The following is a 1,153,433-nucleotide window of genomic DNA, read 5'->3' on the forward strand; positions in this document are numbered from 1 at the left end:
TATGCATCTTTATTTTTACTTAAAGAATAAATTTTCAGCTGAATATTTGATACTGCAGGATGCAGAGCATTTTCAACATTTTTCAGGGTTGATTGATATTTTGATTTTGTGATTGGTGGTTGGTACTGAGAACCAGAAGCACATAGCACAAAATGACAGAACTATCTTTAAGGTCACTTCAGAAATCACTGAAAATTCTGTCCTAATTCCAAGTCAAATTTCACTGAATGATGTGTGTGTGTGTGTGTGTGTGTGTGTGTGTGTGTGTGTGTGTGTGTGTGTGTTGATGTTGGTGTCTTCCACAATTACTCTCCACTTTACTATTAATTGATAATTAATCAATTAAGTAATTAATTTTATGTGTATGGGTGCTTTGCTTACATAAATGTTTGTGTACCACATACATCCTAGTGCCCACAGAAGCCAGAAGAGGGCATCAGATTGTCTGGAACTCTGATCTTCCATGTGGGTGCTGGGAACAAAACCTGGGTCTTCAGGAAGAGCAGTGGATGCTCTTAAGCATTGAGTCATTTCTCCAGTTTTATTTTTTGGAACAAGAGCTCCTACTGAACTTAGAGCTTACCAATTGGCCAGGTTGCCTAGCCAGTGAGTTCTTGGGATCTGCTTATTTCTATCCCCCAGTCCTGAGCTTATAGGCACATGGCCAGTCCTGAGCTTATAGGCACATGGCCAGGCCTGACTATATACATGCATGATGAGGAATTGAACTCAGGTCCTCATGTTTCCAGAGCAACTGCTCTTACCCACCGAATACTCATCCCTCAAAGAGAAATCTTTTATAGAAAAATGTTGCTTAGGAGCTGGAGAGATGGCTCAGAGGTTAAGGGCACTGACTGTTCCTCCAGAGGTCCTGAGTTCAATTCCCAGCAACCACATGGTGGCTCTCAACCATCTATAATATGATCTGATACCTTCTTCTGGCCTACAGGTATATGTGCAGGCAGAGCACTGTATACATAATAATAAATAAATCTTTTTTTTAAAACCCTGTTGCTTAAAAAGATTTTGTTTATGTGTATGAGTGTTTTGCCTGCATGGCTGTATATGTACCATGGGCATGCCTGATGCCTTCAGAGGCCAAAAAAGGGTTTTGGGTCCTAAGGAACTGGAGTTTCACATGGTTTTAAACCAACATGTTGAGTTCTGGGAGCCAAACCCAGGTCATCTGCACAAGCAACAGTGCTCTTAATGGCTGAGACATCTCTCCAGCTCTCAAACAGCAATTTATTTGTTTCTCTCACTGTGTATTCCAGGCTGATCTGGGACTCAGTAGGCAGGCCAAGTGGCTTTGAACATTGCTTTTGCCTCCTCAGTATTGGGATTAAAGGTGTGTGCCTAATCTTAACATTCTAACGCAATACAAACTAAAGATATACTAAATTGATACTTTCATGCTGCAAAACAATGGTAGGAAGATATCAGAAGTCTTTGTTTTCCATAATTAATCATTATATTTCCAACCAAACACATTATAGTAATAACACTGCAAGTCATAACACACACTATTCTCAGGTCTGAGTTTTTGCATGCTGTGATGGCAAGCACAAGGTACAAACTATAGAAATTCACTCTCCAGTCTCGAGGAGCACTGATTACTAAGTCATTACAGATCTTTATGGTGACTCTCTCTGGTAAAGCCCCTGCCTTCTCTTTAGTGTCATCGCCTCTGCCCCCAGCTCTGCCAGCCATATGATCTTCCTCACCTAGCCTTTATATCTGAGCCTCCCTCCAAACCCACCACCATCTTGGTTGCCCACTCACTCCTCTGGCCTCAGGCCCCAGATCAAACATCGTTACTTGAGAAAGCTTCCCTGACTTTGGTGTGGCCACTTTAAGTCCAAAACTGGACTTTGAGACCTTGCAGAAGATATCTGGGCATCCCATGATCCTTTTATTAAAGACATCCTTGGAACTGCCTGGGGCCGTCATCACCTACCAGACCTTTGCAGCTGCACATGAAACATGCTCATATTTGGTCCATGGTTTATGGCTGAGATGTTTGGTGAGCCATCTTTTCTGTCACCTAGGTTGTCGGTCCTCCAGCTCACAGGGAGGTGAAGGCTTCTGGAGAAACTGAGGACAAACTGAGCTCAGTTTTGAGTAACAATGTGACAGTTCCTCCCAGCACTGTACGTACATTTAGTATCACTTTTGTCCTCTGTGCTGTCACACTTAGTTTGTAGTAATCACATCTGTCACCTGAAGCTTTACTTTCTGTGCAGTCTGCTTACTAAGGGGTTTTCCTTGGAGTATCTCCCTTTACCACACAATGAGGTGCACACTATGGTCAGCCCCTCATCATAAGTGAAGACACTGAGGCCCAGAATCATCTGGCTGGGAACTGGTGGCCTGGTACTTCCTGTAGCTGAACTTTCTCTTCTCTACCCATAGACCTCCACTAAGCAACTGCCCACTGACATTGAGACAAAGTCCAGAACCCTTAAGGTGGTCCTGTGGCCCCTGTGTATGATCGAGTGTCTCGCGGGTACCCTTGCGAATCAGCTGCCTGAGGGCTTTGCATTCTGGGAAACCATGGGCCATTGTTTCCGTTCATCTCACACATACGATATCCATTCCGGCTTATACAACTGACGAACTCTGAGGCAGTCTTTTTTTTTTTTTTTTTTTTTTTTTCCTCCCTTTGGATGGTACTGGGTACTAAACTAGAATCTCACATATGCTAGGCGACTGGTCTACAATGACCTATACCCTCAGCCCCCCTTTTTTTTTATCTTTTAAAATTATGTGTATATTTGTGTGTGTCTGTATGTAGGTTTATATATGTATGCAGATGCCTACAGAGGCCAGGTGAATTGGATTCCCCAAAAGTGAAGTTACAGAAGGTCGTGAGCCCCCTGACATGGGTGCTGGGAACTGAACTCAGGTCCTTTGGAAGAGTAGACTGTGCTCTTAACCTAAGCTACCTCTCCAATCATCTCAGTGCGCCCCCCCCCCACCTTTTTTTTTTTTTTAACTTTTTGAGACAGGGTTTCACTATGTTTCCCAGGCTACCCTTGAGCTTTTGATATTCCTGCCTCAGCTTCCCAAGTAGCTGAGATCACAACTCTGGGAGGGAGCCCATAAGGGTCCCATTTTTTAGCATCTATAGAAGCTGGTTAAATCACTTTTAATTGGATGACCCAGGTGCATATGTATGTGTATGTGCCCTTTCATGTTGCAGTGTGATACAAATCTACACTGAAACTCCATGAATCTTCAGGCGGCCGGACGGTACTTGGTATGGGAGCAAAAAGGACCACTGGATTCAACTCCCAGCTCCCCAGCTCCTCCTCACACCAAATCTGGTGGCTCAGGGCCAGAGTTTCCAGCCCTGTGCTGGTGAGGGATTCTTTCCAGTATTTAGACTCAATGGGGGTGTTGCTCCTGGACTGCCTTTGAGGAGAGGGCAGAGGTGTCCATATTGACACAGGTGGGGCAGACACAGACTTCAAAGGCTTCCTTTTTAAGCACTGGATGACAGGTAGCTAGGAGGCCAAGGGGCCAGAGGCAAGGTGGGGTACAGCAGACAGTGGACAGCCATGCCTGGGCTGGGAGATGTCGTCCTCCCCAGTTGAGGCAGAGCATATACAACTCTTCTTTTCCTCTGGGGACCAGGTGAGCACTCTACAAGGGCAAGGTGCAGAAGAGTCATGCCCGGTTCCTCAGCACCCAGTGCGGGACTAGACGGACTAGGTCTGGATCTTCCTGTTCCCCAAAATGTCTTTCTCACAGTGTGAAATCAGTCCTCCCATTCCCTCATGCTGGCTCACTGTCTTCAAAAGACAAGTTGAAAGCTAAAGAACAAAAGACAACAAAACCCAACCACCTCCAACACGCATGTCCTTTGATGTGACATTTTTTCCTTTTAGGGATGTGCTCTGTAGTCAGGAACACAAGCGTGCGTAGAGCCATCCAGCGGTTGCTTCCTTTGGTTGCTTGTGGAAAATGATCTGCTGAAGTCCAGTGGGTTCAAGGCACTGAACGAGGCTCTGAGATAGTCCCCCGAATACACAGACCTGACCCCTCAAGTCCCTCTAGAAACTGCAGTCAGTAGGGGAAAGGGTCATGAAAAACCATGTGTGGGACTCCTTAGTTGAAATTACGTTAAATATTTTAAGTGAAGCATTTGGAGTGAAGGGGGCAAAGGTGAAATGTCTTTCTAATGGGGGGGGGGGCTGGATAGATGGCACAGTGCCTAAGAGCACTTGTTCTTGTGGAGGACTCTGATTGGTTCCCAGCACCCACATGCCAGCTAGCTCCAGTTCCAGAGGATCAGACCCCTCTTCTAGCCTCAACAGAGGTGCTGCAGGCATGTGGTGCACAAACACATGTGCCTGCAAAACACCCATCGACATAAAAAAAAAAATAATCTTGGGAAAAAGATCTTTCTAATAGTATTTGTTGCCAGGGAAAACTAGGCAGTATCCCAAATATTCACCAAAGAGGAATGGTGAGAAGCACGTCTATCCGTACAATAGGTTAGTATGTGCTACTGAAAATAACGAAGCCAGGCTGAGCATGCAGCGCAGGACTAGAGGATTTGCCTAGCACAGAAGCTCTGACCCCCAGTACCTCAAAAAGCAAAAGCTGCCAACCATTGTGACGCAGTCTTTTAATCCCAGCACTTGGGAGGCAGAGGCAAGTGGGTCTCTGTGAGTTCGAGGCCAGCCTGTTCTACAAAATGAGTCCAGGACAGCCAAGGCTACACAGAGAACACTGTCTTGAAATATATATATATAACAAAACAAACAAAAAGGGAAAGCTCAACAACAGACGCCTCAGGGGCTTTTGGAGATGGCTCAGTGGGTAAAGTGCCAGCTTCGGGATCCTGAGGACCCGAGTTTGGCTTCCCAGCACCCACATAAAAAGCGAGGTGTTGTGAAGTGACCCTGCACTCTTAGCGCTGGAAAGTCAGAGACAGGGGAATCCCCAGGACTTGCTGGCAGCCAGCCTAGCCAAAATGGTGAGTTCTGGGTTCAGTGAGGATCCCTGTCTCAAAAAATAAAGTGGAGGGTGAATGAGAACACCACAGGTCAACCCCTGGCCTCTGCATATATGCCTATACATACATGCACACACACCCATACCTCTGCACACATGCCTATACATACATGCACTCACATGCATGCCTCTGCACACATGCCTGTACATACATGCACACACACCCATGCCTCTGCATACATGCCTATACATACATGCATGAACACCCACCCCACTATATACGCATGTGTGTATGGGCACATAAATTTTTTAGAAGTCCTTAAAATAAAAGAGGCAGGTTATATAAGCATAATATGAAAGACGTCCTCAATATAGCATTAGATTTTTTAAAAAGAAAGGTGTGTTCTGTGCTTGAATACTAATAAGCATTATGATTTTTGTGTGCATTATTAATATTTTCATAGCAAAAGACTGGGAGAATATGTCCCATATTGTGAGCAGCTGTTATTTTGGGGGAGGGCAATACCTGTGACTTTTATTTTTTAAACATTCCAGTAGTGTTAGAATGGTTAAAAATAGACATGTATTACCTCGGTAAAGAGAAAGAAATAAAGGTAATAGGGAAATAGGCTGATTTCTTTCTTCTGGTGTTGGTAGAGAGGAAATCAAGTAAGCTTTCCCACCACCGAGTCAAGGCCTTAGCCCCAAAGATTGTTACCGTTGCTCTCAATTGTATGTGTATGCACCTAATGTGTCTTCTGGGAGTTTATGACATGGTGTGCATGTGGAGGTCGGTGGACACGTTAGCGGACTTGGTTCTCTCCATCCACCTTTACTTGCCCTCTGAGGCTCAAATTCTGGTTGTCAGGTTTGCTTGGCAAGAACTTTTTACCTGTCTGGCTGGCTCCAGAAGATCCTGTTTTGAAATGGCTATCTGTAATAAAGGCTAGTCGTAGCAAAGGGCCTGTCTCCATCCCTTCCTCTCTCCCTTATTTCCACCTCTCTCTCCTTCCTTCCCTTTCATATAGCTCAGGATAGCTTTGAACTTACTATGTAGCCAAGGACAGCCTTGAGCTTACTATGTAGCCAAGGATAGCTTTGAACTTACTATGTAGCCAAGGATAGCTTTGAACTTACTATGTAGCCAAGGATAGCCTTGAACTTACTATGTAGCCAAGGAGAGCTTTGAACTTACTATGTAGCCAAGGATAGCCTTGAACTTACTATGTAGCCAAGGAGAGCTTTGAACTTACTATGTAGCCAAAGAGGATCTTGCACTTCTGATTCTTTTGCTGGGGTTACATGTCTGAAGCACCACACCCACTTGAGGTCCTCCTCCTCCTCCTCCTCCTCTTTTTTCTTGGTTTTTCAATTCAGGGTTTCTCTGTCTAGTGCTGGCTCTCCTGGAACTCACTCTGTAGATCAGGCTAGCCTCAAATTCAAACATCTGCCTCCCAAGTGCTGGAACTAAAGGTGTGCGTCACAACACTCAAGTTTTCCTTCTTAAAGACAATCTCCACCAGGACTAGAATTTCACAAGAGAGAAAAAACCAAAACCAAACAAACAAACCACAACACGGTAAGTAGGAGTAGAGAGCCTTGTAAATGGCAGCAAGGTACATTGTGAAGTTTAGTGTCCCACCCTTCCCTTCTGCTTGTGACTCGGGTTAGGTTAGAGGCTTCAGTCTCTTTGTCTTCAGGAAGGACACAGTGCTTTTTCCTCATAGTGCTGTTTGCTACTTTAGAATTCTTTTGGAAAGCAACTATTCGGTGGTTCTAAACAGAGGGAATGCTTTTGCCAGACCTGGAAGCATCATATGGGATTGTTGGAAGAGGAGAAATAATTTTGCTCTTGGCTCTTCTCTCAGAGACATGAAGTTTGCTTATATCATCTACCTAGGAAAATCCAGTAATGTGTCTGCTTGCCGATAAGCAGCAGTGATTTCTTCAAGCTTCCCTCGGCAGCACCCCCCTCCGCCCCCACGCCTCCCTCAACTCCCCACAGGCATCCCCCTCCCCTTTCCCCAGCACAAAGACAGTATCAGGGGTTGTTGACTGAGTAAATGAATGGCCCACTCCCACCCAGAGTTTCTCTCAGCATCTTCAGGTGTGAAGCTCTGCTGAATAATTCACTGAATACAATCCACATCTCACTCCTCAAATAGACTTGGTAGGATTGATTGTGAAATGCCAGCAGGCACACTTCACATCTAACGCCTGAGCTAAGGGAAAAGTCAGCGAGGTTGGCTCAAGCTACGTACCAGTTTACAATAGTTGAGATGCTGTTCCTGACTGCAGTTTGAAGGACAAGGCAGAAAGTGAAAGCTGACACAGGTCCCGGCCTTAAGGTGCAGAAAGAGAAGCACCGTAGGCCTTGACCCTCGGACTCTTTCCAAGGCACTGAGTCTTGGCTCAAGGCATGCTGGATCCTCAGGACCAAGATAGTGAGAAAGTAAGGGTCTCCCCAAGGCAGGTTTCTGGGGCCCAAAGTATGATAAATATCAGCTTGAGTCCAGCAGGGGTGGGGAGGTATGGTAGTTACGGTAGGTGTTGGGGTGGGGTGGGTGAGGCTGTGGCATGAATTGAAGTCTGGCCAAGCATGAAGGCAGGAAGTAAAGTGATCAGTTTATCCACAGCAGGAGTCCAACCAGCCTCTACAGCTTGAGGTCTGGTCTATCACAAATGGGCCAGCAACAGCTGCTAGTGGTATTATCTAAATGTGTTCTGTGGAAGCTGGGGACGGCTTGGACCTATGCTGGTTCTCGGGATACTATCCAGGGGTCCTGGCTTCAGTGGTGAGTTTCACAACTGGGATTCTCCAGAGAAATTCAAGTAACAAGGTGCTGCGGGAGGCTTGTTGCTTACACACAACGTGTACCTGTGAGCTTGCTGTGTGCCTACCAGCAGGCTCACAGCACAGTGGGGAGACTCAGCCCACCACCACATAAGGGGAGGGGATGCCTACCCAGGGCCACTAGAGAATACAAAGCTGACAGTCCCCACAAATGCCTGACTTTCCTCCAAACCCTCACGTTCTCTTGGGGGAAGCCTCCTGGGTCCCCAGGACAAATAGCAGAACTTTGTGTTACATGTGAGGAAAGCAGCCCAGAGGTGCAGTAGCATGCCACACTTAGGTGTCCAGAAGACAATGCTGCAGGAGGGAGGGCCTGCAACCTGCTGTGACTGAGAAGCAGGTGTGAGACCTTCCTAACCAGGAACAGCATCTCAAAAGCTGAGCAGAAGGGCCACTGGGGGCTGCCACACTCCCTAAGACACAAGGGTGCCAGAGGAGGGATATGGCTCTACTTCTGCACCCCAACTGCCAGAGGGGTGGATTGTGTCCCTCCTCCTTACCCCCGTTATACTAGGACTACGTCCAGGGGCCGGAGCTCTGAAGGTCTACATGGAGAAAGGAGTGTATGGCTCAAGTAACTGGCTGGCTCTCAGGGTCCTCAGAGAGAGGCAGGTACCCCTTATGGATCCTCTGCCATCCCCCCTTCCTGCTCCTATTTTTAGTTTAAAGCTGTAGGGGTCATTTGAAAACACAGCTGGATGCTCGAACACTGTGGTGAGGGTCCTCGTTTCTGCAGAACATGGCCTTGGTGATTAGCTTCACTTTTGACTTCCTGATGTGACCTTGCTCTTGCCTTCCTCTCTAGCCTCTTTCTCTATCCCTACTCCAAACACCACACACACACACACACACACACACACACACACACACATCACACACAACACACACATACATATCATACACATCACGCACACCACACACACATATCACACACACATATACGCACATACCACACACACACACTACATACACACATCACACACACATATCACACACACACACTACACACATATCACACACATCACACACACTCACACACACAGTCACAGCATATTGAACACAACTTCCCAGATATGACAGGCTCTCGTACGCTTCTAGGTCTTTCCACTTGTCGCTTCTTTTGTACATAGTGTCTTGTCTTCGTTCTTGCTTATCTAGACCCTACTGACTGCTCTGCTGAGTCTCACACCTCAGTTCTGGAAATATCTCCTGGTCCAGGCTTGCCTGAGCCCAACTGGAATTACATGCCTACATGTGCTCTGCCCCACTCCCATCACTGCACATGACAGACTGGATCGGCAGTGCCTTGCTGTGTGTCTCCCTTATTAGGGAGCCTCCTGTCTCAGGCTGGACCTTGCCTGCCTCACCCCTGCCTCTATGAACTCAGGCAGGTCTTGCACAGGGCAAGTCAGGGCTGGCCAGTGGCGGCTGAGTGACCGGGTGCAAGATGAGAAGGAACCACAAGTGTTCTCCCCACTCTCCTCTGCCTCTCTTTTTCAGGCTGCACAGCTGGCAGCAGGGGGTTAAGCATGGAGATACTCTAAATGTCTCAGGAGCATGAGGACCAGGTGAAAACAAATGATTACCAGCCCGTCTCACCACATCCGCCAGGTTCCTGTCTGTTCTTGGCCCCACAGATGGTCTCCATGCCCGTCTGGGAGAAAGGCTCAGCCTTGGAGGATTCTTAGGAGCTGAGAGCTCAGAGGGTATGCATGATCTCTCTCTCTCTCTCTCTCTCTCTCTCTCTCTCTCTCTCTCTCTCTCTCTCTCTCTCTCTCTCTCTCTCTCTCTCTGTGTGTGTGTGTGTGTGTGTGTGGTAGAGAGGGAAAGAGATGCGTACACACTCCTATCACTGCACATGACAGGCTGGATTGGAGGTGCCTTGCTGTGTGTCTCTGCTATTAGCCTAGCATCCTCCTATTTCAGGCTGGCCTTTTCTGCCTCCCTGAGCTCAGCCAGTGTGTGAGAAAAAGGGAAGCGAGGCAGGGAAAGGGAGCATGTTCACTCTAGGAAGCCTCAATGCTCTTATTCTCTGTGATCTGTGCACTTTGCCTGCTACAGTGCAAAGAGAAGTTTAGGTTAAAGCCAGATCTCGTGATACAGGCCTCATCGAGAAACAGAGGCAGGAGAATGGAAAATTCAAGGCTTGCTTTGAGCTACAGAGTGAGTTCAAGGCCAATCTGGGCAACTTAGAAGCACGCTATAACAAAATAAGGGCTGGAAGATGGCCTGGGGTGGGGGCGAAGGGCTTGATTTGCTAGCATGAAGACCTGAGCTCAGATACCTAGCACCCATGTAGCAGGCCTGGTGGCACGTGCTTGTAACGTCAGTGCTAGGAAACTCATTTTGGTAGCTAGCCGGTTCAGCTAATTTTCAAGCTTCAGGTTGAATGAGGGACCTTGTCGCAAAAAGTGAGGTGGAGAGCAAGTGAAGAAGACAACCAACCCCGATACCGTGGCCTCCACACCTGCATACACAAGGGAACGGTCTTCTGACACATTCATATGTTCACGTGCATATCAAATACTGCTAGTAGTAACAATTAGAAATAAAATTATTATAGCTGGGGAATGCAGCTCAGCAACAAAACAGTTGCCCGGTGTGAACAAGGTGCCATGTTCAACTCCCAGCACTGAAAACCTTTTGGTTTTCTTCAGTTGAAAGTGAAAGAAAGCACAAATTTAAAAACGAGGGCTTGAGCCTGGGCAGTGGTGGTGCACACCTTTAATCCTAGCATTCCGGGGGCAGAGGCATGCAATCTCTGTAAATTCAAGGCCAGCCTGGTCTACAGAATGAGTTCCAGGACAGCCAAGGATACACAGAGAAACCTTGTCTTGAAAAGACAAACAACCAAACAAACAAAACAAAACAAAACAAATCAACCAAGGACTTGTGTATCCCAAAAGACATACAAAACACAGAAAATAACAAATTTTCTGGCGAGACTGTAGAGAAACTGGTGTGTGTGTTGGGGATGTGTTTTGAGCCTGGAATCAGTCTGGGTTACATAATGAAACCTTGTCTCAAAAAAAAAAAAAAAAAAAAAAAAAAAAAAAAAAAAATGGTAGTTGGCCTTTCCTATCTTTTATAAACGTAATGTTTTGAATTTTAAGTTACATTCTGTCTGAAGTTCCTGTCATAAACAGTGCACATAAGAACTCAATTTGGGGTGTTGATTCTTTCTGGTTGGGTAGGAGAAAAAGAAGGAGAGGCTGGCCGTGTTTCAGTTTGACTCTCCAACCTGGGTGTGGATTAGCTGTGGGGACAGGCAAGGCAGAGCATTCCAGTTGGCTCAAGCTGGACTGAGCAGAGTTACATTAGAGAGATGCAAGTTCTCAGTAGAGCAGCCGGAAGGTACACTACAGCACCTACAACTGAGAGTCCGGCAAACACCAGATCCCCTGCGATACTTACTGAACATCTGAGTCCTGTCTGTCTTACAGGCAGTGTGGAGCCCTGCAGGAGGGACTAGGTCAGGTGACCATTCTCGGGAGGCACAGGTGGGTGAGATGCCGCTCTTCCAAGAGTGTTGCTGAAATCGGAGCAGTTCTGCCTGCAGCCTTCCCCAATCCACCCAGACCACACATGGAAATGAGATTGCTTTGGCACGGTTTGCCTGGCACCACTCAACTTCTAGAGAAACGTATCTGTAAGAATCGATCATGTCGTGGCAGGAAACCAACGAGGAAGCAGGCAAGTGTGGCTTTGAGGAGTCGGTAAACAAGCTTCTGTGGGCAACCTCCAACCACGATTTCCATGGCTGCCCCACGGCTTGTGGGACATGGCGCCGGAGCTGGTCCAGCAGGCAGGCCTGGCCGAGGAAGGGCTCGTGGCTCAGCTGCTCTTGGTCCCTGCTCCATGAAGGCTGCCACACGCTCTCGGCATCCATGTGCAGCCCGAACACACTGTTCACTTCTCAAGTTGGTTTCAGACTTTGCTCTTTTTATTCCTGTTTTTCATTTAGAAATTTTTTGGCTGGTTCAAGTTCGAAAGGCAATTTCCACACTGAGCTTGAAGGCAGCAAACACAGCCTGTAAAAGAGCAGCGGGTGTATGCTTGCTGGCGTTGGTTGGAGAGGCGCATCCATGCATTTAGTCTATTAGCTGGGCCCTTGCTTTTGGTCTGGATTTAATTCATGACCTTGGCCCTGCCTCCAAATGATTGACTCCGTGTACCTAATTGTGTGGCCTTTCAATCCCTCTTCTGTGCCTTTATCCACATTTATGTAAATACAGCACGTAGCATCGCTTTCAGTAATTTACAAAATTTGTGAACACAATCACATGTTCTTTATATATTTTTTTTTTACATAAGTAAAAACAAGCCATTCCCTTCGACTGGTATGGTGTTTTTATGTGCTTCCTATGTTTTTTGATGCCTTCCCTGTGGATTCTCTGGTTTGCTCCAAGCTCTTTGTCGTTGTAACAATGATGCAATGAGCATCTTTGTACTTGCTGGGCACAAGCTGCACAGTCCAACGAATCTGGGATGGAGTTGGGCTTCCACTGTGGGTTCACTGTATGGCCTTAGTCCTCTGATCCACCACCCATTAGGAGGAGGAGGGAGGAAGGAGGAAAGAGGAGAGGAAGAAGAGGAGACGGGGAGCAAGTAGTGCATGGCACAAGCCTGTAATACCAGCTCTCAAGAGAGGGCAGCGGGAAGATGAGGTTGAGGTCATTTCTGGCTACATGGTAAGTTTGAGGCTAGCCTGAGCTTCATGAACCCCCGTCTCACACAAGGTGTAGGGTAGAAAAAATTGCAGTGTTGTTTTTGTTTGTTTGTTTTGGTTTTGGTTGGTTGTTTTTTCAAGACAGGGTTTCTCTGTGTAGCCTTGACTGTCCTGGACTCGCTTTGTAGACTAGGCTGGCCTTGAACACACAGTGATCCACCTGCCTCTGCCTCCCGAGTGCTGGTATTAAAAGCGTGCACCACCATGCCCAGCTTTAAAAATGCATGTCTTTCATCACTACCAAACAGAATGACTTGAAAGCAGGCTCCTATCTGCCCTCATCTCCGCTTTATCTTCAACGTGGCATAAAATAGGTATTCAATAAGTATACCTGGACCAAAATGACTACCATAAAGGTCACCCAAAATATTGTTTAGAAAAGAGCCTTGGCAGGTGGATCAATGTGAGTTTGAGGCCATCCTGGTCAGCAAAGTGAGTCCAGGCCAGCCAAGGCAACACAGAGAGACCCTGTCTCGGAAAGAAGAAAAGAAAAAAAGAAAAAAGAAAGCCTTGGAAATGCTCAGCGTGCCTGTGGAAATATAAGCCGTTTTTCTTTGCTGTTATTTATTTTTATTTTTTACTTTTCTTTCTTTTTATTTTTTTATTAATTCATTCATATTACATCTAAATAGTTGTCCCATCTCTTATATCCTCCCATTCCTCCCTCCCTCTCTCTTTCCCCCTACTCCCCTCCCCTGTGACTGTGACTGAGGGGGACCTCCTCCCCCTGTATATGCTCATAGGGTATCAAGTCTCTTCTTGGTAGCTTGCTATCCTTCCTCTGAGTGCCACCAGGCCTCCCCATCAAGAGGATGTGGTCAAATATGGGGCACCAGAGTTCGTGTGAAAGTCAGACCGCACTCTCCACTCAGCTGTGGAGAATGTCCTGTCCATTGGCTAGATCTGGGTAGGGGTTCGATGTTTTCTGCATGTATAGTCCTTGGCTGGTCCCATAGTTTGCTTTGCTGTTATTTAAATAAAGTTAATAATGTAAAGTCAACACCAGGGCTTGCATTTTGTCTGTATCTGTCTCCAGGTCTCCTCCTCCTTCCAGGGCCTGCTTTGGCATCAGGAAACACTTTCTGAAGATTAATCGAGAAGGCCTGGTCTGGGGTTGGGAAATATGAGACCTGCCTGCCAGGCTGAGGTGGGGCAGCTTAATTGTCCCTTTTGAGTCAGGTGTCCAAGGGTCATTCACCATTCAAAAGCCTCCCCTGGGCTACCTTGGCCTATAAAACCTAGGTAATGCTGTGCACCCAGCTCACTTAGGTGTTGTGAAGATTAATTATGGCTTGTAAAGGGCTTTGAAGATGAAAAGTCCTTGTTATGAAAATAAATGGCTTCAGACACAAGCTTTCTTCAAGCCTTTAGTGCCTTGGTGCCTTCTATCCAAGGACCCTGGCTGAGTTCAGAGGTGAGGGTGGCCTCACTCCCACCCTCATGAGAAGCAAAGCTTGCCTTCAGACTTCTTCCAATGACGCAGGGCCCTGTGACTCGTTGCAGCTAGTTTAAAATTTTAAACTCCTGATGGATTTCCTAACTAGATGAGCTAAGCTGGTTCAAAATACATTAAACAGACTCAGCAATGGTGTGGTGAAATGTATTTCCGGTACTGAGCTTTTTGCTGTCAAATTTAATTATTCAAATTGGTATTAAAAATCGGGCTACTCCCTTTCCTGTGTCTTCCCAGATTTAGAGGCCTTTAAAGTGGAGGCCTATGAACCAAACGGGCATTGTTGGAAACTGGACATGAGTTTGGGCAATAGCTCAGCCCTACACCATCTTTCGACCTCAAATTTCCTATCTGCCAACTGAGGATAATCGTAAATCACTAGGGTGCCCTCCCCACCTGGCAAGTAAGGAAGCTGAGCCGAGAGGGGTGATGTGGTCATACTTACTCAGAGGGAAGGTGAGGTCCCTGGATTTAAATGTGGATCTGGGGGCTGGTGAGATGGCTCAGTGGGTAGATTCACTTGTAGGACAAGCCTGGTGACTTGAGGTCAGTCTCCAGAAGCCATGTAAGGACGAAGGACAGAATCAACACTACAATACTGTCCTCTGACTTCTACATGAATGCTGCGGCAAAAGTTCCCCTGTCCCAATAAATAATTAAAAAACAAAACAAAACAAAAAGCAAAAAACAAAAACCTTAGAACCTGGATCTGCTTGGCTCTATCCTAGCAATCCCCATACGGTCTCACCTCTGAATAGAAGCTGGGTTGTGAGCATTTTATTTATTTATTTTGTTATTGTTGTTTTCTTCTTTTTAAACGTGTGCATGTGCGTGTGCATGTGTGTGTGTGTATACATGTGTGTGTGTGTGTGTGTGTGTGTGTGTGCAAACACATGGAAGCCTGCAGTTGACATTTGGGTGTCTTCCTTGATCATTCTCCACTTTATGTACTGAGACAGAGTCTCTCAACCAAACCTAGCGTTTGCCAAGTCAGCCAGTATAAGCCGGCTATATCTTTTCTCAGTGTCCGGATTATGGGCTGTCTTCACCTGCTTGGCTTTTCCATGGGTGACAGGGATCTGAAGGTCTTGTGTGACAAGTACTTTATCCAGTTCCCCAGTCTGAAGATTATTTTAGTTAGTTTGTTTGCTTTGTTTTAGGTTTTTGCTTTGTTTTATTTTTAAGACAGGGTCTATTTTCACCCAGGCTGGCCTTGAATTTAACATCTAGCCAAAGATGACCTTGAAGTCCCACTTTTACAGTGCTGAGATTACAGGTGAGTGACACCATGCTATTTATAGAATATTGGGGATAGAACCCAGGCCCTTTGTATGGTAGACAGGTACTCTAATAGCCGAGCTACCATCTCCAACACCTGTTTCTATTTTATTTTGTTTTTTTATAAATGGGGTCTTTCTATATAACCCTGGCTGTCCTGGAACTCACTACGTAGACAAGACTGGCCTTGAACTCATGGAGATCTGCTTGTCTTTCCCTCTCAAGTGCTAGAATTAAAGATGTGTGCTATCGCATCTGGACCCTATTTTTATTTTTATATTTTGGTGCTGGGACTCAAGGACTTGCACATAATAACCACATGATGCAGTACTGAGCAACAGCCCCAGCCTGGGAACTCATTTTCTATAATCAGAATCTAAGCAAATTCTAACTTGAGTACACAGAAAAAGGCATAGCCCTGTGGGTTGTTTGTTCCTGTGTTCTGCATCGTATAGCCATTGCACATGCCAGCTTCTCACTGCATGCTGATGTTAATGCTTGCTTGTCCATGTGAGGACTTACTAGATAGAAGCAAGTCTTCTTATACTACATGATGGGACCAAAATATCTTGGTGGCTACAAGATCTCCAGACCCTTGGGGACCTTCTGCATTTAAAGGGGTTGAGCTAAGTTCAGCAGCCTCACCTTTCACTCCTATCAAGGTCAGCCTGGCTGGATCCCTCTTTTTGCCACATCTTCCTATGTTTCTTTTGACAAACCATTAATAGAGCTCCTCTTATGCCTGGAATTCGGGTTAATCGCAATGGCCCCATCTGACATGTACCACCCATCAGGCACTGCACTTTCCAGGCGTCACCTCATCAAAACCTCGCAGTGGTACTTTGAGGTCAATATTGACACCATCACCATTTTGATTTGCTTTTTTTTTGTTAATATTTTTTTCTACTTATATTTTTTTTATTAATTTAGTCACCATCACCATTTTACAATGGAAAGAAAAAGATCTTCAGAGTGAAAACAAGTGCCAAAATACAAAATGGAGCCCACATTCTCTGAGTGCTACCACAGGTCCTTTCCCATATTGTATATGCTGCTTTCTTGACAGCGTATGCAACAACATATTCATTCCTATTATCTCGAGCCCCCAGCCGCATATACAGTAACACTCAATAAAAGTTTGCCATTGAATACATAATTAAAACACTTAAAAATTGCTAATATGTGTCCAGAACGCTACAGTGTTGGCAAAAGGTTTTTCACTTTATGCCTGACTTTTGGGCTAGACACTGGGAGGTTGGTTTAACCATCCCACTTCAAGTGAAATTTGTAACAATAAACAGCATTATTGGAGGCCACAGGAAAAAAAATAAGATGTAGAAATCAGATAAGACTCTAAAGCAAACTCACAGAGAAGACACAACACTCAACAGAGCTGCAGGGCAGAGAAGTGTCTGTCTGGTTGGGAAAAAAAAATCAGATCTTACAAAACGCTGGAGCTTAAGCCAAGATCATATGCACAGCACATGTTTTCTGAAAACATTCACATCACTTACACGGTTGGTGTGAGGCTTCAGATAGTAAGATTATGAGAAAGCAAAGCAAGATGTGAGAGGCAGAGATGGACAGAGAACAAAGTAAGCTCACTCTTGTCACCACTTCCCCCGAGCACAACTCCCTTTCCAGAAACCTCCCCAAAGCCCAACCCTGGCAGCTTGACTCCCTCTTAGATGGTGCAGCTTGCAGCTGGGAGCTATGCTGCACGTAAGCAGACTGGATTCGGATTTGGACTCAGTTGCTTCCAGTGTGTGACTTTGGATATGTGTACTTGGTCTCATTGCCTGTACTTATGAAATGGAATTAAGCCACAGGCTCGTTAGGATGACAGAGCTATTATTTTTAAAGCTTCCTTTTAGAATTGTAGGAGTTAAAATCTTAAATTGTTATTAGGTTCATCTTCTGCACTGGTCAGAGTAAGCAAGGTTTGGCTACAATATAAGCAACCTATAACTTCAGTAGTTAACACAAAGAGTTTGCTTCTCACTCCTATCTATGGTGTGTTTACTGTGTCACAAAGGGATTCTGACCAAGGGAGCAGCACCATCTTGTTTGTAGTCATTGTGTCTAATAGGCAAGAGGAGTCTGCATGGTCCTCCAGTGACAATAGGGACTTTTTCCTGGATGTGACCCATGCTTCTTACATTTTTTTGAGAATTTCATACATGTATATAATATACTTTGATCATATCCACCCACAACCCCATCCCTCACCAATTTCTTCCAGAGACTTAACCTTCCCAGCACCCCCTTTCAACTTTATACTTTTTTTTTCTCTTTATAACCCACTGAGGCTGTCTAGTGGTGCTTGTACCCATTACATATCTATGACAAAGACATGTCACACAATCTTTCCAAGTACTTAGAGGCTAAAAGGTGCAGCCCTACTGTGTTTCTAGAATAGCCAGAAATGTTTGTTAAATGAGATCAGTCCTTCGTTGCACATGCCAGTCACTGAGGGTAGATATATCCCTTAATGCCCTCAGAAATCTCTAAAGCTAAGATTAGGATTGCATGGCATATGTATGTTTATGAGTGTGCATGTTCATGTGTACACACATTAACATGCTGTGTGTGTACATGCGTGTGGCTAGATGTCAACCTCAGATATAATTCTTTAGGTGCTACACACCTTGTGTTTGAGACAGGGTTTCTTACTTGGCGATTAGGCTGGCCTGGTCTCCCCAGCACTGGGATTACAAATGTACACTGCCTAGATCAGCTTTTTAAACATGGTTTCTGAGGATCAAATATTGCTCCTCATATGTGCATAGAAAGCGCTTTCCCCACCCAGCCTATGAAGCAGGGACTTGTGTCTTAAGTTTATAGTCAAACCATCTGATACTGAGAGATGTAACGTGACTTGTCTGAGTGATGAAAGAATGGTAGGGTCAGAGTTGTTATCTCTGAGCTGTGTTCCTGCAGCTGGGCAGTTGTCAGAGACGGTGAAAAACCCCATTGCTGGAAGAACTGGCATTAGTTGAGCCCCCTCATATGCACCACGCCTTTGCCATCTCAGTTGTGCATGAGGGCTCCTTTCCAAACCAGTAATAAAAAGACCCCGTATGGGTTCAAAAACTTCCCAGCGTCCACAGCAGAGGTAGCACTTGAGCCCAAGAGTTTCTGGGCCTAAATTCTCTACTTAATATCCTTCTTTTCTTTCTTTCTTATTATTTATCATCCCTTGTTATATTGATAATGATGGCCCTGGATAGTGGGAGGCAGAGAGTGTGTGAGTGTGGGTATTAGAGTTAGCTTGCAGCTCGGCTTGAATTTGGACCCTGTTGTCTATTGCGTCTTACCTTCTAAGCCTGCCACCTAGGGCTGACAACTGAGCTATCTCTTAGGGTTGTTGTACAAAGTAACTAAGGTCATCATTATGATGGAAGTAATAACATATTTAAAAGAAATAAACTAGGTCTAGATACTGAGCTCAGAGATTTATATGCACAACTGATCCCTCCTGCCCCTCTTAATTATTTACGTTGGATATTTAGGTTCCAAGTAAGACAAAGAGATACCATCCAGACTCCTCCCAGCTTCCCCTAAGGTTAGCACCTGGCATTATAACCAAAGCACGTTTACCAAAAGAAATTAAGATTGGGGTGATACTTATATTTAAATCACACTTTTTTTAAAAAATTTCATCTGTTTCCCCACTAACATCCTCTTGTGCCTTTTGTCCCATGGTTCAGTCTGGGTTGCAACACTGCATCTGGGTATCACACCTCCTTGGCCCTGGCTGATTTTCTCTGTTCCCTTTTTAGTGGTGGTGAACCCAGAGCTACTTCCCCGTTACCATGCCAAGCACACCCTGATGCTGAGCCACACCCTGCCTGCTGATCTGCTGAGATATGTCTGACTTGAAGCCCAAGACTTTACCATTTGTAAAGAAATGATTGGCAAGAAATCTACCATTCCAAGGAAGAGCAGCTCAGAGAGCAAGAGGCTCACGGTGGGGAGACACCGACACACAGAGAACTGACTTTGCAGCTTTAGAATACTGACCTCAGTATTCTCCCACCGCAGCCAAGCCCAGGTAACCTGCTCTGAGAGGAGAGCACACCTGGGGAAGCATGTTGGAAGTAGCAAGCTAAGCTTGGGATTAGACACTGACAGAAGGGTGTCTCTGAGAGTCAGGCCATCGTAGCTGTTCCTTGGCAGCAAAGCCAGATCCAGCATCCTGAGCCAGGTTGGGGGTCAGTGACACAGGGCATCGAGACAGGACCAGAATCCACTTAACAGGGGCTTCCAGCAGCTCCCTCTGTCCTGAGCACACAGCAGAGCCATTGCAACTAAACCACCCATTGAAGTGTTGACCTTAATAATACTAAGCATGCCTTATTCAGCATGCCTATCTGAGAGAGAGAGAGAGAGAGAGGGAAACAAGAAGGGGATAGGCAGGGTGGTACACACCTATAATCATAACGTTTGAGATGCTTAAGGTTGGAGGACTGTCTCAAATTCAAGATCAGCAAGGGCTGCATAGCAAGACCTTATCAACAACAACAACAAAAGGTTCTTTAGGCACTTTTCCTGTAGCTTCCACCACTTATCAAAGAAGCCTCTCTTTATAGCAAATGTAGAAAATGACAGCTGAACACAGTGGATCAGGGGGAGCCCAGCCCTAACGGTTACATCTACACCACAGCTCCCGCATCTGTGGCTCAGGAAACGTTGAGGAAGAGGGGGCGGAAAGGTGGTACGATCCAGAATACCAGGAAGTCAGGTGTGGAACAGTCTTTATTAGAAAAGGCTCCATAAAATAGATTGAACATGCTTTCCACGCTGCCCAGGCATGGATCCATACAGCGTTGTTGTTGATTCCCATCCTAACTTAAAGGAAAGCTTACACAATGTCTGGAGCCCTTGATGTCCTGCAGATGAAGGAGGAGGATGTCCTCAAATTCCTTACCTCAGGAACCCACTTAGATGCCACCAACCTTGACTTTCAGATGGAGCAATACATCTACGCAAGGAAGAGTAATGGTATTTACATCATAAATCTGAGGAGGACCTGGGAGAAGCTGCTGCTTGCAGCTCAGGCTATTGTTGCCATTGAGAACCCTGCTGACGTCAGCGTCATCTCCAGGAACACTGGCCAGCGAGCTGTGCTGAAGTTTGCTGCTGCCACTCACTGGAGCCACTCCCATTGCTGGCCCCTTTATACCTGGGATCTTCACCAACCAGATCTAAGAAGCCTTCAGGGAGCCACGGCTTCTAGTGGTGACTAACCCCAGGGCTGACCACCAGCCCCTCACAGAGGCCTCTTACGACAACCTGCCCACCATCGCTCTGTGCAACAGGCATTCTCCTCTGCCCTATGTGGACATTGCCATCCCAGGCAACAACAAGGGAGCTCACTCAGTGGGTCTGATGTGGTGGATGCTGGCCTTGGAAGTACTCTGAGTGTGTGGCACTGTCTCCCATGAGCATCCATGAAAGGTTATGACTAATCTTTACTTTTACAGAGACACAGAGGAGATTGAGAAGGAAGAGAAGGCTGCTGCTGAGAAGGCTGTGACCAAGGAGGAATTCCAGGGCGAATGGACTGCACCAGCTCCTGAGTTCACCGCTGCTCAGCCAGAGGTGGCAGACTGCTCTGAGGGTGTTTAGGTACCCTCGGTGCCCATCTAGCAGCTCCCTACTGAGGACTAAAGCACCCAGCTAGCCACTGAGGACTGGTCAGCAGCTCCCACAGTGCAGGCCACTGAGTGGGTTAGAGCCACCATTGAGTGGTCCTGAGCTGCTCTGCAGACACTTAAACAAAGGGAAAATGGAAGGAAAATAAAGTCTTTAAAAGCAGCAGCAGCAGCAGCAGAAGAGGAAGAAGAAGAAGAAGAAGAAGAAGAAGAAGAAGAAGAAGAAGAAGAAGAAGAAGAAGGAGAAGGAGGAGGAGGAGGAGGAGAAGGAGGAGGAGGAGGAGGAGGAGAAGAAGAAGAAGAAGATAGAACACTGGCGATAGATATCAGTGGACATGCTAATGTGGAAAGGGGAAAAATCGGTGGGGTCCCACTCCTAGACAAAGAGCCACCGGCAAGTAATGACTGCGGGGAGAAGGGGAATTAGTGTATTCCAGAGATGAACCTCCTTAAAGGTTGTTTAATGCAAATTGGCTAGGCCCCAAACCATATACATACCATTGATGAAAGCAGACACCCAAAGGCCACCAAGATGAGCTAGTATGTGGTAGAGTGATGGAAGGGAAAAGAGAAACAGAATGGTGCGTGCACAATGAAGAGAGGTGGAACTGGAGACTCAAACTAGGAACAGCCTGATGTGATCCTAGCTGGTGCTGCCTCAGAGGGCCATGTCTGGTCCCCAGCCTTGAAGTCTCGAGACTCTGCATCAGTATGTTACCACTAAAGGCCATGCAGCCATCCCTGGTCTGGGCTGTCACGTGGAGCCATGTTGGTCTGAGGGCTGTGCAGAGCTGGCCCCATCCCTCACTGAGGTGGTGCAGGAGAGCTGGCTCTGGTGGTGTGAGTGTGGAAAAGTTGGTCCCAGTGGCATGAGTGGAGAGAGCTGTGTAGCTGGTGGCAAGGAGGGGTCATCTTGGGCATGCTCCAGCAGGTTGTATTTTTATATTTGTGAACACACACATACAAAGGCATATGTGTGTGCGTAACAAAAATAATCAAAGAAAAAGAGGCTATCAACTTGAGAACAGAGGAAGGAGCTGTGGAAGAAGTGTATGTGAGAGGGGCTGAGGGAGAAAAGGGAGGGGCAAAGTGATGCAGTTTTATTTCAATTAAACTCCATTTAAATTTCAAATTAGTTAAAAGCAAAACATAAGCAACAAGCAGGGCTAGAGAAATAGCTCCATTGGTAAAATATTTGCCTGGTAAGCATAAAGATCTGATTTCCACCCCAGAACCCACGCTTTAAAAAACAAACAAATAAGCCAGGCTCATGCCTGTAGTCCCAGCACTCAGGAGGCAGAGGCAGGCATATCTCTGTGAGTTCAAGGCCAGCCTGGTCTACAAAGTGAGTCTAGGACAGCTAAGGCTACAGAGAGAAACCCTGTCTTGAAAAACCAGCAACCAACCAAACAAACAAAAGTCAGTGGGGTATGGAGCCCTGTGAGTGGTTTTGTGAGTGTCACAACCACTATTAAACCTGATGTTCACACCTGGAAGTTTATCCCAGGGACCATGTAGGGTGGAACAAGAGAACTGACTCCCACAATTGTCTTCTGTTGTGGTCCACATGTGCCTCATGCCCAGTAAACCAAATTAAAAACATTAAAACAAAAATTCTGGATGTGGTGGCATCCATTTGTAATCTCAGCTCTGAGGAAACAGACACAAATGGAATCCTGTGTTTGCTGGCCAGCCAACCTAACCTTCCTGGTGAAGTCTAGCCCAGTGAGAGACTCTGCCTGAAAAACAAGGTGGGGCCCGTGAGATGGCTCAGTAAGTTAAAAAAAAAAAAGTGCCTGCTAAGAAGCCTAATGAACTGAGCTCAATGCTCATTCAGAAAGGTCCTCTGTCCTCAACACAGACACACAGACAAAGACACAGACACTGTGGCATATGTGTGGGGACACACACATGCATGAATACACACACACACAAAGTAAAAATGTAAAACGAAGTGCTTGGCTCCTGAGGAACAACTTTGGAGGTTTTCACACCGTCATGCTTCCAAAGTCCACCCCCTGACACATGCCCAAAGAAGAACTAGAGCTCATCTTGACTTTATTCACCGGTAAAGAAATAATGTGGGGGGGGGCGAAGAGAAAGAATCTGGATGAATCAGCCGGCCAGGTGCATGTACAATTGAGCGGTTGTCCCTGATGCTGCCTGAGGCTGCATACAGGGCAGGAGCTAGTGACCATCTGTCAAGAATATGAACAAGAGAAGTCACTCACTTAAGGAATTTGCATGCAGTCCACTAAGAAGAAAATCACCCCATTTAGATCTGCCCAGCAGGTAGGACTCTGGGCTACTTGTTGACCCGAGAGATGTACCACCACGCTCTTCTCCATAGAGTGGTTTCTGGTGCGCAGGTTGCAACCCACCAGCCCAGAAGGCATCTCCACGGCACAGTGGCTGGTGGCCCAGACCCTCGGGTGGGGCACTTAGGTTTGAGCAGCAATCCTGCCACTTGGTGATGATCTGGCCCTGGACAGCTCACCAAGCTCATCCATAAACTGGGAATAAAGAGGATGGATGGTGACATTGTCTGTGTCAAAGAATTAGAAGAAGATGCGAGAAGTCAAGTTTCAGGGAGTTAGAATAAGTGAGTCAAATACATAGACAAGAAACAGACACACGGAGAAGAAGAGAGACAGAGACACATAGAAACAGAGAGAGAAAGAATGAACATGTGACACGTTCATTTGGAATTTAGCTCAATTTTATTTATTTATTTATTTATTTATTTCCTTTTGGTTTTTCGAGACCAGGTAGCCTTGGCTGTCCTGGACTCACTTTGTAGACCAGGGTGGCCTTGAACTCTCAGCGATCCAGCTTCCTCTGCCTCCTGAGTGCTGGGATTAAAGGCGTGCGCTACCACGCCCAGCTCTTAATTCAATTTTATAGCTGAGTATAACTCATTCCAAGCATCTCACAGGGTTAGCTAATATAAGAAAATTTCTCTGCCTCCTCTCTCTTTCGGCACCAATTCTGACTTAAGTATCTCTAAAATAACACACACACATACACAGACACATGCGCACATATCACAAGACACACACACACACACACACACACACACATTCACATTCACACACAGAGCAAACAATTGCCTCAAGAGGGAAAAGCTGAAGAGACTTCATTATCAGAGGAGAGGTTGGGCTAACTCCAAAAGAGCAACAGCGTCTTCTCTCTTCAGACCTCTATTGTTGAGCTGCCTCTGGCGGGAAGGCTTCTCCTCCCTTGCCCAGTGCCTACCAGGTCTATGTTCACATAGACTGCTTACTGCACAAAGCTTAGCCTGGCGCTGCCCTGGCCTTTCTATGCACCTTACCTCAAATCATCCTTTCTATTAGTATAGGGACCACCTACCACAGCAGCATCCCCTGGCACCTTCTTAGAGACCTGTGTCCTCACCCCAGAGATGCAGAAACAAATTGTGCAGGCTGGCAGCCTGAATGTCACCAAGATGTCCATGTGATTCTAGTGGTACCTCTAGTTCACCAGCTACTGCCGTGAGTGGAAACTGCTTTTCTTTGGGGGAAATTGAGGCCCAGAGAAAGGAAGTGACTCCTTCAAGATCCTAAGATTCTGTGTCATCAGGGTACTGCAACTGGTCAAGCATGCATTCTTCTCACTAGACAAAGAGTCCTCAGCAGGGTTCAAGACTGATTTATTTTTATTTTACTGTCTATTTTTTAAGTTAATTACTTTTAAATTTTTGCATGTAGGTGTGGGTTTAAGTGTGTGTATCTATCTATCTATCTATCTATCTATCTATCTATCTATCTATCATCTATCCATCTATCTTTGTATGTGTATGGGCATGGCATATGTGCCGCAGTACACCTATGGAGGCCAGAGGGAAATTTGCATGAGCTGGTTCTCTACTTCCACCCTGTGAGTCCTGGGTGCTTGGCAGCAAACACCTTTACCGCCTGAGCCATATTGCTGGTCCCTGTCCACCTTATCCTTTGAGACAGTGAGTTTGTCATTGGCCCAGAGCCCTCTAAGCAGACTGGCTGGCCATCGGTCTCTGCCTCTCCAGCACTGGTGTCACAATGCCTGGCTTTTAAGATGTGAAGTCTGAGGTCTGAATGTGGATCCTTGTTTGAGCTACTTCCCCATCCCTCCGTTCTTTCTCCTAGGTCAAGCCTCATGTGCAAAAGGCTCTGTGACCTCTGCGGACTGTGCGAAATAAAAATCACAAACATTAATCAAGATTTGCCCTAGTTGGTTTATCGGTCCAGATAAGAAAAATGTCCCAAGTGGATATTGGAACTGGGAGCCAGGAAATGGTTAACAATTTGAAAAATTAAAAGAAAATGTTGTCTACTGGTTGTGAGACATTCCAATAATGAGGAGTCAACACAATTAGACAAGGCACTAACTTCTTGTGCAGACTGCCAGCTGTCACTCTTCTTGACTAGCTCAGATCAAAGGGACGCATTTTATCTCCTTAGTTATTAGACACGACAGGGCCATTAAGTGGAGATATTGTCATAAGAAATATGTTGCTTGCTTTGAAAATAAACATCTCACCTTTGCTTCCTTTCCTCTGTGAAAAGCTGAAAGAAATCAAACTATTTAACTTGGGACTTTCCAACATGCTGGTGCCCTAACATCTTTTTCAGGATTTCAACTACTGCCCATACTCCAGTCCCAAGATGACCATGTAAATTGAACTCTGGGACCATGGTGTGAAAGGTGTTAGTCTTGATCCAGCCTTGCCTTTCCTACTTACAACCAAATGTGATGCTATTCTGAACCCTTTTTCATAGGGAGACAGATGTGTCTCTGTGTCTCTGCTGTGGAACCCTGTCAACTAGGTATAACATGGCCGTGTACACACACACACACACACACACACACACACACTTTAAGATAAGACAATTTAATAAATTCTTTCTCTCTCTCTCTCTTCCCCCCTTCCCCCCCTCTCTCCCCCCCTCCTCCCTCTGTCTCTCACTGTGTGTGTGTGTGTGTGTGTGTGTGCGCGCGCGCGCGCACCGTTAGGGAAGTCAGAAGACAACTCATGGCGGTTAATTCTCTCCTTCTACTGTAGGGGTCTCAGGGACCAAACTCGGGTCTTCAGGCTTGCATAGCAAGCATGTCTGCTCACAGGCTCCATACAGTGGGTTTCCGGTCCCATTTTTTCAATGGTAGACTCTGTTCAGAGAACACATTCCAGGCAGCCTTAGAACTCTCCCTCTTCTAGTCTCTTCTTCATTCCATCTGCTTCCATTCCAGCCACACTGGCTAGGGCACACCAAGCCCATGACTACTCCTGCAACTTCATGCCTGCTCTTCTCACTGCCTGGAATGTTCTCCCCTCAGATGCTTTATCGTTCCTTCCTTTTACTTGCTAAATACAACCTCCTCAGAATGCCCTCCCATGAACATGTGACCTAAGTTCGTCCTTTCCTGCCTATCTCGTCTTTACTCTTGACTAATATTTACTCACCAGTAGCTTGTCCAAGGCTAAAAAGGCAGAGATTTTATGTCACCCTTAAGCCTGCATTAACCCACAGAAAGTTAAGATTCCAATTAAGATGAAATTTACCTGACCCAAGACAAACCATTTTAAAGTATACATTTAGTGAAACTTATTACATTGGCCCTGTGGTATGACCATCACTTCTTAGCTCCCAAGCATTACGGCCTCCCTAAGCGAGACCTTGTGCTCATGAAACAATTGTCTTTTATTTTTGCTTCCGCCCCATTCTCTTCTGCCCTAACCCGTAGTAAGCACTATGTATTAATATCCTTTCTCTCTTTATGCCTCCCCGACTCTCTCTGGATTTCCCCACCTTGGACATTTTTTCTTTCTTTCTTTTTTTCAAGACAAGGTTTCTCTGTATATCTTTGGCTGTCTTGGAACTCACTTTGTAGACCAGGCTAACCTCGAACTCACAGAGATCTGCCTGGGTCTTGGACATTTCATACAAATGGAATCACATAATCAGTACATGACCATTGGGTCTGGCTTATTTCACTAAGCATAATACATACAAGGGTCTTCTACAACATAGCATGTATTTGTACTAAGTTCTTTTTTATAGCAGGTTAATGTTCCATATATATATGTCCATCAATGATGGGCATATTTCCATCTTTTGGATACCTATGGATGATGCTGATAAGAACATTTGTGTATAAGTGATTGTTTGGATTCCTATTTTCAATTATTTGGGGGATATATACATATGTACAAAATTAATAGGTCATATAATAATTCTATGCTCACACACAAGCTATTAAGTAAGTATTTATATAGTGAACAAGAGAAAGCAAGAGTAACATGCAAGTAGAGGCTAGGAAGGTATCTCAGTGATATGCTACATGCTTAGCATGAACAAGGCCCTGGGTATGATCCCCAGCACTCAACCGAGAAACACAAATGTAAAATGTAGTTCTCTTTAGTTCTCAGACCTCTTTTATATGGCCACATCAATCAACTTCCTGAGAAAGAACAGGGTCTGACTATCTCTGGACATCCTGAGGTCTCATCTATTTCAGGATAATGTCATGTCTTGAAATCGAACACAGGTGTTCAATAAAATTGAGACATATCACTAAGCTACAATCACTGTCTTTCTGCATTTATTTACATTTTGAGACAGGGTCTCATGTATCCCAGGCTGGCCTTGAATTCTTTGTATAGCCAAGGATGACCCTGAATTTATGATTCTCCTTTGTTGACCTCCTGAGTGCTAGGATTATTACAGGTATACATCCACCATCCCTGGTTTATACAGTGCTGGAGAGACAACCCAGGGCTCTGTGTATGCTAGGCGATGACTCTATCAACTGAGCCACATCCCAGTACCCCTTTGTGCATCTGTTTTGTCCCCATCATGGATTGTTAATGTCAAGCAGATTCTCTGAGAGAAAATGACTGCACCGAAGATGAGGAGCTTGTGAAGTGTGGTCCAACATTCACACCGTATTGCTATCTGAAAAGGCTACAGAATGCTCAGCAACAGTCTTGAGAATGTCTGGGTTTGGATTATATTGTGCTAAGTAGCAGCCATTGCCTCCTGTTTGTTGAGTGTTTCTTGAATTGTCTCAAGCTAGGTAGTTAGGTGTGTTCTTGTTTTGTTTTCATTTTTCAGTGTTGGGTCTTGTGATCTTTAATTGTTAGCCTGACAAAACCTAGAGTCAGCTGAGAGGAAACCATGATCAGGAATTGTCTAAATCGGATTAGCCTGTGCATATATCTGTGGGGACTGTAAAGATGGTTCACTGATGGGCAGTGCCATCTTTAGCCAGATGGTCCTGGCCTGTATAAGAAGGCAAGCAAAGTATAAGCCTTCTAGTAAGCCAGGAAGCATTGTTCCCCCATAACTTCCCCCATAGTTCCCCCATAGCTTCAAGTTCTTGCCTTGACTTTCTTCAGTGATGAATTATGACCTGAAAGTGTAAGCCAGGTAGGTCCTCTCCTCTCCTCTGGTTGCTTTGGCCCAGAGTGTTATGATAACAACACAAAGGAGTAAAATAGGCTTCAAACCTAAGGCCTTGAACACATTTAATATGCTCTCTGGCTACACCCATGGTCTTAGGACTGTTATTTTTCCTGCTTTGTTTTCCCCATCTATGGACTTATTTCTCACTTGTAGGTTTCAGTCCAGCATGCTTGGGGGTGAGAGTCTCTTTTCTTTTGAACACTGGGTCCTGCTGGAAATAGACCCCAGACAACTGGCACCTCTGTATTTACAGGTAATGTAGCCTCCTGGAAATGAGGCTAATTTAGTTCTTCCGAAGCAAATGCCCATTGGGAAAATAAGTCCTATGTCTGTGCAGCGTCAGGCTTGCCTTCCTAGGGAGACATGTCAGGATGTGTCATCCTTGGCAGTAAATGAAGGCAGGGTGGTTTATTACTGCTATTAGTGATCATTTGTATGGGACTGGAGGTACGCACAGCACCCCACAATGGCTAAAGGAAGCTGGAGCAGAAGGCAACGTCAGCCCTGCAGGGTCATCATACCTTGGTTTATGGATGGGAATGATTGCTCACAGGAACCGGATGGATTCTTACAAGCTGAGGAGGTCTCACTGGCTAGAGAGAATGAGTCTCTAAGTGCCTCTATGTGTCCACCATCAACCTGGATCGGATCCCCTTCATTCTGTAAAGTATGAGGGACTTTACCTTTACCTCCAACTCTAGGGATCACAGTCTACACTGGATGTGTCCTTCCATGTGTCCTGAGTTTCCCAAGCTGTGTGTGAGAGGGATCAGGTAGCCTTGAGCATAGTGTAGGGGACACATGAACAGGTGGGAGATAGGAAGAAGGAGCCAAGGGTCCTGTTCCTTCTGCTCTAGAATCTTGTCTGGCTTGGGAGTTGGGGCTGAGCATATGGGACCCAGCAGGATTGGCTTCAAGATCTCTGACCCACAAGGCTGGGTGAATCTCTCTTCTCTTTCTAAGTCCCAGTTTTTTTCTATAGATCGGGCTTTAAAAAATCACTCATTTCCAGGGGGACATGGGAAGATGAAAGAAAATCTTGTTTGTACCATACCTGGAGCATTAAAGGTGTTGACAGTTGCTGAGTCATTACCAGAGAGAGGTGAGGAGGGACAAGGGGTGTGGACGTTATGTTGGGTGCTGTCAGTCATAGTCATTCCAAATTGTAGTGCCTCAGGATTGGGGTGATGCTCAGTAGTTAAAGTGCTGGCACAAGTGAGTGGACTAGAATTCACACCTCCAGAATCCATGTGAATGTCAGATAGCAGTGCTGGCCCACCTGTAACTGCAGCACTTGGAGGGTGGAGCCCAGGGATTCCCTGAGCAAGCTGGCTCCCAGAAGAGCTGCATTGAAGAGCTGTAGGAGCCAGGCTCATTAGCACATGTCTCTAATCCCAGCACTCAGAAGGCAGAGGCAGGTGGATCTCTGTGAGTTCAAGGCCAGCCTGGTCTTCAAAGTGAGTCCAGGACAGTCAAGGTTACACAGAAAAACCCTGTCTTGAAGAACGAAAACAAAAACAAACAAATAAAAAAAGAAAAAAAGAAAAGAAAAGAAAAGAGCTGTGGGTTCAGTTGAGATCTTAATGTAATGAAAAGGATGGCAAGAAATTGAGGAAGACTCCCACCCAACTCTAGTCCCAGGTCTCTACAAAAAGCATGCACACGTACGTGCATACTAACACACATGCATGTGATCACACACACGGGAGCACACAAGCCACACACATGCACAGGAGAATAAATAATTTTGATCCCTTAGTTTCTGTCTGTAAAAGGGAGATGACCAAGTGCCTTCCTTGTGAGGCGAGAGGACTTAATGAGTTAATCCAAGCTCAAGGTTAGGAGACATCTCAGAACACTGACCAAGCTTCTTGCATGTCTCTGTTAACATCAGTGCATCCTTCCTTCTGCCTTTGGGTTGATCAGAAAGTCTCGCGGGGCGCTTAGCCCTTGTTAGGGGAGTGGGTGTACTGGCTGGCTTTGTGTGTCAACTTGACACAAGCTAGAGTCCTCAGAGAGGAAGGAGCCTCAGTTGAGGAAATGCCTCCATGAGATCCAGCTGTAAGGCATTTTTTCAATTAGTGATCAATGGGGGAGTGCTTAGCCCATTGTGGGTGGTGCCATCCCTGGACTGACGGTCCCAGGTTCCAGACGAAAGCAGGCTGAGCAAGTAAGGCATGGGAAGCAAGCCAGTAAGTAGCACCCTCCAAGGCCTCTGCATCAGCTCCTGCCTCCAAATTTCAGCCCTGCTTGAGTTTCTGTCCTGACTTCCTCCAAAATGGACTATGATCTGGAAGTGTAAGTCAAATAAACCCTTTCCTCCCCAACTTCCTTTTTGTCATGATGTTTTTGTTGCAGCAATAGAAACCCTAACTAAGACAGTGGGGGAAGTGAATGTCTGATTCCCCAGCAAGACGGGCAAGGTTATTTTGGCCCTTGGATTCCCCAGGACTTTCTGTCTTGCCTGAGCTTTGGCACAGGAGTTTTGGTCTGATGACCATTGTCATTCAATGTTGAAAGAAGAGCTGCTAAGGCTGGGCTGGGCTTGAATAGCTGGTGAGACCTACTCTCATGGACGAGTGGAATCCTGGATTTTGTTCTCCTTGAAACAGAAGAATGCTATGAGTACTCTTTGTTGGGCTATTGTTAACACAGGCACTGAGCATGGGCCTTCACTTAGGCCTGGGTAAGATCTTCATCCTCATTTTGTTGTTTCTTTTCTTTTCTTAAAAAAAAAAAAAATATATATATATATATATGTGTGTGTGTGTGTGTGTGTGTGTGTGTGTGTATGTGTGTGTGTGTGTGTGTGTGTTCATGTGCATATGTGAGAGGAGGGAGGGATGGAGAGAGAGAGAGAGAGAGCATGAGTATTTAACTGCCAGGCACCACAGTTGTGTCTTTTTTCAAAAAAACAGAGCAGATGCTCTGTACTTCTGGGCTTCCATGAAAGCTGGCCTTGGGCAGAAGAGGAACACAAAGATTTCCTCTGGTGTCTTAATGACATCCTGAAGTGACACATTCATACATGGTGTCCTGCCCCTCACTCTTTAACTACATGACGTTATCACCTTAAACCTTACTAAGAAATAGATACCCAAACTCAAAATAACACACCAACATGTCCATGTTTTGCTTTTGTTTTAATCTTTGTTTGTTTGCTCACGTGGGCGTGTGTGTGTGTGTGTGTGTGTGTGTGTGTGTGTGTGTGTGTGTGTTTGAATGTAGGCATGTACAGCATGCCTTGGCATGCATATGGAGATAGAATAGAAGACTGTGTTGTCTCCTGTTTTGACACTGCATATGTCAGGGCAACTGGCCTGAAAGCTTCCGGAGAATCTCCTGTTGCTGCTTCCCATCCTACTGTAGGAGCACTGGGGTTACACACACAGCACTATTGGACCTGGCTTTGAGTGGGTTCTGAGGATCTGAACTCAGAAAGCACTTTTACCCTCTAAGCCATATCCCTGACACCTCCCCTATTTCTTTGGGTCTCAATTTCCAAAGGAAGCTAAAGGGTCCTATGTCATGCAAACAGTTTTTTGTTTGTTTGTTTGTTTTTCACGATGGGGTCTCTGTATTCTGTAGCCCTGGCTGTCCTGGAACTTGTTATGCAGGCCAGGCTGGCCTTGGACTCACAGAGATCCAGCTGTCTCTGCTGGGTATCTGCCTCTATTGCTCTTGGCCTTATTCCTTTAAGACGAGGTCTTTCACTGACCCTGAGCTATCCATCTCATCTAGGCTGGCTGGGGCATAAGCTCTCAAGGATCTGCCAGTCTCTGCCTCCTAACACTGCGATCACATGCACATACAAACCATGTCCAGATTTTTACATAGGTACTAAAGATTTGAACTCAGATCCTCAGGCCCTCCTGCTAGCATAGCAAGTCCTTTTACTCACCAGGCAACCTCCTCAGTCCCTGTCCTATTCATTAATAGTACCTTCCCCTAAACTGTAAATTTCATGAGAGTAAGGGCTGCGTCTTTTTTACTTTGAGATCCCTCAGCTCCAATTGTTATGCTATCAGAAAACCGTCAAGAGAAATGGGCAGTTAGCCCTTTGTTGCATGTAGGGTTGGTGAAGATCTTTTCCCACTCTGTGGGCTGTTGTTTTATTCTGTTGAAAGTGTCCTTTGCCTAACAGAAGCTTTTGAGTTTCATGACATGCCATGTCTTAATTGTTGATCTTAGGGCCTGAGCTGTTGGAGTTCTGTTCAGGATGTTGTCTCCTGTGCCAATGAGTTCAAGGCTCTTCGATACTTTTTCTTCTAACAGATTTAGTGTGTCCGGTTTTATGTTGATGCCTTTAATCCACTTGGACTGTAGTTTTGTTCAGGGTGATAAATAAGGGTTAATTTGCATTTTTCTACAAGTAGACATCCAGTTAGACCAGCATCATTTGTTGAAGATGCTAGCTTTTTTCCATTGTATCATTTTGGCTTCTTTGTCAAAAATCAAGTGTCCATAGGTGTGTGGGTTTCTTTCTGGGTCTTCAATTCGTTCTCTTGATCCACCTGTCTGTTTCTATGCCAGTACCATGCAGTTTTATTACTGTTTCTCTATAGTACAGCTTGACGTTAGGGATGGAGATTGCTCCAGAAGATCTTTTATTGTATAGGATTGTCTTAGCTATGATGGTGGTGGTGGTGGGTATTGTTTTCCCAAATGAAGTTGAGAATTGTTCTTTCAAGGTCTGAAATGGAATACTACTCAGTTATTAAAAACAAGGAAATCTTGAAATTTGCAGGCAAATGGATGGAGCTAGAAATGATCATCCTGAGTGAGTTAACCCAGAACCAGAAAGACACTTGTGGCATATACTCACTTATAAGTGGATATTAGCTCAACATAGATGTCCTCTAAGAATCTCCACTCAGTGGGGGACCAGGACAGATGCTGGGACTTGCAGCTGGACTCCAGGTGAGAGTGGTGTGGAAGAATGGGGAGATAGAAGGACCCAGAGGGTTTAGGAGCCCCACAAGGAGACCATCCAGCTGGCAGATCTGGACCCAGGGTGGGGGGGGGGGGCTGCACAAACTGTTGCACTAACCAAGGACAATTCATGCAGTAAAACTAGACTCCCTATTCAGATCTAGTCAATGGACAGCTCATTGTCCACAGTTGTGGGAAGAGCAGGGACTGCCTCTGACATGAAATGTCCTGATTTGATCACTTCCAGTTGATAGAAGGCCTGGGGGCACAGAGAGGAAGGGGAAGCAGGCTATCCAGATGAGACCTGATAGGCTGTGGTCATATGGTGGGGGAGGAGGTCCCCCTCTGTCAGAGATCTAGGGGAGGGGAATGGTGTGAAAGATGAGGGAGCATGGGAATGGGAAAATACAAGTGAGGGGATAATAATCGAGATGTAATCTGAATAAATTATAATATATAATGAGACATGGGCAGAAGGGAAGCATTCTGAGGGCAGTGATAAAAAACAAAGTAAATTCAATTTAGCTTAAGTGTAATGTAAAAACCTTGCCTTTCTTCCTGAGCAGCTGAGATATGCAGCAGAGATTTGGTTTCAGGGCCAACTTAATAAGAAAGACAAAGGGGCAGGAGAGATGGCTCAGCAGTTAAGAATTTGCTACTCTTCCAGAGGACCTGAGTTCAGTTCCCAGAACCCATGCTGAGTGGCTCACAACAGGCGTGTAATTCAGCTTTAGGGAATCTGATACCTTCTTTTAGCATCTGTGGGTACCCACCTACACATGAACATACCTCTACATGTGCACCCACACACATACACATACCTAAAACAAATCTCTTTTTAAAAAGTCAATTATTTTTCTCATCTATTTTTTTATTTCTATGGATGCTGAATTCCTGGGGCTTTGCTGGACCCAGGAAAGAGGTCCTCAGGGACTATCACTCGGGCCCTAGCTATGCCCATTCTGTACGTCTGTCTGGTGTTCTATGTTGTCTGTTATGTCTGATTCTCTGTGCTTTCACACTTGAAAAATCTCTATGTCCTTTTTTTTTTTTTTTAAACAAAAACAAATTTTAATTTTCAACATTTCTCTGTGTGTCTGTGTGTGAGATGAAGCACATGTGTAGACTCAGAAGAGAAGCCTGAATGTCTGTCCTTCTCATCCAAGTCTACCTTGTTTGAGACAGGGTCTCTAGCTTGCCACTGCATACCCAGCTGGCTTGAGAGCTCCCAGGGATTCTCCTATCTCAGCTTCCCAGCTTGTAGGAGCCCTGGCATTATAACTGAGACCAACCAGGCCTGGCTCTATGTGGATTCTGGACAATGAACTCAGGCCTGCATGCCTACATGACCAGCACTACCCACTGAATTATCCCCCCCACCCCAGCCCCTGTGTAGCTTTGTTTTCTAGAAAGCGTAGCCTCTCCCAGGAGGGAGAGCCCTGTCTCTACTCTGGCTGGAGCCCTTGGCTTGGTACTTGCCAGGCAGCTGCCTTGTGCTCAGCTGCCCCCCCACCCAGACCCCAGGAGGGCTTGACTTCTCTTCCTGAGAGGCTCTGCTAGCTAGGCATGTGCAAGTGGGATCCTGTGGCAGTTCCCACCAAACTCCCAAGCTGACTGCAGACATTTGTGCTGTCAACAGAATTGCAGAAAATGCAATTCGTGTTGTTAATGAGCAGCTTGTTTGGGTAAACAAACCAGGTGAGGTGAAAAAAGTGATGCTCTCCAGCAGGAAACACAGGCGAACATTAACCAGATGGAGAGCCACACATTTCTGCACGCGTCCCATTCTACAGGCTCCGGGTGGTGGAAGGGACATTTCTGTACTGTGTGTGAGCTGGGACTGTGCACACCTCCTGTCTGATCTGGTGCTGCTTTTCTGGGAAGTAAGGAGAGCCCACCTTTTGCTCAGGATCACCCTGAGTCTGGCTCTGTGCCTCACGCCCTGCCCAGCCCACTTCATTTATCATCAGTCTTCCCAGCACTGTGCGTGCATCATAGCTGTGGAAACTGAGGCTTGAAGGTGAGAAAGAGGCTTGCTCAAAATCAGCATGGTGGATTTGAATCCACATCAGCCTGATCTCTTAAGACCAAGATTGCACCGATATTTTAGTCTTTGGCCCTCGCATCTGCCTTCAAGCCTCCCTTGGTGCACTGGAGGTCCCAGAGGCTGCTGCTCACAACTCCTCTTCCAGATGATGATTTTGAGGAATGTTTGGGCTTCCTCCACAGAAGGAGTCCTTGCCTAATTGGTCAGGATGATGGAGCTTTCTAGAAATTGTATGAGACAACTCTAAGTCATGTGTGTCTGTATCTGTGAGTGCCCATGTGTGTATGTCTATGTATGCATGTTCTCATGAGCACACATGCATTCTTATCTTTGGGAAATCAGTCACTTAGAGGTATTTGCAGGCATCTCATAGTAAGCTGACTATGCAATATACAGAGTTAGCTGCTATCATCCAGGATAATAGTACACATATACAAACAGAGATAAGGCGGCATTGCACAACCATGACCCACTTGGGTAAGTGCCATGGCCAAGATTGTTACCATGCTGACAGGGTCAGGAAAAGAGAGGGCTTAGCTGTAAGCTCTCTCTGTCCACATTGTTCAAGGGAAAAAAAAAGGGAAAAATGCATCACATTCATATGTTATAATGCCATGGTTATTCTCTTAGCAATCAAGGATGAAGAGTCCACAGAATTGTTATCAGTCACATAATCAGAAGTCGGGGTGGGTGGCATGGTTTGGTCTACACAGAGCACATGCGTTTTGCCCCTCTCTAGTGTCCGTGTGAGTTTTTCCCTAGAAGCAGAACTCAAGTTCTATGATGCTGGGGGGCAGCAGGAGATGCTTGCTGTGAATGCAGTCACCATCGTGGTGAGCCCTTTCCAGGGATTCTGTCTTCTTTACTACAGGAAAACTCAGGCTTGGAGATGCATCACAGAACCTAACCTCGATATATACTGGGGTTTGAACTGCAATCTTTCTGGTCCAGAGCTCTGAGTATTCAACCACTAGGTTATCCTACCTTTCCCGCTTGTGAGCAATATTACTGTGTGTGTGTGTGTGTGTGTGATGGGATTTTGCTAGGTAGCCTGGGATGACCTTGAACTCCATGATCCTTCTACCTCAGTCTCCCAAGTGCTGGGATTACAGGTGTGCACCACTGTGCCCTGGTTATCTCCCAGCTTTCCAGGGGCCACATATGCCCTGTGAGGCCTCAGGGATGATCTCATTTGTCTTCAGAGAAACCCTACAGGGTAAATGCTTCTTGTTAACAGCTGAAAAGTCTGATGCTTGGGAAACGGGAAGAGACTTGCCCCAAGTCCCCCAGCTCCAATGTGGCAGGTGTGGGTGAAGGAAGGGAGCTTGTTTTCCATTCTGCTACACTGCCACCCAGCTAGTGACATGAGCCCAGCGGCAGAGGGGCATCCACAGGCAGCACCTTTGCTGAATTCAGACAATCTTCACTGAGCAGCTTGGCTCCTTTCAAGTAGGTGGAAGCCTTTCCTTTGAATGAACCAATTATGTTAAAAAAGCAAAAAATAATGTATGCGTATTAGCTAATGAGGATGTTGTTCAGGATATTTTTAGCTGAAGAGGGAGGGAGGGTGGAAGAGTGGGAATAAGGAGAAAGGGAGGGAGAAAGGGAGAGAGACAGAGAGACTGAGAGACAGGGAAAGAATGACAAAGAGACAGAGAGAAAGGGACAGAGACAAAGAGACAGAGAGAGAACATGGAGAATTTGAACTTGAAATCTGGTTTTAAATTACTTTGGGAGAAGCAGCTTGGGAGTAAGGCAATCAGCACAAGGCCCAGTCCTTACCACTTTTGGCTGCATGTGAAAGGTAGAGGCCAGATTACATCTCTCCTTGCAAGTGTGTGACCATGTATGTATGGTACCAACTTTTCATGGGCATTGTAAAAATTAAAAGTAGGTCTCCTGCAGGCATCTAGAGGTCATTTGTAAAAATAGGCTCATTAGACCCAGAAGCCCTGAAAAAATCATGCAAATCAATAAGTCTAAATCCTCACACCCATTTCAAGGGCACTAAGAAACAGCCTGGAGTATGCAAACATAAAACATATTTTGTTTCTGAATGCTGTCACTTTTAAGAAAGAGCTTCTAGCCAGGCCATGGTGGCACATGACTTTAATTCCAGCACTTGGGAGGCAGAAGCAGACAGATCTCTATGAGTTCGGGGCCAGCCTGGTCTATACAGCAAGTTCCAAGACAGCTAGGGCTACACAGAGAAATCGTGACTCAAAGAAGAAGAAGGAGAAGAAGAAGAAGAAGAAGAAGGAGAAGAAGAAGAAGAAGAAGAAGAAGAAGAAGAAGAAGAAGAAGAAGAAGAGAAGAGAAGCTTGTAGGTGCTAAGAAGATGTTTCTGTCAGTAAAATGCTTACTGTGTAAGCCTGAAGACCTGAGTTTTATTCCCTGCACTTGTATAAAAAAAGTTGTATATGACAGTGTATGCCTATAATACCAGCATTGGGAGAGTAGAGCCGAGAGAATCCTTCAGGCTTGTGGGCCAGCCAGTCTAGCTGAGTTGGTGGGCTCTATGTTCATGAGACGCCCTGTCTCAAAAAATAATATGGAGAACAGTTGAGGAAGACACCTGACATTCATTTCTGGCCTCCACAAGCTCACACAAGAGCACAACACACATACAAGCACACATACACATACCACACAATGAAGCAATGTGTGTCAATTTGGTTCTGTAATGGTAGAGGCAGTAGAAATACCTGGGGCCAATAATGTACTGATGACTCAAAAAGACCACTGAATCTTTGCTGCATTTGCAAAGTGGTGTTGACTTTAAAAGTTTAAAATCAGATCCTCTAGTCATTGAACTACCCAGGTGAACAGAAAACCAAAGATGCACCATTTACAAAGATGGAAGACGATCAATAACAAGATGGAAGAGTCTTGCCTAAATCCCTGGGTTCATCAGGTAGGCATGGAAACAGCTTTCCTTAAGTCAGGGGGTTTGAGAACACCTGACAAGTATAATCAATAACCAAAGTAGGTTGAGGAGTGTCACATCTGGCTAGGAAGGCTATATATATCCAACCCTAGGGCTGCAGGGAACATAGTGTGGAAGAAAGAACGGCAGAGCAGGAAATAGTAGAGCCCAGGGGCACGGCAGGGAACAAGCCCAAGGACTCAGTGGTCCTCTTACAGGGTCTTCAGTATGAGCCGTCAGGGAGAAGCCAGCAGGTGAGGGGCCACACTAGGCCAGATCCTGTACTATGTCTAATCCATACAAAGCTTTATAATATCCACTCCCCAAGTACAAGGCCTCACGCACACAGGAAACCCATAGGGAATGGTTGCTGACTGACAGGGCCGGAAGAAGAGGTCTCTGATGGGAACATGAAAGTTCCTCAGCATAGGGCCTGGCGCATAGGAGGGATCTGGTAAATGGGTGGATTTTTTTTTTTTTTTTTTTTGACCAGTTCTCACTAGCTTTGGTTAGATTTACCTTTTTTTCATTGTTTGATTGTTAAAAAGAGAATATATAGCCACTACCCCTGAGGCATCACAAGGCTAATCTATGTACTCCACACGTAGTAATATATTGTCTTTTCTTTTTTTTTTTTGAAAGAAAAAGAACTATTTATTGAACATAATAATACAGACAGAAATAGTAGTTACACCCACAAAACTGGTTTTTGTTTGCCTTAAGAACAAGGAAATACGAGTGAGAATCATTCATTCCTCCAGGTAAAAGCATTTCCCACCAAGCCTGACAAGAGGGTAGAAAAGGAGAACGGAGGCGAGCAAGTGCGACCGCGGCACACACACACACACACACACACACACACACACACACACACACTCACACACATATACACACACTCACTCACACACACGCACACTCACATACACACACTCATACACACACTCACACACACACTCACGCACACACACATACTCACACGCACAGACCACACTCATACACACAGTCACACACACGCACACAACACGCACACACTCAACACACACACACACACACACACACACACACTCACACACATACTCACACTCACACACTCACACACATATACACACACTCACTCACACACACTCACACTCACATACACACACTCATACACACACTCACACACACACTCACTCACACACACATACTCACACTCACATACACACACTCATACACACAGTCACACACACACTCACACACATACTCACACTCACACACTCATACACACACTCACACACACTCACTCACACATACATACTCACACACACACACTCACACACACATACTCACACTCACACACATACACATACTCATACACACACACACACACACACACACACACACACACACACACACATACCATGGTCCTACATATTCCTACCATGCACACACACTAAATGCATGTAGTCAGTTTTTGGGGGGTGTTTTTTATTTTTTAATTTAAAAATATTTTTATTATTATATATATGTTTATATTATGACACACATATAAAATAAACTACACACAGCAAGAAGAACCACAAAAAATCAGGAATTACATTAAATATATTTAATTTTCATAGTGACCCACTGAAGAAGGCACTGTTGCCCCCACTTTTCAAACGAGGGAATTGAGTTAGAGAATGTTTCACAGCTTTTTCCCAAGATTCTACACAGAGCCAGGAAGTCTGGCTCCAAACCCCATCATCTTAGTTTCTCTAATAGAATCAGCTTAAATCCGTGGATAGGCAGTTAAAAACACTGCCAGGAAATTACATGTGTTATTTATTCTCTATATATGTATATCTATATATACATACATATGTCAATATATATACACACACACTTACACACAGACACACACGACTGAACTCAGAGTTTCACATGTGCTAAGCATAGATTTTTCTAATGAGCTGTATGTTCACTAATCAATGATCCTATGGCTAGGTCAAGTTTGCTCTATGCGGGGCTTTTTTTTTTTTCTTTTTCTTTTTTATTTTAATGTATGTGCGTTGGTGTGAGGGTGTCAGATCTTGGAGTTACAGACAGTTGTGAGCTGCCATGTGGGTGCTGGGAATTGAACTCGGGTCCTTTGGAAGAGCAGGCAGTGCACTTAACCACTGAGCCATCTCTCCAGCCCCTGTTTTTGATTTTTTGTCTAACTGTGTAGCTCTGGCCTAAAACTCACTGTAGATCAGGCTGGCCTTCAGCTCAGATTTGCCTGCCTCTGTTTCTGGAGTGTTGAGGTTAAAGGTATGAGCCACCACAGCATTTTTTTTTTTTTTTTGAGTCTTTCTATGTAAGTGGCCAGAAGTCCTAACCAGGGTGCCACATGCTCTCCAGCTCTGATTAATTATGGTCAACTATACTACCTTGCAAGTGCTCCATGGCTTACATCTCTCCAACTGCTCAATAATAAAGGAGAGCTGTAGCCTTGCTTTAAAGGTGAAGATGGTGCTACAGTGTGTTTGACTGACTGCTCTGAGGTCAAAGCCAGCTGGGTGTGATGGTGCACACCTTTAATACCTTCACCAAAAGGTGGAGGCAGGCAGATCTTTGTGAGTTTGAGGTCAGCCTGGTCAATATAGTGAGTTCCAGGATAGTCAGAGATAGATAGTGAGACCATGTCTAGATCTAAATATGTAGATAAATAAATAAATGGCAAAGATCCTCACCCTGGGCTGGCAATGCGAGTCAGTGGATACAGGTGCTTACAGCCAAGCTTGAGGACCTGAGTTGAATTCCTGCCACCCACATGCTCGAAGGAGAGAACCGACTTTTACAAGTGTTTTCTGATCTCCACAAATGTGCTATGGCATGCATGCATCTCCCCTCTACTTACCCCTTACCCTACAAATAAGTGAAAAGAAGAAAGAAGAGTCACCACCTTTTACTCGATACAAAACATTTGCTTATGATGACAAAAGACCTAAAGGTAAGATCTAAAACAACACAATTCTCAGAAGAAAACAGGGGAGAAACTCCATGACACTAGATTTGGCAGTGATTTATTAAATATGACTACAAAGGCACAGATAAGAGAAGAAAAAATAAATTGGACTACATCAAAATTTTAAAACGAAAACTGCTTTTTTTAAAAAAAAAATAAAGGACTCTGTTAAAAGTGAACCAATAGAATGAGAGAAATGCTTGCAAGCCATATATGTCGTAAGAGGTTCATATTCAGAATGTAGGACATACATAAAGAAAAAAAGTAGCTTGGCTCGTAGAGTGCCTGTCATTTTAGGCACAGTAGCATGCTGGAGGTCCTAGGTTTGACCCAGCACCACATTGACCAGAGGTGGTTCTATATGCCTGTGATCCTAGCACATGGGAGGTGGAGAGTAGCAAATCATGAGCCAGGTAGACCTCTGTGAGTTTGAGGCCAGCCTGGGTGACATGAGACTATGTCTCAGAAAAAGAAAAGAGCAAAAACAATCCCAGAGCAGCCTTATTTACAAATGAGCAAAAGACTTGAATAGTCATTTATTTCTCCAGAGAAGACATATATGTGTGTGTGTGTGTGTGTGTGTGTACATACATACACATACATACATATATACATACATATATATATATTTACAAAAGGCCAATGAATACATAAAGGATGCTCAGCATTACTAGTTTACTAGTAGTTAGAGGAGTGTAAATCAAAACCACAATGGGGTACCCAATTCACGCCATCTGGGAAACTCAGACATACAAAACAGAAATGACAAGGCCTGGAGAGGATGTGAAGACTTTGGTGCACTGAGGGTTAAGCATCCTGTTAAGTGGTTCAACTGTTTTGGGAAACAGTGTGGTAGTTCCTCAAAAGGTTAAAAATAGAATTATGACCAAGACATTTCACTTCTCGGGCATATAACCAAAACAACTGAAGGCGAGGTCCACTGACGACTCGTGAATACATACAATGTGATATATACACACACAGTGAAATTCCACTCAGCTTTAAGAAAGGACATGCTGACATGTGCTTCAGGATAAATGAACCTTGGAGACACTGTGCTAAGTGAACTACACAAGTCACTTACTTGATCCTACAGGAGAAAAGACTGGTTCATAAAGGTACGGAGTATGAAAATTCAGGAAATAAAACAAATTAGTGGAAGTAGAATTATTGCTTTTTTTAGTGGATACAGAGTTTCAGTTTGGGGAGGTGAAAGAAATCGTGGAGATGGAGGATACTGATGTTTGCACCAAATACTACTCAATGGCACACTTAAAAGTGATTAAGTCAGTCAGTTTTATGGTATCTATGTTTTATCACAATTAAGCATTAAAAATAAGAAATAAACTTGTGTGTGTGTGTGTGTGTGTGTGTGTGTCAAATGAGGCATGTGTAGACGCCAGAGGACAACTTGCAGGAATCAGTCCTCTCTTTCAACCATGCTGCTTCTTCTCCTTCTTCTTCTTCTTCTTCTTCTTCTTCTTCTTCTTCTTCTTCTTCTTCTTCTTCTTCTTTTTCGGTTTTTTCAAAACAGGGTTTCTCTGTGTAGCCTTGGATGTCCTGGACTTGCTTTGTAGACCGGGCTGGCTTCGAACTCATAGAGATCCACCTGCCTCTGCCTCCCAAGCGCTGGGATTAAATGTGTGCACCACCACGCCGGCTCTCAACCATGCTTCTTTTAACACGTGGGGACCCTGGGGATTGAACTCAGGTTGTCAGGCTTGACAGTGGGTACATTTACCTACTGAACAATTCTGCCAGCCCCTCCAATGCAGTGATCCAGTATACTAAATCCAAATTTAATTGCTTTGATACAGGTTCTCATGTATCATAAGAGAATAGGTATGTGCTATCACACCCAACCCATTTTTTTTTTTTTTTTGCTTGTTTGTTTTTTGTCTTTCTCTGTATAGCCTTGGCTGTCCTAGATTCACTTTGTAGACCAGGCTGGCCTTGAACTCACAGAGATCTGCCTGCCTCTGCTCCGAAGTGCTGGGTTTACAGGAGCATACCACCTCACCCAGCTTACCACACCCAATTTTATGTGATTCTGGGCATCAAACTTAGGGCCTCTTGTGTACTAGGAAAATACTCTGTCAACTGAACTATTTCCCACAGCCTTGATTGTTTTGATTGTGTGTGTGTGTTATGTGTGTGTGTGTGCATATGTATGCAGGTATGCCACAGTGTGTTTGTGAAAGTCAGAGGACAACTTTGGGAATTGGGGTTCTCTCATCCTACCATGAGTTCTGGGGATGAAACTTAGGTCAGGCTTCTGTGGTAAACACTAAGCCCAATCTTTTGTTTTTTTATTTTTATTTTTATTTTTTTTTTATTTTATGGTTTTTTGAGACAGGGTTTCTCTGTGTAGCCTTGACTGTCCCGGACTCACTTTGTAGACCAGGCTGGCCTCGAACTCACAGTGATCTGGCAGCCTCTGCCTCCCGAGTGCTGAGATTAAAGGCGTGCGCCACCACGCCCGGTTTACTAAACCCAATCTTAAGAAAGCAGTTTCCAAATCTTGTTCTATGATTTGTTGTTTTAGGATAAGTGCCTCGAAATTAGAGATTTGAGGTCATTTATTTACACATTCAATAAATATTTATTAGTCACTGCATGCATTCTGAGATCGGTGCTAAATGTTGAGATCTGGATATTGACAAATCTAATGTGGTTCTTGTCTTTATCAATTGGAAGATTTAGTAGACCAACATTCCTTTTGGCTGAATATTAAATATACAGCAAGAAGCTCATATCTTTTACTATTTCATTTTTACAAGGTGGGAGCCATACCCCCTTGATAGAGAAGCAATTGAAGATTAGAGAATTTAAGCAACTTCCTCCAAGTTTACTCACCTCACAGCCTGTGTATGTTTGACTCTCAAGCCTGTTCCCTGACCTTATCTGCACTCTCCTTCTAGGAGAGTCACAGTGTATTTGCCTAAACACGAAAGGCAGAGCTATTCTAAAATTAAGAAACCAATTTAACTCGTCATGATTCTGCATACCACAAGCTCCTTTTGGGGGAAGGGGAGCAGCACCCCTATTAATGAGCCGTGGATTCTTTCTGCAGAATATAACCACAACACCCAAGAGAATTGAAAACATATGTCCACACAAAACTGTGTACACAAATGTTCACAGCAGCATTAATTACCCATAATATCCAAAAAGGAGAAAACCACCCAAATGTCCATCTACAATATGTGGAACAACAAAATGTGGCACACCTAGCCAAGGGACATTATTTGGCAACAAAGAAGAAATTATTCACCCATGTGATGACACAGATGGACCTTGAAAACCTTGAAAAGATGCAAGGCATAAAGGCTGCACATCATGTGACTCTACCTCTCCAATAGAACTGGAACAGACCAGTCCATAGAGACAGGGCGTAGACTCCTGGGTGCCAGACTGGGAGGGGAGTGACTACTAGTGGGGGTGGGTTTCTTTGGGTGGGTGGGCAAAGTGTTCCAGAAGTAGTGATGATGAGATTAAATTAAAAACCACTGATATGCACATTTTCAAGTGATGATTTTTTTAAAATTTTGTTTTTTGTTTTTTTGAGACAAAGTCTCAATCTGTAGTCCAGGCTGGCTTCAGACTTGTGGCAATTCTCTGGCTTCCGTTTAAATGCTGGAATTACAGGTGTTAGCCACCTTGCCCAGTTTAAAGTGATGTGTTGGATGATGCATTAAATAAATCAGATTTAAAAAAAAAATTAATGTACCCAGAAACAACAGACCATGGAGTCCTAACTCATAGACCATGTATTCTGCCATTTAATGCTGTATAGTTAGGGTACGTGGTAGCTCCCTGAAGACCCTCTGTTAACTAACACAGCTACCCAAGTCCAAAGTAGAAAAACTAACGGACAACGGTGGTTTGAGGTAAGCTTGGAAACTTTGGTGTATCAGAGCGTGCGTTAGTGCAGGAGGAATCACACCCTGCTGTGGGCTTTGCATCTGTTCCATTCACTTAGTGAGCCTATTTTAACAACAATCTGGAAGGCAAAGTTTCCAATCACCCCCCTCACTGGAAGATTTTAATTCTAACAATCTATTATGCCATGTACTTGGCAGGGAGCTCTCCTTTTATTTGAATGACATCAGATAAACGAACCATCGAAAACAATGAGCCACTGAATTATAGAATTTTAGAAATGGACATTACTTTGGGAAGAGATCCTTGCCTGATTCTTTTGCTTTGAGTGTGAGGAAACAGACCCGGAGAAATGCAGTGTCTTGTCTAAGGCCACAAGAGCAAACACGGCCAACATGGGCAGTCTTGCAATATCTGCCCTCCCCTTGTTTCTTGAAAATGCTACTCCTGCCTTCAGCTGTGCACATGACTGTCTGGAATAGAGATCAGATTTTCCAGTAAGATGAGGCTTCACGACTAAGTTCTGGGCTAAGTGGTGTAAGCACTTGTGAATGGTGTGGAGATGTTTACAGGTCAGGGTTTGGGGTGGATATGTTCTTCTTTCTGGGCTGTAGATTGATAGCACAAGTTCAAGTAGGCAGCCTGGATGACAAAGTGGAAGATGTATTTGTATATAAGACGTAGAACAGCGAATGTTCTGATGATATGGGATTGAAATTGACAGAATATAAACAGTAAAGGAGGGGTAGGCATTTTGGGGCTCCCAAAACCAAGTAGAGGACTATTATGTTTCTCTCTAGGTGAGCATGTGTGCATATTTGTGTGTATGCAGGGGCACATGCGTGCGTGCGTGTGTGTATGTGTGTGTGTGTGTGTGTGTGTGTTGTGTGCGTGTGTCAGAGGGTAACCTCAGATGTCATTCCCCAGGTACCATCCACCTTTTACTTGAGACCAGCTCTCTCATGGCCTAGACTTACCGCCTATCTCTGCCTTCCCAGCACTGAGATTACAGGCACATCACTATACCTGACTTTTTTTTTTTTTCCCTCTCTCTTTTAAACATGGCTTCTGGGGATCAAACCCAGGCCCTCATACTTGCAAAGTAAGTGCTTTGATAGCTGAACCACCCTCCCAATCCTTATTACACTTATTATTTAAGAACAAATGTCAGGTGAGGGGTATAACTTGGGAATAGAGTGCTCACAAGCACAAGGCCCCGAGTTCATTTCCCAGCAACGCAAACAATCAACCAAACGAAGCCAAGCATTAACCTGTGCTCAGAGCTTTTTACATACTAGTTGTCAATGACTTTTGAGTCTTTACTACTTTCGTCACTATATACATTATTGTCACTAATTTAATTCTCATGTTCACTATCAGATACTATCATCACTCTCATTCTACAGAGAACTGAAATATTGAGCGATTAGAGAAAACTTGTCCACGTTCATATATGTGGTAGGAAGGAGCCCAGGCAGCCTGGTTCCATGTCCTGCACTCTTGGCTCCTGTATCACACTCTGTCTTATGACCTGAGCTCCTCCGCATCCTCTCTACCCATTTTACAGAGAAGGAAGTGGAAACAGATGATTTCCCAATTATTTGCTTAAACCCACAGTACTGCAGACAGCCATTACAGGCCAGACTCCTAACCTCTACTCTGTTCTTTTTCCCAGACCACCCTGTTGTCTAGAGGCCACCTGGGCAGACACATAAGCCCCACCTTTTGCCTCCCCTTCCAATGTACAACACACACACACACACACACACACCACACAACCACCCAGTAGGCATTCAGACATTTTTGTGGCCAGGATGGCTACAACCTTCTTTGAAAAGCAGCCAGCTTTTGCCCTCCACCAAATAACTTTGTTTTATTTATAGTCTCCTGCACAGAGCTTTTGAACTGACTGCTCATTCCAAAGAAGATCTTGATAACAACTGCTCCTTGGAGAGGTTTCATAGAAAACAAGGTGAGTAAACACACAGAACCCCTGCCTGTCTAGCAGAACATTGCTCCTGGGGGTGTTTATAAGTCTGTGTTGGTGTCTAGGTGCAAAGACTTTGAATTCAAAATGGCAGTTTGGACATTTCTTTCTTTTCTTTTTTTTTTAAATTCAAAAAGGTTCACCCTTTGCCTTCAACAACCTCAAGGCATTGACAAAAGGAAGATCTTATTTTTATCCAGGAGGTAACTCCCAAAGGAAGAGTTTTTCTGTTGTTCATTGCACTTTCTTTGCTCCCTGCCTGCCTGGGGAGCCTAGGATGTTACCGTGGTGACTATGACATGAGTGCAGAGTGGGGAGACACTTTCTGGACTTATAAGGGCTAAAATGGTAGAAGGGATGAACGGTACTTTAGAAGAGAAAATTAGCCAGGTGGTGGTGGTGCACACCTTTAATGCCAGCACTTGGGAGACAGAGGCAGGTGGATCGCTGTGAGTTCGAGGCCAGCCTCGTCTACAAAGTGAGTCTAGGACAGCCAAGGCTACACAGAGAAACCCTGTCTCAACAAAAACAACGACAACAAAAAAACCCAAAAATCCAAAAAAACAAAAACAAAACAAAGCAAAAAAAAAAAAAAAAAAAAAAAAAAAAAAAAAAAAAGAAGGAGGAGGAGGAGGAGGGAAAATTGAAGGAGACAAGGAAGAAAAAGAAAAGGTCCTGTACCAAAAGGGACCCGTGGGCTTGTGGTGCCTTCTGACTTATGTCCAAAAGTGCCACCCTCAAGTACAATTAGGTTGTCATGTGTTTGGAATTATTCAGCACTGATGTTGACCTTGGCTTCACTAGTTGTTAGTTGTATCAGCCGGGGAATATGCCTCAGTTTCCTCTTTGCAAAGTGGGAGGACAAATTCCTAGGAACATTTTGAGGATTGGCATGCACCAGGCCTGGGGAATACTGTGACCTGTTCATAGAGGGCAGGCACTCATGCTCTCTCTAAATGAATCTGTCATCATGGCTTCCTTTGTGGTCCCTGTAGGCCTAGAGGACATGAAACTGGAGTACATAAAAGTGAGGCTCTCTGGGGCCTGGCAGGGGCAGGTAGCAGGTTGATGGTCCTGGCTCTCAAATATTTTCGTTTTTGTTAACTTCTGCCAGGGACTGTTGAGATCAAATGAGGTTTCAGTACTGGAGCCCTGATAATGACCACTAAAGAAAGCAGAGGCCCTTGTTGAACCATCCTACAGGTTTTGTATAAGTTGCCCTTCTTGTGATGAAATACCTTACAAAAGCATTTTAAAGCCACATGGGGGTGGGGTGAGGTACATGCTTTGAAGGCCAGCAACACTCAGGAAGCAGAGGCAGGCATAGCTCTGCCAGCCATCCAGGGCTATATAGTGAGACCCTGTCTCAAAAAAAAAAACAAAAAAACAAAAAACAAAAAAACCCAAGGAATTTAGGGTTTAATTTGGCTCAGAGTTTGAGGTCACAACAGTCAGAAGAGAAAGAGAGGAGAGGGAGAGAGAGAGAGAGAGAGAGAGAGAGAGAGAGAGAGAGAGAGAGAGAGAGAGAGAGACACAGACAGACAGACAGACAGACAGACAGAGACAGACAGAGAGACAGAGAGAGACAGAGACAGAGAGAGCTTCCCTGTTTCCCTGTTCTTTAAGCCAGCCCATGGAATAGGGCCACCCTCCTGAACTAAACTAATTTAGAAACTCCCTCATAGTTTCTCACCTAGGTGATTGTTGTAGAACCTGGTGTCTCAGCAAAATAGCTTCAACTCAACTGTGCCTGTTTGCAGAAGAACATCAAGAGCAGGCCTGTTGGTTGTTAACAGTCCCTCAGAGGAGACTCCACCCGACCCTCCCAGCCGTTTGTATGCAATCTTACTCTAATTGCACATTCCTCTGGGGCTGGGGAGGAGCTAGAGTACAGAGATTGTAGATTATAGAAGGTTAACTAAAGGAAACTGTGTAAGTCTACGGGAAAGCTATCATTCATGGTAGGGTAGACACTTTTTAAATTTTTTTCCAGATAAGGGTTTCTCTGTGTAGCCCTGTCTGTCTTGGAACTAGCTCTGTAGACCAAGCTGACCTCGAACTCAGAGATCTGTCTGCCTCTGCCTTCCAAGTGCTGGAATTAAAGGTGTGTGGGCGTAGTGGGGGGCATAGGGTGAATGGTTTCCAGTGTAGCTGCTTTGAAATCACCCTCACTTCTATAAGCAACCCTCACTCATGCTCCATGAGTAAGTCCAATAAAAGCATTGGTTCCCCAGGTTCAACTTGGGTGGACTTACATATTTGGTTTGTTATTGGGGCCTTCTAAGGAGAGGGTAGATGCTGTTTCTATTTCCCTAGGAAGCAATTCTCAAAACATGATTCTAGGCAATGTTAATCATCCCAGGTCCCGTAACCTTTCCAGGTGGCCTTTCCTGTGGGTCTTTACACAGTCTTAGCGGAAAGGTTAAGAGGAAACCAGGGCATGAAGTGGATAGTGTTGACAGAAGATTTGTATGGAATTGGAGGGAAGGTACAGGTCTGAGGGGGCAACACTGTTTCTATGGCAAAGCTGGTAGGTGAGAATGGAGAGAACGCATGATAGAAACAGGCCAGCGCTGCCTAGAATGTCCTTGAAGAAGGCCAGGAGCACCAGAAGAAAGTTTGGGCTGTATGTTATCGATTACCCTTGTCTGCAAGTTATAGGTGAGGACATGACTTTAAAACGGAGAGGAGACACTTGACTAATTCATCCTCAGTCATAGAGGCGTGCACCTCTATGGTACCCTGCTTCTCGTGTTGCGCCGACTGTTTTGTTTTCTTCCAAGCTCCTACTTAGGGATGTATATAAAAACTCTTTAAAGGTTCATGAACGTCATTCTTTAAATTTGGGAGACAAGAACCCTGAAGCTTGACTCAGTGAAAGTGGAGTCAATGAGGACTCCTGAATTAAAGCATATGTGAGGGGACCACAAATGCCTCCCACCGATTCGGACACTCCAAATTTTAGTCTGTCAAGAGGACTCCAAAGGGATGTGGACTAAGGTTTCTTCAGTGGCCTCTGGGGTCACGACGGAAGTTTCTTCAGGGCGTTTTGGGTGGGTTCTGATGGAGAGCAGTGGGACAGAGGTTCCTAGTTCTCGTCTCAGAAAAGCCTCAGGCCTTTCTAGTTGACTAGTGTCCGGATGTGTATTTCCACCTCGACCCCCCACCCCACCCCCGCGGCGTCACGCGAGCGGACTACACTTCCCAGCAGGCTCCGCGGCCGGCGGCGCGGGCGGGTGGGGGCGGCTGTGTGAGAGACGGAGGGGGCGGCGCGCGCCGGGTACGCGCGCCGGCGACCATGGCGTTCGCCTGGCTAGAGCGAGTACTTTAACCCCGGGAGGCGACAGCAGCGAGGGAGCGAGCCTCGAGCGGGCGGGCCCCAGCCTGAGGGAAGGGAGGAAGGGGCGGGGAGAGCGCCGGAGGGAGGCCGGTCGGCCACGGGCGGGCGGGCAGCGCAGCGCCGAGCGGGGCCCGCGGGTCCATGAGGAGGCCCCGGGACCATGGGCTCCAGAATCAAGTGAGTGCGGCCGGGCGGAGCCGGGCCGGGCGCGGGGGAGGCGAGGCCGGGCTAGAGCTGCAGGCCGCGGGCTGCGCTTGGGGGACTTGTTGCCGGGACGGGAGGGGCTTCCCGCGTGGAGGCGTCAAGCGGGGAGGGGGAGACGGTTGCCATGGCGATGCGGGGAGGCCCGGGGTCGGGGTACGCGCGGGGTGGAGGGGCGCGGGTGATTAGATGTCCCCTCCTCACCTGAGGGCGGGAACTGCTGACGTGACGAGGTGGCTCTCTCGGCGGGATGTACAGAGCCCTAGAAAACTGTCATAGCTGCTGAGAGTGGGGAGGTCTCCGAAAGCACGTCCTCCTGTGGGTGTGTTTGGGGTGACCCCGAGAGTTGGTAGGTCCTGAGAGGTTGCAGCCTGTCTGCTTGAGGCCTGTAGCCATTACAGAAGTGGTGTGAGGTTCTTCGAGGGAGGGGGCTCCTGGTGGATTTAAGGGCTAAATGACCTGCAGGGAAAGGCCCTTTGCTTTTTCTTCCTCTTATCAAAGTCTCTACACAAGCAAGGGCCAAAGGCTATGAAGGAAGATACCTTTTGGGTTGTAACTGAGCACCTGCTTTTGAAAAGAGTTTGTAATCTAATCTGGCAAATTCCCCCACTTCTTCATTCACTTGGAGTCTCTGGCTTCGTTTTCTGCTGCAAGTGCTGGTACCTGTAACTTCAGAACCGGTTGAAACACTGCAAGTTGACTTTGGAAAGTGCAACTTTTATGTGGCCCAGTTTGGGTGTGTTGCTTTAGACTCTATCTCCCCTCCCAGCCAAGACCTCTTTTGGCCACTCCTTTCCTCAGCGCTAGAACTCAGATGCTTTATCTCTCTCCAATCATTAGCAAATGTTCACTTTTTCTTTATGACTAATAGAATTGCTTAAGGACATTTAAGAACAAATTTGACAGCATAGGCTTTTCTGAAAAACACCGCAAACCCTCTTATAGGAAAGTCCATGGAATGTGTTTATTTCAGCATTTTGAGAATTGTACTAGGGAAGTTTGAAAGAGGAAGGGCCTCAAGGGCAAACATCTAATAATTATTCAAACACTGCATTTCATGTCCAGGTGATGCACATGCAGTGTCACCCTTGCCCAGCTGTTCAGTCTCTTCAGCAGTTAGGGTTCTCATTTACAAAAAAGGTGTCTTGTATGTTTTGCAGAAACCCTGTGACACCCACTGAATGAAATTAGCAAGGTTTGCTTATGAAAATGAATGTGGAGGCATAAGGTGACCTTTACTTTTTATAGAGGGGGTTTAGAACGTAACCCAAACAAGAGTCTGAGACTTTGGGGAGGAAAAATGATTTAGTTTGTCAACTGTTGGGATTAAAAAGGCACTCCAAGCTAAGTAAGAGTTGTAAACGTGGATTTCAGTAGCACACAGAAACATTTTCTGTAAGTCACCTCAGAGTAACAGAGGAAGCACCAGAATGCTTACCTTTCTTGTTCCAGAGACGTTCAGAGACTTGCTGGACTGGAGGCATCGTGTATTTGAATGAACATTAAAATAGAACAAGCAGACGTTCAGGTGACTAGCTGTCATCTGCTTTTGCTCTTGATAGTAGCAGGTCCACAGATACGTTTCTTCAATATGTTTGGTGGAATGCATCACTGTAATATCTGTGCACTTGAGCAAGGGGAGTTACCAAGGCATGAAATTGTATTAAGTGTGAAATTAGTATGAAGAATGGCCTTATTGATCTTCAAACTAGACTGCTCAGTGGCTAAAAGAAAAAGACCTGGGAAGTATGTTAGCCTGTGGTGAGATTGAAAGAGAATATGAAAATAGAGGTAATGAAAATTAGTTGTGATTTACGGCGAGTGTTAATTGTACACTTTCTGTTCATAGCTGGGTGTATGGATGGACAGGAGGCAAGGGAATAATCAGACTCCAAGTTGGAGAAAATGGCTTTGGTTGCTACTGGCCATTCTGTCAGGCAGGACAGTTGGTCACCCAGCTGAAGTAGAAGCTAAGTATGCAGGCCCTATTTAGTAGGTAGGTATGTAGGTGGGTGGGACTTCCTAGGCCCTTCTAAGCAATCTGTTTTCTTTTGCTTATCTCTGATGCCTTGTGTCATTATAAGGACCTGGTGGATCAGATCTGGGTTCAAATTCCAGCTCTTTCTCATGCTATGAAACAGTATGTATGTGAATCTGGATTTTGCTAGGGGAGGAGGGGCCTGCAGGATTGTTATGAGCAGTAAACACATGGTCAGGCCCCTATTAGGAACTTAGTGTTTGCTTTACACCATCGTGTCAAATGATTAAGAACATCTGATGAATTTTATGCCAGGAATGTCAGAGAAAGGCATGTTTAAGGTAACAGAGAATAAAGTTTTAATGACCAAGGGTTAAGACTGACTTAACACACTGTCACAATATTAAAAAATAAAAGTTGATTAAAAAACAATGCTGTGTGTAATTGTGAAGCCGATGTCTGCAGTATGATTAGTGGTAAAGCATGTGGGTTACTAGATCCAGGAGATGATTGACTGCTTATTCAGGCTTGGCAAGCTAAGGCTCCTGGAGCAGTCTCTGTGTTGGGCACCATGGTAATGTTTAATGTGAATCATTTCATAAAACCCCCACAACTGTCCACTGGTGCTATTTTTTAACCACTGTTTTCACATGAGACAGTGGGAGTCCAGAGGCCTGAGATCAGATGCTAGTTCTTTACCAGTTGTTTGCACCCCCATGCTAGGTCAGGTGCCTCTCTGTTTCTGTAACACTTGTTCATTAGGGTGGCAGTGCCAAGTCTTGTTCCTCAGTTGACTTATATTAAGTGGAACACAAACTTCTTGAGAGCAAGGGCTATAGATTTGTTTTTCAGTTCCCTGTATCAAACCTGAATTGGCACATGATTGTCTAGCAAGAATTTGTGGGCTGTGTTTTAATAGGCTCTGAATTAAGATGCTAAGACATTAAGTTCTCACATTGAAATATATATATATAGAATTAAACAAGAACAATTTGCTATTAGAACTCTCAAAATTTTTTGTATTTATTAAGTATAAGGCAAATTATCTTGGTCTGGGTAGAATATTACTTTTACTAACAAGAGTTTGTTGGTCTGTTTATTCTCCCGTGCTTCTCTCATCTAAAGTCCCAATAGGATGTCCTCCCCTCTGTCCCAGTTTTGTTGGTCTGTTTAAATAATGGCACATTGTCTTACATCAAACAAAACATCTAAGTGACAAAGAAAAGAGGTCACAATATTCAGGTAGTTCACTGGAAACCTTAAACCTTCAGCCCAAGCAGATATTTTCTAGAGTCATAAAAACAGTGGTAAGTGACATTCTTGGACAGGTATGTTTAAATCTTATTTAGTGTTTGAGTGATCCCTGTGGACTGGAATGTGGTTAATATGAGACAATTTAACAGATAATGCAGATGCACAGCAGGAAACTGTGAGGCAGTTTAATATTGCTTGTGGTGACATCCTAGAAATTGCTTCCAGGGATCAAGTCCAGGAACTGGGTTGTTAAGTAATGGAAGGAAGTATTTTAAGTGAGTTTGAAGAGGCCTGACATTAATGGACTCTGAGAAAAGTATACTTTAAGATTTGAAGGCATAGGAACAGGATAGGCCAACAGCTTTGGCCTTGTGGTAGTCTGCATTAGCCCATATGCTATTCTGCTGTCCCCACCGGGCTGACCTCGAGGTTGATATTGGAGGAATCCATTAATTCATTTGCCCTCTTACTACAGAACTAAGAAGTGTCAAGCACACATTAAGCATTTAACAAACATTAGCTGTTATCAACTGTAGTAGTGCTGTGCCTGACAGTGTGTCCAAGTACTAGAGGTACAAAAAAATGAAGATTTTCTTTTGTGCTGAGGCTCCAGAAAGTACTAGATACAAGTACAAAATAAAAGCACCCAGCCCCCCACTCTTCTCCCTCAGACTCTAGGCATAATTCAATATAATTGCTATGGTGGTAGGGCGGCCAGTAATGACTAGGTGGTGGAGTGAAGGTGAGTCTTGCTACCCTGGGGGTGGGAGGGAGTGTTAAGAAGGCTTCAGGGAGAGAATGTTCTAGTTGCAAGATGAATATGGACCATAAAGGGGTTAAGGGTGGTGATGGTGGCTATGGCAATGACTGTGATTTCAACCAAGTGGTATGTATGAGGTCAGGCCTATTAGGGAAATGAAAATATTCAGTGTGAGGAACTGTGTTAGACATCTGGCATTGCAGTGGGGATGATAGATGTTTTTTGTTTTTGTTTTTGTTTTTGAGACAAAGTTTCTCTTTGTAGTCCTGGCTGCCCTGAAACTCTTTCCATAGACCAGGCTGTCCTGGGACTCATGGAGATCCACCTGCCTCTGCCTCTGGAGTGCTGGGATTAAAGGCGTGGGCCACCATACCTGGCTGATAGATGATTCTTATTTTTGTGGTACTAACAGACTAGTGGACCTGATAGATAAACTGAGTAAATTCACATAAGGTAATGTGAATGTGTTGTAAGGCAAGCAAGATGCTGAGAGGATGATAGCAAGTGGCCGTCCTATTTTGGATAGAGTGGTGTAGAGATGATGTTTGTACTCAGAATTAAAAGACTTAAAAGACTTAAAAGAGGTAATAGTCATGTCAACTTTGGGCAAGACTTTTATTTCAAGCAGAGGGCAAAGCAAGAGAACCCTGGGGAAGATTTTAGGAGCTGATAATGTAAACAGGGATTTAGGTGAGGTCAGAGTAAGAGCATGCTTAAAATAGGCCTTGCAGGTTTTGGGATTCTCAAAACTGCTTTGTTAAAATGAAATTCACATACAATAAAAGTTATGTATTTATTTTTGAGACAGGATTTCTGTATACTCTTGGCTGGCCTGGAACTCTATGTAGATCAGACTGGCCTTGAACTCACAGAGGTCTGTGTGCATCTGCATCTTAAGTGCTGAGATTAAAAGTGTGCAGCACCACATCTGGTCTTATAATTTTTTTGTTTTTTGTTTTTCAAGACAGAGTTTCTCTGTTTAACAGAGCCCTGGATGTCCTGGAACTTCCTCTGTAGAACAGGTTGGCCTCAGACTCACAGAGATGCTCCTGCCTCTGCCTCTGGAGTGCTGGAATTAAAGGTGTGCACCACTACACATGACTAATAAAATCTTTTAAAGTATGTCTACAGAGTCATGAGTGAATGCCATGGTATAATTATGGAGCATTTTATTGCCCTAGAAAGAAACTGTTAGCTGCCACTCCCTATTCTCCCAAGCCTAGGTAATCACCAATTTAACTTCAGTTACTATAGATTTACCTATTCTGGGCATTTCATATTATAACCTTCTGTGTATCTAGCTACTTTTCCTTTGCATAATGGTTTCAAGTATTATGTTGTAGTACGTCTGAGTCTTGTATTTTGTTTTGTTTTAGTTTTTTGAGACAGGTTTCTTTATATGTAGCCCTGGCTGTCCTGGAACCACTCTGTAGACCAGGCTAGCCTTAATTCACATAGATCTGCCTGCCTCTGCCTCCTGAGTACTGGGATTAAAGGTGTGTGCCACCACTGCCAGGCTGAGTCTTGCATTTTCATTGTAGGTAATATTTTGTTTGTTTTGTTTTTTTGAAACAGGGTTTCCCTGTGTAGCCCTGGCTGTATTGCAATTCCCTCTGTAGACCAGGCTGGCTTCAAACTCACATAAATCCACCTGCCTCTGCCTCCGGAGTGCTGGGATTAAAGGTGTGTGCCACTACCACCCAGCTTTATTTCTTTACTTTTGTTTTATTTTTTTAGATTTCAAGACAGGGTTTCTCTGTGTAGCCTTAGCTGTAACTCTGTAGACCAGGCTGGCCTATGGGTAATATCCCACTGTGTATATGTACCACATTTTACTCCTTCATTCATCAGTTGTCAGATGTTTGGGTCGTTCCTACTTTTTCACTCTTTAAAATATTAATATGAACATTTAGTGTAAGCATGTGCTTCATCTCTCTTGAGTATATATATGTACCCGAGTGGAATTGCTAGGTCTTATATGATAAGATAACTCTTAAAACAATTTTCCAAAACAGTTTTGCCATTTGATGTAAATTGGTATCTCCATGTGGCTCTGATTTAGTCCAAATGAAATCTATAGAAAACATAGGATCAAAGTACAAAAGATGGCTTCTCATAAGAGGTTGAGGCTTGAGCTGAAAGGGAGGAGGAACATGAAAAAGGAGGGAGTTCTCAAAGGATGAGTAATGGAAGTCCTATGGTTTGAAAGTGGCTATGAGTCTATCTCATTGTTGTCAAGCATAGAGGAGCACCCTTGCTTTTAAAAATTGTATTTTTGAAAGATTTCATACGTGTATATGATTATTTTAATCATACTTATCACATTAGTTTTTCTTCTCCTGCTTAGGTCCAACCCCACCTATTTTCATGTTTCTCTCTGTGTATGCGAGTCCCACTGAGTTCAATTAGGGTTGCTTGCATGAGCATGGGTGGGCCGTTTTGTTTCTTAACATAGCCCTGCTCCAGTCCGTTTTTGGTCTGCTCTTTAAGGGATCCCATTACCAAGAGACTTGATGCTTCTTGTGACTTCTTAGGCAACACAAACAGTTCGTATCTCTGCTTTGTGATGCCACTAGGATCTGAGATGTGACTTTTCTTTGTGCCTTCTCCCTCTAATGCCTCTTGCCTTTCCAATACAGTGTTTCCACCCCAGCCCCAGTAGACTGTAAGAAAGACCTAGAATGGTAGAAGAAAAATCTCAGATTGGGCTTTCTGTTACTAGAGCCCCCAGTCAGCCTGTTGAGTTTTTATGACTTTTCTGAACAGTGTGTTTGTGCTACTCTGTGCTTCCAGTCTGAGCCATTGCAGTCAACTTAGGAAGGCTGAAACAGGGAAGGTAATTGTTTTTATTCAGGCTGTTAAATCTCTATGAGTCCCTGGCTGGAATGTTGGTTGCAGTTTCAAAGGTTAACCTTTTTTTTTTTTTTTCATGGCCCTTGGAGAACTGATCCCTGGTTTTGCAACATTCTTTTTCCTTAGAGGATTTTGTTGGGACATGGAAAGATAAATAAGGAAGACACAAACACAACAAAGTTGATCTCCTTTACTCTTACTGAATTCATAACCATTCATTTCAAGTACAGTCATAAGTACATAAGGACATTTTGGATACAGACTGGATCTTATATATGATTGATGGTCCCATAAAAGTCTATAGTAGCTTTATCTGTGATGCTCAAATAAAAAATAGCCTAACAACACATTTCTCAGAATATATCTCCATTATGTATTTAAGGGTTTCTCTATGTAGTCATGGCTGTCCCTGGAACTCATTTTGTAGACCTTGAACTCAAGAGATTCATCTGCCTCTGCCTCCCGAGTACTGGGATTAAAAGTGTGTGCCACCACCACCCAAAACCAGAATTCTTTTAAAAAGCATGTTTCAAATAAAAGCAAGAAAGAATTATGTTCAGAATGTATTTGTTCCTGTTGAAAAGACAGTGCCATTCCAAGAATTTGTCTGTTGGTTATACATCATTAGAATGTACTGTTAAATACACATCAGCAGCTGTCATGAGCAATGGCATTCCAGACAGAGAAGACTACAAAAGTCAGAGGGAGATAAAAAGTATAGTAGAAATACAGGAAGGACATGATTATATATATAAACACACATGGACACAGATTACAGGATGTGGACTTGAAAAGAAAAAAAAAAAAAGCCTGTACCATTGAGGAATTCAGTGAGAGTTGTAATGGGATCTCACTGGGGCTTTTAGGTAGACTACTAGTAGCAGCAGGTTAGAGAGCAGTGACCAAGCAGTGGCATCCCTAGGTTGTGCAAGTTGATTATTGGAACATGAGGAAACTGTATTAGACCTTAAGATTTATTCTAGTGACAACTTTCAGGACTTCTGTATTTTCTAATGTATTAGTGTAGCAATGAACCATTGGAATTTATAGGTGAATATCTGTAAAGTTTGTTTCTTAGTTTTTTTTCTGACAGCATTGTGTGTAGGAAAAGGAAGGCTGATGGATTGTGGAACTATGAAGTAGTTTGTTTCAGGAGATGAAGGCCTGATCTGAGGTTTTGGCAATGGAAAGAAAAGAAATGAGTTTCAGAGAGATTTTAGGTAGATGTAATGGGGTTGTGGACTCCAGAGATGAGTAAAGATGATCTAGCAACCTTAGCAAAGTTATGTTTTAAATGGGGTGTTCATAAGGTGAGGACTGGTGCAGGATGTGTTTGCATTTCTGAAGACAAGTGAAAGATTACAATTGGGAGAAGATATTTTGGCCTACAGTGAGAAAGGAAGAATCTTTTTTCTTTCTCTCTATAGCCCTGGCTGTACTGGAACTCATTCTGTAAACCAGGCTGGCCTCAAATTCAGAGATCTACCTGCCTCTGCCTCCCTGTTGCTGGGGTTAAAGGTGTGCACCACCATTGTCTGGGAAAGGAAGAAATCTTTAAGAGCTCCACAGTGAATACATGAGCTCTGGCAGACAAGTAAGACTTAAAGTGAGCTGGTTCCAGCTGCAAGAAGGAAATCTGCCCATGGCAGATTTAGAAAGAGAAAGCACCTTTTGAACTGTTAGCCACAGGAAAGGCTTTAGGGACGTTGCATTGATATTGCTTAGGTCTTGTGAATAAACGGAAGGAAGGAAACTAATCTAGAAAAGATGCTATTTGAGTCCAAGATGAGCCTTGAACTCCAGGGTGTGAGAGAAGCTGGAATGGGGTATGATATAGTGCTGAAGCAGCAACCCTTCCCCCAAAAGTCTATTATGACATAACTGGCTTAAAACTTATACACTGTCTGTGCTGAATTCTGAGTCTCCCACCCTAGTGTGTGTGTATGTGTCTGTAATTTGTAAAAGAAAGTACATATATCACATTGTGAGGGATCAAAAGAAGTCTCTGGTCTAGCTCCCAGCAGAGATGTGACTCTCTAGAAAGCTATAAGAAGTATTGCTTGTTGAGGCTAAAACATGCTGACATTGAAAACCTGAAGTTTAAAAAGGTTTAGAGAAAGCAGATATGTTTCTTTTTACAACTATGTATCTTTTTGTTTTTTTTATTAAAACATATTTTCTTCCTTTAGTGAGACACTTAAGATGTATGCTATGTTTACTGGATTTATTTGAAGGCTTAAGATCCTGATATCTAGCCGGGCGTGGTGGCGCACGCCTTTAATCCCAGCACTTGGGAGGCAGAGGCAGGCGGATCGCTGTGAGTTTGAGGCCAGCCTGGTCTACAAAGTGAGTCCAGGACAGCCAAGGCTACACAGAGAAACCCTGTCTCGAAAAACCAAAAAACAAACAAACAAAAAAGATCCTGATATCTGAAAATCATTCTTTCTCTTGCTGGCTGGAGAGATAAGCATGTAAATATTCAGAATTGCAGCACTTAAGAACATTTTATGTTCTCATAAATATTGGACATTTTTATTCCTTTTTCTAAAAGACATCAATAATTTATACTTTATTTTAGCTGGTATCACTGTTCAGTCATTTTCCATAGTGCTTAGAGTTTCATTTTAAAATTGAATTTATATTAGGAAACAAACACCTATAAAAGTAGAGCGCATAATGAGCCCCCAGATCACTCTCATCACTCAAATTCAAGCCATTAATTTCTGGCTTTGGTTTCATTAGTAGGTAATAGTTTGTAATTCCCTTCCCACCTTCTGCTGTCCTGGATTATTCTGAATCAAATTCCAAATGACACATTTCATTCTTAAATATTTCCCTGCCCCTGAAAGATCTTTTTAAACAATAATGTCATACCTAAAAATTTTATAAGAGTTCTTTATTATCATTAAATATCTATTCAGCATTTCATGATTTTTTGCTTATAAAATGTTTAAGTTTAATTTATTGTTTGGGTACACTATGGATGATGTGAGGTGTGTGTGTGTGTGTGTGTGTAGGTCAGAAGACAGCTTTGTGGAGTTGGTTCTCTCCTTGCATCTGTGGGTTCAGGAGATGGGATTCAGTGCTCAGGCTTGTTCGGGTAGCAAGTACCTTTATTTACTGTCCATCTTGCCCTCCCTCCATTTCAAATACAGATTTGCTTGAATAAACTGATGTCATACACTGTGTCTGGTTGGTATGTCATAAATCTTTTTTTCTTTTTGCAATTTCTTTTTCTTCTTGGTTTTTTGAGACAGGGTCTGTCTACATGGCCCTAGATGACTTGGAGCTCATTCTGTAGACCAGGCTAGCTGGGAGCTTACAGAGATATGCCTGCCTCTGCTTCTCAAGTGCTGGGATTAAAGCATCATCATTCCTGTCTCTACAATTTATTTCTTACAGAAAAATGGACTATTGTTTCTATGTAATTTCCACAGAATCATCATGGTTTATTAAATATTTCCTTTATCTTTTATATTTCCTATAGTAATTCTTATGGTAATTAGAATGAGTGATTTGATGAGATCCAAGTCCATTTTCTTGGCAAAAATACTTAAGTGGTAACAGCTGCTCTACTAGGTGGCACATGTTAGGTATCTGGTTCTTTCTCCTTGTTTTACCGGCTTGGGTGGTCACATGCCATGCTCTGTTTCTGTCATGTCTTTTGTTAGTTGAAATGCTTCTATAAAGAAAACCTTTTCCATATCAACCTCTGAATACCCCCATCCTAGAAAGACAGGATGGATGCTTGTTTTCCTTTATGAGTTTTCATACAGCTTCCTTGAATTTTCTGAAGGCAATTAATATACTTTTTAAAATTGGAGGGAGTGTCACTTTAAATGCATTTAAATAATCTTATTTGCCTTGCCCCCCCCCCCCCCATCCTCTCAGCTATCACAGTTATTATCCTTCCTGATACTGACTCTGTCCCTTTTGAGGGGGGTGTTCATTGGGAGTTTCTTTAAGTAATTGTTTGAAGTCCTTTTGACAAGGTCTTAGGAGTTTCTAAGAGTTGGCTTATTTGTTTTTGCTTTTGTCATAAGATGTTCTAGTATCATCTTAAGTGTTTCTTGCTTCAGACCTGTATTCTACCATATCTCTTGGGAATCCTGCCTGCTTAAGGTGGGAAATGATCTTGGTCTGGGTTTTAAGAATTTTGTTTTTCAATGTGGGAAGGTTTGCTATTGTGTCAATTGTTATTTCTAGGCTTTTCTGGATGTCAAAAAAGAGTAAGGAAGGGAGGGAGGAGGGAGAGAAGAGGGGGATAGAATACGAATGAATGAATGAACGAAGGAGAAAGTATTTCTGGGCAGTGGTGCACACCTTTCAAAAGCCCAGTTATTGAGAGGTTGAGGCAAAAGGATTCTGAGTTCTTGGCTAATCTGAGCTACACAGTGAGGCGTGCCTTCACATAGAAATAGAAACGTGAATTGTTTACTATGTTCATACCATTCTTTCCCAATTCCCAGTACAACAGTTTTATTTACCTTCATCACCCTTATGTCCCAGTCACCCACACTGTGCTCAAAGACTTAATTTCTAACAGCTCTTTGCTTTTTTTCTGTAATTCCCAGTCTACTCAGTAACAGCACCAGTATTGCTTCCAGCAGTGGGACTGCTAAGCATATTTATTATTATTTTAATACTGTTTATTATTGTTGTACATATGATATGTGCATGGCCTTGTACACCAGTGTGCACACGGAAGTCAGAGGACAACTTTGTGGAGGCCGAGCTTATTGTCTACCTTTATGTGGGCTCCAGGGATTGAACTCAGGTTGTCAGGTTTACAAAACATATACCTGTATGTGCTGGGCCATCTCCCTTGGAACTGGGAGTAAACTGACCAATATGGGTGTTGGGAACTCACCTTGGGTCCTATGAGGCCTTTTTTTTGTTTGCTTTTGTTTTTGTTTTGTTTTTTGTTTTGTTTTTTTGAGACAGGGTTTCTCTGTGTAGCCTTGGCTATCCTGGCCTCGAACTCACAGTGATCTGCCTGCCTCTGCCTCCCGAGTGCTGGAATTAAAGGCATGCGCTCTCCCCCCCACCCCACCCCTGCTCCTATGAGGCCTTTTAAGTGCTTATAATCACTGAGCTATTTCTCAAGACTATTAATAGATTTATTCCTGTTTTTCTCCCCCCCCCCCCCATGGGTGGAGAGAGGGAGAGAGAGAAAGTGAAAGAAAGTGAGGGCACTCATGCTATGGTACATATATGCAGGTCAGAGAAAACCTCTTTGGAATTAGTTCTCTCCTTCCACCTTGTTTTTGAGCAGGGTCTATTTAGTTCTTTCTGCCAACTGCACTGCATAGGTGAGCTTTCAGCCATGCTGTTGCTGCCTCCTGTTTGATTCTGAATACTGGGGCTGGGATTACAAATGCGACTACTGTGTTTCGTTTTTTACATAATAGCTTGCTAAGCAAGTACTTTTACCCACTGAGTCATCTTGAGGCCCATTATATTACTATTTAATTTGATAGGTTTTGCTTGTTTGTTTTCATCTATGGGTATATCATAAAGAATGTATAGTCAAATTACTGTTTTAAAATCAGTAGAAATAATTTCTTTGTGGTTGTGTCACCAACTTTAAACTACTTGGCTTCAAAAAATCTTTTGGAGAGTTGCTTTTTTAATTTTTTTAAGCTTGGGGCAATTTTATTAGGCTTTAAAAGAACAACCCTAGGGCAGGTAAGCTGTAAATCTCAGCAGCTGCCCAAGGAAGGAGATGGAGAAAAGGAAGAAAGAAAACCATGCCCTTTCTAAGCAGCTGCATGGTGGAAGTGCAGGGAAGTAGCTTCAGAAAAGAGTAAGAGGCTGTGGCCAGTATTGGAAAGAAAAAGAGAGAAAGAAGAAAAATGGAAAGTTAAGCTTCTCTGAGATAGAAAAGTGGGCAGAACCAACAGAGCTACACACTGCAGCTCTATAAGGAACTGCTAGAATTGTTTTTAAAGACAACTGAATTTATTTTATCATCACATATATTATAGCTTCAAATATAAATCTACAGAACAGGTATATTCATGAAAGTTCTGTATTCCTGCTCTGTCCCCCTCACTTCTCTTCTCCATAGGTAACCAGCTTGATTTTAGACTTTTATTTGTCATTTCACTAAAAGTGAACAAGAAAGTCAAATATGTAGCATATTTATGCATCTTTATGCTAGGCCTTCCAATGAAATTCTTGGCCCACTTTTCTCCTTTTGATTTTTTCTCATTCTATAAAGAGATGGCTCTTAACAGTATGTAGAAACCACCCTTCCTTCTCTGTAGACAGCATAATATTCCACTGAACAGATGGACCATGGTTTATTCAGCCTGTCTCATAAGGTGAGTATTTAAGTTACAAATGTTGCAGAATTAAATGCCCATGTGTAATATGCACACACATATAAAATAGTATATACATATTGTATATACACCATATATAATGTGTATATATATGTACATATATGTATTTCTAGGATGGAATAGTGGGTCAGACGGTATGTTTAGGACTGGGGGTGTTGTAGCTCATTGGTGAAATTCTGCTAACATGCCTAAAACATTTGGTTTGATCCCCAGAGCTAGAAAAAAAAAACAGTCTATTTGTAATTTTGCTAGATATTCTTTTCCACATGGTTTGTGTCAGCTTACACTGCCACAGGAGAGTGCTGTTAACCTTATAGCTTTGTCACCAGACTGTCAGACTTTAAAAAAGCATTTTGACTGGGCTGGGGATATAACTCGGTAGAGTGTTTGCTTAGCATGCAGGAAGCCCTGGGTTTGATCCAGCATGGCATAAAACAGGTGCTGTGATGTATATCTGTAATCCTAGTACTCAATAGATTAAGTCAGGAAGATCAGAAGTTCAAGGTCATCTTCTGCTACATAGTGAGTTGGAGGCTGGCTAGGACAGCATGAGACTCTGTCTCAAAATTTCTTAAATAAAAATTAAGTATGTGGTAATAAATCAAATCTTTTATAAGCTCATAAAGAACAATCCTTCTACCCTGCTCTTTTCCAGTCCTATTTAGAGTCAAACTCTGTTAACTGGTCCTATTTTTAGATCTGTTGACTCACCCATAACCCTAGATAAATCTGTCTGTTAATTGATCTTAGGCAGTAACTACTGATTGCCTAAAGTGAAAATTGAGTGCCTTTATAGTCCTTGTGTGTGTGTGTGTGTTTTGTTTTCTTTCCTTCCTTCCTAACTTTCTTTCTTCTTTTTTTAATCTTAGGGATTGAACTAAGAGCCTTCAAGAACCATATCATCCCCAGCCTTTGTCCACTGTTTTCTATATTATGTTAATTATGAAATTGGTTAATTATACTTAAAACTTATTTATTGTTTCACTAGCTTTTAGGAGTGTCTTTTGATTCAGTACTTTATAAGGCCCAGAAAATTATTATTTAGGCTTGCTGGTCTACTTTCTGTAAGCTAGACTTTTACTTCATGTGATAACTTGATTTTTTAAAAATGTATTTATTTGTTTTGGTGTTTTGAGACAGGGTTTCACTTATGTAGGCCAGGCTGGTCTTCCATTTCTGATCTTACTGCCTTTTTGCCTCATGAGGGCTGAAATTATAGGCACATGCCATGATCCTTTAAATTTTTTTTTTTTTTTTTTTTTTGGTTTTTCAAGACAGGGTTTTTCTGTGTAGCCTTGGCTGTCCTTGAACTTAGAGATTCACCTGCTTTTGCCTCCTGAGTGTTGGGATTAAAGGCCACCATCACAAGGTGATCCTTTAAATTTTGATGTATGACCAGAGGCAAATTTTCAATGCTTCATCCTTGTCTTAACTCTATAAGTTGTGACTATTTAATTATGAGAATTTAATTCTACTAGGGCTTATAGGGCATAAGAATAATATTTTTCATATTTGGAGAAGAATGTTAATACTAGGGTCTAGAGAACTTTTCTTACAGTTCATCCAGAATTTAATATTATGTAATTCTATCTTTATTATTAGCTTCATATCCACTTTAAACAGTTTTGCATTTATATGTGCACAATAGTAAAGTTTGACATCAACTTGGGGGATATTGTTTCTTAGAATAGTGTTCTTTCCTGTTCCTTCTTCCTGGATTTCCCATATTTTCTTCTCCTCTTCTTCCTTTTTCTCCTTTTTCCTCCTCCTCCTCCTTTCTCCTCCTCCCCCTCTTCTTTCATTATTTGCTTTTTATCATATCCTTTCCCCCTCAAACTTGAAATGGTGCTTGTGTGAGTCTGGGCATAGTGGAGCATGCCTTGATCTTAGCACTCTGAAGGCAGAGGTGGGTGGATCTCTGTGAGTTTGAGGTAAGCTTGGTCTACATGGTGAATTTGAGTTCCAGGACAGCCACAGGTACATAATAGAATGACCCTGTCTGAAGAAAGAAAGAAAGAAAGAAAGAAAAGAAAAAGAAAGAAAGAGAAAGAAACAGGAAAGGGAAGGGAAAGAGAAAGGAAAGAGAGAGAGAGAAATGGTGCTGTGGTTTTTGGAAGTTCTTCCCCTTGCCTTAGTGTAGGATCCTCTTCCCTGCTTTTCTGTTTTAGTCTGTGTAGTCAGCTGTATTGTAACCCTGGCAGGACCCTGTCACTATTTTACTGAGTTGATTCCATTATCTCCTAGTCCCTGGGCTATCATTTTTGTTTTAATTTGTCTGTTGGAACACAAGTTTAAGTTGTAGGAGACACTGCAAAAAGCAGACTTGTAGAAGTGCTTAAAAAGTAAACTGAGTTCTTGAGCACAGGTAACAAATGCCTTCTTTCTCAACCTTGATTAGTAATTTATATGGGCATGGATGTTTAGGATGACAGAATTTCCCCTCAACTTTACCTTAGGGATGTAGAGTACTTGCAAGGTATCCAGCATTGCACACACACAAAATTGAGAATGGCAGGAGATATGGGCCATAGGGGAGGAATAGTATAACAGAACTGAGATTTCTTGGAGTAAATGGCAAGGCTGATTAGGGTTATGTTAAGTGTCATGTTACTACTATCCATGGGGAACTTTTAGAGTTAAAAGTTGGACCTGAATGAAGCTCATGAGCAGGATGGGAAACTGTGCTGGTTAGTTTTATATGGATTTGACATAAACTAGAGTCATCTGAAAGGAGGGAGCCTTTTCTAAGATGGCTGTAGGCAGGCCTGTAAGGCATTTTCTTAATTAATGATTGGTGGGGAGAGCCCAACCCATGTGAGTGGTGCCATGCCTGGACTGGGGTTTCTGGGTTCTATAAGCAAATAGGCTGAGCAAGCCATGTGGAGCAAGCCAGTAAGCAGCACTCCTCCATGGCCTCTGACCTCTTGCTCTGGGTTCCTGTCCTGTTTTAGTTCTTACCTTTGATGATGAACTGTGGTATATAAGTATAAGCCAAATAAACCCTTTCCTCCCCAAGTTGCTTTTGGTCATGGTGTTTGATCACAGCAATAGAAACCCCAACTAAGACAGGAACTGAAGAAAGCAGTTTGGGAATCAGCTTTCAGGCTGTGGGTGGGGAACCAAAGGGACATCAGGACTCTGGTTTGCAGATAGGGCAAGTTTCTTGGTGTGTTGGGGACAGTGAACATCCTAATAGTACTGAGATTAAAGAATTCTGCCCCCACACTTAGTTGATGTGGTTTTGTATGTGTGCACAAGTGCATGAGTGCTCACTTGCCATGGTATATGTGTAGTGGTCAGAGAATGGTTTTCTGGAGTCAGTTCTCTTCTTTAACCATGTGGGTTCTGGAGATCAAATTTAAGTCACCAGGCTTGGCCATAAAATGACATTACCTTAAAAAGAAAAAAAAAAAAAAAGAAAGAAAAAAAAAAAAAAAAAAAGGCATTGCCTATTAAGCCATCTCACTGGCTTTGGGCTTTATTTATTTGAGACAGGGTCTCATTACATAGCTGAGATTGTAGAGTAGGCTGGCCTCAGACTCACAGAGATCTACTTACCTCTGCCTCCCAAGTGCTGAGATTAATGGCATAAACCTTCTTGTCTAACCCTGGGTTTTGTTTTTAAGAACATTAAATTAGGAATCTGTACACAATTTTAATGCCCACTATTTGTGTTTGTGATAGTTCTGTATGACTAATAATCCTCAAATCATTTGGCTTTAGCAATTCCCCTTGGGCTCATTTATTTATGAATGTTTGTATGTATGTATACATGTATGCGTGTATGTATTGGTTTGCATTATGCTGTATCTGTGCAGTAAATACTGGGGATGAACAGAGAATGGTGATCTAGAATGTGCTAGTCTAACTGGGAAGAGCAGTCCAGGTTATTTTTGATTGCTGGGTCTGGAATATAAAACCAGCCACTTGTTCACTCATTGCTGCAGGTTGCTTCTGTCTACCTATCTGCTGATTGGCACTACTACAGGATGGGTAGTTAGGGCTTGGAATTAAGGAGGAAGAAACTTAGATGGTGTCCTGGTAACCTACTCCTTAGTATTTTCTCAAGCAAATTGGACTGACCTTCCACCTTGGTCTGACTTCCTCATAGGAAAAGTTTCACATTGCACAGGAAAGAACAATTTAGCAGAATATAAGTTGCAAATTATTAGTTCAGTGGTGCTTAAGCATGCTCAGGTGGTAGAATACCTTGGCGTCGTGGTATTATGTGGAATGCTATGAAATATTTATATTTTAAACTTCAAGCTACATTTTCTCTCTAAATCAGATGCTATTTTATATTGTATTCCAGAATAGAGAGTAACAGGTGAGCACGGGTTAAGAGCAACTTATAATAAGAAAAATTTAAATTATATTACCTTATTTTAAAATGCAAGTTTGGAAAAGGCTATTTTGGATCTTAATCTACCTCTAAAACCTTCAGTATTTCTGGAAAGTTTATTGGAGAATCATTAAATAAATTGACTTCAGGGGAGATAAGAAGCTGGAGTAAATGAAGACAGGCCACACCTTCCCATTGGGGAGTTGTTGAATGTTGTTCTGAGCACAGCTACCATTATTACCATTTTCATCAGAAGAAGGTGTGACTACTCAAGAGCGCCTCCTGAGCTTGGGCCTATTGACCTTGTCTCATAGGAGACGGGTAGGGGAGGGTCATGAGACCCTTACCTGAGATGTCTCTCCCATCTTTATACAGTCCTACCCTATCTGCATGTGGTCTTGTGAGATGCCAGCCTATACAGAGGGTGGAAGTTTAACTAAAGTAAAGACTCCATGCATTTAAGGAGAAGTCATCATTCATGCTGGGTTGAGACTCTTACTGGTACTGCTGTTTTCAAGTCACCCACGCTCAGTGAGAAAGCCCAGTAAATTTATTGGTTCCCCAGGTTGGGGACTTGAACACGATCTATCATTGGTACCGTATCTCAGAGGTGGGGGTGAGGGGTGGGACCAGCATTTGTTTATCTCTTTCTGGGAAAAGTTCACCTAACAAGAGTGTTAGGGAACCATTCATAGAAACTGGTAAGTGAGAAGAAGAACTGGCTTTGAGATCTAGAGGAATGGATTTGGTTGAATGTAAACTAATGACATTCTAGGGAAACATATACAACATATAGGTAGAAAATATCTTAGAGCCTGCCACATAGTAAGGCTGTTAATAAATATTGACTGCCACTGTTCCCAGGCAGAGAAGGTATATATTTAGAAATTATTGGCATGGGTAAAAGTTGTGGTGCGGCTGTGAGAATTATTTCAAGGTTTGAATCCAGGTAAGAGAATTAAGCAGTACAGTGTGTGTTCAATAGAAGGAGGAATCTAACAAAGATAACTTCATTTCAAGGTGGGTTGTTGATATACTTTGAGGAGATAGTTTTGATGATAGGTACTTATTTATTTACTAAACCAATGCAGGAAGCATCGTCTTTGCTATCCCTTCCCTGTAATTTTTTCATCCCTCTATCCTATTCTAAACTACTGCTAAATTTATCTTTTTTTAAAGATTTATTTTCATTTTTACGTGTGTGTGTGTGTGTGTGTGTGTGTGTGTGTGTGTGTCCCCACTGAGGCCAGCAGAGGCCATCGGATCCGCTGGAGATGGAGGTGCATGAGCTTCCCAATATTGGTGCTAGGAACTGAACTCCAGTCTTCCTCTTCCTGCAAAATCAGCAGGTGTTCTTAACCACTGGGCCATCTCTTCAGCCTCAAATTTCAGTAAACACAACAAGTAAACTATAAAAGAATAATTTGGGCTTATAAAAAGTAAATTCAAGAATTTAATTTAATTTGATGACCCATTAAGAAAGTGAAAAGAACCTATAGGTTTCTAAAATTCTCACATATTTTACCAGCTCTTCCTATTTCTACTGTTACTTTTATATAAAACATATATTGTATAGGCTGTGACTTACTAAGACAAACAACCCAGGATCTGAATAGATATATAATCAAGGAAGAAAAGCATATGATGGCAAGTAGCACATGAAAAGCTGCTCAGTATCATTATTCGTTAGGAAAATGCTAATTCAAAGTAGAATGAAAAAGCCTGTATACTCCTGATATGAGGACCAAAATGAAAAAAGGACAGTCTTGTTAGTGAACATGTACAGGACACTGAGCCCTCATATGCTATAACTAGGTTCAGAGGTGAGATCTGGAGTTGAACTCCCATCTGTACTCTTCCTCAGCTCTCAGTTTTGGTCATGGTAGACAGTGTTGGGGTTTTTGTTGTTGTTGTTGTTGTTGTTTTGTTTTTCAAAACAGAGTCTCTCTGTGTTAGCCTTAGCTATCCTGGACTCACTTTGTAGACCAGGGTGGCCTTGAACTCACAGCGATCCACCTGCCTCTGCCGCCCGAGTGCTGGGATTAAAGGCGTGTGCCACCACACTCGCCAGTGTTGGCTTTTTTTAGTCCTGTTTTGCTGGTCACTTGTGTGTCTTTAAAAAAAATTATTTATTATTATGTATACAGTGCTCTATCTGCATGTACACCTGCAGATCAGAAGAGGGCATCAGATCCCATTATAGATGGATGTGAGCCACCATGTGGTTGCTGGGAATTGAACTCAGAACCCTTGGAAGAGCAGTCAGTGCTCTTAACCTCTGAGCCATCTCTCCAGCACCTCGCTTCATGTCTGCATCTGTAATCTGAGTCTAACATGAGAACAGAAGAAAAGGTCCATGTCTTTTTGGAGAGAAGGGTCCTTTGAATACCTGTTTCTCTCCCCTCCTTGCATTGGAGTTGGCTGGCCTCACGTTAGTTTTGGGACTGATTTGAGTCCATCTGGTGGGATAATGGAGAAAACGTGGCCAACTTACCACAGCTTTGGTGGTACTTTGAATTGAAGCCTTCTACCCCAGTCAGCCTGCTACTGTTTACTTTGTACATTCCTCAGATAGCTGCTCTATGAATTCTACCCTGGTTTCACAGATGCATTTTATACCTGTGGGGACAGGGTGGAGTGTGCCTATGATGTTTACCTGGAACACGAGCATATACATTTCTTTTGTTTTTTTTTTTCTCTCTCTCTTAAATTTTTAAATCTTGCACTGTAGTTATTGAATGCTCCAGGGTGTGAGTATGTTGTTGTTGGAAAATGCTCATCTACTTTCTAACCAAGAACTGTAGGAACGTGGGGACCGCAAAGGTAGAAAGGACATTAAAAGCAGTTGTTGGTTGTGCATCATGCCTTTCTCCCCTCCAGAATAGTAATAAATCTTATGTTACATGTACCTTTTATGCTCTTTTTCCCCCTTCCTTTAGATAGGCTTTCACTAAGTTGTCCAAACTGGCCTCTAGTTCTCAAATCTTCCTGTCTCAGCTTCTCTCAGTACTAGGCTTATAGGTGTGCACTGCCATACTCTGCCCTTTTGTGACTTTTATTTTTAGCTTTTCTCATTCTGAACCTGACTTTTTTTACTCGTTTATTTATTTATCTATCTATTTATTTTTTGAGACAGGGTTTCACTGTGTAGTCCTGGCTATCCTGGAATTCACTCTGTAGACCAGGCTGGTTTAAAAATCACAGAGATTCACCTGCCTCTGCCTCCCTGAGTGCTGGGATTAAAGGTGTGTGCCTCTATCACCTGGCTCTGATTTTTATATAATTTCTTCAGATTCACTAATTCTCTCGTTGGCTGCATCTTTTCTGTAGCCATTCGTTGAATTATTCTTTTAGTTTAGTTTTCATTTTTAATTTGAGTCATCTTATTTTGAGGAATATTTTGTTTTGGCTTTTTCAGTGTTTTATTTCTTTAAACTAATTAAACATCCTGTTTCCATATTCAATAATTCCAGTACCTGAAGTCTTAGAAGGTTTGAATCTGTCATCTTTTCTTTTTGAGCCTCTTATTAATGGTATTGTTTCTTTATTATCATCATTATCATTCATATATGTAGTATATATATGTATGTGTATATACTAAATATGTGAGCCATGGCATGTGTTTGGAGGTCAAAGGAGAACCTGCAGGAGTTGGTTCTCTGGGATCAATCCAGGTTATAAGGCTTGGTAGCAAGCATCCTTCCCTGCTGAGCCATCTTGCCACCTCCTATGATCTTGTTACTTGAAAAGGTTTTCTGACTTTTGCTCATAGTCTCACATTTCTTAGAACTTTCCATAGAAAGTTTTTTGAGCATGAGTTGCAGTGAATTCTTTGATGGGTTTTACACTTTCTTCTGTAATGTCCTGTGGCCATTTTTAGTTGGGTGCCACTTCAAATTTATTTTTTGGTTGGGGGATTTTGGATTGTTTTTGACCATTTAGTAGCAATCTTGTGAGCTATCGGGCATTTTCCTTGAGTGTCACATTTTTAGACTAGTGATTTTTATTTCAGTTCTTGAGATAACATGCACATAGTTTCTTTCATTTTTCATATAATCATTTTTATAGTCCCTGTTTAAATGGCAGGAAAGAATTCTTAGTTGCACTTTCCACCAGGATTAGTTACTTTTGCGCTGTTGTGCTGTGACGTAGTACCCGACAGAGTGACTTAGGGAGGAAAGATTGATTTTGGCTTGTTGTTTCAGAGGCCCTCAGTTTGGTGTTATGAGGAATGCATGATAGAGCAGTCCAAGTCATGGCAGCTGAGCATATGAAGGAGGCTATTCACCTCATGGAGGACCAAGAAGCAAGGGGTAGGGTGGTTGGGGGGCAGTGTTCTGCTGCCTTTCTTCTTTTCACCTCATCTGGGTCCTTAGCCCAATGGGTAGTACTGTTCACATACAGGGCAAATCTTTCTCCTCAATTAAACCTCTCAGTTCTTAGGTCAGCAGTTCTCAACCTTTCACAGGGGTCACCAAAGACCATCTGAAAACACAGATATTTACATTATTATTTATAGCAGTAGCAAAATTACAGTTATTAAGTAGCAACATAACTGTATTAAAGGGCCGCAGCATTGGGAAGGTTGAGAAACACTGTCTTGGGTGATTCTAAATCCAGTCAAACTGAGTGAAAATTAACCATTACCACCTTAGGCTGAACCTTAGTTTTCTGATATTCCTGGAGCCACATCAGAGCTGGAGAATGAAGATTACATTGGATTGAATAATAACCTCTGATAGGTGGTTTTTTTTTTTTTTTTCAACTTGACACAAGCTAGAATCATCTGGGAAGAAGAAACCTCAACTGAGAAAATGCCTTGATCAACGTGGCCTATTGCCAAGTTTGTAGGGCATTTTCTTGATGATAGATGTTGGTGAGCCCAGCCTAGTAGGGGAACTGTCACCCCTGTGGTTCTGGGTTGTAAAGGCAAACTGACTGAGTTGTGGAGGGCAAGCCAGCAAGCTATTTCTCTGTGGTCTCTGCTTTAGTTTTTACTTCTAGATTCCTGCCTTGAGTTCTTGCTTTGACTTCCTTCAAGCTGTAAGAAGAAACAAACCCTTTTCTCTCCAAGCTGCTTTTGGTCTTGGTGTTTATCACAGCAATAGAAACATAATTAAAGCAATGCCTTTTGGGACTAGACTAGTTTATATGTTTTGGTTATTCTACTGCATTCTTCTCTTCATTCTTTTGAATCTTCCTCATTTCTTTCAAGATCCTCAATATACCCGAGGAGATGGGGAAAATCCATTATTTATGGTTATTTCCTATGTGGTCAGAGGGCACTTAATGCTGGCAGATTGCCACAGTAGAATTTGCAGCTGGAGGTTTTCCAATTTGCAATCAGGTTGATTTAGGTCTTGTTCATTAGCTTCTTCATGACACCCACATCTTTATTGGTACCCACATCTTCATGGACACCCACATCGCTATGGGTACCAACATCTTCATGGGCACCTACAGCTATGGGCAGCCACATCTTCGTGGGAATTCACACTATGGACACCCACAGCCCTTCTGCATTTTCATGGGCATCTACAGCCTTGGAAATCCACAGCTATGGGCACCCACATCTTTATGGACTTCCATAGTTCTGCTCAAGCTCTTTTTCCTGCTTGTAATCTACTCTACCAAACCATATTTTGAAATGTTTACTTCATGTCCCACCTCTTCAGGATGCTTCTGTTTAGTGTTTGGAAAGTTTGTATCCGTAAAAACTTGAAAATAGAGCCATGCAAAAACAATTATCTCATGTCACCAAAATTTTTGGAAAGAGATTAGATAACCTGGACCATTGGCTTCAATTGGACTGATATCTTCACTTTGCATTTGGTTTTACCAATTACTTGGCACCTAGTTGTGTATTTCTTTATGACAGCACTTCCAGTTGCCTGTTTACTTTCATATTTTATTATGTTTTGTCTCTTTGACTGGGTTTTAAGCTCCTTAAGAGCCATTATCTGTATGTATTTAGATTACTCATAAATATGTGTTGAATGAGTTAAATTTAGATGCTTCAGATGATAGTTGAAACCTAGAAATATTTATAGAGTGCATGGTTGAGTGTATCACAGCTCTGAATAATGTTTATTTCGCCAGGAAAAAGAAGTTTTAATATGAATCATGGTTGCTTACTCATCGCTCTCCTCAGGGAATTTCATTCAGTTAACAAACTTATCGAGTGCTTGTTAAAAGCCATTCTTTTTGCTAGGGGTTTGGGAATACAGGGATAGAGTGAAGCAAGGTTGCCAGTCTAGTGGGTAATATTACATATGTTCATATAAGTAGGTAGCATTGCATACCACCTGGGAAGCCATAGCATAAAGCTTTGAAATGAGCCTTGTAAGGATGTGGAGAGAGCAATTGGGTTTTGTAAGGGAGTCAAGAGAGGCCTCCAGAGAGGAGGAGGCATTTGTTATTCGCTTACCCACTCCTTCAACAAATCTCTTCTAAGTATCTTCAACTTGCCAAACAGTGGTCTAGATGCATCCTGAGTAAGGTGCTGTTAAGAAATAGAAGATATTTGAGGCAGGAAAACTGACCAAAAACATGCGTTTTGAAGGAAGTTTTGTGTTTGAGTTTGTACTACCTCTCCAGAGGCAAGCTGCTTTTGACTTTTAATTTCTACAGGACAGTGTACCTGCAAGTATGCATACAAGTGTGTGTGGGTGTGCTTGTAGTGTGTGGAGATTGATGTTGCTAATTCTACCCTGCCTCCCCTGAGACAGGGTTTCTCTGTGTACAGAGCCCTGGCTGTCCTGGACTCACTTTGTAGACGAGGCTGGCCTTGAATTCACAGAGATTGCCTGCCTCTGCCTCCTGCATGTTGGGATCAAAGGTGTGTACCACCACACTCAGCTGCTAATTCTTTTCTATTGCTCTTTGCCTTATTTTTTGAGGTAGGGTTTCTCATTGAACCTGGACATTGTTTCAGGTAGGCTAGCTGGCTAGCAATTCCCCCAGGACCCATGTGTCTGCTTGTCTTCCCCCAGTATTGGGGAGGGGCTACAAATGTATGCTGCTCTGCCTGGTTTTTGTGTGTCTGCTGGGAAACTGAACTTAGGTTCTCATGCTTACTCAGCAAACACTTTATCCATTAGAACAAATCTCCAACACTAGAACAAAGATTGTCATAAAATCCTACAGACACTCTCTAACTCACCATATTGTTATGTAGGCAAATTGAGGATGAATATATAAACTTAAGGTAATAACATTTATTTGAGCTGGAGAGATAGCTCAGTGGTTAGCACTTGCCGCTCTTGCAGGGGACCAGGTTCTCAGCACCTACATGGCAACTCATAACCATCTGTAAGTCCAGTTCCAGGCAATCTGATGTCCTCATGTACCCTCTGTGGCCAGGCAATGCACTTAAGTTGCATATCTGTACAGACAAGAAAATACTCATACACATAAAATCAAAATATCTTAAAAATACCATGAAGCCTTCAAGTGAAAGAGTACAGTAGCTAGTAACAATGAGCAGGCCCTTCTCAAATAGCTTACTAGGTGATAGTGCAGGTAGAAGGCATGTGAGTGGGTTAGACCTGATGGAACCGCAGTGGGGTGGTGGGCAGATGATGTTGAGGGAGTCTCTCTAAGGATGAACTGCAGTTGTGAATGCCATGCTTTGGTTATTATCTTTTCTTTCTTTCTTTCTTTCTTTCTTTTTTTTTTTTAATTTTTGAATGCATTGAGAATTTCTGCGTTTGCCTTTGGATTTTAAATTCTGCAGTGACATCCTAGCTGTAGCATGTCAGTTAGGAGCCTGGAATTTGGAGCTCAGTCACCTGGATTCTAGTCCCAGTGGATTTAGTCCTCACTTCTAAGAACCTGACTTCAGGCAGCTACCCTAACTGACACATATTGTAGTTTTCTGCTGGTATAATTGGTAATAAACCCACCTATCTTGTATGTTTGTTTTGCTTCTGTTCATTATGCTCTTTGAACCTTTTGGATTTGAACCTATGGAATATTTATATAATATACATTAAAATATATTAAGTATTAAATATATAAATAATATATATAGCCATGACCAAGGTGCTTATAAAAGAAAGCATTTAACTGGGGCCTGGACTATAGCTTGAGAGGTGTGATCCACTGTCATTATGGCAGGGAGCACTGGGGAAAGGCAGGTGTGTATGGTGCTAGAGAAGTACCTGAGAGTTACAACCTGATCTGGAAGCCAAGAGAGAGAAAACTGGGCCTGGCATAGCCGCCCCCCCCCCCTTTCAAATTTAAAATAGATTTTTCTCATACATCCTGATTATGATTTCCTTTCTCTCTACTCCTCCCAGTTTGTCCGTCCCTTCGCGCTGCCCCCACCCCCCAAATCTGGATCTCTTTCTGCTTTTTATTAGACAAGAACAGGGTTCTAAGAGATAATAATAAAATATAGTAAAATAAGATAAGAAAAGCCATCACATCAAAGTTGAACAAGACAAACCAACAGAAGGAAAAGAGCACAAGAAAAGGTAAAAGAAAGAGAGACCCACTTTTTCTGCACACTCAGGAATCATATATATTATGGCCTAAACTGGAGGCCATAATACATATGCAGCTCTATAGACTCGTGCAGGCCCATGCATGTTGTTTCAGTTTCTGTGAGTTCATGTGAAAGTTGCTCAGGCTGATTTAAAGGGCCTTATTTTCTTGGTGTCCCGAAATGGGCTTTTGAAACCTCAAAGGTCACCCTTAGTGACACTTCCTTCCAAAAAGGCCACACCTCCTAATCCTTCTAATTCTATCAGAGCTCTTTCTACTCCTTGGTGACTTAGCATTTAAATAGACGAGCCTATGGGGACTGTTCTTATTCAGACCATGACAGTGTGTGAAGCCTTGGCTTCAATCAGCGCCATATAATCTGGACATGTCTGTAATCCTAGCACTTGAGAGGTAGAGGAAAAAGATCCGAAGTTCAAGGTCTTAGTTGGCTGTATAGTGGGTTTGAGGTGAGCCTGGACCACATGAGACCCTGTCTCAAAAAAAGAAACAAACAAAAAATAAGCAACAAAAACCCCACATCACCATCACCACAACAACAAAAACCATTCAGACATGGAAAATAATAAAAGTAGTTTTGTTTGGTGTGACCAGTTAGGAACTTGGAAAGTTAGCAATTAAATTGACATAAATCATGAATCTTCATATTAATGCTTCAAATGTTACTTACTATTTTGTGAGATAAAAGACATTGAATGATAGAATGCTCTGTTTAGAGTTGAGGGCATTGGATCCTGTAGAGCACAGTCCTTAAGATCATGCTTTAGACAGTTAACACTGATTCACATTTAAACTTGTCAGCCCGCCCAGAACCAAGGCAAGCATTTTCCATCATTCCAGCCTGTACCTCTTGCTGATTTACAGGGCAAACTCTTGGCTTTTACTGCAACTCTGCTCTGAAGGACTTCTTGGCAAGTTTGTCTTTTGTTTCCCAGTTGAGCTTGAAGGTCTCTGGACTTGGAGTAAGGTTGCCTTTCTTGTACCAATAGGTTTGAATAGCTGTGGCTGAATACTGTACAGGAGTAAAGCTAGAGCAGGAAATGACATGAAAAGTAAAACTATTCCAAGTTAATAAGTACTTTGTGATTTACTTAGATGAGTAAGTAGACCTACCATAGCAGAAGATTTCATTGAAAATTAAGATTCTCTTTCTCATTTTGTTAGTGTTTTTTTGGAGGCAGCAGCCACTTGAGTGGATGGGCCATTGATACTGCAATATTCAGGAGTTGAGGTTGTACAGTTACTTGACATGCCCACAGGGAACAGAGAATCAGTTTGGCTTTCTCATCTCCCTTCATTTTCATATTCTTTCTCTACTTGCATGTGGCCTTCCATTGCTCCCTGTCAGTTTTAAGTACTGTTATTTAATTAAGTGGGTCTCAAACTTGGCTGGTTATGCACAAGAATCACTTGCAGGTCCTTAACAGTTTTCTAGGCTCCACTTCAGAGCCTAGACTCTGCATCGGAGTCATTGGAACCCAGGAAACTTCAGTTTCAAAGTGTCTCAGGCGGTCCATGAAAGCTGCTCACCTAGCTGAGCTCTAGAATCAATCCCGAGGCCACAGTGGGCTGGGGGGTGGAGGGGGGGGAATGACTTAATGTTTGTCAGATGTCCAGTTGCCTTTTATTTTTAAACAGGAAAGGAGGTTCCTACATTTTCGTTTTTAAGAAATGGATGCATTTATAGCCATTTTCAAACTGTGTTCACACAGAACAATGAGGTTCTATGGGCTGATTTTTTTATTATTAATTTATTCAGGTTACAACTCAATTGTTATCCCATCACTTGTATCCTCCCATTTCTCCGTCCCTCCTACTTTCACCCTATTCCCCTCCCCTAGGACCAAGGGGGACCTCCTCCCCCACTCTATGGTCATAGGCTATCAAGTCTCATCTTGGTAGCCTGCTTATTCTTTTCTTTGAGTGCCCTCAGGCCTCCCCACCCAGAGGAGGTGGTCAAATATGGGGCACCAGAGTTCATCGGAGTGAGTCCCCACTCTCCACATAACTGTGGAGAATGTCCTGACCATTGGCTAGATCAGAGTAGGGGTTCGATGCTTACTACTTGTATTGTCCTTGGTTAGTGCAATAGTTTGAGCAGATCCCCCTAAGCCCCGATCCACCCATCACGATGTTCTTGTTTGTGAGCTGATGTTAAAATCAAATATTGCTGTAGAATTTACCCCAAGTTCCAGGGTGGAGAAGAAAGCAGATAGACAAAATGTCCCAATTTTAAACCAGTTTTCCCCTCTTATTGAACAGAGATTCTTGATTTTGATGTAATCAAGTCTGTTAGTTGAGTGCTGTGTGTGTGTCTCCAATGTTCTTTGGACCACCCAATTTGATGGTGTAGGCTTTTGGATACCTTTGGGGAAGGAGTGCTAGGAGGAAGTCTCAAAAGATTAGACAGAAATGGGAGAACAAAGACAGGCAAAGGGGGATGAACAACCTCAACTTTAATATCAAAGTCTCTTCCAGACCGTGTTGTCTGAAGAGACAAGCTTATCTCTCTCCCTCCTTTCACCTTATCCCTACTCCCTCTCCTTTCTTCCCAAGCTTTTCAGTGTAATGAAAGAGGGATTTCCCTTGTGCTGTTCCCTATCATGGAACAGATTTAGTCTTTTACCTTTAAATATAATGTTAACTGCAGTTTTATTTATTTATTTATTTAATATCAATTTTATGTGTATGAATGGTTTGCTTGCATGTATGACTGTATACCATGTACACTCCTAATGTCCATGGAAGCCAGATGAGGATGTTGGATCCTCTGGACCTGGAGCTACAGATGGCTCTGAGTTGCCATGTAGGTGCTAGGAACACTGGAAGAGAAGCCAGTGTTCTTATCTACTGAACTCACTCTGTAGCTCCAAAAGCAGGTTTTTGATAGGTGTCCTTTGTCAAGATGAGGAATGTTCCTTTTAGGTTTTTGAAGTTTAAAAAATATGGTGTTGAATTTTTTCAAATGCTTCTTCTTCAATCAACTGATAAGATTTTCTTCTAATTCAGCCTGTTAGTATTGAATTATGCTCATCAATGCTAGGTGATACTGATTTTTAAATACTGAGCCAGCCTTTCATTCCTGGAATAAAGCACACTTGATCAGGATGGATATTATAGAATTCTATTACTAATTACTAATGTAATTTTTATTAATATATTTTATTACATATTTATTTTGTGTGTGTGAGTGGGAGGGTGGAGAGAGAGAGATGTGCAGACTTGGTATCAAGTACCTTTACCTGCTGAGCCATTTCATTGACCTCTATTTGCTAATGCTTTGTTAAGGCTTTTGTGTCACCCTATATGAGAGATATTGGTCTGTATAGTGCATATCTTTATTTATTTTGTACTATGTCTGCTTTTGGGATGAAGGTAAAACTGGTCTAGTAAATATAGTGAGAATTATTCCTTTACGTTTTTGGGAAGATCTTATATTGCATTGGCATTAAGTCTTCACTTGTTTAGTAGAATTCTCTGATGAGCCCACTTGTATCTACTGAGGGGTTTAATGGGTCTTCTTTGGTCTGGGTAATTATAATTTTTCATGTTTATTCCTTGGTATGGTTTCTATATTTATATCTAACATTTAAAATTATTATTATTATTAATTATTATTATAGGTTCTTACTAGGTAGCCCAAACTGGCTTCAAACTCATGGTGATCCTCCAGCCTCAATATCCCTCCCTAGTGCTCGGATTATAGGCACATGCCACTTATACCTGATGTCTGGTAGCTGTTTTGTATTAATATTAATGTGTCATCTCTATTTCTAGTAATGAGTATTTTGTGTCTGATATGTCTTGTTTTCTTCAGGGTTTTTGTGCTCAAGGATGAGCTTTTGGACTGTGCATGTATACTTTATCAAATTTAGACTGTTTTTTTTTTGCCTTCAGATACATGTTTTCACTTCACTCTCCTTGTTTAGAGAGTACACTTTGTTAGGTGGTATAGTGTAAGGTTTTTGCTTACCCTTAAACTTCCTCCCTCTATCCCACTTCATTTTCAATAGGTTCTTTTGTTACATCTTTTATGTTTCTGAGACAGGGTCTTCCTTTGTGGCTTAGCTCACTACATATATAGCCCAGCCTCAATTCCTGGCCATCTCCTCCCTCAGCCTCTTGAGTATGGGGATTGCAAGCATGTACTGTCATACTCTGCTGCTTGTTGTATTTTAAGTTCATTAGTCTTTTCTTCTGCATAGTTCAATCTGCTGAATGGTAGGCCTTACTTGTGTGAATCAAGTAACTACCACTGAGCCAATTCTCCAGACCATCTCTTTACTGTCTTTACATTTTACTTAGATACAGAGTCTCACCAGATTATTGAGAGTAATCTTGAATTCTTGCCTAGGTAGGCCTTGAACTTGCAAAGTTTCATTCTTCTGAATAACTAGAATTATAGGATAGACCCATTAGCCATGGTTTATTTTTTTTTAATCTCTAAATAATTAGTTTAAACTCTTTCTGAATCTTCTACATCTTCAGGTTTTGAATAGGTAGAATGAAGTTGTCAATAGCTATTTGAAAGTTATTTCTGCTAATTCTAATTGGTATATTTATTATGATATCATTGATTATTAAATGCCCTAAAAGTTTTGACTGAACGTCAGACACTGTATATTTTATTTTGTTGAGGGCTGGGTCTTGTTATATTCTTTAAAAATATTTATTTTGAGCCGGATGTGGTGGGGCGTACCTTTAAACTCAGCACTCAGGAGGCAGAGGCAGATGGATCACTGTGAGTTCGAGGCCAGCCTGGTCTACAAAGTGAGTCTAGGACAGCCAAGGCTACACAGAGAGACCTTGTCTCGAAAAAAAATAAATTTATTTTTATTACTGTTAATTGTATGTGCATCGGGTACAAGTACCTAAGGGGGACATAGGTGTCAGATCCCTCTGGAGCTGGAGTTGAGGGTGATTGTTAGCTGCCTGATGAGGGTGCTGGGAAGTGGAATCAGGTTCTCTCTAAGAGCAGCACATGTCTTTAACATCTGAGCCATCTCTCTAGCTCCTATGTCTTCCTGACCAGGGTCCTCAGTTCTCTGAGAGATCTGATTGCTCAGTTCTGAAGGCCTTTACAGTTGCTTTCAAGTAATGACATGGTTTTTGAAGGGACTATATTTCTTGAAGATAAAAAACAAAATCAGTGGAAGTAGGGATTGCGTAGGTATATGCAACTGCCTAAACTCATAGAACTGTGCATTTTTAATATGTGTATTCTAGTGTATGCAGACTAGAATAAATACAATTGTGTAGATACAATTGTATATTGTAGGCATCAAGTTAATTTAAAAAAATAAAAGGGGTTGGAGTCTGGTACTTACACTGTTTGCAAGCCGGGGGGCAGCTTTTTAAACTTCGTTGTATTTGAATGACCTCAACTATAACGTGAGAATGATTATGATGGAGTCTTTAATGGACTTATCAGGAAGAATAAATAAGATAATATAGAAGTGCTTACAACAATACCTGACAAGTAGTTGTGTTTAATCCTTAGCAAGGCTCAGAAACGTTTTGTTCTTGTGAAGAGTATCCACCATTACTGATGGGACTAATGATGAGAACCCTCCCCTCATAGGCTTGACTTGAGGCTGAAGACAGACTATAGAAGCCATCAGTGAAACAAAGTTCTTGTTGCACATTTCTGTAAATAGCTTTGTGATCCCCTGAAAATAGTACGACATATATTTTACTATAGGAGCATTTTTTGGGGAAGGTAGTGAAGCTTTTGGTGAGGGCCTCTGTTTCTCCTTGCTGCCCATCCAGTTCCCTCCAGTATCTCTTCTCTAAACAGCCCCAAGCTGTTGGGGATAGGCAGCATGGTGTGGCAGAAAGGCATAGGATTTAGTTTGAAAATCAGCCTTTAGGTGGAGTTCTGCATACATTTTAGCCTCAGTTTCTGTTACTGTACAACAGAGAAAATGATAGGCCACGGTACTTGGCAGGCATTGACAATCAGTTTCAGAAGCCCATGGCTCCCAAGTTTGTATTGTACAGTGTTTTACAGATACATTGTTCTTGACACTGGGCTGGAAGCTGAGTATCCAGAGACCATTGATTTGCTCAGCATTTTTCCATTGTAAAGGAGTGACTTTCTTTTAGTTTTGGTAAAATGTGATATTTTTCTTTAGTGCCACAGTCTGTCCCTTGTTCTTAAAAGTCAGTATGCTCATTTCCTAGACTAATGATTCTGTTTAGTAATAGTATTTGAAAGCATAAGTGAGAGTCTTTGAAATATACAATAATGTGTAGATTTACTTACAAGACCTATCATTGGTAGGGTGAAGAGATTTATTTTTATTTTTTATTAGAGAGAGAGAGTGGGGAGTAGGGAAGGGAAAGAACACTTGTTGAAGTCATAGGACGTCTCTAGGGAGTGGCTTCTTTCGTGCCATTTTGTTTTGAGGCATGGTTTGTCTTATTTCTGTGTATATGACTATCTGGAACATGAACTTCTAGGCAAATCTATTGTTGCCTCTCATGTCAAAATAGGAGTTAGGCTTACAGATGCATACAACTGCATTTGGCTTTTTAAAATATAGATTCTGGGGAACTGAATTTTTTAAAATGTAGGTTCAGTTGTCAGGCCTACACTTAAATGCCTTTACTCACTGAATCACTTTGCTGGTCCAACAGATTTATTTTTTTTTATAAATTAGTAATAGGTTTTATGCCAATGTAGTATACAAAGCATTTAATCTTTCTCCCTCCCTCCCTTCCTCCCTTCCTTCCTTCCTTCTTCCCTTCCTTTTTTTCTCCTTTCTTTTCTTGAGACAGTGTTTGTACATAGCTCTGGCTATCTTGGAACTCACTGTTGTAGACTAGGTTGGCAGAGATCCATCTGTCTCTGCCTCCCAAGTGCTGGGATTAAAGGCATGTGCTACCATACCTGTCTACTTTCTTATTTTTCTTGGTAGCTATCCTTGAAAGACTTTTTCTGATGAGCAGGGCAAATGTTACCTCTGGACAGAGAGGAAGCTGAATGGTAAAATGGTAAAATGGCTTGTTCTAATTGCATTGTTAATGAGGAATCTCCCTGGAATTTTGAACCCATGCTTTGTGATACCTAGTAATCAAACCATACATTAGTACTATGAGAAAGTCCTTTGAGCATATCAGGGAAGTTAGTATTAATGAAGGATTTTGTTAATTTTTAATAATTTATTTATTTATTTATTTTCAAATTTATTTATTTATTTATTTTCAAATTTATTTATTTGTCTTTTATGTGCATTGGTGTTTTGTCTGCATGTATGTTGGTGTGTCAGATCTCCTGGAACTGGAGTTACAGACAGTTGTGAGCTGCCATTTGGATGCTGGAAATTGAACCCAGGTCCTCTGGAAGAGCAGCCAGTACTATTAACCACTGAGCCATCTCTCTAGCCCCCTGTTAAATTTTTTTTTAAAGGACTAAGATATAGAGAAAAGTTGTTAATATAGTATACAGAAGTTTTTTATTTGTTTGTTTTTGTTTTAACAGAGAAAAACACCAATTTAGAGTGACATATGAAAATGATACCCCACCAGTCTGACCACTTCAGGGTGCTTTTCCTTTAAGCAAGATCATTGTTCTATATAACAACAGTGCAACATCAAAAGCATTACTACTCCTTATCCTTAGGCCCTACTCAAACTTCAGTAATTGTCCCAATAACACCCCTGATGGTCAGACTTACACGTTGCCTTTAGTTGTCAGATCTCCTTTCTTTCCTTCACTTGGGAGGAGACCTTGGTTCTTCCTTTGTATTTCAGAACCTTAACACTTTGAAGATTACAGGCCAGATTTTTTTTTTTTTTAAAGGACCTTCTGCTTGAATCATTTGTTTCAGGCTAGCGGTCTCTTCCAGGACCACCCCAAAAGCTTGGCTGTGCCCCTTTTGTTGCATCCTAGCACTTGATTGTATTCAGAAGCCACTGTTTTGGTACACAGTGTGCTCATTCTATTGGGTTATTGATCCTCCCAGGCTGTCTCAGTAGAAAGAGCCAAGAAATACATGTACATTAAAAGTCTTTTACAGTTCATTTCCTTTAACAGTCTCTCTCTCTCTCTCTCTCTCTCTCTCTCTCTCTCTCTCTCTCTCTCCACACACATGCATACATATATATGTTTGTGTGTGTGTAAAATCTTGACCTCACACTCATATTTCTAAGTGCAAGGCCAATTCCATGTGAGCTATGCTAGTTTGCTGTTACCTTTAGCAATGAGAAATAAGGTATCCACATGCCAGCATTTGTGCCATCCTTTGCAATCTGTGTGGATGCTTTCCCATTTCACCTTGCTTTTTCAGGATCATTCTTGGTGTTCCTCTATTCTCCTTTCCTACCACTGGCCTAGTTTGACCCTGACTGCCAATTATGATGGCCAAATCCTCATGCCCACATCTGGTAAGTGCATGCCCAAGAGCTTTCATATCCAATCAGGGTTTTCCATATGCTTGGAATGCTCTCCATTGTCTTTGCCTCTGACACCTTATGTTGGGTTGTCCTTGTTTGGTGATTCTTTATTCTTTCCCTGCTTCGACTCCCCAGGCCTGGCTGCCCCAGCTCCCCAAGCCAAGCTGTTTCTCAGTAGATAACCTTCCTTATCATATGCTTGGATTACACATCTCATGCCAAGCCACCCCTCAGCATGTGCTACCCGCTCCTGTCCTGACATCCCTTGTTGGGTCACTCTTTCCTCACTTGCTCAGGTACTCCCCACACTGGGTCACCAGCATGAGCATTCATTTTGTTTTGTGTAGCTCATAGTTTTAGGATTAAATTGTTAAAAAGAGGACACATTAGGGAAGGAGAAATTAAAAAAAAAATGTGCATGTGATGTGCACGCAGATGTGGTCAGAGGACCACTATGGAATGTATTCTCTCCTTCTATCTTTACCAGTGTTCTGTGGATTGACTGCATGTCACCAGGCTTGTACAGCAAGTACTTTTTATCTGCTGAGCCATCTCACTTGCTCTTGTTTCTACATTTTTAAAGGGCAATTGTATTTATTGATAATAAATACTGTCTTTGCATATGCTGATTCTACTGTTGACATGCCTAGATTTTCCATGGAAGGGTGGCCTGTGAGAGACTTTATGAACACAGTCTGGAGCTCTGCACATTGCTGAGTGATGCCCAGCCTATGTTTCTGTGTGGAATGCAGCTGGATTCCTCTAGTGTCCCTGGTAGCACAGAGTGGTGTAAGACTCTTTCCCTAGTGATAGATGGAAGTCGAAGCTTTGTAACTCCTTTCATAGCAGTATCTGCATATCTTTATTAATATGATCCTGAGAATATTATTAGAAAAGAAACGTGAAGTGTAAAGTCTTGAAGTGGCTTGTTTGTATAATTGCACAACTAAGTTAATCACTTTTAACAAGTCTCAACAATGACTGCATTCTCCTAGAAAGGTGTTAACTTGTTATGGGGTAGAAAGCACCCTTTGATACAACATTTTCACTCTGGAAAAACGGCTTTAATTTCAGAGTCCACTGAAACAAATGGAGACTTGTTGGGAATATTAACACTACCTTTTTCTTGTTTGTTTAGCTTAACAGTATCAATGTTTATTAGGTGATGTTTGCTAGCAAGCTCTGAGGTGTATACTGATTCTGTTGACCATGTTACCGATGTTCAGACAGTGCCAGTTGGTATTAGTTTCATACATTAGCCCTTCACGTCTCAGTTTGTAAGAAGCTCTGTGTCAAAGCTGGGTTGGAGTTGTTAAGGCAGTGACGTGAGGGTTCTGAACATGGTGTTTCAGGGTGGTATACACTTAAAAAGACAAGGGCCCGACACTGTGGCATGGTTACCCTTTGTAGCCCAGACTTATTTTGTAAGGAGTTAGTGTTACATTTTTCTCTTAATCTCCTAATATGTTCTAATTGAAGAAAAGCAGATCTTAATTGAAAGCTGATGATCTCAGCACAGTAATCAATAGCATGATGGTTTGGGTGGCGGGTAGTGGGGAAAACCCAATAAGCTATCCTGCTGCCTTGAATATTGTCAAAGCTTTTGTCTGTCTTCTGACTTCAAGCTGATTGTATTTAATCATTCTGAGACTATGGCCCTTAGCTCTGAGCAAGGCTCTTCCTGTGAGTCACTGAGAATTGTGTTCACTGGAGAGGTAGAGAATAGAAATATTCTCTTGACTTATTCTCTGCCCTCTTTCTTCCTGAACCAAGAACTGAGCAGACTTCTTTCAAACACATTTTATCTGTTTGTGTCTGTTACTTTCCTGTGTGTAAGAGCTGGCGCTGTTGTCAGCAGGTGTGACTTATTGATACCTTTGACTCCATAGGAAAACATCTTTAGAGAGTAATAGGTGAAAGCAAGTTCTGTAAATTACCTCTTGCCAGAGAAAGAGAGGCTGGAAACTGCTTGTCAGGTTGGAAGAAAACTCATTCAGGAAATACTTATTGTGCCAGGTGTCAGACCAGGGTTATGAGAAGACACAGTTGGTGTCCTCAAGGAGCTGCCAGTCTGTTGGAAAGGACAGATGCTTAATTGAGACACCACAGTGTTTCTCAGCCTTGGATGCACTTTGGAATAAACTGAAGAATTAAAAAGAATGTAGAATCTTAGGGATTTTAGTGGTCTAAGGCAGTGGTTCTTAACCTGTAGGTTGCGATCCCCTTGAGGTGGGGATGATGTGAAAGGGTCCTCTTTAACAAGGGTCTCATATGAGATATTTACATTATAATACATAACAGTAGCAAAATTACAGTTATGAAGTAGCAATGAAAATAATTTTATGGTGTGTGTGGGGGTCACCACAAATGAGAAACTGTATTAAAGGATCACAGCATTCTAAGGTTGAGAATCATGGGCCTAAAAGTATAGCATGGGCATCAGGATTCTCAAAAGTCTCCAAGTAACCAGAACTGTACCCAGGTTGAACTCAGTAAGAGCCTGGATAATGGGAAGCACAGTACAGAGGAAGGGCACTTAAACTTGACAGAAAACTTCAAGGCATAAGAAGGAATGTCCTAGTTAGGGTTTCTATTGCTGTGATGAAACACCATGACCAAAGCAACTTGGAAGGAAAGAGTTCCACATCACAATTTATCACGGAAAGAAGTCAGGACAGGAACTCAAAGCAGGGCAGGCACCTGGAGTCAGGAGCTGATACAGAGGCCATGGAGGTGGTGCTGTTTACTGGCTTGCCTCCCATGGCTTACTCAGCCTGTTTTCTTACAGAACCAGCAGTTCAGGATGGCCCATCCACCATAGGCTGGGCCCTGGCCTACCAATCACCAAATAAGAAAATAACCTACGGGCTTGCCTACAGCCTGCTCTTCTGGAGATGTTTTCTCAGTTGAGGCACCCTCCACTCCAGTGGCTCTAACTTGTGTCAAGATGACATAAAACTAGCCAGCCCAGGGAGGCTTGAACTTAGGCTTGGTATATGAAACTTCTTAAAGGCTGAAAGATAGGTCCTTGTTGAAGGGAAGATCAGCAGAGTAACCTAGGACAGGACAGTGCCTGGTGCCTTCTATGTCAGTTCCTTCCTCTTCTGCTGCTTCTTTGCCCTGTCTTTAGCCTGTGTGCCATTTGTGGACCTCAGTGGTTCTCAGCTCCAATCCAGGGCTAATGTAACCCATAGGGATTGTTGAAAATTATGTGAGATCCTGCAAAAACACTGTTTAGGATCATAGAGTCCAAGAAACAATTAGTAAAGGATGGTAGTTGTACAGTAATGATACTATTAGTAGAATTGGAACATGGTTTGACTAGAGACTTATCCTGGTTCTTTATGGCTACAACTTACGGTGCAAGACCATAGGATATACTAGTGCGTGCAAGGAATATGCTTGGCAGGTAGGCAGAGTTCCAGATGAGGCCGTGTATAAGAGTAAAAGGCAATTAATAATGGGGCATTATGGCAGAACCAGGACATTTCCATGGTAATATGCTAAGATGTATCACAAAGGGCTCTGGGAAAACTTGGGTCCATATTGGAAAATTGGCTCTGAACATGGTATTCTCAGCATCATTACGTGTTCTAAATTAGCAGTGAGTGTTAATAGGACAGAAATAGGATTTTCAGCTTCTTTAGCCAAGTAGTTAAAAATACTGAGTGTCTTGAAGAGTGTTAGAGGAATAAGCGGTCTCAAGGTGCTCTCAGAGATCCTGTGCAAGTTGCTATGGCCTTTATTGTTTACCGGCTTAATGAGAAAATTAAGAAAGGATTGCTTGGCTATTTGCATTTAGAGGAGGCACTTTCTAATTTACTTTTTGATTTGCAGAGAAATAAAAAAATGCCTCCATCTGCATTGGCTTCACTGGCCCTTAAAATAACTTAAGTATATTTGTTATGTTATATAAGTTGTCACAACATTAGTCACCACTTCTTCCATAAGGCAACATGTAAACCATCATGGGTAAGCATGACTAGAGCTTATAATTATAGACCAGTTTGTTCTTAACATTTTAGTCAGCTTCTGCGTTTTGTTTTTTGTTTTTTGTTTTTTTTTTTTTGAGAAAGAGAGAGATTAAGAGAGACTGGAGAGAGAGAGAGAGAGAGAGAGAGAGAGAGAGAGAGAGAGAGAGAGAGAGAGAGAGAGAGAGATATTAAGAGATATTAAGAGAGAGATTAAGAGAAACTGACTGACTCTGATTTATAATCTTTGGCTTTGTGCAGTAGAACTCTGCCAGCTGCCTGAGTTAAGAATCTTAGTCTTATTACTTAACCCTCATTAGAGTGAGGTAGAGAGTGAGAGACAAAGAGAAGCAGAAATACTTGTTTCTACAGATGGCCTTTTTCTTTGAAACATATCTTTCATTACAAAAATACCATTGAAAGGTACTGAGATGTACTCTTTGTTTTATATATATTTTAGTTGTGTATACTAAATCATTTGGGAGAATTCCATTTAATCAGTGGTCCCAAAATATGGTCACAGTTCAGGTAGAAACCACTAGAAGCTGGCTACTTGTTCTACTTGTTAAGAAGACTCTGGGGTTCTACCTCAGAGATTCTTGGGGGAAAGAAATCTGTCTTTTAATTAGTCCTCTAGTTATTTGTTATCCACACTACAGGTGGAACATGTGGAACTGGAAGATCATATTTGTCATTTATTGTACTCTTTTAGACTCCAGGAAGACTAGTCCCCATTTCCTTTGTTCCTTACCAATATTAACTTGCTTAGGTATGGGGGAAACACAACCTGACATGAGAGACAAAATCCTTGCTCTTCAACAGCTTATTTGCAGAAGAGGAAAGCTAATCATAACCAGTGTTGGGACTGGTATAATGTGGAGAATTAAATTAGGAGAGTATGATGGAGTTAGTCTTGCTGAGACCAAGTATGAGCAAGGTTTTGGGTGACAGAAAGAACCACGTGAGCTTATGTGTCTGAGTGGTCAGTGTGCATAGATCTAGTGAGCCGAGGGGGGGGGGAGGGGAGCGATGGAGGTGTGTGGGGGGGGGAAGAACCTGAAGTGAAATTGGATAGGTAGACAGAGACCAGATCTTACAGGCTTCTGGCCCCACTCCCCCCCTTTTTTCTCTTTTTAACTTCATTTTTTAAAATTCTGGCAAGAAACATAAAACAAAATCTTACATTTTAACCGTTTTAAAGTGCTCAGTTCAGGGCTCAGTTCAGAAACATCTGTATTATTCTGCACCCACCTGACACTAGAACTTGAAGTTTGACTTTGAGTATGTGGGATGCTTTGGGGAAGGTTTACATGAAGGGCTGACACAGTCTGTATTTTAGAATGAATGAACTCCTGCATGCAAAATTGAGGTATAATCACATGGAGAAAATAGTGGGAGCAGGAAGACTGTCAGGAGAATAATATATTAACTGTACCATGAAGCACACTATTTGGGATTTTTATTTATTTAATTTTTGGGGTGTGTGTGTGCTGGAGCAGAACCCTGGGGCATGGTACCATTGAGTTAAATGTTAAGTTCCCACAACTCTGAATGTATTCTGATAGCAGAATCAACAGAGCTTGCTGACTGATTGGTAGTGACATATAAAGAGGTCAGAGACAGTAAGTTTTGTTGGTTTGAGTAACTTGTAGAGTTCGAGTAGCAGTTTGGGAAATAAAAAACATATGTTAAATTAAAATGTGTTTGAGATGTCTAAGCATAGGGTTGAGTAGGCTTAAGAAATCTGGAATCAGGGAAGAAATCAGGTTGAAGATAGGATTTAGGGGCTTGTGAGCATTTGCTCAGTAATTAAAGCCATGAGACTGAATGAGATCATCTAGGTAATGACTGTAGACAGCAGAGTCTTGACCAGGTTCAGGAGTAGGAGTTTTTAATGTGCGAGTGTAGCAAAGAAGCAGCAGTAAGAAGAGCAGAGACCCATCAGAGCAATCTCCTGGAAGGGTCAGGGAGAATGTGTTTGGAGGAGCAGGGCATTTGATCAACTGTGGCAAAAGCTGCTGTGAGGGTAAGGCAAGCACTGAGAACTACTTTTGATGCATAGAAGCCATGTGGAGGTCTCTGGTGACAGTGGCAATTTGTTGCGAAGATATGGCGGTTTTATGATGCCTGCTTGAAGTATGTTGCAGGAAGAAAGAAGGACCAGAAGTAACGAGAGTAGCCAGTTAGGGCATCCTTTCCTTAGAGTGGGCCTGTACAAAGGTGCTGCAATTCAGGAAGGCTGGGTCTGTAACTGTTTCAGAATTTGAATGTAACACTTTCACATGCTCATGCTCATCATTTTAATTTTAAGAACATGTAAAAAGTTGAAGGAGTGGAAAGTGAGTAAAAAGATGTGTGGGAACTCTGAAGAGCACAGGGACAGAGGGCAGTTTAGAACACATTTTACTTTATTTTTTGAGACAGAGTCTCTTTATGTAGCCCTGGCTGTCCTGGAACTCACTATGTGGACCAAGCTGGCCTCGAACTCACAAAGATATGCCTGTATACCACTACTTCCACCTATGTGTAAAACATATTTTGAAATCTGTTTTAATCCAGAGAAACAACATTCTGAGATGAAATCTAGCCATTTGTAAAAGGTGTTTTAGGTTTTTGAAGAAAATCTTATTAACGCTTTTCACATTATACCATATATTATTTGTGAAAGAGAAATGGTTATTTTATCAAATGTCAGAAACCTCAGGGTTTCTGATAGGAAGGGATGTTTCCATGTGGTATTTCACACACAGTTTAGTGCCAACTTTGAAGTTCATGTTCTACCCTCTTGGTAGGAAAAAGAATGCAAGGTTTTTAAGCCCATAAGACTTAAATTTACTTTTTTTTTTTTAAATTAAGATGCTCTGGTTTAGTGTCTTATTTTTCAGTATCTATATTTAACAAAGTATATTTAAATACCTTGAATTTTATAGTCAACTCTCTCTACTCAAGACACTTATTTAAAGCTAAAGCCCGAGTTTTTCTACAGTGAAAAACCGATGTTTCACAAAGTATAAAACATTTTTCTTTCTACTGCTATGGAAATAAAGCAAGCATTATCTTATTTTCCTGACTCTCAAGATGCACACCTTTAATCCTAGCACTTGGGAGGCAGAGGCAGGTGCATTTCTGTGAGTTTGAGGTCAGCCTGGTCTACAGAAGGAGTCCAGGACAGCCAAGGCTACATACATAGAAACCCTGTCTCAAAAAAACCACCGAAAACCCACCAAAACTACTATTTATAAGATAGATGGTTATTTTATGTGGCACTAAGAAAAAATGGTTGAAGATGTGAAAGTATGGGGGACCAAAGATCATCATTTAGTCAATAAAACATGGAATTGGAGGACTAGATGACATGAATTCTGTGGTTTTCAGTCAGCAAAAGGAGGTAGACAAGTTCTTTAGACTGTCTTTCCTTGGGCCTCTCACTTTCCCAGTGAGAGTAACACCCCTACACATTACAATGCCACAGTAAGGATCACATGAGATAAATGTAGGCTTTCCTGGGAACATTCAAAATATTTCTTTGGTTTAAATTTATGGCCTTAGATATTATTAAATAACTAAGAAAGGTCCTTATCTGAGCTTTGTTGTCAAGTTTAAAATATAATTTACTTAAGTATTTGGAAATACAATATTATCATCTGCTAAAATATTTATTTACTTATTTATTGACACAGGGTCTCTCTATGTAGCCCTGGCTGGCCTGGAACTTGCTGTATAGATCAGGCTGGCCTCAAACTCACAGAGATATACCTGCCTCTTCCTCCCAAGTGCTGGGATTAAGGCATGCATCATTGTGCCTGGTTTGCTAAATCATTTTTTTTTTAAATCCAGTCTGGAAGTAGTTACCTTTTCATTATAGCAAAAAAGATAATATACCTACATGTTTTTACAACTCAGAAGTTACAACTATAAACATTCTGTTAGTGCTGTGATCTTTTATGACTTTATTATGAATGCTCATGACATTAAGAAAGTAAAGGAAGAAGGTAAAGGAATATAACAGTAAGCATTCATACATATGGTATTGCCAATGCAGGCAAATGCTGTCTTAAATTTAACTTCTCATGTTCATAATCTTATAGTGAGGTGATGGCACCTCTAGTTTGATATTAAAAAGCTGTAAGTAACAAGTCATTTTTTGTCATATGTGTGTTTTATCTAGTAATGTAGGAAAGGGTGCTACCGTATACTGTGGGTGCTTTGAGCTCAATTTCTTCAAAAATCCTACCTACAGCTTTGGAGATGGAGCTATGGAAGTCAGACATGACACATGCCAAGTCATAGTTGTGGTTAACTTACTATGTCCAGACATTGTGTCCAGATCACTAATGTGTATTTTCTTAAAGTTGCACAATTCTTGGGGATTGCTGTTTTTATCTTGTGTGTTGTAAAGGTTGTGGGCCAGAGTTAAGTAGCCTGCCCAAGCTTTCATAGCTCTTCAGTTGATATCTACATTACACTGCATCCCATGTGTTTTGTTTAATTCTGCCTCAATCCTTGTTAGTAATCATGATTTGTTTCCTTTGTAGGCAAAACCCAGAGACTACATTTGAAGTGTATGTGGAAGTGGCCTATCCTAGGACAGGTGGCACTCTTTCAGGTACTGGCTTTATCTAATTGCAATAATGATGTTTCTTCATTGTATGGAATAGCTGTAGGAGAAAATAGATGAATAATGTGATGTCTTTAAGTTCTTAGAAGTGCCTTTCCTTGTTTTTCATACTCACATCATCCTAAGAAGACTGGAGAATAAAAGCATAGTGAATATTTTCATGGAGATCCACTGCCTTAGCAGGCTTGACGTATGGCTTTGTTTATTCTTATCATTGGGTGTTGGTTTGCATCTATCATGGAAGCCTAGAAACCAACTTATTAGGCCTTGCTAATGAGCAAGGCTTGGAATTAGACTACAGGACTCCCATTAATAGGAAGGAAATTCTTTGCCTCTAAATTGCTTGAAAAAGACTGAATTTATCAATACTGTTGGTAAAAGAAGGTTGGAGACTAGTTAGAGGAAACACTTCACACCCTAGCGTTTAGTTTGCTTTCATAAGTGCCCTGAACAGTGGGGTCTCAGGTGAGGTTTGGGTGCCCTGTACAGCTGTATATGCCACTTGTTTTGTTTTTGCTTTTTTAGGACAGGGTTTCTCTCTGTAGCTCTAGCTATTCAGGAATTTGGTCTGTAGACATGGCTGGCCTCGAACTCACAGATCTGTCTGCCTCTGTCTCCCGAGGGATTAAAGGTGTGTGCCACCACTGCCCAGCTTGTATCACTTATTGACCTAAAGTTCTTTTTGCTTAATGAGAAAAATAACCTTGTGCTTTTTTCCTTCATGTTTTTTGCCAAATGTTAGGGGCTCTTGGTCTTCACACCCAACATTTGTGCATATTATTTGGTGTTTAGGGAAAGTAAATTTACTTGAATTAGAAATTTGAAGTAGTATCTTATGCTCATAATTAGCTTTATGCCTTTGGTAGTGTTTTTTTGTTGCCTTACTTTCATTAGATTATTATAATTATATGCATAATGACTTTTGATCAAGTGCCCTTTATTTTGTTATACATGTGCCGTCAACTGAGCATCTATATTGTCAACACAATGTAATCCTTAAAGACAGTTGAATGGCATCCCCATAATACCTATGAGAAATTAGAATCTCAAGTGTAAAGTAGCTTACTAAGGCCATGTAGCTACTGTGTGGGAGGGATAGTGAGGATTCTTGTTTCAATTCCACTCCACACTAGTAAGCTGCCTTTTTGAGGGCAGCATTTGTGTTGCATATATCTCTCCATGTTACCTGCAGGGCTTTGTACAGCATCACAGTGTTTGTTAAAGTAAAGAAATTTCTCTCTCCCACCCCATCCCTTGCCCCCATGTGAAACTGATTACCAGTTTATGGTTGTTTTAGGAGTAGAAAATTAAGGTCCACGTTAAGCTATGTCTCATATTGTGCAGGGAGAGTACTGGACTTAGGAGCAAGTAATCAGATGTACATGCAGCCACTGCTCCGTGGGTGGACCTCATTCACTACCCAGTTGGTGACAGCTGGGATCTTATATGATGAACATTTTGTTATTTCTGCAGTTACTTAATTTCCCTTCTTTAGTGTTTTGGAATTCTCCCTAAAGTTAAAACGTATTTTTTGAAAGATGAACAAAAAGTGAAAGCTACAAAGTGAGATGGAAGAATAAGCAGGGACGCCTTTATCCTGCCTGCTATTATAGCTGTCTGGGGTACAGAGCCTAGCAAAGTGACAAAGGAGACCTGAAGACCACATGCCAAACTGTTATTCAAAGGTTATATAGCTGAGTATGGTGGAGCATGCTTGTAATCCTGGCACGTGGGAGGTGAACCCATTATTTTGAAAATATTTTGAAGTTACAAGAACAGTTTGCTGCATGTGCCCCCTTTTAGAGTCCATTATTACCATTGTGTTACATTGACTTTGTCACTACGTATACAATCTTTTCTGCAGATGTGGCTCTTTACCCTTAAATATTTCAAGGGTAGACATTGTAAAAACAAGGACATTTTCTTTTATCATCCTAGTCCAGTTGTTGAAATAAGAAAATTTAACATTGATGTGACATCAGTTGTCATATTTAAACTGAGTCAATTGTCTCGAGAATGTTCTTTACAACATTTCCCCTTCTGGTTCAGAATCTAATACAAGTTCATGGAACCCAATAGTTTTTGTCTGTTTAGTTTTGTCTGGATAGTTTTATAGCTATATTCTTCTCTTCTGATGACATGTGTCAAAATGTAGGTCTTTTGTTTCATCCCTGTATTTGCATTCGTTTGCCTGTGTCTTCATGATTACACCTAGGTTGTGTGTTTGTGATTTCTGCCCTCAGTGTGTCTTACAGCAAGCATGTGATAGCTAGCCCATTATTTGTATAAAAATGCATAAAACTTTTAAGTGTGGGTTAACAAGTAATGTAACACAAATGACTACATGACTGTTATTCAGGTGTGAGCCGGGTGTGGTGGTGCACGCCTTTAATTCCAGCACTTGGGAGGCAGAGGCAGGCAGATTGCTGTGAGTTTGAAGCCAGCCTGGTCTACAAAATGAATATAGACAGCCAGGGCTACACAGAGGAACAAAACAAAACAAAACAAAACAAAACAAAACAAAACAAAACAATGTTGTGTGGCTTTTGTGCCAAAACTAGTCTTGGCCACAAAGATATCTGCCCCATCTTATGCTATACCTTAAGAGTTCCACATTGGCCCTCCTTTCACACTGCCACTTTACGTGGGGAACAAAGCTGCTGGGCCTATAAAGCATCACACTTGACCCTTGAACCCTTTCATTTTATATTTGAGAGAATCCAAAATCTTAGGATTCCTTAACCAGATGGCCTAGAGCTTGTTTCCAGAGCCTGTATGGGTCTGTTCTGTAGGCCCTGTCCTCCTGAGGGCGAACTGTCTGCCAGTGTATTCACCCCAAGACTTTAGGGTGCTCCTACATGGGGAGTAGGATATGGGACAGTTAATAGGTATAGATGAACTTGGGACTAGGTCCCTTGCATTGTGGGGTGTGGAAGGGGTAATGAGTAGCCAGCCAGTAGCTAGCAGTCCCCTTTACCGTTACTTTTCTGCATCAAACTCTAAGCAGTTAAAAAATGGACACCATGTCTGACTTTCCAGTTAGTTCTAAAGGTCTATTTATCATGGGAGGAGGGAAAAGATATTTAATAGTAGTAAGCTTTTGGTTGTTGTTGTTGTTGTTGTTTTTTTTTTTTTTTTTTTTTTTTTTTGGTTTTTATGTATTCTAGACTGGCTGTAGTTTAGGATGACCTTGAACTGATGATTCTTTTTGCATCTACCTTCCAAGTGTTAGGGTTGCACTACCACACCCAGCTGTCTGACTTAAGGACTTAAATGTCTAGATGTATGGTCTGTAGATCTCCTTTGTACATTTGCTAGGTCTGTAAATGTTAGAGATGGTCTTAGCCATACCCCAGGACCCCCTCCCTTCCTTTCTTTAGAGGTAACTATCATTCTTTTATGAGAGTCATTCCTTTGTTTGTGTTCATAGTTTTGTTACATGTTTATGACTTCCTGAAAAAATAATTTAATTGTACCTGCTTCTTAATTTTATAGAAATAGATATTCTTTATGTAGTTTTTGCTCAGTTGTGTTCATAAGGGCACTTTATGTTACATGTCACTGCAGCCATTTATTTTCATCACTCTGACACTCATACAATTGTACTCCAGCATTGTTGCTGCTCCTGTTATTGCTGGGGATGAAATGTAGGGCCTTGAACCTGCAAGGCAAGCATCCTACCACTGTGCTCTTATTCCCAGCCCTGCCTGTTCTGGTCCTGATAGTAAAGTTGTAGTGTTGAAGTCACGAGCCTGTTTTGAGTATTGAGAGTAGCGTTGTGTTTTTTCTTATGCATGTATCCTGGTGGGTATAGACATATGTTGCCATTGATTCCTGTGTCATACTAAACTTTTCTTCATTCTCACCTGCTGTATTTGGTGGTCCCCACTGCTCTACAACTTTATCAGTACCTGGTATAGTTAGATTTCGTTTTCATTAATCTGATAGTTGTTTTTATTTGCATTTTCCTGGTGATAGATTGAACACCTTATTGGTGTGGTGTCTTGAATACTTCAGGTGTATGTGTGTGTGTGTGTGTGCACGCGTGTGAATGGGTGGCTATGTGTACCCATACATTACCTACCTATATGAGGAAGTCACAGGAGGACATTGGATATCCTGCTGGGTCTTATACTGACCCTGGAGTATGCCATTTTGGCTAGGCTGGTTAGCCAGCATCTTGCTCATTTTTAAATAACCTTTCATTGTTCGCTCATAAAGTATGCCTAATGGATACTATTTTTTGATTTGTCTTTCACTCTGTGGAAACTTTGATCAAATGTCTTGGTCTAAATATAGTATAAAATCAATATTTTTTTGCCTTACCCATACAGATATTTCTTTTAAGATATTTGTGGGGCTAGAGAGATGGCTAAGAGCATTGTTTGCTTTTCCACAGGTCCTGTGTTCAATTCCCAGCAACCACATGATGGCTCACAACCATAAATAAATAAATCTTTAAGAAAAAAAAAAAGATTTGTGATTTTTGCCTTTTACATTCAAGTATTTATCAAAGACTTAGTTTTTAACAAGTTAATACCTCGAAATTTTAAATTCTAAATTGATTTCCCATCCATGATTTATACAAGTTAGGAAGACAAACAAAGCTGAATTTCTAGCTATACTTTACAGCTACTTAAAACAGTTCATAAAGTATTGAGGTATTTCACATGATCAGCTAATGTTACAAAGATGAGAAAAGAGAGCAATATCCTTATCTTTAAAGACAGATCTTTTTTCTATCAATTAATCTAAATGTGTATGTATCAGGGAAGACTTTTCACTGTCAGTTACATGTGCTGTGCTCTGAGAAGAGGCATGTGATTTGTCAGTACTGTATAGAAACTAACTACACAGGAACCTTAACACTGCAGGGATGCCTTCCTCAGGCTGTACAGAACTTGAGTTGGAAATGGACATGTGCTCTGTGGTAATTTGTCAGATTTCCTTTTGCTGTTCCTAGTGAGTGAACTGTAGCTGAATATTGACTTGAGATAACTTTGCTTCCTTCTACACCCTTCTTATTGGGTAGTACTTGGTATATTTTCCTTTTTTTCTGTTATTATTTTAGACATTAATTTGACTGTTTTAAATGATTGCTAAGAATGTACCTTTGTTCCTCAGATCTGCATCTCTGGGTTTCCGGGCAAACTTAGATATAAACCTTACATTGCACAGTGCTAGTGTCTGGGCCTAATCTTGTCTTTGAAGTTTCTTTGCACCTCCCTGGAGGGATTAAACCCCTGCTGTGAGAAGGTGGGCTAAAAAGCACTGAGACCACTTTATGGGTCTTTAATTGAAAGGTTTAGTGTACATTTTGTTCTATAAATGTCTGTGAGAGTTCCATTCTTAGATTTTTTTTTTCTTCCATCATGATAGATTCTTGCTGTAAATAAAAAATGTATATAGTGAACTTTTTCTCAAGACATATATTTACTGGCAGATTATCCCATGTGGGTGTTTTGGCTATTCATCTTTAAATTTTTAGCAACCTTGTTTAGAGGATTGAGCATGTGTAAGAGTTTTCAAATTTTGAACGGTTATAAAGAGGATAGAATGGCCATTCAATAATATTTGTCATTAATATTTTGGTATACTTTTTTCTTGTTTCCTTCAATTAAGGCTTTTTTTTTCTGTTTTTTTTTTTTTTTTTTTTTTTTTTTTTTTTTTTTTTTTTTTTTTTTTGAGACGGGGTTACTCTATGTAGCCTTGGCTGTCCTAGACTTGCTTTGTAGACCAGGCTGGCCTGGAATTTATAGCAATCTGCCTGCCTCTGCCTCCTGAGCGCTGGGATTAAAGGTATGCGCCATCACTCCTGACTAAGGCTTTCCTAAAAATTATTAATATAGTTTTGTGAAGTCACTTTAGTTGTTATAAGTTATTGCACCTAGTGTTGATTACAATTGAATCTTTAGATGCCTCAAGGGTTCTTTTGTAAATGATAGCATTTTTGTGTATATCTTTCAGTCAGAAGCTTGTCATTTATGCACCAGATTTTGATTTCTTTCTTTCTTTCTTTTTTTTTCCTTTTTCTTTTCCTTTTTTGGTTTTTTTGAGACAGGGTTTCCCTGTGTAGCCTTGGCTGTCCTGGAGTCACTACGTAAACCAGGCTGGCCTCGAACTCACAGTGATCTGCCTGCCTCTGCCTCCCAAATGCTGGGATTAAAGGTATGTGCCACCACACCTGGGTGTAGATTTTGATTTCTTAAACAGAAACGGAAATCCAGTCTTGATAGTGATAATTTCATGCTCTTGAAATTATTGGAATGCATTATGCAATGAGGAGTTCAAAGTCATTCCTTGGCTATGTAGTGACACCAGCCTGGGTTCCATGAGATCTTGTCTCAAAACAACAAGAACACAAACAAACACAAAACACAAAACAAAACAAACAAAAACTCTAAACAAACAAACAAATGAAACAAACAATAAAAAACCCACAGAAAATTGGCTAGTTTTGAGTAGATTTTTGGTATATTTTGTTACTATATTTTTAATGCTTTCTAATTGGCCAGTTTGCTGGAGAACTCACCCTTCCATAAGGCTCCCCAGATAGGCATGCTTCACTACAGAAGCACCCCCACTGAATTCAGGAGAGTGTCAGCCATGATCAGAAGGCACCCTGCGTGGAGAAACTCAGGAATGCATTTCTAACACAAGTGTCTCCTTACAGTTGGCCTTTCTGAGCCTGCTGCAGGCACTCTGCCTGGGGAGATGCTTAACGTTGGGAGAGTGGCAGCATCAGGTTTTTTAGGGCTGCCTAGCAGATCAGCTTCCTTCTGTGTGCACCCCTCCTGCAGCATTTGTAATGCGTTAGCCCAGTGGCCAGTATTTTAAAAAGATAAGGGTGGCAAAGTTGAGAAACTCTTGGGATTTTTGTGAAAGCAGTTTTAGTCACAATGTTTTGGAAGCTGACTTGTTCAGTTACCCAGGTGTTAGGCAGCAACCTAAGAAAACATTCTTTGCTAAAGTTGCTCTTAAATAGCTGTCCACATTTTTGTCTGAGCAACATTGTGAAGAACACTGGGACTTTGCTATCTTACCATTTTGAGAGCCAGGTCTTTGATTTGGAGCTTCAGCTTTCATTGCACATGAATGTGGTCGAGGAGCTTCGTCTGAATCTGTGCTGACAACAGATGCTTCATATTATTAAGAATTTAAAAAGGAAAGTTGAGAGGCTAGAGCAATGGATCAGTCGTGTCTTAGGGTCTCTGTTGCTGGGATAAAACACCATGACTAAAGCAAAGAGAACAAAAGAGTTTATTTCAGCTTAAAGTTCCACATCACAGTCCATCACTGAGAGAAGTCAGAACAGGAACTCAAACAGGGCAGAACCTGGAGGCAGGAGCTGATGTAGGAGCCCATGGTGAGTGTTGCTTGCTCAGCCTGCCTCCTTGTAGAACCCAGAGTTACCTGACCAGGGCTGGCACCACCTACAATGAGCTGGGCCCTCCTAATTCAGTCACTAAGAAAATACACTATAGACTTGCCGAGAGGCCAGTCTTAGGGAGGCATTCTTTTCAATTGAGGTTTCTTGTAGCCAGCACAAGGGTTTCAGATCATTTGTGCTCTTCTGGAAGACTCAGCTTTGGTGCCTAGCACCCATACCAGGTTGGTCACAACCATCTGTAGCTCCACCTTCAGGGGATCTGGCCCGTACACCTCTATATAATTAAAATTAATGAAGATTAAAAGAAAAAGAAAAACCCACAAGGGTCTGGAGGTAGTGGTACATGCCTTTAATCCCAGTGCTCAGGAGGTAAGAGGCAGGTGGATCTTTGAATTTAAGGCCAGCCTGGTCTACAGTTCGAATTCTAGGACAGCCAGGGCTACACAGAGAAACCGTGTCTCAAACACACACACACACACACACACACACACACACACACACACACACACACACACTCCAAAAACAAACAAACAAACAAACAAAAAACCCCAACAACAACAAAAAACACAGGGGAAAAAGTTGATTTAAACTGTACAATCTGGTGTATGTGGACATATCTGGTGTATGTATTTTTGTTGTTGTTGTTGTTGTGCTTTTGTTTTATCTTTTCTTTCTTTCTTTTTTTCCCCCTGAGATGGGGTTTTGCTATGTAGCTTTACCCTGGAACTCACTATGAGTATTATGCTAGGCTTTAATTTGTGTTGATCTCATAGTGCTGAGATTATAAGCATGAACCCATAATCCCTAGCATGTGGGAGCTCTTTTCAGAACCAAGTTTTATTTCAGATTAAAATATTCTTGAGGGAGATCATCTAAATTTACCACCATATTCTTGCATTGATAAGAAAGTAAATCCAGCAAACTTAAAGAATGGTAATGTCTTTCATGTCCTTATTATGTCCCAATATTTTCCTTAATATAGTTTGCTAGCTAGCTCTCTCTCTATCCTTTCCCCTTCCCTTCCCCCTCCCCTTTCTCCCTCCCTCCCTTCCCGCACCCCCCCCTCTCTCTCTGTGTGCGTGTGCGTGTGTGTGTGTGTGTGTGTGTGTGTGTGTGTGTGTGTGTATGTGTGTGTAGGCCAGAGGTCAGTGTCATTGTTGATTATTCTCTAACTTGTTTTTTAAGAATGGGTCTCCCACTTGAACCTGGAGCTTAGCAAATTGACTAGACTGGTGGACTAATGGGCTCTGTCTTCACAGTGTTGGGGTTATAGATACACACTTCTGCACTCAGCTTCTTTTTTTTTTTTTTTTTAAGATTTATTTATTTATTATTATGTATACAGTGCTCTGCCTGCATGTACACCTGCAGGCCAGAAGAGGGCGTCAGATCTCATTATAGATGGTTAAGAGCCACCATGTGGTTGCTGGGAATTGAACTCAGGACCTCTGGAAGAGTAGTCAGTGCTCTTAACCTCTGAGCCATCTCCCCAGCCCTGCACTCAGCTTTTATGTGAATGTGGAGATCCAAACTCAGTTCTTTATGCATGTGTGGTAGGCACTTCCAACTGAGACATCTCTCTAGCCTCTAATTTTTTTTTTTTTAATCTTAAGAAACTCTTGCTGCCATGTGGTGGTGCACGCCTTTAATTTCAGCACTTGGGAGGCAGAGGCAGGTGGATTTCTGAGTTTGAGTCCAGCCTGGTCTACAAAATGAGTTCAGGACAGCCAGGACTATTACACAGAGAAACCCTGTCTCCAAAAACAAACAGAACAAAACAACAACAAAAAGGAAAACAAACAAACAAAAAACCAAAAAAAAAAAGGAAATTCTCTAAACTAGCCCTGGGTTTAATTAAGGAAATTGAGATGAATTTGTGAATTTGCACAGTCTGGGCAACCTCCCAGTTGTAGACTGTGTGTTTAACTTCATCTGTATGGCAGCTTCCTTACAGTTACTGCCTAACTGCACATGTACATGCAGTGGTTAGGGAAATCAGCAGAGAGAACGCTTTATTTATAATAGACAAAGAAATCTTACTATTTTTGACAAGTGTGCACCAGTTAGCCCTCTCCCACTTTGTAGTCCCAGTGCTGGGGAGGTGGAGGCAGGTGAAACCCTGGGGCCTGCTCACCAGCCAGCCTGATCTAATCTATCCTAGTGAGAGACCCTGTCTCCAAAAGAAAAAAGAAAATCCAAAGTCAACTTATGGACTACAGGCCTTGCACATCCCTCAGCAACAAAACAAACAAAGTTTTAAACCTCTTGTTTGAGGTACAGATCTAGAATTTCCCTCATTGAACTATTTTGTTGTTTGTTTGTTTTGTTTTGAGATAAGATTTCACCTTGCAAGTGGTGAGATTGCAGGTGTTCATGTGTTGCCACAGCTACTTATTACTGTAGTTTTAAGACTGGTTTTATAAAGTCAGGGGAAGCTTTGAGCATTGCAGTGTGCCTTGCCCCTTTTCTGTTTTAAGATGGCTACAATAATGCTTATTTCTTTAAGCTATAGTTGAGCCTAGCAGCTTTTAGTAATAAATTGGTTGCCTAGCACGCAGTGAAGTAATAAGCATTATTTCAATTATAGAGGTACAAAACAGGATTTCACAAAGGTAGAAGTTCCTTGTATTGCAGGCCTTAGCATGTTGTCAGGGTAGAGTATAGAGCATAGAGTAAGAGAAGCTTGGCACTAGGAACTGACTTGTCCAAATGATGGAGCTGGAGCTCGAGTTCTAGTTCAAATATATTCCTTATATTTGTAAATGCTGTGATCGAAATAATGTATCATATATGCATGCATGTATGTATGTATATCTGTATATGCTTCAGAGAATAAATGAGAACACGTCTACCTGTCACTCAGCTTAAGAAACAGAACATTTGGTGCCTCCCTCAATTTGCTTTTCTTTACCAAGATCACAATTTGAATTTTACATTAATTGTATATCTGTGCTTGGAATTGATGCTTTTTATTATATTGCTGCTACTTTAAATTGGTCATCTTGAGGGAGTTTGAACTGCTGTTCTCAGGAAGAAACAGAATATGAGCCATATATTTTCTTTTCTTAATTAATGCTTACTTTTTGGGAAGCAGATTTCAGACTTTTTTTTTTGTTACTAAAGTATGCATTTTAGGAGCCATCTAGTTATAAATTATGTCTAAGAACATCTCATAATATTTACTTTATTTACAACAGTGGCCTTTCTTGCTGTCTTTGCGATTCACACTATCAGCTTTTTGGACTTTCAGGTGGACCAGATCTGTTAAATGTTAAAATCCATGTAAGCAAGAGATTGTTGAAAACTTTTTAAAATAGATTTCTATGTGTGTGCTTTTGAGGTAGTGTGTGTGTGTGTGTGTGTGTGTGTGTGTGTGTGTGTGTGTGTGTGTGTTTTGTTTGGTTTAAGAACAAATTTCCAAGCCTATATTCTCTTAACTATATGAAGGAAGTACAAATGGTACTTGCTTCATGCAGCTGAGAAGCGTTGATGGGAGTGCAAATTGCATAGGACATAGAGAGTTCTTTATAAATGTGAACTGTTATTTTAAATCATTTGTGTTTAAGGCAGGAGTTCATATCTCAGTAGAACTCCTCTATTCAACTTTTATCAGTGAGACCTTGCTGGGGGGTAAGTAGCAAGCAAATAAAAGTAGCTTAAGTGGATTTCTAAGTCCTTGTATTTAAACTCAAGCATTTTTATTCATAGAAATGCCTTTAGCTTATGCCCTAAATTCTCTGGCCCAGCCCAAGGATTTGTTTGTATTAGGTTTCTTGTTACAGTTTTGATCATGCTGATAACTTTATGGTTTTGTTTCATTCAGAATTCTTTTTATAAAGTGGCAGAACTCAGATTAAGTCTGTCTTGAGTATAAAAAGGAGTTTATTAGTGCTCCATATGACAAATCTAGTGGTAAAAATGCCTTCAGATTTCTCCAGATCTAGGCCTTCTACTTGTGTTTTCAGATATGTGCCCCCTTCTTTCTCATGCTTGGTCATCTTTCTTGAGTCCCTGTGCAATAATAAAGTTAACTATGAAGAAATCTCAACTTATATACCACTATAATCACCCACATAGTAAAAGAACATTCTGTGGTGTTTTGAGATCATTTTAGATGTAACATGTTTCTGAGTTGTTTAGCTACCCAATTGTTAGGCAGCAACCTTAAGAAAAAAAAAAAGTCATTGTTTTAATTTACTTTTTAAAAACCATCCAAGCTGGGCACACTTTACATGCCTGTAATCTCAGCACTGGAGGAAACAGAGACAGGCAGATCCCAGCCTAGTCTAAAAAGTAAGTCTAAGCTGGGCATTGTAGCGCACGCCTTTAATCCCAGTTCTCTGGAGGCAGAGGCAGGTGGATCACTGTGAGTTCAAGGACAGCTTGATCTACAAAGCGAGTCCAGAACAGCCAAAGCTACACAGAAAAACACTGTCTCAAAAAAACCAAACTAAAACAAACCAAAACAAAACCCAACAACAACAACAAAAACCATACAAAGTAAGTCTAGGACAGCCAGGGCTACACAGAGAAACCCTGTCTTGAAAAAACAAACAAACACACCAAACCCACCAGCAACAATACCCATACCATACCTTTAATCCCAGCACTTGTGAGGCAGAGACAGGTGAATCTCTATGAGTTCGAGGCTAGCCTGGTCTACAAAGTGAGTTCCAGGATAGGCAGGGCTATTACACAGAGAAACTCTGTCTCAAAAAACAAAACAAATTTAAAAACTACCTATGTTTCTCTATAGGCAACATTGCAAAGAAAACTGAGACTTTGCCTACTTAATATATTGAGAACAACGTTTGTGATTTGTAGCAGGTCCCATCTGGATCATGTACCCACCTTTGAACTACGTTTAGTTGTTTTTTTGACAAGTAACCTTGACTGTCTTGGAATTTGCTATGTAGATCAGGCTGGCCTCAAAGTCATAGAGATCTGCCTGCCTCTTCCACCTAAAGGTGTGTGTCACCATACTTGGATAAGAAGGTGATTAGTGTGAGTGTGTGCATGCACATGCCTATATGCACACATGGGCTTGATGGCCATTCAGTGCCATTTGGATACCATAGAAGAAAGTGTGGTGAGGGAGGATGGGTGTTAGACAACTAAAAGATTTCTGTTGCAGCCATGAAGAAAATGTGCATTCAAAATACACTTTTCAAAAAGCAGCAAAGTGTTTGTTTACTTTAGTTTGGAAAGATTTCCAACCCAAATAATTAAGGTCAGGTTTTAGAATTTAGAAATGTGGATCTCATGTTGTCTCATGATTCCAGCTATGGGAAACTGCAGCAGGAGTGACACTAGTTTGAGAGCTGCATGGTGAGATCCTGTCTAAAAAGAAACAAGGTTGCTCTTCCCCTTTCTTGAGAGTTACAAGGTAAGGCTGGTTTCCTAGACGTCTATATGACTAAAATCAGCTGTCATTGAATTCTTCATCTCCTGTCCTGTACACATTCCCTTTAGATTCTGCCTGTGCTGTACTGTATAGTAGCAGCTATGCTAGCTCTGTGGAACAGACCCAGACCTTATGTTTTAGAGGCATAGAAGGCTTTGTAAAAACAGAAACCTTTAGGAAGGGATGATATTCTCGCCTTTGAACTTCTGGTACTATTTCACAATGTATTTTGCATTTATGTTAAAGACAGTCTGCTCAAGGCTTTGATTAGAAGCAGCAAGCTTTACTGAAGAGATCACCAGGAGTCTCCTTTGCCCAGCAGGAGGCTTTAATAAGTTGCTCCCTAGATCTAGGTCTTTTTTTCCCCCCTTTTAATCTGTTCTTAATTAGTAGAAATTTTTGCTATCATGAGCCTCATTTGAAGAGAGAATAGATGCAAATCAAATACTGTCTTTATTTAAAAGTGGTGTTAAAAAACTTTGGGGATACACTACTAAAAACAATGTTATGGGAACTCTGTAGGTTTTGAAATCACAAGTCTTGAGTTCAGATTTCTTTGCCCTTCACCAATTGTTTGACACTGAGAAAGTTGTTTAAACGGAATACTAGATTGTCATCATTTAAATGGAACTTACATCTCTCTGCTTGACATGCTTTTCTTTTTTTAGCTTTTTATTGATTCTTTGTTAATTTTACATCATGTATTCCAATCCCTTTCATATCCCATTCTCTCCATATCTGCCCTCTGCCCTTGAAAACTCCCTCCCAGAACAAAACAAAACAACAAAAAACCCCATCTTGCCATGGAAGCTATGGTGTGTAGTACACCCTTTTGCCCAAGCAGCGTTACTTTGTGAATGTTCATTGCAATGAGTCATAGGTCTGGTTCAAGGCCTCTGGCTACCGCTACACCATCAATATTGTATCCTCATTAGGACTCTTTTCAAATATCCTCTTGTGTCCCTGTGTCATGGAAATCCTGTAGCTTTTGTTCTGCAGGACCAGTCTCTTCACAGATGGGGTAGATGTTGCAGTGGACCAACTCAAAGCCCCGATAAGGGTCTGGATGCTACCTGAGTTGGTCAGCCTGCTAGTGGTCCCACACTCATGCTATCAGGGCCAGGTCTCCAGCACTGTCTAGGCGAGGGATGCTGCCAACCCACCTGACTGTCACAGTCGGTTAGAGTAGCTCTCCCATGCTGCACAGGTGAGGGACTGGGCCAGCTCAGCTTAGCCCTCAGACATCAACAAGGCCCCAGGTGGTAGCACAGACAGCAACACAAACCCCTGCTGTGGTAGGGCTATGGATCAGACATGACCCTTAGTGGCAACATGGGCCTGAATATCACCATGGCCTCAGGTGGCAACACAGGCTACTCACATCAAAGCTATTATGCCTCACCAGCCCTGTGTCTCCAGTTCTGCCTCTCTTCATAGTTCACAAACTGCTCCACTTCTCTTTCTCTCCCACATCTCTGCCACATAGTTGTTCATTGTAGTGGTGCCTAACTGGCAGGCCTCTGGCTGTTTTCTGCTTGCCTTTCTCCTGTTGGTGGCAGGTGGGCCTCCTTTTTTTTTTTTTTTTAAATTAGAGATAATTTGTACTAAAATGTCTAACATGGAAACTAGTATAAACTAGATATTCTTGTAGTGACTTAATTTGCCATATCTAATTAAAAAAACAAGTAAAAACTAAACAAAAAACCTCCACAAATCAAAAATAACCAACTAACCTTCAGCAGTTGTGATGAAGAGATTAAACCTTCCTTTTGATAAATTTTTTGAAAGAGTTCAAATATTAGAATAGTAATTATTGTGGGAAAGGTTGACAAATTTTCTTTTTCAGAAAACAGAGGACTAATTCTGAGTTCTATTTATAATATTTATAATTATCAACCTGTGTAATTTTCTTTCCATTTATGAGTTATGTTTAAACTTTAACAAGAACTGTGTGGTCAAGCCTTTATCACCAGTGTTCTTATTCACACTCTGTACCTATGAGAAGACCCAGAAGCCAAGAAAATAAACTAGTATCAGAGACTTATTAAAATAGTCCATTTCTGGCTGGGTGCTGTGATGCATGCCTGTAATCCCAGCACTCGGGAATGCAGAGGCAGGTGAATCTCTGTGAGTTCCAAGCCAGCCTGGTCTATAAAGTGAGTCCAAGCCAGCCAAGGTTACACAGAGAAACCCTGTCTTGAAAAACAAAAAAACCCAACAACAACAACAAAACAAACAAACAAACAACAACAACAACAACAAAAAAAAAAAAAAAAGAAAAAGAAAAAAGAAAGAAAGAAAGAAAGAAAAAGGAAAAACTAAAATAGAGTCCATTTCTGGAATGTGGTTTTTATTTGGTGTATGTTTAGCCCAGTTTTATTCCCCAGAAGTAATGATCACTGATACTCAGAATGATGGAATTAGCTTCTTGAATATCAAAGGAAATTTCCATTAGTTTATTTGGGTATACTTAAGAAGGAAAAAGTGACATGAATATTTGGAAAGATTTTCTATATGGCTGAAATGAAGAAATAGTTTTTCTCATAGTCCCCAATGAAGTTGAAAATCAGCAAAGTAGGCCTCTCTTCCTACTTAAATATTTTGGTTAATAGAAGACCCCTTCCTGCAAAGCCCCAGGTTGGTGAAACCTGATTGAGAATGTGGTTTCTAGAGGAGATTGGCTGGGTTTAATCTAGTATGTTCTATTTGATTTTGAATAAATGACTTAAGCTCAATCTAGTTCAGTAGTTCTCAGCCTATAGACTATAGCCTCTTGGGGATGTTGAATGACCCTTTCACGGTCCTGAATCAGATGTCCTGAATATCAGAAATTTGCATTACAATTCATAACACTAGCAAAATTACAGTTAATGAAGAAGCAACAAAATTAATTTTATGTCTGTGTGGCGGGGGGCGGGGGGTCAACACACAGCATAAGGAACTGCATTTAGGGTTGCAGCACTGGGAAGGTTAAGAACCTCGCACTGCTTTAGTTCCATAGACTAAAATAGACATGATGACAGTATCTCACAGTGTTTTTTCTGAGGATTAATTATGAGAAAATCCCCGCAAAACATATGGCAGAACACTTCTCATTATGGCGGAGTATGTTGGATTTGGCTAGGGGTCTGAGCTAAGAAAACATCACCTGGTCCTGTGGTGGCCTCCGCTTCCCCACCCTTGTAGGCTGGGCTTTGGGATGGCTAAGGAGTTCCAGGGCTAAGGTTTTGGGGAGGTTTTAGCAGGCTTCTTTCTTGCCTTTAAAGGCCCCAACATGATCATTTTAGGCTTGTAAAAGGATCTTTATTCCTGGGGTAGACTCTGGAACAAGTTGTCCCAGTTTTTCCTTCTTGAATGGAGAGGGGGGTGATTATTTGGGCCTCTCTGAATTTGCTGCAGAATTAGTACTCAGCTAAATGATGCTGTCTAGATGGTCTTGATCAGGTTCGTTTTCGCTGCCAGTTAAAAAAATTAAAAGACAAAAACCTCAAGTGCAACAGGTAGCAGCAGAGAAATCTCAAGCACCAGGAGACAGGAGTTGAAGAATTTCTTGACTGTAAGCAAACACACACATACAGCAGCCACACAGAGAAAAAGACATGGCAGAGCAAAAACACTGGAAGCTGAAGGAGCCATTCTCTTCTGAGGCGTCCTCCTCTCCTAGTGTAGGGTTGGTCAGTTTCAAGACAGATAGGGTGCTGATTGGCCAGCCGCTGTTTTATGGCAGGTCCTGAACCGACCTTGAACTTGTACATTAGCAGGGGCCTGCAGGTGGGAGATAAAGGCCAACAAGGCTTTTGTTTTAAGTTGTAGGGTTTTTGTCTCAAGTCAGGAGGGTGGCTATGAAACTGGCTCTTTTGGAAATTCACCACCTTTATTACCTAGCTGAGTCTCTCTTATAAATGTAAGTCTTATAACACTAACCACTGCTACACATTCCCTTGTTTTGGAAGACTTTTCAAAATCGATCACAGAACCTGGGGAGATAGCTCTAGGACCAGGTTTAATGCCTAGAACTCACATAAGAGCGTCTGATCATGGCTATAAATACTTGTAATCCCAGTCTTGTGAGGTGGAGACAAATACATCTCTGGTACTCACTGGCGGCCAGCCTAGCCATATCAACGAATTCTAGCCCAATGAGAGATCCTGTTTCTAATACAAGATGAATGGTGCCTGACAAAGAACATCTGCACGTGCATATAAATGCCTGTCTACATATAGGCACTCATGTGAATATGTGCTCATACACATACACACTACAATTTATCCATTTGGCAACATTTATTGTAATTAATAACATTGTAGGTACTGTTCTAGATGAGTTCTGGCAGGATGTGCTGGCATCCTGTGAAGAGGGAATCCTAATTGAGAAAATGTCTACATAGGATTGGCCTGTAGGCAAGTCTGTGAGGCATTTTCTTGATTGATGGTTGATGTGGACAGCTCACTATGGGCGGTTCCATCCCTAGGCAGGTGGTTCTAGACTCTTGAAGAAATCAAGCATAACAAGCCCTGACGAGCAAACCAGTAAGGAGCATTTCTCCATGGTCTCTGCTTTAGTACCTGCCTCTCAGTTCCTGTTTCTAGTTTCTGCCTCGACTGCCTTCAGTGATGGACTGTGATGTGAAAGTGCAAGTGAAATAAACCTCTTTCTTCCCAGGTTGCTTATGGTAATAGTGTCTTATCACAGCAATAGAGACCTGAACTAAGACTAAAGGGGAAAACATTTGCAGAACTGTGAAGCAATATGTATTTGTTTTTATTAATTACATATGCCGTTCAATCAGGTTTTGATGGAAGGAGTGACTCTTTGCGTTCTGGCACAGTCTGAGAATGTCAGTTCTTTAGTGCAGATTGTTTTGTTTGTGTTACCAGTATATACACAGCATCTAGAGCAGTGCTCTGCACGTAGGAGAGACTCAGGACATATCATTCTGACTGAAGGAGAGCTCTGGAGAGTTCTGTGAGCCGTTGAAATTTTCCTGTTGATAAATATTTCATTTCCAGTAGGCTGAATGGCTACTCTATTTATTGTATTCTCTTTTTTAATGACAAGGGCTAGGAAGGGAGGGTGTCCATGTGAAACAGGAGTTCTGTGAGTTTTTTTCTAGCAGTTTTTCTAGAAGACATTATTCTGCCTTTTCTATGAGCAGATGTGCTCAGGAAAAAAAATTTAAAGGCAGGCATGCTTACATTTGTCCTACCAGGAGAGGAATGCCTTTTCCTTCTGTTTAATACACGTCCATCAGACTTTCCAGAGGACAATGAGGCATTTACCCAGCCCTCCACTGTTTCTGCTACCTCTGGGAAACAGCCTGGTGGTCTGGCATCATGGGAATTTGTGTCACTAAAAGCTGTTTCCCTGTCTTATCCTGTAGCAAAGTAGTGACTTGTATCTGAATTAAAGCTCTACAGCTAGTGAGTTTCTTTTTGCAAAGATAAATTTGGTAGTGTTATCTTGTAGGGCTGCCTGAAGATGCAGTGGGGCACTAAGTAAGTGATCCACAGTGCCTAGTTAGTTTCCTTTCCTCCCTTGTCAGGTGAGATCATTGTTCTTCATCTTCAGTCTCTTGACACGAAAATAAAACTGTATCATTTTTCACAGCTTGAAGGATTATGCAGGTTTGAAACTCTTTGTTTCAAGGGTTTTTGTTCTCATATATTTCCAATGGCATGGAAAAACTGTTTTTTAAAAAAAACCCCTCCATATACTCAATTAAAAAGTTTTCCATAGTTTGAACTCAAAGTTAGTGGGGGTTGGGGGGTGGGAGAGAGAGAGAGAGAGAGAGAGAGAGATGGAGGTGGAGAGAGAGAGAGAGAGAGAGAGAGAGAGAGAGAGAGAGAGATAGAGAGAGAGAGAGAGTGTTTAGTCTGTGTTTGTAACTTTAGTTTGGTATACAAAGGTATCAAAAGTTACTTCTCCTCAGGAAGTGCCTCTTTCAACAGTTTGTGAAGGCAGTGTAAATTCTCACTGGGTTCAAGGAATATTGTAATACAATTTAGTACAACCAAGGGTTTTTGGTTTTTTTTTTTTTTTCTTTTTTTTTAAGTTGTTAGAAACTAAAGTGTGATTGCAGTGGCAAAGTTGTCAGCACACTGGAGCTTAACAAGTGTCTGAAGGATTAGTAGAGGAAATGTAGTTTACTCTGCAGCTTTTATGACAAAGAATTTAAAAGGTTTTTCTCTAAGCCCCACCATGTGTTTCTTCCTTTTCTCCAAAATATACCTCTAGGTTGAAAAGCAAGATGAATCTCTCAGGGAGAAACTATTAACTCTGAGGGAGTTTATCATTGTTAGAGAGGCAGCCGAGCATTTCCATTTGAATCGCCTCTCAGTGTAGCTTGTGCCCTAATCTTGTCCTAGAAGTTGGTAAGGAGTTTAAGTACTTCCTACTTTGTGTTTGCGTTCTTGTAGTGCCACCTTAATTTTCTTGGGACCATAAATTTTCTAATTCGGAAGTAAATAAACTTCTGGGACCCTGCACCCTGGCTATATATGGAAATACTTAATTGCCTGCTGTCTTCTCAGTAGGGGCACTGGCCAAAATTGTATGTTTTAGCATAAGTGTACTTGCTACTCCATTAAAAATGCTACAAAAAGACAAAATATTGCAGAAAGTTTGAAAAAGTGGTAGAGTATAATCATCTACATCAAGTCCCATTTCTAAGCTTGACTATCCCTGTGTTAAGTAGCTGCTGGTGGTGCTGTTCAAATGAAGAAGAGTTAGACCTAATGTTTATCATGAGACCATCTTATCACTATTTGCAGAAGAGCTTTAGTCTCAGCAAGTGGTTCCCTGTTATTCCTTATCAAGTTCTGTGATAAGAGACAGATTTTATTGACATTTTTTGGGCCAAATTTTGTCGTTGCTGTTAGGGAGGGAAGTGGGCAGGTGAAGAGAAAGTTAGCTGAGTAGAAAGAAGGCTGAAGGAGACATACAAAGGTAAGCCATATTACACATGACTGTGTTTTCTTCAGTCCAAATCCATAGCAAACCTTTATGTGAGCCCTTTAAAAAAACCATTGATTTATTTGCATGTACATTTGTGTGTGCTGGCATGCATGCCGTCATGTGAGTGTGGAGGTCAGAGGACATCTCCCTTCCACCATGTGGTTCTGGGGATCAGGTGTGGAATCTGTCAGGTTTAGTGACAAATGTTTTTATCCACTGAGCCATTTTGTCCGCCAAGTGAGACAAAGCAAAGCAAAAAAGTATTATAAAAGTAAATTAAAGTAGCAATATTTGGGAGCTGGAGCCATGGATCAACCCTGGCTGCTCTTGCAGAGGACCTGGGTTCGATTCCCAGCAACCACATGGCGGCTCATATCTATCTATAACTCCAGACAGTTGTAGTCCTGGAGGGTTCTGACACCCTCTTTGGTCTTCTCGGGCCATCAGGCATGCAAGGGGTACACAGACATACATGCAGGCAAAACACCCACGTACATAAAATAAAACTAAAGTAAATCAAAACTTAACAAAGTAGTAATACTTTAAAAACAGTTATATCATAATAATTATTAGGCTATACTTAATGCTTGCTTCTCTTTATTTTATCTGAGGAATATTTCTACTGATGGAGGATTTAGATCATGTTAGTCTAAAGAGAATAGAAGGCACTTACCTAAAGACCTGATGATGGGAGAAAAGTCTTTGTACCTGCTGTCATGTTTTGCTAGACTGCTACAGCTCAGACCCAGGACTGGACCTGGGAAGCAGCTGTGAGGGCCTCACCTTATAGATATAAATTGTTCCTGGTGACAGTTTGCTTTTGTGGTGAGGGACTGACATTCAACCTATGCGAAGACACATGGTATGAATGCTACTTGACATCACACTTGCTGGAGCTATAGTTTCATTAAATCCAATATTTCTATGTATGTCATAGTCTTTCTGCCTCAGCTTCCCTAGTGTTAGAACTACAGTGTGTCCAGGATCTCAAAGTTCTTTTAAAAAAATTAAAAATTAAGTATTTATAAGTTAGAACTGGGGAGAGTAGCCTGTGTTTCTTAGAGATTGAGACAAAAATTTTGCTTTGTTGAAAAGGGTCTGTGTAGCGCAGTACTTGGTTGAAAACGCTTTGCCTGGCATTTGCACTGGACATATTTGGAGAAGAAAGCCTCCCTACATTGTGCATGTAAAAAAGTGTTTGTAAGTGTGCTTAGAAAATGGCAGCATTTATTGGTCTTGGCTGTCAATGTCTGCTGCTCCTGACTGTGTTTAGCCAGAAAGGGAAACTCAGAGTAGAAAAAGTCTCACTCCCAAGATTTTACAAGAAAACCCTTCTTTGTTGAGTTTTATATATATATATTTTAAAGGAGCTTGACATCTTCATCAAGTTCACAGTGGGCTTGCTTTGTTTGCTTTCTCTTGAATGCTTGATAAGATTTTTCTTCTATTGTTTTGTGCAGCAAGAACAGATCTTTCCCTGGCTGGGGTGGGTTTTTTGTAAATCCACAATATGGTCATTGTCTGGTGGTGAATAATTGTGGCTGCTTTTTGTACAACCAGAACTAAGGCTTTGGCTGTGAACAGATTCCTTCTTAGCGTGAAAAGGGACTAATCCATGTAAATACAGCACCAAAATAAAGCTTTACAGAAAAAGGGGAAGGCCGCTAAGCAGGAGGGCACAGGTCAGCAATTTAACCTTTAACCTAACAAATAAGAAGCATGAAAGTTCCAGAATTGGTTTACAAAAGAAAGCTCCTGTGATCTGTCAGTTTTTCTTCTCAGGAGGGGGCTGGGGGAGAGATCTGACTGACAGCTAGTGCCTTTTAACTGCAGCCTGAAATTAACTGCCAAATAGAAACTAGAATATTTGAGGGAGAAGTTTTCTTAAAGAAATGAAGGTGGCAGAATAGACTATATAGGCCTCAGTCAGGGACTTGTGTGGGATTTTAGTCTGAAAGTAGGGTGAAAAGCTTAGAACTGGACTGCCATTAGGGTCTTCCTCCAAAGGTTGTCAGTCTGTGGTCTGACTCTTATATCAAATTAGACATGAACATTTCAGTTTTGGGCCAGATAAAACTCTTTCTCCTTTTCAGTAGGATTACTGATACCCTTTGTAGACTCTTCATGCTTCCATAAATTAATTGAGCTTTTACCAAAGACTAAGAGCTTCTTGTAACTGTAATGAATATGTTTTCCACAGAAGGGCCATCTTGAGATTTCAGTACTTACAGCTGTCACAGCCTGGTACATTTTGAGACTCAATGTAGTGTGTCGCTGTGAGGCAGAGGATGCAGGCATGTGCTCAGACACTGCTCTTTAACTCTATGGGCAGATACAGTTGAGGCTGAGCTGCAGAAAGTGGAGTATAAATGTTTATCAGACTGCGAAGTGAGGAGACCAGAAGCCATAGCAAAGAAGGGATTACTCCATCTCTGCAGGCTAGGAAATAAGGTTTGTGTTAAGTGGCAAGTTTTACTTTTATCCTCTTTTACCCACTTATAAACTTTGCAAACAGTTTGTATTTATTTATTCATAACAGGTAATCTTGTTAATGAGTGTTAGTTTTTGCTTAGAGCATAAACCATCTGAAGTCTGAGGTTCTATCGCACTGTAGAGAATTTTGTAACTGGTAAAAACTTTAATTACTTAGAATTACTCAGATTAAGAGAAACAATGAACTAATGACTTTAAAGTAGGCTCCCCATAGATAAATAAGAATAGTAATTATACTGTGTTATTTATTCCCTTGTAGAACCAAAGGTCAGGGGATGAGACTGAATTCTTCAGTTGTCCTTCCTAATACTGTGACTCAGTTCCTCGTGTTGTGGTCACCCCAACCGTAAATTTGTATTGCTACTTCATAATTATAATTTTGCTATTGTTATGAATTGTAATATAAATATCTGATATGCAGGGTATCTGATATGCAGTCCCCATGAAAAGGTTGTTTAAATCCTAAGGGGGTCATGACCCACAGGTTGAGAACCACTGCCATAGAGCATTGTTATTGGTTAGTATTTGTTTCTTCCAAGGTGCTTATAAGATTGCCTCAGTTTCGACAGATATCAGAGAGAGACTGCATAAAGCTGCCCAGTAGAAAAAGTATGAGTGAAGTGGCTTCTCTCACCTCACTCCTGTGTACACCTTCTCTTTACTTACTAGGTCCCATAGCCTACAATCTGGCCTTTTTGCATCTTCTGATCTATGCATAATGGTATCATGTGTTCAGTCTTTGAAACACATAGCTGAAAACATGTCTTCCCTCCTTTCTGTGGTCCTGTCACTCAGGCTAATGCTCAGCTTGTCAAAAAGTCTTCCACGATCCATTCCCTAATATGTCTGTGATGTCAGCCATTACAGTTTCACCAAATAATGTGTTTCCAACCAAATTTTGTGTATGTATTCTACTTACACATTGCATTTGGAAGATGTAAGAGAGGCTAATATCTTTGAGATGGGGAGTGTAGTGTTGATGCTTTTAAAATTGTGACTGTTTGTATGTATTTCATACTGTGCTCTATTATTTAATCTTCACAGCAACACTGTAAGATGTTGGGTAGTGTTTTCTGAGAAGTACTCAATAAATATCTGAGTTAGTGGATATCTTAGGGTTCCGATTGCTGTGAGGAAACACCATAACCAAGGCAGCTCTTATAAAGGAAAATATTCAATTGGGGCTGGCTTATAGTTTCAGAGGTTTAGTCAGTTATTGTCATGGCAAGAAGCATAGCAGCATGCAGGCAAACATGGTGCTGGAGAAGGAGCTGAGAATCCTACATCTTGATTTGCAGGCAGCAGAAGGGGACGGTGTCCACACTGGGCATAGCTTGAGCATATGAGACCTCAAAGCCTGCCTACACAGTGATACACTTCCACCAACAAGGCTGTACCTTCTAATAGTGCCACTCCCTATGGGCCAATCATTTAAACACATGAGTCTCTGAAGGTGATACCTATACAGACCTCCACAGTGGATGAATAAATGAATAAGTGGACTGTGGAATAAGAAAACTGGGGTTCTATTCAATTCTTGTGCATATTAGGTGTGAAATTTTGCTTAGTAATATATCTTCTTGTAACCTATTTGCTAACCTGTGAATTTAGGCCTGTTCCCTGCTTACTTATTAGAATGGTATGAAGACTGAGTGAAATAATACATAGTAGATAAAACTGTTTTCAAACTACTATAAACTCCATGCAAATACTACTATTGTTTAGAGTATTTATTTAATCCATGTTCTATAAGTGAAGAAAAAAAACCACTCATAAACACCAGTACATTTTTATAATTGGGAGAACACCAGAACTGTTTCATTTATGTAATATTGATATATACACTTTCTGTGATAGAAGACAGAAAATTCTATGCCCTTGTTTTATTTCATAAAGAAATTGCCAGGTTTATATTGTTAGTTATTGGTAGCAAAGGAAAATACCATGAAGTAGATGTTTAGATGTAATGTCTAGACTCTGTTCAGTGCACATTGTCCCTTCAGGGCCACATGTTCTGTGGGAGCCATAGAAGGTTGCTTGGTATGCTGTTGTTACTGTGCACTGTTTTATATATTGCTGCCTGCTAGCTGCTTCTTCTCACGTCCTCCCTTTGTCCCTCCTCTTCTGTTTTATTTGTGGGTCCTTTTCTGCTATCTTTGTACCTAAACACACTTTTGTAAGCCATTAGATTGTTTATGGTGAGAGCTTGATTACCTGTGGGTTTCTTTCACCTACAGGCCTGACAGTTGCTAGACTCCCAGACCTTGGCCCTGTCAGCAACTGTTTCTGCATGCCCCACTGGTATCTCAGATAGAATGTAAAAACACACACACACACACACACACACACACACACACACACACACACACACACACACAATGTTTCTCATTAAGTTTTATTTATTGGGCTTTAGATTCAATGTTTTCCTTTCAATTCAGGTCACTTGTTGAGTTGTTCAAGTTATTGTTTGAATAAATTGCAGTACTCAGTTTGTTCCGGTTTTGGTCAGCAGGAGCCAGTGTTTAGAATGTGGTTCTTAACTTTCCTAACCCTTTAATTTCAATTCCTCCTGTTGTGGTGGTCCCCAGCCATAAAATCATTTTTGTTGCTACTTCATAACTGTAATTTTGATATTGTTATGATTCAAAATGTAAATATCCGATATATAGGCTATCTGATATGCAACCCCTGTGAAAGGGTTGTTTGACCATCAAAGGAGCCATGACCCATAGGTTGAGAACTGCTGGTTTAGGGAATTGTGCTCTTTTTATCTGTCCTTGTTATTCTTTGAATGTACTTTTTTGCTTTTTGGCACAATTGCTATTTGATTACCTTTTCCTTAACCCCCAAACCTGTCATTTCTTCAAGAAGCTTTAATTCCTTTTAGTGGAAAATGAAGCTTAAGGCCCCAAATCTGGACACAAGGGTCCTGTTTGCTGCTGGGATGTGGCCCTTCCTAGGCCATCTTAGTTGGAGAGAGATAAGGAGTAGATGATGTGCATTTGGACATCTACATTTTCCAGCTTGATCCTGCCTCTCTTACTTGAGATATGACATTCAGGTGTTCTCTGTATGAAACTCCCTGTTCAGATTCTGTGACACTACCCACTGGGGTAGCTTTAATGTGCATGCTTTACTCAGATTACTTTGAAACCCCATGTCTGCTAGCTGTTCTTGGAGATGTCACTTCTTGCTTGGGCTTTGATTCTCTATCCTGGCTCACTCTCCTGGGTAGACACTTGGTCATTCTCAAGCTCTGGAACACCCAATATTAGATTGCTGCCTGAGCACAGGAAGCCTCCTTATACTCCTTGGATGCTTCTCCATGTTGGGACTTCTTCTTACGTAAACACTGTCTATACTCCACTCTAAATGATTATTAGGAAGAGGAGGAGAAATTAATTTCCTCGACTTTTTTCTTTTAATGCACAACTTCATTGTTTTTACTTTAGTTTTGGCCTTCCCTATTCTTCCTTTAACAACTGCCACTTAATTAGCTTCCTTTGTCTAGATGCCTCTTCTACCATGCTTTCAGAGTGTTTTTGAAATAGATGTAATTATTCTATCCCTCTGCTTAACCCCGATAATTCGCATAATACTTCTTAGTGTGGAGCTCAAGGCCCATTGTGACCTAGCTTACCTCTCATCTCTCCTATCCTGTTGTTGGCCTTGTGCTCCAGTTCAGTCACTTCAGGCTCTTTGTCCCCTTATTTTTCTTTTTCCTGCTATCTTCTGCTTTACTTTCATTATCCACTGAAACTCAGATAAAATGCCACCTCTTCTTGACCTCTTATGTTTTTCTGTCTAACCTTGTCTTCTGGTATTGCCATTTTGAAACACTTTGTTAGATACCCTTTGTCTTAGAATCTTGTTTGAATTCTTCCATACAGGCTAGCTTTTCCAATATGTAGCTGGCTAAATAAAGGGACATTTTGGCTGGCAAGATGGCTCTGTGAGTAAAGGTCTTGCTCCTAAGTCTGATGATCTGAGTTTGACCTCTGAGACCCATATGGTAGAAGGAGAAGAAAAGAGTAGCAGTTCCTGAAAGTTGTCCTATGACCTCTACACCTGTGCCATGCATGTCCCCAATCTCAAGTTAATAAACCTAATTTAAAAAGAGATATCTAAAGATATTTCTATTTTAGAGAATTCTCATTCAATGGAGTTCGGTGTGTCTCCATTAGTAATGTGATATTAGTACCAATTTGTAAGACCATTGAAAGTCTCATTTACAGAGAACTGCAGGTTATAACTGACATTTTAAAGGGAGTTTTACCTGTCACTCCATGGTTGCAAGAGCTTTTTGAGTGTCTCTAGGTACTTATCCTTGTTTTTCATAGCAAGGTAAAAAAGAGATTGAGATTATATTAAGCATTCATTCATGTATTACTCAGGGTTCTCTAGAGGAACAGGAATGATAGAATGAATATCTTTTAATAGAGGATTTATTAGATTCGTTTTCATGGTATGGTCTGGATAGTCCAGCAATGGTTGCATTCAGGCAGGAGAGGCGTAGAGTCCAGCAGTAGCTCAATCTGAGGCTCAATGTTGCAGCAACCCCACTTTGGTACTGTTGAGCCTGGAGGATTTTTGGAGATCGTTGTTGGTGGAAGAAGCTGGGTCCTGATGTCAGTGGAGCTGTCAGCAGAAGTTGCAGAGGCAACAGCAGTGTAGATGAACTTACAAACAAGATGTGAAAACAAGCAGGCAAAAAGCAATAGCTTTTCTCTCAGACCTTGTATCTGGCCTGATACTGGAAGATGACACTTATATTTAAGATAAGTCTTCCCACTTCAATTAACCTAATTAAGAAAATAGCTCACAGATGTGTCCAGAGATTTGTCTCTTATTTGATTCCAGATCTAGTCAAATTGACAACCAAGATTAACTATGACAGTTTATTACCTTCTATTTCCCATCTGCTATGTTTATTACCACTGGGCAGTGGCAATTCCCAGGCCCATCCAACTACCTACATTGAAGACACCAAGAGACCAAATAGGGGAGAGAAAGTGATCAGACAGTTAATCAGTTGCTTCCATTGATTAAATCAGTGGCTTGCTTGTTTGTTGTTTTGATTCTGAACATCTTGAATTTTATTTTTTTATTTTATTTAGGCCGCTTATCTAATCATATACGGTAGCTCTTTGCAGAGGCTGTAGAGGAGTATCATCAATCAGTTCAGGGTGGAAGAGTTGGGTGAGAGCTGAGGTCAAAGTTCACTACTTGTCGTCTGTTAAGAGCAACAGGAAATGTTGATTCCTCAGCTGAGAATGATCAGGCGTAAGTCCAGACAGCATAACAACTCAAAAATTGATTTGTAGGCTGTTTTGCTGAATTAGTTATTATTTCAGAGTGTTTTTTTTATTTTAAAGATTTATTTATTTATTTATTTATTATACAATATTTTGCCTGCATGTATACCTACAGACCAGAAGAGGGCATCTGACCACATTACAGATGGTTGTCACTCACTATGTGGTTGCTGGGAGTTGAACTCATGACCTCTAGAAGAGCAGTCAGTGCTCTTAACTGCTGAGCCATTTCTCCAGCCCTTCAGAGTGTTTGTTTCTCCTAGGGTTTCTCTTCCTAGACAACATGAGCCACTTTCTAAAAGTGATCATGTGCATTTACATGTTTTCTATGAAAATATCTAGGAAGCAGCTCATTTAGGTACACTATACTAATTATTGAAAGATATGCTTTTTAATCTAAGCAATGTTTTAGCCCAGTGAAAACTTTTTTTTTTTAAAGCTGACATTTTTTAGAGGTGTTGCCTGCATTGCTACCTTGTCTGATCTGAAATGGGCACAATTTGAATATGAATGGTCAACCCAAAGACTCAGGTATTGAATGAAACCTCGGTGTCCAACTGGGAGATATAGTCATTGGGTAGTGATTGGATCATGAAGATTCTGAGCTCAACACTGGAACCATACATTCAGTGGTTTAATATTATTGAGAAGTAGTAGAAACTTGAGAGTAGGCTGATTTGGAGTAAGTAGGTCACTGGGGCATTCCCTGAAAAGACATACCTTGTCCCCAGCCTCCTTTTGTCTTCCTGTAACTGTCCTCTGCCACAGAGTTCTTACTGCCATGATGTTCTGCCCACCATAGGCCCATGGCCAAGGAGTCACCCACAAAACCATAAACTGGAACCGTTGAAATGAAACATGAACCAAAATCTACATTTTAAGTTGTGAATTGTTTACATTAAGAATTTTGTCATAGTGACAGAAGGCTATCACAGAAAATTGGTCCTGAAGAAGTGATATTGTTATGACTACCTGACCCTATGGTTCAGAGTCTTTGTAAGGTATGTGGTCAGAATTCTGAAAAGTTGGGAGAGTCAGCCTAGAGAAGGCCTAGAATGTTGTAAGTGGAGTTTAACAGACAAAATTTGTGGGAGTTCTGAAGACCAGAAAGGTAGGCCATAGGAATTAGGAGTAAAGGTTGTGCTCAAGAAGCTTTGGGTGGCCACCAGGGCTCTTGGTAACTGGGCAATAGGCCCCTGTTTACATTCTGACAAAGTAATTGTCTACAATTTATTCATTCCCAAAGTCTTTGTGAGAGGTTAAGTTTATGGTGATAACTGTAAAGCTTTAGTTTATCTGCAGAAAGAAGTTTCAAGACAGTCTTCTGTGCAGGCTGTTTCATATATATTACTGGCTACTTTTAGCCAATATATACTGAGACTGAGGAACATAAAGATTTGAAAACCTTGAAGTCTAGCTAGAAAAGCAGCACATTTGAAGTTGTAGACAAGGAGAGCGTGGTTGCTAGAGGCATTAAAGCCACTTATGAAGGCTGTTGCAGTACACTGATGTAAGAGGAAAAATGCCTTGAAGCAGTTTCAGCATTCGGGAAGTCTCTGGCTATGGGGTCTTCAAGAATATACAGCTGTAAATGCCTTTTTAAAGACTTTTCCAGAGCTGGGAGGTGGTGGCACACACCTTTAATCCCAGCACTTTAGAAGCAGAGGCAGTCGGGTCTCTGTGAGTTCGAGGACAGCCAGGGAGGGATACACACAGAGAACTCCTAAACCTTGTCATGAAAAGCCAAAGAAAGCAAATACAGAAGGAAAGAAAGAAAGAATAAGACAGACAGACAGACAGACATTTTCCTTAAAGAGAGAACAGTGCTAGGAAGCTCCTGCCTTTTCTGAGCTGCCTAGGAAGTTGTTTTCCAAGGACTCATTTCACCATGCTTAAGCACTGAGATACTCAGAGGTTGCTGTAGCCATGGACTGAGGATAGCCACCATGCCAGCTGATGACTTGGTGTTACTTGTGTGATGCTAGGGTTGCAGCCATGTATAATGCTAGAGATCAAGGTTGTGAAAGCTTAGGAGGTAGGTAGTAGATAGCAGTCAGAATTCCTGTGGGCAGTCCCTGAGACAGCAATGCATGAATCCAAAAATTCAGTGAAGGTCTCCAAGAAATCAGAGATGGGATAGGTAGACGTTGAGGAAAGCTTTGAATAGTGAGAGGAGCCATCCCAAGAAAGAGATTTATGTGGGTTGCAGGCATTGTACCTATAGACGAGGGTTGCCCAACCCATATGCATTTGAGTACCTCAAATGGTACCTACCGTGGAGCATAGGATTTAATGTTTGTCCTACTTTTCATACTCTTGCATTGGTCTTATTCCCCCTTTCTTCCCTTTTAGATTGTGATTGTTTATTCTACTCTGTAGCATTGTATTTGGGATTTATAAGTTGTTTATTGATTTTTCTAGTGGCTTATAGCTAAGAATTTAATCCTCACAAGAGAATTTGGCCTTGAACTGTTAAGTAGTAGTTAACTTAAATTTTGGGGGAAACCTAGAAACAAACTAAAGACAATTTACATTATGAGATTACTAAAACCTTTGGAGTTAGGAAAGATGGTTAGAGTTTAGATGTTGGAAGGCCTCCTCTATAACATGTGTTGTGGTGTGCTTCCCAGCTGATGAATCCAATCATGAGGACTCTGGTACAATCCTTTGAGGGACAGTTCACTTGACTTCATTTTTTGTAAATGTTGGAAATGATAGGAGGTGGGGTGGGATTACTTAGAGAAAGTATATCACTGGGGGTGTGTCCAGGAAAGATTTGTGCTGTTTTTCTACTTTCTAACCTACCGTCTCTGCTTCCTGGCTGCGACAAAGTGAGCAGCTCTTCTTCCACAGAGCTTCTGCTTCTGTGATGTTCTACTGTGTTCAGACACATAGCAACAAAGCCATCCAGCGCTGAAGTTACACAAAATCATCAAAGTAAACCTTCCAGATTTTATATTGTAAGTTATTTATGCCAGGGAATATGTCACAGCAGTGAAAGACTGGTTAACCCAAGCATTAAAGATTTATACTATTAAAATGAAACCTCTTCAGATTTCATAGATTTGTTTCCTAAAATCCAAGTATTGGCTAAAGTGAGTTAGATGATGTTCATGAGTTGGGTGTTTTCCATTTAAGGTTGTTTGGCTTTGTTTTGTTTTGTTTCTGTTTTCCTACAAAAGTATTGTTTAAAATGAAATAGTTTCTCCTTCCTTTCTGCTCTTTCACATAATATTTACGGAATTAAATCATGACCGTGTGTGGTTATTGTTTTTTATAATTCATTTATTTTTATGTTATGTACATTGGTGTTTTTACTGCATGTATGTCTGTGTCAGAGTGTCAGATCCTCTGGAACAGGAGTAACAGACAGTTGTGAGCTGCCATGTGGTTGCTGGGAATTGAACCTGGGTCCTCTGGAAGAGCAGCCAGTGCTTTTAACTGCTAAGCCATCTTGCCAGTCCTGTATTGTTTATTTTTAATAAAAAAAAAAAATTGGTCTTTGAGATTTTTTTAAAGCCAGTTTACTCTGCTCATTGAATACTTTTGGGTTGTGTCTTAGGTACTGTTCGATTGCTGTGAAGAGAAATTATGATCAAGGCAACTCTCACCAAAGAAAGCATTTAATTGGGGCTTGTTTACATTTCAGAGGCTTAGTCCAATATGGTCATTTAGGGGAGCATGGTGGTACATAGATAGACATGGTGTTGGAGAAGTATTAGAAAGTTCTACTTCCTAATCTTCAGGCAGCAGGAAGAGAGACTGGGTCTGGTGTGGACTTTTTTTTTTTTGTTGTTGTTACAGGATTTTTAAAAATAACTATTTATTTATTTATTTTATTTTTTTTTCTGGTGTGGACTTTTGAAAGTTCAGAGCCCACCCCCAATGACACACTTGCTTCAACAAGGCCACACACCCCTTAATCCTTCTCAAATAGTGTCACTCCCTGGTGACTAAGCATTCAAATATATATGAGCCCATCGGGACCATTTTTATTCAAAGCACCACAGGTTGTACTATGCTTGTTTTGTTTTTGTTTTTTTAAAGATCTATTTATCTGCTTGTTTTTCAAGACAGGATTAGCTTCTTTGTATAGCCTTCAATGCCCTGGATTCTTTGTAGACCAGACTAGCCTCAAACTTGAGATCTGCTTTTTTCTGTTTCTTGAGTGCTGGCACTAAAGTATGCACTACCACTGCTCAGCTAGTTAACTTTTTCTTAATAGTGTCAGCTGAAACACAAAAGTTTTTAATTCCAGTGAAGTGTATTTTATTCAAGATTTCTTTTGCCCTTTGTGATTTGTGTCTAAGAAACCAATATCCATTTTGGATTAAGTTTGGAAGTCTTAATCCTGTGCTTTTCCCAAAGACTCTTAGAATTGTGGTGCTTATATTTGGGGCATTTTGAGTTGATTTTCATGTATGCTGTTAAGGAACTAATGTGCTAAGTACTGTGCCTATACTCATAGGGCTTGGGGGCTGAGGGAGAATCTCTACAAGTGAGGACAGCCTGGGCTACATAAGGAGTTCCATACTAGCCTGGGCTACAGTGCGAGACTTTCTGCTTCAGATCCTTCCCCTCTACCCTTAAGAAGGAGTTTAATACCATTCTTTTGCATGTGGATATACAGTTGTCATAGTACCATCTGTTGGAAAGGCTGTTTTTTCTCCTTTGAGCTATTTTGGCTCTTTTGTTAAAAACAAAAACAATAACAAAACCAACCAATTGACAATTATAATCATCAATTTTCTGGGCTCAATTCTTTTCATGTCTTTTTACTGGCACTACATTGTCTTGATTACTGTAGTAAATTAGGAAATAGATTTATGTGAATCCTTGTTATATTGTTTTCAAAATTGTTGGGCCATTTTCATATAAATTTTGGTATCAGTTTATGAGTTTCTACAAAAGGTCAGCTGGATTTCCATAGGGATAAGAGAATGTGTGGATCTGTTTCAAAAGCATTGCATCTTAGCCAGGTCCATTCTTTGAGCCGGTGACCATAGGATGTTTTTCAACTGGATAGGTAGCCTTTGTGGTTTTTTTTTTTTTTTTTTCCTATTGTGTTTCTTTTTAGAGTAGAGGCTTTGAAATGGCATTTATTACATTTATGCTATCCCTTTTGATGTTATTTTAGTTGGAATTTAAACTTAAATTAAATTTGCATGTTTCCTTTTTGTCTTATTTGCTGGTGTATAGACATGTGCTTGATTGTATATTTACTATATATCCTGCAACCTTGCAGAATTAGTTTATTAGTTCTAACTGGCCTTTGTTTATGGGGAAACTTTCTGTAGTTATCATTCACCAGTTTGTTGAAGCTCCTTTTATTCGTAGTTTACTTGCTGATTTGTAGCATGAAGTGATGTAAACTTTATGAAATGCCCCTTCTGTGCCTATTGAGAGAATCCTGTGATTTTGTTCATCCTCTTGATGTGTTTTATTAATTTATTTTTGTATTTTAACCCAACCTTGATTTCTTAACATGAAGGTTGCTTGTTGTAGTATATTATCCTTCTTATGAATTGTTAGATTTTGTTTTCTAGTATATTGTTGAGGGTTAATTGCAGTTCTTGTTAATTTTACCAGGGGAGAATAAGACCACTACCACAATTTGAACTAAATATGAAGGAATCTTGATTTTACTGGGGTGGACTCAAGAGTTGGCCAGTGACTGCCTCATAAGTTGGGTTAAAAAGAGCAGTCCCATATCTATATCTTGGTCCCTTTTAAAGGAATAATATCATGAGTAGTTGCAACGCAGGTTTACAGAAGAAAGACAATGGAGCAGTAATGAATTATAGAAAAAAAATCTCAAAAAAAGAAAGAAAAAAGAAAAAAAGAAACCCACCATGTGGCCCCCATATGATTAGGGAGAATAAGGGAGGGTAGGTATTCTAAAAAACAAGTCAAGGTCATAGGTTGGTGAAGGCCAAGCTCTAGGAAACAGAATTAAAAACAATAACTCAACTCTTACAGCAAATGAAAACTTTTAAACAGTACGGCATAATGGCTCCTCCCTTTAAAATGGAGTTAGGCAGGTTTCTCATTTGTAGCTGGCTATTGTTGTACTAGCTTCACTGAGGAATTGGGAAGTTGTTCTTTTATAACTTGAGTTTTGAAAGAGATTACGATGAATTCTTCAAATGTGTGATGAAGTTCTCGAGGGACTGTTTTGCTATGCATTGTGGAAAGTTTTCAAGTTAGTAGTACAATTTTTTTGTTCAATATTAGCTCAGATTTCTGTTTCTTCTTGAGTCAATTTTGGTAGTTTGTTCATCTTATTTAGCTAATTTGTTGAAATAGTTTATTAATTTGTAATCTTTAATTATATTAATTTGATTTTCATGATTTCTTTGACATTTCTGTCACAGTTTGCACTCACAACCACTGTTAACTCACTGCCATTTCAAGATGCTGTTCCTGTGTTTAAAGTGTCTTTTCTTACTCTATTTCGGGAACTGCTGTTTGTTGTTAAGATAATTTTTCTTATATAGCCTTGCTTGATTGTCCAAGCAGACTGTCTTTCCTTTGATTTTCAATTCACTCCTACATCTCTGACATTTCATTTGTTTTTTAAAAGGGTTGCTTGGGATTTTGTTTGTGTCCTTGTTCCTATTGAGCATGGACCACAACTTAAATTATTTTTAAGGAATTGCATGCTGAATAAGTAGGGTACACACCTTTCCTCTGAGTTTTCTAGACCATTTGATGCCTCAGAGGCATTTGAAATCAAAATGTCTACGTCCATTAATCCGAGATCTGGCCCCCTTCCAGTATGCATCACATTAAAAGACAAAAAACCCCACTATTCTGTTAACTGAAATTTACTGCCTTTATCCTGGTGATCTGCTTTCCTGTTCTCCCTTCACAGTCAGCATTACAGAAAAATTTTACTGATTTATCCTAATGTCTTTTAAATTAGACATTCCTTCCCATATTAAGTATCAGCCTACTGACACTCTTGCTACTTTTTTTTTTTTTTTTTTTAAATCAGTTCTCTCATTTTCTTAGATCTCATCTTGGATATTACATCTCGAAGGAAACTTTCCTAGCTCCCCAAAGTAAAATTGTTGTCTTACTGTTTGCTCTTAGACGGCTGACTTTGGCTTGTAATGACGTAATTTGTGTAGTCATCAGTTAGGTGAGCTTTTCTACTGGATCTCAAGTGCCATGAAGATCGGGTCCTCTCACTATGTTGTAAGTAGTGCTGTAGCTAGACTTGGTGCATGTTTAGGACATAACTGAACCAGGGAAATGAGGTGATTTATGTGGAAATGCTTTTAGAATGAAAATTGCCAGGGAAACATTTGTTATTCCAATCTCTTAACATTTAAACTGATTAGTTTATTGAATTGACAAGTTTATTGGTTTGTTTGCATGGAAAGAAATGCCAGTTATTTAAGGACTAGTCCCCTTATCTTGTATTTGACATTGCTTACTAGAATTGTGGAGCTGATGTAATAGTAACTATTGTAAGTGAGGTCTCTGGAAAGTACCAGAATACCTTCTTGGTAATTATCACATTTGGGTTAAGATTTTACTTAGCACAAACTGGGTTGCAGAAATCCTTGTGTATTTTCAAGTAAAGGTGATGACTTTCTTCAAGATAGAACAGAGATGAAATAGCTCCTACATTTATTATTCTGAATGGAGCCTTGGGAGGAAATTCCAAGCAGCAGAATGTCACTTAACATTCTGCATGCTATTTTGCTCTTTAGTAGTATAATTGTAAAATGAGGTAATAAAACTGGAGAGGATATAATATTTATACCTGTGCAGGCAGTTCACATGATAAAATGTCACTTGGGACTGTTTACTCCATACTGGCTATTTGGATAAGCCCCACCTGCCTGGTGACAGGAGGTGCCGAGTGTTGAATAAATCTTGGAAGGGAGGTTAGGGTTAATATAGTAAATTCTGCAGTGGGAAAGAGAATGCATCATATGTGGTAATAATAATGGCTACTCTTTAAGTACAGCTTTTGCACCAGCACTTTGCTAGGACTCTGGGGACTAGAGGGACAGTAAATGAGAGAATATTGTAGACCTTCTATGCATCAGTGATCACGCTGAGCATTTCATTTATAACAGCTCTACCAGGTAGGCATTATATCTGTGTGTGTGTGTGTGTGTGTGTGTTGTGTGTGTGTGTGCTGTGTCTGCACACAAAACACACACACAACACACACACACACACACACACACACATCTTATTGTTTTTTCTGTGAAAATATTCTGACAACCTCATCGGAGTTCTGTTATAATTATCATGTTAAACTTTGGTGCTTTTTTTTTTTTTAGACAAAAAAAATTTTTAATGAGAAGAGACAAAGAGACATCAAAGAGCTTTTCCCTCTGATTGCTGTGTTAGAACTTTTGCCTGAAAATAGGTTACATTCCTTCTGTTTTCAGCTGAATCCTCATTAACTTTACATTTTAATGATGTCCAGGGCAAATTACACCATTTATGGTCAGTACCTTAAAGGGATGCTCAAAGGAGATTTAATTTTTTTTTTAAAAGAATGGTGGATGTATTTATTTCAGGAATATAAATTGATCCTAGGTTCTTACAAATATAAACAGGATAAAAAAAAAGAAGTTATTTTCCATTTCCAAATGACATAATTCTGAAGGAATTATTTTAATTTTTAAAGTAGAATAACCTTTGAAAAACTTATTTATAATATTTGGGAGTATGCAGCTAGCACCATAGTCCTACATTTATTTTTTTAAATAGTTTAGTTTCTCGCTTACTTAGATTTAAATTGAATTTTACTGCTTAGCTTCAGAAATAATTCATAGACAGTAGATGCTCAATAGAAATAAATGAAGATACCTTCTTCCAGTTATGGAAAAAGCAAGGGTGACTGAAATGCTAATATGTTGATAGACACTTGTATTTGCACAAGAACAAGGGAATATGCTGTAAGGTGGATTGGGCATCTACAGTATTTGATTTAGAAGAGCGATATGAACTGTAGAGCTGTATTTTCATCATACACTTTGAATGCTCAATTACTAGACGAGGAATCAGAATAAAATATCACATTGTGTCAGATAATCCTTAGCAATTAGTTGATAAGCAGAGTAAGGGAAATTTGACCTCTTGAGTGAGGAAACTAATTATGGGACTGTCCACATAACATTCGATGCTTTATAAGGTGAACTGTAGTCCAGTTTTTCTTTGGCTTTTAATGTACCAAGTTGAATCCCTTCTGTGTGCTGGACAGTGGTCTGATATCTTGGTGAAGCTGCCTTAAACTCAAGGAGTGCAGTTTCAATAAAAATAGTGTAAAGGTGGGCATGGTGACGCATGCCTGTAATCCCAGCACTCAGGAGGCAGAGGCAGGTGGATCGCTGTGAGTTCGAGGCCAGCCTGGTCTACAAAGTGAGTCCAGGACAGCCAAGGCTACACGGAGAAACCTTGTCTCGAAAAAACAAACAAACAAACAAACAAACAAACAAAACCAAAAAAATAGTTTAAGAAGGTCAGGGTTGGAGGTGGAAGGGTCATTTGTACAGTAGAGGACAGGGAGCAGAATGCAGTGGGCTTCATGAAGACAGACTGCACCTGGAACATTACCAGCCAGAGGGACCCCTTGATTTCTTTTTTCCTTTACTGGCTCTATTTGCTGAGTACTTATCTGTGTTTGTTCAAATCAGTGTCTATGTGATCTTTCAAGAGTGACTTCCTAACACTAACAGACACTTACTGTGTCTATTTCTAGTGCTCTTTGTATTCACTCAGGTGCTATGGACACAAGAATAAACATAAGAAAAGGACAATTTTTACCTAATGTGTTAAGGACTATTCATATGAAAATCTCTATGAATAGCCTTTAATATTTGCAAAATGGGGAACTAGTGGGAGGCTTAAGGGCATAGCATTTTGTTTTGGAATGGATTTTCTTTCTAGATAGCATACTTAATAGTTGGCAAAACATTTTATGTGGCTTTAGGACCTGTAATCTTTGGGTTTGATCCATTATGCTTGGTGACTCTTAATATGACTGTTGTCAGTATCTCTATCTTTAATGGCCTGTAAAGAACTGGTGGAGCCTACAGTTGCTTTGCCAGAATGTGTCATATTGTTTTTCTTATCTCTGTGATTTTATTTCCTGTGGTTTCTGTTATCAACAGCTACCTGCAGCCTCAAATACTAGTGTTTCAAGAAAAAGAGACCACATTTGTATAACTTTGTATAGTATGTGAGTATACCTGTTCTACTGTTATAGTAGTTATTAATCTCTTACTGTGTCTAATTTGTAAGTTAAACAGGATATTTATGTATTCACTTGCCCAAATGTTCTTCCTGGCCATTGTGTTTAAGCAGGTTTTCAGCTTTCTTAAGTTTTGCCTTCTATTAGGTGGTCTTTATTAAAAGAGGTTCTGACTGTGAGGATTGGAATAGAAGAGATAACAATAGAGTCAGTTTGCAGTTTAATTTAGTTAGAGTGATAATTTTAAAGTTAGTGTGTTTTTTCAATTGTCAGAAAAACTACTTATATATAATGGTTTTATTTACATATTTTAAAAAGATTTTATTTGTTTTCCTTTTATGAGTATTTGATTGCATATATTTGAACCATGTGTGTGTATCTGGTGCCTGGTTCCTGTAGAGGCTGGAAGAGGTGATTGTTCCATAACTCCTTGGAACTGGAGTTAATGGATGATCATGAGCTGCCATTGGGTGCTGAGAACCAGACCTGGCTCCTCTGCAAGGGCAACAAATGCTCTTATGCTTAGCCAGATCTCCTGCCTTATAATAAGACGATTTTGAAGTTGCTTCACCTTTAAGTTGACCTTTTTTGTTTTTCTGGAAAGATGTCTATTTTTTTGTGGTAACAAAGAGTATTAGTTGGAGTGTGTTTTTGTTGAGCAATGAGATCCTGTTGTCTGTGAATGTAGGTGACTGTTACATCCCCTAGTTCATAGACTATGAAAATTGGTCTAACCAAGCAAGTGTACAGTCTACGTGCCTTTCTTGTGTTCAGTTTTCTCATCAATAATATGGAGCTACCTTTACCTGCCTGCTTTATTATTTTGATAGTTTAATTGTATAAGAAATTTAATGTTATAAAGTGTTCAAAATGCCTTATTAAATATGTAGTAAAGGAACTGTGGAACCTTACAGAAATATTATTATAGCCTGCTTTATGTAGTAAACATTTTGAAATATCATTAGTGTAAACTAGCCACTAGTTAAATGAAAGGAAGCTTCTTTTGGAAAATTGTGGTCAATTTTGTAACACAAATTAGCTATTTCTATTCTATTTGTAAGATAGTATTAACATTTACTTTAAAAGGCTATATCTGCTTAAAAACTTTATTATATGCAATGATATTTTATTGTTTTCAGTGGTATTTTATTGTTTCCTTAATCTTGAACAGTGTATGATATTAAACCATTTAAAAACCCTGTCATATAAAATATTAAACACTTAGACTTAAATTATAATGTATTTTACCTCTGACTTCTTGGCTATTTTTCTTGTGGTATTTTAATAAATGTTATCTTTCTCCTCCTTTCTCAGAAGCCACTAGGCCTTTTATTTTTAAGAATACTCTTCTTTTTCATAATTTAAAAAAAATTACTTACATGATTTTTTTTTTTTTTCGGTATAGGATGCCAAATCCAGTAAATGGAACACTTACACTTAGGAATTTTAAATGAACCTCACTATTCTGTAAACCCACTTATATTTTAGACTTGTTAATTTGTCTTAGGTGTGTTGTGGAACTGCACAATTGAGGCACAAGTGCTGTGAACATAGGATTTTGGACAAAAAGGGACATACACTCTTATGTAATTGTCATTAAATTTCTGATTCAGGAAAAAAAAAAACCTGTTGTCTTTGAAACTTAATATACTGTGTCCAAATCTAATCAGAAATAATAGTAACTACTAGACAGCTACTGTGTATTAGGCAGCCTGCTGACCACTTCACACAACATTTTTAACCCTCAGTATTCTGTGAAGTCCATTCTGTTTAACTGATGAAGGTTCAGAAGAGTGCTCTTACCACACTGTCAAGGTTTGGCAACGGAAGCTCTTCCCATTTTATTTGTTTGTTGTTTTTAAAGAAGGATGTCTCATTTGTCTGGAACTCTCTAGCCCAGTGGTTCTCAACCTTCCTAATGCTATGACTCTTAATACAGTTCCTCATTTTATGGTAACTCCCAACCATAAAATTATTTTTGTTGCTACTTCATAACTGTAATTTTGTGAATTATAATTTGAATATCTGATAAGCAGAATATCTGATATGCTACCTCTCTCAAAGGATTATTTGACCTCCAAAGGGTTCATGACCCATAGGTTGAGAACCTCTGCTCTAGCCCCAGGTCATTTCAGACTTGTAATTGATACCCGTCCTCAGCCTCCTGAGTGCTGAGATTACATGCATGTGTCAAGACTCTTGATGTGTTGCCATGTTTATACTCTACACTCATAGAAGCTCCGAGACATCTAAAGGCAGAATATATTTTGATGGGAAATTAATGATTTGATTTTACTGCCCCACCTCTCACCTACTTCCCACCCCCTGCCACTGGAATGAATGAGGTGCCATGGAGTGAGGTGTCATGGAGGATCATTTTGGGAGGGCTTTTTTTTTCTATAGAAAGATTATTAGATCCCACCTCCCATCTTTTGTTTAAATTAAGATGAAAATTCAAAGTTATCCAAGAAAAAGAATGAGAGCAGTAAAGAGTTTGTGGATAGGGTCAAAATTAACTTGACTTTTGGAAGGATTCTCTGATTTTCTTTTGAAATTTAGCTTTTTAATTGATGGTAGGTAGGTAGACAGACAGATAGACAGACAGACAGAAATGCCATGTGGTATTTCAGTAAGTGTGTGTATTGTGAATGATTAGATCAGGGAAACTGACATTCATCACTTCAAATAACATTCAAATAGCTATTCTTCTTGGGCAGAGCTTATGTAGTGTTTGTAGAACTTGTATGTGTTTTAAAATATGTTGTTATCTGTAGTCATTCTGTGAGGTAGATCCTTTCCCACTGAAACATTCTCCCTTTTCTTGGTCCTTCCCTCCCTGATTTCTGGGCACTATCATTCTACTCTTTACTCTGTGACTTTTGAATTTTTTAGGTGCAACGCAGGTGAGATCCTATTTGTCCCCCAATGCTTAGCTTATTTTACATAGTATAGTGACCTCAAGGTTCACTCATTGTCTTCAGGTTTATATTGCTGTGAAGAGACAGCAAGACCACCTGTTTTACAATTCCAGAGATGTCCTCCGTTATCATCATGGCTGGATGCATGGGGGCATGCAGACAGTCATAGTGCTGGAGAAGGAGCTGAGAGTTCTACATCCAGACTGGCAGGCAGCAGGGGGAGAAGGGGAGAGGTGGGGAGGCACACAGACAGACAGACAGACAGACAGACACTGAAACTCTACCCCTTGCTTGAGCTCCTGAAAACTCAAAGCCCCCCCCCCCCCCCCCCCCCCCGTGAGATGCCTCTTTAACAGTGCCACACCTACTCCAACAAAGGCACACCTCCTACAATGCCACTCCCAATGAGTCTATGGGGTCCTTTGCATTCAAACCACCCTCCCATCCTTTAAAAAAAAGACATAGTACTATTTCATTGTATATATGATATCAATTGTATATGTATATATAATTGGAGTACCCTCTTGATGTTCTTAGTCTCATTAATAAAATAATTTAAGAGTGGATGCAAACAGAAGCTCAAGGAACACATTTATTAGAGTTTGAAAGAAAAACATGCCGGGCAGGCTAGCTGTGATCCTCTGCAGTTGCCTAGAGGAGGAAAATGAATGAGAGATGAGAGGGAGGAAGCTGGGTCCTTTAAGCCAGTATGGAGTTCAGATACATGGAACACATGGCAGGGAGGGGAGCTTTTTGGCCAGCATCCAAAAGAAAGACAGCAAAGGAAAAGTGCCTTTCTGTCTCTGCGTTCAAAAGGTGGGCAGCCCCTCATTGTGACTGCTAAGGACTGTGCTGCTGGGAATTGGGAAGAAAAAGAACAGTGCCTCATTAAAGAAAAAGAAAAATTTTCCTCTCTCTTTTTTGTGTTGCTTAAGGTGAGTCCACCTTCCTGGGATGATCCTTTGCCCAGGTGATTTGATTGGGTCCAACTGCAATGTCATGTCTCTACCCAGGTCAGAGATTCTATTCTCTTGAGCAGAAGTTTTCCCTTAATCTCTAGCATATAAAGGCTGTATTTTAAGATCTATTTATCCCTCAGTGGGCACATCAGTTGTTTCACCATCTTGGCTATTGGGAATAGCCGCAGTGAACATGGGAGTACAGGCCACCCTCCTCTCCACTCCTCTCCACCCTCTCTCTCTTTGACTTGCTAGTCTCAGACTTGTGAAGATCCTCTTGCCTCAGCCTCTCGAACACTGAGATTGTTAAGTGTGCACTACCATGTCTGACTGCAAACATCTTTTGAAGATTCCTTTGGCTATATACCCCAAAGTGGGATTACCAGATCATATAATAGGTACTTTATTTTTCTGAGGAATATTTGTGTTGTTTTCTAAAATGGCTGTCCTTATTTGCAGTTCACCAACAGCTTGCCAGGGTTCTCCTTTCTCCTTTTATCTTTGAGTTTATGCTTTACTTTGTTTGTACTGGGGGGCTGGTGAGGGTGCTTGGCCTTATAAAGCTACCATCAAGGTGGAGCAGATCCCCTCTTCTCCCACCACTGTGCTTCTGGAATCAGAGCTTTCTTTTATCATTTTGTTGCCACATGTATATGTGGAAAATCAGTTGCATTGTAAAAATTCTTACTTCCTGGAAACCAGAAATCCATTCAGCAAGTGTCCCTACCCGGATGCTTCCTCTTCGTTATTTCTAAATGACAGCGCTGTTCCTGGAGCATTCCAGGCATTCATCTAGCTAGGATTCCTTTTTCACATTTTCTGTTTGTTGCATTTTCTCCTGTCTTATTTTATTTCTTTGTCCTGATTAGTTCACAGAGTATAATAGCAGGGACATTTGCGCTTTTTTTTCTCTTGTAAAGCAGTTATTCTAGAGGGAGAGTGAGCCAGTGATAAGAGCTGTTTATATCCTAAGCAGTTGATTTGTAATTAATGTTGCCTGGGCTCTCGCATGTTGGCAGAATTGGTAACAGCTTGCAGTATTTGTATTTTTTTCCCAATTCTTTTTTTTTTTTTTTGGTATTTTGACAATGCCATTCATATCTCATGAAAAAGTACCTCATACTTAAAGGTTAAGTGTACTAAAACGTGGATGGACAAGGGAGGAAGGAGACCCAGTGCTGCCTAGAGACCTTGATCTTTTGCCAAAGTATTTAAACAATTTAGTGTTTTGGTTTTCTAGCTCCAAGCTGCTTCTCAAATCCCTGGCTAATTAATCCAGTTAATGCTTTGTAGACTTGCTATATGCAGTGCTTTGGCTTGCTGCTCTGTCACTGAGTAGTCTGTTTTGTTTGACTGAGTAAGCCCAAGCAAGCAAGGCTAAACTCCTTTGGGTGCAGTACTGCCCAGGGGGCCTGTGGGTGCATGCAATTTTGGGTCTTTAAAGCCTTCCTATACGTGGCTATATGTACATATATGCCTGTTCCTCGCAATTTTATAGTCTTTAGGTTCAGAATTTAAAGATTAAAGAAATGATGTGAAATAAATAATACCCAATAGAAAATGGGTATTTTTCATGGAACCAAAAGATCCAGTCCATAGACTGAATGGCCCATCTCCTACTTACTGTGTGAGTTATGCAAATTCCTCTAACCCTTGACTTGTCTAAGACTTAACTTTCATATCCAAGAAGTGGGGAAAGTAGCTCCTCTATATAATGGTTGTGTGGATAAACAGAAAATTTAAACACGTAAGTGCTCAGTGCAGGCTGAAACTTACTTAGCAAATGACAAATGCATTGTAACTCTGTGGAGATCTGCATGTGTTAAATACAATGGTTTCTTTTGATGTTTTCTAAATTTTGGAGTAGGTAATGCTTTTATTTTGTTTTTCCCCCTTTGCAAAGGAAGTTTAAATATCTCAATTTGTATCAAAGGTATAAAAATCAAGTACTTAACCAGGTGTGGTGGTGCATACCTTTAATCCCAACACCCAGGAAGGCAGAGGTAGGTGGGTCTCTCTGAGTTTGAAGCCAGCCTGGTCTACAAAGTGAGTCCAGGAGAGCCAGGGCTACACAGAAAAACCCTGTCTCAAAAAAAATAAAATGAAATGAAAAGAAAAGAAAGAAAGAAAGAAAGAAAGAAGGGAAAAAAATCAAGTACTTCAAGTATTTATTCTGATAAAACACAAATAGATGTATATGGCTTGAGTGTTGGTTTTAGAACCATAGATGTGAGTTTTTAATACAAATGATCTTTTTTAAGCCCGAAGGATAAGTTGTGTGTTTTTGTACGAGCATATGTATGCCAGCAACACAGGTTGTGAGAGTCCATTCTCTCTTTCTCCCATGTGCCTCCCAGGAGCTAATTGAAGTTCCCAGTCTTGGAGGCAGGTGTCTTTACCTTTTGAGCCAACTTTGGGCCCTATTTTTTTTTTTTTTAAATTTGTTTTGTTTTTCCCTCTAGTTAAATAACCAGGAGACAATCTCAGGATATTCACTGCAAGTGAAATTGATTATATTCTCTGCTAACTCCTTTCTGAAAGCCATCTATATTGTCATAGTTAGTGGAGCATGATTTAGAGAGTACCGAAGCAGCCTGAGGATTCTTTTCAGAGACTTCTACTCTGGTGAAGCCCAGGATTCTTGAGTTTGCCACAGAAAGGAATTTCAGGAGGAGTCAGTATGAAACAGAGTTGGAGTTTATTAAGATGAGATTTTAGGGACTGTTGAGCAAACTAAGTAGGTAAAATGCTTGTTTATGTAAGTCCAATGAACTGAGTCCAAGTCCAGAACCCACAATAGAAGGAGATGACTCCTGAAGTATGTCTTGGACTATCACATGTGTGCTGTGGCACAGAAGTGCCTAGGTGCACGCATGCTCATACACACACACACACACACACACACACACACACACACACACGCACAACTTTAGCAAAAATGAAATTTGTAATGTGTAGTTAAACACAAAAGTTAATAGAAAGAGAAGTTTTCATAGAAAATAGGACACACCCAAGCATGGTGTGGACTTCCCAAGGGCAAATCATCTTGTCTTAGCCTTAGCCATATGAAGTTATACCTCAAAAGGTTACTGAGGAATCCCCTTGCCAGTGGTTTCTCCTTTTCAGTAAATTGGGCTATAAAATGCTTCTACAGGTGCTTTGTATAGGCTTTCAATCTGATAAGAGAAAACAAGGATCACAAAAGCTGCACAAGAGGGTTAAGACATGTCTTCCTAAATGGTGTTTCTTGTGCAAATGTGCAGCTGGGAATGGTGAAAAGCCATGTATGCCTAGGCGATCACAATGGTCCATTGCTATTTTAATACTTATTTGAAACTTCTCACTAGTGTGGGCATTCTTAAAGGAAATGTTGTTAATTGTGCTTGAATTCTTGAATCAGCTGGTGAGAAGCTTCAACTAGACTTGGGTGAGAGGCTTCTTTCCATCCTATTTTCCTGGCTTTCTGTCCTGCTTCATTATGAGTTTGCTCATTTATTTATGTATTTATTTTAGGACAGAGCCTGGCACTCATAGAGACCTTCCTGCCTCTGACTCCCAAGTGCTGAGATTAAAGATGTGCGCCACCATGCTCAGCTCATTTTATTACATTGTTTTGTTTTGTTTTTCAAGGCAGGGTTTCTCTGTGTAGCCTTGACTGTCTTGCTCTCACTTTGTAGACTAGGCTGGTCTTGAACTCACAGAGACCAGCCTGCCTCTGCCTCCCTGGTTCTGGGATTACAGGTGTTCACCAGTGCCCAGCTTCATTATGATTTTTAAATTCAGAATATACCTTGGTAATTAGGAATTACAAGGTTCACTTTTTAATAGTTAATGGAAATTTTACTACCAGCTCTACTCCAAAGGAACTAGTGTATTAAAACATGTAACAGTCCTCTTATTTTTACTTATTATTATTATTATTATTATTTTATTTTTGGAGACAGGGCCTTAGTGCGTAGCCCTGGCTTTTCTGGAACTCAGTTTGTAGACCTGGCTGCCCTTGAACTCACAGAGACATGGCTCTGCTTCCCTTTTGCTGGGATTAAAGTTGTATACTACCATGCCTAGCCTTTTTTTTTTTTTTTTAATACAGCTAATCACATTTTGTTTATGACATTTAAGAACATATAAATATTCCTATAAAATAAAACACAGGAACAGAGAGGCAGATAACGATATCACTTAACCTAATGATAACAGTAACTTAAAACATTAGTGGATTCCCTTCCAGGCCAAGGAATAGAACACTGCTAAGCATCTTACAGAACTTACTGCTGTATCTTCCCTTTAAATAGCCCTTGAATTCTCCCTAAAAACAACCAGTCTTGGAAACATGTTTCCAAAAGGTTTATAGTCTAAAGGACCAAAGCCTACATCATCATCAAATTCCTCAGATTATTCTTTTGTCTCCACTTTCTTCCCTGTAGCTGCTGCCATAGCATGGAGGGAATAGGACATTTCCTAGGGCAAATCCATCAGCTCCTACATTGCAGATGAGGCTCCCAGTGTTGACTTTGCAAACAAACTAGGCCCAAAAGGTTCAGCTGCTTTAATAAGGGAAATGATCTTAACCTCTGTGATGGTCACCACCTCATCATGCATGATGAGGGTGGGATACATGTCAGGGGAGCTAGGAGATGGAGACATGCCTGCCTGTAGCACTAGGTGCTAGACAAAGTGAGGGCCTAACTCAGACATGTTCTTTGGCTTTATTAGAAGAAGAGTTCACCTTGGGGAGAGCTGAGGACAGAGTATTTTATGTTGATTTCAAAGCATCTAGTATTTTTGCCTGTTTCTGAACATACATGAATGGAATTATATGGCTTTGTAAATTAAGTCATGAGTGTTTTAAATTTTTTGGTTTCTATTCAGCATTGTTTTTATGAGATCATCTGTGTGTGTTCCTGTGGCTTATTCACTTTCACTGTGTGCCATCATGTGACTGTACCACAGTTGATCTAAAGAGAGTTTTTTAATGAATATTCCTGGGGAGTATGTCTTTGAGCTATGTATGTTCGTAAAAGTGAAATTATTGAGCTGTGGTGTACGTGTATATTTAACTTGAGCATAGATTGCCAAGCTGTTTTCCACTATGGTTGGACCAGTTTGCATTCCCATCTGCTGTGTGTGACTGCCTCTTGCTCCATGTCCTCACTAGTGCTCTATTAAGAGTCTTCTTAGGACTGGGTGCACCTACGCAGGTGGTAAAGCAGGCGTGAGGCCTTCGGTTTGATTTTTCAGAAGGATGAAACAAATAAAAGTCCTTTCATTTTTCTGTCTTCTTGGTGATTGTACATGCTTTTCTTTTCTTTTAAATTGCATTTTTGTGGTCACTAATGAAGTTGACATCTTTAAATGTGCTTGATTAAATATGCCACCATGCCATATATCTCAAAACCTAAATTTCTTTTGTCTCTCTGAAATTCTTTTTTTTTTTTTAAATAATTTATTTATTTTTATTTTATATTCATTGGTGTTTTGCCTGCTTGTCTGTCTGTGTGAAGGTGTCAGATCTTGGAGTTATCAACAGTTGTGAGCTGCCTTGTGAGTGCTAGGAATTGAACCTGGGTCCTCTGGAAGAGCAGTCAGTGCTCTTAAACGCTGAGCCATCTCTCCAGCCCCTCTCTGAAATTCTTAATTTATTGACCAGCAATAATATCTTTCCTCTCTGGCAACTGACATTTCACCATATGTAAGTTCACATTTTTTTTTTTTTTTAAATCAGAGTTTGAACCTAAGGCCTTACACATTGAAAGCCAGTGCTCCACTCCAGCCTAAGTTCAACTTTAAAATATCTATAAGTGAGTCTATGCAGAATTTCAGTTTCTATGTGTGGCTTACTTCCTCTATCATAGTGTTCATCCATATTCTGTCAGAATTTCCTGTTTCTCCAACTTAGAAACTTTATTTCCTTTCCTTTCTTCCTCTCTTCTGGGTATGTGCATGTTCATGACAAGACCAAAGGGCAGGCTTGAGTGCCATTTCTTAGGAACTGCCCACCTGTGGGTCTCTCACTGGGACCTGGGGCCACTGTAGTGCCACTGCATTTCTTTTTGTTGGCTACTATTCTACGTGGTCCATCCCAGGCTTGACCCACACCTTTAAACATAACTAGTGTCTTAGTTATGTAGTAGACACTTTCTCATATTTATCGTTTTCTCATTTACATGCCCCCTTATACCGTATAATGCAGTTGTTCTCATTTGGGTGTTAGAGTATCTTTAAAATAATTTTTTTTTTAAGTTGTAAGTTTACCCCATCTCCTTTTTCTTGTTAAAAATGAGTCAGATGTGTGTGGGGGTCTCTGTAGAGAGGTAAATACAGAAGAAAGTGGGAAGAGGGAAAGGGATAGTGATATCTAAGTGGTCTGATAGGGCAAATGGGAAAAAAAAGGGCTCTAAGGGAAAGGGAGGGAGATAAATACAAAAGAAGAAAGGAAGAGGGTGAAATAACAGTAAGGATGTCCGAAAAGTCACAAGGAATCATACTATTAGCTACTTATCTTTTTTTCCTAAGTGTCCATAAAATCTGTGTCCAATTTGAGAAATTGTCTTTTGAGTTGTTTGCCAGAATTGTTCAAGAGACTCCCAAAATATACAGCTTATTGCTGTTGCCTTTGATTGCCCTCAGAGATGGAGTGTAAGCCCCCTCTTTTTTTTTTCTGAAGACACCATGCACTTCAGAATAGGGTCAGAGACCATGGAGCTGGAACTGACCTGAATGCTTTTTTTTTTTAGGACTTGATTTCACAATATTGGAAGGCACCATGCAAACTTCCTAAGGAAGGAACCATATAATAGCTGTAATGTCTATTAACCACATCAATGACCAGCATGGCATGATAACCGTAAGGGTGCAGTAGTGGCATGTATACCTTGGTGGTAACCAACAGCTCTCTAATTAGACTTAAAACACATTAAACCACATGCCTGGTACTGGAAACAATTAATTACTCAGTGCTAATAAAGTCATGGTTATTGGAAGAGATTATACAACCACTAAGTAACCCAGCACAATCTCTGACAATAGTCTATAACCATTTGTTCTTATACTTACAGATAAACCCTTTACAACAGCTGAAGACCACTACTGAAAACCACAACCAATCAAAATGCAGAGTTGTGGAGCCCAGTCCCAATTCACATATCTGTAAAACACATCCACACCTAAGGCTCAGGGAACATTGTTCTAGATGAGGAAGAAAGTTTTTTTGTTTTTTTGTTTTTAAAGATTTATTTATTTATTATGTATACAGTATTCTGTCTGCATGCCAGAAGAGGGCACCAGATTCTCATTGTAGATAGTTATGCACCACCATGTGGTTGCTGGGAATTGAACTCAGGACCTTTGGAAGAGCAGGCAATGCTCTTAACCTCTGAGCCATCTCTCCAGCCCAGGAAGAAAGATTGTAATGACCAAAGAATCAGGGAATTTTCTGTGAGGCTGTCTTCTCCTAATAATCTCAGAAGCTTCAGCCATAAAAACCTCACCAATATGACAGCCCAAATGTGAGCTGAACAAAGATGACACAAGTAGAGATGCCAAAGTAAACAGGGAAAAAGCCCACAAGTCTTCAACCCACTCAAAGAACTATATATAGACAACTGAGAAAAGCTGGGGGAGAAAGGTACTCTTGCCCACGAAGTCATGCATCTCTGCCATGATGGGCTGTACTTCTAGAAACCATCAGCTAAAAATAAACACTTTCTTCCTGAAGCTGTTTTGTCATTCTGTCTCATGAATGAGAAAAGTGACCCAATACACTCAACAAGGCTCATTACTACTTGACCTATCAGGGTTGCCTCCCTTCCCCCCCCCTCCCACCCCTTCCAGGTATATACAGGGTGCCTTTTAACAAGTGACTTACACGATCTGCTGTCAGACAAAATAGGTTGATTTCTTTTGTGGCAGCTCTAAGGCAGAAAAATGAGGAACAGCCTAGTGTGTTTGCTTTGGGGAACTCACTACTCATTACTCCCTTTTTGAGTCAGGGGCGGGGCTGACTGTCCTGGAATTCACTCTGTTGACTAGGTATGGAGATCTGCTTTCCTCTGCCTCCTGAGTGCTAGGATTAAAGACTTCTACTAGAAGAAGCTAAGAAAGAGAAATTTAGTTTCTGTGCCTTGTCCTGGGTCATAAAGAAGAAAGGAGAGCAAGAGAGAAAGGAAGATGGATGTAGGTGGAAGAGGAACATGTTTTTTAGGTGTATCTTTTTTTTTTTTTCTGAGCCCAAATATCCCCCCCCTCTCACACACACACATACACACACCCTTCCCTCCTTCTCCTGTATTAAGGAAAGCTATTTTAGGCTTGTATCTGATGCCCTAATTTGAACTCCTTCTAGGTCTGTTTTTAATGTCTGTGAGACCCTTTAGTTCTTAGTCATTTTGTTTTGTCCTTATTTGGTAGGTTATCTTTTATTTCATGCCAATTATTGTATAATCAAAAGTATAAATATATTTTAAGGCCTAGAATGGTAATATCCCTCTCTAGAGAGAATTTATTTTAGTTTTTAGGCTGTTTATTATACAAGTAATCTCCCTTTCCTTCTCCACCTCCTCCCAGTTTTGCTCTATCTCCTGTCTCCCCCTCCCCTTCTCTCTCCCCCTTCTATTCTCCCTCCCTCTATTACTCCCTTTCCCTTCCTTCCCACTCCCTCTCTCCCTCTCTTCTCAGGGATGTGTAAAAAGGCTGTCTCTGAAGTTTGTGTGTTTCCATCTCATCTCTCTCATGGGGTGTAATTATTTGTGGTTCCAATCCAAAACTTTGAGTGATTACTGAGACCTCCTCTATTTTGGATCCTAGAAATAGTATAGCTTTGCCCTTTTCACCTTGTGATTTGAAACCTGACCATCATTTAGCCTGTTAGCTGTTTCTTCTGTATCTCCTTGCATCCTTGGGAAAAAACATGGCATCGAATCCTAGGATCAAAATTATTTTTTGGTATATTCTTTTCTGCCTTTCACACTTTAAAACATTCTTTGTTATTCTTGCAGAGTTTTTCTTTCTTTATTCATCTGTTCTTTTTTTAGAAATGTAAATAGTCATATAAATCCTGGTTCATCTTCCCTGGGAATGGAAATCTAGCTAGATTTAACACTCATTCTGCGAGAAAGATACTGTTATCCCAATTCCTTGTGAGGAAACTAATGCCTAGAAGGTTAATGGAACTGCCCAAAGGTTACAAGAAAATCTGTTTTCTTAGGCACAAAGTGACTCTGTTCCAGGTCTTCTCTCTCAGAGTTTGGGCTTTGAGATAACAAGTATCTTTTCATTATATGGCAAATACACAGTGAATATAAACCTGATAGAGGCCAAAGAGGGCATCATGTGGGCGTATCTGTGTAATATAGACTTTTGAAAACCTATGGTTTATATTTATGAGTAATTGTGTGTGAATTTTCTTATAATAATTTGCTGAGTCATGTTGAGCTATTTTTTTAATTGAAATATTTCTCTTTCTCTCCAACTTTTTGTTTTGAGATAGTGTCTTATTTTGTATAGCTACCTGTGTTGGTATAACCCATATGGCTTTGAAGTCAAGCCAATTCTCCTGCCTTAGTCTCCTGTGTGCTATGCCCAAGTATTTTTTCTAGTATTTGCCATTCATTATAAGACTTTGAGTGCTCGCTTCGGCAGCACATATACTAAAATTGGAACGATACAGAGAAGATTAGCATGGCCCCTGCGCAAGGATGACACGCAAATTCGTGAAGCGTTCCATATTTTTAAAAAGAAGACATCAGACTCCAGGGCCCAGAAACTATTCTCAACAAAATCATAGAAGAAAATTTCCCCAATCTAAAGAAAGAGATGCCTATAAACATACAAGAGGCCTACAGAACACCAAATAGAATTGACCAGAAAAGAAAAACTGCCCGCCACATAATAATCAAAACACAAAACATGCAGAACAAAAAAAAAATATTAAAAGCTGCAAGGGAAAAGGGCCAAATAACATTTAATGGTAAACCTATCAGAATTACACCTGACTTCTCAGCAGAGACCATAAAAGCCAGAAGGGCCTGGACAGAGATCCTGCAAACCCTAAGAGAACACAGATGCCAGGCCAGACTATTTTACCCAGCAAAATTATCAATAACCATTGATGGAGAAAACAAAATATTCCATGACAAAAACAAATTCAAACAGTACCTATCCACAAACCCAGCTTTACAGAAGATACTAGAAGGAAAACTCCATCCCAAAGGGTCAAGCTACAACCAAAACTACCCAGGAAATAGATAACTATCCCATGGCAAAAACACAACTACACAAACGCTCGACTGGAAACAACATCAAAATTAAGACTCTTAACAGTCACTGGTCATTAATATCTCTCAACATCAATGGTCTCAATTCTCCAATAAAAAGGCACAGACTAACTGAATGGGTACATAAACAAGATCCAACATTCTTCTGCATCCAAGAAACACATCTCACCCATAATGAAAGGCATTACCTCAGGGTAAAAGGTTGGAAAAAAATATTCCAAATGGTCACAAGAAGCAAGCAGGTGTAGCCATTTTAGTATCGAACAAAATAGACTTTCAACCAAAATTAATCAAAAGGGATGAGGAAGGACACTTCATACTCATCAAAGGTAAAGTCAACCAAGATGACATCACAATTCTGAACATCTATGCTCCCAATACAAGGGCACCCACATATGTAAAAGATCTCCTAAAAAAGCTTAAACCACACATCGATCCCCACACAATAATAGTGGGAGACTTCAACACCCCACTCTCACTGAAGGATAAGTCATTGAAACAGAAACTAAGCCGAGAAATAACATCATTAACCAATGCCATGGGTCAATGGATCTAACAGATATCTATAGAACCTTTCACCCAAACAAGAAAGAATACACCTTCTTCTCTGCACCCCATGGAACCTTCTCCAAAATTGATCACATCGTAGGTCACAAAGCAAGCCTCAACAGATACAAGAGGATTGAAATAATACCTTGTATCCTATCAGATCACCATGCTCTTAGGCTGCAATTCAACAACAACAGAAATAACAAAAAGCCTACACGTTTGTGGAAACTAAACAACTCTCTGCTAAATGACACCTGGGTCAGGGAAGAAATAAAGAAAGAAATCAAGGAGTTTCTGAAATTCAATGAAAATGAAGAAAGAACATACCCAAATTTGTGGGATACATTGAAAGCAGTGCTAAGAGGAAAATTCATAGCACTAAGTGCCTTTAAAAAGAAATTGGAAACATCGCACATAAGCATCTTAACAACACAACTGGAAGCCCTAGAAAAAAAAGAAGCAGAAACACCCAAGAGGAGTAGACGTCTGGAAATAATCAAACTCAGGGCTGAAATTAACAAATTAGAAACTAAGAAAACAGTCCAAAGAATCAACAAAACCAAAAGCTGGTTCTTTGAGAAAATCAACAAGATAGACAGACCATTAGCCAAACTAACTAAAAGGCAGAGAGACAGTATTGAAATCAACAAAATCAGAAATGAAAAGGGAGACATAACAACAGACACTGAAGAAATTCAAAGAATCATAAGATCCTACTTTGAAGGCATATACGCCACAAAATTTGAAAATCTAAGGGAAATGGACGATTTTCTTGATCAAGTTCACTTGCCAAAGTTGAATGAAGAACAGATAAACAAGTTAAATAGTCCCATTTCCCCTACAGAAATAGAAGCAATCATCGATGGTCTCCCAACCAAAAAAAGCCCAGGGCCAGATGGTTTCAGTGCAGAATTCTACCAGACCTTTAAGGGCGAGCTAATACCGATACTCTTCAAGCTACTCCAAAAGATAGAAATGGATGGAAAATTACCAAATTCATTCTATGAGGCCATAGTCTCATTGATACCTAAACCTCACAAAGACTCAACAAAGAAAGAGAATTTCAGACCAATTTCTCTTATGAACATAGATGCAAAAATACTAAATAAAATACTTGCAAAACGAATACAGGAGCACATCAAAGATATCATTCATCATGACCAAGTAGGCTTCATTCCAGGCATGCAGGGATGGTTTAATATACGGAAATCCATCAATGTAATCCACCATATAAACAAACTAAAAATAAAAAACCACATGATCATCTCCTTGGATGCAGTGAAAGCATTTGATAAAATTCAACACCCATTCATGTTTAAAGTTTTAGAGAGATCGGGGATACAAGGCACTTTCCTCAACATAATAAAGGCTATATACAGCAAGCCAATAGCCAAAATCAAAGTAAATGGTGAGATACTCAAGGAAATTCCTCTAAAATCGGGAACAAGGCAAGGCTGCCCACTCTCTCCATATCTCTTCAATATAGTACTCGAAGTTCTAGCCAGAGCAATAAGACAACAAAAGGAGATCAAGGGTATCCAAATGGGAAAGGAGGAAGTCAAATTATCCCTCTTTGCAGATGATATGATAGTGTACATAAGTGACCCTCAAAACTCCACCAGAGAACTCCTAAAGCTGATAAACACCTTCAGCAAATTGGCTGGATACAAAATTAACTCAAAAAAGTCTGTAGCCTTCCTATATACAAATGACAAGCTTGCAGAGGAAGAAATTAGGAAAACCACACCCTTCACATTAGCCGCAAGCAATATAAAATATCTAGGAGTTAACCTAACTAAGCAAGTGAAGGACTTGTATGAAAAAAATTTCAAAACTCTGAAGAAAGAGATTGAAGATGACCTGAGAAGATGGCGTGATCTTCCTTGCTCATGGATCGGGAGAATTAACATAGTAAAAATGGCCATCCTACCAAAAGCAATCTACAGATTCAATGCAATCCCTATCAAAAAAACTACACAATTTTTTAAAGACATTGAAAGTTCAATTCTGAACTTCATATGGAAAAACAAAAAACCCAGAATAGCTAAAACAATCTTGTACAATAAAAGGTGCTCCGGAGGAATCTCCATACCTGATCTCAAACTGTACTATAAAGCAATAGTACTTAAAACGGCATGGTACTGGCACAGCAACAGGCTGGTTGATCAGTGGAATCGAATCGAAGACCCAGATATGAATCCACACACATATGGTCACTTGATTTTTGACAAAGAAGCCAAATCCATTCAATGGAAAAAGGATAGCATCTTCAACAAATGGTGCTGGTCTAACTGGAGGTCTATGTGTAAAAAAATAAAACTGGACCCATATTTGTCACCTTGCACAAAACTCAAATCCAAGTGGATTAAAGACCTCAACATAAAACCAGAGACACTAAGCCACTTAGAAGAAAAAGTGGGAAAGAGCCTGGAACATATTGGCACAGGAGACAACTTCCTGAACAGAACACCAACGGCCCAGGCCTTAATGTCAACCATTAATAAATGGGACCTCATGAGGCTGAGAAGCTTCTGTAAGGCAGGAGACACTGTCAAGAGAACAAAGCGACAGCCTACAGACTGGGAAAAAATCTTCACCAACCCTACATCTGACAAAGGTCTAATATCCAAAATATATAAAGAACTCAAGAAATTAAACACCACCAAACCGAATAACCCAATTGAGAAATGGGGCTTGGAACTAAACAGAGAATTCTCAACAGAGGAGTATCAAATGGCTGAGAAACACTTAAAGAAATGCTCAACCTCCTTAGTCATCAGGGAAATGCAAATCAAAACAACTCTGAGATTCCATCTTACACCCATCAGAATGGCTAAGATCAAAAATTCAAGCGACACCACATGCTGGCGAGGATGTGGGGAGAGAGGAACACTCCTTCATTGCTGGTGGGAATGCAAACTAGTACAGCCACTTTGGAAATCTATCTGGTGGTATCTCAGAAAAATGGGAATAGGGCTTCCTCAAGACCCAGCTATTCCACTCCTTGGAATATACCCAGAAGATGCTCCAGCACACAACAAGAAAATTTGCTCAACCATGTTCATAGCAGCCTTATTCATAATAGCCAGAACATGGAAACAGCCTAAGTGTCCCTCAGTAGAAGAGTGGATAAAGAAACTGTGGTACATATACACTATGGAATACTACTCAGCTATTAAAAACAAGGAATTCCCGAAATTTGTGGATAAATGGATTGAGCTAGAAATGATCATAATGAGTGAGTTAACCCAGAAGCAGAAAGAATCAAATGGTATATACTCACTTATACCTGCATACTAGCCCAAGGGGCATGTCCCACAAAAGCCTTCACTTACCAGGAAACTGGGACAGAGGGGAAGGCATCCTATTGGGACTCTAAATGAGAGACGCATGGGAGAACAGCAAAATAAAAGGATCCAGAGGGTCCTAGAAATCTACAAGTAGAACAATATGATAGGCAGATTTGGGCCCAGGGGTCCCGCTCAAACTAAGGCACCAGCCAAGGACAATACAGGAGGTAAACTTTAAACCCCTTCCCAGATCTAGCCAATGGTCAGAATATTCTCCACAGTTGAGTGGAGAGTGTGATACGACTGTCTCACGTACTCTGGTGCCTCACATTTGACCATGTCCCCTGGAGGGGGAGACCTGGTGGCACTCAGAGGAAGGGCAGCAAGTAGCCAAGAAGAGACTTGATACCCTATGAGAATATATAGGGGGACGTAATCCCCCTCAGGAACAGTCATGGGGAGGGGAATAATGGGAAAATGGGGGGGGGGAGGAATGGGAGGATACAAGGGATGGGATAAACATTGAGATGTAACAAGAATAAATTAATAAAAAAAAATATCAGCAAAAAAAAAAAAAAAAAAGACTTTGAATTTCCTTTTCCAATGTCCAATTAAAAATGTAATTGTGTGTTTGTGTATGTGTGGGAATGGGCATGTATGTAGAGATTAAAAGGTTTCTTCACTTCTGCAATGTTGATATGTGGATCCTGGAGATTCAGGTTTCCAGCTTGGTAGCAAGCACCTTTATTGCTGAGCCATCTTCCTCGACCAAGAATTTAGAGATCTATCTATCTATCTATCTATCTATCTATCTATCTATCTATCTATCTATCTATCCATCTATATTTTTTTAATCCATGCTGTGTAATTGGTCATGTTGGTAGAATTATGAAGTTGCCCTCCAGCTTTTAGTCATGCAATCATTTCTGTAGTTACTCTTTCTATAGTTACTCTTGCAGACTGTTTTTGCACTGCTTTGGAGTATCAACAGTTTGAGAGAGGAGTTTTTAAATTTGCATGATGCTAAGGATCAAGCCCAAGGCCTGTACATGTAAGCTTGTACAAGGCAAGCTGCTTGCTACTACTAAGCTATAGCCCCAGCCTTTGAACTCAATCAATCAATCAATCAATCAGATCAAATTCCTTCCTTTGCTCTTTCCTACCTCCCTCCCTCCCCCTTTATTAGTAATGGTGCTGGGGTTTGACCCCAGGAGCTCCTGGGTGGTTAAGCAAGTACTCTGTCTTTATACTGCCTCCTAGCCAGAGCAAAGGCAGTATAGTTGGTGTTTGAGCCTCATAGCCGATGCTTGTGTTAAAATTGCAGTATTCTGGGGATGTGACAGATGGGATGGAGTGGAGAAGAGGAATAACCTGATGGGAGTCCAGGGGACATGGTACTTTGAACCATATATATGGGACAAAAGGTAAAAAGTGTAAATGCACAGGAGAGCATTGAGAAGCTTCAGGTAGCATGGGACTATGGGGGTGAAGAATGGTTTGAAAGTAGGGGGAAGGTAGGGTAGAGGAAGGGACTAAGGGAAAAGAGGGAGCACCACACAGTAGCCAAGAGGCAGGGGGGAAGAACATGTAGAGAGGTTTAGGAAAAAAACCTTTCTGAGCCAGACATGTGAAAATATGATTTTAGAATCTATAGATTATCCTTGAGTCTTCAGTGTTAGGTAACTTTCTCTATATTATGCTGCCTTAAAAACTAAACAAAAGGGGAAAAAGCTAGCCTGAGTGTCTACTGTAGAAATCTCAGTAGTCAAGAAAAACAAGTTTGTTCCTTCCTCCTAGTATATTTTGGTTTTTCTGTGTTCAGGGTCAGCCTCAGCCCTCATTCAAGGACCTGTGCTCAAGCAGTCCTTATTTGGGAGTTGCCTTTCTCATTGTAGGAGAAAGAGAGATCTTGTAGACTTATGTTTGGTTTGTAAAGCTTTGCATGAGAGTTGGTGTGGACCGTTTGCATTCATGTTTCTTTAGCCACTGTCCTAGAGGACACTGATATTAATTTACTCCAGAAAGGACAGAAAAGTTCAGGAAGGCAGAAAATTTCAATCACTCACATTTTTTCTTTTTAATCAAGACATTACATGTAGTAAATATACAGTGATTGAGAATTAGATAATATTTATCATGTTTCTCCTACAGTTAGTTGGAAATTGGGATGCATCTTACAGTAGATAAGTCTTAAGATTGTTGTGAGCCAGGCAGTTCAATGTTGTGAGATCATTGCCTCAGCGTGGGCTAACTTGGCTATCTGTTCTGGGTATGATTGGACAGCTGCGGCCACTGACATTTTAGGGTCATTGATAAGTGAATGTGAGTCTGGGACATCAACTGAAGACTTCTGTTGGTACTCTCTAGCAGACTTAGCCATTGTTGCAAAAGGGCACCTGCAGCTTGGAACAAAGTCTTGGAGGCAATAGTGGAGTTTGTTTGTTTGTTTGTTTGTTTTTAAATCCTTTCTGTTGTTGCTTTTAAAAAAGGAAAAAAAAAAAAAGCATCACTAGTGCTGTCAGTGGCAGAGAGTGGAACTGTGTGGAAAGCCTGGAGATCTGAAATGTGAAGAAATTTTAGGAATGCTCTTATTTTTATGTTTATATTAGAGTGTATATAAAACCTTTTCTAAATTTTATCAGTAAGTATTAGTTAATTTTACTCAGTAAGAAATCACTGTGCCTAAATTTAACTGCTCCCCTTGTCTGGGGTACAGTATAGACTAACTAAACATTTTATTCTCTCTCTCTCCCCCTCCTCTTTCTGTCTCTCTGTCTGTCTGTCTCTTTGTCTCTCTTTCGGTGTGTGTGTGGCGCATCCACCTGCCTCTTGCTCCTCCTCAGTGTTGGGATTATAAGCACATGCAGGTTCTGCTTTGCTCTTGGGTTCTTGGGTCTAACTCAGGTCCTCATATGTGTGCCACAAATACTTTACCACTGAGCCACCCTCAGCCTGAAACATTTTTCTGTTACTGGTATTTTACAGTCTATAAAATATGGCTTCTTGTACATTTAAAAATGATGAGGCAGAGTGTGATTGTATAAACCTATTTTTGTTGTTTTGTTTTGTTTTGTTTTGTTTTTCAAGACAAGGTTTCTCTGTGTAGCCTTGGCTGACCTGGACTAACTTTGTAGACCAGGCTGGCCTTGAACTCACGGTGATCCGCCTGCCTCTGCCTCCCGAGTGCTGGGATTAAAGGTGTGCGCCATCATGCCAGGCTTGTATGAACCTTTAAGCATTCAAGAGGCAGAGGTAGGCAGATCTCTTGAGTTTGAGACCAGCCTGGTCTATTTAAAGGTACACAATGAGATCCTGTCTCAAAACAAATAAGTGCAAATTAAAAATTAAAGTATTTATTTGGCAAGTAGAACTCAGATTTCCTTGTTATGCTTTCTTATCATACATACCTGGGGTTGCCTTCCTACTGCCTTTATTCTTTCTGGCTTTAGGAAAAATTTATAAAAGATAAGCTAGTAATACTTTTGCTCTTGACTGAAATTTCTTTCCAAAGGGTAAGCTTTTGGATCTTTGTGTGCTGATATCTGTTTTTACTTATTTATTTGGTGTGTGTTTGTACCTGTCTCATGATGTACATGGAGACAACTAGTGGACAACTCTCACTAGTTGGGGCTCTTCTGCCACCTGGTGGGATCTGGGGATTGAGCTCAGCTAGTCAGGCCTATGGGCAAGCTCCTCTGTCTGCTTAGCTGTCTTGCCTGCCCTTTGTGTTCTTTCTAATCAGTTAACCACATGGAGAAACCCCTTCTTGAGAGGTACTCATGCCTGAAAATATCAACTGGGACCGAAACTCATGGAAGAACATTTTGACATTTGCCTTCACTTTCGATCTTGTCAACTCTGAAACCACTAATGTTTTGAGGGTTTTGTTTTTGTTTTTGTTTCTGTTTGTTTTTTTGTTTTTAACTTTACAGACACTGTAAAAGAAATACATATTTCATCGGTGATTTTCAAATGTGAAGACTGACTTGAGAGTTATGAAATACATGATTTCTTCACAATGTGTTCATTGAACAACTCCTGAGGCTTTGTGCTAGAGCCTTTTTCAAAGATTTATGGAGCACCACTCTGCCTTCAGAAGCACTTCTGTTTGCTGGTTGCCAGCATCTGAGAGTTCTGTTACGATGCTTTCAAAGTTGAGGGCATAAGTTCTGAACATGAGAAGAATTCTGGTACTTCTTCTAGAATTTAATATCTTTCTTCTGTGGACTCTATTTTTTACTGCTGAGTTAGTTGTTCTGAGTGCTTAGCACAGTACTTGATATGTAGTAAAGCTCTTTGTCAACCTCTGTAATTCATCTCACCCTTCCAGGCCTCAGTCTCTTTAGTAGAATTATTGTATGTGTGTGTTAGTAAATGTGACCCTTTGCTGTATGGGATTCCCCTTTACCACCATGGCAATCCCTGTGCTGACCTGGGTGTGGTGAAGGGATTTTGATTTTGGTGTCACATAGCCATGGTAGAGTTGCAGTTCAGTCTTTGCCATTTATTAGATGTATGGCACCAGTGACTTCTTGATATCCTTGCTGTATCTCCTCATAAACACCTCAAACTCAACTAAATTTCACTCTTTCCATAGTCTGTTTGTGTTAGTTAGCATAACCAGATATCTGACCTTTTTCTCACAATATTGGAGATTGCAATCTGTAATTGGGTAGCCTGTGGCAAGGTGGCATATGATGGGAGTGCATGGTGGAACAATCTGCAGAAGAGAAAAAGAAGAAGGATTCAGGCCCCAATGAAGAATGCCCTCTATGTCCTGAGTACTCCACCAAGCTCCACATCTTAAAAGTTTTATCACCTGATAGTACTGCCATCCTGGGGACCAAGACTTATACCATGGGCCTTTGGGAGATGTTTAAGATCCCAGCTATAGCCCAAACTTAAGTTTCTGTACAAAACTGGGAGATATACATTACCATCATCTCTCTCCACTACTCCTGGTAATACATCCTCATCTCCACATCTGACTCAGGTTTGGACTTTCCAGGTCCATTGCCATTAGTTGTGCTGTTTCTCACTCACACTGCTTGAGGGGTCTTACTAACTATGTTCCTGCTTGCTCAGTTTGAGTTCGTTTTCTACAGATCCTCTACAGTGCCTTCCACTCCTGTGTAAAACATCTCAGCGGCTCCCATTTACAACTGAATGAAGGCCAGAGTTTTTATTTAGCCCATGAAGAAAATGGGTTGGCACCAGCAGCCTTCTTCAGCCTTATTTCCTACTACTAGCTTTCCTGTGTGTAGTGGGAGGCATATTGATCTCTAAAAAAAAATTTCATCTGACAAAAGTTTCCTGCTACAAGGCTGGCACTTTCTTAGTCGTTGCTGTTCCCTCTGCATAGATCACTTTTCGTCTGCTTTTGCTTATTTCATTTCTTTGTATCCTTGAGGTCTGTGAACATGTGAGAACCCCTTCAGAAAGATTTCTGCCTTCAGAGAGACCACAACCTTTCTGAAGGCATGCCTTGCCATGCCATGCCTTTCCTTTCCTTTAAAAAAAAACTTTTTTTAAAAAAAATTTACTTCCCAGTTAATGTCTTCATTTTGTGGACTCTGTTTATAGCTGAGGTTTTCTGACCTTAACACAGAACTTGGTACTCAGTAAGTACTTAGTAAATATTTACTGAAAGGATGAACAGGTGGATGAATATTACTTGCTGTGTGAGAATGAAGTTGGAGCATAGGTGGCAGGAGTTTACTGATTTCTTGGTTTTTGTCCCCTGTTCACCCTGTACATATGAAACGTGATTGTGGCCTACTAGTTGGCAATTTACTATGTCTGACTAAATTTTAACGTACTTCTTAATGTGGGTAATGGCATAAAAATCAACTTGAAAGCCACTCTCATGGCTTACATATAGCATGGGATAGTGCAACCTTTGGGCAACACTGTTTATGTTAGGGCAGTGAACTGAGCTAGAGATTGCTTCTAAAGAAATGTAATTTTGCTCTTGCTCTAGTATACTCCTTAGTCATAAATGCCACATAAAAATCTTTTGCGATAACTGCTTCACCCTCTTTTACAGAAACAGTCTGTTTGTAACTCAAAGTAATTTTTCCTTTTGTGTAATGTGTGCCATAGTGCTTTCCTTTCTATCACCTTGAAAACATATCTGCATTATTGTTGAATTTAGTGTGGGGAATCTGTCTTATATAAACTATATGATGATGTTTAACATTATATTGTGTCTATCATAATAAAACTCTCTAATAGTTTAAATTACTGCTCATAATAAATTTTATCACTTTTCATAAGTTTCTATGGCTTTTAGTATTACTAGTTTGATACAATCAAATGCTATACAGATACACAAATACTCAGATTATACATAAGATTCTCAAAGGCTAGACCCAGACACAAGGGAACCAAAGGATAAAGACAATAATATTTACCCTTGTGTTAGCTCTATTAACTAACACTATTTTTTGCGAATGGTTCATATCAGTTTGATAAACATTTATGTGACTGAGTAAGATTTTCTTCTTTAAAGCCAGTGGTCAGCTCAAAACCTTTGATGCTGTTGACTTTCTCAGTATTAATCATTGTTTTATAAGACAGTCTCTAAGGATGCATAAATTATGATAATGGAAGCCAGGAAAGGGCTAGAGCTGGTGGTGGTTGCTGCTGCGTTATTGTGTCCACTGGGATGACACTTTGTGTGCTTGCCCTCTGTGTATTGTTGGGTGAGGAGCTGAGTTCTGTCCCTCACAGAGCTGGAGACAACAGTGAATTATAAAAGGCACCAGAGAGCAGTCCTGCTAAGTAGTTTGTCTGGCACTCTTAGACTTGATAGGGGAATCTCATGAAAGCTTAAGTAGTCCTTTCCTTATAGCTATTCTGTTCTTAGGCATTAATGGCAAATGCTCAAATAATAAGATTCTTCTCTGTAATCTACCATAAAGAAAGGGATGGCCAAGTAACAGAGTCTAGTTTTCATGTCTTATTGAGCTATATCAGACACTGCAGAATGATCAGTAATAGATGCTAGATTCTTAGAATAAGAACAAATTGATGCTTTTTTCTTATCTATTACATATTTTTATAAGTATGGTATTTGTATTAGAAAATTTAGAGTGAAATTTAATTTGCAAAAAAGGAATATGATAGAATAATTTCTCAACACTGCGATACTTCCAGTAGTCTCACTTTATCTATATTTTAGTCTGTTTATATGTAAGGAAATACTTTTCCTGAAGAATTTTAAACGAAGCATATTTTTAGGTAAGCTATATATTACCAGGTTAATTGAAAAAGAAGTATAGAAAATTGCCTAGAATAATATTCATAGAAGAATTTGATAAGTTGTTGAAATACTATTCCTGAAGAGTTGGCTGCTCTGATGGCTTTGTTTGTCACTATGCACATCTTTGAAGACAGTGCCTGTGCTATCCTCAGTCATTGCTGTCCTCATCATTGTCATCTTCTATTTCTTCTTACTCCTTCGCTTCCTCTTCCTCCTCTTCTTTTTTTTGGTTTTTCAAGAAAGGGTTTCTTTATGTTGCTCTGGGTGTCCTGGAACTCATTCTATAGACCAGGGTGGTCTTGAATGCAAAGATCTGCCTGCCTCTGCCTCCCCCAAGTGCTAGGATCACAGGCATACTCCATCATACCTGGCTATCTTGAGTATTCTGAAATGCCCTTTCTTGTGTTTCTTCATTTTACTAGGCTGTTGTAACCCAATATGAAAATGGTGGGACAAAATATAAGACAAAAGACTAATTTTTTGTATTACCATGGACATGACATAAACTATGAAAACACGATTGTTGCCCCAACTATTTTAATTTCACAAGAGAAGGTGTGTGTGTGTGTGTGTGTGTGTTTTTAAGACAGAGTTTCTCAGGTCACCAAGAAGAGACTCGATACCCTATGAGCATATACAGGGGGAGGAGGTCCCCCTCAGTCATAGACAGAGGGGAGGGGAGTAGGGGGGAAAGCGGGAGGGAGAGAGGAATGGGAGGATACAAGGGATGGGCTAACAATTGAGATGTAATATGAATAAATTAATAAAAAAAAGAGAGATAAAAAAAAAAGACAGGGTTTCTCTGTGTAGCTTCAGCTGTCCTGGAACTCACTATGTAGACCAGACTGACCTTGAACTCTTAGAGATCCACCTGCCTCTTCCTCCTGAGTGCTGGCATTAAAAGTGTGCACCACCACTGCACTGCAATGTATATGCTTTGAGTATAAAATACCATTGCATTACTCAATTGATTTATAAATTAAAAACTTTAGTTCCTACAAAAGATTATCACTGTAAAGTATGGAAAACAACAACAACAACAACAAAATCTTCACATAATTGTTTACTATTTTTCCTGTTTGTGGGTTTTTTTTTTTTTTTTCTTCTTCTTCTTCCCTAGATAGTTCTGTTTCATGCAGTGTTGGATAGGGTCATTTATTCATCAAAAGCTGGTGTGTTCAATATGGTTTCACTTGGGTGTCTCTTAACTTCACCTAGGTAGCATCTTGTTGGGTCTTTAATGGACTATATGCTCTTTCTTCATTTAGAAGTCTGTGGCAGCAAGAGTAAAGGACAGAAGCAGAAACTGTCAGTTGCTAATGGCTTAGGACCTGAAGGGACCCAGTATGATGTCTTCTGCATCCTAATGTTCAAAGTCAGTCAGGAGGTCAGTCTGATGGGAGAAGGGGCATGTGATAAGACTAGCTGGTGACATCTTTGAAGATTCTCCACTGGGGTAGTATCTGATACCCTGGAGCCCCTGTGTGCCTCGGTTCTTCTTGTTTCTCACTTTTATACTCAACTGTTAAATGTGTTATTTTATTATTGGGGAGAAGGGGTGTATGGCCCAGTGCATATGTAGCGAACAGAGGACAACTTCCATACTTTCCCTAAGGTAAGTTCTGGAAGTCAAACTCGCGCTGTCAGATTTGCACTGAGAGTAAGGCAAATACTTTCACCCAATGAGTCATCTTGCTGGTTCACCGACCCAATTAGAAAAATCACTTTTTTGCTTTTCATGATCAATTTCATTCCATGTGCTTGACAGGAATTTTTTGTTTAAAATCTTTTAAATTTCAATTTAAAGTAAGTGTGTGTTACTTGTTAAACTTACACACACACAAAAAAATGAAAATAGTTTCTAATGCTAGCCCTAGCTTTTGATGATAATGACTATGTAATCACAAGTGTACTTAGCCTGATTGCATATCAAGCACTTCTTGTTGTCTGAATCACGTTGTCTTTTGAGGTTAAGTAGCCAGGCCACTGTGTCACTGAATCCATAGTATTCATTTCCTGAATTTTGGATTACAACTAGCAAGAAGTTGAATTTGTGAAAGACTCACCCAAACATTTGTTTTATTTTCTGTTCTGATGGTCAGAGTTAAGATAGTGAAGGTTCTGTGTGTGTTAGTGTAAATGCATGTGTGGATGTGTTCATATAGTGAGTAATTTTTTTAAAAAGAGGTGGAGGATTATATACTAGTAGTTTTAATAATTTTTGGAATGAAAAAGTAGTTTCATAGATGACTGTTAAATATCATTTTGTAATGTTCTAAAACTTTAATGTGCATGACAAATGGTGAATGTGTTAACGTATACCTTGTTAGACCCTAGAACCAGAGTTTAAGTAGCTCTGCTGTGAGCTTAATTATTTACATTTTTTATAGGCATTTTTGGGCAATGCCAAATCTACTGGCTTAGGGACCACAGTTTGGGGACATCTGTTCTGTGATATGATTTTTAATGGCTATACTATAGTTTCTTATGTAGATGCAGCATTATTTTGTCAATTTATTCTAAGACAGTTAGGTTGTGCAAATATTGGTAAACAGTATTATAATGGCCATTATTATGCACATTTATTAGCATTTCTTTATAGCATATTTCTAGAAATTGAATTACTTGGTCAAAGGGTCAGCACATTCCTAGGACCTTTAGTGTGTAAGCTGAATTATGTTCTAGAAGGCTGTACTCATTATATTTCTCCTAAAATAAAAGGAGAAACAAATCAACATTCTAAAGTTTTTCAAAAATTTAAAGAGGGGACTTTGAAAATAGTTTAACATTAAAATAAATTCATTGACTTGCTAAAATTATTAGATTGAGAGGAAGTAGTCATTTAGATATAAAATTATAATATATTAAAAATGTGGGGTTGATGAGGTGGTTTAGCTAGTAAAAGGTGCCTAGGGACCTGAGTTTGATTCCCAGGTCCTACATGATGGAAGGAGAGAACCAAGTTGTTTAAGTTGTCCTTTGACCTCTACGCGTAAACTGTAGCATGTTTATGCACGTGCATGTGCATGCATGCACTCACGCACACATGCACATGTACACATGTACACACACACACACACACACACACACACACACTGTAACAACCTGGCTAGTTTGTATTTCAGTTCTGCTGTGGATGTGGATAATTAGCACTAAGTTACAGCTCTTCAGGTAGGAGGATCTTCTTCCTCAAACCTCCCATTATGTGCATGGCCAGGCTAGGCCAGGTTGTTAAGTATTTGTTATCTTGGTGCTGAAATCCCCTTGCAATCTTATATTTCCTGTTGTTTTTGGCATAGAGTTTAATAATCTTTCATAGCAAAGCAATTATAGGGAAGGTGATAGCAATTCCCAATTACAAGGGACAAAGACCAGGGCATAAATTTTGTTTGTGAAACTTGGTTCGTGGTGTTGGAGAACATCTTATATTTAAGGTGTCAATGCTGTTATCCCTAGGAGTATAAAGAGAGGCTGGAGAATCCTGGATACAGCTCTATTCTCTTACTGGAGTCCATGTAGCTAAGAATGGCCATCTCCTTTCAACTTTGAGAGAGGATCCCAGGAGAGATCAGTTAGTTGTCTCTTGGTTGTCTCATGCTAAGGGCCAGGAACAAGGCTTAGCTTAGTGCTAGTGTGCTTGTCTAGCATGAATTAGGTCCTGAGTTTGAGCAACAAAAAGACAAAAAGCTTCAGAGCTATGATTTTGCCCTGAGAAGGTGTATTGGTGGAACTGGTGGTACTTACAATGTGAGTTTAGAGTACTTCTTTTTCTGTGTTGATATAGCCACTCTGTTCCCTTCACCTTTCTGCTGGGTTTTGTGAGGATTTCATGAATTCTAAAGCACACTTTAAAAAATACAAAAGTGCTTTTGCAAACTCAAAATTATGTGATATTTGGCTGCATCCAAGAGTGTTGAAATGAGCCAAGAGTGGTGGTGCACGCCTTTATTCCCTGCACTGGGAGGAAGAAGCAGGCAGATCTCTGTGAGTTCAGGGCCAGCCTGGGCTACATAGTAAGTTCTAGCACTGCCAGGGCTATATATACAGAGAGACCCTAAGGGTAGTGTTGGAGGCCAGATAATTTTTTCTGCTTCAGATTGTTCAAACATTCTTAGTTTTAGAGGGACAGCATACAAATTTGTAAAATATTTCCATGGCATTTAACTTCTTTGGATAGTCCATAAAGTCTATATTGGGTGGGGTGAAGGGAACTTGGTGAAGATGAAGCTTGGACTTCGGAGTCATACAACCTTGGAATCTAGTCTTAGCTGTGTCCCTTAACAGCTGTAACTAAGAAGAAAACAGTGAGCCCCTAAGCCAGATCTCTCCAGCTTGAAGTATATAATGCTGGTTGCCAGTGTAGGGGAGACTATGAAGATGGAAATGGACATTACTATACCCTTTGGGGCCCAGTGCCACAGAGGTCCTGGGCAACTTGCTTTTCTTTTCTCTTTTCTTTGAACAGATGGTCCTAACATTCCTGTTCTTAAGTTATAGCAGCTTTGATTTTAGTATATGTACAGATTGCTATGTTGCCCTGAAAAGCTAAACCTCCAGTTTAAGGGTTTTATATAACAAGGGAGAGTAAGGTCTGTTAGTTAGTGTGACTTAATAAGTTAAAACTGCCCCGTCCCTCTTTTTTTTGGAGGCAGGGGAGAGGGTGATATATCAGAAGTTACTCCTGGTCTGCAGAACAAAACCTGTTTGCCATCGTTGACTTTTTGATAATCTCCTACAGTTATTTGTAGTCATGTGAATTTATCGAGGCAGGTCAGATGTGCTTGAAGGGGTGGTTTTGAACTTTACACATTTGCTGATTATTTAGTTAGGAATTGTGCTCATGCTGGTCAATGGTTCCTGTTGGTTTAAAGACAAAAGGCACATCTGTAGTCAAGGCTTAGATAGTATAAAATCAGTTGTTTTGAAGTTGCAGGAGAGCAATAGTATCTTGAAGGAATAATTTTAAACAATATAGCTGCTTGTTCTTTTGTTATTAAAGTACTGTTTACTTGTACCTTCACTTTGATTATTATTTAATTTCCTGCTTAGCCATAATCTTTTTTTTTTTTTTTTGAGGTTTGAGTTGGCTTTTATAGGTTAAATTGATTTTAGTTTTAATTTTAAGTGAAGGCATTAGAGATTCCTTTAAGGAATTTTAATGTGTTTGCTTTTAGTAAAGCTACATTATTGTTAGATTCACAAAACTATCATTCAGTGAATACTATGTAATTGATCACTTTTTAAAGTGTATTATTGCTATTGATGTTATGCCAGGTATTTGCATCTTTATCTTTCCTTTAATTTTTTTTTTTTTTTTAAAGGTAGCATCACTTGGGCACAGAAAAGTAGTGTGCTTTGTTCTAATAATAAAGACATGATTGTCTGAGAGTTGATTGTTTGAATTGTGTGAATCGGGGAGTGGTGTTTTCTTAGCATGACACTTTGGGAACGCTGCTTGGTTAGGATACTTTTGTTCCAAGATCTCTTTGAGTCAGTTCCTATTAAGAGTGAAATGTGACAAGCAGCATAACAATGAAAATATTTGAACAATACAATACTTGTGTTATTATTGTATGGCTTTGAGGGAAACCTCATACTGTGTCTAATTGAATTTATTATGCTTAATGAAGTTTTGAAACCAAAGAATGCCTTTTTTGTTTATTTGACCATTAAGTTTACATTCTTTAGTGTAGGTAAAATACACTATAAAGTATACAAAATGCTGAAAATTTGCATCCTGGGAGATAATTATACAGTGGTTGCCCTATACCATTTTCAGAGAATACTGTTAAAAATGATACTCTCTATGAGTTAGGTCCAGTAAATAACTGGAGAAGGAAGTGGTAAAAATAGTAAATTAACATTAGCTTTCATTAATAGTTCCTGTGATTTTTTATAATAGAACTGATCGCAGTAAATTTATTTGGTAAATTATCAATGTCCCTGTTATGAACCTCCTTAAGAATGCCTGCTAGGGTTGTGTTCAGAAGCGTGTCATTAATTTAAAATGCTATGCTGTTTCTTTTTTAAGAGAACAAAGAATTGGAATTTAGCTGCTTGATACTACTAGTTATGTAAATTATCATGGTAAATGTAATACTATGTAAAAAGGATCCATAGAGTAGTTACATGGCATTTTTTTTTATCATGAATCGTGAAATAAATTGTGTTGGCTTGTACAGGTATACTTCTCTGATCAGTAAGGACTGCAGTGGCACCTGTGAGACAGCCCTTTCCCTTACCACTGCAGCTATTAGGAGAAGTACACACCAGGTAGTCCTTTCTAACCTAAGCTTTGGAAAGATGTGGGAAGCTGGTGGGTGGGGTGGTGAATTTTGAGGACTAGGTAAAAGTTTTGTCTTCTGTCCTTGTGAAACATGGTATTTGATAGGTACAAAAGAAAGCTGGTGATGCCTAGCTCCCTGGAATTTGTCTAGTTTCTTTTACTTGATAGGTGAACTGGTATCTGGTTGATTTTACTATACTTTTTTGTTCGATAAAGGTGAATCATCTCTTTTCACACTCCCTGGTCCCCACATGTGATAAAAATTACCCCAGTATATTCTTTTCTGTCACTAGCTTTACCTCTCTTATTTAACTGGTATTAAGACATATACCCCCCCTTTTTTCCAACAAGATAAAATTCTTTTTTATCAGTCATTTTAAAGCCTCTACGTGGGAAGTGGTAGAGGAGAATATCTATAGGAGTATAATTTATTGTCTGCTCCTCCACTCAGAAGTAGCCCTATGTCTGTCCAGTCGACACTTAGAACTTTATCTTCATGAGCAGCTAGATCATGCAGAGGAGCCATACAACTTCTTGTATCCCACATCTTGACAATGTTATCTAAGGAACCTGAGATCAGCTGTGAAGTGGATAGAGACCACTTCACTGATGTCATCCAGCCTGTATGTGAGGTGAGGAACAGAGACACCAAAGAGCCATCTTTAGTTTGGGGATCCCACAGTCTAATGTGCCTAACTGTGCTTCCAGATGCCAGATGTTTGTAAAGGGGGGAATAGGAAATGCAATTAAATACTTTATTTCCTGTCAGAGTTGGCTTAAGCCCACCAGACTCAACATCCCACACTCTAAATTGTGTGATCCTAAGATGCACTGCAGATCTCTTCCGCATCTGACCTAAGTATTGAGGAAATTGCTTCTGTATGGCCAGACAGTGTCACCAGAGGTGTTCTTGTTAGTTCCAATTGCTCTGTTTTTTTTCATTCTTTCTTGGTCAATTTGTGGATATTTCCAGTTCATGTTCTTCATCTGTAGGCACTGTAGACCAGATCTTTAGCATCTTATCCCAGGAGCTACTGCAAAATTTAGTTCCTGAGCTATCAACTGCTATAGAATCCACACCCCCCGCCCCCAGCATGCTTTCTGTAGTAGTGTTGGGCTTTTCACTTTGATCCTTTCTGCATTCCATTCCCATAAGAGAATAGTCTGATCCATTAAGGCACTCAGTAATAAACAGGACAAAACGTCTTTTTTCACCCAAGCCACATCTTTCACAACATCTGTATGTCCCACAGTCGTCATTATTGACTTTTCTTCTAATGACCAGATCCGAGAAGTCTTATCATAAGAACCAGACAGGATCCATTTCCTATGCCCCTTTTACTGAGCTGGTGCAGTTATCATGGAGCATGCATTGCTCTGGCTGGGGTGTATTTTTCTATGTATTCTAGTTCCATAACCTCTTTTGATGAAATGTTCTCCAGTTCCATGTGTTTGACCAAGGACATTCGAAGAAACTGGCCCTTGATAAGGAAATCAAACTTGTCATGTTTGTGGAGCTCATTTTTGGTCTTCAGCAATTTATTGATGATGTTACTAAGGTCAGCAACTGCAGAGGTGAGAAAGGAACATCATCTACTGCATATTTCTTGTTCACAGTGTAGAAATGTGCCTGGAGTTGTGCCATGGTGGAAAGTACACATGAGATTTCTCCACAAAAACATATCAAGGAGCCCTAAAGTAGACAAGTATGCCACCTAACCCTCTCCCCTTTGAACTTACATAGTTAACTAAGTTGTAGTGAAATTCACAGTTACTCATACATGTAAAATGAGATTGTCAGTGCAGCTGCGAGTTTGCTCCAGCCACAGTCAGCCACAAAGGTACAGGCGAGAAGCTGCATTTAACAAAGTTTAGGATTTGGCCAAGCCAGGAAAACAAGATGAGAAGCGTAGAGAGTAGAGGATGTATATCAAAGAGATAATTGTAATAAGGGAACGTAAGCTGGCGCAGGGAGATAGTGTGGACCAAAGCAGATGAAAGCAGTGGAAAGAGTGAGAGTGTACACTCGTGTGGGGTTGATGAGGGGCATTGAACCAGAGAGAGAAGATAGTGGGCCATGGCTAGGGACTGGGACATTTGCAACAGGCTGCTTGAGGGGTTTTAACACAGCAGTGCTTAAGCTTAAAGTATGAATGTGGCCGTGTCTGTTAGTTTCCTTCTAGTAGCTGTGAGAAAACAAAAGCACAAAGGTTTTATTTTGACTCATGGGTACAGAAAATTTTATGGAGGTGGGGACATATAGTAGAGGCTGTTCACCTCATGATGGACAAGAGGCCCTGAGAAAAGAGAGGCAGAAACCAGGAACAGTTTAAACTTCAAAGGCACACCTACGTTGACCTGGTTTCTGTAGATAGGCCCACCTTGTGAAGCATCAGTAGCCATGAACCAAATGAAGCATTTGACCCATGAGCCTACGTGGGCACCAGAGTGGTTAGATGAGGTTGGATAGAGAACAGGATTGTTGGGAGAAGAAGCCAAGGAATGAAAAGTCCTGGGATTTGGAAGAACTGTTGTGGATAGTAAACCAATGGCTGTGGTGGGAATGGTGTCAGAGTTAAGTTTCCACAGGTTCTGGGAAGTAAGAGTGAATTAGTATATGACAACAAAATAGCAATGTGGGGTATAGTCTGGTGAGCCTAGGGCAAAGGCTTAAATTTTGGAGATTAAGAAAGAATAGCTGGAAGTGGCAACAAGAGGACATATACTTTACTGCCAGGATAGGAGGGGTAGAGAAGAAAATTCCAAAGAAGTTTCTCCCGAAGTAGCCAGGATTGGACAGCATTGAGAATGGGAAGGGCCTCTCTGAAAAGGAGGCTAGAGAGTTGAGGATGCTGGGCTTTGAAAAGGGTAGAAAAAATGTATGTGAGCATGCTGCATGCTTATATAAACTATGTTCGTGAAATATGCTGCTTGACCACATATTTTTATGCTTGTCCTTTGGCAGCCTTATTTAACATCCAGTGCACTTTTGATTGTGGATACAGTTCTTTGTGTTTAAAAATTTTAAAGGTGTCAGTGTAGCTAAATGATGACTCATATAAGCACACATCTTTACCCTGTCATAGTACATAGTTTCAAAGGCTCTGATTTGGAGGGTAAGGAAGAAAAACATGCCAATGTATTCTAGGAAAGAAAATTGATTTAGCGGTTAGACATGGGGGTTGAGAGATGAGAAACAGAAGCTGGGTCGGTTGCTCATAATGGCTTGGCTTGAAATTCTAGATTATTAGTGATAGTTTTTAAAAGTTTACCTTACTTTATGTGTACCAGTGTTTTGTCTGCATGTATGTGTGTGCATTACATGCATGCTTGATTTACAGAAGCCAGAGGAGAGTGTCAGATCCCCTGGAGTTACAGATGGTTATGGGTTCCCATGTGGGTGCTGGGAATCAAACTCAGGTCCTCTGGAAGACCAGCCAGTGCTTGTAACTGCTTAGCCCATCTCTTAGCTCCTGATAGCAGCAGTTTTATAGTAGCATGGTCTTGAAGCATGTGAAAAGGATATCATAGGTCTTCAAAATTGTATTGTTATTTTGTTTGTTTATTTTGAGACAGGGTCTTACTATGTAGCTCTAGTGGCCTGGAATTTGCTATTATACCAGGCTGATCTACATGCCTCTGTCTACTGAGTGCTGAGATTAAAGGCCTGAGCCACTATGGCTGGTTAAAAATTTTAAGATAGAATTTTATTATTCTATCTTAATAATTCTAGTGGACATATACCCATAGCATTGAAAGTAGGCATTGGACAGATGATTGTGCATCTATATTTATAGCTTTGTTATGTACAATGGGCAAAAGGAAAATAACCCAAGCATCTGTTGATGGGGTAGGAGGCAGACAATGTATGTGCCTATAGATGCAGAGTAATGTTCATTTTGAAAAGGAAAGCAGTCACTAATTATGTTATAAACAGACCTTGAAGTTATTAGATCACATTAAACAAACCAGTTACAGACAGACAAATACTCCATGATTTCTCTTACATGAGTTCCCTAGAGTAGTCTCATTAATTAACAGAGGCACAAAGCTAAATGGGAAGAAGGAATAAAGAAGTAGTGGTGCCACACGCCTTTAATCCCAGCCTTTGGAAGGCAGAGGCAGGAAGATTTCTGTGAGTTCCGGCCAATCTGGTCTACAAATCAAGTTCCAAGACAGCAAGAGCTACATAGAGAAACCTTGTTTTGAAAACAACAGATTTAGGTACCACTTCTCCTGATAGTACATCTAGGGGCAGGCAACAGTTTTCCTGAGGACAGATAATTCTTCCATGAAGAAATTTGTTCCACTTTGGCTTTTTGAGGTGATGTCATTGACAAGCTTTGCTGGCCTGGAGCTCTCAGTCCTCCTTCCCTAGTCTCCTGTGTGCTGGGATTGCAGGTGTGTCACTGTGCCCAAGAAAATCTTGGTGGCAGCTCTGATCTCAGGATAACACCTTTTATTTACCTTGTGTGCATTAGTTTGCTCCAGTTTCTCAGTTTCTTAGTGTTATTTAGAGGGTCCTTGGAAATATTTTCTTGAACAGAAAACCATTTTTTACCTTATGGCCTCATTTTTATTTAAAAAAAATTTAAGCAAAAAGTTTTTTCATTGATGATATAAGAATAACCTCTAACTTTTAAAATTCTTCTCAGTTTTGAAAATAAACTCATTTCTTAAATATTGTATTTGTTAGAACTGGATGCTAATTATTTTGGAATCATTTTCTTTATATTCTGAACTTGGCAAAGGAGTCGAAGTAGAGGAATTGGAAAGCTCTCATTCATAATCTGTTAAGGCCTGTTTCATGACAACATGTTGTAGTTATTTGTCCAGATGTAGTCTTATTGTTGAGTCACAATAATGATGAGAAGACAGATCAACAGGAGGATGTAAATAAATAAAGCCAAAGAAGAAAGCCAGTGTCTGATGGGCCCCAGCCGAATCCTGCCTCTTGTTGCTTAACTGTGGATTTGCTCCCAATGAACTTTTTTTTAAAACCAGGCAGGGTCATTTTGATTAAACAAAGTTAAACTGCCTCCAGCCTAGGCACCCAGTCATTGGTAGCTAGTGGGGTTATAATTGTTCTGCAAATGTTTTGAGTCAGATTCTATTTCTAAAACTGAGTTTAGAAACTCAAAAAGCAAAGAAATGAACAGAAAGAACCTTCAGTTTACAAAGATTCACCTCAGGGTTTCTGAAAATCAGGAGAGTCCCTAGTGCATCATGTTTACAGATCATTAGCAAACAGATGCCTGGAGGCAAATAAATGGTAGCTTGAAGATCTGTAACCACTGAACATAGAGAAACCAGTTTCTAAGAGACTTATAACAGTCTAGGTAAGTAATAGAAAGCAATGGGAACATTTTAATTGGGTTTATAAAAGTTTACTTCAGAAACACCCATATTTCCAATTTGAGGTATGCCTATATGTCCATAGTCATTTAAAATGCTTGCTTATTTCTCCTTTGGGATTAACAATATCCTAGCAATTAATATTTATTCTGTTTTTGTTGTTGTTTTGTTTTGTTTTGTTTTGTTTTTACTACATACCAAAGTTATATTAGGAAGCCCATGGCAGTCAAATGTGTTTCTTCAATTGGATGTTTTGAAATAGGCCTTTTTATCCACTTGAAGAGACAGGGTATTTAATTAGCTTATTCTTTTCTATTCTATTTGTTGGTTATTTGTAACAGGAAAGATTTATGTGGGAAACAAGCTAAGTAAACATGGGACCTGACTCCATGAAATATTCTGGAAATATTCTGGCTCTGTTCTGTGTTCTTTTCAGAATGAGGGTGTGGCATCATGGGCTTGACTGTTGGTCTAGACCTAGACTTTATTACTTCTCTACCTTTCTTCCAGGAAGCCTTTGCTCTTCTCTTTTGGACAAGGCTCTATGCCCCTAGGCTAATCCCTGCTTTAGCCCTTGCTCAGCTCCAAGGTAGCTGCTTGTTAAGTGCTATGTTCTCCAGTTACGCTCTGTTAAATTTTAACTCCTGGGGGCCTTGTTCATCACCTGGCTGGACATGTAGTACTTGTACCACAAATGCATAGTGACTTTTAAATGTTGGAGAAGTTAGTAAAACCCTAGGCAAACCTATTGCTTTCATTATAATAAAACTGACAAGGTAGTCCCCAAGGATAACTTTGTTGAGGGTGAAAAAAAGAGAAAATTTCAATAATATTCCTGTCACAGTGCTGCTGACACATAGCCAGTACTCTATCAGTAGTTTTGAGTAAATAAGTAGGTTGTCTCTTTTTCCCCCCATACAATCACAGATGTTATATCATCTATAAAGACAATATGTAGTAATGCCACCTTTTGAATATAAAAGACACAGCTGTACTTTTAGTCTAAAATAGTTACTCACATGACATAAAAATGTGACACTGGTTATTTGTTCAAAAACACAGGATAGGGCTGATGCTGTAGCTCAGTGGTAGAGCACTTGCTCTGCATGCTTGAGGCCCCAGGTTCTATTCCCAATACTGCAGAAAACAATATCAAGCTAGAATAAAATAAATTGTAGCTCACAGAAAACCTTCATGAAACTGAAATTATAACTATTTAAAAAGGTAACATTCATCTATATGTGCTGGTGATCAATTTGATAGATTTTAGAAATTATAGAAATAAAAAGAAACTATAACTATTTAAGTTTAAATGCCTGGGTTGGAAACTGGAATATAATATGGGAAATGGTACTTTAAGTGAGAACATCCCTTTGGGGATATGTGGTGTAAATTTGGTTAAGGATGAGACATATTTCTTTTGTAAGGGAAGTTAGTTATGAGATTTAAGTTATCATTAAGTGGTAGCATTTTCTGGTTAAAATATTTTAGCATTTTCCAGAAGGCAAGATGAATTCTCTGGATTTTGTTCAATGATGTCAAAGGACTCATTATTTGAAGAGCAGCTGATGCATTTAGAAGTTGTTGATTCATTTAATTGGTAACTGTACTACATTCATAACTCCAACAGCTGAAAACAATAGGTCAGTGTCTGCTGTTCATGCATTAATAGCCACGTTGGGGCAGGGCATGTCGGAAGAGCAAAACATGTTAGTCTGAGGAGGAATCCGGCACGTGAATGCTCCTATTGCTTACTATACCAAGGTGGGTTTTCTGCCCTTCATTGAGAAACACTATTTGTCTTTATTATAGATGTCAGTGGCCAACTATGCTGTGTCTATGTTATCAGGCCGGCTGCAATGAAATAGTATGTAATTGAGTTGAAATTTCAGTGTTGGGAAGAAATGCTAAAACTGAGTCATGCTCTAAAATCAGCTCAATGTTTTTATGTCTTTAGTTTTCATGTTTTAGAGCAGTAGATTTTTCATGCAGTAGATTTTTTTTAAGTGATAACTTCCATTGAAACACAGAAGCCAAATAAAGGTCCATTTAAAGAAATTAGAATTATTCTTTTTCTAATTAGTGGGTTATTTATACTCTTCTGAGATTTTAGGATCATTTCCATTTTAGTATTAGTAATTATTAACTAAAAACATAAAAATAAGAAAACTCTTCCTGTTTCATTGTCAAGAAAAGGGAAACTGATTTTTAAACTGTGTAAAATATTTAAAACATTCCTTTTAAATTGTGACTTTTTAAAAAATAGGTAAAATTTAACTGTGATAGAAATGCGTGCATTGCCAGAATAATTATGTTCACTTAAAATGCTAAACTAATAATTTGAGTATTGTATGGTTATAAAGTAAGCATAGTGAGTTTTTGTAGCTTTAATAGATTTAATGAGAATATCCATCTTTGAAGCTTTTTATTTGGCTCAGTTTAGTTTGTAATCACACTCAGAAAACTTTAGCTTTGTATTGTACAAAGAATTTTTGAAAATAAAGTTTACTTCTAAACATATTTAGAGAAAGATTATGGCACTCCTGAGAATGTGTTACAACTTCTTGGAGTGTTTTCCTAGCCTACACTTTGGTGTATATAATTGGAAAATACCATTAGTGAATGAATGGTAGAGTGTATGATTATCCTGTTTGTAGCATATTCCCATCTTCTCATCTGGAAAATTAAATCTGATTACAGCTTGGATTAACATTTATGATTGTAGGAGAGGATGATAGTATCTTAAACTCCATGAAATCAAGCAATGAGATTATATGACTGATAGTTGGTGTTTAAAGCCTTGTCTTTTAAAGGGTGGGGCTTGATTATTATAAGAATCAAAGGTGTTCAGTGTTTTGTCTTTTATAGCTTAAAACATACTAGAGACAAAGATTGGGTAAGTTTAGTAGGCATTTAATCTAAGTTTTTCTGCCTTGATCTCTAGTATGTTAAAAGTGAAAGCAGTGTAGGCTCCCGAGTGAACTGCCATGTGGGTAGCTTCTTTCAGAGTCCTCCTGAGAGCCCCAGTTATGGAAGTTGGTAACAGTTAGTATATAGCTTGTTATACATTTCATACAAAGTGAAGTCAGCATATTTTTCAATGATCTATTAGAAAATATGCCATGCCTTTCTCTTCAGATACAGTGAGTCATGGGTGAGGAGAGAGAACCAGAAATAATATGGAATGATTTGTGTGTAAGGGTATGTGTTTACATACGAGTTACCAATGTGCGAATGAGACCTCATACAAAACCATGCCACTTTTATGATTTATTTTGTATTTTTGTTGTAAAAACTCTGTCTACCAGGTTTTCTAGGAACTTTAAGCCTAAGGCAAATGCAAGGGTTTTGGAGCTGTATAAAATAATTTATAGCACCTTTCCAGTGAGTCTTGGCCAAATTCTTATTCTATTAATTAAACATCCTGTGGCAATCTGGTATATCTTATTAAATATTTAAAAGTATGTATAGTTGGAGACTAGAAAACATGGGTTGTTGAGACCTAAGAAAGCCAGTCTTTTCTTTCTGAAGGTCTCCATTTTCAGCACAGCCATGTTTTCTGCTGGAATGGAATTGTACTGCTGAGAGCCCTGCACTGTGACAGTTTTGTATGGTGGCCGTTAGGAGAAAAGATGTTATTGTGAGGACAGACTTGTAGTAGCCATGCTTCTGGGAGAAGGCAGTGTTCTTCACACTGAAATGACCTGGAGCTTTGTCAGGAGCCTATTTTAGGCCTTTTGGTTAAAAGATGTGTGGACCCTTGTAAGATGCTCCACATTGTTGATGAGTTATTTTAAATACGTAATTAATTTAAAAAATTCATTGAACAGTGTTACTTTGCTGAGTATGATGATGCACACCTTTAATTCCAGCACTCAGGAGGCAGAAGCAAGCGGATCTTCGTGAGTTCGAGGCGAGTCTGGTCTAATTTGTGAGTTCTAAGACATCCAGTAACCCTGTCTCAAAACAACAACAAAGGAAGAGTTTACCTAGGATATGATATAATTGGATTTTAAGTTTGAATCAGAAGAAAGTCGTCAAGTCAGGAGGTTAAGGAAAAGTGTATGTTGTTATATGTTCTTATTTCTCAGTTCTCAGGGGAAAAGGCTGACATATACTTAACACTATTCTTACGGTCACCCGCATCAGCACATTCTTAGCTTGCCCTCTTCCATGGTGGCACTTTAGTCTGCAGATGTTCACATTAAAAGTTAGCTGGCTGGTGACACTGAATTTGGTGGTGTGCTTCTGAGTGAGAAGGTGTTTTGGAGCATGAGAAGTTACAGTACTAGACGGTGGATAAAAAGTGGATATGTAAATATCAGACTGCTGTTTTCCAGTGTACATTATTTTCCATATAAATATATAGAACATTTCATAAAATGTTCCCAGACCATTTAAAACTCAAAGAAATGCAGCTGACGCAATGAAATCTATTGAGTACTTGTAAAAACATACAGACATGCAAGTGGATTGCTGCCAGACAGAAAATTTAAAGGCGGTTTGCTTAACTGCAGGGTGCTATGTTTTGTATGTGCCATGCTGAAAGTGTTAGTAAGGCGGGGTGTTGTGTTGCTTGAGAAAAGCAGATTGTCTTTGGACCTTTGTCACTCACATGTTTCTAATGTCAGTATTTTGGTGACATTATGGCATCCTGATCAACTCAATGTGAAAAAACATTGCAGCCTCTTGTGCAAAATGCATGCTTTAAGACAAATTGTTTGCAGTCTCTGTCTTAAGTTTTACAAAATGTCTTTCATAGTTTTATTAACTATCAGACTTAATCTTTGAGCTAATTGAATGGAACTTTATAGATCGGACTTTGGGCTTAAAAGGCATTGGCTTAAAAAAAAAAAAAAAGAATTGTTTTAGAAAATGTTAAAAACCCATGAAGTTTGCTTTTTGTAAATCTCTGGGGCCTTAAAGAAAACTAAACAAAGGTCTCATGCTTGAATTGTGGTAAACAATAGTGAGTGTGTTGTCCTGGAACATTGTTCTATTAAAATCTGGGACTCTGACTTTAGGAACAGCCTTGGGCATCTATGCTGCCAACTGTTGAAACAGTACTGCTGTAATGTGCTTGGTATGGCCTTCTTCTTGGCTGCCATAGTCATCTTTACTTTCAGTCTGTTAAACTGGGTTGATCCTCTTTCATCTATTTTTCTTAATTCTATTAGATTATATATGAAAAATCACTTAAAATATTTAAAGTAATGGATATCTCATTAAGATTGTTTTTTACTACTAGAGGTTTTAAAAAGAGATTTAAGAACTTTGTCTCACATTTAAACAAGAAAGTTTGAAGAATATACTACGAAGTTTGAGTGCTAGTGTTTATCCTTTCAAAATTTGGTGGTAGAAAAATAAAACCTGTAGATTTTATTTCGGCTGTTATTTTGTGATCTCCAAGAAGCATAAACTAGTGCAAGAAAGAAGGCATGCTAGTAAGGATCTAATATGAAGTCATCTGTATGATTTTTTTGTTGTTGAGGAATTATGTTAATCACACGACATTTGGGAGAAAAGGAGCAAGTTGTGGGTGACTGGCTTTCCCACCATCTGGGCCATTGTGCTTCTCAGTGATGTAGAGCTGCTGCTTTTGGGTTTGTTTCTAGACTAAAATGTTAGGTAGCTTTGCTTGTTTCAGGGATGATAGACACTGTGATGATGGTACTCTTCCTTCTTCCTCTTCTACTTCCTCCTCCTCCTTTTTTTTTTTTTTTTTTTAAATCTCTGCCACCCACCAGGTTTGTTGGGCTGTCATATCTTGCTGCTCACTTTTCTTTGTTAGGTTGCAGACAGTTTGAACATGTATGGATCTGAAATGCTCCAACATCAGATGTTGACAATTTGGGTTAAGAATGTTCAACCCATGAAGTCTATACAAATATTCCAAAAATATGAAAACCTCACACATCTTTAACACTCTGGTCCCAAGCATTTGGATAAGAAATATTAAACCTAGACTTCACCTGTCAGCTTAGCTAGTACCCTGTGGCCTTCTGTCTCAGTTCAAGCAGGCAGGTCAAAGATAGGCAACACCTTTTCTCTCTGGTTTGAGAGGTGAGCCTCCAGTGGCGCTTCAGGGAGCATTACTCTAGAACCTCCCCCAGGGCACAACCTAGACACACCATTAGTCTCAGTAGTTGAAGACTTCCACTTGTCTTCACCTCCCCGTTTTTTATATTTTCTTTTATTTTTGAGATTATAACTTAATTACTTGTTCCCTGTCCCCTCCCACCCTTTCTTTCTTTCAAATTCATGGCCTCTTTTTTTTTTCATTAATGGTTGTTATATCCATATGTGTACATGTATATACATATATAGTCCTAATTATAACCTGCTTAGTAATGTTACTTATGGGCTAACCTGCTCATAATGATACTTATATGTACGTTTTCAGGACTCACTATTTAGCGTTGGATAACCAGTTGGTGTGCTCTTCCTGATACAAGACTATTTCTCCCACTCCCAGCATTCTTTAGTTGTGTGTAATTGTTTGTGTAGGGTTGAGGTATTGTGGTCTTTCTCTCATGCACTTTGACATGTCTATTGTTGTTGTGTGTGTTCAGTTCATGTTTAGGCAATTATGTTGGTGAGACTTAGTGAGTGTAGTTTCTGAGGTTACTAGGAGACACAGCCTCACAGCAAATTCCCTGATTCTCTGGTTCTTAGAGTCTTCCTGCCTGCTTTTCTGCGTTGTCTCCTGAACCTTAGGGTGTGGGAGTTGTCTCCATTGGGCTTAGGATCCAAACTCTACAATTTGATTGGTTGTTGTTTTCCATAATAGTAGTCATTTGTTGCAAAGCTATATGGGGAAACAATACTTTGTGAATATCTCTGTTCTTTGGGCTAATCTTGGACTAAAAAAAAAAATATCCAATAGCTTTCATGCTTTTAAAAAAGATATTTCAAAAATTGAAAGGTAGTAAGTTTAGCTCACCCACCTGTTTTTGGTCTTTTCCTAACTGAAGAATTAGTTGTGATTTGGAAGATTTGAACCTTTGCAAGGATTCATGTTCACAGGGAGGTAAACTTTTAAAGACAGAAATAAAAAGCAAGCAATGTATACTGTGAGATTACTGTAGATGGGAGATCACTAAACATTGCCTTTTGAATTGATACATGAGTTCCCAAGTAGTTGGCTTGCTAATAGTTATTACTTGGTAAATGTCTGTATTGACTTAACAGACTTAGCATTGTCTTATAGTTATGACTGAAGAATAAAGTGACCCTTTTAGTAACTCCATACTACAGAGGTGGTCAGAAGAGGTATTTTCAACTTCGTATTTTTATAGTTTGTACATAAGCCTAATTATGATTTTATACTGACAGACCAAAATTACTGGTTTTGTTTTAAAGGAAACTTCCTCTAGTTGTGGCTTTGTTTTCAGAAGCACTTAGGGAAGGACATAGTTTATTTTTCAAAGTGCTGACATTTACATTTATTCCTTGAAAGAATTCTTCCCTTGCTATTCTTTTCTTTCTTGTCTGCCTGGCACTTAAGGTTTATCAGGCCAACATCTGTAACGATGAAAAGGAAGCTGCTGATTAGAGAAGAAAAGTCAAGCAGGTTTAAGACTCATTTTCTTTGGAAAAAAAAATATTGAGGGCAATTTGCAGCTGGCAAGATGTTCACATTAGGTAATAGTCTAAAGTTAACAGTAGCATCAGGCCTTTAAAATTTTCTTTTTTGTATTTCTGGAGGAGGGCAATGGGAGTGCCTTACTGAGGCTTTCCTTGTGCTCATCAACATAGCAGCCTCAGCTGCCCCCCTTGGATCCCCTGCCAGGGCTGCTATCATCTTCTGATCAAATATTAATGTGTGATCCTCTGCTTGCTCACTAATCCAAAGCCAATTAATATTATCTGTCAATTATTTACAGATCCTGAGGTGCAGAGGCAATTCCCGGAGGACTACAGTGACCAGGTTTGGAATGCGTAATTAATTTTTTACATGACAAAATTTATTTCAGAGTTGTTCAACATATTATTACTGTTCTTTTTAACTGAAAGAGATAAATGAAGTTTTAGAAAGGAATAGAAGCGGTAATTAGGAACCAAAGACAAAAAGTAAAACACAGTGAAGTAGGATTGAACATATTAATGCTAGATTTGGGGTGTTTCCTCCAGAGGGTTAGGCTCAGCAACTGAGCAAGAGACACTACCTTAGGTGTGTTGTTGTGTGTAGGTCAGTAGGAAATTCTTTCAGAGCTGCCTGTGGACTGAAGTTTTTGTTTTGTTTTGTTTTTAAATATAATATTTAAGTAGTCAAACAGTCTGACCAAAAAGGGAGGGAGATTAATAACGGATTGCAGTGGAGATGATGTCTGTTGTCATCCTGGAATAAGAAGGTGCTTGGCAGGAGAAAGTGGCTCTGACAGTGGGAGAGACTGCTGACGTTGCCAGGTGATTCCATCACCTCTCAAAGTTCCAGCACTCTGCAAACAATGGCTGCACTTGCATAGTAGTGCTGCAGGTCTCATGTCACTCTGCTTCTTATAGCTGGTTCCAGGTTATACATTGGTGCTCCATTTTCTACCCCAAGGCTTTATTTGGCTCATTGAATTTTTAGTTCAAATTTGCAAGTTGACATACTTTTCTAAATATTAGAAAAGCATCATTAACAACAATGCTATCCCAATTTATTTTTGACAACTTTATCAGAACTTTCACACAAGGAATATTGTGTACAAAGCGTGTTCTTGATGCATTCATTCAAGATTTTCTGTTATAAGTCCTTGAGTGAAGGTAAGTGTAATGGAAAAGAAACATGCAGGGCAGTGGTAGCATCTTTGTATTGTGGCCTGTCATAAAGAGAACGAATTGTCTGATACTCTTTTTGAAAACAAGGGTGACAGTGTGACCAGGAATATAAACTAACCAATCCAATGGCATGTTTTGTAGTAAAAGTTTAGGATATAAGAATCCAGGAGAGGTGGTCTGGTTTGCTTTGTGTCTGACCTCAAGATTAAAATAAGATTTAAAAAAAATTAAAATCTCTCATTACCTCTTTTTTATCTTCTTTAATCATGTATTAAGTTTCTACGAGATTAAGCCCTTTCAATTAACTGATATAATCCAAAGATTACAGGACTTTAAGTAATATGTATAGCATGAAACCCTATTGCTCATAATTCACTGATCATCTTTAATATCTATAGGATGAAAAACTATTGCTCATAACTCACTGATAGTCATAGCTCTTAAGGAAATGATTGTTTTTAAATCTTTTAAGTAAGTAAGTAATCTTTGTGATCTCAGCATTACCCAGGAAGAGACTGTTCTGTAGGAGAAAACTTAAAACAGCATGATTACCATCTGGATCTAGTCCCTTAAACAGAGTTCCTTACTATTTCTGAAAGAAGTTGAGTGAAATGATTTTTTTTTTTTAAAGTGTATAACATTAGGAATTACATAGGTAGTAAGTTTGTAACAAAACTCTAGAAAGTTGAGGTAAAGCAAAAATAAAATTTAAGAAGCATAAAGAAAACAAATCATTCTGGTATTTTAATACTCGGAAGAAATTACTGGAACAATCTGAAATTTTAACATCTGTATCCATTTCTCTTGAGTACATGTATGTATTTATGTGTTTGAGGAGTGTATGTGTATATATAATATACTTGCATATGAGTATCCACAGATGAATCTAGACTGTTTTCTGCATTGTCATTTCATGTGGGTCCAGTGGACTAATGTGATGTTAACTGTGTAGAGAATTTAGTCTTTTATCTTTGTCAGTAGATGGCCTTACACACATTTCCTGTATCAAAGATGGAATGATTGCAATTAGAGTAGGCATTTATGAAGTAATAGCTGTAGTTACTTTTAAAGGTGCACACAGGGTAGAGGTATCAGATTTCCTTGTTTGAATGAGTGACACTGTGTTGAAATTTGCAAATCAGACTTACGGGCTCCAGGCAAACCTACAAGAATCTGCATGGCATAGTCTTATTTAGCATCGGTGGCACATGTAAGCAGAGACAGGCAGATCTCTGCCTGAGAGTTTGAGAGTCTACAGAGTGAGTTCCAAGATAGCCATGGCTACAGAGAAACCCTGTCTCAAAAAAAAAAAAAAAAAAAAAGCATCTTCTCAAATGGTAAGATATATAATCAACTCAGGAAATGAGACATGAAGAATCTCCTTGATTTTTGAAGATAATGTTTTCTACTTCCCAAAAATGTACTTGAGGAATCATGTCTACTGTGGAAGATAATGAATAATGCGTATTTTATTTGCCTTTTTAAAATACTTATTTTCTAATGTCATAGGCCTTTTCCATATTATCATTTGTTCGAATAAAACAAGTTCTCTGTCTCTCTGTATACCATTTGAACTATCTGTCTCTGCCATATATCATTATAAAAGATTCTTAGAAATATTTCTATTATGTGTAAACTTTAAGTACAGCATTTCAGATAGTAAAACATTTATGATGTGGTCCTTAAGAAATATTTATCAGTCACCATCCAGTATGGCACCTATTACTGTGTGGGTGTAAACACTACTATTCTCTCCTGCCCATACCCTCTCACTCCAGTTTTCACTCCTCACTCACCTAAACTACCATAGCTTGTTTTTACATATAGTGTATTTCCCATGTTCCCGCACACTTGATCAGAGACGCTGGCTGATGCTAGATGTTTTATTCCGTGTGTTCTTTGTACCTTACAGTAAAAGAATCTGTCACAAATTATTGTGCCTCACTGCTTTAGAAACTGAGAAAAAAGGGAGGTTAGATTGACATCTGTGACTGAATAATGATGACCAGCCTTTTGGCTCTCCTTGAGCCACAAAGCTAGCACTGCCTTTAGAGTGGAAAAAGAAGTGAGAAGAAAGGGGACGGATAAAAGAGAGCTACAAATCTGTGGTCTCAGGGATGTGTTACTGTGGGCCAGTTGTCTGCATGGCATGATAATCCATTTTGATCTTCTCTGTCTTAATTGTCTGCTAAAGACAAATGGGCAGTAAAAGTTCATCAGTTTCATCTTTTTGCTTCTCATTTAGAAGCAGAATAAATGATCCATCACTACAGAGGAAGCCTTTCTTTCTGTCACGGAAGTAATGCAGACCCAACACGTTTTATTAAAATGTTTTCCCCTCATTATTTCAGTCCTCTCAGCTCTGATAGATCTTACTGTTTCATAAAAAATGTAATCTGAAATGTAAATAAGGGTCTTGATACAGAGAGAAGAAGTAATGAGCAGCCTGAGCCACATTTTAGGGCTCTTGATTGTAATTACTGACAAAGTGATTTCTCTGTGCCCCATTTTTTTCTTTCCTTAAGTTGTCTGTGACACAGTCAGACCACAATGACATCTATGGTTTAAAAGCCATTAAATCACTGTAGCACTCGATATTTCAGGAAAAATCTAGTAAGCTTGCTATTTTTATCCTGAAAATGAAGGCTTTGTTAATTCCTAGAAGATGTACAGTGCCTATATTTTTTAAAAGAGCAAAACAAACAACAAAAGCAGGACAAACAAGGGCTTTTCAGAGTTCATGTTCCTGACTCATCTGCTGCTGTTTAAAGCTTAACTAGTTTAAATACTAAACATCAACAGTGGTAGGGTTCTGACTTGAAAAGGATCTCGTACTTTTGAAAAAAAAAAAAATATTTTAACAGCTTATGTATGAAATGAAAAAAAAAAGAAAAGAAAAGAAAAGAAACCTCTCTCTCTCATAAGTATATAATAAAATAGGTGAGGTTTTTTGGGGTTTTATTTTTTTGGTTTTGCTTTGTTTTGTTTTGGTTTTTTGTTTTTTGTTTTGTTTGTTTTTGAGTTAAGATCATGAAATTGAGGCTAGATTTTACTCTGGGTTATGGGAAAAAGTCTATTCTTTCCAACCTCCAACAGTAAGCAGTAGAAAATTCCTGTTATTAGGAAAGAGGAACAAGAGTAATTAATGGAGTCTTCTCAGTTCTCAAAGATAACATGTCAGTTAGACACTGGAAATAAGAAAAACCAGGAATGTTTTTGAATCATGAGTAAAAACCATACTTCTGTAGTCAGCTAGGTGCCTTTTTATTTATGTCATTTTGTTTATTACTCTGTTCATTCATAATTAAGGTAATAACTGGTAAAACTTTATTGTGTTAATGCCATTTAATGAATACTAGTTGAATTAAGGGAAAAATAGTTAAATGTACATGTTTGTAAATGGTTGCTTCTCTCATCAAAAGGCCATTATTGACTTCAAAGCAACACATTTTCAGATTAAAAATTGGTACTAATTATGATGTGTGGTATAAGGTAGTATGAAATAAAGGTGCAGTAACTTATCAGATACTTCCGTAAATAGCATTATGCTGTATCAAGTAAAACAGGTATTACATGTGATTTTAAAGCATACTGGTCATAATGTGATTATTTATTATCATAAAACATGTGCAATTATTAATTTCTTCTCACAATTTTGCACTTTTTATAGCCCATTGTTTCATAATAATATTTAGAGTTGAGGATACCAGAAGTTTTCTACACCAGGTGCTCATGTATATTTACTAAAATAGTGTCATAGTTCCCTGGAGAGAGGGGGGTCTGTGCATACCTACCCACCCCCATATACACAGATTGCTATTAGAGTCACAGGTAATTTTTCTTTCCACTGGCACCAAAACACGGGTTATAATAATTCCAGCAATTTTATGCATTTATAGAAAACTATAAAAATTTTATGGAAATCTTTATATAGAAACTGTGTTTTCTTCTACAACTATATGTAAGCAATGTAGTAACATGGTGCATTGGGAAAAATAAAAAAGTGCCCTTTTTTGTGGCTTCACATGACCTATGTGATTTTATAATTTCACTACAGACAAGCAAATTTTAAAAATAGACATGGATACTAAAAAACAAACAATATATTGTATAATTTGGGCTTATTGTGATGGAAATTGTCACCTTTAAGTAGCATGCAACTGCTTAAATATGGATTTTCGTGTCTGTATTGCAGATACACTCTAAAGAAAACATTTCCTAAGCTTCTAATTATCCATAGATAACCTTGATGAGTTGGTTTGAAGATTCTGGTTAGAGGGATTGTAGAGATAGTGTTTAAATGAGCATTGCTACTTGCTTGTTGATGATTGCTTCATTTTTGATGAGGTCCAACATAAGAAAAGTTTCATGTTACTTTGTTTCAAATTTTAGAGACTAAACATTCTGTTGCAGAATTTAGTGTATATTGGTTGATGGGAAAATCTGTTTAATAAGAAAATTGTATATGTAATCCATACTTCCTAAATATTTTACTAAAAACGTAGCCTGATTGTTTTACTTTATGTAACATAATGTGTAATTCTTATACAAAATGCAAACAAAGGACACTATTTGATCTCTGCCTGTTCTTATCAGGCAGGCAAGCACAGGGAAGAGGGCACCTTGTCTGTTACAGTCGTAAGTAGAGTTCAAGTCGGAACTGAGAGCTGGGCTTTGTGACTCACGCACAGAAGAAGGACTTGGACTTGGGTGTACCCCGTTCACTGCAAACATCAGAGCTTTCTTGCTTTTGCAGTTCTCCAGCCTGCGTGTTGTTAAGCTAATGCAGTCGATTCAGACTTGGTCCATTTTGAATTGTGAGTCTCATGTGATCTTGGAAACTCCATTTAAAAAAATCAACACACATTAATATTACTTTTAATTATGATATTTTAAAGCAAAATTAATTCTTGTTGGTTCTCCTGCCTCCTAAGCCCTCTTGTCCTCCTTTTGCCCCTCTACCTCCTTTCCTCCATGGCTTCCTTTTCATTTTTGAAAAGTTTTTGCTTGTCTGTCTTTGACACAGGATATCATTGATTGTGAGCTCAAGGAATCCACCTGTCTGCCTTTCGCATAGCTGCAAATGGCAGGTCTTTATGGCAGGAACTAGATGCCATAGAATAGAATCTGTGGACTCATTTGCATTTCATTCATAGAATTTGCTTATGGGATGGTGAACTAAATTACACTTTAAAACAATTCAGCATCCCAGTCTTAACATTACTGTAGTAATAAGGAACTATTTTTCCTTCCACCCTCTTTGCTGTTTTTGGTGGTAAAACCAGTCTGGATTTTATTTATGCCGATAGAGTTTGGTAATTTTGTAGAGCATAGGCCAGACACTATGTCAGGAAGGGAGGAAGAAAAGAGCAATAAACTCAGCTCTGGTCAGTAGTATGCTGTAGAAGTAACTTATGGCCAGAGTGTGTGGTGCTTAATGGAATGGTGAGCTAGCCACAACTCCTGATGTTCGGAATGTTGAGTGATGGTGCCACGTGAAATCACATCCTGTCATAGATGATAGTAGAGGCATCAAGAGTGGTACAGAGGGGGCTAGAGAGATGGCTAAGAGATTAAGAGCACTGACTGCTCATGCAGAGGTCCTGAGTTCATTTCTCAGCAACCAGTTGGTCGCTCACAACCATCTAAAATATAATCTGATGCTCTCTTCTGGCCAGCAGGTGTATATGCAGACAGACTACTATATTGACAATAAATAAATAAGTAAATCTTAAAAAATAGAGTGATACAGAGAAACTCAAGTGGAAAATCTTAGAGATTTTCTAAAGAAAAATCATTTTTAGACACATCTTACATAGTGCTTTCTAAGGTGGCTGTTGATTTATGGGGCTTTTAACTAAACGCCCCGGCACGTTTCATACACTTATATCTACATCTGTATCGTCTGTCTCTCTGTATATATGTCATTTATATTGACGGGGGGGCAGCTAACTGACTGACTGACTTGGCATTCTGGCATTGTAGGTGGAATTGTAATTTTTGTTTGCACAAATAGAAACTTTCAATCCCATCAGCCTGGAAGGGATTGTAAGCCCAATAGCTGCAAAAGTGCCTTGGTACATAGTTTTTGGAGCAGAGTATCAGTTCCCATGACTGCATTGAGTGAGACTGCTTTAGTACATTGTATTACAGCTCTCTAAATGACTCATTGGGTTGAAGATGGATGTATGAATCCAGATCAAGCATGTACTGCTCTATATATGATTTGTTTATTTACTGAGACAAGGTTTTACCCTATAACCCAGGTTCTCTTGGAAGTTGTGGTCCCCTGCCTCATGCTGGGAATATAGCCATGCCACCATGTAATCTTTACTTAATATTGTTATTAGAAGTGTTTTTTATTTTTCTTTCCCCCAACCCCATTAAAATGTAAGTGTTGGGGATGGGTAGATGGCTTGATGGTTAAAAGCACTGGCTGTTCTTCCAGTATACCCAGCTCTCTATAACTATAGTTCTAGAGGAGTCAATGTCCTCTTCTGGCCTCTGTAGATACCAGTCATCCACATGGTGCACAGACACATTTGCAGGCAAAACATCCATACATATAATAAAACTGAAATAAGCCTTTAAAAATTTAAGTGTCTGAGGGTACTAGTAGATGGTTGACCTTATTTTTAGCAAATTACTCAATAAGATTATCAGTGAACTAGGTCTAATTTTTGATGAATTTTAAATTAAAAATTGAATATACACATTGGTTTTGTGTATGTGTGCCTGTGTGGGAAGGCTAGAAGACAACTGATGAGAGTCAGTTCTGTCCTTTTACCATGTGAGTTCTGTGGATGGAGCATAGGTTGGCAGGCTTGACAGCAAGTGTCTTTACTGGATATAACAATTCACTGACCCTACTTTCGTGAGTTGTAGCCTATCTCCTTTTAGTTGTACGAGATTGGTTCCTGTTGTTGTGTAGGCCCCTGCAAGTCTTGTTCATTTCATCTCTAATCCTCTCTGGTCTTTCCAAGTTTTCTATTGCTTTTGCATTTATATGCTCAGCTTCTCTCCCCCGCCCCCCCCCCCCCCCCCCCGTGTATTCCTTGTAATGGCCAGCAACCCAGTGACCCCAAGGTCACTAGAGTCTATAACGGTGGTTCTCAGCTTCTGGGTTGAGAACTCCTTGTGGGGTTGAATGACCCTGTCACGGAGGTTGCCTAAACCATGGAAAACACAGATATTAACATTTACATTCATAACAGTAGCAAAGTTTGCAGTTATAAAGTAGCCATGGAAAGAATTTTATGGTTGGGGCTCACCACAACATGAGGAATAGTATTAAATGGTTGCAGCATTAGGAAGGTTGAGAAACACTGGCCTATAAGATAGCTAGAGATAGTGTTTTTAAAACCTGTCAGATCATACACTCTCTTTAGGTAAATTCTTCATTTTATTTCTTCCTACTATTTGTTTGTTTTGAGTTACCATCTCACTGTGTAGCCCAGGCTGGCCTTGAACTTGTGATTTTCAACCTCTCCGTTCTGGTATTACAAGCTTGTGTTTCATGCCCAAATTCTATAGTTAGACCTTTTGGTGGTGGGGTTGCTGATACCTTCATGAGGTATCCAATTTCTAAACTTGAAGACAGGTCACATTTTTGTTGTTACTGTTTTTTTTTGGGGGGGGGGCGGGTTTCTCTGTGTAGCTGTCCTGGGCTCACTTTGTAGACCAGGCTGGCCTCAAAATCAATCCTCCTGCCTCTGCCTCCCAAGTGTTGGGATTAAAGGTGTATGCCATCACACCCAGCTGACTGTCACCATTTGACCTTGATTCAACTTCAGTGCTTATCTTCTGTTACTATCTCTAATAATACAGGTGTATACTTGCATGATTTTCCAGCATGCTCTGCTCTGTTCCTATCATTTCTGTCCATTCTGCTTTTATGTTTGGAATATAGTTTTCTCACTCCCATACTAGAACACTTCTGCTCAGTTTTTGTCACCTTGCCTGTGAAATTGCCCTGACTGAACTATTAAGTCAGGCCTCAGCTTGGAGAACACTTAGAATATTTACTTCTTACATTCTATTGTCTACGTGTTTTGTCTCTTTTGTTAGTCTAAATTTCTAGGCATAGAAATGGCTATGGCCAGGGTTAGACTGATGAGACCTGGTGACTATGTGGGTGTAGGAGCATGACCGTGGTGATTAAAAGCATGCACTTTGGGTGCGAGCTGCTTGGGTTTAAATCTTAGCTCTACCATTTACATTTTGAGATTTCACTTACTCTCTTGTAAACTAGAGATGGTCACAGTAAAGACCTTAGAGGATCTGGGTCAGGATTAAGTGAATCAAAGTGCATGAAGTGGAAACAAAACCAGAAAACAACCTAGCATGTAATTGTAACCAGTAACTGCAAATTCTATGTTGTTATTAGAAGTAGATTTAAGGTAGCAAGCTAAAGTTGTTTGGCGCTTTATTAGTTGTTGAGGCTGAATGATAGATAACCTTTGCCTCTAGATTTCCTGATTCATCTTTGGAAGAATCTGGAACATTCCTCTTTGATAAACCTATACTGTTTAGAATGAAGTTTGAAGTCATAAAGGCGATCACAAGTGATTTGTCAAGGAAAGAAAGAGTGGGAAACCATTCTTGCATATTTATGTTCTGAGATGTACGAAAAAATGTAAAAGCTTTAAAAATGATGATGAAGGGGTTTCAAGTAGTTTAAATTTTTTATTACAGTCATAAAATCTATATGTCAAGACTCTGGTGATGAAAACCTCAGAAATTTCTTAATAGGTCCCACCATCCTTGTAAATGAGCCTTTTTGGTTGTATATGGGCTTTGTATTACTAGGGTACCTTTCATTTCGAAATGGTTGTATGTAGTATGGTAAAGATTCCTCTGACCATTATAATTTCTAACTAACTTTAGTCAGTTTCAGATTTCAAATGTGACATAATAATAAGCCCAGACTGTGGACATGGGGCAGGAGTTGGTGATTGGATATGAAAGGAATCCATAAAATTATTGACATTGTTTCTTTTTTGTATTATTGGTGTCGGAGACCATATATAGGGTTGCCTTTAAAGAAAATTATATTATCAGGGATTATTTATTACTTATCAACCTTGAAAAACATAAGATGTAATGTTTCACATTGCTTTTACCCCTAAAATCTTCTTACACAGCCCGCTTACCTGATAAATACTGAGTTTATATAAAAAGGTTGTGGTTGGTGGTGCTTGCCTCCTAACACCTGGGAGGCAGAGGCCGATGGATCTCTGTGAGTTTGAGGCCAGCCTGGTCTACAAGGTGAATCCAGGACAGGCAAGGCTACACACAGAGAAACCCTGTCTCAAAAACATAAAAACAAACAAACAAACAAACAAACTCAAAAAGGTTGTAGTTTACATAGTTCTTTCATTTAAAAAATTTTATGTGCATGGATGCTTTATCTGCATGTATATCTGTGTACCATGTGCCTGGTGTCCACAGAGGCCATAAACAAGTGTTGGGTTTCCTGAATCTGGAGTTAAAAAAAGTTGTGGATTCTGGGAATTGGACAGGGATCCTCCGGCAGAGCAGCCAATACTCTTAACTGCTGAAATATTTCTCTAGCCCCTGCCTTGTCCATATTTCTATCAGAAAGCCCAAGACAGGTAACACTTGCCTGTGTATTATCTTCCTCCAGGCAGGAAGCTGGGGTGCTTGCCTGCTTTATGTTCCTAGCTCTTGTACTTGGTGCATGGATGTTAAGATGCAGAGTTTTTATATATAATACTAAACAACTAAATAGTGGTCACACTCTGATCTGTGAGTTCAGAAGTTAAACAAGATAGGACAAATGAAGAAGCATAATTATGAAACCTCCATTTGTAACACAAAGGAAATAAAGCATAGAGAAGGTTTGATGCTTTATATGGAGTTGATGATATCTGAAGTTTTATTAAGCCCTAGAATGCAAATAAATATTTAGATGATGAGCCTGGAGTCAGGTGATTGAAAGCTAAGAGTCCCAATACTCTTCTTCAGTTTCGCATCACAAGTAGGCTAGGTGAAATAGGCACTCTCACTTTGTCCTCCAGACAAGCTATTCTCTCTCTCTCTCTCCTCTCTCTCCCTCTCTCCTCTCCTCTCTCCTCTCTCTCTCCTCTCTCCTCTTCTCTCTCTCTCTCTCTCTCTCTCTCTCTCTCTCTCTCTCAATATACAACAGTATCTAACCTAGGACTTATGAACATGACAGAGAATACACTGATTACACAGAAACACAGGTATGAGGGGGAGTAGGTTGCTCCTCCCTAAGACCCTTTAGCACAGATCTTTGATTACACAGTTGCACCTGGAGAGAAAGGTAGGTGATAGGCTTTAGCTCGACCTAGCATAGCAGGTCGATTCAATTCAAATAAGGTACGAGATGCACAATCTCTTCTGTTCCTCCATGTTCAAGGTCAAATTTATCTACAGGAGGATAATATCTGCAAGATATTAGTAATAGACTCATTGAACATAGGTAGAACTTTTAGTATTAGTTTCTTTTTAATTGCCACTTAAACCCTCTCAAGAAAACAGACGATCACTGGCATGTGAAAAAAAAAAGAAAACCAAAGTCCGGGTGTGCTGGTTTCATAATCAGATGAAATTTATATCAATCTAGTCTTTGAAATTATATATCCATATTCTTAGACATGAATGATAAACAATAAAAATTACTAATACATTAATACTAGCCTGAATAGTCTTCTCCATTTCTTTCATTTTCGATGGCATGAATAAATCTTAACTTTTAAAGCTTGATTTTCTTGTAAATTCAAGTGTTTGGCTTGCCAACTATTTTCATTGATTCTTATAGGAATTTAGGAGTTTGGAAGAACTTGTGGAGAATAGTTTCAGCCTGGAGGGGCTGTCAGTGGATTTGAGTCGGAAAGTCTTGTACAGGTGGGATGCAAAAGGCTCCACACCCTCCAATGAGTCCCAGTGCATGAGCATGAGGTCCACACTCCCTCCAGGACAGAGGATCCCTCATGCCATGAGCACTGCAACCCATCCATTTTTACCCACCACCCCCTCTTTTGCCTCCAAGCTTGCTTTAACCTCCTGTCCGGGGGTGTCTTGCTCAGTGGCTTTTGCTCCTGCTGCTGCTTTTGCCTCCCTCTTTCCACCCCTTTCCCAGCCTTGCCTGGGATTTCTGCTCACTCCTTAAGCCTTCCTCACACTTTCTGAGAAGCTGTTTGTAACCTATATGACTAAATTCAGGCCTCTGCTAGTTTGTCTAGAGCTTTCTGTTCCTTTCTCTCACAGCTCCTGTGCATTTTGAACGACCCATTCTTGCATTTATTTCAGTAGCCTCTGTCTCTCCAGCTAGATTTCATTCCATGTGGACAAGGGCCTCACTTTGCCCGGTGTCTGTCTCTTCCCTGGTTACTAGTACATGGTTTGCTACTAAATTGCCTATTCAGTAGCTTGCTTAAATGACACACTTAGGGAAACACTGCCATTTCTTTCTAAGATGGTCTAAAGTAGACTGATCTTAGGAGCTGCTTTCACCCCTGCTGTGTTTACAAATGCTTAGAAAAGTTTCAGAGACCCAAAGGTGTTCCCTCACAAATTATCTTGAAATGCAATAGCCACAGTGAATGCTTAAATCTGTGGGATTCTGAGAGCCTTTTTCATTTTGATGGAGTGGGAGTCTGATGGGGTCAGAGCTGTATAGGAATATAAATGGTTGAGCCTGGATCTTTGACATGTTGAACTAGAATACCTGTGAAATGCAAGGCAGAATGGTGATTAGACTTTGTGATAGGGACCTAGAACTGGGGAGGCTGTAGAGGAGGCTTCAGAGAGAGAAGGAAGGGAAAGTCTCAGGAAATTGATTTAATGGAAAGGGCTTGGATTAGGAGTCAGAAGACAAATATGGCCTGGAAGAGGGCTTTCCACTTTCCTCATTTAACAGAATGTTGGACAAGTAACAGTATGGTAGTGAGTGGTAAGAGAAGCAGCAAGAACACCTTCCCCTCTTCTAATGCTGCTTTAAGAAATAATGACAAACAAAATGAATCTCAAGTGGAAAGATGGTAACAAAGTCAGAGATCATGGAATCTTTTGTTTGCTTAGAAAAGTCATAGACCTCACCTGGGGATTGTGAATGAAAGGAAGAAATGCTTCTGTGATTAAGTTGAGGCTACAAAACAGTTGTGAATTCTCAGTATTGGAAAAGAATCTTACATTTTTTGTTGTATATTTTACAAAGTTTTCATTTAAAAAGACATGTAGTACACATTTGGTCATTCAGCAACAGTCACATGTGAATGTTGGTTCACCACAGAACCAGTAAGCAATGCCCTTTTACCTCCTGGGAAAGTAGTTCTCAACCTTTCTAGTGCTGTGACCCTTTAAAACAGTTCCTCATGTTGTGGTGACCCCCCCACAATAAGATTATTTCATTGCTACTTCATAACTTTAATTTTGCTACTGTTATTAATTGTAATGTGAATATCTGATATGCGGGATATCTACGTGACCCCTTTGAAAAGGTCATCTGATCCCTAAAGGGGTCAGAACCCACAAGTTGAGAACTGCTGTCCTAGGGGTTTCTAGAGTTTGGGATGCTACTGAGTCTGTGCAATATTAGTTATTTCTTTCCTTGTCCTTCTTGTGCTCCTCACCCTCTTCCTCCTCCTCACCCTTTACCGTCTCCTCATTCTTTACCTCCTCCTCCTTTTCTTCATCTTTCAAGTTATGTGGCTAGCATCTTACTCAGCTTTGCTCACTGTGCTCAACTGGTCAGATTCTGACTACAGAACTGGGACTAGTATTTCTGGTAGCACCTCCCGCCCCCCGCCCTCTGTTGTTTTGAGATAGTATCTCACTGTGTAGCTCAGATTTTTCCCAAGTTAATGATCTTTCTGACTCGGCCTCCTGAGTGTTAGGAGTACAAGTGTGTGCTGCCATGCCTGGCTGTGGGATGTGTTGTTGTTACTGCTTTTTGTGTGTGTGTCTTTCACATTATGATTATTGTTACCTTTTCACCCCTTTAAGGGGCTTTAAAAGTAGACTATGTGAAAGAAATGTAACTGACTCCCAAGGCCTAAAATATTTAATTTAGGCTCTTTAGAGAAAAAGGAGTGTGTTCTTAAACATCTCTTTAGGTGCTAAGTTGTCCAAGAAATGAAGTCCATGACAATTCAGAGTAGCTTTAATACTTTAGGGCTTCTCTTTGAAAAGTGACTTCAGCTGCTGACTCCTGAGAATATATATGGTGAAGTGAAACATTTGATTGAACGCTGTCTTGTTTGACTTGACAGTACATAAGAGGAGGAAAGGATTTACAAACAGTGTGGGATCACAGAAGAGTCCTAAAAAATGCTGAAGCCTATGCTGGTCCAATTTCTGCCCTTGGCTTATCTCAGGCAGCCACAGGTAATTGTTAGTTCCTGTATGTTGAAGCCAGAGCAAAAGCAAACATGTATGTGAGGTTGATTTATTTTTTTCTTATATTTTGCTAGTCTTCTGAAGAGATTTTCTTTTAAGAAAAGATTAAACTATTAAATGTTAGATTTAAGGAAGCCTCTTACACCATTTTCTGATTTTGCTAGTATTTCATATCACCTGCCTCTCTAACGGGATGCCATCAGTCTGTTCTGACTGTAAGTTTCCTTGGTCCTGACTCCTCCTCCTGTCCTCCTTTCACTCTAAGTTGTGAGAAATATTAGTTGTGAAATAGAGATGATTGTGCAGTGGAACCCTGTCTAATCAATTCCTAAATAATATACTCTTTCCAAAGCAGGTCTGATATTTACAGTTTGATTCCCATTTTCTGCTTGCAGTGTTTGTTGATGGTATCTAACATTTCCTGGCATCAGATAAACAAAGGCTGCTGTTTCCTTTTCAACCTTTTCAGCTATTATCCTCATGCAAGAGCTAACAAGTGGAGCTTAGGTGAATTACTAAACCATGATCCTGTCCATCAAAAGAAGCTAGGAGCCTTGAGTAACATGCCTCGTTAACTGATAGGTTCAGTTCCATACTGGTAGTGCTAGAATAATTTGTATAAACCAAGCAGTACAGATTCCTTATTTTAGCACTAAGACTTACAAAGGCTTCTTTTAGCAGCCTTTAATTTTGTACTTATGTATGTGACATAGCCTGTGGCTGTGATAGCTACTGTGAATCTGCAGTTGTTTGGGGATGAAAGGAGGAGGCAGCTGGAAACTCGGGTAGCTACATCTAGCTGTCTACCTAGAGAAGGCCTTGATTTCAAGTTTATCTAAACAAGCTCGACTAATCCCAACTATCTAGGGGGATCCACTGTCAAAACAAGCAGCGTGGCCCTGAGGCAAACACAGCCATACAGAAATGAAGGCTGGGGCTTCCAATACTCTGATGACTGCATACTGGAGGCTTTTTTCCCCCTGAAAGAGGGTAAGAGAGGTAGAATTTGCATAATGCCTTTTCATTGGAAACTTTTGGAAAGCTGACAGACCCCCAGCTTATAGATCTGTAGCCACAATACAGAGTCTATAGGAGAATCCTTGAATGACCTAACCATATTGAAAGGAAATATAAAAGCGTCCAAGTATAGCCAAGTGAGAGAGGAAAAGAGGCCGATGCATTGTCTAACATCTGCTGCACTTCTCGTTAGTTTTGTTCTTTGCTATTCTATGTGGACTTTGGAGAAGCCTAAGACAGCCTAACATGAATCCTATAATCTTCCTTCTGAATATTTATGTAGCGTGCCAGCTTCTAAGCTGTCCTTTGCGTTTTCCTACTTCCCCCTCATTTTCATGCTCTCAAATGAGGCCAACATTTCAAAAGCTAAATAAATGTTTGTGAATGTTTATAAAAGATTTGCATAAATTTGTCCTTGTCTGACAAAGATCACTTTTTTCTTATGCCAGTTCTGAAAAAAAAAAAATTTTTTTTTTAAAGGTTTTGGTTCTTGTCTTGACAACAAAGTCCCGCATCCCAGAACAATGATTGCTGATTAAGTGGGTATGCAGTTGTGGCTGAATAGGCTTTCAAGATACTGGGTAAAAAGACCCATCATCTGAAGGCTGAATTATAGAATTTAGAAAATGTTATCAGAGGCACATATTTAAATCAATTTTTATGGTACCGTGTCATTAGATAAGACAAAGACTTCTTACAAGTTAAAAGTATAACCACCCACGGTTTAAGAAATTGTCCTGTATAAATTTTAATAAATAGAATGTTTCATTAGCTCAGAATATCACCTCTCTCCTATGTTTGAACATGTTTAAAAATAATCTTTAGGCCTTTAGGTATTTTTTGGAGCCTGTAAGTCTCCCAGCAGTATATGTGCATATGGTTACTGGGGTGCTGATCAGAGGGTGTTTAGTAGGCAGTCTTTTATATATCTGAATGCTCAATCATACCTTGAGAAAAATACAAATTCTATGAAATATGTGTCAGCGCTTAATTATAGGACATCCACACACACAACACCCAGACACTTGTGCCACCAGTGTGTTTTCTGAACTCATTTATCTTTTAAAATTAGAATGGATTTTGAGGGGTGGCAGGGGAAGTTGTGGGGAGAGGCGCTAATTTAGTTCCAAGATATTGGAAGATTGGCAGCAGAGAGAGGTAACAGCCAGCTCTGTTCATCTTTTGGTTGTATTGGTTTAGAGGTTTAAGTTGTCATTAAGGCACAAACTAGAGCCACTTCTCTGACACAGTTTTTATCACATCTGCTAGGCTTGTGTCCCAAGAGGAGACGTGGGGAGCAGTGAATTCAGCATGGGCCCATTATCGACTGCTTTTTCGTGTGTTGTAAAAGGAGTGAGACCTCAGGGAGGCTTGGAGCCTCCTCCCGTGTAATGTCCAAGTCAGATTTGAAGGACTGGTGGCAGGAAAGCTTTGGCCTTGGGGTGTGAATTCTAAGAAATAGAGGCACAATTAAGTTTAAAAAATTCAAGGACTTTGAGCTTGATAATGAAAGATTTTTTTCCTAGACTAATGTGAGCAGAAAAGATGCCCATCTGTGCACATTTTTGTGTGCATTTAAAATATTTAAAAGCTGACAGCTTTTAATACGCTTACAAAATAGTATTTTCTTAATCAGTGCTCTTTTTTCCTTCCTTCCTTCCTTCCTTTCTTTCTTTCTTTCTTTCTTTCTTTCTTTCTTTCTTTCTATCTTTCTTTCTATCTTTCTATCTTTCCAGCTTTCTTTCTAGTAGTAGTTTCCCGAGGGCAAATGAGTTCTTGAGGAAAATTGTGTTCCCAGTTTTACTGCAGGGACCCGTTCCTTTGGTATATGCTGACTTGAGGCCTTTTCCCTTTCCTTTTAGAATTGTTGGTAACACACATGCTCAGATAACAGGAATATAAATGATTAAGGAAATGATCAAACTAAAAACCATTTAAAGGGGTGATATGAAGTCTAAGGAACTGTACTACTGATGTCACCAAATGTTAATAGTGTGAAATTAATTTGTTCACTTTGGAACTATTTGAACCCCAGCCTTAAGAATTGTATTGGCATTTAAACGTGGCCTCTCTGTTTTTTAACTCTATACTGTGCAGTTTAAAGTTTATCAAATGAAAGTTTGGACTAAAGGATTTTTTTTTTATTGTGACTATGGAACAATTTGTAGGCAATTATTTTGATGAAAAGAAAGAACATAAAAAGGATAAATCAAATTTGTTTAAAAAAAAAAAAAAAAGAAAAGAAAAGACCCTGTATTTTCACTTTGGACTTGAGAAGGCATAGATATTGCCGTATAAAAGTAGGTCTTTGGCTGTTGGAACTTTCCTTTATTTTACCTGAAAGTCTTTGATAATGTAAACAAAATGTTAATATATGTTGGGAATGTTGGGAAGGTCATTGTGTGGTAGAGTGCTTACTTGGAATGCCCAAGGCCCTGAGTTTGGTCACAGCGTGACTTATAAAAAAAGATTATGTGAATGAAATTGATAATATGCTTATAGAGTATGGTAAATTTACCTATTGTGATGTTATCTTTGAATTGCCACACTAATTCTAAATGTTAGGTATAATTCAGAGTACTATAGTTATATGCATAACTAAAAATTAAAATTTATAAAAAGTAATCTTGGAGTAAATATTGAATATTCCTAAAAGAGAAAATTAGCAGTATATTTGAACAGTATTGTTCAAAAATTGACCTGGTTTTTATGTTTAGTGTTGAAAGGCCATTCTGTAAAGCCCCTTTTTCAAAGCCTCCTTTTCTCACTGGGAGAGAAAATAAATAGATCTTAACCATGATATGGATCTTGAATTTAATTTGATGCTTATAATGGAAAAATAAAATTTTATTTACTCATTCCTCATTTAGGAAACTTCCCATTAACATCCTTGAACTTGATGCTTATTAAGTTTCCAGGAACTTCTGCATTTCCATTCTTAACTATAAACATTAGAAACCTTTGTTAACTTTCCCTTGGAGTCACTGGCTTTAACTTGAAATGGCTTAAAGTGCAAATTTTGTTAGCTTTTTGAATGTGTGGATTGTGTGTGTTCTGTAACTTTCAGTTTGAGTTTTAAGATCATCAGTCAAAAGATTTTCTTTCCCATCAGTGGCACTGCTTTCACGTGCAGGAGTCAGAGGGTCAGCTTTCCCTCATGCTAGTAAGCAAAACAAAACAAAACCAATTTAAACACAGTATGTTAGGAATTTGAGCTTCTCTTTTTCTCACATACCTATGATTTTGAAATGAACAGATTATGTATACAAAACCCAGGAAATGTTCTCCCACTGGCTGTCCTGTTTACCTTTGTCCCCCACTCCAAGCCCCTTCTTCCCCTGACTGCCCTCCTCTTCAAACTTCCCTCTCCCCAGGTAAATTATCAACTGCTCTTTCAGCTTTTAGACTGCACTAAAAGGCTAAGTATAGTTTTACATATTTTAAAATACACTCATTTATTCACAGTATATCTTAGACATTTTCTTGCATACCTTTTTCCTCCAACCTTTAATTATGGAGCATGTGCACCATCTCTCAGTATTCTGTACTTTCAGGAGACACTGTAATGTAAGATCAGCTGGCACTTTATCCTTCAGAAGCACTTATTTGTGGGGTATGTATGCCCAACTGCTGTTTTCATCTGTCAAATAAAAGTTACTTTTGTTTATAGGTTTCTTTGAAGAAATGAAATGAAGTATTTTACTTAGGAAAGGATGTCTGTTACAGGATTGCCTACACACCTTCTAAAGCCCAGATTTAGAGTGACTTGGTCAAACCTTCTTATGATTAACAGTTCCAGATAAATTCACTGAATTTAGTCTTCAAAGCTTTACTGATTCTATAATGTATATTATAAATATAAAACTTTACTTAGTTTTTAAGAGACTGTCTCTGTGTTGGAACATATCCCTCTTTCTTCACAGTATGGAAAATTCCCTTGATGGGCTTTCTGACCAGAGGTGAGACTTCTCATTAGGGAAGATGAACCCAGGGTAGACCAAGATTAGCCCGGAGTTCGTTTCTGACTTCGGTTGTTTCATCCTGCTGGGCCTGTGTTGGCTCGGTCTCCTGGTGGTCAGAGTTTTGTGGATGTTGCTTTTCTGCTCCCGTACAGCTGGCTGTTTAATATATGCATAACTGAAAGGGTTGTGTGACTCCCCCCACCCCCGTCCTCTTTCTTCCCACATGAAATCCCATATATTTTGTTATAAAGAAAAGCATTTTGGAAATTGCCTGTTTTGTAAATTGTCTGGTGACACAAAGGGGTTGAATGCTGTATTCTTGTCTCATTTATTTTGAAAACTTTGCTACCAAACTCACCTTAATCAATGAGCTCAGTGTTGTCTCCAATAAGTTATGTGTTGGATATATTGATTGGGAGGGATTTTAGAAAACCCATCTGGGGTTTATAATGTCAGCAGTGTTTTGATTATGAAAAGAGTTGGAACCTAGGGACATGGAACCAGGTGGCGAATGTCCTAAAGCCAGTGGTGACATGGTGGACTGGTTCCCTCTTGGGATCTAGTTCATGCCCTGAACTTTAACTGTGGTGACTGGCTACTATAAATTCTCTTTCTTTCTTTCTTTCTTTCTCTTTCTTTCTTTCTTTCTTTCTTTCTTTCTTTCTTTCTTTCTTTCTTTCTTTCTTTCTCATTAAAATGTTAAAAGGAATCAAACTGTACATAAAAAGATTTGTGAAAATATAAACTTGGAATTGATCTGGAGAACTGGCACACAGTCCTCCCCACCCCCACCTTTGCAATGAGGTCGTTTACATTTCATCAGCTGCCCTGCATTTCCGAGATTCTCTTTATGTTACCGGAGTGGAGGCTGAGCTGAGGCTGACTGGCTGAGAGAGCTTGTGTGGGAGAGAAAACAGTGAAATTGACATCTACAAACCAAGTTCCCTAGCCAGACATAGTTCTCGAGAGAAAGGGGGGTTGGTAACTGGTCAACGATTATTTCCCCAGAAAAATTAGTGTTGAAAGATTCTGCTATACTCTGCAATAACTAGAAGACTCAAAAAATATTCAAATCAGGGTTTTACTCCCCCTCCCTTGGAGAGTGATCTTTCCATATTTGAATAATTGTGTTTTTCTTTGGACAAAGAGGATAAGGTAACTGAATATTTATATATGATGAAAGCATCAGTAGACAGAAAATTGGTTTATTTTGGCAGTTTCTAATTTACAAAGAACATTGCTTGTTTCTTTTTTCTTGTCTTCCCTTCCCTAAACTCAGAAGTAGATATTTTAGTTCTGATTGAAATCATGTGATTATGCCTATTACCAGATAGATGCTCATTTCCCCCCCTCTGACAGCACACCACCATCTTGTTTGACTTAAATTGAAATATCAAGCTCTTGTGGCATCACAAACATGAAGAAACATACGGTAATATGCAAACACACGCCTGCATTTTCATACATCCCCTATTCCCTCATCTCCCCTACCCTACTACTTTGTTGTGTAGAAAGAAAGTTCTTGGGAGGTGGGTTATACTCAGGCTATATTTTTCGTTTCTGTATTCTAATATTATTTGGCAGACAAGTTCATGGTTGACTATTACTCTTGATATAAGAAAGTGGCAAGTAGTTTCTATATTGTAGTGAGTAATAAGTTGGGCATATTCGATTCTTTTGACTCCGCTGTAGAGCACAATGCTTTCTTGTAGCCATGGGAGTCCTTTCTTTCAAAAATCTTTTGAGGCCTTTTCCCAGCACAACTCCAGCATAGAGTAGAGAAGTGCTTTCTGTACCTGAAACTTTTGAGGAGTAAAAGATAGCTGTCTTTGTAGCTGCTGATGTTGGCAATGAGTGAGCACATGGTACTGACTTTCAGAAAAAAATGTGTATTAAGTTGAGAGATGCTTTCTGGTGTTATCATGGTATCATGGGAGTTTTGTATGTGGATAATATATTTTATAATTATATTAAAATGAGTTTTTTATACAGTCTCTTTTCCAGCATTTGCCTGATAATATGTGCTTGGAAACTAATCCTTATATGATGCTCTATTTGAGCTACATACTACTGGTTTAAAATCACAGTAGGTACATTGCTGAATGCCACATAGAATATCCAACTGATAGGCAAATGCCTCTCAAAACATGCTGGTATTCTTCTCTGCTTCTTTAGTCCTTACTGTTTTATAGCATGCCATAACAGTACTGTGATATACGTAGACCCAATCCAAGATGATATTAAAACTAGGATATGCTCAATTGAATTGTCTTGGCAGAACACACTCTGGCAGAGCAAGTCATGTGCTTTCTGCTTCACTGAGTGGGTTATTAGATTGATGTGGTTTATTTCTTGAATGATAGAACTGGTTTTAAAAATAAATGAAGCGAGAAGCATCAATTCAGTTAGCATTGATAATTCATTATTATTGGTTAGAAAAGCGCTACATTTGTAAACTGATCTTTAATTTATCACTTGGATTAGTATTTGCAACAGGCAGATTTGTTTTCATTTAAACCAGTTCCCCAATGTGTCCTTCATTTTGGCTTCAGGTTGGGATTTAAAATAGTTAAAAAGAGAATCAAATTCATGAAAGGAATATTTTTAAAGAATGTATAACGCTGGTCAATGACTTTATGATAAACATCAACTGTGGGCTGTCCAAGCCTATGGTAAAATTAGTCAAGCTATAGAAAATTCTATGAAGGAAGTAATAGTTAATTACTTGTATATATGGTTAGCTGTGTGCATATATGTATATGTAACATGTGTCTATTAGGAAGAGTTCCCCACCCCATGTTGTGTTGCATGTTCCAATGCTCTTGTCTTAATGTAAGAACATTGTCTTTTATTAATAAATTGTTGAGATGCTGTTGCTTTCTGTGCCCCTTTCCTGAAAAACTTGCTTGCCTTGATGTGCCTCAGCATTTATAAGAACATTTATTCATACTGATAGTTTGCTTTGGATTTTCATAATTTACAAGCAGGTAAGTATGTCTAATTATAGTAATGATGTTTAACTAAAAACATTGGTCACAGTTTGATTTCAAAATTACTGCATGCCAAAAATGGCAACTTTTTGATAAAGCAACTAAATGGTGTTTTAAACTCTAAAAATGAACTTAGGAATGTTCAGGAACAGTTATCTTCAAGTTGGCTTTATCTTCTGCTGTAATTCGGCCTATTGATGCTGGGAAGTGTTGTCTAATCCTGGCCCCTCTGTTCCTAGGTAACAGGCAAAAACAGTGCCAGCAACAGCAGCCCTGCCAGGCCAAACCCATGTGGCTCAGTGTTATTCACTCTGATCCATATGGTCAGGCTGGAGATGGTCCCTGGAGGGGTGTTAACACTCAGCAACCCAAGCACCTCCCTCCCTTCGGAGCTTTCCTGCATGGCTCCTGCTGCTTGCCCATGTGTGGTTCTTGATTAATTTTTCATTTTTAATGAAGTTTGATCATGTTTATTATTTCTCATGATTGACTGCCTCGCACTTCTCCTGTGTAATTGATAAAGCACATATTTCTTCATCTGTCTCCTCTTTCTTTAGGGTAAAGTTGCTAGATGGTGTTCTGTGATTAATGTTAGATTTATTGGTCCCATTAGATGTATAAATTATCTCTCTTTCTCTCCACAGGAAGTTCTACAGACTTTGACCAAGTTTTGTTTTCCCTTCTATGTGGACAGGTAGTGTCAGATTTTCAAACTTTATTAGTATTAAAAAAAAAAAAAAAGAATAGTATTAAACTTGCTAAAGAAAATAAAAGCCATACCATTCTTAACATTCTGTCTGTTTAACCATGATTTAAAGCACTTCTGCTCCAAGGAGAATTGCAGTATTTTCCTTTCCTGGGAATTTTATTGACACTATCAAAAAGTTTAAAGCTTAGAGCTGTGTGTTACATGGTTTGTGAGATGTATTTTATGTAGCATTCAATTTTTGATTTTGGTTATCAGACTTAAACCATGATTAAGAATGGTTGGTATTTAATTCAGTACTGTTGAATTTGTATTTAAATATTAATATGTTTTGCTTATACAAATAATATATGACCACCTGGCCTTATGGTTTGTTTTTCCTTGCTTTCAACTCCAAATTTAAATAGATAAGGACCTATCTTGTTTAGAAGCAGTTTACTACTTAAAAGAAATGTTGCTAGATAGTGTTTTACTTTGGGTTTAAGTGACTAAAGGTGTAGTGTCTTTGGGGAATGAGCATTTTCTATAGGCATGAATACAAAACACACACAAGCGTCTAAACAATCCTTAGTATTCATATCATGAGAAGTGATTTATGGGAAAGGTACAAATATAAGAACTCCAGGATAACTGAAGCTGTGAGGCTTATTTTGTTTTGTTTGTTAAATAATCCACTGCATGATGGGAGCAACTTTTCAAAAATGCAACTTTTTTAAATTGTAACTTATTACTGTTAGTAAAATGTCAAGGTGGTGATCTTCATTTTATGTTTTTAAGATCCATTTGCTATGGTCTCAATGCCAGTGAAGCATGGATCATGTGATCATTTGTTTACTTTCTTGTTGTCTCTTTTGTTTTCTTGGGAAACTGAATTGAGACTGTATATGTATTCTGTTTTTGTTTTTGTTTTAAATTCCACTTTTAGTGTTAGAGAGCTTGTGGAAAATAAGCAAATTATGACTAATGAATTTCATAACATTCCAAGAAAGCTGTGTAAAGTGTAAAACTTCTTCGGGAAGGTTCTATTGAGTATTTTTAGCATCCACAAATAGGCATGACGAAAAGGATTTGGGTGGTTTAGCATGTATATGGATAGTGTGCTACTGATTTTTTTCCTATATATTGTAATACCAGTATCCTGGTTTATTTGTCAAAAGCCAAAGAGTGTTACGGGATGAGACTTGGTAGCCAAGGAGTTTGAGTCCTAGAAGCAACTCTGAAATGCTGTCAGCCACTTAGCATCAGTGCTCTCCCTGGTTCTCACGTGTTGGTTTTAAGTCAGTCAGCTATTGTAGTGGTTTCATGCTTAGCACTTTTATGACCGGGTAGTAGGATGTTTTATTAGTAGGTTGGTACTCAGAACAGACTAGCCTTGATTTTAAGAGGGTCTATCTTTGTAATGAGAGTCCCTTCTCTCCTCCTTGTCCTATTGCCTCTAAAACATAGCAAGACGTGTAGGGTATTGTTGAGAGATGTTCAATACAAATTTTATATTTATATGAATCAGCAGTGTATGGCATTTCTAGCCACCTAAGGAACTATATTATGAAGAGACATAGTTATATAAATTAGTAAGGCTAAATACAGCTAGATATTTAACAAAATATATAAGAAGACATTTTGATAGCACTTCTTCCTAGAATGGTGATCTGTTTTGGTTAAGTGTTCTTTACGTGACCTTTTCTTTTCTTTTCTTTGTTTTTTCAAGACAAGGTTTCTCTGTGTAGCCTTGGCTATCCTGGACTCACTTTGTAGACCAGGCTGGCCTTGAACTCACAGTGATCCACCAGCCTCTGCCCCCTGAGTGCTGGGATTAAAGGTGTGCTCCACCACACCCAGCTCTAATTGACCTTTTCAACTAATATTAGAAGACACACCCCACCATAATGCAGTATGCACGCACATGTGCACACACAAGTACACACTTCTCATTTACACTGCACCCACCACCCTGCTTTCCTGTCCATTTGCATGAATCTGTCCTGAAATAAAAGAAAAGTAGAACTTCAGGGATAACTCTGAAACACCCTCTCTGTCTCTGTCTCCGTCTCCGTCTCTGTCTACCTCCACTCTCCCCCCACCCCCACCCTCACCGCTGTTACCTGTAACATTGGATGCTTTTTTTTTTTTTTTTTTTTTTTTTTTTTTGCTACTGGGAAATATTTTTCTTGTAAAACACATTTGTGCAAATCACTCATACCAGTGGTGTTCTTTATTTTTTCTTTTGCAACATTATTTAGGGATATATTTTGATATTCAGTGTATAATAGGTTGTCTTCACATAATAAATATCCCTTAAAGTAATTTCTACTGATGCCCCAAACAAGAAAAACAAAGAAGATCCCACTTTATTTGGAAGACCATACTTTCTTTTGTACCTCTTTAGGCAGACATACGTCAGTATAGAAGAGATTGTCATAATTAGACTCATTTATGAGAAATACAGAGGTTTTAATGTCACAAGCATTTTTTAATTAGTTGTAGCACTTTCAAATAGATGAGCCCAGATTTTAAGGCCCACAAGTTTGTCCAGGTCTATGCAACTGTTGACTTAGTGAGTAGACTAGCAGGGAGATGAGATGAACAGTGCCTCAGGTGATGGCACTTTCTGATCTCAGGTTTTCTTCCTTAAGGAATAGTCATGCAACTTCCTGACATTCTAGTCTGTACCAAGAGTAGGACTTCTACAGTCGTCATCAAATCACCCATCAGCACTGATGTTTTGCCATCTCTTGTACTGTTTTAAGGTTGTTCTTTCTGAAACTAGGACTTATCAAAAATAATAATCCTGGTAGCTCTGTAAAGTGAGCCCTTCTCATGTATTATCTCGTTTTATCATCCAGCTGTAAGAGAGAAGAGCAAGTACGTGCTCATCATTTCAGACTGTCTGAGTGTGGAGGAATTATGACTTGCTCAAGGTCCGTTAGGCTTATAACCTGTCCTAGGTCTTGTCTCCCACTATATCACCTTGTAGAGAAAGACTAGTCACCAAAAATAGCCCAGGGAGGGGAGGAATGGAAAGAAAAGTAGCTTTGAGTGCCTATTGACTCTAGTCAAAGTGCTACGCTGGTGGTTGCTTCCTCCCTTACTCTTCCAGCAGTGGCCAGGTGATAGATATGAAAGCAAAGGCTTATTCAGGGTAGGTGCTGTTATGTTGAGTTATATCCAGAATGTAGAAATGGTCTCAGATTTGAAGCTCTGTCCTCTGGGTATTTGCCAGTTTAGCTCAAGACATTCTGTAAAGGCATTTTAAACAGTGTCTGAAAGGATGGGGAGACAACAGAAGACTAATATGTTCAGAGAGAACTTGTTATGATGGGTGAGACTTGTGTTGAGTCTATCAGGCCAGCAAGAAGTAGGTAAGTAGAAAAGTGAGCTTGACACCCCATATGCACCATAGAGCAAAGCAGAGGGGAACCACTGAGTGAGCCTGGAGATGTTCAGCCAGAGCAGATGGAACCTGCTGGGGAGGCTGCCGTGTACTGTAAGAGATTGGGCTCTGGCCACAGGAGGCTCTGAAAATGTGCCTACGGGGTCTGAGAGTGCAGCATCTGCCCCAGACATCCCATTTTACAGAAGTCATCATAATCACAGTCACAGTGCTGGGGGAAGGAACACATTCCTGCCCAGAATTCTTTCTACCCACTACTGTCATGAAGCCCTTGGTGGCAGAAGGAGTAAAACACTTTGTTCCTGCCTTGTCTCAAGAAATGTTCACTGCCAGTGATGAAAGCACTTTCTCAGAGTACATGAGAGACATGCCTCATTCTAGACTCAGCAATGACAGGTATATAAAATGAAGTGACACCATTTCATGGTTTTGGAAGCAGCCACAAATGCTAAGGGGACTCAGATGTTACTTGGCACTTTAGCTTGTATGTGTTATCTGCTGAGCACTGTACAGTGTTCCTTTCTTATGCTGGCACATAAGCTATTTGCAGTGTTACCATGCTTGGTATTCTGCATATGGGCAGCAGAGGCCCAGGTAGGTTTAATAATGAGCTCAAGGTGTGGAGTAAGGTACCTTTAGTGTGTGGAGCGGACTGTTTTTCAAGCTCCTTATTTTGCTGCAACCTCTAATTCTACATTGTTTCTTTTTTGCTTTACCGTACTGCTGCCACTAGCTAACACAGCATAAAGTAATTATTTTGAGTAAAGATTATTTTGAATATATAGTTGCTTTAGAAAAATACAAAATTTAGATAACTGAAGAAAATGGTTCCCACAAAGATAGAGAGTTTCCTTGGTTAGTGCACCATTGTAGATTGTTCCATACTTTTGTTTCTGTACCACATATTCATTGTGATGGGTTCTGCTGTGGCTTGTGGTCATTTCCACAGCATTAGTGAGTAGCATGGCAATTGGCCCTAGTGGCAGAGTATGGAGTGGCCTGTAAAGAAATAAGTACCCTTTGGGTGTGTCCTTGACTTGCTGTGTTCTGGAGGGAGGCTCATGACTTCTGTCCTGTAAACTGGGAAGTTCTCTATGGTTCCTCTAGTTTTGACACGTTTAAATTCTGTGGTTATAGATAATTTATTTTGTCAGGCATACATAGACAAGGTCAGGACAGTTCTTCTTAGAAATGTCTGGTGGTTTTCTTGAGCAGATAAAGGCTACACTCTTTTTAACAGTCTGAAATCACTTACTGCTCTGTCCGGAACTCTTGGGAGACTGTCATTCTCAACACTTAGTTCTCTGTGGAGAGATGATAAGAAGCTTGAGGCTCAGGCAAATGCCAAGCTGTACATATGTAGGAAAGCTTTGTGGTTCACAGAATGTCAGTATGGGAAGTAGAATTTAATAAAGCTTGGCTCCTGCCTAGCAGTCCACAAACTCTCAAGGACAGGATAACTTGGCAGTAGACAGTTCTAAAGGTGATTATTAGTAGACCTCAGTAATTCGGGCCGTGAATTTTATGTACCACATAAAATGTACAACATATGTACATGTTTTATGTACAACATCATGGTCACTTTTGTTGTGTACTTACTATGTGCTAGTTACTTTATATTTTTTATTTGTAATCTTTAAAACCACTTTGCAGTTTGATGATTGATTTTACAGAAGAGATTAGAAAGGTACAGTAACTTACCTATTCTCACACAGCTTGTGAGTAGACCTAGGATTCTTATACAAAGCCCAACTCTCAGTTTTGTCTTTCCTCTCCTGTGTCATTCTCAGTAGTTTAAAACCAACTTTTGGTATTTCTTCATCCCAAAGCAATACCAGCCTCTTACTTTACTCACCCAGTTACTGTCTAGTTCTTTAGTGCTTAAAAGAGTTACCTATAGCTGCCAACTTGTTCCCCTTCAGCCTCTCTTGCTTTTCTCTTTCAGCTACAACTGTTCTTATCAAGGCCACCCAAAGCCTCCCTATCATTCACAGTGATAGGCATTGTCCCTTCTCACCTTGATGCATCAGGACAGGTGACCTTCCCTCCTGCTTGTTCTGCCTGGTGATTGTCTTTTTTCCTTTGATGGTCCCTTTTTCATCTGCTGTCGCAACTGGCATTTCTGTGGATGAGTCTTAGATACTCTTTTGCCTCTCTCAGTTCTTTTCTTAAGGTGACTTCATCATTTCTGTAGTGTTCAGAACCACTTGTGTTCAGATAACTTCTGAATGTATCGCTCCAACTGAAACATTTCCGTGGCTTTCCTAACTAGTATGTTCAACTCTGTACTTGACTTTCTTTTTGATGTTTGAGATGAATGCTTTCCTTTTGATTAGAACTATTCAGGAGCCTTTCATTACTCCAAACACCCCGCTACCCAACCCACACCTACCCAAATGAGCTAATATCTTAATATGACTTGTGTATCACTTTATGTGGTAATTCATTGTGATGCTGCTGTTTGTCCCTGTGCTTTAGGGTGCCCTTGTTATCTTTTTCATTCCTGCATGTGCCCGGCTCCTTTCAGTCCCTAGGACCTTTGCATAGCTTTTCCTTTGCTGGAAATACTCAGTTCTTATGCTGTTCCATCTCATCCTTTGTTTGAGTCAATGTTGTCATCTCCAAGAAGCTACTGGTCAATTAGGTAGTCAGCTATGTGAGTTGCAAGGTCTCTGTTTTTGTTGTTCCGTATGTGTTTCCAGTGTGTATTCTATCACCAGTGTAGATGTACTCCAGTATGCAAAATGGCTAAGCTTAAAGTGAGTCTGACTTGAAAAGTCTCATTTCTCACTGAAGGACTGGATTCAAACAGCAGATACTCTGTGCTGTTCTTGCACTGAATCTATAAGCAACTTCAAACAAAATATTAAACACCCTTTTAAACAAAACAGGGTAGGAAGGATCTTGAACAGCTCATGAGCGTTTAGAGAGTAGCATGAAGCTTACAGTCTGAGCTTAGTTCTTGCTCTGTTCCCTTGTTTTGTACATTCTTCTAAGTGTGGGAAAAGTACTGAGGGTGACCCTGCGCCTGGTCAGCTGGCCTTATTTCTGAAGGTGCTCAAATGTGCTTTCTGGAGCTTAATGAGAAGCACAGTCCATTTGCCAAGACAACTCTGCATTCTTGTCATAATTCGGTTCCTTAACCTGAGGTGAGACTTGTAGGGAAGGGCTGGCCTTGAATTAGAGCAGCACGGCAGGATGGGAAGGACATTGAACCACAAGTTGGCTTGGATTTTCACCCTAGTCCTAATTACTTTGAAAACCAAAACAAAACCCCACACCTCAGTTGCCCACCCTTAAAACAAGAAAATTGAATCACATGGTTCCTATGGCTCTTTTTGCTTTAATCATTGTGAAATCACTGATTCTTGTAGAAATTATAAATGCTGATACTAAAAGGAAACGAACTGCAGCCTTTGAGGAAGTGGACCCCCTAGTCATTTTATTTTTATTTTATTTTTTAATGAAAAAATAGAGAATACTTTCATAGACTACCTCAGCTAGTAGAGCAAGTGATACATTCCTTAGAAATTCAGAGCCCTTCCAGTGAACCTCTGTTTGACTGCCCCTGACAGACTTAGTTTTTTGGATGTTGTCCAAGGGGAGGGGGAAAAATGAATCGACTGCTTTTGTGTTTTGATGACCTGTACCTCATCCCTTGTAGGAATTAAAAAAAAGTGACTCAATTGAGAATAGTAACTGTGTCCTTCTAAACTGCAACATACCAGAAATAATTCATTTTAATGAAAACTTGAATCACTTGGTCCCCTAGAGGACTGCTCAGTTGTTAGAAAGCTGAATTGGGCAAGGAGACTCTGTAGATCATGATCTTCCTGTGAATTTGATTTTCAATCAGTTAGTGGCAATACCTTTTATTAATTATTCCTACTAAGGACTGGCCTTTTAAAACACACATTCCACTGATTCCCAAAGCATACTTTCGGTTGAATGGTAGTGTCTCATACTTATTCCATGGGAAGAAGTTGAGATACTGAAATCTGGTTTTAAGAAACTTGCTAAGTTAAGACCCAGGTAGTGGCAAATGAGCTGGGCTTTGCAGCAAGTCAATTAGCAATGAGTCTTTCTTTGAGTTTATAGTGCAGTTATGCATACTTTTTTAAAAATACATTTTTTAATGCCAGTATGAAGAGTAGGAAATTAATGGCAGTCAATTTGTAGGTCAAGTCATTTTCATACCGGGTCCTTTTCCTAGAGATCTGTTTTTGTTTTGTTCTTCATCCACTTCTATCAATAGCCTTCTTTCTAGGAGTTTTCATTTTACACATTTTAGGTATAAAATCAAACCCCAAAAGCAAAATAATGAATCATATTTGGTAGGCTCACACAGTAGCATTTCACAAAAATGTGACCTTATTTGTATCTTGGACTTATCCAAACCTGTTGCATTAAGTATTTTAATAAAAACAGGCTTCCCCCTCCCCCTGAGGCCCACTTTCCTCCCGGATCACTTTAATTATGTGAGCTAGAATCCTGTTTCTCACACATCTTCACTTCTCAACCTTGTTAAAATTAATCATATAATCCCCCTTTAAAACATAGTATTAAATCACCATAGTAACACAGTATCCAAGCTTTATAGATAAAACATAACAGCCATAAGAAGGTAGCATTTGGTGTCCCCTTGACAGCTCTATAACTTTTATGGAAATGTGTTCCTTCCCCTAGCTGTAAGGTAGGGGATAGCATTACTTACACCTGCTTTATTACCACATGGCTTTGAAACTGCCACCTTGTTTTTGTTCACCTCCCTAGTTAAGGAAGGAGAGTGGAATACTTTCTTGTCTTTCAGAGCCATTTTCCTGTGCTTGAAGTACTCTCCAAGGGATAGAATTGTTTCCTTAAATATAAGTAGGCAGGGCCCTCGACCTTTGTGCTGGGATACTCTGAAAATCTCTTTAATATTACGTTTCTTTTGTGGCTTGTATAAGGGAGTCTTAGAAAGAAAGTCTATTCTATATTTGAAATTTTAATTCCGTAGCCTACCCAAAGACAATATAGTTCTGCCTTTGGCAAAGGCTTGTTAAGAAATTATTTTTCAGCCAGGTGGTGGTGGTGCATGCCTTTAATCCCAGCACTTGGGAAGCAGAGGCAGGTGGATTGCTGTGAGTTTGAGACCAGCCTGGTCTACAGAGTGAGTCCAGGACAGTCAAGGATACACAGAGAGACCCTGTCTCGAAAAACAAAAAAACAAAACAAAACAAAACAAGAAAAAAAAAAAAAAAAAAAAAAAAGAAAGAAAGAAAGAAAGAAAGAAATGATTTTTCATTTCTACTGACAATTTGAACATTTTAACGAAGTCAGGGTCTTATCAACCTGAGTATACTTTGTGTAGTATATGATACATACAAGTTGCTGAATTCCTTGGCTTAATTCACTGTAAAATTCTAAAATATTAGTGGAAACTTAAGTACTAGAATTTGGAATGAAAATTAAGAGAGAGATGCAAGATAACCAGTAAACTGATTTTAAAAATGTATATTTGTGAAGCATTTTGACACTTAAAAGAGTTTTAGATTTTTCTGGTTGTTAATACTCTTTTAAATTATTTATTAGCTATTTTCTGCTCTATATTGCTTTAACGTATAGTTGGCTCATTTTGTACTGATAGAAGAAATTTTGGCTTCTTAATGGCTTGAAACATTGCTTTACTTTTTTAGCCCCTTGAGCAAGCTTAGCATTTTAGTACTCCTGCAGTCTAAGATAATAAATATGTTTCTCAAAATTCAGAAACTACCAATGATTCAGGAATACAGGAGAACAAGCTATAGCCCTGCCCCTTTTTCTTTCTGGTGTTTATGATGGCTCTTCCTAGCACTCAGTGAACTGGGTCAGTTCCCTAAGTAGTCTTGAGTGTCCTTTTCTGTAAAATGGGGACATGGTTGAAATTCCAAGATTATCATGAGAATAAATGATATGATACATTAGGTATTTAACACACCACCTCTGGTGGCAGTGAGCTGGTGCTTGTGGCCATTGGAGTCACAGCAAGGGTTATAAAACAGCTTTTGGCCACTCACCATGTACCGTAGGCAGTGCATGTCCCAGTTTTCTTCCACTTTAAATGAAGTGGATAGAGTACTTCTTCAGCATTGGCGGCTGATTCACCTAGCTACCAGGGCCGGAGCTCAATCAGGGGCATTGATGAGTGTTGATAATTTTGACTTCTGGTGATCATTAGAGCAGGCTCCTTTCCCCCTTATTTTCTTCCCTTTCCTTCTTTCTTCTCTCCTTTTCCTCCTTTTACCCACTTCTGTTTTTGCTTCTTCCCTCCTTCCCTCCCTTTCATTTCCCTCCTCTTTCTTGTCTGCTGTCTTGAAGTGTGTAAATTTATAGCTCATTTATAAAGTTCCACAAAAGAAATGTAATAAGTTCAATGACTTGTGGTGATTAGATACTTTATCCGGAAACTTAGCGCACACTCATTTCTCCTTTGTTCTGTCTTCTCTTCAGCCTCGCAGTTAGCCAAGTTGGCCAGAACTTCACGTTTGTGCTCACTGACATTGACAGCAAACAGAGATTCGGGTTCTGCCGCTTATCTTCAGGAGCCAAGAGCTGCTTCTGTATCTTAAGGTAAGGGAGAAGGGCTTCAGCCATTGGCTGGTTCTTCGAAACAGTTGTCTGCTTTTGCATAGTCCTTCTGTAATTAAGTTTTCCAGCTGTTGTTTTGGTGTCCTATCTGTTCCCCACAAGTCACTGTACTCGGGGAGAAGGACTTTGTGGTGTTGCTCTTGCACTCAAAGGTCCTCCAGATAATTGTATTTATTTATTTGCATCACATCCCTTGGGTGGGAAGGGCCCATTGCTCCTAAGTGGTATGCGGAAACCAGAGAGTCAGCAGGGCTCCAATCCCTCCTGCTGTTATCTGGAACTGTCAGAAGTTAGTCTGTTAGGCTTCCCTGTGGACATTTTGTGTATGTAAGATTATTAATAAAGTATGTGTCTAGCTCAGGACAGCCTGCAGACACTGATTGTGTGCTCCTTGGAGTAGCACCCTTGGCCTCTGAATAACTTTACAACCTGGCTACTACCTCTGTAGAAGTTCCAGAAAAGTGCAGAAGTGTGGGAAGACATCTTCAGGCCTTCTGAAATCCCCTTGCACACCAGAGCCACACTTGCTTAATGCTCTGTTTCCTCCTGCCAGAGGGGTAAGGCATTCTGGGGTGGGAGGATGTGTGGAAATCCGATTTTGGAGTTGCTGGTTCTGTGGGCTCCTGCTGGGCGCCTCCTGAGGGGGAGGTAAAGGCATCCTACGCACTCTCTCCTCTCCATCTGCCTCCCTTAACTAGGTGTTGCAGGGCCTGCCTCCTGTCTCTCTCTGCTGTGGAGCAGCCAGTGCAGGCAGCAGGGAGGTGCCCATGACAAAGCCTGGGCCCCATGCTTGGGCCCAGCCAGGGGTGAAAGGCCAGACCCTCTGTGGATTCCAGAAGGGGCAATTCTCTGCTGTGCACTTTGTTCATCTTCTCACTGAGTAAAGGGCCTTCCCAACATAATTCACTCTCCGAAGCCACACAGCACACAGGACAAAAGGGCCCAACTAATGAGTTTCCTTTGCTCCTATCAACCTGGACCACAGCTCTGCATTTCTCTACACAGATCTCAACATTTTCCTTCCTAGTTAGTGAGCACCAACGTTAGGATTTCTGATTTGGGCAAAGAGGCCTCCTGTACAGAGTCCTTGGGAGGGGTGGGACTGGTTGCTTTGGAGCAAGAACTGTATATCTGTCCTTGAGTAGCCAGTGCTGCACACCTACCTACCCAGGAGCTAGACTTGGATGGTAATGTTTATTTACTTCTGACTAGGCGTAACTCTTTTTATATATTTATTTTTATATTTTTATTTAGAGGACATTTTTCTCTTCCATTTCTGGCTGTTATATATGTCAGCCTTGGCCAAGATACTGTATATTTACATTGTGCATTTGGAGGACTGAGACCTTAGTCCTGGTTCTTGAGTTTGGTAGAAAGGATTCTTCTGGCATGGTCATGGTGGTGCACATCTTGATCCCCCACAGAGGCAGATGGAGCTGTGAATTTGAAGCCAGCCTGGTTTCCATAGTGAGCTCCAGGCCAGCCTAGCCTATGTAGGGAGACCTTGTATCGAAACAAAGCAAATGGAAAGATTTATTCCTTAGATTTGGGGGAATCAGTTCCTTCTCTCTCTCTCTCTCTCTCTCTCTCTCTCTCTCTCTCTCTCTCTGTGTGTGTGTGTGTGTGTGTGTTTGTGGTTGGTTGAAACATTTGTCAAAAGATAGCCTACTGAAAAGAAGTTGGAGATGCCTGATGTCCCTTGCCTTAGTGTTGATGAAGATATTTTAAGACTCAGGAAAATTGCAGTGGTAGAATGGGCACACTGTGTCAAATTTAATCCTCCATAATGGGAAGGCCCAGAAGACATACCCTTGACTAATCCTATGAGACACAAAATGGTGAGATGGGTTCCAGCACATTGAAGAATTTTGTTGTCATGCTTTTCCTTGTGCCAGACCTTAGGGTTGGAGATGTTATTGCTCTATTAGATAAATGTAATGGGTTTAATTGGTACCCAAAGTAGCAGGGGCAGGTGGCAGCACTGAATTGCCAAAGGCAAGGTGATCGTAGTTATTGCAATGGGCAGCATAGACAAAACAGTGTCCATAATAGCCTGAAACTCTGTAGTGGTCAGCACAGGCAAAATTAATTTTTTGGTGGCATGACTTGTGTGGACATTCAGCACTGGCTAATCAATCATGGCATTTCAAGGCATAAACTAGATAAGAAGCCTATCATGTTTTTGTTTGATCTATGTAAGTAGAAAAATTCACATACATATGAAAGAAAGGCTCCATTAGGTCATGATAAAAGGGAATTTCTAGACTTGAGCCAGTTTGCAGACCCAAAACTTCTGAGGGAGGACCTTGATAAAATATCCAAAAGTTTTACTGTTAGCCTTTCTACAGTCCTTACCCAGGGGGACCTAGGCCTTTATAAGGGTTACTGTACACTAGAGGAAAGGAAACAGTCAGACAGAAGAGACCTTTGGGATTTGGGAGCAAGGCTTAATCATCATCTGTAGACAACTGTTCTCTCTTTGAGACACAGCTCTTGGCTTGCTATTGGGTCTTAGTGGAAACTGGATGTTTGACTATGGGCCACCAAGTTACCATGTGACCTGAGCTGCCTACCATGGCTGAGTGTTACCTGATCCACCAAGTCATAAAGTAGGACCTCCATAGCAGTAATCCATCATCAAATGGATGTGATTGGCCAGGTTACATGAAGAAGTTGCCCAAATGCATATGGTTTCTACTCCCATTACAATGATGTCTGCTTCTAAGCAAGTACCTGTAGCCTCATGGAATGTGCCCTATGATCAGTTGACTGAGGAAGAGAAGACTAGGGCCTGGTTTACTACTGATGGTTAACCTTATGTAGGTACCACCCAGAAGTGGACAGCTGCATCATTATAATACCTTGTGGGACAAACTCAAAAGATACTGGCAAAGAGAACTTTTCACAGTGGCAGAACTTCTGGCAGTACACATGGTCATATATTTTGTTTGGAAGGAGAAGTGGTCGGATGTTCACTATTGTTGTGAAAGATTGTTCACTGATTCATGGGCTATAGCTAATAGGTTGGCTGGATGGTCAGGGACTTAGAAAAAGCATGGCTGGAAAATTGGTGAGGAAGACATCTGGGGAAGAGGTATGTGTATTGATTTCTCCAAATGTGCAAAGGATGTGAAGATACTTGTGTCCCATGTAAAATGTTCATCAAAAGCATCAACTGAATTCAGAAATCAAGTAAGTAGGATGACCCAATCTAATGATAGCCTCTTTCCCTAGCCATTCCAGTCATTGCTCAGTAGGCTCATGAAGAAAATGGCCATGGTGGCAGAGATGGGGGTTATGTATGGGCTTGACAACATGGACTGCCACTCACCAAGGCTGACCTGGATACAGCTGCTGCCGAGTGCCAGATCTGCCAACCACAGAGACCAACACTGAACATCAGATACGACACTGTTCCCTGGGGTGACCAGCCAGCAACCTGATGGCAGGTTGACTACATTGGACCACTTCCTCCCTGGAAAGGACAACAAATTGGAGTAGATACTTGTTCTTCTTATGGATTTTCCTTTCCTGCATGTAATGGTTCTGCCAAAACCACCATGCATGGACTTACAGATGCCTAATCCACTGTCATGGTATTCCACACAGAATTGCTTCTGACCAAGGAACTTACTTCACAGTCAGAAAAATGCAACAGTGGGCCCACAATAATGGACACCACTGGTCTTACCATGTTTCCTATCATCCTGAAGTAGCTGGCCTGAAAAAAGATGGAATTGCCTTTTAAAGACATAGTTACAGCACCAATTAGGTGGCAGCAGCCTGAAGGACTTGGGCAGCGATTTTCAGAAGTCTTTGAATTAGCATTCTATCATATGATATTGTTTCTCTTGTAGCCATAATCCATGAGTCCAGGTATCAGAGGATTCCACTTACTCTCATCTCTAGTACCCACTAGGAAATGTTTGCTTCCTATTGCTGTGACCTTAAGTTCTGCTGACCTAGAAGTTTTGGTTCTGGAGGAAGGCGTGCTCCTAAGAGACACAACAAACATTCTACTGAACTGAAAGCTCAGACTTCCCCCTTGGTGTCTTTGGGCTTCTGATGCCCTGAAGCCAAGAGGTTAAAAAAGGAATAACAGTGTTAGGAGGGGTGATTGGTCCAGATTACTATGGGGAAATTGGGTTGCTTCTCCACAGTGGAAGTAGGGAAGATTGTGTCTGGAGTGCAGGAGATTCTTTAGGGCTTCTCTTGGTGCTACCATGTTGTGTGATTAAAGTCAAAGGAAAACTAAAAACCTAATCCAGGCAGAATGGTAATGGGTGCATACTTTTCAGGAATGCCGTTTTGGGTCACTCCTCCAGGAAGACAGCCAGACCTGCTAAAGTGCTTGCTGAGGGTGGAGGAAATACAGAATGAATAGTAAAGGAAGGTACTTATAAGTACTAGCTAATGCCACTTGGTATTTGCAGAAAGAAGATTACAATTGACCCGAGTGTTTCTGTTGTATTTTGTTAAGACATTTTTTGTACAGATATTTGTATTTTCTTTCCATTTCCTTATTAGATAATGTAACATCAATTAAGAGAATATCAGAATTTATCATATTTAAGTTGGAGATACTAAAAGAATGTCCCTCCCTACATCTGACAAAGGTCTAATATCCAAAATATATAAAGAACTCAAGAAATTAAACACCACCAAACTGAATAACCCAATAGAGAAATGGGGCTTGGAACTAAACAGAGAATTCTCAACAGAGGAATATCAAATGGCTGAGAAACACTTAAAGAAATGCTCAACCTCCTTAGTCATCAGGGAAATGCAAATCAAAACAACTCTGCGATTCCAACTTACACCCATCAGAATGGCTAAGATCAAAAACTCAAGCGACACCACATGCTGGCGAGGATGTGGGGAGAGAGGAACACTCCTTCATTGCTGGTGGGAATGCAAACTAGTACAGCCACTTTGGAAATCTATCTGGTGCTATCTCAGAAAAATGGGAATAGGGCTTCCTCAAGACCCAGCTATTCCACTCCTTGGAATATACCCAGAAGATGCTCCAGCACACAACAAGAAAATTTGCTCAACCATGTTCATAGCAGCCTTATTCATAATAGCCAGAACATGGAAACAGCCTAAGTGTCCCTCAATAGAAGAGTGGATAAAGAAACTGTGGTACATATACACTATGGAATACTACTCAGCTATTAAAAACAAGGAATTCCCGAAATTTGTGGATAAATGGATTGAGCTAGAAATGATCATAATGAGTGAGTTAACCCAGAAGCAGAAAGAATCAAATGGTATATACTCACTTATATCTGCATACTAGCCCAAGGGGCATGTCCCACGAAAGCCTTCACTTACCAGGAAACTGGGACAGAGGAAAAGGCATCCTATTGGGACTCTAAATGAGAGACGCATGGGAGAATAGCAAAATAAAAGGATACAGAGGGTCCTAGAAATCTACAAGTAGAACAATATGATAGGCAGATTTGGGCCCAGGGGTTCCGCTCAAACTAAGGCACCAGCCAAGGACAATACAGGAGGTAAACTTTAAACCCCTTCCCAGATCTAGCCAATGGTCAGAATATTCTCCACAGTTGAGTGGAGAGTGTGATATGACTTTCTCACGTACTCTGGTGCCTCACATTTGACCATGTCCCCTGGAGGGGGAGACCTGGTGGCACTCAGAGGAAGGACAGCAGGTAGCCAAGAAGAGACTTGATACCCTATGAGCATATACAGGGGGAGGTAATCCCCCCCAGGAACAGTCATAGGGGAGGGGAATAATGGGAAAATGGGGAGGGGGAGGAATGGGAGGATACAAGGGATGGGATAAACATTGAGATGTAACAAGAATAAATTAATAAAAAAAAAAAGAATGTCCCTCAAGGGACATTGTTTATAATACATTGTGGTTGTAGGAAGGGATAGTTCTATCATGTTAGGCATAATTATGACCTTGTTAAATATATAATGAGTTTGTGATTTTATGTGGGATAGTTATATCATGTTAGGAGTAATTATGACCTGTTATTGGTTTTGGTTGGAAATTAAACATGACATAAGGAGATATGATTATGTGTCAAGTTGACAAGAGGCAGATTTTTGATGGCTATTCTTGGTTGTCAACTTGACTATATCAGGAATTAACTAAAACCCAAATGGCTGGGTATATATACCTGTGAGGGATTTTTTTTCTTAAATTATTTGAAGTGGGGCCCCACTTCTAATCCAGATCTTTTCGGGTAGGAAAATCCACCTTTAATGTGAGCCACACCATGTATTGGCAGCCTATATACAGGGCAAACAAGAAAGAAGCTCTCTTTCTTTGCCTGCTTGCTCTTCAATAGCAAAGTCTATTCCTTCAGTGGCATTACAGCCACCTTCTTCAGGTATATACTGAAGATTAGCTGAGACATCTAGCCTCATGGACTGAACAACTACTGAATTCTTGGACTCTCTTTTGGTAGACAATTATTGTTGGATTAGCTGGACCAGGGCCTGTAAGCCATTCTAATAAATCCCCTTTCTCTATATATTCATTCTGTAAATTCTCTTCCTCTATAGAACCCTGACTAATACATTAAACTAGCAGTTTTCATGCTGCTTTTGTTTAGAATGAAACTGGCAGCAATTGTTTTGTTTTCTAGTTTGTAGCCACCGAGAAAGATTTCATGGTATAACGCATTCATTTGCCAGCCTTTAACTGAATGCCTACTATTACCTGTTTCTGCTTTGAAAGGCTTCCAGACTAGCTAGAGAGATGATGACCTTAAGTAGTGTGTAATATATAATGCATGGAGTGTTCCCAAGGCCTGATGTCTTGTTTCTATTGACCTGCTAGTGCCAAAAGATCACAACAGTGGTTAAAAATGGTATTTTAAAATAGTTCTATTGTACTTATTTATTTTATGTGTGCACATATGTATATAAATGTGAATGCAGAGGTCAGAGGGCATCTTGTAGTTTTCTTATTCTACTGTGTGGGTTCTAAGAATCAAGCCCAGGTCATCAGGCTTGGCAGCAAGTGCCTTAACTTGTGGAGTTATCTTACCAGCCAGTGAAAGTCCTGGGGGAGGGGAAGTGTGGGGACGGCAAAGATGGCTTAATATTTTAAGAGTGTGTACTGCTCTTACATAGAACCCCGATTGCCTTTCTAGCAGCCATGTTGGGGTCACAAGCATCTGTAGCTCTAGCTTCAGGAAGATCTGATGTCTATTGCCTCGGAGGGCACCTGCACTCATATGCATGTACCCATAAAGAGATACATACACATAATTTAAAATAAAATTTAAAAATGAATCACTAAAAACGTGGGTGTGTTACTTATATAGTGTATGTATTTGTTTGCATGTGTACATGCAGATGGTTTGAACATGTATATACAAATGTATGTGGAAGCCAGAGGTCAATTTGAGTCTCTTCCTGGATCACTTTGTTTTGTTTGTTTTATGATAGAGCCTCTCATTGAACCTGTAGCTTATTGATTTGCTGGGCTGGCTGGACAAGATTTCTGTCCCCTAAATGCTGAAATTACAGGTTTCTGCCATGCTGGGAATCCAAATGCAGGTACTTGTGTTCATGCAGCTGGCAGTTGGTCAACTTTGCCATCTTCTCGGCCCCTAAGAATACAGAGTCTTATATGAATTTTGGAATGTATTTTGAAGGTATTCAATGAAAGTGGAAAAGAGACCATGCATAGTCTATACAAAAAGAATACATGTGTAGTACTTCCTTTATGTTGGTTTGAGAACATTGCTAAATTGAGGGTAGTGTATAAAATGGAGGGTCTGTCGTTCATACCATGTCCAGTGGGGACTGGAGAGGGTTGCCTAGAGACAGCAGTTTGGGGCTAGCTCAGATATTATTAGCCTTATCCTTCTTTGGGTAAGCTTGATATCCAGCCACTAGTTGTAGTGTGCCCAGTGCTATGACTCAAAATATGTACAAAAGCCAACTTTACTTTTAACTTCCAGTCTTCCCTGAGGGGTGCCACTCCCAGTAATGATGTCTGTGTGAGCATAGCCTCTACTGTTCGCAAATTTCACTTCTTTAGTATCACTTCCTTTTTGGCTATTCTCCCAGTCCTACATATTATACTTCTGTTTTCTATGAGCCATCATACCTCCTTGCCTTCACACATCTCCTCATCCTGTCAGAGTAGTCTTTCCTAGGCAAATGCCATTGTTCCTTCCTTTGAACACACCTTTCATTCTTTACACATTTCTTTGTCTATTTATAATCCTTGATCTCCCTTTAATTTTTTCCAGCTGTATAGTCGGCTCTTCATAGGTAAAGGCTGTGTCTTAATCAACTGTATTTCCAACCTATAGAGTAGTATTAGACTGAGATAACTGTGTATCTGTCATTCAGGAAAAAGAGAGGTACATCTAGAAAGAAAGGAGAGGGTAGTCAAGACTTGAAATAAAAAAATGGTCTAAGTATTTAAAAGAATAAAAGCTAAATATTTACTGGTACAAATGCGGTTCCTATTACTGAAGTCATTTCATACTGATTACAACTTTAAGGAGGCTAAGTGCTGCTTTGAGTCGGCCAGAGATTTAGTTTCGAGGGATTGGTATTGTGGTCATAAAGAACCAATTTATCTCTATCACAAAATTTAACTTCAATTTCACAGTCAAAGTTTCTTAGATCACCTTTAAAAAATATTCTTTATAGATTTGCTTTTAGTTTTTGTTCCTCTTATTAGAATGTATCCAGGAAGGCTGATGATTTTTGTTGTTTGAGATAGAATCTTATTATATAGCCTGTGTTTATTTAAAAAACAAAAACAAAAACAAAACCCACACTTTGAAATTTTAAGTTGACTTTGAAAGATGAGTAATTATACTGGAGTATGAACAAGCGTCATTAATACCCATGTCATTGTACCATCAAATGTATTATATCCTGCCATGATTGACTAGTTCTTAGCACAAAAGAATTTTCCTTCTCTTGAGATAATTACTTAACAAGTTGCTGGATTATAATTAATACTAAATTTCTGGGTTTTCGTTTGTTTTGTTTTGTTTTGTTTTTCTCCAAGACAAATTCTCTGTGTATTCCTAGAACACTCTATAGACCAGGCTGGCCTTGAACTCAGAGATTTGATTGCCTCTGCCTTCCCAGTCCTTGGATTAAAGGTGTGCACCACCACTGCCTGACTGTTAATACTAAATTTCAAACTCCAGCTCCGAGAACATTTACAAGTAAGTCTGTTGTTCTTCATTTTGAGGTCACAAAAGTTATTGGAACATCTTTAGATTGTGCCATTTGGATATGCTGTGTTCTACACATTGATCTCAGAAATCTTTTGAAGTTGTTAAACAGAATAACCTGGAACTGCAATTAGTCATGGCTCCCAATTTCCCAAAGTGCCGCATCCCTTATTAAGGCTAGAACCATAATGAAATGTGCTATTTCAAACCAAGTTCTGCTTTGGGATCTACAGAAAGAATACAAGAATTCTAAGTCATGCAGTTGGTTAGAGCTGAAGAGAGAGATGTCATACAATCATTGTATTTCTTTAGTCTTCATAAAAGGACCTTACAGATAGTTGTGCATACATGTGCAGATACCTACAGAGGCCATAATACAATGTCAGATCTACTGGTGTTGGAGTTGCAAGTGGTTTTGAGCCAGCAAGTGGGTGCTGAAAACTGAACTCCTATTCCTCTGCACGAACGGCAAGTGCTCTTAATCAGAGCCACTTCTTCTGCCCCAGAAATAACCCTTTAAGCATGGTATCATCTCAGAAAGCTTTAGTTTAACTCTCTAGATCTTTATTCAGTGATGTATCTGTGGGTGCACTCTTATCTGGCAAGAGCCATCCATAGCACTTGGTCTTTGTTCTTTCTTTATGTCAAACTCCTTTAGTAGACACAGAGGTCTGTCTGCAAGTTCCCATTTGAAACTCTTACCTAGCATTTTGATAAGCTGAACTTCATAATACAAAGTGAAAGCAATAAGTACTAGTTCTTGGCACAAAAGAATTTTACTACTCTTGAGATAATTATTTAACAAGTTGCTGGATGATAGTTAATACTAAATTTCTGGGGTTTTTTGTTTGTTTTGTTTTTGTTTTTTTCTCAAGACAATTTCTCTGTCCAAGAGTGTGCCTCTAAATACACTATACTGGCTGTGAAATTTGTTTCCCAGTTCACTTCTGCTGTTCTTTCTAACTAAAGGAAGGCATTATGTATAAACTGTAGTGGTGTCTGCGTGCATGTGCACACTCATACGTGTATGTATGTATGTATGTCTCTGTGTATTTATGTAAAGTGCTTTTGGATCACAAATTAGACAGTGCTCATTTCTTAGTATTGCTGATTGGTTAAACACAGTGAATAGACACTTGCCTGGCAGTAGATGGGGAGAAAAACTCCTTACCCATGAGAAGTGGCATGAAAGGCCCTGAAAAAATGAGTGTATCTAGATAAAAGAACAAAGCTCATCCATTTATAATTGGAATGTCTGACTGTGGAAATGCTGATGGGATATGATTAAGATTTGAGGACTGTTCCATATCCCAGATTTTAAACTTAGTTCTATGGCATACCATCAGATTGAGGGTTGAGGTGGCTATTACAGCTGTTGCTGTTTGTCCAAGGTGATCTGAATATGATGTTGCATATCACTCCAGGAAAACCATGTTGATTTCCACTGGACTTCTCACCATTGTTCCAAGTCCCCATTGTCCTTTCTGTGCATGTTGGCTTGTGGGCTTACAACCTGAATAATGCTTGGTAGAATCTTGTTCCTTTAGAAACCTTTCTAACTGAATGGTAGGAATAGTCATGGCCTCCATTCTCTTTGGTATTGGGCCCATTTTTTTTTTTTTTTTTAAACCATAAGCCCAGGAAAGCTCAGTTTACATAGAGAAAACCTCTAGAAGAAGTTTGGCTTCCATCTTCTAGCTGTTTCAGGGTTCTTTAAACAGTTCAGGAGAAAGGTGAAAGGGTCCATTTCCTCATGTGGGTGCAGTGGTAGACATTCTTTTGGGTTGTCTGAGAGATGCTTCATTTAAAATAAGTGTTTGTGGCTATGAACATGGTTGAGCATATGTCCCTGTTGTGTGGTAGGGCATTTTCTGGGTATATTCCAAGGAGTGGGATGGCTGGGTCTTGAGGAAGCCCTATTCCCATTTTTCTGAGAAAGCGCCAGATAACTCTCCAAAGTGGTTGTACTAGTTTGCATTCCCACCAGCAATGAAGGAGTGTTCCTCTCTCTCCACATCCTCGCCAACATGTGGTGTCATTTGAGTTTTTGATCTTAGCCATTCTGATGGGTGTAAGATGGAATCTCAGTGTCGTTTTGATTTGCATTTCTCTGATGACTAACGAGGATGAGCATTTCTTTAAGTGTTTCTCGGCCATTTGATATTCCTCTGTTGAGAATTCTCTGTTAAGTTCCAAGCCCCATTTCGCAATTGGGTTGTTTGGTTTTGTGGTGTTTAATTTCTTGAGTTCTTTATATATTTTGGATATTAAACCTTTGTCAGATGAAGGGTTGGTGAAGATCTTTTCCCATTCTGTAGGCTGTCGCTTTGTTCTCTTGACAGTGTCTCCTGCCTTACAGAAGCTTCTTAGCCTCATGAGGTCCCATTTATTAATTGTTGACATTAAGGCCTGGGCTGTTGGTGTACTGTTCAGGAAGTTGTTTCCTGTGCCTATGTGTCCCAGGCTCTTCCCCACTTTTTCCTCTAACTGAATTAATGTCTCTGGTTTTAAGTTGAGGTCTTTAATCCACTTGGACTTGAGTTTTGTGCATGGTGACAAGTAAGGGTCTAATTGCATTTTTCTACATGTAGACATCCAGTTAGACCAGCACCATTTGTTGAAGATGCTATCCTTTTTCCATTGAATAGATTTGGCTTCTTTGTCAAAAATCAAGTGAGCAAATGTGTGTGGATTCATCTCTGGGTCTTCAATTCGATTCCATTGATCCACCAGTCTATTGCTTTGCCAGTACCATGCTGTTTTAATTACTGTTGCTCTGTAGTACAGCTTGAGATCAGGTATGGAGATTCCTCCGGAGGATCTTTTGTTGTATAGGATTGTTTTTGCTATTCTGGGTTTTTTATTTCTCCATATGAATTTGAGAATTGATCTTTCAATATCTTCAAAATATTTTGTAGGTATTTTGATAGGAATTGCGTTGAATCTGTAAATTGCTTTTGGTAGGATGGCCATTTTTACTATGTTGATTCTCCCGATCCACGAACAAGGTAAATCCCTCCATCTTCTCATGTCATCTTCAATCTCTTTCTTCAGAGGTTTGAAGTTTTTTTTCGAATAAGTCCTTCCAGAACATGGAAACAGCCTAAGTATCCCTCAGTAGAAGAATGGACTAAGAAACTGTGGTATATTTACACGATGGAATACTACTCAGCTATTAAAAACGAGGAATTCCCGAAATTTGTGGACAAATGGATTGATCTAGAAATTATCATAATGAGTGAGTTCACCCAGAAGCAAAAAGAGACAAACAGTATACACTCACTTATAGCAAAACACTAGTCCAAGGGATACGTACCATGAAAATCTTTACTTACCAAGAAAGTGGGTCAGAGGAGAGGATATCCGATTGAGACTTTAGGCAAGAGTAGCATGGAAGAAAGGGGAAATAGTAGGACTCACAGGGTCCTGGAAACCTACAAGAAGAACTTTATGACAGGCAGATCTGGATCCTGGGGTCCTCCTCAAACTAAGGCACCAGCCAAGGAGAATATAGGCAGTAAGCTTTGAACCCCTACCAAGACCTAGCCGACGAACAGGATATTCTCCACCATGAGTGGAGAGTGAGATCTGACTCTCACACGAACTCTGGTGCCCCTTTTCTGACCATGTCCCCTGGATGGGGAGACCTGGCAGCACTCAGAGGAAGGATAGCAAGTTACCAAGAAGAGACTTGATATTCTAAGAGCATATATAGGGGGAGGAGGTCTCCCTCAGTCACAGACATAGTGGAGGGGAGAAGGAGAGAAATGGGAGGGAGGGAAGAATGGGAGGAAACAGGGGAAGGGCTAACAATCGAGATGTAATATGAATAAATTAATAAAATTAAAGAAAATAAAATAAGTGTTTGTGGTTGGGGAAGTGAGTTGTGGAGGAAAGCTCTGAGGACAGCTTCCAGATTTTTACCTTAAAAGCAGGTGCTACTGAAATATCTAGAAGCAGATGGAATCTCTTGTTTTAAGCTATTTATGGTTGTCTTGCCTGAGGGTTCCCTACTATTGTTTTAGGGCGGTTTGGGCGTCAAAGCTGGGAGAGAGCAGCTTTTCTGCCTAGTGCCTTAAAGGATATCTTAGAAACCTAGATGTTTCAATCTGTACAACAGAGGGCTTTTCTTCTGCCTTTTAGTGTTTCTGTTTCTCTCTCCAGGTGTGTGATTTCTTTTGTCATTTTTCCCCTTAAAAGTAAGATGCACACCATGCTGTTGTTCTTTTCTGGATGATCACATAGGAGAAGAGAGGCCCTGTTGGCATGCATGGCAAGTTTCTAATTTCACTGGCTGTGAGGCCTGGGACATATATTATCAGTGTGCAGTCCCTAGGATTGCCTGCAGTTGTTCTGGTTTGTAATCCAGGGCTCTTTCTCAGCCCTCAGGATTTTGAAATAATGCATGGTGATGAGTTCTCATCAGATCATCAGTTTGTTGGACGTTATGAGTTCCTTATTTTAATTAATAAGACAGTGAGGTGGTTGAGGATAGTATACATTTTCCCCCATATTGGTGCCTTATCACTTAGAATATAATCCTCTAGGGAGTCACAGCTCATTGGCAATAACAAACTATACAGTTTAAAGAAAGCCACCTTTGAAGAGAAGAAAAGAAAGTAAATAAAAAGCAGCCTTCTCTCCCCATGGTCTGCTCTTGAAGCTGAAGTCTGTACAGTGGGAATGACGGATGTGCCTTCTGCTGTGGCAGCAGCAGTAGCTGGCTTTGGCAGCCAGCCTTAGGCCATCTCTTCCTCCTGCCCCAGCCATCCCTCAGGTGACCAGAGCCCAGAGTGGTGCAGGGATTGGAATTTCCAGTCTTTTGCTAGCAAAAGTGTTCATTTCTGAGATGGAACAAGCTACAGAGAAATGAGAAACGGCTGCTTCTTTGCTCTTATTGTGCTTCCTTGGTACTGCCAAAGCTTGCAGGGCAGTGAAGTGCTGCTGAACTCCATAAGGACAACTTTATTTTCTCTGGGCCTTTGCTTTTGGTTGGGCAGGTGGTAGAAATGGCTTAACTTATGCTATATACCTAAAATTACCCTTTGTGACCAACCTGCACTCTTGAGGGCAAAGCAGATTTGCAAATACAGAGCAGGTCTGGATTTAGATTTACGCTTCAGTGATTAGTATGAGAAGCAATAGGAAGTCTAATGTCTCACCCTGGAGGATGGAAATGGCAGACCACTTCAGATGTACATAGCACCATCTGAAGTTTGAAGATCTATAATTCTAACATTCACCTATGAGCCACTTATTTTTAAAAGGCTGTTTTTAAAAATTAATAGCCACATTTATTTATTTATTTATTTTCTTATTTGTGTATACATGTATGTGTGCATGCATTTGTGTGTTCATGAGATATGCACATGTTACAGTACAACTTGATGGAGTCCGTTCTTTCCTTCCACCATGTGGGTTACCAGGAAGGAACTCAGGTGGTCAGCTTGGCAGCAGGTGCCCTTATCTACTTAGCCATCTCAATGATCCTAATATGTTATTTTTGAAAGTATGAAGGTTATACTTGTTCAGTCAAGGAATTAGAAACCCTCAGAAAAGTAAGTCATCCCACTACTCAGATAGTGACTTGGATGTTTAATTCTTTGACTTGTGCATATGCAATAGGTATAGTTTTTTTATCGCACCCCTTCAGTCACTAAATTATATGAATAATTACATCTCATTGTATGTATTTCTTGGGAATGTCTTAGACTACATAATTTAATCTTGCCCTATTGTTTTATAAGGGAAGAAGTTCCTAGTGATATGAAAATACACTAGCTAGAAAATATGATTAGTTAATCTTGACAAAGAGGAGACGTTTATAGCTTTTGGGAACAGTGCATGTAAAACTACAGAAAGTTTTAGATGAATCAAATGGGAAATAGCCAGTTTATCTTACTTTCCTGGATTTTGCTCAGTCTGCTTGTGTCATTAAAGGACTCTAAGAGTGAGTAGTGCTGTATAGGGCAGAGAGCAATGTAGCCTAAGACCAGTGTACTTGTACTCTGGTGCATATTATACTAGGAAAAGCAACATTTTAAGACCTTATGTCAAGACTCAAGGAATTTTAAAATATTGTAGAAAAATGAAATCCTATATTAAAGTTCTCAGTGGAAATTAAATAGAGTTTTTAAATTTTCTTTTTATAGGACTTGAAACTATCAACAATCTCAGGCAACATGAAGGGTGCTGTCCTTTAATTTAGTTCCTAAATGTTGGATCACCACATAGTGATGTCTAACCCCTTATCTATAATACCAAGCAATATTTATTACAAAATTAATCCAGGGAGTCATCATTTATAGTTTTTAATCCACTCTGTTTCAGATGCCTTTGACGTAAAGTGGATGGAACCTTGCATGTGGGGTCATTTGTCCTATTGTTCATTTATTCAGTCTGGTATTTGAACTAGTTCTTTATGTGTATTGATGAGCCCAAAATGCAGCAAAAATGGTTGCCTCTAAGATTCTTGATATTAAAAAACAAAACAAAACTTAAATTGTAGAAAGAGAACTTGGGTAGAACTCAGCTTCCTGTAGTTTGTTTGTTGAGATCTGAAGTGCCTAGTTTTCTTCTATTGCTATTATTTTAAATTTTATTCTTCCAGAAAGGCTAGAGATCTTTACAGGTTTCAAACAAATAAACACTACCTCATCTGCCAGTGAAAACAAGTCCAGTCTGAAAACTATAGAATAGATTTACTGCAGTAGTGTCCTGTACTGAGCTGGGACTGTCTATGGTGACTTTTGTGTATTTGGTGATTGTGAACACCAGTGTTGAAAGGGAGATTTCAGTTTGTACTTTGCTTTTTTTGTAACTATCTGAAAATGCACAAAAAGCTGATTCTCATCTTTGAGTGAAGGTGCCCACTTTGAAGTTACCATTAGACATAATACTTGCTTTGTTGTTTCTTCTTTATGTATTCCTTAATATTCCAAAATATTATATATTCCACTTTTTTTTAAAGAGATTTTTACTCTTAGGCACTCTGTTGGATTTGTCCTTTCCTCAGATCTAGTACTTATGTTGTGATGTAAAGAATATCCACACATCAGTACTTAAAAATCTTCCAATAAGATTTCTAGATAGAGATAGAGCTCACTGGTAAAGTGCTTCTGTAGCACGCACAAGATGCAGAGCTCAGTTCACAGTGGTAAAGAAGAAAGGAAGATTTATAGTAACGATCCTTCTGCTTATCTGTCATTTATTCTTCATTTCTGTTCTTTCTATGGCAAATGGAAGGTGATACTGATTGATAATTGTGAAGTATAACCTGTAGATTGCATTCAGTGGATATTAAGTGGGCTAATACATGCACATGCACATGCACACAAATGCACTGACACCTGCATATACACATCCACCTTCAAATCTTCACACACGTACACATACATACTGCACAATGTCTGGGCATACTGGCACATGGCTTTAATTCAAGCACTAAGGAGGCAGTGCAGGCAGATCTCTGAGTTTGAAGTCAGTCCATTCTACACAGTGAATTGTAGGCCAATCAGGGCTGCACAGTGATAACCTGTCTCAGAAAGCCACCCTCCCATAAAAACCCAATCAAAACACACACAAAAGCCCCAAAATAACTAATTAATGACCGCAAATGTCTATATAATCGCCATTAAGTAGTTGCTAGCACTGCAAAATTAAATATATTTAGATAGAAATTCCTAAATAATCTAGAATAGCTTTGGTTTTTTACTATATTAGTTTTATTACATGATTTGGAATTATTTTTAATTACTAGTTTTAAAATTATGTATTTTTGTATGTGTGTGTGTTTGTGCATGCATACAGATGTGTGCAGGTCAGAGGACAACTCTGGGCACTTTATTCTTGCCTCTATTTATTTCTGTATCTGTGAACTTCAAGCTAGCTGGCAAGTGAACTTCTGGATGCTTCTCTGGTCTCTGGCTCTGATCTTGATGTTGGAGGCCTAGGATTACAGATGTGAACCACTGCCATCCCACTTATTATGAGAGTTCTGGCTATTGAACTCAGGTCATCAGGCTTGCACAGAAAGTGCTTTTACCTCATGCACTGTCTTCCGCACCCTTCCTTAACTTTTGAGATTTGTCTTTGTGCTGTAGTTAGTTTTCTTTCCTATATAGTTTGACCCACTGTCAGAGCCAGGCATCCAAGGCTGTCTTCTTAACTGGGGAGTGTGCTTTGAGTTCTCTGCTAACTCTAACAGAGCCTCCATTTCCTCATATCTGTGTGCTTTATAATTAGAGATTTTGTGTGTGTATGTGTGTGTGTGTGTGTGTGTGTGTGTGTGTGTGAGAGAGAGAGAGAGAGAGAGAGAGAGAGAGAGAGAGAGAGAGAGAGAGAGAGAGAGAGAGAGAGAGACAGAGAGAGAGAGAGAGAGAGAGAGAGAGAAGGATCTTGGTAATATAATCATTGGTTCCTTATGATACCACTTAATGTAATAGCGATTAACAGGATAGAGCAGTTGTATTATTGTCATATCATAGATATGTATGGGCTTATATGCCATCAAGTATATATGAGCCTGATCACAGCAACCTGAAGAGGACACTTGGTAGCACCTAACTTTGTTGGTCAGTATTAAAATGGCCCAATGTTCCTGTATAAACAGAAATATACAGTTAAAACCTTTAAAGTTCTTTTCACTTTTGGACATATGTTCTAGGAAAACTCAGAATATATTTACAAGAAAAGCTTGGATGGTGTTCAGACTGTATGTCATGGTTTTTATGTCATTTATATTTTACATAGTTTATCAACATGTTTGTGACGATACTTAGCATAGTGTATAGAATGAAAACTATAATTTAAAAGCATAACATTGTAGAATTAGGAAGATAGTTAGATGTCAGTTGTTGTGGATGATTCTTTGATGACATGGAAAATATCTAGGACGTAATTGCTGTACAAGAGACAGATTTTTATATGTGGTTTTATTTCTATTTAAGAAAAATGTCTTGGATCATTGAACATTAAAATATTAACCATGAGTGGGCTGGGAGTGATGGCTCAGTGTTTATGAGTACTTGCTGCTCTTGTAGAGAACCTGGGTTTGGTTCTTAGCATAAACATGGAAGCTTACAACCATTTGTAACTCAAGTTCCAGGGGATCTCACACCTTCTTCTGGCCTCTGCAGGTACTACATGTACATGGAGCACTTACATATATGCAGGCAGAATATTCACACACATAAAATAAAAATAATTAATTAAAGTATTACAGTGGGCATAGGTAGGTAATTTCTCAAGCATTCGATTTTTCCCCCCTTTGGATGTCTTTAAGAAAGTAGCTTTTAAGCTGGATGCTTAAGTTGTGGTGCACACCTTTAATCCTAGCACTCAAGGAGGCAGAGGCTTGTGGATTGCTGTGAGTTCAAGGTCAGCCTGGTCAAGGCCAACCAAGACTACACAGGAAAACCTTGTCTCGGGAAAAAAAAAAAGAGATGGGGGGGGGGCAGGGGAGAACGAAAGAAGGTGGAAGGAGGGAGGGAGGAAGAAAGAAAGAAAGAAAGAGGAAAGAGAGGAAGCTCTTATGGAAGTTTACATCTTCCATCTTGATCTAAACACTCGTTTTACCATAGTTTACAAATTTTAAATTTATTAATCCCAGCACTCAGGAGGCAAAGGTAGGAGGATCTTTCTGAGTTCAAGGCCAGCCTGGTTTACAGAGCACATTCCAGGACAGCCAAGGTTACACAGAGAAACCCTGTCTCAAAATACCTAAAAAATGAAGGAAAGAAGAAAAGGAAAGGAAGGAAGGAAGGTAGGTTTTATTTTCAATGCATGTCACCATTCTAAGTACAGAATGTCAGGGGAGGGAAGCAGCACAATAAGGTGCTGTTTCCCCTTAAGTATGTACAGGGACTTGAGCCTGGGGATTAGACCCGGCTTTTACATTTTCCACCTTGCTAGCTCTAAGACCAGGAGTAAGTCCTGTCACTTCCTGAGCCTCAGTTTTGTATTTCCCACAATGGCATGGAGAATGGTAGTTTTTATTTATTGGCTCATGTCATATACAGTGCATGTTACATTTTTGGTACTCAATCTGATGTGGTCTTGCAAGATTTAAAGCTGCTGCCATTATAAAATGTGCTGTTAATGAAAAGCATCTTTTTGCTTGGGGTGGTGTGGGTGTTGCCCTCAACTTGTAGTAAAGTCTCATATTGATCTCAAGAAGCATTTTATTTCAGAAATGTTCAAAGTTCATCTGACTTTGTGAAATCATTGTAATAGTCACAGGCGGGGGTTCACATCTGCCCTATACACCACCATCATCTGCTACCAACCTAACTGACCTTTTAATTTTCTTAGAAGTTTATGTCTTGTTTGTGTAAAATGACGAGGAGCCTGTTCCCAATACGTGCCTCAAACCTGTTTTTTTATGGCCTCAGGATCTCTGTCAATAACTTGCTTTATGTTTTCACAAACTGAGCCCCTGGGGAGCTGTCGGCACTGTTCAGTGTGATCCAGCTGAATTCTTTCCCTTCCCCACTCAAACCCTTTGATTTGCCAGGTTTTTGTTCATCCAGCCTAAGGATGGTCTGAGATTACAAGTATGGCCTCTCTTGTGGTGAGAAGTGAGAATTGTTTTTAATTGAGCAGAAACATGTGGAAGGATCAGGAATATCTCAAGGGATTACAGAAAAATTCCAAATTTGTACTACTTACAGCTTGTGTTTAGAACAGGGTCTGCTGGGAATAAATGTTAGTTAGTGTGGCCTGTGACCTTAAAAACTGTTGACATGGACTTCAGCCAGAAACTAGCCACAGACCTCCTTTGTTAAACTCATTCACAGCCCCTTGAAAACTCTAGTCAGTGGAAGTTGCCAGCTCCAATCTAAGCACAGCTTTTTCTTTTTTTCTTTTTTTTTTTTTTTTCCCATGCTTTGGAAACAGAGGATGCCCCTTAACCAGCAAGCCTTCTTTAATAGGACTACATGGCCTAAACGCAATTGGAATTGACAACTTCCTGGCTTGGGTTTGCCAACTGGCAGTGCTGGGAGGCTAAGGGGACAACAGCATTGGGGCGCTGTGCACTTGTGTTTATGTGTGTGCAGAGGAGACTGAACTCCAGGGCAGGGTGATACCCCTTCACTCCAAAAGCAATACTTTGGCCCTAATTGAACGTGTCTTCCAAGTGTTCTGGCTGGGATAGACACATCAGAGTTATCTTGAGATATTTTCTTATTGAAGACAAGAAAGAAGGGGGGGGGAGGGGGAAGCAGGCTCTTTTCTTTTCTTATGAGATGATCTCATCTTGTCATTCTCCCTCAGAAATGCTTGAGCAAACCCTCTGGTGTTGGGTTGTTCCAGTATGCAGTGAGAACTGAAAGGAGACAATCATTTGGGGGTCAGTCCCCCATCCCACTCACTGTGCAGCTCTGTGACAAAGTTGAATGTCTGTCAAGCTAAAAGGGCAATTAGATATTTCTCTATATTCTCCCCTTACTTAGGAAACTGAGGAGCTAAGTAGGTTAAGCAATTTCTCTTGCTCCTGTCAAAGGGACAAGAATATGTCTTACATGCATATGAGACAAGAAACAAATACCTCTGGCTCTTCTCTGTGATTCACAAAACTGTATTATTTGAAATCCATTGCGTGAAACTTTGAGATGGGTAAATTGGGCTGAAAGAAGAAGCATGTCTTCAGCTGGTAGTTGACTTTAATACTGTTAGATGCTGATGGTGGACCAGGAGGCTGTCTTAGCTATCTGTTGGCATCTTGAGATATCTGGGTGTAAAGATGGCTAACATCTTCTCTCCTTATCAGTGTGTAAAAGTTTGGTTTTGGGGGTAGAATATTTATTTACAATTACGATGTTGAAATTGTTATTATTTTTAACAAAGTCTCCAGCAGACTTTATCACTTCAAAAAGCTGCTGAGGTTTGGCATGATTTCAGCCAGGCATGTGTAATGGGAAAACAGGAATGTCACATCAGCCTAGGAATATGGAAACTTTGTAGGGGGAAAAAAAAATGATAGAATTTTCTAGGAGAATTTACTTGCAGTGGAAAGAACCTGGAAGAGTACATGCCCCCAAATTAGATACTTCTTTAGTACCTATTGAGGAAATTTTGCTGATATAACTTACTTTCAGATACAGTATTTACCTCCCCTTACACTTATCCACAGATAGATGCTGCACACACACATGTATGTGTACAGTTTCCCTTACTCTGTACTATCAAGCAGTTAATGTTTTCCATAGACAGTAGATGACATGTGTTTAATTACCTGACATTCTAAAGAGAGTTTCTAGTTTTAGCCAAAACTAGATTCACATTCTGACTTATGTGTCAAATTATACTGTAACTCATAAATATAAGTGCTATGTGTCTGTTAAAGCTAAGTTCTGATTTATTAGCCATGTAGCACATCTTACCCCTTGCCTTGTCTCATCCTTGTTTCCCACATCTGTCAACTACTAACCTGCACCCCCTGTATACTCAGGTAATTAATTTTATTCCTTCTCAAGTCTCTGATGGGGTTGAACACCAGATAGTTTAGTTTTACAATTAAGCTTAGTTGTTTAGTGGTTAAGATGTTTTTAGGTCTTGATAGATGTTTTAAATTGATAATGATAGATATTGATTTACATTCAGATTTTTAGATGCACAAGATAGGAAAGATGTTTTCTTCAAGGCTGCCAAATACAAATAGCCAAACACTAAGAATGTAATATTTAGCCAGACATGGTGGCACATGCCTTTAATCCCAACACTTGGGAGGCAGAGGCAGATGGATCGCTGTGAGTTCGAAGCCAGCCTGGTCTACAAAGTGAGTACAGAACAGCCAAGGCTACACAGAGAAACCCTGCCTCGAAAAACAAAAAACAAAAAACAAACCAAAACGAAACAACAACAACAACAAAAAAAGAAGATGAAAGAAAGAATGAATGTAACATTCATGTAATTCCTTATTGTTTCATGGTTCTTCTTGCTGTAGGTAGTTTATTATGTATATGTGTGTGTGTGTGTGTGTAATAATATAAATGTATATGTAAAAAGCCAAAACAAAACAAAACCTAAAAAAAAATAATGAGAACTATTTTGTAAAGTCATTCATATATATGCAATCATGTTATATAAAAACCTAATTTAGGGTTTAGCAATATTTTTTTCTGCAGAGAACTTAATATTTTCTTCATGTGCTTTTCTCCTGTTCTTCCATCAAAGGGAATCATAAGAAAAGGTTTGATGTAATTTGCTTCCTCTACAACTCTTCCTGGTCATTCAAGTAAAGGAGTTATTTTTCTAGGCTAGATGAGGGGTACGGGAAGCGACATGGTGAGGTTGTTGAATCCTTGTTTTGTGCTGAGAGTAAATTAAATTGTCAGTAAAAATCATTGTATGGGTAGGTAGTTAAGAAAGCTTGATTTTTCTTCTTTCTTTTCTCTTCTGACAATGAAATGAGTACAGCCTCAGAGCAATAGCAGGCAGACATTATTGTAGACATCTCAGAACTCGTGTTGAGGTCCCCTTTTACCCAGATTTCACTGTAAGTGCTCATGTTCTTACACACATAGTCTTGTTTTCATGAGAAAACATTTATTGTAAAATTCTCACACTGGGGAGCTGCTGATTGATCCTGTTGGGTTTTATGGCCTCTGCATTTGGTATGTGTGTTCCATTCTTGGTGTTTTGTGTGAATTGCAAATTTTCTGAAGCCTTTCTTCTGTCTGCTACATAATGGAGGAGTAAGAATACGTTCTGGCTTAGGTGAAAGAGGGTGAAGAACTCTGGTGTGTGCAAGAAGGAAGATTACTTGTCAGATTTTATATTACTGAAGCATTCTCCACTAAGATTTTCAGGGTGAGGGCATGCCATCTTTTTCTCAAGATTTCCCTCCTGGTGCTACTTTATTTTCTAAACTTTTATTAATAGCTCTCTGCAGCTGAAGCAAATATTTGAGATTGTGCCTCTGCTCCAGCTGGGAGTGTCTTTCATACATCCAAGACAGATGCAAGCCTTTCATTAAAAGATAGTGGAAAGTTCGTCATCTCAGAAGAGTGGAACCAAAATCCTGAAGGAACTTTGAGCTACAAGTCCTATCAAAGCTAGCTTGAGATTTTTCCATGGGTGACCACACTTCTTTCTCAGTTTGTCACTCCCAGTTACTTTCAAATCTGCTTTTTCCCTTAGTTTTATTTATATATAGAAATTTTCTTTATTCGAAGTTAAATGTAAAAGTTAAGAAAGATAAATGCTTTAACATTTATTTGTAAAAACCCAGAATTCTGACCTTTGGATGAAAGTCAGGCCCTTATTTGTTACTTGCTCCTCTCACCCTCTCCCATATTGCTTGCTTGCTCAGTACTGACAAGGTAATTATTTGAAACTGAAGTTAGCTCTGAAAATGCCACAGAGCTTTTTTTTTTTTTTTTTTTTTTTTTTTTTTTTAACTGCTGAGGAAAAGCAGTGCTGACATCAGAGGACAGTTGGATTATGCCCTTCAGACTTTGTTCTTTTTTTAAAAAAAAAAAGTCTGGATCCTGGTGAAGACTGCATATTATGTCCTAGCTAAAAGCTCAGCCGGCAGTTTAGAACATGTGTGTATAAAAAGGCACACGTGCACATGCTATAGAAAGGGTTGTAGGCTCCATCCTCTCTGTAAGACTCCAGAATGTCCAGAAGAAGTCTTGCAGTAGTATTTACTTTGGTCAGTTTCAAGCTCTGTGTCAGTATTTTCTAGCCAAAGGTGAAAGTTGTCCCCAGATAAATATTGGGATGGTCTGCCAACCAAATCCCAGGCAACCCAGTGAATTACTCTCCTCGATAGTAGAAAGGTTCTGTTCAAATTGCTCTGAATGGCATTTGACTATAAAACAACGGCCTTAACAAAAGTTGCTGCTGTTCTTCAAATGGCTTCTTACCAGTGGCCAGTTCTTTTGGCACTTAAAAGATATAAGGCTTATTCCACTAGTACACTCAGGGAAAGCTTTTGGAGCATTGCACAGCCACTGAATGGTGAAAGGGGCAAGAAGAAAGTGCGTAAATGTGTTGAAAGTGCTTGGTATCGAAAATAAAACAACAACAACAAAAATCACTGCATGCATGTGCATGCGCGCGCACACACACACACACACACACACACACACACACACACACACACACACACACACACACATATATCCAGAAGCTGTTGATTCAGCAGTTTTCCTTTCTTTATGGATTTAGGGACAGATTTAAATTGTTTTTTGTTTGTTTGTTTTTATTCTCTTGTGCTGTGTTGAACAGAAAGGCAGTGTTTGATGTAATCTGGCCCAGATATCAGCAATGTACAGACTTGTGATGATTATTTATCTTCAGGTTTTTACTTTATAAAAGGAGAATCCAAAAACAGTTGTTTAGGGTTTTGTTGTATTTAAAGTCTGTTTTTGCTGTGTTAAATCTGTACAAAACAAATGTACATTAATTTAAATATGTCTTAAATTTAACTTCATTTTGGCTATTAATCTTACAATCCTCTTAACAAATACTGGTTATAAGTCCCTTGGTAGCTGTTACTATACTCAGGGTTTTGCATTCTGGATATTGGCTCTCTTGTTTCAATTTCTTATTCTTCTGGAAAGCTTTCTCAGCTAAGAGTGTTGAACTCATAGGCTCTTTTAAATGGTATTTGACAGGAATTTTTTTTTATATATAAATTTCTCAGAAGGTTATTTGTGGTTGTTGGTACCGATGGTTGAGAATACAAGTGACCAAACTTGAATAGCATTCCCCACATGGTGTTCTCTTCACTCACTTCTGAGGTGTAGGAATTGTGTGCTGTGAGACTATATTCAAGAGTATTGTTTTCAACATGTTTCATAAAGTGAGAGTTGCTTGTGATTTATGCTCATCTACCTCCTTTGAAGTGCTGCTGATGGCTGCAAAATCCTCTGGGAAGAATGGATTCTGAAATGTTCTTCTGTGGGTAGAGCATGTGAGCAAGGCCTTCTGAAGTTATATAATACCTTTTAAAGATCAAGGGTGCATATGAAAATGTTTGATTCTGTTATGTCCATGTTCTCCAACCCCCAATATCAACTCAGATTTTTAAAAATTTTTTTTAAATTAATTTATTCTTGTTACATCTCAATGTTTATCCCATCCCTTGTATCCTCCCACTCTTCCCTCCCCCCGCTCCATTTTCCCATTATTCCCCTCCCCTATGACTGTTCCTGAGGGGGATTACCTCCCCCTGTATATGCTCATAGGGTATCAAGTCTCTTCTTGGCAACCTGCTGTCCTTCCTCTGAGTACCACCAGGTCTTCCCCTCCGGGGGACATGGTGAAATGTGAGGCACCAAAGTACGTAAGAAAGTCATATCCCACTCTCCACTCAACTGTGGAGAATGTTCTGACCGTTGGCTAGATCTGGTTAGAGGCTTAAAGTTTACCACCTGTATTGTCCTTGGCTGGTGCCTTAGTTTGAGCGGGACCCCTGGGCCCAAATCTGCCTATCATAATATTCTACTTGTAGGTTTCTAGGACCCTCTGGATCCTTCTACTTTGCTATTCTCCCATGCTTCTCCCATTTAGAATCCCAATAGGATGTCCTCCCCTCTGTCCCAGTTTCCTGGTAAGTGAAGGCTTTCGTGGGACATGCCCCTTGGGCTAGTATGCAGATACAAGTGAGTATATACCATTTAACTCTTTCTGCTTCTGGGTTAACTCACTCATTATGATCATTTCTAGCTCAATCCATTTATCCACAAATTTCGGGAATTCCTTGTTTTTAATAAGTGAGTAGTATTCCATAGTGTAAATGTACCACAGTTTCTTTATCCATTCTTCAACTGATGGATACTTAGGCTGTTTCCATGTTCTGGCTATTATGAATAAGGCTGCTATGAACATGGTTGAGCAAATTTTCTTGTTGTGTGCTGGAGCATCTTCTGGGTATATTCCAAGGAGTGGAATAGCTGGGTCTTGAGGAAGCCCTATTCCCATTTTTCTGAGATAGCACCAGATAGATTTCCAAAGTGGCTGTACTAGTTTGCATTCCCACCAGCAATGAAGGAGTGTTCCTCTCTCCCCACATCCCAGATTTTTTTTTTTTTAAGTAAAAATAATTTGAATTAACAAGGCATGGTGGCACATGCCTTTAATTCCAGCACTCAGGGAGGCAGAGGCAGGTGGATCTCTGTGAGTACAAGGCCAGCCTGGTTTACAAAAGTGAGTCCAGGACAGCCAAGGCTACACAGAGAAACCCTGTCTCTAAAAAAAGACGACGACGACGATGATGATGATGATGATGATGATGATGACGACGATGATGAAGAATAACAACAACAGCAATAATAATTTGAACTACGCAGTTACATAGCTAGTTACCCTATAAGAATCAAGTTCAAATATATATTTAAAGTGTTTTCCATATTAGATGTTAAAAACAATTTTAACCTAGGATAAAACTAATTGTAACTCAGGCAGGGTTAATTACTCTACTAGCTAACCAAGTAAACTTAATAAAAATTTTTTGTTTAAAAGTATTGAGTAAATTTGAGTTAACATCCTATAACTGACTTGACGATTGCTGATTTTCTGACACTGATGATCAGTTAAGGCAGGGGCCATTGGCATCAAAGTGCTATGCAGGAAGGATTGGGAGTTTGAAGACTTGGTCTATGCCCTATGTGTTCTGCTAATCAACCACATGATGCTAAGCATAGTGCCTGACTTGATCAGCCACAAGTGCACACATGAGGGAATTGGACTGGCTAGTTACCCATGATACTAAGACTCAGATCTCCTGAGACTTGTGAAAAATTCAAGCCAAAGCCATCTTATGAAGGTCCAGTGAACTTATTACGGCTTTATTGCCATAAGTCATGCTTTTTGAATGCTTTCTTCCTTATTCCCAAGTGTACGTTTGTAATGAGTGATTAGGGCCCTACGGTAAGTTTTGTGCTTGTTTTCCTGATTCACAACTATACTATCAATTTAAATTGCATTTGATTATTGGCATCTTTGTGACTTTTAGGTGGGATATTAAATATAAATCCTCATTTGTTTTTCAATATAGATAAGTGTACTGCCTCAATACTATTATCCTCTCTTTCTTCATGGCTCTCCCTTAGGCCTCAGGATTTTTCCTTGCAACATTATAGAATATTCTAGCCTGAACTCTTGAGGAGCAGAGCCACTAGGTTAGCAGAGGAGAGACTTCATTGTTGTCCCCTACTTGGCCTGGTAAGCTGTGTGACTTTAGGTGTACACTGAGTGTCACTCCCTCTGTGACTTCTGACTCTTCAACACTCCTGGCTTAGTTCTCAACCACTTCAAAAGGCTTTTTAGATTATTGGTGTCTTCTGTGTCATTAAATGAACTGCTGTTGGTGGAGAAATTTCTATCTAAATAGCTAGTTTCCGTGATACTGGGTTTTCAAAAGTATGGGTCTTCTGGTGATTTGGAATGCTTGGTTGATAATAAAAACTGTGAATATAAAATGTGGTCCCTTGAAGAATTATTTAAAATATATATTTAAAATGGCCATAGTAAAAAAGGAGACACATTAATTTTTATCAGCTAGTTAATAATGGAAAGGTCACCAAGCCTTTAAGTGAATGACCTTTGTTCCTTGTGAAGGGTCAAGTCCCGTCTCTTCTTTTCCTAGCTACTACTGCATGAGCACATTTTCACTTTCCTCGACTTCAGTTTCTAATCTGTATAAAATAAGGACAGTAATGTGTCCCACAAGGAATTATTCTAAGGGACAATATGGTGTTTCCTTGCAGTAATCTATCCCAACACAGGTTTTGAAATCTAGTAAGACTAATAAAATAAAAGTAATGCTTTCCTCAAGCTTTGTCCTCTTTTGGAGTATGTAAGTATCAGCAGAACTTTGCATGGTGGAAGCCATTGGTGTTTAGAGTAGTGCTCTGCATTTGTGCACATCCCTCCCTTGCAATAGCTCCTCCAAGGACACATAGCTTCATTTTATAGGAAGGAAAGGACGTCATGAAGGCAAACACCTTCAATTCTAGTACTTAGGAATCAGGCAGAATAGTCACAACTTCTAGATCACCATTAGCTATATAGGGAGAAACTGTCATAAAACCAGGCAAAACAGTTAAGAGAAGGATACATCACAGAATAGGCATTGACTATTTGTCAGTAGTTGAAGCTAGCTCTGACCCTGGAATCCATAGTTTTTCACTTGTATATACTTCTTCATCTGGGTGCTGGCAGGTGTTGAGTGTGAAACTGTAGATTCCAAGGAGTTAGTGACATATGGAACATCTACCTGACACAGGATCTGAAGACAAGCACACTAGTGTCAGTCAGCTATAATGTTGATAAGAAAATCTAGATGACTGTATTTATGATCAGTGCTTGTGGATTGACTGATTTAATGAGGCAGGGTCTTGTCATATAGCCTAAAGTGGCCTCACACTTGTAATCCTCCTGCCTCAGCATTCTAACAGGTCCACATTGCCATGCCTATTTTACTCTTCCTTCCTTCCTTCCTTCCTTCCTTCCTTTTTACAGTGCTTTTGACTGAGTCCAGGTCTTCATGAATGCTAGGCTAGTATTTGATTGTTGCATCCCAACCCTCCCCCAACTGTGTATTTTATACAGGGGATTCCCTTTGATTATGTGCTTCTGTTGATTTCAGAATATCATATTATAGCCTTTAAATGATTCTGCATTTTGATTGAATGCAACATCCTATATTTCTGTTACTTAAAAATCTTGCTAAAATAAGCATAAAATTAATGACAGTTCATATTTATTGAAGCTTAATATTTGTTCAGTCCTTCCCACACATTCTGTAATTCGATCTGCATACTGACTATATGAATGGCTCTGCTATGCCCATTGTACAAAGAAATCAAGGCTCAAAGAGTTAAGAGACTGTGAAACTTGCCTATAGTGATGATTCTTTTCCTTCCAGAGCCCAGTTTTAACTTACATACTGTAAAACTTACTCTTTCTAATGTCCACTTACAGTTTTGACAAATTCATAGAGTCTGGTATCTGTTTCCAAACAATAATGCCTCTCCTATGCTCATATGATGCTCCTTGTAGTCAGACCCTTCTACCCTTCTACCCCTCTACCCTTGAGGACAATAGATTGCCAAAGATCTGATAGTTTTGTCTTTTCTGAAGTGTCTTTACAATAGAATCATTGCCCTTCATTTGTGGAATCCGCTTGTTGCACATAGCAGAGTACATGTAGGCTTGTCCATGTTGTTGTATGTGCAGGTGATTAACTTTTGTGTTGAGTAGAGATTTGGATGTAGCAGTGTAACCCACAATGTGCCTGTTGGCCACTGATGGATATCAGAGTTGCTTGTGGTTTCTGTGATTGTGAATAAAGCCATTTTAAATATTTGGGAGCAGATTTTCATGTGAACAATGTTTTTGTTTTGTTTTAGTAAATGCCTACGGGTATGATGTGGGGCTGTGTGCTAAGGATTTGTTCAGGGGTGTGAGAAGCTGCCATGGTTTCCAGTGGCTGTGTTCTTTTCGACTTAGATTTGCATCAGCAATTGAGTTCTAGCTGTCCTGAATCTTCACCAGAATTTGATATCGTCTCTGTCTGATTATGTCACCTATTCTCCACATCTCAGCAAGTACTGAGATGATAGTCTCTGAGGCCCTGTGATTTGGAACTTATCTATCTGTGTTTAATTGCCCTCTGTATATCTTTGGCGAAGTGGTTGGTCAGAGTTTTTTTGTTTGTTTGTTTTTCTTTTCTTTTCTTTTCTTTTTTTTTTTTTTTTTTTTTTTTTTTTTTTAATTAATTTATTCTTGTTACATCTAAATGTTTCCTTTTCTTTTCTTTTCTTGGTTCTTTGTTGTTGTTTTGTTTTTCTCATTTAAAACTTGCTTTATCTCTTTACTGCTGAAATTTAAGACTTCTTTATTTATGATAGAAATATTTTGTCAGAGGTATGATTTAAAAATCATTTATTCTGGGTTTTCCATCATCTTCATTCATTGAAAACAGTAGATTTTCACAGAGCAAAAGATCTTATTTTTGATGGATTTGACATCTAAATCTTGTAAAAATATTTATTTCATGATTTTTATGTGTATGTTTGTATGTGGAAGAAATTGATACCAGAAAGTAGTCTGTTGTTGTGAGGACCCTGGCCATGTTGTTTGTTGGAGGATGTGAAGCACTTGGGAACTTAGGGCAAGAAAAGCAGTTGAGCGGTGTTAGCAGAGCTTAGAGATCCATCTTAGCAGGAGCCTGGAAGACAGTAGCACGAAAGCAATGAATGCAGAAACCAGACTCAGGAGGCTTTAGTGGGGACAGTATCAGTGACTGGGCTGGAAGCCATTCTGTAATGTTTTAGAAGAGAACCTGGCCGCCTTTGGTCCTTGTCATAAGACCTTATTTGGGGCTAAGTTTAAAATGGGCTGATTATTCTGCTGGAGAAGATTTCAAAACAACATAATGTTGAATCTATAGCATGATTGTTACTATTGATAACACCCATACAGGTCCACAATGAAAAAGAACAAGTGGGCAGAAAGAACTATACAGTTTATAGGGGGGAGAAAAGATCTGTAGGAAGCTTAATGGTTTTTTGTTTTGTTTTTAGATTTATTTATTCATTATGTATACAATGTTCTGTCTGCCTGTGTGTGCCGGCCCGCCAGAAGAGGGCACCAGATCTCATTATAGATGGTTATGAGCCACCATGTGGTTGCTGGGAATTAAACTCAGGACTTACAGAAGAACAGCCAGTGCTATTAACCTCTGAGCCATCTCTCCAGCCCAGGAAGCTTAGTATTATAGTGCAGAATGTGCTGGAAGAGAGGCTGTAGTTGTTGGGGAGATTAGTCCCATTAAGGCAATGCCTACTCTGTGTGCCCAGCTAGGCCTCTGACTTGTGAAAGAGCCTACAGAGTTTTTTGCTACTAGAAATCAATTGAATTTAAAAATAAAAATGCTGCTAATAAAAAAAGGAGCCAGGATCCATCCCAAGGTCAGCCAAACTTTGCAGCATCATCCACATGGTGCTGGCTTTAGATGCAACAGTATAGGGGTCATGGATTCTTCCTTCATAGTTTTAGAAAATCATTGAGGTCAGGTAGAGTATGGCAGGGGAGTCCATACAGGAAGACCCTGAGAGGTTAACAGCCCTGGAGAGGCCATGGTATAATGCTGTGAAAGGAAAGCCTGGGTTGCAATAGAGTCCCTAAAATATTGGGGATGCCAGAGCTGTGTGTGATACTGTGGAGAGAGCTGCACATAGGGAGTGGAATCCGCCTAAGAGAGAGATGTATGTTGTAGGCAGCAAAGGTGGAAAAATGAAACCATCTAAACCCTTTGACGCTGGGCATGGTCTTCTAAGATTTGAAATTTATCCTGCAGGGTTTTGGTTTTGGTGTAGTTCAGTATTTATTTACTGATCATCCTCTCTTTTGGAATGGTAATATATGTTCTGTGCCATTATATGTTGAGTTGAAAGCGTATTTGCTTTTAGACTTGATAGGGTCTATAATTAAGAAATTGCTTTGGGGCCCAGAAGAGAATTTGGACTTTTAAACAGTGTTGAGACTGTTGAAGATTATGGAGACTTTAAATGTTGAACTAAATGCATTTTGCATTATGATACGGCCATAAGCCAATGTGACCAGAGTGGAAAATAATTATTTGAATGAGAAAATGTTCTCCCTAGGTTCAGGCATTTGAACACTTAGTGTTATTTGGTGCAACTTTTTGGAGAGGTTATGGGGAGATGCTACCTTACTAGGAGAATGAAGTTATTAGGAGGGGCTTTGGGAGTTTAGAAGCCTCATACCACCTCCACTTTGCTCTCTCTACTTTATGCTTGTTGTAGAAGATCTGAGCTCTCAGCTTCCTATTCCTGCCCTATGCCTGCCACTTGCTGTCATGTGTCTCCACCACTATGAATTCTTAACACTTTGGAGCCATAAGCCAAAATAAACTGTTCTAAAGCCCGTAATATTTTATCACAACAACAGAAAAGTAACTAAAATGGACATGTTCATGCTATGGTTTGTTTATAGATGTCATAGGATAACTTTCAGGGGTTTGTTTTTGCCTTCCTCAGTGTATTCTACAAATCAAATTCAAGTCATCAGACTTGGTGGCAAGCACCATTACTGCCTGAGCCATATCAGTGACTCTCTATCTTATTTTTTATGCATTGTTTTTAGTGTCATATTTGTTATCTCTTTGCATAAGCATAGATCACAAAGATCTCTTTATTTTACTTCTTAAAAGTTTTTTTTTTTTCATTTTATGATTTGTCTGTAGTCCTTAGCTTCTTTCTAATGTGGTTTTGATTGATTATTTTTTGAGACAAGGTCTCTCTATTATTTAGCTCTGCCTGTCTGGAGCTCACTATGTAGATCAGGCTGGTCTCAAACTCACAAAAAAATCTACCTTCCTCTGCACTAAATTAAAGTTGTGCACCAGCATATGTACCACCATAAATGGCTTTAAGTTGTTTGTTTGTTTTTTAAATTATTTATTAATTATGTATACAGTGTTCTTTCCATCTGCATATAGACCTGCAGGCCAGAAGGTCTATATGCACCATGTCTCATTATAGATGGTTGTAAGCCACCATGTGGTTGCTGGGAACTGAACTCATGACCTTAGGAAGAGCAGACAGTGCTCTTAACCTCTGAGCCACCTCTCTAGCCCTGTTTGTTTGTTTTTTAAAGGTTTAAAAAATATAAGCTGAGTTAGTCTTCTCCCCCACATACATAGATGGATGGACACGGACACACACACACACACACACACACACACACACACACACACACACACACACACACACACACACACACACACACACACACACACGTCATGCCCAGAAACAATTCTTGAGAAGATTCTTCTCTGTTAAATAACCTTTGCACTTTTGGAGAAACAGACTCTGTGGCAGTCTGTTCCAAGACCTTCATATTCCACTGTCCTCTGTGTCTATCAGACTGATTACCACGGCCTGTTACAAGTCTTTAAATAAGATAGCATCATCTTTCCAGCAGTTTTTCATTTTTCAAAACTGTCAACTACTTTAGTTATTTTGCTTTTATAAATATTTTCTCTTCTAACTTTTTACTCTTAAAATCTTTCCTGGTGGTATCTAGATGGATATTGGAATAAATATGTAAATCAACTCAATAAAATTAAAGTTTTGCCAGTTTTTTTTCAGTTTTCCTCATCTATGAGCACAGTATATTTAGCTATCCATGTGTTTTTTTTATTTCTTTCTTTGGTGTTTTGTATGTTTTGGTGTACACCTACCTTATTAGATTTAGAGCAAGGTTTCTTTCCTAGTTATTTGCATTTTCTTTGGGTGCCAAAATAAATCATATAATTGAAAACCTAAATGCTTGACTTTTCATTGTTTTTGTTCTACCTTTGCAATTTTTTCCCCTGATGGTGTTTTCCTCTTATCATTTGGTAGGTCTCTGGCAAGAAAGAGACTGTTTCTTGATGTTTGTTCTTCTTTGAGTCATCATCTGTTTGTGATCTCACAGCCCTTGCACCATTTTGTAATTATGATGTCAAAAGCAAACAACTTCAAAGGATACAGCTGGGCAGATCTGAAGTGTTCTTCTTTGGGCAGGAGGCTGGGCCTAAAAGTGCCCATGCTTCCTTCTTTTCCCTGGTGTTGGGGGTATCAAAACTGCTTTTGTTTTCCTTTGCATATGGGAATGTTACTTGATTTCTCTTATAAAAATCTAACTTGAACTATGAATTAAAATTAACTTTAATTTGATAGAAATGAAGTTGCATCATAAACATGCAGGGAAAGTCATTGTTTTCTGGTTTATTCTTAGTCAAATAACCAAAAATTTTTGGGAAAAATAAGAGCAGCTGCTACCCTCATTAGCTTCCCTCCAGTGGTTTTGTACCAGCCCATCTGTATTTTATTGCTGTGCACCTCACTCACTTGGAGCACTGCATGCCTAATACTTTTAGCATTCACCATCCTACTCAGTTCTTGTGACAACTGGGTAAGTGATAGATGACAATGCGGAGTTCAGTAATCTGAAGGGCTTCTGTAGCAGTTGTGTTGGGTGAGACTTGAACACAGATCCTCTCTGATGATCTCTGGACCTTTCTACTTTGCTCTCTAAGACTCTTTCCAACTTTATTAGCTCATGGAACATTTTGGGGGGTGATAACATACATTTTCAGATCTGTGAAAATTTCTTGGAACTGCCTCCCCAAAATTATTTTGAGTGTTATTATAAAGTTTTACAGACACTAAGTGTTTCCAAAGGACTCTTGCTATGGTCTCTGAATAATCTATATTGAAGGGCCTGGAGAGATGGCCTATTGGTTAAAAACACTTGTTTCTCTTGCAGAGGACCTGGGTTCAGTACCCAGCATTCACATGGTGACTCACAAATACCAATAGCTTCAGTTCCATGAGATCTGATGGTTTCTTCTGTTTCTACAGATAGTTAATACTATTTGCACAGAATGCGTGTAAACATGCGTGCTTGCATGTGCACACATACACGAGAGACACACACACACACCAAATACTGCATTCACAGAGTGCACACACACATACATGTGCAGGCAAAACATTCATACATAAAATAAGTAAATCTTAAACTTTCTTTACTTGCTGTATTTTCTTAATACAGCAAGAAATACCTGATTTAAAAAAATTTTTTTTTCTTCTATGTCAGTTGGGCACAAATTTACTACTGCCTGTCCTGAGTGCTTGTACCTTTGTAACTGCCCAAATCAGAGGCTCTTCCTTCTGCTCTCTTCATTCTTTCATGTTCTGGGCTGGCTGCTTGAGGGTTAGGCTGGGAATAAAGCACCATCCCTATCCTAAAGGACTTCGTGGTCTAATGCATTTTGCAGATGATCATACTCAGAATAGCTAAAGTATGTTCATATGATAGCCAGGCAATATAGAATCTATATGCTTCTATTGATTTAGATTTTAGGTAAGTTACTACTGAACTGTCCTGCTTGGTGCATAAAGGGATTCCTGATGATAGCAGCTATCCTATAAAATTTCAAAATGAGAGCTTTTCATAGTAAAAAAATGGTTTTTTTCCTGCAAATTAAATCATACAAAAATCCTGCAAAGAATACCTGTTATAGACGAAGCCACTGGTAAAGTGGCTTATTATTGCACAAATTATTGCACTTTTTATTGTACAAATATGTATGGGTGGGCACACACTTGAGCCAGGCCTCATATACAGAGACAGACCCACTAAGGAGCATCATAGCACAGCACAAACTTTGATGTTGAAGTCTGAATTCACTCATAAGAAATTAGATTTTGGGCTGGAGAGTCATTAAAGGCCAAGCTCACAATCAAAAAGTATAAGAAATTAGATTTTACTGAAAATGTATTTAAATAGGAAATAGCAACTACATTGGGTTGTACAGTATTTCCTACTTGCTAAATGTCATGTTTCAATTTCCTTTGTCATTTATCATTTACCTGCAAGAATCCAGTTTTTAGGTGACTACATAATTTCTCAAGAAGAAATCAGCCTGAAGATGTATGTGGCATTATTTGCTGCTGGATTAAGTTATTCCGCCTTTGAAGTTGGTCACAGCCTAAAAGCACAAGTTGTTTACAAAGGAACCCATCGATTCTCCTTCTTTCTCTGGAAGCATCCGAGCAGTGAGACCCGCACAGTCTGTTTGGCACAGTGGTGGCTCTCAGCTGGCCCGGGCCCTCCTGCTGCTGAGCAGAGGATGCACCAGAGCTGGTTTGTGGCATGGTACAGCCCACCTGCAGTTCTGCTTGTGCTTAACTGGGGCCTTGCGACCGCGCACTACTACAGCCTGCTGTTTCAGATGCAATATCTTTCCTTTAATATTTTCCATCTGGCCAACAATGACCTATAAAGACAGACACAAACCAGGGTTTGAGTTATGAGGGGGGCGATGCTGAACCACTTCCAAAGCACACTGTAGAGCCTGTGGTCCTTTGCATGCTGGAGAGAATCAGACGTCCCCCCCCCCCCCCAGGTCGGTTTGCAAAGCATTGTCACATCAGAGACCTGGGCTTTTTAGCTTTCAAGCATTTTAAAAGGCTTTGTAAATTCTGTCTCTGAATATCACTGAATGTTAGCATTTAACTCACAATTACACTACTGATAGTGACGATTTTTGAACAAGAATATAATGAGGGTCACGAGTGTTTCCTATTTAACTTCTAAATTTTCAGTTCTAGCTGAAGCTTTGACAATTAGGCTTGTGGCATAATTGGTGTATTGTACTGAGTGGCACTGTAGTGGCAGATATGTTTGATGGTAAAGTCAGAGTAGGTTGAAATTGTGACTTTAAAAATCAGAAAGAGTTGCTGTTGTTTTTCTCTTTGCTAAGAATTTCTGGAAGATGCATTTGTTCCTACCTTTTTTCAGCCATCTTAAAATGGTAGTCTATAAAACTAATTTTATGCTTCTAAGTCCTTAAAAGCATATTGAAAATACTAGTCAAGATCTGACTTTCAAGTTTGGGTTTTGACAGTTTTGTATGTGCTTTCAAAAGCCCTTGGGGATCATTTGTGTTTATCTGCTGCATGGTTGTTTTGTGGAGAATCACTGCTCTCTTTAGGCTTTTCATACTAGACTGTCCTATAGACCAAGGCGTGAGTTGCTCCTCTCTCTGCAGAGGATTGCCTGCTCTCCAGATTTTGCAGCACAGTACTCAAGTAAAGGCTATGTAGCCTCACTGGGCATGCTGATACTCAGACCTCAAGTCCATGCTGCCACCTCCTGTCTACAGCCTCGCTTTTGTTTGAGCAAACCTAGCCTCTCTTCTGAAGGAAGCACAGTAGATGTTTTTGGTTTTGTTTTTTTCTGTTTTACAGTTTTGTGCTTCACTGTCTGCTTCCCTTTCCCCCTGTTCTCTTCCCTATCTGCTCTCTTCCTCCTGCCCGGTGTTTGACTCTGTACCGGACTAGAAGCCAGATTTGGCCTGGAGCCAACAGCATTGCGCGTGCACACACAGTTTGCTTTTCAGTGCCATTAAAGAATGAAATTCCTACTGAAGGCTCATTAGGAAATTTAGGTGTGCTAGTGTAGAGGTTGATTAGATATTCCACAGGTGTGCACTCACAGGTCCTCCCTCTTTTGGTGCTTCTTGATGAATGAGGCTTATTTTATAATGCATCAGAGGGTTAGGATGAGAAATGCAGGTTAATTAGAAGAACCCAATTGACTCTAAAAAAAGTGGGAGTGGGCACCACATGCTAAGAATACAAAGACTAGACTAGCCAGTGCATTCAAGAATAATGAACTAAGGAAAACTTGGAATTTTCTTAGAACCCTGACCAGAAGCAAAGATCATACTAGAGTAGGTTTGTTGTCAGATATAGTCCGTTTGCCAGGAATGGAAAATCAAGGGGTCACCAAGCATTGTCTGCATTCTACCTTGAGCCTGGCAATGCAGTTAGCAGTAGACATATGGAGATAAGATGTGGGTTATTGCAGCTATGTTCAAACCAGTGATCTTAACATGTTAAAACTTGGAAGCTTGTAGCCCTGCAGGAGGCAATCTGTCTCACTTGGTAACAGTAGGAAGTGAGACCTCAAGGGCCACTAAGAGGTTTCCCCCAACTTGGCTGGCAAATTGGAACTGGGATGGTGATAAGGAAATCACTTTAGGTGGGTTGGATGTCACAAGCAGAGGCCCATAGCCAAGAGAGCCCAGTGTTTCTGTAGTATCAAGCCATTCAGTGTACCTGAAGAGTGTGTTTGAGCTGTGAGGAATAACAGGAAGTGAGGTTGGCAGCCCCAGGAACAAGACCCTCACATGCTATAGGCATGGACTTGCAGCTTGATACAGAAGTCAGTGAGGAGCTATCTGGAAAATCACCAGTTAGAGCCTCATAGTTAGATTTATGTGTAAGAAAACCACTTTGGAGACAGTGTTGAGGACTCAGTTACAGGTGGCTAAGAAGGTGTGGGATCAAGATAGAGAGAAGGGAGCATGTTAGTATTTTGAGTGAGAGAGCAGGCCAGTAAGTTTGCCATTTAAAGTGGAATCCGGGCGTTTAGAAGGTTTTTGTACTTAAATCCCTAACTTTGCCTTTTAAATGCTCATGAAGTATTTGATGGGCAATGAGTGCTATTTCTTTTAGACATAAGTAGCTGCTGCTTCTTGTGAGTTTTGCCTAAAGTGGCACCGGGTTTCTGGTGTTCCCTGAGTATGAGCTCTCAAACAACAGACTGGGGCGGCCTATTTGAATCCTGGGTGGCAGCAGGAGGCTGATCCTGGATTTCAAACATCTCCATAGATAAGCGAGAGTCATCTGTAAATAATCACGGCTCAACATAGGAGAAAACGTTGACAGTGATGAAGTTGACTTCCCAAGGTTCTTCTGAAAAGTATTTGAATGTATTATAAATAGCCTTATAGTCAGAAAAGTGAGTGTTCGTCTGTATGAGTTGCTGGGCCTTGTGAAAAGAATGAGTTTCCGTTAATGAAAGGATCAGAGAGCGATTCTTCTGATCCTTTGCTAGACAGAGCCCAGGCCTCTACTTTGATTATATTTGAAGTTTCAGGCCATTAATGAGAACACTTTGGCGGGTCTCAGACCACTCTTTCTTACTCTTCTCTTTACCTTTGTTCACTTGGGGCTCCCCTCTGCCCCCTCAGCAGGCACAGCCCCTCCTCCATTGAAGAGTAAGACCCCTTTTCCCTTGGATTTCAGGCTGAGACAGCTGCCTCTTCTGTCTCTTTGCCCCTGTCTCCCTCTTGTTTTCTTCAAGACTTAGCTGGTGGTTGGGGTGAAGAAAACTATTTGTCCTCTATTGTAAGTCTAATAACACCTTCCTGTTGGAATACATGATGATATGGAGCTGTGTTTGAATGGAGTAGATGTACTTTAAAAAGAAACTTTGTGGTTTTAATTGATAGTCATGGCATAGTACAGAGTAATTGTCCATTTTCAGCATGGAAATGAAATTAGGGCAAGCCTTTAATTATGAGCTGTAGCTGTTACTGAAGCCATGTGGCAGAATAAATAGGGAGCAAGCTTCATAGATAGGATTCAAAGGCTGGCTCCCTCACTTAATATTTGAACTGAGGTTCATTTCTTCCTTCCTTCCTTGCTCCCTTCCTTCCTTTCTTTCTTTCGCGAATTTAAGATAATAGTTATTTAGGGAAGGGCTCTCTGCTCTGATACCTGCATATAGTCTGACAGCAGGAATCTTCCTCATCAGCATCCACCAGTAACAGCATGGCCCTGACAGGACTGGGGAGAAGGCTTAGAGTCCAAAACAGACTTTGCACCTGGGCTAGGAAAGTTCAAGATGATGTGATGCACCAATGGGGAGCTCAGTGAAGTACACAGCCTAGCAATTGGCCCTCAGGTCCTTATCACTGTCACCTGGGCTTGCAGTTGAAAAGAACTTTCTTTCTTTTTTTGTTTTTTTCTCACCCTGCCCCCAAAGCTTTTAGTTTCATGGGCAATCTGGTTTGGTCCCAAATTTTGACTACTGCCAGTGTTACCGCAGCAGAAGGGTACACAGAAAGTAGCCACTGTCATGGTCTGGTGGGTCTGGCTCATCAGAGGAACAAAATGCAAGCATACCTTCTCCTGTATGACTCTGCAGGAGGCTAGTTTCTGCCATGAGTATGGAAAGGATGTCAAGACTTCAGCCAGTACTGCAACTATCATCACATTTTTTTGTTGCTGCTCAGTGGAGCTAAGAAAGCTTAAGAACATTACCATCTGGGCAGAACCAACCAATGGTGAACTGTGAACTGCTTACCAACTTAACAGAAACTCTTGCTACCTCATTCATTAATTAGGCCTTTATGGCACACCTTCTCTGTGTTGCTTGGCAACCATAATAGCAGTCATTAAATTCTGTCATTTTATATTAACCCTTTGGCCCTGGGTGGATTGGGAACCCCCACCTTAACACTAATGCATTTTACATTAGTACATCTACCTGGGAAATCTCATTCCCTTGACACCTCAGCTGCAAAGAGCAAATAGCCAGAGTCAAAAACCAGAAGAATTTCCTTTTTTCCTTCACTTTAGTGTGTGTGATTTTTAAGGCATTTATGAAATGTATCTTTCAGGATGGAGACCATTCCCTGATCTGCTGACAGACAGACATAATGTATACCCAGCAACATGAAAAGACAGCTAGAATCCCAGAGAAACAGGAGCTGGCTGTGACTTCTGTGAGCTCTGGAGGAAAAAAGGGCTGCTGTGAAAACCAGATGGGAGAGTTGCTAAGAGTTGTGTTTCTAAAACTGCCTCTGTAGCTGCTCTGCAAAAAATTGGACCATGTATGCTGTAGGAACAGAAGGAGTTTCAACAACATACTTCCAACATTTAAGTGATGGGGTGACATGATAGGGAGGACAGAACCATGTATTCCAGCAAAAGCTAGAGGAGAACTGGAGTTCCCCAGGCAGTCTCTGAGAAGTTGTAAAGGGCTCCTGCAGTGGTCCCTTCACAAATGAACTTACTTAAAACTACATAAGTATAAACAAGGAAAAAAAAATCACAAGTTAAAATGGGGCTGAGACATGTAATAGTGCCATGTCCTCTTTTTATGGGCTGGGCTAAGATTTTGAATGCATGGCGTGTAAGTAATGTAATTCAGCCTCACAGAAATATTTATATTAAAATTAGAAGTTAGATTTTGCCAGACAAATGTAGGATTGAATTTCCATCCCACCCAGAAGCTGTGATTTTGGGCAGTAGCTTTCTTTTTGAAAGCCTTGGGTTTATTATTCTCTTTCATAGCAGTTTTACAGATGAAATGAGTCCCTGTTTAATGTATGCATCCCCCAGTCAGTGCCTGGCCAGTGGTATAGACTTTGTTCACTCAACCGACATGTGCCAGGTACACTACAGTAGCCATCAAGAAAGAAGCCCTCTACTCTCATGATTTTACAGTCAGGTCTAATAGCTGATCCCCCTTTGTACTTCCATTTGCCAGGAAGGCCCAGAGAATCTTTTTACTTGGATATGGTTGTTTATACCATGGTCGCAGTACAGGAAGCTGAGGCAGGAGGACTGCAAGTTCAAGACTGCATGGGCTTCACATTGTGATCCTTTCAAAACAAAACAAATAAGGGAGGCATTTCTTTTCCAGAGGTATCTGACAAGATCTGAGAGCACGCAGTCTCTCAGCTACCGGTCTAGTGCCTCTCCATGAAACATATGGTATTGTGCAGCACTGTGGAGTTTCCTGAGTGATACTGTGACCAGTCAGAATAATGTGGAAAGTAATTGCACCTGACAAAGGCAAGCATAGTCATGCTCACTCACTAAGGCAAAGTTATTTTGCACCAGACTTGCAAACCAGATTATACCTTTATACTGACAGCTTGTGTGAGTATTGTAAACTGGCTGGCCTTGTGGTTTATTGAGCTTAAGTAAACATTTATCTCTCACTCTTTGTCCCACCAAGCATGTATGCATCTAGGATCTTAAGTGGCTTCTGTTTGTTAACAGAACTTCCCTGGGAGAACTCAAAAAGGCAATTAGTCTTGTTCCTTGGAGCAGTGCCTCCACTGTATTAGATTTCACTGTATGCAAGCTTAAATGATAACCCAGGAGCAAGCCATACCATGATCCGATTTGGTATTTAGTTTGATTTTATTAGTAGTTGCCTTTAATGGATGTCTTGTCATGTAGGTTTCCTGATTATTAGTAATTTAAATTGACTGAGAATGAAAGGAAACCACAGGCATGAAACTGATGGACTGTGGCTGCAGCAGGCTCCAGCTTTCCAGGCAGCGGTGATGCTGGCAGGCTCCCTCACTCCCCCTCCCCTTTAAGGCTTTGAACACCCTTTCTGCTAATGCTGAAGATGAGAGCTTAATATTGTTGCTATCTGGGAACCTTTAAAAGCAAATGGGCATCGTGAGTGTCCTTCCTCTTTGAAGGTAAGTGTTGACCATGCGCCCACTCTCTACTTGATCAGCTCTAATTTGACCCAGGAGTAGAGATCTGTGAAGATGCTAACTGAAAAACAATGATTGCAGGAGAAGTAATTTTCCTTGTCCATATGTTGTGCTCTCCAGGACTGCTTGTCCAGTCTTGAGAAAAGGGCAGCCGAAAATGCATTTTTTTCCCCCGAGGGCTCTGGGGGAATAGCCAGAATCACATATCAGGCAGGGACCCAGCATAGCCTAGAGCAACACAAGGCCCCCAGCTCTCAGACCCAGGTAGAGTACCCTGCCTTAGCATTGCTGGTCTGTGTAAGTGCTGAGATACTGGGAACCTTCACTGAAATTTAATTCTTGTTGTTGTTGTTGTTGTTGTTGTTGTTGTCTTTTTGTTTTGTTTTGTTTTGAGAAGCTTCTCTGTGTGGTCACTCTGTAGACCAGGCTGGCCTCGAACCTCTAGAGATCCACCTGCCCCTGCTTCCCAATTGCTGAAATTAAAGGAAGGCAAGTGCCACCATTGCCCGACCTAGCTTTAATTTAAAATGAACAAACTTGAAAGAAAGTAATTTTAGGTCTTTTATTAAATGTCTACTAATAAATTATCAAGCATGCTCCATTCAGGCATTGATGTGGGTGAACGAATGAAGGAATGGAGGAATGAAGGAAGAACGAATAATTGAAGGAAGGAACTGTGCTTTCTGTCTTTCTGACTGAGGCAGTTTTTATGTGAAAGCTTTGAACTTCCAACCAGTGTGATATACTGCCAGCTCAGGATGCTGAAGCCATAGACCCATATCTTGCAGAAACTTTTGTTTTCTTATTTCTCTTGCTGATCCAGAAAATGTAAGTTTTGAGCAAAACTTTTTTTTAAATAGTTTTTTGACACAGGATTTCTCTGTATGTAGCCCTGGCTGTCCCAGAACGCTCTTTGTAGACCAGGCTGGTTTTGAACTCACAGAGATTCACCTGCCTCTGCCTCCCATGTGCCAACATGACTGAGGTAAAACTTATTTTTTAATCTAATGAAAAAATAATTTTGAAAAGTCAGTGAAATCTTAGTTGGAAAAATGTTTACTTCTGGCAACCAAACTGTGGGCTTTTTTTGTGGGGGAGCTATGATGTCTACATGGAATGTTCTGTCCTCCCACCAACCCCTCTGGGATAAGCTACAGTCACCCCCAGAGTGGCAAAGTGTGTGAAACTGCCACTTTTCCCATGCCAGAGTGCTTTGGCTCTCTTGTAGTAGGGCCAACTCTGAGAGTATTAGTTCCCCACCCCGTAGGCCGGTGGTAGACAGAGGAGCCTGGAGGGAGCCACCTTCTCAGAATCCCCTACGGCTCAAGCTGCTGTTTGTGATCAAGGCCAGCTGCAGTGCAGGGGGCATCTGCCCCAGCCTACCAGAATGACTTGGGAGTATCTTGCAGAATGTTGAGGTACGGCTTGCCACCAGCTGGCTAAATGTCCTTCATACTAAAATGCCCTTATGTTGCCTTTCCTTAAATTGATCACTTTCGGGGCACGTGCCAGGAAAGGTCCTGAAATTTATTTTTAAGCCTTAACTATATCTTTGGATAGCTGTGTTGTAAGCCAGTTGTGTGGATTTACCTCCTATGTACAAATAAAAAGGTTCAGTGGCAAAGGCTGGCAGGTGTAGCCACAGCTCCTGAGCTCTGCTTTCCATGAACAGTGTGGCCCTGCATGAACTCTTTACCTATTTAAATACAACTGTCCCATCAATAATAACATTATCCATAGTCACTCTCTCTCATGTTAGAATTAAATACAACATGTAATGACTAGTGGGGTAGTGTGCTTATGTGGTCTAGTTAAAAAAAAAAAAAAACTTACTTTCTCTCTTCATTCTAAAATGTCTTTAAGTGCAGTTTAAAATGCCCTACTGAGGAGTTTATATTGGAGGCTGATGAAAAGCCTGTAGTCTGCACTCTTCTCTCAGAGTCACCATGGAGAAATGGAAATGCTGTTCTGACTGACCTGAGCCAGTGGTCCTGGGGTCTAATCTCTGATTCCCAGATGATAGTAGATGTCTCTTAAGTGATTCCAGGTGTTCTGAACAGAGTACAACCTCTTATCTGACACAGCCACAGCGACTCCTTAGAGTTCTTTCATATTCCCTCTTTATAACATTTGAAGGATCGGGATTCCTTGACAGCTGCCGGAATGCTAACTCCCCACTTAAAGGGACTCTGCTTCGAGTCCTTAGGTGATCTGTGCACTTTCATGCTGTACTGTTTGATTCAGGCCCACATGTCAAATAGTTTTAATATGTTCTCTTTTTTCATTAAACAGATTTTGTCATGTCCAAGAGACTTCCTGCTGGTAGCAGCTCTAACATTTTTTTTACTGACCTGGCATTGCCTGCCCCTTGTTAACTCTCTGCATATGTCCCTTCAGAATATCCCCATTGGCATCTTAGCCGTGGAGATTTGTCTGACACCTTCAGAAGGCAGTACTTCTTCCCTTCCATAATTTCTGGGACGGTGTGCCCATTTTTCCTTTGAGGGGATTTCTCATTGGTCAGAGCTGAGCTTCACTGTTGTAACAGGAGCTGAGGTATTTAGCTAGAATTTTCTGCCAAGTTAAATCTTAGAAAATTTGAAGGTAGAGTAGTATAGTTACAAAGTAGAATTGATGAATAATCTCAACTCTGTATTTCAATATTTTTTGGACTTTGGGCTAATAAATTAGTCATCTAACTTTTCTTACAGTAGGCTACATTTAATTTTGTTTTGTTTCTGTTACCTGAAGTCAGGGGAGGTACAGATTTGTTTACACACATTTCTGGTGTCTGGTACATGTAGGTGTCATGGCAGTAGTACTGGTTACTATTTATTGTTTTCTTACCTTGTGTCAGCCTCCATTCTTGGTTTTAAAACTTTAAAAATATTTATCTATGTGTATACAAAAGGAGGGGACATGAGTGTGTGACACTGCACATGTGAAAAGAAGAGAACAACTTGAAGGAGTTGGTTCTTACCTTCCATGGTGTGGAATCCATCTGTGGCTTAGCAGTAAGCTCCTTTACTTGCTGATCATCTTGCCATCCTTCAGGAACCACTCTAAATGCTCCAAATATGCTTAACTTTTTAAACCTCACCACAACTCGAACAATTATCTCTAGCTTATAAATGAGTGAACAGAAGCACAGAGGGATTAGTTTACAAAAGAATGGAGCTAGAATAAGGATGTTGATGGCCAGGCCCAGTGCTCAGGTCTGGTGGTATTTGCCACTTAATGATTGAATCATTGGAAAGTTGAGTAGATGGGGGAAGATTTAAAATAGTCATGGAGCGTAACTAGTGAAAAAGAGGGGCTAGTTGGCATTGAAACCTTAGCTGATATGGTAGACTATAATTGTGGAATTCTTAGAGATGTATCCAGGTGGAATTTACCAAGCAATGTGCAGCAGCCTAAAGACAGGCACAGGGAAGTTGAATAGTTAGCGCTTTCTACAGTCAGCCATACTCATGCATAAATGGTGAAAGGAAGAGACGCGGGCCTTTAGAGTCTTGATGTGAGCCATAGAACCAAGCTGGATAAGGAAGGAGTGAAGTGAGGGCTAAGGACAAATGGAGTAGGAGTTGTAAGAGGAGCCATACATTTGCTTCAGAGTTGGAGAGTCTTAAGCAGTGGTTTCAGAGGCAAAGCAGACTTGGTAATGAGGGTCAACTGAAGACTAAAGGATGTGGTGGAAGAGATGCAGTAAACAGGGAGATTATTCACATACATGAAAGGTTAATTGTTGCCCCCATGCAGTGTGCATGTGGTATTTCTGCTTTGCAGCAGGTAGTGTTTCCTAGAAGTGGTAGAATAGGAAGGCATTGCTGAATTATATGTGAAAATGTATATATTTTTTATTTTAATGGACAGGATTTTATATATTTGTGATGTAATGTGATATTTTGATAGAGTATAAAATTATTGTTATAACGTTGTCAAATCAAGTAATTTGACTTGTGAATATTAATGAATATTTGTTGATTCTTTTTGTGTAGACATTCTCAAATTCATACACAGAGATGGTTGCTTCTAAGATACTTTAGTTTGATTTTTATGTGGTACAGCTTGCCCCTACCACTACATACAAATGACTAGAACTTGTTAAAAACTCAAACCAAGTTAGTATGATGCTGAAGTTTTTTCAATGAGCCTTCATTAGCTGACTCAACAGCACAGCTGCGCTTGGGTTATCTTTTCTCGCCTGAAAAGTGACTAGAAAGGATTCCCTAGAGATAGTTTTGTTGAACTTAGCCTTCAGATTTTGGCATTCAGACTCTCACAGTGATTTCCCAATTGATTGTTTCCTGAAACTGAACAAAAGCCCTCAAAATTCTTATTACATAGTGCCTTGCTAGAAATTTGACTGATGGCATAGAAGGACAAAATGGGACAAACAAACAAAAAAGCTCTTGCACCATAATGCCCTGTTACTATCTTTTCTTACTTTTACATATTGAGGTATGTGCTTTTTAAATTCAGGGCTGGCGATAAGGCTCAGTGGTTAAGAGCACCTGCTGCTCTTGCTGGGGACCTGCATTTGGTTCCCAGCACCTACACAGTGGCTCACAATTGTCAATGACTCCAGTTCCAGTAAATTCAACATCTTCTTCTTGCCTCCGTGGATACTAAGCATGCATGTGGTACATAGACATACATGCTGGCAAAACACATCAGTAAAATAAGTAAAGAAAAACAACAAATGACAGAACCTGCATATCACTGACATAGCTGAGTAAAGATGTTGGGAGTGCCTTGGCAGGCCATGGCATACTGAGATTTGATATCAGTGTGGTGAGAAAAGAGAATTAACGTAGAGTGCAGAAAGATTACATTCTAATACTACATCCACCAAACAGTTGGTGAAAGATGAAAGTTACTAAACTGTACTAAATGTCAGATTCTTTACCAGTAGTGGCAATTCTTAATTTATTGAATTGTGACTAGTGGAGGCAGATGTCTGGCACACAGTAATTGCTGAAAAAATTGTAAATTTTGCCTTTTTAATACCCACGCACCCCTGTTGTTCCAGCACATTTTTGGATCATTTGCTCTGAGGGATGTCTTGCTTCTTCACATTTCTTAGAAATTCTAAGTGTCAGTTTACCATACACTTTTCAATTTTCATTAGCATTTAGGAGACAGCACTTCAGGTCACAGAGTTATATTTGCCAGAACTAACCTTGTAGAGGTTGAGGCTTATGACTAGGTTGTTGTTGAAGAACAAGCTATGCATAAGATTTAGAAGTTTTTGATTGTAGACAAAGGTGGCTATTTGCAAAAACTTAACAGTGACACAGGGAAGTGAACATGGGAATGTGTGAAGAATAAGAATTCGCTCTGGAGCCGGGCGTGGTGGCGCACGCCTTTAGTCCCAGCACTCGGGAGGCAGTGGCAGGTGGATCGCTGTGAGTTCAAAGCCAGCCTGGTCTACAAAGCAAATCCAGGACTGCCAAGGCTACACAGAGAGACCCTGCCTCAAAAAAAAAAAAAAAAAAAAAAAAGAAGAAGAAGAAGAAAGAAAGAAAAGAAAGGAAAAATCCCCTCTGCCTTTGACTCTCTGAGGTCAAGTTCAAAATGTACCAAAGCAGAACCAATGCTAGCCATGCACAGAGACTCAAGGAAATTGAGGATAGGAATTTGTGGTAAAGACTGGATCCCAGATGAGACTTAGTCCTTGATCACATACCTTCTCCTTGGGCACTGGGACACTGGTGCTTAAAGACAGGGTAGGAGGAAAGTTGGAAAGAGAAGTCTTTCAAGCTGAGGTGGCTTCATGTAGAGGAGCCACTGAGCTGGCAGGAGACCTGTGTGCTCAGTTAAACTTTCTCCCTGGAAGGGTTGCAGAAGGGCTGACATTGCTACCCTTAGACATTGAACAGTTTGACCACTTCAGTCTTGCTGAGCTGTGGAGTGGCAGCGCTTTCTATATTGACCAGCTGACTCAAGGTCAATTCCATGGGATAGTAGGCAGCCTACTGACAACCAAAAGTAGCTGAGACTGGGCTAGTTATCTTGGCACTACAAGTTAATTTCAAGTTATATGTTTATTCCCGGGACATTTATTTTCTATGAAATACCTGAAAGCAAATGCCAGAGCCAGGGGCATCATGAAAAAACAAAAACAAAACAAAACAGGTGGTCAATTATTAAGAATCCAGTTATCCAGTTAAAATCCAGAATCCAGTTAAAAGCACAGTTCAAGCCTTGGGCTCTGAGAGTTCTAAAAGAGAAGACAAGTGAAGGCTCCAGGCACTTTACTTTCCTCTGGTTCAAATTTTGTGGTCTTAATTATATAATCAGTATATGTTCATTACTTACCCAATTCCTTTTGCCTAGTTGAAAAGGTGCTGTAAAGAAATAGTAGAAGAAAGTCCTGTATAACCATACCATCTGTAAGCAGCTATAGGGACAGACTTTGCTTTTTCATATGCTCACATTTTGCACATGGTTGCTTAAAAATTTTTTTCTAAGTCATGAATGTGTTTAGGCTTTGAAATAAGTACACAGCATACCAAAATATGAGGGAAATTACCCACATTTTTCCTACATGAGAAATCAGATTCCAAAAAGTACTATGTAAACACATCAATAGTCTCTTTGTAAATAACTAAAATAGTACACATATTTAATTGAACAAATATCAGTACAATGCATCTTCTTTGACCACTCCTTATTTCCAGTACTCCATCCATAAGAGAACTGCATAATATGAGTGTGAGACATGTGTGTGTGCATATGTATGTTCACGTTTGCACATATATGCACATAAATGTGGAGCCCAAAGGTTGACATCATATATTTTTTCTTTGATTGTTCTGTCCCTTCTTTTTGAGATAGGGTCTTTCAGGGAACCCAGAGCCAATCAATTCAATAGGTTCCTTAGGCCACCAGGCTCCAGGGATCTACTTGTCTCCATGTACATAACTTCTCCAGTTTGGGAGTTTTAGATTCATATTGTGCCTGGTTATTATGTAAGTTCTAGGAATCCATTCAGGTCTTCTTGCTATGAGGCAGACACTTAGCTATTGAGCCATCTCTCCAACCCCAGAAAAGAACTTTCCTATGTAAATAATCATTACATGTATTGTTTGATGCATATGGGAGTCTATCTCATTTGTAAAGAAAGTTATAAAATGAATACCCAAAATCTGTTTCTTTCTCAGTCTTTCCCATCCATTTAATGGCAACACCGTCTTTCCTTTTAACCATTACAAAAACCTTAATAATGCCCTTAACTTCTCTCCTTTGCTCACATACTCTGTTTCCCACTCACCAGCAAATTCAGCTTCTCCATATATTCAAATGTATCTAGGATTTGATGACTTATTTCTACCTCAGCATTACCCTCCTGATCCAAAACACCACCATTTCCTAATGGTGAGTTAGTGTTGTTAGTATTCCTACTCTAGTCTTAACCTCTGTCCTGGTTGGCTTTAATTGTCAGCTTGACACGTTATCTAGGGAGAGAATCTCAACCGAAGAATTCCCTAGATCAGGTTGGCCTGGGGGATTATTGATATAAGAGGGTCCAGCCCACCTTGGGTGACAACATTCCTTTGGCAAGTGGTTTCAAACTATATAAGAAAGCTAGCTGAACATAAGTCTGCCTGCTAACTATCAAGAAGCATCTTCCATGATTCCTGCCCATGCTTCTTTGACTGTGAAGTAAGTTCCTTAGTCAGACTTAATGCTATGTGGAATAGCAGGCAGGCCTGCCTTTGAATTCCCTCAGTGATGGACTGTGACATAGAATTTAGGCCACATAAACTCTTGACTCCTTTTAGTTGCTTTTGTTTTTATCATAGCAATGAAGAAGAAATGAGCACAACTTCTTAGATATATTTTCTTTCATTGTTGTTTTTTATCAGTAGCACAGAAAAGAATTTGAAAGACCTTTCTCCATTCTCCCAAGCAGGTTGCATAAGCCATTGCTTCTCTACCTCTATAGGAGAATGGTTAATTCGTTACATATGAAGGAATACTTAAGGCATCAAAACTTAGCTCTTCTCTGTTTTTATCTAACTCTATTCTTAAAAGTTATTTATTACTTTTCATTTGATCTTTGAAAATTTCATGCATATATACAATGCATTCTCATTAATCACTTCCCAACTTCTCTTATCTTCCACCCTTGTCAGTCCTCTTGCCCCACCCCCAAGAAGTCTCTTGCCCATGTTCACATCTTTCTGTTTTGTTTTATGAAACACTGAGTTTAACTACGACTATTTGTGTGACCCTTATTTTGAACTATACATTGGGGCCTGGTGAGTCACCGATCAGTACACAAGTGAAGAGAATGACTCTCTCTTCCACTGAACACATCAGTAGCCAGTCATTCAGCAAGTTGAATGACTAGCCCCTCCTCTATCCGTGTCTGACTGTTCAAGCCGGGTCTTGTGCAGGTCCAGTGTAACTACAGCTGCTGTGACTTCATAACTGCAGTGGTGTTGTTGTATCTTGAAGGTAGCACATAGCAGTCTTTCCCCCTGTCTTCCTACTTTCACTCTCTCCGTCCTTTTCTGCAGTGCTCCCTGAGCAGAGAAGCTATCATTTTGTCTCAGGTCACACACTACTACTGGGGATTGACCTTTAACTGTGATTCTCCTGCCTTTACCTCCCTAGTGCTGGAATTAACAGGTATGTATGCTGGGCATTGAGCCCAGGGCTTTGTGCATGCTCAGCAAACATGCAATTAAATGGAGTTACATGCCAGCCTCTTTATGTACCTGCATGTAACATAGCATCTAGTTATTTAAAAGTATCAGCTCCTTGACCGCAAATCCTTTCTTAGCTTCGCTATGGAGAAATTGCTTCATTACAAGGACCTTCGTGATCTGATCCTGTTTACCTCTCCTTATTTCATGTCCATGTCTTCATTTTGCTCACTGTCAACTGGGCATACTGGTCTCTGTGTTCCATCTGCCTTGATGCTTTTCTGGGTGATCAACTATATGACCCTCACTTCCACCCTGGCTATGCTCAAATGTTACCTGCTTAGGAAAGCCTTCCAGACCCCTCTACTTAGAATCATCCCTGATCTCCCTTGTCTTTTGTTTTGTTTGTTTGTTTCTGTGCCATTTTCTCTTGTGTTGTTATTACACTTTCTGTCATCCTTTCATTTACTCCCATTTACTTAGGAAATTTGAAATCTCTATTACCATTTTCCAGTTTGTGATGTCCCCTTCAGCAATTAGCACTTGTGTTTCTACCTCCAGGATTTTACTTTACTTGCTATACTGCATGCCTGTATACCCATCCATGCATCTTTATTATGCATTTCAAAACATGCTGCTAGCCAGGTGTGTTACACGCCTTTAATCCCAGGACTTGTGAGGCAGAGGCAGGTGGATCACTGTGAGTTCAAGGGCAGCCTGGTCTACAAAGCGAGTCTAGGACAGCCAAGGTGACACAGAGAAACCCTGTCTTGGGGGTGGGGGGAGGGGGGAAACAACGTGTTGCAGACATCAGCATGTGGTTTGAATATTTGTCTCTCCAAAAGCTCATGTATTTGGTCCATAGTTGGTAGCACTATTTGGGAATATTATGAAACCTTTAGGATATATGTAGGCTTGCTGAAGGAAGTACATTATTGGGGATGGGCTTTATGAATTTTTACCTTGGTCTGCTTCCTGTGTGTGATTGAGAGGTGATCTCAGTTTCTTGCTCCAGCTGCATGCCTTCCACTCCATTATGGACATCTGTCTAGTCCTCTGGAACTGTAAGCCAAAATAGTCTTCCTTAAGTTGCTTTTGGTCGTGGATTTTATCACAGTAACAGTAACTAACACAAGCAGTATATTTCCTTTTTGCTGTCATTTATATACTAACACTTAGTATTTTTATTAACTCCCACTGAAACACATGAAAAAATTAAAACTTGGGTTTTATGCACATAGGCAAGCAATTTCCTGATTTCTGAGCTACTTCTAGCCCAACAATTGAAATTCTTCTTTCTTTTTATTTATTTATTGTAATTTATTCATATTACATCCTGATTGTTATGCCCTCACTTGTATCTTCCTGTTCCCACCCTCCCTCCCCTCCCTCTTCTGCCTTATTGCCCTCCTCTAGACCTCTGACAGGGGTGGGGTGGGGTGGGGGCTGGGAGGTGAGGGGGCTCCTCCCCCACCTTATGGCCACAGCATATCAGGTCACATCCCCTTCCTCTCTGTGCCTATATGGTATCCCCACTAAGGGGAGGTAATCAAATCGGGAGCCCCAGAATTCATGTCTGAGGCAGTCCCCTCTCCCCCAACAACCGTGGAGAATGAGCTGTCCATTGCTATATCTGAACAGGTGGTCTAGGTTCTCAGTATGCATTGACCTTGGTTGGTGCAACAGTTTGTGCAGCCCCCCCCTCCTGATCTGCCAGTCTTGATGGTCTTCTTGTGGGGTTCCTCAACCCTCTGGGTCCTTCCATCCTCCCGTTCTTCCATACCACTCTCCTTGCTCTGCCCAAAGTCCAGCAGCAAGTGCCAGCATCTGTCCTGATCTCCTGTTGGGTGGAGTCTCTCAGAGGATATCTATGTTGGGTTAGTGCTTTTTCTTAATCAGTCTTTCCCCTACTGCCTAGAGAATAGTTAGGTACAGTAAAGTACAAAAAAATTGTTTTCCCTAACTGAGTCCAGGACAGCCAAGGTACTGTTACACAGAGAAAGTCCCATATGGCAGGGGTAGGGGGCAGTTGGGGAGGCTTGTGCCAAAACACCCAGCCCTTACCACACTTTTTAACAGTTCCCTTCGATGGCTTCCTGTTTAGGATGTTACCTGTTTGGAGCAGGGCAGGGTGAGAGGGAAGCAGAGATTGTCCCAGAAGCTTTCCATGTCCCTCTTTCTCAACTGTGAATCTGTAGTCATTGATACCACTGCAAAAGTAGCTTCCTTGCTTTTTTTAGTAAGTGGGGGCAAGGATCATGGCCTTCCACATGACTTATGGTTACAGTACCGCCCATGAGCATGGCCTCTGGTTGCAGTAGGGTCATGGTCCCAGATGAGGCCTTTGACGGCATCCCAGATCATAGACATAAACATGGCCTCAGGTGACAGTGCAGGCCACTCAAATCAATATAACCCCCAGCAGCAGGCACCAAAGCTTGAGGACATCACCCAGGCTTAAGTCAGTGGTACAGACAATGTACATCCACGTGGATCTTGGGCTTCATCACATTCTGGGACAGCAGCAACACCAACATGGTCTCCTATGGCCTCGTGGACCACAGTGGTCCTTCCAGGAGGTCCAGTTCTCTGTTGTTACCCAGAGTCAGGGCAATCCTGCAGCCAGGCAGCATGTTTGGGAGCTGAATCCACATAAGCTCCAGGTGCTGCATACCCTCCCACTAACCCCACTGCATAGCCACATCTTCCACTATAGACTTCAGCCCTCTCTCACACCGGTCAATGCAATGTGTCTGCAGTTCTTCCTTTCTCCACAGTGCACACACACAGCTCTGCTCTTTCCCAGCTCTTCATCACACATTCGTTCATCGTAGTGTCACTTGCCCTGCATGTGGAGTGGGTGGGCAGCCAGGGGCAGGAGTCCATAAAGTCAGCCTGGCTGGCTTTTGACCCTGAGAGGGGTGGGGTAGTTGGCCTGGCTGGCTCCAGTACAAAATCTTAATTCTGTCATTTCTGTGCCTTGCCAAACACAGATGCCTTTGTGATCCAAATAATTATCTAAACATAGAGTTTTACCCTCTCCCCTTCCCAGATATTTTTTTCTCAGTCCTCACTGTCCCTGCTTATAAGTGAACTCATAGGTATTCTTGTGCAAGGCTTCTTTTCAGCAGCATTTGTTTTGAGATGTACCCTTGCTATTGGGTTAACAGTTCCTTCTTTTTTATTGCTGAACTTTAGTTCATTGCGTGGTTGCATCGCTGTTTATTGCCCTTGTGCACCTTCCAGTTATTGGTGGTTAAGGAGCAAAGCTTCTGTGAACTTTCTGATGCAAGTCTGTCTGTGGCTGTGCATTTTTATTCTTAGGTAAACCAAAGTAAATTGCTGCATCACAGGATGTTTCTTTTTTGTTATTTTAAAATTAGTTTATATCATTCAAATTATTAACAGCACTCCAGTATTTCCATGCCATGTATATAAGGTACATTGATGGTGCATTTAATTTTATAGGAAATTTCCAGATGTTTTCTGAAGTGTACTATTTAACATTCCTGTCATCAGTGTTTGGGAGTTCCAGTTACTCTATATGCCTACCTTTTGTGTTGTCAACTTTTTATCTTAGCCATTCATTGTGTCTCATTGTGGTTTTAATTTACATTTCTCTGGTGACTAATAAGCATTTTAAGAATGTGTTTATTGGCACATGAAAGATCTGGTCCAATCTTTGGCTATTTTTAGTGTTTGAGTTCTAGGTCCTTATAGTTTGGAAATATTTTCTTCCAGAATAGGAATTGCTTATTTATTTCCTTTTTCATTTTGGATTTTAAGATTTATTGTTATTGTTTTTATTTGTTTTAGATGAATGATTGTATGCCTGAAGACTCTGGAGGCTAGAAGAGGACATTGGTTCCTCTGAAACTAGAGTTTTAGGCAGTTGTGAGTTGCCATGTGAGTGTTAGGAACTAAAAACCTAGGTCCTCTGTAATAGCAGCAAATACTCACAACCACCCTCCAGCCCCATTCATTTTCTTAATAGTGGCTTTTGATGAGCAGAAGTTTTTAAGTTGATGAAGTTAATCAATATTAACCTGTTATGATTGATTTTTTTGCTATAAGAAAACTTTTTCCATGTCTTGAAATAGTTTCTTATTCTATGTTCAACAAACTTTAGGATTTTAATATTTCCATATAGGTCAAAGAACAATGTAAAATTGACATTTGCATGTGATATGGGATAATATATTCACTCTTTCTGTGTAATTACTTAGTCATTTTAATACTCCTGTAAACAGTCTTCTCATTGACTTGCTTTGGCTCCTTAGCATTAAGTGTGTACTATGGTTATATCCTATATTACACATGTATTTTTCAGTATATCCTGTGCTTTACATGTATTTGTTAGCCCTTATACCTTGGTGTCTTAGTTATTGTGGCTTTAGAGTGAGAAGTGATTAGTGGTCATATGTATCCTCCAACTATGGTTTTTTTCCCCAAGATTTTTAAAGACATATATTTTATAGTTTTCTTATTTTGGGAGGGTATTTTACAGTTAGTTTAATCAATTTCTGTAAAAATATCCAATACTACACTTCATTTTTTAAAAAAGGCAGTTACAAGTCATAAAATTTTCTATACGAAACCCAAAAGATGTACAATTTATAGAGAATATATAACAATACTGAGGCTTTTAACCCATAAGCATGGTGCTTTCCTCATTTATGGTGCCTTTAATTTCTCTCCTCCTCAGCCTTTCTTCACCTAGTGGTTGCATGTCTTCTGTTACACTTATTTGTGGGTATTTTATTTTACTTTTAAAACTATATAAAGCCGGGCGTGGTGGTGCACGCCTTTAATCCCAGCACTTGGGAGGCAGAGGCGGGCAGATCGCTGTGAGTTCGAGGCCAGCCTGGTCTACAAAGTGAGTCCAGGACAGCCAAGGCTAACACAGAGAGACCCTGTCTCGAAAAACCAAAAAAATAAATAAAAAATAAAATAATTAAAACTATATAAATAGAACCTTTCCTTTATATTGTTATGTTTACAATTATTTGCTCTTGTATGTACAGTTAAGGTTTGGGTATTGAGCCTGTATCCTTGACCTTGCTAGTGTCAGTTATAGTTCTACTTCCTAGATTCTCTAGGAAGTGTAAATAATAATGCCTCCTGTGTGTGGTGATTTTTTCCTTTTGAATTTTATGCCTCTCATTTATCTTTCTTTCCTGTTGCTCTGGATAGGCCCTCAAGTGATGAATGCTGAACAGAAGTGTGGAGAGACAATATTTTTTGTCCCCAGTTATAGAGGGAACAGCATAATATAAGTGTAATAATATAAACTATAGATTGTTTTTCAGAGATGCCCTTTAGATAGAAGCAGTGCTATCCTAGTTCACCGAGAAGGTTTTAGAATTCTAAGGAAGTTCTAGATGTTGGTACATCTGTTGCTGTGAACATAGCTTTCTCCTTTATTCTTATTGGTCACAGCCTGTTTAATAATGTCTTTTCATTTTTTACATATTACTGGACTTGGTGTGCTTGAGAATTTTGTCTCCATTCATGAGAGAGGTGAGGTGTTACATATCTTTTGTAATATCTTTGTCCACTATTGTGACAAAGGTTTTTAATTTGTCTTTCATATTTAAAATTTTTATCCACCTAAAATTTTGTTATGGATAGTACACAGTTGGGATCCATTTATTTATCTTGCTCCAATTTAGGTATCAAATTCAGCTTAACACATCCTTAGTATCATTTTTTTTTCTCTTGACTTTGCTGTTTTGTTTTTGTGCCAACCCTGTCATACATCAAATTTTTCTGTGTTCCTGGGTCTTATATCTGTTTTGTATTAATGTGTTTATATCTATATCAATACCATGTTCTGTTAATTAACTATAATCCTTGTAGCTTTCTACAAAGTTTTTTCAGTCTTTCATTTTGTTTTGGTTGGTTGGTTGGTTTTTCAAGACAAGGTTTCTCTGTGTAGCCACACAGCTCACTTTGTAGACTAGTCTGGCCTGCAACTCAGAGATCTGCCTGCCTCTGCCTCCCAAGTGCTGGAATCAAAGGCATGTGCCACCACGCCCAGCTTCAGATAGTATTTTAATTTTCTTGGCTTTCTTTCTGCCTTCCTATGCAAATTTAACTCCTGTTGACTTTCATAAAATACAGGTTGACATGTTGATTGGACTTCACTAAGGTGAATCAAAAGTTCTATGTTGAACACGGTGTCAATTTATTTAAGTTTTATTTTGATGACATTTAAAATAGTCTCCATGATGGTCCACATCTTTGACTCATTTTTCCCCTAAGAACCATTTCTTATAGATTCTGTAAGTGTTTCCTTAATTACATGTTCTAATTGTGAAAAAATGCAATTGATTTTTAAAATACTAATCTTTGCCAAGGTCCCTAATAAATTTTAGTAATTTTTACATCTTTTGGGTTTCATATAGAAAAATTTATGACTTGTAACTGGCTTTTAAAAATTTTTTATTACTTTATTCAGATTACAACTCAGTTGTTACCCCATCACTTGTATCCTCCCATTCCTCTCTCCCTCCCACTTTCACCCTGTTCCCCTCCCCTAGGTCTAAGACTGAGGGGGACCTCCTCCCCCACTATATGGTTATGGGCTATCAAATCTCATCTTGGTAGCCTGCTTATTCTTTCTTTGAGTGCCATCAGGCCTCCCCACCAAAGAGAGGTGGTCAAATATGAAGCACCAGAGTTCATGTCAAAGTCAGTCCCCACTCTCCACATAACTGTGGAGAATGTCCTATCCATTGACTAGATCAGAGTAGGGGTTCAATGTTTACTACTTGTATTGTCCTTGGTTAGTGCAATAGTTTGAGCAGACACCCTGGGCCCTGATCTACCCATCAAGATGCTCTTCTTGTAGGTTTTTATGACCCTCTGGGTCCTTCTATTTCCCATCTCCTATATTTCTCGTACCTAGAGTCTCAGTAGGATGTCCTCACATCTATCCCAATCTCCTGGTAAGTGAAGACTTTCGTGGGACATGCCTTTTGGGCTAGTGCCCAATTATAAGTGAGTATATACCGTGTGAGTCTTTGTGCTTCTGAGTTAACTCACTCAGTGTGATCATTTCTAGTTCCATCCATTTGTCCACAAATTTCAGGATTTCCTTGTTTTTAATAGCTAAGTAGTATTCCATAGTGTAAATGTACCACAGTTTCTTTATCCATTCTTCAACTGAGGGACATTTACGCTGTTTCCAGGTTCTGGCTATTATGAATAAAGCTGCTATGAACATGATGGAGCATATGTCCTTGTTGTGTGGTAGAGCATTTTCTGGGTATATTCCAAGGAGTGGAATAGCTGAGTCTTGAGGAAGCCCTGATCTTAAAGACTGGGAAAAGATCTTCACCAACCCTACATCTGACAAAGGTCTAGTATCCAAAATATATAAAGAATTCAAGAAATTAAACACCACCAAACCAAATAACCCAATTGAGAAATGGGGCTCAGAACTGAACAGAGACTGCTCAACAGAGGAATATCGAATGGCTGAGAAACACTTAAAGAAATGCTCAACGTCTTTAGTCATCAGAGAAATGCAAATCAAAACGACTCTGAGATTCCATCTTACACTCATCAGAATGGCTAAGATCAAGAACTCATGTGATACCACATGCTGGCGAGGATGTGGAGAGAGAGGAACACTTCCTTCATTGCTGGTGGGAATGCAAACTAGTACAGCCACTTTGGAAATCTATCTGGCGCTTTCTTGTAACTGGCTTTTACTTGTTGTCTCTCCTTTACACTTTCACTTCCTTGTATGAGCTATTTCTGCTTTGGTGTTACCTCTGTGATGTTGAGAAGAAGTAAAAGTAGTGAATTTCCTTGAGACCTGAAAAAGAGCTCAGTGAAAAAGAGAAGCCTGCCAATCTGACCTCCATTTTCAGGACCACATGGTAGAATGAAACAAACAACTCCTGTAGGTTGTCTCCGACCATACAGGAGTGTGCATATGAGCACACCTTCATACACGCACAGACTCACACACACAAATAAATGTTATATTTACATACATCTGTATATCATTTTATTTTTTAAGATAGGGTCTCTCTATGTAGTCCCGTAGACCAGACTGGCCTGCAGCTCACAGAGATCCACCTGCCTCTGCCTAAGTGGTGAGATTAAAAGGATGCACCACCATGCCTGGCTAAATAAATGTAATATTTAAAATGTTTTAAAAGAAACTGTTGAACTTCCTTATGTTGCTCTTAATTTTAAAGCAAGTACTTTAATCTGTCTCTGCTAAAACAGGTCAGAGGTGTTCTTCACTAGTCAAGGGAGTCTTTTCTGTGTTTGATTTGTTTGTTTACTTGCTACAGATGTCTAATTGCTGCCCTTAAACTGTCTCACTTATTCTCTGTTGCTGTTTTTAATTTGAGTTTTTATTCTTTCCTTGGTGCTTTGTTTCTGATGTGAAAATTTTTTCCTTTTTACTCTTGCTTGAGATTTCTGGTCCAGCTTTACTAAAATCTCTTGAGCTGTAAATTCTTGGTAGTCTGACTTGTTTCCCTTCTGCTTTTATGTTCATCTGGAAGTCTGATTAGGATACGTTAGACCTTTCTACTCTTTTTCATATTGCTTGTTGTTTTGAGGAGTGGGACGTCCTTTTTTCCTATTTGATTATTTGCCTCTGCAGTAAAGTTTTTCAAGCTTACGGGACTCGAGTGATGGCTCACTGGTTAAGGGTGCTTGTTGATCTAACATGAGGCTCAGACTGCCGATCCCAGTGCCCATATCTATAGACTCACAAGCACCTATAACTCCCACTCCAAGAAATCTGATGCCTTATTCTGGCCTCAGAGGACACCCATGTGCACATGCTCATGTACACAGATACTTACATGGCTCATACACATGTACATAATATAAAATATAAAAAATTGTATGTGAACATAGTCTAGAATTTAATTATAGTATTGAAAGACTTTTCAAACGTATCTTTGAATATATGTGTATACGTATATATCTACATATATAAACATACACATATACAAACATTCAACCATGAGAAAGAAAGAAATCTTATAACATGGATGGCACTGTAAGATAATCAGGTTAAGTGAAATTACTCAGGCACAGGTAGACAAATACCACATGCTGTCATCATGGAAGGAAAAAGAAACAATATCCTAGAGGGAGCCTGTGGTATAGTGGTAGCTAGTGCCTGGAAGGGGAGGCTAGAGAGGGCTGAGGATGCTGACATATAGATGAGTAGGGGGTTTGCTCTAGTATTCTGTAGCACAGCTGGGTAATTCAGTCTGTAGCAATTGATGACATATTTTAAAGTAACTGGAAAAGAGGAGTTTGAAGGGTTTAAAACATAAAATGATGCATGTTGGGCTGGCAAGATGGCTCAGTGGGTAAAAGTAGTTGCCCCAACCCAAAGCTTGAGTTCACTCTTCAGGTCCCACATGGTTAGAAGTAGAAAACTAACTTCCACAAACTGTCCTTAGATCCCATACATGGGTCATGGTACATTTAGGTGTGCAAGGATGCATGCATGTGTACACACAGAGAAATAAGTCAAGATAATAATATTTTGAATAAAGAAGAAATGATAAATGTTCAAGAATGTAGGAATGCTAATTACCGATAAACCAAATAACCAATTACCAATTAAATCATTTCGTATTATATATACATTGGTTATCAACAATATTCTTTCTATAAAGTGTTGATGAGTTGTATTCAAAGAAGAGCAAAATAAATGAAGAGACACAGCATACTTTTGGAACCAAGGCTCACTGTTGTCAGATACACAGTAGTCTGTATTACCTGTCAGTATGGCTAGGTTATAATGTTAAAAGAATTTGTAAAAAGAACAAGCCAAACACTCAGGAGGCTAAAGCCAAAGAGTTGGAGAGAGGTGAAGGCCAACCTGAGTTATATAGTATAAATAATCTATAGAACACTCGTTACCTAATTTAAAATCTTACTATACAGCCATAAACAAAATATTGTGGCATCAGCACAAAGATGGATTTACCTAGCAGTGGAACAGAATAGAGAAGCTTAACCACAAAAATTTGTTTTAAAGATACCTAAAGTAAGAAGGCTCAGTGGGTGAAGGCTCTTGCCTGAGAAAGCCTGGCAACCTGAGTTCAATTCCTGGAGTCTACATAAAACTGAAAGGAGAGGACCAGCTCCACTAAGTTGTCTACTGACCTCTGCTTGCTGTTTTTCAATTCCTGGTCTCTTTTTCTATTAATTGTTGTTTCATGCATATATGTATATATGTATATATTCCTAAATACAGCCTGCTCAGTCTATATAATGTTACTTGTATGTATGTTTTCATGGCTGGCCATTTGTCATTGTATAACGATTGGTGTGTTCTTCCCCGGTAAAGACTATTTCTTCCACTTTCAGCATTCCTTAGTTGCTTATAGTTCTTTGTATATAGTTGAGACCTGGTGGTCTTTCCCCCATCCACTTAGGCATGTCTATTGTTGTTGTCTGAATTCAGCTCATATTTAAGCAGTCATGTGGGTGAGACTTTATGGGTGTAGCTTCTGAGGTTGCTAGGAGACATAGTCTCTGAAAACTCCCTGATTCCTTGCCCCCTCTTCTGCAGTGTTCCCTGAGCCTTGGGTATGGGAATTATTTTGTCGATTGTGTCCACTGGGCATAGACTCTTTTTTGTTTTGTTTTGTTTGTTTTTTGAGACAAGGTCTCTCTGTGTAGCCTTGGCTGTCCTGGACTCGCTTTGTAGACCAGGCTGGCCTCGAACTCACAGAGATCCGCCTGCTTCTGCCTCCCGAGTGCTGGGATTAAAGGCGTGCGCCACCATGCCCGGCATAGTATGCATAAACTCTTAAAAAACATTAATACTTTCTTTTAATTTATTTTAGGTTTTTGAATGTTTTTGGGTTTTTTTGTTTTGTTTTGGTTTGGTTTTTTGTTTGTTTTTTTTAAAGAAAGTAAAAATATAACAGAAATTTATGTTTAAGTCATTGGTTTTATTTTTGCAGGTTGGGAGGGTCATTTCAGAAGGAAGCAAGAGTGGATTTCTTTCCTATTATGATTTACTACTATTCTTTTCTCTCTCCCATCTACTCAGTAAACATCATCCTTGGACCAATGGGGGGGGCATTAATACAACAGTTGACATCCACAGCAAATATATAAAACTGACTTTGAATAAATGTAACTTTTGATACTATAAGAAGAAAATCATTAGCTTCATGTATTTATTTACTTGTCTTTTGAGAAGCCAAGACAGGCCTTGAACCCAGTACTCTTGTCTTACCTTTCTGAGTGCTGGAATCACAGGCATGCTTATATACTAAATAGAACTAATTACTTTGAATCCTGCCTTCCAAAAGTAGAAATCCTGGTGTGTTTCCTTTTAATCATTTGGTAGTAGTAATATATAGTATACATATATAGATATTTTTAAAGCTGTATTACTTTTATTTGCTTACTTTTCTATATATCCTGATTTCCTCTCTTGGACAGGTCCTCATTTTACCTAAGGATTGTCTGCTGTTGGAGTCATTAATAACAGTGGCTCAGTTGCTGTCTGTTACTTTCAGCCTAAAAGCTGTGCCGAACTCATGACAAGAACTGTACCATTACCACAACTCTTGAGTAGATAACTCCATCTTATAGAAAAGAAAACAAGGATTAAAAAACTTGCCAAGTTTGAATCTGTGGTGCTTGGTTTTAAAATTGTCTTTCATTCAAGTTTTTGTGAAACATATACTGTCATTAAAAAAAACAAACAAACAAAGTTTTGCTATCAGAAGCAGCTCTGAGAAGGACATTTTGGTTTAGAAGTTACTGTCTGCATTTCAGGTGTCTGAGCATCCTTCTCAATGCCAGTCCTTCATACATTTAATCCTTCCTCATCAAGTGAATGTTTCAAAGTGAGTGTGGTTGTCCAACATGCACACAGAGCAAAACTATGCTCAGAAAGCCAAGTTGACTATGGAGTCCATGAAGGACAGAGCCAGATACACAGGAGTGTAGATGCCTTTCTGCAGGAATCCAGACCTGCAATTGAGCAGCTTTGTGATGTGGTGCCTACTCAGTGGTTGGACTCATAGTATAGAGCAAAGGAAAATTTGTTTTGTCCTTGGTCCCCAAGATAGTGAGTCATGACTTTAAGATTGTATTTAGGTAACCTTTCCTGCCTTCTTTATTAAAGAATTCCAGGTGAAGGCTCCCTTGCCAAGGTGGAGGTCCTGACAAGGTCATATGGCCAAGGAGCATAATCACTCCTGTGATCTGTAAATTACTATGAAGGTGTGCTTGACTCAGGATCCGCCCCCCTCATTTTAAATACTTATTTATTTTATGTACATGAGTGCTTTATATGCATGTACACCTGCATCCCAGAAAAGGCATCATCAGATCTCATTATAGATGGTTGTGAGCCACCATGTGGCTACTAGGAATTGAACTTTAGAAGAGCAGTCAGTGCTCTTAACCTCTAAGCCATCTCTGCAGGCCCCATGGGATTACATACATCTCTAACATTTCACCTCATCTAACACAAACTCCCTGTGGCTTCTTACTGCTGAGCATTTGAAACAACACTGATTCCTCTGGTTCTGTAGGGGAAGGGCAACTACCCCTACAAGTGGCCCAAGATTCTAAGAAGCTGCTCATTTCCGCCTCTTCTGTCTGACATGGTAATGACAGAAATCATTAGTCTCAGTCCTTGACTGTTTTTGCTTTTCCTATGCATTCTTTTACTCTGGTTGGGAATAGAATGTTTAAGAAGTCCTCAGAGTAAGTGAGAAGCAGTGTTTCTGTGGGTCACGCCCTCTCCTTTTCCTTTTCAAGTTTAAGGCTTAGGCACTGTTGGTGTTGCCATGCCTCTCGTTCCCTAGCTTCTTTTTGTGCTGAGGGTCCAGGAATCTTGGAAACCCATAGCAGAGGGAAGGGCTAGAGGGTGGAAGGGGAAAAGGAGAAGCTGACTGAAAGAACTTGAAGAGAGCCTAGTAGGGTATGTAATATTGGAACACATACCTTTAAATGAACTTTTCATGTCTTTGTCAGGCACTCTTATTTTTACAGAACCTCTTTTAGACATGGTATGGAAAAAGAGGACTATGGAACCAGGAGTGTGAAATAACTGCATGTATGTATAAGTTTTTGAACCCTGGACTTTAAGACTTAGGGCCTGAAACCTTACCAATTGAGCTGTCCAGACACACACACACACACACACACACACACACACACTTTCTCTCTCTCTCTCATTATTTTTCTAATGTGTAATTTTTTTAACGGAAAACTGGACATCTGGGGAACAACATGGACTTTGTAGGCAGATGTTCATTGGCCTAGAATTTGGACGTCTCTCTTTATGCAAAAGGAAGGAACCTTTTCTTGTCTGTATAGTTCTAATTTCCTTCATACAAAAGAGGCCTGAGCTGACAAAAATATGCTAGTGTTCAGGAAGAGATGGCCTTTACATGGCACTTTATGACGTCTTCTTCGGGGGATTCACAGATGGTGCTGGTGGAGAGAAGCTTCTCTCTCTTCATGTTTTTTCTTCTTTGTTTTCCAGTGCCCAGCCTGCCTAACCTTGAACGACTGACACAGGGAAGATAGCCATAGTAATTTAGAGAGGAACATGCTCAATCTTTGCCTCTTCTCTGCTTAATGAGTCCCTGTAAAAAATATATCAAAAGAAATCCTCATCTCAGAGTCCTCACATTTCAAAGTGGGATGTATGTATTATAAGAACTGCTGACTCATTAGGAATGCTTCCTAATTCCACTGCAACAGCTGCTTCTGGTTAGAATAAACTCCTGCTCTTTTGTGCCCCGTCCCTCTGAGGAGACCTTAAATTTTGGCTGAAGACCTTCCTCTTGTTTCATTCAGCCTTCTCTCTCCCACTCTGTTTCTGCCCTTTGATTATAGTGCTTATCCTTCTGAGTATTCATGCGATCTGAGCAGCCTACTGTACCCATGCCTCACCTTTGAAAGTGGCTTTTTAAAGATTACAAGCACTAATACAACTCTTGTGGTAATGCTTTTTGTTTGCATTCACAGTGACAGTGGAGTATATTGTATAGCAGTAAAGAAAGAAGTTGTGATACGTTGTAGTCATGAATTCTAAGTGCAATAATTTAAAGTACAAGGAACAGTTCAGAAACTGCCATTGTCCATTAAATGTAACCACCGTATTAGCGTATCATAGCATGCTGTTCTAATCACTTTCCTCCAAATACCAGCTTTTGAAAGAAACATACTGTATATTTTTTTTTATACAAAATCTGCAATCGTGTAATTGAACGGCTCAGCAGAATAGGTAAATGAATGTAGCATTGTGCATTCAAAATGTCTCTTTGGTCTGTAATGAGCTGATTGAGGTTCACAGTTGTAAGACTTGCCATTTATTTTCTGATTTTATATTCTGGACCCAGACAAAAGTGCCTTTAAAAAACAGAAAAAAGTAGAAGAAAATCGTTCATAACAATCAGGCAGCTTTCTGTGGAGACCACTATTGGATTTGGGGTTCTGGTGGTCTTTATGTAGCTGTCCATCCATAAGGTAGATGATATTATATATGATGGGGCTGGAAATGTAGCTGAATAGCAGAGTGCCTAGCATTTGAAAAGTACAGGGATCAGTCTCCAATACTGCCCACCCACCCCTAATAAAAAATAAATAAAAATGAAATAAAGTTTTCCTATGTGACTATTTCACATTTTAGAATTTCTGCATTTTTATTTTTATGTATATATGTGTTTTGTTTGTTTGTTTGTTTGAGACAGAGTTTCTCTGTGTCGCTTTGGCTGTCCTTTGTAGACCAGGCTGGCCTCAGACTCACAGCAATCCACCTGCCTCTGCCTCCCAAGTGCTGGGATTAAAGGCGTTCGCCACTATACCCGATCGATCTATCTATCTATCTATCTATCTATCTATCTATCTATCTATCTATATGTTTTGTTTGCATGCATATTTGTGTAGCATATATTTGTATCAGATACTCAGATTTGGAGTTATGGATGGTTGTAAGTCACTATGGTGTGCTGGGAACTGAACTTGGGTATCTGGAAGCATAGCCAGTGCTCTTAGCCATTGAACCATCTCTCTAGCCCCTCATTTTTGTAATTATCAACAATTTCTATTAGTAAGGTTGAGAGCTTCTCATGTACATGGAATCAATCACAATTGTAAGCAAGTTCTTTGGGTACCTATGCTACTTCCTTCATAGACACTTGATGACTTGTAGATCTGATTTCCCACTATACACTGAGCTCCTTGAGACTGGAGATTGTGTCTGATTCACCCATTTGCTTCAGGATCTCAGAGGGCCTCACCACCAATACATGTTTGATGACCAAATGAGCCATAAAAATCTAAGTCCTACATATGTCATAGAAGTTCTAAAACTATGCAGAAGACTGATGAACAGACATCATTTCAAATCCTGATTAGTACAGATAATGCAGATTCAATATAGATGTAATTTTGAGCTTCAGGACAGTTTTAGACAGTGAAGACCCCTGTCGTTTCTTTTCCCCAGGCAAGAGAACTTTTCTTCCTTTCCTTCCTTCCTTCCTTCCTTTCTTTCTTTTTTTCGTTTCTGTCTTTCTTTCTTTCTTTCTTATTCTTTCTTTCTTTCTTAACCTTGCTTGTGGAAGCAGAATGTGGAACAAGAAGGAAAAAGAGTAGTGTTGTCCCTCCCCCCCCATCTTTGAAAGACTGTTCTCAAGTTGCCATAACCAGATGTCGGGTGTCCTGCCAGGGAGTTGTTACTTCATTTTATCTTCCCCTATAATATGCCCCAAGTATTTACTTGCTAAAATTTTACAATCAATTCCTTTTATTATTCTCTTCTAAACTAGAGCCAGGGTATTTTATTGACCTTTTTTTCAGTTTTCAGGATGACTGGATTATATTAGCTAAGATTTTCCTCTCAGGAAAGCAAGTCAGACGCTGGGTCTTATAGAGCTGAGTTGACAGAGAGAGAGGTAGCCACTTTCTCATGGCTTTAAGGACTCATACCCAGGATGTTCCTTCTCTTTCCTTGTCTCTTTGGTCCCATCTCAGTTGCTGAGTACCCAAGAAGCCCATTAGTTCAGTCTTCAGAGCCCAGTGCTGCATGCCCTCTGGCTTTCACCATTGCCTTTGCTCCAGCCCTTGTTTATGAGAGGTCTTTTTCTGTTTGTGCTGATCTTTGTACCCATTGCTTCCAGCGTTCCCACCTCACTGTGTCCCAGCTCATTCAGAATCTAGCTGAAGCTCAGCCTTTTTGAGATGGAGAGCTGCTTCCACAGCTACCACCACTTTCTCAGTGTTGTGTAACCTGCTCTCTGGCCATGCCTTAAACTTTTCGTCTGCTTTGCAACTCATATCATTACTGTGTACACTCCAGATGATGTGTTTACACTGTTTTTGATGGAGGAGACATTCTTTTATATGTATTGTCTTAAATACTTGCAAACTTAGACACAAAAATTGGAAGTTCAACACAAAGGGCAGTTGTTTTTCTCGTTTGAGACATATTGCTAAAATAATAATTCATAAAGGCAAACATTTTCCTATTCACATTTTTAAGAAATCCAGCTCAGAATGAACATTGCATGTATTAGCAGTGTCTGTACTTCAGTCTGGCCCAGTTCCTCAGTGTCTCCTCCACCTTTACTGTTTTTGTTGTTGTTCCTCCCTCACATGTGTTACGATTTATTGTGTGCAAAGGACCCTGCAAGGCACTTGAACCTGTGATGAAGAATGAAACAATTCAGCTCTTAAAGTATGCCACTGTTTTTAATACTTTCTCTTTTCTGCCCCAGTGTTATATGATATATATGTATATATGTAATTATAGATATGATTATATATTCATACATGTGTATTATATATTCAATTATGTGTATATTTCTATACACATGATTATATGTGTAGACATATGTAGGACCATGTATATTTATGTATATGTTTGTTTCTGGTGATTCTTCTACCTTTATGAACAAGACAATGAGGCTCCTGTATCGTAGAATGGCCTCCTGTGTGATTTATCTGATGTTTCCTTGAGATGAGCTCTGCTTCCATGCCAGGTGTATGATAAAGTTGTTCTGCTTTCTGTGGCATTCTGTCTGGTGACACAGTTTTATTCTTTCCTGTTATTTGTGGAGGTTGTAACCTCAGGGTCTTCCTTCCTGTTTCCCTGTGACTTAAAACTTGATTGTGGGGCGGTTGGAGAGATGGCTCAGCTGATAAGAGCACTGTCTGCTCTTCCAAAGGTCCTGAGTTCAGTAACCAGCAACCACATGGTGGCTCACAACCATCTATACTGGAATCTGATGCTCTCTTCTGGCATACAGGCCTATATGCAAATGAGGCACTCATACATAAAATAAATAAAATCTTTTAAAAAATCTTGATTGTGAAGACTTACCTTGAGACTGTGTAAGAAATCTCATCACTCAGCAAACATGTTGTTTGTCGTTTTATCTGCATGGACTCTGTTAGCTTTGATGTTCAGATTCTCTTCACCAACTTTTGTGTCCTGCTGATACGTCCTGACCATGGATTTAACACTGCCTTGTTTAATATGATATAAAGCATTTCTTAGCTCTTATCTTGGAAGCAGATATTCCTTTAGAGAACCCTCATTCTTAGTAGAGAATGCTAGTTAGAAGCCAGCAGCCAGCCACTGATAGTGCCCATTACAATTGAGACATTTCTTCTCACAGGCTTTTCCTATCACTCAATCTGTCTTAACAGATAATGCAGATTCAATATAGATGTAATTTTGAGCTTCAGGACAGTTTTAGACAGTGAAGACCCTTCAGTTCTTTTCCCCAGGCAAGAGAACTTTTCTTCCTTCCTTCCTTCCTTCCTTCCTTTCTTTCTTTCTTTCTTTCTTTCTTTCTTTCTTTCTTTCTTTCTTTCACCTTGCTTGGTGGGAAGCAGAATGGAAACAAGAAGGAAAAAGAGTAGTGTTGGAGAGCTGCCACTCACTTGGGACTGCTAACTATTTGTGGGCTAGTTTGTATGTCCCTCGGATTCCATGGCTGTGTCGCTCCAGGGAAGTTCCTTATATGCTCTGTGCTCATGTTCCTTCTACAAAGTGAGAACCAACAGTTTAGAGTAGCTGAGTACGCTCACACATCTGTAACCTGACTAAGTCAGGTGATAAAAACTTGGGTTCTGACTTTTCTGATCAAGAAGCAAAACCAAAACAGACTACCCAAACTATAGCCAGACCTCTGGGATAAAAGAAACCATGACACAGAATTCTTATGCCGAGTGTGGACAGAGATGGCTTATTTCACAGTGTGTTAGTGATAATATAGATGATGATGTGGATGACCTACTGTTCTAATGCATTAGTGGACTGAAGGCATTCTTCTAATATCCCCTCATGTGAAATGAATAGCCACCTGCACCACGAATGTGAGGTATGGCATTATCCACCCTACCTTTAAAACTTGTCCCTTGTTTGTAACAGTAAATAACAAACTATAAACAAAGAAAAAAGTTAAATTAAAAACTATGCCTTAAACATCATACTAGAAGCCAGATTAAAAGTTTATGTACTATATTTCCCACTTCCCTGACATTCTTAAAATGGTAAAATTAAAGGGCCAGGCAACAGTCAATTGGGTGCAGGAACCAAGAGTAGGGTGAGGGTTGACTAACATGGCCTAGTCAAACCTCCTGGAAGTAGGCTGTAGAAGTGTCAGTCCTTGTTGTCTTGTGACTGCTATACCCATAAGTGCTTTTGTCAGATGGCTGAATTTTCCTTTATGTTAAAAAGAAGTGGGTTTTTAAAAGGTAGCAATGGTGGGGAAAACAGGTGGAGAACAGATGATCTGACTATAGTGTGGGTAGGGCACAAGAGAACATTCTGGGGTCCTGGAAGTGTATATGTTGCTTGAGGGTGGTTCTTATCCAGCCATATGCAGCTAACTCATTTAAGGATACATAGACAGAGTGAGTGTGCTTCATCATATGTCTGTCAAAGGTAGTTTTTAAACAACCAAAAGAATGATGATGACTTTAGAAGTTGAGCCCTTGTTTCAATCTCTCACTGTCCCATAAGTAGTGTGAAGATGACCTTGAGCAAGTCGTCCCTAACCTGGAGCCTCAGCTGCTGTGAAAACAGCCACCTCATATGCAAGTGAGAGAGAAAAACCATGCCTGATGGGGTTGAGATAGCCAGGCACCTTTCCTCCCTTATCTCGAAAGGCCCATCTGGTAAAGCTGGTCTTTCAATTAACTGGAGCTTTTTTACTTTAGAGCCACAAAAAAAGTTAAGCCGCAACATTTGTGAAAGGTAAAGGTTCTAAATGCTAGCTCTTAAATCTTGTTTTACTATTGCTGTCTTTCATACCATCCAGCAGAGCATACCTCAGGGTTGAGTCTTAGCTAATTAGTTAGCAATACAGTATATGATGTTTCTGCAGTTAGGAAAGCGTAAGGAAGCATTCGTAGTTTTAGCTTGCAGTCATTCACTCCTTAATTCTGGTAATGTATGTATGCTCACATCCTAAATTTTTTCTCTGCTTTTATTCTGTCTTTGAAATAAAAATCTTTATCCTGTGGTAAATGAATAAATATTAATTTAGAAATCCCCATTGGCTCAGCCCACTGTTCTGTTAAATCATAAAGAATATCTATATACTTGCAGCACTGAGCATTTTACATGCATTTAAAAGCCATTGCAAACGTGACTGGTACCATTCTTTCTCCTAAGAGAGCAGTTAGGCATCTTGAACCTAATAATCAAAACAGAAGCTACCTATTTTTCAGTGCTTGATATATTCCTTGAACTATGACAGGCCCTTTTGTGGTATTTTGCTTAACTTGTTCCAAACCTCCACCCTGTTAGGCAAACAGGAAATGCCTTCCTTTTGTCTTGAGAGGCTGCTCTGGGGAAACAGCACCTATTGTTCTGCTTGACTCCACACCCCGTGTGGTCCAGTACAGCTTCTGCTGCTTCCGAGGGGACAGGCAACTTTTCTGACTAGCGGGTTCCAGTCAGCCTCCTGCCTGATGGGTACTCAGTTTTCAGGTCTTACCTTCTAGAGTCACATCCATTTAAAACTGTACTTGGTGGATGAAAAGAACCAGAGCCCCTCCTATCCCAAGCACCCAGGACTTCCACTGCTGTGCCTGTCCTCTTAAGCCTTCCAGTCTGTCTGTTCCAGACATCTACTTGGTGCTTTATCTGATCTCTCTTCTGCTCTCAGTTTAGAGTCCAGCCTGGAGGCGCCTTATAAGTGGACTGCCCTAACCTTTTTATCCAATATTCCTTCCTCCATCCCCATCCTCAACTCTCCAAAACTACCATCCAAAGCAACTTCTTCCCCCATCCAACTTCATGAATGTCCCAAGTAAGCCATTTATAGCTATTGAGTCTTTGCCATATTTTGTTCCCTCTAGATGGAAATGACGTCTCATTCATCCAGATTTTCTTCCTGATATGGCTGGACCCCCCAGTTTATTAGAGATACCTTTCCTTGGGGTCCACGTATTCTTGGTAGCAGCTGGGTCACAGTGTAATATTGCATTTCTGTTCGTAATTCCCATGTCTGTTTTCCCAGGAGACTGAAAGTTCCTGGAGGCCAGGCAGTTCTGTATTTCTTTCCTTATTTTTCCCAGCTGTCCAGCTCTGGGCTGACATCCATGGGTGCTCTTATTAAACACTGGTACAAATGGTCCAGCCTTGCAAATTTGGCCTCCAAATATAACAGGGAAAAGTAGATTCCTACCCCTTTTCTTTTTTCTTTTTTTTTTTTTCCCTCAAGAAGAGTCAGGGTTTACTGCAGACAACTCTATGAACCCTAAGGAAAGTCACCAAAAAGCTTAGATAACCACTTCTTCTCTAGAGCCACAATTGATAGGAGCTGTGCAAGGAAAGAGCAGTAGGCTTGGGCATGAGCAGTTATCACAGTATCAGTTGTCATTTCATCTGGGAGCTTGTCTGGGAACTGGGTCATCAAAGAAGTCAAGATACATAATGAAGCAGGAATACTGTCTTCCACTCTGCCCCCTATAACCTGCCTCCCCAAGTCCAACAAGAGCACCAGAAGTTGGAAGCCTGGAGGAGTTTGTTTCAAAGAGGCTTAAAAAAAAAAAAAAAATATATATATATATATATATATATATATATGAATAAAAATTGTTTATTGGCATTAGGTATTGAACCCAGAGTATCTACCAATGATCTCCACTACCAGCCAGAAAGTGATACGTGTTTGTTATGGGACACTGGGAGGCTATGGAAAACAAAAACAAAAAGAAAAACAAAAAACATTGCCAGTCATGTTGGCCCATGCCTATAATCCTAGCACTTGGGAAGCCAGAGGCAGGCAGATCTGTCTGAGTGCAAGGCCGGTCTAGTCTACAAAGCAAGTCCAGGACAGCCAAGGCTACACAGAAAAACCCAAAGGGGGAAAAAAAATTTGTACATAATATAGAGCCTGCTTTTATATCCAAATATATTATAAATATTTTTGTATGGCAAATACACACAAGACATAGAAATCTTAGACTTCATTGTAACCATTCTTACTGTACACTTAGGATGCTTCCAATTGTGATTAGCATGGTACAGAAAAGACTTTCCTTTTTAACTTCTAAAAACACCATGTGCTAAAGACATAAACATAGAAGATGTAGGAAAAAATGTGGAAGAAAGAAAAGTTCATAATCTTGAAATAAACACTATTGAGATTTTATTTCATCTTTTCTGAGAGTGTGCATGCCTGTATATGGTAAAGTGAGCATGCCCTACTTTTCTTTTTTCTTCTATTTTATTTCATAGGTATTGCCTCACAACTGAAAAACAAGCCAAAACATAATTTTCTGTTGCCTGAATTGAATGCAATTTATTTAATTATTCTCTTAGTACATGTTCACTGTGTAAATGTTTTGCAATTACAAGAAATAGCTACTATTTATATAATATACTACCAAAATTAAATCACAACATTTAATGTAGATAAAAATAAGGCTAAAACATAACTCATTTTCTGGTCTTTGTGTGAGCTTTAGTAGTTGCTCATTAAAAGGCATACTCTTTCTTACTGTAGGACTTTAAGAAATTATATTAGAGGAACTGGTTTCTGCCAAGAATTTTGCTGACTAAGTATCTTTTTCCAAAGTTGGTTTTTAGTGTTTTTTTTTTTTTAACTTATAATTATAGTCCTATTTTGAGGGGGGTTTATAATGCCAATTGTACATTTTTGTAATATTATAAACATCTCCTGGCTTCTAATAAACAACAATCCCTAAGCACAAGTGGTAGAGTTTCTGGCCCAGTTGTAGCAGAGTGTGATTAATGGCGATCAGGTGTTGCACTTCTGATCATCATGTCCTGCATTCCCAGCTCCTCTGCTCGTTCATGTCTGGATTCATGTCTTCTGCTGAGGGGAACAACAGAAAAAAACTGAGAGTCACCCTGTTGGCTATAGTTGGTTATGGTACAGGATGTGTGGCTCTTTCCCTTTGTCTGCTTACATTCCCCCAAGTCTTGCATTTTTTGCCTCTCTCAGGACAGTCCTAACTTTACCATAGTTTCATGTGCAGAATCTTAGCCTTAGTGATCATTCAGCTCTCTGCCCAGGTACTTGCATTATGTTAGGAAATGAAGGAAAGATGCTGCCAAACAGTGATTGTTCCATTTTGGCAGCAGCCTGGAAACGCTAATGGAGTAAGTATACAGTGTGAAAGCTGTCCAGAGGACACTCGACTGAATTGTTCCCTTGGAGAATGAGTACCTGCTGGAATGCAACTCATGCAGACCTGGGTTTTACTCTGATCTTTGAAGATATGTGATTTCAACAAGTTACCTAGCTTCTCTATGCTCCACTTTCCTAAACCTCTACTTCAGATCACTCAGAGTCAATAAGCAAATTCTAGGTGATCTCCTGGCATGTGGTAAATCCCTGAATAAACAGAGTCCTTAGAATATTTTGATCTCTTTGGTATACCATGAGCAGCACAGCAGCAAAGGTGCTTGGAGCTAGGTGGATCTTGTAGTCTTAGTTTGGCAGATTATTTTCTCCTCTTTAGAGTTATTGTGGAGAGCTCTACTTTCCTCTGCCCAGTGCAGGACTGCTACAGAATTGGGCAGAAGCAGAGGCTTTCTTCTGAGTAGCACAGTCTAGTAGGTGGGATGGATTGCTGTGGCTGAGGGAAGCAAGAGGAAGGTTACCTGGCTGGCAAAGATTCTTCTTTTACCTTTCCTCACAACCTTCAGCTTTACTTACATAAATACTTAGAACTGTCTTAGTGAGAAAGCCATGCAGTCACCAGAAGTAACTGAGAGCAGACTAGCTTCCTGTCTGTCTTTGTTGCCAACTCTCCTTGTTTGAGTCTGCCTTGCACCCAAAGGAGCCTTTGAACATGAGCTGTCTGGAGCAATCTCTGGCCTTATAACTTATTTTAATGTTCCTTGCACAAGGTCACTCTTGGATGTGGTGCTCTGGGCAGTCTCACCCCAGAGTGCTTCCCTTCCTTTATTTAACCTCTGACCTGTGAAAACAAGAGTTAATCAAGAGTTCTAAGGTAGCTAAGAGGAAGGGGAAGTGTTTGGTTACAAATTAAATATGAACAAGTCATAAGTCATAAATCCCCAGTAGTGCTACCAGTTGTGTGTCTCAAGTTGCATATGGCCCAGAGTGTTTGAATTATAAATTCAAGTTCAGAGCCCTCTGATTGCTTGGGGGTAAGTGCTAGGTTCATTTTCTTTTGGCCCCAAACTCTTTGCCTTCTAAAGCATTAGTTTTATTGGACCAGCTACCTTCATAGCCTATTTTCTCACCTCATGCCTGCCTCTCTTTCCTCCCTTTACCTGCCTGCCTGCTTATGTTGATTGGTGTGCTGTTCTGTGAGTTCAGACAGAACTGTTTCCCTGAAAGAGGTTAAGCATATGGAAAAAGTCGCCAAGGAACGGCACTGATGCATTGAGCGTAAATGGCTTTAAGAGACAGCCAGACACTTTTATAGAGAGATTTGCGGTGGAATGAGAGAGCATTCAAGCAGAGATGTGGTACAAATGAACAGAATGAGTGCTTTTCATGGAAACCGGGTGCCTTGTTTAGGGCTTCCTTAATAGTCACCACAAGAGTGCACATAGAGCTTCACGCTTTAAATTTAAAAACGCTACTAAAAAGCCTAAAAACCTGTGGCATAAGATATGGTCTTTCTAGTAAGTTCTTTAAAATGAGCATTTAGACCACAACATGAGACACTGGAAACTTGATATATCCCCCTCCCCTGGTTCAATTGAAGCATCTTAAATTGACCTGTTTATATTTGTGTTCCCAATATCACAATAACATGCACTCTAATTCCTAAAGCAAAGAAGAGTGGACACATGACTGGTGTCCCTGGAGCTGGCAGAGTAAGAAAGCACACTGGATTATTGGGAGGAAGCCAAAGTTAAGATTATTCAAGGTATTTTATAGTTTTGGAGGCAATCTTTTACTGTATCAGGGTGTTGCAGTGAGAACCACAAGAATTCCACATCTCAGCTCAGGGTCACTACTCTTACAGAGCAAGCAGGACTGAGAATGCAGACTGGACTAGTTTTGTGCTTAAGTAGTCACACCATCATAGGGATGTCATTCCTCTTCTGAGACTCAGTTTTATCATCTGTAAAAGAGGACAGTCCTCATATAGCTGCTACAAGTACTGTATCAAAGCACCTAACACTTTATACGTGCCCCCCCATCCCTCGTAGCTTTCACTTTTTCTAAAATGATGTCAAGTAGCATCTCCATGGGATAATTACTTTTGTTGTTTACTATTAAAAGTAAGACAGGGCTTCTTATAGAACCGTTTCTTGCCTTTGTCTTTTTTCTGTGTGTGTTGGGGGGGGTTGTTTTGTTTTGTTTTGTTTTAATAGTAGAGACAGCATATGTCTCTCTTAGGCTATGAAACCTTCGGTAAGGTGGGCCTGCCTTAGAACCTCACTGGACCATTATATTATATTATAGTTGTAATTCCAGCCATAAAGTCAGATGATCTGAATGGGGAAACTTGCAGGTGTCTGAGTACAGGAGTAGGCTGCCCCATAAACTCCAGGGAACATGATGAAAGGCCTGTGTGCTCACCCTCTCTGGGCTCAGTGGAAAATACTGAGAATTACAGCTCCCTGTCAGTGCAGGTGATACTATTCAAAGGTCTCCCAGTAGCAGCTTTTCGCCAGTGATAACAGCAGAGTGCCCCATGCTTTCCTCCAGAGCAGTCTCCTTCAATCATAGTCATACTACCACAGAAAAGAAGACAGCAGACACTCCCTCTAAAAGCAGCAATTACTGGGCACCCATCAAGAGAGAAAGTGAGTTAACCCAGAAGCAGAAAGACTCAAATGGTATATACTCACTTACATCTGCATACTAGCCCAAGGGACATGTCCCACGAAAGCCTTCACTTACCAGGAAACTGGGACAGAGGGGAGGACATCCTATTGGGACTCTAGATGAGAGAAGCATGGGAGAATAGCAAAGTAGAAGGATCCAGAGGGTCCTAGAAACCTACAAGTAGAACATTATGATAGGCAGATTTGGGCCCAGGGGTCCCGCTCAAACTAAGGCACCAACCAAGGACAATACAGGTGGTAAACTTTAAACCCCTACCCAGATCTAGCCAGTGGGCAGAACATTCTCCACAGTTGAGTGGAGAGTGGGGTATGACTTTCACACGTACTCTGGTGCCTCATATTTGACCATGTCCCCTGGAGGGGGAGACCTGGTGGCACTCAGAGGAAAGATAGCAGGTTACCAAGAAGAGACTCGATACCCTATGAGCATATACAGGGGGAAGAAATCCTCCTCAGGAACAGTCATAGGTGAGGGGAATAAGGGGAAAATGGGAGGGAGGGAAGAATGGGAGGATACAAGGGATGGGATAACCATTGAGATGTAACAAGAATAAATTAATAAAAAAAAAAAAAAAAAAAGAAGCCTTGTTTCCAAAATCAAATTCAAGTGTATGTTCCAAGTGTATATAAGCTCGGATGTTTCACAGGAGGTGTGTGTGTGTGTGTGTGTGTGTGTGTGTGTGTGTGTGTGTGTCTGTCTGTCTGTCTGTCTGCTCACCTCATAATACAAATTAATACTTGTAGTCATTTGGTACATACAATACGTTTTCCTGTGTACATGTAATAGCTCTAACAATGGGATGTTAATTATGGGCATAAATCAGAGATTCTTGAGCTTAACTGGATACTATAATAAATTTACAATTCAAGATTAGCAGCTGTGAGCAAAGCATAAGGATCAGGTTGGGCAGGACTGGCTTTGATCTCCCAAAGGGGGTGTGTTTCTCTTACTTTGACTTTTGGTCTCATTAGCAGTAAGAGAGCAGCAATAGCAGGGTGAAGAAAGTTAGTGCTGCTCCAGGCACAGCTGGGATGTGTTTTGATACTCTACTCAGCCATGTAGTAGCTTCCAAACAGCCATTCAAGGGTAGGTGTTACATCCCCATTTCACAGATGGGGAAGGAGGAGCATGCTTGGGCTACAACTGATAAGTTTCCTTCTGTGCAGTTGGTGGTGCCACTTCTTTGAGAAGGCTTTTGAGATCTTTGCTCTGTCCTCTTGTGACCCTCTATCACTGTACTGTCTCAGTGCTACTGCATTCTCTGTTGGTACAAGTTGTTCATCTTGTGAGCTCTTCAGATTTAGGGACAGAGGAGTACTAGGCATATACTGGAAAGTAATGTGTTGCTGGCCTGGGACTTTACTGCCATTTCAAACTCCACAGAGCTCTTCTCTGAAGGAAGCTAAAGTGTTTAGCTCAGGAAGGAGCTGTGTGCTTATCTCCTGGAAAGGAGTGTGCACAGCACAGCTCTAAGGCTTGAGGTGGAGAACTTAGGCCAGCACCCACAATTGGTTTGTGTTGTGCCTAAAAGAGAGAGTTCCTTTATGCTGGGGTAATGGGGAAGGGGGTGTATCTTATGGAAGGCTCCACATGGGGGCCTAAGTGTTTCCTTCTCCACCCACCAGCAGTCAGGAAGAAAGGAAAAGGATGAAAGGTATAGAAGTAGATGAGTGGAGTCATGGCAGTGCTTTCCTCTTCAGTACATTTGGAGAAAATACAGATACACTGTCTGCTACAGGATGCTTTTAAGGCTCATCTGCACTTGGAAAATTAGGTTTTCAGTGAAGACAATGAGAAGAGGAGTAATTGATAGACTGACTTATGTTGGAAGCTAGGGAAGGGCTAAGAAATCTTCTGTGGCTATTCCTTTGATCCACTATAAGCATTTGCTCCAATGTTCAGATTATTTGTCACATTCCAACAGGATGTTGGCATCTTTGGTTTTTAATCCTGGGTTATTTTCCTAACCAAAATGTTGCCTGCTAAGTTGGGTTTCCCATCTAACAAGAAGAGGCTGACTGTTATCCTATGGTGCCAGTGGTCCTGGCCTTTGTAGTACCTATAGCAATGATTACTGTCTGTCACAGGAAGTTGTGGCCAAGCACACACACAGAGTTGGACAGTCAGTATTCAGGAACTTAATACTAATAGCAAAGTGAAATACAAGCATGTGGAGTCAACTCTGGGGAGCTTCATGTGGGGGAAGCCCAAGGCATCTTCATGTTCTGGGATTAAAGTGTGTCCATTTAAACAGACGCCACCAGTGCATAGTAAAAATGGGAGAACGTTCAGGATCTTATCTAGGAAGAGTAAATCTAAGTGTTTGGAAACAAGTTTACTCAACAGAATCTTGTTTTTAATTTTAACAATGTATTAACTCTTAGACAGAATAATTCATGAGCCGGATGAGTTTCTAAGGGAAGGAAGGAGTTGTGGTTTTTTTTGCCTTGATAGCACTTCATGTCTGACTTGTATAGCATAACCAGAAAAGAATCTTTTCTTTTTCCTTAAAGTATTAGAGAACTTTAGTTTCCCAAAGGCTTCTCTTGTCCTTTGATATTGAAATCATTTCCTTTTGATGTATCTGTTGTGTCACCATGCTTGTTTTTATCATGTTTCTCATACTTGTTTGTTATCTGGGCTGGTGCTGCCAGGTCTTCATTTGTCAGTGCTGAGCAGGTGTCCAGCTCCCTAAATTGTCTCTGTGAAATCTGCCTCCTGACTGTGGGTTATGATTTACTTCATGGACTGCTGATATGTGATTTGGACACTGGCAAACTCTAGCAGGGGATCAAGGGTAGATGCTACAGAATGACAACTTCTGTTTGAGGCAGCTACACCTTGTTGGTGAATATTTTCCTCCTGCTGAGGTTCTGCTTTCTGACTTGTTCTGCTTGACATATATTAGGTCTTCTGTTGTATGTATAAGGAACCCATGACTCTGATACCAGGGCTCCAAAGAAAAGTTCCCACAGCCACGGTCAGCAAGAACAGTAAGCTGGGAGGCCCAGAAGAGGGCTTTAAGCAGTGGACTGGGCACCTCTCAGTGTGTGTTAGGTCTGTAAGTTAGGTACTGGCTATTAAACTATAGCTGAATGTTGAGATCATATATACACACGTACATACAGTTGTCAACAATAAAGACATTTGAATATCCAGAAAGGAAAAAGTAACTCAAGACCAAATATGAAATGAATCTTGGTGTTTCTTGTCATGCTTGTCTGTACTGCATTGCTCATCCATAATACCATGGTCAACAATGCTTTAGGAAACACCTCAGCTCAGATTCAGATCTATTATTTTGTCAACTGCAGGGTGTTCATCTCTTCACAAGCTTTTCTTCTCTTATCAAAACAGTGGCTTGGTTATAGAAAGCAAGTACTTTTAATATTTTCCTACCATCAGTAAGTATCAAAGTAGCATACCATCAGACTGTATAGCATTAGAATATTTGATTTTACAAAATTGTTTGAGCTGCTACCATTTTGCACTGAATATTTGTGTGAAGCAGCATTCTCCATATTGACAATTAAAAAGTGAAAATATTGATCACAACATAGCAAGACCCTATCTCAAACAAACAAAAATAATGATAAACTCAAAATCATTAATGATGTTCTATCTGTGGTATTAAATATTTAGTCAGGACTTAACTTTTTATGTGAAAGTAAGCAAGCAAGCCATCTGATTATTATGCAAATTTGTTTTTTATATTCAGTAAACAGTAAAATTACATGTTTGCTGAAGAATAGTTTAAGATGAACTTCATTATGATTTATTCTTATTAAATATTTGGTTTGTATACCTATTTTACATACTGTTATGCCTGGGCCACATAAAAAATCTCTCAGGCAAATACTAGTGTGAGAGAGAGAGAGAGAGAGAGATCTGAATGTGCATATTTGTATTTATAGTTCCGTGTCTTAGCTGTCTGTATGATATGATTTCATAGCTATATCCAGCCAGGATTCATTCCTGTTTCTTCCCTAACCATATTTCTAATTCATGTGTCTGATATTAAGACTTAGGTTTTCTATTGCATGTTTAGTTTCTTGATCATTTCCCTTTATGTCACCATGTTCCTGCTACACCTTCCTTCCCACATGGCTACATTCCTTCGCTGTTTTAGGATCCACATTTTAGATGAAACTACCACCTCCTCCTACCATAGACATCTTTCTCATTTCATTTGCTTGCATATTTTCTGGCTGCCTGCATTGATTCCCTCCTCTTATCATTCTCACACAGGGCTGCCTACCAGATGATCTCTTTCTCTCCTTGACTTTCCACGTCATTTCTGTTGCTATCATCCCTTCTCTCCCTCTTGAGTGCCAGAGTTCTGCTTCAGCTTCCATTCTCTATCTCAGGTGGTTAGCTGAATACAGACCTGAAATCCTATCTCACATGTGTACGCGCTCGCGCTCTCTCTCTCTCTCTCTCTCTCTCTCTCTCTCTCTCTCTCTCTCTCTCTCTCTCTCTCTCTCTCTCTCTCCCTCCCCCCCCCCCCACACACACCCTGGGTAAGATGGCTATTCTAACCACCCATCTGGTAAAGGGAGATCACAAGTCAGAAAGTCTAGCCTCAGTTGCACTCAGTTCCTGAGTCCAGTTCTGGAGTGAGCAGCTCATCAAGCTGAGACATTGAGAAGTGGAAATTTTTCATCCAGCCTGTATTGACACTCAGGCTAGCTGCTTTATGTCCATACACACTATGGCTATTATTAAAGTATCTGGAATGTAGGATTACACTGCCTCCATGGACCCATGATGTTCATCAGGCTGTGTGGAGAGGTCTTTGCGACATGACCCCAACTCTTCTAACCTTTTTAAGATTTCCACAGAACAGCACTTCCCCATTGACAGATCGACATATGAGGGCAAAGCTCCCTGAACTGTGATCCTTCTGCTCATGGATCCTACCTTTCCCTCTCCACTGCTGAGGTCATGATAATGCTCCATTAGGGTTCTGTATTACCCCAAATCCTGAAATAGTGCTTGAGAAGGATAGCTGGCTTCTCCCACCTAGACACCCTCTCTTATGTTTATTTCTTTTCTGGACAAGGACTGTGGCCTTCTTGTTACTTGTCTTTAGTCCTACCACTTGGGCTGAGCCCACAATACAGCGCTCTCCTGCAGGGAGATGCAATCATACCTAAGAGTTTTGGGCCCTGGAAGCCACCAGGGAGGAGTTATCTGATAGAGTGCTTGTTTCCTGTGGGGACCAGGAAGTACCATTTACTCACTGCTGACAGACACACACGGGATGGAGAGAGGGCTCTGTGTCCTCACCTGCAGCTTCCTGGTAGTGAGGCCGGGTGCCAGCACTAATGAAGCAGGATGGGAAGTGCCAGCAGACAGAGCTCAGCTGTGAACCATGGCCTCCTAGCTGGGGAAGCTGGGACACTTTGAAGAAGACAGCTGCAGTTTGATTTCAAAACCCTAGCACTGCCATCACTAGATATTCATCTGTCAGCACACAGGAAACAACATGTGGGGAACAGTTGTGCCTGGCTTCCTGGGTAGCTAGCTACCAAGAGTCCATGGAAAAGGATTCTGCCTACCATAACCAAAGAAATTGGTTAGGTGAGGCAGAGGCTGGTAAAGTGAAGTTGGCTAGCTCTGTGGGCCAGGAGGTCCTCACCAGGTGAGGTTATTGAGGCTGCAGGACGCATGCCAGGCTCTGTCTGTGAGTTGATTAGTCGTCCCAAACTACTTTAGTATGCACTTTTTAAATTCCACAGTCTGGGAGAAGCAGGCTGCCCTGCTGTACTGCCTCCTGTACACATTCATAAAAAGAGCAGAACTTTGCTTTCCTCTGATTGTGGCCTATTTCTTCCCAGCTTGCTTTTTCCTCTTTCCTGACTTAAGTAGTTAGTTTTACCTAGTGCTATTCCTTTCAAGAAAAGAAATACTTGTAACCATTGCCTGGGTTTGTTTACCGAGTCCTTTAATCTGTGTGGTTTTCTTGGGAGGGGATTCCTTGTTCTTCTCTAATGGCTTTTAGCTCATGGAGAGTTATTTAGCAGAAGAGGAAGAGAGCATGTTATCTCGTGCCTAATCCCTTTTGAATGTTTACATTGCTCCCCAAGAGCTAGTGCTGTGGAGAGTGGCAGCAGCCATTTGCTCTGGAGGAGTCCATATGTGGCTGCCAGAGATGATGGAAACATATTAACGTAAGTGATAATACTGTCATAGAAGTGAAAAGTTAAGTTGCTTATCAGTATATTTTGATAAGCTACTTAAATTTTACAGTAGCATGTTCTGGCTTCGGACAGACGTCACAGATAGGAGCTTGTGCACTTTATCTGTCCTCTCTATTACCTCTCACTTCATTTATTACCCTCAGTGATCCAGCAGTAATCTGTACAGGGTGCTGATCCCCTCTCCCAGGCAGGATGCCACATCTGGGCCCTGCCTTGGGTCCAGGCCTATCTATTATTAACAAACACGATTTGCACATGTGAGCAGACCAAAGCAACAAGCTTCTCTCATGCCTATTCTCAGTAATTTTGGGACCGTTGCTAATGTGGGGGCAGGGTATGCTTCTTGTGGGTGAGGATACTTCTACTAACTCTTCAATGGCTCTGACAGCCTTTGCTGTCTGCTAGTCTTCATGAGAGAGAGGGGGGGGGGAGAGAGAGAGAGAGAGAGAGAGAGAGAGAGAGAGAGAGAGAGAGAGAGAGAGAGAGAGAGAGAGAGAGAGAGAGAGATTGATTCCCAATAAAGTGTGAACTCAGAACGTAGGGCCAAAACTTATTCTTGGTCTTGGTGCTGAGGACATAGTGATGGAAGGTGTGCTCCCTCCTCTCTGCATAGTCTAGTGATAACACAGCCATGCTGTTGAGTGTTATGCTGTGGGGGGAGACATTGTAATAGTAGTGTATGCATGACTACAGAGGAACAAATTAGAGCACAGATGTAGGGGCAAGAGGGCCTCAGGCTATTAGAACAATGAGCAGACATCAACTAAACTAGTCCATGAAGGCCTGAGGGAGCAAAGGGCCAAAGTATACTGGCTTGGGCAGACTCAGTGATGCCTGGTATACCCAGTGTAAAGCTGCATGTCTCTAGAGAAGAGCCAGAGAGTGGGTCAAGATCTTAAGAAGAGAAAGTAGTAGAAGCATGGATTGCTGTGTCCCATAGCAGTGGATGCCACTGTAGTAACTGCACATGTTCTGCAGATTTAGATTGTTTCTGGGGGAGGAAGAAGTCAGTTCGTTTTAGTTATTTCTTAGTAGCAAGCTGATAGTAGGGAAGAACAAGAGAGGATGCTGGCAATCGTATCCTTCAATGGGAGGGTCAGGCTTCCCAAAATCCCTCATCCTTCCCCACTTTGGGCACTTGGTGTTGGGAGGTGAGATGGCAGAGACAGGGCATGGTTGACAAAGCTAACAAGACTATAGAAGGCTCTAGTAGGTCATCTTTTGGGTCTATGGGAGGAGAGGGCTCCCAGGAAGGACCAGAGATCCTGACCTGGCTTCAGTCAGGATCTTTTTCTTCCTTTCCCTTCCTTGCCTTTGCTCTTTACTTAGTTACCCAGGTGGCCTCCTGACACCAGGCCTTCTTTAGGATGCTCCTCAGGCTATTGGATGATCTGTGTCTGGGCCCTACACGTGCCCTCTCTGATCCATGCCTAGGTCTTTGCTGCTGGTGCATAGGGTCCCCAGGTTCACTACACACACTTAGCCATCCCCTAGCCCCCAGATTACCTTTCTTCATTTTGTATTTTTGGTCATCAAAGGAGTTGAGTGCCAGGGAGGACTAGGGGAAGAAACCCCAAGGCTGCATCGCATTGACTGCCTGTGCAGCTTCGCACTCTCTGGCCAGGCCCATCCAGGACTGTATTTTTGATAGCTCAATCTGACAACCACACAGAGGGTCAACTTCAAGAGTGAACTCTGCAGGCAGACCATCCTGTGAGTTGAAGAGAGCAATGGTCAGGACTTGCTAGATGGCAGAGGAAACAGAGCTATCCATTCCTGCTACAGCAGTATAGCACAGGTGCAATAGAGGCAGAAAGTCTGATATGCTAACATGATTGTTGTTGTGGTTGTACAGGGCATGTAAGACACTTTGCAGAGGCCAACAGTAGGCATGTTGTGTATTGCTTTGTGTCTAATCATAAGAAATAGAATAGATACGGTGATGGTGGGAGAGGCCTGGCCACTAGAATGTGGTGCCTGATTGCAGGCTCTAGTTTGAATTTTTTCTCTATGAACTTGGTCTAGTTTTGAGACAAAGGAATAATTCAAAATGGACAATTAGTGTTCTGCCTCACACAGGCATGTTTTTTAAAGCCCAGAAATAATTAACATTTAACCAGTTTGGGTTTTATCAGCCATGGCTAGAATCTTCAGGATATAGAGAAAACCTGAAATGTTTTGGTTTGGGTTAAGTCCTCATTCGAGTTTTTGACCTGCATACTAATATTTATTGTTTTTCTTTGTCTTCCTCAGCTACCTCCCCTGGTTCGAGGTATTTTATAAGCTCCTTAACATCTTGGCAGATTATACGACAAAACAACAGGTATTTGCCTTTTTAAAAAATAATTCTTTTTAACAGGTAAACTTTAATTTTTAAGATTATGAAAGTGACATGTGTCTTATATTTATTTCACTAAAACATTTATGAAAAAAGTAATGCTTGCCCATCATAGAAAGGCTGAGAAATTCAGAAAATAGTGGAAGGAAAAAGAAAATCACTTCTTACCTAGTATGCCTTTCCTCATCTTTAAAATAAGCATTGATAAATTTTTTAGATGTTTCTTCCTTGTTTTTTTTTTTCCTTCCAAGGTAAGGAAATAATAACTAGACTGCTCCTGTTCACAGTGTTAATATCACATTTTCCCAACAACCCTAAAAATTCACAATATATTCATTGTATAATGACATATAATTTCTCAAAGGCAGACACTAAATTGTTCATGCCATGTTACAAATCACTTAACTGGCAGGTGACTTACCAGCTGCCTCAATCTCCATTTTGATAAAGCTCTGTGGTATTTTTATACTAATTTTTGTAAGGGTCAGGAGTTTCTTTAACAGTTCTGTTTTACCTTAATCACTTTGGAAGAAATGGCATGCTAACCTAAGCTCTCAACTGTGAGTGACACAGGTTGTTTGTATCACTCTTCAAGCACATGTATTTGGGAGGTATTGTCACAGAATAATTTTTCCCACACTATTGGTAATACTGTTTAAGTATTTTTTTTAATGGCTAACATTATATCCTATACCTTTGCTCTCTGAAACAGTTTCTTCTTATGGGGCTTTTTAATTATTTGAGATTTTTGTTTTCATTATTATAAGAAGTACAAAGGCTGGGGAGGTGACTCGGCGGAAAGGTATTTGTTGTGCAAGCCTGAGAACCTGAGTTTAATGAAACCCTAACAGAAATGTGAGGGTCAGGCACAGCTACACAGCTGTGCACACCTATAACCCCAGCACTATGGGAGGTGGAGGCAGGAGGATTACTAGGGCATGGTGACTCCCAGCCTAGGTCCAGAATCAGTGGCAGACCTTGTTTCACTGGGAAAAGATAATGTTAGAGCAGGACACTCAATATCTCCTCTGACCCCTGTGAGTATAGTATGTATACATATGTGTGCACACACATGTGCACAGGTAACCCCTCATATACAAACACACAGAGGGGGGCATATGGAAAGAGGGAGACCAGCCACTCAAATCTTTGAATATAAAACATTTTCTTCAGTTTTTATTACTTCTCTGAGAATCTCAGAGAGGCAGTTGTAAGCTTGGAGTGGACATAAGCATTTATAATACATTTGCCAAACTACTTTCCAAAAGAATTGCACTATTTTCTTGAAGTACACTTTTTGCAACACAGTGAGTCCCACACTGTCACTGATCGCATTTGTTGAACTTGTCTAGTTAAAGATTTCACCATTATGAATGAGTTGAATATTTACCTGTATATCTAACTTCTTGTGTTTTTCTTATTGGAAAGGACAATATTTTAAGATAAAGTAATGTATAGCATAATTATTAAATGCCATAAGTATTTTTCTGTTTGATTTTTTCCATAGAATTCTGAAAATATTCTATTAAAAATTATAGTTCCATATTATTGCCCTTAAAGGGCCCCAAATCTGTATTTCTTTTATTCATATGATTCCTATAATATAGGCTCACAAAAGAGCCGCAGTGGAGGCAATTTTGTTCTTCAGTGCTTGCTTTCTCATTTTACTCCAAGTGCTTTTTAATCCATAACAGAATCCTGATTTGTGGGGTTCCCTGAAGCTTGCTTTGGGAAATGCCATTTGGCAGGAGCAGGGGTGGGATATTGGAAAGTGAGTGTACAATGGATAAATCTTTTCTTTGAGTGAATTGTACTCGCTAGCAAATGTGTTCCTGAGGTCACAACAGATGGCAGGAATGGTTCAGAGAAATGGCATCTCTCTTGCTTACCACACTCAGTATGAAAAGAAGCATCAGGTCAAGAATTCTATCATAGGAGAACTGGCATCTTTGATGAATGAGGTAGCAGGCTGTCTTGGGATCTATTCATTGATTTCTGGTGCACATTTAGCTTTGGTCAGACATTCAGGTTTCCACTCAATTTGAAAGTTGTCTTTAATAAATAAAAGCATGTAACACATCTCTGAACTAGAGATTGATTCATGTTTTTGTACCTCACATTTATACCAACACTGCAACTTACTACTGTTTTAAAAATGTGTCTAAAGATGTGCATAACTATAATGCTAGCATTTGAGAGGCAGCTAGGAGGATCAGAAATTCAAAACCATCCTTAACTACAAATGGGGATTCAGGCAGTTAGCAGCTTACTTGCCAATTAGGTGAGTTTGAAGCTAGTCCAGGCTACATGAACCCTTGTATAAATAAATAAATAAATAAATAAATAAATAAATAAATAAATAAATAAATAGGAAGAAAGGAAACCTTGGGAAAGGAAGGGTACAATAAACTATGTATAACCCTCTGGGGTCAGCGCTTTTGTCTTCTGGACCTGTTGAGGCTCCTGTCTTTTGCTGTATGGGAAACTGAGATCAGTCACATGGCTTATTGAGTCTATTTCTCCTCACCCATGATGCCTGGCCAAAGGAATTATGATGATACAGAGTAGGGACTCTGTCTACAGCTGGCTTGTTCAAAAGGTGTTGGTTACCAGATTAGAACAGGCTGAAAGGAGGGGAGATTTCAGTTGATTATGTATCTGGTCAACAAGCATGAGTATGTTAGCTCACATCTCCAGCGCCCATATAGAAGATAGGCAAGCAGCTTTTGCATCAAATCCTAGCACTCAGGGAGAGGGACAGGCAGATCCCTGGAGCTCATTAGACATAAGTCCTGGCTGAATAAAGGAGCTCTGAATACACTGAGAGACCTCGTCTTACAAAGTGGACAGCAATCTAGAAAGATATCTGACATTGGCCAGTAGATTTCACATACATAGGCACACCCAAGAACACACACACACACACACACACACACACACACACACACATCATATAACCATGGAAACCAAGACCCAAATGAAACTAGTATATTTTTCCCTAAAAACTGTCTTCTTGTATCCAGAAGTAATGTGATTGTTGGATGAGGTATGCTTCTATTTGAGGAAGTGTATGTGTGACCCTGAAAGTCACCAGATGTGGTGGCATAAGGTGGGGCTATGGCCACAATGTTGTCAGACCCTGAATACAGCAGAAAGGGAATCCGCATGGAAGGAATGACAAGGAACCTGAACCTGCTTGGGGTGTTGGAGCCAAAGGAGATGGGAGTGTGTACGTGGTAGAGGGGGAGTAGGTGTGACATGTGATATGTTAACTCAGCTGGGATCTGCGGAGATCTGAACAGGAAGGAAACAACAGTGGTGGCTCAGTGCTTGGTGCCAGAGCATGAGATAGGAAGACACGCAGTTGAGGGTTGGGCAGTAGAGACCTCGCTGCAAGATAGAGAGAGGCTTTTATTTATGTGTAGTATAGTCACACTATGCAGAGAAAGAACAGGAATGACTCCTGTGTTGGCCTGGAATTGGAAACATTATTGTGCAGCTAAGACTTTAAATGTGTGAAAACAAAAGTAAGTTGAGATATAAAGGCCTGTGGTGGCCTGTGTGTGTGGTACTTGATGGCTCTGATCACTGAAAAAGGCCTGTGGTGGCTTGTGTGGTGTTACTTGATGTCTCTGACCACTAAAAAAGGCCTGTGGTGGCTTGTGTAGTGTTCCTTGATGCCTCTGACCACTGAAGAAGGCCTGTGGTGGCCTGTGTGATGTTACTTGATGGCTCTGGCCACTGAAGGCCTGTGGCAGTGTGTAAGTGGCACTTGATGGCTCTGGCCACTGAAGAAGGCCTGTGGTGGTATTTGAGTGGTACTTGATGGCTCTGGCCACTGAAGGCCTGTGGTGGCCTGTGTGTATGGTACTTGATGGCTCTGACCACTGAAGGACTGGTGTCAGCAATCTCAAGAAGCAGCAAGTATTACACACAGTTCTCAGAACTAGCTTGTCAATTCTCCCCCAGGAACAGAGTCCTGGCTGTGTGAAGAAAGGATTACTTCCCCAACTCGGGTAGGGAATGTATATGACGATGCTAAAATATCTTTCATGCCCTTAATTAAGAAAGTATTCAAAACATGATGGGGACATGTCCTCAAGATACAAAAGCAAAGTAAAGGGCCAAGAGATTATCTTAGTCTGGAGGGTCAAGGCAAACACTGACAGCAAATGAAAGCTATGCACTTCTAGCAAGATAAATAAACAGCTAGATTCAAAGCTTGAGGGACGAATACTTACATAAAATGTCATGCTACAAAATGCTTTTTAAATGCCAGAGGGAGAGGTTTCCCAGTAGAGATTTGAGGTGAAATAGTCAAGTGACAAGAAAGCATCATCAATGATGGACAAGCTGGGATTCATGAGGAGCCATCTGACAGCTGAGACTCCTTTTGCAAAATGGTCAAGTCCTACAGATCTAGGAAAGATGAGAGCTTTTCCAACAGAACTCAAGAGTTAGCCCAGCTAAAGGCCACTCATGCTTCTAGACTGGTTTGATTGTCATGAGGACATGCACAACACAGCTGGCACAGCTGGACAGGATTAGATGGCATACTGGGCTGAGGCATACTTCCTGGTTGTGGTGATTAAACATGGCTATTCAGAGGAACCATGAGTGTGAGTGTGTGTCTCGTGTGTGTGTGTTTGTGTGTGTGTGTGTGTGTGTATCTCCGTGTGTGTGTGTGTGTGTGTGTGTGTGTGTGTGTGTGTGTGTGTGTAGATGATAAGGTATAATGTAAACAACTCATTCTCAAATAGTTGAGGAAATGAAAGGGCATTTGTTTATTTCTAAAATTATCCTCTAGGCATGAAACTGCTTGAGAGCAAAACTAACCCTGTGCATACATGTTCAAGCACCTGTGTCCTCTGAGAAACTTGATTGTCAGAGCCCAGATTGAAGCAAGCTTGTAAGTCAGGTTCCTCCCTTTCATCTCAGGCTCCCTGCCAGAGGCAGACAGGGCTATGGACTTAGACTCTGCAATCATGCCTCCTTCCCTGGGCTGTGGAGCCCACTGTCCAATGTGAGACCAGTGCTTCACAGTTCAGTCCTTCACTCTTCACAATTCCTAAGTGGGTGGCTAGAAGGATCCAGTAGTTAGGACATGGCAGCCCTTGTAAACTTAGCCTTTTATTAGCGCACAGAATTCTACAGGGAAGAAGTGGCTTTTGGATCATTTTGTGAGCGCTGTTGTTTTGAGCATCTTAAAGGCGAATCTGTTTTGAGTCGAATAATTTGTGCTGCTTTGTATGTTGTTCAGCTGCTCAGTTTCCCTAATTAAAATGCACGGCTGCTGTTCTGTATCACGTGCTGGTGAACTTGCTTCATTTCTAACTTTCCATAATTGGAGGCTGCTACATGTACCCAGTGAACACTCAATAAAATTAATTGAGGGTAATGATGATGAAGACAAGATCCACAGTGTCATTGTTATTTCTCCCCACCACCCCCGCCCTTGAAGCTCAGATTGTTTGCATTTAGAAGTTGTTGCTATGGAGTTTAAAGGATAGATTTGCTGAGAGCTTATGGTATATGATCCATAAAAGGTGGTCATGGTAGGTGTCTGACTGAATAGAAAATGTCAAACTTGCTGTGGGAGGATGAGTTTAGCTCTTGTGTTTGAGCCATAAGCACTGTCTTTTATCCAACCCTACTTGAATATCAAACCTATTTCTGTCTTGGGGCCACTGTCTCCCACCAATCTCTCTGTGGGTCTAGACCTCACCACAGGTCCCAGCTTTTGTTACTTGCACCTTTCTTTCTTTCAGGAAAGTCAGTGGAATGAACTTCTTGAAACTCTACACAGACTTCCTATCCCTGACCCTGGAGAGTCTGTTCACCTCAGCGTGGTAAGTGGGGCAAGATGGTGGCCACCCCAAACAAGCATGTCTGTATGGATCTTCAGAAGAGGCCATAGCCACACTCTTACTTAGCCTGGGCCCCTGGTTTGAGGCAGGCTGGAGTGTGGGATTCTCCCTCTTGCTGAGAGTCACTGAAGAATAGATGCTTCTCAAATGACTGCTCATATTCTAAGTCACAGATTCAAAGAATAGGATGGGTGGACCTGTCAGCCTTTCTATCCCATCTTTAGCTACCTGTAGCACAGTTAAATTCTACTCTAGGTCCTCAGTCTTCAACACTACCTCTCTCCTGTTAACTCATGCACCCTTCAGAACCATCCTTATTCTGTTTCTGAGAAATTCTTCCCTGACCTCACAGGCTTTCTCTTTGGCCCCAGTCCCCTTGCATGCTCCTGTAGACTTAGTTCCATCCCATGGGAGTAAGCTGGTTCCTAGTCTCCATCACTTGAAGGCAGAGCAAAAGTACTGAGCATAATTCCTAGCCGACAGCACTCATTTTTTAAGTGTTTTGAGGTACATCTTGCACATCTTGTGTGGTGGGCTATGGTAGAAATTCCTCTGAACCACCTGATGGGAAATCTCTGTTCCAGTTGTCTATTTTGCTAATGATTGAAGTGACCTTTAACTATGTGGGCTCAGCTTCCTTATTTGTCACATAAGAAATCAGAAGAGGTGTGTAGGATCTTTTCTATAATTCAGTTACTAAATTCTTTATCTCTTAGATGGAAGCTGTCATGTCTTTGTTTTGTTTTGTTTTGTTTTTTGTTTTTCGAGACAAGGTCTCTCTGTGTTAGCCTTGGCTGTCCTAGAGTCACTTTTTAGACCAGGCTGGCCTCGAACTCACAGCGATCCACCTGCCTCTGCCTCCCAAGTGCTGTGATTAAAGGCGTGGTCCAGCGGAAGCTGTCATGTCTTAATCAGAGTTCTGTGGTAGACACCCTTTGGTCAGGCACCCATTGTCATGCAGACCTGTCACCCTATCTCACAAGTCTAGAAGGTTAGAGAGTTTTCTCTCCCAGCTTCTCAAGAAGCAGAAACAGTGCTGGTTTCAGGGATCAGGAAGGTATCTGACTTCATAAGGGAAACTAATGTGTCTTACCAGAATGGTATAAAAAGCCACAATATTGCCAATAACAATAACAATAACAAATCTATTTTAAGTTCCTAATTTATACTAATATTATCTCTGGTGTTTAAAATTGTTCCCAATGTGGACTTTAACATTCTCATGTCACCAAGGAAAGGTTTAGAGAAGAAAGGGTATGCAAGTAAAGTCATGCAATTTAGCAATGATGTGCTAGCTTTGACAGAGCTAATAGGAAGAAGGGACGAGGAGGTAAGGAGGGAGATGGGAAGCAAGAAAGAGGAAAGGAATTTACCAATGGGGGATTTGCTCATAGGGAAGTAGAGACTGGTAGAAAAGATGAGCATGTGAGCTTTAGACCCAGACATCACTGAAGCAGAGCAACCCTGTCTTTGTCTCAGTCTTTTTTCCTAAACAGCTTGATCTCACTGCTTCAGCCTGTAATGACATCCGACAGGTAGCTGTGGAGCAGCCAGGCTAGGTCACCAGCTGCCTGGGAGGAAAGGCCACTCCTTCCCCAAATGTCTGCACAGGCTGCATGCTGTCAGGCCTCAAGGACAAGCCAGCTTTGGGGCAGAAGGAACTGTTGGGTGTGCAGCTGTTTCATTCCAGTGGATTCTAGGAATGTTTCTGACCTCCCCTGGTCCCCAGCATTTCATGGGCAATGGAGCAAGACAGAATCTCAAAGGACAGCCTGGGGACTAGTTGGTTTGGAGTTACGCTGGCTCACTCTTTACAATCCATTGCATCTGTAAAGGCAGATTTCCCCCCTCTTCACTAGACATTCTTCTTCCCAAAATGAATTTCTATGTTGAAGAGCTACTGTCTCATTTGGAATAGAAATATATTGAGGGAATGCCAAAGCCTGGGCTTTGTATCTTTAACCACTTTCTACAAGAGAATGTTCCTGTGTAGCTGATGGAGGTGATTGACAAAAATAGAAATGAAAACTAACAACTTAAGCAGTAATAATTGTATAACAAAATTCAACTGTTAAGCTGGGTGTGGTGGTGCATGTCTGTCATCCAAACATTCTGGAAGCAGAAATAAGGGAGGATCAGTGCAAGGCCAACGTCTGTAGAGCAAGTTCTGGGATGGCTGGAGCTACATAGTGAAACCTGTTTCAAAATGAAATAGTGAGTAAATAAGGTGCCATTTTTGTGGCCTTACGTATGAATTGCTTCCTCACGTTTCTATGCATAAATGCTCAGGTGTAGAGTCTGATGCAGGGGAAAGGGGCTGGGTGTGGTTAGTTGCATGGCTCTGGTTTTAACCTAGTTTTTCCCCATGATCTTAGAATATTTGCCTTTCTGGACATTAATCTGTCTATTTGTAATATGCAGATAATATCTATTTTCAAATTTTATCATGGCAATTAGAAGTGAAGTTTAAAATTTTCTGTAAGCAGGTGTTCAATAAATATCCTTTGAGTGTCAGACTAGCGGCTCATTGTTGCCATCATTGGTACAACTTGTCTCCAGGAGGTTTTATTTTAGAAAGCTTGTACAATTGACTTTTCTAGAAACCTACTTATTCTCCCATTACCCAGGAGTAAGGAGTTCAAGACAAGGTCCAGATTTGAGCTCATGCCATGGCTAAGCTGACCCTTTTCTGCACATGACCTTTCCTGGCCTTTCACAATCCATCTTTAATTGGCCAGCACAAGGCTCCTTCCAGTGCCACTTACCATTATCTTCTGAGCCTTTGAATGAAGTGAGGAGGTGGCATTAGTTCAGGCAATTTTCATTTAACTTGGAGATACAGGCTTGTTACAAACATGGAGATGCCTCATTGCAAGTCTTTGAAGTCAAGTCTTCAACCTCACCCAGGCTCCATGACAGTCACACTGCAAGTCAGGAGCTTATTCTCCATTAGCAATCTGTGGCCCTTTCAAATGAAGTGAGAGACCTTTGCCTGGTACCGTCTTGAGCTTCATATGAGCAGATTATTTTACTACAGTGTAGATTGATATGACCTCAGATGCTAAAATGGAATGGCAGGATGGGTTGGGACATCCTATCACTTAGTGTGTGCTCCTACTGTTATTTGGATTCTAAGAATCCACTGCCCTATTAAACAATACATTACAGAACTGGCCACTTTTTTATGTTTAGAAACCCACAAATATCACATGGGAGTTTAGACTTAAGCTTTGAATTTTTCATTCATGTTCCCCAGAGACATTAATTCTCGTGCTGATGTGTTACTGCTCCTAGCATGGTCTAACATTAGCCTAAGCAGCTCTAATGTGGATAATTTCCTACAACAGAAACATGGCTTAATCATATGAGTAAGGAAAGATGCTTCAGAACATTTACCTAAATTTGGAATAAAGCTTAGATCATCTTGAAAAAATCTGCAGATTATATTTTTTCTTTTCCAGCATTCTTACTTCACTGTGCCTGATACCAGAGAGCTTCCTAGCATACCTGAGAATGTGAGTACTTGGAAAAGGAGCATTACATTTATTTGTTTACTGCTTGTGTTTTTAAAACAAAAGGGTATGATTTCATGTGTAATTGCTAAAACAAATGTAAAAAGAGCAATGGGTTATAATAGCAAAAGCAAACTGAAAATATCTATAAAGTACATACAAGGAGAGGTGTTCTTCATATTTCTCAAAAGTAATCACTTATTAGTCATTGATATTAATTCTGATCTTTTTAGGAAATTCTTACATAGCTTAAAATCACTTATTAGAAGAGCATTTTAGCATTTTCACTGATAAGATTCTTCATTGTCCACTGCAAAAATCTTCATTTGAAGTCACAATGGAAACTTAAATTCTTTCTATTATAGTAAGATGAAATGTTCTTAGCAAAGAAATTCCTAGCTAACAGTTTATTAGGGCAAGTGCACATAAGTAGAACCACACTCTTTTGTCCATTTCTCAGAAAGCATGTAGTAAATGAAGTAGGAGAACGCCCATCTTCACAAGGGCTGGGACGCAGCGAGCTAAAGTGGCAGATCCGTAGGGTCATGTTGGCTCTCTGAACAAGCTTAATGCCCTGTCTACCTTAGGACACATCTGTACGGTATTTTACCGTGATTATAAACCATGCAGTGCAGAATGAAGCCTAAAGCAGCCACCAGAGAGGTGCTTGGTAAAATACAAGCAGCATGAAGTAAGCTCTTGCTCACTCCATAGGATGCAATAGAGTAGTGTTGAGTGCATTTACATTCTATTGGTCTTCAGAATTTTTTCATCTTTCAAAACTGTAGCTCTGAACCTAGCAAGTAACAACCCTCAGTGCATGAAACCATCATTCTACTCTCTGACTGTGATTGTTGCCTACTTTCAAGCACCAAATGTCAGTGGAATTATATACTGTTTGTCCTTTTGTGTCTGGCTTTTTTCATTTAACATAATGCCTTTAAATTTTTACTATATTGTAGCAGGTGCCAAAATTCCTTTCCATTTAAAAAGAAGTGGCCAAAAGCACCCCAAAAAGGAAATTTCATAGCCTTAAATGCTTTTCAAAAAACAATGAAGTTGAGTTGGAATTCAAGAAGTCAAAGGGCTGGACACATAGCTCAGTGCACAGCACTTGCTTGATGTGTGCAAGGACCTAGGTTTTTCTATAAAGCACTGTAGAAAATCAGCTCAAGAGATTAGAAAAAGACTAACAACAGCAACAACAAAGAAAACTAGAAAAATTTTAATTTATTGTTATAGTAGAATTACAAATCAAGACTTTAAGAACATGAAAAGAGAGAGGTAGAGGCAGGCTGATCTCTGTGAGTTCGAGGCCAGCCTGGTCTATAAAGAGTATCCAGGACAGCCAAGGCTACATAGAGAAACCCTGTCTCAGGGGGGAAAAAAAGAACTTGAAAAGATGAATTGGGAGAGGCTAGGCAGAGGAAAGATAAGGAGGAAAATGAGGTAATTATATTTTAATCAAATGGACAAAAATAAACGTGTAAAAAGCTAAATAAATACTTCCAATAAATTTGGAAAGTGTGAAGTAAGAAAAATATATAGAAAAATGTGGCTGAAGTTAAGATCAATGTAATATGGGTAGAGAGTAACTTGGGAGGATTATCACATTGCAATCTCTACTCCTGCCTCTGTAAATATATCAGGGTTTCATTTGCTTTATTGGCATGTTCAAAGTTCTGGTTTATAGAAAAGGTGTGTGTGTGTGTGTGTGTGTGAGAGAGAGAGAGAGAGAGAGAGAGAGAGAGAGAGAGAGAGAGATCTCAGAGGAAATGCTTCTCAAGCTTTGTCTTCCTTTCCTTGTAGCGTCAGACAGTGCTGCCTAGAGCATTGAGGGTGTTCATGGAGCCCTAGGGAGATAGATGTGCTGGGTGTCTGTTCCTGTGGTTTTAGCTCTGGTTAATTTATCACTGCTGAAATTAAGAGTTGGATAATACTTAGGACAAAAAGATTTCTTGTGGGTTTTTTTTTAAAGTAAGTTTAGGAGCTATAGTTTAACAACATGCAATGGCAATCATGCTAAATGCACACCTCCATAGTTGCTTTTTCACCTAATGGTATATTAAGAACAGTTTCCCATCTCATTCAAAATCTATCAGAAAAGTTCATATTAAAAATGAATGCAAGTCCCAATTATCACCATTCCTCCCCAACCCTGAAGCTATGGGGACAGTTTGATGACTGTTCCCAGAACATTCTCTATAACTTTAGAATGACTATGACTGATAACCTATGTGTATAGCATATTTTTAATATAAAGGTCATACTGTTCACTATTGTACTTGTAGTTTAAATTATCCCAAAAGTTGTTCACATCTGTGTGTGTCTGTGGTCGCAGCACCCAAACACAGCGCTTCACATTTGCTAGGCAAGCATTGTACAACTGAGCCACACTACCAACCTTAATATTTTTGTTCAATAGTACAAATAGTTTAGAAATCATATGGCATCGCATAGTAATTGAAAAGGCCTGTATCTCCAAGTACTCCATACTTACTCTACAAAAGCAGCTACTTCCACATTTTTAGCAGTTGTGTTTTCCATCATTATTTTAAAGATTTGTTTTTATGAGTAGGTTTGTGTTACTATGTGAGTATATCTCACATAATTGTGACTGCCCAAGGAGCCCAAAAGAGGGCATAAGATGCCCTGTAAGTGAAGTTTCAGACAATCGTGAGCTACCATATGGGTGCTGGGAACCAAAACTTGAGTCCTTCGGAAGGGCAGCCAATGTTCTTAACCACTCAGGTATCTCTCTAGGTCCTACCATACTTTTAATATGTCCCTGTTGCTACATCTCAAGATTTTCTTTAATTTCATATATCACCTAATTGAATTTCTTATGTGAGATAAGAATTTCAATGCCCCTTCCCAGAAACCCACATAGACAAAAAACTGTCTCTTATCCATCTATTTCTCCTCTCTCGTTCTTCCTCTAGCCTTATGGGGGGACGGGACAGTTATATTAAATCAGCAGTCAATATTTGCATTCGAATGAACTGCTGAAGCAATTAGATTGTGGTTCCTTTCTTGTACAGCTTGTTGTAGATGAGATCTTGGGTTTAACACTTTTCTCTTTCTTGGTTTTAGTCCGTCATTCTCAGGAAGCATTCTCCAGCAGTATCTGAGAGAGTATGTTGCTGAAGGGAACAATTTTGAGCTTGCATGATTGTACAGTGCGAATGTGGAATTCTAGTTTGCAAATAACTCTCCTTTCAGAATGTGAATGCATGCTTACTGGTTTCTTTTTACTCGTGTAGCTTAGGCGGTTTGACCAGTTTGATCCCTATTGTTATTTTTTATGATCTATTGACTTCTAATATCCTGAAATTGAACAATAACATACCTTAGTGGATTCATTTTCACCCATTGGCCTAGGCATTGATCATCTTATCCATTTTGGAAACTCACATCCTTATAGCTTACAAGTATTTGGTTTATCTTTTTTTTTTTCCCTATATTGATCCTCTAATGTTCATTTTCTCTCCTATTTTCAACATTTCTCTTTTAGGCTGACCTCTACTTTATTCAACAATTTTTGTATCCTTTCAAATGTTCTACTTTGGCCATCTTATTGTTTTTTTGTTTTCTTACCTTGTCTATGAGACTATAATTCCCAAATTAAAAAAAAAAAAATTCAAATTCGTTCTTCTCTCTGCTGTGATGTTAGGCTTGTCAGTGGACACCAGCAACCCTCCCAGCTCATAAGCCTGCCTGCTCTCACAGCTCACAACTCTCGCAGCTCAGCTTCCTGTAGCTAGGGCTGCACAGCTGCATCACCACACCAGCTCCTTCCAGTCCTAGGTCTTGTCTGTCCTGTGACTCTCTTGTAGAGCTCTGCCTGAGATATGCCTTGTCACTTTTCTGTGCTCACCAGCAGAGCTTGATCCCAGGAGGAACACTTGGGACTGCTGTGACTGAGTGCAGAGGTGGAGATGCCCATATCATCAGAACCTTTTCCTTGTGACTAGTCAGTTTCCTTCTGCCTGGAAAGTGAGTGTTTTATTACAGTGGTAAGAAAGCTGAGAGCATTATGAGATGACAACATATGATATGGTTATCTTAGGTTAGTCCCCTTTTCTAACTAATGCTTTTTGACCATCCTCAGTTTTACCTGGTATCCCCAGGACCCTTTGGTTCAGAGCACCTAATCAAAAAAACATTTACTCCATCTGGACAGGTACAGGAAGCTAGCTGAGTTGGGGACTGGAGAGAAGAAATTTGGGGATGAATCACTTTCGTTTTCATTTGTGCCCTTTTCTAACCTCTAGAGGTTGAGCAACTCCACTTCCTGAGCTTTCCTGGGCTCTGTGTATAAGCTGGGCTGGGTGCTTTTTGCCATGTCCACTCATCCACCTCAGCCTTCGTGCCCAGCTTTCTCCTTATCCTCCATCAACTCTCATGCTACCTTGCACCAGGTAGTTTTTTGTTGCCTGTGTCTGTCTTGTATATTGCTAGGTTTGTTTGTTTGCTTGCTTTTTCTATTCTTTGGGATTCATAAGTTTAAAATGCTTTTACTTGACTTTTCCTGGGAGGGTGGTGTCAGAGGAAAAAAGAAACTTGGGAATTTCTCTTTGAGGAAGCACCTGGGTGGGTTGTCATGTTTCTTCTGTGCTAAATAATAACATGATAAAAGTAGTTACTTAGGTCTGACTCATCTTCTTATTTTAAGGGCCAAGATGTCCTTAAAAACTTGGTTTTTTAAAGTAATTATGTTGTTTATAATTCTCTAATTCTTAGCCCCATAACTTCTGAGGTTAGAGACATTTGTTTGAATGGTCTTTTCTGTAACACACCTCTAGCTCTTTGCTGCACTGTGTTAATGTCACCTCCTCTGCCCCTACCATTTTTGAAATTTAGATTTTCTTTGCTGGTTTTGCCACTAATGAACCAATTCCCTGTGTATGATCCATTGTCCCCCTAAATCCCCTTTGCAAACCAGTAGAAGGCTTGTCTGTCTTTAAGCAGAACAGTAGTACCAATCTGCCAGTCTCCTAATGCATACCATTCCATTTTAATCCCTGCCAGCTACGCTGTGAGAGGTAGCCATGAGCCCCACTTCACATGCACAGAGCCCAGAGCTCATAGGCTGTGCTTGCTAGCCTTGGTCTGCAGGTCAGCGGGGTGTAGCAACCTCTGTTCCAAAGGTTTGCCCCCCTAGGGTTGACTTGTGATATTCATGAGGAAAAAAAAGAAATGATATTTTATATCTGAAATACACAGCAAAGCAAGGAAGCTTTTCCTCTAAGGAGACTCTGAACTTTTGTGAGACCAATTTGTGTGGGTTTGACACAAAGTCACTATAGAGATCTAGCCATGTTGAAATTTGCATTTTAATCTCTTGGTGATTTTTCGCGGATTAATTTTAAATGACTAAATGGCTGCATTGCAAATTGAAACAAGCAATAACCACAGGTTTGTTAATGTGATACAGTATGCTGTCACAGACAGAACATGGGTTTCAGAGGTAGCCAGACACGGGGCTCCACCAGCCTGGGCTTTTTGGCTTCTTGTCTTCTTGGAACCTCAGCATTCTTATCTAATAAAGGGAAGCATGCAGAGCAGAAGTCTTAAATGTTAATCCCAAGGACAGTGCTGAGTGCCACCATCACTTTCTTTTTCTCCTTGTCCTAGTTTCCTGGAGACTCTAGTTTCATCTCCTTGAGGTCTCAGTCTGACTGTGAGCTGAGGAACACAAGGCTTGTCTTTCCTGAATGTTAGCTGACATTCTTGGTTTACAAATTAATGCCATCCCTCTCATGGGATATGTCTTTCATAGAGCCACAAAAGGCTCTTGGTAGCACCTGTCATCACTAGTGTGGTGAATAGAGTGTGGGTGCCCAGTGCTTGCCATAGAAGAGGGCTCTGCAGGCAGAACCTTCACAAAAGGATCTTTTAGTCTCTGCTAAAGGACCATCTAAATTTAAGAAAGTAAGCTACTGAAGGGCACGTAGCCTTTGGGACATGGAACCTAAAAATGTTGTTTTTCTGACATCAGAGAAGGGTTAATGTAAGCAGAGAAGGAAGAGCGAGTACTTGTTTAATGCCCACTGTGGCTCAGGCCAGGCACTGCTTGTTACTTCCTAAGCTCTTACCTTAGCCAATGATGTGGTTGTTAGCCCCTTTGAAAAAGAAGGGAAACCCAGAGTTTTAAGTTCATTCACTTATCCAATCTCTGAGTGCAAAAATCAGAATTCATACCTGGATGAGTCTAATCCCAGTGTGGAGATGCTTCTAGGTCCAGGTTCCAGTCCCACCTGTACTTCCCTAAGAAATCATTAGTGTAAGCAATATGATTACCTGCATGGAGAGCTGGTTAATGCCACTTGTCCTTTAAGAATGGAGGATTAGTACCTGGAGCTTGTAGATGCTAGACTATATGTTATTATTGGCCAACTGACTGGCTGGTTGGATGAGTGAATGAACTAATAAAGCACCTGACCCTGAGAGAGGGAAAAGAACAGCTCCTTACAGCTGGCTTTTGGGCCAATTTGTCTACAAGTTGTTAATGAAAAGCAAACGTGGAAAATTAATTCTTTCCACTTTCAGCCTCTTGTTGAAGTTAATTCTCATTATTTCTCCTATTTCTTTGTAAAAATAATTTTTTGCTTTTTCCTGAAAAATGATTACTATGTAATTGCTCATCAGGGTTTTCTGTGTCTATCAAGATAACACATGTAGGAGTAAATTTTATGCAGTCAGTAATTAAATGAGCATAAATCTTTATAAATTTTAAACAGGTGACCTGCATTTAAGAAAAAGTCACAGATCATGGGCAGATGTGTAGTAATAATTACATTGTAAGCTGGCTGCATAAAAGATACTTTGTTTTATACCCAGGTTTTGAAGTTTACTTTTGATTAATGGGTAATCATATAGGCCTTAATTTGAAATATTAAACAAACCTGTCTTAATTATCTGGTCAGTGTCATACCAAGTAGTTAATGATGCGAGGAAAGTGTTTAGCTGGATAGTTATGTGCGACATTGCCCAGACTCTACTTTGTCAAAAGATGCACCATGGTATAGAAAAGATTTATGAAGTCATCATGACTTTCACAAATAAACAAAGTTGAGATGGCAGAAGAGGACCTATTATCGAGTACTGAGATTGCTCCTCCGAGTTGTCAGATAATTGTTTACTCTAATGGTCTTCCCCTTTACACAGAGGGATAAAGCTGACCTTGGGTAACTCTGCTTTCTTTCCTATAATATGCTTCTCTCATTTGACTGCTCAAATGAGTTTGTGCATTTTTTCCCCTTGGGCAGATTATTTTAGAACCCCAAATTTGAAATTCTCTTTAAAGAATCTGATGCCACTAAGGTAACTTAAATTATTTTTTAAAATATCACTTAAGGGCTTAAACTGTTTTTATATTATAAAAGTTAGGCCTAATGGCACAGCCTGCCTGGCCTCTCTGCTGCTCAGAGCACTCAGTCAAGAGGACGCTGAAGCTCAAGCTCTGGGCACAAGTCTGGGCCATTTAGCAAGACCCTGCCACTCTTTAAAGAAAAGTCATGTTGTAAACTATCTGAGCAAGAGTTGTATTAGGACCAGAGACCTGTTTATAAAACCAAGCCTCTGGCCTAGAAAGCTGCCTTGAGAGTGGGCACAGTGAGTCTTTATTCCTGTGTCGTGGTGGAGACTCTCAGAGACTAATCAAATGACAGGCTGGGGCAGACTAGCATCTGCTTTGAAGGCTCCAAGGAGTACCCAGCTCAGAGTCAGTTCTTTGGCTTGAGGATTATCTCATTTCCCTATGGTATTAAATCTAAGATGCTTTCTCTCTAAGCCACATGATATCTCCCCCTGGGCCCAACCCACTCCAACCCCACCCCCACCTCCACCTGTTTCATAACCTCAGGCATGGATCACAGTGAGTGTGAAGTCCCCAGCCACCTCTGCTGGTGCCAGAGCTAACAGAGAGCAAGGAAGGAACAGCAATGGGAAGGTGCTCCCCAGGAGCATGGGGCTTGCCGGGTGTGGCTCCCCTTCTTGTCTGGATTGAGACCTTCACTAACTTCTTTTTGTACAAATGAGGAATAGAGGCTAAGGGTTCAAGGACTTACTGCGCATACCTCCTCTGAAATTCAGCTTCCACATGACACTGTCTGGATTCTCCACCCCCCTGCCCCCACCCCCCTTGGATCTGAGTTCTGGCCAGACTGGGAATTCGGGCACCTTCATATCCCAGCTGTCTAGCCCTACAGGGAATGAGTAAGGTGGACAGTATATAATGAAGTTCAAACAAGGAAAGACATCTCCTTAAGCTTAGAAACACTGACACTAAATAAATTAAGACCAGAGCCCAGAGCCCAGGAAAGAGTTCTCCAAGCAAGATTCTCCTTTCCTGGCAGGTAAATTACCTGGTAGTAACTGTCAGAGGATGAAGGTGCAGGTACTCGAGCTTAGCTGTGATGGGGTTGCAATGGTTCAAAGTACCAAGCTGAGGAACAGGAAGCAGAAATGTCATGTTTGACAGGAATGGTGGTTGTTTAGAAGGAGGGTTGACACACTGAAATGTTTGGACAAATAGAAGGTGTAGTGCACAGAACCATGGAATTGTGGAGGCCATAGGGCCAAAGAGCCTTTCTTCCTCCCCTTCCCAAGCCTAGTTCTCTGTCAAGTCTCGTGCTTAAGAGTTTCTCACATGTATACCTAAAGCTTTCTTGTAAATTGTTTACACATTTGGATTCTTTCCCCCTCTGGAATGTGGTGGTGACCAGTTAAGGAGTTAGTAGGTCCTCCCATTTGCCTTCTTTCTGTCTGCCTTAGGCTCTGGGAAGGTTTTTGCTTTGGGTTTTGGTTTTTGGGTTTTGTTTTGTTTGGTTGTTGTTTTGTTTTGTTTTTGTTTTGTTTTTTCAAGACAGGGTTTCTCTGGGTAGCCTTGGCTATCCAAGACTCGCTTTGTAGTCCAGGCTAGCCTCAAACTTACAGAGATTGCCTGCCTCTGCCTCCCAAAGGGCTGGGATTACAGGCACATGCACCGTGCCTGGCTTCGGGGAGATCTTTTTTAAAATCTTTGTTTTATGTGTGGAGCTGCTTTGCCTGCGTATATGTCTGTGCACCATGTGTGTACATGGTGTCAACAGAGGCCAGAAGTGGGTGTCAGATCCCCTGCAACTGGAGTCACAGGGAATTGTGGGTGCTGGGAATTGAACCCAGGTCCTGTGAAAGAGTAGCTAGTGCTCTTAACTGCTGAGCTATCTCTTCAGCTTTAAAGAGATCTTTTTGAAACACAAATGTGATCCTGTCTTTTTTTTCTGTGGCCCCTTCACCAGCACTGAGTAATTGGTCACCTCATCTGGTTCACAGTCCATTTTTCTGTCAAGTGCCTTTTTCTTCCTGCTAGACCACTCTCCTATGCCCCAGCTCACACCACAGCCAAGGGGCAGGTAGTCTTCAGACACATGTTTCCTCTACACATAGATTTATTATTTCAATAAACTGCTAGATATTGGGATTTGTAATTTGCGCAAAGGTCCTCAGCCTAGGAGGAAAACGTACTTTAGACCTAAGTTACTGTAACATACAGACAAATTGCCATGGAAACACAAAGGAGCATTTGGCAAAGGAGTCCAGGAACCCTTCCAGGAGGAGGTGACACAAGGGCTGATCTTGTCAAATAAATGGAAATGTTTAGAGCAGAGAATTAGAGTATTCTGGAAGGAAGTAAAGGCCTGGTGGGTGGGAAATGGCAGGGCAAGTTTGAGACATTGAGGTTTACCGTGGTGCTCAAGCTATTGGGCACTTAACAGCAAGAGGGGGATCCCTGTCTCCAAGGGGCTTTCTCTGAGCCAAAGCTTGGCGAGAACTAAGAGTGAGCCAGGGTCCCCTCTGCCCTGCAAGTGCTCCCCGTCTAAGAAGTTCCTGGGTAGGGGCTGTTGGCACTCCCTCCCACTCTGACGGGTGGCATCCCAGAAGGAAAGAGGCAGGGGAGGAAGCAGATAAGAGAGACAGCTTCTGTTTAGACACAAATATCTTGGTGATCAGCACAGATGGGATGAGAAATACCAAAAAAAGTACATGACAGTTTAGAAAGAATTTGGCTAAATGTTACATATTTTTAACATACCTGTGTAGAGTTTTGGACCAAGCACCTGAGTCCCTCCAATCTTGACTGGGAATGGGGTCCTGCCTCAGTCGAGTGATGTTTATATTTCAGAAGCATGCCCTTCCCTGTCCACAAAAGTAGCCTTGTGATTTTTTTTCCTCCCACCAAAATAAGGCACAGGATTTGTCTCTGACGCTGTGTCTCCCTATTTGGACGGCAAGCTGTGTAACATATTTCTCCTCAGCGTGAAGCTTCTTGGCAGACTCTTGAGGCCACGTTTTGGTGGCTTCAGAGTTATCTTTGGATCTGTCAAAAGTGCTAATGGGCTTTCTGGCCTTCTTTAAGCTCCTCATTTCTATTTTCTTGTTACTTCTATCCTCTTCTAAAAGAAAAATCCATATAATTCATCAGCATTTAAGCTCTCTCCGAAATGCTCAGCTGAGGGCCTTGTATTTTTGTTTGTGAAAACTGCTCTGCCGTGTCACTGTCTCGGGAACAAACCCCACCCTGACATCATTAACTCAGCGCTCCTCAGTCCACTGGGCAGAGAAATGCTTCCTGCCCGGCTTCATCCGCCTTCAGTGCTCATTTTATTTTATTTTATTTTATTTTATTTTATTTTATTTTTTCGTGGAGTTTGTTAGGAGGCAAGCTGGTATGATGGTTAACAGATAAGCTTTAGATGGAAAAGACCTGCTCTTGGCTCTGTCATTTCTAACTGGGTGATCTTTAAAAGTAACTAAGGCTTTCTAAGCTTTAGTTTCTCCATGGAGACACAGTAATGCCTACCTAAAGGTTGTTAGGAGGAATAAAAAGAAACATAGATAAAGCACACATGGCCTGGCATGTAAGGATTTCTCTATAAATAGGGCAACAATTTCCAGGAGGGGAAGAGTCCCCTTTCTTTGCACATATATTTCCTCTTGTTTTCCCTATTCACTCAATATTTTTTGAATATGATATTTTAATGTATACCTTACAGTGTTATATATTTAAACCCTAGACTGAGTTTTCTATTGTTTACTTATCATGTGACCCTTGTCACATTACATCACTTTTCTGTGTCTCTGCTTTACAACTTTTCATACAGAAAGTGACATCTAGTACAAGGAATGGTTTAAGGTTAAGCAAGGTGACCTGTGTAAAGCCTCATCATGGTAGATAGTAAATGAACAATCTCTGGCAGGGACAGTGTAAGGGTGTAGTCACTGTACAGAGCTATCTATCAATCCTCTTGCTCTTTATCTGTGCAGTTTGGTGTTTAGCCTATTTCTCTGGTCATACAGTAATAAATCACGAGATAAGTGCCCATTCTTATCCTCAACCATAATATTGAAAAGCACTTTATGCTATTTTGCATATAAAATCTACTGCTTTACTTAAACTGTGGGTTGTAGATCTTTAATCATGATAAACTGCCATTCATGGTAACAGCATTCCTTCTCTCCTTTCATTTCTTAAGAATTATATTGTGCAGCATTGAAACCCTGCAACATTGAGAGATTAGCATAGCCACGTGTATTATTAATGTCTGATAGATTCAGAAAGGACTGTAGAAATGAAATGTTCTCCATTTCCCTGTTTAAATCCGAAGAGTTCTAGTCCATAATGCTAATTAAAGGAATAAAACCCAGGTTACAGGGGGAAAACAAAGCTGGTTAAAACTCTATTGTCACAACTGTTTGTCTTCATCTTCCCCCCTCCCTTTTTGAGTGAAATGCTTGGGAGTTGTAAGTTTTGAAATGGCTTTAATTCTAGCAGAGCCTATTTGGAGAGTGTATTCTATGGATACCAACAGTAAGAACAGAACGGGCAATACCTGCCTTTGTGCTAGGATCTATTGGGTAGAAATGGGCCCTGTTCTTGAAGCATGACACTTTCTTTTGCTAGGTTGCATGGCACAGGAAATTGGAAAAGTTCTACAACCTAGGGTCCAAAGATCAGGGCAGAGTCCTGTCTTCACTGCTTATTAGACCATATGATCTTAGAGAATCTACCTTAGCCTTGGTCTCCTCATTTTTGAGATTGCAGAGTTTCTGTGCTTCTCATCCTTTGGAGCAACATGAAAAACAAACACAGTGCTATGTACGACCTCGAGTTGTAACCCATAATCACCACACAAAGATGCAGTTGCTCAGGCTGCTCATCTCCAAGGCCTCTCTGAACTTTGCATTTCATGATTTCATACATGAGTAGAGCTGGGCTCCCAGGTAGACAGAGGACGACAGAGGAAGAGCACATGCCTCCTGATTACTGCTCGTTCTCCCGCTTTTATGAGATACTCTTCGTAATAAGAACAAACAAAATGAGCCACAAGCCTTGCTTTCTTCTTTCTCCTAGAGAAATCTGACAGAATACTTTGTGGCTGTGGACGTGAGCAACATGCTGCATCTGTACGCCAGCATGCTGCACGAGCGCCGGGTCCTCATCGTCGGCAGCAAGCTCAGCACTGTGAGTAGGCCGTCCCGAGACGGCTTTGCAGCCTTCTAATTTTAATTGAAAGATGTATCGGCAAGATTAAAGAAAACTTTAGGAAAACGAATCAGCCACATTCCCCTCATATGGTAATACATCATCGTCATTAATTATTCATGTCCCTTTACAGTGTCAAAGCCCATTTCATTTATTCTTACGGTCTCATGATCAATTATAAATAGTTTTCTGCCTATCTCCACAGAACCTTATTTTTTGTCATTTCTTTAAAATGTTGGTAGTGTATTCCATTGTAGCAATGTGGTCATGATTTACTTCTCTTGGTAGTTTTCTTCTCTTAGTAGTCATTTAGCTTGTTCATAGAGAAGTCCTGTAGTGGGTGATACTGCAGCAAACATCTTTGAGATAGCTCCCTTTAATTGAAACAGTCCACATATATATGGGGACTTTGTAAATAATAAATATGCTAAGGAGTGGGACCTCTAGTCAAAGGCTATGATAAGCACAGGAATTTGGGGCGCCAGATTGTTTCCCCAGAAGGCTGGGCCTGTGCAATGAATGTTGTCATCTGTATACAAGTGAACCACTTTCACTACAGCCTTTGCTAAAATTGTCTGTCTTTGTATGTATTGTCTGTGTGCCTGTGCTACAATTTAATCTTGCAATAAAAATAGGTTTAAAATGATATTAAGGTTTAACTTTGATATCTTTGGTTAGAGGTAACTATTTTTTGTGAGTTTATTTCCTATATGTATTTTGTTAATATCTTTTCCCATTTACCTTAGATAGCTTGTTGTTTTGTAGGTTTTTTTAAACTAAGTGGTGTGTGTATGTGTGTGTGTGTGTGTGTGTGTGTGTGTGTTTTCATGTTTGGAAGTGAATGTGTGTATGTGGGTACCAATGCATTTGTGTGCATATAGAGGCCCAAGGTTGATGCCAGGTGGCCTCCTCTACTTTATATATTGAGACCAGGCATTGGATGTTTAGCCAGGTATTCCCTGTCTTATCTTCCTGCCTACTGAGATGACTGGTGAGCCACCACCCCACCCAGATTTTTTTATGTAAGATCAGGAGATCTGAACACTAGTCCTCACACGTACATGGCAGTGCTTTACCAACTAAGCCATCTCTCAAACCCTGTTTTTGTCTGTTTGAGAGAGAGTTTTTGCTTTATAAAACAGACTGGCCTTGAACTCACTATGAAGCCCAAGCTGGCCTCAAACTCATGCTGGCAGACCTCCTACTTCAGCCTGGGTTTCAACTGTGAGCCACCAAGCGCAGACAGTTTTTTTCCTAAGTTAGAGTGAGTTCTTCATGTATTGTATTAATAACTTTCGCTGTATGTTTAACATAGTTTTTTCTTATTTATATTTTAATTTCTTCATCTGATAACAATAGTTAATATATATTTATATTTTTGAGACAGGGTTTCTCTGTGTAACCCTGGCTGTCCTGGACTTGCTTTGTAGACCAGGCTGGCCTCAGACTCACAGAGATCTGCCTGCCTCTGCCTCCCAAGTGCTGGGATTATAGGCATGTACCACCACACCAGCTGGTTAATAATCTTATTATGAAAGTTCTCAAGCAAACACTCCAGAAAGTTGAAATCACTTTATAGTAATATTGATAATGATTTTTATCTAGTCACTGGTAGTAATTTACTGAAATTGCTTGGTAGGTGTATTTTTTTTATCAGCTTTATTTGGGTTCTTAGATCTACCATCCTTCTCCATCCTAGTTCCCTCCAACACCCTAACACCAGATAGGAGAGACATAGGTTAGTGGGCATTGAGATCTTTTTAGGCCACTTTCTGCTGATTAGGGCCATTGACTTCCTTGGGGCAAGTTTAATCTTCGTCTTGTCAGGTTACCTCCAATTTCTTTTTATGGTGTCTTTTCTCATGGCCACTTGATGAACCATCAACAACAGAAGCATGAGTAGGAACTAGCAAGAGGACAGCCACATCCCTATAAATAATAAAGGAGGCACTGAACTGTCTGTCAAAACCAGGCAGGCATTTCAGCATTAGCTGTCCACCTGTGGAAGGAAAAGAACACAGTATCTGTTTTACTCAATGCGAGATAAAATTTTTAATGAATTAAAGTTTAAATGTGAATGAAGTCAGCATTCTGTGAAACCCCTCCATCAATGAGGTGCATTTGGTCCACTTTCAGTCCTCACCTGGATTGGGGTCCAGCAGTGTCTTCTCAGAACATCAAGCACTGAATACTGTGTTGGAGGCCATGTGGCCATCATTGCAACTTTCTCATTTATGGTAGATAAACCAATGGCAAAGATTGACTTCCAACAATGCTTTGGGTACAAGAGTGACAGCAGGCCACACTGGGCCTTGTCACTATTAGATTCCTAATCCCTGAGTTAAGTGACAGGTTTTGGTGTCTTAGGTATTTTTGTTGTTGTTGCTTAAAATTTATTTGTATGATGTACTTTTTTCTTTCTTTCTTTGTTTTGAAACCGTGTTTCTCTGTGTAGCCCTGGCTGTCCTGGAACTCACTCCGTAGACCAGGCTGGCCTCAAACTCAGAGATCCACCTGCCTCTACTGGGATTAAAGGTGTGCACCATTACCTCCTGGCGATGTACTTATTTTGATATATGTATCTGTTTCAAAAAGTTTTGTCAGAAAAGGAAGATGCCAAGTCCAAGGGATAGAGACAAAATTACCTGTACCTGAAACAAGAAAAAAAGAAACAATGATTTTACAACTCTAGAAATGAAAAGATAATGATGCTATATCTCAAACTTCTAACCCAGAATTCTATACCTATCTAATAGAAGCCAGAAGAGTGTGCAGCTGCCTCATTACACCTGTCAACACCTGAGGTCTGCTGTCTATACTGTGCCCACTCTTGTAGGTGAACTGTTCATCCTCTCTATAACCAGTCACTCTGCATATCCAGATGACTTTGTCCCACAGTGTGTTTTAGGGGTCAGCATAAAAAAAAAAAAAAAAAACAGACAAAAATTGCTGATTTCCTGAAGCTTGGGTTTGAATAAAGGAGACTCTAGTCAGCCTAGGAGCTACCAAGAAGTGCCCAGGAGGGGAGAGTAGAAGAGTGTGGAGAGCAGTGAGGAAGGGATCATGACCTGACATGCGAAGTGCCTTGTTGAAAAGGTGCTTCTTAGTGCCTCCTTCTGCCTCCAGGCCACCTCGGAAAGTGCTCCAGCGGAAAATCAGGAGCTTAGTTCTGCCCAGTATTTGTTTCTCCTCTTTTGCTGGAGCTTTCCAAAGCACACACCAACATGATACAGTGACTCCCAAACCTTAACCACAAAGCATGGGCCAGAGAGTGGCTCCAAAGGTAAAGGCTAAGAACCTGAGTTCAGTTTCCGAGACCCACGTAGTGGCAGTGGAAGGAAAAAAAACCTACAACTGCAGGTTGTGCTCTGACCTCCACGTGTACATATGCATGCCTGCACACACATAAATAAGTGTTAACTTTTAAAAAGACAACTCTCTGTGTGCCACATCCATTCCATCCCATTTCTATTCTTCCCTTTACCCCTTTTATCTTCTTCCCTTTAGAACAAAATTCCTCAAAAGTCATCTGTTTCCTGTCTAGTCCTTCTGCTCTTGTTCATTCCTCACCATTTTACTGACACAGCTCTTGACTGAGCCACTATTGACCTCTTGTTAGTAAAATAAAAATGAGCTAAAACTTGTAAAATCTTAGAACATGGTCTGCTATGTAGCATGTGTACATGTTTATAATACATAAATAAATGCTTTGAGGAGAGCTCAGATTTTGGTGTTTCAAATCAATACCAAGAAACAATTACTTAGACAAGAAGATTAATTCTGTGCTGTGTGATTGAATAAAGAGGAAGGAGAATCATGAAGCAGGCTCTTGCTGAGTTTCAAATGCGCATTCTTTTTACATTTTTGAGGGGAGAGTTGTAGTTTTTGTCTGTTTACAGATAGCCGACTGCAGCTGCGGTCTGAGCTCTGATTGGTGATGAAACTACCCTCTTTCTGTGATATGGAGTTCTGCTCCCAACCAGAAGGCACTCGGTAGAAGGAGCTGAGTAGACAGGAATTGGGTTCAAGCCTTTGGTTCTCTCCAGATTCAAGATTTGTTCCCATTGCTGCCTCTAACTTCATCCAGCATAGCTTTTACTCATCTCATAGATGAGGCAGATGTGAAGGCTCTTTCAGCCTGAGGTGTTCTGAGGACTCTCATGGAAGAGTCTGATGTGGCTATAGTACCTTCAAAAACCATATGTTCTCTAGTTTGCCTGATAAGATATAGCTTACAGCTCCTCAGAGCTATTGAGGATCTGAAAGATAAAGGCTACAGTATACTCCAGAGGACAGTGTCTGTAAAACAGACTGTGTCTGGAGACAAACCAACACTGCTTAGCTCAGAGTCAGATAACACGTATCCCAGGGTGTCCCGGTCAATAACGTTGTGATATTCTGTATAAGACAAATGTAGGTTTTTTGTTCTCTTTGCTCAGTTAATGTTTATTGATTGTTTTCCTTTATAAATGATAAATAGGGAAGGCTTAGCTAAATCTTGTTCTCTGATTTCTTGGAACACAAAGATCCCATTTTTCTCCTATATTTTTACATCCAAGTTTAACTCATTGCTTGGAAATACTGTGGATAGCTAGTATATCAAAGATAGAAACATTTTAGAAATGTTACCTTGTAATACCAGTATCACTCCAAGTATTAAGAATTATTTCTATTTTACAGAGAAACCTGTTCATTTGGAAAGGTTAAAAAAAAAAAAAACAAAAAACAAAAAACAAACTTGTTTGAAGTCAATGTATTAGTCAGAGAGAAAGGAAGAGACAGAGTGTGAGAAAATAGATCATGATGCTCTGTGTTGAAGGAATCTTCTAGAAAGCTATGCACATAAGGGAACCTCAGCCCCTTCAGAATTCTTACCTTTGCCACCAGTTATATTCATTGGGACCCTTTGGTACAGGAGCCTCCACTAGAGCCAGAGAAAAGTTGTTAGGTGCATCCATCCCACCAAGAAAATTAGGAAACTCTCATAAAAAGCCAAAATGACAAGAGTTGGTGGATGGGGTGACTGGTTGAGCTGGTGGTGCTGATCTGAATGAAGAATCAGGCCAGACTACATAGTAATGAGAAGTTTTATGTAGCTCCAGGACTACCAGAGAAGGTTCCAGATGGCATCTGCAGACTGAATGTCTAGACCACTTTCATGTAGACCCACACTCAGTACTAAGTAAGACAGGCCTTTAGTTTTCCACCACCTCCTTAAGAGTCTTTTCTGAACCATACACTATTGTCTGTTAGGTGCTGTGTAACATACATTCTTGTTAATGCTTATATATCCACAGGCATATTTGCGTGCGTGAGTGTGTGTGTGTGTGTGTGTGTGTGTGTGTGTGTGTGTGTGTGTGTATGTATAATATATGATTATCATATTCTCTTTAGCTTTTGTGGCAACCTCAGGAGCTACTTGGTTTTATTCTCCTTTTGCATATAAAAATATTAGCAACGAAAAATGCACTGTCAGAAGATGAGCTGAAGAGGTGGAATTAAAACTCGTTTCTTTTGGTTCTAGTCCCGTTTAGCTACCCCATACTGCCTCCCAGGTAACTCTACACTTGTCATGAGTTCCTCATGACCCCTGTATACTCAGAAACATTGTTGGCATGATTCCATTGACCTTAGGTCTAAGTGCCTGGTGCTGTCTTCATGTGCATACAGCAAAGCTTTTCACCGATTTCATGATTTCTGGGCACCAGGGATGCATACCTCCCTCTCTTGGCCAAGGTCCCTCCCTTCCTGTATCACTGTCCGTACACTGTTAGACTCCACATCTGCCCGCTCTACCTAGTTACCTTGATCAAAGCTCTGATACGACCCTGACCAGTGCAGTGGCTTTAGGGGTCATGGGCTGCACTTCCTCCCATCTTCCTGTCTAACTGCCCCCTTTCTAAAATTGGAGGTGCTAGAAAAATTTCCAAACCTAAGACTTCTGGTTAATTGATAAATAGGCATATTCCTTTACTAAGGATTTTATTTAGTCTAGCCAGAGGATGGGTTTAAACAAATACTTAAGAAGGACGCATGATTGGTGGCAAAGCCATTATGTAATTGAGCTTCAACACAACAATTATTTATATGGATCACGTAACTATGAGAAGAATTAATATTTTTCTGATGGTACCTCATTTCAAAAAAGAAAAAAAAAAAAAAAACTAAGCTGGCCATGGTGGCGCACACCTTTAATCCCAGCACTCGGGAGGCAGAGGCAGTTGGATCACTGTGAGTTCAAGGCCAGCCTGGTCTATAAAGAGAGTCCATCACAGCCAAGGCTACACAGAGAGACCCTGTCTTGAAAAACCAAAAAAAAAAAAAGAAAGAAAGAAAGAAAGAAAGAAAGAAAGAAAGAAAGAAAAAGAAAAAGAAAAATGAAAGAAAAGAAAAAAACTAACATAAAGCAATTTCTCAATTTCTTCCTAGCTAGACAAACATACATTTTTCCCAGAGACTTAGGCAGAGCCTGTGTATTGGTGCCCTGAACAAGTAGTAGGTGATAATTGTGTCTTCTTGCCAGCACCCCCAGCCTGGCCTTTGTAGATGTTTCAGTGTTGAAGAGAAGTCCTGGATCCTTTCCCAAGCTTGCCTGTCCCATCACACTCACTCACGCAGACAGCAATCCATTGTCTGAGCACACCATCTGCTCTGGTGACCTGAGAAAGGACAGTTTGTAGCTGAGGCAGATTTTCAGATTTGTGTTAATTTTCACTTCTTTTTGGAGGAACTCCACCTAAGCATGGCCGTGTCAGCCCAGGCAGTGGCCACGCATCTTACCAGCATGTGCAGAGCTTCCTTGCTTCTTCTGCACTAGAACAAACTAATCCTGTTTGTTTATCTGTAGCCCTTAAAGCAAAGAAGAGAGTGGCAGTTTAAGGAGGTTTTGAAACTCTGGACTGGAGCCAGGGCCTCTTTGCCTGCACACTCCACTCTGCATGTTCCAGCCGTAGGAACAAACTGCATTATTTTGTTTCAAACTGTGCTCAAGGGAAGCCAAGACCTTGTAACTGGAAACTTCCCAAACAGTGAAGTCTCAGACTAAATTTAGTGTTCTATTTAAAAAATAAAATAAATCGAACATTTTGTTTGTTCATCTTTTATATGTTGAGAGAGGAGGTGGGGTTGAGATTAACCTAGTCACACTGACAACCTAAGAAGTAAGAAGCAAGCTAATCCTTTTGGTGAACGGGAGGGAAATCCTTAAGAAAATGTAATGAAGTGGCATGAAATACAGACTTAGCAGCCAAACTTGCAAGTGGTGTAGCCTCTCTAATCTCCATTACATAAAATTTTATTGTGGCTCAGAGAATATGAAAAACTGTTAAAAACAAATGAAAGAACCCTCCACTGATAGGAAGTAGGAAACAAGATTGCTATGTTTTATTTATGTGTGTTTTCTTCAACATAAATATAATTAACTGCTTTTTTAACTGTATTCATTTAATTATGTGTAAGTTGGTTTTCTCCTGGACACCTTGAGCTGTAACTGTAGCAGAGAGAGCCCTGTGATGTTGAGGGGACTGCAATATAATGCCGTGTGTTAGTAATAGAATCTGTGATCCTCTGCTACAGCCTCAGCCCTCCCCAGTAGCCACACTGATTTCTATCCTCCACCACAGCTTCTTCTTCTTCTTCTGTAGTTTGAACATACACTGAACACCTGCTTTGAACTAGACAGCATTCAGAATGTTAGCAATTCCCAAATGCTGTTAGAAACACCCAGAAAGCATGCAAAAATGCAGGTCCACAGACAGCATCTCCAAGCACTTTGGTCCAAAAAGTCTAGTTCAGAACCCAGGATTTTTCTTTTTTTCAGGAGTTCCTATTGATTGATATGGAGCCAGATTTGGGACCATGGAACACACTGTTCTTTCCTGGAAGAAATAATATTAATTTGTTGATGGTGTTGGTTGTATAGCACAGGCTCATCTTCACTTAGAACTATATATAGAGACTATATATGTTTGTTTAGAAGACAGTCATGAAAAATTTCTTTGAGAAAGTCTTGGTGGTGGCCTTGGCCAGTCTAGAGAAGGGCATCACTAAGCATAATCTATCCAACTTCTCAAAACACTGTGAAGGCCAGGGCAACCCACCATGTGACTCAGGGCTCATGGGTGATAATAGATCCAGAGGTGTGATTTTTTTTTTTTTTAAGGCATTTCATTAAAACATGCCTAGAATTTTATTATTTGAACAATAGGGGCAATTTGTAGAATAAGTTTATATATTCTTGTAGGGGTATGTTGTATGTACATATATGTATGTGTATGTACAGGTATCCTCACCTGTAAGCTGTATGTGGAGACTAGAGGCTGACATTGGGATGTCTTTCCTCAATAACTTCTCTACATTGTTACTGCTGTTGTTGTTATTATTTACTTAAAAGCAGTTTATCACTCAGCCTGAAGCTAGTTGTTTGCACTCGGTTGGCTGGCCAATGAGCCCCCAAGATCCTCCTGTTTCTAGTCCTCAGCTCTGGGTTACAAGCATGGACTGCCACACCCAGATTTTTTATGTGTTCTAGGGATCTAAATTCAAACACTTAAGCTTATGAAACAGTCTGTTTACCCACTGAAATGTCTCCCAGCTGTGGATATTCTTTAGGTTTTAGTAGTAAGAGATTATTTCTTATGACTCATAAATCATGCCTCTACCATAGAAACACAAATGGGCAATATTAAAATCACTTTCCTCTTAGTATGTTTGAAAATCTCTAAATGGAGCCCACTTGGCAGACGTTATGGCAGCATTCATTAAGGAAGCAACAATGAAGCACTATGTACTATGTTAGTGGGACAAGAATATTTATTATTTCCTCTGATGGTTTTGAAGATGGCGATTATGTTCACTTTGGTGTGCTCTGAGATTAGGCCGTACACTCATGGATTTGTACAAACATAAGAGAAATTCACAGATTTGCTTCTCTGCCAGCTTGATGGGTGTATTCAATCTCCCGGCTAGATGCCTCAGACAGTCCTGATGGTAGAATCTTCCTCAGAAAAAGGACAGCAGAGTTGGGGGAGAGAATCAGACTTCAGATTAGGGTCATTATGTTCTGATTCTGCCTGTCTCTGCTATGTACTCAATCCCCGTGAGCCATTTTCTAGCCACATGGCTGTCAGCAAATTGACCTCTGATATCTCTATGCTTTTTTCTCTAAAAGTAGTAAAGGGTTCATGATCATAGATGAGTTAAACTGTAACCCAACACTGGCTATGCACAGCTCATTCCAGGAATGCCACTTGACACTGAATGTCATCTTTGTAGGCAGTGACACCCAACCTGACTTTCAGAAGCAAAGAAGATGGTAGAGATCCTGGAGTTTTACAGACTGTGTGTATGACTGATGGTGGTGACAGTGAATTCCTCAAGCCACAAGAATAGTCATAGCAGCATGTAGGTTTTGTGTCTCCACTCATGTCTCACTCGTCACTTAGTCACTGGCTGAGGAGTCATTCAACAGAGCTTGAGTGGCCCAAGGAGCTGCAGTGTTCACATGGCGCAGTGTTCACCTGGCCTCCCAAATGAAGCAACATAAGCATCCTTTCCATCTTCATTCACTGAGCCCTGAAAGCGATGATGCGCCAGTCTCTGCTGCCCAATGCTCGCCCCAGGCAGAATCAGGGATTCCTTCTGTATGTGCTGACATACTTGAACCTCTATTATAGCACCTCTTTCATAATGCTTTTCTGTTGAAGTTGATTGTTTGCATTTTGATCTTTCTCTGTCTATTTTAACTTGCTCGAGGGCATGGTGTATACTCATAGTGGATGCTCAGTAATTGTCCGATTAATACAGATCAGAGCACAGAGGCAGCTTCATGAGAGCAGAGAGCACAGACTCAGGAGCCTGGCTTCCCAGAGTTCATATCCTAGCCCAGTCCTGAGCTCTGTGACTATAGGCAAATTTCCTTACCTACAGAATGGAGACATTAATACAAGTACCTTATAGGGCTGTTATGGAGGTGAATGTGAAGCACAGCCCCATATAAAGATGGTCATGATAGTGGCTGGTTTTGGCTTTATTCTTTGAGTTTGCTCTCACTTATTAAGATTGGATTTGGGATTTGCTCCATAAGGGAATCTTTTCATCTATTCATGCAAGGTTAGGACCTCATCACCCAGGTCCTCCTTTCTTTCCCCACTAATAGTGTTCATGAGTCCCAATTTAATTATGTTAGGTTTCTGCTGGTGTTTGTTTGTTTGCCTGTTTGTTTCTTTTTCAAGACAATGTCTCTCTGCATACCTCTAGCTGTCCTGGCACTCACTGTGTAAACCAGGTTTGCCTCAGAGAGAGAGAGAGAGAGAATGAGATAGAGAGAGAGCCCTGCCTCTGCTTCCTAAGTCCTGAGACTAAAGGTGTGTACCACCACACTTGGCTTGCTAGTTTCCTTGTGGGGGGAATATCATCCTTCATTAAAACAATGGTATAAACATAAACCATAATATTGAGAGATTCAAAAGTAAATATAAATCTAGTTAGACTTAATGAGATGGCCGACTGATTTCTTTCTGAGTGCCAGCTTTGATCCACTGATGACAAATGCACATCAGGAGGGATCCTGAGGCCATCCATCTCCTTGCTCAGCAATGGCTGTCATGGGCACAGAATAGAGGTGCAGCCACACGCGTGCTGTCTGTCTTTACATGGCTTTTTACTAATCATGCACCCTTGCCTTTTTCTTTTTCACCTTAAAGATGAAAAGCAGCACTTTCCTCTCTTGTGGTGGCTTCTTCCTGACATAGCTTACCTCACTGTGGTTTCTGCCTCAGCTTAGGTAGCTAACACTTTTCTCTAGCAGTTTTATTTGCTTTGATGTTTTGAAGTGTCAAATCTTGGCAGGAAAGCTTTTTACTCTGATTAATAACTTGCTCTAATTACTCTAGCTAGGAGGTAGCTTTAAAAAGAAGCCGGAAAGAGAAAGAATTAAGTGAGGTGCCTGAGGAAGCTGCTTCTCAACTGGTTCGTGGTGTTCTTAGAGGCCTGACTCTACTTGACCACATTGTATTTTGTTTGGGTTTGGTTTTCCTTCCCCTAAAGATAATGGAGGAGAGCTAAGCTGAGTTCCACCAGCTACAGGAGAAACTACTTGAAGAAAGATTTCTCCCCCTTCCTCCACTAAAGAGGAGCACTGCATGTCGTCTTCGAAGCAGGACAGTCTTTGCTCTTCTCTGAACTAGCAGAAGGCTGATTGACTTTAAAAGCTCTACCCCTACTAATATAGTCAGTACAATTGAAACATAGTCAACCCACCTATAATTGAAGGGTTTTTCTTTACCGTGAGGTTCACTCACAGAGTACCTGGAAACTTCTTGCTGATTCTACAGTGGATTGACCACTTGAAAACAGTGTGTAATTAAAAGCAGAAATCACAGCGCTGTTTGAGTCACAGCGTCACTCATTTCCTGACAGCCGTGAAGACTGTAAGGAAAGAGCCTAGTTCTCAAGCTGAGCATGCTAATAAGTCCCCAAGACACAACACTCCCTAAACCAGTGGACATAGGATGAATCTTGTTGAAATGCATGGACTTTAAGGCTACAAATCTGCAGTTCTTTCTCTATTCTTTTTCATCAGTTTGTTTTTGTTTAAGCACAGAGGGGACTCCAGATGCCTGTAACCCTGTGAAGCAGGTGTCAGTCTGATTGTTTAACATTCTCAGCTCAGGATGTGAAGAATGACTGCAACCATCCGATCCCCCTGTGCCAGCCTTTAGATCCTGGAGTCTTAGTACTTTCTCAAAAATGTGCAGTTTCCGGTGGTGATCTGTTGAGTGACTGCAGTTTGCCGGAATGTTGAGTGACCTTGCCTACCATTCTTGACGTTAAGCTGGGGCAGTCTCATGTTCCTCAAACACTTGACCCAGCACCTGCCCGATGTCAGGCAACGCAGGAAATAAGGAAACACTTTGAATATAGTCCCTGTGCTTGTGGAGCTGCAGCTGGAGCTATGCTCATGGTCTCCTCCCGTCATCATCCTCTGAGCTCTTCCGCATGCTGAGGGGAGAAGGGGCAGGCAGAGGGAAAGCTGGCACTTATTAGTTCAAGAGTTTGGGGGGAAGGGGTCCTTGTGGCAGCAAAGGTAAGAAACAGACTTTGGAAATAGACCCAGGCTGATTTCTTCTGGGCCAGTACAGCTACAGGTCAAGAGAGATAGTGGAGGGGCATCCTTCATGTCAAAGGATGGACATTCCTCTAGAGTCAAAGCTGCAAGGGCACAGGGATCTTGCAGGCCAACTTCTAACTTTGCAGGTAGAGGAAATTAAGACCCAGGAATGGTAGTATTTTGCTCTAATCAAAAAGACTTTTTAAGTATGTGAGAAGGAACATGGCAGAGAGCTAGACTTTGTGATTGGTATGTCAAGGCCAGCATGTAAACCTTCCTACGACTAGTAGTCATTACTTCCTTGCATAGAATTCCCTGAGGATTAAAGTCACCATGACACCTTAGTTAATTGACTAATCCCCAGGAAGTGATCAGATGTGTGGTTTTTAAAATAAATATTTTTCTAGTCCAATACTCCCATGCCTTGGGCATGTAGTAAAGTTTGTCTGTTCTTTTTTTCATTAAAAAGAAAAAAGAAGAATGATTGCTTCCTGTTATTGGTACTCTGTTCTAGATATTTGCGCACTTAACAGCAAGGCAAATGAGTATTTACATAATTGGGCAGTGCTGACAGGGGCAATATTCATGTATTTTGGAATCCTTTGTACAGTGATGGCACCAGCCAGGCACCAAAAAAAAAAAAAAAAAGCTTTCTAGTGTAATTTATGTGTTGTAAAAATAGGGGTCATTATCATCTGACAAGACCTGTGTGAGAGTCCCAGTTCTGTTGTTTTGTCACCATGTGGCCTTAAGCGAGTTATTTCACCTGTGAGACTTTGTCTGTGAAGTGTGGTAGAGAGTGTATCTGGGTACCCATGTGAGCATACCTCTAAAACAAGGCTTCCCATGGGCTTCCACTCTAATATAGTGCTTGCTGCATGTATTGCAGGGATTTTTCTTTTAGAATGGGTCTTTTTCTTTGTTTGGTTTGGTTTTGTTTGTTTGTTTGTTTTGTTTTGTTTTTTGGAGACAGAGTTTCTCTGTGTTGCCTTGGCTGTCCCAGACTCACTTTATAGACCAGCTGTCCTCAAACTTAGAGATCTGCCTGCCTCTGCCTCCCTGAGTGCTGGGATGACAGATGTGCATCTAATTTTTTATCCTATATTTTGGATTCAAATGAAACATTGCAATCTTATGATTTGACCATTAGTCTATTTACTATATCTGAGAAATACCTTAAACTGAAAACAAAAAAGCATAGGAATGGCATCTTGTGGTTTGATTTCTTTCACCTATATCATAGGCCATTCCCCATTCATGTCCTACCCATATTGTTGTTTCTCCTTTTCCAAGCCTCACAGAAAATTAGTGGAGCCATATATAAAGCTCTACAATATAGCTGACTTTGTGCAACTTTAATTGAGGACAGAATTTGCTAAAGTGCCACCACCACCCATCAATGGTTTACTTTATAGCCTGTGTCCTGGCTAAACTGGCTGTTGGCTGTATAATTTGTCTAGTTTTGTCTGGAGCCTTAGACTATTCAGCTGCTTCAGGGCAAAATCTTTTGGGGTGTCATTAAATGGGATTGATAATTGGCTCCTGATGAATATTCATTATGAGTAATGACTTTGGGCAAATTTTACACACATTCTCCCACCAAGTGAGATATTTGATAGAACCATTCCTCAACTTGCACCTCAAATATTCACATACCCCTTTGTTGACTATACTTCTTATTGTATATTTTCATTGCATTAATATTTTATCCTCTATAGGGAATGAGTGTAGTCCTTCAGACTCCTATATGTGACTGCTGATACTATGCAGAACTCTGTCTATAAATTCTGGGTCAGTGTATATATACAGAGACCTTATTGTGGTTAGCTTAGCCACTGTTATTAACAATGAACAAAATAGGTGTCGCTTCATATTTTGGAAAAGAGCTGAACACTCCCCTGCTTGGTTTGTTTGTTTTCTTAATCAGATGGATGAATGTGTTTTACCAAATTGTAGAGACTTAGAAAGTCTCTAATGATGGGGCAAAGCTTGTAGGTTTGTCTGTGTGTCTGTGTGTTCTTAGTGAAGGATAACTAGTTTTAAAATTTTATCATTTAATCTGGTAGATCTATTTTGAGATTAAGAAGTCATGGTAAAAATGTTGTCTAGAGGTAAGATTTGGCCCAAAACAGCAATAAGAAACAGGGAATCAAGTCCCACCTCAAACAAAACCATCCTAGTGGATAACTTTTGATAATTACAAACAATATATATGTCTTTGATGACAGAAGGATATTTATGTGGTAAAAGATAGGTAGGTAGGGAGAGAGAGAGAGAGAGAGAGAGAGAGAGAGAGAGAGAGAGAGAGAGAGAGAGAGAGAGAGCGCACTACAGCATAAGCATAGGATTGGATGGATGAATTAATGGATCATTCAGTTTTTCCAAAAGTGGTATATTTGTATGTCTAAGTTTGTCCTTGTTTTGGAATGTGAATTTGTGGAACTAATGAAATTGTTGGATAGTACTTAATATATAAGCCAAGCTACTGGCTATCTTTTGTTTGTTTGTTTGTTTGTTTGTTTGTTTTTTAATTTATTCAGATTACAACTCAATTGTTATCCCATCACTTGTACCCTGCCATTCCTCCCTCTCTCCCACTTTCACCCTATTCCCCTCCCATAGGTCTATGACCAAGGGGGACCCTCCTTCCCCACTGTATGGTCATAGGCTATCAAGTCTCATCTTGGTAGCCTGCTTATTCTTTCTCTGAGTGCCACCAGGCCTCCCCACCAAGGGGAAGTGGTCAAATATGGGGCACCAGAGTTCATGTCAGAGTCAGTCCTTGCTCTTCACATAACTGTGGAGAATGTCCTGTCCATTGGCTAGATCAGAGTAGGGGTTCGATGTTTACTACTTGTATTGTCCTTGGTTGGTGCAGTAGTTTGAGCAGACCCCCATGGGCCCAGATGCAAGGCACATACCTAAACATAATAAAGTCTATATATAGCAAGCCAATAGCCAGCTACTGGGTATCTTTATGTTATAAATTTAGTGTAAGTAAGAATCTGTTTGGTGGTTTGTTTGTTTGTTTGGGTTTTTTTGTTTGTTTAATTTATTCAGGGTGTACACTGCATTGGCAAGCACTTACATGCATGCAGTTGAGACATCTGGAGATGAAAAAAGATAGTCTTTGTGTATTTCACAGCCAGGGGACAAACCTCAGTCTGTTACAGTTCAGTTAGTAACAGAGAGTCAAGGTAAGTCTTCAGAGCGGAGAAGAGAGCTTGTTCAGAGTCTAAGGGAAGAACTTGCTAGTAGAAAAACGTTGAGCAGGTTTGAGAGATGAGTAAAATAGTGAGAGAAGAAAAGAGGCCCATCATTCCTTTACTTCTACAAATGGTATGTCGTAGGGTCAAGCTCATGAGGCAGTTGAGGTTGGTTGGAGATGGTGCTTAAAAGATAGACCAGGTTGGCACAGGCATTCCATTCCAGCTGTGCCCTAGAGGTTTGCAAACAGGAAGTGATGTTGCTGGGCCTGCACATGAGCAAGAATGCCCCTGGCAGCTAGTTAAGGATGAGCAAAAGAGCCGGTTCTCAAGGCCATTGTAACCTCCAGTCTGACTTGTGGGTAACATCAGAGTAAAGGGGATTTGTTCTTCACTCCATACCACCAACTATGTTTATTCTTCCAAACCCTAAAGAAACTAGCCATGGCAGTATGTATCTATGTGGCAGCTCCCTCCATCAAAGAAGCTACAGAATAGACTGGGATGGATGATTGGACCTCAGTGCCTGCAAACAGCTCTCCACACTGTCTGGATCTATCCCCTGACACACATGTACCTGATTTAAAGAACAAGGTCTGGAGAGAAGAATGGCTGAGGGGCAGAGCACCCTAGATTCAATACACAGCTTTCACAGCTGTACTGTGAAGCATCAGTAGCATGTTCAGTTTAAAGCTGGTTGTGTTATACTAACCTCTGGGATTCTTCTAACTGGATCTGGGCACATCACTCTGTTACCACATCAATGTCCTTCTGCCAGCAAAGGCCAGTAACCAGTTTAAAAAAAAAAAAAAAGGCAAAGGCCTCATGGTGACAGGTTTTTCTAGAAAACAAAACAACAACAAAAACATAAGGAAAAAGACAGAAATATAAATTGTTGGCTGTTGTCACTTAGTAGCTGGGTCCCCAGGGTTGCATGCTGTCCATTTTGCCATATTGAATTTTACAGAGATTGTATTGCTTTTCATTACCTTTACCTATCAGTTTTAATTGTATCAGATACTGCTTGTTGGACATCTCTAGCTCTTAAGACTAAAGAGAAGGAATACAAAACAGGTTGTTGAAATAAATGGGGAAGGATAAGCCTACAAACCATGCTCGATCAGTTGATCAACTCTGTGGAAGAAGTAAATTCTCACCTCAGGTTTAGCCTACATTAATTGCAGATGGATTCAGGAGTTAAATGCTTATAGACATGTCAGAGGTCTTTCCTTGGACAAGAAGTGGGGCTCATCACTAAGGAAAACCTTGTCCACACAGTCATTTAAGCCTCTTCTCTCAGAGACTTGAGGAAAAAGACTAACTTGTCAAAAACATTACATCAGATGATGTCCTTTACAAGTCCTCAGTCCTTGCTTATAAATCAATTTAAAAGATACTAGCACTCCTTTTAAAAGTCAGCAAAGAGAGGAACAGACCCTTTATGCAAGAAATAGAGTCAGCTCTAGCCAGTGGACAGCTCATTCTCCACTGTTGTGAGTAGAGTGGGGACTGCCTCAGACATGAACTCTGGGATCCCCAATTTGATCACTTCCCCTTAGTTGGGAAGCACACAGAGGAAGGGAGAGCAGGCTGTCAAGATAGGATGTAGTCATATGGTTTGGGGAGGGGGAGTTCCCGTCTGTCCGAGGTCATGGGGAAGGGAAAAGGGCAGGAGAGGGAGGGAGAGTGGGAATGGAAAGATACATGCAAGGGGATAACAATTAGGATGTAATCTGAATAAATTATAATCAATTAAAATTTAAAAAAGAAATAGAGTCAGGAAACGTGACAAAAAAAAATTCACCATCCATGCTAATCAGAAGGTCAAAAATAAAAATAAGATGGAAGTAAGTTTAAACTTGACTGCATTTGCTTAGTTCTGGTGACGCCAACAAGAGGGGCTACCCTCCATCAGTTATATTCACATGCGTACTACTTAGCTTCCTCTGCCTCTTGAGTGCTATAACATATCTGTAAGCCTTAGTTAGCTCTGGAATCTACACCTAGAAACCATATATCCAAATACAATTGTGTAACTTCATGATAGAAAGCAGCAAAAATGGATATGAAGACTACATTGAGGCTAATGAAACAGAGTGTTCCCTAAGACTGTTTAGGATGTAGGAACATGGTATCAGATAATGTCAATATAAAAGGGAAAAACATATTTACAGTTTTAATATCATTAGAAAAGAAGCAGCGAGTGCTTACATGTACAGTGCCCTAAAATGTTCAATAATCTTCAGAAAATGCCATTTCTTTTATCATATTCTTCATTTTCCCAATTTTCTACTCTAAATGTACATGAGCTTTAAAGCCTTTTATTCATTGATTTTTTTTTTTTTAATTTTTTTAAAATGTAGTCCTGGGGGTTGGACCTGAGCCTCAGACATACTAAGCAAGTGCCCTGAGCCTTGCATTAGCTTTGTAACCACGGGACAGGACATGAAATGTGTATTTTGAAGAGAAAGTCTATTGTGTGCACTGGAGTGGGCATGTTTGACTGGGAGAAGTTTCCACTGTGACTTTGGTCCTTAACTTTGCCAGCACCCTCAACTTTGCCTTGAGATCTGACTCTCTGCTCCTCTCTGTTGCAGCTGACTGCCTGTATCCACGGCTCTGCTGCCATGCTCTACCCCATGTACTGGCAGCACGTGTACATCCCTGTGCTGCCCCCGCACCTGCTGGACTACTGCTGGTAAGGCTGATGAGCACCTGCCCTTCCACCTCCTCTTGAACTTGTAGCTGCTGTGGGTGATACTAAATAAAAAAATAGTCTTAGGGTACAGGGTTTGGAGTGCCTAACAACAAAGTGCTTTGTGTCATGGCATTCTGAAGGCATAAGAGAATAGCAAATACTTTACCATTTCTCACCGTAGAGAAGCCAAAGCACCAAGAAATTGTTGGTGTGTTCCTACTAAGACATAGAAAATGGTGATAGGAACCACTGAGATCCCAAGGTCCTCAGGTTTCAGCCATGCCCTGGCATGTCCTACCAACCAAACTTGCTTTTAACTGTGGTCTGGGCCTTCTGATTTTTCTCCTTTTTTTCTTCTCCCTGGCCTCCTCCCCTTCCCCCCTTTTGTGCATCTGTTTGTTTGTTTTATTTTACCTGTTTGTTGTTGTTGTTGAGACAGGATTTTACTGCTTATCCTAAATCAAACTCAAACTTACAGCAATCTTCTTCTCTCAGCCTCCTGAGTGTTGGGATTACCAGTGTGTCACCACACCCAGTCACATGGCTCTGTGTAGCTTTTAGAGGAATTCACTGTTGAGCTTGTATTAGTGGAGAAAAGGAGCGAAGCCATGGTATGGGGCATATCATTGGCCTGAGGCTCTCTTCCTTCATCTGCAAGATGAAGTTCTTCAAACATAATTATGTTTTTAAGATAAAGCATACCATATAGGGATGGGTGGCTCATGAGAAACATAATACCTGCTGAAGCACCCTATGGCCTTTGGAGGTGTGATGGAAATAATATCTCTTTGGCTGACTTGGATCTGTTTTCCTTATGAATACTTTTTATCTGGTGTAATATATTAAGAGGCATTGTCTGGGAACAGCGCATGTCAGTAGATGCTGATAAGGGAATGTAGTGTATATGTCAAAAAGACCCTTGGTATCTGCCAGAAATTGGAGCATCATGAGGAAGGCTCCACTTGGAGGGCCCCAGCCCTTACTTGTTCTCAGATACTTCATGAGACTGGCCATTTACTCAGAATGATGGAGGCCGATCAACCCTAATGTTTGCCTTTTTTTCAGCCCATCTGAAGAGGCACATCTAGGTAGCCATCTTGTGTCCTAGAAGCCTGGAAGTATCCTGATAACCCTGATTTGGATGTTTTAGGTTCAGCCTCTTTGCAAGAAGCCACAGGTACAGCAGAGACATAGCTCAGGGTCAGCAAATACATGCCAGTGAGTACAGTGCCAACTGAGCTGGCCCATTTCTTCATATTTCCACCTTTATGATCCTTGTTTTTCTTAGTCTTACTTTCTCCCAGTTTCCTGTTAGATGTAAGAATTATAAAAGACTACATTATTCCTCCCCACCCCCAGCCCCCACCCTGCCTGTCCTGGAACTCCCTCTATAAACCAGGCTGGCCTAGAATTCAGAGATTTGCCTGCCTCTGCCTCTGCCTCTCAAGTACTGGGGTTTAAGGCATTCACCACCAACAGCCCTGCACTTTTTTGGAAATTTTTATTTATTTTTTATGTGTATGAGTGTTTGGCTAAATCCCCTGGGACTAGAATTACAGATGGTTGTGAACCACCATGTGAATGCTGAGGAACTGAGCCCAGGTCCTCTGCAGGAGCAGCAGTGCTCTTAACTGCTGGGTCAGTCATTAGGAACTGAGCCCACATTGTATTTGTCACGGCTTTTTTTTACTTTGCCATGTTTTGGAAATTGTTTTTTCTTCAAGAGGCCTCCAAGATGCTCCTGCTCTGGACTACATTTGTGATCCCTTGTGGAATAGGTAGGAAAGATTGTATGTTCTCAAACAGGAGGATCAAGATACAAAGCCCTTGAAACAGATTTACCTTAGATTTACCTTATTTGGGATCCCTGCTTTCCCAAGGAATTTTTTCAGACCCCAGCACTCCCTCAGCACCCCACCTTTATGCAAGTTACTTCTGTGTCTCCTATCCCCTAGGAAACCATGGAGTGCTCTGTTCCCTCCATCAGCTACTACTCCTTCTGAAGGAGAGGGTCACTAAGCTCCTGTCCCTACAGCTGTGTCATGGTGCCAGATCCTCATGTCCTTTGGTTTATAACACAGCATCTAGGAACCTCTCTCACTGCCCTGTAGCTGCTGTCTACTTACCTACAAGTCTGTGTCACCCATTTGTTTTGACATCCTCAGCTCCTTTCTAACCCTGTCCCTGGCATTTTCTGTGGTTTTTGAAGCCACACTGTAGCTCCTCCCACTCACTCTGTGCTCACATTGGTAGTGTTTGTTATCTGTACAGAGGTGACCTCCCTCCCTCAGTGAACTCACGAAATAGCACAAACAGGCTGAGCTAAGAGGACAACACCACGTCCTTACCTCAAGGCCATCACTGCCTGGCTGCACAGCTTAAAGAATGTGAATTTGTTTCTAGGGATCTCTGCCCTTACCTGAAGAGGGCCTTCTCAAATTCTTTCCAAATACTTGTATAGAAGTACATTTTAACATGAAACATATTGTCAGCACCAGGGTGACTTTTGACAGCATGCAACCATTTGAAAGCCTCTCCATTGCTTCCTGTTTCTTATACCCTCTGTCTTGACCAGAGCTTCCTCCTGACCTCCATGTAGCTCCCTCTCTGTCCTTCCTGTTCACTGGCCCTACTGGATTTGTTTGCCTTCTGGCTTACACTGGGCCTTCATGGAGTTCTTAGTATGGAGAATATTTGTGCTATATTTCAGACACTGTACAACATCTAGTCAAAGCCAAGATGTCAGTCAGTCTCTATCAAGAAGTACAAAGATGATGAAATGTTAAACACTGGCATAATGGCCAGGTATGGTGGTGCACACCTTTACTCCCAGAACTTGGGAGGCAGAAGCAGGCAGATCTCTGTGAGTTCGAGGCCAGTCTGGTCTACATAGTGAGTCTAGGACAGCCAGGGCTCACCCAGAGAAACCCTGTCTTAGAAAAAAACAGAACAAAACAAAAAGACAGGCATGATAAGAGAGTACCCCAGAACCTTCCTATCTGCTCCTCCTTTGACAGATAATGCTGGGGAACTCTAAAGGCCACTGCAGGCAGGACCTACTAGAACATGGCACCATCCATCCTCAGCCCTCCCTAACCCCTCTGCTCTCAGCCCTGACTCTTCATTATACCCAGCATGGTCAGGCCAAAAGCTAGGCTTCTTATTCAGGTGAGGTCTGAAGGGCCAGATGACCTGCCTGAATGCCAAAGCCTGTGACCCTTGAGCCATCCTTCCCCTTTCTCTTTCCTGTCCCTGAAAGAGGAAGGAACAGTCCCTCCAAAGCCAGCCTCTCCACAGGGCTGAGGATCTGCTTCCTGAACTTGTCTAGGATACATCAAGTTTTTCTTTTTCCCTTTTCTGCTCTCTCCCTCCTCTACCAACAGAGGTGTGCAAGCCCTGGGTCCTTAAGCAGACCTTTGGCTTGCTTGTGTTTCCTCTCTCCCACTCCCTCTTCCTCCTCTCTCCCTCTCTCCCTCTCCCTTTCTCTCTTTTGAGCTTCTAAACCAATTGGCTCTTAGTTTTCCATTGACAGCTACACCAGTGGAAAGAACATGTTGTCATCCGCTAGTGCTTGTTGTCAGTGTTTAAATGAAATTGTAGGACTGAACAGAAGATCAAAGAGAAGAGGACAGAGGAGCTAGAAGGAAAAAAAAAAGCATGAGTCACACCTAAGAAAAGGAAGGGGAGGGAGAGAGAAAAGGGAAAGTTTCGAAAGGTAGGAGACAGCCTCACAGAGTGACCCCCAGCATGGTTACATGGAAAACTCCTCCTCCATGTATATCAGCCTCACAGACACATTACTCACCACACCCATGTAGACCGACTGACAGACACACACACACACACACCCTTCAGTGTAACTCCAAGTGTTTTCCAAGGCACCGTGGCATCCCATAACGAGATGCCTGCAGTACTTAGTGCTATGTTTGGACAGGAGTACATGGACTTTGGAGTTCAGGGATGGCAGGCCCCAGAGAATTGACCAGAGCCCCTTTGCCAAAAAGTTCAACCTCAATATTTCTTTAGTTGGAAAGTTTCCTTGCTAAATTATTAGCTGTTTTAGAACTATCATCTTAAGCTTTGTGTGGTACCACACACTTCATGTAATGCTAGTCCTCAGAAGTCTGAGACAGGAGGGAGGTTTGCTTCAAATCCAAGGCTAGCCTGGCCTACATATTAAGTACGAAAGCTCCCAAAGGTTGTATAGCAAGACTCTCAAACACACACACACGTGTGTGTGCGCACACACAGAAACACAACACTACCCAGCAGCTTATAATTCAAAATCGTAGAGAGGGAAATGTCTTTTGGTGGCACTAGTGATAACAATCTCCTAGCCCCAGTCACTGGACTGTCTCTTTTACCTCTGTGAGCTCATTCCATCCTCCCATCAGCCCTCCAAAGCAGGTATTACTAGCTCCATTCCACAGGTCAGTAAACCAAGGCCCTTGAAGGGCTTAGTAACTTGTCCCAGCATATATGCTCTATTCTGTGTGATTCCAGTCTCTCAATCACAAGCAAGAACTATACATGTACATAAACACATCCTAAAAGTCTAAAAAAGAATATTTGTGTATGTGGACATGAACAGGAACAGAGATCTGGAAATACATCAAAATATTTAACAATGACTTGTGATGGTGAAGAGACTATTTCAGCATGCTTTTTAGTATATTTTCTATTATTTCTATAATGAAATAGAACTCTTATCATTGAATGCTTTCTTTTTGAAAAATACAGTTATTTAAAACAGCTAGTTGTTTGTTTTAGCCACTGCCCGTCCTATCTTGCTTGCTGTCTGCCTTTTCAGTGAATGCTGTCCCAGATCCTCTTTCCAATGCCATTTCTCACTTCAGCATTCAAGAGCTGTGTCATAGTCGGCTGAGCCACAGACGTGATAGCAGTTTGAAATAGAAGGCTTACTGGGGAAGGGTGCTGAGTCTTTGTAGTCCCAAGCTCTCATGGTTCAACTCCAAATTTTTGGTGCTTAAATAGCTTTGTGATGAGTCCTCCTCATGTTTCTAGAATATCTTTCTATATACAGTATTCTAGATATCTAGGTATCTTTCTCCTAGTCTTTTGTTTTCACAAAGAACTTTGTGATATCTGACCAAAGGATGATTTCGGGCCAATGGGAGTTGTCGTCTGCTTGTAACTGTAAAATGTAAGTGTGATGAAAGAAAAGACCACAAAAGAATAAGGTAGACCCTCTGGTCAAGGCTTAACTTGATCACTTTAGTCTGATGTAACTGCTCTGGACAGAAAGTAAAAGTGTCATGAAAATTGAGTCAGTGTTAATTACCTTATTCTATTGAGATCCTTGACTTGAAAGTCACCAGGTTGAGTTGAATCCTTGGTGGCTGGAGCCAGCAGGGATAACTAACATTTTAAGCAAAGGACTGGGAGCCCACAACATGTAAATGTGAGGGAAGTTTGTTCTTCTGTGGATGATTTAAATGTTAAGTACATCCCCTTGCAGGGGATACACAAGTGGAATCTGAAAACTATTATCTCCTGTAGAAATGAACTCTCAATTTGCTCACTGCACAGGAAGGGCGGATTCTAGTCATTTTCACTGCCAGCAGGTGCCCTTTCTATGCATAATAGACTTCACAAGTGTAATTAACACATGAGGACCACTGCTGCCAGTTTTTCTTCAGGTGCATGCTGCTAGGAGTTTTCAGGACAACAGTGCTGGCTACACGAGCCTCTCACATGGTGCTTGAAGATGAGGTATTCATTGACCTCTGAACAAAGACATGTTAAATGGGGCTGAACCTGTCCCCTGCTGTGATCATCACAGGTCATGCTCCTTGGACTCCTGAGACCCCAGAAGGTGTATGCAGCCGTTGGTTGAGCAAAAGCTAGAAGAGCAAAGCTGTAGTTTTCATGCAGTTAATAAATGAAAGGATGATGCTGAGCACCCTGCAATTATGTGGAAGACTCTAATTGCACATTCACAAATACAACAACCAATTATCTGAGTTAACTTTAATTAGAGCTATAATCACAAATTTTAATTATCTGAATAAATCAGTTTAGTACAAATGGCTTCCCTTAAATATTTCCCAAATTAATTTATTTTCATGTCCCTTCCCCATTTTGACAGAGGATAGTGGAGTAGAGAGTGTTTAGGACTTGAGCTCACACCGATCTGGATTCAAATCTCTTAGTTAACCTCTGATGTACACTATCTTTTTCTGGGAGATGGGTACAATTTACCTGTTTTGTAGAGTAGCTGTGTGAGTCACAGGTAGTACAGAACAGCTACTTAGTTAGGATGCTAGCTTTTCTTACCATCACTACAAACACAGGACATGAGTTTTAGTTTCCAGAAGGTCTAGTTGACATCAAGTGTTTCTCTTGCTTCAGCTGCCTCATGAGCTTAAGAGTCAAACTTTATAACTCATTTTCTCTTTTACCCATGAGATTGTTTTTATTTTGACTTTTGTATTTAACTTGAGTTATTGTATGGTTGTTTTCATTTGCAGCTGTGGCATAAGAATGAAAAGAAAAGAAACAAAAGCAGATGGCAGAGAAAGCGGAAGGAGTAAGACATTTCCAGCCCTTATGAATATTTAAAAGCATGTGCTGCTGGTTCCTTTAGATCTGTGCCATTCCCTTGACTCTGAAAGTGAGAATGAGAATGTTGCCTACCTTAGCTGATGGCCTCTCTGATTTTGGCCCATCCTGGAAAGCCTTCCATCTGGGGACAGAGGGGTTAACTTGCTGATGAGAGTCAGTACTGCCTTTCATAATAGTACTTACCATCTATGGAGAAGGTGTATGGTGGGCCCTTTTAAACACCATTGCAAGTTTTCAAAATTGAGTTCGAAGTTATCAGCCCCCTTGTATATGGGAGGAAACTGAAGCTCAGTGAGGTTCAGACTGAACATTTGTCACTTACGTTAGAAACAGTGGATCTTCACTTGAAATCCAAGGCCTTCTGATACCAAAACTTTTCTTACTATTATCCGAGGGTCAGAGAATAAGTTGCGCTATCACTGCAGTTTGTGAGAAAGTTCATCTGGTCTTGTTGACATCTTTTGTTGTGTTGTCTATTTAATTATATGTTCACTCAGTAATGTTTGTAGACTACTTAGTAAGTACCAAGCACCATGCTGATTGGGTCCCAATAGCAGCTATGTGGGATTGCCCCTGGCCTTAACTTTCCCTCCTTTCCTCCTTCAGAAATAGCCCAAAATAAGTGCCTCAAACTAGCCCTAAGCTGAATGTGTGTTTGCCACAGTCTAGGTACTTGTTTACATACGTTGGTGATAAAATATTTTCAAAGCAGAGGAAGACAAGTTCATCTTTCCACCCAAAATGACAGCTAGGTCAAAGGTCAAGTTGTTAATGCTTTCCAAGCTTATGATTGAACCTACTATGTCAATTGAGCACGTGTGGGTCAGACAGTTTACTGGTATTGTAGAAGTCATTCTCTGCCTTGGGGCAGAGGTGCATAGATTCTCTGAGAGATACCAAGTGGTGCTAGGCTGCTACTTGGGCTGCATTCCGGGTTGTGAATCAGCCCCACCTGTGACTCCTATCCCACCCAGGAAATGTAGCAAAACACACAAAAAAAACTGTTGAGTACATCTGACTGAAGGATTCACACATGCCATGACTGGATCTCTTCTAGTCATTATTATTGATGCCATGGAATTTCACAGAGAATAAGTCCGTGCTAAACTAAGGGAAAAGTTCATAGTCCTGTTACCAGAGACAAAAATGGAATGAAAGAATGGTCTGGTAGTAGGGCCATGACCTGGCTTTGACCCTAGCTTCCCTGTTTTCTACCTCTGAGAAGACCCGGCCCCTTAAACTTTCTCTTTCGCTCAGGGGGTATAGTCAGTACTACTAACACAGTGGTCTCCTCCCTAAACATTTGAATCTGCCAAGACTATTCTGATGTTCTGTACTGTTGAAGTGTGTGTGTGTGTGTGTGTGTGTGTGTGTGTGTGTGTGTGTGTGTGTGTGTGTGTCTATTGTGTCCCAGGGAGGAGGGAGAGACCTCTCTAACAAAATACAGTTGAAATTCATAGCACTTACCTAGGATGGAAGTAGAATAAATAGACAGTTATAGCTAAAATTGTCTTCTGTATACTCAGTTCTTGGCTGTATAAATGTATTAAAGAATTTTAGCATGTACACAAAAGCTATGTGTTTCCTTGTTGCATTAAGGTACTCACTGTGTACTTGGCACCAGGCATAGGAACGTAAGAGCACATAGATAGTTTGAGATCTAAGAAAACACTACTTCACAAAGAAATTGTGCATCCCAGCAAAAGATGGGGAATAGAGATTAGTAGTTGGTTTTGTTAAGGTAAGAAGTACCAAGGGACTTAGAGGACCAGTCCAGTGCTCAGAGAAGGCGTCATATTCATATGTGAAGAGTCCACAGAGAAGGGAAAAGATGAGAATGTCAGATTCAGACAGACGAAGGATGTTGGGTCTGTAGTGGCCTCCTAGTCACATTGTGTGTGTGTGTGTGTGTGTGTGTGTGTGTGTGTGTGTGTGTGTGTGTGTGTGTTAAGTGAACAAAGGGAAATTATTGATTTCTAAGTAAATTCTCAACAAAGATTTGACTGAACTTCATCCTGATATTTGAACAGAAAATCTGAGTTGGAAAGAAGTCAAAGTTGTAAATCAAAGTCCTGGGTCTAAATTTTGGTGATAACTGAATATGTGCTTGCTTGAGCATGTAGCTTTTCTGAGCTCCATTTTCTTCACCCCCAAAATTATTGCCTGGAACATAGTTAAATATATCTTCCTGCTTGTTGTTAATACCTTCTCTCCTCCCCCAGCCCCTGCTGAAAGGATTTCTCTGTGTAGCCTTGGCTATCATGGACTCACTTTGTAGACAAGGCTGGCCTCAAACTCACAGAGATCAACTTGCCTCTGCCTCCTGAGTGCTGGGATTACAGACATGCTGTTAATACATTCTTTATTGCTATTAGAAAGGCGGTATATTCTTTACATAATTTTTTAACCTTTGGAAATGATATAGAGCAAAAATTAGTGCTGAACAAAGATGTGCAGTCTGCAGCATACCTTTAGTATGGCTCGTATAGAACTGCCTGCAGACACAGGTACCTGGGATGCAGCAAGTCTGTTGTCATCAGCCCCAGTAGCGTTACTTCCTTATATTGCTAGAGTCTCAGGGTCTCTTTCTTAGTCCTTTCCTCTTGCTATACCAAATCAGCCAACACTGGATAATTTATAAAGAGAAGAGGGTTTCAGTTTTAATTTGTTTTGTTTTGTCTCTCAGTTCTAGAAAGTTAGTTTCCACTGAGTTAGCATCTATTTGACTTCTGTTAAGGGTCTGTGGTACAAAATGAGAAAGCAAAGGGGCAAGGACATGTGTCCAGCAACATAGTGAAAGGCGCAAGAGGGGGAACCACACCTTTTTACACCCTGCTCTCAAGGTCACCAGTCTAGTTTCATGAGACCTGGCATTAATTTATTCACTAGAGCTTTTCTCCCATCACCAGCTGGCCCCACCCCCAAACACTGAGGATTTAAGCCTCAATATGAACTTGTGTGGAAATTCCTCTTTAAGCCATAGCAGAGTTAAAGAACACAGGAATGCACCTGCCCTGCCATTCCTATTATTGTACCGTAGAGCTTGTTGGTTTACTCACCTACATTTTGAAGCATTCCCCTAACCACCCCAGTGATCTTCTGCTCCCTTATTGAACCTCTAGATACACACTACCAGTCCCATTTTCTAACCCACCTGATGCCCCTGTGTCATGGAACAGCTAGCTCTGACTTCTACTTACCTGCTCATGCTTGGCCTGGTTTTCCAATTTTCACAACATGTTCTCATGTGCTATTTCCTTCTTCTCCCTGGAACTGATGAAGCAATGTTGCAGTCTCTACAGCAAATCGTTTCATCTATCACTGGAATAAGGGGAAGGCAGGAGTCATAGGCCACAGAACAAGGGAACAAGAGATGCTTCTGCAGTGTGTCCATGCATTTTGTAACTGAGCTTTAGGGATACACACCTCTGTTCCCACAGTGATTAACACCAGGGACAATAGGAGAAGTACTAGATTCTGTATGATCTCAGTGATTGTAAATGTCTCCCATAAACATTTGATCTGAGAAGCTAGGCTAAACAAGTCTTTGGCTGCTATGCATCCTGGCATGCAGGATGTCTTAAAGCTAGAAAGAAAGAAAGAAAAAAAACAGAAAATCTAATACTTACCAGTTGCATTTATGTTCTTTAGCCCTCATTTATTTCATTATAAGCCCCTGTCTCTTGTTTAATTTGTGCCTTGTTCATTCCTGCATCTGTACCAGGGCCTCATGGCTTCAAAGAGCCCTGTCTCTCGACCTTCTGCTGCTGCTGTGGTCTTAGCCATGAAGTCTTCCTGATACTTTCTGTGACCACCTCCTTCCAGGAAACTGATGAGACACAAAAGGGCAGGGTTTTTCAGGTTTTGATGTTGACCTCTGAAGTTTTCATCTGGGGTTTATCTTTGTAATGAGCCCACTGACATGGCACTCTGAAAAAACATTTCCACACCCCATGCAAGCCACCCCAGGTTGCTGAAGAGGAACATTGGCCTCCCTTCCTCCATTTTTATTGATCTGCTAGTGAAATGCATATGCCTTGCCACCATCTCCAGTGTCAAGCTTGGCTTGCACTGAGCCTGCCTCCACTGTCAGGTTTCAGGGCCCCCCACCTCCACCTGAACATGGAAAATAGGCCCCCTTTGCCTCCTTTTCCATTTTGGAATTGTTGATGAGCTCCTCTTGGGGGCACCCTCCTCTGCTGTTGATCACAAATCAGGGAAGACTGGATTGGGGACCAGAAAGGAATACTAATACCTTTCACCCTCAGAAATCTTTATTAAGCCATGGACTTTGCACCAGTTCTACATTTCAAGCTATGCCTCTCTCCAGCTGTGACTTTTGCCAAGCTACTTAACCTCCGTGGTCAACAGTTTCCTGTCATTTATGGAGACCAGCCTTTCATAGTTGCTACAAAGATGAAATGCAGTTTTCTTTGGTTCTCTTGTCAAATGCCAAACTATACCTTGTCTTCTTGCAAGAAGTGTATATACAGACAGCAATGTGTTTGTTTAATATGCCGCTAGCTCTAGGATACGAATAGACTAGAGCCAGATGGATCTCTGTTCCTGCCCCTTTCCCAAGCCCAGTGTCATGCACAACACATGCTAATGTTCACTTAGTGAGACTATTGGGTATATGAAAATTACCACACAGTAAAGGCGCAAAAGGAGTGGTTTTCCTTTTCCCTTCTCCAGGGATGTTTTTAAGAATTGAGCTCCTGAGTGACTAGTGGTTCTATTCTGTTGTAGAACCCAAAATATATCAAAACCCATAGGTCTTGAAGTCCCTTGTGTACTGTGGTATATATGTGTCTGTAGCCCTCCACAAACTGTAAGCCATCTCTAGATTACTTATGTTAACTAATGTAACCATACAAATACTTGCTACTTTGTATTGTTGAGAAATGGTGGTAAGGAAAAATACATAGTATAGAGGCAGACCTAACTACACATCACAAGAACAAGCCAAACAGTGCCAAGACCACAGAGACAGATCAGGGCTGTGAAGTGGGAGGGAGGCCATGGCAAGCTGTGCTACACACTTTTTTTTTTTTTTTTTTTTTTTTAAGACAGGGTTTTTCTGTATAGCCCTGACTGTCCTGGACTTATTTTGTAGACCAAGCTGTCCTTGAACTCACAGCGATCCGCCTGCCTCTGCCTCCCAAGTGCTGGGATTAAAGGCGTGTGCAGCCATGCCTGGCCAGGCCGCACTTTTTCCCACTTTGATTCATCAGTGCTCAACTTATAGAAAATTTTAAGGTTTTCTTTTTAGAACTTTCTAGAATTTAAGTTTTAGAACATTTTTGATCAACAGTTGGTTAAATTTTTGGATGTAGGACCTGTGGAAATGAAGACTGATTATAGTTTATTTTTCATTGTGGATTGTATACATCACCTTCTGATTCTGTTTACGTCTTTGAATCGGCAGCCAGAGGACTCAGAGGTCAATTTGTGGCCATCAGCAAGTATCACAGCGTGAAATCTAGTTACTAACATCACTATGGCTTCTATTGTTCCCTTGGCTGTTTATTTTCTTAGAGACTGTATTGAATATATTCATATAAATTGTGTTAGATAACTGTTTAGAACAAAAGAGAGTATCAGGGTTCAAGTGATAGTTTACCAGGTAAAGTACTTGCCATGCAAGCATGAAGACTAGAGTTCAGATCCCCAAGGCCCACATAAAAACCCAACAAGCATGGAAGACCACCTGTAATTCCAGCCCCAAGAAGGCAAAAACTGGGGAATCTCTGATCAGGCTGGCTGGTCAAACTAGACAAATTGGTAAGCTCTGGATTCCATTGAGAGAGATCCTGCCTAATGAATAAGGTAAAAAACAATTGAAGATATGCAACAGCATTCCAAGGCACACACATATACATATGTGCATCCACAGATACACACACACAGTTACATATGAAGGTATATGAGAGTAACAGTCAACTCTAGTTAGTAAGATAGCCTTTTATAGTTGCTAGATGTAGCATTAGGGTTGAGTCATTCTTATGTAGTATAAAGGACCATGAAAAATTAAGGTTGGGGTTGTATCACTGTTAATAGAATGACGAGAGTGAATTTCTGAGAATACTTTTTAAATCAATAAAACAGCAGTATCAGCTGGAAGGTTTGAGGATTTTCCACACAGCTCTTGGTGTCCAGTGAGTGTTCAGTGCAGAGCTTTGCCACTGTCTTTGTTCTCCCTATTCTCCACATGGCACCACCGTACACTCAAAGAAACAGAAACCTATTTTCCTGTTGCTGACATCAAGAGGAACATACAGACTTGCACATTATCTATCCCCAGTGGGGAGCCAGGTCCAAGCCTGTTTCAGGAAAGGTGTGAGAGCACTAGGGTGGTCTGAGAAGTGGCAGTCTGGGCTCTGTGGGGCTTTAGGCAAGAGAAGGACAACACATGCCTGAGAGCTCAGAGGCCATTTGGGACTAGAGGGATTCCATAATGGAAGGGCCTTGGAGAAAGGTACATAGACACATGAGGAGTGGGGGGACATGACAATACTTCAGGCTAATGTCAGAGCATACAGGAGGAGGTCATTTTCCCTCTGCCTGCTTCTCACACTTAGTAAAGCCAGTGTTTGTCTCCTGGGGCATGATGAGCCTGTGTTACCTCAGTCTAGGTCATGAGATTTCCAGTCTCAGTTCTGCAGCTGTCTACCAACATGAATCCAGCTTCCTGAGATGAGCCTACTTCCTGAGCCCTAGCTTTCGTGATCCTTTACTTTCATGAGGTCTATAGAAGACGTTGCCACACCTCGGCCTCACACTGATTCATGGCATATATTCAACTGATATGGCTGACCTTGTTGGCTCTCTGTGCTACCCTGGTCACCACAGTGCCTTGAAGAGCCATCGCTCTGTCACTTTCAGAAGACCAAAGCTGTAGTAAAGTAATTTGTGTTCTTTAGCAAGAATGTAGTCTTTATTCTGGTCAGTTCTCTGTCCTTTTGTCCTTTAGCCTCTCTAACAAAGCTAGGCCTCTTTATTTAGAGCAGAATTTAAAACTGTAAGACAAGCTGTGTTTATATTTATGTTTTTTTTCAAAACAAGAAAGAATGAAAAAGCTCAAGAAAATGAGGCCTCTTTCAGGTCTTTCCTTGCCTTAAAAAAAACAAAAACCAAGGGCAGCGTCATGGGCTCTCCTTTCCCTGAGAAGGGCATTGAGTATGAAGGTGGCTTATCTCTGAGAGCAAAGAAATGTACCATATGAAAAAGGTGATGCTGAAGAGATGGTTCAGTGGTTAACAGCACTGGCTGTTCTTCCAGAGGTCCTGAGTTCAATTCCCAGCAACCACGTGGTGGCTCACAACCATCCGTAATGAGATCTGGTGCCCTCTTCTGGTGTGCATGAAAACAATGTACTCATACACATTAAATAAATAAATAAGAAAAGAAAAGAAAAGAAAAAGGTCATGCTAACTGCTTGGTTTTATGGGGGTTGGACAAGGACAGTGGGCTTCCCAAATCCATGGGTTGCCCCAGGCTCCTGCTTTCTAGGCAGACTTGTACACCTAGGATGGGCTTTCCCCCACAGCCACCCCTTCCCCATTGTCTGGGGAGCTATACGTTATATGTTGAGCAGCCAGTGTTCCTTTATATCACTTGCCTCATTTCAGATTAGTAGCAGCTCACCTCAGGGGAACATGATTAAGAGGGCTCTGGTTATCTGGGGAAAGGAATTAAACAAATTGTAAAAGTGCAATAATATTGAATGGGATAGCAGGACCATTAGTAAGTCTTTAGTCTACATGCATGCTTGTTCTAGGAGGAAGGATATACCTAGGTGAATTGTGCTGTCTGTCCCAGGCCAGAGTCGGTGGGGTGGGGTGGAAAAGCCTCTCAGGTATCCACATCTTCCCTTTAGGCCTCAGTATGGAGAAGGTACCATGTGACATCATGAGCACATCCTGGCTTGAGCTTCCTAGCTGTATGTCCTTGGCAAGTTACTTCACCTTTCAGAGCATGTTTCCTCACCAAGAATGAGGATAATAGCACTATTTTGCAGAGTTGCCTTGAGAATTGTGTATGCAATGCCTGAAAGTGGCTGAGTTATAGTCACTCAATAATATCAGTTCCTTTCCCACTTAGGATTCAAAATAAAGATACCTGTCAGGTAAAGGTCATTCTATTGTCATTTCCTTGACACCAGCAACGAAGGAAAGAAAGAAGAAAGAGTAGAGTAGGCTGCGCTCTCCCAGAACATAACTGAGGAAGTCAGGTAGTGCAGTAATTCCCAGAGAACAAAGGGACAGTGTAGATGTACCCTATTCTGCTATTCACAATGGACAATAGCATCTCAACAATCATTGTCAGCCACACAGCAGTTGTGACACAGTTGCCATGGCCTGCCTAAGCACGAACTTGGTCGTAACTGCTAATATTGTCATTGCTTTAATTTAATTATAGGTGTTGTTGGTTTTATGTGTGTGGTCTCGGAATCTAAAGGCCTATGAATGTTACATTTTACCTGGATACAGTTGCTGTTAGTGATGCAGGGGTATTGTATTCATGCTTCTATTGTATCCATGTTGCTCCTACAAGGGCAGCACACAAGCCAGGAAAATCCTCCTGGTGGGTGGACTTTGTTTTGTTTTGTTACTCAGTCACCCTGGAGAAACATGGACATTGATGGCTCAGATAAAGAAAATTGTTCCAATAACTAGGCCTCTTAATGTGACATTTGTAGGAGTAGGTCACCAAATTTGTTTTGCTATATTTTTCTCTCAATGTATGACTAGGAGTGAGAAAGGAGCATTTAAATGTGCCATTCTAAGTGTCAGAAAACAACAAATCACTGAGTTCACCATTATACTAAAGAGGAAGGGCCTCTAGGAAAAGGTGACACACAACTCTAATGAACAGTGTGGAATGCACAGGTACCAAGAGAGTGTGTACTCACAGTGTGTACTCATAGGAGGTAGGAGTTAGCATTCTCCCGATGCTCATGGAATATCCTCTCACTGGTAGCCTGCCAGGTACCCACCAAGATGAACAAGAAACCATTGAGCTGGCCAACACAGTTTATGTCTGTGATCCCAGTACTCAGGAGACTGAGTCAGAAGGATTCCCATGAGTCTGAGGCCAGCTTGAGCTATACAGTAAGACTGTTACAAACAGCAAAAAGGAAGGAAAGAGAGAGAGAGAGAAAAACTGTTGTGGGGCGGGGGGAGAAGAAGAGGAGGAAAAGGAAGAGGAAGAGGAGTAGACGAGAGGAGAGGGGAGGCAGTCCAGGGGTACCAGCCACCATGGGGCTGGAGAGAATCCCTTTGGACTTCAGAGTTACTTACTGAGTGTCCACTAGTGATGTCATGATTGACTCTAGTCCTTGCAGTAATCCTGAAAAATCTCCATTAGATAGGTACTGCCCTTTTGGAAACACCTTGCTAGAACACAGCAAAAGATAAATACAAATTAGTACAACCCTTTGATTAATAATCGCTGTCTGGAAATTCATGTACTACATATGAAGTTGTTTGTTTTCATTACAGTGTTTCTTATATTAATGAAAAACTAGGAGCAACGTATTTGTCTAATTCCAGGAATAGGATTCAATAAAATATGGTCCATCCTGCTAAGTAGAATAGTATGCAGCCTTTTAAATAACCATCACAATGGCTGCAGAGCGATATGGAAGATGTCAGTGTAGAAAATGAGAAAACAGTAAAATACATGAAGTTAATTTCAATCATTTGTTTAGGTTAATTTTAGAAAAGGATGAGCCAAAAATAGAAGTAGTTATATTAGATGGTCTAATCGTGGTTAGGTGGGTTCCCCCCCCCCAAATTGCCTCATATAAAGGCAAAGAAAAAGGCCTCCAAGAAAATGTGTAAGTAGCTGTAATGATTGAGGTAGGTAGGGAATAGAAATTATGTTCAGAACATACCTAGAATTACCCACTTATGCACTTGCCATGTTGGGATGTTAAGGAGGCGGCTTCCTTTTTCTTTCCTCTCCCACCCCCACCTAGAATTTGTAATTACATATTTGCAAAGCAAAAAAATACGTAGATTCTGGGAAGCATTTGAGGTGTTGGAAGCAAATGATAACAATAGACGAAGGTATTTGTCCAGATTTGCTTTCCTACAAGCACAAAGCTGCTTGGATTCAGAATGCTCGTGTTTTAAATGTTGTCTAAATACAGACCGGGCAGACCTAACAATGCTTGGCTGCAAAGCTGCTTTTCTGGAAGACGCTCTAATCACTCATCCCAACTGTGTCCGAAGAGTGAGACCTCCTCTGTCCTTCCTGGCATCTCTAAATCACTTTCATAAGGCTCCCCCCTCTCTGTCAGGCTGTCATGTAGACTAACGTAGCATGGCGCTAAAACCTACACATTCCAGTTCCTAGAGAATGTTTCCTCTTCAGAGGACAGCCTGTAGTTCAATTACACCTAGGGCTTTGGCTGTCGGGATATTGTCACCTTTTTCTCACAGTTGTGTGATTCTTTCTGTTTGTTAACTCACTTGTTGGGATTTGGTTCTGAAATTCTATTTGAAACACATGGTCACTGGTCAGTTATGTGAGAGCTAGGAAGTCGGTAAGATTTAGTTCAATATCATGAGCTTGTGCCTCTCTCCCTGCATCAGGCCATGCTCTGGATACATTAATGAGTGGCCTTTTTTTTTTTTTTTTTTCTAGAATTTTGTGCTCTTCCTGCTTCCTTTCATTACATTAGGCAAGGCTCCACTAGATGAGACATTTGCAGTCTTAAGACTTCCTGCCGGGGTTCAGACTTTGTATTTTTGACATTGAAGCTGTCGTGTTCCTGAAGCTATTTAATTAGAAACACATTCATTTCAGTGTACACTGGAGAAAGCTCAGGCAGCAAAGCCAGGCACACTGGGAAGTTAGAGCATCTGTGTGGCTGGCAGCTAAGCTAATGGTTTACAGTTTCGGGGCAAAAATATCACAGGGCATTTCTTTGCCTCTTGAAGCAAAGGGAAGCTGCAAGTATCCCGCAGGTACCTTGAAGGGGAAAAAAAGGATGGAAGAAGATGCTAGAAGAAAAGACAGCTCTGTTTCTTTCTACCATAGTTTGTTTGTACAGTTCTTTCTTTGGCTATTATCAAATACAAAGTCTTCTAAAAGAATAGTTCTCAGACTGTGTGGCTAATATTCAAGTCTGTCTTCCAGGATCCGGAGATATATGATTGCTGAGATCTGTAGTAATGAGGACATTTTGTACTCTGAAGGATGGTTTTTACTTGAAGAATTTTATTTGTTGAGTTGTAATGAGGGAATTGCAACCTTTCTTCTTTTTTAAATGTTTGAAAAGTTTTTAAGCTTACATCTAATGTCTAAGAACCTTAGTTGTCTCCCTAGCAATCTCCAGATAATGCATAAGCTCCTGGTTTGTAGTCCTTTCCTCCCTCATTGTTTCCCAGGTCCACATCTAGAGGGGCATCGTTGTCCCTCCTCTGTGGCCCCACAGCTGCCCCTGGGGGAAAGTGCCTAGACAGCCCAGTCAAGCCAATGGTCCTGCCTCAAATTTCATTGAAAGCTACCCCCTGCTGATGTTGTAGGATACTGGACATACCTGGAAAGACAGCCAGGAAGGTTGCCAATCATATCTGCCCTTTTTTTTTCTACTCCCAAGGAAGACAAGGTGTGTTCCTCAACCTGGGGACTAAGTCACAGCCAGCCTGGACTTGGTCCTTGCTTGGCTTTGTGGCATTAGATAAGCAGTTTGGCCTCTTGTAGTCTTACTTTCTCCTTTGTAAAATGGAGGTTATTATGTGGGCTGGAAAAGGTGACTTCCTATAACCACTATCACATTTATCACCGGAGAGAAACAACATAAATGAGTATATAAGTGCAGTGGAAACTCCCTGGAATCTATGAGAATGACCCTAGTGAGGTCTTCTAGTGATGGGGACCTCTATAACCAGGCAAGGCTCCCAACAGTAGGACTGGGACATCAACCCAGCCACAAAACCTTTGGCCAACCTACCCTAAGACTGACACTACCTAGATGGCCAGGAACCAGAGGCAGGACGTCCCAGAGATCCAGGATAGAATAAACATGACTGGAGGAGCGGGGGAAGCCAATGATATTTTACTCAGTGCCTAGCCCAGTTGTCATTAGATGGATGTCATCCAGCAACCCCTGGAAGCAGATGTAGAGACCCACAGCCAAATACTAGGTGGAGCCAGGAGAACACTGCAGAAGATAAGAAGGAAGGAAGGTCAAAGATACCATGAGAGAATACACATCACTGGATCAACTAAGCAGGGCTCATAGGGGCTCACAGAAACTGAAGGGACAAACACAGACCCTGTATGGATCTGAGCTGGGTCCTCTGCATATACCGTATGGTTGTAGAGCTTGCTGATTTTGTGTGGATCCCAACAATGGGAGTTAGGGGTATATTTCTGATGCTTTTCCTGCTCTTGGGACTCTGTTCCTCCCATTCTGTTGCCTCATCCAAGGTTTGTACCCAGTCTTACTGCAATTGTATTTTTTTAGGCATGTTCAGTGGATATCTCTAGAAAGCCTGATCGCTTTCTTTTCTTTCTTTCTTTTTTTCTTTTTTCCTTCCTTCCTTCCTTTTCTCTTTTGAAGGGAAACAATTGATTTGGGGGAGAGGGGACATTGGGGGACAGGGGCTAGGAGGAGTAGAGGGAAGGGAAACTGTGGCCAGGATGTAATATAAGAAAAAAGAATAAAAGTTTTTTAAAACGAAAATGAAACCTCTAAAAACTAATAAGTAAATAAATAAATGAGTGTATACACACACACACACACACACACACACACACACACACACACACACACACACCTACGCCTGCAGAATGCCAGATTTTTAGAACCTCTGGATTTGCTTCTGCTCTACAAAGGAAACAGACAGTGGAGGCTCTGTTGTCCCATCACCCAGCTGCATGTGTGCTGTGGCATGAGAAAGCTTGCTGGACACTCTCCAAACATTAGGCTGTATGTTTTCCTTGTGCTCTCTATGTAACTTTCACTTTTTCTCCATTATAATTATTGAGACCATAGTTCCCGTTAGTATCAGGACCTCTGTACTATGTGTATTTATCTCCATCTATTAACAGTAGTTGGGATTGAGCCAAGAATCCCATTGCCAAGATAAGGTGACTGAGGCCAGGAAGTTGCCTAGCTGCTGTTTGGGGTTGGTAGTTGACACCAAGGATGATGTTCTTCCTGCGAGCCATGCCATTCCAAGTGCTGCCTGCATTTTTAAATTCTTTGACGTTTCTAGGCTTGGAAACAAAATGTCACATTAAGATTTTTGTTGTGAAAGGAAATGTAACTGTGCATACGTTTATTAAAACAGCTTTTCTCTAAATAGTGAACCATCTGTAATTTTCTGTCGGAAGCAACAGACATTAAAGCAGCTGTGTGTCTCTGTTTCTCTTCACAGTGCTCCCATGCCCTACCTCATAGGAATCCATTTAAGTTTAATGGAGGTAAGTGGGCTTCTTTCCTCCCTGATCCCTGATGTGGGTTTTGGGTTTGCTTTTTGTAGCAGAAAAAAGGGATCTCAGGATATGCAGCTCTACACACAGGAGTAGCTGAAGCAACTGCTCATGTGTACCCCACACCCATCAGCCTAGACCCTTTTAACTATCTCCTGCATTCTGAGCTTCTCTGCTTTGGTTGGAGATGGTCGATTTCTCCAGGGTGAATGCGGGAAGGTAGGAAGGCAGGAGGAAAGGTACCATTTGGGCTTGGATCAGGGAAGGGAAAGGGTTTGTTTGTTTCTCATAATGACATTTATTCTGAGTCACTATAACAGTGTTACATTTTTGTGGTAGGAAATGTGATATAAATGGTCTATAGAAGTTATGAAGATGAAAATTAAAATTATCCACATTGCCATTATTCCAGAATGAGCTACTGTTAGCATTTTACTATTCTTCCATCTAGTCTTATCCTGTAGATATGTACTACAGGATAATGTTGTTTTTACCTATCAGCGTTATGATATGAGAATCCCTGTCTTTTTTCATCTACCCTCAGTAATAGCAGTTTTCCATTTGTTCCCTGTCATTCCTACAACTTAACCACTTTTCTACCATTGAACACTTAGGTTGCTGGATGATTTTTTTTTCACTATTATAAATAGTACTTCAGCAAACATCTTTATGCATAAGGCTTTATCTGCATTTTTTTATTTTGCATTTATCCCTAGTGCAGAATCCCTAAAGCAGAAATGCTTGGTCAAAGCTATGAGTCTGCTGCCAGATTGCTTTCTGTGTGGCTGTACCAATCAGACAGCAGTACTTTCTGTGCATTTGTTCATGCCCCTTATTTGTAGACTTGACCTCCGGGCTTTTCTTCCTCAGGAAAGGACAGACATTTGCGCTGCCCAGAGCAGGGTGGGGCTGGTCAGCTTGTTCGTGTGACACAATGTGGGCTCTGGGAGGAAGCCCCCAGCCATGCCTGCCGTGGTGCTTAGCGCATCTTAAAAGGAGGTGCTACTTCTCTTCTGTTCCTTTCATTCCACGTCGACGAGGACCACCTGCTTCGCAGCTAACTGTTGCACACTCTGCTATTGTGCTTACGAAAATGAAACGAGTTGGTTATCGAAAAACCTGTTTGTTTGACATTGAGAATCTTGATCAAAATAGACCACAGAAATCTGCTCAAATTTCTAATTTGACAGGACGGCCATGTGGCTCCTACATTCTGTTAACAGTCCCTCCCTGTCATCACCCAGCCCTAAGCACATACAGTACAGTTTATGGACTCTCTTGGATGATGTATTTAGAGCAGACTGAAGAGATTGCTTGTGTGTTTTACCTTTGTTAAGTGTGGGGGTCTATTCAAAGCTCTCATATAAAAAGTTAAAAGTAAATCCTTTTTAATGGGCCTTTCCTACTAACTGCTTTAGAGTTTAAAGCATTAGAGACTATTGGGTCTATTAGTGTCTGCAGTTCCCTCCTGCCTTCCAGTATGCTCTGTCAGAGGCTTTCCCATACCCTTCTTGTGCCCCAGTACCTTCAGCATTCTCCAGAGTACCTGGTCTTGGCTTGCTTTTCTTCTCCATGTGCCCTCCAGCCATCTTGTTTGAGGCTCTATGATGCTAACACAGCTCTGCTCTGTGTCTGGATTGCAGGTCCCCACCAACTTCAAGAACCCACTGAACTTCACCTCCCAGAACTTGAAGTGTCTCAGTCTTTTCCCAATAGTTTATTATTTGCAGGCACACATTCTGAGCACTTTGACATTCTCCAAAGTATCTGGGCTTGCTTTTCTCTCCATATTCCCTTCTGGTATTCCCGGGTCCTTGAAAGGTATTGCCTGCAGATGCCCCAAAGCTGGGGCACAAGCATTCTCAATAAATACTCACAAGTCTATATAAAGCATTTCCAATCTTGTTCCTTTCCCACTGCCTTCCTTGGCTCATTTCCTTAGCTTTCTGGGATTCTTACAAGGCCCTATTCACTAACTTGGTAGCAAAATGTGGGCCTTGTATGTTCCAAGAATTGTGCTTAGTCCTGGAGGTACAAAAATGAGAATAAGATTTAGTTCTTAATCTCTTTATGGTGTGATCACTGCGTACAACATGCCTTCCATTGTTTTTCTGCATTGGCCCCAAGTTCCCCACGGCTTCTCCACTGCTGTTGAGCTTTCTGCCCCATCACTGTAGGAGCACAGGAGCCAGTTCTTGAACTAAATAGATCCTGTACATCCCCACAGAAGCCCTGGCAATTCCAGAAAGTGCTCTATCATGTTCAGTTTTCACTTATGGAGTCTCTTACTCTAAACAATAGCTGTTTGTTTCCAAGTCCCACAGTGTGTCCTGGGGGGAATGAATCCCATGGGAGTGAAGACAGCATCATCTTCTGTGGTGGCCTTAGCTTCTTGAACAGGATGCCAAGGGGGTGGTATTGTCTGAGGCACAGCTTTTTGATAAGGGTAAAGTGAGTGCTTAAGGAGCTGTAACAGCAGATTTTAAAGCCTTCCAATAGGCATCACTGTTTGCAGGTCACCCAGCATCACCATTGCTCATAGAGAGCCAGGCCACTGGCACCTCTAACCCTAGCACTATTGGGCACAGAGACCTGAAGATCATGGGGCTTGCTGGTCTCCAGCCTATCTTTGTGTTATGTGAGTGACCCTGTCTCAGAGGAATGAGGTGGAGAGTGATAGAGCAGGCACCTGGCATCTTCTTCAGGCTTCCATACATGGGCATAGGCCCTCATATCTGTATGCACATGCATGCACACACTCAAAAGAGGGGTTTAAATTTTTTTAACCTTATTTGACTTTAAGTCAAACCCTTTGTACAGTAAAACATACAATTCAAAGTATGCTAAAATTTGAAGCACTTAGGTGAACCGGCATGAGTCTGTTCTGTCCAGCCTTTAAAGGCTTTAGGTGAGAAGGTTCGAGAAGTAGTGGCCTTGCTGTGACGAACTCTTCTGTGCTCAGTACCAAAAGAAAAACAAAAATGAAAGTTGTTCCAGCCTCTGGGTAGTTTTGAAGACAAAAAAAAAATGTTTCCTGTGGGTGTTGCCTCTACCCCTGCCCTACCCCCACCAAATGCTGAAATTCTTTCACTGGGTCTCCTGAACTTCAGCTCAGATGCAGGGCCCTATTGTGCTTGCTTGCTGGACTTACATGGCTCTGACATGGCCTTCAGTACTGCAAGTGTGTCCTGAGATTTTCCTGTAGGTCCCCAACGCCTAGGGAGGAGTGTGGAGCCGAGGCTGCGAAGCTCTGTAAGGAAGGGGCTGGGGAGGCCCAGCTCCTCACTACACTAGTTTTCTTACTGGCAACTCAGCAAAAGTCTTATTTTTGACTGGCTTGTTATTTTTTCTTGAAAGCTATAGGCACCTTATTATGCCTTTGCATATGTGCCAGGATTTTTTAAACTTCAAATGAATGTGGCAGATGTTCATAAAAGTTTAGAAAAAGCTACCATAGGAAGACTTTTTAACCATTTTTATGACACTCAAATTTGTGCACAAAAAGAAACATAAATTATAACCTAGTATTCTCATTGGAAGGAAGGTTATTTTGAGGAAAGACCTACTTCTAGTCTTCAAGTTTGAGCAAGATGCTATTGCTGTTTGCTAAATGGTAACCTTGTCACTGTAAGAGTCCACTTTTCTTCCAAAGTGACAAGTTTATAGCTGTTCTTCTTTCCTCTCCCTCCTTCTGCCTCTTGATATTCTTTCTCTCATTTAAGCAATTGGAGGCTAGTGGCAAATGAGCAGAATAGCCGAGGGTATTGGCATAGGCCTAACTGCTTCTTGGAGAGAATGATCATGTTAGTTGGCAGCTAGGAAATCCCAAAACATGGCCAGATTACACAGTGACTATTTCCTTTCATTCAACTGATCTCAATTTAGTTCAAGACACATTTATTCAGTCCCTGTTCTGTGCCATATCTGGTAGCAGGTGCCAGGTCATGTCTTGTAGATGCTGCTTCTCCTATTTGTAAGTGAAGAGCTTCCTCACACACTTCAAAACGGTGCTCTGTGCGAACCTTAGAGTAACACGGGAGGAAGTGCAGCTAGAAGTTTTTATGTCATGCCTGTTGGTATGGTCAGGAAGGTGGTGGGAAAGGTGATATCAGTGACATGTTTCTGAAGAAAGGCTCAGACTAGCTTGTAATTGAAACCATGCTGTATGCAGAGGCAGGATGTTTGGAATGTGGGTCCTGGAGTCTGGCTTTCATACTTTCTGCTCAGGTGATCTTGGGCAAGGATATCAACTCATGAGCCTCTTGTTTTCTCACCTACAAACCCCTCTATGGAATCATTGGAAAGTTCTGGTGAGATAGTATGGTTCCCAGCACATAAAAAGCTTAATGGCTGTTTCTCTTTATTCAATGTCCATAAAGTCATTTATATTTCTAAGATGGTGGCTTTGAAATCCTAGTATATGAACTCTTACGTTCCCCCAAGAAACAATCTTAGCAAAATTGGCTTGCACCTATCCAGTGTCCCCTGGTTTGCACTGTCCCAGGGTTGGGAATAACACATTATAAGAGTCAATCAGTGTCCTTCCAGACCCTTGCCTGACCACATCCTTGCAATTTGGTTTGTTTTTGTTGTTTCCTTGAAAAGTTGTGGCACTAGATTATGGCCATGCAAGTAATAGATTTCTTGAGCTCCCAGTGAAAGTGGCAGTTGTGATACTCTGTCTCTCTGGATCTTGCTTTCTTCATCTAGGAGAGAGCAGAGTCCTGTAGATGGTCAGCATGTCTCATCGTCTGGCCCTTTCCACAGTAAGGCCCTGTGAGGCTTTCATGTCCCAGGTCTGTATCTCATAGTGACTGTGCCTAGCCTCTACCTTCTTGGAGATTTTTCTGGAGCAGATGCAGACAAGTAGAAGCTAATGGCTGAATTTTGGCTGACATCAACTGTGGTAGGAGGCACCAGCCCTGGAGGACTGAAGGCCCACACTTATGAAGAGATTTGGAAGCTGAAACCCAACCCCTAGACCAGGGCCAGGAAAGCCAGGAGCATAGGGAACAAACTGCATCTGCAGAGCCTGGAAGTGAGACCAAGGCTTCACAGTCATGAGGAGTTCCATGCCAGCAGGAGCATGAAGGGGGAAGCCAGCTATCCAGGGCCTTGTAAGCTGCATTAAAGAGCCTGAACTTTATAGGGCAACAGAGAGCCATTGAAGGGTGTAAATAGGGGAGGGACATGGTCAGGCCTTCTTGTAGGCCATTAGAACCAGTCCTTCCATATAAAATGCTTGGAAACTGCTTCACGCTGTTAATAAAGTAAATTGATATTTGTAAAGATCAAGGTAATTCTTAAGGAAATTACACACCAAAACCCTGTGTATAAAATTCAGATGTGTTAGCATTCCCAACACATGCCTCTGAATGGTTTCCTTTGCTACCAGGCCACAGCTGAGGTGTTTGGAGAACTTAAACACTACTGTTACTCAATGTTGTCCTCTCCTCTCTGAGCTGCTAGTTTTTGGTGTTTTGCCTTTTATTTTGCTGTTTTGAAGCAATCCTCCTGCCTCAGCCTCTTACATTCTAGAATCAAAGGCATGGGTCACTATACCTCACTTCCTCTCTGTGTTCAAATGTTTTTATGTTTCAGATATCCATTCTCCACCCTGGTTTGATGTTATAAATTTGATGATGTCCTGAGTGACAGTTCCAGGCCCTGGGAATAGGGACCATGAGATCCAGGACCAAGCTGCATTCACCTAGCCAGCTTTCCTTTTTAGTGGCAAGAGACATATGATGGCTACTCAGAGGAATCTTCTCTCTTTCTGTTGGTATTTCTCTAGGAAGACTTGCCCAATGGCGCCTAGGAACCTGTTTCTGCAAATTCACCAAGGCATCATTCTGAGGACAGAGTCAAACTGTCAGACCCAAGCTCGTCTTCATCTCTGGGATGCAGAGGCCACACTCTCTGTGTCTGCAGTGGAGGTCTTGGTTCACTCTTGGGCTTTAATACAAAATTATAGGATTCTCTTATAGATAGGGAAATAATAGATAAGTTGAGTTATTTTGGATGAGTGCTGTTTAGGTTGGCAGGTTTTTTTAGCTAGTCTTTCCTTTTCATGTTTCTCATGCAATAGCAAGTCTTTAATCCTTTGTTCATGTTTTGTTTTTGTTTTTGTTTTAAACTATTCAATACTGAGTAAAGCTGAGTGTCTCTTGTTAACCATTGAAGCATTCTGCTGCTTCCTAGGATTCTACATGTAGAAAGAGGTACCGTGTTGTTTATAAAACTCTGAGCCATAATCCTGTTCAAGTACAAATGCTGGCTCATGTGTGTCCTCATAATCATAGAAAAGTTTCATTGGGAATTGATTGTTGGAGCAAAAAATAAAAATCCAAGTTTGCATCAATCTCATTTGATGGATGCAGTCACATGTTCATGGTAAGAACCTGAGCAGGAGAGGGTGGGTAGGTAGAGACTAGAATGTTCCAAGTCTTTGAGTTACCACACACTGGGGTGTGAGTAATCACACATTGGGGACTCTATCTCCTTTCTCTTGTGCACATGGCTCAACCTTTCTGTAAAATACACATAGCCACATTGAGATGTAACAAGAATAAATTAATAAAAAAAAATACACATAGCCACCTTGCAGAAGGAGGAGCCAAGGCTATAAGTAAAATGATTCTCTACAAAAATGAGTCTGCCCACCCACAGCTGTTCCTCTGGGCCATGTTGCCCCAGGCTTTGTGGGATAGGCCTGGCTCTGCCTCACACTTAGGTCAGCCTTTTCCATCTTACTGTGGGTGTCCTGGGAGAGGAAATGATAGGACTCGTCATGGGAGTATAGCAACCCCTGCAGACAGGCTCTAGTTCCAGAATGATGGCACCCACATCCTTGTCTCTCCAGGCCTCCTTGTCTCTCCAGGCCTCCTTGTCTCATTTATATAAATGCAGTGGCATCTCAGAGACTTGTGAGAATTAAGTAGTTCAATGAGTGTGACAAGCTTGTTCTAAGCATTCTATCAGGTGTTCCTAGTTGCATAGTATAAATGTAAGGGGCAAAGATTAGATAATTGAAGCCCTAGAGATTGGTTGATTTTGTAAAGAAAGAAATAATTGGGCAGTGGTTTATTTAGCATTGCTCGACTTTCCTTAACATGTCATCAGCACCACCATCACATAAGGAATTCAGAACACAAGGACGCAGGTTTTGTTCATCTAGGGCCTTCAGTGAGTTGGTTTCCCCTGGAAGCTTTCTCCTCCTCACAGTGGCATCTGCCTTTAATATACCACTTACCTATGTTGAGACCAGTTCATAGAAAACAGCTTAAAGCCTCCATGGTACTTTATGTAATCAAAGGGAGCAAGTACTTCTGACAAAGGTAAGACTCTCCCAAAGTCCCGCCATTCTCAATCTAATTCACAGTGGTTGAGTGTCAGTCACAGTAGAGAAACTGAGTAGTTGTGTGGCACTGTGGATAAAGCTTTTGTTTTCCAGGTTTTCCTTTCATCTCTTAGCCTGCTATTATAGATAAGGCCCATTCAGCAATGTTAAAACTGACTTCAGAAGAAACTCTGAATTAATAAACCTTTTCCAAAGGACGCTTAAATGAATTGAATTCTCGTCAAATGAAGGTAAAGGGCGGGCTGCAGAAGTCCTAGAGAAGAATGTAAAGAGCCTGACATGCCTGCGTTTCTTCTAGGACAAGATCCCTTCTAACCAAGTTCTTGTTTAAAATAGGAATAAGATTAGCAGAGGAAAGGTATAAGTCATTTCATAGTCTGTCCCCTATGTGCAAAATGCTTTTAATCATGACCTCTTTGGAGATATCTCTTGGAAACAAATAATAGGTGAAGTTTGGATCTACTAATGTGCAAAATGCTTCAGCTTCCTGGTAACTGCTTTAAAAGGGCCTCTGGCTATGTTAAGATGATCCTTTAAGGCTCACATTGATCTCTTGTATGAGTAGGTTCCTCACTTAACAAAAATTTTTAATGAGGAACAAGCAAAAAAAATGTGTGCACACCCATACTCATGTTGATTTCCACATCTATCACAAATGGAAGTGACTACCAGTATTTCATGGCTGTGGAACAGAAATACTTTCTTTAAAGAATTAAGGAACTCATCTGCCCAAGACAGTCTCTGCCCTCTTTTTCATCCTCTTTGTTTTACAGTGATTAACTCTCCTAAATTGATATTCACTTAGAGTCACTTTTAACTGAGGCCAGCCCCATGGGCCTGGGGACTTCTTTTCATAAACTCCTTGGGAGTGACTGGGTGTAGCCTGATGGGAGTGTTTCTATGGCAGTGATGATTGAAGAGAGACTCCCTTGGCCTAGGCAAATCCCACTTGGGATCTGGGCACATGTGGTTCTGTTTAACATCATGCTCAGCAGCTCATGGTACGAATTTGTGACCATCAGGCATTTACTGTTGATATGTGAGGTCACCACAGTAGGGGTGTTTGTCAACCAAATTAAACTTCCTCTTAATGACCTAAAATAATTGATTCGGAAGGCATTTAAATGGTCCAGGGCAATGTGTAAGCAAGCTGAAATCTGGCGTTTTCTGCACAAATTACTGTGTGCTGTTTGGTTTGTGTTTTGCTTTTGTTGAGAATAGCGTGGATGGACTGTGGCTTTTGGAGCATTAGTTGAATCAGATTTGAATCCAGCTCCAACATTTGTCTCTGTAACTGGGGCCAGTCACTGTGGTAGCCTTGTGTACATTCAGGTCTCCGTCAGCTAAATGCAGGTACATACCCAAAGGCTGACCATTAAATGTCAGGCACATGAGCAAGCTCTCATTCAGTGACAAATATTATTTTTTAATAGTTTATACAAAGTGGCCCAGCCATGATGAATAACCACATCTCACCTACCTCTTGCTAACCATTTTCTCTATGAACCACTGTTTCTACTAAACAAACAAACAAGATACATGAAACTGGAGAAGTAACCCTCTTTTTTCCTATCATTTGGCTCTCCGTTGAGCTCAAGATTAAAGTTGAACACGGAGATTTAGACTGTGAAAGGATATTTTGGCTATCCATTTACTAAGCGTAGGCCTTGGCAGGGGGAGCTTGGGAACATCACCCTGTGTTAGCGTGAAAACTAGGCAATGAGCTGGGCGGTGGTGGTGCACACCTTTGCAGAGGCAGGTGGATTGCTGTGAGTTCGAGGCCAGCCAAGGCTACACAGAGAGACCCTGTCTTGAAAAAGAAAAAAGAAAAGGAAAGAAAGTAAGCTAGGCATTAGCCTGAGGCCTTAAATATGGTTGGTAGTGCATTAAGACTTGTTGGAAGCCACCAACACCCCAAGAGTGTTTTCTACCAAAATGCTTTGGTCCATAAACCAGTACAGGCTGAGGCCTGTGGACACTTCTTCAGCCCATGCCAAACCCCAGTGCCCAGCAGTCAGTGCTGGGAAGAGTCCTCTTCAGTATGTGCCTGCAAATGTTTTGTACTGACCAAATGGGTTAAATTATAAATCTTTATAAGTACATGTTTGTACTACTCATCCCTAGCCTGAGGAGAGGAGAGGAGAGGAGAGGAGAGGAGAGGAGAGGAGAGGAGAGAGAGAGAGAGAGAGAGAGAGAGAGAGAGAGAGAGAGAGAGAGAGAGAGAGAGAGAGAGAGAGAGAGAGAGAGAGAGAGAGAGAGAGAGAGAGAAACGCTAAGATTTTTGGAAGTCATCCCAATTTTTAAAAATAAGAGAATTTGGACATTTTGGCATATGGGGTTTTTTAAATGAAATTTCATGGAACTGAAAACAGTCAATTTTAGGTTTCCAAAAATTGTTTTGATTTTCGTTGGTATAAATTTGCTGCACATGGTTTTGGGGGAAGTTCTAAAAGATACATTTAGGACTTAAAGATTAGGGTTTTTTTTTTTTCCTTTCTTTCTTTCTTTCTTTCTTTCTTTCTTTTTTTTGATTGGGTTTTAAAAGGTAGATTGTTGTGGGTTTGGTCCCCACCCCCAACTCAAAATTACAAAGTTCAGGAGGGCACAGTTTCACTTTTAGGGATGATTTCTGGAAGTAAGTCATTTCCTATTGCTGAGCAGTGACCATGGGACATCATTTCAGCACAACTGGACCCTGCCTACCCACTCCTCTTCTCCCACCTCGCAGCGAGTGTTCCATTAGCAGCAGCTGCTGTCGATCAGCACGTGAGTCACCTGTGTAGGGTCAGGCTTATTGCACGTCAAGGATCAACAGTGTCGGAAGAGAGGGAGATGCCCAGGAGGGGCTTCAGGCCACCTGCCGTGAGAGGATCAAAGGGTTGAAAGGTCAGAGGGCACGGCTCCCTTAACCATATCTGTCTGTGCAATAGCTGTTTCAGATTGTAAATCTTGGCAATTTCATTAAGTCCTCCTGGCTGCTACTGGGGCATTGAAATAATAAAATTTTATATCTGCTGCCTTTCCTGCCTCTAGCAGCCAGGTTGATATATTCTGTACAAGGTGGGTGTCTTATGAAAACCTTCCCTAGAATGATCAGAGCAGCACTAATGAATCCTCATATTGGGAAGTTAGAGTTCCCAGCATCTCATCCTTTGGAAAAAAATTTTAATAGGGAAAACAGTCCCCACAGAAGCCATGCAGCATCCTTTTGGATTTATAGAGTACCTCTTCTCCAGAAAGCAGATCCCCAAACCTTCTCTCTTGCCACATGCTTCCTCAAGCACTCGGGAGGTAAGGTGGGCCCAGCCAGCCCAGCTCCTACCTACACAGCCTTGTCATGGTGCTGTGTCTTCTCTGGGCAACCCTAGACATCTAGCCAAGTCCTCCGTCCCACCCATCAGAGCTTGGCTGCATTCTTTTAGCCATGTCTCCCAAATATGATTTCCAGCTATTCTTCCTACATCTTCAAAGTCCTGTGGGCCTACAGTTCAGATGCTCCTACACAAGACAGATCACAACACTGGCCATCCTTAACCGCCCACACATATATTTAAGGCCACCTATAGTTTGTTTGCAAAGTGAAAAGATTGTCACAATGAAGGTGCTGTTCCTGAAATTTCAAGTGCTCCTTTTCATGGGAGATCAGTTTCCTCTGATTAAGTCCGTAATTCTCACTAAGCCATGTTTATGGGGGCAATAAACAATGTTTCAACGTGCTTGTTAAGTTGGGTCTCCAACCTCTCCACTCTTTAAAAATTGACATTTCAAATAAAAGGCAGGTGGAGATGGTAGTTGGGGTTGGCTGGGCTTAGTGATGAATGAATGATGGCCAGTGGCAGTTGTGTAGGAGGAACGAGGCCTTGTTTTATGGTAGGGAGGCCCCAAACCATTTTGGGATTAGGGAGTCCATATCCTCTTAAACTCCTGGTGAAGCTCCTGAGTCCCCCGCCTTGTTGTTTCACATGGGATGGGTACTGTTGTGAAGCAGCAGATACATTACGAACTCACTGTTTAACTTTCCTGACAAATCTGTTCTGGTATTGATAGGCCTATTTTCTAGGTGATAAAGTTTAGAGAAGTTATATAGCTTGTCCAAAGTCACACAGTGAAAGACAAGGATTGAGCCAAGTTACTATACTGTGTGAAATGTTTTAACATGCAAAAGCAAAGATATTATACTGATTTTCTTTAAGGTCCACTTAACTATTTGCAAACTATCTGTGGTGGCCACAAGAGAAATATGTGACCCAGCTACTGTCCTCAATATGCGCTCAACACCAGACTCTGTGTGGGACAGTCCCAAGCTCAATTACTCTTCTTTTAGAGCTTCAGTTTGTTGTCTATGAAATAAATCCCCAATTTCTACTCCACAGGGATGCTGGACTTGAAGATTGTGGCTTCAGGAGAAATGGCAAAACTCAGTTTAGACAGGAAAGCCTACCAACATTGAGCTGGCTGGGAGCCCTGGAGGGAACCTGTGCACTTGGCAGTGACTCCCTGAGTCTTACTAGCTATGATTCCCAGCCCACAGAGAGGGGAACCAGTGTTCTGTGCCTTGCCTAGAGCTACCTAGCTTGCAGGTGAAAAGCTGGGACATCAACCTTGGGGCTTTCTGACCTCCCAGACAGCTAGCTCCAGGTACTTGTGGATATTCCACTGGGGCAAGGTCTCCTCTGTGTCAGGGTTTCCCTAGGACCCATCCCATGGAGGCTGGCAGCCCCTAGAGTTCAGAGTTCATAGTATAAATTGTCCCTGTGTCCCTATAGCCCAACAGTTCTTGTAAATGACTAAGGAATGTGAGTGGCCACTCAGAAGAGGCACCACTGGAGAGCAGGCTCTCTAGCTGTGTTAATGAGCGTCAGTGCTTACGACCTTGTGAGGTGGATTTGGCCTGACCTGGGAGTGTTTGCCCCACTTCTCTCCCCTGCCAAGCTTCTGTTTCTATTTAAAGCACTCTGGGAAATTCCAGTGGGTTCTTAAGGCTCTCTGAGCTGTGGGCTTAGATTTTAATTTTGTGGGGCAGGAAGGAGCCCATCAGTGACTCCTGGCTCCAAAGCCACTGCGTTTATCAACTGCTTGGCAGTTTAGTGACCTCTGGGGCGGAGAAAGGAAAGGAAGGTGTCACTTTTCCTCTGTCTTTACCCAAGATTTCAGAAGAGTAAAGAGCTTAGGATCCCTTTTGCCCCTCCTCTTCCCATCTATATTTGCATCTTTCCTCTTTGCTTTCCTCCTAGGAGGCCTCCGCCTTCCCAAGCTGTTCTTTGTTATGCGCTCATATGTATGCGCATGCATTTGGCTCCATTTTATATGTGCTGGGTAGTACAAAGAACACTGCAACCCATGTGCGTGTTTGTTCTCTGACACATCAGTTTCTAACAACACCGACATTATTTCATCTCTTTAACCTTGGTTTCCTCATCCATCAAATGGGTATGATATTCCAGGAAAAAATAAACCCTCTTAAGGTCTATCATGGTTGTCAGAAGAAACAGTTGTGTCAAATTAAGTAGGGGGATGCAGGGATATTGCGGTTCAACTCTGTTTAAAGCTAAGCCCTGTGCTTCTGAGCCATGGATCTTTAATCTCTGACCCTCTTTGTCATATAAAGATATCTGAGATTACGATGACATACACAAAAGGTTGGGCCACACAAGGATACAACTAATGGCTGTCATTGTACTGTTGTGGACATTGTGGGTACAAAGTGCATAAGAGCTCTGGCACTTGCCAGCCCGTAAAGATTTGCTGTGACTGTCAAGTTTTGCAACCCCAGGCATACAGTTAGATAACAAACTATTGAGATGTCATTTGGAGGTTACTTTTAACTATATCCTCTACCTTCAAAAAAATTTTTTAAATAAATAAATAAAAGGCAACCTACTGCTAAAAGTCTTACTTGAGAAGGCATCTTAGCTGAGTCAGGAGACAAGTCAGTTACCCTTCCCCAGAGGGATGAACTGAGTGAGCCTAGGCTTTATTTGAACCAGAGCATAGTGGTCATGGTTATGAGGGTATTGAATCCTATCAGAACAGTGTGTTGCTGGGCAGTGGTGGCGCACACCTCTAATTGCAGTACTCTAGAGGCAGAGGCAGGTAGATCTCTGAGTTTGAGGCCAGCCTGGTCTACAGAGTGAATTCCAGGACAGCCAGTGCTATCCAGAGAAACCCTGTCTTAAAAACAAAACAAACAAATAAAACCCCAGTATGTCAGGGACCTGAAAGATGGTTTGGTGGGTAAAAGTGCTTGCTGTGCAAGCCTGAGGTCCTGAGTTCAATCCCTGGAGCCCACATAGCAGAAGAAAAGAACTGACTCGCCTAGGCTAGCCTCCATATATTGCTCCATGCCACACATATAACAACAAGTAATAGTGAAAAAGATGAAAACAAAAAATCAAGTTTCATCCTGCACACCTTCCTCACCTCCAGTTATCCCATGTTGGGCTCTTTGGTGTTGCCACAGCGGGGCTATGCTGAGTAGATGGTGCAAATACAGGTACAAAATACGTATTTGTTTGTTCTTCTAAAAATGCTCTTACAGTCGTATATAGATTGTGTCTATGGACCTATATTATGGATTTAAAACATGGGACTCAACTGGTTTTAAAAAGCTTCTCCTGGGCCCTTAATATCCAGGCCTGCCTCTCTTGTTCTTGCTGTTCCTACTCCATCCTACTGCTTTCTCCTGCCAGGCTATCTTGGGAACATGAAAGTGTCTCAGTGGGACCCCAGTCAATCTTTGCTTTACACCTCTAAAGGGAGACAGGACAGCCTAAAGAAGTTGTATCCTATAGGTGTTTCCTGACATTGGTATGTACTATCAATAAAATTATTAATAGAATTAGCAAGGACAAATTAATACCTATATACCAGATACTACCCTAAATATCATAATACATATTTACTCATTTAGTTCCCAAAACAAGCTGGTGAGACCATGTTACCACTTTTTGCTAATATATTAGAGTTAAAGGGGAAAGTGTACTTGTCCTAAGTATGTGGTGAGCTGAGTCTGTGATGGACACACACTGTGTTCCCACCACCCAGATGCAGAGAGAGCATTACAACCTCATCAACCCTCTCTGTACCAGCTCTACCCAATTTTCCTCCAGCCTACTGGTAACCACTGTCCTGGATATGACTGTCTCTTCTGCTGCTTCACTGAGCAGCCAGTTCAACAGATAAAGGGTCTAAGTGACTTGCCCAAAGCATGGAGACTGAGTTACAACTCAGATATAGTGTGGCCCCAGAGCATGAGCCAGAGCCAGGAAAACAACAGCAAACTAGTTGTGGGGGGGGGGGGGATCTTAATTATAATAGCATAAAGTCATGACAGTAAAGTCTTACTAGTTTAACTTTTTCTCCTCAGAGCTATAACCCCTTTATTGACATACCTGTCTAATCACAAAGGGAAAACCTTTCTCTAAAGTAGCCCACGTACTGGCGCTTAGTACAGACAGATACTGTGCTGAATTCCTCACACATGCTGCGCACACATGTTGTGTGGCTACACAACAACAGCTAGGTAGCTTTATCCCCACTTTGTAGATGAGAAAATTACAGCTCAGGAGAACTTGCTGGAAGTCACAGTCCTGAGGCAAGGCTTGGATCAACTGGTCTGATTCCAAGACCTGCCGTCTTTCTTCCTGAGTTAATGCCTGCTGTCCCTGTCCACTGTGAATTCATCCTGTGCTAATTAATCATGGTAATTTTACATGGTTGTTATCATCACCATCATCATTGTTATTCCCATCGTACTTCCTGGAGCAGACTCCAGTTTGCTTACAATGGCTTTGCATGGTCCATGTGGGTTTGCATTGACATCTGCTACAAGGCTGGACTCCCAGTAGAATGGAGCCAATCACAGCTGGTCTGCTCTTTCCCCAGCTAAGGAATTTGTACCTTTGCCCAACTCTGTGCTGGACACTGGAGAACAATGAAGTATGGCCCTGCCCCAGAGGTGGGCGTAGTATAAGGATAACAGAAAAGACTCAACACAATAACCCCCAACACACACACACCTCCATCCTGGTATAGGAACACTGCCCTCCATTACAGTCTGTCAGAGGGGACTGAGGTGAGTAGAGCTGGGCCCTGCTCCTCAACTTGCAGTCAGTTGGCTTCCGTGCCGGCACCACTTGCTCCCAGTATTTACATCCCTCCATTCTGTTTAGAGCCATCATTTCCTTAATTTTATATGGCCTTGCTGTGAATCCTGCCTTTTCACTAACTGCCCAATCCCTTTCCTGGACATTAGGTATGTAGACATACCCTAAGAGGGCACAAGATAAGCTCTTACATTGACATAAAGGATCCAAAGTCTTCAGGGTGGCCCTGGGAAGTTCCCTCTTGTCCTTTCTATGTCTGCTGTGAGTTTATTCTGTTTTCTAGACATCATTCTGATAGGTTGTCAACTACACTGAAGTTGTACAGCAAACCATCCATTTAAAGTATATAGTTCAATGATTTTTGACAGTTTTGAAGCTACCACTGTAATGAAGATTTGGCACATTCAATCACCCCTAAAAGGACATTAGTTTTTAACTTAAACGCTTACCTTGCACTTCCTGTGTGCCAGGCACTACTTAAATATGTTTAAAATGTTAGCCCGTTTAGTCCTCATAGCAAGCTGATAGGATAGTATCTTTATATGAACCCAGAAGAAAGAAAACAGGTATGGGAAGATTGACTTGCCCAGGTTGGTATAGCTGTTGTGGTTAAGTAGAACTCAGACTAGATGTGAGATCTGTGCTGCTCACCTATGGGTTCTGTTCCTTCTCTCTCCCATCCCCCACCTTCATTTATTTATTCATTTACTCATTTAAGAATTGTCTGCTGTGGGCCAAGTATTGGGGTAGGAACTTAAGTAGGAAACTCAGAGACAAGCAAAGGATCAGTGAGTTAGTACTGCATAAGTAAACCTAGATCAACATGTTATTCTGATTGTCCTAATAACTGCACCATGCAGGCTGTCAGGGTGCCTGACCCCAGAGCCACCAAGTTCTGGAAATCATGCAGAAACCTCTACAACACATGAGTATACCACTGAGTGTCTTAGTCAGGGTTTCTGTTGCTGCAACAAATCACCATGACCAAAAGGCAAGTTGGGGAGGGAAATGTTTATTCAGCTTACACTTCCAGATCATAGTATATTATTGGAGGAAGTCAGGACAGGAACTCAAGCAGAGCAAGAACCTGGAGGCAGGAGCTGATGCAGAGGCCACGAAGGAGTGCTGCTTACTGGCTTGCTCCCCATGGCTCACCCAGGCTGCTTTCTTATAGCACCCAAGACCATCAGCCCATAATGAACTGGGCCCTCCTCCAACAATTACTAGATAAGACAGACTTGCCTGCAGCCCGATCTTATGAATAGCATTTCTTTTCTTTGTTGTTTGTTTTTGGTTTTTGAGACAGGGTTTCTTTGTGTAGCCTTGGCTGTCCTGGAATTAGCTCCGTAGACCAAGCAGGCATCAAACTCACAGAGACTGCCCTGTCTCTGCCTCCTGAGTGTTAATTTTAAAGGTGTGTGCCACTACCACCACCTCCACTGCCATCACCAACCAAACATACTTGAAGGCATTTCTTAGTTAAGGTTCCCTCCTCTCCAGTAACTTTAGCGTGGGTCAAGTTGACATAAAACTTGCCAGCACAGTGAAGATAGGGCTAGGATTGTCCTCTTTTTTCAGCTGGGATCCTGGAGGATTTGTGATGTCCAGTGCAGTGCTTAAGGCTACCTACATGGTATGGATGAGCTACAGATGACTCTTAGAAAACTGGCATTTCTAAGGTTTATTCCCTTTCCTAAAGGAATCATTTCCCTCCCCAACTTGTTTTTTGATTGCAGTGATTTGTAGCAGCAACAGAAACCTTAAGACACTCAGTGGTATTTAGAGATGCTAATGTGTGGTAAAGAGTTTCTGATCTGTCCATTTCTGATCATCCCATGTGCTGGAAATTGCCCCTTGCCTGGCTCAAAGACAGGGATCAAGCTAAGACTTTGACAAAAATACACAGGAAAAACATTTTAATGTTTTAATGAATAATATTGATGGGATACTGTTGTTTCTGTGTTTAGAAGTGTCATTTGGAAAGCTGGCACATATATCAGTGTTGTCTTGGGGGATTTTTTGTTGTTGGTGGTGGTGGTGATGGTGATGGTGGTTTTTTCCCCCTTCTTCTTCTTTCCATTCTGAGGAGAAGCCTATGGAGTCTGGTGGGGGGAAGGGTTTGCAGCTGGCAGGAGCCTTGGCATATGCTGTAACTAAAAAGAGAGGGAATGTGTTGGTGGGACAAGCTACCGGAGAGCTGTCTCGGTGTGCTGCGGTACTCGTAAGTCTTCTAATTGGGGAGGATTTTTGGAGGACTATTTTGACATCTGCTCGTGTCTTTGCTGATTTTTCTTCACTTAGAGTAGGAAACACAAGCTGTGGATAAAATGGCTTTAAAATAATTGGAAGAAAAGATATCTCTCCAAGTTGAATTCACCAGGGACACTTCTTAAGGAGTGGGAACTAAAATCCACTTCTAGGAATCTGTCCTGAAGCACAGAGCTCCCAGCCTTCAGACTTCATGGCCATGTCATATATATTAATGTCTTAAATGCTGCAGGTAATGTTCAGCCAAGTGGCCTTGGTTAAGTTTGCCTCCGTGTAGCAGAACACTCTGGAACAATTAGTAACTGTCACTTAGCTTTTAATGAAGTAGAGTATTGCTTATGCTGTAATCAATGAAAAAAAGGGGGAGGGGAGCGATAGGGAAGAGAATACGCAAAAGGAAATAATTTAGAAGGATGGCTCCAAGTGGTAACCTTCTTCCTGCATAGTAAGCATATGTAATTTTTATGTTGCAAAAGGCAAGTGTGGTTTTGCACAGGAGAAAGCAGGCCCTGAGAGAGTCAGCTGTGCCTGCCCCCCCCCCCCATGCACAGGTGTTCACTGGGATTCTATCCATGGGTCTGGGAGTCTCCTCAGAGAAGTGTTAGAGTCAGACTCTTCCTCAGCCAGGTCTGCTGCCCTCACTAGCTGTGTGGCACTCGGCACTTTGCTTAGTCTCTGAGCCTCCATCTTTGCCTTGAAGATGTCTCCTGCATAATGTTGAAGAGAAGTGAGCTAGCACTCAGGAGCCATCCTTCTCTCCCAGCACTCCCACTCACACAGCCTTTCAGGAGAGAGCACCCTCCAGCCAAGCTGCCTGTGATTCTTTCCTTGGGAACTCTGAGCTTCAGGAAGCCCCTTGAGCCCATGCCAGCCCCTTTAGAAGAGGCCTTGCCACCAGCAGGGCAGCATTGTCCCATGAGAGGAAACTGCCGACCCAGCTCCTGCCTGGAGCCCAGTGCTGGGGACAATTCAGTTACTAAGGGGACCCTGGCCTGCTAAGTCAAGAAAGGAGGCCAGGGTTTTTCCTCTTCTTCAGCCTGCTGCCATTGTTGAAAAAGTAAACACTCCACTCAGCTTAACCAGCGAGTCCTCCAGCCAGGAGTGGAAGGAAATCAAAAGCCTGTTCCAGCCCAGCCTCAGAGAGGCCACAAGGGTTGGTCTCTGCTGCTGGGGAAGCTCTGGGAACACAGAAACAAGGCACAATTCTGCTCAAAACTCAACACCCACTCACAATGCCTTTCAGCCCCAGGACAGCTCTCCAGTGGCCATCACCTCCTGCCCCTCTGTTTGCAGCTATTGGGCGGCTAAGATGAGGCAAGGCGAGAGATTTAGGGTACCATGGTCCTCAGCTCAGTACCCACAGCCTGGTATCCCTCGTCGCTCTTATTCTGCCTCTGATGACAATTGTCAGCCTTTGAAGTGAGAGCCAAGCTGTTTCCATCAACAAGCCATTGCTACCGCAGCTCTTCTGACAATACATAATAAAAAGTGATGATAATAATAGCTGCCATATATTAAGACCTACTGAGTGCCTAGCCCAGGACATATATGACCTCTGATCTTCATGACAGCCTAGAATAGTGGTTTTCAACCTGTGGGTCATGACCTCTTTGACAAACGTATCTTCAAAAATATTTACATTATGATCCATAACAGTAATAAAATTATATTTATGGAGTAGCAATGAAAATAATCATGTGGGTGGGGCACACTGGTACAAGCCTTTAATCCCAGCTCTCGGGGAGGCAGGGGCAGGTGGATCTCTGTGAGTTTGAGGCCAGTATGGTTTACAAAGAGTATAGGACAACAAAGGCTACACAGAGAAACCCTGTTTGGAAAAACTAAAACAAAACAAAAGGCAAAACCTACTGAAAATAATCATATGGTTGTGGATCAGCCCAACCTGAAGGGCTATATTAGAGGCTCACAGCATTAGGAAGGTTAAGAACTACTGGCCTAAAAAAATAAAGAAATAAAAAATTTAAAAATTAAAAAAAAAGAACCACTGCCTAGAGGGATGGTAGGAAGTGAGGGGCACAGCTAGTCCAGTTTTCCAGGTGAAGCCATTCAGTTAGATGTGCCACCAGAGCAAGCCTCATCACTGCATGGAGCCTCCATCTCTTATCTCTGAAATGGGTGGTAACATCACACCTTCTGGTTTCTGATAGAAAAGAAAACACTGGTAGAGTAGACAGTTGTGAGCTCTGAAATGTGTATGCCCTTAGTAGGAGGCATGATTGTGGTTGACCTTCATGTAACTTCCTTGTACACCCAAGTATTTAACCTACTGAGGTGTGCAGCAAGACTGCTAAGTTCTGAAGTCCCCTGTGAGTCTCAATATGCTCTGCAAATAGGGCTTGTGTTCATTAAGACACACACAGTTCTAGGGAGCCACTCAGCAGCTATGTTATTATCAACATTCTCATTTTCACGCAGCCTACAAATAAAGCTGCATTTAATAGAATGGTGGGTTTCAGAAGGGAGAGGAAATGCATTAGTCAAGAGTCTTGTTGGATCTCTCTAGTTCTCCATCAATGGAAAATATTTAGTAGATGCTTACAAGATGATCCATAGGTTTGGGGACTGCTCCCTGGCTCCTGGAAGAGTCTATAGCAAGAGTTAGTGACTCTGGCCATTACACGGAAAGATTCTAGGACTCTATTTCTTGACTTTTTCTTTTTTTAATCAGTGTAAGAGTCTCTGACCAGCATATGACATCCTCCAGCTAGGAAGATCCTTGAAATGTTTATTTAGGTTCCATGATGTGTCCTAGAAGTGAGGGTCAGAATGTCAGACAATGTCTGCAACATCATCTGTCTGTCTGTCTGTCTGTCTCTCTCTCTCTCTTTCCCTTTCTGTGTCTGTCTGTCTGTCTATCTCTCTCTCTCTCTCTCTCTCTCTCTCTCTCTCTCTCTCTCTCTCTCTCTCTCTCTCTCACACACACACACACACACACACACACACACACACACACACACACACACACACACACAGGCCCCAGGGCATGTTACCTAGCCTCTGTGAGGTTTGGGGGTAGGGAGCAGGAGTGATCATGTAAGTTGGAGAATTTTTGTGACTGTTAAATGAGCAACAAAGGTGAGCCATATATCCCTGGCGCTGTGGCAAAGTAAGCCTTTATTCAGTGGTGATACTGTTCTTCCTTATAGAAGGCCAAGAGGAAGTAACCTGTGTTCTGGTAGCAGTTCCCGTAATTCTGGATTTTCTTTACTTGCAGAAGGTCAGAAACATGGCCCTAGATGATGTTGTAATCTTAAACGTGGACACCAACACCCTGGAAACCCCTTTTGATGACCTCCAGAGCCTCCCAAATGATGTGGTGGGTATTCCTGTGTGCTTGTGCTGATTCTTGGCCTGGGAGAGGTGGGGAGTCTGTGGTACAGGGCCTAGTATACATCAGGACAATAGTAGTATACACTATTCAATAACTCTATCAAAAAATTTTCCTTACAATGTAGGACTTCCTGAAGATGGCAAATTGCAAGGTGCCTTTTTGGTGAAATGAACTGGCTGTGAGGATGTAAAGTAACTTGAGTAAATTATTTTCCCTCTCTCAGCCTCAGTTTCCTACTTTGAAAGAGAAATACCGGAAAGGTGCTTAGGGTTATTATGGCAGATGTGGTAATATTGATCTGATGCCTGACAACAAGGAAAACAAAGGTGAAACACCAGCAGTCTCAAGAAGACTAGCATACATGCAACTGGGGTCCCAGAAAGTGAGGAAAGTGGGAGAAGACAGAAATAAAATTTAAAGAGTTTATAGTCAGCTTTCAAAAGTTTTGATGAGAGTCAAAAACTAAGATCTCTGAGAAGCTCAGTGAGTGTGGTGGGTTTGTATGAAATGTCCCTCATAAGTCTCAGCATTTGAACACATGGTCTCCAGTGGGCTGTGTGAGGGGATTAGATGTGGCCTTACTGGAGGAAGTATGTCATTTAGGGCAGATTTCAAAAACTTACACCATTTCATGTTAGCTTTCTCTGCCTCCTGCTTGTGGATCAAGATGTAAACTCTCAGCTGCTTGTCCAGCCACCTGCCACCATGTGCTCACTCCTCTATGGTAGATTCTTAACTCTCCAGAGCCATAAGACCAGTTAAACTCTGTCATTTGTAGGTTGCCTTGGTCCTGGTGTTTGATGACAGCAGTAGAAGTGTAGCTAAGACAGAGAGCCTGGTACAGGCACACCAGACTTTACAAAACCCGCACAGTGGAGCATTATTTTGATTTCTCGGAGCCAGTGATAAAGGAACAGGTCTAAAGTTAGCTAGAGGAAAGGGGGAAAGTTTCTAAAAGAAAGCAATACTTCCAGCAGAGAACTATATCGGAAACTCTGTAAGCCATGAACATAGTGGGGCAATATTTTTCTGAAGCACAAGTTTTCTTTTCTTTGTTTTGTTTTTCAAGTCAAGGTTTCTTTGTGTAGACCTAGGTGTCCTGGAACTTGCTCTGTACACCAGGCTGGCCTCAAATTCTGAGATCCTCCTGCCTCTGCCTCTTGGGTGCATGGATTAAAGGCATGCACCACCACACCCAGTGAAAGACAAGTTCTCAATCTAAGTACTCTCTATCCACTAAAAATGTGCTTTCAAAGATGAAAGAAAATTTCTTTAAACATTTTTTCAGATAACAACAACAAAACCCAGATAAATGCTTGTAATCGGATCTGAGCTTTAAGAAATGTCAAAGGAAGTTCTTGGAGATTAGGGTAACTAACGTAAGGAAGCATATATGACAAAGGATTGAAGACACCCAGAAACTTTAAATGCATAGGTCAGTGTAAGAAGTGTATGTTCTCATTTTTAATTTTTATAAAAAAAATAACCAGGCACTCAAGTAAAAAATAATAGCAATATAGTGTATGTTATTGCATAAACAGAGGTAAAGTACATGACAGCAGGGTCACAAAATAGAGCCTGGAAGTATCCTTTATTGGTTTTTATGTTCTATAGAAACTGTTGTGACGTTGTTGGAAGGTGGACGGTAGCAAGTCAGAGATGTATATTGCTGACTCAGAGACCACCAGAAGAGAAAAAGAGAGTTTCATACAGCCAGCCAATGATGAATGTTCTGAGTATTTTCCAGGAAGAATAAAAATAGCACACATAGTTTGGTGGTGGTGGTGGTGGTGGTAGTAGTGCATGCCCTTAATCCCAGCACAGGTGAATCTCTGTGAGTTTGAGGCTGGCCTGGTCTACAGAGTTCCAGGACTGCCAAGGCTTTGTAGAGAATCTGAGAAGAACCAGTTTTCAGCACATGACACCCCAAGGCCAAGTTTTCAGCACAAAGAAAATTCATTTGCCCCAGAGGGACAAAGACAGACAGGAGATAGAGGAAGAGGGAGAAGGGGATGGGAACCAAGGAGAGAAAAAAGGAGTATTTGCCCAGGAGTGGGACAAAGGAAAGCTTCTGGATAGAGAAGAGACAGACATTGTCCATAGGCAAATGGCAGTTTATAAAGGTAAAATGAGAAACCCTGTGCTAGGGTGAGGTGTTTAATTTTGATTGGACATATTAATCAGGGCAGCCAATGGGAGATTTTTGATTGCTGGGATAGCTGGACCTTGGTAGTCAGCCTCAGGAGGAAGTGGCCAAATAAGGGCATAGACCTTGGGGACTAGCTTTAGGAATGTAATGGTGTTTAGCAAGACAGAGAGACTGGAGAAGAAGGGAAAGGCTTTCCAGAGCCACGTTTGCCATGCTTAGGATGGCTAGAATCCCTTCAGAAACCTTGTCTCAAATAAAATAAAATAAACGAAAAGGCACACACAAACAGAAATATTAAAAGAGTGATGAGTTTGTCCTGCTATTGACAGTAGCATTAAACATGCCTTTTAGGGGTTATTTTTCTTGTCCCTGTGACAAAATTATTGACAAAATCATCTTAATGGAGTTAAATTTTATTCTGGTTCATGGTATTCAGAGGGTTATAGTTCATCAGGACTGGAAAACATGCCTGGGTTGGAGTCAGATGTGTAGGCAAGTCCTCTAAACATGAGCCTATGAATGACACTCCAGACTAGAACCACACCACACATCTAAATACTCCATTTAAACAGTTAATTACTTCTGATTGTATACTAGCTATAAAAAATTCACTGTGTGTAATGTGTATTGGTTTGTACATGTACATGAAGGCTAAAGATCAATGTTCAGTCTTTTTCCTCAATAGCTTTCTACCTTTTTCTTTTTTAAGGGTTTTTTGTTTTGTTTTGTTTTTTATTTTTGTTTTTCTGTTGTTGCTGCTGTTGTTGTTTTGTTCTGTTTTTTTAATGTATGTGGGTGTTTTGCCTGTATATATGTCTATATTACCATGTGCTGCAGTTCCCAAAGAGGCCAGAAGATGGCATTGCATCACTTGGACTGGAGTTTGGGTTTGGGGGTAGGGCAGGGGGGACGTTGTTACTGTTTCGAGACAGGGGTTCTTTTTGTAGCCTTGGCTGTCCTGGACTCACTTTGTAGACCAGGCTGGCCTTGAACTCAAAGATCCACCTGCCTCTGCCTCCCTGAGTGCTGAGATTATAAGTGTGCACCACCACACCCAGCTCTGGAACTGGAGTTGTAAGTTTCTGTGTGGGTGTTAGGAATCAAACCTAGATCCTCTGGAAGAATAGCCAATTGCTAAGCCATCTCTCCAGCCCCCCCCCCCTTTTTTTTTTTTTGAGACAGGGCTGCTACTGAACCTGAAGCTCACTGATTCATTCAGCTTACTGTCTGGCCTGTGAGCTCCGGAGATTCACCTGCCTCTGCGCTCTCAGTCCTGGAGTTACAGATGTCTGTTGCCACATCCAACTTTTACTTAGGTTCTGGGAATCCAAACTTAAGTCATCGTGCTTGCTTATTGAGCCATCTCCTCAACTCCATGAATTCCTCGTTATAGATTAAGATTAAAAAATGAAAAAATGAGGGCTACAGAGATGGCTTAGCAATTAAGAGACCATGCTACTCAATCGTGAAGACCAGAGTTAGGATCATAGAACTGCCACCCACATCAGGAAGCTCACGAACACCTGTAACTCCAGCTCCAAGAGATCAGTGCCCTCTTCTGACCTCTGTGGGTACCCATACCCATACATACACACACACACACACACACACACACACACACACACACACACCACATAAATAAAAAATTTTAAGTTAAAGAATAGAAGCATTATATCATGTAGTCACTAATTAAAAGAGAGGCCAGGGTTCCATACAGAGGAAAAGCAAAGTGCTCTTCTTTCCAGGAGGGCATTCAAACTAACATGTAGGCTAGAGCAATTTGCTTCAAATAAGTAAATAGTTTGCTCAGAGGGTAATAAGATGAATGGACATGAAGCAAAGGAGGGGGGGCGGGCTATTGAGGGAAGAAGGAGCCCAGCAAGAAGGGCCATGTAGATAGGGAGGGCCAGGCTGGAGAGATGGCTCAGCGGTAAAAGCTAGGCTCACAACTAGAAGTACAGATGGCGAGGGCCATGAGTAGAAATGATAAGAACTGTACACGAAAATGCCATTGTGAAACCCATTGTGCTACATACTAACATAAAGATTAACTTAAAATAGGGTTTGCAAGCTGGGCATGGTGGTGCAGGCCTGTAATCCCAGCACTCTGGGAGTCAGAGATAGGCAGATTTCTGTGAGTTCAAGGCCAGACTGGTCTACAGCCAAGACTACACAGAGAAACCCTGTCTCAGGAAAATAAAGAGGGCTGGGGTGAGGGTTGCAAAGAAAACCGTAGTAAGTTTTATGGATAAACATCCAGGATTTGGGTTTAGTTTAACATGACAATGGTGTTATGTGGCTGTCATGTGACCCAATGTAATGTGATAGAAAGATTCTTTATGCCCATGTTCTTTCCAAGATGTATTCTAATTATGAAAAACTTATACATACTCAAATTTTAGAACATTCTACAACATAGCTGATCAGTGTATGTCAGTGTCATTAAAAAAAAAAAAAAAAGACTGAGAAGCAGTCATGCAGCAGAGGAGACAGAAGCATGACAACAAAGGGCAGTGAGGGATCCTGAGGTAGAAAGGAACAGTATCAGCCAGGGATGCACAGAGGAAACTCCTGTCTGGAAAGACCAAAAATGAAAGAAAAAAGGTAGGTAGGTAGGTAGATACAGTAATAGGAGAAGCGGAGGAATTACAGTGGCTGAGAGCAATGCACCAATACTGGACTCCTAGTTTGGGGGAACTTTCAGTGACAATATAAGAAACATCATGGGGGAGAGCTGAGTAAAACAGAGGTGGGCGTTCTTTGTGCTAGCTTCATAGCTTTCTGTAATATGCAAAATTCCAAAATAAATGCTTATTTTTCAAAAAGAAAAATAAGATAAGGTTATTAAGACTATGTTTATTTACTTAATTATCCTAAACAGCCTGTGATAGCACTTTCAAAGTATTAGAAGTAAACCTTGTATTATCCTTGAGTTTTATGGGTACAATACCTCATATTAAAGTAGAAATATATATAACATGTGCAAAAATAATCATAAATTTGAATTTTATACCAATGTATCAAAATTAAATTTATTTTGCATCAATATACAAAATTGTATACTAATGAATTAAAAATAATCTTATTTGTAAGTAACAATTAAGGCCTTAAGTTGAGAAGTAGATTCAATAATCTACTTTTTGTCCTATCATCTCTATATATTTCTATATTCCCCCTTATTTCTTTCCAACTCTTATCTCCATTCCTAAGAAAGAAAGATAAAGGAAAAGAGAGACATCCATGAGCTGTCTAAAAAAGACCAATAATAACTTATAACCAACTCCCAAAGAAAGTAAACATCTATAGCCCAAGAACACAACCAAAACCCTACCCAACCCCCCTTAAGGGAAATGGGGCATCATTCTCTTAAGGTTTCTTCCAACTGATTTGGGGCAAATAATACCTTTGTAGGGGCCCAAATAAAATTGAGGAAAATGGTTAAACAAGCTAGGAGTAGCATTTGTGGTCCAGTCAGCTTTTCCTCATGTTGAGAAATACCAGGCTTAATAGAAGTCCCATGTGAGAGAGCCTGAAATGTTAGTTGATCAAATCATAGTCAATTATTAGTCTATTTTTATCACAAGAATATACATACTAGATTTAACAGATAGATATGGTTCTATAGATAGAGAAGGTAAAATAGTTAGATAAGGTCTTCAAAAACTTCAGAGACCTACAGAATATGTCATTTAGAGATGATTTTATTATCCTAAAGATTCACTGACAATGAAACAGGGTAGTCCCTGGCAACATGCAGCCTATCTCAAAGAAGAAGATGAGCATCAAAGAACATCCTTATGAAGATGGCTTCAAATGTGGCAAACCATCCACTGGGCAAAATGACCTTGTTTCTGCCACAGACAGAATTATGTCTAAAAATGGGCAAGCTTGGATGCAGTCAGAGTCAATGGCCAAACTCTGCCAAGACAGGGTAACCAAGTCCTCAATAGTTTCTGCCTCATAAATATGTCTGTCATATATATTGGGCCCGAAAGCTGAAGATGATGCTCCAACATTACAGAGAGTTTTGGGCAACTGTTTGTTGTTGTTGTTGTTGTTGTTGTTGTTGTTGTTTTTCACTTTGTAAGCTGCTAACCTGCACTTCCTGTTTAGTCAGGTAATTAATTTTTATTTTTTCTCAAGTCTCTGATGGGGTTGAAAACCAGATAGTTTAGTTTTATAATTAAGCTTAGTTGTTTAGAGATTAAGATGTTTTTAGGTCTAGATAGATGTCTTAAACTGATAGATACTGATTTACATTAAGAATTTTAGAGTCACCAAGATATGAAAAATATTTTCTTCAAGGTTGCCAAATACAAATAGCCAAAACACTATGAATATAATGTTCCTGATTGTTTCATGGTTCTTCTTGCTGCATGTAGTTTACTGTATAATATAAATATATATAAAAAAGAAAAGAAAAAAGTAATGAAAAAAGAAAGAAAAAAGGCTATCTTTTTATGCCTGTAATTTTTGCAATTTAGAGGAAATGTACAAATTCATTCAAATACATAAATTTACAAGTGACTCAATAAGAAAAAATATAAATGTCATTATTCTATTTAAAAGTATTGCATTCATGATTAAAACTTGTGACAACAAATATAATTGTATATAGTTTTTTAAGAACGTTCAGGTAAAAAGAACAACCTCCAATTTTATTTCATGAAGACAGCATTATCCTGAGATGAGAAAAAAAGTATAAAATGGGGCCACAGACTGACATGCCATATAAATAAAGATGTGAAAATATTAACAAATTGCATACAATAAAATAAAAAGATGATAAAACACAGTGAGCAAGTTAATACAGATTGGAAATCAGTTTCAGTGATCTGCCCAATCAAAAGACTAGAAAACTAGATCAATAGAGCTGCAAAAAGCATATGTATTTTTAGGAAAACTTCATATAAATGCTCTTAGCATGTAGGAATTCTCACGGTAAGAGAACCATCTAGAAAGGACTTACTACTCACATACCTGGTGGGGAAACTAGAGTGTAGAACCCAGAAGGGATGTCTCTTTTTCCCATTCAGCACTGAACTGGAGTCTCAGACTGGCTAACTAAAACAAGAAAAAAGTAAGGGAATAAAATCTCTGAAGATTAGAAAAGTAAATAGGAGCTGGGGGAATTCTTTAGCAAGGTGCCAGATGCTTAAGCATGAGGACCAGAGCTTGGTTCCCAACGCCCATGTTTTTAAAAAGCTCAGGTACCACAGAGTTTACCTTCAACCCCAGGCTGAGGGGAGGGCTGGGGACAAGCAGATTCAGGAGTTTATTAGCTGGCCAGCCTAGATGAATAACCCCAGATGCAATGAGAGACCCTGGCTTAAATAAGATCCAGACTGAGGAAGACATTGGGTATCAACCATTGGCCTACACATATACCCAAAGAAGTAAGTAAAGTTGTCATTACTCAGACAACGTGATCCTGTATATGGAAAATCTTAAGGCATCTCAAAAATGGGTTTAGCAAGGATACAGGAAAATGTCACTGTACAGAATTCAAATATATTCCTGTATACTTGAAATGAGCAATTGAAAATGAGATTTTTAAAGTGCCATTTAAAATAGCATACAAAACACAAAATGCATTTAACAAAAAAAGTGTAAGATTTGTATGCTGTAAGCTATAAAACATTTGAGAAAAAAATTTTGAAAGACCTAAATAAACGGAGAGATATTCCATGTTTTGGATTGGAAGACCCAGCGTTTTTTACTCAATATTTTTAAGATGTTAATTTGCTTAAATTGATCTATAGATTCAATATAATCCCAGCCGAAATTCCAGATGGCTTTTTTGGGGGAAACTTGACAAGCTAGTTCTAAAATGTATATATGTGAATATGTTAAAGAACTAGGATAGTCAAGACAATGTTCAAAAAGAAAGCTAAAGCCATAATGTTTTTATTACCTGCCTGTGAGACTTACAGCAAAGTGACAGTAACCAAGATGGTGTAGACGTGCATCCAGCTCATAGACTCAAAGGAAAATTCAAAGTAAATCTTCATGTAAGTACAAGCTTGGTCTTGCTTGGGTTTTCTGTCCCCAAAATAAATGTGCTAAAACAACTAGATATCATGGAGAAAAAGAACCTTGACTTTTACTTCATGCAAATATTAGCTCAAAACAGATTAAGTGTCAAAACATATAAGCTGAAACTACAAAACAAGCAGAAGAAAAAAAGAGAGAATCTTCATGAATGTGTGGTAGGCAAAGGTTTCTTAGCTAGCTCACAAAAAGTATGCATCATAAAAGAAAAGGTTGTGGAGTAGATCTCAGGATGATCCATGCTTACTTCCAACAAATACTAGCACTTAACAAAATAGAGACAAACTACAGATATAGAAAATAATCTCAGTAATTCTGTCTTTAAAGAAAAAGGCTTCAGGGCAGGAAAGTTTGCTAATAGATCAAAGCAATTGCTGCTAAGCCTAAAACCTGGGTTGGTTCAGAAACCCACATGGTGGAAAGAGAAAGCTGGTTCCCACAAGTTGTTCTCTATCCTCTATATGCACTATGACATGTGTAGCCCCTCTGCTACAACATACATACAAAACAAATGTAATTTAAAATTTTAAAGAAAGAAAAGGACACTGTCCAAAATATGTAGCGAAACACTAAGGCTCAGTATTATGAGAGCCCAATAGTGTACAAGAGATGTTCACTTAGCCAACAAGTACATGAAAAGATAGGTTGCATCATTAGGTGAAGGGTACAAATTAATACTACACTTATGGGCTACTATGTACCCATTGGTATGGTAAAATAAAATCTTATGGGGCTGGAGAGATGGTTCAGTGGTTAAGAGCACTGACTGCTCTTCCAGTGGTCCTGAGTTCAATTCCCAGAAACTACATGGAGGCTCACAACCATCTATAATGTGATCTGATGCATTTTTCTGGCCTGTAGGTGTGCATGCAGGCAGAACAGTGTATACGTAATAATAAATAAATATTTTTAAAAACTTAAAAGCCCTACATCTTATGCATATGTTTACTATATGGGCAAACACACAACTAGATATCTGTTGAAGAAAATGAAAGCTTATCTACCTACAGGTGAGTGAATATTTCAGCTGCTTTATTCATAATTACCCTATGTTTAATAAAAGATCTACATGTCCTTCAGACAAGCATATAACTAAGTAGTTATAAAATGGAATACCTCCAGCAATAAAAAGAAACTGATTACCCAACAAAATTGATATCACCTGTATTTTACAATTAGTGAGAGGATCTACTAGTTAAGATGTTCTGATATAGCCACAGCTGAAGGTGAACATCAGATGAGTAGATTTCCAGGACTTGTTGCCCTAAAGAAATATGAAGGGAATGAAGTTCTGTATCTTGGTTGTCATGGTGGACATGTATCTGCCTCTTCAAGAACTGTGTAGAACTAGGAGCTGGGGAGCTAGCTCAGTTGGTAAAGTGATTGCCACTCAAGCATAAGAACCTGTAATCCCAGCAAAGGAGAGGTGAAAAAGGAGAGTCTATGAGCCTTACTACCCAGTCAGCATAGCCTGATCAGCAAGCCCCAGGTCCCAGAGAAATCCGGTCTCAGAAAACAAGGTAGTCCAGGTGTGGTGGTACAGGCAGCTCTCTGTGGATTCCAGGCCAGCCAGAAGTACTCAATAAGACTATGTCTCATTAAAACACACATACACAAACACACACACACACACACACACCAACAGCAACAACAACAATAACAACAACAGAAAGGTAGACTTCTGAGGAACACCACCCTAGGCTGACTGCTATCTTATGCTCAAATGTGCATGTATATGCACTGACAAGTATACACACACACACATACACACACACACTGTAGACCTACTCACTAGGAGTGCTGAGTTGTAACATATATATCACACCCTGGTAAGACTGACTTTAAAATGTTTTAAGAACTGACACCACACCAGGTATGGTGATGCACACCTTTAATCTCAGCACTCAGAAGGCAGAGGCAGGTGGATCTCTATGAGTTTCAGGACAGCCTGGTCTACAGAGCGAGTTCCGGGATAGCCAAGGCTACACAGAGAATCCTTGTCTCGAAAAACCAAAAAAAAACCTGACACCACAATCATTTTTTAAAATTAGTACATAGGTTTGTTGTTTGGTTTGTTTGTTTGTTTGCTTATTGTATGGGTATTTTATCTCTGCATGAATGTCTATGCACCACATGCATGCAGTGTCTTTAAAGGCCAGTTCACACACAGATGTGAGGCACCATGTGGATGCCAAGAACCAAAGACAGGTCCTCTCCAAGAGTAGCCAGTGCTCTTAACCACTGAGCCATCTCTCCAGGCCTGGCACCAGAAGTATTATCTGAGATGTGGAACAACTTGCCTGGAGCTGCCATCACAGCTAATGGGGGTAGGTAATGGCATAGCCACTTAGGAAAAAAACAGCTGATAGTTTTCTGGGGAGTTCCCACAGGTCTACCACAACACCAGGCAGCTCCACTTCTAGGTGTTCATCTAAGAGAAGGAAAAGCAAGCATCCAACAGAAGTTTCAATAAATGTGTTTGGTGGTAGTACTCATGGAACACAGTAACTGGCAACAGCCTTAATGTGGTTTTACCTTGATAAACTGTTGTAGCATTTATTACTAAAAAAACTAACAAACCCAGGATTCACAAAACAATGTGAGACTCTTAAATGTCTTAGAGTGAGTGAAAAGAAGCCAAGAAGATAGATATGATTTCATTCATGAACATTGTAGAGAAAGCAAGCCTAGAGCAGGTAGCCAGGGGAGAAACACTTCAGAGGCCAGCTGGTGGGGTGAAGAAGCAGCCTGTGCCCTGACCTTGGTGAGGCGCATAGACTACCAAAAGTCAACAGTCTGTCCTTCCAAAATACATACATTCTCTTAAGTTTTGACTTAATAAAGTTAAAGAGAAGAGGTCTTAGAAATTAATTTAGAACGAGTATTGAGCTGTGGCACCAGCTAGTTTCTTGTGATTTATGAAATTGGGCAAAGGGTAACTTTGGAGTAGGATGGCTCAAGATTTCCATAGCTGCCCAGATCATCTACTTGTGAACAGATAACCTTATCTCTGTTAGCTTTTCTATCCTTATGTAAAAAGGGAGAGGGAGGCTGGCACTGTTAATGCCTCCTACTTTGCTACTTTCTGTGAAACTTGTAGTATACCATTTCACTGACAGTGTTGCACTGTTCCCTGGCTATGAACTTGAGAGGAAAAATACAGAAGTGTATTCCATCCTTATTGATCTAACAGGCTTCATGTTCATCTCAAGCCCTGGCTAGAGTCTCTTAACGCCATGTTCCTCCAGAAGCAAAGATTCCCCCAGTGCCTGGAGATGTGCTGAGAGCTCCTGTGTTCTGTGGTTATTGTATTACAGGAATGACTCCTCCTCCAGGTCTGATCCCTTAGCTGTGTTTGCATGTGTTAGTACTGTCTAATGGACCATTTACTAATTTGGCAGTCATTTACTAGGTCCAGGTTTTATGATTAAAATACTACTCTTCTCCATGAGGTCATGAGGTCATAGGCTGGTTGGTAGATGAGCTAGTGGATAGCTGGATGACTTGTTTTGTCCCTACTTCTCTGGTTGTAGCCCATCCTCATGCTGTCAACGATAGCATACTCCAGCACAGAGGTACCACTCCCTGATTCACAGTCCTATGATAGTGTTTCGTTTTTCTATGTGTGGAGTAGAAGTGCCGCATATAGCTCTTTAGAGTACCTTCATTTTATACTAGCAGCTTTTCCTCTGTCCATGGGAGTCCCAGGCATTTCTAGCCAAGGCATATCCAGGGGGTAGATCTGCAGGCATTTTTCATTCTTTATTTGTTCAACCAAAGGTTTTGGGGTGTGTTGGGGATACAGGTACCTAAAAACAAAATAAGTAGTCACTATCCTGCCAGCAGAAGGCAAGGTTAACTGAGTGCTGGTGCTATGAGCATGGTGAGCTGCAGAAGAGCATCATAGCACAGTGCAGCCTGAAGAAACGTGAGGACAAAAGGGAGGCACAGAAGTAGAGGAAAGACAAGTAGGTGTGGTCCTGAGCACAAATCTGACTTCAAGTGGAGGCAGTGGGAAGTGAACTGAAAAGCCAGTGACATGTCAAGTACCATGCTATGATGTATCCCAGACTAAGAGGAGCTAGCTTTTCACTGTGTCTTCGCTTCCCAAAATCTGGCCGAAGCTTCCCTCTTCCCACACCTATCAATACATGACTTGAGTTTGGGGTCAGTTTGTATGAACTGTGTCACCTCTGTCCAGTGTGCAGTCCTTTGTCCTTCCTTGCTTTTAAAGAACTTGGTTCTGCACTGGGCTGCCCACCACCAGTGTCCACTCCATTTGTGCCTTCCATGCAGGAAGCAAAGGAGCGTCATGATCCAGTGCGCCTTGGCCAGAATGTGTGTGTATGATTTGTCAACAATTGGGGACTTTATGGGGCTTCATTAAAGATGCCGGGGCAGGAGCACTGTGGGACATCAGAAGAGCCTTCAGCAGTAAACCACAACTCTGAGCTTTGGAACGCAGTAAATGTTTAAGAGACTTCCTTCCTTTCATTACTGAATTTTACTTCACTTTTATACCAGTAAAGAGTTGTGTTTTATTGGTTGAAATTTCTTGATTCCGTTTTCCCCAGGTCTGTTTAAAGCTACATTTTATCTTTGAGGATGTTTGGCTCGCCATGGAGGAAGTGCTGCCAGCGAATTCAATTAACTGGCAGAGCTCGCAGATATTGTACATGGATTTCTTTTTTTTTTTTTTTTTTTTTTTTTTTTTTTTTTTTCCTTCTTCTTCTTTTTTCACAACTGCTACATAAACACAGCTGGGTTTAATATTTGTTGTAACAAAGATTTAACTTGAATCATTTTACTCTGGGTAATTAATGTTTGGAATGCTGGTTCCTCTGCTTGGTTTGTAATCCTCTGCATTTCCCTACTCACGCTATCTAGATAATGAAGTGTGCTCCTCCAGGTCTTTTCCCTGCCTTAAAACTGCTTAATATTTGGCCGTTCCCACTAGAGAGCAGATGCTTTTCTTTGCAAGAATTGAATTTCTGTCAGCTCTTTTATGCATCATGTGTTTGGAACTGTAAGTGGATCAAGTTGTTCATCACAGCAGGGACACTGTGAAACACATCTATTATACACACTTCCCACCCCCCACCCTGCTTCCTGTTTTTCTCCCTCCCGTGAGGAGGTAGAGATGCCTGGATTCTCTTGGGAGATATCTCTGCATAGATATACCCATGTGATCTGCCATGGATCCAGCCTGGCAGCCTCCCTAAGCATGGAAATCTATATCCCTTCAGCCCAGTCTTCTTGCTGAGACAAACTCCCCTTTTATCTTGGTAAACACCAACCACTTCATTAACTCCCAAATACACACCGAGTTTGGGCCACTAAATAAATCCACTGAACTCAGCATAATGAGTGACATTTCAGTAATTGATGCCCTAGAAAATGTTTATTGTGAGTCCATTACTTTTTAATGCTATGTAGTTGGGCTGGTATAGAAGAAAGCTACTGTCTACTAGGCACCTACTATGTGCCAGGCACTGAGCAAGGAACTTTGAAAGTCTTGACATTTTATCTGTATAACAATTCTATTGAAAAAATTTAAAAATGAAGGTACTGTATCACTTTGTTGTTAAGAGATTAAGTACCTACCTACAAGCATCTGGGCTCCCAGCCAGGAAAGAATGTGAACTCAGGTTAAATCAGTAGACTCACACGGATTTACTAAACACACATTCATTGGTTGACCATTCGAGGCACTGAGTTTTGGTTGGTTTGTTCTGAGGCATAGACTTGCTGTAGTGCAACCTGGTTTTAAACTTGCTGTGTTACCCAAGTTGCTTGCTAACTCCTGAATTAAAATGATTCTTCTGCCTCAGCCTCCCACATTTTGGAACTAAGATATGCAGCCACACCTGATTTGAAGGCATTGATTGATTCAATGGTTGGAGGTTGTTTTTGTTTTATTTTGCATGCTGACATTGTTCATTTCCACTGTCCATTCTACATCGTCTCAAGGGCCAGTGACATTTCTGAACATCTTTATGTTCATCTAAATCAGAACTCCTGGTAGCAATTGAAATAAATTTTGCTTTTGTCTCAGAGCTCAGTACAAGTGCACCCCAGTTTCTCAAAGCAAACCACCATGTTCCCATGGTGCTACTTTGTACATTTGAATCCTAGAATCCACTCTGACCTGATGGCAGAAATCCCCAGATGTGTGTGGTTTGGTTTGTCAACTTGACACAGCATTGAAAAGCACACCTTAGGGATGTTCCTGCAATGATACTTGCATGCTTGGGTCTCAGATCACAAGGGCAGGAGTGAATTGAGGCGTGTTTTTAGTAGGTATCACTTATTTGTGGCACATTCATTGGTCTGCAGGAGAAATGCTTATGTATAGAACTCCTTACAGTGAACTGCTAAGACAGATTTTGCTTTTGAAGAAAGTCGTCAGTCTTTTGACAAACACTTTTAGTCGTGATTAACTTGAGTCTTCCTCTTAGTTCTTTTAACTAGAGCATGGCTTTAGTGTCCTGGATCATGAGAAATCTGAGTGTCCCTTACTTTTATTTCCTAGTCTGTTTGTTGTTTAATGGTGATGGTAGTTTTAAAACGTGGTAGAGGTTATGGGTTTTTGGTTTTTTTAAGTGTCTAGCTTGCCTTTTGAAAGCACCTCTGCTTTTTCAAAGGTAACTTACATTTTTATTTTGTGTTCTGTTTGTAAGAGAATGCTTCTTGGTTTATTCATGTTGACAACTGAAAAGCCTTAGACCTAATTAAAAGAATTTTCATGAGCACCTTTACTGAACCATTTCATTACGCAGCATTGCACAGATTGCATTGTGAAGCATGGTGATGGTTTAAATCTGACCTTTAATCTTGGACTGCCAGGAGTTTTAGTGGGAGCCCTGCTTTGAAAATACTCCTCCAAAAGCATACATGCATATGCTTGCACATATTTGGTTAGAAATAATCTTTTTATTGAATGGCCACCTACTAATATAAATATACGTCACTTTGAGCTTGGATCCCCTAATCTATAGCTAGAAAGTATTTTCTAGCTCTGTGTGTGTGTGTGTGTGTGTGTGTGTGTGTGTGTGTGTGTGTGTGTGTGTTTAGTGTTAAAACTGAATTGTTTTACAGGGAAAAAAAGGCAATTTTACTTACTCTGAACCAAAAAGAAAAAAGGAAGAAAGAGAATTAGAGCGGTCAGATATTTACGGGAGGGTAGGATACTGTGAGCATCTCAGCTACTGTATGTGACTCTCTCCAAAGCACAGATCCTCAAATTCAGTGTGTGGCAAGGGGCTGGAGTGCATGAGTGTAAATGGACCCTTTCTGAATCTTCTTTAGTAGCTAATAAAAGTAAGACTTTTTTGGTTTTGGTTTTAAATGATACTTTTTATAACAAAATAGCATTGTAAGGTTTTGAGAGTTTTTCATAGGATGCTTGGCAGAACCATTGTGGCATAGTGTAGAGTAAGCATTCACATAATGAAAATTGATCCTTTTGTCTGACAAAAGGCTGGTTAGAATTAGGACATTGCCTCTAACTTTCTGACTTACATGTAGCCAATGAGTTGTCAGGAGAGCTGGGGGGTGGGGGGGGGCCAGAGATCGGGATCCCCAGGGTCATCACCTGCACCAGCATTGAGCTCTGCATAACTAGCATAGTCCTACACTCCCCCACAGAGAACCAAGATCTTTGTGGGGAAAATGGGATGCAGAAGAAGCAATTAAACCCAACTGAGGTCAAGGTCTACTCATGTTCTCAATAAAGAAATAGAAAAGCAGAGAATGAGAGGAAGCAGTAATGGAGATATATTAGGTTGGGAGAAAGTAAGCCAAGTGCAATTTGCTGCCCTAAGAAACCCTGGCATCACATGGCTAGTACAGGCTGTGTGATACAGCAGGCCCAGGCTTGACTTTGGTTTCTGCCCACCACTGGATTGTCTATGAGATGGAGTCTGAGTCTCAGTTTCTTCATCTGTGTGGTGGGGATAACCTCACCCAGTTTTTCTGAAGTCTTCATCCAATGCTGGGCATGGAAACACTTGCTATGTAATTTACTAACTAGTAGGGTGTTCCTGTTTCTTTCTCTTGATGAATCCATAGTTCTTTCAAAAGTTATCACTGAAAAGAGAGTGCTCTGAGATCACCCTCACATACTAAGAATTTCTGCTTCAAATTTGAGACAAGAACTAACAAAGGCATAAGGAGATTAACTGGGGGCTGAGGAGATAGACGGTTCAGTAGGTACAGTGTTTGCCCTGCAAATATGAGGACCTCAGTTAGGATCCCCAGAAACCACATAAAGGAAACAATGGCATGCCAGGAATTAGAGAAGTGGGGAGGCAGAGGCAGGAGGATCCTTGAGGCTTAGCCATCCAGTCTAACCAGAAATAAGATGGCCAGGTTGGAGAGATAGTTCAGCATATTAAAGGGTTTGCTTCACAATATAAGGACTAGAGTTTGTATCCCCAGGACCCACATAAAATCCAGGAGAGCTTGGTGGCCCATGTGTAATCCTGGGTACAGGTAATGGAGATGGGATCCCTGAAGCAAGCGAGCTAGAAGAAAGACTAACCAAATGCATGAGTGCTAGATTCAGCAGGAGACTTTGCTTCAAGGAATAAGATAGAAAATGATCAATGAAGACACCTTCACATATATGTACCCCAAAAAAGGGTACAGAATAATCAAGAAAGGCACCTATTCATTGATCTCTGACCTCAGTCAGTAAGTGCACTCACCAATAAATAAATAGACTAACTAGGCCATTTTTTACTGCTAGTGGAAAGAAGACAAAGTGAGCTAGTGTTTTTTTCCGTCTCTGCAGAGGCGAAAACAAGTCACTCTGACCTCTGGACCCAGCCACGCCCGAGGGATTTTGGAACAAAATTTTAATGTCTAGTTTATTCAAGAAAGGAAGACAATCAATTTGTTTAGGAGGGATGTGACTGACTATCCTTATCTAATTTGTCAAACTAGCAAACACTGTACATGCACCCAGCAGTTAGTACAGTTCCTCCTGCATAGGATGGCTTAAGCCAGACTTGAGAAGAACTTTGTTTCTAGTCACGTGCTGTGCCCAACCTTGGTTCCACCTTCCTAAACTGGCCCGTGTATTAGAAAACGCAAGCCTGGATTGGCTGGTGCCTGAATCGTCATTGTTCATTGTTGGGTGGTAGTGAAGAGAAGGTACAGTGAAATACATAACAAGAGAGCCGTGGTCTAGTCTGAGGTCTCAGGCTGAGGGTGTAGCATTGGAACAGGGCCCTGGGTCATCCAGTATGGTATCTGCTATTTGCATGTGGCCATTTCAATTCAAATTAAATGAAGTAAAATACAGCCACCAGTTTCTCATAGCAGCCACATTTCAAATGCTCTGAGTGGTCTGTTTTCAAATAGCTTTGGGCAGATCATTCCCATGATTGTATAAAACTCAGTTGAAAAAAAATTCCAAATTGTAGGTTAAGAGAGTAATGATAGGTGAGAACACTCCAAATAGGAAATAGCCTATGCAAAGGTCCTGGGGTGGGAGAGAAGCCAGTGGGACTAGAGCTTATGCCTGCTGGTGGGGGAACCTCACCCCCTAACCTGAATGACCCAGGCCCAGGCCTCACTAGGACTGTGTCCTCAGATTAATATCAAAATGGCTGAAATACCTTAAGTTGTCAGCCCTGGTGGCAAAAGATGGTTAAGAAAATTTTGGAGGGCCTTAGCGGCAGAAGAAAGATGGCCAAAGGAACGTCGTCCTTTGGAAAGCAGTGCAATAAGGCCTACCACCTTCAGAAGTTGACCTGTGGCAAATGTGGCTGCCCTGCCAAGCACAAGAGAAAGTATAACTGGAGCACCAAGGCTAAGAGACAAAGCACAAGCAGGACTGGGTGGATGAGCCACCTAAAAATTGTCTACTGAAGATTCGGACAGATTCCATGAAGGAGCAACACCTAAACCCAGGAGGGCAGCTATTGTAGCATCCAGTTCATTTTGAGGATTTCAATCAGTCATAAAATAAATGCTCTTCTTTAAAAAAAAAAGGAGGGGGGATACCTTGGATATGACATTAATAGTATACCATCATAGCTCTCCCACCCCTAAGCCATAAGTAGGAACCAAGTAAGGAGATACATGTGTTGTTGAGTGCTACTAGGTGTTGGAAGGGCTATCCTCCTTTGTGAAATAAAGATATGTAATCTGCTGTTATATAAAGAGCCAAAGGAAATTGGGTGTGATGGCACATGCTTTTAATTGGTTCGGGTGTGGGGGCAGAGTTGGGGGGGAGCAGCGGCAGATCTCTGTGAGTTTGAGGCCTGCCTGGTCTATATAGTTAGTTCCAGGACAGTCAGGACTATATAGAAAGACACTTTAAAAAAAAAAAAAAAGCTAGTGATGAGATGATAGATGGTTATATATAAGGTATGGAACCCCCTTTTTAACCAATGGTGAGCACATTTTTACTTGTTGCTGAGAACTGGATTAGAAGACCCAGGAACTCTGCCTCATTCTTTCTTGTGTAGCTCCATCCCAGCATGTCTTCAGTACTAGTTATCAACAAAGAAGAGGCTGTGAACCCCAAGAATGATTTACAGGGTTTGATACGGGTCCTCACAGAAGTGTGAAGGCACCATTTAAAAAAATATATTATTGCAGATTTTGCTTCACTAAAGAATATTATAATGGTATTTAAGGCCTAAAAAATCAAGCAGAAGGCCAAGCTAGAAATGGGGCTTTACTAAAAGCTGTGGACAGCTTTAGAGTGTGGACCTTATCTTATTAGCAATAGGAAGCCCTGAAAATTACAGAGGGAAAGTGTCAAGACTCACCCTTTTCTTATCTGAAGATTATGCAGTTCAAGCATGGATTAGACCTGGGGGAAAATAAACAGGAAGAAACACCAGCAAAGAAGTTGTAGTAATCCTGGGGAAAGATAACATCTGGATGAATGACAACAAAAATCCAGGCAGACTACTGCATCCATTACCAGTTCATAGTCATTACACCCAAATCCTTACAATGTATGTGTACTGCCTGGTTAGAGTCATCAGAGAGGAAGAAGCCTCAGTTGAGGAAATGCCTCCCATCCAGTTGGGGGAGGGCACAGCCCATAAGAAAGCAGGCTGAGCACACCATGGAAAGCAAGCCATAAGCAGCACCCCTCCATGGCCTCTGCATCAGCTCCTGCCTCCAGGTTCCATCCCTACTTGATTTCCTTGTCCTGATTTCCTCCAATGATGGAACTATGATCCAGAAGTGTAAGTCAAATAGTCCCTTTCCTCCCAAACTTACTTCTTGGTCATGGTGTTTTGTCCCAACAATATAAACCCTAACTAAGACAGTGTGTGAATGGCCAATATAAAGGGACTGAAGTTCAATAGGTGAAGAAAGTAGGAAGCCAGGTCATCAACGCAGACCTTAGCTAAGCACATTGCACCCCTGTGCTACAACGTGAGGACTCAGTGGGGGTGAAGGAACAAATGAAGCCAAGAGACCCAAGACAGAAAGACACAGAGAGACAAACCTGAGGGCCCAGCACAGAGGCAGTGTAGAGGTAGGCCGAGGGAGGACAATGCCACCTGTGTCATTCTACCTTGTAGGCTCAATTTTTTTTATCAATTATATTTTATTATGAACTTACTAAACGAGCCTACCTCCCTAACAACCCAACTAACCCAAACTATCAGAAAAGGATATTAAAAAACACTACAATGAAATTTTAAGAATATCAGTCCCTGGCATAGTCAGCAGGGTTTCAGCAGACCAGCAATTCCCACCAAAGTTGCTACTGGAACCTGGAGCAGCAGCTGGAATCTCAAACCTCAGCTGGCGTCCAAAGCCTTGAGACTTTCCCTGGAGCAGTTCTCTTTAGGAGCCTCTTGAAGTGCAGGCATGAACCACCAAAAACCAGTCCCAAGCAAAAGCCTCTCTCCTGTTTTGGGTATATATATTCCTCTCTGTTACCAGGTTTTTCTCCCTTACCAATGGCATCTTTTTTCCCCCAACTGCTTCAACCTCTAAATTTTCTAGTTGTACTGCCAACTCTGCAGTCCTTTCCAGAACGATAGAATTTACTGACCCTTCTAGTTTTTGCATCTTACCAGTTTCTCTTCCAATCTTTTAAAAAAATGTAATACAGTAAAAGGACCAAGAACAAACAAAAAAATTCCCTCTGGATATAAAGCAGGAAAACACTTTGCAACAGCAGCTAGGATTTTGCTAACACCCTGAGAGAGCATTGCTATATCTTGGAAACCTGTATCTTCCCCTGCAAAGTTAGAAGTTAAGTTGTCCATGATGCTTAAAGCACATTGGGTGCCACCTGTATCAGTGTCCTCTTTACAATACTTGGCATGATCCAATCAGTTCTTTTTATAAACTGTATATGTTTGCTTTTCAGATATTTGTTATTAATGTCTCCCAAATAGTTACTACAAGCTCTTTGCCAATCTTCATTAATTACCCATAATGACATAATCTCAGAATTAGTAAGAGGCACTACAATTTCTACCAGGTCTGTCCCTGACAGTTGATGCAATCTTACTCTTCCCTTTGTAATCAATTCAGAAATTTTTTCTATGTATGTCTTCAATTTTTTACTTTGTTTATTTGCTAAGAATATCCATTCCATGATCTTGTCCACAAAACCCTGCTGACTACACCAGGGACTAACATCCTTAAGGTTTCATTGTAGTATTTTTTAATATCCTTTTCTGATAGTTTGGGTTAGTCGGCTTGTTAGGGAGGTAGGCTCGTTTAATAAGTTCATAATAAAATATAATTAATAAGAAAATTGAGCCTACACTACATACTGTGACTGACTGCTGTCTCTGTGTTCCTTTCCACTCATTCAGTATTCAGATGCTTGTTTGCCTTGCTGCTGAGCTAAACTCATTCAATAAATGGTTATCAGTCCCATGCCATCCCCTACTCCCCACCTTTAACCCAGGTAAATCCAACTGAGATCAGCTCCTAACCTTGAAGAATGTTAGCTCAACATTCTTTCAAGCAAAGCTGCCCTTCCCAAGCTTACTCACTTGTTCTGTCATTCTGCAGGACTCAGGAGCTAGCAAGAGAGATGGTAGACTGCAGCTCTGGCAGAACCATCTACATGGTCCATAGGCCTAGCTTAGTGGGCAAAAGAGGCTTCACAGATGAGGGGACATCTGGATTCCCTCTTTCTCTTACCCCAAGGCAGTGGCTAATTTGATTATTAAAGAATACCAAACTCTATTTTTATTATGAAAATAATGTGTTTTTAAAGGGTAATCAAAACAATCAATTTTATAAAACAGAGTGAAAGCACCCTTACATAGTTAACAGTTGGTGCATGACACTTCTGGGTTTTACTGCATACTTATATATTTACATGAGTTATTAAATGAGTCATGATATACACACTGCTCTGCAACTTGAGCCCCCATCCTTCCATTTGACAGTGTTTGGGGAACCTGTGGTTCGAAATTCTGCCACTCCCAACTATACAGTGCTTTATGATGGTGATACAGATGTGGACAGTCTTTCACAGTAGAATGGATGTTCACAACAAAACAAGCACATACAAGAAACAAGTCTATATGCATGTACTGTGATATAATGTCAAGCAGCCTGCCCAGCCTGGCTTAAGCAGCCCAGCTATTCTGAAGGTGGTGATGGAGAGGGTCCAGATGCCAAAGGATTTGGCCCAGGATTAAAGTGGTTGTGTTAAAGGGGTTATTTACAAGATTACTAGGATAGTGGTGGGTAGATGGCATCAAGAAGGTAAAAGCAGATAGCCTACCCAGATAATGAATTGAGCTGCGCCTCACAGGGCAAGGTCATGTGCACTGAAAGGTGAGGGCAGGTTGTGGGTGGTGCTGATGAGATGTCAGAGTAACTGAGCAGGGATGGAGAGGTACACAGTCTGGCCTGTGGCCCAAGAGCTTGATGGTGCTGCAGCACCCAAGGTGGATCGAAGAGGACGAGGGCTGCTATAGAGAGCAACTATTAAGTGTAGTCTTGTGCCCTTTTCCCTTTGTTTTCTGTCTTCCTCCTGTGACAACTGATGAAAGGAGGAAGCCGTCCTCACTGACACCTCTACCACCCCAAATTACCCCTGACAAACCCCTATGTAGTGATACGACCAGCATCCCAGGAACACTCAGGGCAAGTTCAGCTTTAGATGTATGATGGCAGGTGATTTAAGCCTTCCATTTTCTTCCCTTGCTTTTATTTAAGAGACAGAATGCAATTCTGAGCCGTTAGATAACATAGACTTGCTGTTTCAAAGTTTGAAGTGCTGGCAGGTCAAGACAAAAGCTTCTCCATGGTGCGGGATGAGTGAGGTCTTCAGAAGTCTTGGCCTAGGTGCTCACGGGGTGTCAGGAGCCCGGAACCACTTGGCTAGCTTCAGACCAGCGAGTGCAGACAGGAAGGAGCTCTCTTCTGTTTGCTCAGTTACCATCAGCGACTCCTTCTTTGTGTAAGATGGTAATGAGGCCATTAGGAGAGGCTCACCTGAAGTGCAGCTTGTGAATCCAAGGTAATTAAACACCTCCTGAATGAAAGGGAAAGGCCAGGGAAGGTTAAGTGAGGAATAATCCTCAGCACAGGTGGCCCAAGGCCTTTGAGGAGCCAGAAGAGCGACAGTGGCAGGCACCATTTCAAAGGATGGAAATGTCACCCTAGTCCTCATGAGGGACAGGGCTTTTATTTGGGGGGTTGTGAGTAGGTAATTTTTTTTTTTTAACATTTTAGTAAAACGTGTTTTTTCACACTTCTATTTTCAAGTTGAAAACCATGGCAGAACTTACCTAGGGACCAAGGGGCCTACATCACTCCTCAGGGCCCCTCAGTACTGTGGCCTTTGAGTCTGTGGTCCCAGAAAGGAAGCACAACAGAGGATTGCATGCTTGTGCACACCACACACACATACCCAGGATATGGTCTGATACCATGTGATCTATGATATGATAGATGCCCAACTACTTTCAGACAAAGACTATATTCTGTCCCCTGCTCACTTTATAGAAGTAGAGTGGCTGGCCCCTGGATGCTTGTTCCTGTCCCTTCTGACCTTGATGCAAATGACCCACCCCTCTAGCAACCTCACAGGACTGTTCCCTATACTCCTTTCAGCTGATCTTCACTACACAAACAACTCTTGCTGTGTAGTTTCTTGCCTCCAAACCTCTGCTATCTCCCTACCATGAATCCTTATAATATTCATCAGTATTCATCACTCCCAAAGAAGAAAGGATTGAAGACTTCATATGTGTAACAATACAGAAAACTAAGCATTATGATCCGTGAAAGAATCTGGTCTGGTCATGTGAGACTACCTACTAGTCCTGTGGTTCCATGTACATGACTTATGCAGAATGGGTGCAGCATGTAGATGTTGTGTGGGATTAAGGTGGGAACATGAGGTTTCTTCTGGAGGTAGTGAAATGTTCTAGAAGTAGATGAATTGGGTTGTTCTACATCCTTACATTTATACCACCAAACTGTACTCTCTAAATGTATGTATTAAGAGACATGTGAAATACACCACAAGTCCTAATGCTGGGACACCTTCTTTTCCCCCATCAAACTGACCCCCTCCTGGAATTGTCTAAGGCTTTCTGGATGCCAGGCTCAGCTATCTGTCCCTCTATGACCTGTTCTCACACTGTCTTCTTTTTTGTCTCATCAGATCTCCTCCCTGAAGAACAGGCTGAAGAAGGTTTCCACAACCACAGGCGATGGGGTAGCTAGAGCCTTCCTCAAGGCCCAAGCTGCTTTCTTTGGCAGCTACCGGAATGCACTGAAGATTGAGCCAGTAAGTAGCCTCTTAGTGTGTGACAGCATCTGTGTTTGGTTAGGGATCAGGTATGAGAAATCCTTGGTTCACCTAGAGGAAGGCGTGTGGGGGTGAGTGGGTGGGTATGCATGCACACACACATGAGTGCATGCTCGTGCATGAGTGTATGCATGCACGCTCATAGTTTTACCCTAAGCCTCATTGGCCCTTGTCTTTCCTCATCCTAGGGATTCACTTTTGGTGACTTCCTATGTATAATCATGGTTTAAATGGCCCCAATAAATAAACAATGAGGACTGAGAACCAGTATGAGCTGTGTGCCTAGCCTTTCCACCTTCCAAAGCCTGGTTGACCATTTATTTTCCTTGCCTGTCCCAGAAAGGTGATAGGATTGAATGGATACAAAGAGGTCAGGCCTTCCCTAAAACCAAAGAAGGTTTCACCACTTCTTCCTGTTTCCACTTGAAGCTTCCCATAGATGTCCCCGTACCCAGCCTACCTTTGCCTCCTGGTTGAACATAATGCATATGTAACCTAGGCAGAATGTGTATGAGAGACCAACTGTGGCCATACTGATCTAAGTCAACACAATCTGTTTCTAGTTTCATCCTTCCGGGGTCCTCTAATAACTATCAGCTTAAAACAAATTCCTTTGTCCCTCTTGTCTGGAAGGGAGCTGGCTCCAACTCTGACACGATCTTGGGCCCAGACAGGCCAATCATTTGTAAGAGTTGACATAATTCAAGGAAAATACTGTCCTCACCCCTCTCTAAAAGGGGAATGGGAGGCTGGCCCAATCCTTCCCCGGGCTTTCTGAGACCCAGAAAGCTGGACACATCTCACCCTGGTACTTGTCTCATGGCTGTCATAGCATGTCTAAAATCCAGGATTTATTGGCTGAAGGTATACATTACTGGGTCTGAGCTGGACCCCTGGACCCCAAAAGAGGAGTTGCTGATTGCAACTGACTCTGACAGGCTCTAGATTAAAGAGCAGAAACCCAGGGGTTTAAACCTGGTTCTGTACTTAGCTGTATAAAACTTGAACAAGTCACCCTGTGGTTAAACTTTACTTTCTTTACCTGCGAAAATAGATGCTTCCTTGCCTCGTCCTTCTGGTTGCTGTCAGCATCAAACATCCATGAAGTATGTCTTAGAAAACAAACAAACATGCAGTATGTCTTAGAAAAGATGAGACTGGATGAGTAAGGCTTGAAAGAACAGAACAGGAGCACCTCCCCTGCCACAAGTATGGACTGTTGAGCACACCAAGGCTTGTGGTCTGGAGTTGGAGATAGAGCTGAGCTAGAGTCCGTGAGGTTTGGATGCTGGTCTAGGAGTGTGTGCTTTGCTCTGTATGAATATAAGGTTCTACATGGAGATGTGATACAGCTGATGGCAGGGTTGAGAATGAAGACAGTGGAAAAAAGGATTGACCTAATAATAGGTAAAATACCGTGGACAAGAGCTGGGTGTGGTGGCACACACCTGTAATCCCAGCACTCAGGAGGCAGAGGCAGGCAGATCTCTGTAAATTCGAGGCTAGTCTGGTCTACAAAGTGAGTCCAGACAGCCAAGGCTACACAAGAAAATCCCATCTTGAAAGACAAAAAAAAAAAAAAAAAAGGAAAAAATATAGTAGACAAAGGGCATATAATATAAAAGTGGTTCCCAAGATTGGGAGACTGAGAAGATAGTGGTGCCTCTGGTAAGAAAGGGGAAAGCCTAATGCCATGGTATTCATACTTGTGGGATTTGTAGTGGAAATGAGTTGGCAAAGACTACATGTTCTCATGCCTTATGTATCTCTGTAACCTCATGTGGTACATACTATATCTCCATTAAAGAATTATCTGAAACTAATGACAGGTTTGGCAATAGTTGCAGCACGTTTCCTTGAATCTAACTTGTCATTTGGCCATAAGAGACACCTTTGTTGTAGATAAACCTTTATTGTAGCTATTAAGCAAAAGAGAGCACATCAGTTATAAGACACACCATATTTCAATGAGAAGAAGTTTTCATCTTAGAATTGATGAGCTATGGCAGAACTGTTACACTGTCACTCTCATTCATCTGTGCAAAGGTGGCTTTTGTCTATAAAAGAGAAGGAAACCAGAAGGCTTGAAGTTTCCCAATTAAGCATTGCACCAGTAGTGGTCACTGTGTTACCTAAGTGGTTTAAACTATAAATTTAATTCTAGCAGCTTCTCCTCATCTGAAAAAAATGGAGTAGCACAATTCCTCATGCAAGATTTTTTTTTTAAATGGTGTCAAAGCACACATAAGCTTGAAAGGGGCCAAAAGGCTGGGAGAATGGCTTGTTAGTGATGATCTGGGGTGTGGAGCAGACAGTGCTGTGGGATGGGAGTGCGTCCCCAGGATACTATGCCTTTTAGTAGTTTATCTGCTTATAAAATCATACCAATTAGGCCTGAGAAGATGGCTCAGCAGCTAAGAATGCGTACTGTCCCTGCAGAAGACCTGAGTTTAGTTTCCAGAACCCACATTCTCCACACAACCACCTGTAACTCTAGCACCAGAAGAGCTGATACCTTCTTTTAGCCTCCATGAGCAACAGTATTCAAGCACATAGACACACCCACACATACTCATAATGATAGACAGACAGACAGACAGACAGACATTGTACCAATTAAATTGGGGATGTAGCTCAGTGGTAGAGCCTGCATAGTATAACAAGGCCCTGAGTTCCATGGCACTGAGAGAATAAAATGAAACAAATAGCACCTGCTCTTGGCTAAAATATTTAAAGAAACAGAAATAGAAATAAGAAGCACCGTGGTCCCATCATCTAGAGTTGAAGTGGTATGTCAGCAGGCTTCTGTCCTATTTCTTGTCTTTGATTTGCTGTAGGTTCATTTTCTTTGGGGTCTTGGGTTTTATTTCTGGCTTATTTTCTTCTTTTAGGCAGATGAGCTATCCTTGACAAAACAATCTAGCATCCCACTTTTTAGTCTGTTTTGGCCTTTTAGTAAGCACTTTTCACATCATATAAAATCTCTTATCAAATGTCATTAATTACAGCCTGGCTATGGATCACAGTTACCTGTGAATATGCAAACCCACTGACAGCTCCTTATCTAGTTCCTGTGATCTGAAAGCAGGGCCAGTGCCTATTCATTATCTTGAAGCCGGCCTTATTGGCTGTTGTTGGCATTCCCCAACTTTAAGCCATGCTTATGAGAATATGTTTTTCTAAATCCTCATGTGTAGTTTTCTTTCTATTAGAATATTTTTAAACCCTTTTTAATTTATTCTTTGTGAATTTCACATCATACACTCCAATCTCACGCATCCCCATTTCCCCATATCTGCCCTCTGCCCTTGCAACACCTCCATTCCTGAAAACAAAAAACAAAAAATACGTCTTGCCATTGAAACTGCAGTGTGCCACACAGTACACCTTTTGTTCACACTTCTTTGTTTGCAAATGTTCATTGTAATGAGACATTGGTCTGGTTCGAGGCCTCTAGTTTCAGCTGCACTTTCAATATTGGATCTTCACTGGGACTTCTATTGGATATCCTGTTGTTGCCCTGTGTCATGGAGATCCTGCAGCTTTGGATCTGCAGGATTGGCTTCTTCATGAGCTCCAGCAGTTCATACATGGGGTAAATGTTAGGGTGGGCTGACTCAGAGTCCTGGATCTGAGCCTGAGTGGTAGCTCAGTGGGTCTGCCTGCCAACTCTCCTGCTCCCACACCACCAGGGCCAACTCTCCTGCTTTGCCCAGGTGACGGTTGGGGACAGCTCTCCGTCGCTGACTAGGTAAGGGGCAAGGACAACTCTACCTACACAGCCCTCAACATTAACATGGCCTCAGATGACAGCCCAGACCAGGGTCATCTGCATGGCCTTTGGTGGTAATGTGGGATACAGATATGCTGCAGGACCATGGTGGACCCAGACAATGGCCCTCAGCAGCATCACAGGCCAGGACCTCATTATGGCCTCAGGTGGTAGGCAGCGCAGGCTGCTCACATCAGGCTGTTCCTCACCACCCTTGTGTCTCCAGTTCCGCCTCTCTTCATAGTGCTCAAGCCATTCTGCTTCTCTTTCTTTCTCATCTCTCCATCACACATTCTCATCATAATGGCTCCCACACATACCATGGGAGTGACATCTTCTTTTGAAAGGTAAGATGATTAAATATTTTTTCAACCCTAAGATTCCAAAGGAAAAAAATCCCTAGTCAAAGTTGAACACAGCACAGAAAGACTGTAATTCAACATAGAGTCATCCAGTCTCATGGCTGAACAGCCACCACAACCAACTAGAGAGATTAGCAGATCAGCCAGCGATGAGACATAAACGCAGCAGAATATGATGAGACAGTTGTGAGTCTCCCCTCCACAGGTCCTGCTCTTCTTCCTGGGCTAGGATGTAGCTCTGGGAGTCTCGGTGACTCACAGAGTGGTTGGTGTCTCAAATGAAGAAGGCACAGGCCCACTGGCATTTGCGTTTGTTACTTGCTCTATTGATGGACAGTGCAATTCACCATTTCCAAAGGAGTAAGAACAGCTGCCGCTTTCGAGTCTCTAGTTCTGCATGTCTTCATTGCACACAAACTTCTTGGCTTCTCCTCTCCCATCACTTCACCAGCTACTTGCTCACTTCCACAGTACCCAGCCCAAGTTTGGCCACAGTGTCCTGAATGATTTTTCCTAAGCACTTTCTCTAACATGGACTCACTGGGTCAAAAGGTCCAAGACCATTTCAAGCTTTGGTGCTGAGGAACGAGGAAATGGGGCTGAGGGAAGAGCAGGAGGCTGAGAGCAGAGGAAGCCTGCAGAGAGGAGGGCCCTGAGCAGCCTAGGAGTCACTGCCCACCCCTCTGCCACACTTGCCATTACTACTTGTGATGTCTTGCTGTCCAAATGGGTATGGTGGCTTCCCATCCAGGCTAGTGCTGTGTTGTAGTAGGAACCTGGTGACCGCAGAGTAACCACTTGCGTTGCTCTGAAAGCATGAGCTACTGCTTTCTCCTCCACTCCTAAGCAACTGTGACCAAGGGCCCCTTTACACCTCTGAGCCTCACATTCTTTCCATGTAGAGCCTGCCCCTTACAGGACTGTAGTGAAGCTTGGACAAGCACAACCTAGGGCCTACCTACCAGCCGTGGAACAGCCAATAGTATTTGTGGTGCAGCTCCTGCAAGGCCAATTGATCCCCACCTGCCTGTGTACAGGGACCAGTTCTGGCCTGAAAGGTTCCTGCCTGTGACTTACAGCTCACTTGAGCCATTGTGTTTGTTTGTTTGTTTGTTTTGTGTTTTGTTTTGTTTTTTCCCCTACTGGAAACATTGAGAGTGCCTTTGAGCTTTGTTTTATCTACATCTGAAAGAAAGAGAAGGGTCCTCTTGCTAAGGCTGCTCCATACTGGACCTAGCCTAGGCTAGGTGGGTCTTTTCAGGGCCAGATAGATGAGTTGTTTCAAAGGGACTTCTCCTAGTCAGAAACTGAGACGGTAAGAGAATAACTGTGCCTGTCCCTCCTCAGTGGCTTCCCACAAATCAGGGCAGAGTTCACCTTCAAATGGCTTCCCAGCCATGAGCTTCCTATTTACCTGACCTTTGCTGTGTCCATCTATAGGTGGAGCAGAGGCTCTACTTTGACAATGACTTCCCAGAATGTAGGAGAGCCGGGAGGAGACTCCAAGACAAGGTTTCTCCTACTGCACTCCCCTGCCAATCTTTTCTCTAGTTCTCACATGTCTAATCCTAATAATTATTTTTGGTTCCTGTGCCAAGCACAGGCAATAGCACAGAGTGTAGGTGTTAGCCAGTATATTTTGGACCAATGGACCAAGGAATCGGTGTAAGAAATGAAGGGATAGGGAAATATGGGAGGCAGGGGATGGCCCCAGGTTTGTGTTCCTTGTGCATTCATTGCTCCCTACCCTGTCTGGCTATGAAGGTAGCTTCTCCCTAGAAGAGGGGAGGTGTCTGCAAATCACAGGGCATGTGACCCACTTTTCAGTTACCTGGAAAACATCAGTGGCAAAGCCCAGGGTACTTAACAGTGTTGGCCAAGCCAACTTCTCCTTCCCACTTAAATGACAGCACTACAAGCAGCCAAGAAGCCCCATTTGGAGAACCTCTTTATCCATGTCAAGCACAGCACAGGCTCCAGCTCATTTATTTAGGCCTTTCTTGCTCTCTGACACGCCTCCTGGTAGTTGCCAGGCAACTCTGGGAGCAGCAGTGTGTGTTGGGGATTAACTAGTTAGGGCTGGGGTCCTTTTTGGCAAAAAGAGGATAAAAGACAAATGATTTTAATTGCTAGGCCAAGGGTCCATTCTCTGCTTGGTGGAATAGTGCAACTTTCACAGGGTGTGGATAGCAGTGTGATGCTCGAGCTTGCCTTGAACAGGTCCCCTCTCTCCCTCCTAGGGAGAAGGCATGCTTTTTAAAAAGAATACTCTACCTTGCTCCTTTGTTTAAAATGATATCGTCAGGAAATCTGAGCAAGACTGATTCATCCCTTTTGAAACGCACTGGCCAGTTTTGAAGAACTCTTGGAGACAGAGGCTAGGCTTTCCTTTGTTCCTTCTATGCAGTCTCTTAACTTCTCTCTGTGGAGTCACCTTGAGGCAGTGCATGTGAGGATACGCCTCCTGGATCTGGCTGCTATGGGTCCTAGAAATGTCTACTCAAAGAGTAGAACTGGCCATGTCGTTGGCACCTGAAGAAGTGGCCTGTTCTGCGTGGTGGGATATTACAGGTACTCTATTTCATTAGCTAGTGCTGGCATGCTTTCCCTGGCATGACAGTTGCCCAAATCCTGCTTGCAGTGCTGGGGTAAGTGCTATAAACAAGTTGTGTGAACACATAGCACCCATCTCGGTTCAGCACGTCCTAGATTCAGAGAAGGGACACTCCTGTTGTTCACCTTTCAGCCCTTGGTTTTGTGCATGGTTCTGCTGAGTCATATTTATCCACCTAAAACCCCTCAAAGGCACAGAAGTTAAGATAAAGGCAGATTGATAGCTTGGCTTTCAAGCATGAATGCACCAGGCTGTGTTGCAGCAGGTCAGAGCTGTACCACACGCATCAGAATTCTGCTTGAGTGGAAGTGTTGATCTCCTGGATTTGAAGAAAGAAACCTGTGTTTATGTTTACTTTTGGAGTGATGGAAAATAGAAAATTATTCTTAAAAAGAAAAATTAAGACGTTACCTCAAGTCCACCAAACGTGTGTGTGTGTGTGTGTGTGTGTGTGTGTGTGTGTGTGTGTGTACATGCATTTTTATGAATGCATTGCATAACTTGTTTCCCATAGTGCAAAGGGTACCCAGAGCTTGATGGGTTAAAGATTAAAGTCTGTTTGTCCCAAATTGAATCTGGCATCATATATATTTTACGCTGCATGTCGCTGAGTAAGCCACAGCCATTAGTACCCTGGCCACACTCCCCTCCTGGGCTGTTAGGTTGTTCTCACCTTTTAGTACTTTATGTAATATTCTACCAACATCTCTGTGAATAAAGCTTTAAGATGTTCTTTCTCCTAAGCCTTCTGGGTAGAAGAAATTTAGGTGTGTGCAGGAGCCGGAATGTGGGAGCCTACTTGTTCCAATGTGGGGGAAAAGCCAGTTTTCCGCTGACTCATGTGAGAGGGCCCGTGGTGGCCTACGATTTCTAGAGCACTAATAGGGCAGTGGCTAATTGCCCATGTTCCTATCTTGAGCCAAAAAGGACTTGAGCAGCCTTAAGACACTACGCTCAGCACAGATGAGAAACAAGGAAACCAAGAAACTGGAATATGACCATGCACCAGCCCTGACGTCTGTCTTTAGATCTTTTTTTTTTTTTTTTTCCTTCAATTGTGGAAAATGCAAGATTTGTTTTTCTGATCATTGCCGGTTGCACCTCTTAGGTGTTGCTGCCTTCACCAGGCTACACAGCCATCACCACTGTATGTCTTTATAATCTCCCATCGTTCTCAACTGGTCCTGAGTGTTCGTTACTCAGTAACGTCCTGACTTTATTTCTGCAGCACTTGGTAACCTCTAATCCACCATCTATGAATTGCCCATTGATGTTTTTTAGAAGTAGAATAATATGTTTGTCCTTTCATGCCTGGCTTATTTCATGTGACTTAAATTCAAAGTTCATCTAAGTTGCAATAGATATCAAAATGTCATCCCTTTTCAAAGCTGAGTAATAATCTGTACATGGACAGACCACAGTGTGTTTTCCTTTCCTCTGTTCCCTTTCACAAACATTTCCTACAAACCTAGGCTTCATAAAGGTAGGTTGTCTCATCTCTTGGCTCTTGTGACCACTTCTACAGCGTGTGTATAAGCACTGCACCTCAGGTCAGGGTTGCTGTCCTATGTGGTAATGTAGTGTTTATTTCATTTGCTTTGTGGAGCTAAGATGGACTTCATACTGAATGGCAAATGCTCTTCCACTGAACCACACCCCAGTCCCTGTGGAACCACCAAATTGTTCTCTTCACTAAGATGCTTTTATTACACACAAAACAATAACTTTATGAAGCCCAAATTTTTAGGAAAAGTCTGTGAAAAGTTAACTTGTTTTCCCACTTGTGGACAAGCAGTCTGGAGTTTACAGCAGAGCCAGCAGCCTGAGCTCAGCAGGTACACTGAGAACAGGGTCCAAGGTGGACTGCAGAAGGCTCACTCTCTCCTTCCCCTCCCCCTCTATATTAACTACTAGTTATCTGAATTCAAGATCATGTCCTGAGAATGGAGCTGGGAATGATGCTTCCAGCACTGGCCTCTCAGAGGCACCACAGCAGCTCTGCAACTCTGGGGAGCTGAGCAGGTCACAGCACGAGGGGAAAGCACAGCTGTGGATACCTGGCTTTAACTATCTCATGTACTAGTGTGTGCATTTGAACATCCTTCCACCTCTGGAGTCTCACAGTTCTTATCTGTAAAGGGAAATAGCACCTACTTTGTATGGTCATTGAGAAAAATAATGTCATGCATATAAAACGTCACACTGATAAAGATATTGGCTAAAAGTTGGCCTTTCCTGGATGACAGGTAAAGTGGAAAGAGGAGAGGATGAGGCTGCTGCATTCTAGGACAGTGGCATCCATGTATGTGCAGCAAGACACCTGTAACCATTCAGAGCAAGAGCTAGCAGAGGAAATACATCTTTTATCTCAAATGCTACGTGCTATGACTGAATGAAATCCCACATTTAATGATTTTTCTTTAATAAGCATTTGCTGTTTGTTCATCTGTATGGTTGCTCCCAGAACTTCCAGACAGGTGTGGTTCAACATGAAGACATTATTGTTAGAGTCAGTTTTTAAAACGCATTAGAGAAAATATAATCGAAACATTTTTTCTATTTTGCAAGAGAGAGATTTTGCCGTTGAGAAAAGTGACTATGGTTCAGTGCTGGCACCAAATCAGTCATAGCACAGGCACTGGTACAGCCCAGGAGGCTCTGTAACTCAGACTCACCCAATGCATGCTCGATGAACTGAGAACCATTGCTCTAGAAGTACACTGCCCAATTGAAAAAGTACACCACCTCCCTCAGTGTGAGAAGATGCAAAAAAGTGAAAAATAGCCAGTATTATAGATTATCTCAGTAGTTCATTTGAAAACCCTGTCTCCTGACTCGTGTTGCTCCTTTAGAATGAGTTCAATGGGCCTTGTGTCCCTCACATAGCATCAGTACATGTTCAGCCAGTGATTGTTAGTGACCACATGGATGGCTGATGCTTTCTATGCTTGGAGTGGTGGTCATGTTTCGGTGTAGCCACTTAGTTAAGAAAAAGAAAATGTAACCAGGTAGTGGTGGTGCACTCCTTTAATCCCAGCACTTAGGAGGCGGAAGCAGGCAGATCTCTGAGTTTGAGGCCAGCCTGGTCTACAGATCAAATTCCAGGACAGCCAACGCAACACAGAGAAACCCTCTCTCAAAAAACAAACAACAAAAAGAAAATGAAAAAAAGAAAAACTGTCACCTACAGCATACACACACAAGCTGACACACACAGCAGACATGTCAACATTAAACAAAGACCTAACCAGGCACCTGTATGGGAGCTGACCAGAGCCATTTACAATCTGGAAAAGATCCTGTGTGAAGTCACCGTGCACAGTCTGTATTCTCTTATAGGTCGTATGCGCATGAAGAGAGCTTGTCACCGCATTGGCTCTGACAGCAGTAATGCTGTACCTTAGCTGGAGCAAAAGCAAGCATAAGTGGTTACACTTACCATGCTTAAATCAGTTTTATTATTATAACCGTCTTCCTTTTCAACGAGACCCTAAGAAATGAGTCTTTTTGATTCATTTCCAATAGTAACACTTGATAGTCTGGAGCCCCCTATAATTCTGCATGCATAGCTAAGCTGTGAGCTTCTCAAGTGCAGGACGGAATCAGCGTTCTTTCCTACACCCAGCATACAGCAGAAGCCCATCTCGTCCATGGAGCCATGGTGTTTGTGGTACTTAGGATGAGTAGAGGATAAAATGGTGGATTGTCTTCCCCTCCCTGCTGTCGGGCTTCCAGGGGGCAGGTTGAGCAGTAGACGATGACACTACGGTCTGTCACCACCTCCCAAGAGGAGATAGAGACCTGGTCGGGAAGGCGTGCAGTATCACATTTGCACATGTGTCCCTGGCACGGAGCCTGCTTGGTACCTAGGACATTATCAGCAGCTGTCCTCTGAATGAATGAAATGGTCATAGCTCTTATAATGTCACTTGTTGTTTGGGACTTGAGAAGAAGTCTTGTTAAATAGACTATTAAGTCTTGAGGAAAACAAAGGACTAGAGCATTTATTCTGTTGGGCTTTTTACATAGTATAGTGCCTTTGTTGCTTTTCAGTCCCTGTGTAGGGAGAGCGGGATAGCCCCATTTTATCGACAAGAACCCGAGGCTGGGAAGGGTGGTGTCACTTTTTCAGAATGGCAGAACCAGGATCCAACCCCTCCATCTGCCTAACTCTAGGGGCCACACTCTTTACCCTGCACAAGCTCCACAGTGGGGATGACCATATGGTCTGTGTTACATACAGTTTGGGGGGCTTTCAGAAGGAAACTGAACTGGTTTTCCTCTTAGGAATCAGTTCCTCTAATCTGTGCAAATGTTTCTTGACAAATACAGGTTAAAATAACACCACTTATAAACTATTTTGCAAAGGGGAAATGTCAAAATTTTATATATCTTTTAAAAACATTCCCTTAATAAATAATTTTAATTGCCTAATATTTTGTTGTTTAAATATTTGATATTTATAGTGATAATTGGATGAATAAGTAAAACATGAGTTTGAATGCAGCCCTCCTCCTCTTTTCCTGGGCTGACACCTAGTGGTGGTGAGCTTTCTCATGGCAGCATTAGCCCACGTTTCTTCATGGCTGTGTTCAGCGGATTTTAGGATTTTTTAAATCAATTATTCTTATGGTAATAAAAGTAACTACATTCATAAAATGTAGATTTAGTAAAGATCCCTGCAACAATTGTTTTTATTTTAATTTGTTAACTTTAGTTCAATTATCATCAAACCTTGATAGTAGAAAATGCTACACTCATTTGAAAATCTGGAAATGTGTGATCTTCCAACGGCCCTGACCGGCTGCCTATCCTGTTCTACACACTAGCACACTGTGACAAATCAGACTCATAGTCACTATTCTTAAGGACACTGAAGGGGAGGAGGAGGCAGAAAATGAACAGAGAACTGCCGTCAGAGGAGAGAACTTCAGGAATAGAGTGTTCTGGGAGGTGGCAGGGATCTTCATGGTGTCTGGGGACAGGGGCAGAAGTTTCCCAGGGATGCTGGCACCTGGATGGGATCCCTGGGCTCAGGAAGGAAGCAGCACATGGAGAGGCTAGGGGCCGCGGAGGAGCGTGGCGTAGACAGGAAGGAATGCGGCTAGGGATGAAGATGGGTGGCCAGCTCCCAGCCTCTGAGAGGGCCATGAAAGGGTTTAGTCCCATGGTCTAGCACTCCCAGCACAGTGTTCCTTGAAGAGTTGGAGGTTGGTATGCTTTCAATCCCACAGACTTGGACACGTTCATGTCACCTGCTTCAATTGTTTTGTGTATGTATAGAGCCTCTTACTGAAGCCCAGCTGCTTAGAAAAGAACAATAAAAGGTTAATTCTGCTTAGCCCAGTGCTTTTCAGAAGCCTGTCCCTCACCAGACCTCGATTTATATCCTGCCTGGCTCTTACGCCTCACAGCGGTTTGGGAAAAACCACTGTGGCTGATGTGGACTGTGGAATTAGGATACCAGCTGTGTTCTTCTTACCCTAGTCCTGACTGTGAAGCACAGAAAAAGACAAGCTAATTCTTTTCCAAAGCATTTGTTGTCTGATCAGACAGAGAGTTTGAGCCAACAGGTGGCATTGAGACCCAGTTCCCAGCCATCGCTGGGCTTTCTCTCTTTTTTTAATTTTTATTTATTTGTTTGTTTGTTTGTTTGTTTGTTTTAATTTATCACTGGGCTTTCATAGCTTACAGTCATAGGCTACCATTTGTTCTATAGGTCCAGCAACTTTTTCAGCATATCAGGTTCTATCCTGGACAACAGAAGGGGTAATAATCCAAAGAAATGGCTGTACACATTACAGAGGAGCTGAGACCTAGAGACCAGCAATGGCTATGGTGATATTCCCAAGGCTAAGGACCAGTTGACTGGATTGAAGCATGCAATTGGGATGGAGCTTCTAAAAGCAGGGTCAGGATGTAGCACCTGCAGAAGCAAAGAGAGACCCGCCACAGTGATATGAGTGCCAGAGGGGCCTGTACCATAGCTGCTTGAATCACCCAAGGACAAGCTATTACTAGGCAGCCTACCTATACTGGTAGCAAAATTAGAGTGACAGCATGCAAGCTTCCTTAGCCATTAGAACATGGTGGATAACATAATGAAGCGCCTTGGGTTTTTAGTGGACTTGATACAAACCTAGACTCTACCTCTTCTAGCTGTGTGGCTCCAGACAAGTTACCATACCTTCCTGAATCCTGTTTCCTCAATTTTAAATCAAGGAAGAAAAAAAAATACCTTCATGGGGCCTAAGTGATCTGTGTCTGGCTTGTTCCTACCTCTTATGAAACAAGAGGAAGATATCTAAAACTTCCTGGGGCTTACTTACCCAGCAACAGACAGGAATGTCAGAAATCTGTGCATGTTGATTGACTACACCCCAAACTTCAGTGAATTTGCTGTCATGTATTGCCTAGCAGTGATCAGCAGGTAGATGTTCAGTTTGCTATTGTAATGTGGTCTCCTCCTAGAGGCTGTCAGGTGGGGAATTCTTGTAAAACATACTCTGGGTAACCCCAGTGTCAGAGAAGTACTCTAGATGTATTGTTGAATCCGTTTGGAACAAGTTTTTAAAAATGAGATTCTGGGAGAGCTCGCATTAAAAAGCTGTGAAGCCTTGAGCACCTTCTCCCTGAACCACAGGATTTTCATTTGCTAAGTGGGGCTAAGAATGCCATGCTCATGAAATTGCTTTGAGACTCAAATGCAATGGCAGAAGTAAAGTCCTTGTCCATGTTCTTCCCTGCCTGCCACAAGAAGCCTTTTATCCAGCGATGCCCAATTCACCAGCAGTCACATTCCATGGAGGCGTGGCAGACGTTTGGAAAGCCTTTAGCTGGAGATTATTTAACGTTTGGTTTGCTGGTCCCTGCTAGTGATGTGACCTGGCAGGTCTCCACTCAGCCCTGTTCCTATCAGTCACAGCTCACTGGTATTATTCATACGCCACTTGCCTTAGACTTTCTTCACCCATTTTCCTACTGCACTGCATTTTCACTCTCATCTTTACAGCATTAACAATGGCATGTAGGGTTTGAGGTTGTCCTGAACAAGTCAGCTGCCAGCTTAAAAGGTCATTATCATCTGGTCTCTGAAGGGAGCTTTTATACTAAAGTGGCTGGTGTGACCCTTCATGGACAAGTGTCAAACAAAATAGCATGAGAGGGAAGCACCTGATGTTTATGGGTTTCTACTGTTTTTCCTTCATTTATATTTTCTTGAGTAAATGTGCACAGTGTTATTTCTGATGTGCTAGATATGAAACTTGAAGCATGGACAGTTGAAATCACTTAAACAACTGGGAGCAAATATTTTCCAAGGCATTCCTCTACACACACCTTCTTCTTGATGCTTGGATATACAACAATGAGCGAAATAAAGTCCCTAAGCTAGGGACTAGCATCTATAGTTGAAGCTGCTCCAGAGGCTGAGATGGCTAGATCCATGAGCCCAGGAATTCAAGGCCAGCCTAAGTAACATAACAAGGCGCCCACATACACGCAAAATGAATTAAATTATATCCAGGCCTTAAAGACACAGGTAGGAGAGAGGAAAGTGAGCACGATGTGTGTTAAATGGCAAGATATGTACCAAAAAAGCAAATGGAGAAAGGACTGGCCAAAATGCCCAGGTGAGGTAGCTGTTGGGAGAGAGACTAGAGATAGTCTGATCAAGTCTACACTGTTCAGGCTGCTTCTCATCTTGGTGATGATTTCTAGAGCCTGGCATTTGTTTGATCCTGTAGAGTGGGCCTTCAATCCACTCAGGAAGTGACTGATTGCCTCTATAATGTCTGTGTCACTGTTGCACTCATGGGCATATCGTGGCCATGCCAGACATTATTTAGTTTACAGTTGGGTAAGATGTTGATGACATTTCCCCCCAACATTCTGCATAAGCTACCTTCTGACATTGTGAAAGCAGCATGGAAGAAGCTTCCTGTTCAGTAGCAACTTGATTTCTCTGTGTCCTGTTGCCAAAGTGATATACACAATTAAAAGAAAGAAACAAAGAAAGAAACAAAGAAACAAAGAAAGAAAAGAAAAGTTGTCCTAGTTTGCTTTCTATTGCTGTACTAAATACCATGACCAAAAGCACCTTAGTGAGGAAAGGGTTTATTTGTCCCTGTCAAAGTTGATAATTGAGGGAAGTCAGGGAAGAGACTCAAGCAGGAACAGGAGCCATGGAGGAGTGCTGCTTACTGGCTTGCTCGCCATGCCTTGCCCAGGGTGGCCCCACCCACAATGGACTGGAACCTCCCACATCAATCAGCAATCAAAAAAAAAAAAATTTAACAATGCCCCACAGACATACTGATAGGGCCAGTATGATGGAGACAGCTCCTCCATTGGGATTTCCTCTTTCCAGACACGTCTGGATTTGTGTCAGGTTGACAAAAATCAATCAGCACAGAAGTTATATGCTGATAAGAACTTTTCTGTTTCCTTTCTACATAGAAGTCATTTTTCTGTCTATAAACTCTGTGGCTTATACTTATAGGATTGTCTAAGTGTGTCTAAGTCTGGCAAATCTGCCTCTCTTTCATCAGGCGTGTGTTCTTTCTTGCTAGATGCCCATGGATTTATTTGTTGTTTCTCTCCATTCTCTTCAACCTGCCCCCGTCTAGCAGATTGACTAGACAGTCTGGTTCTGGTTCTATAGTTTCATGTATGCTACATAATCCCCAGAATACTTGAAATAAGTTTTAATTATATGGGAAACATACATTATTGTACATATTTTCTTTGTTTCAAGAAATTTTTCTGGGCTGGAAAGATGTCGCAGTAGTAAAGAGCATTGGCTGCCCTTCTAGAGAGTCTAGGTTCATTTCCCAGCGTAAAGAGCACTGGCTGCCCTTCTAGAGAGTCTAGGTTCATTTCCCAGCGCCACATGGCAGCTCACAACTGTCTATAACTGTCCCATAGGATCCAATGCCCTCTTTCGTTAGCAGAACACATGCAGACAAAAAAATCATATGCATAGAATAAATATTTTTTAAAGAATTTTTTCACCAGACATGTTGACATATACCTTTAATCCCAGCACTTAGGGAGGGAAAGGCAGGTGGATCTCTGTGAGGTTGAGGCCAGCCTAGTCTACAGAGTGAGTTCCAGGGCAGCCAGGGTGGATGTACAAAGAAACCCTGTTTGAGAAGGAAAAAAGAATGTTTTCTCAAATCATAGGTTTTAACATTGTTTTGTTTTTGTTGTCCCACAGAGCCTAACTAACTGTGTTTTTAGTCTCCTTGCCTATCTGCAGTATTTCTTAGTTTCTTTAAAATTCTTCTTTTTCCTTTTAGTATTTTATATTATTATTTAAATTAATAATTTCCTTAAGGCATTCCTTAATGAGTGGATTTTTCTTCATTTTTAAAATCTTTTAGGAGTTTTTTCTTCCTAGATTTCTAAGTTTTTATGATTAAGATATATGTGGTTCTTTCATGCTTTGATGTCTTTAGCTAGTTTTAACATGGTATATAGGTTTTTTTAATATTTTATTTTGTGTGTATGTATGTTTTGCCTGCACAAGTATGTACCATGCACATGCAGTGCCCATGGAGGCCAAAAGAGGCCACTGGATCTCTAGGAACTGAAGTCACAGACAATTGTGGGCTACCATGTCGGTGCTGGGAACTGAGCCCAGATCCTCTAGAAGAGCATCCAGTGCTTTTAACCACTGAGCCATCTTTCCAACCCCATATTTTTAATATTTTTAAATTATGTGTTTGTGTGCAGTTATGGTCATGTGAGCTTAGAGACCAGAGGGATCAGATCTCTAGACCTGGAATTACAGGTGGTCATGAGCACCAGGTTGGCCTCGCACAGCGATCCACCTGCCCCTGCCTCCCGAGTGCTGGGATTAAAGGCGTGCACCACCACCACCCAGCTGTAGTCATTTCTTTTAGGTAAGCTTTCATTGTCCTTAGGGATATTATTCTGGTCCCTTCATTTTTTTTCTCATGATAATTTTGTGTGGGTATGACCTTGGTGCTTCCTTATTACTTGTCTTACATAAAATTGGGTTTCCTGATACTAGAATGAAATGGAGTTCAAGAAAGCTCTCCCTTCTAAATGTCAGAGCTGGCAGTCTTGTTAGTGCCTTAAAGACCGGCAGCAGCCCTTTGCTGTTTTCTAGGTTGTCTCCCTGAGTTGATCTAGACCTGCTTCTCCCTTCTTTCTGGTCTGCGTGCTGCTTGGTAGACTCCCTCTGGAGGGAGCCCTGAGAAACCAGAGGTCTCATGGGGCTACCAAGACAAGACCACTCCAGTCCTTTAACCTTCTTGCCACTGCATTTTTTTTTTTTAATTATGAGATTTGAATAGACATTTCACAAGGGAAGCAGCATGGATGATTCATAAACCGAGGAAGCTATGTCCAGCTTTTTAGTGATCAAGGCAGGGTTACATTTTGTGTACATTAGATTTGCAAAGATTATGAAGTCAGTGCTTCGCATTGATGAGTATGGAGCTAGAAGAGGCTCTTCTAGTAGAACTGTAAGTTAGACCATGATTTTGGACAGTAGTATGGCTCAGTTGGTCTAAGAGACATGAAAATGTTCTTATTCTTCAAAAGAGAAGAATAATCCAAATATGCATTATAAGGTAGTATTTTTGTGTTGTGGTAGATGGCTGGGATAATTAGTGTGTTCCAGTTCTAACATGCACGCATGGCTCGTAGGCACGGACTATGATGGTGACTTTCAGGCTCAGCAGTTAGCAGAGTGCAAATGATCTTAGGCCACATACACCTGTGATAAAACTTGTGCGAAGGAACCTTAGGGAGTAAGGAACTAAAGCATTTAAAGAGTTGGTAGGATGGGACTGGAATGACAGTTCACTTGTTGCTCTTATCAAGGGCCTGAGGTGGGCTCCCAGCACCCATGTCAGGCAGCTCACAACCACCTATAACTTCAACTAGGAGAGCTGATGCCTTCTTCTGGCCTCCACAGGCATATATGCCCACACACAGAGTACACATACAAGATGCATATGCAGATACATGAAAAAATAGAATCTTAGAAACAATGAGTTGGTGGGATATGGGAGGAGTAGAAATAAGAGTTGGTGGAGAAGCATCAAGACACTGTAAGGAGATGAGAAGTGTGTTTCTTTAGGTACAAAGCTTACAGGTATCCATCTTGTTATGCTACATAACTTAGTTACATAATCCTCTCTCACCAGGAAGTATAAATTGCATGATAAATTAGGTCAAACTGAATTAAACTACAAAATAGATGAGGCATTTATTTTCGTAATGTGTCTTTTATAATATTATGCTTAAAACCTAGATCAACTTCCACTACTCTCCAATTTCAGCTACTTTGGACTTCACAAGGACCCCAAAATGTTGACCTTAATTTGTTGAGTTTTAGGATTCCCTAGGTAGCTATGGACATGGTAGGGTAACTCAGCTTGATTATAAGTTAATATTCTTTACTGTTCTGAGTCGTTACTCCCAGCCCTTGCCCCTTACTTGATGGGTCTTTCAAAGAAGAAAGAATTGCAGTCCTCTTTAGGACCAGCAGATTGCCTCCTGAAGCTTTGAACAGTTGTAGGGTGTTGTGATAGTCCCTCTGTAGCGCAGTACCAAGCACTCTATTCCGGTACCTCCATAATTGGCTGGACTTCTCCTCACTCCTTGAGACACCCCACAAGTCAGGCACAGGCAAGTCATCACAAGTCTGCACCACCGCCTCTCTAGGCGGCCCATCTTGCTGAACTCACAGACAGTGCAGCTGACAGCAAGTCATCCCTGGAGCCGGAGAAAGCCAGGCCTAGTGCCATTTCACCTCTTTCTGCTATGCTTTAAACCTCAGAATACCAAAAGGTCCTGGAATGTTCCATAAGCTCTATAGCCCTGGTATGGTATATATTTATTCTCTTTCTCTCCCTTTGTTTATTGGAGGGTGTTGGTTGTTTACTTTTGTTTGTTCTTATGAAACAGCATCTTGAACTGTTTGTAGCTCAGTCTGGCCTAGAGCTCACTTAGTAACCAATCTGGCCTTGAACTCTTGGCAATCCCCCTGCTCCAGCTTCTTGAGTACTAGGATTACAGCATGAGCCACCACACCCATTTCACCATTTTTGTATTAACCAAAGTAAAGTTCAGATGGGGGGGGGGATGACTAGAAAGCATTTTAAAAATATTTTCTGAAATTTATCTTGCACCCCTTCTGTGTATTGGACACAGAGCTAGGCTCTTGACAGCCAACAGCAATGTACGGAAGAATTACAATTTGGACCTGGGACTTGGTTCCACAGAAAATGCTGTCCTGGTCAGGGTGTAGTTGAACATGCATGAGGCCTGGCAGCTGTCACCCTGAGGAGGGTTGTTACTTTTTCTTTTTGCAGGTGAAACAATTCCACATTGCCACAGAGACTAAGAAAGCCAAAATGTGATGGTTCATTCACACATTAGCTTGTAAATCTTGAGTCTCCACCACGAGGCATCATATATGCTTGTGCACATGATCGCTGTTTCTGAGTGTAGAAAGCCGGCACTCTGCATTATTTATCCACGTCTAAGATGCAGCATCTTTGATGCATGCTGTGCCCTAGGTTGCAGTCTTCCTAGCTCCTTTTTCTGTTGATTAATATACATTGAAGTTCTTAGAAGATATGGCCAGACCTCTAAAGATGACTGGGGAGTATGTAGGTTCTATGATGTGGAGGGATATGTTAGACCAATTTCTTTCTATGGTGGATGAGTTTTCTTATACCTTGTAGTTTCTAATTCTCATAAAAGTAAGAACTTTTTCAGGGCAGTTAGGTAACTTCCATTTTCTAGATTCCCCAATGTAGATTTCACTTGATTTTTCAAAGGGTACAATGATAAAAGACAGAGGACCTACCTCCACCTTTGAACCACATTCAAGAGGGTTTCAGTCATTAATGATGCTTTGGGAACAGTGACAGTTTGAGGGACAAGCAGAAGGTTTGACCTAAGTGAGGAATATTCTACCAGATAGCCAGCCTGTACTCTTCAAAAGGTTAATGTCTCACAACAAAGGAAGGCTCAAGATCTATTCCAGATTAAAGCACACGGGAGCGGCAGGATGACTGAATAGAATGTGGAGCCAGGATTTTCTTTGGTATAAGAAGACATTTGGGGACAGTTGGTGAATTCTGAATCAAATCAGATCTGAGATAAAAATTTTCATCTTATGATGATTTCCTGCTTTTGATCTTTGCACTCCAGTTACGTAAGAGAACATTCTTGACTTTAGAATATGCATCAACTTACGGTAACATAAGATTGTTTCATTAAAATCAATGTAAGAGAATAGTTAGTATATAACATGAATTTCATTTGACTTGCCTTATTAGAATATACGGAATTTCATTAATGAAAACATACACATGGCCCTGGAATACCTGCCAGTTAACACCATCCCCCAAGCCTTGGGAGATATACCCATTGTTGTCCACCTCCTGGTCTTCAGAGTTTGTTTGCCTACCTTTGTTTACTTGAAGGCTGTGCCACAGCATGTGTGTAGAAGACTAAGGCCAACTTGTGCTTCCACCCTGTGGGATCTAGGCTTGAGCTCTGTTGGCCAGGCTTGCCGACAAGCACCTTAATCACAGAGCCATCTCACTGACCCAGCATTAGTTTTATTTTCCCCTTTCATCAGTACATGACAATTTCAGAAGCTATACCGTTTCTGCCTCCCAGCTCCATAGGTAAACCAGATCTTCAGGGTAAAGTGTCCTGTTCATGTAATGTTTATATTTCTTACCCACTTGTGTGACAAACAATATACTGCTGTTTTTATAGTATTGTATCCTATTTCTGATGGGGCAGTGATGAAGGTCTCTGTTGTGTTGCAGAGCATGTCAATCTCGGTGAAAGGTGAAGGATAATTTTTCCTTCTATTGTTACAACTTTCCTGTAAATACATAATTATATCAAAGAAGTTTTCTTTAAAATCAAAATTCAAATGTGGAAGGAAAGAGAAACAATTCAAATGAGAAAATGACCAAAGCACAGCACAAGAAATGATCTTGAACATAACTTCTATAGAATATATAAGAACATAACTTTAGCTTAGTGTAAACTGTAAATATTACAGTACACTACATCTATAAAATGGAGGAATGACACATTTTGGCCCAATACAAAAACTTTTTATAAAGTGTATTTTTCTTTTAGAATGGACTGTCACAGAATACAAAAAAGGAAAAAAGAAAAAGTTACATGTATGAAAATCATATAAATTAACTATTCTAAAATTTAATGTCTTGTTGAATAATGCAAAGACTTTAACATACTATACTCATTGGATATCCCTATATATGAATCTTACTGTTTCCACAAAATACTGACCATAGTTCATCGGTTATTTTATAATTGATCAACCTCTGTACTCATTATTATTTCCCTGTGGGCTGTTTTCTTTTCTTGTTAAATTACTTCTTACTATTTCTTTCTGGAAGATCTGCAAATTCTTTTGGTCTTCCTGTGTCTCAAATTCTTGTGCTTAGAGGATAGTTTATCTCAGTATGAAATTATATACTACCAACTGGTTTTCTTTTGCACCTTACAGGCTTATTTTCTTTCATGTTTTTATTGATGAAAAGTTTGTTATCAATCCATTTGTCATTTTATAAAAACTAACCTTTTCTCTAAGATTTTCTTTCTTACTTGATTTCTGCAGTTTTACTATAAGATATAAAAGCATTTTTACTTGATATTTAATGCATTTTCAGTCCTGGTGCTTATGACTTTCAAATTCTGGACTATTATCTGGCATTATTTTTCTCAAATACTAACTGTATCTCTACCCCTACTGCATTTTGTTGTTTTGTTTTGTTTTGCTTTGCTTTGATGTGTGTGTGTGTGTGTGTGTGTGTGTGTGTGTGTGTGTGTGTGTGTGTGATGGTGGTGGGGCGGGTGGGTCTTCTGATCCTAAAAACTCCTACATAGACATGTAAGCAATTTTCAATTTGTCATTCATGTTTCCAACTGCTATCTTTTTAAAAAATTTACATGGTGGGTGCATGTGCATGCCTGTGCCATGGCAGATGTGTGGCAGTACTAGTTAAAAGTAAATAAGAAGAAGAATCTGATTTTGAGTTTGTGCCTGCTTACCTGTCTGTAGTAAATTAATGAGTCTAACCCAAAAACTAACACCCTAGAACAATGAAGTTGCTTCAGACAACAGCACTCTCCTGTTGTGCAAGTGGATGTAACTAGGAGGATGAATGTGGCCTCAGCCCTACACTTAAAGATGCCATGTGCTAGGAGACTGAGAAATGTCAGGAGCTGTATTTGGCCATTTTCATTCTGTTGTTTCTAAGAAAGATGACTTCAGTTTCTTTTTCTTTTTCATAGTATACAAAATTTCCATCTTTCCCATTCTTTGGCTAAGTGGGCTATTTACCAAAATTTGTTTGTATGCCCCTTGTCTCTTTCCAGTAGAAGAATTTTGGTTTAGTTGTATTGGGCAGATGTTGTTAAACTTAGAATTTTCAGCAAGAGAGAAGTGATAAAATGTTTGCAGTGGTATTCTATAAATATAAAAAGTCCAGTGTTATTATTCAATATCAGTAAGCACCCATAGAGTGCCATTTCTCAATTAGCACCATAGTGGGCAGAAGAAGAGTCCACTTTGCCGTGCAAAATGTCGCTCATAGTTTTGGTTTTTATCCTAAATAACATATATGGAATTTGTCTCTAGGAGTTCAGTAATATTTATAGAGAGGCCATACTCCCTTGCTTGCCTATTAGAGCCAAAGATAAGGGTGACATACACATTGCTGTGTCATTATTGATTTGAAAATACTAATCATATGTTATTTGACAGTACATGCGTGGTCTCAAAAGGAAAGCAAACATGCATACAGTTGCAGTGTGGTGTTAGAGAGACCACACTGGAAGTGTTGCCTAAGAGACTGGTGCTGAAGAGGATAGGATTCATTTTGTGTGGCCAAGTCAAGGGCAGGTTCTCAGAGGAGGAACTGGTCGGTTGAAATGAATCTCAAAAAGGAGTCTTCTGAGCAGTGAAAGGTCCCTTTTTTAAGCCCGAAGTATTGTACTGGGCTATGAATATTATGTTTCTCAAAGAGAACAGTGAGAATCCCTCCAATGCCTTACAGAGCGCTTAGAGACACATTAGGAGTTAAATCAGAGGATATTCTCATCTCAAGAATGTCATAGGAGCTATCTGGAATGAGGTAAGTCCAAGGCAGAGGCCAGCAAGAAGAAAACTATTCACCAGCCCTGGAAAGAATCAGTGACATGATGGAAGTGAAGGAAAAGTCTAGACTGAAGGCAGGCTGGAAAGAGAGGCCCTGCCCAAATGGTGTGTGCCTATAACCCTGCAAACACTGGCAAAGGAGGACCTTGAGTCCAGGTCAACCTGGACTACATAGAAAGACCCTGTTTCAATAGCAACAAAGAGACAGAATCCATCAAGGAAGAAAATTTGAGAGTGGAGTGACAGGGACAGAGTCAAGGAGTAGTTGATGGTGACCTCTAAGTTCTAGGAGTTCTAGTTGCTTGGGAGCCCATAAGAAAACTTTGTTGTTGTTCCAGCCATAAATGTATGGCAGCTATTTCTTTTTTATCTATTTCTGTCAAGCATCCTGAGGAAAATAAACAATATTGGTTTCCCTGAAGAACAGTGAACTAAAGAGGCTGCCCAAGGAAAGAATAGTACCGTCATCTTGGCACCTTGTTAGGAACATAATGAGAATAACACGGGAAACTTAGTTCCCTCATTTAGTGTCTTTGGTGGAATCCTCTCCTTTGTGGGAATGGCTTTGATACTGAGTTCGTGCCCACCACCTTCTGCTCCCTTTCATCATTGCAGGTGGAGTGCAGTCGTGTGTCCTGTCCGCCAGCACTGAACTCATGCCCCTCAGAATTTTCTTTCTGAATAATTAGATATTTTCACTTAATTTTCATTTAATTTTTGAAGTATTTTCCATACCTATTGTGTACCAGGCAGAGTGGCAGGTGCTTTCCACAGGTGCTTCTCCTTCAGTAGCTATAGCAACCTGAAAGATGGGTGGTAGCCTTGGAGACACAGAAGGTCCGAGCAGGCCAGCTACAGAGTCAAGGGTTGCTAATAGTGAAGCAAGTAAGGAAAGCAAAGCCAGGCAACCCCAGTGACTGGTGGGGCCTCCCATCCACGCAGGTGAAGGAGAAGGACACCTGAAGGGAAGGACATTGACTTCATTCTGTTGAGTGAGACTTGTCAGTTAGTAATCAAGAGCTTTCACTTTGAAAACTTTGAGCATGTGTCTGTAGAGAGTTCGATTTAAGAGGTGTCTAATATATGGATGCTAATCAACCAGACAGAGTGCATAAAGCAAGAAGAAAAAGGACACAGCAAACTGCAAGGAGGAATTAGCAAGAAAGCTAAGAAGCTACATCCAGAAGAGTGAGAAGAAAGCCAGGAGAACACATCAGCCCCTGGCTGAGACCGGGGCTGGAAAGATGGCTTGGTCAGTAAATCACTACCTTATAAGCCATGAGAACTGGAGTTCAGATTCCCCAAATCTCAAATAAAAAGCTGGGTATAGGGGCTGGAGAGATAGCCCAGCAGTTAAGAGCACTGGCTGCTCTTCCAAAGGATTCAATTCCCAGGACCACGTGGCAGCTCACAACTATAACTCCAGTTCCAGGGAATCTGAATCCCTCACACAGACATACATATAGACAGAACACCAATGTACATAAAATTGATAATAAATTACTTTTTAAATTACTTAAAGAGGGGGGCTAGAGAGATGGCTCAGCAGTTAAGAGCACTGACTGCTTTTCTTCTTTTTCTTCTCCTCCTCCTCCTCCTCCTCCTCTTCCTCCTCCTCCTCCTCCTCCTTCTTCTTCTTCTTCTTTTGGTTTTTCAAGACAGGGTTTCTTTATGTTATCTTAGCCTTCCTGGACTTGCTTTGTAGACCAGGCTGGCCTTGAACTCACAGCGATCTGCCTGCCTCTGCCTCCCAAATGCTGGGATTAAAGGCGTGTGCCACCACGCCCAGCCTGACTGCTCTTCTAAAGGACCTGAGTTTAATTCCCAGCACCCACATGGCAGCTAACAACTGTCTGTAACTCCAAGATCTGACACTCCCAAACAGACATACATGCAGGCAAAACACCAGTGCACATAAAATAAAAATGAATTTTAAAAATTACTAAAAGGAAAATAAAGCTGAGAATAGTGATACACAAAAAATTCCAATAATGATGAGGTGGAAGACAGGGGGTTGGGGAGCGGCGTGGGGAAGGGAGAGAGATGTGGATCCTTGGAAGCTTGTGAGCCAGTTAGCTCAGACTCCACAGTAAGGTTCCAAGTCAGTGAAAGACTATGTCCCAGGCAAAAAAGTAAAAGGCATCTGAGGACCAACAACTAAGAGTGTCCTCTAACCTCAAATGAGTACCATCCAGATGTACATCTGTGTGCGTGCATGCATGCAGATAGACACACACACACACACACACACACACACACACACACACACACACACACACACGGTTAAAGATTGAAAGGGTGTCATTGGCAAAGGAGGGCAACAGGAATGGCCATCTAGGTAAAGACAGGGGCACAGGAGTGAATTTCAATCTGATAGCTTCCATTTTCTCTGTCATGCCTAAGTAGGAAGGGGTATGCACACATGTGTTGGGTAATGGTTGGGGCAGAGGGTGGCAAGGGTCAAAGAACGGTAGTAACACTAGCAGGGTGAGCCTGGAAGACTTACAGTTGTTTAGCCTAATGCTTAGATTCTCCTTGTTAATTGGAAGGGTGTGGTGTCCAGCCTGCCTTGTTTTGGCCTGTGTCTGACACATGGTCTTGAATACTTTTGCCCTGTGGCTACTGTGGTTATTGTTCATTGAATTGGTAAGAATTGGACATCAACTAAAGAGGGGTCCTGCTGAGGATGCCTTAGCTACTGATATTTATCTGCCACCTATTCACATAAATTGGTGATTGCAGCTCTGATAGTGTGTTCTCTTATGGAATTTTTATGGTGGCATGGCTTCCACAGAGGCCCTCTGGAGGTCACTGGGACACCTGCCTTGTTGCAGATGAATTACCTCTAGCAGTGAGCACTACACAGCAACCCAGAGCTCCTTCTAAAGGTTGTCCCACCACCTAGGTACCCTTGCCAATACTCTAAGATACACACATGAGTAGATGAAAGGCTTGCCTAGCTTCAGATCCTGGCTCTGCTGCTCAGGAAAGTGTGACCTAGAAACACACACCCTTTCTGAGCATCAGATTTATTATCTATGAGACAAGGAAGTAACATTTCCTCTCTATAAACCAATGCCTATGACAGGCCAAATAATATGACCTGTATGGTACTGTTGGTTGTCTATCCTTTCCCAGGCCCAATTACAGGAGAGTTCTCTGTGGTAAACCTTAGTCTGAAATCACTGGCTTTCTCTTACAAGGTCGCTAAGTTGGAGGCACACATTTGGTTGTGTTCCTCAGTTTCCACAGCAGGTGCCCACAATCATCACAGCCACTCTTGCCTGCCCTCCATCAGTCTGCGATGTTTCTTGTAGAAGCAGGTCAGAAGGTCCATCCATTCTTTGCACTTAGTGTTTGGTCTGTCAAGTAGTGTGTTGTTAATATGTGATTGGTGGCCTCCAAGCATTTGAAGACAAGGCACATCTATCCTAGATTTTTCACTGTTTATTGCCTTACACCTTAGCCCCTTTGCTTGTTTATATTTCTGTGGGCCTGCAATGGCATTTGACCTTCAACCTTTATCTCTAGATGCATACTGGCTTTATCACCACAGCAAGCCAGGCCATCAAGCCCACAGTGTACAAAACTGAAAGCAGATTTGGATTCCCTTGTTTTTCAAGCATATTTTTGAGGAATTTGTCCATTTATCCAATACTATTTGTTGAATGCCTACTCTGTGCTGCTACCTCAGAAGCCTCATGGCAAGACTGGCATGAGCAGCCTTCTTCAGAGCAGTGTTCTTGGGGGCAGTCAGTAAGAGACCAGTCACGCAGTGCCAATTGTGGCTGCATGCTTCCATCCTCATGCTGCCACCAGATCTTTCGTTCTTTTTTCCCCTCACTGCATCTTCTAGTCACCACCTTTATCTTGCTGCTTCCTCAAACATGAAGAGCTGCTAGACTTTCCTCATTCATGGATTCTCATGACTCAACTCAGAAGAACTCTAGCTTGAGAGATCAGTCACTGTTCACACTGATGTCCGATCTGTCCCGCACACCTGAATGGCCCCAGAGCCTATCTCACACATTGAATTGCTTCCAGGTAAATACAGTCCAGCCAGTCCCTGGAGATCAAGTTTCCTGGTCAAGGGGAATTGGGGAACAGAGCCCTTTGCTCAGAGCTCTTCAGCATGAGCCACTGAAGTTTTCACTGGCCTTGTCATGGCTAATTTTATGATTACAAAGGAGCTTCAACTGTCCTGTTCCAGAAGCAAGCTATGTACCTAAACTGCAACCCATCTGCTGAAAACTACAGCATGGTAAACACTACAAGTTTTTGAACTAGCGTGACTTGGGCTCAGGTATCAGTCAATCTCTGTCACTTATTGGCTGTAGGACCCTAAGGAAAATAAGTTATTCAAGCTTTGATTCCACATCTTAGTCTACCCATGAATCCATGAGTAAGTGCTGCCTTCCATGGTCTTGAGAGGTGCCCTTGACAGCAAGAATGTAAAATGTTCCACAAAGCACAGGGGTTTCATGCTGGGGTTTAATCTCAGCATTTGCCTCCTAGTGCTGTCACTTGCATGGCTATAGAGCTAACAGATTTAGTCACCAGCTGATGGGAGGCAGTACTCTCTAAATGGTGAGGCCTTCCTCCTCACCCCTTCCACCTTCATATGGACATCCTCCTACCTTAGTGTTCTCTTCCACTAGATGGTGAACTTTTCGAGAGAAAGAACTTCCTCATCTTCTGTTTCCCTAGCACATAGTTGGCCTCATAGGATGCTCTTTCAAGGCTGAGCTCCAAAACTGCCCCTCTCAAGCAGCTTTGTGTGGCTCTATCTCTCTAGCCTTTAGGGATAGTGTCCAGGACTTTGAGTGTCCCCAGTGCAGATACAGGGTACACTCAGTACATGCCAGCTGAAGGAATCATTAAATGATATTTTCACCAGCCCTGGGCTCAGGACATAGTAGAAACTCATTAAAAGGTAGTCAGGCTGCTGTTATCATCATTAATACCAAAAAATAAAATAAAATAAAAGCAAAAAGGCAAAAATGAAGATGGGCATTGGTCACTCACTTTGGTGTGAAGTGTGGACATTGATTGGAAGGCCATTTCAGAGAAGCAGAATGGCCCTTTATTCGTTTTGGGGAAGGGAGGAGGGTTAACGAGAGAGTCTTTTTCAAGTGTTTGCTCCATCTTGCTGCCACTTTACTATGTGTGGCTGCTGTTGCCATGGCAATTCTTTAAGCAATTGAATAGAGCAGCACTGAGTTGTTGCAAACTGGCTCTAATTGCTCCCATGCACCAGGCCTGCCCACATGACACACTCCACACAGTGCTCCCTCTTTCTCATGCGTATTTTCATAAATCTCCAGGCATTGTGCAGCTCCCTTACCCTTGCGACTTTGCCATCCTTGGGCAGAGGGCACAAGAAGCAAGTCTGGGTGGGAGAGAGGGCACCACCAATTTTCCCTGTGTGAGAAGCCATGCAGACTCCCAGGTTTAAGGGGGTAGCAGGATGTGGGCTCAGCAGGACCTTGAAACCAAATAAAACACTCATGGGATAGGTTTATTATATGTATTTGCCATTGTTGGATAATTTAGTCATCTTTTTAAATCCAGCTGTACCATTGCTGTGACCTCCTGCCATGAGGGCCCTGTGCATTGTGCAGTAAGAACTTCTGGCTTTAGTTTCAGCAGGACCGGGAAGAACCAGGTCTGGGGAGGGGACACTGGTGATTTTGGTGCCTTCCTGCATGTCAGGCACTGAATTGGGTGTTTCCCATGTGTCACTTAGTCCACCAGTACACTGTTCATGGGGTGAAAATAAGGGAGCCAGTAGTTAGGAACCATTACCAGTGAGGAAACGGAAACACAGTTAGTGTGAACCTTTGTAGCCTGTACATGTACGGCTCAGTTGAGTCACTAGCCTGACTGATTCTAAGCCTGTGCCCTTTCTCTTGACATGCTGTCTCCCAGGAAAGAGGCCAGCTTTGAGTGGTACAGAGGAACATTTCTTGTTTCTGTTTATTTCTTTTGTTTTTGTTTGACTTGAGGTCTCTCTTTTGTAGTCCAGGCTGATCTCAAACTCTGATTCCCCTGCCTCAATTCCCCAAGTAAGTACCACTATATCCAGCCAAAGAGCCTCTTGGGGGGAAATTTAAGCACTAAAGTGCCATGTGGCCCTCTCTTGATCTTTTTTTAAACTAAGTTTTTATTCCAGCCCACAATGATTATAGTATAGTTATCAGAGCCAGGGTTGAGAGCCAAGTTAGACTCTAAAGCCCTCTTACCACAAGGCTGTCTTCCATGGGTTTACTTGAAAGTGAGTATTCCATATGCATTTGAAAACTTGCCTGTCAATATTCCAGGAAGCCCGGTAGCCAGTGTAAGCATTTTCTTCCTATTCCTGGGATATTTATAAAATCAATTTGAACCTCCAATGCACTTTGCCCACAGCCCAGAGTGGCATGGAGGCAGCAGAGCCTCTATCTTTGTTGGCCATCCCAGGGGGAAGAAAGGCTGGACCTGCACTAGGGTGAGAGAATCACATTTGATTTTTTTTTTTTCTTTCTCTTATTTTCTGCTTTTTATTTTAATGCATTTTAAATAATAAAAGGTGGAAGGTGGACAAATTGTGGCCTGTTCTCATCAAAATGAGAACAGTAGCAGCAAGGTCATTATTTTAATTCTTAATAGTCTACATTAACCACTCTGAGTCATTGATTCAGACTGGTTTTATTGAATGGCAGAGGACAGAGTAATATATGGAGGTTTCTGCTGCAGAGCTGTGAGCAGTCTTGACACAGCCAGTGGGGTCATCAGATCAGTTCTTGACTAATTGCCAACACCTTGCTGGTGACATCAAGAGCCCCATTCTTTCCTCTGGTCTTCTAGCCCACCCTGTCAGCCGTACTACCAGAACTCAAGGAAGCTTGTCACAGGCTTCAGAGCCTCACCGTTTCCAGTGGCAACATGACCTTGTTGTCTTCCTAGCAGCTCTCCTGGTGGTGTCTCCTGTGTCACTGACTGCTTATGAGTCACATGACTGTGCCATAAGCAGTCACTGGCAGTGGTCTCAGACCACTGGAACTGCCCTGGGAAATGAGACTGGAGCATTTATTCTTGAAGAGAGGATTGGCGTGTATAAACAAACAAGGATCCTATTAGAGACAGGCTTGAGTATTAGGTAAAGTGCTCTCAGGTCCCCCAGGGTCATTCACTCCAGGGAAGTGAAGGCGACAGATAGGTGTGTTCTGTTCTTGAAAGCAAGTCAGTAGGCTTCTTTGGAGAGAAGGTCCACAGGGCACTGCCATCACCACTCCTCTGTATCCTCTGGGGGTCCCAGGCACTCCTTGTTCCTGTGAAGAATCATCATGGCCACTTTGCTCAGAAGGGGCCTGCACCAGGGTGTGACCAGAGCTGGATCCAGAGAGGAGCTGGATTCTGGATGTGTGGATGAGTAGGCAGGGTTAACTTGGTTAGCATTGTGCTGGGATTGTTTGTCTAGCTGCAGCTTTTGTTTTTGAGGGTGATATTTTGAGAACTGCTTTCTCCGTAGGAATATCTTGGTTATGTACAGCAGAGCCATCTCTGTGTCTACATTTTCTTGTTTAACACATGGCTGTCTTTATAATGAGTGCCTTCTTTGTGTGGGGTTATCAGAGTAACTCTGAATCTATTTTACAACTAAATTAATGATATCTAGGAAACATTTATTTGGCTCTTTTTCTATTTATAATATTGTTACCAACTAATTGCCTCTGAATGTTCCTACTTACAGGGTCCTTTGTGCTAGTTAAAACCCATCCCACGTAGGTGAATCCCTAATGCCACTCAGGACTACCCAGTCACTTGTGAAGTTTCTCTTCTTGTCATGATGACAGGAGCAATCAGAAAAATGTATACCAGGGCCAAAGGCCAAGTTGAGACAGCATCTAAAAATAACAATGTGTATTGTTGGTTTTATTCTCATGATAAAAGTAATATATTTTCATTGTAAAACATTTGTGAAAGACAGAAAAGCATAAGGAAGGGAAAAGATCACTCAATGGCCAACAGCACCCCAGGCAATCTGCATTAGGTTTAGCACACTCCTCTCCAAATCATTTTATGATTTCTTGTGTAATTGAACTTACAATGATCAATACAATATTTTTTCTTCTTTCATGGAATCTTTGTCATGTATATTTTTCTTAGGCCCAAGACATTATCCATAATCAGTCACCAATGGTGACTTTTGTGATTCCTTTGGTTACCTATTCCCCTCTGGATATAAACTTAAATTCTCATTGTTGCCATTTCCTTACTCACAGGTGCATATGCAAAACAAAATAATTTTGTTTTAACTCTCCTTTTATAATTTTATTTTTATTTGACTTTTCCTCATACTGTTAGGCGAGTGTCTGCTTTTTCTGTGTCCACAGATTCACTATCCTCTTGATTTCTTTGTTTTGTTTCCTACTGTTTTAAATGGTTTGTTTAAATGTCCATTAGTGTTTTGCTACATGTATGTCTGTGTGAGGGTATCGGATCTCCTAGAACTAGAATTACAGACAGTTGTAAGCTGCCATGTGGGTGCTGGGAATTGAACCTGGGTCATCTGGAAGAGCAGTCAGTGCTCTTAACTGCTTAGCTATCTCTCCAGCCCCTTAAATTTGTGTGTACCCAAGTTTTCCATATACTTCCCACATTAACCTTTTTCTTATAAGTCTATATAGCAAATCAACTTTTTCTGGATTCAGACATTTTTCTTCAAATACAAAAGTTTCAGATGTTAAGGCAGTTCCAGATATTTTATTTTATTCATAAATTATAGTGAATAGGCATCTCTTAAAAATAAATTTTTAACGTTTTTCTTTTTCTTTATCTATTTATTTAAAAATCCAAAGGTACAGGAGAGTTGAAAATAATAGACATTGAATACTTACTTATTCATCATTTGTGATATTTTGTTTTGTCTTCCTAAATGTGTAGATTCTATACCTTTTGTTTTCTTTGAGTTTTTTAACCAGTTAACTGCATCTTGCAAGAGTCATGACACTTCACTACTAGACATTCCAGTCTCCTAAGAATCAGGGCACACTCTTTCTCTGCTACAATCATAAGGCTATTTTCACTTTCAAAATATTTAGTTGATAGAGTATTGTCCGATGTAAGTAAATAATGCACAAGCAACATCCGGTTCTCTTAAGAGGACTCCAAAGTATCTTTCATAACAAACCTCTTCTTTAAAAAATATACACACACAGACACGCATGCGCACGCCTGGGCTCAAGTTGGGCATGGTGGTACACATCATTAATCCCAGCACTTGGAAGGCTGAGGCAGGTAGATTTTTGTGAGCTTGAGACCATCATAATAAGTTCTAAACTGCCAGACATACATAGTAAAACCCTGTCTCAAAAGATAGATAGGCCGGGCACAGTGGCACATGCCTATAATCCCAGCACTCAGGGAGGCAGAGACAGGTGGATCTCTGTGAGTTTGAGGCCATCCTGGTCTATATAGTGAGTTCAGGCCAGCCAAGGCTACACAGAGAAACCCTGTTTCAAAAAATCAGAAAAACAAAAAAAACAAAGGTAGATAGGTAGGTAGGTAGACCGACGGACGGACGGACGGATGGATGGACGGACGGACGGACAGACAGACTTAGAAAGAATTACACATTACATTTTCTTATGGTATCTTCTTAGCTTCCCTTAGACTACAGCTAGCCCTTTTCTCTCCTGCTTTATTTTATCATAGTCTTTCTTGGCATTGGCATTTTTGAGAAGTCCAACCCAGCTGTTATCTAGTGTCCTACAAGATAGTTGATCTAACTGCTGATCATAACTGTCCCAGTAGCCCAGATGCCTCCAGCCCAAGTGCTGGAGGCAGCTCTTTCTTCAAGGAGTGAGGGTTCCTTTTCCTGAGAAGTGCTATTCACAAGCCAGGTCTATGAGCCATGTGTGCTATGCTTACTGCTCATTGAGATTGCTGACACCAGGCCTTCAGTGGTCAGAGTCTTTAAGTACCACACATACAGCCAACCACAGGCCCCCAACATAAGCTGTCATGATCTTCCACATAGAGAGAGGCGAGGGGAGCACAAGACCTGAGCGTCCATAGCTTTACTTTCCCAGTAACTATAGGACTAGAGATAGGAATTCTGTTTTTAAAAGTTTCTTCTGGAACTAACCTGGTAACCAACACCTCTGGAGGCAGATGTTAGACAGGGATGCACTGAAGATGGTAGGTTTTGTGTTCTCACTTAAGATGTATGTCAGGCAGGCACTATGTAAGCAGTAAATCAAGGCTTTGCCACTATGCTCTGCCTCCCAGTCATGGTGACTCCAGATGCACTGACTTGGGCATCCTGTGTATGAGGCAGCCAGCCAGCTTCTTCTGCCTGGACCCAAGGGAGTGCTCTTTATGTTGACACTGGTACCAGCTAGGACCAGTACCAACCCAAAGCACTCTTTCCAAAGAACTGGAAACAAGTTGCCTCACCCTTTGGGGTTCTGTTTCTCCAAGAGTAAAAGAGACAAGATAGATAAAATTCAGAGGCTCTCCACTTCTGCTGCCTTCGGCCCATGAGCCCTCACTGGCCTCCTTAGCAACCAAAGAAAGGAGGAGAAATCTTGCCTGAGAAAAGTCCAGCATAACATCAGTCTGTTGAGAATCCTCTAGTTGCCTTCAGTCTCTCTTATCTCCCTTGCTCATTGGTGCCCACCTTTAGCAATGTGTTTTCTACCTGAATTTCCTATTAACACACAGACAGTGTACAGGGAACATAGGAGTGGACCTTGACCATGGTGGGTTGGTGGTGGGTTTGAGCTTCCAAGTTGAATCCTTGACACCACAGCTCAAGCCCCTGTCCCTGTGGAGAGGGGAGAGATGGCTGCACTGGGAGTGAGGTAGCAGAAGAGCTCACCTTGCCACTCAGACACTGAGACAAGTGGGTATCAGGTGGCCTTTCAGTATTTCTGCAGCTCACTGTAACACAAAGAAATTAGTTAGGAAACTCATGTTTCGTCCTAGAGACCAGGGGTGTTTCAAAAGACAGCAGCATGCCTTCTCTGTTGTTTCAGAAGTCCTAGCTCTGACCCTTGCCAACAAGCATGTGCCCTGCTTTCAAGGCCACCCCACACAGTGCTGTTAGGGATCTCTGCTAATCAGTGGGTTCCTGCTCTATTGAGGGAGGTCTGTGATGCTCCCACACTGCTGACTGCCGGACTAGCCAGTTGCCATGCAGCAAGGAAGGAGTGAAAAGAGACAAGGAACTTGAGTCCCCACGATGCCGAGAAGGACACTCACCTTTCCTCATTTGAATCCTAGTCCCAGGATGCTGTTCTTGCCGGAGATCGGTGTCTGTGGCAGCCTCTGAGCTTTTAAGTGAAGTGAGCCAAGTGCCAGCCCATTCACTCGCACCCCATCCCCGTGGCTAGGGGCCACGCTTCCCCTCGAAGCCAGCACAAGGCAAGGTCCTCATGGGGCCTGGCCCTCTGTGTTCATGGAGGAAAAATGAAAGTTGCTTTATTCCCTGGCCTCTTCATGTCTCCCATTATGAGGAGAGGGCTCCACAGTGAGGTGCCGGGCTGTGATATTTCTGCTTCAGCGTGAGAGATTCATATGTTTGACTAATCAATTCTCTGGCACTGACTTCCTGGCCTGCATTTTGTTCTCTTGCTTTTGATCGTCTGTTTGCCTTTTTGCCATTCTGCTGCTTCTTGTTTGGAGCTTTTATTTTCCAGGAACACTTTGACCTACTGGATCCGCTATATTCTTCTCCCTCTCTCCCTTTGTCGCTTTTCTCTCTGATTCTGGTTTCCTGCATGATTGACCGCACACTGCTTCCACATACAAGCAAAGTAGAGACCTCAAGTCACCAGGCCTTGATAACTCCTGGGCTTTGTTTGGGGAGCCAGGAGACAGTGTACCCCAGTCCTCAGTCCTCAGCCCCCACCCCCCACCAGGCTAGGCTATAGTCCTCTGCTCTACCACCACCACCCCCCATCCAGCCTCACTGTACTATGAAACGACGTGGGCTTGGTGCCCCAGTGGTCACAAAGCAGGATGTACCAGTCACAGCAAACTGTAAGTGGGCATGCACAAATATTAACAAATATCAGTGTGTTTTTCAATAGAAGAAACCAAAAGTTGGGCACTTGAGGTGACTCTTCAGTGATCAGGCTCATGAGCATTCAGGCCAGGACTAGAACCAGGCATGCCCTGAGGGTGACTGTTGTTCTGCTTCGAGAGTTGTCCATTGACTGCTGGCGCCGTCCCTCTTCAGTCAGCAGTGCAGAGCACTTCGTCTTTGTTAGGCTAGGATGGAGGTAACTCAGCCTTGGCATAGTGAGATAGTTTCCCAAGGCCCCATACGGGCCACTTCCAAGGTCAGAGGAGGAGGGACCCCAATGTCACTACCTTAGCTACCTGAGCTCTTAACATAATGATTGGGACATAGTGGAGGGGTCCATGCTGAGAAGGCCTCTGGGAAGGCTTTGTGATGGAATGGAAGATGTAGGGGTTGAATGGAGCTGGCATGATGAGTGGGCTTCCAGGGTCAGGGGAAAGAGGGCAGTGGGCTTTGCACAGCCTGCCTTCTAGCCTGTTCTGAGGTAATCATGTCCTAAACAGCATTTCCATTTGCGGTTGTCAAATGCACAGGATGTTCTTGAGTCTCCTTTTTGGCACCTGCCTGAAGCTCTCCATCATCTTGTAAGACCCTAGTGCCAGGGACCTTAGTCCTCTGAAGCAACATGTCCCACCTCTAAAATTGTCTGTGGTGAGGAATCTCATCCTACTTAGTGGAAATCTCTTCATCTACTCCCTACCCTCTCACTCTGACTTTGGTAGCAGTGAATCTATGCTGCTTCTATTTGTGCAAGGTGACATCGTCTGGTGGGAAGACTCTGGGTATAGAGTTGAGAAGGCTGGGGTTTCCAATCTCTGGCTCGGTTTTGCTGTGTGCTGTCACACCCTTAGCTTTCCTGCTCTGAACCTTCACTGTCTCACCTTTGAACAGCAATGATAGTCCTTACTATACCCATCCTATGTGGTTCTCCCTCACAAAAATGGCATTCTCCCTAATTACAGGCACAGTGCTACAAAATGGCTTCCCCCTCCCCCCACTCCATCTCTTCTCTGTTTGGTGGAATTCAGTTCTCTATCCACTTGACCTCATACTCTGGCTGTCCCATATTTCCTTTGTTGGCTTAGCTTTTGTCTGTACAATGTTTACACAGTTGTGATAAGAAAGATCTGCCCCGCTGGCCTGGGTACCAGTTAGCCCTAATGTTGGCCACACAGAATTGATGTGTGTTGCATCTGGACTCTGAAGTGATTGCAAAGAATGAGTGAAACAAAGGGAAAATATAAAGTGAGTGTCTTCCAGAACCAGGGCAACATGGCAGGGAGGTAAGGTTCCTGGGCCAGTGCAGGTTTCTAGGGCCGTCAGAGAAGTATGGAAATAATTCTGGACTCTAAAACTGAGTCTTTGAAAGAGAAACTCTGCTGGCCCAGGAGAGGAGTGGAGTGAGAGATGCCCTGAGATGCAGGTGTCATCCATGGGAGCTGGCATTCTGTAGCTGGGACAGCCACAACTGCGTTTGCAAGGCTGGAGGGGCCCTGTAGCTTGATGAGAATCTCTGTAGATGTTTGTAGCTGTCACCCACGAGCAGTAAAGGAGCATCCCCTGTGTGCCACCAGAGAGAGCTAGGAAGCTGGGTTATGAGGGAAAACAGCACAGAAGTGACACAGCAGAAGATACTGCTCCATGACCAAACCCTCCTCCCAACTACCCTTTCCAAGCTTCCTGTTCCCACCTTCCATGTGTGGAATGTAGTGTAGACAATAGATCTGTGTGACCCTGAAGCTCATATGCTACCTTGACAGAGTTGGTGTCCCACCTGTGTCCTGTCACCCCCACCCAGGGGTTTCCTGTAGGTGGCCCTCCTCGATATAGTCAGGTCCTTTCTGGTTTGCCTTTCTGCGTGGCAATAGGGGCCCATTCGTGTACGATCAGGGGTGGTTGGACATCCTAAGTGTTCAGATCTCTGGTTATACTACATGTGTCTCAACAAGGATCCTCCAGGGAGCTGCTTCTGGTCAGAACCCATGTCCCTACCACTAAAGCACAAACAGCTTCAATCTCTGCTCCTTCTTTGTTTTGGGGACAGTGATAATATGCTGTGACATGGTTGTGCATTTTCTAAGTTTATATTTTATCCTGTGTTTGAATAAGCAGTGTGTACAGATGTGAGCTGTTTGAAGGACGTGGCTGGTGGTGCTCTACTCTGGATTGGCTTCTATGTGATTTTTTTTTCAAGTTTGAAAATGTGTCAGAAATAACATGATGATAATTGGAAGATAAGTATATCAATCTTTTTCCTCTGTTCTTTTCTATGTTTTTAGATACAATTAACACTTCACACTTCACCTAGTCCCTTCTATGTTGCCTTTGATGCTTCTTTGATAATTATTTAGATGTTCATGCCATCTTTGCTTTGAATGAGAATCAGTAACTTTTAAAACAAGAGTTTGGTTTTTTCCTCCCTCAATGGAGTTTCACACTTACAAATTACATACATGTAGATGTCTACTTGTCTTTTTGCCTTTAATTCGTCAAAAGATCACGACAATATTACATGAAAACTGTAAAGAAAAGAAATTGCCATCCAATCAAAGAACATGCTGTGAACTTGTGGAACAGCTTATTCAGGTAGTTTCCAGAACAGAGAATTCCTCAGGAGACAGGGAAATGGAGAGAAAGAAGCTCCTGGTGTCAGCTTGGAATTTATAATGCATTTCATTTGCAATAGTAGTATTTTCTCTAAGTGTACGTGAACACTGATTTGAAAAACCTGCTAGCATTTGAGTCTCTCTAGTCAGGTGTACAAAGTACAATCCCACCATCATCACTGAAAGTGAGAGTTTTTAAAAAAAATGTGCTTCTTCCCACAACTGCTGCCACCCTCTCCATTTACCTTTTGGAACCTTGTGTCTTGTGACATGTGCTTTGGGGGCACAGCTCTGGTCTCATCTAGTGTAGCCATCTCCCCTTGCCTTTGGAATTCTGAAGCTGTCACATAATGTTATCATTAACCCATTGCCAGTGTGTTTGAAAAAGACTCTAGATGGATTTTGAGAGATAAAAAGGTGTTTTCAGAGTGGATATGTTTTACGGGGAACTGAATAAACAAAGTCTAAAGAGGGAGATGGAAATTCCACCACCACCACCACCACCAATTACTTTAAAACAAAAAGTAACTTTTCTATATTAATATTTTCTGCTTAAATTCATTAAGGAGGAGAAGTGAAAATCTAACATAATCAAGTCAAATGGCTGTCAGCCTAGAACTTTGCATAAACACACAGAGAGCCAGTTAATATACGGGGTTGTGGTGGTTGTTTCTGCAGTGGTAGTGAAGATGCAGCCTTAGACATCAGAGGTCCTTGCTGCACAGATCATGGGTCATCTTTCTGGAGGCGGTAAGAGCTGTTTGGAATTTCTTCTTGGAAAGAAGTTCAAAGCCTCGTGACCAAAAAAGCACTGGTCACTTGTTCTCCTAAGCCTGGTTATCATACAAAAACAACCTTTGTAATTCCTGCTGGAGATGAGGCTCAAGGACAGAGTGCTAACCTAGCATGCAGCCAGTGTGTGTGCGTGCCTGCGTGTGATGTACCCTTTTTAAAAAGCACATAGAAGCGCAAGTTTTGAACTGTCTCCAGATTCTGAAGTTTGAGCTTATATTTATTCTGGTTGCCCTGAAAGAACATCTTTTAGTGGGAAAGACTTGAAAGTCTGGGTTCAGATCCCACTCGTGAGTTTCTGGCTCTGACTCTGGATTAGTAACTTACCCTCCTGAGACAATTTCTTCATTTGTGAAAGGAACTTAATTACCCCAATTTCAGTAAATTGTTATGAGTATAAATGAGGGAATATGAATGAATAATCATACCAACAACAACTCAAAAATTCTGCTTACTCTATACCAGGAACTGCCCCAGCACCTTATATCACTGAACCCTGTAGCAGCCTCATTGGGTGAATAAATGCTATTGTTGTGCTCTTGTGTGGATGAAGTTAGGATCCAAAGCACGGAAAGGCCTAGTGACTGGCCTCGCTTCACATAATTTGCAAGTGATAGGGCAGTAATTCTAACACATGGGACTTTCTTTGCTCCTCGCAGAAGCCCGAGTAGTGCTTGTTGTTCCTGCAGGTTTTCAGCTCAGGTGTGTTGGGGCCATCCTTTCTCACTCTGAGCACCAGCCAGTGGACAGCATTCCCACCTGCTTTCCTGGATTGTGAGGCCTTTGTCTATGGAGATCTCACTGCCAGAGAGAAGTAACAGTATCTGTGACCCAAAGCCGTCAGGAACATCATGTCACTGCAAGGCCTTCAAATATAACATTTTGAAATTCAGAGCTAGTGTGGGCTACATTTACAGCATTTAACATGTGAGAAAGTGGGCTTTTAAGTGGAACGGTTGTGCGATGGGATATTTCACGTTCCGGTTCAGCCATGAAGCTCAGGGCTGATAAACAAAGCATCCGAAGCCAAATGGCTCCTCATCTGACCCCAATTAAAATACAGACTTCATTCCATTCCATCCTGACAGGGAGGAACATATTGTTGCCTTTAAGGGAGTTTGGTTTAGTTAATGAAAGAATTTTGTTTGATTCCCCAACCCCCACCACACACCCAAATACAATATCTAATTAAATAAGATTCAATTTGTTTAGGACTTGTGTAGGGATGTGTTAACACTTTTTAAGCTGCACTGCCTCTGTGTCTCAAGATGTCCAAGATGCTTGTGACTCCCCCCACATTCAAAAGTCCATTGTTTAAAGACAGAGTCAACCCATGTCACATAAGGCAAGCATTATCATCTCTAAGATAGAGCTGTGTACAGCTCAGTCCCAACAACCTGTGTAAGTCATGTGAGTTCTGTGTAAACACCACATATTTTCATAAAGGCCGTTTCCTAGAAGCATTTGTACTCATCCATATTGTAATTTACCAATCACTGTAGAGCTGTCCATATAGAATGTATCACGCAGAGAGTTGTAGCTGCTAAAATATGTTAGGTAACATAAGTTGGGTATTGATGCCAATTATCACGGAGTTTCTTCAGTTATCTTGAAGAAATATGTAGCTGTCTGAAGACTTCATCATTTCATGTGAAGAGTAAACTGCTTTTGCCAGGCTGTTTTTACAAGGCAGGCTGGGAGTGGGGGGTCTTGTATAGTATTGTTGCTGCTTTCTTGTAGCCTCTTCAGTACCCATGCAATGGCTCATCATGGCAAGTGGGACTACAGGGAGTAAGCAGAACCTTTGGGAGCATGATGGAGAAGCTTGCTCCAGCTCAGCAAGACAAGAGAGACATTTGGATTGTGATGGGTCAAGTGCAAGCCCCTGAGGAATTGCCTGGGTGGTCCACTGGGTTGCAGGGATGAAACACTGGTCTGGACGTAGAAGGGCTGGCCCCAGGTGAGCCTCTCTTCTCATCATCTTGAACATGCCAGAGTAGGGTCAGCAGCCTCTCAGGGTCTGCCGCTCTTGGATTCTGTATTCAGTAGAGCAGAAAGTACATGATGTTCTTAAATCCACAAAGAATTTACGGTCAGCTGCTTAGGATTTACGTTCTGAGAAGCAAAAGGTCTTTAAGTCTGTAAAGCCTGAGACATTTTAAACATATCTTTTGAAAAAAAATCTTTTGTTCCTTTCTAGTTGCTCCTTCTGAGCATTTATTTTGCATCCTTGAGTGCCCATTCTCTGCAGGCCTTGCAGGAGGTGAAAAGAGACAAGTTACTCATAGTCTGCCTTCCAGAAGCTTCCTCTCAGTGGGTTTGTAAAACAAGTAAAGATGCCAGTCTAAAACGGATCTGTACAGTGCTCTGAGGAGGTGGGGGTAGATGGAGCAAGGGGCATAACAGGATATTTTGTTGGGCTTCGAAGTGTGAGTACAGTTTTGCCAAGTGGTGAAAGGGAGCTTGTGTCTATCAGAGATAGACAAGAATTAAGAATGTAGCAGGGTAAGTCAAAACAATGAGTCTTGCACTATTGCCACCGAAATAGGCTGCAAGAGATATGAGAAATGCAAATGGAAGGATGAGCCTGGGAAAGAAAGTCTGTGAACATTACTAGAACCAAGATATTCCATCCCACTGGCACTAATGGGTATCTTTGAATAAAAAGGGTCAAGGGACCCTGGGAGGTCATTTGACTGAGTTCTCTTGAAAATATATAAAATATAGTATAGGCCCTGCATGTACAGCGATTAAAGTACAGGCAGGCACTGCATAACAGCATATCAGTCAGTCACAGACTGCATATATGCTGATGGCTCCTAAAAATCATAATAGAGTTTTTAAAAAGTCCTACTCCTCATGCTGTTATGACCATTGTAATGTCATCATGCAACACATTGTTATCATGTTGTGATGCTAGTGTGAACAGATCTCCACTGCCAGTCATACAAAAAACACCATTTCCAGTCAAGCACTGCCCACCATACTCAATAACAAGTGGCTGTGGTATTGGTGAGCATTTTCATCATTATTTTAGAGTATGTTTCTTTTACTATTGAAAAAGTTCACTATAAACCATTCTGCTGTTGTTACTGGCAGCAGCCTCTCCTCCATCTCTCTTTTACCTCATTCTTTTTGTTTGTTGCTTTGGTTTTGGTTTTGGTTTTTCAAAACAGGGTTTCCCTGTATAGCCTTGGATGTTCTAGACTTGCTTTGTAGACCAGGCTGGCCTCGAACTCACAGCAATCTGCCTGCCTCTGCCTCCCAAGTGCTGTGATTAAAGGCTTATGCCACTACGCCTGGCCTTACCTCGTTCTTTTAAAGAGTATTATTAGTGTATGTGTGCACATGATAAGAGGAGCATGTGGCACAATTTGTGTGTGTGTGTGTGTGTGGGCATAAGAAAACAACTTTATTGCTCTCTCTTTCCACCTTTAAGTGGGTTCCAGAGAGTGAACCCAGGCTACCAAGCTTGTACAGCCAGTGCCTTTACCCACTGAGCCATTTCACCATCTCCTACTTCGTCCTTTATTGTGGTTTTTCTTGTGCTTCATTTAGATTAGTGTTATTCCATACCATCACACACACACTACATAGTGTAAGTATGTAGGCTGTGACCTTTGCACTAGTCACTTTTTATTGCTGTTATTAAAACACCACAAACAAGTTACGAAAGAAAGAGTTCATTTTGGCTTATGTTCCCAGAGGGAGAGCTCATAATGATGGACAAGGTATGGCAGTAGGTAGCTGTAGCAGGAAACTGAGAAATCATTTTTTCCATCCCAAACACAAAGCAGAAAGAGCAAACTGGAAGTGGGACAAAGATGTAACTACCAAAGCCTGCCCCCAGTGATGTACTTCCTTCAGCAAGGTTCCCACTCTTAAAGGCTCCACAGCATCCCCAAACAGTACCACTAACCTGGAGTCAAATACAGCTATGAAAGACAGTTTTTATTTAAACCACCACAATATGGGTTATAAAGTCCATGATGTTCTACATAATAGAAACACATACATTGTGGTTTTCAGTGCGTATCTCATCATGATGTGAGGTGTGATTGTTGAATTTGTGTCTCAAACTTAGTGGCCATGAACTCTTCTGACACAAAAGACCTGTAAAGGTGGGGAGAGAATCCTATAAGGATTTTAGAACTCCCTTCCTGGTCTGTGGGAAGCATTAGAGCTAGGTGTGGCCAATATCTAATTACACTTGGAGTTGTCCAAAGTCTACTCCATGGTAAGCTGCTCTGAAGAGAATCTGTACCTTCTCAGTGCTGTTGTTAAGAGGGCTTTCCACTGGTCCCACAAGATTGAGAAAGGCTAGGTGTTGGTATTGAAAGTCACCTGCCCCCAGCCTTTCCAGAAGTCACAGATCCATCAGTGACTTCTTAGCATTGACAGAGCACCTCACAGAAGTATCATGGAGGAAGGAGAGTTTATTTTTGGCTCATAATTTAAAAGGATACAGTCCATCGTTACAAGGAAAGCATGGTGGTAATAGCATCTCATGTCCATGACAGCAGAAACATGAGGCAGCTAGTCACATCGTATTAGAGGAGAGTGAGGACGTGACTGGGACTACGCTATGAACCATAAGCACTACCCTATAGTCCTACTTTGCCAGCTAAGTCATGTGCAAAGAGATCCACAAACTCTCTAAAAATAGCCATCCGCTGGGGACCAGGTATTCAAACAAGAGCTTATAGGGAACATCTCACATTGAAACCATAACAGATTGCATAAAGAATGAGCTGCCTGTTAGGAGGTGGGAGGCAGACGATGAAAACAGATACTAAAGAGTCTTGTAAGCAGCCAGGTGGTGACACACACTTTTAATCCCAGCACTTGGCAGGCAGAGCTCAGAGTTCAAGGTCAGCCTGATCTACAGAGTGAGTTCCGGGACTACATAGAGAGACCCTGTCTGGAAAAAAAACAAAACAAAAGAGGAATCCCCTAAGCATTCTAGGAGATCTTCATGGATTTTCTGGCCCCTTGAAGCCATTTGTTAAATGTCTCCTGTGGACCAAGGGCTGTACTGGGTTCTTTAATATATATTCCTGACCTAAAGAGGCAATGCTATTGTCTTACTTTGATGAGTAAAGACAGAGTCAAAGAGAAGATGGTTGACTATCCCATGGTCATAGGGCTGATAAACAGACATTACACCCATGGTCTCAACCCCCATTTTGAAAACCTGAGGAACTGAGAATTGACTCTCCACAGCAGCCCTAGGTGATGAATGAGCAAGCAGAAGCTCACTGTTCCCCTAAAGAACCCAAGGAAATTTGTCCCTGGTGCTCAGATTCTTTTTCTGTTTTCATGTAGAATGTTAGAAGCTTAAAATAGATCAAATAACCTAATTGCAGTGCTTAAAATTATAAAAAAACATTTAGAAGAAAACACAGAGCAAGAGCTTCATGGTGCTATACTTGTCAAGGACTTCTTGAACGTACCTAGAAAACAACAGCAAAAAACATACAAATTTGACTTCATGTCTTACATGCATTAAAAGACAATCCACCCCAGCCTCAGTGATCATTAAGTAAATACATTGCTTTGGCCACAGTACTCATTCAGATGGTTATACCTAAAACCACAGAGTACAAGTGTTATTGGGGATGTAGAGGAGTTGGGTTTATTTTTATTTGAAAATATGGTGCAGGTGTTCTTGGAAATCAGAGACATCTGTCTAGAGTTACAGGCAGTTTGTAAGTCACCTGACATTGGATGCTGGAAACTGAGCTCAGGTCCTAAGAACAGTATACACTCTTACCAACTGAGTCATCTCTCCATCCCCCAGAACTGGAATTTTTATTCAGTATTGGTAGGATGTAAGATGGTACAGTTGTTACTTAAAAACAAAAACAGTTTGATAGTTCCTCAAAAACAGTATAGAATCACATTATTGTCCAGCAGTTCTGCTCTGGCCACCCTCCCAGGCCAGCTGAAAGTAAAGTCTTGAAAAGGTGCTGCACTTTCATAGCAGCGTCACTCATAGCACTGAACCTTGAATGTAACTCAGGTGTCCCAGAGCTACTGAGTGACAACAAAATGTAGTATTGTGCAGTGTGCAACATTATACAGCTTGAGGAAGGAGCTTATGACAGTGTGGATGAACTCCCCACAGTCAGGGAATCTGAATATTCTACCAAGGAAATCAATTCAAGAGATAAACTGTCCTAGACAGGGCCTTGGGTTCTGCAGGACATATTGTATATATGTCTTCCCAAGCAAGTAAGAATTGACAACAGGGCTAAAGAGATGGCTCAGAGGTTAAGAGCACTGTCTGTTCTCCCAAAGGTCCTGAGTTCAATTCCCAGCAACCACATGGTGGCTCACAACCATCTAAAATGAGATCTGGTGATCTATTCTGGCATGCAGGTAAACACAAGAGCAGAATACTGTACAAATGACAAATAAATCTTAAAAAAAAAAAAAAAAAAGAATTGACAACAGGTGGCCCATTCCTTTATCTCAGCACTTGGGAGGCAGAGGCAGGTGGATCTCTGTGAGTTCAAGGCCAGCCTGGCCTACAGAACAAGTTCCAGCACAGCCAAGGCTACACAGAGAAGCCCTGTCTCGAAAACAAAAAACAAAACAAACAAAAAAGCCAAAGGTATTTAATGCTGCTTAGTAGTGCCTCCCTGAAGAGTGACTGGTAAGGCCTAAAGGAGGAATTAGCACATCCCTATCTGTGGCTGCCACTGTTGTCAGCCCTGAAAAGGAGCAAGTGGTAGTTGAGCACATGGGCTTTGGAGCAAACAGCAAACAGCAGGGTCTGAATAGCAGTCCTGAGTGTCTGTGGTAAGTCTTCCATTTCTTTGTGTTATGTCTCCTCAGCTATAAAGCCCAGCAGGTGAGAATAATAATATGTCTCTTGGGGTTACTGTGAGTGTTAATTGAGTTAATATCTAGAAAGTGACAAACATACTGCCTGGTACTCATGAAGATCTGGGAAGAAGGGAGCAGTCATGGCCCCAGAGCAGACGTCAGGTTTAAGCATCTGAGCTCATCCTCTTCATAGTGTGTGGCTTTGCCTGGCAATTCAGATGAACAGGCAAGGATGAGAGGTGTTAAGTAATTTGCCAAAATCTGTGCATCTAGCAAGTGCTCAAACAAGGAGCTGAATCCTGACCTGGTAGTCCCCAGAGCCCTGGCCCCTCCTATGACACCATCCTGCTCACACCGTTCTGCTTCTTGGCACCTTCTGCTCCAGGCCCTCAGATACTGTGAGTCATACCTTCCATTGATGAGAGTTAAAACTCTCTAAAGAAAAAATTGGTTTCCCTGTAGTAGGCACATACGGTATGGACAAACAGGATGAGCTTCAGGATCCAGGAGATCTGGATTCAAACCTCAGCTCCATTCCTGAGCAGTTGGTAACTTAAACAAGCACTAATCATAATCAGCACATGATGGCTTTACTGCTCCACGCTCCTCAATAAAGCAAAGATCAAAATTGCTACCACACAAAGATGGTTACAGAGGTAAAGATGAGGAAGCGTGTAAAGCTAGCATATTGCAAGGGCCATAGTAGGGAGTCATGTTTCCCTTCATCCTTGCCCACCAGCTCCTCTTTATAGTCAGAATTCCCCAGTAGTTACTCACACAAGGCCATCTCTTGGTCAGTAACATGGAAATTCTATCAAGAGCATCCAGCAGGAGTTCTACACCTGAACCTTGAGTGTCCTCTTCAGGCTCCTTGTGTGGTAACCACACCCTTTATCTCTCCTGGCATGGGGTCTAGGTAGCAACTGCCGACCTTGTTTTTTATTTTACTTATTGTGTGTGTATGATGTGAGTGCAGGGGATTCAGACAACAACTCTTGAAAGACGGTTCTTGCCTTCTACCTTGGCTTTGAGGGGCTGAGCTCAGACATTGGGATTTCTAAGCAAGCAGTTCCCCTGTTGAGTCCAAAGACAACTGTTGGAGCTCTTTACACGGGCCTCTGTTGTTTTGAAGTGAGACTATGGAAATATAACTAAAATGGGCAATGCTTCCTTAGCTATCCACTGAAGATAGACTCCACACATTAACCTCTCAGGAACTGCTCATGGGAACTGCTATCTGACAATTCACAGCAAAGGACTTAAGTATCTTGAAAGTGCTATCAAGCTGTTTAGGAGAAATAAGTTATACAAATTAAATGTTAGTAGGTTAAATCATGCTCATGTCAATTGCTAGTTTATCACAAGAATATACATCTTAGGTATAGCAGTTAGATATGACTCTATAGAAAGACAAGGTCTTCAAAAACCCCAGAGACATGCAGAATATGGCATTTAAAATTGTTTTTATTACTTTAAAGATCATTAACAATGAGACAGGTTAACTCCTGGAAGCACCCAGCCTACCCCAAAGAAGATGATGAGCATCAAAGAACCTCCTTAGGGAGTTGGCTTCAAATGTGGCAGACAAGCCACTGGACAAAAGGTCCTCATTTCTACCACAGACAGAATTCTGCCTAAAAACAGGGCAAGCTTGGATGCAGGCAGAGTCAATGGCCAAACTCTGCCAAGACAGGGTAAGCAAGTCCTCAGTAGTTCCTGCCTCACAAATATGCCTGTCAGATATATTGGGCCTGAAGTCTGAAGAAGATACTCCAATATTATAGAGAGTTTTGGGTGACTATTCAGGTAGAAAACTGTCCCTGTCATCTTTTCATTTGGAAAGCTACTGACCTCCACTCCCGGCATACTCAGATAATCAAGTTTACTCCTTCTCAAGTCTCTGAGGGAGTTGAAGACCAGGTAGCTTAGTTTTACAATGAAGCTTAATTGTTTAGGAGGTAAGATGTTTTTAGGTCTAGATAGGTGTTCTAAGTTGATAATGACAATATGTGATGGAGATTGATTTACATTCAGAAATTTAGATGCACCAAAATAGGAAAGATGTCTTCTTCAAGGCTGTCAAATACAAATAGCCAAAACACTAAGAACATAACATTTATATCATTCCTGATTGTGTCACAGATCTTTTTGCCATAGGTAATCTATTGTATATATGTGTAATAATATGAATGTATATGTACAAAAAGGACTTAAGTATCCCCCTTGTTGGGTTCAGGAAGCCTTCTAGAGTCACTACCAAGTGCCAGATACTATAGTAGGTGAGTCTGAGCTCCACACATCAGCATGGAAAGTCAGACAGCTCCCACGCTGTCACAAAGGAATGTGCAGAGCCTACAGAAGACTTGGCAAATCCAGTTCTTTAGACAGGGCATTATACTTCATGATGAATGTTGATTACTCAGCTCTGAGGAGAGACCCATTCACAAAGGTAAACAGTAGTGCTGGCTACATGGCGCCTAGGTGACTAGGAGGTAGCACAGAGACATACTGGGCTCTAATCATGTGAAATCCAGCCGTGTCCTGTTCAGGTCCTCAACCCCAGGCAACCCAAGCAGTGTGGTCTCAGCAAGTGTGAGCTACAGATACATAGGGCTCTGGGCAGGAGTTGGGCTCCAGCAGCTGCTTGCTTCAGCACATGGGTGACACATCCAAACGGCAGTGCCAGATTAAATTGGATTTCTTGCACCACTAACTTGAGCACTCTTCCAAGTGGGTCTGAGTGGTAGGGCACTTGTGCAGCTCCACAGATCTGAAGTGGGGCTGGTTCTCATCTTTGCCTTCCCCAGTCCTGCAGAAGGCAGCTTTGGCAATTAACAAAGTGTGCTCTGTAAGGTTAGATGAGAACTCAGCATGGGACTCTTGCTCAGGATATCTCTGGTATTTTAAATACCGATGAGAGTCTAAAATCAAGGCCTGTTTGTGTTAAAGATAAAAGAATCCACACCCAGCATGTCCTGTTCAGAAATCACTTGACATGGCTGAGTTATTTGAGTGCTGACTAGTACCTAATTTTAGCTAATTGTTGTTGTTGTTGTTGTTAAAATACCAGGAAAAGCAATGTGACTTTTCAAACTTTAAATCTCCTTTTTTGGAAGTGATGACAATGCTCCCCTAAGTTTTCTTCCTACCTTTCCACCTTTGAACAATTGATTTTGATTAGAAACATTACACCCAGCATTTACTTTGACATCCCTGAGCACAAACAGTCATTTTAATGGTTTTTTTTTTTTTTTTAAACAAAATCATGACAGGGACATCAATCCTTCGCCTAGTGTATGAAGGCCTGGTATATTAATTGGCTGTCAGATTCTGAAGAAGTAATGGATTAATGTGCTTGATCGTAACGCTCTGCTCAGAGACTGAAGTTTGATCCTGATGTCCCCAGTCTCTCTGCTTAATGCAATTACAGATATGCATTCAGGACATCTGAGTGGATTGCATTTCATTAATATGATTGGAGCGGACAACATTAGGCTGCTGTCGGGTCCTCTCTGACAGCTAATTACTAGAATGAAGCGTGTATACCGCTAAGGAACAACGGTGCCCTTATTGGAGCCATTAAGACAATAGAAAAATAGCGCTTTAAGATCCTCAGATAGTTACCTTCCATGCTTGTCATGGGTCATGAAGATAGCTCAGTATGAGAAGTTGGAAGAATGAGATGGGCCAGAGTCTTTAACAGCAGGGCGCCTGGCTATCTTTAAAGATGCCAGAGTCCTTCCATTGTCCAGCTATTCATCTGTGGGCTTTTGTGGTTTCAGACCATATTGACCTGGTAGTTTTCCTATTCCCTTTTGCTTCTGCTTTTCCCGTGATAAAAGAAGTGATGACTTGGAGAACCCATGGATTGTTGTTTTATTTTATTTTTTTGGACAGGGGCTCATATAGCCAGCCTGATTTAAACTATGAGTATGGGCTTGAACCTCCCATCTTCCTGCTTCCACCTCCACACATACACAATGTTTATGTGGTGCTGGGGATCATTCAGGCATGCTGGACAAGCACTGTACCTGCTGAGCTCCATCTCTTGTCCATATTACTACATTTGAGGAGAAAAGGGCACCTTTGGTCATCTGGTGCTGAGACGCCACATGGACCATTTGAATGTCTGAGCGTGGAGGGAAGAGTGCCTTAGGGAAACTAACTCTACTGGACTATTTCTAGTTCCCCCAACCCCTGACCTTACTAAGACCAGGTATTCTTTTAACACCCAGTGTATGAACAGTACTGTTTGCTCCTGAAGATTATTAAAAAATAAAAAATAAAAAAATAAAGTCCCTAGATTCTCAAGCCTTGTTAGAGAAACAGAAAATAAATAAATAAATAATTGATTTTTAGAAAGAAACTGAGATAATAATAGGATTAATAGAGGGACAAGAGAAATACAAAGCAGGGAAGGGTGAGGGCTTATCAGAGGAGATGAATGGGGTGCTGTGGGATGAATAGGAGTTTGCTGAATACCTACAAAGATAGAGAGAGCAGGGCTCCTACAGAGGGCAGTGGTATAGAGCTAGAAATGGACTGCCAGGCTGTGTCCTCAATTGGGTGCCTCTAGCTTAATGAGCTGGCTGAGGACATACTCTGTTCCACTGAACCGTGTTTGGCCGTAACTCCCCAGGGGCTTTGGAATTCCCTCCTATCAGGAGTCCTAGATTCCAGCCTTAGACCTGCCTTCTTGAAAACATGTCAGTCCCGCAGGGTCATGTGGCCTCAATTTTCTCATCTGTACAACTGAAAGAAACACTGTTCCTCCCCCTCCCCTGCACACCCTGCCAAGTTGATAGATAGGCCCAGTTTGCTCTAAGGCAGCAGTTCTCAGCCTGTGGGTTACATATAAGATACCATGCATATCAGATATTCCTAACAGTAGCAAAATTACAGTTATGAAATACCAATGAAATAATTTTATGGTTGGGGGTCACCACAATATGAGAAACTGTATTAAAGAGTCACAGCATTGGAAAGTTGAGGACCACTGGTAAGGACTGCTGTTATATGCACAGGACCCTCAGCTGTACTAAGGGGCTAAACCAATAGTTAAACTCCGACCAGATCAACTCCAGGGCCTACTGCATCTCACTGTTCCAGTTCCTTTGTATGACTGGTGTAAAAAGTTGGTTGCCCTAAGAAAGCAAAGAACTGGGGGCTGGAGAGTGAAGAAGGAAAGCTTCTAGACTCTTGTTTGCAACCTTTTCCAGCAATACAAGATCACATAGATTCTTAGCACTGAATCAAGCAACTGTCATTGAAGAGTCCCTCAGAGGCCCTGGCCCATGAGAAGCAGTGTGTCCCACCATATTTTAGGGACACTAAGCCTCTCTGCTTGCCTACCCACATACTTGTTTTCCAGGACTGAGTGCCTGGGAGGAAGTCCCCCAGAAACCCAGCAATATGTTCTAGAATCCAGAGACAGATCATCTACCTTCCCCACAAGAAGTCTGCTCTTGTCTCACACTGCTGTCAGGAGGAAGGGCTGGGAGCCACTAAGACAGTGAGACAATCATGCCCACTGGTGCCATCCCCACTTTCCTCTCTGTCTCCTCCACATGCCTCCTTAGCCTCCAGGGATTCTCAAGCCATTCTTAGGGGACCACTGGCTAAAGTGTCCAATTCTGACTCCCAAATTTCTTCAAGATGCACATCTGCTTGAGAAGTGCCAGTCCTGAGCCAAGCAGTGTAAGGCCTGGGCTGCTTGGAATGGGCATTTTATGAGCATTTTTAGGACAAAAGAGTCAGATACCTATGAGAATTAGCAAGTGGGGAATGCATGGTGCCACTCTCCAGGTATCTTGTTGGCATTTTGACAGGTCCTCTCACCACCATTAGCCCCTCAGAGGCCTGAGTGTTTACTGAAAGGAGAGACTACTAAGCAAAATAGTGGAGGATAGATGCCAGGTTTCTACCCTCTCTCCCGTTGCCCACAGTTGGGACATGGGGATGATGAGAACTGCCCTACCTTCCCCCCCAGATCCTGTCAAACAGCATGAACTTCCCCACATCCTGCCCAGGCTCTGTGCTTACCTGAAGTCTTCAAATGAACACTGGCAAGTCTGTGGCTGCATCCGCCATTTCTGAAGCAGTAGCCACAGGTGTCACCATTATTCCCCACGAGTCTCATAGTGTAAGCACAGTGTCCTGCTTTCTTCTCTGAATTCCATTTACTAATCTCTCCATGGGTACCACAGCTCTCCCCAACCTGTTCCCTCCCGCCACCCGGCTAACACAGTTCTAATGGCTCCTCTCCTAATGATCCTCAAACAAAGAGCCCATGCCGGAGGGTAATGCATCAATCCTGCTCTTGCTCCCTGGTCATTCTGGCTAACAGGCTTAGCTGTGCTTCACAGTCATTATCACATGTCGCACAGCCTTTGGGATGCAGAGATGATTTGCCAGCTCCACAATGCTTCATTTTACTAAAATAAAGGCAGAACAAAAAAATTACATATTTTTAAAATGCACAATTTCTCCTGACAGGTCTTACACTAAAAGTCACCTGTGTCTCTAATGCCTAAGGGACAGGGTCTCAGTTCTCCACCTGGCACCATCCAACACCCAAATCCCCTTCCCTTCCTTTCCTTCACGTTCTCTTCCCATCACCCCAAGTCCTCTGGCACAGGAGCACTCTGAACTGGTCAACATGTTCTCTTTTTGTCTAGAATACCCTTTTAAATTAGCTTACTAGAGTGCCAAAATCAACCCTCCTATTCTCTGTTCTGAGCAACCCAAGTGGGGTTGTCCCCTCTCCTTTGTAAGCCTTTCTACCCAGTGAGGCTTTGTTGCCCTAACTGTCTGGCAGGCTCTCCCATGAAGCCTACAGCCCCGCTGTGACAGCATGACCAAGTTTTGGGTGTTCCCACCAAACTTGGATGCTATGAAGGGAAAAAGGAAGCTGTTTGAAGGGCCTTCCCAGGTGGGAGTACCACCATCTCTTGCTTCAATGTAGACCCTTGAATATGTCCTGTTTTATGTGACCCTTTTTTTCAGGTAGTAAAATCCAGCCCCTGGGGTCAGTAGCCTACACAACTGGCTCAATAGTGACCTCACCCAAACCCTGAGTTATATGGGAGCAGGTTGGAGGGGGGATAGGAGACCTGTTGATGTTAAGCCAGCTATGGCACATACAGGGAAAGATGAGACAGTCACAGAGAGTTTAGAGAAGTCTGGGCTTCCCTGATGCTTTATTGGGCCAAGCCCTGTGGCTGAAGATTCACATGGCAGTTTTAAGTATCCTTTCTTCATGGGACACAAGAGAAGACCATACACAGGACTTCAAATGGACAGGGGCCAGAGGACCTTTCCAACTCAGGACTGAGGCAGCAAGTTAACACCATTTATTTAGCACATTCACTTGCAGACTCCTCAAAGGCATGAGCTACAAAGTGCAGTGTCTGTGTGGCATCTGACAGTGGGACTCCACAGGTACTTCCAGTCCAAGAATACCTGGGAGGTGGCTTCAGATGGATGTGTTCTGGTTTCCTGGCTAGACTCAACATTTTTACTTAGCCAGGCATTGTGGTGCACCCCTTTAATCCCAGCACTCAGGGAGGCAGAAGTAGTCAGATCTCTGTGAGTTCAAGGCCAACCTGGTTAACAAAGCAAGTCCAGGACAGCCAAGTCTACACAAAGAAGCCTTGTCTCAACAAGCAAACATTTTTACTTAATGATTACACTTAGTATCTGAAAGCCTTGAGTCCCTTCTATTAATCTTAAGTTAACAGGGACATCAGAAGACTTCCGTTTCCTATCAGCATATTTATCCTCTGGCTTCTGCTTGTACACTATCTCTGGACTCAGGAAGAGTCACTCCAAAATAGCTCAGCTTTCATCTTGTAGTCCCTGTGTAATGTTCTACAGCCCCATGCACCAGTGCCATCTGCTTTGGTTATCCCAGCAGTGTCAGGGAAGTGCAGTCCTCACCATCAGGACTCATTAGGTTCTAGTTGATCCCTGCCCCTCCTTCAGAGTTCCAGAAGTGGTCTCCAGAGCAAGCTCGTTAGATTTAGTCCAAATTCTGTTTTAGCCGTCTAGGCCCCAGACAGTAGCTCTGTTGGTTTGTAGCCATAGAGCTCTTAAAATGTGACTAGTCCAGGTAGAGATGGCCTCTAAGTTGAAATGCACACCATTTTTCTGCACACCATTTTTCTAAGGGTTAATATGTGTATATATGTTTGCCTGCCTGTGTGTGTGCTCTGTGAGTAGAGCCAAAAGAGGGTCTCAGATTCCCTGGAACTAGCATTATATAGACAATCATGAATTGCCATGTACACAGACATACATGCAGATGATATACACATATACAAAATAAATAAATAAATAAAATCTCAAAATAAGCTCAAGTCCTTTGAAGACAAATGTAAGGTGCTACCTCAAAAAGGGAAAAGTTGGAGAGAATAGAAAAACACAAAATTTGGTGTTACTACTGTTCTTCACTGCTTTTAGATTACAAATGAACTAATTTTTATTAAAGTGTTAGTGACTGATAATAATAAACCTTCTCCTTTGTGTTAACAAGAACAAGACATAGCTGGACCCTTCAGTACCACATAGAAAAGAACTATGTTTGGATCTCGTACACTAGGGTAGAGTCAATAGGGAGAAACTACAGAGCCTAAGAAGCTTAGGATCTTGTCCGGTGCCTGTGCAGTCCTTTCTCTGGCTGTTTCTGAGATTGGTGAACCTACCCATATCATCTGGTGATAGCTAGCATTCACAGCAGGGCATATGTCCTGTATGTGCCCCTGCTATGCTAAGGGTCCTCATACTGTGCCTCTTTCTGCTCTCTACCTCCTTTAATCCTGGTAAGTTTGAGTGACAGATTCTAACATCAGATCGAGTATGTGACCTTCATCTGTGGTCTCAACACAGTCCCTTCCTTCCAGCCCTGGGTTTCTCCTGCAGGGGGCTGTGTGAGTGTGCACATGTAAGCATGTGTGAGACAGGGAACAGAAAGACATTCTCTCTGCAGGCACAGGGCAGAGGGGAAATCTCTTTTCACTTGTCTACCTTTGAAGCCATCACCATAGGAGCTGTTTGGAGCATGGGGGTTAGAGGGGCACCTCTGCAGGCCTCCTGCCTAGCCGAATTGTAAGCATTAGCCACTTCTCCCAGTGGTTCTGCAGGTCTTCTCTTTCTTTGGGGATGATAGATGAAGGCAGGTGCCACATGAAGGGGTCTGTTTTCAAGCGTGAAGGAGGCTCACTTCAGCACTAGCTTGTGGAGCGTCTCCCCCGTCCCCGAAGGACATTTTACTGTATAGTAATAGGGCCTGTTAAATGTGTCTCTAAGAGAACCACAGCCTCTTCTCCAAGGGGTTTCAGATTTGTGTCCAGAAGGTCTCATCCAATGCCATTTGGGGACCTCTCAGGAACAAACCTTATGGATTTACCACAGAAAGGCTAGGGGTGTCCCCTTGATCACGAATGGATAGAGAGCTTTGTAAGTATCTTGTCACCTAGGGGAGGGTGTTTTTGTGAGTTGGACTGAAGAGTTTGGGCCCATTTTCTAAATTGTCTCCTGCAAACCAGACTGTGTCTCAGAGGACACAGTATCTGTTGCATTTAGAATTAGCTAGAGATAATAAATTCTGGATTTTACATATTTATTACCATTGTCCAGGCTCCCTCTGGTCTTGTAACCACTGCTTCCTCCCAACCTGCCCCTCTCGGGGGAGAGCATGAGCTCAGAGGTGCCAGCAGTTGCAGAGGCTGTGGGAGGGGAAGCGCAGTCAGGCTCGCTGTAGAAGCAGTTTGAATCCTGAGTATGCATCCACAGCTCTGCCTGGAACCAATCGCTGCGCCAGCAGGTGGGATCTGGGGTGAATGAGAAATTCAGTATTCTCCCTCTAGACCAGCACCCTTAGTCCGTACAAGATAGCATGAACCCCATGTATACACTGTTTTCTTCCTATACATATATACCAGTGACAAAGCTTAGTCTGTAAATTAGACACAGACGAAATGAATAAAAACTAGTAATAATGTAGAACAGATATAACTAACACTATACTAAAAGCTGTGTGATGGTCATGTTTCTCCAAAAGACCTAGCAATTGTCCTTCTTGCGATGTGAGGTGACATGCCTGCCTAGTGATGAAATGATGTATGTTAGGTATCTAACCACAGGCTCTGCCACACCATGACACAAGTTCAAGAAACAGCTACTTGGGGGCTGGAGAGATGGCTCAGAGGTTAAGGGCACTGACTGTTCCTCCAGAGGTCCTGAGTTCAATACCCAGCGACCACATGGTGGCTCACAACCATCTATAGTGCAATCTGATGCCCTCTTCTGGCCTGCAGGTGTATATGCCGCCAGAGCACTGTATACATAATAAATAAATAAACCCTAAAAAAAAAAAAGAAAGAAAGAAAGAAAGAAACAGCTACTCAATGATTAATGGGCAGGAAGCCTATACAGTATGGATACATTGGACAAAGATGATCACATGATTTTCTTGTGCAACTCAGAACAACACACCATCTAAAACTTATGAATTGTTTTTATCTGGAATCTTTTATGTAGTGATTTCAGACCATAGTTTTCCACAGAAAACTGAAGCTGTGGAACATGAAACCATGGAGGATTAGCATTAGCACCTGCCTTGAGATCCGGTCTTCTGGTAGCATTTCACCCTCTAGCCAGCAAGATGATATGGTAAGATTCTGAAAGACCTGTCTCATGAAGACACTTGAGCTCAGCCTTGGAGGATAGAGAGGCATTTGTCAACCATATGACTGAAAACAGCTTCTTTGATCCTCTCTGAGCCTCAGGGTTTTTTCATCCAGTGCATGGTAATAATGTATGTGTAAAACATAAGGCCAATGGTATCAGTAATCAAGCCCTCTTTGGTGGTATTGGTGCTATATAATCTGAAATGCAGCTCTTTTGATCCCCTACTTCTTTTCTTGAATTATTTTAAGTTCAAACTATTGATTTAGCAAGATGTGTATGTGATTATATTTTGGTGGTCCTGTTCAGACCCAGGGAAAAAATGGTTAGGAAAACCCCAAGAGATCTTTGAAAAACAGGCTACAAAGTGTCCAAAGATCATTTCCATCCAGGAAAGCCAGCTGTGTTCATTTAGAGGTCAGAGAGCAGCCTTGTTTTGCCTGTTGGTCGGTGAGAAGACAGCCATGAGCCTTGGGTGCTTCAACTTAAGGTAGGGTAGTAGCAGCCAGAATACTGGATAGAAATAAGCAAGGCTACAGTTTGGCTGGAGGGGCCTCAGCTGAGCCCTGGCACCCTCCCTTTCTTGGTTATCGGTGGTAGCAACCCCAGTGAAACCGAGAGAAAGGGTTGGAAGGGGTCCTCGTCCTTTCCCTGCAAAGTGCAAGCTATCTCCTGCTCCCAACATGGCTGATCTGAGAGCCCCATTGGTGCTGTCCGGCCCCTTTTTGCTTGGCCATTGTTTGGCTTTGTTTTTCTTATCTGTTTGTTTTGTTTTTAAACACTATCTTTCTCTGCAATCAGGGTAGAAGGGTCTTTGTGGTCCTTTAGCTTGAAGTGAGTCTCTCTCACTACTGTGTTATGCACCAGTTTGCACAAGAGATTCTGGACCTGAGTCATAAAACATGTGTCACACTGGGCTGATTATTGTGATAAAAGGACCAAACTCCACCCCTTTGTGCTTAGGTGGAGTCTGGTAGCACCCACCCCAATGGGAAAAGTGAGTTTCATTGCTGTATTAGTTACTGTCCTCTTTTCTGTGCCCACGTACTTGAAGCAACTGACGAGAGGATTTACTTTGGCTACAGTTTGAGGGGATACTGTCCATCATGGTGAGGAAGTCATGGCTGCAAGAGAATGAGGAGTCTGGTCACACTCCATAATCAGAAAGCAAAGAGCAGACAGGAAGTGGAACAAAGCTATCAACCTCAGGGCACCACCCCCAGAACCCACTTCCTCCAGCAAGGCTCCACCTTTTAAAACAGGCACACCAGCTGGAAACCAAGTGTTCAGACACATGAGCCAAAGAGGACATTTAACACTGAAATCACAGTTAGAATCCACAGTGGATTAAAAGGGATACAAGTTGTAAGCAGTGGTTGTCAGCAGTACCCAGAGGGTTCAGGGGCCAGAGAGGACAGATACTAATGGAATAGTGGAGTGAGGAGTAGCTCACTGCAGTGCTGTCAAGAGGACAACTCGCACAAGCTGGTGCTCAGGGCTGGCTGGCTATACGCATGCAGGTTCATTGGCGCCAACTTGCTGAGAGGTTCCTATGGGACTGTAGCTGCAGGTTCAGGTGAAAAGGTGCTTTGAGTATTCTCCAGGGCAGGGCACCAGCCAGCTGCTTCCTTCCTTGCCTCTCAGGCAGGGGAAGTTGCAGCACCTGAAGCCAGGGTGGTATGCTGTGTAAACTGTTTGGATGCCCCTGTGGTGCCAGGCCTTGGAGAGTCTAGTATCTGTCTCACAGGCCACACTCAAGGACACCACCCTTTAGCTCACTCGAGTCCTGTGTAGGGGACTTTGGAATTGGTTGCCCATGTCCCTGGTGCTCAGCCTCTCCTACACAGGTCGAACTCACAGTAACTGATAGCAAGCCCCTTCTTTAGGTAGTTCTCTCTTAAACACTCCATCACCTTCTATTCCTCTGACAAGTAAGAACTTTAGAGGTTCAAGGGTGACTTGGCCAAAGCCAAACAGGAAAAAGTGGTGGTACCCAAATCTGCCCATTCCTACCCACTGATTAGTCCCTCATGTATCCAGCACAGCTAATGAACTGGTGATACTGGGGTGTGCATCACTGACATGGTGGTGAGAGGAGTCAACATGTTGTTCCCAGACCAAGGAGGAAAATCATAAATAAAATCAGCCCCTTGGACTGGCTTAATAGTGGTAGTGGCTAGAAAACCTAAAGTCTAGACATTAGAGCTTATTTTCCATATGTGGAAGCTAAAAAGAACCTTTGATCAGCTGGGTTTTGTTTGTTTTTGTTTTTTTATGTTCATGGAGCCTTGCTATAAACAAGCACATGCTCCTCACAGGTGAGAGGCACGAAGAAGAGTCCTCTGGATGAACCTAGATGAACTGGCCTAGCTGATCCCATGCGTGCGTGTATATGCGTGCGTACGTGTGGGGGTGGGGGGTAGGGGAGAAGGAGAGTGTAGAGGAGCGCCAGGGTCTCCCAGTGGAACATGGCAGGGGCTGGGTGAGGCCTTCAGCCCTCCAAAGCATGTGCTTGGGTTCTCAGGTGCGGGAGCCCCTACACATCCTGAGCCTGGTCTGCCTCTGCTCCACAGAGGAGATTACAGAGCTTAATGATTCGCTCCTCTGAGCTGCAGCTGATGCCAGCCTCTACCCCCTTTCCACCTAATTAGTCTCATTAATGAGCTCCTCTGCTCTCCACAGAGAGAGTTTCCTCTTTGGAATAAGAGGCAAAAATACCTTGCCCAGGTAGATTGCTGAAGCCTTTAATTATTGCCCACACCTGCTAAGCCTTGTGACTCACACCCAGTGATAGTGCTGAGCAGAAATGGAGCTTGCTTACAATCCCGAGCTCAGCTTAACTCTTTCAGCACCAGAATAGCTTGATTCTGAGGGGCATGATTTCCACCTACAGTTGACACTTGCTCATCTCAAGGCAGCAGAGCCTTATCCTCACAGTGAGGAGCCTGAGAAGCAAACGAATAGTTCCTACCCAAGGGAACTCCCACTCCCAGGCAAGAAACTGCAGATCATTATAGCAACCACCTTTACTTCACCCTGACTTGTATCTTGCTAGGCTTCAAAATGCAACTTTTCTATGGGAATGACCAACTCTATGTTTCAAAATGGGTGGAAGAGCACGAGGGTGGGAACATCACCTGCCCCAGTTACTGAGGCTGAGGAGGAGGTAAAGAAAGTAAGTCAGGTCTGGAGCCTCTACCACCTCTTCCTCTGGGCTCCAGTCACACCATAACATACAGAGAACCTATAACACGGCTAGTGCAAGACACTGTGACATCAAGAGGGGGCAGGATTCACAGGCAAATGAACCCTGACACCCAAGTAGACCCAGTATGAGCAGAGCTTCGGTGATGAGATAGAGCCTGCCTTGTCAGGCACATACCATCAACACTAGTACAGCAGGAGTGTGCACTATAAGGGGACAGATGGAAAGCAGATGGAATGGGCAAAGTCTGAACAGGAAGATCCTCACACGAAGAGTCAAGACTTTGTGCTTCTGTCCACTCCACACTGCAGCACCCACTGTGGAGAAGGGTTGGTGACTAGAGGGCAGCACCATGAAGGTAGGGAGAATATCAGACAACTTGAGGGAAGAATCCTGGATGGTGTCCAGCCACATGTTCTAAAGTCTACAGAACATTCATGCAAGGGCACAGTCCTTCATCCCCACAGAGAGGTTCATGGGTGCATCATCAGTTGCCAGGGGCTGGAATTGCAGTCCAGATCCATCCCTCTCTTTCCTTCACCCTGTAGCCTGCTAGATATAGCAGCTCATTAAGTGGCTTAGACACAAAGACTAGAGTTTCCTAGCATGGGAAACTCTTGGATGTGAAACTTTTAGGGTAGAAACACAGACTTCCAAGAAATCAGAGATGCCAACTCAAACAGAACCAAGTCACTCAGACCAGATTTAGTCATATTGTAAAATGAATAAAAGTAACATTTAATAGCACTTATTGGCCGTGGCAACAAGCACTCGGAGACACTAGCCACTTTGATAGTTAGTCCTAAGAGACAAAGCATGATTTTTTTTTCTATTAAGAAAAAATGCCTCAAAGAAAGACATTAAGAATACCTACAGACCCTGAGGTCTCTGTGGCATGTCTATGTCTGGAATCAGACACTTCATATAAAGTGACCAACAGCCGTGTGAGGCAGGTTGGCATTATACAAGGCAAACTGAGGCTTGGAGAACTCTTCCACAGTCATGCGGATGGTAAGTGACAGAGCCAGGAGCCTCAGCCTAGCGCATACCAGAACCCATATTTCCCCATTATATACCTCATAAGAACATCAATCCCAGCAGATGGGTCATAGGGCAGGCTCTGGCAGAGCTAGGTGTGTAACCATTAGGCCAGCCAGGATCTGAGGCCCCTGGCTCATCTGGGACTCTATGCTTTCCAGGCAGAGACAGTCTGTAAGGTCCAGGCTGTTCTGCGGGAACATGTGTTCTTGTGGGACAGCCTGGAGTTTCCAGGCAGGGGACAGAGCAGATCAGAGAACAACTTGACATGACCCTCTTGCCCTTATGGAGCACCTCTGAGTGCCAAGCCCTACTTTTGGGGATTCCTCCATGCCCCAAATATAATCCTGGCCTAGACCTCTGCTGGACTCAGGAAGGAGGCAGCATCAGTGAATCCCATACTCCTACTCACCTCTCCAGAGCTCTTTCCAAGCAAGTCAGTATGCTAGATCCAGGCTGTAGTAACTGTCAGCTTGTACATCCTCAAATCACTCTTGATCCCATTGCTTTCCCACCCTACCTTCCACCCCCTTCCTAGATTCCCTAGGCAGCCTGCTGAACAGGAACCCTGCCTTCTTAGCAGAGCAGAGGCCAGGGCATCCTTCAGAACAGTAGCCATCTACACCCCCACCTCCTCCCTGACCACCCAAGTTTTAGAGCCCCTGGTGCCTTTGAATAATGGTAGCTCCGTGTTGCCCTGTGACCTATGTCTATACCCTGCTCTATGTGTCATGGCTTTGGCCACCTCCTGCCTTTATATCTCTCCATCCCACTCAGCTTACTCGCCACTTTTGGACATACGTCATTTTCCACAGGAGTTTTTTACAGCCCCCAGACCTACCCTAGGAACCCTGCTACATGCAAGCCCTCCCAGAAAGTCACAGGTGACGAGTGCATGCCTGCCTGTGAGATAGGTGGGCCCCCTTTAGACCATGCTAGTTCAGATAGGCTCTGTGCGTTTACCTACTAAAGTAGTGGGGAAAGTCTGTGAAATCTCTCCTGCCTTGTAGATAGATGTACAGTCGGCTTCCCAAAGGCTGGGCTATGGTGTATGAGTGCATGCTTGCCAGGCCAAAGGGATAAGAGATGAGGAGCCCAGACTAGTCACTGTCTACATGGTTGTGCTTAAAAAATAACAATAAAGATAATGAGCTAAGCATTGTGGCACACACCCATAATCCCAGCACTTGGAAGGCTGAGGCAGGAGAATTGCCAAGAGTTCAAGGCCAGACTGGAGCTACATAGTGAGGTACAGGCCAGCCTGATCTACAAGTGAGACCCTGTCTCAGAAAAACAAAACAAAAATGTTTATACTGAGTTCCATGTGTCCTAAAAGCTGATGATCTATTCCTAAGCCACCACAAAAAAGCAGAGTCCGCTCTGCATAAAGGCTCTACCTTCAAGGGGCCTTATGATCATTTCGCCTCCAACAGGAGTGATGGAGTCGTGGAGTGGTCAAATGGAAGGAACCTGGCCCGCTCTTCCCTGCTCGGGTTTCCTAGTCTCACAGAACTACAGTTGAATCCCTTTAGGAAAGAAGTGATGACAGCTGCTGGGCAGAGGGTGGAGAGGGCCATAACACCCAGCTTCCCTGCCCAGGGAGGGGAAGAAGAAAGTGTCTGTGTGCTTCCTGTGTGGCCTCAGCTTTCCCCACCACTTCATTCTCTGGGCCCTATTTCTTGTTCCCAGTCTTGTTATGCCTGCTCATCATTCTGGTAGGTTTCTGGGTGGTAGGTAGTTGTCACCCCACCCCCTCCACCTCCACCACTAATAGCTGCTGTTTAGCACACCCGCACATATTTTAGCCTCATAATTTTTCCTCCTGAATCAGCCTTTGTAGATTCTAATCACCTCACTTTCTCTTCTTCCCTGAATTCCCTCCAATTTGGAGATTCAAAAGAGGCGCTTCCCTGCATGAACATGCTGTGATTCAATTTGAAAATAAATTCCTCCTGGCAGCAGCCATCTTTCTGGAGAGTGACATTTAAGACTGACAGTGGACAAGATTGTAAACAGGTTTCCAATAAGAAAAAAAAAATCCGTGTTAAGTGCATTCTGTGAAATTTTTTTTAAATGATGTGTGCATGTGTGTGTGCTCATGTCTATAATTGCAGCCTTGCTGGGGCACCGTCTGCTATAGGAAGAATTCAGGGACCATGTGGGTCTCTTATAAACTCTGTTAGTGTTCTTTCACTGTACCGAAAGCCACTTCATTTTATGAGGCTCACTCCCATAAAAAAGAATGGACAGTTCATTCAACACACCCTGCGTTCAGTCTTACTTCACACACCCAGACGTGTACCAAGTAAGGGAGCACTGGACCCAGTAAGACAGTTCACCCCTGTGGCTGAAGAGCTCATGTCCTTGAGTGAAAACAGGAATAGATAGTACCTGATATGTGGTGTCATATAGGTAAGCTTGGGGCTCTTGGGGGTTCAGAGGCCCTAGCAGTGTGCAGGTGTGGGAAAAAGGGCAGTTTTGTGGAGGCCATGATGCTCAACTTTACCTGTAGGATAAGGAGTGGTTAGCCTCATACAGAAAAGATTAGCATTCCAGACAAAAGGAATGGCATAAGCCAAAAGGACTAAGGCATAGCGTTGGGTACAACTTACAGAAAGCTGAGGACAGCTGGCAGGAGTGGAGACTTCTGCTTTGCAGAAGTTGTGGCTGGAGAGATGTTGCAGGCTGGCATACCCTAAAAACAGCCTTAGAGCTTGTCACAAAGGCAGGATAGGACTTAGGCTGAAGTGATAGTCAAAGTCCCTCTTGGGTAGCAAAGCAGCAGGAGCAGGTGAAGCAAGCTTAGAAGCAGCACCCCAGAGAGGAGGCAGCTGTGCTAGTAGGGGCAGAAGAGGAAGAAGCTGGGAGGCAACGGATACAGCCAGGCAGAATCAGAAGAGCCTCGGGGTAAGAGTCTTGGTGCAAGATAGAGCATCTGCAGGAGTAGTTGTTATCTTGTATCTCTTCTTAAGCAAACGAGTTCAGTGTTCACAAGCCCCACATACTAGCTCCTTCTTGGAGGCTAAGAGACTCTATCCTGTAACCAGGTAATATCACCAGTAAAACTAATGTAGCCGTCATCTGCCTTACCCAGTCTTCACTTCTAAATAAAGCTCTTTCCAGGCTTTCTTGGGATGGTCTTTGACAATTCCTTGCCGACCTACCAGTTAGCATGGGCAGCTTCTAAAGGGGGTTCGTAAAACCATCCAGACCAAACACTGGCATCCACACACTTCTTTGAACACCTCTCTTTCCTTCCTTCCAAACTAACCAAGGCCAGAAAAGGGGGAAGGCACAGTACTCAGCCTTAACTCCCACCCACTGAGCTCCCAGCTTTCTGGCCAAGTGGCATGTAAGCTTCAGGAATTCCAGTGTCCTTCCAGAGCTGTGTGCAATCAATGAAGCAACCACCTTCAAAGGCTAAAGTGTCATCTGAAGAGCAGAACTCACCACCACTGCTTTTTGTAATGTTCTGGGTTGTAGCTGACAGTGGGCAGGAGAAGAGTGACTGGGATGTGATTGGAAAGTGATCTCCGGTGTCAGTCTGCCCAGCTGCTCCTCTCATCAAGAACAAAGGAGGGCTGCTGATGTAGGTGACCTTTTGAAGGGTGGCAGGTGACAGAGGAAAGATTCAGACTTGCGTGATTGAGAACCCACCCCTACCTGCTTGTTACAGGAACTTGGGCAAAGTCACTAGACCTTCCAGAGCCAACTTACTAACCCTATAGCTAACTCATTTTCAATAGTGCCCTATCACTGCATTAACAATAAACACACTAGATTAGCAGAGTGCCGTGCTTGGCCTCCCCTCCACTTGTGGAATACCCACCCTGCTATAATGCTTCCCCTCTGGAGTTCTGGCACTTACACTCACCCTGTAAGGTTTTTTACCCATACACACACACACAAATAATTCTTTTCTGTAATACACAAGCAAGACAGTTACAGTGAAAACCTACATGCCTGCCATGTAGATTACCCATTCACATTTCTGTACACATGCTTTCTCACAAGCTCTGTTGGAAATGTGGCTTGGTGGTAGAGCCTTCACCTATATGGAAGGAGTCCTGGGTTTAGCTCTCAGCACTGAAGAAAAGCAGGCTTATATTATGTATGTATGAATGCACTGTATCTTTATGCATTTCAGAGTAAAAAGACATTGGGATCCTAGCCCCCAAAATATTCAGCACATCTGCTGGTAACTAGAATAAACACTGTTGGAGCATGAGGAGTAGGCTCTCAGTAAACCTATCACTGTTATCATCGTCATCATTGTTATTGGGAATAGATGGTGGTGGTAGTGATTCGGTACTTCCAAAGGTGAGGCATTACTAGTCATATGGTGAAGAGGGGCTGCTCTTTCCTAGCATCCAAACTGATCTTTATTCCATGGGCTAGCCTCGGGAAGGAGATGGCCAGAAGTCCAGCCACCATATGTCCCCAGGCAGAGACTTCACCCCATTCCCTAAATGCTTATCTCCCTGACCATCACTAAAGCCCTTTTAAAAGCTCAGTGTTGTGACCCTAACAGTTTTTGCAGTACGTGGTCCATTTGGTTCTCTGGGTTTGGTCCATCCCAGGTCCCAAGGGGTCAAGTACAGTGCCCCCCCTCTCAGAACTATCACTGAAGGGACTTGGTGCATGATAACAAGACCCAGGAGTTCAAAGGCAAGGCTGGGGAAGGCAGAACCTGAGGCTACCCAGCACAGGCGTTGGTCTTGGGTAGGACTGAATCTTTCTACATCTTGTAGACTTGGAGCCCAGACTAGAAAAGACTCTGACCTTACTTTTATGCAGAGTCATGTTGAACAGGAATCAACAAATATGCCTATATGCCCCACATCTCTGTGGCTCAGCTTCCCAACTGTAAAATGAGAGAGAGATGATGTCTACCTCACAGGGCTGCTGTGAGGATTAAATCATTGAGTACAGACAAAGGAAATGCCTAGAAAGGCTTTAGCACAGGAAACACAGAGTACCCATTACCCTTGTCAACACATACCACCACTGCTACTGCCCTGCTTACTACCCAGGATTGCAGTGCCTCAAAATCATATGAGCAGCTATGTGCAAGGAGGCCAAACCATGGCCCAAGAATGAATGAACGAAACTTCCCTGGGTAAGTGTGCATGGGCCACCAGATGCTAAAACCTTCTCAAAGTGATCAGCAATGTTAGCTTCCCACCCAGTGGGAGAGAGGAATGTGGGACAAGAAACATAGCCATGAGGGCAGAGTCCTAGAATATCACTGCAGATCAGCAGCCCCTATGAGTCGGCTCTTAGGGCCACACCTGCCCCAGATCGGCTTGCCATCATGCTGGGCCTTAAACCAAATCTCGATTTTCCCAACACTGTGACAGTGTTCATGGAAAATTTGGTTCAGTAGAACTGAACCAGCTATTTGGTCCAGGGGAGATCATCTGTCACAAAAGGAAATTCCCGCCCACTGCTTATCAAGACACCACCAATTATTTTAATCAGGAACCTGCACATAGTCAGAGCCTACAAGCCCTTGAACTTCCCAGAGAAATGGTATAAAAAGCCATTTACCTAAACGATTGTTTCACCTACATGTTTAGACACAGAAGCATGCATGCCACTCTGGCACTGTCTGGGTAACTCATAATTAATATTTACTTAAAACAATCATTAGTCTCTGCTGGGTGACATTAAACCCATGTTCGCAATATTTTTAGCCAGGCCTTCCCCACACCTGCGGTTGGCAGGCAAGTGCGTGGCAGCAGGAGCCCCACGGTGCTTCATAAACAAGCCAGTACACCTGGACCAGCCATGCTGCACACCACTCAGACTGCCGGCTGGGACTGCTGACAGCCCGCCCCACACTAGTGGCATCCTTCCTTCCCTATACTTCTAGACATCAAAAACAAAATATACTTCCCTTTAGTCAGTGTGGCATCAGTGCCCAACCACACCTACAGAAAGGGCATGGCTTTTCCTGAACCATGTAGGATTTCTCCAGTAATGAAAAGGAGGGCTATAAGGCCAGCTGTGACTAAATGCTAAACACCCTCCATGTTCATTGTTTCCTTTTAAACTGTACTACAACAACAACATGACGAGGCAGCCCCTCTCACTTTCTCAGAAGAGGAAACTGAGCCCCATCCAGCTGAACCTATGCTTGCCACTGTCCTACCCAGCCTCAGTTGTATTTGATCCCGCCAAATCAGTAGGAAAGATGAAAATGAAGCTAATGTACTGAGTGCCTCCCACTGGCTGGGCAGCTTACAGCAGGACTATGCTCGCAGGAGGTAAGAGTGAGTACTCTCTCTATACAGATGGGTAAACTGAGGATCTAGAGTATTAAACTGCCTAGCACATAAACAACCAGAAATAAAATTAAAGCCCCAGCCTAATTCTCCAACAGGAAACATTTTTCCACCTTACAAAAGACCTTGAGAGACATGCACACAGCCACTAGTGTCTACTTTTGTACAGACCTGAGCTCCTGCTATTTCCCTTCTCAGCTGATGTGAGGGATCTGCTTGAGATGTTTTAGGTTTGGGCTGTTGTGATGGCTCAGCAGATAAAACACTTGCTACAAAGCCTGATGGCCTGGGTTTGAGACCCAAGACTTAAGCGATAGTAGAGAACCAGTTCCCATAAGTGGCTTCTGATCTCCACATGTGCACAAGCACATAATCAATATTTGAAAGAAAAATACTAAATATGGTAACGCACCATTAATCCCAGCATTCAGGAGGCAGAGGAAAGCAGATCTCTGAGTTCTAGGACAGCTAGAACTACACAGAGAAATCCTGTCTCGGGGGGAAAAAGAGACAAGAAGAGTTCTATGAGTTCATGACTAGCCTAATCTGCATAGGTCAGCCAGGAATATGTAGTGAGATACTTTCTCAAATGCATATATATGAAAAGTTTGATGTTATATTCCAACAACAGTTTTTTAAGTTTTAAAATTTTTTATCCAAGTCAAAATTATCATTTGTTCAGGAATTTATAATTTTCATGATTCTTCCATTATCATTGCATTGATTCCATTAAAATAAATCTATGAAGGTGGATGTTGCAAAGCCCACTTCACAGAGCATTAAACTGAATTTAGAGCGGCCAGTAGCCTGCCCAAGGCCAGTGTAGGTAGAATAGGAGCTCAGTCACCAGAGCTCATATCCACATACCTTGCAAAAGATTGCCTACTCTGTTAGGTAAGACCACATAAGACGGATTTTATGTACTTTGAATTGAGAGGTTGGGGCAGTCTTGCAGCAGGGAGTCTAGCTTCAAGGGCCCCTTTGATAAGGTGGTAGCATCTCCTCACCTGTGCCATAGGACGAGGCTGGAAATTGAAGTGGTGGGAAGTGGGTACACAAGTAGTGGTGCCCATGCCAATCTGTGAGAGAACAGGTGGATAGAGGCAGTTAAGAGTAACTTTACACTGGGACTGGAGAGATGGCTCAGCAGTTAAAAGCACTGACTGTTCTTCCAGAGGACCCTGGATCAATTTCCAGCATCCATATGGCAGCTTGCTACTGTCTATAACTCTAGTTCCAGAGGATCTGACATCCTCTTCTGAACTTCATGTATACAGACATCCATGCAAGAAAAAACACCCATAGATAGACATACATACATACATACAAACAATAGAAAAAATAAATTTTTAAAAAGTGACTTTACATGATGAAAATGATCAGCGAGGGCATGCAGGTTCTGGAAGCGAGCAGAGCTGGCATTTTTTGGCCCAGCAAATAGCTGCCCATCTGCTCTCTGTCAGAATATGTTAGGAGTGCATCTGGATTGCTGCCCCAGAGCCTCCGCTCCAGGCGGGTCATGTGGTCGTCTCCAAGACAACTCCAGGAGCGCTGGAAACTGCTGTACTTGGAGCCAGATGCTTCTCTGCACATGTGGTCTAATTAGCCAGGGTTCCCTGCCTCCTCCGCTTCCCACCCCTCCCAGCACATACTACCTTCTCTTTTCCCTGCCTCTCTCTCCCCTAGCCTTCCTCACATCCTCTGGCTGGCTGTGCACTCTGTTTGCCTCTTCTTCAAGCATGCCTGTTGTCCTGGTACTGTGCAGGGAGCAAGCAATGCTTCAAACACCTCTGCCCTTGAGGAAGACAACTCTGGATTGGGAACTGACAGGTGACTAGGCAAGGCCATGACTAGCCACAAATGCCCCTCGCAATGGAGAGCGTGGGTGCTCAGGACCCACAGGAAGTTCAGCCATGGCAAGTGTCCTCAGTCAGCTAGATCTTTCGTTAGGCCTTACAAGGCATGAAAATTCCCCAGCAGAAGACGTGGCACATGAAAGAGCAGGAGTCACTGGTACCCTCTGGATAACTATGGTTTGTTCTGGTTACTAGACCACAAGGTATTTGGAGAATGAGGAGCTGTGGCCGTCTATTAGGCTTCTCTCTACCTCTGAACTATACTTGGTTCTACAAGCACTAGGACCAGTGGGTTGAGGGGTGACAAGGTGGCTGTTGGGAGGTGAGCCTCTGAGTAAACAAAGCCCCTTCAGGAAGCTCCTGAAAATTCTCCTTATGACTCATTCATTGCTGCCTGGGAAGTGCTTGCAAAAGAATAGTCAGAATGTGCTGAGAAGTGAAATTTGTGTCTTCTGAGACACCAGCGTCCACCACTTCTTGAATCACTAGCTCTCAAGAAAATGTGCCCAATGAGGAAGGAGCAAAGTAGCGTCTCCCTCACTCACCCATGCATGATATGCTTGCATACCCCAGGATGCCAGCTCCTCTCTGCTTCCCGCCCAACCCACTCTCTGCTCACAGCCTCTCATCTTGCTCCACTTAGCCCACCCCTGCCTCTCATTGGTGCTTTGCTTTGTTTGTTTGTTTGTTTGTTTGTTTGTTTCCTCCTTGTATAGCGTTTCCCTACTCTTTCCAGACAGGAGCACCTTGATCATAGATATTTTTTGAAGGGAGGGTGTAGAATTTGCCTCCTTAGACATGATGCCAGCTTCAAAAGACATCTAAAAGAGCCACGATGGACATTGATTACCGACCCTTTCGTGTTCCAGCAGGGAGTAGCATGTCACTTAAGACCTCAGATATGAATTAAAGCATCTTTCCCTTATACACCTGAGGAAACAGGCTTAGAGAGGCTCTCTCACTTCTCTCTTCTTGGAGTTCTGGGCTGCACTGAGCCCTTCTGAGGCTGAGACTCCAGGTCATCCAGACTCAGCACAGAGCCACTAGCCTCTTTGGACTAGGTAGTGACCATAGTACACAGAGAAGGACACCTTCACTTGAAAGATTAGTGGCAGTCATTTGAATTCTCCAGAAACCTGGAAGAAAGCCCCTGTCTGGGCAAATGAGCCTGTTCTGAGGGTTTTGCCCTGCCATGAGAAATCTGGGCCTGTGGCTCCTCCTAGTCTGTAGACTTGGGCCAGACACATCTCTCTCTCTGAAGGAGAGGGATAATAAGCCCATCTCCATAGGACTGTCACAAGAAACCAGTCTTCAACCAAGAGTCATCATGGGGCCCCAAGCAGGGCCACACTCTAGGCAGCTTTTGTGACAGTCCCCTTTCCCCTGGCTCTTGTTTAGTCTTGCTTCCAGAACCCATCATATGCTAGGTATAGATTGTACCTAACACATGCATGGAGTCAAGGCTGCTTGCAGTACAGTCAATGTATGCAACAGGCAGAAAGCCACCAGAACTTAGGAGTTGTACCCTCAGCTAAGCACTTGGCATGAATCACTTGTGATCCTCACACAGCTGGGAAGCAGGGTCTCCCACCTCACCATGAAAAAGCATCTCAGAAGACTTGGGGCCTGCCCTGAGTTCCAGACCCCATGGGTGGTGGGCCTGCATTCTGCCTCATTTCTTCCATTCCTGCATCTGCATGGAGTGCTGATGTGGTGGTCTGTTTCTCTATGGAGCCACTACCTCCTCTATGTGTAGAAACAGTGCATGTCAGTGTTTGAAATTTCCTTGAAGATTTTCTAGTCACCCAACTTTACAGAGGAAGATCCTGAGGCCTAGGCAAGGAAAGGGAGCAAGGCCAGTCAGGTGTAGATCCCATGCTCTTCACACTTTGCAGTGCTACTGTTTCCTCACAACTAGAAGCTTTCTGCTCCCAGGGCTCTAGCCCGTGCCAAGTACTGGCCATGCAGCACTAGACAGAGGGCATCCAAGAAAGGGGTGATAATGAATGGAGGAGCCAGAGGCTAACAGGCAAGCCCTATAATTCAGTATGTGGACACTGCTGTAACAGCCCCTCCAAGGGCCTTGTCACCAAGGGACTAGTGTCTGCTCTTTGTATGACTCAGGAGGTGGAGCTGCTTCTGTTTTATTCACCATGTCCCTTTGTCTTTGCATAATTGAGCTGCAGATTTGCATAGGCACAGCCAGCACTGGCTACTCTATTGATCATCTCTCCCAGCGACCCATGAGGCACTCAAACCTAATCCCCTCTCTGGTAGGCTTTCTCAAACCACGTTTTTCTCACTGCCAGGACAGACGTTCATCTCTGTCCTGTGGAAGGGAACATTAAGATGAAAAGATCACTGTGTTACTCCAGATCTAGCTGCCAGTGGCCCTGAGTTGACTGATACTGGTTGATCGGGAGATCTCTGTGTGTCCCATTTGATTTCTGCCCTCAGAGAGAGCTATCATTGTGCTGCAGCAATGAGCTACCACTGCTACTCCACATAGAGACACACACACACACACACACACTCAGAGCACCAGGTAGGGATTGGATTTGCATTGTAGCAGTCAGAAGCCAGAAGCTACATCAGGCAGAGTGAAACCACAGCCGTTTCAGCATTACTTGGCTTGGCTCTAGAGCAGCTCCAGCTGGCAGCTAGGTGACAAATATACTCCTGTGACCTATGTCTCTTAATACAAGAGACATAATATCATGCTATATGTGCCCAGAACCAGATAGACTTTGCCTCCAAACACTGGCCAGGCCCCTGCTCAACTCAGTGGTCTCAGGCAGGTAACCTCCCTGGCAGAACCTCAATTTCCTTGTCTGTGAAATGGAGGTGATCATAAGACCTGCCTCACAGGTTGCCACAGAGAATAAGCGGGATAATGCATGTAAAACCAGCCAACACTCTGAGTGCTCAGCAAGTGGTAGTTGGTTTTAATCACTGCACCTGCTTTCCTCCAAGAGCTGATTCCCATCTGCATGTCTTAGGGGAGGAAAATCTTGAGCTAGTATGCACGAAGACCAACTTCATTGTGTCTCCTCAGCTTCCACAGGCCTCTCTGCTCATCTGCGTTCCTGTGCTAATCAGAATTTCCTGACTTCTCCCTGTTTGTCTCTGTTAATGCTGAAGGAAGGGGCTCCTGGCACAGATGAGCTGCGGCGTGGGCTGACGCGCCTGTGATTCGAATGTCTTTACTATAATCTAGCGAGTGTGTGCAGGGAGCCTCTGTCAATACTGGAGCTGTGGCCGGAATGGGCAAATACCAGCAGCCCGGCCATCTCTGGCCCACAAATCATCTGAGGAGCTCTGGGTGGGCGCCCACATTTGCCCTAACTTAAAATCATCCAAATGGCAAGGCGGCTTCACAAGGAGACATTGATTCTTTGTTTAGGGCTTGTTACAGGGAATCAGCCCCCGGCATGCCTCACCTACTCCACATTTGCTACAGAAAGCTCTTTTGGTCCTGTCATTCCAAGGGTGTCTTGGCTCAGCCCTGTCAGGGTCATCTGATTGGTTGTGCAGTGATTCTCCTCCCTATGCCCCCCTCATGATCCCAGTGTGTACTGTGCTTGCATTTGGAATTGGAAGTCATTAGACTGGAAAACTCTGAGATTTGGGGCTAAAGGCTTCTCCATGTGGGTGTCCCTTCCTCATGAGATAGGAATGATAAGTGAAGGCCTTGGCAAGGGTGGACATGCTGGCTGGCACACAGTGAATCCTGAGCTGACAGGCTCCCTTCTCTCCGTGCTCATGCTGGCGGTGCTATGGCAAGGGAGCCCAGCCATCTCTCCCACCTTTTTGTTGTTGTTGTTGTTGTTGTTTTGTCCCTATAATCCAGTAAATAAGGATTAGGGCACTCTATGCTCCATACCACAAGGGAAGCCACATTGATCCCTTGGCAGCTGCCTAGCTGACCTGTGAGGAGTGACCATCAGACCAGCACAGCCTGTCTTTCCACCCTAGGAGTGGAGGGAATTTGGAAATACGTCAATGAAATACAACCAAGATGAGGACTGCTAGTGATGAGTGGGGCCAGACTTTCCAGCATTCTTAGGATTGCTCTAAGCTGCTGACTCACCTCTGCCAATGGTTCTCAGCTTCAACACTGGAGTTAGTTTGTAAAGTTGTGGGATTGGAGCACCCCACATGATTGTCAAGGTTGAGGCTGATTGACCTGCAACATTCCATTCATTCCAGCCTGGTCCCCAGCAACCCCAAGAGGCATGTAGTTATGCCTGTGCTGAAGAGGATGGCTAGTTATAGGACATGGGGCAGCAAGAACACAGCCGGGCCAGGAAGCTGCTGTGTATCCCGCTCTCCCATCCACCTCTCCAAAGCAAAAAAGCTGAGCCTGTCATCTAAGAGCTTGCAGGAGTCTGAGAAAATATGTCTGCCCATGGGTAGTGTTTGTAGAGACACTGGAAAAACTGGAACCCTCTTCACCTGAGCCACCTAGCAAGGTTTTCTGAGGAAAGTGACAAGATGGAAACCCAGAACTTCTGCAAGAGGATATATGAGTGTGGGGGAGGTAGATTGGATGCCACTTTACAAGGGAAGGGCAGCTATGGAAGGCCCAAGAACCCTAAATGTTATGCTCAAGATTCCAGAAACCCCAAAACCTAGCTAAGATCCTGAGTCAGATCTTAGGCAGATAGTCAGCTGCAGAACCACCTACTGAGCTCTTACTAATCTAGGAGAGATGGGGTGAGGCGGGGGATGGTCTCCTCTTGGCAGCCTGTACTTTATGCAGTCACACAAGGCCTGTCCTCACTTTGATAATCTGCCATCATATTATAATTCTTAAAACTTTCCCTGTGAACTTGTGCATTATGTTAAGTCCTGTGGGACAGTGGGGATGAACACCAGCAAAAGAGCTAAGCCTGGCCATGGCAGTCCCATAACATCACAATGCCCACATAGCACACATGAAAAGTGAGATTAGAAAAACTCAAAGCATGCACTAGTTCAACGTGGTAAGATCTGCAGTGGAGCAAGTGGAACCATCAGCCCGTGGCCACACTCTGGTTAGCACCAGAACTTGCCTCAAGCACAGGAGGAGAATTGGTTTCTCAGTGCTGTGGGCGATGTAGGAGCTAACGCAGGAGCCATCATGCGCTGTGTTCTCATTTCTTGTCCTAGCCAACTACTTACTCTGAAAATGGCATAAAAAGAAAAAAGGAGATAGAGCAGTCATGCCCCTCCTTCCCTTCTGATCACTGAGACAGAAAAGTATGGACTATGCCTGTATCGGGAAGTAAAATTAAAACAGTTGAGTTAATCTAGTGCAGCATTTCCATTGACTGATGAGAACACAGGAGCTAGTTTGCCCAGTGGTTATGAGTACATAATGCCTTCCAGAGGACCAGAGTTCAGTTCCCAGCACCCAGTCTTGTGCACATGCATATAACTAAAAATAAAATCTTTAAAAGAAAGAAAAAAAACACAGGTGCATATACCAGCTATGAAATATGATGCCCATCCAAGTTAGTATTTTTTAAACCAGTATCATATGACATAAAATTGAACAGCAAAAGTCATGCTAATAATTAAACATTTTTCTTCTTTACTTGGAATGTCAGTAAATAATACACAAAAAAACAACATAACAGATTTTGAAAGAAAGAGCAGAAGGAAGGGAGGGAGGAGGAAGAGAGGTAGAAAGGTTAGATTTTAGCAGCGTTTTTTTTTTCAAGAGTGTTCATTTTGCATTGGGGCCTGCTTGTCACACTACCAGCCATGGCAAGACCAGTCTCTGCCCTTAAGGAAGACTATTATTTGTGAGAAATTTAATGTGGGATCATCCATCTGTGATCATCTACTGTGAACCTCACACTGACACTGTGAGGTCTCATTGCAGTTATTACCAATGATGAAAGACAGGATGAGTTGCCAGACAGTACAGGGCTGACAGCTGAGTCAGGGTTCAAGGACAAGCCTTTTGACTCCAGGACAGGTTCACTCTTCACCATGTTGAGTTGCCTTATAGAGACTAAATCCACAGTTTCAAGGTTTTTGTAAAGGTGCCCTTAGCGAAATCAATCCCAGTCCTCTGGCTGCCAGGCGCACTGCCACACTGTGCTTGTCTGTTTCCTAAACTTGACTTATGCACACTATTGCACACACCCACTCCTCCTGCAAACAGGATTCCTTTGAAGTAGTTGGCTTTCTATTATGGAAAATTTCAAGCCAATACAAAATAAACAATCACCTACTCTACCATGTTCTGTTGTTTTTTATTGTAATTTAAATTTTTTATTGTAAAATTGCCCATCTTAACCATTTTATACATGCAGTGCTTTGCCCTTCAGTACATTTACTCTGGCATGCAACCAAATCTATCTCCCAAACTTTGTCATCTTCTAAATCTGAAACCCTCCACCATTAAACAGTTCCTCAACTGCCAGAAGCCACCATTCTAGTCCTCTCTATATATGAATTTGATCACTTAGAATTACTAATCTTAAAACGAACGTGGTGGCGCACACCTTTAATCCCAGCACTCGGGAGGCAGAGGCAGGCGGATTACTGTGAGTTCAAGTGCAGCCTGGTCTACAAAGTGAGTCCAGGACAGTCAAGGCTACACAGAGAAACCCTGTCTTGAAAAACAAAACAAAACAAACAAAAACATTACCAATCTTTTGACTATTTTATTTGAGTTAACATAGTATTGTCGAGGTAAAACCATGCTAAACATATCAGATTCCTTTTTATGGCATATGTAACGTATAGAAATACCACATTTTGACTTAACGGGTAAAGCACCTCCTGCTCAAGCATGAAGACCTGAGTTTGGGTTCCTAGCACTCACATAAAAGAAAGGCCTGGCCATATCCCTGTAATCCCAGGGCTGGAAGGCAGACACAGCAGGATCTGAGAGCCTGTCAGCCAGCCAGTCTAGCTGAAGCAGCAAGCTACAGGTTTGATGACAGACAGTGTCTTAGAAAGTAAGGTGGAGAAGAGCCAGAAAGATGGCTAAACAGGTAAAGGCACTTGCAACCAAGGCTGTTACCTGGTTTCAGTCCCCATGACCCACACAGTGAAAGGAAAGAACTCCCAAAGGTTGTCCACTGACCTATGAACAACACTATTGCACATACTCACTCCTGTACACATAAGCTATTTTAAGAATAAGGTGGAAAGTCATTGCGGGGGATGCCTAATGTCAACCTTCTATACACACAGAGAATCACAGGCCCACACACATAAACACACACACACACAAATAATGTTGCCATGGACAGAATAGTCTCCCATTCCTATATGAGCTATACTTTCAATATACTTCCCACCTTGTACCTAGTATTTTTAGGACCTGTATTTTTTTAATTATTATTCTTACACAGAACCTGGCTTCTAAGAGCTATTTTGTAGAATGTTTGATTAAATGTAGGAGTCTTCCAAAAATGACTTGTTTTAAATTTGAAACAGTTTGTAAAGAGGATAGTCGTCTTTTTGTCTTATAATCATATAGTAAAAGTAGAGTTTTTATAACAATTAAATTTTTTAAGGAACAGAGGAGTCAACAGGACAAAGAAAGTTGTTTGAAGAACCTGGTGGGGGTTGTATTTTCACACCAGCACTGAAGATGCTGTGTGGATGAAGCCATTATTTCTGGAAGATTCAAACCTTTGGAGTCACGGGCTTCACCTGCTAACAAAGATTCAACTCATTAGTGATGGAGTTTTCGATTGATTCCATATGTCAAGAAGATAATCCAAGAGGGAAAACTTGTCTTTTTGTAACAGAGTCCTTGATGGGGTTGAGCAGCTGTGTTTTACTGTCCTTGGGGTCAGAGATGGAAAACTCTCCACTAATGCCATCTAAGCGCAAATGCTCACGGCCTGACTCCCTGGAATTAACATTGCCATCAGCAGGTTGCCCCAGCGCCTACAGTGTCACCTAAGAAGACAAAAGGTTTAATCAATCAAATAAGAGAACTAAACCAGCAATGCTTGCAGTTTTTGTAAAGGAGAAAATTAACAAGACACTGTTCTGCAGTCTATTGAAGAGTGGAGTGTGGGTCGCCATGACAGCAATAGGACATGGGTGTGCGAAGCAGAGGGTCTGAGCTCTGTGTGTTAACCCTGGTCCTATGGCAGGAGTCTTTGCCGAGTCCTGCTTATCCCCAGAAGGGCTGGTGTTCTGCATCCTAAATGTTTGATGAAGAGACCTTTGTGCTGTACATTCTTAGACACATTAATGGTACATCTATAGGCACCCATTGTATCTTGGAAGAAGAGTCACTCCAGAAAATGAGCCCTCCCTACTTGACTCTGGGTGACTGTCCATTTCCCTTTGGCAGTATTTGCTTCCATGCCTGAGACCACTGATATTTTTAAGATGATCTCAGAGAAAACCCTGTTGGGGGTTTCCCATCCATACCTATGTCCTTTTCTCAATCTTTATGGCATAGATATATGATCCAGGGGGATGCCACCTCCAATGAGTGGATAAGATACCCAAAATAGCCAGGCATGGTGGAGGCAGAGGTAGGTGGATCTCTGTGAGTTCGAGGCCAGCCTGGTTGACAAAGCAAGTTCAGGACAGCCAATGCTACACAGAGAAACTCTTTCTGGGGGTAGGGTGGAAGACACCCAAATATCATGTCTCCTGCAAAGTGAGAGTCTCCTGCAGCTAAACCCTACCTCAGGCTAGCCTCATACACAAATCCAGTTGCAAGCGTTCTTGAATTCATCACTTTAAGCAAACTCCTGGTGATGCTGTGCCAAGGCTCCAGGTACAAGTGAACAGCTAATCTGAGCAGCTCTAACACCCTCCACCCTGAACACAGCACCCTCCCACCCTGCATAGTGCCCTCAGAGTTCATCATCAGGCCAAGCAGGGTCTGTGTCACACTGAGGCTACAAGTCCTGTGGCAGAATCCAGGGTTGAACTAATTCTGTGGTTTAACTCACATCCCTCCACTTCTAACTAGGACACAGGCTCTTCACTGTCCCCAGGGACTGTGGAGATATGTTCAGCAGAGACTTGCCCTCCCAGGCTCCTTGTCAGAGAGGACACTGGGAAAGACTGTTCTAGCACTAAGGGTAACGATGCCTGGTAGCACCAAGCAAGGATGAGGTACTGCCACACCCAAGCCTGAGCCCATGCCAAAAGAAAAGAACTGTGGAAGGGAGGGTGGGAGGAAGGAAGGATAAATATGATGGACATGTGGCATGTGATCAGAAAATACCTTTGGAACAACAGATGTGGAAGAATAGACACAGAGACTCAGAGGGTCTGTCTGAAGGACTGCTGGTCTGGCCACAGTTTCCCCATCTTCTCCCACACAAGACCCTTGTGTGTGTCACACACATTGTGAGGTGTGCAAAATTATGCAAACAAGTGTGTCTGCTCACAGAGAACACAGTAGAAGGGACAAAAATCCAGTCATCACATGAAGGCAGTACCTGGGGAGCCAGGATTTTTGAGTAGGATGGTGTCATGATTGAACTTTGGCCAGAATTGATATGGACCAGAATGAGTGAAATAGGACAGAGCATGAGGATGAGCCCCCAGCATAGCAGTCTGTGCCTGTGCCAAGGTCATGGCTGTCGAACAGTGAGTGAATGTGTGAAATATCTCCCAGACTGGATGGGAAAGTCACTGGAAGTCTGACGGGTCAACTGTGCATGAGTGAGTCTCTGACAACCAAGAAAAAGAAGGAGGCACTGATTTGAATGGAGATAACATCCCATAACTGAGAGTGCAGGCAGTAAGTTTTAGGTGCCTGATGTAAATCAAGACACATTTTAGAGGCCTAGCAAGGTTTTGGACTGGTGTCAAAGTCATCAGTATGTGTAAAATCACCCAGAGAGAATATTGCCCTTTGTGGGCCCAACAGTGAGGAGAAAGACATGCAGAGGTTGGGACCTACCACCCTTGCCAATGTGCTGTGAGCAGCTGCAGCTCCTTCCCCGGGAGCTAGGGGCTGACTTCTCTCAGGTGCAGCTCAGTCTGCAGTGTTCCCCTTGCCTCAGCAGCCAGAATACTTCTATAACTGAAGCTGAGAAACTGAGAAGCAGCTCATCCAAGAACTGTTTCTAAATCATCTCACCATGTCTGTGTTTCTCAGCAATCAGTTTTCTTATTTGTTGTCATAGATGCTTGCATAAACTGCCTCAGGTCCTTTGTGAATCTAGGGCGGGCTGAACTATATACAAACACATTTCCCCCATTCTCATATTTCTGGGCCATCCTTGCAACCTGAGCAAGGCTGCCCAGTTGCTGACTTAATATTGACTAAATTGAAGCAGAAGTTCTTGGAACTTATAGGAGCCAGACAGCAAATTTAACACGTAACTCATTAAAACAGGATAAAAGCAGAGCTTCAATCATCTTTGTGTTTGCCACCAAGTCCGTGAAAGGAGGGGGTGCCCTTAACACTGCTCGAGATGTAAAAGTCAGATCTTTCAGAAGCAGGAATGCAAACCAAAATTAAAAGCATGTCTGCATACACAAGTACTGCAAAGGAGTTCAAAGAACGAGCAAGGCGTTGACAACATAGGCCGCGGTTATTTGGTTGTTTGTTTTAAAACTGGGGGCATCATATTCTTGACTCAAAACATACTTTGTGGACAAAAACTTATTCATCAAACAGCTTAAACACAAATTTGTGCAGGTAGTAAATTATACTTTTGATTAGCCAGTATTTCGTAAAATATAACTTGATAGAGGTGAGGCCAGTGTGGTAGGCATGGTGGAACATGCCTGTAACCCTAACACTTGGAAGATTGGGGCTGGAGGCTCACAAGCTCAGTGCCTGCCTGAACTGCACAGCAAGACCCTGTCTCAAAAACAAACAAAATAATCATTTCGTAAATGAGTTTAAAACGATTTTCCATAGTTGGTACCTGAGAAAAGGCCACCAACAAAGAAAGCACAGTGCCACCTTCTGCCCCAGCTCTGAAAGATTCAGCTCTGCCTTAGCAGGGCCCCTTCAGCATGAGGTGCTGACTGACATCAGGGCACCACCCTTAACTATGGAAGGGAAAGTTTGGAAATCATCACACTGCCAGGCACAGCACTAACTTACCATAGGTTGCAATTGTCGTTAATAGGGAAGGGGTGAGTGGGGCTGCACAGCTGAGCTTGGCTGCCCACCCTGCCACTAGCCTCTCTTTCTGACCTGGCATATGATTCTCACTTCCTAAAATAGCTTCCTCGCCATAAACTAGAATGATGATCACAGATTCTGTAGTAAGGAGTAAAGGAGTAGCAGATGTGGGGTCCCTGCCTCTGACCATCACGTTTCTCCACTTCCCAGGAAGAACCCATCACCTTCAGTGAGGAAGCCTTCGTGTCCCACTACCGCTCTGGAGCCATGAGGCAGTTCCTACAGAATGCCACACAGTTGCAGCTCTTCAAACAGGTGCCCAGCCTCCCTCAGGCCTGTGCCAGGTCCCTAGTGTTCTACCTTAGGCACTAAGAGTGAGGGGAGGGAGGGGACAGGCCTGCAGAGGACCGGGGCGCAGGGGAGAATTTTTGTAAAAAGGGCATCAGGTGCCAGACAGGTCCTTGGCTTGCCATTTTTTGAGTTAGAAACACACAACCAGCATTTTCAAGAGACTTTTGGTTTCCAAAGAGCCTTTCCCATCTTGAAAAGCTGGGCTGGTTTTGGCATATACCACAGTGCCTAGTTGGATTGCTCCCTTGTCTATAGACAAACTGTGGTGCATTTGCTTTTTCTCTTTCCAGTTTATTGATGGCCGACTAGACCTTCTCAATTCCGGCGAAGGTTTCAGTGATGTCTTTGAGGAGGAGATCAACATGGGCGAATATGCTGGTAAGAAGCTGCCTGCGGCCCTCCTGATACAGAGGACTTTTTTTTTTTTTTTTTTTTTTTTTCCTTCTACAGGAGATGGAGGGAGGAGACTGACTTGGAAGAGTTGGCAAATTCCTCGTTTTCTGACAGGATGCACAAAGCTTGCCCATGTGAAGCCTCTGATCCCAGAGCAGTTGCTTCCCTTGGGTAGAAAAGTCTGGCAAAGTGTCATGATCAGCATGATGCAAGGGTCACTTACCAGATTCTGAAGTAGGAGAGCTGAGCTCAAATGGGACCCCTGCCTCATTGCTAGCTGTGAAACCTGGACCAAGGCATTTCCCTTTCCAGCCAATGCTCTCCTGCTTACGCACTGGCAGTGCCACAGATGACCTCCCAGGGCTTCTGTAGTGAGGAAGTAAGTCACCCCAAAACAGTCCCTGCCATAGGGTCAGTGCTTAGCACATGTTTCTGTACAGTGTGAACATTATCAAGCCAGCTGCAGTGATGTGCAGTCCTAGCCATCAGGAGTCTGAGACAGGGGATCACTTGAGCCTAGGAGTTGGGAGCAGCCTGGGCAGTACAGTGAGAACCTTTCTCAAACAAACAAGTAAATGAATAAAATGTGAACCTCATGGCTGGGTGGCCAGCCTCAGAAGGATCATCCTCTCATTTTTCAAGGGAAGCCTCTAGAGCACTGGGAGGTGTCAGTAATGAGCATCTCCTGAGTCCCAGTCTGGCCATCGGTTCGGTCTTTGATGGCAGAGATAGCAATGCGTGTAGTTTCAGTCTTCAGAGTGGAATAATGTACCCTCCTACTACTGAGCCTGTCTACTCTGGCTGTGCTGATGACCTTGAAACATACCCAGACTCACAGAGGCAGCTTCACATCCACCTGTTTTACAGGTCCAAGCAGTCCATACCACAATTTTAAAGCCAGTGCAGAGTCTCTGGACAGTCACGGCAGACTGTTGACAAGCATCCCCCGAACACTGCACCCGGAACTGAGTAAGCAGTGTGAGCACCAGCTTTGGTCCTCAGGGAGAGAGATGCATGACTAAGACACACACAAGTTACGCCAGTGAAGGATGAGAAAGGCTGAAGTGTGTGTTGTTGGCATGGTGCTCTGTTAACTCTCACTGCACCATTCAAGAGCTTAATGAAGAAGCAGGTTCTGACCATGGGAGAGGAGTTCTGGGACATGCACTCTGTATATTGCTAAATAAAGTCTCCTGGTGAGACCTACTTGACCCTCAGGCTACAACGAACAGGGCTCACTCACAATTCCTGTCACCAGGCAAATGTATCAAAGGTAGCTTGTGTGTCCACAGGGTTTCTATACTGAGTCATTCCGCTCTGGCACGTCACAGAATATAGATGTGACCTAAGCTAGAGGGCTGTTCTCAGGGAAGAAGAAGGCTGGAGCAGGTAGAGCGCTTCCCTAGCATACATAATGTCCTAGGCTCAAGCCCCAGTGCCACATAAACATGCATTGTACCAGGAGGATCAGAATTTCAAGGTCATCTTGGATAACATAGAAAGCTGGAGGCCAACACGAACTACATGACACTCTTACACACACACACCAAAAAAAATCAATGGAAAGAAGAGAAAGAAGCTTCCAGAGAATATGACATTTTAGCTGCCTGTTCAGTTCACTCTGATGCAGATGGCAGGGTATGGTGGCCAGAAGAAGGAAGCACATTTTTATGTCTTAAGGATGGACAGACAGATTGCTCAAGAGCCCAAGCTAGTCAAGTTGTGGGGCTGTGCAACTGGTAGCACAGGAAGGAGAGCTTTGCACAGTGGGCCATGATACAAAAACTCCCTGAGAATGAAAACCTGTGGCCTGACTCACTGCCACATGTTTCAGAGAGTGGGACACAGAGGTCTCCTAGCCTTTCTCTAGATTGTGAGCTTACCAGTCCGCATGAAGACAAGTTAAAGACATCTTTAAATGACAGCATCTCTCACTTCTCTTCCCCTAGGCAGTGATAAACTGTACCATCAGTGGCTGTCCACAGTCCGGGTAAGTGTGCCCCACTTAGAGCCACCTGGTTTCCTTTGTGGCCTCCTGGCAGCCTCTAGACTCTGTGGCCACCTACAAAGCTGCCTCAAGGCATGGGACATGCCTTTCTCTCAACTGAAGATGCTTGTGTCTTAATGCCAGGCCACCTAGAAGGAGACAGTCTCCCTTAATTTAGTGGGGGGGTGGGGGGTGGAATGAGGCAGGCAAGGCTTGCTCCTCTTGAGGCCAGCCAAGGCCTGTAGAGTGAAGTAAGTATTGTTCTAGAACATTTCCTTTCATGGCCAGTTGTCATTTTCACAGGAAAGCCAAAGATGTGTCTTTCTTGCTATGCTGCAGTGTCTTTCACAGCAAGGCTCCTGGGAAAATGGAAAACACATATCTGGGAGACTTTTCTTCACTCTCTTACTGCTACTGTGAAAAATGTCTTGTTGAATTGGGAGCCAGATGCTCAGGGCTCCCGTGGCTTCTAAGGAGCTCAAATTTTGCCTGACTTTTCCATGATTTTCTAATGAGTGTGTATTCAAGGCCTACTGTGTGCCACAGACAGCTGGCCTCTGAGAATCCAGAGGGGGGCAGATCCTGCCCTGGGCGAGTTCCCCATCTCATTAGGGAGGTAGGCACGTAAACAGGCAACTCCAGCATAATGTGATAAGTGTTCTCTCCTGCTCCAGGCCAACCGCAGCTGCTGCCAAGGCAGGTCCCCTGGAAGTGGCTGCAGTTGGCCAGAGTAAGCAGCTCCCCCATGAAAGACTGCCTTTGTTCTTGGATGGCCAAACACAGCACTTGGCACATCAGAGGCAAGCAATAAGGACCTGTTGACTGATTGATAAAGGGAGTTTCAGTACTCCAAAGGACCCTTTAAACAGTGTTCTGAGTAATTTTGGAAGGCAGCATGGAATAGATGAGTGGGTGAAATTTTCCTATTGTCCTACAACATAGGATGCTTTCTAGGTCAAACTGTGATGTTTGTCACTAAAACTCAAAGTCTTGAAGGCAAACAGTTACCAAAAATCTGCTAAAAATTAAAGTCAATGCCTACTGTCGTCTCTTATATGACACATTTGATTAAAAGTCCTCCAGAAACGTGATCCCCTGGGTCCAAGCCACCCCATCTGGCTTCCCAGCCTCATTTCCACCGTAGGTCAAGAACCCCTGTCCCTCTCAGAGCATACCCATAGCTCCCAACTTCTGTCCTTTGTTTCCTACTCCAAGAACATTCCTATCCTACTGTGTGCTCCACATCAGCCTGTACTCATCCTCCATGGTCTAGGTCAAATGCTTTCTGTCCTGAGGCCCTCCCCAGTCTTCTGCTCTCCAAACTCCTTGTATGTAAGCAGTGTGACTCTTAACATCCATATTGGCTCATTTACCCTGCTCTGCCCCTCCCCCATACACACAAAGCCTGGTGGTCTTCAATGAGACACCCCTTGGCTCAGGGCCCTTACAGCCTTACAACAAGCTACCAGGGTAGAAATGGCCTGTGTACTTGAGCTCACTTAGCTGCCTCCTAAGCAGTGGAAAGCCTTCCTCCATATCTTCCTCCCATGCTCCCCACAGAAAATGATGAACCATATTGCCAGAAGGTCTTGGTTGACCAGGACCTTGTTTTCTTCCCTGACATGGAGTTAACTAAGTAGTTCACAGTTACAAAATATAACAGAACACTATCTATGGTAACTAGAAATTCTCTAAAGAGTTTCTGGTGACCATAAGGAAACCCTTGCCTCAGAAAGCATAGACAGGAGCAGGTACTGACAGGAGCCTACTGTCTTCCTTTGACTAGTTATCACATGTCTCTTCCTCGGTTCCCACACATGTGCACGCACACACAGAGTGAGTCTGCTATAGCCCTAACTGACCCCAGTAGCCACCTGGGCCTGCTTCTCTTCTCATGTCACATGCTCTGGAAATGTTGTCTGGCTTGATTAAAGAGAAGCACTCTTTGTTGGTGCTGGCCCACTCTCCCTTCAGCCCACATTGCTGATTGACATTTTTATTACAGAAAGGAAGTGGAGCGATTCTGAATACTGTAAAAACAAAAGCTAACCCAGCCATGAAGACTGTCTACAAGTTTGTAAGTACTGGTCGCAGTCTGGAAACCATGGATGGGTTCCTTCACGATACCTGACTTTTATGTTTGATTGGTTTTGAGTTTGCGGGGGTTGGTTTGGGGGGTTCTTTTATTTTGTTTTTTGAGACAGTCTCTCACTATGTAGCTCTGGCTGTCCTGAAACTCACTCTGTAGACCAGGCTGGTCTCAAACTTAAAGAAATCCCCCTGTATTTGCCTCCCAAGTGCTGGAATTAAAAATGTGTGCCACTATGCCCAATACAACCTGACTCTCTAGTGTGTCAATGCCTTGATTGCAGAAGTGACCAAAGGGTGGCCATGCTGTTTCTTAGCAGTCTCAGTGTTCTGAGAATTGCTTGGCATTGCTGTTTTATGACCTCCCCATGGCAGGTAACATGTATGGTTATATATGTTGAGTGTAAAGTCCAGGGGATTGGGAGGGCCTCTGTTTTACAAGCATGACTGTGTGCACAGTGGGGAGACCTCCCTCAGTTCTGTCCCGAATTCTTCATCCTCTCTCTTACCACTGCCCTGTAGGAAGTGTTTTGTGAGACTCCTGCCCACCACAGAGTGAAAACAGGACATCTGTCAGTTCCTGGTACTCTGTCTCTCACAAGCCTCAAGTATTTGTTCTTGTGCTTTTTTCTACTTGCTCATTTGACTCTGAACCACATACATGGAGTGGTTTTGTTTTATTTTCGTTTTTAGTTGTGCTAGTACTTTCTGCCTTAAGCTCTAGTTCCTATACTGAATGGGTGGCTACCAACAGAGATGCACAGGTCAAAACTGACAGAAAATAGAAGCCAAGGTGTCTTCTAAAATGAAATTTAGGAAGTGGCACTATAAAAACCTGGCAATTGCTGTTTTGTTTTAACCCTCAACCTGGAAAGGAGATTGACCCTGAGGCCCTGCCTTGGTAATGTATAGTGGGGTTCTGAGTCTTGTGGCCGGTAAAGCTGCTGTTCTTTTACTGGTAGCTGTCACCAAGCTGCTGAGAGAAATAATTATAGAGAACAGAAGAAAAGCTTGGGAAGGGAAAGAGGAAAAAGAAGTCTTTGCCATCAAAATGCAGAAAATGAAATCCCTGCAAGAGCCTTTAAGGGATTTTTTTTAACCTTTTACCTTTGTATTTGTTTTCACAGCCATTATATTTTCAACTTGATGATCCCATTTTCCTTCATTTTTCTAGTAATCAGAGAAGGTGATTCATTGTGGACTGAAATCAAGCATAAACCCTGCTGGAAACAGAAAGGGAATCTTAACTTAAATTAATTTTTCATGCAGGCAAAAGATCATGCAAAAATGGGAATAAAGGAGGTGAAAAACCGCTTGAAGCAAAAGGTACTTGAAGTTCTTATTCAAAATGTATAAGCACCGTGTATGAAATGCGTGGCCACAAAAAAAGTGGGATGTGATCAATAGAGGGCTGTTTGATACAGTGTTGTTAGCACACTTCAAAATGCATTACCAGCTGTCCGGGAGTTTCACACTGTTATAAATATTCACAGACAAAAAATTGTCTTCAAATAACATTAAGACTCCTTGTGGGCTTAAACCCACAAAGGCAAGTGAGTTCAGAGTTACCACTGTCTCCCACACTGCCCCCACCAGGCCTGGGGTTTGCAAGTGCCCAGCAAAATTGGCTCATTCATTCATATTCCCTACCACCACACTATCGCTCCATTCCTACAGCCGCCCTCTGCCCAAGGTCATAACTTAAACCCAAAAGCATGGCCAAAGAAATGACCACCGTTTCTAGCACACACATGGTCCCCACATAAACACACACAAAGACACTGCACAGAGCAAGAGTAGCCTAGCCTATATCTAAGGTACATGCAGGCAAACAGAGGCTCTAATTGTCTCTGTGGTCCATCAGAAAAATTATATGTAGTCACTGTGGCCGAGATTTCCCCAACCTGAGTCCCTGAGGGGTATAGCAAGGTGACCAGAGCTTGAGGGGGGGGGGAAGAGACAACACTATTGCAACATGACCTTTGATATTGTGGTTGCCACTCTTTGTTAAAGATGGACCAGACTAGAACTGTCACCCCAAATCCATAGAACAAAGTGTGAGTGAAAAGACTGGTTCACAGGTGAAGTAATTTGCCCAAGGCCACAGTTTGTGAGCCTGGCAAAAACAGGATTAGATTTCAGCTCTGTTGACCTCCACTGTCAGAATGCTTCCACTCTGTACTACCCACGCTTTCACCAGACGTGTGTTTTCTTTTGTAAAACATGTCTAGGATCATTTTCCCCACACCCCTAAATGTACCACTATCTTAGCAGTTTGTTTTTGTTTTTGTTTTTAATTGAAAGCAGTTTCAACTTTATGAAGTCAGAAAAATCCTCATTAACTTGAAATGGGTCGAAGGAATTGATTCCTTTCTTTTAATTGGAAAATAATTTGCTCTGACTAAGCATTTAAATTCCTAGCTTCGGCTGACAGTAAATGCTTAACAGCTGAGGTTCTCATCCTGCGATACAAACCCTGTAACACAAATCCACGCAGCCCCCGTGCCAGTCTGTTCACCCTGGCAGATATTGGCAGGTGGGACTCTTTACATGGGTGTTATTTGAGTCACTCATCATACCTTTTCATCTCCTGTGTCAGTCACGTGGAAATGAACTGGAGGGGCTTCCCCCAGTGTCTAAATGGTAGACTGTGGTTGGTTAGTGTATCGCTGAAATAAGCAAAGGCAGGGTCCCTCCTCATGCGCCAGACAAACGGCCTCGTGGGTCTCCTTGCTTCTGCTGACTATGAAGCCAGAGCCTGCCCTCCAGAGAGTTCCTTCCCACCACACAGTCTTTCCACAGCAGCTAGTGAAGTTCAGTTTTTTTCATGTGTTTACCCAAAGGCTCATTTACACAATCTAGGTCGTGTTCCTTGACACACTGCACCTTTCCACTCCTTCATAGAATCTAAAGCTGATTTTCTTTCCCTCCCCTTCTCTCTCCTCAACCCACACCAGTCTTTTCAAGAATAGCTTCAGGAGATAATGTTCTATACAGAGTGTCAGTGCATCTCAGGTGACACAAATGGTGAAGGCATTTTATAGAAATGTGACTTGTCACCATTGGACTGTTGACAGATCTATTAGTGCACCCTTTTCAATTTTCACTTTTTCCCCCTTGGCTCTTACAGATTTCCACAGACTTGATATTTTGCAGTTGTTCTTAGAAGAGCTGTTTTGTAATTGAAACCCCAGGATTGTTCAGTGCATACAGGCCCCTGGTCTCTGGTGCTCTCTAGCTTTCTTTCTTGAGCTAATTTAGGATTTGGCTTCGCGTGACCTATCTCACTATAGTGGAAAATATTTCTTTGGCCTTTTTTCTCTCCCTTCCAAGACCTGCCCTCTTCATGCAACATAGAACCTGTCTCTGTGGCTCCCCGAATACACCTAACACAGACATTGCAAGTTTTGTTTCTGCTATGAAATTGAAGCAGTTGCCAGACCCAGTTTTCTAATGCACTGAGTGGCCACCTGGCCTCCCCTAACTCTACATAGCAATGGTGACCTCACACACATAACCAAGAACCCAATCTTACCCTCTTTGTTCTTGCCTTGGATTTGAACTGCAAATAGAGAACGTGGGGTTGACCTGTAGAGAGGTCACCATGGTGTGTATAGGGTCCATCTCTAATATGGCTGAGCAAGGCCCCTTTTCTATCCCTTGTTCATCTGTGCTATAGATTTTTCAAAGCCTCTGAAATAGCTTTCAGGGTATCTGTGACCATTGGCAAGTGATTGTTCATAGATCCTATAGTGTGGCTTTATTCCATGTCTGCTCTGCTTCAGGCCTGGAACAAAAAAAGAAACATGGAAAACCTATTTCTCTGGATAAATGGAACAAAGTGGCCAAGTTCTGCTATAGCTTGGCCTTCTTTGAGGTTTGACTGCACAGTTAGAAAGAAGGAGAAATGACAGGGATTCCAGCCATGGCTTCCTAAGGAAGACAGTGGCACTTCCTGGGAGCATGCCCTCACCAGGCCTGACCTACAGAAGAACATCAACAAATCGCATTCTGCTCCCCTGGTTCAGGCTGTCCAGAAAATGCCACTTTAAATCCAGCGGGTGCAACAGGCTTCCTCTTCACCCATAGGGAGCGCTAATAATTTGCCACCCAACGGAACTCTGTCTTCCTCCTGTGTGACCCTTCAGGAAGGAGTTGGCCCACCCATCCCTGCAGCCCCTTGTTTTGCTTTTTTTAATGACATTTAGAAGGTCAAGTATTTTTTTTTTCCATTTGCCAACAAATTCCATGTTTATTGGGAAATTTCGCAAATCCAAGATCCATGTGCCCTTAAGGAATCCCTGATTTTTTTTTTCTTTAGTATCAAAATGCTTTAACCAAATAGGCCCATTTTGTAGCCATTTGGAAAGTTTCTAAATCACTGCTCTTTAACCATCAAGTTGAGCTTGATTAGTGTCTGTGATTGAAAGGAGCAAATTCACAGTTGGCTTGACTTTCTAACTAAATGCTTACAATTGCAATGAAGGGCATGAGCAAGCATGGGGGGGGGGGGGACAGGTAGACTCTTACCAAACAGACATTTCACACTGTATCACACAACTGTCAGCTCTCTGTCTTTAAACACATTAAAATATGCTGCAGCCTCAATCAGCAAAACTCCAATTTTGGCTACTAGTTTGATATTAATATTCATATTTTAATTTATGTTTGCTGTTGTGGGAAGCAGGCTGGGAAAAGACAGGTACAACACAAATCTCAAAGTGAAAATAGGTTCTCTCACAGAAAATGAGAAGGTGCTGGCCTTGGCCATACACACCTCCAGTGTCCTTTCATGGGGATGTGGCATTTGGACTTCTGGGGCCAACCAGGAGATTGAGTCTGGTTGTGTAGGACAGTAACTGTTACAATAGTAACGGCCTGGGGGCATTACCAGCCCTCTTTGTTTTCCTCATCTGTAAACTAGGAAGGTGTTTTAAGCAGTAGTACTTAGTAGCAAGTCCATAAATGAGAGTACATCCTCTCCATTTCTTTGGCCTCATACCTAAAACAGACAGTCTACCCAAATGCTATGGGACCCCCTTCCTTTAAGTTGCTCACATACCCGCAAGAGGGATATTTCCAGAAAGTGGCTCTAACACAGCTATATTTCTTTGGCTAAAGCCACCCTGTCCTTGCCAACCTCAGCTAGCCCAGCAGAGAGAGGGATGCTCTAGCCATTCTGTGAGTGCTGGACCCAACTCCAGTTGTGAATGCCTGGCCTGGCCCTGCTTCTCTGCCTCAGGAAGCCTGACCCCAGCTCCTCCAAAGGCCAAATAGCCCACTTTGTTCCCCAGGTTCACCAGCCCTGACTTTATGGCCCTGCCTACTCACAGACACTCATCCAAGGAGGAAGATCATATTGTGTGCCCATCTTCTCCACAAAGGTAGAGGTTAGCTGTCAAGATATTTTTTATTCCAGGAAGTGCTCTGAGAAGGTATCAGGAAGAGAATTCTGCTCTGCCGAGGGTTGGGGCTTGGTGGTACTCTTTTTGCTCTTAGCCTTGTGGTTCCTAGGAAAAATTTGCTACCCTGTGGTGGCCTCTTGAGTTGTAGTTCTGTCTTCCGCCTCCATGACCCTTCAGAAAGGAGCTGCACCACCTGTCCCTGCCACCCCTTGTCCTGCTTTTTTTAAATGATGTTTAGAGGGTCAAGGGTTTGTTTGTTTGCCAACAAATTTTGTGTTTATTGGAAAAATTAGCAAATCAAAGAAGAAAAATAATGTCCCTTTTCATCTGCATTTTTACATGGTATACCCTGAACATGTCCCAGCCTTCTAAAAATCATATACTCTGGGGAGGCAACAGGAATAGAATTCTCCTCTGGTCCCTCTGACCTGCATAGGGTTGGGACTAGGTGATAGACTTCTTGCTCATAGCCTTGTGGCTCCTAGGAAGAATTTGCATGTGTTTTTTCCATGTGTCTTTGTGTTGGATAGCTCATATATTTTATTGTATTGCCATATAAACACACATACTACACACATGAATGCACATATACACACACTTTAATCAGTTTTATTGTTGGACATCTGAGTTACTTCTAAGTGTCTTCATTTGAAAACATTTCTAGAAAGGGATTAGTGGACCACAGGGCATCCGCATCTTGCAGTATTTTGTGTAAACTTCCAATTTACCTTCCTATCAAGAGGGTATCAGGATACCCATGTCCAGTCCCTTAGCTAATGGGTCAGTTCTTGGGCCACAGTGTCTTTAATCAAGGAATACAGAGTCACTCTTGTGGCTCCTACTCATGCAGTGTATCTGCTAGTAGATAGAAATGAAGATGTTCACTGTTTTCATTGTTCTCTTGACCTGAGCTCCTCCCCCTCTGCTCCCTGTGGCATCCTACAAGGAAGCAGATGTCCTTCCCCAGATGGAGAAAATAGTGAAGACACTAAACATTCAATGGGGGAGCTGTGAGAAAGTATAGAAACATTCGTATCTTTAGATGTTCTAACTAAATGATACCCTGCTTTTAGGCACCCAGGCACATTTTCCTTTCAAATGTTTAGTTCAGCTTAACAGATATATGTGAGAGCTCTGCTAGACTCAAGAAAACCCAGGTCCCAAGGAACTTACGTTCTGGGACGCTTCACAGTAGATAGCATAGGGCATGGTAGCCTGTGACCAGTTTAGCAAGAAGGACTTCCAAGGAGGAAGAGGAAGTCATTTCTGATACCTTCACTTGGGCTTTTGTTAGAAGGTGATAAGATCTAAATGTCATGCGTCCTTATTTTAGGTTATGCCACTTTGTAGCTCCATGGTCTTGAACAGGTTATCCTTTCTGAATCCTGTTGCCTCATCTATAAAGAAAGAATTATCCTATATATTTCATGATCATTGTGAGAAGTAAGTATGAGAATGGAAATCAAGAGTCTGAAAAAGTAGCCACTGAGTTAGGTGTCCCCACACAGGGAGCATCGTGTCTTTTACAGGTGGTAGATCCAGCCGGGCATGGTGGCGCACGCCTTTAATCCCAGCACTCGGGAGGCAGAGGCTGGTGGATCTCTGTGAGTTCCAGGCCAGCCTGGGCTACAAAGCAAGTCCAGGACAGTCAAGGCTACACAGAGAAGCCCTGTGTCGGAAAGCAAACAAACAAAAAATACAGGTGGCAGATCCATTATCCAGTTTGCATAAGACTGGACTATCTCAAAGCCTCGTCATAGCTCATCTCATTTAAGCTGTTCTCCATGGGCCTTTGCCAAACAACTGGGAATCTCCCTGTTGTAAAAACAAAGAAACTGTTGTAGAAAGTGAATGAATCTGAAAGGTCAGGCAGCTAGTTAATGCAACAGATAAAGCTAGAAGACAACAGTGTTTACTTAAAGCTTAAGCTAAGACACTTTCCCCCAAAACTACCATGTGTTCTTTTAAAAATAATTATTTTATAGTTTTCTAGTTAATATATTTTCCTACCATGTTACTTTATAGCTCTATTTTTTTTTTCAGGCACACACACACACACACACACACACAGCCACACACGATGTGTGTGGAGGGGATTATCTTCCTGGACCAAAACTGAGTTTGTTACTGTTTGGCCTCATTCACCCTGTGTTAATCCTCTAGATGCACATGCACACGCCCCGAAATGCCCCTTTTGCCCTTTTGTTGCTCTCTGACACAGAAGGAACCCCTCCCCTACTTTGTTCCATTTGACCCAGGCACCTTAGAGCAGCCTCTTTCCAAACAATCCATTTCTAATTGGCTGTCAACAGCCCCTTTCATCACTGAGCTTTAGCTTAGCTGAGACTGGCCAATCCAGTGTGGGCCACATGACCCAAGACCTGTCTGTAAGGTCAAAAGGCCATCACCTTCCTATATCATTGACCAAGCAGAGACTCTTCTGGGCTGGCTTGCACAGCAGCTGGTCCCTTAGGAAAGGAAGCCAGGAGGTAGGCAAATGTATAACACTGTACACACATGCACACATACACACACATATAGGTGTACAGACACCTATAGAAAAGCTATGTATTTTGGGCTGGAGAGGTGGCTCAGAGGTTAAGAGCACTGGTTGCTCTTCGAGAGGTTCTGAGTTCAACTCCCAGCAACCACATGGTGGCTCACAACCATCTGTAATGAGATCTGGTTCTGCAGGCATACACACAGGGAGAACACTGAATATATAATAAATAAGTCTTTAAAAAAGTAAAAGCTGTGTGTTTCATTTCAGTAGATTATTCACTAGCTAATGATGCTCTATGTTATGTTACCTATTTCCTTTTGTCTCTAGCTCCAAAGTCCCCACTTACAGATAGAGAAACTGAGGCTCGGGGATCTTACCTTTGTCTCCTCCTTAATACATCCCATATTTTCCAGTGTATAAGATGACCCACAACTTTAACTTTAACTTTAACTTTTCCAGTTAAAATCTAGAGTTTGCAGACTGAGTTGCTGCACAGGATGTACATTAGAAGAGGGATAGTCTTACACAGCAAGTATATTCCAAATTCTGTATTTTAGCTGGAAAAGTTAAAGTTGGGGGTCGTCTTACATGCCGGAAAATACAGTAATTAGTTCCTAAGTTACCACTTTTCCTCTGCGTCATGATTCTCTCAGTTCAGTTGAAGAAGAGTGGCCAATGATCAGAAGTCTCTTACATGCAGAATTTAAGGAATATTCTATTGTCAGAAATGTACAATTGTGAAAAATGATAACCTAAATGTTATATTTTGTACCTTTATTCTCTGACTTGTTCTAAGCAACTTACTTGACCTCAACAAAACACATAATGCTTATTGCAGAAGGGGAGCACATCCATGTTTTGCCCAGCCCACACCAATGCTCAGCTGGCAGCCACAGCCAAAGAAGCCATGGCCTGCCCTTTGCACATGGGGAGTTTTCTTAACTTAACTCACCAAACACACAAATAAAATGTAAATGTTTAGGCTTAAGAATATTCTCTTGGTCTTGTAGATACTCTGCAGGTCAGGGAGTCCTTTAGGCTCTTCCACAAATACAAGGAGAAGAGGAGAAGGCCAGGAATGTGATCAGTAAGCAGACAGAGAAAAAAGGCCACACTTGCAAATAATCAAAGTAATGCAAATTAAAACAACAATGAGGTCTAATTTTTCACCTATTAAATTAGCAATACATTTTTTAAATGATAAGGCTAACAAGTACCGTGAAACTGATAGCACACCCATTGCGGGTAGTTGGTGTAAATTAGAAAGCAATTTAGTAGAATGAATAAAAAGCCTTAAAAAATATGTATGTTTGACCTCATGCTTTCATTCCTAGGGATTTCCACAAAAGCAAAATATAAAAGGAAAGAAAAATGTGACATTTTTTGCTAGCATTTAGAAAGGAAAAAATAAAAAACAAGCACCCAATAGTGATGGGATGAGTTATTAAATCAATAGATGTCTGCTCAATGAAAATATTATGCATCCATTAAAATTATTATTTTAATGACTATGTAGCACCATGGTGATGCTTATATTGAAGAAAAACAGGATATAAAATTATGCATGAGCTGTGATTACAAGTAATTTTTAAATGTCTGCATATAGACAAAGTGAACATGTGAAAATGAAAATAGGCATAGAAGAATGTAGAATTAAATAGGGTTTTTCACCACTGTAAATTATTAATGTTTACAGTTTCATGTAGATAGTTAGGCTTCTTTGGTGCTTCAGTATCAGAAGGTGTCTTAATGTTAGCGTCTGTTTCCTCCACCTCTCCCAGGGATCAGGCTTAGAATAGCCTAGAGGGAATTCTTAACAGGCCTCTTGGCTTGTGGGGATGAGATGAGAGGGTAAAGGGCCAAGACCCCAGTGTCAACCGCAGACCTTCCTTCCCCTACAGGACATCACCGAGAATGGCTGTGCCTCCTCTGCAGAAGAGCCACTGCCAAAGACCATGCCATCCCCACTAGTGGAGGCCAAGGACCCCAAACTTGGAGAAGACCGGAGACCAATCACAGTCCACTTCGGGCAGGTATGTGCCCTGCCCTTCCACAGGGCTGTTGGAGCCTTTTGGTTTTGTTTATATCAGAAGCTGGAGTGTGAGCAGCCCATGAGTTTACACCCAGCAAAGCACCTACATGCTCTTCAAGCTGTCGAGCATTTGACATAAACATATTTTAAAGGTGAATTTTCAAAAACTGGATGGGGACAACATGACTTTTGTCATCACTAGCTCCACCGTTAAATGGAGTCCTTAAAGTGTCCACTCTCTCCTCTGACTTCTAGGCTCTACATTTAAGGTGTCGTTAGCTAAGCATCTCATTAGAACACTTTGGCATCCCAGGCCCTTCTTTGCACCTTCAAATAAAAGGCGACATGTAAAGGCTTTTTTTTTTAAAGTCAATTAGGAGTTCTTTATTAATGTACTTCCTGAAAATCAATATTGGGAGTTTTTGCTTCTCGAGTAAAAACCCATGCTGTGATTCTAGAGATCCAACTCATTTCCAAACTGCTTGCAAGGATCTGAGTGCTTTAAAAAAATTATCTATTCATTTTATTTTATTTCTTTTCTTTTAAGTAATACATTGTACTCTTCACAGAAATTGAAATTTTCATCCATTTCCTACTATGGCTATATTTTTTTTTCAATCAAAAAGATTAAGTACCCTTCCTTCTCTCTCTCTCTTCAGTCAGCTGCCTCAGTCTTCAAACATAAATGTATTGTGTGCAGTGTGTGTGGTTTAATCAGGCGCTTTTGGTATGATTTTGATTCTGAAACACAGCTCCTTTAGTTATAGTTGTAACAAGAGTTTGCAAGGTTTCTTCTTGTTGTTGCTTGTTTGTTTTTCTAGTGTTGGGGCTCTAGCCAAGGACCTGGTGCTTGCTCAGCAAGCTCTGTTGTACTACTGAGCTTATTCTTTAGCCATTCAGTAGATGAAGTATGATCAAGCTAGTCTGTATGACTTTTATTTACTATAAGTATGTTTGCTATTTCACCTCAGGAAGGACCTAGAATCCTGCATTTAAAACAGTTCTTATTTTGAGAGACATTCATTGAACTACTTAAAAATAGAGGGAGCCAGGCCCTTGAGGTGGCTCAGCAGTTAAGATGCCTGCAGCCAAGCCTGAACACCTGAGTTCAGTCCCAGCCACTGCATGGCAGAAGGAGAAAGCCAACTCTTTCGATGTGCCCTCTGGCTTCCACATTTGGGCCTTAACATGCACACGGCCCACATACATAAGGAAACACAATACAAGAAAAATAAAAGTGTAAAAGGGAAAAAAAGATCTAGCAAAACAGCCGCTGTGGGTTATTGTAAAGCATGAGCTGGCTGCAGCATGAAAATCACTCTTTCCGGGTGCTATGCCCACACCTCATCAGTTGGGGAAATCTGCCCCTTTTCCAATTCTACACTTACATGTAGGGACTTCTGAGAGACTGGCACATTCTATAAAGCAGGAGCACTGACTAACCAGCCGTTCTGTTCAAAGCACACAGATGTCGGCACCCTGAAGACCTGCCTCCTGCCAGGCCCAGGCCCTGTTGAAGCAATCCTCACCCCAGTTCCTGGCCATGTTTGCTGAAAGCAGCCCTGGTCGTCACCAGTGTGGCATTCCAGAGTCAGCTTTCCTTTGTCCTCATTCCTGCACATGTGAACCTGCCCATGAAAGGAGCCCTCACTGGTGTTGGGAGCCCATTACAGAGAAAGAGGAGGCGGGGGAGAGAGATTTCATGGTGTTAAACATTCCATTTTCAAAACACACAAAAAAGGAGGCCCTATTTGAAATAGAGAGACCTTCTTTCCATTTCAGCAAGAAATAGAGAGATGCTTTAATGTCATTCCCAGCTAAATGCAGAATAAGAGTGTGCGTGCTCACACGGGCGGGGGATAAACAATTAAAAAGCCACCCCAAACTCTGTTGAAATAAGAGCTGTCTGTGCCTTCACAGGTCTGCAAACTGGAGAGGATGAAAGTGGCTTTTTTTCCCCGTTTGTCACTTCCCTCACGTGGCTGCCAGCATTATGCAAGTGTACAGGAAGGCAGGAATTTTTTTTTAATGCATGCATGCGGATTAAGGTCAAGCCCCTAGTATCAGCCATGCAGCGGGCTCTCCCTTCCAGCTGCAGCCACAGAGCCTACCCACAGCCGAGAGATGCCTTAATTGAGACGTGCTGTCAAAGTGACAAACACATTTGCATACAGTCTACACTCTATTTATTTTCTCTGGAAAGGTCTACAGTCTGCTGTTGGTTGAACATTCTTAATCAGTTTGCTGTAAGTGAACTGCCAGCTAGCTCACTTGTGCCGGCCCCTTCTTATTAGGTGACAGATTAGCTAGAGTGGGGGTGGGGGGCAGAGAAACTACAGCTACCCCTTCCTTTTTATTTTTTAAATTCTTTCCAGCTTTGCCCCTTGGTGGGTTGTCCTTCAGTCCTTCCCTGTGGCCTTCTCTGATGGGCCATTGGTCGCAGGAGTACAGTTCTTTTGGCCAGCCTGACTTGTAATGGTTCTTTCTAAATGTTTGCTAAGTTCTTTTGTTTTTTTGTTTTTTTTTTTTGTTGTTTTTTTTTTTTTTGTTTTGTTTTTTTTTTTTTTTTTTGGCTTGGCATGCTTCTCTAATCAGTTTGAACCTGGTATGCATCCAAAACAGTAGCCTCATCTCATGATGTCTCTAAAGCCACAGACTTAGCATACTAGTCCAGTTTTTTCCATCTGTAATAAAGTTTAAATGTCCACCTATGATTCACCAGAGCTACTCATATAGCCCCAGTATGTAAATTCTCTTCTTGGGGTGGAGGAGCAGACCTCACAACATCTCATACGAAGGAAGGGACCATTGGCCTTGTTTTATGGTTCGAGAGCTGAAATACCTGAAAGGACCTGCCCAGACCCACATCACCACAGCCTGACACCCACACTCCAGGCAGCCTGACTAAACCCCAGTCAGATCATACCTACTAACCCCCTAAACATTCTCACCCTGGGCTTACATTCCCATGGATTGCTTCAAGTCCACTTACCTACCTGGAGCAGGCTCAGTAATACTTGTGTGTAATCCTGGGCCGTGGGAAGCTAAGGGAGGAACAACACAAGTTTGAAACCAGCCTGGGATGCATATGATATTCTGTCTCAAAGGTAAATAAACAAAAGGTTCACTTATCTGTCCTGTGAAACCCAGGACTGTTGTTATAGCTATGTTAATCCTTCTACATTACTGCACTAGTGCAAGTTCCTAGGTAGGCCAGCCCCAATGGACACAATCCTACAAGGTGAGCAGCAAAAGGCCCTTTGCACAGTCCTCAGCAGTGGTGGGTGTAGCTGACAAAAGGGAAATTCAGTGTCAAGAGTGGCCACTGTCAGGGAGAAAAGATGGTTTCTCATAAGCTGCCCACTGTTCTCTTCCAGGCTGGAACTATGTCTCTATTTGCATACATACTTTTTCATCCACTCACCATGTATAAGATAAGTAAGCAGCCAGGCATGGTGGTGCATGCCTTTAATCCTAGCACTCAGGGAGGCAGAGGCAGGTAGATCGTTGTGAGTTCAAGGCCAGCCTTGTCTACAAAGTGAGTCCAGGACAACCAAGGCTACATAGAGAAAACATGTCTCAAACAGCAAAACAAAAATGATAAGCATCCAGTCTTACCTTTGTAAGGCATAATAATGGAGACAGGCCTGTAAATGGAGAGAGGGAAGTGAGGGGTGGGGGCGTCAGAGGACAACTTGCAGAAATCAGTCTCTCCTTCCACCATGTGAGTCTTGGATATCAAACAAGTTGTCAGGATGGGCAGCAAGCACCTTTACTCACTGTTCCATCTTTCCAACTTCTAAAATGCAAACCTTTTAAATGAAAACCAAAGCTAGGAAAGATGTTGGACCCCTGTAATCCTAGCACTTGAGGGGAGATGCAAGGAAGAAGATCAGGAGTTCAAGTCTAGCCTGGGCTACATGAAATGCTGACTTGAAAGAAATAAAGAGTAAAAACGAGAATATTACCTAAGTCCTAAGGCCAAATGGTTGCTAAAACATAGCTTCAGAGTTTAAAGGACTGAGTTACTCCTCACGGAATCAGTAGACAGTGGCAGAGCTGCCCAAAAGCACTAGCAAGGAAAATCTATAGGTCCTCAAGGGAGGAGAGGGCATATCCAGTCCCTTCTCAGACTCCCAGAGAAGAGGTACAGAAACCAGTTTGGCTGTGCTGGAATGAGCTAACAGCAACACCTCTGCTTCTCTTAGCCATATCCAACTTTCCCTCCCTGCTAGAGAACTGGACAAATGCTGGAGTCCAGGGACGCGTGCTGCCAGCCCTGGGTGCATGCTGCCAAGGCTCATTGAGAAAGAAGTAGGAGGACCAGTTCTCAGGCCTTCCAGACTTGCTTCAGGTTTCCCACAATTCGTTGATCTATAAAATGAGTAATTGCTTATTTTCCAAAGTACAGATTCCAAAAAATACATCTTCTTAAAATTTATTTATTTTTATGTTATGTCCATTGATGTTTTGCCTACATATATGTCAGTGTGAGGGTGTCAGATCTTGGAGTGACAGACAGTTGTGAGCTGCCATGTGGGTGCTGAGAATTGAACCCTGATCCTTTGGAAGAGCAGTCAGTGCTCTTAACTGCTGAGACATCTCTCCAGTCCCTCAAAATACATCTTGATATGTGCCTCTCTACTGCTTCCATTTGAATTGAGAATTATGAACTTTTTCGATGTAAAGTTTAAAAGCTGTTTAGAGGCTAGAGTGATGGCTGCTCTTCCAAAAGACCTGAGTTCAATTCCCAGCACTCACACGGAGGCTTATAACCATCTGTACCTCTAGTTCTAGAGGATCTAACATCCATTTCTGGCCTCCATAGGCTCCAGGCATACACATGGTACATAGACATACATACAAGCAAAATGCCCATACATTTAAATTTTTGCTTTGTTTTGGTTTTAAGGCAAAATCTCTATAGGTAATCCTAGCTATCCTGGAACTTGCTTGCCACATAGACCAGGCTGGCCTTGGATTCACTAAGATCCTCCTGCCTCTGCCTAGGATTAAACACATGGACCACCATGCCTGGCTCTTTTTAAAAAAAAAAAAATGTTTTTAAGCTGTTTAAACCAGAATCCCAATGAAGTACCATCTCTTTTACTGCCATGCTGAGCTGCAAATGCTACCCAGCCAACAAATGCCCTCTACACCCTTGGCTCTGAGTGTCCTGAGAAGTCCCTTCTGCCCATTCAGCTTGAAAGTCACACTTAATTCCCCGAAGTTCAGCAATTCATCATGCACACCTGCAGAGGTGTCCTAAGTTCTCCTCATATCTCAAACATACACTCCCTGCCATGCTCCTTCCACAGCCTCATCTCCTACCTCAGAACCTGACACCCTGAACACTGCTCAGTCCCCTCCTCTTCATCACCTCTCTCACAGCCTTTGGAACAGGACACATGACCACTCAGTGTACTGTGCCTCCTGATCAACACTCTTACTGTAGAACCCATATGGCCTTGTAGGCAGCCACTTCACTGCCATGCTCCTAGTACTCCCTAACAATCCCATCTACCCCCTTGACACAGGAAGTCCTTCACGTCTGTATGTTCAAACCCAGAGCAGGTCCTTTGTAAACCTCCTGGCTCCTGTAGGAAGAGGTGGTTGCTCTTCTCTGTATCTACCCCAGGACTCTGCACACACAGCCTTATGACTGTTTCTTTAGTGCTTATCTTCCCCCATGAGAACATGAACCTCTAGGAAGTCTACAGTCTTCAACAGGACCTGGCATGGAGAAGTCTGTAAACACACAGAAGTTTTATTATTACTATAGATGTTTAAATTGGATCATAATTAATTGACTATTGTTTGACTTCTCCCTATGTATCCCACAAGGTATTTGGTTTCATTTCAGTTGCGATACTTACAGTTCTGTTCATTTGGGGGGAAAATATTCCATTGGCACTCAAAAACTATTTGCACACTCCCTTTCCATAAATAAGGATCCGTTTCCAAGTCGAGGCAGTGGTAAGAACTGGGAGCCTGTCACATTGTACTGTTTATGTCTTTATGATGTCCTAAGGCCAATCATAAATGTCCCATGGTAGAACTGGGGGACCAGTCAGAGGACTGAGACACCCTTCCTCTGAACCCCAAGGTCACATGGACATATTTTAAGAGAGGGAGAGGAGAACTGTTAGAAAAAGAGGCCCTCATCTCTGAGTTATATGGAATAAAATTGCAAATATCAGGCCTGCAAAACCAGCACTTGGAAGGCTGAGACAAAGATTGCCACAAGCCTGAAGCCAGTCTTGGCCACATAGGAAGACTCTGTCTTGAAAACTACATCTTTGAGGGTTGGAGGGTAGCTCAGTTGCTAAAGTGTTTGCCATGCAAACATGATGACGTGAATTTGATCCCCAGTACCCTTGTACAAAGTTGTGAGGCATGACAGGGGTGGATGGGTCGGTCTATTGAGGTGGATCCTATGGACTTGCTGGCCAGGCTCACTGAGAAACCCTGTCTCAAGGTAGAGAATAGTTGAGGAAGATACCAGACATTGACCTCTGGCCTCCACTTATGCATAGGCAAGTAGGTGTACATGCCCACACACACATGCACATGCACTACACATACTCCCTCAGTCAGTCATCGTAATAAAGAGAGCTCAGATGGTGGAAACTCAGAAGGCCTCCTTAAGAAGCACTCCTCTCATTTTCGGGGGCTAGCAGTACTAGAGGGTTGAGCAGCATGAGTAGGGCAGTCATCAGAACTCTGCCTCAGAACAGCGCCTGTCAGACCACACCAGTTCCACTCACTCAGTTGAAGGGTGGTTGCAGAAAGTTGAGGTGACAGTGCATCTCCCCTGACACCACCCTCCTCTTGGGACCTAAAGGCCAGAGCATCAGGTTGAACCATCTTACTGGCTGGTTTTAAGAGCAGCTGAGGGAGAAGAATAGCACTGAGCTTCTGTGCTGTGCTGAGACCTGAGGTCTCTGCTCTAGTGTCAGCTGCCACTGCCATTGCAATGGACTAAGCCATGTGATCCACCAGGCCATCGTGTTGGGAAGGGGTCTCAAGGCTTATCTCCCTTAGTGAGAACAGGAGAGGCATGGAGATAATGAGGACTTGTGCAGGGATGTGCAGCTCAGAGGCAGAAGTCAGAGTTCATTTCAGGCCATGTTATGGCCTAAAGCTTAGATCTCCTCCAGCTCTGCTGAGAACATAGCAATTTCTTGATAGTGCACACCATTAATCCAGTGCAGAAGCTGGGCCAGTGGCCCTGGATTGCGGATGTTGGACCACAGTAAGGCTTTGTTTCTGGTTACTTTCCAGACCTCAGGCCCTCCTTAACATTTCTGTGCCTCACTTGGTGCTAAAGCAACGGCACTGGTATCCTGCACCTGGTGGAGACACCATAACCCAAATCCACCAATAATTACAGAAGCATGCTGGGTGCTTTCCTGGTGGTTGTGAAGGAGATAAGTACAGAGCCACGTGGGTATGTGTAAGAGTTGATGATATTGGCCAGGCCAGGTACCAGGTCAACTCTGAAGACCAAGGAAGGACATATATTAGGAATTTATGTTGATTGGGGTATGTGGACAAGCAAGAGATATAAAATCCAAAAAATAAATTGTTGGCTCATATCAGCTATGATTGTGGTTCAACTCTGGTATCAAGTCAAGTTAGCCAGGCCTTCCCCCACTTTTTCAAGGACCACTCTCAACAGACTGTCCTATGTGGTGGCCATATGACCTACCACTGCAGAACACACCCTTCTAGCTATAACTTCCACATAAGTTGTGACCATGACTAACTGCACCAACTTGGATTCTGAGCCTTTCTCTCCTAGCCAGTCACCATGGCTGAGGGTCTCCTGCCTGTTGTGGATAAATCCCATGAGTGCACACACCTCAGAGATAAAGAACCAGTACAGGAGCTAAAAGGTTGTTCTCAAAAGCAGGAGGACTAGATCAAACTAATAATGTGCAGAAGGCCCAACAGAAAATCGTCCTCACCTTTTATCCTGTTCCAGAGAAAAGTTCATACCCAGAGCTGAGGTGAACCTGTGATCAGAGGAGCATGCAGAGTCAAAGGCAGACATCAAGTAAAACTGCAGATTTAAGGAGGCAGGGTCAGGTGGTGATGGTGGTATATGCCTTACATACCAGCACTCAGAAGGCAGAGGCAGGTGGGTCTCTGAATTTGAGTCCATCCTACAGAGCTAGTTCCAGGATAGCCAGGACCACATAGACAAACCCTGTCTCAAAACAAAAACAAAAATAGCAAAAAAACAAAACAAAATGAAGCCAACCAAAAGAAGGGGGTGGGGGAGAGATAGAAGGAAGAGGACAGGCATGCAGATATGTCAGTGCCAGCCAGGGAGATTAGAACTGGGTCTCCCAGATGAAAGACTTAAGCCTGCCTTCTTCGGATGGAGAGTGGCAGGGTCAGCAGCAGTCATAGCTAGGAGTGGGGAAAAGCCATGAACCAGGTCATGGGTGCTGTGCCAATCTGTGAAATCAACCACTGCAATCAGTGTGCCCCTTACTTCACAGAACCCCCAATCCTGTGGCTGCTAAGAGGTGTTCCCGAGGCCTTGTCTGCCCTTTGCAGTTAAACCCCAACTGTTTTAGTTTAGGCCTTGTTCCCTATCCAATCCATAGGAGGGGCCCATTACTTTCTCAGAGTCAACTTGATCATGTCAGAACAACCTGGGTGCAGTGTTCAGTAACCCTCTCACTCTGGACCAGATCCTTTAACCTAAGACCAATGGGAGCAGCTTCTTCCAGCTGTGTCTTGGATACCTGGGGAAGGCTCCAAGCTGGAGAACCTACACATGGCTGCTGTTTAAGCCATTCTAGAATGGGTAATTGACATCATGTGGAGGCCTAGACTCCCCACCCCTGTCCTAGGTAGCCCACACTTGTTTTGTCCAGTGCCTACACTGGAGAGCGCTTACCTTTTAAACTGTTGCATTAGCCCAAGGTCTAGCCTCCAGAAAGGTCCAACTAAACTACCAAGTAATAGAATCTGGGCATCCTAACTGGTTGAAACTCTTGTTCTAAGCAGGAAGAAGGCCTGAGTGGGCCCTGTGTCTGCGAACTGTGTTTTGTCCTCCCTGCCCATAGATGGCATCCTTCCAAGGTGCTGACATGACCTGGTGCAGAGCCCTAGGGCTGATGTGCCTGCAGTTTCTAGCACCACTTTTGTTCTGACACCTCCTAATGACACTCTCTTTTCTTCTAATTTTATGTGTGTGTATGTGTGTCTAAGTGTACATGCACACCATGTACATGCAGGAGTTTGTAGAAGTCAGAAGAGAGTGTTAAAGCCCCTGAAACTTAAGTTGCAGACAGCTGTGAGCTGCCTTCTGGGTGCTAAGAACCAAACCTGGGTCCCCAGAAAGAACAGTAAGCACTCTTAGCCACTAACTCTCTCCAGTCCCTCCAAATGTCTATTTCTACCTTCTTTCTGTTTCAGAAGTTTCAGCTACTATAATGGCTTACTCTGTCCTTGGACTTCTAACACTGCCCCTCCCTAGCTCAAGCAAGGGGTCAGTGCAGCAGTCCTCTACACCCCAGGGGCATTAGAAAACCCTGCAAGGAGTGACATGAGCCCTCCAGAATGTGCTTCCCATCCCCGCTCTGGGTTCCCTGTATGAGCAGACTAGCACACCAGCCTTCACTCCTGCCAGTTCCTGCTTACTCAGTAAGACTCTGTAGGGCTCCCCTACCTTGGCCTAAGTTCTTCCTCCTCTCTAACCCTGGGCACCTTGTATCTATTTATTTACCAGCTCTTTATGAACACCTGCTCCAGGCCAAAACTCCAGGCTAGGTGTAGGAAGAGCCCCAATATGAATCAACTCCTGCCATCTCCACCACCAGGGAACCTTTCCTCTTCTGCTGTATCCCCAGAATCCCATAGCCCTACCCAAGCTCCCCTACTCCACTAAGTCCTCCCCGGCTTCTCCCAAGTCACTCTGGTACAGCTCTGTCCATGCCAGCTACTTCCTGCTGATAATTTAATAAGGTATAGTGTTGGCTTCATGGCTATATCTGGCGCAGACAAGCCCCCCTTGAAAATGTGGGAAGTGACCTGGAGCTGAGTGAGGAAAAGGAGCTGCAGGCCTGCCCGCCTTGTGCCTTGAGTGAGCCATATCCATTCAATGAAGCAGAAGCCAAGAGTGAGAGGAGTTTGTTCCCTGGTGCCCAGTGCCCATATGCTCCAAAATCCCCTTGTGTATAGCAGTGCCCCTAAGCCCAGCCCCACTTAGCAGCATGACAGTAGGGTGCCTTTGCCAAGACACCGACCAGGACCTAAAAACAGCATTCCTTTAAGGCCTGTGTCAGAGCCACTCCAAGTCCAGCTCCTGCCATGAAGATATTGAAACTAGAAGGACAAGAGCAGGGAGTCTGATTCGGTGAGACCAGAGGAGGCATCAGATTAGAATCCTTGGGACAGAGGTGGGAAGAGGGGTCACCTTGGTATCCTTGGCTAGGCCAGAGGTTCTGTTCAGTGGCACTGTATGTGTCCAGGAGCTACCCATGGCACATTCCCCCATCCAGCCCTCATTTGGACACTGCCTATGGACCAGGGAAATTATTAACCTGTCCGTGCTCTTGAGAAGGGAGTCACAGGACCAACCAAGAGATGTAGTATCAGAAGGGGTCAGGTGCACTGAAGAGGCTCTTGGACAGTGTGGACCTGCTGTGCTGGAGCAGGCACCCTCCAAGCCTCATGACACTTAACCTTCTCAACAGCCTTACACACTGCACGCAAGTCTTTTTCTAGAGAGGTCAAGCACCTGACCAAGGTTGTAGAGTAAGTGGCAAGACAAGCATTCAAACTAGGCATAGCCATCTGAGCCAGAGTCTGGGTTCTCCTCACCTGTCACCAAGCCCTCTCCATCACCTTTACCTACTTCCCCAGGCATTTGGTTGACTAGAAAAGGTCAAGGTCACTTTGCTGCATTTCTCCCTTTCCTGCCTAAGACCTATGCCATCAGCCTGTATGTGGAGCTTTACTTTGTCCCAGCACCAGTAGCTTTAACACAGGTATTTTCTAAATGCCCACCAGGTGCCTGGCAATGTGCTCAGAAAAGACTCAGGTGCTTTCGTGCCCTCTTCTCCACCTGGCAGAGCTGGGCGGTACCAGGAGTTCCCTGCATCCAAGGCTGCGTGCCAGCCTCCTGCACACATCACTCCCACCTTAGGAGCAGACAGTCTGAGACCTTAGTCTTTCTGCCAACACAACACTAATTCTTTCTAGACCTCATAAACTCACTCTTTAACTCATCAGACATACTTGAGGTGTGGCAGGGGCTGAGGCCTCTGGGTCACAGAGAATGAGATGTTTCCTCCCTCCATGGTTCAATGGCTGGGAGAGTCTGTCCACAAACACCACAAAGAGAAAATGATAATGGACGCAAGTGTACTGGCCATAGTGGGCACAAGTGCAGGAGTGGAGAACAGAGCAGGCATCTTAGAAGAGGGAACATCCTGGGGACTGGGAGAGATGGCTCGGAGGTTAAGAGCACTGGCTGCTCTTCCAGAGGTCCTGAGTTCAATTCCCAGCAACCACATGATGCCTCACAACCGTCTATAATGTGATCTGATGCCCTTTTCTGGCCTGCAGGTGTACATGCAGGCAGAGTACTGTATGCATAATAATAAATAAATAAATCTTTAAAAAGAAAAAGGAGGTGAGAACAGAGCCAAGGTGGAGATTAGCATTCCAGACAAGGGAATGAGACTTCAGGGAAATAGGGCCAGCATGGGCACCACAGGCCAAGCAGATAAGAGCTGGGAAGTGGCCAAGCCTTAGGGGAGCTTAAATTATACCCCATTGTTGACTTAGAGCCCAGAACAGGTTGTATTCAAGAGACTGACATCTGGAACCTGAACAGCTGGGACAGAAGTAGGTAAGCTAGAACAACCACTAATGACATCACTAATATTTCAAGTGAGAACTTGGGGAGCTCAACCAAGGATGCTGATTACATGAGTGAAGGTGAGGAGATGTTTAGGAGACTCAGGCCAGAGCACAGCAGGAAGTAAGTGCCCTCCACAGGAGCTGTTGGAGATTGAAGTGGAGTGACATAAAGCTAGACACTGGCTGCACTTCTGCTCTACACACTCAGCTGAGATTTGCAGCACAGCCTGTGAGAGGGAGTGTCCATTGGGCTGTGCAGTCGGTGAGTAGACCTCCTCTACAGTCCAAAGCTAAGACCAGCTGAGAGCTACCATGCCTATGTCCCTGAAATGGGTGCGACTCTACTGTCCCTGCAGCCCTATTTGTTCTCCGAGTCGTGTGCCTTTTCGTCCAACTCCCCATGGCTTCCTCCTTCCATCCCAGGCTATGGGCTATTGTGGTCTCCCTGCCCAGATGGTGAGCTCTTCACCATCCCAAGATGCCTTTAAAAACTTATACCTGTGCCATGCTGGGTAGAGAACATGGGTTGTTTCAAGCCAGCCACTGGCCATTCTTGCAAACCCATTGGAACCCATTGGCAGCTTGTTAGGCCTTTTACGCCAAGGATCCCACAAATAAATACCACTGTATCTTGGTGCATCAGGGCTGGAGTATGGAAATAGAGGCACTGTATAAATAATGTATATTTACAAAATAAATGCAGCAATATTAATGTTCAGCCATAACCAAGTCACCTAGTTTAACAGTGTAGGGGCTGCAAGGAGCTGCCATCCATCAGTGTGCATCAGCATCAGAAGTGGCCACTGAAATGGAGGGAGGGTCCTGTGACCTTGAGGCCTTTAGTTTGAGGCAACTGGTGAGATCACAGGTGGGTACCCTAACACACAGCCTTTCTGCCAAGGTGTGACACCTACTGTGGCCGTGTGTTCCTGCAGATGTCTTGAGGTCTGCTGCTGAGCAGAAGGCTGATTAGCACCGAGTTGCAGGATGTAATAGGTTGCACCTCCAGGAAGATGGCTGGCTGGGCCAAAAGGATTTTCTAATTATGCATATTCACTCTGGCTTGCAAAGGGAGCCAGTGAGTAGACTTCCAAGTGACTCTTCCAAAAGCCCTGTAACTTTCAGCCCCTCACCATGAAAGCTCGGCTAGGTTTTCACAGGGTCTGTGTCCATCTCTGACAACCCCTCTCTGAGCTCTGACTCCCACTGGGCATCTGGTTCCAACATCTGGAACTCGGGAGAAGTAGCTGACAGAATGGCTAGAGTGGGAACCCCTCCCCTTGGTTGTAATGGCACAATGCTGGATTTCAGTATTTTAAATGAAAAATATATGCAGTTAGCTGTGCGCTGACAGTGTCCTTGAGGATTTGACAGTGAGATTTTCCAGCAGTTGGTCTTCGTTAGGATCCTGGCGGTGTTTAATAAGGCAGTGGAACTGCTGGCACCTTGGGCTCCTGTTTGTTCTCCGAGGGCTCGGGGCTGCTGCGGTAAGCACAGCGACCAGAGCTGATCATTACAAGGGCGTACGCCACCATGAATAAAAATGTCACACGTTTTCCCATCTCACAGCGGTACAAAATGTCAGTCCTGTCAAACACACATTGCAGGGAGCTGTGTGCAGTCCGTACAAATTGGAAAGCTGCATATTCCCCCAGCCTTCTGATATTCTTCATTTGAAGCTGAAGAAAAACAGTTGTTAACCTATTAGCTGGGATTTTAAGCTCTGCTGAGGCTCTGGATGGTAGACTCTGACACAGATAGGAATGTGTGCCAGGGTCCAGGAATTTTAAACCAAGTTCTCCATCCATTTGTTCCTAGAAATGGAGGAGAGAAAAAAATCCACTCCCTGTCTATCGAACCCAACTGTCTTTCTTTAACAGACACACTGGGGAAATTTTGGGATATTTCACGTCTAAGCTTCCTAATACTTCAATGCCTGTATCCCACATAAAAGAAAGAAAGAAAGAAAGAAAGAAAGAAAGAAAGAAAGAAAGAAAGAAAGAAAGAAAAAAGAAGAAAAAGAAGAAGAAAGAAGAAAGAAAAAGAAAAAGAAAAAAGAAAAGAAAGAAAGAAAGAAAGAAAGAAAGAAAGAAAGAAAGAAAGAAAGAAAGGAAAGAAAAGAAAAGGGGTCTTGCAAACAGCCATAGGGCTCAGCTTGGCAGATCAGGGTAGCTCCAGGTTGAGAGTTGTTCTTGGCTGGGTGGTGATGGCACATACCTTTAATCCCAATACTCAGGAGGCAGAGACAGGTGGATCTCCAAGGCCAGCCTGGTCTATACAGTGAATTCCAGAACAGCCAGGGCTACACAGAGATACCCTGTTTGGGGTGTAGTAGGTTCCTGATCAGAAGCAAGCCAGGAATGTTACTAGTGCTAAGGACAAAGTAACCTGAGTGATGGGGACAACTGGTTAGTATAGGTGCTTAGTAAAGGCCTGAAAGGACCTGCTGCTAGCTACTCACTCATGAGTGAACATTTATTATGTCCTTTACCATATGCTGGACCTGTACCAGGACCCAGAAGTCTCAATGTAAGCCTCCCTCACCAAAGACTGCCCCTCTTAGGGAAGAGAGGAGGCAAGGTATGCCACTCTTTGGAATGGGAAGAGTGGAGAGCACCTCAGGGAAGAGAAAGCACCCTGGAGGGGCAGCAAAAGTCGTCAGATGAGTATGTAAGGCTGCTACAGGACCAGTGTGTGTTGAAAAGGACAGGGGCACATGAGCGCTAGAGTAGGTACTCTAAGTGATGGCAATAGAAGGCCAACTGTGATGGGCTAAGAGGTAAGGCCCTGTGGGCAAGGCCTGTGTCTTGATAGCTTGCTGAGCATGGAGATGTGACCCGTTCCCCAGTTCTCATGAGTTGGGAAGTGAGAGGTTATGAAATGTTCCTATCTATACCAGTGCAAAATTAAGTGGAAGCTTTTCTTTTTGTTTCCTACTGCTGTACTGTTTGGAGTAGACGCCATTGCAGAGATGATAAATGAGCCTTGCTTTTGCTGAGCTGGTCCTGGCCCTTAATGTACCGAGCAAACTCTCACCACCCAGGGCACAGCCCTAGAGAAATGCAGGCGGCTCTTCAGGCAGATCTTCCCATGGGGTTGAGCAGACCTCACAGTACAGAGAACTCCAGGATGTCAGAGAACAGCATCATTGCGGGGGAGGGGGGCAGTGCCCTGGGCTCATGGAGTATATGTCACCATCTGCCTTCCACTGCTTTGTGTATGTGTGGTGTTATCATGAGAAGTATGTGTACTCATGGGCATAGCTGGGCTTGAATTGTGCCTGTGCCACCTGTTAGCTGTGAAGCTTGGTCTCGATGAGTCACTGAGCCATGTTACCTCACTGTTTCTGCCTTTTAAGGCAATATTGCTTTTTCTGGCATTCTTGAGACCTGTTATCTGTCAAGCTCCTAGCACAGACCTAGTACACAGCATGTGCCAAGAGCCAGCAGCTCCTGTTGGTATCAAAGAACATCTGGAGGTCTTTCCTCTCACCTCACCACTAGTGAGACTCCTGGAAGATGTTGCCCAGGAGCCCACCCTTGGTGGGACCCCAGATGGCCATCAAGTGGAGGGAGCAGCAAGGCACCTGCCTCCTGCTTCTGTTTGGGCAAAGAATGGTACAGTCAGCAGAGCCCCCTGCCCTTGCCCAGCGACCAGCCGCATCTGGTACCCGACCTTCAACAGCCAATGGATGCCACCTATTCAGGCCCTGCACCTGCACCAACTAAAAACAAAGGACTCCCCTCCCACTGGCCCACGTCTGGCCCTCCTCCCTCCCCTGCCACTGTCCCCCAAGCTGGCTAGGTCACCCTGCCACCATGCAGCCTTCCCTCCCAGCTGCCTGGCTGCTTTTGTTCAGCATGTGAACTTCCCCGTCAGCGGAGCTCCTTGCACGGGAAGTAATCAGGAATCTTGACAAGGCTTCAAACCACAAATGCCACTACAAATTAACCAGCACCACTACAAAATACTACTCCTGTCAACATCGGAAAGAGTGTGCAGCTATTCAGGGCAGCCTGAGTGGCTTTCAGTGTAGCACACACGTGTGGAAGGCAGGGGATGGCAGTGAGCCTGGATTGTGAGCCTAGCCTCTCTGGAGACCACTTGCCCAGACCCCTCCACAAGTGCTACACTCATCCCTCAGAACCACCTTTTGTCACAGATGTCCCTTCAGCCCATACACAGGTGGCACCTCAGGATAGCAAGCTCTGGACATAGGAAAACCAGAGGCTGAAGCTCATCCCCAGGTGTAAGTCTTCTTGTATGCTGTGAGAGAAGGTGAGAGACTTCTGTTTCCCTCCTGGAGAATGAGACACTGGCAGGGCCTCCATCCCAGGCTGGTCAGCACGACTGGCATGTTCTGGGTACCTCTGGCCCCTCAAGAGGGCTCTGATGTACAATACCCCCCCACCCCCTACCTCCCTTCTATAGAAAGAGCCCCTTCCTACCATGTTGTGTGGATGGACTCTCAGCAAGCAGATGGCCACTCCATCCTCAGCCATGAGGTCAGGGTCCCTCCTGTTCAGCAGTTTTGCAAGAATATCCATCAGATGAGAGCTTGTTACCTCTGAAATGCTTTGGGACCAAGGATCCCCCATTTCTTTCTCAAGCCCTGCTGAGCCACTTGGGCCCAGAGCACACATCACCAGGGCCCAGTATGCTGCAGCTGGCCTGGCTGAAACTCTGAAGCAGAGACAAGCATTTGATCCTCTCCAGCAAGCAGGATCAACTCAGTCGTGGCTGGGCAAAGAGAACTGGAAATAATGACAGGAGTTGGGGGACAGAAGAGAGCCATGCCTCGGAGAGCTGGTTGGGCATTTCAAAGGAAACACTCCACAAAAATATCACTTCAATACACTCCCTTTTGGAGGCAAATCAAAAGAAGCCCTCTTTTATTTCCATACCTTGCATAACAGCAGATTTCCAGTCCCAAAGAGTAGCAGAGCCTTGCTCCTGGCCCAGAGGCCCTTTGTAAAGCCATAGAAAGCTTTGTCTTCCCCTCCCAACAGGGTCCACTTCACATACAGGTCAGAGTATTGATGTGAATACTAGCCAGGAAAATTAACCAGGTGAACTCTTCCCTCGTTAAACAGCAACAGAGTGTAATTGTGAATTCTTTCACGCCTGCTCTGTTCCCAGCACATTCCCAGGACAAACTGAGAAACCCAGGCTCCATCCAGCTCCCCCTCAGCCCCCTCTATGCAGCCAGATGAGGTCTGGTGAGGAAGGAAGACTGATGCATGCAGACCACAAGGAGCACAGAAATGACTGGGGCCACCTTTGGAGTCGATCTCTCATAGGCAATTGCCCCACTGGTCAGACCCACCTTTTCTGGCTCCAGAGTAGCAGAGCTTCCTCCCCTACTATCCTCCCAGGAGAACTGCTGCTTCTCCCTCTCCCTCTCACATCCCAAACTCGATGTGCAGAGCCCTTGAGTTTCATCAAGCATTTGTCCTCTTTGACCTCGGTGACTGCTCCATCTCCTAACTAACATTTCATATCCTTTTCTTCACAGTGAAGTGTGATTTTTTTTTCTTTTTTCTTTTTTTTCTTTTTAACCTCATAAGGACATTAAAGGGTTAGTCCGAGGATGTTCATCCATTAAGGATGGAGGGATTTCATATCCCAAAGTAGACATCATAGAATTCCCCGTCTACCAGTAGCCAGTAATTGTCTTAAGATGGTGACCTTCTTCTGCTGGCCTGTCTCCTGTGTGTCCTGGGGCAAGGCCTCAACTCCCCTCACCTATGTAACCCAAGGCAGCAGCTCTCACTCCCTTAGAGGACTCTGTGAAATAGCAAATGTGTCAGATGGACAGGCAGTGCCCATGGCATGTACAGACTGCTCCCCAGACATCCAGGGTGCCCCCTCCTTTCTCATGTACACTAAGCAGTCTCCGCCCCCACCCCAAGTCAGTGACTAGCAGATGAACAGTTTCCATTCCACAGCCATATGCAGGATGCCTGTTCATCTGTGCAGGGCGCCCGCTCATCCGTGCCGCCCAGGTAATTAAGTTGATATTCCAATGCCACTTCCCCCCTGACCTTTTAGAAACAATGTGTTTTGCTGCATCAACAAATTAACTGCAAATCAGATGCTGTCCTTGTAAATATGGATTTCATATCCAATGAGCATACTTACCTGGCCCACACAGCTGACAGAGAGCCAGAGGCCAGAGGCCTGCTCTTCTCTGGGACCTCTGTGCCATTCACACTTTCAGGCCCCCTCCTCCTTGTGTTCACATCGTCCAGTGGTCCCAGTGGAAGTTGGGCAGACCTCCATGCCTAACGAGGAGCAGTTACCATCTACCTGGCTTCCCTTCCATTTCCTCCTCAAGAACACTAAGGTTTCTGGTGTTCCTGACTGCATCCTTCCCACTATGTTAGAAGTAAAATCACCTTTTTTAGCCCAGCTGTCAAGGCCCTCTTGTATCTGCCTCCCACCAGTCCCTCCATGTCTAAGCCTGCCTCAGGTACATCTTTGGCCTCACTCTACCCTTGCTGGAGTACTGTGGCTCCCCTCTACCATGCACCCACATCTGGTAAAAGAATGCTTCCTCTGCCCCTGTGCTGACCATGGTGTCCCTGTAGTCCCCTTGCCTCTAGTCCCTGTCACCCATGGATGCTGCATCTGGTGCATTTTAGACTCCACTATCTGATGAATGAACAAACCAGTCACCTGTTTTCTCTTAAGGCACACAGGGGACAAGGGGATTCCAGATGACGTGGGAAACTCAGTTGGATAAGAATAGATTAGTCCAATGAACTAAGAATGCTTTCCTTAGTTCTTGCTGCTGTGTCACCTCATATCAGTACTGCAACCTCTCTGGGCCTCTGTTTCCTGTCTATACTGGAAATAAACCTGTAACTTGCTTCACCAGGAACCAGGGACTCAAAAGGCAGAAACAAGATTTTTTTTTTTTTTTTTATGTGCACTGGTGTTTTTGTCTGCATGTATGTCTGTGTAAGGATGTCTGATCTTGCAATTACAGACAGTTGTGAGCTGCCATGTGGGAACTGAACCTGGGTCCTCTGGAAGAACAGCCAGTGCTCCTAACCGCTAAGCCATCTCTCCAGCCCAACAAGATTATTTTTTAAATAAGCTATTTAAATTATTTTATGTGCATTGGTGTGAGGGTGCCAGATCCCCCTGGAACTGGAGTTACAGACAGTCGTGGGCTGCCATGTGGGTGCTGGGAATTGAACCTGAGTTCTCTGGAAGAACAGCAGTGCTCTTAACCACTGGGCCATCTCTCTAGGCCCAAGGTAGAAATTCTTTGATTATGTCTAAAGTCTAGTGTCCTTCAGCAGAGCCTGGCTGGCTGACAGCACACACCTTGGAAAACCAAGGTCCTTGTGTCCCCAGTATTTTCCAGAAAGACCTGAGAGTATGACAGGAATGTGCAATTGGGTGGCTCTGCCTCAGCCTCAGAACCCCACGCTGAGCCTCCCATGGCTCTAGTTGTGCTCTTAGAGTGTCCACAACAGTGTTCTGACAAAGGAGTTGTTTGCAGCTCCAGAGAGGTCAGCTGGGACCTAACACACACATGCACAGAGCTAATTCTTAACCTGCCTAGAAAGAGCAGCTGTGAAGATAGAGTCCTCCTCCTCCTCCTCCTCCTCCTGCCCTTCCTCCTCCTCTTCCTCCTAAGACAAAGACTGTTTCTTGTGTGTTTAGTCAGATCTCACTAGAGTATCCACTGCTGAAGGGGATGTGCTGTCTTGTTCTTCCATGAGTCTCCAGCCTTAGCCATACATCTCTGTTCTAACCGCATCCAGGGGAAGAACCCTTCCAATGTGTGGCCTTCAGGAAGGCAGGTATGCTGTGCTGACCTTCAGGAGCTCCAGCCCTGACCCTTCTTGCCACAGCCCAGCTTAGGAAATGCCAAGTGCACTATTAACAAAATTCTTAGCCAGTGGCCCCCAAAGACTGTGCAACTTCATGTCCCTCATCAGAGTCCTAAGGTTTACATACAATGTGATCACTATGCCACCTGCTCCTTGTTAAAGCCATTCTGCCCTCCCATTGTGGACCATTGAAAGGGCCCTACTGTAGCTCTGTACCTTAAGCTTCTTACAAGGAGCCACAGTTGGTAGAGCAGAGGGTTCAGGAAGCTCCCAGTTCATGGTAATGACTGTCACCAATCCTGCCCAGCTCTGCAGTCTCCTCAAGCCCCAACTCGAGGTGCTGTGGAGCCACATTCCCTCAATCCCTATCATGGCTGCCTTCTGGAAAGCAGTGTGTTTCTCTGCATTCATCTTTTTCTGGTTTTCTTCGTCCCCTCTTACCACCTGAACTGCATCCATTCATTTGCCCCCTTCCACCCCCGACAGCTTTCCCCCATGCCCATCTTTGCACCCATGGCATCTGTCCTGAGATATTTGGGAAACTGCAGCCACCATAGCCCAGCATTCCTGCTCTGCCGTGATTACACTCAAAAATGAGGACACTGAGGCCCAGGGTTTACCAAAAGTCACCAAGCTACCCAGATAGAGGCTGGCCTCTATGGGATGATCAGAAAGGCATCCGAAAACCACATGCTTTAGCATCAGAAGCCTGGAACAGACTGCTCACCACTGTACAGTCAGTCCTTTGTCAATCTTTCAGGTGCCGTCTTGCTTCCACACAGATCCCCAGGGTCCCACCCACTTGGTGGCAGAGTACCCTAATAATTGGCACTACCACCTCCTTCTTTCTCCTTTAGCCCCTGGGGACTTTAATGCACACCCCTGAGAGCACTTCATTCTCCTTCTAGTGCCCACTCTGGGAAAGTGGCACTGGCCTGTGTCCCCACAGCTGTGTGCTTTAGGTTAGCGTATACAACTGCCTCTCATGTGTAGCTCCCCAGAGTTCTGTCCTCAATGATGGTAGCCTTCAGGGAAAACTCGTGATCTCAGAGGATCAGCAGGGTGTCCTGTTTGCTTAGGCTGGGCTTTGTTTTTACCTATCTGGTCATGCCAGGGCAGCTGTATCACATTATCCTTTCTTGGCATCTTTTTTTTTCCTGAGGCAGGGTTTCTCTGTGTAGCCTTGGCTGTCCTGGACTCACTTTGTAGACCAGGCTGGCCTCAAACTCATATTTATCTGCCTACCTCTGCCTCCCCAATTGCTGGGATTACAGGAGTGCGCCACCAAGCCAGCCCTTCTTGGCATCTTTAAACTCCCACTCAGTCCTGCCAGCTTCTGGGCTGAGCGTGGCCACCAAGCTGCTGTCCAAGTTCAGTTGTAAAAGAACCAGCACATGCTCCTGATAGTAACAGCAAAAATCAAATGCTTACAGGAATCTGCAAAATTAACATCTTCGTCACTGGAGGTGGGACTCGGTAGAGTACTGAAACCCTGGGCTCTGTCCAGAGCGCTGCAGAAAAGCAGGTGTGGAGGCACACCTGTGATCACCATACTCTGGAGGCAGCAGGAGGATGAGAGATGTCCAAGCTCATTCTCAACTACAGAGCAAACTTAAGGCTAGCCTGGGATACATGAGACCCTGTCTCAAAAATAAAACTAACATCCCTTGGGTTTCTAATGTAGCAGGAACTTTAAGCCAAAATCACTCACTGAGCATTCATCATGAAGTCTTATGACTACCAGAGGGTAAATGAAGGAGTACGCTGCAGGCTGCACCTGCCAGGGATATCGGAGAGTGTTGTAGGGAAAGAAAGTCTGTTCTAAAGAGGTTAGGTTGAGTCAGGCAGTGGTGGCACACACCTTTAATACCAGCACTTGGGAGGCAGAGGACGGTGGATCTCTGTGAGTCTGAGGCACAGAGAAATCCTATCTTGAAAAACACTTGGAAGAGGAGGAGGAAAAGGAAGAGGAGGAGGAAAGAGAATTTAAAATGCAGCTTTTTTAAAAAGTTCATGGTTTGGGCAGTTTGGTGGTGTTGAGTGTAAGACACAGAAGCTCTAGCTGTGCTGACAAATGTGGTTAGTCTCCAGAAGGGACCAGACAGCACACAGCGTTTCCCAGATTCATGTGGCTGGAGAGTTCTAACTCCCCTTTGAGCAATGCCTCTCCCAGGACCAGGTTCTCAGGAGACACACTGAGAGATAGCCACCTTCCCCTGAGATGACTTCAGATGGCAAGTGGATGGTTGGGCATGTGTGTGTTTGTTTCTTTAGGTGCAGAAGAGAGAGCGGGTAGAGGAGGGGAGACTGGCTAATGGTGGCAGCTGCTGATATCCACAGGCAGGGATATGTAAGATCTCACCAACCCATTCTAAGAGCCCACTAGGGGAGAGGTGTGGTTGCCCACGCTGCTCCTATGGGGACAGGGAAATTTGAAATGGTTATGTCATGGCCTAGAGTAACCTGGAGAGTAAGTGGGCAGCTGGGCTTCTATCTAAAGCAGTCTAATCCCAGAGGCCACCTGCTAAGCACTCTGCCACCAGCAGGGATGGCAATAATGCAGGCTAAAGGTGACAGTGGGACAAGACAAGAGGCCTATGCAGCAGTAGAAATCCAAGCATGAAAGAAGCAGTGGAAGTGGCAGGGTTGGGGCAGGACACCTGTCCTGAGAGAACCTGTGCACCTTAGAGGTGACTTAGGGGCTCTGTGTCCCTCTGCCCTACATACTTCCTATAATCCATGAAGAGGAGGAAACATGGCAGCCATGCCCATCGCCAACCTCCAACTAGCAGCCAACTACAGCTTAGCCCTCATCCAATTATTGACCAAGGAGCTGGGAAGCCACAGCTCATTTCTACCCACATCTGCTCTCTGAGTGCTGCTCTGCCAAGACTCTCTGGCCCTCAGGCTCCAGGGATGCCTATGACATAGATCCAGACTTCTATGAGTCCCGTGAAGAGACCATACCAAGGGAGGCCCGACTCAGCAGCACTGGCTGAGAAAAAAATGTAATGTAAGCCACACATTTGAATCACATGGAATTCTGAGTAAAGCATGTAAAGGGTAAAAGGAACAGGTGGGGTTGGTTTTTATAAGATATTTTACACAAAGTTCCAAAAATATTACCATTTCAACATCATATCAGTATAAAAACTAGCAATGAGATCTTTTATATTCTTTCCTGAGTCCCTGAAATCTAGTGTGTATTTCACACTTTCGGCACATCTTAATTCAAAGCCACCACATATGTACATTGGCTTCTGCACTGGCCATTGCTGAGTAGTCATTTTCAAATGGTGGTGTGTGTCTGTGAATTAAGTGACTGAATGGATGGGAACCAACTAGGGCTCTGCAGGGCTTGCTGGGAGTCTGCAGTCTTGAACGTATGCAGATCTTTTCTGTCCCTTGCTCTGCCTGCCCCTTTTCCTTCTTGTGTTCAGGACATGTCGCCAGGCTGTTAAGAGAACAAAGTCTGGCTTTGGAGATAGAATTTCATAAGGAAAGCTAAGAAATTACTCCTCTGTTGATCCACATCCTGACTGCAAAAGCCAAGCATGTTCTTCAAGTTGTGTATGTTCAGCAGAGCAGGCTCCACCCTTCCCAAGTCCCATTCAACCTTTTACAGGCACAGCAATAGATCCTTCCAAGAAATAGACTGTTCAAAATGAGAGAATGAGGATAGGAGGCCAGCAGAGGTCCTTTGACTTAGAGTACGGGAGCCAGCATCTGTCCTGGGCAGGTCCTTGCTGGACAAGACCACATTTGCCAGGAGAGTCAAAATGGGAAGGCCACTCCTCCTTTAGGCAGAGATAGGAAGTGAGGCATAAGAGCCCAGTGCCACTTGAGGGTCACCTTAGGCTGGGCATGAATGAATTTTTGGAAAGATCTACGTGGTGCTACTAACAAAATCTAGACATGCCAGCTGAGGACAGGAGCAGCCACTGATGGTTTTGAAAGTGGGTGTGGTGTGGTGTGGTGTGGTGTGGTGTGGTGTGGTGTGGTAGTGTCGTGTCCTGCTGCAGTTTACAAAGTCCCCCTGATGTGAGTAGAAAATGAGGATCAGAGCAAGGGATCCTGCTGAGAAAAGATTGTGATGATCCAGGCCAGAACTAAAATTCTAGCAGGGGAAGGACAGGGCCCATTCAGGTGAGGGAGCAGAACATCCCCCATTGACTCCAGACTCTAGTGCGGGCGCCTCAAGGCTTTTCCCCAGGCCTTGTGTAGAGATGCATGGAGCCATCTCAATATGAACTGATGTTTTAAGTTTCCACTTTAATGCAGCTACAAAGACTCCATCCCACTCGGCCGCCGCCTCCCAAGATCCAGCGCTCAAGGCCCGTGAGTAGCCGGTGGTGTGCCCTCTCCATCTAACACTGCCTGCCCGCCCCCCCCCCCCCATCCCCTGGCCTCACTAAACCTTAAGAGTGTGGACTCTCCTGCCTGGCACAAGGAAACTGGGAAATGGGTTTTTCAGCTTCCCTCGCTGCGTGGCATGAGCTGGAACTTGCATTTTCTGGGCTTCTCTCTTCTTTTTCTGAATCAGCTCAGTGACTTGCAGGCTGTAGCCGTGGGTAGCCAGGCTGCTGTGTGCAGCTTCGCATCATTTAAGCGAATCTCCCAGGGAGAGTTGTATTTCTAGCCACTGAGCTTTAATGGCTCACTGCAAATGCCTCTTCCTCACAGAGGAAGCCACAGTCAGACGGCAGGGGTCTTATTCCCCCCAGGTCTTGGTTGGGAAATACGTTTGCTCTATCTTCCCAAGAGCAGAAAACATAGTGCCCGTTAAATGGAGACAGGCACCACCCCCTGCTAGGCTTCACAAGGAGAGATGCATGCCCACAAAAAGTAATAAGGGAGACTTAGAAAACAGAGGAAAGTACAGAGTACTAACCAGCCAGCATCTGTGAACAGAGTAGGACGTGGAGAAAAGCCCATGGGCTTTTTAAGAGAAATACCTTGGCTGTAGTCATGGCCCAGAGTGACAGAGTGCTTGCCTAACATGAGCAGGGCCCTTGGTTTGACTTCTTGCATCAGTGCTGAACATCTGTGAGCTTCTTTTCCCATGCACACAGACCTTGACCATTCTGGGACATAACTTTCTCAGAGTGAGAAACCTACTAGGACGGTTTGATGGGATGGGAATCCCAACAGAAGGATTCCCAGCCTATTGCCCGAGGCAGCCATGCCCAGGCCCCAGACTCATAGTGCCTCAAAAGCTAGTATGCTGGCCCTTCTCAGTGCATCCCTCCAGATCCATCTTATGAAGGCACAAAGACCATGCTATGCTAAACCAAAGTCACGGTGTACATACCCAGCATCCATTGAGTAGCGACTGTCTGGGTAGATGTCAGATGTCCTGTGGTTCTGTTTCTTCCTCTTGCCCACTGAGTGAGGAAGTTAAAGGTTTGGGGTAGAGAAGGGGAATTTAAATGACTGCATCTGTAAGTTGGGAATCTACCATTCCAGCCACATGAGGTGATAGAGCCATTCAGTGCCCCAGTGAAATGTGTGTCACACATAGCAGAAAGAAGGAGCAGGTAGCTTTGGGGGCCGGGAAGCACTTTTGGGTCAAATCTCATATAATACAGCAAGTATTTCATACAAGCCTTAGCAGTATGGATTTGGGGATTCATCAGACCTGGGCTTGAGTGCTGAGGTGTATGACTTTGGGCAAGGACTGAAGCTCTCTGACCCACCCTCCTCTATTTTATACCAGGCCCTCATTCACAGTAGCTTTCTGTAAAGATGAACATTAATGCTATTTGGAAGGCATTCTTTCTAACAGGTTTTCCATCTTACCACTTCTAAATAATCACCCAGTTTATCAAAGGCCATTGTTTGCCTAGGATTTTATAGGCACTAAACCATTTGGAGGACCTCATCCTACCTGGGCCTCACAGTAGCTCAAGTGTACCAAGCATTGTGGTCACCCATTTCAGAAAAGATGCTTGGTACCTTAACCCTTACCAAGGATCACCAAACTATAAAACTGTAGGTCCTTCTGGTGTTCCCAGTCCCATGGGCCTCTGTCTCTGTGGAAGTGAGATAAGCTCCTCACACAGAACTGGGACAGAGACTTCAGGTGAAGAAACTTAACTGAGTTCTGTACAGATGAGCTTCCTGTGAGGTCTCTGGACAGCATTATGCCATGGCAGAAATAAGAGCTGGGAAGTATAAGCACCCTTGAATGTGCCTAGGACTGAGCTAAGTACGCCATATTATTTTGTCTATCCTTGCTCCAGCCTAGAAGCAAATGTCACCAGGTGTGCTGGCGCATGTCTTTAATCCCAGCACTCGAGAGGCAGAGGCAGGTGGATCTCTGTGAGCCAAGGCTATACAGAGAAGCCCTTTCTCAAAAAAAAACAAAAAGAAAAACAAGCAAATGTCATTCCCCTAGTTTGTAGCCAAGATCAGAGAGATAGTAAGTGACCAAGCTAGCCTTTGAGACCAGACCTACCTCTCAAGTTCTCAACAGACAAGCTTTTGGCAGCCATAGGCAGCTGATGGGTTCTCAGGAACAGCCTTAGAGGCTTAGGCTCCAGGACAACCAGGAGATCAATGTGATTCAAGACATGGTAGCTCTCTGAGAAAAAGTCAAGTATTATTGGACTTTAGTCTTACCAATATGGCAACTTGGGTAGATTGTAGGGTACCTAGGCATCTGAGAATATGAGGAAGCAAATGTTATCCCAGAAGAAGACTGGGTAGCAGCTACCTCCACCCGTAGCCAGGGTAAGAGGTGACTGACTAGCCATGTTCTTGGGACTCCCCCAACTCTGCAAGTAGAGCCACTGAGAGACAGACTCAAAAGCTAAATGATATGTTGTCTACAGCCCAGGGTCCCCAGGCCACAGGGACTATTATTTATTCTGGATGCATTCCTACCAGCATGTCCAGTAGACTCCAATCCACCCTGGGTGGAAAGAAACTAGGGAGACCTGGGACACAGAACTCCTAAGGGCCACAGAGAGGACAGCGTGACATGATTCCATGTCAGGATTTGTCAGGTCACTGACTATAAACATGGCTAAGCACAACAGCTGGTGGCCTGGGTGGCAAGGACGTGGGGTGGTAGGCACTCAGCCGTGACAACAGGGATTGTGTAGCCCAGCACCTGTGGCGTGAGCTTGGCTGTGACCAGAGGATCTGAGGGGTCTTCTTAATAATGGAAAGGAAAGAGCAAAAGAAAATCGTGCTGGTGTCTCCTGAATGAGGGGCAGCGGATGGAGCCACCAGGGAGAGGCAAGCTGCTGTGGGCCCACATGTGAAGCTCTTTATAGCTCTCTATTTATTATTTCTTGCTCACTATTAAAATCAAATGTACTCAGTGCTTTTGTATTCAATACACACTTAACCCTGCCGACTTAGATTTCTCAGGTTTTGAATCCGGTGGGGAATTGGCTGGCTTCCCAACTTTCCCCTCCAGTCCCCCGAACAGAGATGGAAAGCCCTGTTTAGCATTCATTCCCCTGGTGCTGCTGAGATCCTAGCAATGGTGGGATAGCCCTGTTGTGTATGAGAGTGCTTTTTCCCCTCCAGCCAGCCATCACCCTTCCTAAGTACCCCAAAAGAGGGATGGCACTGTGGAAATATTCTGGGTTTGTCCTCATTGTCTTGTGATTCAGCTTTGATTAAACCAATTATCCTGTGATTCTATACCTGGTTGTGGTCTGCCACTGCATGGTGTGTGTGTGTGTGTGTGTGTGTGTGTGTGTGTGTGTGTGTCTGTGTCTGTGTGTCTGTGTGTGTGTCTGTGTGTATGTGTACGCCATGTGCACACATGCGAACCATCGCCTCATGTGCATGCCTTTGTGGATGTCTGTGAGACTGTATATGCACTGCAGTCTCCCGGCCCTGGTGCATTTGGGTGTTTGTCTGTAATGATAATCCTACACCAGTGAGGTATGTGTGGCTCTGGGTGGGTCTGTAACCACAGGGGTGACTGTCTCTGGTCCGTTGTGTCTTTCCCGCCCTCCCTCACCCCTCGCGCCTCTCCCTCCTCTGTCTGTTTTATCATCCCTAATGAAGCAGTCTCCTCCATCGATCCTGCTGATTGCCAACCCATTCCTTTTGTTTGTTGGCGCTGAGCCATTCAGCAGCACTCTGACAGCTCAGCTCGTCTAATTAGCTCTGTTGTTCTTTTTCCCCATGTTTCACCACGTTGCAAGTTCAGTTGAAGTTGCCACAAACTTAATCCCCCCCATTTCAGTAGCAAGTTCACATTCCTAACCTGTCTTCATTGTAGTAAGGAGCAGCCCTGTGCAGCACAAGCTGACAGGCCATAATGTCTGACCTTCCTGAGCACAGTCCCCAGGTCCCTGGCCAGGGCAGAAGAGCTGTTCCACCCAGCTGCATTCTCCTCCTTTGCAGGCAGAGTCTCAGGGATCCAAGAGGCCTTGCTGTGAAAACTAGCTCCATAAGAGAACAGGGACAGATATAGCCATCTATTTATTCAGCAAATGTTGACCAAATGTCTGCTGGGTGCAGGCACCATTCTAATAACAATGACAACCACAATAGTATTTACCACTGTTAGATTCCAGACAGTAACACTGGCCTGTCTACAAATTCTGCTGAAGCTCTAGTATGTACCAGGCTCCTCACAGGATGCCTGAAAGGATTAAGGCTATCTGCAATCTATCTTCTTACAGGCACCTCCCTCCCTCCCTTTTGCTATTGATAAAAGGGGGCATCTCAGTCACAAAGAAGCAGGCAAGCATTTCTGGAGGCACACTGTCCACACCAGTGTGCTTACCCACACCCTGTGGTTGAGTCTTAACAATAGCTCTGTGGAAGAAGACAGCATGTTTTGTGGAATGTTCTTGGCCTTTACCACATCTCTGATTTGCCAAATGAGGCTGAGCTCAGACTGGCTGCTCCACAGGAAAATCTTTGGTTCGGTCAGACGTGCGCAGACCTGAGGGCTCCATGTGACTCTATCAAGACTGGTCTTGTATGCAGCCAACTTCTGTAATCTTGTTCCTACGCCATTGTGCTGTGTCACCTACCAGTTGCTGGGGGCAGGGTTATTCTGGAAAAGAGCAGTAGGTAGTGGAGTGTGTGCACTGTCCTTCCCATCTTGTCAGCAGAGATCAGTCAGTGTGTCGTTGCAGTTGCAGGGAGTGCATGGCCCCTATACCTGCTGCAATGCTGGCTTGTCTTCACGGGCAACAAGATCCACAGAGGGACATTCTCAGCTCTCTTCCCAAACCTCATTGGCATTGGACCAAATGAAACTCGTCCTAAGACTTCCCAGAAGGGGCTGGAGAGATGGTTCAGTGGTTAAGAGCACTGGCTGTTCTTCCAGAGGTCCTGAGTTCAATTCCCAGCACCCACATGGCAGCTCACAACCATCTATAATGGGATCTCATTCCCTCTTCTGTATACATGAAAAACAGAGCACTCATATACATGAAATAAATAAGTAAATCTTTTTTTTTATTTTTTAAAAAGTGCCCAGAAATTCATCCATCACAGACTCTGATGGGGCAGGGAAGGGGGCATCCTTTCCTCTGAGGCTCCATCTTGGTTTTCAGAGATGACAGCTCAGAATAATCCATCTACCCATAGTGTCAGCAATGAAAGTAGAAGCTGGGGGCTGGAGAGATGGCTCAGAGGTTAAGAGCACTGTCTGTTCTTCCTAAGGTCCTGAGTTTAATTCCCAGCAACCACATGGTGGCTCACAGCCATCTATAATGTGATCTGATGCCCTCTTCTGGCTTGCAGTTGTACATGCAGGCAGAACACTGTATACATAATAAATAAATCTTTAAATTTTGAAAAAAAAAAAAAAAGTAGGAAGCTGTCTGCTGCCCTAAACTGGGCTTTGTGCAGCACCCAATTGAGGCCTACTGGAGGACCGGACGTAGGGATACCCTGGGAGCCTTTCTGCTTAAATTCCAGATAGCATATCCATATGCTGTATGGTAAATGGTGGTATTTCCTTGACAAGCAGGACACTGGTAGCCCAGACATAGAGAATTTCTGCCCAAGCCTTCTGGGCTACCTACCCTAATGCTCACAGTGGACCTGTGGGGCCTTTCCAACTCACTCCTTCTTGGGGATTTCCCCATGCTCATCCTTAGGTCCGACCACCTCGTCCACATGTCGTCAGAAGACCCAAGAGCAACATCACTGTGGAAGGCCGAAGGACATCTGTCTCAAGCCCTGAGCAGTGAGTACTATTGGCCCCTCTCATCTCTCCCTAAGAACACAAAGAGCCAGAGCTTTGTAGTGACAAAGCGTGAAGCCTCAGCCTTCCTCTCTGAGGCACCCTTGAAATCCTGAGCAGGTGTTAAACAAGGAGGCCAGACAGGGAGCAGGGCTTGGTCATTGGTGTCAGAGTCTGAGCCTCGGCTGTCACATCAGCAAGAGGCCCCACAACAGGGAACCTGGACTGTGCTTGTGTGGTGAAGCGCAAAGGCACTCAGTCATACTGCAAAGGTTCCAGGCCTCTTACAATGAAGATGTAGAGTCCATAGGTGAGAAGAGGCTGCTTGTTTATAGCAAGGCCACCCTCATCGTCGGCCTGCTGCTGTTCAAGATCCCCATGGCTTGAGTTTATACACACCACGTCCTTGCCCTTAGCCTCTCCTGGGCCCTTTGCTCTGCTGTGCTATTAGGGCTTTTCTTCAACATCCCCTATGACCTGAAGTTCCTCAGGGCACTCCAGGACCCAGCCTCGAACCGACTTTGGTCATATCCCGAGTGACAGATAGATGGAGTGACTGAGCCTGCTCTGTCAAAAGCTACAGACAACTCTAACTCCAGAGCCACCTGGAGAAAGTAGCACTATGTCTCCTGTGCTGGTGTCCATGGCCCTGAGCTCTGCCCAGACAGCGGGGCAGCTACTCACCAGCTTCCTGGGATGTCTTTAGAACAATACTTTAGATATCATGAGTCCGTCTGAGCCTAAGGTTGTGTGATGTCTGGGAGAAAATATCTGTCCTTTGTGTGGCAGGGAGGAATGCCCTTCTTTACAAAGAACTGGTGACCACGGAGAGGAAAGATTCCAAAACGTCAGGCTGTGGCATAGCCCAGGCAGTTCTCCCATGGTCCTCTCTATAGAACCAGACGTCCTGAACTTAACACAGAGAACACTAGAGTGGGAGAGTGTGTGTGCGTTTCTGGAGATGCTTGGATATGTGAGATTTTGAAGAGAAGATGCCTGAAGTTGGGAGGGTCTGACTTGGGCTGTGCACGTTGGCATGGTGGGAATATGCGGGACAGCGCCTTTGCTGTGGGTTGTCACTGCCCCCTTGTGGTGAGAATGCTGCATGGCTCTGGGCTGCCTCTTAAAAAGATTTCTCTTGAACGGGATGGAATTAGCCACCTCTTCATAACTGACCTTTTACAGTGTCCTGGGATAGAGGCCAAGGACCTGTAGTGAGTCATAATCTGAGGGTGTCCTTACACACACACACACACACACACACACACCAGACCGGCAGCAGTTCACATCCTATAGAAACACATTCCCACTTTGCAGTCCTGATTAGAGATTGGACTCACCAAGCACATTTATTTATGCTGTTCCTGTTCCAAACCCAGTGACAGGGGGTGATACTTTAGTGTGTGCAAAGAGCCAGTTGTGTCAAGAAGGTGGCTCTTCCTGGTAATTGCCTTAGCCGTGTCGGTATCACTTCAGTATTTTCGTGTAATGTGCCTGTCTTAGATTTCTTTCCAGAAAGCATCAGGTTGCGATGAGCTGGACAAGAGTGGGGGCTGGTTCAGAGGGCTAGCAAGCAACAGTGACAGGGATTAAAACAGAGGCTCACAGGCACACCTCACTGCAGCTCAGGCCAGGAGGTAGCAAGGGATGCTCTAAGACGTCATGGCTAGGGTTTCTTTTCACATTTTCTTAATGAGGACGAGGGGAGGCTGTGCTCTCATCATGCCAATGACATTTCTGGTGCCACCCGGGTGTTTTCCTGCAATCTTCCATGCTGCCATCCCTTACCCTTCCCCCATGCTCCTCCACTTCCAAATGCCATGTCACAACAGCACTTGGATGTGTTTCTCTCAACTGTCACCAGCTCCAGCTGGCAAGACCAACTTCTTGAAACACAGGCAGCATCCAGCGGAAAATATTTTAATAAAACAGACTCCTCAAATATTGTTCTGGAAGGAAAGAAAAACAGCGCCACCAATCTGTCAGTTTTGTGTTGGGAGAGTTCGGAAGAGGGGCTGGAAAGCAGAAGCCAGTCTCTGCTGGCTCTTTGTGGAGGGTGGTTCCCGCTGGCACACATGGACTGGGGCCAGGCCCTTTCATCCACTCTGACTTTTCTTCATCTCTCTGGGAGTATTGAAGTACACTGAGCTCTTAGAGGATTTGGGCTGCAGCTGAAGGGTGGTTCCATCCTTTACCTTCCTGCCCGGCCCTCACTTCCAGCAGAACATTCCAGTTATCTCTGTTCAGCAAGGTGGAGCATTTTAGGAGATGAGCACTCAGAGATGCACCAAGATCCAGCAGTAGTCAGCAGCACTCCTGTGAAGTCGGCTTCGTCCTCCTGCTGGCGTGTTTCTGTCCATTGCTCTGGGTGTACATTCATATGGCCATTCATTCAGTGGACATATTTGAAAACCTGCTAGGCACATGCTCATCTTCCTGAATTAAGGTTTCCTAGTCCCTTAAGGGTACTTCTTAGCATTTAGATAATCACTTCTAGGGGGAATGTCTGTTTTTCAGTCACCACTCAATGATTAATATGAGGTTAAGGGCTGGGGAAATGGCTCAGTCAGCATAAGGACCTGAGTTTGGATCTCCAGCACCCACACAAAAAATGGTGTGGTAGAACATACTGGCCAGCCAGTCTAGCCAACCAATGAGCAGTGGGTTCAGTGAGAGACCATCTCAGACCAGTAAGGGAGAGAGCAATAGGGGTATCAGCCTCTGCACACATGCACACCTGCATGTACACATGCACACAAACATTGTATAAACACACTCAAAACAATGAAAAAAAACAATACTATTAGCTGCTCTTTTCTCTCCATGAAGCATTAGTCCCTCCTATTATTATTCTAATAAGCCTTAATCCATCCCATTGTTTTTTCTAAGAAGCAATAGCTCCTCCCACTATTATTCAAAGCAGGAGATGCTAGTCAATAGGATTTTCTGTCCTCTGTCCCGCAGTGGGGGGGGGGGGGGGGGGAGGAACATAGTTGGAAAGTAGTAGGGCCAGGTAAGTTCTGCTTCCTCCCCCTTGCCTTAGCACGGGACCTATGTGGGCCCTTGGCAGTCTAGCTTTGCCCAAAGATACTGCTGCTCTGTGTCTCAAGACAGCTGGCCCAGCTTGCCAGCCCACTTCCCGGCTTCCATGGAGCCTGGAATTGGGAACTGAGGCCCCTTGCTTGTGCTGTCACAAAACAGTCTCAAGAGCCTGAGTATTTCCACTTGGGGAGGGAGAAAGCCGCAACATTGGCTGGATCCCACACCCCTTAGGCTAGTGGCAGGTAGGTGCTGCTGTTCCAGGTTCTTGATGGGGAAGTTGAGGCTCAGGCCACAGCTTTACAGTAATGCCAAAGTCTTAAGGCATGACCAGCGCAACCGCCTCGCTGGCCCCGGCTTCTCCACCATCTAGCCTTTCTATTCAGAACCTGATTATACTTTGGCCATGAGTGCAAAGAGGGTCAGTAGGTCACACTTCCCCTTGTTAGCGGTGGCCTTGGTTCACAGCCAGAGCATGCCTAGTTGTCAAGCCCCAAAGTATTTCCACCCAGCTTGCCAGGTGTTAGGGAATCCCCATGCAACTTGCTTCTCAGCCAGAGCCCATGGCCGGCTCTGAGAGCATTGTGATCAGTCTCACCCACCCCCACAGGTCTCCAGACTGAGACTGAGGCAAGGGCCCAATGACCACAGTGGTGTGCAGGTGTCAGTCTCGTGTTCCCTAATAAAAGGCTGCAATGGGATCAGGGACAGTAGCCCCGACTGAGTGACTGAGGAACATCATCTGGATATGGTTCCTCTTCATGGTGTATTGGTAGGGCCACCTTATGGGTACTGGGGTTAGGGACTTACATATCACAGTGCCCTGTTCTGACCACCTTCCCTCCAAGCTCTCTGGACTGCAAAGCTTGTCTCCAGTCTCATGGAGACGCACATTCTGCTGGCCACAACCTATTATTTAAGTTCCCTTGTACTAAACAAAGAAGAGCCCAGATTCAGCCACCAGGGTTTCACAGCCCACTCACCTCTCCCAGCAGATCTACAGGAAGTCTGCGCTTTTTAAGCAGTTTTGTTGTTAGAAGCATACAGCAGCCGTAGAAACAGCCTAGAGGTCAGGAAGGATAAAAGTTCACTTTAAGCCCCACAACTTTGATTCAGCTACACATAAGTATCTGTGTAGAGTCTCCTCCAGGTTTTGCCTAGTCATGTTTTTGGAGCTCCCCAGTCTGTGATATCCGACTATATGGACTTATCTCCTGTGTCTTGATAACTTCTGTCATTTGTGGCTACAGGAGTGTGTATGGAGGGGGCATTTCTCCTTAGCCTTGCCCCTATACTATACTATCCCTTTAGCTTTTATTCCCAAGATTTCATTCATAAGAAGAATGCTGGGGTATTACCCCTGCTTGCTGAGCTTTCTCTCATTTTCAATCACTATAAGATGTGGGCCTGACACTACCATTAGCTGAGAGCTATGTGTTAGGCACTTTACACATGACATTTCACTGCGTCCTCATGAGAAGTTGGGAGGTGGGAGACATGAGCTCTGTTTTATAGTAATGGCTGAAAGTTGAAGAGTCTGACCCTGCCCTTGGCCATGTAGTTAGAAGCAGAGCTGGGCTTCAGTGCTACCTCTTGATGACTAAGCCAGTACACCCGCCCATCAGTGCTGAAGAGGATGCCTGTCCAACTCAGTGAACAGGAAACACACTGCCTAGCGCATTGCCTACCACCTCTGAGGTGCCAAGGTTTCTGCACCACCTGAGAGTATCCGGAGAAGCCACAGTCACATCCTAAATTAGGGGGCACATGTCCTCACCTCTTCAGCAACTGCCCATTTCAGTCCTCTAATGCCCAGATGTTTGCCTGTGACCACAGACTTTCCTTCCCGTGCTCCAGGCTCCAGTGTGAACCTACACTGTGACTTTGACTCACAAACCAGTGCTTATACAGACTTCTCCTCAAAGGTGTTTCCTGAATGGAGGAACACAGGAGTTGGTGAAGGAAGGTGCCTGCTGCTTACAGTCCACTAACCCTGGAGATCAAGCTGGTGCCAATAAACAACCACAGACACCTAACAAGCACTTACTACATGCCAGGTGTGCATGGCCTGTGACTGTGAAGCTGCTAGGAGCTGCTACCAGCCCAGAGCAAGTCAAGTCTCCGGGATGCCAGCTGGGCCTGGGCCCCAGGGGGGCAGGGGCAGCTGTCTTGGTGCTACCACCCTGGCAGGCTGCCAATACCCACTGCCTGAGCAACCAGAAGTCCAAACAAACACCCTCACAGAAGGTCACAGACCCAATTAGCAGAGAGGCCTATGACCTGACTCACTGCCCTCCCCAGTGGATTCTGGGTGGTAGAGACAAAGAGAATCTTGAAGCCAGATGAGACGCTGGAGCCAGGACTGGAAAAGCAAGAACCAACAGGAGCCTTCATCCAAGAGTGTTCAAGCTGCGAGGTCTCTATCTCACTGACAATGGCTGACATGACTGGAGACAGCAATAGCCCTTTACTGGCTCTTCATTTGACAGTGCAAAGGTCTTGGCTAACCTCCCTGCACCCAGCTGGGACAGTATGAGCCCCTCTCAAACACAAAGGCTTCTAGCAGGTGGAGCAGCTTGCCCTGAGACTGAGTCACACACCTAGCTCTGCCATGAGCAGTCCTGCTGCCACCATGGCCTTCTTGCAGGCAGGGTTTTTCTGAGGGTGAAAGGCTGAGTCCACACAGCATTGGTGTCTCCAGACTCCCCTTCCCCACCACCACAGCCTCATTCAAGAATCGTGAGCCAAGGGCACCCCCCAACTCCTGCTGTCTCCTGGCAGAGCCAGTCTCCAAGGGAGTGGAAGGACCTAGATTCTTGCTGATGACAGTAGAAATGATCACTGACAGCAGACTACCCCTTGTTCTGTTGGTGACTGTTGATGGCAATGACCCTCCTTCTTCAGCAGATAGTCATGAAGCTGAGAACAAAGGCCACTGTGCACTAGTTCCTCCCTCAGCACAGCAGCTCTTACTCTGGCTGCCTCAGGAGCAGCTCCGGGTCCAGCTCCCAGAGGTACCCAGCCTCAGTGCTGAGCCCCGTCTTTTTTCAGCCACTGCCAAGCCTGTGATCAGGGCACTGGCCCTGTATCATGGGATGAAGAGATATGGAAACTGTAGGTAAGGCTGGCTGGCTGGGATGCAGCCAGCGAGGACCACTCATGGAGTTGTCCTACATCGCCCTGTGAAGCCACATGGGGGCAGTAGCTGAGGGCTCAGTACTTACTAGGCACTGCAAAGCCTGGTGAATGCTTCACTCCCTGCCAACAACCCTTTTGCAGAGAGCTCAAGGTCCAAGGAGGTAAGGAGACTTTGCCAAGGTGTCTGGAAAGAAAGGAAAAGGAGGTAGAAAGTGGACAGGCTGGCCTTCTCCAGTGCCTTCCTACACATGTTACCAGCAGTGTCACCAAGAAACAAAAAGTAGCCAGACCATTTATGAAGTGAAGACCCTTTGTGCCGGAGCGAAGTGATTCTTCTAAAAATGATCATGGTGTCCCTTCTTCATTACCTCAGGAGACCACGGCCTGGATGATTTCCCCCCATCTTTATCTCAAGTGCATTTAAATGTCAATTAAATTTGAAACATCTACATTTGTCAGCACTTCATTTCGGGCCAGCGTGACGTGCGGCTGATTTGTCCATGCGATGTGACACATAAAAAAACTCTCGAGATGTAGATCTTCCTCATTAAAAAATAAGCCAGTGCGATCCTGGAGCAGCAGAGAGTGCAGAGCACATCCCAGCTTCCTGACACCGTGTCTCTGACATGGTATTTAAAAAGGAACAGCCTCGCCTGTCACCACTGTCACACACGCGTGCTAACCAGCGACACGTTAAACCAAACATTAGAAAGGCCTCAGGAGTCATCCACATGGGAACTCCACTGCAGGGTGGACAAGGAAGGGGCAGCAGGGGATGATAGGTCCAAGCCGTGATAGACAGAGCCTTTCTCTCACACGGTGACATCACAGCCCTTGCTGGGTAGCCAAGTTCAGTGAGGCCTGCCTTTTCCCAGACAGCCCCTTTGTGTATAATAAAATCCAGGCAAATGGTGGGGGGCAGACTGCAGGGTAGTAGCTGAATTGGGTTAATGAGGAAAGAGGTACATTTTTTTTTTTTTATTCTGCCTTAAGCTAATAAAAAATTTAAACCTGGACATTTTCGATGGTTCATCCTTTATCCCTGACAAATATCTGACTGTATCTTTCATGGGGGAACATGAGCAGCTGAATTTAAATAAGTTTATTTTGAAGCCTCACCTTTCATTAAAAGGGGAAGGGGAAACCCCCTACCTCTCATTTCATTGTTTCAGCTCCAGGAAACAGGTGGCCAGACCCTGTGGTGTTTAGAGACAGGCGAATCCAGTTTCCAGTCCAGCCCTACCTTCAGCTGCTGTGTGACCCCAGGCAAGGCACTCCCCATCTCTGAGCTTTGGCTTCTTTGTTATGAAGAATTAGTGAGAAATTGTATGGACAGCATGTGAACTGTTTTTTGAGTCATCACCATTCTTGTGGTCTAGACATGACAAAGCTCTGATTGACCAAATCACACGGCACATTTCACCTCAGTGCTTGTCACTCGAGAAGCAATGATGTGCTGTGAGCACGCAAGCCTGGCCTGGCCAACAGAACCAGCTGGAGGCAGCTAGCTTGTAGATGGAAAAGTGGAACCCCCTCTCCTTCTGCTTCCTGCATTCACAGCACGTAGAAGGCCCTGGGTGATAGAGGTGCACATTGCTGCAGGACTTCAGTGACACCAAAGCCCTCCCAGCAGAAACGCTCCAGGCTCACCGGGAATGTGACAGATTTAGTGGTGGTCAGCCACCATCTGATCTGTGCCAGAGAAGGGGCCCATGCTTTACATGGGTGTCAGAGAGACATTCACAGTGAAGCTGAGAGTTACCAAACACTTCGCTCTATATGACCCACATCATGTGTGCACCCATGTCTTGTGTGTACCCATGTCAGTGCTGGGACCTTCAGGATAGCCTGAGCTAGAGCCCCTAAGTTGCTTCTTGGCTTGGTTATCTGCTCATTTTTCTCTCCTTCATCAGTAGTCCCCAGTGCCCAGCTAGCTCTAGATCTGTTTAAACGCAGGCAGGAAGTGCCCTTTGGGTAGGCCGGTGCCCAGACAAATGGGGAGGTGGCTAGACAGCTGCATGTTAGGTTGCTGTGCTGAGAGCAACTTCAAACAATGGGGACCACAGCACTGCCCACCCCAGAGCCTGTGGTGTTAACCCGAACCCTGTCTTGAGGCTTCTGCGCTTAGTCCTGTATACCCTGTGTCTAATCATCTCATGGGGCAGGTAGGGAATGCAAAGAGGAGGCACAGCTTTCAGAGCCCTAAAGTGATGAAAAGATCTGGGAAATGTGTTAGGTGCTCCAGAAGGAGAAGGAGGGCAATCCCCAGCATGCCAGCCCTCATTCCTTCAACTACAAACCTTCATCCCACTAATGTGGGCCCCACGAGGAAGAAAAGCAGCAATGGCCGCGCCACTGGCCTTGAGCTAAGTCAGGGACAGAATTGCAGATTAACTAAGATCCGTGAGACACAAAGACCCGATAGCCAGGGAGAGCTAGGGACCCCAAGTCCTTCCTAGGGGGGTGACATTTGTGTCAGGTCTTCAAGATGGAAGAACAGTCAGTGTGCTGGCATAGACAGGCACAAAAGCTGAGTGCCAAAGGATGTCTACTCAAAGATAATTCTCCAGTGTAGTGCTGGGGATAGGTGGGAAGGGGCCTCAGGGCTTGGCCCTGCAGCCCACCCATACCCAGCATGCACCTCAAGCTGTCCAGAGTGGAGTGAAAATGCTGGGCTTCCTGCCCCACAGCAGCTGGAAGCTGCCCTAAGCTAGAGAGAGAGAGCAGTTTACTTCCGAATCCCAGTATTCCTCCTCACCCCTTCTGCAGTAGGTTAACTTGTCCCTTCTAGTCAGCCTCATGGGCTATGAAGGCAGCAGGGACCTAATTTTGTGCCAGGCCAAAAGAGACGTGTTTCTTTCTGCACAACCTCCTACCACCAGCATCCTTCCACCCCCAGTCCTTCTCCAGTTGTGGAAGAGCTGCACCTGCCCCCCCCCCCCCCCCCCGCTCCTGGTGCGTGACCCTGGGCTAGCCACAACCTCCAGTTTGAGGGCAAAGCTCGTGTCCAGCCTGCAGGGACAGGGAAGAAAAATGAGGATGCACAGCAGGAAGTGCTGTGGCCATGGATAGTTCTGGGCACTACTTCAAATAGTAACAGGTTAGCTCTAGGAATGGTGGGGTCACAGCACTGGTTACCCCAGAGCCCTCCCCAGCCTCCTGTCAGGCCTTTCATGTACTCCTTTCGAATGTGTCGCCCTTCCCTAAATAAAACCTGAAAAGAATTTCAGTGTGGAAAGTGCAGGAAGGCTGCTTCTGAGGACAGATGGCCCTGATACCCCATGTCTCCTCACTGTCTCCCCAAAACTTCACTGTTCCCTCTCAGGCCCAGCCACAGAGGTGTTAGCTGTAACAGCATCCATGGTGGGGCCAGGATTTGAACCTGTCACAGTTTGGGCTCTCCTCTCCTGGGCCAGTGGCCTCTCATGGCACTGCTGGTCAGTATATAATTGATAGGAGCCAGGTGCGGATTCTCTAGGCTGGGTGTGTGTTTGTTTATAGAGCTAGAGTGCACAGGTGGCTGACAAGGGAGATATATTTTTTATAACAATGAATATTTAATTTAAACATCACAGATGAAAAAGACTCTCTGAAGAAGCATCCGAGGGAGACTCCAGAGAGGGCAGCTAATCAGAAAAGGGTCTTCTTGGGGTTGCTTCCACATTGCTCACTTTTTTCTTAACTTTTTCCTGACTGATTATTGAAGTAGAGATATGCATGCTATAGAAAAAGAAAAAGAAACAGAAGGCGAGGTCACCCTCCAGCCAGTACTAGAATTTAAGCACTTGCTTTTCCAGTCTTTCTCCTGTGCACAATATCCTCAGGGAACCAGTCCAGATGCCAAAATCCAGAATGCTCATGCCTGGTCTATGAAATGGTATAGTGTTTTCAGAGAGCCCATGCACACCCTACTATATGCTTTAAACCATCTCTAGGTTACTTTTTATGACTAATCCAATGTGCATGCAGTGTAGATGCTCATGAGCTGTGTTGGGTGAATAACATGACGGGAGAACAGACTGCACATGCTCAGTACAGATACAATGTTTTCCAAATATTTTGTTTGTTTGTTTGGTTGGTTGATTGATTGATTGATTGATTGATTTTCTCTGTGTACCCTTGGTTGTTCTGGAACTCACTCTATAGACCAGGCTGGCCTCAAATCAGAGATCCACCCACCTCTGCCTCCCTGTGCTAGAATTAAGGATGTGCGCCACCACACAGCCATTTTGAACTTACAACTGATGTAATCTGTAGAGATGGAGCCTACAGATGTGGGGAGGCCAGTCATAAAAATGGCAACTGTGTCATGTCTTTAAATTCCCTTCATTAGCATTATATGTAATGAGAAGAGAGCATTTGGCCAGCAGTACCCAGTTTCACTTGCTGGGAGTGTTTTAGTACTTTAAACAGAGAGCAGTCAACATTCATTGTTTAACTTAGTTAGCCTACTGGAAGTGGTTAACCAGGACAGACATTTCTGGTTGAGAATTCAAGGCCCTTGACACACGTGGCAAACCCAGCTTCCTCTCTGCTTGGAACCAGGCTCCTTACCCAAGTGGGTGCCCTGGGACCTTCTCCCCACCTTGTGCTCTCATGGTACCCTAACTACCTCTTCTTTTCTCTCCTGTCCAGCCTGGTAAAGCCCTTGCGACACTATGCTGTCTTCCTCTCTGAAGACTCCTCTGATGAGGAATGCCGCCGGGAAGAGGCCCCCAGCACTGGCTTCTCTGAAAGCCGCTTCTTCTCTGCTCCCTTTGAATGGTCTCTCCCCTCTTTCCAGCTCCTTGGGCTCAGCCTGGTGACTCTTAGGGTGCAAGGGGGAGCATGGGGGACTGGGGCTGCTTGCTGCCATGGGGAGAAAAGTTCCTGGGTGTCAGCTTGCATGGTGGATGCCATGTCTACAGGCCTTCTCAGGCTCCTATTGAGCCAGCCCCAGAGGGCTGTGACAGCAAAGGTGACAGGTGAGACTGGAGCATCAGTCCCCATTCCTTACAAGGGGAAATAACTTGATTACTTGATTAACAGAACTAGTAACCACAGTAAGCCTGACTACTGAACCTCTTTTTTCAGTGCACCTTAGAGGAAGGCAGGTGTTAAGTAAAATGCTGACTTAATTACATGAAACATGTGTTAACGCCAACATATCAGCCATGAGTGGTGATGCTCATCTTTAGTCTCAGCACTTGGGAGGCTGATGTAGAAGAACTGTGAGTCTGAGGCTAGCCTGGGCTGCATAGCAGGTTCCAGGCCAGTCTGAGCTAGACACAAAATCCTGCTGTTTTCCCTCCCAATATATACATGTGTGTGTGTATATATATGTATAATATATGTAATATATATATGTTATATATATTATACCTGACTTTCTTTAAATTAATTTCATCTTAATTATGTTAACTTATAACCCAAGCTACATACAAATTACAAACACCCCCCCCCTTTTTTTTTAAAGAGTAAGAAGGTACATCTTACATACAAATATTCTTCCCAGGAGCTCAGGGGCGTGACCACAACCTACCTGAGTGCTAGCTCCTGGCCACGTCACAGTCAGGGGCCTTGTCTCCTCCAGCATCCCTACTGCTTCAGCTCCACCCTCCGCCCTAATCTCTAACTTTAGCAAGTTCCCAGCATCAGACCTCCCTGTGGCTTCATCCTGGACCTTCTAAATCCAAGGTTGCTCTGCTGTCTGTTTTTTCCTGCTGCCAGCTCACTGCGACATAGCAGTGTTGAGTCCCCTTTAGCCGCCGGTCCCTGAGCTTCACATGCACCTTTTCAGTAATTCATTTTCTCTTTGATCTTTTTCTTTTAAATTTTTTAAGAATCTGCTCTTTCTCAGTGGTAATGTCTATGCTATCACAGGTTTAATATGTCCACTGATATAGTTATTACTAGTTTGAACAGAGAGAGCTACTAAAACAACACATGTTCATCTGAGTGGCAGCCCTAAACCACCCTGCAGGAAAAGCAACCTGCTTGAGTGACACACACACACACACACACACACACACACACACACACACACACACACACACACACACACGTACTGGGAATGGAACCCAAGGCCTCACATGCTGGATGTTCTACTACTGAGACACAGGGAGCCCAAATGTTTCCTTATCTAGGCAATAGTTAAAATTCTCTTCTTTGGGGCCAGGTGTGGTGGCGCACACCTTTAATCCCAGCAGAGGCAGAGGCAGGTGGATCGCTGTGACTTCGAGGCCAGCCTGGTCTACAAAGTGGGTCCAGGACAGCTAAGTCTACACAGAGAGACGCTGTCTCAAAAAACCAAAAAAAAAAAAAAAAAATTCTTCTTTATCCTGGGCCCAGAGTGAGTTTAAAAAGGAGCTGTCTCAACCCTAATCCACAACAGGAAGGGTTAAAGTAACTGTGCCCTTGTGTTCAGGACTCTAACTCATTCCTTTGTGCTCAGACTAAAGGCTCTCAAGTTCCTTGGTCAGAGTGACGGAAGGGCTTGGAGAGACTGGAACTTGGCTTCTGTTCTGCCCCTTGCTGGGTGTTGTGAAGCTCAGAATGAGTTTCTTCATGTCCTCACCTGTAGTGTAGGGTGTAAGTCCCAGCAATGTCTGATGAATGGAGCTGGGGCTGCCTCCCTCATCATCTTTCCGTGGGCCTTTGTGTCACCATGCTTGCGACCAGCAGGTGGAGCCCTCCACCCACTTCACCACAGTCCCGGCAGGCGCTGCCTCCCTACACACCAGTGATGCCCTGAGGCTCAGAGGGAAAACAAAAGGAACCAGCTGTTGTTATTTATACCCAGCTTATCAGAAGGTTGTGATGTGACAGCCATGCATGCCTAGGTGGTTGTCACCAGCTCTGCATACCCTTTGTACTTGCTCAGAGAACCACCCACCACTGGAGCAGCTGAGATTCACAAAGACTAACTGATCCATCCAGGTCTCCCCACCCCACCTCCCCACAAAGGATGAAACCAGGGCTCAAACAGAAGTCATACAAGCTGAGGCTTAGAAGGGTCCCTAGAGATTCTAGTGGATAGGCATGCTCTGGACCTTACTCTGAAGCTAAGGTTGGTCACCATACACGGAGTAGGAAGATCAAAGAAATGCATGTGCCCGCCTGCAATGCCCCCTCCACTCCTGCCTGGTTTGTATGTGTTACATACAAAGACCTTGGGCTCTAGGGCACTTCATGGTCTCCTCAGAGCAGATGGGAGGCACAGCGTCCTGCCCAGGGCACCAAGCACACTCAAGAACCCAATCCAGCCCCAGAAAACCTCAAAACATTGGTCCTGGGGCTAGAACCACTTGCTGCTCCCAGATGCCCTAGAGGAAAATTCAGCTTGCCCTGTCTCCTCCCAGGCCCCAGCCGTACCGGACATTGAAAGAATCAGACAGCGCAGAAGGTGATGAAACAGAGAGTCCAGAGCAGCTGGTGAGAGAGCCCTGGGGACTCATCCCTGCTCCACCTGACAGAGCTGCCAGCATTGACCTTCTAGAAGATGTTTTCAGCAGCCTAGACATGGAGGCACCATTGCAGCCTCTGGGCCAAGCCAAGAGTTTGGAGGATCTCCGGGCTCCCAAAGATTTGCGGGAACAGCCAGGGAGCTTTGATTACCAGGTATGGTGGGAGTGCAGCACAGTAGTAATCGGGTGTCTCCTGCTCCGGAGGAGGGTCCTCCGAATCCCAGGGAGACAGGAGATCAGGGAGACCTCCCCCACACCCCACCTTTGTCTTGTCAATACTCCAGCCCCACCCTGTTGCGAGCAGCACACCAGCTGCTGGCTATCAGGGAAGCCATCATGTTAGCACAGCAGGGGGTGTCTGCCTGCCTCCATTCTTATCTGGGGGGGGGAGCTACAAGGCTTGTCCAGGCCCACCAGGGCTCCTTGATCAAACTCCTGGGTTCTGGGTTGGTTCTCCCAGTGTGACTATCGGCCACCTCCCATCTCTGGGCTTCACAGACCATCCCACATGCTGGGAGGGACTTGCTGAGGTCAAATGGCCTACAAGTGGCAGGCATAGTCAGGACTCAAATACAGTCTCTCTTCCCTGGTTTATATGCCTTCAGCCAGGCCTGGCGCCATACTTGCCCCTTTGAGGGTGACCAAAGATACCACAGACTCTGAGCAACAAAGAGGCCCGAGCCATTTTAGGTGGTCACAGATGAAGACATTTTCCTGAAACTGCTTGGCAATCACAGGCTTTTGTAAAAAGACAGAAATTCCTCTGAATTCCCGTTGTGGGACATAATAGGGCTTGGAGCCCAGCTAGGTCTGGGTCTCTGCAGGTGTCCTGAGAACCTGTAACTCCTCCTGATCCCAGGAGCCATGTGCCTCGTATGCAGAAAGGTTGGGAATGGGCCAGCCTGTGATCATCACTCCCTCCCTCTTCCCCCACAGAGGCTGGACCTGTGCAGAAGTGAAAGGGGCCTTGGCATGGCTGCAGCTTTGAAGCTTCCTCATCCATACACTAAGCTCTGGAGTCTGGGTCAGGATGACATGGCCATCCCCAGCAAGCCCTCCACCACCTCCCCTGAGAAGCCCTCAGCTCTGCTGGGTATTTCCCCAGCCCTGCCTCACAGACCCCAGAACCAGGAAGGCATCTTGAGCCCCAGCGTCAAGGAGGAGGCTCCCATCTCAGCTCTGGGCAGCATCACTATTCCCCGGCCACAAGGCAGAAAGACCCCTGAGCTGGGCATCGTGCCTCCACCACCCACTGCCCGGCCAGCCAAGCTCCAGACTGCTGGCGGACCACTTGGTGACTTCTCTTCAGAGCCACTACAGATGGACCAAGAAAGGCAAGCTGCCCTGAGCCCAGCCCCCTTGTCAGGGCTGCTCCCCAGTGCTGCCTCACAAGGCCCCACGGAACTTCTACAGCCACTCAGCCCAGCCCCAGGAGCTGCAGGCACAGGCACTGATGCCCTACTTGCCCTCCTGGACCCACTTAACACAGCCTGGTCAGGCAGCACCATCGCACCACATCCTGTCACCCCCAATGTGGCTACCCCATTCCCCCCGCAGCTCAGCTTTCCCTCCACAGTGACACCCACCCCTTTTGCACAGCCACCACTCAATCCCTTTGTCCCATCTATGCCTGTAACACCACCCACCATGGCCCTGGGCTCTACACCAGCCAGGCATTTTGGGACCCCTCCAGCATCCCTGGGGCCAGCATATATGCCCAGTATCCTATTGTCTGGTTCTGGCTTCTATGCCCCTCACAGGTCTCAGCCCAACCTGTCTGCTCTCTCCATGCCCAACCTCTTTGGCCAGATCCCCATGGGTACCCACACTAGTCCCCTGCAGCCACTTGGGCCACCAGCCGTTGCCCCCTCCAGGATCCGAACATTGCCTCTGCCCCGCTCAAGTACCAGGGCTGCTGAGGCCAAGCAGGGGTTGGCCCTGAGGCCTGGTGAACCCCCACTGCTGCCTCCCAGAACCCCCCAGGGTCTAGAGCCGACCCTGCAGCCCTCTGCTTCTGCACAGGCCAGAGACCCCTTTGAGGATTTGCTACGAAAAACCAAGCAAGATGTGAGCCCGGCCCCGACCCCGGCTCCAGAGCCAGCCCCCACCTCCGTGGAGCAGCTCCGCAGGCAGTGGGAGACCTTCGAGTGAGCAAGCTTGTGCCACTGTTCAATACCGTGCCTCCCCTATGTCCTATTTCTGACCAGGTTCCACTGGGGCAAAGGGACTCTTTCTGCCCCCTCAGCTCCACAGCCCTTCTCTGAGGCCTGGCCCTGAGAATGGTACCGTCCCAGAAAAGCTGCCTGCCATCCTCCTCAGCACCCTGTTTTGCACTATATGTCAACTGGGACAACCATATCCTACCACCTTTCCTCCTAGAGCCCAAGAAGAGTCACGAAGCCCAAGGCTGCTCCCAAGCCCAGCTCTCCTCCTCTGCTGGGCACATGTCAGTAACACACTGTGTGAACACATCTTTGGGGCTGACACAAGTGTTTGGGAAGAAATAAGGACCACTCATGGGGCTGGTATTTCTCCCTGGTGGTCACCTTCAAAACTCTCTAGCAATATACTCTTTCCTGTCTTTGCCTAACCACCAGACTTGAGTTGTTACTGGGAACCTAATGGCTGGCAATCCCAGCTCTAGCCAGCCCTTCCAGGGGTTGGAACACCAGCAACTCTGATTTATAAGAGAACTCCCAAATCTGAGTCTTAGGAGCTGCCTTCAGCTCTCTGCCACCCTCTTCACTCTGGGCTTTCATGTCAATCAGAGCTCAGGCTCAGCCTCCTACATCTTAGGGTTCTATGGGCAGAGCTGGGCAACAGTGACCCAGATTCCAACTCAAAGGACAAACTTCCTGCCACAAAGGGGGAAGCACAGATGTTTGGGCTTCTGGGTCAGGACCAGGTGGGGCCCTAGGGCCCCCCAGATGCCCCTGGAGTGAATACAAGTGGCCTCTAAGCCTGAGGCAAGTGGGGACCTGGAAGCCAGCCCCATTGTTTCCAGCTTCTCGCCAGTGCAGAAATTCCTGAGGCCAAGTCACCAAAGTTATAATGAAATGTTCTGTTATTGTTTCTTTGATCTTCTTTTCCTTTTTACCTTATTGATTTGATGAATCTTGAAAATTGATTCCTTTCAATAAACCAAGGTAAAACACAGCCTAACCTTTTAAGAAAACATCCATCAGAGACATGCAGGAAATTGTGCACATTTGACCTGATTTCTCATTTCCTACATGTGAATGATCAGACAGCTACCCCAGGATTTCTGATGGGTACAAGGGGGGTTGGATCATTGGAGGTCCCTGTCACTCTAGGGACCCCTCTCTGTGCCTAAGAGGTTGCTTATGGGTCCCTGAGGCATAGACCCGAGATGCATCCTTCCCCAGAGCTCTGTCTTGGGTGTGTCCTTAGCTACTGGGGAGTGGAATCTCTCCTAGGTCATAGGAACCCTCCTGGCATTCTGGTGCTCCAGGACAGGTCTCAGTTCCACTTCTTCCATCCCAGCAAATTCCAGGCCCACTCAAGATGAGGTCGATGGGGTAACAAGGTGTCAGACAGCCTGGGAAGTGGTCCACTGGGGGCCAGTGCACATGTTGGCTCTAATCTGTCTGGGTAGACAGATTGCAGACAGACTGAATTTGCAAACCCAATGATGAACTCTGTGTGTGGTCAATAAAATTGGGGAGAGGGCTGTGGCCCCGAGTCCTTGAAGGAACTCTAGGGGATAGGAACCCTGAGCAGGCACTTAACCATCTTCACCAGCCACCGTGCAGAAGTAGAGGCCACTGTACTGAAGCCTATGTCCACTTGGGGCTGAGCCACTTGCATTTTCCCTCCCAGGGAGAGGATTTCAGATGGGTCGGTGTGGCAGGACTACAGGGTCTCAGCCAGAACAGCATCTGCCCCCAAGTGAGTACTTCCCTAGGCCATTCTGCTGACACTGAAGTGGAACTAGAGTATTTTGCTATGTTGGCATGCCACAGGAAACATCTTAGGAGCTGGCAACTGCCACAGTTCACCCAGGAACCTATGGGTAAGAGCCAAGCAGACCTCTTAGCTTAGCATCCAGGGTCTCATGTCAAAGCTCCTACTGAGCTCCTGGTGCCCCCAAGTCTGTACCTTAGGGAAGTGACTGAAACCTTGAAACATCCAGCTTCCTTGTGTAAAGTCACCTGGCATTTGCACATGAAAACCCCAGTGAGGGGGCACTGACCCAGTAAACAAGGATGACAAAGTCAAGGAGCTCTGGGAAGCTCAAGGGAGCCTAGACCTGCATTCCAGGGCCCTGGGGCAAGGGAGGTCAGACGTCAGGCAGTGAGTATCCACAGGATGTATCGTCTGCTTCTGCAGCCTGAGCGCCAATGCAGAAGCTGTGTGTCCTGGGCACTGTTGTTTGGCACACGACTGAGGCCTTCCTTGGCAATGGAACTGCAGGCAAAAGGGCAGCCTGAGCTGGAGAGCCACAAGGTGGTGAACTTGCAGGGGACAGAAAGGCAGCTCCATTCTTCCGCCCCCCTCTGGCCTCCTTGCCATGGTCCAGGAAGTCCTTTCAACTCTAGGCAGGCGAGACACTTTCTGGCACCCAAAAGGGCAGCCAGGTCTTTCCATCAGACTTCAGTTTTAACAGCTTCTGGGGCTGTCTGCCTGCCTGTCTCGGATCCTCAGAATAGCCCTGTGAGGTAGGCAGAGAAGTCGCTTCACTCCTGCAAATGCCCACAGCAGGCAGGGCACTCAGGGAAGCTGCTGCTTGGTTCCTGCAGGCCCGCCCTTCAGATATAGCCATGGCACAGTCAGGCAGATCTGCCCGAAAGGGTTTTTGTTCTGGAAGCCAAGACTCGTTCCCCACTTCCCAGCTTCTCCAAGATAGGAGCTGTCCTTAGAGGTTGAACAAGATGTCAAGACCAAAGTCTAGGTGCTTGGGCAAACTCCTGTCCAGTGCTAGAGAGCATGCAGCCATGAGCTGCCCCTGTCTCAGAGGCATCCAGCTTGTCCCCAGACACGAAGCCCTTACTACAGTCATGTATACACAGGGCATGCCCACAAGCTCTGTCACGACACACTACAGGCTGCAGGCCAGCACATCCCTCTCTTCTCCCCTCCTCTCCTCTCTCTCTTCCCTCCTCTCCTCTCTTCCCTCCTCTCCCACAAACAGACATACACACACATACACATACATACACACACACACACACACACACACACACACACACACACACACACACCCCTCTCATACCATGGGCGCCCACATGTGCCCTCCTGTATACAGCCCAGCAGGTCAGAGACGTGCATACTCTCACACACCCCCTACGCTTCCCTGAGTTATTCCCCATTCCCTGAGTCCATGATGGACAGGGGCAAGGGCTGCCAACCATGGAGGCATATCCTGTGCATGTCCCAGCTCTGGAAACAGTCTCCTTGGATCTCCAGGTAGAAGTCATGCAGTGACTGTGTAGGACCTTCAGGGCATGGCACCAGCAGCCAGACAAACCTAGATAAGTCTCTCCTCTGGTGGCACCTTGAGGACACTGTCCATCTCCAGACGGGCCCCAGCCACTTCCTGCTGACTTGGGCTGTAAGTGCCCTCAGATTGCCGGCGCTTTCTGGCAGCCAGGATCCCTGAGAGGAGACCCAGGAGGAGGAGGAGGAGGCAGGCACAGGCTGCAGGCACTGCTACCTCCAGCAGCGGGAATGGCAGGGGCAGAGGCAGGCTTTTCTGCAAGAGAGATGGCCGACAAGAAGACTCAGAGAAGGAGGCATCCTAGAGTTGGTGAGTGCCCCAGGGATGTACAAACAGAAGCCAGGAAGCCACCTGTCTAAGCCAAAGCTAGGGGAGTGCTGCATAGCCCTGGCCAGGAGGGTAGACAGTGGACATTCCAGGAGTGCCTGTGTGTTTGGTGGGAGGAGGGGGTCCACAGAACTCAATAGCAGAAAGCTGAGCTAGAATGAGCTGAGCCCACTAATGACAAGGACAGACAGAATTCCCTATGGCCTGCCTGCTTGCAAGCGGTTGCTCTGACAGGCTGGTTTGGGAGTGAGGGCAGCATTTCCCATCTGCAGTCCCAGAGTCCTGTGGTGCCCTCATCAAAGATTCCCTGTGCCTACAGCTCCCAAGTCCCAGAATCAGAACCCTAGAGACCAGGTGCTCCGACTCATCAGCCTTTCCCCTACATCTTGAGGCCTCTCAGCCTACTGTCTGTCACTTGCTTCAGCCCTGAAGAAGGGGCCCCAAAGCTATTGAGTTCACACCTTCCTCCTCTCCAGAACTTGAGCGGGAGCTGTAAAGCCATTTCCTTCCCCTGGTATGTGTGGGGGGAAGTGTGAAAGTGGAGAGGCAAAGCACTTGGTCTGGAGGGATGGGGAATGCTGGGGAGGTGGGGAAACAAAACCTACTAAGTTCACCTTGAAAGGGACGCTTCCTCAGAAGCAGAAGAAACTCCTAGCTTACAGTCAGCCTGCCAGCAGCCTCCCCAGACTGCCCTGACAGAAAACTCTGTATCAGCACCCACCATAGGGTTCAGAGCCTCTCCAAGACTCAGTGCTGGTCCCCACAGGTTCATACCTTGTCAGCTAAGCCTCCTTGGGGTGAAGGATACCTGCAGTGCCTGATCTGCTTCAGAAACTGGGTGCTGGAGCCCAAGGAGACTGTCTGCAGGCTCCATGTTCCTGTGGGCTCAGAAGACGGCCCCATAGTACACATGGAAGATCCCAACTTGCCCTCCACGCCACTATTCTGGAAGCCACCAGGAAGCTCCAGACTCTGCCTGGTGGGTGGTGGGCTCCCTAAGCTCTTCCTGAGGTGAAAATACTTCCTACACAAGGTCCTAAAAAGAGCCTGGGTGTCCTCTCTCCCCCCTCAGCAAAGTCCATGCAGTGTTAAGTCTACAAGGGCCATACCCTCCCTGCCCTCCATTAGGCCTGGCAGCTCAGCCCTGGGTACAACTCACCACCACTTCACAGAACTGGCCAGAGAATCCTGCACTACAAGTGCATTCAAATGTGCCACTAGCAGCCCGGCAGGTGCCTCCGTTCAAGCAAGGGCTGGCTTCACAGGGTAGGTCAAGACTCTGACATCTGGAAAAGACAAAGGCTGAGAAAGCTAACTCTTCCCACCCACAAATGCCTCCCACTCCCCAACCACTGCTCCTGCTTGGCTCAGCCCCGCCAGGTGACCAAAGCTGAAGGTGATTTCCATCACCTACTCATGCCCCTTGGGCCCAATGTTCACGACTGAGAAGAGCTCCGACTCCATGAGAATGGGGGGGGCGGGGTCAGGGTATGTGGTAGGGCGAGGATGCCAGTTGCACCTCCAGAAGGCTCAGAAGTTGCATTTGGGCCATGTTCACAGAGGACACAAAGGGCTTTAAGAAGCTGGGTGGGCCGGGAAGTGGTGGTGCACACCTTTGATCCCAGCACTTGGGTGGCAGAGGCAGGCGGATCTCTGAGTTCAATGCCAGCCTGGTCTACAGAATGAGTTCCAGGACAGCCAGCTACATAATGAAACCCTGTCTAGAAAAACAAAACAAAAACTGGGTGGACAACTACTGTGTGCCGGCATCTGCCTAACAGATGATGGTCTTAGAAGTCCCAGAAGAACCTACTGACCCTGGTGAGTCACCTGGCACTGATGTCGATGAGGAAGTGGACAAGGAGGGCCCCATTTCCCTTGCCCAGGCTGGGAATACCAGGGATTCCCAGGGACAAGCCTCCCAGTCAGCATCACAGGCCCTGGTCCCCAGACCCACCTCAGGCCAGCAAGGCTTTCCTGGCAACTGCAGTTGGTGCCTAAAGGGCCACCCTCACAGGGGGTGCCATCCTTGCAGGTGGAGTTGAGAGTACATCCCTGAGGCAGGATAGGCAACCTGCAGAGAAATGCAAGGCCAGATGAGGTGCTGGGTGCTGGCCACACGTGCTTCCATCTGGGGATGGCAAGCTCACCTTCTACAGCTGCTCTGCCACTCCCCTCATCCCATCCCCCCCCCCCAACCCCACCCTCCAACCCCCCACTCCACCCCCCACAGCCCTCCACCACCCCCCACCCCCGGCAAGAGCTGAGGCCTTGGATAAGTGCTGAAACTAAAGGGCAGGTCAGCACAAGGCAAAACAGTTCCTAAACTTGGGGAGAGAGGAAAGCAAGGCCGGGACTAGCCAGCTCTGAACCCAGAAGGAAGTGGGGGAGTTGCAAAGACTCTGACCCTGGAGATGCACAGAGGAGCAATATGTTGTTCTGAATTTGAAATTTAGCCGGGTATTTTAACCTGCATTTTATCTTTATGAGCATCAAACTGAGCTGGCTACTAGGACCCATGGTAAATCAGCAGTCAGCCCTGCCTGCCCACTGCCACAGCGGTCCTCTGTCACCCTCACCTGCAGCGCGGGCCCGAGAAACCTGGAGGGCAGCGGCACTCGAAGCGGCCGTCAGGGCGCGCGTGGCATTGACCCCGGACACAGGGCGATGAGCGACAAGGGTCGGCGCGGACCTCACAGCGAGGTCCTTCCCAGGCGGGGCCGCAGGAGCAGACAGAAACATCGAAGAGGTCGTGGCAGGTGCCTCCGTGCAGGCAGGGCGAGGGCGTGCACACGGGCGCACCATGGCAGCCCAGGCGCACAGCTGGAGGCCCGGGCCAGGCCACGAAATGCTCGCGCGCCCCCCGCATTGCGCTGGGCCGAGGCGACGACAAGGGTAACGGGAGGCCACCGAGCGCCACACGGCCCAGGCAACCCGTGAAGTTCTCGGCCAGTAGCAAGCTCGCTGCACCCGGGCCCTGCAAAAAGCCCAGTTCGCCACCCAAGCCTTGCAAAGCCATGGGCGTCGCCGTGCCGTCCAGCCATAGCAGCCAGCGCGAGGCAGCAGCCTGTGGGAGCTCCCGGGCCAGACGCACCCTATGCCAAGTGCCATCGGCCACGTGTGGCCCCGGCGCGGGCAGCACCGAGCCCGCCACCTCGGCTGCCAGCGAGCCGTTGTGCACCGCCAGCAAGATACCACCAGAGCGGGTGTCCGAGGAGGCCCGTAAGAGCCCAGCGTCCGGGTCACGTGTGCGGAAGTCCAGAGTGAGCACGCTGAGTGCAGGAGACGAGGACACGTTGTGGCCACTGAACACAGCAGGAGGGCCCTCGCTGAACGTGGCCTCCGCCACACCTGCAGAGAGACAGAGCTGCTTGCTGGGAAATGACCTGCCAGCCATCTTCTACAGTGCACAACTGCTGGCCAGGGCAGCCACCCACCTGTCACCTGATCTCAGGAACTGCAGCTCCCTCTTCCACCCCTTATGCATTCTCCACCTGGAGGGCATCAGTTCCAGGGCAATCCTGAAGGGACCACAGTACCTGCTACCCTGAAGGCCCTATTAACCATATTAACTCCTCAATCAGCCTGAAGGAGGCTCGCTCTTCGCCATAGACAGGTAGGTGCAGGTCCAGTCACGCCCCTCTCTCATTCACAACTCTGTCATGCTGGCAATGATGTACAGCTGATAGAATGCTTAGCATGTAGGAGTCCCTGGCACCCCACAAATTGAGTGTAGGGGCCCATAGCTGTAGTACCTTAACGGGGGGGGGGGAACTCCAGGCAGGAGGATCACAAGTTCAAATCAAGATCCCCCTTTGCTACATAGTGAGTTCAAGGCTAGCCTGAGCAATGTGAGACTCCCCTGCCCCCTTGGTCTCTGACCCACCTGGCCTTGTCCCCCACCAACGTCTCAATCTATGCCCTGCAGCATTTTTCTAATCTTGTGATTTAGATATCCTTAGGAACGTCAAACCCTCACACATGTCACCCGCTTCCTAATGTTCCTCTCTTGTGGCTCCCTTGAAGTTGCCTTGGAAACCTCAGCATATGCTCACCTCCCCTGAGAGTCTCTGTCCCTCAAAATGCAATGCCCCACCATACTGGGACTGTTGGCATTCTTGGACCCCAGCCCAACATCCCATAAACCCTAAGGGATCTAAGCAGCTTTGGTGTCCAGCACCCAGGACACAAACTCACACACAAAGCCATCAGGAACCTCCTCACAGGTGGCGGGAGGCAGGCAAGGCTGTCTGGGGCACCACCGCTGCTGGGCACAGGTGGGCCCTGTGAAGTTGTCAGAGCAGGTGCAGTAGAAATCATTCCAGGTAACGTGGCAAGTTCCACCATTGACACAGGGGTTGGGCTGTGGAAGAGTCAGGGCGCCAATGAACACTCAGGAAAGCAGTACCCCTACCCGCACGACCACCTCATCACAAAGTCAAGTGGAACTTGTCATCACCCTACATTGCAGATGAAATAGATACTAGGCCCAGAACGGTGAAGCCACTTGTCTGAGAGGCCCAGACAATAAAGAGTTTGCACTAGGTTGGTAATTCCAGCTACTCACGAACCTCCCTCCATGCCTCTTTCCCCAAAGAGCAGACTCAGAAAGGCTGAGGCCCATCCTCTGACATTGGTACAAACGAGATCTTGGGACCGTGGGAAGGAAAGAACAACTGGACTGGGAGAAGACTGGGTCACTCCTGCTCTGTCACTCTACTGACAGGAATGTGAGCTGCTCCTGTGCCTGTCTTGAGCCCCAGTTCACCCTCTCCCAGGCACTCACATTACACATGTCCTCAGACTCACAGCCCTGGGTGAGGTTGGAGGACAGGCCAGCATCCAGCTCGCTGGACCAACTTGAGTTCTCCATCAGTGAAGGAAAGAAAGGGAGCTGGAGGCCGTTGAGTTGTAGGTCCTGGAGACAGCCTCGGAAGGGCCCACCCCAGGGCAGGGTGTCATCAGGGGAGAGGCCCCCACCAACATACAGCCGCTGGCCCAGGTCCCACAGCTGGTCGGGCCCAAAGCTGAGCTTCACCAAGTGGCGGAGTCCATCGTCCCAGCGCCCAGGGAGGATCACAGCAGGATGACCCAGCACCTCAGTCTGTATCTGTCCCTCACTCAGGGACACAGTTAGGCTAGTGACTGAATCATTGGCAAACTGGAGCAGCACGCCAGCAGGCTCGCGAGTGCGGAGGAAAAAAGAAACAGTGAGGTTTGGGCCTAGCGGCTGGTGGAGCAGGAAGGAGGCTGAGCTCATGGCCCCGCCTAAGCCAAAGGTGGCAGCAGGAACCTCTGCAGAGAGAGACAGTACTGGGGTGAAGCCAGCAGGCTTAGGGACCCAGCATTAATACTACCCGCCCCTCCACCTGCTGACCCCTCACCATCAGTGCACGTGGGCCCATGATAAGGTCTCGGGCAGTCGCAGCGGAAGTGAGTCCACAGGTCCACGCAGGTCCCTCCATGGGCACAGGGCAGAGGTTGGCATGGTTCTGTGCGCTTGCACCCCAGGAGCACATTTCCGTTGAGTTCTTCAGGCAGTAGAAGGTGTCCTTCCACGTGCACATCCTGGAAGCAGCCGGCAAAGGCCCAGCCACCCAAATGGATGGAGTAGGGCCCAGGAAGTCCAGAGACCACTGAGGCTGTGGGACCTGTAGCCACAGGACCAGAAGCCACACAGAGCTGGTCAGGACATCCCTCATGCCAGAGCCGCAGTTCCAGGGTTCCCAGGCGGAGTGCCACCTCCATGCGGTGCCAATGACCGTCATTCAAGGGCGGGTCTGGCAGTGTAAGGATGAGGACAGCAGTACTGTGTCTCCAGAGTGTGGCTTGGAGCGTGGCCCCCACCAGTACCAGCTCCAAGCTGTCCTGAGTGTCATTGAGAGTAGCCAGGGCCCCGGCAAGCAGTGTGGTACGAAACCTCAGTGCCAGGCCCAGGGTGGCACCAGCTGGCACCAAGGCCCACACAGAACTCCCAGACACAACCGAGAAGGTGGTATTTTGGCCACAGAAAGGCCCATGGGTCCCCGGTGGGCAGCGGCAAAAATAACTGTGCAGTCCAGACTTGAACGTGGGGATACAGGTGGCAACCAGTGGGCAGGTGTGGCCCTGGCAGCCTGTGAGCTGCACAGAACAGTCATGTCCACCCCAGGCCTCGGGGCACTGGCAGATGTAGCCTGCTACAGTGTCGCTGCAGGTTCCACCATGCAGGCACGGTTCCGACTGGCATTCGTCCATGTCTTCCTGACATGTCAGGCCTTCAGGGGAGAGACCAGGCAAGGGTCAGTCAGTACAGCAGCCAGAGCCACAGCCTCCCTTCCCAGGCCATGTCTGATTAAGTCTCCATGCCCTGTGGGTTTGACTCCCTAAGCACTCACTGGCTCCACCTCTTCTTCCATCCCATGTCCCTTGCTTTGCCAGCTCTTTGAGCTGATCTGGCAGCCTCCAGGACAGCTGCCTTCTGAAGTTCCTCCCCACTCATCTCCATAGTAACCTGAGGTCTTTTTCCAAGGTGTCACCTGTCTATACTCCTTTACTGCATATGACCCAAGCCTGTCACCTCGGCATTCACAACCAACATAGGCTAGGCCCTACCAGGTCCTACCTTGACCTTGCTATTACTGTATTTCCTGGAAAATTCTGTCTCAATTTCTCTTACTATTTTCTTTTTTTTTTAATTAAGATTTATTAATTTATTGTATAGACAATATTCTGCCTGCATGTGTGCCTACAAGGCAGAAGGAGACACCGATCTCATCATAGATGGTTGTGAGCCACCATGTGGTTGCTGGGAATTGAACTCAAGACCTCTGAAAGAACGCCAGTGCTCTTAAGCTCTGAGCCATCTCTCCAGCCCCCCTACCACTTACTATTTTCAAACTCCTCCTCATCCTGCATGGCCCTCAGAGGGCCCAGGCTTTCCCTTGTACCTAACCCAAGCCACTCCACCATGCTGTCCCCAGAATCCTGTGTCAAAAGCATGTTTACTCAGCTGCAAATTTCCTCTAGAGCCTGAATCTGTCCTTGGTACCCAGTGAAATGGTTTAGAATAGCCTTTATAGATGTGGAACAGCCACGGTGAATGATACGCCTGGAGCATGCTGAGCACCTCAGGGCTCACTCCTCAGACCCTCTGCCCTAAGGTCTGCCCAGAGGTCCCTTCACTGCACGGGAAGGTGCCGTCCCCCCTTCCCCTCCAGGATCAAAAGGCTTGAGAGCAACCTCAGTTCAGCCAGAGCCTCCATAGCACAGCCAAGGCCATCCTTGCCCCTACACCTCAGCTGTAGAGACCAGAGGAGTTGGTCAGGATGGGCCAGCGCACACACCTACAGCCTCCTCCTCAGAATCACCAGGCACCTGCTATAAACTCTTCCTTTGGGAGGCCCCAGTTCTCCTACCAGCTAAGAGCCACAGGCACCACAGAAAGGGGCCCAGTGCCCACAGCCCCATCGACACCACAAATGCAGGACTCCCAGCCTAGCCCACCTGTGTCCTTCTGAGCTAACTCAGGAACGCCAGGCTGACCCCCCTGACCAGAGGGCCTTCTGGTGCCTCAAAGGAAGCTGGGCTTTCTGCCCAGCCTCACAGCTAGGATCTCTCCTCCAGGACTCTGAACTCAGAGGTCTCCCTCCCTGTCACCCACCTCCTGTTTAACTGGAAGGAGCTAGGTTTCCATAGACACTGTGTACGGCACCCCTCACCAGGCTTCATTGCCATCCCCATGAGCAATAGTTAGAGTGGAAAGGCCATCCAACGTGGGGGGGCGTTGAGCCCCAATATCTTTGAGCAGCCAAGCTAGGAGGGAGGGAATATTTCTCTAAATCCTTTCCCCAAGAAAAGGAACTCAGCTCCAGAAACCTGCAGGCAAAGGGCTCAATGGTGTGCGCTAGGCAGGAATGCTGGCATGTGGGGGAGTGCCACCCGCATTCCAGTGGGGGTAGGGACACTAGAGAGGGGAAGTCTGTGTGAGGTTCCCGGGTGTGGACAAGGTTCATACTCCAGCCACTGGCGGCAGGCACAGCTCCCCAGAGCCGCATCCTTCTGGAGGCATGCACCTGGGCACAGCTCTGCCTCTCCTCTGTCCCCCTTTGATTTGATAGCAGGGTTCAGGGCCCTACTTCCCGTCATCATTGTGCTGGTTCTCCCAGGAAGCCTGCAGCCATAGCCACCAGCATCCATACATGAACCCCAAGTCTGACTCAAGTCCCGGGCCCTATCTTGGGTTAGTCCCTTGTACCCTGCCCTCAAAAGCTGGCCCTGATTCTATAGACACTCAGTATCTACAAGGATGAAGTCACCAGCTAACATTTCCCAGGGCAGAGGAGCACCTGGCAGCCATGGTACCCCCCACTCCATGCTTCCCCGCTGACTGTACTCAAACTGACCAGCTCCCCCCTTCCACTCACAAAGCTGGGGTTCCAGCTCAGCACACACACACACACACACTCACACCCCGCTGTCACCTGTGCCACCACACTCACCTCTAGCCTCCAGTCTGTACGCCTCAATCCACATTCAGCAAGAAAGACCCATGCCACCTCCATGCCAGACCCACCCCAGCTAAGCACCTGTGTATCCATCCGGGCAGTGGCACTGAAAACCATTGGGCAGGTCCTGGCAGCTGCCTCCGTTGAGGCATGGCTCTGAGACACACTCATCCACATCCACGCTGCAGTCATCCCCTGTAAAAGGCTCAGCTGTGGCGGCTGCCTGCACCCTCGGAGCCAGACCAAAACCAAAGGGTCCATTTTACAACTAGGGAGATTGAGACCCAGAGGGATGGGGGGAAGGGGGTCACGGACCAGGCAGGGTATTGGCCAGGCTGGATCCTTAGGGTTCTGGACCCTGCTGAATCCAGCAGGTAACTCACCGGCAAAGCCCTGAGGACAGCTACAAACGAAGCCAGCAGCGTGGCTGAAGCTAAAGGCTCCCGCAAAGGTGGGCTGGACACCCGCATACAGGGATGGGTCTGAGCGCTGCAAGCACCGGCCCCCATTATAACAGGGGTCCGAGGCACATTCATCCTCGTCCACTTCGCACCGCTCTCCACTGAAGCCTGGGGCGCACATGAAGACATCAGCAAACACAAATGTCCAGGCGGCTCCCCTCGATGACCCAAGCCAACCCAGGGTCAGACAGAGGGACATGAGCTCAGGATGGAGATGCTGACAGAGGAACAGTAGGGACTAGCATTGGCTAGCTACTAGTTTTTAAGAATACTATATACTAACACTGAAACACATTTCTTGTGGGCCAGGTACATCAGCACTTCTCGCTGCAACCCAAGGGGCAGGTGCTGTTAGCAACCCTGTTTGCAAATCAGGAAACTGTGATTCACACAAGTTGGTTGCACAAGGAGGTCTCAGGGGTCCCAGACTGTACCCATGCGTATACAAGGCTTCACACCTGCCGCACCCCAAAGGCTTGCAGCGCTTTCCGTCCTCCCTCAACACATACACCACAGAGAGAGAGGGGGAGGGAAGCAGGGAAGGAAGGAGGGAGGGAGGGAAGGAAGGAGGGAGAGGCATGCAGGCAGTGCACCCACCTGGCCAACAGAGGCAGCGGAAGCTCCGGAGGCCGTCGAGGCAGGACGCGTTGTGCGCGCAGGGCGCGGAGGCGCACTCCAGCACCTCCTGCTCGCAGCGTGTGCCTTCGTAACCCGTGTCCGCGCACTCGCACCGGAAACTAGCGTGGGCGGGGCGGGAGCTGAGCGCGTGTCCATCCCACAGCCCACCTCCCCGCAGCCAGGGCACCCCGCCGAGGTCTCACCCATTGACCAGGTCGTGACAAACGCCACCGTGAGCACACGGCTGACTCTGGCACTCGTCTGTGTCCACCTGGCAGCTAGCGCCGGCATATCCCGGCGCGCATACGCAGCGGTAGGAGCCCACACCGTCCAGGCACGAGCCTCCGTGCAGGCACGGCTCTGACAAGCACTCGTCCACCTCGGCCTCGCAGGTCACGCCTGGACAGGGACGAGAGAGACACGCAGGGACCACATCTAGAGGGGCGATAACGGTCCAACCAGCGCCCCAGTCTGCTCCGATTATCCCAGATGTTCATTCAAAAGAGGTGAGCTCGTAGACCCAAGCAGGCAGGTAAAAAGAAGCCCCTTTTTGCCTGCTGGCCTCACAGCTGCGTAGGCCCGGAAAGGACTGCTGTTTAATAATGATGACCTCAACAAGGGAGAGAGCTGGATCCTGTGAGGACAGGAGCTAGGGTCTGTTCTGGGGAGCTGGGGGCGGGAGGGGTGGGGACTTCTTCAGGAACAGCTTCTTGAAGGCTGAGATTTTCAGTTGGTGGCACCCCTCTTGAGGCAGAGGCACAATAGCCTGGAGGACAGATAGAGAAAAGGCAGAACCTGGGGAGAGTGGAGGAGGTGAGAGGCATGAGGGGTCAGGTGCTAGTGCCCAACCAGACTCCTGCTCATCAACAGGGATCAGGCTTTGGGCCTGGGGAGAGCTCAGCCATAGAGTGCTTCCTGCCCTTCCAGAGGACCAGAGTTCCGTTCCCAGCACTCACAGTAAGCAGTTCACACCAGCCCTGGCAGAGCAGACCTGCCTGGTTTGGCTTTCCCAGAGGATGCTCAGATAGCATTCCTGGCGCTCCCTCACTCCAGTCCCTCTCCCAGCACGTGCACACGCGCGCGCGCGCACATACACACACACGACCACGGGCGTGCACACACACGACCACGCACGTGCACACACACACACACACACACGAGACACCCACATACATAAAATTTAAACCTTAAAAGAAAAAGTAAGTTGTTGGTAGGGATAACAATAGTCAATCTTGGTGGTCGCCTTGACCAGATCTGGAATCCCTCAGGAGACACACCTCTGTCTGTATCTGTAAGGGAGTTTGCAGGAGCGTTCAACAGAAGAGGGAAGACCCAGCCTGAACGCAGAGCACCAGCCTCCAGGAACACAATGTGACCAGATGGCTCCTGCTGCCTCTGCCCTGCCGTCCATGCTACGATGGACAGCAACCCCACAAGAGCCAAAGTCCATGCTACGATGGACAGCGGCTCCACAAGAGCTGGAGCATAGCGTTCCTTCCTTTAGTTCCTTCTTCTTAAGGACTTAACCACAGCAATGAGAAGGGTAACGGACACAGAAGTTCAGCAGTGGCTCAGTAGCGGCTTTGAGAAGGATGTAAGAAAGGGACACCACAAAAGAGGGTAACTCCAGACAGGACACACTTGGAGTAGGGTCACTCACCAACTGCTATCGTGTCTTGACTTTAAAGCTGGAAGTCCCTGGTTCCACCTAGGAATTCCCACACCTCTGGGGGAAACCCTGAGTTCAAGTTGGCTCTCCCAGGATGGGGTGGAGAATCTTTGGGTGTGGGGATTTATGAGACAGGTCCTGTCAGTGTGGGTTTCCGTGGACTTTGCTGTGCCACCTAAGCAGGTTTTGTCATGGGGGGGGGGGGCTCTGGAGCCAGCTGACTCCAGCTGGAGCACTCCCTTGCATCCCCGCCAGCCTTGGGCCTCCTCCCTCCCATGACCCTCCAGCCCTACTCCCACCTCTGTGCCAGGGAGAGCCAGGCCCAGGCTGCCAGGAATCCCAACTCCCCCACCTTGCTCTGAGCAGAAGAGAAATGAGTCACTGCCTGCTCACAGCACATTTGCAGGAATCCCGCACATACAGTGCTCACATACCTGCTGACACACACACAATTCTTACAGAAGCAGGCTCAGCTATGATACAAACAGTGCTCAGAAGGCCCTTAGAGCTACCATAATATGCAGATAACTGGGACCCACAAATATTCCTATACTGCGAGGGGGAAATGCAGGGGCCCAGTGTCTTTTTTTTTTTTTTTTTGGTTTTTCGAGACAGGGTTTCTCTGTGTAACCTTGGCCATCCTGGACTCACTTTGTAGACCAGGCTGGCTTCGAACTCACAGCGATCCGCCTGCCTCTGCCTCCCGAGTGCTGGGATTAAAGGCGTGCGCCACCACGCCCGGCCTTGGGGCCCAGTGTCTTAATCCACTCTCTCTAGGGTGCCATCTCATCCCTCTGTCTTTCCTGGAACTTGGGCCCCAGTCTGTACCATTTGCTCAGAGGGGACTTCAAACTGCCCCACAGTTTGAGCACAGTGTCTAAGTTCAGGGTTGACAGGGACCCTGGTGTCTATTCTGCAGACTCCAGACTGCATTAAAGTAAACGTCCTTTGAGGACCTGTCCCCAGATGTCCCCTACCTCCTGACATGAGGCAGCTCTAGAAAGCAACAGGAAGGGACTGGGGTGAGGTGTTCCCCAGAAGAGAGAGCTAAGTGTGTGTCCAAGCCAGTCATGGTTGCAAGCACCTGTGTCTGCATTATTCCACTGTAGCCAACAAGGATGGCTAGGGACACATCCCCATCACAAAGAGTCCCAGAATTCAGGATGTCTAGAGGACAGAGGGCTGTCTGCATTACACCAAGGACCATCAGGTGAGTCACACAGGGCCTACATGGCAGCTTGACACAAGTCTAGACTGCGGAAATGCTAGAGATACCATCTGGGCAGGTGTATCCTGTAAGGATGCCTGAGGGTCATTCTCCGCCTCCAGCTGGGACCAAACTCAGTCTTGTGACAGGGACAAAAACAATATTTGTCAAGTGCCAGGCCTCATACTAACAACCAAACATACATGCACTAATCCCATCTGCCAAGTTAATCCAAAAAAAACATCAGTTGTGCAGCCAGTCCAAGATTGGGTACCAAAGCTGCCAGCCAGCCTGAGACATCTCCAAAGCCTTATTGGGACACTCACACTGTGAGTACCTGATGGGCTTCATGGCTCAGCCCTCCAAGGTGACCAGTACCATTACCTGCATAGCCCAGGGGGCAGTAACACTCATAGCGATCTGCCAAGTTGTGGCAAGTGGCCCCGTGGTGGCATGGCCGGGATGCACACTCATCAATGTCCAGTTCACAGTGAGGACCCTGGAAGCCAGGCACACAGTAGCAGCGGAAGCCGTCAGGATCTGGGCCCTGGGGCACACACAGTGCACCATGGTGGCATGGTTGAGTAGCACAGCCTCCAAGTTCCAAGGGCTCACAGGTATATCCACCACTTTCTGTAGCCTGGCACTTGGTCCCTGGAGCACATGGGTCTGAGGCACAGACACTTGGGGTCTCTGAAGGAACTAATCCTGTTAAAAAAAAAAAAAGAAAGAAAGAAAGAAAACAATTTGGCAATGTGGGGAGGGTATGCATGGCACCCCCTTTCCCCACTGTTAGCCACAAACCTAAAAGTACCACAGGTCTGTTCATGTTCAAGAGCCTGTGTGCACACCAAAGGCGCCTACGAGCTGAACACAAATGGCAGATGTCCACACTTGGAAATGAGATGGGTTTTGTTTACTTATTTTGTGCTTCTTTTATTTTTTTTTTTAAAGATTTATTTATTATTATGTACACAGTGCTCTGCCTGCATGTACACCTGCAGGCCAGAAGAGGACATCAGATCACATTATAGATGGTTGTAAGCCACCATGTGGTTGCTGGGAATTGAACTCAGGACCTCTGGAAGAGCAGTCAGTGCTCTTAACCTCTGAGCCATTTCTCCAGCCCTGTGCTTCTTTTTTAGAAGGCCTGTCCTGTGGTCCAAGCTGGCCTGGAATTGGTGCGTAGCCAAGGATGACCTTAAACGTCTGGTCCTCCTGCCTCACCACCCAAGTGCTGGGATTACAAGCTTACACTACCAGTCCAGGTTTATAGAGTACTGGGGAGTCAAACCCAGGGCTTCCTCCATGGGCTGAGGAAAGTTTCCATTACAGAGCAGAGTGGACAGTACGAGTGACTCCCGTGTAAATGCACTGCAACCAGTGGTCCCCCCTCCCCCTGCAGCAGCCCCCCAGGACTACCTTACATTCTCTTTGCAGACAAGCAATAGAGGCTCAAGAAAGTAAAGACTTGCTGACATCACATAGTCACAGGAAGGGATAGAGAGAGGGCTTGTTGCTGCTGCACCAGGCGGAACCTGGCCAGGCCTGTGTCCCCTCAGCATCCTGAGGTGGGGTGGGAGAGACAAAGGAGGGGACAGTTTATATCTTCCCCCAAGACCCCCACTGGGGGTCTGGTAACTCCATCCCTGTCTGAAACCTGAGATGTCCGACCTCAGCCCCAGAGAAAGAATGGACTTCAAAGGCAGGGCCTGGCTCAGTCGCTCTCACCCCTACCCATCCTGGTCCTGCCTGCTTGCCTGGGGACTTCCAGAGGACCCCTAGCTCTCTTTTCATCTTCCCCCCACCCCAACCCCCAAGCAAATGCTTGGTCTAAGTACCGGAAACAAAGCGGGTATAGCGACTTTGGCCTACTCACTGGGTCTATACACTTGGAGCACCCTGTGTTGATTTAGAAAGCAAGTTATCTGCTTCATGCCGCCCTGAAAGCTTTGTCACTAACAAGCCTGAGTCCAAACCCCAGCTCAGAGTCCCATGAGCTAGGAGACCTAGGGCGAGACGCTTCTACTGAGTGCCCTCCTCCACCCCTCACCTGGAGTTCCAGGACCTACCTACCCTCCCCCACCAAGTTGTCATGCAGACACTAACCAGACCTGAGCAGTGAGCAGCATCAGGGCCCTGCACCTCCCCCTCCCCCCACTGCATGAAGACCACACACACACACACACACACACACACACACACACACACACACACGCCTCCAGATAAGATTGTCAGCCTCTCAGGCGTCATGTCATCCACATTCCACGGAGGCAGGGCATCTGCCAGCCAGATCCCCGTGCTCCTCAGCAGTCCAAGCAAGAGAGAGGTCATCAAGCCATGGGGACGGTAGACCCAGGAGACATGGCTGTGCTCAGGGTCCTTCCTTCCACACTGGGACCTAGCACCCACCAGAAGTCAAGTAGGGGGGTCAGGTTTTGGAGTCTGAGATACTTTCAGGCCAAGAGGCCTCTGGGCTCACAGTTGTCCCAGCCCTTCGGCCAAACTTGAACATTATGGGCTCGGGGAAGAGGGAACCTGGGCCACTTTGAGGGCAGGCTCACGTGGGGTGGGCGGGCCTTCTGCGTCTGCCACCTGGACTGGACAGATTGGGAAGCTCAGTGCTGCCCCAAGATAGATGAGGGTAAGAGGATGATCTGATGGGAGATGGGGGCAAGACGGTCAGGGGCCTGTGATGGGAAGTGGATGGAGCACCTTCAGGAAAAAACATGGTTTGAAGCCTCAGACAGATTCAGTGTTGTGAGGAGTCCCAGAATGGTGTGTATAAAGCCTTGACATCCAGTGACACCACCACCACCACCACCACCCTCCCGCCGCCGCTTGAGAGGCAGTGGCCATGATGGTCAGGGACCCTTGGCCCCAAAGGCCCCAGAGGACAGTTGTAACTTCTCTTATAAAGCGCCTGACTACTGGGCCCCATGCCAACAACTCCCACTGTAATCCCATCAGAGCACAGATTCTCATCTCTGAGGCCCAAAGAATCCCCCACCCCAACCTGAAGCTTGGCCCCTAGCTCAGATCCCTCTGTGTTAGTGGCATAGCATCAGGGGAGAGACGTTTTGTTATTTGGAGAAATCCCATCCCAGAGAGGCAGAGGCCGGACCATGGCCATTTCTAGAGGAGCAAGGCAGGTTACAAAGGAACCACAGCCTGCGCAACTTAGGATCTTCATTCGCTGCCTAGATACCTGTTATGTCGGCAGCTTTATCTGCCTTTTTACAACCCAGAGACTCACTTTCGGTCCCACCGCACTCCCGCGGTGGCCCGACCAGCTCACAGTAAGCCCAAGAGGCCGATTGGGCAGGGGAGGGGAGGGGCTCTCCCTAGGGCCTAGCCGGAGGGGCGGAGCCTGTCGCCGGGGCAACAAGGGGCCACTGCTTATCTTTACAAATCCCTTCTGACCTCTCAGACTGCCTGGACTGACCTGGCAGAGGAGAGATTAACAAACACAGACACAGGACGCTGGCCCTTTCCTCCGACCTGCGCCCTGCCCTACCCTGAGGAGAAGCAGGCGGGGGGGGGGGGGGGGGGGACAGGGGGGCGGGGGTAACGTTTGCACTCACTGCCAGCAGTCACCTTGTGGGCGCTGTGTACTAGGGCCAGGCATCTTTTGCTATCTTGGTACATTTGGTTCAAGCTAGAAAAGGGATACTATTAGGAAAAGTAACTGATTCCTGTCATCAAAACCTGAAACCTTGCATCCGAAGAAGCACACAAATTTGTCAAAAGTCTGTCCCCAGCCCTTCCTCCTATGGCCAGAACAGTCTCTAGAGGTCTGAGGAATGGTGTCTGGCTCCTTGGTACAACACTTGTCTACCTTATGCAAAAGCCCCGGGGTTTGCATGCCCAGCACTGGGAAGTAGCCTGAGAGAGCAGCACCCTGTCTATACTGAGCCTAGCAGCTGGCACGCCACCATGCCAGTCCCCGGCCTGGCTTAGGGACTCCTACTCAGTCCCTGAGTTCACTCACTTTCTCTGTGCCTGCTATGAAGCACCGTGACCAAAAGCAACCTGGGGAGGAAAGGGTTTATTTGGCTCACACTGCCACACCACTGTTTATCCCTGGGAGAAGTCAGGACAGAAATTCAAACAGGGCAGGAAGCTGGAGACAGGAGCTGATGCAGAGGCCATGGAGGAGTGCTGCTTGCTGGTTTGCTTCCCCAAGGTTTGCTCAGCCTGCTTTCTTTCTTTCTGTCTGTCTTTTTTTTTTTTTTTTTTTAATTTATGTGCATGTGTTAGTGTAGGGGTCTTGGAGTTACAGACAGTTGTGAGCTGCCATGTGGGTGCTGGGAATTGAACCCGGGTCCTTTGGAAGAGCAGGCAGTGCTCTCAACCACTAAGCCATCACTCCAGCCCCTCAGCCTGCTTTCTTATAGACTCCAGGACCACCAGCCCAGGGGTGTCCCCAACTACAACGGGCTGGTCCCCCACCCCCCAACAATCACTACTTAAGGAAATGCTTGCTTACAACCTGATCTTCTGGAGGCATTTTCACAACTGAGGCTCCCTCCTCTCTGATGATTCTAGCTTGTGTCAAGTTGACATAAAACTGGCCAGCACAGAGCCCCAGGGAGTACAGCGCAACAAAGGGTCGCTGACATTCAACACCCACTTGGACTCATCTGGAAAAGGCAAAGACACCCCAGAAGGCAGAAACGCTTGGACACACTTTCAGAGATGTTTACCCCTGAGGCCAAAAAGCATACTTTAATAACAGTAATGGCAAGCTTGGGTGTTTTGACGCAGGACCCAGCACTTGTACATACTGGAGCTGCTAGTCCCCGGCCTCAGAGCTCTGAGTGAGGGGAAGATGAGCAGGGATGGCTCAGGTCTGCCACTTGTAGTGTGAACAGTTTCCCTAGTAACTAGTAATGTGCTCCCATCTAAAATGTCCTTGAGGGCTAAAGAGATGTCTCTTAGGTAGAGGAGCTTGCTGCGGAGTTCTGATGACCTGCATTTGCCCCCTCGGAACCCCCGTGAAGGTGGAAGGAGAGAACTTTGCTCCATGGTTGGGCTCTGTCCTCTGACTTCTGCACCTGGGTTTGTGCACATGTGCGCGAGCACGCGGCACACGCACATACACAGGTGATGACGATATACAATAATACAATTTCCTTGGTGTTGGGGGCTCCTGCCCACCACCACGCACATCACAGAATCACAGCATTAGTGCATCCAATCTGGAAATGATCCTTGGAATGAATGATGGTCTCACTTAACAGAAGAAAAAGTAGCGTTGTAACCAACCACCTGGAGTACCACCTGGAGTGATAGTTGCCCTGCCACACCCTGCTCTTGTGACCCTAGACAAGGTGCCGGCCTCCTCTGGGCTTTGCTCGCCTGCTCTGTAAACAGACAGCATGGAAAGCCGGTTGCGCTGGCTGCTAGGAGGATTGAACCATCTCCCCACCACCCAGCAGATCCTACGTTGGTTGGGAGCGTGCAGCACCCTGCCTTCTTTCCTACAGCCCCACCCCTCACTTGGAGGAGGGGAACAGGTTTGGGGAAGACTGGCTGCCCCTTTGTGCACTGGGCTCCCTGGGTGTTCAGGGAAGGGGTGGGGGAGGGAAAAACCCAGTGGGTCCCATTGTACTCCAAGATGCTTCATCCTCTCCATGGCAACCAGCAGTCCTTTGCTGTGGAGTGGCTGGGATGGAGGGGCCCAGCTCAGGGCCTGGCAGGATGAGCATGGGGTCTGGTCCAGAGCCTCCAGAACTTTCACCTTCTCTGGGATGGAAATTAGCTTTCAAGTCACAAAGCCCCTGGCACCTCCATTCTCTCAATCATCTCTGGGTTCTACTGTTTGTAGTGCCCTCCCCCACTGCAACTTCAGAGATCCCCAGAGGTGGGCTGTGCACACAGGGGTTGGGGGGATGGCCCCTGAGAGCCCATTGGCGTCCAAGGGAATATGCATGACATGGTATTCCTTCTGCACCCCTAATAAGCTGTTTGCCCCCACACACACAGTGCGTGTGCATGCACAGTCCTGACTGTGAATGCATGCATGTCCATGCAGGCCTGCTAGGGTGTACACAGCTGGTGTGTGCAGGCATGTGCTACATACATGGCAACACACAGTAAGTTCACCAGTGACTTCATAGAGGAGACCTGACATGTGCCTGTGGACACATGTCCTGTTGTAGTGTGTGTCCTAGTCCGTGCCACACATGTGTGCAGTGGTCATGGTGTTTGTGTACTGCAGGTGGGGCAGATCCAAAGTGCACAGCCCAGAACTGTGTCATACTGTGTAGACAGCCTGGAGTTGCCCGGCTTCTCCACCCTCATTTTCCTCAGGTACCAGCTTCAAGGTCCCTTCCTTCTCTGGCCTTCATTTGGTTTCCTCCCTATGAAATGGGCTCCTCACTATACTAGGGGTCCTCATCCTCCTTTCTGCCAGAGGAAGAGGTAATAAAGGCTTTGTGGGCAGGCAGAGGGAATGCCACCGGTAGGGTTCACTGCCTGTAGGGGAACCCAAGCCCTCCCTGTTGCCCTCGTAACTATAGTGACCTAACCAAAGCGTCCTCCACACCCCCTAGTAGGAATTCCAGGCTCAATGCTGAATGCACTTGGACAAAGGCAAAAACCGCATTGGCTGCCTGGGCTGGCTTCAGGGAGCTCTTCCAGCCTGGCTGAGGAATTCCAGAGACAGACTGTGCAGGGGATACACACACACACACACACACACACACACACACACACACACACGATCCCAAATCCCTAGCCACCCCAAAGACCCAGAACGGTGCTAATGGTTGCCCCTCAAGTGCAGGCAGAGGACCCATAAAAGGGAAGGACACACACACAACACACACACACACACACACACCTCCTGTTGCCAGGAAAGGCCAGTTGAACATGCTGGATAACTTACAGCCAGTTCAGCTAGGACTCACGGCTCTACACTCAGTCCCCTCGGACAAAACTTCCACCTGCCCGGCAGCTTCACGTGCCACCTGCACCCCAGCTCAACACGTGACTCCAGCACACACTGTGGTGATTGCCTGGGTTTTCTGAAACTTCTCCAACTCCCTCACTTCTCCCTGGCCCGGCACACTTTCCCTAGGACACCTCACACCAAGATCCTCAGCTTTCCCTAAACATATACAACACCACACCAACCACACACATCAGGTCTCCCAGACTGGCCCCCTTAGACCATCTCAGCCCTCATCCTCCTGGCCCCACTTGGATAGAGTCCTCAGTTTGAAGCTTCCAGAACACTCCAAGCTCTCCAAGTGAGTCTCAGAATACCCCAACCTCAGGATCCCCACAGCTTTGGGGCCCAGGGCACTGTTGCCTGTAGCTTGGCTACCAGTCTCTCGGGCCAGGCCTTCAGTGTCTGCCTGGGTTGAGCCTACTTCAGGCCCGGCCACACTCACCAGCCGGCACCCAGGGCGGTAGCAGCAACAGTAGCAGCAGCAACAGGAGGTAGATATCTCGTCTGAAGCCCCAGATCACAGGCTCCACCAGCGCCATGGCAGCCGGCTCTGCCTCCTGTGGGAACCCTCTGCTCGGCGGGATCCGCGCCCCTCCAGTCCCTCCAACCAGCACTGACGCGGTGGACAGAGGCCCGGCCCCTCCTCCAGCCCTCCCCCTCCGCCCCGCCTCCCACTGCTCCTCAGGGCCAGGATCCTCGCTGAGGGTCTGACCCGACCCACTGCTTCCTCACAGACACCAGCCCCTTTGGAGGCCTCAGCTCCAGACAAGGCCCTGAGCCTGACCCTGGGTCTCAGCGCACAAGCCGTCTTCCGAGGCAATCCAGTCCCTGGGGCCAGTCTAGACTCCTGAGGCTTCTCCCACGTCCCCCACTTCATCCCCGCAGCTTCAGGTCTCGTTCCTCCTGCCCAGTCTCAGCTCCGAAGTGCTCCCTCCAGTCCTAACCTAACCTGCTCCATCCACACCTGAGCTAACAAGGTCCCTCCTCTCACCGGGGCTCCTGTTGCCGCTGCTCCCTGGGTCCCACATGACCTCACAGCTCCTGTCCTTATGGCTCTCAGTGAAAACTCTAAGTAGGTATGGAGCCCTGGACCATGTGCCCCAGACTCCCTTCAATCTTTCCCACACCTTCACCAGCCAAATGGAGCCTTTTCTGTCTCCCCATTTGCCCTTGATCTTTGTCTCTGATGTTTGCAACTTCAGAAACGTCCCTGCAGTCCACGGGGAACCTTTCCGCTGAGTGGCTTTAACAAAAACAGCCTTCCGATTCCGCTCCCACCCCTCTTTCTGAAAAGTCTTTCTCTTTGTCTAACTTTATAGTCACATGTTGCACTGGGTGGAGCCAGGAGCTCTCATCATCTCAAAAAAACTCTGCCACATTAAAAAAAACAAAAAAAACAAACAAACAAAAAAACCCCGGCAACTCTTCTTCGATGCCCTAGTATGGGCAGCAGCTCCTTGTAAAGGGATCTTCTTGAACCGAGCCCCTAGCAGAGGGCACCCTCTGGCCCAGGTCAGTGATGGTGGATTGTGTGCTGAAGGCCCTAGACTCTGCTGTGTCCCGCAAAGCAGTGACTGGGCCATGGCATGTCCTTGGGGAAACATAGGAGGGTAAAATGAACATTACAGGGTATCAACAGGCACAGTCATCGTGTGTCACCGGCCCAGAGGACTGCAGGTACCCCTGGGTCCCCAGAGTTCAGAAAGGCACTGAAGCCCTGAGTGAGCCTGGCTGACCAGCCCGGTCCCCAGGGTTGGAAGCAGGCCTTGTTTTCTGGGACATCCACCCCAATTCTCACTTGGCCTGGGACTCCTACAAGTAGCCCTGGGGAAGTCATGCTCCACTCTTGGGGGAACACAGCTAAATAGATCCTCACCTACCCCCCCCCATGACTCAGGGTTACTCCCTCTGAATCTATCCTACCATCTCTAAAATGGGGGTAACAGCTCCAGCCTCAAGAGACTTTACAGGGCTGCTGTACAGCACTAAGAATGTTAAATAGCAGGACCCCAGGTGGGGTGGGGTGCAGTGGGATGGGGTGGGGAGGGGTGGAGTGGAGTGGAGAGGGTTTTGAAGAGGAGCCAGGCATCAAACAGGCATTGGTTCACCCCAGCCCATCCCCAGCACACATTTCAAAGCTCATGCGACACCTAGTGGTCCTGTGAGGTCTGCAGTGGACAGAGCCTTCCTGTGGCATGAGGAGCTTGTGGAGCTTGTGGACACATAAAAGAGCAAGAGCCAGCTGCCTGCCAGTGGTTGACTTGGTAGAACTGACACATCAGAGGGGAACACAGCAGGCCAATGGTGAAGGCATACATACCAATTCAAATGTCCAGCTCCCCACTTTGCAGCTCTGAGACGTTGGGCAAGTCACAGCACCTCTGAACCTCATTAACTTCCAAGAGGGGGGAGGGAGGAGTAATAGCCAGGACCAGGTAGAACTGTCTTATTGATTAACTGTGTTTAAAACAGCTAAACAAAAAAATCCTAGTGGTGGCGCACGCCTTTAATCCCAGCACTCGGGAGATAGAGGCAGGCAGATTGCTGTGAGTTCAAGGCCAGCCTGGTCTACAAAGTGAGTCCAGGACAGCCAAGGCTACACAGAGAGACCCTGCTTGAAAACAAAACAGCTAAACAAGTGCAGGTTAAATTAAACATGAAGAAAGGAATTTTAAGCCATATGTATTTCACATTGGAAGTATATTTATTGGCTACACTGGGGAATATAGTGAAATAAGTTTGCTCCTGTCCATAGAATTCTGGAGTGTGACATCCAGCTTTCAAGGCCAAGAGATAAGGAGTGTATCCTGCCACAATTCAAATACCTAAGTTCTTTGGTAGTAGCTATACAATTTCCCCCAAAGAGCAACAAGTATGCTTCCAAAAGAGGCAAGGAGCCATCTTCCTACAATTTGTGTGGTGTTTGTATTTCTAGCACTTTCTCCTTTTTTGAATAATTTATTTAATTTTGTTCTATGTGCATTTTTATGAAGCTGTCAGAATCCCTGGAACTGGAATTACAGACAGTTGTGAGCTGCCAAGTGGGTTCTAGGAATTGAACTAAGGTCCTTTGGAAAAGCAGCCAGTGCTCTTAACTACTGAGCCATCTCACCAGCCCCTGATTTCTGCACTTTCTATGTGTGGTAACAACTATGGAAAATACTCCCTATTGCTGGGCGTGGTGGTGCACGCCTTTAATCCCAGCACTCGGGAGGCAGAGGCAGGCGGATCGCTGTGAGTTCGAGACCAGCCTGGTCTACAAAGTGAGTCCAGGATGGCCAAAGCTACACAGAGAAACCCTGTCTCGAAAAACTAAAAAAAAAAAAAAAAAAGTACTCCCTATTATTTTCCAAGCCACTTGGGGTTCTGGGCACTGTCCATCAAAAACAGCACTCCAGGGACAGAAGAGATGGCTCAGTGGTTAAGAGCCATTGCTCCTCTAGAGAATTTGGGATCAATTCCCAGCATGCAGGTGGCAGCTCAAAATTAATGGTTCAGAAATCCAGTTCTAGAGGATCCAACCAATGGTCTCCTCTGGCCTCCGTAGGCACCAAGCACACACATGGTGCCAACATAGATGCAAGCAAAAGCACCTATTAACATAAAATGTTTTTAAAAGTATTACTTTAAATAGCACTTCCTATGAAAGGCGAGTGTGAAATTCTCAAGACAAGTGGTCTGTGGGCCAGGCCTGTAAGGTGTTTGCTGTCCTACAAACATGTCACCCTGAATCCAAGCCGCACTAACTGCCAGGGGCACCCCTAGTCTCACGATCATCAAAATGACCCAGCAAAGGGCCATGTTTGTAGCTTGGTTGGAAGATGGCTTACCCAGCATGCCCAAAGTCCTGGCTACCACTCCCAGCAGAACACAGAGAGTGGTGGTGCACACCTGCGATCCCAGCACTTGTGAGGTGGAGGCAGGAGGACTAGAAATTAAAGGTCATCCTCAGGTAGAAAACCAAAAAGACTCCAAAAAGTCCCAAATAGCACAAGGTGAGGAAATAGACTCTATGTCACCTGGCTGCCCGGAGGGTAGGGGCATCTCAACTGGAAACTGTATCTATGTCCTGTTAACCCCTGGCACTCTCAGGCCCAGCCAAGTTCCTAAGCCCAAGCTGACCCCGACCAGTAGTCCTCTGCCCTATGCCACACCTCTCCTTCCTCCCCCCAGTGAATGTGACAAAGATGAGGGTGGAGGTTGCTTCCAGGAGTGCCCACCCCAGCACCCCAGGGAAGAGTTCAGATCCCCATTAATCTTGGTAAGAGCCTCGCATGGACCCCCGTCCCCAGTGTGGACACTTGTTAAGACCCCCATGAGAACCATTCGGTCCTCACTCTTGCAGAGCAATCTCTCGTCTAGTGGACAAGACAGACTTACTGACAGAGCAGGAAGATGCTGACTCAGAGCCCATGGAGCTCCAAGGCCAGGGGTCAACTCTCTGGGAGCAATTTCCCAGAGTGGGTTGGAGCCATGGAGTATGAAGAGGGATCTTCCAAGTGAAGAATCAGAAGCTATCCAGCCAGCTAAAATCCCCTCTAGGCAAATGTGTGTCGGTGATGACAAAATCTGAGATCACCAGTGTTGCCCGAAAGAAAGCAGAGTAAAATAAGAACGGGGTCAAGAGAAGGGTTGTTGGTGCAGAGCTTGAAGGTACCAAAAAAGTTAAATTTGGTCCTAGGGGCACTGGGGAAGCCAGGGTAGAGAATAAAGAAGGCAATGAGGCTGTCAGTTCATGTGGAAAGATTGTGGAAGATGTGTTGTAGGGTTGGACCAGAAAAAAAAAGCTGGAGGACTTCTGGGTTAAGACACTGGGTGCCTGATGGGGCTGGGAAGACGGAGAAGGCAGGCGCAAAGCCAAGACCTCAGCTAAGTAAATTACGATGGGTTTGGCGGCGGCCAGGGCGAGGCTAGCGCCTTGATTAAGGTTAAGATGACCAAGATAAAGGACAAACTACAGGACCCCGTTCAGCCACCAGAGGGCGCTCCAAGACAGTCCAGGCTGCTGTCCCCAAGGTGCCTTCACTCGCCTCATTCTCCCGGCAGATGGCTTTGCAGGTGAGAACTGGCCTTCCTGAGGTGGGGGCGGAGGGATGCAGAGGTCCAGGGCTGCAGGCAGATTTACAGTTTACCTTTTCTACTTTGCTCGCCAGGGAATGACTCACCAAGGTCGCCTCAGGGTCAGATCCAAGCAGCCCCGCTGCCCCTGTTGGGAGAGAAAGGGACTGCAGCGCCCCACTTCGGATGGTCAGTAAGAATGGGCTTTCCTTAACAGTTTCAGAAAAAAGCACAGGTGGGCGTTTCCCACGAGCCACTCTATACACCCTGGCCCCACCTCTCAGTGTTCCTGGTTTGGGTGTGATTACCGTTTGGGGCTGAGCAAAACATTTGGAAAAGAATATTGTCTATGCTAGCCCAGTCTGGTGGAAGGTCCGTCAGGCTAGCCGCTCACGCTGCGGCTGGAGTCCTAGCTAAGTGTCACAGACCCAGACTCAGTACAAGACTCAGGCTCAGCTCTATCCTGTAACCCAGCTTCCGGCTGCAGTATAAGCTGGCTCCTCCAGCTAACCTCTAAGGAGGTGATTTTGAACCCCGCGCCTGCGGCCCTAGCGTCCATCCCCACTCCTCTTGAAATGTCCCATTGTGCACCACCAGGAGAACCAGCTTTTCCCCACCCTCCCCTTCCTCGGGCCTGCAGGGGCAGGTGAGAGGCAGAGAATTGCCAGAATGCCGTAGATGAGAAGCAGTTAACCTGAGGGACGGACGTGAGGTAGGAGGACAGAGGACCCCTGGCTGAGGTAGCCTCAAACAAAGGAGGCCGCAGAGGTCCAGGAAGAGGACCTAGGGCAGTATAGCTGGAACAAAGCACACAAAGCCCACAGGCAGTTGGGAGGGAGGGAGGGAGGGAGGGAGGGAGGGAAGGGAGGGAGGGAAGGGAGACAGATGCCAACAGACAGGAGGGTGCAGAGAGCCCCTGTGAGATGGTGTGGAACTGACAGTCTGAAAGGGTGGGGCCCGCTGAGGAGGGAGTGAGTGGCAGGGGAAATCTTTTGGGAAAGTGATCGACAACTCCACTTGCGTCTAAACTGAGCAATCTTTTCAATTTTTTATGAAAACAAAAAACAAGTAACAAATGGAGACGCTGAAATAGGAAACCGTTTCCTGTTCAATTTGACTGAAGCACAAACGCAAGCTGAAAATCATTCCAGCCAGTTTTCCCCGCTAACCTGGAAAGAAGCGCCCGCCCGCAGGCCCACGGGCCTGTCTCCTCAGCTGAACTGAACAAATCAGGCACACCTAAGCAGCACAGCTCCTGTTTCCCGAAAACCTACGGCCTGGAGGGGGCCAGGGACCCACACCCCAGAATCGTCTGGATTGTGAAGTTTGGTAGGACCGCTACCATGACACGTGACACACACACAACACCGCTACACAGCTGATGGTTGCCTATATGCCTTCACATGCACACATGACACAACCCAACCACACACATCACACAAACACATCATGCCATACATGTCTCCCCTCCCACATCACACCACATGAAAGACAGACGCACACACAGAAAATACTCTCCAAACTTAGGCAGGCAAACACCTGCACACATATAATTCAAAATCCTACAAACCACACACACTCATCATACAGATAGGATGACCTGGCCACATACCAACCCCTGCATGCTCAAACACAATCATATTCACACACACACACACACACACACACACACACACACACACACACACACGTGCACACCAAAACATGCACATATGTCTAATCTCACCCAGCCTATGGACACATAGTCACTCTCTTAGAGTATGCCCCACCATTCAATATAGATAGAGCCAATTACGACACACCCATGGGATCCAGAAACCTCCTCAGGACACAGCTGCAGACATAGCCCTGGCACACCACAGCCACATCCTTCCCTCCTCACCCTGCGTTCATAAACAATCAAACACGCTCATGCAACCTCACACAATCAGGCTCGTGTGTACATGTACACAGCAGGTCACAGTGCCGTGTGCTTCCCGTCAGAACACAGCTGCATCACCTGGGTCCCACCCCAGCCCTCCTGGCCAAGGACAGGGTGACAAGGCTGAGCTCCTGCCTCCGCTCTCCAAGAGCCTGGGAGTTCCCAGAACTGAACAGTGGCCTCCTGTACAAAGGCCAAGGCCACATGCCCAATGGAAAGCCCCAGAGCTAGTTCTTAGCAGGCACCTGGCAACTCAGGGGGCCAGGAAGGACCGCAGTTCCCAGCTCAATGCAGAGCTATCCCAGCCTGCCCACCAGGGCTCGTGTGTGTGTGTGTGTGTGTGTGTGTGTGTGTGTGTGTGTGTGTGTGTGTGTGTGTGTGTGTGTGTAGCCCATTGTGTGCATTGTGTGTATGGTTGGAGAGTGGGAAGTTGGGTGAGATGGAAGACAGCTGGTGTGTTTGTTGTCTTTTGGGCTGAGGGCTCCTTCCTGTTCATGTGTCTTTACCTCCCTCAGATGGTCCTAAAGTCGATCCCGGGTCTTTAAGCAGGGGAGCGCTGGAACCTCGTCTGAGCCTCAACTTCCTAATCTGGGACGGTGTGTGTGTAATCCCTTTAGTATGGGGCAGGCCGCAAAGCACATGCTTAGTTAAGTCAAGTCCCATTGTTACATATAAGCAAGTGTTCCTTTATTCACTTGACAAACTTATGACCAAGCCATGACTGCAAGTGCTCTCTATTTTACGGCCCCAGAAACCGAGGCACAGAGTCCAGTCACGTCTTCAAGGTCTCACAGCTGGAGGGTGGCAGAGCTAGAGTTGGAAGCCAGGCCTGTCTGTGTCTTTAAATCCAGCTAGGAGACTTATGCTTGCCTTTTATAGTTCAAAGCCCTCCTCCCATCTCCCTAGCAGCGGCCCCTGTTAAATAAATCATCTAGGATGGGTTTCTAATTCCCAGACTTGGTTGCAAATGAATTATTCACATTGTAAGGCCTGCAAACCACAGGCTAGGCCTCATTACCCAAGAAGGGTTGCCTGCCCGCAACAGACCGCTCACTCGCTCTCCCGGGCAGCATGCCTGGTGGGCTGGCCAGAGAGGCTAAAGTTGGTGGGTGCCAGGGCCCTGTGCCTATACCCTGCTCCTGCTCTGGAAACTGGGAGGAAGGAGGGGCTTTCCTCCCCTCAGGCCATTGCTTTCTAATAAACTCTTTGCCTGCTGTAAAGAGCGTACAGGACTCTCCGGATTTAGCCAGTCTGGGCTTTCCAGCTGGGTCGGCCTGCAGCTGTGTGAACTCCGGCATGCCCTCTCTGGGCTTCTGAGGGAGGCTGGAGTAGGCCAACTTACTCCAAGCATTTGCCTTCTTCTCCTTGGGACCTGAAGCTTGTGCTGTCTGGCCAGGCCCCATGTCACACACCCGGACACTGGAGTTCTGTCTTCAGGATGCCCAGTGTCTCAGGTGCGAGGCAGAGCCCTGGGAGGGACGGAGGGAACACAGTGGAACAGAACCTGTTTTTAGGGAGAAGCTGCTAGAAATGTTGGCCGACGCTGTGTCATGGGGTTGGGACTCTGCTGGGGACAACTGGTGGCCAGTGCCCAACCAATATGAAGCAACAATGCCCAAGCTCTCTCACCTGCAAGGCACAGCTCCCAGGACCCCTGTAGTGTGTGCCAGTATTTCCTGCTTACTTTACCCCTTCCGTTCAGGCTCTCTTCTGAGGGCATAGGCCACAAGACCTACAACTGTAACCATGACTACGCTTGACTCAAATTAGGCCCTAATCCTTGTCACAGACTGACCCCTAATCCTGGTTCAAAGTGAAGTCTGATTCTCCTCCCAGGTAGACTGAGCCTTGATCTACATCTCCAGCCTTGATTCAAAGTAGAGCTTGATCCCTGATCCTCTGTTGGTCCAAGACAAAGCCTGATTCTCATGCCAGATGAACTGAACCCTGATCCTGTTCAGATAGAGCCCAGGCCGCCTGTGGGATGCTGAGGCCACTGGAGCCAGAACAGAGGTGATAAAGTGGGAGAAAGAAGGCAGAGTCTGGCTGAGTCAGAACTGGAGAAGACAAACAGCCAGCCAGCCAGCCAGGAAGTCAGCCTCAGAACCTCAGGACACTCAGATGACTTTTCCAGAAATACCTCAGTGGGTTGTTTAGCTGAGAGAGCCACCCAAATTTGCCGCTGCTTTCTGCCCTCGGTGCTGGCATGGGACGCTGATGCTCCTCAGGAAAAGCCAGCCTCTGGAGTTCCAAACACCTTCAGGTGAGGAAGTGGTGGTGGCGGGGGGGGGGGGGGGGCAGATTTCACCTTTCACCTCAGAACTAGCCAATCAGCTCTTCCTCCTGGGATCTTTCCCCACAGTGCTAAGGCCCCAGCTGGGGTGGGTCTCCATTGGCCAAGCTCCTGAGCAGGCCTGGGACAGAGGGGAGTCTAAGAAGAATGGCAGGTGACACCTTAGTCTGTACAAGTGGCCTACCCCCCAGGCTCAGTCAAGGGGATCACCTAGCTGTCACCAAGTATGGCTACTGGAAACACCTCACCAGTGAGGAAAATGAGGCCTAGAAAGAGAATCCTACTTTGTTTCCAGAACTCTTGCTACTTGCCTCCAACTTCTGTCCACACCAGTCAAAGAGCAAAGACCACCGCCCCCAGATGCTCCGTCCACCCATCAATCCCACGTCCACTTATCCACCTACCTACCCGCCCACCTAGGGAGTTTGGGATTGTGGGAGCACAGTTGGGTTGGGGCAACCGAGGGAGCCAATCGTTAAACAAACATGCCCACAAAACTGAGCGCAGTGTGTGCTAAGTGCCTGGAGAAGCAGCCGGATGTCTTCAGCATTACAAAGACTGTCTCTCCTGGGGGTGCTTTCTGGGCCCCAAGGCGCTGTAAGCAGAAACACTGCAGACACAGCCCTCGGGTTTGGCTCTAGGGAGCCAGCTGGCTTGCTGAAGCTGCAGACAGCTCTCGTGGCCTTTATAAGGAGTTGGGGTCCAGGGGGTATGTGGCTGGAGCAGGGGTAAGTGGGGGGAGGTCTTTGAAAATCTCCCCCTGGAGAATCTTCTTTGGGAGTCAGCCAGATGGTGCCTGAAGCCTCCAGGAGAAATAAGGAATGCAGTTATTTCCGGAGGAGCGGCAGCAGGAGCAGACGGCTGGAGGAGGGAACAGCAGGCAGACCAGGAAGAAAGCAGAAGAGAAAAAAAGGAGGGGGGGAGAGGCTGGGTGGGTGCTTAGGGATTTCATGGTCCTGGTGCAGGGGGTGGGGGGCGTGGGTGCTTAGTTCCCACCCTACATGGCTCACAACAAAGGGTGTCTAGGCGAGGCAACAATTCCTGTGTCTCTAGCCAACCACAGGGTCCCAAGCAGGGAAGTCGCAGTAGCTCGATCCCATTATACAGACTGTAAAAGTGAGGCCAGACTGTTTCCACTGCCCAGGAAGACAGCACTAGGTGGAGGGTCAGAATATGGTGCTCTGTTCCTCATCCCACCCTTGGCCACTTCCTTGTCAGGCCTACGAAGCGATCAGACATGGACGGAGATGGGACTTGAGCTGGCTCCTTGAGGTTTTATTTGGCTCTCCTGACAGCCCAAGAGCTCATGGGCTTGGTCCCCACAGACCAAGTACCAAGGAACAAGTCAGTACCGTGAGAGCAATGACCAGGTGCTGAGTCCATTGTGCCAGGATGGGAACCTGAGACACAGCGGGGCAGAGGCACGTCTGTGACCCAGGCCGGGAACAAAAGGGGATAGCAATGGGCAACAGCCCTGCTGGGTGGAGTGAGTGAGAGGTGAGGAGACGGAGGGAGGGAAATGGGAAGAGGTGAGACTGCCCCTTCCCACCGAGCTCCCTCCATCTCTACCTCCCAGGGAAAAGCCACCCTGTCTCTCCCCTCAAGGAGACTTTCAGATTCTTTGCCAGACTGTTGCCTAGCAACAGTGCCCAGGCTGGCCAGCCCAACCCATTGCAGTCAGCCAGAACCAAGGTAGTATAGCCAGCATGGAGGGCCTGACTCTAGGCAGGAAGAGGAGCTAGACTCTGGGCCTCAGATACCAGGGCCTGGGCCGATGAAGTCAGAGCCTGGGCGCTCAGAGCCTGGAGAGCAGGCAGTGTGGAACATTGCACAGAAGACCCTGGGCTGAAAACTAGGGATGGGGTGGTGTGCACACAGATTAGAACAAAGGCCTCACTCAGAAGTCATGGCTCTGAGTCTATCTGAGTCCCCTCCTGGACCAGTTTTACTGCTATAGACATGGGGGACAATGCCCATGTCCTCGAGGGACAGAGTGAGGACCAGGTGAGTATACAAGGCTTGGTATTGAGAGAACAGCTGTCCTCACAGAAGCCAAATGCTTCCCCAGTGCCCTCCAGGAGAGGGAGAGTGACCAGTGATTGAAAGCTGAGCCTGGAGAGTCTCTGGAGAGATAGTCCCCGCTGACTGTCTATGGTGGAGGTAGAATGGGACTGGGGAGGGAACTGCAGGCAGCTGGTGAATTTCCACAGTCTCTCTACCATGATCACATGGTTGGAATTAGGAGTCTCACAGTTCAGAGAAGACAAGGGACCTACCCAGGGTCACACAGCAGTGACTTGTAGAGCCAAGTCCAGCTGGCTTTCCCCTGCAGAGCTTGAATGCTCAGAAAAGAAAGTGACTTCCGTGGCAGGGAGGAAAAAGAACAACCGGTGGAAAGAAATGCAAGCCGTGGTGGTGGCAAGGAGGCTGGTGTGGGCCTGGAGCCACAGCGGAGGAGCCTAGGCGGCGCACTGGGGAGCCACTGATGGTCCCTGAGCTGGGAAGGAAGTAGCCCAGGACGAGTTCTCAGGTCCCTGGGTCCCGTCCTGGGCCATCTGCCCTGGCCTCCTACACTTGGCGCTCTTTACATCCATTCGCCCCACCCTCCACCCCCGCGGCTTCTCAACCACGGTGAGGAGCCATGTGTGACGATGGAGAAGGTAAAAATATATATGCGACCGAAAAACAACAACGGCTGACAGCACACAGCTATAAATACTCCGTGGTGCGGAAGCGCACGCCTCGATCTGACTGCCTGCTGCCTGGGGCCCTGGCCTCTCTGGCAGGTGACGGGGCTCTCAGGAAGCAGCAGAAACAGAACGGCCACTGCTAGACCTACTATGTGCCAAGTGCTTTGAAGGCGTGGCATCACCCACATTTCCCCCACATACTCTCAACCTGCCACGGACCGTCTCGGTCGGGTATAGGTCCTTGGCGTCTGGAGTTCTCGAAGCCTCCGTGGGCAGAAGATAGGCGACTGACAAACAGAGACAAACTCAGGGGGGAAAAAAAGAAAGAAAGTGTAAGGTCAGGGAAGGAGGACATCATCTGGTAAAGGCCACACAGCCAGGGAAGAGAGGAGCTGACGAGAGAGGCCAACTGTCGGAGGAAAGAGAGCAGGCGTCATGCCCCGCCTCTCTCAGTCCTTGCCGGACACCAGAGAGAGCTTGAGACTCTAGACATTCTTCAACCCACACACCTTCTATGGTTCCCTAACGCCTTCCATATGAGGAACATATTTCTTAGCAGGGCCTTCAAGCTCCTTTCTTCTGGCTTCTGCCCAGCCCCCGGAGGCCACCTCTCACAGCTAACACACACATCTGAGCCTTGGGACCTCTACAGGCGCAATGCACTCACTGTTCCTTTTTCCGGTGTGCTGTTCCCCATGGCCGCTTCTGCTTATCCGCTGGAGGGGGGGTGGGCGGGGGCGGGGCTCAGCTCGAGACCCACCTCCTCAGGAAAGACTATCCAGGATCTGCCATGGGCCAGACCCTCCTACTAACCTGCCTTCCCGGCAAGATCTAGGGGCACAGTTGTCTGGGCCACTGTGAGTGCTGCATCACAGCTGGAGATGAGACGCCAGGCGGTGGTGGGCTGCTGGCAGGCAAGTGTTCAGACACCCAGTTGGTGCCTCCCCTGAAGAAAGGGCGGGGTTTGGGGGGGGATGAGCTCAGGTGAGTGACCCTAGGGACAATTCTGGAGGTGATGGGATAAAGCCTCCAGGTTCTGGAAAAAGAAGGAAAGAAACTGGAGGAAGAAGAGACGGGAGGCCCTCTGCGGCCGTGCACCACAGCTGGAGTTTGTCTACAATGCGGTTTCCCAGGGCTCCAGTACTGCCATGGAGTCACTGTGTGAGCCCTAACCACAACAGCCAGTCTAACTTTGTGCGTGTGAGCGCATGTACACATGTGTTTTTGTGGGGTTGGGGTGGGGTGGCATGCTTAGGTTGTACATACATGTGGGAGGCAAGAGACAACCCTACATGTCATGCTTCAGACACGTTCAGCTTTTAATTTTTTTATTTATTGTAAGAATTTTTACTATCGTTGCCATTAATGATTGTGGGGTTGTTTTGAGACAGGGTTTCTCTGTGTAGCCCTAGAGCTCACTCTGTAGACGAGGCTGGCCTTGAACTCACAGAGATCTGCCTGCCGCTGCTTCCCCACTGCTGCGTTAGCATACCCAGCTTTTTTTTTTTTTTTTTTTTTTTTTTTTTTTTTTTTTCTGGTTTTTCGAGACAGGGTTTCTCTGTGTAGCCTTGGCCATCCTGGACTCACTTTGTAGACCAGGCTGGCCTCGAACTCACAGCGATCCACCTGCCTCTGCCTCCCGAGTGCTGGGATTAAAGGCGTGCGCCACCACGCCTGGCCCCAGCTTTTATTTTTATTATTTGTATACATGGTGTTTTGCCTACATGTATGTACGGGCACCGCATGTATACTCGGTGCCTGCAGAAGTCAACAGAAGGCATTGACCCCCTAGAACTGGAGCTGCAGACAGTTGTGAGCTGCTGTGTGGAGGCTGGGGACTTGCCTTGGTCCCCTAAAAGAGCAGCCAGTGCTCTTAACTGCTGACCATCCCTCCTGTCCCTTACTCTGTTTTTATTTCTCTTTAGAGACAGGGTCTCTCACTGGCATAGGACTTTCAGTTTAGTTCTGACTTTTTAGAGCCCTTTACTAGAAGAGAAAACAAGAAGCAGATAATGTTAATTTTGATGTTTTTGTTTAACCCACTGTTTTCCAAATATCCAAATACATTTTTTTTATTTTAAAGTTTTTTAAATTGTGCATGTATGTGTGTGTGTGCACACATGTGCATGTCATGTGAGTGCCTGTGGAGGACAGAAGAAGGTATCAGATACCCCTGGAGCTAGAGTTATAGGTAATGTTTGTGAGCTGCTCCCCATGGGTGCTGGGAAGCAAACTTGGGTCCTCATTAAGAGCACTATTCACTCTTAACTGCTGAGCCATGTCTTCTGCCCATCCCCAATATCATATGTAACAACAAATCCAAATGTACATGTTCTATATTTAACCAAGGTAAAAAAAAACAAGAAAACTAAACCTAGCCGGGCGTGGTGGTGCACGCCTTTAATCCCAGCACTCTGGAGGCAGAGGCAGAGGATCTCTGTGAGTTTGAGGCCAGCCTGATCTACAAAGTGAGTCCAGGATAGCCAAGGCTACACAGAGAAACCTTGTCTTAAAAAACAAACAAACAAACAAAATCAAGGCCAGCCTAGTCTACAAAGCAATCCAGGACAGCCAAGGCTTCACAGAGAAACCCTGTCTAAAAACAAAACAAAACTTACCATAGCTTACTTTCTTTTTCACACAAAGTCTTGAAAAGCCAGTCACCTGCTAAGAGTTCTTTAGCCACATGCAGCCAGTGGCTACCATACAGAAACTGTAAGGTCCTTGAGAGGCAGAGCCATACTCACTGACACCGTTATCTAGTGATCATGGACCCTCAGGCAGTGTCTGCTGACTGGCTCACCCACTCCCTGAGGAGCAGATCAGGAGAATGAATGAGTATTCTAAGACTTGACAGGGTCAGAAGCCAGACTCCCAGTCTGAGCCATGGGAAGCACATGGAGACAAATTCTAGTTCCAATTCCTTGCCTGACTGAGTACCTCTACCCTTCCTGGGCCTCAGTTTCCCCATGTGGATAGTGCCCAGAAGGGATGGATTTTGTGACTTTTCTGGACTCCCCCCCCCCAGGACTGTCTTCAGCAGATGAAACTCAGTATCAACAAGTTCCACCGTCCCATTCTGCTGTGCCCCACCTTTGTGTGACATGGGAGCTCTCTGTACTCATGGCAGGTGGCCTTCTACGCAGAGTAGAAGCAAAGCTGCTGCTGCATACGGTCTCGGCATAGGCAGTAGGGCTAAGGTGTGTACCCCAGCTCAGATCCTCTTGCTCCCACCCCCACCTCCCACATCAGCTCAGAGTTAGAGAGAGCGGGGACAAGCGTTCTCCGTGATCCAATGGAGACAGAAAAGGAGGCCCAAGATGTGGAGCAGGGCAGAACTGGGTGCAGAGCTCATCAAATGTCAGTGCCTCAAACCCGAGCTCCGCTAAGCCGTCCCGAGATGCTTCGCACAGCTGTGAGTTCATGTCCTTGTTTGTAATAGGACTCAGAACTACCTCACAGGGTTGTGGAGCCAGCGTGCCCATGGAAGCAGGACTGAGGGTTCCGAAGGCCTCTCTTGAGGGGGAATCGTGTTAGGCTGCATGGAACTTCCTAAACTACCAACTGTGTTGTTCTTCCTAAGCCTTTTGTCAATGTCACCGCAGTGGGAGGCTCTCGTGGATTAGCTTTTTATAATCCCCAAAGCACTTCAGAGTCATAAATCACTTTGGGACCACAGAGTTCCTTGTAAGTGCTTTCTAAACTGTTGAGTGCTGTACGAGCCAGACAAGTGGCCTTTCCAAGCATGGACGGGGAGCTGCAGATGTAGCTTTGTTGTCAGGGTGCTTGTGTGGCACACGCAGAACCCTGAGACCTGTGTGCTGTACTGCAGAAACCAGGCTTTGTGGTGCATGCCTGCAACCCGAGCACTTAGCGGGAAATGCCGGAGAACCAGAAATCCAAGGCCAGATGACTTGAGCTCAATGTCTGGGAGCTACATAGTAGAAGGGGGAGAAAAAAAGAAAAGAAAACTGACTTCTGCAAGTTGTCCTCTGACCTCCACATGTATGCCCCTATGCACATATACATATGCGCACACCACGTAGGTAAATGTTAAATAAATAAATAAATAAATAAATAAATAAGCAAGCAAGCATGAACAATAAGCAAGGTGGGGTGTGAAGAGAAGATGACCCCAGAGCATAAAGCCAGGTATGTTCTCCGGGCGGTGGTGGCCCAAACTTTTAATCCCAGCACTCAGGAAGCATAGGCAGGTAGAGCTCTGAGTTCGAGGCCAGCCTGGTCTACAGCTTAAGTTCTAGGACAGCCAGGGCTACACAGAGAAACCCTGTCTCAAAAAGCAAAACAACAACACCCCACAACAACAACAAGGCAGTTCCTCCACCATGGCTGTCTGTTCATCCCGTGCTGAGGCCAGGGAGGTGTGCACGTTGACTCGGCTAAGATCGTGTGAGGCCAGCAGGAACCAACCGTCCCCTTCACCTTATAATTTTTTTCCCCTCTGCTGTCTAAATAAAGTCAATGAACTTGGTTCTGTTTAAAGATTTTCTTCTTGGGCAGAGGGCGTTAGTGAGCATCCGGGCTGTTGGATGGGGCTGCCCTGGAGATGCCATGCAAGCACGAAAGCCAAGGGCAGTTGGAGGTCATGCCTTGAGCATCTTCCTCTAAAGTACTGGTGAGGAGAGCGTGCCCTGAGTGGGGAAGATCCTGGTGCAATCTCAGCTCTGCCACCTTCTCATCCATGACCCTGGCCAAGAGCCTTGACTTCTTGGAGCCATTGAGTCCCTCAGTGGTATCAGGGGGTTGATAATAGCATATGCCTGAGTGATGGGATGGTTGGCTGCACAATTCAGTCCTGTCCCTTCCTCTAACCCTAGACCTCACACCTTCAGAAGAGGATAAACAGGCTCTGCAGGGCCCTAAATAAGACTGGCTTTTCCACTCTTCCTTCCTCCCTCCCTTCCTTCCTTCCCTCCTTCCCTTTGTTTCTTCCGTGTGTGTGTGTGTGTGTGTGTGTGTGTGTGTGTGTGTGTGTGTGTGTGTGTGTGTGTAGCCCTGGCTGCTCTCCTGAAACTCACCCTGTAGACCAGGCTGGCCTCAAACTCCACCTGCCTCTGCTTCTGCCGGGATTAAAGGCGAGCACCACCAACACTGACTAAGAATAGCTTTTCAAATAAAGAAGACTTGATGACCCCTACCTGGCAACCTACAGCCCAGGCAGGCTGAACAAGCCTGAGATGACCCGCCACCGGATGCCACATGGTGTAGGAAGGGCATAGCACTCCTGAGATGACCCCAGACACCCAGAGGCCCCAGGAGCCACTAAGATGACCATGTAAGTGGTAGAGAGATGGAAGAGAAAGAGGAGCAGAATGGTGTGTGCACACTGAAGAGAGGTGAACAGCCTGATGTGGCTGCCTGAGGCCAAGGTGAGGTCCCGGCTGCGAGCTGCTGCAGAGGGCCATGTCTGGGTCCATGGCCCAATCTGGGCAGCCTATTGGGGCCATGTTGATATTGTATGGCTTTGCCCAGATAGTCCTGCCCCTTACTGGCTGTAGCACTTAGGAGAGGAGTTCACTCTACTCCCACGTATCTCACCTCGGCAGCACTGTAGAGTTTGGGAGAGCTGACCCAAATGGCATGAGTATTGTCAGGCTGACCAACTCAGCTGCCACCCAGGCCCAGATCCAGGGCTCTGAGTTGGCCCACCCCAACACCTACCCCATCTATGAACTGCTTGTGCACATGAAAGGGCCAGTCCTGCAGATCCAAAGCTGCAGGATCTCCATGATGCAGAGCTACAACAGGATACCCAAGAGAAGACCCAGTGATATCCAGGACCGATAGTGTGGCAGAAGCCAGAGGGCTCATACCAGACCAGTGACTCATTGCAGTGAACATTTGCAAGTGAAGATGTGTGGACAAAAGGGTGTACTGTGTGACACACCACAGATTCCACGGTGAGATGTTAGTTTGCTTGCTTGCTTGCTTTGGGGGAGAGGTTGCAAAGGTGGAAGGCAGATATGGAGGGATGGGGAGATGAGTAGGATTGGGGTACATGATGTGAAATTCACAAAGAGTTAATAAAAATTTTTTTTAAAAAAAAGAAGAGTCTGTTTCTATCCCTACCTTTGTGACATATGTGTTTCTTCAGGCAAGTCACATTATCTCTCTGAGTATCTATTTCCTCTGCTGTAAATGGGCATAGTAATGGCCTCATGTACCTCACAAAATGTTTGAAAGAGGGCTAGGGTTACAGCTCAATGGTAGAACATTTGTCTGGCATGCACAAAGTCATAGGTTCGATCACCAGCATCCCTCAAAAAGGGGAGAAAAAGGTGGAGGCCCACAAAAGAGCTAGCATACAGAGACAGGATCCTAGGAGTCAGGTGGGTCATTTAGAAAGCCCTGGTGTCAAGCTTGATGACCTCAGTTTAACTCAAGCTGTCCTCTGGCTTGCACTTGGAACTCTCACATACACACAATAAACAAGTAAATGTAACAGAGACAGGATCTTACAGGACGTGAACATGAAACACAGCACAGCAGAATACTTGAGAAACTGTCATTCAGCTATCCAAACTGAACTCCAGCCTCTAAGAACTAGATAAAAATGTTACGGACCCCTCAGAATCCCACATCTGTATCCGCTCCTTCTTTGCCACAGACTCACCTAATCCTTGAATCCCTAGTGTCTTTGGACTCCTCTTTGTACTCCCCACAGCCACTCAAGAGGGACATGCCCTTGGCAGTGGGTTTCACATGCCACAGCCACATGATGGGGTTGGCAGCTGTGTGTCTGTCCACCCATCCTCTGAGCCATCCATCACAGCCACTAGTCTATACCCTAGGGCAGTCTGTGTTTATGCTGGTGTTTGCATCCACAACACCTAGCACCATAGCTACCTTCAAAGGTAGATGTCAGACACATGGGGAATGCCTTAGTCACTGTTCTATTGCTGTTGAAGAGACACTATGGCCAAGGCAACTCTCACAAAAGGAAGCATTTAACTGGGACCTTGCTTAAAGTTTCAGAGGTTTAGACCTATTATCATTATGGTGGGGAGCATGGTGGCATGTGGACAGGTGCTGGAACAGTACCTGTGAGCTCTACATCCTGATCCATAGGCAGAGAGAGAGCCTAGGCCTGGCATGGGCTTTTGAAATCTCAAAGCCACCCCCAGTGGCTCGTGTTGTAGACCAGGCTGGCCTCGAACTCACTGCAACCCACCTACCTCTGCCTTCTGAGTGCTGGGATTAAAGGAGTGTGCCACCACACCAAGCAGCAGCCTGCCTTTGTAAAGAAAACAGGTGTATTTGGCTGGTGGCCTTGGAGGGTTTGGCACTGGCATAGCTCAGCTCTGGTGAGTGCCCTCTTGACTGTATCAGTCATGGCAGACAGTGGGAGTGGAGAAATCATACCTCAACCAGGACTGGCATGGAGAACAGGGCAGGACTGACTTTGTGTGACCAGAGTTTTTGTTCTTGTTGTTTATTTTTTATTTGTTTTTGTTGTTGCTGCTGTTGTTGTTGTTTTTAATGTGTGTGTTTTGTCTACATGTATGTTCTAGTACCCACAGAGGCCAGAAGAGGGCATCATTAGATGCCCTGCATTTGTGAGCTACTGTAGCATTCTGGGAATCAAACAGGGTCCTCAGAAGAGTAGCTAAAGCTGGTGAGCCCTTTGCAGCATCCCACAGCTACTCTCTGCAGCATCCAGTCATCTGTGTGTCCATCCATCCTCTGAAGCATCCTCTTGCTCCGCCATCACAGCCACCAGTCTACACCTTGGGGCAGTACAGACCCATCTCTCCTGAGCTGCCTTAGTATCTTCTGAGGTGGGACTTCCGGTGATGAGGCCTTACCTCTTAAAGCCCACACCACCTCAACTGTGCCTCAGTTTCCAACAGCAGGGCCCTTTGGGGACACATGCATCCAGCACCCAGACCATACACTGTGTGACCATTTCAGGTCCCAGGAAGAAGCCCTGCGGAGCACGCCTCTGCTAGGGTCACATGGAGATCATTACTTAGGGATCCACCCTTTGCCTTCAGTCTGATACCATGCAGTTGGCAACTTCCACCAAGAGTTATCAGAACACAAGGACGGCTCCTGGAGTCATCTGCACACCAGAGCCCTGTGGAAATCTGTGATCACCAGAGCCACTCAGATGTCACTTTATCCCCAGAGATTCTGAATGAAGTGGTCTGGTGTGGGGTTTGTGGGTTTATTTTGGGAAGTATCCTAGGTGATCAAATATCCACCAGGGAGGCTGAGAAAGGACTGGGTTGTAAGCGGATGGATCTGTATGTCCATGGGTTGCTACTCAAAGCTCTCCGTGGACTGAGCTGTCTGTGGGCAAGTGAGAGAGCCTGACCGTTTGGTGGAGAGGGATCTGTGTAGGCTCCTAGATCTAGGCTCACTCCCAATTCCAGGAACTCCGAGATTCTTCACACCTGCCTCTCAATTGGTAGTTTGAGTTCCCACCTCCCAGGTAGTCTGGGAGAAATCAGGAAGAGAATGCTGTGGAATGGCCCAGCACAGGGCCTAGCCTTAGGGCAGGTGAGGTTCTGGTGACCTTTTGCAACAAGTTTGGAGGTAGGGGAGAGGACAAGAGGCCCAACACTAGTTTATGCAAAGAGCCTCAAATGGGGAAAGCAGGCAATTTAGAAGGAAGCTCTGGGAGTTCCCTAACACCTGGTTAGGCCAATTATCTGCGCCAAGGCAAACCGTAGCAAACCGTAGCTGATCCGCAGTTTCCACCTCGAGATCCATTGTCATGCACGTCCCTTCCCAGCTCGGCATCACTGACCGTTACAGGGATTCAGCCACAGCAGGAGTTTACTCCAAGGCCATCAGCAAATGTGAAAAAAGAAAAAGCCGCACACCGACTGTCCTCTTCCAGCGAATCTCTAGCCTCAGGTAAGGAAACCTTTTGTGCTATCACCTGTTAAAGCAGTTTGCACTCAATAGAGCTACCCAGCTGTGAACGCAGTTCAATTGGTAGAGTGCTGAGGAGCATACATGAAGCCCTGGGTTCAATTCCCAGCACAGCATAAACTGACCAAGGAGCATGGTGGCATAGGTTTGTGATCCCAACTTCTGGGAGGTGGAGGAAGGAAGATCAAAGTTCAAGGTCATCCTTGACTACTTGGTGAGCTGGAAAAGAGCTTGAGCTGGAAGAGACCATACCCAAAACAAAACAAAACAAAAAAGCAAAACGCAAAACCAAAACAAACAAACAAAAAAATCCCACATGCTTGTAAAACCCACTTAGCATTTGGCAGCCATCGCTTGCCTCACTCAATGTAACTCACAGGCCTATGGAATTTCTAGAGGTCGAAACTCTAGGTGGGATAGGCATGCCGATTCTCAGGCAATTCAGGTTTGCAGGCCTCCTGTGTGCTATGTGATGCCCACCTCATTTCAGCTTCCCAGTTCCTGTGTGTCCTTACCAGGGCCACAGAGTCCCGCCGTACGTAGGGACCCTCTCCAGGTTGCACAATTTCACGTGAGTCTGTATCCTGTTGAACCTGTGCCTACCCCCCCATCGCCCCCCCACCGCCCCCTGTCTGGGCACTCCTTCCTCCCCCATGGTTTCAGCGACACCCCATGGACCAGGGCAGGCTTTGCTGATGTGATTCACGGGCCCCTTTCCTCCGCCTCTGACATCCTCGGTATTTAAATCGGCACATGAATATTTCACAAGCATCCCAGGCGAAAATAACCCCCTGCCTGGTTATGTCAGGCCACAGCTCCAGTCGCTAGGCCAGGGCTCTCTTGCTATTTACGAGACATGCGATTCCGTCAGGCCTTCCAGCAGCAGCCCAAGGAATCGATAGTCTTTAAATAAGTCATTAGAGGAGCCGAAGGCTCGGGCAAGGCCTGGACGAAGCCGGGGAGTAATCGGTGAAGAACTCTCCCGAGCTCCCTGCAAAGGGCCTCTGTCAAGCATTGTGACAGGGCCAGCGGGAGGAGTGAGACCGACCAAGCTGAATAGCTGCTGGCCTGTATCAGGCTCTTCCTTTGTGCCAGGATTTGTCTGGTTTCCGCTCTCCCAAACTGTTCTCCTGAAGTCACGGAGGCTCAGAGAGGGGAGATGAATCTCCCAGCACCACACAGCAAGGAGGCAGTCGAAGTCACAGGTCTGTCCTGACGAAGCAGGGTGTTTGAGTTTTTTTTTTTTTTTTTTTTTTTAACCTTGAGATCCTACTATTTGGGCCTGGGCAACAGTGTGTGGTGGGAGCCCAGCCAGCGTGTCGTGTGGCGATTACAGCCGAGAATATGAGTAAAGTACGGCGGTGTCCACATACGAAAATGTCATAAGGAAGCTCATTGTTTTATGTGCCAACAAAAATAATTAAGGGCGCTAAAAATAACTGGGGGAGGGATAATACCGTTCCCTTGGCCTAGGGAGGTGCTTATGGAACCAAAGCCACCGATGGAGAACTAGACTAGTCTGCTCGTGGTGTGTCCTACAGGACACGCGCTGACCTTCTCTGTAACGTGGAAACCTCCCCAGGGTTCTCACGAGGTTTGAAGTTGTGTCCACAACTGCAAAGTTTTCAGAGCAGTACCAAGCACACCTTTGTAACTCCAATGCCACGACTGACGAGCCCCAGCCTATCCCTGTAGCGTCCCTGAGGCCAACTCTCTCTCTGGCATGAGAAGAAAAAACTGTCCTCGAAGGCTGAGGAAAAACATCTTCCATGATTTCTCTGCTTTCCCCCTCCCAACACCCCACCACCCGTCCCCAGGGGCTCTCCCACCCGATGCCAGCCTCAACTGAGCTGGAAGCTATCCACAGGACTGCCTTTGGTTCCAAAGGACGGCAGATGCCAACTCCTCAGACTCTGCTGGGCCTACGGGGTAGGAAGGAACACTGCACAGCGGCTTCCCAGAGGAAGGGTTGGATATCTAGGAAGCTGGAAACACACAGAAACAAACATATTTCTCCAGTGGACTTGGCCAGTGCATTTTATTGGTCTGTAGTGGGTGTGTGTTTGTTCCACCGATGATGATCAACAGTAAGGATCCGACCACAATTCCGTGTTTGGGTGTTTGTGAGAAAAGGGATCCAGAAAGACCTGTCCCTGTAGACACAGCCTCCAGGGGAGAGCTCACACTTGTTTGTGCGTACCATTTTATCCTCTGTTCTCCCAGGTGTAAGGGGCTCTGGACGTCCCTGTCTGGCTTCTTCATCTAGCTAAGGAAAGTGGGGTGGAGTGGGGTTTTGTCCAGAATGCACTGTTGAGCAGGTGTTTTCTGAGGGGCTACTGTCACCCCAGTGACTGTAAGCAAGCTCCTTCTCAGTGGCCCCATGAATGAATTATAGGCATAAGATTATTATGTAATTCAGATGCTGATTTCTATATCTCCCCCGGCCCCAAATCTGGTTGCAACCCTTGCTCTGAGAAGCTCCTGTCTTAATGTTGTATAAACCCTGCTCCCCAATTGTCCCCTGATAATGTCAATCAAGCATCTTACAGCCAATCATTGAGCAGGGGAGAGAATAGGGCTGGACTTCCTGCCAGCCAGGGGAGGAGGAGTGAAAAGGGGAAGAGAGGATTCAGCAGGGGCACTCAGCCACAGGCAGAGAGATGTAGGAGAGAGAAAGATTCACCTGGAGCTGGGTGGTGGTGGAGCACACCTTTAATCCCAGCACTCGGGAGGCAGAGGCAGGCAGATTGATGTGAGTTCGAGGCCAGCCTGGTCTACAAAGTGAGTCCAGAACAGCCAAGGCTACCAAGAGAAACCCTGTCTCGAAAAACCAAAAATAAATAAATAAATAAATAATAAAAAAATTAAAAAGATTTATCTGGAGCAAACAAAGAACTAAAAAGCAAGCAGCTTGGGGATTTTGGCAAACACGGAGTCAGGATAACATAGAGGGTTAAGAACAGACTTAAGCTGCTCAACATTGTGTTGTAAAGCCTTCTAAACAAAGCCTTATATAAAAGAGTCTCAGGTATTTCTGTGATAGCCAGGTTAAGAAATAAACTAAGAGGAAAAAAAAAAAAAAACACACAGTTACGTAAAAATAACTTTAACAATGAATCATGACCAGGTGCCACTGGTTGGTGGCTGTCCCATCCAGGGACTGACCCTGCATGTTTCTTGGATGCAGGCTTCCTCTTTCTGTGGACACACCTCTCAGAGCCACAGAATTGTCCAGGTCAGGGATGGATTTGGAAGACTGCGCTGTATGATGGTTGTAGCAGGCAGTCGGGGCTATGAGGTCAGAGGTGACCCAGGTCACCTTTGTTCATGTCCCATCTGCTCAAAGTGAGCCTGCCTGTGACCCTAGGAGGAGAACCCAGATGCATGGATCCTCAGCTGGGTCTTTGTGCTTGGCCTTAAGGTGGCTGGGCGGCATGGCTGTGGCAAACTCAGGGAGCCAGTGTCCCTAGCTGGAGATTAGGGTAAGTCCTCATCCCATGTTTTACCAGAAGCCCATGTCAGTAAATGTAGCTGTAGACCCAAGATCCCAGCAGAATGGCATGGAAGAGATAAGTGACTAAGTTCAGTTCTACACACACACACACACACACACACACACACACACACACCAGCTATTATAAACTTTTACCACCCCAGTTGACTAACACCTGCTTGAGGGACTAGGAACTCCAGGATGAATGGCCAAGTGTACACACCCTCCCAGGACTTCACTCTTTAATGACACCAGGGCCCAGGTTCCATCAGACATTTAAAGACTGCTATAGCAGTGAACAGTGATGTGTCATCTCTGTGGCTGTAGGTACCAGCAGGGGCCTTAGGGACCAGCTGGCAGGCATTGGCCTCCCACAGGGCACCTTGGCAGGCTTAGTACTTTTGGTCCCCATCAAGTCTGTTTCTACAGTTTCCCTGTCAGGAGAACTGATCTTCTTCCCAGCAGCACCTTCCAGAACACTGGGGCCAGCCCCTCCAGGCAGCAAGCCCCCGTGGAAGCTAGCTTTGGACCATGCAGCCCCTCGAGTCTCAAGCAGTTCTCACCAGGAGCCCCTTTCCTACCAGCTTGAACTCCACATGGGTCTTATGCCTTTTGCCCTAATAACAAGGTCCCTGCAAGAGGTTTTGAGTAAATATCCATCCTGTCTTTTTACAGTCTTCCAACATTCAAGGTCAAGGGGACCACGGTCAGAGTCAGTGTAACTGCTGTTCTCTGCCATCCAATGCACTTGATTTTGTGCATTTAAAAAGCTTGATTCTGGGGGATGGAGAGATGGCTCAGCGGTTAAGCGCACTGTCTGCTCTTCCAGGGGTCCTGAGTTCAATTCCCAGCAACCACATGGTGACTCACAGCCATCTATAATGTGATCTGGTATCCTCTTCTGATGTGCAGGTATATATGGAGGCAGAGCACTGTGTATGTAATAAATAAAAAAAATTTTTTAAAAGCATGATTCTGCCAGGCACGGTGGCACACTCCTTTAATCCCTGAACTTGGGAGGCAGAGGTAGGTGGATCTCTGTGAATTCATGGCCGGCCTGGTCTACAAAAGTGAGTCCAGGGCAGCCAAGGCTACACAGAGAAACCCTGTTTCGAAAAACCAAAATAAAAAAATGCATGATTCTAGCCAGGCATGGTGGAGCATGCCTGTAATCCCAGTACTTGAGGAGGCAGAGGCAGGTGGATCTCTGTGAGTTCGAGGCCAGCCTGGTCTACAAAGCAAGTTTAGGATAGCCAAGGCTTGGCTGAGAAACTTTCGGGTGTAGGGGAGGGGAAGGAAGAAGAAGAGGAGGAAGAAGACGAAGAGGAGAAGGAGGAGAAAAGAGAAAGAGAGAAAGAAAGAAAGAAAGAAAGAAAGAAAGATTCTGAGAAAGGCTCTGTAAGCTTCACTTGATGTGCATAGGGTCTGAAGTCTGCCCAAAAGATAAGTGTCACCTTATATTGTGACCTTCAGGCTGTGCCAAGATCCCTTCTCTGACAGTATTCATGCCTCACTTTCCAAGGCCCCTGGTGGTGTGAGTATAAATCCAACCCCTCTTTCCCTCCCCCTAGACACCAGCTCCCATAGTTCCTTCTAAGTGGGCGGCCCCACAGGAGTAGTCCTGTTATTCCAGGCCCTCTAATCAAGGAGGCTTCTCCCTAAGTCAGACAGAGCAGATGCTGTCTCCAGTGAACGCTCTGGACTGAGACAGGCTTGTGTCCCACAAGGCAGAAGAGGGAGCTGGCTTCATGGTCCAGCTGTGGCCCTGCCCTCAGGCAACATGGCTACCTATGGCCTCCTCTGCCTGCCTCACTCCTGCCCAAATCCCCCAGAGATGGCACAGAGATGGGCACAAGGCATACTGGCAGCTGTGACTAAGTGAATGTACAGATGTGGGCAAGCCAGGAGACACCTCAAAGGCACAATGATGAGAATGATTGTTCTCTGTGGAGGTGTCAGCCACTGCCTGGGGTGGAAGGTGGCATCCAAAGTGGGTGTTTCTGTGTGCCAACAGTGGGAAGCCAGAAGCAGGTGATGGCAGAGACTGGAGAAGCTGCCAGGAACTAGGCTAAAGGAGGCTTACCAGTCACAATGGTACCAGCAATGGGTGCTTTAAGTCAGATCTGGCCTCCTCCTGATCATGGCCAAGGTGTCACTGTGGAAATCCTCCCCATCCCATCCCTGTCTCAAGACTCCTCCCAAGAAGAAAATTGGGTTCTCCCATTGTACCCAACAGCCATCCCTAAACTGCTCTTATGGGACTACCCATCCACTCTCTTGTTAAATCTAGCTTTCCTCAGCACTGACCCCCTGACCTCTGTATACCCTTCCCTTTTCTCTTTGGCCAGTGCTGTTCCTGTAGGCAGCTCTATCTCTGTCCTTGGGGTCTCCTCTCTTTGTGTCCGTCCCTGAGAAGCTGGCAGCCTCTCACTGCCTGTTCCTGGCCTTCTCCTTAACCATTGTCCACCCTAGACAACCCCAATGCTTTCCTTTGCTTGGGAGCCCTGCTCCCCCATTTCCACTTTCTATCATTCCTCTCTCGGTTGTTCAGCTGCTTAACTTGAGCTCCATGCACACCTCAGTCCCAGAGACACCCTCAAGCCAGACTTCACATCTTCCCACAACCCACTGTGGACACCCTTATAATGTGGGCAACAGCGCAGTCCTGTGTAGTCCCCCACCAGGAAGTGAGTCCAGCTTCCTCAGGGACACAGTTGATGGAGTGGTTGTCAACATAGAAGTCCTGCGTTTGATCCCTAGCACTGCCTGAGGCAGGGGATCAAAAGTTCAAGGTTGTTTCAGCTTAGACTGCATGAGATCCTTTTCTTTTCTTTAAAAAAAAAATTATAGATATTCCTAAGTAGGGCAGACTCTCAGATGTGTCACTGTGTGATTAGGGCCCAGGAGGGAGCACCGCTTCTCACCTCTGACCTCTGGGCCTCCTGGAACTGGGCAGTAAATTGATTCACACCACCCTTGGAAGTCAGTGGTCAGCTGCTGACCACACCGTCAATTATTCAGGCACCCAGGGATTGCATGAAGAGCACAGATGGCTTAACTAAAACAGGGCTCCACCCTCCTTCCCTTAGAGGCCTGGGCAGGGTCAACCACCAGCATCTAAAGCACCTTCCTGGATAGCCACGGGCACATATACCTAGGGTCCAAACCTACACCCACACCCAGATTTTTGTTTGTTTGTTTTTCAAGACAGGGTTTCTTTGTGTCGTCTTAGCTATCCTGGACTGCATTGTAGACCAGGCTGGCCTCGAACTCACAGAGATCCGCCTGCCTCTGTCTTCCCAGCCACTCCCGGCTCACATATGGTTCTTGAACCCCTCAAGGCCTTGTCCAGCCAGGGGACAGAATCCTAAGGGCAGGATGGGTGACTGGAGTCACCTAAAGCACATTTCAGCTTCATTCCAGTAGACATGGGTTTTTCTTGTCACTAGAGACAAGCAGACACCGTGGGAGGCTAGGAGCCTCAAGACCATGGGCAGGAGAGTCACTGCACAGAGAGGTCCCTTGGGAACAAAGCTGATGGCACAGGCCATCTCATGGCCTCGGGTCTTTTTTGGAACCAGGTGATTGAGAATGAAACTATGTTCATGCACTAGTTGCTCCCTCTGTGCTTTGTGAGACTCCTCAAGGCGAGATGAGAAGGGCAGATTTCTGCTCTTGAGTAAACCCTAGCTGAACGCTGATAGCAGAGATCCTGGCTTGGGGACAGTTCTAACCTCCACATGCTGCCTCCCGCATGCCTCTCCCAACCCTCAGCCAAGTGACTGACAGTGGCGTCTCCATCAGCCAGGGGAAGATTTTGCAGATGAGGCAGAGGCGTGAGAATACGCTGAAGGTCACACGTCCTGTGTAAATGATGGGACCTCAAGTCCCTGCTGTCAACTTTTGGGTTAGAGTCATAGGATGGAGATTAGGTAGATGGTCATCTAAGGGCTGGGCTGTAGGAGAAATATAACAGGGTGGGGGGGTGCATCTGGGAGGTGAAGGGATTGGAGGGACAGTCTATCCAAGCTGAATATGGGGAGGATAACAGAGAAGACCTAGGAGGGTCATACTCTTCTGGATAGGGAAGTCCTGAAGAAGGAAGGGAATATGTTAGGGGTGGGAACAGCTGAGCCTGGGCCTCCTCTGGCCCCTGGATGCCCACTTACTTCCTCTTCGTGGCTGTATTTTTAGATCTTAGTTTCCAAAGCCTACAGGTGGGCAGGCAAGGCCTGAGCCTTCTTGAGTTAGCTGTTCATAGTCTCCCCTGTGCTTGCCTCTGCTGTGGTCCCTCCCCTGCAGACCTGAACTGTAGGCCACTGAAAACCAGGGCTCTTCTCGGCTCTGGTTACCCTTCCTCGGGTCACACAGGAACCCACATCCTAATGCCACTCAGGCCCGGCATCCCTACCCACTCCCCTCCCATCTGCTCTTTCTCCTCCCAATGGTTTGAATCCGTTCCACTCCAGCAATCCCTGTGGGTCCAGATTCAGGACTGGGCACTAGTAAGATATCTAAGCCTGTCACGAGGACTTTCGGGATTGCCCGTGTTGGGTTTGTAGGTGAAGTGCTTATGGTTCCCACAAACCAGGACATGTCTGGATGTGGAAGGGTGCCACTAGTAGTTATGAACTGTTAATTCTGCCCGCAGCACAGTGCAAAGCCAGGGGAACGGAGTCCTGGTCATTCAACTTCAACAGAAGGGTGGGAAAATGTGTGTAGTCGTGACAACTTGATGGCAGGTAGAATTGTGGCACATCTGACAGCAAGTGTAGGGAAGACTGTAGAGTTTGTGGTGCTGACAGCCTAGACTATGGATTTCAATGTCCTAGTCCTTAGCCGTGAGAAGCACGGGAGTCCCTGGAGAAACACACAGCTTTGCCGTTCCTGTGTCCATAACAGGCATTACTAATTGATCACAGCTTCTTCCGTGCAACTTAAGCCTGATTCAAGCTCACAGCTTTCAGTATAGTGCTCTAGGATCTAGGACTGACAAGTATTGTAAATCTGTCATTGGGGGTTAGGATATAGACCCAAGGGAGACTAACCTCCAGATGTGGTAAGAAGCCTAGAATTTGTGGGTGATTAGGTTGGACCAGCTGGCTAGCAAGCCCCAGGGGGTCCTCTTGCCTCTGCCTCCCTAGTGCTGGGATTACATGCACCTTGCCATTCCCAGCTTCTTCTTTATTTTTTTTTAAAGAGATTTACTTATTTTATGTATATGAGTGCTCTGTTTTCATGCATACCAGAAGAGGGAATCAGATTCCATTACAGATGGTTGTGAGCCACCATATGGTTGCTGGGAATTGAACTCAGAACCTCTGGAAGAGCAGGCGGTGCTTTTAACCACTGAGCCATCTCTCCAGCAGATGTGCTGCCACCACCCCCAGTTTATAAGCTCCTGGAGATCATCCTACCAATTGAGTCACAACCCTAGCCCAGTTTCTGGGTTTCCTAGCTGGGTTCTAGGTCAATGCCCTCGGCTAGGAGGGCCTTATACACTGGATATCCTGATAAGAACCTTCAGCCCAGTACCTACCACACAGAGACTGCTGCTCCCAGGGACAGGGAGGTCAAATTGGTCTCATGGGATTGAGCAACACAGCTGAGAGCCTGGAAAATTCAGCAGAGGAAATGCACTCTCTGCGATACCTTCTATATTCTCAGGCCTCTGCAGGGGAGGCAGAGCTCAAGTGGGCTTCTTCCCACAAACTAAGAAATAAAGAAAAGGGGCTCAGGCAGGGGTGCTACTGAGCTCTTGGTAGGTTGTGAGGTCACCTCAAGAGGACAAGGCTAGTATTATGTCATTCATACCCTGGTGAGATGTCTGCTCAGATGTGAGCAGCCATGCACCCCAGAGCCACCAGACCTGGGGTCACGGTGAGGCAGTGCTGAGAGGTCTCCAGTCTTGGCTCCTAGGAGGCACAGTGAGATTGGGAGTAGGACCTTTGGAGGGCAGTAGAGCTTGAAAGCTCCAGGCTTGCCCGCTTCTTCTCTCAGAGCTGAAGGGAGTTGTTGGCCTGGAGAGGAAGTCCAGTGACCTGAAGGGCTGAGAATCAAACCTTTGCTCAGGACCTGTGGAAGCTTCTACCTACTTCTTCCAGGGCTTGAGCTGACCCTAATAAAACCTGGAAACCAGCCAGTTGGTGGTGGCACACGCCTTTAATCCCAGCACTCGGGAGGCAGAGGCAGGTGGGTCTCTGTGAGTTCAAGGACAGCCTGGTCTACAGAGTGAATCCAGGAACGCCAAGGCTACACAGAGAAACCCCGTGTTGAAAAAACAAAAAAAGGAAACAAAACAAAAATCTGGAAACCAGAACCTTCTGGACAGGTGTCAGAAGGCAAAGAAATTCTCTTCTCCTCTGATCCCAGTCGGTAGGCATGTGGGCATGTGTGTGTGTGCCTGTGCATGAGCGTGTGTGTGTGTGTGTGTGTGTGTGTGTGTGTGTGTGTGTGTGGTGTCACACATAATGTTTAAAACACCAAACCTTAAGCAAAATGACTGCTTTCTATTTATTATTTGTTTATTTTTATTTTTATTTATTTTTGGTTTTTCGAGACAGGGTTTCTCTATGTAACAGCTCTAGCTGTCCTGAAACTTTTAATTTTTTCATTTTTCAAGACAGAGTTTCTCTGTGTAGCTCTGGCTGTCCTGGAACTCACTCTAGACCAGGCTGGCCTCCAACTCACAGAGATCCCTCTGCCTCTCCCTCTAGAGTACTGGGATAAAAGTGTGTACCACTGCTACGCCGCAAACAGTTGCCTTTATCATCACAAGCATATGAAAGTTTTAAAGCAGACAAAGGCATCATCAGAGGTTCCTGGTGCCTGGCTGGTAGGAGGAGTGACAGAGCCCACTTGGTGACTACTAGAAGAAAACTAAAGCTTGGTTATGCAAGGAGCCACTCCGTAAGCTGTTCCCCACAGGAACACAGGCCATGCTAGGCTGCAGGGAGGTGACTACTAGAAATAAGGTGGAAAGAGGCTGTGTGGAATGGTGTGGGAATGCTTTGGCACCACCTCACCTTGTGCTCTTGCCTACAAGGTCTAGAGACCCATAGCTACAGGACATAAGTCCCAGGGGCAACATGAGTCACTGTGATGTTGGTTGGTTTGGGGCCACGGCCGTAAGAGCAAACTTAACTCTTAGAGCTGGTACCTGTAAGCGAGCCAGAAGCATTGCTGTTCTGGTGAAGGGAGCGGGTTGCAAGCCTGTATCCCGGCCTGACCAGCCCCTCCTAGCACAGTAAGGAGGCAGAGCAGAGCTGAGTCTATGTGGTTGTAAAGAAAGTAAGGTCTCAGAGCCACAGCCGTTCATGGTCAAGTGCGCAAGGCTTTCCGGGGAATGCATCTACAAGCTCTGAGCCCCGAGGACCACTCTACCCCGGAGGGGTCAGCGGGGAGAAGGGAACACTTCTAAAACTGCTCCTCACGCCGGAGGGGGGGTGCGGGGGGAAGGCAGAAAAGAGTTCATTTTGGGAGTCCTTTGAATATGAGCGATCCGCTAGAGGCAAAGAAGTCCAGGTCTGGGACTCTGCAGAGAGAACCCTGGGCAAGAACGAAGACAGGGACACGATAAGGGGGCTGCAGACACAGAGTACGGGGAGGAGTAGCTTCAGGAACTCGGAGCTGCGAGAAACCGGCCTAAGGAAAGAAAGATGAGCGGGGTGGGGGGGTGGGGGGGGATTGGGGGAGGAGCCCCACAGTCACCAGACCCAGACTTAACCCTGGCCTTCTCTAGACCAGGCCCTCAACTGGCAGCTGATCCGCTAGAGAACCTAATCGCCTCAGAGACCGCCCAGGTGGGCAGCCAATCAACTTTACCTCCCTGTTTCCTCTATTCCCCCACCCCCACCCGCCTCTTCCTGGCCTTGGCTGCTGCTCAAGACAGCCTGAGCCATCCTGCAGGCCCAAAAGCCTGGGCTGCCCTCCCGCCCCAGCCCTTCTCCTCATCGGTTTACCAGGCTCCTTGCCTTCCTTCTTCCCAGGCGCTTGCCAAGTTCCAAGTCCTCCCTGGCTCCCTGCCTTCTTCTCTTAGAGGCGCAGAGAGCCCTGTCTGCAGATGAAGCCGGGCAAGCCCTGGGACCCTTCCTACCTATAGAGCCGCAAAGACAGCCCCATGATCAGAAAGCCACATGCATACCCCAGATTTCATCAGACTCTCATCACACCCAGTTGTGACCCAAGGCTCTATGTTCTGGGCCCATAGATTTTTTTTCTTGCCCTTTTTTTTTTTTTTTTTTTTTTTTTTTACTAATGTCATTAACCTACCCCACAGTCTCAGCCCTCAAATCCCAGTCCCAGTTGGAGTTGCAGAGACTCAGTAGGGTGACCAGCGGCTCTCTAGGGAGGGGGAAGGGGTTCTCTAAACCTGAGCTTACCTTCCCTACATTTATCAGCTGGTCCTTCCTCCCCTGACCACTTCAAATACGTGTGCTCAAATCTACATGTCATACATATACCCTGTGGAAGAACAAAACTAGCCTCAGTGTTTTGGAGAGTTCTGGAATGGCTTGCGTTTTCACACCCCTCCTCCCCTTTGTCGGGAGCTGTTAAATTCATTTAGCGGCTGGGTTGGAGGCTGACCTGGGCCTGACGTTTCTTTCCTCCCCAGCTCTAACTGAGACCCAGGACTCAGCCAACACCCTCTCCTGTCTGCTCCCAAACCCAGTGTGAAAGGTATTTGTGATTGAGGAGCCTTAGACAAGCCATGGGGATACTTCTTTTTAAGAGATAAATTCACACAACTTCAAAGGTGCCTTGGACTATCCTGCTTTAAAAGGTTCCTTTGACAACCCACCCCCGGGAAGCCTTCACAAGAAGCCCCTTTATCTCACCAGCACGATGCTTCCACAGCCTCCTTCTGTGGCTTCCCTTCTTCCTTTCTGCACCTCCCTTGTCTTGAGAAGCAAAACTCTCCAGGTCTCTGCCCAGATGTGCTGGTTCTGTGAGCCTGACCCTGCATCCTATCGGCCGTGTGATCTGAGGAGAGCCGTCTAACCTCTCTGGACCTCAGTTTCACCTGCAAGCGGGGATAATAGAAATAAAGATAGTGGGCTACAGGGATGGCTTAGGGCATAGTGATTGCCAGACAAACATTCGGACCTCAGTTTGGGCACCCAGAAACTGTGAAATTCAACATGGTGAAACATGTCTATAACCCAGTGCTCCTATGGTGAGATGGAAGACAGAGGTAGGACAATCCTTGGGAGGTTATGGCCCTGATAGCCTGGCATACACAGTGACAAGCAAGAAAGTGTCTTAGGGAGCTGGAGAGATGGCTCGGAGGTTAAGAGTACCAGCTGCTCTTCCAAAGGTCATGAGTTCAATTCCCAGCAATCATATGACAGCTCACAACCATCTGTGAGATTTGGTGTCCTCTTCTCCTGTGCAGGCCAGAACACCAACTAACTAACTAACTAAATCTTAAAAAGAAAGAAAGAAAGGGTCTTGGTCGTTCTTCTATTGATGTGCACTATGACTATGGCAACCCTTACAAAAGAAAGCATTTAATTGGGGCCTGGCTTACAGTTTCAAAGGCTTAGTCCACTGTCATCATAGCAGGGAGCACGGCAGCATGCAGGCAGGCATGGTGCTGGAGAAGGGGCTCATAGCCATATCCTGATCTGTAAGCAGAAAAAGAGAGATGCCTGAGCCTGGCATGGGCTTTTGAAACCTGAAAGCCCACACTCAGTGACATGTTTCTTCTACCAAGGCCATGCCTCCTAATCCTTCTAATCCTCTCAAATAGTTCTACTCCCTGGTGACAAAGCATTCAAACATATGTGTCTTTAGGGGGCACTCTTATTCAAACCACCACAAACATTGTCTCAAGCAAGGTGGAATGGAAAGACTGCCACCCAAAGCTGTCCTTGGACCACCACCTGTGTGCTATGGCTCCCTCTCCCCACATTATACACACACACAAATTTTTATTTCTCTATTTGTTTTGTTTTTTCAAGACAAGGTTTCTCTGTGTAGCCTTGGCTGTCTTGGAACTTTGTATACTAAGCTGGCATCAAACTCACAGATTCACCTGCTTCTGCCTCCCAAGTTCTGGGATTAAAATTGTGTACCAGCATTCCCAGCCCCACAATGACTTTTTTTTTTTTTTAAGATGAAGACAGTGGACTTATTGGTAAGAATTTCATAATAGTGAACTGAAATCCAGTTCAAGGGCTTGGGGAGTGGCTCAGTTGGTAAAGTGTTTCCCTTGAAAGCAGGAGGACCAACCAGGCATGATGGTGCACTGCTTTAATCCCAGCACTCTGATGTTCAAGGCAGTCAGATCTCTGTAAGGTCAAGGCTAACCTGGTCTATAGAGCAAGTTCCAGGACAGCCAGCGCCATTCTACAGAGGAATCCTATCTTGAAACCCACTTCCCCCACCATAAAGAAAAAAGGCATGATGTCCTGAGTTCTAGCCCCAGACCTAACATGAAAATGCCAAGCACAGACTAGGAATATTGCTCATTGGTGAATAAACCCTTGCTGAAGGCATGAGGAATAGACTTCTTACTGATCCTTGTCTGTCACATAAAGGCTGGATGGGGTTTTGGGGGGCTCTTTCCTCTGCTCAGTAGCCCACTCCTACCCTTGTGGGTGCTTTTCTGAATAAGCTGTTTCTATGTCTGTTCTTGGGCATATGTCCCTGATACAGTCATTTGCACTAGGACATAGAGCCTGGAGTTAGGTGTCACCTGAACTCGAAACAGTGACTCGCACCCCTAAGCACGCTTTCCCTGTCACTCTCTGAAGTCCCCTTCCCTTTCTGCCAGTTGGCCCCTTGCCAATCTCCATGGCAAAGGGCATGGCTTTCTTTCTTTCTCTTTTCCATCTCCATTCTGCAGGCAGCTGACAAGATCTATAGCTTGCCTGCCCTCAAAACCCCAATAAAACTGTCCCTGAGCTTAAAAACAAAAGCTGGGGTGGCATGGCAGCTCACCCCATAGGCACGGCACTCAGGAGGCAGAAGCAGGGGTCACTAGGGCAAGCTGGCCAGCTAGACTGGCCAAAGTGGCAAGCTAAGTTTAGAGAGAGATTCTGCCTCAGCAAATGAGGTTCAGGGTGAAGAGGAAGACGCTTCAGGAAGAGGCAGAAGGATTCCTGGAGTTTGCTGGTCAACCAGGCTATGAGCTCCCGGCCAATGAGAGACCCTTTCTCAAAGAAGGTGGATGGTCTTCCCGAAGATGACACTCGGGTTGACCTCTGGTCTCCGTGAGTGCACACACACACAAACATGCACACGGATGCCCACAGACATGCATTAAAAAAGGAAAAGAAAAAGATCGCAGGCTCAATCATGGTTACTGCTACTATTATTGCTGTTTAAGGCTTATCCATGGCTCTAAGGACTGGACTCTGGCATAAACCACTGAAACTAAGAGGTGAAGAATGCCTTTAAAAAGAATAGACACTGCCTCCAGGACAATGGAGAGTGAGTTTCAGAGAAAGAAAACATATGTGTGGTGACATGTGCCACTCGGTGAATTTCTGGTTTACAACCAAATCAGGCCTGATGAAGCTCAGACACTCACCGAGAGGAGCAACCCCAGGGGTACCATAACCTGTGCCAAAGCTCTGAGGGATGGTTGCCTTGTTAAGGTGTGTGTGTGTGTGTGTGTGTGTGTGTGTGTGTGTGTGTGTGTGTGCGTGCATTTGCCAGTGTTTCTGGCCAGTGTTTCTGTCTGTGGAGGTCAGAGGTAGCTCTGGGTGTTCAAACTCAAGTTGTCATGCTTGCATGACAAGGACTTTGCCATTGAACCGTCTGTCACCCCTGGCCCTTCCTTAGTACCTTCTGAATCAGACTTATCAGAAGGGGCTGACCCTGACTAAGCCCAGTGCACAACCCTTCACAGAATCATTTGAGTTCTCAGTGTCCCAGTTCATGGACTCACTGTGGGAAAAGCCATCTCTGGGTCTGTCCCAATCCATGAAATCTTTGTGGGCATCTCTGGGGTCCCACAAGAAGTAGCAGGGAAAAGGAAAGCTGAATCACATAGGCCCCTTCTCTCCCCATCTCATAGTCAGTCTCACTTTCTTGGGTGTCAACGATATCACTGGGGCATCTGGAAGGCTCTCAATGACCCCTCTCAAGCACTGCCCACTCAGAGGTAGGGATCCTGGAAGCCATGTGGGTGCAGTATGGCCCTGGAATCACTGTTCTTGTGACCCATGATGTACCTGTTCCTTTGAACTGGGGACAAAGGAAGAATCTCTTCTCCATGGGCCTGGAATTTGTGAACTGGGGTTGTAGGCAGTGCTGAGAGGAGAACAGGCTGCTTCCATGTCCCTTTGGGACACTGAGTCCCCAGTGAAAGTAATCCTAAGGTAAAAGTGCCTGGGAACTCCCGGGAATCCTTTTTTTTTTTTTTTTTAAGATTTATTTTATTATTATGCATACAGTGCTCTGCCTACATGTATACCTGCAAGCCAGAAGAGGGCACCAGATCTCATTATAGATGGTTGTGAGCCACCATATGGTTGCTGGGAATTGAACTCAGGACCTCTGGAGGAGAAGTCAGTGCCCTTAACCTCTGAGCCATTTCTCCAGCCCCATCTCCTGGGAATCTAAAAGTGATATGGTCTGAGCTGTGTGTGTGTGTGTGTGCGTGCGTGCGTGCGCACGCACGTGCGCAGGAGACAGGGAGTCCTCAGTGGCCATAGCAGCTCTGGTAAGAGCAAGAAAGAGGTTCAGAGGAATCCAGAAGAAGCAAACCCTACCCACCCCTGGGAAAAAGTAGAGGGACACTGAGTGTCCTGACAGCCTTCCCGGTGTGAACTTGGGATCTAATATCATGGCCTTCAGCCCATGGGTTCCAGAAAAGCAGACCTTCCACTAGTTGAGACAATAACAGTCCTGTTAATGCCATCAATAATTAATGAGGTTCTGTGCCAAGGCAGCCCTCTGTGCTTTTCAAGGCAAATCCGCCTCCACAGCCTCATGTGTTCCTTCCCCATCTATATTGGAAGATGATGGATTATTCTAAGAGCCACCACGCCCACGGCCCCTACTAGACAGAAACTGCCTGTCTGGTCCATCTGACCTACTTCTTGAACAATGAATTAAGGTAATCTCTGATGTAAAGACAACCACCCACAGGTGCAGCACCTCTGTAGAGCCAGCTTCGAACCGGGCTGATCCATCTTCTCTCAGGGGTTGAGAATGATCCTCAGAGAAAACTGAAGCTCTCTTTCTGTGAGGACAGAAGCCAAGAGGTGTGAAGAGAAGCGAGTAACAGGAAGTGAAGAGAAGCGAGTGAGACGGGTCTGGGGAGTGGTTCCGCTGGTAGAGTGCTTGCTTAGCATGAATGAAAGGTTGCTGGACTTGATAAAGATGTGAGTGTGATGTGACCAGCTGCTTCAAGCTCCTGCCACCTCGGCTTCCCCACAATGAGGAGGTCATCTTGAGCTTCCTTGAGCTGCAAAATGAAACAAACTCTTTCTCCCTTAAGTTACTCTTACCATTGCAACAAGAAAACAAAGATGCTGATCAAATTAGAACAAAGCCCTCCCTTACCAGCCTTGCTCCCTCCATTTTTCCCAAGCTCCAATGTTTCCATTCTTCCTTCATCTTCCCTCCTTTTCTCCCTTCCTTCTTCTGTTCCCTCAAAACTTGACTCTAATTCATCACTCGGTGACACAGAAGAATGAGATTGATGTCTTTGTCACCTTTCTAAATTCCCAAGAGAGCCATTCTAATTAGCTTTGTTGGAGTCTCTTTCTCTCTCTTGGTTTTTTGAGATGGGGTTTCTCTGTATGTATCCCTGGCTGTCCTGGAACTCACTCTGTAGACCAGGATGGCCTCAAACTCTCACTGCCTCTGCCTCCCCTAGTGCTGGCATTAAAGGCATGTGCCACCATGCCCAGCTCCTATTTGAGTTTCTTAATCACCTTTGTTCCAATCAGCTGTCATCAAGGAGCCCCTAGATCAGGCCTAGTGCTGGGCTCCATAAAGGCTGAGATAAATGTCAGTCTATCATCCATCCAATGACCAACTGCCCATCCAGAACCTCCCATTCATCAATCCATCATCAACTATTCCTCTATCTTTCTGTCCATTTATCTACCATCTATCTATCTATATCCATTTATTCTTTCACATTTGGATGGCTGAACTAAGACAGACAAAATTAATTTTTGACAAGAGTATAGAGGAATTGCAACCTTCCTACATGGCTGGTGGTATGTAGGATAAAGCAATTACTTTTGAAAACTGGCAGTTCCTCAACAGACAGACATATGATCCATGTCCATGATCATTTCCATATGATCCAGCAATTCTACTCATGAAGTGTGGAAACATGTATCCACACAAAAACTTGTACATGAATGTTCACAGAAGCACTTTTTGTAATAGTCAAAAAGTAGAAAGAACTTAAATGTTGGTCACTGCTGAGTGGATATACTGTTAGGATTCTGCTTCCTACCTGTGATGTCATTGCTTACCCGCATGGGGGGTGTGGCCCTGCTCAGGGCTATATAAAAGAATAAACCCTCCATGAGGTCTCTCTCTCTCTCCTTCTTCTTCTTACTCTTCCTGTCTCTCTCTGGGGTACCCCTCCCCCATTTCTTTCTCTCCCCATGCTCATTTAATAAAGTCTTCTACAACATAATATCTGGCATCTGGTACCTTTATTACCTTATTACCTTATTACCTTATCTTACTGCCTGATATATTAAATATAAAATATACAAAAGTAGTATATCTATACAGAGGGATATTATTCAACCGTTAAGCAGAAGCAAAATGCTGGTGTATAATACAACATGGATGAGCCTTAAAAACATTACACTCGGGCTGGAGAAATGGCTCAGAGGTTAAGAGTATTGTCTATTCTTCCAAAGGTCCTGGGTTCAATTCCCAGCAACTACATGGTAGCTCACAACCATCTATAATAAGACCTGGTGCCCTCTTCTGGCATGCAGGTACACACTTGGGGGCAGAATACTATATAAAATAAATAAATAAATCTTATCTGGGCGGTGGTGGCACATGCCTTTAATCCCAGCACTTGGGAGGTAGAGCCAGGTGGATTGTTGTGAGTCCAAGGCCAGCCTGATCTACAAAGTGAGTCAAAGACAGTCAAGGCTACACAGAGAAACCCTGTCTGGAAAAACTGAAAAAATTTACACTCAGACTGGAGAGATGGTTCAGAGGTTAAGAACACTGTCTTAAAAAAAAAAAAAAAAAAAAAGAACACTGCCTGTTCTTCCAAAGATCCTGAGTTCAATTCCCAACAACCACATGGTGGCTCATAACCATCTATAATGAGATCTGGCGCCCTCTTCTGGTATGCATGTGTACATGCAGACAGAACACTGTATACCTAATAAATAAATAAATCTTTTAAAAAATTATACTCAGTACATCGAGATATCCTGTTTCAACAAAACAAAACAAACAAAATTATACTCCAGAAAAGTAGCCAGACACCAAACACTACATGCTGTAAGATCCCACTTGTATCAATAGGTAAATCTATAGAAAGATGAAAAGACTAGTGGTTGCTAGGGCAACTGGGAAGGGCAGTGACAGCTAAGGGCAAGGCGCATATTCTGGAAATAGAGGTGATGAGTGTACAACTCTGAATATACATTGAATTATACTTTAAAAGGGTCAGCTTTACAGTCTCTGTATGGCCCTGGCTGTCCTGAAACTTTGTAGACCAGTCTGGCCTCAAACTCAGAGACCCTCCTGCCTCTGCCTCTAAGTGCTGGGATTAAAAGCACGTGCATGCGTAGCACCACCAGGCTGCATAGATTACAGTTTCAATAATGACATCTTTTAAGGGTTTAGGGATGTAGCTGAGTTGGTAAAGTGTTTTCTTATCATGAAGAAAATCCTGGATTCAATCCCCACCATGATTAAACCAGGCAGGAAGGTGTACACATCCAATCCCACTACTCAGGAACTGAGATCAAGAAACTCAGAAGTTCAAGGTCATCCTCAGCTGCGTTCAAGGCCATTCCAGAGTACATGAGAACACACACACACACACACACACACACACACACACACACACACACATTGCTTGTCTTTGACTCTTCACAACATGCCAGTGGGTAGGTTGGATGCCATCCACACTTTAGCACATTAGCCATGCTTGGGGACAGAGCTGTCTTACTGGGGATCTAAGCTTAAACCCTATCATCTTGGAGGCAGGAGAGACAAGGAGGGCGAAGGGCCAGCCAGTTTGACAGCAGGTGAGGACTGAACATGGCTCAGTGTGTCCCTGGACTGAATTCTACTGCATTTAGGGGAGAGCAGCTCCAACGGGGCAGAGGGGGCGGGGCGGGGCTGGAGCAGAGTGAAATGTCTTGAACAAGAGGGCATTGGACGTGCCTCCTCTGTGTTGCTCAGGAGCCAGGAATAGGGAGTTGCCTGGGCACGTCTCTTCTAGGCCCCCCCATCACCACGGGGGGGGGGGGACTTTTAAGTAGTTTCTGAACAATGAAAAGAGGTTGAAGGAGAAGCAAGGAGGTGACCAGGGTGGTGGAGCTGTCCGGTCCTCTGGAAATGAGGTGAATGAGTTAGGGCAGACTTCTGCCCTCCAGAAGTTGGCACCATGGCCAGGAGAGCAGCGGTGAACACAGCACATCCAGGGAGCAGGCAGAACGGAAGGAACAGGAAGATGAACAAAATGAAGGGCGAGGGGCCAAGGAACAGCACGTACCAATGATAGGCACAGACAGTGTCCAGAATCAATATTTGTTCAGTGGGCGGATCAGACCCACACCTTTCCAACTGGTGCTCTTCCTGCCTCATCCCGAATGCATTGTCTGGGGTCAAGCTTTCACTCCTATGGTTTCCACAGCAGCCTGCCACTAAGGTGTTTTCTGCTCTTTTTTTGTTTTGTCTCTTTTGGGAAAAAAAAAAAAAAAAATCAGCGGCTTCAAAGATGCCCTGTTCACACATTCTTTGGGAATGTCACATTTGATCTGGCCGCTGGACGGGTTTGACTGCTTTATTTATGATTTCTGGCACTTTTCCTCTGTGGCTGCTCAGAATAGCTTCTGATCCTGCTCGCTCGCAGACACGGTGAAATCGAATCTTCCTGTGCTCGCCCTGATCTAAGCAGTTTTGCTTATGTAAGCTTCCAGGCCCTCCGGAGGAACCAGGCTGTGAGAGCCTTGCAGCGGCAGAGCTCTGCATAGATGTCAAACGCGTTTTTCCTCGCGTGTACATCTTTAACTTGTGTGTTCTCCTTCTGGTAAAGCCATTCCTTCCCAGAGACCCCGTAACAATCGATAGAAGCTGTGTGCACACTCAGAAGGCCAAAGCTGGCCCACTTGTACCCCTTTAAATGTTTTTGGGTTTACCTCTCAATAATACTCAAATCAATGTCCCAACATTCCCTGTTCTTTGAAAGCCTCATCTTCTGCAGCGTCATGGGACTTCTGTTTGACTCTCTGTTGAACTGTCGCATTCTGGAAGAGCTGTGGGCTCAAAGGAGTATTTGCTGTGGCAACATGACATGTGTGTGTGTGTTAATTACTTTTCTTATTTCTTGTTTCTCTGATAAAATGCCTGATGGAACCAGCTTAAGGAGGGATGGGTTATTTGAACCCAAAGTCCATCTTGACAGGAAGGACAGGGCAGCAAGAACTTGAGGCAGCTGGCTGGTCACATGGCAACCTTAGCAGCAGGGAGAGAGATGAACACTTGCTTGGTCCTCTTTCTTTTTCTTTCTTCTTTTTTTTTCTTAACCCCAGCCCATGGGATGGTGCCGCTCATACCTCAATTAGCCTAGTCTAGAATCTCCCTCACAGATGTGTTTCCATGGTGATTCCAAATCCCATCAAGTGGACAACTAAGGTTAATCACCACAATGTGTGTGTGTGTGTGTGTGTGTGTGTGTGTGTGTGTGTGTGCCTCTGTGTGTGTGTGTACATGTGTGGAACCATGTATGCCTGTATGTGTGTGTATGTGCACGTGTGTCTGTATGTATGTGGACCCATGTATGCCTATATGTGTGCTTGTGTGGACCCGTGTATGCCTATGTATATATGTGTGCACAAGTGCACATGCGTGTGTTACTTAAATGGCTTCTGAATTTAAAATCAGACATCTAGGTGAGAGGGATAGTCCTCTGGTAATTTGGTTAAGTCTTGGAGCTCAGTAAACATGTCCATACAAAAACTTTTACATGTGTGTGCCTGGCAGCATTTATTTCATAAAAGCCCCCAAACTGGAAACCACTTGAAAGTTGGCTAACTGATAAGGGGCTAAGTGAATGTGGTATAGCCACATAGTGGAATATTACTCAGCCACAAAAAGAAAAGTACTGACCCATGCTCCAGTATGGATAAACTTTAAAACACTATGCTCAGTGAAAGAAGCCAGACCCAAAACATGTCAGTTAGTGTCTCAGGGCTACCATAAGACAGTACCACCAGGTGGGTGGCTTAAGCTACTATACTAATACAATAGTGTAGGCCAGATTCTTTCCTTCTGAGACGCTGCAGCTTTTTTTCTTTTCTTTCTTTCTTTCTTTCTTTCTTTCTTTCTTTTTTTTTTTTTTTTTTTTTTTTTTTTTTTCTTTTCTTTTTTGAAACAGGGTTTTTCTATGTAGGCTTGGCTGTCCTGGACTTGCTTTGTAGACCAGGCTGACCTTGAACTCACAGAGATCTAACTGCCTTTGCCTCCCAAGAGCTCGGACTAAAGGCATGCACTACCATGCCTGGCCTGTGAGGCTTCTTAAGTAGTTCCTGTTGGTCGCTGCTTAGGACTTTATTTTCAAAAAAAAGGTCATGTTCAAAAAAAGGCTGTGTTCTGAGGTTCTAGAGTTAGGACTTCGGAATTTAAGGTTCCATAAAATCACATATTATATGATTCTCTTCATATAAAGTGTTCCAAATAGGTAAATCCAGGAAGACAGAAAATAGATCTGTGGTTGCAGAGGCTGGGAGAGAGAAGGAATTGGGAGCAACTGTTCATGGATACAGAGTTTATTTTTGAAAATGTTCCGAATCAGAACAACTCTGAGAATACACTAAAATCCAACAAACCATGCCCTTTAGATGGGTGAACTGCACGGTCTGTGAATTGCACCTTCTTAAAGCTGTTATTTTAGGTGCAATTCTTGCCACACTTTTGCCACAGCAGGACCAGGCAGAGCACGTGATACCACAGGAGCAAGAATGTTTGGGGGGAAAAAATCAGCAAAGGCAAAAGAGTGGTAGCCTCAGATCTTTAATTTCTCAAAAACCTTGTGCATTTGCTGTGTGCATCCCACCCAGATACAGGATGGAGGATCTGTTCAGCCCAAACCTTCCTCTGATAGCTTAATATTGCTTAGGAAAACATAGTCCCTTAAGCCTGTAAAATGTTTGTCTATCCCTAGGGATGGGGTTAAGGAGGAGATGTGACTTTCCTTCGAGGCCAAATACAATTTTATGGCATTGTCAGGATGCCAGAGGCTGACAAGATCCTTGTCTGTTCCTGGAGCTGCCATCATGCGGCTCAGCTGCTGCTTAAGCCACGGGGAGGACAGAGGCACAGTACCTAGTTCCAGTACCCAGTCCTTTCACAGTAGCCAAAAGAAGCAAAGGTCCCTGTTCTTGACCGTGACTGGCTAATCTGGGGTGAACTGTTTGCCCGTTGTGGATTCTTCAGCCTGTCCTTGTTCTGGTGGGAGCGGGGTTGTGGGTGGGTAGCGGGGGGGGGGGGGGGGAGGGGGGGCAGCACATGTGACAAGCATCTGGGTGAGGAGGTTTAGGTGAACAGCACAGCTGGCGAAGCTAACTTGGTAGTCCTGTGGTTTACTCCATCGTACTCTCTTAACTGCCCACTACCCTCTAGCGCTTTGGGGGCCTGAGGAGCCAAACCTAAACCTGCCTCACCACCAACTTGTATGTTTTTTACTGAGTTTCTTAACCCATCTGGGCCTCAGTTTCATCATCTCTAAGAGGGTATAGTGATCCTTTAAACATAAACTGTGATGCCAGGTGTGGTGGCGCACACCTTTAATCCCAGCACTCCAGAGGCAGAGGCAGGTGGATCGCTGTGAGTTCGAGACCAGCCTGGTCTACAAAGCGAGTCCAGGACAACCAAGGCTAACAGAGAGACTCTGTCTTGGGGGGGGGGGGAGAAAAAGAAAACCAGAAGCTGTGACAAGAATGAAATGAGACTTGTCACTTTTGGCTGTCCCTTCCCATGGGGACAGAGAGGTCTGATTGGTGCAGCCCATCCAGACTGAGAATAAGAAAGGAGTAGACTGGGCACAGCGACCAGTTTCCCTCACAGCAGCCTAACACTGAGTTCAGCCACCAGGGATCCTCTGAAGACTGTTCACCGGCAGCATCCTGTGCTACTGGGGTTGGGACAAGGTGAAGAACAAACATGTTAGAAGCTGGGTGGGGTTGGGGACAAGGGTGGAGGATGCCTCAGTCAGTTTTAATGCTCGCAACTCAAGCATGGGCCCAAATTCCATTCCTAGAATGCACAGAAAAGCGTGGTGGTGCACACCTTTAACCCCAGTGCTTTGTAGGCAGAGGCGGGTGGATCTCTGTGAGTTCAAGGACAGTCTGGTCTACAAAGCAAGTTCCGGAACAGTCAGGGCTGTTACACAGAGAAACCTTGTCTTGGGGAAGAAAAACAAATCTAGGAATGGGCCAGTGAGGTTGCTCACCAGATAAAGGCACTGGCTTCACAATCTGACCCTATGCACAGGTGGAAGGAGAGAACCAACTCTGCAAAAGCGTTCTCTGGTCTCCACATGTGACCTGGTGGCTCAGCCACATGCATAACACACACACAAACACACACCACACACAAACATGCACACTAACACACACAAACATACTAACACTCAGACACATTAACACATACACTAACACACACATACATTACACACACACAAACACACACCATATACAAACACACTAACACTCAGACACATTAACACACATACTAACACACACATACATCACACACACACAAACACACACACCACACACAAACACACACACTAACACACACAAACACACTAACACTCAGACACATTAACACACATACTAACACACACATACATCACACACACCACACATACCAACACACACAGACACACACTAACACACATGGACACATTAACACACATACTAATACACACATATATCACACACACTACACACACACACACACACACACACACATTTTTCAGCCTAGGCATATTGGCATACACCTTCAATCCCAATGTTGTAGAGGCAGGGACAGAAAGATCCCTGGGGGCTGGAGAAATGGCTCAGTGGTTAAGGGCACAGCCTTCTCTTCCAGAGGTCCTGAGTTCAATTCCCAGCAACCACATGGTGGCTCACAACCATCTATAATGTTATCCGATGCCCTTTTCTGCAGATAAAGCACTCATATACAATAAATAAATCTTTAAAAAGAAAGAAAGAAAGATCCCTGGGGCTCACCTGGCCAGCAGGCTACTCTAGTTGATGAGCTCCAGGTCAGTGAGAAGCAAATAAACAAGAGGCCGGAAAGATGGCTTGATAGTCATCTGTTTATTTGTTTTGTTTGTTTTTGATTTTTCGAGACAGGGTCTCTCTGTGTAGCCTTGACTGTCCTGAACTCGCTTTGTAGACCAGGCTGGCCTCGAACTCACAGCGATCCGCCTGCCTCTGCCTCCTGAGTGCTGGGATTAAAGGCGTGCATCACCATGCCCGGCTGGCTTGACAGTTGTAAGTGCTCATTGATCTTACAGAGGACCCACCATCAGGCCCCAACACCCGCAATGGGCAGCTCCCAACTGCCTGGTTCCAACTCCACAGCGTTTAACATCCTCCTCGGCCTCCAAAGGCACATTTCATGTATCTTTTTCACAAAGCACTTTGTTGTTGTTTTGAGCCATGATCTCTTGTAGCACAGGCTGGCTTCCAACTCACTGTGGAACCAAACACAACCTTGAACCAATCCCGATGCCTCTACAGCTCAGATATTGGAAGTATGGACACGTGATAATCCCAGATTTTTCTTTCATAATTTAGCAATGCTCAATGCACTTGCCTTCCTGTGCAGATTAAAGAAGTCATTGTGTCACACACCTGTAATTCTAGATCTCAAGAGGCTGAGGCGGGAAGGATAGTTTGAAGCTAGCCTGGGCTACAGAGCAAGATCCTGCCTAAAAACACAAAGCAAACCAACCAAGAGAACAACAGCAAAAAACAAAAACCAAAACAAACAAAAAACAGGCAAGAGGAGCCGTCACATGTAAATAAGTTGGAGGTGAGTCTGGCACACGGTAACAACTCAGTAAATATTTGCTCCGATCCTTTCTTATTCATCCATTTGTTCACTGGGCAGCCATTCCTGTGCACATACCTGCTGATGGTAGAGACAGTGGGCTGGGCAGAGAACCTGAAGGCTGTGGAACAGATAGGAAAGAGCATAGTCCATCATCACACCAGGGGACAGCTGCATTGGGAGCTCCTGTGCACAAGAAGGGAAGTTGTAGCTGTATAGCTGGGGGGTGGGGGTACGACTTGGGGGCGGGGGGGGGAATGGAGAGACACAGCTACCTGGTCTGAAGAAGCCTAGTGGAGGAAACTGTTCCCTGGGCCACACAGGATGTGTAGGAGTTCACTGCTTGTGAAGAAGCCTGGGGAAGCAGAAGCTGGGAGAGTAGGGTGCACACTCAAATAAGCTTAGAGGCCCCAGTTGTGGCCTTGCTGACCCATCTTGCTCATCCTGAAGATGGAGGGAGTGTCTGTGACTCATACCACAGGTTGACCTGGGACCGAGGCAAAGTCACCCAAGAATTTCCTTCACCCAAAGGGGTGGAGCTGGAGAGGAATACCAAACAGTACCATTTCCCAGCGATCCCCAATGGAATGGCACCCCTTGGAGTCATAGCCACTCTTGAATGCGTCTTGGCCTGTGCTCCCTTCCGGCTACTTAATTGGTATTGGTGGCAACTACTGAGTGTCCAGGGACTGGCCAGCATCGGGCTCCATGTCCAGGGCTCCGCAGAGCTGGAGGTGCCATGGTCTCTCACACGCTAGACATGCACTCTGCAAGCTGAGCTACTACCCAGTCTCTAGGCTCCACATGTGGGGGAAACAGTCCATAAGCAGGAGGAAGTAGGTGTGACTTTTATAGAGTGATGATGGCCGAAAGTGACAGTGAGAATAATGGGAGATTTCAAAGTCACTCTAAGTGGCAGAGATTTCGAAGGCTCCCAACCCAGGAAAATGATATATGTCTGAGGTGGCCAGGTGTGGAGGCTCACACCTTTATTCCCAGCTTTCAGTCAGGCAGATCTCTGAGGGTTGGAGGCCAGTCTGGTCTGCAGAGTGAGTTCCAGGACAGCCAAGGCTGTACAGAGAAACCTTGTCTTGAAGAAAGAAAGAAAGAAAAAAATACTGTTTCAATTAAAAATAGATACAATTTGAAAAAAAAAAAAAGAATGTACTATTTGAGGAAGTGTCAACACACATCTGTGAAAAGGATAGCATTTAAAAGGGGGAAGGCAGAGTGCATTTAGGGAAGGTTGGTGTCTGGTCCTGAGAATGTACCTCAGTGGTAGGACAATTGCCTAGGATGTGCAAGGTCCTAGGTTCAATCCCCCTGTACAGAAAAAAAAAAAAAAAAAAATCAGCACACAGCGTTTTGATCCTATAGAAGTCTGGAATACCTCTCCTGGACGCCTCTCTATTCTCTAACCCTGGGAGCCATGGAAGGGTTTTTGAAGAACAGGAGTAGAAACTAGATTCAAATGGAGGAAAATGAGGAGGAGAGAGGCTAGAGTCAGGGCCCAGGGAGCGTCTAATGGCAGAATCTTGCCCCCAGCCAGGACTGTGTTGTGAGTCCAGCTCAGTCTTGTCTCAGCTTCTGGGCTCTCCAAGGCTAACACAGGCTCTGGATGCCCCTTCTCCCAAGCCCCGCCCACCTCCCCACCCTTCCTTTCAGCCCAGCTTCCAGCTCCCGCCTCCTACCTTCTCCCATTATTTCTGCCTTCATGATGCTCACTGTGCCTCCCTCTGTCTCTCACCTGCTCTCCCCTGCGGTTAACAGTGGGTACTTGTGGAAACAACAAAACAAAACAACAACCCCATCCCACCCCCAACCTGTCTCCTTCCGGCAAGCTGGCTCAGTACCATGCGCTGGAACAGGGACTGTCTTCTTTCTACTTTAAGTAAACAGAATTGAAGCAACCTTGGCCTTGGACAACAGTCTTGTCTTTAACGACTTTCCTTCAAAACCACAAATGCATTTTGTCTCGATTTGAGGTGGTTCTTGCCTCTTGTCTGGGCAACCTCAGGGCGGGTGTGAAGCAGCATCTGGCAGCCTCAAGATTTCACCTCCGATGCTGCGCTTTTGCGAAACGTCAATGTCTCTGCGAGCCAGACAAGAGGGCGAAGATAGCACAAGGCTGCAACCCATCAGTAAAAGCTGAGAGTCAGGGAGGCAGGAAAGAAGACAGCTGCTCTGAGGGAGACACCCCAGGTCTGACTGGGGAGAGAACAGGAGACTGGCCCCATGGAAAGGTTGTTCAAGGTACCACCTGAGCCATGCAACTTGGGCAAGTTATTAAAGCCTCTTGCCTCGGTTTCCCTATCTACAAAATCTAGGCAGTAAGGCCTTGTTCCTTAGAGGGCTGTTGTGGGAACCCGGAGGAGAGAGAGCACTAAGAATGCACTAAGAATGCACTAGCTTTTGTCTCTTTAAAAACATTCCCAGGCTGGGGGGGTGGGGGGGCTTATCTACATTGACTGGGGCCCCGAGCTGAACCCCAGCAGCAAATTAAAGAGTGGTGGTACATGCCCCTAATCTCAGCACTCCAGAAATGTGGGGGAGGGCGCGGGGGAGCGGCCACAGAAGATCAGGAGTTCAAGGTCATTGTCAGTACTCAGTTTGAAGTCAGGTGTAGCTCATCAAATTCTCCCTTAAACCGTACAATTCAGTGATTTTTCTTTTTTAGCATATTAGCAAGGTTGTGAACCCAAAATCACCATTTCCAAATCTGTCTCAGTCTCTGTATGTATATGTACATCAAGGTGTGCCTGTGGAGGTGGGGGGATGACTTTTGATAGCCATTTCTTTTCTTCTACTTTGTGGGTTCCAGAGATCAAACTTAGGTCCTCAGGCTTGTCAGCAAGTGCCTTTACCTACGGAGCCATCTCTCCGCCCCCCTAAAATACTCAGTACCCACAAAGATGCCATGTATCTACTAGCAGTCACTGCTCCAACTTCCCTGCTCAAAACAGCCATGCTCTGCTTTCTAGAAGTCTCTGTGGTCTTTCTGGGAATTTCATGTAATGGAATGTGACTGTAACGTTGTGTGTCTGGTTTTCTCAGTGTAGCTTTCTTTTTTTTTTTTTTTTTTCCTTTTTCGAGACAGGGCTTCTCTGTGTAGCCTTGGCTGTCCTGGACTCACTTTGTAGACCAGACTGGCCTCGAACTCACAGCGATCCACCTGCGTCTGCCTCCCGAGTGCTGGGATTAAAGGCGTGCGCCACTACCGCCCAGCTCAGTGTAACATTTTTAAGGCTCATCCTTTCTGTAGCACAGGTCAGTCCTTCCTTTTTATGCCCGAGTAATATTTTCTTGTGTAAACATGCCACATTCTGTTTGTGAATGAAAAATAAAAATAAAAAAGAAAGGAACATGACTAGGTATGGTGGGGGAGAAATTGTATGATAGATATGTGGGGGAGCATAGCCAGAAGGAGAGATATCTGGGAGAGTTCAAAGTGGACATGGCCAGATGGATCTGGGCTGTGTGGGAGCGGGGGAGGGAGGAGGTAGAAGGAGAGGGGAGAGAGGGAAACTGAGTGCAGCAGGCAGGAGGCCCAAAGGTACAAAGAGGTCAGTGGGTAACCAAAATGGTTGAATTATATAGGGAAGAGACTTCAGGGTAGGGGGGTGGCGTGTGCCAGCCAGGAGGGTCTTGTAACAGTTATGGACTGAGGAGATGCTGGAGGAGCCTGTCAGCCATGTCCCCATTGATAGCTAAATAGGCACCTCAGCCTTTTGTCCCAGGTTTGTCCCAGGTTTGAAACCTGACAGTTTGTCTCTTTGATGGTTTGGTTGATGGACGTTTAGGTTATTTCCACTTTTTGACTATTATGAACAGAGCTGTTAGCATTCATGTGCACAGATGTTTTTTTTTTTTTTTTTTTTTTTTTTCTCCTCTGAGTGTCTACGTGGGTTGAATGGGGCTGCTATGCTTAATTTCTGGAAGAACTGCCAGACTGGTGTCTAGAACCTCAGCCTCAAAGTTTCTTGACTCTACTTTTCCAAACAGTTTCTCTGCACTCCATTACTCCACAGGCCCCCAGGGAGTCGTGATAGCACCAGGAGGGCAGGTTAGAGACAGTTCTAGAACCTCAGCCAAGAGTTGGGCATAGTGGCGCACACCTCTAATCCCAGTACTCGGGAGGCAGAGGCAGGTAGTTCGCCATGAGTTCGAGGCCAGTCTGGTCTACAAAGCAAGTACAGGACAGCCAAGGCTACACAGAGAAACCCTGTCTCGACAAACAAACAAACAAAAAACTACGGGCCGTTGCCTCAGGCATGTGGAGTTTTTGTTGTTGTTTGGGGGGTCGGGAGGAGTTTGTTTTTCAAGATAGGGTTTCTCTGTGTAGTCCTGGCTGTCCTGGAATTTGGTCTTGTTCTGTAGACCAGGCTGGTCTTGACGCACCTGCCTCCAGCTGCCTCTGTCTCACCAGTGCTGGGATTAAAGGCACGTGCTTTTTAAAAAATATATATTTTATTTGCCGGTTTTATGTACATGTGTGACACTGTATGACTTTATGTGTTCTACATGTACAGATGCCTGTGGAGGCCATACAGCGTCATATTCCCTAGAGCTGGCATTATAGGCAGTTAATAGCCCCTTGATGTGGGTGCTGGGACCTGATCCCAGGTCCTCTCCAAAAGTGGTAAACACTCTTAACCGCTGAGCCATCTCTTCACCCCCTGGTGGAATTTTAATTGTATCTCTGAAGCATGAGAGGTACTGTTCCTTCTGTCCACAGGATGAGCAGGTGAACAGTGACAACCTCTCCTCTACCTACGTCAGCAGACACAGCCTGGTATGGTCCTTGAGCCTTAGGCCAAAGGGACAGGGGCAGGTATGACGTAGACTCTCTGGTGCAGACAGGGGACCTTAAAAGGATCCTTCCTAGCCTGCCCTTCTCATGCAAGTCTGCCTTCCTGCGGGGGGCGGGTGGAGGGGGCTCCTCGCTCCTAACTCTCCTCCTATTCATCTCCTCTCTTGCCTGAACCCCATGTGACCACAGTTAAGAGTCCGGACATTTCCGTGTTCAGGTGAAATGACCTTGAGCCGTTTAATCTTGATGGCGCTCTCCTACTGTACGTGGCTGTGGGAAAGAAGCAGGGGTGGTGCTAGGGCTGTGAAGCTGGCGGTCACACAAGGGCTGCTGTGAAATGAGACTCCTGCTTCTCCACCACCTCTGCCACCGTGGACAGCTTGCATTACCTCTCTGAGCCTCTCTTTAATACTCCAGGGAATGGAGGTGCATGCAGAGCAGAATGTTAGTTGGGGCTGCAGAGAAAGATGCAAAAAAAAGAGGGGGGGTAGTTGTGGTTATGATTGCTGAAAAAGACTGCATTTTGGTGCTATGTGCCTAGCATACAGCTCGTGTACGCTATGGCTTTCATCCACCTTGGCCTTTGGGTGACTGATTAATACAAGGTTGAAGGCACGAAAGAAGGTGGCCTTGGCTGTGACCCAGAGCACTGATATGAGCAAATGATACACTCCTAAGTGGTTGGGGCGTGGCAAGCCACAGGGTGGTGGAAGCCTTGGGACAGAGCCGAGGGAGTAGGGAGCCAAGCAGGAACTGAGTGAGATCCTGAGGGAGGAGAGCTTTGCGTGAAGACCCCTGGGAGGGGCCTCTGAGAGCTGCTGGGGTGTCATGTACCGAAATACCTGCTGTATAAGCAGCCTGATCTATTTAAAGGTCCAGAGACCAAGCAGCCCCTTTGGAGATGCCATAAGATTTCCTGAGAGATGAACAGGTGTGAGTCCCATGACCAAGGGCAGCAAGCTCAGTGTGAGCTATAAGTCAGGGAGCCAGAAGGCAGTGCAAATCATGGCAGGCTTCTCACAGGGGCCGGCTTCTCGGGATGGTCAGAGTAGACTGTAGAGAGAGCCTCAGTCTAGGAGGGAGGGAGGGAAGCACAGAGGCTGGACCACAAAACTTGCATTAGGGGGAAGAGATGAATCTTTAAAAATTATGCTGGCCATCGTGGCGCACGCCTTTAACCCCAGCACTCGGGAGGCAGAGGCAGGCAGATCTCTGTGAGTTCAAGGCCAGCCTGGTTTGCAGAGCGAGCGCCAGGACATCCAAGGCTACACAGAGAAATCCTGTGTTCCAAAAACAGAACAAAACAAAAATTATTAGAGGGTGAGGGGAGGGGTGGCAAGATGGCTCCTTGGGTGAAGACTTGATGCGAAGACCTAGAGACTGAGACTAAATTTGAGCCCCTGAAGCCAGTTAAGGGTAGAAGGAGAAACGACTCTAAACATCTGTCCTCTGACCTCCACACATGGACTGTGGCATACTTACTCTCTCTCCCTCTCTCTCTCCCTCTCTACCCTGCCCCCACACCCCCTAGCTCCCCCCACTCCCTCACCCCTGTACCTCATGCTTTTTGAAGGAGTTACTAAAAAACAATCCCAGGGCATGCTAAGTATATTGAGATACATAATTTTTTTCTTATTCCAACAGATGTAATTTTATTGCAAAAAAAAAAAAAAAAAAATAGCAGTGGGGGAGGTGGGGGCAGATGCTGAAGACACAATTAAGGAAAGGGGGAAGTGAAAGGTCTTCTTTCAGTTTTTCAGCCACACTCCCAGGGATAGATAAATAGCGACCACACCCTGAGTGCTTGCTTTGCCTGTTTTCTATGTGTGCTGCTGCTGCTGCTGCTGCTGCTGCTGCTGCCTTTTTTTTTTTTTTAAAGCAAAAATGGACTCCTATAATACAAACTGCGTGTGACCTACTTTCTAGAATGTATCATGAACTGCGCTCCTCGTCATTAAATGAGCTTCTTCGCCATCATTTAATGACTTTATAGTAACTCTCATATGAATGGAACATAATTTATTTAAGTAATTTTCTATTCTTGGATATTTAAGTGGTTTTTAATTTTTTTCAGTATCATGAGCATCTTCCAAATGATTATCCTAGTGGCTGAAACTCTGTGCACATCCTAATTATGTCCTTGGGATACATTTCTAGCAAAAGAATCACTAGAATAAAGACTATGTGGAGTCTAAAGAATTTTGATACACATTGTCAAATTGCTCCCCAGAAGGCTTGCACAGATTTATGCTGTTAACACAATACGGGCTGCCTATTTTCTAGCATTTTTATTAACATTGGTTATGGTTTTTCCCCCCCTTTGTGAATTTAACAAAGACCAGAATTCACGAACCAGACCGGGTGAGATGGACGTGATAACAAGGGGCTTTTTCACAGGTCTTTTGTGGCAATCAAGCCACATAATGGAAAGAAAACACAGTTTACAGCCAGGAAGCTTCCTGAAGCAAAGGTAGTTGGGGAGCCAGCTAAACAAAGGGCTTATTTTCCCCTTAAGTACAAAATTGGTGTATATTTATAAAAATTGAGATAACCCACAAGTCTGATGGTAAGAGGTGAAATCACTTCTCCACCTACCCCCCACCCCCCCACAGTTCTCTGCCCAGAGGTCAGGTGTGCTTTCAGCTAGACCTTCTCTTAAGTGTGTACAAAGTCTGTGTGTGCGATCATGTGGATGTGTGTGGGTACGCATGTGTGTATATACCACCACATGGGTTTTTAAAGATGTATTTATTTGTGTGAGTGTCTATATCAGTGTATGTGCATGCAAAGGCTAGAAGAGACTGTCTGATGTCCTCCTCTGTCACTCCCCGCTTACTTCTTTGAGGCAATGTCTACCCCTGATCTCTGGTTTTCTCAGCTAGGCCAGAAGCCGGCAAGCCCCTAGTGAGCCTCCCGTTTTACCTCCCTGAGAGTCGGGGTTGTAGGCATGTACACATCACTGGGCTTATAACATAGATGCTGAGATCCAAACTTTGATGAGCAGTCTCTCCAGCTCCAACCCGTAGCATGTTGTTGCTGGTGTCCACGTGTATGTGCATTCGTGTGTGAGAGTATGGGCACATGCGTCCACAGTCCGAACATGGAAGTCAGAGAGTAAGCTTGGGTCTGGTCCTGGCTTCCGCCTGTCTCAGGTCCTCACACATATGCAGCCATCTCCTCACATCCTGTGTTCACGCCCTTTTCCTTGCACGCTCGAACAGTCTGTTGGATCTGAAGTGGCAGAATCCTGGCGAGAGTAGGCAGTTGCTCACCAAAGAGCGAAGGCCAATGTTCTCAGCTCTGCAGCATGGGGAGGGCTGGGCATCCCGGGCTGGGTATCCTGGGCTGGGACGTCTGGCAGCTCTTTGTTAGCCTAGCCCGGGTCAGAACCAGCTGGTCAGCCTCTGACCCCTTAACTACCAAACTTCTGAAAGAAACTTTCAGTGAAGTATGGATCTGCCTCCAGCACACTTCTTGCTGGCCTCTACTGTGAGACAAACCACTGAGGAATCTTTCTCTTGTTAATTAACTGGGGCTTTTATTAAACACCTTAGCAGCATAGCCAACTGCTCTGACCCAGCCATTCCTGGGAGACATTCTGAGGAGAGATCTTGTGTTCTAATTTGTACATCTTCGGCAACAGCCTTTGTGTCAGAGTCCACATTGATTAAATGAACACGTCACTGTCTGTTCAAGCCGGTTCTGCAACCTTCATTGTTTATCAGGTTCCTGCTCCCTGACTGGTACCAGTCTGGAAATTTATGTCTAGGATAATAATAAAAAAACAATGATAGGGCTAGAGAGATGGCTCAGCAGTTAAGAGCACTGTCTGCTCTTCCAGAGGTCCTGAGTTCAATTCCCAGCAACCACATGGTGGCTCACAGCCATCTATGATGCGATCTGATACCCTCTTCTGACATGCAGGTGTACATTCAGATAGAGCACTCATATATATATATATAAATCAATAAATTAAAAAAAAAAACAATGATAAGGATGTTTATCACTCTGTTACTAATGAGAGTAAAAATTAGAATGTAACTAAATGTCCGCATTAGGGCAGTTATTAAGTTATGTCCTTACAGGGGCTGGCCATATGACTCAGTGGTTAAGAGCACTTGCTACTTTTGCAGAGGACCCAGGTTTGATTCCCAGCACCAACTATCTGTACCTCCAGCAGTTCCAAGGGATGTGACACCCACTTCTGAACTCCATGTACACTAGGCATATATATCCAGGCAACACACACACATTAAATAAATAAATAAACAAACAAACAAATAAATAAATAAAATTTAAGTGTGTACTTATGTACATCTATGCATATATTAAAATCATGTTTATATAAGAATGCCTAGTAACAGGGAGTTTTCTGCTCTTGTTCATTTATTTTTGTTTTCTGAAGATCCAAAGGAGGGCTGCATACCTGCTGGGCAAGAGCTCCACACCCTGAGGCAAAGCTGGGTGTGGTTCCACATACCTGCAACCCCAACACTGGGAGGTGGAGGATGAGTTAAAGGTCATCCTTGGCTACTGTGTTCAAGACCAGCCTGGGCTACATTTGACTAAAAACAGAAAAGAAAGAAAACTGAACAAGTAAATGAGCATGTGAACAGTCTGCTGTTCTATAGGTTAAAGGTCATCTATGAGGGGCACAGGGCATGGTCTCAGTTTGTTTTCTTTCTTCTTTTTTTTTTTTTTTTTTTTTTCCCCCTTTGGTTTTTCAAGACAGGATTTCTCTGTGTAGCCTTGGCTATCCTGGTTTTGTAGACCAGGCTGGCTGCCTCTGCCTCCCTCAGTGCTGGGATTACAGGCATGTGCCACCTCCCTTAGCTCTCTTAGTTTGATTTTTCTATATGTGCAATCTTTGTTTTCAGCTTTCTCTATAATCTGCTTCTATCTTCACTGTCTAAAGAGAAACACACCACGGTCCACTGTGGCTGTCAGGCTGGATTTATCCTCTTCATAGCGTGACTTAAACTTTCTTCGGTTAGTATATACTGATCTACCATGTAAATGAAATATTTTTTTAGAACGTTTTTTTTTATTAATTTATTCTTGTTACATCTCAATGTTTATCCCATTCCTTGTATCCTCCCATTCCTCCCCCCGCCCCATTTCCCATTATTCCTCTCCCCTATGACTTTTCCTGAGGGGGATTACCTCCCACTGTATATTCTCATAGGGTATCAAGTCTCTTCTTGGCTACCTGCTGTCCTTCCTCTGAGTGCCACCAGGTCTCCCCCTCCAGGGGACATGGTCAAATGTGAGGCACCATAGTACGTGAGAAAGTCGGTGGCTGGAGAGACAGCCGTGGGTGCTAGGAACCGAACTCTTATATTTATGGTTGTGAGCCTAGCCTTTAACGGCTGAGCCATCTCTCCAGCCTGAAATATTTTTTTTTTTAAGTTTTTTGAAAAGGAAAAGAAATCCATGAAAGTAGAAATGATCCAAATGACTAATAAACATGCCAACTCCCAAGCTTGTTAATTATTAAAATGCAAATTAAAGCAGTGTTGTGATGCTCTATTTTAGCCTATCAACGTTAGAAGAAAATCTGCTAGTGAACAGTATGTCCTGGCAGCAACGAAGCTTGAGAAACACTGTAGACTGCACATTTGAGGTCGACTCTGTTTGGTCTTTCTGAAGAGCTCTTTGGCTGGATGTCAAAGCCCTTTAAAATATGCAATTTATCAATAAAGTTGATTTAAAGATCTGTGTTTTTATTCTTCAGATATCTTAAGGAAATTGAGGAATTGTATACAGGTGTATGAGAGGGAAAGCCTGTCACAGCACTTTGTTTTCTCTCTTAAATACAGAAGTAAAAAATTGTTTAAGGCAGGCCTGTTGGCCAGTGCCTATAGGACCAGCACTAGTGAGGTAGAGGCAGGATGGTCCAGTGCAAGTTTGAGACCAGCCTGGTCTACATAGTAAGTTATCCAGTCAGGACTACATAATGAGTTATCCAGCCTGGTCTACATAGTGAGTTATCCAGCCTGGTCTACATAGTGAGATCCTGCCTAGAGAGAGAGAAAAAAAAACCTTGAGACTAGAGAGATGGCTCAGCAGCTAATTGCGGATGACTCTGCGCACCCATATGATGGTTCACAGCTGTCTGTAACTCCAGTTTCACAGATCTGGAGTCCTTTTCCGGCCTCTGTGGGCACCAGACCCACAAATGGTGCACAGACAGTCTTGCAGGCAAAACACCCATAAACATAAACTGAAAAAAAAAAAAAATCATTTTAAAAGGCAAGGAAACACCAGCAAAGAATTGTTAAAAAGAATTCTGTATCAGGGTGATGATAGCACGTACCTTTAATCCCAGGCAGAGGCAAGTGGATCTCTGAGTTCCAGGCCAGCCTTGTCTATAGAGTGAGTTCCAGGGTAGCCAGTGCTACACAGAGATATCTTTTGTTATGTTTTGGTTTTTGGAGACAGGGCCTCTCTGTGTTCACCTTGGCTGTCCTGGACTCGCTTTGTAGATTAGGCTGGCCTCAAACTCACAGTGATCCGCTTGTCTCTGCCTCCTGAGTGCTGGGATTAAAGGCATGTACCACCATGCCCAGCTCCACAGAGATATCCTGTCTGGAGTGGGTGAGGGGATCTGAGATGGAATGGCCTGTTTCTCTAACATTGCATTTTTTTCTGCCATTACAACCTCCTCATTTGTGGGCCAGGAGAGATGGCCAACTTGTTCTTTCAGAAAACCTGGGTTCGATCCCCAGCACACGTGTGGTGACTCACAACCGTCCATCATCCCAGCCCTGACGGATCCCACAGGCACACACATGCGTGCGGGCACACGATGCACACACATGAAGTAAAATGGGTAGATCTAAAAAACGCAACAAAAGAACACCTCGCTTGAAAGCTGCTTTGTCTAATTCCGGCGCCTGAGCAGGCAGGTATCTCGTCCCCACATAGCAGCCTTCCCTTTCTGCAGCCCGCCCCCAGCCTGGCCCACTTCTGTTCTATTCTGTACACGGGCAACTGGCCAGGCATCAGTTACACGTCACCAAAGCCCAAGGACAAAGTACGATCCCAATGAGTAGGGTCTTGAACTTGATCTCTGTCCATCTGAACCTCTCGACCACTTTTTTTTTTTTTTTAACTTTCTTTAGCATAAACCACTAGTGTAAGTAAATGCTTCATGAGTGAGTGAGTGAATGAAGGGAGGGGTGTGGCCTGGGGGTGAATGCAAGGCCCCCTAAGTCAGAGACGAGCAAGAGCAGCAGAGGCCGTCAAAGAAAAGGGAGGCAGTCATAGAGAATCTGGAGGCAGCACCTGACGGAGTCCAGAGATTGACTGACTCAGAAGCTGAAGGTCAAACCACATTCTGAGGGTCCTGAATCATTCTGGAGAAGGTAAGGACTGTGGGTTTAACCAGACTAAAGCGCAATAATAATAAAATAATATCTGCTTTATTGCCGAAGGTTGAAGTGGGTTTAGAGTGAGGCCTGTTACGAGCTGTTCACGGTTGGAACTGTTTAAACTGAAGTTTCTTTGGTGCTGACTAGCCATAGTGGAGAGGGGCTGGTATAAACCAAGGGTTCTCTTCCCTCCCTAAGAGACAGCATCTTATCTCGCATTTTCCCCACCCCCCTCGCTAGCACAGGATGCGGTCTATCCCTTAATCTTTGCTGCAGTGCTTGGAGCCCCTGCCAGTTTCCCTGCATTCTTTTGCAAGGCTTTGTGAAACCTCCTGTCGCCTAACGCCAGAGAGGCACATATGCTTCGGCTTATGCTTCTATTTAGAGCCGAGGGTTTGAAAAGGGTGTGCGTGTACATGTGGACAAGCATTTGGGTACGCATTCCTGTGGGTTTGTGGTTGTGAACACACACGTGCATGCATATGTGCTTGCAAAACCCGTACTGTATACTTACATTTGTTCATGCACATGTGATCTTCTGCATGACTGCCTGTGCATGAAGCTGAGTTTGCGTATAAAGTGTACAGGCTCATGTGTTAACAAGCATCAATGCCCATGGCGGGGTGTGTGTGTGTGTGTGTGTGTGTGTGTGTGTGTGTGTGTGTGTGTGTGTGTGGTGGTGGTGGTGGTGCTTGTGGTGTAGCAGGGAACCCTAGAGTGGTGCCCAAATGCATATGTGTGCACTTGTGCATTAGAGTGCTTATGGTGTGAGTTTGCTTCCCGTCCTGCCCCAGGAGGCATCAAGGCAAGTGCAAACTACAAGGAACAAAGGAATAATCTACATTATTTAGCCTTTGATCTCTGTCACCCCTGGGTCCTCTTTGCTTTCACTCCAGCTGCCAAGCTGCTTCCTAGTCCACTAGACTCCACCTCTGAGCTTTGTCTTATGGAAGCCTTGGCTTTCTCTTGCCTGTTTACAAGGCTAACAGGACCAGGGAAAGATGAGCATTCAGTAAGCATGTTTGGTGTATGAGGGAGATATAACAGATATCTTACATGCATTTGCAAGTCATCAGGACTGCTACAAAGTATAGCAGGTTGAGGTTTGAAGAAATTAATGATGAGGGATAAAGCTATTTACCTCAGCAATGCATTGACAATTTAGTTGCAAGTGCCAAACCTGTGCTTTTTTGCTTTGTTTTTCAAGACAGGGTTTCTCTGTGTAGCCTTGATTGTCTTGGACTCACTTTGTAAACCATGCTGGCCTTGAACTCACAGAGATCTCTGCCTGCTTCTGCCTCTCAGTTCTGGGATTAAAGCTGTGTGCCACCACCACGCCTGGCTGGTCATCACAATGTTTTCTTTTTCTTTCCTTTTTTTTTCAGTTTTTCGAGACAGGGTTTCTCTGTGTAGCGTTGGCTGTCCTGGAGTTGCTTTGTAGACCAGGCTGGCCTCGAACTCACAGCGATCCACCTGCCTCTGCCTCCCGAGTGCTGGGATTAAAGGCGTGTGCCACCATGCCCAGTTTTTTCTTTCTTTTTTAAAAAAGAATTTATTTATCCACCACTGCCCAGTGAAACCCTGTCTTTAAAAAAAAAAAGGGGGGGGGGTTATTATGTATACAGTACTCAATGCTCTGCCTGCATGTACACCTGCAGGCCAGAAGAGGGCATCCAATCACATTATAGATGGTTGTGAGCCACCATGTAGGAACTGGGAATTGAACTCAGGACCTCTGGAAGAGCAGTCAATGCTCTTAACTGCTGAGCCACCTCTCCAGCCCACAGTGTTTTCACAAGTTCATTTAAACTACTGTTTGCTGATCTCTTACACACCTAACGAACGCTCCCTTGTGATCATTCTGTAGGATGTTTCCCAATGCTATCCCTATTTTACACGTGAGCTGAGGCTCAGAGAGGGTCGCATTGATTGGCTTAGAAACACAAACCTGGGTGTTAAGTCCAAAGCTCTCACTGGATCTTCTAGGTTACTGTTGTTGTTGTTATTTTTGAGACAGGGTTTCCCTGTGTAGCAGCCCTGGCTATCCTGGAATTCACTCTGTAGACTAGGTTGGCCTTGAACTCACAGAGATCCATTTGCCTCTGAGATTAAAGGCATGTACCGCCACTATGTAGACTACTTATTTATTTTTTACATGTTTCAGCTTTTTAAAGCATTTAAAAAGTTTCAAGATAAGTGTTTTTGGCGGTATGTACGGGTGAGTGCAAGTGCCCACAAAGGCCTTAGGCATCAGCTCCCCTGTAACAGAGTTACAGGTGTTTGTGAGCTGTTTGATGTGGGTTCTGGGAATCAAACATGAGTCTTCTGGAAGATCAGTAAGGTCTCTTTATTGCTGAACAACCTCCCCAGCTTAGCCTTCTAGTCTAAAAGCTTAGCGTGTGTAAAATATCAGAAGAATGGTAGTTATTAATAACAGGTTGATAATGGTACATGAGTTGTATTGATAGTTGAGGATAATATTAACTCATTATATACCAAAATTGCTAATAAATCACACACTTTTAGTAATTATTTACATATATATGTATATATATATATACATTTTATACATTTTTTTTTTTTTTTTGAGACAAGGTCTCATGTGGCCTAGGCTGGCCTTGAACTCACTATGTCGCTGAGGAAAGCCTTGAACTTCTGATTCTCCTGTCTCTACCTCTCAAGTGCTCAGGTGAGGTGTGTGTCACACCATGCTTGTTTGCTGTAACACTAGGGGGTGAATCCAGGGTTTTGTGCATGGTAGGCAAGTACTCTACAAACTGAGATACATCTCCGGGCATAGTAATTGTTTTAAGAACAAGAAATGCTGTCTCCAGGGAGGTCAATGATAGCTATTATTAGTTCTCTAAGGAAGCCTCAAAGCCTAATCATACTTTTTAGCTGTGTGGCTTTAAGAGACCTACTTCTCAGGGCCCCATTTCCTTATCTATAATACGAGGGTAAGAATAGCCTTACTTAGTTCTTCAAAAGACAACACGGAGTTACCATATGACCGAGCAATTCCACTCATAAGTACACATCCAGGAGAACTGAAAGCATGTAGACACTGGCTGGCCACATGAAAATGTGAATTGAAATCTCTGCAGTATTATCCCCAGCAGCCCCACAGCAGGGGCAGTCTAAGCCTCCCCCAACTGATGCGTAAATGAAGAAAATGTAGAGCGTTCATACAATAGCATATTATCCAGTCATAAAAGGAATGAAGTATTATGAAAACCACAGTGAGACCCTCGTGTACAGCCTGGGATGGCAGGAGGAAAAATAGGGATTGGAGAGATAGCACAGGGGTTAACGGCATTTGCTGCATCCACAGAGGACCCAGGTTTGTCTCCCAGAACCCACATGGCGGCTCACAACCATCCATGGCTCCAGGTCTAGGGAATCTAATGCTTCTTTTTGACCTCCATGGGCATCAAACATGCACACACACACACACACACACTTGCAGGCAAGACACTCATACACTTATAAAATGAAATAAATAATTTAAAAAAATTAATTAATGGGAGACTGGAGAGATGGTTCAGCAGCTGAGAGTGCCAACTGTTCTTCCCAAGGACCTGGGTTCAATTCCCAGCACCCACACAGCAGCTCCCAAGATCTGACACCCTCACACAGAAATACAGCAATACAAGTAAAATAAAAATAAAAAGTTTAAAAATATTTCATAACTGGAAAATAAGGCTGCTGAGGTGGCACAGTGGGTGGAGTCACTCCTCGCAAAGGCTGATGACTTGAGTTCAGCGCTTGGGACCTACATGGTGGAAGGAAAGAACTGGCTCCTGAGAGTTTTCCTCTGACTTCCGTATGTGTGCTATGGTGTGCCCCCTCCCCCAATATACACACAAAGTAAATAGAAGTATAATTTAAAAGTGTTAAATAGAAAATAGCAGTGATGATGACTACAGAACCCTCATGTGATGCTGATGGAAATATAACATGGTGAGGCCGCTATGAACAACTGTGGCAGCACATCCAAGCAATTACATGGAGCTGCCACCTGACCCAGGGGACCCGGGGACGCCAGAAGCATTAGAATCAGGAGACTGAGCCATTGTTCATAGCGGTGTCATGTATACGAGCTGCAAGGTAGAAAAGACCCAAATACCTGCTCACAGATAAGCGGGGAAACAAAATGTGTTCGATGCTTACCATGGAATATGGAATGACATCTTTTTTTTTTTTTTTTTTTGAGACAGGGTCTCTCTGTGTAGCCTTGGCTGTCCTGGACTCTCTTTGTAGACCAGGCTGGCCTCGAACTCACAGCGATCCTCCTGCCTCTGCCTCCTGAGTGCTGGGATTAAAGGCGTGCGCCACCACGCCCAGCTGGGATGACATCTTGATACGCACAGCACAACACAAATTAACCCAAAGAACATTGTGCTAAGGGCCGGTGTAAATGAAACGCATGGCTCCACTTGATGAAGAGCAGGCAGCATCATAGAGAGGTGGAAGCTGGAGGCTACCAGGGGCAGGGGGGATGCAAGAATGAGGGCTTGCTGTAAGTTGTAACAGAATTAATATTGAAGACTTTTTTGTTTTCTAATTTTAGGTATTGCTGTGGTCTGGGTAACTGTCCCCCACGTGCCGTAGGTTAAAGGCATGCATAGGGCTGTGTAGTGGCACGACTCTAATCCCTGCATTCAGGAGGCAGAGCTACACACTGAGACCCTGTCTGGGGCAGGGGGGGCGGGGGGAAGACAAACAAGGCATGGTGCAGCTCTGTGGGGTGTTATTGCAGGATGCCGTGGATCACCGTGGATCTTTAGGAGGGGGGCCTTGTGGGAGGCCCTTAGGTCACTGAGGAAAAGCCAGTGGATGGGGACTGTGGGACTCTAGCCACTGTTCCTTTCTCTTTGTTCCCTTGCTCACTATGTAAGCAGTCAAATGATCTGTCATGATGTGTTACTTTTCTATCTCAAAACAGTGGGGCTGGCAGGTCACGAGCCAAGACCTCCAAAACAATGAGACAACAAACGTCCCCTCTGTGAGTCGGTTCTCTCTGGTATTTCATTACAGTGATGCAAAGCTGACACGCTATAGATACGAGTGATTACTATATGACTTTATGAGTTACTTAATGCCACAGAATCACATGTTTGTAAATAATTAAAATGATAAATACTTTATATAGTTTACCACAGTAAGGAAAGGGAGGGGCTAGGGAGATCGTTCAGTCAGTGAAGTGTTTGCTCTGCAAGCATGAAGACTTGAGTTGACCGTCACTCAGGTACAAAGCATGGCATGGTGACCCATGCTTGTAGTTCCAGTGTTGGGGAGGCAGAGACGGGAGGGTCCCTGGGGCTTTCTGGCCAGGCAAAGCTAGCTGAGTCAATGAGCTCCAGCTCTAATGCTTCTGGTGTCCCTGGGTGCACTCATACCCAGAGAAACAGTGCACACACATGAACATGTACACACACAAACACATATACCCAAAAAGTAAACTAGAGCTGGTCAGTGGTGGCCCACACCATTGATCCACTCGGAAGGCAGCGAGAGGTGAATCTGCGAGTTCAAGGCAAGCCTGGTCTACATAGAGAGTTCCAGGACAGCCAGGGCTACACAGAGAAACCTTGTCTCCAAAAACAAAAACAAACAAACAACAACAACAAGAAAGAATGTAAAATAGGCAAGGCCTGTAAATCCAGCTCTTGGGAGGCTGAGGCAAGAGATTGCCAGTATTTTGAAAACAGCTGGAGTTGCATAAAGTTCCATATGAGCCTGGAATAGCTATGACAGTGAGATTTTTTCTCCAAAAGACCCTAACTGGACAAACACACAAACAAAAAAACAAAAGGATCTGGTGGGTGGGACTGTAGCTTAGTCAGTAGACACCTGCCTAGCATGCTCGCAGCTGTGGGTTACATCCCTAACACCGTGTGAACTGAGCATGATGGCACATGCCTGTAATCCTAAACTCTTGGGGCAAGGGAGGCAGAAGGATCAGAGGTTAAGGTCATCCCTGCATATTGAATTTGATGTCAGCCTTGGTTGCATGAGATCCTGCCTCAAAAAAACTAAACAAGCCAACAAGCCAAAAACCAAGCTTCAAATCCCAGCAACTGGGAGGCAGAGGCTGGTGGATCGCTGTGAGTTCGAGGCCAGCCTTGTCCACAGAGTGAGTCCAGGACAGCCAGGGCTACACAGAGAAGCCCTGTCTCAAAAACAAAACAAACAAACAAAAAAAAGACCCAAACAAATCCTATGGGATGTGAAAGGGCCTGGCTAGTGCCTCTGGATCACTCCTTCACAGGGGAGGATGGGAGAACACTTGACGGACAGTCTCCCCAAGGCTACAAATGTAGAGGAATGAGTGGTGACACCCAACAAAAAATCCAGAAGCAAGCCAAGGAGTGCTTAGCAGCAAAATCAGCCCGTGCTGCTGCAGGTCCCCCCTAGAAGGTTCCTGTGAGGGTCAGAGGTGCTGTGCTCACACAGTGAGTGCATGGAGACCGAGGTCCCAATTCCCAGCCAGCAGCTCTAGGTTTGTATGGCCTTTACCTTACAGGTTTGGAGAGTCTGGAAAAGGCATCAGATGCCATCCTAAGGGATCTGCACTTTATTTGGAGAAACAAGCGTGGTATCCTCCTCCCAAGCCTCCTAGCTGTGTGGCTCTGGACCACTTACCCAACACCTGCAGGCTTCAGCTTCCCTGTGTGAAAAACCTGAGCACATTTTGGGTTGTTGTGGGACTTAAAAGGAGATATTTGTAAAGTCCCTGGGATGGTGGTAAATGCTCAGTAAGTTGTAGCAGTTACATTTAAGATGAAGTCTAAAAGCTCAGCCTTGCAGACTGAGGGGACGATCGATGGGGATCAGAGAGGCCATAGCACTTTGCACACAGGAAAAAAACCCCCACATCTCGTAGATGCTTTCCTGGTTGCACTCGCTGTGATGATAAGACTTGCCTGCATTTGTGCTACCGTTTTTTTTTATGGAAGTAAGAGACCTTAGATGTGCACATTTGTTATAAGATGAAGTCTGCTCTAGAAACATCAAGTATATGAGAAGAGTGAGTCTTCAAATTGAGCATATAAAATATTGATAATTTACTGTTTCAAAATAGTTAAGAAACACTCTCCTGCAGCCTATTACCAATTTCCCAAAACTTAGTGCGCAATAGCGCTTACTTAATGCTAAGATGGCTCGGAAGATAATTTGATATTTCCTTGAAGCTTTAGAATTTCCTTGATGGCAAGGTCAGCACTTTTGAATACACTTTTGGATCTCTAGCTGAATAGTTCCCAACCCTGGCTACACATTAGCATCCGCTTGGGAGCTTTTTACAAATGCTGGTTGCCTGGGTCCCAGTTCAAGCCAATTAAATCTAAGTCTCTGGGGGAGGAGTCTGGGCGCTGGAATTTTTTTTGAAACTCCCCGGGGTGATTCAGTTTCAGAGAGTTTTTGAGAACCGTTTCTCTTAGCAGGGGGCCTAACCTTCAGAGGGTGCCAAATGCAGACAGAGGTGTGGCTAATAGGGTCTGCAGATCCTGGGCCATAGAGGCATGGTAAGCCACAGGACATCTTAGAAAATGGACCGTTCTAAAGGCTTTGAATGAAATGCTTGCTTCAGTGAGAGTTCACATTTGCATGACTGTCCTGGTGATCTTTGAAGACGAACTGGAATTGGTAAAATTGGAGAGTCAGAATCTAGGATGGAGGCCAAATTGTATCAGTTGTTTTTGCTGTGTAACAAAACAGCCCTCAAATCTAGGGGCTTAAAGCAATGCTTTATTGTGTCTGGGGATTCCATGTGTTGGCTGGGCAGTTCTGTAGACCTCCCTGGGCACCCTCAACTAGCTCTGGCAGGTTGGCTGGGGTCTGGAGTAGTGTGTTCTCTATGTCTCTCCAAATGGTCTGTCATTTAGCATGATAGTCTCAGGCCAGTGTTCCACAGAATAGGGGTGACAATTGGCAAGGTCATAAATTTGGAGGTCATAAGATAGCCACTTGTACCTCATTCTGTTGTGTTCACTCAGCCAATCAGTCAGGTAGTTCATTCAACAGGTGGCTCTTGATAGTCCCATATAGTAGACACTCTTCTAAGTACTGGGGAGAAAGTTAGGATTGACAGTGAGAGAGTCGGGCTCTTGTGGAGCTAACAGATGTAGGGGTTTGCAGAAACATGCTGCAAAAAGCAAATCAATACGTCACAGGAAGTGCAATCCCTAAGTGCGTCTGAAGAAAGAGGAAACAGAATAAGGGATCACCGTTTACAGGCACAACATTTATACTCAAAGGAGGGATCCGAATAAATAAAATCAGGGCAGAAGTCTGAGTGAAGCGAGGGAGTGAGGCAGAGAGAAGAAGTTCAAAGGCACCGAGACAGAACGCGTTCATCATCCCCTGTGTGAGAAATATTTAAGTCGTGTGTGGTCACGGTGCAGAGGGAGAAAGTGAAAGTGACGAAGTGGGAGGGGAGTCAGAGCGTGTGCACTTGGCAAACCGCAATAATGAACCTGAGTTTTATTTCAGGTGTACAGAGAGAAGTTATTGGCAGGTTTGTGTGCAGGTCTGACCTTGCTCTCGTGTTTCTTGGACTCATTCTAGTTACAGGGATAATGAAGATCGAAAGTAGGAGGACCAGTGACAAGGCTGTTGCCTGGATGGCATTTGTGGCAGGGGAAGTGGCGAACAAAGGTCAGGTTCTGGGTGTACTCCGAGGGCAGAGGGGAATGAAACTTCCTGAATTGCTTGCCGTGTGCGGTGTATGGCGATGGGGAGACGGAGGTGAGGTGGAGGGCGGCGCTCTTTGCTGAGGTTCATGTGGTGGCAAAGGAGGGCTAGGTAAGTGGGGTGGGGGGTGTGCATGCCCAGCTTTGGCTTTGGGTATAGTAAATGTGATACTTGCTAGTGCTCCAATGAAGGAAGCAGGAGGCCACAGAGTTAGGTTGGGTGTGTGGATAGAAATCGAAGTCTTGGGCTGGAGAACCAGTTCGGCAGTAAAGAGTGAATACTGCCCTTGTCGAGGACCTGAGTTCAATTCCCAGCACCCACCCTGGACAGTTTATAACTACGTGTAACTCCAGCTCCAGGAGGATCAGATGCTTCTGGCCTCTGTGGGCACTGTACTCACATAATTTAAAAAATGATAAAAATTTTTAAAAAGAAAGTTGTGTGGCCTGATAGATGGCTCAGTGGTTAAGAGCACTTGTTGGTCTAGCAGAGAACTAGGGATCCCAGCACCCATATGGCAGCCCACAAACATCAGTTATTTTTAAACCTAGTTTCAGAGGATACAGCGCCCCCTATTGGCAGCTTCAGGCATTGCATGCACAGGGTGTGCATATATACACGTAGGCAAAGCACCCAAGGACATAAAATAGAATTTTGTTTTGTTTTGTTTTGTTTTTGGAGACAGGGTTTCTCTGTGCAGCCTTGGTTGTCTTGACTTCGCTTTGTAGACCAGGCTGGCCTCGAACTCACAGCGATCCACCTGCCTCTGCCTCCCAAGCGCTGGGATTAGAGGCATGCACCACCATGCCCCACTTATAAAACAGAATTTTTAATTAAAAGGAAATTTGAGCCATCTGTGGTGCCACATTCTTTTAACCCCGGCAACTTGGGAGGTAGAACAGGTGGGTCTCTGTGAGTTTGAAGCCTGGTCTTCAGAGTCAGTCCAGGACAGCCAAGGCTACACAATGAAACTCTGTCTTGAAAAACCAAAACCAAAACCAGAAACAAAAAAACAAAAACAAAAAACACCAAAAACAAACAAACAAACAAACAAACAAACCAAAACAAACCAAAACAAAAACAAAAAACCCAGCAACCTCCCCGCCCCAAAAAACCCCAAACCAAACTAACCAAACAGCAACAAAAAACAAAGGAAATTTGATTGTAATCAATACTTGTATCAAGCCAAACAGAATAGATGTCTCCAGAAGGGAGTTTGATATGGGAAGAAAATTCCTGAAGCCCGCTCCTTGGGTTATTCCAGTCTGCAGAGGTAGGAATGGGAGAAGATGTGGCCCAGGCTTAGGCCTTGCAAAGTGGAAAGCTCAGGAGGGGGACGGCACACTGAGTCCTGCATGTAAGAGAATCTTCCTACAGAGAACAAGTGAGGCACGTGGTGCTGAACACTGCCGAGGGGCCAGGTAACTGGGGCAGAAAAGCAGAACTGACCGTTTCAAGATGGCAGTGTGGATGGAAGTCATTGGTGACGCTGACATGATTAAATGGAGCAGAACAGACTGAGTTTAGAGAACAGGATAACTGCAGAGAGATGAGCCTGTGTGAGTGTTTGCACCTAGAAAGCACAGAGTGACTTGGGTCCAGGTGTAGCTTGGTTGGTTGGGTGCATGCCTAGCAGGCATGATAGCCCCTGGGTCTAATTCACAGCTTGCATAAACAGGGCATGGCAGGTTATCCCATAATCCCAGGAGGCCAGTTTAGGGTCCATGAGACGCTGCCTCAAAAATTGGAAGGAAAAATGTATTTGTCTGTTGATAGAAATAGTTTACTAGCTAGGGGCATGGTGGTTCATGCCTGTAAACCCAGCACTTGGGAGGCAGAGGCAGGCGGATCCCTGTGAGTTTGCGGCCAGCCTGGTCTACAGAGTAGGTCCAGGACAGCCAAGGCTACACAGAGAAGCCCTGTCTGGAGAAAGTAAAAACAGAGCTTACTGGTAAAGTAAAGCTTGCCTAGGATTACTCTTCAGTACCACTTCCACACCAAAAAATAAAGAAAAGAAAAAGGAAAGAAAGAAAGATAGAGAAAATTACCAATGACACAGGATGAGGAGGCTAACTGCAGGAATTGTGGGCCTGGGCTCAGGGGACAGGGGAGCAGCCCGCATTAGGTAGCAGTGGGAACAGAGCTCCCATTGTCTGCAAATTGAGGCCAAACAGATGAATGGAGTCATCTGGAGATTTAAACCACAGAGACCCATGGAGAATCACATGTTCCCCAGCACCTGCTCTGGGCCAGGCAGAGGGGCTCACAGATGACTCACCTAGTGCCCCTGTAAAGCGGCCATTTCAGTGCAATGCGCTAATCACAAACGTGCGTATCAAGTGTTTTGAGAAGAGTGAGAACATGGGTAACTGCCTGCAGGGACAGAGAAGGCTGCACAGAGGTGATGTGGGGATGAGGCTGCAGCAAGGCCCAGCTCTCACAGGTTGCCTGCTGGAGGAGGAAGGTCATCCAAGGTGGAAGGAGGCAGAGCATATGAACACCTCAGAGACGAGAAGATTTCTGGCTGCTTTGCTCTAGGCTCCACCTGTCTCTTTTCTTCTTTCGGCTCCCTTCTTTCCTTTCCCCCAAGCTGTCATTTCTCATGCTTCCTTATTTCAAGAGAAAAAAAAATTTTTTTTCCTCCTTCTGGAAAGTTTAATAAACTTCCGTTCAGCATGTACTGAGTCATGACAAAGGTGTGTTTCACACTTAAACAAATGTCTCAGATGTTATTTTTTGCACTTGAAGAATGAGCTATTTTTAAAGAAGCTCAAACTCGTTGGAACTCAGCAAGGGCAATTTCTGTGACCTGTTCTGAAGAGGCAAGCTTGCAGAGGAGCACAGTGACCAGGGGTATCAGGATCAGAGGACCTGGCAACGCGCTCCCTTAAATGATTCAGTGAGTCACTGAACAGCTTCACCTTTCTAAGTCGCTTGTTTCATCTTGCCTGTCTTGGTCTTCTGGAAAACTCCAAGGGAGTGCACAACAATTAGCCAGTGTCAGAACGAGGGGAGCTGAGGGCACGCTCTCTTGGAGGTGGACCAGGACAGTGGCACAGGAGACGGCGAGAAGGAAGGGATTTGAGAGACACATTTAGTGCTAGGTATGCGGCTCAGTGGTTCAGCTCTTGTCTAGGATACTTAATTCTGGGCTGGGGTTGGGGGGGGGTTGGGTGGGTGGGGGGGTGGCGGGATGCAGCAAATCATGGAGAAAGCATCTCTCAATTGCTATGCCTGTCTGTGGGCCCTGTCTCCTCCCTGCCTGGTAATTAACTATGCCTGGGTATCATGTGAGTTCCATCATCCATCCCTTTGAATCTGGCCCAGCTGGTGACTACTTGAACCAGCTGAGCATAAAAGAGATGTTGGGGGTCAGTCTTAGGCTCAGGTTTTGCTTTTTTTTTTTTTTTTGAAGTGCAGTATGTATTGTGGTGAGAAGCCCCAAACATCAGGAAGGGTCAGGTGAAAGTTGTGCAATTTCAGCTGTATTCACTTGAAACATCTCTCTCTTTCTTAAGATTGATTTTATTTTTATTTCTATGTGTGAGTGTGGGTATGTTCGCAGAGGCCAGAAGAAAGCACTTAATTCCCTGAAACTGGAGTTACAGTTGTAAGTCGTAGTGTGGGATCTGGGCCTGAGCCCAGATGAGCATAACACGAGATGAACAGCCAGTGCTCTTAACCACTGAGTCAATCTCAAGCCCTTCAAAATGTAGGGTTTGTTGTCGTTTGTTTTTGTTTTGATTTTTCAAGGCAGGATTTTTCTGTGTATCCCTGGCTGTCCTGGCACTCACTCTGTAGACCAGGCTGGCCTTGAACCAGGAGATCCACCTGCCTCTTCCTCCCAGAGTGCTAGGGTTACAGGCATGGGCCACCACACCAGGCTAAAATGTTGTGGTTTTGTTTGTTTGTTTTGTTTTTAATTTAATTTATTTATTTTATGTATCTGATGCATGTATACCTGAATGCTAGAAGAGGGCATTAGAGGGTATAGATGGTTGTGAGCCACCATGTGGTTGCTGGGAATTGAACTCAGGACCCCTGGAAGAGTAGACAATGCTTTTAACCTCTGAGCCATCTCTCCAGCCCCTAAAATGTTGTTTTTTAATGGATAGAAAATAACTCAACTTAATTTCTTTTCTATAAAAATAAAGACAAGGCTGGAGAGATGGCTCAGTGGTTAAGAGCACCGCCTATTCTCACAAAGGTCCTGAGTTCAGACCCCAGCAGCCACATGGTGGCTTCCAACCATCTGTAATGTGATCTGATGCCCTCTTCCGGCCTGCAGTTGTACATGCAGGTAGAACACTGTATACATAATAATAAATCAATAAATCTTTAAAAAAAAAAAATAAAGACAAACATCCAGGCGTGGTGGCACACGCCTTTGATCCCAGCACTCGAGAGGCCGAAGCAGGTGGATCTCTAAGTTTGAGGCCAGCCTGGTCTACAAAGTGAGTCCAGGACAGCCAAGGCTACACAGAGAAACCCTGTCTCGAAGAACCAAAATAAATTAAGAAACAAAACAACAACAACAAAAAACAACTACAACAAAACCAAAGCCAAACCTTTAAGGAACTAGCAAAAATGGCTGAGTGGGCAAAGGTGCTCACTGGCAGGCCTGATGATCCGAGTATGAATCTCAGGACACACGGTTGAAGGAGAGAACTGACTCCTCAAAAGGTCGTCCTCTGACCTTAATATGCATGCTCAGACACACAATGAACAAATCAGCAAAGCAAAGCAAACCTCTCCAATTTTCGTTAAATTTCCCATTTACTGACACTCAGCATGGAAGCCCAGTCTCCCTGCACTTACTGGTCTGAAGAGGGTGCTGTGCTTGTCAGAGAATCTGAGGTCTGCATGCAAGCGGTGGTGGGATGTAGTACAGGAACATGCTCTGTAAACTACGGGGCTTCGAATAAAAGGCCATTGTTATTGTTAGGATTCTTCTCCCATAAATACTTAAGTCCTCCATTTCCCTCATCCTGTCCTGGCTGTCCCATGTCGCCCCGCCCAATTATCCCCATCCCCTGAACCTATTTTTGTAGTGTGTGGATGAAACCCAGCTATTTGTGCTTGCCAGGTAAGGACTCTAGTGCTGAGCCACTCACCCCTCACCTCCCTTAAATGCTTACCATAAATTCAGTGATAGGACCTGGAGAGATGGCTCAGAGGTTAAGACCACTGTCTGCTCTTCCAGAGGTCCTGGGTTCAATTCCCAGCAACCACATGGTGGCTCACAACCATCTACATCAGGATCCAGTGCCCTTTTCTGGCATGCAGATATATATGCAGACAGAGCACTCATATACATAAAATAAATAAAATCATTAACAATTCAATGATAAATTTTTATACAAGTTGGAGCCTCAGAAACAGTCAATCCAGTAAACAGTTTTGTTTCTTTGTTGCTGTTTTTAAAACAATAGTATCATTATGAATTCCTAGCTTTGTCTATATTCAAAGTTTTTTTATTATGTGTTATAATTATTCTCCATCATAACTTCATTGTCTGGTCTTTGCCAGGTGCGAGCCCCCTTAAACCTCTTCATGCCTTTGAGAGTGGTCTTGTTCAGCTTGAGTACAGCCTTGATTTTTTTTTTTTTTTTGTATTTGTTGTTGTTGTTTTTTGAGACAGGGTTTCTTGTGTAGCCCTGGCTGTACTGGACTTGCTTTGTAGATCAAGCTGGCCTTGAACTCACAGAGATCTGCCTGCCTCTGCCTCCCATGTGCTCTGTGCCACCACGCCCGGCTTATATCCTTGATTTTTGATATTACCATATGTCCCAAGGTACAGGCTCAGCTTATGTTTTCCTGCTAATGCTGGTGAATGAACCCTTGCTTCAAGGGGGCCTGGTCCAGTTTTGTGTAGAATGACATGTAGAAATTTCTTTGTCAACATGTTATGAAAGTCATATAATGTTATGTTCATGTTTGGGACTGTGTTTGGTTTAGGGATTATTTAAAATTTGTAAGATTTAACTAAATATTTGCATGAATCATTTATGTAATTTCGAAGTCAAAGGGATCATTAAAAGAAGTCTTATTTCCAATAGTTTTTCTTCTACTCTATGTTTTTTTTCTCACGTATTCTGAATATGTCCATTAGACCCAGACATCTAGCTAGGTCCCAGGTAGCCACTGAGTGACAGCTGTGAGCTCTGGCTTCTTGGTGGTAGTTTCGAGACATTGTGCTGAAGCCCGGTAGTCACAGTGACACTTACCGAAGTGGGAGGAAGGCAAAGATGCTTGATGCATGACACTGCATGACTTTTGGATGCTTATACAGGGGAAAGTTTACCATGTAACTATCTAAAGGTACCAAGTCACTTCAGTTTTCAAATGAACAAAGTCCATCCCAGCATGATTTGCTATTCCAAGGAGGCAAATGCTATGCAAAGTGAATGAAGATTGTTCCGGGTTTTGTTCCAACTCTACCAAGAGTTATTTACCATTTTTGGAGCAGCTTGCGAGCAACAGCAATTCTACCTCAGCATTGGAGGCCCCGTCTGATCGGTATCTGTCCTTGTTGTACTTGGGCCAGGGCTTCTCAAGCTGTGACACACACGTGGATGACCTGGAGATCTTGTTTTGTTAAAACAAAACAAAATAAAACAAAACAAAACAATACAACAACAAAACAATGAGAGGGACTGTTTAATAATGGAAAGAATGCAGCAGAGAGAGAGAGAGAGAGAGAGACTGGCCACATCGAAGAGGGACAAACTATGGAGTTATGCCCTTTAGAGAGCAGGAAAAGGGGGCATCCAGGTGCTAGTGAGAGCCTTGGCTGTTGTTCAGTATCTTGGTCTGTAAAAGGACAGGAGGAGGGCAGGAGTGGGGGCGTGGCGGGAGAAGAACAGGTCCGATTAGACCTACCTTGGTGTGACTGCTGCTGTTATGCTATATTGTTATCCAGCCCTTGCGTCAGTGCTGCCCTGCTTGTGGAGAACTTTGACTGTGCCTAGTGCTTCTGTATGTTAAATTTTAATCCCCTCCCCATGCTCCACCCCCCACCCCCCGACCCCTGCTTCTCCCTGAGACAGGGTTTCCCTGTGCAACCTTGGCTGTCCTGGATTCACTTTGTAGACCAGGCTGGACTCGAACTCACAGTGATCCACCTGCCTCTGCCTCTGCCTCTGGGATTAAAGTCCACCACCGCCCGGCTTTTCTTCTCCTCCTCCTCCTCCTCCTCCTCCTCCTCCTCCTCCTCCTCCTCCTCCTTCTTCTTATTCTTCTTCTTTAAAAACAGGGTCCCAAGTAGCCCAGGCTGGTCTGGGACTTGCTATATAACCAGGGACAAACTTGAACTGTTGATCCTTCTGCCTCCACTTCCCAAATTCTGGGATTACAGGCTTAGGATATACTGCTTGGCTTTATGGTGGCGCACACCTTTAATCCCAGCATGCGGGAGGCAGGGGCAGGAGGATCTCTGTGAGTTCAAGGCCAGCCTGGTCGAGTCCAGGACAGCCAGGATTGATACCCAGAGAAACCCTGTCTCGAAAACCCAAAAATCAAACCAAACCAAATCAAAACCAACAATAATAAAACCCATTAAAAAGTGTGTATTCACTTTATACTAAATGAAAAACATCAATGCAGACAGAATACAATAATCTTCCCTTTTTTTGTTTTTTTTTGTTTTTTTGTTTTTTCAAGACAGGGTTTTTCTGTGTATCCCTGGCTGTCCTGGAACTCTAGCTGTAGACCAGGCTGGCCTCAAACTCAATAGAGCCACCTGCCTCTGCTTCCCGAGTGCTGAGATTAAAGGTGTGTGCCGCCACTGCCTGGCTGTTTGTATCCTTAAAATGTTTAAAGCAGAAAAAATAAAAAATAAAAGAAGTTCCCAGCAGGGGCTAGAGAGATGGTCAGTGGGTAAGAGCAGGGGCTACTCTTGCAGAGAAGCTGAGTTTGGTTTCCAGCAACCACAGCAGGTGGATCACAACGGCTTCTAACTCCAAGGTTTCTGACACTTCTAGTCTCTATGGGCATCCATATGTGCATAATACTCACACATGGTCTTATATACACATACATAATTTAAAAATATATACTTAAAAGTTTTAAAGCAGTGTGGAAGTAAAGTCATTTGCTTTCACATTCAATTCTGTTTTCTAGGCGAAACCAGTAGTGATTGGTGTTTAATACTTTTTGATGTTTTTTTTCTATGCAAATATAACATATATATTATAGACACATGAGCTATTTGTAACTTTCTTTTCCTTTCTTTCCTTGAAAAAAAAAAAAACAAACCATAAAACCTGGGAGGCAGAGGCAGGTGAATCTCTGAGTTTAAGGCCAGCTTGGTCTGCAAAGTGAGTTCCAGGACAGCCAGGACTACACAGAGAAACCCTGTCTCGAAAAACAAAACAAACCGACCAAGCAAACAACCACCCCCAAACATAAACCAAACCAATGAAACAAGAATGAGAGTAAGAACAAGCAACAACAATAACAGTGAAATAAAACACTCAGGTCTCATGTAGCCCAGCTGGCTTCAGTCTCTTGACCTTGCTATGATGCCATTGAAGTCCTGGTGCTCTCGCCTCCACCTGATCATTTGCTAGGCTCATTGGCTTGATTCATGCAGGTCTGGGGATGGAACCCAGGACTTTGTGTCACACCTCAGCCCCTAAGACAGAGTTCCACACAGGCCAGGTTGGCCAACAATTCTCTACATAGCAGAGTCTAGCTGTGAGGTTCTGACCCATCCTTGTTGGCTTTCCAAGTGTTCGGATTGCAAGTGGGCATCACTATACCTGGCCACGACGTGTAATGAGACATGACAGAATTTTCTCGGCAAGTAGTAGCAGATGGGGTGAAGTCAGGGACAGAGACTATGACGGTCATTTACGTGGTCTTTTATGCTCTCCTTACTTTTGTATCATGTTTGTTTTTCAAGGCTTTCCTTATTATTTTTTTTAGCATTTTTTTTTTTTATTTCTGTGCTGGGCATGTATGAATGTTGGCACACATGTGCGCATCAGTCCTGTGGGAGAAGATTAGAGGATAACCTGTTGGGTTCTTTGCTTATACCATGTGGGCTCTGGGTTTTTAAACTCAGGTTTGTCAGGCTGCGCAGCAAACACCTTTACCTGCTCAGCCTGCCATCTAACCTACCCTCATTTGCCCGTTCTTGTCATGAGTCTTTGGAGTTATAAGCCCAATAAAAGCAAAATAAGAGATACCATTGAATCGTTAATGCCATGTACTCTATTTAAAAAAAGTAATACAATTTGTAAGTGTTGGATTTGTAAGGGCCAAATGTCTTAAATGCAGTTTCACTGAGTATTTGTAACAGTATTCTGAGGTATGCAAAATTATGTGTGATTTGACAGATGAGGGCAATAAGACCTAGATCTGACAAGGTCACACAGCTAGTGCCCAGTGAGCCTGGATCTTACACACTGCAGCATCTCTTCTCTCTTGGCAGACTTCCTTTTATACTGCAAAACCCAGCTTTAATGATCTCATCCTCTGAGCATGTGGTTTTTCCTAACTTACTCAGGTAGAGGGTTGACCCTTTTTCTCAAGGTGCTTACAACCCAGGGAAGAGACTGAACTAAATTACAGCTCAGTGACATAACAATGCGTTGTTGAGCCCGGTGATGTGCAAGCTGGGGGGAGTCTAGACATGTGTCTGAGGGCAACAGAGGAGCTCCAGACAGAGTATGTTTTGAACTGATAGAACAACCAGGTTTTCAGAAGGCTAGAAGAAAGTGCCAATCAGACATAGTAATCTGGGGCCTAGCACCGACTTCGGGAAGCTCAGAAGTGTTATAGACCTGGCCATAAGGTGGAAAGGACAGTTTTGTTACCGAAGGGTCAGGTTGGCCCGAAGGTGGAGGCCATACATCCAAAGCTTTTTAACTGTAAGTGTTAGCACATTATTCTGTGAATGAAACACAGAGGTTAAATTTTTTTTAGTGATGCTGTGGATGCAACCTTGGACCCTGTTCATGTCAGGCAAGTATCTTTGAGTGTCATTCTCAGACCAGAGCGGTTAATGTTTGAGTCTAGTACAGTAGCAAGAGAAGGGTACCACCAGGGGGATTGGTGTGGGAGGTCACTCCTCCACGGTCTTCTCAAATTAAGTGGTCAGGTTCTTTGGTAGGAATTTGCTTTAGGCTAATGACGCTGGCTTATTCTCAGTGCATTCTAACACATACACTGTAGGGGCTGAATTGGCTGGCCGAATCCTAGGCACCAATAATATGCCAGCCAACAGCTGTAAAATAAAATATGAACCTTTATATCTTCCGCGGTACCGCTGCCGGAACAAAGTGCGTATTTATTTAGCTAGTCTGCCTCAACCCTAAGGAGGGGAAAGGATTTCCCTGGCCATTAAGGGTGGGGTAGGAAGAGGCGATTTTGATTTCTCTTCAGTGCTTGTGAAGTGCCAAGAAAATTCGTATCCATTGTTTTATGCCATCCACTCGGCCGCTGTTAAATCGTAATTACTGTTGTAGTTTCTGCGGAGTGGAAACTGAGGCTCGATCGGTTCTGTAACTTGGCCAAGGTCATACAAGCGGCAAGTGGGAGGGGAGCACAGGAGGGATCCAAGTCTCCTACTCAGCCAGGGTACTGCTTGCCCCTCCTCCACCCGGGAGGCATTGCGGCGCTTACTCTGTTAGCGTAGAGGCTGGGGCTGGGGGAAGCATCCCGCACCGGAGCGCGGAGCCTGGCGAGGACGGTTCCTATTGCCTCCGGGAGCCGCTCACAGACCCCGCAGTTACGAAGTTTCCGCGCCTTTAGCTCTTTCCAAGCAGCTGGCCTCCGCTCAGCAGCGCTTACGCCGCGGGCGCAGCGGGGCTCAGGTGCGGTCGCGGCCCGGCGCGGGCGCCGCGAGGTGGGCGGGACGCAGTTTACGTAAGCGGCCTCGCAGGTGCAGGCGGCGGCCGTAGGCCTGAGCGCCCTGCGCGCTCCCAGGTGCGCAGTTGACGCAGGCGGCAGCGCGGCGCAGCAGCGGCGGGCGCTGGCCCGAGCTCTCAGGTGCGGCAGAGCGCGCGTGCAGGGGGCGCGCGGAGGGCGAGGGGGCGGGCTTTCCGTTCCCCAGCAGCCGCGCGGCCCGCCCCCAGGCTTGGCCAATGGGCGTTCTCGGCGGCGTCACGTGGTCGCCGCCGCCGCAGCCGCCGCGGTCGCCGCCGAAACCGAGCTCGGATCCGCGAGCGCCACCAGGGCAGCAAGCCGCCGCAGCCGCCGCCGCTGTGCTGAGGAGCCGGAGACGCGGGCGGACGAGGTGGCGGCGGCGGCGGAGCGGGAGCGGGGAGCGGACGCGGGCGGAGCGCGGCGGCGCGGGTAGGCTGCGGCGGGGTCGGCGCCTGCGCGGCGGGCCGTCCCGGGCGGGCGGCGGTTGAGGCGGCGGTTGAGGCGGTTGGAGGAGCCTGCTCGGGCCCCGCATTGTTTGTAGTGCGTCCTTAGCAGCGGCGGCGGCGGCGGCGGCTGCCGAGGCGAGGAGCGCGGCGCAATCCCAGCCCTGCGGCTTGGGCATTGTGGCCACGGCCGCTGTGCCCAGCCGGTCCGCACCAGGACGGAGGGCCGCCTTGCTTAGCTTTGGGGTCGCGGTCGCAGTCGCGGGTCCCGGCCCTGAGCCTCCCGAGGGCGTGGGCAGCGTGCGGGGCGCGAGCTCCGGGGAGGTGGGAGGGCTCCGGGCTCCCGGCTCCGGGCAGGTGCTGGAGGACGTTGCGGACAGGAGCCGGGGAGAAGGCTCGGGGGGCGGACAGAGGGTGTGGGCAGATTGGGGAGAATGGAGCATGGAGGGACCTGGCCCCACGGTGACCAGGGCCTCAAGGGCAGGCCTGGGGGAACCCACGGGGGCCTAGGTCGGGTTCGAAAGGGAAGGAGGATGTTCCGTTTCGGGGTTCGGACGGTTGTATAGGGGGATTTGGGGCGGGCAGAGGCAAGTGGGGTGGTGGAGGGAGGGAGAAGATGGGCATCTCTAGGCAGAAATGGAAGGAGCAGATGCCCCGGTTAGCGCTGTGTGTGAGGGGCAGGGATTGGGGCAGGCAGTGGAAGGCCACCGGACGACTGAAGGGAAATGGCGGAGGAGGGGTCTGTAGCTGGGAGTGTGGCCGGCAGGCTGAGCCCCAAAAGAGGGAGGGAAAGAGTGTCTGGGGAGGGGTTCTCTTAAATGGTGTCGGGTGAAATTAAGGGTGTTGAGGTAGGAGGTGTCTGTGCCCAGGACGTCAAGGGCCCCCTGAATAGTTGTCTGGCTAGGAGGTATGGAGGGAAACAGGAAGGGGTTGACAGACCAAGGGAGAAAGTCTGGTATTTGTCCTGTATTCAGGGAGATGAGGATAGGGTTAATGGGAGGAGCAGTGATTGACAAAGGGACTGAGTTTGAGGGGTTTCAGAGAGAAATGGGGACAAGGAGGTTGGGTGGAGAGAGGAGGTGTCAAGGCAGGAGGTGTGTGTAGCTGTAACAGGGCAGCAGAAATAACTGAAATGGATTGTGTTTGTGTGAGAAATACTAGTAGGCAACAGCAGATGAGGGAACCTTGAGGCTGGGAGCACTCTGGAAAGGGACAGGAATGTGTGGCAGGATGGAGAGTGGTGGACAGAGGGAAGGAGAGGGAGAATGTTTATGGGAGTGGTAGGTGAGGGGTAGGGAAATACGGAAGGAAGTATTCTCAGAACAGGAGGTGTGGAGAGAAGTTGGGAAGGAGGAGGAAGGAGGGTGCGTTTGAAGGGAAATCACTAGAAGGTGGGGTTCGGTTGAGGAGGTCTGGAGTACCAAGTAGAGGAAGAAGGGAAGGAAGTAGTCAGAGGACAGTGAGGCGATAGGGAAGAAAGGGTATTTTGTAATAGAGAATGTAAAGGAAAGTATAGTATCTATACTGAAGGCAAGGACATGGTAGGTATGTATGGATGTGTGTCTGTGACTAGAAGGGGACAGTTGTGTGGGGTTGGTGTGGTGAGGTAAATAGGATGCCCATGTTGAAAGCAGGAAATGACTGTTGGAGAAGGGTTCAGAAATAGATTACCTAAGAGTTTGGAGGATTCAAGGTGTGGAAGCGTGAGGAAAGATGGGAATATTTACAGTTTTAAGACATCAAAGGGCCAGGCAATGTTGGCCAAACCTTTATCCTCGCACTCGAGAGGCAGGGGCAGGCAGGTCTATGGAGTGAGTCCACGATAGCCAGTGCCACACAGAGAAACCCTGTCTTGTAAAACCAAAACCAGCCAAACAAACAAAAGACATTAAGGGTCCAAAATTATTAGGTCACTGAGAGATAATAAAAGAGTAGAGTGGAGAAGTAGGATGGGAGAGGATTATTAGAAGAACTAGAAATTTGGGACAGTGGACAGAGGATGTGGATCCTCGTCTGACATAACAGAAAATAGAGGACATTCAGCTGTGTACCTTATCTTAAAGCTTACTCTTTTAAAAGAGATGATAAAACCTGACTTTTAGGTCCACAACAAGTGGGAAGGAGTAAGGAAGAGCTGAATGTCCACTTTCAAGTCGGGAGGTGTGTGGTGTGTATTCATTTAGCTTTGTTGACCGATTAGTAGACAGACAGCTGCACGCCACCACGAGAAACACACCCAAAAGATAAAGGAAATAGAATTGCAGTGGGTGCATAGCAGATGTCTTTGTGAAGCTGCAAGAGAGCAGATTCCAGAGGCCAGTAGCATAAAGAGTTCTGAGAGAGGAAGGGATACCTTATTTCTTGTGCAGTGTCTCAGATACACAGAAGCTTCCTGGGTAATGGGACCGTCCGTATTCAGGCACTGGATGATGTAATACATGAGTCCCAGCTACAGGCTGATAAAAGTAATATAAGCTTCTAAAAGTGGCAGAAATGGAGCCTTTGGATTTTAACCTTTAAAATGTTAATTACTGACACTGGGTTGTCAGCCTTTTTTCCCAAGTAATTCAAATAAACTTTAGTTGGAGGCTTTTGATTCTTTGGTATTTTGGTTTGTTTTGACTCATATGTAATGTTAGCTTTAAATAAGGAAAGACACCTCTGGAGTTGGGTGGACGTAAGACCATCAGCTTTCCAGACACATGGGAACTAACCTTTAGGAGTTTGAGCACAGATATTTCAGCGTCTGTCTTCTTTAGTTCTGTAGTTTGTGTAGAATTTTTTTTCTTTGTGTGTGTGGGGTGGGGTGGGGTGGCGTGGGGAGGGGAAAGAGATTTGGAAGAATTAAACAAACTGCCTTGAGACTTTTATAGTAAGCTTTTTCTTAGAATCCTGGAAAATGAATTCCCTTTTGACAGTTGAGATTTCTGTTTTGTCAGATTTTAATAAAAAGTAAATTGTATCTTGTTGCAGAAGTACCTTGCGTTGGTACTCAATGAGCTTTATGGTATGCAGTATGGTGCTGTGATTTCAAAGAAAAGGGCTGTTCTGGATACTTCCTGGGGTGATTTCTTTTGTCAGTTGGGAAGTATCTTCATGTAGGCATTATACGTCTTTTTTTTTTCCTTTCCTTTTCTTTTTTTTTCCTCTTCAAGATGGGTCCTCTGTGTAGCCCTGGTCTTTGTAGACCAGGCTGGCCTCCAACTCACAGAGATCCTCCTGTTTCTGCCCCGAGTGCTGGGATTACAGGCATGCGCAACCACGCCCAGCTGGCATTATACTTTCAAATAACAAGTTTAGGTAGAGAATCTTGTCTAAGCATGGCAAGGGAGGAACAGAACACCAACGTTTAAGTAGTTCGCGTCTAACTATAAATATTTAAAAATAAAATGTTAATGATTTATTTTTATTTTTTTAAAGACAGAGTTTCTCTGAGTAACAGTCCTGGCTGTCCTGGACTCCAATTTGTAGACCAGGATTTGAACTCACAGAGATCGCCTGCCTCTGCCTACCAAGTGCTAGGATTAAAGGTGGTGTGTGCCACCACGCCCTGCTAAGCTAATGATTTTTAATATCTAGATTTGAAGTGTTTAACGTAGGGAGTAATGTTCAGAAAGCATTGCTAAGAGATTTTGTTTTTGAAGGGAAACATTTTTATGTGCCTTTGATTTTTTTTTTTTTTTTTTTGTATGCCGTTGAGATTGAATGTATGTACAGAATATAATTATAGTGAACATATCTGCTCTTCCATTGCTCCCTGGCAGGGAATTTGAATAGTAGGATATGAGATGACTAGAGTAACCTATGAAAATTCTAATATGATCATTGCTGCTTTCTTTAGTCCCACTCCCCTTTTTTAGATATAGTGACTAACTCTGTAACCCAGAGTAGCCTAGAAATCCCTGTGCCACTCAGATTATCCTCAAACACAAACACACTCCTGCCTTCTGGGTTACAGACATGAGCCAGCACACCTGTCACCTATTTTAAAATCCCTCCTGTTCATTTTATTGTTTTTGGATAAGCAATATTTTCTTATTTAAATTTTTATGGTGGTGTGATGAAAGTGGGTGAAATTCTACATCTTGTGATAGTATGTAGGTACTTTAAAGAAAGGTAGGTAGGTTATTTTGTCTTGGCAGACTAAATAATTGAATTCTGGTTTTATGTTCACTGATGACTTGCTGGACAAGACACTTAATCCTTTTGTACTTGTTTCTCTTCCAGAAACCTGACTCCTTATCTACCTCCCAAGAGTGTTGAGGTGTTTATAGAAAGCAAGTTTGTCTTTTTTTTTTTTTTTTTTTTTTTTTTAAGATTTAAAGATTTCATTGTGTAGTTCTAGCTGTCCTGGAACCCAATACATAGACCTAGCTGGCCTCCATCTCATAGAGATCAGTCCTGCCTCTGCCTCCTGAGTGTTGGGATGTGTCACAAGTTTAAGACTTTTGGAAGACCAAACTTTTGTTAATAAGGAGATAGGTTCTCCGTCCCTTTCTTCAGAGACAGAGTTTCTCTGTATAGCCCTGGCTGCCTTGGAACTCTAATTTGCCATTAGCAAGGCATAATGTCATAGTTTGGGAGGCACATCTCTGTGAGTTAGAGACTAGCTTGATTTACATAGTGAGTTCCAGGATAGCTACCCTGTCTCTTAAAAAGAAAAGATTTTGCTACTAGATAAGTTTGCGAGGCACTTAGAGGTGAGAATTTGTGCATGTCTTTTAACTCATTTCTGTCATTGTTGCTCTGCTGTTGCTCTCCTCCATTACCTCAGCAGTTGAATATACTGTTTATTTGAATTCTGTTGTAGCTGAAGCTTGGGCAGGCATTGAATTTTAGCATAAGCCCAAGATTATTTCTAAACATGATCTTTAGAAGCAACACTTTCCTAGCTCTATTAATTAAAGTCTTAAATCAGGCACAATACATAAGTATTTTGCAGAAATTTATGTTTTGAACACAAAAGTAGAGCTATTGCTTCTGTAAGTGCTGTGAAGCTTCCTTATTTTGATTTATTGAGGTTTTTATTTTTTAAAACAGCGTTTCTCTGTGTAGCCCTGCATGTCCAGGAACTTGTTCTGTAGACCAGGCTGGCCTCGAACTCAGAGATCCACCTGTCTCCGCTTCCTCAGTTCTGGGATCAAATGTGTGCACCACCATGGCCAGCTTCAGAGCTTTTTCTTTAAAAACCAAACCAAACCAAACCAAAACCAAAAACCAAAAACCTTTATTTTAAAATAATAAATAATGTGTTTTGTGTATGTGTGTCTGTTTGAGTGTAGGTTGTGCAGAGGCCAAAGGAGAGCATTGGATCCACTGGAAGTGTTGTTTGAGAGGACAACTGAAGTTGAGCCCTCTGCAGGGGCAGTGTGTGTGTGCGCGCGATCTTTCCTGTTGAGCTCTCTTCAGCTTCACTGACTGACAGTGTATGTTTGCTTAAAGGAGAGCTATGTGTAAAAATTTAAAGCCTTTTCAATGTTGTCCTGGGTTTATTAGCTATAAAGAGTCTCTAAATGCTACTCAGGACTGCCACTGCACACATGTAAATAACAAATTGATTTATTAGATGTTAACTTGCCTTGATTGTGGTAGCACCTGTCTTTGATAATAGTCTTTCTGTATCAGCTGATCTTTTCATTGGTTTACTGTCACATGTGATATGTTTGGGACTTGTTACCTATTTTACTTCTTTTATGTTTTTTTTAAAGAATGGTTTTTAAAAATTAGTTTAGCTATTGAAAAACTTTTTGAAAGTTAGCTGTGAATAGCTTTTCTGATTTTAGGAAACTTTATTTAGGGGTGTAAATTAAATTTATATGTCATTTGAAACAAATTAGTGATCAGATTAATGATGATATAATGGTTTATGCCCAGAGCCTGTTATTCTTTAATCTGGTTTTGAGTCTTTACATTGAATAGTGACTTGACCAAATGATCTGACTGGTTATTTCATCCCTAATTTGAATTATTACCCTACAATTCTTTAGGCACATTGTATTTAGGAAGCACAATGCCTGATCTACAGAAGATTTTTTTAAAAACATATGTATGGCTGTCTGAAGGAAGAAGCTCTGAATTTTAGTTATTTGGTATTCAAGTTCTCTTTAACTTGCAATATAACACTGTATAAAACACCTGTTTTCTCTAGTTAACTTTAGCATGATTTGAAAAGGTACAGTTGGTTATATCAATAGTAAAATCACAACAGTGTATTGTGTGACTTCATGGTTAATTTCCATATGAAAAATGAAAATCTGCAACAGTTGTGTAATTACTGAGGTGCTTTGGGTCATGGATAAGATGTAGTTTGTCACTCACCTACAGAATTTCCTGTTTGTGTTTCCTAAGTGCTAGGCTTTGCACATTGCAGTGTCTTGTTTGACAAATCAGCATTTTATTTATGAGTTTAACCAATCCAGTACTGTTGACATGTTAAGTAATTATTGTCCTAAAGGAGCCTGTTGAGTCCCATAGCTGCGCCCCCCCCACCCCCGCTTTACCTGTTTTAGAATGCTATTACTAAGCCTGCTTTCCTAGTTTAATCCAGAAAGCATACATTGGCATTTAGGCTCTAAGGCGTGTTTTGTACCAGACTTAAAATTTCTTAGAACTCAGTAATACTATGTTGAGTAAAACTAGCTCCTTCCTAGAAAGATTAGTCGTTAAAACTATTAGCTTGTGGAGGGCTGGAGAGAAGGCTCAGTGGTTAAGAGAACTGTCTGCTCTTCCAGAGGATCCGGATTCAGTTCCCAGCACCCACATGGCAGCTCACAACTGTCTGTAACTCCAGTTCCAGGGGATCTGACACCCTCACACCAATGCACATAAAATAAAATTAAATTGTTAAAAAACAAAAAAACTATAGCCTGTGGAGCTAGGCTGTGGTTACTCACACCTTTGGAGGCAGAGGCAGGGGAATCTCTGAGCTCAGTGCTAACTTGGTCTACAGAGCTAGTTCCAGGACAGCCAGGGCTACACAGAGAAGCTCTCTCTGGGGGTTGGGGGTGGGAGCCTTAACTATAACCTGTGAGCTTGCTTATGTTTACTTAGCCTCACTGAAAAAAAAAAATCTATTTTAAGATAGTTAGGCTGAGCCGAGTGTGTTGGTGCATGCCTTTAATCCCAGCACTCAGTAGGGCAGAGGCAGGGAGGTTTCTGTGAGTTCAAGGCCAGCCTGGTCTACAAAGAGTTCAGGGCAGCCAGGGCTGTGTAATGGAGAAACCCTGTCTTGAAAAACCAAAAAAAAAAAAAAAAAAAAAAAAAAAAAAAGAAGAAAGAAAAAAGAAAAGGCAAAAGCTGTAACTTTACAGTAAGTGGTTGGTTTCTGAAAGTTAAGATCAGGCAGTCATTTTAAAAAAGGTTATTACTTTTTTTTTTTTTTTTTTTTTTTTTTTTTGGTGTGTGTGTGTGTCTGTGTGTGTGCACGTGTGTACTTGTACTATAGTGGTGTGTAGAGGTCCCACTATTTGTGGGAGTCTTTTTTTCCTACCATGTAAAAGACTGGGGCTCTCAGGTCATCTGGAGGCAAGGGTTTTTACCTGATGAACTATCTCCCTGCCCTTTTTATTTTTAATTTAAAAAACTTATTACTTATACAGTATTCTGCCTGCATATGTGCCTGCAAGCCAGAAGAGGGCACCAGATCTCATTATAGATGGTATGATTATGAGCCACTATGTAGTTGCTGGGAATTGACTTCAGGACCTTTGGAAGAACAGCCAGACACCCCCCTGCACCGACCTCCTACCCCCCCCCCCCCCTTTTTTTTTTGTGAGACAAGGTCTCATTCCGTGGCCCCAGCTGACCTGGAACTGACAGTATAGCCTTGATTATTCAGGGTGGTCTTGAATTATCCTCCCTCAGCCTCCTCAGTGCTGGCATTACAGGAATGAACTACCACATCTAGTTTTTGAGACAGAGTCTTGCTACTTACAGACTAGATTGGCCTTGAAGCTGCATTCTTGTACCTCAGCTGTCCTAGAAGCTGTCATTACAGACAAGCTACCTTCCCCTGTTAGAAGGAGTTCTTTGAAGATGTGTCTGTGGTTGGGAGGGTTTTGAAGCTCATCAATCATCGCACTGACTGACTGGATATTTGTGCAGCTTAGCCCATCCACACTTTAGCCTTTGGAGGATTTAGATAAGGGTAGCTCTTGAATTACACAATTTTGGGTAACTAATTTTCAGTTAGCAAAGCTAGTGAGAGATGTTGTAATTTTTATGTAAACAGCATCTAGGGAGAATAGTGTAAGCCCTCAGTGTGCATTTCCAGTTTTTTGTAAACTGATGTCAAGGTTAGCATGCATGAGTAGATAGATACCACATGTATTAATAATGAGGGCTTTAAAATGGTGTTTTATCTGCTCGCTTTTTGATAAATGTGGAGTTATTGAAAAACAGCTATATTTGTTACAGATTTCATGGCTAAAATTGGAGTACATCCTCTAGTTTACAGTTAGAATGCAGATTAAAGAAGATAATAGTTGGGATGGTGGAGAAAGCTCATTGTTTAAGAGTAATTGTGCTCTGAGGAGGGAGGATCCAGGGTTGGTTCCCAGCACCCACATGGTGGCTTACAACCAGTTCTGGGTGAATCCAGTGAGCCCTTTTGTGAACTCTGAGGGCACTAGGCATACATATGGGACATATATTCATGTAGAAAAACACTCAGACATAAAATCTAAAAATCCAAAAAAGTTATGTTAAGAAACAATGCTTATGTTTTATTGTTTGTTTCAAGACAGGGTTTCTCTGGGTAGCTGGCTGTCCTGGAACTCACTATGTATATATAGACCAGGCTGGCCTCAACATGAAGGCCACCTCCCCGAGCGCTGGGATTATAGGCACGTGCCACCATTTCTGGATTAATGTTTATTTTTAAAGGGAAAATTAAGTATTATATAAGTTAAGGTCTGAGAAGCAAACTCAGGGCCTTTGGAAGAGTAGCAACCACTCTTAACTGCTGAGCTGTCTCTCCAGCCCCCCAAGTTTAAGTTTTACCAGTAACAGCATTTGACATGGTGGATGCCTTGCCTGCCTTCTTGAAATACTTGGTCTTAAGCCTAGGATTCTATACGTCCACTTTTTTTTTCCACCACCTCTTTGATTTTTTTTTCCCAGACCCTCGTCCATCCTGATTCCTTACTCCTACCTTTTCCTGTTGGGGGAGTCTCTGCTCCCCTCCCCCCATTCTTTTGGTGCTCACATTTGATTTCTCTTTTTAAAAATATTTTAAAAATTATGTGTGTGTGTTCTAAGAACTTTGTGTGTAGAGGAGCCTGCAGGGGTCAGAAGAGTCTTTGGAACTGAACCAGGGTCCTTTGGAAGAGCAGCCAATAAGTGCTTTTATTGAACCTCTTTCTAGCCTCTGATCTCATGGTTTTAAATGCCCAACTTTCCTTTAGTTTGGAACTCTGGGTTTCTATACCTCACTGCTAGTGTGATATTTTCCACTTTTGATCTTTTTTCCTCCAAGACAGGGTTTCTCTTCATTTCCCTGGCTGTTGTGTACCTCAGACTCAGAGATATACCTCTGCCTCTGCCACCCAAGTGCTGGGACTATAGACTTGTGTCACCACTGCCCAGCTCCCTTGCTTGCTTTATTGACATCTGAAACTGAATTTTTCTCAGACCAAATTCTCAACTTTTGCCCAGTCTTTTCTAAATGTATTGATAGGCTACAAGTCTAGTTAATTGATGTTGAAGTCTTGTGCTGAATAAATAACCTGAGTGGTCAATGGCTCAACTTGTTTCACTAAGTTGCTCCAAACTATAAAAACTTCATATATTTTCAGTGGCTGGCTACAACTCCGAGCTCTCCTTTACTGCTGCTTCACTGGCTAAAGATAGCTCAGTAGTGTCTGTCTTACCTTTTTGAACTCAGATGTTGAGTCTTTGACACTTTGTCAAGATGAAGGTGCTGCTTAGTTGAATTAAAAGGTTTGAATGAGGGCTGGAGAGATGGCTCAGAGGTTAAGAGCACTGCCTGCTCTTCCAAAGGTCTTGAGTTCAATTCCCAGGAACTGCATGGTGGCTTCACAACCATCTATAATGAGATCTGGTGACCTCTTCTGGCCTGTAGGCATACATGCAGGCAGAGCACTGTAAACATAATAAATAAAAGGATTGAATGATAGATTATACTCCTTTTAAGCTAAAAAAAAAAAAAAAATAAAATAAAATTAAAAATTACCCTTATTCATTTATGTATGTGTGCATATGTATAGGTACCCTTAACCATGATGTGCATGTGGAGTCAGAGGACACAATCTATTCTTTGTTTCTACTGTATGGGTCTGGTGAATGGAACTTAGGAACCTCAGGTCTTCAGGCTTGGTGGCAATGCCTTTATGTGCTGAGCCAGCTCCCCTTTTAAGATCCCTTAGGACATAGAATCACACTGGGAGAGCTTAGGCTATCTAACCTAATTAATGGTAGTTATGGTGTTAGTTGCCAAAACATTTCTAGAACAACCTATACTTAAAACATAGCAGAAGATATCAGGATTTATCTTCTGTTAAATGTTAGCACATTTAAGAACAGAATAAGATTCTTATTTTAAATGTTCTTAAAAGAATGGAATAAGCTCACTGAAAAGCTTTGTAGCAGGAAATGCTTATATGAATGAGGGATTTTTTTTTTTTTTGCAAAATAATATTGGTTAATATATACACTTTTTATATATAGGCTACTTAATGATGCCTTTTACTTAATGCATTTTTAAGTAGTCGGAAGAAGGCATCATTGAGCTTATTAGTGGAACACTGGCTTTAAAGGGGTGACCTTGATCTTACTGCATGATTCATTTCTTTCCTAAGCATTTTTTTTTTTTAAAAGAACATTTAAAGCCCTCTTTGTTCCAGAGAGGTTAAGATACTATTCCAAAGTCACATAACAAGCTAGTGGCAGAATAGGGGCAACATGGTAGATTTGTCCTTTATTTGCTCTTTTTCCCCCTCTTTTCTTCTTCCCCAGGGTTTCACTTTATGTAGCCCAGGCTGGCCTCTAATTTATGGTCCTCCTGAGGCCTCTCTTCCTAGTGCTAGGATTACAGGTGTGGCCGACAAAAGCAATGCATTTGTTGGCCTTCTGTTAAGTGTGCTCTGGGCTTACCTCCCTGAAGCTTCTAGCTTAAAAATATGGAAGAGTACCCAGGAGTATTCTTCCCTTGAACCATTTCCTACTTTCAGAAATTCTTACACACTTAAAAACAAATAAATCTATTTTTTTTGCTTTAAAAAAGGAAAAAAAAAAAGTTAGAAAGAAATTTGGACCAGAAAATCCCCTAATGCCCACATCACTAGCACCAAAAATACTGAGTAGCAATACTTTTTTCCTGAAAAGTCTTTTATTTTTCTCTGTTTTTGTTTTTGAAATTAACACATATTTAGTAGATTCACAAAGCCAAGTAAACTTTATATTACATAGTTTGAAAACATTTCTATCATTTTGAGGTTAAACTAAGCAATTAAAACCATTAGAATTTTTAAAAAGGTAAGAAAAAACTGGGTGTGATGGCATATGCTTGTAATTCTATTCATGAGAGGCAGAGGCAGGTGGATCCCTGAGTTCAAGGTCAACTTGGTCTGCATAGCATGTTTAGGTCAATGCATATCTCAATTTTTACTCTTTCCAAATGGTTATTGTTTCCCAGAGGAGAAAACTAAAGCTCCAGTAACTTCTGATTCATTTAATTCTAGGGTTTAGATCCATATGGATTTGCCTCAAAAAGTTGGGTCTCTTTACTAAATCTGGGAGTGAGAAGGCAAAAAGCAAAAACTGGAGGCGTCATCTTGTATGGGGAAATAGGTAGTATCTTAGAATGGTGTGTCTGCCTTATGAACCCCTCGGATCAGGAGGGAAAAAAAAGAGAAACATCTGTCGGAACTCTTAGTAGGCATTAATATAAAAATAAGAAATTATAGTGTAGCTTCTGAGGCTTGTTTATAGAAATTCTCCGTCGCCCCCATTTATTTTTAGTTAATCTTTTATACATTTAATTTTATAAACTGATTTCTTATAGTGGACTTCCTGGCATTGGAACTTCCTTCCCACTTTAAGACATTTACTTACATATGGTTAAGCTAGAGGACAGACCGCCTCAGAGATCTGTCCACTTCCTCCGAAATGGTTTCTTATTGGCCTGGAGCTCACCAATTAGACAAGACTGGCTGGCCTTAGGGATCTGCCTATCTCATTCTCTATAGTGCTCAGATGACAAGCAAGTGACAGCATGCCTGGCATTTTCCGTGGGAGTTCTGGGGTTGGAAGGTAGGTGCTTTACCATCTGAGCCTCTCTCAGCCCTTAAAGAGTTGTAGTTAGTTTGTTCCTATGAAGAACAGAAACAGTTTTTTTTAAAAAAGCAGTCCTTGGGCTGGAGAGATAACTAGAAGTTAAGAGTGTTAGCTGCTTTTCATTCCAGCCTGAAACTCTAGCTCCAGGGGATCCAGTGCTGTCTTGTTGCCTCCATAACCACCTGCACTTGTGCTTGTGTGCGTGACTTCTCAGGATTAAACCTGGGTACTTGTACAAGATAAGCAGTACTGTACCATTGATATCCCAAGCCCCTAAATTGTGCTTTGAAGATTTATTTTCCTTTTTTTTTTTTTGCTTTTTGAGATGGGTTCTCTGTGTAGCCTTGGCTATCCTGTACTCACTTTGTAGACCAGGCTGGCCTTGAACTCACTTCTGCCTCCTTCAGTGCTGGGATCAAAGGCGTGCACCACCACACCTGGCTATTGGAAGAAATTTTACATAACGTTTCTAGTCTTGTTTTGTATGTCTGTTTTAGGAATTCTCTTACTTTTAAAATTTGAAAGATCTCTTCCTGCCCACCCTCTCTTTGTAGACCAAATGGGCCTTGAAATATGAAAATGTTCTGCCTCTACCTCCCAAATAACTGAGATTTAAGTTGTGCACCACCATGTCTGGCAAGAACTTAAAAAGAAAAAAATTATGTTTGTATGTGTGTTCCCCTGGCGGCCAGGTGAGAGTGTTGGATCTCTTGGAGCTGGAGTTGTAAGCTGCTGAAGGTGGGTTCTAGGAACCGAACTCTGGTCCTCTGCAAGAGCAGCAAGTGCTCTTAACCACTGAGCTAATTTGTCACCCTTTGAAAGAACTTTTCATAGCTTATTTTCACCTGTTATTCTAAAACTCTTTGGTAAATCACCCTGTAAAATAGATCACCTTTTCCTTCAGAAATAGGCATCTATCCAATATGTTTCAGTGTGCAGGGTTTGGGGTGAAAAAGGATATAAGAGCTTCCTGAGTCCTTTGGGATAGAAGGCTTGATTTTATGTGTGTGAGTATTTGCCTGCAGATCTATGTTTGTATGTGTACCATGTGCATGCTTGGTGCCTTCAGAGGTTAGAAGAGGGAGGTGGATTCCCTGGAATTGGAGTTATGGATGGTTAGGAGAACCATCCTGTGTGTGGAATTGAATTGGGATCCCCTGCAAGAGCAACAAGTGCTCTTAACTACAGAGCTACCTCTTTAACTCTGATGGAAGTTAAAAAAAAAGGGGGGGGGGTTTGCTGGCATAATAACATGAGCTACAGCAGCAGCAGCTGGGCAAATGTTACGTGTTTAAGTATATTGATAGTTATCCAAAGTAGTATAGATTTTTGACGGTGACCTCGTGTCTTTTGCTAATATCCAAACAGTAGATAATGCCACAAATGGATTTTATGCTTTTAGACCTTTTATTTTAAAAAGTTAAAATGTTCTTATTAACTTTGCTTAAACATTACACACTACTTTTCTAATTTTATGTAAGAAGTCTCATTTTCTTTAGAACCAGAAAAAATGTAGAGTACAGATAGACTTTGGTCAGATTTGTTAATTTTTTTTTTTTTTTGACAGTAGCTGTGTGACATTCATCATTCTTTTTGTTGCTTTATTTCCTTATTTAAGTGGGATTTGTTTTTTAGACAGTGTCTTACTTTGTATCCCTGGTTGGTATATAGCTTGCTATGTAGGCCATGCTAGTCTTGAACTCAGAGAGATCCACCTGCCTATGCCTCTTGAGTGTTGGGATTAAAAGTGTGAACCACCATGCCAAATCTAGATTGGATTTTTGAGACAGGGTTAAGATTGGTCTCAGATGAGTGGTGATCTTCTTGCCTCATCTACTGTAATTCTGGGATTACAGATGTCAGTTGCTATGCCCAGCTTTTCATCTTTTTTTCTCTCCCCTAAGACAGGATTTCTCTGTAGTCCTGGCTGTCCTAGAATTTACTCTGTAGATCAAGGTGGCCTTAAACTCAGAGATCTGCCTGTCTATGCCTCCTAAATTCAGGGATTAAAGGCGTGCACCACCACACCCTACTCCCTTTATTTTTAAAAAATTTCCCCCTAGCTCTCATCTTTTAAAGTGAGTATCATATCTTACAATTCTGTAAAGTAGGATTAAAGATTTCTTCTCAGGATCTGGCACATGATAGTGTTAAGAGTGCAGCTGTTAGAGCCAGAAACCTAACTTTTGGTAGCTTAGACAACATTGTATAAACTAGTAAAATTTCACCTGTGCAGTGTTCCCTCCCTCACTCTCCTCTCTTCCTTCTCCGCCTCTCTCTTTCTTTGGTGTATGTTGAAGTGTTGTGTGACAGTTTTAGTTTGTTGCAGCTTACCTTCCTTTTCCCAGAAATGCTTGGTAAATGTCTCCTTGTTTACATTGATAATTGTACATTTATTTCAAATAATAAGTGGTATTAAACAAGGTGATGAGGCATTTGCCCCTTACTTAGACCAAGCACTTTTAGTTAGTGCTTACCACACTTAGAGAGGTCAGCACAGTACCAAAGAAACCCAACCTTTTTTTCTTTCTTTCTTTCTTTTTTTTTTTTTTTGGTTTCTCGAGGCAGGGTCTCTCTGTGTAGCTTTGGCTGTCCTGGACTCGCTTTGTAGACCAGGCTGGCCTGGAACTCATAGCGATCCACCTGCCTTTGCCTCCCGAGTGCTGGGATTAAAGGCATGTGCCACCACCGCCCGGCAAGACACCCAAGTAAAAGAAGAAATATTGGTTGTCTGGAATGAATGAAAAGTGTGTACTCAGTGCTAATCTTTTTTTTTATAATGATGCTTAGTGATAAAACATGAAAAGCTATATGCTAGCTTATTAATTCTACTCATTACTTTATTATTATTATCTGTATAAGTTCTTTTATTTAGTTCAGAAAGATATACCAAAGGCCTTTTTATTTTATAACTGTGGGGTTGAGGTTATGATGAATCATAATCTAAGTATATTAGCCATGGAGGAGACTTTGGAGATCAACTGTACTAACCTTCTTATCTCATTGATGAGAAGGCTGGCTCAGAGAAGTGGCTTGCTATGGAGGAGACTTTGGAGATCAACTGTACTAACCTTCTTATCTCATTGATGAGAAGGCTGGCTCAGAGAAGTGGCTTGCTCAAGGACATAGAGTAAGTGAAGGTCTGGTCTCTAGAAGTTCAGTACTGTGTAGGTAAATGGGAAAGTAGAGAGAGCCCTGGACTTTGGAGCCACAGATTTGATTTTAAGTCCCGATTCCATTGTTATTAACTGTGGCCTTTGTTAAGTAAATCTGTTTCCTGTTCTGTGCTCCTTTGTGGGGTCCTGAGAATTTAGAGATAATGTACTGTATAGCACAGTGCCAGGCAGGCATTTGTTCAGAGCTCAGTAAGTGCTGTCTGGTCTTTTGTACTGTTTTTCTTGATTACTTAGAACAGGTCATATGGCTAAGTGATTATTCTTTATGAATGGGAATCGATGAGAAATGTTTTTTGCCAAAGCCCTTCACTGAAAATCTGAGTTGTTGGTTGATAGGAGGAGGACACTGCTTACTGCATGCAAATTGGGTTGAAAATCTTTATCACTTGCTCCCAAATTGTACGTTGTTGACTCCTTCCTTCTTCGCTTTTTTCTTCCTCCAAGATAGGGTGTCTCTGTGTAGCCTTTGCTGATATGAGGCCTCAAACTCAGGTATCTGCCTGCCTCTGCCTTCAAAGTGCTGGGGTTAAAGGCATGCACCACCACCTGGATGACATACCCATTTCTTTTAAATATATATATATATATTTTAGATAAATATATTTTTATATAAAATATAATACTTATATACTCATAAAGTTATATTTACAAGTTTGTAAAATATATTTATATAAATTTATATTTATATATTTAAATGTACTTATATTTATACATTTATAAAATATATTTGTTTTATATTTCATACACGCACACGCACACACACACACACATTTTTTCACACCAGCTGTGACTGTTTCACAAGAGAAATGGATGTAGAACCTGGTATGCAAACATTTAATTTATATCAGCAGTTATCAAGCTTTGTCTTTTTATTTTTATTTTCTTTTTTTAAAGACAGAGTCTTAATATGTAACTATCCTGGAACTTGCTATGTAGACCAAGCTGGCCTTCAACCTCTCATGTCACCATGTCTGGATTCAAGCTTTTTTTTTAAACCAACTGAGGACCTTTTTATACTCTTAAAAATTTTAAGATCTCTTGTTTATATGTACTATTATTTATTGATATCTGGAAATTGTATTCATTTTATTAAATGAATAACTAAAGGTTTGTTTCTGTGCATTTAGGAGTGTATGTATGCACATATATGTATGTGGAGGCTATTGGATCACCAAGAACTGGAGTTATAGACAGTTGTGAGCATCCTGATGTGAATGCTGGCATCCAAATTCATAGTAGTAGTAAATACTTTTAACTGCTGAGCTCTTTTCAGTCCCTGTTTTACCATTTTTAAAAATGCCAGTGACCATATAGTATATGTTAGCTCAGATGATATGTTAATGAAAAATAATTATTTTTCAAGATAGAAGAAAATTGGGTTAGAAAAGTAGTTGTTGCTTTAATTTTAATTTAGTGTAGCTTAATAGAAGACCAACTAACTGCATTTAGTTGTTGTATGTTTTGGTTGACGTAGGTGAAGATGAAAAATTTACCTTACACAGATATATAGCTGGAAAACGGTAGTTTTTCAGATGATTTTAGACATTTTAATACTATCCTTGTATTTGACAGATGGTAGGCTTTTAAGATTTATTTTAAATAATTATGTGTGTATATGTGAGCCAGCCTCTTAGGGGCTTCTCCTTGGGAACTGTACTGTGGGCAGAGCTTTAGGAGGCCAGAGGCACCATCAGGCACCTCACAGAGCTCCTTCAGGAACACCCCATAGAAGGGAAATACCTTGCAGTCGAGGATGTGGAAGGTGGGGGTTACTACCTTCTTGTATTCCACAGAAGATTCAATGCTCCCAGGCGGTGGTGGCCTTTAATCCCAGCACTTGGGAGGCAGAGACAGGTGGATCTCTGTGAGTTCGAGGCCAGACTGGTCTACAAAGTGAGTCCAGAACAGCCAAGGCTACACAAAGAAACCCTGTCTTGAAAAACCAAAACCAAACCAAAACAACAACAAAAATGAATGCTCCTTCAGGTTCCACATGGTCTCTATGTCAGACTGGTCCATGAATTGCCATGTCTGTAGAATGTTCCTTGACCTATTGCAAATAAATGACTCTCTCTTTCTCTCTCTCCCCGTCTCCCCTCTCTCCTCCTCCCCTCCCCTGCCCTCCCTCCCTCCCTTCCTTCCTTTCGCCTGAAGGGTGACAATGTAGCTTCAGGAGTTTTATGTCCATTATATACATTATCGTATTAATCTTATTTATCTTATTATCTTATTTATTTACATGTACATGTGTGTCTGTCAGTATAGGTGCAAGTGCCTAAGATTAGGGGCATTTCCTGGAGCCGGAGTTATAAGCAGTGGTAAGCTGCCTGATTGTGGGTGCTGAAAATTGAACTCAGGTCCTCTGCAGGAACAATGCATGTTCTTAACCACTGAACCATCTTTTCAGCCTGGCGTTAATTTTTCTTTAAACTGGAAGCCAAAATCATAAATGAATTGTGGATCAGTGACTTTTCCACACTTGTGTATTTTAAAATCTGCAGTGCCGGTTGTGGTGGCGCATACCTTAAATTCCAGCACTCGGGAGGTAGAGGCAGGCGGATCACTGTGAGTTCGAGGCCTGCCTGACCTACAAAGTGAGTCCAGGATAGCCAAGGCTACACAGAGAGACCCTGTCTTGAAAAACCAAACCAAACCAAACCAAAACCTGCAACCAGGCGTGATGGTGCATGCATAATCACAGCACTTAGGAGACAGAGTCAGGTAGATTTCTGTGAGTTCAAGGCCAGCCTGGTCTACAGAGTGAGTTCTAGGACAGCCAGGTCTACACAGAGAAACCCTGTCTTGAAAAACAATAAGACAGACAAGCAAACAGAAAACAAAACAAAACCCTGCAAAGTTAAGTTGTCATTTATATTTTTACTGTCACTGTTACACTTTTTTTGTTTGTTTGTTTTTTGTTGTTGTTGTTGTTGTTGTTTTTTTTTTTTTTTTTTTTTTTTTTTTTGAGACAGGGTTTCTCTGTGTAGCCTTAGCTGTCCTGGACTCACTTTGTAGACCAGGCTGGCTTTGAACTCACAGCAATCCACCTGCCTCTGCCTCCCAAGTGAGGGGATTACAGGCATGTACCACCACACCCGGCTGTTATACTAGTTTTAAAAATAAATTTGTATAGCTTATTTCTAGTATATTTTAAAAAATTATTTTGAGACAGGGTTGCACCATGTTGCACTGGCTAGTCTGGAATTCACTATGCAGACCAGGCTGGCTGAGCAGACTCAGCAGAGATCCTTCTTCTTTTGCAGCCAAGTGAATGGTATATACCATCACAGCTGTCTTATTTCTACTATTTTTTAAAAAAAGTATTTATTTATTATGTATACAGTGCTCTGCCTGCATGTACACCTGCAGGCCAGAAGAGGGCACCATATCACATTATAGATGGTTGAGAGCCACCATGTGGTTGCTGGGAATTGAACTCAAGACCTTAGGAAGACCTGACAGTGCTCTTAACCTCCGAGCCATCTCTCCATCCCATTCTATTTTTAAAGGTTGTTGTTTTTATCTTTTCTTTTCCAAACCTTAACAGTGTTTGTCATTGCTGTTTTATATATGGGAGAGCAAGATTAAGATTACATGGATTATATATTTTATATATATTAAAATATATATTCTCATTATAGTAGGATAAAATGTGCAGTTTTTTTGGGTGGAAATACACAGAATAATCATCCATGCAAAAATTTTTATTGTAGAAATAAATGTTCTAATGCTTTGTAAGGTACCTTGTGTGTACCTTGTGCTCACTTGTGAAAAGTTAAAAGGATTAAAAAACATTGTAAAGTGCCTTTGTTGTGTGACAAAACCTCCTGGGGGGACACAGTATACACTTCTACTAATCCTGATAGGCAGCCCAAAACAGACCAAAGTACAGATACTACTAAAGTATAGCTTGGTGAAACTATATGTGTTTTATTGGGTGAGGGATTACTTACAGGAGCAGAAATGACTCACAGCTGCATCATCAAAGTCCACCCCAGCACAGGTGACAGCTCACAAAAGTTATACACATTGCACAGTCTGCAGATAACAAAGTGAAGGGTGTCCTTTCTAAGTAACTTTAGTGTAAACCTTGTCTAGGCAGCTCAGCTGGGTTCTCTTTTTTTAGGCAGCTCTTGTGGTCTCAGGAGTCTTGGCAGCTCAGCTTCTCTGAGAGTCTTCTTTGCAGCCCAACTTCCTTGTTTGAGAGCTTTATTGCTTCATTTGGCAGGGAGGGGCCTAGTGAATCTGGTCAGTTTCAGGGACTTGCTGAGGCTATTTTGAGTTGTTTGAGTTTCCTGAAGGATGAAATCTTGCAATCTTGGAGGAAATGGTTACAAAGGAGCCTAGATTTAGTAAACAATCAGAGGCTGTTACAGTTTTTTTTTTCACCTCAGTATTATCTGATATACTATACACATAAGATATCCAGGTTTGTTTCTTTTCTTTTTTTTCATTTTTTCAAGGCAGGGTTTCTCTGTGATAGCCTTGGCTGTCCTGGACTCACTTTGTAGACCAGACTGGCTTTGAACTCTCAGAGATCCATCTACCTTCCTCTGCTTCCTAAGTGCTGAGCTTAAAGACATCAGCCATGAATGCCCAACTTTTTTGTTGTTTGTTTGAGACAGGATTTTCTATGTGTTCTGGTTGTCCTGGAATCACCTTGTAAACCAGGCTGGCCTTGAACTCACATAGATCCATCTGCCTCTGCCTCCTTGAGTTCTGGGATTACAGGCATGAGCCACCACTCCAGGCTCTGCAGGTTTCTTAATATTTTGGATATTTAAAATTTTCTGTTCAAGATAGTAATGCAACTCTCATGGCCTCTAAGGGATGTTGTTACTATGTTTGGGTACTGTGCTACCTGCTTCATGTATATTGCATCTCTAAGGCATAAACCTCACCATGAAGTCACAAAAAGTATTTCTGTTTAATAAATGATCACACTCAGGTGTGGAAATGGCTAGCTGTCCAAGGTTCTTCAAAGAACCATAGAAGTAGAACTGAGAATTAGACCTATTCTGCTCTGTTTTGGGGATCATCTTTTACTTTTCACTTAGGCAATAAATTGAAATATTTTGGATTGTAATGGAATTTTTGTGGTTTTTGAGGGATAGTTGTATGTGGGGAGATGTTGGATGGTGGTTATTCTCTCTTTAAAAATACCAATTGAAGGCTGGGCCTGGTGGCACACGCCTTTAATCCCAGCACTCGGGAGACAGAGGCAGGTGGATTGTTGTGAGTTCGAGACCAGCTTGGTCTACAAAGTGAGTCTAGGACAGCAAGGCTACACAGGGAAACCCTGTCTTGGGGGGAAAAGCCCCCAAAAACCTTAATTGACACTTGAACTCCAAAGCTGATTTTCTTTTTATCCCTCCCTCCCTCCCTATTTGTGTATGGATGCATTTGTGTGAAGTCAGAAGATAACTTTTGGTAGCTGGTTCTCTCCTTCTGCTATGTTGGTCTCAGTGATTGGACTTAGGTTGTCACGTCTGGCTGTATGCGCCTCCACTGAGCCATCTCATTGGCCCCTAACACTGATTTCAAAAGTTATTGAGGCTCTTAATTACCTAATTGCTTCATGAAATTGTGGTAAAATAGTAATGTTCAAAAAGTTGAGATCTCTTTTCAAGAGGATGGTGTACTCAGGAGCAGTTTCTAGGCTTGTGCAGATGGTTTTTTAGGCCAAGCATTGACTTTTGCCATTCTAGTAAGTAACATTGCCTCTTTATTGAATAATATGGTTATAGTCACATTTGAAAGACTATTGTGGTTTACAAAGCTTGAAGAAAAACTCATTTGTACTGGCAGTCAGCCAATATTTTATAAGCTACAATTTTCCTTAGAAAAACTGGTGGTTTGTAGCCCCATAATTTGTGGTTGTTCTGAACTTGTAAAAAGAGTATACATATTTAAAAATGACCTTATTACTTTAATATTTTAAGTGCATATAACTACCATATTTGTTATAGCATTTATTTAAATAAATATTCCTGGGCTGACAGTCTCTTTGAAGTCAATAATTTATGTAGCATGATTAGAGACCCCCCTCCTAATTCCTGACAAACCTAAAAATCAAAGACATTTTGAATAAAGTCACAGGCACAGCTAAGGGTAAGAAGATGTCCCTATTACTTTGTAGAATTCATGGGATTTCATGACTTCTCCCTGGATGTGTTGTATTAGTTGTGGTTTGTTTGGATTTGTTCAGTGTTCTGCATTAAAACAATTTTCTCCCCAAGACAGGGTTTCTCTGTGTATCCACTACCACCATCACCCAGTTAGATTGCTGTCCCTGTAGCTTTTCCCCATGCAGATAAAAAAGAGCACTACACTTCCTTGTGTGTATTGTAATAATTTGTGTGTTAAATTTGTGAGAATAAGTCTTTTTGATTTTAGACTAATATTAAATGGGGTATAATATCCTTTCTGCTTGAAAGATTTTGACAAAAAAAAAAAAAAAAAAAAAAAAATACTGTGTACTCTCCAGCTCTGGAGGCTCTTGTAGAACACTGGAATTACCTGAAAGTTTGAAAAACGACAGATGCTTGAGTTTTTTGTATTTTGTTTTTTCCCTTGAGGGATTATAATTTAATTGGTCTGACATGATGCCTAAGCACATAATAGAATTTTAGAGGTAGTCCCAATGTGAATCTGAGGCAGAGAATAAGTGTTTATTAGCCCATTCAAGGAGAGAAATACTTTATTTCAGAGAATATATTATCATTTTTGGAATTTACAACATTTTTTATTTTGAGGTATAATGTCACAAGCTATTACATAAGAAATAAGTCAGGTTTTGTAATGTCATTTCAAGACTGTTACATAAATGGAATCCTTTTGTACAGCGATTCTCTATCTGTGGGTCTTGCCTGCTTTGTGATTGAGTGACCCTTTTGGGTTTTTTTTTTTTTTTTTGACCCTTTTGTTTTTGTTTTTGTTTTTGAGACAGGGTTTCTCTGTTTAGCCTTGGCTGTTCAGGACTTGTTTTTTTAGACCAGGCTGGCCTCAAACTCACAGAGATCTGCTTGCCTCTGCCTCCTTGAGCATCACCATGCCTTACTGAATGACCTTTTCACAGGGTCACATGTCACATATCCTTAATATCAGATACTTACATTATGATTCATAACAGTAGCAAAATTACAGTTATGAAGTAGCAATGAAATAACTTTATGAAGAACTGTATTAAAGGGATTAGGATGATTGAGAACCACTGCTTTAGTATGTCCCTTTGTAAAGTTGTCCTTTTTCTTTTAAAATTTTGATGTAATTCCCTTAAGATTCACCAAAATTGTTTGATGTGTCAGTAGCTAAGTAGTTTTCCATGTAGGTAGATATGTATCACAGTTTGTTTAATCATTCACCTGTTGGAGAACATTTGGCCTATTTCCAGTTTGGCTATTACTAATAAAGTTGCTGTTTGAACATGCTTTGGTATAGTCATAATTTTCTGTTTCTCTGGATGTTTAAAAGTGCAGGTGCTGAATTGTATAATGAGAGTATTGTTGGTTCTGTAAGGCCAACAGAGGGGTGTGTGTGTGTGTGTTTTTGTTTTGTTTTTTTGAGACAGGGTTTTTCTGTAGTGCTTGTTTTGTAGGCTAGACTGACCTTGAACTCTGAGATCCACTTGCTTCTTCCTGCTGAGTGTTGGGATTAAAGGTGTGTGCCACCATGCTTGGCTTATATTGAAAATATATTCACCATCACTGTAAAAAATGATCCAATGTTTTCACATTTGCTACATATATGTGTGTGTGTGTGTGTGTGTGTGTGTGTGTGTGTGTGTGTGTGTGTGTGTATTACACACACATCAGGGTCTCTATGTAGCCCTTGGCTGTCCGGGACTCGCTTTGTAGACCAGGCTGGCCTCAAACTCACAGAGATCTGCCTGCCTCTGCCTCCTGAGTGCTGGGATTAAAGGTGTGCGCCACCACGCCCAGCTTTTGCTACTAATATTTTAACAGAAAAATTGAGAGTCTTTTAAGAGCAGTTTTGTTTGATTGTCTGTTTCTTTTACTGTTTCATTTTGATAATTAAAAAAAAATACATTCTAGTGAAATCTTTTATTAGGTTTGAGGTTTGGAATTTTCTCTTGGTCTGTAGCTTGTCTTTATATCTTGAACACAGGTCACAGGCATGATGAAGGCTGCTGTGAAAGTCTATCAAGCAGGTTTCCCTGTCTTGGTCTTGCTTTTCTTTTCTTTTTTTTTAATTATAATTTTAAATTTAATTAATTTATTTAGATTACATCTCAATTGATATCTTATCCCTTGTATCCTCCCGTTTCTCCCTCCCTCCAGCCTTCACCCTATTCCCCTCCCCTATGTCTGTGATTGAGGGGGTCCTCCTCCCCCTGTATATGGTCACAGCTATCAAGTCTCATCTTGGTTTAAGAACTCCACTAGCTGTAAAGAGTTTTTTCCTAGAAAAAAATTTTTTTCCCCTGAAAGAGGCTTGTAATTTTACTTTAAAAATATTTATTATTATGTATTCAGTGTTCTGCCTACATGTACACCTGCAGGCCAGAAGAAGGCACCAGATCTCAACATAGATGGTTGTGAGCTACCATGTGGTTGTTGGGAATTGAACTCAGGACCTCTGGAAGAGCAGCCAGTGCTCTTACCTCTGAGCCATCTCTCCAGCCCTATAATTTTACTTTTAAATCTGTGCTGCATTTTGTTTTTCATAGACTGTTGGTTATAAATTAAAGTTTCTTTTTGGTGTAGTTTGTTCAGCTTCATTTGTGGAAAAACTATCCTCCACTGAATTGCTCTTATAGTTCTGTAGAAATTGCTTCAGCATGTTTTGTGTCTCTGTGTCCGGGTTCTTTATGTTTGTCACTTTAAATCTTCATTACTAAAGCTATATGATAAATGCTTAAATCGGGTGCAGTGTTCTGTTTCGCCTTTTTCAAAACAGTTTTAGCTATTCAAGGTATTACAATATAATAGTCTGCCCCCCCCCTCCTTTCCCCTCCCTCCCTCCCCTCCCTCAATCCAGACATGCTAGCAGCTGGGCTGTGGTGGCACATGCCTTTAATCTCAGCACTTGGGAGGCAGAGGCAGGTAAATCTCTGAGTTCAAGCTTGGCCTGCTCTACTGAGTGAATTCCAGGATAGCCAAGGCTACATAGAGAAACCCTGTTTTGAAAACAGAAGAAAATAACAACAATAAAACCAAAAACCGACTAGCAATTTCAGTAAGTTTATAGATAATTTTGGAGTTAACATTTTTATTGTAGGTCTCTTTAGCATTGGATTTTGATAGATTGGAATGAAGCTAGAAAGTAGTTCCGTAGATAGTACTAAAATTGTTAAAATAGTGTTGAGAGATATGTATAATTAGTAAAACATTGAACTTTTAAAACCTCCCAATAAAGACCATTAATATAATGGAAGTAGGAGCAATTGTTTATACCTTTATTCACTTTGTATCCTTAAACTTCTATCATGGGACAGACACTGTTCTAGGTACTAGAATACAGTGGTGAAGATAGATATGATCTCTCCTTTTATTGACCTTATATTCCAGTGGAGGTAGAGTCAGCAGAGCCCAATAAATCTCATGTATTAATGATGTTACTGTTGTGATTTGAATTTGAAGTGGTTCATATGTTTGGACACTTGGTCCCCAGCTGGTAACGCTGTTTGAGGAAGTATGGAACCTGTAGAATGTTGAACTTTACTGAAGAACATGTCACTAGGGGCAGGTCTTGAGGTTTTATAAAGCCTGTCCTCATTTCCTGCCCTTTGTCAGCTTCTAGGCTGCTGATGCCATGAGCTGGCCTTACACTCCTGCTGATCCTTCCTCTCTCTGATGCACTGTATCCCTTTTGGAACTGTAACCCAAGTGAGCCCTTTCTCCCATAAGTTCCTTTGGTCACATTATTTTATCACACCAGCAGAGAGTAATTAAGGTAGTTAGTGTGCTTGTGGTGAAAGTTACAGAAAGATAAGGACATGGAATAACAACATTTTAAGTGTCTTCTAGAAATGGAAGGGAATTTTGTGATCAACATTGATAATGCTAACCAGGAAGGAGAACAGCAAATGAGAGTGAAAAGGTAGAATGTAATTTGTTATAAAATGAGCTTAGTGGGGTGGAGAGATGGCTCAGTGGTTAAGAACACTGTTGGTTCAATACCCAGCACACACGTGGCAGCTTACAACTATCTGTAACTCCAGTTCCAAGGGATCTGACACCTTATACCAATGCACATAAAATTAAAAAAAAAATGAGCTTATTTATATTTACTTTGAAATCTTCATAACAAGGTAAAGTTACATCCTCTAGAGTTCCTGTTTGCTCCTCCCGCAATTCATGGACTTAATATATTAAAGAAAATAAATAGTCTGTAGGGTGTGTTTGAGTGTGTTAACACGTACTTACACATGTGGAGGTCAGTGTCTTCATTGTTTTTGTTATTTTTTAAAAGTTTCTCACTGAATCTGGAACTTGCTGTTTCAGCTGAACTGGCTGCCAGTGAGCTTTCTCCTCTCCTCTTCCAAGGTGAGGAGTTATAGAAGTGGGCCATCACTCTTGGTTTTTATGTGAATTCTGGGAAGCTGAACTCGGGTCCTCAAGCTTGTGTGGCAGGCACTTTACTGATTGACCTATCTTTCCAGACTCCAGTTAGGATTTTTTTTTTCTTTTTTTGGGTGTTTTGAGACAGGATTTTTTGTGTAGCCTTGGCTTTGTAGACCATGCTGGCCTTGAACGCAGAGATCCACACCTGCCTCTGCCTCTGCCTTTGTGCGTGCTGGGATTACAGGACTGCCACCATGCCTGGCAGGAATTGAATTTTCAAAAGTAGTTTGAGATCATCTTGGGCTGCGTAGTGAGTTGAAGAAGAGCCTGGCTTACCTGAGACTTTACCTCAAAAACTAAAACAAAACAAAACAAAACAGGCTGGAGGGAGATACGACTCTTTTGCCGCTCTTACAGACAACCTGGGTTTGTTCCCAGAACTCAAATGATTACTCACAACCATAACTCTTAATTCCAAAGAGTCTGACAGCCGTATTTGATCACGGGCACTAGGCATGCACATTGGTATACATACAGGCAAACACTCTTTAAAAAAATTTTTTTAAACAAGTATACAGTGTTCTGCCCACATGTACGCCGCGTGTATGTCATGTCAGAAGAGGGCACCAGATCTCACCATGTGGTTGCTGGGAACCAAACTCAGGACCCCTGGAAGAACAGCCAGTGCTCTCAGCCTCTGAGCCATCTCTCAGCCTCTCGCAAAACACTTCTACACATAAATAAATCTAAAAAGTACAAAACAAAAGCATTGGGATATAATGTGTTTATATATATATATAACTCTAGGTTTAGCGCAGTGCTGAATTTGGGGTAGACAACTGGAGTATAAGACAGTCCTTACTTTCATTGACCTGTGTAAAAGAGAAGTCCAAAAGAATAATGGGAGAGGACTTTTTGTGGAGGAAGGTTTGAAGAGAAAGCAGGACTTAAGTAGAGAAGAAGGACAGTCCTGGGTAGGAGAATACTATGTGGAAAATGGCTGGAAACAAAATAGGCTTCTGGTCAGAGGTTTGAATGAGGAGTTATTTACTAGCCTCTGGCTGAACTCCTGCAGCCAGTGCCTGGATTTAGTGAACTTGTATCTGAGTTCTAGATAAGAGTGTCATGTAGAATTTATTTTGGGGGTACTTTAAATAATTTATAAGTTAACATCTCTCTCTCTCGTGTGTGTGTGTATGTATGTATGTATGTATGCGTGTATGTTATCTGTCTATCTATAGCCATCTAATCTATCTCATGGGTGTGTGTTATGTGTTCCTGTGTTCCTTCAGAGGAAAACCTATAGGAGTTGATTCTTTCACTATTTGTGTTCTGGTGATCAAACTCAGATTATCAGGCTTGGTAGAAAGTGCCTTTACACTCTGAGAGCAATGTGGTGGTTAGTTTTAATTATCAACTTGCACACAATTGATTCACCTTTGTAGAGAATCTTAGTGAGGGATTGTTTACCTTAGCTTGCCCTGAGGGTATGTTTGTAGATGATTGCTTCAATTGTTAGTTGATAGGAGTCTGCCCCATTAGTACCTTTGCCTAGTACCTACTGGAACTGTTCCGGTAGAAAAATGAGTTGAGCTTAAATAAGCAAGTGAGCACACACATATTCATTTCTGCCCCCTCTTACTGTGCATGTGAAATGACTATCTGCTTCAGACTCCTGCCACTATAACTTAGAATTGTAAGCTGTTTTATTACAGCAAAAGAATGAGGCAGGACAGAGGTGGGTTTTTTTTGTTTTTTTGTTTGTTTGTTTTTTAAGTGAAAGACTTATGTTTACTGTGTTGTAGCTTTCCTGTTGTATATGTGTAAATTGATGAAGCTTTGTTGATTTCATGCATTAAGATTTATTCTTAGAGGCAATGTAAATTTCTGAAAATTTTCTGGGTAGGTAGTTTCCTTTTTACATTTTTAGATTAGTTGAATTTCAACTCTTTTTTAAATAAATTCATGTGCATATGTGTGATGCTAGGATAAATTTGTTTTGAAAACCAGTTTTATCAGAGTTCTATACAGTCTTATGTTTTCCTACACAATCCTGTTTTTTGCTATGATGATTATATTAAATATTCAGAACCTAGGATATGCTTCTTTTATGCAGCTGTCTTCTATTGTTACTGTCAATTAGATAGCTGCTAGTGTGTCTGTAGGGGACTTTTCATTTAATTGTATATCTCCTAGAAGACATCACATCACACTATGTCAAGGATAATCTTTGGTAGTATTTTAGTGTTTCACTGATACATATTAGCTTCGTGATCTTGTGCTGGATCATGGTAGACTTTATAATTTTAATAAGAACAGCTTCATATTTACTGAATGATGGGCACCATATTTTCTGTTGAGCAACTTTAAATCCTGGGAATACCTAATTTAAAAATAACAGCTCAGTGACATGTTAGTATTGCTTCTTTTGTTCCCTACTTTAGGTGTCATATTGTTTGTTGGTGATAACAGAGGTTGATTTCAAAGTCCCACAGTTAGCAGTGGTGGAGCAGGGATTTGAACCTGGGTAGTCTTGACTTCAGAGCTTGTCTACTTTTTTACTGCTGTGCTTTAATGCCTTTTTGGGAAACTGTCATCATAGGGATTTTATCTTTCTTTCTTTCTTATTTTTTTTTTTTTTAAAGGATAGGGTTTCTCTGTGTAGCCTTGGCTGTCCTGGAGTTGATTTGTAGTCCAGGCTGGCCTTGAACTCACAGAGATCCACCTGCCTCTGCCTTCCTAAGTGCTGGGATTACAGGTGTACATCACCTCTATGGAGTTTATCTTTTATATGTCCCTGTATGAGGACATTAGAAACCTGGTTCTGAAGCCTGGTGGTGGCGGCACACTCCTTTAAGGCCAGCCTGGTCTACAAAACTAGTCCAGGACAGCCAGGGCTACACAGAGAAACCGTTTTGGAAAGAAGAAAAAAAGGGGGGAGGGGTGGGGAGAAAGAGAAAAAGAAAACTGGTCCTGTTTGGGATTCTTTAGTTGTACTTATCATACAAAGTGTGTTGCCTATTTTAATAAGTACAGCTAGTAAATTCCCAGATTTCAGTGAATTATAGTAGCCTAGGGCAGGTGTTTCACATTAGCACATTTTTAAAGGTATTTAGGGACCTAAGTGAATGGGGATTTTATCTTCAGTGCAGTCCCCAAGGTATTTCTTATTGGAAATGTGGGACAAGAATTTCTCTTAGAAGCATGTTAGGTGAGCATTGCACAGCATCCTTTCCAATCCCACTGCTGAGCACTTAGTATCATTAGCCTTATCCAACTCAAAGCGATTGGAAATTGACATGTCCTTTGCTTAGTGTGTTTTCAGTTATGGGATCTTGATGTAGAGATCTCGTTGCAGCGGTCACTCTTGGGAAGTAATGGAGACTAAGTTTCGGTGGAAAGGTAGCAGTCTCTACAAAAGCTATGTATTGAGTTTCAGTCGAAATACTTGAATAAAGGCTGCTGGTGGGGGGTATCCTCACCTCCTTTTTGAGATAAGTCCTTACTCTATAGCCATGGCTGGCTTGGAACTTGCTATGTAGATCAGGATGGCCCTGAACACAAAGATCTGCCTGCCATTATCTCCCAAGTGCTGGGATTAAAGGTGCCATCATGCCTGGATATTCCCATTTTAACACACCAAACTTCACAAGCTTTTTTTTTTTTCTTAAAAAATTTTTTGATAACTTTTCTTGGAACCCTATCTTGTTATAGATTCTTTTCCTTAGTTTAGAAAAGATAACTTTAGTGTAGCTGAATTTTAATGGCAAGAATCATGATTTTATTTTTTCTATATAATAAAGTACCCTCTAGCTATTCTTTACAGCTTTGATTTTGCTATTAATGGGAATAGATCAGATAAATGCCATCTTCTTCCCTCCCCATATTATCTTCCTTCCCCCTACCCATGTGTTCTCCAACATAAAACCCAGGACCTTGTAGCATGCTAGACAAGGGCCCTGTTACTGAGCTATAACCAAACCCACAAGAACTGTTCTTTTTGTACCTGGTTTGTGACCTGTAATCTTTAGGATACAGTTTTTGCTTTTTGTTTGACAGGTTATCAATAAATGTTTAGTAGCTTATAAATTCTTTGAAGCTTCATTGAAGTCTGTATCATTCAGGCTAATATTCTTTGGATAGTTTTTCAAGAATATAGTAACTCAGGTCTTCTGTTATTTTATATATATGTATATGGAATAAAAAGTAAAACTAGATTAAAGAAAAGTTACATATAAAATTTGTTCTACTGTTGGCTAGGAATGGAAAGTTCTGTCATTGCCTCTTTGTTTGCCTGAAATAACTTTTGTCATTTTAATAAAGCTCAGCTATAATTGGTTATAAGATATGCCATTTGAATCTTGGCCATAATGTGATTTCCTGTATTCACCTGTATTAATAACACGAATGTCTAGTAAAAATAAAAATTAAGCCATTGAATAGATGCAAAATATTGGCCCAGATGAGATGTAGGTACTCTGTAATAGTCTCCTGAAAAAAGGGGAGGGAAATGTTAAGTACAAAGCAGAGTGGGCTAGGAAAATGGGTCTCTGGACCAAGAGTGCTTTGCTCTGGAAGCACGAGGACCCAAGCTGTAGTGACTAGTCCCATGTACAAAGGTGGGCATTGCTGTGTGTGCCTGTAACCCCAGCACTGAGGAAGCAGGCAGGTCCTGAGAACTTGCTGGCCTTGGCAGCCTAGGTGACATGCGGACCTTCCAGTTCAGTGAGAGACCTTGTCTGAAGGCAGTAAGACAGAGAGAGATAGGACATTCTGGGCTTTGCATGTGGTATGCAGGCATCTTCACATTCATGTACGTGAATTGCGCATATGAGCCCCCCTCCCCACAAACAAAACAAAACCAAAAAACCTTCACCAAAACAAAAACATGAAACAACAAGAACAAAACCAAGTACAGACAACAGAAAGAGCATTGGATGAGCCTGGGATTTGAGCAGTGTCACAAAAAGCTATTTGGTTGGTATCTTTGCTAAGATGCTTCACTGCTTTGGAGTGAGAAATGTTCTTGTTTTAGGCATTTTGACAAGTTTTAGTTAGAAGTCTGTGGTTATGTCTGTTTTGCCTTGTGAAGAAAGTTAATAGCATAAAGCTTCAAGGTCTTTTTCAGTTGTTTTGATGAATGGTTATAATAGAAGATTGCTTTGAATTGTTCTTTGAAAAACAAGTTTTACAGGAGGCATGAAATGGGAAGTCTTTAGTTTTATGTTTTATTTGTGCTTCATTGTTGTCTTTCTCTTTGTATATTTGAGACAGCCTTACTATGTGGCCCTGGCTGGCCTGGAATTTGCTAGATAGCCAAAGCTGGCCTCAAACTCACTTGACTGCATAGAGATTGACTCACCTCTACCGCCTGTGTGCTGGGATTAAACCATGCCTGTCTCATGGTTCCACTTTAAAAGAGGCAACAAAATGAGGAAAATGGACCCAGTACTTTGAAAGCGTATTGCCTAAAGAACAGAACCCACTTAGTTACACTAGTTGTTTTTTTTATAATTTTCATTGTAAGGCTGAAGGCAACATATATAGTCTATTAACCAGAGTATCTGTATGTATATAAACTGAAGTCAATGCAATGTATTACTGTTAAAATTCTCCCTGATTTTGTTATTAAAATCTCAAACATTCAAAAAGTTGAAATAGTTACATATATTCTGCAATCAATACATCAGTTTTAGTGTTAATATTTTCTTTTATCCTCATTTTCTATCAGTCCATCTTTTTTGATGAATATAAAAACTACTTTTGGACAATGGTGGTGTATTCCTTTAATCTTAGTACTCAGGAGGCAGAGGCAGGCGGAGCTCTGTGAGTTTTAGGCCAGCCTGATGTTAGAGGTAGTTTAAGGACAGCCAGGGCTACCTAGAGACACCTTGTCTTGAAAAACAAAACAATTATTTTTATTGCTTATAGCATTTCAATGTTTTTGTTTTCTGCTTTAGACTTATGTCTATGAGTGTTTTGCCTGCATGTATGTGTGTACATCACACGTGTGTCTGGTGCTGGTGAAGGTCAGAAGAATGTAGTATATCCCCTGAAACTGGATTTACCTGTGATTGTAAATGACCATGTGAGTCCCAGGTGCTCTTATCCACTGAGCCATCTCTCCAACTGTAATTTGGAGAGGCTTAGGTAGGACTAGAAGCAACAGTCAGAGGCCTTTAAGATTGTGTTTTCCAGACCAGGTGTGGTGGTGGTGCATGCCTTTAATCCCAGCACTTGGGAGGCAGAGGCAGAGGCAGAGGCAGAGGCAGGTCGATCTCTGTTCAAGGCCAGCCTGGTCTACAAAGTGAGTCCAAGAAAGCCGAGGCTACCAGAGAAACTCTGTCTCGAAAAACTAAAAAAGAAAAAGATTGTGTTTTCCTATACTACTTCACTCTGCCGACCCATGGTAGTTCTATTCTTTTTGAGGACCTTTTTCTTCCCAGTAAAAATGTGTGACTGTTCTCACAGCCTTTATTTTTGTCTTCCACACAGACATAACAATTTTCTATTTTAATTTAATGTCCATATTTCTAGGAGGTAGACTCTGGCTCAGTCATTCCTCAGTAGTGCATGAGCACAGGGCTTTGGAATCTATCCTGGTGGAAGCTTGCTTTTGTGGTTGTCTAAGATGCCTTTGTGTTAAGGAAGGATAGAAAAACCATTCGCAGACCAGGTATTTGTGTGTAAACTTGGTAGATACTGAAAACCATTTCTAACTAACTTTCTAGATAATTAGTGATAATTTTCTAGATAAGACCAGGGTATAGGAATAGCATTGAAGGGAAGGAGATGAATCACTATTTAGGTTGGAGTAGGGGTAAATAACTTCCTGGAGAAATGGGTAGTTTTGTCTTTGAAAGACAAAAGAGGGTACATCAGGGTGAAGCAGCTTTGTGACCCATACATAGAAGCACGACAGGAGAAACATGCATGGGGAATGGAATGCTTTGTTTAGGTAACTTTTTTTTTTTTTTAAAAACAAAAGAAAAATAGTTTATTTATAATGTCAAATGGAGAGGCCACAGATCAAGCTTCAAATCTGCTTCTCCAAAGAAAGACTTAGCATTTGGACAATGGTGATTTGAGAAGAAGTAGCAAGAGGCACACACATATGTAGTCAATACTTAAGGACTTTTCATAAGACACATTAAAAATGATGTTCACTTTGGCTGTCGAAAAATTGACATCCGTGTGCCATGAGCCTGCCAGTTAGGTTACATGGTGCCATGTTTAGGTAACTTAGCTGTAAGCAGGCCTATCCACCTGCAGGATACATTTGGCAGAGTGGTTTTGATAGGTGGCAGAGGAACAGGGAGATTGGATTAGTCGGTGGGAGGCCTGAGCTGAGGAAAGTGACAGTCAGATTTGTGTCTTTAAGAAAGAGTCATTTTGGATTTCAATTCTAGAACTGAGGATGAGAGGCAGGTGAGTCTGTTCTAGGCCAGTCTGTTCTACAAAAAGTAAAAAGACCATTTTATTTTATTCACTTACCTCTAGAGGCAAATAGGATAGAGATAGTACATCTTTTGAGAGCATTGGATTGGAGGAAAATGTCCTGGACTGTAAAAAAGAGGAGAGAGCTGCAGGCATGAAATCTTCAGTACTTAGTATTTTATTTGATATTGACAGTGGATAGAAGCTTAAGATGATTCCTCCTGGTCTTCTGACTCTGAATTAGACTATCAGCCAAAATAAGAAATTTAGGAGAGACAGGCAGTGGTGGCATATGCCTTTTAATCATATCAGGAGGCAGAGGCAGGTGCATTTCTTAAGTTTGAGGCCAGACTGGTTTACAGAGAAGGTTCCTGGACAGCCAGAGAAACACTTGTTTAGAAGAACCAAAGAGAAAAGAAAAGAAGAAGAAGAAAAAAAATTGAGAGGGCTGGAGAGGTGTCTTAGCAGTTAATAGCAGTTGTTGCTCTTGCAGAGGACTCAGGTTTGGTTCCTAGCACCTCTTGACTTTTCTGCTTTGTACCAGTACTTTGTGCATCCTGAACATAGCTGGAAACACATCTCTGTGTACACACATAGACAACCATGCTGACTGACCATATTTTCAAGTTCTTGAGATTAAAAAACTCGGTGAGCCTTTAATGCTGCCAGGTGATGAATGTTTACTCCACTCACTCTATTACTCACTCAGTAGTTATTGGGCTACACGATTCTCTTTTTTGCTCTGTGTTAACATATAGTCCAGATTGTAAGCTCATGCTGGCCTTTGGTTTAAGATCCTCTTGCTTCCCTCTTCTCTGTGAGGAAAAGCTGTACACTACCACACGGGACGTGTTTGTCTTTCATTTTAAATGAATAATAACCTCACTTCAATTCAACTGATTACCTTGCTCCCTCCTTCACTAAAGACAATGAAGCACTATGTATCTGTGCAGTTTCTGCCTTCATTCTTCTTTGACCACATACTATCTGGGCCTTTACTAAATCAGGCTCTTATGCACTATGTGTTACCCTCTTGCCAGCTACTCAAGATAGTGATGTAGGAATCTTCTTTATCAATTTTCTTTTATCACCATGTTTTGTTTTTTTTCTCCAGACAGGGTTGCTCCACATAATGGGCATTTTTTTCTCGTGTTAAAACAAATGTCCTCACTTTAACTGACATTTAAGCTACCTTGGCCTACCATTTTCTTTTTCCATTTTTTTCCTTCTCTTTCTCCCTTTTTCTTTTAAGACAGGGTCTCACTATGTAGCCTTGGTTAGCCTGGAGCTTGCTATGTAGATCAGGCTGGCCTCGAATGCAAAATTTGCCTGCTTTTGCCTCCCAAGTGCTGGGATTAAAAGATTGCACTAAAAGACTGCACCATCACACCCAGGTCTTTACTTGCTCGTTCCACCCCCGCCCCATAAAACTTCTTAAATTTGTTTATGCCAACTGCTTTTCAGCTCTTCCCATTTCTCTTCCATCTATTGTTGTTGCTATTATTAATACTAAAATGTAATCCATATGTGGTGGTTTGAATAAGAATGCCCCATGGGCTTATATAGTTAAATAGTTGATCATGAGGGAGGGCCCCTACTTGACAGGGATTTGGAGGTGAGTGGCCTTGTTGGAGTAGGTGTGGCCTTGTTGGAGGAAGTGTGTCACTGGGGTTGGGCTTTGGTCTTTCAAAAACTCAGCCAGGTCCAGGGTTTCATTTTTCTGCTGCCTGGGGATCCATATGTAGAACTCTTAGCTACTCTTGGCTGCCTGCATGATGCCATGTTTTCCACCATGAGGACTGTAAGCAAGTCCCAACTAAATGCATTCCTTTATAAGAGTTCTTTATAAAAGAACTCTGACACCATATAAAATTCAAGGTTATGTCTCTGTGCTTTAGTGTTTCATTTTTGTGCATTCCTTACCGCTGATTCTAGAACATTTTTGTTACCCCTTAAAAAACCCTGAGCAGTTTCTGTCCTGTTTTCTTCCCAGTGCCTGGAAATCACTGATCTGCTTGCCACATCTGTAGGACTTACCTATTTTAGACAGTTTATGTTAGCGGGATCATGTAAATCATGGTCTTTATGTCTGGTTTCTTTGCCTATTTATGTTTTTGTTTAATGTTTTTATTGTATGAAATGGAGAAGGGATTGTTTTTGGCTTATAGTTCCGGTTGGTATAATCCATCATAGTAGGGAAGATAAAGCAGAAGTCAGGGTAGCAGGGAGCTATCAGGTCTCACTCATTTCATCCATACTCAGGAGGCAGAGTGAACAGGAAGTGAGACCAGGCTATAAAACTGTAAGACCTGCCTACAGTGATACATTTCTTCCAGTAAGACTCTTATTTCCTAAAGGTTCCAAAACCTTCCCAAGGTGGGGACCGAGTGTTCAAACTGCGATCTTATGAAGACATTTTACATTCAAACCTTGGTGGTTTTCAAGGCTCATTCATATTGTACCATGTAATCAGCTCTTTGTTATCTCTTATGACCAGGTAATATGTCATTATATGGGTATGCCACATCTTTTCATTAGTACTAGAGTTGTTTCCATCCTGTGAAAAATATTTATGATTAACTTTTTTCTTCTGGTTTTCTTTGAGACAGGGTTTTTCTGTGTATCTTGACTGTCCCAGACTTTGTAGACTAGGCTGGCCTCAAACTCACAGTGATCCTCCTGCCTCTGCTTTCCGAGTGTAATTTTGATTTTGTTTTTGTTTTTTGAGACAGGCTTTCTCTGTGTAGCTTTGGCTATCCTGGAGCTTGCTCTGTAGAGCATGCTAACCTTGAGTGCAGATCCACCTGCCTCTGCCTCCTCAGTGCTGGGATTAAAAGCATGTACCACCACCCAGCAATCTTTAAAAAGGTATTCTAGAAATGCTTATGGATAAATACTTAGCAATAGAATTGCTGTCACATGTTATATTTGATATTTTGAAGAACCTTAACTTGTTTTCCGAGAAATGATTGCATGATTTTATAGCCCCATTGGCAATGTATGACTACGTATTTTCTCCATCATGTTCTCAAGCTAGTTTGTATCAAGCCTTTTCTGCTTTTCAACTGAAAGTGGCCAGCATGCCTACATTTACTTGTAAGTTGTCAGTCTTCATTTGGTTTGATATAAAAGCAACAGTTGGCAGCTTTTAATCCCAGCACTTGAGAGGCAGAGGTGGGCTGATGGCTGTTGAGTTTGAGGCCAGCCTGGTCTACAGAGTGAGTCAAGGACACCCAAGGCTGCACAGAGAGACCCTGTCTTGAAAAACAAAACAAAACAGAACAACAACAACAACAACAACAACAAAAACAAAACAAAAGCAACAGCTGACAGTTGAGCACTCTCATACCTCCTGAAGTACTCTTGGCTTTCAGGATGCGGTATTGTCTACCTTCAGTCTTCCTACTTCTAATTTTATTGATAAGTCCTGATCAGTTTCTTTATCCTTTGTTGTTTCACACTTTCTTTCATTTTAAAACCTCTAGAACCTGTTGAGGGCACCATCTAGACTTGTATGTCTTCAAAGCCATATATTTACACTAGGGTGTCCAATAATATACATTTAGAATGGAACATGCTTGCAAATCATTCTCCTTTTACAATAAATTAATTGCATAATTTTATACTCCCATAGGCAGTGTGTGACCTTTCCAATTTAGATTTCCATGAGAAACATGCTCTATTCATAGGTCTCATTATGTCTGATGAAGATGGTGCTATCTACCGGTTGTTTGGTCAAAAATCCACGGATTTAAGTATCATTTGTCTCATGCTATATCCAGTCTCTAGGAAGTTCTGTGGTCTTACCTTCAAATTGTTAGCTAAGTTGTAACAGTTCTTGCTGAGCCATCTCACCAGCTCGTTTATTTTCTGAGATCATGCTTTGCTATACAGTCCAGGCTAGGCATGGACTTCTTTTCCTCCCTACTCTCTCTGCCTTTTGAATGTTGCCTTGTGCTACTGTGCTCTACTTGAATTATTAGCGTTTAATCATCCTGTGGTTGTTGGCTCTGCTTATATTACCACCCAAAGAAATGGTAGTGTCACTGCAAATTCCAGAGGCAGTTGTGACTAGAGGAAATAATTGCTAAATCACTAGGTGCTTCTAATTTAGCGTAATGGAAATGGAACTTCTCTGCTGTCCTCTTACTGACCTGTATTTTGTAAGTCCATTTAACATTTTATTACATTGTATTTAGTTTGTGTGCCAGGAAGTATACACCTGTGTATCCACGTGTGGAAGTGAGAGAACAACTTCCAAGATTCAGTCTTCTTTTCCACCTCAGGGATACCAGGGATAGAACTAAGGCCCTGGGTAATCTCATCAGTCTCTAAATAAATTCAATAATAATCCCCCAAAAAGTCAAGTACATTTTCTCTGCCTATCTTCACCCATAGTGTTGAAGTGTGTGTGTGTATGGGTATAGAGGTCAACGGACAAATTGTGGCAGTTTCTCCATCCACTGTGTGAGTTCTGGAGATTGAGCTCACTCAGGTCAGCAGGCTCAGTGATAAGCACCTTTGACTGAGAAGCCATTTTGCTGGTCCATGCTTTAAAAGTCCTGTTAAATATGAGGATTAAGACTTTTGAGAAGTTGGCTTTTTGGATTTCAGCATTTGGCAGTTTGGAATTATGATTTCTAGGATTTTAAGCATTACATTTTGGTGTTATGAGATTTCAGCATTTGGGGATTATGAGCAATAATGGTCTGGCTTTTTTCTTTTCTTTTTTTTTCTTTTTTTTTTTTTTTTTTTTTTTTTTTTTTTTTTTTTTTTTGAGACAGTGTTTCTCTTGTATAGTCCTGGTTGTCCTGGACTTGCTTTGTAGACCAGGCTGGCCTCGAACTCACAGAGATCCGCTTGCCTCTGCCTCCTGAGTGCTGGGATTAAAGGTGTGGGCCACCACGCCTGGCTTTTTTTTTTTTTTTTTTTTTTTAAATTAAAGACAGGGTTTTTCTCTGAAGCTTTGCCTGTCCTAGCACTTACAGAGATTCGCCTGCCTCCTGAGTGCTGGGATTAAAGATGTATGCCATCACCACCTGGCAAAGGGTTCATTAGTCTTTATGAAGTTGAAATGCAAACATGTGTCAGAGAAGCTGGTATAGATTTGCAATATTAAAATGTCAGTGTCTTTAGATGTTGTCAGTAAAAGAAAGTAGAAAATAAATTAAGAATGGGCACCACTTATATATTTATTTTACTATTTGGAATGTCAAGCATTAAATCAGTTGTCTTTGGGGAAAATAACGTAACAAGTTGCTAATTGTAATTTGAAGTGTGCTTAACTTTTATTTGGCAACTGTGTACTGAGTCATGTAGATTTGCATTGATTAGAATATTTAGAGATATGCTGTTCAATGCTACATAAGTCCAGAGATTCAAGACTTGGTTCTTAGATTATACTTTAGGTCCGTCACTGGTTTTCAACCTTCCCAATCTGTGACCCTTTAATACAATTCCTTATGTTGTGTTGACTCCCAACCATACGATATCTTTCTTGTTAATTAATAACAGTAATTTTGCTACTGTTATGAATTGTAATATAAATATCTGATAGACAGGCTCTCTGATTCACGAACCCTGTAAAAGGGTTGTTTGACCACAAAGGACTTGTGTTCCACTGATTGAGAACTACTACTTTAGGTCTTTTGTGGTCTGATTACTGGAGTTTCAGTTGGCAACTTTAAAAAACTCCTTTAAATACAATTAAGTTTTTCCATTTGGTTTTTTTTTTTTGTGTGTTCTTTATGTTTCTTCTTTCTTTCTTTCTTTCTTTCTTTCTTTCTTTGTTTTTCTTGATTTTTCGAGATAGGGTTTCTCTGTGTTTGAAGCAGTAAATCAGACAACAGTTGTTACAGTAATGTCTGTTAAAGCTGTTAGCTGTGAAAACTCAGCACCACATTCATCAGAAGGACACTCTGGACGAAGTTGACTAATTTTGTCATTTTCATCCACCCTGTAGTATTTCAGCACAGCCAACTTAAACTTCTTTCTCTCATGCTTATTCTTCTTGAGAGTGGTATAAGACTTCTTTTATTAGCAACACCATGAAGTCTCAACACAAGATGAAGGGTGGATTCCTTTTGAATGTTGTAGTCTCACAAGGTGCTGCCATCTCCCAGCTGCTTACCCGCAAGGATCAGCAGGAATTCCTTCCTTATCCTGGATCTCGGCCTTTATATTATCTATAGTATCTGAGGGTTCAAGCTCGTTCCTGCTGGTCTTCCCCGTAAGGGTCTACACAAAAACCTGCATCTTGGTGGTGGCTCCACAGCAGGTGGAGGATTGGAAAGGAAGAGCTGCGTAGGCCAACGGAGTTTCCCAGCCAAAGCTTCATCATTGTTTTTAAGAGGAGTGGCGGATAAAATACAAAATAAACTTGTTCTGTCACCATTATCATCATCTGCAACCTTGATCCTATATCCTTTAAAAAAAAAAGATTTATTTATTATTGTGTATACAGTGCTCTACCTGTGTGTACATCTGAGGGCATCAGATCACATTATAGATGGTTGTGAGCCACCATGTGGTTGCTGGGAATTGAACTCAGGACCTCCGGAAGAGCAGTCAGTATTCTTAACCCCTGAGCCATCTCTCCAGCCCATATATCCTTTCGATAGATGCCACCTGCCTTTCTAGGCCCAAGATAACTCAGTGCTGAACATAAAGATCTTCACTCCTTCCTACCCCCCGCCCTCCCCATTTGCTTTGCCTGCCTTTGTCTCTCCCTGTTTCCTTTTTTGTCTCCTTTTCTCCTTCCTCTTTCCCTCACTATGCATCTTTCCCTCTCTCTCTTTATGGTGCCAGGGAATCTTTGTATGTGATGGGCAAGCTGTTTAATTGAGGTGTACTTCATGCGTACATGAACTTGGAGAGAGACCCACAAGTATAAGGAACCCCTCCATCATCCAGTTTTAGAACTTAACAATTCAAGGCCAGCGTATTTTGGGAATATTTTACTCCGCTGCTCATTCATTTAAAAAGTTTTTTCAAGAAAATCTCAAGATGCATAAAATTTCATATGTAAAATATTTTGGTGTGCATATTTAAAGGGTATGGACTCCCATTACAGAGAAACTCATAGGATTTCATTTTTACTTTCTAGAAATAATCCCAAAATGTTCAGATTCTGAAATATGTCTAGGTTTCTTCTGTTGTCTGTTTCTTAGGATTTCTTTCTTTCACAGTGTTTAAAATATGAAATTGTATTGTAAAATTATATATACATATATGTATATTTGTTTTTGTTTTTGAGACAGGGTTTCTCTGTGTGGCCTTGGCTGTCCTGGACTCAATTTATAGACTTGGCTGTCCTCCCAAGTGCTGGGAGTAAAAGCAAGTGCTACCACTACCTGGCTAAAATATAATTTTAAAGAATAAGTTAAATCTGTTCATATTAGATATACTTGGAGAGTTGTCACTTATCATAGCTCAAGTTTAAAGAAACTACCTAAAAATAATAGGAGTGTAGTATAACTTAAAAAAAATTCACATTTATTTATTGTATAGGCGGGTGCCTGTTAACTCATGTCTATGGAGATCAAAAGATAGCTTTTGGGAGGTGGTGTTCTCCTTCCACCATGTGTGGTTCAGATTTTCAGACTGTCTGCAAATACCTTTACCTGCTGAGCTATCTTACCATCTCACTCTAATTTTATGAGTGAAGGAATGAATGAGACTCACTCAAAGAAGTTGGGTTTTCCCCAGGCATGGTGTTGCTCACCTGTAATTCCAGCACTTGGGGAGGCAGAGGCAGGTGGATCTCTGTGAGTTTGATGCCAGTGAGTCCAGGACAGTTAAGGTATCGAGAAACCAAAAGAAACAAACAAAAAAAGTTGGGGGTTTTATTCAGATTTGACTAGCCTATTTCTCAACAGTAGCTAGAATGAAATCTGACTATAAATCTGTTGCTTTACATTAATTATATTACATAGCCTTTTTAAAAATTTAATTTTATTTTACTTTTCCTTAAATTATTTTACTTTTACTTAATTTCATCGTTTTAAGTCTAGTACTTTATTTTTCCTCTTGTGGCTTTTCATAGATTATCAGTAGTGCTAATCTTGTTATTTATGTCATAATTCATTTTAAATGGAGCTTGTTGAAGGGCTGAGTTATAATACCAACACATGAGCTGGAGATACTGAGCTGTCCTGTAAAGGTCACCGTTTTCTCTGACCCAGATACACAGCTTTTAATCTGGTGAGCTGTGCTGGAAAGAGGAGTGAGTGTTGGAAAGAACTGGAAGTTAAGTTGTTTTATTGGATGGTGTTATAGTTATAGTTATTTTTATAAAACTGTGTGTGCTTCTCTCAACTTGGCTATCACACAAATAATTGAGATTCATATTATTTAAACAAGCTTCACAGCACAAGAACTGAGCAATTATTAACTCTATTCCTAACCCTCTAAGCTAATTTGGTTTCCTCTCAGCTTATCCAGAGATACTTGGACTTTATAGCTTTCTCTGTTGAAGCTCTTCTCTTGATGCCTCTTGGACATCTCCTATGGCTGAATCCCCTTCTTTTTCTTCTAACTTCTCCTTCCTTGCCTGGCAGGAAGTCCTGCTCTATTCTCTCCTGTTCAGTGATTGGCTGTAAGCTGCTTTATTGGCATATCAGGAAACAGTTGTGGAGCAGTGTTTACACAACATTGAGACAGGATATTCTCAGAACAAGAATTGCGACCAGATATGGGGGATACAGAAATCAGCATTTGAAGTACACAATACTACAAAAAGGCCTGATATATTTAATATTCAACACTTTTGTATAACTTAAACCTTTTTAGAAAGATTATTTCTTATTTATTATGTATTCAGTGTTCTGCTTACATGTATGCCTGCATACCAGAAGAGGGCACCAGACCTCATTGTAGATGGCTGTGAGCCACCATGTGGTTGCTGGGAATTGAACTCAGGACCTTTGGAAGAACAGCCAGTGCTCTCAACCTCTGAGCCATCTCTCCAGCCCCCCTAAACCTTCTTTTAAAGGCAAAAATACTTATTTTGTTAAGGTGCAAACAAAACTTCTCCTCCTCCTTCTCCTCCTCCTTCTCCTCCTTCTCCTCCTCCTCCTCCTCCTCCTTCTTCTTCTTCTTTTTTTAATTGCTAAGTTTTAACCTTGTTGGATGTTGAGAGCTAGAGTGCAGGCTCTTGGGTTACTTGCAAACCTGCCTAAGTAAGAGAGACATTTGTGTTCATTTCGTCTTCAGGTACCTTCTTTGTCATGGTATTTAGAGAATACCAGCAGAAGAGTTGTTGAGAATCAATACTGTTGGCTTGTTTACCAAGGTGTTTTTTGTTACCCATCTGGGATAAGTGTACCACATCAGGTTCAGGGGATAGGAAATATTGGGGCACCAAACTGTTTGTTGACATATTGTCCCCTTCTCCTTTTGGTCAGAATTTTCATAGGATCTGTAAATTCTACAGGTAAGATGAACTATATCACAACCTTTTCACTGAGAAGAAAATAAACAGCTGCTGTGGCTTGCACAGTTCAGTTGCTGTTTCATTCTTAAGCATAGTTTAAAGGAAAAGATACCAGGTTGAGCTTTTACAAATTATTATGCAAAATTAAGTGTATATTTGCTCTATCATATGATCCTGGAAATCTTTGCCATTATCTCAGAAGGGTTCTGGAAACACTGGTTGCAGGGATGCCTCTGCAAGTACCACACTGTGGTTGTAGAAAAGCCATTGAACATGATTGTGTATCGGTGCTTTTATATTACAAAATAAATTTATGCCATTCTTCTCACTACTTCTCAGGACTGTTGAAAGCATTAAATGAAGTACCATATAAGAAAATACTTTGAGGAATTCTTATTTTTTTCTTTGTGCCAGGAACTGTTACAGCAGTAGAAAACAGTAAACATTAAAGCTTTCATGTACCAATGAGACATCTGTTTGAGACTACTATAGCAGGTATATGTTGAAGGGTGATTTTATTGTCTGATAAGGAATTGGCTTTATGATAGTGTGACATTTGAGCACATTCCTGAAACAGTGTGGAGTGGCGACAGAATTACATGATTATGAAGGATAAACTACTAACAAATACAGAGGTCCCAGGGTGGAACCTTAAGCAAAGATTCCACTGTGGATTGTATAAAGCAAGTGAGGATAGTGTCAGAGGAGGCAAAAAAAATGGGAGTCAGACTACTAGAGATTTATAGCCTTAGTTATTAACAAGTGTGTACTGAGACACAGAGGGCAGCTATTAGAAAATTTTAAGCAAAGACATGCCATTGGCCTACTTTGAGATTTTAAAAGAAGCTATTCTGTCCTGAGATGAAATATGATGTGGGGACTTGAGACAGAATGGATCCAGTAGTATAGTTTAGATGAGGGATTTTATTGGTAGATGATGGGTTTGGTCAGGTTTTAGATAGCTAGAAGGTAAAGATGAAAGCACTTGTTGATGGGCCAGATGTAGGATGTGAAAGGAAGAGAGGAGTCAGGCCCTGACTTCTTTGTTTTTGACCTGAGAAGTTAGAGGGATGGAGTTGTTGAGTAGTCACATGGAGAAGTGGGAGGAGAAAGAGGACGCTCAGGAAGGAAGAGGAGAGAACTGGTGTTTGAGAAGTGGGCTTTGTGTGTGTGTAGAGTTGACTGAGACAACAGTGTACTAGGCATCCAGGTGTCTCTATTTTTATGCTTACTTGGAGCCTGGAATTTGGGTTGATAGAAATTTAGGAATTTTTACCGGACAAATGGCATTTACAGGAGGGTAGTTGCTGGCCTCCAACTTTTGGGCTATGAACCCTTTAGTGGGTCATATCAGATATCTTTCATATCGCATATTTATATCACAGTTCATAACAGTGGTAAAATTACACATAGGAGGAAGTAATTTTATGGTTGGGGCCATCACAACATGAGAAACTATTAAAGGGTCACAGCATTAGGAAGGTTGAGAATTACTGACTTGAGAGGTTTTAGAGATGATAAGACAGTAAAGTAATTTATAAAATTGGGAGAGAATAGAGTGACTGACTGGTATCTTGGTTGGAAGGAAGCCAAGGGAAGTAAAGTGGGACAAGTAAGGAAGAGTCCATTGTGTCACCTGTTGCTGAAATGTCAACCAAGAGAATTAATCATTTACAGCACTGAACATTGTGCAAATTCTAGGGCATCATGACCATATGGTTTTCAGAAGTACCCTAGTTACAAGTTGATTGGGGTGGATTTTAGAGGAACATGAAAGGAAAAAAAGCCAACCAAAAATATAGCCCAAAGAATTGTGGCCTTAAAAGGGGAACAGAGAAATGGGTTTGTAGCTATACCCATGCAAGAGGTCAAGATTTGTAAAATGTTCTCTCTAAAGATGGGTGCCATTATAATGTGGGACTGCTGATAGGTGGTCCAATAGAATGGAGGAAATGATGCAGATGACAGGAGTGTTAGGTTTGTTTTGTTAGACACAAAGGGATGGCAACAAGTATGGTTAAGTTCAGAGGTTTGTATTAGGACTGGAGACAGTTCATTCATAATACTAGGGAGACAGGAAAGATAGGTGCCTTAAGATACACTGGCCCTGTGCATGTTGAATGAAGTAGGAAACAAGGGTGGCTTGTTGAATGTGAGGTAGTAGGAAAAATGTTTATGTGTTCAAGAGAAGTTGTAAGGAAATCAAGAGATTGTTCAGCTATCCAACACTCATACTGTAGAAGGTGAGAACCAACTCCTGGCTTTCCCATGTGTGCTGTGACATGTGTACACCTTCCTTTCTCCCTTTACACAAAATAAACAAAAATGTAATAAAAAAGTGAAAAAGTTGAAAAATTTTCAGTAAGATCCTTATTTGCCAGTTAGTTGGGGCAGTCCTTAAACACTGGAGCATATCTAGACCTCCAAGTCCTGGTAACCACTAGGGACCTTGTTTTTCCTAATACTGTGATATCACAATAGGAAACGTAGCATTTTCTTAAAAATATTATTTGTGTGTATGAGTATGTTTTTGTGTGCATGCATATGTGTGCCTGTGGAGGCCAGAAGAGGGCATGGAATTCTCTGGAGCTGGAATTACAGGTGGCGGGGGGCCGGGGGGGGGGAGTAAGCTGCTAGGATCTGAATTCCTCCTCTTTAAGAAGACCCAGTGCTTGGAGCCATCTCTCCAGCCACAGATTTTGCATTTTAAATATAATTATTAAATACTCCCAAGGGTGTAGCACCACCTCTGTTTGAGGGAACTCTTATTGAGTCCTTGAAGTCTAAAGCTAGCAGAGTTGTCCTCCGAGGGCCTCCACCCAGCAGTGCTTTGAAACAGATGCTGAGACTCACAGCCGAACATGAGGTGAAACATAGGGAATGTTATGAAAAAGTGGGGGGAAGAGAAAAGGGACCGGGAGGAGACATAGAGCCAACTAACCAGGCCCCAGAGGGCTTGGTGAGATTAAAACATCACCCAAGGACTGTGCATGGAGTGGACCTACGTCCCCTACAAAGATGTAGCCAATGCACAGCACAGGCCTCATGTAGGTCCTCCAGTAAGGTAGTGGCTTCCTCTGACATGGACTTTGTTGCCTCCTTTTTTTTTTTTTATCACTTCCCTCTGGCGTGACTGCCTTGCCAGGCCACAGGGGAAGAGAAACACACACAGTCCTGATGCAACTTGATGAACTGGGGTGGATTGGAAGTATGGCTCCTCCTTTCTGAGGAATAAGGGAGGGGGATGGGAGAGAAGGGAGGGTGGGACTGGGAGGTGAGGAGAGATTGGGCCTATGTCAGGATGTAAAGGCAGCGGCGGCGGTGGTGGTGGTGGTGGGGTGGGGGTGGCATTAATAGCCAGGCAGTGGTGGTGGCGCATCAAGTTTGAGGACAGCCAGGGCTATAAAGAGAAACTTTGTCTTGGGCTTGGGGGTGGAAAAAGAGCCATTAGCTTGCCTGTGAGACTCCTACTCCTCCCATTTTCAGCTGCTGAAGGTTACTGATGATATAGCTGAGAGGGTTGGATTTAACTAGGGCTGCTATTTTATTTCTCAGGCGAGGAAAGGAATTACTGATGTGAATTTCAAATGATGGATATTAAAAATTGAATTAGGTAAGGATAGACGTGAGGGTATGAAGAACTGTGAAGAAATGTTAGCCATGCTAGATTATAAGTCCTGGCCTGATGGAGAGTAGTTATCTAAAAAAGGAAAGAAATAAAATCTGTAGAGGACAGGAATATAAAATAACAGGCCAGAGTTTTAGAAAGGCCATCTTTGTGGTTTTAAAATTCAAGGATTGGTGACGAGAATAGAACTGAATATGTATCAATGAATCTGAGCATTATCCTGGGACAGTGAGAAGAGGTTTCAGAGAATTTACCCAACTATGTCAAAAAACATAATTTGTACTGTATGGCCTGGAATTATAGTAGTATGAGAAATGGTAGGGAGAGAATTATGTTAGGATTTTACCATAAAAGACCTTGGTGGATGCCATTCTTGCTGAGTGGATGCAGTTGCTTAGGTAAAGTCATTGAAGTTTTGAAGAGGAGCCTGAGGTTTTCAAAAGAGTTTTCCCCAAGCATAGACAGAAGTGTTGGGATAGAGTGGTGCAGAAAGAAGGCTGAATTCCTGTTTATGGCAAAGCTACTTCATCCAGTGGTGTGTATATACGGCTACCAAAGAGTTATATTTGAATTAGTAAACATTCATAGTTGAAAAAACAAAGACTAAAATTAAGGATTTTAGCCATGTGTGTTGGTGCATACTTGTAATTTTAGCACTTGGGGTGCTGAGGCAGGAAATCCAAAACCTGGATCCCAGGGTGAATTTAAGTTGTATAGGGAAACCACACTTACCACACACGCCAGGATTCCCACTCACCCACTGCTTTTATTGTCCTGCTTTTAGATCTTGAGCCTTCTGTGCTTCTTATACTTTGTTTCTGAATGACACAGTTCTCACTTTTCATTCTACTTCTCAGGTCACGCCTGCGCCTACCCCCCCCACCCCCACCCCCAATAATTTTATCTTGTATATCCACTTTTGTGGAATCTTCTGGTTTCACTGAAAACTGCCATATTTACTAAATCATATTTTTTTGTTGTCAGCTTAGCTTTTAAAGGCTGAGCCATATCTCCAGTCCCATATTTACTAATCTAGACTTTTTCCTCCCGAGACAGGGTTTTTCTGTGTAGCTTTGACTGTCCTGAACTCACTTTGTAGACCAGGATGGCCTTGAACTCCCAGTGATCCACCTGCCTCTGCCTCCCAAGTGCTGGGATTAAAGACGTGCACCACCACCGCCTGGCTCCTAATTTAGACCTCTTAAATCTGTTTCCATATCCAGCTTGCCTCCTTGGATATATAGTAAATATCCCAAAATGGGTTAAAAATTCTACTTCTGACTTTACTCCTAAATTCTATGTACCTTGTACATTCTTAAGCTAAGTGTATAGGTCAGAACCTTTGATGTTAAAAGAAAAAAAATTATGGTTCATGTGTACAGACGTTTTCCTTGTCAGTATAGTAATGCAGTGTAAGAATGGTTTATATAGGGTCTCCATCACATTAGGGGTTATAAGTTATCTAGAGATGATTTAAAGCATATGAGGGTGGTCTGTAGTTCTTTACAACCTATACCACTTTATCACACAGACTCCAGCACCTCACGTTTGAAAATACTGAGAAGTCTCTATGCTGCTAGACTAGTCACTAAGCCTCCTAAGTGGTCTCTTCTTCCCATTCTCTGTCCCCCACGAGATTTAAAAATAAAACATGTGCATGTGGATGCATGTGACCCATGTTGGACATACCTGTAAAATGCTGCCTTGTACCTGGTTAGTGGTGTGACCTTAATTTTTTATTCTATTTCATTTGTAAACTGTGAATTGATTTATAAGTTCATTTTATGCTTTCCCCCCACCAATGTGACCTTGTAAACAGTGCTTTTATTATCAGTTATTGTATTATGTTGTTACACTGTGAAGTTGTCAGGGGTTCTTGTGTGCACAGAAGAATTGCTCTTTGTGTAAAACAACTGCTAAGTCAATGGTCAGGATTCCTTGGAAACATCAGAAGTTTCCCTGTAGTGTTGTTATTGCTGTGTTTGCTTTTAGTCTTCTTAACCAATTTTGTTGGTTTAATAGCTTCACCTTTTTACAGAGTAAAGTTTATGGACTATCAGTCCTTGATACCCTTCTGGTTGTGAGCCTAGCCTTTACTGCCTGAGCCACCCCTCCAGCCTGTATAGACTTTTAGTTTTTACTGAACACAAAGCAATCTTTTTTAGCTACTGGATTCACAGCTATGTATTGAATGATTGACTCCCTTAGAATAAAATAGTGTTGAAAATGGGAGGTTGCTGAAGACTCCATGGGTTTTATATGAATGTATAGTTTTACTGAAAATAACATTTTAAGAGACCTCTTTCCAAGCCAGGCGTGGTGGTGTACGCCTTTAATCCCAGCACTTGGGAGGCAGAGGCTGGTGGATCACTGTGAGTTCAAGGACAGCCTGGTCTACAGAATGAGTCCAGGATAGCCAAGGCTACACAGAGAAACCCTGTCTCGAACCCCACCCCCCTAAAAAAAGATCTCTTTCCAAGAAGTTATGTTTTAGTAGTACTTGTGCATTCTCTTTGTCACACAATATGTGCAATAATCACACTTTGTATGAACCTGTGTGTGTCCTGTGTCTCCTGTCAAATTTTTTTTTTTTTTTAAATTTCAGGGAGATTTTGTAAACCAATTATAGGAATAGTTGTGTATGTAGATCATTTGAGTTTAGTTATAGGTCTATGTTTTCATGTAAATATTAAATGTCTTAATTCCAGAAGTCCAAAAAAGAATTTTATTGTTTACGAGAGCAACTATAATAATTTAAAAAACCTATTACTGACAATAGTATTGAGAGAATTTCTATATCTGAAGCACCCTTAAAGACTGCTGCTTAGATGAGGAAGCTATTTGTTCTGAATCTCATAGCTTTCTTGTTTTGATAGTGACACTGTTAATACACAGGATCTGTCTTGATCTAGCCCCTATTTGTTTGTATAGCTGGGATATATTTTACCTACCCTCACAGTTTATTATTTTTTTTACCTGTAGTAAAATAAAATCTCATGAACTAGAATAGGCAGTGGAATGATTATTAGGTTTCGGCAGGCCATTCAGGGGAAATGGAGAGTGATATCTAGCAGCAAGGAAGTAACAGAGGCATAAATGTAGTGACTTTTCAAGTCTAGGTCATGGTTAATATCCAGGTTAAGGGGGTGCTTGAGGTTTTGTTTTGTTTTTGAGTTAAGGAGACAGCCAGAAAAGCATTCTGAATTTTAATTCTAAAAACAAAGGATAAACATTATGCCAACATGTACTGTCAGTCTAATGGCAGTTTTAAGTGGGAAAGTGTCATGGTAAGTCAGTGGTATTGTTACCATTAAGATGCTTTTTGCATTCAGTTTTTATGTAGGTCTGATAAAGTACCAATTTTTTATGTAAATCTGATGGCTAATTGAATGAAGTATTATTACCATATCTACCGGTATTGCTTTTTTAGGTGGTTTCTCTTGGGTGAGTCTGCCTTGTAAATATATTTTATGTTAGGGAGGGCTAGGGATCTAGTCACCACAATGTAACTTAACTACCAGGAGGGTTGCTTTTCTGCCCATATCACTTAGACTTTTGGACCCAAGCCAATTTTTATTTAGTATAATGTATTACTTAAAAAGTAAGGGCCTCAAGAGATGACTTAGTGATTAAGAGCAAGTTCTGCTCTTCCAGAGGACTTATATCCAGTTTCTAGCACCTATGTAGCTTGGAACTACTTGTAACTTGAGCTCCAAGGGATCCAAAGCTGCCTTCTGGCTTCCTTGAGTGCCCACATAAATGTGGCACACACACAAAAATACATAAACAAACAAACAATAAAAGAGATAAGGTAATTTTTTTCTGTAAAGAATTTTTTTTTTAAATCCACATGGTTCATGTTTATGGGTTCTACATTTGGATTTGAAACTAATTGTAGACAAATTTAAAAGTTATTTTTCTTTTTTCTTGCAGGTGTATTCCAGAGAACAGTTTTCAAACATCCTTGCTTATATTTGGCATTGAGCAGTCAGGGGATTCAGGCATATGAGGAGGTACTGTCACACAAAACAGTGTCTAGTGAAGACAACAAGAAAGAGAGAAAAGGATCGGAAAAAGAAGCTAAAAGACCATAGGAAACCATGGTGGGTGATGACTGACATTTCTTTCTTTTTTTAGTTATAGATTATTATATAATGTAAATTTGGAAATGTTAACATTTGTGTTGGTTTCAGTCTCCTCAGATAAATACGGTTGCTCTACTGTTGAAGAAAAGATAGGGAGCTAGGGAGCACATGGTGACTCACAACCATTTGTAACTCCAGTTCCAGAGGATCCAATGCCCTCTTCTGGTTTTCTTTGGTACTGCATGCATGTGATGTGGCATACATGCTGTGTGGCAAAGCACCCATCCATGTAAAATTAATAAACAAATCTTAAAATAAGAGAAGGTTTAGAAGTCACCTGTTGAAGCCTCATGCTAGTGACAAAGAGAAGGAATGCTTCCTAATAATATTTTATACTAAAACTGGCATTAACAAACCAATATAGCTCAGTAATCTTGCACTTAAAATGAAATAATTTCTGTCTAGACTTTTACATGAAGTTCAGATTTCTTTCTCATGAAAATTAGTTTGCATAGGGCTTTTATCTGGTGACATGAATGGTGGAGGAATTTCTACAATGTGAATGTTTTGGGTCCAAAGGTAGTACTTACATACTTTTAAAATAATAGAGTTGTCAGCTATACTAAGGAATGTTAGAAGGAATATCAAGGAAAGTTTGGTTTCTGTGAGAGGTTAGACTTCGAATTTATGATGTTAGATGAGGTAATTATCTCTGATGTAAAGGTCCTTATATTTTTAAATTGTATTTTTGTGTAGTGTGTGTATGAGTGAGGGGGGAGAGAGAGTGTGTGTGTGTGTTTTCCGGGCGGGGGGTAGAGAGAGGAGAGAGAATTTTCTTGTCATGGCATATGTATGAATGTCAGAGGACAACTTAAGAGAAGTTGAGTCCTTTTTTTTTTTTTTCCCCTACTATGTGGGTCTCATGAATTAAACTCAGGTTGTCACTTGGTTGTAAGCATCTTTACCAGCTGAGCCATCTCACCAGCGTGGTACCTAGGTAAGATTTGCTGAGTTTTCCCTCCCGCAACAAATTTTGTTTCTAGAGGATATTGTATAATTTTTTCCCCTAAGTAAGTGAGAGGGTTTAAAAGACATTGTAAATCAGGAGAAAAAGCACAATAATAATAATCAGCATATTTTGAAATATATTGCTTAGAAAGAATGATACTGTTTTTTAAATTTTTATTTTATTTTTTTATTGTTTTGGCTTTTTGAAACAGGGTTTCTCTTTGTAGCGTTGGCTGTCCTGGACTCTCTTTGTAGACCAGGCTGGCCTCAAACTCACAGCGATCCGCCTGCCTCTGCTTCCCGAGTGCTGGGATTAAAGACATGTGCCACCACGCCCAATGATACTGTTATTTTTTAAAAAATGTTGATTTGATTTAATATTATGCCAAGGTTTGAAAATATTCAATTTGCTTTTTTGTATATATAAGCACACTGTTGCATGTATGCTTGCATGGCAGAAGAGAGCATCAGATAGAAGAGGGCATCAAATTTCCATTATAGATGGTCGTGAGCCACTATGTGGTTGCTGGGAATTGAACTCAGATCTTTGAATGAGCAGCCAGTGCTCTTAACCACTGAGCCATCTCTCCAGCCCCAATTTGCTTTTTTGGAAAAGAAAGCTAACTTGGGGTTTTCCCTTTTAGTTTTTTGTGAAAATACAGAAAGAAAACAACAATAACAACATTGTGACTTTGCGTTTCCTTTTGAATTATCTGCTCTTAGCAGAGTATATTTTTGCTGTAATTATAGTTTTTACAGTCTTATATCTTAATCTCATAAAAACTTTGTAGAAATACTTTGTAGTATTTTCCATAGTTTATACTATAAATTTGTATCTTGTATTATTACTTTTATTATATGGTCTTAATTTTATTTTTGTTTCTTTTTGGTTTTTTGAGACAGAGTTTCTCTGTTAACACAGAGCCTTGGCTGTCCTGGATTCTCTCTGTAGACCAAGCTGGCCTTGAACTAACAGAGATCCATCCACCTGCCTCTGCCTCCCCAGTGCTGGGATTACAGATGTGTGTCACCGTGCCTTGCTTATATGGTCTAAATTAAAGTTGTGAGAATTGTGAGAATTTCTAGTACTTCAGGAGGTGGGAATTGGCTGGGTGTCCTGTTGTGAGTCACCATCATTCATTTCTAGATAATGATTTGGCAGGGGGTGGTGGTGGTGGGGAGTTGGTAGGGTTGGGGGCGATCAGAAAGCCACAGGTTCAGCCAAAAGACAAAGTGTGTATAGTGTGACTGTGAACCCTGCCATGTGAAATGTCTCCTGTTTTGGGTGTGAGGTTTAATAAAATAGGACTTTACTTCCCAATCAGGAACATGCTTTTATTGTTTGAACATTAACTGCTTTACAGTGGTTGTCAGTTGGTGCTGTGTAGACTTAAAATATACTTATGTTATCCTTATGAGGTGACATTCCTTTTAATTTTTTTCTTTTTTTCCCTTCCTTCTAACAGAGATCTATTAGGTCTTTTGCCAATGATGATCGCCATGTTATGGTGAAACATTCAACAATCTATCCATCTCCGGAGGAACTTGAAGCTGTTCAAAATATGGTGTCTACTGTTGAATGTGCTCTTAAACATGTCTCAGATTGGCTGGATGAATCAAATAAAGGCACAAAAACTGAAGGGGAGACCGAAGTAAAGAAAGATGAGGCTGTGGAAAACTATTCCAAGTGAGTATTGAGTATCTTTTGTCAAGCTTTGACCAGAGGAGCTTGTGAATCCTCTGGATTGAGTTGGTGATGTGCTGGCTGTTCTTTGAATTTTATCATGTGTAACATAACCAAGAAAGTTAGTGTTTCATGGCACTTTTTTCCCTGAGTTAAATTCTATGGAAAGTAAGGAGGGATAATGAGTAAAATCAGAAAAAGAAGATATTTTTTTTAGGACCCCTTTTGAAAATATACCAATATTTGAGAGTTATGATACGTCATTTGCTGTGTTGATTCAGCCTTTTAAATTACAAAATAAATACTGTTTTTATTTCAAGGAAGTCATTAACATACTGTTTATAGTTGGGCATAGTAAGTAGCACATGCCTTTAGTCCCAGTGGGAGGCAGAGGCAGACAGATCTTTGCGTTTGAGGGCAGCTTCATCTACATAGTAAGCTTCAGGGCAGCCAAGACTACATAGAGACACCTTATCTCAAAACAAAACAAAAAAAACATTGTTTCTGTTAGACATTTTGAAATCATGCTATAGAAGAATATAGAAAAATGTAGTAGCAGTGTTAACTGTATTTACCTTGTTAATTCATAGGCTATATCAGCATCTATACTGCATATTGTTAATGTACATTTTTGTTACTTGTAAAAGGAAGGACTAATGGAAGGAAGCCAGGGTTTGTAACAGTTACAAGAGAGGTGTTGTAAGGTAGGCATAGTAGTTCCATAAGATGGAACCACAGTGCTGCCTGTGATCAGATCATGAGATTGTATGTCATGCCAGTTTGGAGGTACTGTTTTGAGCACTGTTACTGTGATTAGAGTAACTCTATACCTACTTTGAAAAATGAAGTCTATTTGAATGGTTGTGTCATATTTATAGGTGTAAAAAATTCTGTTAGCTATGACTTATGCAAGTGGAAAATAGAGGTTCCAAAATTTCCCTCCAGCTTTCAGTTCCTTTTACATCACTGTGATAAGTAGACAAGGTGGAGTAGGAGAAGGTTGATGAACAGATGGTCTGTACTGAAAGATAGTGCAGCCTTTTCCTTCAGCTCAAGATGAGCAGTGAGCTTCATACTGAAGAGTGTGGCAATTACAGAAAACTATACACTGGATTGTGTCTCAGTGTGTAGGTTCTTGTAAGTAATCAGTTTTTCTCAGATTTGGTGGTTTAAAATATTGTTTAATTTGGAGCTCATGCTAATAATATTTTCTAGTGGTTGTGTCACTGATGGCATCCAGATTTAAATTGTAGTATTTATGTTGCTTTTTCAAATTTTTGAAAAATTATAGTTTAACACATAAACACATGTAGACAACATGCCCCTCTCTATTCTTATTTTTGAGTCTATGTTTCATGGTAGGTCCTTTTGTATCTTCTAATGCTTTTTTCCCCCAACGTTGTCTGTGATTCTTCCTACATGGTTGAGCTCAAGGAGTACAGAATAGATCTGTTTTTACTCTCTATAAAGCAGGGGCTGATATGTCTTTCAGGGTTAGAGTTGTGCTCCATAGACACATATATTGTGCTCCTGGTCCATGATAAGTGCCCCAAAGGATGTAAATATAAGTGAGATTGAGGCACTCTTGCACATCCTCCTGTCTGTGCTCTCTTACAGGCCTGTCTGTGCTCTCTTACAGGCTGACTCCAAAGCCAAATAAGTGACAGTAGGTCTCACAGTTTGTATGACTAGGAATGTTAGAACCATTCTAAGTAATTTATTATATTGGTTTGCTTGCTTTCTAGTAACTTATATTCAAATTCATTATTTTTTTAAAAAAATATTTATTATGTATACAGTGTTCTACCTGTTTGTATGCCTGCAGCCAGAAGAGGGCATCAGATCTCATTATAGATGGTTGTGAGCCACCATGTGGTTGCTGGGAATTGAACTTGGGACCTTTGGAAGAGCAGCCAGTTCTCTTAATCTCTGAGCCATCTCTCCAGCCCTCAAATTAATTATTTAAGTTCAAGACTTTTGAATAAGGACTTAGTTTCCCTGCTCAATTGTGCTGTCTTCTACCTGTGGGGTGGTAAGATCAAGCATCATGATTATAATTTAGAACTTAACACTGGGTGGTGGTGGTGCATGCCTGTAATCCAAGCCCTGGGAGGCAGCGGCAGGTGGATCTCTCTTGAGTTTGAGGCCAGCCTGGTCTACAGAGCAAGTCCAGGATAGCCAAGGCTACATAGAGAAACCCTGTCTCAAAACAACAACAACAAAGAAAACTCCAACCAAACAAAAAAGAACATAATTTAGAACTTAATCAGTGAGGTAACATTTACTGGGTGCCAGCTATTATTCCACGTTATTTGTCATATTATCCTTCAGTAAACATGTAAGCATAAAAAGAGAAACAATAAAACATGTTGGGACCACTTGCATGGTCTTTTGGATGTCTGGATGTACAATAGTTTTTCCATTTATGTAGGTATTCTGGAAACCAATGATGATTAATTGTAGCTTGGAAAATGTTTTAGAAATAATAATATGTGGGCTGGAGAGATGGCTCAGCAGTTAAGAGCACTGACTGCTATTCCAGAGGCCCTGAGTTCAATTCCCAGCAACCACGTGGTGGCTCACAATCATCTGTAATGAGATTGGATGCCCTCTTCTGGCCTGCAGGTGTACATGCAGGTAGAACACTGCATACATAATAAATAAATAAATAAATAAATAAATAAATAAATAAATAAAATAATAAGGGCTTTTATTTGTAGGGATCAAGGTGGCCGAACATTGTGTGGTGTAATGAGGATTGGCTTGGTTGCAAAAGGCCTGCTGATTAAAGATGATATGGACCTGGAGTTGGTTTTAATGTGCAAAGACAAACCTACAGAAACCCTGCTAAATACAGTCAAGGATAACCTTCCTATTCAGATTCAGGTAAGTACTGTTGAACTGCACCTGAGAATTTGTAAGTCAGGGATAGGTATTAAAAAAAAACAAAAACAAAAACCCAGCATAATCTGGTCAGTGAGGAATCCACATTTCTGGTGATTTATACTCCGCATATATTTACCAGAATAAGGCCATTAATGTAGAGTCTTAAACCTTTCAGGCATGTCTTGCTGAGGCTTGATCTACAAAGCAAGTCCAGGACAGCCATGGCTACACAGAGAAACCCTGTCTTGGGAAAAAAAAATTGAAGATTTGGTTAAAGTTTTTAATTTATTAACTGGGGTGTGTGTGTGTGTGTGCATGTGCACGCACGTGTGTTTGCATATGTGAGGCCAGAGGACAACTTTGTGGGTCTAGTTTTCTTCTTTTACCTTTATGCAGGATCTGGGGACTGAACTCAGCCTGTCAAGGTAACATGCCAAACAGTTTGACTTGCTTATAAACCTTCTTGCAGGTCCTAAGACTTAGTTTAAAGTTACCCATCTGTTAAGTTTATGAAAAGTCACTATTTCTGTTTGGTTTCCAAATTACTTTCGCATTGGCTTAGGTCTAGAAAATTTTAATGCTGGCATGCTCTTGGGCTCTGGTTACCCTAAGACTCACCTTGTTGGCCTATCCAGAGATGTGTGCTACACTGATTAGGAAGCTGATGTTGTCTTTCATTTCAGTTATGTTACTTGTATTCTTTGGATTGCAGTTTATTGGTAACTGTATTTTAGGCTGTCTTCATATCTGTGTCGCAGAAACAGATGTCCGCCTACAAGTCTAAACTTCTGAGTTGGTGAATGTGAATGTTCATCTGTCTGTCCATGCTTGCTTTCCTTTATTCTTGAAAAACTATGTTAAAATTTTTTTTCATTTTTTAAATTTATGGAGCTGGAGAGATGGCTTAGAGGTTAAGAGCACTGACTGCTCTTTCAGAGGTCCTGAGTTCAATTCCCAGCAACCACCTGGTGGCTCACAACTATGTACAATCCAATCAGATGCCCTCTTCTGTCCTGTAGTTGTACATGTAGGCAGAGCACTGTATACATAATAAATAAATATATCTTTAAAAAATTTATGTGTATGTGTGTTTTGCCTATGTTTATAGGAGGCCAGAAGAAGGCATTGGATCTCCTGGAACAGTTGTGAACTAACCTGTGGGTGCTGGCAACAGACCCTGGGTCCTCTGGAAGAGCAGCCGTTGTTCCTAACCATTGAGCCATCTCTCTAACCCTCTTTGTTTCTTTTAAAATTTGTATTTTTTATAAATGAGACAGATACTTTTAAAAAAACAGTTTTTAGTTTTGATTAATTTAGGTGTGATTTTTTTTGCAAGTTTTAAAAATAAAGCTAAAAAATACAAAAACAATATTAAAATTTTATTGGGTTATTCTGATATATATAGACCATTTGTTTTGATCTATTCAACAATTTGTTTCCTTCTTTTGTACTCTCCCTCTTCTACTGGTCTCCTTCCGAAATATTCTTCCCTTTGCTTTTAAGTCTTAAAAACAAACAAAATAACTCTTCCTTCAGCTATTTATTTGCTTCCTGTGGAATTTTGAAGACAACTTGCAAGAATCAGTGTATGTAGGTTCTAAGGCTTGGCACCAAGCATCTTTAGCCACTGAAGTTGTCGTGCCTCCCTGCTTTCCCCCTTTTAAAGTTTAATTCTCGTAAGAAAGAAAACATAAAGACATCCTGGAGAGCTGGCTCAGTGGTTAAGCATACTTGCTTTGTAGAGGATCTGGGTTCAGTTCTCAGCATTCACAAGGTGGCTCACAGCTAACTATCTTTGACTGCAGTTCCAGGGGATCTACTGCCGTCTTCTGCCTTCTGTGAGTACTACACACATGTGGTCGACTTAATACACACAGGCAAAACATTCATACACACTAAATAAAAATACATAAAGCCTTTAAAAAATGGAGAGTGCGCATACTATTTTAAAACTCTCTCTCTGGTTTGTTTCCTTCCTTCCTTCCTTCCCTTTCCTTTTTCTTTCTCTCCCTCTCTTTCCTTTGTTTTTATTTTTGTTTTTCCAAGACAGAGTTTCTCTGTGTAGCTTTGGCTGTCCTGGAGCTTGCTCTGTAGTGCAGGCTGGCCTTGAACTTAGAGATCTGGCTGCCTCTTCCTCCTCCTGAGTGCTAGGGTTACAGGCATGGGCCACCACCTCCCATTCTCACATCATTTCTGCAGCTTTGAAGATATAGCATATTTGATAGCTTCTGTCTAAACACTAGTGCTTTCTCTGTGCAGGTTTTACTTGTTGAGCTCTAATTGTGTCTTTCTCAAGTGAGGATCTTTATTTCTGGGCACCTTGATTTTAAAATGTCACTGTTGATCTAGTGAATTTTCTAGGAAAAATCTCAAGAGAAGGTATACATTCGCAGACCATCTCAAATTTTAGGAAGTTTGGGCTTTCAGGGCTGGAGAAGACTAAAAGGATATAAAACATTCTGAAGTCTTCTAAGAGTTAGAAGAGGTGAAAAAAGCTTGAACATTTAGGGCCAATGGTAGATATTATGAGACATATATTTCAATTTAAAATGGATTTCTATATTTGGGCGGAGGCACATTTCACTGGAAAGTGCAATCTTAATTGTCCACCAATGTTGATTAAGGTATACACATGTATACACATTTCCTTCTATTTAATCACACACATATAATTAATATTTCAGGAAATAATTTTTAGTGTGACCTTCACATATTCCCTACTACGCTCTACGTGTGTGTGTGTGTGTGTGTGTGTGTGTGTGTGTGTGTGTGTGTATGTGTGTGTGTGTGTGTAAAATGATAATCTCTGACAGGACCTTTCTTACAGACTACTTACTGTAGAACTAGTCCAGCCGTGTACTATGTTAATTAACTGAGATAGAAATATACTGTTTTCTCTCTGTACTCTACTAGGGTGGTTTTAGAACTTTTTTGAACAAAGGAGGCAAAGGTTGACAAACCCAGTAATCTTTGAAGTTAATTTAGTCTAAATTCATACAATGTTTTTTACTTTGGATGTATATTATAATTGAAATTTTTAGTTTGACTTATTTTCCAATAGATATTTAAAAAAATTTTTTTTAAATGATTTTTTTCATTTTAATGGGCATTGATGTTTTGCCTGCATTTATATCTGTGTGAGGGTATCAGGTCCCCTGCAACTGGAGTTACAGATGGGAATGACCTGCCATGTGGGTGCTGAATGCTGAACCCTTGCCTTCTGAAAGAGCAGCAAATGCTGTTAAATCACTGAGCCAGCTCTTTAAGAACAGATCCATCTCTCCATGCCCAATAGATTGTGTGTGTGTTCCTGTGTGTGCATTTGGATGTGGAAATCAGAGGAGTATTTGTTGTGTTGCCCTTCGTGAAGAACTGTTCATCTTCTTTTTTGAGATATAATCTTGGTGCGACCGGGGGCTCCTTAGTTAGAATAGGTAGGATGGCTCGCCATTAAGTCCCAGGGATTCATCTGTATCCATCTCCCAGTTTCAGGGACTCGAGGCATAATACCACCATGCCTGTTACTTTAAAATAATGTTTATTTTTATTTTGAGTTGTGTGCACCATGTGTGATGCCTGAGGAGCCAGAAGAAGGTATCAAGTCCCCTGGAACTGGAGTTACAGATGGGTGTGAGCTGCCATGTGGGTGCTGAGTGCTGAACCTTTGTCTTCTGCAAGAGCGGCAAGTGGTGCTAGCCACTGAGCCAGCTCTCTAGTCCTGTCTATTGTTTTACATGTGTGCTGGGATCAAACTGAGTCCTTGTGCTTCTGTGGTTAGCACTGTGTGGCCAACTCATCTCTCTAGCCCTCCAATAGATAACTTTAATGATTTTTTTTTTTCCTCATTGGCAAAATGAATGTTTATTTTGCTTCTGGTTCTTACATTCATTGTGTGGTTTTTTTCTTCTTTGAATTCTGCTCAACATTGAGTTTTCTTTTTCTTGTTATTTTGAAGTACTTAATATTGAAATGATAGTTTAAAAAAACTATAAATAAGTTTTTTTAGAGCATACCCTTTATTATTTAGCCTATTTTATGTCAGTAAATTATATATTAAGCTTGATCATTAAGAAATGCCTTGTGCTGTTGTGGCACACACCTTTAATCCCAGCACTTATGAGTCAGAGGCTGGTGGATCTCTAAGTTTGAGGATAGCCTGGTCTACAGAGCAAGTTTTAGGACAGCCAGGGCTACACATAGAAACCTTATCTAAAAAAAACGAAAGAAGGAGGAGGAGGAGGAGGAGAAGAAGGAGAAGGGACAAGAAGAAGAAGAAGAAGAAGAAGAAGAAGAAGAAAAAGAAGAAGAAGAAGAAGGGACTTTAATTGTACATTTAATATTTTATGAAAGCCTCAGATTATATGTTTATCTCATTGTATGTTAAAAGAAGCAATATAAATTTCCCTGTGAATGCCAGTTGGCTTATCTCATAATGACAAGTCTCAATAGTTTCGTAGCGATTTCTATCTTAATTATACAAGGCTACTGTTTATACTCATTGTTTTAGGTGAATATAAGCAGACTTTTTTTTTTTAAGTAGACATCTTTTTCACTCACAATTTTATAGTCTTGTATTCTGTCAACACCACTGTTGTTTTGGAGAACATTTCCAGCTTATCTGCATTTATATGATAATTTACTATAATAATTTCAAGAATACTTATTTATACTTTGCTATAATACTGCTTATTGACATTTTACATGGAAGAAAAATAGTTTTAAATATTATTTCATAACTGTCTACATGGTTGACATGGTTCTTTTATGAGGGATGGAGAATTAGCTTGCTTAAGTTGAAAGAAGTTATCCACAAATTGAGGAACTAGTTATAGTTGTGGATCTTATTTGACTTTTTGGCATAGTGATACTAATAGTTATTATTATTTACTAACTTAGCACAAGGGTTCCCTTTTAGAGACTTTAATCTGATTAAATGAGTGTTTTTGATATCTCATTGACTTTCAGAAACTGACAGAAGAGAAATACCAAGTGGAACAATGTATAAATGAAGCATCCATTATAATTCGGAACACGAAAGAGCCAACATTGACTTTGAAGGTGATACTTACTTCCCCTCTAATTAGGGACGAATTGGAGAAGAAGGATGGAGGTACATATGTGTATATATATATATACACATACATATGTTTCTTTTTCTTTCTTTTTTTTATTTTTCCATGTAACAGCTCTTTTCAGTACTGTCTTAATTATGCCTTGGTATTTAGGAGGCTACAGATTTCATTTGCTTGTGTAAGCCATCTGATGATATTTTAAAGTGCACTTTCAGAGACTTGTGTTTATCATGTGAGCTTTAACTGTGCTTTAATTTTTCTACCACTTTGGTGATCTGCTTTCTTTTTTTTAGTGTAACTTCAAGTCATTGATATCATCCAACCTGTTCTATTATACTAGCTTACCAGTCAGATTATGCTAGTTTACTGGTCAGATGTGGTATAAACCAGAACTATTTTTAAATTCATTTGCTGATTTAGAAATTACTTACTTGTATGTTTGACTTCTAATAATTGTATACCTTTGTAAAGTTTAGTTATTTGTTATTTCTATGTAGATTTGGTTTATAGTATAAAGAAAAAGAACCAGTGAACACACACACACACACACACACACACACACACACACACACACACACACTTTTTATTTTGAAGACAAGAGCCTCACTGCATTGCCCTGGTTGCCCCAAAACTCACTATCTAGAGTTGGATGGCTTGAAACTCACAGAGATCTACCTACCTCTGTCTCTTAGTGCTGAGATTAAAGGTGTGGGCCATCAGTAAATTTTTGAGAAGCTTTTGACCTGTTAACAGTTTGAATAGGATATATGTTAAAAATAATAACTGTGTGACATTGTCATCCTCATAAATGAAGAATGAGAAATTATTTAACTATTAGTTTTGAAAAGTTCAGAGATGTGTGATGAGCTTTTTTTTTTTAATTTAAATTTTTAATTTTTTTGTTTGTTTTTCAAGAGAGTTTCTATGTGTAACAGCTCTGGCTGTCCTAGAACTCACTCTGTGGTCCAGGCTGGCCTTGAACTCATGGAGATCTGTCTGCCTCTGCCTCTCCCTCCCAAGTGTTGGGATTAAAGGCATGCTCCACCACTACCTGGCTTTTTTTTTTTTTTTTTTTTTGAGGCAGGGTTTTTCTGTATAGCCTTGGCTGTCCTAGACTACTTTGTAGACTAGGCTGGCCTTAGAGAGATATGCCTGCTTCTGCTTCTCAAGTGCTGGGATTACAGGCGTGTGCTACCAGCTTGAGCTTCATTTTTTATGTTTTTATTTTGTTGAGTGAGTTTGTATTCTTAGTCCTTTTCAAAGACAACATGCCAGGTGATAGTTCTCTTGTGTTGGACTTTTGATCAGCTGACCAGTCTCACAACAATTTTAGAGACACTCTTGTACATATGGGCCAGTAGGATACTTGTATTTTTCGTCTGTCAGATTTCAACAAATCTCATTGTGTACCATAAGTACCACTAAAGTGGAAAAGAATATAGGTCAGTTTTGTAGTTTACTTTAAATTGTTGATAATGATACCTTATGTAGATTTTTGATTCTTAGACATGAATCATAGAATCCTGGAACTAGAATAGATGGCCACCTTTTAAAAAAAAGATTTTGTTTTTTTTGCAGGGGGTGGGAGTTGGCTCATGTGGTCAACTAAAATCAGAAATAAAGCACTCGGGAGGCAGAGGCAGGCGGATCACTGTGAGTTCGAGGCCAGCCTGGTCTACAAAGTGAGTCCAGGACAGCCAAGGCTACACAGAGAAACCCTGACTTGAAAAACGAAACAAACAAAACATTTTTGAGTCATATTTAAATTACTTTCAATCTATAGTTGGGTTTAATGCCTGTACTTTACCCTTTATATAGCATGTCTATAGCACCTCAGAGGAACTGGTCTCTTAAATGGCTTAATTTTTTTAACAGCAGATCTAGGATTTCTGATTTCTGGTGTATCAAGATAAGTGTTAATTCTGGTAGGCTGTGTTCTTCTTGACCCTGTAGCACAAAACCAACTGTTTCTATGTAGAGTTCTAATTATAGGTGCTACTAAACGTTATTTTTGTATTGAGAGTTGTTTGTATCTGCTCCTGCCTTTATCTCTTTGAAGGTATCAGGAATAAAAGCTTTTTTTCCCTGTGGGCTTTGTGTATTCGCATGGGATTTTGTCATAACTTTCAGTGTTGAGTCCCTCAGGCTTAACCTGTTGCTTTTAAAACCTTGATTTTGGTTCAGAGAGGCTAAAAACAGGCTTTTAGTATATTAATGCCTTTCTGGAGCACTAGTAATGATAGAATGGGATTTGTATCAAATAATAAGCACAATCTTTATTTAATTGTTTTAAGTTACTGAGGTTCTAAAGGCCTCTATGTGATGACTCATCCATCAGCTTGTTGAGAATTAGGTAAAGCGAAGGGGTCAGCTAATGTTTAACATATGTTACTTGTCTCTTTGATGGCAGAAAGATTCACTTTGTTGCTCTTTTAATATCCCAGCCCTGGTGACCAACTTGATATTTTACAGTTTACTTGTTTTTTCTAATCTGGTCTTTGCCATAGATACCTTTTTGTGTATATTCCTGGGCAGTTTGGAGCATCTAGCATAATTGAGCTTCTGCATTCTGGATTATGTAATGTTTGTTCACCTAGACACTACTGTTTTCTTTGACGTAATTCTTTCCATCTCCATGGGGTGGAGACACAAGGCACAGTTACCTTTCAGGGATACCTGGTACTGAAAGATAGCTTTTTCTTCCCTTCTTTTTGCTTTCTTTCTTAAAGTTAAATAATGTCTTGTAGCACCTGACCTCCACTCTGAGACATTTTGTCAAAGTATTCTGACATGCTTTTACCACTCCCAAATTTTTACAGTAGATACACAAGCCAAGCACTTTGCTTTCTTCTTTTAACTTGCTAAATGATTTTAGCAAAATGTAAGTGAGAGGAAGGTTGAGAACAGGCAGAGGACTGGGACTAGGTAGGGCATGAAATTTATCTTTAATATTGTCTGTGTAGAATTGTATATAACCATTTATGTTCTAAGTTATCAAGAGTTCATAATGATTTTTTAAAAAAAGTCACAAATAAGACTTCTATGTTATCAATATTAACACACTCTATTTATTTGAAGGCCTTGTACTATTTATTTCCTTAAAAGAAAAAAAATGGCATAGGAGAAAAAGCACAGATCTTGCTGCATAACATCTGCGTGTTCAGTTCTCTACTTTATTAGTGTTGTGTGACACTGGGCAGGCTTCCTAATTTCAGAGTATAGATAATACAGAAACAACAAGTTCACAGGTTTCAGTGAGAGACTTTATATACAGTGAGGTATATAACTACATTCAAAGGAGGAAATTGCAGGAACAACTCAGCTACTACTCCTACTCAGATCGTCTCACAAGGGAGACTAACGTGAGCACACTAGAGTCAGGTAGCCAAACCTTGACACAGCTAAGCTACTTTTGGGGTTTTTTTTTTGTTTTGTTTTGTTTTTGAGGCAAGGACTTACTATGTAGCTCTGGCTGGCCTGGAACTCACCAAGTACACCAGGATAACCTTGAACTCACAGAGAACCTTTTGCCTTAGCCTCTGGAGTACTGACCTGCCTTACTACATCTGTCCATATAGTGAACTTCAAACCATGCTTGAAATCCATTTTTATAAGTGAATATACAGTATACTCTGTGGTACTCGTCATGAGTTGGCTTATTGTGTAGCTTATGCTCTGTGGAAGGCACATCTTTTTCCCCTCCTCCTACCCTTATCTCTTATCCTAAGCACATAGGACACAGAGGCAGGTTACCAGAGACCATCACAAATGAATCTGTACAGTGAATTTTCAGTCAGCAGAGAAAACACAGTCCAGTGTACAAAAATGATACTGCCAATGGGCAGCTTGAATAATACTTCTTTTACGGTATTTTTATGGCTCACCATGTTATAAACATTTTCTCATATATGATTTATTTAAAAATGTCACACTGGCCCTAGGAGGAAAGTAACTATTGCTCTGTTACAAGCAGGAATGTATCATATTTGCTCAGCTAACCTGACAAAGTCCAGTATAGAATCAATCCTCTTTCCCATTCTTGCCTGGGATTACTGCATGGACACTTTAGCTGTCCCCCCCCCCCCTTTTTTTTTTCTGACAATTATTACACAGCCTCAACTTTGGTGCTTGTAATTTTAAACTAGAAATGTATTTGCTATGGGAGGTGATAAATTGTATATAAAATTAGTTTACATTGTGATTTTAAACCAAGCAGATAGTGAACGTAGAGCCTTTTCTTGCTTATTCTAAAATCAACTTTTGTCCTCAGTACTAAGGTAGAGTCAGAGCTTGACAGAGAAGTTGTCCTGGAGTTCCTTTTCACCAGTTGATGGTAGACTTTGTTGCAGTCCATAATTGTGGTGCTGCAGGCTTTATTTTCCTGCCTTCCCCACGTGCTAGATATGCACTGTTGCAGAGCAAACCTATAGTCATTTTCTGTCCAGTGCTTGACTATCACTAAGATACTGTTCGTGGCATAACTAGACAAACTAGGAGGACAGTGCTTCTTGCGTCCACCTGTTTATATTACTGTGTCATTTTTTTTTCATGAACAATAGCTTAGGCATGTCTTTCCAGAAAGCTTCAAGGAATTGAGAGAAAAGAGGTTTCAGGATATCCTTAGACGTACTAAAAAAAAAATTGTGTCAGGATGAGCCGAGAGCTCAGCTTTATCCAGATTTCCATGGAGACTGCCATGATTCCCCAGCTCTGTTATTTTACTTTTGAAGAGCCAGGTTCTAGACACATAACACAGCCACAGTCATGTCTGCCTTTCCCCCTGTTCTTCCTTTGTAGATTAGTGTTCTGTTAACAGGGGCAGATACTTTGCATACAAAGCACTGAGAAAAATTGACTGCCTGCTGCAGAATGATGTTCACTGATCTAACCTTTAACCAAATGAGCAAGGTTAGGCATAATAGCCTTTTTTCCAGTGCTCAGAATGCTGCATGTACCTTCATAACCTGATGGTAGGTTACAAAAACATTTTTAAAGCCCATTTTTCTTTGCATTTGACTTTTTTGTCAATACTTGCCCATTTTCCTGTGCTATTTCTTATGTTTCTTATAAAGCAAGTGAAATGAATCATACTTGTATATACTTAAAAGAAAAAAAAAATTTTTTTTTTTTTGACAGGGTTTCTCTATGTTCCCTTGGCTTGGAACTCACTATGTAGACCAGGCTGGTCTGGAACGTACAGATATTCATCCACCTGCCTCTGACTTTCTGCTCTTTGGTGGGGGCGAGGGCCTGAAACAGGGTTTCTCTGTGTGGCCTTGCCTGTGTTGGAATCACTTTGTAGACCAGGCTGGCCTCGAACTCACAGAGATTCAGCTGCCTCTGCCTCTCCAAGTGCTGGGATTACAGGCGTGCACCACTGCACGCAGGTGCTTTCTGCTGTTTTAATTAATTAATGATGACTTTAAAAAAAAGAATCTTTGCTTACCTAATAAAGTTGAAACAAACACACGTAGACCTCTCACACCTGTGTTAAAGTCCTAAAATATTTAAATTGAGGTTATGTCAGGAGTGACATTGTTTTCCCAACACCAGTTTTGTGATTGTGACATTAATGAAGTTTTTTTTTAATCAGTGAAAATACGTAAAAATATATGAGCCATATAAAGGGAATAGACAGCATGGACTTTTAAGTAGCATTGTAGTGCTGTATGCTTATATATCAACATAATATGAAAGTCTTTTCAAGATAAGTGTATTGTTATAGTTCTGCTGTTTCCAGCCTCATGAATAATAAAACATTTTGGATCTTTTGACTGTCAGAGCATGAAGAAAAATGGCCATTTTGATGTTGATATAAAGGGAATCTGCTGCAAATCCTCAGTGCTGTTTTTCATCTCTTCTTAGTAAAATCTGTTGTTTCCAAATGTTGGCTGTCTGTAGCAAGCTGATGTCTTGACTTTTTTTTCCAATAAGAATTTGTGGTTATAATCTAATTTTGACATGAAAGAAGTCATCAAAAATATCTTTCTCTTGTCTCTGCTAAAAATATCTATGTCACAATTAGGGTAAACTTCTTACAAACAATTGGAGAAAATACTGGGAGATGAACAGAGTTCTGGCTTCCTGCATCTTACCTCTGCCCCTCTTCCTTTCTGACATCTTGACTCCATAAGGTTGTAGAATAAAACTTAACTATTAATTTAAAAATTGAAGAAAAAAATAGGCAATTTGGATTATGTTGCTTAACAGACAGTCAGCCTTGGTCGGCTCTACCTTTTAAGAAGTTCTAGTAACTCATTTAGACATGTTTTATCTTTTATATGAGTTTTACACAAATGCTTGTATTGAGTAAAATTAAACAATTTGATGACAAAACATTAAAATGACTCACTTGTATATTTATGTCTGTAGAAACAAGTCCAGGAGTACCATATTTGTTTGGATGTATAAACAAGTCCACATTGATAATTCTTTTTGAGGCTTCTAGTTTTTGAGAAATGAGTAATGGAATGAGATCCAGCATTGTGATTTTGGCTGGCAAGGGTTAATGGGAAACAATGCAGGCACCTGCAGTGAGGCTGGCTTGGCAGAAAATAAGTGTGTAGCACTAAAGTCATCCTCTAGTGTCACAGCAGTGCAAGGAGCTCACAGTTCTTCCTTTTGTTTGTGCTCTTAGTTAGGCATCATGCCTTCAGGTTTTGTAACACTTTAACTAGTAGAATAAACACTGGATTTGCCACTGTAGAGTCACTGATAACTAAGGAAACCAAAAAATACCCATGTTCTTTTGTACCATTTAAAGTATTTACATTGCTTGGACCATGCAGTGCACTCCATATCTGCTGTTAATGGGAATAGTGAAACAAAGTGTTGGTGGGACTCTTATATTTAAAGCTTGTCCTCCCTGCCTTCCTCCCTCCCTGCCTTCCTTCCTTCCCTCACTCCCTTTCTTTTTTTTTGAGACAGGATTTTTCTGCCCTGGTTATCCTGGAACTTACTCTTAGACCAGGCTGGCCTTGAGCTCACAGAGATATGCCTACCTTTGCCTCCCCAGTGCTGGGATTAAAGGTGTTGTGCCACAACTTCTTGGCTTAAAAGCACTTTTACGAGAGAGTAATAAATCTGATTTAGGGCTTAGACAGTCCTTTTGTAGGAATACTTTTTTGGAATTATGTTTTCAAATAATGCATCAAGATTTAAAAAATTGAAAAATCCACTTAATAGCTTAGCAGAATAAGCTTGGTATTAGAAACTTGTATTTACTATCATGTGACATCTCAAATATGTTGTGGTTTTTATTGTTAATCATGTTTAAGTCCATGATTAGGTAGCAGTCTGTAATGAACTGCCTTAAAGAAAAAGCAATCAATAAATAAGAAATATGTTTATTTTATATTTGTAGTTGTAAAATTTTGGCTCAAAAGAAATATTGAATAAACCTCAAAGTAGCTTTTGAGTTCTCATCAATGGTTATTATTTAGTGATTGAGTTTGTTTAGAAGCAATTAATTTTCTTTTTGATCATAAACAATTAATTTCTTTTTTGGTCACACGCAGTATATTTTCAGCTTATCTAACATTATTATATAAGAGCTCCAACTGTTAAAGATTTTGATGAGTTATCAAAATGTCTTTATTGCTATTGTTCCCAGATGTGCTACTTTGTAGTTTGCCAAAGAAAGCAGTGCTGTGTACTTAGTTTGTTTACTATGATGGTGCACATGTTTATTAATAAGATCCTGGATTGATAATCAGAAGCAGTGGTCACTAATCCCTTTGCTGAATTCCTTTTGCATTTTTTGCACAGAATCTGATGACTATGTAAATAATGTGTCCTTAATCTTAAAAAGAAGCAACAAAACCAAATTATAAAATTTTTTGGTAGTCTTATAACTTTACTCAAATGCTGCTTTCTTTTTATTGCTGTTGCTGTTTTCTTAACAACACCCTTTCAGACTGTATCTGTTCCCCTTTATCCTATTTTATTATTAGAAAATGTAATGGTGAAAGACCCTCCGGACTTATTGGACAGGCAGAAATGTCTGAATGCCTTGGCTTCGCTTCGACATGCCAAATGGTTTCAGGTTGGCACTTTGTTATTTCCTTACTGTTTCTGTATAGCCATGTGTAGATTAATTTTATTTGGAACCCCTGTCACTTAGTGTTTTCTGTGCGCTGTATGAAATGGGGATACTTTGTAGCTCATAGAATCATTGTTGGAGTAAATCAGTTCCTTTAGATAAAGTGCATTGAATAGCTTCCATTGTAGTGTGCATGTACCTGTGTGTATGAGCTAGCCAGAGCCCAACTTCAGTGTCATTTCTCAGGAGCTATCCACCTTCCTTTTTTTTTTTTTTTGGAGATAGGGTCTCTCACTAGGATCTGGAAGTCACCAAGTAGGCTAGGCTGACTAGCCAGCAAGTCCCAGGATCATCCTATTTCTGCTTCCTCAACACTGAGATTATAAGTATCTGCCACCACACCTGGCTTCTAAAAAATAGATTCTGAGGGTTGAACTTCTATGCTTGCATCGGAAGCACTTTATCCACTCAACTGTCTCCATGATGTTTTGTTGGCATGTGATTTTTTTTGGCTTATTAGTCTGAATAGTAGATGGTGGCTTGTAAAATGTAACTGTAGAAAAGCCAAATGTTAAGATATAGTTCATGGAATTGGGTTGTCATGCGTTTACAAAAGGAGGTTTTCTAATGTTACTTTTACTCAAAAACCTGCCTTTCTGAACCATAACTGCTATTTTTCATAACTTGACGTTTTGATTTGCTTGAAAGCCAGTAAATTATTTGGTAATTGGTATTCATTTTAAAAAACTTATCCATGATCAATGTATTTCAAATGAGAAATAGATTTCTATAGGGATATTGGAATCATTTTGTTTGTTTTAGGCAAGGGCAAATGGATTAAAATCATGTGTAATTGTCCTCCGCATTCTGCGTGATTTGTGCAACAGAGTACCGACATGGGCACCATTGAAAGGATGGGTAAGTATTTAAGTGTAATTAAAAAACAAATCTGAAGCTATAGCAGAGAAATTGTAGAAATGATGCTTTTATGGAATGGCTATTTTTTGAGTTAGTCAAGGCGTGTATTGTCTGTTTTTGCCTTAGAAATTTATGCAGTTTTATGAAATCTTTTATGAACACAACTTCTTTTATATCTTGTCTTTTGTGTTTTAGAGCTGATATATTTATATAAAGGTTTAAAAATCTATATTTATCTCTCTCTATATATTATCTTTATTTTTTTTTTTTTTTCTGACTTAAAGGCTTTATATCTTTTGGAAGTGCTGTTCTTCTTTTTCAGTCACGAATCACTTGCTGCCCATGATAGCCTTCTTGGGTGGCTCATTGCCTTCAGTGTCATTTTTGTGGAGATTATCTAATAGACTGGTGTCTTTTGAATTTTTCATCAAATGTAGACACAGACCCAACATGTTAGGTTAAGTGCAATGTTACAATATATACTTTAAACTATGCAATTAGGTTGAGTGTAGTATTTGCCTGATATTAATTACTAACTGTGGATATAATATATATTGTAACATTGACTTAATTTGGAAATTATTATGCTTGATTCAGTCCAGATTACAATTTTAAAATCTATGAAAATAATGTAAAGTTACAAAGACCCATTTATAAAATAATGAATAACTGAATATTTGCACACCATCACAAGTTTTCATTTTATCTAATGAAGAGAAGTAGTTCTTTGTTTATTCTAATCATTGCTCTTGGAGCAGGCTATTTGATGAATTTTTTTATGTAGTTGAGTGCTTCCTAACTTAAGTAGAATTTAGATAAACCAATTTGTATCTTGGTTGTTTATTAGCTATTACATATTTGAAAGCTTGTTAATCATAATTATATGGCTAGTGTTTTTAATAAAATCTTTTCAGGGTAATTAAAAAATCATAAAGTTTTTGTCTCATGTTTTCAGAAAATATCTAAAAATACTTGATTTAAAAAATGGTTGAATTAGAGTAGATAATCATGGGGAAAGAGTTAAATGGTTCTTAAGTGCTAGATTGTCTACACTTTTTTGGCTTTCCTTTTAGATAGAAATGTCAGCTCACATTTAACTGGAATCCTTTTAACACTTGGTGCATGTACTAATTTGTAATTTAATATCTTCTAGCCACTAGAGCTTATATGTGAAAAGTCTATAGGTACTTGTAATAGACCTTTGGGCGCTGGGGAGGCCTTGAGACGAGTAATGGAGTGTTTGGCATCTGGAATACTACTTCCTGGTAAGGGTTTCAAACTCTCGAGGCAGAAGAATAAGAAAAATCTCATTTTAGTTAATTTATCTAAACATATGCTAAGTGTTTGTCCTCTGCAGAGGAGAATGGTGTGTAGGAGTTGTATTCTTTGGAATTTTAGCAGCTAGAATGTTTGTGTGTTTTATGTGTACTAACATAAAGGATACTAATAGAAGCTGTCTGCTACGAATTAGAAGTCTGAATTTGGAAATATAAATGCTTATTTTAAAATGAAGTTCATTTTGATTATATTCTAGTATTAAATTTTGAAAAATTAAATATAAAATTCATTTAAATATTAGGATGATTCATCATGCTATTCTAAATTCTTGGAGTAAGACTCAAAATTTTGATTAGGTGACTTTTGTATAAAATAAAGACAGTTAAGAGCTAACACTGCAGATGACAGAATGTCCTTAATATTCCACTTAATTGAGCAGAATTTTAATTCTTCAGTTTTTCCCCCTTTTCTCTTTTGTTATTTTGCTATGTTCTAGACTTTGTTCTAAATTTTTATTATTCCTTGCCTTTGCCAAAGGCGGTCCTGGTCTTCACGATCCTTGTGAGCGAGACCCAACGGATGCTCTGAGCTACATGACCACTCAGCAAAAAGAAGACATCACTCACAGTGCACAGGTATGAGATTGGTATAATATTGTTTGCTTAGAAAGACACCATAACCTTCATTTTAAAAATTGTTCTGTGTGGCTACTTTTCTTGTATCCATAAGTTAGGGAATTCTACCAGTATATAATATCAGTATATAATGCATGTTATTTATGTTAAATGCCATATAAGCTAGTAATGGTTATTGAGATTTGATTAAACATAATGTTTTATTCCTTAGCACGCACTTAGACTATCAGCCTTTGGCCAGATTTATAAAGTGCTGGAGATGGACCCTCTTCCATCTAGTAAGCCTTTTCAGAAGTATTCCTGGTCAGTTACTGATAAAGAAGGTGAGTATGAAAGCTTTGTTTCTGTTTTTTAACTAGAGTTGATAGTGGTGGTGTGCACCTTGTTTAAGGGACTTAATGCCTTGTCCATCCATGCTACCTCTTTTCTTCTTAACTTAGTTGGCTTCTATCCCAAACATCGGTGGCATCAGTTGGCTGTCTCATTTGTTCTTATTAGTGCTTAGCTTTTTTTTTCCTGTGTTAGATTTTGTTACTAGATCGACGTAAGGACCATACTTTAGGTCTAAGGAGAGGAGGTAAACCATAAGCCATCACTGGTCAGTGTGATGAATTTCATGATGCTTGAGGGTGGTTTATAGAAAGAAAGAAACAAAAATACAAGGGATGAGAAAAATGTATTGGAAAATTCATGCCTGTACTCATTGTTGTGTGACAAAACTTCCAGTGTAGGATAAACATACTCAACTTCTCGCTCCAGATAGGGAGCCCACGGCAGAGCAAAGTACAGACGCCATCTCAGTCCAGCTTGGTGAATCGGTGAATTTTATTGGGGTTACTTACGGTAATGTGGGTGAGTGGTTACCTACAGGAGCAAAAGTGACTCACAGGTATCTGCATCATCAATGCCCACCCCAGCACAGGTGATCGATCGCTCATGAAAAGCACACTTAGCTACAGGCAGCACAACAGGTTGGAAAGTCTTTCTAGTGCCTCCGTTTTTCCAAATCCCTTCCAGGCAGCTCGTCTTGAGAGTCTTCTTCACAGCTGGCCTCTGCTTACCCGGCAGGGGTGGGGTCTGGTGGGTCTAGCTGGCCACTTCCAGGGAGCGCTTGAAGCTAATAATCTGTTGTTGTTCACCTCCCTGCGTCAGGCCCTTCCCTGCAGGATGCAATGCTTTAGTCTGGGAGAGTACAAACTCATCTACTCTGATTAGGATATCAGAGCAATGGCCACTTCCAGTAGTGGAATTCTAATTATAGCTCTGCTATGTACTAGTTTGAGGCCTTGACAACGATTTTCTTTCTCTCAGGAGAGCTATTACCATCTCCCCCCCCCCCTTTATTTAAATTCTGGTGTCAGATTAAATTGTCTGAGAACACATGCTCAAACATGAATTTGTTTACTCTGTGTGCCCTCACTGTCCTCCAGAAAGCATTTCATGGTTTTGTATCTTCCCATCAGTCAGAAGAAGGATAGGTTATTTGGTACTTGATATTCTTTATTTAAGATGTAGCCTATCTCCTACAATTGATGTTTCAATAATTTTGGTATTACAAGGATAGTACTCAATGTATTTATTTGGACAGCATATTATGTCTAGTTTTAGTCTACAAAATCAAAATTGTTGCTTAGCTGGCTGTGGCAGAACAGAACCACAATCCCAGTACATGCAAGGCGGAGGCAAGTGCTTTAAGTGTGTGAAGCCAGCTGGTCTTCAAAACCAACAAAATACAAAGCTATTATATGAAAATAATGAGACTTTTGAGAGGAAGGGTGTTTTTTTATGAAGGCAGCGTCCCAGAAGATCCTATGATGTCTCTTGTCTACTGGAATAGTCTTTTATATTCTGTTTTTATACTTCTGTTTCTATTTCTATTACATTACATATGGACATGTAGTTTTTAAACTAGGCCTCAGCAACTTCAGCACACAGAGTAGTAGTGGTTCTGAGAATCACTGCTTTATATTGTAAGCTGCTGAGGAAAGAAGTGCTCAGTATATCCTGTAGGAGGAGAATACTTGATTCTTGTTGGTGATAGTCCTGGAAAAGACATGTCCCTGTGATATCAGACATTTTCCATAAACTGGATGAAGTGACTAAAAAGTTTAAATATATTATTTGTGATTAATAACATTTTTTTATTCCAGTCACTTAATTCATAGTAGTAGTACTCTTCCCCCCAGTAGGTAGTAAAACTATATCTATTGGTATGTTACTTAGGGTCTTTTTAATTTTAAAATGTAAAGATCTTAGTAAGAATTTGAAAACTGCATGTTTGTCAACACACAGCATAAAACAACCAGAGAAGCAGTTATGTGTTAGTTGTCACTTCCTAGCTGTATGACTAGGCAAGACAGTTAACTACCATGTCCTATGGCCAAAAGATGATCTCTCTCACAGTTTGATGCTTTAATCACTAGGCTTCCTGATGTTTACATTTAAGTTTGTTCCTATAATTTTTTTCCTTCACATAGAATATTCTTTTTTAAATAGTGTTTTTATTAATTCTTTGAGAATTTCATAGAATGTAATTTGGTCATATTTATCCTATTCCAGTTCCCTCACTTCCCTACCCATCCAACTTGATGGTCTCTTCTCTCATGCTTGTTCTCTCTCCACCCCTTCCTTCCTCTCTCCTTCCTTTTTCCCCTTTCCCTTTCCTCCTTTCCCTTTCCTCCTGTCTTGCCTCTCCTTGTCTCCTTCTGTATCAAGTCCAGTTTGTATTGGCCAATGACTCCTGTGCATGGGGCTTGCAAAGGAGTGTGGTCTGTATACCAGGTGTGACACCATTGAAGAAAATGGACTTTCCCTCCTCCAGCAGCAGTCAGTTGCTGATAGAGATGGTACTTCATGCCTTCCTCTTCTCCTCCATGCTGGGGTTTTGTGTAGCTTGATCCTGTTTGTGTAGGCCTTATACGTTTGTCACAATCCCTTTGGTTCCATATGTGCCTTTGCCTATTGTAGCTGGGAGACACCATCCACGACCTCAGGCTCTAATCTTTCCACCCTGTTTTCTACATAAATCTCTGAATCTTGAGGTGGGTGGTTCTGATAATAGACATTTTAGGGCTTGAGAATTCTAAAGTCTCTGAATGTTGACCACTGGTGGGTCTCTGTTACTTGCTGTGTATTGCAAGGAAAAGCTTCTGGGATGAGAGTTGAACAGTGCACTAATCTGTGGGTATAACAGTAATTCATTAGGAGTTGTTTTATTGCTATATCTGTTTAGGAGAATAATAGTAGGTTTTCTGCTAGGGATGTGATCTGTCTAGCCACAGGTTCTTTGACATGTTGACAGTGTCAGATGTGGGTTCCATTTTGTAGAGTGGGCCTTGCATTGAAATTGATTGATTTATTTTAGTTTTTTGAGACAGAGTTTCTCTGTGTACTTTTGCTGTCCTGGACTTGCTTGGTAGACCAGGCTGGCTTTAAACTCAGTGATCTGCCTTCCTCTGCCTCCCAGAGTGCAGGGATGAAAGGCCTTGCACCACCATGCCTGGCTTTCTGTTGAATTTTAAAAGGTGGCTGTTTAGTCTCATAATGTTTGTGCAACTGTTGAACCATGGGACATGTTTTGCCAGGCCATTTGTTACTGTAGCTCAGAGTATATTGTAGTTTGCAGCTGGGTGATTTTGATGATTACTTTTTTCCCTTATGATCATGTGCATAGCACCTTCCAGCACTATGAAAGCTGTGTAGTAGTGATGAAGCTTCTAGTTGAGTACCAGCTAGATTTCTCCATGTTCTTTGACTCAAGTATGTGTCTCTTCAGCAATAGTGTCTTATCCTCCAGTTCTGGAGGGAAATCAATAGCACTGGCAATAACTATAATGTGTTTAGGGGGTCTTTGAGACCCACATTGGCTAACAGCCCAAAAGAAGTAACTCATTTCTGGTGCTGGGGGTTTTATTCAATTAGTACGTGCTGTCTAATTGGGTTATTGTTCCCCATTATACTGTAACTCTATTTGAACTATTTTTATATGTGTATGTCTTTTAGGAAGCTTTTACAGGAGCAGTGCCTTCAGTGTGAGTTATCCCTTCCCGTATTCCCTCCTCTTCCCGCCCCTTCCACCTCTTACCTCCTTTAATCCCTCCTGTCTTGTTTTTCCTTCCCCCTTTATAACACTGCATTCTATCTCCCTTTCATTGAAAGATCACCTCCTCTCTAATGGTTCTTACTAGTTATCTAAATAACCTCTGGGGTATTCCAAGTGAAATAGATGTATCTAAAGCTTAAAAGCCAATATCCACATATGAGAGAAAACATGTGATGTTTGTCATTCTCTGTCTCTGTTACCGCTCTCGGGATGACTGTTTCTAGTTCCATCCATTATATGCAAATGCCTTTTTTTTAAACAGTTGAATACTATTTTGTTTTGAAAATATACCATATTTTCATTATCCATCAGTTGCTGGCCATCTAGGCTGTTTCTAATTTCTGGCTATTATGAATAGTGCAGCAACAAACATGGATGAGTAAATATGTCTGTAGTAAGACAGTGAGTCCTTTGGATATAGCCCGAGTGGTGTAACTGGATCTAAAAGCTTTCAGCTTTTAGAGGAAACTATACGTTTTTCACAGTGGCTGTGTCAGTTGCACTCCTACCAGCAGTGAAGAACTGTTTCTTTCTTTTTTTTTTTTAAACTAAATTTTAAGCATCTGCTGGTCATCTATATTTTTGATCTTGGACAGTCTCATTGGGATAAAATTAAATCTGAAGGTAGTTCTAATTCACATTTCCTTGATGGCCAAAGGTGTTAAACATTTTTTAAAAAGTGTTTCTAAGCTACTTGTGTGATCTTTTGAGAACTCTGTTTAGTTCTGTGCCCCATTTTACATATTTTCTTGATGTTTAGTGTTTTGAGTTTTTTGTATGTTCTAGATATTAACACTCTTATCAGATGTATAGTTGCTAAAGGTTCTTTCCCCATACTGTAGGTTGCCCCTTAATCAAATGATTGTCCTTTGCTTGTTTCATGTGGTCCTGTTAGTCAGTTGTTGGACTTACTGTGTATACTATCAAGGTCTGGTTTAGAAAGTTCTTTCTGTGTCTGTATGGTCAATCATATTCCTTTCTTTATGCTCTATCAGATTCATAATTCTTTGAAGAATTATGTTGGGATTTTTGTCGGAGATTATATTAAATATGCAGATTGCATTTGGTAGGCTAGTCATTATCACAATATTAACCAATGCATGAGCATGGGAAGTTTTCCATTTTCTAGTCTCATCTGTGATTTCTTTTTTTTTTCAGTGTCTTTTACTTTCATATTTAGGGTTTATTCCGAGATTGTGTGTGTGTGTGTGTGTGTGTGTGTGTGTGTTTCTGTGTGTGTGTGTGCACGTGTGCGCGCCCTCTAGGGCATGCTTATTTTTATTTAGGAAGGCTATTGATTTGTGTGTTTTAATTTTGTAACCTGCCAGTTTGCAGAATGTATTTATTGAGCTATAGAAATTTTCCTGGTGGCATCTCTAGGGTCTTTTATGTATAAAATTATATTGTCTACAACTGTGGTTACTTTTTTTTTTTTTTTTTTTAACATCTTCCTTTATTTGTATCTTCTTGCTCTTCTTCAGTTGTCTTACTGCCTTAGCTAAGACTATGAGCAATATATTGAATGGCACTGGAGATAGTTCTCTTGTTCCCAATTTTAGTGGAAATACTTTGGGTTTATCTCTGCTTAGAATGATGTGGATTGTTGTAAAATGTCTTTATTGTGTTGTAACCCAACTTTTATCATGAAGAAGGGATGTTAGATTTTGGTAAAGGCCTTTTCTGCCTCTAATGAGATGATCATGTGGTTTCTGTCCTTTAGTCTATTTATATGGTGGATTATGTTTATTGATTTACATATGTTGAAACATATTTACAGCTCTTGGGTGAAGCTGACTTAATCATTGTTGATATAGTGGTCTTTTTGATACATGCCTGTATTCCTCTTGCAAATATTCGATTGAGGACTTTTACATTTATATTCATCAGAGATATTTTAGCTTACCATTTTTGTCTTTTGTTGGGTCTTTGTCTGATTTTCAAAATACTGATTTGTAAAGAGAATTGATAAATGTTCTTTCAGTTTCTATTTTGTGAAAATTTTTGAGAAGTGTTGGTGCAGTATCTTAGGATTCTCTGAATTTGCTCAGTGTGTTGTAATAGCTCCCTTTTCATTTCTAATTACAGTTAAAATATTTTATGTGTGTGAGTGTTTATTTTTGTGTGTTAATTTTGCATGTATGTCTGTGTATCATTCACTTGCCATTGGAGCCTCTGAATTTGGAATTATGGATGATTGTGAGCCACTACCGTAGTACTGGGGAACAAAATCCAGGTCCTTAGTAAAAGCGACTGGTGTCCTTAACCTCTGATCTGTCTTTCCAGCTCTCCTCTCTAGATTTGGGACATCTCTTCCTTCTGGCTAATTTGGCTAAAGGTTTGACAATTTTGTTTTCTCCTCGGCGCCCCCCCCCCCCCCCCCCCCCCCGAATCTGTTTATATCATTGATTCTGTGTTGTTGCTTTTCTGTTTCATTAGTTTCAGCCATGTGTTGATTACTTTTTCCTGTTTACTCTCTGGGTACTCATGCTCTTCTTAAGAGATCTTTCCTGGTTTCTTGATTGGCACCTAGTGCTATGAACTTTCCTCTTAGGGTTGCCTTCATTGTGCCACATAGATTTTGGCATGTTGATATGCGGTGTTTTATTTTGGTTCAGTAAATCCCATTCCCCACCTCCCCACCCCAACCCCAAAAACACACACACACAAGTACACACTCTGTAGCCCTGGCTTTCCTGGAACTCTGTAGGTAAACCAGGCTAGCCTCAAACTTCCCTCCCCTTCCCTCCCCTCCCATTTTTGTTTTAGTTTTTTTGTTTTTCCCAGAGACAGGGTTTCACTATGTTCTGGGCCTCTCTTTGTAGACCAGGCTGGCCTCAAATTCACACAGATCTGCCTGCCTCAGGCATAAGCTTGCCTGCCAGCAAATGTCCTTCTTGATTTCTCCCTTGACTCAGTTTCATTCAGTATTGTGTTGTCTTGTTTTCATGAGTTTGTCTACTTTCTGCCATTTTTATTGTTGTTGAAATTCAGCTTTATATCTTTGAGACCAGGTGTAGGATGCAGGATATTCAGATTTCCTATATTTGTTGAGATTTACATTATGTTCTATATATGGTCAATTTTGGAAAAAGTTCATGGGCTGCTGAGAAGAAAGTGAATTCTTTAGTGTTTGCATAGAATGTTTGTTAGGTCCATTTGATTTATGATGTCATTTTAACTTAAGAGTTTCTGTCTTTATTTTGTGTCTTGATAACCTAGGGGTGAGAGTGGGACATTGAAGTGGTACACTTTTACTGTTAGGGTCGGTCTGTGAGGGTTAGACTTTCTTTTATGAAGTTGAGTGCCCCTTTGTTGTGTAAATGTTTAGAATTGTAATAGCCTCTTGGTGGATTTTTCCTTTAATGAGTGTGAATTGCCTTTTCCCATCTGTTTTGTCTAGTTTTAGTTTGAAGGCTGTTTTGTTAGTTATTAGAATAACCTGTTTGTTTCTCAGTTCTTTCCTTTTACCGAAAAGTTGTGTCTTTAATGAGGAAGTATGCTTCTTGTAGACAAAGAAAAGATTCATTCTGTTTTCTAGTCCCTTTGTTAGTCTGTTTTTGTTGGTAAGTTGATATTGTTGCTATTTAGAGTTACTGTGGAGTAGTGTTTATCAAATTTTAAAAAAGATTTATTTATTAATATATATACAGTTCTCTGCCTGTAGGAAGAAGAGGGCATCAGATCACATTATATATAGATGGTTGTGAGCTATCATGTGCTTGCTGGGAATTGAACTCAGGACCTCTGGAAGAGCAGACGGTACTCTTTTAACCATTGAACCATCTCTCCAGCCCCCCCACCCCCCACTTTTTTTTTAATGTATTGTGTTTTTTTGTTTTGTTTTTTTTTTTGGTTTGTTTGTTTTTTTTTAATGTATTGTGGTTTTTTTTTTGTTTTTTTTTGTTTTTTTTTTAACTTCTTATGGCTTACTGTTCTGGGATTATTTGTTCTTTTCATCTCTTGGTTATGTTTAATCTTCTCTTCAGACAAAATTTCTTCTCGTAGCCTCTGTTGAGTTGGCTTAGTAGATATGAATTCCTCAAAAATGTTAAAAATTAATTTATACTTTACATCCCCTTTTTCAGCTTCTCCTGATTCTCTCCCCCCACCCCCACCCCGATCCCCATCTCTTAGTCCTCAGAAAGGGGGAGCTCTCTTCCCTTAACAACTGATCCCAGGCTATCAAGTCTCTTCGGGACTCCCTGTATCCTCTTCCTTTGTGGCTTGACAAGGCTACCTTGCCCAGGGGGAGAATAGTAGGCAACAGCAAGTAGATCCATATTTATCAGCCTGTACTAAAGTCCAAGTGGATCAAAGACCTCAACATAAAACCAGACACACTAAATCTACTAGAAGAAAAAGTGGTGAAGAGCATTGAACTCACTAGCACAGGACAACTTCCTGAACAGAGAACAAACAGCTCAAATTTGTTTTAGTCATGAAGCATTTTTATTTCTCTCGTTCAGTTGTAATAGATCATTTTGCTGGGTATAATAGTTGGGTGGACATCTGTGGTCATTCAGAACATGTACAACATTAGACCAGGACTTTTTTGCTTTCAAAGTCTCCACTGGAAAATCAGTTGTTATTCTCATGGGCCTGCTTTTCTATGTGACTTGGTTTTAAAATCCTTTCTTTGTCCTGCATATTTAGTATTTTTTATCATACATGGCCCTCCTCCCAAAGTCATGTTTGGTTTTCTGTATGCCTCTTGATAGCATCTTTTTCCTTAGATTTGGGAAATTTTCTTTTACCTTTTAAAAAAAAAAATATTTCCTATGCCTTTGGCCTGGGTTTTTTTCTCCTTCTTTTATACTTTGTATTCATAGGTTTGGTCTTTTCATAGTGCTCCAGATTTCTTGGATAATTTGTTTGGGTTTTTAGTTTAACCTCTTTTTTTTTTTTTTTTTTTTTTAAAGCTGAATGATTCATTTCTTCTACCTCATCTTTCAGTCATGGTATTTTTCCCTTCCACTTGATCCAGTCTGTTGGTAAGCCTTTCCCCTGGCTTTTTGTTAAATTTCCTGAATCTTTCATTTGAAGTTTTATTTGTTTGGCTTTTCTTTTCAGAGACTATATATTAAATTGTGTTTTCATTTAACTTTTTTTTTTTTCAGTTTTTATTCAGATATGTATCCATATCAGTTTTGAGCTTGAATGTATTCATGCTATTTTTGAAGTCCTTGTTTTGTGCATCAGTGAAGTTGATGGGTATTAATTTCTAGAAGAGGCATAATGTGTTGGTTGTTCTTGTTTGTGTTTTTGTGATGATATCTAGGCAGCTGGAGTTAGACTGTTTGTTTGTGGTGTTTAGGATACCTCGTCTTGCCTTTGTTGGATAGGTGTTTGGATCTTTGTTCACTGTTATTCCAACTTGTCAGGTTGGGGATCCATTGAATGATTCTTAGACTTCAGTATTAAAGTGACTTATTTTGAGTGGGGTTTTGGATAGGTGGGCAGGAATTGACTCTGGGGCCCTCAGCTAGGGTTCTAGGTTGCAGAGGGGAAACTGTCGGCCAGAAAGGTCAGTGGAATAGCTCTAGGAATTTCTATTTCGAGTTCTGGTTCAGATTCTGGGTTTGAACATCATGCGGTTACAGGCTGGCTCAGTGGCTGAGGTGGGTGGTTTCGGGAAAGGATTCTATTTATGTGATTTTAAATTTCAATTTCAATATTATAATGTTTTTCTCTCAAATTCCAGTTCCCTAACATATACTTTATTTTCCCTGTACCTTAGCCCTTTGCTCTAGAGACTGTGTGGGCTAGTCTTTAGCAATGGAAGAAGTCCCTGAATTCTCTTCATGGTTTCACTTCTGTCTTCACTGTATATCCTCTGGCTTATCATTATGACCACTCCCTGCAATACATAGAGCTTCTGATCTTGATTCTGCTTACTGTGTCTTCTGTCGATTGTTTTAATTAGTTGAAATTCATTTTCTATTGCTGAACATGGCTGTAGAAAAAACACATCTTGACTGCTCTCCTCCCTTTAAGCATTTTCCTTATGGGGACTGTTTGTGTTGTCTATACTTCTGTACAAGTGGAAGAGTTGTCTCATAGCACTCAAAAGCTCTTTAACATCTCTCATTCCATAATTCCTCCTCTCATTGCATGATCTGCATGCTTCTCTCTTTTTAGAGCAATATGTCTGCAGGTGACTGGACATATTCTCATCTTCTGTCTTCCATCTTTCCAGTATCTTATTTGATGATCAGCCTTTTTGCTTGTGTAGTATGTTGTATCTCCTCTGCAGCCCCCCATCTTTTTCTAACTTTTTCCCTGTGAATTGAGCTTATTCTATCAGGCTTTCTTCTTCATTGCTACTCAAGTATTACCCGTGACCTTTCCTTTACCACATTCAGTAGTTTGCTTTGAGCACTTTAAACATTTTATGTATTTGGCTGTTTTGCCTGCTTGTGCAACACATGCATGCTGGGTGCCTGCTGAGACCAGAAGGAAGGCATTAGCGCCCCTGGATCTGGAGCGATAGTTGGCTGCTATGTAGGTGCTGAGAATTGAACTTAGGCCTTCTGGAAGAGCAACTGGTGCTCTTAACCACAGAGTTAGCTCTCTAGCCCTTCAAATAATTATTTTTTAAAAAAGTTACTTATATAATCACTGCCATGGTTAAGAAACAGAATTTGTCTGTTTTTCAGGTGTCATCTGTGAATCCCACCCTGTTATGTTCTTGCCATGTGAATTATTAATCTGGATTTTTGGACAGTGTTTTCCTCCATTTTCTAGCTTTTCCTCCTGAGTATCCTTTTTTCAATAATTTTGTTTTATTTGCTTTAAACTTTCTAGAAACTGAGCTATACTTGTGGCTTTAATCTTTTTGTCCAGTATTGTTTGAGATTTTAGGTGTTGTAGTAGCTTATCTTATAGTCATCTATAGTATCTATACTTTTGAAGAAGTTTTAGGTTATTTAGTATTTCTCAGCCATCCACTGAATTGTTACAAGTACTTTCATGCATGCCTTTTGAAGTGTTGTCTTGGAAATTTTTTTTTTTTCCCCCCTCTGAGAGGGTTTCTCTGTGTAGCTTTGGCTGTCCTGGACTCACTTTGTAGACCAGACTGGTGTCAAACTCAAGTGATCCGCCTGCCTCTGCCTCCTTGAGCACTGGGATTAAAGGCGTGCACCACCATGCTCAGTGTGTCTTGGAAATATTATAGGCAACAAGTGACCTAGAAATTTGTCCTGTACACCAGTTTTCCCTTCTTCCAGCAAAGCATGACAGCTCCTACGGCCCTCTATTCTCAACATGTGCTATTGCTGGACACTTTTGTAACATGAAACGCTGCTTTTCTTTTGCATATCATATGATCACTTTCTCTTGGCTCTTTGAGCCAGCTTCTCATTTATATTTGTTTATTCTTCTTTGACTTTCTGAATTCTAAATATTAAAAATATCCCAGCATTCAATCTTCAGCCTGTGCCTTTATTTGCGCTTGATTCATTTAGTCTTCTGTCTTGAAATTCCTTCTTTTACCAAAACTGGCCCTAAAGTTGTACTTCTATTTTATTAATAGTCCTCCAATCCACAGTGCCTTTACATCATCATCACATGAATTGTCTAGCTTAATAACAGCTCAGACCTAAGATACCTAAAATATAACCTTAAAAAAAATCTTCATTTTTATTTTATGTGCATGAGTATTTTGCCTGCATATATATCTGTGCACCATTATGCTCCTGGTGCTTATGGTAGTTCAAAAAGGACACCAGGTTTCCCTGGAGTCACTGTGTACGTGCTGGGAATCAAACCCAGGTCACCTGGAGGAGCAGCCAATGTTCTTAATTGCTAAGCCATCACTTCAGCTCTTTTATCCTCTGTGTCTGTTCTTTTTCCCAGGCACTGGACATTTTTTTTTATCTTCTGTATTTGGCCAAAATTTTGAGTCAATATTGAGACCTGCTTTTACAATTCTTAATGATACCCAGTACTTTTATAGGTGGTCAGGGTCTGGGCCAAATGTTTAGAGGTTCTTGGATATTTTATCCATTGAAGGTAAGTGTTCACACAGACTAGCAAAAGAAGTAAGACAACTTTATTTTGAGCAAAGATGTACAGATCAGAGGAATACACTGCTAAAATTGACTTATGCATAAACACACTTAAGACCACAATTGTGGCTTCTTAAACACCTTTTACGCTGTTTAGGAAAAAAGAGTTTGGTTATAAATGGGCATAGTTTGGGTGGTACTGTATTTTGACTAATAGATCCTCCTCCTCCTCCTTCTTTGGTACTGTTCAGGTCCCTTCCCAAATACTTCTGGTTTTAATTATATGCACACCCACTTATGCATAGCATAAAATAGTAATGAGGTGATTCACCCTAAAAGTTTGCCAGAAGTCATAGTTTTACCTTGCTTAGCACCCAAATCAGTTCAGGCTAAATCAGTTCTTCTGTTCTTGATATTTGTACATGTTGGGAATACACTTGAGTAGAATTCGTCTAAATTTAATTGCCACTAGGGGTGAAGAAATTTAAAAAGTGTGTGTGTGTGTGTGTGTGTGTGTGTGTGTGTGTCTGTCTGTCTCTGTGCATATGCGCATAACCAAAACCAAATGGAGCCCTAGTTACCGAAAACTATCTCCTATGAGTACCTGCATCACTGTTATATAGCATGTTGTAATTAGTCTCCACCACTGTGGCCAAGTTCTTTGAGGACAGGGGTATATTTGTCCCTGATACATGTTAAGTACTTAAAATTGCCTTATTTTGTAAATGCTGAAAATCTCTGCTATTGAATATATGCATGCATGCATTTATAATAGAAATAAGAGATGCTGGCTTTTGAGTATACTTGCGAGGATTAAGTTATTACATGTAATGGATTTAAGGATGATACTAGACCTATGTGGGTAACATTTATGAAAAATATTTTGCCTCAGAAGTGATCTGATTACTAAACCATGAAGGTTAAAATGATTGCTTTTTATAAATGTAAACCTGTGTTTTCCCTGATTATTGTGATCAGCCCCAGGTACTTGAGCTCTTTTCCAATGCCAGGGCTGATCAGATGAAGTCACAGAACTCTATCCATGTAGCTTACATACTTAAATTAATGTATTTAGCCAGCTTATAATTTCTAGTCAATTAAGGAGCTGCTTTTAATATAAGCTAATGCGTAGGAGAAAGGTTGAATAAACATAGTTCCTTTTTAAAGCTCTAGAAGACTGACATACTTAGAGTTGTATGTAAATGAGACACTAACACTGAGCAGATGCTACTATTTTGGTGGAGAACATTAAGATCGAGCTGACTGAAAAGTCCTGGACTCAAACAGTTGCTCACCTCAGTGATTATGCCAGGGGACAATAACTTTTGATACTGAGAAAATACAGAACTTCACTGTTGTTGCATATTTTCCCTAGAAGTATCTAGAAATCTTGTTTCATGAATATCTTGAACATAACTTTTCTTAGGAGAAGTCCTGTTAACTGATATTTAAGTTGAAGACAGAATTCATTAATGTTCTGGGACAATCTGGAGACTTTTCCTCTCTTTCTCTTTGAAACTTGAACAGCAAAGCTCCTACTTATGCTTGGGAGCATTGCTAACTGGCTGCTTCTTCCAACATTTGTATTAGTACCAGTTAGTTTAGGTTTCTTTCTATTATGTTGTTCCTAAGTCTAATGTTAAAATACTTTTTAAGATAGAAGCCAAGTAGAAAATACCTTGGAAATGCAGTTAAGGATACACAAAATGTATATGCAAATAGACAATAATACACAATGTTCTTCTGACTAAGTAGGAAGTTGATAATGGGAGAAAAGCCTCAGAAAATTATAAATAAAATCTTGCAGAAGACATAATTTGATGATCAGATTTAAAAAACATAAGAGTTTAATAATTAGCCGGGCGTAGTGGCGCATGCCTTTAATCCCAGCACTCGGGAGGCAGAAGCAGGTGGATCGCTGTGAGTTCGAGGCCAGCCTGGTCTACAAAGTGAGTCCAGGATGGCCAAGGCTACACAGAGAAACCCTGTCTCGAAAAACCAAAAAAAAAAAAAAAAGAGTTTAATAATTGACAATGATAAAAGCAATTTAGAAATACTTAAAAAGATAGATGAATTTTTTCTAAAGGTCACTGCTTTTAATCATCTGATACATAGATGGCAGACTTTCTGTTCATGCTTATAACCGATGCTAATATATTCCATTCTAGTCTGTTTGGTCTCTGTACTGAAATACCTTTGACTGGGTAACTTAGAAGTGACAAAGGGTTATTACTCACAGTTATGCAAGCTGGAAGTCTAAGCTCAAAGCTCCAGCAGAGTTGATGTTTGGGTGTCTGGTAATGGACCTTTCCTCTTTCCTTTTTTGTTTTCTGAGACCAGATCTCACTCTGTACTCTGGCTGCTCTGGAATGCACTATGCAGAGCAGGGTGGCCTCAAAGTGACTGCCTGTCTGTGCTTCCTGAGTACTGTGCTATCACTGCCCCAGCACTTGGTAATACCCTGTTTCTAACAGATTGCACCTTATGTCTTCATATTATGGAGGAGGCAGTCTCTTTCAGACATATTTTACAAGCTCACTAATGTTCGTTAAGATTTTGCTTCTCATCATTGCAATAGGGGATTAAGATTCAGCATATGGATTTTAGGAAGACAGAAGCTTCCGGATTGTAGCATAGACATAGACATGTGCATACCTTGTTTCAAAAGAACATTGCACATTCTAGATTATAAAGATGGTACTTTAATTGATCACTGAAAACTTCTTTCTGAGATTTTTACACTCGAATGATTATATAGGATCATTGTTTTAACTGACAGTGAAGATCTGTAATTGTTTGTAGGTGCTGGGTCTTCAGCTCTAAAAAGGCCATTTGAAGATGGATTAGGGGATGATAAAGATCCCAATAAGAAGATGAAGCGAAACTTAAGAAAAAGTATGTAAATCCTTATTCTTATTGTGGTAACTAGAAGGTTTATAGCTTCAGAAAAATAAGAAAAGAAGAGTTTAATTGACCTAGGATTTTAAGAATAAACCTTAGTTGACAAAATTGGTAATTGAAGACATTAGAGTTTCTAGGTTTCATTACTGAAGACATCAGTGCTCACAAATGCATTAACATGACATTATTTTTACCATCCTATTATTATGAAAAATTTGAAGACTACTTATGGGGTGAATTTGTATTTGTATTTCAAAACTACTAAATTTTTAAACATGTGAAAGACCTAAAAACATTCTTTAGATTTATGTTACGGCTATGAATATTTTGCCTCCATGTATGTATTTGTACCATGTGTATGTCTGGTGCCTGCAGAGATCAGAAGAAGGCATCAGGTACCTAGCAATGTAGTTACAGGTGTGGTGAGCCTCCATGTAGGTGAGGTACTGAACCCAGGTCTTCTGCAACAGCAGCAAGTGCTCTCAACTGCTAATTCATCTTTCCAGACCATCACATGGGGGGATTTATAGTGATTAATAGGTGTTACAGGTGTACAGTTTGGAGCAAAATGGCTTTCTAGTTAATTTTAAATCTGATTTCTCTTTCTTTCATAGTTCTGGATAGTAAAGCAATAGACCTTATGAATGCACTAATGAGATTAAATCAGATCAGGCCCGGGCTTCAATATAAGCTTTTGTCACAGTCTGGCCCAGTCCATGCCCCAGTCTTCACAATGTCTGTAGATGTGGATGGCACAACATACGAAGCCTCAGGACCATCCAAGAAAACAGCAAAGCTTCATGTGGCAGTGAAGGTACAGTATTTTTACTGACTTCCTTTGTTTTGTTCTGGTAAGTGCTTACCCATGTCTTTAAGGCTTTAAGGACAGTAATGTAGAAGCTTTTTCACCTATGGATCACATTTGCTGTTGTGACATAATATTTGTTGATTGTATGCAATTTAGAAAATAAAGGAAAGTAAATCTGTCAGCATACTTGTGAGGGAAAGGTAATATTTATACATGATACATTATTCATGGTGATGCCCTGTTCTTGAGAATTTTTATAGGGAATAATATTGAAGATTTTGGAACAATCATGCATATAGGAAATTCTCAAAAAAAAAAAAAAAAAAAAAAAAAAGAATCTCTCAATAAATACATTTTATTTATTGTAGACTAATGCCAAAATGTCACACATCATGCATGTGCATTGAAGACTGATTTTTACTTAAATTCTGTCATGTAAGAGTGTATGGTGTAGTGGAGTGTGGTGTCGCACACCTTTAATCTCAGCACTTGGGAGGCAGAGACAGGCAGATCCCTGTGAGTTCCAGGACAGCCTAGTCTACAAAGTGAGTCCAGGACAGTCAAGACTACACAGAGAAACTCTGCTTGAAAACAAACAAACAAAAGAGTATATGGTGTAAAATAGAATTAGTCTGTTTTCATGGACATTACATTTGCTAAAATACCATTAATGTAGAGGAAACACTATGCTAGATGCTAAGTTAAGCGTTATGGAGTTTAATGTGAATAAGATGGAGATAGATATAATGAATATATGGAAAGTATATTGTATGTTAGATAGTGATTAAAAAAGAACTGTAGGAAAATAGTAGCAATATAAAAAATATTCTGCCTTGTTTATAAGTTTGGTGCTTAGGTGTGATGAGGGCATGATTTTTGAGACTGTGAATAGAACCCAAGACATCAGACTAAAAAAATGTTAGGAAACTGTTCTAGTTGTTTTCTATTGCTGTGATAAAGACCATGACCAAAATCAGTGGGAGCAGGAAAAGGTTTATTTCAGCTTACAACTTACATACAGTCCATCATGAAGGGGAGGGAGGGCAGAAACCTAGAGGAAACAACTGAAGTATAAGCTGCTTGCTGATTTGCTCCCCTGACTTTCTCAGTTTGCTTTCTTAAATATCCCAGGGGTGGCTTGCCCCCATTGGTCTAGGCCTTCCCACATCAAACATTTTTGTTTTTCAAAGCCCACAGACTTGCTGACAGACTTCTTATAGAGACATTTTCTTGATTGTGTCAAGATGACAAAAACAAAACAAAACTCACTAGTGCAAATGAGCTGTACTGTATACTCAGAGAATGAACCACAAATTTAAAACTAAATTCTATAGCAAGTGAGACAAAAAAGCTTGTGAAATAAACTATGGCAAAAGACCAGTCAGTTGGTTTCTGAGAGCCACAGTTGTATTGGTATAAGGGTTAAGTGGGCATTTCTTCTTGGGTAGATCTTCACAAAATAGGATGCTAGTGTCTCCTTTTACTGTATGATAGTGGCTTTATAGCAAGTTGCAGTTCAGTAAAATTGGCAGGTATCTTGGTATAGTGGCAGTTTTTTTTTTAAATGCAGTGTATTAGATGATATTTTTATTTGATGCTGTGATACAATACTATACCATGATGGATTATTTTAACCTAACTTGGTAAACATGGGGGGCTTGTAGCCTTATGGTTTCTCAGTTTGCTCTTTTACACATTTTAGAGGTGTGTAAGCACACATCTTAAACATGTTATAATTCTAATGGTATTGGGCCAGAGGAGCGAGTTAGCACCCTTTTATAATTTGTGTTTGAGAGGTAGATGGCTTTCATGCTTTTTCTCTTCCTTTCTTTCTCTCTTTTTTATTTTTTCTCTTTGTCTTTAGTTGTAGTTTGGGTATAATGTGCAGTTGAGTAGTAAGTAAACTATGTGAAGAGTTGAGTTCTGCCCATTGTGAAGGTCACTCAACTAGGTTGCTCATCCACTCAGAGGAAATGAAATATCAGAGTGAATCAGTGTTGACTGTTTGTTTGGTTTATGGTAGGTATTCAGCAGTGGGATATGGAGGTAATCAGAAGTAGCCTGTGTTCCTTTCTGGGTTTCCCCATTCTTATACACTAGTTTGTGTATTGGGCAGTTATAGTCTACAGTTTGCTTTCTGTGTTGAGGCAAAGACTTCTTTCTGAAGTTTTTATAAAGTTTTAATGTTAAATTTTTTTTATATTTAGTGTGTGTGTGTGTGTGTGTGTGTGTGTGTGTGTGCGCGCGCGCGCGCGTTTATGTGTTGGGGAGGATGTACACGTGTGATGGTGTAAGTGACTGTCATAGTACAACTTGGGGGAGTCTGTTCTCTATTTCTACTTAATGGGATCCAAGGTTTAAGCTCAGGTCATCAGATTTGGCAGCAGGTACCTGTACCTGTCATCTTGCCAGTATAATCTTTTCAGGGAGTTTTTATTGTGCATCCAGCTTTGTAAAAGTTGGCTTTTCTTTCTCTTTTTATATGTCATGTGTGTTTGTTATACTTTAGAGAATCTGTGAAACCTTAATTCCAACAGTTAGAAATAAAGCAATGATTTAACATTAAATATAGTAGGTGTATTTCTTCCAAGCTTTAATTTTACTTAAACTTGCAATTCCAAAATTCAAGAGCATGTTTACTGTTTGATGTAAACATGGGTTTGTACTAACTGGGTGGCAAAACCCAAGCTGAATTGATACAAGCCTATATTTAGTCTTTATTCAATTTATGTTTCTGTATATGAATATAGGGTAGTACTTGAGAATTCACTTGGGATTTGGCAAATAATTTAGTATACATTTTATGTTGGGTTTTAAAATGGAAACTTAAGAATTCTCAAAACAAATAGGCTCTAAGAGCTAGACCTATATGTTATATAAAACTGTACATAAAGTATTTTTATATTGTTTTGCTTATCTCAACATAAGTTGTTTTTCTATCAAAGATTATTCTAATAACTGATGGGTGAAAATTCATTTTTATCAAGCTATCATGAAGTAATTGTTTAGGATGTTAAAATTTATTGCTTTACATATTTTTGATCCTGCTGATTATCCTCTAAGATACATTCTAGAGGTGGAGTTACTGGGCCAAAGTTAATGAATAATTCACTTTAAAATGTATCAGGAATTCTATTATGTATCAGCAATATATTGCCAAATTGCCATCCCTGAAGGCTATCCACATATTTACAAATGAGTTCAAGAAACAGTATTGCATTTATGAAGACAGATCTTTTGATACAATTCCTTGTAGTCCATCTTTCCAGTCCTCTGTTCAGTAGCTTGGTGGGGGCACTCTACCTCTTCAGATAAATCACTCCAGAATCAAAGAAAAATGAATCAACTAGAGCTCTGTCTCTGCCACATAAGTGTGGCTTGGCTACCCAGCTGCAGCTTCCCTCTCCTCCTGCCACTCGTTTTCCTGGAAAGCCCCTGACAGAGAGTACCCCTGACAGACTCGTTTCATGAACATCGTGGTTGGTGTAGAGAAAAGATAGTATAGAAGGGGACAAAGAGTGAAGACGTTTTTCAAAGACAGGATCTCTGTGTGTAACCTGGGCTGGCCTGGAACTTACTCTGTGCTTATTACATGGGTGCTAGGATTCAAACCCAGGTCCTCACTGTTGTGTAGCAAGTAACTTTAACTATTGAACCATCTATTCAGTCCCTGAGTAGCAGAATTCTTTCTGAAGGCAGGCCAAGGTAATTGGACATTATCTGTGAGATTGTGTGAGATGAGAGGATTTGGTCAGATGCTGTGAATGATTTGCTAAGAACAGAACCAACTTAATGTAGCAGAATTCTTGATGCAATGGGCTATTGTAAATAACAACTAAGGATGGAGCCTAATTTAAACAAAAATGTCCTTAGGATCCTAGCTAGAGTTTGGTCAAGAAGTAGAGAGCTGTAAACTCTTCACTTGTGACCTCTGTCGCCTGTGCTAGTGCCCTGAGAAGAGAAGAAGCGTGGTAGAAAATGACTTGAAATTTCTTGTTAGTCCCTTACCTGTCAACTCTCCCTCTAGATTGAGTCAAGGACTTCATGTATGCCAGGTAAGAGCTCCAGCTCTGAGTGATGCGTCTGCCTTTTATTAGTTATTTTAAAGGTTTATGTGTTTTTTTATATGTAGCTAAGTGTTTTGTCTGTGTGTATGTGTGCCCATGCCTGGAGTTGGTCAGGAGAGAGCGCTGGATTTCCTGGACCCAGTTACAGGTGGTTGTGAGCCACTGCATGGGTGTTGGGAACCTAACCCAGGTCCTCCATAAGATCAGCCAGTGCTCTCAATGGCTGAAGCTCTTTCCAGCCCTTATCTGTTATTTAAAAAGAGTTATTAGGTATCTATTTGTATTGAAAGTACAATTTGTACAATTTCTATTTGTATTGAGAGATACTGAGCTTGGTAGTGGTAGCCCATGCCTTTACTTCAGCACCCAGGAGACAAAGGCAGATAGAACTCTGTGACTTCTAAGTCAGCCTTGTTTACAGAGTAAGTCTAGGACAGCCAGGGCTAAACAGAGAAACCCCGTCTCGAAAAACCAAATCAAATTAAAAAAAAAGGGGGGGTGGAGGGTGGCTGGAGAGATGGCTTAGAGGTTAAGAGCACTGGCTCCTCCAGAGGTCCTCAGTTTAGTTCCCACCAACCACACGACGGCTCACAACCTTATAATGAAATCTGATGTCCTCTTCTGGTGGGCAGGCACATGTGCAGGCAGAGCACTGTATAAATAATAATAATAATAATAATAATAATAATAATAATAATAATAATAATAATAATAATAGATACTGTAGTCTTCATGAGATAATATATCACTTTTAAGAACTATTTGTAAATGTACTGAATTGCATTGCTGTCTTAACTTGTGTTAATAAGTCAATGACTTAAGTGAGAAAAGCCACGAAGGAAGTGGTATTAAATAGTTAGCATTGCAGTTTTAAATCATCCATGTTAATCTGGGAAGTACTCTCTCCCATGCTGTGATTCTGAGATTTGAACCTAGGTCCTCAGAAGTCCTAGACCAGTGCTCTCGTTCTGAGTTACATCCCTCTATATGCCTTTATACTAGAGGAAAGAAGCCCCATTATTGGTGATACTTGGCTTTTGACCTATGGTGGGCATTACTAATGTTAGTTTTGTACCCGTGGCTCTTGTCCTGGGTGAGACTTCTCAGGGAGAGCATTATTTGCAAGACTCAGTGGAGCAGGTATTTTCTCTATGAAATAGTGATGTGACTAACCAAATGTTAATCAAATGTTAGTGTTCTTAGTGTAAAGTGCTGCCTGAATATTTTCAGAGCTGAAGATGTTAAAAGAAGTTCTTGGCTTTTATCTATTGCCAAATTAACTCAAGGAATTTATGACGAGATGAGAATATGCCAGGTTTTCCATATATGAGTTGTATGAGTTAATTTCAAAATTGCTTTGTACAAGGCTCAACTTCAGCCCCCTCTTTTGTTTAGAGTATTACTGTTTTACCTATATTAGTAAAAGGTTCTGTACAGGTACCGTTTTCTGTGATGGCTGTTTTTTTTTTTTTTTTTTTTTTTTTGTATGATGGAGAAATAGCACATTGCTTCTACACACTCAAGCAACTGAAAGCTGATCTTTTATTTTAGACTTTACCCCTATATCTGCGGACATTGTTTTAATTAAAGGCTGAGAGAATAGCCCAGAGATGAGTGTGTGGCAAGGCCTTGAAGTAAAGTAAAAAAGCTTTGATCAATAGCTCTCAAAGTGGTGTTAACTACTTTGAAAGACATTTAAAAAGATACTAATGAACTCTTTCTTTTGTTTATCATAAGAGCAGTTAATCTGGAAGGAGAGGTCAAAGGTGATTTACATATTTGTGCACACATATTTGCATACACGCATAGATAGGCAGTATTGTAAAAGCTTTGTTTCAGAAAACTGAGAAAACTCAGAACCATAAAACTATGAAGCCTTTAGAGAGATGGATAGAAACACAGCTGGAAAATGTGGCTCTACAGGCAAACAGAACCAACCAAATACAACAGAACAAAGCACTAGCAAAAACTCAATTCCGTTCATTGGCCAATTTCTCTTCATGGTTGTGACATAGAATTTAGAAGTCTGCTGACCTAGTCTTCCTCTTTTGCAGATACAGAAATTGAAGACCATAGGAGAGTGATAGGATTAAACTTTCAAGCCTTCACTTCTTTCAAGTTTAGTTTTTCCTCCCTCAGGTGCTATTTGACTGTGTGCACCCTTCCCCCCTTCCATTGGTTGAGCTTGACTGTGCCATATGTTCTCTTTACTGTTTATCTCCAATTAAATGAACTGGCAGCAATTTTAGGCTTGCGTTTTTGAAGTCTTGAAGCTAAGTACTCTGAGGATGTGTTCCTCCTTTCATGCAGTGCCATCCTGGAATGTGGAATGGACTGAACCAAGCATTTACAGATGTAGCACCATTCTTGTTTTTTACAGGTGTTTTAAGAAACTAAATGTTACAAATTTTGAAATTTATATATCAGAATTTCAAAAGGCTATTCTTTTTCATTTTGGGTAACTGAGTAAAAACTGTGTTTTAATGGAATTTGTACAGGTTTTACAGGCAATGGGATACCCAACAGGTTTTGATGCAGATGTTGAATGTGTGAGTTCCGATGAAAAATCAGATAATGAAAGCAAAAATGAAACAGTGTCTTCAAACTCAAGCAATAATACTGGAAATTCTACAACTGAGACCTCCAGTACCTTAGAGGTATACTTGTGTCCTTTACTTCCTTAGAGTCAAGTAGTGTGGGCACTGTGGAAAGAATGCGCTGTGTCTCATAGAGGCATATATTAATAACATTGTGTTTTATTTCTTTGAGTGGTGCTAGGTATCAATCCCTAACTCTTCTGCACATTAGGCAAGAACTTCGCCACTGAGACACAGCTGGAGCTCTCTGTTGCCTTTTGGTTTTGTTTTGCTTATTTTTGAGAGTGGCCTTTAGTAGTCCAGGCTGGCCTCCTCTAACTCCCTGACATTGCCATTGACCCTGGACTTCTAACCCTAACCCTGCTTCCACTTCCCAAATGCTGGGATAATAGGGCCATTGCCATAACATGAGGCTATTTGACCTTAATTGAGCCCATATTTATTTCTAAGTATATTTATGAAGCCAGCCATATTTGCACATAGCTTTACATCTTGATCTTCTGTCTAAAAAGAATCTGTTAATATACCTATGCAAAAAATAGATACAACCTAATGTAACAGCATACTGGCCACGGAAGTAACTTTTAGAATGCCATAAATATAATGTATCAAGACTCAGTACTAACCAAAGGATAAAAACCTAAAAAAATCTAGTGGAGGAAACAGATTCTTTTTTGAGGTATCTGCTAAGCTGGGGTACATAAGGGTGTGCATAATTCACCATTTAATGTGTAAATCTCACAGGAGTGTGTAGACTTCCCACTGTCTATTTCAGAATAAGAATCAGTCCTGAATTGTCAACTGGTGACCCTAGATAATAGAATAGGATGAATCTAAGTTCTGGGTATGTACGGTACTTTGGGGTCAGCCCTTTGTTGACTCTAAACAGTGGGCTTTGGAATAATAGGAAGAGCTCACATTGTCTATTTTTGAAGAAAGGTGTTTATTGGGAGTAAGGAAACACATACATATAGCAGACCTACGGAGATAAAGATTCTCAAAAAGTGAGATTTTATCTCAACAGCCCAAAACAGAAGGTGATACCTTCTCCTGTGTTTCCACAGCAGGTGCACACAATTTCACAGTGATGGGACCAGGGAATGACTGCGTTTATTGTTATTTCTAAACTTCAGAATCCATAGGATTTTTTTAAAAGATTTATTTATTTATAGTGTATACAATGTTGTGTCTGCATGTACAGCTGAGGTTAGAAGAGGGCACCAGACCTCATTGTAGATGGCATGGTTGCTGGGAATTGAAGTCAGGACCTTGGGAAGAGTAGCTAGTGTTCTTAACCTCCGAGCCATCTCTCCAGCCCCCAGAATCCATAGTTTTATAGCCTATTGTTTTTACATTAGGTGTCTTTAGGTATGTTTAGAGGGACTGAGAGGCTTATAGAAACACTTGCCTCCCACATGCAAAGCTTAGTTATTTCTTGCATACGTAAAGATAAAAAATAGTGAACCATCAAGACATCAAGCAAATTCTACTTGTTGTCTCTGCTTTGTTAGTTACCCGCAGTGTCAGAACAGGAACAGTATAACTCAGACCTTGGAGTTTTGAACGGAGCTGTCCTACTTCAAAAGCAGGTGGTTGACGACAACAGTACTACTGCTTACAGTTTCCTCACCTTTGAAAATGGTTTGCTACCAGGAGATTCATTTTAGCCCTTAAATGTTTTAAAGTAGACTTAATGAGTTTACCCTTTAGCATAATTATATTAAAAAGAAATTTAGTGTTCAGAGGTCTTGATTTAACCTCTCTTTCTTCCTTGTCCCTTTTAGGTAAGAACTCAGGGTCCTATCCTCACAGCAAGTGGTAAAAATCCTGTGATGGAACTCAATGAAAAAAGAAGAGGTCTCAAGTATGAACTCATCTCAGAGACTGGTGGAAGCCATGACAAGCGCTTTGTAATGGAGGTGTGTCCCTAGATACATGCCCACCTTATTTTAGTTTTTTTAATCTCACAGACATCAGATAATAAAAAGCATTTTTGACTCTTGTACTTTTAAGAGCACATTTTGGGTATTCTCTACCTTATGATATTTTTTTTTTTTTTAAACCTTACTTTTTAGATTGGTTTATTTATTAATGTTTTGCCTGCATGTCTGTATGTGTATTATTGGTCTGCTTGTTGGATCCCCTCACACTAGTTACAGATGGTTGCGAGCCACAATGTGAGTGCTGAGAATTGAACCTCAGTCCTCTGCAAGAGCATCAAGTGCTTTTAATGGCTGAACTGTCTGTCCAGACCTATGATATCTTCTAATTAAAACCACACAGAGGGAGTTGTTTGAGATAACTGTAAAGTGCTATTTTAAATTTCAGGTAGAAGTAGATGGACAGAAATTCAGAGGTGCAGGTCCAAACAAGAAAGTGGCCAAGGCAAGTGCAGCATTAGCTGCTCTGGAGAAGTTGTTTTCTGGACCCAATGCGGCAAATAATAAGAAAAAGAAGATCATTCCTCAGGTATGAGTTAAGCAAGCTTTGTAATACTCTCAAATTTCCTACTTACTTGCTGCTTTACCATCTCCTTAAGTTTTATTGTTTTAAACCCAGCACTTGGGAAACGAGGCAGGCAGATAGATCCCTGTGAGTTTCAGGTCAGCCTAGTCTACATACCAAGTTACAAACCAATCAGGGCTGCAGGTATAGTTGTGTGTCTCTGAATGTATGCCACATGTGTATAGGTATACAGAGCCCAGAATTGGGTGTGGGATTCCCTGAAGCTGGAGTTGCAGGTGGTATAGGCAGCTGTGAGCCACCGGAAGTAGATACTGGGAGCCAAACTCAGAGCAGTCAGCACCTTTAACTGCTGAGCTGTTTCCCTACCTCCAGCGTATTTTTAGTTGATATGTGAGGTACCGGGCTTCATAGTGACATTTATGTACACGTTAGTCATTGTGCTTTCCCTCCCAGCCATTGCCATCTGCGCTCCAGTCCTCTTCTCCACTGCTGGTTCCTTCCTTCTTCCAAATGCTCTTATTTTGCATAGCACAATGTCTCCAGTTCCATCCATTTTTCTGAAATACCATAATTTCATCTTATTTACAGCTAAATAAAATCTACTCCACCGTGCGTGTGTGCGTGTGTGCGTGTGTACACATACATCCATCACGTTTTCTTTATTCTTATGTGTTGAACTTCTAGGCTAATTCTGTGTCTCGACCATTGTGAATACTGTAACAGTAGATATGGGTGTGCAAGTATCTTTGGTAATATACAGATTTAGAATTTAGAATTCTTTGGGTGTATACCTATAGGAGTGGTGTTGCTGTGTTATATATAGATATTGTAGTTCCAATTTTAATTTATTGAGGAACCTTCAAATGATTTCCATAGTAGCTACCAAATTTACATCCCCACCAGCAGTGAATAAAGATTATTCTTTTAAAAAAATATTGGCTTTGTGTATATGGGTATTTTGCTTGCTTGCATATATATTTGTACCATGTATATACCTGGTGCTTTGAATCCCCTAGAAGTGAGTTATAGACAGTTCTGAACTGCCATGAGGATGCTGGGAATTGAACCTGGGTCCTATAGCGGAACAGGCAGTGCTCTCAAACACTGAGCCATTTCTCTGAGCCCCATGTATAAAGATTCTTAATCTACATCCTTGCTGGAATTTGTTGTTTGCATGTGTATTATTAGGTGGTAGGACCAAACTGGTGGGCAAATCTGAGGACCTTGGGCTTGTAGGACAGCCATTCTACCACTTACCTGCACGTCCAGCTTTCTTTCCTCTTCTCTTCTCCTCTGCCTCCACATCTCTCCTCCCCTCCTCTCCCTTCCCCTTCCCTGTTTTCTTGACAGTAGTTTTTCTGACCTGGGTGAGATAAAACTTCAGTGTACTTGTTCTCTGATGGTTAAGGACGTGTTGGACATTATTTAAAACACTTACAGCCATTTACATTTTTTCCTTTGAGAGCCTTAAATTCATTAGCCTATTTTTTTGAGTGAAAAAAATATTTTTGGTATTTAATTTTTGGAGGTTTTAAAAATTATTATTATAAATTATTGATAATTCTCTTATCTGATGTGTAGTTGGCCAAGACTTTTCTCCCATTGTGCACAATGTCTTAGCATCATTTTGATGACAGTTTTTCTGTTGTGTAGTGGGAGCTTTTTAATCTCATGCAACTCCAATTTGCCCATTCTTGAGTTTATTTCCTTTGTCATTTGAGCTCCTTTTAGAAAGCCCTTGCTGGTTCCTGTATTGTCCAACATTTTTCCCTTAGCAGTTTCAGAATTTCTGATCTTTCTTTAAATTCTTTGATCCATTTTAGGATTTTGTTTGTTTTTGGTTTGGGCGAGAAATTGGTCCTTTGTATCATTCCTCTACATGGATATCCTTTTTCTTTGTTGATGAGGTTGTCTTTTTTTTTTTTTTTTTTATACAATGTATGGTTTTGATACCTTTGACAAACAACAGTGGCTGTAGTTGTGTAGGCTTATTTCTAGGTCTTCTAGTTTAGTCCATTGATCTGTGTGCTGTTTTGTGCTAGTGTCATGCTGTTGATGCTGCTATGGCTCCATAGTGTAATTAGAAGTGAGCTATTACCATGCTTCCAGTCTTAAAGTTCACTATAGAGATTGTTAATCTCTGATTAAGTTTATTTCTAGGTATTTTAGTTAGAAGCTGTTTAAAAATTGGATGTTATTCTTGACAAATTTGTTAATTTTATATAGAAAATTTACCAAGTTTTATTTGTTAATTTTATATTCTGCCACTTTTCTGAGAGTGTTTATAAGATTTAACTTGTCTTTTCTTTAGGGTGTTTTAAGTATAGGATCTTGTTGGCAATTTAGAGTTATTTGATTTCTGTTGTTCCCCCCGCCCCAAAACCCCTTCTTATCTTTACTGCTCTAAGTAGGACTTTGAGTACTATATTAAATAACAGAAAAAAATAGGCACCTACCTCATTTCTGATTTTTTTTCTATGTTTAGTATAGTGTCAGCTATAAGTTTCTTGTATATAGCATTTGTTGTCTTGAGGTATGTTCTTTCCATTTCTAGTTTCTTTGAGGCTTAATTTTACTTTTTTTTTTATTATTATTTTTAACTTATTTATTGCTGTAGCAGACATACACATCAAGGCATGCATGTGAAGTTAGGACAACTTAGAGAAATTGCTTCTATTCTACACTATGTGGGCTTTGAATCTCTAATTCAGGTCATCAGGATCAGTGGCAGTTACTCTTACCTGCTTAAGCCATTTCATTGGCTCTCTTTTGGATTTTTTTTCTTTTTAACTTTTTATTGATTCTTTGTGAGTCTCACATCATGCACCCCAGTCCTACTCATCTTCTCATCCCCTTGTATTCGCCTTCCGCCTTTGTAACCTCCACCTACCAACATAAAAAAACACATACAACAAAGCATAGAAACACCTTGTCATGGAAGCTTAGTATGTCACAGTGTGTCCCACAGTATACACTTTTGTCCACACACCTTCACTGGTGAATGTTCATTGCAATGAGTATTGGTCTGTTTTGAGGTCGCTGTCTTCTGTCACACCAATATTGGATCCTACCCTGCCTCCTTCTGGTTATCCTGTTGTTGCCCTTTGGATCAGCAGGACCAGCCCTTTCACATGCCCCAACAGTCCACAGATGATGTAGATTTTGGGTAGGCCAACTCAAAGGCCTGAGTCTGGGCCTGAGTGGTTATCTGCACCACCAGGGTGACCTCTGCACCACTCTTTCAGCTAGGGCACCCAATGCTGCTATCGGCAGAAAGCAGGGTCACTTCTCCTGTGTTCACATCCCTGGGGCCAACTTTACCTGTGCCCCCTCTACCAGGGACAGCTCTTCTGTTTTCACAACCCAATGACCAGTTCTCCAGATTGCTAGAGGTGGCATCAGCTCCACGCCTTTGAGGCTGGCTCACTCACCTCTGCCATCAGGGTCAGCTTCATTGTGCTGCCTGGGTGAGGCACAGGGCCTACTCTCTTGAGTGCTGCCTCAGGTGAGAGGTTACTTTCTTGTCACTGACCTCAGCACAGCAGCCAGAGGTCCCAGCCCAAGGCAAGTCAGGTGGAAATTTTTTTAATCATGAAGAAATGTTGAATGTTATCAGAGGCCTTTGCTGTACCTATTGAAACGACCCTGCAATTTCTGTCAAGCTTGGTTATGTGCCACTCTAGCTTCTTCTGAATTTATCTATCTATCTATCTATCTATCTAGTATCTATCTATCTATCTATCTATCTATCTATCTATCTATCTATCTATCTGCTCTACCCCCCAGCTCCCAGCAGGGTTTCTCTGTTTAGCCCTAGCTTTCCTGAAACTACCTCTCTGTAGACTAGGAAGGCCTAAACACAGAGATCTGCTTGTCTCTGCCTCCAAAGTGCTGGGATTAAAGGTGTGCACCCCCACCATCGAGCTGAAATTGTTTATTCTTAATGACTTGGAAGCTTTTTCTTGGGATAGGATGTGAGTAATGTATATTAAGACAGTATTTTTCTGTTCAGTGGACTTTTTGGTTTATGCCCATACTTTATGGAGGGTAAAGTCATTGTTGATACAGTGAGGAGTGGAGGTGATTTGGGCTTTATAATATGAATATTTGTCCAGGTCAAAATATTAACTGACTACCCAGAGCTGCCACCCTTCTACTCTCTTACTACCATGTCCTTTTAAGGTTGGGGGAAGGGATTGAAGGGGGGAGAGGGGAGAGGGGGAAGGGGGAGAGGGGAGAGGTGAAGGTGTGAGTGCAGTATAAAACATGACAGTGTTGTCTGTGTAGACTCCTGCTTTGGGAATGCCAGTGCCACTGGATACCAAGGATCTTTATAAGCTATTAGGAAAAGATGGCCTCTAAATTACGTGTATTAAGCATAAGGTTTTTCTACCCCTTAATTTTTGTATTACAAAGACAATTTTTAATATTTTAGGTCTCAATTAGGTACATAATTATGAGGGGAAAAGATAATGTGAGTAAAATATAAGACATACTGTCTTCTTCACAGTGAGTACTGGTTGTGATACTAATGTCTGAATAATTATGTGATAAAAACAAATACATTGTTTAGACTAATGAAAGGAACTTAGACTAGTTGTGCTTTAATGAAACATTATATTTAGATTATTTGACGTATGGTAAGTTCGTACCATTACATTTTACAAAGAAGAAAATTAAAACACTAAAAATAAAAAACTGATTAAGGAAAAAACCTGATTAGGTAGTTAAATATTTAATTGATGCGAAGGAAAAGAGGGCATTAGAAGAGGAACAAAATATATATAAAATGTGATGATGAACCCATTGTGCTTGACTGATGCAGGTGGATCTGTGAGTTCAAGGTTAGCCTGCCTATATAATGAGTTCCAAAGCAAATGAAAGCAGAACAAAACCCCAAATGATGAAATAGGAAAAGCAACTGTATTTTCCATGTGGCTACACAGGGAAAACCGATCTAAGAAATGCACTTCAAGGGACATTAATATTCCTTGGTTACTCTGTGTAGACAAGAAAAAAGAAATGTTTCATGTGGGGAAAGGGGATATTGATAATCTGTTTTACCAATTGCTGCTGCTTCTAATATAAGAGAAACAAGCTAGGTCTTATTCTTATTTCACAATTAATAGTGGAGAGAGAGGATGTGATGTCATCAGTGATACATGGCATTTGAAGCAAATTGGGGATTCAGGTAGTGTTTTACTTAATGATTAATACGTACAGACACAGGCACATGTGTACATAGGACAGAAGAAACAGGCTCAAAGAAATCCCAGGACCTCATAGATAAGTGAGTGGCACCTGCATCTTTGTTCTTCCTGTCTTAGTCTATTTAAAAAACAAAAACAAAAAACTCAACACACCTTGCTCAGGTTCACAGATAATTCTATGTAGTGTATTGCAAGAATATTTGGTGCCTGTGGCTGGGAATTCAGTGGTTTTTAAACCAATGTGTCAGGTGTCTATAATTACTTTAGTCAGACCTAAAATGACTGGGTGTACTTTGACCACTCAGATTTGTATATGGTAACTCACTAGTGAAACATAGTTACTCAAATATTTCAATGTGTCAGCACATTCTTCAGAATAGTTTTTAAAATGTATTTTATTAATATATTCATATTACATCTCAATTATCATCTCATCCCTTGTATCCTCCCGCTCCTCCCTCCCTCCCATTTTCCCCTTACTCCTCTCCCCTATGAGTGTGACTGAGAAGGACTTCCTCCCCCTGTATATGCTCATAGGGTATCAAGTCTCTCCTTGATAGCCAGCTATCTTTCCTCGTAGTGCCACCAGGCCTCGCCATCCAGGGGACGTGGTCAAATATGGGGCACCAGAGTTTGTGTGAAAGTCAGATCCCACTTTGCACTCAACTGTGGAGAATGTCCTGTCCATTGGTTAGATCTGGGTCGGGGTTCGAAATTTACTGCATGCATTGTCCTTGCGTGGTGCCATAGTTTGAGCAGGTCCCCTGGGCCCAGACAGAATAGTTTTTTTTTTTAAACAGAATTAATCCACTTTATTTTTCTTGTAAAAACCCTTATGTGGTAGCCACAGCTGGAGCCTGGGTCCTCTGAACAGATGCTCTGGTGTGGGTTTTCACAAGATGGCCAGTGAATTCGTGATGAGAGTTGGTGAACACAGTTTCTTTCCAGAGATCGGGTGTCAGGTAGCTGTAGGTCTTGGAAATGGCATCAAAAGTGGCCTTGGCAAAGTTGCCCAGGGTGGCAGTACAGCCCCTGGCTGATGTGTAGCAGTCATCAATACCGGCCATCATCAGTAGCTTCTTGGGCACAGGAGCTGAGACAGTGCCAGTGCCTCTGGGGGCAAGGATGAGCCGCACCAAAACAGAGCCACAGCGGACTGTCACTTTGCATGGAACAGTGTGTGGCTTGCCAATCTTGTTCCCCCAGTAGCCTCTCCGCACAGGGACGATGGAAAGCTTGGCCAAAATGATGGCCCCTCGGATAGCAGTGGCACCTTCTTGGAGCACTTAACACCAAGACCAACGTGACCATTGTAGTCCCCAATAGCGACAAAAGCCTTGAACCTGGTCCGCTGGCCAGCCTGTGTCTGCTTCTGCACTGGCATGATCTTGAGAACCTCATCCTTTAGGGATGCGCCCAGGAAAAAGTCAATAATCTCGGACTCCTTAATGGGCAGGGAGAACAGATAAATCTCCAAGGACTTGATCTTCATGTCCTTAACCAGGCGGCCCAGCTTGGTGACGGGGATCCACTCCTTGTCTTCGGCTTTACCTCCACGAGCCCTGCGGCCACAACCGCCTCGCCCTCCTAACCCTGGGCCCCCGGGTCCTCCGGGCCCTCCTGCTGCACGGGCGGGCGTCATCCGCCATTTGGTGTTTTCCCGAGGAAGAAGCAGCCAGAATAGTTTTTTAAGGTGTAGGTGTCATTTCTTTTTTGAGATGGCCAACAGAAGAGTCTGGCCACAGATGGTTTACTGCGTCAGCGGAAGCCCCATAGTAGGTGATAGGCTGAAAGCTCTTTCTCTCCATGATGAAATTATTACTGTTGTTACTACAGGCAAAGGGTGTTGTGAATACAGCAGTATCTGCAGCAGTCCAGGCAGTTCGGGGCAGAGGAAGAGGAGCTCTGACAAGAGGAGCATTCGTCGGGGCTACAGCAGCTCCTGGCTATATAGCTCCAGGTTAGTGCCACTTGTTAAAGATAAATTGGCCTCTTTGATTCCAGGCCTGAAGAACACCATTTTCTTATTCTCAAACGGTATACGTGAAAGTCTCTGGAAATACTGCACATGAGTAAGAGGAACATATACGTCAGAAGGGCTCTACAGAGTCACTAGAGGCTTTCTGGAGGGAGAAGAAAGATAAGCATGGCTGACGTTGGATGGAAGAACGTGTTTTGAGAGGAAGGAATCTAAAAGCTGTTCTGTGAATTATGGTGCTTCGACAGTGTAGCAGGATGTATTCTGTGGGTTACTACCATAGTCATGCTTGGTTTACCACAATTGCTATGGAGCTTAATAGAGGTGAGTCCTGGATAAGTTAGCATTTATAAAATGCAGTATTTGAGAACAGTGAAAGAAAACATGCAACACAAAATAAAAGTGTGTGTGTGTATTAGGGGGAGTGAGGAGTTTATACAACTTATTTATTCAGAGCCCATTATATATACGATGCTCTATTTCTTCTTAAGCCTCAGTGTTTCCTTGGTGGAAATTAGTTTCCAGGTAAGGCAGCCAGGTCTGGGTGAAGCAAGCAGCACAGTCTGGACTTGGATGCAGGTGTTTGTGTTCCTGGAGCTATTGACTCTTTTGCTTCACCACATGGCTTAGGGAGATCCAGAAAGCTGCCCACTTCTCTGCTTTCTGTTCAAATACATATGTGGTTTTAGTTATGAATCATCTAGCTGGCTTGTCTTTTTCTTTCTTTCTTTCCTTCTCCTTTTCTTTTTTCTTCCTTTCCTTTCTTTTTTCTTCCCTTTCCCCTTTCCTTCCCTTTCCCCTTTCCCTTTCTTTTTCCTTTCCTTTCCTTTCCCTTCCCTTCCCCTTCCCCTTGGCTTTCCTTTCCTTTACCTTGGCTTTCCTGAAACTGCTTCAAACTCAGAAATCTGGCTGCCTCTGCCTCCCAAGTGCTGTGCTTAAAGGCATGTGCTGCTCTGCATGACAAGCTGGCTTGTTAAAGTGACAGTCTTTGTAGTGGTGAAGCAATGAAAAATTTCACTTGAGAAGCCATTTGTATTTTTTGACTAAGATGAAGCTTTATATGAAGATTAGGTCTTATCTAGCCCCTTAGAGTTCCCTTAGAATTGCTTCACTATGCATGCTGTTGCCATTTGGGAAGTTTTATGAAGAATGGCACTTTGGAATTACAATTTTACTCTGGTTGCATCCCTGGATGAAATGTCTTAAAAAGAGTTTTCTTGATTTGAAACGTACCAGACATAGATTCTACTCTTGTTCAGTTTACAGTGTGGAAGGTGAGGCATGGTAAGCAAGCAACAACATTTAAAACTGTGCAGCATCTGAGGGAGGAGATGGGATTGTGCCATGAAATGTAACAGTATCACCTGATCTAGTGTGCTGGGTCCATGAAGGCTTCCCTGAAGAATTGACGCTGGAATGGAGTGTGGAGAGTTAGCAGGTGTTGAGTGAGAAGGCTGGGATGGAAGAACACATTCTGTATGCAGAGACTCACTACTGTCGCTGGCCCGCCCTCTGGTTAGACATACTAGGTTCTTTCATAGACAGTAGTTGATTGTATACTAGCACGATCTCTGGAAACCTCCTAAAAGGCAGAGAGCCTTGAGTATGTCAGGAAAGGGTACTTCATACAGTTTTTGGCTTCTTCAATTCCCATATGGGCTATGTATACTTTGACTTATTATGGCTTGGATTTTGTCCTCAAATCTTAAGTAGTGTGGGAAGTCAAGGGTTTGAAGGAGAGAAAGGCAAAATTAGATGTTATTTATAAATATTACTCCTTCTATAGGGTAAAGAGTAGATGGAAGGACAGACATGAGCATCATGGCACAAACGTGAGGGCTATTATAGATGTGTTACCTGTATAGTAAACAGTGGATGGAAATTGGTAGATGCAGGGAGAGTAGATGGGTGACAAAATGTGAACAAATTACAGGAAGCAGCATTGTCCATAGGTGAAGTATTTAGACTGAAGGATGACATTTCAAGGGTACTGTCAAGGTTTTTAGCCTGATGAACCTGGGGAGAGAGGAGGGGAGTAATTGTACCTTTTCAGGGAATGAAAAATACTTAACTATGTGTGAAAGGAAATAGGCATGTACTTTGATTCAATTTGTGTCCAACGATACATTTTTGTGCATCTCATTTTCTTTATTGAAAATAAATATGTTAGCCTTATTCAGTAATGGGAACTTACTGAGATGAGTCTGGTTTTTGATGGTTTGTTCCTTTGGTGCACAGTCTGGTAACATCTGTCATTGCCAGATCTTGTGTCATTTGCTTCCTGCCTGAGGGATGTGCAGCTGTGTTTAGTACAGTGATGAGGAGAGGGATTATGTATGTATCCTGCTTGCCAGCTCTTCTGTTCATATATGGCATTTGTCTTAAGCCGTTACTTTGACCTGTACAAAGCCTGCCTTCTGAACCTTAAAAAACCAAACCAAACCAAAACAGTTCTTTTATTGGGCAAGAAAGGATTAAGTTTAGATTAATCTAGATCTTGAATGAATTTCTATTATTTGTGGAGTATCTTACATGTAGCAGGGATTGGAGTAGGTATTTTTACATGTACTTTAACTTCCCTGTCCACTTAGCTGCTGTTGTGTAACACTGAAGCTCACAGAGTCCCTAAGCGTAACTCGGAGACACCTTTCTGGTTAAAGGTCAGAATTAGAATCCTATTGGCCTTGTCAGTGGCCAACTTAACTAGTAGATTTATCTTTTAGGGAGGTTTTAGTAAAACCTTTGACATTGTAGCTTAAGGAAATAGCTCTCATTCCCTGGAATACATTTATGAAATATGAAGAAAATCATTAATTTTTATTTTGGCCTCTGCTACTCAGCTTTTCCTTGTTTATCTTAGCTGTATTGTGTCCTGTTGAAATCTAAAGTTTTAGTATATACTTTGAGTGTTCTGTCCCTATTTTAACAGAGTCTAAATGCAGACTGTGAAGTACAAAGTGATCTTCTCTCTGGCATAACCTTGAGTGCTTTATAAAAACTGAGCAAAAGGAACTAAGATCTAGCTTGTGGCCTAGTGAGTGCTCAGGGTCAGATGGGCAGGAGCAGATCTTTGATTGGGCATAATGCAATATTGGGAAGTTATAACATCATGGGTTGGGCAAAGTAGAGGACAGCAGTCCTGGGGAGTTGATGCTAGATGCTAGTCTCAATGGTAAGTCATTCTGAGCAGCATAAACTTACATAGTTCTAGAACAAACAGTTGTGATATAAAACGGGAGAAAAATTAGATTTCAGTAGGGATGTGTATAGTGTGCCTATGGTGTTGTACCGTGAGACAGTTTCACTATAGTGTTGGCTGGCCTGCAACTTGCTAATTTATAGACTTTGAATTTACAGAGATCCATCTGCTTCTGCCTCCCAACTCTGAGATTAAAGGTGTGAGGCACCATTCTCAGCTTGCTTTATTTCTATGTATTATTTTGAGACAGGATCTTGATTCATAGTTTAGGATGCCATGGAACCTTAGTACATGAAGTTAAGGCTCAAACTTGGCTCCTACTGTGTCAGCATCTGTGGTGCTGGGATTACTAGTATGCACCACCACCAAGTTAGAGACCAGTTACACTGTTTCCCCTGGGTCTTGACAAGGCCATTTCATATTTATACTTTAAGTTGTTTTTCCAGAAAGATGAGAAATTACAATTTTTGTTAACAGGGTGCTTGCAATAACACTATAAAGAAGCTTGGGTTTTCCCATTTAAAAGATGGGAATATGGTAAATTAGGTGCTTGTTTGAGGATGTGTAAGCAGTTAGTGCCAGAATTAACTAGTTCAAAAACATTAGTGCTAGTAGTAGTAGTAGTAGTAGTAGTTGTTGTTTTTACTTACTATAATGAAATTTATTTTTTATAGGCAATGGACGCTAGTATATCAAGTTATTAACTTTTACAGGGAGACTCTTTGTTGGACTCATATATTCAGATGCCTTTAAGTCATGGACTTTATCATTGGGCTCATGACCTGACCCATACATGCTCTTTAGTGGCATTTGAGGCTGCAGCATGCTCGTTCACTGTTTTCTAAAAGGAACAATAGAAAATTCTGTATTCCATCTTTGAGAAATTGGTATTACCAATTGCAGTTGTCTAAGTATTATTTTGTTTAACAAATGCTGTTTATTTTGCTAAGTTTAGGTGATACAAAGATAAGGTTTGATCTCTGCCACTTTAGTGGAGGCATAGAGACAAGTAGATAATTACAGTACAGTGTTAAACGTGCAGAAGGAGGGAGTGTGTGTGTGTGTGTGGGAGGGAGAGAGAAGGAGAGGAGAGGAGACAAATGACAAGAACAGAGGGGAGGAGGAGGGTGTTGGGGCCAATTAAGGAGATCTCTGTTGGCCATAGTGTGAGGCTTTTACAGCTAAGCAGGACTGGGACTACTCTGTTGGGTGCTCCGGGTGGTGTTTGAGAATTGGGCCTGGACTGATTGCTGTCTTCTTCTTTACACCAGGTTATGGAACACCATATGGCTACAGCACAGCCGCTCCTGCATATGGTATGTACACCTTCTTATTGATTATTCTTCCTAGTAAATTTGTCACAGCAGTCCAAAACATAGTTTTAACCAGAGTTTCAATAAACAAGTTGGAGGATCTCAGATCTAATCATTCTAGTGGCCCAACTTAAATTCCCTCTGGAAATGCCACAACCTTGTGGTTCTTGGTTTGGTTGAAGTTGCTCTTCTCTCTGCTTTGCCTGACTGGAGAACTGCTTGTTCTTATTGCCTGTTTCTGACCATATTGGAATTAAACATTTGAAGTAATTCTTCTTACAGCCAGCCTATACTCCATTCAAAGGCTACTGAAGGGCCACACCCAATTCCTAGCACTGCCACCTGCCAGTTACAAGGCCACATTGTTCATTTCTGTATGGAACTGTGAATGTGGGTGATTTGAGTCGAGAAAAGGAAGTCCTCACTTCAAATCTGTACCCCTTAGTCTTTGCGATATATTTTGCTTTGGGAATAGATAGATGTCATTGGTCCCACAGAAATGATGGGGTTTGTTGCCAATGTTACTGTTTCTTTTGTAGAAAGTCAGTAGCTGATGCTAGAAAATCCTAGGTGTATTGTTTCTTTTCTTTTCAAAATAAAAAAAGACCAGCAAACATGTGAATGAACCTTAATGGCCCTTTGGATAACTTTTGAATGAGGTTTATGTGGCAATGGAGGCAGTAGGTTTGGAGTCAGTGATATGCTCTTAGACATCTTTCCTAACTCAGGTGCTGTGTGTTAATAGAATCAGCCACCACCTACAGGATGCTTGCCAGTGAGAGAAGAGAACAAAAGTGTGTGTGTGTGTGTGTGTGTGTGTGTGTGTGTGTGTACACGTACGTACACGTCTACACAGCCCCAAACCAGGTGTGCATGCACACGGAAGGCAAAGGTCCTCCATGCATCGCTATTTGTGGCATGAATCCTCTACATGACCTCAGACCTTCACATTGTGCTGCCTTTCTCTTCACACATCAGCTTTACTATTTTTGTTTTGATAATTATAGGTCCTTAAGACATTGCTATATTGAAGTGTAGAATTTGAATAGTTTGTCAAGGATCAAAGGTGATGGGAGTTTTATTTGGGCAAAATACAGAGCCTAGACTTAAGTCCTTTGCCTGGTCATGTTCTCTGGCACACTGCTGTGGCCCAGGCTTCCCCATATTCTGAACGAGAGTAATCCCAGATATGGGGGTTCAGGACTAGCTCAAGAGTATGAGTTTTTAACCTATATTTCCTTCTGAGTTCAGACTGGCTCTTTTTTGTGTTTGACCATTGGAGTTTGCCCTTTCTCTAGCTTTTTAATGTCCCAAACACCTCATCCTGCCAGATTGGGGCCAGTTGGTTAACCCCAGACACAGCACACTTGACTTATTTGCTGTGCCTGAGTCTGTGTGTCAGTCACATAACAAGATGAAGTCTATCAAAGTGTTACTAGAGACTTTGTCTTTAAAAAATTTGGTTTTTAGACTTGAGTTACATCCATGTTTTTCCTTAGTCTTTTTAATTTTTCTTTTGTAGTCCTTAACATTCTTTCACCCTGTGGCCTCTGAGCCTCAGAAGGCTCCTCTCTCTCATGCGCCATATAACTGACTTCCAAAGCTGGTGTAATTTGATGCCCCATTTTTCACATAAAAGATTTGGTTTTTAAATGTTACTGTGATGCAAATCTACTAAAACAATGCTTTATTTTGGCTGTAAGGTAACTATGTCTTTTGGCCTTTGTAAAGCTGTTGCATGTGGGGTATCTCCCTCTGATCATCTGGTGCTCTTGAATACCTGCTGTTGCTGCTTTGTGATTTCTCCTAGGGTAAACATCAGCATAAGGACAGGGGCAGAGTTCAAATCCTCCTTAGTATGCAGGAGTTTGTGAGGCCACAAGAACGTATTAATTACAAATTAAGAAAACAATTAATCTTTCCAGATTTGCCATGCCAACATTAGTGGTAGCCACTGAGGAGACAAACACCTGGTGGTTGCTCTGGTTGGAGCTGTCTTTCTGGGAGTTGAGGCCTGTACAGAAAGCCTTATATCTTGACATATCTTTTCTTTAATATGTCATGTGCCATGTACATTTCTAGAGTCACTTTAGGACAGAAATGTTAATCACTATCATTGCTTTTGATCATTAGAATTCATGCCTGCTCACTCAGATGTCATTCTATAATACAGGCTTTTTACCTTTGAGCAGAAAACATTATGTATCAATATAGAAGAGCAATTGATTTGTGAAGAGATTTGTGGGCCTCTTCCAAAATGGTATGAAGTGGACTGACTAATCTGGAAATGGTTAATGATAATTATTGTAAGAATTTTTAACCTGAAATTTTTATTGGAGTCCTCTCCGTTTCTTTTTTCTGTAGGTTTGCCCAAGAGAATGGTTCTGTTACCCGTTATGAAATTCCCAACATATCCTGTTCCCCACTACTCATTCTTTTAGCAAATGGCAGAAGCTCATTCCTATTGAACAACAGTACAGTACAATGCAGAATGTTAGAGAAAAAGCCTTTTTATCCTGCTTTCTTTGAACACATACTTGATCAAAATTATTTGTAAAGAACATCTTTCCTACTTTTTGATTTTAACAAATGCAGATTCAGTTCTCTAAAACTTGAAAACAAACAAAAAGAAACCAGTTCTGTGAAATGGTACCTCATTCCTGGAAATAATTAATACCAGCCCCTTCGTTGTAGGGAAGTAAGTCTAGCAGCTCAAAGTTGACCTTTTAAGAGAGTATCAGATTATGTAAAGTTAAATTTGTGAAGGATGTATAGAGTCTCAACACTGATCACAAATAAACTGCTTTGTTGTAACACAGAGTACTGCCTGGTTCCTGATGCAGTCACTGATTCATAGCTGATTGATATGTGCTTGCCCCAGGGCACTTTAATTTGGGCTGTAGTTACTCTTTTTTAAAAACACAGTAGAAACTTTTCATTTAAACCTTAACTTTGTAAATAATGAAGTGTGTAATTAAAGCCAATAAAATATGGGTTTGAATATTGTTTTAGCTTATTATTTTTGATATGTTTTGGTATCAATAATTTCAAGGAATCGAAACTAATAATAACTTAGCCCTAGAAACCCATTCATTTGTAAGCAAGCTGCTAAAACCAAACAAAGATGATTGTCAGTTTGACTCAGTCTACTTTGTAAGCTCTTTGTACTCCAGTTGTACAAGGGCACCCCATGACACGGTTACACTGTTATCCCAGCATTGCTTATTAAAATGATGGCACCACCCAAAGATGCAGAAGGAGGATTGTGATTATTTTAGTTTACGAATTTCCAAGTTAAAAAAAAATAAATTAATCAATCACCCTCTTTTGTTCTTGTGGCCTTCTTCACTCTGTAAGACTCTGTGTTCACTCCTTGACTTTTTTTCATGAAGATAGATGATTAGAGTTTTCCTGGAATTCCTTGAAGGGTCTCCTTTCCTCTTCAATGATATCAGAATCTAAAGCAGCAACAGGATCCCCATAAAAACTTGCTCTCCGATTGTCCCAGTTCTCGTTGAGTGCTGCTGTGAAAAGTGACAGGTTTCAGCCATGGGTCAGCATTTACTTTAAAGACACCTGATTACACTGGTGGAAACTGGGAGTCAGTAACATTGAGCTGTCCTGGGAAGGGTGCAGACCCAAGTCTTCACTTGCATTCTCACCTTGTTTGGAAAGCTGATGATGTTACTAGAAGGTAAAGGTTTCATTAAGGTACTCACCCCATTCAGGCAGCAGCGGAGTCTTTTGCAGACATTTACCAGTCACTATTGTTAAAAATAAATTAGGAAATAACTACTTTTTTGTGAAATTCCTTTTTCAAAACCAAGCAGTGCCCATCACTTGAAAGTGGTCTTTGCTAAACTTGTGTGTCAGGCTCCTTTGGAAGTGAAGGTGAGATGGGCATGGAGGCACAGGTGCTGCATTACTGCGCAGATGTGTAGTATGCAGTCGTTTGTTCCTTCCCTGACCTTTGCTTTCTACTGTTGGAGGGTGATACTTTAATAAAACCTTGTCACTTGCTGGAAATAGCTTTACCTTGTCATTCTCATCATGTGTGTTAGTGGCAAGACATAATTAAGCAGGGCCCCTTTCAGCTGGGAATTTTCATGTTCATTGATTTGTTTTGCTGACCTATGGATGAAACAGAGCCATCACTGAGAAGAAAAAGCATGGCTGCTAGTGTACAGATTTTATTAATTAAATGTTTACAATGGTCGTCTGGTTTTGGAAATACTATTAATTGGCAGTTGCAGTTGTATTGTTATTTGAAATTGATCATCAAATTTGGACTCCAGGCTGGAATCTCCCTGGAGGTTTCTCTTTAGAAAATACTTTTGCAGTCTCTGACTCTGCTTCATTACTACACCCCTCTCTGATGGAGGAGGGAGCTGTGCTGTTCTCCAACATGATGGCCGTCATTTCAAATGGTTCCTACCAAGTCTTCCCCCTTTCTTCTTAATTTTGTTGTTTGTTGGAAGTTACTAACCATGTTGTAAACCTGCCCAGTTGCTGCAAACTTTTACATTTCTCTGCTTTACTTAAAACAATGGAGCTGTCAACCCTATGTTAGAAGTGGTAACCATGCAAGTTCAACTGTTTAAATTTTGTAATGAATTAAGTGTCCTCCCACCTTCTGCCCTTCCCACCCTTCATGTTGTAATGAAAATTCCACTTACAGCTGAAAGAGCAGAGAAATATAAATGAAGCTCTTAGCTTCGTTCAGTTGTGTGAGATTAACGTGAAGCTCTGCTTCTCTGCTCTTTTCTCCACTGTAGGTGGTTTTTTCATTGACAGCCCCTATTGCCAGCCTCTGAGCGTCGCACCATTTATTATTCACTTGGGCCCTCAAGATTTCTTCTCTGACTTCTAGAACCATCAGGTTGTCTGGCTTGAATGACAATTTTCTATATCTTGGTCTTAGGAGCAATGTGACCCCTGAGGCTTTCCAGCTTTCAGATCTACCACTCTAAACCTTTTTGAAAACAATGACTCAGAATTTTAAAGAAGAGCAATACTTTGTCCAAAGCCACGATGTCTGTTTTAAAGCTCTCCTTTTGGAAATGTAGCAATACCTAGACGTAAGCCCTTCATTGTAGCTCTTGTCAGGGAGTTTACAGATCAGGGTAGAGCTTAGACTCTGTGTGTGAGCTGTGCTACCCTCTGACACTTTTTAGTCGTTTTTAGCACATATCTCGAGCACATACATTTCTGACTGTGTCAGCTAGCAGTATTATAATTTATCTGAGACAGGTGTCCTCCTTAAGCCATATCTTTTGGTGGGGGCCAGCACTTCACCAGGGGTGTGGCTGGCAACCTGTGTCCCTTAAGGCTGCAGGAGTGCCCCATCTCTTGTGCCCCATAATGGCTCCATAGATTTCCAACATACCTCATGCTGATGAGGTTCGGTGCATAGTATAGTGAAATAAGGGGTTAGGTTTAAGTAACTCCTGAAATTGTTTGTGATCTCTCATATTGTTATCCTTGGGAATGAAATACTGATGGGTTTTGCTTGCATTAGCCTTTTTTGAAAAATTGGGTGAATGTTTGAAAATCATGAATCAGTCACCATAATTAATTGAAGAGCTGGGAATACCTCGTTAATGTATTTTTAAAACTGGTGTTGGACCCTCTGTGTATTTCAGGTTAATACTTTTAAGCAGTTTTCAGCACGTTTATCTCACTTTATTCTCGTTCTCCTCGGACCTTCGTAGCCATATCACTTGTATAAAATAGGCTGAGATATAGTGACTGTAAGCTGTGATCTCAGTATACAAAGGTAAGCTCTTTTATTTTCTGATTAAAGAAAAAAATAACCAATTAACACAACCTGCATATATGACAATCATATGATGTATTTGATCTCTTAGGTCTTATGTCACTGCATAACTTAAAATTTTTATGGTCTAAATATAAAAATAGTAATTTTCAGCATTTGTTTTAATACTCTTGTAAATGCTTTTTATTCAAGAGAAACATTTCACATTCACTGAGTCAAGTGTGTGTGAGTAGAAACTTAGGATATAGTATGTATGTCAATTACACATACGGAAGCACCTGTTTGGATATAATTACTCAGTCGTAGGAGCACTATCTAAGGAGAGTTAAAGTGACAGGGCACTGTCCTGGCTAAGGAGCTTGGATATCAGAAGCAGTAACACTGGTAACAGTGCTGTAGGACTCATGTGTGCATTTGCTGCACAGGCTGAGGGTACAAGTGCCAATCTCTCAAGAAGAGAACCTTCTCTGACCTGTGTTGCATGCCCAATACAGCAACAGCAAGAAGCCATTAAAAAAAAAAAAAAAAAAAAAAAAAAAAAGCAATAGAGAATTAAAAACAAAAGGTATGAACTATGGGAAATATGAGTAATTGGCTGAGTTAAGCTAATTATTTGCAGAATCAACTTGGGCAAGACTCAGAAAGATGAATACTGAGTCTATAGAAACCAAGTTGACTTAAGGAATCTGTCTTTTGTCTTTATCAAGCTAGGTACCTAGAATACTATTGCTCACTGTATTCATTCATGAACAGAGTTCACTTACAGGATATGAAGATTAGGCCAAATATTTTAATAAGGATTTGCTTAATTTAGTATGTCCTGCAAATAGACCGCATTATGTTAGATGCTCTGTGCTAAAGCTGTGTGTGTATATAAATTTTATGTTTTACATTTCTTTCTATAGCAGTTTCTGTCATCTCTAGCATTAAGGCTGTTGGAATTTTGTTCCCATATGGAAACTGCATGCAGTTCATGAGGTCGGCTTCTGTTAAAGGCTGTACAGAGAAGATAGTGCAGTGCCGGGCAGGGCAGGGCAGTCCTGTGCCTGTTGGTGTGGGTCCTTTTCTGGGACCAGGGAGCAAACCCTCTGACCAGTGGAAGCATCTGAAGTGTGAAAGTTTCCTTGCTGATGGAATTGGCCTTGTAAATGTATCTACTTTGGGAGATTGTGTATTAACAGCAGCAAAAGTTAATTTATTTAGTAGTTTAATTATAAAATACCGAATATTGTAGGTTTTTTGACGCCACGAAATTGGTGCTACTTGAGGATGTCCTCAAGTAGCATATTTTCCTGGCACTCTTGAGCTAAAATCTGCCCTGGTTGTGTGCAATCCAAGTGTATGGTCAGAAAATGGGATGCTAGCACCACTGCAGCCCTATTTGGCAGCACTTTCTATGGTTCTGCAAAGAGCACAGTAGGAAGTGTAAGCAATCACTTGACTACATTCTTTCAGTGGCAGGTGAGTGTTAACTGTGACAAGAAAGCACTTGCTGTAACGTTTCTCATTCTCATTCTTCATTAATGACAGGAGTGGGGGAGAATAGTCAGTACTAAGTTAAGAAGATGAGCTGGAGACAGTTTCCTCCCCAGTCTGTTTGGAGCCTGTAAACCAGGGGCATTGTGCGCAGAGTGGATTTGAGAGCAGCCGGCTCTGTGCATGGGCTGCCTTTCATCCCCACTCTTTAATGCCAGAGCTTCTTCCAGTCACCCAGAACTGCAGAAGCCATGACACTCAGGCTTGTTCTCTGCTACATGTGATTGTGTGCAGCCAGTGACCGTGGGCTCCTAAGTGTGACTAGGACGCTTGGGGAGGGAGGTGTTTGCGATAACAGCAGAGCCAAGCACCTCCAGTCAAGATGAGCTTAAACACTGCTGTGTGTTTCTGTAGCCCCTAACTTAGCACAGTGCATCCTATTTTAAAATGAGCCCCACTTTTCCTAAAGTATTTTACAGAAAGGCCGTTTTAAGTAAAGAATTCATGTTGCACTAGTTGTACAAATACCTATCCTTTCCCACATACCATCGTTTCAGTTAGGAGCTAACAGTTTCCGTTAATGTTTGAAGCAGTGATCTTTGGAAGTTTTTAAAAATAGAACCATAGTGCAAATTTGGGTTATATAAGCTTTATAGCACAGCTAGAGGTACAGAGTAGAAAACGTATGAGAATCTGGGCCAAAGCATTTTTCATTCTGTCCCATTCTTGTGGAGCTTGGAAATCTGATGAGTTTATATACTCAAGGCTTTTAATGGTACCTGGTACACAGGAGGTACTCTGTGAATGCTGACTCTGCTGTTCTGGTCGAGGTGGAAGGAAGGACGTGAGGGAGGTGAGGCCACGCCCTTAACAGCAGGTACGTGGCCTGTTCAGGGCAAGGTTTACTTATCTTTGTGCTCATAGGCTTGGGCAGCTCCCAGACTGAGGCCAGACTCAGCAGGACAGATGTGCTCACATTTCTGATGCAGCAGTTAAATCACCAGCCAGATTGCAGCTCAAGGTCTGTAAATACTTGTTTAGGATTTATGGGTGCTTAGACTTTCACAAGGGCTGAACTTAGACCATCTACCTGCTGCTGATTCAGGTTTCCTACCCACACTTCAGTAATAACCTACAGTGGCCAGAATCTAGTCTTCAAGGCTTGTGGTGTTTGGTGGTAGAGAACAAGTTGTTATAAGCTACAGAAGGAAAAGGAGAGCCCTGGGAAGCATACTTAGAATGCTGTTGACTGGGGAGAGTTCTTGATTCTTGGTCCATACTTGGACATTTAGTGGAAAGCATCTGCCCGGTGACCATATGAGGCCTCTCTTCCGTCTGATACTCTTAGGGCATTATTATTCTATTTGTATCTCTCTCCGTTTGTCTACCTGTTTGGACACAATTGGGAAGTTTCTGTTTGACACAAGGACAAGTGGGTTGAAATTGCTGCTGCTGAGCTGAATAAAGGGCACTTGTATCTACAATGCAAGTGCTGGCTCACATATGCTTGCAAGGATTTGAGCCCTAGAAGGTTGGACAGATTGAGTCCCAGGCTGGTAGGAGATGAGTTCAGTGGAAACAGATTGAATAATGAGATATTGTAATTTTAGAAAAAATTGTGTGGACAAGGATTACTTTTAAGGAGACCTAGTAAAAGTTAATTGTATTCCTCTTTAGCTGATACTGTTAGTAGGTTTTTCATCTCATTTGGGCAGCATTGAAGAAAGAAAGGCTCGCTTATTTATTTATTTATTTATTTATTTATTTATTTATTTATTTATTTATCATTATCATTACTATTTTTGGTTTTGGTTTTTAGCGTTTCAAGGCAGAGTTTCTCTCTGCAGCCTTGGCTGTCCTGGACTCACTTTGTAGACCAGGCTGGCTTCAAACTCAGAGATCCACCTGCCTCTGCCTCTGCCCCTGTCCCTGTCCCCTCCACCTCCCTTAGTGCTGGGATTACAGGTATATGCTGCCAACACACACATACACACCACCACCACCACCACCAACAACAACAAACAGCCCCCTCCAAAAACCAAACAATCCTGACCAGTTATCAGAGAAGGATCAGGGCCTTTTTTTTAGAACTTTACCATTTGTGCAAGTGGCTATATTGTCTTGCAAGAGGGTGATGTAAAAATTGCCACCATTGCAATACTTGGGCAGTGGTGGTGTGTGAGTTAACACATTCTGGCTGGAAAGGAATGGTCCACAGTCATCTCTTTGCTGCCACATGGGTCTGCACAGTTGCAGTTAGGACTTTGGTGTCTCCTTTGTTGGAGATTGTTTTTCCTAGTTCCCTTTTTACAACTAATTATCCCAAGTAGTTCAGATAATGCAGCCTTGTTGTAAGACTTAGGCTTGGCCGGCATTTTGACATCATGTCACCTACAATGTGCATGTGACAACTATATAAAATATCACAGGAACGATTTTGGGGCCAGGAAGAGCTATTTTGGGGTATGAGTAGCCGATTTAAGAAGTCAGGATGGAAATGAGGAAGGAACAGTGCTAGAATTGGTATTGTGGGCATGTGTGGCACTGGGACATTCTTAATCTCAGGCACATCCCTCTTGGAGGTATGTTATTTTTGATCTAGACACGAGTCTGATGTTCCCAGTTAAGTGCTAGAGACAGGAGTCCCATCTGTGTTTAGTGCCAAAGCTTCTTTCTTCTCAGCATATTAAAGGATATCTAACAAAGGAGGATGAAAAGAAAGACTGCTCTTCCAAAGTTCAATTCCCAGCAACCACATAAGCAGCTCATAACCATCTATAATGAGGTCTGGTGCCCTCTTCTGGCCTTCTGGCACACACACAGGCAGAAGACTGTATTAAAAAAGAAATCTTTAAAAAAGAAAGAAAAGAAAAGAAAACACGGCCTGTATAAACAGGGAGCCTTTGTGTCTAAAGCTTGTTCTGTTTAGATGAAATATCAAGAGGCTGGGGTACCTATTTTCATTAGCTCTTTTTGGGAACATATTCTCTGCTTGAGAAAGGTGGTGGAGTTTGCTGAGGGTTTTGCTTACAGGATAGAAGGAAGAGGTTGGTGTAGGAAGGTAGATCTGGCACAGCAGCTCACCAGACCCACATTGAATGCTAGGCATTTGCCACTTTGGAATGTGAATCTTCCCACCACCTTGGGCCAGGGTTGAGTGAGCTTGGCTTGAGAGCTGTGGGGTTTCTGGCTATTCCCCAGCCTGACTACAAGTTGCATAGGGCAGGAAGACGTGGGGATGGAATGCAGAATCCCACTTTGCCCAAACTCCTGTCATCTTTGACAACTGATGCCTTTTTTTTTTTTTTTTTTTTTTTTTTGGGTAGCATGCTGTGGTCCATTAGGGAATTGGAAGAAAGAATCTTACTCTAACCAAGTTCCAGAACATCAAAGTGTGGAAGGAACCAGAGGCCCTAGTGTGGATGGACACACAGCACTGCTGAGCCCTCTCCCATTTTGTGGTCCACTTCTAGCTCCCAGAGAAGGAGTGATGCAGGGATTATTTTCCTACAGAGAACCAAAACCCCTGAGGTTTTTACAAACCAGCCTGCTTGTTTGCGGCAAAACACTGTGGCTTCTAATTAGTGAGTATTGAGCCACACGGAGAAATGCACATTTCTGTGCTGCTCTGAGGATTAAGAGAAACTCTCCTAGGGACTGGTTTTGAATCTGCAACTGAAGGATCTAGAAGTTTGCTCTTATTAGGAAAGGCCTTAGGTAAAGTGATGATCCTCAGTTACATACATAGTGCTTGGCAGCAGAGCCCCCATACTCTGCTCAGCCTCTGCTGTGCACTCCTCATGCCTGCTTCCCAAAGCCATTCCTCAGCAGGGTCCTTCCTCTGTCTCTGGCACATTCTACTTAGCCTTTCTTCTAGACTTTCGGACTATACTGTGTGTGCCTTAGAACATGGAACGAGCAAAACCAATCCAGCTCTCTTTTTCCCTTTCCTGCCCTAGCTCATGCTCTTCTGCTTCCTGTGGAAATGGATTGATAAAAAGCAGCTTCTAAGCCAGGAAGCCTAGTTTTTGCTAGCTGCACATTGGAATATTAATAGTCTTACGCTGTTACCAAAACTGTATATAATGAAGTACCAACTTAGTGGATGCTGCTTGGAAAGATCCTGGGCTTTTGGAAATGTGTTCTGGGGGTGGGGTTAGTCTGCATGTGCTTAATTAAGCAAAGAGTCATCCTCACAGTGGCACTTTCCAGAGCTGTCTCATGCAGGGCTCTGCTTTGTTAGAATCTCTCATATGCATTTGAGGCTACATTAAGAAAAATTCGGGATGTCCTCTTTGGGAGGTTAAAGTATGGATGTTGCCAGTTGAGGAACTCAGAAAGGCGCAAGTCACTTGGAAACAAGACTAAAGGACCAGGATGTCAAGGCTAGGAAGGGGTAGCCATAGGTAAACATTTATCTTAAAGGATTTCATTTACTTGTATGTGCTTCCACAAAGGGAAAGGCAGCTATGAGGACTATGGAGGTGATGGCGTATGTTGAAGCTATGAGCTGCTTTTGGTGGTGCATGAGGAAGACAGAGTTCATGGCCAGCCTCAGCTGTGCAGTGAGACTGTCAAAAACACCACCACAGATAGTTGTCTGGTTATATAGAAGGAAGTGTGCCATGGGTTGTCCGTTTTAACCACCCGTGACAGGACTGGGCGACATTGAGCATCTCTTTCTTGAGCATATCAACCTACCTTCACTCCTCCTTGTAACCCTCTATTCTGGTAGGCCCACTGTTTGTGTGTGTGTGTGGGGGGTGTCACATGGTAAGGTTTTCAGTTTAGGAGAACTGAGGAAGGACAGTAGAACACTGGCACATGTAAGGTGCAGGAAAGGGGGTTGCACGTCAGGAGGTGTGAGTAGAAGCAGAGCAGTCTTCTTTAGCGAAATCACCACAGCCAGCAGCTCTGTCCCACCCCCTGGGAGGGATGCTGTTCCTGGCCTCCGGGCTCATACCCACCAGGCTCACTTTCAGTTTTGCAGAGCACTGGGAGTGGAGCCAGGCCTGTGAGCTAACAGTGTAAGAAGGGCAGAGAGCTGGATTGCAAACACAGTCGGCCTGGCTCAAGAGACCTAGGCCTTCAGTTAAGACAGCACAGAACAATGAGGGGGAGACCTTGGCAGGGATGCCTGTGAATAGAAAAAGGTGCAGTCTGCCAGGCCTTGTGAAATGCCATGCTATGGGTGCTGAAATGGCTACCAGGGTGAGAGTGTAGGTGGGAGATATTTTCCAGAGTCACTGTGAAGAGCCGTGGGTGTTATGCCCTTTGTGATTAACCATTCTCCATGTAGTGAAAAAGTTGTGAAAGGACATCTGGACACCAAGAACCTATCATCATGGCTGATGAGGAAGAGGTTGCTGTCATGCTCAGATAAGGATGGAGGGAATTGCTGAAACTACATTGGAGATGGGGCAGCAATTAAGTGTCTACCTACAGACCTGGCTTTTCAGCTGCACTCACCAGGGCCCATGTCTGCTCTTCCTAAGCTGATCTGATAGACCATCCCATTGGGAGTGAGTGATGTTCCCTCTGACCAGGAAGGTACTGACAGAGTGTAGAGTGGAACAGAGAACAGGAAATGGGGCTGTGGGAAGAAGCACCTCCTTGGCATCAGGCAGAGAAGTTTGAAGCCAGCCAGTTGGTGCCTTTACTGTTTTCTACCAGGCTACAAGGCTGGGCCTGCCCATCACAACCGTGGTAGGTACTGGATATTCCCTTATACTGGAGTCTGTCTTTTGCTTTTATTTAGATTTTAAAACTTTTTATTTTATTTTATTTTAAATTTTAACCTGTGAAAGGGCTAGTGATTTTTGGGATTCAATATGATTATAGTCTTTAGCCAGTGGAAGGATGCATTTTCTTTACAGAGGTTCTTAAGGTGGAAAAAGTTTTGTGGTTACTGAGGGATTTGCTCTTGGCTTCAGCTATGTGTTAATCTCTATCCAGCCACATCTCCTGTGTGCCGTAGAAGACAGGTGGGAATCACAGTGCTCAGAATCAGGTGTGTTTCAAAACCAGGGCCTTACACCTAGTGGGCTGCTACTCCACCAGTGAGCGAATCAGGATGGTTTCTCCACCACTGAATTTGTGTGGTTTTGCTGGTGACTAAACTAGAGGTAGCTATTATTTGGAGGCCCAAGGTCAGAACTTTGGAAGGGTTAAAGCTATCTGTGACAATGAGCTTGTCATGAGCAGTGAGAACTCCAGGGCCACACATATGTCACCTTCTGATCTGTTACAGTCAAAATCTGTTGGGAACCCTCCTTCCACCCTGTGCCAACAACTCTTTCCTTTCCAGAATCACTCACCACATTGGAGAATAGTTAAGAGCTGGATGGATATAGTGAGCATTAGGGCACACAGTTGCTGTCATACACTTAACTCTGCCACTGCAGCATGAAATCAGTACCTCAGATGGTATAAGGCATTGGTGAATGTGGCTGTGGCCCATCACATCACTTACGTAGCAGGCCAGAAGCCAGCCCTAGCCTTAGCTGGTAGAGATTATTTACCCTTTTACATTTGTCCTGTGGCAGATTCCTAAGATGTCCTCTGCACTGACTGAGGATAAGGAAGGTGCAGATCCTGACAGCAGGAAGTGACAGGTACACACTGCTGGCCAGAGTGAAACAACAGGGCTCAGGAAGGTCCATGTTAACTCCCAGAGGAGTGAAGACTTGAGTGGGGAAAGTCCTAGGGAGGCAGCAGCTGTACAGTTAGACCTGAGGAATGGTGTGCTTGCTCTAAGAGAATGGGTCCAGATGGTAGAGAGGTGGTGTGCCAGCCACAACTTTTTGTTGCTCAGAAGTACTTGGGCTAGATTAGATGGATGGGTGACAGGCTGAGGGGCACAGACTAGTCTCTGGGTGGTGGGCAGTTGATAGATGAGGTTAGGAGGGTTAAGTGGCCACAGACATTATATTCAGTGATGTCACTCTGATTATGGTACCATGCTTATAAGTACAAATTACACCTTTTAGCTTAGCATGGACTAGACTAGTAAGGTGTGGGGCACTCTTGGGGTTAGGATAAAAAAATGCAGCTGGAACTTTTTTTGCCATGATCTTTTAGTGATGAAGGAGTTGGTAGGATGTGTAACATTTCACTATTCTTCAGGCCTTTTCTCTCTGGTGAGTCTCAAGATCACTAAAAATGTTTTCTTTCAGCCTTGCTCTTTTGGTATCCTGGACAATTTTGGCTTGTGCCCTTAAGGGTAAAGTGGTGGACACCAGTCTCCACCCCAGCCTCACCCCCACCCCTTCAGAACAAAATCACAGTGCAAGGAAGCTGTATGGAATGCATACTCACTTCAAGCCAGGTGTTGGCAGCCTTCTATGGACAGGTGAATACTGCCCCAGTGCATCCTGGGTCTGGAGGATACTCCTTGGAATCACTCTTTTTCCCCTCCAGGTAATTTCCTCAGGGCAGTTCTTAGCCAGGTTGAAAGTAGCTTTCATCTAGAAAGCACCAGCAACAACTGCTTGCTCTCAGTGAGGTTTTGTGATCTGCAGAGATTGTGCAGGGAGCTGTGCCTGGGAGACATGCTGGCTGTCTTCTTCAGCCTTGTTCTGTTCCCTCTGGTGCACTGGTTCTCAGCCTCCCCAATGCCGAGGCCTTTAACAGTTCCTCATGTTGTGCTGACCCTCAATCACAAAATTATTTTTCTTGTTACTTCATACTGTAATTTTACTTACTGTTAACGAATCATAACGTAAATGTTTTTAGATAGAGGCTTGCTAGAGGTAGCATGACCCACAGTTTGAGAACCTCTGCTCTATTGGAATATGTTGCCTGGTCATGTCTTAGTGATGCTGATAGTAGAAGGTGCATTCCTCACAATTTTCTGAAGAAGTTTCTGGGTTCGTGGAGGGGAGGCGTGGAGTAGATGGAGAGTGACTGTCTTAGGTAGAGTGTGCGGTCTGTCAATAGCTCCTCCCTAGTCCTGGGGTTAAAGGCTTGTGCCACCACCATCTAGCCCCTCCGCCCCTTTTTAATCTTTTATTTGTTGGCTTTGTGTGTGTATGTGTGATGCTGTATCACTTTACGTGTTCTACATGTATAGATGCCTGTGGAGGCCATATGGTGCCATATTCCCTGGAGCTGGCATTATACGCAGCCCCCTGAGTGTGGGTGCTGGGAACTGAACAACTGATCCCAGATCCTCTGCAGGAGCACTAATTTTGTAATTTAAAAAAAAAAAAAAAAAAGTTTTGTTTTGTTTTTTAAAGACAGGGTTCCTATATGTAGCTCTAGTTGTTCTTGAACTCAGAGATCCGCTTACCTCCTGAGTGCTGGGATTAAAGGGTGTGTGTGCCACCACTGCCTGGCTCAGGAATATTCTTATATTTGGCAGCCAAGTCCTGTGTTGTGCTCTAGCCTCATATGGTGGTCCTTGTCATTTGGCATGGTCAGTCAATGACAGAGCTATGCCTGTTGACAGTGTCATAGCCTTCAGTTAAAGGCTTAATGCCATTTCTGATATTTTCCTAACTTGGGAAAGAGATGATGCTTAAAACAAACAAACAAACAACAACAACAACAAACCACTGTACCTTAGCTATTTATGCTGTACTGGGAGCCAGAAAAAAAGTTTTTGTTCCTTGTTGGTTGGTAAAGGAAATGAATCAAGAGTAAGGATAGGCGCTTTAGAGGTAGTTAAGGGTTAAAGTCTCTTCTATAACTTAGCTGCATATCAAGTGTCTGGTTCCATGCCTTTCTCTGAGTGTTTGACACAATCCACCTTTCCTGGCTGAGCATACCTTCTCTCTCTGGCCATGGAACTTGGTTCTTATTGGCATAAATGTAAGTGAATCGGCAACAGGACACAGGATGTAAGGACACCATGTCCCATGAACACAGTCATGTCCCAGCTGACCCTCAAGCCATGGTATCCATGAGTGATTTGGATGTCAGCCAGGTAAGCCCACATTCCACAAGTATAAACTGTTACACGACCCAGCTGCTGCTAGATACATGCAGTCCTTTCTTTAACACCCATCTTTTACGCTTAAGCTAGCCTGGTGCCACCGGGTAGCAGTCACTCCTCACAAGGCAGCTAAGTGTAGGATGTGCTCTTTTTCCTCTTGGCTCACTTAACATGGTAGCTTTTCACTGACAGGTTGCGTGGCGTGGAGGGGGGCTTACTTACCCTTTGTGGAAAGCATGCTCAGTTGTAGAAACTGCCAGACTTGGGCAGAGCATCCTCAACCTGTTTAGAGCCCTTGTTCTGCATCTGAGGAATTGGGAGTAGCACAAGGCCTCAAGCACACCAAGGCTCAGGCAAGTACTTTGTTGGTCCAGGATTAGAAAACTTGTCTATTGCAGTTACAGGTGGCATTTTTCTCCAGGCTTTAGCATACTCGGCTGTGATGTTGGTCAAGTTAGTGTTTAGGAGTCTGTTTAAAATACCCATTTGTATTTGCTGTTTGCCCAAGTACACAGTGTAAATAGTACAACTTGCAGTGCAAAGTCTTTGGCAATAACTTCATGATGTATACTATGTTAAATATTGGAAACCACAAGCACCATGGACTGCCCCACACCTTCTGGGCCTGTGGTGACAAGTAGACTCTGGACTTTCCAAGTGTCGGCGTGCTTGAAGCAGCAGCCTGCATGTGTGGACTATCATCAGTGCCTCGCCCAGAGATGCCTGGCCTTCATCCAAAGGGACCCTGCTGCTCCAAGCCCTGTGAGCAGCACCCACACTGCGGCTCCTTTGTGTTGAATGTGTTGGACTCTGCCATAGACTGGCCTTGTCTGGCTGCTGCAGTTTGTAATGCCTTGACATGTTGCATTTCTTTTCCATTTGGATGAATAAAAATAAACGCTATGTGTAAAATAGGAATGGGCTGGACTATTCTGTGCAGGACTCATTCTGCTGAAAAGTTAGTGTCAGCTGCAGAGATGGGTCAGTGGTTAAAAGGGGCTCACTGTTCTTTCAGAGGGCCTAAGTTCAATTCCCAGCGCCCACCTACCCAGTGGATCCAGTAACCTCTTCTGGCCTCTGTGGGCACCTGTACATACACAGACACAAAATAGAATCAAGTACCCCCGCCCCAACTCCTGCTGCCTGTGAGGCAAACTCAGTTCATCTCAGAGGGTTTTCATTTCACACGGAGGGAGTGCATGTGTGCGTGTACTTCCACCTGGCTCTGAGTGGTGAGTCATGTGGCACGAGTGCTCAATCTAAACCCTTTTACACACCTCACTTATAACCTTTACAACCATCTGATGAGTTAACGAACCCCAGCATTCCCAGAAACAGGAATAGAACATCTACAGGGCAGCAGCAAGCAGTTTGACTCCAAAGGTGGTGAAGGTCTTCCTCCAGCAGCCAGTGTGGGAAAGCTGCTGGAGAACAGTGTGACATCTGGCCCGCATCAGGTAAGTAGACAGTGACATTGGGCATTGTCTCTTGAAGCACCTGATAACTCAGGCCCCTGTGCTTTCTCTGCACACTGTCAGCTTGGACTTGGCAGGGTTGCTGGTGGGACTCAGAAGAGCCAGCAATTGCATTCTTAGGGTCTGAACTGGACATGCCTGCCTTTAATGGGCACAGGGCTCAGCCCACAGCAAAAAAGCTTATTGGGGAACCAGGGGAAGGGAGGGGACAGAGGATGGGGATTGTGTGACAGGCATCAAGAACCCCTGTGAGGTGGGCAGGTAGGAAGAGAAGGGTTGAGTGGGGTGTGCATTCAGGGCCATGTCTTATTATGCCCCCAAATCTCCATGTATTTCTTACTAACCTTGAACAAAGAGCAGACCATGACTACCTGGCCTGGTCAATCTCTTGAGTGCTTGCTGCCTCCTGCCCTTGCCACACTGCTGTAGGCCCCTGCCTGTAACACCCCCTTTCTGGACCTGCCTCACCAACAGCTTAACAAACTCTGCTTCCATCTCTCAGTAGCCAACCTTCACCTGTGACACCCATGCCACTCTAGCCATTGTGTGGCTGTCCTCAGATCTCTGCCCAGTGCTTGTTTACTGTCCACACCCTCTGCCTGTGTCTGTGCATCCCTTCCCCAAGTCAGGTTACAGGTGAGAGCAACGGTTATCCACCAAGGGGATGTGCCTTCCAGGGAATGTTCAGCAGTACCTGAAGATATTATGGGTTGTGTGCTTTTGGCATCCAGTAGATGGGAGTCCAAGGCAGATGACGGGATACTGCAGCAGAGCATCAGCAGCCAGAGCTGTCAACAGCATTGAAATTGAGACAGTATACAGGTGACTCACTCATTAGCCAATGCACATTACACACACATCGCCAGCCCCCTGTCCAAGGCCATCTAGCACCTGAACACTGAAAGCTAAACTTGCTAAGAGTTTCACACTCCTTTTCTCATTTCCTGTCACCTACGCTCACACCCCTTTTCTCTTCAACTTCTTGACCCCAAAAGGATCGTAAGAGAACTTCACAAATGCAAACTACCTTTAAACTCTTCAGCAACTCCTTCCCTACACCTTTCAAGTCCTTTGCATGGGCCTCCACCTGTTTTTCCCCCCTCTCCTTCCTAAACATTGTCCTGTTTTATTGAGCAAATTCCGACACTGCAGACTTATATCCCTTCTTTTCTCCCTTGCAAAAATGCTGTACCTCATCGGTCCAGCTTGTCCCATATACCTGTAAGGTATCTCCCCAAATCTAGGATCCTTGTCTGAGCTGTTTTAGGCCCACGCCTAAGGGTTCTAAGGATCTGCAGCTATGTAGAAGTCAGGGATCACTTTCCCAGGTCCACATTCTGGCATGCTTCTAATCCTAGACACTTTATAGGTGGTTCTGGAGGGCTGGTCAAGTGGCAAGCAGAGGGTACAGCGTTAGAAAAGCAACACTGAGGTGGGCATGGTGGCGCACATCTTTAATCCCAGCACTCGGGAGGCAGAGGCAGGTGGATCTCTGTGAGTTCAAGGCCAGCCTGGTCTACAAAGAGAGTCCAGGATAGCCAAGGCTACACAGAGAGACCCTGTCTCAAAAAAATCAAAACCAACAACAAAAAGAAACAGAAAAAAGCAACACTGAGATTTGAGAAGGGAGGGTGGAGTAAAGAGTGTTAGTAAAGGGTCTGGGTACCTGCATCCCTAGGGTGAGAGGCTATACCTGCCCATGCCACTGCTTTTTCCATGGATTAGCAAGTATCCCGGGCTCAGGTGTTTGAGCTAAAGCCGCTCTTGAGTTGCTTTGGTACCATCAGTCCCTTGTTCCTTCTCCTATCTCCAACTGGTGAAATGATTTGCTCTTCCAAAACTTATTCTACCATCTCCTTATGAAAACCTTCCTTAGAGTTTAAGTACTTGGGTATCTCATCTGTCACCCACCCACAGCACTGCACTTCTCAGGGAGGGCCACACACACTCATCTTGCACAACACAGCCTGTACCTAATCGTTCTTCCCCCATTATGCTGGTACACTTCTACTCCACCTGATGTGCACATACTGGTCCTGACTGTTGCTAGGGGATGGATGGGAACGGGACATAAAAATCATAAAACTGCTTTTGTGCAAAGCAATGCTGTTTGTACCAAAATATTTAATGAATATGCTGTTAAAACGAACAAAAGAAATAGTAATACAATTTTACTGGTTTATACTTCAGTTCATAAAGTTGACGCACAAACTACCCTAGCACAATGTCCACACACCTAGTTTTAGATGGGCTTACAGCTGTTTGGGTAACTGAACAAGACAGACAGAGGAAGTGGTGAGGGATGGTCTGGGTTAGGGTTGGCCACTTGTTATCTCTCCACTGTAGATGACCTCATCAAACATTAGTAGAGCCAACAAAGAGAAAATGACTCATGTTTTTATATACAAAACCAAGCTACCTCTACACAGAGCAGAGAGGATGAGCCACTCATGAGACTGCTTGTCAGCATATAAATTAAGTCAGGTTTTGTTTTTAATTTTAAAAAGGTGCTAAAACCGCCATTTCATAGCTTTAAAGTGAGAATCCACAGCCCATCTGACCAGTAAGATCCACACCTGGCCACTCTGAGAGGCCTGACAAGGACCCAACCAAGACAGGGCTGCACAGTGTGTGCATACTCTCATGTATTCAGTTTTCCCTACTTGTACAACCTGCTGTGCAAACATTAGAGGTGAAGGAGCTCTTGCCAGCTCCTACAATGGCAGGAAGAACAGAGCTCAACAAACCTTGCATGAAAGGAAGTGCCCATTAACCACGGACGGCAGTGGTACAGATTAGCAGGTTGTCTGAGATTTAAACACTGTCAGTGCACAGTACTGGGAAAGGCATATTTATATTTATATATATGTATATACACACACACATACAGACATATATGTACACATGACACATTAAACAAAGAGCTGTCCATGTCATGATTGATTCAGTCTCAAGTCATGTGGCCCACTCCAGCCTTCTGAAATAGTTTTGGCAGCTAATGCTTTAAAAAAAAAAAAAAGACTATGAGAGTTGCATAGAATTGCTCAGAAATGTGAATAATGCCAAATCAAAACCTGTGCACTGTATTGGTTAACAAAATTAGGTAATTTTACTATAAGACCCTTCTACTCAAAAAGTGCTTCTCATCTTTTTGGGGGCTTCTGCCGGCACTGACAGATAAGGATTACTCCAATTTCTGTACCCCTGTCAGAGGTGGGTGGTAGATGGGGAGGTGGGGAGGGAGAGAGAGAGAGTGTGAGTGTGTGAGAGAGAGAGAGAGTGTGTGTATACACACATATATATATATATGTATAGATATATACTTTTTTTAATAAAGGGTTTAGAAAATAAAAACAAAACCCAACACATTAGAGAACGCCCCAACTCTGGCTGGGTGAAGTGTTCCTACACGGAAGAGAGGCCTGGATGGCACTCGGAGGCAGGAGTCTGGTGCATGTCCAGAGCATCAGTTGGGTTGGCAGGCTGCTGCAGGAGCCCTGGCCCACTGACCTACCAACATGCTACACAGCTATGACCTAAGGGACATTCTGGTCCTGGAACATGTCACAGAATCACACATCTGGCCAAAGAAGGCAACAAAAGGTGGTGTGTTTTCTGGAGGTGTCTGGAGGCAGCAGCTGTCCTCAGCATGTCTCTTTCCCTTGAACCCCAGTTGCTGTCTTTATGGAGCTCAGTGTGCGGTTAAACCAGGTCTTCTTGGCTGCCTGCACCTCACTGAGGGCAAGGCCCAAGTGGTGTTCCAAATCCTGTGGAGATAATAGTGAGCATGAGGATCTCAGCTCCAGGCACAGCCTCTGCAGAGCCAAGAGCAGAGCTCTGTGTGCTCTTCTGAGACAGGTCTGCAGTACTGAATTTGGGGGCTGTCCTAGTCTGAAATTACAACCTAAATACACTGTTGCCTGCAACTGTCAGGCACACCATTACATAGTTAAAACTTCTGTAAGTCCAAATCACTTGGAGATTTTTTTATACTGGACCCACAAGCTCTCTGCTGGCCTTGGCACCTGTTTCCATTCCTTCCCTGGGATTCCCTACCAGGCAGGCCTCTCCTCTCTTTGCTTGTGGTCTGCGCTGCTCCTCAGGACAGAATGCTCATCACTCAATGTTCTGCTGCTGCTCTCTGCGCATTCTCTGCCCACAGCTTAGATACTGCTACCTTGGTGTTGCCTTTATTTTTTAATTTGTCCTGGGCAGTCCCACTGACTCTCTCCCAGTACCTAGGGCAGACCCTGACAAAAGGATGTGTCCAGTTAATAGCTGTGGCACACGAAAGATAGTCTGTAGTTTTAGACCTGGACCGGGCTGCCACTTATGGTGCCCTAGTGACAAGGATGGCTAGAGGCCCATATCCATTAGGTAGGTAGTATGCCCAAGGTTAGGTGATGGGTGTTAGAACAAAAGCCTTTGCATTTGTAAGGCCACATCCTCATATATACATAACAAAGATTAGGACTCCTTCCCTCCACCCCTACCCCACCCCTCCACCACTGTTTTTTTTTTCAAATCAGGGTTTCTCTGTATAGCCTTGGCTGTCCTGGAACTAGGTCTGTAGTCCAGGCTGGCCATGAACTCAGAGATCTGCCTGCCTCTGCCCGCCTCTGCCCCTCATAAACTGGGATTAAACGTGTGTGCTGGGCTGGGCTAAGAGTCTGGTTTTTATATAGACACCAGGAACCTGAGGTGTAGAGAGATTACTAATACCGCAGATCGAATGAGAGCTGTAGTTTTTAAATACTTGCTCTATGTCCCACTATAACTCTTGGTAACTATTAGTATGATAAAGTTCAGACCCTTAGGACAGCTGAAATGGTTACACACACTCTAGTAAGTAAAAAGGATTGTGTTCTACCCAGAAGGGATACGGTCAATGTTTAAGTGGTGGTGGTAGACCTGACACCTAAGTCATTTCTGGGTTTCTAGTCTATCCTGGGAATCTGACTGCCATTGCCGTTACCTGGATCTTACACTCGGCTTCTACCAACTGCAGTTTGGTCTGGGCCAGTTCTAGCTCCATCTCCCGCAGCTGGTTCTTGAGTGTCTCCTTTTCTTCATCGGTGTCCTCATCTGAAACCCCTTTGGCTGAGCTGGCGGCCTTCACTCGCCCTTCTTTATTGAAGAAGTCTCGGCAGCGGTCACAGTCATCTACCTTTTGCTGAAGTGAACACCGGAAGTGAAGAAACTCCAAAAGATGTCACACTGTCAGATACTGCATATACCTCAGTGTCTCTTATGAGTTCTAGAAAAGCCTGGCTATCTTGGGGAAAGTGTCCGCAACCTGCTTTGAAGACTACCTGGTTGGTGTTCCATACCAAATGCAATAAAAATATCCCTTCCTGATCTGCTGTATACCATGAGGAATTCTAGGCTAAGAAACAAAGTTGCACATAATCAAAGGCTCATATGCAAGGATCTTCACTAACTGGCATACAGAGAAAATATCGACATGGCAGCAATGAGATGTGTTGGTTTGCTTATTCATGGGAGCTTGCAGGTTCTAAGAACTTAATGAAAAAATTTTTTATGATATAGAAAAATGGGTAAATACTAATACTGGTGTAAAGAAATAGGATACAAAACTGGATATAGATGCTGGAGAAATGGCTCAGTACTCAAGAGCATGTAATACTCTTCCACAGGTCCTGAGCTTGATACCCAGAACTATATCAGGGGGCTCACAACTGCTCAAAACTCCAGCACTGGCCTCCATGGCCACCTGTACTCGCATGAAATTACCTACCCCATAAACATAACTCAAAAAAAAAAAAATCTTTGAAAAAGATGTATAAACAGTCACAAATACATTTCACCAAAACAGGATACCAACTTTTAAAAATCTGTTAATTATACCACCAAAAAAAGTCCATATGTGAAATTTAGAAATGTAAATGTTTAAAGAAAGGTTAACTTGGGATGAATGCAACTTTGTATCTTACTCTAAGGTCATGAAAGGCTGGGAGAATATGACAGTTAACTGCCAGAAACCAGGTGCTTCAGTGTAAGGGGCTGAGTTCAGTGTCGTGAAAAGGAAAAGAAGAGTGTATCTGTCTTTAAGCCACTGCATTATAAGGTTTTTAACTCTTATTTCTTAGATTTGTGGCATATTTAAAATACAGGTGCTTCTGTTCATGATGGAGTCTGCTGCTGGTGATATCTTTATCCAGACTTCACAGTCCTGTGTGCAAAGTTGACCATCACATTGCCAACAGGCTAGTAAGGAACCTGTCAGTAGGTTATTGGCCTTTGTAAGGTTTGAAAAATAGTTAACAGAGCTTAAAGTCAGTCCTGAGTAATAGAAGCCCCCGAACTTACAATAAAATATTAAGAATATGCATTGTGCTCAGATCCCTTATAGCAGAAGATATGAGTGCAGGAGAGGAGTCTGCAGAAGGATGAAGCAAGAACCCCCACCTCAAGTGACAGTTTGCCTTTCCCAGTGATATTCACAATCCTGGGTACTTGAGTGTGAGAGCTAACACCACAGCACAGATGGTCTCATTCTCAGTCCTTCCAGAGAAACAGGCATGTGAGTTGGTCAAGCACTGAGCTGGGTCGATAGCAGGCACTTTATCTATACTGCTCAGTTGGACCTACTCTGTCAAAGGATAGGCCAATACCATGAACTACAGGGAATGAAATCTCTTAAGTCTTACCCGAATTTTCTCAATTTCCACTTTATTGGCTGTCTGCTGCTTCTCCAGTCTTTCACTCAGTTGAGAACAAATCTAAAGAAATATAAAACCACAGACTTGGTTCAGTGTCATCTGCATACGTTGGACTTTGGATCGACTCTGCCCCAGCAGCAGTTGGACTATGCTGTGACTGCATAGATGAGGGCAACAGAAGCACAGATGGGAACCAACCTGCAGAGTTCTCTACAGGCCTCTGTGAAGTCCCAGGTATAGAAAAAGGGAGTGCAATCTGGTTTTGTGCTTTCTACCAGCACTGGAAAGGGTGGTTTGCCAAAATTCAGAGACACTCCATCTCCTGACATCTGAAATACTCTTGAAATTCGGGCTTTTGTGTACTACTGATAAGCTAGGCACTTTGCAAGCATGCCTGTTTAGAACTTAGCAGTCTTCCCAGGTGGAAGTCAGCTTCCGTACTTACAAGTGCAGCTAACGTAAGAACATGGACTTGAAGGCAGGCCAGAGCCCAACTAGGCCCAGGTGCAGGAACTCACCTGCTTATAGTCACCAATGATAGAGCTGTTTTTTTTAATTTCTGATTCTGCTTTGTCAAGTTCCCGGCGGCACATTTCCTTTAACTGCACACATTAAAAAAAAAAAAAAAAAAAAAAAAGTTTTAAGTGAAATAGGAAGAAGCTTGGCTATTAACTGCACAGTGCTGAGCTTTCCAAAACATGCCTCCCCTAACTCTGGCTGGGCTTAGTTCCCCTTATAGCCACCTGTTTCCTCCTCCCAACACAATGGTAATCCTCTGTATTTAAAGCCAACAGGAGGAGAAAAGGTCAACAGTCCTCAAAACGCCAGTCCTCAGCTCTAATGGGGCATCTACTGAATTGCTTGAGCCACTGTACAAAAAGACAGTGCAGGCTAAACAGATGGAAGAACCCAAGAAAAGACGGCAGTGTTACCGGCAGGGCTTGGTCAGGCTCATATAGGCCAGGACTGCCTGAGATGAGTTGGGAAGGTGGTTATGGGGTGCAGAAGGAGAGCGGTGGGAGCTTGCTTTGGGTCCCCTGTCACCCACTGCTCTCACAGTATAGTCGGAGAGAGGCATCAGGTGGGGACAAGGTGGGAGGACTGACTATTCTGAGATGTGCCCTCTGCGGCAGATGCTAGCATTCTTCTGTTGCTTTCCGCACTGATGCACAGGAGCCTCTCCCACCTCCGTGATGTACTAACTCAATGCTTTAGTTTTTAGGAACCATTAAATTTTATGGAGGAAATTAAAACTGAAGCTACTATCACCAGGTTCTCTAACACCAAGAGAGTACCTCTAGCTGAACCCATCAGTATTGGCAAAATTCAGAGGTGTATGGGATGGGGCAAGGATACCCTGACCTGTGCAGACTCCTCTTCTAATCTCCTCTTCTCATCTTCTGCATCAATCAGCTTCTGCTTGGTCATCAGGAGCTCCTTATTCAATGCATCTGCCTTTTCTTCTGCCTGAAAACATCAAGGAGATGCTGTCACTAAGCACTCACTATGAACTCAGAACTTGAAAGGTTATGACCCTATTGTAAGACTGGTCCAGACTGAGGAATGGCATGCCCAAGGTCACACCTAGGCTACTAGCAGTGTGTGGTAGTGCAGAGCAGTGGTCAGGGGATGCGCCTTTGACTCATCTCTATGCTGAGTGACTCATGACTCACTAAGCTTCAGGTTCTCCATCACAACATGCACTCGGCACAATGCCTAGGTCAGTGTGGACAATAGAATGGCAGCTGTGAAATGTAATAGTTACAGTTTTCTGCCTCCAAATGGTTTGTATTTCTCCCATGCATCCCTGCATATGTTCTTGCTAAAGTTACTCAACAGAGAAGGCAGCTTTCTTCTGGTACTTTCTTTTATAATTTTGGATGGCCATATCCACTAGTCTTTTTCCAGCACACACTTAATGTCTGGTGAGTGGAGATGTGAGTCCTAGGGGGGCTATCCCTTTGATTCCTGACACAGATCCCTTCACAGGTAACTGAAGAGTGACTATCATGCTGGACAACAATCAAGGAAGCTAGGGATGGTCTTTTCTGGTCCCTTCCTGGACAACTTTGCTTGGCTTCTCTGACATTAAGCACTTACACAAATTACTGTGGCTGGGTCTGAGCTGTCCATTCCATCCTTGGGCCTTAACAGAAGAACTAAGACAGGCATGACATGAGCAAACCGAGTCAGTTGCTGACTCCCTGCAGACTGTGTGGGTACAAAACAGAAGTGAGTGCTGCCCTCATCGAGCATAGCTCACTACTTGCTCCTCCACTGCAAACCCAAGAGGCAGTTACAAGCAAGATGAAGACAGTTGACCATGAGCAAACAGTAAAATAATGCAGCTGGCAGACAGCACTTGAGCACAGCTGTGACCTGTGCCCATTATCAATGCTGTAGCTCACATGAGACTGACTCCAAGAGTGGGTCAGCCAGGGGAAAACTGGCGAGGTTAGGCAGTCTCTCCTGACCTCTCTCACAAGCCAGGTGACAGAGATGGACTCCACAAAACCTGCTCCAGCTCTACTCTGGCTGACCCTCAAGCACTGTGCCAATGGCAAGGTGCACAGAGCCTACTTGACTGCCCCAGCCACAGTCCTGATGGGACCTCACTTGCCACACTCATTCTAGTTAGGAAAGCAACTAAGATGAGATGGTCTAGGGATGATATACATAAACCCAAGTTTCTACTTCCAATCATGAAGGATGTTTAGGAAGTGCATTTACCCTCCCACTGTAATCAGAATTCTGGACAATATCTAGAAAGCAACTATAAAAAACTACAAAAAAGAAACCATATACATTCTCCTATCACTGGGGCTTCTGTAAGAGAGTCAAACAGAAGGAATGTCTAAAAAGTTAGGGTCCTGTGTGGTTAAGGTGGCAGAAGCTGTGGGAGAAAAAAGAGAGTCAGAGCAGTCTATAAAGTGACTAAAGCCCAAGCAAACACCTAAGGATGCAGCAAAAGGAAAAAAAGCAAACAGGACAAAACCAGTTCCTACCTGGATATAACAGACAAAAGCTGTGTTAAAAGGAGAGGACATCCTATTGAGACTTTAGGCGAGAGTAGCATGGAAGAATGGGGAAATAGTAGGACCCACAGGGTCCTGGAAACCTACAAGAAGAACTTTGTGACAGGCAGATCTGTGTCCTGGGGTCCTCCTCAAACTAAGGCACCAGCCAAGGAGAATATAGGCAGTAAGCTTCGAACCCCTACCAAGACCTAGCCGACGAACAGGATATTCTCCACCGTTGAGTGGAGAGTGAGATCTGACTCTCACACGAACTCTGGTGCCCCTTTTCTGACCACGTCCCCTGGATGGCGAGGCCTGGCAGCACTCAGAGGAAGGATAGCAAGTTAGCAAGAAGAGACTCGATATTCTGAGAGCATATATAGGGGGAGGAGGTCTCCCTCAGTCACAGACACAGGGGAGGGGAGAAGGGGAGAAATGGGAGGGAGGGAAGAATGGGAGGCAACAGGGGAAGGGCTAACAGTCGAGATGTGATATGAATAAATTAATAAAATTAAAGAATGAAAAAAAAAAAGGCAAAGACAGAAAATACGCCTGTCATACAGCACACACAGACTTATAGCAATAAGGACTGCTGGGGCATTTCACAAGCAAGCACGCACAATGGGAGTGTATCAGATGCCCCCACGCTGTGAAACCAAACCTTGTAAGGTTGGAAGTAAAGTGTGTGAACAGATAACAGGGCTGTCCTTATAAGAACAGTGCTTGCCCAGAATTTCAGAATTTCAAATGCCAATTTTTAAAAAGGTCTGCAGTAAAGTTTTAAAACCTTTAAGATAGCAGAGACTATACAAATTAAACCTCTCCGAAGTCGAAATAAAACAGACACCAACAGAACAAACACAGACAAATGAGTAAAACATAAGCTGGTGTTTGGAAAGATGAACCTTGCTGATAAACATCTAATTAGGGGGCAGGGATGAGATGGGCAGGTGGATATAACCCTGCACCAGGAGTGCAAAGGGGCACTGCTATAGAGCCCCAGCAGCTTCAGGTCCACACACGTGGTCATCAGGACAAGGTGCTTAGAGACAAATTGATAAAAACCAACCAGGCAGTGCACACCTCTAATCCCACCATTTGGGGAGCAGAAACTAGAACCACCCTGAACCCAGGTTAGCCTTGGCTATTTAGCAAGTACCAAGTCAGCCAGGGCTACACATTGAGACTGTCTTAAAAACAACGAACTCTAAAGGTTGTCACATGAAGAATTAGAGATATTCTCTACTTTGTATAGCTCCATTATCCAAGAAGTTAACTCACAATTTCCTGAAAAGTAAGTGGTAAGCTCACCACGAAGCTCACTAGACCACAAGTTCTAGGCCTGTGTAAACAATTCAGTCAGTCGCATCACACAATAAGACATAAAAAGACAGCTCAGCTGCAGCTCAGGAGTGGAATGCCAGACTGGCTTGTGTGAAGCCTCAGGTTCAACCCTCACTATTTATTATAAGCAATATCCTAAAACAAGTTTTAAACCCTACTGGGATTTAATTATAGGAACACAGTTAGTTTACACTGTAATGTAACAAATTAACAAAATATGCGTATATATCATAACAAATGCAAGGAAAGCATGCAGCCCTGAGAAAACAACAGATAACTGAGTAAAGGTTTCTCCACTCCTCAAAATGGCCCTAAGAGCTAATACATGATGCCACCCTACCTGCTCTCTAGCCAGGATTGCTCTAAAGACCTTAGCAAGAATGGAAGGCAGTGGAAAATGCAGAAGAAGCTGAAGTTACAGTCTTTACCCAGAGATAAGTGTGCTTATGTAGGAAACTCAAAGGAAAAAAATCAAAACAACAATAACAAAAAACAAGAAACCTCTGATTACACTAAATCACAAATTTTGGTAAGGTCAAACAAAGGCTACAAAGTATGGCACAAACCACTTTCCAGAGATTAGCAATCAATAACTGGAACATGCAATTAAGAAAACACCATCATTTACACAGACCAAGACAGGGTCAAGCCTCATGAACTGGAACCCACGCAGCAGTGCTGAGAGGAGCAGAAGGCATGCTAGTACAAAGGTGACATGCCAGGGGCAGGGGGCTCAGCTGCCGCTCACATGTCAAGTCTCTGCAAATTGACAGATTCCATGAAACCTTACTTAAAATTCCACAAGGTGGCTATTTCTAGAACCCTTCATGCCCTTTGTATTTCTGTAAAAGTCTCTATCAAGTGAGTTCTAAAAAGAACAAAACCAGGTGACTTAAATGACTCAATTTAAAAATTCATTATAAAGCTGCTACAATCAAGGATGGAGCAGCTAGAGTGTCACTTAGACCAACCCACACACAGTCAGCTGATGTCTGGCAATGGAGCTGGCGTGCTGTCAAAGTCTATTTAACCTGCTGGACTCACCACCTGGCTGTGTTGATTTTCACTCTGAAGCCATACTAACTCAAGGCGGAGGAGCAACCATGCTACAGGGGAGTCCCAGTCAGCCCCACGCCAGGGACCTTCTTCCTCCCAGCCCCAAGGTCACAGTTGTCATCCCACTGCACAGAGGAAAAGGCTTTTTGGGGTCACCAAGGCTGAGGAGAAATTTCTCCATAGCTGTGTAATCAATACCACAAAGAGGCAAATGACAACAGAAATGATAGAGAGGGTTTAGATGTGAGGGAAGAATCAAAGGAATCCACTTCTTTTTAAAAACTGAGCCTCAGAAGTCAAAAGGATGAGAAAGCTGGCTGGAGAGGTGGCTCATAAGTTAAGAGCACTATCTGCTTTTCCAAAGGTCCTGAGTTCAATTCCCAGCAACCAAATGATGGCGCACAGCCATCTATGAGATCTGATGCCTTCTTTTGACATGTGGGCAAAATACTGTATAAATAATAAATAAATCAAGAAATAAATAAATAGAATGTGAGAGCACCCCACCTTCTTCTTAACACGTTCAGTCATGGTTTGGAGTTAATACAAGGTAAAAAAAAATTTATTAAAAAAAAGAGAAGATGAACTTTGAAAGGGTGTCGCTCAGAACTGTGGGTGCTGGGTACTCCTGAATCCTATTTGGCAGGGCTCCTGTAGTCAGCATGCTTAGAGTGTAAGCATTGGACTCAGGCTATCTGGGGTTCACTCTGATGGCTATGCTCTATGATTAGCTGGGCAACTTGATTTGCTTCCATTTCATGATCAATGAAAGAGGATCATAGTCCTGTATATACAGAGCTGTTCCTGAAGGTTTCTAAAGATGGTATAGGAGTGTCTGGAACAGTGCCTACCACCTGACAGTGCTAAAGATATGCGAGCCATTACAGATCAAACTCACTAACCTTTGATGGCAGCTAAGCCATCAAATCTCAGCTCCTTGACTAGTTCTGTAACTATAATGGAGACTTTGGTATCACAGAAAAGATCTCAGGCATTCCAGTGAGGTCTGAAGCTCTCTAGTTTTCTGGATAGCTTCATCCCTCTGCACTTCGTAATTGTTAAAAACAAAATCATTAGCCTGGTGTAGAGGAGTGCAGAGGCAGGTGGATCTTTGTGAGTTCTATCTAGCCAGCCTGGTCTATACAGGAAATTCTAAGCTTATTTGAGCGCCAGAGTAAGATTTCGAAAGAAAGAAAGAAAGAAAGGAAGGAAGGAAGGAAGAAAGAAAGAGAAAGATAGATAGATAGATTTCATTCCCTCCTAACGAAGCAGAGTTAAGGACGTGCTTATAAGCTGCCTGGTGCTACAGGACATAAGTGAAGTGCAGAGACCTTTACGATTTGCACTGTTTCTACCTCAGGCCTCAGGAATCTAGCCTAGTTTTATGACTACTACGTCAGGATGAATTGATATGGAAAATAATACGGTTTATATTGCTTAGGCACAGGCTTTAAGAATTTAAGTCTAAACCAGGTGGCACATGCCTTTAATCCCAGCACTTGGGAAGCAGAGGCAGGTGGATCTCTGAGTTGCAGGACCGCTGAGACTACCCAGAGAAACCCTGTCTCAAAAAACAAAACAAAAGAACAAAACAAAAACCCACGAAAATAGAACAAGAATGTAAGTCTACAGTCTGCCTCAAACCACTGCTGACTTCAAAAACTACAAACTGTAACAGCTCAAGTGGAGTAAGCACCGAGGGCTCTGGCCAACCTGCCTCTGCTATACAGGCTGACTCCTCCTGCACCATTCACAGCTAGGAGGGAAGTGTGAGATGCTCAAACACTCCCTGCTCCATTTACACCAGCTCCCTCTACACTCCAGGCAGAAATGCCCGAGCAGCGAGGACAGTACCTGCAGGTTTCTACAGAGGAGAGGAGGCTCACCCTGACAAGCAAGCAGGCCTATGCCAGAAAGTCACTGAGAGCCCAGGTGTTGGTCACGGAGAGCTAAGGGCCTTGAACTCTTGTTCAAGGAGAAAGGAGAAAGGAGCCTTCTCAGTCATGTTTGATAAGCAGATGGAATTCTGATCCTCTGTTCTTTGCAGGGGTTTTTGTTTGTTTGTTTGTTATAGGACGCCAAATTGTGCCATTCAGACTCTGCCTGTGCCACAGCCATTATTCTTCCTGCCAGATCTTAGTGTCCAAGGTGGCTAGGAAAGCAAACTAAGTGATTATAGACAAGGTCTGTCTGAAAATTTTAACTTCTGAGAAAATGAAAAGGGGCAACAAATACTGCCACATTTTCCTCAGTTTTAACGACTGAGAAACCAATAAATGCATGTGTTTTCAAGGAAATACACTATGTACATTTGTATACTTGGTTGGATGTCAAGGGCTTTCTGAACTTTATACTCTTTTTAGCGATGTAATGTATACACAAGTGTGAGAAGCCTGGAAGCCCTTGGAAGCCTAAGTATATTGCTAGAATCTTGGCAAATGGACAAGTCATCTCAGGATACTGGGAGGTTAAATCCAGGAGCTTGCAAAAATTGTAGTTCAGGGGCCATATCTAACACAACACCAATTTTTGTAAATAAAGTTTTATTAGAAAACAGCCACTCATTCATCTGTGAACTGCTTCTGTGCCAATGGTAGAATCAAGCAGCAGCAACAGAGACCATGGGCCCTCAAAACCTTAAACATTCCCTATCTTGCCATAGAGTAAGTTAGCTAATCGTAAAGCCATGAATGGCCACTACTTGTTCTAAGGGAAGCTTGCAGTACAGAAAGGAGAAAAACAAAAACAGTATCTACCAGTGGACGGTTGCTCAGCATTGAATGGAATGCCATGAACAGTGTTACCCAGCACGTTCACAACAGAAGGAAACCTCTGTGCCTCTTCCTGTGGAATGCAGGAAGTGCTCACAACTCACTGCTGCTAACCAATAGCAGTGAGAAACAGTGAAAAATACTCCCTTGCACCCAAAACCCACCACAACCTCTCGATGTTTGGGAAAGCAGGCAGGACTCATGAGCACAGTGAGAGAACATAGGACAGCAGGGCACTAACACAGTGGAGGTCCCTTTAAAGGAAAGGCTGACAAGTAAGCTGGCTCCTAAGGGAAGGGTGGATAGAAACTACAGCAGTCAACACTAAAGTGTAAGGAAAGGATCAAGCGTCCCTGGTGTGAGCCTTCTCTTCATATCTGTCACACTTACATTATCCAGGTCCTTCCGCAATGCGATCTTGCTGGTGACCAGCTCATGAGCTAAGTCATCGTTTTCCTGTTCCAATCTCATGTTAGCTTCTTGGAGCCGCCTATTCTCCCGCTGCAGGAGGGAAAGAAGTTGGTTATGGACATAAAAAACAAACAAACAAACAAACAAACAAACAAACAAGCCAAATGGAATGGCAATGACAGCTTCTCAAGGGCTCAGCTTCAACATGAGTCTCAGGTCCTGTGGATAAAGAGGCATACATGGCTGTCTGACTGTGTTTCTAAACAAACAACTTCTAATTTTCTGTCTCCACAAAGAAGTGTGTCACTGAATGAAGTGAACTCTGTAAAGCAGCCGTCTCTGACTGACTAAGGAAAGAACACCCAACCCAGGCAGTTGGCTTGGAGCAAAACAGCTCTTACTTTCTATTTGTAAACTCAATCTGAAAACTAGGTTTGAAACATTACGAATTAATTTTTAATAAGATTGAATAAAGGCAGCTATGAGCACAAGGCTATGAAATAAAAGGCTGTAAAACAAACCTCAAATCGCTCGATGGGGTCTTCCTGTTGTGCCTGCTGTTCCCTCATGGTATGGTACTCTTTTTCAAACTTCTTTAGCTTCTTCTGGCTAATCTGCCGAGGAAGTCACAGCACAGATGAAGAACCTGACGGTGGTGCTTACTGCCGCTGACCTGGGCAGATCCAATTAATGTGGCCGTGGCGTTTACTACTTTAGGATGGAAATCTTCATACACAAATATAAGCTTAAGACTCTGAAAGGGATAGTTGGTTCCCAAACTTTTACTGACAGTGTTCTATGGAATACCTTACAGATGGCTTTGTTCACATGAATTTGGTGTTCTATTTTTCCCTAGTAATAATAATAAGAAGCTACCATTTTCTGTAGCACATACCAGAGTGTCACTCTGTGTGAGCATCACCCCTGTGCCTCTCCTCCCCCCACCCCCCGACTCCAGGTACAATCCTCATCTGAGGGATCAAGACGTTCTGTTTCATGACTGAAGTTGTCAAGAAGGGATTGTACTGCCAGGTGGTGATGGTGCATACCTTTAGTTACAGCACTTAGGAGGCAGAGGCAGGTGGCTCTCTGAGGTCAGTTAAACCTATAGGACAGCCAGGGAAACCCTGTCTCAGCATGTAAAACAAACAAAACAAAAACCAAAAAAACAAAAACAAAAAAAAGAGAAGGAAGAAAAGGAAGAAGAAGAAAGGAGAGGAAGAAGAACGAACGAAAAGAGGAAAAAGGAAGAAAAGGACGAAGGAGGAAGAAAAAGAAGAGGTGGAGAAGAGGAAGGAGGAGGAGAAAGCAGAGGAAGAAGAGGAGGAAAGGAGGAATAAAAAGAGGAGGAGAAGAGGAAGAAAAGAGGAAAAAGAAGAGAGTAGTAGTAGGAGGAGGAGGTGTGGTACTAGTCACTGGATTCCATCCAAAGCCCAAGCCCTCTGCGCTTCTAACCCTCCTGAGGCCTTTCACTGCCCTAGCTCCTTGTGTCCTGCCTCCAACAGGTACACTTCTCTCTGCCCTCAGAAACAGGTCTCATAAAACAAACAAACAAACAAACAAACCAAAAAAAAAAAAAAAAAAAAAAAGAAACAGGTCTCATTATGCCTCAAGCCTCTTCCTCCTGAGCCACAGGCTGAACCTTGCACTCCTCTCCTTCACTGCTCCACACAGGAAGGTCCTGAAGCCACTGCACTTCCTTCTCACTCTCAATGGTTCTACTTCTCTCCTACAGTCTCACTACACCAGGACCAACCACTTCTTTTTCTTCTGGGGAATCTTGGTTCTCTCTCTCCTTTCTTCTCATCCGTATGAGGAGTTCCCTGTGTACTGGCATGTACTTTTCGTGCAGCAGTCCTAACCACACTTAAGAATGAACCTTCAGGATGCAACTCTCTTTTGTTTCATTCCTTCTAAACAGCTAACTTATTCTCTGTGTTTTAAAAACTGTATTTGGCAGGGGGTGTGTGGTGCACGCCTTTAATCCTAGCACTCAGGAGGCAGAGGCAGGTGGATCTCTGAGTTCGAGGCCAGCCTGGTCTACAAAATGAGTCCTGGACAGCCAAGGCTACACGGAGAAACCCTGTTCTGAAAAAACAAACAAACAAACAAACAAAAAACCAACCAAATAAATAAAAACTGTATTTAAAAAAGAACTATAAACAGCACAGTAAAGCAGACACGTTCAGTTTAGAAAATAAATATAAACCTAGTGCTTATTTGTTCCCAAAGCTTGAATTACCAGCATTAAATTACTCATTTCCAATCAACTTCTAGACCACAGGTCCAGATAACTATAGATAAAAAGAAATCTAAGCATAAATAGTGAGCTGGGTGCACATCTGCAACATGCTAGTGTAAGTGCCTACATTTCTTTCTGGTCATCCTTCGATCACCCTGGTGGATCCTCTCTCATTGGCTCTGGAGTTCTGTGTGAGCTGTGAGCAGATGTGCCTCAACTGGAGCTATGATTCTGTAGTATGGCATTGCTATCCTAAAGCCAGTAGCCAGGGCAGTCCTCACAATGATGCCCATTAAACACATGAAACCACAAACTAGAGAGGGATATCTCTACCACACATCTCTGTGTTACCCAATTTGGGGGCAAACTTTTATTGTGCTCCTAAGTTAGTCACCCGAAACAAGCAAGTATGGGTGTGCATACACACGCACACACCCCCTACATAACACATCTGTGTGATCAGTAAATTTATAAACCAATCCTATCAGATAGTGGTGAACAGAAAATAATTGACGCTTATGGGCAGCACGTTCTTCTACCTAGTATTCTTTGTAGTCTGGGCAAAAGAGAAGTGAGGGCGGCAAAGGTGAGACTCCCTTGAGTGCCTTCTGAAAGAGCTGACACCACCTCCAGTACTATACTCTCAATAGACCTTCAGGATATTTCAAAGTTTCACTCTCATGCAAGGCTAAAAAAAAAATTAACACTTTCCTCACAGCCATACATTTTGAAAGGCTAATTTCAAAATTATTTTTATATTTTATTATCTTTGATCGAAACTAGCTGACTAGTTGAGTGTCTGGTGAATGCTGGGCCCACATCATGCACACCACCTTTTGCTGTTCAATATTTTTTGCATAGATGTGATTTACCTTTATTATTTATTTTATAATTTAAAAACTGTTGTCAGAATTACTTTGGGTTGAGACAGTAGTTTCTTCTTTATATGACGGTTCAACCTTGTTCTCACTCTGTCACCAAGGTGTCCCTTCTCAAAACTAGATGTGCACAAAGCCTCTTTCACCTTCCCTGGGATTTGCAGGTCCAAACTTGGACTCTGTCTACCAGCTCAGTGTCTTCCCATCCTTCAGCCTCAGTTTTTGTTTCTCCCACAAACTCTTTGTCTCACTGTGACTTCCTCCATCAATGACACTAATGTTTCCTTCCAACTCTTACTGATGCTAACTTTAGGAGTTTGGGAGTCTGCATACTAGAACCAGCTACTTCACTTTGCCCTTGCGGCCCAGAACCCAGGAAGAGAGCTGGCTTCCCACTAACTGAAAAGGTAGAGGCACTAGTAGCAAGAGCAGTGGCTGTGGTGGCAGTTCAAACATGCCAGGCCAGCTTTTCTATACATTTTTAAAGCACTAATTCAACTCCTTCATGGAACGTACCCAAGTTCAATTACTTAGGTGCTGCCCCTTAATGTTTTGTGTTCTGTGTCTGTTTTGCTTGCCACTGTACCTGCAGTGCCTAATCAGGTCTCCCCGATTAGAGTCTGCTATGGAGCATGTTCTTTGGAAAGCATTAGTGACATAAGGAATAGTAGCCAGATTGCATGGAATAACTTAACCAACAGAGACACAGTCTCCACTCAAACATGCAGACTCATTTTCTCTTCTAGTTAAGCTCAGGAGGAAGCAAAGAAGTTCTGCTTCTAAGCTCAGAAGGCCTTGTTAGCTGACCCTATCAGAAGGTTTCCAAAAATCACACCTTCACACAGAGGTACTGCTACCCTTCAGCAAGATGGAAACTGAAATTGAATCCTTGCTGTATTTAAAGTTTTTCTCAAGAAAAAGAAACCAAACAGCTGGACAGTGTGGACAGTAAGTTAAGTTAAGCAAGTTCATGGCCACTGAGAAGCGGCACTCTGGAGTTTCCTGAGCACAGGTGTAGGGGCAGAGCCCTGCACTCAGTGAAACTCGTCAAGTACTTCCAGAGGGTCTCTGGGCCCTGAGACTGACTGTCTGAGGTCCTCAGTTAAGAATTTTGACATTAGGGAGATGTTAGAGACCTAGTGTAGGCCAACTTTAAATTAAAAAAAATTTTTTTGTACATTTATTTACACTGTTGTGTACACACACATATTCCATGTGTGCCATGTGTTGCATATGTAGGTCAGAGGACAGTGTCAGGAGTTGGCTCTCTACTTCTACCATGAGAATTCTAGGGCCCAAGCTGAAGTTATCAGGCTTGATGGCAAGCACCTTTACGCGCTGAGCTATTTCCATCTCCCCCAGTCCAGTCTTAAGCATCTCTCCTTCAGTCATTAATCTGTCATGAGAACAGATTAATGTTCAATAGCTGCCCTGGTGGTGACGCTGAGTCTCAGTCAGCCCCTGGAGCAGACAGTGGTATCAAGGCCCATGTAGATGAAGAAAGAGTGAGAGTGGCTGCAGACCCAGGCTCTAGTAAGGTTCAACCTGCTTAGCTCTGTGAGAAACACAGCTTAGCTCTGGTCTTGGCTTGGCTGATGACTTGCTCATTTGTGAAATACTAAGAGTGCTTTTGAGTGTTAAGAAGAATGTGACAGGAAACCGTCATGTTCAGTGCTCAGAATACTGTGAAGCACAGAGAGAGGTCTTTTCAGTAAGCAGTAATTATTCCTTACTGCTGCAGTTACTGGCAAACTATCAGAACTAAGAAACAGAATGGTCCCCTGAATACACACGACACAAAACAAACTACATAAATGAAGCCCACCTTACACAGAGGAGCATGAAGTAGCCTGGCCTGTGGAAGAGGAGGAGGTTTCCAGAATGCCTTCACAGGTAAGGAGCGTGCTGGTATGGGGACTACAGAGAGCTGTTAGAGTGGCACGGCCAGATTGAAACCTAGTTTCTGGGCAGTCAGGTGAGTTGTAGGGAACAAACAAGAGGTGTGGTGCGGGAGGGATCCTGATGCGGAGTAGGACTGAGGCAGCCAACTCAAGGAATTGGACATTGGTCCACCTTCCAGCTCAAGAATGCTTGGGATGCTGCTGTGCTTCTGAGTTACGAAGGCTTACACAGAGCTTTCCAGATGGTGAGATACTGCCATACAAATTTATGCCTCAAAACAGTTTTCTGAGATGGACAGGGAGTGGTTATCACCTCATTTTACTATCAATTGTGACATGCATAAATGACCAGCATTCACTGGCACCAGCACAAGAAAAGTCTGGGTGAGTCTTGCTTTCTGCCGTCTCTGTAGCATGCCGGTTACTGAACATAGCTCTTCCTCACTCAGAATATCTGTAACTGAGGAGCTGAACATCAGGAGTGCTCTAACATGTCAGGTAAGGAGACAGGCCAGGCCACAAGAGCACGTGAGCAGCAGCTGCTTACTTAAGGCCTCTATCTCTCTGTAACACTGCTGTCTAATCTATCCTGTATCTCACAGCAGACTGAGGACCAAGGCTGGCACTCTAAAATATCTGATATAAGTAAACACTATTAAAACTCTGAAGTTTTTATTTCAAAGTTCAAATAGTTTATACCCACAGACCTCGAGATAGAATCAGGCATTTGAATCTGACCTGAATGTTTTTCTACAGTACAAGAAGAGATTAGTAAGCAAGGCTCCAAGAGCCGACAGTCAAGGAAGCCTGGCTGGCTAAATGAGGAGGCAAGCCCGCTGCCGCCCAAGCACTAGCCAGCAGCATTGTCAGGCTCACCAAAAACACACATGCTTTCTCACAAAAATTTTCTTGTAAATGTATGGATGAACAACACACTGTGGTCTCCCCTAGCCTTAGAGGGTAGTGTGACTTTGGGTACAATGTTCAGAGAGGAAGTTTCCTAATAAGAGGCCAGCCCTTCATTTACAGCAAAGCACACACGCCTTTTAGAACCCAGATCTCAACTCCATCACCTACTACCGTTCTTGGTAATTTACTTTTATGACCTAGGCGTCTCTAAGCAGACCTCACAGGCCACCATGAGGGCTCATTTCACTATGTGAAGCACTATGTTTTAAGTGTCTGTGAGTACATAAAAAACAAGCAAACAAAACCCCTAAGGACTTTGAGGACATTACCCACAGAACACTACCTGGTAAGCACACCAATGGTCTGGATGGAGAATGCAGCATAAACTGGTGCTGCTTTCAGCTCCTGAGTAAATTCTGCCTGACAAAGGGTTCTCTGCTTTTGTAGGACTCAGTCGTGAAGGGGCACAGTGTTCAGCCTTCAGCTCAGGAACTAGCTTGTGATGTGACTTTTCATCTAAACTAGCTGTACACCTCACACTTGTGTGACTCCTCTCTCAACAGCATACAATATCTATGCAGCTTAGGCAGGCTAAGGGACTAGGGGCCCTCCTGTCTTTAGCCTCCCAAGTTCTGAGATTCTAGGCCCAACCTTTTCAGATTTCTTGAATCAAACCAAAATGAAATTTTTAAAAAAGTCTAGAAACTGCCCCCCCCCCCAAATCACACACAGCACACTTACAAGTCTGAAACTGTCATGGAGTTCCTGGGAAGCTCAGGAGGGGGATATTCACAAATGGTTTTAAGAGATTGTTAGCAGTAGGACAGTTTTCTGTTTACGGACTCCTAAACACACTGAGCAGACTGGTAAACTAGCCGGTGAGCCCTGGTACACGCTAAGCTTTACATTACAAGCATGGATTCTAACTCCTCAAGAGCAAAACACTTCTGTCCCATAGTTAGCTCATCTAAGGACAAAAAAGAGAAGGAAGATGTAACAGGCCCAAGAAACCAAAAGGATGGGCACAGAAGAAATGTAGAAAGTTAAGGCTCACAAGGCCCAGCGAATATGGTGCTTTTTAAGCAACACACCCATCTTGTGGCCATTTCAGATACTGCCACATCACACTCAGTCCTCAGTGCACTTTTGCAGGAAGAACAGGAAGCATAAGGCACGGAGAGGACCAGGAGCACAGGGTCAAAGGTGTCCTGCTCACTGTCCCACCAAGACCCCTTGGGCAAGTCACGTGACTTCCACAGGCTTTAGATCCACGCCTGCTGTGCCCTCCCCACCTGACACTAAATCATGAAGAGTAAGATGTCTGTAAACACTAGCTATACAGGCGTCAAACACTGCAGCATTATTATTACAGTACTGAATCAGCACAGTAACACAGGTCTTTGTTTTTAGTTATGTGAGGCAAACTATTCCCAATTCTCACACCAATCAGGAGGCACAGCCCAGTAAACAAACAATTTAAAACATTTAAAAACAAGAGATTAGGATAGCAATGAATAACAGCTAAACTTTTAAAATTCTACACCAAAAACTTTTCAGGCTGGTTTCCATCCCTCACCAGTCACTTACCACACAACCCCTTCCCATGTCTACAGAGCACTGTAGTTGCACACAGCTCATCGTGTCTACTTCCTGTGTGGCTTTCAGGGTCCTCCCACATGTGGAGCACACGGCCCCGGGTCACGAGGCATTGCCAGGGATTAAATATGTACCACACAGTTCCACTATGCCAACAACCTAAGCACTCCCTCGGTTTTCCTCAGTGCAGCAGCAAGACTGAATTAGCCCTGTGTGCTTTTCTCCATCTTTTAGCAGAAGAGTCTTATCTCCTGTAGCCTGGTGAAGCTGTAGGCTTCCCGAGCTGAGTGAATTCAAGGAAAATTAGCCTCACTTAGAGTAAGTACAAATAGGGGGAACGATCCAAAACACACCCCAAACACACAAAACCACACAAAGTTCTTCAGGTCTGAAAGGAATTTCATGCCCAAAATGAAATAGACAATGTATGCAAATATTCCAAAGGCAAGCTGTTAGCCTTACTTCACTGGAAGCATAGGCAAGAAAAAAAAAGACATTAGCCAGCTCCTATCTGAACTGTGGAAGTAAAGTATCAATCTGTATTCAACTAATGGCACTTAGAGCTGGAGTCTCTTTTTAAGACTTGTTCAAATCTTTGTAAAAGAATGAGTGGAAACTCAACAGAATATTCGACCAGCCCAGCCAACAAAGCAGTATTTATTTTTATGTCAGACACTGCTCTTAGGGTTAAGGACTCAGCAAGAATTAGTTTCTACTCTGCTGTCGACTCTATCTCAATGAGGTGAGAAGGGCTGGGGAAGCTGTTAAATACTGTGACTAGAGAAAACATGTCTGGTGTCTGAGGTGAAGACGTGATGAAGCAGTGATGTACCCACTATAGCACTGTAGCACCAGAGTTAGAAGCAGAAAGATTAACTGGTGCATACTACAGAGGGGTGGATATGCTCAGTGTATGTCGGAGAATACAAGGAAGCCAGGGGTCTGAGGCAGAAAGTAAGTAAAAAACAGCAGGAGATAGAATCACAGAAGCCACCCAGGCTTGTACACAAACTGTAGGACCTTGGAAGCCTCAGCAACAACCTGAGTCACATGTTAAGGTAAACGGTTTAAGCAAAGGAAAAAGGAATGGAAAAGGCGGAACACTGCAGAAAGGAAGTGGTGGTCAGGGGGTCAGCGTCAGGGTACACTTTAGTGGCAGGTTGTGGAGTGTGGAGATGTAGGCTGTGAATAAGAGGAATCAAAAGTGGCAGTGATGTGTAGAGAAGAGTGGATGACCGCTACACTACTGAAAATGCCTAAATACAATAGAAATGCTGCATATTAATTGTCATATTATTTAGGGAATAATGACAATGAGGAAAAAAATTGTGCTTTTGCACACATTCATTTTCTCCAAATATCTTCAGTCCACAATTGGCTGAACCCACAGACAGGAAACACACAGATACAAAAAAACCAAGTGTGTATGAAGATGTTTTGAAAATAGAAAGGTACACAGTTTACAACAGAATACCCCTTATTATAGGGTGTAAGTCCTTACTGATAATGGGAAATCCTGCACATTCTCAGAACTCGCATTATTTTGTTTTTGTGAGTTAGTCTTGCTATATGAATCAGGTTTCTTGGGGCTCACTATGTAGACCAGGCAAGCCCCAAACTAATGATTCTCCTGCTTCAGACTCCCGAGTGCTGAGACTACAGGTGTTTATCACCAAACTCAGTAAATCTGAATGGTTTTTAATTAATGACAAGTACACTTACACAGGAACAATGTTCTGTAGTTATCTTCAGGCTGTGTATATGAGCAATATATGAAATACACATGAATTTGGGAGGTACTGCTGACCTGTAACCCCATGACAGTTCAGCAAGAATAAAAATAGCAACACTGCCACTCTTACCAAACAGAAATCACCACAGGAAGCCCTAACAGCTTCCCAAACACTGCGGCAGCAAACATTTAAGATAAAGAGCACTCAATGTGAACTATCAATTATGTATTACAAACATTAACAATTTTATCAGAAAATCTAAAATATCAACTGAAAAAATGCAAAATAAGTTACTGCAAACGTTACTTTACCTTCGTGTTGCAGGCTAGCTCCATGAGCCTCTTTGCGTTTTCTTCAGAGCGGTACCTTTTAGGGAGCTGAACCCTGAAGAACTTCAAGGCACCCTCAAAGTCTGTCAATAGCAAGTCATCCTTGGAAGTCTTGAAGTAAGAAAAAGAAAGACATGTATGAAAAAAAAAATGTCTGTTATGAAGATACACAAGAAACATTTTACAATTCCAGCAACTTTTAAAGTATTTCTTAATTTTTTCATAGTAACTTCAACATATTCCATCAATGAAAATGGCAGAGCAAATGACCACTTAGCATGAGATGAAAACTAAAGACACCATGGAACAGGGCAGGACAATGGACACCTCAGCTCACCAACAGACACGTACCTTTAGTAATCCAAGGGCGACATTAAAAATGACACTTATTCCCTGAAAGAGAAAAGACAAGACAGTTTTAGAATCTGCATCTGCCATGTACTGTAACCTTTAGGGCTATCATGGAAAGGTACTTAAAAAGACCCAGTCTCCAGTTTTTCTCAGAGAAGACCTTTCCATCCTTATCCTCACACTCAAAGAGAATGAACACTTTTCCAAAGTAGTCCATGATCTCAAATGCAAATAGTATACTAACAAAATAGTGACATCAATATGGCAGTCCACACACCCCAGACCTGAATATGGTGTGAGTTGTCTAATTTGCTTTCCTCGTCTGACCAAAATGGAAACTCTGGGTGAAAAGCAGGTGAGGGAAGATACTAACAACTGTCTTTAACCTAAACTCAAACTAGCAGTGTCTGGGGCTTGGTTCTTTTTTTTTTCTTTCTTTCTTTCTTTCTTTCTTTCTTTCTCCCTTTTTATTTTTAGAGACAGGATTTCTCTGTGTAGTCATGGCTGTCTTGGAACTATCTCTGTAGACCAGGCTGGACTTGTAACTCAGAGATCCACCCACCTCTGCCTCCCAAGTGCTGAGATTACAGGTTTGTTTCAAAATATAAAAACAGAACTGTAATACATCATTATAAAATTACAGTGGAAAATGTAATATTTCATTTAGAAATTATACATATAGAAGCAAAGACAGTGAAAGAACATACATCAAAATTTTATAAGTAGCTGAACTGTAGAGACAGTGAGATTAAAGTATTTTTAGTATTTTTGATATTGTCCAAAGTTCCTGTCATAAGCACATTATTTTATAATTAGTTCTTTCTTTCTTTCTTTCTTTCTTTCTTTCTTTCTTTCTTTCTTTCGTTCACACACATATAACTCTCAAATCTCAAACTAGGTCATGAGGCTAAGGTCATTTTCATACTGGCCAGTTTCTTTTTAGTGACAATGCTCTACTTTTTAGCAAATTGCTACCCAGCCTCAAGTCACTGCCATTTTAGCAGGTTGCTCACGTAACTTAGCCTACACATGGCAGTGCTAGATGAGCGCTCCAGTGGGGCCTCTTTAAAAGGAAGAATGCAGGGTTAGGGGTGGTGGCACACACCTGTACTGTCTGCATCCAGGAGACCCTAAACATACGCCCACTCCAGACAGAGGTGCCAGCTCTCAATTCAATTACAGATATGTGAGCGATAGCTTAGTTCTAAGAATAAGACCGAGGAAGCGTGGCACTATCAAGCTCTGTCTTCCTCTACACAAGACAGAAACCTCTATTTCATTTACTCACTGTCCCAGAACCAAGCAATAATAACTAATCTAAATGTCTACTGTGTCTCTTCTTAGCGGAGAACCTCTCTGACAGGGTGAGTAGGACACTGGCCTCAGGCAGAATCCCCTCAGCACAGATTTGGCAATACCAAAACAAAACAGAGGACAAGAGATTTGACAGAGCTCATAGTGAAGTACACTGCCCACACAAGCTGAAGTACTGTGAGCTCTGATACGTACCTCACATAAGAGCAGGTCGATGATATGGAAGACCATGTAGAGAGGGAACTTTGCAGTGAAAAGTGTTAGGAACCACTGGGAGGCATACATGTGTGCTTCAAGGCTGATATCCAGGAAGTGGTTGTATAGGTCAGGGATGTACTCCTGAAATGGCAAACTAATTAGTTCTGGGCACATACGCAGTTACCCTGTCATTTCTCAGGAGGCGCATGCATCTGCCAGCAGTAGCCCCAAAAGTCATACACTTGTGTTTCTCTAAGTATCTCTGAGGCGCTCATAACACTTACCAGCTCTTTTCCAGACTACAAACTAGTCGAAAGAAAGAGAATTCCCCAGAAAGGTGACAAGAATTAGGAAAGCCAGTTTTTATTTCCAAGTTGTGATATGTTTTGGGAAACTGTTTCACTTTGGTAGGGGACTTCTAAACAGTACCCTTGTAGTCTTGGTGAACATTTCCTTCCTGAATTTGATATAGAAATGGGCCTAAGTAATTTGCTCTTTAGATGGTTTCTAAGACAGTCTTAACCACAGCAGATTCCCAGCACTGCTGATCCCTACATCCTCATCACACAGTGAGAAACAACAGGAATAAAAGCCATTGTTCCCCAGTCTATGTGCCACTACTCATTCAACCCAGTCTGAGCTCCTTTACCTGCATGAGGCGCTCCAACTGGTAGAACTTGCAATGTAGATCTTCAAAATTTTGCTTGAAAAGTTCCCTGAGACCATAGTCAAACATGATCTTGACCAGAACACTGAATGCCTGTTCTTCGGGCATCTATAACAAATGGACAATAGAGGGTGGGAGGCAAAAACAATGACTTCAGTATTTTTAGCTTGTCCCTCCACTGTCTTATCAGGCAATGGCTCAGAAACCCAGTTTTCAGTTTTGCTTAATATTAACAGCATTAATCACGCAGGCAAGGAATGTTAAATGAGGCCTACACATTGTGCTTACCACTGCTTCCCCCACAGCAAGAGTATAATGAGGAATTATTAACCAGTAAAGGGACTGAAGAGCACACAGGACAGCAAAGTTTATGCCTCCCAAACAGAGTCAAGAACAGGCCCCTAAACCAGGAGGTGATAGCCATGCCTTTAATCCCAGCACTCAGAAGGCAGAGGGAGGCAGATCTCTGTGGATTTGAGGCCAGCCAGGTTTACAGAGAGAGTTCCAGGTCAGGCAGGACTACATAGAGAAGCCATGTCTTGAAAAACAAAACAAACAAAAACAGGAACAGGCCCCTCTAGGAGGACAGGATTAGAGGTGAGTACAAACTGGCTGGTACACACTGTGTTTCAGCTTCTGAAACCACAGGCCTTTATTCAATCATTTTTCCTTCCTTTGGCTATGTCATTCTGGCAAATTGTTTTATCTTCTATCATTGTAAAAAGAAAGAAAGAAAGAAAAAAAAAAAGACAGCTTGTCAGAGTTAAGCATCTTCCCTTGAATCTTCCTTGATACTTATCTTCTTTAGGTGCATAAATCTCACACACAAGGAGAAATAGACTAGACAGCAGTAGTGGCTGAAGAGAGGAAACAAGATAGGAGAAAGAACACAGAGAGATATGAGGGTGGAGGTCAGACCTAGGAAGAGTGGGGGCAGGAGAATAGAAGGCATGTAGAGAAAAGAGAGGCTCTGGGTGGAGGTCTTTCTGTGACAAGATGGAGACCTAAGTCAGGGAGGCCCCTGGAAGGAGATGAGGGGACTCTAGCAGACACTCCTAGTGGCAGGGTCCATAGAGACTGAAGAAGACACCCTCTAACTAGACAAGTCTCCTAGTACAGGGAGGAGAACACAAACCACCCACAAAAACTTCAACCCAAAGTTTACCCTGCCTAAAGATGTGCAGGGATAAAGATTCAGAGCAGAGATTGAGGGAAGGTCCAACCAATGCCTGGCCCAACCTGAGACCCACCCCAAGGGAGAGAGCCAACCCTTGATGCTATTAATGTTACTCTGCTATGCTTGCAGACAGGAACCTAGCATAGTTGTCTGCTGAGAGGCTCCACCCAGCAGTGGTTCAAAACAGATGCTGAGACCCAGAGTCAAACATTGGGCAAAGCATAGAGAGTCTAGTGGGAAAGTGGGGGCAAGGAGAAAAGGACCTGGAGGTGACAGGAGCTCCACAAGACCAATAGTGCCAACTAACCAGGGACCAGAGGGGCTTGCTGAGACTGAAGCACCAACCAAGGACCTTTCATGGACTGGATCTAGGCCCCCTACAAAGATATAGCCAATGGCCAGCTCAGGCTTCATGGGGGTCCTCTAGTAAGGGGAGCAGGGGCTGTCTCTGACATGGACTCTGTTGCCTGCTTTTTGATCACTTCCCCCTGGTGGGACTGCCTTGCCAGGCCACAGGGGAGAAGAACACTCTCAGTTCTCATTCAACTTGATGAGCTGGGGTGGATGGGAAGTGGGGCTCCTCTTTTCTAAGGAATAGAGGATGCGGGAAGGGGAGGAAGGAGGAGGGAGGGTGGGACTGGGAGATGAGGGATGTGGCCACGAGCAGGATGCAAAGTGAAATGAAAAAAAAAAAAAGTTTGTGGCTGTAGAGATGGCTCAGTGGTTAAGAACACTTACTACTTTTGCAGAGAACCTGGGTTTGGTCCCTACCAAGATAGTGGCTCGCAAACATCTGTAACTCTAGTCCCTGGGCATCCACTCTATTCTTCCAGGTTCTGTAAGCACCTACATGCATGTAATGCATATAAGCTCATGGAGGTACACACAAATACACATAAATTAAAAATATATCTTAAAAAGTAGCTTGTCTCAAACACCAATACAAAACAACAGCTTATTTTAGAAAAGTCATTCTACATCTCAGGTCCATGTTACTACTCAAAGTAGTAACAGAGCAGCAGCACACCACAGTAGCAATTCTGTCTGCAAATGCCCACTTAAGTGCCTCGCCGGGCGTGGTGGCGCATGCCTTTAATCCCAGCACTGGGAGGCAGAGGGAGGCAGATTGCTGTGAGTTCAAGGACAGTCTGGTCTACAAAGCGAGTCCAGGATAGACAAGGCTACACAGAGAAACCCTATCTCAAAACACACACACACACACACACACACACACACACACACACACACAAACCAAACCAACCAAACAACAACAACAACCAAAAAAAAAAAAGAGTTAAGTGCATCTTCCATGACTTTATGGACTAAAGAATATGGAGAGAGATCTAGGTTTCAAAACATTAGGAAAGCACTGGCAATCCTTAAGGCTTCACGTGACTGCAGCAAGCTTCAGAGAAGTCGAGATCAGATGGGTGAACTTCCATGGAACATGATGCTGGTGGGCAGAGCACAGGACCCAGCGAGGGAAAAACAAAACAAAACAAAACAAAACAAAAAAAAACAGGTGGAAGAGGAATACAGGACAAAGCATAGCGGATTCTTATTGGAAACGACAGGGTATTTGGGGCAAATGCCAGCTTATCTTTGTTATGGAAGGTGGCTTCATTTTACTGTATGAGGGAAAAGTGGCTTAATTTGTGTACCATTTCTGATGCTGGGTTGCTCATTTCCCTCCCCACAAAAAACCAAAACCAAAAACAAACAAACAAACAAACAAACAAAAAACCAAACACTCAAAACCAAGGCAGACATCAGGAGTTCAGAATTTGAATTTGAGAAAGCCACTTTCAAGGGGTGATACTTAATGGTGATAAGTGTTACTTGAGTGAAATTACAATAAACAAACAAATAAATAGATGAAAACCACAGGTGTGCAAGACTGAGATATAAAGTCTGGCTGAAACTACAGATCATAAAGAAAAACCGAACTTGACCTGTTTATCAATTCATAGTGTTAGCATATTCTAATTCCCCTCAAACTAGCTCTGTTCTTCTCTATAACTCTGCTGTGCTGGCTACAGACACCACCAATCTGAGTTCACAGTAGATAAAGTGTTTTTCTTTTTACCTGTAAAGTCATCTTCACAAAATAGCTTAAAATCCTCGTTTTCCTCTCTAGCTCTGTCTCTTTCTCCCCTACCCACTTCCCAATCCTGTCACACTGTCTCATTTAATTCCACACATTTGAAATTCTTCAGTTTCTACATACCGATGATCCCCTTTGAAAGCAATGTTCTACTATGTTTTCATGACTTTACAATATTTCCATAGCAACATTACAAGGAAAAAGGCTAAGTGATACTGAAAAGCAAGTACATGACTTTCAGGGTCCACTGCACTGTAATGGTTTGTCTGCCAAGAGGAGCCTTTAATCTAAACAAGATCTCTGCTACGGTCTTGCACTGTCCATTGCATTTTACGTGTATGGACCCTTTAAAATCCCTAAAGGCATGCTTGTGCAGCCATCTGCTTACAGACGGTGGTGTCACTAGCTTTGTACTGGGCTCACTTAATCAAATTAAGAATGTGACACATTTTATGAGACAACGTGCTTACATTTTAAAAAGTCAATGGCTTGAAACAAACAAAGACAACAGGGTGGTTTAGATCAAAAGTGTAAGGACAGAAGACCAGCAGACGCAATGTCTGACTTGCTGCTGGATCAATAAAGGAGTCACATACAGGCAGGGGATACAGCTCACTGGTAAAACACTCATCTAGCATGCAGCCTAACAGAATAACCAATAGCCAATAAAGTGCACAACGGCTGGGCGGGGCACTGAATGTGGACTGTGTGATCATACTACAGTTATAATGAAGAACGCTCTGATCCTTATAAGATACAGGCTCAAATGTTTGCTACTTTCTTTTAAAAAGACAGTAAGTTGTTTTTGTGGAAATGAAAAATGAAGACAGTGCTGATGGTTTCTGTTGCTTTTCAGAGCTTTTGTCTTGTTTTCGTTTTTTCGAGACAGGTTTCTCTGTGTAGCCTGGGCTGTCCTGGACTCACTGTGTAGACCAGGCTGCTCCTCAAACTCAGAGATCCTCCTCCTCTGCCTTCTGAGTCCTGGGATTATAGGCGTGCGCTACCACGCCCAGCTGTTCAGAGCTTTCTTTGCACTTTGCAATCACGTTAGTCAATCACTGAGATTATTTGGTGTGCTATTAGAGTCTTTTCCAGAAGGTCTTCTATGTCTATGTCATAAAGTATTTTTACCTTAAAAAATGAATTTATGAATACAAGGATACTAAAGAAAGCTGTGCTCTCTTCCCAGCATATAAATTTCCAAACAGATATTAATGACAGTGGCTACTTTACAGACCTCTCCCCCCCAAAAAATGTCCCCTAAGGGTTAAACAATACTGACGTCTATCTAATCTTCTGAAAAATAAAAAGGAAATCTAACATTGCATTAGTTTTCAACTCTGCCATTTATCCTCATTAAGTTTCTTTTCACAGTGCCATTATATTAGAAGTTTGTAAATATACAAGTTAAATATTCTAAGAATCTTGCCAAGCACAGCCATAAACTATGCTTAAGCCCAGCAGGAATGTGTGGTGGTGACACAGACCCAACTACTTACGTGGAGAAGCAGCACAGCTGCGAGGAAGGACTGGCCCTGGCAGTATCCAATCTCTTCATCATACACAGAATATGCCTGCATAGGGAGGAAAAAAAAGTGCTTAAATGAATGACACATTCATGTGCCATACCTGCTCTCTCAGACTCTGACAGCAGGAATCAAGAGGATGCTTGCTACCCAAGCCTCACCAAAACAGTTTGATGGCCTAAGAATGATGCTGATACATCTCTTTAATCCCAGTGTTGCCTTCAGAGTAAAAAAGCTCTGTCACCGTATTACCTCCTGTGGCCAAAGACAAAGTCTATCAGAAATAAACTGAGCACTAATCAGGTTCTAACAGGTGCTACTTCTAAACCCCCATAGCATTCCAGTTCAAGCAGAACCAACACCCCTCTTCTCTGTAACTCTGTGGTATGTGCTAAACATGCATGGGTATTATAGAATTTAATAGGCCACATTTTAAATGTCCATCTTCTCTTGGGTGCTAAAGTTCTAAGAGAAGGGATGCCATGTTGGTCACCTAGGCACTGATTAGATAATGTCACTCAATCTGGTGAAGACAGTGAGGCTCTGGTAAAGGGATGGCTCTAAAATTCCTTGGCAGTGGGTGGTTATTCCTATTGCCTAAGAACATTACGCTGGCTCAGCCTTGACACCCATGGCCCATTCTCTGCGGCTCTTGAGCTGGGTTTTTTATGATTAGCAATAGTTTTTATGTAGCCTACAGTAAAAAGGGGGAATGCCCATAAACCAGTGACTTTCAACCTGTGGGGTGTGATCCTTTGGGATGTCACATGCCAGACATCCTGCTTATCACGTTATTTACATTATGATTCATAACAGCAGCAAAATTGTACTTATGAAGTAGCAACAAAATAATTTGATGGTGGTGGGGTCACCACAGCATGAGGAACTCTATGACAGGGTTGCACCACCATAAAGTAATGATGCATGAGCCTATGATTTCTATCCTCTATATGACAGATTTATTTCTCTTGGAACTTCCTTTACTTTCCCACTTCTGTGTACCAAAGTTCCTATGACCTAAAAAAGAAACTTAAAATTAGGTGTTTTAGAACTTGTCTTTCAGGCAATGAGCAGTGTTTATCAGATGATGGACAGGTTAATATATAAGCAGGTTTTGTCACTGGCCTAGAGACACCATAACTTTACAAACACATACAATCCTATCTTCATGAACTCGGACAGAATTCACTGCAGTTTCATTAGGCTTCCTGGCTCATCACAGCTTGTCTGATGAGAGGGTTACAGGGTGAGAAGACAAGATAAAAAAAGAGGGCTTTAGAAAGCACACCACTTTCCACCCCTTAAGTTAGGGCCAATATTGCTGAGAGTGTGTTGAAAACAGTCATGACTAATAACCAACACAGTTCTCTGGGAAGTGTCTGGTAATGTCTTTACAGGTATTACCAACAGTTTATCAGTTACAGAGTCAGTGGCCTATTTGTTGGTTTTGTTGGATTGTGTGCACAATATTTGTACACACTGCTAATATCACAGGGTTGACTTACTATCCTCACTCAGCAAAGGGCTCAGCACAGTTTGAGCAACTTTTTTGTAGCAGGATGAAATATATGCATGGAATCTCTGTAGGAAGAGAATAGTATGTTCCTATTCAGGCTGATGAGGGACCAAATGAATGCACACACTATTGAAAGTCCATGGTGTACGTTGGGAAATAGCTGGAATATAAAGTTCAAGGGTCTTTAATGAAGAAAGGGAGGAGAAGTTATGTCATTAGTTATGATGGTTAGGGAGCATCTGTAATATGCTCAGCAGTGGGCCAGATATGCTACTGTCCTTGAGAACGGCACTCAGTGAGGGAATTCCGACAAATCAATCAAGCCATGTAAAAGTGAGAAAGTTCATCTGATGAAGCATCAGCACAAAACATCACCAATGAACTAAGGGGTTTTTATTTTATTCTACTGTGTTATGGCTGAACTACTCACAATTTCTGTGGAAACTGCACAGATGAGCTAATTTTGGGGTAAACAAGAAGTAAATTTGGGGTAACATGAAAGCAGGCTAGACCCCAGAGGCTGGGCTAGTAATTCAAAGTACTTTTTATAATTGCCAGCAATGTAAGAGGGCAAGTAACTAGCAAGCAAGCACGGGATGAGTACAACTCTAATCCGACATGAAGTGGTGGGAATAATGACTCCAATCACGAGATGCAGCAACTGAGAGGAGGGTCCTGATGGATCCTGACGCTGCCAGCTGGATAGGAAGTTGCTACTGGAGGGCTGAGAGGGACAATTTTGGATCAAGATTTCTGAGTTAAGAAAAGAGACTTCTGAATTTTATTTTGAAGTATTAAAGGACAGATGAAGCAATGTGGAAAGAGGCTAACATAAAATGAATACACAAATTTGTCATAATAACCAACTACTTTGTGTTTAAAAGCTTTCACAGTAATTTTTGGTTTTTTAGTCAGGATTTCTCTGTGCAGCCCTGACTGTCCTGGAATTCAACTTTGTAGACCAGGCTGACCTCTGCCTCCTGAGTGCTGGGATTAAAGGAGTGCACCACCATGCCCTGCTAATAAACATGTTCTTTAAATGAACTGGAAAGACCAACTTGGTTCTATGATTCTGACAGAGACGATCTGGCACCTAGGAATTTAGACCTCAAGCTAATACAGACTTGCGTACATCTGTTGGGTATTGAAAACTGCTAGTCTGAGAGTGAGGGGGACCTCAAGGGAGCTATGTAGATCTGGACAACTGCCATGTGAGGCAAGTCTCTGTGGTAGGGCAGGCAGAAAGAGAGAAAACAGTTATTGGTGAGGCTGAGCGGTGGGAGAAATAACCAAGTTGGGAAAGTCAGAGGGGCAGGGAGAGCAAGAGACAGGAACTAGACACAGGAGTGGGAGGCAGAGGCAGTGAACACACGGACGCTTTCTGAGAACTCGGTAATAAGGTGAGGAAGGGTTGGAGGTAACATGTGTGGAAAAAACAACCAAGAAGCACTAAAGGACCTAAGAAAAGTACAGCAGAATCACAGCTTTGGGTGTTTTGGAGAAATCAAAACCATAAACTCAAGAACAACTTCTCTAAAGTCTGTCTGTAAAAGTTCAAACCACCTAATATATCACCAGAAAACTAACTTATAGCTTTCTCTTTTCAATTATGAGCATGAGTTCTTTATAAAAACATCTTGTGCCTTGCCTAGATACAAAAACTACTTAATTCTGAGAAGGAAAAGGTCAAAGACCAGTTCTGAAGTCAGGACAAAACTAAAAAGTTCTGCTCCCAAGCTCTTTTCAGCACGGTAGCTCTGATGTATGTCATTTATACTCTTTAAGGTATAAATTTCTATCTTTAGGATGAGAATACATCTATTTTAAAACAGATTACAACTAAATAGGCTATTACTTTTACAGTATTCAGATACAGGTCTTTTAACACAAATGAATATTTACCATCACATACTTATTAAGCTACAGGTGGTGCTACAAACTCACCTGAATGGGCACTGGCACTCTCTACTGTTGGGCCATATCCACAGAGCCTATGTTCAGTGCTTACAATATAAATAAACACTGCATGGCTCTCAGGTGTTTTACAAACCAAATTTGAACTCTAATTATGTGCTCTGAAAGGTCATGGAGACACTGAGATAAAGAGAGCTAATGGCCTTTGTCCTGTTAAGCTTCACATTCAGCTACACTGGCTTCAGCTTTATGTATCTCTTCCTGGTTTTCAAACATTTTTTTTCATGTTTGCACTCTGACAATCTCATGCATATCTATAACACATTCTAATCATCTGATTCCACCCCCTCATCTCCCTCTACACCCTCTACAACAGCACTGTGACACATCCCTCTCCTACATTTATCTTTTTGGTTTTCTGACGCACTGACTTGAACTATGATTCTGTATCTCAAGGGTTTCCAGCTCTTCACTGGAGTCTGGTGGGCTCACCAGTGGGGGCTTACTAGCGGTACATAACTGAAGAGGACTCTTCCAGAATCTTTCAATAGTCAATAGTTCAGAAAGGAAGAGTAGTGTCTCACGGGTTCTTGCCCTATCTACAATTGGCTGATGACAGGGACAGTCCTGTGCAGGCCTTCATTCTATCTTCTGTCTCTTACATTCTCTCTTATGTCCTATGTTCTATTTATTTGCTGAGAGTGACTCTCAGCACGACAGCATGGCCTACGTGAATGTGGGCGCTTACAGAGTCCACATGCACTGGGCTCCCTGGAGCTAGAGTCCATGAAGTGTGAGGTCTTCCAGAAGAGCAGTGCGTATGGGTACACTGAGTCATCTCTCCACCCTCACTACTTTCTGATTTTTGATGAATCTAAAATTGTGTTATCTTTGGCTTTCAGATTCTTCCTTTTGTTGCCTATTTTTTTTTTTTTTTTTTTTCCAATTCTGAACACCTGTAATCCCACGACTTGGAAACTGGAAGCAAGAGAACAAGAATTTAAGGTCAGCCTCTGATACATAGTGAGACTGAAGAGAGTCTAGACAAATGAGGTCCTGTTTAAAAAAAAAAAAAAGGACTCAAAACAAAAACCTTCAAACAAACAAGCCCCCAAATTATATTTTATAGTTTGTCTTTTATATAATTTCAAAGAACCAGAACCATCATTCAAAACCAATACTTTCACATTTTATTATGAAATACCTTGCATATTTTATATAAGGAATCTTGTCCATCTCCTCCTGTATCCTTGAAGTAGTCATGAGCTGGAAATGTGCGGTTAATATCTCTGGTGATAGCACTGTCTTGGGGAGACTCCTGTGGACACAGAGGAAGAGGGACAGGGAGGATTAATAAGATAAATATCTATTTGGATTTGTATAAAAGACCCCAGTATTTACGTACTTTAAGTGCTATAAGGTCAAACACATATTCATGCCTGTACTCTTTTCAGGGACTAATCACTTTGAGTAAGGGTAATGAGGGTAGATAAGATGGAAGAGAAGTGCCATTTCATTACACACACCTCATAATATATTCCTCATGCACTGCAAATAAGTGAGGCTAGTGACCTTTCTACTGTACAAAGGAAAATGAGCAGCAAAAATTAGTTTTCCACAGATGAACATTCAAGTTTACCTCAAAGGTGGGGGCAACATTGTTTTGATAGAAACACTTAACACTTAATCTACTCTCCGGCACAAAGCTCATGTGCCCATTCTCAAATGGAAAAGCTAAGCTCCTTAACCAGGGTTTCCTAAGGGCAAATACAGAATACAGAACAAGACCACCAAATTCACAGGGATCAAATGCCCAATGAGAGACCTCCCACTTCTTCTGCCAGAAGAGAAAAATGATCTCTGAATCAACAAAAATAAACAGGTATCAATGATGCTAGAAATTATCCATGAGGTATATCAGCACTCTGCGGGTTTCCACCTATCTGCTGCCCCTTTACACTGACTATGGGACCAGACATGAAAACTCGCATGCTGCATTTCTGAAACTTACAAAAATGATAACAAACTGGAGTCCCATGGGAACCAATGGCGCTTAGAATATTTGGTCTTACAAAATATGCTGAAGAACTTGGAACTATTTGATTTGCCATAGGCCAACTCATATGACAACCCCCTGCCAGAAGCCCTAATAATGACGAGTTTAATAAATTCTTGCCAGAATAACAACATTACAAATTTCATAAAGTTCTGAAAACAAATCCTTGTCCTCAATACTGTGACCAGAGAGAAAATGTGGGTAATGGTTTTAAGTATACCTACCTGCTGCTGTCAACTCAAGTTTATAGATGTCCAGCCCCCAGAAACACTGTCAGACCCTGCTGTAACTTGTATGTCCTTTTGAACACTTGATCTTTCACATAGCAATGAATGTTTAAAAAAATACTTGTAGCTTACAAAAGTCAATTCTCCAAAAATCTGTATGTTTCTGTATATTCAAATGTAGTAGCAGTTTGAATTAAATAATAGAAAATAATTGTCTTTTGACTCTTGTATTTTAAGCAAGAAAATAAGACAGTATAAGTAGCTCAGAAACTACATCATACACAATGACAGTTTATGCTGGCTAAAATTAAAATACCAGTCATTGGTGAGGTAATGTAACAACTGGATCTCTCATAAACAGTCTGTGGATTAAAATGTAAGGAAATTATAGCACGTGGTATTTCCTTGCTCCCAGGTCAAAAATGTTTATTAGTTTAAATCACAGTGGTACAGCACTCTGTAATCTCTTTGGACATCTGTTTTTATACCTTACTGTGAGAACTGGATGACTGGGTAACTTCTCAGAATAAAAAGGTGCTGGGAACTAGAGGAAGTCCTTTGAATATGTACTCTTTGTAAACTCAAGTTGGAAAATAGATAGCTAAGAATGGCAGGAAGAAAAAGAAAGTACCCAAACAAAGAAAATGCAGTGGAAGGCTGCCATGAGAAATAATGAGCAGAGAGGACTGCATTTCCCAAGTAGTTTGTTGCCCAAATGAAAAGTTCTCAAGAATAACTCCAAATGTTATAAATGCCATAAAACTGTATGAAACACTTAATAAAACAAAAGCACCTCAGTCAACTATATTTATCCATGACACAGGGTCTCACTATATAGCTCAAGCTGGCCTCAGCCTTCTGAGTGCTGAAGATTATAGGTATGTGTGTCATTGAACCTTGCACATGTCCTAGCTTTAAAATGTATTTCATGAACAAAATATATTTTACTGGTTGCATATTCTTGTTTTTTTTGTTTGTTTGTTTTTGTTTTTTGTTGTTGTTTTACGGTGTGTGTGTGTGTGTGTGTGTGTGTGTGTAAGTCAGTTCTTGCTTTCCACATTGTTGAGACAGGGTCATTCATTTCTGCCACCACTATGAACTTTGGTCTAGATCCTCTGAGAGCTATGTGCTGATTCTCCTGTCTCTATCTCCCTCCCAGCTCACCAGAGGAGTGCTAGGATTACAAATGATCACATCTCTAAAAGCAGATTCTGAAGGTCTAACTTAGGCTGTCAGGCTTGTGTGTCAAATGCTTTTTTCTGCTAAGTTATCTCCTCAGTCTGCAGCTCCTTTTAAAAAGTCAGCTATAGCTTGTTAAAAATAAATTCTCTAAACTGGTAGGATAAAAGCCCAAAGAGAAAAACAAAATAAAATTTAAGTGGCACTGAAGACAGACAGCGTCATTCCATGACTGCCATGAGTCTTGCCATTTGTAGTTTTGCTGTGTATCTGCAAATAGGGTTGAGCAGATGGGGCTATATCTCAGCAACAGAGCACCTGCCTCACTGAGCATAAGTGAAGCCTGGGTATAATCCTTATCACCGAAAATAATAGCTGAGGGATTCACTAAGAGAATAAAATACCAAGAAATGAAAAAGAAGATGTTATGGCATATGGACAATACCAAAAAATCTAAAATATCTTTAAGTTATATTTCAATTGTATATATCATATCTAATACCTTTTCTAATTTGATAGAGTTAAAAAATGATAAAGAAAAACTAAAACTTATAACAGGTTTGTCTGCTAACATCTTAATACTATACAAATGTTAAGGGATGTATCACAAGATTCTTGGTAAAATAAAATCAAGTTATGAACAGTAATCATATGAGGTACACTTACTTTGATACAAGTTGTCAGTGTTTATAAAAAGCAGGGGAAAACCCTTAGGCTTTCCCCAACTAACACATGTTGTTCTTTGTTGTTATAAACACCACTATCAAAAGCAATTTGGGGAGAAAAAAGTTACACATCCCAGTCACAGTCCGTCACTGAGAGAACAGGACAGGAACCTGGAAGCAGGAGCTGAAGCCGAGCCCATCAAGGAATGCTGCTTGCTGGCTAGCTCCTACTTAGCTTGGTTTCCTACAGTGCCCATGACCAGCGGCCCAGGGGCGGCATTGCCTGCAGTAGCCTGGGCCCTCTTATATCAATACTTTAACAATAAGAATCTGTCATGTAAGGGCAGTGAGAAAACAGCATAGTTAAGAAATGAACTTTTTTCCATTAAATCATAATTATGGAATTGTGTTCAGGCCATAATTACAGTACCATCTCACTAAGTTATAGCTCCAGGACACTTTGAGACTGTGGACTGAAGGGAGGATCAGAACATAGATAGCACCTGTTATAGAGCTTCCATGGTGGTGAGAACACTACTGAACGTCCTTGCTGAAACTGTCTTCTAAGAGTTATAAGCATTTGCCACTCCATGGAAAGTCAACCAGTATCTATTGTCTTTTAGTTGTCAAAACAAGAATTCTAAAAATATATGTAAATAAGGGGTTTATTTAATAACAGTGACAATCTAAAAAACAAAGCAAACACCTCCATGGTTGACATGAGCTTTCAAGAACTCAGCACACACATTATGCAGCTGTGCAAACGCATTCCTCCCTGGCCAGTGCTCATGCTCTTCAAGTCCTTACTAGCCTTTAAACTAGAAACCATGGGATCTCTGCCCTAACGTGCTACTTTTCCATGCCAATGCAAGAGAAGGAACTTTGGTAGAAACCAAACTTGTTGGACTTTGGTAGAAATCAAGTTTGTTGGTAGAGATTACTTTTCAGATATAGTTAAAAGAACTGTTCTCAGAGGGGGCTGGGGGAAACCCATGATAACAATAAAACTGCCATCAATTTAAAGTTAACAGAATTTAAAAGCCAAACCAAAGAGAGACAGGAAATTGATCTACACATATTCATACACACAAAACACAATAAAGGCACTCAGTAGTTAATGTTTAAAGTTTTCCTTTCAAAGCGCCATTACTTAAAACACAGAGCAGCCTAGAAACACAATTCTGTGAACAGAGAACATACAGGTAACTGGAGGCAGTAAAATCCAGCCACAGTTGGGTGGATTCTAGAGTTATTTTACTTGGACTATGGTACAACGAGCAGGGCTTAGACTCTAGAATAGGCAGTTCTGGTTTTGGGTATGCAGCTCTTGTCCTCGTTTAGTTTTCACAACCCTGGGGAGGCCTCTTAACTAAGCTAGACCCTGTGGTATTTATAACCATCTGATTATAAAGCCTAGCCTATTTTCTTGGGTTTATAAGAAGAAACACTGTGTGGAAGAAGAAAGTGGGAGGCCTAAGACCTAGTACATCAGTGGTAACCCTTCCCACCAGATTTGAGAATGATGTTGCTGGCCTATTTCCAATCTTGGCAGAGAAGTCAAGAGACAAAATACGTACTCATGTATTTGGTATGTTTTTCTGTTTGGACTTATGCCTGGTCTTGGGAGGGAGTCTGTAGTCAGACAGCAGTTCAGGAATCTATTGTATGCTACCAATATCATACTTTATTGTAATCAAATTAATTTATAAAGAAAAGAAAAACACTGACACTTAGACTATAAATGACAGAATAAGATTTTTTTCCTTTTAGACTATGAATCACAAACTCCACAGAGCTCAGGAACAAGTTAGTGCTGGTTAGATGTATGTTGTTTTAAACCAGTGTTTAAGGTAGAGATTTCTATTAAGAAAACCATTTCAGGTTTTCTATTATCACTGGATCATTTAGTAAGATCTTCTTGTTTTTTGGAGACAGGGTTTCTCTGTGTAGCCTTGGCTGTCCTCAAACTCACAGAGATCTGCTTGTCTCTGCCTCTCAGAGTGCTGGATTACAGGTGTGCACCACAGCACCTGGCTGAGTTTTTCCTTTTAAGACAAAAAACTAGAGTAACTTCAAATGCCTCTGCTTTTTCACTCTTTTTATTTTTAATATACATTGTTGTTTGCTTGCATGTGTATCTGTGTGAGGGTGTCAGATCCCCTGGAACTGGAGTTATAGACAGTTGTCAGATGCCATGTGGGTGCTGGGAATTGAACTGGGGTCTTCTGGAAGAGCAGTGAGTGCTCTTAACTGCTGAGCCATCTTTCCAGCTCCCTGCCTCTTCACTCTTATCCCCAACATCCAATAAAATAAACAACTCTCCCCAAATATGGAAAACAAAAGACAAGCATGTAATGTGACCAGAGTCTTAATTGTAAAAATTAAACTCAGCAAGCCTATTCTAGAAAATCTGTGCAACATGCGCTTCCAGTCTTTACATGTAGTTAAAACTGCATCACTGGATGGGTATGTAAACATTATTCTGACACTATGGTTCTATCGACGGTAGACAATGTAAGAGGAAAGTAGCTGATTTGAGAAAAGATGCCTCTGCATTTGATAAAATGGAGCGCTGTCACATTGTTTCAAACCAAATATGGCATTATAATGCCTTTCTAAAAATAAATCTAAGTAAGTCCCATGTGACATGTAGCCCTTTAGCTATGTTCATTTCCTTTTAGGGCTCAAGTTTCCCACAGGAAAACTGGCCCATGTTTGGCAAAACTGCCTCAAATCATGTATAGAAAAGACATTATTATCAGCCTTTTCCTGCCTGGAAGTTCTTGATTCTCCTGCATAGTAACACATCTGGAGAGCCCAAGGAGCAGACACGCTAAAAACTTTTGTTACTAACAAAAGTGAACAGGCAGAGAATCGTTCTGAGTGAAAAAGTGGTGGTGATAGTGAGGGTGGCAAGTTACAAGTTAAATAGAAGGCACAAAAATCTGCAAAGTCCTAATCACAATAAGCGTTTCTGGTAACTATAAAGACTTCTAAACACTTCTTTCAATTTCATTTCTATCACCAAGTAAACTGGACATCAAATAGGTACTCTCCTAGTAAAGTTAACAGCTTAGCTAACACAGTTAACACACTGTTGGATGTGTGTGCTTAAACTTTTACAGAGTGTCACATGTTAAGAACAACATTCTGGGCCTGATATGGTGATACAGACCTTTAACTCCAGTACTCAGGAGTCAGAGGCATGTGGACGTTTATGAGTTACAGGCTTGCACAGCCTATGCAGTGAGTTTCAGGTAAGCTAAGAGTTAGAGAATTATAAAGTGAGACCCCCATCTCAATCAATCAACCAATCAACCATCACCAACAACAAAATAACTAATAAAACTTGCTGCCAAGCCTGATGCCAGTTCAATTCTTGTGGCCCATTTAGTAGAAAAGGAAAACTGACTCCTCCAAGCTGTTCTATGACCTCTATACTTCTGCCTCATCATACAAATGCATACAAAATAAATATAACATAATTAACATACAGTGCATAGTACATAATATAAAACCTAAGTCCAAGTACTATATTTTTCAAGTTATGTTTTTATATGGCCTAACCCAGTAAATTACAATTACTAAAATGTTTCTTTTTTTAAATCTTTTATTTAATTTTTAAATGGAAGTGGCCCTAAGACAAAGTTTGGAGCTCCAAGTTTTTACATTTTTAAAAAAGATATATTTATTTATTATTATATACACAGTACAGGCCATCAGATCACATTATAGATGATTGTGACACCATGTGGTTACTGGGAATTGAACTCAGGACCTCTGAAGAGCAGTGAGTGCTCTTAACCTCTGAGCCATCTCTTCCGCCCCTAAAATGGAATGTTCTAACTCCATGCTACTGCCTTGTTCTGGAACACGTGTTAAATGAGAACAATACTATGCACAGAGCTGTTGAACAGTGTTCAGAATCCAGGAAGAGGCCTGCATCCACATACCTATTCACAGGCTGTGTCTCATTATTTTAAAAATCATGCTTTTAAATAGCTTTCAGGGAAAACTGTATTCTTAAGATCAAATATATATATATATATCTCAGATTTAAACTTTTTGCTTAAGAATTCGTCTCTGGTTGTTTTTTTTTTTCCACCCATGAGACAGGGTCTCTCTATGTTATACTTGGCTGTCCTGGACTCCCTTTGTAGACCAGGCTGGCCTCAAACTCACAGCAATCTGCTTACCTCTGCCTCCCGAGTGCTGGGATTAAAGGTGTGCGTCACCACGCCCGGCTTTTTATAGTTTTTGTTTCTGCTTTTTTTTTTTTTTAAAAAAGAATTGTCAAGAAATGACTATTTAAATATTTATCTAAAGTTCTACACGGGGCCTGGCTAGGCAGTCTGGTTGTACTCTTTGGGGATCCACCTGGCTCTGCTTCCTAGCTCTGGAGTTATAGATGCAGTGGACTCCCAGGTGCTGCGTGGGTGCTGGGGATCCAAACTCAGGCCCTCATGCTTTCGTAGTCAGCACTTTACTCACCAAACCATGTCCCTAGCTCTAGCCTCATTTTTTAAAGTATCATTAAAATGACACCTGCTATCCAGGCACGGTGGCACATACCTATACTCCCAGTACTTAGGGAGGCAGAGGCAGGTGGATCTCTGTAAGTTCTAGACCAGCCTGGTCTACAAAGTGAGTCCAGGACAGGCACGGTACACAGAGACACCTTGTCTTGAAAGCAAAGCAAAAACAAACAAACAAACAAAAGATACCTAGTTACACACTTCAGCCTCAATTCTCCTTGGCTTTAACTGTAAGGCCCAGAATTTCCCACATCTACACAGGGAATACATAACTCAGTGTTCCCAAACGGACAGCAGTAACTCTTCTGCAAAATACTCTCTAAAGTAAAAAGAAATACGTAAGACTTTGCAGAGGGACTTCACGGATGAGAAAGTGCCATTTCTAGTAGCAGTCATTTTATCAAGCACACTGCTACACACTCAAGACGTGATAGTACCCAATTTTCAAATAAGTCTAATGAAGGAGCATCATTCCATTTTATATAATAGAAACCTAGAGCCTCTAATAATCTTTCACTATTTTCTTTATCTAAGAAACAAAAAGAATGAACAAATCTAGTAATATAAAACAACCCAGTAACAGAAACTGTTTTCAGAATCTCACTGTCACCATGTGTCTCATCTTGAAAGGATGAGGATTATTCTGGTTCCTCTAAAAGAAATACCAGAAATAAATCATGTTGTTTATGTAAATAGCAGTCTGTCACCAAATAGTGCTTTTCCAATTCAATTTGTTTGTTCAAAGTTGATCAAATTTAAAGTTTTGCTTTGAAAAGGCTACTACAGTTCTGTATTTTGTGCAGATCTACCACAACCTTGTTATAAATGAGTCAGTAAGTCCACCATTATATGACTACAACCACAGTAATTTACAAAAGGATAACTTTTTTTTTTTTTGGTAGCCTACAAAGTGGTTTCTCACTTCATACACTGTTTGGTAGGTCTTTACTGACCTTTGTGTTTCCTTAATCTTACCCATCTGGATACTATGACACCACTCCGCCTGCAGGGGTGGAGTAAGGAGGGCAGAAGAGTGGAGGCCTACAGAAACCCTCCCCCAGAGCCCATGCACCACAATCTATGGAAACCCGCACAACACATATCTTTACTTCTTCCAGATTCCAGGCAGCACTTTGCATTCTCTTGCTACCTCCATGCTAGCACATTGTAAATTCCTTCTCATGATATTAAAAAACAAAAAGAAAAAGAAAAACAGAACAAACCAAAAAACCGCTTTTCAATTGCTGTTGTATTCTCTCAATGAAAATCAAACATTAAGCTGGTGCAGTGGCTCATGTCCTCTAATCCCAGCATTCCCGGAGGTAGAAGCAGGCTTATCTCTGAGTGTTCAAGGCTGGCCTGGTCTACAAAGCGAGTCCTGGACAACACGAGTAAGCCTGTCTTGTAAAACCAAAAAGGGGAAAAAGAAAGAAAATTAGACATAAAAAACTCCGAAGGAGCCACACAGAGAACCTATTGTAGTAGGTTAGGAACCAAAAAGACCTTAAGGCTCCAAAACTTCCCATGGGAATACACTGACCTTCCTGGGAGAAGGAGTTAAGACGAGTAACAGAAAGCTGTTCCTTAAGGCCACAGGTCAGTAAGGTGGTGCCAGCCACACACTTCCTATGAAGCAGCAGATAGCTAGCTGTCTTTTTTGCTCCTCTTTGGCTCCTCTTCTGCTAAAATTCACAGCCTTTAGCTAAACACAGTTGATGTTCCTCATTACAAACAACCCTCCCTTAAAGGGCAGAGGACATAGAGCTTATAATGCACCCCCACATGTTCCTCAGAGGTAAGCAAGTCTATACCCCCTTTTTACAGCTGGTTGTTTTTCTTAATTCTGAAAGGGCTGTTTAGCAGCTATTTCCTGCACTGTTCACTGGCATGGGAGACGGTCCTGCAGCTCTGTCTACTCACAGGTCTATATCCATTCTTTCTCCTTAATCTCAACAGTTTTGCTACCAGTTTTGGCTAAGTCAATATAATTTATAATCAATTAGAGAATATCTATGATTCACTTCTATTTTAACTTTCTATTTTTTTCTTCTCATCAACTGTCCTATTTTCCTTTTCCCCTAACTATACTATGCATATATCAGTATATAATTCCTTTAAAAGTCTGAAAGAGTCACTGGGCCAGGCATGTACACTCAGTGATAATGTACAGCTCTGCGAGGATGTATAACTCTCTTTAGCCTGGCTGAGGCTCCACTGTATCCCCAACACCCACTCCTTAAGAACAGACCTCCTACTGATATGCCCTTTCCCTATTTATTTTTGATGAGTTGTTGTCTAATTTACCTTAATAGCCCTCTTCCCTCGTGTCTTCCCCTTCTGTAGGAATTCTAATTCTCAGAGTTTCCTGGATCTTACATATTTCTTCTTCTCATTCTAAGGAAACACAGTGTTCAGCAGCTCTCTAAAAAAGTATGTAAAGCTGGTGAATATAGTCAAATACACCACAAGTTCTAAAATGAGTTTATTTTATCCTCACATTTGAATAACAGAAATAACGGACATAATAATGAACATAAAATTCTGGACTCCTTCCTCATAGTAAACTTTTAGGACTTTCCTTCATCCTCTGTATTCCGAGAAGGCATCATATCTTCTCCTCACATGTGCACTGGACCTTTTTGTTATAGCTCCTCGCTATCCAGTTATCCTTAGCTGAGCCTGTTTTCCTCTTCACCTAGTATCCCCCATCTCTCCATCTCTGTCTTTATTTTACTAAAACTTTATTTTCTAGCGTGTCAGATGTTTACACTTGAATTTCAGACCTCTTTCTTAAAAAAAAAAAAAAAAAAAAAAAAAAAAAAAAGACTTTTAATTTGTATATTTGGGTATATAAGTACTCACATGTATGAGTGCATGACAGAAGAGAGCATCAGACAGAAGAAGGCAAGAGGGCCACTACGTGGTTGCTGGGAACTGAACTCGGGACATCTGGACAAACAGCCAGTGCTAAGCCCCTCAGACCTCTTTCTTGCTTTCCTCCTGCTCTTTTTTTTTTTTTTTTTTTTTTTTTTTTTACTTTTAAATAGCACCTTGTCCTCCAATAATGGACACAAATTCTTTTTGGGTTGTATCCATTTGAGAGTTTAGTTTCGGCAGTTCCTTAGGAAACCCACATCTTTGCTTGTTTCAGGCTGATTACTTTAAAAAATATATATTTGATTAATTTATTCATATTATATCTTAATTGTTATCCCATCTCTTGTATCCTCCCATTCTTCCCTCCCTCTCCTCCCCTATGACTGTGACTGAGGGGGACCTCTTCCCCCTGTATATGCTCATAGGGTATCAAGTCTCTTCTTGGTAGCCTGCTATCCTTCCTCCGAGTGCCACCAGGCCTCCCCATCTAGGGGACGTGGTCAAATATGGGCAGGCCTATTACTTTTTAAGAAGCTTCTGACTGTTGAAATATTAAAGAGAAGCAGTCAGGAACAGGGTGTATGCCTACAGTCCCACTTACTCAGGAGACTGAGGCAGGAATTCAAGGGCAGTCTGGGCAACACAAGGCAACCTGTTCTCAAAATGTATATAAGCAAGATGGCTTAGTGAGTAACAATGCAAGTTCCTAACCCATTTAAGTCCAAACATTCCTGACCAATAAAAGAAGGATATGAAAACCAAGTAAGTACTTGAAAGGTTCCTCTGGGAAGTAAATGAAGTAGCTACGTGGGCATTACTGTCAGAAAGGCCTGAGTTATAATTGAGACCCTCCACTTGGAAGCTGTGTATTTAAGTTTCTGCTTCCTAATTTGTTCTTAGTAAGGTTAAAAATAACCACTCACTCATATAGCCTCGAAGTGTTGGGCAGATAGCATAAGGTGTTCATGAAATTCTCCTAAAACCTAACAGCCTGAGATTTACATGTATATTGTTGCTCCTTAGGCCTAGATTTAGGTACACATGCACCTGTACATGTGTAGGTGCAAAGTAAATTCCTTGCAAAAGCAACGAAGAGTACTAATAGAGGGCAACAAACCAGAAGCAGACGTCTGAGTTCTTATCACAACACTAGGGGGCAGTTCAGTTGGGTTTGGGCCCTAGGTAAAATGTCAGAATAAGAACAAATATTTCAACCGGGTGTGGTGGTGCATGCCTACAATCCAAGCACTTGGGGAGGCAGAGGCAGGCAGATCACGGTGAATTGAAGCCAGCCTGGTCTACAAAGTGAGTCCAGGATAGTCAAGCCTACACAGAGAAATTCTGTCTTGGGGGTGGGTGGGGTGAAGAGCTAAAACCAAACAACAAATATTTTTTTAATACTTTACTGCCTCTCTTTTCTTTGTTACACAAGACCCGACATCCTATCTATCTGCTATTTTGACACGAGTACCCAAATGATACTATAAATTACCTAAGAGATCCCATATACCTTGCTTTTTCAAGTAGGCACTATGCGAAGACTAAGACAAGCTGCCCCATATGAATCATCTCAAAAGACATTTAAAAACTGGCAAAGAGACAGAGCAAAACAATATAGCCAAAGGTTCCAGCATGTCTAGTCTCATCTGTAGCTGATTTTATAGCTTCTCCTATTTGGGTCTAGAGCCAAGGTGTGGTCTGACTGTGCACCTTACCTATCCTCTGACAAAGTGCAGTTTGTAACCCTGCCAGACACACAGCAGCCTCAGGAGCAGTAACTGAAAACTTACTCCTACACTAGTTTTTTCTTAAAAAAAAAAAGAAAGAAAAAAAATAGTAATATCATCTCTAAGGAGTCTAGAGTAGCTCAGATCATATGGAACATTGTGACTGCATTTAAAACAGTCCTTTTATCAATCACAAAAGGACAAAAGGGAGACAGGCAGGTGACTAATAAAAGCCATTCACTCATTGTGGAATAGACTGTGTTAGACTATGGGGATGTAGATTTCAGGGATACTGTCCCCTGCCTTCACTAAGTTTTCAGACAATAAAAGGAAGTAAAGAAGTGGTCATATAGTCTTCAGGTCGGGGATTGCTAAATAACTCAGAGTAGTGATCTACCACTGAGCCTCCACGTGTAGAGGAATTTTAATTCAGAACAAAGCTGTTGTGGCAAGTGATCACATCCAAAAATCTTCTAGGTCTGTGTGATCTGGCTAGAATACAGACATGCCTTTAACTACAGGAGACAGAGCAAAGCAGATCTCTGAGTTCAAGGTCAGCCTGGTATAAAGTGAGTTTCAAGTAAAGAAAAGCTTAGGTCCATGCATGGTGGTACATGCCCTTAATCCCAGCACTCAGGAGACAAAGGCATGCAGATTTCTGAGTTCTAGCCAGTGTTGTTCAGGCAGTTGGGCTGAGAGGGAGTTGAGAGGCAGTGTGATGGAGCTGAGTTTGTGGCAGTTCAGTGGAATTCAGAGGTGGTTTTACTGGGAAAGTTTTTGTTTTGTTTTTTTTTGAGACAGGGTTTCTCTGTGTTATCTTGGCTGTCCTGGACTGTCTTTGTAGACCAGGCTGGCCTCGAACTCACAGCGATCATCTGCTTCTGCTTCCCAAGTGCTGGGATTAAAGGCGTGTGCCATTACTGGGAGAGTTTTACAGAGACAGGTTGAAGGGAGAACAACTTAGACACAGGTCAAGGCAGGGAATGAAAATGAGCCAGAAGATTAGAACAGATTGCTAGAGTTAAGTTTGAGGCCAAGCAGAGCAATTCAGTCAAAAGCAGAGAGAGGCTGCTTTGAATCAGTCAGCTTGGAGAGGCGTTGGAGCCAGAACATCTGAGTTGGACCAGCCAGCCAGAGCTCAGAAAGAACTAGAAAGGATGAGCTTATTCAACAGTATGTCTCAGAGAATGAATACATTCTAGGCCTAGGTTAGACCGTGTGCAGGCTAGAAGCTACCAGGACTAGGTCTAGGTTAGGACAGAAGCAGTAAGCCTCTGAGACGACAATTACACCTGCAGATAAATGTTACTTTTACATCCATGACTGAAATATATGGAAGCACACTAAGATACACAGCTTATATGTGAAGCAATGGCAGATACAAACAAGAGTGATCACTTTTATTTATGAAGCACTTCATAGTTTTTAAGGTATGTCTTCATCTGTTATCTGATTCATTCCTACAGAACCCCAGGAAGCAAGAAAGGACATTAACAACATCCTTTCTCGCCCTACTTTACTAACCAGCTAATCAGTTTGAAGTTCACTGTTATTGTGTCAGATGTTCTTTTATCACCCAAGTTTTAAAGAAATGCCAGTGACTCATTTGTAGTCGTATGAAATGGCTACCTCAATTCTACATTCTATACTATCAACAATATGTATCAACAATATATACACCTTAATATATTTACATTTGGTTTTCCTTCAACCTAAAACACGAAAATTATGCAGAACCACAATATGCCATGACATACAGGCTTGAAACTCTGACAATGCTACAATTCTTATATTTTTAAATGTCTCTCAAACTGATCATATAACAAAAAACTCTAGCTTGCCAATAACTTACTTCAAATATCTTTTTAATACAGAAGCACATGGTCAGTGAAATTAAGGCCATTTCCTACAAAGCAACTGTGCATATTTTTCATCTCCCCAATCTCCCCAAACTCCACCATCTGAGTTTGTAAACCTGCCATTTCACATGCAAGGAGATGGATAATTTCATAGCATAGAAGTTTAGGCATCTCCAATCCTAAAAATATTAAAGTATTTAAATAGAAAGAAAAAGCCACTCTTAAAAGGCTTAAAAAGAATTTATCCAGCAATATTGCTAAAAGAAAATCTGCCTAAATTAGGATTTTGAATAAGAAGGATACCCTTAGGCTGTTCTGTGCTCTCTGAGGTAGGTACTGGCTCGCATGCAACTACTTTTCCATGTCTACGAGTCACAGACATGCTCACTGCAATTGCTGCATAAAACCACAATTCACTTACAAGTTAAACAATTGGTATGATCTTACTTTAAACTTTACAAGAAGTAACTTCACGCCATGTCTAAAAGCAAAGTGTATTCTGATACTAGTGACATACCACAGAGTTAAACAAGCTATCTGAGGTAATTGAGTCTAAAAAAATATATATATATATATTTTTTTTCCTCACTCTGAGCTAGTCAGATTGGTATTTAGACAAAATGTCATCAAATGTTGCATTAAATGTGCCAGAAGAAAAAGATTAAACACCAACTTCTCAAGTCTTTAATGTAGAGAATTCTCCCACCCCTGAAGTCTGTAATTGTACCATTCATCTCTTCTTACCCAGCAAATTCAAAATGAAAGGGCAGTGTAGACAATGAATCAAAGAGCAATGGAATTGGTATCTTAAGCCTTAAAAGTTTACATAGCACAATAAAGACAAGATAAACCGTAAAGACATCTGTTTTACCAAGGGTAATAAAAGTAATGAAGGGCCTACCCATTTTCTTTTACAATTACTGCAACTACTCAGTTTCTTATTTAGTTTCTGTCTCAAATAGCAATATAAATTCTACTTTGAAAAAAATGCCTTTAAAAAACCAGACCTTAGTATTAGCAGCTGCTTTAAAAAAAAAAAAAAAACTTATTTAAAAAGCTGTTTGCATTCATTAACATATCATCTTGTTTAGGTATTACCAGAACAATTTCTTTTCCATTTTTACAAATGGGACCCTAGAACCCAAAACAAAACAACAAAAAACTGCTCTCTTACTACAGCTTTAATGCCTTTTAATAATGATTGGCTCTAAGAAGCTCATGTCTGCTAAACTAAAAACTCATAAGCACAATGCTAATATTAAAAGATTAAACTTCCTAGCACATATGCATATATTTAAGAAAGCTGGTATACTGGCACATCTGTAATTCCAGCACTTGGGAGGGGGATGGAGAAGACCTGGAGGAGGCCAGCCTGGGCTACAAAACTCTAGAGAGCTAACCTGTTGGCTATGCAGTGCAAGGAGAAATGTGCATTACAAACAGCTCTGGCTGTTCTGGAACTCACCATGTAGAGCAGCTGACCTTGAACTTGGAATCTCAAGTTTAAGTGTTGTTATGATTTTCAGTCACTTACAAAGTGTAAAGCTTAAGACATTTGAGGTTAAAATGAATTCAATGTCTAAAACATAAGATCAGAATTGGCTGGGAGCTGGGCATAGTGGATCTTTAATTCCAGCAGAGACAGGAGATCTTGGAGTTCAAGGCCAGTCTAGTCTAGATAGTGAGTTCTAGGACAGCCAGGGCTACACAGTGAGACACTGGCTTAAAAAGCAAAACAGAACAAATAAATTCAGCTATGGATATAAAAGTAAATTTTACTTGCCTTATTTGTAAGGGTGTAATACCAGAAGTGTGTGTGTGTGTGTGTGTGTGTGTGTGTGTGTGTGTGTGAGAGAGAGAGAGAGAGAGAGAGAGAGTGTGTGTGTGTGTGTGTGTGTGTGTGTAAGGAAAGAAACATGATACCTTCTTCTTAAAAGGGAACAGTCTTCTAACATCAGATGGAAAACCAAAGCTTATCTGCCTGTTTTAAAAACATCCGTGTCCCTCTTGGATTTGGAAATCCACTTTCATTAGCATCCCCAGGGCTTCATCCATTGCCCATTTCACTGACTGCCACTGTTGCATCTGCTCTACAACAACCTCTAGCCAAAAGCAGAGATCAATTAATTTTTCTGAAACTTAATGAAAATTAGCACAGAGTAAAACAAACAAAAACCAAACTACACAAAGAGGAGATTCTAATGTGAGCTGTCAACAGCCCTCTTACCTTTTAGACAAACAATTCTCTTGGTTTCAAGACAGTTTTAAAACAAAGGTTAACACTACATATCAATACACAGCACTGTAATTCTAAACAGTAAACACATTTCCTAGAGCTTTGAAAAACAAAAGTAAAACCAGAAGAGTGAAATAGGAAATATATGACAAAGAATCTTTTCCTTCAAAAAGAGAATAGCAGGAAGGAGATTCAGGAAATTCCTCCCCCCCTTCCAAGGTGACTCCTTAGCAGGGCCCAAAACAGTGTTTTTCAAACTGAACCCGTGACTGTGATGCCAGATGACTGTTTAGAAGGCAGACAGAATACTCTGACCCAGGGTTGACTGGGTAAGCAGTCACTTCTAGGACTCACTTCTCATCAAAAACTTCAGGTAAAAACAGAAAACACTAAATTCATATTATATATGTATATATAATACATACATATTTCCACTTTACAAATGGACAGCTATCTGTCTATTACTTATTTAAACACACTTTGTTATAAGAAGAAATCTAACTCAATGTAAATACCCTCACTCTTCACACACACAGACACAGAAAAGCACGGCAAAGCCTCCTCTATGCATGCATTCACAATGCTCAGAAGCACGAAGTAAAAGCTGCTGTTTTCACAAACTACATGACTTCACTGCAGTTACTTCATGGTTCACTGCAAACTCTAGAAAGGAATGTTCAGGGTTCACATTATTCATCCTATGGAAATTTCTCTCAAGAAACACGAAAACAAAACAACTTGCTGTCTGAATAAGTGCTGAATCAGTGCAGTTACATTTTGGCACAGATTAAAAAAAAATCTGTTACTTCAGTATATTTTAATATTCCCTGTTACAAGATACCAATTGCACATAAATTCCAAATTGTTTGGAAGAATCCAGAAAGGGACAAGAAAACAATTATTTTTAAGCGTTGACACTTTTCACACCCAGGCTCAGCCACCCCAGCTGGGAGGTGTCAGCTGTGGCTTTATTCCTTCTCAATCTGAGAACTGTAGTCACTTCCATGACATTTCAAAAACTGGATCAAGTGTGATTTCTTCATGGTCCTCATTCTTCTAATTTTAAATCTCATTTAGGAAACAACTTCTGCAAACTTAGAAGGTATCTGGATAGTCTGCATCTGCTCGGAGTCAAATCATTCTGTCCTAGATCTCTAGTAAACTGGGAGCACAAAGATGGAAGGGAAAAGCAGCAGTAAAGCCACTCTTTCTCCTTGCAAACAGAATGGCTGAGTATGTGAGCCCCTCAGATACGACATCCATTAGGGGGTTCTTTGCTCCTAACTGTGTAAGGGTCCTTGGCTGTGGTGTGACTTGCACAAGAAGTACACACAGACCCTGAGAGGCCCTTTAGTCCTCGTTGGAAAACACTGTTGGAGAGACTGTAAATGATACAGTTGCAGAAACTGTTACTAATAGCAAGCCAGGTAGTCAGGAAGGATGCAAGGCGGCTGCTGCAGCCAGTGGAGCTCTCCAGCAACAAGTAGATGATGTATGGCAGCCAGAGGACATAAAACACACTCGTGATTCTGAATAGGACCATGGCATAGCGCTTATCTGGACAGGTCTGGGTTTCCCCAGTCTCTCCATTCTGGCTGCTGAATCGGGCTTGTCTTTTGCTGATTTCTTTTGTGTGCTGTTGGCAGATGCGGAAGATGTTGAAATACGTGAAGCAGACAGTGAGGGCAGCTGGGGCATACAGCACCATCACGATGAACAACGTGAAGTGGGGGCTGGTGTGCCAGGACTCTGCACACCACTGAAACACATCTCCATGGTACCCAGGTTTGCCCCAGTGGAAGAAGGAGGGCAGGAAGACCAGGGTAGAATATAGCCAAATCAGGAAAATACAGAGGCGTAGTCTCCAGGGAGTAACCAGGGTGTTATAGGTCAAAGGCTTAGTGATGGCAATATATCTGTCAATGCTGATACAGGCCAGAGAAGCCATAGAGACGCTCTTCAGAACCGACACTACAAAACCAAATAGTTGACAAGTCGTGGCCTCCTCCATCAGAAGAGGGTAGTGAAGGAGTGATAAGGAAGGGACCAGACAGCTTACCCCAACCAAGAGATCAGCATATGCCATTGTCTGGATAAAATAACTTGTGGTGTGATGGTTCAACAGAGGTGCACAGTGAAACACAAAGATCACAATGATGTTGCCAGAAATAATCAATACAGTTAGAAAGACAATAATCAGCACTTCCAAAAGACAGAACCTGACTGTTTCCAAGTAGCCCAGTGCCAGGAGACAGAAAGGATGGCTGCTCTGATTACCATCCAGGGTGGAGTTCATCTCGTGCTCAGGCTCTCACTTCATGCTGCCACCTGGCTGTTGTCACAGTTCCTAGGAGCAGCTACAGTCACCGCAGTCAGCTTTGCATGTGTGACAATGCCAGGGAGCCCTAGTCACCAGATTCCTGGTGCTGCTGCTGTAGTGCATTGCCTGCTGTGCAATTTCCCTTTAAATTCTTCCTGGAATAGGGAGAACCAACAGCACTTGTCTGGACAGCCCCAGACGCAGCCATACTGCCAGGTTCACCATGCACATAGCACCAAGGGAGTAAGGCAAACTGGGGACAGTGTCTTCAGGCCAAGTGAGGGTGGGGGAGGGGCAGAGGGAGGAAGATTAGGAGCTTCAGCAGGAGTTGTAATGAGTCTCCTCTGAACAGCTGATAGAAGAAAAGGAGAGAGCATTTTACATTTTGCATTCCATGTACTAGTCAAAGAACATAGCTGGCTCTGACTGGCACCACCCCTCCCACTTTACCCTCAGCAGCACCCTCCATAAAGAGCCCTTTACTCCAGAGAAGCAGCTATACCATGCTTCCCAGATCAACATAAAAGGAAAGAAATTACAGATCCATTTACCCTCATTTTCTTTTATTTAATCTGCTGTAGGAGAGAGAATCTCCTTATGGTAATCCTGAAAACGTTTAGTTACATTACCACTGATAATTAACCAAGATTAATCTTCTCCATTAACTACAATGTACTATTACCTCTGCAAACACCTAATATAATTTATCTGCTTAGCTCAGTATCAGAGTGTTACCTGTAATTCTGCACGCTGAAATCCGAACAAAAGCCACAATACATCCTTAACAGAAAGCCTTGCAACGCAGGAATGTGCTTCAGCTTGCGGCGCTGCAGAACTAAGGCACAGAGGGAGGGGATAAAGGAGTAGGAGGGGAAGCAGGGAGAAGGGGTTTAGGGAAAAGAAAGAAAAGAGGGCAGGGAAGGAAAACACATGTGCTAGCACACACTCTAGCATCTTGGGTAACTCATTAGGATTCATCGCCAGAAAGGAGCTCCTAGTTTCCCCAACTGCACCATGGCCACTGACTTGGTGTGCCTGCAGTGCAGTGTTTCAAAGCTATTTTAATCTGGAATCCTCCTCTCAGGTAAATGAGCAGAATTCAGATTGCCAGTAAGAAAACTAGCTAGTAAGCATAGGATGTGGGGAGGTGGGAGGCAGGGAAAGAAAGGAGGGGGGAATAGGGAGGAGTTATGAGTTGGGCTGAAGCTCAGGACCAGAGGGGTGAGGAGGAAAGTCCTGTTTTTGTGAACCATTTTCCCAAGAACAAAGAACAGTATCAAAGAAAGGAAGTGTGTTAACAGTACATGGCAACCGAGGAATTCTAATTCAGCTACACAGGAAGTTAAAACTGAAAGACAATATTCAGTCTCAATTTTCTTTGTGTTGTGTTGCTGTCTGTTTTGCCTCTCCCTCTCCCCTCAGTCTAGTTAAGGTACTCCACCCAAGTGACAGTCTGAGACAGCACACAAATATTCAGGTACAAGTCTTTCCATCTTAAAATGCAATTTTGTTTGTACCTATCTAAAACAATGCAAACTAAAATCATACAGTTTTTTTCTTTTCTTAGATAATATCATAAATGGGTGCTATGGGAATGGTATAGTTTTGCCTTAATAATGCCCCACACAAATGCTGTCATCTGTAATAATCCCAGGAGATCTACACAGAGCACTATGTAATCCAATTTGTATATTTATTTGTATTTATTTTATACATGCTTTCTTACTGTGGGCAAAAGGATGCCTACAATCTTAATTTAGTGAAGTGTGAACACTGTTCACTTCAGGAAAGTAAGGAAGGACATGAGACATATGCTGTATGTGAGAGGCCTCAGCAGAGAACAGCCACAAAGAAGGGACAGCCTCTTGGCTCAGAGCTTCTTGTATTTAAATCATTATCACTTACAGATTACCTGAGGTACTCTGATTCCTGTTCCTACCTGTCTCAGTCCCTTTCAGTACATGGTATGCTGAGGGGTCTACCTCTGAGCATCTTAACACTGTTCAGTGGTCTCTCAATCTGTAATTTTACATTCCATTATCTTAGCTGAGTTGTAGTCTGAAAGCACTGAATGGAAAATCCTACAGTTTGAGACAGCCCACATTCACATAAACTTATAAACAACATACTGTTATAGTTAATTTATTACTATTATTTTTAGTCTCTTATTATGCATACTTTGTAAGTTATACTTTATGAAGGTATGGAATGGAAAACAGTTACACGTCTAAAACTATCTAATGCTTTAAGCACCCATTGGATGTCTTGGAAAGCGTCCCCAGCAAATAAGAGGAAGTTCTTTGCTATCACCTCAATCCAAGCCACAATTGTCTTTTTCCAGGTTTCACTGGAACCAAAATAATATTCTAAAAATATAATGATAAATAGTAAGTAACAGTAGGCAGTTGCTTACATTTAATATGACTATGAATTGTGCTAAGTGTTTTTACTTATTATGCCTGTTAATACTAACAATCATATAAGCAAAATTCTAGTACCATTACATTTTATACCAAAGGATATTAAATTGCCCAACAACACAACTAGGAAACAGTGGAGCTAGGATATGAAGCAAGACAATCTGCCTTCTGTCACACGTAAGAAATCATGACATAGACTGTTTTTAAACTTAATTTCATTTACTTACTTGCTTTTCTTTCTTTCTTTTTTTTACTTGCTTTTCTTAAGGCAGAATCTCACTATATAGAGCAGGCTGTCCTCAAACTCATAGAACCTGGCCTGCCTCTGCACTATCACGCATTATACTGCATTAAACCCTAAATGTATGGCTTTAGTTGGGATTGGACACACAGTTAAACAGTAGAGGACTTGCCTTGTATGAATAACGCCAACACTGGAAAAACAAAACACTATCAAATAAACATGAAATAAAATGATTCAATTTTTTTTCTTGTTACACAAAACCATTAATATGTCACTTTCTAAGATTTGGCCCCCTACTGGCTTTGTTTATAGTTAACTGCCTAGTTTTCTCAGGACTGGAACAGAAAGACATTTTTTTTTTTTTTTACCTGAATAAACAATATAAGCCAAATACAACAGAAATTCTGTTTCTTTCAAATGAAGCTGCAGTTAACTGCTGGTGCACCCACAAGGGTAGGCATTTCTGTTCTTAAAGTCCAGAACTTAGAAGGGAGCACTGAAAGACCTGTACTAGTCTGAGGTTTCAGAGCACTGCAGTTTTGTATCATGGGGGTTTAAGAGATGTTGACATAAGCCAAACCAAGACAACCCCAAAACCAAAAATACCATAACCAAGCAGAAAACCCCACATCTCAAACAGTTCTGGCACCAAGCTTTTAAATAGAGATAGTCAATCTGTATCAGGCTAAATGATATAAAACTTCTGTGGATAAAAACAAAATCCTAAATACTAACAATTTTTAAATGGTCAAGCCTACATACATACACATACACACACATTCTTGGAATTCATGAAACCTTACAACTTCTTAGATTTGACACACTCAATGGAGTGGAAATGTTTTCATAAAGATATGCAGATTATTTATTTTCACAAGTAATTTAAAATGACCTACAACAGTAATTGCTTTATGGCAGCAAATCATACAAGGTAGTTTGTGTTATATCTCCTATATTTTGTTTACATACTTTTTAGTGCACAAATAATGAATTTCACATGTGAATCAGTATACTTTATGTTCAAATTTCCTCCCACTCTCCTCTACCTACTCAGTACCAACAGCCCTCTTCCTTACACAAAATATAGGTGGTTTTTTGTTTTGCATTGTTTGTTTTTCAAGACAGAGTTTCTCTGTGCAGCCTTAGCTATTCTGGACTCGCTTTGTAGAACAGGCTGGCCTCGAACTCAATGGTCCACGTACCTCTGCCTCTTGAGGCATGTACCACCACGCCTGGCTTACAAAATAAAGTTTTAAAGGCAACTAACAATATGCCTTTTCATTAATAGAAGTTAATTAGCTTAGTTTTTATTTTTACGTGTATGTATTTGCATAAGATTATGTGCATTACATATTGGCATCTAATACCTTGGAACTAGAACTGCAGTTGTGAGTTGCTGTGCAGATGAGAGGAACCAAACCTAACCCAGGTCCATGGCAAGAGCAATAAGTGCTGCTAATGGCCAAGCCTTCTCTCCAACCCTCTAATTTCTTATACAGCAGGAGTACCTATTTTGAAATGGTAGAATTATGGTCTGTGTTGAGGTAACTCAAGAAACACTATAGTAATCTCTCAGTATCCAAGAAAAATCAGTTACAGGACTCTATTGGATATAAAATTCATGGATGCTAAATGCCTTATGTAAAATAAGGCAGTGGGGAACTAGGGAATATGGTAGAATGCTTGCTTTTCATGTCCAAGATCCTGGGTTCCATCTCGAGCACTTTTATACAACACTCTTGTAAATTACATAAAAATACACAATATGATGTAAACGCTATGTAAATATTTGTTATACTTTACTGTTTGGGAAATAATGATATGAAAAAGGTTGATAGGTTCTTTGTTATTGAAGCAAATTTTCAAAAAACAAATTTCTACACTGATGGTTAAATGTGTGCATATAATCCAGTAACACAGAAGCACCCTCATCTGACATCCCAATGACTGGTCCAAGGTACAGCACATCATGTGAGTTTATAAATGGAAGCGTGAGAATGGTGAACCAGTGCTCAGCTTCCTCACTGCATGTGCTTCCTGCTAAACAGACAGTCTTTCATTGCTGGGTGCCCAGAGCTGCATTCTTGTGATTTCAGTCCTTGCCTATTACATTCCAGAGAGATATTTTTATTTCAGAAGGAAACAATCTGCTCAGTGATGACACTGTCATTGGTGCATTCTATTTCTAGACTTGTAAGATGTGGCTGGGCCTCCACTGCACAAGCAATTAAGACATAAAATATTGCTTACTTAGGGTCTGGATATGAGTTTGTAATTGCACCAAAGTCTTACAACTGAAATCAAAGCTCAGCAGAGGAAAGGACATATACACATTTGAGAAGGAATGAGTGGCTGGGAAGGAGAATGTCAGGGTGTGCAGTTGACCCACAGTCACTCACTATAAAATGCATTTACTGTAGAAACACTTCCTGTAAATTTTGAATACTAAGCATTAAATCAAAAGGAATAGTAAGAGAAAATGACATAAAATATGAAGTATTATTAAATATAGCCAAAGACAGAAGACTGAGGAAGGTTCTGGAAGCTGCAAATTGCAAAGAACCTTCTTTTTTTTCCCCATGCTCAACTCCAGCTTACATGTTGTCTGATTCAAACACAGTAATGAGACAAGCAGGGAGGCAGGCTCAGGGAATCACTTCCTAGGCTTCTGTTAAAACTCACAAGTACACTGGAGACTAGGACTAGAGACCAGAAGGAAACCTACAAGTGCTTGTCTGCTGTGGTGATTTAGTCCCAAAACTTAGAAGGCAGAAGCAGGTGGATCTCTGTGAGGCCAGCCTGGTCTACATGCCAAGCTTCACGTTAGCCAAAGCTACATGGTGAGACCCTGTCTCAAAAATCAAAACATAACAACCCTAAGGGCATGTTTTCTAGAATGGACTCTATACTGAAAAAGTCTTGGTAACATTCAACACTTCTTTCTTGCTTGCTGTCTTGCTTTTGCCTCTACATCCCTGGTGCTGGGATAAGAGGAGTTAGCTATCACTACTTGGCTCAAGATTTTATAAGTAGAAAGAGTACATTCTAAAACAATCATAAAAGCACAATAAATATACAATCCAGGGCCACTGTCTCTTGATATTACAAAGCTTTATGCACCATGTGCAACTGTGTGTGCTACATTTCAGTAGCTCTTGATTGTCCACATATCCAGACAACAGCACAGGAAGACCCTGCACTTAAGATTCTTTTTCTGTTGTTGTTTTCAGGTATTTTTTTCCTTTTCTTCTAAATTTATTATAATGTATTCATATTACATCCCAATTGTTATCTCCTTGCTTGTATGTTCCTGTTCCCACCCTCCCTCTCTCTTCTGCCCTATAACCCTGTCAGAAGGGGACCTCCTGCCCCACCATATGACCACAGCATATCAGGTCTCATCCCGATAGCCTGCAGCTCCTTCCTCTGTGTGCAGTGTTTCCTGAGCCATGGAGGGAGTGATACAAATAAACTCTTTTCTCAACCTGTCTCAAGAGCTATACACCGATAAAAAGACACTCTGAGGTTCTGGGAAAATAAACCACTCTATTATTACTTCCACTATGTTTTGTCAGGTATACTCAACAAAGGTCCTTCATCTATTCTTGAGTTTGGCTTCTGAGGCTCATAACTCTGTTTATGTTAGACATTCATTTTCTTTTGAAGATCATATATCCTTTTTGTATGTTGTTTTAACCATTTAAAAAAGCAATATACGCTCCTAATAAAATTTAAACATTTTCCTTATAAAGATTTTACCTTTTTGTCATATGAAAAATTCCCAAGTTGGGGTAGAGTAGTTAAAGGGGACTAAGTCTTGTCCCTGGGCCCCATGTTAAGATAGATAGAATGGATTTTTACTAGTTTTCCTCTGCCCCTTACCCATACATGTATGTACTAGGGCACTAGGGTGCCCAAACACACACTCACATACATACTCAAAGAAAATAAAATGTAAACACAATTTTTAAAGATTTCAAATGCTATGAGGGAATCTGTATCTTTATAACCCAGGTTTTAAATATACCTATCACCTATTAGTGTTAAGTGTAGAAACTAAAAGGCCTTCTTTTCAAAAAGCATACTTCTAGGGGGAAATATATAGTGCCTCATGCTTAAAATGCCAGCACTTTGGAGCCTTAGGTAGAAGAACTGACACAGGTTCAAAACCAGTCTTGGCTGTATGGTAAATTCTAGACAAGATCAGGATCCCATTTTAAAAGCCAAACAAACAAACAAACAGCTGGGTGTGGTGATGCACATTTTTAAGCCTAGTACTTGGGAGGCAGAAGAAGGTGAATCTATGAGTTTGAGGCCAGCATGGTCTACAGAGAGAGTTACAGGACAGCCAGGGCTACACAGAGAAATCGTCTCAAAAAAAAAAAAAAAAAAAAAAAAAAAAAAAAACAAAAAAGAAAAAGAAAGAAAGAAAAAACAAATAAACAAAAAACCTACAAGAGAATTAAAAACAAAACCCCCACACCAACATAATGGCCAGCCTGGTCTACAAGAGTGAGTTCCAGGACAGCCAAGGCTACACAGAGAAACCCTGGCTTGAAAAACCAAAAAAAAAAAAAAAAAAGAAAGAAAGAAAGAAACATTTGGAAACACAAATGACCTGGCTCAAAATACTAATCTAGGATGGAAGGACTAAGATATACAGCGGATTAAGGGATATGTCCCACCACTGAGATAAACTCAACAGAGAAAGTAAATTTTGTGCATTTATGCTTGTTCCAAGAGAAAAAACATCTTTGGGCTATACTTATGTAAGGTAAATTATGAAACATCCCACCATTCACTCTGAACCCTATGACCTTTCTGACCTTTGTGATGAGAACTCGGTATTTTTCTACTAAGTGGTCGTTGTTGTGGCAGCCTGCTAGCAGCTGCCAGACTTCTCCACGAAGAGCTTCTGGGACACCACTTCTCACTAAGGATGGCAACTGCTTTGGTCTCACACTCAAGTTGAGATGCCTAAAAATAAAGCCGTAATTCATTACTTTAGCAAAGGAAAATGCTCTGAAAGATTCCATAATGAAAATAAAATGGTTTACAAAGGCATGAAAAGGTAAGGCAGTAATAATAATGAAAGATTAAGCATTGACATGGTACCTGAAAACCACTGTGTCTCAGTGTCTTTAAAACATCATCAAAAATGTAGAACTGGAAGCCTGAAGGTGGCTTTAATCATAGCATTCAGGAGGCAGAGGCAGGTGAATCTCTGAGTTCGAGGCCAGCTTGTTCTACAGAGTGAGTTCCTGGATAGCCAGGCTACACAGAGAAACCCTGTCTAGAAAATCCGACTGACCAAGCAAACAAAAAGTAACTGGGAACTGCAGGGATGCTTTTTGGTTGAGGCTTATGTACAACTTAGAGCAGAACTACACCTAGGTGCTGGAGAAACGCTCTGCTGCTCTTGAAGAGACCCAGCTGGGTCACAAACACCTCTAACTCTGGGTCTTCCTTCTGTCCACCTCTATCCTGCACACAAATGGCAAAACCACACACACACATGAATAAAAATGAGTCCTTGAAAAATTGCAATTAATGGGCACAAAGAAACAAAGGCTTAGCCTTCCAACAGTAGCTATGAACTGCATATTTATATATTCTCAGTTAAAATATTTCAAGTATGTTTTCAGCAGATTCTATGTCTCCTCAAGAAACAGCTTGAGTATCTGTGGTAGCTAAGTTTTTGGGTTTGTTTTTTTTTTTTGCTGGGAGGGGAGGAGTTCAAGACAGAGCTTCTCTGTGTAGCCTTGAATGTCCTGGACTTACTTTGTAGACCAGACTGGCTTTGAACTCACAGAGATCCTCCTGCTTTTGACTGTGATAAGAACATTCTTACTGCAACAACAATGCAAGTTAGGAAAGCCTTGGGTTTTGGGCTTCACATATAAAATGGACAAAACAAAGCCTGTCTTGAAACACTGGCATGATCTCCGTGCCATGATCTGTGTGTCTTAAACTAACCCTATCATAAAGGCAAATGTTGTCTCTAGATTACAGATGCAGAGAGGTCAAGGAGGCTAGTAAGTTCACTGAAGGCAGGTGCTCCTGAGACTTCAGATTCATGAGTGCTCCTCCATCAAGTCGCAGCTGTGCTGTGACTGGAGAGACACTATTAAGTCACTAAAGCAGGATCCTGACACAGATATGCTCTTGTGACTATCAGATTAAAGCAGAAATCAGTGACACAAAGAACCACCAGCACATTATAAAGTGGTCAGACTTTTTACATTCTATGAGAACAATGCAGTGTTTTTAAACACTGCTTGTTACTTGTTCTATGATTCTGTACCCTGACTGAGAGATATGGGCAATCTCATATAAGCATTTCCTTCCATGTGTGTATGTATGGAGAGCTGTTATCAAGAAACAGTACTAGTAACTCTGCTAATTACAGGTCTGAGACACTATGGCCTTAGGATAAATAAACATGACAACTGATACACAATTATGTGTACTTTTCCAGCTATTGTTAGATTATTTTGATTTTCTTTTCTTTTCTTTTTTTTATATTATATGAAGTTTATTAAATGAGCACGGGGAGAGAAGAAAAGGGTGGGGGGGGAGATACTCCAGAGAGGAAAGAAGAGGGAGAGATAGAAAGTAAGAGGGAGGAGCAAGTAGAGGAGAGGAGAGAGGTAAGAGCTGTTTTGATTTTCAATAGCAGAGGTGAATAGTTGTGATAAGACTCTCACACAAAATCTTAAATATTTAGTATTTGTCCCTTCACAGAAAAATTTGTTAACCCTAACTTACACTAGTAAAATTTCCTTCAGAATGATTTTAGCCATTGACAGTATCAACTCTACATATAACTTGCATACTATTTTATACTGAGGACATCAGTGCTCCTATCCTCCTAGAATCATAGTCAAATGAACCTGGAGAATGACACACAGATACAAATACAGTTATTAAAATCTACTTTCGGTAGATAAGTTAGCTTCAGGATCACATTTGCTATGTTAAGAACTTCTGGGTTTGCTAGTTTACGTATTAGAACACCTAACCTTTGTGTGAAAATGCAGAAATCTGTAATATTTTTATAGTTGAAAGACTGCATACAATTTAGTGTTGTGCTAGGTATATGGTAAATGTTTAAACTGCCAACACTGCAACCGTAACATCCATAAATTTTAATCAATATGGCTACAAGTAGTTTTACAAGCTTCTAAGTTCCATGACATTACAATGCTTACTATTCTCCCTTCCCCCCTCCCCCACTTTGGACAGGGTTTCTCTGTGTATCCCTGGCAGTTCTGGACTAACTCTGTAGACCAGGCTGGCCTCAAACTCACAGAGATCAGCCTGCCTCTGCCTCCTGAGTGCTGGGATTACAGGCGTGCGCCACTGTACCCAGCTCAATGCATACTATTCTACTATATACTAGAGGATGGACAAAGATATTGAGATGGATGAAATAGACTAGATATATCTGAAAACATAATTCAAACAAGCAAAAGCAGTTGAGACAATCAGCAGTTAGCAGAAACAGATGGGAATTCAGTTAATATATTTAAGAGAAAGGGAGGACACAGCTGATTATGAGTAACAAAGTTTGACAACAAAACATACTGAGCCATCACACAAAATGTGCTGGATTCACAGAAGTAAAATGAGGTCTTATTGGGTGTGCTGGCACAATAATTAAATCCTAGGCAGAGACAGGTGGCTCTCAGCAAGGTCGAGGCCAACCTAGACTACAGAGTGAGCCCCTGGACAGAAAATGAGGTCTGGACTGTAAACAGTGTCGAGATGCTTTTAACTATGCTATTATGAAGTCCTGTCAACACTGAATTTAAATGCTGGTTTAGCCCAGAGACATTTCATACATATAAAATTCCTACAGCAATAGACCATACACTCTAAGTCCACTGAGCTGAAAATGAAACTGATAGAATTATCAGCAATCCTGTCTCCTGATAGGAAAGAACCATCACAATTTAACAAGAGGCATTCCCAAGGGCTTGGCACAGTTCATGCATTACAGTTGTGCATCTAAAGACAACTCATGCTTTGGTTGGTTGCTTTCTTTTGTACATATTTGACATTTCCCAATATAGAGTGTTTTGTCGAAAAGTAAAACACTGTGAGAATGTCATAGCAGATGGTGCCCATGTGCAGTGCTGGATGTGTAGATGCCCTTAGGGGCACTGACATCTGCTGAGACACAGCTTTACTAAAAATACAACGAAAGACTTAAAAGTCAAAACTTGTTAAGGGAAAAAACCCTTAATGTACGAGGCCCATACGGAACTTTAATGACAACCTTAACAGCTAGGAGCATCAGCAATGGAGACAAGATCAGATCACTTTTTAATTTAGGTTTTCCCTCCAAGAGATCCTACCAAGGAAGAAAAGACACTACATATGTGTCTCACCAGGGTACCTCTCTAGTTATGCTAATCAACACCCAAAGGGTGTACTCTTTGAAAACAGGGCAAAGAATAGTGCTGCCTAACATCGTTGCCAAACTCTTCTGGTGTGTTTTACTTTTGTTTTTAAACAGGGTCTCACTACATAGCCCTGGCTGGTCTAGAATTCACTATATAGATCAGGTTGGCATCAAATTCAGAGATCCTCTGCCTCTGCCTTGTGAGTACTAAACATGAGACACCATGCTCGGGCAAATTCTTGTTTTTGAGACAAATTCTGCCATATAAACCAGGCTGGACTTGAAGTGTTCATCTTCCTCCTTCCATATGCCAACACTGAGACTGTAGACATGGTCCACCACATCTAGCTTGCAGGAATCAACCATGTTTTATTTGCAGTTTTGAGGATTAAACTGAGGGCATCAAGCATGCCAGGGAAGTGCTCCATTACAGAGATATATTTCCAGACTAAGACTAAACTGGGAATATACATGTGTTAGCAGTAAAAAAATGGATACAGCAAGGCACCCATGTTTTGCTTGAGATACTCTGCTGTGTCATTCCAGGTATCGTATGTATCACAGGCAGGGAAAATCCCACCTAAGTAGATACATGCAGACACACACACAGACTCACTCTCACACACACACACACACACAAACACAGTGACCTAATTTTTTTCTTCATAACAATTTAACAGATTTATTTAGAATTGTTGTAAATGGCGAACTGGTGTTTTGTTTATTGAAGCACTCTGACTTACATTAATGGTTTTTTTGTTTTGTTTTTTTTGCCTGACCTTTATACAAAAATTTCCCACACAAATGGCAATGGAAAATCTGCCAATATCTGATTTCTGTATTTTTCTACTTGCCAATTGTACTTAGATATCTTTGAAGTCCATGGAGAAAATTATCTAACACTGAGAATCACTAATAATTGGAAGAGAGGAAAACAGACCGTGAAGGTGAACTGTCTCCTATTATTATAGATTCTTAAGGCATTTCACCATGTGTGTAGCCGGCTAATAGGCCACTGGTGTAACTGTTAAACATCCGGCCTGGATAACATGCAGGTTGGTATCTTCACAAAGGCAAACAAGGCAGGCCTGACCTGCCTCATACACAGCACCAGTAGCTACATTTTGGAAGCACATCCCTACTTTGAAACCCTATGGAATTCCTTGCACCAGAAGCTGTAAAGGATGTCTAAATTTGAAGTTTAATGGACTTCTAATAGCATCTAATTTCAGAGTATTAAAGAGCCAGTCCTGTAACCACTGTGTTTCTTCACTCTTCTAGGAGAAGGCACACTCTTACAAATAGCTTTCTGTAGCCACAAGCAGATCTGTGGGGCAGTCTCCTTTGTGCAAGCTGCTACAGAGTTACACTCCCTCAGTCTGGCGTTAGTGATGGGACAGTGGCAACAGTTCTCATGGCTATAATCAACAGCCAGCCATTCCTAGCTTCTCCAACATACAGGACCAACTGTCTGTGAATTCCATGTCTGGACATTTTTTCTATCAGCAAGACTTTCTTAGGCTTCTGATGGTCTTAGACTGATTCATAGCTTTGCTGTTATTAGAATCTGAGAGATTCTAGAGCGAGATCTTACTTGCAGATCCCTGTTATTGGTTCCAAACTGAGCATCAGCTAAGAAGTGAGAGTCACGGGAGGAGCAGTGCAGTCTGTAACTCACCATTTGGACAGAAGTTCTCCCCATGTTCCAAGGATTTTTTCTGCACATTCTTTGGAAACATCACCAAATCCACTCAAGAGAGGTTCATCATTATCTGTGATAAGCAAAACTTGTGCTTATGAAAAAGAACCACATGGGAATATAAAGGCAAATGTAAACCTTTTTTGGGAACATAGAGCCACAATATATGTGCTTAGTATTTATGTACAAATGTGAATAACTTTGTCACAGACACAATGCTTTTATAACTTGTACAAGCTCTTTTTATAACCTCTTCTGCTTTCTATATAGGTCTTTATTATGTCAATTATAGGAGTTATTTATCTACAAAATATAGAAGTCAAAATGTGGAGTGTTCTTTCTCCTTTTCCTAAGTAAGTAGCTTTATATACAAAAACATTGAACAGTTTACTTAAAATGGTAAACAACAAACTTAGCCACCTAAGAGTGTAATAAAGAAGTAGTGGTAAGTGGTGGAATAAACAGTGCCTTTTGTTGATCTTCTCTCCTGCTCCACTTCCGAGCCTGCTCTCCCCACTTCTACCTTTACATGTTTGAAAATGCTATAATGACATCTAATGAATTATGACATGTAGAGAAGGTAACTGAACACAACTGTTTGTATTTACATAATGATATAATAAAAATATAAAGAGTTAAGTAATCATTATGATCTATTAAAAACACTAAAAAGATGGGAATGAAACATACCAAGACATTAATAATCACTGCCTGAGTGAACGATGAATTATCATAAATATTTTTTTCTGATCTTTGATGACATTATGACTTTATAAATGTTCTACAAATGACATTAATTTAAAACAAAACAAAATATTAAAAGGTAGAAAATAAATAATTTAAAATTTAAATAATGAAAATTAATTAAGAACTTAGAGGGAGCTGGAGAGATGATTCAGCAGTTAAGGACAGTAACTACTCATCCAGAGAACCTGGATTCAGTCCCCAACACCCATATGGTGTCTCACAACCACCTCTAACTATAGTCCCAAGGGATCTAAAGCCTTTTTCTTTCCTTCTTGGATGCCAGGAATATACATGGTGCATAGAGATATATGTAGGCAAAATGCCGATACACTAAAATAAATAAGATCATTTTCAATTTAGTTAATCAGGATTTAGAGAGTATAAAAAAATGCAGGTGGTAAAGAAAGTGACACTGAGGGCTGAGGATGTAGCTCAGTCACAGACAGGTGCACATCCAGCACCAAAGATGAGAAAACAAAAAATGATGATATCAACTTTAACCTTCTTTCTGAGCACTGGTGGGTTTTTAATGTTTTGCTATCTGCAGTATTAGGATTATGCTGTTTCACTGCTTTATTGGGGACATGCCTAGAAATGAACTTCCTAAGATAAAAACCATTGTTTTAAGGATTTAGTAACTGCCTGACCAACTGTCTTCTCAGAGAGTTAAAGTACTTTACATTCTCATTAACTGGTGAAACAGTGTTTGTCCTCATGCATCCTCACCAAGCAAAACTGGGAGTACAGCTTCATCATGCCCTCCTCCTCCAGAGTCCTATTACAAAGCACTGACTCTGAAAGCTCACAAGTGTTTGACACTTATTATTAAATTTCTTATATTGAAACATTTTGTATAATAGTTTTGATTGTGACACAAGGGAAAGACAGATTGAATATAACTGAAACATTTCTGTATATGAATAATGAAGAGCAGAAAAAGCTCAAGACACTACGGACAATTTCCTCAAATTCTACTTTGTAATTTCTCAATTTCCCACTCATTAAAACACCCATCATATACTACCCACGAAGGCAGACATGAAACCGTGTGCTAAAGTGGCCTGGGTGCTGCTGACAAGACCCAGTTACACAATGAAATCTAAGTCCTTCAGAAGTAGCAGGATGGTCTGCCTTCCCCACTCTCTCCCACTGCTGTGGACTCTCAAAAAACCAACAGTAATGGCATGGACTTTGTCACTAGAGTCCCAGGTCCCCAGGTTAGGGGGAGAAATAGGGAATGCAAAGCCATTCATTTCAGAATGTTGTTTTCAAAGTACAGCTTTTCTGTCAGAGGCCCTCTAGGTGAGAAACCTCTTCGGAGAATGCCCCCCCCCCCCCCCAAGGAACAAACACCACATAGGGTTCCTGGTGGGAAAGCTGGATTAGAAGGATTTTGACTAAAGAAGGCATGGCCAAGACCACTGCACTCCAGATCTCCTGTCACAAATTTCTTGTTGGGGGGGGGGGGGGTCCTAGGACTTAACTCATCTGCCAATATTTTCTGACTACCTTCCACACACTGGGTATTGTGGTAAGCACTAAGGATACAACACAGGGCAAACAGATCCCTATTCTTCTGCAGAGTTGGAGGTGTAGCACCCACCTCCTCGCCATGGACTACAGGTGCCTTTCTTGCTTATTTCCCCCTACTAACAACAGTAGACCTACTGAATTCACCCAAAAAATTTAAATATCATATGATGACTGCCAGTTTCTATCTGTGTAGCCTGGGGCAATTTTATTTATCTCCAATTCTATTTATTTATGAGAAAAATAAGGACAATAATAATAACTATTTTCCAGGCTTACTGTGAGGATTATGAGAATGAGGCACTTTGCTACCACGACTTTAAGCATTTGATTGTTAGGAGTTAACAGTGCTAAAAACTGACCATAAGGTGATTAATCACAAGACAATGGGACTTACAACAACAACAGAGAGAGAGAGAGAGAGAGAGAGAGAGAGAGAGAGAGAGAGAGAGCGCGCGAGCGCAAGAGAGAGAGACCCCTACAGACCTTAAAAGTCAGCGCTTACTCTCAACTTGAAAAAAACACATGTAATCATGGATATTTATCTCTTTTTACAAAGTTAACCATTCCTTGCACTTCTATAATTTTTGTTAATGTGATAGCTTAGCCAGAAATGTTTAGGGCAGCGTATTCATCTCCACTGAGTTTTTGCTCTTTCAATCCTAACTCAAAAACCACTTTATGATGTCCCACAAACTCTCTACAATGAGAAATTTATTTCATGAACTTTGCGTGAACTTCACAGATACAAACTCAGATGACCTTCTATCATCCCAGTTTCATTCATTAAAAATGAAGCCCTTGTACTGTTGCCTGTACCCAAAACTTCCTTCTACTCCCCACTTCTTTGTATTACCTTTAAATAGTAACAAACAGACAATAAAATCTCATTTTCCCAATCTGATTACAAGTATCTTAAAGAATACCCAATGTAGGCTGGTGAGATGGCTCACTGGGTAAAGGTGCTTGCTGCAAAGCCTGGTGACCTCAGGGTGATACGTGCAATCCACAGAGTGAAAGGAAAGAACACATTCCTGGCACAAGTACAAAACACACACACACACACACACACACACACACACACACACACACTGAGTATCTTGGGGGAGGGCAACGTCAACTATGTTTTAGCATCTCCTAGTTGCTTGTCTATGGGAGACTCTCACAAGTACTCACTTGTGACCACATCCCACTGCCAGGCCCCCATAAAGAGGAAGTTGCAGCAGTATGCACAGCTCTCCAATCCTACACACAAACCAACCTTTCTACACTTACCTTCTTCTTCATCATCCTCTGGAGGAGAGGGGATCATAGAGCTCTGGGATCCAGATTGTGGCAGACGAACTGAAGGACTGGCTGTAGTTTTCCTCCTCTCTCTCTCTGACTCACTTTCCAAACATACAACTTCATATAAAGTGTCAGAATTATTCTTTCTTTCCTTCTGTTTTATCTTGATGACAAAAAAGAATGTATTATGTAGCAAACTTCCTTCTTTAATTATTATTTTTGATTTTATATTAGATGCAAAAATAAATGGTGTTTTCCTGAAATCTATTCGAAATATAACCTTTATCAAGTAGAAATGTTTATATTAAGTGTTAGGACTAAACGTCAGGCTGGAGAGATGGCTTGGTGGTTAAAACACTATCTGCTCTTCCAAAGCTCCTGTGTTGAAGTCCCAGTAACCACATGGGACTTACAACAATCTATACTGGAATCTGTTCCCTCTTCTGGCATGCAGGCATACCTGAAGATAGAGTACTCATATACATAAAATAAATAAATAAATCTTTAAAAAAAATCCCAACATGTGAGAACAAGAAGCAAGTGCATCTCTGTGAGTTCAAAGCCAGCCAGGGCTACATAGAGACTTTGACTCAAAAAGAAGGAGGAGGAAGAAGAGGAGGAGGAGGAAGAAGAAGAGGAAGATGACCTTTTAAGACAACTGAACATTTAACTAAGACTCCAGTTTTATCTGTCATTAAAATAAATTACCAAATATTTAATCACCAAATTTAGTCAATGCGAAAGCTAATTGTCCTGTGTCTTTCCAATACATTTAAGATGTCTTTTCAGTTTTCCTACTTAAAACCACATATCAAAGCCATTCATACATCCTCAAAGTTTAGCATTAAGAAAATCCTTTTCTTCTTTTGCTCAGTTCAAACAGTATATGGGAGATTTTCTTAAACACCAATGCAATGCCAGAAAAGGACAGTAGGGATGAACAGCAGGAAAGACATCAGTAAAATCTCAACAATTTTGTCAACTGGAATCAACATATATTCTTATTTTTACTTTAAGGTAAGCACTATAAACAATCTACATGGGCCTAAATAGGGGAAACACACACACACACACACACACACACACACTTCTGTTAGTATAATACATATTTTGAGCACAACTGGAGAAGAGAAGGTTAACTTGAAATATGGAAGACAGGGGAGAGGGAGGCTGTTAAGAGGCACAAGAAAGGACGCCGACAGCACAGAAAGGTATGCTGCACAGCAGATAATGGTGGAGGATAAGGATAGTCACAGGTACAGAACATCAAAGTAGCCTTTACCACCCTGATCTCCACTTGGCTTTTCATTAAAATCATTACTCCTATCTTGGGAGTAAGGCCAAGATACTGGCAGTGTGCCCTTTCACATCATCCTGAAGCCCGTAAGAGTCTTAGCCTGAAGGCCAGGAGTCCCTGCTGTATCAAGCATCTCTGCCAGTAGAGGCCAAACAAGCAGAGTAAGCACAACAAAACCTTGCCAAGCCAGACTGGTGCAGGTGGTCTGACTAGTTTAACAACTGCTTCCAGGATCACTTGGCTTTCCAGACAAATAGCTTGTCTCTAACTCAGCTGTTCATTATTAACAAAGTACTCTGTACGACTACTAGTAGCCTGCAGGTTTATCTCTAGGAGACATGCAAATAATTTGTCTAATAGAAAAGACAACCCAAAGGTTACCTATAGCATAGTGACCTTAGTAATTTTATTCTGTTTTTCAAGACAGGGTTTCTCTGTGTAGCCCTGGCTGTTTGGAACTCAATCTGTAGACTAGTCTGTTTGCAAACTCAAGAAGTCTGCCTGCCTCTGCCTCTGAATTACAGAAACTAAAGGTGTGTGCCACCACAGATCTTATTTTAGAAAGGAGGACCACATAAACACAAGCTGTTCTTCTCCTTCTTCCTCTTTTTCTTTCTTTCCGAGACAAGGCTTCTCTGGTAGCCCTGGCTGTCACTGAACTCACTCTGTAGACCGGGCTGTCCTTGAATTCACAGAGATCTATTTGCCTGGCCTCTGCCTCCCTGAGTGGTGGTATTACAGGTGTGTACAACTGAGTACGGCTAGGCCTAAGTTCTTAAATACTTAGCTTTATCATCTTTCTGGTTAATTCATTAATGAACTAAATTAAAATTCTTGATGCATATTCAACCCTAAATTATAAACAGTATGATTTTAAGGATCATACTGATAGGAAAATACTATTTAAATCTTTTGGTGTAAACTTGTTAAACTGCTTTAAAACAAAACAACTGTGCAGCCCTTCCCCACCGCCACCCCTGGGGCTGGCCTCAAAGTCAACTGGGATCCACGTGGTGCTGCCTTGTGAGCACTGGGATTAGAGATGTGCACCACCACACCTCGCTTATATTGCACTTTGGAACATCTCCTAGTTGTTATCTGAAACACCTCAAAGCTTTCCAACACAGCTCTTCGTGTTAAAAAAGTCTGAAAACAAGTAAGGGTTCCCCAAGACTACAAAGATAAGGTAATCAATGCCACTCACCGAGAAAGTCTTCCTTAATCACAATGACAATACAGCTTGTAAATATTACACGGAGTTGAGGATTGAAAGTTATTAACTCCACATGTGAAAATACTCATTGTTCAAACACATGGGATTCATTAACTACTTTAAAAATCTCTCTTTGAATTCTCTATAGTGAAAAGCTTCAAAATGTACATGTTGTAATATATTTATATCTTTTGTAGATATTAAATCATTTAAATATGTAAGTTTCTAAGCTGTTATCATATATCCTAATATGTGCAAACAGGTCACAATGTGTATTGTATACAATATATAAAAATGTATAATTATATAATTATAAGAAAATCAATCTGCCAAGACAAAGGAAGAACAGATATGAATAAATGAAGACATCCCCTGTTTCTAGGTAAGATGACATGTCCTTAATAGAAGCAACAGCAACTAAACTAGAACTAAAGAGAATGTGGTAAATGTAACAAAAATCTCACACATCAGTGATTCCACCAAAGGGAAACATTCTAAGATGCACTTTCTTTAAAAAAAAAAAAAAAATCATTTTTAATTTATGAGCCTGTGTGCATGTACGTGCACATATGTAGGTGTACTTGGGGGCTAGAAGACTGCCAGATTTCCAGAAGCTGAAGTAACAGGCATGCTTGAGAAAAAAGCACTCTGAACGGATGGCCATCTCTCTAACATGCATTTTCAAGATTTTATATTGTAACATTTTTTAAAAATTTTAATTAATTTATTCAGATTACATCCCAATTGTTATCCCCTCACTTGTATACTCCTGTTCTTTCCTCCCTCCCTCTTTCAGCCTATTCCCCTCCCCAGGTCTGTGACAGAAGGGGACCTCCTCCCGCACCATATGGTCACAGCCTATCAAGTCTCATCCTGGTAGCCTGCTTATCCTTTTTCTGAGGGCCACCAGGCCTCCCCACCAAGGGGAAGTGGTCAAATATAGGGCATCAGAGTTCATCTCAGAGTCAGTCCCCACTCTCCACACAACTGTGGAGAATGTCCTGTCCATTGGCTAGATCTGAATACAGGTTCAATGTTTACTACATGTATTGTCCTTCGTTGGTGCAGTAGTTTGAGCAGACGCCCCTGGGTCCAGATCCACCTGTCATGTTCTTCTTCTTGTAGGTTTCTAGGACCCTCTGGATCCTTCTATTTCCCCATTCTCCCATACTTCTGTCACCTAGAGTCCCAATAGGAAGTTCCCACATCTCTCCCAATCTTCACTTTCATGGGACATCTCTTTTGCGCTAGTGTCCAATTATAAGTGAGTATATACCATGTGAATCTTTCTGGGTCTGGGCTAACTCACTCAGTATGATCATTTCTAGTTCCAGCCATTTGCCTGCAAATTTCAGGATTTCCTTGTTTTTAATAGCTGAGTAGTATTCCATAGTGTAAATGTACCACAGTTTCTTTATCCATTCTTGACTGAGGGACATTTAGGTTGTTTCCAGGTTCTGGCTATTATGAAGAAGATTGCATCCTGTACAGTAAAAGATCCTCTGGGGGAAATCTCCATATCTGATTTCTAGCTGTACTACAAAGCAACAGTAATTAAAACAGCATGGTACTGGCATAGCAATAGGATGGTTGATCAATGGAATCGAATTGAAGACCATAAATCCACACACATATGGATACTTTATTTTTGACAAAAAAGCCAAATCTATTCAATGGAAAAAGGATAGCATCTTCAACAAATGGGGCTGGTCTAATTAGATGTCTACATGTAGAAAAATGCAAGTAGACTTGTATTTATCACCATGCACAAAATTCAAGTCCAAGTAGATTAAAGACCTCAACATAAAACTAGAGGCACTAAATCTCTTAAAAGAAAAAGTGGGGAAGAGCCTGGAACTCATTGGCACAGGAGACAACTTCCTGAACAGACCACCAACAGCCCAGGCCTTAAGGTCAACAGTTAAAAAATGGTACCTCATGAGGTTGAGAAGCTTCTGTAAGGCAGAAGACACTGTCAACAGAACAAAGTGACAGCCTACAGACTGGGAAAAGATCTTCATCAACCCTACATCTGACAAAGGTCTAATACTCAAAATATATAAAGAGCTCAAGAAATTAAACACCACCAAACCAAATAACCCAATTGCGAAATGGGGCTCAAAATTAAACAGAGACTGCTCAACAGAGGAATATCAAATGGCTGAGAAACACTTAAAGAAATGCTCAACATCCTTAGTCATCAGAGAAATGCAAATCAAAACGACTCTGAGATTCCATCTTACACCCATCAGAATGGCTAAGATCAAGAACTCATGTGACACCACATGCTGGCGAGGATGTGGAGAAAGGAGAACACTCCTTCATTGCTGGTGGGAATGCAAACTGGAACAACCACTTTGGAAATCTATCTGGCACTATCTCAGAAAACTGGGTATCGGGCTTCCTCAAGACTCAGCTATTCCACTCCTTGGAATATACCCCAGAGATGATGCTCCAGAAGATGCTCCATCTCACAACAAGGACATATTCTCAACCATGTTCATAGCAGCCTGATTTATAACTTTTTTTTAGAATAGCAAATAACTGGAAAAAATCCAGGGGGGGGACGACTGATTAAGAAAACCAGGATTTAAAACAACAACAACAACAACAACAAAAAGAAAAAAAAGAAAACCAGGATCTGTCTGAATGCACAATGGTACAGGGCAATAAGATTAAAGACCTCCTTCTATGCATGTTCAAGTGCTCTCAGATTATAGTAAGTCACAGAAAAATATCCACAATGTGCCAATTTACATTTTATGATAAAATATGATAAAAAGTATGATAAAATATGATAAAAGTATGATAAAATACACAAGAATATTTTATTATCTTAAAAAAGAAAATTAAGAAAAAAAAGTAGAAACTAGTAAGTGTTACATGTGGACTGGAGACGCTGCTTTTGTTAATACATGTGCTGATACACATTTTACATATTAACAATTTATATATTCAAAATATAAACTGAGAAAAACACAATTTACCTAAGCCCCAAACTGAAAATAAATAGAAACAAATTAGCCTAAATAAATGTCATATGATAACAGGACCACAATAAAAAAATTATTCTGGGCTGGAGTATAATTCAGACTTGGGCACTCACCTAGCTCAAGGCTCTGTGTTCAAGTCTGTCACTGCACGCAACCAGAATTATTCCAAGTACCAATTTAATGTTATTGAAACATATTTAAAGAACAATAAAAGTGGCACAAAAATCTTAAATTTCACTGGATAGTTTTATTTATGCAAAACTGATATTTTTGAATTTTGAAGATAAATAAAATTAAGTATACTACTGGTCCTATAATTAAACCAATATTCATAATGCAAAAAAAGAGAAAACATTGTAATGTTAAGTAACTATAGTAAATGTGTGAATAAATTAAATGAATTCAGGCATGCATAATCAATGGATGCTAAAACATGGATAAGTTGATGCAGAGCAGGACACAATTGAAACCTTTTATCTGTGTTTATACTTTCTAGTTTTAGCTCCCTGTCATGAAGTAAGTCTAGAATGTGATATGGAAAACCACAGAAGTAAGCAATTGACCAGCTTTAAATTATATGCTGATCTGGGTAGCATAATGAATTCCATGCCATCTCACTCCAAACTGTTTAGGACACAGCTCTTCCCTTTGCCAGCACACTCAGGCCACAGGCTCCCTTCCTTTAGTTGTAAGAGCAATGTCACTGGGGCTGGAGAGGTGGCTCAGCAGTGATGAGCACAGGCTGTCTTTTCAGAGGCCTCAGGTTTGGTTCCCAACACCCACATGATGGCTCACAACTGCCTGCCAACAGGAGGACACCCACGTGATCTGAGACCCTCTCTCTATCCTCTGTGGGTACAAGGTTCACACATTTGCACAGATGCAGGCAAAATACTTACACTCACAAAAGAAAGAAACGGGAAGTGGAGAAAAAAAAAAGAAAAGAAAACAAAGCCATTCCACTGAGAACTAGTGGCTAAACGAGACAGGGGCAGGAGAGTGGGGAGCTGGTGAACCCCACCTTAACTGATCACACTCCCCCTGAGAGTTCTAGAAAAACTTGGTATCACACATACTTCCTAAGTTAGCTCTCTGTATATTGATAAATACTCAATCTTCAGGGCTGGAGAGATGGCTCAGCCATGAAGAGGACAGGCTGCCCTTCCAGAGGACACAGCTTTGTTCCCTAGCACCCACACGGTGGCTCCATCTGTAATTTCAGTTCCAGGACATCAGGTGTCTTTTTCTGGCCTCCTCTGGCACCAGTCACTTAAGTGATATAGAGACATTTATATGGGAAAACATCCCCACACAGAAAATAAACATTTAAAAAAATAATGTTTTTTTTTGTTATGTACATTGGTGTTTTGACTGCATGTATACGTGTGTGACGGTGTCAGAGCTCCTGGAACAGGAGTTACAGATAGTGGTGAGCTGCCATGTGGGTGCTGGGAATTAAACCTGGGTCCTCTGGAAGAGTAGTTAGTGCTCTCATCTGCTGAGTCATCTCTCCAGCCCAAAAATAAACATTTTAAAAACAGATTTTTAAAAAATGTTGGGATATTACTTTTATATTGCACGTGATATACCTGTGGCACATGTGTGTCCTGTCTGTGGTGTTGTTATGTCTGTGTTGTATGTGTGTATGTGTCTGTGTGGCATGTCTGTGGCATATGTATTTGTGTGTGTTGTACATGGATATGTCATGTGCATGTGTGGGTGTGGTGTATGTAGGTGTGTAGTACATGAATATTACGGGGGGGGGGTGGGAGGGAAGGGGAGAGAGAGAGAACAAGCAAGAGACCAGAAAAGGACTTTAGTTGTTCTATTCTATCATTCTCCGCCTCGTTTCCTTGAAATAGGATCTCTTACTGAACCAGAATCTCACCATTTCAGTCAGGCTTATCTTTTCCCCTCAGAAATGGGGTTATAGACATGTGGGGCCATGACCACCTTTTCATGTGGATGCTAGGATTCAAACTGAGATCTTTATGCTTGGTCATCAGGCACGCTTAGCCACTAAGACATCTTCCTAGTCACCAAATTTGGCAGATGTATACTAGTTTATCGCATATGCATGTATACACACACAGAAGAGATGGGAAGGAGAGGCCCAGGCTATCAGTTACGGTTATACTACTTACTGCTATCATTTTGGTGATGTCATTTAAGTTTTTCAGCTGATACTGACTTCATTTGAAAAATAACAATTACATATAAGATTAAATTCCCAATAGTTTCAGAATGGCTAAGATAAAAAATTCAAGTGACACCACATGCTGGCGAGGATGTGAGGAGAGAGGAACACTCCTTCATTGCTGGTGGGAATGCAAACTAGTACAGCCACTTTGGAAATCTATCTGGTGGTATCTCAGAAAAATGGGAATAGGGCTTCCTCAAGACCCAGCTATTCCACTCCTTGGAATATACCCAGAAGATGCTCCAGCATACAAGAAAATTTGCTCAACCATGTTCATAGCAGCCTTATTCATAATAGCCAGAACATGGAAACAGCCTAAGTGTCCATCAGTAGAAGAATGGATAAAGAAACTGTGGTACATATACACTATGGAATACTACTCAGCTATTAAAAACAAGGAATTCCAGAAATTTGTGGATAAATGGATTGAGCTAGAAATTATCATAATGAGTGAGTTAACCCAGAAGCAGAAAGAATCAAATGGTATATACTCACTTATATCTGCATACTAGCCCAAGGGGCATGTCCCACGAAAGCCTTCACTTACCAGGAAACTGGGACAGAGGGGAGGACATCCTATTAGGACTCTAAATGAGAGAAGCATAGGAGAATAGCAAAGTAGAAGGATCCAGAGGGTCCTAGAAACCTACAAGTAGAACATTATGATAGGCAGATTTGGGCCCAGGGGCCCCACTCAAACTAAGGCACCAGCCAAGGACAATACAGGCGGTAAACTTTAAACCCCTATCCAGATCTAGCCAATGATCAGAACATTCTCCACAGTTGAGTGGAGAGTGGGGTATGACTTTCTCACGTACTCTGGTGCCTCACATTTGACCATGTCTCCTGGAGGGGGAGACCTGGTGGCACTCAGAAGAAGGACAGCAGGTTGCCAAGAAGAGACTTGATACCCTATGAGCATATACAGGGGGAGGTAATCCCCCTCAGGAACAGTCATTGGGGAGGGGAATAATGGGAAAATGGGGGGAAGGGAAGAATGGGAGGATACAAGTGATGGGATAAACATTGAGATGTAACAAGAATAAATTAATAAAAAAAAATAATAATAAAAGAAAAAAAAACCAAAAAAAAAATTCTCAATAGTTTATCTGGCACTAAAAATTTATTATGTATAAATACATGCAGGGGTGCACAGACCATGGCCTGCATGTAGAAGACAGAGGACAACTTTGAGGTGTCAGTTTTCTTCTAGTATCTGGTTATTTCTGCCACACTGCTGGTTGGCCCCACAGCTCCTGGACTATACCCCTATCTCTCCCTGCTCTGACTGGATGAGTGGTGGGCTTCAGATGGCCATGACACATTAGCTTTTTAGAGAACACCTGGTATTGAAATACCAGTCTTGAGTCTTCTGTAGCAAGCCCTTTCACCCACCAAAGCCACCAAATTCTATAATTTGGTATTTCTTTATCTTTCTCACTCTTTTTACATTTTTATCTTATGTGCAAGAGACTTTTACTTGTATGTGTGTGCCCGGTACCTGCAAAGGTGAGAAGAGAGTGCTAGAGCCTATGGACTGGACTTAGAGACTATAGTGAACCATCATACCAACGTTGGGAACCCAGCCCTGGCATACTCTGTAAAAGCAGCCAGGGCTTTGACCCGATCCACCTCTTCACCTCATTTCGCTGTCTTTTTAACAATTACATTTATTCGTTTATTATGTGAATATGTGATGTACATGTGTGTCTCATGCTACAGACCCTGTGTGGATCTCAGAGGACAATTCTCAGTATTTGTCCCCTACCTTTATATTGCTAAAAATATCTGGTTGGTTTTGTACTTATGCCACTATTGGAATATTTAGTATTTTGATCCTTTTTAGTAAATGCTAAACATGTAGTTGAAAGACTATAGCTCTTTTTTCCCTGCTAATTTTAAGTTTCTTCTCTAATATGATTCCATCTTAATAAAACCATCCCAGATGGTTCCCTTTTAGCTTCCAACCTAAGAAGGAGTTACTGAGTCACCAGGTAATTTTAGTGAAAGGAAAAACAAGTTTTAAACACACAACCCCAACAACATTTCTGTAACTGTTTCTTCATTATTTATGGTGAACAAACCCACAAAAAGTTAATAAAAACAAAAACAAAAACCAATAATTCAAAGAAAGACTATAATTCTATGCTATACCTTCTATACTCTACTGTATTATACACTCTATTTTCCTTTCAGTCTGATCATAAAACAAAGGGACTAAAAATTAAAATTACTGCTCAATTTAAGTAAATGCTAAAAAATCTTTTTAAGAAAAGACAAAACTAACATATCTTTATGGAAGAATCCTGGTTGACACTAAGAAGGCTGAGAGAATATTGTGTTCATAACCATTCTGTAAATTGTACTATTTTACATCTCTAGGTAACAGTTTCCTCACCCATGAGAATAGTACATATGTTCACTGGATTGCTGTGAAAGTTATACACAACAGACACTGGCTAGTAAAGTTGTAACAGGAATAAATTCAGGCTATTAAGTTACAAGGAGTAAGATTAAGACTACTTGCAAGTATCTAAAACTATAAAGGTTTGTTTAAATACTTCATAATTTACATAAAATTAACAGTTTGGTATAAGGGTTCTAAAACAGAAAAATATCCCAATTTTTCACACTCTACCTACATTTCTCCACTCCCTATTCTGCCCCACAACCCCCCAAAATCAGACAGATTTATCCAAAAAGGATAAAAATTGAAAATTATTATAAATTCTTGCCCACCTCTCAGCTTTCAAATGTATATATTGCTTTCGCACAAAGAAAATCTTAGAAATTCAGCTTCTGTTTAGTTTAAAACCTTAACAGAGGAGCATAGAATAATCAAGTAAACCACTCCATAGGTATAATTATGGCTAATTTATCCTAACAATTCATCCTTTACAGCCTAACTTTAAAAATTAAGCTAAAAAGCCACGTTAGTGGTGCATGTCTTTAATCCCAGCGCTCAGGAGGCAGAGGCAGGCAGATCACTGTGAGTTCAAGGCCAGCCTGGTCTACAGAGTAAGTCCAGGATAGCCAAGGCTACATCAGAAAGGCCCTGTCTCTGAGGAAAAAAAAAAAAAAAAGAAGCTAAAAGGGTTGGAGAGATAGCTCAGTGGTTAAGAGCACTGGCTTCTCTTCCAGAGGACCTGAGTTCAATTCCCAATACCTACATGGCAGCTAACAACTGTTAGCTGTAACTCCAGTTCCAGGGGAACTGACACCCTCAGACACATACACCAATGCATTTAAAAAAAAAAAAAAATTAAGCCAAAAGTACTAGAATGACATATAGTATATATTTTAGTTTCTTCATGGACTTTTAAAAAATTTCCAAGAAGATATACTCTATACAGAACCAAAAAACTTAATATTCCTACAAGCCCACAATCCTAAACAACAAAAAAAGTTTTTTTTGTTTTTTCTTTAATTCTTTTGCCTACATGTATGTATGTGTACCAACGCATGCCACAGAAGTCAGAAGGGGTGCTGGATCACCCCAGAACTGGAGTTATGGATCATTATATGGTTGTAGTTGACACATGGGTGCTACAGGCTGAACCCAGGTCCTCTGCAAGAACGAGGGCTTTTGTTTGTTTGTTTGTTTTTAAAGACATGGTTTCTCTATGTAACCCTGGCTGTCAAGGGCTCACTCTGTAGATCAGGCTGGCCTTGAACTCAGAGAGTCACCTGCCTCTGCCTTCCAAGTGATGGGATTAAAGGTGTGCACCACCGCCTGGCAGGAACAAATATTCTTAACCACTGAGCCATCTTTTCAGCTCAGCATACCTTGTGTTCCTTAAGATAGATATAACTAGAACCCCCCCCAAAACTCCACAGTATCAGGGAGTTCTTTTATATACAGTAACACAAGACTAATAAACGAGAAAAATTTAACAAACATACAAGTTTGTGCTAAGAACATTAGACAATTAGTTTTTACTTATTGCCTCTTGCTCTAGATACTTTCAAAAGATTTGTTTTGTTTTCTGTGTATATATGTGGGTATTATGCCTGGCTCAATTCTGTGTACAATGCACATAAAATGACTGAGAGGCCAGAAGATGTTGGATCTTGTGGAACAGGATCCAGATGGTTGTGAGCCACCATAAACCCAGGTCCTCAGTAGGCCTTCCTTCTGCTGGCTCAGGTTCTCATGGTCCACCAATGCCTCTGACCTCCAGCCACTCTGGGCCTTCAGCAGCCTGCTTGTCTGAGCAGTGAGGATCAGAGAGGCCGTCACACCCCTCTTAAGTACGGAGATATTTCTCTGGGGTAATCTTTCTATGTATTCTATAAAAGTTGTTTTCACCAGCACAATGCAAGAGGTGGAAAGGGCAGCTGCCATGACTGAGTGAGAGTAACAGGCCACATGGCAAGAGGTAGACTAGACTATCGGATTAAATAAGTTAGTTAAGCTGGCTGGGAAGTAGCCTAAGCTAAGGCCTAAATCATAATAAATAATAATAGTCTCTGTGTCATTACTCAGGAACTGGTGGGTCATAGATAGTATGGTGCTATTTGGCGTCTGACATGTAATCTAAGCATAGGGCCTAAGAAAAATTGTGGACACAGGAGCTGGATTCAGTTTCCTAGCAACCAAGCAGGCTAGTGTGCAGGCAGGCAGATCCTGCAGTCTCTTGGGCAGGCCTGGCCTTCTGTATTCACTTGTGCTGTGATGGGGTGTGACTGCCCCTTCTGATCCTCATTGCTCATTGCTGAAGGCCCAGAGTGGGTGGAGGTCAGAGGCACTGGCACAGCCCAGCAGGGCAGAGCACATGTGCCTGGAACATGTGGTGGTGGGCCATGGGAACCTGAGCCAGCATAGGGAAGGCGTACTGCTGCGCAGGCAGGCAGACAGTGGCTGCAACTAGAGTTGTGTGGAAGACAGAGCCAGTGAGCTGACTGCACAGTAGTGGAGTAGGTCCTAATGCACAGAAGCTGCAGTCTCTCCAGTCAGCTGCGGCTCAGTGCCAAGTGGTGTGGAACTGCCCCTTCTCTGTGAGCAGAGTGGCTGAGCTGGAGTTGCTGGCTAATGGAAAGTCCACAGCAGCTTGTAAAGAACACCAGCAACTGCAGGCAAAAGGAAGCCATTCCAGACTGAAAAAAAAAAATCCCTCAGATTTGGTAATATATGTTTGGAACTGTGATTACGTAAAGAAGAAAGAAAAGGAACTGGCTATATACAGTCCTAGAAAAAATATCTAGTTGAAAAATAATAATTTGAAGTCTCTAAAGGAAGGAAAGTGTTAGATTAAAAGGAAAATATTTTCTGTGTTTAAAAAGTGGAGAATACAATGACAAAAGGCACTTGGGTCCCATATAATTTTGTTTCAATTATCAGCATAAATATAATTATTTTTTAAGTAATAATTACAATTTTATATATCCTATTTAAGAAAAACCAGATTAAAGCAGACTAGGATAAGGAGATGAAAAAAAAAAATCCATGATAAGTTACAAGTAATAGAACAAAAATTGGAGATAGTTCTTTAAAGCAAAATACTCTTAAGATGAATTCAAACTAAAGCCTACAGCACCACCTTGTGACGAGACAGGAAAATGGCAGTCCAAGTCCATTAGAAAACCTACATTGATTTTTCAAGTTAAGGGCATTAGACTCAGATTAAAGAAATTCACAAGATTATCAAGAATTTGGGTGGCAGCCCATAGAGGCAATAGACTTAAAGAGATTTAAAGAAACCTTAACAGCCTGTAAGAAAGGTAAGAGAGAGGTATCAAAGACCCTTAGAGATAGATTACATAATGCTTTACTGACTTTAACCTTCATAATGACAAAAAGCTGCTGCGGAGAGACACTGGATCATAGAAAAAACTGCTGAATCATTTCAGCCTGGCTATTTAAAAGATACTCTAACCTCACAGTGGAAAGCAGGGAATGTGTTGTTACTCTGGGGAAAAGGTTTTGTGTACGTTCATTCAGGAGAAGAGAAATTATGGGTTCAATCAAAACTGATACAAATCAGGTATGACAGAGGAAGACCCCCGAAAGTCTTGGCTACACACAAAAAGAGAGAAATCAAGAAGACCAAACAGAACAGGTAACATGAATTGCTGACCCTTTCATATGGGAACAACTCTGAGACTGATTGAGACATAAAAATGTCTCCAACCAGAACTTCAACTATATATGGCCAATAAATCCTTGGCTTTGATAGCTTCAAAACTTATCATGCCATTCTTTTAAATATTTGGTTTACAATCCAGACTGGCTTACAGAAAAATGTCTTTTCTTCTGCTCACACGAAGAGCAGAAACTGTCCTTAATTGATCTGTGCATCCTACATATCTCATACAACTTTAATTTTAGGAATGTATCATGCTTATGAGAAATTATATGTTTTTAGAACAAAAGAACTAGATACTGATAACGCTGGATCAGACCTGACAGAATTCATCCTCCAGAATATTCAGATGCTGACACATCTGTCCTGGCATCCTGCATGTTCCAGCCTCAACTGCTTCAACTGATGTTCCTCATCAGAGCCTGCTCCCAAGACAGCTTCAATGAAAGCTGCTGATATTTTTTATTTGTTTGTTTTGTTTTTCAATACAGGATTTCTCTGTGTAGACTTAGCTGTCCTAGACTCGCTTTGTAGGCCAGCCTCAAACTGGCCTCAAACTCACAGCAAACTGCCTGTCTCTGCTTCCCGTGCTGGGATTAGAGGCATACGCCACCATGCCTGGCTGCTGATCTTAATTGCTCCAACATTTCAGACTGTTCCAAACAGGACTTCTATTAAGCCTGAAATTTCTCAACATTTAGAGACTGGACCACAAATGCTATGGCTAGCTTGCTTAACCATTTTTTTTCCCAATTTTATCTGGGCCCCGCAAAAGGCATTCTATGCCCCAAGTCAGAGAAAAGCAACCTTAAGAGAATGACACCTCATTTCCCTTAAGGGAGTTGGGTAGGTCTTTGGTTGTTTTATTGGGCTATGGATATTTACTGTCATTGGTTACATGTTATTAATGGTTTTATTCAGAGAGAAAATGAAGTTAGATTCGGGGATTTCTGTCTTTTCTTTTTCTTCTATTTTTCTTTCTATTTTTCTTTCTTAGGTATGGAGATAGGAGTTGAAAAGCAAGAAGGGGGAATATAGAAAATATATAGAGATGATAGGACAAATGGTAGATTATTGAATCTACTCCTCAACTTAAGGCTTTAGTTGTTAGTTTCAAGTAAGGTTTTGTGTGTATATGTTTTTTTGTTTTTTGATACATTGGTACAGAATTCAAATTTATGGTTATCTTTGACACACACATTATATTTCTACTCTGGTATGAGGAATTGTACCCATAAAACTCATTTATAATACAAGGTTTACGGGGCTGGAGAGATGGCTCAGAGGTTAAGAGCACTGACTGCTCTTCCAGAGGTCCTGAGCTCATTTCCCAGCAACCACAAGGTGGCTCACAACCATCTATAATGTGATCTGATGCCCTCTTCTGGCCTGCAGGTGTACATGCAGGCAGAGCACTGTATACGTAATAATAAAGAAATAAACCTTAAAAAAATAATAATAATACAAGGTTTACTTCCAAAACTTTAAAAACTATTGTTTTTGTCTGCTGTTTAGGATAATTAAGGAATGGAAGTCAATCAGAGTCATGGTCATGTCAAATACTAGTCTAATTTAGCACAGGAATATACATCGTAGGTTTAATCTATAGCTATTCTATAGATAGATAATGTAAAAATAAATAAAGTCTTCAAACACCCAAAGACCTACAGAATATGGCATTTCAAGATGTTTTATTATTTTAAGGATTCTTTGACAACAAGACAGGCCAACTCCTGGCAGCACCAAGCCTACCTCAAAGATGATGATGGAAATGTCTTCAAATGTGTCAGAGCCACTAGACAAAGAAAATATGTTCATTTCTAGCACAGGCTGAATTCTGCCTAAAATGGGCAAACTCGAATGCAGGCCAAGTTGACTGGTGAACTCTGCCAAGACAGGGTAAGCAAGTCCTTAATTATAGTTACTGCTTCACAAACATGTCTGTCAGATATACTGGGCCAAAAGGCTGAAGATTATGCTCCAACATCACAGAGAGTTTTAGGTAGCTGTCCAGGCAGCAAACAGTCTGTAATTTATTTTTTATCTTATTTTGAAAGCTGCTACCCTGCACTTTCTGTTTACTCAGGTAATTAATTTTATTCCTTCTCAAGTCTCTGATGGGGCTGAAGACCAGACAGTTAGCTTCACAATTAAGCTAGTTGCTTAGGAATTAAGTAGATGTATTAAGGTCTAGATAGATGTTTTTCAGTGTTAGACACAAGATATGCTAGAAATTAATTAGGTCTAAAACTTTAGACTCACCGAGATAGGATAATACGACATTTTCTTCAAGGCTGCCAAATGCCCTTTGACTAGACATTATATATGTAAGTCTTATCTACTGGTTTTTATCATTGTTTCGTAAACATTACTGTATGTTATTATATGCATATAAAATGGTCTTTTATTTAGAAATAAAAGGGGAATTGCTGGGGGTTGGTCTGGTGCTATGTATTTTAATGCTAAATACTGGGCCCCCAAGATCTGATCCCTGCCCAGAGGAGCACATTCTCATGTATACTTGTCCTTGCTGTGTAAGCCTTGCTCCACCTAATCTAAAGTTGACTGGTTAATAAAAAATGCTGAAGCTTGGGATTTGGCAGAAGAGAAGGAGGTGGAGTTTTGAGGTTGCAAGGATGGAGGTGGTGGGCCATGGGGGGGGGGGGTACAAGGATGGAGGACACTAAGAGGAGGCAGAGCAGGAGAGGAGGAGAATGGATGAATTCCAAAGAAGAAATTAACTCTGGGACCTCGGATGGGAGGGAGATAAACTGATAGTGGGATAATAGATTAGTTATTATGTTCACCTCTGTGCTTAATTTTGAATGAATCATAGACTCAATAGGTGGTTATTTGAGGGAAATTATTGATGAATGATTAAATAGGGTTTTACTAAATATGTGACTGAATATTAATTATTAATATTCATCAACAGAAGCTTTCTCCCTTGTTGGGATTTACAAATTACTCCTGGAAAAAATGGAAAGGAAAGATTCTATTAATTATTTAGGATATAAGATATATAGGTCTGCAGAAAATCCAGCACAGAAGGTACAGCTAAAAAGAGACCAATTACAAACTCAATGATTTTCAAAATTTGTTGGAAGATATTAATTGGCTAAGGCCCAAAACTGTATTAACTACTCAGAGCTAAGTAACTTATTTCAAACCTTACAGGGTGATTCAGACTTAAATAGTCCAAGCAAAATTTGAGGTGAAGCTGAAAAAGAATTGGCTCTGGCAGAAAAGAGATTACAGGATGCACATGTGAGCCACTTGGATCTAAACCTGGAACATATTATAGTTATTTTGCCTTCAACTCATTCCCCATGGGAATTCTTATGCAGAAATAAGGTATCTTAGAATGGCTATTTTTATAGCATATAAACAGAGTAAAAATTTTAAAGCCTGTATAGAAAAGGGTTTTGGTCTGATTGTGAAAGGAATAAGACATTGTGAATTAACAAGAACAGACCCAGCAGAGATTGTAGTGCCTTATACTAATGCTGAAATTACTACATCATGGGTTATCAATGAGGATTGGAAAAAGCTTGCAATGATTTATTTTCTAAGAAGTTAACAACAAATATTGCAAAAGCAAGTAACTTCAGTTTATAAAAGGAATCCAAAGTGAGAAACCCTGTTCTCAAAAAACCAAAAAGGGGAAAAGGAAACAAAAAAACAAAACAAAACAAAACAAAAAAAAGGAATCCAAAGTCCATAGGCTTTAGTTTAGACATCAGAACTATATGCTATTATATGGTTTTATTAGATTTCCCAGAACCTCTTAGTATAGTTACTCACTCTCAAGATGTAGAGAGCGTTGTTGTTTTGCCTATAGAAACTGCTGAACTTATTCCAGATGATTCAGAATCACTCCTGTGATTTATACAACTGAAACAAGTAATCTGAAACAGACATCATCAGATATTTATAACTCATATTCTATCTCATACAGATTTGCCAGGGTTACTGGCAATAGGAAATGAAGAGATAAATTAATTATAATAGAAAACATATTAGAGGCTTCAAATTTGTAAAAAAGACATTATGTAAATAGCAAAAGTTAAAAAAAAAAGAATTCTATTACTTGGAGGCAAGACAAAGGAATTATAAAAAACTGTCCTATTTGTTCTTTATATAATCAAATTCCACACCTGCTGGAAGTAGTCCTAAATGTAATCAAAGAAATGAAATTTGGCAGAAGGATATGTTTCACTTCTGCCTTGAGTTCTGAAAAGGCTGATTCTATAGTTATACATGTATTAGAAATGATGGGTATATTAGAAACACCTTTGTAGATTAAAACGGATTATGGTCTGGCATATGGATCCAGTAAAATGCAAGGCTTCTTTAAATATTATAACATAACTGATATATTTTACAGGTCAAACAAATGTAAAAGAATCTAGCTACTCCTTAAAGGAAATGTTCATAGCCGGGCGTGGTGGTGCACACCTGTAATCCCAGCACTCGGGAGGCAGAGGCAGAAGGATCACTGTGAGTTCGAGGCCAGCCTGGTCTACAGAGTGAGTCCAGGACAGCAAGGCTACACAGAGAAACTCGGTCTCAAAAAAACAAACAAACAAACAAAGGAAATGTTCATAAAATAGAAGGGGGATAAGGGATCTCAAAGGATAAATTAAATATTGCTTTATTGACATTAAAAATTTTAAATGTCAAAAGAATGTTTAAAATGTCAATGAGCCAAGTTGCACAGCTGCTGAAAACACTGGATTTTAGAAAGGACCAGCTCTTATACTATAAGGGTGTGTTAACTATTGTACATGGTGTAAAGTTTTCCCTTGTATTACTCAAATGCTGATTTCTCTATCTCACCCTTTGGTTTCAATCAAGACATGGCATTGCAAGCTTATTCTAAGAATGCCCCGTCTCCAGTTTGTGTAAACATGGCTTACTACTCTTGTCAATAAAAAGCAGGCCAGCCAATAACTGGGCAATAGGGAGAATAGGGTGGGACTTCCAGTCTGAGCAAGGGGAGGAGACAATCAGGAGAGAGGGATTCAGCCACAAGAAGGAAAAGGCAGCTGGAGCACAGAGGGCCAGAAATGCAAATACTATGAGGATTTTGGCCCAGAGGCAGTTAGATTACTTGTAGGATTAGAATAGAATAACAATGCCCAGTTATTGTGCATTTAAGCTAATAAATAAATCACAGTCTCTCAGTGTCATTATTTGGGAACTAGCTGGGTTGAAGAAAGTTGCTTTATTAATTTCATATTACAGTTAACTTCAGAATGAAAGTCAAAAACTGTACTGTGTTGGGTGAGAGGTTATGCTTTTGTGTCAACAGGAAATGAAAAGCTGTAGACTGCCTCAAAGTTAATAAAGATCAGATTTGACTGGGGAAGACCTCTCAAAAATCTTAGCTACAGACAGGAAGGAAGAGACCAAGAAAAATAACAAAATTAGGTGATGTATATGCTGATCCCTCTACATGGGAACAGCTCTGAGACTGCTGAGACATGAATATCTCTGTGTGGCCCATAAATACTGTTGGCTCCGAGTCCTCATGACTTACTGTTACATGACATCCTTCCATATGGCACGGATGGAAATTTATATTACAGTTTGGTTATATAGTTATATATATGCCTTTCACTTGCTCAAACAAAGAACAGAGAATCATCTTTATTGTGCACATCACACATTCCATATATGTGAATACAGAAATATATATACTTTTAAGTTTGTGTGTTTTCAGAAAAAGAACCAGATACCAATTAAGACCACAAAAAAAAAAAAAAAAAAAAAAAAAAAAGTAGCACAGATCATCCAGCATCACAGACTGCCTCAGTAGCTGTTTTCTCAAAAATCTGCATCCAGAACAACATCAAAGTAGCTAGCTCAGATGGTCCAGGCACATACACTGCTTCAGCCAGGATTTCAGTTAAGCCTGTACTTTTCTATCACACAGAGACTGGACAGAAAATGACAGAGCTAGCTCTCATAGGACTTGGCCTATACCTCAATATTCTTAGGGTCCCCCAAAATGCTGTCAACCCTGGACAGCAGGAAGCAATTTTAAGAACAAAACAAGCCAGTCCCAAGAGGTGGGGTGGATGGCTTTCACTTGTTTGGTATATGACAGATGTTTGTTATCACTTAGGAGGGTTGGTTACAAGTAGTAGTTAATGGGCACAGTCAAGAACAAAACAAAGAAAAGGAGATTTGATTCTGGGATCACTTTCTTTCTTTCTCTCCTATCTAGTGTTAGGGGGACAAAGAGGGAGAGGGGATGAACACACAAAAGGGGGATATAAGGATGAAAAGACAGAAAAGAAGTTGATTACTGAATCTACTTTTAGACTAGAAAGCAACTACAAATCTCAAATATTTTACACTGGTATGAATTTTCGTATGTTGATAAAAATTTAAGGGTATGTTTGCTACGCATACTGTATATACATTTCAACTCTTGGTTAAAGTACTGTATATATACAACTCATTTAAATACTTGATGTAAAGTTCTATTCCTTTTGAAAGCTACTATTAAAAACTGTTTAGGATAATTAAGAAATACAAATTAGTACTTAGTCACTGATAATAAAAAATATACTCTTATTAGGTACTAATTTAGTTAATTACAGAAATAAGTTTTATTTAGCTTCCTGTAGATGTTTGAAACAAGCAAGGTTTGCCTATTTAGATTTACTTTAGACAGATAAATGGTCTTTAAACTCTTCAGAGATCTACATAATAAGGCATTTAAGATGTTAACAAAGAGCTTTTCTAGTCAGGCATGGTGGCACACGCCTGTAATCCCAGCTCTTGGGGGAGGCAGAGGCAGGTGGATCTGTGAGATTGAGGCCAGCCTGGTCCAGAAAGTGAGTCCAGGACAGCTAAGGCTACACAAAGAGATATATCTCAAAAAACAATAAACAAGAACAAACAAACAAAAGGCTTTTCTGACAGAGAGACATGTCAGCTTCTGTTCTGGCAGCACCACCATTACCCTTCAAAGAAAATGATGGGTACTGAAGAACTTCCACATGGAGCTTGCTTCAAATGTGGCAAAGCTAACACTGGGCAAAAATCTGTCCTTACCTCGACTACTGTGGACAAGCAGGACACTGGGAAGTCGATTGAACAACTTTGTAGAGACAAGATATGGCAGTCCTTCGTAAGTCCTGCTTCACGAAAAGTGTGCCAAATATTCTGGGCCTGTAGGCTGAAGATGGATGCCCCAGCGTTACAGAGGAATCTTAGGTGACTGTCCAAGCAGCCATCAGTCTCTGTCATAGGTATAGTTTTTAAGAGCTGCTTGCTCTGCACTTCCTGTTTGCACAGGTAGTATTTATCCTTTGCAGGGGGGTCGAAGACTAGACAGTTAATCTCACATATAAGCTTAAGTTGTTTTAGATTTACGAAAATGTTTTAAGGTCTAAAAAGATATTTTTACGTTGGTAATGCAAGTTATGATAGAAAATGATCTAGGTACAGAACTTTGACCTAAACAAGACAGGACAGATACTAGAGTACTTTCTCCAAAGTTGCCAAATAAATATGGACTAGACATTTTAAATGTAATTCTAATCTGACAGTTCTTCAAATTGTCCTTATTGTATATACTTTATTGAGATGTTATAAGAAGAGCCTTTTATTGGACTAAAAGGGGGAGATGTTGGAGTCATCTTTTTGCACACTGTATAAAGGTGGTTTTTGTATTATTCAAATGTTGCTTTCTGAAAGAGCACTGCGTACTGTCTGGACCTCGGAATTGTTATTTATATGAAGCATCACCCGCTCCAGTATTTGGTAAACATAGACCACCATCACCTTTTAATTGGTCTAATAAAGAGCTGACAATCAATAGCTGAGGCAGGAAAGGTGGGACTTATGAGCAGAAATAAGAACTGCGTCAGCACGACACAGAGGTAAATGAAACAGGTCCCAGGACTGAGTGAGAAGTAACAGACCAGCCATGGCACGATACAGACTAGAATATCCAGTTGCGGTAGTCAAGCTAGCTGGGAGGGAGCCTAAGCTATAATACATAATGACAGTCTCTGAGCCACTATTCAAAAACTAGCAGTTCTAAGACACTCCTCAATACTAGAGTCACTGTAGATACTTCAGAGCACTTATTTCACTGGGTGTGGCAGTGCAGGACTTTAACCCCAGCACTCAGAAAGCAGAGGCAGGAGGATCTCTGTGAGTTCGAGGCTAGTCTGGTTCAGGACAGCCAGAGCTCTGTTACAGAAGTAAACCCTGTCTCGAAAAACCAAAATAAGTAAGTAAATAATTTCCCACCACTCCCTAAATGTGTGACAACACTTGCAAACTGGTTTGGTTTCTGAAGTGCTCCTCCTAGGTATTGCTCTCCCATCTAAACAACAACTGTAACTGGTTGTGGCATAACCTATAGTTCTTAACACTCAGGAAACTGAGGCAGAAGGGATTGTGGATTTGAGGCCAACCTTAAATGTGTAAGGCTTTTCTTTGTTTTTGTTTTTTTAAAGATTTATATTATTATATATACATTTGTATTCCAGAAGAAGGCATTAGATCATATTATAGATGGTTGTGAGCCATCATGTGGTTGCTGGGCATTGAACTCAGGACCAGAGTCAGTGCTCTTAACCTCTGAGCCATCTCTCCAGCCCCTGCATAAGGCTTTCTAAATGAGTAAATAACGGTTAAACAATGTTTTCATTTTATGACTTATAGAGTTTTTTGGTTTTGTCACATCAAGAGGCTCCACAGTACCTCTCAACTAAAATGCATGGAAAATTTCCAATCCAAACTTTAAAGAACTTCTTATTAATGTCACAGTAACAGTATAAAGAGAGATTCTACTATTGTTGACAATGTAGAATTCAGTAAACAGAGAGACACAGTTGAAAAAAGTTGCTCGAACTCACGAAGTTGGCCATTGGTTAAAATCCAGGATACTGATCTTAAGCTAACCCCTTGCTCCTGTGGAGATGCAGCATTATTCTGCCTCTTTAGACAATGCTGGAAAGAAATCCTTATTCCAACTTTGCTTGTTTTTGTCCTAAATATACTCATCAGAACTAATTTGGATATAATGGATTCAAAATTTATATCGATAGCACAATGTACATTGAAGTGAATCCACACATAATACTTTAATTTGAATTTTGTATAATAGATAGTCCAAGTAACAAGCACATAAACTCAAGAAATACTTACTGAAATGAATAAAAATAATGACTGTTATCTAAGTAATTAGGATGGGTTTTTTTGTTTTTCAAATTTTTAAAAAATATTTATTTATTTTGTTCTTTTTTAAAAGACTTATTTATTTATTATACATACAGTGTTCTGACTGCATGTGTGCTTGCTGGCCAGAAAAGGAGACCAGATCTTATTACAGATGGTTGTGAGCCACCATGTGGTTGCTAGGAATTGAACTCAGGACCTCTGGAAGAGCAGACAGTTCTCTTAACCTCTGAGCCATCTCTCCAGCCATGAATGAGATGTTATAAGTACTTAGGATAAATCTGTGAATATTGCCTTAGCAGAGATTATAAAATGGCTAAGAAACATTAAGAATAAAAATAAATATATTACATGATATGTATCATATAAAGATGACAGCTGGTTCTACATGTTATATCACATAAGCATGCACGGACACATGAATGTGTGTTGCTGGATACAGGCAGTACTAAAGGAAGAGTAGGCAAACTGTAGCACTAAACATGGGAGGGAAGAAGGATGAGGCAGAAATAAGCATTAGCCAGTATAATCCAGGGGAAAGTATTGCAAGTAAGAGTAGTTGATAAGGAACAGCTGATGACTGAGTCCTTAAGAATGTGCCTAGAGGGGCTGGAGAGATGGCTCAGAGGATAAGAGCACTGGCTGCTCTTCCAGAGGTCCTGAGTTCAGTTCCCAGCATCGATACTGAGATCTGTGCCCTCTTCTGATGTGCAGGCATACATGTAGTCAGAACACTGTATACATATACAGTAAATAAGTCTTTAAAAAAAAAAAAAAGAAAAAAACAAACAAACTAACAAACAAAGAAAAAAAGAATGTTCCTAGAGCAGAGTATACCAGGAAAAGGAAGAGAAAGAATTATCTGCTTGGACCTAGAAGGCAAAAGACACCAGTCAAAATCTGATAAGGATTTTGGCTTTTAAAAAAAAGAACGAATTTTGACTTTTAACAAATAAGAATAAAAAGTTTAGAGTAGAAAAAAATTGTTTGATCTGACCTAATAGTCCATAGGGACAAAGACAGAAACAGAGAGATGACTAAAGAGGATATTAGCATCATCTAGGTGAAAAGTGATGGCAGTGAACGAGGGCTAGCAAATATTCAGATGCAGAGAAGTGGTCAGACTTAGGATGTCTTGAAGGTAATAGGATCTCCTCAAACAATGGATAAAGGGGCAGAAAGGGGAAAAAAGAGTAAAATTCTTGGCCTACGAAACTATTAGATAACGGCCTAAACTGCAACACTAAAGATAGGCAAGCAGAGCATTTGAGGGTGGGGTAAGTCTGAGACGTCCTAAAACTAAGAGAGAAATAGGTATTTAAAGAGAAAGAAGAGATGATCTATGTCAAATGCTGCAGAAAAGTAAGAAGAAATGAGAACTCGGATTAGCAATTTAGGTCAAAAGGGACCCTAACTTCTTTCAAGAAAATTGGCTACATTGCAAAGTAAAGTAAGTAGGGCTGATGGTACAGACCCATGGTAGAACAGGAAGAACAGAGGAAAAGGAGAAGACAAGGGAAGGGAAGGGAAGCAGGCCCATGAAGGAGGAGGGGGAGGAGGGGGCAGAGGACAAGGAGACAACAGCAATGGCTGAAGCGGCCATGAAGACACACAGAACAATTGACTCCTGTCAAAGTAAAGTGTCATGTAAGAAAAAAAGCAAGGACAACGATCAAAAGAACACAACAAAACCTGAAATGTCATAAATATGTAATCTGAAGTTACAACACAGACAAAGAGGAAGATATTACTCATCATTCCCTAAGCACCATTCAGTGATTTCTAAGGAGATATAGTATATAACACTCAAGTGTGTCAAATAAAAATCTGCTCAAAAAAGAACAAAACAAAACAAAATCTCAGGAGAAAATGAAAAGCACTAAAACAAAAGAAAAACACACTAAAGAACTAGCTGGACATTCCAGAAAGGAAAAATGTAAGTTCAAAACTTAAAAAAAAGAAAGAAAGAAAGAAATTAAGAAAAAGAAACCAAACTTCCTTCAACAGACATAGTAGGGGAGTGAGGAAGGTAAAAAAAAAAAAAAACCTTTACATTCAGAGGCGTACCATCCTGAATGAGGTGAAATAAGAAATGGGGGAGCACACTTTTATCAGCTCTACAGTTTTAGGAGGGCTACATGCTCTTCAGGATGACGTCAAATGAGGACACATGGAGCCCTGGGGCTTCACGAAAGTTGAAGAGTATCGCCAGTGAGCAAAGTTTGAGATGATTTTCCTTCCTAATATGTTTAAAAGAAATATGGCTATTTGAAAGGTCTAACAATAAATGATCAACAGCCTCAGGTAGCCTGGGAGATGAAGTACCTGCTTCAGTTTCAGAAAGAAGTTTTCAGTAGTGCTCCGTTTGCTGAAGGGCCAGAACAACCTCTCATTAGGTGAGCACACACGGACTTTGGTCTCTAGGAGAAATCGAACAGGCTCCTGTACTTCTGTTATCACCAGATCCACAGCTGTTGTCATGAACAGCACTTTATCTAGAGAGGAAGAGAAACAGCGAGGAAAAAAAAAAAAAAAAAAAGGAAGAAACATATTTGTTCATATAATCACTTAAGTAATTGCTTTTAAGTATTTAAGGTATCTTTGCTTTTTGTCTTTTTGTTGTTGTTGTTTGTCTGTTTTGGGTTTTTTGGTCCTGGAACTCACTTTGTAGACGGGGCTGACCAAACTCACAAAGATCTGCCTGCCTCTGCCTCCTGAGTGCTGGGATCAAAGGTGTGCGACACCACACCCAAATGAGAAAACTTGTGTATACAGTACTCAGTAAGCCGACTTAGAAAAATATTCCTATAGAAACTATCTTAGAAGCAGCCTAGGAAACAGCTTTGAGTCTCTTTGTGAGAATGGACTATGGCAGACTGACTTTTCTCTATATATAATCGTTTAATTTTTTTTTTAACCATATATGCAGGGATTATCTCTACAAAACCAAATTTTAGAACTCTACTCATAAGAGAAGGCAAGCAATGATGGCTGAGGAGGAAACAGTGCCTGCCATCAAGCCTGATGAGCTGAGTTCAACCCTCAGATTAACAATGGAAGAGAGGACCAATTTCCACTGCCCTCCACATATGTCCTGGCTAACACTCCCCTCCCCAGCACACACATCTACATACATACATACACACACACACACACACACACACACACCCATACACATATAAAAATACATAAATATAATGAAAAAAGGGAAAAGAAAAAGGAAAGAAAGGGAAATGAATAAGCAAAAATATTGTTTTAGGTTAAATTTAAAAACTTTTAATTTGAGAAGGCCTAGAGAGATGGCTCAGAGGCTAAGAGCACTAACTGCTCCTCCAGAGGTCCTTGGTTTAATTCCCAGCAACCACATGGTGGCTCACGACTATCTATAATGTGATCTGATGCCCTCTTCTGGCATGTTGGTGTACATGTAAATAGAGCGCTGCTCATACATATCCTTTTAAAAAATGAAAGAATTTAAGAAAATTCAAGAATAAAATGTAAGCTGGGTGCAGTGCTCATCTTTGATCCCAGCACTCAGAGAGGCAGAGGCAGGCACACTGCTGTAACTCCGAGGCCATCCTGGTCTACAAAGAGAGTCCAGGACAGCCAAAGATACACAGAGAAACTCTGTCTCAAAAAACAAATAAACAAAAGAATATAATGTAAGAAATTCAATATTTATTAAAATTTTTTATTTTCATAAGTAAGAAAGACTTCCTAATAACAAGATGTGTACGTAAAACGTCTCAATAACCAGGCCAGAGCAGGTGTGGTAGTGAGCACCATTAATTTCAGCACTTGAGAGCCAAGGCAAGAGGATCTCTGTTAGTTTGAGGTAAGCCTGTTCTACATAGCAAGTTCCAGGACAGCCAGGGCTACACAAAGCCCATGTCCTAAACAAAAGATACCAGTATCGCCTGGGGGTTGAAGGGGTGCTCAGAGGTTAACAGGACTTGCTGATCTTTTGGGGGAACCACATATAATTCCCAGCACCCACATTGAAGCAAAATTAACTGTAACTCCATTTTCAAGAGATTTGATACTCTTCTGAACTCTGTTGACATTGTTGACATCAGGCACGAATATGTTACACAAGCATATATGTAGGCAAAACATCCATACATGTAATGTAAGAATAAATAAGTCTTAAAAAACAAACAAACAAAACCAAAACCACTGTACCACCTTTAGGAGTTTCTTCATTCACAACTTGAAAATGTGGAGATTTAGGATTCCAGCTTCCAGTAATAACATATGACTTTCCATCTGAACTTTTGCCCATAGACTCCTAAAGAAAAGAAAAGAAGTAAACCTTAATGCCAACGTGGGCTCATCCTTATCTTGAGGCTTTAATAAAACTGGAGTTCAAAACACATAATTTTGATAAGGATTGTACTGATTTTTAAGGGTTTATAGTATATTTGATATACAATACAGAGGTTTCCAAAGTACATATTAAAAGCATCAGGAATCTAAAGTAGAGCAAAATTTTTTAAATTTCAAGTCATCCAGAACAACTGCTTATGGTCTCTTCCACATTCCATACTGCTGGAGAGGGTTATGCTAGGAAAGACGGGAGCCCAATGTCTCATAACCAATGAAAATGGAGTGATTTGAAATTGATTTGTCCTGTATCAGAATAACCAGGGGTTGCAAACAAGTTTTACTAACTGCAAACCACCTGACTAATGACTAAGTCGGCTGGGTTCACTTGAAAAGGCTAACTGACCAAATTATATCCCAAATTAACCAATCATTTCCTGTAATAGCTTCTACTTTGAAGGTGTTTACAAAGCACGAGTGTACTGACATTAATGGTACCTGTTCTGATTCAAGGAACAAATTATGCCCAAAAGGCATAAAACCGAACTATGGTTGCCTCTGCAACCAACTATTTTAAAGCTTCCTCAGGATGCCAGCACACTCATTCCAGAGGAAAAGAATTCAATGGGTTGTTTGCCTTCCTTCCAAGGTCATCACTGCAGGTACAGTAATTACTCACACTTGCAATTGCTTGGCCTTCTCTGGGATGAAACAGCAAACCATTAATGAAATCTGAATGGCCCTCTAAAACCTTATATTCATTTTTATCTTGATGATCTGAAATAAATAAACCTAATTTTCATATTAGCAGCTGAAGTACAAAATTTGATTAGTGGAGGAAATGATTCAAGTCTAGTAGTTTCTGGATTCCTATGCTATTAATAATGACTCTACGATGAAATAACTTATAGTGTTTAGTACTTAATTCTTTCCATATCATTTCTTCCTCCTGAGATATACAATATCAATAATCAAACAAGTACAGCCACTACATTCAGTCAGATTTACTGACTCTCCAGTATTGAAGGCATCATCTACTACTGCATGCACAATCCACAGTGCAGGCAGCTTTTCTTGTGGCATCTTGCTTTTCATTGTGTGCTGAAACTCAAAAGACAGTAAAACAGTCTTCTACTGAACAGTGTTGTAAAACAGAGAGGCACGGATGTAGCCCTGAGTAAAGCTGCTCAACTATCACAAATTTGTTTAAAGATAGAGTTGCATGTGAGTGCTTACAGTTAAGATTAAAGATACATCAATTAATTGTATAACTGTTCCTAAAGTTATGTGTAAGGTAAATGTATATAAATCACATCAAATGGAAAAAATATTGGTGAAATTTACCTCGCAAAATCCTATGTTGAATTCTTCTGTCAACAGAATGATCACCACATAAGTTTTAGTTTGCAAATAACTATTTTCAGATACTAGCAATAATCTTAATAACTCCCACTACTTGCATTCATTTTTTTATTTGATTTTTTTTAAAAAATAAGGTTTTACTGTGCGACCAGCTCAGACTCCAAGGGCTGGAATTAGAGGTATATGCCACCACGTACAATTACTCCTACTTGTAGATAAAGGGCACAGCAGTTTGATTTTCACATCAACCCTACCTCATGAATAAACAAAAATTATTATAGTCACTATACAGGTCAAGACACCAAGGCTGAGCCACTCATTCAAAGTCATACTTGTAAACCCCATGTGAAGAACAAGGAAGTCCCCTTATCTTTATGCACTGCTTTGCAGATTACATGAACACTTATATAAACATGTTCTGAGTGCAATGTGATAAAGTAAACTAATATACTAAAATAGAAATAGTTATTACCTTCTAATAAAAACCAACTACAACCAAAAGAACCCACAACAACAACAAAAATCTCACCAAATCCAACAAGTGCATATCACTATTTCGGACATCTTTTCCTGGGCTAAGGAGAAGACCAAAGCACCTGTGGGGGGAAAAAGAACTAGCATAAACTTGTGTTAACATTAATAACATACAGGTATATTTTAAGTTATCTCATTTAAAAACTATTTACTTATGGATGGCAAAAGGGCATTATAAAATATCAATATTGTCACAATCATCATCTTTACCTGAGCTCAGCATATTTTATCTTTTATTATTACATATTGGAGACTAGCTGTATTAACTGAAGATTTTTAAGAGTCATTTCAGGGTAATGAAAACACTCATTACAATAAGCACAATTATCAAGAGGTCAAAATACTTTGCAAATACATTATTTAATAGCATATGACTACTCTACTAGACATGTAAAAACCAAAACTCATATTTAAGCTAAATAAAGAGAAATGTTTACCTTTCAATAGCAAGTTCTTTGTTAGCTGTTTGCTGCACACAGATGACAATCTTCTTATCGATTCCTTGGCGAAGTTTAAAGCATTGCCTGTCCTTGTCTTTCGGAACAGCACTGTAAGGCCAATATACTTCATTAATGTTGCAAAAAATTTTCTTGTCAGATATGATAACAATTATTATAAAGAGCTTACATTTCTGATCCTTTTCACTGGTTTACAAGTAATAGCAAAAATAAAAAAATAAATAAATAAATGACAGGTTGAAAAATATGTGACCAATTTAGTGCCTAGCCATGTCAAGTTACTGTCCTTAGGTAGTGAAAGCCTTATGTTATTATTATTCACATTGTTGTTATTAAAATGAGTAGCTAATAAACTCCAGCCTAAAAAAATATTAAAATATTCTTTCAAAGACACTTAACCAAAATAATCACCTAATCTCTCACATACTCTGTAGCTCTCAATGCACTATCCTCAAAGGTAACAGTGCCACTGTGCAGCAAGTCTAAGCGCTTTAAAACACCAACTTAATGGGAACAGAACTGTTGGCAGATAAGGATACCTGAGTAGCTAAAACTGTTAGATAATCCTTGAAGTGCATATGCATTTGTGTTACTTGCCAATCTAATATTCTATTAACACTTTCACTATAAAGCTAAGAATCCTGGCAAAGGAGTTTAGAAATGACAAACATGTTCAGAGAAAAAATTTGCACTCCAAACGGTTAAGTATTTCTGGCAAACAGGTCTCTATTTTCAACTGTCCTTAAGTGCCTTAGGCCAAGGCTAGCTAAGCACAAGTAAACATAACCCATCTTAGCACTAACAGGCTGAGTAAGATGCAGCTCAGCTGTAGAGTGCTCACCTAGTATGCCCTGGGTTCAGTCTTTGGTGCCACAGAACAACACAACTCAGTACAAAGTCATCTCTGATGCCATAAACCTAAAAGGATTGTTGTACTATGAGGAGCAGAATGGAAAGTATAATCAGTGGGAATTCACTTTACTGCACATCAGGGGCTCATTTGCATTTCTTATGCTGTGACTATGTTGCCTAAATGAGGAACTTTACATTTACTCCTCACTGTAATCCTTAAAGAGATATGATCAAGATCTAACCTTGGAGGCCGAGGCACAATTTTATCTGGTTGAGTTGCTTGGAAGGCTAAATGAGACAAATCAATCAAGCAGGCAAACAGTAACCAGCCAGACAATGAACCAGCCAACCAATTTGGTTTTTTTCAGACCAAGTTTCTCTGTGTAGCCTTGGTTGTCCTGGACTCACTTTGTAGACCAGGCTGGACTTCAACTCACAGTGATGAGCCTGCCTCTGCCTCTCAAGTGCTGGGATTAAAGGTATACAACACCACACCCAGCTCCAAGCAATTGTTTTTCAAAGTTTTTCAGGGGTAAAATTTTATGTGCTGCTTTTTAAAACTTACTTCTTTTTTCTAGTAATGAAGTTGGCTACCAGTCGGCATGACAAGTAAAAAAGACAGCAGTTTCAGACAAAACCAGTCAGCTATTATACTTTTCACTGACAAGTGATTATTAGAGATCACTCATAATTTGATTTTGTGTAGTTTTATGAGGAAGATTTGTACATGGAATTATTAATTATGATCACTCATTTTATGAGATGAGCTATATGGGAAAAAAAGTCATCTTGCAACCATAACTTACCTTTAGACACAAAGGATCCCCATCTAGCCACTGCATTTTACAAGTAAGGTAGGCGGAAGAGGGTAAGGAACTTCAAAATGGCCACACAGTTACAAGTGGCAGCAATTAAACACAGATTTTTATTTTTATTTCAGGGTTCTTCCTATTACTCAAAGATATTTTATTTAAAAACCAAACCAGCCAGGCATGGAAGCTCACACCTGTATTTTCACCGCTGGGAGGCTGAGACTGGAGGGCTACTGTGAATTTGAGGCCAGTTTGAGCTGCCATTTTGAGGTTCGCTCTCCCCCTTTCTTTTTCAGGACAGGCTTCCCATGATTCGCACCGGCTGCCCTGGAACGTGATCTGTAGATCATGCTGTCAGGGAGGGCCTTGAATTCAAAGACTGGCATGCTTTTGCCTTCCAGAATGGTAACAGGATCACTACACTATGCCTAGCTTATACTATGATATCCATTCTCAAAGGATAAATGAATGAATTAATAAAATAATGAGATGAACACCAAACTTGTTTTTAACTGTATATAAAGGCTAGATTTGGGACAAAGCCCGTATTTTTCCTAATGTGTTTAGATAAACTTTAATGGTAAAACCAGATGTCAGAAACCAAAAGATCTTTAAATAAAAACCAACCAACTGCATTAACAAAACAAAAAGCAAGACAAATTGTGCTGAATAGTTTTATGTCAAGCTGACACACACTAAAGTTAGCTGATGAAGGAGCCTCAATTAAGAAAACGCCTCCAGGGCTGGGCATATGGCTCAGAGGGTAAGGGCACTGGCTGCTCTTCCAGAAGTCCTGAGTTCAAGTCCCGGAAACCACATGGTCGTTCAAAAGCATCTAAATTGAGATCTGGTGCCCTCTACTGGCATGCAGGCAGAATACTGTGTACATAATAAATAAATACATCTCAAAAAACAAAAAAGAAAGAAAGAAAATGCCTCCATACAAATCTGGCTGTAAGCAATCCTATAGGCCATTTTCTTAATTACTGATTTATGGGAAAGGGCACAACCCATTGTGGGTGGTACCATTCTTAGGCTGCTGGTTCTGGGCTCTGTAAGAAAGCAGGCTGAGTAAGCAGGAGGAGCAAACCTCATGGCCTCTGCATCAGCTCTCCCCACCAGGTTCCTGCCCAGTTTGAGTTCCTGTTCTGACTTTCTTCAATGACAAACTGTTATGTGGAAGGGTAGCTGAATAAAGCATTTTCTCCCCAAGTTGCTTTGGTCACTACAGCCAATAGTAAATCCTAACTAAGACAAAATATAGCTATAAATGTAGTCTACTTAATATTGGCCATAATTTTTATTAGCTGTCAGCCAGCCAATCTGACTAAAATAATATAGTAACAGATATTACATAAGATGATTTTTAAAAGATGCTTTGAACAGCCGGGTGGTGGTAGCGCACACCTTTAATCCCAGCACTTGGGAGGCAGAGGCAGGCAGATCCCTGTCGACAAAGTGAGTCTAGGCAGCCAAGGTGAACACAGAGAAACCCTGTCTCAAAAAAAAAAAACCCAAAAAACAAACAAACAAACAAAACACCACAAACAAAACAAAACCCCAAAAACAAACAAACAAAAATTATTTGAACACTGACAGTATAGCTAGGCGACTAGAGAGACAATCTCTTGTGTATGGAAGCCTTTAATCCCAGCATATAGGAGGCGGAGGCAAGTAGATCTCTGTGAGTTCAAGGCCAGCCTATAAATGTTGAGTCCAGGACAGCCAGGGCATTAAGAGAAGCCCTGTCAAGAAACACCAAAAAGAAAAGAAAAAAAAAGAAAGAAAGAAAGAAAAAAAAAGATACTGTTAATCTATCTTTTCTCCCTTTATCACTTTCATTGTCTTACCCCTGCAGAAGTAATCATTTCAAGTATGAAAGTTATCTAATCTGACCTAGTGTACCACAAATACTAATGTACTAAATAAATTCAACAAAATAAATAGTGTGAGATACTTTACCTAAAATACCCTTTACCATCATCTTCTTTTATTTCTAAAGACACAGAGAAGGTAAAGATGTCACTGTCAGGAGTCTGCGGTGCAGTTGTGGCTGAGAGTGGAGTCTGCTTGGCAGAGCGGCGGAAGGCGGTGGCAAAACTGTAGAGTATCCGGCTTACCTATAAGCAGACATGGCAGGAAACTGGCTGTTATCATTAAGACAGAAAACATGTTCCCCCCAGTGACTCACAAAAGCATTTACTGCACAATATCCTTTACATGAAACAAGAAAAACCAACTTCTGGGATACAGCTCAGAATATAATTTTTTGTGGGGGTGGGGTGGGCGAGGGCGTACATAAGGGATCACTCCCGAATGCTGGGTGTGCTCTGCATCTTGATCTGGGCAGTGGGAAGTGGGAGAAACTCATCAGGCTGCCACTGAGGAGGTCTGTACTTTACAAAATTCTTTTGGTGTAAAGGAGATGATACAACAGGCGAAGGCACTTTCCCTGCATGCCTGGTGGCTGGAGTGGGATCCCTGATACTCCGTACGGGTGGAAGGAGAGGACAAATGCCAAAGTTGTCAACAGCTTCCATGCCCCAAGCCCTGCATCATGTACACAAATATGCAATCACAATAACTATATTAAAAGTAGACAGTACTTTATTAAGGTTAAATGTTTATTTACTTGAGAGAAGGTAATCACTTGTCTTTCCCTTATAGATTTTTTTTCAGTTAACTGCCTAATTTGTTAGGTTTCTAAAACAAAATCATCAAAGAAGCATTTAAAAAGAAAGTTAAAAATATCAGAAATCTAACAAAAAACACTTCCCCAATGCTAGAACCTATGTAGATACACTTCTGATAACAAGCAAGGCTCTAACAAGTTTAGGACATGCTCCTAATAAAACATCTTGAAAATGTGCCAGTTAGGATAAGCAAGTGGACCTAATCAAACCAACAGATCACCAACAGGCCTCTGGCAGCAATGCACGTGCAACTGCATATGAGTATGCTGCTAGTGCAGGTGAACACGCACAGGTGTGCTCACTGGTGTGCGTGCACACGGAGGTTAGAGGTTATAGTTGGCTGTCTTTACCTATTAGTTTCTATATTTTGAGACAGGGTTTCTCACTGAACCTGGAACTCTGTTTAGGCTAGAATGGCTGCCATTGCACCCAGGATCCACCTATGCTTGCCTAGTTTTTGTTTTTTTGGTTTTTCGAGACAGGGTTTCTCTGTGTAGCCTTGGCTGTCCTGGACTCACTTTGTAGACCAGGCTGGCTTTGAACTCACAGCGATCCACCTGCCTCTGTCTCCCGAGTGCTGGGATTACAGGCGTGTGCCACCACGCCTGGCGCTTGCCTAGCTTTTTAATGTGGGTATCGGGGATGCGATTCAGGTCTTCATGCTTCTGCAGCAAGCATTTTACCACTGGCTCATTTCCCTGTCCTGTGGCACTTGCAGCAACAGAGACAGTGGCAAAATCTCATTCATAGTTCTTTCCTAAAGACTTACAGCTTCTTGTATTTCACAGCGAAAGACGTGTATCCTGAAGAGCTCTGCATTATAGTGACTTTCAGTGAATGCAAAACAGTCGCTCTCGGGGGTTCCATCATGCCCTCTGACACAAAACAGGATTTTGTAGATAGGGTAGTTTGCTATTTCAGTGTTAGTCTGAGGATCTAAAAGTCTAATCAGAGAAAAAAGGAAGAGATTAATTATAAGCAACTTTCTATTAGGACTCAAGAGATCTGTCCAGAAAGACAATCATGCAAGCCACTTTTAGTATGCTAGCCATGCTAATGTTGTGATATAGAAGTCACCCATGGATGCTGAAGGTATTGATTCCAGAACTCCATGGTACTAAATCTAGACAGCTGTATGTTTGGGAGAGGCATGCTGAAAAGTATTAAGACCAGAAAATATGATTCTTTTTCTTTTGGTTTGGTTTGGTTTTTTCAAAACAGGGTTTCTTTGTGTAGCCCTGGCTGTCATGGAATTCACTCTGTAGACCAGGCTGGTCTCGAACTCAGAGATCTGCCTGCCTCTGCCTCCCAACTGTAGGTATTAAAGGCATGTGCCACCACTGCCCAGCAGCAAATGTAATTCTTGTAACATGCAACTAAATAGAGGCAAGATCAATGCATAAATTAAGACTACCAAAAGAGACTGGCCCCTTCCTATCTGATTATCTTCTTAAAAGAAATGTTCTATTTGTAAAAGTAAAAAAAATTACAGTGAACGACTAAGCACAAAAACTGATGTTCAAAAAAAAAAAACCAAAAACAAACAAAAAAACTGATGTTCAAAAACCAACACATAAACTCCTAAAGGATACTAGTCAATTCAAATCAAAAGGACACCACTCAACCAAATCTATTCACTCTATAAATATGCATGTGATAGCAACAATATTCAAGACTCTGTTCAGGGCACTAAAAACAGAATTATGAAAGGTCAAGAAAGAGACTTTGTAATTTCCATACTGTAGGGCAAAGCCACAGATGGGGAAATGTTCTGAGAGCCCTGTTCAAAGTGGAAGAACCCCAAAGGCACTTTAACCCAGGCTAAAGACACTTCCACAAAATCTCTGAGAATGTGGGGCAAGACAGATATGTTTTCTCATTTTCTTACAGAAGGAAAATGTTTTAGAGCAAAGTACAATTTCAGTTGTTAGAATAAACATTCTCTTTAAAATATACATTAAAAGTAATTACAACTGAAACTAGAATTTGAGATTCTGAAATTGATCCCCAGAGACAAATTGTATGTTCAGATTAACTATATAACTTCCTACTTTCTACATATAGCTGCTACACTGCTACTATAAAAATCCAACGTATTTCTAGTTAGTGCATGAGAGATTTATCCTAAGAGAATCAAGATTATCCACTTATAAAGCACTCAAGTACTTACACAGTAACTGATACTACTATAACACAGTGCTTTCTTCATTAAAAGAAAAACCCAGGCCAGGCGTGCTGGCGACACCTTTAATCCCAGCACTCAGGAGGCAGAGGCAGGCAGATTGCTGTGAATTCAAGGCCTCTTGGTCTACAAAGTGAGTCTAGGGCAGCCAAGACTACACAGAGAAACCCTGTCTCAAAAAAAAAAAAAAAAAAAAAAAAAAAAAAAGAAAGAAAGAAAGAAAGAAAGAAAAACCCTTTAAAATATCTAACATTAGAAATGGTTACTATTATGTTTCATACCTACTGATATGGCAAAAGGTTCACAATATAAAACTAAATGAAGTCTAATATACATCATGTGTAATTCCAGTGCCAGCAAACAATGACTGATATAATCATATATACATGTATGTACCGATTCATAAACACATAAACAGACATACTCATTACCACTCTATGACTTTAGTATGAACTATCTTCTCAGACTCATATACTGAAAGTTGTTAGTGCTACTTTAGGAGGTGGTAGATTATTTGGACAGCAGGACAAAGCTAGAGAAAATTGGTCACTGGGACATGCTCATCTTTTCTCTGCTACTTTTTGGTTTCTTTCTACTTAATGGTTCCCATGAGGTAAGAAGTTGTCCTCTACCAAGACCTTTTGCTGTGATACACCGCCTCACCAGGCCTAGAGACACTGAGCAGCTGACCTTAGGTTGAAACCTTTGAAACCACTTGCCAAAATGAATATTTTGTCTTTTTAATCATTTCTCCAGGGTTCTATTACAGCAAGACAAAGGTGAACACACACATACACACACAAAGAGTTTGGTTTTGTGTATGTGAGTACATGTGGAGTTAAGACAACCTCGGTGCTGTTCCTCAGGAGACATCTATATCATGTGTGTGCACCCAAGCCTAAGTGCAAGAGTGAGATTGGGGGGGCTGGGGGGGGGGGGGAAGGTAGGGATAAGACTGACTGGCTAGGAACTTGCCAAACAGGCTAAGCTGGCTGGTCAGTGAGTCCTACGGATCCACCTATCTCTGCCTCTACATCAGTGGGATTAAAAGCAAGAGCCACAATACTTTGATTTCATATCCCTGTGATAACACAGTTATTTCCTCAGTCTTATAAAGAGTATTGATGCGCCAAGATTTTAACTGTGTTTATCAATAGGAAAGTAAAATTAGAAGTTTTTAGTTCATGTCATTTTTCTGAAATAAATACATCTTTCTGCAATTATTTAGCAAATCTGTATTTAACTAGTTGGTAACAATCATCTGGCTTGGCTATCTTTATTTCTTTGAATTAGTATAAGCAACACTCATTTTTCAGACTCCTCTGATTTCATTTCTCATTTTAAAAAAGGAGGAAGTGTTCACAATTATTATGTTTCAATTATCCCCAAGCCATTTAAATCTCTAATATTTTATCCAGGCTGGGATGCGGTGCATGTAAAAATGAGCATTCATTTGTCGTGAGGGCTGCAATTCAAGAAGGTAAGAGCACGGCACCTGCTAGCGCTTCCTTGTGCAGTGGCACTTCACAGGCCAGCCTTACCTCACAGTTCCTTCTGATACATTCGGCACTGAGAGGGTTACATCCAGAGAATTCTGACACTGACTTCTCAAGATGGACATCATCCTCAAGGCTTCCACTTCACTCCGAGGAGCATTTACTGAGGCACAGCCTAAGTAAGTTAGTTTACTGAAAACCACACTATCCTCATCAGCCACTGGTGTAAAAGGACTTGACACTTCAGAATCTGAAAGAAACAAAAAACAGGCATATGTGTGTCCTCTTAAATAGCATTGATACAAACAGAAAAAAAAAAAATCTAAAAGACACATTTAGGTTCAAAAATCAGGTACTAATTAAGACAGTATGCCATATTCCAGGATATAAAAAATGTCCATGACAGCTAAGCAACTTACATTAGAACTGTAATACCAAGATTTTATGTGCTGATGTTAATTCCAAATCCAAAATGTGACCTGAGTTTCAGATCTAACTCCTGATTCCATCTCCTAATTTGTTTTGATTTTATAATTTACACTAAGGCAAATATACATATAGTATCCAGTTACCCTGAACGCTCATGCCTTCTGGTTGCAGCTACAACACTTCTGGTCCCCAGCCGGCTCCTGCATCATCTCCTTTAACACCCGATTCCATTTAACAAGCTGCTCTTGCAGATGAGCTTTCCTGACTGTCCTAGCCTTTCTGTCCTGTGCTTCTCTCCCATTCCCAACTTGCTCTCTGATAGGTTATGCAGGCCTGAGACAAACATACATTTTCTAACAGCTTTTAATAGCTTTTCTTAAGGAAATGTGTTTGCTTCCAAAAGTTCAAAGAAATATGAACTATAGCTATCAAATGTCTTCTTGCCTGAAAAACTGGTTGTTTCTCATTTTCTGAGACAAGGTTTTATACTAAAGGCTGGCTTTGAACACATCCCAAATTTCCTGAAAGACTTTTTAAGCCATCTGAAGATAAACTTCCTTCTCAGTATCCTGTAGCAACTGGGTTTTGTTTGCTTGTTTGTTTTTTGTTTGTTTGTTTAATTCTTTGGTTGTCATCAAAAATACAGGTAAAGGAAAAGTCAAACTGGCATATGTATCTGAAAACTTCTCAGATCTAGAATTTGGAGCTTTCAGAGAACTTATCATTTCCATGCTGTTCTTAAAAATCTGGTACAGGACAGAAGACACTCGAGTATTAAAAACAATAACCTTCAGTTACACAAGCAATGCAATAATCCTGACCTCCTTGTCCAGGTTTCACTGGCAGGCTCATCTCTGGTTTCTGAAGCCCTACTAGAGACACGGGGTTAATGGTGGACGAAGCTGAGAGCTGATTAGAAAGAGGCCCATCTCCTTCACCATCCAGTTGTGACCTTTCCCCTGGCTGGTCGTCCATGGGAGGATCCATCAGCACATCTGCTAGCTCTTTCTGCAGCTGCTGCTCACTTCCATTCCCTACAATCTAAGGGTCACAAATACATGCAGTCAGCAAAACAAAGACCAGCACTAATTAAAGTGGGTCCATGTTCTAATGCAAAGTATCAACATTTCTTTTATTATAAAGATATTGTCTGATTTTTTTCAAATGGATGACCTGGAACAAATAAAAGCTATAGCTGTTCTCATCTTTCAGTTTTTGATAAAAAGGTACACAATGAATCCAAAATGAATACTCAGAAATAGGTAACCTAACAATATTAACATTTCTATTTAATATTTTTCTTTTCTTTTTTGAGACAGAGTTTCTCTGTGTAGCCTTGGCTGTCTTGGACTCACTTTGTAGACCAGGCTGGCCTTGAACTCACAGTAATCTACCTGACTCTGCCTCCCTGAGTGCTGAGATTACAGGTATATACCACTGTACCCAGCTTTTAATAGCTTTTCTTAAGGAAATGTGTTTGCTCCCAAAAGTTAAAAAGAAATATGAACTACAGGAAATTTTCACATATATTTTATGACACCTTGTAGAAGAATGTTAATTCAGAACACGGCTGTTCTGGCAAGAGATCACATCCAAAGATCTTCTAGATCTGTGTGACCAGCTGAAACACAAGCATGCCTTTAAACCAGGAGACAGAGGCAAACAGATCTGAGTTCGAGGTCAGCCTGGCACAGAGCAAGTATCAGGAAAAGAAAAGCTTAGGTCCAGGCGTGGTGGTACATGCCTTTAATCCCAAACAAAGGTAAAGTTAGTTTGTAGAAGGAAGCACCCATGTTTGAAAATGATGTCTAATTGAGTGGCAGAAAAGGTGACGAATCAGATTTGACAGAATAGATTATGCCAAACTCTTATAAGAAGAGAGGAAAGGGAAGCTACTTAACAGGTAGTTTTACAGAGAGAGGAGGCAGTTTTTACCAGGACAGTAATATAGAGATAGGTTGCAGAGAGAGAAAACTCAAAGACAGGAATGGGCCAGAAAATGAGAAGAAGCCAGAAGATTAGAACAGATTGATGAGTTAGTTTGAGGCCAAGCAGAGCAATTCTGGGCTGAGAGAGAAGTCAGATTAAATAAGTCAGCTGGAAGAAGAGTTTGAGCCAGAACAGCTGAGTTGTACCAGCTATCCCAGAGCTCAAAAAGAACAAGTGGCCAGGTAGGGTGGCACATGCCTGTAATTTCAACACTTGGGAGGCAGAGGCAGGCAGACTGCTGTGAGTTCTATGCCAGCCTGGTCTAGAAAGTGAGTCCAGGACAGCCAAGGCTTCACAAAGAAACCCTGTCTTGAAAAACAAACAACCCTCCCCCAAAAGAAAGGAAAAAACAAGTAAGGGTGAACTTAGTAAGCACTTAAGTCTCAAAGGCTAAAAACATTCTAGGCCTAGGTTAGATTACTGTCCAGAGGCTAGAAGATTCCAGGATTAGGACTAGGATACCAGACAGAGACAGTAATCCTACAAGAAAACAGAAAACTGCCAAGTTTTCTGTAAATAAATATAATTACAAATTTTTTAAAAAGAGAGACAACAATTGGAACAGGCAAAATGATACTTTTACAACTCCTCTTATAAATAAATCTCCTTTATTTTGGGGAAGATTTATTTGATATGAATTGGCCTTTAAAGTGTTGAGACTTGTGAGTAAAGCCGACAACATAAGTCAGAGTCCTGAGAAATAAAAGCACTGTATTCCAATGATGACTTATTTTATTTTTTATGATTTTTTTGTTGTTGTTGGTTTTGGTTTTTACTAAGTTAAACCCCAGGCTTTAATAGTTTATCATGCCGGGTGTGGTAGCACACGCCTTTAATCTCAGCACTTGGAGATCGCTGTGAGTTTGAGGCCAGCCTGGTCTACAAAGCGAGTCCAGGACAGCCAAGGCTACACAGAGAAACCCTGTCTTGAAAGATAAAAAAAAAAAAAAGTTTATCATTACCTGGGTGTGGTGGCACATGCCTGTAATCCCAGCTCTCTGGGAGGCAGAGGCAGACAGATCTCTGTTAGTTTGAGGCCAGCCTGGTCTACAAACCAAGCCCAGGACAGCCAAGAAACCCTGTTTCCAAAGGGGGTGGGGTAGGGAGGGAGGAGGAGTTTATCATTAGATTAGTTCCTCATGAAAGGAAGTGAACAATTAAAAAAATTAAGTTAAGACTGCTCAATGTTAAAAAACAAAACAAAACCCACACAGGCAACAAGACCAAGTATTGTTACTGTTTACTACTACTATTAAGGGCTAGAGAGATGGCTCAGCAGTTAACCCTGGCTACTCATCCAAAGATCCTAAGTTCAATTCCCAGCAACCACACAGTGGCACACAACTATCTATACTGAAAACTGATGCCCTCTTCTGTCTGATTGGTTATAACCAATCTTAAAAAAGAAAAAAGAAAGAGATATAGTAGCAAGCATTCTGAAGACTAAAAGCCACCAAACATGTATGCTTATTATACTTTTTAGTTCTGGAATTTTCAGCTAGTTTTTGAAAAAAAACCTATCTCTTTATGGTTGCTTTTACATGAATGCCTGTCTGGTGCCCATGGAGGCCAGAGGCCTGTAGAGTGCCTGGAATTAAAGCCACACACAGCTGTGAGCCACCATTAGGTGCTGAGAACCTAACCTGGGACCCCTGAAGATCAGCACGTGCTCTAACTGCTAATCCATCGCTCTAGCCTCTGTACTGATACTGTCTGTAGTATCTGATGCCACTGTCACCCATACATCTGTCCTGTAGCATAATATTGTATAATTTGTAGACATAGCAAAAAAGACTACTTTGAAACATTTCATATAATTGTATTTTTGTAGATGTTGTTTTCCAAAGACAAGGTTTGTCAGGGTAGCTCTGGCTGTCCTGGAAATGCTGCATGTTAAATTCAATGGTCATTGACCAGAAATTTCTGTTGCCTGCTTTTTCCTCCTCAGTGTACAGAAAATATTCTGTATGTCTAACAATGTGTGTGTGTGTGTGTGTGTGTGTGTGTGTGTGAGAGAAACTAGACACTGTAAACCCCGATACCCCACTTCAGGACTTCTTACTGTTTACAATCGTTGACAATGAAGACGCTAAGAGCTGTTTTATTACTTGCAACTCCCTACAGGCAAAACTGAGTCACTGCTCTAGAACTAGGAATGGGGACAATGGCTTTCCTGAACCCCCTGCCTTCTTCTGATCTTATTCTTTTCCTATGGCATGTTTTGATCACATTCTTTGATACCATTCCCATTTCCTCTCAAGCCATCTTTTTGATTATGACAGTCTGTAGACAGATACCATTACTGTTTCAGTCAGGTAGGAGGAGGAGGAGATGGGGATGCTTAAAGTATGAGATTCTTACCACAGTTTTCATGATTAACACTTTTCATTTGCTGCACTTCTTTTCAAAGACCTCCAGAGACCTTAAATGCTTTTTTTATTTTTGTCTTAATGATGGTCACCAGTGCTTCTGGGAGTAGGTCATGCTGTTATGCTGAAAGTTGCTCTCAGCAAGTTAGCTTTTTAAAATGTAAATTAGATCATGTTCCCATTCAAAACTTTCAAAAATTCTCCTCACGTTTAGAACAAAGTTCAATTTTGCTACTAAGCTCCAATAGAACCGAGCATGCAGCAGCCCCACCCGACCTCAGATCACACTGCTCCACTTTGTTCTACTCAGTCTGCTGAGCCTCTGCCTTCTCTCTCAATGTCCACATGTGCTGCTGCCTTTGGAAAATTTCCCCAGTTTCTCCACAGCTTTTCCCATTTCATTTAGGCCTCACTTCAAATGTCTACTCTCTTATCTGTACATCTGTCTATCCATCTATCCCCACCCCACCCCACCCCCTTTTTAAAACAGGGTTTTTCTGTGTAACAGCCCTGGATGTCTGGAACTTGCTTTGTAGACCAGGCTGGCCTTGAACTCACAGAGATCCACCTGCTCTGTCTTCCAGTGCTGGGAAAAGGAGAACAATTTTAAACTTAAAAATGCTTACAGCATAAGTTTTGACAGAGATTTTAAAATTTTAAAAGGCTGGGTTTGGTAGTGCACGCCTTTAATCCCAGCACTCAAAAGGGAGGGAAAGAGGTAGGTAGATCTCTGTGAGTTTAAGTCTAGCCAGGTTCACATAGAGAAACCCTGTCTCAAAAAACCAAAACAAACAAACAAACAAGAAAAAAGAAAAAACAATTTAAAAGAAGCTAATCAAAACAAAAATCCTTAAAGAATAACTCATCAACCATATATAAAACTCTTCAACACCATTGAAAAATGAATCTATTAATTCAGTGTTCGTCCCCATTTATTCTTTGTTTTTTTTTTTTTTTTTTACTTCCTTTTTAGCTAACTCCAAGTTGCACATAGAGTTTAAGAAGGCACATTTAGGCTGTACAGCTTTACCTTGAGTCCTGTCTTCTCATCATCACTTCCGTTATTTGTAGATGGTGTCTCATCTCCTTGCCTGGAAACCAAGACAAAATCTTCACTATTCAGAGTAGACACTGAGTCTGAGGAGACACTGATTTTTCCAACAGAAGCCTTGTCATCCATAACTCAAGAATGAGGTGCAACTCATGAATGGTTAAATATTTTTTAAGTGCCTGAAAAAGAAAAACCATAGAGATTCATATAAAATGTCTATCAGATATTTAGTTATATTCTATTCTTTAAAAAGATATAAGATATTGATATATGTTTTTTAAGCTTGTAAAATATTTCCCAGTATACATGCTACTTGTAATTTAGGCTTTTCATTCTTATGAGGAATTCTGTGCTATGAAGGTCAAGATATTTCAGAGTCCAAATAAATAAAACACTCCCTTGACAATAACCCCACCTACATACAAGGTTGCCTTTGGCACACAATGTAGCTCAGGTCTCAGCTTCCAAAAGCAAAGAAGAACTAAACAGCACTCTGGCTTTTAACTTGTAATGCTTTACTCATAAGTGAAGTTAAAACACTTGATCATTTAACCAATTAACTATGTTTCCCTAGCATCATCAATACTAAAATTTAAAATACTAGGATGGTTATAGCAAACACAATTTCACATTAATACACAAGAGAGATAAATTCAAGGCAAGGAAAGCAGAAACTCTACAACTGGGAAATATATTCTACTAAAAACTGAATCTTCCCACACCTTAAATTTCTTAGAACGCAAAACAATATAAATATTATACAACAAAACAGCTATGGCTCTATGTGCATCTTATCAATATAGCTAAATGTTCAATCTCTTCAACTCAAGTGTTGGCTTACACTTTGAACTTTATCATTTATGTGTATATGCGTATTTTCCCTGAATGTATGAATGTACACATGTGTGCAGTACCTAATGAGGCCAAGAGAGGGCTTCACATTCCCTGGAGCTGGAGTTAATGCTGGTTGTGAGGCACCATGTGGGTGTTGGGCAGTGAACCTCTGTGAGAGCAGTAAGTGCTCATAACCACTGAGACATTGCTCCAGCCCCTGTGCTTTGAACATATACTGACTGAGCATATGTCATTTGCCAAATACTATTTTCTCTCTAAGACTCAACTAAAACACCTATCCTCAAGATTTGCACCATTTCTAAGCATTAAACAGAAAGGAAAACAAGAAATCACAAATAATATTAAGTATAAGGAAATAGCAACCCTTAGGAAATTCATTTAACCAGCTAATGTCAGAGATAAAGACAGATTGTTTTCTGGACTTTCTGTTGCCTTTTACTTATTCTTATCATGCCTAAAGATTATGGAGTCAGAACTGGGTGGTGGTTTATGCCTTTTAATCCCAGCACTCTAGAGGCAGAGGCAGGCTGATCTCTGAGTACAAGGCCAGCGTGGTCTGTAGCATGAGTTTTAGGACAGCCAAGGTTATACAGAGAAACCCTGTCTGGAAAAATAACAAAAACAAAAAAGGAAAATAAAAACATAAAATGGACAAGACCAACTATAAATACAACGGAGAAGGGCACGGTGGTGCTCACTGAGGCAGGAGGACTGCTGCATGTGTGAGGACAGCCTTGGGGATGAGGACCTAGGTTCTCTTCCTAGAATGCACCTGGTGGCTCATAACCATCTGTAACTCCAGTTCCAGGGGACTCTGGGTATTCTGGCCTCTATGGGTACCAGGCACAGATGTGGTGCACACATATAATACATGCATGTAAAATACTCATAAACAGGCTGGAGAGATAGCTCAGCAGTTAAGAGCACTGTCTGCTCTTCCAAAGGTTCCGAGTTCGATTCCCAGCAACCACACAGTGGCTCACAACCATCTATAATGTGATCCGATGCAGACAGAGCACTGTATACATAATAAATAAGTCTTTAAAAATACTCATAAACATAAAATATTTAAAAATAAAAAAATTCAATGAATACACAGTACAAATTGATAAATACCCAGCACTCAGGAGACAGAGGCAGGCAGATCTCTTGAGTTTAAGGCCAGCCTGGTCTATAGTATAAGTTCTAGGACAGCCAGAACTACATAGAAAACTTTTGTCTCAAAAAAAAAAAAAAAAAAAAAAAAAAAACTTTAAAATGGTCTTCTGAAAAGTCAAAAGAAAAATGTTTTCATTCACCCAGTGAATGGATACACATTCAACATCTGGCAAAGGTAATGTTAGTAGTAACGTTAGCAGAGAGGCAAATTTATATAGGCTAATACATGTTGATTTAGGGTACCAAACTAAGAGACGTGTTGGGATAAGCATTAATTTAGACCTTCGCTGAGGATACAGACTGCAGTAACCATCCTACAGTGGTTTCCTGACTTCTGTACATGATCTAGCCCTTCTAATTCCAGGAGTCTTCTCAGTCTACTTGACCATTTCCACTTCAGTCAAAGGAACTGCTTCCCTTGCTGATGTTCCCACTGCAGGCAAGATTTGATTTTTTTTTTCCTTTTAATAACAGTATGTCACCTTTTTAATGTTATGGTGAATATGTCCTAATCTAATCTTCATGGTGCTATTTTACAGATAACAAAATTAATCGTGAATGAGATGGTGTGACTTGGTCAAAGTACTGTAACTGACAGAAATCAAGACAAAACTGCACTGTTATCTGTGGGTCCCAAAGCAGAGCTCTATTAAGACTGTTTAATGTCTAACGTCCCAGTGCTGAGAAGCCTCTTTTAGAGTTTGTAGTTTACATTAGTTTCTCATGCTGAATTAATCTTTCATCTGTTTTAAACTGAAGTTTAAAGTGCAATAACAGCAGAAGGCCTGGAAAAAGTGGCCAAAATATGACTGGAGTCTAACTTTTACTAATACTCTGGTCAGAAAGAATTGAGAGGCTCGAAGTCTCATCTGTTTTCTTTGAGAAGGTAATAAGAAAATAGACTTTATAAGATAATTTACTGTGTTGTTGTTGTCTATTTTTATTTATGCTTTATTTTTTGCTTTTGTTTTTTTGTTTTGTTTTGGTTGTTCAAGACTGGGTTTCTCTGTGTAACAGAGCCCTAGCTGTCCTGGACTCACTTTGTAGACCAGGCTGGCTTCAAACTTACAGAAATCCACCTGCCTCTGCCTCCCAAGGGCAGAGACGAAAGGCGTGCACCACCACACCAGCTCCCTTCCCTTGTTTTTTTAAAACTTCAACTGACTGAGTCACTTAGCAGGAATGAGATTTATCAAAACACTCCACAGTAACTAAGCCTTCTCTCTAGTCTCCATGGACAGAAGGTAAGAGTCCTCCCCAGATTCCATCATGAAGAGGCACCACCGAAATTGATATATATTTGGGCTAACATTCTAGAGACTTAGAGCCTTTGTCTTAAGACACTAAGGACTGATGTAGCTTCGTCTTAAAATTCTATTTTTACCAGTTTCCACAAAAAGCCACTTACTCTTGACTCTTCACCCTTCAGTCTCTAATGCTAATGTCCACAGAAAATACAGTACAAACGCCCTTGTGAAGATAGTTGATTGTCTCCGTCCATTTCAACAAGTCTCCATGGCATCTCTTCATCTAATACATTTTATTCCTTTGTTTGTAAATACCGCATAAACTAAATTGCAAGCTCCTTTTTTTGTGATTCATAAATGGCTGTTATCTTTAGTTCCTAGAGCAATGTCTGATAGTAGATGTTCAAATGTTTATTAAAGAAGTACATAAAAAAAAAAAAAAAAGACATCAGATAAAGACGGAAAAGACAAGGATGCCCAGTAAGAAGGTAATACCATTTAAATTTTATTTGTGGAGATATAGGAGGGGCAGAGACAGGCCTTATTATATAACCCAGGCTTGTCTCAAACCTATGACCTCTTGAATGCTGTTCTTATTTGTGACAGTGAAGCACGCAATTTGAAGTTAGGAAAAAAACCAAATCAGAATACTAAACCTAGGGCTAGGGTTGGGGTTATAGCTTAGGGGAACATAGCATGTATAGCATGTGAGAGGTACAGAGTTTGATCCCCCAGCACCAAACCAAACAATAAAAAACTTTCCTGCATACCAGTTATACTATGCACTGGTGCACTGGTTATACTAGTCCTTAATTGTTCAGCCCAGTTAAACAGTTTCTGTAAGAGAAAATGGTACAATATCTACTTCACAGAGCTACTGTGAATGATGAAGGGTTTTATGTGGATATAGACATACAAAATACTTAATGCACACAGAATGTTATATGCATTCAAATAGTAAAGCCTTTAAAAATTTAAAAACTTAGATATTAGCTAATTTAAGCAATCCAATTTAGGAAGCATATTACTAAGGCAAAGTACATAGATTTCCTAACTGCACATTATAATTTACTTTAGTCTAAACAATATAAAGGAAAACATCGAAGAGAAAAATCTTCTTTTTGTACAGCACAACAGAGTAAAATGTATCCTACATACAGAGGAAGAATGTCAGTACATGGCAGGGGACAGTAGAGGGTTCTGTGCTGCTCAGGCTGGCCTCTGCCTCACTCTGCAGCTATGGCCTCTTCGCATTAAGGGTGGGTTCACCACACATGGTTTATGAGGTGTTGAGCCCAGCTTGTATGCATGCCACACAAACGCATTTTGAACTGAGCCACAGCCCCAGGCCTCCATCTCTGTTAGATACACATGAACACCTTGGCTTTGATAGACACTAAAAAGATTGTTTCCTTCTTTCACAACAGTGATGAGCTTCAAACATGTTACCCAGAATCCCATATTGGTAAGCAGAACTCTGGGATGTTTCTTTTCCTACACATCTTAATATCAGGCCAGGCACGGTCATGCATGCCTTTAATAAGTAGTTGGATCTCTATGCATTCAAAGTCAATTTGGTCTATATAGTGAGCTCTAGGCCAGTAGGCAAGGCTACATAATGAGAATACTTCAAAACAAACCAGAAAAACTAAAAAGAAAATAAATAAAAGATAAAGTCACCTGAGGTGAAAGGTAATTTCCTTCACTCATGCAATCTTCTGCATATTCAAAGTCTAATGATGTTATATATTTCATATCATCTTAATTTTCATTAATTTTATTCTACTAACACATAAAAGACCACTAGAGATTTTGATTGAAATAAAGTCTCAGCCAGGCCAGGTATTCCAGCACGTAGAAGGCTGAGGCAGGGTTACTGAAGGTTCACATTTAGTAGGAATGTAGGACTCTCTCTTACAAAAGTGAAAAAAAAAAAAGAAAGAAAAAAGAAAAAGGGAAGGAGGGAGGGAGAGAAGGAAGGAAGGAAGGCAGGCAGGCAGGAGGGGCAGATATCTAGTACTCAGAGGTTGAAACAGGAAGACTGCCAAGTTCAAAGGCAGCCTGGGCTACATTGAGAGTCTTTGTATTGAAAGAAAGAAAGAAAGAAAGAAAGAAAGAAAGAAAGAAAGAAAGAAAGAAAGAGAAAAGAAAAAAGTGGGAGGGAAACAACATCAAAACTCTTAATAAGCTTTTTGCCCAAACTCACTGCTATGTGATAGTAAGTGATAATTTTATGATCAATTATGTGCTTCTGCAAAGACCTCAGGGGGGAAAACGCACCTAGAGGCCAATGAGATGGCTCAGTGGGTAAAAGCATTAGACACTAAGCCTAGTTACTTGAGTTCCTGAGTTCTATTTTCAGAACCTATATTGTGGAAGAAAACCTATTCCTGGGAGTTGTCCTGACTTCCACATGCATTGTAACATTCATGCACGGGCACATGCGCATGTACACACCCACCCCATGTTCTCCCTCCACACACAATTAAAAGTTTTTAAATGTATCTGACTCATGCTGAATAAAGGTACAAATTCTCAATCTCTTATAGATCCCATTAATGTATATTGAAATGGAAGGTAGTATTCACAACAAAAGAACTTTTTTTTGTATAGAGTGCTATTAAATATTTGTATTGTTTCTAGTTACTAAAATTAATCTAATCCATTAACAGTGAACATACTTGTAGGCAGGCATGGAGCCCACACACCTTTGATCCCAGTACTTGGGAGGCTGAGGCAAGTGGATCTCTGTAAGTCTGAAGCTAGCCTGGCCTACATAATGAGTTCCAGGACAGCCAGTGCTACATAGTAAGACCCTGTGATAAAAAACAAACAAGCAAAACCCTTACTTCCTACCTAGAAATTTTGGCACATGTTATTGTTGTCCCAGTTACTGAGGAGGCCTAGGCAGAGGACATCCTCAGTCCAGGGTCTGAACCAACATGATAACATATCAAGATCTCACCTCCCCATACAAGCAGCAACAAAAATTAAAAAGCAACACTTCTAAACTTTTCTCCTTTTCCCCAACTCTCATTAAATTTCCACTTAAAAAAAAATAAGAAACAACAACAACAAAAAAACCTCAAAAAACAAAAACTATCCACAGATGCCAGGAATTATGGTATACGCCTTTAATCCCAGCACTTGGGAGGCAGAGGCAGGTGGGTTTCTGAGTTTGGGGCCAGCCTCATCTACAAAGCAAGTTCCAGGTCAGCCAGGTCTACAGAGTGAGTTCCAGGACAGCCAGGGCTACACAGACAAACCCTGTCTTGAAAAACCAAAAACAAACAAACAAAAACTGTCCACAGGGGCAGGAAAGATGGCTCAGCGGTTAGGGGCACTTTCTGTTCTTGCAGAAGATACAGATTCAGTTCGCAGTACTCATATGATAGCCAACAACCATCTGTAACTTCAGTTCCAGGTAATCTGACGCCCTCTTTTGGCCTCCAAGGCATCAGGCACTCACAAGGTGCATAGACTATAGAGGCACAAGTAGCCAAACAACCATATGCATACACTAACAATAAATCTTAAAAAACAAACATATAAATCTTTTTTTAAAAAACTGTAAACAAAACTATAATGCTCTGGGTAGTAGTGGCTCATACCTTTACTCCCAGCACTCGGTAGGCAGAAGTAGGCAGATCCCTGAGTTTGAGGACAGCCTGGTCTACAGAGTAAGTTCCAGGACAGTCAGGGCTACACAGAGAAACCCTGTCTCAACCAACCAACCAACCAACCAACTAGCCAACAAACAAACCAAAACCAAACCAAAAACCAAACAAACAAACAAAAACCCTACCCATAATACAAAATTTCAAAACCCAAAGTAAATAAAAATGACCGTTTCCTTATTTTGAAACTATCACTTTGGCTTTGTTTCCTACCTGCCTACCGTTCACTCATTTAGATTGTTGTCCTACTGCCTGTAGTAGACATTTGACCCTCTCCCTCTTTCCCTTGGCTATGTCATCAGGTGGCAAAGCTATTCCTATTATACTACCCCAGGCCAATCTCTTCTCGGAGTTCCACACAAACATTTGTGTTCTGGTTTCTGTTGTTTCTATTCACCATCAAGTGTCTGATCTTGGCCAGGCGCCTACAGGAAGAAACAAGACATGCTGTTTACCTTTGCCAGGTAGATACTCCCTTACAGTAGCAAAGAAAATGGACTGGTATAGTGCCTGGTATACCTGACACGACCTGGTAGGGCTCTTATTATCATGTCATTTCAAACCAAATCAAACCTCCATGTCTCAAACAAAATATTCCTCCAGGTTCTCTCTATCCCAATTAACCACAGATCCAAGAGAAACAAAACAGAAAAACTTGGATTCTTCTTTTTCTTACATTTCTTTGGAGTTCTAATAAATTTTAGTAGCAAGCATACCCTTCACCTTTCCTTCTTCAAAGTCTCTCTCTAGTGCAATGGTTCTCAGCCTTCTTAATGCCACGACCCTTCAATACATACAGTTCCTCATGCTGTGGTGACCCCCAGCTGTAAAGTTATTTTCACTGCTATTTCATAAGCATGATTTTGCTACTGCTATGAATTGTAACATAAATACCCATGTTTGCTGATGGTCTGAGGTAACCTCTGTGACAGCCCATAAAGGAGGCACAACCCACAGGTTGAGAATCGCTGCTCTACACACTCTCTAGTTATTAACTCTTTAGTTACAGAATTTCAAACTATTACATAAAATCTATATTCAATTCTTCTTCACCTTCCTCAAAATCTCTGCTAATTCTTGAATGCAAATAGAATGAGGACTAGTGAGATGGCTCAGTACATAAAGGTACTTCTGCCAAGCCTGAGGACTTGGGTTTGATCTCATGAACCTACATGGTAGGAGAGAACAGGCGCTACAAACAAGTCCTCTGACCTCCCTATGCATGCATAAAATAAGCAGATCAATCAATCAATCAATCAATCGATCGATCAATCATCAGAGTTGGCTGGAGGCTGAAAGATGCCTCAGTAGTATAGAGTCATCTAGAGGAACTGGGTTTGGTTCCCATCACCTACCGGGTGGTTCACAAGCATCTTTAACTCTAGTTCCAGGGGATCTGATGCCCTCTCCTGGCTTCTGCAGTCACTCAGCACGCATGCAAACAAAACACCAATACACACAAAATAAAATAATGGTTTCTCCTTTGGCATGTTTAATTGTGATGTTTAACAGACACCCTTGCAGTTTTAGATGGCTCAGTGGTTAAGAGCACTGACTACTCTTCCAGAGTACCCAAGGTTCAAATCCCAGCACCCACATGGCGGCTCACAACTGTCTGTACTCCAAGATCTGACACTCTCACATAGACAAATGCACGCAAAACACCAATGCACACAGAACAAAGGTAAATATATTTTAAAAGTTTACATTCTCTAATGAGAAGCAGCTCAATGGCTAAGAACATTAGCTGCTCTTCCAGGGAACCCTGTTTCAATTTCCAATACCTACCTGATGACTCACAATTATGTGTAACTCCAGTTTTAGAGGATCTGATACCCTCTTCTGTCTTCTATGGAACATATGTAGCACACAGGCATACATGCAGGCCAAACATCCATACGAATAAAAATGATTTTAAAAATTAAAAAGGAAAGAACACTAAATGAAACCCAAGTTCTTTGAATCACTTAGTCTTCAAAAGCTTGTGCCCAGCTACCATTTTAGTCTTATCAAATCATACCACACAATCCTCTAAATGGTTCACTAACTTTTTAGCTTCCAAGCCTTTGTATATGGTGGTTCGTAAGTGAGAAATGTGCCTCTATTCCCCCAGTGAGTTTTCCCCACCCTCCAATAAAATTTAGTGACATAGTTAGGAAGTCAGTCCTTCCATCCTCCTCTTGAAATGTTGACTAGGGCTTCTAAGTTTGTTTACTTTTTAAGTTTTAACACAAGAATTATTGTATATACTATATAACAAGTAAGTTAAACCTCACTCCTAGTCTCTATTTACTCTCTAATCATTTAGAAGTAAACAGTAACTATAAACCACCATGCTGCACACAGGAAATACATAGTCACAACACAGTATACTGGAACTATTTCTAGTTAAGGATTCTATGTTTTATTTATATTATTTTCATATACTTGCTTAATACAAGTGCTCAGTAAAGTTGAATGGTTGATACAAAGCCCTCCAAATCCATTTATTCCTCATCCATGCATTCAACTGAGGATCAAAAATACACTGAAAAAAAATTACAACCACACCCAACATGTACTTTCCCACCTAAATAATACAGCATAACAAACAAAAAGTTACTCTGTACCAAGTATTCTCAGAGATGAGTTAAAGTACTCAGGATGTGCAAGGGTGCCCAGATTATATGCAAATACTACAGCATTTCAGTATGGGTAGGGTTTTTGAAGCACTCCCCTGTCTTGCAAGTTACTGGGGACAACTACTGCATGATTGTAATTGCAGAGTACATTAATAAAAAGACAAAGGACCAATATGCTACACTATGTGCAAGTTCTTGAAAATATAGCTACAAAGGACTAATGAGAAAAAGCCCCAGATCCAACAACAGCACATTGTTTTGAGACAAAAATCTTATTGCATAGCCAGCCCCATCTGGCCTTAAAATCGTGTTTCTTGTCTCAGCCTCCAGGATGAGGAATTACAGGAAGGTGCCAACTATTCCAGCTGCTACCCTTAAACACCTCTGACTCTATCAAACCTCCAACTGTTATGGCCAAGAAGACAGTTAGACAACACTGATTCTCAAAACATACCCAGCAATTCCTTTGGACCAAACACACTTGTCACTTGCTTCCTACTCCTCACCACTTTTCACTGCTCAGTAAGTAAACTGTGCTGTTCAATAAGCAAATTAGTATAGCTATGGAATCTTGAGGATACTTAAAACATCTTGTTATGGGCTGGAGAGATGCCTCAGAGGTTAAGAGCACTATCTGCTCTTCTAGAGGTCCTGAGTTCAATTCCCAGCAACCACATGGTGGCTCACAACCATCTATAATGAGATCTGGTGCCTTCTTTTGGCCCACAGACATGCATGCAGACAAAAAACAAAACAAAACAAAGCAAAACAAACCACTGTGTATATAATAAATAAATAAATCTTTAAAAAAATCTTGTTATATCTAAAGGGAAGTAATATGTATTAATTACTGAGGGCCAATTTTAGGTCTAATGTGGAACTAAAAAGACTTGAACACATTGTTGCCAGTGCCACACTAACCTTGTCAGATGAGTATTAACTTTGTATGACAGACTCAAACAAAGACAGATTAGGTAACTTGCTTTACTTCACAGAGAATTTATGAAACTTGTTGCAAACTGAGGCACTGAGGTGCATCTGCTCTATTCTGAGCTATATCTCACTCCTTGGTATCCCTAGCTCCACTTTTTTGCCTATTCCAGCCTGTCTTCTGTGTTGCTCTTAGGTGTACCCTTCTAAAATTCAGCCCTGGTTAATATTACTCAGCCTAAGAACAAGAATAGGAAGTAACAAAACCAGACTCTATAACAAAACAAGATGCTATAGCAGGCCAATTTCCATCACGGTTGTATCTTTTAAAGGAAAATGAGTACTGAAGAGATGGGTCAGCAGCAAAAGTCAACATTGCCATGACAGGCAAAAGGACCTGAATCCAGATCCTTAGGACCCATTTGAAAGAAGAGCCAGGCAATGTGTCATGTGCCCATAACCCCAGCACTGCAGTGTGGGTCAGGGAGAACACTGACGCTCACTGACCAGGTAACTGAACTGATGAGCTTCCGGTTCAGCAAGAAAACCTACCTCAAAAAAATGAATGCAGAAAGCAATTGAGAACAACCCCCAACGGCCACCTATAGCTTCCACAGGCACATGTGCACCATGAGGGTCTATGGTGGGGCCCAGAGGCAGAGCACACGCTTGGTGTGTATGAGGCTCTGGGTTTGATCCCCACACTAAAACTAAACAAGTAGAGTAACAAGGGAATACATAGATTAGTCTCAGCTCTTTTCTTTTTGTCAGTTTTAAACTTTTTTTTCTTCACTCTAGTTTTCACATGAGTTTCTCACAGCCTACTCCCCAAAAAGGATAGGACAGATCTAATGAAGTCAATGAACTGCAACCCATCTTTAAAAGTATAGATTATTTTCCATCACTAATTGCTAAATAGACCCGGCTTTATTTAAAATCTGACTCTTAGCTTGGGGCTGCTGCTTTGAATTGTATTAATAAAGTAATGGAATCATGTGAAAGTCAGCTTTCTGATTAATTGCAGCTTAACTTTAAAAAACAAAAACAAAAGAAAATTATCTTGGGTATACTTGAAATCAAAAATTTAGAAATCCAGCTTATATAAAAGTCACTCTTCAACAAATTATGAGACAAAATTTTCTTTTAAATGTTCCACAAGTGGGGCTGGAGAGCAACAACAGAACTGAATTCTCAGTCTGCATAACACTTCTCTTAAGTGGTGCAAGACGCATCCTTAGAAGAAGTAGATCAATACATAATTACTAAAATGGATAATGGAAAATGGGAAGACAAAGTTCAAAACCAAATTACTGTTAAACTATGAATAACACTATGTTAAAGTTATCACAGAAACTCAGTTAATACACCCTAAAAAGTCCAACACAAGCTACCAGTGAAGTTTGTTTCCGTACTTCTGAGGCGAACAGAAGGCTCACTAGCCCAAGGTACCTTGCTGGTCTCAAAAAAAAAAAAAAAAAAAAAAAAGTAAGGCTGCTGTGGAGAAAAATTATTGCCACAAAGAACCCGGAGAGTACACTGGCCTATGATGTCAGTTCTGATTTGCTACTGATAGAGTCTTAACCAGGAATTCTTAACAATTATGCTTTGGGTTCTGGGGGGAAGTTCAAACCTCTAAATTTGCCAACATAGACAATTAAAATCTATTTCATATTTAACTGCCAAAGTACTACTATTTAGCATCAATCATGAACTTAAAAGACAGAATTAGGGCATTATTTGACCTTACAGTGACTGAAGGAAGGGATGGGAATACTTAGACCTTACAAAACTACTCTGAAAGAGAATCTTCAGAGTATTATGGATAACTTGGAAAGAGAAGGGAAACTTCAAGGCCAGACTCTTTAAAGTAACATGTTCATTACTTGCACACTTCCATATTTGGTCAATTTTTGCACATGAAGAGAAACAAGGTTGGTAAGAGTCAACAACAGTGGCTGCATTCCAAGTGTAAATACACACCCAATATTGTTTTGCTTCCATGTTTTTAAAACACTAACATTACCAGGAAAGGATGAAAGTGGAGGAGGATGGCCAAGCAATCAGTTTGTGGAGAAACAAAAACAAGAAAACATTCCTAAGCAGCTGTAGATGAGGCTGGGTTTTCCTTTCAAGAATATACATGGGTACCTATTTTTTAATCTCTGGATTTTCTTTCCTTAGGGCTTAACTATGAAAAATTGGTTTAAAAAAATACAAAGTACAAAAATGATTTAGATACATGGTTAAACAGGACTTGAAGGTAAATAGGGTTCTTGTTCCAAGAAAATATTGAATCTTGCTTATTTATTTACTCACTTGCTAAAGAAGTCTAATGATATCTGACAATCTTGAAAGTTGCAAAGATACTTATGGGGAGTCCCTGTCAGAAGATTAGAACACCAGTGTCTTCATGGAGATACCCAACACTGGACCTGATTTACACAAAATAAATCATGGAAGTGACGTGGCAGAACAATTACTATGAAATTAACTTTCACAGTAGGATTTACCTAACTGGAAATTTACTAAATAAAATGACATTAAAAGTTCAGTTGTTTTATTTGGAAAATCATGCCTGTTATGTGGATAATGTGCACAATACTTCTCAATACGCAGAAGGGAAGAATCCCATGTTAAGATTCTGAGTTAAGAATCACTTGTAAACTGTAAAGAAAATACCATGCCAAAAATTCACATAGTTAATAAATTAAGTTCCCAAAGACATAGCTTACTAGTTAAATGTAAACTGAGTTTAAAAAGTAAAGCAAGCTGGGTGAGGTGGCACACACCTGTAATCCCAGCACTTGGGAGGCAGAGGCAGGCGGATCTCTGAGTTCGAGGTCAGCCTGGTCTACAAAGCCAGTCCAGGACTGCCAAGACTACACAGAGAAACCCTGTCTCAAAAAACCTAAAGTAAGTAAGTAAGTAAATAAATAAATAAATAAACAAACATAAAAAGTAAAGCAAAGCAAGGTTGGACACTGCAGTGTTCCTTGGTGGTAGATCACAGAATTGCATCACCAGCCATGTAGGCACACAGACACACAGAGCTGAAGAAACTGGAAAAGATTCCACAACATAGCAATATAGAAACTTTAATCATGAAACTGATCTAAATTTGTATTAAACATGTAAATTTTAGTTTTTGTTTGTTGTTGAGACAGGGTCTTGCTATGTAGCCCAGGCTGGCCTTGAACTTATGATCCTCCTCCTTCAGCCAAAGCACGACACGTAAATTAAAATGTACATACATACAAAAAAGTCACGATTTCAAATTGTAGTTCAAATTCTGACGTATTAAGGATAATCGTAAAAGAATTCTATCCTTGGGCTGGAGAGATGGCTGAGAGATTAAGGGCACTGACTGCTCCTCCAGAGGTCCTGAGTTCAATTCCCAGCAACCACATGGTGGCTCACAACCATCTGTAATGTGATCTGATGCCTTCTTCTGGCCTGCAGGTGTACGTGTTGGCATAGCACTGTATACATAATAATAAAATAAATCTTAAAAAAAAAAAAGAATTCTATCCTTTGCTCATTTTCATTTCCTAAGTAAGCTTGGTTAAATCTTCAATATACAATATAACCTACAGTACTATAAATAGAAATGCATTAAGACAACAGGTCCTTTGCTTACATTTAAAAGTTATATGTGCACTTCCTTGGCAGCAAAGCTTTTTTCCAAATGACTTTTCAGTTTGACAGTTTCACTACCTTCCATTGTTTCTCTGCCTAAATAAACAAAGCAGCTGGAAGCTCACATACTTACATCACTCTCTATTTACAAGAATGTAAATACAGGTGTTGATATAAATGAAAATATCAAATACACTGTGAAACCCTGCCCCTGACAGTCTTCTCTGGTGGGACAGGGGGAACCACGCCCCATGAACTGACAAGCCCCGCGCCTCCCCCAACCCCCGCCCCGCGACTCCAAATCTGAAATACAAATCTGGAGCAGTTTTAAAAGGAGGCCGGTGAGCATGTTCAGTTTAACAGTCTGCTTACGACATTTGCTTCCACGATACGTGGATCCTACAGGCACCACAGGTACGGGTACGCTAGCAAGAGCAGGTGCAGACTACAAATGTGGGTGTCAGAAGACTGAGGAGCTGACTACTATCAGGGAATGGACAGCGCACCCCATGGAAGGCGGGGAAAAGCCTTTGGCTGACTCACATAACCCTGAAGAGCGCTGAAAATAAAGGCACAACTAGGCAGGAGCAGGCAGGTGTTTTTCATGTAGACGGAAAGAGCGCGATGCCAAAGGCGCTTTAATTGCAGGTGGAGAGAATGAGGCAGAAAAGACCAGTAAGAGAAAGGAGAGCGACACTGAAAAGAGTCAGTCTTTCGAATTAGGCACAGCCAAGGAAGGCAGCCCGAGGCCCAAACCAACCTCAGTCACACACACACGACGACCTAGTGGACAACGGGAGAAACTGAGGCATTGGACACAGGCAGATCTCCAAATTAGACCGAGACAAAAACAAAAAAGTGAAGAGAAACCGGCTTTGCTGGTAGGGAAGAGACCTCCCACAAGGCAGCAGTTGCAGGGCTTAAAGGCGGACAACCCACCCAGACAGGGGGAACCGGTTTGGGCAGGGGTTCTTGGAGGGGTGGGAGCGGGTGGGGATAGGGCCCGCGCATGCGCCATCTGCCCTCCGTGGCCGCTCCCCCACACCCAATCTTTGCTCCCCCTCAGAACTCGGCCCGTCGAGGGAGCCCCCCGCCACTCCCCGGCCCGACCCCGCCCGGCGGGAAGAGAACATAGCCGGAGTCCAGCTGGGGTGGCGAAAAGCGACCCCACCTCTGGGATAGGGAGACCAGGGTGAGGAGGGGAACGGCGAGCGTACCCGACCTGCTGCCGCCGAGCGCCGTCCGGGAGGCTTCGCCGCCTTGGGCCTCCCTGCCGCCCTGCCCCCGCCCCCTGCTCACGTGAAGCGGCTTCTTCCGCCCTCCGGCCCGCCTCCCGCCCCACCTCATAGGCCCCGCGTCCTCCCGCGAGGCGGAGCTTCCTTCCCGCAGCCCCACCTAGGCTCGGAGCCTGCCGGAGGATCTGCGCTTGCGCGCTGGCCTCAGTCGCCTCTGAGTCAGCCGCCTAGGCAGCGACCGGGTCTGGGAGGCGTCTGTCTACCTTGCCGGAGCAAGTCCTGTTTGCAAGGCAGCTAGTAACGCCTACTCAGCTCCCCCGGCATTTACCGAGGCGCACAGAGCCAGGGATTGGGATTGTGACAGAATCCGACCTACAAATCAGACTTCAGACTCCCTAGTTACCGGGTTTCAGGTACTAAAGAAACTAGGAACGAATAAGGTTGTTTGAGTCTGTGACTCAAAGATGAGACTTTTATTTGAAAAGACATTACAAAGTGGAATAGAAAGCAACAGCAATAAAGCGAAGTTTAAAGTTCCTGTCCAGGATGAGCACACATACACGATGTAGCTAAGACCAAAGCAGGTTCTGTACAAGTTTTTTAAAAAATTATTTTGTTGCTGAGGACTGCACCTAGGACCTCATGCATGTACTACATAGCTATACCCCCAGACTAATTTATTACTCATTTTGAGACAGGGCTGTCTTGAACTCACTTTAAATAGCAGGCAAGCCTTGAACTGTTCATTCCCGTCTTGACCCGCCCCCCACCCCCAGTAGCTGAGATTACAGGTCCTTTCCTCCAGGCCAGGCACTGTTACTACATAAAACTTAGTAACTTATACATCTAAAGCCGCTTACTTTTGTTTGTTTGTTTTTTGTTTTGTTTTTTCGAGACAGGGTCTATGTTAGCCTTGGCTGTCCTAGACTCACTTTGTAGATCAGGCTGGCCTCGAACTCACAGCAATCTGCCTGCCTCTGCCTCCCGAGTGCTGAGATTAAAGGTGTGCGCCACCACGCCTGGCTCCGCTTACTCTTTATTTGAAAGAAGTACACTCTTTTCCTAGTGAGTCATTTACAACGAGACCGAGAAAATCAATTATTAAAAAAAAAAAAAAAAATCTATGTTATTACAGTTATCCTTTGTGTCTTGTCCTGTGCAACAAGAGTGGTATTTCCTTTTTCCTTATACACACCCATTTAAAAATATGTAAATAAGAAAGAAAGTATAATCGTGGGCACCCCTAACGAAATGTTTACTAGTTTGGTGGCCAACTTGAATATATTTCTTGATTCATAAGTATAGTCAAAAAACATGTGTAAATTAAGTTTTATTAAATAAAACTTTATTACATAATCACAATGTTTGGAGAAAAAAAAAAGAAAACAAGTTAAAACAAATTAGGAATATCATATTTTCGCTACCAATGTTAACATTTCAGTTGGCAAGGCTGGGTTAGCAATCGATGTCTTTTTTTTTTTTTTTTTTTTTTTTTTTTGACCTCATGTAACCAGTCGGCATCAAGTCCTTGATTCTCCAGCTCCTGCTCCCAAGAGCTGGAATAACATAGCTGTCTAGTAATCCCTTTTTCAATTCACAATACCTACCTTATTTCTGAGTATTTCATCTAATTATTAGATCATTGGTCGCATCTAGTTATGCTCTTTGAGTGTTTTTAAAATGTACAATTTGAAGATGAATGGCTGTTTGCAGATAAAAACAAAAAACAAACAAACAAAACAACAACAACAACAAAAAACGGAGTACAACATTCCTGGATGTGAATGTTTGCTTCAAGAAGACTGCAGTTAGTCACTGGGTTTGTCTTCTCAACCCTACAGTCTGGCGAACTAGAAGCTGTATCAGAAGGCTCAACGGGCTGGAGTCAAACATTCTGGACTAATGCATGCTGTCCAGGGTGCTGTTAGGCTTCTTGTTTGCCAATACAGGGCACAGTGCAAACTGTTTAGTACATGGCATTCCTTGTGCACAGCGTGGAATGTTGACGTTGAATTTAGTAGCGATGCTTGTTAATAGACTCTGCCTGATGCTTCTTTCTCTCTCTCTGTATCTCATGCATTCTCAGCGGGCCTCAAATTCAATATGGCAGATGACAACCTTTGACCTGAGCCTCTTTAGAGTATTTTTGTTGTTGCTGGTTTGAGACAAGGCCTCCCCGTGTAACTAGAGTCCTTTTAAAAAACAGACTTTATATAGTCTAATTTAGTGCCTACCAATGTCACTTAATAGCTTACATAATTCACATAAAATTAATTAGTTTTTTTTTTTTTTTTAACCAGTGGGTGGCTTTGAAGGCAAGGATTGTATGAGTACAGTATATGGGTAGAATTTGGGGCTGTTAGGAAGAACACTGGAGCCAAGTGTGGTGGCAACATGCCTTTAATCCCAGCACTGAGAGGCAGAGCTTTTTGAGTTCAAGGCCAGCCTGGTCTACAAAGAGAGTTCCAGCACAGTCAAGGGTCTGTTACACTGAGAAACCCTGTCTCAAAAAGCGGGGGGGGGGGGGGGGGGGGGGGGGGGGTGAGGGCGGCGGCGAAGATCCAGGATAATAAGATCTCTGAATGCTAAAAGAAAATGCAACTCAATCTGTAGATACAAGGGTGCCCTTGGATATTTGAAAGGACAGTAACAATGTCATATTTGGGGTTTTCAAGAGAAAACTCTGGTCATGCTAGCAAGCAAAACAGGAGGTAAGTATGAGTCTGGAGGCTGCCTAAGATCAGAAAGGTTAAATACGAGGAAGAAGGAAATAGGGTATTTAAATACATCCCCACCTAAACTTTCCTTTCCTGACTGCTTTCTGTTGCTTGCTCAAATCTGCCTTAGAAGTCCTCCAGTCACATCTGCGTGTGTGTGGAGTGTACATATGTGTATAACAGTACATGTATGTGAGCATGTGCTGTGGAGGCCAGAGAACATTGTAAATGTTACCCAGCTACTGAACATCTTGCTTTTTTTTGAGACGGGGTCTCTCATTGGCCTGGAGTTCCCAGAGGACACACTGCCTCCTCAGCAGAGACTGCAAGCACTCACTGCAAGGCCCTGCTTATTTGTGTGGGGTCTTGGGATTGAACTTGCGTCCTTCTGCTCACACAGGAAACACCTGAACAACTGAGTGAGACATCTATTCAATCCCATTACCAATATTTTACTTGGACTGCTGTACTTTTCAAAACCAGATTTTTATTTTGGCTCCTTTTCATATTTTCTTTCTCATTCATGATAATCTCATTTTGTTCATATATTGCTTTTTTGACTTCATTCATGACTCCAACTTTTTGAGTAACCACAAGATAGTTGCTTTCAAGTTTTTGTCAGATGTGGCTAAAATGCATGGGTTTGATCAACACTAACACCCCATAATATTTTTAGTTAAATATTAAATCAGATATCTGAGCTTCCTTGGGGAGAATCTGTGAACTTAGTTTTTCTTTTGAATGGGCCACTTTCCTGTTTCTTTATATGCCTCATGATTTCTTTGTATTTCTAAGTAAAGGATTTATTTACTCTCATTTAATGTATTTTTGTTTTGCCTGCATGAATGTGAAGTGCAGCATATGTGTGCCTGGTGCCTGCAGACACAAGAAGCGGGAATCACATCCCCTAGAACAGGAGTGTCCGAGTCAGGGTTACTACTGCGCTGATAAAACACCATGACCAATGCAACTCGGGGAGGAAAGGGTTTACTTCGCTTAGGCATTTGCATCACTGTTTCTCATTGAAGGAACTCAAGCAAGGCAGGAACCTGGAAGCAGGAGCTCATGCAGAGTTAAGGAAAGGTGCTGCTTACTGATTTCTTTTCCATGGCTTGCTCAGCCTAGTTTCTTATAGAACCTGGGACCACCAGCTCAGGGGTGACCCCACCCACAATGGGCCAGGTTTTTTCGTATCAATCATTAATTAAGGAAATACTCTACAGGTTTGCCTACAGCCCAAGTCTTATGGAGGCCTATTCTCAACTGAGGTTCCCTCCTCTCCAGTCTCTCTAGCTTGTGTCAAGTTGACATGAAACCAACACATGGAGTTACAGACAGTTGTGTAAATTTCCATGAAGATGCTGAGACCTGAACCTGGGCCCTCTCCAAGAGCAGCAAGTAGTCTTAAATTAACTACTGGGTTATCTCTCCAGCCCTGCTTTGTGGTTTTTGAAATTACTGAAAATTAAGATGTTTGCATCAAGCCGGGTGGTGGTGGCACACACTTTTAATCCCAGCACTCGGGATGCAAAGACAGGAAGATCTCTGTAAGTTTGAGGCCAGCCTGGTCTACAAAGTGAGTCCAGGACAGGCAAGGCTACACAGAGAAACCTTGTCTCAAACAAACAAACAAACAAAAAAGACATTTGTGTCATATGTAGTGATTATAGAAATTAAAATCTCCCCCACCTTCCTTATTTGCTGAGTTTTCATTTTTGTTTTCATATGTATGGGTGTTTTCCCCAGCATGTGTATCTGTGTACCATGTGTGTGCCTTGTGGCCCTCATAGGCTAGAAGGTGTCAGACACTCCTGAACTGGAGCTACAGATGCTGTGAGCTGCTGTGCTGGTAACTGACCCTGAGTCCTTGAAAGAGCAGCCAGTGTTTGTGACCACTGAGCCATCTCTCCAGCCCAGGTTAAGTCTTTTTGGTTGCTGTTTTAGTTCTCCCTGTGCTGGGTTTCAGCATGAATTTGAGAGTAAACTTTTTCTTGGCTCTTCTGTGAGCCTGTACCCTCCCTGGTTATGCACAGCAGCTGTCTGTGAGCCTGTACCCTCTCTGGTTATGCACAGCAGGTGTCTATGAGCCTGTACCCTCCCTGGTTATGCACAGCAGCTGTCTGTGAGCCTATATCCTCCCTGGTTATGCACAGCAGCTGTCTGTGAGCCTATATCCTCCCTGGTTATGCACAGCAGCTGTCTGTGAGCCTGTATCCTCCCTGGTTATGCACAGCAGCTGTCTGTGAGCCTGTACCCTCCCTGGTTATGCACAGTAGCTGTCTGTGAGCCTGTACCCTCCCTGGTTATGCACAGCAGCTGTCTGTGAGCCTGTATCCTCCCTGGTTATGCACAGCAGCTGTCTGTGAGCCTGTACCCTCTCTGGTTATGCACAGCAGGTGTCTATGAGCCTGTACCCTCCCTGGTTATGCACAGCAGCTGTCTGTGAGCCTATATCCTCCCTGGTTATGCACAGCAGCTGTCTGTGAGCCTGTATCCTCCCTGGTTATGCACAGCAGCTGTCTGTGAGCCTGTACCCTCCCTGGTTATGCACAGCAGCTGTCTGTGAGCCTGTATCCTCCCTGGTTATGCACAGCAGCTGTCTGTGAGCCTGTATCCTCCCTGGTTATGCACAGCAGCTGTCTGTGAGCCTGTACCCTCCCTGGTTATGCACAGCAGCTGTCTGTGAGCCTGTACCCTCCCTGGTTATGCACAGTAGCTGTCTGTGAGCCTGTACCCTCCCTGGTTATGTACAGCTGTCTATGAGCCTGTATCCTCCCTGGTTATGCACAGTAGCTGTCTATGAGCCTGTACCCTCCCTGGTTATGCACAGCAGCTGTCTACTTTGCTCCATACAAACAGTTGCTTTTTTTTATTTTGTTTTGTTTTTTTTGTTGAAAACAGTTGCTTTTGAATGTCCTAATTTTTAAATTCCAAACAGAGTAGAAGGGAAACAATACAGATACTACTATTCCATTAAAACCCCTAAATTCTCTGTCAAAATGGAGTCAAACAATGGTAGCTAGCCTGTGCATACACCTCACTCACTGATCAGAAGAAACAGTAAGGGGCATGTGCAAGGCCCTGGGGTCAATCACCAACACTGAAAACAAAAAGAGATAGAAAGGTAAGAGCTCAAGCATTCATACACACACACATCTTATTGACTGGTTGGTTGGGTTTTTTTTTTTTTTTTTTTTCATTTTTGGCTGCTCTGCTTTGTCACATGGCTGGTGGCCATGATACATTGAGAACTCTGAAACCATGAGTCAAGATTAAGTTTTTCCAAAATAATAATTAAGAGGAAACAATTACAATATTGTATGTTCAGCAGTGGGTAGAGTAGCCATATGGAAGAAAAGTAAAGCCAGAAATTGAACATCACACACACAAAAAACTATATTCAACATACATGTATGGACTATTCCATACAGCAACCACAGACTACATACTCTTCTCAAGCACACGAGGATCACCAGCAGAGTCAACATATTAGACCACAAAACAAGCCTCAATGTATTTTAAGTCCACATAAAGGCTCTTTATGATGAAGTTAGAAATCAATGAGAAGAGGAAAACTGGAAACTTCAGACATGTGGAAACGAAACCAATGACCAAAAGAAGAAAGCCAAAGGGAATTATAAAATACTTAGAAATAAACAAACATAATAAACACACTAAAATTTATGGGCTGCAGTTATGACAACCATCAGAAGGAAATTTAGTTGCAAACTGAGACCTCAAAGGTGGGTGTTGTGGGGTAGATAATTCATATTTGTAATCCCAGAACTTGAAAGGCAGAGGCAGGAGGATTACAAATTCAAGGCTAAGCTCTGACTAAACACTGAGATGTAGGCCAATCTGGCCTAGACTCCATTTCAAAATTAAAAAACACAACAGAAGAAACAAACCAAAAGCCGGGCAGTGGTGGTGCACGCCTTTAATCCCAGCATTTAGGAGGCAGAGGCAGGTGGATCGCTGTGAGTTCGAGGACAGCCTGGTCTACAAAGTGAGTCCAGGACAGCCAAGCCTACACAGGAAGCCCTGTCTCGAAAAAACAAAGCAAAACAAACAAACAAACAACAACAACAAAAAACAAACAAAGAAAGAAAAGAGCAAGGGAGAATTCAACAAAAATTCTGAAAAAGACCAACAAAACTGACAAACCTTAGCCAGGCGTGATGGCGCACGCCTTTAACCCCAGCACTCGGGAGGCAGAGGCAGGCGGATCGCTGTGAGTTCGAGGCCAGCCTGGTCTACAAAGTGAGTCCAGGATGGCCAAGGCTACACAGAGAAACCCTGTCTTGAAAAACCAAAAAAAAAAAAAAAAAAAAAAAAAAAAAAAAAAAAAAAAACCAAAAAAAACCAAAAAACAACTGACAAACCTTTAGCCAGAGTAATGAAGAGACAATATATAACTAATAATAAGAAATGAACAGGGACATATTACTATCAACATTATAGTTTTGTAAAAATGAGACTATTGTAATAATTACAGAGCAAAAAAGAAAAGGATACATTCCTGAAACGCATAAATGACCTGAACTGGTCCAAGCAATAACCTTATACCAAGCGATTGACTTAGCCATCAAAATTTCCCAACGAGGGAAGTCTCACATCATACAGTCTCATCAGTGAATTCTATTGACTGTTTAAAGAAAGGATTACTGAGGAGGGAGGGGGTACAACTGAGATATAAAGTGAGCATATAACTTTAAAAAATTATAAAGAAAAATATGTATACAAAGGAAGAATTAACAGGGTTTTATTTCCTGAAACGTTTGCAAAAATTTGAGGAATAAATGCTTCCTAACACATTTTGTGCATCCAGCACTGCTGACAGCAGAGCCAGACAAATGCATTCTAGCTAAGTAAAAATGTAGATCAGTATCCCTGAAGGCTAGATGTAAAAATAATCAACAATATATAAACACATTAAATCCAGAAGCATATTATAAGAACTTTGCCATGACCAGGAAAGATTCAGCCTATTCCCCAGACCCAAGGCGGCTCGACAAAATCAATCAACGGAATACATTGATAAACCAAGGGCTGGGGACATGATCAGCTCAACTGATGCAGAGACAGTGCTTGTTCATGACAGCATGCCTCAGGAACTGGGAGAGTTAGGAATTGGCAGAAGATTCTTCAACATTGAAAGCGTTAATGAAAAAGCCACAGTGAAACATCTCGTCAATAACTTAAAGCAAAACAATTTTTTTTCCCCTCTTAACATCAGGGATAAAACGAGGAGGTCCATTTTACTTTATAGTTACTATTCCTGTTCAATACTGAACAGGAATTGCTAGAGCTAGTGGACAAGAAAAGAGCATCCTGTTGGAAGAGAAGTAAATAATTTTGTTCATAGACTACATCAACCTACAGTAGACAGTCAAAAGAGGCCACAAGAGGGCTACCTGAATTAACAAATTAATTTCAAGGGTTATGCAAACACCTAATAAAAGGTGTTTTTAAAAATATTTTTAGGCACTAGCAATAAACAGTATGACAAGAAAATTAAGAAATCAAACCCCAATAAAAAATGTCTGAATAAACCAAGAATGCAGAAAACCAGAAAGCATTTCTGAAAGCAATTAATATAGACCAAAAGAAAGGGACATCTTGTGTTTATGGACAGGAAGACATAAAGATTTTAATCTCATCCAAAACAACCTACAGATTCCATTAAAAACAGAAAACAAACAAAGCAAATCCCCTTTCCAAAAGCCTCTTCCCAAGAAATGGTAAAGTCAATCCTCAAATGAATATGAAAGTAGGGCTGAAGATGTAGCTCAGTAGTTCAGTATTTACACAGCTGAAGAAAGCCCTAGGTTTGATTCCTAGTACCAAATTCAAACGGAAGTGAAAAATATCTTGAAGAGCCAAAATAGTCTTGAAGAAAGATGGAGTGCTCACACTTAATACGCGCAAAACTGCCAACAAAGCCACGGTCATTAAAGCAGTATGGTACTAACACATGGATGAACATAGATCACCGTAATGTAGACGGCCCAGCAAGACACTCTCACAAAGGTAATCGATTTTTCACCAAGTCCACTTAATGGGCAAAAGGTCTACGTTTTCAACAGATGTTACGGGAAATGTATATACAGAAAAGAATACAAGGAATGGAGAGTGGGACTAGCTAGTAGCGGTTATACAACAACGTACAAAGCCACTTAGCTTAAAGCTCGGTCAATTATTAAAATGATCATTACTTCTGTTTTGCATAATAACGCCCCCAAAGGATAAATAAAATAAATGGAGAGAATGCAAGAAACTAGCGAGTTGGCAAAGCAAAGGGGGATTCAGAATGATAACCAGATTTTTCTCATCAGGAAGAGGACCTGAACGATTAGTTCGCCAACCAAGAACCATAGCTGGGACTGGGCATGAACTTGATACAAAAAGGCACACTAAACACTGGACAACAGGAAGTTCGTCAAAGTGGTTGGCTCTGGAGCTAACGACAGATTTTGTCAACGGCCAGGGTACCCGAAGCTATGGAAGAAAAGCGATAGATCTCGAAACACCCAAGGAAGATTCCCTAAGAAACACCAATCTCCACAAGGGGGGGGGGGTGGGAGTGGGGGGGGGGAGGGAGCCAACAGCTTTCTGCATTTCCGGCTCCAACGCAGCGAGTCCACATCCCTGGGCGGGAGGGACTTACCACGGCTTGCTCGCAGACAGGCTGTTCAGGCCCATGCAGGCAGCGGACAGCCGGAACCCTGCGTGACAGCAGCCGCCGAGGACAGAGCTGGGCCAGCCTCCCACGCAAGAACCGCAGCTGCGAAGCACACCGAGCAGTCCCTCCGCGGCCCGATTCCCCGGCCCGGGCTCGCGCCCCGCCCACAACGCGGGAAGTCCCTCTCGGGGGCCCGTCGTCCTCCGAGCATTCCGATTGGCGGAGATGACCATGGGACCTGGAAGTTGTCTTTGTCCAGCCAGGGCTGCCCTTCCGGTTCCGTTGGGTCCCCCTTTGGCTCAGGTTGCCTGCCCCTCCCCCTTCCCGGAGCCCCGAGGGGCCGGATCTCCTGGCGTTGCCAGATCCAAATGGCGGTCTTGCCCCCAGGTCTGTAAGTTCGAAAGCGGCCAGGCTGGGGCGCGGGGTCTCTGGAAATGGAGCCCCCGTGGGGACCTGTATCGGCCACAACCTGCCCTGGGATGGTATCCGAAGAGCTGGTCTAGGCCCCTGGGGACTTGAGCCATTGGACCGGGCCACGCTGCATCCCACCTTCTTCCCCTTCCTACAGTAAGGAATCTCAGGATGCCCCAGGGACCGCCGCCTGGGACCCTCTACCTAGGGCCCTGTGTCTGGTCGGGACGCCAGACTCTGGCATTTTGTAAAAAGTGCTGGAGTTGAGGCCGGCAGAAAACTGAACGGCGGGAGCTAGCCAAAGCAAGGCCTTCAGTGCCAACCGCGAGACTACTGTAAGTCCTAGGTTTTGGTGGGTTTTACCCCTGCTCAGCCGCCAGCTTTTGTATTGCTGGTGCTGTGCCAAGCACTGGGGGTTCGTCAGAGACCTAGTGTTCACAGTGAAGTTTGGAAAAGATATATAAATAAATTGATGCCGTATGAGGGTGGGGGTATGCAGTTGGTTATTTTCATCATCTGCTCTCGGGACAGTTGCTGAGAAGCCTGTAGAAAGAGCGTGGCCTCTAAGTCCTAGTTGGTGAGAACGAAGTGTAGAAGTAAGTACCTTTCAGACGAAAGGAAAAGTTCTGCTACTGAGAAGTAGCAGAGTATGGGTTTTCTTTTTGAAGCTCTGAGCAGGAAACTGATATGGTCAGATTTGTCTGCAGAAAGTCGTTTTGTTCAATGGGAAGCCTAGAGAACAGAAACAGCTGAATCTGGGCTCTCTTAGCTAAAAGCTAAAATTATCTATTGGAGATTATTTTGAAAGAGTAATGAGATCATCCTGGTGAGATGCAATACAATCTAAAATAGAGTATTGTTACGAGAAAGGAGGCAAGTGCTAGAGTGTCACAGATATTTATACACGGAAGGGAAAAAAGCTGAAGTCTTAGAATTTAGGTGTTGGCATTTGAAGAGTAGTGATGCCGTCATCAGAAGTAAAACCATAAGGCTAACGAGAATTGCAAAGTCAGTATTTGTGTTGAATTCCTGTCTAAAGGCGCAGCCACATACAGCTGTCCGGTCTAAGAGTTGCGAACACAGATGTGGAGATCAGCCCCAACATTGTGGCTACAGCTAAAGGGGCTGAATTTTGGGATGTGGGCAGAGCCATGAGAAGAGATGGCTTCAAGGTGGGAGCACTAAAAAGGAAGGTGATTTGAAGGATGGTGGCTACATTAGTGACGCAGAAAAGCAAATTGGAGCCCACAATAAGAGGTAGAAAAGAAAGACTAAGTGACACTGGGTCAAAGCAACCAAAGTGACCTGGATATCAGAAGGAGAGAATTTTGAAGGGAGTCCATTGGGTCATTCCCAGCTACTGGGAATGGAGAAAGAAAAAAATATCTTCTTTATTAACAGGCCTGGTATAAAAGCAATTTTAGTACGTGAGGTAATAAAATATAAAGTATCAATGGCCTCATTGTTTTGACAATTGTAAATGGGAAAAAATGTGAAGGGTTTGTTTATTTACGCAAATCATTTAAGGAGCACATAACAGGCACCATTCTAAGCTCTTTCGAAAATGAGCTAATGGGCTAGAGAGATGGCTTAGTGATTCCAGCGCCCGCAGAGGACCTGAGTTCCGTTCTCAGCACCCTCCTGGTGCCTCACACCCATCATAACGCCAGTTCCAGGGAATCTGACACTTCTGACCCTCCCCAGACACCAGGCATGCAAATGGTGCACATACATGCATACAGGCAAACACTCACAACATAAAATAAATCTCCTTCAATGATGGGCTTCTTTAATTTTCCTCAGCAACCGCATTTATTAGTAGTTGGCAAGAAATCTGGAACCAGAGTTAGAACCTTAGCAATACAATTCCAGAGCCCATGCTTTCCTCACGGTATATGTGGTGACTAGACAGGAGTCAAGGGATGGGAGCATGGAAAGGAAAGCTAGGCTTCTTGGTTAAGACAGAGATGTGCAAAGATAGCAAGGTTGAGAAGAGGTAAGTGGTGAGTTTATGCTCTGTTCTGTTTATGTCTTGTCTTTGTTTGTTGTAAGGTTTCCTTCCACTCTGCTCTAACTTAAATGTACTTCTACTCCACTGTTTTCATTTTCAATTATTTACCATCTTCAATGAAGTTTCTTCTACAGCTTCAGACATGTCCCTAAACATCCACCCTGGTGCCACAAAGGCTCTTTTGACACATTTTAGTGACCAGCCTCGTGATCATCCCCTTTAGTATGCTCTGGATTACTGAGTGACACTCAAGAGATATCCTGTCACTCAAGCCACATGTTTTTGACTTATTTTGATCGTTTCTCTCTCTCGTTCTCTGTCTTGATGAGCAAGATCATTCGTTTGGGGATTGTTTGTTTTAAATTATTTTTTTAAATTTCTCTATATAGTCACAATCTCATCATTTCTGTCTTGATCTGTTAAAAGGATGGCATTGTAAAAGGCTGCCATCTCCTATATATTTTTCTCTTCAAATTGCAGAATTTTGGATAGTGCAAAGTATAAGCATCATAATTTTAAATATTAAATTCCTAGCGCAGGTATTTTCAAGTATATTGAGATTAAGCTTGATTAAAATTCGTAATGAGGATAGAGACTTAGGAATTCTTACTATAGGGAAGGAATGAAACTGAGAAAACAGACAGGCTTTTCTGTGGAATTAAATCTCAAAAGCATAGCAACAAACCAGAACCATAGCTTTTAAAACTACACTTACCTTTGCACAAGCTAGTGATGCCTCAGAAACAGACTAGCAAAATAACGTTTTTTTAAAAAATGAAACTGGCCCTAACGCTAAGGAGATGGCTCAGTGGTTGTGAGTTCTTGCTCCTTTTGCTGATACCAAAATTTGGTTCCCAGCATCTACATCCTGTGGTTTACCATCATCTATAACTCCAGCTCCAGGGGATCCCGTGAGGCCTCCATTGGTACCTGCATGCACATACACATATACATGCAGACAGACATATTTATAAAAATAAGGTGAGTCTTTAAAAAATAAGACAGCCCTGGGATGATGAGTAATAGGGCTCAGGCATGAGATAAAGTCAAGAATAAATGTATCAGTAGTGGTAGTCAGGACAGAGCGGCTTGTTACCATAGTCCTCTGCATATCCTTAACGGAAGGTTGGTTTTAATTTGTACTTTTTGTAGATGTAAATCTTTCACTGAAGTGTAACTAAAATACACACAAGTCTACAGATCATAATGTAACGCTCCCAAGACTTCATGTGTTGATTCAGGTTTTGGCTCTAACAATTGGCATTTTCTTTTCTTTTCGTTTTTGATTTTTTCAAGTCAGGGTCTTTCTGTGTAGCCTGTTCTGGCCTTGCTTTGTAGACCAAGCTGGCCTGGTCTGCCTGCTTCTACCTCCTGAGTACTGGGTTTAAAGTTGCGATGACCTTCAGCATGTTGTCTATGTCCTCAGCTTCATTTTCCTATAGGCAAAATGTGGGTAATACTCACCTACCAGTAGAGATTTTTCAGGACCAGATTAATTAATTTAGATAAAGCACTTAGCAATATATTTGGAATATGACAGGAATTCAGAAGACATTGAGTATCATTTTTGTAAAAGTAATTAATCTAGGTAGATGATTGTTGTATGTTTCTGTTACTTGTTTGAGTATGTGTGCACCTACAGTTACTTTTATGTTACCTATTTGTGCATATACACGTGATGCTGGGATTAGTCTTAAGATTCCACACATAAGAAGTACACACTTAGCCGAGTGTTGTGGCTCACTCCTTTAATCCCAGCACTCAGGAGGCAGAGGCAGATGGATTGCTGTGAGTTTGAGGCCAGCCTGGTCTACAAAGTGAGCCCAGGACAGCCAAGGCTACACAGAGAAACCTTGTTTTGAAAAACAAAACAAACAAACAAAGAAAAAGTATTACAAATTTGGTCCTGCATGATCTAAAGAGTTGTTGTTGTTTTTGTTGTTGTTTTTCTTTTTTCCCTGAGACAGGTTTCTCTGTGGCCACTTAAAATAATGGCATTTTTTTTTTATAACTTCTGGCTAAATTGGAACATTCACTGTTCTAGTTACAGAATGAATGTTTTTAAGCTAGTGTCACTAAAACTGATCAATGATAATATAGTTCGGCTGCTTCAAAATACTGCTAATATTCCAGTGTTTTCTGCTGTTTGAAAGTCATTGGTTTCTCTGCCACATTAGCTTTTCACATTCCTACTCTCTCAGTGCAATTCCAAATCTTTATTGTGATCATTTTTTTTTTAAATCCCCACATTCAGAATGCCACACAGGAGAAAACATACTTTGTGATTTCTAACATGCATGTACCACACCCTCCTAAATTTTACTTCTGTGACATTCAGCTAAACTATGAGATTTAGAAGTTTGTGGAGATAGGATTTCACTGTGTGCCTCAGGCAGGCTTGGAGCTTGCCTTCCGTATCTTCCTCAGCCTCTGAGTACTGTGTGCAAAGGTTTGTGCCTCCAGCCCAGCTTGAGCCTTCTCTCTCTCTCTCTCTCTCTCTCTCTCTCTCTCTCTCTCTCTCTCTCTCTCTCTCTCTCTCTCTCTGTGTGTGTGTGTGTGTGTGTGTGTGTGTGTATGTGTCTGTGTCTATGTCTGTGTGTGTCTATCTGTCTAAATTTTTCTTCTCATTAGATTTCAAGTTCTGTGAAATACCTTTTTCTTTCTTTTACCTTTTACTTTCTTTTGCTTGTTTCTTATTTCATCTTTATTCCTTTCTAGGCCCTCATGACCTCAGACATGCACTTCCTCCACAGATATGAATCTGGTCTACTTAACAGAAATTTTAGAAAAGATTTATTTATTTATTATGTATACAGTGCTCTGCATGTATGCCTGCATGACAGAAAAGGGCATTAAATCACATTGTAGATGGTTGTAAGCCCCTATGTGGTTGTTGTGAGTTGAACTCAGGACCTCTGGAAGAGCAGTCAGTGCTCTTAACCTCTGAGCCATCTCTCCAGCCCCCTTAGCTTTTGTTTGTTTGTTTGTTTGTTTGTTTGTCTTTTTTTTAATGAGCCTAGCCCTGTAGGTTCAGCTGCTGCACACTGAGCCTTCCCATATGTTTAATGTGGTGTCAGGTGACAGAAGAGAAATAGGATGTGCTTGTTGCAGCCTAACGCCAGGGTCTGAGGTTTGGACAGGAAGGAAGTTCTTGATGAAGCAGTTTGAGTGTTACGTAGAAGGACTGTGCTGTGTGCTCTAAGTGGTCCGACAAGGGCCTCTCAGGAAAAGAGGCTAGACTGGCTAGAACGCACTGCTCTAGAGTATGTGACGCGGAGAGCGAGCAGCTATGATATGTACCAGCACTGTTAACACATGGGCTTTGTCATCAGGAGCTGATACTCGGTGAAAAATGAAGATTCTGAATGTTGGGCTTCAAACTCTGTAAATGATGAGCGGCATAGTGGTCCACATCTTTAATCCCAGCACTCTGGAGGCAGAGGCAAGTGAATATCTGTGAATTCTAGACCAGCAAGAAGTAAGTAAGTAAGTAAACAAATAAATAAGTTCCAGGACAGCTGGGGCTGCATAGAGAAGCCATGTCTGAATCAGTGAATACATAAATTTATGTATAAGAGAGACCCTATCTAAATAAGTAAAGAAATGGGTTCCTGGACTGCCAGACCTACATAGAGAGACCTTGTCTAACTAACTAAACAAACAAATGTAGAAAGACCATATCTCAAATCAATGGATTGGTGAGTGAATGAATGAATGAAAAGGTCTAGATTTGGCCAGAAAAGCTGGTAGTCTCACTTGACTAGGCAGTAAGGGACTGTGGAGCACGCAGAATTGAAGCCCACTTTCCTAACACATTGAGATTATAGAACTGTTTTTTAAAGACAGAACGGAAATACCTATTGACCTGATAGAAGACTGGTTTGTAAAAAGAGAATACCAGGTATCTTTAGTGGCTAGTAGACTGAAATTATGGGGTTCGTGTGGCTAATTCATCCTTCCTGTTCAGAAAGACACATGACAACATAAGTTTGGAGAAAACCTTGAAAGAATGCAATCAGTCCATGAGGACGTTCTCAAAAATATTTGCCATATAGACAGCAATATGCATAATTAGGAGTTCTTTTTTTTTTTTTTTTTTTTAACAACAGTGTTGTGGATTGAACTCAGGGCTTCACAAATGGCGAGGCAAATTATCTACTTCTGAGCTAGTATGTCCTCAACCCTTTGCAGAGAAGACTATATTATAACATTATTTACTTTTATTAGTGTTCTTTATTAATTGGCTTATAACCAGGAAGCTAGCCTAGATTTTCTTTTTTCTTTCTTTCTTTTTTTTTTTTTTCTTTTGAGGCAGGGTTTCTTATAGTCCTGGCTATCCTGGACTCACTTTGTAGACCTGGCTGGCCTCAAATTCACAGAGATCTGCCTGCCTCTGCCTCCCAAGTACTGGGATTACAGGCGTATACCACCGCGCCTGGCTAGCCTAGCATTTTTGAAATGTGCTGTATGAGTTGAGTTTGAGAGAAAAGGAGCTGGAAGCCAAAGAGAACATTTAGGAGTCAGTTCTTGTAGTCCACCTGCTGAAAAATGATGGACATAGAGGGGTAAGAAGGAAATATAGCTAGTAAGTATTGGATCCACACCTTATTCTCACTCATACACCCACAGATTGGTTTATCTTATAGTGTTTTATTTCCCAAATGTAAAGCAATGTTCCTTACAAAAGAGGTTAGATTTATCCATAGTATACAGGATAAAGAAGTGTGCCTTTGTTAGTAACCAAACACCGTCTCTTTAAATCTGTGACTTTTATCACAAGTAGTTATACGAATAAATTCATACCAGTTTAAACAGGAAGGGGAGGGGAGTCTCAGCAAGTGGTATGCCTGTAGACTCTAAAATAGAAAGCAATGGGCTGGAGAGAGAGCTTAGTAGTTTAAGAGCACTTGCTGTTTTCCAGAGGGCTCCAGTTTGATTCTCATCATCCACATGGCAGCTCACAACCATCTATAACTCCAGTTCCAGGGTATTGGAACCCTCTTCTGCTCTCTTGGGACCAAGCACACATGTGACATACATATATGCATACAGGCAAAAGAGCCATATACATAAAATAAAACCAAAGCAAAACAAATAAAAAAATGTTAATAAAAATTGGAATCAAAAGAAAAGAATAGTTTGTTTTGGCAGAAAGCAGGTACATCTTTAATGTAAAAGAAAATAATGTCCTCATTGTCACTTGAGTTATGATGGCTTCATTTGAATAGAAGTCTCATTTGAGAAGTGAAAAATAAACTTCTTGGACTAACTCAAGCATTGTTGTTGTGCTAAGTGTCTTAAGAGGTTGAGTGAGCACCCAGTTATCTACGTTTCTATATGTCTACTCTTTGTGTCCAGTTGACACCTGATCATGATAAGAATAACTTAATGGCCTGTGAAAGCTGCTGTCATAGCTTTTTGGATACATACAAAACAGGCATGACAACACATTTGGTTTTGAAAGGTAAATTTAGGTTTATAAATTGTTTAAATTTTCTTAAATTCCACCTTTTTTACATTTCTGTCCTTTAGGTCTGCCAAAATGTCTGAAAGATCAGATCTCCTTCACTTCAAGTTTGAAAATTATGGAGATTCAATGTTACAAAAAATGAACAAATTAAGAGAAGAGAATAAATTCTGTGATGTTACAGTTCTCATAGATGACGTTGAGGTGCAGGGGCATAAAATTGTTTTTGCTGCAGGTTCCCCTTTCTTAAGAGACCAATTTTTACTGAATGATTCCCGAGAGGTGAAAATCTCCATATTACAGAGTTCTGACGTGGGGAGACAGTTGCTCTTGTCCTGTTATAGTGGTGTGCTGGAATTCCCTGAGATGGAACTGGTAAATTACTTGACTGCTGCGAGTTTTCTTCAGATGAGCCACATTGTAGAACGGTGCACACAGGCGCTGTGGAAGTTTATAAAGCCAAAACAACCAATGAATAGTAAAGAGGGATCTGAACCACAGAGTGCTTCTCCCCAATCGAAAGAACAGCAGGGAGACGCCAGAGGCTCTCCAAAACAGGACTTACCTTGTATTCATCCATCTGAAGACAGTATGGATATGGAGGACAGTGATATTCAGATTGTTAAGGTAGAATCCATTGGGGATGTGTCCGAGGTTAGAAGTAAGAAAGACCAGAACCAGTACATGCCTTCTGAGCCCACTGCTTTACATTCAGCAGAGCCCCAGCACTCCCTGATAAACTCAACTGTGGAAAACAGAGTCAGTGAACTAGACCAGAGCCATCTCCACAATTACGCCCTCTCTTACACAGGCAGTGATGACATCATCATGACCTCAAAAGATGTCTTTGGGCCTAATATTCGAGGTGTAGACAAAGGCTTACAGTGGCATCACCAATGCCCAAAGTGTACCAGGGTGTTCCGTCACCTGGAGAACTACGCCAACCATTTAAAAATGCACAAACTCTTTATGTGTCTACTCTGCGGCAAGACTTTCACTCAGAAAGGCAATCTTCATCGACATATGCGTGTACATGCTGGAATCAAACCTTTCCAGTGTAAAATCTGTGGGAAAACCTTTTCTCAGAAGTGTTCCTTACAGGACCATCTTAACCTTCACAGTGGAGATAAGCCCCATAAATGTAACTATTGTGACATGGTTTTTGCACATAAGCCAGTTTTGAGGAAACACCTTAAACAGCTGCATGGCAAAAACAGCTTTGATAATGCCAATGAGAGGAATGTGCAAGACCTCACAGTGGATTTTGATTCTTTTGCATGTGCAACAGTCACAGACTCTAAAGGTTGTCAGCCACAGCCTGAGGCAACACAGGTCCTGGACGCAGGTAAACTAACCCAAGCTGTCCTCAGCTTACGGAGTGAGAGTACGTGTGTAAATTGAATAGGACCTGGTGCTCACAGCGAGAGCTGACTGAGAGCGTGGCAGTAGTAAGTGTTTTTAGGAGTGATTTGATAGTTTGTTCTCCAAAGCCTCCCAGCAGGTGGTAGTGGGTGAATTAAAGCACTAACAGACCAGGCAATTCCCACCTGCAGTGGCTTTGCTTTCCTTTTGTCGTCTTCTGGTTCTTTTTTGAGTTATTTATCCTGTGGTGTTTGTTTTCCTTTCCTAAGGAATAATTCCGTTTGTCTACCTAGTGTCGATGTATGTCTTAGACTGACACTAATCTTTCTACCAAGCACATTCTGAAGGTACCGACAGACAGCGTTACCTACTTCCTACTAGTAGATGCTGTGCTTAGAAACATTAACATTTTTTCCTGGGGGAAATGAGGCTGGGATGGAGGTGGTGCTGCTGTTGACCCGGATATGCGAGAGAGCCTCAGTTTGTCTGCTGTGATTCATCCAAGGCTGATGAGTGCATCTGCTTCCTGCCATTTGTACTTTGTTTGGAGCTGCTATGAAGAAGTGTACTGCTTATTACTTTAAACACTAACACAGCCCATTGAGTTTTCCTTATAACCCACAATACAATCCTTCCAGCAGCATCTGCAGACAAATAGGGGCCACCTTGGGAGGATAATCAGTAAATGAGAGAAATATAATAAAACAACAGAGGGTACATGGAAGGTTTCCTAAATAATATGCCTGAACAAGAAGCCAGCTGCTTATGTGTGTACCCTATTGATGCTTTTGTAATTGGAAGCACTGTAGCCACACTTACGTGAGCTAAAGACTAATGGATCATGTTCGAGTCTTAACTTTATAGCCACTTATACATGAGAAAGGTGCATTTGGCCATAACTTTTGTCAGTGCATAGTAAGTGTTCCTGGGTCTTCCTTTTCACATGCACCTTCATCGTGGAAATAGTGAAAAAGTTCGGTGGGATACAGAAGAACAGGCAGAATTTTTGCATTTATATCGTCCTAGAGGTACACACTACACTGTCCACTTTGCTGCCTTTGACAGTTGATATTGAAGGTTGCAAAAAACAATTCTTTGTTCTAAAATAAATTTCAGACAGCTTTGAGCCTGTTTCTGATGCAAGGGCTGCAGTGGGGTGATGGCTAGAGAACTTAGAAACTCTCAAAAGATTGCTTACATTATCTCTGCCATTTTAAATAAGGGCATTTAGAGTCAAACAGGTAGCCTGGCCACCATTGGCCAAAATATATCTGGCTAAATAGGAGTGATTGTCCCTATATTGCCTCTTCCACTCTACCTTGGCTTTAACAGAGTATCTTTTAAGTAATAATACCTTACCAGAATTTTTCCAGCTTTGTTTCACTATTACATATCCCTTTTGGCTTTCAGAGACAGCCAAGAATTTCTTAACAAAATGTCATAAAAGGACTTGTGGTAATTTTTAAATTTTATTTTATTTTAGTGGCTTCGCCTGTAATCTCAGAATTTACGAAGTTGCAGGAGGGTTGTTGTAAGTTAGAGGCCAGCCTGGCCTAAAGAGTGAGTCCGTATTTCAAAAAACCTAAATAAATATTATTTTACTGTAGTGGTGCTGGAAGTCAAATCTACTGTCTCACATGTGCTAGGCAAGCACTGTGTGTACTAATCAACACTGTCGTTTTAGCTAGATGGATATTACATTATTTCTAAGTGGTAACTGGTCTGGCTACACAGGGAAAGGCAAGTTAGAACAATGTAAGAAGGATCCAAATAAGAAACTGATTTTGTTTGAGAGACTTTATTTACACCAGACTTTTGTTTTTATTTTTAAGCTATAATAGTACATGGACAGATAATCCAAAAATTAAACTTACTTTATATAGAGATAGCCAGAAGTCTTAATTTCTTAAAAATTTGATACATTTACACATGCCTCAGATCTGAGGTATAATTCCTCTTCTACTAAATATTTAAGTATGAGGACAGTTGGCTAATAAGACTCCTAGGTACTTTATGTCCCACATTACTCGCTGATGGTCTAGTAATGCCTCCTAGCATTCTGAATCTTTTATAATTTGTCCAAAGAGCACGATTCTATGCAGGAATAGCACTCCACTCATCCAGTGTTTGGAGTATTTTCTCTGAACATCATTTCCCCCCTGATAGGAACATTTCAAGAGGGTGGGGCTCCACTTGCTCATATTTGTCCAGCTACTGTCAGTAGTTTTGAAGACTAAAAGCAGCCTGGGTTCAAAGAATACCGATCTCTCTGGTTGGAGACTGTTTCTTGATTTATTTCAGTCACTCAAAAGCCTTTTTTTTTTTTTTTTTTTTTTTTTTAAATGCTGGTGAGTTTGAACCTAAGGCCTCATGCATGTACTCTTCCACTGAGCTACTCCCACAGCCTCAAGAAACATTAGTAAGCAACTGGTATTTCCAGGTACTGAGTTATGTTCTGAGGGTAGGAAGGTAAGATTGATATGGTCCCCGCCTGCCCTTATAGGGCTTATGGTGTCAAGTGATTTTAGCAAGAGGAGGTCTCAAATTTATTTCCTAATAAGAATAAAATTGCCATGTTTTGTTTTATTATTTAAAGCAGTGGTTCTCAACCAATGGCTCATGACCCCTTTTGGGGAGAGGGGTGAAATGACCCTTTCACAGGGGCTTCCTAAGTTCATAGGAAAAGAGACCTACATTATGATTCATAGCAGTAGCAAAATTGCAGTTATGAAGGAGCAATGAAAGTAATTTTATGGCCAGGCGTGGTGGCGCACGTCTTTAATCCCAGCATTTGGGAGGCAGAGGCAGGCGGATCTTTGTAAGTTCGAGGCCAGCCTGGTCTACAAATGGAGTCTAGGACAGCCAAGGCTACACAGAGAAACCCTGTCTCGAAAAACAAACAATAATAATAATAATAATAATAATAATAATAATAATAATAATTTTATGGTTGGGGGTCACCAAAACATGAGGAACTGCGTTAAAGGGTCACAGCACTGGGAAGGTTGAGAACCAGTGACAGAGTCAGCTTGCTTAGGGTTTTCTGTTACTAACGTGTTTAGTCCTCACCGTTTGCGAGTGCAAACCATTTACTTGATTTGTGGTCTCTCCAGTTTTTGCCTGGAGAAGTCTTAAATCTGTGAGACATTTAATTTTCTTGGGACTTGGGTTCTTTACTTACATGCTTCTCAGATTTTCTAGCAAAGAGGTCAAGTTATTGAAGGCACATATGTGTTATAGTGGGGCTTCTTCTAACACTAGTTGTGATTATATGGGGGCGCGTGAACCTTAGTTACTCAGCATTTGATTTTTGTTCTTTTCTTTCTTTTTCTTTTTCTTTTCTTTTCTTTTCTTTTCTGAGGCAGGATTTTACTATGTACCCTTTGCTGCCTCAGCCTCTCGAGTGCTGGGATTAAAGATGTGTGCCACCACCATGCCAGGCTCACTATTTGTGTTATATGGATTCTTAGGAAAACTTCAAAAGGAAAAGGACTCTCTTCACTGTAGTTTTTAAAAAATTACTGTTATTTATTTATTATTTAATATTAAAATAAAGCTCCAAACTGAAGTGGCTCTGAGGTAAATCAGGTGTGGTTTTGCATTAGTTTAGAAGATGTGTCTAAGTGAAAGGTGACTAGTGTCACATTTCTGAAATACTGTCCTAAACACACAACTTAGAACATTTTATTTCAGCTCATGAATGGCTGTTCTAAATCTGTTGTATGTTAGACATACTTTGAACTACCTCTTTACTTAAAATGGGGAAGTTTCCTTAATAAAATTTGACAATTAAACTGTGGTGTCATTGACTTATTTCCCTACTCCCTTTCGTCCTTTACTTCTCGGTAATTTGAATTTAAATTCTTTAAAACATATGTTATGAAGCTCAGTAGTAGTGTTTCCCCAGCATGCAAATACCCAGGGTTTGATTCTCAGCAGTAGGGAAGAAATTTGAGATTGACCTTTGAAGAAAATATGGGTTAGTAGAACCAGTTATTTCTTTATGAAGCTGCTGAGAATAAAGAACCGCAGTTTCAGGGATGGTGTGTGTTTATCAGTAGCCGAGTGTTTGACTAGCATTCTGGAGGCCCAGGCATTGTTCCTGGCAACAGGGGCACACACACATGTCATCAGCAGCAGCAGCCATCCCTTCACTCCGCAAAAATAGGAACTGAATGCTAGACTCTGCGAATGCAAAGAAAGTGAAATATTGTCCTACATAATTCCCCTCCCTTGATGTGGCATATATTTTGATGTGGGGATGTATACGCAGTTTTGAAGCTAAGTCGTTTCCAGCTGGGTCCTGACTTACTGAGGAGCAGCGTAGAGATAATGTATATTCAGTATAAACGGGTTTTGAAAGGTTAAGTGGGAAAGAAAGCATCTGCGAGGCCCTGTGTTTAATTATCATCATGGCTTTTGGAGCCGCACCGGTTACCTAAAGCAGGGTAAGGAGGTTGTCAAAGGAAAAGGCACGTAGCAGAGGGGAGGCAGGTGCAGTGGTGGAGCTGCGGTCTGGAGACCGGGGCCAGGTCCTGATAAGTGAGCTCCGATCCAGAGCCGCGGGGTCCTGACGGGGCTCAGGGTAGGTGAGCTCCGATACAGAGCCCTGGGGTTCCTCCGCCCCGCCCCTAAGCTTGTCTGCGGTTCTGGCCTTGAGCTCTCTTCACTGGGCTGTAGCCAGCTTCACAGCAGGACCAACCAGAAAAGATCCGGCTGCCGGTATTCAGGCATTTTTCTGTCATTCCAGGAGCGGAAAAAGTGAAGGGGGGAAAAAAGCGTCTTAGGATGTCCTTCCGGGGCGCCCAAACAGTCTCAGTAAGGAATAACTCTGGTTGACTCCGGAAGCGTTTCCTCCCAGGCTAAGTCCACTTTCCGGCCTGGGCTGCGGTTGCCGCGGACGCCTCAAAGCCAGTTCTGTTAGTCGGTAAGTGAAAGTGAAGGAGACCTGCCAGTGGGTGAGGTAAAAGGACGCCGCCCCGCGGGAGTGCAGCCCCGTGCGGCCTCGGTTCCAGCCTGGCGCCGCACCCGCCTGGCGGGCCAAAGTGGAAGGCGGCGTGGGAAACCGTGTGTCTGGCTGGAGGGAATTGGCAGGCAGGCCGGCGGTCTAGGATTCCTGCCCGCTCTTCCTGCTGTGTGTGCTCCTGTGCCTACTGGGTGAACACAGTCTGGAGAGAAGATGCCTAGGGAGAAGTTAATCCCTGGTCACGTCAATCCCTGGGTTGTGCTCCACGGAGCTAAAGCACGTGGGAAATGGAACTGGAATCGTGAATGTGGAATCGGGAATAGATAGGCAAATGGGGTGTTCGCTTGGTTTTATCTGTACAGTAATAATCAATTTAATATGAAGGAGCTGAGTTTATGAAAGACCGCTGAGATCAATCAGTAAAAGATAGGGGAAAATCCTGAAGGAGTTTGCATTCTTTATAAAAACAAAAGGTGTCTGGGAAGTGGGGAGATGGTTGCGTTAAACCAAAAGAGCATTTCTTTCTTTCTTTTTTTTTCTTTCCTCATTTTTAGTCATACTGTTAATTCTGGTGGGAATTCAGGATGGTAGTTAAAGAGTGCTTTGTCAGGAGACCTGTTGAGTCATACAGTGTCCAAGGCCGTCAGGACTGGGGACTTCTGGTAGTGGTGGGCAATAGCCAACATGAAGATTACATTTTCTAATTTAAGGTGTTACGTGTACTTCTTAGTGTCACTGTACTCATTACTGGTATTTTAAAAAATTATGTACCATGAGATGATACAAAAATACGTTTTGATTTCTTGGATTTACAGATGGTGATTTGGGAACAGATTCATTCCTAGCCCCTGAAGTAGAGTTTGGGTCTTCATTTTAGACCAAAGAGGTTGGGAAGTGGGGGAGGGGGGAGCACTGTGAAAAAATAATATGGAAAAGCATTGCCTATCCTATATCAATGCTTGTGCTCTGTTTTGCGTAGATTGCGACCATGGCTGCTGAGTCTGATGTTCTACACTTCCAGTTTGAACAGCAAGGAGATGTGGTCCTACAGAAAATGAACCTCTTGAGACAGCAGAATTTATTTTGTGATGTATCGATTTATATTAACGATACTGAGTTCCAGGGGCACAAGGTGATTTTGGCTGCTTGCTCCACTTTCATGAGAGATCAGTTTTTACTCACACAGTCAAAACATGTCAGAATCACCATCCTGCAGAGTGCAGAAGTTGGCAGGAAGTTGCTGCTGTCCTGCTATACTGGAGCACTTGAAGTGAAAAGAAAGGAGCTTTTGAAATACTTGACTGCTGCCAGTTACCTTCAGATGGTTCACATTGTAGAAAAATGCACCGAAGCTTTGTCGAAGTATCTGGAAATTGATCTTTCTATGAAAAATAACCAACACACTGACTTGTGTCAATCCTCAGACACAGATGTTAAGAATGAGGAAGAAAATTCTGACAAAGACTGTGAGATCATTGAAATTTCAGAAGATAGTCCCGTAAACCTAGATTTCCATGTTAAAGAAGAAGAAAGCAGCACATTACAGTCTGCTGTAGAGAGGCTGACAGCAGAGCGAAGGGGAATGACATCACCAGAGCTCTCTACAGTAGATGGCGGCTTTAAAGAGAATGAGATTTGTATTCTCCATGTTGAGTCCATCCGTACAGAGGATGCAGAGAATGGGCAGTTTTCAGAGCCTTGCACCTCATCCGAAGCCGGCATGTATTTCTCTGAAACCCAGCACTCATTGATCAACTCCACTGTTGAGAGCAGAGCTGCACAAGTTCCTGGAACTCAAAATCAAGGCTTATTTTCCGAGACTGCTGATGGAAGTCACGGTCCAGTCGATGAGATTCAGAATCAGGATGAGAATTTTACCTTGAGGCACCAGTGCCCCAGGTGTCCAAGGGGCTTTCTTCACGTAGAAAACTATCTGCGCCACCTCAAGATGCACAAACTCTTCTTGTGCTTGCAGTGTGGTAAAACATTTACACAGAAGAAAAATCTCAACCGCCATATTCGAGGACACATGGGTATACGGCCCTTCCAGTGTACAGTGTGCTTGAAGACCTTCACTGCTAAGAGCACACTTCAGGACCACTTGAACATACACAGTGGGGACCGGCCATATAAATGCCATTGTTGTGATATGGATTTCAAACACAAATCTGCTCTCAAAAAACACTTAACTTCGGTACATGGAAGGAGCAGTGGTGAAAAACTATCTCGGCCTGATCTCAAAAGGCAGAATCTACTGTAATCAAACCATGAACTTGCGAAGTAAAAGGAATTCATCTGTTAGGCACCTCTGTTTGTAAAGATGCAGCATTTGTAGTGGGTTGCCCGTCCCCACAACCTGTCGTGTTAATTTTTGTTCTTACATGTTATTCATTCTGAATTGCTAATAGTTCCAAAGTTGTGAATAGTGTCATTAAGTTTATGGGGTTCTACATTGTCTCAAAACATTATGTATTAGTCTTCTGTTCAGCAGGAATTCCAGATTCTTATTTGTAGTTTTTAGATACGTGATTTAATGTTGGATCTAACTATGTAGTAACTTTAATGAGTTAGAATGACAAGAAAATAGATTTGAAAGCATAGTGTTACCCGTCACTATTAATTTTGAAAGCAGATAGTACTAACGATTTTCTTTTTAATGTTTAACCAGTGTTCTTAAATCATAACAAGAACATCAAGGTATTGTCTTAAACTAAAGGAGCACAATTCAGATTCACATGGAACCAGCAGAATGCCCTTAGAATTGCATTGTTTAAATGTCCCAGAGAATATGTAATTAGATCCTTTTTCTGATCATATATAACATAGTTGGATTAAGAACTATGTGGCCAATGCAAGTATTTTCTTGGCATAGATTGGAAAATTACTTTTCTTAACTAGTCCAGATTCATCATAGACATTTGTTCTACCATTTACTTAGGGTTGCTTTGTTTGTTTGTTTTGGTTAACATGCACTAAAATTGACCTTTCTCTGGGGAGTTATTTTCTATGAATTTAACATATATATAATTTTTTACAATTGGGACGTAAATAATTTCATCACCTTCCCAAATTTCCTTATGCTTTTCCTTTGTAGTCGCCTCTTCTAGCTATAAATTCTGAGTTGTTTTGTTTTTGTTGTTGTATGTGTGGGTATGTTTGCTTTGGTTTTTCAAGACATGGTTTCTCAGTGTAGCCTTGGCTGTCCTGGACTGGCTTTGTAGACCAGACTTGCCTTGAACTCATCGAGCTCTGCTTGCCTCTGTCTCCTGAGTGCTGGGATTACAGGCATAAACCACCACTTCCAGCTCTACTGAGTTCTTCATCACTATAATTTGTTATAATGTGTGGTTATATAAAACTGGAATCTTATAGTATGTTCTTTTTTATTTTTTTAACCCAACCATAATCTTGTTGAGCTTCATTTATGTTTATATTAGCAAATCATTACTTTTATATCTTTTTTTTTGTTGTTATTGTTGTTGTTTTGTTTTTCAAGACAGGGTTTCTCTGTGTAACAGCCCTGGCTGCCCTGCACTTGATTTGTAGACCATGCTGGCGTTGAACTCACAGAGATTCGCCTGCCTCTGCCTCCTGAGTTCTGGGATTAAAGGCATGTGCCACCAGGCCTGGCTACTGTTTTGTTTGTTTGTTTGTTTGTTTAATATCTTTTTATCTTTTTATTTTTTTATTTTACTCTAAAAATGTTTTTTATTTAGGTACTTTATTCAGATTACATCTCATTTGTTTTTATTTTGCTTTTGACGGTAGGCTGACTTTGAATTTGCCTCACTTCTTGAGCACTGCGATTATGCCTGGCCCCCTTTTTTTTGTTTTAAGTTGCCTATATGTACATTTTCTTTTCAAGCATAACCAGGTGAATATTTTAAGTTTGAAAAGCTACTAGAATTAATTATAATGTCTCATTTGTATGAATACCTCTAAATTCAAAACTTTTGCCTTTACAATGAAGAGCAAAAATTACTGCAGGGCAGAGTACCTTCCCTACCATAGGAAGTACTCACCTTCAAGCTGTCCTGTTTCTCTACATAACTCAGCTCTATATAGAGTTTATACTGTATTTAAGTTCTGTTGACACTCTTCTGTATTTTAACATGTAATATACTTTGTACTATATAAGGGTTTTGTGAAAATCATAGATGTTAAATACAATTTTGTGATTCTTTCATGGGAATAATGCTCTAAACAGAATTTTAACTCTGGGAGAGACTTTAAAGAATCTAAGTCTCACAGTTGATGTCCTAACCCAAGTCACTAACTAATGACATTGAGCAGGCTACCTGTCCTTTAGCTTTTCTTAATTTTATATAAAATAACTTTGATCTTCATAATTTGTAGAATTATTTTTAGGCCTATATTTCTACAAATTTATATTCTTCATGTTAACAGAGGAGACGTTTATGTCTTTAGGAACACAGCTGTTTGAATACTCTCCTGGAAACAGAACTTTGCTAAGGTAAACACTTTGTTCCACTGATAAAGCACTGGTTCAATGGCTAATTTCCTGTCCCACATGACTCAAAAATGGCCAGTTACAGTTGTGAACGCATTTCCCTCTGAGAAACAGTTTACTTGTGATTGAAGTGCTTCTCTTAATTTTGATTCCTGAGTTGAATTTTGGAGGGGAGGGCTAGGGATGGGTGGAGAAGGGAACTGTAGTAAACGACAGATTTTCTTTTAGGAAGTGGTATCTACTATATTGGGTGTTTGGACCATTTTGATTGAAGGTGTTTAAGTTTGATGTGTGCCTTGTAAGACTGTTGTAAAAAATTTTGTGCGCACTTTGAAAGTTTTGCTTGTAGAAAGGTGTTTTATAAAGTAAGTAGTTGTTATTTATATTATTTATTTCCATTACATGCACAGATTGATTTCCAAACATTCCTAGGAGCTGGGCGAAGTCTACATGCCTGTCTGTAATCCCAGCACTTGGGAGGTAGAGGCAAGAGAACCAATTCAGTGCCAGCCTTCTTTATATAGCTAAGTTTGAGGCCAGCTTCAGCTACCTGAGACCTTGTTTTAGGAAAAAACAAAAACAAAAACAAACAGAAAACATTCCTGGGACAGTATCTGTTTGCATGATATGTCTGAGGAATCCAGCAAAGTAAAATCTGTTAAAAGATGCAAGTACACAAAGTGAAGCATAACATTTATTCCTTTTTAAATACTTGTAGCTGTTTGTTTATAACATGACAGAAAAAGCAGTATGTTTGGGTTAAGCCTATAGTTACTGCATTTATATACGTAAAAGATCTTGAAAAGGCAGTTGTTACTTTGTCGTAGAGGAAAAATCCCTTCCTCTTTCCATTGGATGTAATTATGTCTGTGTAGAACAATAAACTGGAGGTGGGAATGGAGAACGTTGGGCCTGTGCATTTCTATGAATTTTTAAAGGATTCAATTTCTGTTTTCTAATAAGATTTTTTAAAAAACAATGTGTGTGGAAGGGTGTATGCCTGTGTGACTTACTATTTTCAGTTACATGTATGTGTGTGGCCATGTGCTTGCCAGAAGCTGTAGATCCATTCCCTCCTGGAGCTGCAGTTGCAGGCAGCTGTGAGCTGGGAACTACCCTCAGTCACTGTGCAGAGTAGTCATCTGCATTCCCACCCTGCAGTCTACCCGGCCCCAGGACTCAGTTTCTCCTGCCTACTTAATCATTCTAGAACTACCTAGTGGGTTTCTTTATATCTGTACTAAAAGGTAAGGAAAGAATACCAGTTCTCTTGGGGCTTGTATATTACTTGAGGTAAACAAACAATATATGTAAAGTTTTGAAATCAATTTAGAAAAATAATGCCAGGGATAAAAAAACAGCCAGGCGTGGTGGTGCACACCTTTAATCCCAGCACTCGGGAGGCAGAGGCAGGCAAATCGCTTGAGTTTGAGGCCAGTCTGGTCTACAAAGTGAGTCTAGGACAGTCAAGGCTACACAGAGACACCCTGTCTCGAAAAACAAAAACAAAAGACAAAAACTGACAGGGAAAAGAAGATGGTTTTACTTTTAATGTGGTTTTACACATTTGGGGACTCTTTCCTCTGTGAACTGGAAAAGTATCAAATAGAAATAGAATGGGAAATGCACATACATTTATGCCTAGATACATAGTAGGTTAAGAAAGGTATATATAAAATTAATCATCACTCTGCCAGGGAGTGGTGGTGCACACCTTTAATCCAGCATTTGGGAGATGGAGGTCAGCCTGGTCTGCAAAGCAAGTTCCAGGACAGCCAGAACTGTTACACAGAGAAACCCTGTCTTGAAAAACCAAAAGAAAAAAAAAAAATTACTCATTACTGTCCAGTTGAAAATACAGAAATGTGCTGGGTGGTGATGGTGCACACCTTTAATCCCAGCACTCATGCTGAGGCAGGCAGATCTATGAGTTCGAGGCCAGCCTGGTCTGCAGATTGGGTTCCAGGGCTACACAAGAAACCTTGACTGGAAAAATCAAAAAAAGGGAGGAAAAAACCCCAGAAATGTACATCTGATTGTTGGGAAATTTTCTTTTTTGATTAGCATAATTGAATGAAAATAGGAATAATTAATTAAAACTGGTGGGGCAGCTGGGCGGTTGTAGTGCAAGCTTTTGATCCCAGCAAAGGCAGCTGGACCTCTTGAGTTTGAGGCCAGCCTGGTCTTCAGAGCTAGTTCCAGTACAGCCAGGGACACACACACACCAAAACCAAAACCGTCTTTTCTTGTCACACTTTCCAGAAGCTTTGAGTCCCTCCTGGTGTGGCAGTAGTAGGTAGTTGTGAGCTGCTGTGGTTATGGAGCGTGTGTGTGTGTGTGTGTGTGTGTGTGTGTGTGTGTGTGTGTGTGTGTGTATTCAAATATTGGGGAGTAGGGTGAATTCTTGCTATGCAGCCCAGTCTGATTCTGCCTCAGCCTTTCAATTGTTTGTTATGCAGGCACGCACTATCCCATCTGGTTTACAACTCATATATTTTAAAGCCTCATTATAGAGTTACTTTTCCATATGCTAATTTATATACAGATTATGATTATGGATTTTTTTTGTTTTTGAGCATCTCGTGTCACATTCAGTTACATATCATTAACAAAGGATACACAGTGTCAACCTTGTAGGAGTACCTTGATAAGCAAATTAAGTATAAATAAAACTAAAATACATTTAAAGTATCAGTTATTATACAGTCTGACATATAGTAGTTATAATTGTTGCTTCCCTCGGCCTTATTCCCAGTCTTTCTTCATTTATAAGAACATAAAAGGAAAATTCCTACCTTACAGTTTGCCACAAATCCTCTAACAAACACTGAACTACAATTCCAACACTTGTAAATTTTGATCCTTTCCCCTTTGAGGTATTTGGGATTTTAGATGAGGTAGGTGGGTTTGTCAAACAAACGTTTTCACTTTGGTCCTGGTTTTGTTAACTGCAGAATTATCTGCTAATGTGGTCAGTATCTCATTACAAGAGAGTAAAGTAGGACGTAACATAGATGCATCAGGTTCTGCTCAATGGACGATAAGCCTTTTACCCTGGAAGTTTAATGTTGGCTCAACCCCGCAAGTCGCCTAGCTCAAGCCTACATGAATGTCCAGAGAGTTTCCCATAAATCCCTTCGGCTTCCCTAGTCCTCACAGCATCTCCCACAGTACTCTGGGGCTCCCTCGTCATGTGACGAGGGTGGATCTCTTCTTCTGAGGGAAACTGACGCGCAGTTTAGGTGCGGGGGTGGGGGGGCGCACTACGCTTCCCTTCCACCCCAACTCCCGGGCTTGCGTAATCTCGCGTGAAGTGAACAGTATCTTCTCGCGAGAGCTAAGTCGGGATCCCTCCAGGTCCGCCTCCGTGGTGAGGAGGAGGAGAAGGAGAAGGAGGCGGAGGGAGGGAGGAGGAGGAGGCCCCGTCGCGGCCTTCGCCGCCGCCAACGGGGCTGTCCCTGTAGCTCCCGATGGAGTTTGAGGCCCTGAAACCGCCGCCGAGCTCTGCCCCGGCGAGACGAGGCGCCTCCGTCGCCGAGCCGCGCCGTCGCGGGGCTCCCGGGAGCGGCCCTTAGCGACCCCGCCCGGGCCCCTCAGGTAGGGCGGGGGCGGGCACGATGCGGCTAGGGCTCTGGCCTCACTGCCGGGTCCCCAGAGGTGGGGCGGGGAGCTGTCTGTGTCCGGCGGCCTGTGCTCGGTAGACGCCGGTGCCCCGAGGGTTGGGAGCCGCGGGCCGCACCTGACACTCGGCGGAACCCGGGCCCCGAGGAGGCCCCTCGCTCCGGTAGGGCTTTTTTTTTTTTTTTTGACACGAAGCGAAACGCTCAAATGGCCACCTTCCTCCGACGGCGGCAGAAGAGACGCCGCTGACCACTGAGGAGCCCACCCAAGCGGTGGCCGGCTCCCTTCTTTGCTTACTCCAGTTAGGAAAAGGGGCTTTTGAAGAGGTCCCCGAGATCAGGTCCTGTCTCAGTGTTTCCTTTCAGCCCCGGGGCTTGCCGAGACCCCAGCGCGGCTATGGTGGAGGCGATCTGAAATGGTGTAAATAAGAGATCCTGGCCAAACAATGCCCAGGGAGGGCTTAACCTCCCTGGAGGGAGATGGCTGGACCAGAGAGGGTGCGCAGGGGATGTGACTAGGAGCAAAGGCATGAAGCCCAGCGAGGGAATTCGGCTATAGCTTTCGTTCCCTCGTTCGTCTTATTTTTCTTGGGGGAGCCTCTTGAGGAGACTCTTCCACCATCTTAGGAGAATGGTAGAAAGCATCTTTGTTTCTAAGAGAAACAGCTGTACTTTTCTCTGTCCTTAGCTTTCAAGAAGGAAGGAGATAAGGGTATCTGTCATTTCCATCCTTGAAATCACCAGAGTTTTAAGATACTGGTAGACGTAGCTTCACACCAAAATAGTCTCAAGTAATCACAGACATAAAGTAATCAAATTCTATGATTCTCAACCTGTTTGTATTTTTGTTTAAGCTCCACCTCAGTTATTTTTAATCCTACTGCCCTCTTACCTCGGACCCTTAGTAATTTCGTCTCACCTTGACCCACTGTGATTAGAGTGACTTTATAGCCCAAATAAAGTATTAAAGTGTTTAATCTTACTATCATTTTTTTTATTAGTCACACTTTAACGTTCCGGTAAAAACTTTTAATCTGAATAAGCTAATAAAGACACACTGAAGTGATATTATTTGACCCAGAAAGAAACAAACACAGGTTTTAATGAGTCTAGTCTTTTTATGGTTAAACGTATACCTAGCCTAACTTGGAACTATTAAGAATAGTTTGTAGATTCCTATTTCTACTTTTTATCTGGTTAAAAAAACATCACTGTTCCGACCTCAACATCTGTGTCTTAAGTTGTTTACTAACAACTTAATAGGAGGCTCTCACATCCTATTAAAGGCCATTTTCAAACATTGCCATGTTTTGTTGATTTGGTGATACAATTTTTCCCAAATTTCAGATTTTGGAAAATTGCTAGAAGGATAAAACGGTGATATATTTCCTAATCTTGTTTAGAACAGGCAGGTTTCATAGTTAAACACTCCTTCATTCTTTGAGAATCTCATTACAGTCTAGTTCATCAGTGGATCCTTTTAATTACCCCTGATCTGTTATTGTTGTGTTAGTCGGACATGCAAGACTGGACGTTCTTGTTCATGTTTTCATTCAGTTTCTGTGTTGGTAATTTGCTGCCTTCCAGTTGGCAAAGGCATTTTTTCAACACTCACAATTTTCTATTTAAACCTAGAACTTCTGCATTGTGTGTAGTGGGTAAGACTGCTATAAATTTGTAACAAATTTTTTTTGTTTGTTTGTTTTGTTTATTTTGTTTTTTCTTGTTTTTTTGTTTTTTTTGAGAAAACCTTCCCCTCTGCATAGCCCTGACTTTCCTGGAACTCACTAGACCAGGCTGGCCTTGCTTGAACTCATAGAGCTCGCCTGCCTCTGTCTCATGAATGCTAGGACTAAAGATGTGCACCACCATTCCTGATTGTAATGAGGTTGTAATAAGAACTTTTGGTTGAACTGAGTTGAAGTTTCACTTCCCAGTGATGGGAAAAGGAAGTCTGATAAAAAATAAAGCTAATTGGAAATTAAAAATGAATTGCATTCAGTCTCATGAATCTTGTTGGTTGCATCTTTGTGGTCGAGTTTTCTAATCCTGTTAAAACTTTAAATGTGTGACTTACCTCAAAAATTCTAATAAAAATCAGATTTTGAATATTATTTTATTATCATTCATTGTCTAGATTTACCTGTACTATATGATAGCTACATGTGACAGTTAAGGACTTGAAATGAAGCTAGTGTAATCTGAAATGTGTTGTTGTTGTTTTTTTTTTTCTTTTTTCTTTTTTCTTTTTGGTTGGTTGATTGTTTTTTAGAGACAAGGTTTTTCTGTGTAGCCTTGGTTGTCCTGGGTTACCTTCATAGACCAGGCTGACCTGGAACTCACAGAGATCCACCTGCTTCTGCCTTCTGAGTGCTGGGATTAAAGGCGCCACCCTGCCCTTAAGACTTAATGGGAGGGACTGGAGAGATGGCTCAGTGGTTAAGAGCACTAGAGGTCCTGAGTTCAATTCCCAGCAACCACATGGTGTTTCATAACCATCGGTAATGTGATCCGATGCCCTTTTCTGGCCTACAGGTGTACATGTAGGCAGAACACTGTATACGTAATAAGTAAATAAATCTTAAAGACTTAATGGGAAACTATGACATTTTAATATTTAAGTTTTTACATGATCACTTGTTAAAATGATATTTTATGTAAGCTGCATTGCATAAAATATACTACTAAAATTGATTCAGCCATGTTCTTTTTTCCTTTTTTAAAAATTCAACAACCAGAAATTGTTTTGGGTGGTTTTTTTCTCCCCTCAGATAAGTATCTATAGGGATCAACTGCTATGGAATAACACAATAAATAAATAAGTTATGTATGTATGTACATATGTATATATTTATGTAGATTCACGTGGAACCCAAAACTTTGCCAGTGATATCCTTTTAGAGACAGAATAATTAGACTGGTAAGAACTTTAGTAATAAGAAAGATAAGGTTGCTGTGTGCCGAATGCCTTTAATCCCAGCACTTGGAAGACAGATATAGGTGGATATCTGTGACTTAAGAGTCCAGCCTGGTCTACAGAGCAAGTTCCAGGACAGCCAGGGATATACACAGAGAAACTGTGTCTTGAAAAGCAAACATATAAACAACAACAACAAAATAAGATTATCTGGAGGCAGAACAAATAACTAAGTTCTGTCTCAATGTATTTGAGCCTAGCCATCATTAAAGAAGTAGGACTTTGTTGCTTAAGATTGGAAGTTATTTTCTGATTAGAGTGCATTGGAAGTTCTATCTTATTTTAAAAACTGGGTTCAACACCTAATTTGAAGAGTAAAACTTGGTCTCGTCCATTTTATAGCTTAACACAAAATGGCAGTTTTTGATATTGTGATACAGTGTCTTTTTCCTCCAAACTCTGTTGTACTTGAGTAGTCTGCTGTAGAGTCTGCAGGTAATTTCCATTAGTTTTTGTTTGGTTGTTTTTTAGGTTAAGTCTTACATTGTACTTCTGATGCTTTCAGTATGATTTGAAATCTAAAGCTATGTTTTGTTTTGTTTTGCAGTACCGGGGATTGAATTTAAAGCCTCACAAACATTAGGCAAGTGTTCTACCACTGAGCCACATCCTTGAACAAAGCTAATTACTTTGACATGTTCTTTATGAGGAAGTACCATTTAGTCCATTTCAGTAGCTTATAGTGTTCAGATGTAGATAATGGTTATTTAAAGTAACAAAACTGACCTCTAAGCTTATATTTTTATAAACAATTATAAACTATTATATGCTGCACTATTATGTATTACACACAAAGCAGTGAAAAAGGCATACACTCTATTCTGACTTTTTAAATAAGTGTCCTGGCCCTGAACTTACTGCAGTATGACATGTAACAGAAAATGAGAGTGTTTAGATGGTGTGCGTCTATTTTGGTAAAGAAGTTTGTGATTTGCATCTATAAGACAAGTCTGTTAGTCTTTATGTATCAGGAGTTTGGGTTCATAGAAAGGAACTTACTGCTTGGGGATATGAGGCTGTTTTTAAGGTTCTGCCTCTAATTTAGCCTTTACCCCCCTGTGTTTTATCTTAGCCTTTTTCAGTTTTAAGAACCAGTTACTAAAATTAATTAATACAAAATGAGAATGTTTTCTCAATCTCTGTAGGCACCTAGACTTTTGGGTTTTTAAATTTATTTTATCTTAACTGAAATGTTTGGGAAGTATATTTAGGGAGAAGTACTTCATTAGTCACTATAAATGTTCGCAGCAACTACGATATCCACTGAATCAAATTAGTCATTGTTAAAATACATCACTATAAGCCTGAAAGTTCTATAAATTAACATGCTGAGCTCTCCACTGTTCATTTATATGATAATGCTTTTCAAAAAAGCATTTATATATGTATATGAGTGCTCTATTTGTATGTATATATACATGATAAAAGAAAGCATCAGATAGATGGTTGTGAGCCACCATGTGGTTGCTGAGAATTGAACTCAGGAGCTCTGGAAGAGCAACTGACCAGTGCTCTTAACAACTGAGCCTTCTCCCCAGCCCCTGTCATTCTCAGCTCTTCTCTTCTCTTCTCTTTTTGTTTTTTTGAGACAGGGTGTCCCTGGCTGTCCTAAATTCACTTTGTAGACCAGGCTGGTCTCAAGCTCACAGTGATCCATCTACCTCTGCCTCCCTGAGTGCTGGGATTACAGGCGTGTGCACTGCCCCAATGGTCTCGGAGAACTAAGGAAGGGATGTTAGTTCTTGTCTGCGTGGTCAAGCGCCTTGTTTTTACACAAATAGCTGTCTGGAAAAATACTAGTTCATATTAATAATTCAGAGTCCCAGTCATGATTAAAAATTAAATTCTTCTTTTGCTTGGATTTATAGTTCTGCAACCAGAAAATAGAATATCAAAGATGTCAGTTTTAGGGAGGATTTGCTCACCTGCTTATTGCCAGTCTGGACAGTTAGAAACAGACTAGCTGGTTTTAGATTGGTGGCTCTAATCAGTTTGACAATTTGAGCATAAAATGTAAAAATAATTTATAACTTGACACACTTTAGTTGCTTAGAAGTAAAGATACTGATATTAATACGTAAATTTTTCTGCATTAGAGCTGTTTAGTAAAGATTTGTACATTGTATGGGATGCTTTTTTATTTTTCTTTTTTTGTTTTTTGAGACAAGGTCTCTGTGTAGCCTTGGCTGTCCTGGACTCACTTTGTAGGCCAGGCAGGATGCTTTTTTTTTATATAGTAAGACCTATAAATCATGTTTACCAAGTAATTTTTAAAATCTGTTTTACAGCTAGGTGGTGGTGGCACATACCTTTAATCCTAGCATTTGGGAGGCTCAGTGACTTTGAAGCCAGTCTGGTCTACAAAGTTCCATAATAGCCAGGGATACACAAGAGAAATCCTGGTTCAAAACAAAACAAAACAAAAAACAACTTTTACAATTAAAGAACTTTTTTTTTAACCTTTTAATTTTTTTTTAGACAAGGTTTCTCTGTCTAGTCCTGGCTTCTATAGAACTTGCTCTATAGACAAAGCTGACCTTGAATATACAGATTTGCCTGCCTCTGCCTCCCTGAGTGCTGAGATTAATGGTGTGCACCACTACATGCCAGCTTAAATTTTTTTATTTATTTACTTTATTTTGGTTTATTTATGTATTTTATGTATATGGGTACTTTGTCTGCATTTATTCTGTACACCAGAAGAGGGCATCAGATAGTTGTGAGATGTCATATGGGTGCTGGGAATTGAACTTGGGACTTTTGGAAGAGCAGTGAGTGTTCCTAACCAGTGAGCCATCCTTCCAGCCCTCTCTCCTTTTAAATAATAAAGCACAATAAGGGCCACTAGAGTTTTTGTTTGTCTCTTGGGATGTTGGGGAGTGCTTGCTGTTACATGTTTCTCCTGATGCTGCCTACTCTTTCAAGCATCTAGTATTCTGTATGTCAAATGTATTTGCTTGGTAAACATTTGTAGGGGATAAAGTATTTGCTTTCTAATTATCCTAAATACCTAGATTTGTTGTTAACTTAATTGCTTTTGTCAGACTTACCTAAGTTTTGAACTGTAAAATGTTGAGGATTTGTGTGTTAAGTAGTATAATTTAGATTGTGATTCTTGCCAGGTGGTGGTAGCCTACAACTTTAATTCCAGCACTTGGGAAACAGAAGCAGACAGATCTCTGAGATCTAAGACAGCCAGGGCTACACAGAGCAACCCTGACTTGGAAACAAACAAAACAAAACAAATAGATTGTGACTGTTTTGCTTTACTAAATACTATGCAGCTATTAAGCAAACAAAATATGTAAGATGATTCTCTCAGTTATTTTTCTGTGTGCCTACTGTAATCAGTGCAAAGATAAAAATTTCATAGTTTGCTTTTTTCTGATTAGAATTATTTCAACAGAATGTTTTATTTTTCTTTTCCAAATTTATTTATTATGTGTACAATGTTCTGCCTGCATGTATGCCTCCCCGCCTGAAGAGGGCACCAGATACCATTATAAATGGTTGTGAGCCACCATGTGGTTGATGAGAATTGAACTCAGGACCTCTGGAAGAGCAGCCAGTGCTCTTAACCTCTGAGCCATCTCTCCAGCACAATGTTTTATTTTTCTAAGCCAACTCCACTGGGCCTGACAAGTTTTGGATACACAGATACACACTTTTGTCAAAAGTCTTATAATGAGCTATGACAAAAATTTTTACATACTTTTTTGTTTTTGAGGTGTTTTTTTTTTGTTTTGTTTTTTTTGTTTTTGTTTTTGTTTTTTTTTTTTTTTCATTTTATTTTATGTCATGGAGAGTGAGTTGCATGTAGTACTGTGCATGTTAATGGACAATTTGTAGATGTTGGTTCTCTACTTCCACAATGTTGGTTTCAGGGCTCGAACTTGAGTTGTCAAACTTAGCAGCATGCGCCTTTACCTGTGGGGACATCTAATTGACTGTAGACAATATTTTCTTTGCTTTAGTTTGTCATCATTCTTGTATTATTCTTCCATTTATAGACAACATCTCTGTCATCACAGTTGTCTCTAGATTTTCAGTAACTCATTAAGCTTCTGAGGTGCATCTTAACCGTGTCATAAACTTGCTCCTTCAGGTGCCAAGGTGACTTTTTCACATTGACGTATAAAGTATTATTTGTTGTAATAGTTGTGGTGCTAGGGATTGACTGAGGGCCTCCTGCCTGCTGTGACTGAGCTCACACGCTTATTCCTCCAGTACTGTCTTGGTCAATAGTTTCTGAAGCTTACTAGGTATCAGTATATTCTGAAGTAGTGGTTATCCAAGGGAAACACTTCAAACTTTAATGGTCCAATAGTTGGCATTTTTGTGGGATTTTGTTTTGTTTTTGGGGGGGGAGGTGTTGAATTATTTGTTTTTCGAGACAGAATTTCACTGTGTAGCCCTGGCTGTCCTAGAACTCACTCTGCAGACCAGATTGGCCTTGAACTCACAAAGATCCACTTGCCTTTGCCTCCTGAATGCTGCGATTAAAGGTGTGTGTCCCACTGCAGCCTACGCATAATTTGTGTTCTTAAAAACAGAACGGGGAGAGCAAGTGAGATGGTAAAGATGCTACTGCCAAGCCAGATGATCTGTGTGCTCTGTCCTCAGATCCCAAATGATGGAAGGAGAAAACTGATCAGCATTCCATGGCCCACATGGGCCCACAAAAATACACATTCGGACAAAATAAAACATTAAATGTAATAAAAATTGATTGTTTTTAGTCACTAAGAGAAATACACATTACATGAACAACCAGTAGAACTTAGTTGAAAGGAATAATACTAATAAATTGTTTCTGGCTAAGTTTGCAAAATGGATAATTCAACATACCATTTTGTTTGTTTTTGTTTTTTGTTTGTTTGGGTTTATGTTTTGTTTTGGTTTTGGTTTTTTTTCGACAGGGTTTCTCTTGTTTAGCCTTGACTTTCCTGGACTCTCTTTGTAGACCAGGCTGGTCTCAAACTCACAGTGATCCACCTGCCTCTGCCTCCCTAGTGCTGGGATTAAAGGCGCGCGCCACCACACCCAACAGACAGTTTTGCTTTTATAGAGACATCTAAAGCCTATATTCAGAAATGTTTCAGATTCTGGAGTGATGGGGAGTGATTTTAACAGTCAACTGAATGACTTATAAATATATCATTAATTCTTCCTCTTGTCTGTTTGCAGCTTACAGAACACTACACAGTAAAATAATGATGTGCTAGACTGCTAACCCGAGCATCAGCTTCCACAATGCCTGTGCAGGCAGCTCAATGGACAGAGTTTCTGTCCTGTCCAATCTGCTATAATGAATTTGATGAGAATGTGCACAAACCCATCAGTTTAGGTTGTTCACACACAGTTTGCAAGACCTGCTTAAATAAACTTCACCGAAAAGCGTGTCCTTTTGACCAGACTGCCATAAACACAGACATTGATGTGCTCCCTGTCAACTTTGCACTTCTTCAGTTAGTTGGAGCCCAGGTAAGTGTCCAGTATTTTTACTGATTTAATTTAGCAGTTGTCAAAATTAGTTCATTAGCTGGTACTGAGTATGTTGGTTGTTGAAACCTAAAAGACAAGAGTAGTTACTTTTTGTGAGATGTTCCTAAAATGATTTTTCTTCTTTTTCTTTGTTTTTTGTTTTATTTTAATTTTTGAGACAAGGTTTCTCTGTGTAGCCGTGGCTGCTCTGGACTCACTTTGTAGCCCAGGCTGGCCTTGAATTCAGAGGTCTGCCTGCTTCCCGAGTTCTGGGATCACAGGCATGTGCCACTGTACCTAGCTAAAAGATTTTTCTTAATACTATAAATTCTTAAGCAAAATAATGAATCCCATTACAGTTTTCTCAATATCAAAGCCAGAATTTCTCTATGTGGTTAGAAACAATTTGTATATGCATATATCAGCATTTATTCATTAAGTCATGAGGAAAGAAATAAAATCAGAAGTTTAGATAAAAACAAACCATCTAAATGCCTCAGTGGAGACTTTGTTGGTGCTATTTATAACTTTGGTTGGCTGATATTACTATCAACTACCTAGATAATGTAAATGAGAAAGTGAATTACTACATCAGTAACAAATTCTGCATAACATGGTGTGCTGCTGTAGATTTTGCAATGATTATTTCATATAATTACACTACATCATAGCAAGAACCTAGGTTTGATAAACAATTTTTATTTGATGAGGGTCTGTTCAGTAATACATATAAAAATAAATGCTCTGAATGTTATTTCTGATTTTAACTTTAGCTTTTTAGGTACCTATTACCCCTATTTACAGATGAAGAGAAAATGAAATTTCATACATGGCATAATATATGTTAAAATAAGAAAGTAATGGCCTAGCATAGAGACATATGCCTGGAAACCCAGCACTTCAGACATCAAGATATTGTTTGGTGCCAGGTTGGCCTACACAGGGAAACCCTATCTTAAAAGTCAAGTGAAACAAACAACATTTAGAAAAACAAACAAACCCAAGTAATTAAAGCAAGGAGTTTACAGTTTTATAAGGAAATGTCCCAGCTTATTTAGGAAATGTAATAATGCTCAAAATTTATTTTCACTTTTAAAATCAAGACAGTGATTCTGTAATCCATAGTGTCATAGTTTAATTGGTAGAATACTTTGTGTAATGTATTATAAAATATTGCTGTCTCTTGCCAACAGTTGAAAGTCCAATACTATAGCTCTGGTAGTCTTAGTGTTCCTTCCAAATAGATGTTACTTTAGCACTTAAAATAACCTATGGATCTGTGCACTGTAACATCTTTTTGGGCTCATCTCATCACTATGGTCTTCTTGCCATATATATTAATGCATAGGGATTTTGAAAATGTTTTTGCCTACAATGATTTCTTCCTTTCTACTTTGAAGTATTTATAAATGTTGCAGTTCTCCAGGAAGTTTATCCTGACTATATTAGTAAATTGCAACCCTTCTCCAGTTCTTTGCTTTCTTAGTTTAGTTCTAAAACTTTTGAACTCTGTGAATGTGTCTGTAATCCTGTATGTAGCAATATGTAGAGATGTGCTCAATCCCAGATACATACTTTATTTTTATGTGTGTCTGTATATGTGAATGTCACATGCATGTAAGTGCTTGGAAGAGGGTATTAGATCCTTAAAGCTAGAAGTTACAGGTTATTGTGAGTTGCCCAACATGGGTGCTAGGAGCTAAACCTGTGTCATCTGGAAGAGCGGCAAGGTCTCTTAACCACCAAGCATTTTTCCAGTCTTCTCCATATTTCTCAATCCATTTACGTTTGTGGTGTATTTTCACTGATAACCTTCTAACATAGTATTTGTTTATGACTGTCTCTTTTGTCTATAGAATTTAAACTCTTTGAATGAAGCAAGACATTTTCTCTTTGAATTACTGATGGATTCATAGTGTTGATGCATGAGAAATACTCTATAAGTGTCAGTATTTGTTGGACTGAATTGAACTTCCATAATAGCGTGTCACCTTCATTTTGCAAATGTGGAATTTGACATGAACTAGTTAAGTAATTTTTCTCAAGGTCACACATAGGAGTAGCAAAGCCCAAAGTCTACCTACATTATTTAGTTATTTCTTCTGGTGCTAGGGATTAAATGGAGGTCCTCACATGTGCTACTTGGAAATTCTCATTTCTGAATTACATCTCTGGTACCTATATTTCTATCAAGAGGGTATGGATCATAAATTTTAAATTTAATAGGTAAATCATGTAGAAGCAATGCTAAATATTATAGGATGGAGACATTTTAATTTTGTTTTGAAATACTTTGAGACTCAAAAAGAAGTTGAAATAAAGTAGTGCCAAGAACCCCTGAACAACTTTCCACAACTTCCCCTCATATTAGCATCTTTTAAAAACATTTTATGTCTTTAATCCCAGCACTTGGAGGCAGAGGCAGGCGGATCACTGTGAGTCTGAGGCCAGCCTGGTCTATAAACCTAGTACAGGATAGCCAAAGCTACAGAGCAACCCTGTTTTGTATGCATGAGACTGCAGTAGCTGCAAAGGCCAAAGTTGTTGGATCTTTTGGAGCTGGATTTACAGGTGCTTGTGAACTGCCCGATGTAGATGCTGAGAATTGAACTTGGATCCTCTGGAAAAGCAATACATGTTCTTAACCTTTCCAGCGACTTCATATTAGTAACTTTCATAATTATGGCTCAGTTATGAACTCTAAAAGATTAACATTTATAAAATATTGTTAACTTTTCAGCTTCATTTTAAGTTTACTTATATGGCTGCATAACAATTTTGTATTCACTAAGAGTATTAGAAATATAAAAAGAGAAGTTACATGAGCTGAATAAATGCACCTTTGTGTTTTTTTTTTCTAGGTACCAGATCATCAATCAATAAAGTTAAGTAATATAGGTGAGAATAAACACTATGAAGTGGCAAAAAAATGTGTTGAGGATTTGGCACTCTACTTAAAACCACTAAGTGGTGGTAAAGGTAAGCTCATAGGAAATGGTTTTTATTGGTATGTAAGGCTTGTTCAAGTGTTAAGTGTTGAGCTCTTAACAGTGGCTGGAACTCTTAACACTGTCTATCATGGAGTCTACAGTCTATTGGATGGGTATACAAGTATAAACTATTTTAATTGAGCAGAATTTTAGTTTATCCTTTTCTAGTGATTAGCTAGCTATTCCTTATAAGTGTAATAGTTATTGAATGAATCAAATATTTATTTTGTGCCTGTTAGTAAAACATGGAATTTCGGATCCTTGAGATACTTTGGAAAATACAACCTTGACCTATATGTAGTACTTGCATTAAAGTGAAAGGAAAAACTATAATAAACAGTATGATGAGTAAAGCTACACAGTGTGAATGATAATTGGTATAAAAAAGAAAATACACAGGGATTAAAATGTCCGGGTGAAAGGATAAAGACTTAAAAATCTGTAGATCTTAAGAATGTTTAATGAAGCCAGACATGGTGGCACAGGCCTTGTATCCCAGCCTGGTCTACAAAGTGAGTCCAGGACAGCCAGGGCCCTGTCCTGAGGGGAGAAAAAAAAAAAGAATGTCTAATGTCTAATGAAGTCCTTGTTAGAATATGGCTTTTAAAATTGAATTGAGGTAAAAGAGGTGAGCTAGGTACCATGTAGATCCTGGAAAAGTGTTTTCTAGGCAGAGGGAATGGCCATCCGTCGTATTGTCCCTGTAACAAGAGGATAGTGTGCTTGGAGTAATGTGAGTGAGGAAAGTGTCGCAAGAATAGTTGAGATGAAGTATAATGAGGCAAGGTGATAGACACTGACCTCAGAATATTTAAAGACTTGAGCGTTTGCTCAGAGCAAAGTTGGGGAGTGGTTTGGAACAGTGGTTGGAACATTTAATTAATGTTAAATGGATCACTTGAGACTGTATAGAAAAACAAAAGCAAACAGTTAAGGAGCAATTTAGGCAAAGTTAGTAAAAGTGGAGCTTGGTACCAAGTTTGAAGACATTTTGAGGGTAAGGTAAGAATATTTCCCCAAGAATATTTTCTGGATTTGGAATTTGAGGGGCAGCATAGAAGAGGCAAGTTTAACTCATGAAGTTTTTGCTTGAGCTCCTACAAAGAAGGTTGTTCTAGTTTATAGGGTAGTGGAGGTAGAGCTTTGGAGAAGAAGCTCAAGTTAAGTTTTGGTTATAGGAAATTTGAGATGTCTAAGGTGTGCTTAGAGCAGTGGTTCTCAATCTTTATAATGCTGCAACCCTTTACTGCAGTTCCTCGTGCTGTGGTGACTTCTAACTACTAAGTAATTTTTGTTGTTTCTTTATAAGTAATTTTGCTACTGTTATGTATCATAATATAAACATTTAATATGTAGGATTCTGATATGTGATCCCTGTGAAGGGGATTGTTTGATCCCCAAAAAGGGTCCTGACCCACAGGTACTGACTGAGATGTTACTGAGTTTTAGTTTTGTGCATGGTCTGTAACTTTTGGCATTATTGTGACATATTTTATAGAGTGATGAAATTGGATGAGATCATGTATGTTTATAAGAAAGTCTCTTTAAGCAGGTAGATCAGAGTAGGGTTAAAAACTGTCAAAGGACACTAGATGGAAGAAAACCAAGAAAATGTTCTGGAAACCAAAATAAAGTCCTTTAAAGGGTAAAGTCACTCATACTAAAAGTTACTGGAAAGTCAAAAAAAAAAAAAAAAAAGGATTGAGGATTAACTGTGGATTTAAAAAGTAGATGTGATTGTCTTGATGGACAGTTTTGTGTAAGAGGTATTATGGCAATGCCTTAAGAGGAATAAGATTTCCAGATTGTGAAGCAAGAGGTTAAAAATGTATATAGAAAATGTATGTATAGTATAGGGGAGAATTTCTGAGCAGTACTCTGAGTAGTAGGTTTATAGGAAAGGAATCTAAGAACTGCATTGGTACACATTTCTATGAAATTTCATTTTTAAAAATAACCATTATTAATTGTTACTTTTTAAGGTGAAATTTCTATTCATTTGCCTGTAAATTTACCTCCAGTTCCTTTATTAAAGATGGCGAGTAAAATAAATCCCAACATACTTTTTGGACAGATCTAGCCTGTAGAAAAAGACACCTAAATGAAATCTGATTTAAGAATTTAGCTCTTTATTATTACAGAATGGTAATAAACAGGGACAGGTATTGTTAAAAAAAATTTTATGAGGTGGGTGTGGTAGTGTACACCTTTAATCCCAGCACTTGGGAGGCAGAGGCAGGTGGATCACTGTGATTTTGAAGCCAGCCTGGTCTAAAAAGTGAGTCCAGGGCAGCCAAGGCTACACAGAGAAATCCTGTCTCGAAAAACCAAAAAATAAAAAATAAAATTATCAGACAAGGGACTCATAAAAAGTTTAATTTAATAATTAAATACAGGTGATGAAAATTGTTTTGTTTTTTTTTTTAATTGAAAAATGTTAAATTTCTGTTGTCTCCATTTGTTAAAAAGGTGTAGCTAGTTTGAACCAGAGTGCCCTGAGCCGTCCAATGCAAAGGAAACTGGTTACACTTGTAAACTGTCAACTGGTGGAGGAAGAAGGTCGTGTCAGAGCCATGCGAGCGGCTCGCTCACTAGGAGAAAGAACTGTGACAGAACTGATACTGCAGCATCAGAACCCTCAGCAGCTGTCTGCCAACCTGTGGGCTGCTGTCAGGGCTCGAGGATGCCAGTTTCTAGGGCCAGGTAAAATAGATTACCATCTTCATGTTTTTATTGGTTACCAGACCTTGAGGATGCAAATTTTTAGGGCCAAGTAAAAATCCTACATACCCTGACAAAGTATTGTGTAAGTTATAGTTTGTACTTACAATCAGTGCTTTAGAAGAAACTTCTCATTTAATTCTCAGTGAGATAGAGGGCTCATCTGCAATGTGCAAATTAGAAAACTAATTTAAGAAGGGACCTACAACTGCACAGGTAGTATGTCAAGGAAGATGAAATTTATTTATATTCAGATTCTCACTTTGTAGAAGCCCAGGCTAACCTGGAACTCAAGAGCTTCTTGCCTTAGCTTTCTAAATATTACAGGCCTGCATCAGTATTCTGTTATCTTGAACCATTATCAGTCTTCCTGGTGTTGATATTCTTGAATACAAAATATTTACTTTTATAGAATATTTGTTGTTTTAGGTTTGCCTGGTGTTCCCTTGTGATTTGACTCAGAATATTCTGTATTTCCTTAGTTACAAAACAAAATTAGTAGCCATACAGTGGTGGCACATGCCTTTAATCCCAGCACTTGGGAGGCAGAGGCAGGTAGATCTTTGAGTTTGAGGCCAGCCTGGTCTACAGAGCGAATTCCAGGGCAGCCACGGCTACACAGAGAAACCCTGTCTTGAAAAATCAAAACCAAACAAACATATTTACTATTGTATGTTAGATCTGTGTAATTGCATCATGATCTGTGGAGATCAGAGGACAGTTTTTTTGTCTCCTCTTCCATCTTTACCCTGACTCTAGGTTACTCAGGTTGTTAGCTTTGATCAGTAAACACTTCACCATGAGTTGTTTTGCTGGCTTTTGGTTTTTGTTTTATTTTGTTTTGTTTTGTTTTGGTTTTGGTTTTTCGAGACAGGATTTCTCTGTGTAGCCTTGGCCATCCTGGACTCACTTTGCAGACCAGGCTGGCCTCGAACTCACAGCGATCCGCCTGCCTCTGCCTCTGCCTCCCGAGTGCTGGGATTTTTTTGGTGTGTGTGTGTGTAAACAGCCCTGGCTTCCCTGGACTCACTTTGTAGACCAGGCTGTCCTTGAACTCACAGAGATCTGCCTGCCTCTGCCTGCCCAGTGCTAAGATGAAAGGTGTGCTCCACCACACCCGGCTTGTTGGCTTTTGATTGATTTAAAAATTGTTTTTTTATGTTGTGATTTATTCTTTTCATGCTAATTAGATGTAGATTGTACTTCCATAAGTTGATACCCCAGTATACTTTGGATAGTCTTCATCAGTATAATCTCTGTTCCTTTACTGTTTCTAGCTATGCAAGAAGAAGCCTTAAAGTTGGTATTGCTGGCATTAGAAGATGGTTCTGCCCTCTCAAGGAAAGTTCTGGTACTTTTTGTTGTGCAAAGACTAGAACCAAGATTTCCTCAGGCATCAAAAACAAGTATTGGTCACGTTGTGCAGCTACTGTACCGAGCTTCTTGTTTTAAGGTAAGCACTATACAGCTGTCTTGAAAACTGCAGGTTCATACCTGAGACGGAGGCTCCTGAGAACCCATGTCACCAGTCTAGTGACTCCAGAAATACAGAATGCTTCCATAATTTGAAGGAATTGCTTTTCACTTTTCCTTTTGCATTAATTCAGTTTTGGCACCAAGTACTTGTTTGTGCCTGTTAGTTTCAGAAGTATTGAATTGAACATACGTAAAATCCTAACTTTAGACTCTTAGAGGAGCTGTAAAAGGGAACTGAAGAGTCTTTATATCAATTGCTTTAATAAGAAGTCCTATATCATATTGTAGACTTCACAAGAGTAGAAAATCTGCCATTCGAGGCGGTGCACTCCTGTAATCCTAACACTTGGGGAGGCAGAGGAAGGAGGATCTCTGGTCTACAAAGACCGTCAGGAGTAGTACACAAAGAAACCCTGTATTGAAAAACAAACAAACAAACAAAAAAGGGAAATCTTTGTAATCCATTGTTTTCTTTATGTGTTGCGTAGTGATTAAAGTCTTTTTTTTTTTTTTTTTTTTTAAGATTTATTATGTATGCAATGTTCTGCCTGCATGTGTACCTGCCTGCCAGAAGTTGGCACCAGATCTCATTATAGATGGTTATGTGGTTGCTGGGAATTGAACTCAAGACCTTTAGAAGGACAGCCAGAGCTCGTAACCTCTGAGCCATCTCTCCAGCCTGATTAAAAAACTTTAATATGAAAATAGTCCACAAGAAATTAAAAAGTTGAGAAGATTACCATGTGGTGTGATAATTTTGTTTGATGGACTGTGAAGACAATTTTAAAATGGAATTTTATTTTGTTACTGAAAGATGAGAAAAGCTACTTGAATCCTGGTTTTCTATCTATTATCAGAGTGTAGGTTGTTAGTTAGCACCTGAACTATCCAGAGATTTATAAACAGTCCTCAACTGTCACACATGTCAGCCTTCCTTTCTTCATTTAAAGGCTTTAAGATTAAAAAAGGGTTTCTTGAAAGTATTCTAGAAGATAAGTGACTGATGGTGGAAGTATGTTCAAATAGGTTCATGTCCTTAAAGGATTTAAGTGACATTCTACTTTCTCAAACACCATGTTTTCAGCAAAGCAGCCAAGCTTTCCCACTGGGTTTCACTGAAATATCTGACTCTTTTTTTTTTTTTTTTTTTTGTATAGGTAACAAACTGCTATTTGGTCTATGATTGTTAAATATTTATAGTGGCCAATGTTATTTGGCATTTGCATCACACTCATTTAGGATATATTCACTTTTCTCATTTCATCCTTACTGCCATGTAATCTAAATTACTAAAGATAATGCAAACTTAAATACCAGGTCTCACTTGAGTGATGTTTAATTTTAGAAAACTAATCACAGTTGAATGATCACTGTTCAGTGTCTTTTAATCATTTTTGCTAGCTCAGCAACCAGATTTTTGTGGGTGTATGGTCTTTCCTCGGGATTAAAATTACTATAATCATGATTGCATACAACAGATTATTAGTTTAAATAATTTCTAGTAAGAATTGTAATTTATGTCAAATGAGATGACTCTGCAGTTAAGACCGCTGTCTGCTCTTCCAGAGGTCCTGAGTTCAATTCCCAGCAACCACACAGTGGCTCATAACCATCTATAATGTGACCTGGTGCCCTCCTCTAGTGTGCAGGCACACATGTAGGCAGAGCACTGTATATATAATAAATAAATCATTTTTAAGAAATGAGATGACTCCATGGATAAAGATGCTGGCTACTGAGCCTAATGACAGATTTGATATATGGATCCCATATGGTGGAAGGAGAGCTCTGATCCTGCCACTTGTCCTCTCACCTCTACACACATGCATGGCATGTACTTGCCCACATGTATACACACCAAATAAATAACACCATTTATTGGTAGATGTTTTTCTAGGCTGACCTTGAACTTGTTATGGAGCTGAGGATGACTTTAAACTTCTGATCTTCTTCCTTTTACCTCCCAACTGCCAGATGTTAGATGTGCATCTCTGCAGTGTTTAGTTTTTACGTAGTTCGGTATCAAAACCCAGCTTCATGCATGCCGGGCAAGCATTCCACCAACTGAGCTGCAAGTTTAACCCTTCACAAATGACTTAAATGCATATTAGTGCTTTAATTGGTTAAGTCTCTCAACTGCTTAGACCTTTTGCTGTTCATGGGGCATGTGTGCACTATATGGTGCTTGGGTGTGTGCTATAATCTCTACATCATTGGTGTTTCCCCCCTTCTTTGGGTTAATAATTCCTTCTTTTGTTTCTCTGATGTTCTTTTAAAGTAAGTTATTGAAGAATGCAGACTTTTAAGTTACATTTCATCTCATTCATTATTAAATCCTTAAGATTGTATTGATCGGGGCTGGAGTGATAAGTGGCTGAGTGGTTAAGACTACTTGTTGGTCTCGAAGAAGACCTCGGTTTGATTCTCAGCATCTACCTGATGGTTCCAAGGAATCTGACACCCTTTTCTGGCCTCCCTGGCCACAAAGCACACCAGTGTCAAGGGCTGGAGAGAGGGTTCAGAGGTTAAGAGTACTAGCTGATCTTCCAGACATCCTGAGTTCAGTCCCTAGCAACCACATGGTGACTCAGAACATCTATAATGTAATCTAATGCCCTCTTCTGGTGTGTAGGTGTACATGCAGGCAGAACGCTGTATACATAATGAATAAATGAATCTTTAAAATTTTTAAGTGTCTCAAACGCTTACCTATTTATAGGTGCTCAAAGAGTATATGGCCTATTCATTCTGAGGTGATAGCTGATTTCCTCATGTTCATGTTTTTGGGCACATATTACTACTGCCTGGTGTGCCAGCAGCAGAAATGAGAACAGTTACTAAAGCAGGACATAGTGGACACCCTGTAATCCTAGTACCTGGGAGGTTTGGGCAAAGGTGTTTATGCAATTTTGAAGCTAGGCTAGGCTTACAGAGTGAGGCCCTCTTAATACACATAACTGCTGAGGTAACCTAGAAGTTGTTTGTTTGTTTTACCAATGAGGAAAACAAAGTTGTGTGTGTTTGTGACGGTCTTGTTATATAATGCAAGCCAAACTTTGTGCTCATGATTCTCCTCTTTCAGCTTCTTGAGTGCTGGTATTTTAGGCAAGCAGTATTTTGTTCAGCAGGAAATTTTAAATTTTGAATAGATAAATGATTTGTCTAGTCTGAGTCTCAGAATTTGGTGTGTTTTATGTGCTTTGAGTCTTAAGTCTCAGAGCTCATATAGTGAGATGGATGGAAGGAGAAAGGAGGTTCCCTAGAAGCTTATGGACAGTACTATCAAGGCGGAAGATGACATCTCACTCCCAAGGTTGTCCTGACATACACATGTACACACACACACACACACACACGCACACACAAAGATTTTATGAGAATTTTAAAAACCCAACAAAACCACTCACTCTGCATAGCAGTGCTGTAGGTACAAAGGCAATCTCAACCCTAACTATCTCATTTCTTAAAGAAGCACAGTAATAATGCTTCTACTGAGCTACGCCAGCCCTCTTAGAGATGGGAAGTACTCAGCCTCTGCTCCCCTCAGTGTGAAAAAACTCATTTCCTAAGCTAGGAAAATGGTGTGTGTGTGTGTGTGTGTGTGTGTGTGTGTGTGTGTGTGTGTGTGTGTTTTAAGACATGTATCTGATCATGGTGCTTTTGTGAAAATTCTCAGTGACTTTTTATTCCCGTCAGGATTTAATATTTAATTTACCATAGTATTTAAGGTCTTCTCTTACCTGTGTTAGAACTTTTAACTCTGTGTCATCTGCTCATTCATGTTTTTTTCCTCTCTCTCGTTTTTGCTTCTTTGAGACAGGGTTTTTCTGTGTATCCCTCACTGTCCCAGAATTCACTCTAGACCAGGCTAGCCTCAAACTCAGAGGTCTGTCTGCCTCTGCCGCCCAGATGCTAGGTTCAAAGGCGTGCGCTACCTCCCCCTGGCATTACCACCTGATTTTAGAATTTTATTTTCCTAATTTTCCTAAAGAAATTCTATCTTTCAATATGTAGCTCACATAGTCCTCAGGCAAGAAAAAATATTTTCTGAAATTTTTCCTTCTGTTTACTTGTCATATTTAATTGCCTTTTGTTTATGTTGCCATAGAGCTTCTAACAGTATCCTTACTATAATTTTTTGTTTCTTTCTTCCCTTCAAAATGCTGATGAATTCATTGAAGAAAAGTATGTAGTTGTATAGTTACTATTTTGTTCCAAAAAGGATTTGTGTTGGCATTTTCTGCTGTGTGAGGTATCTGGTATAGGTCCCCTTTTACCTCAGTCCCTATACCCAAAGTAAATTAATGGGATCAGAGGACAGAACTGACCCAATTCTTTTTTTTCTTTGTTTTTGTTTTTGTATTTGTTTTTTGAGACAGAGTTTCTCTGTGTATCCTTGGCTGTCCTGAACTCGCTTTGTAAAACAGGCTGGCTTTGAACTCAAATCAATCCACCTTCCTCTGCCTCCTGAGTGTGCCACCACGCCCGGCAGAACAGACCAATTCTAATGAGTTTGGTGTTTTTTCTTTTTAGGTTACTAAAAGGGATGAAGACTCTTCCCTGATGCAGCTAAAGGAGGAATTTCGGAGTTATGAGGCACTGCGAAGAGAGCATGATGCCCAAATTGTTCATATTGCCATGGAAGCAGGACTCCGTATTTCACCTGAGCAATGGTCCTCACTGCTGTATGGGGACTTGGCTCATAAATCACACATGCAGTCTATCATTGATAAGGTTTGTGAGATTAGAGGTACTGACTGATTGTGTACCCTTTCTGCTTCACAGAGTACTATAACACAAGCTCTTGTTTGTTTATAACCTAATATGCCCATCTGAGTGGAAAGTTCATGTATCTAACCTAGTGAATATGATAACATAGTAACATTGTGCACTCTGGGCTTTATGCAGTCTTGGCTTTTATCCTCATGCTTACGTGGCTCGCTGAGAGCTGTAGCTAAGAGCTGTTGTCTCATGGTGTGACTGCTGTACTGTACTCACCTGGGAAATGTAAAATGTGCAACACTTTGTGAAGTTGAAAACTTTCATGTACATTCTGACCCCAGAGAAGTAATATAGCTGATAAATACGTTTTTTAAGTGTCTAGTGATGAATTTCATAGGGCAGATTCTGAGGTGAAAACTTAATTCATCGTTGATTGTCCTATTTTGAAATCTGAAGACGCTTGAAAACTATTAAGTAAGGTGATCTACTAGAAAATACTTGTGTTCTAAAATCCAGAGTAAAAATATTTTCTTTCTTTCTTAATTTTTTTCCTGTTAGCTACAGTCTCCAGAATCATTTGCAAAGAGTGTCCAGGAATTGACAATTGTTTTGCAGCGAACAGGTGACCCAGCTAATTTAAATAGACTGAGGCCTCATTTAGAGCTTCTTGCAAACATAGACCCTAATCCAGGTACGTGGGGAAATGCGCCAGTGCATGTACTTTATGGAACTTTGAGGTAAATAGCACAAGGGAATGACTACTGATACATTGTCTCCTCCAACCCCATCCTATCCCTTTGGCTTTTCATTTAGATGCTGTTTCACCAACTTGGGAGCAGTTGGAAAATGCAATGGTAGCTGTTAAAACAGTGGTTCATGGTCTTGTGGACTTCATACAAAATTATAGTAGGAAAGGCCACGAAACACCCCAGGTAACTTGATTTATTACACTTCTCACTACTGCTGTGTCCACCACAGCTTTATCTTCAATACTAACACTCTGATTTGCTGATGGACTCCTTATATAACTCTTTCTCTTAGAAGTTGTGTGTTGGAAGGGCATGTTCATGTGGGTGTACATGTGTAGCTGCACAGGCATTCCCCCTGCAAGTTTTTATTCTGCACTTTTGGGAGAAACTCTTATTTTATTGTACTTGGTTAGTATTTCATTATATAATGAGTTTAAGGGTATTTTGTATATGACTTCCATGAATTACATTTTTTTTGACCAAGTATAGCTCATTAATTCCTTCTAAACATTTTGTCTAGTTCTTTTTTACAGCTGAAAATTTTTTTCTCCTTTGCTATATCTCAAGTGGTAATATATATGGAATTTGAAATTCCTCAATATTTTTAGTATACTTCAGGAAGGGAAGTTAAAATATAATCCCTTATCCAAATGACTTTATTTGTTGAGTTGCTTTGGGCCATTTTTTTTCTTTTTTCACGGCAGGGTTTCTACATAGCCTTGGCTGTCCTGGACTCACTCTGTAGACCAGTCTGGCCTCAAACTCATCCCAAGCGCTGGGGTTCAAGTCATGTACCACCATGCTCCACTTACATATTTTCTTCCTCCTTCCTTCCCTCCCTCCCTCTTGCCTTCCCTCCCTCTCTCCTTTCCTCTCATTTTGTTTTTGTTTTTGTTTTGTTTTTTTCAAAACAGGGTTTCTCTGTGTAGTTCTTGCTGTCCTAGACTCGTTCTGTAGACCAGGCTGGCCTTGAACTCACAGAGAGCTACCTGCCTCTGCCTCTCTGAGTGCTGGGATTAAAGTTGTGCCCAGCTTCAAATTCTCTTTCTAATCCTAACAACTATCTGCAGGGTAATTAATTGCTTTTGCGAAGCTGAAATTTAAGGGGGTTTAAATATATAAAAAAGGTGTGCTATCAATATCTGACAAGGTAATGTCAAGTACTCGAAGCCCTATTAACTTCTCATTCTTCTATCCATATTTATTTAGAAAATATTATAATATTAAGATATCAACTGAATGATAAATTATATTATTGTTGTTGTTGTTGTTGTTATTATTATTTGGTTTTTTGAGACAGGGTTTCTCTGTGTAACAGAGCCCTGGCTGTCCTGAACTCTCTTTGTAGACCAGGCTGGCCTTGAACTCACATTGATCTGCCTGCCTCTGTTTCCCAAGTACTGGGATTAAAGGTGTGCACCATCACACCACACATTTAAAAAAAAATTTTTTTTAAGGTCACAGAAAGAAGAACAACTTAAGAGTTTGATGTGCATTATATGCTTTTTTTTTCCCTTATTTTTTGAGACAAGGTTTCTCTGTGTAGCCCTCGATGTCTTGGAATTCTCTTGATAGACTAGGCTGGCCTCACAAAGATCCACTTACCTTTGTCTCCCAAATTATGGGATTATAGGCATGCTCCACCATTGCAGGGCCTATGATAGATACATTTTCATATCTTCCCTCATTGTTTGCCTTGAATAGAGTTATATGTGTGAGTCAACTAATAAAGTGACAATTTTCATCTCAACTTTTTCTGGGAAGGTATTTGTTTGTTTGGGGGGATTCGAGACAGGGTTTCTCTGTGTAACCCTGCCTGTCTTGGACTTGCTTTGTAGATAGACCAGGCAGGCTGGCCTCAAACTTAGAGATCAGCCTGCCTCTGTCTCCCCAAGTGCTGGTGTATAGGTGTACGTCATTGTGCCTGGCTTGAGAAGGTTTTAAATGGGTAAAGATAATAGTTTGCCATTTTCTTACGTTCTTTTAAAAATTGTTTTATTTTGTTATCACAACTTAAGATAGCAATAAATTGAGAACTATTTCCCATGAAAATTACATTATCGAAAAAATAAATACATATATAAATATGAATCAAGATACCCTTCAGCAAGAAGGCTTGAAGGCTCTTTCAGAGTTATTTGCCACTCTTACAATAGGATGGGTAGAACCTGTTTCAGCATGAGAATTACTCATCCTTACGTTCTGAAGTCTAAAAAGTGAATAACAACGGATATCTTTTCCATTTGCTGAATGTTTTGTTTATGTAGCCTCAGCCAAACAGCAAGTACAAAACCAGCATGTGCCGAGATTTGCGACAACAAGGGGGTTGTCCACGAGGAACAAATTGTACATTTGCCCATTCTCAGGAAGAACTTGAAAAGTAAGTCGGGAGAAATGTCTTTCATATAAGGTCATTGAGGGAGTGCTATATACAATATTAACTTTTGTGGTGTTTCAAAGATAGAAGTAAGATGAATTGCAAAATAGCCTCCCCGCGCCCCCCCCCCCCCCATCACAGGGTTTCTCTGTGTAACAGCCCTGGCTGCCCTGGAACTCTCTTTGTCAACCAGGCTGACCTTAAGCTCAGAGTGATCTGCCTGTCTCTGTCTCCCAAGTGCTGGGATTAAGGGTGTGTGTACCACCACACTCAGCTCAAAATATCTTTTTTTTTTTTTTAAACCATGAGATTAAACTAAGTGTAAGATTTGGATATTGGAGGGAAAGATCATATTTGGAAACTATATAATAGCTGGAACCCATGTTTCTTTTACTTTTATAGAATAGAAATATTACTATTTGCCTCTATCTTGTTTGCTCAGGTTCAGTTGAACATTTCGGCAAAATCTCAGGCAAAATGTTAATGTAGGTTTTTCTTTTTCTGGCTTTTCCTCTTTTTTTTTTTTTTTTTTTTTTTTTTAAGCACTAACAATAACTTTATTTTTTAACTGATGATATTTCTGCGGCTTCAGTATTCTCCTCCCAGACAACTCAGTTCTAGAACTGGATCACTTGGCCCTTTCTCCTCTTGTCGCCTCCCAGTTCAAAATGCTTGCGTCTCTTAATGGCCAGCATCCTCTTGGATCTGCAGTTGGGCTCAACACACTCAAGCCTGAGCACGATCTTCTTTGTGGTTTTGGCCTTCTTTCTGAAAATTGGCTTTGTCTGCCCTCCGTAGCCACTCTGCTTACGATCGTAGCGCTGCTTCCCTTGGGTGTACAGGGAATCCTTGCCCTTCTTATCCTGGGTCACTTTGTGAGGTTGGTGCTTGCCGCATTTCTTACAGAAAGTTCTTCGGGTTTTAGGTACGTTGACCATCTTTGCACTAGAAGTGTCTGTGCAATCGATGAAAGCGAGACTTGGCGTCCGCGTTCGCCACCACCCAAGAGCCCGGCTTTTCCTCTTTTTAACATTGTTCTGTTACTAAATAAAAAAGAAAGGTAGAAAAAAGGAGTAGATGACAGCTCCTAGGTATGGTGGAGGGAAAAGGTTTATTATAGATAAAAGGGAGAGTATAGTCAGAGGCAGTAACATTTGGGAGAATCCAAAGTGAGCAAGACCTTGAGCCAAGCCATGTGAGGAGAGGGGAGAGCCAGGAGTCCAAGAGACCCAGAGGTCTCTTATCTTAGTATTGTGGTCGTTTGAATTTCTACTAAAATGGCCTGTTAGCCTCTGTTTACAGTGCTTTAGGACTTTCCTAGTCCCAAAATACAAGCTTAACCATATTCTTCCTACAAACTGGTTTCAGGGTCCTTAAAACACATAATGAGGATTATCATACCAACCATCTCAATTTTCTGTTTTCCCGAGTGGCTATAATGAAATATTATAAGTATAAATTATACAGGGAAAGAACTATTTTGGCTCACAGTTTATGGGTACAGTTCATCATGATGGGGAAGTCATAATGACAGTCTACAGTCAAGAAGCAGGGAGCAGTGAATCTCACTCCTTGTATTCAGTCCTGGATTCCAGACTATGTGATGATGCCACCTACACTTGAGTGTATCTTCCCACCCAAGTTCAACTAGAACATTTATCAAAGATGTGTTCAGACTTTGTCTTCTTGGTGATTCTAGGTTTTGTAAGTTTGACAGTTAATATCACCCTTCTAATTAGAACAATGCTATAAGAAGGCTCTCATCAGATATAGTCCTTTGTTCTTAGACTTCCCAATCTATAGAACACTGAGCCAAATACATTTTCTATATTCTAAACTATCCACTGCAAACAGTCTTAAGTATGACAAGTGCTTTGGCAGCATGCTGAAAGAAGAAACCAATACTGCTCAGGCAAGTCAGGAACGCCTAGAGAAGCATGATTAGACTCAGATTGAAGAGAAGATGTACAAGAGGAAAGGTAAAACAAATGCACACAATTTTTGTATGACCAAGAGAACTACAAAATTCTCTGCCCTGATGCAGGCTCCATTTAAGTAAAAGATATAGTTCAGTTATGTGGACATGGCTGTTTGCCGTGGATAGTTTATAATACAGAAAATGTATCTAGTTCAGTGTTCTATAGATATAATTCAGTTATGTAGACATGACTGCTGTGGATAGTATAGAAAATGGATCTGGCTTGGTGTTCTACAGATTGGCAAGTCTAAGAACGAAGGGCCACATCTGGTAAGAACCTTTTTATAGCATTACCCTAGGTAGAAGGTAGGTAAAAGAGATAAGAAAAGAGAAAAAGGAACTGAGCTCCCCCTCCCCCTTCAGAAGCCCATTCTTACGGTAATAGTATTGGGTTTTTGTCAATTTAATACAGACTAGAGTTGTTTGAAAAGAGAAAGCCTCAACTGAGAAAATGTTTGTACAATATTGGCTTTACTGACCAATCGTGTCTCACCTCTTAAAGCTTTTGTTGAGGATTAAGTTTCCAACCTTGAGCTGGGCAATGGTGGCCCAAGACTTTAATCCCAGAACTTGGAAAGCTGAGGCATCTTGAGCTCAAGGCCAGCCTGGTCTACAGAATGAGTTCCAGGACAGCCAGGGCTACATGGGGAAACCTTGTCTTTTAAAAATAAATAAATAAAAGTTAGGAAAGAAGTACATCAATTAATTGCTTGATGATTTTAAATAAGTACTCAAATTTTGGTCTTTACTACATGATTGTCTGCCCTCCTCCCCCACCACTAACAAGTAGCTAGTTGTTTGTGAACAAGTATAGAGTAAATGTGCAGATTTTTTTTGTTTTATTCCTCCATTATCCAGTCTTAATCTGTGGATATTTTTCTTTTATTGAATGTTTTCTTCTAATGTTGTGTGTAAGACACAGACACAGAGACAGTGAAAGGACTGGATGATAGAGCGGCTTAAAGATGCTAAAGAACCAAAGGAACAGCTATTAAACGAGCGTTATTCATCATGGTAGCCATGTTGGAGTGCAGCATTAAGAGAGTAGTTCAAGCATAATTGACCCCAAATGTTTTTCGCTGTGTTGACCACTTAGAAATATTGAAAGAACATTATAGAAAGTAAGGATCAGGACTAAGAGTATATTACAATATTATGTCTAGTTTCCATAGTAAATATAATATCAGAAAAACCTATGATCTTTTTTCTTTGGACACTATATAAACTCATTTAGGGATAATATAAAATGTTTCTATTTGGTGTAAAGTTTAAAAATGAGGTTTTGAGTTTTTATTATTTTTTTAAAATTATGCTCTGCTTGTATAATTTAATAACAGCAGAGAATGCTTTCCACTCTTAGAGTCTTTCCTCTTTGTTCTGTGTTACTTTGAGAATTTGGTGCTTTTTTTGGTACCACATAAAAATAGATTTGCAAACCCTACTCTTTCAGAAAGCTTCAAGTGCATGTGCACTTTGCTTGCTATTATCACTTACATGCCTGTGTTTGCATGTATGTTACATACATATGTGGCATGTAGAGTATTTGATATTTAGCTGAAGAATCTTTTCAGAGCGGCTTCCTTTTTTAAGCATACTTTCTTTTTGTATTTTCAGATTAAAATTAAAAGCAATATTACAAACATATTTTTACAGGTACCGATTGAGGAACAAAAAGATGAGCGCGACTGTAAGAACGTTTCCTCTTCTGAATAAAGTTGGTGTAAACAGCACTGTCACAACCACAGCCGGAAATGTCATTTCTGTCATAGGAAGTACTGAAACAACTGGGAAAATTGTTCCAAGTGCAAATGGAATTTCAAATGCAGAAAGCAGTGTTTCCCAGTTAATCCCACGAAGTGCTGACAGTGCAGTACGGACTCTGGAGACTGTGAAGAAAGTTGGGAAGGTTGGCACTAATGGCCAGAATGCTGCTGGGCCCTCTGCAGAGACTGTGTCTGAAAAGTAGGTGTTGGGTGAAAATGATGGAGTTCTTTATCCCTTTTAGAAATGACCTTTTTTCATCCTGAGGTACAATAGTAAATTGAATTTTTTATGTAGTTACTCAAGTAATAGAGGAAAATGCTAAATACAAAAGAATTTTAGTTCTAATCCTCATATGCAATTAAATAATAGCTCTGCAAAGTTGAAAAGTCACTTCAACTCATGAGTTTTGTTTTTTTCAACTACATTAGTGAGGTTAGGCCAGAATTACGGTTTCCATACCATATTTTCTTGAGTTCCAGTTATTAATTTCATAGAGGTGTTCAAAAGTAACCAAGTAGAAACCTAAATAGGCTAGAAGCTTGAATGTCTAGCTTCTACTGATTATCTGCAATAGTGTATAATTAAGGGTCAACTCTTGGGAGCCAAGATCTTTGGGCTCAAATTATGGTTCACTTTTTCCTACTATTATCATGTTAAACCAGTTATTTTATCTGTCTTATCTTGAATTATTCATATAATTACAATATCTTCATGGGCTAGGTGTGTAGCTCAGTGGTCAAGTACTTCATATATTGATAGTGAAAATTAAATGGGTTAATACTGTACTATATCTTGGACAGTGCTCACCCATTCACCATTCTGCTTCATTTTACCACCAGTATTGTTGTTGACTGACAACATCAGATTTCATTTCACAAATGAATTTCTTTTAACCTTACGAAAAGTGTTGAAACTTTGAGATAATTGGAAGTTACTCTCAGTTTTGAAATCTCATATTTCGAGGTTTAGGGATGGAATTTAAAAGCATTTTCAAATTTCATTATCATTGTCATAAGTTTCTCAGTACTAGTGTATGCCTACTGGAGAGTAAAACATCATGCTTGGCACACTGTAAACTTTTTAAGATTTGTTTATTATGTATACAGCGCCCTGCCTGCATATACACCTGCAGGCCAGAAGAGAGCATTAAATCTCATTACAGATGGCTGTGAACCACCATGTGGTTACTGGGAATTAAACTCAGAACCTCTGGAAGAGCAGTCAGTGTTCTTGACCTCTGAACCATCTCTCCAGCCCCCACAGTAAACTTTTAATAACTTAATGTCATAGAGGCTGTATAAGTTAAATATAATATTTTCAACATGTATAGTTCAGTATATAGTAGTAGAATTTCTTTATTAAAAGGATGATTTTTTCACTGGGAGATATTTGAGAAAAGATACATCAAAACTATTTACTACTTCACAAATGATACTGTGTGCTCATTCCAAGCTTTGTCTCTGGCACTATTAGAAATGCCTGAAAAATAACTATCTCTGCCTTTAAAAGACACAGTGCTATAGGATGTGGGCATAGCATTTGCACAAAGAAAGCATACAAGCTACAGATATGAGTATTCCATGTTACTGGTGTAGTATAGAAGTTTTGAGGTGGAAACATTGTGGTTTACGTTTGTTGGTAAATATGTAAATTATTAAGGCTAGCCTTAGAGAACTGAATGTTTGCGGTAGAGATTGTAGCTCAATGGTTAAGTGCTTGCTTAGCATGCATAATGCACTGGGTTTGAACCTAGTACCAGACAGCCATTTATATATCTCAAGGTTTAAGTTACTGACTGATAGACAAAATAAGCTTACAAATATTAATTGTTAAACCCTATGAGGCTACAAACACCTTATGCTATATGTTTAGGAATAGAATACTGAAGGTTTTAGCATGGTAACATTATAAAACTCTTACATTCATACAATGAGTTCTGTTATTCAGCCATAAAAAAAAAATCACCAAAGCACTGTTTATGTGCTACATGTTGATTAACTCTGGTTATATGCCCAATACCAGGCCTGGTGGTACAGGTTTGTAGTCTCAGGCACTTGGTAGGTTGAATTATTAGGATCACAAGATCAAGACTAGCCTAGGAAACAGGAAATTCAAGTCCAGCTTGGACAAATTAGTAAGAATTTATCACCCCCTCCAAAAGGAAAAAGGAAAATGATGGAAAAGAACATTAAAAATGAGTTGGAGAGATGGCTTAGAGGTTAAGAAACACTGTTCTTCCAAACGTCCTAGTTCAATTTCCAGCAACCACACAGTGGCTCACAACAATCTATAAGGAGATCTGGTGTCCTCTTCTGGCGTGCAGGCACACATGCAGGCAGAATACTGAGTATAAATAAATAAATAACTTTTTAAAAAATGGGCCATGGATATATAGGTCATTGGTGGCATGCTTGCCAATACCCACAAGGCTCCATTTTTAATATCTACTTCCAAGAGAAAAATTTATGCTGACTCAAAGATGCTAGATACAAAATAACATTTGCAGTTCAATTTAATGGAAGTGTCAAAATAGGCAAATTCATAGAGACAGAAGTCCAGTAGTCACTGCTGGGAGCTAAGGGTGGAGTGGAAATAGGGAGTGAATGCTAGTGGGTACAGGTTTCTTATGATAGTTGGAAAATCGTAGGAGTTTATCAAAAGCCAGTGATATACTTTAAAACCATGAATTATAGTTAGAATTTTGAGTTTTGGGAGTTTTTGTTTGTTGGTTGGTTGGTTTGGTTTGGTTTTTTGAGAGAGGGTTTCTCTGTGTTGCCTTGGCTATCCTGGACTCACTTTGTAGACCAGGCTGGTCTCAAACTTATAGAGATCCTCCTGCCTCTCTCTGCCTCCCGAGTGCTGGGATTAAAGGTGCACTCCACCACACCTGGCTTGTAGCAGGGAGATCTTTATGGATAGAGGAAAGAGCACAGACAAGCCATGGAGACATGGGAGGAATTGATTGGGATGAGAGACTGGAATCAGAAGTCATGTAGGATGATAAAACCAGCATCTGGTTCCCTGTTGAGGATAGGACGGAAGATTTGCTTTTGCCCTTAAATCCGAATGTTTAAGAAGGCTTGCACAATGATTTAATGAGCCTATGAATTAATTTACTTTGTCACTAATTTTAATACCTGTTTTCTGGCAAGCCTTCATAATCTGCCATTTCGCCAGGCTTGGTGGCACATGCCTTTAATCTCTGCACTCAGAGAGGTAGAGGCCGGCAAATTGTGAGTTCGAGGCCAGCCTGGTCTACAAAGTGATTACTTGCATATTCAACCAAGAAAGTCCTTTTATATTAAAACAAACAAAATTAATTGTCAACCATCCCCCGAACAGTTATTTATTAAGTACTTATTTTGTGCCAGGATATATTTTATATGTTTAACAAATATTTACTGAGTGCCAGCTTCAAGTCAGGAACGGTTTTCAAACTCATGAGAGTTTGGGCTATCTTGGATTACATTTTAGCGAATCAAATTGTTTTTTACTATTTCTGCTTCTTTTCTCCCAAAGACTTCTACTGCTAGACTGTATTATTTATCTTTTACACTCACTGAGCGGGATAGTTGTTCTTTGGGGTTTTTTTTTTTTTTTTTTTTTTTTTTCCACTTTTCCAAAAGGAAAAACTTTTAAAGAATGAGTCAGTCAGCTGAAAAGTCACTTTAATGCCTCGAGTTTTTATATCCTGTCAACCTTACTAGAATATGAGATCTCTTATTATATGATCTTGGGAATTACAGTGTGATGAAGCACTGATATTTTTTGCCATATATTTTCCCCTCTTGAAATGCCTAACGTGTTTTCTGATGATAGTTTGCCTTATATCTTTATGAAAAATATTCCCAAGAAAGACTTGGTCATCATAGTGAGTTCTTTTGCTCTTTGTTATATTTTCTCTCCAGTAAAATTGGTTCTCCACCCAAGACTCCTGTAAGTAATGCAGCAGCTACCTCCACTGGGCCCTCTAATTTTGGAACAGAGCTGAATTCCATGCCTCCCAAATCCAGCCCATTTCTAACTAGAGTTCCAGTATATCCTCAGCATTCTGAAAACATTCAGTATTTTCAAGATCCAAGGACTCAGATACCTTTTGAGGTCCCACAATATCCACAAACAGGTAAGTAATTTTAGTCAATTGTAGAACAAAGAAGCAAGTGCATATATTTATTATCTAAATAAATGAGTGTCTAGACTATTTACGTTAATAAATTACTTTCACTCTGATGACCCATAAATTTTCTCCCTACCTTAAGAAATCTTGCTGGGTGTGGTGGCACATGCCTTCAATCCCAGTACTCGGGAGGCAGAGGCAGGTGGATCTCTGTGAGTTTGAGGCCAGCCTGGTCTACAAAGTGAGTCAAGGACAGCCAGTGTATACACAGAAACCCTGTCTTGAAACCTCCCCCCGCACCCCTTCCCCCAAAAGAAATCTTTGCTTATAGCTAGTAATTCTATCACTTGGTAGATGGTGGCAGGAGGATCAAGAAAAAAAGTCAAAGCCTGCCTTATCTACGTAGTGAGTTCAAGGCCAGCTTGTACTACATGAGACCCTGTCTCAAAATAGACGAACAAAACAATAAAGGCTATTATTCTGATACTGGCATACCTTCATTAACATTTGCACCATTCGTATATTTAGGTACATACGATTTTTACATTCACATCAGTAGTATACAGGGATTTGTATTGCTATACATCCTAGTCAGTGCTTGGTATCTTTGTTTTAGTGTGTGTGTTTGTGTGGGGCAGAGGGAGATCAGGGGAGTACATGTGCCACAGCACATACTGTAGTCAGAGGCTAATTTGTATGTCAGTTCCCTTGTTCCCTCAAGTGGGTTTTGGGATCGAAAATCGCTTGAACTTAGGTCCACATGGTAGGTACTTTTACCAATTGAGCCATATTATGTCCAGCCTATTTTCTAATAGCCATTCTTACTAGAGTGAGATGGTTTTTTTATTTGTATATTCCAAAATACTACTGAAATTAAACATTTTATTATACTGATTGGGCATTTGAGTATCTTCTTTTGACACGTTTATTTAGATCTAGTGCTTGTATTTATCAAGTTGATTTGTTTTTAATTGCATTTGTCTTATATGTAGCTTGCAAATATTTTCTCCCATTCAGTAGGTTGCCTCTACAATCTGATAATTTTTTTCTAATGAGAAGTTTTCTGATTTGATACAGTTCCACTTACTGATTTGCCTTTGTTTTTGTGCTTTGGGTTTTTTTTCCAAGAAATTTCTGCTTGTTCCGAGTACCTGGAAGCACGTCTCATGTTTTCTTCTTGTAGGTTTATAGTTCTAGTTGATACACAGAAGTGTTAATCCATACAGTTTTTTTTTTTTTTTTTTTTTTTTTTTTGGTCTGTGTATGTTTGTTTGTTTGTTTTTGTTGTTGTTGTTTGAGGCTGGGTTTCTCTGTGTAGCCTTGGCTATCATGGACTCACTTGGCCTCTGACTCACAGAGATCCGCCTGCCTCTGCTGCACCGAGTACTGGGATTAATGGCATGTACCACCACATGCAGCTCAAGAATTAATTTTTATAACTGGTGAGAGATAAGAGTCTATTTCATTCTTCTGCCTAGATACGAATTGTAATTTGTAAGAATAAAGTAATCTGTGAATGGCCTTCATGAAATGGTATATAAAATGCAATGTTTTGCATTGTTTAAAAATATTTTTTCCTTTATGTATATAAGCATTTGCATGCATGTTTGTGTAACACACTTTTGCAGTGCTTATAGAGCTGGGGTTACCAATGGCTTTGTGCTGCTCTGTGAGTGCTGGAAACTGAACACAGGTCCTTTGTAAGAACAGCAAGTGCTCTTAACTACTGAGTGCTCTCTAGCGTGCTGTCTGTCTGTCTATCTTCCCCCCACCCCCCCTCTCTCTTTCTCCTCTCTCTTTCTCTTCCTCTCTCCTTCTCCCTCCCATTCATTCATTCATTCATTTATTTTTTGAGACAGAGTTTTTTTGTGCAGCCTTGCCTTGCCTGTCCTGGATTTGCTTTGTAGACCAGGCTGGCCTCAAACTCACAGAGAGATCCTGCCTCTACCTCCATGAGTGCTGGGATTAAGGCACGCACCACCATGCCCAGCTACCATTGATCCATCTCTACAATATTATATGTATATGTATGTATGTGTATACTCTCTGGCTGGTCTGAAAATCATAGACCAAGCTGGCCTCAAACTTGAAAGATTCACCTGCTTCTGCTTTGTGAGTGCTGGGATGAAAGGGGAATGCCATGACACCCATTTTTGTTCGTTTTTTGTTTTATACAATTTAAAAAGAAAATGAATGATATAAATACTGAAAAAAATCTTTCAACCTCTGCACCCAGAATACATTATAAGAGTCAGTGGTGTAGCCAGGTGTGGTAGTGCATGCCTTTAATCCCAGGACTCGGGAGTCAGAGGCAGTTGGATCTCTGTGAGTTCCAGGATAGCCAGGACTGTTACACAGAGAAGAAACCCTGTCTTGAAAAACCTTTTTTTAAAAAGTCAGTGATATAACTGATTAATTATTTAGAAACCTCGGGCAAAAGATTCACTGAGTGGAAATCAGTCTGCCATCTGCAAACAGCTCTGTAGTTTGATTTTAAGGAAGAGTTTTAATAGTGTTTAATGTTGATATTAATATGATGGTATCTTGACAATAATACTGTTTCTATATCAAGGTAAAGATCAATGCTGATTTTATTTTCCCACATTCAAGGCTGCTTTAGACTTAAAACCATTATAAACTGTTGGTTTTTTTTTTTTTACTAAGATGTTACATTGAATATTCCTCTTTCCAATTTTCAAGGATACTACCCACCACCTCCAACGGTACCAGCTGGTGTGACTCCCTGTGTTCCTCGCTTTGTGAGGTCCAATAACGTTCCAGAGTCCTCCCTCCCACCTGCTTCCATGCCATATGCTGATCATTACAGTACATTTTCCCCTCGAGATCGAATGAATTCTTCTCCTTACCAACCTCCTCCTCCGCAGCAGTATGGACCAGTTCCCCCAGTACCCTCTGGAATGTATGCTCCTGTGTATGACAGCAGGCGCATCTGGCGCCCAGCTATGTACCAACGAGATGACATTATTAGAAGCAATTCTTTACCTCCAATGGATGTGATGCACTCATCTGTCTATCAGACATCTTTACGGGAAAGATACAACTCATTAGATGGATATTATTCGGTGGCGTGTCAGCCACCAAATGAGCCAAGGACGACTGTGCCTTTACCAAGGGTAAGTGATGTTGAAAATAGAAATGTTGCTTTCATGTGTTAGTTGAGATCCTTATGTCTTGAGTCAAAGCAGACAGACTCTCAATTGTGTGATTTAAAGAAGTTACTTAACCTTTGTATGGCTAAGGGTTTTGTTGTTGTGAGGTTTTTGTTTGTTTGCTTGCTTTTTCGAGACAGTTTCTCTGTGTAGTCTTGGCTGTCCTAGACTTACTTTGTAGACCAGGCTGGCCTCGAACTCACAGTGATCCACCAGCCTGTGCCGCTCAAGTGCTGGGATTAAAGGCATGTGCCACCACACTCAGCTGTTTTTTTTTTTTTTGTTTTTTAATGTTTGATGAAAATAAGAGTAGTTTTCATTTATTTATTTATTTGGTGGTTTTGTTTTGTTTCTCTGTGTAACAGTCCTGACTGTCCTGGACTTGTTTTGTAGACCAGGCTGGCCTCGAACCCACAGAGATCCACTTATGTTCAGTTAGAAATTGATGCAAAAATTTGAACATACAAGGACAAGCAAAGCCTCTTCTGTACCTTAATATATATATACAACTTCTACACTAGAAAAATGAGTGCTCACATTTTACTTGACATCAACTGAGTGTATGTTAACCTTTTTTGTTTGAGTATATAGAGAAAGCACTAGGTGCTAAGGCATTGTCTCTGCACTGGCTCGTGCGATCTCTCTCTCTCTCTCTCTCTCTCTCTCTCTCTCTCTCTCTCTGTCTCTCTCTCTCTCTCTCTCTCTCTCTCTCTCTCTGTGTGTGTGTGTGTGTGTGTGTGTGTGTGTGTGTGTGTGTCTCCCAACAAGATCCAACTTTTTATATTACTCTTACAGAACATAGTTAAATTTATTTAGGTGACCAAGATTTCTTTCTTTTATCCCTCTTAGGAACCTTGTGGTCATTTGAAGACCAGTTGTGAGGAACAGTTAAGAAGAAAGCCAGATCAGTGGGCACAGTACCATACTCAGAAAGCACCTGTCTCTTCTACTCTTCCTATGGCAACACAGTCACCAACACCACCTTCTCCTCTATTCAGTGTAGACTTCCGATCAGATGTAAGAAAGGTTTTAACCACTTACTAATCACAAATGGTCAAACAGCTGACTTTTACTAAGGTTAACTATTTTGGATATTTTGGAATGGTATTGTATGGAGTTGAATGTAGTTCAGTAAACAGTTGGTATGTAAACTGTGGCTAGACCTTAGGAGGGTCTCAAGAGAAGAGTCCTTTACCAGGATTTCAAAAGCTTTGCAGCAGTTTATATTTTAATTGTTATGTTTCTTGGCTGTTTGATTTTAGGCTGGGTCCAAGCCTTTCACGTCCTCTACCAGTGAGCTTCACCCTAATCCCCAGTTGGTGCATCATTCAAAATAAGATTTGTACCTACAATATATCTAGTAACTACTTTAAAAAGTGATATTTTATTTAATTCTCACAAAAACCTTGGAGGGCAAGCATTGTCCCTATTTTATAGGTCATAACCCAAGGAGGCTATAATTTGTCCAAGATCTTTCAGCTTATAAATAGATGGACTTTTAATCCTAATAATATTTTTTTTTTTTTCTGTTTCACAAGAAGTGCAGAAATACTTGCAGTATTATTTCTGCTATGCATACCTCTGTCTATGACAGGATGATTTCTATTCTGTGTTTTCTTTCATTCTTTCTTTTCTTTTCTTTTCTTTTTTTTTTTTTTAGATTTATTTATTATGTATGCAGTGCTCTGCCTGCATGTATGCCTATGCATCAGAAGAGGGCATCAGATCTTATTTTAGATGGTTGTGAGGCATCATATGGTTGCTGGGAATTGAACTCAGGACCATTGGAAGAGCAGCCAGTGCTCTTAACCTCTGAGCCATCTATCTCTCCAGCCTTCTACCTGTCTCTTTTATTGTATGTTTCATGTGTGCTGTTTGTCTAAATAGAACATATTTAGAGAAAAAAATTCTTTTTCAGTATTTGTTGTTGTTCTTTTGAGACAGGCGTTCTGTGTGTAGCCCTTGTTAGAACTCTTCGTAGACCAGACTGGCCTAGAACTCACAGTGCTGGGATTAAAGTTGTATGCTACCACCACCTTGCTGAAGAAAAATCTCTTAACACACATACTCTGTGATTTATTCCTGTCCTCAGTTTTTAAAGTCTTTTCTATTACGAAAAGCGTCAGAAACAAAAAATTATAAAGACGTACAGTAAGTTGCATATAATTACCATATCACGTCCATAATTATCAACTTGGTCACATTTAGTTGATTTGTGCTTCTGACCACTGGATTGTTTTTGCATAGTTTTAGCTCTGCATACATAGTCACTTTTAATGTAATTCGGTGAGTTGTTTGTTTGCTTTTTGTATTGTTTTGTCTCTTTTGGTTTTTGTTGTTATTGTTGTTCTGTTTGGGTTTTTATTTTTTATGACTTTTAAAAATCTATGTGTATGTGTGTGTGTGTGTGTGTGATTATATGCCCCATGTACACATGCCCACAGGGGCCAGAAGAGGGCATTGGATTCCCTGGAACTGGAGTTAGAGGAAATTGTTAGCTGTCCAATGTGGGTGCTAGAAACCAAGTTCAAGTATTCTACAGTAGCAACACACACACTCAACTGCTGAGCCATTTCTACATCCCTTCATCCTGTTTACAGAGTTTCACTAGGTAATTCAGAATATCCTCAGATTCATAGCAATTCTCCTGCATTAGCCTTCTTAGTGCTGGGTATACAGACTAGGTTATATGACTAGGTTATAAAACACTTCATTTTTAACTGGTTCATATTCATCTCACTATACTGAGACTGCCTTAAAACAAGTAAACAGCTTGGCAATGATTGATAAAGGTAGCCATTTTTATAGGATGATAATTTTCATTACTTTATACAGTATGCTTTAAAAACTAGAATCTGCTATTGGCAAATAGCATTACTCATGACAAAATGTTTGACTTTTCTGTTCCTAAGTTTTCCTATCGCTGTAGTTAGTAAACTAGATTTTATGAATCTTACGACTTTTGTGTCCTGGTAATATTACTATACTGCCTTAACATTTTCTTCCATATCTGTTCTTTTCCTTTCTTAGCTTCAGAGCTGTCTTTGAATTCCTTTTGCTAGTTGATACTCTAGGATTTATTAATTATGTTTCTTTATTTGCTACATGATCTTTTCTCAAGAGAATTACAGAGTGCCTTAAGACATGAACTGTGATCTGTCTTATGTTTATTTTTCTTCATTTTTTTAAAAGGTCACATACTATGTTAGTTTGTCATTGTTAATTGATTTTCATTGTACTGGTCAGGAATTTTGTAAGGCCATCTACAGCACTGAACCAGTAAGACAGCTTAGGAAGTAGAGGTGCTTACTGCAGGCCTGATATCTTCAGTTTTATTCCTTTGACTCACATGGTGGAGTGAGAAAACCAACTCCACAGGTGTCTTCTGGCTTCTACTCCACATTATGGCACCTGTGTACATAACAAATAAATAAATAATTAAAATGAAATTTAAGTATAAAAAAAAAATCACTTAGTAAGACAAAAGTGAAAGAAGATAAAGATAAATAACTTATAAGGCACAGGAAAAAAAGGTGTGTTATCTTCTATTATATGAATATTATTGCTTGGAGTAATCTGCTATTTGGTTCATTCTTCTTGAGGGAAGTTTTCCTCCGTACAGCCATGCTGGAGTGGAACTCAGTATATTGCCCAGTTGACCTGGAACTCCATGCAGTTCTGCCTTAGACTACCAAATGACAGTTAATATGGAACTGGACCAGTATGTCCAGATGTTTTATTACTTACGGGAAAGAGTTAAATTTATTAACTCTATGGTCCTTTAATTGTATAATAGTTACTCAGTATTAGTTACGAGCTTGTAAAGTTAGGTTTCATACTAATTTTCCTTTTTTTTTTTTTTTTTAAACAGTTCTCTGAGAGTGTGAGTGGCACAAAATTTGAGGAAGACCATCTTTCCCATTATTCTCCCTGGTCTTGTGGCACCATAGGCTCTTGTATTAATGCCATTGATTCAGAGCCCAAAGATGTAATTGCTAATTCAAATGCTGTGCTAATGGTATGTTGATTGGGGAAAAGGGGGCTTTGGAGGTACAAAATATAATGTTGATGTCTCAAGTTTTAAAATGAATACTTTTATATTCTGGATATATAACTTATCTGTAAGTAGCAAGGTAATTTTTAAATTTTTATTTTTGGGGGTCAGGGTGGTTCCGAGACAGGGTTTCTCTGTAATAGCCCTGGCTGGGTTGGACTCACTTTGTGGACCAGGCTGGCCTCTAACTCACAGAAGTCCACCTGCCTCTGCCTCCTGAGTGCTGGGATTAAAGGCATAACACCACCACACCCGGCTTAGCAGGGTAATTTTTTAACAAGATAAGTTTTATGTAATGTTTCAGTTATTTAACCATAGTTTGGTAGTTTAACATAGTTGTTATATGCCATTGAGATCTAAAGTTATTGTGAAACGGACCAGAAAATTCAAATTCTAATTCTGTATTTTTTGAGAACACATTTTATTGTTAGCTATAGTAGTTACGAATAGCTTTTTCACTAGTATATTTTGGTTTATTCAGGACCTGGACAGTGGGGATGTTAAGAGAAGAGTGCATTTATTTGAAACTCAGAGAAGGACAAAGGAAGAAGACCCAATTATTCCCTTTAGTGATGGACCTATTATCTCAAAATGGGGTGCAATTTCCCGATCCTCCCGAACAGGTTACCATACAACAGATCCTGTCCAGGCCACTGCTTCCCAAGGAAGTGCAACTAAGCCCATCAGTGTATCAGGTAATTTGTTTTATGAACACCAAAAAATTTCTTACCATGTACTTTTTCTAACCTGTGAGATAGAAAGCAGTCTATTTAATAACTTCAATAACATGAGAATTCCACATGCCAAACTGAGAATGATATGGTGTAAACAGAACCTGTGGCTGGTGGGAAAAAATGCGGCCATTTTTAAAAGTATATGTTTATATCTATATCCTGATTTAAATTTTCTTTTGTCTTTTTATTTTTTTGAGACAGGGTCTCATTCTATATCCCCGCTGGCTTCAAACTTGTGGTAGTCCTCCTGCCTCAGCCTGCTGAGTCCTGAGATTGCAGATGTGCAGTGCCTTTTCTAGCTTATTTTCTGCTTCTCTAATTGTTTCTTTGTGTTCCCTACAGATTATGTCCCTTATGTCAATGCTGTTGATTCAAGGTGGAGTTCATATGGCAGTGAGGCCACCTCATCAGCACACTACATTGAACGGTAACTCTACTCTCATTTCCTTAAGCTGCTTTACTTTTAAACTTATATGTATTTCAAATACAGCAATCACCGCTGATTGTCCATGGAATAAGCCTTGCTAATTTGAGCAGTGCAAAAAGTGTCTGAAGCAATTTTACACTTGGGATAACAACTAAAATACAATCAGTGTTAATAGTTATAAAGAACATATGGTCGTTAATGATTTAGTTGCTGGATATGTCACTTCATTTTTTGTTTTTAAAAACTTTTTATTATTATAATTTATTCATATAACATCCCAGTTGTAATCCCCCCTGTTCCCACTCTCCCTCCCTTTTCCATTTAGTTCCCCTCCCCATGACCTCTGACAGGTGGAGTCCTCCTCCCCCACAATCTGACCACAGCCTATCAGGTCTCATCTGGATAGCCTGCATCCCTACCTCTGTGTTCCGGCAGGACCTCTCCCCTAAGAGGCAGTGGTCAAATTGAAGGCACCTGAGGTCTTGTCAGAGAAAGGTCCCCCCCCCCCCCAATATATCTCACTTTAACTACAGTAAACATAATTCTTTTTAAAGGGACAGATTCATTGTTACTGATTTATCTGGACATAGAAAGCATTCCAGTACCGGAGACCTTTTGAGCATTGAGCTTCAGCAGGTAGGCTCTGTTTATTTAGTTTTTATTTTTAAAAAGTAGGATAATAATTGAAAGCTAAGTATATGTTTTCCTCTCTTCATGGAGGCCAAGAGTAAACTCGTTACTTCTTCAGAGGGAGGCTAATGCTCTGGCCATGCAGCAGAAGTGGAATTCCCTGGATGAAGGTCGTCACCTTACTTTAAATCTTCTCAGCAAAGAAATTGAACTGAGAAACGGAGAGGTAAGGAAACTGAACCTCTTGGCTTTGTGCTCCATGTCTTGACTTCGGCAGTTGTATATTGGAATATATGGTTTCTTAGTGCATTCTTCTAATGAATGATTGATGACGATTTAAAACTTTGAGTAGAAATAAAAGAATAATCTCAGATTTCTGAACTAATTCTTTAGCTATATCATTAGGAATCCCATCTTTAAAAATGTTCTGCAGGTATAAAATTAATATTTTTTTCTTTACAGAATGATTATACAGAAGACACAGTAGATACGAAGCCTGATAGGGATATTGAGTTAGAGCTTTCAGCACTTGATACTGATGAACCTGATGGACAAAGTGAACAAATTGAAGTAAATACCACAATTAGATAATAAGGTGTCTTTGTTCTGTTGCAAATTAAAATTCATAAAATAGTGTCATATTGAAGGGTTAACATTTTATTTTCTCAGGAAATCCTGGATATACAACTTGGTATTGGTTCTCAAAATGATCAGTTACTAAATGGAACAGCAGTGGAAAATGGCCATCCAGTCCAGCAGCACCAAAAGGACCCAGTAAAGCAGAAGAGACACAGTTTAGGTGAAGACCGTGTGATTCTGTGAGTGTTAGACAGACCCTTCATAACCAGGGGCATAGGGCATAAACACTTAGAGAGCTAGATGCAGTGTTAGATGTATTTTTTTGTCTTTTTACTATTAAGAGGAAACCTTATATTATAAAGTAATGATCTGGTCAGTCTGTGTTTTTAGGGAAATTTGAACTAGTAAAGCAGTTTATTTTAAAACCAAAACTTAACTTTTTGTTGGGATGAAGTTCTCTTGTCTCTAGCATTAGTTTCTACTTCTTCAGTTTGTCAAAACTTATAGATCGCATGATGGAAAATTAAACCCTAGATTAACACACATGTAATATCAATACTTGGGAGGCACAAGCAAAATCTTCCACTTATGTGTTCTAAGCTGTCATGGAATCCATAGTAAGACCAGTTCTCAAACACAAACTGTACGGGCCTGGAAAGATGGCTCAGCAGTTAAGAGCACTTGTTGTTTATGCAGAAGACCCAGGTTTGGTTCTCAGCGCCCATATAGAGGCTCACAGTCATCTGCCATTCTTGTTTCAGGAGATCCAACTGCCTCTTTGACCTCCAAGGGCATTGAACACATGTGGTGCACATGAAAGAAAAACCTAATGTTTTTGTTAAATGTTTCTTGTTTTAAAAATCAAGTTTTTTTGGTTTTTTGTTTGTTTTTGTTGTTGTTTTTGTCTATTATATTACCATTTGGTATAATTTATGGCAAAGGTTTACTCCTGGTCTTAAACTTGTTAATTTATATGTCATCAAATCATTATTTTAATTTGTATCATAAATTTGGAAAATAAGACCTTTATAGTGACTCCTAATACTTGAAAATTTATTTTAATTTTTATGATCATAGGTGTTTTGTCTGCATGTATGTCTGTGCACCATATGTGAGCCTTGTACCCACAGAGGCTAGAGAGAGCATTATATCCTCTGGAATTGGGGTTACAGACAATTGTAAACTGCTATGTGGTACTGGGATTTCAACCCAGGTCCTCTGGAAAAGCAGCTAGTGCTTTTATCCACTCAGGCATCTCTCTAAACCCCATTTTTAATACATTTCTTAATAAAGAAGACAGGCTTTTTCTGGGGGCTTACAGTTTGAAATAGCTTTTAGAGAGCATGTATGGTAACATATATTTGCACTTAAAGTTAATTTGCTTTCACTATCATTTATTTTCTCTCAGGGAGGAGCAAAAAACAATTCTGCCGGTAACATCTTGCTTTAGCCAGCCACTCCCAGTGTCTATTAGCAGTGCAAGCTGCCTCCCCATCACCACATCTGTCAGTGTTGGCAACCTCATTCTGAAAAATCACGTTACGTCTGAAGATAAAAACGACTTTTTAAAACCTATTGCAAATGGGAAGATGGTTAACAGCTGAAAGGAGGCTCATCTTTCAAACTTGTGACCACACCATGGAAGCATTTACACTAGCTTTTTATATATATAATATATATTATATAATGTATATTTTTTTTAAAAAAAAGATATTACTGAGGGCATCCATTTCCTGTGGACTCTTTGATACTTCAAGCCCTCCTGCATTAGCATTATGAAAAAAAAAAAGAAAATTTACTTTACTAGGGTAATGTTCACTTTCCAGAAATTATTGGAATTTGGACAACATTTAACTTAAGCTTCAAGCAGCTTTTTATGAGTTTGTAGCAATCCGGTGCAGTAACTGAGCCATTTCCTATTTTAAATGGCTTCTACAGTAAATTAACAACTCAGTTATTAAACTAGCAGGATCCTACAATGATACATCTAGTGAAAGTAGAGTTAATTAACTAACTTATTTCTATTTTATGTTTCACTGAGAGAAATTTCCATCTCATTCCAGCTGCTTTATTTATCATTTTCATTGGACTTTGCATGGAATTTTCTTTTTCTGTCTTTTTTTTTTTTTTTTTTAAGAGTGGAGTTAGATGTTCTTACCATAGAGTTTTACAGGGTTATATAATAGCTTTCTTTACTGCATTATATGTAGAAGTGTGGTGCAGTGCTTTTATCTGTAGCATTTAATTTTTTAATTTTCCATTTTTCAAGAATAGTTCTGCTTTGTTAATATTTATACACAGGCTACTTGTTGAAGTAATTAATTAAAAATATAACCAGTGCCTAAGTCTTTCAGCTGATGTACTAGATATTAAATTCTCCTAAGTTATGCAGAATCGTTTTTACAATTTTGATAAATTATGCACTAATGTAATGGCAATTTTTTAAAATGCAGATTTAAGCCTGTACATTATTGAATCTGATGACTTGGCAAAAGAATCAGGTGCTTTCAGCTTTCTTGAGAAAACCCTGTATGTAGCGTTTGCACTGACTAACAAGATGGTATTGCTGGGTCTTTAATTTAAAGAAATAATTTGGTGTTCATTGCATTATTTTAGTTAGATATTGTTTATTGTTACTTCATGTTGGGTTTAATTTTCCTTGTTTTCTGACTGTTAGGTTGACAAGACTTTGAACCATGTAGTAGTAGAACATTGGCTAACATTTACCCATACTTAAAAACATGAATAATTTTTGCCTTGCCATAATGTGACTGAAATATTCATTGGCATCAACCAGCCATGCCCCAGATTTTGTGGGTGGTGTTTTATTGAAGCTTAAATTTCAGTCAACATTTGAAAACAAAAGCTGGGCATTCCTTCCGGGTAGTAATCCTATAGTTTGTCTTTTTGTTCTTTCTCCATTTCTTTAAGATTAGTTTGACTTTATTATTTTTTAATTAACTTCTGTGAAGTTGTTTACTCTGAAAATTGTACTGGAATATTTTAAGCCAAGCTGATCTTTCACCAGGTGTACTGTATGTAAGGGCTTCTCCTGCTAGCAAGATGCTTAAACAGGATCATGTTATTGGTCGTCTGAGCTATTTAGTTATTTTACAAAAACCACAGCATTGTATCAGAGAAGATTTTGATAAAAGTTTTGTGCACATTTCCAGGGGTGGGAGGGTTGACATTTCCCTGAAATTTCTTGATTGGAATGAGTAAATACTGGTGTTTGATACCTGTCTTAATGAACATGCTCATAAGGTGACTGATAAGTTGTAAATAATACCTGAGAAACAAAGGGGTAGTTTTGATATTCTGGTGTCAGTATGGAAGATCTTACACATTTATTTAATACTTAAGTGTATGAAGATGTTTGTTTGTAGCATAACAGCACAGTAGCCTTGACTTAGTTTCCTTTGGTTAGTATTGTACATTTTTGCCATGGCCAGTGCTCCCCATCCCTACAAAGACATTTTATTTATTTCACTCTGTAACCTGAAATGAAGAGGAACAAGAGTTTTAAACCATGTTACATTAACTTATTTCTGACATTATAAATTAGCCTAGGATATTACAGGAACATGATTGTTATATAATTTATATCAGAACCTTTCTATAAATATGTGCTTATTACATTTGAAATGCTTCCAATGTACTTTTTTTTCTGTTTGTAATTCCAAAAAGGTTATGTAAACCTGTCTGTCTATTTCATGGATATTTAATAGTGAGATCTTCCATGTTGAAGGTAATGTATTTTTTTTTAAGATTTTAAAATTGCTATTTTGTTACAAAATAGAGACCTATTAACAGTTGAGAGCTCCTTATGTGCCCTCAGGGAAAGAACCCTCCGTGCAACAGAACTACACGAACATCTTCAGCACTTTCTGAGGGTGATTATATACTACATAAATTGATCTTGTGTATTTAACCTTATCTTTTTAATTTTAAAATTGAAATTTTGAAACGTGGTTGTGCTCTGCTGGAGGGGTTGGGATGCTTAGGTGTTTGCCTACTTGTTCAGTAAACTATATTTCCTCAGTGTATGTGTACACCTGCCAACCTTATTGGTGTGTCTCAAAGCATTTATAGTAAAGTAGTGCTGGTCTTGCAGCAGATGATCCCATAAAACAGTAACTCCCTATTCTTAAATGTCCACTCTTTCTCACTAATAACATGGGAATTGTTTCTGTGTTGACATTCTGTATTGCATCTTTTATGTGGTGACAACCTACTGTCTGTTTTGGTTGGTTTAATTTCAAATAAGGCCATTGGATCTCTGTCACTTTAGAAGATAGAACAGTTCATCTGACCTTTCTTCACACTGGTACCTACTGATATTGTCGAGGAAAATAATACAAACAGATCTAGAGTGTGGCTTTTAAAAATTGGGGGCAATCATCACTTTACCCTTTATCAAAATGAGATTATGATGAACACATTTGGGATCAGGCTGCAACACAATAGAAGAGAAAATGTGTAGTGTTGGTATCTGAACTGCTTGTGTTGCCAATGAGTCTTAATCAGAAAAAAAGCAGTCTGAAGTCTGAAAAGCAGAAAAGTGATATGGGTTTTCTTTTTTTTTTTTTTTTTTTTTTTTTCCCCTTTCTCCTTCCTCTGCCAGTTTTCTGAGTCCAGTTCCTAGTCTATGTGCCCCATTCAGATACTGTGAATATAAAATCATTAGTCTTGTGTGGACTTGTTTCATTTTATGAATTCCAAGAGTTCTGTGTATAATCCTTCCAGTTGGTACCCAGACAAATCATACTCTCTTGCCTTTTCTTCCACGACTTATTTCAGTGCCATGCAGTGAGTCAGTGTATGTGGGGACAATTGTCCATTGTTATTTTTAAGAAAAGGTAGCTCTTTAGGCCAGTGACACTGATTCTCTGCTTTCATAGCTACTTACTCTAGTAAGAAAATTAAATGAAACCTCATACAAGAACTAAAATTTCCCATTTGTATGAATCCTAGTCATTTTGACCCAGATTACAAGTTGATGCTAAGTTAAAAAGCACATCCTGATTTTATATACAGAAGATTACAGAATGCAGTGATTTGTAGGACTTTTGAGTGGGATCATTTCACCATTTGAAAAAATTGTTTAAAACGGTCTCTCCTGTTTTTGAAGTGTAGATGTGGTAAAGCCCATGTTGTCTTTTTTAGCCAGGCATAGAACTCGTAACAGTCAGACTCAGTATGTGATCTCAGCTGTGAATCTGAGTATTCCTTCCGTTGCTTCTTTGAGTCGTTTTCTGAATAGACTGTCACCAATATTGGTAACTAATCTTTAAATCGAAGAGTTGCATTGCAGCTATGTATTAGTGTCTTAGAACTGTTCTTGTGTTTTAGTGAAGCAAGAGTACTGATGGGATCGCTTTCAGTAACTCCTTCTACAGAAGGGCCCCTTCTGCAAGCAGGACACAGATGAACATGCTCAAGGAGTACCCCGTTTTCTAGAGATTAAGTTTGCTAGTAACTCCTTTACACTAGCTGTTTCTTTGTATCCCTTTGCTGGCAAGGGAGTACAAGGAGTCAAACCACAGATCAGAACACCCCACATTTGAGTGGAGAGTTATTTTTACTCTAAGGGGAGTTATTCCCCCAAGTCTGAAACTGGCAATTTTTTTTTTCTCTTACATAAAAGTTAAAAAATATCCCCCAAACCAGTGGAAAACAGACACTGGCTGCACTTAGTACTGCCAAAAGCCAAGGTCATTTGCACATATTCCATCAACCTGTCAAGAATTAGGCCTCAGTTATAACCCAAGGCATGGAAGTGCATGCATTCTCTTAGCTGGGCAAACAATTATACTGTAGTTGTGATACAACACATGTGGCTTTTATTTGTACTGCACATACCCACTGTACAGCCACTTGGGAGTATCGTGGTTAGCTTGCAGCAACTGCCGTCTGCATTTATACTGTTTATTGCATATTCTTTTCCCTGGGAGTGAAAGAGAAATGTTTTTCTTGTTGCATTGATTACATTTTATAAATTTGCTTAGCTGGAAAGTTGGGAAAAGAGGCCTGTTTGTCAATTGTACAACCGATTGTGAAGCTTAGTGTGAATATTTTTACGTCTGTATTAGACATTTTCTTTGCAAATCTATTGTTCGATTGAAATGTAAATGAAATTAAAGATGGTGTACACCCATCATGTAAAAAGCAGGCACCATCTCTAAGATGGATTTAATGCTCATTTTTAAGGCATATACTCAGCTTCTATTTAAAACTATAAAATAATTCTGTACAATGAAATGGGGAATATATATGGGAATAAATTCTATTCCATTTATTTCAATTTGAATTTCCAAATTGTAATGTTTCCCTTTGTGCTATAGGAATAGGAGTAAATGGGGGGAAGGCTAGGACTTATAAGGCCTGTACATGGGGGGAGGGCAGAGATGGAACAATGAGGGTTGTGATGATAGTGAATAGCAAAGAGTGAATTCTGTGTGTTTGTGCGTAGCACTGAAGTGAAAAGATACTAGCTTTGGCTGTTCACAAAATAGAGCATCATGATTTTCAGTGTTTGAGAGAAAATCGATGGAAAAAGTTTGCAGTACTTGACATGTATTTGCATGCACAAAATAAAATTATTTGTCCACCTTAAAAGTTGTTTGCTTAGTGTCAATGTTAAGTTTATGGTATGTTTTAGTTGTCTTGATTTTCTTGATACATCTTAATAAAGCTGGAAAGACACTCCTTAAGTAGGGACTTAATTGATCACCTAAAGAAGTTAAAATATTTCTTAATTCTGTCTGACATTTCATTCAATATAGAGCACTTTCTAAACAGGAAATGGTGTAAAATAGATAATATTGAACTTCTGGTCTTTGGGACAGATAGGACAGATGCATAAATAGGACAAAGTCATATGTTTTGAAAGTTTTTCTGTAGGCTTCACAAGTTTTTTTAAAGACGGCCTAAATCTCAGCACCATTTTCATTGACCTTTTATTTATTCACCCAGCTGATAATGTCATAAGCCCCTGTCTGTGCTGCTCTTTAAGGCTATATAGATCAATGAAATAAGCCCTTTCCCTAGAGGCTCATAGTGTAGAAATGAGAAAGACCGGGTTAAATAGCTCCGAGAGCTACACACAAAGGGGCCGACTATAGTTTTGTTGAACAAGAGGAGATGCTTCTTTGTGAGACAGCATCTGGCTAGACTTTAAATTCTGCATAACTTTTTTTTTTTTAACTTTCATTGAATGTCTTGTGATTTACATCTTTTTCTGCATAACTTTTTAACTAATAGCAGATTACCTTCTTGATCCACTTCATCTTTACACTTACTGTGTTATTTTAATTGTTTTATATTTAAGATGTTATATGATTTTCCAAGATCTCATAACCTGGAAATAATAGAGTCAGAGTTCTGCTGTCTTATGTCTCCTTAAAAAGTAATAGTGAGGGCAGTTGTATCTGTTGTCACCTACGTTGAAAGTGTGATTAAGAAACGGGAGGAGGGGGTGCTTCACTGGGCATGGTGGCACATACCTGCAATCCCAAGACTTGGGGTGCAGAGGAAGGCATATCTCTGAGTTCGAGGCCAGCCTGGTCTGCAAAGTGAGTCCAGAATAGCTAAGGCTACACAGAGAAAACGTCTTAAAAAAAAAAAAAAAAGGAAAGAAAGAAGGAAGGAAGGAAGGAAAAGAAAAGAAGTGGGGCTTCACTGAGTAATAATATAAACAGCCAATTCTCAGAGCACTGAATATGTTCCAGAGTACTAAGTGTTACAATGAGATCATTGTCACCATTTCCAGACAAGAAAAGGTAGGTATACAGATAATTTTGAGAATTTGCCCAAGTTCACACTGCTATGAGAGGTAGATGAACATTGAATACCATACTAAAGAGATCAGTTACATAAGCTGAATGCTCTGAGATTTTAGAAAGGCGGTGATATAAAAAATGTGGCTGGAGATAGACCAGCAAAGAGGCCAGATCAACACTTTAGGTAAGAAATGTTGACTACATGACCAAGTAGGATTGCAGGAAGAGGTGAACTTGAAGATTGGAGTTGGGGGAGAACAACTGATCAGATTTGCTGTGCAAAAAAATTACGTTAGACACCTATACATTATTAGAGGAGTGTAATTTGTTTAAAGATTACAACCCCCCCCCCCCCGAAAAAAGATTACAAACCCTATTTTGCCAGGGACAGACATAATTGTTACATGCAGTTTTGAATAAGTCACAGAGTGATTTCAGAGTATAGGGTAAAGGAAGGAAAGCCATGGAGAGGTGATCTAGTCAGATTATAGGAGTTATTTCAGGGGTAAGGTCTTGTATCACCCAGTTTGGCCCCAAACTTAACTATCCTCCTGAGTGCTGAGGTCATAAGTGTACACCCTTATACCCAGCAAGGAAATGAAGCATCGTGGAAGAAATGAAATTTCAGAGAGAATTTTGGTTAATATCTGTTGAAATAATTTTATGCTTAGCTGGTAAGTGGTGGTGCACACTTTTAATCTCAGCACTTGGTAGGCAGAGGCAGGTGGATCTCGGAGTTTGAGGCCAGGTTGGTGGTCTACAGAGTGAGTTTCTTGAAAGCCAGAGCTACACAGAAACCTCTGTCTCAAGAAACAACAACAAAGAAAACAAAAAAGAAATGTAGAATACCTCATGCCCATATGACCAGGCCTTTCTTCAGGTCTCTTCTCAAAATCCAACCTCAGTGAGAATCAGATGGATAATAATGAAACAGGCAGTTTACAATATCTAAGTCCAAGAGAATGGAGTACTTTTTTAAACTCAGTATTTTGAAATAGTTATAGAGTCATAGGAAGTTCGAGAAAATACAGACATTACCATGTTTGTCCCATGGTAGTATCCTGCATAATTAATACAATGTCAGAACTAGAAAAGTGATGACATATGCAATCCATAGACCTTATTTATACCTCAGTCTCATATCTTTTCACCTTTGTGTGACCACACAAGCAGTGGGGTGTATAAGTGGTTCTTATGCAATTTTCTCAAGTTTAAGTTTGTGGAAAAGCCATTGCTAAGATAACAGAACTGTTTCCTCTCATTCATTCTTTTAGCCCTTTAGATTCACATTGTTTTTCTTCTCATACTTTCTGAACCTGTTCTCCATCTCTGTGGTTTTTGTCATAGTGACAATGTTATATAAGTGAAATTATACCATATGTAACCTTTTGAAATTAGCTCCTTTTTTTTTTTTCCGAATTCAGAAGTACCTTGAACTCCATCCAAGTTGTTGCATGTATTAATAAGTTTGTTCCTTTATATTGCTAAGTAGTATACCATGGTATAGATATACCATGGTTTGTTTACCCATCATCCATTGGGCATTTGAGTTGTTTCAATTTTTTTACTATTACGAATAAAGCTGCTATGAACACTTGTATAAATGCTTTTGTGTGGATATAGTTTTATTTCTGAAATATTGAGCAAATAAGCTGGTATTCTTTGTCTACCTCTGAAGAGGAAGGCTTATACTCAGATGAATTCTTTAAAAATTGAGTTTGTCAGGGCTGGTGAGGTGGTTCAATGGGTAGAGCATAGGCTGCTCTTCCAGAGGACCTGGGTTCAATTTTCAGCTTCCACATAACAGCTCACAGCTATCTTAATTCCAGTCCCAGGGGACCTGATGGTCTTCTGGCCTCTCCAGGCACTCAAGGTGCACAGCCATACATGTAGGCAAAACACCTATATACTTAAGTAAAATTTTAGAAAATTGAGAATACAAAAATAGACACATGATAATAAAGGAAAAAAAGGCATTTTCCTGTATTAGTTTTCTATTGTCAAGTAAGTTACACTCCCTCCCCAAAACAGCAGTGTAACACATCAGCGCTTACTATCTCACAGATTCTGTAGGTCAGGAAGTTGAATATGACTTAAATGGGTCCTCTGAGACTATTCAGAGCTGCAATCTAGAAGTTAGTTGGTACTGCCATCATCTCACTGCTCCATTGTGAAAGGATAAACTTCAAAATTCATTCCTATGGTGGTTGGCAGGATCTCCTTCCTTATGAACTCTGCGAAGGCCACAGACTTTAGCTGGCTGTTAGTTGGAGTCCAGTCTGTCAGTTCTTTGCCAGATAAAATGCTGTATCTGTGTCAAAAAATGGGCCTCCACATACCAAAGATAGAATTTTAAGGTTGTTTGTTCTGGACTCCAATTAAGAAAGGCATTCAGTCATAACAAATGGAACATCTTACCCAAATGAAAAGAAAAAGGAATAGGGAAAGAAGGGTGGGGATGGGAGCTGAACAAGTCAGATAGCTAGATTGGGTATTTCAGACAGTTCTCATACTGTTCGCTGTCCTTTAAGTATAGGTAGACTTTTTAAAAAATTTATTTATGTGTATAAGTACTCTATTGAATGTATGCCTGCATGACAGAAGAGAAAATCAGAAGTGGGCATCAGTTCACATAGATGGTTGTGAGCCACCACGTGGTGGCTGGGAATTGAACTCAGGACCTCTGGAAGAGCAGACAGTGCTCTTAATTGCTGAGCCATCTCTCCAGCCCCCCCTTAGGTAGACTTTTAATATATTCTTGCATCACTGAAAACAGGACACTCTGGTGCACAGTTAGGGGATTTCTCAGCACATATCATACAGTGTATTTATACATCAGGCAACATAATCTTGATAAGCCCATCACCATATATGCATGCAGTACTTCGTTGATCAAAATGTCATTAATTGGCACATGACTACATTCATATAATAAAATAATCCAAGAGACAAAAGAGACTTGTAATAAATATATAAAGGTATAAAAAAAACTAAGAAATTTGATTGAAGATTAAATCTTGTTTCACTGGGAAACATTTCAAGTAAGTAACACCCTCAATGAATTGAAGCTTTTATGCGTTTTTTTTTTACCTGCTTCCTTCAAAAATTTAAATTTAATGATAATTTGTAATCTGCTTGGATTTTCTCTTGCTAATGCAAATTGTTTCATAGTCACAAAACAAGTATGACTTTTATTTTTCTAACTAGAGAGTACTGTTAATATGTTCTACTAATATACAGAAAAAGATAAAAATATAAGTTACATGGTACTATTTGTTCAGTGGGAACTTTATTGTCCAATCACTCCAGAATTCTGGTTAAACAGGGCATAGTGGTTCACGCTTTTAATCCCAGAGCTCAGGAGGTAGACCGTCCAGGAGGAGCCCCACATCCTCTGAGTTTCTGGCTACTCCAGCTCCTGCCTGCCTCTCAGGCTGGAAGTGTTCGGGCTGACTTGGAGCACTCCAACCTGAGGTCCATAGGATGTCACCCCTTCACAGAACTCACATGGCAGGGATAGTGGTGGGAATGGGGTGGCATGGAAAGATAGCTTGCATTTCTGAGCCTAGCCCAACATCTAGCCTGATCCTGGGACAAATGGGTGGGATTTGGAAACTTAGTCAGGTCTGAGGGTTCATCCAGCCCTCCTGATCCATCACCCCCATTACCAAGTTGGGACAAGGAGGTGAAATTCTGAAGTGTCCGTCCATGGGGAAGGCAGCTAACGAAGCCGTGCCTGATAGAAGAGGACCTGTCTTAATTTCTCTTTCTCGTTTTTTTGGGACAGGGCTTCACTGTGTAGCCTTGGCTGTCCTAGACTCAATTGTAGACTCAATTTGTAGACCAGGTTGGCCTTAAACTCAGAGATCTGCCTGTCTCTCCCTCCCCGAGTGCTGGCTGGGATTACACCCAGCTTTGGGGACCTATTTTTAAAATTCTTGTATATCCAAAATATCTGAAAGGAATAAGTTAAAAAAATAAAAGGTGTATGCAGCTTCTTTTCAGTGGAGTGATGGTAAATCTTTGTTGTCAATTTGACTGAATTTTAAAGCACCCAGAAAACTGAAGCACATCTCTTGGTCCATCTGGGAGGGTTTTTCCAGAAAGCATTAACTGAAAGGGAAGGATGTGCTCTGAACTCAACTACCACCATCCCACATGCTAAGGCCCAGACAGAATAAAATGCAGGCGAGTCAGTGAAGTGCTTACCTTTCTACTTGAACACCAGATGGCCATATTTGTCCTGCCGTAATGGCCTGATCCTTCCAAAACTGTCAACTAAGACATTTCCTCTCCCTAAATTACTTCTATTAGGTATGCTGATCACAGTGACAAAAACTAATAAAAATGGATAAAGAAGCTGGGTGCAGTGGCGCATGCCTGTGTTTCCAGCACTCAGGAAGGCAGAACTCTGTGAGTTCAAGGCCAGCCTGGTCTACAAAGTGAGTCCAGGATAGCCAAGGCTACACAGAGTAACCTTGTCTTGAAAAGCAAGCAAACAAAAGGATAAGGATCTAAGGCTGGAGTGAGGGCTCTACTCGTGTAGAAGACCCAGATTTGGTTTCCAGCACTCACATTAGACAGCTCACAACTACGTCTACCTCTAGCCAGGGGAGATCTGACACCATGTTAGTGCATGTTGTGCACTAACATGCACAAACCCAATTCAGACACATGCATATACAATCAAATTATATTTATTTTCTAAGTTTCTCTTCTTTCTCCTGGGTTTTATCTTGTATTAATCCTGTATTGATTGCCTTCTTTCATAGAAATTCTCTTAAGCTTTTAAGTTGCCATTTTTGAATAAATATAACAACAGCCAACCTTTCTGGCTTTGTTACCTAACTTCACAATCCTCTAAAAAATGTTGACCTAAATAGTCTCCACCCACTGAGTGTCGGTTGGACTCATTGGCTCACTCTCTCAACCCCATTGTTGGGGCTTAAATCCAGGGACTCAAGCATCCTAGGCAAATACTAGTAGATTCCAAGGTTGGAATATGAAAGCATAGCTCTCTTCTTAGTGTTTTCAATTTTGATTTTAATTGTGTGTATAAGTGTCTGCCTGAATGTGGGTTTATGAATGTTCAATGCAGTGCCTATGGGCCCAGAAGAGGGCGTCAGATCCCCTGCAGCTGGAATTATAGGCAGCTTTAAATTACTGACATTATCCTGGGAATAGAATTCCGGTTCTCTGCAAGAACAATATGTGCTCTTAAATTCTCTGTGCCACCTGTCAGTGCCTCCATCTTAGTTTTGGGCTCGCTTCTCCTTAAATAGTTAAAAAGTGAGTGAGTGAGTGAAAGAGAGAGAGAGAGAGAGAGAGAGAGAGAGCGCGCGCTTTCAAGGGCACAACATATAGAGGCAAGGAAACAGAGAAGTCACCAAGAACCTCCATTGACTTGGTGAAAATGAGAGAGTGGTGTTTAGCAAACCAGAGAATGAGGCTAGAGAAATGGATCAGTGGTTAAGAGCACTGGCTGCTCTGGAAGAGGACCTGCGTTTGGTTCCCAGTGCCCACATGACAGCTTTCAACTGTATATAATTGCAGTTTCAGGGGATAGGACAGACTTCTGGCCTCCACAAGCACTGAACACATGCAGTACACTTATATACATGCAGGCAAAACATTTAGATAAAAATGTCTCTTTTGCCCAACTTTACCTTGGGTTTCAGTGACTCTTCTGTTTCAACATCCATCATGGGGATTTCTGCTCACACAAGCCTCCACTCTTATTAATTACTTATTAATAAAGTACTAACTCCATTATTAAATGTGACAATATATACCTGCAACCCTCTCTATAGGATGAACCTCTGTAACTGGCGTGATTAGGCTAAAGGTTTACATTTTTATAATATTGGTAGATGTTTCTCAATTTTAGACTTTTAATAATCAGAAAGGTTTGAAAAAGTGTCATATATATTTAAAGATTCACTTATTTAATGCATATGAATACTCTGTTTCATGCACTTCAGAAGAGGGAATCAGATCTCATTACACATGGTTGTGAGCCACCACGTGGTTGTTGGGAATTGAACTCAGAGCATCTGGAAGAGCAGTCAGTACACTTAACCACTGAGCATCTCTCCAGCCCCAGTGTCTAATATTTTTTAAGAATGAGAAAGTTAGGGCTGGAGAGATGGGTCAGCGGTTAAGTGCACTGGCTGCTCTTCCAGAGGATACAAGTTCAATTCCCAGCACCCACATGGCAGCTCACAACTGTAGCACGAGTTCCAGGGGATCTGGTGCCCTCACACACACATGCAGGCAAAACATCAATGCACATAAAAATAAATAACTCTTAAAAGGGTGCGAAAGTATATTGATGTGCTGTAGAAAGGAAGCCTGACCAAGCAAGGGAGAAAGAGAGGGACAGTGGTATTAGCTCAAGGAATGGGGAACTTCTGCAGCAGTGATTTATTTAGTGAGTGGCTGTGGAGAATGTTGGGCGCATTTTGAGTGTTGAATCAAATGCAGGTCTCTTCTGACTGTTTTCATTTTTCAAGTGAAAAAAAGAGTCAAGGTTATTAGAGTGAGGGGAGAGGAAGAGGCATTAAAATTTGAGAAAAAAGATACGAATTGTTGCTCATAAAGTGAGAGAAGAAATTGCCTAAGGAAGTGGAGGACTGTGGGCAGCGCTGGAGTGAGCTTTAAAGGACAAGGTACTGCTGTGGATGAAGAAGACTGCCCCATTAGGGAGAATGGAATAAAAGTAAAATTAAAGCCGGGCGTGGTGGCACACGCCTTTAAACCCAGCATTTGAGAGGCAAGAGGCAGGCGGATCTCTGGTCTACAGAGTGAGTTCCAGGACAGCCAAGGCTACACAGAGAAACCCATTCTTGGGGGGCAGGGGAGGAAGCAAAATTAAAACCAAAGTATTCACTAAATGTGTGTGTGTGTGTGTGTGTGTGTGTGTGTGTGTGTGTGTGTGTTTTACATTTACTTATTTACTTACATGGCGTGGGGACACCCCTGTGTAGCATTCAGAGTACATCTTTCCAGTGTCACTTCTTGCCTTCCACCACGTGTGTCCCGGGGGATGAACTTGCGTCTGCATGCACCTTTGCTAGCTGAGTCATCTCACAGGTCCTCATGAACTCATTTAAAAAATGTCTATAGAGATCCCTTTTGCAGAGACACTCTGAGTGCTGCCTGTGCTATTTAAAACAGACCACAAACATAAAATGGCTGTGCAACACAGCTGAACAGGGTAAAGTATTTATCCTGCAGGCAAAAATACAACCACTCCCATAGGAGCTTTTAAAATGAATTGTGTTAAGGGTGGGGGCTGGGGGGAGGACGACTGGAGGGTGCTGTCTCTGATAGCCTGAACAAATAGCTTCTAATGGAAATATAGACACGGACAACTTTGCAGTAACATATAGGTGGTCCGAGAGCTTCTTTCTTCAAGTTAAGAACCTTATTTTGAACTGTATTTTATATGATTAGAGCACATTTTATATGATTTAATTTGCTCACGGTTTTAAAAGAGCAATTTCACAGTTGTGTACTGGACACTAAACCTAGGCAATTTGAAATCATATTAGGTTTAAAAAAACTTTCCAAAAATACAATGGTTTCCTTGACCTGTTTATATAGAATTTTCAAAGGTTATCACCAATTACAACTGTAGTACATTCTGTAAACTGTTGAATCAACTATTTAACTAGCATTAGTTGATAAGAGTTATTCAGATTCTTTAGTTGTCTATGCCCTTTTCATGCCCAATAATTCAATTCAGGTTGTCATACAAGTTTTGGTTGTCAAGGGCCGGAATTTGCATTTTGTTTCAAGTTTTAATTTCTGTTCTATAAGTTACTTATTCTTGAAAAAATTAATGTTTCTGAGCTACTTTTTCGTTTTAATGCACACGAAGAACCAAGAAAATGCATTTTTAACTTCTTTTGAAAATTGGAAGGAAATTTAATAAAATTTTCGTATTATTCAAAACTAAAAATACATAGTTCAAGTGTCAAAACACCTACTGTCGAGGTGTTTTGTCCTAAGATGGAACCCGTAGCTTCTCCTCAGACGCCAGGATAAGCTTCTTGTGATTGGGCAGCATGTATCCGCCATGACGCCGGAAGGCCGCCTGATTGGTCCGCATAGTCCGCTGTAGGCGGCTTGTCTCTGCCGCGCAGGGCGTTCAGGCACTTTGTCTAACCGAGCATTCCTTGTTGCTGACTGGAGCTGCTAGTTCAAAAGGAAGCGACTGAGCGAGCGAGGTAACTAACTGCACAGACGTCTGCGGGAGGAAGCGGCGGGTGTAGACATGGGCGGGGCAGGGGCTTGTGCGCCTTGGGCGAACTACCTAGCCTCTGGGCCCCTGGATTCCCGCTTCTCCCGTGCTCTCCCAAATCCCTTCCGGTGTCTGTGCGCCCCTCATCGGTACCGCCCTCCTCACTGTGCCCCTCCCCGGCTCCATCCTCAGGGTGCTCCGCCTCCTCAGCCCTGTCTTCCTCACTGCTGCGGCTACTCGGCTCCGCCCTCTTCAGTGCCCTACTTCCTTTGAAGGAACACACCTTCCTTCCCTGCCTTCCTCTGCCTGGCCTCTTTGGCAAGCCTTTCACTGGCCCTGCCCATGTCTCAGCTCCTTCGCTTCTGTGCCTTACCTTAACCCCGCCCTCTTAAAGTTTACTACCTACCCGCCCCCCACCCCCCACCCCAGTTAGGTTCACAGGCCTCTTCAGTACACTTCTCCTTTGGCCCTGTCTTCACCCGTTGCACATCTCTGATGAATCTCGAACCGCGTTGTGTTCCTTTGACACATGCATGACAGGGAGATTTTTAAAGTTTTCTTCCCTTCCCTCTTGCTAGCACCTTCCTCTTGATTGTTGTTTGGCCTGCACAGTGCTGTCTTGGGATTCTGCAGTGTGGGAGAGAGATACGCATGTAAATGCTGTGTGTTAAGTTTCACTACAGCCAGTGCGGTGTTGGTATGCTTAGAGGAAGGGCGGGTTTTTTGTTTTTGTTTTTGTTTTCCTAGTCATTGCTGCTGGATCCTCAAACAGACTTCTAAAGAGCTGAACTGTTAACCTTTCCCCAAAATAGCTGGGTCCTAACATCTGGTTATGATTTGAATTTTGTCATGGAGCTGGGGACACCTGTAATCCCAGCATTCAGGGAGGCAGAAGCGGGCGGATCGCTGTGAGTTCGAGGCCAGCCTGGTCTACAAAGTGAGTCCAGGACATCTACGGCTACACAGAGAAACCCTGTCTCAAAACAAAACAAAATTTTGTTGTGGAGACTTGGTTTAGCTGGTCAGAATTGGGCCAGCTTGAGATCATATAGCCAGGCTCTTAGTGAGGCAGCAGTATACCCTTGGGGGTCCCTTTTGAAGTTTTCCCTGAGGACCTGTCCCCAGTTTGTCCTCTGGAGGTCTTAAAGCTAAAAATGTGTATGAATAAGCCCACCAGCCAGTAGATTCCTCCTAGCCAGTGCACACGAATAGACAGACAGTAAGGAGCCTCTGAGGCCCCTGGAGTCAGACATCTGTGAGTCTGTTAAGAGCATAGAGCTTGGCAAAGCAGTTTCCCTTATCTAGGCCTTGGGTTTGCCTTCTATAGCAAAAGCCTGGGAAACTGCCATAGCTCCATGGTTGGGGTTTATTGAAAACACTTAAGATTCCCCTAAGTTGTCGGAAGTCAGCCCAAGGGCACCTCATATAGTTCAGATTCATGCCTTTCTTGCTCAAGCCAGCCAAAAAAAAAAAAAAAAAAAAAGAAAGAAAGAAAGAAAAAAAAGTCCCTGATACATTGCCTTCTTCCAGACACCATGACAACCCTGGATGACAAGTTGCTGGGGGAGAAACTACAGTACTACTACAGCACCAGCGAGGATGAGGACAGCGACCACGAAGACAAAGACAGAGGCAGGGGAGCCCCAGCCAGGGCTTCCACACCTGCAGAGGCTGAGCTGGCCGGCGACGGCATCTCAATCAATACAGGTACTGGAAGGCTCTGAGCTCTGCAGACTGACTCAAAGTGGCCTCTAAAGTGTGTATCAGTTAGCCTTGCTCTCCTTTCTCCAACTGCGGTCCTACTTTACTGCCAGAGTTAACCCAGTGTAGACATTCGTTGTGCTTGCATCTAGCCTTTTCTCTGTGTAATGCAAATCTGTATGCATATCAGCATATGGCAGGCAATAGGCTGGACTGGGTTTGGCAACCCATAAGTCATACATATGAGTATACTGGTAGGATTTAATTCCTAGGAATGGCATATTTACACTACTAAGTTTTTAAAATTAAAGCCTATTATTATTATATGAATATGCAATGGTCACATATTCCAAGATGCTAGTGTGGAGATGAGAGGACTTTTTGAAGTTGGTTCTCTCACCTTTACAGATAAATTCCAGAAATTTACCTCAGGTCTCTAGGCTGGGACTACAGGTTCCTTACTGGCTGAGTTAATCTCAGTGGCTCTTATATATACTGTTGTGTGTTGTTTTTATTTTTTAACTTTCTACTTCTGGGGATTGAACTGAGAGCTTTGTTTTTTGCCATACAAGCACTTTGCCACTGAGCCCAGCCCACTTTAACATCTTAATATTGTCACAGATTGCTTTAGTTGAGGCAGCACTTGTAGTTAAGCCAGCAATACAGATTTTTTTCCTTACAGTTTTTATCTTATTGTGTTAACACTTTAAAAACTTTTGCTATCCTGTTGGTTAAAAAAATAGCCTTTTTTGTTTTCTTTTTGAGATAGTGTCACTATGTTGTCCGGGTTGGACCTTGATCAGGCCCAGAACTCCCCATCTCAAGTGACCCTCTCTTCTTAGCTTCAACACTAGGGGCTCCTGGCATACTCATGGCATGTACCCCACACTAGGGGCTCCTGGCATACTCATGGCATGCACCACCACACTGGCTTGTCATTGTTTTGTTTTGCTTTGTTCCTCTAATATTCTTGGAGTATCTTTTATGTCAAGAAATGTAGAACTGTGTTGGAGAGATGGTTCAGAGGTTAAGAGCACTGCCTGCTCTCCCAAAGGACCTGAGTTCAGTTCCCAGCAACCTCACTGAGGCTCACAACCATGCAAAATGAGATCTGGTTTCCTTTTCTGGCCTGCAGGCATACATACAGGCAGAACACTGTAAACATAGTAAGTAAATAAATCATTTAAAAATCTATATGTATGTATAAGACTGTTTGATCCTGCTCCCTGTTGCCTTTGGTGCTGGGGATCAGATTCAGGCTTTGTGAATGCTTGCTTACTTAGTGCTCTGCAGCCTGAACTGCATCCTCAGCCCGTGGTTTTTGGAGAAACAATCTTATTAGAGCTCAGACTGACTCTGAACATGTGATCTGCCTACCTGTGGAGTGCTTACATCGCAGGCAAGATTTCTCTCTCTAGAATTCCACTGTCCTTCCTAAGTTTTTCTTTTGTTTACCTTTGAGTAGATGAGTCATACTTTGTGCAGCATTGGCTGTTTAATTCTTGCAAATTATGCTGTGGTAGACCTCATTGCATACAGAACACCCTGCCTTGCGCAAGAGTATGTGGAGGCTCCTGCTAACTGTCATAGATAGAGCGAGCTGCATGCAGATGTAAATTTCTGTTTGTGGCTATCAGCTGGTCCAAAGCCCCGTGTCTGGTCTTGGTCGTGGTTGCCCTGCTCAGGTCCGAAAGGTGTGATCAATGACTGGCGCCGCTTCAAGCAGTTGGAGACAGAGCAGAGGGCGGAGCAGTGCCGGGAGATGGAGCGGCTGATCAGAAAGCTGTCTATGACCTGCAGGTCCCATCTGGACGAAGAGGAGGAGCAACAGAAACAGAAGGGCCTCCAGGACAAAATCAGCGGGAAGGTAGCGGCTTCTTCAGGGCTTCCCTGGCCTGGGGACTGGCCTGGTGATTCAGGAAGGGCAGAAGTTGGATTTGGCTTCTAAGAAGCTGTGACATGCAGGGCAAAGCGGGGAGCCCTGTCACAACTTGTGGTGCATCTGGGTTTGGTCTCAGCTCAGCTCCACATGGTTATGGCAGAATCTCTTCCTGAGTTGGTGCTTTTATTGGCTAAGTGAGGTCATTACCCTTCTCTTCCCGTCTTAGGGAGTGGCCTGTTGAAAAGTGTGGAGGATTTATTAGTTTCTTAATCGTCTTCATGATTATTTATTTTGTGGAGGCATACACAGAACAGACATTCTAGGAGATAGTTGAGCCCGCGTCCCTGACACCTCCTTACTTTGTCAGCATTAAAGGTCTCTCTTTCTGCCCAAGAAGAAGTGTATAGGAGTGGCTAAGATCAGTTAGCCATGTCCTAAGGCTAAAAGTACCAGTCACTGGGGCCAGTGCGAAGGCTCAGTGGGCAGAGGTGCTTGCTATGCAAGCCTGGCAACCTGAGTTCAATCCCCAGAACCCATGTAAAGGTGGGAGGAGAGAACCAGCTCCACAGAGCTGCCCTCTGACCTCCACCTGCACTCTGTAGAACATGCGCACACACAGTAGTAGCAAATTGACATCTAGAAATATCAGCCAACATGAGCGTGCAGACAAAGCATTAAGCCAAGTATTGATCACTCTGCTAGGGAATGATTTCAGGGCCTAAAACCTAGACAAAGGCTGTAAGAGCTAGAAGGCCCAGTCAGTTTCAGCCAAGAGAGAGTCTCAGGTTAGAGTGATTGGAAGAAGAGTGTAATAAGACAGAGAATTCAGAAAGATGCTGGTCAGTTACAGCACTGCACTGACCAGGCTAGGGTGGTCCGTGTTTACCATCTCCAAACTATACAAGATTAGGCAGAGATGTCTTGCTGCACCAGGCCAGAAGGAAGGTGTCTGTTAGGGATGCTGGCTGTAGCACGGTGTGCCTGCTACTCACAGCCATTGAGCAGAGAGGCCAGAATGAAGCAACAGTCATGTGACCACAGAGGTCAAATTTGAGAGATTCTATCCTATTGAGTCACTTATAGTAGATCAGAACTGGGCACTGCCTGGCTGGCAGAAATGAGACTGGGGGAAAGGTTAATATGACATATATGTATGTCAGTTTATAAAAATGTTTGGAAACATGAGGAAATATTTTAAAATTATTATTAATTTTTTTTTCTTTTGAGACAGAGTCATACTATGCTGACTTAGAACTAACTATGTAGACCAGGCTGTAGATTATAGAGATTTGCCTGCCTCTGCTTCTTGAGTGCTAGGATTAAGGGTATGAGCCACTATGACTGGTCATTATAAATTATTGTTAGTATTACCTATAGAGAAAAGTAGGTTATGAGATACCCACAGCTGCTGCTACAGAAGCCAGACAACTATAGTCAGTGACTAGCAAATAAAGAAGCTGGTCGTACATGGCTGTAATTCAACTGCACGGGAGGCTGACAGGAGGCTTGTTGATTTAAAGCCAGCCTCGTGTATAATAGTGAGTACCAGGCCAGCCTGTTGTACACAGGGAAACCCTGTTTCAAAATGGAAAAAAAAAAAATTGGCACTGGCCAGCTGGTTCAGTGGTTAAGAGCACAGGTTGTTGCTGCAGAGGACCTGGGTTTGATTCCCAGCAACCAAAAGTGGTTCACAGCCTTCTGTTTCCCCAGTTCCAGGGATCTTCTGACCTCCAAAGGTGCCACTTCTCATTTGGTGCACATTTGCAGACAAAATACACATACAATGAATACATTTTGAAAGAAAAAGAAGAGAAAATAATTTAGCATTTGTGTCATGTGCATGTATACAGTACAGAGCAGCAATGAGGAGGGTTCCTTTGGAAGTTCCTTAGTTGTTCTGTCTTTTCAGAAAAGAGTAAGAGTGAGTGAAGTAATGCTTTGTCCAGACTGACAGAAAGAATGCTCATCAGAGAAGTGACACTATGTGGTGCTGCTGTTTTGGAATGAGTGGCAATGTGGTGTTGGAGTTAAAACCTGAGTTTCTAAAGTCTAGGTTAAGGAACTAGAGGGATGGCTGAGCAGATGAGACTAGGCTCTGCTCTTACGGAGACCCCAGCGTGGCTCCCAGAGCCCACATGCTGACTTCCAACTGTGTGTAACTCCAGCTCTCAGAGAGTGACACTGTCTTCTGAACCATGCAGGCACCTGACCTCACATTCACATGCCCCACACAGACACATATATACACATAATGTAAAAGGGTAAAAACAAATCTTGAAGAGAATCCAGTTTGAAGCCTAGTCTTTTACTTTATTTATTTATTTTCAAGATTTATTAATTATGTAGACAGTGCTCTGCCTGCATTACACCTGCAGGCCAGAAGAGGGCATCAGATCACTGATGGTTGTGAGCCACCATGTGGTTGCTGGGACTTGAACTCAGGACCTCCCTAGGAGCAGTCAGTTCTCTTAGCCCCTGAGCCATCTCTCCAGTCCTAGTCTTGTACTTTATACTTGTATAAATTTGTGCAAATAATGTAAAATCTTGGAGCTAATACCTGCATTTACAAAATGGGGTTATTAAAGTTCTTCCAGTAAGATTAACTCAAGAATTCAGTGACAAGTGAATTCAATCATGATGGCAAGGGCATGTAGTCCTAATTACCACATGGTAGTATATGCAACTAGCTTCTGCAAGTTGTCCTCTAAATCACATGGGAGCACCATGGGCATGGCCCTGCCCCTGGCCCCCCAAAAGTAAATTTCAAAGAGGATCTGGAAAGATGACTCAGCTGTTAAATGTACTTGTTTTTGCAGATGACCCTGGCTTGGTTCCTAGCACCCATGTGGTGGCTCTCAACCTCTGTAATTCCAGATCCCAGGGATCCAGTGGCCTCCACAAGCACCAGCAAGGATGTGGTGCACACACAACACACCTCTATACTTAAAAAATTTTAAGGGGTGGGGTGTGGTGGGGTAGGGGACATATGTGCATAAGACACTAGTATGAGCCTCAAGTATTCTAAGTACAGGGTGCATATCCACACTGATCAGCTGTGTTCAGCGTCTGGTCTTGTTCTGTAGATGACTCTGAAGGAGTTTGGTACAACGGACAAGAGCTTGGATGACGAAGAGTTTCTGCAGCAGTATCGGGAGCAGAGGATGGAAGAGATGCGGCAGCAGTTTCATAAAGGGCCCCAGTTCAAGCAAGTTTTTGAGATCCTCAGTGGAGAAGGGTTTTTAGACATGATCGATAAAGAACAGAAAAGCACCCTTATCATGGTTCATATCTATGAGGATGGCGTCCCTGGGACTGAAGCCATGAATGGCTGCATGATCTGCCTTGCCACAGAGTACCCGGCTGTCAAATTCTGCCGAGTGAGGAGCTCAGTTATTGGGGCCAGCAGCCGCTTTACCCGGAATGCCCTTCCTGCTCTGCTCATCTACAAGGCGGGTGAATTGATTGGCAATTTTGTTCGTGTCACTGACCAGCTGGGGGAAGATTTCTTTGCTGTAGACCTTGAAGCTTTCCTACAGGAATTTGGATTGCTCCCAGAAAAGGAAGTCTTGGTGCTGACATCTGTGCGAAACTCTGCCACCTGTCACAGTGAGGACAGCGATCTGGAAATAGATTGAACTGATAGTCTAGTTCCATAGCTATCTCATTGTTTGGGCTGGAGGACACATGTCTGTATTTATTTCTGTCCTTCCTGTGTCTTCTGGCTTTTCAGCTGTTCTTTGTAGTCTCATTTAGTATGTGGAAAGTCAAGAAATTCTTAGATTAAATCAGAATGCTGACTCATTTTGTGGCTAGCAGTAAAGTGACTTCAAATTATATAAACAGGAAGCTAGGCTCTCGAGCTGTTTACCTCTCTAGCGTGACATCTCTTATACTTTTTCTAGTCAATATTGACATGGCACCCTTGAAGGCAATGTCTTAAAAATTGTCTTCTGATGACCTCAGAGTTCTACCAGGTCTGAGAGTAGAATTCCCTAGTGAGTGTGTTCTGTGCAACTAAATACTGCATTTCCATAATCACTTGATTGCAAATCATGTTTACTTGCAATCAGACTCATAGCTGTACTTTTAAAAATCTAGATTCTTCACCAGGGTCTGACTGAGGTTGGGAATGTCACTCAGTGGGGAACACTTACCTAGCATGTACACGGCCCCAAGACATCTAATTCCCAGCACTGTCAAAATTAAACCAAACAAAAGCTTCTGGATGCCTGCTGCTGTTGTTAGCAGTGGCCTCTGCTGCGCGGGTCAGTGGTTCGGCCCAGCATAATGAAGCATGAGCAGGAGAGAGTGGTTTTGCTGGTCACTGTCGTGATGCTGGGAGGCAGGCATCTTTCCGACTGGTGATGCTGGGAGGCAGGCATCTTTCCGACTGGTGATGCTGGGAGGCAGGCATCTTTCCGACTGGTGATGCTGGGAGGCAGGCATCTTTCCCACTGGTGATGCTGGGAGGCAGGCATCTTTCCCACTGGTGATGCTGGGAGGCAGGCATCTTTCTGACTGGTGTTGGTGTAGAGCTTGAAAGCCTCAGTAGAAGGACCTTTTTGTACTGCTCCATCAGCGTCTGTTCCTCTTATTTAACATAGTAACTTCATGTTAAATGTAGATATTTTAAAATATTTTTTTGCATATTAGAAAAAAAGTTGTATTTACTAGAGGAAAATTGGTGAAAATACAGGTGCAAAAATGGTTTAAAAACCATAATTCTACCGCCTAAACACTATGTTTTGGCATACTTCATATACAGGTGTTTTTTTATGTATTCATAGGCTTTTGTTTTTCCAATGACATTGGGATCATTCTGAGCATACTGTCTGATAGCATGGTCAGCTAGTAACATAAGAATTTCTTCATATTATTCAATACTCTTCTGTAACATTTTAATAACTGTTGGTATTCCATTGATAGATACACTGTAATCTGCTTGGTGGTTGGTTTTTAGAAGGATGGCAAACTTTCTTATTATGAAACCTTTTATTATGAATCATGTTCATCATAGAACATAGAACAATAAAAATTAAGCTGAAAAGATATTTAAAAGCCATACAATTTTACTACTAATAATTCCTTTTGCCATTTTTACAAATCTCTTTCTAGCTTTATGTATATGTGTATATTTACAAAATTCATTGTCATTGAAGTTTTTTTCCCTTTTTGATTATTCCTTAAATTGTATGTCATAGTATCAAGGGAAATGAAATGTAAAATGGAAGTAAATATTAGCCTTAGTATTTACACTTGAAATTTTTGTTTGCTCAGAAACTAACAGTAAATGAGTCTTGAAAGTACCTACTGGATTTAATCAATAAAAACCGTGTGTCATTTTCTGACTAAGGGGCTCAATGTAGAAGTGAAGAAAATCATTAGGAGATGACTGATGTCCATGTTCTAGGTTATTTATTTTCTTTTCTTTTCTTTTTTAAGCATTATAAATAACATAGTTGCTGAGTTCTGTGTTCTACCTAATGTAATAGTACATACTAAAATACTTTGGTATATTGTAAAAGTTCTGAATAAGCCTGTGGCACTTAAATAAACCATGCCATCTTGACCCAGTCCCTGTAAACTAGATAATTTAAATTCTCAGTATTTTGCTAATGCACTTACCATCTTTGTGATTTCAGCTGTGTTTTGGATCACTATTCACTCAGGTGTCTAAAAGAGTCACTGAGAAAATTGGCAGGAATATTCAAATTTTTTTTCACTCATAAAATAATTTTGATCACACACAGAGAAACCCTGTCTCGAAAAACCAAAAAAACAAAGCAAAACAAAACAAAAAAACAATAATTTCATACACATATGTATATAATGCATTTGATTATGTTCACCCTCTCTTGTCTTCCTCCCTTCCTGCTGGTCCTCTTCCTCTTCCCAGATACCTTCCTCATTTACTTTGATGTCTTTTTGGGTTTTGATGGTTCACTGAGCTCAGTTTGGGTTGCTCACATGACATGAGTGAGGGGTTAGTGACTGGATCGTGGGCAGCTTACCAGCAGCTGCACTGCCGAAGAAAATGTCTCTTTTCCCTCAGCAACCATTAACTGCCAGTAGCTCCTTAGGGAGGGGTGGTTCCCTTAGCGACCCTTAACTCCTTAGGGAGGGGTGGGGCCACATGAGCATTCCATGACCTCATTATTCTGCCATAGTTTCACACATATAATATATAAATACGATGTATTCTGACCATATTCTTTTATTATCATCTTCTCTTATTCTCTTCACCCTCTCACTGAACCCCTTTGCAGTGAATCTTTTATGTGTGTGTGTGTGCGCGTGTACACACATGTGTTTGTACTCCACTGCTTATACTTGCTTACATGAGCACGGGATGGGTTATTTTCTTGAGTAAGGCAGCTTAGTGGCTAAGCTCCCTCACCTAGAAAACGTTGTCTATATCTCCAGAGATGGGCAGTACCTTACCAACCCCTCCCTTATCTATGATGGGATATTGATGGGCTGTCTTGTTCAGGTAGTCCACTACGGTGATTTCATGGGTTCAGTAACAGTCCCCAGCTCTCCTTCCTATCTTCTAGCCCTTAAATTTTTTTCTACAATATTCCTGAGCCTTCGAGGGGTGAATATGGACAACCTATTTTGGGTAAATGTTCAACAGTCACTTTTCTCAGCATTTTGACTAGTTGTGAGTCCCCATTAACCATTGTTTACTATAGACAGGAGCTTCCCTGATAAAAGATTAAAGCATCAACCTATGCATATAAGCAGGCAGTTTGGTACCACGATTATTTAGCAAAGCAAAGTAATGGGGCCTGTGACATCCCAGTCATGGACTTTTGGTTAATTTCCAGTACCCGGCTTAAATTCCTTCTGTGGTGTTGATCCTCAAATTCAATAAGAAAGTGGCTTGTTACCATGGTAACAGGCATGCCATTATCCCACCAGTGGGCACATTTTGACTAGCAGGTGGTATTGTAGCTTGCAAGGCTCATGATGTTGAGACCTTTGATGGTTTTTCTCCTCCAACAGCCAGCATTGCGCTTTCTGGCACTGTGAAAGCTAACCAGCAGGAAGGAAGCCTCCAGATCAGTTCCAGCTTGACTTCCCTGTGAGTTGCAACCAAAGTATATGGTGTTTTCAATTTTCTTAACAACTAATAGAATATTGAAAAGCCCATAATGTGTGGCTTTTGTCCAGATAATCTCAGTTGCCGTAAATCCCTGAGAGTAACGGGCCATGTCATGCCAAGAAGACAGTGGCCACACCCTTTCCCCTTCATCTAACTTTCATTTTTCCTGACTCCTTGTCTATGCTGTTCCCTGAGTTTTGGAGGAGGTATTGGCCCCTAAGCAGTCCCTTTTCCTCAGCACTTTGACTAGTTATGAGTCTCTGCAGAAATGGATGCCCACTGCAAAAAGAAGATTATCTGGTCAAAGCTGACATCAGCATAAAGTTATGGTACAAACACCAATATTTGAAAATGATATGATAGGCATGACATAGTCATTATAGTTTGCTTTCTATTACTGTGGTAAACACAACTTGGGAAAAACAGGTTTGTTTCAACTTACAGTTTATAATCAGTCACTAAGGGAAGTCAGGGCAGGAACTTAAGACAGGAACCTAGAGGCAGGAACTGAAGTAGGAACTCTGCTTACTGGCTTTTTCTCCATGACTTGCTCAGCCTGATTTCTTATACAACTCAGGACCACCTGACCAGGGTTAACACCACCCATAGTAACTGGGCCCACCTATATCAATCATTAATCAAGGAAATGCCACATAGTCTTGTCTTACAGGCCAATTTCATGGGGACATTTTCTCAGTTGAGATGCTGCCTTTCCAAGTGACTGTAGCTTGTGTTAAGTTATCAAACACACACACACACACACACACACACACACACACACACACACACACACAAACCAAAACAACTAACTAGCACAAATAACTTCTCTTCTAGGGCCTATGATATCCTCAGCCATGGGGTTTGGGCAGATTCACAGTACTAGATATGAATTCCCTCCTATGGAGTGGGCAGCAAATTCAGTCAGTAAGTAGTTGGTTGCCTCCATAACAGTCTTGCTCTCCATGTCAGAGACCATAGCTTAGTAAGACTATTGATAGCTTTCTCTCCCAGAAGAATACATTCAAGATAGTTTTTATAAAGCCTCCTATTTTTGTTAGAAAAATACAAACAGAATGTTGACTTTCAAGAACAGGATTCTAAAATAAAAGGAATAGGCATGTAATGGGGAATGTGCTAGAATCTTGTCTCTTAATTGGGTATAGCAAAAATAGCATGAATATTCTAGAGGATAAGGTCATGAAAGCAATGAGGGAAGGAGGATTCATTTTGGCTCACAGTTATAGGGGATACAGTTATAGTGGGAACGCACGGCACCAGGTGGCCCTATTGGTACGCATATGGCAGCTGATTATCACATAGCACTAATCAGGGAGCAGAGAGAATTGAAGTAGGTCTAGGACCAGCCACCCTATGGCCTTATGGTGCCACATCTGCCAGGTGAGCCTCAAATAAAAAGTCCCACAGCCTCTCAAAATAATGCTATATGCTGGGAACCAGTGTTGGGACACAAGGCTGTAGAGGACATTGTTACATTCAGGCCATAATATTCCAACCTGGCCATGGCACTCATTTTGTTCCCTCATACTCCCTAAAAGCAACCCCCATATATAAACCTCTTTTCTCTATTTAGTAATTATGGTTTTCCTTAGTGTCCATAGAATAAGGGGCACCTGTGTGATCCTGGATTTGGAACTAATCGCCTAAGCCTGGTGGGCTCACCAGATACCATGTCTTTCCTTCTCCTGGACTCTGTGGCCAGCAGAATAGCAGCATGTGGTAGGGCCCCCTGAGTTCTGTAGTGGTTTGAATGAGAAATGACCTGCATAGTCTCAAGCAGTTGACCACGTGGTCCCCAGTTGGTGGAGCTGTCAGGGAGGCATTAGGAGATTTGGGTTTGCTGGAGGAAGCATGTCACTGGGAGTGGGCTTGGAGTTTTTTGCTTTTTTTGCTTTTTTTTTTTTTTCATCCCTGAAACCCACATGGTAGAAGCAGAGAATCAATCAAGTTTTTTTATCTGATATTCATAGGCATATCAGCGTGCGCGCGTGTGTGTGTGTGTGTGTGTGTGTGTGTGTGTGTGTGTGTGTGTGTGTGTGTGTTACAGCTCATAGGGTGATGGTGCTTCCCTGAAGAGCCATGAACTATTTAACAAAAACCCCAGTACCAGGCATAACAAATCTCTCCTAGACTTGGGGGCTTCAGAAGAGACTCCTAAAGCAACACAAGCTTTTGCCATTGTGCTTTGACTGCCTTCCAGAACTTTAGGTAAGGCCCTGTTGCTGAAGACACCACACACTTTAGATACAGGAGCTTGAGGAATAAAACTGATCTTGAAGCCTGTCTCGCTGAGAGGCGGGGGTGGGGAGAGGGGCGGGAGAGAGGGGGTGGGGTGGGGTGGGGAGAGGGGTGGGAGAGAGGGGGGGTTGGGGAGAGGGGCGGGAGAGGGGGGGTGGGGAGAGGGGCGGGAGAGAGAGGGGGGTGGGGTGGGGAGAGGGGCGGGAGAGAGAGGGGGGTGGGGTGGGGAGAGGGGCGGGAGAGAGAGGGGGGGGGGGTGGGGAAAGGGAGAGAGAGAGAGAGAGAGAGAGAGAGAGAGAGAGAGAGAGAGAGAGGGAGGGAGGGAGGGAGGGAGGGAGGGAGGGAGCGCAATCGTTCAGTCGTGGCACGTTTATCTCAGGGTTAATCAACAACTGTGTGGTAGACTTAAGGCCAGCTCAATGGGAGGAAATTCATACCTAGACAGCTACCCATGGCTGGAGAGGTCACAGACCGTAGAGGAGAACCTGCCACTGCCATTTTCCTAAACTAACATAATTTCTAATGCTATTCTCAATAATTATCCTTACGACTACAGATAAATGCAGCTTTCCCTTCTTCAAATAAGTTTCTTTTCTTTCAGCAGATAGAGACTATTACAGAGATTCACAATTTGTTAAATGCAGATAAAATATGACACTGGAACTGAGTATGGTGACGCATGCCTTTAGTCCCAGCACTCAAGGAGGCAGTGGCAGGTGGATAGCTGTGAGTTTGAGGCCAGCCTAGTCTACAAAGTAAGTCCAGGACAGCCAGGGTTACACAGAGAAACTGTTTTGTAAAACAAAAACCAACCACCAACAACAAGACTATTGGGTGCTCACTCTTCTCAACATCTGCAACATGAACTCTACATTTAGGGGAAATTGCAGAAGAAAAAGTAGGAAGAGTGTAAGAGGCGGAGTATCAGGGGTCGGGTGGGGGGGCGGACAAGATGACACGGAGTTGGAGAGGTAAAAGGGGTGGAAATGATGTAGATGCAGTAAAAGAAAAAAGAAAAAAATATAATAGACGTGAAGTTGAAGGGAGTCCTGGGAGGAGTTGAGGAGAGGTTTGGGCGTGGATATGTTAAAAATACATTGTATACATGTATACTTTTTTCTATTTCATCATTTCACATATACATTTATAGTATTACACACCTAGACAATAAACTACATACAGCAAGAAGAACCACGAAAAAATCAGGAATTATATACATAGTGTTTTGGCTATTCGTATTTGGCAACCTTGAAGAAAACATGTTTCCTATCTTGGTGTGTCTAAATTTCTGAATGTAAATATCTATTGTTAGCTCTAAAACAAACAAACAAACAAACAAACAAATAAATAAATAAATCCAAATCTTGCCAAGTCACATGGAAATGCCGGTTATGACTAGCTCTAGCCACATGGTGGCAGCAGAGGAGTAGGAAATAAATGGTTCAGCTGCTGTCAGACAGCTTGAACGTGTTGAGTGGTAGTATACATGAATAACAGCAGAGAATTTGTTCTTAGCAACAAGAGCAAGAAAACACTGAACTCCCACACGTTAGATGATGAGAGAAAATAGAATGCTGCTTGATGAATACAATATGTATACACTTAGCTTTCAGATTCTGGTTACTTACGGGTCACCAGGAGAAGAAGCAGGCTGAGAAGAAGGGAGAGGCGTCCTGAGGGCAGTGACGTCTGACTCTGGGCAGCCATGTAGCCCCCTAGAAGAGAGCACAGCAACATTTAGCTGAAATTCAGTCCAATGACTCATTAGCCTGAGTTAATGAGTGTGCGCACACGTAATTGAGACTATGTCTGGTCACTGTGTGAGAATTTCATATGAATGATATTAGATAATTCTCACAACAGTTTCTGAGTGATTTTTGTCCCAGAGGTTTTTTTAAATTTATTTTTATTTTTATTTTTTATAATATTTATTTATTATGTATACAGTGTTCTGCCTGCATGTACACCTGGACACCAGAAGAAGGCATCAGATCTCATTATAGATGGTTGTGAGCCACCATGTGGTTGCTGGGAATTGAACTCAGGACCTTTGAAAGAGCAGACAGTGCTCTTAACCGCTGAGCCATCTCTCCAGCCCGTCCCAGATGTTTTTGTTACACAATTTCTACGAGGTCAATGGGCTAGTAAATAGCTAACGTCAAGAGTTAAATGTAGGAATCGAGATATACATGCAGGAAAATCCCATTACGAAGCCCAGTGCTTTGTACGCCAGCTTAAAAACGAACTGAAAATAGTGTTTTGAGACTCTATATTCCCCTGTCTGAATGGCTATTATCAAAATAGATGACAACCAATGCTGGGGAGAAGGTGGTAAAAAAGGGCCTTTCTTACTCCTGTAGCCATGGTGGAAATCATTATGGAGGCTTCTTGTAGAACTACAAGTATGGCTGTGGGGCTGGGCAGATCATTCAGTTGGTAAAGTGCCTGCTGGACAAGCGTAAAGCATAGAATCTGGTGGGGCAAAGATGGGTAGAACTTTGAAGCTCACTGGCCAGCTGCCTAGCTGAAAGGACGAGCCCCGAGTGAAGAAAAGATTTTGTCTTAAAAGATAAGGGTTGGCACATGACTTCAGTCTCATCACTCGGGAGGCGGAGGCAGGTGGATCTCTTGGGTTTGAGGTCAACCTGGTCTACAGAGCAAATTCCAGGATAGCCAAGGTTACACAGAGAAACCCTGTCTTGAAAAACAAACAAACCAACAAAGCAAAACCATGGGTAACAACCTACCTTGGCACATCAAGTCACAGCAGAACTAAGTGAGTCCTCTCCCACTGAGGCCACACAAGGCAGCCCAGGTATGGGGAAAGAGATCCAAAGGCAGGCAACAGAGTCAGAGACGGCCTCAGATCCAATTGTTAGGGCACCCACATGAAGAGTTGTGCATCTGCTAAGTATGTGAAGGGGACTTAGGTCCAGCCCATGTATGCTCTTTGCTTGGAGGTTCAGTCTTTGTGAGCCTCGAATGAGCCCAGGTTAGTTTACTCTGTAGGTCTTTGACTTTTAAGGATTTTTTCTGAGGGTTGTACAATAATCTGGGTTGTTAGTTCTATCTTTCTTTTTTCTTTTTGTTGCTGTTGCTGCTTTTTTTTTTTTTTTTTTTTTGAGACAGGGTTTCTCTGTGTAGCTTTGGATATACTGGACTCAACTTATAGGTCAGGCTGGCCCCAAACTCACAGAGATCTGCCTGCCTCTGCTTCCCAGAATGCTGGGATCACAGGTATGTGCCATCACACCTCATGGCTCAAAATAAATCACATCTGCATCTATCCAATTGCTTTTTATATGGTGCATGTCTTTGATCCCAGGAGTAAGGAGTCAGAGGCAGGTAGATCTCTGTGAGTTCAAAGCCAGTCTAGTCTGTGGAGTGAATTCCAGGACAGCCAGGGCTACAGAGAAATCCCATATTAAAACAAAAACAAAACAAAACAAAACAAAAAACAAAAACAACCACCACCAGTGAAAAGAACAGTGCCGTTGTCAGTCTTTTTTTGTTTGTTTGTTTTTGTTTTTGTTTTTGTTTTTCGAGACAGGGTTTCTCTGTAGGCTGGCCTCAAATTCACAGAAATCTGCCTGCCTCTGCCTCCCAAGTGTTGGGATTAAAAGTGTGCGCCACCACGCCCGGTGTGCCGTTGTCAGTCTTGCTGAGGCAAACTTCTTTACATCATAGTCAGTGGTGACTGCAAAGACTCACAACCGATCACAGCACAGAAAACAAATGTGAATGAATGTGATCCAGCCATAAGTGGGGGCACCTATGCCATCGGGCCAGAGCTCAGGAGACAGGACAGGAGAGGGAGCCGAAAGAATGCGAGCGCTCGCTCGAGAGAGTGGGCAGAGGGAAGCGGTGTGGGCCTCACACCTCCTGGGCTTCTGACCATACTTTCGCGGTTCTTACATAGGCCAGGGCAAGGAGCTCTGTGCGCGGCCTCAGTTCCTCTCTTGGAAGAGGGGAAACACTGTAGGAGGGAAATGGGAATACAAGTTTCGAGGCTCATGAAAGTAGGGCATGCATGCAAGAGAAAAGGGAGGGGACAGGACAGAAGGGATGTGGGTGGGCTGGGATGAGGAAGGAGCCATTTAGGCTGAGCTAACAGCTTGCTTTAACAGCTTGAGTATTGATCCCTTTGGAGAGGTACAAAGCAGTCTTTTCCATAAGGAGAAAAATATGCTTCCATTTTTCAACTCTAATGGCTGCATTTTCCCCGTGGAAGGCCTGGAAAGAAGGCACCTAGTTGAACTCTCCTTTGTACCCTTAGAAGGAGTAATCAGCTTGCATTTATGATCTGAACCATTTTCACTAACATCTCCCCATTTGCTTTGGCACATGACTGCTTTATTTTATAAAGGTAAAGGGTATGTTAAAGATGGGTCTATAGAAGGCAGACTCGAAAATTCTTTTTTTTTTATTGCAATTGCATATTTTTAAATGAATGAATTGGTTTATAATATCAAACATTATTTTGAATACACTGTAGAGTTGAAAGTATCAATACTAGGTGGGGGTGGGGGCTGGAGGATGGACGGTGGGGGCTGGGGGCTGGGGGTGTGGGGGGTTTGAGGGGTGAGGGATGGGGGGTGAGTGACGGTTGGTTCAGTTCTGAAAAGGCCAGTCATTTGAGGATGAGATCGCCAAACATCTGACCTCTCTTAACCATAGTCACTTCCTTAAAGGCTATGTCTCCTGATACAGCCATTTTGAACTGAGAGCTTTCACATACAAACTTTGGGAGACACAATTCAGTCATAGCGTCACCTATGGGACAGGGACACTCCTCACTCAGCCATCTCAGACTTATTTCCATAGTTCCAAGGCCTTTGTGAAAGGGACTGCAAAAGCTGTTGACTTGAAACAGTCTTTTCCCCTACTCTTAAGTATTATTAGAAACACTATGAAAACCATAAATTACCCAGATGTGTTTTTATGTTGGCAAAAATTTTGCATGTTTAACAGGGAGTTGGCTGGCTAATTTAAATTACATCATCATCATCCTCATCATCATCATCCTCATCATCATCAACGACAACAACAACAACGGCACCACAGTTTCTTTATCCATTCTTCTACTGAGGGACACTTAGGCTGTTTCCATGATCTGGCTATTATGAATAAGGCTGTGTACTCTGGTGCCTCATATTTGACCACATCCCCTGGATGGGGAGACCTGGTGGCACTCAGAGGAAGGATAGCAGGCTACCAAGAAGAGACTTGATATCTTATGAGCATATAAAGGGGAAGTCCCCCTCAGTCACAGTCATAGGGGAGGGGAGTACGGGGAAAATGGGAGGGAGGGAGGAATGGGAGGATACAAGGGATGGGATAACCATCGAGATGTAATAAGAATAAATTAATAAAATAAAATTTAAAAATTTAAAAAAAAGAAAAAGATAGTAGCATCAGTCTCCCTACACCCACACTTACTTTTTGTCCCTGATACTGGGCATTGAAGCCAATATCCTGTATCTGACTCCATCTCCAGCTGTTGCATCAGTCTCTTTATATGTCACATAAAAAAGATCCATCCAGGGAAAATGACTTCAGTGGACTTGCAAACTCTTACGGTCTTTCTGGGAATGGGGTAGGGGAGGAGATACTGTCTTGTAGATGGTTCAGTTGAAGTAGAACGAGAAATTAGAATGAGTTGGGTTGGGTGGGAAGAGGGCTCAGCGGGACACAGGACTGAACACGAAGGTTATTTGTGTGCCCAGCGCTCCCTTCTCCTCCACGTGGCAGGGATCTGGAAGTTGTCATGCTTCCAGATGAGCATCTAGCATGAGGCAGATGGCCAGTACATACTTTTTAATGGGAATGAAGCGATGGAGCATGTTCTATGGAAAGAGCAGGGTACCAGAAGCCAGGGGACGTAAGACGTAAAGAAGCTGGTGGAGTGACCCAGGATGAGCCTTGTTCTTTTTCTAAGTTTGTCATTCAAAAATGATGATTGCAGGGCAACTGCGAGACCTTGCTGAGCTCAGGATTGCTGGTCATGGCTGTCCTGCAGAAGGCAACGGTTGCACTAAGGGGTAGATAACTGCTAGTGAGCAGAGGCCAAGGGCAGAAACTGGGTTATGCTAAAACATGGTCTGTGGGGCCACCTAGAGTCAGCCACCCTCCAGTGACATGGGGTCTTCTTTGTCTGACATTTGAACAGAATGCACCTGGAAGGGCTGGTAGTCTGGAAGAAGAGACCATGGATGGTCCTTTTGACCCCACTGTACCCTTCTCCCCTGCAGGAGCACAATCCCAATTATCTAACTTCCTCCCATTAGGCCCCACCCCATGTAGTGCCAAGCTGAGGTTTTAACAATTGGAGCTAAGGGGAAACATTCCAGATGAAGCTACAGAACACCTCAAAAAAATACATTCTACTCAAGACAGTGTATTTGCCCCAATCTGAGACTCTTCTGCATGGCTTCCTGTGAAGACACATTAGTCACTTCTCTTATTTCCCTGGCAACACACCTGACAAAAAGTGCTTTAAGGAAGGAAAATAGGGTTGAGTTTAGTTCACAGGGATGCATTATCTCTCTATATTTTTGTTAGTTTGGCTAAGAGTTTGTCTATATTGTTGATTTTCTCAAGGAATCAGCTTTGAGTTTTGATGATTCTTCGCAATGTTTTCATTGTTTCTAATGTATTGATTTCAGCCCTGAGTCTGATTATTTCCTGTTGTCTACTCCTCTTAGGTGTGTTTGCTTCTTTTTGTGCTGGCTTTCATATATCCTGTTAAGTTGCTAGTATGAGACCTATCCAATGAACTTTCCTTTTTAGACATGCTTTCATTGTGTCCTACAAGTTTGGATACGTTGTGCCTTCATTTTCATTGAACTGTAGAAAGTCTTTAATTTTTTTGTTTCCTCCCTGACTCAGTAGTCATTGAGTAGAGAGTTGTTCAGTTTCCCTGAGCATGCAGGCTTTGTGTTGTTTCTGTTGTTGTTGAGGTCCAGCTTTACTCCATGGTGGCCTGATAAGATACAAGAGATTATTTCAATCTTCTTCTATATGTTGAGACTTGCTTTGTGACTGAGTATATGGAGAAGGTTCCACGTGGTGCTGAGAAAAAGGTATATTCTTTTGTGTTTGGGTGAAATGTTCTGAGATATCCATTAGGCCTGTTTGATTCATAACATCAGTTAGTTTCGTTATTTCTCTGTTTAGTTTATGTCCTATTGACCTGTCCATTGGTGAGAGTGGGGTGTTGAAGTCTCTCACTTTTAATGTGTTGGGTTGGATGTGTGATTTGAGCTTTAGTAATATTTCTTTTATGAATGTGGGTTCCCTTGCATTTGGGGCATAGATGTCCAGAATTGAGATGTCTTCTTGGTGGAATTTTCTTTTGATGAGTTTGAAGTGTCCTTCCCGATCTCTTTTAACTAATTTTGATTGAAAGTCTATTTTATTAGATATTAGAATAGCTACTCCTGCTTGTTTCCTGGGTCTATTTGATTGGAAAATCTTCTTTTAGCCCTTTACTCTGAGGTAATGTCTATCTTTGTTGCTAAGGTGTGTTTCTTGTATGCAGTAGAATGGTGGATCCTTTTTTTTTTTTTTTTTTTTTTTTTTTTTTTTTTTTGCATCCAGTCTGTTACCCTGTGTCTTTTTATTTGGGAATCAATCGATCGATTGCTATTGAGAGATATTAATGACCAATGATTATTGATTCCTGTAACTTTAATGTTGTTGTTGTTGTGTGTGTGTGTGTATCTCTCTCTCTCTCTCTCTCTCTCTCTCTCGGTTTTGCTTATTTCCTGTGTTTTCTTGAGTGTAGGTATCCTCCTTGTGTTGTAGTTTTCATTCTAGTATCCTCTGTAGGGCTGGGTTAGTGAAAAGATATTGTTTACATTTGTTTTTGTCATGGAACATCTTGTTTTCTTCCTCTATGGTGATTGAAAGTTTTGCTGGATATTCTCAGAGGATATATCCAAAACAAGAGGTGAGGATTTTTTGATCTTGGCTGTTCATCACTCCACTTTAAGATGCTCCCAGAGAGAACTGCTCCAGTGAAGGCTTTGAGGCTCAGGGCTCCCGCGGCTGCTCCAGGTGGCAGCGGCTGTGGTTCCAGTCACCTTTGCTGAATTGCTGGTTTACTGTTTAACTGGTCTATTGGAATCCTGCCAACTACACCAGTGTACTTACTCCAAGGAACTGAGTATAAAACAGGTCTATCTCTCTTGTTCCTATCTAGGGTAGGTGGGTTGGAAGGGAGGTGTAAGCACTAAAGAACCCCAAATAAAGTAGGTTTGAAAAAGTTCAAAGCCTACACCTCTGCCTGCCAAGTGCTGCGATTAAAGGCATGTGCTCCCACTGCCCAGGCTAAAATTTTTTGTTTTGTATCATTGTATTCTATCATATCTTCTACACCTGAGATTTTCTCTTCTGTCTCGTGTATTCTGTTGGTAATGCTGGCTTCTGTGGTTCCTGTTCTCTTTCCTAGGTTTCCCATCTCCAGGATTGCCTCAGTCTGTGTTTTCTTTATTGTTTCTATTTCCGTTTTCAGCTCTTGAATAGTTTTATTCATTTCTCTCTTGTTTACTCGTATTTTCCTGTATTTGTTTGAGAGAGTTCTTCATTTCTTCTTTCATCTTCAGAAGATTCAATTTGAGAACATAGTGATATTACTGTGCATCAAGTTCTGGTCCACACAAACCAAGTCCTCTGGATGGCACAGAAAACAGATTCATCTTCCTACACCTGGGAGTGACTATTACAAAAAAGCATGGCATGGCCTTGATTTTTGCTCATCATTAATTATATAAGGTCAAGAGAAGTAACTTCCTATCTTTGATCCTCTGTCATTTCATCAGTAATACTGAATCATGATAGTTGTTTCCTGGTTGCCATGAAATAAAGAAGATTCAGCAAGGATCTCTTAACTCAGAAAATGATAGCTATTGCTATTTTTTATAAGTGAATAAATCAAAGTATCTTTATTTGCAGATGATATGACAATAAGCATAAGTAAGCCTAAAAATTTCACCAGGGGACTTGTTCAGTGAATGAACATTTTTGGCACAGAATCTAGATACAATATTAATTCACAAAAAATCAATAGCTTTCTTATATACAAATGTAAAATTATCTCAATAAGAAGTCAAGGAAATAATACTTTTCAAATAGTCTCAAAAATATAAAATATCTTACAGTAACTGTAACGAACATTTTTTTGCAGTCAAGTCTTTTAATCCAACTTAGAAATATAGTGTTGATTTCAAAATGGTTGTCAATGGCAGAGTGTTCGCGAAGAGGTTCCTTTAGCTCACACGATGTATAACTTCCATTAGTGCCAGGCCTCTTCACCAAATCAGAAGGGAAAGTAGAACAAAACTTCGCTATACAAGGTGATTGATTTGTGTGCCTGCTACTTTTATTTTTATTTAGTTAATTTATTCAGATTACATCTCAGTTGTTGTTCTGTCTCTTGTATCCTCCCATTCCTCCCTCCCTCCCGCTTTCACCCTATTCCTCTCCCCTCTGTCTGTGATTGAAGGGGACCTCCTCCCCCTTTATATGATCATAGGCTATCAAGACTCATCTTGGTTGCCTGCTATCCTTCCTCTGATATTGTTATTTTTAAAACCAGTGAGAACATAAGATCACAGAGCTGTGTGATGCAGTAGGACCCATGGAGGGTTTCAATTTTTAGGACACACCAGCTGAGATCCTTTGGGCAGTGAAAAGGGCTTGGAGTGCTCTTTGAATATCATGACTTTCCAGAAGCAAGAGATGACATGTTTCAGCATGAGCGTGACAACAGTGTACATGTCAGCAGCCATATGGCACTGTTCTGCCTCATATTGGGATGTGGGCTGGAAGTAGACTGCAGAGACTATACCACAGACGAGTGTGGTAGTTTGAATGAAAATGGATCCCACAAGCTCATCTGTCTGAATACGTGGTGGTCTTCATTTGGTGGAACTGTTAGGGAAAGATTAGGAGGTGTGGCCTTGCTGGCCACCTGCCATCCCCAATGCTCTCTCTGTCTCTTACTGGTGAGATATGAATTCTCAGCTGCCTCTCTGGTCTCATGCTGCCATGCCCTCCACTCCACCATCATGGACTCTAACCCCCTGGGACCATAAGCTCAATTAAATACTTTCTTTTATAAATTTCCTTGGTCATGGTCACAGCAACAGAAAAGAAATTAATGCAAAGATGCCTACTACATCCAAGTGGGAGTCACAAGTGGACAGAGCTTGGAGCCTCCCAGAGGCTGAGAGTAGCCTGAACACAGCAGCTGCAATGAACCCTTAAGAGACCAGAATGAGTAAAAAAGGAAGTCACTACCATGACGCCCTTAGTAAAGACAAGCATGGGATGTGGTGAGTATCAGAGCACGAGACATTAAGAGTGGCTGATGCTCACAGAAGAAGTGGGGCACTTGGTGGGAGGCACAGAAGAGCAAGCAGAGCAGACCATGTGCAGGATGTACAGTAGGAGGTAGACATGGGATAACCTCCAAGTAATCACCATCAGGGTCATATACACAGACCAGGACGTATTTGTAGCACAATGGAGGGGATATTGGATGGCCATATTTCAGTTATAGGCCATAGCAGCTAAAAGATAGTTATTAGCCACACCCATAGCAAAGAAGGAGCACCATTGTGTCAGACAGCCTGCAAGGGAGATGGAGTGGTCACAGGCCAATAGGTCGGCCAGTATCTTGGGCACAATTGCAGAAATCATGGCTTTATCTTTGTCATTGTGCCTAAGATATTGATTGACAAAGTATCAAAGTTGGCAATGGGTCAGCAAAGAACATAAGGGCCAGGGCAAAGGTACAGAAAGGGCTGGAGTGACCCTGATGGTAGTCACAAAGAGTCCATTGCCTAAGATACCTGCCATATAGAGGACCAAGAAAAACACAGAGAGGTAGCTGCTGTCTAGGACTCATTGTCAGTTCCACTAGAATGAATGGGTCTCCATGTGAAGACTCACTGGCAGTGTCTATGATTGGGTTCGTCATCCTTTTTACATCTGAGTTATCTTCCTGGTATCCAGGATGCTCTGATGAGGGGAACTGTTCAGTGTTTCCTGAGAATGAGAAATAATGATCTTGGAGCTATGCCTACACAGAGACATGCCTGTGAGCAAGTTATCTTAACTCCCAGAGCCCCCTCTGTTTCTCAGCTTTAGACACCCAATCTGTAAGAAAAAGATACTGAACTACTTGATCTTCCACCCTCTCCCTACTTTGATACTTTGTGATTTTAAACTAAAACAGAACAGAAGACATTACCTAGGATTCAGACTAGTGATTAAGGGAGATATGGAAAAAGAGATTGAAATAAAGCATTATCAATTCAAGAAGACCTGGCCAGTGGTTATTTATTTCAGGACAGAAAGAGTATGATGAAATAATGGTTTTCAGATAATCAGATTGCCACCACCTGTTTCTTTACCAACAGTCAATGGTAGAACACAGAGGACCAATATCATGACATACTAAAGTGACAAGATTTTGAGCTTCCATTTTATATGAAAATATTAGTCATGTGTGAAGGAAAAATATTTTTCAGGCTTAACAAAAAAGAATTGCGAAGGGTGCGTATAACTTCTGATAACTTCTCATGTTAGCATTAAAAAAAAAGATATATTATTTATTTATGTTATGTATGAGTGCTTTATCTACATGTACACCTGCAGGCCAGAAGAGGGCATCAGATCCCATTACAGATGGTTGTGGGAATTGAACTCAGGACCTCTGGAAGAGCAGGTGGCGCTCTTAACCCCTGAGCCATCTCTCCAGCCCTCATGTTAGCATCATTAACAAAATCTTGCCCTGAAGACCAAATGGAAGTACAATCAGTCCCTGGTGAGAAACTCATCAGGAAAGATAGGCAGGCCTATCCTGAAAGGCTTGACTCATTGTTTTCCTTTGATGATGTTAGAGGTTAAATTCAGGGTTCTGTGCCTGCTAGGCAAATTCTTTGGCACTGAGTTACATCGCTGGCCCCAAAGACTTAATGCTAAGGACAGAGGCAGCTTGTTTTAGTGATCCCTTTTTTTTTCATGTCTCATTCTAGAAATTCTTAGCAGTTCTCTAACAAGAGGTGTTAAAAGGAGAGGAGCTAAGTCATAGGTTGTAGAAGGTGAAGTTGAGAATACTTTGTGAAGGTATGAATGACTCTTGATTTTTTCCTTGTTATTCCCTAAAGGAAAAGAAAAAGTAAGAAAGAAACCTCAACGAAGGACCTCCCTACCTGTCCTAGGTTAGGTTCCTACTGCTGTGATAAACACCATGACTGAAAACAACCTGGGGACGAAGGGCTTTTGTCAGCTTACAGTTGCAGTCCTCCATGAAGGACAGGAACTCAAACCAGGAACCAGGAGGCAGGAAGCAGGGGCCATGGAGGAAGGCTGCTTGCTCTCCATGATTTGCTCAGTCAAGTTTCTTTTACCACCCAGGTTTGCCTGCCCAGAGGTTGGCACCCAGGTGGGCTGGGTCCTCCCACATCAATTAGTAATTAACCACAGGCTTGTCCACAGGCTAGTGTAATAGGAGACTAACATTTCCTCTTCCCAGATAACTTTATCTTGTGTCAAGTCAGCACACTATTGACTGCCTTCCTCATCTCCCTCCGTTGGTTCATAAGAATGCCCTGGCTTTGGCTCCATCTAATGCTTTTTTTGAATTCCCAACCTTGCCCTACCTTCCAGGATGAGAAAAGGATGAAGGTGACTGGATAGGACGGAAGTGAAGCTGGTAAAGTAGCTTTGGAAACTGGACTAGCTAGGGTTTAAATTGGCCCTTCTAAACATTCAGATATACCAAGCTGTATGCAGAAACGTTCATATGTGAGTGCATGCCCACATTTGCACACATGCAGTCATGCAACTCTGCATCACTTCTGTGTAGTTTCTACAAATACACAGTCATGAAATATGGCCCCAGAATGTGCACATGCATCCAAATTAGCAGATGAGCAGAGATACAAGATTGAAAAAAATCCCACATAATCGTGTACACAAACACATGGTCACATGCAATCACACAGTAGCAGTTAGAACCTAAATTTTAGATAGTGTCAATCACACACACATTTCTGCTCACAATGGCACATAGACTCCTGTATAGCTACTATGGCCCGTGATGTCTATTCATGTTTCATTGGCTGCCTGTTTCTTTGTGAGTCCTCTACTGTGAGCCTGTTCATGTACACACAATCATAACCAGTCCCTTCTTTGGTCACACAACTACACCCTTTTGCACAGCCCATGGCTCCCACAGCTTTGTCTCTTCTTGCACATACTATGTTTAAGTTATGTCACATACAGCAGATCACAGCACTGATGATGTGTCACCAGAGAGGGGCATATGTTCTTAGGGACACTGCCCTCACTCCTAATGACACCACTGGGTAGTTACAGTGATGGAGAATCACAGCTTCACAAAGAATGGACACCTTTGCACCCATGCGCAGGACTCACATGCAGCCATACACAGGAAGACGGAGTAGCAGTACCTGAAACTTGTCTCCTTGTCTCTTTGTCCCCTGAGCGTACCCTCTGCCTCCTCACATCACAGGAGGGAGCTGCAGTGGGAGTCAGAAAGAGCTTGCCATGGGAAGAGCTACAGAGGGAGTGACTGACCACACTTGGGGTTTGGGACGTTGGAAGTTCCTTAGGCTCTATTTGAAGGCAGCAGCCCCATTCCCTAGGCCTATATCCCTGGAGCAGGAGGCTGCTTTTCTTCTTAAGGGTCCAAATTGTTGAGAGTGGGGGTGATTGGTGCTTCCCCAATTCAGAACCCATTCAGGAGCCCTGTGCATGGTGATGATGCAATTCCTTAGTTCCTATCTTGTCAAGGAAAAAAGAGTCAGATTGACCAGTGGAGTACAAGCCATGTGACCAGAGAGTCCAGGGGTTTCACAGGGGCCAATCCTGCTAGCTGCACCAGGCTGGGTGCTTCTTATAAGGGCTTTAGGAGGGTGTTTCCCCAGGCGCTATGGAAACAGATGGCTCTCTGTACGTTCATGTGTAGGTATGCATGTGTGTGTATGTGACGGCATATGTGTATGAAAGATGCACACATAAGAGTGCTTCCCTGTGCATGAATGTTTCCAGTATATCGAGTGTGTGTGTGTGTGTGTGTGTGTGTGTGTGTGTGTGTGTGTGTGTGTTCCACATGAGGAATTGTGCCTATCTGCAGCACTTTGGGTGGGAATAACTTTTCATGTTAGTGTTAGAACAATCTTAAAGGAAGAAATTTCAATACAAAAACTTTCACCGATTTCCTACTGCCTGTTGCACAAAGATGGAATCTCCTCATTAGTATCCAAGCAACAGAGTGCCCTCACTTTGGTTTTTCAAGACAGAGTTCCTCTGTGTAGCCTTTGCTGTCCCAGACTTGCTTTGTAAACCAGGGTGGTCTTGAACTCACAGAGATCTGCCCGCCTCTGCCTCCCTGAGTACTGGGATTAAAGGCAGGCATCACCACTGCCTGGCTCAGATTGCTCTTCTCTTTCCCAGAGCCTTAATCTTTAAATTTATCTTTACTACTTTGACAAGAAGACAGTTAAACTGACCTTGCAGTCATTTGCTTACCACCATTTTCACTTCCCTGCCCCAATACTCACTTGCTCCCACTTCCCGTGGCAACTCCTGCTACTCAGTTGTCACCTGTGCTGCTAGAACTAGCTCACTTTGTGCCATGGGTGCCCCTAGCAACTCCCTCACTCACTCATATTCCAAGTGTGTGGCTGTCCTCACACTCTTCCTAAGTGATGTTGAAAGGACTTTAGGGGGAAACACCTATATGACTTAGGTGAGATGCTCTAAGGGGTGGGGGGTGGAGGTGTCTCATTTTAGCATGGGAGTTTGTCTGTTTCTTCTTTATTCTCCAGGTTGGGCTCTGTTACTGTCTTTGTGTTCTTCCCTCTTCTCACTAAGTTGTTTTCTTATCCATAAAATAGGCTCAACATAATAACCATGGCTCTATGTTCCTTCTGGTTGATTTTGAGGACCTGTAAAATTATGTGACTGGCTTCTCCACTGATGCTAATCACACGCAGGACCCATGTACATTCTTCAGGACTGTGATGATGGACAACATCATCTTCCTCTGGAGACTATTTTCTAATCAAGGTGGGTCTTCACTGGGGAGCTGGGCAGTGGCAGGGTGTCAGAGGCCTTCCCTGGCCTCCTCTGGGAATCGCCTTTGAGAGATTGTGTATATGCTCCTCATCATGTCAATTTACATAGGTCTAGTAGTGCAGACTTATAATCCCAGCTATTTGGGAGGTGGAGGCAAGAGGATCACAAATTCGGAGACTGCTTGGCCTATATAGTAAGTTCAAGGCCAGCCTGGGTAACTTATCCAGGCCACATCTTCATATAAAAAGCAAAGAGGTCTGAGAATCTGGCTAGCATGTATGAGGGCCTGGGTTCAAGATTCTAGTTCATGAGGAAAGACGGCAAGGAACCATCCTGCCCTGGACTGAGTATGATCTTAGGATACGCTATTTAGAGGTTAAGGCTAAGATAATTCTGAGCAAATAGGAGTAAGATATGCTGTTAGGATACCCATGATGTTCTCTAAGATTTGAGGAAATGTTTTAGCTGCATTCTTTTTTCCATTAGCCTGTGACCTGTACGAATGCCATAGTTACATATAGAGAAATATATATATATATATATATATATATATATATATATATATATATATATATACACACATACATACAGAGACAGAGAGACAGAGAGACAGAGAGGCAGAGAGACAGAGACAGAGGCACACACAGAGACACACACAGAGAGGCAGAGAACCAGAGACAGAGACACACAGAGGGAGACAGAGAGACAGAGATATACATACAGAGAAAGACACACACACACACACACACACACTCACACACACACACACACCCAGAAGAAGATGAGAGCGAGATAGAGAGAGAGTGATCTAGAGAGAGAGAGAGAGAGAGAAGAGAGAGAGAGAGAGAGAGAGAGAGAGAGAGAGAGAGAGAGAGAGAGAACCTTGTGGCTGAAGTCTTTACTGTTTCTTCAATATACGTGCTAGATGGCTGGTTTCCTCTTGAAGGGGAGTGTGAAAGGCAAGCCCAGCCCCTGGTAAAAGCCTGCAGAAGTGACTCCAAGGGGACTGTACTGGGACTCGTAATGAAACATTGAATCCCACAGATTGCCATGTTGTCCTCCTATCAGCCATACCCACTCAAGGGACTGGTCAGGGGGTCAGCAGAAGTGGCCATTTAGCATTGGCTGCCCCCACCTCTCTGAAGCTCCCAAATTCATTCCCACCCTGTCTATGCAAGGAAGGGCTTCCTAGGTAGATGCAACTGAGTCAAGAAGACAAAGGAAATCCATAACTGTGACATCTGTGTGGATGAACACCCAAAGGCTCTGTTTCTTGAGGGTTCACTGTACCCCAGGACTTGGAGAATGGTAGTGGCCATTGCCTAAGAGGTCAGAGTTATAGTATTTTTTCTAACCCCAATATTACATTTGGATAGAATATCATAACACAAAACACCCACGATGTCAACCCTGTGTTAATCTGGGAATGCTTGTAACCCCTAATGAAATTTAGATAAACTTAGGTAAACCAAGCCCTATTGTTAAGCTTAAAGAAAAATTTAATCTGGGCTGGAGAGATGGCTCAGCAGTTAAGAGCACTGTCTGATCTTCCAGAGGTCCTGAGTTCAATTCCCAGTAACCACATGGTGGCTCACAACCATCCATACTGGGATCTGGTGCCCTCTCTGGCATGCATGCAAGTGTACATGCAGGTAGAGCCTTCATCTACATAAAATAAATGAACCTTTTTTTTTTAAAGAAAAAATTTAACCACCATCCATAGCTCAAAAGTTTAAAGTGACTTAAATGTCAATTGGAAACCTAAAATGTTTTTGTGTGTTATTCTGTGTTGGAAACAGAAGGTCATAGGGACAGGTTATGTTTAGACATGCTGCTAATGTGGGTATATCTGGTATGAGTCAGCTAAAACATGACTGACACCGGACAGCTATGAGTCAGCACAAAATAGCTGACACCACGTATAACCCCCAAAGTAGGTAGTGATGTAATCTGTTATGTAACTATTCCTGGCAGAAGGTCACTATTGTGGCCTTCTGTATAAATGTGGCCTTGTCTCTGCTTTAGCCTGCAGTGTGTCTCGGCCTACTTCCCTATGGCCTATGTGTGCATCTGTGCCCAGCTGGATGATGGCCTGTGTGTGCCAATGTGTGCCTGCTGGTGGCTGCCTGCACAGTCACCTGTGTGCTAGTGAGTAAAGTATGTCTCATATGCTTATGGCCCTCTGCAATCTCTTCACTCTCCCAGCAAGGTTGAAGAGACAAATTCTGCGAGGGCGGGTATTTGTTTCACCATATTCATTCACACTCTGGCATCAACGGCTTCTGAAGATGCTTTCCTGAAGTCCTGAGGGACAAAGATCATACTCACCAGCAGTGACAAAAACCTAAGGGGCAGGAGTCTAGGGACGACTGGAGCTAAGGTGGATCTCATTAGGAGTTCCTAGGGATCAGCATCTTATATGCATTGGTGGAAACAAGCCTCTGACCTCTCACCACCTAAGCCTTTTGAACACTAAGGAACCCAAGGCAGCTCTATAGCAACATTAACCTGGTTCTGGTGCTTTCTTTATGTCTTGCCCTAGAATACCCCGGGGTTTCTGCCTTCCTTCTGTGCGTTTTAATTTCCCTCCCCTTTTATAGTCCCTTCAAGAATGACAAGAGACATCCAAGTCAGAGGAACTCCTATCTTTACCCACAGTGACAGAAACAGTGTCTTCATCCCTAACCAGCCTCCTGTGGCCAATCACTGGTGCCCCGCGCTGGGCAGCAGAATCGAAGCCGAGTGCGCCGGAAAGCTTCCTTCACTTCCTTGTTTCTAAGGCTGTAGATGAGCGGGTTGAGAGCTGGAATGACGAGAGTGTAGAACACAGATGCCATTTTGTCAGTATCCAAGGCGTAGCTGGAGCTGGGACGCAGGTACATGAAGATGAGGGTCCCATACAGTATGGCCACAGCTGTGAGGTGAGAGCCACAAGTGGAAGCTGCCCGCCGACGGCCCTCGGCTGACTGCATGCGGATCACAGCCCCCGCGATGAACCCATAAGACACAGCAATAGCCAACACTGTGGTTGTCTGGATGAAGCCACAGACTGCAAAAAGGAGGAGTTCGTTGAGACTGGTGTCATCGCAGGAGATGGCCAGCAGTGGAGGAATATCGCAGAAGAAGCTGTTGACCTCCAGCGAGCCGCAGAAGCTCAGACGGAAGGTGAAGGTCGTATGTACAAAGGCACTCACGGCTCCACCCAGGCCTGATGCCCCTAGTAACGCCAGACACAGGCGGGGTGACATAACCGTGGTATACAGGAGAGGGTTCCCAATGGCCACATAGCGATCATAGGCCATGACTGCTAATAGGCAGCACTCAGCATCAGCCAATCCTGCAAAGACAAACATCTGGAGGGCACAGGCTACATAAGGGATGGTGGCCTGGGGCAGGAGGAGGTCAACTAGCATCTTGGGGCCGATGGCGGAGGAATAGAAGGTATCCAGCAGGGAGAGGTTGGCCAGGAAGAAGTACATGGGTGTGTGGAGCCTGGCATCCACACGAATGAGTAGCACCATGCCCACATTTCCCAGCAGGCTGATGAGGTAGATGGGCAGGAATATCAGGAAGAGGGTCACACGTAGGTCCCAACGATTAGTGATCCCCAGGAGGATGAACTCAGCCGGCATAACTCTGGACCACGTCAAATTCTCTGAGCTCATCCTGATGGGTGGAGACTGAGAAGAGGTAAAGCAAGAGGGAGGGGGCGGGGTGAGAGAAAGGCTGTGCCCATCGCAAGAGAGAGTAGTGTATCCCAGGGTCTAGTCTTAACTGCACACAAAATTGCTTGTGCAGCCTTTGACAAGCTGTGTAACTGCCGTATCCCACTTCTAACACTGAGAAATCATTGCAGACTCATCTGCAGGAATCTCCCTAGTATGGCCCTGGAGGGTTGTTGGGAGGAATTCTTCCCATTGGATAAGACCTGGGAAGGGAGTGGCCAGTTGTCTCGGGAAGACAGCAAGGTGTGGAGGGGACAGGGATGTGGGTGTTGACTCTTTACTTTTCTGAGGCTTATTTTTTTCTTCTCTGTGTGATGAGGGGGAAAGTAGCAAGGACGGAGTGAGATAATGCACGTGCCTGGAACATTATGGGCTTTCAGCGATGCCTCGGCGAACAGAAGAAGACGCGTTTGCTCAGCACAGGAATGAAACAACGATAACGCAATCGAAGATAGTGACGTTCTCCCTGGGAATGTTGCTCCACACTCCGGTGTCCTTTCACTTATCCCCTTTACCTAGGACCCACTTCTTTGTGTATCTCCAGTGCGAAGCCTGAAATGACCTACCCAAAAGAAACTAAACAGCTCCCTCACCCGTGCCTGCTGCAGCATACATCCACCAGACCCTTTCACTTATTATTATTATTATTTTTGAGATAAGCTCTCTCTATGTAGCCCTGGCTGTCCAGGAAAGTACTATGTAGGCAGACTGACTTGGATCTCACAGAGATCTGTCTGTCACTGCCTCCTGAGATTAAAGGTGTGCACCACTACATGTGGCCTAAAAGTATTTTTTTTTAAATTAAAGTAACTTTTGGAATTACTTTATTTGTAATTGCATGCATATGTGTGAGACTGTGTGTAGTAATGTACATGTATGTGGATGCCCACAGAGGCTAGAGCTATCAGATTCCCTGGGACAGAAGTTAAAAGTGGTTGTAATCCACTTGATGTGGGAGCTGGGAATTGAACTTGGGTCCTCTGGAAAAGCAGTGCATGCTCTTAAATGGATAAATAACCGTGTATATTAAGAGATAGAATGTGATGTTTATAATATTGTATATGTATTAGAGTCCATCAACAATGGAACATAATGGAAGACGCAGAGATACACCCACACAGCTGGACATTTAAATTTTGACAAATGTATGAAAAATATGCCCTGGAAAAAGGACATTCTTATCAACAGATGATGCTGACAAAACTACATCCACCCTCATAAGAATGAAATTAGATCCCTGTCTCTCTTGCATAAAATCAATTCAAGGTGCATCAAAGACCTTCATCTAAAACCAGAAATGCTGAAACTACTAAAGGCACACACAAGGAAAACACTCTAGGAACGGCCACCAGGTTTCCGAGTCTACCTACAGCAGCGCAGGAAACAGCCCCAGGAACTGACAAATGAGAGCTCATGAAACTGAAAAGCTTCTCCAGCACAGAAGAGCTTAACAACAGACTGGATAGACAGTCTGCAGAATGGGGCAAACCTTCACCAGCTCTACTTCAGACAAAGGTTAATATCTAGGATATATAAAGAACTCAAAATAAAACATCAGAAAAAACTTACCCATCAGTAAGTGGGCCAGTGAGCTGGACAGACAGCTCTCAAAATAAGGTATACAAATCGACAGTGAGCACTTAAAAAATGTGCTCAACATCTCTAGCCATCAAAGGAATGCAAATTAAGATGACTGAGATTTCACCTCACTCTAGTCTGAGTGGCCACTACCAACAAAATAAAGGTCGATAAATGTTGGCAAGGTGTAGGCAGAGAGAAATCCTTCACACGGTTGGTGGGAGGGCGAGCTAGTACAGCCATTATGGAAAGCAATGTGGAGGCTTTTCAACCAACCAACCAACCAACCAACCAACCAAAAAAACCCAAACCAAAAAAACCCCTAAAGCACAAATACTATAATACCCAGCTATACCATTGTGGGACAATCAAAGGACTCTATAGCCAATCGCAGAAATACTTATGAGGCAGGAAAATAGGTAACTGTCCAGAGACAACCGCATGGGAGGCAGCTGTAGATGAAAGACGGGCAGCCCTTTAGCCTACCTGAGCTCCATTCAGCCCAGGGTGCTTGCTCTGAAAGGCTGGTATTTGGGAGAGGTGGGCACTTTGTCAATGATGGCAGGTCGCTGCAGAACTAACCTCAGCTCTTTCCACACCTTTTTGCTCTCTGGGTACCAGGCCACAGGTGAGATATTGCTCCACTGTATCTGCCCCTTGAAGTGTCCCCTTCCCCATAACTATCCATGTGTCTCTGCACAGTGCAGGGTAAATAAACACAAGAATCCAGAAACTCCAGCTTCTGCCCTCTAGACTCAGACCCACACCTGCTATGCTTGTTCATCCATGTTCACTGCTGATTTCTACAATCGCTAAGAGGTGGAATCAGCCTAGATGTCCATCAAGAGAATAGAAAAAAATCTAACTGATATATTTTTTTATTCAGTCATGAGGAAAAAATTCTGTAATTTGCAGGAAAATGGAAGAAACTGTAGACATTATATTTAGCAAAATGGCTGTGAGACTCCAGCCCCACCCAGACATACATGCTGTTCACTGATGAGGTCCATAGCTCATGGCTAACTCCTTGTGCACTTTGGTCTTTCTGCATGAAAAAACAGACATCACTCACCTTTGCAAATGGAGGTGAAGATTTGCTTCGGATATCTCTCCATTTCTCCATCTGTAAGATGGGAAAAGTAGTAACAGCACTTTGAAATTGCTTTGATCACTGAAACTCCTGTGCCCTGTGTGACTTCTGTTTCAGACAGACCAAGGACGACTACTACCCACACTGAACAAAACACAATTCACTCTCCCTGGAGATGAGGAGGGCATCCGGGGGAAGGCTCATGCAGGATCCACTGTGGGTGAAAGAAGGCTGTGCCTTCATGTGTCTGCCTCTCAACCTCCTGCAGCACTCACTGAGAACAGCCTGGCCATCTGGGTCAATGTCTGTGGCTCCTAGCTTTCCTTTCTCCTAATATTCCTTAAGGGTTTTCCTTAGCTGGGGTAGCTGTGAGTGGCATGGCAGGCACACACATCTGGCGTTTCTCATCTCTGCTGCCACTGCTCAAGCCATTTCCCTTCCTCTGTTTGGAGCAATCTTACCTGGGATGTAAGAACATTCTAGAGAAGGGAAAGGACAGAGTCATAGCTCCAAGGACAGAGCTGGGGTATGAACTATGGTCTCCCTGTCTGCCCTTCAAGGCAGTCTCTAGGTGTCTTTCTTTAGTCTCTCATCATCAAATTGAGTACTTTGCTCTAGGTCTGGTTCTAGCTCCAATCCATGATCTGGTGTCATTAGGATTTATGATGCAACTTGGTGAAAAGGAGATTGCTACAGACAGTGCTCAAAGATCCCCAGACGATTGTTCTAGAGTGAGGCTCATAAGTCTGTAACTGAAAAAAAAAAGTACTGATTCTGATACAGAGCTGACTTGGACCTCCCTGGCAGTTCTGCTCAGCTATGAACATACATGAGAGACAATTGGAGGTCTCATTGAATTCAGCGTCTCCCTCTGAAAAGTTGCAACCTGAGATTCTGCATTTTCAGCAATACCCCAGAGGAGGATGCTGCTGCTGCTGCTGCTGGCTTGGGCACAGTAGATACTCCAGGAGATGAGAGGCAATATTTCCAGGGTGACACCTCAGGATTCCTATTTTCTGGAGGGATCTTTTAATTCTTTCCTGTAATGTCTCTCTCTCCTTTTTTTTCTGTGAAACTTCTTTACCCAGGCCCCAGGGTACTAACAAATGTCTGGTGAGGACAGGTGGGCATTTCTTAATATGTAGCTTGTTCTTTCCTTACCTTTGAATTTTTAGCTTATTGTTCCCAGCACACAGACAGACATTTACTACTAAGTATTATTTATGTTATGTGTATATATATACACATACACACACACATACATGTTTAGTATGTACTAGACATCTTGTCCCGCATACCAGGAATGGTCCATGGCTGTGGGTTTAAGAACATACCAAGAAGCAGAGATGTTCTGGGAGCTTCTGTAGTGGAGAGGCTTCAGCCCAGCCTTTGAGGTGACAATGACAGAGGAAGATAATAGGGTTATGTCCCACTGAAGAAGGAGAAACAGGAGGACTTAAAACCTTCCTGGCCCCAAGAGAATGGGCAATTTCTGTTTTCTTCCTGTTTCTCTTTTCCGCACCATGGTCCCAGAGTCCTTGGAGATCCATGTCTCCATGTCCTTTGGGGACACTGTGACAGCTAATGGCTAGGGACTGCTAGGGATGACTCACTCTTTATTTTGCTCCTGGGGATATTGTAAAAGTTTGGTTGAGTGGGTCCCCAGGCGTTGATTTAGTCCCTTTGGCCTGCTTTTACATATCCATCCAGTATACAAACATACATTTTAATGTGTTATTAATAATCACTATTATTATCTTAAAAGTGTTTTTGAGCCCTTTAACACAAGCTCAATTTTTGTAGTTCTAAAAAAACGACATTGTTTCTCATGTTTGTAATGGCCACCACATCCTTGTCTGCCTCTTACACATTCTTTTTGTTACTGAGCAAGGCCCAGGAAGGCTTCTGCTTTGGAAGCAGAGTTATTCCTTGCCTCTGCCTTGGGGAGAGAGTCTTTCTTTCTTTTTAAAAAATATTTTATTAATTTATCCATATCACATCTCAACTGTTAGCCCATTCCTTGTATCTCCCATTCCTCCCTCCCTTCCATTTTCCCCCTACTCCCCTCCCCTATGACTGTGACTGAGGGGGACCTCCTCCCCCTGTATATGCTCATAGGGTATCAAGTCTCTTCTTGGTAGCCTGCTATCCTTCCTCTGAGTGCCACCAGGCCTCCCCATCAAGGAGACATGGTCAAAAATGGGGCACCAGAGTTCATGTGAAAGTCAGTCCCCACTCTCCACTCAATGGTGGAGAATGTCCTGTCCATCGGCTAGATCTGGGTAGGGGTTCGAATTTTATTGTATGTATTGTCCTTGGCTGGTGTCATAGTTTGAGCAGAACCCCTGGGCCCAGATCCACCTGGGTGACAGGGTCTTTCTAGTGTCCCATTCTGACCAGAGTGTGATGCAATCTTAAGGTAATTTATTTTTATTTATTTTTTTATTTACATTTAAAATATTCACCTTAAATCCTTACTGTAGCCCCCTCTCTTATCTCCTCCCTGTCCCACCCTCCCTTCTTATTTCTGTCTCCTCCCTTCATCTAGTCCTCAGAAAGGAGAGTCCTCCTCCCCTACCATCTGACCCCAGCCTATCAAGTCTCATCAGGACTGCCTGCATCCTTTTCCTCTGTGGGCTGGCATGGCCGTCCTGCTGGGGGAAGTGAGCAATGAGTGGGCATCAGGGTCCATGTCAGAGGCAGCCCCTACTCCCCATACTATGGGGCTCACATAGAGACTGAGCTGCCTGTGGACTACATCTGAGCAGGGGGTCTAGGGCTTCTCCATGCATAGTCCTTTGTTGGTGCATTTGTTCAAGGTAGTTTTATTTTCCATGTTCCTGATGGTTAGACATATGGAACATTCACATTAGCATTTCTTCTTGAGAACTATCCATTCAGTTTGTTTATTTATTAGATGGATGGTTTTCCAGTGCTGAATTTGTTGATTTCTTTATACATTCTATATATAGATGTATAGGTGAGGTGAGTAGTTGGACAAGACTTTTCGTCCATCATGTAGGTTATTTCTTCAATGTGCTGATTGAACAAATTGTTCTTTCCTTATTTTTGAATTTATAGATTTATAGCTTATTGCTTCTCAGCACAAAGAGATTTAATATTAAGTATTATTTATGTTATGTTTTAGTGATATATATATATCACTATATACATATTTTAGTATGTATTAGAAATCTTGTCCCATCTACCAGGAATGGTCCTGGTATTTATTTGCTTTAAATCCTTATCGTAGCTCCCTTGTTCATCTCCTCCCTGTCCCACACTCCCTTCTTTTTCCTCCCCCCTTCACCTAGTCCTCAGAAAGGGGAAGTCCTCTTTTCTGGGAAGACACTTTTAGTGTCATGCAATCTCATTTGTCTACTCTTGCTATTGTTTCATGGGTCATTGGGAGTATTTTCAAAAAGTGCTTGCCCATTCCTGTGTTTTGAAGTGTTTTCACTGTCTCTTTATCTAGAAGTTTTAGACTTCAGGACTTATGACAAGGTCTTCATTCAATTTTGAATTGAATTTTGTACAAGGTGAGAGGTAGGTATCTAGTTTCATTCATATTATGATGTAGGCATCCATTTTCCTCAGCACCAACTGTTGAGGAGGCCATTTATTTTTCTTCAATGTTTAAGGCTTTTTGGACACTTTTTCTTAAAAATCAGATACTTTGGCTATGTGGGTTTACCTCTTGGTTCTTTATTCCATTGGTCTATGTATATATTTTTATGCCAATACCAGGCTGTTTTTCTAACTAAGACTCTAGAATAAAATTTAAACCTCAGCTATTGTGATGCTTCCAGCCTCTCTCTCTCTCTCTCTCTCTCTCTCTCTCTCTCTCTCTCTCTCTCTCTCTCTCTCTCTCTCTCCTTTCTCTGCTCCCTCTCTCTTGTTATTTGGTATATTTTATATGTCTGTATCTGTACGGGTTTTAAGATTTTCTTCCCAGTTCTGAAAATAATATTGGAATTTTTGTAGCAATTGCTTTGAGTTGGTGTTTAATTTTGGTAAGGTAGCCATTTCACAGTACTGATTCTGCTAATCTGTACAAATGGGAGTCCCTTTCATATTCCTTTAAAATTTCATATTACTATAATAATACTTTATTTACATTACATCCCAATTGTAATCCCTCACTCTTATCTTCCTGTTTTCACCCTCCCTCCCTTTTCCATTCTGTTCCCCTCCCATGACTTCTGACAGGGGGAGTCCTCCTCCCCCACCATCTGACCATAGTCTATCAGGTCTCATCTGGATAGCCTTCATCACTTTCCTCTGTGTTCTGACAGGACCTCTCCCCTAAGGAGCACTGATCAAATTGAGGGCACTAGAGTTCTTGTCAGAGGCATACCCCACTCCTCTCCCTCCCTATGTGGAGAATGAGCTGTCTACTTTTCATATTCTAACTAGTATCACTAATCTTTCTCCAGAGCTCTGAGACTCTTGTTGTGGAGGTCTCTTCTTGCCTTTGTTAGGTAGGTTACAGGATATTTAATTAGTTATTTTGAAGCTATTGTGAATGTATCTTTCTCATAAAGTTTATTATTAATACATAGAAAAGCTACCAATTTTATATGTTGATTTTGTATTCTGCTATTTTAATAAAAATGTTTATCACATCTAAAAGTTTTCTTTTTGTTATGAAGTCTTTAGTGGTCTTTAATGACATCAATACATGCTAATAATTTGACCTTTTCACATTTGAGACTCATTTTAATTCCTTTTCTTTGTTTATTGCTTACCAAAACTTCAATCAACAGACTAGAATGGATGGAATACTTATCCTGATTTTAGATGGAATGATTTGAATTCTTCCCATTTAGTGCAATAATGGCTATAACTTTGCCATATATAGCCTTTATTAGGTTGACATATATTTCTTTAATTGTTAGGCCTTTCCTCATACAGGAATGTTGAATGTCATCAAAGGCCTTTTTGCATTTATTAAAATGATCATGTGATTTCTGTCCAGGAATATACTTATATGCTTCATTCTATTTATTTAATTTTTTAAAAAAATATTTATTTATTGTATATGAGTACTTTATCTGCAGAAGAGGGCATCAGATCACATTACAGATGGTTGTGAGCCACCATGTGGTTGCTGGGAATTGAACTTAGGACCTCTGGAAGAGCAGGCACGTCTCTTAACCACTGAGCCATCTCTCCAGCCCCCTTCATTCTATTTATTGATCTTCATATGCTGAATTGTCGATGCTTCCCTAGAATGAGGCCATCGTGATCCTGATGTGTGTTCCTTTTCATGTCTAATTGAATTTAGTTTGCAAATATTTTATTCACCTTATGTAATTGTTGTCTCGGGGGCTTACTGCTGAATAACTGGCCCCTTTCTAGTTCTTTTTGAACTCTGGTTGGCTGGTTCAACTCAGCTGTTCTGGCTCAGACTCCTCTTCAAGCTGACTGATTCAATTCAGCTTCTCTCAGCTTTTCACTGGAGTGCTCTGCTTGGGAAAGTACCCCTGAACTCCACAAACTGAACTGCACTGAACTGAACTCCATTGCACTCACTCCTAACTGACCACTCAACTCAAATCCACTGTACTGCACTGATTACACCAAACTGCTAGAACTGACTGAACCGAACTCAACTCTACTGTACTGTCTTCTCTACTGAACTCTTTATTGGACTCTTCTGTATTGTCCCCCAGCCCCCTCTCTCTCTCCGTCTTTATCTCTCTCCTGGACTCCTGGACCCTATTCTACTGCACTGCTCTTAAGTAGCTTCTCTTTCCTGTCTGTTCTCATGAGAGTTGGTCATATCCTATCTCTGACTTATTCTGCAAATCTTTCTCTGATTTGTCACTTTGCCCCTCACTTAGACATTAGTATCAAACACTGGTGCTTCCTTCTACAAACTAACTTAACCTTCATTGGTTGGGATTAAAGGTGTGTGCTAAGGGTATGTCTGCATTCCAACCAGAAGAATTAAAAATGTGTCATTCCAGCTGGATCACAGAGACCTAGAAGGTTTTTGGACATGATCCCTTGCTAGAGAAGCCATGTTGATGGTTTAAAATGCCTCTTTAATTTTGCCATGAGTATTTGCATCTATATCAGTTATATTGGTCAAAAATCCCTTTTCAATGTCTTTACTTGTTCTTTGTAATAGAGTAATATTGAACCCTATAATGGAAATGTGGCTCCAGATATTGGACTATGTTGTGACCCTCAGGGGAGCAGGTCAGCTCCTGGCCAAAGAAGGTGGGGCTGCTGACTACTGTTCCTATTGAGCCTGAGTGGAACATCCTTCCATCTGAGTTCTCAGAACTGTCTTGTCTTGTCTTTCTCTTCTTCCTAATGCTAAAATCTGCCCTGGTGCTTTGCCATATTGGTCACAGGCTGTCTGACTGGTGATTATTCTTTGTTTTCAGGCTCCTAACATGGCTCAGTGTTAGACAACATACTGATTTTAAAGATGGGGCCCAGACATCGCTCTCCAACCATGGGAATGGCAAGGTGAATTTTCTCTTGCTTGTGGTCCAACCAAGATTTCTTTCATTTGTATGTCGATTTTAAGTGGTTGACTTCTAAAAGAGAAAGCTGAAAGTTTAAAGGAATTGTATTATTTGGAATTTTTACTTCCAATATATTCTTGGTATATTTCTTAGGACACACACACACACACACACACACACACACACACACACCGCAAACATCATCTCTTATCTGTAAATGTTCATTCCTTTCTTTGCAAATGGAAGCCTTATACTTCCTTTTCTTGTTTGATGGCTGTGACTAAAACCTTTAGTACATGAAATTTAAGTGATAAGAGGGCAAATCTTTATGTTGTCCTTGAATTTATTGGGAAGCTTTCTTTTTTCATAAAGACTTATTTATTTATTTACACATGTGTGTGCAGATATTTGAGTGAATGCACGTATGTCATGTACATGTAGGTTCTCTAGGAAGCCAGAAGAAGACTTCAGACCCCTGAGAACTAGTTGCGGGTGGCTGTGAGATGTCTGATACAGGTGCGGGCAACTGAAACTGAGTCCTTTGTAAAAGTGGCAAGTGCTTTTGACTGCTGAGCCCTCTGTCCAGCCTTATTTTTCTTTTTCTTCTTCTTCTTTTTTTTTTTTTGTGAGTAGCTATGGTGTTAACCGTGTGCTCTTTAAATGTGTGGGTCAAGTTGTGGAAGCTCTTACATTCTGTATTTACTAATTAATTGTTAGAAATACAAAGGCACATGATATGGTTGCTCCCTGCTTCTGGATCCTGTACCTTATGTCCTGATGAAAGAGATAGTCATTAGTTGGGTGTATTTTTCTAAACCAATTTGTTCTGGTATTATTGATTTGTAGTAACCTGGTCAGTTGTACTGTCTTTAAGAGAATAAGATACTCAATAGATAGATGAATGAATCAATGATTCTTATTTCAAGAGGAATATTTTGACTCAGTTTTATAGATAAAAAAGTCCTTCTTTTAATATTAGTAGGACACTCTTTTCAATAAACACATGTGTGCTATTTCCATAAGAATTTCTGAGTCAAGATTTAGCATATATATTTTTAGAATATCTTAAATTTTTTCAAGATAATATTTTTATTGATTCTTTGGGAATTTCACATCATGCACCTTGATCACACTCATTTCCAAGTTCTTCAATATCTGCCCCTGCCCCACCTTTGTGATCCCCCAAATTAAAAAATAAGTCCAATTTGTGTTGTCTATAGACTCACTGAAGCATGGCCAAACTCTCGGTGGAGTTTTTCTCCTCCTGCATCCTCCCCAGAAGTCATCAATTGTGGAGAGCTACACTTCAGCACTCTATCACATTAAAAAAGTAATTTATTATAGTTTATTCAGACTACACCTTGGTTGTTATCCCCTCGCTTGTATCTTCCCGTTCTCAACCTCCCTCTCTCTTCTGCCCTATTCCCCTCCCCAGACCTCTGACAGAAGGGCACCTCTTCCCCAGACATATGACCAGAGCCTATCAGGTCTCAGCCGGATAGCCTGTTTCCCCTTCCTTTGTGTGCCCACTGGCCCTCCCCACCAAGGGGAAGTGACTGAATCAGCGGCACCAGAGTGCATGTCAGAGGCAGTTTCTGCTCTCCGCCTCAACCATGGAGAATGAGCTGTCCATTGGCTATATCTCATCAGGGTGTCTAGGTTTACTTCAGTCTCTTCAATGGCTTCATGTTTAGGCTGCTACATTTTTAAGATTAGGGTGGGAGTTAGGGTGGGGGTAAGACTCGTCACAGAAGCCATCCATCTCCCTGTTTCTCAACTATGCATCTGTAATCATCGATATGACTGAAAAAGTATCTTTCCTGCTCTTTACAGTGAGCAGGAGCATGGAGCATAGTTTTTGGCAACAGCACAGAGCACGGCCCCAGGCTGCAGCAAGACCACGGATCCACCAGACGAGGCCCTCAGAGGCAGGCTGGGGCCTCGCATGACGGTCCAGACTTCAGCATGGCCACTGGCCCCAGCACGGCCCACGCACATGAACATGAGCTCAGTCTTCAGCAGAGACCACGGATATTCCTGTGACCTTCGGTGATTATCTTACATTTCTTTATTAAGTGTTTCTGGGAAAATTACTTCTTTACTAAGCAGAAGAAAAGCCTCATTGAGAAGATATTTGAAGACACCTCAAGAAAAAGGGTGATTAAACAGGACCTGAGAATTCTTGAGCTGAGGCTTGGTTTTTTTCCTTGAGGGGGGGGGGAAGACATGGGAAGATCAAACACCAGAAGGGACCCTGCATTCCTGTAAGATTTATACAAAGCTATAGGCAAGGTAAATAGGAGCTCTAATTAAGAACACCTTAGAGCACCCAGTAAGATCCGGAAGAAAGAACACAAGTCTATTAGAAGATAACTGAGCATTCAAGGTACTTGTCCAAGCTGGCGATCAAACACCTCCCAGCGAATGGGAGATCTTGAGAGCTCCCATTAATTATAAGATGCGCCTGCTTTCTTGCCTTGTTCCAGTTTGTATTTTACTTGTTTGTTTATTGAAATCAGGGCATGTCACACATCTCACCGGCCAGGAACTCATGCTGCACTCTTCTGCCTTCACCTCTTGGGCACTCAGAGTACAAGTGTGTGCAAACACATCTGGTGTGTGCTTCTTCCTCTTTTTTTTTTTTTTTTTTTTTTTTCGACAGGGTTTCTCTGTGTAGCCTTGGCTGTCCTGGACTCGCTTTGTAGACCAGGCTGGCTTCGAACTCACAGCAATCCGCCTACCTCTGCCTCCTCCCAAGTGCTGGGATTAAAGGCGTGCGCCACCACGCCCGGCTCCTTCCTCTTTTAAAATATTAGGAAATGCCAGAGTAGGTGAAAAGATGTGGTGCTCAGTAGAAAAGGTGATCATACTCAAGTGATTAGCCCAGCAGGCTGTCAGGAGAGACCCCTTGACGCAGATTTACAGTTTAATGTGGGTGAGACCGAAGAGAGGAAATTAGAGAGAGAGAGAGAGAGACAGCATTAGAAGAAAGGATTTGAGGGGGGGATATATGTGTAGAAATGAGTGTGTCTCTGTAGTCAGCATTCTGTATGTGCCATGAAAAGGGAACAAGGGCCTGGAGAGAGCTCTGTGGCTACGAGGGCTTACTGCATTTGCAGAGGACCTGAGTTCCGTTCCCAGCACTCACAGGGCAGCTCTCACTGCCTGTAATTCCAGTGCCAGGCAGTCTAGCATCGTCTTCTGGCCTCAGTGGATACACAGTGCACGTGCATGTGCATACACACATGTACACACATGCACACACACACACACACTAATAAATAACTCTAAAAAGGAGTATTAACTCATGTAAAAAGAAGGACATGAAAGACGATAATGTCAGTATTAGTTACCATTCTAAAATCGCATTGTTTCATTAAACAGAATATAATACATAGAACTAAATCAATGCACTGCATACTTTAAAAAGATGAATTTTTTCGGTATATGGGTTATGTCGCAATAAAGTAATTGTTAAAGAGTAGTACACCACACAAAAGGAAAAAAATCACTATTTTATGAACCATCCGCTGAGAATTGTTTTGTAGTATTATGTTCATTTTCCCAGTTTCTTAGGGGTTAGGAACATCATAGAGATTTTTTTCTTTTTACTTTTAGTTTATTTTATGGGTATTAGTGTTTTGCCTGCATGTATTTATGTCTTCTACATGTGTGCCTGGTGTTTGTGGAGTCCAGAAGAGAGTGTCAGATTCCCTGGAACTGGATTTACAGGCAGCGTGTGGGCGCTGGGGGCCAAACCTTGGTCCTCTGCAAGAGCAACAAGCACTCTCAACCACTGATCCGTCTCTCCAGCTCCAGAGATATTTTATAACTATAGTATTGGCAGTATTGGCAGAAGTCACAAGAGCAAAGCTTGCTGGTTTGTTGACTGTTCATTTAAAACGTTTTGTGCTGCAGTAAATAAAACAAAGCAAAGCTTTTCTATGTCAAAAAAAAATTGAAGCAAGGCTGATGAGATGGCTCGGTGGGTAAAGAGCTTGGAGTCGAGCCTGACAATCTGAGTTTGATTTTTGGGACCTTCATGATGGACGGAAGAAATGGACTTCCCCTCAAGTTGTTCTCTGACTTCCACTCCTGCCTCGTGATGAATACATACACACAAAACAAGCAAATAAGAAATGTGTTAAATGTTTTTTAAATTATTTTTTTAAAAAAAGATTTATTTACTTTGTATATAGTGTTCTGGCTGCATGTACGTTTGGATGCCAGAAGAGGGCATTAGATCACATACCTAATTGTAAACCACTATGTAGTTGCTGGGAATTGAACTCAGGACCTCTGGAAGAGTAATCAGTGCTCTTAACCTCTGAGCCATCTCTCCAGTCCCTAAAAAGTAATTTTTAGAAACAAAACTTAATGAAGAAGAAGTGATTGGGAAAATTTGAACAAAGAAAAGTTAAATTTTTTTTTTCGAGACAGGGTTTTTCTATATAGTCCTGGCTATCCCAGAACTCGCTCTGTAGACCAGACTGGCCTCAAACTCAAAAGATCCATCTGCCCCTGTCTCCTGAGTGCTGAGATTAAAGGCATGGGCCACCACTGCCCAGAAAAAAGTTAAATTCTTAATTAAAATCTATCTATCTATCTATCTATCTATCTATCTATCTATGATCTATCACTGAAACAGGAAATAAATATAAAAGTTAGAAGAGAAGATTAACTTAACAGCCCAAACTCAAGTAACTCAAACAGAAACTAATATCTCTTCTTTTTTGTCAGCTATGTTAACAATATTGAGTCCATAAATGAATGGTGAGGACATCAAGACAGAAAATACTACCCAAAATCCACAGACAGGGGAGGTGGGCACAGAGTATCCACCCCTGATTGGGGAGCTGTTGGCAGCTGACAGCTGCTGGAAGACATGGAGATCAGTCTTCCTTAGGGGTGTGGCTCCTGGGTGTGGCCCCTGGGTGTGGCCCCTGGATGTTGTCCATGTGCCGGGGTATAGGCTTATACCCAAGAGTGGGCAGTGTGAGTTGGTTGATGGCCTTAGAAAGAGAAGACTGAAGTCTGCACGGAGAGGGAAGGGAATAGATCTAGGAAGAACCAGGAGAAGAAGTGAACATTTATTTTGAAAATACACTATATAACATTCTCAAAGAACTAATAAAAATGCAAAAAAGAAAAGGGGAGCCCTCTACCAACCCACCCCAGCACTTCAAGTTGTATCAGGACTAAACTAAACTCTTTCCCTGTGGCTTGGTGAGGCAGCCCCGCTGGGAGGAGTGATCAAAAAGCAGAGTTCATGTCAGAGATAGCACTTTCTCCCCTTACTAGGGGTCCCACATGAAGCCTGAGTTGCCCATCTGCTATATCTGTGTAGGGGGCCTAGGTCCAGTCTATTCATGGTCCTTGGTTGGTGCTTCAATCTCCTTAAGCCCCTCTGGATCTTCGTTAGTTGGCTCTGTTGGTCTTCTTATGGAGCTCCCTCCCCCTCCAGGTTCTTCTAGCCTTCCCCCCCTACTTTTCCACAAGACTCCCTATGCTTCACCCAATCTATGGCTATGAGTCTTTTTATCTATTTAGATCTGATGCTGGGTGTAGCCTCTCAAAGGACAGCTATGCTAGGCTCCTGTCTGCGAGCATAGCAGAATATCATTAACAGTGTCAGGGGTTGGATTTCTTCCATGGGATGGGTCTCAGGTGGGCCAGACGTTGGTTGGGCATTTATTCAGTCTTGCCTCTATCTTTATTATCCCTGAACATCTTGTAGGCAGGGCAAATTTTGGGTCAAATTTCTGTGGGTGGGTTGGTGTTTCCCTTCCTCCCTCCACTAAGAGTTCTGTCTAGTTAGAGGGTGTCAACAGAGGAATCTAGAATGGCCGAGAAGCACTTAAAGAAATGCTCAATGTCCTTAGTCATCATGGAAATGCAAATCAAAATGACTCCACGTTACACCTGTCAGAATGACTAAGATAAAAAACTTAAATGACAGCACAGGCTGGTGAGGATGTGGAGAAAGAGGAACATACCTCCGTTCTTAGTTGGAGTGCAAACTTGTACAATCACTTTGGAAATCATTCCGGCACTTTCTCAAGATCCAGCTATATACTCCTAGGTGTATACCCTCATGCATAAGCAGATTTTAGCCATATAGTACAGGATAAACATACTACACTTCACAGACCCAAAGAAGCTGAGTAACAAGGAGGACCCAAGGGAGGATGCTTTAGTCTTACTCAGAAAGCAAATAGAATAGACAGGGATATGAACATCTTTAAATTTATTTTGAGTTGGACATTCTAGACACAGTGGTCCATATATAAAGAACTGTATTGTATCACAATTGAAAAAACCTAAACACATTGAAAGACATGATTGTCTTTGGTACAATTTTTAAGACATTATATGATTCATGGTACTTGCTTGTGGCATGACATTAATTGCACAAGTGTTCATGTAGTTTTTCTCTGAGAATAACAAAGTATTGTCATGAAGAAACCAATTCATCTGTCAAAAATCTTAGTTTTAATTCCAGGGCATCTTGTCTTTCTATACCTAGGTTGTTTTTCTACACTATTCTTGGTCTTACAGACTGAGCACGCACTCTCATTGGTGCTAGAGTCATCGTATTTTGGTCAATGCATACAGATGCATTTCTTTTAATCCAAGGTGCAACTAAGTTCTGAAGTCCTTGGTGGACTTCACCCAGGTCCACATACCAGAGTAATCTTGCCAACAATTCTTGTCCTTGGAAATATTTTGTTATATTACTCTGTGACCATAATAGTCTTACTCCTTGAGCATTTTTTGCCTGTTAACATTTTTGTGGTCCCCACTCTTGGGTTAAATGTTCTCCCCAGTTAAGTAGCCTCCACAAAGCCTCATTCATGCATTTGTTCCTTAGCCTATAGACAGAGGATTTAGCATAGGAGTGACCATCATATATACCACAGATGCCATCATCTCTAAATCTGTAGAGTAGGAGGATGTGGCTGAAAATATACCAGGAAGAGGGTTTCACAAAAGAGGGCATCCACTGTCAGGTGAGATCCACAGGTAGGGAAGACTTTATGCTTTTTCCCCAGCAGAGAGGATCATCTTCAGAATCATTGTTCAGGGTCATCCAAGTGACTCCAAAATAATATAAATTGTTGATATAGCCCTTGGTAGCTTCTTTGAAGGGCTGAAAACAGCATGGCATACTTAGGGTACAGGACTTGGATCATTCAGGCTGTATCTGACCCAAAAGCCTTTTTCCCACAGTCAGTCTTTTATGGTTCCAGAAAATACATTGCAAACTGCTGAGGGAAGGAAGCAATTAACAGTCATCCTTAGGTGCAACTCCTATGAATCACTGCAACTATCAGCATGGCAAAATATGCATAAAGAGGCAGTAAGTGGCACTCAGATGTCAGTGGCAACAAACAGCTGTCTAATTGACTTAAAGCTGACCCAACAGAAGGAAACTCACGTCTGGTAATGGAACCTAGCTTCCTAGGGCTAGTGAGGTCATGGATCTTAGAAAAGAGTCTACTACAGTTACTTTGTTAGATCAGCATAATTCCTTACTGCATTCCAAGTCATATCTTTATACCCATAGGTAAGTACGTAGGTAAGTACAGCTGTTACCCATTATCAACAAAGACTCTCTTTACAGCAAATTAAGACTACTACAAAAAAAAAACCCTACACCTTGACACAATGTGGAGATCAATAGATCATGAGTAGTTCAACCCTAACGAATACATTTAGGGTACATCACAGCTCCTGCCTCTGTGGCTCAGGGAACATGGCAAATGAGGGAGCAGCAAGATTTCAAGAGTCAGAATACCAAAAAGTCTGCTGAGAAACAGTCTCTCCTACAAATGGCTACATTAACAAGGCAAGAACAATGCCAATACCAACAGAAATGTTAATGTGAAAGGGGGAAGTTTTCTCAGGGTCTCACCCCTAGACAAAGAACTATAGTCAGCTAACGATTACTAAAAGGAGAATGAGAATTAGTCTCTACCAGAGATGAGCCACTTGTTGGTTGTCGAATACGAAGTGGTCAGCCATGAAACTGTACACACACAAACAACAAAAACAGATCCAGCAGGATAAATAAAAAAATAATTGTACAATTACCCACATATGTGTATGTAACACTAATAATCAAAAAGAGGCTATTAACTTGACAGTGGGGGAACATGGGGGGCTTTAGGGAGGGTGGTTGGGAGGGGTAGAGGGAGGAAAAGGAGGGGGAAGTGATGCCATTCTATTGAACCTGTGTTGATGGAATGGGAAGATAGAGCATCAAAAAATGGATAAAAAGTGGTCAAGGGTTAGTAAGATGCATAAAAGCGAGACACAATTTAGCCATTTCAAATTTGAGGAGTTTAAGTGGAAAGCAGAACAATATAGCAAAAGTGAGTGTGAATTCTGGTCTAGAAAGACTTACTATCTCCAGCCAAGGTCTTTTGTACTTCCATATGTCTGTGAAGTTCACATCTAGCCTTGGGTGGCTCTGAGGTTGCCACCATAACATAACTGTACTGGCCTTTTCTGGTAATCTCAGCTTAAGTGAAGACATACTCAAGTGGGTCTATGAATGTGTCCCATGATAGAGACTGCATTTCCTTCCTATGTGGTCTGCTTTCGTGCATGCTATGTCACTGAAAAATAATGCACCATGAGAAAAATTGGAAAATGATGACTTTTTAAAGAACTCCACATGCACTGAATGTTTTCATTCTACCATTAACATAAGAAGTCACATGGAGGGAGACATTCTGATATGACAATATGAGACTGACACCTTTAGACGCAACTATTCACAAAGCGAAAAGATAAAGAATCATGTGGGAACACGAAGAAAACAAAGGCAGAGAGGGTATCATATTTTAACATACTTTTAACTGAGATGCAATTCAATAATTCATACTCTCTGACTTATATAAGAGGGACTGCTACTTCTGCCTCACTCCAAGCTCCAGTGAAAGGTATTTTCCACCCACCTGTGACTATGCCTATGTGAGCTTCCATCTTCCAGAACCCAGATGGCTTTAGTGGAAGAAAAGGAGGCCTATAACCAGTCTTGTGTGTTACCCAATGGTCGTTTTATCATTCACTGTCATATAGTGACTATACCTTTTTACTTTTTCCATGATTCTTTCCTTTCCTTCCAAAAAAAGATTACTTTCTTAAAGTGTTTTTTTCAAGAAAACATTAGTTACATTCTGTAATATCTTCTTAGTATTTGCTAGATCCAACATCAGATGTAGTGAGGGTAGAAGACCAGTCTAGTTACACATCAAGTGGGAAAGCACATGGGAAATTATTTCTACAACATTTACCTCATCAAAGCAAATAAAAAACAGTCAGGAAAAAAAACCCCAGAAGGCTAACAACATGAACAGTAGTCATCTTAGGACGGAGGAGTGAGGGATGAATACTTTCCTAGACACTTTGATGTGGTCCAGGCTGTCGAAGCCTTCGTTGTGGTCCAGGCTGTCAAAGCCTTCGATGTGGTCCTGGCAATTTGGGAGCAGGCTTCTCCTCTACTGGTACTTCATTACCATTTCTATAATTCTTTCTCTCTCATTCTCAATAAAAATGTTTTTCATCCAATTCTGTGAATGAACTACTTCCAAAGTCATTCTCGGAAATGGCCACAGAGGCTTAGAGCACTTGGATCCTTTTACCTTCTGCCCATGTTTCTTCTTGTCAAGTGACCTCTTAGCTATAGACTGAGATACCAATGGCCTTCAATCCTACACACTGTCAGGCATTATGATTTTGGTTGTCACAACCCTCCGGTTTGAATATTTTAGACAGTGGTTACTACTTATCAAAACATATCAAGTTTAGCAAAACTTTACCCCTGACTTCAGGTCTCTGACGTCAATCCTTACAGCAGTTACTTTAGTAAGATTTTTGTCACAGTTACTGTTTTCTCATTGTGAAGAGACACCATGACCACCACAACTCTTATAAAGGAAAGCATTTAATGAGGAGCTTGCTTACAGTTTAGAGGCTTAGTTCATTATCATCATGGTGGGGATTGTGGTGGCATGATGCTGGAACAGTAGCTGATAGTTACATCCTGATTCACGGGCAGAGAGAGAGAGACGAGAGAGGACGAGAGACGAGAGAGGAGAGAGAGAGAGAGAGAGAGAGAGAGAGAGAGAGAGAGAGAGAGAGAGAGAGAGAGAAGAGAGAGAGAGAGAGAGAGGAGAGAGAAGAGAGAGAGAGAGAGAGAGAGAGAGAGAAGAACAAGAGGAAGAAGAAGAGGAGGTGGAGGAGAGGGGAGAGAGAGAGAGAGAGAGAGAGAGAGAAGAGAGAAGAGAGAAGAGAGAGGACAGAGGACAGAGGACAGAGGACAGAGATTGGGCTAGGCATGGGCTTTGGACAGCTCAAACCCCAGACACACTTTCTTCAACACACTTTCTAATCTTTTTAATCTTAGTGGCAAAGTATTCAAATGTATGAGCCTCTGGTAGCCACTTTTATTCACTCAGCTACATAGTAAGTGACAGGCAACCCCAGCTATCAAGAAAGATCTTGTTTCAGAAAACTGAAACAACAAAGATCAAAACCCCAAACTTGTGTTTATAAATCATTTTCTGGCTCCTTTTTAAAAGAACTCAAACATCCCAGCAAAGCCTCTCCAGAGGACACAGCAGTCATCTATTTAAGATGTGACTTCCTGGCCTGATGGCAAGTACCTTTTAGGCACTGAGGTAGTCAGAGTCCCAAGTTTCATGGGCAATGGTTGCAAAACCATTAAAATGTTTCTTTTTGGTAAAGCCAATTAGCAAACACAGATCACACATGTTCTTCCTTTTAACTCAGCCCCAGAAAAATCTTCCTGACATCCAGTGAGCTCAGGTCCAAATGGCATAATTACTGAAGGCATTAAAGAACCCTGAATAATGTCTTCCTTGTCTGTTAGCATTTGCCTTCTGTTATTTCTGTCTTGAAGTCCTATAGGGATTCCCAGATCCTCCTCTCTAGGCCATAACTCTATTCTTGATTCATTAGTCTTACTCCAGTCCTCCCATGCCAGGCCTTCTCCACTGGTTAAACATGTTTGAGGTGCTGAGCCATCCATTTTTGCATTGTATATGAGTTCTTCAAAAATTGCAATGAAAGACCTGGCCTTTGACTCAGAAGTATCTGAAGTATTTACAGATTACAGTGCTTCCCCAAGACAAACAGTTTCCACAAAGCTCCCTTCATATCCTTGTTCCTCAAGCTGTAGATAAAAGGGTTGAGCATGGGGGTGACCATTGTATAAACAATGGATGCCACTATCCCAGTGTCTGCAGAGTAGGAGGATGATGGTTGGAAGTACACCAGAAAGACAGTTCCGTAGAACAGAGTGACCACTGTCAGGTGTGAGCCGCAGGTGGAGAAGACTTTGTGCTTCCCCCCAGCGGAGCGGATCCTGAGGATGGTGTGCATGATGTGCGCATAGGAGACCAGGACACAGGTGAGAGGGACCACGCCCGAGAGCGCGGCTTCAGCAAACACCATGAGCTGGAAGGTACGGGTGTCTGAGCAGGCAAGCTTGAGGAGTGGGAGAAGATCGCAGAAGAAGTGTGGAATGGAATGGGAGGCACAGAAGGAGACTTGAGCCATCTGGAGTGTAAGTGAAAAGGCCAGGAGGTTGGAGCAGAGCCAGGATGTGGCCACCAGAAACAGACATCTTTGGGGACACATGGTAGTGGTGTAGTGTAGAGGAAGGCAGATGGCCACATAGCGGTCGTAGGCCATCACAGCCAACAGGAAGTCATCCAGCATTGCCAGTGTCATGAAGAAATACATCTGCAGAAGGCACCCAGTGTGGGAGATGGTGTGATGCTGGGTTTGGATGTTGGTCAGCACTTTGGGGACAATAGTGCAGGTGAAACAGGTATCGATGAAGGACAGGTTGGCTAGGAAGAAGTACATGGGTGTATGGAGATGCTGATCAGACATGATGGCCAGGATGATGGACAGATTCCCCAACAGGGTGACCAGGTACATTCCCAAGAAGAGGGTGAACAGGACAGGCTGGTGCTGTGGGTGCTCAGAGAATCCCAGAAGTAGGAAGTCGGACAGGACAGTTTGATTTCTAGTTTCCTTCTAAGGCAGATAAATTAGCAAAGAGTTATAGTTAAATACTGGGTTTTTAAAGGGGTCACAGATCCAAAAGACTTAGTTTCTTGTTCCTTACAGAGGCCACTGACAATGGCCGGTGCTTGTACCTTTCCATTTGCAAATATGTATGGTCATGATGAAACACTGCAAAGAGATGCTGTTTGGCTTCCCCATCGCTGTACTGTGCTGAGTTCTCCCCAAAGACTGTTGAATGAGACTAAACTGGAACTTTTTCCCCTCACATAGTCTCTCTCTCTGTATGAGTGTTCTGCCTGCATACCACATGTATGCTTAGTGCCCACAGAGGCCGGAAAGGGGCACTGGATGCCCTGGAACTGGAGTCACAGATAGACGAGAGCTGCTCTGTGAGTCCTGGGAACTGAACTGGGTCCTTTGCAAGAGCAACCAGTGCTCTTATCTGCTGAGCCACTACTCCAGCCCCTAAACCGGAATTCATGCCTCTTCAATCTTGGCTCCTTTGTAAAGACCTATAAGATTACAGTTTCAGCCGGGTGTGGTGGCGCACGCCTTTAATCCCAGCACTCAGGGAGGCAGAGGCAGGCAGACCTCTATGTGTTCAAGGCCAGCCTGGTCTACAAAGGCAAGTCCAGGACAGCCAAGACTACACATAAAAACCTTGTCTCAAAAAAGAAAAAAAACCCATCCCACCAAACCCCCCTAATATTACAGTTCCAACCTCAGTCCCTTGGGTGACACTTCATTTAATGCAGTTTATTTCTAAAGTTTAGTAGACAGCACAAAAAGTTTTCTTTTGTTCTCCCTCCCTCCCTCTATCTCTCTCTCCATCTTTTTTTCTGTATGCATTTTAAGGAAGACAGAAAGAGAAAGACTTCTTCACAGAGACTTAGACATACATACTTAGCCCCTTTGCCTCTGATCACCACTGGAGTGTGAACCTGAAAAGCACATTACGGTTAAGGTGCATCATTTTCACTTCATCTTAATTTCACTCTAGCATAAGGACCCTCTTGAGACCAGAAAGCAGCCCTCTCTGAGCCCCGTATTCTCAGGCTGACCTTGCTGGCTATTTTACTCTCTGAATCACTCTTTCTTCATTTGGAGGTGGGACTTCTCCATAGTGTACTGTCATTGCTAAGACAGCACCTGTAGAAAGCTGGGTCTCCCTCCCTGTGTGTAGGTCATTGCCTCACAATGCTGGGACACGACGTGAAGGGAGGTGGCAGCGAATGTGCGTCCCGGTTCTGGTCCTCACATGCCTCTTAAGTTTGGGGAGCTGTTTACCCACTTCAAATTTCTCCTTTCTGGCTCACAAAATGTACACAAAAATCTTACCTGAGAAGTTTTTTGAGAAGCCCAAATGCTGGGGTCATCTGAAGTGCCTTCAGGAGTCATGGTGTATAACCCAAGGGAGAAATTTCAGCATTTTTTTCTCAGCCATGGAGAGGGACAAATGAAGAGAACATTCAATGACAGTTGGTGCTAATGTCGTGTGTGTTTAGTCTCTTGCAGTGTGACAGGATTTCTCTACTCTTTCCTCTGTGTACAGGTATTGAGAATGTCATTTAATGTCTCTGAGTTTGTTTTACAAATCTGCCTAAGTGGGATAATAATATGAGAGTATATAATGTTCTGATAATTAAGTTTGATAATTACTTTAAATTATTTGGGATAAATCTAGCACATAAAATACTCAGAATAATAATAATAATAATAATAATAATAATAATAATAATAATAATAATAATTACTATTGTTACTATTATTATTATTTTACTGTCTGAAGGTCGGGTTTATAGGTTGTGAGGTGTCAATATTAAGTGAGAATTTTTGGCCCCTTCATCTTTGAGCAGTCGAGAATATCAGAACAATCTATGGAAAAGCATCCACTTTTGGAACATGGAAAGCATGCATCAACTTTTAAGTAACTTAATTATCACTGTCCAAATAGTATTATTATACACCAGCAATGAATAGGACAGTGCTCAATTATTTGCCAGTTAAATGCTTGACCGAGAAGCACCTCATGAACACCAAATATTCTGACTAATATAAAATAAAATTGAAGACTGAGGTGGTCCTCGGAGTGTCATATTGTGCTAGGCCCCTCATGTAGTGATCAGAAGATCTGGAAAGTGGTTGCCAAAAGGAAGAAATAGTCTATTGTGTGTGTGAAGACATGTCCCATGAATTGTAGGGAGATTCTGTGCCCCCTTCTTCGTCTCTGTGCCCCAGTCTTACCTGGAGATCCCGCTAGTCTTACATCGCGCCTTTACCACACAGGTAGCTGAACTCACCAGCTCATTGTCACCCCAAGAAAACATGACTGTAGTCACACTGTCTGCCTTGTTTATAGATGCAGTGCAGACTGAAGTCTCAGGTCTGTAATGACCCCTCAGGTCTAAGAGCCAAGAGGAGCGAATAATTTTAATATGCAATGTCTCCTGAGGTCCAATCCCAGATATGCCAGTTAGACAAGATAGGGCAATCTTCCAGTGACCAGCTGCCTCCTCTGGCTTGCAGTCCCATGAGTCCCATCCATGCTGCTATTAACTCTGTTCAAAGTGACCAGGGCTGGAACGCACAGGGTTTTTGTGCTTGCTTTTCTCCTGAGCTTCAGGTTGACATCCTCCTCCTCATCATTTCTTGTGCTCAGCTGACTTCCTTGTTATGAAGACCATGATTCTAATCAGAGCCAAGTCCTCATGCAGGAAGTATGCATGCTCCAAAACATTACAAGTGAAAAATAAAATTGGTTAGGAGTCACAAATACCTGCAGAAGGTATACAAAAGAGATCACTCTCTTGCTTTCTATGATGCTGGGTATCAGAGATAATACTAATTAATGTGTAGGTAGCCTCTGTATTAGGAATGAGTTCTGTGCCTGTCCTTATTTATTTATTTATTTTTGCAAACATAGATTATGGATACTGAGGGTGAGGCTCAGTAACAGAATGTATCGAGCATGTTTCAAAGTCCTGGGCTTGAGTTCGTACGTACAAAACATACAAAAGAGTCTATAAAATGATCATTCAATGCCCACTTCCTTACGATTCAGTTTATGTAGTACATGGTTTGTTGAGTTCACACTGGCATCCTAACATATTGAACCATGTACTATTTAAACTGCACTGTGAGGGGATGGATGCTAAATTGTCATGAAACAGTGTACCTCTCTCCAATCATGTCCCATCCTTCCTTTTCTTCAAGAAACTCCTATGGAACTCCAGGCATGAGCCCTGATGCCTGGCTGCTCTCTTTCCTGGTCTTTTCTGTCACGTTCTACTCTGTTTCCTCATGTTTTGTTCTCATGTGTTTTGTTTCTTCCTTTATCTTATTGGATTAATTTATTCATTTTCCTATGAAGTCTTAAGATGGAAGGTTAGCTCATAATTTTACAGGTCTATTTAAAAAATATCTACCATTTGTAAGTTAAATTGGTATTTATTCCATTGAAAATACTTTCTGATGAATAATCATTATGTTAGTTTCTTTTATTCCTAGATTTTTTTCCTACTGAGTTTCCAGCTTCTAAACAGATAGGAATTTCTACTTGCATTTGTGTGTGTGTGTGTGTGTGTGTGTGTGTATGTATGTGTCTATGAGCATGTGTGCATGTGAATGCATGTGTGTGTATGCGTGTGTGCATGTGTGTGTATGTGTGTGTGCATGTGTGTGTATGCGTGTGTGCATGTGAATGCATGTGTGTGTATGCGTGTGTGCATGTGTGTGTATGTGTGTGTGCATATGCGTGTGTGCATGTGAATGCATGTGTGTATGCGTGTGTGCATGTGTGTGTATGCGTGTGTGCATGTGAATGCATGTGTGTGTATGCGTGTGTGCATGTGTGTGTATATGAGTATGCGTGTGTATGAGTGTGTGTGTGTGTACCAAAGTTCAACTCAACTGTTTTCCTCAGTTTCTCTCTACCTTGTTTTCCTGAGATAGATTCTCTCGCTGAACCCGGAGCTTGCTTGCTGCTTTAGGTAGTCTGGCTGTCCAGCAAGCCTCGGAGATCTGCCTTTCACTGCTTCCGCAGCATTGAGATTATGTGTTCTTGCACTCAGGTTAAAAAAAAATGATTTTATTTATGTATTGTGTATGAGTGCTCTATCTGCAAGCATACCTGCGTGACAGAAGAAGGCATTAGATCACATTACAGATGATTGTGAGCCACCACGTGGTTGCCAGGAATTAAACTCAGGACCTCTGGAAGAGCAGACAGTGCTCTTAACTGCTGAGCCATCTCTCCAGCCCCTTGGGTTTTTGTTTGTTTGTTTTTGTTTTTTCGAAACAGTGTTTCTCTGTGTCCTAGATTTGATTTACAGACAGCGCTAGCCTCCAACTCACAGCGATTTGCCTGCCTTTGCCTCCCAAGTGCTGGGATTAAAGGTGTGAGCCACCATGCCAGGCTCAGGTTTATTTTTTAAACAGGGCTTCTGAGGGACCAAACTCAGATCTTCATGCATGTGTAGCAAGCACATTTTGATGGTGCAATCTCCCCATCCCTTCCAGTCACATTTCTGTTACGGTGGTCCTGAATTCTATAAGAAATCATGTTGAGCAAGCCATGAAGATCAAGACAGTAAGCAGAGCTCCTCCATGGCCTCTGCATCAGCTCCTGTCTCCAGGTTCCAGCCCTGTTTGAGTTCCTGTTCCAATTTTCTTCAATGGTGGACTACAATGTGAGTGTAAGCCAAACAAACCCTTTCCTCCTCAGCTTGCTTTCAATCATGGTGTTTCATTGAAGCAAGGCAAACAAACCCTAACTAGGAGAATAATCATTATCACTTCACTTTTCTAGGAACTTGGATATGGATGATTAGTAGCAGCTTCAGACTATCAGCATGTTCATGAATATGAAATCAAGGCTTCCTCTGGATGATCAAGACCGCCAGGTTGTATCTGGCTAAAAGTGAGAACAGAATAGAAACAAGGAGGCAATAAAGGAAGAGCGTGGAGTGTGTGCACATGAGAGAAGTGGGCAGGGGGTGGTGGAGATCAGAGTCTTTCTGACTTGAAATCTTCCCTGGAATTTTTGGCCATCCTCATCACCTTTCTCCATCACTGTGAGAAGTCTGCCTTCCCTGCTGGGGCTGCTTCCTACTGACGAAAGCATCCGTGTTCTTTCCTAACAGAACAGACTAAAGACTCAGGGGTGGACTAATGTGCCTCAGAAACAGAGGCATCAGATAACGAGCTTTTCATGTATAGTGTCTCCTGGAACCCGGTCCCCGGCATGGTAGCTAGAAACTAGATGGAGCTGATGTCCAACCTCCTTGCTGTCCCTTTCGATCCTGGATTCTTGATTCCCATCACTATCAATGACATCTTCACTTTAGAGTAACCAGGTCTGGGAAACTTGAGTCCTCCCCCTCAGGGAATTATGGAGTTGGGCTGGTCTAGCTGCCTTGAGAGGCATGTGTCATAGGTCTTTCAGATTAGAGTCATGGCTCCTGGGGCACTGTGTGCCTTTCAGTTCCTGAGAAACCGAGGCACTCCCTCATGTGGTGGAACATGCAGGCCACCTGTGTATCTCTGTGTTCCCTAGAAGTCAGTGAAGCATGCAGAATTTGGCAGGACCACTAGTCTTAGACATTATTGTTGAGAACCCTGTACAGCTTGCAAATGTCATTTTATCCTGGCAACTACCATTATATTCTTCCTGGAAGCCACCATTATATTATGTTTCTGATTACGTGTTTAAAAAGACTGATTTCTTTCAGTAAACTTGTCTCAGCCTCAGTCTTGTTATGACCTGTCTGACTCTGACCTGATTGGCATTCCTTCCGGTCATAATCATGTAACCCTGGCTTGTTAAGTAAATGCTGGCGCCTACCCTCTCCTCTTGTTACCCCTCCCTGGCTACTGTTCCCCATCCAACCTGTTATGGAGTCTATAACTTCCAACTGACTGTCAATTCTCAAGAGGAAATCCCATACATGGAAACAGCCTAACTGTCCCTCAGTAGAAGAATGGGCTAAGAAACTGTGGTACATTTACACAATGGAATACTACTCAGCTATTAAAAACAAGGAATTCCCGAAATTTGTGGACAAATGGATTGATCTAGAAATTGTTATAATGAGTGAGTTCACCCAGAAGCAAAAAGAGACAAATGGTATATACTCACTTATATCAAAACACTAGTCCAAGGGATACGTACCATGAAAAACTTTACTTACCAAGAAAGTGAGTCAGAGGAGAGGACATCCTATTGAGATTTTAGGCGAGAGTAACATGGAAGAATAAGGAAATAGTAGGACCCACAGGGTCCTGGAAACCTACAAGAAGAACTTTATGACAGGCAGATCTGGGTCCTGGGGTCCTCCTCAAACTAAGGCACCAGCCAAGGAGAATATAGGCATTAAACTTTGAACCCCTACCAAGACCTAGCCGACGATCATGATATTCTCCACCGTTGAGTGGAGAGTGAGATCTGACTCTCACATGAACTCTGGTGCCCCTTTTCTGACCACGTCCCCTGGATGGGGAGGCGTGGAGGCACTCAGAGGAAGGATAGCAAGTTACCAAGAAGAGACTTGATATTCTAAGAGCATATATAGGGGGAGGATGTCTCCCTCAATCACAGACATAGGGGAGGGGAGAAGGGGGGAAGTGGGAGGGAGGGAAGAATGGGAGGAAACAGGGGAAGGGCTATCAATCGAGATGTAATATGAATAAAATAATAAAATGGAAAAAAAGAGAGGAAATCCTATCAGTCACCAGAAAATAAGTAATAATAAATGGGTGGAACAGACTTGGCCTGGGAGTGGATAGCAGAATAGTTTTTAGAGACCTACAGTTCTAGTATATAGAAAAAACCCAAAGCGACTTGTTCTCTGTGTCCACAGAGGGTAGAGATATGATGCATATAAAGTCTGTGTAGGTAGCAGGGCTTCGTTAGGCAAGATTATTCTAATGTTTACAATATTGTCAGGACAGTAAAAATTCCAACATGGATGGAGGATCCTACGAAGCCCCCTATTGCTGAGGAACTATTGGTAGTTGGTGGCTACTGGGAGAAGGAGTATCCATTTTCCTCAGGGATGCTGCCCTGGGAGGGCTGCCTGTGTTCCAGTGGATGGCCCTACACCCATGCACATACCAGCATCACCAACTGGACTCGTCATTAAAATGAGTACATGAAACTGGAAGGGAGCTATGATGAGGTGATTTGGGAGGACCTAGAAGTGAAGGACTAGGAGGCAGATTCACTATCAAAATACATTGTACACATTTACAAAATTCTCAAAGAATAAAAGATGAATTTAATAAAATTGTATATTAAGTATTTTAATATTAACATCAACATCAATAAATAGCAATTAACCAAACATTAATAAAATAATTGATATTAATAAATATTATTGATAACATTACTATTTATTAAAATAAATTTAATAAAATTGTTAAATTAATAATATATAAATATAATAAAACATGTACAAACAATTTTATTGCATTTTATTTTCTATAAAATATGTATAAACTACATACTATTTATATTTGCTTATGTTTGTTCTTTGTATAGATTAAATCATTCATTGATCTTTTTTCAGTCAACCTGATATTTGCAATATTCATGTTGACAGCTACAGCTACAGGTCATTTTTCCCCACCACACTATGTTAAAGTTTCATATTTTCTTTACCATTATCATCATTACTAGGGACTTTAAAAGTTTTGAAATTCTCATTCTTTCCCTTTTTAGAAAAGAATATTATGAACATGCCATCTACTGTGTGGTACCACTATTAGTTTCTGAGTGTGCTATCATAAAACACATCGATATTTTGGCAAGTAAATGTTCATACCAAATGGAAGAAATAGCCACATGTCAATGACAGTCAGATGTGGCTATATGATAAATTAACTGAAACTCTGTGAATTGCCTCTTAGTGAGTTTTGGACTTCAGAAGTGCAGCTTGAAGATTCAACATCCTTAGTTAAATGTGAACTATTCATTCTCTTGTTGATGAGCATTTGAGTCTGTCACGTTCTTTCCATTATTAAAAAAATCATTACCTCAAGGGGAACACCTAATCTCATAAAAATGAATAAACGTCAATTAAATAAACATGTCCTGGCTCCTCCATTATGTATTTCTTCTTTTTTAAAAACTTGAACATGAGTCCTAAAGAGGACACATTTACATTAACAAGAATACATTGTGATTTGTGCTCACTATTGCTAGTTTAGTAATATCCAGAGATTTATCATTCCATTAGAAATGGCCAGAAAGCTGGCATTTTGTTCACTATTGAACTTATATGAGGCTAGTGTTTTTTTTATGCACAAGAGAGTAAAACCATAATAAATGAAGCACAAAATATTTTTCCATGTTTAGTTTATGCTGTAAAAATCCTCCACAATCTCCTGGTGCTTCTGTTCAAGTTTCTTTATAGTATGTGCTAATTCCAAGTATGTGGAGTTGTTTGCTAGGTTGTTGAGGCATTGGCTCAGGGCTTCAGAGTAGCAGATGGCAAGGTGTGATCATAACACACACACACACACACACACACACACACACACACACACACACACACAGGAATCTTGAGGGTTTCCTTACATGATTATGGAAGCTAAGAGGGCTCACGATGGTCTGAAATCTGGAAACCCAGGTAATCCAATGTTGTCCGTTCCTAAAGGCCCCGAACAAGGGGGGTCAGCACTGTAAATCCTCGTCTGAGTCTGAATGATTTGAGAATGAAGAGTGCTGATTTTCAAGGGCAGAAGATGGATGTCTTAGCTCAAGGAGAGGGTACATTAGATGTGTCTGCCTTTTTGTTCTGTGGGCTCTTGGTGGATGGGATGATGCCCACCCACGTGGATGAAGGTGATTTTTTTTGTTCGTTCCACGGATGCAATAATAATCTTTTCTTAGAAGCAGTCTTAGAAACACACCAGAAAATAACATTTACCAGCTAGGTGATTATCCCTTACCACATCCACATTAACACATAGAAATGAACCACCACATTGTGTAAGAGATTTATTTATTGGTCAGTGGATGAGTGGAAGTCTTCAGACTCAGCGTGAGGTCTGTGGAAGAAAACAAGGAAGAAAGGAGGACGGGGTAAGAAGGAGAATCTTGTAGTTCTACAAAGTACCAGGAAAACTTTGGCCAGTGGGGCACCCTAGACTCTAAGAAGTCCTCCAGAATGAGTCTCTGGAACAAACCTGTTTTGGTACCTGTGCATTGCTCTGATGTTGTATCATCGTCTAGAAACATACATGCCGCAAACACAGCTGAACGTTGTTGACTGTTGATTTCACTCCTACAGGTAGTGAAATATAAGTATTCTACTCTGTTCTTTTAGCCAGCTTCTTCAAGGCCTGCTTCATATCTTTGTTCCTAAGGCTGTAGATGAAAGGATTCAGCATAGGGGTAACTACTGTATAGATGACAGTGACCACTCTGTCCTTTGTTACCGAATAGGTGGATGAAGGACGAATGTACACAGATATTATGGTTCCGTAGAACAGAGCTACAACTGTGAGATGGGACCCACAGGTAGAGAAGACTTTGTACCTTCCTCCCCCTGAGGGGACCCTCAGGACAGTCCGAGCAATGTAGACATAAGAGACAACAATAAAGATAAAAGGGCTCATGATCACGGCAGAGCCTTCTGTGAAGGCCACCAGCTCATTGATAGACGTGTCAGAGCAGGAGAGTGTTAGCAGTGGCTGGACATCACAAAAGAAGTGGTGAATGACATTGGGTCCACAGAAGGAGAGGCGGCCCATGAGAATTGTGTGGGCGAGTGAGTGAAGATGGGACACAGCCCAGGATGCCACCACCAGCAGACGACAGCGCCTGGGACTCATGGCTGTGGTGTAATGAAGTGGATTGCAGATGGCAACATAGCGGTCAACGGCCATCGCAGCCAAGAGGAAACTGTCTGTGATACCAAATGCCACAAAGAAGTACATTTGAGTGAGGCACTGGGCAAAGAGAATAGTCTTTCTTTGTGACAGCAAGTTCACTAACATCTGTGGCACGATGACAGTGGTAAAGCAGATGTCCACCAGGGACAGGTTGGAGAGGAAGAAGTACATGGGAGTATGTAGGCGAGCATCTCCCTGGATGGATGCAATGATGACTGAGTTGCCAATCACATTGACCAGGTACATGGCAAGGAAACCAGCAAAAAGCCATACCTGTTGTCTGGGGTCACTGGTCAGTCCTAGAAGGAGGAATTCTGTTATGTGGCTCTGGTTTTCCTGGAGCATTGCTGTCCTGCAAGCAAAATATATGCAAGGCATGTTAGATGTGTGTTTTGTCTTGGAGTCTTTGGCCTGCTGGGGGCCAGGGGGAACACCTCTTGAAGTATTCCAGTCCACGCATTGTGTAAGGAGGCTGCTCATAATGGTTGCCATATTGTCTGTAATATGACTTCATAGAACTGGTGTTGGGGTACTCTGGGTTCACATCAAATTTTGTAACTAATTTTGTGAACTCAAATGAAAGTGCTTCAGCTCTTGTTCTTTGTCCAGAAGACAAAATTTTATGGTAACCACATTCTATTTTGACCATAGGAAAGGTGTGCAGAAAAATAGTCATTTTGTTCAATTTCCAAATGTATATTGATGACATCTGTTAGTCCTGTTTTTATTGCAGTACTTCCTTCTCTGTGCAACATTACTCTACCTAATGCTTCTAGCAAAAGCTTTCTTCTTCCTTTGTAAGGAAAAGTAGGGGTCCCAAGATTTCCTTGTAGAAGTCCCATATGCACTGTAGGGATGCATCCTGGGTCAAATTCATCTTGAGAAAAAAATACTTTTGTAATTCATTTGTTAGCTTAAAATATGGGGGCAAAAGTCTAGGCTAGGAGTGGCTTGTTTTGGAAGTTTCACATGCCAAGCAGAGTGCATAACTATCTAATGTGAGTAGGAAGGTGAAGGATCACTTCCCATAGAACTCTGTTGACTTAACGTTGGGCTTGGTGTTCCACGCAGATGGTGTCTCATGTTCTACAGCAGACAGCGTCCAGCTTAGCTAGAGAGGAAAGAGGCAGAGAACAAACACAGGGCCAGCTACAGGATTTATGTGCAAAGGTGTGAATGTGGAGAGTGAGCGGGGCATTGCCTCCAAGGATAAAGAAAAATAACCTCAAAGCAAGGGCTTGTAAGTTGAATCTGAGAGCCTGACACAGAGATAGATATCAAAGCACACAAGCCACAGAAACATTTCTAGACAAGGATCTACTTCAAAAGACTTAGAGAAACCTCACAGGGCAAGAAGAACTTTATAGCTTATGGGAGAATAAATAAAATATGAACAGAAAGTAGACATGAGCAAATACCCTAATAAATGTATTTTTTTTCATAAAATATCCCATAGGAATCGATGTACTGATGAAATAAAAGTGAGCTTGGGTGTATAAATGCAAGCCTGTAACTCTGGGTACTTACCATGGGTAAGAAATTCCTTTTAAAAATAACTTTATTTATTCACTTTACACCCCAATGGCAGGCCCCTCCCTTCTCCCTTCCCAGTCCCTTCATCCATTCTCTTCCCCCTTTCCCCTCTTCTAGTCTTCTCAGAAAAAGGGAGCCCCCCTCTATACTAATCCGCCTGACACATCAAGTCATTTCAGGACTAAGCACATCCTCTTTCATTGAGGCCAGACAAGGCAGCCCAGTTAGGGTAAAGTGATCCAGAAGCATGCAACAGAGTTCATGTCAGAGACAGCCACCACTCCACTTGTTAGAGTACCCACATGAAAACCAAGCTGCCCATCAACTACATAGTGCAGGGCCCTAGGACCAGCCCATTCTTGCTCTTTGGTTGGTGTTTCAGCCTCTGTAAGCCCCCATGGGCCTAGGTTGGTTGACTCTGTTGGCCTTTTCATGGAGTTCTTGTCCCCTGAGGGCCTTATATCCTCCCCTCCCAACTCTTCCACAAGACTCCCTGAGCTCTGCCTGATGTTTGGCTATGGGTCTCAGCATCTGTTTTTGATCTGCTGCTGGGTGGAGCCTCTCAGAGGACAACTCTGATAGGCTCCTGTCTGCAAGCATAGCAGACTATTGTTCATAATGTCAGGGGTTGTCAATCTTCCATGGGGTGGATCTCAGGTTGGGCCAGGCATTGGTCGGAAATTCCTTCAATCTAAGCTCCATCTTCATCTCTGCACATTTTTGTCAGCAGGGTAAATTTTGGGTCAAAGGTTTTGTGGGTAGGTTGGTGTACTCCTCCCTGGATGAAACTAGAAAATATCATCCTGAATGAGGTAACCCAGACCTAGAAAACACACACGGTATATACTCACTTATAAGAGGATGTTAGACGTACAATACAGGATAACTATACTATAATTCAAAGACCCAAAGAAGGTAAGTAACAAGGAGGGCCTAAGGGAGGATGCTTGAATCTCACACAGAAGTGGAAATAAATAGATATTGCAGGTGGATGAAGAGAGAGAACTGGGTGGCTAAGAAGATCACCATTCAGTCCAGGCAATTTAGTGAGACTTTGTATTCCAATGAAAATTTAAAATGGGATGAGAACGTAGCTTCCTAATAAGAGTGTTTGTCTAACATGCTTGAGAGGCTCTGGGTTCAATTCCCAAGTGAGAAAAGAAACCCCACAAAACAAACAAAACATGGGGAAAAAGTGAAAGAGAGGAAAGACAATGTATCTATTACAATTAAAAATGTAGAAATCGGTTACATCTAGGATGTATATTTTTGTAATTAAAAATAAAATAGTAATTGATATGACCATGATTTGATCAACTAACAATTAACTTGTATAATTATCCTAAACAGCCTGTAATAGCACTTTCAAAGTGCTGGAAGCAACCAAAGACATACCCAACCCCCCTTAAGGGAAATGGGGCATCATTCTCTTAAGATTTCTTCCAAATGATTTGGTATAACAGATTGATATGATTCTATAGACAGATAAGGTAAAATAGTTAGATAAGATCTACAAAACCTCAGAGTCCTACAGAATATGATATTTAAATGTGTTTTTATTATTTTAAAGATTAATTGACAATGGGACAGGTTAACTCCTGGCAACATGCAACCTACCTCAAAGAAGATGATGAGCATCAAAGAACCTCCTTATGGAGATGGCTTCAAACATGGCAAACAAGCCACTGGGCAAAATGTCCTCATTTCTGCCACAAACAGAATTCTGCCTAAAAACGGGCAAGCTTGGATGCAGGCAGAGTGGATGGCTGAACTCTGCCAAGACAGGGTAAGCAAGTCTTCAATTGTTCCTGCCTCACAAATATGTCTGTCAGATATGTTGAGCCAGAATGCTGAAGATGATTCTACAACGTTTTAGAGAGTTATGGGTGACTGTTCAGGCAGCAAACTGTCTCTGTCATCTTCTCATATTGGAAGCTGCTAACCTGCACTCCCTGTATACTCAGGTAATTAATTTTACTCCTTCTCAAGTCTCTGATGGGGTTGAAGACCAGATAGTTTAGTTTTACAATTAAGCTTAGTTGCTTAGGGGCTAAGACATTTTTAGGTCTAGATAGATATTTTAAGTTGATAATGATGAGATATGATTGATAGTGATTTATATTCATAATTTTAGACTCACCAAGATAGGAAAGATGCTTTCTTCTAGACTGTCAAATATACATAACCAAAGCACTATGAATGTAACATATATATATATATATATGTGTGTGTGTGTGTGTGTGTGTGTGTGTGTGTGTTTCCTGATTGTTTCCTGGTTCTTCTTGCTGTAGGTAGTTTATTGAATTTATGTGTAATAATATAAATATATATCTATATATAAATATTTAGTAAAAATACAATTTTAGAAAAAGAAGCTGAAAGACAAAACTTAAGTTGTTTACAACACAATGTTAGGTAAAACAGGCACAGCAAAGACTAGATGATGCTTGAAATGCCTAAGAGTTGATGTGCTGACATCCACAAAAGTCAATGATTACCTTTCCTTCAGCAAGATAAATATAAGAACACCAATACATGAGTGTATGAGAAAGCTGAAAGGTTATCATGTGTGTCAATGGATGCTCAAATTCAATGATTATTTTGGAAGTGAATTAAAATAAGCAATGTTTTTCTTTATATTTGTTAGTTTAGCAACTGCTAGTGTGGATGGTACGAACAGAGGCTGATAGGGATGTGGGTATGTATGGACTCATGTATACTATATGTGTAGACTGATACACTCAACTAAAGAGAAATTTGGTTTTTCAGTATTTTGTGACCCAGCAGTTCTCCTACATGTATTTTTTGGAGAGATGCTGCCATAGGGAAACTCACAGATGGGGATATTTTGTGCTGTCATTTGTTTGAGGCAGTCTGGGTGTCTATCACTGGGCTGATAAATGGGACAGAACCACACCTTGAATCTGTTTATCAATAATGGACTAGAATTTTCCAGAGCCAAATTGATGGATTTTTAAGAAGAAATACATATTCTGGGTGCAAAAAATAAGAAGGCGAATGAGATTCATAGCACAACATGCTTCATGTAAGTTAAAATAAAACACAGTAACACATGTCCCTGAACATTAAACACATTAGAATCAGGGAGTAATAAAAGCCAGTGCACACATGTTCACAGGTGAGTAAGAACACAGAACAACAAGTAAATTAAAGTGGCACAGTGCTGGTAACATGTGGTTAATTGGATTCTTTATATTCAAAGTCTGTACAAGAAAAAGAATCTCAAGTCTTAAATAGAACTCAGAGGATTTCCTTTTCTGTTTTGTTCCTCAAAACATGTGCTCACCAGGAGCAGAGGTGCAAAGCCATCAGTTCAAGCATGGCCAGTAAAGAGTCTGCTATTTTCTAAACTGTAACCTTTGATACTTTGAAATCTACTTGAGTTGGATTGAAACTCAAGAGTGGAACTTACTAAGCGTGGGAGCTGAGCCTAACCAGCCTCCATGTTAGCTGACATTCCTAATGATGTTGGTGTTTTTCTTTCTTAGGCTAACTGATCCATAATCCACTCAAGTGTTGTCTCCATTTCAGGGTACCAGGGACAAAGAGGAATCTCCCCATGTGGTAAAGCATTTCATGTGACAATGTAAAGTCATGAGGAACAGAATATTATGAACTGTCTTAGAACTTGCCCAATTCATAAGTTTCCAGATTGTGTGCCATGGGAGCATCTGGAAGGGTCAGGAGGCTGATAGGAGTTATGGACAGAAAGGTTCTAAGTGTTTTCATTAATGGGGGAATTCTATTTATGCATTGCATGTATTGAATGACCACATAAAATGTAGTGGGAAGACCGGAATCTTTCATAGAGGTCCTCTGAAAGACTCCATCCAGCAGGGGACTGAAGCTGATGCTTAGACTCACAACAGGGAGTCTTAGGAAAGAGTTGGAGCATTAAAGGTACTTGAGAGGATAGGACCTCCACAAGTAGAACAATGGAGACATAAAATCTGGGTGGGAGTGGGGGTGCTGTTGAGACTAATGCACCAACCAAGGACCATGCATGGGGAGGACTTAGACCCATTGCTCAGATATAGTAGACAGGCAGCATGGGTCCCACAATGTGGGGAGTAGAGCCTGCTTCTGATATGGACTCTGGTGCCCACTTGTTTAACACTTCCCCCTGGTGGGGCAGCCTTGCCAGGCCACAGAGGAAGAGGATGCAGACAGTCCAGATGAGACTTGATAGGTTGAGGTCTGATGATAGGGGAGGAGGCCTCCCCTTTCTGAGCACTAGGGGAGGGAGGGTGGGACCAGGATGTGACAAGGCAGGGGGCTACAGTTGGCATGTAAAGTGAAAAAATTAAAAAGAAAAAAAAAAAGAAAATTTAAATAATATGCTTTTTTGGGGGTCTATGTTTAAAGCAAGAGTCTTAGGTTGCTGTCTAGGCTGGCCTCAGACTTGCTTTGTAGCCCAAGATATCCTCAAATTCTTGATACTCTTGCTGTATAACTGTGCCAGACGATATTAATATGTTTTATTTAATAGAAAAAATGAGGCTCAGTGAGGAGTGATTTCCCTGATGTCATGAGGTAGCATCAGTAGGAGTGCTATGACAATTCAGCCTTGCTGGATGTTTTCTCTCCCTTTCACTCTCTTGTATGATTATATGGAGCATGATAAACGAGGCCAGAGGATTTGCAACTTTCCCCAGCAGCTCTGGGTTTAGGGACAAGTAGGTAGGGCTGGGTCTAGAGAAGCTGGCTTTTGCCTGTCACTGTCATGGCAGCTACCACTCTTTCTCACAAAGTACCGAGACCCTTTTTATTGGTAGAGTCTTATTAAAAATAAACACTTCCTTTATTATGTAAGCATAAAGTCTGTGGTACTGGAAACTTAAGGAACAATCTCTAAATCTAGGAAGTAGGGGCAAATGACTTGGTCCATAGTTTCAGCCATGTTGAGCCCCAAATTTCATATTTGTAAAACGAAAGCATCATAAACACAAATAATATCCATGCATAACAAGCCATGGTTGTAGGACTTGTGGGTGGTGGTAGAGTTAAAGATAACAGCTACTTACTCAGGTAAGGGTTGATGACCTCCAGGGTACAAAATTAAGGGTCCAGGCATTCTCTCAGAAGTGTCATTGGCTGTGGTGTTTAGAAGAGAAAGAGGGCATTTGAAGACAGTGAGGGCTTGATGTGGGATGTGCGGACTTGATTTTTTGTGTGTGGTTGAATGTGCGTCTGTGTGTGTGCACCTGTGGGTGCACACATATCTTCGTCTTCTCACCACGCTCCTATCTTTTTTTTTTAGAATAATAATATTTCAAATCTTGCTCCAGACATGAGGAACATATGTCTTTCTCCTGCACGAGCTACCACCACTGCCCTCTTTAGATTTCAGTAACTGTGAATTAGGGGTGGAGACCTGGAAGGAGATTATTTACCCTTCACATGACCTCACTCCAAGGAGACAGCCAGTCTTTCCTTCCACCAACCCCAGGGATCTCATTAAGAAGGGAGACTTGGGAGAACAGATCCTGTGGAGCCTCAGGGTTCACAACTTTCTTCACATCTTAAATAATTAGTGGTTTGTTGCCATTGTGATTTTGAAGGAAATTGAGGTATATGGAGAGTGGTAGGCTGGGGGCTGCTGACAGAGGATGTTTGGTTCTGTGGTTAAAACCCTAGGAGTGGAGATCTGAGGTCCCTGTACTTAAATCAGTCAATGAGAAGCTGTAATTTGGGGGAGGGGTGGAACGTATATTTCTCTAGATTTCAAGGTCTACGTCTAGACATTTACTAAGATAAGCTATAAGAGAAGATTGCCTGGAGAATCAACTGCCTCAGAGCCAAGAACACTGCTCATGTAATAACAGCCAACTGGGCCCTAGGTGACACTGTGTGCAGATGCTTAAAAGTGTAGTGTTCTTGCTATTTTTCATCCTTTGAAGGTGTATTATAATTACACCATTCCCCTCTCTAGCACCTTCTATGCACCCCCTGCTCTTATTAAAATTAATGATCTCTTTCAAAAAAATTTGTTCACGCTCATTCATAGATATACAGCTATTTGTATGTATATTTTCGGGGCCGACCAGTTGGTATTGGATAACCAGTTGGAGTACTCTTCCCTGGGGAACACTATTTCTCTCATTCTCAGCATTCTTAGCTGCCTGTAGTTCCCTGTGTATGGCTGATTTCTCCTGAGTGATCCCTCTTTCAATATGTTAATACTGGAAATTAATATAGTTAATACATCTTCTAATAGCTAATGTGTCTGTTGGCATTTCATTGATAAGGTTATGTTTAGGCAACCATGTTGGTAAGACACACTTCATGGGTACAGCTTCTCTGACATTTTTAGGAGATACAATATCACAGCAGACTTCCTGTTCTTCTGGTTCTTTCAACCTTTTTGCCTTCCCTTCTGCAATAATTCTTTATATGTAGAAGATGTGTTATAGATGTATCAACTGGGACTGGTCTCCATAAGTCAGAATTCTGATCAGTTTTAGTTTCTGTAATGGTTCCCATATGGTGAAAAGAGAAATTTCCTCAATTGAAGGATGAGAACTACACTTAATTGTGGTAAAGGATAAGTACTCAGAGTCTAATTAAGAATTATGGTGGTTTAGTGAAGTGGTCCTCATCCAAAATGTATGACTAATACTAGCTTAGAGCACTTGGCTAGCTTATGGTGCTAGGCATGGTTCCCATCTCTACGATTCAGTCTTAAGTCCAATTATGGAGCTGTTGGTTACCGCTAGGTATGTGTGCCACTACTACACCCTTATGGTTGCTCCCATACCATGCTGGCCATCGTTGTGATCCATAGGAGTGGTAGCTGCGTAGGATTGTTAGTAGCTTCTTCCCTTTGGAAATTTGCATGGCACCTTCTTGTACCATGAAACTTGTCATCCAGGTCAGGTCCTTTTGTCCTGTGACTAAAGTGCATGGTGTCTTTAACAATAGGGACATACCTTCGACCTCTCGGGAGCAATGATGTGATATTTTGGGAGTCTCTTTTGACAACTCAGATGAACAACTCAAAAAAAGGCTTCTCATGTCTGGTGTTGTGATTTTTTTTATAGAGTATATGGGTCTTGGGTGGAGCATTGTCAGCCCAGATTGGAATTTTTAAATTTAAACTATATATAAAATTTATATGTAGACGTCTGTGTTCTATAGGTATTTTTAGGTAGGTTCTCTATGACTTTTTCAGATATCCTTACTGCCATTTTACTTTCCCTCTTTCTTCTGTATTTATCTCCACATTTCTATCTATCTACCTATTTATCATCTATCCATCCACCCATTTATCCATCTGTCTATTGATTCATCTCCATCCATTTGTGTGTGTGTGTGTATCATCATTTATCCATCTATCCATTATCTATTCACACATTTATCTTTTCATCTATCAATCCACCCATTTGATCCCCCCCTTTCTTCACATTTACCTTTCAGATCTCTTGTAGCTTGTTATTTCCTTCTCTGTTACTCTCAGCCATGACCTCTTCTTACTTTCTTGGTTTCCACAGTTATTCCAGGCTATACACATATATCTGAAAAATTGGAGCTATGAAAAATTAGGTGAGAAAGAACTTGTGATGTTTGTTTTTCGGGGTTATCTCTCATTCAATATGATCTTTTCTAGGTCTGTCAACTTACCTACAAATTTCATGATTAATAGTATCCTATAGCATATAGGTATCACATTTTCATTATCTAGTTGTCAATGGAAGGTGTTCTTGATTTTTGTAGGTGTGGGGACTAAGGTTCACTTTTATTAAACACCTTGACAAGATGACATAGTTGAGAAACTATGAATATAGATTCAAGTCCAAAGATACCTTGTTTCTAAGATTTCTACTCATTCTTGTTTTCTGGGCAAACACTACATCAGAGTACGTCTTTAATATTTGCCTGTTGTTTTATCTTCCAAGATCCTGGCTCATCTTCAGATGTTAGCTATTCTTATCCCTTGTTCTGGTGATGGTGACTCAGCTGTTCCTCTACGCGTCCAATGGCTCCAGGAGGGTAGGATTTACCATGTCTCATCTGTGAAATTGTTATGCTTTTATTCAGAAAAAGAAATCTAGGGCTGATGGCAGAATGAAGGAGGGATAAACAAAATAACTTACCATTTTAAGGCCAGTGGGCTGAGCTTTATAAGATAATGGAAGATATGATTTACATATTTATTTATTTGGCCTATACCAGGATTTATTCACATTCTAAAATGTCTCATTATAGTGAACTGAGCATGAAAAAAAAAAGACTAATTGTAAATTGTATGGCATTGTATGGCATGTGAATTCTAGGCGAAACTGTACAGATATGAAAACTATTGCAAATTGTGCTTCATTTCTAGCTTCTAGTTATTCCCTGATTACTGAAAGGTGACAAATAGAGGCAATAACAGGAAGATTGATGTGTCTGTGTACCATTCCACACCATATATCCCTTGGTATATCTTTAAGACCAAGTATCTTATGTGGTATAAATAAAAAGATTCTGACCAGAAGAACTGTGTGTGTGAGAACTTGATGAAATATTTGAGACAGAAGGAAATAGGTGGGTGGATGGATGGATGGATGGATGGATGGATGGACGGATGGATTGATAGATGAATAGATAAATGTGTGAATAGATAATGGATGGATTGATAGATGATGAGATGATACCCACACACACAAATGGATGGAGACGAATCAATAAATAGATGGATAAATGGGTGGATGGAGACGAATCAATAGATAGATGGATAAATGTGTGGATGGATAGATGATAAATAGGTAGATAGATAGATAAAATGAGAATTTTTACAGCTTTGCAGAAGTTATTAATACTGTCAACAAATACTTCTGAATGAATGCTTGTCTTACAAGAACTTTGCCCAATCTCACTGGGTCCTTTTATTTGGATGGAATTTTGGGATAACATGGTTAGTAAGTTCTAGTCACAAGTGGTTTGAATTATTTCTGGACAAGAGTACTGGTTTGACAGTATGAGTTCTTCAAGAAATACTTTTTTTAGTTAGTTTTTTTATTATATTTCTTTTTTAACATATACATTTATTATTACACATAAACACACATAAATAAAATAAACTACATACAGCAGGAATAACCATGAAACAACCAGGAATTATATAAATATTACCTTCATAATGATTTGGCTATTTGTATTTGGCAAACTTGAAGTAAATATCATTCCTATCTTGTTGAGTCTAAAACTCTGAATGAAAATCAATATGTATCATAACTCATCTCTATCAAGTTAAAACATCTATCTAGATCTCAAAACATCTTAAACCCTAACTAACTAAGATTAATTGTAAGACTAAACTTTCTGGTCTTCAACTCCATCAGAGACTTGAGAAGGAATAAAACTTAATTACCTGAGTGAAATGGAAGTGCAGGTTGGCAGCTTCCCAAATGAAAAAAAAATGACAGTTTACTACCTGAATAGTCACCCAAAACTATAATGTTGGAGCATCATCTTCATCCTTCTGGCCCAATTTATCTGACAGACATATTTGTGAAGCAGGAGCTATTGAAGACTTGCTTACCCTGTCTTGTCAGAGTTTGGCCATTCACCCTGCTTGCATCCAAGCTTGCCCATTTTTTTAAGGCAGAATTCTGTCTGTGGCAGAAATGAGGACCTTTTGTCCAGTGGCTTGTTTGCCACATTTGAAGACATTTCCATAAGGGGGTTCAAGATATATTCTTATTTTGGGGCAGAATGGTGACTAATGCTTACCATGGTGATGCTATCATAATTTTGGCTTTCTTGGCTGTTGAAAATGAGTATCACTTTTGTACTTTTCTATGATGGACATAGAGTGTAAATTTGAAGTAAATTGCAGGGTTAGAGTTTTGTGACTGTTCTCCTTGTCTCTTTCCACAGCACAATTTAGATTTTCCTGATTGGCACAACACTACATTTTATAGAATATGAAAGGAATCTTGTTGACAATTTTAAACCTGAGAAGAAAGAAATAATTAAAGATGTAGGAGAGAGAATTGGATACTGAGAGTTCACAATGTCTTGACACAGGCATGTTAATAAGTAGAGTAAGTATTTTTGTACTTTATTTATTTTAAAAATACATTTGTTTTATTACACATATATAAAACAAACTACATACAGCAGGGAGAACCATGTGACAATCATGAGAATCATTAGTTCTATACATGTTACATTCACAGTGGTTTGGCTACTTGTATTTGTCCAGCTTGAGGTAAACGTCTTTCCTGTCTTGTTGGGTCTGAATTTCTGAATGAAATTCAATATATGTCCTATCTCAACTCTAATAACTTAACTTCTTTATCTTGATCTAAAATGATCTTATCCCCTAACCAACTAAACTTGATTGTAAAACTACTATCTGGCCTTCAATGCCCCTCAGGGACTTGAGAAGGAATAGAACTTAAATTCCTGAGTGAACCAGCAGAGTGGGTTAGCAGTTTCCAAAATGTACAAATTGACTTAGACAATCTACTGCCTGAACAGTCACCCAACACTCTCTATAATGTTGGAGCCTCATGGCCATGCCAAATACTTGTCAGATTTTAGCACAAGGAAATATATCCTAAGTCTAAAAGATAGATATAACTCTATCGACATATGAGGTAAAACAGTTGCATAAGGTCTTCAAAAACCTCAGAGACACACAGAATATGGCATTTAAATTTCTTTGACAACAAGACAAGTTAACTACTGATAACACCCAGCTGACCTCAAAGAAGACGATGAGTGTCAAAGAGCCTCCTTATGGAGATGGCTTCAAATGTGGCAAACAAGCCGCTGGGGAAAATGTCCTTATTTCTACCACAAACAGAATCTGACTAAAAATGGGCAGCTTAGATGCAGGTAGAGTCAACGGCCTCACGCCAGTACAGGATAAGCAAGTCCTCAATAGTTCCTGTCCTGCGAATAAGTCTGGCAGAGATACTTGACCAGAAAGCCAAAAGATGTACTTTATTTTTCTAGCTGTGATTTCATTACCAAAACTGAAGTAGCCTCCCAAAGCTCTACTTTGATGTTTATTGATTCTACATTTGAGTGAGTTTCACTTTACTGAAAGTGCTGTGATTGTTTCTTCATCTTTTGAAGCAACCCCTGTTAAATGGCAAGTCCCATTCCTTGACTACTTCCTATAAGAGGTTCTTTTCAACTACACCAAACCTGCACATATTCCTCACCTGAAATCTAACAGTAATCTCTAGTTACTTGATTATGGCATTATCAGAAGTATTAAAGTGTTATTCATCCAAAATAATTATTACACCACTGTGCCTTAGACAATTGATAAATACTGGGTATCTGGTAGGATATGACCTGATATTAAACATGCATTTTGCAAAAACCATTGCTAGAAACCAAATATTTTGTTTTTAAGTCAATGACTTTATTGGAGCCCAGTGCCACTGATAAGGGATATGTTTATGAAAATGTGTAGAAAGGAAGGATAATTTACTGATGTCTTAGATCATATATCAAATATGATAACTCCCTGTTTTTAATCTTTAAAACATTATTTATGAGTTGTGTGTGCCTGTGCATGAGTATGCACACGTTGGGTGGTGGTGCCCGCAGAGGCCAGAAGAGGGTGCTGGCTTCATGGGGATAGAGTTACATGCCATTGTGAGACACCTGACACGGGTTCTGAGAACTGGAATCAAATCCTCTGCATGCTTTTAATTACTGAGCCATCTGTCTAGTCCCATTTTGACCTTTCTATTAGTGAACTCTGTCCATTAACTTCCTCAAACCTCTCTTCATATCTCTGTTCCTCAGGCTGTAGATGAAAGGATTCAGCATAGGAGTCACCACGGTGTACATAACAGTAGCCACCCGGTCCTTCACTACTGAGTACATGGACAGGGGCCTGAAGTAGACATAGATGACACTCCCATAGAACAGGGCCACTACAGTGAGGTGAGAGCCACAGGTAGAGAAGGCTTTCCACTTTCCCGCTGCGGAGGGGATCCTGAGCACAGTGACAATGATTCTCAGGTAGGAGAAGAGGATGCACAGGAAGGGAGTCACAATGACAGCCAGGGTCTCTGTCATGACCACAATCTGGCTGGAGGATGTGTCAGAGCAGGACAGCTTCAGCAAAGGCTGGGTGTCACAGAAAAAGTGCTTAATGACATGGGAGGCACAGAATGAGAGGCGGGACATGAGGAGGACACGGAACAGGGCATGTAGATGGGAGATGGTGCAGGAACCCAGCAGCATGAGGAGGCAGCGCCGTGGCCTCATCACCACATCATAATGTAAAGGGTGGCAGATGGCCACCAGTCGGTCAATGGCCATGGAGGCCAGCAGGTAGCTGTCAGTGTTCCCCAAAGCCATAAAGAAGTACATCTGAATGAGGCATCCCACGTAGGAGATAGTCTTTGTCTCTGAGAGGAAGTTCACTAGCATCTTGGGCACAATGACTGTTGTGAAACAGATGTCCATGAATGACAAGTTGCTGAGGAAGAAGTACATGGGGGTGTGGAGCCTGCTGTCGGAGCGGATGGCCAGGATGATGAGCACATTCCCCACCACAGTGACCAGGTACATGATGAAGAAGATGACAAAAAGGGGTTTCTGCATCCAGGGACTGGAAGAGAGACCCAGCAGGACGAAGTCCGAGGTGCTGCTGCTGTGGTTGTTCATCTCTCTGTTTCAGGATCCTTTTTTACAGAGGTTGTAGGAAATATGTGAGACAAAATTTCATCTGCATACTTCTCTAACTTCAAGTTTGTTAAAAAAAATTTTCACTATTTGCTATGATTTTAAATAATATTTTCTAAGAATTGACAGAAAAATAAATTAAAAGGATACCTAACATAGAACCACAAAGATACAACTCTGCTATTTACTAAATTACACACTGAAGGTCTCCCGTGCTTGGCTAGTAAGTAATATCTGTGTTACCTAATTTACCAGAGTTATTCTTATTTCTGTATATTCGTCTCAGGTGCCTTCTTGACCAATTCCTTAGCTTACTCCTTTCCCTTTCAGAGTAAGAAGCTGTGTTTCTCCTGAAGCAGCTTATTTTCTTACAATGCATCTTTATCAGTGAGGTCCTCCCATTTATGTTCTTGACATAGTTTTGGAGGTGGTGGCCAAAGCATGGAAAGTAGGCAAATAAGCACTGGAATTCATCAATGCCCTTGAAATCTGTAGAATTTGGATAAGATTTTTTTTTGTATCTGCAGAAGAAATATTTATTAGCCTTTATTTAAATATTGTTCATACATTATAATCTTTAATTATAAACTCTACCCCAAGAAAATCACTCAAGAGGAGTAATACAAGCCAGTACCTATTCTACTGATAGTATGTTTTAAAACTTATTAATTTTCCTCTCTACAAGAATACTTTGAGACTAGGTGAGCACCTTTATAAACCTGGCGTGGCAGGAATACTTGGAGTGGAAAGGTTTATATCAGAAATGACGGCCGAGTGATGAGGGAGTGGGGAGAGTGGAGGAAAGGTTAAATAAAGCCAAGGATTAACGGAAAACCACATGGAAACCTCCTATTTTGTGATTATATTAAAATGATAATTAAAAAATGTTTGAACAAAACCACCCTGAATATGTGGATAATGCTCCTCTCAGAAGCTAAGCATCATCAGTGAAAATCCCTACAGCACGTGAGATCTCTCCATGCAAGGTCTTGCTCAAAGAGGCCCCAGAGACCTCCCAAGCACTCCAGTCAACATCAACATTCTTAATTTCCCACCAGAGCCAGACCATGAGACCATTTTGCTGAAGATGCTACATACTTAATTTGTAAGACACTGAGCAGTAAAGCTCGATCTGAAATGGAAGGCTCCTTCATTCTGAGCACTGTCTACATTGTTAGAAGTTGCTATGTAACAAGCTGCTACGGCAAAAAAGTCACCAACGATGTTACTCAATTTGGAGTCTATGACTTCCAGTGATAACCTGCCCAGTAATATAGGGCTACCAGTGCAGTGATGGCATTGCTATTATGGGGGGCAACCAACTGCTTTCTGATTGGATTTGGAGCCCAGTATACAGAAGGGAATTTATGCCTTTGTTAAGAGCCTGTGGCTAGAAAGGTCATAGGCCATATGGGAGAACCTACTACTGTTGTTTTGCTAAACAGGCATGAGATCAAATTGCGTTCTTAATGACTAGACCTATACATTTGTGCTGCTTCCAGACTTCATCAGAGAAATTTCTTTTTGTAGTGGACAGTAGTTAATGAAAGGATCACAGTTTGTCAAAGTGCAGAGTACAGGTGAACATGGAGTGATCTGCCTTAAACAGGCCATCTACTTTCCTCCCTCCAAAGTCAGGAAATGTCACAGGAGATAAGGCAGAAAGAATGCCGGAGCCAAAGGTTGGAGTAAAGTGCTATGAAACAGTGCCTTAAAGTTGTACCACAGACACTGTACCTCGATGAAGCCATGGTTACCTGTACAAATAATAGACCTATTACCATTTCATCATGCATTGGGTAGTAACTCATAAGGGGCTATCTGAAGCTAATGGGTACTGGGGAGGAGTCATTCTCTTCAATGGCATAGCTAGGGATACATTTCTCACTTTCTGACAAGCAACATTCCATTCATACAAATCAACTAACTATTCAGCTCAGTGGGCCTCAAACAAAAGAACGTCAAAGTATGAGAGGGCTTATTGTGAAGGAGAAACACTTCAGGAAGACAAGGGAAAGAAGAGAGGGAAGCAGAAAGTGAAAATGTACAAAACTCGGTATACATGTGTGAAATTGTCAAAGGATTAAAAACAGGTGACTATGAAGTTCTCATGCTAAACATTCATGTAGTAACACAATGCTTAGTGTGTAAGAGTTCAAACCACACTAATATTTAGGAAACAAGTCACAAGTATGGCACCTTCTGGCACTGTTCAGGTACCTGGCTCAGATAATGGACTAAAACAGTACACAAGAGAAAGCTAAAGAAACATGGAGGCATAAATGTTAAAAAAAAAAAATGAGGTTGCCACCCTTTGCAGGCAATATGATTGTACACCTAGAAAATAGAAGACAGCAACTTGTGAACCAGCTATACTTCACCACGATGCTCAAATTCAGATAAGTCTAAAGGCATTAACAGAATGAATTAAAAATGTAATTCAAGAAAACTCTAAATGACATAAGAAGGCAGAGAAATACTTGAGAATAAGCCTGAGGAAATGGAAGAAATTAGTGAGAGTTTTCTGAAGAAAGTGTAACAGTGCAAAATTGAAGATCTGAAAAAAAAATGGACATAATGTATTTCTAAAAAGAAGAGATTTTGAGAACACGAATTCTGAAATCATGAAAATTTTAATGCATCTCTAATGAGACCCCAAGGGAATTTTTAATGGAAATTAAGAGAGTTATGGTAATATTTATCTAGAGGAGCAAATGCCTAAGAACAGACAAGATAATTCTGAAAAAAATGTAATAATGACAGAAACTGTTTAAATCATAAATTAAAGCATGTAATAATTAAATAAGACACAACAGTCAGGGCATCCACAGAGAAACAGAATAAACGAATCACCATAATGAGCTACATACATCTGTATTTGCATGTAGAAAGAGATTTTGGTTGAGCCTTAATAGATAACAAGGATTCCTTTCATAGCAACAGAAAATACTAGAGTATTACACTAGTGCCATTTATGACAACTAGGTGAATATTTGGAAAAACAGGCTATCTATATAACTCACAGGTACACAGAAAACTCAGAAAAGTAAACTAAAAGAAAAATTCTAAATTGTGAGATAAGTTTTAGACACAAAGAAAGCAGGATATTTTGAGGTTCTAAATGGGATGTTAATCGGAGCTAAAAATGAAGTCTAGAAGACTGACAGGACACTATACTCTGAACACTATGCCGGAAGGGATAGTGAGCAAAGCTAAAGTACAAACCCCTGACCACAGGAAACTCCTGCATCAGATACTCAAGAACACCTGATCACCCCCAGTGATCTCCAGAAAGCAATTCTGACTAATCAGCATTTCTTTTTGCATGCCTGAAGAGAAACAGGCCATCATGTGCAGTGGAGATGATTGGGTAAATCAGGATAATTTTTTTAGAACCCACACCAGGAATGGAAGCCTGTAATACCATTTTTCCCTTTTATTGAAAATAGATATTTTTTTTTCACACAACATACCTGATTATGGTTTCCCCTCTCCACTTTCTCTCCCATCCAGATCAACCCTCTGTCTTTCATTAGAAAACAAAGAAGCTTACCTGTATTATTTATCCAATAACTGTACTTGAGGCATCTATCCTGCTGAAATAGTCACATTTGTGTAGTGCAAAGATTTGTATATATATATAGTTTTATTGTGTCAATCCTGTTTTTAATCAAACAAAACAAACAAGAACAAGCCAAAGAATACAAAGTCAGAATCACTAAAATAGTCACCGAAATGTGAGTTATTGTATAAGTTACTAAAAAATTTATAGTGTATTCTTCTTCCTCAATATCATGCCAAGGATATAAAGTGGCTAATACCTACTAACATTTATTGGCACTCAGTATACAGCAAATACTTAATCAAAAACTTTTTATTTTTTACATATACATTTATATTAGTACACATTTATACAATACACTACCTATAGCAAGAAGAACCATGAAACAATCAGGAATTATATAACTGTTACATTCTTGGTGTTTTGGCTATTTGTATTTGACAGCCGTGAAGAAAACATCTTTCTTATCTTGTTGTGTCTAAGATTCTGAGTATAAACCGATCTCTTATCACATCTTGCCATTATCAACTTAAAACAACTATCAAGACCTAAAAACATCTTAAGATAAACAATTAAAATTATTTTATGTTCTCCAAACTCTGAGAGGCAGACACTGTTATGTTGCTTTTCACAAACAAAAAAAATAAGAGTTTGCCAAAGGCGAGTAACTAACTTGGCAGATCCTGTGTTTGGAAGTGGTAGAGCTAGCCTCTGAAGGCAGGCAGATCCTAGGACAAGCTGAAGCTATTCCAGGATGAACTGGCTTACTTTGCTACTGTACTATCTGTAATAGTGTGTTGTTTGAAAAAAGCAAGCCATAGAACAATGGATACAAACAATACAGTTTTTTTAAACAAGGGGATCTGTTACATGTGCACATGCATGCTCGTGCCTGTTGCTTTCCTCTGGAATGGGATTAGAAGGCTGGAGCCTTCATGTAAAACAATGAATCCACGGTTTTTTTTTTTTTACATTGATTTTGTAATTCAAAAGGTGAAATTATCGGATAGTTTATTTCCCAAAGAATTATGCACAATTTCCTCTTCATTGGCTTATATCCACTCTATAAATACATTTGGGGGGTCATATTACCCATAATTCTTATCTCTCCCAGACTGTGAGAGAAGATTGTGTCTTTCCGTGTATGAGAGTTTGCTTTTGTACTTATGAGAATTATCATAGATTCTGAAATGTGAGATGCTGAACTGAGGTTTAGGAACATTGAAAGTTATAGCATTTCTCCTCAACTTGAGGAGACCACCACTCATTCTACTATTAGAAGTACTAATTTTTAAGTTGTCCATTTCTCCTTTCACTGTGGTTTTTAACCTCTCTTCTGGAACGGTTTTCCATTGTCAACACAAGCTACGCAGTTACTATTGAGCCTTAAACTGGCAGTCTCTCTTCCTGTGGTGTTTCTTAAGGGAAGTAGCTTAGCCTTATTTAATGGTCAGTATATTTCCTCATGCCTCAGATGCCTTTGGTTCACCAATTCACTTCCATATAGATAATGGTATGTACAGATGTGTGATATTTGTGTGTGTGCATGCTTATATATGCACATATTCTATTTATACTTTGCCTACCTTTCTTTTTAGAGACTCAAAGACAGTGAGGCATTGACAAGCCCCTCTACACATGGATATTATTATTGTTCTCAAAGAAAACTAGGGAAATGGTATGTTGCTTATGGGTTTTTGTTATCAGTTAGAAGATAAGGAAGGTGAGGAAATAGAAAGCATTTTCAGTCCTTTTAAATTCAGTGTCTCACATGTATATACATGTAAGTATATATCATGTATACATCTAGGAGATATGTAAAATAGACTATTTCTGTATTTCTGTATGTCTCCATAGGAATTTTCTAGTTTTGAGACATTTACATTCTCAAGTTGGCTTTCCTACCCTTGGATAGCCTGCGCTGCCCTTTTAGCTGCTTGTAGATGCAATGAAGGTATATATATATATAAACTGTAGTCCTTGAAGGAATGCAGGCAGGCAAATGTACTGGACAGGTTCTATGCTATCCTTCTTCTTATCCTTACTCTAACATTATGATGAGAGCACCACTTCCGCATTCTCTAAAGAGACCGAAGTCCAGATTTACAGAGCTGGTGAGGGGTACACCTAATACTCAACCGCAGGTAGTCCCTGATCCAAATCACATGTTTTAAACCATTCTCCTCACCTTTCCCAAGCCTGCACACATTCAGAGAATTAAGCCTCTATCAATATACATGTAGGTGTCCTCTTACCTTTGAGTTCCCCAGGGCTCCAGACTGACTGCTCCTAGTGTCCTATAATTTGTCCTGGATTTTTCTTGGGCTTGGGCCATTAGATCTTAGCCATCTGCATCATTTCCAGACTTATGACAATGGTGGTGTAGAGTACCCTCGGAGAGACACATTCTGCTTAGAACTTTTGCTGGGTCCCTTTCTCAGCATTGAATCATCCTCTTCTGCCTCGTTTTATTTACATGTTTGAAGAGGTCTATAGCTCATGTCTTTCGGCACTATAAAAGTTAGGATCTCTGTCCAATTTTATTGCCTACTTATCTTTATTTTCAAGCTCTCCAGGGAAACCTTAAACCCTCAGACTCTATATCCAATGCAATACACCTGTCTTCAGCCAACTCTATTCTTTCTACTCTATTTCTTGTTTCTGTTTTTCTTCTCCACACCACTAGCTTCCTAATTGCATGGCTCTGTATTTCTCAATCATCCAAGAATTAAAATTGAGAGATATCAGTTGTATTGATAAACATGGAGTTTATCTGTAATCAGGCAGAAGTCCTACGTGCTACTGATAACACATAAAGAACATACATTGCCCCCTGCACCATAGGACAGTGTGGCTTCTCAGAGACCGTTACTTGACTGGTAGCCACAGCTCTTTACTTTATGTGGTATTCACCTCTGTCACTCTTGTTTCATATAAATTGCAATTGTCTGATTCCCACAATTACAAAAAAAAAAAAAAAATGGGCTTAAAATCTTTGAAGGCTATCGAGTCCCTTGGGGAAGGTCTCTAATTTAGGAAAATTTTCCACCATTAGCTCAGGTTGGTCTTCCTATGTTTTCTGGATAATGATGTAAGAACTCCACTCACAGAGAGATACTTTTTTTTTAAAAACAGCACTTCATGTTCCAGGCAATAGAAATTTAAGTTCAGAGAACTGAAGTGACCAGGCATGTCTACAGAGTTCAGTCCAGAATGGGTTCTCATGAGTCCTACATTGCCTCCACTGTCTTAGTCTCCTCACCCAGTTTTATGGAGAATGATATCTAGCTGTAGCATGGATGATTTGCCCTTCAAGGCTGTTGGTGCTTCAAGGGTCTGATATTTGATCAATGTTCAATATCATAAGATATACAGAGAAAGGTTGTGCTTCCTGGCCTTTCAGATGCAATGGAGAAAAACAGATCAGAAAGGGGAAGAAAGATAAGGTGTTCCCACTGTTAGCACTGCCGAAGAACCTGTAGACTGCTTACCTGTCAAAGGAAGGCCAGGGTCACAACTAGGCTTGGATGCCTACCAGGTAGTTAATAGTAGGCTCAGAATCTCTGAAGAAAGAACATTCTAAACTGCTTATTAGTCTCAGAGATGTGAAGATTTTCCTACTGTGGGAGTTGATGTTAGAAGGGGAAACCCAGGGGCCGGACTGTCTGCATGCCAGAGCCCTTGAGAGGTTTGGCCCTGAAGGTGTCCCAGGAGGGAAGGACATTTTGATACTCTGAGCTGAGGGAAAGCCTGTTCATACTACAATGCATTTGCATGTATATATTTATTTTTCAGTGTGGGACTTTGTGTTTGAATATTTTATTTTTATAATATTTTTATTGATTATTTGGAAATCCAAACAAGTCCTTCACTTGCTTAGTTAGAGTAACTCCTAGATATTTTATATTGCTTGTGGCTAATGTGAAGGGTGTGGAAATTCAACATCATGAATCCTGAGCACCCTAACTTCCTAGTCCTCCTAGGGTCTACTCCCCAAATCATGAGTCCTCCCTCCAAATAAAAGAAGGAGAAAAAGAAAATCAAACAAGTCCACCTCATGTTGCCAGTGTATTCACTAGCCTGTGGTCAGATTCTCGGTGGCCAGCCCCTTAAAGAAAACTGAATCTTTCCCCACCCTCACCCTCACCAGAAGCCATAAGTTATGGAGTGATACACTTGAGCATCCTTATCACAATGTTTAAGAGTTCTATTCTATGGCTGTTACTCTTTTTTGAGTGGGGAAAAGGGTTGTCACCAAAGTCTTCTACATCCGTCTTTTTCAACTGTGATTCTGTAGTCATAGCAAAAGCAATGGACACAATCATGGGCCATAGACACCATCACAGCCCTCAGTGGCAGCACAGGACAAGGACATCAACATGGCTTCGGTGGTAACTTGGGCCAAGGACATAATACTGGTCCTAGTTACTGTAGGACCATGAACATCCACACAAGCCTCCAGTTTCAATATGGTCTGTGGCAGCAGACCACGGATACCAAAGTGGCCTCCATGGGCAGCATGGACCATAGAGGTCTTTTTAGGATGTCCAGTCCAGAAAACAAGATAGTCTTTATCTTGAAATCCTGTTATTTCTTTTTTTTTAACTTTTAAATTTTATTTAAATAACCTCCAGTAACACAGCAGACCAAGCAACCATTTACTCACCCGCATTCACCTCACAGGGAGGTGTGCAGACTGCCTCTTAATGGAGGTGGCCTCGGCCCCGGCCAGCTGCTGGGGGAGCATCCACAGTGGAGCGGGGTTCTTGATAGTCTCATCCACTGATACAATAAGGCATGCAGCCTCAGAAGCCGCTGTGAGGGCGTTAATGCGCACCATGGCTGGCTCCCACACAAACATCTGGAAGTTGTCAGTGATGTCTTCGTTGTTGATGTCCACCCCATACCACATGCCTCTTTGTGCATGTCGAGCCCGCAGCTTGTTGAGGATGTTTGTGGCATCAAAGCCAGCGTTGTCACATAGCTGTCGTGGAATAATCTCCAGGGCCTTGGCATATGCCCCAATCAACAGCTGCTGTTTCCCTGGAATGGTCCTTGAGTAATCCCGCAGGTATTTGGAGAGCTCTATCTTGATGGCCCACACCAGCCACCACAGAATCATTGTTTATGGCCCTCCTCACAATCATGATGGCATCATGCAGGGACCTCTCTGTCTCCTCCATGAACTGCTCAGTGCCACCATGGAGGATGATGGTGCATGTCTTGGCCTTTGGGCAGCCAGTGAAGAAATTGTACCTCTCGCCTCCAATTTGAGTTTCTTCAAACACCTGACAGCTGCCCAGGATTTCTGGAACCAGAGCATTCACACTGGTCTGGATTGAGCCTCCACAGGCCATCATCATCCTCTTCAGACCCTCCTCAGGCACGCAGCCAGCACAGAGCATGTCCCTATCAGCAAAGTACTGTGTGGCCACATCCCCAATAGGCGGTTTGGACAAGATGACTTTGGCTCCAGACTGATGGATCTTCTCTAACTTGTCATGGAGAATACTCCACTCGGCGTCAACAATTGCCTGGTAATCCTCCACCGTGTGGACTCTGATTTCAGCATTGTCTTTCTCTGCTTTCAGCTCAAGTTCAACATTTAAGAGGGTGATCTTGGGGTTCTTATACTTCTTGGGCTGCATTTCAAACCCAGCGTAAGAGAAAGTCTTGAACGCAACACCAGCCACCAGCTGAGACTCCTCCAGGGCTCCGCCCTGCACCTTCTTGATGCCAACCATAAGCTGCAGCGGCTCGTCAAGCATCATCACAGCATCGACCACCATCTTGGCGAAGAAGGCCTTCTGCTGGGAGATCAGCTTGGAGCTCAGGGCTGGCATTGCATACTTCTCCAGGATCTTCCTCTGTTCTACTTCATCTTGCTTCTTCACAGTCACAGCAATCTCTCTGATTTTGTTAACAGCCAGCTGGGTGGCGGTGCGGAAAGCTCGGATGATGATCTGAGGATGTAAGCCTTCCTCCACGTAGGGGCTTCACCTGCTTCAGAAACTCCGCAGCCAGCAGGGTGACTGAGGTGGTGCCATCACCAACCTCAGCGTCTTGGGATTTGGCAATGTCCACTAAAGTCTTTGCTGCAGGACGGACAACGTCGAGGAGTTTCAGAATTGTGGCTCCGTCATTAGAAATTGTTGGTTTGCCTCGGCCATCCACGATAAGTTTGTCCATGCCACGGGGACCCAGGGTGGTTCTTACAGCCTCAGCAATCACCTGGCAGGCACTGATGTTACTCACAAGCTGAGGGATGCCTTGGGAGGTGTCAGTGCCCTCTTTCAGCAGGATGACTGGTGTGGGCATCATCTTGGAAGCGGCTTCAGGGACCCGCAACACGTCCGGTCTCCAATCCCGTTATTTCTAAGAATCAGGGTGATCATGTATCTGGGGGTGGGAGAGAGAGAGAGAGGGGAGAGAGAGAGAGAGAGAGAGAGAGAGAGAGAGAGAGAGAGAGAGAGAGAGAGAGAGAGAGAGAGAGAGAGAGAGAGATATGAGAGAGACAGAGAGAGACAGAGAGAGAGAGACGAGAGAGAGACAGAGAGAGACAGAGAGAGAGACAGAGAGAGACAGAGAGAGAGAGACAAGAGAGAGACAGAGAGAGAGAGACGAGAGAGAGGCAGAGAGAGACAGAGAGAGAGACAGAGAGAGACAGAGAGAGACAGAGAGAGAGAGACGAGAGAGAGACAGAGAGAGACAGAGAGAGACAGAGAGAGGCAGAGAGAGAGACGAGAGAGACAGAGAGAGAGATGAGAGAGAGACAGAGAGAGACACAGAGAGAGAGACAAGAGAGAGACAGAGAGAGACAGAGAGAGAGATGAGAGAGAGACAGAGAGAGACAGAGAGAGAGAGAGACAGAGAGAGAGAGAGAGAGAGCGAGCGAGAGAGAGAGAGCTGCTGCCTCTACCCTATTGGAGACACATTTGCCCATCTACCACACGTTCATCATGGCAGTTGCATCTCCAGTTCCACTTTTCTTCATTGCTTATCGACTGTTCCCCTGCTCCATCTTTCCCACCTCTCCATCTCATATTCATTTGTCATAGTGGCATTGGAAACTGCATTATATAGAAACTCACATTTTATAGATCTTTTGTCTAAATAGTTTTTTAATGTAAATATTAATTGCCATGCATCGTTGGTCTGGTTTAAGGTTTCTGACTTCTGAGATACCATAAAGACTAGACCATCACGGAGACATCTCAGATATCCTGCTGCTGTCCAGAATCAGGGTGGACATGTGGATAAGTGGGTTGACATCTGGTTGAGCAGGTCAGGCTCCTCCGCTCACTCGAGCAGCTCGCAGATGGAGTAGATGTTGTGGTGGACTGACACTAAGTGCTGGATATGTCCAGATGGCAGGTGGGTTGGTCAGCACACACATGTGGCCCTGTCTCATTTATCCCAGTTGGAATCAAACTACACAACCAAGGAAGGCCTTAACTTCTGATCCTCCTGCTTCTGTTTCTCACCTTCCATGATTACTGTTATGATGCTTGGCTTGGGTGCTGTTGGAGATCTGACGTAGATTTTCCTGTATGCTGTTTAAGTTCTCTACCAACTGAGCTATTTCCCCATCTTCTGCAGAAAAAATTAGAAAGTTGCAATTAGTTTTCAGATTCACAGGCCTTATATTGTTCCTACATAAGTAAAGATCATTTGGTATTTAGAATTGCACAAATAGAACTCTTCTAATTGGTATTAATTTGGTCCATGAATTTTGGCAAGATAACCAGATGATGAATTTGTTTCCCGCCCCCCCCCCCCATCATTATCTGCTTAGGTCAATACAATTGGTTGCTTCTGTTTCCTTTGCTTCAAATGCTGACACCACATCAGTCATATAGCTGTTGGTCATTTGTCCCTGTCTTCTTGAATTTGGGGATGTATGGACTTGTTTTGTTGTATCATTGTTGTTGTGTATTGTAATTATGTTGTTTCATGAGATCACCGAGGATGACTTAAAAATCTAAGATATACCTAATGTTTGAAAAGTCTCACAATGAAAGTTGGCAAGAAATAGAAGAGACAAGGTAGGGTAAAAAGGTATTTTGAAGATTATCTATCTAAATTTTTCCAAATGTGAAGGAAATATCTGTCATTAGGTTTTAGAGCCAAGATGAGTACAGATAAATTCATGTGCAGGAGAACAACAGCCAGATGCAAATCAAGAATAAATCTGGTGAAGCAAAAAAAAAAAAACCTTGAGAACAAAGCTAGGAATGATGGCTGATGGCTCTAATGATGGCTGGATCACTGTCCTTTCCCTGCCCCACAAGGCTCGGAGGACACTGGAGCCAGGGGATGGGGAAATGTTGGGCAAAAAAAAGTCTTCTAAATATGACATTGCTACTGGGCTATGAACACTCTGCAGCCATGATTGTCTGTACCAGATCTGCATGCATCAACATCTTGCCATGGATAGGGGCAATGTTCACAAAGCCACAGCTCTTTTTGAAGGACTCTTGGTAGTTAACAGTTTGGGGAGAAGTGGTGCCATTTTCCTCTATGGGGTAGCCACCGATTAGTGGCCCTTGTGCTAGTAAATAAACTTCGATCTGCATTCAATGGAAACTCTAATTAAATTTAGTAAGTTAAACATGAAAATAAAACAACACCAAAATAAAACAAACAATAACAAACAAAACACCCCCCAAACCTAAACAAACCAAAACAATGAGTAGTGAGGCAACATTGGGAAGAAGGATTTCAGTGAGAGAAAGTGTAATATGACAGAGGGGAATAGGGAATAAAAATAAGTAAAATTCATTATATAAATGTATGGCCCTGGCAAGCAATAAACATATTTTAAAAAGAGAATAGTGTCTTATTTCTCTTTAGAAAAATACATTCTTAGGAATGGAACATGAACACAAACCCCAGTAACTGACCTCATCATCTCACCCTCTCACCCCACTTGACCCCCTCAAGCCATTTCCCTTTCCAATCTCTTACAAACTCATCAACATCAATGGCTGGCACATAACTAAACCCAGTGGTTAATATCACAGGCTTACTTGCTTAAACTCTAATCATAGTTTGATGCTGGTTAATAGTCATGGCGCCTTAAAATTCTTTTCTTGACTTTTATGGTTATTCTTTAAGGTTTAAAATAGCCCTTCCTAATGCCTTTTTAAATATGGCTTTTCAATGGTGGAAATTCCTTGCACCCGTCCTCATGTCCTCTTTATCTCTCAAGCTATACAGCATTCCTACTATTTAGAATTTGTTTTATTAAATTGGAGAATATATTCAATGAACTGAATTTTCTGCTTTAGTATCAAGCCAAATTTCTGGTATTAATGTGTATGCAATGATCTGGTCCTTTATTCATCTGATATTCTTCCTTTTGAAGTTTTCTCGTCAAAGGACACACATTTAGTGGTTTTCTACTACTGTATTCAATCAGCCTCTGTGGTGAAAAGAGCAGATAGCAAGGAGCTCTGTAGTCTGTTCTCAAAGGCTATGAGGAAGCTTTCTATTCAGTTTTTGGTTTGTTAAAAATCTTCATAAAAATATTCAGCGACTACTTTATCACTGCACCCACTTCTCCTCGATGTTTCGTGGGATGTGGCCTCTTGTTCTGATAGTGATGACATCCCAGATCCTACTAAGAAATCAAGGACTTAGAAGAACCAGGCTGGGTGGTCTTAGTACCTACAGATCTATGTTACGAGTGCATATTATTTAGAATTCCTTTTAGTTTCAACTTTTGGAACTATAAGACTTTTCACAAAAAAATCTTGATTTCCCAGTTCCTACATATCTCTTGAGCAGGAAAAAAAAAAGGCCCAGTGCTATGTGAGAGTAAGTAAGTAATAAAAACAAATGTGGTAGAAGCCTGGCATAGTGGTGCACATTTATGAGGGAGGAGGACCATGAGTTTGTGATAATCTATCCTGGGCTATATAATGAATTCATGGACAGCTTGAACTACATAGTGTGACCTTCCTTACACACACCTGCCACATGTGATGGCGCCAGGAGTCAGAGAATTTATTTAGGTTTATAAGCTATGGTAAGAATAAATTATTTATTTAATATATGCTAGCAGTTTTTCACATCCCAAAAATGTCTACTGACCTTATTTAATATTTAGCGTGAGAACACCATGGCATACAATTAAACGTAGTGGGCATGTTTTGCCCAGCATCTCAAAGCCAAATGATTAAGGTCAGGCTGCTTACACAAATATGAAGGCCATTGAAAATGGAATTTCTTTTCTGGCCCACTGGGTACTTTCTTAGATTTCTGAATGGACACAGAACCACAATTGGAGAGAGCTTTACCTATTTTCCCACCAAATTTCCCATTTGGAAACAGCTTATCTATAAAAGCCTTGTCTTCTTCACATCCAATGCTGAACTTCTTGAACCCCACCTTAATAAGAGGCAGCCTAGTACACAAATAAATAAGGTTTGCTTTAATTAATTTAAATTTGGCCATGATGATTTGTCTTTTTCCTCCCACATTTGGGATTAATGGGCATGTGGCTTTTAAGATTTCAAGACTTTGGAGTTGTTTATTTGTACAGCACAACCTTGCATATACCCTGCCTGATACACTGACCTCTCATAAAGTAAGCTTTGGGAGGATTCTTGACATGTAGAGAAACCAAGAATTAAGAGCAATGGAAGAAGAGTTGTGTCCTGAGAATTCAGTTGTGGAACTAATGGTGGAACCTAGGTGAGACCTTTAAATATTTTTGCAGTTTCTCCCTTTCCAACTTTATTCTCCTTATTCTTAAATGAACAATCCACACCTACTGCCTTCCTCACCATCTCTCAGATGTGCCACCATGTTATCATCTTCTATACAATGAAATCTCTCCAACATTTCAAATGTGCTGCTCATTTCCATCACCTTTGAATCTCTCTCTCTTTTTTAGTGGGGAGGGCCTATGTTTCATCTGCCTTTAGAATGACCTCAGTTCATTAGTTCAGGATGTATCTCCCAATTTCTCACTAGGATCACTTAGTTTATTCTACTAAACACTGATCAATTTATAATCCCCAGGTTTGAGGACATAGATAAGCTTATTGAAGATACAATTACCAATCTATTGAGTATGGCAAGAATTCCAAAATCTGGATTCCTGCAGCACATAGCCTGAGAATGAACATGTATTTGGTCAAGACGGTGGGCAGAAGCAACTGTCTGACTTCCAGATCAGGGATGCTGGTATTCAATGTTACCCTTTGCTAGTTTATAGAGTATCATCCACAGATATATAGAAAGAGAGTAGCCTGATGACGTCTTAGGTGTCTCAATTAAATGTTTCACAACGTGACATTTCTATGAGTGAATATGGTCTCTTAACTTCCTCAAACCTCTCTTCATATCTCTGTTCCTCAGGCTGTAGATGAAAGGATTCAGCATAGGAGTCACTACCGTGTACATAACAGTAGCTACCCGGTCCTTCACCACTGAGTACATGGACAGGGGCCTGAAGTAGACATAGATGACACTCCCATAGAACAGGGCCACTACAGTGAGGTGAGAGCCACAGGTAGAGAAGGCTTTCCACTTTCCCGCTGCGGAGGGGATCCTGAGCACAGTGACAATGATTCTCAGGTAGGAGAAGAGGATGCACAGGAAGGGAGTCACAATGACAGCCAGGGTCTCTGTCATGACCACAATCTGGCTCGAGGATGTGTCAGAGCAGGACAGCTTCAGCACAGGTTGGGTGTCACAGAAAAAGTGCTTAATGACATGGGAGGCACAGAATGAGAGGCGGGACATGAGGAGGATACGGAACAGGGCATGTAGATGGGAGATGGTGCAGGAACCCAGCAGCATGAGGAGGCAGCGCCGTGGCCTCATCACCACATCATAATGTAAAGGGTGGCAGATGGCCACCAGTCGGTCAATGGCCATGGAGGCCAGCAGGTAGCTGTCAGTGTTTGCTAAAGCTATGAAGAAGTACATCTGAATGAGGCATCCCACGTAGGAGATAGTCTTTGTCTCTGAGAGGAAGTTCACTAGCATCTTGGGCACAATGACTGTTGTGAAGCAGATGTCCATGAATGACAAGTTGCTGAGGAAGAAGTACATGGGGGTGTGGAGCCTGCTGTCAGAGCGGATGGCCAGGATGATGAGCACATTCCCCACCACGGTGACCATGTACATGATGAAGAAGATGACAAAAAGGGGTTTCTGCATCCAGGGACTGGAAGAGAGACCCAGCAGGACGAAGTCTGAGGTGCTGCTGCTGCGGTTGTTCATCTTCTTATCTCAGGATATGTTTTGGAAGATTTTGAGAGTGATATGATCGACCAATTGATCAAAAACAATGTCTCTGCTACCCTCTGGCCTGCAATGAAATCCCACTGCAATGAGAATATGTTTTGTTAATGAAATCAAACAAAAAAAATAAAACAACAGTAACATCAAACAAGCAGTAAGTTGAAAAATTCTAAACTGCCTCTTAAAGGATGAAAGTTCTTTCATTGTGAGACGCTTCTGTTGCTTAGAATGTTGGACTTCTTCTAATTGCCCCATCTGAATATGTATGTATGTATGTATGTATGTTTGCATGTATGTATGTATCTATCATCTATGTGTGTGAATATTTATTCAGAAATCATATATATGAATCTCTCTCTCTCTCTCTCTCTCTCTCTCTCTCTCTCTCTCTCTGTGTGTGTGTGTGTGTGTGTATTTCTTGACCAATTCCTTAGCCTCCATTTCTTTTTTTCTTAGCTTCCATTTTATACTGGTTTTAGGGACTGAGGTGCTGATCTCTTTGAGTCAGGATGCTCTCCTTCAAGCCTTCTGTCTCCATGAGATCCTCTCAATAAAGCTCTTCTCTGCAGAATTCTGGAGTGGTGGTGGTGATGATAGTATAATAGTGCACGTCTAAATTAGTTAATGGTACTTATTAGACACACACGAGATAAGAACCCATAGTGCTTCAGAGAAAATCTGACTAACGTTTAGTGCATTCATTGAAATACTAAAGTATGGATTATTTTTTATTGGGAACTTTGGAGCCAGTTATCCCCCTCAATATAGAAATATTATCACAGGAATGACCTGCACGACTGAAATTAACCACTTAAATTTGTTTCTTTTTTTATTTTTAGCAAACTCATGCTTTCATGTGAGCATTTAAATATTACAATAATATAAAATTTAGAATCTTAAGGCCCCTTTCTACCAATATCGCATATGTGTAAAGGCAAGAATGCCCCATTATCACTACTAATCTACTTTGCTCAAGTGGTATGTTAAGCTGATGACAACTGAAAACCGCAGAAATAGGATGCATGATAGGTGTCCAACAATGGATGATTAGATGAAAGAAAGCTGTGTATGTACATATTGGATCTACAGAAAAACAATATCATATCATTTGCAGGAAACTGAGTAGAACTGGAGATAAGCCAGGAACAGAATGCCAGGTATTGCATGTCTTCTTCATCTATGAGCTCAGGGAAAAAAGAAGGCATAAAATAGATGAAGGCTACAAGGGAACTAGAAGAGCGATAGATAAACGAAAGGGCAAAGGGTTGGATGATGGCCAAATTAGACCCTGTGCATACATGAAGATGTCACAGTGAAACTCATCATTTTATACAATCAATACACTCTAGTGAAACACTAAGGAAAAGGGACACAACATAAGCAAAGATGCAACTGTCATTTTTTAAAAAAGCAACTTGAGTGTGTATTAAGGAAATGAAGATAGTCACCTAAAAGCCATGTAAAGATTTGGAAGGTTTCAACAATCTGTCTAGCCATTAGATAAATATGAAGAGGTTCATATTGTTTCTATTTTTTGAGATGGGGTTCAGGTGTGCACCCAAGATTGACCTCGGGGCCACTCATCCTAGGCTGCCCAGGAAGTTATCATCTTGCTGCCTCCACTCTTCAAGCCCTGAGATTACAGGTGTGTGCTATTAGACATGGCAAGAAAATATTTATGCTCTGCTCATATTAGAAAGCTCATAACAGAGAAAAGTGTTTAATTTGAAAATGACCAGAAAATATGAAAGACGGTTGAAAATAATCCTCAGGGACTGTAAAGGACAATCTCAATGAAATAAAATTTAAAAACCGATATGAATGTGAGACAAAGACCAATTCATGAAAATAATAAGAGAAATAATACTTTGTATAGTGAATGCATGCTGATAAAAATTAAAAGAACATTTTAAAATATATTCTTACTACTCAAGATTATGTTGTCCCTGACAAAATCAGATGGCTAGTGCCCACAAAACTAATTACTATTTAACCTATTCCACACACTGTAGTTGTATGTACGTTAAATGCCTTTTAAATCATATTTCCCATTTGATTACACAATGCTTACATGTGCAGGGGCATTGCTACATGAGCTTCACATATGTTGATTCATTCCATCTTCACAGTACCTGGAGCATTTCCCTTACCTGCTGCAGCATCTTCACTGTTTTGTTCACATGGCCTCTTCTTTCTTCACTTCCTGGAAGAGAACATTCAGTGGGCCACTCATGCTAGGATGCAGATTGCACTCTTTAGGAGCTCAGGGCAGTGCCTAGGATTGCATTTTATAGAGGAAGTACTTCAAATATTTGAGCCAACGAACAAAAGGGACACACACACACACACACACACACACACACACACACACACACACACACACACACACATATGCCCAGATGCACACACACCTATTGGTAAAAACAGAAAAGGAAGACAAAGTAAAAGGAGAAAGATGAGGAGGCAGAGGCAACAACAGGATCCAGCACGGGGACATGGGGAGATCATTTGAACACATTGAAACTAACGTCCTGTTTTCAAAGATACTCTCCCCCTCGAACCTGCCTACCTATGTAGGTGACAGAGGAGATTTAAAGGTTTAAAGGTTTAAAACAGGCCCCATGGCCAGCCAAGTGGCAAAGACCAACCTCTCAGTCTCAGAAGAAGAACTCCTGAAATGTTAATCTGGATTCAGATATGTGCTTTTCCCACCTACACTGGGGACTGGTAGTAGAAAAAGAGACCCAGGGGCCTGTCCTGTTTCATGCCAGAACCCCAGAAGAATTGCCCCTGGGATCTTCCCAGGAGGGAGAGCATCACTGTGAGGAACATGAACTCCAGAGTGCAGCCTCTTACACCGAGGAAATTAATTAGTACCATGCAGAAGCAAGGTGGAGGTGATCTTGTGCACACTCATGCACTCTGAAGGCTTGCATGTGGTGTGTGTGTGTGTGTGTGTGTGTGTGTGTGTGTGTGTGCGTGTGTGTGTGCAAGTACTTAGGTTTTTGTGAGGCTCTGTGTCTGATTGTAGAACTTCATTCAGCTACACATGTCACTGATGTTATAATGAGGGAATAAAGTACAGTTTCTGGTGTCTAGGTTCTTACCTTGGATCTGTCTTACAAGCCGCATAGTATTTCTTGTACCTTAACCTTTCTGGATTCAAACTTGTTTTGTTTACTTAAAACATTTTACATATATTTATATTATTACACATATATAAAATGAACTATATATAGCAAGAAGAACTGCAAAGCAATCAGGAATTATATTAATGTTACATTCAGAGTGTTTTGGCTATGTGTATTTGGCAACCTTGAAGAAAACATATTTCCTGTCTTGGTGAGTCTAAGATTATGAATGTAAATCAATATCTATCATATCTCATCATTATAAACTTAAAACATCTATATAGACCTAAAAAATCTTTATCACTAAACAACTAAGCTTAGTTGTAAAATTAAGCTATCTGGTCTTCAACACCATCATAGACTTGAGAAGAAATAAAATTAGCTACCTAAATAAACCAGAAGGGCACAGCAGCTTCCAAAGTGAAAAAAATGACAGAGACAGTTTGCTGCCTGAATAGTCACCCAAAACTCTCTATAATGTTGGAGCATCATCTTCAGCCTTCTGGCCCATTATATCGGACAGACATAGTTGTGAGGCAGGAACTATTGAGAACTTACCCTGTCTTGGCAGAGTTTGTCTCTTAACTCTGGATGCATCCAAGCTTACCTATTTTTAGGCAGACTTTTGTCCACGTCAGAAATGATGACATTTTGTCCAGTGGCTTGTTTGCCACATTTAAAGCCATCTTTGTAAGGAGGTTCATTGATGCTCATCGTGTTCTTTGAGGTAGACTGGTTGTGGCCAGGAGTTAGCCTGTCTTATTGCTGAAGAATCCTTAAAACAATAAAAGTATCATTAAATGCCATATTCTGTATGACTCTGAGGTTTTTGATGACCTTATTTAACTATTTTACCTTATCTATCTATAGAATCATACCTATTTGTTATACCTAGGATGTATATTCTCATGATGAAAGTAGACTAGTAATTGACATGGCCATGATTTGATCAACTACCAATTAACTTGTATAACTTACTATCCTAAATAGCGTGCAATAGCACTTTCAAGGTAGTGGATGTAAACCTTATATTCTACTTGAGTTGTATGGGCACAACACATCATATTAGAGTAGAAAAATATATAATGTGTGTGAAGAATAATCTTAAATTTGAATTCTATACCAATGTATCACAATCAAACTTATTTTGCATTAATAAACAAAATTCTGTACCAATGAATTAAAAATAACCTTATGATCAACAATTAAGACTCAATAGTCTACTTTTTATCCTATCAACCCTTTATATTTCTATATTCTTTCTTTTCAATCACTATCTCCAAACCTAAGAAAGAAAGATAAAAGAAAAGAGAGACATCCATGAGTCAAACCTTGTTTTTCCCTGAATATGACAAATAATAACTTGTAACCAACTCCCAGTGAAAAATAAATATCTGTAGGACAAGAAAGCAACCAAAAACCTACCCAACCCCCTTACCACAAATGGGGCATCATTCTCTTATGGTTTCTTCTGGCTGATTTAGGATGAATAATACCTTTGTAGGTGCCCAAATAAAATTGGTGAAAATGGTTAAACAAACTAGGAATAACATTTGTGGTCAAGTTTCTTCTTTCTTTCTTTCTTTCATTTTTATTTATTATTATGTATACCAAGCTCTGCCTGCTTGTACACCTGCATGCCAGAAGAGGGCATCAGATCACTTTATAGATAGTTGTGAGCCACCATGTGTTTGCTGGGAATTGAACTCAGGACCTCTGGAGGAGCAGTCAGTGATCTTAACCTCTGAGCCATCTCTCCAGCCCTGTGGTCCAGTTTCTAAATGTTGAGAAATTTCAGGGCTGAAATCAATAAATTAAAAACAAAGAAAACAATTCAAAAATTAATGAAACCATTAGCTGATTCTTTGAGAAAATCAACAAGATAGACAAACCCTTAGCCAAACTAACTAAAAGACAAAAGAAGAATTTCCAAATCAACAAAATCAGAAATGAAAAGGGACACATAGCAACAAATACTGAGGAAATCCAAAGAAACATTAGATCTTACTTCAAAAGCTTATATGCCACAAAAAATGTGAAAATATAAATGATATAGACAAATTTCCTGGGTAAATTCCATTTACCAAAGTTGAATCAAGATCAGGCAAATGAATTAAATAGTCCTTTATCTCCTAAGAAAATAGAAGTACTCATCAAAATTCTCCTAAGCAAAAAAAAAAAAAAAAAAAAAAAAAACACAAGGCCAGATGGATTCAGCACAGTATTCTACCAGACCTCCAAAGAAAAACTAATACCAATACGTCTCAAACTATTCCACAAAGTAAAAACAGAAGGATCAGTACCAAACTCATTCTATGAAGCCACAGTCACCTTAAGACCTAAGCCACACAAAGACCCAACAAAGAGAATTTCAGAACAATTTCTCTTATGAATATTAATGCAAAAATACTCAATAAAATACTGGCAAATCAAATCCAAGAACACATCAAAATATCTCATCCACTGTGATGAAGTAGGGGTCATTCAATATATAGAAATCCATCAATGTAATCAACCATATAAACAAACTGAAAGAAAAAAACCACATGATGCTGAAAAAGCATTTGACTAACCCAATACCTTTTCATTTTAAAAGTCTTAGAGAGGTCAGGGATATAAAGCACATGACTAAGCATAGTAAAGGCAATATGCAGCAAGCCTATAGACAACATAAAACTAAATAGAGAAAAATTTGAAATCAAGGACAAAACCAGGCTGTCCAGTCTCTCTGTATTGCTTGAATATAGCAATTGAAGCCATAGCTATAGAACAAGAAAACTAAAGATCAAAGGGATACAAATAGAAAAGGAAGACATTAAAGTTTCACTGTTTGCAGATGATATGATAGTGTACATTAATGACCACAGATATTCTACCAAGGGACTCCTAAAGCGGAAGAACACCTTCAGCAAAGTGGCCGGATACAAAAGCAACTCGAAAAAGTCAGTAGCTCTCATGTACACTAATGACAAATGGGCTGAGAAAGAAATTGTGGAAGCCACACCCTTCATAATAGCTACAGATAATATAAAGTATCTTGGTGTAACTCTAACCAAGCAAGTGAAAGATTTACATGAAAAAATTTTAAGTCTCTGAAAAAGGAAATTGAAGAAGATATCAGAAAATGTAAATATCTTCCATGCTCATGGATTGGGAGGATCAACATAGTAAAAATGGCCATCTTAGCAAAAGCAATCTACAGATTCAATGAAATACCTATCAAAATACCTACACAATTTTTTCAGACCTGGAAAGATCAATACTCAACTTCATATGGAAAAACAAAAAACCCAGAATGGCTAACACTGTCAAGAGAACAAAGCGACAGCCTACAGACTGGGAAAAGATCTTCACCAACCCTACATCTGACAAAGGTCTAATATCCAAAATATATCAAGAACTCAAGAAGCTAAACACCACTAAACCAAATAACCCAATTGAGAAATGGGGCTTGGAACTAAACAGAGAATTCTCCACAGAGGAATATCAAATGGCTGAGAAACACTTAAAGAAATGCTCAACCTCCTTAGTCATCAAGGAAATGCAAATCAAAACAACTCTGAGATTCCATCTTACACCCATCAGAATGGCTAAGATCAAAAACTCAAGTGACACCACATGCTGGCGAGGATGTGGGGACAGAGGAACACTCCCTCATTGCTGGTGGGAATGCAAACTAGTACAGCCACTTTGGAAATCTATCTGGTGCTATCTCAGAAAAATGGGAATAAGGCTTCCTCAAGACCCAGCTATTCCACTCCTTGGAATATACCCAGAAGATGCTCCAGCACACAACAAGAAAATTTGCTCAACCATGTTCATAGCAGCCTTATTCATAATAGCCAGAACATGGAAACAGCCTAAGTTTCCCTCAGTAGAAGAATGGATAAAGAAACTGTGGTACATTTATACTATGGAATACTACTCAGCTATTAAAAACAAGGAATTCCCAAAATTTGTGGACAAATGGATTGAAATAGAAATTATCATGAATGAGCTAACCCAGAAGCAGAGAGACTCAAATGGTATATACTCACTTATAACTGGACACTAGCCCAAGGGGCAGGTTCCATGAAAGTCTTCACCTATCAGGAAAGTGGGATAGAGGTGAGGACATCCTATTGAGACTCTAGGTGAGAAAAATATAGGGGATAGGGAAGTAGGTGGATCCAGAGGGTCCTAGAAACCTACAAGAGGAACATTATGATGGGTGGATGTGAGCCCAGGGGTTCTGATTGATCTAAGGCACCAACCAAGGACAAAATGTGCACTTGTCATCAAACCCCTACCCAGATCTAACCAAGGGACAGAACATTCTCCACAGTTAAGTGGAGACTGGGGACTGACTTTCACACGATCTCTGGTGCCCCATATTTGGCCACGTCCCTTTGTTGGGGAGGCCCAATGGCACTCGGAGGAAGGATAGCGGACTACCAAGAAGAGACTTGATACCCTAGCACCATATTCAGGGGGAGGAGGTTCCCCTCAGTCACAGTCATAGGGAAGGGGGATTGGGGTGAAAGTGGGATGGAGGGAGGAATGGGAGGATGCATGGGATGGGATAGAAAATGAGATGTAATATGAATTATTTTATTTTTCAATAAAAATGTGTTAAAAATATGGTACAGAGATAAACAGAATTCTCAACAGAAGAATACTGAATGGCTGAAAGACACTTAAAGATATGCTCAGTGTCCCCAGTCCTCATGGAAATGCAAATCAAAACAACTCTGAGATTCTAACTTACACCTATCCAAATGGCAAAGATCAAAAGTTCAAGTGACAGCCCATGTTGGTGAGGATGTGGAGAAAGAGGAAGACTCCTCCATTGCCTGTGGGAGTGCAAACTTGTACATTCACTTTGTAAATCAATCTGGCACTCTCTCAGATAATTGAGAATAGTTCTACCTCAAGACCCAGCTATACCACTCCTGGCCATATACCAGAAAGATGTTCCACCATACAACAAGGATACTTGCTCAACTATGTTCATAACTGCTTTATTTGTAATAGCCAGAATCTGGAAACAACCTAAATATCCTACAACTGAAGAATAGATAAAGAAACTGTGGTACATTTACACAGTGGAATATTATTCAACTATTAAAAACAAGGAAATCTTGAAATTTGTAGGGAAATGGATGGAGCTAGAAATGATCAACGAAACTGTGGGAAACTGCAGCTGTGCTGGTACTGACCATTACTTGTTTTTCTCTGCAGTTGAAACATTGTGCGCCACTGGTTGTCTTCATTCTCCTTGTTTTGAGTCTCATAATTTGGCTCTTGGTTTGCTCCCTCTTGGGGACTTCTCACAGTGCTGTTCCATTGCTGGTTCCTCCCCCATACAAGCAGTTCTGTTAATCTCAATAAACGGCATTCTCTTAGCACGAATGACCCATTGTTGTGTCGTCTTTTCAATCCGCACACCCTCGCCGTAGTTTAGAATAGCAGCGTGGGAGCTGCACTAAGTGAGGTAACCCATACCCAGAAAGACACACACAGTATATACTCACTTATAAGTGGATATTAGTCCAAAATAGATCTCCTCTGAGAGACTCCACCCAGTGGGGGATCAGGACAGATAGTGGGACTCAAAGCGGGACCCTGGGCGGAGCACTGAGAGTTGTAGGGAAAAGAAGAGGAATGGAAGTTCTGGGAGGGATCAGGAGCATCTCAAGGAGACCATGAAGGCCTGTGGATCTGGACCCAGAGGGACGGTACAAACTAATGTACCAACCAAAGACAATGTATGCAGAGATCCAAGTCCCCCTGTGTTCAGATATAACTGATAGACTGCTGGTTCTCCGTGTGTGTATGTGTGTGGGGAGGGGGAGGAGGGGCTGCTGCTGAACCTCTGACATGCACTCTGGTGCCCACAATTTGGTCACTGTCCCTTTGCAAGAAGGCCAGGGAGGCACACAGAGGAAGGGGAGGCAGGCTATTCTGATGAGACCTAATAGGCTGTTGTTAGAAAGCTAGGGTAGGAAAGCCTCACATCAAAGGACTAGGGGAGAAGGATAGGCAGAAGAGGGAGAGAGAGTGGGAAAGTTAAAGAGTGAGTGGGTAACAATTGGGGTGTAATGTGGATACATTTTAATAAATAAAAAATATATAAAAATTTTGTGTTCTCTCACCCAGGTTAACCCCAAACTCATGATCCACCGTCCCCAATTCTGGGAATATTGGCATGTGTTACCACAAATGTCTTACTGCTGAGTTTTAAAAGGTTTTTCCATATATTTTATAGCAGTATTTATGCAGATTTGTATTTTAATCAGTCTAATTAGTCTATAGCTTATCTTCTCCTTCTCTTGACAGAAATACTGAACAGATGACTTTTTTCGTGTACTATGTGTTCCAAGGTCTCTAATTCTCTGAACAATGTCTGGCTCTTGGCCTCTTTATTTGTTCTCATCCGCTACAGGAGGAAGCTTCCCTGATGATGGTTAAGCAAAAAATGATCTGAGTATAGCAGAATGTCAGTGGGAGTAATTTTCTTTTCTTGTTGAACAGCAGTATTTGCTTTTCTCCTATGTCATTGGGCTATCTAGTCTCAGGTTCTTGGTTACCCAGACATTGTCAAGTATGGGTCCTATCTTGTGGAGTGGGCCTTAAATCAAATCGATATTGGTTAGTTACTTCCACAAGCTTTGTGCCATCAATGCCCTAGCATATCCTGCAGACAGGGCACTACTGAGTACCTACATGTACCAAAGACACTAGAAGGAAAGGGTAAAGGGTCTATGTAGTTCCTGGCTTGACTTCTCCACAATGAGTTGTGTAGGTTTTGTTTTCAGCAATGGGGCCTTGGTATCAGTTTGTGGAGAGCAAACAGACTGGGATGTTTGGGGATTCCCATGGGGCCCCTTTGCTAACTATTGAATTAGATGTCACCCAATCTTGATAGAAATGGCCAGTTGTGACCGTTTCCTTTATTATTTGGCAATTTCATTTAGATCATCTTCACATATGTATATATTTTAGGAATCTTCTACTGTATTAGGCTTCCATACTACCCTCAGATGGCCCCTAATCCTACCTGTCTCTCTCCATATCCTCTCATTCAACTACCCTTCCCCCCTCACGACATGATGTTCCACGTTAGTACCCCCATCGACCCATAACTATCTATTCTGTTTTCTTTTTCTATCGATATCTATCTGCCCTCTTATCATCCCTTACTCAATGCACAAATTATAGCCTGGTTATCAATGACTTAACAGCTAATATCAACATATAAGTGAGTACATACTGTATTTGTCTTTCTGGACTTGGGATCTCTCTGTGAGGATGATTTTTTCCCCTAGCTTTTCTAGTTTTCTAGTTATATTCATTTACCTGTGAATTTTATGATTTTGTTAAAAATAATGGCCAAGAAATGTTTATGTAAATGTTCCATATTTTCTTTATCCATCTCGATTGTTTCCAATTCCTGGCTATAATGAAAAGAACAGCAGTGAAAACAGTTGATCAAGTGTCCCTGTGGTAGAATGAAGCATCCTTTGAGCATGTCTAAGAGCAGTATAGCTGGATTTTGAGGTAGATCAATTTCCATCATCCTGAGGAAGTGCAACACTGGTTGTCATAACGGCTGTACAAGTTTTCACTTCTCTTGGGAATGGATTAGTGTTCCCTTTACTCCACATCCTTGCCAGCAAAAAATGTTACTTGTTTTATTGACCTTGGACATTCTGACGTGTGTAAGATGGAATATTAAGGCAGTTTTGACTTTTATATCCCTGTTGGCCAAGAATACTGAACATTTCTTTAAATGTTTCCGAGCCACTTAAGTTTTAACTTTTGAGAATTCTCTACTTGTATCTGAATGCCATTCTAATTGGGTTATTTGTTTTCTTGATATCAAATTTTTGAGTTCTTTATATATATATTGGATATCAGCTCTCTATTGGATATGTAGTTGGTAAAAAAAAATTCCCATTTTGTAGCTGCTGCTTTGTCTGAGTCTTTTGCCATGCAGAAACTTCTTAGTTTTGTGAGGTCACATTTATTAATTGTGGATCTCAGTGTCTGTGCTAATAGTGTTCTGTTCAGAAAATATTTTCTGGTACCATTGTCTTTAAGGCTATTCCCCACTTTCTTTTCTATCAGGTTCAGTATATCTAGTTTTGTGTTGAGGTCTTTGATCCATTTTGACTTGAGTTTTGTGCAGGGTGATAAGTATGGATCTGTTTGGATTCTTCTACATGTAGCCTTCCAGTTTGATTGTCATCATTTGTTGAAGATGTTGTATTTTTCCAGTGTATGTTTTTGGCTTTCTTATAAAAAATAAGTTGTCCATCGATGTATGAATTTATGCCAATACCACACTGGTTTTTTCTCTTTTTTAATTAAATACATTCATTTATTACATATGTATAAAACAAACTACATACATCAGGGAGAACCATGTGACAATCATGAGTTATACAAATGTTACATTCATAGTGGTTTGGCTTTTACTATAGCTGTGTAGTACAAGTTGAAATCAGGGGTAGTGATACCTCCCATAGTTCTTTTATTATTAAGGATTTCTTTACTGCGCGCGTGTGTATATGTGTGTGCTTCCATATGAAGCTGAAATTTTCACTTTTAAGATCTTTGAAGAACTGTGTTGGAATTTTAATGGAGATTGCATTGAATTTGTAGGTTGCTTTTGGGAGAATACCCATTTTAACTGTTATTCTTGCTGATCCATGAGCAAGGGAGGTCTTTCCATCTCCTGATGATACCTTCTTCAATGTCTTTTATTTTTTATTTTTATTAAAAGTATATTCTTTTTAAAGTTATTTTATTTTTGTGCATATACATTTATGTTATTACAAAGTATATTCTTTTCTCATACAATATATCCTGCTTAAAATTCCTCTCCTTCCCAGTTTCTCTTTACCCCCTCTCCAGATCAACTCTCTTTCTGCCTCTCATTTGAAAAGAACAGGCTTCTAAGAGATAGCAGCCAAACATAGCAAAGTAAAATATAATAAGATGAAGAAAAAAATTCAGATTGAAGTTGGATACAGCAGCCTAACAGGAGGAAAAGAGTCCTAGGAGCAGGCAAAGGAGTCAGAGACCCACTCCTTCACATGCTCAGAAGCCCATAGAATACTAAGCTAATTGCCATAATATATATGGAGAGAACTTGGTGCAGACCCATGTGTGCCCAGTGCTTGCTGCTTCAGTCTCTGTGAGCTTATATGTGCCTTGCTTAGTTGATTCAGAGGGTCTGTTCTCCATCCCCTTTGAGTCTTACAATCTTTCTGTTTCCTCTTCCACAAGATTCTCTTAGATTTGAAGGGAGGGATTTAATGGAGACCTGCAGGTTAGACTTTCTGTCTGCATATTTTCTGGCTGTGGGTCTCTGCATCTGTTCCCATCCCCTGCTAGAGGCAGCCTCTCTGATGATGGGTGGATAAGGCACTGATCTATGATCATAGCAGAATATAATTAGGCATTGTTTTATTGATTTTTGTTTTTAGGCCAGCCATGTTTGGTTTTGCCCTAGCTTTCTGGACTATGTAGTCTCTGGTTCTTGGTTACCTAAGTCGTGCTGAATATGATTTCCTTCTTGTGGAGTGAGCAGGTCTTAAGTCAAATCAGACATTACTTGGCTGTTCCCACAAGTTCTGGGCCATTCTTCCCTTAGCATATTTTGCAGGCAGGACAGAGCATAGGTAGAAGTTTTGTGCCTGGGTATTGTCCATGTTTCCCTTTTTGTACCCTCCAGATTGCCTCCTTGAACCAAAAAGACTAGAATGTAATGGTGAAGGCTCCATGTAGGCACCAGCTTGACGTCTCCATGTTCCATGAGTTTTGTGGATTTTGTCAGTGATGGGGCCAAAGATTGCAGGTATCTTTGTCTTAGCACCAACCTGGTTGTTTGGGAATTTCTAATAACCAACATGGTCAGCTTACTAGTGGACACACATGAAGCCTGAACTGCCCATTGGCTACATATATGCAGAGGACGTAGGTCCAGTGCATGGATTACCCTTGGTTGGTGATTAAGACTCCACAGGCCCCTCTGGGCCCTGGTTAGTTGGCTTTGTTGGTCCTTTTATGGAGCTCATGTCACCTCCAGGCCCTTTTTTCCACCCCCTCATTTTTCCCACTAGACTCTCTATGCTTTGCCCTGTGTTTGGCTATTGAGTCTCAGCATCTGTTTTGAACCACTGCTGAATGGAACTTCTCAGAAGACAACTCTGCTAAGCCCCTGTCTGAAAGCATAGCAGAGTATCGTTAATAGTGTCAGGGGTTAGCTCTCTTCCATGGGATAGGACTTGGGTTGGGCCAGGCATTGGTTGGACATTCCCTCAACCTCTGCTCTATCTGTTATATTTTTATTCTTATATGTCTTGGTGTCCTCTTCAATCTCCACGGCCCCTGCTACTAGGAATCTCAGCTACAGTTCTGCTAATATCCTCTCAGAGGCCTATTTTGACTCATATCTCCAGCTTGTCACAGAGGTGCCCCCACTCACAGTTTCTCATTTCTCTGTGGGCTTTGTGTCCTCCCACCCCTACTCTCCCCAGGCCGCATCTGCATCCTTATTTCTCTCTGCACTGTTTATCTCATCTTCATTTGACATTGGTGAGTGGTATGTATTGAGAAAAATATACATTTCTTTTAGGTTTTTAAAGTGTGTCCTTATAATTCTCTGGATTTCTTCAGTTTCTGTTGCTGTATCCTCAGTTTCATTTCTAATTTTCCCAATTTGGACCTTTTTCTGCCTTTTGAGACATTTGAATAAGGGCTTGGCAGTCTTCCTGATTTTCCCAAAGAACCAACTATTTTGTTTCATTTATTCTTTATATTGATTTTTTTTGTTTCTATTTTGTTGATTTTGGCCTTGGGTTTGATTATTTCTCGCCATCTATTTTTTTTTGGATTGCTTGTTTTTGTTCTTATGCTGGTAAGTTATTAGTATGAAAACATTCCATTTTTTCAGTGCTATAAATTTTTCTCTTAGTACCACTTTCATTGTACCCCATAAGTTTGATATGCTGTATTTTCATTTTCATTAACTTTTAGAAAGTCTTTAATTTTTTGTCCCTAATTTCTGTCCTGACCCAGTTTTCATTCAGTTCCTATGAATTTTTATGCTTTCTATTGCTTTTGTTTTTGTTGTTCCACTTTGATCCATGGTAGTCTGTAAGCATAAGATTATTATGTAGTTTAAAATGTGATTTCCTGTCTAAATGTTGTATAAATTCTGCTCCCCGATTGTCCCCCACTCTGCCAGTAGAGCAGCTTACAGGCAATCTATGAGCAGGGTGGAGGATAGGGATGCACTTCCTTCCAGCCAGGGGAAGAGGAGTTAGAAGTGGAAGCAGGGAATTCAGCCACAGGGAGCGGTCCATGAAAGATAAGAAGGAGCTGGAGAGGAGGAAAGCTGCAAAGTGCAAGTATATGCCTCTGGGATGTTTGCTGGAAGTAGGACAAAATAGCACAGAGGATTAAGAACAGACATAAACTGCTCAGGCTGTGTTGTGAAGCCCTTTATTATAAAAACATCACAATTATTTGTGGGACAGCTGGGTTAAGAAAAGCCAAGAGAAACAAAGTGTTTTATAAAAATACTTCAACAGTGGTCATATAGGATGCAGGGAGTTTTTTCAACGTCCTTCTACTGTTGAGACTTTGTTTTGTGCCTGAGTATGTGGTCAGTCTTCGAGAAAGTTCCATGAGATGCTGAGAAGGTGTATTCTTTTGTGTTTGGTTAAAATGTTATGAAGACATCTGTTAGGTCTATTTGGTTTATAGCATCAGTCAGCTCCAATATATCTTTGTTTAGTTTTTTTTTTTTGGTCTGGATGGCTTGTGTATTGGTGAGAGTCCAGTGTTAAAGTCTACTACTATCCATCAGTGTGTGAGGGTAAATATTTTATCTAAGCTGCAGTAGTGTTTCTTTTACAAACTGTGTTTCATGCATAGATGTTAAGAATTGTAATGTCCTCTGGGGGATTTTCCTTTGATGAGTATGTATTGTCTCTCCTTCCTCTGATTTTAGTTTAAAGTTTATGTTGTCAAATATTAAAAGGACCATATCAGCTTGCCTCTTAGGCCCATTTTCTCGGAAATATCCTCTTTCTGTGAGATGATGTCTATCTTTGATGTTAAGGTGTGTTGGATGTAGAAGAAGGATGAAGTCTGTTTTTATGTCCATTCTGTTACTCTGTGTCTGTTTATTGGAGAATCAAGACCATTAATGCTGAGAGATATCAGTTATCATTGGTCAGTATTTGTTGATTCCTGTTTTGTTTTTGTTGTGGTGGTGGTATGTGCACACGTGAGTGTGTGTGTATGTGTGTGTGTTTACCTTCTTGATTTTTCCTGTCTGGAATTATTTCCTGTGTTTTCTTGAGTTGAAGTTTTCTTCTAAGTAGGGCTAGATTTGTTGGTAGATACTACTTAAATTTGTTTTTTTTTTAATCACAGAATGTCTTATATTCTCTATTGTGGTGGACCGTTTTGCTTGGTAGAGTAGTCTGGGATGATATCTGTGGTCTCTTAGCACCAGTAGGACATCTGTCTAGGCCCTTTTGTCTTTTAGAACCTCAACTGAGAAGTCAGGTATTATTCTAATAGATCTGTCTTTTTATGTTACTTGGTCTTTTTTACCTTGCAGCTTTCAATATTCCTTCTGTGTTCTGAAAGTCTAGTGTTCTGATTATTATGTGACCAGGGGACTTTCTTTTCTGTCCCAATCTATTTGGTGTTTTGTATGCTTCTTGTGATTTGATAAGTATTTCTTTCATTAGGTTAGGGAAATTTTCTTTTATAACTTTATTGACAATATTTTCTGTGTTGTTGACTTGGCCTTCTCCTATTTCTATTATTCTTAGATTTGATCTTTACATAGTATCCAAGATTTTCTGTATGTTTTGTGTCAGAAGGTTTTTAGATTTAACACTTTTTCATCAATGTATCTATTTTTTCTATCATAGCTTTTCTTCCACCTCTTGTATTCTTTTGGTTAAGTTTGTATCTGTTGTTCATGTTTGCTTACCTAGATTTTCCATTTCCAGAATTCCCTCAATTTGTGTTTTTATTATTGTTTCTATTTCAATTTTCAGGTCTTGGACTGCTTTATTTCTTTCTACTCTTTATGTTTTTATAAATGTAAGGGGTTTATTAATTTCCTCTTTAAGGACCTCTATCATATTCATAAGAGATATTTTAAACTGTTTTTGTTTGTTTTCTTTGTGCTTCAGTTATGTTGCAATACTCAGGGCCAGCTGTGGTAGGGTTAATGGTCTCTAGTAGAGACAAATTGTCTTTGCTGTTATTGATTGTGTTTTACTCTGGTGTCTAGGCAACTGGGATCATGAAAACTGTAATCCAATGTGCTGATATCTAGTCATGTCTTTGTTGAATAGATGTTTTGTTCCTTAGGTATTTCTGTTATTTATGGTTCTTAGGAGAGTATGGTGGATGAATGTTGCCAGGTAGGGAATGCTTATGGAATCCTGATAGGTGTGGTCACTATGGCTTCCAGATGAAATGTGTTTCTAGGTACTGGGAGATGACAAATAGAAATGGGGATGCTCTGGGGAAGGCTGAGATAGTCCACAGGAGGGAGGAAAGCAAAGTTATCTTCAGTATCATCATTGTCGTCATCGTCGCCGCCGTTGTCGTTGTTGTTGCTGTTACTACTGTTAGAATCTTAGAGGGAGCCGAGCCAGAAAGTTGTGTAATCTGTGCAAGGCTGAGCTGATATTCAGTGGCAGAGGAGGGGTCCAATTAGGAAGATTAGCTGTTGGTCACATGATCTTTCATGGTACTATTCTCTTCTTGGTAGTGGTTGTGCTGACCAGTGATCACATAATTCACGTTTCTGGATGGGAAAATAATATAATAAAATGTCAACTGTCTCCCAATTTATTCATACATTTGATTGAATCTCATAAAATGTCTATGGGGATATTATTCAGTCTTCAAAAGGTAAGATTCTAAACTACAAGGTGGTATATACCTAGTCTCAGTACTTGGGCAGCTAAAGTAGGATGGTTGTGAGCTTGAGGCCAGTCTGAACGACCTAGAAAGACTTGTCTTAGTTGTTTTCCATTGCTGTGATATAACATTGTGACCAAGGCAACTTACAGAAGGGTTTATTTTGCTTACATTTTTCAGAGGAGTAAGAGTTAATCTTTATCATCACTGAAAAGCATTGAGATAAGCTGACACGGCCGGTGGAGCATCAGTCTAAGAGCTTACACATTAAAACCACAGGCAGGAAGCAGAGAGAGAGAGAGAGAGAGAGAGAGAGAGAGAGAGAGAGAGAGAGAGGTAGTACCACACTTCTTTTAGCAAGACCACACCTTATAAACATATCCAAACAGCTCCCCCAACTAGGAATCAAGTGTTCAAATGCTTGAGACTATGGGGAGGGACACCATTTAAACAACCACATTGTTTTATAATTCTTCCAAACCATTTAAAATTGATTAGAGGAAAAAAAAAACCAAAGGTTTATTTGTTTATGTATTTTATATATGTGAGGGCTTTTTCTACATGTGTGCCTGCACACCAGAAGAGGATGGCATGAGATCCTATTACAGATGTTTGTGAGCCATCATGTAGTTCCTAGGAATTGAACTCAGGACCTATGGAAGAGCAGAAAAGCTAGTGCTCTTAACTGCAGAGTCACCTACCTAGTCCCTAGAGAGAGAGAAAAAAATGTACAAAAGAATAAAATCATTTTGAAAAACAGGGCAGTAAATGGAAAGTGAGTTTTTCTTCCTACTCAAGAAGATACAGAAAAATGCCATGTCAGTCAGGAAGGTTCAGCATTCATATAGAAACATGTAGTCCATCTGATGGAGTTTATTACATGTATGCTAAATTGGTTAACATTTTTGTCTTGTCTCTGACCAGTTGATGATTCTTAAATTGTTATACTAGGAAAACTTAGGTGTCTGTATCCTGGAAAAGTGTGAAATAACCCTTACTCAGCAAACAAATGCCGTGATTGAAAGCAAAAAATGGGTAAATTTGATACATAAAAATGAAAAAGATGTGTTTGACCAGTAATGCCATGAGCTTTTTAACATAAAAAACTGAGCAAGGAATATGAGCATTGACTGAAAACTCTAATAGATCAGTAAGAATAAAAGATATCTATCCTAAGTGCTAGTCAACACAGTGATGTTTATTAAATATTCCATGTGAAAACGGACTTTCCCACCTCCTGTTTGATGTCAATAGATGTCCATTTCTTTGTTTTTTTATTAATTACATTTAAAAAATTTTATTAATTTATTCTTGTTACATCTCAATGGTTATCCCATCCCTTGTATCCTCCCATTCTTCCCTCCCTCCCATTTTCCCATTATTCCCCTCCCCTATGACTGTTCCTGAGGGGGATTACCTCCCCCTGTATATGCTCATAGGGTATCAAGTCTCTTCTTGGTAACCTGCTGTCCTTCCTCTGAGTGCCACCAGGTCTCCCCCTTCAGGGGACATGGTCAAATATGAGACACCATTTTTATTTGACATTTTTATACATGTACAAAATACATTCTAATGATCCTCACTCCTGTCAGCAGCCCACCCGTACAGAGTCATTTCCTACATCTGTGTCTTTTGCTTTGTGAACCATGTAGCTGAGCTATTGACCATGTGGCCGTGTGGTCTCTTCAAAGAGTTATCAGTTTTAGTGATAAGCGTTATTTCTGAGCCACATCATGTGCAAACCATCTCTGCTCTTCTCCACTGAGGACTCAAGCTGAGCAAAAAGGAAAGCTTTACTATATTAAGTCGAGGCCTTAGGATCAACTTGCCACTGCAGGAGTTAGGCTGTTCTAACTACCGAGGAGAGAAGAGAAAGCAACATACAGTTTATGGGAAAACAATGATCAATAAATATATAAAATTACAGTCAAGTTGATGAAATCATGAAATATTTTAGACCAGTATATTGACGAACTTGGAAGGTACCATACAAATGTGGTAAGAAGGTAAATAAATACATAAGCAGCTGGAGACTGTCACATTTTAATGGCAACAATCAAGTTCCACTTTTATATATACGAGGCATAGTATATATTTGAATGATTAAAGATATGCTTTAGCTACTCCTGGCGTAACTTCATATTTTAAGCTAACACTGAAATACTATGAAGTAGTTAAAAACAGTGTATACTGTAGAAAGTAGTGGCTTGCAACCATCTCCAAGGCATATCATTAGATGGAAATTCAAGTTGCCAAAATATATCTATACGGCATGATTTCAAGGCTGTTGACGGTCATATTTGTACATGTAAATTTTTCTAAATAAATAATGAGCTTGTGGTAGGGATCAACAGAGACCATATAGTATTTATGACTTCTGTTTGAATTTTAATATTAGGGCAAGTTAATGCTATTTGTGGACCTAGGTAACAAAAAAAAAAAAAAAAAAAAAAAAAAAAAAAAAAACCGAACAAACAAAACAAAACAAAAAACCAAACCAAAACAAAAAACCTAACAACAACAATAACAACAACAAAACCACTGAGAAATAGAAATATGAAAGACAATAAAAATAGAATTTAAATGTTTTTCACATAGTGCCATCTTTATGTCCTCTCTGAAAATAAAATATTGACACATCAACCCTAAAAGAAAATAAACAAGTAAATATTATATACACAACAGCAATAAAACAGAACAAACAGCCAAACAACAGTAACAACAACAGCAACAGCAGCAGCAGCAACAACAACAAATCAGTTAATGGCAGGTAAAAACATATGTAAGAAATGAAGGAAGAAGAAATGTGAGGGCCCCCCAAATTGAAGCTTTTTCTTTCACAAATATCACCAGCCCACCAGGGTCCTCTGAAAGGCTCAGCCTTGGTTGCTCAACACCGTCTCCTGAGAACTCTACAAGCACTGATGCCTGGATATAGAGCTCAAAAATTCCAATTTGGTTCATCTTCGGTCTAGCTTTGGCATTGTGATCTTTTCCAAATGTCTACAGATGATTCCAAAAGTACAGACGAGGCTGCGAAACATCAGTGACAGCAGATCACAAAGCTTCTAAATTGAGTTGACAAAAGTCACTCTGAAGCAGGCTGTGTGGCATTGCCGGCTATGCTGAGCTGGTGGGATGGGCTTCCCACGGGAAGAGGGAAAGCCTCTGAGACACACAGCATCTTCATACCCTTTCTAAAACTAAAGTAGCATGTGGCCCTTTAAGAACAGCCTAGTCGGAAACCCTTGGAGAGCAGCCTGGCCAGAAACCCAGGAGGCCTCACTTAGAGTTGTGCCAAAGAAGTTTCTGAGCCACCATCACAGCAGAAGCTGCCTCGGAGGGACGGGTTCGACGTCAGCTTTGTTAATGAGGCTCTGGGGAGAAGTTACCCAAGAACTTCCAGGAACATTTTCTTTGACGCTAATTAAGCCCTCAAGTTGTTCTTTACGGCCTAATTAAACGGAATCCAGAAGAGAAAGTTTTAGCTTCCCCTTGATGGATGGAGGATTGGGAATTAGCCTTGTCAGCCTCAATGTAATCTTGGCTACAGCTCATATAAACTCCCCAGGCATAACCACCCCACTTTCTAATCAGAGAAACATATTTCCCCTAAGATAAAATGTTTATCTCCTGATGAAAATATCAGCATACATGGCTCAGAATCTTTCTGGAATCTGGAGCAAGAATGGACTCTTAGAGGGGCTAGGGATATTTTTTATTTGTTTGTTTGTTTTCGAGATAGGGTTTCTCTGTGTAACGACTGTCCAGGACTCATTTTGTAGATCAGGCTGGCTTTGAACTCACAGAGATCCACTTGCCTCTGCCTCCCGAGTGCCAAGCTAGGGCTGTTCTTGATGACTTCATGGTCATACAGGCTAAGGTCTGGCCTGGGACATCTTGCTTACTATTTATGATTTTTAGATGTCACTTGGTAGTTATAATTAGTTGTGGTTATCTTTCCTAGACCATAACAACACATCAATTGACACATTTAATATTATGGAAATTATGTGATATGAAGTATGTACTAGCTATTCAGGATCTGGAAACATTGCATTATGTCCAGGAAACTATAAATAAATAAATAGATAAAAGATAGATAGATGATAGAGAATTCCATTTCAAGATGTAGCTACCTCTTTCTATGAGTCTTCTGAGAAAATTCTTCTCAGAGACAGTTGTAGCCTAAAAACAAATATTCTTGCTCTTTGGCTCATGAATTCCTAATACAGAGAACTCTGGGAGCTACAGTGGACTGCAGGACTTCAACCTGAGCACCCGCTCTGATGAAGTGCATCTAACTGATCTCCTGAGGACAGAGCAACTATGCAGCAGCGACAGCAAGGGCAGCGTCAGTGTGGACTGATGCTTACTGTGAGCCAGGCGCTGGTAAAGGACTTTACACACACAACCCACTTGATCCTCACAGTAATTCTAGTAGGAGAAGGCGCTCTGATGCATAATGACATGGGCAACGAATGTCCTATAGCAAGAAGGGTCTTTATGGTTCACAATAACTAACAAAATATTTGAAGATGCTAGGAGAGCTCTTGAATGTTCCCAATACAAAGAAACAATATCCATATCTATCCACCTCAGGTAAAAAAGTATGTCAGTTATTCTGATCTGACCATTACACATTGCATTTATGCATTCAGATGCCATACTGTGTACCTCAATAAACATGTATAATTAAAAATTGTAGAGGATAGTGAAAGTGCTAGAAGATTCTTCAACGTCAGCAAATAATTTGTTTCTATCAAGTACAAAAAGAAAGATTTATGAAAATATAAAAATTTCAGTTTTACGTGTCTTATAGCCAAACTCTGGAAAGAAACAACCACCAAAGTATATGAGCACATTGAGACAGCGAGTTCATTTGGAGACTTGAACTGCCACAAATATAGCTGTTCATGCCTTTACTTTTAAGCCATATCAATCTATTGTTGAAATGAATTAAGTTGTATGTTGTATGAAAGAAACTATAACAAACAAATTATTCTAAAAAAATGTAGAATAGAAAGGGATTAAGCTTGACAACTTTCCCAAGATCACAGGCCTAGTCAGTGCTGAGTTTGGACTTCAAAGCCTCTGACTTTTACCACTGCCCTGTGCTTGGCATATCCTAATTGACAACAAGCCAGCTTTCTTTATATTTTGCTTTGAAGTGATTAATGTCATGTATGAGGTTATCCATGAATCAGAGACACTTACATTTTGCAAGTTGATTTGATAGCCATAGTGAAAAGTATTTTTTGACAAATGCCATAGATAGCTTTTTAAGGCATTAAGTACCACTTACTTTTTAGTTTTAATGAGCAGAGTTATCCAAAACACTGCACTACTTTGCCAGCATACCACAAAGTACTATAATTGGAGTGGCATAAGCAATAGAAATATATTTTCTCAGAATTCTGAAGACTTGAAGTCTGGGTTCAGGTTTCTTCTGAGGCCTTTCCCCTTAGCTTGGAGATGGCCTATCTCCCTGTCTTCAGTAGACAGATGCCATCGTTATGTGTGCCGGTCTTAGACAACTCTCAATAATACCTGTAATATTGAATTAGGACTCATGATGACTGTATCTTTTAAAAAAATTAACTAATTTATTCAGATTACATCTCAACTGTTATCCCATCACTTGTGTCCACCCATTCCTCCTTCCCTCCTGCTTTCACACTATTCCCCTCCTCTAGGTCTATGACCGAGGGGGACCTCTGCCTCACTATATGGTCATGGGCTATCAAGTCTCATCTTGGTAGCCTGCTTATCCTTTCTCTGAGTGCCACCAGGCCTCCCCAGCAAGAGGAAGTGGTCAAATATGGGACACCAGAGTTCATGTCAGAGTCAGTCCCCACTCTCCATACAACTGTGGAGAATGTCCTGCCCAGTGGCTAGATCTTAGGAGAGTTTCGATGTTTACTGCTTATATTGTCCTTGGTTGGTGCAGTAGTTTGAGAAGATCCCCCTGTGCCCAGATCTACCCATCATGATGTTCTTCTTGTAGATTTCTAGGACCCTCTGGGTCCTTCTATTTCCCCATTCTCCTATATGTCTCTCACCTAGAGTCCCAATAGGATGTCTTCACATCTATCCTAATCTCCTGGTAAGTGAAGACTTTGATGGGACATGCCTTTTGGACTAGTGGGTGACTACATCTTAACTTTACTCCCTTACAGACCCTATCCCAAGAGACAAGCAGTGTGAGATATCAAGGATTTGAAATTTAACAAATTTGGGGAGACAAAAATTCAGCCTGTTTTCCTGCCTATCTATCTATCTATCTATCTATCTATCTATCTATCTATCATCTGTGTATCTATGTAAGCAAGCAAAACATCAAAATCTTAACCTTTAAGGGACAATACTAGAAATTTGCATATCACACATAAAAAGTCAAGATATTAATCAAAAGGGAATAAAATCTGGAGAGGTTTTTCTTAAGGCTTTAAAAACTCCACACATCTGAAATAGTTTCGGTAAGCACTCTGCTCAGCAAATGGGGGATATTTCTCCCTGTGCTTCTAGGATTTGAAGGAGGAGTGGTCAATAGCAGTGTTATTGGATTTGCAGATAACAGAGGTCTCTCTATTACTCCTAAGACATTTCATATAGATAACCCAAAGGTCTCTCACTGGTCTAGAGTATCATTCAAGTAAGATGACTGAGAGAAACAAAAGCCATGTTGATGGATAGTGATCATTGATTACCAGAACAAAGGCAGATGTCACCAGCAGACTATAACAAAACACCAAAAGACCAGGCTGGGAAAACCAATGATAACAAGAAAAGAAGTGTGTGACCTTTAGGAGTATCAGGGCAAGTCATGTAAATCCTGAAAGTTTCAAGATAAGACTCAGAGGGAGCGAGGAAAGCCATTGGAGATGTGATTGAATTAAGAGGGCCAACTTAGAACAGAGTTCACTGAGAAATTATATTGGGAGGAGAAAAGCTCAGAATAGGGGGTGATTAGGGTAGAGTAATGGTTTATAGGTAGCAAGAAAATTAAATGGTAGAAATGAAGTTGTAGATATGAGTCTATTGCATGTGCAGTTGCGAGGCATCCGTGACAGTTAAAACTCACTCAGAGCATGTAGCAGTGCCACTTGACGTTGCATCCATCCACCCTCTTCATTCACCCAGAACACAGACACCTCAGCTTTTCTAGTACAACAATACAAGAACCATCAACTGATCAGAACTGGCACAGATAACTGTAATCAATTTGTCATACATGTAATAAGGAAAACTGAATGATAAATTCCCACCGCAGTTCTGCTTACACTTAGGTTGGGAATTTTGTGACAAAATGAAAGGGACTGAACATTCCTTTTACTCAGTTTTATTTTATTTTTAATAATAATCATAAATATTTATAGGCTACAATATGATGTTCCAATTCATGTGCCACTGTGGAATGACCAAATCAAATGGCCAGAAACATCTATTTTTGGTACTTGAGAATATATCTAATTTTTCAGCTATTTAAGAACACACAACATTAAGGTAGGTAATAGGTCATCAGCATCTTATCTTGAGATTCAAAACTTTAAAATTATCTGTCTGCCCATTGACTATAGCATAATGAGAGACCAGGGCTTTGCCTCTATTAAAATGAGGACACCAGGAGAACACAGCCTACAGAACCAACTAAGCAGGCCTCGTAGGAGTCAACAGAGACTTGAAAGAGCAACCACGGAGCCTGCACTGGTCTGTGCTAAGTCCTCTGTGTGTGTATTGTGTTTGTATAGCTTGGTGTTTTGTAGGACTCCTAATTATAGTGGGGGTGTCTGACTCTTTAGCATGCTCTTTGGGACCCTTTTCCTCCTACTGGGTTGCCTCTTCTAGCCCTGATATGAGGGTTTGTGCCTACTTATTGCATCTTGCTATGCTATGTTAGGTTGATATCTCTGGAGGTCTGCTCTTTTATGAAGGGAAATGAAGGTGCAATGTATCTGAGGGAGAGGGGAGTGAAGGGAAAATGGGAGGGGTGGAGGGAGAGGAGGCTGTGGTATGGATGTACTGTGTGACAGAAGAATAAAAAATATACATTACATTAAAAAATCAAAGACAGAGGAGAACATCACGGCACTACACCTATAAACTAATTCACGTAACTGCTTCACTAAGTTGTAAAAAAGTCTCTTTTATGAGACTTTTTTGGTATAACTTTTTAAATTCAGGATCTACAAGATTTTGATATCTTGTAGTTTTTAACTAGGTTCATAAAATTTTAATTTTTCAATAGGGTAACCTATGCAAGTAAGAAAGAAAAGTAAAAAAAAAAAAAATGAGGGGAGGGAGGTTGGGAGAAAAAAAAAGAAAAACAAAAACAAAAAGACCAATTGTCCCCTCAGGGTTTTTTTGTTGTTCTTTTGTTTTCTTTTGTTTTTTAATATGAAATGTCCTTCCTACTAGCTGACATTCATGACAAAATGAGACACTTCTGGTTGTGTGGGATAAGTCTCTCTCTCTCTCTCTCTCTCTCTCTCTCCTTTGTAAATTTCATACATGAGCCCTAATCCCTCCTCATTTCCCTGTCCCTTCTTATCTGCCCTCCATCCTTGCAACACCTCCAAAAACTCCAAAAACAACAACAAAATCTTGTCATGGAAACTGTAGTGTGTTACACAGTATACCCTTTTGTCCACACATCTTTAGTTGCAAGTCTTCATTAAAGTTAGTCACTAGTCTGGTTCGAGATCTCTGCCTTCTGTTACACTATCAACACTGGATCTTCACTGAGACTCCTTTCAGATATCCTGTTGTTGCCCTGTGTCATGGAGATCTTGCAGCTTTGTATCTGTAGGACCTGCCCCTTCAGGTGCTCCAGATCATAGATGGGGTAGATGCTGGGGTGGGACAACTCAAAGAGTGGTAGGTGAGTTAATCTACCTGCTAGCTCTCCAGAATTGTCCATGATAGCTCACCCAGTGCTGCAGCTGGCATGGGGTGGGGCCAGTTCTCCTTCCCTCTTAATCTTGGGGACAGCTCTCCTGCCTGCCATATGTGTTGAGGGGGAAAGGCATCTCTCCCTTGCTTGGCAGAGGAGTGGCTCACCCAAGTGTTGCAGCTCTCCCACTCTCATGACCCCCTGGAGCCAGCTCTCCTCTTTGCAACAGGTGTCAACAGAGGGGAGGGCATCTTTCCCTTGTCCATGCTACTACACAGCAGACATGTGGCAGGGCTAATTCTTCCACATTCATACCCTCAGGGCCAGCTCTACTGTGCTACCCAGGTCAGCTGTAGGATATGTTCTCAGCCAGTGATGGGCAGGGCCAGCTCTGCACAGTCCTTACATATCAACATGGTCCCAGGAGGCATCCTAGACCTGAAACATCCACATGGCCTTTGGTGGTAATATGAGCCATAGACAAACACAGATTCCTGCTGTTGTATGGCCACGGACTGAGACATGGCTCTCAGTGGCAGCACAGGCCAGCACTTCACCATAGCCTCAGGTAGCAGGGCAGGCTCCTCACAATAGGTTATTCCTATCTACTCTTGTGTCTCCAGTCCTACCTCTTTTCATAGTCCTTAAACCATCCCATTTCTCTTTCTCTCCCATCTTTCCACCACATACTTGCACATCATAGTGGCTCCCTCTGTGGAGGGCCACATGGCAGTAGGTGGGCCTCTGGATGTCTTCTGCCTGCCTTTGTGGTAGGCCTTGAATAAACCTTTGTTTATTTCCCAAAATTTGGACAGACTGAAGAGACAGTGAAGCACAGGAATCTCAACCCAGAAAGCCCCAGGATATATGCACCTGGAGTACAGGAAGGTGATATGACTGGTCTTGGCTGTTAAACCTGATTTTGCTAAAGGGTTCACAGGACTGTTGAAATGCTTCTGTGTGTGTGAGGGCATCTCCAGAGACTGGCAATGGACAGTGACTCGGGGTGGGACACCTGCCATGAGTAAGGCAGCACAGTGTTGGCAATATCTTTCTTCACTGATTGACTGTGCCCTTTGATGCTGCCACCCACTGACATAATCATGCTCCAGCCTCTTTGGTTTTCCAATGCGGACTCAGTACTAGTGACTGTCAGAGAGTTTCAAGGTTTTCACTGCTGGATTTTGAACTGTGGAGGGTCCTGCCTCCTGGACAGAGTCTGATTCTCTGCATCTCTGGCATGCAAATGACTACTGATCAATAATCTAGCCCCTATTGTATGTCAGTTCAGTAAATCCTACTTTTGAATACACACACACACACACACACACACACACACACACACACACACACACACCCATTGTTTCTGTATCTTTAGAAAACTCTGACCAATACAGAACTGACAGAAGATGAGAACCATACACATGTACTAGTCATCTAGAATATTGGTGTCAGGTGTGAAGAAATTGTTTCTCCAGAACCCAGGACACACAGCTCACATGAAAATTTAGCCTACAGACCAAGGATATATCATGTTGTGATCATAAGATACAAATTTTGAACTTGAGAAGCATTTAATTAGACAGAGAACACACACACACACACACACACACACACACACACACACACACCTCTGCAAAAGGTTCTAATAGCTGTTGATTTTAAGCAAAATCCCAATCATTTGATTTTATCAGTAAAGACTCAGGAGCAAGATGCTGAGGTGAAAGCCAACTAGCTCAGAGAGGCAGAGAAAACACCCAGCTGACTTTCCTACTTAGCTTACTTCCCAGAAAGGAAAAAAACCCTTCTACTTCTCTGTGGGGCTCTACTGGAAAGCTGGCAGTCTGTTGTATCCAGATGGCTAACTAAGCTTAGTCTGTTATGACAGACTCTCTCTCTCTCAGCAGAGTTCTCTCTTCTCCTGATCTGGGGAATCCCAGACCTTGTAAAGATCTTCACATAGCCACCAGGGAATATTATAGGCCTGGCCCTTTCCTGATAGAACCTGTTCAGCAAGCACTTGGGGATTCCTGGAAGTACTCAATCCTATCCTGAGGAGATCATGGCCTTCAGCAAATGACCTTTAATTGTACCTGGAAGTTCCCTCCCTCACCCATAAGATAATTATTATGCTATCCTTGTGATAGGACCCCATGCTACTGCATGTAAATGAGGTCCTGTACCACTGCATGTAAATCAAGTTCCTTGGAACCCTCTAGCCCCATCAAAGGAGACACATTCACTTTCAAACACCGCCCCCACCCAGTGCCCAAGGCTTACTGTTTGCTGGACTACACTGTCTTAAAAACTCTTTAAATGGAATATCCCTCCTTTCCACTTCCTGTGTGTCTCTCTAGATGTCCTCTGGACTTCCTCTCACTCTATGGTTTTTTTCCCATGCTCACTTTCTGTCAGCTGGCTGTTTGCTCTGTGTGCTAGGGCTGAGCCAGACCACAACTACTTGTTTACAATAAACAGAAAGCTCTTGGGTTAAAGGTGTGGGTTAGGACTGACACACCACAACAAGAAACAGTTTTTATTTCCAGTTCACAATCTCTGCTCTGTGTTCACAATGGGATAATATATCCTGCGAGAGAGAGAGAGACAGAGAGAGAGAGAGAGAGAGAGAGAGAGAGAGAGAGAGAGAGAGAGGAGAGAGAGAGAGAGAGAGAGAGAGAGAGAGAGAGAGAGAGAGAGAGAGAGAGAGAGAGAGAGAGAGAGAGAGAGAGAAATGGTCTCTCCACTGTCAACAGAACAAAGCGACAGCCTACAGACTGGGAAAAGATCTTAACCAACCCTACATCTGACAAAGGTCTAATATCCAAAATATAGAAAGAACTCAAGAAATTAAACACCACCAAACCAAATAACCCAACTGAGAAATGGGGCTCAAAATTAAACAGAGAATTTTCAACAAAGGAATATCAAATGGCTGAGAAACACTTAAAGAAATGCTCAACCTCCTTAGTCATCAGGGAAATGCAAATCAAAATGACACTGAGATTCCATCTTACACCCATCAGAATGGCTAAGATAAAAAACTCAAGTGACACCACATGCTGGCGAGGATGTGGAGAGAGAGGGACACTCCTTCATTGCTGGTGGGAATGCAAACTAGTGCAGCCACTTTGGAAATCTATCTGGCACTTTCTCAGAAAATAGGAATAGGGCTTCCTCAAGACCCAGCTACTCCACTACTTGGAATATACCCAGAAAATGCTCTACCACACAACAAGGACATATGTTCAACCATGTTCATAGCTGCCTTATTCATAATAGCCACAACATGGAAACAGCCTAAGTTTCCCTCAGTAGAAGAATGGATAAAGAAACTGTGGTACATTTACACTATGGAATACTACTAAGCTATTAAAAACAAGGAATTCCCGAAATTTGTGGACAAATGGATTGGACTAGAAATTATTATAATGAGTGAGTTCACCCAGAAGCAAAAAGAGACAAATGGTATATACTCACTTAAATCGAGACACTACCCCAAAGGGGCATGTCCCATGAAAGTCCTCACTTAATCAGGAAAGTGGGTCAGAGGGGAGGACATTCTATTGGGATTTGGTGAGGGAAGCATGGAAGAATGGGGAAATAGAAGGATCCAAAGTGTCCTGGAAACCTACAAGAAGAACATTAAGGTGGGTGGATCTGGGTCCTGGGGTCCTGCTCAAACTATGGCACCAGCCAAGGAAAATATAGGCAGTAAACTTCGAAACCTTACCCAGATCTAGCCGATGGACATTCTCCACTGTTGAGTGGAGAGGGAAGTTTGACTTTCATACAAACTCTGGTGCCCCATTTTTGACCATGTCCCCTTGATGGGGAGGCCTGGTGGCACACAGAGGAAGGATAACAGGTCACCAAGAAGAGATTCGATACCCTATGAGCATATACAGGGGGAGGTGGTCCCCTCAGTCACAGACATAGGAGAGGGGAGTATGGGGGAAGTGGGAGGGAGGATACAAGGGATGGGCTAACAATTGAGATGTAATATGAATAAATTAATAAAATATTAAAAAAGAAACAAAAATATAGTGCCTTCTGTGCAAACACAAGGACCTAAATTCTACAGTAGTGATAAAAATAGAATAAAAAAAAGCTGCAGGCATATTTCAAAATGAGAACATAAATTTATGTGATTGATGATGTTAAGTAAAACAGTCAATGTGGTGGCATTAATAATGAGATTTTATTTCATTTTACAATTTATTAATAGTTTACTTTTATTCTTTTAATGTAATGGGGATTTAAAACTCAGTTACTTCTGAACTAAACTTTTCATGTTTAACTTTGTCAGTAGTACAAATGTAAACTATATATATTGAAATAGTATTAATTAAAAATTTTTGTTTGTAGGTCAGATAATAAAACATATTGCTTAATCAAAACAACTCTGAGATTCCATCTTACACCCATCAGAATGGCTAAAATCAAAAACTCAAGCGACACCACATGCTGGCGAGGATGTGGGGAGAGAGGAACACTCCTTCATTGCTGGTGGGAATGCAAACTAGTACAGCCACTTTGGAAATCTATCTGGTGCTATCTCAGAAAAATGGGAATAGGGCTTCCTCAAGACCCAGCTATTCCACTCCTTGGAATATACCCAGAAGATGCTCCAGCACACAACAAGAAACTTTGCTCAACCATGTTCATAGCAGCCTTATTCATAATAGTCAGATCATGGAAGCAGCCTAAGTGTCCATCAGTAGAAGAATGGATAAAGAAACTGTGGTACATATACACTATGGAATACTACTCAGCTATTAAAAACAAGGAATTCACGAAATTTGTGGATAAATGGATTGAGCTAGAAATTATCATGATTGAGTTAACCCAGAAGCAGAAAGACTTAAATGGTATATACTCACTTATATCTGCATACTAGCCCAAGGGGCATGTCCCACGAAAGCCTTCACTTACCAGGAAACTGGGACAGAGGGGAGGACATCCTATTGAGACTCTAGATGAGGGAAGCATGGGAGAATGGCAAAGTAGAAGGATCCAGAGGGTCCTAGAAACCTACAAGTAGAACATTATGATAGGCAGATTTGGGCCCAGGGGTCCCGCTCAAACTAAGGCACCAGCCAAGGACCATACAGGCAGTAAACTTTAAACCCCTACCCAGATCTAGCCAACTGTCAGACCAGTCTCCACACTTGAGTGGAGAGGGGGATATGACTTTCTCACATACTCTGGTGCCTCACATTTGACCATGTCCCCTGGAGGGGGAGACCTGGTGGCACTCAGAGGAAGGACAGCAGGTTACCGAGAAGAGTCTTGATACCCTATGAGCATATACAGTGGGAGGTAATCCCCCTCAGGAACAGTCATAGGGGAGGAGAATAAGAAGAAAAGGGGAGGGAGGGAAGAATGAGAGGACACAAGGAATGGAATAACCATTGAGATGTAACAAGAATAAATTAATGATAAAAAATTTAAATTAAGAAAAAGAAAAAAACATATTGCTTATCCTAAATTTTTCTGGTAATATACCATGTAAAATAAATTTTAATAGAAAAATTAATATAATATATACTGATCACCGTTTTTTCCAACCCCAACTCCTCCCATACCCTCTCCACCTTCTCACACACAAAACTCCATGCTCTTTCTCTTTCTAGCTTTAAAAAAACCAAACAAAAATCCAAAAAGAAACAAATGAGAAACACGTACCTACAAACCCCCCCAAAAGGAAAACAAAACATACAAGCAAAAGGCCAATAAGACAAAAATGCATCCCCATCAAAATGAGACAAAAAGTCTAAAAAAAAAATATCATTGATATAAGTTTTAATGAGTGTTAATTAACAACCTTTAGAAGATGATGGGCAGTGATTGTGTTAGTGTACATACTTGCATTAGATAGAATTCTCTCCATTTATTTCTGTAATAAGAGAGTTTTTTTTTCCAATTTATCTCTAAGACACATGCAGAGAAATACTTCTAATTTCAACACAGAACTTGCCATTTAGTTTTTGAATTGAACTAAAGGTTGGAAATGATGGCTGCAAAAATAAGTTTACTCTATAACAGGATGACAATGCTTTACAAGACACCACAGGCTAAGCAATTAAAAAAAAACCCATGCCAAAAATGGGTTAACTTGTTCTAAATTACTGGCCAATGCTCTTTGTTATCCCCCAGAACTTGAAGAATGTAAGACCTACTGATGAAGACACCATACGCTTAAATTATAGGACACAGAGAAATCAAGCTGGCATTGACCTCAATGCTTCATCCCTACTGGATCGTTTTCATAGTGCTGGAATTTGTTATACATCCTCCTGAAAAAAGTAATCATCAATTTTACCCTGAAGTTAACACTGTGAGTTATAATAATGACTGCCTGGCAAGACACGGCCAATGGTGCAAAGCTGCCCATTAAAGCATGATTGGCCTCAACCAGGATGGTGAATCCTGAGAGGGGAAGTGGGGAAGAAGAGCCAGGTGTGAAAGAGACCTCAGATGGCAGTGAGTGCAGGGAGAATAGACTCTCAGGAGACAGGCTGCAGTGAGACAGCTTGTTTAGTGGGGGAGGGGGGACAGAGAGGCTACTTAAATCTTTTGGGGAGGGTGGGTAGGAGCTTTTGGGCTGAGTGTACATTATTGGCTGGGGCCAGGGTGCTGGGGATGCCTTATTTGCATAAGGAGGAATTCCAGGTGCTTCTCGACATGACCTTATTTTTTTAAAACACATTTTTATTGAAAAATAAAATAATTCATATTACATCTCATTTTCTATCCCATCCCATGCATCCTCCCATTCATCCCTCCCTCCCACTTTCAACCCAATCCCCCTTCCCTATGACTGTGACTGAGGGGGACCTCCTCCCCCTGAATATGGTGCTAGGGTATCAAGTCTCTTCTTGGTAGTCCGCTATCCTTCCTCTGAATGCCATTGGGCCTCCCCAACAAAGGGACATGGCCAAATATGGGGCATCAGAGATCGTGTGAAAGTCAGTCCCCAGTCTCCACTTAACTGTGGAGAATATTCTGTCCCTTGGCTAGATCTGGGTAGGGGTTTGATGATGACTGCACGTTTTGGACATGACCTTATAAGGGGAGAGGAATTTTAACCTGGCTACCAGGCTATGTGACCTCCTCTGGAAGGCAAGGGTGAAGGCACAGGGCTACATGCACCAGGAAATGCAGGCCCAGGACAAGGAGGAAGCAATCTACTCCTTCTGATCCCAGGATGGCATATCTGGGCTTTAGACACACTTCAACCCCACTCTTACTCCAGGCTAGTTCCACACCCCCTCCTCCAAGGCTCCCTGGCCCAACAGAGACATAAGTGGTCAAGGCACAGAGAATAAGATATTGTGGAATGCTCAGTCTTTAATGGGACACGTGTATCACACTCCCTTCACTCCAGGTCTTGGAATCTTTCGGGAAGAGGAGGCAGAAAGATTGTAAGAGCCTGGGTGGTGGATGATATGAAGGAAAGATTGTTTTCTGGACACAACAGGGAAACAGCATATATGAACTCATACTAACTGTAACAGCATGGCCTTTTTTTCACTAATTGTTGTTTTATATATATATATGTATATATAATTTAAAGTGCTAGGAAGGGTTGGGGTATGTGGGAAGGGTTGGAAGAAAGAAAGGGAAGGAAGAAATTATGTAATCATATTTTAATTTAAAAATATTTTTAAAATACCAGTATTGGGAGACACGAAATTTCACCTCTCTTTGGGGAGCTATGGGCAATTGGTAACTTGCTGGGTAAGAGTCAGTTTTATTTAAGGTCATAGTTTCAGGTAGAGCAACCCCATTCTGGTGGGTAGCCACATACCTAGGAGTACACGGGCAACACACATTCGACTTGTATTTTTTTTTTAAAAAATGAGGACACAAAGTTGTATGAGTAAGGAGGAGATGGATCTAGGAGGATTTAGGGAGAAGGTATGTTAATAGAATAAAAATACATATGTATTTTGTAATTAAAAATAAACGCACAAAAAAATAAAAAAAATAAACACACAAAATAGGCATTTTATTTTATTTTTAAAAATTTTTTAATTAATTTATTCTTGTTACATCTCAATGTTTATCCCATCCCTTGTATCCTCCCATTCTTCCCTCCCCCCTATTTTCCCATTATTCCCCTCCCCTATGACTGTTCCTGAGGGGGATTACCTCCCCCTGTATATGCTCATAGGGTATCGAGTCTCTTCTTGGTAGCCTGCTGTCCTTCCTCTGAGTGCCACCAGGCCTCCCCTCCAGGGGACGTGGTCAAATGTGAGGCACCAGAGTACGTGAGAAAGTCATATCCCACTCTCCACTCAAGTGTGGAGACTGTTCTGACCATTGGCTAGATCTGGGTAGGGGCTTAAAGTTTACTGCCTGTATGGTCCTTAGTTGGTGCCTTAGTTTGAGCGGGACCCCTGGGCCCAAATCTGAAAATAGGCATTTTAATAATTCATTTCCTATTTCTTTTGATTGAGTTGTACAAGCAAAGGAACATTATTTTTCTTTAAAAAAAAAAAAGCTTTTTATTGATCCTCTGTGAATTTCATATCATAACCCAAATCACACTGCTCTTCCCATCCCTTCATATCCACTCCTGCAACCTTCCCTTCGAAAGAAAATGAATAACAAAAGCAAACAAACAAAAAAAGCCATATTATCGTGGAAGCTGTGGTGTGCCATGGTATCACACAGCACACCCCATTTCCCAAACAGCTCCACTTGTAAACTTTCACTACAATGAGTCTTTGGTCTGGTTCAAGGCCTCTGGCCTCTGCTACCCCATCAATACTGGATCCTCACCTAGGCCCTTCTAAGGCATTGTGTTGTTGGCCTGGATCTGCAGGAGTGTAGCCCTCATGTGCTCTAGCGGTTCATAGTTGGGGTGGATGTTAGAGTGGGCCAACCCAGAACCCTGAATCTGGGCCTGGGTGGAAGCTAAGTTGGTCAGCCTATGAGCACTCCTGTGCCTGTGCCACCAGAGCCAGTTCTACTGTGCTGTCAGGAATGGTGTGGGCTGATCTCCCAAGTGCCACAGCCAGCAAGGGGAGGATCAGCTCTTCCACATCCACATCACCTCATATCTCTGGTCTGGGTGGTAACCTGAGGCCATGCTGATGTTTGAGCACTATAATGAGCTGGTCCCATCTCTCACTGATCACCACACTATGGAGAGCTAGCCCCAATCCTCACCTGGACAGCATGAGAGAGCTGCCTCTGGGGGTAACATGGGCCTCAGGCATCAAGTGATGGGTCCTCTGGCTGTGATAGGACCACAGACCCCTGTCAGCATAGGCCAGGCCACCCTCTATCAGTATGGCCTTGGTTATGAGCATGGTCTCAGGCAGCACCCTAGACCACTGACATCCAGATGGTCCATGGTATCAACATGGGCCACAGACATCAGTACAGACCCCAGCTGGGGTGAGCCATGGACCCTGATATGGCCCTTGGAGGCAGTGTGGCCTGGATGTCACCATGGTCTCAGGTAGTTTCCCAGGCTCCTCATATCTACCTGCTCCTCAGCACCATAGAGTTGCCAGTTCCACTTCTCTCCACAATGCACGAATCACTTGGATTTATTTCCCATTGCTCCACCACATACTCCATCTTTTCCTTCTCTCATCACATATTTTCTCATTGTCGTGGTGCCTGCCAAGAGGCCAGGGTGGGCGCTTGGGTATCTTTCTTCTGGCTGCCCAGGGGCCTCAAGGCTATGGGGCTGGCTCTTGGGTGTTTCTTTCTCAACCGTCCAGGGGCCATGAGGCAGTAGGGTGGGCCAACATATTTTTTTTTTTACTAATACATGAGTGGTTTAGAAAAAGAAAAGTAGTTAATTCACAACACTAAATCATTTTATTATCATTACTTAAACGTTACGTTACCAAAAGTTTAATTCTGAAAGTTAAGTTTTAAAGTGTTTATCAGCCATATTATGAAAGGTGTTAGGTAATTATTTCATGTTTGCTTCAGGTCAAATGATTTAATGGCATTTAGAGTACCCTGGCTTTAACATTCAGTGAAATCATTTTTATGTTATTTTTTTTGTTTCAGTTGCCATGGTAAATAAAATAGATGATTGCTTATGTTGTAATTTCATTAGCCGGACTTCTGAGCAGCTGTTACCAGAATCATGAATGCAGTTTTGCTTTCAGAGGAGACAGCATATGTGTCTGAATTTCTTCGTCCACGATTTAATTGCCAGACTATAGTGTTTATTCCATCCCACTTATAATTCTAGGAAACCTCCTTATAAATATGTAGAAATCCATTTTAATATAATCAAAAGCATTAATGATAACCATGGGGTTTTTTTTGGTAAAGAAATTGTGGATATTCGGTTCAGCCTAGCACAGAGATGGAAGAAAGCCAAAGAAATAATGATTAAAATACCATTAATCTTTTAAATATTGTGTTGGAGAATGATTAGGAAGATGGGGCATTTCCTTGTGTCAGGGCATTGTAGTTAATGAAAGACTATTCTTCACTGGCCACTTAGGGATTGCTTTGTGCTAGGAACTGGGCTCCACACTGGATACAGAGGTGAATCCATCACAGACACTTCTATCTATAAGCATACTCTAATAAAGGAACCAAACCATGCACAGTGTCCCTTAACTTCACCTCAAACCTCTGCATTCACTTTAGTTAGATAATATTCCTAATAACTGTATCAGCAGCAGTGGGAACATGACATATTATTGTTCGAGCCTTTTGCTAAATGTCAGTTTCTACATATACACTCAATATTTAATAGTCATCATAGCACAAACATAAAATCAGATATTATTTACACCTTATAAAAGGCTAGAGTTGAGATATTAATTAATCATCAACTTCACAGAGCTCGTGGGTGGCATGTCCCAGAATGACATTCAATTTTAGTTTGATCCAAAACTTTACTTTGGGCTCTTTCATCACAATTATGTCACAAAAAGACATAAAAGTGGTAATTGTGTTATGTCACAAAAAGACATAAAAGTGGCAATTGTGTTATTTCTTGGGGTAATTATACATGGCTACTCTACATAGTATATACATGATTTAAGAGTCCCCTGTATCCTATCAGAGTCAGTGGCATAGTGACATTAGAAGAGACTTGAGTTTCTTTTAGCTTTCCCCTGAGATCACGTCAATCTTAACTTAAGGGTTGGCAAACATTGTTCCTAACATCCTTTAGTAGCTCTAGGGAGAAGATCCCTTGGGCCACACAACTACTAAATCTAATTTGGTCTCCCCAGCCCGGACCCTACACTAACACAGATCTGCGTTCAGAACCATGGACAGATCACTACACCCAGCCAGTAGAGTAGCTTTGAGAGCCCACAGTCAGAGAAACACCTTGCCAGGTGAATGGTGCAATGAGAGAGGTAAACTCTATTCTTCATCGTATTTCCTCAAACCAGCTCTCATTTTTTTACCAATAACCTGTCAGTCAAGTTGTTTCCATTCATCTTCTCTCTTTTATGTTATCATTTCCATTCTTTCTCTCTCTTGGTCACCTCTGCCCCATTTGACATCTTCCTTATTTTTATATTCATCTTGTCCCATTTATCATTCTTTCCTTCATCCATACCCTTCCATAAGCCTTTCCTCCTTCCTTACTCCTTCTAAGCTGTCCAAATTTCTGTTCTGTGACTTAATGTCCACACGTCCTCCTTGTTATCTCAAAATCATCATTATTTTTGCCATAGTCATTTCCTTTAAGTTCTCAGCTTTAATTCTACTTCTTCCTCCTTTTATTTCAAAAACACTTTCCTATTATTTTACGTATTAAAAGTTATTTAAAAATAAAATCTGTATACTTCTCATATTCGACATGATGCTTACAAACATTTTGAAATGGCTTAATCAACTGAATTAGTATAAGCATCATTTAAAATTCTTATTTTTTTTCTGACAAGAACACAAAATACACTTTACATTTTTTTAAAGAATGTGACACATCATTATTAATGTAGCCATTATGTTGTAGAGTATTTGAATTTATTTCTACTATTTAACTGAAGTTTTGTATATTTTTGAAAATTTTTATTTTTGAAATTATAATATAATGCTTTGATTAGCACGTCCTTGTCCTCCTGAAATTCTCTTCTACTAGGAATTCTTCTAGTCCTTTAATGCATCTATTCACTACGCATTCTCTTTACATCTCTTTTTTCCATTTCATCTACTATCTTGCAATCTTTGTTTTCAAACTTTTGTTAGCTATTCTTTTTTTTACTATGTCTTCATGTCTGTTGCTGATTCTCACATGTCTTCTAGTCATTTCTCAAAGAGAAATCTCATACAGGCACTTTAGACACATGGGAGTTTAGAAGGAGAGTTTAAGAGAACCCACCATTTAAAAATAAACTTTGCATTTCAGTAGTTACTTTTGGAAGCTTATCATTTGTATAAAGCATTTCCCCAGTAAACACAGACATGTACACATGCATACTCACTCAGTTACATCCAATGCTACAGACATGCACACATACACACTCATTCAGCTACACCCATGCACTATCCATTTGGAATGTCAGCTGCTCTCTGAGCAAAATAAAAGGCCATTTTGTTTCCCCCTGGAAGTGTTTTGGTCTGTCAAGCCTTGGGATTTTGTTACCTCCTTAGCAATCTTTCTGTGATCTCAGGCCTTCCCTGACTCCATCTAAGGCCCCAAATAAGACCCCCTGTCTCTTTACTCATATTAATGATATTACGTATTGTATTGTTTTAATCCAACATTTTATTTTTTATTCTCTTCATGGAATGACTTCTTTGTGGCCGTTGTGTTGAGCTGTTTTCATGTCTCATTGCAAGTTAGCAATCTATAACGGTAGAAGAGATGAATCAGTAGACAAATAAATGAATAAGAAAGTGATTAATTTCCATAGTATGCGACTGCATGTTGTACTAATTTAGAAATTTTTTCCTGGTAGCCATAGACAAATTCAGAAAGTTAAAGTAATTCTTTTGAAATCTCATTCTTTATTTAGGGATATGGAATTCTTAAAATATATGTTAAAAAATCACCCAAAACACTCATTCTTTCTTTCTCTCTCAGGTAGTTGAGAGACATGGATTCTAGTTTTTAAATCTGTTTAAAACAAAAGTTGTACTGTGTCAGGAAAATACTACTTGATAATAACTCATAGATTATTTAATTGATTAGCATGATTGGTTCATCCACTTCTTTCCTGCCTGGTTTTCATGTGTCTCTCCTCTGTAATCTGTTTAACAATTTGCTTTATCCTCTCTTGTTTCTTCATGTGTGTTTCTAACTCGCCATTATACATAACCCTGAGCTTCACTGCATATATCATCTTCCATAGAAACCAAGGGATGAACCCTCAGCCCTTTATTGCAAGAGTTGGATTGTCAGGTATGGGGACTTCTGATTTATACTTAGTCAACAGTAAGTTCATCAGTGAGTATTTAGGGCTGGCCATGATATTGTAGCTTGCTTTTGTGGAGTCCCTAGTTAAAGGGACTGGGAAAGGAAGTAAATATAAGATAAAAAGGATAACCTTCTGGCATTATGAAAACTAGTTAGTAGGTAGAGGACTTTCAGATCAGTTTATGACTAACTTCTCCGTGTCTTGTCATCTAAGTCTGATGTATCTTCAACAATAGAGCCTTACTGTCTAGTTATGATGGGTAACCAAGAGGATGGCAATAGACTTGTTTTGTTCTGGATGCTTCTAGGGTCTTCTTGATCAACAACTCATAGGGAAGTATTTCAGGCATGGTACTAAGATTTTCATTTAATAACCAATGTGTTCTGGGCATGGCATTGTCCATCTATACATGGCACCTCTGTTTAAACTCCTTAAAAACTATTTATAAATTGAAAATTAGTGGGTTTTCAAGGTTTCTTCTTACATCCTTAGTTTTGCTTAATTTGACCTCTACTTCCTTGTCCCTCCCATTCCCCTGCCCTTACACCCACTTAAATCTTTAACCCTGAGTATTGGCTCCATGTTATATTATATCACATATGCTCTGCTATTCACATAATTATATTTTTTACTTGGCTTGCAGGATAGTGAATGGTCTCCATATAGCTTGTTCATAATCCATTATTTTGGTTCACCCTTTACTTGATCTCCATTTTGTCCTCTTCCCATCACCATCCATGCTCACGTTTATTTTCCACTCTTAGTCTCTGAAGATGTTAAACATAATTTATACCAAAGGATTAATCTGGTTAGTTGTTTATCATTAACTGATTCATAATGAATAGATTTTGGGCATGTTTCTTTCTTTTATTATTATTATTATTATTATTTATTTATTTATTTTTATTAATTTATTCTTGTTACATCTCAATGTTTATCCCATCCCTTGTATCCTCCCATTCCTCCCCCCGCCCCATTTTCCCATTATTCCCCTCCCCTATGACTGTTCTTGAGGGGGATTACCTCCCCCTGTATATTCTCATAGGGTATCAAGTCTCTTCTTGGCTACCAGCTGTCCTTCCTCTGAGTGCCACCAGGTCTCCCCCTCCAGGGGACATGGTCAAATGTGAGGCACCAGTTGGGCATGTTTCTTAATTTGAAAACTTTGGTAGATTTTATTTATGGACCTTTTTTACAGTTTGAAGTCTGTAAGTCCCTGAAAAGAAGTGTTACATTTGCTTCTATAAGGTACTCCAATGTGTTTACACATCAGAGTATTTCTGTTAGTTGTTTAGCTTAAGGTATCAGTATATTTTGTAAATTAGTATTAACCACTCTATGTACTGCACAGATCCACAGGTGCATTCCTATGGTAAATGTTTCCCAACCCTTGTAGTAAAGGCCAAGAGGCTGAAGTTTCCTTGTGGTTTTTCACACCTAGTATATATATTTATAGCATGTAGAACTAAGGCCATATCAACATCTATATCTGTACTTATTCTTGCTTGTATACCCCTATAACTGAGAGTTTAGCTTTTAGAATGTTTGGAGTTCACTCAATGGTTTCTATTTCCTGCACCACACATGTCTAAGATCTTATTCTCAAATCCACATGGGCATGGGATGTTATTATTCAGGATTTACTGGTATCCATTGTAATTGCCATCTACTATTTATTATAGACCCTTGTATTTTCATTGTATTCTTAAAAGAACAATCATCACAATATTTCTTCCAAATTAGTTTCTGGAAAGAGAGAAAGGAGATGGGAGGGGGAAAGATGGAGGAAGACAAAGAGAGAGTCAGGATGGATAGAGAATGAACTGGAGAGATGTACAGGGTGTGAGAATTCATGATGCTCACAGGTGATGCGTATCCTGGGCAGGTGCAATATGGAAAAAGAGACTGAGAACTGATAATGAAAGACAGATCAGACTGTTTGGGTTTGATTCTGAAGCTTTTGTCTGCTTAAACATGGTCTCATGTGACTAAAGGTTAGTCTTGTGTCACTGTTGAAGACCTATCAGAACAGCTATGCAGAGACAGCAGAAATGAGCCTGTGGAAATTAGTACTGGTCAAAGATTCCAAAAACTAAATAGTGGCAACATATCAAGAACAAAGGATGAATATAAGAGAAAACAGACATCAAAGGTTGACTAGATAGAAGGAAATGAGGCAGGGATTCTTTCAGGTGTTGGTTAGTACAGAAAAATGACAATATTTTAAACACAAGGAAAAAAGAGGGAAACTAGGTAGTCTCAAGACAAAGAAATTTCACTCTAAAAGCTAACTAGTTTGAAGGAACCATTTCTTTATATGTTATGTTTCTTAAAGTTTCTCTCTACAGGCGCACAGAGAAGAAATCATGAAGTTGACAGTGAGGTAAGATGTGGATGGAACAAAGGGAGCTAAAAACAGCAGATACAGGTAATTATTTCATGATGATTTCCATTGGTAGGAGATAAACCAGTCTGCATGTAAATACAAGAATAAATAAAGAGTTTCTTGTTGTAAGATTCCATAAAGATGTATAGGTGTGTAGATTAGATGCTTCTAGAATGTGTTGAAAAGACAGACATAGGAGAGAAATAGCTATAAAACTAATAAAATTACTTAGAGGAAGAAATACATATATAACTGAAAGTAAGTATTCAAGGATCTTGGTTGACATTACTAAGTTAGGTAGAAATGATCGGATCATTAACTTCTGAACTCTGACTTAGGTTTTGGCCCAACGTCTCTTTCAGGCAGGATCTCTGTTACTCATCATGAACTGTGCACCTAATGCATCTCATTCACCGGTCTTCTTGCTCCTTGGGTTCTCCAGGGCTGATGTACCCCATAGTTTCCTCTTTCTCTTATTCCTATTTATTTACCTGGCTACCATATTGGGAAATGTGACTTTGATACTACTCATCTCCTGGGACTCCAGGCTCCACTCACCTATGTATTATTTGCTGCGTGGCCTCTCCATGATAGACTTGGGACTATCCACAGTCACCCTGCCCCAGCTGTTGGTTCACCTGGCATCTGATTACCCAGCCATTCCTGCAGCCCGCTGTTTGACTCAGTTCTTTTTCTTTTATGTGTTTGGAGTCACAGATACACTTGTCATTGCTGTCATGGCTCTGGATCGCTATGTGGCCATCTGTGATCCTTTGCACTATTCTTTGGTGATGAATCGACAAATCTGTGCCCGCTTACTGGCTTTGAGCTGGGTGGTATCCATAGTACACACCATGCTGCACGTGGGACTCATTCTGCCACTGTGTTGGACTGGGGATGCTGGGGACAATGTTATCCTTCCTCACTTCTTTTGTGACCACCGACCACTCCTGCGAGCCTCTTGCTCTGACACACATTCCAATGAGCTGGCTATATTCTTGGAGGGTGGCTTCCTCATGCTGGGCCCTTGTTCCCTCATTGTACTTTCCTACGCCAGAATCGGGGCCACCATCTTACGATTGCCTTCAGCCGCTGGTCGCCGCAGAGCAGTCTCCACCTGCGGATCCCATCTCACTATGGTTGCCTTCCTCTATGGCACCATCATTTGGGTCTACTTCCAACCTCCCACACAGAACTCCCGGGATAAAGACATGGTGGCTTCAGTAATGTACACAGCCATTACTCCATTGGCTAACCCATTTGTTTATAGTCTACGTAATAAGGACGTCAAAGGTGCCCTCCGCCGACTACTGAGACAGGGGAGAGTGGACTCCTGAGTATTTTACATTTAGATATTAGGTAGAAGAGGATGGGCATAGGCTGAGTTTGATCAGAGGTTTGAGGGATGATCAGAGGAAGCAATAGTCTACAGAACCGAAGCTGCTCCTAATTTGACTCATGTCAACAGAGCTGTAAACGTTCCACACTAACCCCCACATATGACAAGGCTCCTTTACTTAAATGTCCCTCATATATCTTCATTAGGCTAATCATCTCAGTCATCAAGCCTGAGTTGCTTTGACTTTAGAGTTTTAAAGGAATATGAAGATAAGATTTTAAAATTATGAATGAAATCAAGCACTCTGGAGTTCCTTATAGTGGCGCTTTCTGTGCCATGCTTTCAAACAACATGTGTTGGTGCATATAGAAAGGAAGTGACCTCAATAGTTGGGTGGGCAAATTCACTACTTAGTTTAGTTAACAAACAAGCAAATGTCCAGGAACGAGTGTGGATTGATAGTCATAATCCTACTATTTCATATGTTATTTCAAAGTGAGCCCCAATGTTTATAGGCCAGTTTAATGTGAACAGCTAACTGAAGTTCTGCTTCATATATTTTACATTATGTTCAATATTTATCTTATAAACAAAGTACAGATAGGAAAGTTTAACATAATTTAACTATTTCATTGCAAAAAAAAACCCCACCAAAACCCTAAATCTGGAAAATGAAGATAAATGGTTTGATTTAGTTTTCTGGTAGCTAGAAATTGGCATCAGCTCTGACACCTTTTAATATAGTTACATGGTCATTCTGATGGTCAGATTTCATCTTCATGCACCAATGTTAGCTTGACTGAGGCTGCACAGGATACCTATGCTTCTGATTTGCGAGAAGAACTGTAGGCACACCTGAAGAAGTAGAATGACCTTAGGCACTTTTAACATCACTGCTGAAGACAAGGTTTCATGGTTTCCACTTCCCCTACTTCCTGAGTTTTCTGACTTGTATATTCTTTTGTCGGTGCCCTACCCATCTCAGAGCACTCCTTCAAGACTGAGATCCTCTCAGTTCAAGTTCAGCCTCCACATGTACCCTATTCTCTTCTGCACTATCTTCTCACTACTCAAATATTCATCTACATTCAGCAGTTTTGGAGGCATTTTGTTGGGAGCAGCCACTTCATTTATATGTCTGGTTATCATGAGATGGCTCTGTTCATGCACCTCAGATTCTCTACATCCATTGCTAGACCTTTGGCTAGCAGCTCCTTCTTCTCTCACTTTGAGTCTTTGCCAACTTGCCTATGTTTACCTCATTTTGTCACAGAGCTTGCCCACCATCAAAATACCACATGGATTTTCAAGCCTTCTAAACTGCTATCACCTTTTAATGACAGCCTAGGGAAACAGTTCCTCACAACAGGTTCATTATATAAGCTCTATTTATGTACAGAAGCATCAATGGAGCAGGGTTCTAAGCACCCTGGGTCCCTCTTTATTTTGTCTGTGCTGGTGCTTTCCAATTTACTCGGTATCATAGTCACATGATGGGTACAAAAATTCTGCTGCCCAGGCCACAAATCTAGACACTTGTATTCAATTGGCATGAGGTAAAGCTTAGGAGCCTCAAGAAGAGTTCCCAGATGATTCTATTATGTAGCTACAGTTGCGACCATGGGTCTTGATTTTATGTGCTTAGAAGTTTCCTGGACTCTTCCTAATAAACCTCATGCAAGCCTCTTCCATTTGAGTAGTAGTAATGGCTAACACAGGCAGTGCTCAGTTATTGCTTTTATTTCTCTCCCGTACTATTCACTGACCCCCAAACATTATGGGATAGTGTTTATTTGTGTTAGTCTTTTAGAAAAAGTCTTACTTTGCAGCACAGGCTGTCCTGTGCTGCCCAGGATGGCCTTAAACTCCTACTGCTGTCCATGCCTCCGTCTCCTCAGTGCTAAGGTTATATGCGTGAGCTACCATGCTTGGCTGATGGCTTCTGTTATTACCCTTGCAAGGAACAGAGAGAGTAAGTGACGGCCTGGAGGCAGTTGTCAGTCTGAGAATCTCCTGTGTACTAGGATACTGTGTTGCCTCTCCAAATGGAACTCAGTTCTCATGTCTCTTAAACTGCACCTAAGAGTAGACCTTCATCACATCCCATGCAGATTCCTAACAGGCTCTCTGGCCTTCAATCTGTACCATAGTCCACAGTATTAATCCGATAGAGCATGTCGTGCAAAACACCACACATGCACCCACAGACTTTGGAATTTGAGTCTTCAAGTTCATAATCAACCTTGAATTCCATCATTTCATCACTGGCAATTTTATTTGAGAATTTTGCATCCCTGAGACTTGGTGTTCGATCTTCTACCACTATGTACATGACTGTACCTGTAGGAAAAAGGTATCATTGGTGTGGTATATTTTTTCAAATGCACTGACAAAATTTTCGAAATTTGTTTTTAATGCTTGACCACAGAAATCATGGATTTATATATTTATGAGCTATTTCCAATGGCAGCTGGTCATATATATACATTCCTAAGCACTCATTAACACCAGGAATATTATTTTACTTGGCAATTTGATATTACTACATTAGTAAGTGAAAGTTATTCTTTTTATCTCCCATGAAATTGCATATTTTTCTCTGAAGTCCTGTCCCTGAATCCTTGGTAATTCCCTCCTATATCTTCCATTCTCTATTCTTCTTATCCTTCTACCTGCTCCTCCTTGGTTTCTGATCAAATATCCTAGCCCCATGCTTCAGAAGTATTAGGTGATGCTCATTTATAACATTTTCTACTTGGTAATAATGTTACCAGCCAGTGGGCCACACTCTCAGTAGTACAATTCTAGTGTGTTTTATTTGCTAAAATTATTCTGCTGCAAGAACTCAGGTATTTTTATGTGTTTTTTTCATTTTTTACTGATTAATTGTGTCATTTGGCAATTTTATATGTGCATATAATGTATTTAAATCAATCTCTTCCCTACCTACTCTTACCTTTCTCCCATGCCCATTAACTCTACTTATACCTTCTCACGTCTTTACAAGGTTCATTACTTTAGGGTTTGTTTTGACCCTGCATAGTTTAACCAGAACATCTCAATCATGCCTATTTTCATAATAATAACTTAGAAAACCTCTAAAGAGTTCTTAGCATGGTACCAAGAACACTTACCATGGGGTTATAATATTATTCTAATGATAATTTTCACAGGGGCCCTTTAAAACCACCACCCTCAACCTCCAGTGTGGGGAAGCAAACATCCTAATGTGGCAGAACATGAAATCACTGACAGGAAAGTTGATTATTTATTTTGTCCTGTCTTTACCAACTAGTTTATACTATTTTCTGAATCAGTAATCTTCACATTCAGCAACCATATCTACATGTGCACACAGGAAACTGAAGTGCATCCAGAATAGTGTGTGCATGAAATCCAGCTCTGTGTGTCAAGCTTCCTGTGTCAGCTGTCCTCAGACATAGTCTGCTGCTCTAAAAGTAAGCTCATGACCAGGTCTTCCCCACTAACCAGTTAGTACAGAAACATCGTAAGTAGGGTCTGAATAGGTTATATCCAAACTCAAGGCCAGGAATATAAATCATGGCTCTGTCAAGTGACATAGCAGAGATTACTGGAAAATTCCTCTAAGTTGCAAGGAGTCGGGGAAAATATCCTCTGTGATAGACTGGAGTGTCACCCCAAGATTTATATGTTGAAATCCTCTATTCTTATGTGATGGTATTAGGAGGTGAGAATTTAGGGAGATGAGTAGGTCATAAACTTGGAGCTTTCATGAATGGGATTAGAAGCAAAAAGTGCTTGACTGCCATCCTTCTGCTCTATGTCATGTGATAATTCATTGAAAACAAGCCATCAGCAATCAACACACAGGCCCTGAATAGACTATTGACAGCACCTTGATCTTGGACCTCCTGCCTTCCAGAACTGTTAGGAATAAATTTATGTTGCTTAAGCCAACTGGTCTATTATCATTTGTTATAGTAGCTGTACTCAGCTGAGGCAGTCTCTAATTAGCCTTAATATTAAAAAGTTTAGATACTGCAGTGAACTTCTAATTTCTGCTGTGAATGCTGAGTTGTAATCCACTATTTATTTACTTCTATAAATTAATGTTGCATTTTTGTAATTACAAAGAATGCACTTAATATTTTGGATTACTATCAGAAGTGGGGTTCCAGACAGTAGTGGTCATATTTTTATTTTGCATTTTCTCAAATATTTTTTACCTATCACATTTTGTTCTATTTGACCTTATGATAATTGGAAAGTTGTGCCTTTACATTCATTTAACTAATCCATGTTTCAAAATTGTATGGAACTTTATATTTCACTAAAACCTAGGAACATGCTTTGAATAACCAGCCATATACTGTTTGGTTCATAATTTTCTATTGACCCCTGTGTTCAATTTTTATTTATTTAAAAATACAATATTTTAGAACAAGAGGTGTAGAATTCCTATAGTCTCATTCTTCTTATATAGTCACATTCTTTTCTGCTATCAACTCTCTACACCAGAGTTACATATTTGTCATGATTGAGTGTTCTAAACTCTAAACAGGTATATATATATATATATATATATATATATATATATATATATATACACACATTTGTATGTGTATATACATACATACATATATATCCCCTCATGGTTCAGGCAATATCATAGAAAAAGAAGCAGAAAGAATGTAAGAGTAGAACGAAAGATGGGGAAAAGTGCTGTGAAATGCTGTGTTCTAGACATGTTATAGTTACTGTACTCACAGAGTCACAACATGTAGAGAGTTCCTCTGCAACATCAACACAGCCAAAATTTTATCATAAGTGGGCTGAGTTTACCGAGTGGCTATTGGAAATTGTTGGGAGAGCTTAGAGGTCGCTGTTAGGATTCCTATACCCCAGCAGGTGGCACCATCTGTATATGCTTGGGCAGTACTCACTGGACTTAGTGGGTTAAAAAAATGAAAGACATCAAAATAGGAGGGGGATGTGTTGAGTGAGACATAGGTCTAGTAGGAAGGGGAAGTAACAGTATGGAGTAAATACCATAGTTCATTGTATAGACATGAAATTCTCAAGAACAAAGAGAAATTTATTGACAATTCATTGACAATGCATATCAAAACAACTCTGAGATTCCATCTTACACCCATCAGAATGATTAAGATAAAAAATTCAAGTGACACCACATGCTGGCGAGGATGTGGAAAGAGGAACACTCCTTCATTGCTGGTGGGAATGCAAACTAGTACAGCCACTTTGGAAATCTATCTGGTGCTATCTCAGAAAACTGGGAATAAGGCTTCCTCAAGACCCAGCTATTCCACTCCTTGGAATATACCCAGAAGATGCTCCAGCACACAACAAGAAAATTTGCTCAACCATGTTCATAGCAGCCTTATTCATAATAGCCAGAACATGGAAACAGCCTAAGTGTCCATCAGTAGAAGAATGGATAAAGAAACTGTAGTACATTTACGTTATGGAATACTACTCAGCTATTAAAAACAAGGAATTTCTGAAATTTGTTGCCAAATGGACTGAACTAGAAATGATCATAATGAGTGAGTTCACCCAGAAGCAGAAAGAATCAAATGGTATGCACTCACTTATATCTGGACACTAGCTCAAGGGGCATGTCCCATGAAAGTCTTCACTTACCAGGAAAGTGGGACAGAGGGGAGGACATCCTATTGGAACTTTAGGCGAGAGAAGCATGGGAGAATGGGGAAATAGAAGGATCCAAAGGGTCCTAGAAACCTACAAGAAAAACATTATGATGGGAAGATCTGGGCCCAGGGGTCCTGCTCAACCTATGACACCAGCCAAGGACAATACATGCAATAAACTTTGAACCCCTAACTAGATCTAGCCAATGGACAGGAAATTCTCAACAGCTGATTGGGGAACGGAGACTGACTTTCACACGAACTCTGGTGCCCCATATTTGACCACTTCCCCTTGATGGGGAGGCCGGGTGACAGTTAGAGGAAAGATAACAGGCTATCAACAAGAGACTAGATACCCTATGATGATCATATAGGGGGGGAGGAGGTCCCCCTCAGTCACAGACATAGGGGAAGGAAATAGGGTGAAAGCATGAGGCAGGGAGGAATGGGAGGATACAAGGGATGGGATAACAATTGAGATGTAATATGAATAAATTAACAAAATATATTAAAATATTAAAAAATCATTCACTGATTTTTTACATATTTCAACTGTAAATTATATATTTGTAATACAGTGGTTGAAATTACCCATTTGTAAAGTCTATATCTGTGAAGTGAATATGCACTAAAATACCACAGTACTTTTAATATTCATGATCCTTCTGTGGTATAAAGCAGAATGGTGAAAGTTTTGTTGGCCTCTATCCTGCTTTCTTCCTTGAAATCACACATTGGAAATGAATGTCTTTTTAAAAAATTGGCCCTTTTAATTTTATTATCTGTTTTTATTAGCAATTTATTTTTAGTGTCTCTTAAATGTAGTACACACATGTGCTCAGTGTTACTAAATATGAGAAGATAGTCATATGCCTTGTGGAGAATAGGAGTTAAGTAAGCTAGGTTGGATATAGAAAATCAATAACAACCATTAATATTAAATAAGGTATTTTAAAAATAAGACAGGAGAAGGCCATGAAATAGACAAATTGGCATGTGTTCTGTAATCAGAGGTTGGAAGAAATCTAAATGTATATTTTCTGTAAGAGCAATGTTTCAGGGCTGAGAATTGGGGTTTCACAAGGCTTTATAGAAAATAAATATGGTAAATAATGAAAAAAATGCACTGTCCTTCTGAAGTCCACATTGTGGTCACTCCTGCACACTTGTTGAACTGGGACAAATGTATAAATCATACATTAACTAACTATGACAGCGTCATTCGGAGCCACTTTGTTGCAGTAAGGATCATCTGTGCTCTTCCTATTCTCCTCTCACCTAAATGAAACCTGGATGGGCATTCTATTATCTATTTTTAATTTTGGGGGGAGCATTCTTGCTATTTTTCATAATTTCAGGACTAACGTACATTCCTACCAACCTATGTGTAAGAGTTGTTTTTCTCCACAAACTCACTAATCAATTCTCAATCATTCTAACAGCTGTGACATTTTATTGTGATATTAACTTGCATTTATCTGATTATTTGTGTTATTAACCACTGTTGAGTTCTCTTCCGAGTAATGTTTGTTCATTTTTTTCAAAAAAAAAAAAAAACTGAATGTTTAATTGGTAAGGTTTTTAGTTGTGTTGTGTTGTTTGTTTTTTTAACACAAGGCCTCACTATATAGCTCTGGCTGTCTTGGAACTCACTATGTAGAGATCTACTTGCCTCTGCCTAGCCAAATGCAAGGCTGAAAGGTGTGTGCTGCTATGCCTGGCTGTTATTGGTAGTTTAAAAAACTAAAAATAATCTAAGAAACTCTTGTGCATGCTATATTCTTTTTTCTACTTTTTTATTAATTTATTCGTGTTACATCTAAATTGTTAGCCCATCCCTTGTATCTCCCATTCCTCCCTCCCTCCCACTTCCCCTCTACTCCCCTCCGCTATGTCTGTGACTCAGGGGGACCTCCTCCCTCTGTATATTCTCATAGGGTATCGAGTCTCTTCTTGGTGACCTGTTATCATTCCTCTGAGTGCCACCAGGCCTCCCCATCAAGGAGACATGGTCAGAAATGGGGCCCCAGAGTTTGTATGAAAGTCAGACTCTTGAAGAAGTCTTATTCCCCATTTTCTGAGATAGCGCCAGATAGATTTCCAAAGTGGTTGTACAAGTTTGCATTCTCACCAGCAATGAAGGCGTGTTCCTCTCTCTCCACATCCCTGCCAGCATGTGGTGTTACTTGAGTTTTTTATCTTAGCCATTCAGAAATTTCCTAATCTTGATTTGTCTTTTATGTTTGTAGTTTGTACATTAACATTTGTACTTTGTATTTTTTGTAAGGTAAAAATTGAGTAAGATTGACACTTGTTCTTTCTAATAAGATAACTCCAGGATAGATCTGTGTTGTTGTCTCAGCAAGAAGCAAAATTTCTCCTTGTCACTTTTCTAGTGAGCTTAGCAACTGTTTGTATACATTAGATCATTTATTACAGCAGAAATCAAATCTACTTAGAGCTTTGGGCAGGGTATGGAATGGGTTGGAGGGAGAAGGAATCTTCTAAATTCTATGAATACTTGCTTAGAGTGATTATTGTGAAGTTAGTCACATTAATGCTGCATCTGACCACAGTTGGAGTCTCCTGGGGTTAGTAGAGTCCCAGAGTGAATGCATGTCATGTGGGCTTGCTTCATTGCGGTGACCTGCCCTTCAGGAAAGCTTTTATGGCAAGTGATAAAAATGGGGTTTTATGGGAAAGAGAAGTGCAGATCTGTCTAGACAGTTATCTTGATGTATGATGTGTGGTATAGAGGAAAAATGAAGTTAACACTATACGCCCTGACTTAAAGTAAATGGAAATTAGACAGACAACAATACAGTATATTAATTTTGTAGACTATAGCATGACATTTGTACCAAGAAGACCAAAGAGAGTAGAATGAGTTACAATATTAGAGTCAAGAGATAAGATGAAGACATTATCAGTCATGCCAGCATTGTGTTTTTGAGTGAAGAAGGGCTGTTGAGATGGAGTAAGTAGTGATGTAATCAAGTGTGGTAGATATGGAGGAATATTTCATTATTCTTAGATCCCAGAAGTAACTGACAGAAGTTGTAATTCACTTTGTGAGCATTTGGAGGGTCTGCTTTGAGACAACAACAAAAGAAGATCTTATTTATGCACCTCAGAACCAGCCTTTGTGATTCATCTACAAAAGAGGGTGAGTAGACTGAAAATAGAGTTCAGACCAACAAAGCCCCAAAGAGATCCTTTGCACAAGGTTCAGATACCAACAAAACAGAGGACACATAGTATTTCTGTTGATGCTTTCACAAAAAGGGTGCAGAAGACAACTGAGTTAGATGGAGCCCTCTCACTCTACCTCTTCTATGACTTTAGTTATATTCTCAGAGCACTAGTTATGTATTGAGAGATCAGCGACTCTTAAGTGGCTGTTTTCAGGGATTCTATTCCTCCTTCCCCTATAGTTTAGTTCATTGATTTGAGATGTCCCAGTGAGTGTTCTCTCTCTCTCTCTCTCTCTCTCTCTCTCTCTCTCTCTCTCTCTCTCTCTCTCTCTCTCTCTCTCTCCCTCTCTCTCCTCTCTCACTCTCTCTCTCTCTCTCTCTCTCTCTCTCTCTCTCTCTCTCTCCACACACACACACACACACACACACACACACACACACACACACACACACTTTCCTTCCATCCAGGTTTCTGAATGGAACCAATTGAGCTCAGGATCTGATGGAAACAATGACGAGGCTGAGAAATAGAAACAGTACAGAAACAAATCCATAAAATCAGATCCCAGGAAAACCACTCCCATGTCTTGCTTTTACTGATATGAGTGGGAAATATAACATTTAAAAATAGTTTTATGACTGAGAGGGGACCTCCTCCCCCTGTATATTCTCATAGGGTATCGAGTCTCTTCTTGGTGACCTATTATCCTTCCTCTGAGTGCCACCAGGCATCCCCATCCAAGGGACATGGTCAAATATGGAGCACCAGAGTTTGTGTGAAAGTCAGATCTCCTTCTCCACTTAACGGTGGAGAATGCCCTGTCCATTGGCTAGTCTGGGTAGGGGTTCGAAGTTTACTGCCTATATTTTCCTTGACTGGTGCCATAATTTGAGGAGGAACCCAGGGCCCAGACCCACCTGTAGTTTTCCAGGACCCTCTGGATCCTTCTATTTCCTCATTCTCTCAGGCTTCCACATCTAAAGTCTCAATAGGATGTCCTCCCCTCTGACCCACTTCCCTGGTAGGTAAAGTTTTTCATGGAGACGTACCCCTTGGACTAGTGTCTCGATATAAGTGAGTATATACCATTTAACTCTTTTTGCTTCTGGGTGAACTCACTCATTATGATAATTTCTAGTTCAATTCATTTGTCCACAAATTTTGTAAATTCCTTGTTTTTAATAGCTGAGTAGTATTCCATAGTGTAAATGTACCACAGTTTCTTTATCCATTCTTCTACTGAGGGACACTTAGGCTGTTTCCATGTTGTGGCTATTATAAATAAGGCAGCTATGAACATGGTTGAACATATGTCCCTGTTGTGTGGTAGTGCATCTTTTGCGTATATTCCAAGGAGTGGAATAGCTAGGTCTTGAGGAAGCCCTAGGAGGGGAATAGGGGGGAAAGCGGGAGGGAGGGAGGAATGGGAGGATACAAGGGATGGGCTAACAACTGAGATGTAATATGAATAAATTGATAATAAAAAAAGGGGGAAAAGGAGAAAAAATAAATAAAAATAAAAATAAACCTGAGGGTAAAAAAAACTGTTTGCCCCATTTTTGACCACGTCTCCTTGATGTGAAGGCGTGGTGGCACTCAAAGGAAGGATAGCAGGCTACCAAGAAGAGCCTTGATACCTTATGAGCATATATAAGGGGAGGAGGTCCCTCTCAGTCACAGACATAGGGGAGGGGAGTAGAGGGACAGTGGGAGGGAGGGAGGAATGGGAGGATACAAGGGATGGGCTAACAATTTAGATGTAATATGAATAAATTAATAAAATATTAAAAAGAAAAAAGTGGTCACCCCCAAAGAAAAGCTTAATAAAGTTTGCATAAAAAATAAATAAAAAACAAAGAAACAAACAAACAAAAGAAAAAAATAGTTTAACTCCCTTTAAAATAAAATGAATGCTTTGTTATTACATTCTTATCTTACTAAAACAATTTTTGTAGTTTTTTTCTTGGAGATTGTAATAATTCACTCTGTTCTCATGGAGGAAGTGAGTTCATATCTTTTCCTTGCACTCTTCTTCCATACCAGCTACACCTCCATGTTGACATTTCTGTGGCTCAGTTTTTAAAAAGTCATTATATCATGATAACATATAATTTGAGCTACATTCATTGACATGGAAAGATAAAGGAAGAAATGAAGCCAAGAGAGTAAACACTGGAAAATGTAAGTTTTCTTGATCATTCCAACTTCTACTCTATGGATAATTTTTATTAATTAAAGATGATCTGAAAATTTTATCAATGAGAAATTATAGGAAAACCAAAGTCTAAACAAGCAAATGGGGATGAACTTAGGAAAACTGTGAGATGCTAAAAAGCTGCAGCCCAGTGATGTGAGCATCTTTGTGATGGGATACAATGTAATCATTCCCTGACATCTGGGAGTTTAAAGAGCAATCAGGTTTTAAGTTATACAGAACAATGATCCCTGACTCATGGACTTGCACATCTGATCTTTTTTGTGACTGTCTTCCTTTGGTGGAGACAGTCTCATCAAGGGATCAGCCAGCTGAGGTGGATTTGCTGCTGGGTTTACCTTTTGTTTGTGTTTCTCTGCCTGTGTAGAGATCTCAACCAAACAAATGTCAAAATATACAACATTGAGTGAAAAGAATCAAAAAGTCATTATCAATGTGACACTTAGTGGATTTTTAAGAGATCAATGAGGCGACCATACCTTTAGCATACTGGGCAAAGGGTTGCAATGGAAGAGAAGGTCACCTTCTAGGGAAAGACTCTATGCCTGAAGTATCCATGACAGGAGGAAGGGGAGTGAGAGGGAGAATGGAAAAAAAGCCATGGATATACAAACTGGCTAAAGCAAATGTCCCCACAGTACAAATCCACCGGGTGTTGTAATATGCTCTTCTCTCTACCTTGGGGCTCAGACTATGATAGCTTACCATTTTATCCCTATAGAAACTTGAAGAGTTGCATAGAATAAACACCCTAAGATAATACCAGGAAGAAACTTAGAAAAGACATGACAGACTTGCTAAAACTGATTTTAGATAAAAATAAAAAGAAATAGTTTTAACCATTAGGTATGACTTCTTGTAACATGAAAATAACCTTGATACTCAAAGACCAAGAACATCTGCTACAACTGTTATATAATTTCAAGTTTTGTGAATCCATCAAATAAAAAGAATGAATGAAGAAATCAAAGAGCTAAAATGATTATTACAAATTGAGGAGCCGGGCACGGTGCACACCTTTAATCCCAGAACTCTGGAGGCAGAGGCAGGAAGATCGCTGTTAGTTCAAGGTCAGCCTGGTCTACCAAGTGAGTCCAGGACAGCCAAGGCTACACAGAAAAACTCTGTCTAGAAAAACCAAAAAAAAAAAAAAAAAAAATGAGGAAATGGGATGAGTGAGACACTTTTAAAAAGATAAATTTTCAACTTGTTTTAGAAGGCTAAAAGAAATCTTAGGCTGATTACGCAGAAGCATCAATTGTGTGTATATAAGCTGGCAGCATAGAGTTATGAGGCATAAAAGTATGGACCACTGAGAAACTGAGACTAAATGTGCAGGTCAGCAAGCTTAGGGTAAAGACTCTTTACTGTATGTCCTTCCATGATTACATTTAACTCTCAAATGATTTTTTATACTTATTTATAAGCCTATTACACTATCAAAATGTCTATTTGTACAGCAGCATGGCAAGGTTTGTATACATTTTGGCCTATTTGTATTGAAAATTTGACTTGAAAAGATGTGAGAATCCAATCCAGTGTGTGTGTGTGTGTGTGTGTGTGTGTGTGTGTGTGTGTGTGTGTAGTCACTAATAAAGTCAGGGCTTATATTACTCATATCTCCTCACGTCCTAGGTAAGTTTGGTCAACTTAATGGAACACAGCTACCAGAAGACCACCACTGAGTTCCTTGATGCTCAAAGTTAGAACAAGTCTTCACTCCAGCAGGTTGCACATCTGAGGTGTAGAGACATTGTATGGGAGCAGTTCTGAAAGTCACACTTTGTATTTTTAAATGTTATAAGCTGTTTTTAATTATCAAGCACAGGTTTCGCTAGGTACCTACTTACCCTATCTGGGATGCAGATACTTGTGATATGCCTGAATTTTGACATCATTATCTTCCTTTTCCAGCTGTGATCATCCTCTTTACAAGTGATGTAGACCATGACTTATGGCCACTAAAAACAGGACAGAAGTGACAGAATTTGTGTTGTTGGGCTTGTCTAGCCGGCCAGAGATGCAGCTGGTTATTTTTGGAACTGTCCTTGTCATGTACCTGATGGCAGTTTTGGGCAATACTCTGCTAATAATTGTTGCTTGCTCAGATCCCAAGCTTCAGACTCCCATGTACTTCCTTCTCAGCCAGCTTTCTTTGATTGACATATCTCTAACAACCATCACTGTTCCTCAGATGCTGGTGCACACACTCTCTTTAAATAGAACAATTTCCTATAACCGTTGTATGACACAACTCTTTTCCTTTATGGCAGTGGGAAGCATGGAAGTTCACGTGCTGGGTGCCATGGCATTTGACCGCTATGTTGCCATCTGTGACCCTTTAAGATACTCTGCCATTGTCAGCCATAACCTCTGTCTGCGTATAACATTGACCTCATGGGTGGTGGTCAGCCTTAACAGTCTCCTGTACAGTGTGTTGGTCACTCGTTTAATCTTCTGTGGCAACCAGATCACCCACTTCTTCTGTGACATCACTCCTCTGCTGAAGCTCTCCTGTACTCGACCAGTGCTCAATGAGTTGTTAATCTTCACTGAGGGTGTAGCTGTGGTGGTCAGCCCCTTCTTCTTCATTTTGGGGTCCTATGTCCGCATAGGTGTTGCCATAGCCCACATGCACTCAGTTGCTGCCCTGAATAAAGCCTTGTCCACCTGCGGCTCCCATATTCTGGTTGTGATGTTTCTCTTTGGTTCTTTGGTTCACATGTACCTCAAGCCATCATCCAGCTACAATCTAGAACAAGATCGCCAGGTGGCCATCTTTTATACGCTCATTTCTCCAATGTTAAATCCACTGATCTACAGCCTGAGGAACCAAGAAGTTAAGGGAGCATTATGGAGGCTTTTTAGGAAACCACATCTCAGGAAGCTTCTAGCCTGGATTTCAAGCAAACAAAGAATGCCAGCACATCTCATAAGAAACAAGGGTTAGTGTGCAAACTCTGCAGAGAGGTGAGCTAATCTCTTAATGATGTCTATGAATCATATTCCTGTGGAATCATTTTTGCTATCAACACCCTCTTTGCGGGATTAGGAAAGAAGCTAGTTAATGAATGATGGCTTTGGACATTTTTGACTGACCGAGAAATCTCATGTCATTGGAACTGAGGATATTTTAAAAAATCATTCAACCCAAACATCTTCTTTTTCTTGTGAACCATGTAAAACAGAGAAAAATGAGTTAACTGGTATCAAATCAAATCAGTTCAGTGGTATACAGGGCTCCTATTATTTTAGTGGTGGTTTATCAAATATTCTCTTACAGAGAGACTGATGTGAATTATAGATGTTATTCACAGGAGTGAATTTTGTATAAATTATGGAATAGGTAACATTTTTGAATATTTTAATAATATTTTCAGCAATCTGTCCTCTCACAATAATAGCACATCAAATGCCTATAGCGAATGAATTGTTCCTTTTTTTTTTTTTTTTTTTTAACCAGTTGTCTGCACCATAGAACATAGTATAGGTCACTGAAAACAAAGATCCATAATGTCAACATGCAGAGATTATGTGACTCTGGGGGCCTAAGACCCAACTATTATAGTTACAACACAACCCCTCCACCCAAGGTTCAAGAAGAATCACAGAGGAGGGGGCAAAAGGATTGCAAGGGAGAGAGGACCAGGAGATAATGTCTTCTTGACATGACAGGAAAGCTGTGCCATGAAACCTTAACAATACGCTTTTGTAAACAAGTCTGGCACAATCACATTACCATCTGAAATGTCAATGTGAATGAAGATGAGGGAAGTTTCATGGAGTTCCAGCTGTGTATGAAGAGATGTTGAGAGGGAGAATGAATTTTTGCTCATGTATGAGTTCCTTCGTAGGTTATCCAATCCCAAGTGGTCATCCCTAAATATATGTGCATAAAGCAACACTAAATGGACCTGTATGGGATATGTGTGTGTATAAATGCATATATTTAACAATGATACTTGAATAAGAAAAAGGTCATAAACTTGAGAGGTAATAGGGGGAACAAGAATAATTGGAGGGGGGAGGGAGGAGGAAATGATGTGAATATAGCACTCATGTATGAAATTCTCAAAAAAATATTTCAAATAAAAAAGTGAAAAGTTCTTCCATTACAACCAAGTTGGTTTCATTCCTGAAACACATGGGTGTGGCATCGTATGTAAATCAATAGACCCAATAGAACCAAAGGCTAAAATTACATGATAACTTCATTGAACACACAGAAAGAGTATGGGTGAAGGGAGAATGTATCAACATAATAAAAGTTACATATGACAAATCTATAGCCAATATCACACTAAATGAAAAACCCAGAGCCCTCATAAGATCAATAACAAGACCTAAAAATTTACCTTAGGTCTCACTAGACAAGAGAAAGACATAAAAAGGATACAAACAGGGGAAGAAGGAGTCAATTTATCTTTATTTCATGTCTTTTCTTTTATTGAAATATTTTTTTTCTCATGTAACATATGCTCATTACAGTTTCCCTCCCTCTACTCTTCCCAGTTACTCTCTATGTCCCCTCCCACCCAGATCCACTACCTTTCTGTCTCTCATTAGAAAACAAGCAGAATCGTAAGGGATAATAATAAAATAAGACAATAACACTAGGAAAAGAGACCAAGAGAGTGCACAAGAAACAAAGACCCACGCATTCACACACTCAGGAATCTCATAAAAACACTAAACTGGGAGCCATAATATATACACAAAGGTCCTGGTACAGACACATTCAGACCTTGTGCATGCTGCTTCAGTCTCTGGGGTTCATATGAGCTTTGTTAAGTTGATTTAGAGGGCCTTCTTGGTATCCTCCATCATCTCTGACTACCTTTCTGTCTACCTCAGGATTTCCTTTTTCTTTTTAAAAATATTTTATTAATTTAATCATATTACATCTCAATTGTTATCCCATCCTTTGCATCCTCCCATTTCTCCCTCCCTCCCAATTTCCTCCTACTCTCCTCCCCTGTGTCTGTGGCCGAGGGGGACCTCCTCCCTCTGTATAAACTCATAGGGTATCAAGTCTCTTCTTGGTAGGCTGCTATCCTTCCTCTGAGTGCCACCAGGCCTCCCCATCTACGGGACGTGGTCAAAAATGGGTCACAAGAGTTTGTGTGAAAGTCAGTCCCCACTCTCCACTCAATGGTGGAGAATGTCCTGTCCATTGGGTGGTGTCATACCTCAGGATTTCTTAAGCTGTGAGGAAAAGGGGGTAATGGAGACATCCTGTTTAGACCTGAGTGTTCCAAGGTCTATCACTCTTGCATAATTTCCAGCTGTGGGTCTCTGTATTTGTTCCCAGTTGCTTCAGGAGGAAGCTTTTCTGCTGATGGCTGAGCAAGGCACTCAACTATAAGTATAGCAGAATGTCACTAAGAGTTATTTCATTGCTAGTTTTTTAAAATAAGAAAAGTAATATTTGATTATTCCTTAGGTCTCTGGTCTATCTAGTCGCAGGTCGTTGGTCACCTAAGCAGTACTAGGTATGGGTTGTGTCTTGTGGAGAAGGTCTTAAGGCAACTCAGATATTGGTTGGTTATTTCCACAAGCTCTATGCCATCATTGCCCTAGTAGCTCTTGCAAGCAGGAAAGCGTTGTAGATCAAAGAATTTGTGACTGTGTTGGTGTTTACATTTCTCTTTTAGTAGCACATAGATTATCTTGTAGAATCATTATTAATAATTAACATTGATTAATATTATTATTAATAGTTCAGTTACTCTTTAACCAGGTATATAACCAAGTAAAGATACATGGAGACTATGTTTTATTTAATTAGCCTAGATCACAATATTGAGCAATAATTACTCTATCCTTAATCTCCAAGCTAGTCTAGCTTTCTCCAAGCCAGATTTTCTGTCATACTTGCTTTTTAAATAATATCCTTGCTCTGGCTCACTCCTCCTAATGGTTCCTGGTCCTCTCCTCATGGTTCAATCTCCACTTCCTCTCTCTTTCTCTACCCTTCGCTGGTCTATGATATCCCTCCCTATTCCCTGTATTTCTCATCATTGTCTGGTTGGCATTTTATTTGCATAATAGAGAAAAATGGTGAAAATGCTTACATAAACTTGAGCATCGAGATACTTAGAAGAAACATTAAAATGCCATGCCCAGATTGAAACCAAATAGTGAGATAGAGAAATCAACATTTGAATGAACAAGGGTAAACTGTACACAGTCCACAAAAACATTATGCCAAATAGTACCAAAGATGCTAGGATGTACAGGTCAGGGCTACCAGGGCAACCTCACCACATTCGCTGACTTGAGAAAGTGTTGTCTTCAACAATAGAGCCTTGCTGTCAGTTTGTGTAATGCAACCTATAGTAATTTTCATACTATTTCCCAAAGGGTCCTTAATTTTAGCTGTCTTTCCCTATATTCTATCCCTCACCCCCATCTTTCTTCTCTCTCCCAACTTGATTCTCTTGTTCCAGGCCCCATTCACCCCTTAACTATCTATTCCATTACCTTTCCTGAAGAGAACTCTATGTCCTCATTAGTACCTTACTTTATACCCAACTTATGTGGTTTTGTGGATTGAAACTTGATTATCATTGATTTAACAGCTAATATCCATGTATAAAGGAATACGTACCATATTTGCCTTTCTGGGACTGGGATACCTCATTCAGCATAATTTTTTCTAGTTTCACACATTTGCCAGCAAATTTCATGATACCATTTTTTTTCTTAGAGGATGACAAATACTCTGTTCTGTAAATGCACAACAGAGTATTTTTTAAATGGGATTTCTTTATTTATTCTTCTTTTGGGCAACATCTAGGTTGTTTCCAGTGTCTGGCTATTATGAACATAGCAACAATGGACATAGGTGAGCAAGTGTCTTTGTGGTAGGATGAAGCCTTCCTGGCACAAAACTCCCCTCAGCCTATTATTTGGCTGTGGGTTTCTGTATTTGGTTCCATCAGCTGCTGGATGAAGTCTCTCAAAAGTCAGTTATGCGAGGCTCCAGTCTGCAAACATAGCAGAGTATCATTACTAGTATCAGAGGCTGTCTCTCTCCTATGGGGTGGGTCTCAAGTTGGACCATCCCATAAATCTCTGCTCCATCCTTATCTTTGATAAGACAAAATTTAAGTCGAAGGTTTTATGGATGGGTGGGTGTCACCATTCCTCCACTGGAAGACCCACCTGGCTACAGGAGGTGGCAACTTCAAGCTCCATATCTCCTTCTGCTAGGAGTATCAACTAGGATTACCACCATAGGCTCCCAGGAGCCTCCCTGTCCTAGCAATATCCCCTCATTGATTTCTATTATTTTCCCCAAATCTGGCCCCAACCCCCTGCTCTCCTCATACTTGATCCTCATCCTAGTTACCTTCCTCACTCCTTCTCTGAAATATTTCCCTCCTTTATCTACTTCAGATGACTATTTCCCTTTCTGGGTGAGATTCAAGAAATCCTCCCTTGGGCTTTCCTTGGCTTCTTTGGATCTGTGGATTTTAGCATGGCTATCCTGTACTTTGTGGCTAATATCCACTTACAAGTGAGTACATACCATACTTGTCTTTCTGGGACAGGGTTACTTCACTCAGGATGGTCTTTTCTAGTTCCACCCATTTGCCTGCAAATTGCATGATGTCTTCATTTTTAATAGCTGGACAGTATTCCATTGTGTAAATGTGCCATAGTTTCTTTATCCATTCTTTGATTGAGGGACACAGAGGTTGGTTCCAGCTTCTAGCTAAACAAATAAACTTCTATGAACATAGTTGAGAAAGTGTCTTTGTAGCATGGTGGAATGTTTTGGGTATATGCCCAGGAGTGATATAGCTGGGTCTTGAGCTAGAACTATTTCCAATTTTCTGAGAAAACACAAGATTGATTTCCAAATGGTTGTACAAGTTTTCACTCCCACCATCCATGGAGGAATGTTCTCCTTGCTCCACATCCTTACCAGGATGTGCTGTCACTTGGGTTTTTGATCTTAGCCATTCTGAGGAGAGTAAGATGAAATCTCAGAGTCATTTTGGTTTACATTTCCCAGGTGACTAGAATCTTTGAACACTTCTTTAAATGCTTCTCTGGCATTAGAGATCCACTTTTGAGAATCTGTATCCCATTTTTGATTGGGTTATTTGGTTTTTTGGGTCTGATTTCTTGAGTTCTTTATATATTTTGGATATTAGCCATATTTCAATGTAGGGTTGGGAAAGATATTTTCCCAGTTGGTACACTCTTACTTTGGTGTATTGATGGTGTCCTTTGCTTTACAAAAGTGTTTCTGTTTCATGAAGTCTCATTTATTAATCATTTATCTTAGTGCCTGAGCTGTTGTTGTTCTGTTAAAAAAAGGTACCACCTGTACCAACGACTTCAAGGCCATTCTCCTCTTTCTCTTCTATTAAACTTACTGTATCTGGTTTGAACTTGGATTTTGTGTAGGGTGATAAATATGGATCTATTTGCATTAGATATTCTACATGTAGACATTCAATTAGAAAAGCACCATTTGTTGAAGATGATTTCTTTTTTCTGTTGTATGGGTTGTTTTTTTTTTTTGTAAAAAATCAAGTGTCCATAGGTGTGTGCACATACTTCTGTGTCTTTGATTCTATTCCATTGATCAACCTGTCTGTTTTTATGTCAATACTATCAGGTTTTATTACTATTTCTCTTTAATACAGCTTGAGATCAGGGATGGTGATACCTCTGGAAGTTCTTTTATTGTATAGAATTGTTTTAGCTATCGTGGGTTTTTAATTTTTCCATGTGAAGTTGAGGATTGCTCTTTCAGGGTCTGTAAAGAATTGTTCTGGAATTTTCATAGGAATTGCATTGAATTTGTATATTGCTTTTGGTGAGATTTTACTATGTTGACACTGCTGATCCATGAGCATGCTGGATATTTCCATCTTCTGATATATTCTTCAATTTATTTCTTCAAATACTGGAAGTTCTTGTCATACATGTCTTTCATTTTCTCAGTTAGAGCCTCACCAAGATAATTTATGGCTATTGTGAAGAGTGTTGTTTCCCTAACTTTTTTTTTCAGCCCATTTATTACTTATATAAAGGAGGAATACTGATTTTTTTGAGTTAAATTTGTAGACAGCCAATTTGCTGAAGGTCTTTGTCAGTTATAGGAGTTCTCTAGTTGAATTTTCAGAGTTACTTATGTATGCTATCATATCATCTGTGAAAATATTATTTTTACTTCGTTTCCAATTTGTATTCTCTTGATTTCCTTTAGTTCTCTTACTGCACTAGTTAGAACTTCAAGTATTATATTGAATAGATATGGAGAGAGTGGGAAGCCTTGTCCATAATTTTAGTGTAATTGCTTCAAGTTTCTCCCCATTTAATTTGATGTTGGCTATTGGCTTGCTGCATATTGACTATATTGTGTTTAGGTATGTGCCTTGAATCCTTATCTCTCCACAACGTTTATCATGAAAGGGTGCTGGATTTTGACAAATATTTTCCAGCTTTTAATTTTACCACAAGAATATATATTCTAGATCTAATAGATAGATATGATTCTATAGATAGATGAGGTAAAATAGTTAAATAAGGTCTTCAAAAGCCTCAGAGACCTACAGATTATGGCATTTAAAGATGTTTTATTATTCTAAAGATTCTTTGACAACAAGACAATTTAACTCCTGGCAACACCCAGCCTGCCTCAAAGAAGATGAGCATCAAAGAACATCCTTATGGAGTTGGCTTCAAATGTGGCAAACCAGCCACTGGTCAAAATGTCCTTGTTTCTGCCACAGACAGAATTCTGCCTAAAAATAGGCAAGTTTATATGCAGGCAGAGTCGATGGCCAAACTTTGCCAAGACAGGGTAAGCAAGTTATCAATAGTTCCTGCATCACAAATATGCCTGCCAGGAATATTGGACCAGAAGGCTGAATATGATACTCCAATGCTATAGAGAGTGTTGGGTGACTGTTGAGGCAATAAACTGTCTCAATCATTTTTTCATTTTGGAAGCTGCTAACAGTAAAGACCATATGACATATATTATTCTCTTAGTATGAAAAGTTTAGAACAAATAGGTCATTGATTTCCTAGGACAAAGAGTTGAAAAGTTTAGAAGTAATAGCTAAGTGCACAGGTTTGTTTTTAAAATGCTGGAAATGTCCTAATATTGGTTATGATGATTATATAACAATGTAAATATGCTAAGATATTGAATTCTATATCATTTGGGAGTAAACTGTGAATAAATGCTATAATTTTGTTTGCTTCTAGAAATCTACAAGTAGAACAATATGATAGGCAGATTTGGGCCCAGGGGTCCCGCTCAAACTAAGGCACCAGCCAAGGACAATACAGGAGGTAAACTTTAAACCCCTTCCCAGATCTAGCCAATGGTCAGAATATTCTCCACAGTTGAGTGGAGAGTGTGATACGACTTTCTCACGTACTCTGGTGCCTCACATTTGACCATGTCCCCTGGAGGGGGAGACCTGGTGGCACTCAGAGGAAGGACAGCAAGTAGCCAAGAAGAGACTTGATACCCTATGAGAATATACAGGGGGAGGTAATCCCCCTCAGGAACAGTCATAGGGGAGGGGAATAATGGGAAAATGGGGGGGAGGAATGGGAGGATACAAGGGATGGGATAAACATTGAGATGTAACAAGAATAAATTAATAAAAAAAAAGTTCATACAAAAAAAAATTCATTACCTTCCCTATCTCCTCTCAGTTCTGATCCTTCTCACCTCCTTACCTACTACATCATGGTTTCTTTCTCTCACCCTCAGGAAAAAATGTAAACAACAAAAACAACAACAATAACAACAAACCCAAAAAATGAAAATCAAAACAAAGTAAAAGAAAGAAAGAAAATCAGCAAGAAAAAAATACCAACACACACACACACAAGAAACAAATCTAATCAAACCAAAGTATGGAGCCCATTTTGTGTCGCTCAACTTGCTCTAGGCTTGGGACTTGCCTGGAGTGTGGATGACATGCCTACTCACATTCTGTTAAAGAAAACAGGTTTCACTTTCCCAGAACATATCAGTTACAAACAGCTTCTTGGGTAGGGTGGGACGATGTCCACTCCCCTTTTTTGGTGCTGGGATTTTGTCTGATTTAACTGTGTAGGTCTTGTATGTACTGTCATAGACCCTATGAGTTCAAATGTGTACCCGTCCTCTTCTGACTGGAAGACACCGTTTTTTTGGAGTCTCCTACCACTTTTGGCTCTTACTATCTTTCCAGCTCCTTTTATGCACAGATAAAGATATAACATTTAGGGCTGAGTGCCACAAAGTCTCCCACTTCCCTAACATTGTCTAATTATGGATCTCTTTGTTAATTAACATGTACTGAAAGAAGAAGCTTCTCTAATGAGGGCTGAGCAATGCTCTGCTGAGTCCCAGGCTATTGTGTATAATTTCTATTTGTAGCCTGCTATCCTTTCTCTGAGTGCCACCAGGTTTCCCCCTTCAGGGGACATGGTCAAATATGAGGCACCAGAGTACGTGTGAAAGTCATACCCCACTCTCCACTCAACGGTGGAGAATGTCCTGTCCATTGGCTAGATCTGGGCAGGGGTTTGAAGTTTACAGCCTGTATTGTCCTTGGCTGGTGCCATAGTTTGAGCGGGGAGGAAGGATACCAGGCTACCAAGAAGAGACTTGATACCCTATGAGCATATAAAGGGGGAGGAAGTCCCCCTCAGGCACAGTCATAGGGGAGGGGAGTAAGGGGAAAATGGGAGGGAGGGAGGAATGGGAGGATACAAGGCATGAGATAATCATTGAGATGTAACAAGAATAAATTAATTTAAAAACTTATAAAAATTCTATTTGTATAAAGCTTTTGGAAAAAAAACCAGAATAGTAAAATCATTATCAACTCATCATCAGTATTGTACTATTCTGACTGAATCTTCCTTCTTTTGATTGTTTTGAAACATTTTCTTTTTTTTAAAAAATTTTTTCTTTTTTCTTTTTTTTATTAATTTATTCTTGTTACATCTCAATGTTTATCCCATCCCTTGTATCCTCCCATTTCCCCCCCCCCCATTTTCCCATTATTCCCCTCCCCTATGACTGTTCCTGAGGGGGATTACCTCCCCCTATATATTCTCATAGGGTATCAAGTCTCTTCTTGGCTACCTGCTGTCCTTCCTCTGAGTGCCACCAGGTCTCCCCCTCCAGGGGACATGGTCAAATGTGAGGCACCATAGTACATGGGCCTAACCTAGGACCTCTGTATATATGCTATATTTGTGTAGCTCAGTGTTTTTGTGGTACTCCTAACAAAGGGAGTGGGAGCCAATTCTGATGCACTTGTCTGCCTTTGGGACACTTTCTTTCTACTGGGTTGCCTCATCCAGCCTTAGTATAAAGATATGTGACTAATCTTATTGCAACTTGATATGCCACCTTTGGTTGAAGTCCCTAGGAGGCCTGCCATTTTCTGAAGGGACATGGAAGAGAGATGAATGAGAATTGAAGGGATGAGGGGACAGAAATGGAGGAGGTGAGGGGCAGAGGGAGGGAGGGAGGGAAAGCTGTGGTGGGGATGTAATATATGAGAGACTAACCTAATTAAAATTGATAATAAACAAAAATACTGTGAAAAAAAAAGAGAATTTCGATAAGGTTCATGCACTGAAATTAGTTTGTTAGTATAGTCAGTTATTTTTCTCTATTCCTTTTGCTCCCACCAACAATGTCTCAAGGAAGAAGACTTTTTTTTGTCTTTTTGAGGACAATTTAAGGAGATAATTATTTTTGCCTGTGTGAAATTTTCTACTCTGGGCTTATCTAATTTTAGCACTACATTTCAGGATATGTTTATTTATATCTTATATATTTTTTAATAATTTATTTTCACTTGCTTTGAAATGATATCTTTATATATTCTTTGAAAAATTCATATAGGTTTCCAGAGTATCTTATTATATCCCACACCCTACTCTTCCTCCCCAGCCCCCTTGAGGCTTCTCCAATTCTCTATTTCTGCTTCTTGTCCTTTTTTCTTCTTTTTCTTTCATTATAACCCACTGAGTCTAATTAGTGCTTCTTCTATACACACGGTTATCTGGACTTCCTGCAAGGTAGACATTTGGTTGAATGGATGTTTGAGTTTTAGACTGTGACTTATAGTTGCTTCTGTTTTATTCCTTTTGTAAGATACGTGATGTCTGATTATGTCACTCTTTTGGTGATGTGAGGAGCTATTTCTATGTATACAGGTGGGTTTATTAGAAGAGTAATCAAAAGCCCCTCTCAGGTGTGGCCATGGTATGGAAGGCTGGAGAAATAGTCTGCGTTCAGGATTCTTCACTTATAGCAACCCTGGTGAGAGTAATCACTTTAATTTCTCCTGACCACAATTGAAGTCTCTTGGGTTTAGTAGAGTCCCATAGTGAATACATGCCACATGAGCCTGCTTCATTGCAATGAGCTGCCAGTGGTCAGGTTTTCATGCACAATGACTTTTAAAAAGAGGGCAAAAGGAAACTTAGCATTGTCTAGGCTTCTAAATCAGAACGTGATGTTAGGCATAGAGAAAAATGAGGCTAATATTATATCTTGTTATGAAGTAAATGTAAAGGAGATGGGATATAATACATTATATTTATTTTATAAAAATAATATTATATTTTGGCCAAGAAGAAGAAAATGAAAAGAATGAACTTAGCCATTCTGATGGGTGTAAGATGGAATCTCAGAGTTGTTTTGATTTGCATTTCCCTGATGACTAAGGAGGTTGAGCATTTCTTTAAGTGTTTCTCAGCCATTTGATATTCCTCTGTTGAGAATTCTCTGTTTAGTTCTGAGCCCCATTTCTCAATTGGGTTATTCGGTTTGGTGGTGTTTAATTTCTTGAGTTCTTTATATATTTTGGATATTAGACCTTTGTCAGATGTCGGGTTGGTGAAGATCTTTTCCCAGTCTGTAGGCTGTCGCTTTGTTCTCTTGACAGTGTCTCCTGCCTTACAGAAGCTTCTCAGCCTCATGAGGTCCCATTTATTAATGGTTGACATTAAGGCCTGGGCCGTTGGTGTTCTGTTCAGGAAGTTGTCTCCTATGCCAATATGTTCCAGGCTCTTTCCCACTTTTTCTTCTAAGTGGCTTAGTGTCTCTGGTTTTATGTTGAGGTCTTTAATCCACTTGGATTTGAGTTTTGTGCAAGGTGACAAATATGGGTCCAGTTTCATTTTTTTACACATAGACCTCCAGTTAGACCAGCACCATTTGTTGAAGATGCTATCCTTTTTCCATTGAATGGATTTGGCTTCTTTGTCAAAAATCAAGTGACCATATGTGTGTGGATTCATATCTGGGTCTTCGATTCGATTCCACTGATCAACCAGCCTGTTGCTGTGCCAGTACCATGCTGTTTTAATTACTATTGCTTTATAGTACAGTTTGAGATCAGGTATGGAGATTCCTCCGGAGCACCTTTTATTGTACAAGATTGTTTTAGCTATTCTGGGTTTTTTGTTTTTCCATATGAAGTTCAGAATTGAACTTTCAATGTCTTTAAAAAATTGTGTAGTTATTTTGATAGGGATTGCATTGAATCTGTAGATTGCTTTTGGTAGGATGGCCATTTTTACTATGTTAATTCTCCCGATCCACGAGCAAGGAAGATCATGCCATCTTCTCAGGTCATCTTCAATCTCTTTCTTCAGAGTTGTGAAATTTTTTTCATACAAGTCCTTCACTTGCTTAGTTAGGGTAACTCCTAGATATTTTATATTGCTGTGGCTAATGTGAAGGGTGTGGTTTTCCTAATGTCTTCCTCTGCAAGCTTGTCATTTGTGTATAGGAAGGCTACAGACTTTTTTGAGTTAATTTTGTATCCAGCCAATTTGCTGAAGGTGTTTATCAGCTTTAGGAGTTCTCTGGTGGAGTTTTGAGGGTCACTTATGTACACTATCATATCATCTGCAAAGAGGGATAATTTGGCTTCCTCCTTTCCCATTTGGATACCCTTGATCTCCTTTTGTTGTCTTATTGCTCTGGCTAGAACTTCGAGTACTATATTGAAGAGATATGGAGAGAGTGGGCAGCCTTGCCTTGTTCCCGATTTTAGAGGAATTTCCTTGAGTATCTCACCATTTACTTTGATTTTGGCTATTGGCTTGCTGTATATAGCCTTTATTATGTTGAGGAAAGTGCCTTGTATCCACGATCTCTCTAAAACTTTAAACATGAATGGGTGTTGAATTTTATCAAACGCTTTCTCTGCATCCAAGGAGATGATCATGTGGTTTTTTATTTTCAGTTTGTTTATATGGTGGATTACATTGATGGATTTCCGTATATTAAACCATCCCTGCATGCCTGGAATGAAGCCTACTTGGTCATGATGAATGATATCTTTGATGTGTTCCTGTATTCGTTTTGCAAGTATTTTATTTAGTATTTTTGCATCTATGTTCATAAGAGAAATTGGTCTGAAATTCTCTTTCTTTGTTGAGTCTTTGTGAGGTTTAGGTATCAATGAGACTATGGCCTCATAGAATGAATTTGGTAATTTTCCATCCATTTCTATCTTTTGGAGTAGCTTGAAGAGTATCGGTATTAGCTCGCCCTTGAAGGTCTGGTAGAATTCTGCACTGAAACCATCTGGCCCTGGGCTTTTTTTGGTTGGGAGACCATCGATGATTGCTTCTATTTCTGCTTTTTCTTTTAAAACCATCTTTCTCTCTATTTCTCACTTTGACTATGAGCCCTAATGAAATTCACACAGGGAAAACTTTTCCCACAGAGAATGTTGAAAGAAGGCATCTGCCCAAAGTCTTGAGACAACGAGAGAGTTCTTGGCTCTGACTGTGTGCAGTCAGGCAGAAACTGCTCAGAAAGTTAGGACCTCGACATAATAGTAACTGGCTAGATATTGTTTTCTGTAGAAAAGTTTCTTTAGACTTTGCATTGAGAGCCATAAAAGGTGGGCTTGGAAATCATGCTTTACAGATATTTTACAATAGAGGACCCCTTGGCAGTTAGCTTAGGCTTAGCTAGCACATCTATTGGTTTGGGACTGGTATTAAGTCAAGTTTTTCCTTTACTAGAGAACATTTAGCTCGTGCTATGTTTCTATGACAATCAGGTAAACACAATGGCTTTAGCCTGGGGAAATTTATGATTAAACTTTCACAAGTATCATTTAATAAATAATAATCAGGTCATGCTGACCATTGCTTGAATATTGATTGATTTTTGCTGTATGCTTTATTGTAGGTTATACAGAATTCCTTGTAGTTTTTGTTATATTGTTCTCTTGCTTTGTTGATTTTAAAGTGCCCTATTGATTGTAAAAGATGAGAAAATCATGATACAATCTGTAATGAAAAAAATTGAACTTCACTTTAAATAAAGTAGTGGGGTTGGGCAAGAGAGACAGAAAAGTAAGCTAGTAACAGCAAGCAAGTAAGAGAGACAGAAAAGTAAAGTTCTCTTGGGCTTTAAGACCTTTCAGCTTATGCTACATATGTCTGGGTCTAGTATTTATTTTTTTCCTTTGTTCCTCAATCTCTCCTCAACAGCTGGCTCCTATAGTTAGTTGGTCCCCAATGGTTGGTTTCCCTTAACCAGTGTTCACCACCTGCTCAATTATCCCTACCGTGTACCCACCAAGACTTTCTCTTCTCTCCTGGAGCAGGTATGCAGTGTGTGTATGTGTGTGTGTGTGTGTGTGTGTGTGTGTGTGTGTGTGTGTGTGTTGCCTTGTACATACTAGGCAAGTGCTCTAACCACTGATATACATGTCCAGATTATATATCTGTGCTTTGTGTTTTGGAGGTAGAGAGTATATATGTATGCATGTGGAAGTCAGAGGACAGCCTCAGGTATCATACCTCGGGTGCTCCGCCCCCATCATTTGTTTGAGACAAGATCTCTCATTGGTCTAACTTCACCAAGTAGGTGATGGTAAATTGCTAGTGGGCTCTAGGTATTAGCCTGTCTCTGTCCCTCACTGTCCCTCACTTTACTATCACTGAGCTAACCAGTAGGTTTTACCACACTTGAATTTTTGATGTTTTACTTTTGATATTGTATTTTAATTGTAGCATTTCCTCTTCCCTTCCCTCTCTAAGCCCTTCCATATGATCCTCCCTGTTCTCCTTCAAATTCATGGCCTCTTTTTCACCAATTCCTATTGCATGGATGTATGTATTTGTAAAGACATATTCTCAAATATAACCTCTTTAGTCTGTAGCCTTTACATTACTCAGTTTCCTGTAGTTCCTTGTGCCAAATTGCACATTTGGCTCTTTATGTGGGTTCTGGGGATTGAAACCAAATCCTCATACTTGTGACATACTTTACTGGCTAGGCCTTCTTCCTATACCAAGTAGCTCTTTATGTCTTTCTTTAAGAAAAGTTTACATACATATTAGAACACTCAGAGATCTTGCTGTATATCACTTGACCCCACTAACGTTTTTATTTCTCTGCGTGCTCCCTTTAGATCACAATACTAACAGTGTGGTCCACAGGCAGCAGTATGTTCAGAAGATTGTAAAAACTGCATGATTGCCATTTATTTACTTCCTTCTTGTCTCTTGTGCCAATGAACTCAAGGCTATTCCTCACTTTCTCTCATAATATATTTAGCATATCTGGTGTTATGTTGAGGTCTTTGGTCCACTTGCACTTGAATTTTATATAAGATAATAAATATGAAGAGAGAGAACAAGGTAGGAGAGGAAGCACAGAGAGATATGGGGGTGGAGATCATACCTGGGAAGAACAGGAGAGGAAGGACCAAAAGCTTATAGAGAAAAGAGAAACTGTGGGCAGGGGAATCTCTGTGACAAGCTGCAGACCTAAGTCAGGGTCTAGGAGGATATGAGAGGGACTCTAGCAGAGACTCCTAGTAGCAGGGACCATAGAGACTGAAGAAAACACCTTCTAACTAGACAAGTCTCCTAGTAAAGTGAGGGAAACGCCAACACACCCACAAAAACTTTAACCCAAATTTACTCTGCCTACAATATGTTCAGGGATAAGGATAGAACAGATAGAGCAGAGACTGAGTGAATATCCGAACAATGCCTGGCCCAACCCAAGACCCATCCCATGGGAGAGAGTCAACCCCTGATGCTATTAACAATACTCTGCTGTACTTGCAGACAACAGGTTAGCAGAGTTGTCCTCTTAGAGGCTCTACCTAGGAGCACATTAAAATAGATGCTGAGACACACTGCCAAACATTGGGCAAAGTGTAGGGAGTCTTGTGGAAAAGTGGGGGGAAGGAAAAAGACCCTGACCAAGGTAGGAAAGATGTTTTCTTCAAGGCTGTCAAATATAAATAGCCAAAACACTAAGAATGTAGCATTTATATAATTCCTGGTTGTGTCATTGTCCTTTTTGCTATAGATAAGCTATTGTATATATGTTTAATAATATAAGTATATATGTAAAAATAAAAAAATAAATAAATAAAAACCAAAATACCCCATTATATACATACATATTACATACATACACACAAATATATACTATATGTGCATGTGTATATATATATATATATATATATATATATATATATATATATATATATATATATATGATGTATGGTATGGTTGTGTCTTTTTGTAAAATTACTATGAGTAAATTAAAATTTTTAATTAAAAAGAAAAGTAAAAAGGACCTGGAGATAACATGAGCTTCATAGGAAGTCCAACAGAGACAACTAACCAGAGCCCAGAGGGGCTTGCTGAGACTGACGCACCAACCAAGTCCTTGCGTGGACAGGACATAGGCCCTCTACAAGGATGTAACCGATGGGCAGCTCAGGCTTCACGTGGGGCCCCTAGTAAGGGGAGTGGGGCTGTCTCTGATGTGGACTCTTCTGCCAGCTTTTTGATCACTTCCCCTGGCACGACTGCATTGCCAGGCCACAGGGGAAGGGGACAAGCTCAGTCCTGATGTGGCTTGATGAACTGGGGTGGATAGGAAGTGGAGCCCCCCTTTTCTGAGGAACAGGGAACAGAGGAGGGGGGAGAGGAAGGGAAGGTGGGACTGGCAGGTGAGGAGGGCTGGGCCTACAACCAGGATGTAAAGTAAATAAATAAATTAAAAAGAAATGTTTTAACTTACATTTTCAATTCAATTTTATTTGTCCTGTATTATCTTTTTGTGTATGTGGCAGCTATTTAATTAAAACTAATAAAATGAGAGATGAAATAAAATAAATATAAACTAAAAAAGATTTATACTTTTGCTAGAATAAAGCTTCTGTTATATTACACCAAGTCTTCACAAGTTTAGTTCCTTCTCAGTTCAGTGTCCCAACTGATTGTGTCTGAGAGGTGATGCTTCATCTAGACAGATGGGCTGGTCAGCCACGCCTACATTTTATGACCAGTCTCCTGGGAGGCTCTCCTCATATTCTTCTGGTGAGACTGAAAATTTAACATTCTAGAAGATCTTCTGGCTTTTTACTTCATTCCCCATGCTCACCAAAATCAGTCACCAGACTATCACCCAGTGCAAATTCTGTATATCAGCTACTCAGCTTGGACAATGAGAGCATCAGCTATGTGTGAATGGAATGTCTTGAAAAGGATATCAAAGTGGAAGAGTGGTACACTTAGTTCTGGGCATCCAGTAGATTCTGATCCCGATAAATATTGTTAAGTCTTTCCCAGGTTATAAAGTTATTGCCATAATGTTCTTGTGTACAGTTTACTCTTGTTCATTCAAATGCTGATTTCTCCACCCCACTATCTGGTTTCAATCTGGACATTGCATTGTGATGTTTATTCTAAGTATCTGCTGTTTCAAGTTTGTTTAACCATATCACAATTTATTCTCTGTGGTGCCAATAAAAACCAACTATCCAATGCTGAACAATAACAGAGAATAGTGTGGGACATCCTGGCGAGTGAAGGGAGGAGAGAGAGAGAGAAGGAAGGGGAGGATGGAGCCAGGAAGAAAAGATCTGGAAACACTGGGAGAAATGAACCCAGCCTAAGAAATGATTTAAAGGCAAGAATAGTGTAGGAAATCTGAATGGGAGGAAATTATCTAGCATGGAGGGTTAGGATGGAATGATTATTGCACGGCATTGTGCTATAGGCTAATAAAATAGATCCTAGTCTCTCTGTATGGTTCTTTGGATATAAAACTGATTAAGGAGTAATGGATGATTTTACTAAAATAATTCATTATTAACTATTAATAATCCTTCAACAGAGAGTAGTTAAGCTATTTTATCTGTCTCATAGAAACTCCTCAAAGATACAAGCACTAATATTGTCCTCATGGTACCCCTGGCAGCTAGAGAATGTGACAATGACTAGTTCTTAGCCAATCACAATGTACCATTACACTTTGAATTAGACGTAGTGGTGCAAGGCACATGCAAACAGGCC

General features: G+C 42.0%; 18 protein-coding genes, 2 non-coding genes and 2 pseudogenes across 38 annotated transcripts; 11 read left to right on the forward strand and 11 right to left on the reverse strand.

Annotated features, from left to right (window-relative positions):
* The first annotated feature begins 20,147 nt into the window (after positions 1–20,147).
* LOC127207280 (40S ribosomal protein SA-like) lies at positions 20,148–21,036 on the forward strand (annotated as a pseudogene).
* Positions 21,037–50,563: 29,527 nt separating this feature from the next.
* Dennd1a (DENN domain containing 1A) lies at positions 50,564–538,746 on the forward strand. Of its 7 annotated transcripts, XM_051166832.1 has the most exons (25): positions 50,564–50,655; positions 93,622–93,692; positions 176,265–176,308; positions 199,141–199,190; positions 209,065–209,184; positions 291,289–291,372; positions 293,656–293,725; positions 299,509–299,589; positions 303,069–303,122; positions 315,517–315,627; positions 333,561–333,661; positions 353,644–353,689; positions 374,667–374,768; positions 398,612–398,737; positions 478,351–478,455; positions 478,782–478,869; positions 480,834–480,874; positions 482,877–482,948; positions 484,229–484,285; positions 492,769–492,900; positions 516,914–516,970; positions 522,718–522,806; positions 533,616–533,744; positions 536,321–536,579; positions 537,362–538,746. In XM_051166832.1, exons 1-25 carry the CDS (start codon positions 50,639–50,641, stop codon positions 538,574–538,576), a joined length of 3,321 nt encoding a protein of 1,106 aa, XP_051022789.1. In that variant the 5' UTR covers positions 50,564–50,638; the 3' UTR covers positions 538,577–538,746. The 7 variants fall into 7 exon arrangements, with proteins under 7 accessions (XP_051022789.1, XP_051022792.1, XP_051022790.1 ...); XM_051166835.1 differs by lacking the exon at positions 533,616–533,744; XM_051166833.1 differs by lacking the exon at positions 516,914–516,970.
* LOC127207785 (U6 spliceosomal RNA) lies at positions 144,984–145,090 on the forward strand. Its single transcript, XR_007832986.1, has one exon. It is a non-coding gene; the product is annotated as a U6 spliceosomal RNA (small nuclear RNA).
* LOC127207587 (ribosome biogenesis protein WDR12-like) lies at positions 163,395–164,668 on the reverse strand (annotated as a pseudogene).
* Positions 538,747–541,831: 3,085 nt separating the features above from the next.
* On the reverse strand, positions 541,832–562,226 carry Crb2 (crumbs cell polarity complex component 2). Its single transcript, XM_051166540.1, has 13 exons — positions 562,052–562,226; positions 555,036–555,359; positions 551,979–552,174; positions 551,755–551,894; positions 551,080–551,265; positions 550,778–550,891; positions 547,595–548,467; positions 546,997–547,505; positions 546,408–546,573; positions 544,790–545,561; positions 544,168–544,284; positions 543,370–543,496; positions 541,832–542,138 (listed from the first exon to the last, which is right to left on the reverse strand). Exons 1-13 carry the CDS (start codon positions 562,146–562,148, stop codon positions 541,914–541,916), a joined length of 3,846 nt encoding a protein of 1,281 aa, XP_051022497.1. The 5' UTR covers positions 562,149–562,226; the 3' UTR covers positions 541,832–541,913.
* Positions 562,227–640,265: 78,039 nt separating this feature from the next.
* Strbp (spermatid perinuclear RNA binding protein) lies at positions 640,266–755,186 on the forward strand. 3 transcript variants are annotated; one of them, XM_051166361.1, is made up of 18 exons: positions 640,266–640,391; positions 690,833–691,002; positions 693,459–693,679; positions 696,397–696,562; positions 701,528–701,672; positions 709,587–709,678; positions 710,498–710,593; positions 711,747–711,858; positions 712,409–712,506; positions 712,718–712,829; positions 727,417–727,509; positions 728,130–728,329; positions 734,889–735,047; positions 736,772–736,906; positions 737,316–737,456; positions 744,500–744,623; positions 749,112–749,156; positions 753,929–754,783. In XM_051166361.1, exons 2-18 carry the CDS (start codon positions 691,000–691,002, stop codon positions 754,021–754,023), a joined length of 2,037 nt encoding a protein of 678 aa, XP_051022318.1. In that variant the 5' UTR covers positions 640,266–640,391; positions 690,833–690,999; the 3' UTR covers positions 754,024–754,783. The 3 variants fall into 3 exon arrangements, with proteins under 3 accessions (XP_051022318.1, XP_051022320.1, XP_051022319.1); XM_051166363.1 differs by lacking the exon at positions 753,929–754,783 and adding an exon at positions 754,796–755,186 and having other exon boundaries at positions 640,267–640,391; XM_051166362.1 differs by lacking the exon at positions 753,929–754,783 and adding an exon at positions 751,518–751,967 and having other exon boundaries at positions 640,267–640,391.
* A 14,968-nt stretch (positions 755,187–770,154) lies between these two features.
* Positions 770,155–906,897, reverse strand: Rabgap1 (RAB GTPase activating protein 1). Its single transcript, XM_051166374.1, has 26 exons — positions 906,754–906,897; positions 881,990–882,189; positions 877,423–877,642; positions 876,218–876,422; positions 873,264–873,438; positions 871,764–871,921; positions 868,117–868,227; positions 867,675–867,741; positions 865,646–865,748; positions 863,786–863,955; positions 838,456–838,630; positions 834,883–834,976; positions 829,624–829,774; positions 803,657–803,770; positions 798,996–799,070; positions 794,198–794,323; positions 793,546–793,689; positions 792,037–792,078; positions 791,668–791,796; positions 782,619–782,711; positions 782,077–782,187; positions 774,861–774,965; positions 774,017–774,100; positions 773,487–773,558; positions 771,791–771,988; positions 770,155–770,582 (listed from the first exon to the last, which is right to left on the reverse strand). The coding sequence occupies exons 2-26, from the start codon at positions 882,137–882,139 to the stop codon at positions 770,460–770,462; spliced, it is 3,195 nt and encodes a 1,064-aa protein (XP_051022331.1). The 5' UTR covers positions 882,140–882,189; positions 906,754–906,897; the 3' UTR covers positions 770,155–770,459.
* On the reverse strand, positions 820,609–823,254 carry Gpr21 (G protein-coupled receptor 21). Its single transcript, XM_051166372.1, has 2 exons — positions 822,869–823,254; positions 820,609–822,485 (listed from the first exon to the last, which is right to left on the reverse strand). Exon 2 carries the CDS (start codon positions 822,107–822,109, stop codon positions 821,060–821,062), a length of 1,050 nt encoding a protein of 349 aa, XP_051022329.1. The 5' UTR covers positions 822,110–822,485; positions 822,869–823,254; the 3' UTR covers positions 820,609–821,059.
* Positions 906,898–907,045: 148 nt separating the features above from the next.
* On the forward strand, positions 907,046–916,450 carry Zbtb26 (zinc finger and BTB domain containing 26). Of its 6 annotated transcripts, none has more exons than XM_051166369.1 (3): positions 907,046–907,155; positions 912,523–912,672; positions 914,723–916,450. In XM_051166369.1, exon 3 carries the CDS (start codon positions 914,733–914,735, stop codon positions 916,056–916,058), a length of 1,326 nt encoding a protein of 441 aa, XP_051022326.1. In that variant the 5' UTR covers positions 907,046–907,155; positions 912,523–912,672; positions 914,723–914,732; the 3' UTR covers positions 916,059–916,450. The 6 variants fall into 6 exon arrangements, with proteins under 6 accessions (XP_051022326.1, XP_051022327.1, XP_051022322.1 ...); XM_051166365.1 differs by lacking the exon at positions 907,046–907,155 and adding an exon at positions 907,366–907,514 and having other exon boundaries at positions 912,523–912,676; XM_051166364.1 differs by lacking the exon at positions 907,046–907,155 and adding an exon at positions 907,366–907,514.
* On the forward strand, positions 907,373–923,270 carry Zbtb6 (zinc finger and BTB domain containing 6). The gene is made up of 2 exons (XM_051166371.1): positions 907,373–907,514; positions 921,965–923,270. Exon 2 carries the CDS (start codon positions 921,974–921,976, stop codon positions 923,243–923,245), a length of 1,272 nt encoding a protein of 423 aa, XP_051022328.1. The 5' UTR covers positions 907,373–907,514; positions 921,965–921,973; the 3' UTR covers positions 923,246–923,270.
* A 5,564-nt stretch (positions 923,271–928,834) lies between these two features.
* On the forward strand, positions 928,835–973,375 carry Rc3h2 (ring finger and CCCH-type domains 2). 5 transcript variants are annotated; one of them, XM_051166356.1, is made up of 21 exons: positions 928,835–929,053; positions 937,241–937,537; positions 940,399–940,516; positions 942,997–943,230; positions 944,526–944,701; positions 949,258–949,458; positions 950,005–950,137; positions 950,260–950,378; positions 952,463–952,575; positions 956,204–956,512; positions 960,223–960,437; positions 963,132–963,565; positions 964,451–964,618; positions 967,473–967,619; positions 968,137–968,350; positions 968,732–968,816; positions 969,371–969,452; positions 969,565–969,672; positions 969,909–970,016; positions 970,116–970,264; positions 971,434–973,375. In XM_051166356.1, the coding sequence occupies exons 2-21, from the start codon at positions 937,307–937,309 to the stop codon at positions 971,627–971,629; spliced, it is 3,540 nt and encodes a 1,179-aa protein (XP_051022313.1). In that variant the 5' UTR covers positions 928,835–929,053; positions 937,241–937,306; the 3' UTR covers positions 971,630–973,375. The 5 variants fall into 5 exon arrangements, with proteins under 5 accessions (XP_051022313.1, XP_051022315.1, XP_051022317.1 ...); XM_051166358.1 differs by having other exon boundaries at positions 969,407–969,452; XM_051166360.1 differs by having other exon boundaries at positions 970,116–970,245; positions 971,434–971,601.
* LOC127207771 (small nucleolar RNA SNORD90) lies at positions 949,806–949,916 on the forward strand. Its single transcript, XR_007832978.1, has one exon. It is a non-coding gene; the product is annotated as a small nucleolar RNA SNORD90 (small nucleolar RNA).
* LOC127207071 (60S ribosomal protein L36a-like) lies at positions 953,122–953,576 on the reverse strand. The gene has a single exon (XM_051166373.1). The coding sequence runs from the start codon at positions 953,508–953,510 to the stop codon at positions 953,190–953,192; it is 321 nt and encodes a 106-aa protein (XP_051022330.1). The 5' UTR covers positions 953,511–953,576; the 3' UTR covers positions 953,122–953,189.
* Positions 973,376–985,882: 12,507 nt separating the features above from the next.
* On the forward strand, positions 985,883–993,869 carry Pdcl (phosducin like). Of its 2 annotated transcripts, none has more exons than XM_051166526.1 (4): positions 985,883–986,037; positions 987,582–987,758; positions 989,438–989,619; positions 992,718–993,869. In XM_051166526.1, the coding sequence occupies exons 2-4, from the start codon at positions 987,587–987,589 to the stop codon at positions 993,267–993,269; spliced, it is 906 nt and encodes a 301-aa protein (XP_051022483.1). In that variant the 5' UTR covers positions 985,883–986,037; positions 987,582–987,586; the 3' UTR covers positions 993,270–993,869. The 2 variants fall into 2 exon arrangements, with proteins under 2 accessions (XP_051022483.1, XP_051022484.1); XM_051166527.1 differs by lacking the exon at positions 985,883–986,037 and adding an exon at positions 986,869–986,988.
* Positions 993,870–1,016,790: 22,921 nt separating this feature from the next.
* On the reverse strand, positions 1,016,791–1,017,774 carry LOC127206987 (olfactory receptor 5C1). The gene has a single exon (XM_051166282.1). The coding sequence runs from the start codon at positions 1,017,772–1,017,774 to the stop codon at positions 1,016,791–1,016,793; it is 984 nt and encodes a 327-aa protein (XP_051022239.1).
* A 20,343-nt stretch (positions 1,017,775–1,038,117) lies between these two features.
* LOC127207473 (olfactory receptor 1G1-like) lies at positions 1,038,118–1,039,041 on the reverse strand. The gene has a single exon (XM_051166897.1). It carries the CDS (start codon positions 1,038,958–1,038,960, stop codon positions 1,038,118–1,038,120), a length of 843 nt encoding a protein of 280 aa, XP_051022854.1. The 5' UTR covers positions 1,038,961–1,039,041.
* Positions 1,039,042–1,048,359: 9,318 nt separating this feature from the next.
* Positions 1,048,360–1,049,289, reverse strand: LOC127207382 (olfactory receptor 1L6-like). The gene has a single exon (XM_051166778.1). The coding sequence runs from the start codon at positions 1,049,287–1,049,289 to the stop codon at positions 1,048,360–1,048,362; it is 930 nt and encodes a 309-aa protein (XP_051022735.1).
* A 12,906-nt stretch (positions 1,049,290–1,062,195) lies between these two features.
* Positions 1,062,196–1,063,122, reverse strand: LOC127207324 (olfactory receptor 1L6). Its single transcript, XM_051166721.1, has one exon. The coding sequence runs from the start codon at positions 1,063,120–1,063,122 to the stop codon at positions 1,062,196–1,062,198; it is 927 nt and encodes a 308-aa protein (XP_051022678.1).
* An 8,221-nt stretch (positions 1,063,123–1,071,343) lies between these two features.
* LOC127207232 (T-complex protein 1 subunit eta-like) lies at positions 1,071,344–1,073,058 on the reverse strand. Its single transcript, XM_051166604.1, is given in 4 exon segments — positions 1,071,344–1,071,461; positions 1,071,464–1,071,798; positions 1,071,800–1,072,695; positions 1,072,697–1,073,058. Coding segments are annotated over 4 exon segments (1,614 nt in total). The 5' UTR covers positions 1,073,024–1,073,058; the 3' UTR covers positions 1,071,344–1,071,405.
* Positions 1,073,059–1,078,009: 4,951 nt separating this feature from the next.
* Positions 1,078,010–1,078,939, reverse strand: LOC127207341 (olfactory receptor 1L4-like). Its single transcript, XM_051166739.1, has one exon. It carries the CDS (start codon positions 1,078,937–1,078,939, stop codon positions 1,078,010–1,078,012), a length of 930 nt encoding a protein of 309 aa, XP_051022696.1.
* Positions 1,078,940–1,121,064: 42,125 nt separating this feature from the next.
* On the forward strand, positions 1,121,065–1,122,018 carry LOC127207229 (olfactory receptor 1B1). The gene has a single exon (XM_051166600.1). The coding sequence runs from the start codon at positions 1,121,065–1,121,067 to the stop codon at positions 1,122,016–1,122,018; it is 954 nt and encodes a 317-aa protein (XP_051022557.1).
* Positions 1,122,019–1,135,038: 13,020 nt separating this feature from the next.
* LOC127206924 (olfactory receptor 1361-like) lies at positions 1,135,039–1,136,034 on the forward strand. Its single transcript, XM_051166229.1, has one exon. It carries the CDS (start codon positions 1,135,039–1,135,041, stop codon positions 1,136,032–1,136,034), a length of 996 nt encoding a protein of 331 aa, XP_051022186.1.
* Positions 1,136,035–1,153,433: the final 17,399 nt, after the last annotated feature.

Source organism: Acomys russatus, chromosome 24 (assembly GCF_903995435.1).
Source record: "Acomys russatus chromosome 24, mAcoRus1.1, whole genome shotgun sequence".
In the NCBI taxonomy this organism is placed as follows: domain Eukaryota; kingdom Metazoa; phylum Chordata; class Mammalia; order Rodentia; family Muridae; genus Acomys; species Acomys russatus.

Bases quoted from the DNA above. Each gene is read 5' to 3' on its own strand.
- Pdcl (XM_051166526.1), top strand. From the start codon at position 987,587: ATGACAACCCTGGATGACAAGTTGCTGGGGGAGAAACTACAGTACTAC. The intron at 987,759-989,437 runs GTACTGGAAGGC...TGCCCTGCTCAG, and splicing joins CGGCATCTCAATCAATACAG to GTCCGAAAGGTGTGATCAAT. The intron at 989,620-992,717 runs GTAGCGGCTTCT...CTTGTTCTGTAG, and splicing joins AGGACAAAATCAGCGGGAAG to ATGACTCTGAAGGAGTTTGG.
- LOC127207382 (XM_051166778.1), bottom strand. From the start codon at position 1,049,289: ATGCTCCAGGAAAACCAGAGCCACATAACAGAATTCCTCCTTCTAGGA.
- Rabgap1 (XM_051166374.1), bottom strand. From the start codon at position 882,139: ATGGATGACAAGGCTTCTGTTGGAAAAATCAGTGTCTCCTCAGACTCA. The intron at 871,922-873,263 runs GTAAGTCTTTAG...GTCTGCTTATAG, and splicing joins GCTGTGAAATACAAGAAGCT to GTAAGCCGGATACTCTACAG. The intron at 829,775-834,882 runs GTGAGTTACAGA...CTTTATTTTTAG, and splicing joins GGAGAACTTCTGTCCAAATG to GCATCTCAACTTGAGTGTGA.
- LOC127207324 (XM_051166721.1), bottom strand. From the start codon at position 1,063,122: ATGAACAACCACAGCAGCAGCACCTCGGACTTCGTCCTGCTGGGTCTC.
- Crb2 (XM_051166540.1), bottom strand. From the start codon at position 562,148: ATGGCGCTGGTGGAGCCTGTGATCTGGGGCTTCAGACGAGATATCTAC. The intron at 550,892-551,079 runs GTGAGTTACCTG...AGCCTTTTACAG, and splicing joins CTGTCCTCAGGGCTTTGCCG to GGGATGACTGCAGCGTGGAT. The intron at 545,562-546,407 runs GTGAGTTTGTGT...GTCTCTCTGCAG, and splicing joins GGTTCCTGATGGCTTTGTGT to GTGTGGCGGAGGCCACGTTC.
- Rc3h2 (XM_051166356.1), top strand. From the start codon at position 937,307: ATGCCTGTGCAGGCAGCTCAATGGACAGAGTTTCTGTCCTGTCCAATC. The intron at 944,702-949,257 runs GTAAGCACTATA...TTTTCTTTTTAG, and splicing joins ACCGAGCTTCTTGTTTTAAG to GTTACTAAAAGGGATGAAGA. The intron at 970,017-970,115 runs GTAAATACCACA...TTATTTTCTCAG, and splicing joins GACAAAGTGAACAAATTGAA to GAAATCCTGGATATACAACT.
- LOC127207341 (XM_051166739.1), bottom strand. From the start codon at position 1,078,939: ATGAACAACCGCAGCAGCAGCACCTCAGACTTCGTCCTGCTGGGTCTC.
- Strbp (XM_051166361.1), top strand. The intron at 693,680-696,396 runs GTGAGTATTGAG...TTTTATTTGTAG, and splicing joins GCTGTGGAAAACTATTCCAA to GGATCAAGGTGGCCGAACAT. The intron at 749,157-753,928 runs GTATGTACACCT...TCTCCACTGTAG, and splicing joins CACAGCCGCTCCTGCATATG to GTGGTTTTTTCATTGACAGC.
- Zbtb26 (XM_051166369.1), top strand. From the start codon at position 914,733: ATGTCTGAAAGATCAGATCTCCTTCACTTCAAGTTTGAAAATTATGGA.
- LOC127207473 (XM_051166897.1), bottom strand. From the start codon at position 1,038,960: ATGTACCTGGTCACCCTGTTGGGGAATCTGTCCATCATCCTGGCCATC.
- Gpr21 (XM_051166372.1), bottom strand. From the start codon at position 822,109: ATGAACTCCACCCTGGATGGTAATCAGAGCAGCCATCCTTTCTGTCTC.
- LOC127207229 (XM_051166600.1), top strand. From the start codon at position 1,121,065: ATGAACTGTGCACCTAATGCATCTCATTCACCGGTCTTCTTGCTCCTT.
- Dennd1a (XM_051166832.1), top strand. The intron at 353,690-374,666 runs GTAAGTGGGCTT...CTTTACTTGCAG, and splicing joins TCCATTTAAGTTTAATGGAG to AAGGTCAGAAACATGGCCCT. The intron at 478,870-480,833 runs GTAAGAAGCTGC...CTCTTCCCCTAG, and splicing joins CAACATGGGCGAATATGCTG to GCAGTGATAAACTGTACCAT.
- LOC127206987 (XM_051166282.1), bottom strand. From the start codon at position 1,017,774: ATGAGCTCAGAGAATTTGACGTGGTCCAGAGTTATGCCGGCTGAGTTC.
- LOC127206924 (XM_051166229.1), top strand. From the start codon at position 1,135,039: ATGGCCACTAAAAACAGGACAGAAGTGACAGAATTTGTGTTGTTGGGC.
- Zbtb6 (XM_051166371.1), top strand. From the start codon at position 921,974: ATGGCTGCTGAGTCTGATGTTCTACACTTCCAGTTTGAACAGCAAGGA.
- LOC127207071 (XM_051166373.1), bottom strand. From the start codon at position 953,510: ATGGTCAACGTACCTAAAACCCGAAGAACTTTCTGTAAGAAATGCGGC.